Below are 950,149 nucleotides of genomic sequence, written 5' to 3' on the forward strand. Positions count from 1 at the left end.
AAATGCTTAATGGTCAAGTGTGTGTCAGCCTGTCAGTTCAGATATTCTGGAGCCCCAAATAAGGGTGGTTCACACTCACTTGAAAGTACTTCTCTTTATGTGTCTCCCAGATACTTATTTAGTGGCATGCGTAACACTAGAAAAAGTTCACTAATTTGGGTTGTTGTTATTGGGTGGGTGGGAGACAAAAAAAAGGAAATCAATTCAAATGATTATTAGGCATATATTTTTGCTGTCATTAACATTATTATCTGTTGTAATATCTGTGAATCATATAATTCATAATTCTGATGTTTTCTCCTAATTTATATTATATCAACTTCAGGCAGCAGAATTAGAGGTACCTGCCCTACCAGAGGAAGAATGTTGATTATTTTTTAAAAATACTAAGTTTTTAGAGCAGTTTTAGTTTCACAGCAAAATTTAAGGGGAAGTTCAGAGATCTCCCATATTCTCCAGGCTCTCACACATGCATAACCTTGCCCATCATCAAAATCACTCACTAGAATCGTATCTTTTTTTTTTTCAGCAAGGATGGACATTGACACATTGATAATCACCCAAAGTCCGTAGTTTACATTATGATTCAGCCTCGGTGTTGTACATTCTGTGAGTCTGTGCAAGTGTGTAACGAGCTTTATCCATCATTACAGTATTATAGAGTATTTTCACCCTCTAAAAATAAAGTCATCTGCCTATTTGTCCCTTACTGCCCTTCCACAGCCATTCCTGCTCCCCACACCCTGGCAGTCACTGAACTTTTTTAAGTCTTTATAATATTGCCTTTTCCAGAATGTCATACAGTTGGAATCCTATAGTATGTACTCTTTACAGACTGGTTTCTTTCACTTAGTAATATACATTTAAATTTCCTGCATGTCTTTTCATTGCTTGATAGAGCATTTATTTTTATTGCTGAATAATATTCGATTGTCTGAACTATATCATAGAATGGACATCTTGGTTGCTTACAAGTTATGGCAATTATGAATAAAGCTACTGTAAATGTCTGGGTACAGGTTTTTGTGTGTATGATAATTTTTAACTCTTTGGGGTAAGTATCAATGAGAGTAATTGCTGGATCATATGGTAAGAGTATATTAAGCTTTGTGAGAAAATACCAAACTGCCTTCCGAAGTGGCAGTACCCTTTTGCGTTCCCATCAGCAATAAATGAGAGTTCCTGTTGCTCCACATCCTCATGAACATCTGGTGCTGTCAGTCTTCTGAATTTTGTCCATTAAAATAGGTGTACAGTGATAACTCGCTGTTTTAATTTGCAATTTCCTAATGATATATGATGTGGAGCATCTTTTTATATTTGTTTGCCATCTATATCTTCTCTGGGATGTACTGTCTTTTGTTTAAACTATTTTTATTCAAATCCAACTTGAAAGGAATTAGAAGTAGTATAAACATCTGTATGTATGTATGGGCTAGCTTCCCCAATTCCGTATTCTACAATGATAAGCTACAGCTTTCTCAGTTCACAAGGAAAAGCCAGACAGTGAATGAAATGATTGTTTACAACTTTAACTGCAACGTGCATGTGTGATTTGGCCTTATAACCAGTTAATTATATAATGAATTAATTATTGGAGTCCTTAGTATAGTTTCAAAGGAACTGTTAAATTATTTTTCAAACATGTTGCTTCTCCTCTACTGGTAGTGAAATCATATCATGTGGTATTTGGCAATAAGACCATCTTTTTAAAAAGACTAAAATAATTTTTTCCCATTGTGTTACACTTATGTGGTATAAAAAGGAGGTGTCCATATACACAATTGGATCACCCAAAGGAAAACACACACACACACAATATGGCCATACAGCGTTATACCAGCATATATTTTCTTGAGCTAAAACTCCTTAACACAGATTGTGGGTAGTATTATTTCTGCCATCTGTATACAGTATTTGGAGATGGCAAGATGTTATAAAACCAGACGACAGTAAGTTCTAGTTCTTCACACTCAGTGCATCTGGGAGACATGTTTGAATTAATCTTGAGTAGTTTGACTGGTATGAAATAAATCTTCAGAATAAAACTGAATGGACTGTGTCTCTGTTTTTGCAAAAGTCTTTTCAGAATGAAATTGGACATTTCCCCTTCTCCCAGGGGTAGCAGTTTACTGCTGGCTATCCTTACTGTCTAATGAAACTTACTGTTTTCAAAGAGAGAAACTAATTACTATGTAATTTCAAGAAGTTTTCATTTTCCCCCCCATTTCCCTGCCCCCTTCACTCCCACCACAAATATTCAGTATAGGAAAACAGAATTCAATTCATTTATATTGAATAGACACACATTCTGGAAATAAAGTATTTTGATATAAAGAAAAGATAAGCAATTGGGAAGAGGTATGTTTAATGATCAGTTTCTGAGAAACCCAGGCTTGGGTCAAGTACAGGGAAACGAATGACATGAGAGTTTGCCCCTCTGGGTTCCCATATGATGCTTTAACTAGTAGAAACCAAATATACCCTGGGTTTCTTTGAGCTGACAATTTAAATTCCAATTCTGACTACTCATCTTTGAAAAACAGGAGGCACCCAGCTCTGGCCCAGTATGTAATCAGCCCTAAGTCACAGTGTCTACCTGTAATTACGTCCCTGAAGTCAGATGGTTTGAACTGGGAGCCAGGCCATGCTTTCAGCTTCTTAGGTATATGCTTAAATAGTTGGAATAAAAAATGTTGTTTAATTTCTACTTTAAACATTTAAATATTAAATATTTTTGCTTTGATATTTAAAACTGAACTCTTGAATTACAATAATTAATAAATTGGAATCAGAGGTTAAAGCTGTGAAGCATAAACACAGAAAAATAAAAAGAAAGCAAACAAAAACAACACCTGTTATTAGAAGTTATTATTAGAGAAAGAAATGGGCACAGGACTTGGTTAATAGCTAGATATTACAGACTACGAAGCCATGCTGAAAAAGTTTATGTTTGGAACGGTAGGCTGGAATATTTCATGTAAACTGGTGGGTATTCTGGCTTAACAATTAATTTCATTAATATTGGATTGCACTAAGAAAAATGAACAGCCAGTTCTCCCACCATTAGACACTCCAAACTCCAGTTTTAATCCATTCTGATAGGTTAGGGAAGGATTCTGACAAAGCCCCAGAAAGAGATTTTCTCTATGTCACTTAGAAATTGCACAAATCAATATATCCTACAATAAAGTAAGGCAAAGTGTCAAGCTGGGTAAAACAAAGGGGGAAATAGGTAACTAGCAGAGGTAAAGAAACAAAAACCAGAAAGAGAGGGGAAAAGTGGCATATTGTCCTAGAATTCAAGCAGGGATTGGCACATTTTCTTAGTTTTTGTTGTGGCTATTGGCCTTAGTTTAATACCCAGGGAGTATTAATTAAAAAATAGTAGCCTTGTTTTCCTCTCCCTGAAGTTCAGGATTTTAACTTCTAGGAAGATGAATCTAGGTGAGTGGCTGACCATCAAAGAAATTCCCCAAAAGAGGAATAAAGTTTCTATCTTTATCTCTAGAATTATGTGTTATTAATGAAGGTTTCACTCTGAAGGGGTTTGTCAGGATTACATCAGATGTAAGGACAACAAAAATACTAAATACTACATTGGTATCATGGATTTTTGTACAGAATGTATTTTCATGCACTTTTTTTTTTGAATTTTGAAAATATCTTTATTCTACTTTCACACTTGACCAAGTTTGACTGGCTTTAGAATTATAGGTTAGGAAGATTTCTGCACAAAGTTTTGAAGACATTGTTCCACTGTAGTTTGGCTCCTATTGGTGCTCTTGGAAAGTCCAATGCAATTCAGATTCCTATTTCTTATTTTTAAAGAATATCTTTTTAAAATATTTTTGTTTTATTTTTTAATTTTTATACTTTTAATTTGATACTTTACACTTACTACAAAACATTGCCTATATTCTCCATGTTGTACAATGTATCACAGAGGCTATCTTACACCCAACAGTTTGTATCTCCTACTCCCCCACCCATGTACTGCCCCTCTCCCTCCCCGCTGGTAATCACTATTTTGTTCTCCATTTTTATGAGTCTGCTTCTTTTTTGTCACATTCACTGGTTTGTTGTATTTTTTAGATTCCACATATAAGTGATATTATTCAGTAGGGTATTGGAGCATACTATCTTCCAAGTCCATCCATGTTGCTGCAAATGTTAAAATATTTTTTTGGCTGAATAGTATTCCATTGTGTGTATATATGTGTATGTGTGTGTGTAGGTGTATGTATGTGTGTGTATGTGTATATATATATATATACACATACATATATATATATATGTATATATATCTCTCACATCTTCTTTATCCACTCATCTGTTGATGGATACTTAGGTTACTTCCGATATCTTGGTAATTATAAATAATGATGCTATGAAAAGTGGGATGCATGTAGCTTTTTGAATTAGTGTTTTTGGTTTTTTTTGCATATATACCCAGGAGTGGAATTGCTAGGTCATATGGTAGTTCCTTTTTTTAGGTTTTTGAGAAACCTCCATACTGTTTTCCACAGTGGTTGCACCAATTTATATTCCCCCCAACAGCATTCAAGTGTTTTGTTTTCTCTGTATCCTCACCAACATTGGATTCTTTTTAATGGTAGCCATTCTGAGAGGTACAAGGTGATATCTCATTATGGTTTTGATTTGCATTTCTCTGGTGATTAGCCAGTTGAGCATCTTTTCATGTGCCTTTTGGCCATCTGTATTTCCTCTTGGAAAACCGTCTATTCAGTTCTGCCCATTTTTCAGTTGGGTTGTTTGTTTCTGAGTTGTATGAGATGCTTATACATGTTGGATATTAATCCCTTATTGGTCATATTATTTTCAAATATTTTCTCCCATTCAGTAGGTTGTCTTTTCATTTTTGTCAATGGTTTCCTTTCCTGTGCAAAAGCTTTTAGGTTCCCTTTGTTTATTTTCGTTTTTATTTCCTTTACTTTAGGAAATGGATCAAAAAGATATTGCTGCAATTTACATCAAATGAGTGTTCTGTCTATGTTTTTCTCTAGTTTTATAACATCCAGTCTTACATTTAGGTCTCTAATCCACTTGAGTTTATTTTTGTATATGGTGTTAAGAGAATGCTGTAATTTAATTCTTTCACATGTAACTGTCCAGTCTTCTCAGCACTACTTATTGAAGAGACTGTCTTTTATCCATTGTATATTCTTACATCTTTTGTCATAGATTTATTGACCATAAATACATGGCTTTATTTCTGGGCTGCCTCTGCTGTTCCATTGATCTATGTGTCTGTTTTTGTGTCAGTCCCATACTGTTTTAATTACTGTAGCTTTGTAGTATCATCTAGAGTCAGGAAGTGTGGTTCTGCCAGCTGTGTTCTTCTTTCTCCAGATTGTTTTGGCTACTTGGGGTCTTTTGTCTTTCCATACAAATTTTAAAATTATTTGTTCTAGCTCTGTGAAAAATGCCATTGGTATTTTGATAGTGATTGCACTGTATCTGTAGATTGCTTTGGGTAGAATGCTCATTTTAACAACATTGATTCTTCTAATCCAAGAATATGGTATATCTTTCCATCTGTTTGTGTCATCTTCAATTTATTTCATCAGTGTTCCATAGTTTTTGAAGTACAGGCCTTTTGCTTCCTTAGGTAGGTTTATTCCTAGGTATTTTATTCTTTTTGATGCAATGGTAAATGGGATTACTTCCTTAATTTCTCTTTCTGATAGTTCATTGTTAGTATATGGAAATGTAACATATTTCTGTATATTAATTTTTTATCCTGCAACTTTACCAAATTCATTGATGAACTCTAGCAGTTTTCTGGTAGTGTCTTTAGGATTTTCTATGTATAGTACCATATCATCTGCAAACAGTGACAGTTTTATTCTTCCTTTCCAATTTGGATTCCTTTTATTTGTTCTTCTCTGACTGCTGTGGCTAGAACTTCCAAAACTATATTGAATAAAAGTGGCAAGAGTGGGCATCCTTATCTTGTTCCTGATCTTAGAGTTAATACTTTTAGCTTTTAAACACTGATATACCGAATTCAACCAAAAGCAGCAGAATACACATTCTTCTGAAGTGCACATGGAACATTTGCTAGGACAGACCAAATGCTAAGCCACCAAACATGTCTCAGTAAATTTAAGAAAATTTAAATCATATCAAGCATCTTTTCTGACCACAATCTTATGAGATGAGAAATCAACAAGTAAAAAACTGTGAAAAACACAAACATGTGGTTACTAAACAATATATTACTAAACAACAGATCACTGAAGAAATTAAAGATTAAACCAAAATGTACCTAGAGACAAATGAAAATAAAAACATGACTCAAAATCTATGAGATGCAGCAAAAGCAGTTCTAAGGGGGAAATTTATAGCTGTATAAGCTTATCTCAGGAAACAAAAAAAAAAAATCTCAAATAAAAAACATAATCTTACACCTAAAGCAACTAGAAATAGAAGAACAAACAAAATCCCAAATTAGTAGAAAAAAGAAATCATAAAGACTGGAGCAGAAATAAGTGAAACAGAGACTAAAATAGCAATAGAAAAAAAAATCAATGCAACTAAAAGCTGGTCCTTTAAAAAGATAAACAAAATTGACTGGCCCAAATCAATAAATTCAGAAATGAGAAAAGAGAAGTCACAACCAACACCACAGAAACACAAAGGATCACAAGGGACTACTACAAACAACTGTAAGCCAGTAAAACGGACAACCTAGAAGAAATGGACAAATTCTCAGAGAGGTATAATCTCCCACCACTGAATCAGGAAGAAATAGAAAATGAGAACAGACCAAATTGCCAGTAAGGAAATTGAATCAGTAATTCAAAAACTCCCAACAAATAAAAGTCTAAGATCAGAAGTCTTCACAGGTGAATTCTATTAAACATTTAGCGAAGAGTTAACACCTACCTTTCAGAAACTATTCCAAAAAATTGCAGAGGAATGAACACTTCTGAACCCATTCTATGAGGCCAGCATCACCCTAATACCAAAATCAGACAAAGATCTTACAATAAAAGAAAATTACAGGCCATTATTACTGATGAACACACATGAAAAAATCCTCAACAAAATACTAGCAAACCAGATGCAACAGTACATTAAAGCAATCATACACTCTCTCATTTGAGTCTAATGGATGAGGCCACTGTTTAATAAAGTGACAGTAGAAAGAATACATATACCTTAGTGTTAATGCAAATAATATCCAGAGAAAATGATACGATTCCTTAAGTTTAGTTAAATAGAAACCAAGAATCTAATCTCTTCCAAATACCTGGGACTGAGAGTACCTCAGCTCTAGCCCACATTAGACCACAGCATATGTCAACACATAGCACATCAGTGTATTAACCTGAGGGGAAATACCATGGACTTAAAATCTTGCTTATTCTTAGTCTTCTAGACCAGTGGTCTTCTTAGTCTTATTTTTATCTTCTTAAAAATCTTATCCGAGGCTGTTCTGATTGCTGAAACTATTGAATCTCCACTGTATATTATTCTTGTCAAATAAGAAATATACGAGAAATCGTTATGTTCTTTATTAAGCTACACATATCAATAACTTAGCCTATTTTAACTTACTGCCCATTTATACATTTAGCAATCTAATTCACATAAAGACTTTCTATTTGAAAGATAAAACTTATGGCACTCTTTATAGCTGCAGATGTTTACAGGAGTGACTTTACAGGAGTAAAGAGAATGTCTTTATTTTTTGGCAAAATGAACTTTAGTTAAGATTTGCACTTGATATGTTTATAATGAAATTTAGAGCTGCACAGAAGGATTAAAGTTTCCTAGAAGGGAGAAAGTATCAGTCACCCAATCAGTGATATTTTAAACTGATAAGAAACCCATAAAAGCAAAAGAGATTAAAATAAGGTTTATGAGCCAGACTTTTTCTTGAAATTGGACCATCTGTTAAAGCTACAACCATTTGCCAACCATAACATGACATAAATGTTAGCAGTGTGGCAACTGCATGTGCATCTTACTTCAAAATACTTCAGTATTTAATCTAGCCTGTATTACCCACTAAAACACTGACCCAGAGTAATTCATTTACTTCCTTACCCATCAACGTATTCAGCATTGAAGGGTTTTAATGAAAAATACATGCCACTTCCATAGAGATACAAGTAGGTGAAATAGTATATGGAAAGTTTTTTAAATTTAATAAATGGAAGAAACAGTGTGAAATTGTGATATAAATTTCAACAACATAGTTTATCATTTCCTTTTGGAGAGACTAGAAAAATAAATCCAATATAGGTGAAATGAGTTGTTCTGAAGTCTGCTAACAAATGAGCAGAGATTAAGGCTTTGGTCTCTGCACTACCAGCCTGTGGCCAAATCATAAACCATTCCTACTTTGTACCTCCGTTGACATCACTGCTATCTCATAAAAAAGCATATTATTCTTCCACAGAGTCCTTGGATGTAGGTCTAGCATAAATCAAATTTTCCCTGACTTCTGCTCCTCTTTTCAGGTGAAATTCTTAGGGGAAGCAGAATACAGCAACATCTACGGACTAGGCATTTGAGGCTGGGCCAAAGAGAAAGAAAAGATTAGGAGAGAACTGAGGAGCTAAACTTGACATCATCTGGTCTATACCATCCAGGGGGCATGGTGTTGGAGGAGGGCAGGCACTGTGGCAACTAAAGCCTCAGATACCATGTATGTTCGCTCTTCTTTTACAGAATTTGCCGTTTGAGCAATTCTGGGTCAGGATATCTGCTAATCTCCTATTTATCACTAGTTAGAAGGTTATTTTGGCCAATGACAGGCCCAACAGGCTTTAGAGAAAAGAGAAAGTCCAAACTCTGAAAATGTCTTACAGTCATTCTGCAAGTACTTCCACTACTTCACGTAGAGGTGTGCTCTACAAAGCAACACATAGTATTTTTATATCTGCACTCACAGGCAGGATTTCTTTAAATGTACCTGAGATTATTGTGGACCACCCTATATATGTTACCTAAAATCAGCGTTCCTCCTGTCTAAACAGGTCATTCAGGGTTGAAGAAGTTTTCTCAGGACCTCTTCACACACGTTGGTGGTGGAGACGGTGCGTGTAACCAGCTCTCGCTTCAACGAAGAACCTCCAGCCCCAACTGCTGGGAGTGCCAACAGGAGACAGCTTTGCACTGTCAGCTCCTTAAGGGACTGTCTCAGCAGCAGAGAAATTCCTGACTCAAGCTCACATCCCTTTCTGGGGTGACCTGTGTGCAGTGACTAAACAACATGGGTATATAAAAGCAGTCAACTCAGGATAGCTCCAAAGGACCATTCCCAGTCCAGGACTCCTTCAGCTGACACTGGACAGTGGCTTCACTTTGTCCACTGCCCAATCCTGCCTTCCTTCCCTCCCTTCCATGGGTGTTACTGGATCCTCAGCTGCATGCTCAGCTCTCTCCAAATCTACTTCCTGGAGAGACCTGCCTGTGACTGTATCTCACCATCTTCTTATTTACCTCAAGGTCCTCGGGCTAGGATGTGCTTTCAAAAGCAATTAGATACAGCTTCTGGATAGGATATCAACCTGAGCATACTCGTCTAAGCATCTCTGCCCATCACATTAAGAAGATTCAAAACACATCCAGTACAATATAAAAATAAGAGAAACTATGCACCATAGATTCCAGAGATTTTTGACAAGTACAAATTGTTATCTTAGTATAAAATAATGATAAAACAGGTCATCATAATCCAGAAATGCAAGGAAGATTCAGTGTAAGACAATGTAACACTACTAATATATGAAGTTACATATTAATTTTACTATTAATAGACACACCATATAATTATATTATAGCTGCAGAAAAATCATTAAACGTATTTCTATATTCATTTTTAATTTAAATAATCATAAATGAGACAGAATTAAAGTTGTTTAACTTGATAAAATATACTTGTTAAGAACATAAAGAAAACAGTTTATAACAGTAGAGCTTTAGACATATCTGCTATAAAATAAAGACAAGTCAATTAATTAGTTTTCCACTGCTACATAACAGATTGTCATAACCTGAGTGGCTTAAAACAATACTCCATTAGCTCATAGTTCTGTAGCTCACCATGTATAATGAATTGAAGATCCACATTTTAAAAATGAACATCATTCTATCCACCAGCAATAATCAATTAAAAATATAGTAGGTTAAGGTATGATCCACAATAGTACATGTATATATTAACTGGGAAATAAAAGATGGAGAAATGTACAAAATGCTACTTATTTATGAACATGAAAAATCTGTAGTTTGAGAAATATGTCATTTTTGTAGATAAGACTTAGTCTCAAATTATTTACATTTTTATGAAACTAGGATTTCCATGAAACTAGTTTTTCATGGACATGAAAAAATTATTTTCAAATACATTTAGAGAATTCAAGTATCATTAAAGACTGGACTTCAACAGAGTTCTACCTCCTCTTTGGAAGAACATACTATAAATAGGCCTTTTAATGAGAAACTGGTAAATATTTCAATAGAAAAATGAGCAGGTAATTAAAAGAAGAAATAAGACTGGTCAATAAAGGTATGAGTAATAAAAGATTATGCAGAGAAATACAAATTAAATCATTAATGAGATACTACTTTACACCCTTGAATTATAAAAGCTAATTATACTAAGTATCGTCAAGGAGGTGAAGAATTAGATAAACGCATATATAAAAATATCACATATATAGTTGCATACAGATACTGAAGTCTGTTCTGGAGAGCAGTTCGACATTAGCTAATGCTTAAATGTGATGAACAATTACCCAGAAATTCCTTTTCTTGGAATAGACTGAAAATCTCCAATGCAACAGCTACTGGCTACATGTAACTATTTAAATTATTTACATTTATTTAAAATCCTTAAAATTTAAAATTTAGCTCCTCAGTCTCACTGGATATATTTCAGGTACCAGTGGCTACCTCATGTGACAGTACAGATTTTAGAATTATTCCATTATCACAGAAATTTCTTATCAGATAGTCCTGACTTAGACCATAAAGAAATGCTAATACATGCATATTGAGAGAGACAGATATATAATGCTTCATATTGTGTCTCTGATTTTAATTACACAAAAAATGAGAGAGAAAATCATTAAATATAGACAAAGAAAAAAGAAGGAAGGAAAGAATAGGAAAGAAAAGGAAAGAAGGAAGAAAGGAAAAGAAAGGGATAAAGGAAGGAAAGAGGAATCATGAAATGGAAAAGTGGAAGAGGCTTAAAGAAAAGCAAATCTTGTGGGGGGGAGGCAAGGAGTAGATGGCTATCAGGATTTCTGGGCCATGTTCAAGTTTGATATACGCATTAACCATCCCAGCACTTATGCTGAGTAGGAATTACACAAGGCTGGAACTCAGGAGACATGTAATTCAAAGCCACAATCAAACAGTTCAACTTGTCCAACTGACCTTTGACAATAAGGAAGTTATCCTGAATGGCTGTTATATCCCCATATAGTTCTTTCAGTAAAACAAAATAAAGGGTAAGGTATTTTATGGCTTTTTCTTCTATCACTAATACTATCAAGAATTAAGGGTATGTGTGTCTGTATGCATTGGAGGGAGTGGAAACAAGTTTTAAATGAGGATATAAATTATGTTTTATAAGTTGAAATATTGCAAATATCCACCATATTTTTCACATAACTAGAACACAGTTCTACAATTTGTATGGAATCCCAAATAACCCAAGCAATATTGAAAAAGAAGCACAAAGCTGGGGGTATCATTTGTTATAGATTTCAAACTATACTACAAAGCTACAGTAGTCAAAACAGTATGCAACTGGCACAAAAATAGACACATAGGTCAATGGATGAGAATGAAAAGCCCAGAAATAAACCCATGTTTATATGGTCAATCACGCTCTAACAAAATAGGCAATAATACACTCTGCGGAAATGACAGTCTCATCAATCAATCATGTTGGGAAAACTGGACAGATACATGCAAAAGAATAAAACTAGACCACTTTCTTATACTATATATAAACTCAAAATGGATTGAAGACTCAAATGTAAGACCTGAACCATAAAACTTCTAGAAGAAAACACAGGCAGTAAGCTCTTTGACATTGGTCTTATCATTATTTTTTTGAATCTTCCTCCTCAGGCAAGGGCAACAAAAGGAAAAATAAACAAATATGACTATGTCAAACTAAAAATCTTTTGCATAGAGAAGGAAACTATCAACAAAATAAGAGGACTGTTGAATAGAAGATATTTACAAATGAGATGTTTGATGAGGGGTTGATATCCAAAATAAACAAAGAATATAACTCAGTAACAACAAACAATCTGATTAAAAATGAATAGAAGACATAAATATTTTTCCAAAGAAGACATACAGATAGCGAACAGGCTAATGAACAGATAGATCCTCTCATCACTAATCATCAGGGAAACGCAAATCAAAATCACAATGAGATACCACCTCACACCTGTCAGCATGGCTTATAAAGACAACAAATAGGGGGTGGGTATAGCTCAGTAGTAGAAGGCACGCTTAGCATGCATGAGGTCCTGGGTTAAATTCCCAGTACCTCCATTAAAATAAATAAATAAATAAACCTAATTACGCTCCCCCCACTGAAAAAATAAATCAATAAAAGAGAAAGACAACAAATGCTGAAGAGGGTGTGGAAAACCAGGAACCCTCCTACACTGTTGGTGAGAATGTAAACTGGTGCAGCCAATATGGAAAACAATATGGAGGTACCTCAAGAAATTAAAAATACAACCACCTATGATCTAACAATTCAATTTCTGGGTTTTTATCTATAGGAAACAAAAACACTCATTTGAAAAGATATGTGTATTCCCATGTTCACTGAAGCATTATTTACAATGGCCAAGGTATGGAAGCATCCAAACTGTCCATTGATAGATGAATGGATAAAGATGTGGGGTGGGTAGGTGGGTGGGTGGGTGTGCGTGTGCGTGCATGTGTGCACAATGGAATATCACTCAGCCATTAAAAAGAATGAAGTCTTGCCATTTGCAACAAGGGTGGACCTAGAGGGCATTATGCTAGTAATGTAAGTCAGGCAGAGAACGAGAAATACTGTATGTTTTCATTTATATGTGAAATCTAAAAAACAGAATGAACCAACAGTATAAAACAGGAAGATTCACAGATACAGAAAACAAACTAGTGATTATCAGAGAGGAGGTGGGTGGGAGATAGGGTCAAGAGGCAAAAGTGATTAAGAGGTACAAATTTGCAGTTATAAATGTCAGAGATGTAATGTACAACATAGAGAATATAGTCAATAATACTGTATTGACTTTGTAAGGGAATAGATGGTAACTAGACTTATCCTGGTGATTATTTCATAATGTATAAAAATATCCTATCACTATAATATTGTGAGTCAATTCTACTTCAAGAAAAAGAAATAAAATAAAATACTTAATTTTATTTATTCTTAACACCTTAATTGAAAGTTGATATACTGCAAAGCACATACTCTCATTTTAAGAATTTCTTTACATATAGCAAACTTGCTCAATGGCTATATCCACAAAATTACTCAATTGCCATATCCACAAAATGAAAGAGTCCATTGTACAATCTTCCCAAACATTAAATGACCAGAAACATTTGTTCTTTTCCTTATGAACATAAGCAAGGTGGAAGTGATGGTATTATTCTCATATTCATTTATTTTCAAGCATAGAGGTAAAGACTCAGTAGTCCATTTCCATAAGGTATATATTATCAGAATATAACTGAAATCACTTTTAACCATGTTTCAAAGACAGCCTAGAATTTTACATCTGCTTTGTAAGGCAATCTTAAAAAGGCACGCTGGCAGTGTGTCTAAATAACATTATGAGAAATGCTGATAAAAGGCTTAAAAATGACTTTTGACTATGAACAATGTTTTACATTGAATAATAGTTGAAAAAATATAAACCTCTATGTTTTACAATGTAACTAGAATTTGTTAGTTCTCTTCTGATGGATTCTTTGTAAACAGCTTCCAGAAATGGGTTCCCTGAAGCTAGATACTACGGCTTCTCCCGCTCTTCCTAATGAAAAATAAATACAAAAATAAATAAAACAGTGGGGGCAGCAGAAATCTGTGTCCTTTATTCTTATCTAGCTTCAGCCTGATGGGACTTTTGAAAATTTTCATTAGAGCCATGATTTTTTCTTTTTGTCACTGTAGTCAAATATCTATTAGCTTCAAAAGTGCTTATGCCCATGTTTATAAATTTAGGTCTACACACGCTGTGGCATGTGCCTAGTAAAAGACTCTCCTGGATTTCTTCAGATGCTTGCATCTGGTTCTGAACTGTTCAATGCTAAATACCATAAATAAGCTGTAACTACTTGCTATGCACAATTCATTATACATCTTCACTTTGAAACATTAAGCCACAAAACAATGTGCCTTCGCAAAGGAACTTGCCATCTGCATTTTGCACTCCAATTTGGGAACCGTGAATGCAAAACGTAATATAATGATAATGAAAATGAGAGTTGTTACAGACCTAATAAATCACTGAAATTATCCTCTGGCATTACTGCATTGCTGCTTGTACATTCCATCTTTAGAACTTGTGAGACCCGAAAAGAGATGGGTGCATTCATCCAGGGGAACAGAGGCAGCCACAAAATATGACCTCACTCCTATTTTCTGGTTTTTGCACATTTTTCTTTTCCCTTTCCCCTTGAGTTCTTCTCTCTTTGTGATTTGCTTCCACTTATTCCTCATTCCTCAAATACAAAACTGCATGTGTTATTAGGATATGGCAGCGGACAGAGGGGCAATATTTATTGCTCCATTTTCTACCCTAACTTGAAGTCCTGGGTCATTGTAGGTAGTGATTTTGCAGCTATATATTTGTTCTAAAAGTATTTATCATCTTGCTACAGCCAAACACCCACATTTGGAAACAACATCCAGAAATAAACTTCAATGTGAGGAAACGTCATCTTTGCATTGTAACTACTTCTTGTCAGCCCTCCTTGTTAACAAACCACAAAGCATGCATCTCTTCTCTTAGCCTCCCCTTTGGAAGGTTGGGATAGAGTACTTTGGGATGTACTCTTAACATAAACTACAGAAATAATTGAGAAATGATTTCCAGTTTTCTCCCAGACTTGGAGTCCTTCTGTACACGAATTCATCAGCTGTGACATTTTCTTTTATTTTAATTGGTTAATAATTTGATTAATAAATTTAAGACACATTAGTCTATCAGCATAAAAGTCTAAACAGAGCTGCATTTTTAAGCCTTGCTTCTGTGTTATTAGAAAAGAACTTTCCAGAATTTATCATCTTCCATAGTGTGCAACACAGGTAACTCAGATTCCTACATGTTCCTGGAACATGATGTTATAAACAGCTTGCCACAGATAGAAGTGGTAGGAGCAAGCAGTGCTGAGGTCATTTCTCAAATTTCAAAATGTCATTTTTTCACTCTTACTCTTTGGCTCACAGATGTCCCTCATTCTGCCAACTAGTCTACTTTATTGCTTTGGGGGAAGGAAAGCCAGATTTTGTATCATGAAACATCCTTATTTTGTCACCTAAGCATTACCTAGCAGCCCACATCTTTTAATACTTTAAGCTAAGCTCTTTGAACTCAAAAAATTCCCTTTTTTTCTCCTCAAAAACATACATGATTGAAAAATCAAAAGAGATTTTAAACAGTATCTTGCTACGAGTTATAAGAAATAAACTTAGAGTCTCAGATAACTTTCTTATTTTTACTCACTTATTTTATATCTCCCCATCCCTGGAGCTAATATGTGCTTCCCGAAGTAATAAAGACTCTTCATTCAGTAGGTGGTGGTTTGTGAGGCAATGGCAAAAATTCATGAAGGAAGAGTTTATGAACTCAGTCGTATCCTCTGCCCCATAAACACTGTCATAACCCAAAGAGCTAATGGAATCATCCTCCATGAAGGTATTTTTGCTATTCATCCATAAGGACCAAGAATTCTGTAAGTAGGTAGAGTGATTGCTAAGAAACTTCGTGGCAAATAGTTGCTTTACTTTCAACTTAATTCTTCTTTATATTATACCTATCAACTGTTTTTCAAACAAGATTATATTATTATAAATAATCCATTAGGAAAAATTTAAAAATTACAGGCTTTCTATGAATATAATCTTTAAAAATATCTACTATGAATATTCTAATACTTCTGAGGTTGGGGCATTATTTCCAGATGAGACATCACAAATTTCACACTTTTACACAAGTAAGAATCTACTGTTACAAGTCCATGGAGTGAGCAATCGAGCATTTTCTAAGTTCTCATGCTTTTTAATTTTGAAATCTTAAGTTCAGATGAACAGAAATCTTGGTTGTAAAGGTTTCCAAAGATCAAATACAGTTGGCCTCCTACTTATATTCATCTCTTCATTGTATGCTAATGAAGAATATATATTAAACCCCATTTATAAACCTGATTAACCTTTTTTTCAGAATATTGCTGCCAAGTAGCAAAGGTAATTAATTTGAGCTCCATTTTACCACCTTTTCCCTGTGGTGGACATAATACTGATTAATTAAATGATTAAGACACTGGCGGCAGGGGATGACTACAGGTAAGTAATAATACATAAACTGAACTGATAAGGAATTTAATCACTGAAAGTGAAAGCCAAGAGATCCAATGTATAAGTTGTCTTTTTAGCTCTCTTTTATCATAATATCTCTATCTGTCACCTAATGAAAAAACACATGGTACATCAGGATTTTATTCTTTCCCAAAGACACAGGTGTTTTGCGGAGACAGAACAGCCTGGGAGATCTTTGGAATCATGTTTACTTCTCTGATAAATTCCATTTCTTTTCCAAAGGACCATCCCATGATAGATCTTCTGACTTCTGACTCCATTCATTTTACCTCTGTAGGTTCAAACCTGCCTCCTCTCTGTATTTCCAACACTACAGAGCTCACTCCTCTCTCTCTCATCACTGAATTATTGCAGTAGCTTCTTAAGGAGACATCCATCCTTGGTATTCTTAACACTCTGTCTTCCTTCAACACTATCAACATAATTATTCTAAAATAGATGTCAGATGACTTCCCTACTTAGAAAAGAAAAAAGTTTTTTTTCATTCTCCATTAGCTGTTGACTAAAGTCCAAACATCTCAGTAAAGGCATTTAAGAGCTCCTTGCAATATCTACTTCATATGCAAGCTTTTCCATAAAGATCTCTGCAGTCCCCATTTGTTATTATAGATTAGTCATTTTAACCCTTATTTAGCATTTTTATTCAGTTTGTGCTTTACTTCCATCAAATATCATAGAACACTTTGTATTATTACACACCATTCCCACTAGATATAACCTATTTAGGGACAGACTGTTCTGAATTTGCCAAGTTACATAGTGAAAGTACTAAAATATGATTGAATTTGTGTGTGTGCGTATGTCTCAACTGATGAGATGAAAATTTTTTTTCCAACTTTCACTTTTCTATATTACTTCCCAGAATGAGATTCATCTATCAATCATAAATATTTGTTTTGTTTATATAATTGCCTAAAAAAACTCCTTTTTTGTCATTTAGGATGAGGTTGTTCCTCAGTGTTGTTACAATCCATTTGTACAAATAAGAATTACCTACAAAAACTATAGGATTTAATTTTTCTATGTTCTAAGGCCCTGCACACCCTTTATTTATAAATGTCTAATAGTCCATTTCAAGTATTGAGCACCTAAAGGTACCAGGGTTCATAGTAGATTACATATATAATATTTTGTTTTATATATTCTACTTTGATTACCTCAAAACTTCCCCAAAAGATATTATTCCCATTTTGAGATAATGGAAGTAAAGCTTAGAAAAGATAAATAACTGTCCCAAGTCACAGAAGTGGAATTTGAAATGCCATTTTTCTGGCTTCAAAACTTAAGCTCTCTACATTACAAATATGTTTTTAAAAAATTATTTTCTGCTGCTTCTTCCACCCTTCTTCTGCTGATACACATCATGCTCATCTTCAACTCTCTACCTTTTCCCATTCTGTTGTCAGTACTTTGAATTTCATTTCTAGTGGCTAAGTCCTTGATTAAAATCCATCTTGAGAAATTTTCTCTGATTTTCTTAGCACACAAAATTGAAAAATGACTACTCTACCTTCACATTACTCGTTGAGCACTTACTGTGTGCTAAGAACTTTATATCCATTATATAATTCTTTGAGTTTTGAGAATGACACAAATATTATCTCAGTTCATAGGTCAGAAAACTGAGGCTTAGGGTGATTATGTTAAGTGCTCAGGTCATGAACAGACACTATTTCCTGACTGACTTCAAAATCTAAAACTAACTACTGTTTATTTTTTATCTCTCCTCTGAACTTGACTGTTATCTGTTTTGTGTAATTTTAACTTGATTTTCCAAAATGAACTGCAAATTCTTTTCAAGTTTAACTGCCCTACACAAATAAAGTAGGTATGGCACAATTTTTTTTTAATGGTATAAATTCTTACTTATAGACACTTTGGACTCAAAATTATCTTAATGTAAATAATTAGAAGTTGTAATTGTTAATAGTTTAGATTGAAAAAATAATAATATATACTTCTGGGTTTAATAACAAAAGTTTGACAGATTTGATTAACATCTGATTTGATTATTTGACAGAAGACTAAAGCCAATGAAAAGCATTACACCCTGAGTGATACTTTTTCTTTAAGACTGTCACTGATGTTTCCACCTTGTCAGAGGTAGCATTCCTTCTATGTCATAAAAAATAAAGAAAGACATCTTAACTCATTCAGTCAGATCTTCAGTAGAGGAAGTAGGGGCGTATTTGTAAGCAGTCTCAATATGTCAACAGGGAACAATCTAGTTTCCCTGGTGGCCAATTAAGGGTGATTTATTAGTACAAAACACATTATCAGCATTTCCATAAATAAGGGACTATCAAAAACCTGTTTTAACAGCTATAACCAGGGTGGGATATGATTCAGCAGCAATTAAACCCTAAAATGTCAGTGGCTTAATAAATACAGGTTTATTTCTTGGCCCTGTTATATTTAGTGTGGAGCCAGCAGCTCTCAAAAACGGTTCTACTACACATGGTGCTTTATGAAGCCAAGGGACTCCCATCTGTAGCTACACTACCTGGAACACAGCGCCATGTAAGTCACAGCAATGGAGAAAGAGAGAGGTAGAAGGTACCACTGGATGCTTTAGATGGCCAGATTTGGAAGTGGCTTACATTACTTCCTCCCACATACCTTTGGTTTTGACACAGTAGTGTGTCCCCAACAAGTCTTATTTGGTATGTTCTATGGCATCTGTATTAGTTTCTTATTACCTATGTAAATAAATCATCATCAGCTTAGTGATTTAAACAGAAATTTATTATCTTACAGTTCTAGACACAAAACTCTGAAATGAGTTTCAGTGAGCTAAAATAAAGGGTTCAGTTGAGCTAATACCTTCTTGACCCTCTGGAGAATTTATATCCTTCCCTTTCCCAACTTACAGAGTCTACCCACATTTCTTGGCTCATGGCCCCTTTCTTTCAACATTGGGCCAGTCCACATGCTACCATCTCTCCCTTCTGCCTCCCTCTCCCAGTTTTAAGGCCTCTGAGATTATATTGAAACTACCAGATAATCCACATTATTCTTATTTTAAGGTCAGCTGATTAGTAATCTCAATTCCTTAGGCAACCGTAATCTTCTCTGCCACGTGACCTAATATAGCCACAGGGCCTGTGGATTAGGATGTGGACATCTACAGGGGGCCATTATTTTGTCTACCACACATATTATCATTTTACTTTAAATTTATATGGTCTAAATATTCCAAATTAAATGGTAGAGATTGTTATACTGGATTTATTAAAAAGAAAAAAAAAGCAAGACCAAAAATCTGCACTCTATAAGAAGTATACCTTAGAAAGGTTTCAAAAGGTTCTAAAGGTTTAGAAAGTTTAAAAGTAAAATAATATAAAATGATATATCACATATATACTAAGTAAGAGATCTAGAGGACTATATTAACATCAAAGGAAACTTCAAAATAAAGTATTATAAGGGATAAAAAGAAACTGGATAGTAATAAAAGGTCTACTTGAATAATACATAAAAATACCAAATAAATTTTTGGTGGTGAGAACACTATAGTGTTATACAGAAGTAGAACTATAATGGTCTACACATTAAACTTATAACACTATAAACCAATTTGCCACAATAAAAGTAAATTTTAAAATATCAAATATGTATTAATCTAACAACAGAGCTTCAAAGTATATTAAAAATCTGATTTAACTAAAAGTAGAAATTGATACATCTATAGTTACACATGAAAAATTCAACACTCCATTTGCAGTAACTGATAGGACAGGAAAGGAAAACACAAAACTTCTAAGAGTACAGAAGACCTAAACAACAGTATCAAACTGTTCAAACTGAGACTTACAGAAAGAAATCTATTTTCAAAAGCACAATACACTCTTTCCAGGTACATATGGAACATTCAAAAAGATATTCTGTGCCATAAAACAAGCCTCTAAAATGTTAAAAACTGTAATCATACAAAGTTCATTCTATTAATACCATAGAATTCAACTATAAATGAAAAACAGAAAGACATCTGGAAAATCTTCAAATGTTTGTCAAGGTCACAATGTAAGTCTCAGGGAAACTATTCACCCTAAAAAATGAAAAACGTATGTCCTCACAAAGATGTATACTTCCCTGATAGAAGCTATGTTCATCGCTGACAAATATATAAGCAGTACAATGGAAGTATTACTTAGCACTAAGAAGAAATGGAGTCCTAACATACACAACAACATGGATGAATGTCAGAATCACTGCGTTGAACCGAAGTAGCCAGATACAAGACAGTACATATGTATGATTCCACCTATATCAAATTCTAGAAAAAATAATTTAATACATTATTTCAGAGAACAGATCAGATGTTCTCTGGGACTGCAGCTGAGCAGGGATTATGAAAATGAAGGATAAGAGAACTTTTTGTGGTCACAGAAATGTTCTGTATCTCAACTGTGGTGGCGGCTACGTGGGTATATAAATTTGCCAAAATTTCCCGAACCTTGTATTTAAAATGGAGGCATTTAATTACATGTAAACTGTACCTCAAAAAATTGATTCAAAGATTTAAAGAATGAAGTTATGGCATCTCTAAAATTACAATATGGGTAAACCAGAAATTAAATTTGGCTTTATAAAAATATTTTCATACAGAATTTTAGAATATATTGATTTGGAACTAAGTCTTTACAACAGAAATAATCCTGAAGTTGCATCAAATCGGCAAAAAAATTAAGAAAGAATAGTCACTTAGGATGTCTCTTAGGACAGATTCCCTGTATCTCACAGAGGGCTCACAGAACCAGTATGCAGTCAGAGAGCATATTCTGATACTTACGTTAGTAACAAATACAACGGGGAAGGTAATTATGCTTTTAAACATCACTTGGTGAATTCCAAAGCAGTAACATTAAAGAGAGAGAAAAGGAGACGGGGCAGGGGTGGGGAGGAAGGTGTGGGGGAAAGTCAGTATGTGTTTGTGGGTGGGAAGAGGTTGGAAACTATCTACTTGCTATTGTCATTATTTCATCATAGATTTTACCATTAACTAGATGTTATACTATTCTCCCCATTTCTTGATACAGAAGGTATTTTTTCAAATGTTTTGGTTCCTTTTCTACTTCTCCCAAAGGACCAAGAACAAGACATCATTTCCCTCGAAAATTTCTCTCAACTGGCACTTTACAATTTAATAGAATTTAAAAAATATTTTGTTTATGGGTAGATTTTCATTTGTTTGGTTTTCAGTCGGCTCTTTGGTCTACAGACATCAGCTTAATGGACTTGACATTCTAGCAACTCCTAGCTCAACTCACCCATGGCAAACAGAAAGCTGTTCTCCTTGGTCCTCCTCTAATGATTGCTTACATTCTTAAGTGCCCTTATGATTTTGCTAAGAAAAGAAAATGATTGTTTCCTTCAGATGGAGACTTGATTGTGAAAACCACAGGCACTTCAGAGGTTTCTTTAAATTCCATGGTGCCACTGGGGAAACAGTATTTCGGTGTTGATGACTCAAATTTCCTAGCAGTAAGGCAGGAGCTGAGTTTCCATTTTTCACCTTTGTTTTTGGTTGCCATGTGTTCACTTAGGCTATTTTTAAGCTAGTTTACATTTTTGTTTGAAAAGGTTATAATTTCCTTCTTACTTCAATGAGGCTGCAGTACCACTTAGAAGTAAATAGTAGATTTAGCTCATGGTTTCCTTTCCATGGGCACCTGAGAAGTCTTTTTATCCTCTCATTAGTCTTTCACACATAGCCCCATGAAATTCCATAGGAAAACTGCCATTCCAGTATTAAAAGTGCAGGAATTTCAGTCATTTACAATTTAAAACACATACACATAAACACATCACCAACACCATCACAACAACCAAAAACCTCAGGTTTTGAAAGCTGAAAGGAATTTGCTCATTCAATATTTGCTGTTTGTTTTGATGAAGATATTTTAAGCAAAGTTTTTTTTTTCCCATGATCAGAATTTTTGGAATAAATAACACATTCTAATACTCTTTTCAAACATTCACAAATTGTTGCCAATTTATGAAATAAACAAACTGGAAAAGTGACATTTCTTCCTCTGTTGAACTTTCTTTAATTTTGTAGGGATTTCTGAAAACAAGTATTTAACAAAAAAAGACACCCTCTTGCCTGGCCAAGTGTAACAATGTCAACACTCAGTCTGTTCAGCACCATATCTCTTCTATACAAAGGTTCATTAAGCCATAAACTGGGTCTAACTCCCTCCCTGCCCCCCACCCATGTCTCTCTCTCTCTCTCCCTCTCTCTCTCCCTCTCTCCCTCTCCCTCTCTCTCTCTCACACACACACACACACACACACAATTTTCCTCTTCTGACGCCTGAGATCCCTTACCTAGGGCTCCTTTATGACATCCCGATTGTTGAGAAATAAGATGTCAAGCAACAGTGTATATAAGAATGGTAATATATAAAGGCTAGCAGTCATTCTGAGACAATGGAGTTCAAGCGGAGAAGACCTAAAAATTCCAAGAGTAGATGGGAGAGTGTAAACTGTAGTGGGAAATAGCACTAGAGTCCTGATGAACCTGAAAACTATTACCAAATTTGGTCAAGATACAGACTTCCCCAGGCATGAATTAAGTTAATGGGGGCTTCTTATTGTCTCTCAAAGGAGTTGGATTAAATGCTTAAATATTGCATTGCAGCAAATAGTCTAGAGTAGAACCGTATTTGTTTTCTTCTCTCTTCTTCTCCCTCCTCCTAATCTTTTTCTTATTTTTATTCCAGGCAAAAGGATGTTATCTAGACATGTATTTTTTGAGACACAGTAACAGATCTGTGTTTCAAATTGTAAGATGTAATGGTTACTTTTTAAAGAATTATACACCTGTGAGAATATTTAAAATATTAATAGTAATTCATTATCACTTATTGAATATCTACCATTCTACATTCTTTATACTGATAAATCAAATAGTTCAACAACCCTGCCAGTTCAGTATTAGTGCATCCATTTTAAGAGTAAAGGAACAGTCGTAGAGGGATTTTGTGACTCACTGAAGCTACACAGCTACTGCAGGAACAAAATTCAGTATCGTTGTGTTTAAAACTGCATTTTTTACACTTTAGAATTTTAACTATTTTTTTTCTCAGTAAGTGGAAGACAAGGTCATTCAATGTCTACTGAAAGTACATATTTTACCAAGGAGGTGGGTGTTATTTTCATCCTGTCGACATGTTCGGCTTTGTATTGACAAGTGACCTTTCTCCAGGAAATCTCTCCCCATTCACAAGAATCTTTGTGCTTTAATATCCATCATCAAATTTTAGTGTTTTCCTTTATTATGCATGTCAGTGGATGATAATAACCCAGACAGAGGGGAATGAGGATACCCCAAAGCATTACTTATGAAGAACTGAGTTTTTGAAGAAATAAGAAAATGTTTCACTTGAGAGACTATACTTTCCTGCTTGTAATACTTGGTGTATGAAACTTAGTAAAGTGATGAATAATGACTCCTTTTCCCATCTGTCTATATTGAAATAACCAACTTAACTGAGATTAATATTATCAATTTTGTCTGACCAGCTTCATACTTTAAAGGAGAAAGAATTATACTCTTGATAAAATATATTACCATGAAGTTTCTAGTTACCCTAGGTTATAAAAATGCTTTACATAAAGAAAAGGGGGAGGAGAAGGAAAAGAGAGAGAAACAATGATAAAAATGGAAAAACAGCAGCTGTAATTATCTTACTTAATAGTACTGTATTTTTTTTCATTTTTTAGGTTTAAGGATAATAAAAAGATGCCTCCTCTGGGGTCATATCTGAGTTTGGTTTATTTGTAAGAATGGATACTATGACTTATAGGGGGAAGACATCTGTGCTGGGAATAAGTAAAAGCCAAGTTGTGAGTCATCTGAAGTCCTAACTCCAGGCACTCCCCTGACCTGCCAAGGCTAATCTCCTTGCTCCACCAGGCATGGCAAAAACAGGAAAAGTGAATGGAAGGCTTGATGCTACTTTTCTACAAGTTGACCCAAGTATCAAAAAAAATATTAGAGATACATCGCTGATTATTGTTTCTATTTCATCTAAGTATCAACAGAAAACTATGCTTTGAACAGTGAATATAATATAATCATGCTGTACACCAGAAATTGATACATTGTGACTATTCTTCAATTAAAAAACAAACAATATGAGCTCAACTTTCAAGGTTAGCCCAAAAAGTTTAGCTTAGACTCTGTCTAAAACTCCTATTTTTTTTTTACAACACTTAGATTCTGTCTTAGACTCCTGTTTTTACAAAAATAGTTCATAAAACTTAAAATCATTGAATTTTCTTGAACTCATCAGAGAACTGACGCAGTAGGGAAGGCTGTCACCTCAAAATTTGGGAAGACAGGCAAGTTTAGAGTCATGGGAGAGAAGTGTTCACCTGAAGTAGGAATCCCTGGAGTCATAAACTGGTAGGACTACTTAAATGTTAATTTTGAGAATTTCTGGAGCCTGAAGTGGACTACCCTGAGTGAGAAACTCCCAAGGTTCCAGTCTTTGAGGGTGTTACCTCTAGTAAGCAAAGATTCCCTCCAGGCTCTGACAGTGGAGGAAGAAGAGAAATCATTATAAAATATGAGCAAAGTATTCCCTGTTTTACTTCCTGATTTTTTTTCACTGTTGTCCTCAGGCTCTGTTTTTGAGAAAATCCTGATGGTGGCCTCAGACAGCACGTATCCTTCAGGATGGGACTTTAGAGTTGGATTCTCTGCCTGTTTGAAGGCAGTAGTGATCACATAGCTCATGGTAAGTGGAGGAGGGTAATAACTCTTGATATTTAGAGATATCATAATTACTAATGTTTTGACCTGTGGTTAATTGGAATTGAGTCCGAGTGGAAGGCAAAGGCATTGGAAGATCATCTGCACTGATCATTATGGGGACAGTATTAACTCAGCTTTTGGTAACACTGGAAAACTTGAGGAAAATAAAAGGATAGGCTTATAGCAGCTATTTTCCAGGAAAACCAAAGGACCTTAATGAAAGTTTGCAAAAGTCTCTCACATTTTGTTTCTCTGGTAGTTTATGCCAAAATCTAGACTCAGATCTGAGTTATGGATGGCAAATCTGGAAAGGAGACTAAACACGTTATCTTAAGTCTCATATGATAAACTAGGATCTTCATAGGGAAAGAGTAGGACCCTAAGACCTGAGATGGTTATATCTGGATGAATCAGCCTGAAAAAGTCAACTTGCTGAATTTTCCTTAAATTTCTTGTCCAATAGAGGACACACTAAAGAACTTATCAAAAAAGTAAAATCTGCTTTTTCCTAGAGACAGTTTACTAGCTTGACCTAAAGCAGGAGTCTCAAAAGATAATTTGCTCTCCACAAAATCTGCCCTTAATATGCCCCATTAGCTCCAGGCTAATTAAGTCTCATTACCGTCCAAGAAAGGAAGAATAGGCTCTGCTCTGGGGTAAAAATTCCTAACTCTCGAAGAAATTCAAGGTATGGTTAATACATGCCAGCAGGAACCAAGGAAGTAATACGGGAGTGAACCTAATTAACCTTTATGAACCAGGAATGTAATCCTGGGTACGTTTGTCATTACAACAGTGGAGACAGAGTGGAGGATGTCGGTGTTCTAGGAGATTCACTGGTGCATCTTTTGATGCTTCTATGCCCACTGATAATTGTGAATGAAAAACTTCAGCAGCCATGACCCAACAAAGGCAAGTTAAGATCTCAAACCCATTCAGAATGAATGCTGAGTCATCTCCTGAAATAAGCAACCCTGACCTGTTGAAATGCTGGGAGAGGGTAAAGAAAAGCCAGAAAGTTTGCATGAAGGATAATGAGAAATATCAATTCTGTAGCACTTGAAATAGTTTGAATGTGGTTTTCGCTAAACCTCTTTAAGTCTTTTTAGGAGATTATACTGATCATCACCTAAAGGATGAGCTCCATACCCCTCTTCCCAGGGAAGGTATGAACGCAGTGTTCTCCTGTGAGATCTGAAGATCATTACAGGCTGTGAGTGAACATGAGTTTTGCCTTCTGAATCTACTTGACCTCACATGACCCTCAGGTCTCAGCTGTTTACTCTGTTTCCTGGCCAGAAAGGCCTTAAGGATGTCTCATGCCCTGTGACCTCAATCATAAAGCCTAGCTCATTGCCTTAGCCATCACTGCCATCACAACCATCACCAACCAAGTTCCCTCCTCCCCCAACACACACTTGTGCAAAACCTTGGAGGAGAGTGCTGCACAAAGCACTGACTGGGCTGGACCTCTGGAAGCCCCCATTTCCTCCTAAGTTGCCCAGAGAGTCCAGGTAATACAATTTAGAAGTAGATGAGAGTTAACTCCAAGCTAGGCTTTGACAAGGAGGAAACAATTGGGGAAAATAAAAAAAAACAATCAGTAGGTGATTTGCTAGCCTTTCCTCTCTATTTCAATGACAATAGATTGATCCACCCAAGCACAGAGTTCTTCACAGCTTCTTAAACAACTCACAGAAGAGAGCTATCATCAACTATGTATCTCTTGAGGCTGTGGCCCATATGGTAACAAACCATCTTGTGTCTGTCTCCTTCCCCATGATCTCCCTTTAGTCACTTTACCTTTGTTTTCAGGGAATGCCCCCTTACCTACCCCATCAAAATATCATGGTATGAGTTTTGCCTTCAGTTCTGTTTTCTAAGGAACTAAGCCAACACTTTTCTCTTCCAGCCTTGGCCTGGCCATTATCAAATCAATGTCAGGCTTTCAATGGAAATAGGTGATATGATTAGAACAATGCCAAGTCACTCATAATACTATTTTTTTATTTATTAATAGTCAGTAGTTCTTGATTATATACAGTTTAGTTCATTTTAAATTTTATAGTATTAGTATATTTTCCTTCTGTTTTCTGATCTGCTGTATATCCTGATTTAGCTATCTCCACAGATAAAGATATACAGAGCTATACCTTATATATGTTTATTGCTATATATTTATATATATCCAGGCATCTCTTAATTTTTTCCTTTCAAAATATTTCTACGATTTTCCTGCCACTAGCACATACGTATAACAACTTTTATTCCTGCTTGCATAATTTAAAAATGACTTTTTTAGGCACATGAAAAGATGCTCAACATTGCTACTTATCAAGGAAATGCAAATCAAAACCACAATGAGATATCACCTCACACCTGCCAGAATGGCTATCATCAAAAAAAACCACAAACAACAAATGTTGGTGAGGATATGGAGGAAAGGGAACCCTCACACACTATTAGTGGGAATGTAAATTGGTGAGGCCAATGTGGAAAACGGTATGGAGGTTTCTCAAAAACCTAAAAATAGTACTACCATATGACCCAGCAATTCTACCCCTGGGTATATATCCAGAAAAACAAAAACGCAAATATTAATTCAAAGAGATACATGGACCCCAATGTTCACAGCAGCATTGTTTACTATTGCCAAGATGTGGAAGCAAACTAAGTTTCCCTCAACAGATGAATGAGTAAAGGGGTAGGGTGTGTGTGTGTGTGTGTGTGTGTGTGTGTGTGTGTGTGTGTGTGTGTGTGTGTGTGTGTGTGTGTGTGTGTGTGTGTGTGTGTGTGTGTGTGTGTATAGCAGAACACTACTCAGCCATATAAAAGAATAAAAATTTGCCATTTGCAGCAACATGGGTGGACTTGGAGAGCATTATCCTAAGTGAAGTAAGTCAAACAGAGGAAGACAAATGCTGTATGATATCACTCATATGTGAAATCTAAAACAAGACAAACCAGTGAACATAACCAAAAAGCAACAGACTCACAAACAGAGAAGACAAACTAGTGATAACTAGTGGGGCGAATGAAGGAGGAAGGGGCATCACAGGGTTGGGCGAGTGAGAGTCACAAACTATTGTGTGTAAGACAGGCTCAAGGATGTGTTGTACAACCTGGGGAATATAGTCAATATTTTGTATTAACTATAAATGAAATGTAACCTTTCAAATTGTGTAAAAAGTACATTAAAAATAGGTGTTTTAATATTAAGGAAAAATGGACTGGATGATTATTAATAAAATTTTGAAAACTACAGAATTTGCAAAATGCAAGAGATTCTTGTTTCTTGTGCATACACAGGTTATAAAAGTATAATAAAAGACTCATGATATTTTATAGCTGAAAAGGACTTCAGATGACATTTTAATCTAGATTATTTTATTTTACAGGAAAGGATAATGAGGCCCAGAGTATGACTAAGAGTCAGGACTAGAGCCCAGCAAGCTAGTTCACTTTTTCCACTTCTTGCCTTGGTCCAGTTTGCACCCATAAGTTTTTACTGCCATTCTTCATTTAAAAATAAGATAGGAAAAAGCAAGAGGCTTATTTCATAGATGTCTGAAACTGAGAAACTGCTCTGATCTGTTTTGGGCAGAACAGCCACCATTCGGATAAAAATGAAATGAATAGCTTTTCTTGTGCAGTAGCATTTATTCAGAATACTGAAATAAAAGGCAAATTCACAGGGGCAAGTTACTGGCGAATTCTTGGAAACACGTGGAGGAGCAAACAATGCTGCCCTGCCGGCTAACACAAAACTAGTCCTTGTGTCTCTTATGTACTAAGGAATGTTTGATAATTAACAGTTTTCAGCCATTAGGCCTGTCAATATGTGGCTGTTCATCAGACAAGAGCATTGCTCAGTGCTAAAACCAAGAATCTTTAGATTTTTCAAAATGTGTAGACTATTTGGGCAGTTATTGACAATGTGTTTTAGGCTGTTTTTCAAGTACCCACTCTTGTTCCCCCCCCCCCCGAGTTTGTTTCCTGAAGTAGATTAGAGAGTACATGATAATATAAGAGCACGGGGAAAGCTTTGCAGTGTTTCACATTAGATTCTATCTTTTCCTGAGTACTGCTCATGTACTTCCCTTCAGTTGAGCGAATTCTGGATACTCCACCTAACTTTTTAAAGCTGCTTATTCAAACTATGCCATCTCTGTCTGGGACGGGCAGGTTCACTCTCCCCTGGCTGTCAAGCTGACGGAGATCTAACATTTTATCCTGGTTTACAATCCACGCAGCATACACTGTGACTTTGGCCCAACTTGGCAGCTTTCAAAGTGCAGAGGGCATGGTGACACAAACCCTGAGAAAGGTAGGCCAAGAAATAATTTTGACAATTGGCTTTCCACCCATTCCTTGGCATCCAGATTGTGTGCATGAGCAGTGCTATCCAAACAGCAATTTGTTATGAAATCTATCCATCCTTCAAAATGGACAGACTGAGATGATTACCTGAATATGTTTAGAAAATACCTTTAAAACAGCTGCTTTGTGCTAGCAGCGGGGACAAAGCCAAATAATGCTGCCGTGGCTCTTCCTCTTTCTTCGCTGGCGCTGTTCACAATTTCTTCCTCAGCAAGAAAATTCTACTCCTATAGCACCAATCCTCGAAATGACAGTTATTTCTCCACTTTTGGGTAATAACTCTTTATGACAAAAGACTCTGTCTAGTCCTGAGCCATTGGTAGCTCTGCAAAGACATTTCTGTTGATGAAAAGAAATGATGTTCAATAAATGTCTAAATGCCAGTAGGTTTTCAAATGCCAGGATACGGACTCTACGTTCACATAGTAGGACATCAGGCACTGATACTGAAGTCTTTTGGCAAAACTAATTCCACTTCTTTCACTGGCTTAAATGGTCGGGAGCAGGGCTGTCTGCTGCACTGTTTGTTTTCACATGGGCTGCCATTCCTGCTGAGCATTCAATGAATGGCTATGGAGGATGGCGGCTACAATTTTAAATCCAGACTTAACAGGTGAGCCCCAAATCTAAAACAAAACATGCGTTTCCTCAGAATGGCAGTCAACTTGGTGGGAAAATATTTACTTCATGATACAAGTTTAGAAGCTAAAAATTATTTCCTGGCATTTTAATAAAGAACAAGAAATGGAAGTTGGTTCAAGTTCCTGCACTCTCTGATAGAGAGTAAGCGTTGACCAAATTTAAACCCCAAAAACATTTGTCAGTCTAGTAACTATCAGTTCCTGGGCACAAACTGCTTGGGAGGTTGACTGATCAAAAACAGAACCCACGATACTTACTAGAGACAGCATGAGCTAGAGATATGAAATGATAAGATTCTACCAGGCTCTGAGAAAACTGGTGAAAAATTTGCAGGTCTGAAACCTTCCAGACATTGCATATTTTAGCACCACTATCCTTGAAATTCCCCAGAGGGAAACTCTCCCCTGAACTTGAGGTTTTTGAAATAATTATTTAACTGAGACCAGTTAAACCTCTGGTAGGATCTTTAATGTCCAGAATAGCTTCTGGAATGTCTGGGCAACGGGAGGGAATCAGGGCACCAGATAGCTTATATTTGCTTATGGGAAAGAAAGTAAGTAACACTTAACTTTCACCTTACAGGAAATAATTTGAAACAATATATTAAGGTCTCAGTCATTTCATACACAGATATCAGCAGTATCTTATTTATTGTGACATCCTTTTTTTAGGCCTTATAGTTTGATATTCCTGATGGTTCACATTTTAGTTAGAAATAACAAGAGCTAATAATATATTAATATGATATCTTGATCTTGAATATCTCCATTACTCCTGAACTGTGGCTACAATACAGTACCATCTAACAATGTATATACTTTTGTAAAGTTTTAGAAAGATATGCAGAGGTATCTAAATTTGATTATAAATAGACTTCTGAAAAGAGAAGTTCATGTTTACTTTTAATAATAATATCAAAAGCAAAATAGTAATGCTAACTATTACTTCTGGTGCCAATAAATTTATCATTTGTTTCACATATACTATAAGATAGAAATTACTATTTCCACTTTACAGATGAGTCTTTGCCCAAAGCTACACTAACAGTTAAGTGAAAGAGGAAGAACTTGAACCCATACATATAATGATGTCAATAAACTAAATCCTGCATTACAACGTAAGGTCACTGTTTGTACCTTATTAACTGAATGCAGTACAAATTTGCCATGTCTGTGGGATGCTCAAATATGCATTCCCCCAAGCCCACCACCAATAACTCCCTAGTGCTGTGTTGTGCCAAAGAATTGCTATTTGCAGCTTGAGCCCTTTCGGTCCATTAATGAAGTTCGTATCTTTCCACAAGCCTTACTTGTGCTACGTAACGTGTGATGTGCATTAACTGTGAAAAGCCTGCTATCATACCATTTTACCCAATGTCCCTTTATTTATAGTCCCTCAGTTTCCCCACGGTGTTGGAATATTTTACATACTCGTTAACTGCTTTATTGTGTTATTAAATTTTAATGTTTTGCATCTCTGATTGTGACCTCTTCTCTGTACGTATCTTGGAATTCTTAGATCCCTAGTGGTTCTATCTTTAGATTGGTTTCTAGTTGGCTCCAGCTCTGGATGGTCAACATATCCAAAAATATATGTCCTGGTATGTTCTGGACTGTTATGGGTCCTTCAATGTTAGCTTCTAAGCTTTTCCCTCACTAGTATTTTCTCAAGATTTACAGTGTTTACTAAACTTACCTACCACTTGTATTTAAAGTCAATATCTTGAGTTTATTCCCATACTACGTTCAGGTGTGGGAAGCGTGCCGATTTATTTCTATCAGCTTTCATATCTCCAGATGCTTTGGAGAGATGGGGAGCAATAAAAAAGATGGTGGTAAGTTCAACACACACTCAAAACCTATGGACCTTATCAAAAGGTATGAAGTGCCCAAGATATACTATAATATGGAAACTCACAAAAAGGTTTCTTGTTAAGTCTTTTGTTTTTATTGCTGTTGTGAGGATGAAGTATTCTAAGCATCTTTTGCTCCTTGTGCTTCTCTCCCAGCTCTTGGGCTGTGCTGTGAAACCAACTAGAAAACCAGTTAATAGCATAACAATTTTAAAAAGAAAATTAACATCACAATTGTGTCACTTATGGGAAACATCTTTGTTCTTTAGAGATGCTGCTGATTTAATTTAATATTTATAATAATTTATGTGATATGTTTTATTGGCCCTAATTTTACAGATAAGGGAATTCAAGGAATTCAAGTGCTGAGCATTCAATTAATCTTCCCATGGTAACCTGGGTAGCCAATGGCAGAATAAAATTGGAATCCAGTATTGAGTGAGTTGAAATTCCATGTTCTTTCACTAAATCACATCGTTTTGCATAGATGAGTAAAACTTGGTCAATATCCATTTTATTCATATTTCGATATACTCTTCTCAGTGTACACTGCTTGTCAAGGTAGTCCTTTCTCGAACTTTTCCTGCTAAGCATACCTAATTGCAGGAGATATCAAAATGAAACCCATACCAAAAAGAGGCTGGGAAATTTACTCTAAATTGCCCACAAGCTTAAACTGTATTTAGGGCCCTCCTGTTGTAACTTCAAAATTCATGCAACATTTGCATCCTACCATGTAATATGTCTTTATTTTAATATAAAAACTATTTAAATTCTATTAACTCATAAAAAAGACACAAAAACCAACCTTTCTAAATTATTGCATTGATTAATGGGCAATCTATATTATTAGATTTATTCTAAGGATTTTGTAAAATGGGCTGATTAAAGACTCAAATAACACTTCTCCATGACAGGTGTGTGTGTGTGTGTTTCTCCCAGTCCTTAACACACTCTAAAAGACTTACACATGCTTGCCCCTGGCTATCCCTCAGACCTCATCCTCTAAATTTCTCTTGTTCCACAGCAGTCTGCATTTATGGTTTCCTTGCCTGATATTCACATGGTTCACTTCCTCTCTTCAGCTAGACTTTACTTAGATTTAAACGCCTTCTTCTCTGGGAGTTCTGCCCTCACGAAGCTTCTAAAGTAGTATTTCCTCATCCTCTACCCATGTTCTTTTCAAGAAAATAGTTCTGTACTATATTTTATGCTGATCAGCATATTAATTTATCTTGTCCCCTCCTAGAATGCTAGCCCCTCCTAGAATGAGGTCAGGAATCTTTTTCATTTTGTACATGAATTGTGGTTGTTAACTGAAAAAAGGAGCAAGTCCATCATTATCATAAAACGTAATAAATTTATTAAAAGCTAGTAGGTTGGTTGTGGACTCTTCAGAGAGCAAGATTATCCAGGCTTGGAGTCTAAGCCACTAGGAACACTGTCAAAGCCTCACTGTGGGGAGGTTCCAACAAACTCCACCACTACTGCCACCAGACTCAGAAACCACAGTTTACATGCTGATGGTTTGCTCCTCTGGAAGTTCAAGTCCTCGTCTATGGGCTCTGACCTAGCAGGTAAAGCATTTAGAAAAGTACCCCCTTTAGTATTTGCTTCCTATAGTTCTTTCAGAACCAGATTCATGAGTAAGTGCTTCTGATTAGCAAATTCTAGGTCACATGGCTAACTCTAGACCAAGGGCAGTGGCAGGAAAAGTGAATTTCAGGTTCTTAACTTGAGAAGTGTGTTTCTTAACATAGATAAACAGCACATACAATGCAACATCAAAAAACAAAACAAAACAATTAAAAAGTGGGCAGAAGAACTACGTAGACATTTTTTCAAAGAGGAAATGCAGATGGCCAACAGGCACATGAAAAGATGCTCAACACTGCTAGTCATCAGGGAAACTCAAATCAAAACCATTATGAGAGATCACCTCACACCTGTCAGAATGGCTGTCATCAAAAACAACTCAGATAACAAATGTTGGTGAGAATGTGGAGAAAAGGGAAACCATGTACACCGTTGGTAGGAATGAAAATTGATGCAGCCACTGTGGAAAACAGTATGGAGATACCTCAAAAACCTAAAAATAGCACTACCGTATGACCCAGCAATTCCATTCCTGAGTATATTAAAAAAAACAAAAACAAAAACAAAAAAACATTAATTCAAAAAGATACATGCACCCTGATGTTCATAGCATCATTATTTACAATTGCCAAGACATGAAAGCAACCAAAGTGTCCATCAACAGATGAATGGATAAAGAAGATGTGGTATGTGTATACATATATGTGTGTGTGTATATATATATACACACACACGGGTGCACACACACACCATGGAATACTACTCAGTCATAAAAAGAACAAAATTCTGCCATTTGCAACAACATGGGTGGACTGGGAAGGCATTACACTAAATGAAATAAGTCAGACAGAGGAAGACAAATATCATATGATATATCACTTATATATGGAATCTAAAAAAGTACAACAAACTAGTGAATATAACAGAAAACAAGCAGACTCACAGATATAGAGAACAAAATAGAGATCACCAGTGGGGAGAGGGAGGGGCAACACACTGGTTGGTGAGTGGGAGATACAAACTACTGGGTCTAAGATAGGCTCAGGGATGTATTGTACAACATGGGGAATAGAGCCAATATTTTCTAATAGCTGTAAGTGGAAAGCAACCTTTAAAAATCATATAAAAATAAAAAATTTTAATGTTAAATATATACTACAAAAGTGTTGGAAAAAGAGAAAGTCCCCTAGATATAAGAAAGCTGTTCAAAACATGCAGCACGGTTAGAAGAGCAAAGCAAATGTGCATGTCCAACGTATTCCCAGCAACCAGAACACAGTCAGGAACACTTGGAGCATTCCATAATCGTAGCTAAGTGAGTGAGTGACATATCATGCTCTCGTTCCTGGTAAATTCTTTCTCACCTTAGTGTCACAATATTTTGAAAGCTAAATTTCCAAAAATTTGTGGAAACATGTGACAACAGCTCCCTGTCAGTGTTTTTGGGGTCCAAAGTGCTGTCAAAGATGCTGGTAAGTGATGTTTTCAGGGCTCCTGTGGGTAAACATAATCTTAGGTGTCATCTTCTTGCTAAGTTTCAATGAGTAGCATCATATGATGGCTAAAGTTGTCCCACATACACCAGGCAGGCTCTTTTACAGGTCAAAGGTCTTTTTGGCATAGAAAGATGGCTAGTGATTCTTGTAATTTATTTTCCATTAATAATCTGAGCAGGTTAACAATTTTTCTAAATCATTGGGGTAGATGTTTTGATATTCATAATTTTCGGGTATTGAAATAGAGTGTATACATCTGATACTATGTAACATTCTCAGCTCCCTATAATCAAAACTATTACTATTCCTGCACTGAAACATCTACTAACATACACTCAGTAAGATAAAGTGACATACAGACTATAGCCTCACACCAGTTCACATCCAGTTTTGTTCCCAAACAAGTTATATGTAACTGTTTTGGTTTTCAAAATATTCTGGAGCTTGGAATTAAGGATAAGAGATTATAGAGCTGTAAATTTATCAAGTATCAGTAAATGATGACAGCATGCTTATTGTTCCTGTGATCAACATCCTTTTTTAAATTATTTTTTTAATGGAGGTACTGAGGATTGAATCCAGGACATCATGCATGCTAAGCATACACACTACCACTGAGCTATACCCACCCCTGGTGATTAACATTCTTCATTCAACTGTTTCATGTGTTTTTAGTGTTCTGATCTTGACATAGAAATTAAGAATATTCAGCCTAGGAAAAACATAAATTTATATTCATTTCCTATACTTACCTCCTCCTCCATAAAAATAAAACTCGTGTTTCACTAAAGTTTCAAACTACATTCTGCCGTTTCAGATTGACTAGTTAGTTCTGTCTACTCACTGATAGTGACTGCCTAACAACTTGCTTTTTTTTCAGATCTATGTACTTAGAATCTCACATCACCTTACTCTGTTAGTTTAAGATTTTATTTGAATGTATTATTTTTCAATATTTACTAAAGTTCTCAACTGACACATAATTTAAAGAGATTGTTAAAAAATAGCATTCTCAAAATAAAATAAAGATTCCAGTGCAGGGATGGGCAATAAACCATTCTTATACCTGACTGTTGCCCATCCAATCAGAATCAACTCAAACACTGTTTAATGTTTGGAAAGTCTCCTTACTAAGTGATTATTTGGCAAGACTTGTGTACCACACCATAATTAATGCCAATTTTCTTCCCTGGACACATGAACATACATTATTAACTGACAATGATTAGAAATATCCCTGGATCTTCAGTACCAAAGGTACATGCATTTTACTTACAGCAATTTTTGTCAGAATGTATTGAACGATGTTCCCTGCTATTATCTGATCTCTACAAAGTATAGAGTTGTTTGAATAGAAGAAATCAATTTAATTGCAACAACAGGCTTGACACCTAATATTTTTAAACTAAGAATAGTGCAACAGATATTACAATCTATTCTACAATCATGTATAATTTCTACTTTCACACTGAGCAAAGCTAATTTGGATGAGGCTTCCACAATAATATTGACTGCATTCTCCTTTTGGTTTTATTTACATTTTACTAATACTCATCTTCTCTGATTAAAAATTAGTAAATAGTTTTATTAATAGGTTCCAGAAATTTTATAAATTATATTTTTAGAAGAGAAATGAATTCAAAACTTATATATTTCATTTTCTTGCCAAAAGTCTTGAAGAATTCTCCCTCAAAGAGTAATGAGTTTTTTGACAACAGTCATTGGAAAGGAAAGGGAAAGTAGTTAAGGGAAAATTATCATCAATTCCATGACCACGATCTATAATATACTTGAATTCAGAATATCTCAACACAGTCCAATATATCCTATTTCTAATACCACTCATTGTCCTGAACATTAATATGTAAAAGGCATGGGGAGATGCAAAGCCCACTGAAGGTTTCTGATGTCCTGATTAATAAAAGCCTCTCAACATTATAATTGGAATTCTCACTATGTTCTCTAGAAGTTTTTGCACTCCACTACAATGCAGCATAGAAAGGTTCTGAAGGGCTGGGAAAAAGTGTTTTTTTTTTTTTTTTAGACTAAGAGAAGAGACATTCTGAAAGGAAAATGGGGAACAGAGAGCCAACAAGAGACCTAGACTGCAGTTCAATTTTTTTTAAGAAATAAAAACAGAAAATTGAAATTTGAATATTAATTATCTTAATATTTATTCCTATATTGCCCCCTTGTAAAGTTTTTGTGTAATCCATAGTATGCATGTCCTAACTTAAAGACCAAGCTCTAGGATGGCCTTTATCCGACATCTTTTTTTTTTTTTAATTGAAGTACGGTCAATTTATAACGTGTTAGTTTCTGGTGTACAGCATAGTGATTCAGTTATACATATATATATATTTTTTTCTTCATATTCTTTTTCATTATAGGTTATTACAAGATATTAACTATAGCTCCCTGTGCTATATAGTAAGACCTTAGTGTTTATCTCTTTTATATATAGTAGTATCTGCACTCTCCCAGAAATCCAACTCTGACGTGCCCTGATTTGAGAATCTTTGATTTAGATTTTTGACATTAGTGAATTTCATTTCCAGACTACCTAGCAGGGCATGTCACGAGTACATAACCTGGATGTCACTTGCCTGCAAAACCTCAAGTCCTCCCCGCACATAGAGTCACACTTTTTAAAATTTAAAATGAAATGAAATGGATAAGGACTCCAAATTGTAGGTTTGTCTAACCCTGGTTCCTCCTTGGTGTGATGGCCTCCTTCACACTCTATGTAATCATTATTTCTCTTTCAGGACAAATCAAATCTTGTCTACCTCCTTCCCCAGACTACTCTGGCATTCTATTGTGTTGCTGAGTTTCTTCTCTCTATGATTTTCTGAGGTTTATCTGGAAAGTAAATTGTCAATTTTAATCATACTAATTTCATTATTTCTTTATCCCTATTCTAGTTATGGAGAGTGGTACATGTCACATTTCACACTAAAAAGATCGCCCACTAATTTCCCTAGTCATTTTCCTAAGAGGAATTCTTACGTAAGCATGTGCTATTTCATGCTGATGCTCAGTATTAGTCTGGCTATTTTTTTTCTTTCTTTTCCCTCTCATAACTCTTCATCTTTTTGTTTCATTTTATAGCTGAAATGCTGCAGACCCTACTATCCAAAGATTCTTCCCATATTGCTATATTTGGAATAACATAAACTTTATGTCGATTATTTTAATACATTTTCTAAGAGTTTGGACATTTTAAAATTATTAAATACATGAAAAAGTTTTTCCCCACTTAATGGATATTGTGATATTTGAAACATTTAGTTTTACTTGCCATTGTACACTAGTGACTGTGGTTATATGACCTTTGATCTCAAAATACTCTCTCCACTTTTAAATAACTGAAAACTTAAATGATATTTTATTACTTTGTATACATTTAAAGGGTTATGGGGTGTTAATATTAAAAAAACAACATTTGATCTTTTAGCCATGGAATGTGGAGGGTCTAAATCAAAGAAAATATAAAAATTAAAGTATGGGCATTCAATATACTAATTATCACATTATTTATCTTTATGATCATTTATCTTTAATTTTCTTATTTCTTAATTTAATTATTTTTATGGTCGCTTCTTTGGGATGTGATTAATTGCTGTTGGATAGGGTCCAGTTAACTCCTGTTGGACTGGGTCCAGTTAATTCCTGTTGGATAGGGTCCAGTTGTTGCTTTTTGTTTTCTTTTTAATAAAATAAGGGTTTCTAATGAGTAGGAGAGCTGAAAACAACTGTCTTGAAGTGAGTACATGTTACCATTTTGTTTCCCATCATGGCAACTTCTAATTTTAGAAATTTTATTATTCACAATAACAGTGTATAATGAACTTAGACTAGCAAAATGTATGCAAGAACTTTATGTATAAAATTATAAAATGTTTTTGAAGGCAATTAAATAAGACCTAAACAGAGGAAGAGATAAATAATATCTGTAGACAGGAAGGCTCAATAAAATAAAGATTTCAGTTTCTTCTAAGGTGGTATGCTGATTACATACCCACCCCTCAAACAGGAGTTTTCAAAATAGTTTTGAAAGCTAACTCTCAAATGTACCTGGAACGTCAAAGACTCAAGTCCAAGATATTCTCAGTGAAGACTGGGTGAAGGGATCAAGATGCAAAACACCAGTTTGTTGTACAGTACAGTTTGCATCAGAATGGCAATAGGCATTTAGACTATCAATTTGATACAAGTTAACAATTTTTTAACACATTATATTCTGATTTTATTTTAAAGTTTGGTGACACAGCAATGATAGAGCAAAGAAAACAAAAACTCTGTCTTTGTGGAGCTTAGATTTAGCTGAGGAGGAAGCAATAAATGAGATGAATAAGTAAAATATAGTACATTAGATGGTGATAGGTGCTGTGGAGAAATATTAAGAAAGGAAAGCAGTATGAAATAGCACAGGGAACTATATTTAATATTATGTAATAAGCCATAATGGAAAATATGAAAAATATGTAAACACATACATAAATATGTATTACTGAATCACTTTGCTGTACATACACCAGAAACTAACACAACATTGTAAACCAACTATACTTAAACAAAAAATTTTAAAAAAAGTAAATATGTATTTGTGTAATGTATATGTATTTGTAACATGTATTTGTGAAGGGGCAGGTGACATACAGTTTTAGACAGGGAGACCAGAGAAGTCCTCACTAGGAAGGTTACAATGGGGTCACAAACCAACAGAAATGATGAAGGACAGAAAGAACTCTGATTTATTACAATGGACATCGGTGGAGAAATGATTATTTAATAAATGCTTCTGAGACAATTACTTAACAATGTATGTGAAAAGTAAAATATGTCTTCTATATCACAGTATTTTTGAAAATCCAATTAAATTAGAGATGTGATATATGCATACGTAGACAAGTATATATGTGTGTGTGTGTGTGTGTGTGTGTGTGTGTGTGTGTGTATGTGTCTGTGTATATATATATATATATGATGGAATGTTACCATGAAATTTTGCCATTTGCAACAACATGGATGGACCTGGTGGATACTATCCTTAGTGAACAAGTCAGACAGATAATGACAAATACTGTGTTTTCACTTAAATGTAGAATCTAAAAAGTAAAACAAACACATATAACAAAACAGAAACAGAGTCACAGATACAGGGAACAAACTAGTGGAAACCAGAGGGGAAAAGAGCAGGGGAAGGAGCAAAATAGGTGAAGAGGATTAAAAGGTACAAACTACGAAGTATAAAATAAATAAGTTACTGGGATTACTGCACAGAACAGGGAACACAGTCATTATTTTCTAATAACTTTGTATGGAGTACAATCTATAAAGCCATTGAATCACTATGTTGTATACCTGGAGCTAATATAATAATGTAAGTCACCTGTACTTCTAAAACAAGACAAATGTGAGTGGCAAAACCTCAAAAGTATAAGAAAGCAACATTAAAATATGTATTTAGACATTGGTATAGGGAGGCTTTTAAAAATAGGACCCCAAGAAGATCAAATCATAAAGGAAAAGATTTACATATCTGACTATATTAAAAAGATTCAAAGATACTATAAGCCACAAACTTGGAGAAGATATTTTTTCATATTTTAAAACACTTTTAATTAAAAACTTAGTATTCAAAATGTTTAAGTGTCACAAATAAGAAACCAGCATTAAGTAGAAACAATTTAATTAGAAAATGACCACTCAATAAAGACAAAGGGAAGGAAAAGGAAAAACAAAAACATGAAGAGGTAGTTCACAAGAGAAGTATAAATGATTATAAAAGATGCACTAACTCGTTAGTAATAAGGGAAATAAACTTGATTCATAATGAGATACCTTCTTATACCTACTAAACTAGAAAACAAAACTATCTATACAAAGTTGTGGTCAGGATACAGAATACTGAGAACTCAGCACACTACTGGTAGAAGTGAATATTGGTATAACCACTTTAGAGATTTATATAATACATATATTCTTTTAGATACATTGTTTTTCATAATAAAATAAACCATAATCATTCACCGTGCTTATACAATGAGCCATATGTGTTCATACATTACCTTATTTATTCTTTGCAACAACTCAGTGCCATCAGCTGCCTCCATTCTAAATATAAGGGAAGCCATCAGCTGGAAAACCAAGTAGGTTCTAGAGTTTGGTAGATAAGATGTCTAGGCAAGGTCTTTCCAAGCAGGTGGCATTTGAGTAAAGACATGAAAGAAGTTTGGGGGAAGACCAAGCAAGGAGCCAACGCAAAGGCACTGTGGCACTGGTGAGTCTGTTCTCTCCAGGAAGAGTAGAAGGAAGCGGAGGAAGTAGAAGATAAGACGTGATAGGGCGCTGTCGGGGCAGATTAGATAGGGCTTCTAAGAAATCAGGGAGACTCTGGCTTTACCCGCCCAAAGATATGAACAGAGGAGTGGCAGCATCTGACACGTGCTCTACAAGCACGGGCTGGCTGGTTGCTCTTTTGAGCATGGACTCTAGGAAAGCCACAGCTGAAGTAGCACCATTAGCTGGGAGATGCCTGACACTAACATTGTAGCCATGGAAATAGTAAGAAATGAGCCAGTTCTGAAAAATCAGATCTGCTATAAGGGAAAGAAGAGTTAGGAGTGACTTCAAGGTTTTTAGCTTGGACAGCTAGAAGATGATAAAGTGGAAACTGGCTACATAATGCCAATTACACATTTTTCTTCAGTGTTTTCTTACATATTGTCTCCTAGGCTGGTGAGAACCTATCTCCCTATGTTTATTCAGTAATACTGAGATCCGTACATCATTTTGATGTTCACTTTAATAACACTGACAATTTAATTTTAAAAGTTCTCTAGATATATAAGAATATGTGGGATTGTAGATAGACACTGCTAAATTTGCTGATAAACCTTTTCTAACATTGAGGATATACCAAACTGAGTTAAGGAAGAAGAAGAAAAAATATCCTGTTAGGCTTTGCTTTGAGATCTCCCTTTAAAAGAGAGTTTTCTGATTGAAAGAGGGAACTGATGTTTGGCAATTGCTGGGTTCAGGTGCTACAGGCAGCAGTGACTTCCTTCACTCATTTCGAGAAGATCCTGCAGAGACTGCAGGCAAAACCCAGAATGGCAACTAATATAATTAGAAGAGAAACTGCATGTACTCTAGAAAATTCTGCATACCATTGGGTATTGTGCTATCATGTTTATACCAAAACCCCAAGACCGGTATAGGGTATGAATCCATAGTGAAGAGGGCAATTTGTGTTTAGGACAGTGTATTTTGTCTCTAATGGATGTGCGCTCCAAGGGAAAAAAAAAGGATTAGAACCAAGGAGAAATGAGATACAATGTATAGGAATTGTTGGAGGTTAAATATTTTACAATTTTAACTGTAAACATATTGTTTTCCCCTCATCCATGTACACACAAACTGCATCAGAGTGGAGTGCTGTAATATTTTCTCTTTTAAAAATAAAGCCTTTTGAATACATGTGAAATCAGTATTTAGGCCTGGAACCACACTGAGAGTACAGCCGGTCGGTATGTTGGTATGTTGCCAGCAAATTTTTACCAAGTCATCACAGCTGATTAGTGCTGTTATGTGGCTTCTTAAAAGAATTTTAGCTTTTCGGGCCTTCTGTACTTGGTGAAGCCTAATTTCTACAAATCGCTGATGATTCCACTTCCCTGAAATTCCTTGATTTCTGCCTGAACTTCCATACTTCGTCCCCATCCCATCCATTTCCTACTGTAGATTAAGAATCTGTTTGTCACTGTATCCATATATTGTGCACGTGAGTGTGTGTGTATGTGAGAGACAGAAAGAATACCATCCCATTATATATGCTTTACGTGTAACCAGTCATACAAACTTTCTCTCCATTTAAAAACAAATCCGTCTTGGCTTCAAGTCTCTCATTTATTTTTTAGACAAGTAACCACTTTTCTCACAATACTAGATTTGCCTCTCCATCTCTTATGAGTAAAATAATATAAATCCTATTTCTATGTGGTTCAAACAAAGGAAAAGTGAATCTGTCAGCAAGTTTCTCGGGAGGAGAGGGGGAACTGGAAAGGAGAATGGGATTCTTTCTGAAATGATGGAGATACTCTGTATCTTGTTTTGGGTGGTGGCCAAATGGGTGTGTATGGTTATGAAGCTAATTGAGCTCAACAGTTAAAATCTGCTTGCTTTAATGTAGGTAAGTTATAGTTCAATAAAATAAATTTTAAATATTTTCCCTATTTATTCATCTGCCTATCAATCCCTGTCTATTTCACTAACACAATCATTTCTTCATTTGTCTCTGTTGTTTTAAACACACTTCTGGTCTCTGCTTCCTCCAGAGACATACTTAAAATGTGGCAAATGTAAGAAATAGTAACTTAAAGGTAACTGTCAGGGACCAATTGTCTAAAACAAAAGACAAAATCTTCAAAATACATTTTATAATACTGCATGAATATCATTGCATATGGAAGTAAAAACTACAGAGGGAAAAATCTCATTATAGCAATTGCATGGGAAAGTTTGAAGAATCACTTGTTATCTACAGAGACCTAAATAAACATGGCCAACCCTCGTCTAGAAATACTCAGTTTCCTTGATTGTGGGAGGGAAAGGAAGCCCTCAAAATGTTCCTTTTAAATCTTTTCCCACTTATCTGTATCTGTATCTATAGAAAACTTTTATAAATAAGGATTGAGACTTTAGAGTTTAGAAAAATTACTAGGAATTAAACGTCTCAGGTATAAACATGGGAATGAGTGGCTGAGATGGATTGAAAGTCAAGATCATTGGAGAAAAGGAGGTCAAGAACTGAGAGGCCAGATTTTGAGAAATAGCGTCTAAATGAACATGGAAAAGATTTGGACAAGAGCTTACAAGTATCTTTGATAACAGGGTTTCAGACTCTAAAGCAGAGGGCATTGTTTGGACCTCATGTCATTTAAATATTTGCTGGATGAATATATAAGAATTTTCATAGCAATGTGTGTCTGCGGGCAACAGATAAACTTGATCAATCAAGTTACAGTGAACCAAGAACAAAATCGACCAGGGATAAATCATCAAAGATGTGGAGAAGCTGGAACAAGTTTTAGAGTCAGTGTCAGAGTGAAGGAGTGATAGAGAAACAATGGGGATGAAGGGCAAAGAGGGACAAGGCAGGCATCAACCTTCAGCCTCCTTGAGACAAGAGATGTGAAAAATAAAATAATTTCCACGTGGAAGAACACTGATGAGGTGTCATTCTCAGAAAGAAACCAGGTTGCAGTTAAAACCTTTCCCATTGAGCCATGCCTCCTGAAACCACAAATCCTAGATTTACCATCAAATCTTCAGCTAGAAGCATCCCACAGATAGAGCTCTCAGCAAACAAAAGCAGTCTTTATGACAGTAGGTCCAGTTAACACCATATTGAAAAGATAACTATTCTGGGTCATCATGAAATTGATCATAAGCAGCTGCTTTAATGCCTTCGTCTATGACAATAATTATTTTCTTGGCACTTTTTCATTGCAACTTTCAAACTTGGTTATTATGTTCCCCATGAAGAGAAGTCATAAACAAGTATCTGAAAGGCTGTCTAATTATCTCAGCTTCCTAAGTGAGATCAACATGAAAGCCTCATTTGGCAGCTTCTGATCTGGAGAAACAATGAATACACCATCCCTTACAGTTGAGTTATCACAAACGATGTGCACTGAAATCTTTGGCGGAAATACGATGAATTTCGCATCCATTAATAGTTTCATTTTAAGCTTTTGAGGGTTTATTTAGAACAGTTTTTAAAAGCAAATGCTTGCTGATTTGTTTTATAGAAGTACGCATAAAATCTGGGGGAATGACAATGTTATATTTTGTGGAGCACTCAGAACTGAGGAAAGAATGTTTCATCTACTAAGTCAAGATGGAGAATATTTTCAGTATTTTACAAATTTGTTGAAGGTAGTTGAAATATTGGAAACACTTCTCTAATTTTTACCATGCTTTTATATTCTGGTTGAGCTCATGGTTAGCTGCTTGCCAGATTCTCTGGCTGGATGTGTATATATGTGTGGTTCATGCATGCAGGTATGATAAATTATAGCAAGTCCTATTAAAACTTGCATTTATCTTATCTTAGCCATTTTATTATCACAGGAATAGCTCAGTAACACAAGGGTGGCCACTTATTTCAATGATGTATATACCACAGCAAGATAAATACAAATTTTTAGAGTTTTACTTAAGAGCATTAAAATACATGTCTTTACCCTCAGACACTAATTTTCTGCTCCTAAGAACACACACACCAAGTTTTTTTTTTCCCTAAAAACAATAAACTTTTAGATATCCCATGGCCAAAGTTGTTCTTTTTTTCTTTCCAATTTTTTAAAAAATTGAAGTATAGTTGATTTACAGTGTTGCATTAGTTTCTGGTGTACAGCATAGTGATTCAGTTATACATATTCTTTTCCACATTCTTTTCCATTACAGGTTATGACAAACCATTGAATATAGCTCCCTATGCTATAAGGTAGGACCTTATTGTTTATCTATTCTGTACATAGTAGTGTGTATCTGCCAATCCCAAACTCCCAACTTTGTACCCAAACTTTTACTTTAAAAATCACATTATATATGTGTGGGTTGGGAGGGCTGTGTGTGAACTCTGTATTTTCTGCTCAATTCTGTTGTCAACCTGAAACTGCTCTAAAAGAATAAAGTCTATTAAAAAAAAAATCACACTGTCTACTTTAAAATTCCCCACATCTAAAGAATATCCAGGTAACAATGAGATAGGACATCAAAAATTGTAGAGCATCAAAGAATGCTTAAAAGAGGCAGGGGAATGCTGGCCAAACTACAAATAGGGAAGATGAATCTCCATTTTGGTTTTGCTACTGGACAGCTGTGCTTTGTGTTGGTCAAGTGCCTTTATCCCTTTTAGCCTCAGGTTTTTTGTTGTTGTTCTGTTCTGTATTTTAATCTATAATTTGAAAGACTTGCACACATTGGCTGGGATTCCCTTAGGCACTAATATTTGTACTTTGACACGCTGGGAAATTCTGTAGCTGGCACAGAGGAACAAGAAGGTTCATCTTAGGAATACGCTGGCTACGTAGCCCATGTCCTGGGAGACCTGTTGACAAGTGTCTGAAATGGCCTTTCAACATTTCATTTGTTGGTATTCTTTGGGTTAAGTATTTGAGTACTTTTAAAATATAAATACCCCTGAGACCATCATTAATGTATATGAATATCTCAGCTTTCTTCAGAAAGATTTTGGTGGGAAGAGGGGAAAGGGCTAGATCCTCGAGTTTCTGGACACCTGAGGATCATATGGGAAATAAGTGGTAATGAATGCTAACCAGGAAGGCAGGAAAAACTTTCTCCTCACTGTGTATGTGTCAGTCTTCATGGAGATTTCAGAAGGTGCCAATCCTTAGCCAGACTTGCTTATTATCTCTGGCTGTAGGGGCTGCTGCTCTTAACCCACAAAGACTCACAACTTGAGTTGTGAATTTCTCTACTGAGGAAGCAGAGGACTTGGTGAACAAGTCCTCCATTGGAATCGTAAGAGTGGGAGCCACCAACCTTTTCAAAAAAAAATGATAGTGTCTTATGACTGACTGTAATTTACCAATCCATACTAGGCTATCTGTACATAGCAATTTCATCTTTAAAACAGACATCTCAGATCTGTTGAGTTTTAGAACTCCTGCCATCCCATGGTGTGATTCCTTTTGTTCAAGCAAAGTCTCATATATCATCTGCTCCAAGGTCACATAATTATTGATTCTCTCATTACACTCTAAAATGAAGAGTCCAGTCACAAGCTGGTGCATTAGTGACCTGGTACCCTGTACCTTGAAGAACTTCCTCAATGCAAGAGATTTCTGTTGTCTTCTGCAGAGTGAATTACATCAGCAGAAATGTAATTTGCCCAGCCCTACTAAGGGCAGAATGCTAATGGGAGAAAAAGGTTAAATTTCTCATTCTCTTTGAATTCTGGCTAAAGAGCTGATGTATACTGCAGAGAACTAATCAAGTGAAAACAGAACAATAAAAGCTCTATAAATTTTGGAAGTATCCTATTGAGTTTTTAAAATTTACTTAGAATTCACAAAAACATACTTTAGAAGAAGAAAGCGTATATTTAAAATTGCTTTTCTGGAAACTTTAGGGAACTCACTTTCAGCCTGCTAAACTGTGTGGGTAAGTATCTCTCTGTAAGATGAGAGACCACAGAGAGGCCAGAAATGTGCTATTTTAGTTTAATGACGCTGCACAGAATCTTGTTTCCACAGTATCTTTGATATCACTTTGTTTGACCTCTCAATTTATGACTACCTGTTGAAATATTTCATGTGACAAGGAACTCACCACCTTGCCAGGCAACCCCTTTTACGCATAATTTAACAATTAGAACTGTAAATAAAACCTGTTTTTTTACATCAAAGACGAGTTGTGTTCTGATTGTTTTTTTATTACTGTTCCTAGTTCTGCCCATTGCAGGTAAGTTTTATTGTAATACTAGATTCCACTGAGATTTTTTTTTCCTCTTCCTGGATAAATATCTTCATTTCCTTCATCATTGGTACACAGGCTTCCCAGAACCTCACATTTTCTATCTGGCTGTCTCTGTACACACACATGCTGGCCAACTACCCTTTAAAAATACAGCCTCTAACAAAATAACTTATTTACAAAACAGAAACAGACTCACAGACATAGAAAACAAACTTGTGGTTACTGGGGTGGAAGGGGAGGGGGTGAAGGGATAAATTGTGAGTCTTGAGATTTATAGACACTAACTATATATAAAATAGATAAACAACAAAGCCCTACTGTATAGCACAGGGAACTATATTCAATACCTTGTAATAGCCTATAATGAAAAATAATGTGAAAGGAATAGATATATATATATATATATGAATTACTATGGTGAATACCAGAAATTAACACAACACTGTAAATTGACTATACTTCAAAAAAAAATTACAAAAAGAAAAATACAGCCTCTAGGATGTGGAGAAAAGGAAACCCTCCCACATCGTTCGTGGGAATGTAACTTAGTGTAGCCACTATGGAGAACAGTGTGGAGATTCCTTAAAAAACTAGTAACAGTTACTATATGATCCAGCAATCCCACTCCTGGGCATACATCTGAAAGAAACTCTAATTTGAAAAGACACCTGCACCCCAATGTTCATAGGAGCACTATATACAATAGCCAAGACATGGAAACAACCTAAATGTCCACTGACAGATGACTGGATAAAGAAGATGCAGTACATTTATACAATGGACTACTACTCAGCCATAAAAAAGAATAAAATAATGCCACTTACAGCAACATAGATGGACCTGGAGATTGTCAAACTAAGTGAAGTAAGCCAGAAAGAAAGAAAAATACCCTGTGATATCACTTATACGTGGAATCTAAAACAGACTCACAGACATAGATAACAAATTTATGGTTACCAAAGGGGAAAGTGAGGGGGATAAATTAGGAGTTTGGGATTAGAAGATACAAACTACTGTATATAAAATAGATAAACAATGATGTCTTACTGTAGAGCACAGGGAACTGTATTCAGTATCTTGTAATAATGTATAATGAAAACGAATGAAAAAATATATATACACATACATATAATTGAATCACTATGCTGTACACCAGAAACTAACACATTGTAAGTCAACTATACTTCTATAAAAAAAATTAAAAATAAAAAAACTGTACTGTAAAATATATATATTTCAAGATTAGGTTGTTTTATCTTTGCTAATCTGAGAGATTATCTCACTAAAGGTTTTTATTTTTATTGAGGGTCATTTTGTATATAATCAAAGTGTTCAGCTCAATGAGGTTTTATATATGTATATACCTGTGCAATTACTACTCAAATCAAGACATATAACATAAACAGTACCCCAGAATCTTTTGTTCATTTTCAAGTACTCAACCTCTCAAGAGAGAAACAAACTTTTTATCACAATAGAAGAGTTTTGCTTATTCTTGAATATAAATTAAATCATATATGAATATTTTCATTTCTGATTTTTTAATGCAACACAGTATGCCTACAAATATTGGTAATTCATTTTTTCATGTTGTGTGTAGCATTCTATTGGTTGAATGTATCAATCTGTCTTTAATTTTGTTTTTGAAGTTTCAGAACAAATTTCTATTTAAATGAGGTTGAATTTTTTTTTAAAAAAGACCATTTGATTTTTAAATGAACTTTCCACAGTACTCTGGTAGTCTTTGTTCCTTTTTCTTTTAGAAATGTATATATCACATATATACATGATTAGATGTTATTTGTATTACAACTATTTTTTGTTTGTTAATTACCTTTTAATTTTCTGTGTTACCTAAATATCTCACCTTTCTTATATGACTTTCATTAATATTTAACATTCTTAGATCTTTTATATTCCAAGATTATTAAAAATGATTCTTTCTTCAATGATTTTATGGTTTAATTTTCTGCGTTTAAATATCTGATCAATGATATAAACTGTATCATAATGAAAGCTGTAAGTATGAGTTTAACTCCATCACCCTGGCAATTCCCCTCTTGGATCCTGCCTTTTAGATCTTGCCTTTGAAGAAAATTGTGGGGATGGTTTTCTCCATGTTGCCTTCTCATCACATGAGAACAAAATTGAACCTCAATGTGAGATTCAGGCAGGAAAAAGGTTCCACTTTTCCCAAACTGTATTTCAGCACTGAGCAACGCTGTGTAATTATACCACAAACTGGCACAAGATCATCCTTTTGAATATTTTTTTCACAAACCTGACCAAAACTAAACTAGAAATAAGTGAGCTTTCAGGAAGATATCATTCTCCCTGCAAAATAATCTGCCCAGGCTCCCAAATCACCTCCCTTACTTAAAACAAGGATTTAAAGGGGCAAAGTCCCCCAGTAACAAATGCAGAGTGGTAACTTTATTATGTACTGTAAACTAGGCTCATCAATTTTCATTCCAACAAAATGTTCTCAGTTATTTCAAAGTAAAACCAAACAAAAAAAATTAAAAAGTAAAAGCTTCTCAGTGGTAAGGGAAAGTCTTCTATAATCAATAAATTCCCCACAGAAATCATGGAAGAGGAATAAAGGAAAAGAGATATAAACCTAAAATCGCACCAGTATGACTGTGATGTGGTTTATCTGATATAAAATGGAATAAAAATGACACACTATTTTAACATTTAACTGCAGTATTACTCACTTTCTCCAAGCTGTTCTATGTCATATTTAAGTAAGATGTATTTTTGAGAAGGTATCATATCATCTAAAATCATTCTGTGGGCATATTGGCCATGAGCCTGTTGCCAGTGTTTTAGAGAATGCACAGTATTTAGAGGAAGAAGAGCCCTGAAATTTGAGTGCAAATAGGTTGAGCAGTGGAAAAAGTACCTGACCAGGTCTGTAACGCATTACTCAAGGTTCTCATTCTATGTTAACGTTTGCTTATCATATAATCTCTCTGTGGTTTAAATTAGATGAAAGAGCCTTCTATGTATGAGATATTAATATTTGCCTTTCTTTGAGACATATATATATATATATATATATATATATATATATATATATATATATATATATATAACAACACTAAATTGCTCAGATACTTTAAGAAATGATTACTTTTAAATAAGGCTAATTTCAGAGTTCATCTTAAAAACTAGTTCATCTTCAAGTCAAATTCTACTATTTTTGGGGAAAGTGTATTATAGAATTTAGGAAGCAAGAGGCAGCCATTAGAAAAATTTGCCAACTTAGAGTGAGTTTCCAGAGCATGAGCAACTGTAACATTTGAAGTCATACCATAAAAATATTTGAAGAGAAAAATTCCTCTCCTGTGTCAAGTAAATGCCAGCTTTTAATTTATAGTATCTAATTATGATTTTTGAGAAAGCCAATGAAAAAAGACATCTATAAAGCTTTGCATTTCTCAGTGTAATGAACAGATGACTTGTGAAACAGATAATGAATGAATGCTAGTTAGAATTTTCATGTAAAGGGCAGGCATGTATTGGGCCTAGTTTCTGTGCCCAGCAGTTGTACTGTGGTATATTCTGTAATTCAGTAAAGTAAATAAACGGCTTTGTGTTTTGTAAGAGTGTGTACTCTTTGGAAAAGAATAGTAATAAAGGATTGTTTGATTTTGAAAGAGATAAATTTGATTAAGTATCAGGATCTATGCTTATTAAAGTTTAACTGTCTGAAACTGTAAAATTCAATTCAGTTCAACAGACACTTATACTGAAATTAATACCTTCCAAGCACTATATACACATTTTAACCTAATAAAAAAGTTTTCATTATAAAAGTAGTATAACAGTTTTGTATGTTCAGATAATGAACTCATGTTCCTATCTCCCTCACCTACATGGAAGCTGAAAAATGACAGAAAATAGATGAAAATTAAGCTCAGTGATACAAATACAAACGCCTGAAGAGTAAGAGGGATTTGCAGTAGACAGAAGCTGTAGGGCACGCCTACATGGTAAGCCTGGTGCTTGCCACATGCAAGGCCATCCCCAAAGATGGCAGAACTTCGCCTGTGAACACTTAGGGGTCCAGCATTCTAGGTCACCCCAATGTAGCCAAAGAGGAAACAGATGTAGCTGACACAAGACAGGCTGGTAAGGATTTACAGAAATTGAGGGGGGAAAAACTCAAGAAGGCCAATATTTCAGATAGAGGCGCAACAATATAAGAACAACAGTAACAATTAAATTAGAGGTATTAAAAAATCAGAAGAGTTCAAAATGAGTCTTTAGGAATGAACAAACAGAATCATTACCAAAATTAAAACAAGATGCTATAAAACAAAAACAGGTGACAATAAAAGAAAACAAATTAGAGATCTAACAAATAAAGCATTTAATTGTTGTTGTGAAACAAAACATATGGATAAAGAGCAGATTAAACATAGTTGAAAAACACATTAGTGAACCAAAAGTTCAAACTAAGAAATTCTTTCAGTATCAAGCAAAATAAATAAATAAATAAACAAACAAACAAACAGGTTAAAAATAATAAAATAACAAAAGAGTAGAAAATTATAGGGAAAAATAAAGATTGTTACTTGCAAAGAATGATAGCTAAAAAAATTGCAACTTAATCAATGATGAAGAGAAAGGACACGAAGTAATTACAATAAAAAAAACAGTAATTAAGTATCAGTAGAAAAAAGAACTAAAAATTATAATAGAGCAATGTTGGTAAATTTATACCAGCAAAATTGAAAACCTAGATAAAATGGAAAAAAAAAAAAAAGGACTAACTTCTAGGGACTAAGTGCCAAAAATTATTAAAAATAAATTTAAAATATATGTAAAACACAAACATATAAAATTACCAAAAGCTCATTTATCTTTATAAACTCTTCAAAGAAAAATATTTATCATTTTATACAAACTGTTTTAGAGTGAAGAGCCGGGTGAGTTAATGTCTCACTGATTTTATAAGACATTATTTAAGAATAAAAGAAAATACATAGGGTTTTTTCTATAAACAAAGTGAATCAACAAATTTACAATGCACAGAAGTGATAAAATTCAACAGGTTTGCTGTATATAAGATCAACATAAAAATTCAATATTTCTCTACCAAAGCAACAATCAGTTAAAACTTATAATAGAAAAATGATGCATCGCAGCAACAAAACCAATATAACATTTATGAAATGTAAATGAAAAAATTTGTAATTCTTTAAAAGTAGAGTATGAATTTTATGGAGACAATTCAAGGGGGTTTATAGAAAAACAAAAAGAACCTTAAATTCCAGAGTCATGCTATTATGGGGATGGAAGTGTCAGTTCTATGCAGATACTGATTTCTTGTATTTTACCACCCAGAGTCTATTTTTATTTCCTGGAAATTTTGGGGGGTGGGGGGAGGATTAGGTAATTAGGCTTATTTATTTATATATTTCAATAGACGTACTGGGGATTGAACCCAGGACCTCCTGCTTGCTAGGCACGCACTCTTACCACTGACCTATACCCTCCCAACTGAAGTCCTTTCAAATTACTCTATAAATCCAAATTAATACCTTTCAAAACCTGTTCGGTTTCATGAAACCTCATAGCCTAGTTATAAAATTAATTAAAAGGGTAAGTATGTAGAAAAAAATCAAAACTTTTTTTAAAAACACAAGATTGGCTTCACATAAAATCATTTTAAAAAATCAATATATGAAGCTATAGTAATTAAAACAGCAGGTTAGAGCAAGAGTAGAATAATGAAACTGTTGAAACTGCTATTACTATCAATATGGAGTGTACATTGTATGCATATTAATGATAATCATGTGTGGGCATATTTGCTATCTATATATACACCTGTATCTATCATATACTCTGACTATTTACCTTATTTCACTCCTTTAAAAAATACTTCAGCACTCTCATCTGTACCCATAGTTCTATTTCATTCCTTTTGATGACAGTATTATATTCCATTTTATGGATGTAACTTTACATTACATAATTTCACTTGTTATTTATAATTTTGTTATCTTTAGTGAGCAATTTTCATAACCTTTTCACCTGATACTAGGATACAAATGGGGAAAATTTCTCTGGGTGGAACTTCAGGAACAAAAAGATATACCAATTTTAAGTTATGTAGGAGAGTGTTATATTTTCTTTGCCGAACATTTTATCTGTTGTCCTGACAGCTGTGTCTAAAACAGTATCTATTTAACATGGCCTTTTTGTTTTCAGTCTTTACCATCTAGATATTCAAAAAGGCATCAAGAAAATCAATGAATTCTCAAGTCAAGGAACTGAAAATGTATAGGCTTACAAATTGGTGGACCGCATGTCAACTAACTATATTTCCTTATTTAAAAGCAACTCTCATGTCAAACAAAAGATTGGAGGCAAGTTATATATAAGGATTACAAACTCAGAATGCATGAAATGTTAAAAAAAAACCATGTAATTTGGTGATTATTACTAGTATCATTCTTGGAATAACACTTCAGGGGACAAAGGTGACATTATTGTATATAAAAAGGTGGTATTTTTATGGTCACAAATACGTGTTAAATTTTCTCAACTTGTTTCTTTTTTTAGTGGTCAAATTTAAGGTCTCACCAGTCTATTGAAAGGTTCAACTAAAATCATTTTGAAAGTGCTTTAAAATGCATTAACAACGGGGCTAATGAAAACTGAATCATCTACTATATTTAGAACAGACTATATAGTTTGCTCTCATTTATAAGAACAAATACAGCCCATCAATTCTGTGGACAGTGACCCACAGATACAGCAATGACAGGCAACCAACAAAGTTCAGTGTCCACTCTCCAAGGGGAAACCAACACCTTTGACTGTTCACCTCCACTAAGCTGAAATAGAAAAGTAAATCTACTTTAGAAAATATACTGTTCTTCAAGTCAAATCTACATGACATAGGACGATCCCTTCCACTCTGGATGATCTCTGCTATCACTATTCCATTAGCAAGGGGAAGGGAGAGTAGCCTGAAATTACGTATTACCCATAGACTGTTTTAAAACATTTACCAAAAGCTTTCACTAAGTTATCTTTAGAAATTGGCAGGCATGTTAATTTACACTGAAATGTGAAGGTGCACTGAATAATTAAGAATCTCTCCATTGCTGACAGGAACACTGATTTTGCTCCTACACAAATAAATAAGAAAGTACACCAGTTATGGGAAATAGAGAGCTGAACGAGTTTGTGTTCACACCCTTGCTGGTCTAGTTCATATTTATGGAAACGGAAATGTTAATTTTGGGGTGGGGGGGACATACTCCAATAGAAATGTTAACCTAATCAAGAATATAACATGTATTGATTCTTTTAGTCATTTCCTTTGTCTCCTCTCAGATAGGATTTATAACAGGTTGATCATTTCAACATGTTGAAGTTAGTATCCAAATAGGAAATGGAGATCTGGTATTCACTGGAATGCATTAAATCACCATGTAAAAATATGATCAGGGTACTATAAAATATTCTGGTCATAAAGACTCTAGTTAAGGAGATGTCAAAAGCAACAGAATCTTAGGCAATTAAGTGTAAAAATACATGAAAATCTATTAATAAAAATTAAATTGTCAGCACTGTAGTAAATTAAAAGATTGACCTTAACCAAAATTTGCTCTAATTTAGTTTCAAAAACTGAACCAAAACCAAGAACTTGTGCTGCGAAGTTCCTTCGTTACTACCTGCTGTGCCACTAGTTAGAGGAGTTGTTTGTTATACCATTCAAAATCCTTGCATGTAATTTATTACTTGCTCAGCTGTCACCTGAAGAGGGATGTAAGGATGATCATCAGGGACTTCAAATGTCTTCTCCAAGAACTGGGAGCATCCCAAGAAGAAAACTCAATCCACCCAAACAAAGGTTTCTCAGAGTCTGGTGGACTTGGTTCTGCTCTAGGCCTTGGGACCAGATCAGATTTTCAGCTCAAACTTTTCCTCACTTCCATTTGTTAACACTAGGCAATCACTGTACTGCAACTGACATTTTACTCATTTTTCTTCACTTATAGAATCAGGATATTCCTGGTAATCATTACATTGCTTTTAGTTATAAAATAAGAACATTTGAGTTGGTCAGAGTCTACCTCACCAAGTAATAGTTCATGAGGGTTTTGACTGCTTTATTCCTCTCCTGATAGCATCAAAACACAGAAGCAAAGCATCAGGGCCTATTTCCAAAATTTGATTATGACTGCTCAGCATGAAAAATACTGCTGGCCAGGGAACCAGCTGTATTTATCCCTGGGATTCAAGAATGGTTCAGCATATGCAAATCAATAAACATGATATATCACATTAACAGAATCATGGATAAAAACTATATTATGTTCTCAGTAGATGCAAAAAAATTTTTTTGACAAAAGTCAACACCCTTTTACAATAAAATCGCTTAACAAATTGGGTATACCAGTAACATACTTCAACATAATAAAAAAGGCCATATACAACAAATCAACAGTTAACATCATTTTCAATGGTGAAAATCTGAAAGATTTTCCTCTAAAAAGGAGCAAGACAAGGGTGCCCACTCTCATCACTCCTACCCAACAGTCCTGGGAATTCTAGGTAGAGTCATTAGGCAAGAAAAAGAAATAAAAGCTATCCAAATCAGAAACAAAAGTAAAATTGTCTTTGTTGGCAGGTTACATGATCTAAGTATATAGAAAACACAAAAGACTCCACCAAAAACTGTTAGAACTAATAAATGAATTCAGTGAAGTCGTTCGATACAAAATCAACATACAAAAAAAGGTTGCATTTCTATATAATAACAGGCAAGTATTTGAAAGAGAAATAAAGAAAACAACCTCATTTATAATTGCATCAGAACAGTAAAATGTAGAAATAAATTTAACCAAGGAGGTGAAAAATCTGTGCACTGAAAACTGTAAGATATTAATGAAGGAAACTGAAGAATAAGCAAATAAATGTAAAGATATCTTGTGTGTATGGATTGGAAAAATTAGTATTAAAATGTACTACACAGAGCTACCTGTAATGCCTATCAAAATTCCAGTGGCACTTTTCACAGAAGTAAAAATATTAAAATCTTTACAGAATCACAAAAGACCTTTCATAGCAAAACAATCCTGAGAAAGAATAAAGCTGCAGGCATTCTACTTACTGCTTTCAAAGTGTATTACAAAGCTATCATAATCAAAACAGTATTGCACTGGAAAAAAAAAACAGATACATATACCAATCAAACAGAACAGAGGGCCCAGGGCCTAGAATAAACCCCAGTGTACATGTTCAGTTGATATTTGGCAAGAGAGCCAAGAAAACAACTGTGATAAGACAGTCTTTTCAATAAATGGTGTTAGAAAAACTGGACGGTCACATGCAAAAGAATGAAACTGGACACATATTTTACATCACTCACAAAACTTAAAATCGATTAAAAACTTAAATGTAACACATGAAGAAAACATAGGGGAAAAGTCTTGGCATTCATTGGCTTTGGCAATTAGTTTTTGGATATGACATCCAAGCACCAGCCAAAAAAAAAAAAAAAAAAAAATCAAGTGGGATTGTATCAAACTAAAAAGATTTGCACAGAAAATGTAACAATCAACAGAAAGAAAAGTCAACCTACAGAATGGGAGAAAATATTTGCAAACCATATATCAGATACAGAGTTAATATTCAAAATATATAAGGAACTCACATATCTCAATATCAGAAAAACTCAATCTGACTAAAAAATAGGCAGAAGACTTAAGTAGACACTTTTCAGAGAAGACATACAAAAGGTCAACTGGCATCTGAAAAGATGCTCAGTATCACTAATCATCAGGGAAATGTAAATCAAAATCTCAGTGAGATATCACCACATACCTGTTACAATGGCTATAATTAAAAAACGAAAAATATAGCAAGTGTTGGTGAGGATGTGAAGAAAAGGAAACCCTTCCTTGTGCAGTGTTGGCAGGATTGTAAATTGGCACAGTCACTATGGAAAACAGTATGGTGGTTCCTCAAAAAATTAAAAATAGAATTACTATATGTTCCAGCAATTCCTCTTCTGGCTATTCACTCAAAGGAAGAGAAAACAGGATACTAAAGAGATACTCGCACTTCCATGTTCACTGTAGCATTATTCACAGTCTCCAAGACAAAGAAATAACCTGTTCATTAGTGGATGAAAAGATAAAGAAGATGGTACGGGTGTACACATACAGTTTAGGATTATTCTGCCATGAAAAAGAAGGAAATACTGCAATTTGCAAGAACATGGATGCTAAACTAAGTAAGTCAGACAGAGAAAGACAACTACTGTATAATCTCACTTAACTGTGACATGTAAAAAGAAAAAACTCAGCTCATAGAAACAGAGTAGAATGGGGTTTCCAGGGGCTGTAGTGTGGGAGAAATAAGGAGACGTTGGTCAAAGGGTACACACTTCCAGCTATAAAATGAATATATTCCGGAGATCTAATATTCAGCATGGTGACTACAGTGAGCAATAGTGTATTATATTTTTGAAAATTACTGAGAATAAATCTTAAATGTTCTCACCACAAAAAAGAAAATTAAATTGCAAACATGTGAGGTGATGGATATAACTAACCCTCTTGTGTTAATCATTTTGTAATATCCACATGTATCAAATCATCACATGTACATCTTAAACTTACACAACATTTTATATGAATTACATATTAATAAAGGCGAGGTAAAAACAAAACAAAAAGAAACCCATTGTCATTAGGGAATTGCAAATTAAAACCATATAGAAGTAAATTAAACGTATATATAAACATACAGCTAAAATTAGAACTGCTGAAGATGCTGTACCATACACTGTATGTGGGATTTTAAATTGATATAATCAGTCAGAAAAACTGTCAGTATCTACCAAAGATTAACACATGCATACCATGTAACTTGACTTTCTAATCCTAGGCACACAACCAATAGAAATATACATATCTGTATCAAAAGACAAGTATACAATGTTCAAAGCAGAGTTATTCTCAATATCTACAGACTAGAAAGAAACCAAGTAATCATCAAGCAAATGATATGTAAGCAACTGGCGGTATATTCATACAAGGGAATTCTTTCCAGCTCTGCAAAGCAGTAACTATTTCTGTATGGGAGGCCACTGTGAATTTCACAAACCCAATCTTGAGGGAAATATTTCAAACACAAAAGAGTACATATGATGTTATTGTATTTATACAAAGTTCAAGATCACGCAGAACCAATCTCTGGTAATTAACTTTTAATGGGAATTAGTGATCATGACATGGAGGTCCTGGATGGGGCTTTTGTGGTGCTGAAAATATTACATACCTTGATATCTTGACCTGGATGGTAATTACACGGGCATATTCACTTCGTAAAAATTTTTATTAATCTGTACCTGGATAATTTATGAACTTTATATATACTATACTTCATTAAATAATTTACTAAGAATTTGGAATGCTCAACTACATCAAATATTGCAACTAGTCAAGCAATACAGCAACAGTTAAATGGTGATTAATATTTCATATAAAGGATGGCCTTGGTGACACTTTCATGAGCCATTTGAAAGAAGTAGTGGGAATGGATGCACTTTGGGGATGAATGAGTACAGATCTTATTGAGGAATTAGGTGGAGTGATATAAGTGGGTACCAATAAAGGTAATAATAAGGATATGGTATTAGTATCCAGAGTGCAACAGAAGTCTGGATTAAAGGCACTTAACTAGACTTTAGTGAAGATATATAGAACGTATCTTTGAGAAGATGTTTAAACGTAGTCTGGAAGGTTAAGTAAGAGTTAGGAGAGGAAGTAAGAAGGTGGGGTAGGAAAGGTGAGCACACCAGGCAGCAGGAATAGAAGCAAGCAGCAGCTTGGTACTAATACATTAAGTGTAAAGTTGAGGGGTTTGGGAAACACAGTGGAAGCATTAGGCAAGGTGCGAGCACTGGAGGACCTTCTGTGTCAAGTTTAGATGATTGGCCTTTTCCTATTGATTCTGGGTAGCTAGCTATTAATAGGTTATAAGCAGAGAAGAGTCAGGATCAGATCTGTCTTTAATTAACCAATTAATTAAAAACAAATTTATCCTTTTTTAACTCATATTTTCCTTCCTGTTTTATTGAGATATAATTAACACAGCTCTGTATAAGTTTAAGGTACATAGCATAATGATTTGACTTACATACATCATGTCTTTTAAAAGACACCAAAGAATTGAAACTAGAGGTTTTAAAGTCATGTGATAAAAATAGAATATGGGAATAAATTAATTTGTTTTTCCTGAAAAAGTATAACAAACTAAAATAGAGAACTCATAAGACATCAAGAGGTAACACACAACTGGTTCTTGAATAACAAAAAATATGACTTTGCTTTGAATGACTTTGTTCCTAACATTTGCCTGTAGTTGTGATCTTTGCAGTGATTTATCCACACTTGACCCAGTTTCCTATTTGGCCAGTGACACATACTTGGTAAAAAGCTTTCAACCATCAGCACCTAACACGTTAGTTGCTCAATAACCATACTGCTGATTTGTTGTGGTTGCCACACATGGTTCAAAGTACAGCATGGAGCCACGTAATAGTTGTGGTTTTTTTCCCTCTGTGTGAAGTTAATTGGACTATGTAGAAATTCAATTCTCTACTTGGCCTGAAAAACATCCTTTTTATCATCTCAGCAGGAAACTCATTTTAGGCTTTTTAAACATACTCTCATGATTTTGATGAGATTATCATTATTATAATCATTATTATTATCCCTTATTAAGTTTCTGGAATACAAGGACATACCACCTCAAGACAGGAAGCTTTTTAAATAGCTGTCACTATTTTTAACAGCAATAATTATAGCAAATTCTGAATTTCAAGACTCTGTATATTGTCTGGGTTAAAATACCGGGGTCCTTTGGTTAATAGTTATCTTCATCTTTATAGAGACATGTTGATAACTTTACATAACCAACTAAGATTTTGTTAAACACACACACAACTAATAGCTGCTTTGGGAAATACGTATAATATATGATATTTAACAGATATCAAATATAGATTTCCTTTAGCTTAAAACCTGTTTCTAGTATAAACAGCTACTATACTGTACAAAGAAATATGTTAATAGTATTAGCCACATCATATAGGAAAAACTATCTAACATCATTATCCTTAATGAACTCTCTGTGCCAGGATCTCTCTTCTTTAACACAGACCGCATGTTGCACCAATGTAATTTACTTGAGGCACAGTTCTGGACACACACCCTCTTATAGCTAAAGAAATTCCACTAGACCCCTTTTGTCTACTCGAAGAAGTCTGCCATTCAAAACCCTTTATTAGCTGTTGGTTAGTCTCTACAAGTTACTCCAGGCCAGGCACTTTTTCACATGCTGTGGACATAGCAACGAAGAGGGGTGACTGGAAAGAGTGTATAAGTTGTGGCATAAACAGATGGCAAACATGAAGAAGTGTAAAATTACTCAATGCTATGAAGGCTATAAAGTAGGCTAATGTTATACAATGACAGGGAGGTGCTTTGGTTGGGTAGTCAAGGAAGGATCTCAGAGGAGAGGAAATCTGAGTTGTGTTGAAAGTTCGGAGGAGAAATTCATTAAATGATAAAGAAAAATGATATTCCAAATAGGAGAGACAACAAAGGCCCTGATATGGGATATCCCCATTATAGCTCAGGAACAGAAGGAAGACTGATTTACTCAAACCTATCCTTCTAGATGTTAGTTCTTCCTTCACCAAAAACCCAAAACTGAAACTGAAATATGCTTCCCCTCTTTCTTTAAATGTCTTTTTTTTTTACATTAAAAAAAAAATTTAGATTTTTAAGTGTCAAAGTGCAAACTTTAAAAAATTTTCTATTTCATAATTTTTTTTAATAGAGGTACTGGGGATTGAACTCAGAATCTCTGAATACTAAGCATGCACTCTATCATTGAGCTATATACCCTCTTCCCTGTCTTTAAATGTCTTGTATGTTTTTTCCCCTCAGAGGTTCATTTGTGAGCATCTTTCCATATGGTGGTACAATGATTCTTAGCTCTGCACTGGAAAGGCCTCCCTGTTTTCATAATCCAATATGTCCTGGCATCAGTAAGAATTATTCAAGGTGCCCACAGAGTGTATAAGTTGTATTAATAAAATAAATGCAAAACTCAAATTTTTTTTAAAGCAAACTCACAGATACAGAGAATGGGGATTGCCAGAGACAGGAGGGTGGGAGATGGATGAAATCGGTGAAGGGGATCAAAAGGTACAAACGTCCAATTATCAAATAAGCCAGTCATGGGGATGTAAGGTACAGCATGGTTAACAATATTGTATTGCATATTTTAAAGTTGCTAAGAGAATAGATCTTAAAAGTTCTCATCCAAAGGAAAAAAACTGCAACTATGTGTCATGACAAATGTTAACTAGACTTACTATGGTGATCATATTGCAACAAAATATGAATTATAAATTTTCCCAGGTGTGTTTGGTGGGTAGCAATGGAGGAGAGCCCACCCAAAGTGTCAGCTATAGTCCCATGATAAGAGCAGCCAAAGACCCCAAGAGGTGGAGTGTTTTCTTTTTCTCTTAAGACACTTCCCATGCCATTTTCTAGTATCATGATTCATTAATTAATTTATTTATTTATTCATTTGACAGACACTGAGGCCTCACTAGGTGCCAGAATGTACAGAATTTTCTGGAGATATGATGGTTAGCAAAACCAATGGTAGTCTACGGTCTTCACTTCTCTGAATGACAAACGCTTTAACATTAAGAATACAATTGTACCCCTCATTTTAATCCTCTGTATTACCTGTTCACACATTCATTTGGCAAGATTATAATAAATACTTTGAGAATGACTGAATTAAAAAAAAAAAAAAAAAACAAGAACGCATGTGTACTTGGACCCAAACGCTATAGGATAGAAATCCCAGGGAAACCTGTTGGCTTGGAATCTGCTGTGGGAGAGGTTGGGTTATTCTTTGACAAAATGATGGGATTTGGGGGCAGGGACAAGGAGAAGTCTCTGAACACCACTGCATAGGAAGGACACATGAGGAGGGAAAGTTAATCACATATCAAAAGCCTAGATTCTTAGATACTTTATCGAAACTCTTACTGGATGTGTATATTTTGATTCCCAGAGGGAATTTACTCCTTTAAGAATGTTTTTGCAATCAGGGAAAGAGGCATTTAGGCAATTTGTTTAATTTACAGAAAGAAGCCTTGTTTTTACTTGTAAGTTTCTAGTCCTAGGGACTTAAAGTAATTCCAGTATCATTTTAAGTAGAACCATCCCCCTCCAAAAATAATCAGCCCTTAAACTAAAAAGCTAAGACTCATTATGACTGAACAGTTTACACCATTACCCTTTGTCAACACAACTGAGATATTCCGCATGGCACATATATAGATACTATTTTCTACCATGTCAACTTGAAAATGCAGAGATATTGTTACAAAGAGTAATCCCTCACCTCTAAGTACAGGCATTTCTTCATCAGGAAGAAAAAAAAAATAGGTGTGATTAGGGGGCAGGTTGGACACAGTTATTGAAGGCAAGGAGTAAAAGGAAGTTGGAGGGGAGCTTCCTGAAAGCCTGATTGCAGCACAAGAGCAGAAGCATTTGCTCCAAGAATCACCCTGGATGGGAGAAGGATTCTCCTGGATACCAGCCAGTCTGAGGCTGCCACAGGGGCTGCTGCATCTTTTATACCAGGACATGTCCCTTCTTAGGGTCCTCAGGCACCCATGGTTATACGGGGCTCCTGCATGCTGATGCAGGTGTGATTCCTGGAGCTTCCCTCACTGCAAATCTTGTTTCTTGTTACATGTAAAGGTAAAACCTGAGCATTTATGTTATGGCCTCGTAAGCCACATCATCCTGTGGTATGTTATTATGGCTCTGCTGGTAGGATTTTTCTTTCAAGTCATTGGTACTCCTGGCTGGAATCAGGTCATTTGGATATTCGTCTCACTTGCTACCTCGTTTGCTAGGAGCACCTCCTACACCTGAATCTCAACATGGTCTCCAATGCAAACTGCAACTGGACGGATTAGCATTTACTTCAGAATTGACTATAAAGTATCTAATTCTTCCATGTCTTACACTGTGTTACCTACTTTGCTGCAGTATCTGATAGAAGATTCCAGCGCTTTACCACCAATACGTTTTATAGATAACAATAAGGTATATTTTATTCAGAAATGTCATGATCTACAGTTTTTTTTACTTGTACTCTTTCAGAGCATACATATGAAAACCGAGGAGGAAAGAATTTATTATTTTCTCCATATTGCAGATAAGAAGCTAAGGTTCAAGAATGGTAGATGTTCACAGAAATACAACTAGTAATTGAAAATTCAGGCTTACAGACTCTGAAGTTTCCCCACTGCCCCATGCTATACTTTCTTCCTAATATGGATAGAGCTCCAACAGATCCCCAGTTACAGTATAACAAGCAGTACACGTCTTCCCTTTGGCCCTATACCCATGAAACACCTTTGAGCACTATCTTGAGGGCTGCAGGAGTAAAATGAGTGCCACCCTCCCCGCCCCAATAAGGGCAAGAACCACAGCTAGCATCCCATCACCAGAGCAGCCTCAGGTAAATGCCGACACACTGGATTAGCAATTCTGCGTCAAGTTGCCTCCAAGAAGCAGTTTAAAGGTAGGTTTGGCAGACCCCCCCCCTTTTTTTTTTTCACTCAAATGTTGATTGGAGTACTCACTATATGTCCCAGGACTTGCTAGGAACTTCAGGAAATAAGAATATTGCCCTAGAAGAAACTACAGTTTAGGAAATGAGACCAACAAGTCAACTATGAAATCCATGCCTAGCATGGCAGGACAGAGACAGAGACAAAGATGGCAGGAGTCACAGAGTAAAGGTTTATGAGAGTAACTGGCAGTTCAAGTTCCATGCCATTGTGTCTACAGACCTGCTACTGTGGGTACTGCTGCTGTGGCCTAAGGCTGTTAAATTCCCAAAGACCGTGTATTCTCTCTTTCTTCCAGACTTGAAGAAATATGTTGAGAAATAAAACTTGAGGAATCCAATGTGACAAATTTCAGATTCCCAAGAGACATGATATAACCCAGATTTAATTTCAAAGCTGGGTTTCTTTAAATGATAAAATTAGATACCTGGAAAATAAATTAAGCATCGACTGAGTTCAAACAAGGAAGGTTCACAGCAACCTCAGGATGGATATGAAAGAAATGCCAATGGTTCAGGAGGTAGAAATAAACCTGAAGTTGGAAGTGCAACATTAGGCTTTATAGCAAGAGCCTCGGGAGACCAGACACAGTTGATTTTAAGTAAGTACTGAAGAGCGGTTCTCCAAATAGAATCTTCCCTGACTATCATGCTTCATGGGTCAGGAGCCAGAGACGAAGTGGCCTCAGGTGGTGCACTGCTCAAATCCCTCATCACCAGATCTTGATTTGGTCTCAAATCCCCATCCCCTCAACTCCTTGCTGGGCTTTGGGCCATGAAGGAACTTTAGTGTCAGGTAGTAAGCCGAGACATCATGCCCCCTCAAACACTGGGGAGAGACACTGCAAAGCAAGATTTGAACGAGGACAGTGCATTCCTCTGGAGCTCAGATACATCCCCAAGAGTATCTTTCACCTGGGAAGCTTGCTTTAAAAGTTACATCTATTGATTCTAAGACTTAAAGAGAGTTATAGCATTTCACCCCAAGAATGAGGTATTCAAAGCAAACTGAAGAATCATCTATTAGAACTGTCATGATTTGTATCTGTTTTTCTTCAACCTCATAAGCTAGCATGAAATTTGGAGTCAAAGGAAAAGCAGTCCAGAGTATCAAGACTATTTCCCTAGGACACTGAGGCCCCCAGTGGGGCCCTGTCATTGTTTTGGTTCCTAAGATATAATACTTTTCTTACCAGATTAAATTTTCACAGTAAAAACTCATTATCAATCATCTATCAATCTCAATATAAGGCTTTAACCCATTTCAATATGAAGAAGGGTACAGCAGAAACTTCTGGCTGAACATGACATCAAACCAGCTTTGTCAATAGATTCTTACATTTCTCTCTAAAATGTTATGTGTGTTGAAATCTACAGAATTAAACAGAAGAAGCCTGACTGAGAAATATGGAGATACAATGCCAATGAGATCTGTGAGATTAACTTAACTGTAATGGAAGAAAAATCTCGATTTGTGCTAGTTACTCTACACCACTGAGAATTGGGGCAGAGGAAGTTTGGTCTCTGTTAAGTACCCACTGATTTCACTCTAGACATCTTGTTGGGAAAACAACTGTTTGTGTATTTGTGTAAGCACCTTATAGAAACATCTTATAGAATGATTCTAAGGGTTAAATGAAACATGCTAAGTTAACAATGACTAGCACTTATTATTACTGCTGTTATATTCATCAGTCATAAAGAACCTGAACCTTTAGTAATAATTATAAATCACGAAGACTTGCATAGCATTCACTGCATCCAGTTACTATTCGAAGCATTTTACATATGCTGAACCGTTTATTTCTCATAACTCTGAGATTCTGCAATAACTTTTGACACCAACTACCCACAGTTATGTCAGACATCACAGGGTAAGAGCAGTCCTCCACAATGCTGCCCTCACGTCAGACACTAACCTCAAGTTCAGCGGCTCGCAGGCCACCCTCCCTTCTGATCAACTGACTACAAATTCAGATTCTTACTACCCCCTCAGGTTCAACAACTCACTAGAAAGACTCACAGAACTTAGGTGAACACTACTTATGAGTGTAGTTTTATTATAGCCAAAATAAATCAGAACCACCGAAAAGAAAAAGCATATAGAGCAAATCAGGGAGGGTTCCAAATGGGAAGCTTTCCTTGTCCTTTTGTGGAATCAGGACACAGATTATAACCAACCAGGCAACTTCCCTTAGCTTAATTGTCCACAGGTTATATTGGGGCTTCATTACATAGGCCGCTTGACTGAATTACTGACCATGTGACTCAATCACCAGTCTACTTCTTCTCCCTATAGGTTGGGCTGATTGCCTGTGGTTCAAAGCCCCAACCCTCTCATCACATGACTGGTCCTTCCAGCACAGCTAGCATCTATCCTGAGTCATTAGCTTAAACTTTCAAGGGGCAGACCCTGAGTCACCTCAGAATAAACTATCAGAGCCCACCATGAATAGCAAAGACACTCCTATTACTTAGAAAACTCCAAGAATTTAGAGGCTCCATCCCAGAAACCCAAGTCAAAGACCAGCCAAATTCTTTACTCTAAATGTTTAGAGCCTACCTCCCAGGCAAATTTCTTATTACACAGACATGTACTATCATTATTCACATTTTAAAATGAAAAAACAAGGCACAAGGTGGTTAAGGGACTTACCCCAGGTCACGCAGCTGGCAAGAGCCAAGTCTTAAAATTGGACAGTTTGGTTCTAAAGTCCATCAAGTTCTTATCACTAATACTTTTAAACCTAGTCATCAATTCACATCTGGATGGTATAGCAGTATCGTAAACAGCTAATTTTTTTAAACTGAATATCAGGTTACCTTGGTGAAATTATTTGCATTTCTGGGACACACTTTTAAAATGCAGTGTTTATGAAATGAAAGCATGGTACTTGATTCATTCGTTAATTAAAAAAGATTGTACTTAGCGTCTACAAGGTTGTAGCCACTATTCTGGGCCCACAACGAGCTCTTAAGTGTCTTAATTGTAAGCAGCTGTGATTCCCCACTGCACGAGAACAGCAGTTTTCCATTATGAGCAGCCCTGGAATGGCCAGTCGACATTTATTTTTGGTCTAATTTGCTCTTCTTAAATGAAATATAGGAAACGCAATGACAAGAAACAAGATCCTGGAGGAAACTATCTGATTCCTGGTCAGGCAATTACGTATTTGGATGGTGTGTAAAGTACAGGCATTCAAATCAAGGAATAAAAGCAGGAAGCACCATGACTACGGCATGGCGGTTTTTGTACTCCATTAAAGAAAAAGAGCTACAAGCTCTCACAAACATTCTCATTTTATGTAAATCCCCAAATGTGTAACTACAGAGTCATATATGTGCGTGTGTGTGTGTGTATTTTTAAGTAGGAACCACAGCTAGGAGAATTTTTTAAATTTATAAGGAAGGGAGTCACGTCACCAAGACAGCAACATACATTCTGACTTGGTTCCCCTTCCCAAGAACCATTCATGGGCACCACTGAGAGAATCCTAGAACACGGGGGCTGAGCACCCCCCACCCCTACCCCCACCCCGCCGCTCCACAGAGACCAAGACAGAAGGCGTTAGAAGGGAAAGAGAAGGCCCCGGACGCCGACCGGGCCAGCGCAGCACCACAGAGGTCTCCTCAGGCCTCCGTCTCCTCCAGTGGGGAAAGAGAGCGTGGGGTCACTGGTTGGAACTCCCCATTCTGGTCTCACCCCATGAGGACTGCAGAGGACTCTGTGGGACTTGCCCACTGGGAATCTTTTTGCCACAAAGAAGGGGGGGGGGGCAAGAACCAGCGGGCCGCAGTCCCTACCTGCAGCGCCCGAGCAGTCGTCGCAGCCAGAGCCGTTCGGTGCGCGGTGCAGAGCCACGGCCGAGCGGGAACCGCGCTGGCGTGCGGGGCGGCCTGACGCGGGCCGGCCGCAGGCAAGGCTACTGCGTCACGGCCTGCCTCACTGCTGGTACGGCTCCCAGGGTTCCTCACAACCGGAAGCCTGATCAGGAACACCTGGAAGCTGCCGGGCCCAGCAGCCCTTGAGCTGAGGATACAGCAGGCAGAGTTAATCATCTCCACAGCAAAGCCAGCGGCACCGTCTGGCCAAGGAACTTGCAACGCAGCTTGGCTTGAGTCGAGACCACGAACTAAAAGCCTCACCAAGCTTGGAGGTTCCGCTTGCTTCACTGGGGCACGAGAGCTAATTCATGGCCCCACCCACCGCTGAGTGCAGCGCCTGGCCCCGCCCAACTTGAAAGCCTCATTGGCAACACCTGGGAGCCTCTCGGCCCCGACCTTCCACGCCTGATTCCACTTTAAAAAAAACGGCTAGATTTAATCAACAAATTTAGATGCAAGATTCAAAATTAATACGCAAAAATCAGTAACGTTTCTTACACTAACAAGGAATTATCTGAAAAAGAAATAAAGAAAACAACCCCATTTACAGTAGCATAAAAATAATAAAATACTGACGATTAAATTTAACCAAAAAGGTGAAAGATCACTTTACAGAAAACTGCAAGACATTGATGAAGGAAATTGAAGAGATAAATGGAAGGGGGAATATTAATACTATTCCCATTAATATTATTCCCTTAATATTGTTAAAATGTCCATACTACTCAAAGCCATCTATAGAGTCAATGCAATTCCTACTGAGATTCCAAAGGCATTTTTTAATAGAAGTAAAAAAATTATATGGATTTACAAAAGACCTCGAATAGCCAAAGCAATCCTGAGAAAGAACAACAAACTGGGAGGCATCACATTTACTGATTTCAAGCTATACTATAAAACTATAGTAATCAGAAAGTACGGTACTGGAATAAAAACAGACACACAGGCCAATGGCACAAAGTCAAGGACCCAGAATTTGACAATGGAGCCAAGAATACTCAACGGGGACAAGACAGTCTCTTTAATAAAAGATGCTAGGAAAATTGGATATTCACATGTAGAAGAGTGAACCTAGACCCCTGTTTTACACCTCTCACAAAAATTAACTCAAAATAGATTAAAGATGTATGTGTAAGACCAGAAACCATAAAACTCCTGAAGAACAGGGAAAAAAAACCCTTGACATGGGTTTTGGCAATGATATTTTGGATATGACACTAAAGTACAGGAAACAAAATTAAAAAAAATAAGCAAGTGGGATTATATCAAACTATAAAGCTTCTGCGCAGCCAAAGAAATATTCAATAAAATGAAAAGACAAACTATGGAAAGGGAAAATAATTGGAAACCATATCCATAAGGGATCCACATCCAAAATATGTAAAGAACTTATAAAATTCAATAGCAAGAAGCCAAATAATCTGATTTTAAAAATGGGCAAAGGACGTGATTAGACAATTTTTTCAAAGAAGACAGATGAATGGCCTACAGGTGCATGAAAAAGTGCATATCACCACAAGTCACTAGAGGTACAAATCAAAACCACAATGAAAATCACCTCACACTTGCCAGAAAGACTATCATTCAAAAGAGATAATAAATACTGGTGAAAAGGAAACCCTTGTGCACTGTTGGTGGGAATGTAAATTGGTGTAGCCATTATGGTAAACAGTATAGAAGTTTCTCAAAAAATTGAAAATAGAACTATCACATGATCCAGTAATTCTCTTCCTAGGTATTTATCTGAAGAAGATAAAAACACTCATTTGAAAAGATATATGTACCCTCATGTTCATTGCAGCATTATTTATATTAGCCAGGATATGGAAGCAACTGAAGTGTCCATTGATAGATGAATGGATAAAGAAGATGTGGTGCCTACACACAATGGAATGTTACTCAGCCATAAAAATAATGAAATCTTGACATCTGCAACAACATGGATGGGCCTTGAGGGCATTATGCTAAGTGAAATAAGTCAGAGAAAGGCACTGTGTGATCCCACTATACAGAGAATCTAAAAGAAAAAAAAGGGAAAAAAATCAAACTCATAGAAAAAGATTCGATTTGTGGTTACCAGAGGCAGGGTGTGAAGGGGGGAATTGGATTAAGGTGGTCGAAATGTACAAACTTCCAGTTATAAGACAAGTAAGTACCAGGGATATATGTACAACATGGAGACTGTAGTTAACACCACCATATGCTATATACGGAAGTTGTTAAGAGTAATTCCTAAGTGTTCTCATCACAAGGAAAAACAGTTTTATTTTTGGAATGATATATAAATGTTCACTAAATTTTTTGTGGTACTTATTTCACAATATATGTAACTCAAATCATTGTGCCATATACCTTAAACATACATAGTGCTATATGCCAATTATATCTCAGTAAAAGTGGAAAAATCAAACAAAAATGAAACACACGTAAAAATTTGTAAGATAAAAAAAAGACCCATGAACTTTTTTTTCTTAAGTTACCACACAATTATGACATAATAATAATATAGATGGAATGATAATAGTAGTAATAATACTAATAAATGACAAAAAACAAGAGTTGAATGAATTATAGCACATTACTGTCAAGTTTTTAAATGTATTTCTGACCTTGAGAAAACTGACTGAAATGTAATTGGGTAGCATATTAAAAAAATTAATATGTGTGTGCTTTAATCCTCATTGCCAATAACTGAACTTCTATCAGGAATAACAAGAGAAAACTGACATCTCTGAAAATGTCTTTTATATTAGTAAAAAGTTGGGGGATAGTCTAAATAACAATAGAATAGGAATGAGTGTATAAATTGTAATATATTCACTCCATGCAATTTTCTGTGTAATTTAAAATGCTAATAAAGAAATAACATAGCATGAAACAAAGAGCTATAATAGTGAGTCAAAAAGGCAAAAAATGTAGGGCACAAAATCACAGGTACACACACCACTGCTCCAGAGGCTGACAGTCCTAGCATAGCAAAATCATGTTTGTATTGTTCTTATGGGTCTAGATGAGAGTACTGTCTTTTAACCTTCTACTCAACTCTAGTTGCTATGCTCTTTCCTGCTATATATTCGCACATCCTGACTGAGGAAATATGAACAACGTTGGCAACTTTTGGATTAGCTCACTCTTTCATAAAAATACTAAAAGCCCTTTTCTCTGAAATCATCATTAATGACAGTCCCCTCAAATTGGCACCTGAACTCATTGTCTCTAAATGGAACACTGTCCCTGGCACTGAGTCATCCAGTAAGACCCCAAAAGACAAAAGAATTGTGTGGTCCCAAACACTCAGCTTATGAGAATTTTTCTCCATGTCATAGCCAGTAATAGAATTCTAAGGCAAATACTACCCACACAACCTCAGCAGGCAGAATAAAATCCCCACTGGTCAGAGTTCAGGATGGATTTGCTTTCTTCAAATTTGACAGAATGGCTGTGAAAACTCAGCTCTGACAGGAATGGAATGTGAGGAAAATTGATGAGGGCAAAATCTCTAAGAAACAGGAGAGGAGCACCAGGAGGGGGAGGGTGATGCTTCAAGGACATGCCAGAAATCAGCCTGAAGCGCTGGAACATTTCTGTAAATAGTGACAGGACCAACCCCATGCTGCCACGAAGCGGGAACAGCTCAACTGGAAACAAGGAAGCCCAGACGGGTGCTGTAGTTCTGGGTCTGAGCTTCTGAGAAGAAACACTGGGTGTGGACCAAAGGACATCTTCGCCTGTGTAACAGTGTGTAACAGTGTTGCCAAGAAGTCTTGTTTAGCAGCCAGACTTTATTGATAAAAAATTTCTTTATCATTGGCAAAGACAATCAGAAATCAGGAAGAGGCCTTTCCCAGGCAGTTCAGGTTTTCATATGGGTGTGTTTGCAATTTTCATTCCACTACTGGGCCTAAGATAAAAAGGAATCTGCCTATTATTCACGTTGGTGAAAAAAATGAAATAATCAGGATCATAGACAACAGAAAAGCCTAGTAAAGGGCAGCTGCCTATAAAATATATAAGAAAATAGCTGCATAGCAAAGATGTAAGGAATAGTCACACCTTAATAAACTGAATAGCAATAAATCCTGGAGTGCCTATCCTTTTAATGAAATGAAATTTCTCTGGAGAGTTTGCCGAAAATGATAGGTTTGCCTCATACAAAACTGCTTCCATAAGACAAAGATCTCAAAAGACAACTTCACCTGTCATTTTCTAGAATCAGATTTTTTCATTTCTGGATGTGCATTAGTTGCTAATGACAGCATAGCATGTTCAGATCTATGTAAATATGTCATGAGTCCATATGTCATTATTATCTCTCCCGTGTGTATCCATCACATTTTAAATTATTCAATAGCAACAGATTTTCAACTAGTGTAATCATAATATTCCAATTTCAAAGTCAAGATATGCTTAACTTAGGTGACATTAGGGTGAATTTTATAAAGTCTCTGCAAACCATTCAAAAGAGATAAATTTTCCTCAACCCATAATCCCTCTTTGAAGGAACCAACCAAGCAAAGAAGCATCAGTAATTAACCAGACAGTAATTTCTGTCTTACATCATTTCATATAATAAAAGAAACATTGTGTGGGGAACAAAAGAGAGTTCCAGGTACAAATTCAGTTTCTTCCATTACTCACAGACTATTGTGAACTTCCTTGGTATTTACCATTATTTATCCTAGTGTGTATTTGGCTTATTTATTTAGTTTGTTTTTCCTCTTCCACTAAAAAGTAAGCTTCATAAGAGAAGAGCAGAGCTTTTGGAATATTTATGGACTGCTAGAGCTGTATCTGGCATGTAGTAGCTACTTACTATACATTTGTTGAATGATTGAGGAAACCACTCTCCAGAGAATTACTAGCTTACCTCACCACGTATACAGAGCAGTAGAAGCATGATGTATAGAGGAGTAGAATCTTGCACCCAAGTGATGTTGGGTATCCTTGCCTCCAACCAACAGGATCAAACAGTCCCTGAATCCCTAAAAAGAGGTTATATGATAAATACTTTTACAAAGCATTGTAAACTTTAAAGTATGTCTTAACACTTTATGTAGGTCTGTCAAGAAAATACATCATGATCTCTAGATAATTTAAAAATTAAAATATGCAACACTTTAAGTTAAATATTTCATTGATTAATCAAGGTTTTTTCATATTTACTCTTTGGTTGAAAATATAGGCTTTACAGCTCATATGACTTAATAAGAAAAAAACAAACAACCCAATCCAATCCAAAAATGGGCAAAAGACCTAAACAAGCAATTCTCCAAGGAAGAAATACAAATGATCAATAGGCACATGAAAAAATGCTCCATATCACTAATTATCAGAGAAATGCAAATCAAAACTATGATGAGGTATCACCTCACACCAGTCAGAATGGCCATCATTCAAAAGTCCACAAATGACAAATGCTGGAGAGGCTGTGGAGAAAAGAGAACCCCCCTACACTGCTGGTGGGAATGCAGTTTGGTGCAGCCACTGTGGAAAACAGGATGGAGATTCCTAAAAAGACTAAAATTAGACTTACCATATGACCCAGGAATCCCACTCCTGGGCATATATCCAGAAGGAACCCTACTTCAAAAAGACACCTGCACCCCAGTGTTCATAGCAGCACTATTTACAACAGCCAAGACATGGAAATAGCCTTAATGTCCATCAACAGATGACTGGATAAAGAAGAAGTGGTAGATTTATACAATAGAATACTATTCAGTCATAAAAAATGACAACATAATGCTATTTGCAGCAATATGGATGCTCCTGGAGAATGTCATTCTAAGTAAGCCAGAAAGAGAAAGAAAAATACCATGTGAGATCACTCATATGTAGAACCTAAAAAAAAAAAAAATACAAAACAAAACAGAAACAGATTCATAGACATAGAATACAAACTTGTGGTTGCCAAGGGGGAGGGAGGTGGGAAGGGACAGACTGGGAGCTCAAAATTTGTAGATACTGACAGGCGTCTGTAGAATAGATAAACAAGATTACACTGTATAGCACAGGGAAATATATACAAGATCTTGTGGTAGCTCACAGTGAAAAAGAATGCTACAATGAATATATGTATGTTCATGTATAACTGAAAAATTGTGCTCTACAATGGAAATTGACACAACATTGTAAACTGACTGTAACTCAATAAAAAATGTAAAAAAAAAAGAAAATATAGGCTTTAATATCTAAAGTATACTTTATTTAATAAATTGCATCAAATTTTGCACACTGGTACTCAGTGGTGAGTGCCTCAAATCAACCAACAAGCTGAGAATCTTCTTTAACACATGTATTCATTATATGACTCAACAAATGCTTATAGAGTCTTTACTATGTTCCCAGTACAATTTCAAGAAACTTAAAAATTGTATTGAACAACAGAGGAAAAAATCCTGCTCTGATAAAATTTTTCCTCTCAAAAAGCTTATTTCTAGGAAGATGGAACTTAAAAATATATAAACACAAATATAAAAGTAAATATGTAATAGAATAGCAGATTATTAAGTGTTGTAAGAAACAAATTCAAGGCTAGTGGTATGAATAGTAAAGGAGCTCTTCCCTGAGATGTGGGGCCCCGGGGGGTAGATTCTGTGAGTTGCACAGCACTCTCATGAATATCCCAGGCTGCTGAGTAGCTTTTATTTATTAATCGCTGAGCAAATTCAAAAAGTTCTGCTAATTTTATCTGTATGATTTAAAGCATTACCAAATGCCATTTGGGAGGTGACTCAATTCTACCAGATCTAACAAGAGCACATAACCTTAAGAGTGTGTGACCTCCATAGTGTCAAATATTTCCATGATGAACCAAAAGTTATACAGAAGGTGAACAAAGCTCTGACCTGGCAGAAACTGCACATATGAGGGAGGAGCAGACCTTGAGTACACAGACCATACATTACCATTTGCTTCCGTCTCCATACAAGTACTCATAGCATCTTTCATTTTCAAGCAAAATTGATTTTTCTGCCCAAAGGGAATCCAGGAATCTAGCCAGTGGGAAGTACACCTATGAGCTAAACAGTGCCTGGTCCATATAGTAGTCAATAAATGGTGACAATTTCACGAATTAAGACAGGAGAGTTTCTGTCATGGCTCTTGTCAACAATGTATGTGTGCACGTGTGTGTGTTGTGTGAAAGGTACTTCTTGATTACTTACAAGGATTTCTGAAAAACAGTCTAGCATAGAAATAGAGAATTTCGGCTAGAAGTCTAGGGAGACAGATGATTGGCCACTAAAACATTTCTCCACTGAAAGCATGAGCTTAACCACTGGGTTAGAGTGCATAGCAGAGTCCTGTTTCATTAATGCATACATAGTGACAGGGCATCTAATTAAAGTGCAGGAGCAAGGAACTTTGGGACATGGTTAAAGCTTGTTAGAGGGTAAAGGGAAGAGTATGGATAGATATGATTCAAGAACAAGAGAATACCTAGTGGTCACTTCTAGGAACACCTGGTCTGAGTTTCTGCACAGAATAAATCACACTAAGATTCAGCAGATGAGGGCTCTGTACTGTGAGGTGTAGAAGTTAAGTGGAATCTCAAGTCATATTTCCACACCACTGGTCATGCTTGATTAAAGAGACTCCCTAGTGAGTCGAGTCCTTTTGAGAATCATAGCTTATTTGGGTTATTATTTTTCAAAGTTTACATTAAAATTATTATAAGAGGTAGACTGCCCCCATGTCTAAATTATATCATCGGTTAGAGAATCTAGTCCAGAAAGTATATATAGAGCTTTGTTAGAGCATTACAAAATATTAGATCACAGCTTTTTAAGTAAACAGAAACAGATTTCACATAGTACATGTATAATAGAGTTGAACAAATAATACATCTATACAATTTAAGTCATATTTATTTTCACTTTGAGGAAACAGCTTTATTTTATAACACTAAAATTTTAAGAAATAGTCTAAGAAATCCCGGCCTTTAAATATATAATATAAATTTATACAATAATAAATAAAATGTTAAATGTATTTTAAAGTCAGCAGGGTAAAATACAGAATATTTCCATACCATTTTGCTTTTGATTTTGCACTTATATTTTGGTATGCTTTTTGTTAGACATACATGACCTTAACACTCTTATACCATTAAGCCTTTTATTGAAAAAAATATTATTGCATTGAACTACAGTCCAAGTAATTTACTGAATAACTAAAAAAGCTACTTTGCATGTACAATAAATAGTGCAATTTACTTAGCCACAGTATAATAAAAAAGTTTTGTACAGAGGATACAAAATAAAATTCTTGGGTTGTGTATGATATTGCCAAACTATCATCCAGTTAGGTTAATTACAAAGTAAATACTTCAAATAGAATTAAAGTGAGAATTTGTTTTAAACAGGTACTTAACCAGGTTACATTATCAACTATTTTAATCTCTCAGATAAGAGGAACTGATGATTCAGCAAGGTGGAAGTTGATTATTTCAATATGTGGATATGTTTTGAAAAACATTATTGTGAACAAGGATCAAGATCCATAATTAAAGACTAAAAAGTATTTTAATTAAGAACACACACTCATTTATACACACTCATGTATGCACACACACACATTTTGTATATTTCCAATTTACCTGACTTACGTTTCTGCCAAGATGGTCTTGCTCTCACAATCTATAAAAGGTGGAGCAGGTGGGCAGGGTGCAAAAAGAAGTGGTGACTTTGTGAAGGGATTTAAGAAAGTGGATTGGGAGGTCTCCCTCTGATAAAAAGCTGCATAAAGTGGAAAAAAAAAAAAAGAACACTTTTGCTTATCTCTCTAATATTGACTTATTCTAAACCTAACTGATCCAGACCCTACTTCCATTTTAATATAGTGTAATCCAAAGCAATACATCACCTTCAAATGTCTACCTAATAGAAGAGATGGATAATGTTTTTGCTGGAATGAAATGATAACCTTTGAAAATCTTCTAGATGCAGGTTTATTGGCAGGAAAACATATTTTAGTAGGAAACTTCCATCTTATTGAAGTAGTTTCAGTCTGAGACACAAAGGGCAGTCAGTTCTTTCCCTGATTACTGTATAGGAGTGCTCATAACCTTGTTTTGTAATGCTCATTCTATTTTCCAACGAGAGCATATTTCTCTTCAATGGTTCACTAATTTAAAGAATTAAAATTAAAATTCTTAAGGAGCCCTGACAGGCCAGAGATAAGCAGTAGGTCAGTTTTGCTCCTAAGTACATTAGCTCCACAAACTGATGTGTGAGATTTGGATTCTTTGGATCTGATAACTTACATATTTTCCTTCAGAAAGTTTAACCAGCTTCCTGAAAACCCATGGGGAAATGTTTAGGGAAGGTAGAAAAATGTGCTACTGGTTTGAGATGATCAGCAATGTTATTTCACAGATAAAAAGGCAGTGAACTCTGAACACAGCCTGGGGAGGGCAACTGGACATTTCATTCACATACAACACTGGGACACCAAGTGGCACTCTAAAGGGTAGCACCATCTCCAGCATCTCCAATTACTGCCCCAAATGCTTGAAATACATAAGTGTTTAGATAAGCTTGAAAGTATCATGGTAAAATTCAGGCTGTGCTGCTGCCATCATTGAGGACTTTGTAAGTAACCAAAAACTTCATGCATGAAGGAGATTGCCAGAGCTGGAAATAAGATCCTGAGTAATTTTACTGATTAAATATTCTATTTAATGGGAAAGCTTGATAGGATTAGTTTCTTTGAATATATTTCTATTCAGAGATAACAGGGAGATTCTATTAAGTACTGGCAGAAACTGAAAAAAAGGAGTCACTCTCAAATCCATTTTCTGTGAATGAAATAAAAATGTCAGGGAATGATTCTGTGAAATGTCTGCCTAAGGAAAAAACCCTGGGAACTAGGAACATTCCAAACTATTCCCTATATTCAAATTATTTTCTATATTTTATAACATTTAAAACAATATAAAGGTGAACTCAAAGGAAATATTGAAATACACTTTTTATAACTCAGTTTTTTCTTGCTGAATATGGAAGGGAATTAATAAGTAAATGAAATTTATAGCTCTTCATACAAAGTATTTTGTCTAACCATCCTCTGAATCCATCAAGGCTGGACTGGTTCTTAATCTCTAAAAAAAAATATATATATATATAAATAGGGTGTGTATGTGTGTGTTTGTGAGTGTAAAGATTTCAGTCTTAAAACATCTTCAGTTTTTAATGAAACACTATAGTTTAAGACACAGAAAAACTTGCCTCAATGAGCCAAATGTGAAAGTATAATCCCATAAAGAGAATTATCCCATAAATACCAAGCAATGGCATAAAACGAGTTTAACACTGAAAATCAACTGTCAAATAGTTGTATAAATAGAAGGGAACAAAGCTGAAAATATAACCCATCACAGTAGCAATTTTCTTAAAAAAAAAAAAAAAGATCTATTTTAGAATTCAATACATAATTAGAATTCTTTCTATTTCATTTTCTTCCAAAATACGCTTCACTTAGGTAAAATTTAAAAAAAATAAGATGTTTCAGCCCACACTAATTTGGGGAAAGTAAGAGGATGGCTCAGAATGTTCTCTATAGCAGGAATATTTTGAGTATTATCAGAAGAAAAATGCTGATACAAAACTAAGTCCTAAGAATCAACCATCTGAAATTTGGAAATTATCCTAGAAAATAACTGGATATGTCACTGATCATAAGTAAAATTCTAGAAAAGTATTCTGAAAACCCTTAAGCTTTTTGCCCATCCAAATATGCTAAAGTTCTTGAATACTTGAGGGATGAGATTTTACAGCTTTATACAAATAACTCAATTTGTCAAGTTCCTCTTCACATTGAGTCAACACCTACCTTTTTGTAGTATTTACACTTTCTTCCCTAAAAACAATAAATATGATCTTCCATGGTACACAGCTCTGTGCTGCTATTCAGATATTTAAAGTTAGAAAGTTGTTCCCAACTATTTTTTTCTTCCACAAGTGTTCTTTTCTTTGGAATGCACATACTGGTTTCTTTATTTTTCAAATGGCATTTCCCAGAGTCTGTTCTACAGAACATTAGTTCCATGAGATGGTCCATAGGCAAAAAAAAAAAAGTTATTGTCACTTTTGGAAATTCAATCTATTCAATCCTTCTCCTGGAAACGTCTAGTGGATATTGCTTGTCAAATGTTCTGAGATATGCAAAAGTAAAGAAATAAAACTACTTAACCCAACATTTCTGTAAAATATTTGAAAATTAAACTTTTATTCAATTAATAGTGTTTGTTAATTCACAGAACTCATGTTATTTGGAAGTGTAAAAACTTAAAACTAATCTGGTCTCTTAACTGCTCAGATCTGCCACTTATGGACTCACTTCAGTTTGCCAATAATTGTTTTAAATTGTAGCCCAGAACAACCCATAGTTTTCCACAAGTGGTCTTTTTGTTTTCCAAGTTCTAAAAAAAAAGTTTTTTTAAGAATACAATTGAAGTGCTATCTTACACCACGCAAAAAGATTAACTCAAAATGGATTAAAGACTTGAATGTAAGATCTAAAACCATAAAACTAGAAGAAAACATAGGCAGTAAGCTCCTTGACATAGGTCTTATTAGCAATAATTTTTTGCATTTGACACCAAAAGCTAAGGCAATAAAAAGCAAAAATAAACAAGCAGGACTACACCAAACTAAAAAGCTTCTGCACAGTGAAGGAAATCATCAAAATGAAAAGGCAACCTTCTGAATGGGAGAAAATACCTGCAATTCATATATCTGATAAGGTGTTAATATCCAAAATACATAAAGAACTCACACAACTCAATAGCAGAAACAAAAAATCTGATTAAAAAATGGGCAGAGGAACTGAATAGACATTTTTTCTAAAGAAGGCATACAGATAGCCAACATGTGAATGAAAAGACGTGCAACATCAGGCAAATAAAAATAAAAATCACAGTGAGATTTCACCTCACACTTGTTGGAATGGCTGTTATCAAAATAAAGGAGATAAATGTGGAGGAAAAGGAAACTTCATATACTGATGGTGAGAATGTAAATGGGTGAAGTCACTGTGGAAAATAGTATGGAGGATCTTCAAAAATTAAAAATAGAACTACCATGTGATCCAACAATTTCGCTTCTGGGTATTCACTTAAAGAAAGCAAAATCAGTATTTAAAAAATGTAAATATGCACCATGTCCATAGCAGCATTACTTATAATAGCCAAGACATCGAAACAACCTAAATGTCTATCGATGAATGACCGGATAAAGAAATGTAGTGTGTATACACACACACACACACACACACACACACATAAAGTGGAATATTATTCATCCATAAAAGTGAGTGAAATCGTGCCATTTGTGACAACATGGATGGATCTAGAGGGCATTTTGCTCAGTGAAATAAGTCAGAAAAAGTAAATACTGCATGATTTCACTTACATGTGGAACCTACAAATCAAACAGAAACAAAACAAACCAAAAAGCAAAAACCTGGTGCTGATGAATATAGAGAACAGATGTATTTATCATATCAGACTATATCAAAAGATACATTCATTTTTTTACACCATATTTTGCCATTCACTACATTTCCTGGTCCTCTTGGGTTTGTGTTGGCCTCCTATCTGACAGGTATGTCTTCCATGATTTTGTCCATGTTTTATGAAAGGTTGAATGTAACCGAGTACAACACAAAGCCTTATAGCTATCTCTACAACACTCCCTCCAATTCGAAATTAGCTGGGGCCTCAACACTCTTTGGGTATAGTTGTTTGAGTAACAATAAAAGCACATTCGTCACACAGTGCTGACTACTGTCCATAAAGATATTTAAGAGAATCATAAAATGTCTCCCTATAAAATTTCTCACACATTTTACTATCTTTTGCCCTCAACACCTTCACCACAATGTCTCCGGTCAAGATAACAAAGGAACATTTAATTTTTCACCCTCTTCTTGACTGAGCAACATGTGATGGGGTTGATCACTTCCACTTCTTTGATTCACTTTCTTTATTTGCCTTATTGTTCTGATTTTTTCCCTGTGTAAATTGAAAGTTCATCATGGTCTCATTTCTTGATTCCTTCAACTTCTGCTTTTAAAGTTAGAGTGATCTAGGGCTCAGTCTCTGAAAGTAGTCTTTTGTCTACACCACCTAATCCTGTTGATATTATCCAGGCTAATGGCTTCAAATCCTTTCTATATATTAATGATTCCTGAAAGTCCTTTTCACACCTCTGCCCAAACTTCAGATTCATATTTTCAACCACCAACTCTATTTATCTTCAATATTTAACAGGCACCTCAAACAGAATATTTAAATGGATCCTCCTCTCCTACAGTGCTTCTCCCACAGTGTTCCCCATTTCAGTTAACATCCTTCTAGTCCCTTGGGCAAAAACGACTATGTCATCTCTTTCTTTATCTTACCCCTTACAACTAGTATGAAGCACATTTTCTCAGCCCTACCCTCAAAATAAATCCAGAGTCTCACCATTTCCCAACATTTCCACTAGACTATCACCGAGCACATATCACTGCATTTTATTGCCTGAAATATTTCAATGTCTTAGTTGGTCCCCCTACTCTTATCTTCACTCCCTTAGAGATTATTCACAATGCAATAACTGGGTGACCCTCGTAAAATCTAAGAATTATGCTGCTTACCTGCTAAAATTACCCAGTAGTTTCTCATCTCATAATAAAGGCCAGTCATTGTCATGGTCAACATGATCTCACATGATTTTGCCCCACTATTACTTCTGTGACCTTATCTCCTGTAGTTCTCCCTCTGAAACCTTCTCTCTGAGCCATAGTGTTCTCATACTATTTCTTAAGCATCACAAGCACACCCAACAGGTTGTTGAAAGCTGGTCTTCCAGCCTGGAATGCTCACTTCCCTCAATTCCTTCACGTTACTTTCACAGCAAAGGTTCCTCTGACTACCCTATTTAAAATTATACTTTAGCCACTACTGCCATCCAAGCATCTTTACTTTTCCTATTTATTTTTCTCAATAGTATTTATCATCATCGGACATAGTATTATTTCACTTGTCTATTCTGGCTTTTGTCTGCATGACTCATTTAGAATTAAATTATATTATGGCATTAATTTTTGTTAGTTTTGCTTACTATTATATCCACAACAGTAGATTAATGCATAACACATGGCCCTTAATAAATATATGTTGAATGAGAAAGAAAATAAAGTGAATAAGTGAGAAATAAAACACTTTTATTCTGTATTATTTGTTTTTAGTATACCTGCTATAGTTAACAGTGATTGTCTCTTCATTTTCATTAAACATTCTGCTTAAAATTTTATCTGTAAATATGCTAACTTGTAAATCAGTAATACCTATATTAAATATTAAATATTTATTAATAGAGATGTTTGTTCTAACTTCTTTTCCATGCTGCATATTTTCTTAAGGCCAATTGGTGTCCTGAGGCCTCCTTCAGGCAATTTTAATATTCTATGGTAAAATTCTTCTAAATGTGAAGATTCAAATTTATCTGAAGTGGCCAGGAAGTAATTTTATCTGTATATTTCAAATTTCTTACCCATGTTGGTTCTAAAATTTCCACTTTGAAGAACTTTCTCCCTAACAGGGAAAGCAAAATGCAATCAGATTTAGGAAACATAACTTTTTAAAAATGATTATTATTAAATCGTCTTCCCTAGAAGTAAGAAGCAGCAAAAGCCTACTTCTTTTGATTTTCCCAGTAAATGTGATTATTAAAAAGGCAGTAAGCTAATCTCTGTTCATTTTTGATTCATGGCTATTGTGCTTCTGGTTATAAATATATGCACTTAAACAATCTCTGAATGTTTTCCTCATTTGGTTTATATTGGATTGTTTAAAGGAGTATATTTTTTCTGCCTCATTGGAATCTTTTGTAATTGTAGCTTTTTCATGTGATTCTACAACTTTTATAACTTCCTACCCTGGAGTACAAGTCATCTTTTATTTAAGTGGTGAAGTCTGCTTTCCCATAGTCCAAGGTAGTATATCTTGTGGTATCAGTGAACATTTTCATCACTAATAATACAAGATAGTCATTTCCATGCCATCAATTCATATCAATCTTTCCTTGTTAGTTAAAATTAAGTGCCCAGTAGAGGTTCTCTATTCTAACCTTCTGAGAAATTAAATTGTCACCAAGACAATTACAAAAATTAATTAGGTGCTATCTTTTTCATACAACTTCTAGTGAGTTCCCATAATTACTCTGTCTTGGGTCTGTGTCAGCTTTGTAATCCGTTTTAGAAAATAGTCATTCATGTTACTCTTCCTTTTATGTGCTGGGACATTTTTCATCTATTTTTATAAGAAATACTCCATTTATTTCACTTTTTTTATTTCACTCAATATTTATCAAAGTTCTTTTACAATCAGCTTTATGGAGTTCCACGTAAGTATAGAATTTCTTGTGATTTGATGCCTTTCTCTATTCTTCTATTCCTTTTAGACAAGTTAAGACTTTCTCACTGCCATACCCCAGTCAAATTTCCATCCCACAAGTTTATGGTGTTATCTAGGAAACTACGTCTTTTCTTTACGTTAAAAATTTAAATTCACTTTATTCTCTCTCTCTCTCTTTTTCTCCCTCCATCTCTCTCTCACCAGCATCCAAGGTGTCCTGTCCTACTGCTTGCAAGTGTCAAGAACTTTACCTTTCAACTTCATTTTCCCCATCTGTACAAAGGAATGATAATACTGACCTCAAAATTCAGTTGTGAAGATTCAATGAGGTAATGTCAGCCAAGTGTTCAGCCTGACTCTTGATGCATGGTAGGCCTTCAGTAAGTCTAGCTCTCTTCGCTTTGAATCCAAGGCTGAATAAGACATCCTTCTCTTCTCCTAGTGGTAGATGAGTTGGCATCATCATCCACACAGTGATGATGACTGATTGCCTCCATTTCTGTTTAGTTTGATCTTCTGTGAAACCTGTGCTTATGGGGAATGTGCAATCACACAAATTTTCCTTTCAAGATTATAAAATAATAAACCTAACTGGAGGGCCATTTAGAAATATAGATGCAAGAAATGCAAATTCTGTGGACCCAAAAGTATTTTGAACGAATGTTTAAAATCATTTGAAAAATTACATGAATGGCGATAATATCCATCATTATTCACTGTATTCTATAAATATCTAGTACAATTGAATAAACTACACCAAATACTTTTTAAGATCTTTTTTTCAATAAATGTCATGTAGAATTTAAGACACTTCCAAAACTTTACCTCTCCAGTTATACATATATTAGCTGAACACAGTAAGATTTCTGAGCAGAATAAAGAAAATTTAGTATTTTAGTATCTGAAATATTTAGAAGTTTGACCAATATATTCAAAACATTGAGTATATTTTATTTTTATTTTGCATGATCAAATACTAATGATACCTTCTCTATATTTTTTATACAAAAATTGAACATTCTTAATTTCAGGTACTGGGGATTATTACAATTACAAAATTCTCTTGACATAAAAGTGTGTGAAACGAAGATTAAACCAATTTTTCACAGAAACTCAACAATACAATCTGCATAAGATTGTTTTGCATTGAAGAGTAGTTTTCATTCTGAATTAGTCAGAAAATTTCTTGCCGTCTCATATTTCCTATGAAAATATAGTTTATGTTGATTGAAAACTAGTCAACAGCTAACCATAAGAACCAATTTTAATACATGATTAGTTTGTTTCACTGACCTTTTGTTATTATCTGATAAATAAAACCAAATGTGCATTCACTCATTCATTCATTCATTCATTCATTCACCAAACACCTAAAACATAGGGTATTATGTTCCATTTAATTTTCTTTGAGATATCAATGATCTGTCTAAATGTTTTCTATTTTTATATTATATGAGAACTCATCTAAAACAGACCTTTAACATGTTTCCCTCTACCTTTCCATAAAATTACTTTAAATTTGTCCTATTATTTTCACAAATTAAAATAAATTCTTAAAATGTTTCTATTTCAGTATTCGCAATTCAGTTCATATTTCTCTATTGGTCACATTTGGAATTGGCACCACTCTTTTAAATCTTCTAGTAATCAGACAGACAACTTGAGATATATCATTTTGTAGGCAGCGACAATTTGTGTTATTTATCCACAAGAGGGGCTTTACGACCTATTAGTTTAAGTGAGCTGACACATTTAAGGCCTCTTTCACTCCATTTAACTGTTGCATCTGACTGGAGCAGGAATGATGGCGAAGATCTTGACCTTGGAACACTGGTTGAATTAAAGGATTCAAGTGGATGATAGAAGCAGTAGCTGGGTTAAAGTGAGGGCTAAACAAGGTGGGGATAAACGCTGCAGGGGGCAAGGGCTGGAGAGTTATGTGAGATGGGTGGAAGGGGGCAGCAGTGACTAAATGCAGGGGATGACCCGCTAAGAAAGTGGGGTGTGCAGGGATGATAGTGGGCGTCAGAGGTGAAAATGGGAATGGATTAAAATGTGGCTGCGAAAGAGGATGTAGATGAGCTATAGGGAGGTGACTGCTATGGGAATTTAGGGAAGCAGAAACAAAACGCTGCAGGAACGTGTGGTGGATGGTGGTGATAGACGCATGCTGGTGAATTGGAACTGTCTGCACAGCTGAAGCCGGAGAAAAGGCAGTTGGCCCTGCAGCGGGCAAAACTCGAAGATGCTTTGATAGGAGCTGTTTCTGCACGTGCTGCTGGGCTTGTAGCTGGAGGAGCTTGTATTTATCCATTTCATCAGGAGAAAATGTTATGGGCTGTTGAATTAAAGGTGGGGAGAGAGATTTACGACACACTTCTAATTCATCAGCTACTTTGTCATGCTTCTGCATAGTTCTGTCATAGTAAGAGCTGATATTCCCCTCTACATGATTCATATGCATGCTTACATCGTGTAAGTCTAGATTTATTTGGTCCTCTTTGGTCTCTGTTGAATCAGTAACACCAATATGTCTATTCGATGGAAAAGCACCAGGGAAATCATTTGATACTGGGTCACAGCTTTGAATAAAAGGTTGGACCTCACTAATTAAACATTTTGATTGTTCTTTTGTCATTGGGTTCTTTTTCATGTTTGGTGACTGAGACTCAGCTACTATGTGAATGATACTTTTTGAAAGATAACGATCACAATCAGTGTCTGCTAAAACAGTGAAATTATTTGTCTGTGAACTTTCAACTCTGACTTTCTCAATAGTTCTTTGTGTTGCACTGCCTTCTTCATTTCTTCTTCTTCTTGGGTTCTGTATTTTTTCAGACAAAGGCAATGCTAGTCTGGTACAGCCCGGTGGTGTAAACTGAAGTGTGCATTCGATTTGTGAATGAGCCTCTGATTGATTTTTACAACAGTCTGAAGAGACCTCAAAATCAGTTGCTCGTTCCTGGCATTTCTTGGCTTGTACTCTTTCCAATAGGCTCTTGGCTGTCAGGGCGGTCCTCTCTCCTCCTACAGCATTCAGCTCTGTGGTTTCTAAAGAGCGGTTAGAGGAGTTCCTTAGAAGACGGCTGCGATTCCCGGAGTCACACTGCATGGGCTTTACTTTTCCCAGATCACAAACAAGAGGACTGTCCAAAGACTGTTGACTTCTTTCACCTTTATTTAAGTGAGACATTTTCTCTCTTGAGTAAGAGCCCAATCTGCTGTGCTGAGGTGCCTGGCAATGAGGTGGGTTTTCACTGTTTCCAGCACCGGAAACCTGTGCGCTGGAATCACAGTGGATGGTTCTCTTGGATTGTGGCCCTAGACCCTGCTGATTTTTGCCCAGTTTATATTTTTCTCTGCAGTGACCATATCCATGTTTTGATTTTTTTTCATTTTTAACTGATTCCCACAATTCGCAGCTCCTAGCTCCTTGGGTTTCAGACTGTGGGGACTCGCTCGTTGCCAGCTCATCAGACAAGCAGAGACAGCTGTGCTTTCGACGTTTCCTTTTGTGCCTTTCAACTGAGTTGTATTCTCTTTTACAAAAGCAGAGCAAATTCCCTCTGCCGTGACCACCGGACCTATGATTTGAACAAGTACTTCTCAAGCTGGATGTCCTGCCAGGGGATGTGTCTGAAGGGCTAGAACGTTTATTCAGAGACAACTTTGGGGAACTTCTCTTGTAATTTCCTCTTCCACAACCAGAAACACTGCTGGTCACGCCAATTCGGTCACTATTCAAAATTATGCCGAGGTCCTTCTCATGGTCACTGTGGCCCCTTAGAGGGTAAGGGCTAGAATTCCAGGTGGACGGATTCTCATCTTCAAAATCTAAATGAAGATCACTGGAAATCAGCGTATGCTTTTTAGTCCTAGAGACACAAGGAGAACAAGATAGGCCCTCATTTGCATCGTTTAGAGTTACCCTTTGGCAGCTTTGCAAATGGGTCCTGGAAGGTTCCTTAAGTTCCTTATCACTATCATTACTGTTTCTTACACAGTTCTTTAGAGAGAGATCTAGGTAAGCAGGCACTTTAGGATTTTTCATTTCCAAATCGCTTGCACTAAAATTATTTTCATTCATATCTGGCTCAGCACTGTTGTAGCCCAAATTATATTTTCTCTGGAAATTTTCCCAATCTGGATTGGCTAGTGTCATCTTTGGTTTCAGAGACTTATTATCTTCTTGGATCAATTTTTGTTGGTCTTCGATTAAACCTGAGACTTGGTTCTCTAGCATAGTCGGCATTTCCGAGGACTCTTTCAGCAATTCTGTTCTGAAGTCCTCCGGATCGTCGCCATCACTCCTGTTTCGAGAAAGCTTAAAATCAAAATATAATGGGTTGCAGCCATAAGAGATACAGGGCTCTGTTTTTGTAAAGAGAAGCAGTTCCGTAGGCCATTGGAGAATGGTGTGGCCATCTTTGCTTTGGACGTGGAGAAAAGGCAGTGGTTTGGACTTCACATCATGCGGACACGCTTCTCTTACAAGCCTTTGTACACTTCTGCTAACTCTTTCTGTTTTATCTAATACTTTTTCTCTCTTCTCTTTTCGATTCAGATGCAATGCACTGCTTTGTTCACTTGGCTCTCGTGATGGAAACTCATCCACACATTCAAATATCCTGGCATTACTGTGCTTGTAAATGTTCAGTAAGCTGGAGGAAACATTTCCTTGGCATGAGTGATTAATGCAGTGTTCTGAAGTGTTCTTCGATGTATCTCTGATTTCTTTTGTTCTGCTGGAAGGAGTAAAATCCACATCCGAAAGACGAATGTTAGCTTTATTGAATGAAGCATGAATGTCAATCGAATCTTCTAGTGTTTCATCAACAGAGTCATTTTTGTGCCGCAAAATCTGAGAGCTTATGGTGAAGGTATTGTGTACAACACTTTCCAGATGGCTTGGTGAGATGTTTCTATCTTTTTCCTTAGAGAGGCGTGTCTCTTCATTTGCAAACCTGCAGCACGTGCACTTCTCTGCAGTTTGTTTTGTTTTATAGATGGGCGACTTGTTACAGTCGTGGCTTTCTTCTGTGTTCTCACTGAAAACTGATGCTGAAGATTCTAATTTCAGATGCACTTTTTTGGAGAAAGAAAATGATACTCCGGTCCTGTGATTTGCACCGCTGAGATCTGAGGATGTTTGTGGTACCCGATTTCCAAACAAATAACGTCTGTCCGTTTGTAGCTGGTGTCGATTTGGAGTGGTGGACCATTGTTTATCGGAAATGCTTCTGGAGAGATTCTTTCCTTTAAGGAGAAGTGCGCTCTTCATGCATGATATCTTTCTGCCATTCTTCACGGGGAAAATTCCTTGCTGGAGTTGCTTTTCTATGGCTATCCTGGGGGCTTTGTATGCTGGTCCACTTCCAGAAATACTGTAAATACAATAAACATTTAAATGATTAAGATGTCAGATTTGGAATCTTATCTATATGTGAACATTTCATAGTTTTTCTATGATGGGTTCTGTTACTATTTATGAACCATGTCTACTGTGATGTAACCATTTCACTGTGCTTATGTAACTCAGTATACTTATGTTTTACAGTGGCTATTCTAAAATGCATCTTTAAGTGGATTCTTTTGAGATTAACAAAAACCAATAGCAGGTGAATATCTTATGCAAGTGCTGCAAAAGAAAATAAAGTATTGTATTTACATTACAATACATCCTTCAGAACCTATTAAGTCTTTAGAATATAGATTTAACATTCTTTTGTAAAGGGTTTTCCAATCAGTGTCTTCATTTAAATAGGAAATTAAATGGAATTAAAAGTCACTTCCAAAGTATAAACATAATCTTTTACTTGCTTTTTTGTTTAAAGTTCTAGCATTTTATAAGTTTTGTTTCCTCAGTTTTAAAACTCCTTCCTGTTTGTGTCTCTTTGAAGTGGTGGTTAGTTCTTTATTTATGACATGTCACTAATAAGACTAATTATAATAGAGTAATACACACAAGCCGTCTCAATCTTCAGAATCCGATTAGTCTGAAATCTTCTTTTAGCTTCTTACTCACCAAAATATTTTCCTTCTGCCTTTTTCGCATATATGTTTTATCTTTTAACAGATTTTAAAGATTATTCATTCTGCTGAGCTTAATTAGTAATTCAATCAGAAAACTGGAAACAGCAGTACATGTAAGGGAGGACACTCTTTAGATTAAAATTATCTCTAATCTTCTACCTATAAAATCCCTACTACAAAACAAACCTTATTGAAGGGAAGGTGATACAAATCACATCATTTATCTGATCATTTGCTCTGAGCTGACTTTCTTTTCTTTTCTTTCTTTTTTTTTGTCCATATTCTTTGATGTGTTTTTGTTTGCTTTTTTCTATTTTAGATTTTTATATCATTTGTTAAATAATACTAAACCAACTGATTTTTTTTCCACATGTAGCTTAAATTCTAATGGGGAGGCACATGAAAAAATGCTCAATACTGCTAATTATCAGAGAAATGCAAATTAAAACTACAATGAGGTATTACCTCACATCAGTCAGAATGCCATCATTAAAAAGTCCACAAATGATAAATTCTGGACAGGGTGTGGATAAAAGGGAACGCTCCTACATTGCTGGTGGGAATTTAGTTTGGTGCAGCCATTATGGAAAACACTACAGAGATTCCTCAAAAGACTAAAAATGCACTTACCATATAATCCAGCAATCTCAATCCTGGGCATATATCCAGAGGGAACCTTAATTCAAAAAGATGCATGCACCCCAATGCTCATTGCAGCACTATGTACAATAGCCAAGACATGGAAGCAACCTAGATGTCTGTTGACAGATGTCCACTGACAGAGGATTAGATAAAGAAGTTGTATATTTATACAATGGAATAGTATGCAGCCATAAAAAAGAATAAAATAATGCCATTTGCAGAAACATGGATGTCCCTGGAGAATGTCATTCTAAGTGATGTGAGCCAGAAAGAGAAAGAAAAATACCATATGATATCACTCATACATGGAATCTAAAAAAAAGACAAATGAATTTATTTACAAAACAGAAACAGACTCACAGATACAGAAAACAAACTTATGGTTACCAGGGAGGGAAGGGGGTGGAAAGGGATAAATTGGGAGTTCACGATTTGCAGATACTAACTACTATATATAAAACAGATACTGAAGTTTATACTGTATAGCACACAGAACTATATTCAATATCTTGTAGTAACTTGTGAAAAAGAATATGAAAACGAATACATGTATGTTAATGTATGACTGAAGCATTGTGCTGTACACCAGAAATTGACACAACATTGTAAATTGACTATACTTCAATAAAATATATATATTTATATATTATATATATATTATATGTAATCCTTTCTGAGCCCTTGGTCTGAGAAATTCTTTTTTAACTGCCTTCACTTCTAACTATTCAGCCAACTATCACAGAACTTTGATGCCATATTCCTTTTGTCCATCAAATTTCATGTGCTTTGCATCACTGTCTTTGTATGTTTAATATTACAGAGACATATTTAATTAGCCTCCTTGTATTCATATTGAAACAAATCTACTTGTGCATTTGTATGATTTTATAAATTTTCCTTTTTATTTATATGCTTTGTTATATTTATTACATCCAGTAAATTATGTGTATGTAAAAGATAATTTACTTATATAATACATAATTACATATATAACATTTTACCAGACCATTGTTACAGATTGATTTCTTCTGCTTAATTTTTTCTGGGCACTTTCAATTCAACTTCAGTTCAGAGACACTTTCTTCTCTGATTTCTCTGATTATTGCTTCTTTCCTGTTCTAGTTTCTTATCCTGAAATTTATATATTAAATTTATTTGCTCTCCTGAATATACATTTACAGTCTTATCATTTATCTTAGTACTATAGTATCTCCAGTCTTTTGTTCTAGCTCAGAAAAAAATTTCATTTTTAATTTCTATTTTACTGACTCAATTTTGACAAGGTCCATTCTGTTTACCACACCCTCATGGATTTTAATTTATAAACAGTAATTTTAGCCACCAGTCTTTAATAATTTTAGATTGTCCTCTCTCCATGAATAATGCCTGTAGCTTTAGAGTTGTCCTGTTTCCTTGAATCTTGTGGAAAATTAAACTTAGAAAAAATTTTGAAGTGTATTCTGTTTCTTACTGTTACTCTTTCCTAGTGAAAACTTTCCTATTACTCATCACAATAATCTCTGCTTTTGAATCATTTTGATATTCTTTAGAGAGAGCATTTAGGCATATTTAATGTAAGGAAAGGAGAGGAACACTCCAAGATGGTGTACAGATTACTAGATATTTCTTTCAAAAATAAAGGAAAATAGAAAGCCTAGAGGTTTACTACAGTTATCAGTCTTTTAAAAAAGTGCCTGCAGCCTGGGAATAAAAGTATAAGGTTCAGAAACCTCTGCAGCACTGAATTTTGCCTCAGTGCCAAAGCGATTCTTTTCCATATTTGTAGAGTAAGAAGGAGCAATGCATCTGTATTAAGTTACCTTCTCCAGGAACTTCAATCAATCTGATATCATCTGCATCAAATTTAGCAAAAACTATTTCAAAAGTCTGGTTGTATGTGTATTACCATTCTACTCTTCCTGGTTCCATTATGAGGCAGATATTTGATTATTTTTATGTTCTCTCTACTTTTTTCCTTAATAACATTGTCATTTATTATCCTGGCACTATTTTGTGCGTTTTCTTGCTTTGATTTATGTTAGTCTAAATATTCTTTTCTGTATTGCTGTTTTATTTTACCATTTATCTTCCTAATATGTATAAGCTTCTACCTTTCATATTCTTTCAAATATTTCCAAACCTCTTTGCTCTTATGGTTTCTATAATACATTTTGCTCTTCTTGTATTTAGTTTTTGCTCACATGTTTCAACTCAATCTACATTTATGATTTTTTTTTACAAGTTTAACATTTCATCCTCATTATTAATATTTTATACCTCATGCTTATGCTTTAAACTTTTTATCTCTTTGTTTTATAAATTTTAATTTTCCCGATCTTAAATCTAATTTCTTTTTATTATTTTTGAAAATTCTAGTTTTCTATCTTTGTGGTATTTTAAATTCTATTATGTTAACACAAGTTTATGCCTTATAACGTAACTAAAGGTTTACTTTCTACAGTCATATCCTCATTTATGATTTCATTCCCTCCTCTAGGACATTCTTTAGCTTCTTTCTGTATTTTTTACCTAATTATTTTTATTTATAATTAAAAAATGACATTCGTTAGCCTTTTAGTTCTTATTAATGGATTGTCCATTCCAATGGTTCTAAAAAAATTCTAATTCGTGGTAACTCAATTTAATTCTCTCTTGTGCAAGAAGTATACTTTCCAAATGGGAATCAAAGCATATCAAAAACATGATACAATTTTCTAACAGCCCACATTATCCAGCTCTTATATAAGGAAGTTCATATTCTCAGAATCAGTGGTCCCAAAATTTTTAAAATTTGAAAAAATGTCCATCTCAAGATGCACTACACTAAGACTTACACATAGTAGAAGTTTACAGAGTACATCTCTTCCCTCCCACAGTAAAATAATTGGTTTTGCTGAGGAACCAGGTTAAGCTGAATTACCCAAGAGCTGGCTAAAGTTGACTGCCCTTTATAAGATCCATTAATAATTTCCTGTCATCATTTTTTTTTATCAATCTGATTCAAATATTCTGACTACCAGTAAATTGACCTCTCTCCTCCAGGGGGTCATGGAAGAAGCTTCCTGTTATCTGTATCGTCTTACTCAGAAGCCCTTATTATGAGAATAAAGGACAAAGAAAGGTTATCCAGGGGATAAGTTAAACATGATTTTTTTTTCATTTGTCATTTCAGCTGCCAAAATGAAAATATTTAATGATGCTATTAAGTAACTTCCCTTAGGCCATGAGTTGCTTAAGCAGGGAGGACAATTGTCTGGAGGGCAGATGGTGGGTAATAGAAAAAGAATGAAATAATTTTCCTACTTTCAAGTTCTGAATCTGGAAAACTGAATACCTGCCTATCATTTCCCTGAAAATACGATTAGATCAGGACCTAGAGAGGTCTGTGTCTGATTAGTTAGTAAGAATTCCAGAGGGGCGGCTCAACCCCCAGAGAATATATCTTTTAATTTCTTTTAATTTGGAAAACACTTAATGGGTAGCTCTACAAACATAGAGCTTTTAAACAAAAGCATCATCCCCATCATTGGCATCCTCATCAAGGCTCCTCTGATCTTTTGTCTATTTCTTCCAAAGGAAACTATGGAATGGGTGAGGAGAAATGCAGAAGTGTGATAACTTTCATAGTAACAAAAGAACCAAAGTTATATGTATTAAGGCTACTCAGGTTTTCTGTTTTTGGCCATAGAGAATGTATCTAAAGGGTGTCTTTCTGTGTTAAGGCTTACCTTGTTTTTATAATCTGACTTTTTGCATCTCATAATTAACCAGCCAGGAATGAGCATCCTCCGTCCATTTTCTCCTGTGTGCTACCCTAATAACCATTAGACTTTTCCTCCTCAGTTCTGTTTTGACAAGAACTGTCTGATACCTTATTGACAATGTGTTTGAAAAATGTATTTTAAGATCCTTATTGTACTGGCAGGTACAAAGCTCAGTACCAAATATGTGGCCTGTTTCTATGATTGTATGCTACATAAGAGCATGCATTTCTGTATTAACCTCACCTCTGAGGGTGGGAGTATAGCTTATTGGTAAAGGTCATGCCTAGCATGCATGGGGTCTTGGGTTTAATCCCCAGTACTTTCATTAAAAAAAAAAAAACAAAAACAGAAAAAGAAATAAATGAAATAAACCTCACCTCTGGATACATGGTCTTCCAACCTTTTCTCTTTATATCAAATTTCCCATTTATTTTTAATATGATTATTTTTTGTCTTTTTATAAGCTAATTAAATTATTCTAAGATAATGGTACAAATATATGAATATTTGCAAGCTGAACACTAACTATGCTTTTACTCATAATTGATCCTAAAAAATAAATATTTTCTTAAGAGTAAATATGAGGTCTAACATTTTATGCTACTATCATTGAGTCATTCACTCCCAATCTTATTGTATACTGTTTTTCATTTAAACAATTGGGGCTTAAATTCTGGTATAGAGCAAAAAATTTCACAATTCACCAGGTTGCTGTCAACGACATTAATTAGCTACATTAGTGTTCTACATTATGATTCGTATGAACACAAATCACAGTCTGCAAACTTAATTGAGTTCCAGGTAACAATCTCCTCACTTTGAAACATTCAGCAGTTCCAAGTTTATATAAAACTGCCATTTTTCAGCGACAAGAATGTATTAGTGCAATGCTTGTTATAATTATCAATTTAATTGCACTGCGTGGTAAATTTAACTGCATTAATTACATCTTATTTGTCATCCAGATAGTGATAGTACCATTTATTCTAGATTCAGGTGTGTACAAAGGAATGTACAGAAGATTTATTTCCTCCTCAAAAAGAGGCATTGTTATTTGTGGTTTTTAAAATTATTATTACAAAACTTAAAATAAAGACCTATGTATCTCCATATGAATCAAATGGATAGAATAAATGCTAAAATATTAGAATCATTCTTGGATCACTTCACCAAAGAAAATAGTAAATTAACAATATTGGGGGGGGAAAACAGATGTCAAAGTAATTAATTTACCAATCTTTAATTATTAGGAACATTTGCCTTAAGATATATCTGTTAATTACAATTTGTTTACATTATTACAGTGAACCAAATAAATTTATTACTGAAATTTCCCCAGAAGTTGGAGGGAGTTTTGAACCACCTGAGGCACCTCTAATTCTTACCATTCAGACTGTTGCCTTAACTCAGCCAGTTGATGAAGTCGCTTAAGTGCTTTTTCTTGTTTCTTTTCATCTTTCCAAGACTTGGAAGATACATTTCGAGCAAATTCCCGTTGCTTTAATTCTTTCAGTCTCTGTGGACAAAGAAAAACAGAACGGTGACTATGAATAAGTCATATATATTTTTTCCATCCACAAACTTCCTTATTAAACTTTGTCCCCATTGTAGAGGTGACTTTCTGGATAGGGAGAGTCGAAGCATCTTCTCCATCAATCCTATTCTCTGCTACAAGATAAATTTAGTTGTCAACTGGGTTATTAATCAAAGCTTGTCACAACTGCTACAGAAATGTGCTGCAAAGTTGGACTCCAGTCCTTACCAGGACTGCCCTGGCTGCATAACTCCCATCATGTGTGTGTCTGTGAAACATAAAAAGGGGAAAATGTGTGACATATGAATGGGTATAAGGGGAGAGGAAGTTATAGGATGCACTTTCCTCTACCACTATCCCCAGCCCTCTCACTGTAAAACATACCTACTCTTTTTAAAATTTATTTTCAATTGAAGTATAGTAGTAACCTGTAATGGAAAAGAATGTGAAAAGGAATATATGTATGTATGTGTATGACTGAAAACATACTTACTCTAATTCATGAATATTGGTATGATTAAACACACTGGTTGAAATGAGCTTGTTTCAGTAAAGAACATCTGTTATTGTGAAAGCTTTAGTTCAAAGCTCCAAAAGTAATTTTCAACTCATTTTCATAGCGGAGATATTTAGTCAATGCAGAATTCTATATTGTATCTGGGGGTCTAAAAATGCAGCAGGGATTTAAACTCAGGATAAGGAGGCTTGGCCTGGCTCAGGTTAAACTAAGCTACCACTTCTTTTAATTAATCTTCTCTCTAGAACAATTGGCTTACATGAAGATGGGGTGCTCCTCATTATCTGTTTGGATTTTTCCTTCAGAACCTGTCACTAAGTACACCTAATGATATTGAACACATTGAGAAACAGCCACAATCAAATGAGCATCTTGAAGGTTGGGGCTTAATCCTGAATAAAGAGTATAGTTGAAGACTAGCCTCTCTTAACCCGTATAAAGTGATTTTTAAACTGCCTGAAATCTGTGTCCATTTAATTTGTTTTTATTTCCCACATGAAGTATAAAAAGCTATTTTCCAGGAATGGCAAAAACTACACAGCCACCAAATGAGGTCACAACATTGTAGTAGACTATTTTCTACCCAGAGAACAAGGGCCAAGACCTTTAATGATCATTAGCTTCCTTCTTGAAAGGAAACACGCTCACAGGAGATGGTAGCCAGATAACTGCTTCTAGGCTAAGTATTTAAAGAAGAAGGCAGCATATTTTTTCAGAGAGAGAATAGTCTGAGCACAAAGAACAAGAGTTTCACAGAACTAGGAACAGCCACAGGGAGAACAGTGGAGTCAACATGAATTCAGTTACAGACAGATGCTTCAGAGCCTTTTAAAAAACAGATTTCAAAAAAATTAAAATATGGCCCATATTTTATCAGAAAAAAACAAGCTTCAACAATTCTCAAGAGCGGATACAGCACAGGGTCTAAGCCTTCAAGGTTAGCCTTGCTCAGAAGACAGAGAGGCTTATACAATCCCCATTTCTACTTATCACCCTCCACATACTTCCTCAGCTCCCTGGTGCATAATAATCTAGCTCTTGGGGTGAAGACTTATCTTAAGAGCAAAGACCTTCTGGAAATTGTCCAACATAATTTAAGAGCCCACAAAGAATGCAGTTCAACTGTGTCAAACAGAGGATGGCTACTTTGATATGAGGAGAGGGATTTTTTTTTTAAACTCTCAGTTACTACCAAACATGAAATGCTCTATATTATATTTATTTAATATTTGATACTACAAGTATATAAGTGTGAATAGCCTAGAACAGGAAATTGATTCATTAACTCACAGCATTTGATACTTGACTCATTATTGGAATCTTGTTTGAGACTTCCTGGTATACCTGTTTCTTTCACTGGCCTCCCAGATTCCAGGAAAGCACTTCTATCTTGGAGTTACTGAAACGATTGAGAATTCCGTCCCATTCATCCAACAGCAAATGCTGTTAAGTCCTAGTATGTAATGGGGATATAGCAATGTACAAATCAACTATTTTTCCTTCAAGGGAGACAGACAAATGAACAGGTATTTTACAAGATAGTGTTGAGTTTCTTAACAGGAGTGGACACAAGATGTTTTGGAAGCATAGAGGAAAAGATGAGATAGATTGAACGGGTGGGGATGGAGAAATGCTGTGATGAGGAAGTCAGCAAGGCTAGAATACTTTTAAGGAACACATAGAACTGGAAGAACATATTGAGTCACAGTCTTGGCTTGGTCAATGCTTAGTGCTCAAGATTACACAAAGAAAAACCCTCAGAGATGTGCGGATAATCCCCTAAGGTTTTCAGCATACTGATCAACAGTGTGTGTGTGCATGTGTGTGTGCGCGCGTCCCCGCGCGCGTGCGTGTGTGTGCGCATGCGCGCGTGGAAATTATTCCAGGCCAAGGAAAAAAAACACCTGAAATAACTAAAGGAAACAATGCCTAGCATTCACATACAACCAAAAATAGTGCCTGTTCTTATAAAAAAAAAAGCTGGGAAAGCTTCTGGGGTACTGAGTAGAGAATTCAGAGGTATTTTGTTTCAGTAGAGGATAATCAGCCATAGATCGAACACTACTTTACATTTGCCTAACATGAGAAAAGCAAGAAATAAAAGTACATCTGGTTTCAAGTAACTTAACTGAATTTCCGAACCAAATTCAAGAATATTTATAAAAAAACCAAAAATATTCAATAAACAAGGAAAAATTAATGACACCTAACATCCAATCAAAGATTTTTAGGCATGCAAAGAAGTTAGAAAACACAGCCAAAAATGAGGAAGTCAACCAATCAAAACCAATGCAGAACTCACACAGATGCTAGAATTGGCAGAGAAGTGCATTAAGACAGTTATAACTGTATACCATATGTTCAAAAAGTAGAAAAAAAGACAGTGAAAAATTGTGTGATTGGAGTCCCTGAAGAAGGAGGAGAGAATATCTGCAAATATAATAGGGAAAAATATTCCATAGTTTCTGAAACTCTAAATTCACAGACCACCCCACCACTCCCACAAAACCTCAAGCACAAGAAACATGAAGACAACTACACCAAGGCTCAATATAATCAAATTTTTCAAAATCAGGGAAAAAAGTGGAAATTGTAAAAACACCCAGAGAGAAAAAACGTATTTCTGTACAGAAGAACAAACAACAGGATGGCAGAAGAATCCTCATTGGCAGCAAGCAATTCAGACTATAATGGAGCAAAAGCTTTGAATTTCTGAAAGAAAATTTCAAACTCTTCAAAATAAACTTCTATAGCCAGTAGAAACAGCTTTTAAAAATAAGGTGAAATGGAGATGATTTCATACATTAAAAGCTGAAGGAATTCAACAACAGCACATGCACATGATAAGAAATGTTAAAGAATATAATTGGGCAGAAGGAAAATATTAACAGACAGAAATATATGTCTACACAAAAGAATGAACACCAGAGATAGTAACTACCATGATCAATAAGACATATTTCTCATTATTTAGATGTATTGAGGCTGCTGTACAAAAAAGTATATGTTTTTTGTCTTTTATAACACATTTATAAATAAAATGTTTGACAATGATAGCTTAAAGCCCAGGAGAGGAGAAATGACATATAATGTTGAAAGGTCTTATTCTATATAGGAAATAGTATAATAACAATTAAGGTAGACTGTGGTAAGTTGAAGAAAAGTAGTATACAGCCTACAGCAACCATTTAATTAACAAAACAAAGTGTTTTAGCCAGTAGGACAACAAAGAAGATAAAAGGAAATCACTAAATTTACTCAGCCCAAAAAAATGGACAATGGAAATAAAAATGGATGGGACAATTATAAAACAAATAGCAAGATCACAACAAAATCTTAACATATCATTAATCAAATTAAGTGTAAATGGCCTAAACATTGAAATTAAAAGGCAGAAAACAGAATAAAAAGGCAAGGTCAACTATATATTGACTACAAAAGGAAACTTCAAAATAAAGACAAAATGGGTTAAAAGAAAAAGTTGTAAAAAAAAAAAATAACCATATCAACATCAGTCAGAAAAAAAAAGATGGAGGGGCTTTATTACTAAGAAATAAAATAGATTTTAGAGCAAAGATACATGACTAGGAATAAGAAGGTATTTCATAACAATAATGGAGTAAATTAGTCAAGATAACAAGTAAGCCTAAATGTTTATGCATTTAATAATAGAGCTTCAAAATACACAAAGCAAAAATGGATAAAACAACAAGGAGAAAAAGTTAAATCCACAATTATAATAGGAGTTTTCAATGTCCTGCTACAAACTTGCAAGAAAATGTTAATTGCAAATGAGACAAGAGGGAAGGTGGCAGGGCACAACCATTAAAAGAATGACACAGACATTGAGGATAGGACATAAACTGGTTAGAACCAAGATGGCAGAAGATTCTACTTCCAGTAGACACTGAGCCTCATTATAGGTTCATTGTAATACAGTAGCACGCTAAATGACACACCCATTGGCACCATGATAGTTCTGAAGCCAACCATAAAGGGCAAAAAAGTGGGCAAGGTACCCAATTCCTGGGGATCACCTCCCCTTCCCCCACATAGCTGTAATAATCTCCCTATTTGTTAGCATACAAAATTACCAAGCCCATAAAACTAGGCCCTCACACCCTAGGGCCACTCTCACTTTCTAAGATGATCCCATTGCCTGGGGCACTCTGTCTTCTGAGACAGATCGCATTTTGTCTACGGAATGTGCATCTAATAAATTCTTGCCTTAATTTCTGGACTTCCATGTCTTGTCTCTGAACTCTTTCTGCAATAAGACAAGAACCTATTCACCAGTAACACAAATACCATATTTCTGAAACAGGTTATATCAAGGTGATCATGCCTATTATAAAAGACCCTTCTAAGAGTTGATTTGTCTAAAGAAAAGAGGATTGTTTGATCCTGGAAAGAAAAGGAGGACTTCCAAGAATCCAGAGGTCAAACTTTGCCAGCCTCAATTCATAATTCAGCTTGGGTTTTCACAAGTTTCTCCTTTTCTTCTCCTTTTCTGATAAAAATTCATTTATTTAAGTAATGGCACATACAATAATTATCAATAATCTTACTCAGCTTAAAGGAAAAGCATTTGGGAAAAAACTAAATTTCTGTGAGGGTATATAGTTGGTCAGCTCTTACTGAGAACAGCCCTAGACAAATATATTTCAGAAAAAATTGCTAGTTCACATATTTACAAAGAAATATAGAAGCTCAATAATCAATTGCTTACCTGTAGGAACTCAAGGTGAATGGGCTACAGCAGGTAAGAGGCCGAAGCTCACTGCAAGGGGGAGTAGGGAAGACAGAGTAGTATCTAACAATACAGGGAGTAAAACAGTGTTTGGTTTCCAGAAGTGTTTGGATGGTAGACAGCACCATGTAGAGGCTAAGACAAAGATTCCGAAATCAGTCAGACCTGAGTTTGTGTCTTGTCTAAGTCGTTCACTAGCTCTGCGACTCTAAGAAAGTTACTCTTCCCTAGCTTCAGCTACACTTATAATCTGGTAGCCTATCAGGATTTGCCTCCGAGAGTTCTCGGGATTATTATTTGAGTTGAGAAAGGTAAAAACACGGAGCACGGCACCTGATGTACAGCAAATACCCAATGAGTAGGAGCTATGATCACTTTCACAGGTAAGAAATGGTCAGAATTTAAGGAGCTGAAAAAGGAATAGGATAAGTAAGGATCCCTTGATTTAACTGGCAAAGGGGAGACATCAAGAACCTTTGACTCACATTCTTATTGAAAACAGAATGTTTGGTTTTCATCTGGACAGTTTTACAAGCTCAGTGGGTAGAGCCTTTTCTAAAGGAGAGGACAGAAAAGGGAAGCATACTGGGTACATTCTCACCCTTGTCTTGATTAATTAATTAATGGAAATATTTGTAATTTCTCTAAATCCAACATTATATGTCACCATTTATGATAATTACAAATTTTAGATTAAAGCATGATTTGTTGTCAGACTTTTCTTTGACAAACTTTATTTGAATCTTGCCCTTGGGTATTAATATTATCCAAAATGGAATCCAAACAGGAAAGAAGGTAAAAGAGTAGACTTCTAGTATTTCCTAGAGGGAAATAGGGGCATCTAGTTCATGATTTTCAAAAATATTTATTTTGTTTTTTGAATCACACTTTTTTCTTTAAATAATGGAGGTACTGGGGATTGAACCCAGGACCTTGTGCATGCTAAGCAAGTGCTCTACCACTGAGCTATTATCCCCCCATCTAGTTCATGTCTTTGTATTCACAAGAGGAATTTAAAAGAAATGGCAGAGCAGATGGTCTCCAAGGTCCTGAAAAGAGGCTACCTGTCATGGTGTTTGCCCAGATCAAAAGCAATGCAATAAAGGACTGACACAGAGGTTAAGGTAAAGAAGGAAAAGTAGTCCTCGCATATCTTTTCCAACTTTCACAATGCATTTTATTCTCTCTCAGCAATAAGTTAAATAAGGCTTATGGAGACATACTTACTTAAATGCATTTATGAAGTATTTCAGATTTAATTTTCTTCTCAGGTTCATTTTAAAAGCACAAATTAAGCAATCTTTATTTCCCTACCTGTCAACAAGAATGCTTGGCACAAGCATTGTAAGTAGAACTCAGCTGTGAATAAGTAAATAAAGAGACAAATTGATCAAGTCAGTGAGTCCCTGTGTTTTGAACGGCAACGCTCCCAATATTATTGCTTTGTAGTCAGAACATGCCTGTGAACAGTTTCTGACTCCAGTACCCAGGCTCTGTTCACCTTCAATGAAGCAGAACGCATGTGTGCAATGAATTTACTCAAGCATATCTACTTTTTCCTCTCTTAAGTAGAATAACTTCTTCCATCTCTGTCCTTTCATCCATAGATCGCAGGGTATTTTCTTCAGGGTGGGGCAAAATCCCAATGTACCAGGTCAAAATGATTAACCTCATTTTAGAAATGAAGAAACAAAACACATAGAAAGTTAAGTGACTTGATTCATGTCAAAGAAGAAGCCAAGAAGAGAACTGTGCCTTAAAATGACAACCTACAGAATGGTAGAAAATATTTGCAAAAGATGAAACTGATAAAGGCTTGATTTCCAGAATAAACAGCTCATATGCCTCAATGAGAAAACAAACAAATAACCCAATCCAAAAAATGGGCAGAAGACCTGAACAAGCAATTCTCCAATGAAGACATATGAATGACCAATAGGCACATGAAAAACTGCTCAGTATCACTAATTATCAGAGAAACGCAAATCAAAACTACAATGAGGTATCACTTCACACCAGTCAGAATGGCCATCATTCAAAAGTCCACAAATGATTAACCCTGGAGAGGGTATGGAGAAAAGAGAACCCTCCTACACTGCTGGTGGGAATGCAGTTTGGTGCAGCCACTATGGAAAACAGTGTGGATATTCCTCAAAAGACTAAAAATAGACTTACCATATGACCCCAGTAATCCTGCTCCTGGGCATATATCCAGAAGGAACCCTACTTCAAAAAGACACCTGCACCCCAATGTTCATAGCAGCACTATTTACAACAGCCAAGACATGGAAACAGCCTAAGGGTCCATCGACAGATGACTGGATAAAGAATTTATGGTATATTTATACAATGGAATAATATAGAGCCATAAAAAATGACAACATAATGCCATTTGCAGCAACATGGATGTCCCTGGAGAATGTCATTCTAAGTGAACTAAGCCAGAAAGAGAAAGAAAAATACCATATGATATCACTCATACGTGGAATCTAAAAAAAAAAAAAAAAAAAAAAAAGACAAATGAACTTAAATATAAAACAGAAACAGACTCACACAGACATAGAATACAAACTTGTGGTTGCCGAGGGGAGGAGGGTCGGAAGGGACAGACTGGGAGTTCAAGATTTGTAGACACTGACAGGCATATATAGAATTGATAAACAAGTTTATACTGTACAGCATAGGGATATATATACAAGATCCTGTAGTAGCTCATAGTGAAAAAAATATAAAAATGAATATATGTATGTTCATCTATAACTGAAAAATTGTGCTCTACACTAGAAATTGACACAACATTGTAAACTGACTATAACCCAATTAAAAAAAAGAAACTATATTGACTCTAAAAAATATACAAGAAAAGAACTGTGTCTTGAAAACAGGGTGTCTAATCTTCATTAAAGGAAAAACCAGAAGAGCTTATGTAAAATTCTAGGCATTTATGAGAGTTCCATTTTGTGAAATGAAAAGTCCATCCAGTTCTGAAACACTGTTCAGTATTTTAAAATGTTTTAGACCAAAATGATTTGGAAGACATTTGTAGATCATTAAAAATAATCAAAAACAAGAGTGGATATAACTTGAAAAATATGATCAAGGCCTCAGAATTAAATTATATAAAAAGCATTATTTGTCAAAAGAATTCTCTATGTTGAAATGGGTACTTTCCTTATTTCCTGCTATTTTGCACGTCATTATCTATTCTGTGATCTGGTATCTACACAAACCCAGATAGGGAAATAAACTAAAATATTTTTTAAGGTTTCTCATTTTAGAAGCTGTAGTTTAGGCTACTAACCAGGAGGAGTTCCCTGGAAAGAATGCATCTGAATTTTTTCCCTAGGATGGGATTTCTGGTTCCAAGGACCAATCATGCCACAAGCAAGCTAAGCTAAGAATGAGTGAGAAGAAATGAACCTGGGACTGATACTCTGCCACCATCTTGTTCACAAGTGCTAAGTTAAATACTTTACAACAGAATCTAGAGGATTCTTCCTACATATGCTGGAACAGGAACTGCTGGCCTCCAAATATAATTGCTAACGGTCAGCCAACTGTGCTCTGACAGTTAGAACCTAGAGATGCCTTATTGGGCTCATTTCTGGACTCTAACTGGCTGAGCCTGATGTTCAGGAGAGATACAGCCACGCCTGAAGACACCACTATCTTCGTGCTAGTTTGGGGATGTTTCTAGATTCTAGGACAACCAGAAAATGTAGTTTTTGTGAAAAAAAATTCTTTGTAACTCAGAGTAGTATGGCACCCCTCCGTGGCTTAGGGAGGAGCATATTTTCAGGTGCTTATGGTATGTGCCCCAGCGAACCACCATGCCATCCCCTTCCAAGACCCAGGATCCCTTAAGAAAGTCCACAAGAGGCAAATGGACAGCTCTATTGTTCCCATTATTTCTGAGAAGTTGCCCATGTCCTTCCATCCTCTAGCTTTATGATCAGGATCCAAGTCAGCTGTGATACAAGGCATAGATCTTTATCTGGTTTTAATTGCAAGGTTTACTTATTTTCTGTACCATGGCATAACCAAAGCTACAGTTTGTAGTGCCTTTGTAAGCCATATTAAATCAGGCAAGAATATAGACAATCCTGTATCAACATCAGTATCTCTAGTGACTATTCTTGTGAAATGATTAAGACCATTACAAAGGAAGTGCTTTGGTGGTAAGTAATTGGGAGTTGCTTTTCAGAATCGTTTAGCTGTAGAAGTCAAAGGGCTTTTAATCTCCAGCTTTCTCTATGTATACAGTATGATAAGAACACACCTGCCATGTTAAAAGAATATTAATTCCCATGAAGTGTCTGCAGAGAGAACGTTCAGGTTTGGAGAAATCTACCATTTCTTGAATGAGCAAATGGAAATTCATTAATTAAAGATTATGTCTTGAATAAATATTCATTTTGACTAATACTTGTTTAATGCCTCAGAAAAAAAGAATTTTACATTCTATCACAGTCTAGACCATGGATAATAAGCTCAATGTGAGAAACAGAAGAAAGATGTCAAGACCAGGAAAATCCAGACACTTTATCTTATGCAATAAAGTTTAAAAAGTATGTCCTTAGAAAAAAATGGAAAATGCCAAAATATTTCATACATTCTTTATAGTCTAGTATGTAAATTACTTATAATTTCTCTAAAAACGTGTTATTCATGCCAAAAAAATGTTCAAATAAATTTTACAAATCTCTTTCTGTTAGAAATACTTCCAAGTATCAAAATACAGAGTTAGAATGGTTATCAAAACAGAACTGTTAAGATTTTTCTGTGTTAGGCTAATTTCTACTTCTAACACTCCCAATTACATGTGGACAAGAATAAAGCCTTAAGGGAATCTTTTATACATTTATTTTTAAAGATCAAGAGAATTAATCTCATTCCTTGTGGGAAAGTTTTAGGAAGCAAGTGTTTTTGCACTAGGTCCTGAGTTTGAAAAGGAAATCTTAAGAGAATCCCATGGCCACCCTCTGCCCTCCAGAAGACTGCTTGGTTGCCGTCACGATGCCATCTTTATCTGGCAGGTTATTATCTACTCTGCAGCTTTCTCTCCCAGCTGGGTGACGCCTCCTCCTCTTTCAGTTCATGAAGAAAACTTGACCTAACGCACTCTGACCCAGATCTCTAGCTGTTTGTTTAAGAGCAATTTCTTGTAGTTCAGCATCTTGTAAAACCTAACATTACATTGATTTTTAAAAGCTCTTTCAGTTTCCACTTCATCCTCCCCCTCTTTCAAACCCCAGTTTAGGGTCAGCAATGCCTGCTGAGAATATTGCAGGCAGAAGTATTTAATCTGAACATACCTGCAAACTAAGACTGTCAATGCGGGACAAGTGTTTTTGAGATCTCCTCAATTTCCTACCTAAATGTTGTTTCGAAATAGAATTGTCTTTGAGAAGAAACTATTAAAATAGAGGCAGGAACAAGTGAGAAATTAATGAAATTAGACTTGGGTATAAATTTGAATTTTGGATCATATGAATCATACACTAAATAGAAATGATACTTTAAAGCTAAAGATATCAGTTAGTAATGAGTTGAGCTATGTGTATTCGTAACTTGGCTACAGGGACTTCATCAAATGACGTTTATTTTACTCTTAACCAAGAATCTATATCCAAGCAGACCATGGTACTTATACCTTCTTAAGGAAGTCCACAGCCCATTCTTCTTTCAGCTTTTAGTTTATTCCGATTTTATCCTGTTGGTTGCAATATGCCTGAGAAATAATCAAGTATCAAAACTGCATTCCAAGTAGGACGAAGGAAAAGCTAAGGGCAAAAGCTGACTCTACTATTTTTATCTAAAAGGTAAGTTTTTTGTAAGCTGCACCACATAGGCTTCACTGGAACACCATTGGCTAGAGGGATGTCACATGCTGTTGACATGTAAGTATGGAGTGTGGGAAATTCAGGTTTTAAGCTGGGTGCATGGCCACCCCTCAAATAAATCTGGATTTTGTCAGTATGGTGAGAGGGTGGAGTGGACAGTGAGCAGGTAACCAGCAGTGTCTGCCCTACTGAAGTTGCTAAATGTTGCCAAAAGGGGTACAGTAAGTCTTCAAGCAAGGGCACTGTCTGTTTCAGATGTAAAATTTCTCTCTATAAGCCCCAAGCCATTGGGCTGCAAAGCAAGATAAAGGCAAATTTCCAGATCATTTTACTCCACATCCTTGTAAAGGCCTTAATTAAAAATTACCAATTCTCTCAACAGGATCTGGAATTGGCTGATGGATTTTACTTAGGTAAACAGTGTTCGAATTAGGAGTCAGTAAATGAAAGCCCATGGGTCAAATCTGGCCCTCAGCCTGTTTTTGTTAAAAAAGTATTACTGGAACACAGCCACCCCCATTTGTTTACATCTCATCTCTGGCTACTTTCAAGCTATAATGAGAGAGGTTAAGTCCTTGTAGCAGATCATGTGCCCTGCAAAGTCAAAAATTCTTATTATCTGGCCCTTTCCAGAAGCTTCAGCAACTCTGGTGAGAGAAACAGCCCTGTTCTTATTAGTTCAGGATGAAGGAGGTGTTAGTTCCATATTTACACATCAGAAGGGATATTTTCGCAGAGAGAAATAGCCAGGTCAGGTTAAAAAGTAAAGATCCAGATAGTGGTTGGAGAAAGACGTAATGGTATTTGGAGAAAAATCCAGCTTTATGTAACTGATAGTAATAAATTTGAAACTCCAGAAAGTAGAACTAGTAGTGCTTACGGGATAACTTTTAGTACAGGCACACCTCAGAGATGTTGCTGGTTTGGTTCCAGGCCACCACAATAAACAGAATATCTCAATAAAGAAAGTCTCATGATGTTTTTGCTTTCCCAGTGCATATACAAGTTATGTACACAACCTAGCCTTTCTAAGTGCTAAGTAAAGTTAGCTATTATGATTACTGTAGGTTAATAATAACTATAAGTTAGAGTTTATGTTTGTCACATTATCAAATCATTTAATCAATATTTGAGAATTCCTTAAAACACTGGTTTTATAAATATTAAAATTGCTTAACGGAAAAAAGTTATGTTTACACTACACTGTAGTCTGTTAAGCATGCAATAGCATTATGTCTAAAAATGCATGTATCTTAATTAAAAATACTTTATTGCTAAAAAAAAAAAAATGCTAAACATCATCTGACAATGCAGGGTTGCCACAAACCTTCAATTTGCAAAAAACACAGTCTCTGTGAAGCACAACAAAATGAGGTAGACCCGTATTCCCATTAAGATGTTGACTTAGCTTTAACATTCCCAACTGTCCTGCAGGAAGTCTGAATCAGGCCTGACTCTGATAACAAATCAAGCCCTGAATATTCTCACTGAATAGATCTCCCAGAGCTACTACACACACAGCTAATTTTCAGAACTTAACAGACTGAAGCATCTCATTTCAAGTGTTTCTCTGGCATTGTTCACAGAAAACAACATTGGGTGGATATGATGCTCATGATCTTTTCTATTCTTTGCTGATTGTTGCATGAAGGCACTGCTGAGCAAAGAAATAAGGAAAGCATAGATAGTTAAGTCAAGAGTGTTTGGACATTTCAAGAATAAGGAACATCATTTTCAAGTAACACTAAACAGGCTCACTGGTTTTGTCTGGGAGTGTGTGTGTGTGTATGTGTGTATTTTGCAAGTGAAAAGGGTAAGTAGTCTTCTAAAATACTTTTACTGTTTTTGTTTGTCAAAAGTATAACTCCATTCATTAAATGCATTGTGGGAAACAGCAGAGTTTAGCACAAGAGCTTGGGAAACGAAGGTTATAGCTGAGTAAATATTTGAGAAAAAGTGGATTTTAGGCAAGGCTCTGCAAGCATCTTTTCTTTTAATTTCACACTTGACTTTTTAATCTTCTGAATAAACTCAATTTTTATCTATTTTTAGAGAAATTTATTTTCAAATTTTTCAGTTCCTAGACTACAAAAACAAAGTTTTCTGTAAGTTCACCAGCTATTTTTGCACTAATTAGTGCTTCTTTGAGAAGCAAATAATTTTATTGGAAGTGTATTCTTTTTGAAATTGAAATTATTTGAACAAAATTTTATCAACACCCACAGCTATTACTACTCAAAAATAACTTCAAATGTTCTTTCTTTTAGTGATGGCAAAAGCTTCTTGGAAAAGTATTCCAAATGAATGTATTAGCACCAAGATCAAATTTATACTTTAATTCAAAGTGGCAAGATATTTCATAAATCTTAAACTTTTAAAACATTGAAAAAGTCACATTGTTTCAAAATTAGCCATCCTCAGGTTTTTCAGTAAAGTATGATATGTGAGTAGAATATAAACATAAGTAGGCTTTAGGCAAATGTATAACATTTGGCCAGGGTTTAAATGACTTAAAACTATGATGAATGCTAGTCACTATTTTAAAAATATTACAACAGAGGATTTGTCATGTCTATACTTTTTCTAAAATTGCATTATTCATTGTGTGTTTTATATCTCCAAATATGTTAATTACATAAAACTTTTACATTGAAATGCAGAGGCACTAAGAAAGCCTGCTTACATTCACTTTGACTTTTAAAAATAAAATAATCTCCCACCCGAGTACTAACCAGGCCCAACCCTGCTTAGCTTCCAAGATCAGACGAGATCGGGCGTGTTCTCATTCATAAAGAAATATAATGCAACCATCCAAGAGACTCCGTATTTTTTTTCACTTTTTGAACTAAGAAAGTCATTGTGTTTTTAACACCCAGTAGTATTGGGTACATGAGGAAACAGCACATCCATCCACTCTTGGCGTGAGTATAAAGTGGTGCAATCCCTTCAGAGAGGAATCTGGCAACAGCGATTGTATTTCTCTACGCACAATCCCCTGACTCAGCAACTCCTCGTCTAGAAAAGCATCCCTCAGACAAAGTTACACAACTGAACAAAGGCTGTCCTTGTAATATTGATGGAATTAAGTTTAGGAAAAAAATTTTTCCAATTCCTGAGTCCTGGTTCTTAAGCACTGTTCAAATTGTCTGTGAAATCTTCTTTCTGGGAGTGATATGCAAGTTAGAACCATGTCTGTAAGCTCTATTATTTTTTATTCCTTTGTATGTTATTTTCTTCACCCTCAGTTCTGAAATTAGCTGAATTAAAATTAAGAAAGAGAAAGTCTACCACATTACTTCTGTTGTTTTTGTTGCCTTAAGAAATAATTGAGTCTAGAGAATTCATCAAACTCAGTGTCTTAAAATATCCACAGCCTCAAAATTTTACCTTCTCAAGGGCACTGCCACATTCTATCATAGGTTATAATACTTCTATAAAATTAAATTAAATTAAATTAAATTAAATTAAATCAAAATGAAATAAAATAAAATAAAATAGAATATCAGTTGAGATGAGGATATCTTAAGTAACTAAAAATTAAAATTCACAGTTGTGAGTCAAAGTAAAATGGAAATAAGGATTACAGGAATTGGGTGGAACAAGAGCAGAGAGATATACAGGCAAGGTGGGGTTCTTGGCCTTGACAAAATATGTTTCTGTTTCCTTCCTCATGAGATATTTGGCCTGCATTCATATTCAAATCAAAAAATATCATGAAGCTACAACTATAATGAAATAAGATATTTAGTTAATATGACTATGCAATTAACCGAAATTTGTAATTCAAGTAAAAACCATTTTCTTTTACATCTAAATGGTTGTTGATTGGTGGTAAATTATGCCTGGAGATGAAATCTGTTTGTGTAACAGCTATCAACAGCTATTTAGTGGTAATCTTTACTTACCCCCTTATTTCACTTAGTCTATTTTTAATCGAATTTCCTAAACCTTATTAACTACGGTAATTCAAAATTTGGACAAAAAAATTATTAAATCTATTAGAAGTGGTAACTTCAGAAAGCCACACATTTCATTTTTCCTAAACAAAGTCATCTAACCATTAGTTGCTTTACAAATTATTAGAATAAACATGGAGCTCACAAAAAAGCACAAACCATTTTTCAGGTATAAATATGTATGAAACCATGAGTGAACACATTTTATATGAACTTCAAATAAATAATGTGCTGAAAAATATCTTTTAAAAAATTAATACCGGGGATGTACTAATGGAAAACTACTGGAGGAGGCTGTAGGGACATCCATCAATGTGAGTAGGCCAGGTAGGTTTAAGGATGGTCCTTTAGTAATATTAGGCTCCTACTGTCCCCTGTCCCCAACCCCGAATGGGAGACAGGGGCTCTATCTCTTTTGATGGTTACATTTCAAAGGTATGACTCCCAGATCTTAAGACATTTCTAGATTACAGAACATTAGCATCTCAAACTTGCAGAGAAATAATTTACAATTGCAAGTTTTCTAAAGTAAATCCTCTAAGCAAAGGGAGGTCAGGGGCCTATAGTCAGGAAGAAACCCACCTAAAGTTTAATAAAACTGAAGGGAGCATTAGAGCCATTTTGATCAGTACAGAGTTTTGGAAAATGCATTTGCACCAAGTAGAGAATTTAAAATATTTATTAACCTAATTTATTAGCAAAGATCCCTAATAACATTTTGGTGTTTGCCCTTCCAAGGTTCATGCATCATTTGCTTCTAAATATAAATTGTGTGATACATGCAGTTTTATAATCTTTTCCATCCAGCTTATAACAGAGCCATGAAATCAGGTGAAAATCTGTCTATAATGACTACAGCAAAACAAAAGCAACATCAATCCACATGAATTGTAAGATTTTCACATGGCAGGCATTATGTTAAGCCCTGTACTTAAATAATCTGATTTAATTTTCCCTGAAATGCTGTAACTACTATTTGTACCCACATCTTTTTTTTTTTCCACAATGAGGAAATTGAAGCTAAGAGATGCTGAGTAACTTGCTCAGAATCATACAACTAACAAACAGTTTTATAGAATTTATTTGAAGTCCACACTGCCTGCCTCCCAAACCCTGGCTGGTGACCTCCACACTCTATTTTCTCTGATAGATTCTTTATGTACTTTGCAACCCACCATTACTCTCCCTTAGAATCATGACATTGCCATCCTCACAGGACCAAGACTTTTAAATTACATTTCACAAGTTATATTTTCCATTCCACTTAAACTGTAGTTTCAAAAACATGTCTCTACTACATAGTACAAGGAACTATATTCAGTATCTTGTAATAATCTATAACAAAAAAGAATATGAATAAGAAAATTCCCTACTACGCTGTACACCAGAAAGTAACACAACACTGTAAATCAACTATACTTCAATAAATTTTTTTTAAAAATTAAAAAAAAAACATGCATCTATGAAAGCTTTAAAATGTTCACTTGGGATTTAGCATCTGAAACTTTGAATGTCTCTGGGCCAACAACATAAAAACATCTTCTTTCTCCTTAGCTAACAAGTGAAACCTCTGGGATATAATTCAACTTAAGAAAAATTATTATTTACTAAAATAGGATTCCAACCCAGGAAATTGCCTTGCTTTTTCCAAATGCATGTGAATTACTCTAAGAAAAGCCAACTATGCTCCTTGTTATATTTCAGTCCAATTTAGTAATTCCCAGCACAGGTTTGCCACAATCCAGGGTCTTAGAGAAAATCTCAATGACTTTTATAAAATGCTACCAAAGTCCTCAAAGAAAATTAATTTAAATGTACTTTTAAATAAGTCTGATTCAGTTCTGTGAGCAGTACGATATTGAAGTCAAGATTATCAAGAACTGGCAAAAACAACTGAGAGCTATCCAGGTTGTTAGTGCTGTTCAGTAAAGGCACTGAGCTAGGCACTGTGGGTGAGAGAAGATGAAAAATACGCTCAAGCACTCAAAGGGAAAGGTAATGTGCACGTTGTCTCCAACAAGGGGGGTTTCTTTGCTAGTAGCACAAATGTACAAAAACTAGGGATGATTTCATGGAAGGGCGAGGGTATCTCAACTCAGAGACCTGTCAGGAGGTATAGTTAGGCTGCCAAAGGACTGACACCAGGAACAAGAAAGCTATGAACAGAGATGGTTTTATCTGTCAAAAGAGAACAGAACAATCTCCATTTCTTCTTCTCTGGACACACAAATTCCATTCTTCTAACCTTCCCAGCATGCCTTTCTCTACTTTGGAATGTATTAGAACATGGCCATTGCAAGCTCTGGCTTGACTATGCCAAAAGGGATAGATTTTCGAACTCTGATTTCTAAGTCAATCAGGGAAAGAATATACCTGGCAAGGGTGTTTCTTGCCCAGGGTCCATTCAAGTCCCAATTGCCTGTGACTTAGGCAGTGAGAGGTGTGGTTTAACTCTCTCACTGAGCAGGAGTTGCAAGTACAAACAGTGTGAGAAAAAGACATAAATTCTCTAGGAATTGGGTGTAGTGTAGAGGAGAAAATGTTCAGTGCAGGAAATTACTGAGTGGCATATACGCAGTCTTAATGCACAACAGAATGTGATAAGAAGTATGCAAGAGGTGTAGACAAATTGTTATGAGAGTGAAAATGTAAGGGATTATTATTTTTGGTCATACATATGTGTATATATGTATAAAAAATTGTTATATGTAACATCACATTCAAGTTGACAGTTCAAACCAGTGTCATGGGGTTTTTTAATATGGTTATAAGCATTTAAAGTGTGCCTTAATAAAGATATTGAAACCAGTCACTTATTTAATGCTTAATTTATGCCAAACACTATTGCAAAATCTGTTAATTATTTTGCCATGCAATTTTTAAAGCAAAACTGTAGGGTAGATACTATTATTTTCTCCATCTTGGAGGAAGGGAAATTGGCCCCTAGGAGGAGGTAAGAACTTGTTGGAGATCACATATCTAATTAGTAACAGAAGAAGATTTTAACCCATGTTTCTTTACTAATTCTCTTACTCACTATGCATTGCCGTCATTTCAAGCCCTGATGACAGTAGAATTTCCATAGAGAGATTGGATTGTAGTATGTCTTGTGGAAAACTACAAGAGCAAAGGCAAGAGGATGGTAAAATTTAAGGAACACTGAACAGCTATTTTTAGCTGAAATGTGGGATACAGAGGAAAAGATATCAAGCTGGAAAGATAAATATGGTACTGAGTATTGTGGGTCATGAAAACTATGTTGAGCAGGAGAAAAAATTAATCAAAATGGTTCTTGAGAAAAGTAAGAGTGATGGTAGTGGATAGGGTTTACAGGCTGGGTTAGGAAGGGGAATAAGTTATCATAAGAATCCAGTGAAGAGACTACTGCATTGTCTGTCAAGATCATCTATTGCAGTCCACCCATTAGGTGATACAAATAATAAGCATCTTGTAGCCACACATGAATGAACCTGGGTAGACAAGAAATGAGCTAAATTCTAATAATAAGGTGGAAAGTTGTCAAAATAAGTCAGTGTTAAGCTTAAGGTACCTATTACTGTTTCTTGTCTATCAGCTGTTATCATTTCAGGAAAAAAAAAAAAAGAGAGAGAAAAAACTTGTAGAAAAATACCAGCCTCTGAAATTCTCTACCTAAATGCAAGACAATTTTCCTCAAATCCTTATCCATCAGTAAGTCTATCTGACTCTATCTCTAGATTATAGCTTATATTTATAGCGTTTTTTATTCAATGCTTCCATTCTAACCCAAGCCACCATCATATCCTTGCCGAATATCATAGTAACTTCCTAGCTGGTTTCTCATCTGTCAGTTTTACTTGCCCTCACATCTACGTACTGTTCATAAAGCAGAGAAATCATTTTAAAATATCTTTCAGATTAAGCCTCTTGCCTGATTAAAATTTATACATGGTTTAGAAATGATGGAAGACTAAAATCCAAATTCTTTGAAAAGTCTGTGACATTATACATGATTTAGACACTCCATATCTCTCCACCTTTATATTCTTTTCCCCTATTCTGATTGTCCCATTCTATTGCTCTTCAGCTTTGCTGACTTCTTTCCATTACTTTAATAGTCCATCATCTTTCCCAGCTCAAGAACCACGCCCTTGCTGGACCAACTTCATTACTCTTTACATGCCATGTATTCTCGTCTTCAGAATCTAGGATTCTGCAGTCAGAGGTCCTTACACTAACTACTAATCAAAAGTAGTTCCAAATACATGCCCAGGAGTGGGACCACTTGATCACATGGCAGCTCTATTTTTAGTTTCTTAAGGAACCTCCAAAGTGTTCTCCATAGTGGCTGCATTAATTTATGTTCCCATCAACAGTGTAAAAGGGTTTCTTTTCCTCCACACCCTCTCCAGCATTTATTATGTGTATCCTTTTTGATGATGGCCATTCTGACTGGTGTGAGGTGACACCTCATTGCAGTTTTGATTAGCATCTCTCTGATAATCAGTGACGTTGACCATCTTTTCCTATGCCTGTTGGCCCTCTGTATGTCTCTTTGGAGACATATCTTTTTACATCTTCTGCCAATTTTATGATTGGGTTTTTTTTTTTTGAATATTGAGTTGTATGAGCTATTTGTATATTTGGGAAATTAATCCCTTGTTGGTCACATCGTTTGCAAATATTTTCTCCCATTCCATAGGTTGTCTTTTCATTTGCTTATGGTTTCCTTTGCTGTGTAAAAAGTTTCAAGTTTAATTAGTTTCCATTTGTTTATTTTTGCTTTTGTTTCCATTACTCTAGGAGATAGATCCAAAAAATAATGTCGTGATTTATGTCAAAGAGTGAATATACATGCACCCCAATGTTCATAGCAGCACTATTTACAATAGTCAAGACATGGAAGCAACCAAATGTCCATCAACAGATAAATGGATAAAGAAGATGTGGTATGTATATACACATATATGTATATATACACAATCAAATACTACTCAGCCGTTACAAAAGAATGAAATGATGCCATTTGTAGCAACATGGATGGAACTAGAGATTATCATACTGAGTAAAGTCAGACAGAGAAAGACAAATATCATATGATATCATTTTTATGTGAAATAAAAAAAGATAGAAATGAACTTATTTACAAAACAGAAATTAACTCACAGACATAAAAAACAAACTTATGGTTATTAAAGGGGAAAGGCCAGGGGAGAGGGAAAGTAGGAGTTTGGAATTAACATATCTGCAGATACTAACCACTATATATAAAATAGATAACCAACAAGGACCTACAGTATAGCACAAGGACTATACTCAGTATCTTGTAATAACCTATAATGGAAAAGAACCTCAAAAATAATAGATTTATATGTGTATATATATGTATAACTGAATCACTATTCTGTACACTTGAAACTAACACAACATTGTAAATCAACTATATGTCAATTAAAAAAAAAAGTTTCAACCTCTTTTCCCTAGTCACCAGTACATCATGCAAGAAAAATATTAATTAACTGGTAAAGGGAAAAAACTGCTGTGGAGTTTTCCAGATCAAAGAAAGAGCATGCACAAACATTCATACACAGAAGTGTACCTATTAGGCTAGAATTTAGTTGCAAGCAGGGTAGGGATGAAAAGTAGGGAAAGGTAAGAGATGAGATAGGAGAAGAAAAATGTGATCTGCAAGAGCTTTTTAAGTCAACATAAACAGGTTAGCCATTATTTTGAGTTATACAGCGGTATTTGAGAAGGAAGTAAGTGAAATGTTTTAAGCAGAGGGATGTGATATGGCTATAAATAAATGCATTTTAGAAAGATGAAGTTTGGGGAGGGGGAGACTGGAGCCAAGGAAACTAACCAAGCAGGAGATGATGGGGTCCTGACCTAAAGTGAGGGGCAGTGTGAGAGCTAGCAGAGGGGAATACTTAGGTAACAGAATTAATTGCTGGAAGTTGCTCATCAGTTAGAGAGCTATTTGCACTCTTGACACTACTATTACCAAAACAAATCATTTGTTTCAGTAAGATATTTTCCTTTGGTTAAGGCCATTAGTGGCTTAACTAAACAAGTAGCTTTGCTCTTATTATAACGAGGAGATATTGTATACAGACTCATACATTTTATTTGTAAGAGCTAAACAGGAAGAAGCAGTCAACCCTCAGACCCTCAGGGAAAATTAAACTATGCCTTTTTTCAGGCACTGGGAATTTTAGGTCAGAGGTGTTTACTCCACAATGAAAACCAGATACTCCCAAAATGAGTAAATTGCTGAAGGCACTAGGGATAAATGAGCTGAATTTTGTTGTTACAGTTGTTGGAACTTTTGTTCTCATTTGTTTTTGAAGGACAATGAAAACCTGGTATCTCACATCTTCTAGTGTCATACACAAATAAAACTTAAGGCAGAATCAGAAATCAGAATTCCAGAAAGAAGAAAGAAACGAATATTCCCATTGTAAAGATCAATTCAGACTTCAGGAGTGACATCACCAAGATGCAGATATAGACTTCAGTCTCTGTCACCCTTACAAAGATCAACAATTAGACAGCTACCCATGAACAAAAACAGCTGAGAGATTTGGAGTTCACTTAAGAAACTTTAGCTACATGACAGAACAAAAAACCTGAGAATAACTACACAAAAAGGGAATGAAAATGGGTTCATTCTTCTTGCAATATCCTATCCCCAGGCTGGCATGCACAGCACAAAGAGGGAACTCTCCAACTAGAAAGAGTTTCCATTGCTGGTAAAGGGACAGTGGGGTGAGCAACCAGCTTCCCCATCACAGCACAGAGATTGCACTTCAATTTCATCCCACCCAGACCAGCAAAGCTGATATATATTACTATCTAGGAGCAAGGAAGAAAATCAGGAGTTACCAATAGCAGCCATGTAGTGGGAGCAATTGCAGTTCCCACTGGCCTGCTCTGTAGACAAACCCAGCAGCTTTCTCCACTGAAGAAAGCAATAGCCATGGCAGCCATTCTCTGACACCAACCCTCTGTGTTCCTCCCTGCTCCCTCTTCCTCAACCACAACAGAGACCAAGCACTGCACAGGCAGCCAGTCCAGCCTTCTGTGGCTGCGTGAGTGCACACACGCAATTGACCGACACTGACATGCACATTATTAAGGCTAGCCCCTCTAGTTGTGCACTTGCATGCTACTGGCCTGACACCTGTCACTTGTCCCCAGTGCCCTGGAGGAGGCTTATGGCCAAGGGAGAGCATGCCTACTGACAGCCAGGGACCACAGAACAGCTTATGGGCCAGCATGAGGGCTATCTTCTGTCACTGGCCTGTGCCACTCAACGCACCTGAAGCTAGTCTGTCCAGCTGTGTGTCTGTATCCCTCAGCCCGGGCCCCATCACTGATCTTCACTGCTCTGTGCCCATGGCAAGATGCCAGCCATGGTAGCTCATGCTGACAGCCAGAGCTTCCACAGTTGCCAATATGTCTACAGTTGGCCCTGGCCTCCAACACTACTTGGGTGTTTGTAACCATTCCAGCCACTACACAGACACCTACAGCTGCTACCAAGTGTGTGTATACCACTACACTGGCCTGAGCCAATGGACTACAACACCTCTTCCCACCATGGACCTGGTACCACCACATCCTCCCCCATTTGGTGCCCCGAATCACTAGACCTAGGGTCGCAGCATGCTCCTGCATGACCTTACCTGCAGGTGAAAATCTTCTCTTACCAAAGGCAGTCCATAAAGTGTAGAAGAGTGACTGCTTCTTCAAATGTACAGACACCTACGCAAGGCTACTGGGATTATGAAGAATTAGGGAAACATGACTCCACCAATCTATTACAGTAAACTTCCAGTAACAAACAGAAATTTTGGAGCTGAGGAATACAATGACTAAATGAATAATTAGAGAGTTTCAACAACAAACTATACCAAGCAGAAAAAAGAATTAGTGAGCTTAAAAACAGATATTTTGAAATTTAGTCAGAGGAACAAAAAGAAAAAAAGAATGAAAAGGAATGAAGGAAATCTATGGGTATTATGGGACACCATTAAGAGACAACAGTCGCATCATTGGAATCTCAGAAGGAGAAGACAGGGAGATAGGGATAGAAGGCTTATTTAAAAAATAATAGCTGAGAACTTCCTAAATCTGGGAGAGACTTGAACACCCAAATCATGAAGTTAATATGTCATCCTCAAATTTCAATCCAAAAAGATCTTCAAGGCATTGTAACAAAACTACCCAAAATCAAAGTCAAAGAGAGAATTTGAAAAGCAGCAGGAGGAAGAAAGTTTCTCTTATGCAAGGGAATCTCTATATGGCTAAAAGTAGTTCTATCAGCAGAAGCCTTGTAGATCAGGAGAGAACAGGATGATCTATTTTTTCAGCTGGAAAAATAAAGGCCAGCCAAGAATACTTTACCCAGTAAAGTTGTCCTTCAAAAATAAAAGCAATAAAAAGACTTTTCCAAACAAGCAAAAGCTGAGGGAGCTTATCACCACGAGACCTACCTTACAAAAATGCTGAATGGAGTTCTTCAAGCTGAAATAAAAGGATGCCAACTAGTAACATGAAAGCATAAAAATAAACAATACACTGGTAAAGGCAAGCATATAGTGAGATTCAGAATGCTCTAATACTGTAATAAGGTAATGTGTATAAAGTTTGAAGTAATGAGCTGTGAAATATAAAACTATTAAAAATAGCTATAGTTATAATTACTAGTTAAGGAACAGAAAATATTAAAGGTATAAAATCAGACATCAAAAATATAAAATGGTGATAAAGGAATAAAAGGGTAAAGATTTTGTACATAATCAAAGTTAAGTAGTTACTGGCTTAAAATAGACTGCTATCTATAAGATGCTTGAAGTAAAACTCATGGTAACTACAAAACAAAAAACTGTAGGAGATACAAACAAGATAGAGAAAGGAGTCAAAGTGTATCATTATGGGAAATCATCAGTTCACAACGGAAAACAGCAAGAGAGGAAGAAAAGAACAATGAAATTAAAGAACAGCCAGAAATTATACTAAGTGAAATAGTCAGAAAAGGACAAATACTTTATGATACCACTTATATGTGGAAGCTAAAAAGTACAGCAAACTAGTGAACATAATAAAAAAGAAGCAGACTCACAGACATAGAGAACAAACTAGTGGTCAACCAGTAAGGGTGGGGGGTAGGGTCAATGTATGGGTGGGAGAGGTGAGGTACCAATTATTGTAAGATAGGCTCAAGGATGTATTGTACAACATGAGGAATATAGCCAGCATTTTTAATAACTGTAAATAGTAACCTTTAAAAATTGTATAAAATTTTTGCAAATTAAAAAAAGCCAGAAAACAATTAGCAAGATGGAAAAAGTAAGCCTTTACCTATAAATAATTACTTTAAATATAAATTCATTAAATGCTTCAATCAAAAGTCATAGAGTGGATGAATATATTTAAAAAGAAAAAAGAAAAAGAATATGCTGCCTACAAGACATGTACTTCAAGACGTATTTAGGCTCAAAGTGAAGGAATGGAAGAAAGGAAAAAGATATTCCATAGAAATGGAAACCAAAAGAGAGCTGGGTAATATAATATCAGACAAAATAGAATTTAAGTCAAAAACTGTAACAAGAGACAGAAGGTCATTGTATAATGATGAAGGGGTCAATACGTTAAGATGGAATAAAAATTGTAACTATATATGCACACACTGAATTACCTAAACATATTAAACAAATACTAACAGACGTGAAGTGAGTAATACGAAACAATACAATAATAACAATGGGCCTCAGTACCTACTAGCAAACATAGGTAGATCATCCAGTTAGAAAATTAATAAACACTGGACTTTAACTATACTTTACACAAAATGGACCTAATAGACATTTACAGAAAATGCTATCTGACAGGAGCAGAACACGTCCATCTCAAGTACACACAGAACGTTCTCCAGAATAGATCACATATTAGGTCACAAAACAAACTTCAGTAAACTTTTAAAGATCAAAATTACACCATATCTCTCCTATCACAGTTGTATGAAACTAGAAATCAATGACAGGAGGAAAGATGGAAAAAATTTTAATATGTGGAAATTAAACAACACACTCTTGAACAACCAATGTGACCCACGAAGATAAAATCAAAAGGGAAATTAAAAATATCTTGAAATAAATAAAAACAGAAAAAAATTCCCAAACTTATGGGATGCAGCAAAAGCAGCACTGAGAGGAAAATTTACAGTGATAAAGGAAAACATGGAGAAAAAAGGAAGATCTCAAATAAACAATCTAAATATTTACCTCAAGGAAGTAGAAGAAAAATAACAAACTAAGCACAAAGTTAGCAAAAAGTAGGATAAACCTCAGATTAAAAATAAATGAGATAGAGAACTAAAAAACAGTAGAAAAGATCAACAGATTGAGGGTTTTTTTTTTTTAAGATGAACAAAACTGACAAATCTTTAGTTAGAATTACCTGGTAGGACTACAGAGTGAACCAATCATTTTGGAACCAGTTTTGCCTGATTTTTATAAAAATAAACCTGTATTTATCCTATGTCATAGCAATTCCATTCCTAAGTATTTGCTCAAAAGAAATAAAAATGTACGCAAACTAAATTAAATTCAAAACTTGTACAAAATATTCCAAAGCCATTTTATCATAATATCCAGAAAAAGCAAGTTTCTAATCAATTCAAACTGCCGAATGAATAAACACATTTTGATATATACAAATTATACTCATGTCAACTGAAAAAAAAAAGTACAACCTAGGAGGGGAGGGTATGGCTCAGTGGCAGAGCATGTGCTTAGTATCCTTAGTATGGAGGTCCTAGGTTCAATTCCTAGTAACTCCATTAAAAAAAAAAAAGTGTATATATATATACATATATAAAATATATGTGTGTGTGTATACACACATATATTTTATACATATACATATATAAAATATATGTGTGTGTGTATATATACATATATATAAAATAAATCTAATTACCTCCCCTCCCCCCCAAAATGTACAACCTAAAAATTGAGAATTATGTTTTATCCAATGGACTTTCTGAGGACTTCAAGCCTGTGAGGCAGCCTCTCAGCTCTCAGGGACTGCCCCAAAGAGGTAAGGGAGGAGCTAGGATACAGAGAAGTTTTGCAACAAAAATCAGGTAGTCAGAACATTAAAAGATTACTGTTAAAGAAAACCAGACATCTTAAGTTAATAAATTCAGTGCTTTTCTATGTTTGGGAAGATGCAGAAGTCTGGGCTCACTGAAAATCATTCCTTTGATATGCACCTTAGCTACCTAGGGCCAGTAATCCTGTTGTTTCCTGTGCTGAGTCCTCTCAGGGTGCACCATTGTGGGTGGCTGCAAGGGCTGAGGGCTTGAGGTCCTCAGAAAGCCCACTGAATTAAACATAATTCTCAACTTTAAGGCTGTGCATTTTTTTCAGTCGACACTCAGTAATACAAGTGAACAACTGCTACCTGCAAAAACATGAGCTCATTACAAGGTCATTATGCTGAGCTCAAGAAGCCAAAGACGAAATATCACATACTGTATATTTCCACCTATAAGGAGAACTAAGATGATGGAAATATCCTATATCTTGATAGTAGTGCTGATTACAGGCACTTGTCAAAGCTCACTAAATATGAGTTTCTATATAGTTCACGATATAGAAATATTACCCCTCCACTCAAAAAAAAAAAAAAAAACCCAACTATGAACAAATTGAGCATGGATTAACAGTATTTCAGATTAGATGAGATTGAAAAGATACAAACAAATGTAATATCTGATCCTGGATGGGATCCTCGTCTAGGAGACAATAGCTCTAAAGGACATTATTGATATAATTGGTGAAATTTGAATATGGGGGTTTGAAAATAGCACTCTCTCAGTCTTCAACTTCCTGACTTCATAAAACTCTTCTATGTTTACGTAAGGTGATGTTCTTACTCCTAGAAAATGCACACTAGAAATTAAAGGGACATGAGGTCTCCAGCTTACTCTTAAATGGTTGGAAAGAAAATACAATTGTATTACTATAGAGAGAAAAATAATAAAGATAAAAATTGGTGAATCTGGTATATATCAGAGCTCTTTGCACTATTCTTATAAATTTGGAATTGTATTAATTACTCCTCCACACACCAAAAAACAAAGTGATAAGCGCACAACTGACATTTCAAAGTCCTACAGCACATGTGAAATACGGCAGAGGAAATCTGGGCCTAACCCCTTTCGGAACCTATTCTACAATTTACTTATCACAGATCGAATGGAATCTCAGCCAGGCTTCCGTGAACTGTGCTAATCTTATGGTTGTGTTTCCAGAACTGGGATATGACTGAAGTGGACAATTTATTTTTGTAGTATAGTTTTCAAGAATGATGACTATAAATTAGTAGCTTGAGAGTAAGTGATTCTTCTCTACTTAGACAGCAAGACCAGTTGCCTCTGGCAGTGACTTATAGTCCCTAAAGAGAAAACATTTCATCAACACAAAGAAATGCACGTATTTCTAATTTTATTACTCCAGGATAGCATGTGTGCAATTAATTGAACATAGTATGAGGCAATTAAAAAGAAGTTATAGAGAAGGGAATTAAAACATAGCCCTACTACATGCTATTTGAAACAGTGACTGGGTCAGCCACAGCACTTTTACCTATACTAATTAAGATGGTATTAAAAGCTTTAGAGCTCATGAAAACACTAACAATGTAGGAACTATGTTAAGCCCCATTCTATGCACATAGTTATTGACTAATACAAAGCAATAAAAACTACAAGTAGTCATGTTTGACTCAAGTGATTTCTTAACAAAGTGAGTACAATAAAGAATCGATATTAAAATACTTTATTTGGAAATCCAGGCTCTCCTCATTTAAGGCAGGAAACAGGAGACTCGGGCCAGCAGCTCATTAGGGAGAAAGCTGTGTAGTTCTAAAAAGTTAAGAAGAATTTTGTACACCCAAACATTTCCTAACTAAAGGCATACCATAGTGAGTATATCTAAAAATACACCTTCTTTTTTAGCCCTTGACTATTACCGAGCATAAAGCTTCATAATACACAAAATGGATGAAAAGAAAAAGGTCAGGGAAAAATAAAAGTATCTCCAGATAAACTGAGATTGATATTAATAGGTCCAGAGATTTGCTTGTTGCTTTTATCCCGAGTTTTAAAACACTAATTGATTTACTTAAAAAAGGAAGTTGAGAGTGTTCTAAAAAAGACAATTTTTATTATAAATAAATAAATAATATATTTGAAGAAACTTTGAGACTGATTCAAATTTGCGTATTTAACACAATCTGAATTTCTCATCCTGCCAAAAACCCAATGAAATCAGAGAAAATAAAATCTTATAAAACATTAAATTATTGATGACAGTGAAAAACAATACAACAAAAAAGAGATTCTTTTGACCATTTCAGGCAGATGAGAAACTGAGAGAAATCCTTCAGTAGAAAATTGGAGCACAAAAGTATTTACAGAAAAACATAACCTTCAAGGTGAGAAAATTTCCAGGTAACATGCAAAGTCAGACTCAGTATAAGAGGTTTAAGGCAATCCAAAAAGTGAGTCACTGCAGAATTGCATTTTGAGTAACGATACTACCCAGCATCTCGTCCAGTAGGTAGCAGTGATATTTGCTCTTATATCAAGGATGGGGTACAGACATTGAGAGCAGAGAGATGTAAAAATGAGCCCAGAGAGTTACTTTCAAGAGAAGCAAGAAGCCCTCCCCTTAGAAATAAAAACTATCAGAATTCTCAGATCATGACGCATCCTGATCTCCGACATAATTCCCAGAGATGGAATAAGACCCATTGAACTGGCATGCAAGACCATGCAGGAATTTGCAAACACAAAAATTACACACTGTCAAGCATCCACATAATTGAGGAAAACTAGTGCCATGAACTCTTCACACAGAACCTGAAGAAACACAAATCTCATTAACAATACTGGTTACTGAGGTTACTAGCCTGTGATGGAGGACTGTCCTAAATGGTCTGAAGGAAACTGATTTTGAACCTCAAATTTTGTACTTTGTTAAATTAGCATTCATCTGTGAGGGCAAAATACAACTATTTGCAAAGGCATCTGGAATTAAAATCTAAAATAGACTTCTGGTTTCTGCTTAGACTGTAGAAATCTGGCAAGGTCACTACTCCCACCAGCCATGAGAAAAGGCCAGAAAAATCTCAGTGTAATGAATCCCTTTAATTTCGTGCTCTGATTGATTTTGTTAGTTGTATTTGTTATTGTATCAGTTTCCTATGGCTGCTTGCTCTAACAAACTATCACAAACTTGGTGGCTTAAAAACAACAGAAATGTATTATCTCAAAATTCTGGCAGCCAAAAGTCTGAAATCAGTTTCACTGGGCTAAAATCAAGGTGCTGAGAGAGGCCTGGACTTCCTCTATTGGGCCTAGGGCAGAATGTGTTCCTAGTTTCTTCCAGTTTCTGGTGGCTACCAGCCTTCCTTGGCTTGTGGCTGCATCTCCCCAGTCTCTGCCTCCGTGATGATGCAGGAGAGGAATCTCTTCTATGTGAGGTCAAATTCTGTCTCCCTCCCTTTATTAGGATATATGATTGCATTTAGGGCAAACTCTGATGATTCAGGATAAAGTCCCCATCTCAAGATACTTAATCACACCTGCAAGGACCCTTTATCCAAATAAGGTACAATTACAAGCAGCAGGGATTATGAACTGATATTCGGGGGGACCATTATTAAGCCCACTACACTTATCATTTGGAGATGGAGTCTTTAAAGAGGTAATGACATTATAATGAGGTCTTTAGGGTAAGCCCTAATCTAGTATGACTGGTGTCCTTATAAGAAGAGGAGATTAGGACACAGATAGTCACAGAGAGAAGAAGACCATGTGAAGTCACAGGGAGAAGTCACCATCTACAAGCCAAGGAGAGAGGCCTCAGAAGAAACCAGTCCTCCCAACACCTTGGTCTTAGACTTCTATGTTCCAAAATAATGAGAAAATACATTTCTGTTATTAAGCCATTTGGTGTGTTTGGTTTCTGTGACGGCAGACGTGGCGAACTAACACAGAGACCATAGCTCTAACCCTCATGATGAGAACAAGGCAGGCAAATTATAATTTTAAAACATCTGTCATAGAGCTCAAGATACAAAGAGGCCTAAAACAGTGAGTTCTAGCAAATGATGAGCTCTTCTTAGGAGAGTAAAGATTCACAGCTTTGTATCTTCCTGGGGAGTCCGTGGGGCTAAGAGGAATCTACTCTAGACAGAGTAAGGGAAAAACAGTCAAACCTCTATCAAACTTTTAATGACTATGTATAGGCAGCTATGACAAGTTAGAATCACTAGGAACATCACACACAGACTAGGTCCGTCCCACCAGCTTCCTCTCCCCACAGATCTTCACCGAGTACACAGGATAAAATGCCAAATCCTGTGGGAAGGGCAGAACTGCTAAGAGACATCTCCCTAGAAATGTACAAGGATCCTCTGAGTGCCAGGCAGCAGGCTGCAGGAGGCTGTAAGGGTATTACACTATTTGAGTGTACATTTCTATGTGCCTATGCAAGCAAATTCAGGGTACATACACAATCTAAAAAAAAACCCCCAAATATATACATTAAAATACAGACCTAATAATTTCAGGAAAAGGGAAAAACAACTTATAAACACTTCTATGATTTAGAGAATGTGATCTACATTGTTCAACAGATTGATGTGATAAAAAGACACCAAGGGGTATTACAACACCTCTAGATTCATACTAAGTACAAATACATGATGAAGCCTTAACATGGTAAGTTCTCCAGAAATTTAACACCAGTTAATTTCAAAATTAATTTACATGTAGTCAATTGTCTAGTGAAAGTGGTATTGTGATTACAGTCAAAAGTCTTTTCAAAGAGTCTCAAATTCTACTATAATTCGTGGATTAAATATTTACTATTTTATTTTGCTTGTCACAATAAATTTAAAATTTCCCTCTTACAACATGCACAAAATAACTTTTTACATATACTTCTAGTGTATTTCAGAATATTCAGTTCTATTGCACTCTCAGAAATAAGCTTTTTTTTTTTTTTTTGGTAAATTTAAAATTAAGTTAGTGTTCATGTTTTAGTTGATCTCCCCCATAAACACACAACAGAGCTTTTGGGAATTTGCATTCTAGACAAATATATCACTCAACTGATGTATACAAATATATATATCCAAAAATTCTTTTATGTAGACAGGTTACCTACATAACTACACATTGGATAACTTACACAAAACCAAATAGGCCACTTTTAGAATGTCTAGTAGGTGCAGGTAAACTTTCTAGATTCTAGGGAATCATTAGTAACAGGAATAAAGAATAATCTTTGTCCTGATGGAGCTTATATTCTTATAGGAGGAAAATGAAAAATAAATTCATAACAAAAATATACAGCATAATAGACGATAAAAACAAAAAATAAACAAAATAGGAAATGAGAGATGTGAAATAACAAAGGATAGGTTGCAAATTTAACAGGCAGTCAGAAAAGGCCTTTTGGGAAAGATGGAATTAGATTGAATTTCTGAAATACATGAGGGAACTGGCTGTGTAGATACTGGGGAAAGAATGTTCTAGGTAGAAAAAACTACAAGTGCCAGAGCACTGAGGACAGAGTAGCCAGTGCCTAGAGAGCAGTGCGTTAGAGGAAAGGTGTAAGGCAGGGTGAGTCCTTGTCAGCTTTGGCTTCTACTCGGAAAGAGATGCGAAGGAGTTGGAGGGTTTTGATCCAATGGTAAGGATGATATGACCACTCGTTTAAGAGTAGACCAGGGAATAGGCAGGAGCAGAAGCAGGTGGACGGTTCAAAGGCTATCGCAGCTATTCTGACAAGACCAGGGTAACAACCAACAAGGTGGCAATCCGGTGCTACATTTTTACAGTGACAACGTTTTCCTGATTTTATGTACAATGAGAGAGAAAAAGAGAAGTCAAAGTTTGACTTGAGAAACTGACAGGCTGGACTTTCCGCTTTTTGAGAAGGAAAAGCCTCAAGGAAAAGCAGGGTTTTGATGAGAAAGACCAAGAGTAAGTTTTTTTTTTAATCTCTTTTAATGACATTTTAATTTTAAGATGTCTATGAAAAATCCAAAAACTGATGTCAGCTGGTTAATTTGTATAAAAATCTGGAATCAGGAGAGAAGTTCATTCTAGAGATAAAAATTCTGCAGTTTTCTCTTTCCTATCTCAAGAAGACCGGAAGAAATCACCAAGGGACTAGACAAAGACAGAAGAGAGATCATGGCTTGAGCCATGAGGACATTCCAACATTTAGAGGTTGGGAGATAAGGAAAAATACATGTCAGACCAAAAGAGTGGTCAGTCAATGAAGGAAAATCGAGGTAGAGCAGTACTCTGGAAGGAAGATTTGAGCAAATAAGTAGATAAGAAGGAAAGAAATACAAATAGAGGAGTTGATAGAAGGCTTTGGATGGATGTATGGACTTTTCATAATAACTGGACTGAAGGCAGAAGAAATGATCAGAAACAGGCAGGTGGGTTGTGTGGTGGGGGGAGTTTGGGGAATTTCTCTCCTAAGTGAGTCTAGTTTCTCACGTAAATAGGAAAAATGTCATTACCTGAGAAAGGTGATTGGAGAGGTAGAGTTGGAGATTTGAGTACAGAGAAGAGGATGTGAAATAGTCATTCATCAGAGTGAGAGAGTAGAGAAAGATTGGACTTTTTGTATGACTGTTATGATTAAGACGCAGATTTGGAAGACTCCTTTTTGGGCTATGAGGTGCAGAATGTGGTGACTGACTTGAGAGAAAAGGGGAATCTTTGATTGAAATTAGTATATAATCTAACTGATAACAAAAAATGACTGCCCCAAATGTATAAAGTCATTTTTATCATCCTTCAGTGAGATGCCATATTTTGTTGTTTCTTATTCAACGTTTCCCTCTTGGAAATTCTGATTACCTAAGAAATGAGAATTAAATGGGAGTTCTGAAGACATTTGAAATCTACCACCTTAAAATGCCCACCATGTATCTGCAAATTGATAAAACATTAACTATTTGATCCTATAATATGTGCTAGGTATCAAGGTGAGATTTACAAGGGGAGCTTCATTAATATGAAAAATAGTCCAGAAATAGCATATTAAAGTCCATTTATCTTTTTCAGTTGTCAATTTCCTAATCACATTATGCTTTGCAAATGAAAATATCAGACTGATCAAATTGTTTGAGAGCTTCTGGCAGTAAGTACTTATAAATTGGCTAAAAGGGTATAAATTTCTAATACTGAATTAGAACCTGAATACTTTAAATAATTTTAAGTTGGAAATTAATTGTAATAAAATGAAACATTTAAACAATAACCCCACCTAGCCATCTGCACTTGCCTTTTATCTATAACCTAGGAGATGTTTTTTGAAATCCTGATGAAAGCATTCTTTGAAAGAGTGAAAAGAAACTTAGTGTCTTCCTTTCATTAGACTTGGCATGGTTTCCGTTTTGATGGCCCTATTGTCTAAAGCTGCCTCTTTGTAGTGAGTAGCATGAGGTTACTGTTTTAGTCTGTTCTTTGAAGTTGAATTTTTCTTTTAAACTCTCATTTTAGTAAAATATCTGCAAAACTACTTATAGGGCTGTGCATTCTTATAGGGATATGGTGCTTAGTGTTGTTACAAAAATTGAGAAACAGTCTTTTAATCAGTTAAAACACTTACTGGAATCACAAGAAAGAACTGTTTTATTTTTTAAACCTAAAGCTACAAAGCATCTGAAAATCAATTTAATAGTATTTGTTTTTCTCTGCTTCACAGATGCTGTCAAAAAACACGAAGGCAGTATAAATGCAATGTTTGTCCAAAAGCCAGGGAGTAGATAAACAGAATTGGAGTTGGCCTTTCCAATGTTCTGTCTGAGAGAGTTAATTAAATGCTTGTTTGGTTTTCTTGATCTGATGGTGGGTGGTGTATTGTTTCTTAAAAAAACAAAAAACTTTTCACCTATAAATCTGAAAGAGAGACAAAGATGAAAGAATTTTTCCCGTTTACAACCCTCAGACAGTTGCTGTGCTACAAATAAAGTTCAAATGACCATTTTAAGAAGTGACAGGGAAATAAAGGGATAGTCACAAAATTCAATAGTTATTTTGTGGAATGTACTAAAAAAATCATACTCTGAGAAGGTATGTTGTTTTGAACCCTTTCTTCCACATTGCTTATCTTTATTTAGAATTATTAATAATACCTCTCTAATAATTAAACCCTACATATGTACGTTGGTTTTTGTTTTTTTTGGTTATCTGGGTTTTTTTTTTTGGCTCCTGTTTTATTTGTGTTTATGGAACAAGTTAAGCACATCACCACATGATTAAAACAGGCATTTTAATTAATACATTTTAGTCAATTTTGAAAAAACCTTCAGTTTGCCTATGAGGTACTCAAGGCATAAATTGTTTTCCCAACTTAGAAAATATGAAATTCCCAACTTAGAAAATTGAAGATAAATTAAGTATTAGTTCATTTATTCATAGATTCAACACATATTTTTTGAGCATTTACTATGTGCCAAGTACTTTTTAGGTCCTACGACTGGAAGACTGAATATGAGCTCAGTGGGGAAGGGGTTCCTGGCAGAAGGAACAGTGTGAGTAACGATATGGAGGTGTTAAGGAGCACAACATATTGGAAGAATGGTGAATACTTTAAGGTGGCTGAAACATGGAGTGTGCAGCTGTAGGACTGTAATGAGAAAAGACAATAATTGAAAAACTTGATGCTAAGGAGTTTGAATCTTACCCTATAAGCAAAAGGGACACATTGACAGTTTTTTTTAAGATACTCAGTTTCCTAAAAGAAAAATTTGTTGGTAGAAAAATAAATCAGGTAAGATCATGCCTGCAGCCTGAAATGGGGGAAAATTGGAGACTGCTGACACAATAGGAAGCTATCAGAATAGTTTAGGAAGTTCTGATGATGAGACTGTTTCCACATTGATGGGAAGTAGAAAATAGACTAGAGATTTGCTGACATGTTGAATGTACAGATGAAGAAGAGAGATGCTAATATTGACTCTTATCTTCATAAATGGTTTAATTGAGAATTTGGTAAATTCATTTGACCAGATAGAAACAGAGGAAGAAGAGGAGATTTGAGAGTGATTACAAAAAGTCAGATATCTTATATATTGTGGTTTTTATTGGTACCTGTTCATAGGCAGTTGGAAAGACATGTTTGTACTTCAGGATACTATTCTGGGCAAAAAGATACCAAATCTGTGGGGCCTGTCATTCAGATATAATCAAAGCTACAAAAAGGAAATCAATCATGAAGTGGAATAAAAGACTAGAATTCTGGGGAACATTTATTGAATGAAAAGATAGAAGAGGAAAATAAAGAAATTCAAAAGCAGGTGCAAGTTAAAAAGGTATGGAATACAGAGATGTATTATAAAGACTGCTAAGAAGCAGTCTTGAACAATGCCAAAGATGATGTGATCCAAGTAGTACGGGAAAGAAAAGGAGTCATTAACTTTAGGAAGGATGATGTCCTTAATAAAGATACAAGGAAGAATTTCAGTAGACTTTTGGGTCAAAGGGTGGTCCATCACAGTAAGATGAGTAGCAAGAGCAAAGTGAAATGTGGGCAGCGTTTATATCATGAGAAAGAAAGAGTCATTTGCAGGAAAAGGAATAAGTAAATAGGGCATAATATAGGAGGATTAAAAATCAAACATATTTAGAAGACTTCTGTTGCTTACACATTCCTTCCTCTACTCTTCCAATAAGAAACATTCTTCTATTGGAAAACAACCCTTTTCCCACTTTTCATTCTGTTTGATTCTGAAAGTAGTTCTAACCTAAGGTACACCGGACAACCTGAAGTCCTTTCTTTCCTGCAGGTACTAGCTTGGGCAAATAAGCTGTCTATGTCCATACCAGGTCCCATGCAGAACTAGACCATATATGACGGAAGCAAGTTTAACAAAGCACAGAGAGAAGTACAGTGAAGAGATGGAAGAAAGATGTTATCATCTGAGTCCCTGGGTGCAGTCATGTGTAAGACTAGGTCTCTCTCTGGTCTTTTCAAATTTGTAAACCAGTACATTTCCATTGATTACTACGCTAGTTTGATTTGTCATTTGCAATCACCAAAATCCTGATAATACTGACTGATGTCAAATAGCTACCATAAAGAAAGTAGAATGTACAAAAGAGGGAAATTACAACAAATGGAGTAAGTTCATAGAGGAGGATGGGGGTCCAATCACCAGACGTGGGAAGTGTATCTTGGAAAAGAAGTAGGAGCATTCTGTAGTCTGAGGAGAGCAGTAAGAAGAAACAAAGTACCTATATCAACAACATCGAGGGAGAGAATACAAGGATCTAAAAGGGGGCTTAAATCAGGATCTGAAGAATGATAAAATAACCAGTTGGCCAAATCACTCCAAGCAATCGACCCCTAGAGTCTGAAAAAATTCCCATTAAAATGAGTAATTTGCCCGGTGAAAAACTATACACCTATTCCAATTGATTTACAAGATATTTATACAACTTAGTATCTATAACTTTAGTCTAGTAAAATTCTGTGCATTGCCCACATCCCCCAAAGACATACACACACATACAGACACAGACACACACACAATCCACGAATTCTACTAAATTTAGTAAAATGTATTACTAAATTTAGGAGCCATTTTCTCACCTTTTTTATTTCCTGCAAAGTTGAACTAGACATTTTTTAACAATACACTTGATGAAAACTCTACTTCACAACAGCAATAATTTTGGAATTAAATGAAGAAACATACTGAAAAGAAATATGTGGAGACAATGACCAATGAAGTACGAAGTCTGATTCCTCAGTGCAAAAAGAGAGCTCATCGTAAAGGTAAGTGAAAGAACAGCGTTAGGGCAACATCCACAGGAAGGCGATTCATGCAAGAGGAGCTCTGGAGTTATCTGGACTGTACTTGTCATTTCCGTTGCATATGTAGAACTGTGTTACAGAAAAGAATGTTCCAGGCTAAATCTATATTTTTGTAACTAAACAGGATCGATGATATATAGCCCTCCTATTGTTCTTGCTGAGGGATATTTATTTACAGTCATTGCTACTCAGGAATTTGGGAGTTTATATTATTTATAATATGCATTAACATCTGGCAGTGCATCACTCAAAATTCTGAAATGTAAATATGACCTTTATCATGAAGAACAGCTCTTTTTTCCTAGCTGTCTAAGGATGGGAAAAGAGAAAAAAGAAGTCAACCTCGGTGCTAGACTGGCAGTATCAGAAACAGCAACAGCAGCGGAGTCAGGTCAGTTACTCTGGTGGCTCATTAAAGACAAATGGACAAGTTCCATGGAGGAGGAACAGACATGGCCCTGTTTCCAAGGTCAATGAAAGCCCTGAATGACATCTTCAAGAATCTGTTTGTAAACCTCAAATCCCCTGGCAAATAGTGGGAGGACAAAAATGTCTACGTGCAGACAATATTAGAATACCTGTATCAATTACTTGTGTTCACGGCTGTAGAGAATCTATTAGCTAGGATGTCCGTCTTAAAGTCTCGCGACCAGAGGTCTCGCCCTAAAACGACTGCAATATGAGAATAGGACAAATTAGTGCGGCTGGTTTTTGTCTTTGCCTCGAACTATTGCCAGGGACAAGGAACAGACAGACTGTGGGTGATAGTGCAGACAGAAGATGCATTATTCCAGTCACTCCTATTTCTTAATTAAAGTGAAAAAAAATCTGCATTTTCACAAAATATTTCTATATTCTTAGAATAATTATTATTAACATTGTATCATTTTAAACTTTCAAATTAACTTATAAAGGAATGTTTAAAAAAATAAGCTCAAGTGGAATAAAACAAATTCTAGCCATACGAGAAAGGACAGGATTCTATCTTGTCATGTTATTTTAAATACCAGCTCTTTAACTGGCATGGATGGCCTTATCCAGTGAGAACCCAACCTAACTTTCTCCCATCACCTTCATGTGAGCAGGAGCTTTGGCTCAATGCAGATTAAATTCTGAGCTTCTCTTTCATGTCTCCTCCTTCCCCTCCAGTCCTTTCTGGCTTTGTTCTGCCTAAAACATCCCCTTTGGGCTCAACCATTTATTTGCTGTAATAATTTCTCACAAATCACATACATACAAATACACACTTGTCCTGTGACTTCTATAATCTATGATCCTGCAAAATCAACTCAGGGCCCGATGCTGCTGCTCTCCCAAGCCTTGCCATACTGTCTATCTGCCACCAGTCGAAGCTGTCTCTCTTCTGACTCTGGAAGTGACCTCACTCTCCTTCTCGACTCTTACTGTAGGCAGCCCCTATAAATCAATAGGACCTGGTGTTTAAGATAAAAATGATTTATCATTCTTGATTCAATTTTAACATAGCATACACCAGAATAAAATAATTGCTTAAATCAGGTACAAAGTTAGGACATGGGAAGACACACAAAGAGCTTCTGGATGCTGACAATATTATGTCTTTTAGACTGTTTGAATGGAGAGTGTGTTTGCTAAAACAGGTAATACAGGATAATGGTTTTAGAGTAGAGATGGAAGGATGTCAAAGATAAAGGTTAAAGTTGGAAATGTCCTTGGAACATCCTAAGAGATGCGTAGGCAGCAGGTGAAGGTTCAGGACTGAAGCCCCCAAACAAATTCTAAGCTAGGAGAATATACTGGGAATCTCCAGTGTAAAAATTTAAGAAAAACTGTGGGTATAGATAAGGTTACCCAGAAATCATGTAACTGGGAGAAAGGGACAAAAACAGGTACTTGGATAATACTTGTGATCTTTAGGGGGTTTCTAGGGGAAAGAAGCCTCTATGTGATCAAGAAAGGACAGTTAGCCAATCAGAAGAAACACAAGGAGAGGCTGGGTAAAGACTGAATCTCCATGCTTGGGGCAGTAGTCAGAGTCAAACACCAATGTGAGATCAATTGAAATAAGTATCGCAAGTGTATTTAGGCTTTGGGACTGTGAAGGGCATTGGCAGTATTGTCAGTGACATGTTGGGCTCCAGAGAGAGACTGCGTAGGTGATTTACATGATACAGAACAGACAGTGAGTGTAGGCCATTCTCTCTCAAAGACTGATTGTGAAACAAAGGCAGAACTGGGCAGAAATTGGAGGGTGATGTGTTAAAACTGAAGGAATTTTTTTCACTTGGAGGGGGCTTGGCCACATTAATAGGTAAAAAGAAAATCTCTGCTAGATCATAAAGTGGGACTGGGTCACTAATACAAAGCTAGCTTGCAACAGTAAGACGGACAAGGTTGGTAGGGATGGACATAGATAAAAATATATTTGTAAGTGATGAGGTGGAAACTGAGGAAGTGTCTGTGTAGTGGTCATTTTCTTTGTTAGGTAGGAGGCAATCTTTTCTGCTGATATTAATGTTAGAACTCCAGTCTTTGCCTCCATCTTTACATGGCCTTCTCTTCCCTCTCCTTGTGTGTCTCTTGTAAGGACATTTACTGGATTTAGGGCTCATCCAGATAACCCAGGATGATTTGATCTCATCATCCTTAACGACATCCATAAAAATCCTTTAAAAAAAAAACAGGTCACATTTTCAGGTCCCAGGGATGAGGAGAGGGACATATCATTCTGGGGCATCACCAATTCAACCCATTATATCCAATGAATTTTGTTTCAAGAAGGCAGACTTGAATACAGTATATAATTTTGTCCTCCTGCTTCAAATTCAGACATGATTTTCTCATACATAGAAATAAAGAAATATATAGCCTCACTCAAAAAACAAAAGGACTCACTCTAGATAAACCAGAAATTTTGGAGAATCCCTGAGAAATAGAAAACAAAACAAAACAAAACAAAACAAAGTAAGCCACAGAAAAAAATCACAGTGGTAAAATACAGAAGCAACGTCATGACAGTCGGTAAAAAGAGCCCATGAACAGGAGGGGGATGAGGAGGAACAAGCAGAGTTATTAGCTATGGTATCAAGGAGCAGCCAGCTCGGTCACCCCTGGCAATGCTGATGGCACGCTCTCCAAGCAGAAATGGTAAGTGAAGGAGTTTAGAAGAAGGGAGGCACACGGGAATCCCAAATGGCTAAGAGCATTTGTGTGTGAGTACCCAGTCTCAGAAAACCAACTGCCAAGCAGCATCCTCAGTCACTGAAAAAGAGAACAGCCCAGATCAGCTTGCATGCATCACCCTGAACAAAAAAGAAGAGACAGTCATACAGGACATCTCACCTACACAGATAAGTACACAAACAAGCGACAAATATTAAACAACCCTGAAAGAGAGAAAAATCTAATCAGTGGAAAACTGACATACGTCAAAAGAGTTAATAGCAATCCAAATAGAGTTTTTAAAATATGTACTTAACATATATTAATATTAATATCTACAGAGAGATAGAGAAGGATATTAGACCCACAGCAGTTCTTAATCATTATGCTGAACTGCCAGCACATGAAAATAATAAGCTTGGACAGGAGGCATAACTGAATAAATGATCATAGAGAAACTCCCATAACTGAAAAAAAGACAGAGCATGTCTCTGAGAGTAAAAATGATTAAAAAATAAAACAAACCAAAATGACAAATGCCCCATCTCTACTCAACTTTTTTCCTTTTGTAGAGTTTCAGGCTAAACAACAAACTCGACAATGGAAGAATGTATGTTTCTGTAATTCACAAGGTGTTTTCATTCTTTTAAACATTTTCTAAAGCTCCTTTCTTCTTTTAGATTAAGATTAATTAGGGAAAAAAGATTAATTACAGAAAGATCCTTAAATCCTAGAATTGTATTTTCCAAAACTATTTGTAGAAAATCAACATGAAAACATAAATCTAAGCTTTATAAAGGACCCAGAGAGAGTGACTCAGATGGAAGATTCAAAAGACTAAGCATCAGAATACCATACCTCATAAATATATTTATAAATTTTCTTACTATCTCCATGTGTATTTCATTCTCCAGTTACAAAGAGTGTTACCTTGCTTATGGAATAACTATTTCTTCAGCCTATCTGATTTTTCCTAAGTTATTTTGTTACAATGCAACCAAAAGTAATAATGCTACCATGACATTATTACCCATCGCCTCACTGACATGGCTATATGTTTGTTACTCATTAGCCCAGGAGAGCAGAGTCCTGAGCAACTAAGGAGAAAAAAAGATGTATTTCGATGAGTGATTGATTGTTGAAGGTTACGAATGGTCAAGGTTGGCAAATTTGGACGGGGTGACTTTATGAATTATCACAGTCTATATAATGTACCTGAAAAACAGGTAGAACTTCTCATTAAAGAAAAAAGTGTAAAGCCAAAGAGTAGTAACCCATTTCATACAGAAAGGACATTACTGTTAGCTTAATTTCATGTAACTCTTTACACAAGTTACAGATAGTAGATGATGAAATTAGGATTCAGAGATTACATTTATAAGAGACAAAACCAGCATGAAATGGAATTGTGATTCTCTTTCACTATTCTTTTCACTACACTGTGAAATACGGCATTTTATTTAGGATCAACCAAGCAGAACTTTATATATAAAATGTGCTGATTTTGAAGCAAATTTTTAAATAATTCATAGAAGGATATTGGATAATTTCCTTTAGGTATTAATTTCAGTATCTAATGTCACTGTGTAATTGAGGGAAATTTCTCCTGCTACAAGAGAGAATCCAGCCTCTTAATTTGGGTTATTATGTGAATTAGTAATTAAACTCAGCACAGTTGATGAGAAGAAAACATCCTAAAATTTATTCTTTAATGAGCCATTTTGTAGAGGACAAACACACTAGGAGCAGCAGCACCTTGTTTAGCTCAGTCACCTGGCTCACAATGGCATTTTAATTTTCATACACAGATGCCACTTAAAAATAATAATTCTGGTAGCTATCACAAATTAAAAGTAAACTAAAATTAAACATACTTAGCTTAGAGAATAATAATTTTCAAAGCACCTATGTAACCACTTCCAGACTTCAGAAAGAGAGCATCCTCACAGTGGACACTAAAAAGGCCTCTGTTGTCCTGAACTGCATCCCCGCGTGCCCCGGGGGTAACAGCTCTCCTGCTGAATATCAGTTATTCACTTGACTTTCATTATAATTTTCCTACCTAGGCATGTAAGCCTAGACAATATGGTGTTGCTTCATCTTGCAGATTTATATGAATGAAATTAAACTGTATGCTGTCTCCTATGAGTTGGCTTTGGTTATTATTATGTATTTGCGGTTCATCCATCTGGAGCTAGCAGTGACAGAATGTTTATTTTCCATGCTTTATAATATTTCACTGTATGACTCTTCCTGAGTACATTTTATCGGCCATTTAATTAATTAATTAGACCTACAGTTGATTTAAAATGTTTCAGATGTACACCTAAGTGACTAGGTTATACATACTTATATATTCTTTTTCAGATTCTTTTCCATTATAGGTTATTACAACATATTGAAGATAGTTCCCTGTGCTGTACAGTAGGTCCTTGTTTATCTGTTTGATATATAGTAGTGTATATCTGTTAATTCCAAATTCCTAATTTATCCTTCCATTCCCTTTCCCTGTTGGCAACCATAAATTTGATTTCTATGTCTGTGAATCTGTTTTTGTTTTGTAAATAAATTCATTTGTGCTATTTAGTTTTCACATTTAAATGATATATATTTGTCTTTCTCTGTCTGATTTACTTCAGGGAGTATGATAATCTCTAGGTCCATCCATATTGCTGCAAATGGCATTTTTTCATTCTCTTTTAATGGCTAAGTAATATACATATATTACTCATATATATATATATATATATATTACATCTTCTTTATTCATTCATCTATCAATGAACACTTAGGTTGCTTCCATGTCTTGGCTGTTGTAAATAGTGCTGCTATGAACATTGGGTTGCATGTATCTTTTCTATTTAGAGTTTTTATCTTTTTCAGATATATGTCCAGGAATGGGGTTGATGAATCATATGATAACATATTTTTAGGTTTTTAAGGAACCTCCAGACTCTTGTCCATAGTGGCTGCACTGATTTACATTTCTACCAACAGTGTAGGCAGGTTCCCTTTTCTTTACACCCTCTCCAGAATTTACTTGTAGACTTTGTGATGATGGCCATTCTACTGGTATGAAGTGAGACCTCTTTGTAGTCTTGATTTGCATTTCTTTAATAACTAGTGATTTTGAACATCTTCTCATGTGTCTGTTGGTCATCTGTATGTCCTCTTTGGAGAAATGTGTGTTTAGGTCTTCTGCCCATATTCTGATTGGGTTCTTTGGTTTTTTGATACTCATCTGTATAAGTTCTTTTTATATTTTGGTAATTAACCCCTTGTCAGTTGCATCCTTTGCAAATACTTTCTCCCATTCGATATGTTGTGTTTTCATTTCGTTTATGGTTTCCTTTGCTGTGAAAAAGCTTTTAATTTTAATTAGGGCCATTTGTTTATTTTTGCTTTTGCTTCCATTACTCTAGGAGACAGATACAAAAAAATATTGCTGCAATTTATGTCAAAGAGTTTGTCTATGTTTTCATCTAAAAGGCTTATAGTGTCCTGTTTTATGTTTAAGTCTTTAAGCCATTTTGAGTTTACTTTTGTGTATGGTATGAGGTAGTATTCTAACTTCATTGTCCAGTTTTCCCAACACCATTTGCTGAAGAGATTGTCTTTACTGCACTGTGTATTCTTGCTTCCTTTGACACAGATTGGCCATAAGTGTATGGGTTTATTTCTGGGTTTTCTATCCTGTTCCACTGATCTATGTGTCTGTTTTTTTGCCAATACATACTGTTTTGATTACTGTAGCTTTGTAGTATAGTCTGAAGTCAGGGAGCATGGTTCTTCTAGCTGTGTTCTTCTTTCTCAAGACTGTTTTGGCTATTTGGGGTCTCTTGTGTTTCTACACTAATTTAAAAATTTTTGGTCAAGTTCTGAGAAAAATGCCAGTGGTAATTTGATAGGGATTGCACTGAATTTGTAGACTGCCTTGGGTAGTATGGTAACTTTAACAATGTTGATTATTCCAATCCAAGAACATAGTATATCTTTTCATCTATTTGTGTTGGCTTCATTTCAAATTCTTTTTCATTACAGGTTACTACAAGATATTGAATATAGTTCTCTGTGCTATACAGAAGAAACTTGTTGTCTATCTATTTTATATATACTAGTTAATACCTGCAAATCTTGAGCTCCCAATTTATCCCTTCCCATCCCCTTTCCCCCATGGTAACCATAGGTTTCTTTTCTATGTTTGTGAGTCTGTTTTTGTTTTGTAAAAGACATTTGTCTTTTTTTTTAGATTCAAGTTTTTAAGTTGGGTATCTAGCTTATTAACTTTTAGGCTTATTTCTGCTTTAATTTAAGCTCTTAACCTAAAATTTCCCTTTAAGTATTACCTTAGCACACACCAGAAATGCATTTATTTCATATTTATTTAATTACAAATAATTATTTCCTTTATTGATTTTGATGTTTCCTTTGATTCACAAGAATTTAATGTAATTTTAAAAATTTCCAAATACGTGACATTTCCTAGTTGAAATTTGTAATTGATTTCTAACTTAATACCACTGTGATCAGAGACTGCCTAGAAAGCTTTAAAATATTTAGCCAACCATAGATGATATCCCTGAATGCCAGATTCTAAGCTACTAGATTGCTTTTTTAAATATGCATTTAGTGAGGGATAGTGTGGCTTTCTCAAAAACATGTAGAGCTCTGCGTAGACAGAAGTAAGTCTGGATCCCAGCTCTCCCTCTCTTCAATAGTTAGCACTGAAGAGATTATTGCTGACCCTTCCTGCTTCATCTAAACTTAAAATGCTGAAGTTCCTCAGGGCTATGTCATAGGTTCTCTTTTGACTCAACTGTATCTTCCAGGTGATCTTTTCCAGTCTTTTGGCTTAATTTGTATTTATAAGTTGGTAACTTCCAGGAATCTGACCTCTTTCTATAGAAGTCATCACACAAGTCCACAAAGATACTGAACTGATACTGATGGCTGCCTTTGGTCTGTGATACACGATCAGCACACCTGTGCATGCAAGTCTTCTTCTGAGACTGAGATCTGCCTGTCTAAGTGTGAATTTAGCAGGTCCACTTGGAATGACTCATAGGCACCTGATTAGTATTTAGATCTTTGGAATTACCTTAGGGTGAGAGTCATAACTTGGTTAGAGTTTACCAAATACAGCTCCCTATTCACACCTACCCCATGTTCCACCATTTACCTTTATGAATAATAGCCATCTTCTGCGTGTACTTGGTATTTAAGGAGGAACCTTCTGGTCACAATGTACTGTGATTGCTCAGAATGTAAGTTTCCTTTAGTAATCAGCTGAGGTTAGCTTTTCTCACTGGGACTTACTGGGTGGACCAAAAGTCCCTGTTATACAAATACATTGTAAGTATGTGTTGAAGGAAATATTTAGTAAATGAACAGGTTGGGGTTCTTGAACACACATATAAGTAGAAATGAAGACCTGAGAGACAGATTGACATAGCTGACTTCACCGGCATTTCAAATTTTCTTCTTTTTTCCAGTCCTAAACATGTGATTCTAGCCAACATCATAATCTGAAGAGACTTTGTCAGCAAGTGATATGGCTGCAAAGAACCCAAAAAGCTAAGGAAAAATAAGGAGCTGGCTCAGCCTGCCTTTTGGGTCTGAGATAGGACAGTATTTGGGCAAAAATCTCAGTGCTTTAAAGTAATACTGTTACCTGTATTTACTCACATCTTAAGCAGTTCACTAGTCCTGCAGAACATGACTGCAACAACCCTTCCTCACATACCACACTTATTTAATACACCCACAATTTTCCATCTGGGTGTTTTTGTTTCCACTCTTATGGAAGAATTAAAACATCAATACACAAACAAAATAATAAAATATTCTCTGCCAGTCAAGATTGTCATTCATTCTGTTCTAAATACAAAAGTCTGATAATGTGCTTCTGTAATTTCCTATATAATGAAATACAGAAGAACCATCTTTCAGTGATTTGGCCATCGCTAACAACTATGAAATTAACTGTCCCAAGAGTTTTTTCCAATTTAAAGGGGGTTAAATTGCTCATTTGCATGTTGATTAGCATTCACATAAAAACATGGAAAATGCAACTCCTCTGTAACCAACATTTAATGACAAACTTAGCTTATCTAGCCATTAACTTTAAAGGGATCACGGCCCTGTTTGTCAGGTATTTTTCAGATAGTAATGATTAAAATAAACTTATTATTCCAAACATATTGTTTCTGAATATTAAAACTGCTAATTTATTTGCTTTCTTTGCCATGAAAGAAAATGTTCCCAGTATGGCAGGTACAGTTATTTCTTAATAAAGCCCAACTGTCTTCACAAATGCATATATTTAAATTTTTTTTTTAATTGTGTAAGCTGACATTTAAAACTGGAATTTGTTGCCATAACACAAAAGCAATCACTGGCCCATGTTCAGTTGCATTTGATAATTTGTTTTTCTCTGGCAGCACTGCTATAATACATAGTTTTTTAATAAGCAAGTAAAGAACATTATTTAACCTTTTATCAAACTAATAAACTCTATCTTCCAACATTTAGAATATTTAAAAATTAAGTGATAAATTATTATAAACACAAAAAATGAAATCATTAAGTGCTATTTTGGAAACAGTATGCATTTTGACATCAAGTTTTCTCTGCTTTCAGTTAAGCAGAAATCAAATAAAATTCAAATATTGTATTATTTCAAGTTGTTTTGACTTTTTTTTATGGTGCAAGAGATGACTGAATGCCTTCTACGTATATAGAGTGAAAAATACTCAAAGATTAACCTCTAGCAAGTTTAATGTTGGTCACAAATTGGAAATGGAAGAATACATTAATTTCATAACATCATAAAAGTAGGGATGAAAATGAGACTGATGCAGGAAAACAGATATGGGGTGTGAGAAAGGCTGTGTCCCAGGCTTCGGCTGAGCCACTGGGATGTGCCCCGCCAAGTGTGGGTCCTTGGCTTGGCTTCACACAGGATCAAGAGCGAGCCACAGCTGAGTAAAGGTAGATTTCAGAGATAAATTGAAAGGCAGGAGAAAGGCCAAGAGGTGTGGGGGTTGGGAGCTCAAGATTAAAAGTAGGTACAAACTCCATAGACAGAGTGCGGGTCGTCTTTGAACCGGGGCCGGCGGCAAGGGGGGTGGAGGGGGGAGCGGTGCACCCTGTTGCCAGTTTTTATGGGCTTTGGTAGCTTCATATGCTAATAAGTGGAAGTACCAGTCTAAGTAGCCTGGGAAAGGGGCTGGGATTCCCAGGAAGTTGGCTACTTCCCACTTTGACCTTTTGTGGCTAGCCTTAGGACTGCCATGGGCCTGTGGGCATGTTATTCACCATGTTAATATATTACAATAAGTGTATAATGAAGCTCAAGGTTTACTAGAAGTTAATCTCCCATCATCCTGAGCCTCAAGGCCTACTGGGGGTTGAATCTTTCACCATTTTGATGTTAATTGCTGTAGCATTCCTTGAATGGCTGTGCCCCGCCCCGTTCCTGTCTCAAGAAGACCAGCAACCAACTGTGCTCATTTGAGGCAATGGGTGGCAAATATTCCATAACTAGATAGATTTCTTTCAAACCACTTCAAAATCTAACAGTAACTTATTCATTTCCATCAATATTTATGAATTTAATTAATCATTATCTAACAGTTTAGTGTCTGTACATGCTAAATCCTGTTCCAGGTGCTGGAGCTGCAATAGTGAATAATCTAGTCCAGCCAATTTAGGATCTTGCTAATGGTATAAACAGGAGGTTAGTAGTTCAGTAGATTATATGCCCCAATGGGAATAAATATTGCATGCTATGGCAAGTTACAACAAAGGTAACATAAAAAGCTTTGAAGGATCAGAACATGCTTTGTGGAAGACCTATAAAGTGAGTTTTACATGATGCATAGAAATTAGCCCATCGAACAGAAGTTGGTGGAAAGTGTGAAAGATCCTAATACACTGTTCTTCAGGAGAGGGTGGGGGGCACCACTGTGCTGCTCGGGGTGTGCTCTGCCTCTATAATAGCTGTTGCAGAACAAAAGCTGAAAGCTAGTTTTCTTTTCGCCTTTTTTCATAAAAGTGAAAATCCTCTTTGGAGTTCTTTCACTTCACGGAAAACAGGTACTAATTGTTGGTGTTTCAGACAAGCAAAGTGATGTAATACAAATTTTCGAAAAGCAGGGGATACCTGTACTGGGAGAGAGATGAAACCCACACCTGGGAATTCTGTCTAAAGAGAAAGGGACTTGGATACTTAATAGAGTCATTTGTTTGGGATTCCTGGGGGTGGGGTCATGTTAGTCAAGCCTCTTTTATATGTAAAGCAGAGTGGGCTTTTGTGGTTTCAGGGGAGAAATAAAAACAAACAACTCAGGCAGAGAGGTGTAGGTATTGATAGTTGGGAGAAATCCAGAGAATAGCTCTGAATGATGCAGACAGGGCACTGGTGGCATCTGCTACACATACTGTACAGTTTGGAATCATAATTAAGTAAAGACTCAAGCACAAGTAGGAATGGGCTAAAATAAGTTGAGTCTATCATGTCTCTAAAATAATATACCTGGCACATTTTGAAATACTGAAGGCTTATCTTCTTAGTAACCAGTGGATAAAGCAATTACAGATTACAATTTCTAAGAAAAAAATTAAGTGCTGAGTAAGAAATTATGTTCTGCCCCCAAGGTTTGAGTCTGTTTTAATATTAATACTTGGAATAGAGGGTTGAAGAATATGAATATGAAAGTAGAAAAAAAAAAAAGGTAAAGTTTTTTCTTTACGTTTTTAATAAAAAGATAAAGTTTTTTATCTTTAATAAAAGCAGATGAGATGTACCAAATATGAAATAAAGAATTTAAGCAGAAAATATAAGAACTATGTCAATTATAACTCAAGGAAGAGGTCATGGAGGAGAAAATTCATTTCTAAATTATAAATAGCAGAGGTTATTTAGGGAGAGATGAGATACATGGCCAGCTATATAATGATTTTTCATTTAAAGAAAAGTAACCATAAGACAATGCCAGTGGCACAAAATACCCATTTTCTATACAAAAAGAAGAGACAGGAAATGTCTTTCACCCCACTGTGGGCTTTGTATAAACAATCACAGGCAAAGCTCACATAACCATGAGGGAATTTATAGACATATCCCTTCTAAAAATACTTCAGAATTAACTTACAAAAACTGGAGGGAGGTAAAAATCATATTCACACTAGAAATAAAGGCTAGGTTCTGCCAGTACTAACTAGCAAAATGACTTCAGAAAATTATTAGACATCTATAGACCTCCTACTTACAAAATGATAGTTTGAATATGATGATATGGAAGGTAATATGTTTAAAAGGGATACCTTTTAAACATATTGGTCATTAGAAACCAGAACAGTTTATTAAACATTTTTATAATTAACAAATTGTTATTTCATCCCTATTTAATGAGTAATTTACAGTCATAAGGCACCAGGCACCAGGAAAGAGAACAGGTAGACATTAAAAGAATGTAAATTTGAGGCTCAATGGAAAAGATATTCCCAACAGATAAAGCTGTTTAAAAAGAGATTATCATCCAGCAATAGTCTAGAAACTAGGGGGAGATAATTAAGTTATTCATTTTTTTTAATGGAGGTACTAGGGATTGAACCCAGAACCTCAGGCATGCCAGGTATACACTCTACCCCTGAGTTATACCTTCGCCCCCCTAGTTTCTAAACTTTGACCAACACCACTAGCTCCTTTCTCTATTGGTGCTTCTGGCTTCCTGGGAACCACTGGACAAGGGTAGGGCATTGTACTGACCAGCCCAACACAAATCTAAATCAGCAAACTGCATCCCAGCTCTATTTGCCTCTTGGCATCATTCGTATTCAGTTCATAGAAATTCTCCAGTTCAGTGGCTTTGGGATTTTTTTATTATTATTATTACACTCCACAGAAAGAAATCTACTTTATGGCATGACCCAGGATACTCATATGTCTATGAGTATCAAAATTTCATGAGCAACAAAATTTCATGAAACAAAATTAACTCTTACAAAATGTAGTACACACTAACGTTTTCTGATTTATTCTATTTTATTTTTGAACCTACAAGTTGCAACCCACTGAAGTCATTTTATGACCCAAATATGAGTCATGACCCACTAATGGATCATAACCCTTTGGAAAAGTGCTAGTTCCGTGATTTAGACATGTAAGTTCAGTAAAAGGTTCCAAAAATCAAGATGCTAAGACAGAAGTTTTCTCATCTTCCTCTTGTCTATTTGAAAATATGCATTTCTATAAACAGTTTTCTACTAATGCCCTGGTTCTCAGAGTTATGACCCCTCCTCCTTTCTAAATCCGCTTTGCTCATGCTTTGATTTAATCCCACTTTGCCTACTGAAAACTTCTTGCTCTGTTATTCCCACTTCCCTCGCCTCAATCATCCTTGCATCTTGAATCTCTTCTTCCCCTAATTGATTTTCCCCATCTATTGACAGACGTGCTCAGGTCACATCTCTCTTTTTTTTTTTTGCGGGGGGGGGGCTTCTTTTGAGTCAAAGTTCTGTGAAAAGTACCTATTTTCTCAACCTATCATTTGTGAATTAACTGTTTACTCTTTGTGACACTTCAGAAGTGGTTTTAAAGCCCTTATTCTTATCATAAATTTTTTGTGTTTATTATTTTTCTGCCTGGATTTAAGTGCCTTGCGAGCAGCAATTGCCTAGCATAGCTCTTTAGTGCATAATTTCTCTGAATCACGTTGTGTAGTACTGGTGGCAGACAGCTTGCACTGAAGAGCTGGAATAGTTTGAAATCTTCCTGAGAGGTGGTTCCTATGGTCCAGCTCCTCTGGAACATCCCCAGCTCTGAACCTAAGATTTTGCACTTCTAACTTGGAAGCTACTAACTACCTCACCCATCCCAGCTTTTCTGGACTGTTCTCATCTCTGTATTTCCTGCCTTGAGCTAAGATACTATACAACCAGATTTGTTTAGAAAGTCAGGATGAGAAAAATAAAGTTCTGTTTGTTTGGGAACTTATGGAGTACTTGAACAGGCATCATCTTGACGAATCATCACATCAACACTCTCAGGTAGATGGGCCAAATCTTCAAGCCCCACTCCACATCTGAGGAAACGGAAAGGATTCACCAAGCTGAAAGACTGGGCTTGAAATAACAAGGCTAAAAAGTAACTAAGCCAGGGAGCCCACCTACATCTTCTGACTGTGAAAGCATTTTCTTTTCACTGTTGGGCTCTTCCACACTCATAAGAGCTGTGGGCATATTTTCTTCTAGCCAACTAAGCATGTAAGTATACATTTTGAAAATTACAAGTTCCACATACATATTGAGCTGTAAATGTTATTCATGTTTACATTGATACCTTATATTTTTAGAGCTCTCCTTAGTTTTTTCACAATTACTCTTTCCCTATGGGATAAGGGAGACAGGTATTATTACTGTGGCCTTCAGATGAAGAACTGAAACTAAGAGAAACAATGTAACTTTCCCAAATTCTCACTGCTCATTAGTGGTGGAATCACAGTTTTAGATACTGGTTTGACAGTCTGCCCACTTTCCACATGACCTTTATGTCTTTAACAACATGAAAATCCTTCCTAATTGAAGTCTGAAAAGAAAGATTTGAATTTAAGAATTAATTAATTAGAAAACAATATTCTAACCCTAAAAACAAGACTGCAGGATACTAAAATTACCTATCAGAATATTCCGATGGAACTGCAAAACAAAATATGAGATACTATTTACTAATATAAGCCCTGTTCATCTCCTTATATAACAGCACTGACTCTGAAATACAAGAAAATCACTTTATAAAACTAAAATTATACATGCCTATATATAAAAATATAATTCTCTGATAATTCATTATATATAATTAGTATATAAAATAAATATATTAAATCTCACTACAGTTTAGAATGCTGAAAGCCTTGTAGTTTGCCAAAAAATGAATATAATAAAATGTAAATTTCTAATAATGCTAAGTGACCAGTTGAATGTCACATATGCTTCAGATAAATTGGGAAGTTCCATTTTTAATCATCTTGAGAGAGAATCAATTTTTCTCTCTGTATAGATATGAATGGACTTTTGCTATACATTAGTGGATTGTATATTCATCTTGTTCCCCCTTCTTTCAATCACCGTGGGAAAGTTTGTAATTGTCATAATACTTGGTGTAGTATGCTAGAAGGATGTGGATATTTGTCTGACTTATTCTCCTCTTCTCACCTCACTGTTCTAGGCACCTGCACACTTTGCTCAAGATTTCTTTTCAGGATAGTTGGTCATCACACACATATAAATTTCCTGAAGATTGGAGACATCTCTTACTCCAATTTTCCTCTTGCATCACTTTGGGCAGATACTTGCAAATAGTAAGGGCTAAATAAACACTGGTTGGATTTAACTAATCTGAAGGCTGAACGATAATAAGAATTTACCCATTATGGTCATTGGCAAGTACAATTAGACTCATGACACATTATAATTTGATTTGTATTTAAGAAGGTACACAACCTTGGGAATCAGCTTGAAAAATAGATATGTGGTGCCCATTTAATTATTCAGAATAAAAGTTGTTTTGAAGGGTGGTTTTGATTCAAAATATTTTTAAAGTTTTATTTTTAATAACTATTCATTTAGTACCTATTACTAAACATTTATTCTAAGTAGAAAGACACTGTGGAAATTGTTGAGAAAAATATTTTTATAGTCAACATTATACATAGCCAACAAAGATAGTATTTTGTAACAATGTAAGAAAAAACTTTTAAAGAAAACCATTTTATTTCAGTTTGCCAATTGTTCAATTCTTTAAAATAATTATTTTGGTACAAATTAAGATGGTCATAAGGTTTTTCCTATATAAGAAAAAGACCTTTGTTATCCATAATTGTTTAAGGAAAAAAAAAAGAACTTCTAAAGAATAGGTTACCATGACTGTAAGTATTGTGGTCAATTAAGTTATTTTTTTCAGTTATGTCTGGATCCAGAATGCTCTTTGTAAAGGGCAGCTTTTACACTGTTCAAATTGTATGCACTTAGCTTATTCAAAATTGAATCTCAAATGTATTTCAGTTTCCTTAATAATGCATTGAACATATGGACTTCCATAGAGTCTGAAGTTCATTCAGAATTTATCTTTTTAATTTTCAGATTTGTCATTTGATATTTAATGAGCCAGAAAACTGACACTCCCAACAGAACATACAAAAGATTCTATTACACATAGATTTTTTTAAAAGAAGCTTTATTACTGTAGTAGCATTTATCAGGTCAAGCCCTTGATTGAGCAATTTTATGTTAGTATTTAATTTTTTCAAGAATCAGCTTTAGGTTTTATTGACTTTAATGCTTTCCTGTTTTCAATTTCAATTTCACTGATTTCTGCTCTAATTTTAAAATTTATTTTGTTTACTTTGGATTTAATTTGCTCTTTTTTCTGTAGTTTTCTAGAATGGAAGCTTACAATATTGATTTTAGATCTTCTAATATAACATTCAATGTTATAAACTTTTTCTAAGCTCTGTTTTGGTTGCAGCCCATAAATTTTGATAAATCATATTTTATTTTTAAATTAGGTCAACATATTTTAAAATTTTTCTTTTGAGATTTTTCTTTTTTTATTCATATTATTTAATATTCATATTATTTAGAAGTATCTTAATCTCCAGTTATTTTGGAGGTTTCTAACTATCTTTCCATTATTGACTTCTAGTTTAATTTCAGTTTGATGTGAGAGCATATTTTGTACGATTTCTTTTTTTTTTTAACTTGTTAAATTGTGTTTTATGACCAGAATATGATTTATCTGGTGAATGTTCCATGTGGGCTTGAAAAGAATATGTATTCTGACACTGTTGGATGAAGTATTCTAAAGATGTTAATTGATAGAGTTGATTGATGGTCCCTATTCAGTTCAACCATGTTCTTCTTGATTTTATTTCCATTCGATATATCAGTTTCTGATAGAGAAGTGTTAGTGTCTCCGAGTATAGTGGATTTATCTATTTCTCCTTGTAGTTCTATCAGGTTTTGTCTCATGTATTTTGATGATCTGTTATTAGGCATACACACATGCAGTACTGTTACGTTTCCTTGGTGTTTTGACCTCTTTATCATTATATAATGTGTATCTTTATCCCTAATAGTATTCCTTACTTTAGGGGCAGATTTTTCCAAAATTAATATAGCTACTCTGGCTTTGTTTTGATTAGTGTTAGCATAGCATACGGTTCTCCATCACTTTACTTTCAATCTGTGTCTTTATATTTAAAGTGGATTTCTTCCAAACAACACATAGTTGGGTCTCTTTAATAAACTCTGACAGTCTCTTTCAATTGATGAATTTAGACCATTAATATTTAAAGTGATTAATGATATAGTTGGGTTAATATCTACCATACCTGTTGCTGTTTTGTATCCATTGCTCTTATTCTTTTAATTTGTTTTTGTTTTTCCCTCTTTTTCTGCCTTCTCTAGTTTTAATTGGTCATTTTATATGATTCTACTCTTTTCTCTTAGCATATCAGTTATATATAATTTTTTAACTTATTGTAGCAATTTTCCTTGACTTTGCACACACCCACAAAACTTCTACAACTAATCCAAGTCTTTCAAATAGCACTGTAACTACTTCATGGGTAGTGTAAGTATATTATGACACAGTATTTCCAAATCCTCCCTTCTGTCCCTTATAATACTGCTGTCATTCATGGCCCTTCTCCCATAAGCTATAGTTACTGAATACATGGTTTATACTATCATTATTTTGAATAAATCTGTTATTTGCTAGGTCAATCAAGAATAAGGAAAAAATAAAAGGTTTATTTTACTCTCATAATTTCTTATTTAATGCTCTCCATTTCTTCATGCAGATTTGAGTTTCTGACATATATATTGTATATATATTTCTTCTTTCTGAAGAATTTAACATTTCTTGTAAGGTAAGTCTACTAGTGACAAATTCCCACAATTTTTGTCTGAGAAAGTGTTTATTTAGCTATCACTTTTGAAGGAAAATCTTCCTGGACACAGAATTCTAAATAGGTGACTTTTTCTTTCAACACTGTAATTTTTCACTCTACTCTTCTTGCTTGTATTGTTTCTAAAGAGAAGTCCAATGTAATTCTTATCCTTGCTGCTCTACAGATAAAGGTTTCCTACTTCACCCAGCTTCTTTCAAGATTTTCTCTCTGTCCTTGATTTTCTGCAGTTTGAATATGGCATTCCAAGGTGTAAATTTGGGAGGGGAGTTGTCTTTGAGCTTCTCGGATCTTAGTTTATTGTCTAAGTTTAACTTTGGGAAATTCTCAGTCACGATTACCTCAAATATCCTGTTTTTCTCCCCCTTTCTTATCCTTCTAATAATACAATTATGGCTTTGTAATTCTTCCACAGTTCTTGGATATTCTGTTCTGTCCCTTTCTTTTTTTTTTCTTTTTTCTCTTTGCCTTTCAGTTTTGGGAGTTTCTATTGACATTTTTTTCAAGCTCACTGATTATTTCCTTCACTGTGTCTAATCTATTGATGAGCCCCTCAAAGGCAATCTTCATTTCTGCTACAGTTTTCTCTTTATTTCTAACATTTCTGTTGAGTCTTTATTAGAATTTCCATCTCTCTGTTTTCATTACCCTTCTGTTTTTGTATGTCATCCACTTTTTCCATTAGCATAGTAATCGGTTATTTTAAATTCCCCATCTGATAACTCCAACAACTCTGCCATATTTGAGTTTTGTGCTAATTCTTGATATATTTCTTCAAACTGTGTTTTTTTGTCTTTTAGTATGTCTTTCAATGATTTTCTTGAAAGCCGGACATATTGTACTGGGTAAACGGAACTGAAGCAAACAGGCCTTTACAGTAAGGTTTTATGTTTATCTGGCAAGGGGTTTGGCTGAGTGTAGTGTTTACTGTAGTGTCAGAGGCTAAAGTTTATCTGGTATCCATGTTTTTCTCTCCTGTCAACTTCAGGTTTTCCTAGAGACTTTTAAAATAAGGTTGGTGATATATTCTTTCCATTGTATCCCTCTATTATTTTGCAGGAGACCTACTGATGTGGTGGCGAGGTGTGGGTGGGAGAAGGTGAGGAGTTCAGTAGCCCTATGATTAGGTCTCAGTCTTCAGCGATCCCCTGGGTTGTAACTTTAAGTGCTTCTCAGGGCTGGTTGCCCTCTTCCATACCACCATTAGTTGAGACAGGAAAGCTAGAGAGGGAGATGGGTATTTCTATTCTCCAAGGTTTGTTAGGCTCGGCAAAAAGTTTTTCTTGAGAGCAAGTCTTGTTAAGAACATCAGAATGCTCTGACACATTTTTAAATGGCTACTTTTCCTCTTCCTCTGTCAAAAGCATAAGGGGATTTCTTTTTTTTTTTTTTTTTTCTCCCATCTTCAGTATAAGAACAAGACAGAGCTACCACAGGTAAAATTCATAAAAGCATGGTGGTGGTCTACTTAAGACTACATTCCCCCCCCCCCCCCGGAGTTTTGACTCAAACGTGTCCACATTTCCCCAGTTACAGTCTGGGTTTTCCTATCCTGCTACTGATTCCTTCAGAATTCCTACACTTCAGTAAGTTGTGATTCCCTTTATCCACCTGTCTGTCTCTCCAAAATTAGGGGGAGCAATCTGCCCTGTAACCTTAATTCGCTGATGGATCTAAGAAGAGTTGCTGATACTCAGTTTGTTCAGTTTTTGCTTGTTTGTTTGTTTTTTCTGGTTATGTGGATGGGAGTGGCAGGTTCCAAGTTCCACATGGGATGGCTCAGAAACTGGAACTGGTTACTGATTTTTATATTTATAGAATACACAGTTCCTAGCACAAATGATTTTTGAACAAATGAATGAAAAAGAGTGAATTACTGAATGAATGACATATACGATTGGCAGAATTACATGGATATAGGAGAGAAACAATGAATTAAAACTGAGTTATATGTAAATTATTGTCCTCCTTTCTATCCTCTGGTCTTATCACTAACATGTGTGGGCAATAAGCTCAGGCCTGACTTACAGCACTGGAATATTTTGGATGTTTGATTATACTGGGTATTATTTTATTACTTTAATATTGTTATAGGGAAGAGCTCATCTAGTGGCAGATATTCAATTGATAATGATACCTAATAGGTAATGAGAATAATATTGTCATTTGGAAATCTTTAACAATGGGATAATATATGCTATCATTAAACAGTGCAGTATTAATTTCATGCACAATTCATTCAGTATGGAGCTGTCATAATATGCTGAACTACTGTGTCAAGAAGCAAGAATGTAAATAGTTGAAAGAACTAAAAAATAGGCTAGGAAAAGCAAACCTATAGATCTGCAAAGGCAAAAAGCATACACATGGTAAAGAACCAAGACTCTGCTGATTAGTTTTTCATGGTGTCTGACATGTGACATATATCAAAGTGAAGTTGCTAAATTATGTTCAGGAAAGAAAAGGCCAACTAGATGTTATAGCTGCAGGGACCTAAAACCAGTAGCAAATTATTTCTTTTTCTCATTGCCGAGGCCAGGCCTAAGATTAAATTAAATGAGAGAAAGTTGTTTTAAATTTATGTATAAATTGTATTTATACAATCACAATTTCAGAGATAAAAACATATTAGAGGATTTTTGGTTTAGTCTCCCACTTGAAAGAATTCCTCACACAGTATTCTTGAGAAACAGCTCTCTAGCCTCCCTTGGAAAGTATACCTTATGAAATATGCCTCCATCAACTCTACTGAGTACTTATGCTAGACACTGTTTTAGAAGTTGTCATGCATTTTTTACATTTAATTGTCAAAATGATTCTCTGAGCAAGGTAGCATTGGTCATATTTTACTACGAAATAAAGGAGTTAGTGGTGTACAGGGAAGAAGGAAAGAAAGAAAAGAAAGAAAAAGAAAGGAAGAAAGGAAGAAAAAGAAAGAGAGGGAGAGAGAGGGGAAGGGAGGGAGGGGAAAATATGCAACAGAATAGATCAAGCAGACTAGACTGCTTGAGGTGAGGATAAGCTAATGTTAATGCAGCAAACATTACTACAGAAGCAGAACTGGAAAAGTGGAGCCTGTGACTAGGAACAGGAGAACTGACTATGGTATACAAAAGAGCAAATGGGCCAAGAGGTCTCCTAGTCTACTGTGGCAGAAGACTGAGGCTTGCTCTCTAGGGAAAGTGAATCAGGTAGGATCTAATCTTAGGAATATCTGATTCCCTAGGGCTAAGCTGTAGAACCATTTAAAATGAGCAGATTAAATGAAAATTTGCATACTGATAAGACTCCAAGTTTTCTTTCCGTTTATGTCTTCCAAAAGATCCACAGACACTTAGAGGTCACACAATGAGAAAAATTAATTACGGCCCTATCATACCAACCCATACACGCAAACCTCCGAATCAAAAATTTTTATTTCCTCAGTAATAAACAAGATGTCAGATAAACAGCCAAGTACTACAAGGTATTTGAAGAATGCCTCTAGCATGTCAACCATAGATAAAATGAAATGTGCACTGGCTTGCTGTCTCACCCTGTCTCTCTCCCCACACACATACACAAACACATAATGTAAAAAAAGGTTCAGTAGGAAAACTAGAAGGTAATATTGTGAAACTCTCCCAAAATATTGACAGAAAGACTAAGACATAGAAAATAGTAAAAAATAAGAAGTTTGGAAGATTTATGTTGGTATTCTGATACCTAAATAAGAGGATTTTAAAAGAGAAGAAAGAGTAGAGGCAGAAATTATCAAATAAATAATTTTTAAGACCTCCCAAAACAAATGCCATGACTTTCCAAAATGAAATATTCCATGGGATGCCCTGCACACTCATTGAAAAGCGACTCGTATCAAAGCAAATTATTGTAGGATGTTAACCTATTAGGAATCTTTGGAACACTGTACATGGGCCCTATTTCCCAAACTTTGCACTTAGCATTCCCTCTGCCTAGAATACACTCCCTCAGATAGGTGGCTATAATTGATTGTTTCCCTACATCTTTTAGGCCTTTGTTTATTTTTATCTTTTTATTAAGGTCTTGACAGAAACCCTTAATTAAAATTCGACCTGCCCCACAGCATTCCATATACACTGCAGTCTTATTTCCCTCCATAGCAGGTAAAACCATCCAATGTCCTATATATTTTATTATTTTATATCTTTATTTTCTGTTTTCCCACACTCACTATGATAGCTCCACAAGGATGGAAATGATTTGCTGATTTCTAACTGTATTTGGAACAGTGTCTGGTACCTAGCAGGCACTAAAGAAATGCTTGTTATAAGAAGAAATGATGAAAATGAAAGTCAAAAAATTTTCTGAAAGAAAGAATTAGGACCCAAAATGACATATAAGTTTTCAAAAGGAACACTAAAGCTAAAACCCAATTGAGAAATAAATTAAATGCGAGTGTAGAATAAACACATTTGCATTTACTGACAGACAAGGGCCTCCCAATTTTACCTTGTGTATATTCTTTCTTAAGAAGCTTCTGGGGAATAGGTTCCAGCAAAAGGGGGAAATTAAGTAAGATACAGGAAGTCAGGAGATCAAGGAAACAAGGAATACAATCTTGGAGAGAAGCAAAATCACTCACAGGATGATGATGAAGAGAAGTCCCAGGGCAATAGCTGTGCAGCAGGCATGGAGTGCAAACTGGCCAAACTGGAGCAGACAGAGGACTTCACCAGAAAGGGGAGGAAGGTAGACCAGTACTGACCTATTATTTCATTTATCTGATGTTTTGTAATGAGACTTTTTCTTATTTATGGTAGATCAGAGATGAATTAGAAATTAACAGCAATAAAAAAATAAGTGAATATAAGAATTAGGCAGTTTCTAACACTTCAGGAAAAAATTGGTGTAAAAGAAAGAAAATATAATTATAGAGTAATCATAGTACTTTATCAGGCTCACATAAAAAAAATTTACAAGTCACGATGACATAAATTCTGAGCATTGACTTAACCCAATAAAATATAAATCTCCTTATCAATTGATAAGATATGTGACAGCATATGAAGGCAGAACAATGTGTATAACATAATCATATTTTATGTTTAGGTTTTATACAAAAGTTTATGATTTGATAATAAGTATTTAGAAACTTATCTAAAAAGATATGGACTAAACCATTATTAAATAGTTTTCCAACTCATTGTTCCATACTTATATATTCATTAATTTTTAATATAAACAAGTATCCAAACATTTTAAGAATTAATTTTATATAAAATAATTTTAATTTTTACATAGTATTTCAGTTTCTGTACATCATAATTTAGCCAGTCTCTTTTCATTGTATGTTTAGATTGCTTCCAGTATTTTTCTATTTTAAATATCCTTATGCATAAATCTTTGGAATTAATATGATTATTTTTCTAGAATACATGCCAGGTGGAATTGTTAACAGGAAAAATTCACATTTTATGGCTTTTGATAACTGAGCTGAGCATCAAAAGATTTGAACAATTTATATCCCTACAAGCAATGTTTAACAGTATCTCTTATCTCACATCTCATCAATAATGAGTATTATTCTTTTTTCATATTTAACATTCTTTTTTTTGAAAAATTCTCCCAGTTTGTATTTATTTCATTACAAGTGATGTAGATCATGTGTTCATATGTTATAAGCCATTGACAATATTCTGAATGTACCTCTCTCACTTCTTCTCCTTGTCACTGCTATAAATACGTCAGTCATCTCTCTGGGGCTCTTAGGCTCCCATGTGACTGCAGAGCCAAGCTCTCTTCCTTGTGTACCAACCCTTAAACTGCTTTTAGATTTTTTTTGCCTAAATCACAAATCTGATCATATCATTTGCTTGCTTAAAAGCCCTTGAAGACGCAATTTCCTACAGAGTAAAGTCTATAATTCTTAGAGTGAACACTACATCAGCATTAATATGGGCTCAAGTGTTTTCTTAAATTATAAAAATGTGTTTTCATGACAGCCTTTGCTCAACGATTATAAAGAACCTGGGATTAGGATTTCATTTTACTCTCTATAGTGTTCAATCTATCTACTTAAGAAGTAATTAAGGAGTGATGTCACCAAGATGGTGGTATAGGTCATCCTTGACTTTGTTCCCTCTCATAAGAAGAATAGCTAATAACTATTCAAGAACAAGGCACCACTGATAAAATCCTAGAACATGGTGGTGAGGCTGAAGCATCCCCTGGTATGAACTCAGTCTGCCAAGATTTAAGTGCTGGCTGTTACAAGACTGCCCAACTTCTCTGTTGCAATAAAAGTTATGGTAAAATTCCCATTGGGTGAGCCCTGCAGATTCCCTTGCAGTCTGGGGCAAGATCAGAGCAGGGGCTCCCACAAAATGACTCATAATGTTGGGAATAGGGGCTGGTCACATAAAACACACTGGTAGTGGTAATTATATAGTCACAGTTGGAACCTATAATTTGGTAAAGGTAGCGCATAATTCATTTATAATTCTACTTTAAAAGTTGAAAAAATAAACATAGTAAAATAATAATAACTAAAATAATTTGTTATTAGCTAAGCAAGATAAAAATATGTAAATTGTAACAGCAATAAACTAAAATGTGAGGAGGATGAGAAGTAAAAATGTAAACCTTAGAAATTCTATTGAAGTTAAGTTGTTATCAGCTTAAAAACTGGATGTTATAATTTTAAGATATTTTAGGTGAGCCTCATGGTAATCACAAGAGAAAAATCTGTACAAATTGTACAAAAGAACATGATAAAGAAGTTGAAGCTTATTGATGCAAAAGATGTTTAAACATGAAAAAGATGAGAATAAGGAACAAGGAACAATTAATCTATGAAAAAAGACAACAACAAAATGGCAATAATAATTCTTTACCTATAAATAATTACTTTAAACATAAATGGATAAATTCTCCAATCAAATGACACAGAATGGTTGAAAAGTAAAACAAATCAAAACCAAAACAAAACATAAAATCTAATGATATGCTGCCTATGAGAGACTTACTTTTGCCTTAAAGACATAAACAGACTGAGAGTGAAGGGATGGAAAAAGTCACTTGAAGCAAATGGTAACCAAAGGAAAGCAGGGATAGCTATGTTTATATCAGACAAAATAGACTTTAAACTAAAAATGATAAAAAGTGACAAAGGTCATTACATAATGATAAGGTGGTTAACCAATCAAGAAGGTGTAAAAATTATAAATATTATGCACCCAACATCAGAAGACCTAAATATGTAAAGCAAAAACTAACAGAGTTAAAAGGAGAACTAAACAGTAATAAAATAATAGTTGGAAGTTTAAAATCCCACACTCAACAATGGAGAGGTCATCTAGGCAGGGAATCAATAAGGAAACAGGGAATATGGACACTATGGACCACATGGATCCAGCAGACACACACAGAACATGCTCTCTGACAACAGCAGGAGACACGTTCTTCTCAAGTGCAGGTGGAACATTTTTTTTTTAATATAGACCTTATGTTAGGCCACAAAAACCAAGTCTTAGCAAATTCAAGAGCATTAAAGTTGTGTCAAGTATCTTCTCAGATCACAATGGCATGAAACTAGAAGTCAACAATGAGAAAACCGGAAATTTCATGGACACTTGGAAATTAAACAACACTGTTCTGAATAATCAATGGATCTAAGAAGAAATTAAGGGAGAAATAAAAAACTATCTTGAGACAAACAAAAATGGAACCCCAACATATCAGAAATTATGGGATGGAGCAAGCAGTTCTAAGAGGAAAGATTATATCAATAAACACTTAAGTTAATAAACAAGAAAAATCCCCAATAAATAGCTAAATCTAGGCCTTAAGAAATTAGAAAAAGAGGAACAAACTGACTCCAAAGTTAGCAGAAAAAAGGAAATAGTAAAGATTAGAGCATAAACAAATAAAAAAAAATAATTGAAAAGATTACCCAAAATAAGGGTTGGTTCTTTGAAAAGATAAACAAAACCGACAAGCCCTTAACTAGATTAACCAAGGGAAAAAGAGGACCCAAATCAACAAAAGTATAAATGAAAAAGAGGACATTACAATTGACACAAAGTCTCAGAAAAGGCTGCTATGAACAACTACTCACCAACAAACTGGACAACCTAGAAAACATGGAAAAATTACTAAGATTGAATCTAGAAGAAACAGAAAATCTGAATAGACCAATTACTAGTAGTGGATTCAATCAACCATCAAAAATCTCCAAATGAAGAAAAGCCCAGGACCCAGTGGCTTCACTGGTGGATTCTATCAAACATTTAAAGAAGAATTACATCAGACCTTCTCAAATTCTTCCAAAAAAGTGAAGAGGAGGGACCACTCCCAAACTCATTTTAGGAGGCCAATGTTATCCTGATACCAAAACCAGAAAGGACACTACCTTAAAAGAAAAATAGAGAACAATATTACTGATGAATATAGAAGCAAAAAATTCTCAGTAAAATACCAGCAAACCAAATTTAGCAGTACATGAAAAGGATCATTAACTGTGTTCAAGTGTGATTTATCTTTGGGGTGTAAGGATGGTTCAACATATGCAAATCAATCAATGTAATGTAATACAGTAATGGAATGAAAGAAAAGAATCAAATGACCATCTTAATAGATGCAGGATAAGCACTTGAAAAAAATCAACATCCATTCATGATAAAAACTCTTAACTAGGCATAGAAGAAACATATCTCAGTATAATAAAGGCCATATATGATAAGCCCACAGCTAAAATCATACTCAATGGTGAAATGTTTAAAGCATCTCCTCTAAGATCAGGAAAAGTCAAGATTCCCATTCTCATCACTCCTATTCAGTATAGAACTGGAAGCCCTAACAAGTGCAATCAGGCAAGAAAAAGAAATAAAAGTATCAGAATTACAAAGGAAGAAGTAAAATGATCTCTATTTGCAGATGACATAATTTTATATATAGAAAAATCCTAAAGACTCAACCAAAAATGATTAAATCTGATCAGTGAATATCAGTGAAGTTGTAGGATACAAAGTTAACATACAAAAATCAGTAGCATTCTATATACTAACAACAAAGTTCATGAAAAAGAAATAAACCAATCCCATCCACAACAGCATCAAAAACAAGATACCTAGAAAAAAAATTTAACAAATAAAGTGAAAGATCTCTACTCTAAAAACTACATGACAGTGATGAAAGAAATTGACAATAAATAAATGGAAAAGTATCCCTTGTTCACAGATTAGAAGAATTAATGTTGTTAAAATGTCAGTAATACCAAAAGACATTTATTATTATTATTAAGATTCAATGCAGTTCCTATTTGAATAGCATTTTTACAGAAGTAGAAGACACACTCATAAAATTTATTTGGAACCACAAGAGACTCTAAATAACCCAAGAAGTTCTGGGAAAGAATAACAAAGAGAAAGACATCACACTTACTGACTTCAAGCCATATTATAAAACTATAGCAATCGAAACAGTGTGACACTGACATAAAAACAAACATACAGACGAAGGGCACAGAATTGAGAGTCCAGAAATAAATCCAAGCATATATGGTCAACTAATATTTGACAAAGGAGCCAAGAATACTCAATGGAGAAAAAGCAGTTTTTTCAATGAATGGTGCTAGGATAGTTATTAATATTCACATGTAAAACAATGAAACTGGACCCCTGTTTTACAACACTCACAAAATTTAACTCGAAACAGATTAGACTTAAATATAAGACCTGAAACCATCAAACATCTAAGAAGTAATAAGCTCTTTGATGTGGGTTTTGGCAATGACTGTCTTGTATATGACACCTAATACACAAACAACAAAGTGAAAAATTAAAAAGTGGGACTACATCAAACTAAAAGCTTCTGTTCATTAAAAGAAACCATCAACAAAGTGAAAAATAGCCTATGAAATGGGAAAAAGATTTTCAAGTCATATATCTGATGAGGGCTTAATATCCAAAATATATAAAGAAATCATACAACTCAGCACAAAGACATATAAGTCAATTTAAAAATGGACAAAGGTACTAAATACATGTTTCTCTAAAGAAGAAATATGAAAGGCCAAGAGGTACATGAAAAATGCTCAACATTGCTAGTCACTAGAGAAATGCAAATTAAAACCACAATGAAATTCTCATGCCTGTTAGAACAGCCATCACCAAAAAGACAAGAGATAGCTAATGCTGGCAGGGATATGGAGAAAGGGAAACCTTGTGTACTGTTCGTGGGATTGTAACTTGGTACAACTACTATGGAAAACAGTATAGAGGGTCCTCAACAAATTAAAAAGAGAACTATCATATGATCCAGCAATTCCACTTCTAAGAATATAACCAAATGAAAAAAAAAAACAAACTTTAACTTGAAAAGATATCTGCACCCCCATGTTCAAAGCAGTATTATTTACAATAGCTAAGACATGGAAACAACCTAAATATCCACCAATGGATGAATGAATAAAGAAGTTGTGGTGTATATATACAATAGAATATTGTTCACTGATTAAAAAGTGAGGAACTCCTACAATTTGTAAGAGCATAGATGGAACTTGAAGGCATTATATTAAATAAAATAAATCAGACAGAGAAAGACAAATACTGTGTGATCTCAGTGGAATCTAAAAACAAACAAACAAGCAAACAAACAAAAACTCACAGCAAAAGAGATCAGACCAGACCTGTGGTTATCAGAAGTGAAGGGTCAAGGAGGGGAAATTGGAGGAGGGTACAAACTTCTAGTTATAAGCTAAAAAATTCTAGAGATGTACAACATTATGACTATAGTTAACAGTGCTGTATGATACATGGGAGAGTTGTTAAGAGAATGAATCCTAAGAGTTCTTATCACAAGGAGAAAACGTTCTTTTTCTTTTTTCTTTCTTTTCTTTTCATTGTATCTATAAGAGATGATGGATGTTAACTGAACCTAATGTGGAAATCCTTTGCAATATATGTAAGTCAAATCATCATGCTGTACACTTGAAACTTATACAGTGGTATGTGTTAATTATTTCTCAGTAAAACTAGGGAAAAAAGAAGTGATTCATCAATGACAAATGAATATATTGATGTAGGACAGAGGAGTATGGTAACTTCTAAAATGTCAGATTATTTAGTTCCTTGTTAATTTTTAAAGTATTTATTGAGTTATTACTATGTACTAGACACTGCTGTAAGTTCTAGGAATACGCGGACATATGGCCAATGGAGCCAACAATGCCCTGCTCTTCTCTTTGTGGGGTTAATCTCAGGGAAGGGGGCAAGGGGCAAAAAATTCAAAAAGTAAAAAAAAAAAAATTTTTTAACAGAGTATTAAGCAATGGCATGCTGGTATATCAACTCCATAGAAAAATCAAACAAAACATATTAAGTCCTATCTGTAGTGTTTGGGGATCTCCCACCATGGCTGATTTCAAGTTACCAATGTTTTAAGAATCAGCTCACGGAATTCTTGAATATTAAACAACTGGTTCTAGAGAGCCGAAACAAGTTAACTCCAACCATCACTGATAGTACCAACAGGGTGTTAGGATTTGGAGAAATGGCAACTGACTATTTGAGTTAGTGCAAAAGAAAGACCCTGCAGAAGAGGTGACACTGAGCTGCCACAAATGAAGAGAACAATCAGAAACTGAAAGTCACCTGAAAGAACATCTCAGGAAGAGAAAGATACTGCAAATGCACTAAGGCAGGAAAGCACTTGGCACATCTGAAAGACAGGAAGAGCCAAGACGTAGATTTTTAATTTATTTTTCGGTTGGGAGCTAATCTTGAGATCAACAGTTCTCTTAGTTAGGGTGAAAGCAGTATTTCAGAAGAGCTGAATTAATGATCAGGAAGCTAAAATCAATTCTGATTACTTTGTATTCCTTTGCTAATAGAGGTTCCAAATACTGCTGGGTAATTCCCAGGAGGGAGGGATATATAAACATAAAATCTGCTAGAAACCTGGGTTTATAGAATGCAAAATACAGCAAGAGATAAGTATTATTCTGTTTTACCAACCTTTATGCTTCTAAAGAGTGTTCATTTCAGACACTCTCATTTATGTTTCTTTTTCAATCTTGCCAACCTTACAAATCAACTGTACTTTAAAGTTTTATTGCCACATTAAAAGGACTAGTAGCTTAAACATACTATGCTGAAATGTATCATCAGGCAATATTTGGAAAAAAATACAAATCACATTGTAGGAACAAACCAAGAGGTAATTGGATTGAATTCATTTACCAGCTTTGGGAGTCTTTTCCCCCTGGCGTCAAAATGACACGTATAATTCCGTTTTGTTTATTTTATCCTGAGAAGACAGAGACGGGGAGAACCCAAAACAGTATTTTAAGAATGAATGAGCTGGAGTTCAAATCCAGGCTGGAGAAGTGAGCAGCTCCTCCTGAGTGAAAAGAAATACTATTGTGAAGCAAAGTAAGATTACAAGGATTAAGTGTCACATGTGGAGGATCTGGAAGTGGATTTGTTTTTTATTATTGAGGGTATTTTTATGGGTTAATTGTATGGGGATCTGGCTCATTTGTTTTTTTCTAAATTGAGATGAGCCAGAATGTCTCTGGGGCAGGAGAGACTTGTGATGCTTGTGAGGATATGTATTACTTATTTCAGTATTATGCATTTGCAGCTGATAGTCTTGAGAAAGAGATTATGACTTATAGGTAGTCTGAGAAGGAATTAATTGTTACTGACATGTTAGCTATATTAATAGTTACAGTGCTCTCCTTATCCAAGTGATTGTAATTTGTACACACATTCAAACTGTTTGAGTAGTAGTAATGCTCAGCATTTACAAAGAATTTTAAGAGGTTCAAAGCAATAGCTAAAACAATTGAGTTCTTTCCAAAAACATGAGTTACATATAGAATAGGGCTGTCAAAGCTTGAAATTCATTTATTTTTCCCTTTTGAAGAAATAGGAAAAAAAGTCAGCTTTGTTACTGGTAACCTCTTTTTTACAAGAAACATAGCTCACTTTTTATTAAATTATAGAAAATATTATTAAATGTCCAATGGAATTAAAGCTATGAATCTCAGATTATTTTATTTCTTAAAGTTCTGTGCTAGCTTGCTTTTCTAGAATGATAATAAATCTGTGAATAACATAATCTTTGCAATAAAATAAATTATACACATAGTACTGCTATTTAGATGTGAGGCAACACAGAAGATTTAGAAATCACTTATTAAACCAAAGATTCCTGAGTAATTATAAATGAGGGCAGAAAAGTAGAGAGGAGAACTCAGATTACGCTGTTTCTACTTCTGAGCCAATAATGAGTAACAGAATTAATTCCATGTGAATTTGGATTCACTTCTAAGTGTACCAAAAGACCATATGGTACAGTATCAACATAAGACAATATTGTTTGAAGTTCAACAGAAGAGGCCAGGTATTTTGTCTGAATCCACATGGAAAATAAAATTGTCAACTGTTCATATTACTCAGGCCAAGAAATACTTTCATCCAAATCCCCACTGACTATCATTATAATCAGCACGACAATCAAGAAGAGCCCTTACTGAAGCAAGAACCAAATAGACATATTTAGCTTTGGGATATGGAAAGAAAAAGACTTCTGCAAATTTTACTTTAGTGCATACTTCCTTTTTTCTACATAAAATTCAGTTTCCTTTAAAACAGAAATTGTAAACTCAGCTTCATTTAAAATTTAGGCAATTTTCAAAATATTTTAGGTCAAAATAAATTGTCTGAGAGAAGCAGTTCAACATTTATCCAAGAAAGTAGTCTTACTAGGTCTATGGCAAATTTAATTATTCTGATGTTTCCCAGGTGGGCAGCATGTACAAAATTCTGTACAATATTAACAAGTGTTAATCAAAAGGAGTTTGAATACTGTTAGATCAGCTTATGATGAGATCTCAACTTTTTTCATACCCAGATACAAGCTGTCAGTCTATGCATTAAATCTACTGAAGTATATGTTGAAATACAGCCACAAGATGGAATAGCATCCCAGACAGAGGGAAGATTATGATCCAATGTGAGCAGGTAGGAACACATAACACATCTTTTGAGAAACTGTAAGGAAATTATGGGGCTGCAGGAGATAAATCTGAAAATGGATGCAGGAGCCAAATTGTGGACATTTTGAATGACAGACTAAGTATCTCAGAATTTTTTAGAAGTCAGTCATCAGCCACTGAAGATTTTCAAGGAGGGAAGTGATAATTTAAATGTAGTAGTTTGGGAAGATTGATCTGGTTGTAAATGGATAGGTTGGTGTGAAGCAGGGAAAATACTGGATGCAGGTAGTCAACTCAGCAGACCCTGGCAAAGAATCAAGAGTGAGATTAAATTTGAATGGTGAAAAGAGAATGCAAAATGAAGAATGAGAACAAGATCTACTGCAAAAGAAGAAAGAGGAATGAGATATAGTTTCAAAGATTTTTAAGAGTTCCCCAAAAGAATGATGGTGACTTTAGTGATCACAGTGAATCTTTTGCAGCTTCTGTGTGTGTGGGTCATGCTTTCTTTCTTTCTTTTTTTGTTTTTTTTAACATTTTTTATTGATTTATAATCATTTTACAATGTTGTGTCAAATTCCAGTGTTCAGCACAATTTTTCAGTCATTCATGGACATATACACACTCATTGTCACATTTTTTTCTCTGTGAGTTATCATAACATTTTGTGTATATTTCCCTGTGCTATACAGTGTAATCTTGTTTATCTATTCTACAATTTTGAAATCCCAGTCTATCCCTTCCCACCCTCCACCCCCCTGGTAACCACAAGTCTGTATTCTCTGTCTGTGAGTCTATTTCTGTCCTTTATTTATGCTTTGTTTTTGTTTGTTTGTTTGTTTTTGTTTTTGTTTTTTAGATTCCACATATGAGCAATCTCATATGGTATTTTTCTTTCTCTTTCTGGCTTACTTCACTTAGAATGACATTCTCTAGGAGCATCCATGTTGCTGCAAATGGCATTATGTTGTCGGTTTTTATGGCTGAGTAGTATCCCATTGTATAAATATACCACCTCTTCTTTATCCAGTCACCTGTTGATGGACATTTAGGCTGTTTCCATGTTTTGGCTATTGTAAATAGTGCTGCTATGAACATTGGGGTGCAGGTGTCATCCTGAAGTAGATTTCCTTCTGGATACAAGCCCAGGAGTGGGATTCCTGGGTCATATGGTAAGTCTATTCCTAGTCTTTTGAGGAATCTCCACACTGTTTTCCATAGTGGCTGCACCAAACTGCATTCCCACCAGCAGTGTAGGAGGGTTCCCCTTTCTCCACAGCCTCTCCAGCATTTGTCATTTGTGGATTTTTGAATGATGGCCATTCTGACTGGTGTGAGGTGATACCTCATTGTAGTTTTGATTTGCATTTCTCTGATAATTAGTGATATGGAGCATTTTTTCACGTGCTTTTTGATCATTTGTATGTCTTCCTTGGAGAATTGCTTGTTTAGGTCTTCTGCCCATTTTTGGATTGGGTTGTTTATTTTTTTCTTATTGAGTCGTATGAGCTGCTTATATATTCTGGAGATCAAGCCTTTGTCGGTTTCACTTGCAAAAATTTTCTCCCATTCCGTAGGTTTTCTTCTTGTTTTATTTCTGGTTTCCTTTGCTGTGCAGAAGCTTGTAAGTTTCATTAGGTCCCATTTGTTTATTCTTGCTTTTATTTCTTCTAGGAGAAAATTTTTTAAATGTATGTCAGATAATGTTTTGCCTATGTTTTCCTCTAGGAGGTTTATTGTATCTTGTTTATGTTTAAGTCTTTAATCCATTTTGAGTTGATTTTTATATATGGTGTAAGGGAGTGTTCTAGCTTCATTGTTTTACATGCTGCTGTCCAGTTTTCCCAACACCATTTGCTGAAGAGACTGTCTTTATTCCAATGTATATTCTTGCCTCCTTTGTCAAAGATGAGTTGACCAAAAGTTTGTGGGTTCATTTCTGGGCTCTCTATTCTGTTCCATTGGTCTAAATGTCAGGGTCATGCTTTCTAATTGCCCTCCATGCCTTATTATAGGTTTTCTACCATAAAGGACCTACCATTCTTGGTATAGTAACATGGTTAACTTCTAATTCATTCTTCAAGAATGCTAGCTCACTTGTCATCTCTTCTTAAATAATTTTTTTTATGTTCTCTTAGTATCCTAGATATACAATTTTAAAAATCAACATATTTTAAAGATTGATTAATTTAGACTATAGGCACCCCAGGCAGATTACAGACTCCCCAAAGTTAGGGATCAAATTCCACAACTAGCACAGCAGCATGTAGTAGAAACTCAATCATTGTTTGAACAAGGAGCAGGTCTGGGAGTGTCAGAAGGCGAGTAAGCCTACAGAAAAACAGAAATGGGCAAATGTATGGAATGTAAGGATTAAGGAAAGGCTGTTTTATCAACATGTTGAAAAGCCAATGGAAATAAGATTGAAGAAGGTGATAAAAAGAGAAATCGATGAGGCAGAATTCCAGAGTGTAAGGCAGGCTATGGAATGCAGATAGAGAATTCATCCCCTGGCAGTCTAATATTTTCTACAGTGTTCAAAAGAGCCTCATATGTCTCCATTTCCTCACCTTAGTTTCTTGTGTTCCCACTCTCAAGAATGCCCTCCCATCTTGAGCCTCTATTTCAACATTTACTTATGCAAGTTGGAAGCACAGACCAAATATCGCTATCGCATGAGCCCTTGCCTGGTCACTTATTTCTCTGAATCCCCAGAGTGATTTTTTTCTTAATATGCAGTCTGAAGAACACCTACATAAAGTTCACTTTGGGTGATGCTTTGAGAAGTTTATCTTCATAGACATACTCTATCTAATAAATGATGAAAGAGTGATAACATCAGAGTCATTTCACAACTCCAAATGAAGTAATGGATTTAAGGAAATGATCATCTATGGCTACAAGAACATTAGTGGAAAAAGGTTGGTGGGGTACTTAATGATGGATGAAGCCAACTGTACCTAAACCCACTGATCAAACTTAAAGTCATAAAAAGAAAGACAATTAGACATCATATACCAGCTTATGGAAGGACACTCTCTAATATATTTTTGTAGAGAAAAAAAAATGAACCTGCATTTGACCAGATTTTATTTGTTACAACCAGTTTAAAGTATATGCAGAAGACAGAGAAAACATGAAAACAGAACACTAGGTTGTATTCAGCAAAATCCTGAATGTGTGAAACAATCCAGTTTTTCAACAAATAAATTGCAAGGAGTAAAATTTAAATAGCGGGTGGAAAACCTATAGTTTAAATATATGTTAAAAGAAACTTAAAGACTTGTCAACCAAAATTGAGATATGTTTGAGTCCTGATTTCAACAAACCCAAATTTATAAATCATTTATGAGACAAATGAGGAAATAAGGCCATCCACTGACACCAGGATATTACTCTCTATTTTTAGGTAGGTTAAGCATCATTATACATCTTGAAATACTTTCAGATGAAATGATACAATGTCTGGAATTTGCTTCAGAGTAATGCACAAGGTAGCCAGGGTTGGGGAGTGAGTGGTGGGGCTATAAATGAAACAAGACTGATTGTTGCTGGTGTTGGATGGTAGCCACATAGTTCATCTTAATATATATTTGAAAAGTTTATATACTTTCTATTTTGTATCATTTTAAAATGCAACTTCCTGGACTCCACCTCAGAACTACTGGATTAAAAGGAGAGTATGAGAATCCGTATTATTAACAGGTTCTAAAGAGATGACTGCCCACTAAGCTTTGGGAATCACAGTCCTAAACAATTTATCCCATTGCTCTTGCTCTTGTCAGAGACATCCAGTCAATTACACATGCTTGTCATACCTTTAAAGATAGAAATTGAGTTTGTAACTCCCAAGGTGCTCAAAAAATATTAGTGCTGTGAGTCAAAATTGCTACTCACTGTGAGTAAACATTTTAAGTCTAGATTATACAAGACTTATCCACATATCCAATATATCAGGAGTATGCACTTTCTCAGCTCTTAGCAATAATCTTCTGGCCATGTGGAATTTTTTTCTTAGTGGTACTTAGCACTCCTAATTCCTAAAGGGCCAATATTCTTATACCTCATGCAGCAAGGATAAAATCTAACAGGATGCGAACAACAATAACCTCCTCTTTCACAGACTGATGGAAATAGAGAATATTAGCATCAGCATGTAGAAACCTAAACCATACATATATATGGCATTTTAAGAAAAATACATGAAATGTGAAATGTTTATATCTGCCATATTCCTGAACTTTCCCTTTGTCCAAGTTTTTCTTGCAATGATTCATTTATTAAATAACCACTTTGACTCTCCTAAAAGGGTATTTTTGGGAAAATGTAACCTTTTATCGAGAATTATTTTTCCCAAAGTATTCCCCAAATCTTGGAATTCTTGAAAGAACTCTATAATAGATTCTGTCCTAGTACTGGTCCAGTGTTCTAGTTCTACTAATTAGCTCGGTGGTCTTAAATCTGGCACTAATTTTACTGGGTCCTGGTTTCCCCATGTATATAATTCTAAAATAAATGTCAATCTACTCCTGGATCATCTGTAAATTAATCCGGTTTTATGCTACTTCAAGAAAAAAGCATTTCACCTAAAATTTAAATAAAAACCACATCCTTCAAGAAAAAAAGATAAAAAATGGTTTTACCTCAGCATCTTAGATACAGATAAATAAGGCCAAATGCATTCATTCTGTTCTGAAGGTAAAAATCCAGGATTATGAAAGATTCTTCTCACTTTGACTTACCTGTTTATGAGCATGATCGTAAGAATTAATATGATTGTCAAACTCCTGATGTTTGTGATACTGCTTGTCACATAATTCACAGTAGAAGTTTGCCTTCACATCTTCCAGGGCCTTTGCTGTTGACTTCTCCTTTTCTGGAAAATCCTTCAAAAAAAAAAAAAAAGGCAAACATGTTGGTTGTACTTCTCTGTAGTAGCATAACCAGATCTCATATTAATCAAGTTGGTATTTAATTTTTCACTGATTGAAAGAACATGGTTAGGCTCAGTACCTTTTAGAAATTCATGGCACTAAGGAAGTAACTTTCAGCTCAGCCTTATCCCTAAGTTACTGATAGACACAGAGTGACTTATCCCAAAGGAGCCCTCAGCTGCAGGCTGGTCCTTAAGTCATCCTTCTCGCCACCAGATGTGGTTCTGCTGACTCACTCAACTGGAATACTCACCACCATTTTTTCAGCCTATCCAATGATCCATCTCAAACATCAGAACTCTTCTCTGCTATAATATTTTATTAAGATATTGATTGTACTGTTTTACGTCACTACCGACTGCTTCATGTATTTTAGCCTCCGTGAGATCATCAGTGTTGGGACTTACTACTCTCTCTTCACATAATGCATTTTCCCACCTTGTGAAACTGGTGAGCTGATACTCCTTTCCCAACATGCAGCTCTTTGGCTCACTCTGGGAAGCCTTTTCCATGACATTTCCAGGAGGAGAAAGCCTCCAATGTGCTGCTTATTACCAAACACCTCTATGACCATTCCTACTTTGTCTCCATCATAGATATTTCTTTCTTTGATATTACCCCTTACATTTTTGTACTGCACACAATTGCATCTTCAGCCAACTGATTTATCCCCTCCACACACAATCCCTGCGTGACCCCATTCACACTATATTTAGAGCCTTATTTATCCATAATTTCTAACTCCAGCCTAAGCTGCTTCTACAAGAATCCGCTCCTGCTAGACGCTGCCAGCGGGTTTATTTAAGCTTACGATTTTGACTATTCTCTATCTCCAACAGAGTTTTGGCCACATCATTCCCCTGCTTAAAATCCTCTTGAATTCTCTCATTGCCTATAGAGTAATAGTGACAAATGCTTATTTAACATAAACTATGTGCCAGGTATTCAGCTAAGTATCTGAATTATTTCACTTCCTCCTCACATAAGTTCTGTTTTAATCTACATTTCATAGCTGCATCAACCAGCACTCAGAGAGATCACACACTTGGGGTCACTGATTCAGCAAAGGGAGAAAGCGATTTAAATTCAAAGAACCAATGCCTAGCTCCCTTGTTAATAAACAGCTGTGCTTTACCACCTCTCTTTAAAGCCAATCCCCTTAATATACCACGCAAGCTCCTTCCTGCCTCATCAGGGTCAACTTACATCTATCCATGCTCCCACATTACCTCTTTAATTCTATTACTAGATAGGCCACATGGTATTAAATGATCTGTTTTCATGTCTATTTCTCCCATAAATCCTTTAGAGGCAGAAACCATTTTACTCTTTTTGTGTCCACAGTGCCAAATGTATTGTCTAGCCCAGAACAGGTGCTTATTATGCATTACATAAATTGATAATGGTGGTTTACATATTCATGCCTCCTACCATTGTGCAAGTTCTCCTCTTTTATCCCATTTATCCCAGTGCCCAAATAAAAGAATCACTGGCACGTGGAGGATACCAAACAAATATTCATGAAGAATGGATCAACAAAATAAAGAAGGGATATTAGCTTTGTTTCCCCAAAATGACTAACCTTCTATAAAAAGAAATTAAACCTTAAACCTGAATCATAGGGGCATCACAGCTCAGACAAAATAGCAAGTCCAGGGAATTTTGGCAGATTCTCACAAGACTGGGTGAAGGGAGGGGGCAATTAACTTAGACACAGGAACATAATGATCCAAGCCCAAATATGAGTCTAGCGTGCATGGCAAAAAGCAGGAAGGACGTGAGTAACATTAACAAAGAGCAAACTAGACCAAATATCTGGATTGCCTGTCTAAGAAAGATGAAGTAGAAATTTGGTTACATTCTAGGCTAATGGGGCATATAAAGCTACTCAACAGGATGCATCCAGTGACGAGAATATGGACACTGATTTCAAGACAAGAACCCAGTTGTTCAAAGAACTGAGATAACGCAATCACATGATAGAGCAGTCTTGCATTGAAGTAGACCAAATCTTTTGAGGTAGTATGCTTAGAATCAGGAGGAACCATTATTTTTCATCCAGTCTTTCTCACTAAGAATTTGTAATGCCTTTTCTTAGTATCATTAGAGGGACTGAAATGGAACAAAGGACTACTTTGGTTTATACATAGTTGCTCTTCCTTTATTATTTTTTGAACCTCCAGGCTCAAAAATGCCTGTTTCATTAGCTGGCATGGATGACAACTGAGAATTCAGGGTCAATCTATGGTTTCAAATGTATTTTCATATTATTTCAGATGATGTAGAGGATTTTAGGACAATAGCTCAATGGCCAGGAGTGGGGCTTCTCCAGTTACTCCTGGTATCTACATCAAAGCAGCTTTTATTTCTAAAACATTTTTAATTATGATACTGCATGACTCTCAATGAAAAATGTTGTAATTATAAAAGAGTTCTACCAACATTTGAGTCATATACAGTTTCTTATACATGTTCACATTTGACAGTCATCAGATTAAATTACAGATTAAATTACCCCACAATGATATGCACTAATAAGGGCATATCCTTGTCCCCTTAAGAGAGGAAGAATGCACAGGTGGAGTATAAATGCTATTAGCAAAACATACAGAGATTCCAATCCAGTGTGTCCCCCAAAGCCAGAAGTAAACATACAAACTCAATAGCAGGTGCCTATGGAGTACAAATGGGGAAGCTGAGACCTGAGGGTAGAAATCTCGGGCAGAGGAGACTGCAAGACAAGAGTTGGGTAGGGACAGAGGAATTATAAAGGAAAAGAAAAAAAGAATTCCTTAAGAATCTTTGGCAAAATCTGAAAACTGGGATTAGAGCTGGAGCTGACTTTTGGTAAAAGAACCATAACCTAGTGGTCCATGATATTACTCAGTATAAGGTAGACCTGCTCTCATGTGAAACTGGACTACCTATGCAGATGGAGCTGAGTTGGTCCAGCTGGATGTGCCAGAAGGCTGGAGGGTCTTAGACTAACAGGAGAGATATCATCTAGTCTAATATTACCATTTAGCAGAAGAGGCAACTGACGTTTAGTAATTTCGTGATTTGAATAAAATTACGTAATGGTACAGGAGGGGCACACTTTCCATTGTCTCATGCTACCCAACCATTCATCCATTCATCTATCCATAAGTCCATCCACTAACCATTAAGCATTTCTTCAGTCAAGATTATCTCTTATTAAGCAACTTGTAATCATCAATTTCTTATTAGGTCTTTATCTCAGAGTTTCCACAGTCTAGCATGGCAGGATTACACATAAAGAGGTAAACTCTGTCAGTTGTGACACAGTAATAATTATTCGTTGTTATAGAGTTTAGTGAGCTCATACTAGTTAAGAATAATTGAAGAAAGACAGGTTTGTTTGTTTTTTTCTCTCTCTTTCACATATAGCACCACATACACTGTAAGCTCTCAGAATTTTTTGCCCTTTTGTTGAATGGCAGGATACTTTTACTGGTCAAATAACCTTGAAGGCAAATTAAGATGACATTTATTCCCTGAAATAATTACACAATCTTTAAATATATTCACAGACACGGAGTAAACAAGAAAAGAGTAAAAACAGCCACTTATTCTCAGTATTAGTAAATTTTAAAAAGTAAAAAAAAAATGAATAAAATGCATAATAATGCATTAGACATATAAAAGTTGACATATAACTCTGTTATTCATTTGCTAGTTACACAAATTTCCCTTCTCACAGTATGCCTAGAAGAGGAGGCTTTGAAAGTGTACTTGACAGGAAAAAATAACATTCATGAAATCAAAGAAAACTGCTTGCTAATCATTCTCAATGGTTCATTAAAAGGTTGAAAATGAAGTATAAATTAAATTTGGCAGTTATCATAATGAGTCATTTCTAAAACATTAGGCATTGCCAATGGGCATTTTATGTTGCAGCTCAGTAAGAATTCTGTAGTAATTAATTACTTTTCATAATTAATATTTTGGGTGCAAGGAGAGAAAAAGTACTCTTTCACACCAATAATTTTGTATCCAGGCATATAACAGGTGTGTCTGTTAAGTGGCAAGTATTCTGACTAGAGTAATGCATTTAATTAGAAATATGGATGTTTGCTACCAAATTATTTTTATTGCTGTGAGGATGCTTACCCACTAACGCCCATTGTGCTCTCAGTGTAAAACAGAAATCTGCCAAGCATTTCACGCTTGTTAACTCCCTTGATCCTCACGACAATGTTATGAAGTAGCATCTCTTATTATCCCATATAAAGACATGGGAGGCAAGGCACAAACACATTTAGAAACTCACTCAACGCTGAAGAGCAGAGACTAGATTCAGACTCAGATGGGCCTGACTTCAGAGCTGTTAATCACCATTCTCATGGCTGCCCTAATTACTTAGCCTTTATTCAGATGCCATGTGATTCTGAGCTGTCTTGGCTAAATTTTTTGTAGATTTGGAATGATACAGAGCCTCTAGCTCCCAGAGAGAGTAAGAGGACTAATTATAATTTTAAAAATCTATAAAGCTCTCGAAGAGATAGGCAGTAGGAAAATACAAGGTGGTAGTCCTGTTTCTACTGGTTCTTAATACGTGCCCTGATGATTGAAGAAGAGAAGAAATCAATTGCTGTTCTTCGTATCTCCCTGACGGTAATACCAGCTCAGAGCTTTGAGGATTGAATTCATATTCTTCATTGGAAAGTTCACATTTGACCTTTCACTGTTATGTGTAAGAGACTGCTTTAAGAATTCTAATATTCTCTAACCTGTTCTGTGATAATGGCCCCCAAATAAAATCCTGCTTCAAAGAGAGTGCATTTTCCTCCTCCACTGATCAAGTGGTTGTCACTGATTCAAAAAAAGAAAAACCTGTTTTGGTCCCCACTGTCTCCTTGCATCTCTGTACTAGACTGGGTAATGGAAAATTTGCTTTAGACGGTTTTATTTCTGTATTTATTTTTGTGATAGGGAAAATTTAGTTTTTGAAGACTGACTAACTTGAATCTCAGCCCCTCTTGTACAGCAGTTTAAATTCTTTAAGTTGTCAGTTTTCTCAATATAAATTAAGGGGAATAATGAATAGGTTGCAGGATTGTTATGAGTATAAAATGAGATCATTTTTATGAAAGCGCTTAGTACAGTATATGCTAAAAGTAGGGATTTGATGTTTGGATATTTTGTGTGTGTATGTGTGTGTTGTGTGTGTGTGTATCCTTGTACACATGTGACACTAGAAAATTATTTTAAAACACCATTCTCCTATGTAGTCTACAAAGCAACTCTGATTTTCTGATGAGAATTTCGAGCAAGTGATGGGAGTCCTTATCATCTTCAACCCACAATCTCATATGAAACATAATCCCTGCTAGAAAATTCAAATTTGGTTTAAATATTAGGGTTTTCAGACATTTTATCTTTTGTTCATTTTATTTTTTTATTTGTAGTTGACATGTCAATTTTCAATTGATTAGTTTCTGGTATATATGATAGTGATTCAGTTATACATATATTTATATATCCCTTTTCCTATTCTTCTTCATTATAGGTTATTATAAGATACTGAATTCTATTCCCTGTGCTATACAGTAGGACCTTGTTGTTTATCTATTTTATATATAGTGTTAGTATCTGCAAATCCCAAACTCCCATTTTATCCCTCCCTACCCACTTTCCCTCCTAGTAACCATAAGTTTGTTTTCTGTGTGTGTGAGTCTGGTTCTGGTTTTTAAATTAGCTCATCTGTGTTATTTTGAAAATTCTACATGTAAGTGATATATATGGGAATTTTTCTCTTTCTAGCTTCTGGTACACCACATCAACAAAAGAGAGGACAAAAGTCACATGATCATCTCAATAGATGCAGAAAAAGCATCTGATAAAGTTCAATATCCATTCATGACAAAAACTCTTACCAAAGTGGGTGTTGAATTAAGTCACATTTATTTATCCTTTGGACTGTTTAGAAATTACACACACACAAGAGAGCATATTTATTTCCCTAAAGATGTGACTGGCTTCCTTTATAAAAAGGACGGTCTTTGCATTCTATAGCATCTAGCATGTTACTTGTTACTTAGGAGAAACACAATATTTAGGGTTTTTTTGAAATGAAAATAAAAATATATTCTCTAAAATATTTCCTGTAATGTCATTTATAACTGCAGAATATTGAAATCATAGGCCTAACAAAATGAGAACAGATGGCTAATTGTGTGCGAGCTATGTGATGGAGTATTATCCTATGATTGAAGGTAATCTTAAGGAACAATTTACAATAGCATAGGAAAATACTTATGATATGTTAAATGAAAGAAACAGGATACAAAAAAAAATTACATCAGGTATGATCTCAGATATGTAAATCAATAGGTGTTGAAGAAAAGGAAAAGGCCAAAATTGTAACAGTGGGAAAAAAATAACTGTAATGGTGGATATGTTTCTTTCCTACACTCCTCCATTTATAAGGTTTCTACAATGTCTTTGTATCCCTTTATAATCAAGAAAAATCCACTGAGAAGAAAAAAACAAAACAAAAACCTAGTCCCCCAAAATCCATTAACGACACAAGAATTTACTAGCAGATTCTTAGGCGCCTCCTCACTTCCCCACAACAGTTTCCTGAACCTGATTCCTTCCAAAATTCACCTCCCAACAAAATCTTCCCAAACCTTTGCCTCCCCATCCCTAACTTTATTGCCTCATAGTTGGTGTTCCCTTAAATTCATTCTCTTTCAACTTGTGTTTCCTAAACCTCACACTGAACTCAAAATTCCTTCAGCCTCACTTCCCCTCTCTGCTAATGAGAACAGCTCTGGTGGCAAGCCCAGGGAATGGCCCACATCTCAGTCGGGGCTTGGCCAGATCAGAGCAGGTAGGTCTGGGAGAGGAGATTCGGTTAGACTTCCCCTCCCAGCCTCTCATATGACACCCGTGATACCGACTGTGCCTAGAAGTGGCCTGACCAGAGGGGCCAGAAATATTGTTGCACAAATGCTCTTCAAATCTGTTTCTTATTTTAAACTGTTTTGACTTTTAAGCAATTTGACTTTCAAGCGTAGCCTCAGCATTGTTATTTAGTCCATTTCTTCCTCCTGAAATTCTCAAAACGGCTCATTTATCTAGCAGCACCTTTCCCCAGGGCCTGAACCAATTCTGGTTTTTCCATTTAAGTGGGTAACTCAATGTAAGAGACTTACTACACGCATTAGCAGTTCCCAAAGTCACTTCTTGTTCTTGGGCTTTGCACCACCCATCGAAACCCTTTCCCCCAGCTTCAGAGTGTGAGAGTGCGTCCGCGTGGGCGCGGTGCAGGTGGAGTTCTCCGCCCTAGCGCACAGACGCGGCTTCCCTGACCATCTTGAGCGCCCCCGCGGTGGGCGGGTGCCGGGTGGCTCCGAGCTGGCCCACGGATCCGGACACGGATCTGAACGGTCTATCCCCGCTCTAGTGCACCCTCCGCTGAGCTTAAGCTCACGGAGCCTTTGTCTGCCATCGCCTCAGCCATAGCTCGGACCCCGCAGCTCCAGGGCTTCCTAGTCCCACCGGGGCTGCCCCAGTCTAAGGACCGCCCCGGTCTAACAGTGCCCCTAAAGGTGCCCCGTCTAACGGTCGCCCACCCAACGGCCGTGCGTGCATCGTCTGTGTGGTGGTGGCGGATTCAGAGACAGCTTCCAGAAACAGGTAAGCCGATTTGGGGCGGCCCCGGGTCTTCGGGGAGCCTAGCATAGGGAGATAGGGCCTGGGGGCTACCTTGCTTCATCCCACCTAGGCTTGGGCTTTTTGGGCCACTGTGGCCTGTGCCATCGCCGTTCCTCCTCCGGTATTCCCCGCATCGCCTTGTGACTCAGCCCTGGGGTTCCCCTTGCCTGCTCCACGATACCCTCCCCGCACCACGTGACCCCCCCCATCCCATCATGATCCAGACTCAGGGGTCTCTCCCAGTGCCTCATAACAGCACCCCCAACCCCCATAGGAATCTCCGCTGTTGTCTGTTTCCCGTGAGCCTGGTGATTCGGGCGTCTCTCCCCTAGGATGTTCCACAGGGGGCGCTCCATTCTCCTTCGAGGCTCGAGGGCTGCCTTGTGCAACAGCCTCAGTGTGCTGCAGAGGCCGTCCGCAACCTCATACCTTTTGGCATAGTCCGTGGACCCAATGCCCAGCTTCTCAGCGCTGCTCCTGAGGGTGTGCCCTTGACCCAGTGCGAGCTCCATGCTGAGAAGGGCGCTGGAGTGAGCTCCCCACTTATCACCCAGGTGAGCCACGGAGTTGGGAGTGGTGCTGCTGAAACCAGCCCTCACCCAGCCCTTCCTCTCCAAACCCCGGGGAAGAGGCCTTGTCTAACCGTCTGAATTTCCACACTTCTGAGTCCTCGTGTCCCCTGCTCTGACCACTTCTCCCTACTCTGACTCACCGCCCTCCAGGTCCACTGGTGTGTCCACCCTTTCCGAGTATTGCTGGTACTCACCTACATCGAGGAATATAGGTAAGAAGAGGATCTTCCTACCCTCCCCAACTAGAGTCTTCTCAACTCCTCCCCAAGGGCCCTAGACCTTTCCCCCTTACCTCTAAACATTTCCAAACTTTTCATGTGCTTAGCCCCCTCTTCTTTGTTTCTCATCTTTTCTCCTTCCTTGTTTTTCAGTTCTCAAGTGCCATCTCCAATGTCTGCCCCTTTACTAGCTTCATGTCCTTGGGTAATTTGACTTCTCAGAGTCTCAGTGTCCTCCTTTGTAAAATGGGGATAAAAGTAGTGCCTACGTCCCAGGGTGGTTCTGAGGATTAAATGGGCTAAGGCTAACAGGGGTATATGCGGAGTAGTTAGCACAGAGCTCAGCAAAGGTCAGCTGAGTTGTGACCCCATCCTCACCCCTGTCTTCCAGATGCATGAGTCTGACGGTTCCGTCATAGTCTATTGGCATGCACTGGACTCTGGAGATGCCTCCTGTGGGGCTGAGTGGGGGCTGCCGATCGGGCCGGAGCTTCTGTCTTCTCACCACCCCACTGCCCGCGCCTGCGGTAGGCCCCCGGGGGGTGCGCAGCGGAATATGGAACCAGAACCTCCGCAAGCTAGCGCACCCAGCGGTGCGGCAGACGCGCAGTGTCCAGGCGCACCATCGTGTGCTTGCGGCCCATTCTGCATGGCGGTGCACCGAGCCGCGGGTCCGTGTGCTAGGGCTGCTGCGGCAGGAACCCGGCTAGGGGCTGAGCGCTGTGGTGCGGTCTGCAGAGGGGCCCGACACTGACACGCCCGGAGTGATGCGGGGCACCTCCTCATTCTTGGTCTCTGGCCGGTCTCCAGCCACATGAGGCTTGGGTGTGTAATAGTAGAGATCTGAGGGAGAACTGGGAGCTGAGGGGCTGTGCCCTCCCGACTGAGGCCCGGGGGCTGGCTCCCAGAGACAACTCCAGAGAAGGGTGAGGACTGGTGGCAAGCACCACCTCCACTGCCGGTTTGCTACTTGAGTTCAAGGATCCGATCGAGGATAGGTGGCCCCTTGCCTGGCTGTCTAGTTCCTCTAAAGGACCGCGAGGCCCTGTCTCCTGAAACTGCTTCGGGGTGAGTGGGGTTCCCAGGGTGACTCTCAGCTCCTGAGAATGCTCCCAAGATTCCATCCACTCCTATAAAAAAATGTTAAAAAAAAAAAAAAAAAAAAGATTCCGTCCGCTCCTCAGAGTCTGTATCCATCCAAGATCTTCCTAAAGGGATCTGGTCCATGCTCCCTTCGTCCTGGGGAAATACATTTGCCTTGGATCTCCTGCAGTCCCACCAAGGCAGGCACGTGCAGCACAGGCACAGCTCCCTGAGCCCAGGAGTCAATTGCACAAGGTGAGGGTTCCTCATCCTTGGCCCACATGGGGTCTTCTGCCAGGTGGGTTTCTCCCTCATCCTGGGGCATGAAGCCCATCTGGACCATCTGCAGCATGGTCTCCAGTTCCCATTCCACTGTATTTGGTATGCATTGCCATTCCAGGTAGGATTTGTATGCGGCATCCATGACTCGGTCCACTAGCTTGTCCATGATGTTGCTGACTACCTGCTCACCCTCCTCGCAAGCCCTCAGCTCTGCCGCCTCTGCCTCAGTGAGCTGTCCAGGCACAGTGTCCCCCTGCAGCACTGGAACTTTAGGTGATGTCGCCTTTTCTGCCTTGGATCAGGTCACTCTAGGGTCTTGGGCCTGCTTCTCCTGCCTCTACACTCTGAGGGGACCACTTGCAGTAGGCTGAAACATGCAGAGAGGCTGAGCCACCAGGCGGCAACACACACTACCATAAAGGGGCAGCCAGGCGGGGTGGGGTCATGAGTGAGGAATCCATCTTGCACTGCTGCCAGGGTGAGGGTGGTATGAGCCAAGAGGGGGTAACGAGGACCTCGCACAGTCGGTGCGGGGAGCAGGATGGGACCACTCTCTGAGCCCTCAGCATTCTCCAGTGATGCCCGAACACACCTCCCTGAGGAATGGTCCAGGGAGCTGCGGCAAGCCTCTTCGGGGCTCCAGCCAGGGCCCCCTCCTCTTCCACACAGGGCCCATACAGCTCCTACCGCAGTTCAAAGTCTGGCCCTGCCTCGGCAAAAAGCATGCTCTGAAAGGAGATGTCTGTGAGGGTCCTGTCCACCAGGATCATCTCCGTTTCCTGAATGTGCTCCCATAGCTGCAGCAGTAAGAACACAGCCCAGCGGTGCAGGTCGCCTTTGTTCTTCAAATACTCTGTGTCCTTCCACGTGAGTGGAATCCGGAGGTCAGAGATGCAGACCCAGCCGGGGCAGGGGGAGTGCTCAGCGGGTGGCCCACTGTCAGAAAGCTGCTGGCCTGTCTTCCCCAGCACCTGCGCCTCCTTGCGCTGCTGCAGCTTGCCCATGTATCTCAGGATGCAGCTGTTGCACACCAGCAGGCTCTTGGCGGCCTCCAGAGCCTGCTATCACTGGGAGCAGGCCACCAGCAGCTTGCAGGCCCCTTCCCTCATCCGGATCTCATGGTCTAGCTTCCTCTGCAACTCTGTGTCCTCGGGCGGGTCGCTGAAGAGGCTGAGTCAGAAGTGGCCACGTTTGAAATCTATCTCCAGGGTGGAGCCCCTAGCCATGGTGACCCAACTCTGGTGGTTTCGGGAGAACATGCCGGCGGCCCTGCGCCTGTGCCTGTGCCTGCCCTCTGCATTCTCCGCGCCTCCTGGATCTGCCTCGTCTGGCTGGCTTCTATCCCCTCAACGCCCGCCAGCTAGTCTGGCTGGGAATCTCCCGCTGCCCCAGTATTTGTTGAATAAGTGAAATTAATAAATAAAAAGCAGAGAATGCCTTTCCCACTATGTAACAGCGTAACCTACCATGGCAATGTTAAAGCATATCTTAGGGAATTAAAACTGTTGAAATGGCAGAATAAGTAGAGGGATATGATTGTAAACATAGAAATTTTGGTACAATCCTTTTTTTTAAAATGTAGATTCTGAGTTCTAAGAAGCTTATTGATGAATTTCGCCAAAGTAATGGAGGGTGGCAGCTGTACACAGATTCACAATCAGAACTACAGATTATTGATTTCCAATGCTATTCCCATCTTACCATAATCAATAGTTCTCCGTACAACGTACTGAGAATCAAGTATTGGTTTCCCAGGCTTGAATGGACAGAACCAAAGTTAGCTTTTACCTCAATGCCTGGTAGGTATGACGTCAGCCACTTCCTGGATTTCAAAAAGAGCTTTTTCCCCTCTCATGAGTGATACATTCACGTTGCCCAGATGGGCAGATGAATGCAACCACATAAATATGTGAACTTGTCTCTGGGTGGCAGGCTCAGCACCATTTCTAATTTGGAAAGAATGATGAATTTCTGACTTGCTGGCAAGATGCCAAGTGATGACTGCATTTCTGTGCATGAAGCAACAATTCAATATGCAAAGTCTGTCTGTATAACTGCTTATTTTGGAGAAGATTTCTAATTGGCTGCATTTGAACAGAGATTATTTTTGAAAAATACATGCATTTCTTTCAGAACCACTGTTCATCAGCATTCTACCCCTCCAACTTCATCTTCCTCCACATAAATTAATACACAGTTCCTCTACCCCAAAAGCACTTAAGTATATAACGCAGTCCCAGGTGCACCTTAAAATAGTCATAACACTAACTATTGCTTTATTACTTAACAATGCATGTCTGCCATAAAGGAAAAAAGGGGGCAGGTATAATTTCCATATTGCTTATCGATGGATACAGATGCTGCATTGCACAAGTTTATAAGGGTTATGGATAGGTTTTCAGAATATTTTTTAACAATTGATGAAACAGTAAAACACACATAAACCAGTAAGACTTGTGGGACACCACAAAGTCTGAGCCCCATCAAGATGCAAAGACTATCAGTCTCTAACAGAGAACATCCCAGCTCTCACCAGTAAAGCCGGGCAATATTTCTAGGTGGGAGAGAAAGAAAAGGGTATAGGAAAATAGATGTAAATTTACGTAGGGTCAGGGAAGAGACTGAATCCATTAAATAGCAGTCCTTGGCCTGGAGTTCACATTCAGCAAACATCCATTAATGAATTCATAAATGAATAAATGTAGTGAGTGAAGGTGTGAATACACTTAATTTCTTTTCTGACTTTCTGCTTGTTGATTTATCATGCTAAAGGGGAGAGAATTGGAAAGTCTGAGATAAATATGGCGGTGTCAAAACCCATATAACTGTATAACTCAAAGACTGAACCCTAATATAAACTATAGACTTTTAGCTAATAACATATCAATATCAGGTCATCAATTGTAACACATTCACCCACCTCACTAATATAAAATGTTAATAAGAAGGAAAACTATGTACAAAAGTAGGGGGAGTATATGAGATCTTTCTGTACTTCATGGTCAATTTTCCTCTGAACCTAAAACTGCTGTTTAAAAAGTCTAGCGTTTAGAAAATGAAAGCATACAATGAAATCACATTTTAATAGTCCTACCTTCACTGAACTCAAAGAAAAACAACGCATTGTATAAAAATAATCTAATCTATGTTATGTAATACACATGGTTGGGCTCCAGGTATAGCAGATGACAAAGAGAGCTCCTTTGCAGGGAGAGATCTTGAGATTCCCAGTTCTTCTCTGTCACTTTCCATGAGAGAAAGCAACCCACAGCAACCCTTGAGAAAAGGAGGACCACTGACAGACCGTGTTCACAATCTTTAGATCTGGAAATTCAAGAGTAAAATTTCTATATTCGAAAGAAAGATTTTGGAATGTGCCCACTGTGTAGGTGTGTAAAATATAATGAGAAAAAAAATTTTTTCCCCTCCAGACTGACAATAGTGTCCCATTTATAAAGGCAGTAATTACCAACCCATCAATTTCAGCCCACAGGTATGTATAACTGTAATGAATACAGACATACAGCATTCATGTAAATTGAATATATTTAAATGAATACATCTATTGTGAATTAGACAGGAAGTACTTTCATTTAGCCATTTACTCCTGCTGTAACTACTTATTGTAAAAATGCAATTAATAGTGTCTGACATTTCATCTTCTAATATAGAAGGAATCAATGAAAAATATCAGGTAACTAAGTTTTCTGGAAAGGTGCTAGTGACACCTGCTCAATTACAAACCATTTTTAAAAAATTCAACATTTGTAACAGTGATCTAGGAGAGAAGTGGTCATTAAAAGATGCTGACCTAGACACTGTTTCCCTTTTGCTTGGGAATTAACTGCAAATATGTTCCCTTCAAAAAGATTCAGGTGATTGTCAAGTAAGTTCCCATTCTTAGGCCTTCTCGGGTTTTTCTGGAATTAATCTGTACAGTTCTAAAAAGCCGTGTTTATGTTCTACATGCTCTAAAACAGGCCTGGAAACTCCTTAAGTGATATGCTAAAATAGTATAAAAAAGTATAGTTTAAAAAAAGGACATGCAAAGGACACGAAAACCAGATAAATGCCAAAACTTGAAGGATTTTCTGTTTTTCTGAACATTTGCTATCATGTCTGATAAAAAGTCTGTGACATTTGGTTTACTTGTTCTATAACCAGAGATGTTTCAAAAGTGGTTGTGCTCACAAAGGTACTTCATTATTTGAAACTGGCTGCTCCAGGCTTCTATCTATTGAAATTCTAATAGGTAATTTACTTTCAAACTTAGAGAAAACCAGCTATGTGAAAGAAATACGCTATACAGACGCTCTGTGCCTCACATCTTGAAATACTAACTTCAGGCTGGGAAAATGTGTCAAAGTAAGGAAAAATATATTAAAATGCAAGTTTTCTTTGAGAGGAAGGCATTCACATGGGCTAAAAGAAATGCTATAAACTAGATTATGTTCATTTCAAGATCATGAAATGGTATACAAAAGCTTGGCTCTGTTGTCATATTTTGGAAGAAATATGTGTCACACACCTTGTCTATTAATTATTATTCTCATAGAAATTTGTAAAACTTGTGTCATTGACTTGAAAAATTCCTCAAAAAGAGAGGGAGGGAACTAGCTCAGGGGTAGAGCACACGCTTAGCATGCGAGAGGTCCTGGGTTTAATCCCCAGTACCTCCATTAAAAAAAAATTCTCAAAAACAAAGTTTGTATACCAGTTTTATGGATACACTCTTATTTTTTTTTAAACAAATCAAAAATACTTGTCAACTAAAGTCAGAAAGCCTGATTAGCTGGAAACTGGGGCCAAAGTTAATATGTGTCATAATGGTAATATCGATAGTGCAGCCCACCCAGACTAAGGTGAAGAGCTGAAATACATTTTCACAGCTGCTTGAGCAGGTGGAGGAGCCACACTGATTGTTAACGCTAGCACCAACTCAGCAAACCATATAGCTGTGCCCCAATCTAGTGTGTGTGTGTGTGCACTGTACATAGAGGCTGTCTAAAAACAGATCCAGCAGCAATATAACAGAAGTTGTGGGCCCACTATAAAAAGGGGTAATAGAAAACTTAGAATCATCACATAGGCATGCAATTGGAAGGGACCTCAGAAATTTTTTTTCCAGATAAAGAAATTTAATTCCAAAGTTCGTTGGTTTGCCCAGATTCATATAGAATGAGTAGCAGATTTGGGTGAATTCAAGTCCTTGACTCCAATCTTTGAGACCAATAGACAGAGCCACAAATTCAATAAGGTCTATTTCCTTATTTGGAAGAGGAGATTGATCTAAAGGACTAGATTTTTGTGTCTCTGAAACTTGAAATGTATAAGTGAGTATCCACAGTCCATAAGCTGATATAGACATAGGTATACAGATAAAGATATTCTCTTTCCTTTTTTAAACCACACAATCAAAATCTATTTAACAACATATTTAGAAAGTATGTTCTGACCCTTGGAATGCCAGAAATAGAAAATTTTCAGTTTCAAACCATCTCCTACACAAAGAGACAGACAGAATCACTCTCAGTAAAGGACTTCCTCTTCCCTTTATTCCCCTAAGCTTAAAAAAAAATTAAGAGCTTTTTTAGTCCATAGTTGTTAGTTAGAGATAGTTACAGTGGATTGAGCACCAAACTTGGCCAGTATTAAAACTGGCTTTAGAAAGGAGGAAGCTACCTTCTTTTCTGACACTGGACAGATATTTTAGATAAAAGGGAAGAAAAAGCAGAAGATAAAAGAATTCATACCTAAAATAATTTTTTAAAACTTTTCTAAATTATCCTGGAAGAAATTTAGTGATGGGTAGGGATTTAGTTGTATTATAAAGGTTTGGATTAGTTGCTGTGTTATTTTACTGTACAAGATAGTAATAACATACAATTCCTGTTTTCAAGAGACCCCGGACCACCTGAAGGGACAGAATTAATTCACAATTTGCAAATGATAACAGAAAGGGATATATAATCAGATAATCGGGATTTAAAGTGCTATTTGTATTTAGAGATGGGAAATAATAATGATGTGCTTACATATCTAAGCAGAATAAGCCTATTAAAATAGAATTTTACCATGAGCCTAAATTAATGGTCTTGGATTTGACTCTTCCAGATTAAAAAAATGAATGGCAGCTGATGGGCTGTTTAATTCTGAAGTTTAAGAAGGTAACAAAGTTTTTACTGAGAATGAATGAACTTACATTTGGTAAAGAGAATAACACAGATTTTACTCTATGTAATAATAAGCAAGAAGCCATACAAACTTTAGAGAGGATGTGATTCCTATTCCCTGTCTCCTCTTCTAATACAGCTGGTGTTATTTCTGACCAGTAGTGAACAGACAAGTTATGATCCTGTTTAGGTTGTTTCTCTGATCCTCCTGGTGATTATTTTCCCAGGACATCTCTCTTGGACTTTCTGCTTCTTGTTTCAGTGAGCCTTTACATACAATCCAAGTTCACTTTGCACAGCCAAAGCACAATTGAGTGATTTTTAAAAAACTGATTCCTATAGAATGTTTTGCCTCCACCCATTATGCCATGGAAAATCTTGCCTGCTGCTGTCTGTTAAAATATTCTGTTACAGCTCTGGGCTGGAATCTGTATCCTCACTAGTGGCTGCATTCGTCAGCAAATCTCTCTATTCTGTACTAGCTGCAGTGATGGCAGGGGCGTGCATACCCTTCTTAGTAGGAAAAAAAATTGCAAGAGAATGAAAAGAAAGGAGAAACTTCATTGAACAGAAACAATGCCCTTAAACTTCTAAATAAATACCATTAGGCACTCCCTAGGAGTAGCAGCAAAAGCTCACACAGGAGCATCCCTCTTCATTCACTGCATGCCCAAATAGCACAGTGACGGCACTTTCCATGTCCATCTAGGGAGTAACAGAGATCAGGGTAAGGGTCTGAATCCCAGCTCAGCTGTTTGCAAACTCCAAGGTTTTCAATGCATCACTTAACTTCCATAAACAAGGGTAATAATGTCACCTTCACACAATGATAATCATGATTAAATAAGTTCAAACTTAAAAAACACCTAACACCATTCCAGGCACCACTCAGCAGTCACATGATTAATCGATCGATTGATCTGTCTGTCTGTCTATCTATCTATCTATCTACCTACCTATCTACCTATCTATCCATCCATCCATCAGTATAGACTACAAACTATAGTTGTAAATGCTGAACAAGTGGTCAAAATGGAAATATGCCAGGAGGAAGGGTATCTAGTAAGTTCTAAGTTTTGAAATTGGTTATTAAAAATAGATGAAGTGATATGTCCTTGTGGTTAGGAATGTAGTTCTGGATCAGATAGCCTGAGTTTAAATCAAAGCTCTATTCCTCATGGGTGTGGGGCACCAAGCAACTTCATCTTATCTGTGTCAAAATCTGTGAAACAGAAGAGCATGAAAACAGTGAATCATAGAACCATCATACTGATTGTGGAAACAAATCAAATGAAATACTTGGCATGGCACCAGCCTAATACTGTTATTTGTTTTGCTATTTTCTTTATATTTTCTAAGTTTTGTTTTGTTTTTACAGAGTTTAACAGCAAATACAAAAACATGGCATTCATTACATGTGAGTGCGATACACAGTGAGAGTTAAAAACAGATATCCAGCTGGTAAGAGCAGAAGCATCTGGGTTGGGAAAGGAGACTTGAGAGGGGGTCCATGAGGACTGCACTCAAAAATGCTGGCACTGCTAAGGAAGGGGGAGCTGAGCCTCCCATAACTAACACCCAAACAATGTAAGTAAACAAAGAATGGGCCTACAAAGTCCAGTAAAAAGCATTTCTTCCCACACAGAAGAGATTTAATTATCTGTACTCGACTGAGTGATGTAATATGTGGATGAAAAGTTTTTCTTCCTATGGGACCTTTGTGTTGCAAACTAAAGGGGGAAAAAATCCAACGCAAAAACAAGCGGAAAGCTTAGACATTTAATCATGTCCCTGTGAGGACATTAGTAGCCTTTATTGCTGATTCTTTTATTTCTAAACTCCCCATGGCACCATATTCCAGATAAGTTACTTGTTAGAAATAATGTTCTTTCAATTAAACATACATTTTTCTTTCTGTGAACAGGCTCTGCTTTCTACTATAGACAGTGAGTTGAGCTGGCTTCCTGACCTGGCCTTTTACTACTGTATCTTTTGGATTTCTGTCTTTGGCAGGAGTACAGAGGGATTAATATTTTTAAAGACTTTTTTTTTGTTATTAAAAAAAAAGTTCTCGATATTTTCTGCTGCATTTTTACTACCCTATAAAAATCATGATTTGAAAATTTATCAATTTATACAGGAATCTACCTTGAAGGTTAACAATAAATAATACATACTCATTCTACAAGGGTATGTATTAACTTTCATTACATTTTTGTGACAATATTCCTTAAGCATCATGAGAAATAATCTCAAGGTCTCGGGGTTTTTTTTATTTAGTACAGAACAAATACTAACATAATATTTTTCACTAATTGCATTATGATCTAATTGATTCTATAATTCTTTCATTAAAAGAAAAAAGTATTTTTTAAAATGCTATGATTATTTTATAGAAATAAGTACTCTCTCAGGGTGACCATAAAATGATTTAAACAGTAAGCACTTTATTATTTATTACAAAAATGGCAAGAATAAATTTTTACAGGCTCTAACTAACAAGGCTGTCCAGACACATGCCAATTATTTTGTCTGTTTAGCAAGTAAACATTTTAAAAATGACCTCTGTGTGTATATGTGTTTGCATGGCAGCATTTCCAAAAAAGTTCCCATTTAACTATGTGCCTTAAATCAGCTCATTAATTGATCAAGCTAGTATTATAATCAAACATAAGTTTATAAAGATTTAATTAGCTTCTGTTTGTCAATTCTTTTGTTGTCTATTAAGCTAATATTTTCATGAAAACTTGGATAGTCTGAGGTCAGGGTTCTGTTCATCAATCTTTAATGACCAGATCTGTATGTCAAAACACACCAATAAGATTTCATTACTTTAAAAGATGTTTTAGTCACATCTAAGCATTCATTCTGCTAATCAACTGAAGAACGATTTATTCAGATAAAAATGAGGTCATGTCTTTTCAATATTCAAAACTAAAATACAAGAAATTTTCCACTTTCTTGCATCTCCATTTAAGTAAATTAGATTTAACATCACCAACCTATGCATAAACTGTTATAGTAAGGGGAAAAAATCAAGAACCTAAGTGTGTTCTTATGAGCTAAATATGAATTCCAATGAATAACCAAGTGACAAATACATTAAATTAATAGCAAAGATTCCTGTTTCTTCATAAGTGAAATTTCAAAAACATTTCTCCCCTCTTTATATTAGTGTAGAAGTTACAAAAAGGAGGTAAGATGTGAACACTCATAACATATGTAAAATATGACTATCATCTGATAGCCAATGAAGAAAAAAGGGAAAAACTTGGAAGAGCTTTTTATGCAGGTATGTTCTTTGGTAGAAGACGAATTTGCAAAAAGAAGCCATCAACAAATGGAGAGCTGGTGTCTTGACTAAAACTTTTACCTATTTTGCATTTGCTTTTTATCTTCTTCCTATCAGACTTTACTGGGAACCTGTATTAGCTCTAAAGGAATTCCTAAACTTGCTACAGTCAGGCACTGAGGACTTTTTGTTTTGTTCTGTGCTGTTTTGTTTGGGCCCTAAGTACTGAAGGATATGAAGCTGAATTCTTAATTAAAAAACATACATCCCTTACCAAAAAGACAAATTAAATATTAATGTTTTATTTTTTGTCCACAGAACATAGAAGACAATGGTTTGCATTTCTTAAGATTTCATAAAGATGTATTCTTTTTTGTCTGACTTTTCTCTCAGTATAATTATTTTGAGTTTAATCCACATTGTATGTATTACTTGTTCATTTTTATTGTAGGATGACATTCTATGGTATGGATATATCACAACTGTTTATCTATCCCCCTCTTAATGGGCACTTGGGTTTTTCCCAGTGGTACTCTCGACGCGGGGAGGGGTGGAACAGGTAGAAGGAAGGAACTATAAAGGGATACTAGAAGACACTTGGTGACGACATATGTGTGAAACTATCTTGAGCGTAGTGATGACTTCATGGGCATGTATGTATGTTGTGACTCATTAAACTGTACACTTTAAAATGTATAATGTTAAAATATTAATGATTAGCCTTTCTAATTTATTTTCCATTCTCCTAATAAGAATTCTTTATTCTCTCACTGCTGGGAAAAGATCCAGGTAGAATAGCATCAATATTTTTGACCAGTATATAGTTATTTCTTCTTTATCTCATTCTAAAAAAAGGAAAGTTGATTTCATAATTTTACATAAATGTCAAGGATCATTTTGTTGCCAGATAAAATTTCATTCACCCGTTTACCTTTTCATGAGTAAGGTACAACTTGCTATGAAAAATATGCTTGGCAGATGCATTTTTAAAACATCCAGTTTGGATTTCCCCCCACAACTTGGCTACAGCATTTTTACCCTACTCCTTACATCATGTCCTCAGGCAAGTGTTTTTCTCTCTCTTCATGTATTCTGTTTGGCCTGGTGGTATATTTTACCTTTATCTTTGAAGGTGGTGGAAAATGCTTAAATACTACCGAATGTCATTTAAATATCTTTTAAAATAGATTTCATAACTCATTGCAGAGAGATTAAAATATTACTGAAATGATAACAAGTGGTTCAGATGATCAAATAGTTAATTCATACTCTGTAGGCACAGCCGTAGCAGCTGGTAAGCTATTCAGCATTTAGTTGAACGCAAATTCAATAATTAGGTGGGCTATTTTCTGAACTCTGTCAGTGTTTATGATGCACTGACAGCATTCAGGTGACACTTTAGTGTCATAAAAGGTAATTTCTTGTACTTTATGTCTACTTCAAGGTGGTTATTGAATATCATGGCTAATCAGCAATGAATTATGTATTGAAATTAACTGCTCACTTGCATATTTTGTAGATTCATAATAAATACTGAAAACTAAAACATTGATAAATATTTATATTAAAATTACCCAAACTTACTTTTGTGAAATACATGTGATTATTTGGTATTTAAAAGGAACATTTTACATATTGTATGTAAATTTTAATTTATGTTACTCTCGAAAACTTGATTATATGTAGTTTGATTTTTTAAAAATTCTGTGTTTAGCAAACATTTATCTTAACTAAATTGGGCATGCAATTTTAAAAAGTCATTAATTTGACGAGAAGGCAATAAATGATGTGAGTCCTATTTTGAGGTAGACCTAGACCTAGCTTTACTGTCGGTACAAAGTATGTAACTCCCTTCATGTACAGTTTCCCTATCTTTAATAGAGGGGTTTAGTTAAATGGTAAGATTCTTTTGAACTCTAAGCCTGTGCCATTAATGTTTGTATTTGTGGGGCAGTCTTCTTAAATACTGAAGTGTATGTTTGAGGAGAAAAGAATTAGTTAATAAGAATCTTGGTTGATGTTGTTGTATTAATTTCTGGTGTACAACATAGTGATTCAGTTACACACACACATGCATATATTCTTTTTCATATTTTTTTAAATTATAGGCTATTACAAGGTATTGAAAATAGTTCCCTGTGCTGTACAATAGGACCTTGCTGTGTATCTATTTTATATATAGTAGTTAGTATCTGCAAATTCTGAACTCCCAATTTATCCCTCCTCACCACCCTTCCCTCCTGGTAACCATAAGTTTGTTTTCTATGCTTGTGAATCTGTTTTGTAAATAAGGTCATTTGTGTCATTTTTAAAGATTCCACATATAAGTGATATCATATGTTATTTTTCTTTCTCTTTCTGGCCTACTTTTCACTTAATATGACCTTCTCCAGGTCCGTCCATGTTGCGGCAAATGGCATTATTTTCTTTTTTATGACTGAGTAGTATTCCATTGTATATACATACATTGCATTTCCTTTATCCAATCATCTGTTGATGGACATTTAGGTTGCTTCCATGCCTTGCCTATTGTAAATACTGATGTTATGAACATTGGGGTATATGTATCTTTTTGAATTAGAGTTTCCTCTGGATATATGCCCAGGAGTGGGATTGATGGATTATATGGTAAGTCTATTTTTAGTTTTTGAAGGAATTTCCATACTGAATCTTTCCAGCAATAAAATATAAAAGTGAGGAAAGAGTTTTGAGGAGAGGAAGATGAATTTTTCAGGCTCCCTGGTTTCCACAGGAAACCATCAGAATCCACAGAACAAATGAATACTCACTTGCTTCTCTAATCTTTTGCCACTCTAGACAAAGCCCAAGGCACACATTCCTAGGATGTAATAGCATATCAACATCTTTCAAATATCTTGACTTGAATAATCCGCACCAAAATGAAGGACATCTGATTATACAATTATAGTCTAAATGTGTGACACCCACTTACTTGGCCTGTTGTTTTTTTTTTTTTTTTCACTTTGTTTTTTTTTGTTTTCAGTTTGTTTGTTTGGAGTTCCCTTAGTTTCTAAGCAGTCAAGATAAAGGACTAAAAGAAATTAATGCAATGTTTTCACTGCTGTCATATTTGCAATTCACTAACAAGAAAGAATATAATGGATTAAAATTTGTAAGGGAGAAAATATTCTCTTTCAGTTAAATTAGTTTCTGTGTCAGAAAACAAAAGAAAAAGAATGAAAATTGAGTGGATCAATCCCAATCACTAAGAGCTAAGGTTAATTCCCTGCTGACGGTGGTGAATGCAGTGATTAGAGGAGACATGCCCTTGCATTCCCAATGTGGAGCCCCACAGAGCAACATGCCAAGTGTAGCCTTAAGGATTAAGCCAATCTCCAAAAAATCAAAGGACTCTGATATTTGTGCTTTTGCACATAAAATGTTGAGAGTAACTTTGGAATTACATTCTAAGACAGTCATCAAGGTTGACAGAATCTATCAGATCTTGACAGAAAGATTTAGATTAGCAAGGCAAAGCCTCGAGAAGTTGATTTGTCCATCAGGGTCCTCGGAATGATTGTTTCCTTGGAGATGATATTGCAAAGGGCTTATCATTTTCTAAGTGAGCAGAAGAAAAGTGATTTTCTCAGTTGCCAAAAGATGTATGTATAAATGCAACACTACTACTAAGCCATATTATTCATGGCTCATGTAGGTGAACAGATGTATTGTTTCCTTCTTCTAAACATCATTTTTAATAAAGAAAAGATTACTATGGTTGGGGGGGGGGTTACTTCAAAATCACATGGTTGGCATGGGGCTTACCAGGAACTATGAGCCTCAGGTATGGACAAAGTTGCTTCCCTTCTCTGTATTAAAGAAGAGTTGGGGTGGGGAACATAATCTTTAAAAGGAATACAAATAGGAGGAAAAATGAATTCTGAAGGTGTTTATATTTAGGTGTGTGGTTTTACGCATTTGGCTACATGACAGGAATAATTTTCTTTTTGTTTTCACTTTTCTTTCTGCTGTAATTTTGGAGTGATTCTTACCAAATAGCATCCTACAACTCTTACTATATCAAACAAGCAAAGACTTTTTCTATACAAAAATTGAAATGTTGTTATTTATAGTGAGATAACTTCTTATTCACTCAAAGACTAACATTTAGGTGACACAAAGTAAACTTGCTTTTAAAAAGCTCATCAAATTTTTTAAAATGGGAATTAGCATTATACTGTGTATAATAATATTTTTAAGATATTTCCATTTGTGGCAGTGGTAATTTGTTTTATAAATACTTCCACCTTCCTTATATATGTACAAATGGTATTTTAAACAATTTTTTATTTATTAAATTATATTATCACTATTCAAACTGCCAATATATGTATATATTTATTGATTGTGAAATTTTCACCTTTTCTCTTCAATGGTTAACTTTTCATTGTATGAGTACAAATTTCAAATAGTTTAATATATCACTAACACTAACATAATAGGTAGGCACAGTAAATTTTAATATACTGACAGAATTGTTTCACATGCCTTCCATATTCTTAATGCAGTAGGCTTTTAAAGTACTAACTCTAATCAAAATCAAAACTCAAAAATTTTCCTAGATTTTCTGGAATAGTCCTAATATCAAAGATCCTGTTTGGCTGACCCTAGGACAATGAATTTTAGGTTTGGAAAATATTGATAATTAAATAGGCATCTAGGTTAATACATAAGTTGTAGGTTGTCTCAAATATGGCTCTCTAGAATAACTTGAGTCCTTGCCTCTAAACATGGTACCAGTTGGGTAGAGTAGCTTATGTAGGGAAGGATATAACACAAAGTCATAGCAATAATAGAACTCGATAAAATCCATATCTGTAGCAAAGGAAAGGAGTTAGTATTTTTTAGGTACTAGGAAAAAAGAATCACCAAAGAAGCATTATTTATAAATAATGAAATCATGAAATATAATGAACACAGGACTGAAAAAGAATTTCACAAGAGAAAGAAATGACATTTAAAGTTAACCTACCCTATGTTAAATACCTTGTAATGACTCTACTATATGTTTGACCATTTATTCTTCTGTAACAGAAGGCTGGGGGAACACAAGATAAAACAAACCATTTATCCTTTTCCAAACTGTTTACAGCATCCCTGAAATCAATCCATAAACTGGATTCCATAAGCCACTATACATGGTCTGCAGTTGCCACTTATTTATCAGAGGACAATTCAGTACTATATTTACAACAGACCAAAAGGGTGCTGCTTTGATTGAAGTGTTGTGGGCACATTGTATGTCTGTGTGCCTGTGGGTCTGTGTGTGTAGGCTGGAGTCCTGCAACCCACAGGCTTGTCCAGAGTTCTCTATAGCATCTCTGCACAATGTGAATTCTCAGCGAGGCCACCTTTAAGGTCCTTCACCTCACAAACTCAGTGACTCTGTCACCCTATTCTGATCTTATTCAGAACCACCTTCCACACGTCTAATCTTTGACCAGAGCAGACTTTGTACGATGGAGAGCCAAGAAGCCGCATGCCTGTTAACTGGAATTTGCTGGATTCCATAGTGACAGCACTTCATAAAAAGGCTAACTGTACAAAAGATTGAGATGAAGGGCCCACAAAAAGATGTGTTGGAGCCTGTCATTCCTGCTGGCTCCCGAATGACTCAGGCTTCCCAACAAGATCTTGAATTTGGAAGCTGCGTATTTAAATGCCAGAAGGATTTAGACACAAATGTGCAGATGGTGGTATAAATAAATGACTGCCACTAGCTTCTTATTTTTCTTCATAAGATGGGCACTGTGACTCTGGTTAATCTTGTCACGGCCATTTTGACACTAAGGAAGGCATTATTTAAAAATGAAAAGCATTCCATTTTTCATTCACATCTGAGATTTGCTCTACCTGAGCTTGCATATGTATTTAGGAATGCAGGATTTAGAGATATAGGAATCAAAATATATATTAAGCAGGAAGTAAATGTGCTGTATCATCCCATCCTTAATGAAAAATAGAAATATTTTTTAAAAGGAAATAAGCTTTGTAGACTTTTTTTCTGCCAGTCTTTACCCAGACTCTTCTGCATAAATGAGTGGACCAAATTACAGTATCTCTGGGGCTCTCAGGGATTCTTTGCATGCTGCAATGTATCTTACATATGGTTGCCCAATAAATAAGGCTATTGGGTCACTTGCCTAATGAACAAGATACAAATGCTTAATTCTTTCATGATCTGACTCCAATACGGTATCAGTCTTTTTTTTTTTTTTTGTAATTGAAGTATAGTGATTTAGAATGGTGTGTGAGTTTCTGGTGCACAGCATAGTGAGTCAGTTATATGTATATACCTATATTCTTTTTCATATTCTTTCTCATGATAAGTTATTACAAGTTGTTGAATATATTTCCCTGTGCTAAACAGTAGGAACTTGTTGTTTATCTATTCTGTATATAGTAGTTTGTATCTGCTAATCCCAAACTCCCAGTGTGTCCCTCCCCCACTTTCCCCTTTGGTAACCATAAGAAGTTTGTTTTTTATGTCTGAATCTGTTTCTGTTGTGTAAATAAGTTCATTTGTGTGTGTGTGTGTTTTTTAGATTCCAAATATAAGTGATATCATATGGTATTTGACTTTCTCTGTTGACTTAACTTCACTTAGTATGATCATCTCTACGTCCATTCATATTGCTGCAAATGGCATTATTTCATTCTTTTTTATGGCTGGGTAGTATGAATTATAAACACCAAACATTATTTATCCAGTTATCTGTCAATGGATATTTAGATTGCTTCCATGTCTTGGCTATTGTAAATAGTGCTCTTATAAATTTTGTGGGGCATGTATCTTTTTGATTTAGGAATTTTCTCCAGATACGTGCTCAGAAGTGGGACTGTTGGATCATACTGTAACTCTGTTTCCAGGTTTTTAAGGACTCTCTATAGAACAATATGGAGAGTCCTTAAAATACAGTTCTAGTCTTATTTCTCATGGTGCATCTATATGTATGTTCTTGTCACAGTAAATGACTCTCCATTATTACCAATTCCCATTATTTTCATCCTCTGAAACCTTTCATCCTATGAACCTTTGCTCTAACTTATCTTCCTGGAATGCCATTCTCATACCTCCTCATGTTTATACTTCAGCCAACTCAACTCATTCGCTACATCTATTCCATGAAGCCTTCTTTGTCATGCTGGCCAAAGGTAATCTATTTCCATGAGCTCCCACTGCCCTCTATTCATTTTATATAACCTGTATCAGTTTCTTCCCTGCACATATACCTTGTCTTTTGTGTCTATTTCTTGAAAACACAGAATATTTGTATTTCCATAATCACTGCATATTCTCTCTACTAGCCACCATTATGGAATCAGAGGAAGAGAGGTAGTTAAGCTGTGTCTTTTAGTTCTCTGGGGGGGGGGGGGCGAGCTTATCTTTTACACAGTAATCAAGAAAAACTGAACTCAATATTCTCTCTTTTATGCTATTTCAAAATTGTGTTTCTAATAACTAATTATAAAGCGTATTTCCCTGGGAGTGTTGGTCAACAATAAGAAGAAATTATTCTTTGGATTTTTACCTAGTACATGTTTATTGTGGACATTCCCTACAACTACAATAGTCCTCTTTCACTATGTCTTGACATCTATTGCACTAAATTCTTCTACTGCCACATAAAATTCTCATGAACACCACAGTGTGTGGTATTTGCTGAATTTGGACTGCTGATAAGGTTAAACTTAAATGAGCTTGATCTTACTTTGGAGAATGTGCTTTAACAATACCTATAGGTGTCTTTTCACATGTTATTTAAATTTTTGATTCATGAATGCTACCCACAATACCATGCTTCTTAAAAAGAGAATGAATAAAAGCAAGTGATTTAGTATCTGTAATTAGGTAGCACACCACTGTAATAGCATCTTTAAGAAAGGGCAATTTCCTATTTGATCTTGTTGGAATTAAATGTCATCTGCTCAAAGTTAATTTCTTGCAGTTTCCATTTCAATTAATCCTGAATTCAGAAAGCTTATAGGTTCAAATATTAAGACTAGATTCTATTGATTTGTTTGCTAATAGAGAATAAACTGGCACATAAATGTCTCTTAGGAAGTTGCCCTTAGCAACTTCATTTTTTAAAGTGCAACTTTTATTAAAACGTAACTTATGTACAGCAAGGGAACAAATCATAAGCTGAATGAGTTTTTATAAAGGGAACACATTCTTTTCGCCAGCACCCAGACCAAGAAATAGAATGTCACTGGTGCTGCATAATATCATCAAATCTTCTCATAGTACAACCCCCTGCCCCCAGAGATAATCATTACCCTATCTTTTAACAATATTACAGTTAGTTTTGCCTATGTTAGATCATGTCTGAGTCCATTCGGAATGCTATGACAAAAATACCATAAAGTGCAAGGCTTAAACATTCATTTCTCACAGTTCTAAAGGCTGCAAAGTCCAATATCAAGGCACCAGCAGATTCAGTGTCTGATGGGAGCCTACTTCCTGGTTCATAAGGGGTAATCCCACTTTAGAAGATGTTTTAAAAAATACTCATAACAGTCTGATGAACAGTTCTTGCTTTATCCTCACATGGGGAGAGGAGAAAGGAAGCTCTCCGAGGTCTCTTTCATAAGGGCACTAATTTCATTTATGAGGGCTGCACTCTCATGACCTAAGTACCTCCCAAAGGCCCTCCTCCAAATAACATCACATTTGGGATGGGATGTTAAGATATAAACTTTGGGAGAACATAAACATGCAATCCATAACAGATGGGAAGGTAGGTAAGATAGATAGGTAGGTAGATGGATAATTAGACTCATCAACATATGTGCTTTTGTGTCTTGCTTCTTTTGCTCAAAATTACAGCCTTATTAGATCAATTTATATAATTACCTGTAATGATGTCTTGTTTGTTTTCTTTGCTATGTGGTATCCCATTATAGGACTATATTTTCATTTATTTATCCAATCCATTCTGGAAACACATTTGAGTTGAATTCAGTTTGGGACTCATTGAATAGAACTGTTATAAATATTTTAACATATCTTCTGAATTGGAATTGCTGATTCATAATGTACATAAGTGTTAGCTATACTAAACATTTTATGTATAAATTTAATGTAACCATTTTCATATTTACCTAATATTTGGTAATCCATAATATCTTATGTCAAATTACTCAAATATTAAAATTTGGATAAATATGAAGAACATAGTTACCTCTATAACAATAAATACAGGGAAAAGAGGAGATTACTGCTGGTCAGGTGAGGGTGGGATATAATGTAAAATTCTCTAACTCTGAATCACAGTTCACAAAGCGAGGCAGACACATGTATCATATAGTCAGGGATTAATTTTTTGAGTCAAAGAAGTAATACCATTAATTTCAGGTCCTTTGTTAAGTAATGTAGAACAGGAAGAGTTCAAGGGATTAATTGATGCCCCAGGAGGGCTCATGAAGCAGCTTCAAATTATAATCAGTGTCTTGAATTGTTGTTTTCAGAAGCCCTGGGTCTGTATAGCACCACTGGAATCACTCATTACCTTCTGTTTCAAGCATTCTCAGAAAATACTGTGACAGAATTAGCTCTACTTTTCAAAGTTTATACATTTCGATGGCAGATGAGGATGAAATATACCACTGGTGCATCAAAATATTTGCTTAAACTTTTATTCTAGTCAAAGGCCAATTCCAAAGCTAAGATCATGTTTTATTACTTCAAAATGGGGTGGAGTGCCCAGGGGGAAGATGCCTGCTTTAAAGTTTAAATTATGAGTGAGATACAATTCCCTGAGTTTTGCTTAACCACAATAAATTCTGGTTATTTATAAATACCTATATTTCAAATACCAAGTTTTACAAATGTAAATTAAGCACATTAAATTTGCTACATTGCTATAAAACATACCTGGTAGGAAATCTCAAGTTTATACTATTTAGGTAAAAAAAAAAAAAAAAAAAAAGTAGCTCTACAGTTATTAAAATAGCTGACAAGGCAAAAAAAAAAATACACTGGAGGGAAGTAAAGCAACAAGGAGTATGCTAAAAGACTTCCTATTTATAGACAACTGACTGATGTGGGCACAAGCACTCTGGACATGATTTTTGCTTAATTGAAGAGTTTGACTAGGATATCTAGCTAAACATTTTGAAGACAGACTATACTAACTGCTGTCACTTCTCACTTCCCATCGACCCTTATTGCAAATCGGTGCCCTCCTCCATCTTCTACTGAATCTACTCTCTCAAATGTCATCACAAAATTATATTTTCCAAATCAAATACATCTTCTAAATCTTCATTCAGATATTCTAGTTACCTTGTGTCTCGTCATTTGTTCTATGAGTGTCTTGGTTACGAGTCTCTAACCTATCACGCTTCCTTTCTTCAACTAGCTTTATTTCAAATATGGGGCCAAGAACTCAAAGTGCCCCTTCAGCACAGGGTTTGACAAGACTGTGAAGCCTTTTGACAACCATTCTATACTGTAGGTCAATTACACAAGTCCTATTCTGAAAGGATCAGTATTTATCTGTCAAAAAGATCTGATGATGATTTCAAAACTCTACTCTCTGGCATCTCAGAGTTCCTTCAAGTCTGATATGACTCAATTATTTATTAGAGAGAGTAGTCTATTTTAGAATTAAGATATCAGACTTTGAAATCAGGTGACCTAGGTTCAAATTCCATCTTTACCATAACTGGCAAATTAATTCTCATAGCCCTGATTTCCCCATCCATAACAATATGGTACTGTTAATGGTGCCTACCACATAGAGTTTTTATAAGGAATAAATAAGATAATGAATATAAACATCTTAAGTGCCTTGTACTCTCTAAACCCTCAATAATCCATTATTATTGTTATTTTGACTACTTTTTAAGATAGAAATGAACAGCATAAGCACATCTTATAAATCAACCAAAAATCAGAGTTCAATTTAGGCTAGAATCAGACTGACCTTACTGATCAATCACATAAATATATTTCCTGGTATATTTTGTTCCATAGTGTTAATCTTATTATGAATAAGCCCAGTATTTGATCCTGCCAGATTTTCCTAAGTAAATGAAGGCCTTTGGGCTGATTGCTAAAAGAAGAATTAAAAATTGCTGGGCTCTTGATAAAGAAAGGGTTTTTGAAGCAGAGGAAACCCATGTAGAGATGGAAAGACAAAACAGAGCTGACTTGGCTACTGGAGGTGGGACCCACAGGGGAGAAAGTTCTAAAGGCAGAAAAGAGAATCCTGATTTGCTTTAAACAATGCAATGGGGCTCATGTAATTTTTACTTTAGAAACCTACGCCCACAGTGAGGACCTCAGTAAATAACTCTAGCCTCATTAAGAGCTTGAGTTACAAAGCTTGATTCTATAAGGGATTCAAGAGTCTTTTTGCTAAAGGAGATAGGCCATTCACCACTTCCTTCCTCCAATTCCCCAACCTCTCCATCCCCAGCTCACCTAGGTATAAACTGCAAGAAACAGGCCTCCATTCTTTCTCAACTCATAGGCTTAATAAAAATAATCAACTCATGCTCAGAGAGGCCTAGAGGTGAAGTCATCTGTCGTTTTTGTTCACTACTGTAAAGAACAAGGACAAAGATACTGGTGCAGTTATAGTTTCTGCATCCACATGGCCATTGCTAAAAAATACCAATGGACACATTCATTAACTAGGCAAATCATTCTGGGCCATGACATCAAACTTAAGGTACACAACAGTCTCAAAAAGATAAAATATCCATGTTTCCCCATTTTGATATCAAGAGTAGATTCTGCGATTCTGGTCATACCTAATTCAACTGGATATGTGTCCTTCACACAAAACTTCCCAAAGAAAATCAGATGTTTCGTGATTTTATTTTAAAGTCTGTAAATGCAATGCCTTCCAAATAACTATTTCACAGATCTATTTGGTCTGGGTTCTAAGTGTACAGATAGACTTTTGAAGTAGATTTGAAGTGCAGTAAAAGTTGGCTTTTCATTTTACCCAGAGGCCTTTGAATTTTTTCAGTTAAAGGACTCTGAACTGATCTCTAAAGAACTAACTTGAAGGCTTACCAGCAGCTTCTTGTTCTCTCTAAACCACACTGTCTGAATTCTAGGACTTGGTGAAGGCTTGTCCTAGAATACTACACTTTGGAATTCAAGCATTTGACTTTCCAACACCCAAGCTGCATGCTTTCATGAATTATTTATATTTCTTTCCCAACCCATTTAGGGTACTTATTCTTGAAACTAAAATTTATATCCATAATTAAATATTTTATATACTGATAAAATAAATATAAGTTTGAAATGAAAGAGCTGTTTCTATGAAAAACAGGTTCAATGCTTTGGAAAGAATCAAGAATGCATGTAATTGAATTACCTGTGAGAAAAATAATATTAAGATATCGGGAGAAATAGCACAAAGCTAGAAAGATTTGTCATTCATATTGCTTCACAGGTATCAATGAAGTTCTCCTTCTGCTTTGACTAACCCAGAGAAATTGTGCATGATGAATTAGGGTATGTTTTATGCAAAAAGAGAAAATGCTGCAACTCCAATGAGCAGACTCATGATCAAAGGAAAGTACTTAGCTCTACTACAAAAGATGAAGGGATGCTCTAAATTAAAATTTGTCAACTCTGTGTGTATTATGTCTCATTAGCTCTGGCTTTAATGGATCACGTTTGATTAACCAACCACCAACCACAAGTCCCAACAGCATTAGCTAAGAAAGTTTCAACTGCCCATTAGAACTTCTGAAGTATAAAGCAAAGAATATCAAATTCCCTTTTAAATGAATTTAAAAATTAAGAGGTATTAGCATAACTACAACTCAATTTTTTATTAACTTGTTCTTGCCCTTAATTTAGCTCTGAGATATGCTGAAACGATGTGGTAGCACAGTTTGCCCACATATCTAAAAATAACCATTATAGGGATTTCATTTAGCTTCAGAAGGTCTGTGAACAAATACTTATTCTCATGCCATTGGTTTGTGTTTTCTTAACAGGATTTACTACTGAAAAAGCTTATGATAATCAGTATTTAAATACTATGAAAACTACAAGAGGGAGAACTAAAGAGAAAAAAATGCCTATCTTGAGAGCGAGTTATGTGAGTTATTTTCTCAGTGGATAAGGCTATCTCTGTTAATAAAATGGTTAATTTCCCTAACCATTTTATTGAATACCACTTTAAAAAATAGATTATTGGTACTCAAAGTTAAATACAATGAAGTGATTTTTTTTGAATATGTACAATGTGTTATTATTAAATCTTTGTATCTGTGCTTTAATAACTATTGTATCTTACTCTACTTGCTACAACAGGTCTTTTTTGGTGGTTTCTTTAGTTTGTATTTAAGACGTAATAAAAGATGAGGCTACACAGAATAATAAGAGAGTTTATGACAAGTTGTATAATTTAATGGACACCACTTGGGCCCCTCATTTTTCTGTTGCAGATTCAAGCCCAGTTTAATAATGAACGTCATAATTTGCCACTCTACCTGAGCCGGAATAGGCAGAGTTCAATGAACTCTAAAGCATTTTTATAGCAGGACTTTTCTTTTATTCTTATCATAAAAGTCATTCCTTCATTCTGGCAACTCTTACTCCAACTGTTCACAATGTTTTTAATAGCATTGTAGAAGCAAATATATTTGGAATATGTTCTAACTTCCTTTGTCGGGCATGAGTTGCTTTGTTTAAAATACACTGTGGTGATTAAGTCCCATGCTTTCTTGATGCACAGAAATCCATTTCATGTTGGAATCTCAATGTACAAAAATAAATATTCAATACAATAATGACATCCTAAGCAGTATAACCTGAAAGCATTGCGTTTGTGGGGACCGGATGGAAGAAGTACAGTCTAGAATCACTTTTTAAGAATTATGCAAACGTTGATGGCATTCTGAAATCATTTCTTTAACAAAAAATAGTCAATTGTAATATAAAAGTCATTTCATAAACAAATGCAATGTAATTTTCAAAGAATAAAGTCAACTGTTTCATAAAATTACCTAAAACACATTCTGATAACAAACACAAAGGATGATATGCAGCGGGTCCACGCTGACTTTCAATGATCCTATTGAGGGACTCTTATTTCTCCTCTAAAAGCATCTAACAACATCATTGTATATGGGGTTGTTTAACTTCATAGCTCCCCAGAGAAGGTGAACCAAGTTGACGTTTCTTTTAAAATCTGGGTTTCTAGAATCCAAGCTAGGCACAGTACTTCATAATTACATGCTCTAAACAGAATCTCCTGTTTGGAGGGCAAAATGTCTTTACAGACTGTATATGGAAAAAATTAATTATACTTACAGTCTTTGTATTAATTTCAGCTAGATACAGGCTAACACAGAAGACAGGCATCTAAACATGTCTCTACAGGTGATTCCAGATGTTTTTTTGGGATCTTTAGTTATTATCAGATTACCTTTTCTTTGGCTTCTTTAATAAATCTGAAAACAGTATCTTCCTGCAAGTTCCATGCTAAAATTCCTGTCTTGGTTATTCCTGAGCTGCAAGTCACAGAGGTTTCCGACTTTCAAAAAGATTATTAAAATCTCCATCATTGGACAAATGTGCCAAAAAAGCTCTCTCATATCATTTCATTATTTCCTTCATTCTGCTTTGCAATTTTTATGTTTTTGTCTTTGTGAAATACAATTTTATCATTATACTCAACTAAATTTAACCCACTCTGTATATCCTCCATACCTTGTATAGACCCAGATACTTCACTATCTGTAGAGTCCATGTCTCATTAGCTTAATATCTAAAACTCAGAGATAGCTCCATGGTGGATGGAGGGCCCCAGTTACACATATAATTCCATGCTGGAGGAAAGGCAGAAGACTATTAAAAAAAATCAAACTAATTCCTTCCTAGCTTTCTAGTTGTAGTATAAGGCAAAATAATCAGTTGAGAACACAAACTGTGAATCTGGTAGACCTGGATTTGAATCCTGACAATTCTACCCACTAGCCATATAATATTGGGTAAATTATTTGATCTTAATGAATCACTATTTCCTCATATTTAAAAATAAGGTAGATAGTAGCTCTACATACAATAGCCAAGACATGGAAACCATCTAAATATCCATCGACAGAGGACTGGATAAAGAAGCGGTGGTATATTTATACAGTGGAATACTACTCAGCCATTAAAAAGAATTAAAATAATGCCATTTGCAGCAACATAGATGGATCTGGAGATTGTCATTCTAAGTGAACCCAGAAAGAGAAAGAAAAATACCATGTGATATCACTTATAGTGGGAATCTAAAATTTAAAAAAAAAATAAAGAAGACACTAATGAACTTATCTACAAAACAGAAACAGATTCACAGACATAGTAAACAAACTTATGGTTACCAGGGGGAAAGGGATTGGGAAGAGATAAATTGGGCGTTCAAGATTTGCAAATATTAGCTACTATATATAAAATAGATTTTAAAAATTTCTTCTGGAAAGCACAGGGAACTATATTCAATATCTTATAGTAACCTATACTGAAAAAGAATATGAAAATGAATATATATGTATATGTATGACTGAAACATTATGCTGTACACCAGAAACTGACACATTGTAACTGACTACCTCAGTTTATACTTCAATAAAAAAATTAAAATGAAAGTAAAAAAGGTACAAACACATTATATATGGCTGCTGTGAGAATTAAATGACATATGTAAAATATGAGGTATAGAGCCAGTCAGATAGAAAACTCTTTTTAAATTATCACTATTAAATGATTCTTCTCCTTATTTAGCATAGAAACAAATGGTCCTGAATACCTAAAGGTGACAGACATTAGTATTAATGTCTAGTAGAGTAAAAAGAGGGTTTGATATGCATCTAAACCATCAAAATTGTATTATTACAGTCTTTAAGAAAAGAGAGAAGCCTGTTAGAAATTTTAGGAAGCTTGTCATCCAAATAGTAAAGATAAAGCTAAGTCTGGAATTGAATAAATACATAAAGAGAACACTTTTTCTGTATTGTTTAAAGGCATGATGGAGAGAGTTACAGGGAGCATCAATGTCAAGAACAAAAGCTATGTCATGGTCCTTCGCCACACACCACACAGAGAGCACCTCCTAAGCTCCTGAAGTCTTCTCTCCCTGGAAGCTTACCTCAGGAAGGAAGGAAGGGAGAAATAAGGAAGGAAAGATGAGAAGAAGGGAAGAAGGTAGACAAAGGAAATGAAAGAATAAAGGAAGAAATGGAAGAAGAATAGAATCCTAAGTGATTAAAAAGACAATGTCTGCATGTAGGATAATGACTTTTTTTTTTTAACTTGAAGGTCTATGTGGAAAAGATATATGAAAAACTTATAGATCCAAGCCACTGCTCTACTATTTAAACTCTAGATAATACATTGAATATTCATAAATGACTTGTACATACACCTTTTTTCTTACGACTAGATAACACTTTCAGTTGTAACTGCTTTTTATTGACTAGATTTACTACTCATAACCCAAGAGTGGCAGAACTAAAACAAATAGGCAAAGGAAGGAGGGTAACACTAAATGACATGGGAGCATTAGAGTTAACTCATTTTTCCTATCTTTCACAAAAAAGTACAACATGACTGCATTGGTTGACTCTTCAATATTTTCTCTGCCATAGAGACAACAAATTGTTACATTAAGGCACCGCTCCCCAAACTGCTCTAAGAAAAAAAGAAAAAAGAAAAAAAAGTTTCTTAAATTAAACAAAGCTTTTAAGCTAAGGAATACTGAGCTCCTATCTTTGTCTTTAAGTGTGAAAGTTCTTAAATCTGCCAGTGGGCTCTGCTGGCAGCTGTGATTTCACCATTGGAAAAAATAAAAGGTGTTTGTAAATGAAAAGAATTAAGAAGCATTTTTTTTTCCAAGCTGGAGGGAAAATTTATTTGATATCTACATTATATATAGTACATCGAATCAACAACTGCACTGTCTTTTCCTAGATTCTATTTTTGGCTCAAAAGCTATTTAGGGGGGTTGTCTTTGGTCTTACAGCTAAAATGCATTTGAAAAACAACAGGTTAGATGGTATCCTCACCATCACTTCCAATCCCACATTTAAAGTCCTGCTTATGTTCATACGATGAATTTATAGGGCTTCAGAACTAACTGAGGAATTAAATGTTTGAAAAAGGTAGAAGGAAGAGGACTTGTAAGATACAAATCTATATTTCTTGTTTCAAAATAGTGACCAATTTGAGCAAGTTTTATTCATAGTCAATAAAACTTCTCTTTTCCCCCAATAGGTATGTTGTCCACATGCCACAGAATAAAGGATAGAGACAGTAAGCTGACTCCAGAATAAATGATATTATTAGTGTCAAAAATAATTATTATGGATTGAATCCTAAATATATTCTTCTTAACCATCACATTATCTCGTCAATAGCTATGGACAACATCATGAACACATTACTTATGAGAAATTATATTATATACAATAAATGTGAGATAAAACTCACTATCCTGTATTGGTATAGAAATTAACCATTTATAGACCACTATTGTAATACATTTTCTAGGTCAGTAAAGTACTAACATGAGTGAATGCTTTCCTAATTTAATATCTCTTCAGACTGGAATTAATGATGTTCACTTTTACCCAAATTTGGAGATATTTTGTCAATTCTCCATAAAAAGGCAAGAAATTCTTTACCAAAACAAAACAGTTTCCTATTCAGAAAAGAATAGTTTTCAAAGCAAGTAATAAAACTTCTGTTTTTTCAGTAATTTCAATTCTATTTTCACCACTTTCAAGGTAAATACTAATAAAATCATGAATGCTTTATAATGCCTTAGCCATTGTTTCACGTATATCAGTTCATGCCAATAGGAGAATTGTTTTTAATATAAAATTGTAGAGTGTTGAGTTCATGTCACCTAGGGAATGTTCTGTGGGCTTCATTTTCAAAGCTTAGCACTGAATTTAGTATGTATACGTTCAAGAAGAGTGTGGACAGGACTTGCTCTAGATGATCCCTGCTGCGTTTTAGAAACTGCTTGATCTCAGAAGCCATGCTGTGCTACTAATCAGAGCACAATTGCCCAATATGCTTTCACAGGCGACAAAGGTCCCTGTGCACAGCTGTGGGAGCCAGTACTCAGCTCTCAGGCATTAGTCACCAGCCCTTTCCCTCCTGGTGGAATCCACGAGGTAGGCGCTCCAGGAAAGGTGACTGGAATGCCACATGGATGTGCTGTCCTGGCAGGATGTTCAGCTTTGTCTAAAGAGGACAAGTGAGTAGCAGAACCTGGAAATTACAGTATTTGCAAATAGCTTGAAATATTCACATTCTAGTCTTCCTTCCACTTGTTATTAGCTATGTGACTTTGGGGCCTGTTAATTCCATTCTCTCAGCCTCAGTTTCTTCAACTACCAAATGGGAATAATGCTATAGGATGGCAGCAAAGACTAAGAGCTGTAATGTGCTTAATGTGGACAGGGCATTCAGTTCAGAAGTCAATAGTTCTATAAATAATGACTATTACAGGAGACAGACTCATCCAAAAGCCAACCGAAAGAAAAAAAAATACAGATTAACTTATTTTAATCTGTGATATATGTCTTAATTTTTTCTGATCAGTGTCTTGTATCTCTGGCCTCCTCATTCATATAAAATATAGTATATCTTTTTTGCAGTACTAGGTGTGTTTCATTTTATCACCCTGTGTGACATAATGGATACTGATAAGCTTAATGTGAATTTCCCTCAATGATTTTGGTGCTGAAGTCCTAAATTGGTCTTTTCTGGAGAATTTTATTTTGTAAGGGTTCCTTCAACAACTTGGAAGTACACACAGGGTTTTGAAACCACTGCACAGCATAATTTGTAAGCATTCTCCAAGTTGTCACCACATATGGTTATTCATCACCACATCCCAGAGCATGTCAAATTTTATTAGTGTGACATGATGGAATGTGACAGGAGAGACACTCTTGAGCCTGATTTATTTCACACACACACACACACACACAAAGTGTAAACAAAGATATCACATGAAGTGCTGTCTTGAAGTGCAGTTGCCAAAATTATGAATTGCCTAAGCCAAATAAAACTAAAATAATTACTTATAAATTAAGAACTCCTTCAGAAATATGTTTAACAATGGGATATTCTAAAGGATAGTGTCTTTCCTGGAATTTCCATTGTTTATAGGCATCAAGATGAAGAGAAACTGATGAGTAGCTCTGAATGCTACAACATCACATGGCCACACAAATGTTCTTACATCTTGATTCTGCTAGGCAGATATTTTTATAACAGATATTAGCTTGATTTAGACTTTGCTTTGCTTGGAGTGCTCATAAAGTGTTCCCATGGCCCTGTAGAAAGGATGGCTGTCTGGGGGAGTGTATAGCTCAGTGGGAGAGTGCAAGCTTAGTATGCACGAGGTCCTGGGTTTAATTCGCAGTACCTCCATTAAATAAATAAATAAACCTAATGACCTCCCCCCTCAAAAATAAAATAAAGGATGACTGTCTGAGGAACTTTCCAAATAATTTATATTCTTTAAGTCAGCTCTTATTTTAAACCTTCTCTAAACTGATGCAGGATTGTAAGCCATGGATGGAGAGTTCTTATTTTACCCTGAATATTCTCCTTTTAAAGGATTATTGAGCAGGAGCTATGTAAGTACTTTATTTCAAGTCAGTGAGCATCATTCTCTGTTCATAGTTAAAGATTTCAGAGTTAAGTATTAAAAGTAAGAAGCACTCATTTACGAAATATTATCAGACATTGACTTAGGTAGTTAGTGAAGATTACCAAAGGTTTCTAATAGTAGGAGCCACCATTTAACATATGCTTATTCTGTTCTGTGCTTACCTTCAGTGTCTCCTTTAATTCTCCCAATACTCTAAGATAATGTATCTTATAATCATTTTACATGGGAAGAAACTGGGGCTCAGTCTGATTAGGTAACACTTCCAAGATCACAGAACTAGGAAATGGTAAAGCCAGGCTCTACCCATCTCCAAAGCCCTTGTAACAGAAGCTCTTTGACACTACAAAGTTCTGTGGGGGGATACCAAGGGATTTCCAGCTGTTCATCTACTCTGGGCTTCAGCAGGTACTGGCTCAAGTTATCTCCATATTTAGGTTGAAGACTAAGGTGGAGTGAACTTGTAAATGTGAGTGGAGGACTGAAGGATTAATGGATCATCTTTTATTTGCTCAAAACTCATTAATGTCCTTTTGTGTGCAAGGTACCACCCTAGACGTTGGGAATAAAGACCTGACTAAACAAATCCATTGCACTCAAGTACTGGGAGCTTCTGGGAACACATTCCCAGAAATAATTCAGAAATTCATAGAAGAGTTCTGGCATGTGTGGTTCTTTTGTTTACAAATTACTCAACTGATTCTGGTAATCAACAAGTTTAGGGATTAGCTATGTATTATGTGATGAGATAAATATTTTCTAAAAGTACTGATGAAGCTCATAGCAGGAAGTGATTAATCTCTGTGGAGGTTGTAGGCAAACGTGTAACAGAAAAGGGACACTTTATTCGAATAGAGTCTTGAAGAATGACTATTCATTTGCCAGGTGGACAAAGACATACGTTAAGGATGTGAAAGGGAATTTTTAGTAGAGGGAAATCTTTTTCAAAGACATAGAGGATAAAAAGTTGGACTGGAGAAGAGAGGAAAGACATGTATGAGAGTAACTTAGGAAAATATTTGGTGTCATATTAGAAGATAACATATGTTTCAATAAATATGAACTGTAATTCATTGAGGAATAAGTAGGTAATTTAAGCAAGGGGAGAGAAAGATTTATGTTATACACTACTATTCTGGTAGCAGTTAGAAGAAGAATTAGAGTAGGTGAGAGTAGGGCCAACACATCAGTTAGCAGGTCATAGCAATAATCAAAATGAAAAGAGAAGAGAGCAGGAACTGACACAATGGTCCTGAGCATAGAAGAGAGAAAATTATCCCAGAGGTGTTTTAGAGATGAAGCTGACTGAACTTGGCAACAGAACGAGGGTAAAGGGTTAAAGAGAGGTTCAGGAGTAAAAGGTGACTGAGATTTTTAGCTGAGATTTTATGGAGGGCAGTATCTTTAATTTATACAGAATAGTATACGAAATTTTGTTTTAGAGAGATGAGAAATCCAGTGATAAACATTTTGGGTTGAAGAACTCTGGAACATTTAGGAGACATGTGAACCAGACTCTGGAGCTTATAAAAGAGTCTGAGGCTAGAGCAAAGATGGTATTAACACAAGATTCATCCTGTGAGTTTGTTGAGATATATACCTTTATATAGCCCCAAGTTAGGGTTAGGGTTAAATTAGTCCTGTTGCTATAAGAAGACTATCCCTATGAAATTTTCTGAAATTAACACATATATTCTAAAATACTGGAAGAATAGGCTATTAATGTCCATCAACAGTATTTTGTGCTATTAATCATTAAGCTAAATCTACTTGGCAAGTTCATCAATTTACAGTATCAACTTTTAGTATATTTTCCTCTTTAGTTTCAATTACTTATTCTCAGCCTTTTTTTGAAAGGAATTTTTCAAGTTACACCTACTTTCCTGGTTCAGAATCAGTTCACACATGACCTGACACTTACATTCTGTATATAAGTATGCACAAAAAAAAAGAGAAGATGAAAAATACTTGAACCAGGCACTAGAGAAACGTTTGGACTCATATGCCTCCCACTGATATAGTTTATGAGTGTATTTTCAAAGTGAGGGGAGTTGAGTGGAGCACAGTATGGTTAAGTCTAGGAAATCTTGGTGTCCATCTATTCACAGTCTGTTGCGGAACACCCCTCACTTGTTCATGTTGAAGGGTCAATGTCATTTCAGCAGGAGACACAGGACTGAGCTCTGGAAACCCTTATATGATTATGGGCTGTGTTTATTTCACTACACACAGTCTTTCCAATAGAGCTTTTTGCATTTAAAAATCTTTCTTCACCAAACAACATGAATATTCCATTCCCCTTAATTGTATAGTAACATTCAACTTCGGATTGGCTTTTCATGACTCAGAGAGAGATGACTGCCAAAGATAATTACTCCACTATGATTAATGAATCCTCTTCAAAATTGTAGTCTCTGAATCCGAAGTCTGATAAATTTTATAGCATCAAAGAGTAATATTATAAAAGACCTTATTCCTTCTCAGTTCATTGGAAAAAAAATCTGATGTCCCATTACATTATAGTAGGTGACAATATGTTCATCAAAGAAGTGTTTTAGTACATGTTTTTCAGCTTATGAAAAGAAAAATACGACAGCTACAACAATCAAAAGCTTTCTCACTAATTGTGGATGAAAAGTGATAGTTGAGAAAGATAAATCACTAATGAGCTTAGGAGATCTTGACATTTCCTTTTCATTAAATAGGATGTGTTAATTTGTATCCCAGATAACACTACTTGGGTTTAAAATGATTTGAAAGAATGAGAGAAATTTTGCACTTATGTCCAGCCTAATTATAGCCCATATATACAAGGAGCTACCCCAGGTACTGGTTATCAGCAAGTCATGTCTTGTGTGTGTGTCTCTGCTTTAAATAGAAACAGCATCACTAGCCCAGGGCCTGTGCCATGTCAGTTTTGTTATGTCTTTCCTCTTATATGAGTGTGATTATAGAGTGGCAGGTGTGTGAGCGAAAAGGGACAAGGAAGAAGAGTAAGTCCCATAACTGCTTTTTCCTCCTCCCCCTTCACTCACTGGTAATCATGTTCTGAATCATTCTCACTGCAGAAATTAAATGCCCAATTATCGCCATCTGGAGAAGAAAGGTAAGGCATAATCACTTGGAAGCATTTTATCCTTGACAGGTGTAGAACTTCAGTCTTTATACTTGCAGATACCCCTACTTACAACTCTAATTTCTCCCCCCAAACTTAAAGATAATTTCAAGAGAAAATCTATTTTTTACATTGTCTGTCTAAGAGAAGTGGTGCAAAACAACCATTTAATTAAAGAAATTAATAATAATAATAATAATTATTATTATTATTATAATGATAATAATAAAAATCTCACCAGAAGAGGCAAGCTTCTACAAAGACACAGAGATCAGGAAATGATGCAGTATTTTTTTGAATACCCATTACAGGCTCCCTGCATTGTCTTGCACCTTATGCCATTTTACTCACACAGCAATGTTCAGAAGTCTCTGTTATTACTCCCATTTTATAGCTGTGAAATGGATTATCAGAGAAAATTGTAACACAACAAGTTGACACAATTAGAAATCATCTGCGAAGATTTCAAACTCTGGTTCCCTTGGAGATGCCATCTGACATCTTTTCCAAGAAATCCCATTTTCCACTTATTCTCTTTATGTTTATTTCCTCATTGTAAACTTAATTTTAAGAACCTCTAATATAAAGGCAAATAGGAATTTACAAAAATGAAAACCTGACTCCTATCTGCAAGGCGACTACCATCTATGAGAGGGATGAGGCACATGAACAAACAAATGTAACACCAATGTAAATGCTACAAAAGAAGTAACAGCAAGGGAACACATGCCAGAGAAATAAATTCCTCCTGTGAAAGAGGAGGTCAGGAAACTTCTTAGGAAAGGCAATGTTGAAAGAAAATATTGGGGGGAATAAAAAGAAAGGAAAAGAAAGTAAGTGTTAATAGTCAAAGAAGAGATTCTAGACTAAGATCCTAGAAGGAGATATGACAAAAAAAAAAAAAAAAAACCACAAGAGAGACTGTTAGGTTTAGAAAACTGCAAGGCATTCAGGGTGGTGGGAGCAGCAACACAAGGTAGAACACAGTGAGGGAAGAACTGGTGAGATGAAAAATCAGCCAGATCAGGAACACCTCCCATCTCACAACACAGAGGGATTTTGTAGAGAAGGAAGAAAAGCAGTGGTGGAGAAAGAAACACTCAGGTTTGCATTTTCAAATCCTTGCTGACAGCAGAATGGAAGATAGAGCTGCAGATGTGAGGCTGGCAGCTGGGAAGCCAGGTAGACAGAAGTCTGTTGTAATTATCCAGGTGAGAGACTGAGATGTTCGGCAAAGACATGGGTTTTTAGATGGGAGATGATATTTTAGGGATATGCAGTTGAAACATTTACAAAATTAGTGGTTCTTTGAGAGAGAGAGAGATGGATATAAAGCCAGACTCAAAGTAAAATGGAGGATATCTAATAATATTTAAATAGTTTACAATCTTCATTTAAAAAAAGATATGGCATTTTAGTTTTTGTTGTTAAAATCTATGCATACACCCATGGATAATATCCCAAGTGCTTAACAACTAAGAAACACGAGAAAGGCCAGTGGGAACAGATGGCCAATGATCTGGAACAGACTCCAGCCTTCACACCCTACGGGTGCTAGTCATCTGAACATTAGCTTGTATTGCTCAGGATACACACAAAGATGTCAATCAACAGCAACAGTAATATAGAGTACATTTTGGAATAAGAAAATATTGAGGTGAATTTAGTTGAGTCAATATTAACATCAAGAAAATAGGTAACTATATCTTGTATTTTTATAAAGAATAACAATTTTTTTCTTGAAATTGAAAGATTAAGGTATGTTTATAAAAAAATCAAGCAATGGGAAAGACTGAGAGAATAAAATTTTAAGTCAACTAAAACTGAGAAATAATGATCATTAAAAAATGTATGACCATAATTTTGGACACTTCTTTCTGCCTGTGTACAGAATGTTCAATGGATTGATAAATAGGATCACATTCATACGTAATTTTAAATAAAAATGTTTTAATTTAATTAGAATTTAGCAGAAGAAAAGGAAGTGCACTGAAGCTGAAGAAACTGTTGAATTATAGACAAATGTTTTCTTAGTAAGACCTATGAGTTCCTAAAATATCTCTCTAAAGTGAGGACAAATCTTTTGAAATGCAAATTGGTAGTTTAAAGGAAAATGTGCTATAGTTGGAAATCGTTAATAGTTGGCCCCTTGCTATGAAAGATAAAGGTATTAGCTCCTTTATCTAACTTAAAAATATATGGGAAAAAGCTAAACAAAATATCTAAATTCATTTAAACATAAATATTAAATCATTACAAATAGTGTAAATTATTTTTTAAATCAATATAAACGATAGTGCGTATTGTCTTAAATTGGGTTAATCCCAGGAACACCAGGGTGGTTTAACATTGATACTTCTACTAGCGTAATTCATACACTAACAGTTAAAAAAGAGAGAACAAAAAAAGGAGCATCAAAATGGATGCAAAATTTTTTTTCAACAATATCTAACAGCCATACCTGACAAACAGGCAAAGAAACCAACAAACAAAACCACACCTGTGTCCTGCGGTATGATCTTTACACAATGTTCCTGTCTGTGGGTAGATCTTCAACAGCAAAGGCAGCCCCTGAGTGTGGATCCTCCTGTACCTCCAACTCCCCGAATACTAGTGCTCTAAATTTATACCTCTAATCACAGGCTCTTGAGACAGGGCTCTTGGGACTTGCCACTTATTTTGAGGAAAACTGCTTTTTGCAGGAGGTCAAAATAGGTTTACTTCGACCCTCATTCTCTACCATATTTTGGTCTGTATTCCCGAATACTTAACAGCTTCACATTTTATAGTAAATTCATTTACCTTCTCGTAGCCAGAAACACATTATGAATGATGAAATTTAACGATAGTAATCATGAAAAACACCTGTGGTCTCTACTCAAGTTACTTTCTGTGAGCTCAATCCTACACTGGTGATTAAATTGTTTTTTGAGAAGAGAGACCACAAGTGCTTTTCATGTTTACAACTATATTTCTAGATTGTAGTATGTCTTACAATTACATAGGAATAAGTGGGTCATGGTGCCAATAAGAGATAAGTCAATTAATAAAAGAATAAATTGAATCAAGGTATTACTAATAAACTAAAAACAGTAAAATCCCCATTCAGTCTTTACTAGGAATAAAAAATTCAAGAGGCAAAAAATACCGTATTTTGTTTTCCCCAAATTCTCACCTAAACATCACATGCAGTATTTCAAACTTCAGATTTGATGATGTCTCAGAAGGGAGAGAGTCAATTCAGCGTTCTGCTTCTAATTTAATTACTTTGAAAAATGGATCCAAACATGATTTTTTTCACAATCTAATATTATGATTTCCAGATCTTTTTCCTCTTTATCTTTTCTCTCTAAAATGTCTACCCCAGTATACTCTATAGCAGTCAGACTAGTTCTGATATACTAATTTTAGTTTAATTTTTAATAACCCATCCTACTCTCTTTAGACTAACACACTTGACACACAGAGCTCAAAATTTCTCATGTGCTTAAAGTGTGCACTAGCTTTGTAAGTGGAAGCTCACAGAATGATATTTAATGGCCTCACAACATTCAGACACCATCCAAAGAGCCTACCGTGTACTCCAGGAAAGAACAGCACCCCCTGGAAAGCCTGAGAGAAGCTTTCTTTCCTCTATCCTTTTCCAGAACACTGATCACTCTTTGACTTTTCAAGCTTTTCCATTTTGTTTGTTGGGAGAAGCACTTGATTTTCCAGTTCCATCTCCTGATGGTTACTTAGCAATGACTCAATATAGAAATATAACTTAAAAATAAAAGGGCTCTTAGAAGGACTTATGACCTCTATCGCTCTTACATCTTTTAAACACTCTTAAAACCCTCAAACTTTCCAGATAAGGTGAGATACAGAGTCAAGCGACCTACCTAACAGTAGAGATTTAACTAGCGCAAAAAATAGGACTGGAGTTCAGGCCAACAGATTCCTAGCCCTGAGATTCTTCTCACCAGACAGTGTTTTCTTCTAAGTGTGTTTCCTAGATCATCTCAGCAAGAATGCATGTGCTTACACATCTGCAGTTTTCCTGAGACCCACCACACAAACACTGAATCAGGTTTTCCAGTGGGTCAGCAATCTACAGTATCCAAAACATTAATAATCATTACGGCACAGATGTGGACCATTCAGAATGGACTCAAATCTAGTCCAGAAAGATACCAGCTAAATGTTCTGTGGTGGTATTTACTGGATGAGTATTAGCACAGACTTCATATAATGTTGAAAACTGCTGTATAAACCCCTTGCTTTGCTGACTGTGCTTCAAAAAAGGGTCTACGATTTGCTTCCTTGGGCCAGGACTACATGAATTTTTGGAAGGATGAAATCTCCACGATTAAGCACTTAAGATGAAAATAGAATTCAGGATTTTTCTCACAACATGTTAAGTGATAAAACTTTTATCTCAAGTTTTAGATAATGACGATTTTGACATTCAGATCTGAAAAGTGCTCTGGCATTTTTACAATAGAATAGCACAGAGGACGTAAAATACTGCCTGTGTATATTCACTACATATTAATTATTTACAAAGAAATAATAACTCCATTGTTACCACTACTAGCTGACATAGGGGAACTATAATTACTTGTAATTTGCGACTTCTTTACATAATTTTTTTTTAAAATTGAAATTCTTGACCAAGTTTTTGTACCTTTATTTACAATGGATCCCACTTGCAAAGATTAGACAGGTAAGATCATGACTGGCAGTTCAAATTCTGTTCTTTTGGGCTTGTTTTCCTAGGAAGCTCTTGGGAAATTGATTTAAAATACTGAATGGGAATTTGGTGAATAGACACTAAAAAGTTACAATGGACAAATAAGATATGACCCATCCTAGGGAACTAAATGAAAGGTTTGCACACTAGGGTCAGTGGCTATGACTTCAATTTCAGCTCCATGGTACCCTTTTAATGCCTTCTGCTGTTGAGTGACAGGAGAAGACAGAAGCAGAAAATCAGTCTGTCTCCAGGGCAGAAACTCAGAGAGTTTCTGAAGAAGCCCCATGAGTGACTCAAAAAGAGCATTTTTTCCAACAATAGCTAACAATTGTTGGAAAAGTACTGTGTGATGTGCCCTGCTAAGCAGTTTACAAGAAGTAGCTTAATTAACTACTTTTAACAATTCTATGATACATATGTTATATCCAAATTGTGAAGCTTGGAAAACGAAAACTGACAGAGGTTAAGTGATTTGTCCAAGATCATGCATCAAAGGTAGCAGGCAGGGAGTGAGGATCAGTGTCAGCTGAACTCCTGAGCACATCCTCTCTGTGCTACATTTCCTCTCGCCTCATTATATGTGTGCAAATCATGGAATATTGGCTAGTCACCATATTCCAGAATTTTTTTAAAAAGTTATTTAATTCAACATGTCAGTGATTTTTAGATTTCCCCATTAATATTAGACCTCTTTTTATATTACCTGCTAGTCCTTGCTAGAAGGAAAATAAACACAGGTGCAACATGAGGAATGGGATCACTGTCATCCTCTCACTGACACTGAAACCAACAGGAGTCTGGTCTTTGCTCTCCAAGATCTGGGTTAGAGATCCAGATGATCAATGGTCAGCAGCTGGAAACATACACATGACATGCCTATAATATGACACATTTTTTTTTTTCAGTACTGCCTGTAGAACCACTTTGTGGTCATGTATTTTTTTTTTTAACTTTACATGTTCATGTATGAACACCTTAATTATATGATTTATCTTTAACACTTCTAATTTTTTAGGGGGGAGGTAATTAAGTTTATTTATTTACTTATTTTTAGATGAGGTACTGGGGTGGAGATTGAATCCAGGATCTTGTGCATGCTAAGCATACACTCTACCACTTGAGCTATACCCTCCCCCAAACACTTTTCATTTAATTTACACAGAGTTCATTTTATCTGAGCCACAGAAAACACATCTATCACCATTATAAGTTAGCCTGACTATTTTGATTTCTGTAGATTAAAAAATGTGTAGGAATTACTTCTGAAGTATTTCAAGGTGGACCATTTTGAGGATTACCTATTTATATGGAAGACTTCAGGAAGAAAAATGTATTGTCTGTTAAAGTGTCTGAATGGCTTTATTTTATTCCCATATGTCTACTGGACATATATGGGAAAACTACCTCCAGTTTGTCAATTACACTCATTGTTGGATTTTAAATTTAATGCAATTTTGATGACTCATAATTTCAATATAAGCACTGTTAGAAATTCTTGATTGGCAATTTCTATTGCCATGTTCATTATTCCCACATTTAGATTAATGTCACATCCTAATATGTTTACAACTAATTCTGTAGTTTCATGGGTACATTATCACATCCTACAAAATGGGCTAAAGCTATAAGGTATTTTTCTGTCTTATTACTGATAAATGTTTATTGATTTTCTTTATCATCTTTTGAGTAGGTTTAAATTTACAAAAAAGTGGATCCCATCGGTATCTCTGACCACGTACTGATGTTTACAGATGTTCCATGGTAATAATGTTTCTAGGGGATGATAATTTAATGCTTCCCTGTCGAAGGATAATGAGTTTAAACATCATTTGGAAGCTCAATGATCTCTTTATTCAGAGACTGATTTCCAGAGCATGCTGAAGATCCCAGTTCATTTTGGTATCATGCCAAAAACTTTTGAGAGTGCCTAATGTAGCACAGAAATCAGGATGTAAATGGAAAATATGTCTAATTTGAGGGACTTTACATTTAAAGGTTAAGGAACAGATTTTATTATGTTTTTAAATTCCCAAACCTAAGCTTTACAGAACTAACTGAAAATGAAAAAAAAAAATAGGACTTATACTCTAGATTAGTGCACTGATCCAGAATCAATTGTAATGAATGTCTCTGAGAAACACAGGCAAGGAAGCACATTGTATTCTCTGTTCACTAACATGGAGCACAGGGTCTGGCTCACAGTGGGAAACAAGTATATGTTTGTGGAATTGATTAATATATTAAAGTGATCATAATTTATGACTTTAAGATTACAGTTGTTTTGTACAGTATAAAGCACTCTTTAAATTGAAATCTGATGATTTTAAAGGCTAATACTATAGTACTGGTTGTGTCTGTTCCTACCTAACGCAGTACCAGACACACTATCTATAAATATTTAATGTATAAATACGCTGATCAAGTCATTAAAGGAGTCATAATGTCAATGTTCAAACTAGCACACTATTTGGTCACAATCATCATGCCTTTGTGACCAGATCTCTTATTGTTCAAATGATTGTCTTATCAAGAAACAACTGTAGTTTTATCTCCTGAATCCTGAGATATGTTTATTTATTATGTGTGAATAATAGCTCCCTTTCCATTTTTCACTTATCAGTTACACTGTTCAATGGTGATACTTTTTGAAATATTAAATATAGAATCTTGTACAATTTGATTTGATTTTCTGAAACTCTAATGTCAGTTTAGACTTAAGAGTCTTCTTGAAAAATAAAACTAAAGGCTATGATTTTTTTTAGAAGAACAGAATAGTAGCAAACCCTCTACTAGATATTATTGACTTTGACCTATTAATTACTTTAAAAAAAAAGAAAGCATATTGGTCCAGATCCTAAAGCTTACCAATATTTGTATAATATTTATTTTTTCCTCAAAATTGAATGATATGCATCTATTATAGGATCTATGAAAAATAAAGAAAAATATAAAGAGGGAATTAAGTTGCTATGACTTTTCTAAATCAAACAAAAGTTTCTGTGTTTTTATAAGTTAATTCAAATACATTTTCCCTGTTATTGGAGGACTGTGAGGGTCTCATAAACCCTACTGAAAGTTCAGACAGATAAAAATCTACATTTTAAAAAATTCACAAGGGGTAATTATGAGTAGATACTCTTCAGAGACGGGGATGAGTTGAGTAGAATGTATCTATCTAGTGTTATTGAAGAGGTTCTATCTACATGGTGTGACTTTTAAACGGGAATTAATTTAAGGCAACTGTCACCAACTTATGTTAGAAAAACAAGAAGAAAATGTTACCTTAAATTAATTATATATATAAATATTTGTAAGGAAAAAGTGTTCTTGCAAATCTCCCATGAAGTATTTTGGATACATAAAATCCTTGATTTCAAAAGGAAGGGAAATCTTCATACACTTTGGGTTAGCTATTACTGAAAAAGAAAGAACAAGAGAGGGAGGGAGGCAGGAAGAAAAGGAAAGAAGTAAAGAAAGAAGAACGGAAGGAAGGAAGAGAAAATAACTGTTAGTGAGAATGTGGAGAAATCAGGATCTTGAAGAGGATATTAGCATTGCCATGTTCATGGCAGCATTATTCCTAATAGCCAAGATGTGGAAACAACCTATATGTCCATCAACAGATGAATGGATAAATAAAATATTTTATATATACATACACACACATACATATATACACACACATACACACACACGCGCACACACACGCGCGTGCGCACACACACACACACACACACACACGAGTACTCCTGAGTCTTAAAAAAGAAGGAAATTCTGCAATATACAGCAACATGAATGAACCTTAAGGACATTATGCTAAATAAAATAAGCCAGTTAAAGACAAATACTTTTATTTAAATGTTTGATTCTCCTTATATGAAGCATCTAAAATAGTCAAATTCATAGAATCAGAGTAGAATGGTAACCTCCAGGGGCTGAGGGCAGGTGGAAATGGTGAGTTAATAATCAATGGGCATAAAGTTTCAATTACGCAGAATAAGTATTTCTAGAGATCTGCTATACAACATTGTGCCTATAATCAACAATACTGTACTGTTGACTTACAAATTCTTAAGAAGTTAGATCTCATGTTAACTGTTCACAATAAAGTAAACCAAGAATAGGTTAGGAATGTATAATATGGGAACAGAAAAGATTAAAAATTGATACAAAAAATTTTAAATATTAAAATGGTAAATTTTATGTTGTATTTTATTCACAATAAAAAAAGGGACAAAACAAACAGAAAAAAAAAGAACTATCTGATAAAATGAATGTAGTATTACTTTTAGCAAAATATTAATCAGGCCACGCAAAACACAGAAGAGCAAAGAACCTTTATCTAAAGGAAATACCAAAATGTCTGGGCTAGTGTCCTCTTCAGTGGGGAAAAAAAAAAAGAAAAGTATTTAGAATCCTTGTGGTTATATTAAAAAATCATATAAATTCTAACACTCTACGTAAAATCCGCTGCTTATATTGTTATTATTTCAGAACATGATGCCAGCATGCCATAAATAAGCTCATAAATTTTGAACTATGTTTCAAGGTTAAAAAATAATTCTCAAACAAAAGTACAGTTGGTATTTTTCCGTTTTCTCTTTACTGTGATAGAATCTATCAATAAAGAAGAAGTCAAATGAGCATTTCATATTCTGTTAATTTATGCTAGTTTCAAATATGGTGAGAACATACAAATCACTGATCTTGTCTTTCCTCTTGGAGTAAATGTATCTAAGCTGGTGAGGGACCCATCCATGTTTCCTGTCAGACAAGAATACATGAAGAGATGTCCAAAGTGGATAGGGACATGGAACACCTCTTTTCATAACTAAAATATATTAAAATCAAGTCTGTTAGTGGAAGTAAAATGACAATGCGCTAAGAATAAACCTTCATCTGAATCTCATCTCTGTGCATCAGAGAGGGTACACGTTTTATAAAAAGTACAAGAAAGATACAAGAATATACACATATCAAATGGTTTGTACAGTTAAAGAATTTACAACTAACAAAGACTTTTCTGATGAGTCCTGATGGGAAATAGCTACATGAGATAAAGCGCATGTTATTCAGTCATAACATTTCAAAGTAACATGTGACAAATTAAATTAAACCCTGATCAGACAGAAGAAAATCTGACTAGCAGGAGATGCTGAGAAGAAGAAGGAATAGAATCTATTTTTATGTATAGTGTGAGGGAGTATTCTAACTTCACTGATTTACATGCAGCTGTCCAGTTTTCCCAACACCATTTGCTGAAGCAACTGTCTTTACTCCATTGTATATTCTTGCCTCCTTCATCAAAGATTAATTGACCAAAGTCTGTAGGTTTATTTCTGGGCTTTCTACAAACTCAAAATAGCTTAAAGACTTAAATATAAGACAAGACACTACAAACCTCTTAGAAGAAAACATAGGAAAAACATTATCTGACATAAATCTTAGCAATGTTCTCCTAGGGCAGTCTACCTAGGCAATCGAAATAAAACCAAAAATAAACAAATGGGACTTAATTAAACTTACATGCTTTTGCACAACAAAGGAAACCATAAGCAAAACAAAAAGACAACCTACAGAATGGGAGAAAATATTTGCAAAAGATGAGACTGACAAGGGCTTTATTTCCAGAATATATAAACAGTTCATACAACTTAAGGAAAAAACAAACAACCCAAAAATGGTCAGAAGACCTAAACAAGCAATTCTCCAATGAAGACATACAAATGGCCAATAGGCACATGAAAAAATGCTCAATACCGCTAATTATCAGAGAAACGCAAATCAAAACTACAATGAGGTATCACTTCACACCAGTCAGAATGGCCATTATTCAAAAGTCCATGAACAATAAATGCTGGAGAGGGTGTGGAGAAAAGGGAACCCTCCTACACTTCTGGTGGGAATGTGGTTTGGTTATGGAAAACAGTATAGAGATTCCTCAAAAGACTGAAAATAGACTTACCTATATAATCCAGCAATTCCACTCCTGGGCATATATCCAGAGGGAAGCTTACTTCAAAAAGATACATGTGCCCCAGTGTTCATGGCAGCACTATGTACAATAGCCAAGAAATGGAAAAAACCTAAACATCTATTGACAGAAGACTGGATAAAGAATTTGTGGTATATTTATACAATGGAATACTACTCAGCCATAAAAAAGAATAAAGTAATGCCATTTGCAGCAACATGGATGGACCTAGAAATTGTCATTCTAAGTGAAGTAAGCCAGAAAGAGAAAGAAAAATACCATATGATATCACTTATATGTGGAATAAAAAAAAAGACAAATGAACTTATTTACAAAACAGAAACAGACTCACAGAGACAGAAGACAAACTTATGGTTACCGGGGGGAGAGGAGGGGAGGGATAAATTGGGAGTTTGAGATTTGCAGATACTAATATATATAAAATAGATAAACAAGTTTATACTGTATAGCACAAGGAACTATATTCAATATCTCACAGTAATCTATGGTGAAAAAGAATATGAAAACAAATGTATGTATGTTCATGTATGACTGAAGTATTATGTTGTATACCAGAAACTGACACAACGTTGTAAACTGACTATACTTCTATATATATATACACACACACACACATATACAAAAAAAAAAAGAAAGAACAGACTCGTAAGGTGTTTGCTTAGAGAAAAGACAGTTGCACAGGGATCCCTTTATGCAATATTTGGGAAATATAAAAGAACACTGAATACTTCAGCTACTTTCTTAGATTATATATGGCTCCATCCCTTACATAAATATGCACCAGAGAATGCCCAACTTTCCTAGGTTTTTCAAATCAGGAAAAGCACCTTGAAGATTAAAATTTGTTCACTTCTATTGGAGGTCAGGCATGAAAAAGAATGGTAATGAATGCTTAAATTCAGTCCTTATTTATTTTATAACAGTCCATTAATTACCAAATATGATTAGTGTTTTCTAGTCACTTTGTAGCTGGAAACAAGGATTCATGTTGAATGATTTCACAGGCCATTAATGTAGGGTTTACAGTCCAAATAGCCTTTTTCCATCACGGAAATATATATATTTGTTTATAATATATACATTTATATTATTTATACAATTTTAATAATTATAAACAATTTATTATTTATATTTATAAAAATATAAATATGTATTTAATGTCAGTGGTGAAAACAGGATATCCGGATTGTAAACCGTACATTTTATATATATATATATTTATATTTATATATATATATATACACACACATATTTTTACATATATATATATTTTTACACATATATATATACATATATACATGTATATATGTGTGTGTGTCTACATATAGAAAAAAGGTTAAGGTAATAAAAGAGTTTAAAAAACAGCAAATTTTGATTACTGGCCAGAGATCTGCATCCATAAAGAAGGCCATAGTCAGTACTTTAAAAGTAGGTTCCCTGTGAAAGTGGGTTAACAAGAGAACAGGACATTTAGCACTACACACAATTAAGAGCAATGGAAATGTGGCCTATCATCTCTTGAAGTAAAGATCAGACATACTGAGCTAAGGTGCTCTACACCCAACTTACCCCCAAAAATCACCAAAGGTAAGCAATAGAATCTTCCAGAACTACGCTCTGCCTTGAGTGATTTCTAAGCCTATATACCTGAGGAGAGTTGGGGGAGATGGGGAGGGTGGTGGGAAAGGTGTGCAGAGAAGCCATAGGGCAGACTCTGGCTGGGCAGTGAGTGGCAGATGCCCCATTGAGCATCCTATCTACACGTTAGTGGACTTCACCGCAGTTTCCTTAGAAACCTCCAGGAAGCAATTTATCATTCCATATTGTCATTTCTGGGTGCAGAGATCATGCTCTGGTGAGGATGTCAATTTTTTAGTGAGCAGACTTGGTGTAATTGAGACAGCGGAGGCCAGAAAAGGGCAGCTCCATTTCCACTATGTCACACGTTTGCCTAGAAGCCTCAGATGTCCTACATTTTCTCTTAAAAATTTCATCTTTCTCACCAGTAACTTTCAAATAATGATGTGGTGAGTTACTCTAATGGATAAAGTCAGTAGAATATGTTCTGTCCTTAGCTGCATTTGTTAAGTTCAAACAAGTCCACAAAGTGTTGCCAAAATACATATTGAAACAGGTTAACAGATTTGTTTTCATTTATCTGTTTTTCTTTTTTCTTTCTTTCTTTTTTTTTTTTTGGCAGGGAACTGTAGTTGTGTTTTTTGCCCCTTAAACTGAGTGACTAATTTCATGAGACAATCAGCCAATTCACCGAAATGATCTTTTCCCTGAAAATAAATAATTTTATGTGCTAACAAGTCACATAAATTCCTTGTGACTTAGGTCCTGGTACAAAAATTGGAGAAAATGATGCTTTCTACGTATTTCTCAGAGATACTGAAAATAGTAATGAGATAGTGTCTTTAGAGCACTTGGATTTCCCCAAGGAGAGGTATAATATAAACTCAAATTACCACCCCATTATGACTTATCTTTGCTTTATATTAACTGTTTACTGTTAGCAGCATTTTCCTTGTAGAAACCTTTTCTATTGCCAAAGTACATTAGCCACAACATCTACTGCTACTCCTTGCTCGTAAAGAGTCTGAGGCTACAAAACAGAGAACTCTTAACTGCCTTTGGAGCAAATATTGTCTTCCAGAACTACTCTTTCTTTCCTTAAGTGACTTCTATAGAGCAAGCGGCTCAGAGAATGTGAACCAGAACCCTGCAAAGGGCAGTGGAATACGATACAGGCCAATAGGAAAGCTAATTTCTAGAACTCTCATGAAGGCAGTGGAAGAGGAGCCCAGCAAGCATTGATAAAAATACAGAGATCACTGGCAGACTCCTTTAGGTCTGGGCTTAAATGAAAGGAGCCAAGGTCCCTTTTGCACCTGTCTCCAGGTCAGCCCTCCAGAAGCTACCATTCTCCCAGTCACGTGGATACCATCACAAGAGTCAGGCTTACTATCTCTCATTTTCAGGACCCAGAATAATATCTTATTTATTTATTTTTTTTAATTCTGCTGAACAAATCTCGTGCACTGGTTCTGCCTTCTTAGGCTCATGGCTGCCATCTTAGTTCATTTACGTCCCCCAACCAAGAGTAGTCCCACTGCCACCCATGGCCACCTGCTGCTTTTCCTGAATCTGGACTCTTTTGTACTTTGAGCCCATGCAGTACACTTGCATCTGACCCCTGCCTAAATTCCAGGGCCCCTTGAGGTTTAAGTTAAAGCGAGGTAATGCAGCAGTTTAAAACACTAGAGTGAAGCCCAAAAGACCTGACTTCAAACTTTTGACTGTTCCTTCCCAGCTGCAGAATGTGAGAAAATGGCATCTCTAAATCTCAGCTCCTTCATTTGTAAAGTGAGAGAAATGAGATTTTCCTCTCCAGGGGGTAGTTGTTGGGGACAGAAGAAAATGCAGGCAAGGTGTTGAGCAGTGTCCTTTGCTATCTGTAACAAGGGGTAGATGCTGTTCTTACATCATTTGGCTTCATTCCTGCTCTGAAAATCATGTTTTCTTAGTGCCAACAACAATCATAGTAATAACAACTAAGATTTGTTAAATGTCTTCTTGGTACTGGGTCCTAGTATAAGTGCTTTCTATATGTTAACCCATTAATTCTCAAAATATTCCCTTAAATAGATGCTCTTTTACTGACAAGGGACATACGGCACAGAATAATCACATAATGCCTAAGGTTACACCAGCAAGTGGAAGAACTGGGTCTCAAATCCAGGTAAGCTCTGCCCCAGAGCCTGTGTTCCCAGTTGCTATGCTACACCAGTTCCCTAGTCCAATCTCTTTGCCTTCCCTCCCTTGAACCTTTGGGAGGCTATTTTTCTTGAAATGCCCCCCTTTCAAGTTCTGAATTTCCACATCTAACACATTTTCAAGCATTACTTCAAGTTGTTCTTTGCCCAGAAGATCCTTCCAGTTTCATTGCATTTATTTTTCTCTGAACTCTCATAATCTTGTGTTACATAATATAGTACTTAATTACACGTTGTATATTTTTAAAAAAATTTTCTCATGCATGTTATTTTTTTCCTCCCTAAGAGCCTTCTAGTACCTTGAAAGCTAGGACCCCTTTATCCTTCCCATGCACAGCACAGTTCATTTTAAAAAGTTCTCAATAAATATGTGGAGATGGTTACCAATAATAATCTCATACAGAGTATCACCTACCTGTATAGTACTCTACCAAGCATTTTATATAGGCTACCTCATTTGAAATTGTGTGTAATTATTTACATACAAAATTACCCAATTAGGTTTTGTCTGAGCTGAACTTTTGTGTTATCTCACTGTTGGTCTGGGAACCTCTGTGCAAATCCTGAGTCTTCCTCACAAGAATGAAGAGCAATGATAGGTAAAAACATTTTCTCTACAGTCTGAAAATACCAAGCATGATTTGTATGATGCTTAGTTATGTTCATTTTTATTTAAGACATTTTGAGAACTTACAATTTCCTAGGAAGACAATTTCCTGAAGAGTCATACATAAGTAGAGTGCTTACCACCAAGCAATTTCCTCTGACATTCTCTTTAAAATTTCCCATCTTTTCCCCTTCATCAGATGACTCCTTGCAGCTTGCGGTGTTGGGCTAAGCATTTTCTCCCCACCTCCTCCGTAATTACAGCCTTCGAACATGGCTAGGCAGTCATGAAGTCTACCCTTTAATCAATATTTGTCCATTTTAGGCATAATCGGTCCTTTCATCTTGTCTAGTTCTTAGCAGGGATGATGAGCTGCCTTTGCAGAGCTGGCAATATTTCATTACTTCTCCCTAATATTCACCCTTGAAAATTGAAATAATTTAATGTTTTTATCATTTTGGCAGACTTTCTGTTTCTCAAATAAATTGTGCTAGATATAAATCCATGTTTACTGAGAGGCCTCCCACAGCATGAAGATATTTTGATCATCTTTTAAATTAGAACAAAGCAGACATAGATATTAGGCTTTTTTTTTTTTTTTGGCATTTAATACCCTATAAAAACTGCTGCATAAATTTCAGTTCTGCATAAAATTTCAGTTCTACATTCCCTGAAATCAAAGCTCTTCACAGATAAGTGAACTTGCCTTTAACCCCAGTAAGGAAGGCAGACACAATTCCAAAGCCATACCACTTCTGGCTTCTGCACCAGGATTATCATAATCCAAAGGAAGAGAAACTTACGTGATGTGCTCCCATGATTCTACATAGAAAATAGAAATGAGTCAGACTAAAGTAGCTGAGGTAATAGTTCTTCAAAATTATAGGCTAAATCAGAGTTTTACACTTGGCCTCATAAAAGGATTTCATAAAACTTAGTCCCTTAGTTCCTAAAATGCAGGAAACTTGACATAATTTATTGCATGTTTGCTTCTTTAGTAAGAAAACATCCAGCTCCTAAGGGAAAAGACAGACATTTATGAATGCTACTCTGTGCCAAGCAGTGGACTACATAATTTTTTACCGGCATTACTTTATTTTATCTTAGATATTTTTGGAGGACTTCCAAGGTGGCTCTGAGGAATAGTGAAATAGGTGACTATCTCTCCCAGTGACATCATTGGAAGTGCCAATTTTTAACATAATTTTAAGGGCCTTCTAAAGATATATACATTTTAACTGTGATAAATAAGTGTCACTGCATTGTTACAGTTGTTGAACTAGGTCTGCAGAACACAGAAAGGGACCTGTGCCCTCGCTGTCCCATTCCACCTGCTCTGTAGATGAAGACCTTCTCCACCCTGAGATGAAAATCACCCCATGCTTCTTCGTTTCTCCTGTCACTCTGGAGAAATAAATAAATAGCTCTTGTTTTTGAGTTAAAAAAAAGAACTCCAGTTCTTTGTTATTAAAAATATTTGACATGTTCTTTAAAGTTTTTTCTCTCTTTCTAGCTTGGGCCAGTCCCCGTCTGGTAGACCTATGCTGGAGATGCTTCTTCTCTGTTACTCATTTCACCTCCTTCCTTCCTTAGGATGCTATTTTTGACCCTACAAATCAGAACCAGGGAAGAGAAGAGTCACAAAAACAGCAGAGCTGTGCATGGCTGGTACAGATGGAAGGTGCCTCAGAGCCTTCTCCATAGTAGATGCCTTGTCTCCATTTCCTTGTCAGGTGTATTTGTGGTTTTCTCAGAGATGCTTCTTCTAGGACATCATCTGTACTGGAATTCCCTTGATGTGGTCAATATCTTCTCCAGAAAACTGAGAATTTGTTCCTGGCCCGGGCTGCTTGCTACTCTCCTGGGTCACATCTGTTTTGGTCCCCCTCCTGGGACATGTCCCTTCACAATAGCAGTCGGCCACCTACAGCTTCCCAGGATGAATTCCTCATGGTGGCCCAAGATAAAGGGCCCCTCATCTACTTCTCATTGGGGGGACAATTCCTCTCTCTTTACTCTGTCTTTAGGTAAACCATTCTAATTGGTCTTTTGTTTTTCAGTGTCTCTTGGTAAGACTTAGACACTCATCTCTGTACTTTATTAAGGTTTCCAAGAGGTTCTCTTGAAACTTCTTTCTAGTTTGAGGTGAGAGGAAAAACTACCTACACTCTTTCCATGAGGGTCTGAAGGGAAGAAAGATTTTTCTCCAAATAAATTCTCACTGTTGGTCTGGGAACCTCTGTACCTACTCAAATATATATTTTTATCTTTGTGGACAAATGTCACTGGAACTGATTTCATTATCTCTCAGGATAGAAGGTAGCTAACAGGGTTTGGTAATTACAAGCACATTTCTGGAGCCATGTGATCTGGGTTCAAACCCTGGCTCTGCCACCAACCTGTTAAATAACCATGAGGAATTTACTTACACTCTCCAAGCCTGATATCCTAATCTGAGAATGGAGATACTGATAGATACGACTGCTTTATTTCATCAAATAATTTGAGGAATCAATAAAGGTCTTAGCACAGTTTCTGGGATGTAGTAAGCACTCCAAAAGTGTTAGTTATTATTTACTTAAGAATCTGGCACCTACTATATTATTCTCAGCCTTGGAGGTCTCAAGTCCAGCTAGAAAGAGAAGATCCCATTCTAAAATTCTGTTAGCTTACTTGAGTACTTCACATTTATTATTCCTTCCCTGTTCCCAAGTGCTTTGCAGTAGTTTATAATAAATTATAGACATGCCATAGCAACATTAAAATAGGATTAAAGGCTCTAATGTCGTGCAACCAACTAAGATAGATAATTATATCAGAAATGTAAGTCAATGGAATTTCCTAAAACTGAGCACTAATTATAACTTTGGCTAATGAAAGCCTTAGTGAGCAAAGGAAAATAAGAAGCTGTGTCATTCTCATCTAACAAAATAACATCACTTACTGAGTTACTTGAACTTCTTGAAGTATTGACTATGTAAGAAGACCTTTTCCATAATGCTTCACGTACAGAAAAGGGGGCACAATAGGTTAAAAAAAAGTAGCCTTCAAATACTTTTTAATACTAATGTCTTGAATATACGCAGGGATTACTAGTCAAGCATTAATGAAATTGGGGAACTTCAAAACTGATCTTGTACAAGAAACTCCTGTAGACTAAATGCGGGTTTCCAGGTCTGCTCTGGAACTAACATGGCTGCAGAGGGGCCAGGATCTGTGAGTGAGCCCTGCAGTGAATTCTGCTGCAAGGAGGGCTCAAACCACAGGAAGAAACCCTCAGACAAGTACATGCACAACCGCTCTCACGTGGACCAAGAGGTCAGAGCCACAGTAAGACACAGCTAAGAAGATCCCATTTCAGTGAGTCAGGCTCTGCTGGGAAGGCCCAGATCTCACTCCCGTAGGCTCTCCCATTGTTTTTAGAGTAAAACACGTATATACTTTGTAATGATGTATCAAATGCAACAACAATGATTTAGTTATTTAGAAGAGTAAAGCAATACAGATAGATGAGAAACTGTCTTTAAAACAAAGTATTAATATCTATTAAGAAAATATTCTATCTGCAACAACATGGATGGACCTAGAGATTACCATACAAAGTGAAGTAAGTTGGAGAAAGACAAATGTCATACGATATCACTTATATGTGGTATCTAAAAAAATGATATAAATGAACTTATTTACAAAATAGAAACAGACTCACAGACATAGAAAACAAAGTTATAGTTACCAAAAGGGAAAGGGAAGGAGGGATAAATTAGGAGTTTGGGGTTAGCAGATACAACTATACAAAAAAATAGATAAACAACAAGATCCTAATGTATAGAATAGGAACTATATTCAATATCTTGTAATAACCTATAATGAAAAAGAATATACATATTATATATATCTGTATAACTGAATCACTATGCTGCACACTAGAAACTAACACAACATTGTAAATCATTGTAAATACTTCAATCTAAAAAAAAAAGAAAATATAAGCGAAGTATATGTAAAAGGGGAAAAGAGAAATTAGAATATCCCACACAAGAGAAAAGGAATGGCCAGTATACATATGAAAAAATGTTTGACCTCATTATTAATAAAATAAACGCAGACTGAAATCACAAGACCACTTTTTAATCCATCAAATTGGGTAAGGAAAAAATATGTTTGTTAACACCTTCATAATGATAAGAAGATGGGGAAAGGAACATTCTCATACAGTTTTGTTGGACAGAAAATTTCTGCATTTTTTTAAAGATGATCTAGCAATATATTTACAATTTTATGAGTTCTGAATTTTGACTAAGCCTAACAGTTATACTTCTAGGGCTGGAATCTTAAGAAATAATTGTCTAATGTGCAAAAATCTTAGTTTAAAAATGTCTGTTACATTAGTTTTTATACTAGGAAAAAATTAAACAACTTAAATGCCCAAAATTGGTTAAAAATTATAACATTTATTCCAATGGAATACCCTCAAAGTACTAAATACTGATGTGTAATCATGTCTACAAAAATATTTACATGCCAAAAATTTGTAAAAGTTTGTATGACCCCAAGTTTATATAGTATGACCCCATTTTTTCCAAAAAAACAAAATCAGATCATATATGATAGAAAAATATCTGCAAGGTTTAACATCAAAATGGTAATTACAAATATTTTTAGATAAAATAAAAATGGATTTTAGATGATTTTTGTTTCATCTTTACCTTTTTTATTACTTGGATTGACCAACAGAAAGTACAATTATATCCTGTTTTTCTGAAATAAAAAAGTTATTCATTATATTTAAAACAGATTTATAAGTGACTTGTGTTAGCCTCAAAATACATTATTCAGTAGCACAGCGCTGTGGCTCCTATGGGGCCAAAAAGAACTACATGTTAGCTACGTTTACATTTCCTTCTCCTAACTATTTCCTTGGAGATCCAACTGTGGTAGAAAATATCTGGGAGTTATATAAAAAATCAAAATTGAGAGCAAAGACACATTCTGACCTGTATTTTTTAAATTACTATATAACTTTCCTAAGAAGAAAACATTCTGTTCATTGAGGCTCTTTCAGTATATTTTTTCACTGCCTCAGAGATTTTCACTTAAAAATAACTCTACCTTGAACAACACAGTAACTTAAAAAAAAAAAACAAAACTGTTTTGGTATGTGTGCCCTTCCAATGTTATAAGAAAAAAATATAGTACAAAAAAAATCAAAACAGAAAAGTTACCAGTCTTGTTTTTACTTTCAGTTTCTTGAAGAACTGATTTCTGAATTTTTATAAATCTTCTGAAAATCAATATCAATATTTACTTACCTCTTCTACTATTTTCCCAAAATGAATTATGTTTTGAAGTAAATATTTGCCTTGACACAATTTGTATTTGAGCCAAGACAATATTTTGTCTTTGGTTAACTTCTAAGCTGTTCTATCTCCCAGAAATCATCAGGTACAGTTGAGAATTACATCATTATCATTATTGAATTTCCTTGTTTTGGGAGGCGGCTTTGCAATTTGCAAAACACTTTCACACAGTGTATTATCTTCATTTTTATTTTCTGACAAACCTGTCAGGTAGGTAGAGCAGGTTTCATTTTCCTAGGAGAAATTTGCATTATAAAAGGTAAAGCTATTTGTGTAAGGTTTATTTATCATGTTACTACTTCAGTGTACTAATGGTGCTTTAACAGTTCATATGGAATCATGTAGTGTATTATCTGTAGAAGAAACGGATCTTAGTCTCAAAAGATTTCAGTAAATAAAGAATCCCTGAACTCTGCATCTGTAGAAGATAAACACTGGGATATTTGTATGTTTCAAAAAAAAAAAAAAAATAGGGTCACCGAAAGAAAACTAAACTTATTTTAAAATTTGCAGAAAATAGAATTAAGAAAGTCTTTAAATTCTAGCAACATTATATAAAATTCTGATACTTCATTTTTTAACAACTAATGTATTCTCCTAACTTGTACTGTGGTTTTCTGAATAGGTTCCAAAAAGTTTGATTTGGTAGGAAAAGTAGAGATGATGAATAAAACAGAAACTTAGCAGTCTGTGCAGGGATTACTTTGTGTTTGGACTAAAGATTGGTATTAATCCAAAACTGGCTTTAGCTCCATTTCCCAGAAGCCTCAAGACTGTCTAATCCAATATTTCCCAAAGCATAGTCCACGGAATCATCAACAAGCTCCTCTTTAAAAAAGATCTGGAGTTGAATATTTTTGGAAAACCCAGTATACCCTTTTAGACATTTATAAGGAAAATCAGCATACTACAGACTAACATAAAAGAAGCTTATGCAATATGTATTGTCAGAATTTTTCAGTTGCCTCCCATAAAATCCATTTTCTTAAATAAAACCTATTAATATTTCATGGAACCAGACTATCAACACATTACTTGAGTTTATTTTTGCCTAGAAACTCAAACTACTTTTGAGATAATTGAAGAAAAATATCTGGTGTAAAATACATTCTATTCTATCATAAACATTATGTGATACTCATTTTAAATTATCTTAGATTACTGGAGTTTTAATATAGTGCTCTAAAATTAGCATTTACAGGCACTTGAGAGCAAAGGACATACACACAAACTACCGATGGTTATAATTTACGCTCTGTTCTATAACAAAATACCAAGACCTAGAGGTAGCCACTGAAGGAAAAAGAGGCACACCTATTACAATGGAAATAGCAAAATCTTAGTGTTTAAGCATTTAAAAAAAGTGTGCTCAATTTTTAATTTTTTTTAATTAAACAATTTTAAACTAAAATCCATAGCCAGGTTTCTTCTCTTCTCAATAGAATACTTATGAATGTTTGATAGTAACCTACACTGGTTAACTAAGGTTGTTAGGATATTCCAGCTGAATGAAACTGAAACAGCAGAAATCTATCTTGGTAGAAATTAGTTTCTTTGAACTAAATTTAGGAGTAAGGAGAGTAACAAAAGCAAGAAGTTCAGAAGTCATGTCAAGTGTAACTTATTTTGATAATTTCTATTCCTGACAAGTTAATTAACTATATATATATATGTATATATACATATACACACACACACACACATATATATATATAAAAATATATATTCACCCATGAGTCATATATATACACATATACATATATATATATAAAATGTGTGGTTATTAGCTTGTGTGTATATATATATACATATCTCATACCTATATTTTCATATCACTGTCTGTATCCATATAATAGAGTATTCATAAGACCACTTCAGGAAATGGACTACTTCTGTTTCTGATCATTTTACTATTGTACCACTGAGTTCTAAAAATCTATTTAGCTCTTCTTCTTGGTGCTATTTTCAAATGTGACAGCCAGCTAGCTCATCCCCAGAATCAGGCCTGCTGTTCGACAACCCCTTAAGCTTAAAAGATTAAGAAGAAAGCCAAGAAGTTTTCCTGACATCTGTCATACTGACATGCCAACATTAAGTAAGGCTGGAAAAAAACAGGACACATTGTCTCTAGAGTTTTCCTCTTGAGAAGAGTAAAGGTCAACCGTGATGACAAACATTGGTTGTGGGAAGAACAAAGAGAGTAATGCTACCCGGTCAGTCCTAGAATGTCCTACAGATGTGGACCAAGGGAGGAAGGAAGCTCAAGTGAGAGCACGTTTTCTCTGGGCTGAGACTGCTCCGAACACTTTCTTCAAGGACCTTGACGTTGACAAGGGTGAGAAAACCTATGTTAGAATTACCAACCAGATGCCTTAGTGCATTTGGTCCTAAATAAACCACAACCTCTATCGGCCTTCACCTACAGACCACATTGTAAAATTATAATCACTGACTTTTGACACAGGCTGACTGAGCTTTACTATTTTCTCTTCATCTGAGCTTTGACAAATTGCTTATTCTCACTAAGTCTCAGCTTTCTTATCTATAAAAGGGATCACTATCATTTCACAGGGTTGTTATATGGTTAAAAGATGTATATATGAAGCACTTCACACAATTACTGGCTTACAGTAAGCACTCGTAGTAACTAATGCTATTCTCTTATTGACATTCAAGTCTACCCCTTGCCCAGGCCAAGGACCAGGAAAACATCTTTCACTCCTACTATTTTGCTATGTACTCTAACCCATGAAACATCAGTATGCTTGCCCTAAACTTTTCTCTCCCCAGCTCCTTCCCTTGCATCCTCATTACTATGTCTAGCCTTTCTGTATGGGATAGTTAATTCAGCACTCAACTGGGAAAGTGTATCCTTAGTTCTGAGGACACCTGGATGCCTGGCTTTGACTTTCAAGATAAGAACAGTGGGGTTTAGGATGTGCTGTGTAAGTCCAGAACTCCCCCCAGCTACCTCCAGAATCAATTCGTTTTCTGATGCTTTTCACTCCATGTAACCTGTTAGATAGGGTTTGACTAGTGACTAGAAAGGCATAACATATCCCACCAGGAAATTCTACCTTTAGCTCTCCAAAAGCCAAGATTTACTGCAAAGCTCTCGGCGGTCCAATCTGGGGGCAAAGCCCTCTGTGAATAAGGACCTGAGGGGAGTTTGCACCTAGTTGTGTCATAGACCCCCACTAATCACCTGTACTCTCTCCCACATCTTTTGTTTTAAAATGAACAACAAAAATAATCATGCTCTCTAGAGTCTTATAAAGCCTTCCAAATATCCAAAATGGTCCGACTATACCTAGCTACAATCCCAGCTCCCCCAGTTACTCTCAGTGACCTTTGGTAATTTACTCATCTTCTCTTTGTCTTAGTTTTCTCACCTGTAAAATGGCAATAATGTTACTACCTTCCCCATAGGCTGTTATAGTAATTGAATGATGAATTACATGAGAAGCCCTTAGTGCTGCAGAGTGGTGAGTGCTACATGAACGTCAGCTATCATTATCATTATAATTATCTTCAGATTTTTGTGTCTTGTTCCTAATAAATAAATTTACCTCTCAAGGGCAGATAGAATATCTTAGTCATTTTAGTATCCTCAGTAGCTAGCTGAGTGCTTAACACAAAGCAAGCACTTTATTATAGGTTTTACACGGAAATGAATAGAGCCATGAAGAGTTGGAGAATACTGATTTATAATAGATCATAAATACACCTGTAATAACCCAAGCATTAGGGAGAATCTTGATACATGCAGAGTCATTTGACTGCCTAGTAGTACCTCTTCTTCAGCATTCTATCATCTTGACCAGGTAGCTGACATGTATGTACTTCATGTTAATTGCTGGTCCTCTTGCCCTCAACTCCAACTCACAACTAAGTTATTCAAAATAATGGTCAAACTCCATCCCTTTTTTCCTTCTTCCTTTCCTTTCATTCTTCCATAAAGGTTTACTTGGTGAACCCTACAAATAAGCACTGAACTGAGTCTTGGAGGCTCAGAATTAAATAAGATATTTCAAATATATTCTAGGAGTTCATATTTTCTTGAGCACAAGAGACAAGCAAACTTATCTAGTAACATGCAAACAGTATGCACCAGATGCTACAGGAGCACAGAAGTGGACTAAGGACGATGCCTGTAGACCTCGGGGTGGCTGCTATGACCAGAGAAGATTCTGTGGAATACAGATTACAGTAGAACAAAGGATGAATGGGAGACAAACAGGACCATGGGATACAATTTCAGGAAACGAGAATGTGAAAAGAAATGTAATGGTTCAAAGCAGACTAGAGATGTAAGACAAAACCACGGTACAAGAATGTGAATCTTTACAAGGATAGGACAGGCTTGCTTAGATTCAGGATGAATTGCCAGTAAGTTGAGAAAAGATGGAGAATGGTTGGAGGAGTGTGTTCCATGAGGGGCTAGACAACCTGACTACTACTGCTTGGTAGACAATCCAAACCACACTAATCATGCCCTGCATAAAGCCTGATTAAGGGGGTGAGGAGAGTTTATCTCCCACCACAAATCTGCAAGAGTTTAGATGAGAACCATAGAAGCATTCATGGATGCCTGGAGCAGTGGCAATCCTAAAACAGGCCAGTGAGAATGACGGCCCCCAGAGAAGACAATGAGGGGGTGCACTGTTCTTAAGGGAATTTTTATGTAATAATGATACCTTCTAAAAGTCAATCTGATATTTATCATTCCCTTGCACTGGCAATTCTAAACAATGTTAGTAATAAAATCATTTTTATCATAAGAGTTTTGACTGATCTAGGATTCAAATCAATGTTATCCAATAAAATGCTATGCTATCCTTTACTGTAGTCACTAGCCACATGTGGCTATTCGGTATGTGAAATGTGGCTGATAGAACTGAAAAATTGAAATCTTAGTTTTCTTAATTTTAATAAATTTAAATTGAATGTTAAGTAGCCACAGGTGGCCAATGGCTACCATACTTGACAGGTGAGTTCTAAAGAACTACTGTTCTGCTTTAATTATACAAATAAATATTTAATATATATTATGTTATATAATTTAATATATGATAAAGTAATTTATACATATGTATACAGATATATACATTTCTAATTAGCACATTTGGTTACTTATCTTTTATTAAACACTGTATTATACCTGAATGTTAATTCAGATAATTCCTAGTTATGCAGTGATCCCCCTACATACATAGACCCAATTATGTACAATTAGTTTTAAGTTTGAAACAGTTTGGAATCATTCAAGTTTCTGTGAAGTTCATGTCTTTGCAGCACTGCCTAGATCTCCATTAATAATATTAATAACGTAATAATAAAAAATGGAGAAAGAGAAGTTGATTAGTTTTTTTAATTCTATCCTTCTATATGACTCTTTGAAGTCTATGTATTAAAAACTAAAAAATTTACAGAAGGCTAGCAACAGAACTTTTAATGTTATAATCCATTACTATTATAGACCAGTAGATATCTTTTGTTTTTTAAAAATTAATATACTTAATTTAAAAGTATATATATATATAACTTTTTATACTATAATATTTATTTAGTTTTTTCTGAATTAAATATGTTTATGTAATAGTTTAATAAATTTTTTTAGCTGAACTAATTTTCTGGTTATTTTCATCATTTATTTTATTCCCTGGTTATTACCATAAATACTGTACTACAGAGCAAAATGTTAAAAAATGAGCTGCCAAGTACACTAGATATATCATCATACTAGATATCTTAACAACTTACATAGAGACTTCATAGAATACATCTTTCCAGGTAAAATTATTGGTGGGTCTCATTAGTCTTATACATCAATCCCATGCCTAGAGGAAACCAAAGGGGCGTTCATGACTTTTAAAGCAAATAGCAAATAGTTACTCTAGCCACAATGCAATTAGCTCTCTACTGATTTGCCATGAAGTCTTGGGGACCAGAGGACTTGGTGGTATGAGATATAACATGGGCTGTGGATTCACATCTTGGCTTTGCCACCTCTTAGGCAAATTCCTGAACCCCTTGGTTCTCAGCTACTATCCTCACAAGATGGGGAAATAAAAGCATACTTTGTGATGACTAAGTCACACAATATACACAAAATGTATTGGACATCAATGGTGGCTCTATTTGTATTGGAAAAAGCAATGTAGTTTCCCAAAATACTTCACTCAACATGTTAGTCATTAAAAGAGGCAAACATCTTCCTCTGTTGAGAAGCCTACTTTTAAATAATAATCATTACTACTATTATTATTGTTTTACCTTGCAAAATATTTTAAGAGTTCACCAAAAAATGTTATCTTTTGCCACATCAACAAAATGGAAGTAAACAAACAAACAAAAAACACCAGTTTAAACTGAAATCCAACTCATTGAACTCTAGGCATTGATGATTAAAGGTAATTTGGGTGTTTGTTTTACAGGCTTTTTTTTTAATCTTGGGGAAGAGTAGTGGGCTCTTTTTTTTTTTTTTTTTTTTTTAATCTTTGCTTTTTAAAAGGATAAAGCTGTACCTAAACAGTATGATTTTAAGAAAGAATTTTCTGTTTGTGATATCTTTTCTGTGCCTCATGAGGGCCATTAGTTAAGTCTTACTAGTAACTCTACCTTGTTCCATCTTTTTTTCAGTCCATTAGGTGAAAAAAGATGCTAAGCAGGTCAAAGGAACCCAGCCTACTTGGAAATAAACTACACTATTGATATTGAACATGTTGGGTAAACAAACACAAGGGTAGAGAGAAAAATCAGTAAAAACTCATGTATTTTTAAATTATGTAATTTTAATTGATTTTTATACCTTAGTGGCTTCCCATGTTAGGATTATCAAATCAGGCTGGTCCTACTAGAGTAATTAGTTTGCTCTATTGAAGTAACTGGGCACAGCCAGATGTTCCCTACTCTAATTTTTAATTCTCTTCACTGGAATTCCCCCGACCTGGCCCATGTTTTTGACTTATAGAAGGAAACAGTAAATTGAGCACAAAAAAGATAAACCAAAGTGTATCAGAGTTAGAGGTAAGAGTCCTTTGGTTAACTTATTTTATGATTATTGACTTATTTTGATTCTGAGGAATAATGAGGAATAGCAAATTGAATTAATATTTCAGTACCTCATACTTTAGAGAGGTATTTTTTGCCTGAATGGTTGTTCAATGGTTGCTCAGTTTAATTTTATAAACTGACCAAATAGAGGTAAGACGGAATAATATTTTTACCTTAAAGCTGATGATCTTTCCAGTCCCCTACTTTCATATTTTAATCCCCCTGGGAGACTTTGAAAAAAATACTGATACTTGTTCTCAGACCCCTTGAAAGATTCTGATGTGATTTTTCTGGAACAGTGTCTAGGTCAGGCATCAGTAATTTTCAATGCCCCTAGATAACACAGATATGTAGTCATGATGGGAAATCACTGTTAGTGATACTAAAGACTACAGGGGCCACATGAGGTCATGAATGATGCATTAATTGATGCAATTCGCTTATAAAATTTCAAGAGTGTATATATTGAAGAGAAATCTAATGTTGATCTGGACAGGGCTGGGAATGGATCATAGAATTTTCTATGGTTGAACTTTCTTTCATATCAGATTTGGCATCATTGTCATCATGACCATTATGACTCTCCTCATCTAATCTCTAAATACTCCTCCCCCAGGGAAATCTAGAGCAATGAACAAGGGATGGTGGACAAAGGTATGATGAGGACAGATTTTGCAGTTCTTAATGAAGATTTGGAGATTTATAACTTTCTGCAAAAATAAGTTGAGGCCTTTTACCTTTTAGTTAACAACCAAAATAATCAAAAAGTAATAAATAGCTTGTTAATGCACTTTGGGATGGAACTTAATTTTATGACACTCAAAGTACGAGGTCCAGGGACACTTTGTGTTATGGCTTTATTTTTTCTTTCTTCTGAAACTCATTAGACTGCACTGCAAAACTCAGGAGGTAATATTTTGTTTTAATTTAATCAACCATAAGCCCTATTTTGTTATTTGCTGAATGACATTTTTTTCTGTAATTTCTGTGAGAAGATGGATTTTGCAAAGTATGAAAATAGTCAAAATTTTATTCCCTATATGCAAATAAAGTTAAATGGTCTAGGAACTATAGGACTATTATAATAATTAACGAAGTGATTCTATTAGTAAGGTAATGCAAAGTGGAGATAGGAAAGAGCTAGCAGGACCTGGTTCCCGGCCTGATTCAGGACTCCAGGGGGAAGCTATTTAACTGCTCTGAGCCTTAGCTATTTTAGTTGTAAAACCGGAATATTAATAAATATCTTATAAAATAATTGTAAGATTGAGTGTAGCTTGTAGTGGTATTCAAAAAAGTGTGGCAATCTTCCAAAATTTTTTTTCAGTCTACATGTGAAAGAAGGTGTATCCATTTTCTTTCTGGTCTAGGTTAAAATTAGTTGTTCCTTGATTGTAGTTTTCTGTTCTCAAATGCAGAAACCTTATTCTAGGTACAAAAGCATTTTTCCTATTGTGCATCAAGCCTATAACACAATCAAACATCTGCTGACAAATAGTACATTTTCCATCATTTTTTAAAGGTAGTTTGGGAGGTGCTTAAGCGTGCACGGGGTCCTGGGTTCAATCCACAGCACCTCCATTAAAAAATAAAATAATTATAAAATAAAAGTAGTTGAAATGAAGATAAAATATTCACAATCAACCACGAGAAAATGTCACAAAACTCAAACTCTAAAAACTGTACTGGAATATTTTAAAAATTTCGAAGTATGATTTTATATTTATATGCAAACTCTAAAAGAAAGGATCATGATTACAAGCTTTTAAAGCTTGTTTTTCAACAGTCACATGGTTTATGAATATAGGAATTTGAATAAGAAATTTTCTCACCACCAAAAATACCATAAGTTTAATATACCTATAATTCAGTCAAGACAGCATCAACATTATGGCTGAAAAGCATCACAATCTGAACCTTTTCAGACATCACCGATTGAGCAAATTATTTGAACTTTTCCAACTGTGTATCCTACTGGGTAATGGCTCTTTTGATTCACAATTGGAGAAAGTCTTCATGAAGTACAATCTTAATTATTTTAAAAAGTAACCAGAGAGTTAATCAATTACAGTGAACAAGACATAACACAGAATGTAGTTTCTTAAAAACGATAAACTTGGAAAATTCCCTTATCTGGGTAATATTCAATTTGAAAGAAACATATGAGAATCACATTGGCCTAATATAATCTGGCTGTTGTCATGACATAGTATTCTCTGTAGATAATGCATGGTGCCTGATCACTTCTATGGCTGCTGTAACATAATACTACTAACTTGGTAGCTTAAAATAACAGACATTTATTCTGTCAGACTTTGGGAAGCCAGAAGTCTGAAATCAGTATCACTGGGCCAAAATCGAGTCATCAACTGGGATACACTCCCACTGGAGTCTCTAGTGGAGATTCTGTCCTTTGCCTCTTCTAGCTCCTGAAGACTGCTAGTATTCTTTGGTTGTGATATATTACCCCAATCTTCAAGGCCAGCATCTTCAAATCTCTTTTGGCTCCATCTTCAAATCTCTTTTTCCTCTCTGTGTCATCCAATCTCCCTCTGCCTCCCTCTTAGAAAGCCACGTGTGATTGCCTTTAGGGCCCACTGTGGTCATCCAGGATATCATTTCCACCCCAATATTCTTAATCATACCTGAAAAGTCTTTGCCATATGTTGCAGCACTTACAGGTTCTAGGCATCAGGATCTAGTATTCTGGGAACTGTTATTCAGTCTATTACAGTACTCTAATGGAATCCAGTCTATTTAAGAGTCTACTCTTGCAAAAAAATTCCAATTATTACCTCCAAATTTTGTTGTTAGAAAATGGAGATATAAGGAACTAGGCCGGTAAATAAATTAGAAGTAAAGACTAAAGGTACAGGTCACTAACTTTCATGAAAATGAAGTCTCTGCACTACTAAGCAGCATAACTGGTGAGAAGGCTTTATTATCTCTAGAACTGAAGCTTAATCTTTGAACCCTTAAAATAAACTTTAGGCATAATTTGTTTCATATTCCTTTAAAGCTGTATACTAAATAGTTGTTTGTAATTTTATTTTAGTCACAGAGATTGTGAAGACTCAAAATACCCCATCTGGGGATTTAAGGGCTAAATATAGTAATGGAGACTCAATCTTTTGAGGACTTTTCATGTGGAGCAGGAGATGTAGAATCCTCAGTTATAATGAAGCAACTTTGTATTTTCTCGGTCTTTTAATTAAGATGGTAACATAAGGTTTTTACCAACCATGCCTGTCATAAATCATATACATATTGAACCACAGACAGTACAAATATTTTATTCAAGAGCCATGGTCTTTCCTTCCTGTCCTCAATTAAAAAAAAAAAAAATCCCTTCCATTGATTTTTTTAATAATTGACTAAATAATGTTCACTAATAATGATGACTGTAATTAGCCAAAAGCTTGATCATTTGTTAAGAAATTAAACATGTTCACAATCAGTAAAATCTGGCAAAGAACTTTTATTTCTTACTTAAGGCCACGGTACAATTTTCTTAGAGGTTTATCATAATTTAAATATGAATATTTAATGTAATCAAATGCATGTCTAATTGGAGATCTATGAAAAAGCTAAGGGAGAGAGAACACAACTCTTCTAGTATCTATTGATACTGTCAAGTCCACCAGAGTTGAGACAATTAGAACACTAGCAGCTTAGAAAAATTAACATGTTTTAGAAATTCTTTACCTATTGTTTCCTAGGATAAAGAGCATATTAAAACCATTGAAAAACTATCAAGAGAGAAAGAAAATGTTTCCGCGATGAGAATGATCACTGCTGGTAGCTGAAAGAGTCTCAATGAAGGGAAAACTGGCGATATACTAGAAAATGGGGATTTATTCTTTAAATCCATTGTAACCACACAGTTGTAGTTTTGCATAGCATGAGCAGAGGTCGAATGGAAACAGTATGTTTCAGGTTCAAGAGAAATACTTCACAATTGTTTTTCTTGAGAATTTGAATAATGAATCTGTATTAATAGTACGGATTTCTATAGGCTTAAAATCTGTGTACACATCTGTATGCATGTTACACTTCAATAAATAAGCTTATTGAAAAAGCCTCTGTCAAAAAAAATTATAAGCTTATAATGCCTTTCAGATCATTGAACTTCTTTTTGTCATTATATCCATTGAATACTTAACAAATTTCTAATAGTAGTTTAAAGCAATTTTACATCTGAATGTAATTTATTTTCTCAAATAACATATTTTATGGCTGTCTGACCTTATGTGAGGCATAATGATGCTACTTTGAAAGCCAAATTATTGAAAAATAAAAAATCACTTCTGTTCTGCCCATAAAATACATGTAAAGACATGTAATATTGTTTGAGATAATATGTTCACTAATTGACAGGACTGTTCATCCATTCAATGTGAGGCATTAACATTTTAGGAACAGAACAGATAAGCCCTAGAACAAAACGATTAATGCCTGTTTTTGGTCTCAAATTAGTTTTCTTATTAATAATTTATTAATAAATGAGATTATTAAGGATTTAGATTAGAGCTGAGACCAAACTACCTCTCATTTCTGGACCTAAACCTGGGGTGAAGATACTTGATTTAAGTCGCAGGAGATTGGACCCTATTTCTCATTGGAATATTTAGCTGGAGAGTGCCCCACACTCCCATGATGCAGCCATTAAGTACTCAAGACAGTATATCTGGGTGAGGCAGAGAGAAGGCTTAAGACAATGTTTCCACTTGCTCTTAGTCTCTGCCAAATAATCCAGTAACTTACTAGAGGCCCTGAGATATAGACACAGAATTAAGAGGACCCAAAACTTGGAAAGGGGCCAGAGGCTGAGAGAAGGAGGCCTCAGACATAGGATCTGCCAGAAAGAGACAATGATCCCAACTTTAGCAGGTTGAAACCTACCTAAAAGATGGAACTGCTCATCAAGCAGCCTTCAGAATACCCTCAAAGGGGAAGATGGGCATCTTAAGGGAAGGAAGGCAGCACGAGACAGCCATCAGATACGTATCCCCACTTCGGCCTCCCAACAGCACCCACGGAAGGAGGGATGTGAAAGCAAACTCTTTGCAAGAGGAAAATCATTCTTGATGGATAAATTAAATATTCAAATTGAATCAAAGTGATCACCTCAAATTTTAAACTGGTGACCTTTAAATAGAGCATTTGAGCTCCATGCTACCCACACTCACATGAATAGTAATAGAAGAATTCAGAGCATGATGAAAACATTACTGAAAATGTTTTTTTTTCTTTTTTGCATGCTTTGAGGGTAAATTTTGACTCCCCTCATTTATCTTTTTTTAAGTTATCTATATAACAGTGGTCTTCAAAGTGAAATATACATGTGTGTACAAGTTCATAAAGACTTGCCAAGAGATACAGGGTTATATTTTTACAGGAATCAATTTTCAGACCCTCAACTTCTAAAATGTATCTCCTTGAAAATGCCTCTGTGGTCAAGATATCTTGCTCTCTTACTGTCTGGCTCGTCTCTTACAATATCCTGTCTACCACTGTACAATTACAAGCATAATCTCACCTATGAGTTATTTTATATGATACATCTCCCTGGGGTGGGAAAATCTCCAGGATACAAGACAATGGGCCAGCTCATAATAAAACCTAAGATGTTTCTCTGTCCAGCTCTTCCAGGCATTTTTATGTCTATATAGCCAAATCTCTGCATTAAATTCTCCATGACTGGATCCCGACTAACAGAGAGCAAAGCAAAGAGAGCATCAATAAGAAACGCTGAAACCGATCGTACCAGATTTCATTCAAGGAACAAACCCATGTCCAAACTCCATGTCTTTTCATCTACCTGAGAACTGGACTTTTCAAGATTTATAGAAAGTATTCTCAGAAATACAAATTTGTGACAATGTCTGACATCACTGCACTGCCATTACTCGTAGGAATTACAAAAAGCCCGGTGAGTGGCCTTGTTAAATCATGTCTAAATCTCATCTGCCTGTTTTACATGATATCAGAGAGAAGGAGTTGAAAAGTTCCACTTTCCCTCCAACAAATCATTGCTAAATTTTAAAGTAAAACACTGGAGGTAAGTTAGATTAATATTTTCTTAAACATTTATGCACAGAGGAGAAATTTTGTATTAACTTTTTGATAAATGATTTTTGAATACTAAGAATTTATATTCATTTTCTACTAGGGCCCAAATATTAAGCTTGCTGTCATTCAACCACTTCTCTATTCATCTATTAATTTCTTGAAAGAAAGTCTTTTTGTCCAGGTTAATTCCTACATTTGTGACTGGAATCATATTCTTTTTCATCACTTTGGGAAAATATCCCTGTATCTCACCTTCCAACCTTCTACTAGTTCTTTGCCCTAAGTATAGAAACATGCTCCAGTTTATCCCAGCTAAGTAATGATGATGGTGGTGATGGCGATGACAATGATGCTAATGGCGATGACAATGATGCTAATGGTAACAACAGTAATGATGATGTTAAAACTCTCCCTAGCATCCCCATTGTCTCTCTTTAATTATATTGCTCCCTCTTTCAAGGTAAGCAGTTTTTTGAGTTGTCTACATTTGTAGCTCTTTTAATTCATGTCTGTGAAATACGGTTTTCCCTTGCACTTTTACTTTTTATGCTATTTTATTACATTTGGCCCTGACAAATTTCTTTCTTTAAATCCTTTTCTCTTGTGGCTTCAGAAACAATTTTTACACTGTTTGTTTTATTTCATTTCACTTCTGGCATTTTCACTGTGGTTCCTTCCTGAGAAAACTTTTCTTATATCCACGCTTAGATTTTTATATTTTCTAACATCTTCTCATATCGTATGTTCTCCCTAGGCAACAACATCATGTATACCCAGGGATTCAATTATATGGATGCTGAAGACTTCCAAATTTTTATATCCTGTTTAGTCCTCTGTAGTCCAGATTCCTTTATTCGGTAGTGTGTTGGCTGTATCTATCAGATTTTCCTGTGGAAATTCAAGTTCTAAATATTCAGTATCTGATTTATCACTAACACTTCAAAATCTTAGTGATGGGTCAGTGACAAGACCCATCTCTTTGCCCTAATCCGAGATCTAGAAATAATCCCTAATTCTTGCGTCTTTACTCTCCACTTAGAATAAGCACTGAACAACTTATAATAGTAATGTTAAAAACAGTTAACAAAAGCATTAACATTGTTAAGATGTCAGTTTTTTCAAACTTTATCTATAGATTGAACACAATCTCAATCAAAATTCCAGTATTTACTTTGTGTATACAGATAAACTGATTCTGAAGATTGTATGAAAATGGAAAACACCCAGAATACTGAAGAAAAAGGAAAAAAGGAGGATTAACACTAACCAACTTCAAGATTTATATAAGGATATAGTGATCAAGACAACTTGGTCTTGGTGAAAGAATAGACAAATATATCAATGGAACAGCATATAGAGCCTAGAAATAGACCTACACGAATATAGCCAACTGATATTTGACAAAGGGGCAAAGGCAATTCAATGGAGAAAGGATAGTCTTTTCAACGAATGATGCTAGAACAACTGGACCCAAAAAACCCCCCAAAATAAATCTATACATTGACCTTACACCTTTCACAAACATTAACTCAAAGTAGACCTTAACATAAAATGCAAAACTATAAAATTTCTAGAAGATAATACAGGAAAAATTACTGGTGATCTTGGGCACAGCAATGAGTGTGTACGTGTGTGTGTGTATCTGTATGAGAAATTGTACATAACAAAATTTACCATGCTAACCATTTTAAGTGTACAGTTTAGTGGCATTAAGTATATTCACAATGTTGTGCTGCAATGAATGTTTAGATACAATACTAAAAGGATAATCCTTGAAAGAAAAACTTGAAAATTTGGACTGCATTAAAATTAAGAACCTCTGCTCTAAAAAAGACAGTTTCTTTAAAACGAAAATATAAGCTACAGACTGGGAGAAAATATTTGCAAAACTCATATCTGCTGGAAAGAATCTATTTAATAAATAACTATTAAAACTCAACAATATGAAAACAAACAATCTAACTTAAAAATGAGCCAAAGATCTGAACAGACATCTTATTAAAGAAGATATATAGATGGTAAATAAGCAAATGAAGAGATGCTCAACATCATATATCATTAGGGAATTGCCAATTAAAACAATGATACACCACTACACATTTATTAGAATGGCTAAAATCTAGGACATGGACAACACCAAATGTTAGCAAGGTTATGGAGCAACAGGAACCCTCATTTATTGCTGTTGCATAGAGCCACGCAAAATTGTAGAGCGACCTCAGAAGACAGTTGATAGTTTCTTACAAGCTAAGCATACATTTACCAAACAATATAGCAATCACACTTCTTGGTATTTATCAAACTGAATTAAAGACCTGCCCACACAAAAATCTGTACATTTATGTTTATAGCAGCATTCATAATTTCCAAAATTTGGAAGCAAACAAGATGTCCTTCAGTAGGTAAATAGATAGAAAATAAGGTACATTCATAGAATGAATATTATTTATCAAATAAAAAGTTTTCTATATATACATATATAATGAAATATTACCCAGCCATAAATAAGAATGAAATATGCCATTTACAGCAACATGGATGGACCTAGAGATTATCAATTAAGTGAAGTAAGTCAGATAGAGAAAGACAAATATATCACTTATATGTGGAATTTTTAAAAAAAAGGATACAAATAAACTTATTTACAAACCATAAATAACATAGAAAACAAACTATGGTTACCAAAGGGGAAAGAGGTTGGGGGGAGGGACAAATTGGAAGTTTGTATTAACATGTATACACTACTATATATAAATAAGATAAACAACAAGGACCTACTGTATAGCACAAGGAACTATATTCAGTATCTTGTAATAACCTATAATGGAAAAGAATCTGAAAAAGAATATATATGTATGTATGTATAACTTTGCTGTACACCTGAAACTAACACAGCACTGTAAATCAGCTATACTTTAATAAATAAATAAAGCTGAAAAAAAATCAGCTCTCATCACAAAAAGGCACAGAAACCTTAAAAGTATATTTTAAGTTAAAAAAGGCAATCTAAAAAGACTCTATATACCATACGATTCCAACTATATTTCAAAAGGAAAAATATGGATATAGTAATAAGATTAGTGGTTTCCTTGGATTCAATGAGGTGGGGAATGAACCTAAAGCACAGGGTATATTTAAGGCAGAGAAACTATTCCATTTGATATTGTAATGGTGGACATTACATTGTGCATTCCTATTGATCCACATCCCATAAAAATGTACAACATGAAGAGTGAACCATAATATAAATTATGGACTATAGTTAATAATGCATAAGAGCATCATTACTCATCAGTGGTAAAGAATGTGCCACACTAGTACAAGATGTTTATAATAGGGGAAACCAGGGAGGCACTGGAGCAGGTATACGGAAATCTCTTTCTGTTCAATTTTTCTGCAAAAGTACTCTAAAATAAAAAGTCTATTAATTTAAAAAAAAGCACTGAACTATCACTTAAAATTGTTCCTTAATTCCATCCATGCTGACACTCCCTTCATCCAGACCCACGTTATAGCTCATCCATCTTGCTGTAATAGCCTTCTATCTAGTCAACTTGCCTTTGGTTTATTCAACTCAAATCCATCCTCCACACTGCTTCCGAAGTGTTTGCTTCCACATTGAAAAATGTATTATGGTACTTCACTGTTTGAAACTTTTAGGTCCTCCATCAGCTCACTACTTAACCCATATGGTTTTTCATCATCTGGCAGTAGTGAACTAAATGCAATTTTGTGAATGCACTAAACTGTATGACATTTTTGTTGTGTTATTTTATGTTCGGGACATTCTCAGCTCAACTACCCACCGGTGCTGGGCACACTGCCCACCAGCTTATTTTTCTGAAGTATTAACTTGTCTTCTCATCTCTGCACTCTTCTTTGGAATTCTATGTTGGACGAAATGGTTTTGTCATCTGCTTGCCACACAGACTGGTGTGCTCCTCAAGGGAAAATCCCATGCAGATTTGTCTATTTCTCAGATGCAGAGCCATCTTTATATGACTAGGGACCAGAACAATGTTTGGTCCAAATGAGCATATAATACATTTAATTTCCATATATAAATTAATTAAACTTGTATCACATGGGACTAATGACCTATGCAATGGTAGCACATATAAATTCTCTTTAGGGGGAAGTTGGCAAAACATTATTTTTCATCTGCTAGAAGAGAAAAAAAATCAACTCATGGATAACAAAGGAGAGGCTCAGAGGTACTAATAATTTCTGTAAAAGAGTAAAAGGATTAAATATATGCTTAAAGAAGACAGACTAGGTATTGGTGTAAAAGACAGACTACAAGAAAGACATGTGACAGACTTGATCTCAGCAATAATGCAAAGATGTGGCAATAAGAGTCTGCGGAAGGGAACTGACCATGAAAATAAAACCAGAATGTAAAGGATTGACAAAAATTCAGTGGTTCCTCGTGACTCGGTTCAAGGGACTCTGTTAGGGCTCAATCTGTCAGGCATCTCAGGAACCAGCACTGGGACAGCTGACAGTTTGCAAAAGCACCTGTAGAGACCGCTATTCCCATTAGAGAGAGAGATTTAATTTAACATAAATTAGGATGGTGATAGAAAATTTAATGTAAAGTTAGGATATTCTGGCTCTTCTCACAACTCTTTAGGAGAGCAGACAGTCCTTTACTATCTTACAGTAGTCTTATTTTTACTTCAATGTGTTGGTATACCAAGTAGACAAAATATATCATAAGCATCATGTTTTCATTTAAAATACGTACATAAATTAAACAAAATCACGTTGTCAAATTATTTGCAATGATCCAAGTATTCTCCTAGTAATTATATCTAATGCATGATTTATTCCAGGCCTATTAGTGATTAAAATATTTTTCCCTTTATTGATGCTCTCTTACTAATTACACCCAAACATGATTTACTTCATGCTTATGAACAGATGATTAACTATTAGTTGGACATTTTTTTCTCCTACACAAATGACACAACACTGCAGGAAAGCATTTATTTATTAAATATATCTACACTTTAAATGTAACAGCAAATCCTGAGCTATTTTTCTCCTCTCCCTCTAGTATTTTCAAGCAATATCTCTCCACTGGATTCTTGGTTTCTAGTCTACATTTTACATAGGTTATTATTTCTACCTCTTGCCCTTTCATTAACCAAATTTTTGTGGGCTCATATCTTGATTTTCAGCCATTTCTTTCCTCCCTTCCTCATGTATTTCTTACCTTACCCCTTGCAATTTGTCTCCTGCCAGCCCTTCTACAGAAAAGGTTCTCTAAAAGGCCACCATTGACCTAGATCTTGCCACATGTGATAGACTCATCCTCCTTGACCTTCTGTGACCTGTCTGCTGCATTGTTACTACATTCCCAAATTAGTAGGATTATCCTTCTAGAGGTGTCCTGTAAGATGGCTTCGAAAGAATGAACTCATTCTAGAATAGGGAAAGGTTTCTAAAATGAAGCCCTTTTAAGCCAAGATCTGGAAACTATTCTATGATATTAAAAGTATTTATGATACTTCTTTGTTGAAATGTTCTACTTCCTTACTGTCAATGGAGATGGCTTGCCATCTTTCTCTTACCTCATGGCTCCTCTTTCTTTAGAAACCACTGACCCCCTCCCTCATAGTTTCTGTTCCTCCTCTCCCTAACTGAGAATCCCCTGAGGGATTAACAGTCAAGCCTGTGCTCTTCTTTCTATGTATTTTCTGTCTGAGATACAAGCCACCCATCCCAGCGCTCTGTAGGTGGAAAGAAAAGAAAACAAAGAACCAATTAATTTCATCATACCATAGCTAATGCCCACCAACTGGTGAAAGGGAGGAAATGGTCAAGCTCCTTTAATATCAAATTATTTATGCCTATATTTTCTGGGGTTTTTTTGTACAGCAAAATTATATTCTATTATTAATTATTTATATTAGTTCAGATGTTTCACAATGACCTTTTCTTCCCTCTGATGACTCTTTGATTTCCTGGCTGTGACAGTCCTTGGAGACTGGGACGTTTCCTTCTCTGGCTCCAGACATAACAACCCACACCACAGTGTTTTGATGCTTAGCTCTTCACCCTCATCAGGAGATTCTTGGGAAGGACCCACCCTTTTCTCTCATCTCAATTCACCACCACACAAAGAGCCCATGGGAAATTTACAGATCACCTCTTATGCCACTTAATAATTGTCGAGAGCTTTTGGAAGTTGTCACTGGCCCTCTCCACTTGTCCCTCTTGTGTAGATCAAGTCTAAGCTGTAGGACACAACTCTGCCATTCTGTCACATGTTCAAGGGAATTTGAATGTGTTCCAACTACCCATATTCATGGGGTAAGGAAAAGAGCACATGACCACACGGCAACTTTCTTCTTCCCCAAATTATCCACCATCATCCTGTACTTCTCTCCAGCCTAGAGGGTCAAATATCTTGTCTTACAATGAGAAAAATGTTGGGTTTATCTATTCACATGAATCCCTTAATCAATTTATAACTCCTGCCTTTTAAACTGACTTGTAAAATGTAAAACTTTGTTCTTAGAGAGGATGTTTCCTAAGACACTAGGAGTCCTTCCACAAAACTGCTAACAAGGGCTAACAAGGGTCCGTGGTTAAAACAGGAAGTCTGGAAAAAGCTCATCAACTTTTATTTCACACACCACTCCATCACAGCTACATCATAATATGCAAAGTATTTCAAACATGTTTAGTGTCCATGATTATTATATACATTCATGTAAAAGAATCAATGAATTTATAGTCCATCTGTATACTCTCAAGTCAACACACATTAAGAGAATAAAGCTCATCATGCACAATGTTAAAAAGTTATTCTCAATATTAAAACAATTGGAAATCACTGCACTAGTGAAAGTCACAAATGTATGACATTAATTATAAATAAAAGCAGTTTATTTATTAACTAGTATTTAAAACTATTAGGTTAATTTTCATTTGGACTGCATTCTTTAAAAACTCACCCATTTTCTTCATTTTACTTCTCTTTTAATAACTATGCTCTTAACATCTACAACTCCACCTCCACGTATGTTCTTTATCTGAGTTCCAGTACTCTATTTACAATTCCTCTTGAACATTTCTAGTAGGAGTTACAGTCATCAAATCCCTTCAACGCCAAGCCAAAGTAATTAACTTATTCCCTCCAAAATCCTGGCATCCTCAGTACATTCAACGGTATCACTTGTTTCCTGTAATGACGTCATCATCTCCTGCTTGAAAACCTGACAAATCATTTGTTCCCCCTAGTCTAGAGCTTCCTCCATATTCAACTGGTCCTGTTTTCATAAAAAACATAACACTGAATTTCCTCTTCACTTAGATTTCTCCTATCACCATCTCAGCCCAGCTTTTTGTAACCCTCACGCCTGTATTGCTGTAGTAACCTTGTCCTAACTTTTAGCCCACCTTTGTAGAAGTATTGGACTTTGGTGAAGTATGTCTTTTTTTCTAATTTTTATTTCCCTTCACTGGGATTTAAAATAACTTTTAACTGTATTACCAATTATTCATTCAGAAGTCTGATGGTCAAGTTTCTCAACAGTGAGGACCCACTTTTCTCATGTAACTCTCTGGTCTCTGTCAACACGAAGCCTCTGCCTCAGGCTACCCACCGAAGTCATCCATGATCATTTGCCCATCTCCTCGTCCTTTTTAGTTGATGTTATATATCTTGCCTTAAAAACATTTTCTTTCCTCATTCTATTCTTATGTATTTTTAAAGACTGAGTATCACACCTCTAACTTCTGGACACTAAATTGAGCGGTATAGAGCTGGTAGACCACGAGTATCTCACTGTATCATCTGATGTAAAACACTGAGGAAAGAGCATCATTAGAACTGCTGTAGTATAAATCTTGGTTCCCAATACTTAAAAAAAATCATATAAAGTTTCACAGAATACCTCAGGATAAATGTGTATGCTTTTAACACCTGTTCATTGAGAAAACAAAAACATAAAACTTAAATTATATTTCATAAATCTATTAAATTTGCTTTGAATTCATGGGTTCAGCAAGTTTGTCATTGAGTGCCTATATATGCTGGGCTCCATGTGAGGCACTAGATCTAAAAAAGGAAATAAGACCGACACCACCTCTCCCCTCTTAGAAGTTACATTTCACTTAGAAATTCTTTTCAAAAAATTTGTAATATTACAAACAAATCAACTATGAAAAGTAATATACTTTTCACATTGCTTTTACATTAGTTACTTAAAATGAATTACTTCCAATTTTATGTACAAAATAAGTAAACTTCTGCCCACCTTTTCCTTGTGTGGAAATGGAACTTTTTACTCCTTTTGTAAAGGTGAGTTAAACTTCTTTACAGTCTTAAGGGTGAAAAATATTAAGACATTTGATTATTGTAAATAGATCTGATTTTATTTTTTTAAATGGAGTGCCTTTTAAAATGGAGTGTCTGTTTGTGTTCACCTTCACAACTACACTAAGTTTACCAAATGGAGAATATCATGATGAAAGTTTTAGAAGTATAGCAATTTGTCATGAATGAAATATACCTGATAATAATGCAAAATATTCACTTCTGACCTGTCTGTGTGAATGCCAACCCTGCCAAATTGGTGATCTGCACACCACACAAGTAGCTCAGAGCTAAGCAGGCCCTGCTGGAGGAGCCGGTGTGTATAATGAATACAGATTATTGAGTCGTGCCACAGTGACTGCGAGGAAATGAGATGCTTTCGAATCAGTTTGTGTGCACTAAAACTGCTACATTAAAGGATTTCATTCTGAAATTGCATTGCTTTTTGTATTTCATTAACGAATTCTGGTTTGAAGAAAAATTATTAAAATAGAAAGAATGTGTTCATTTATTTCTAAAGGTAGCTTGATATGAATCACATTCTAGGTTTTCTGATGAAAAAGAGGTAAAATCTATATAACAACAATATAAACTTGATATGTGTGTCTATACATATATATACACACACCATATATGTGGTATATAACCTTGAAACTAGATTATCTTGATAACATAGTTTCTTGTCATTTTCCTGAAGGAAAATCTATTAGTAAAATACATGGGTTTGAAACACTGGCATAATCTGAGGTTATTTAAATGCATATTGTTAGACTCCATTTGGATTCCAGGCTTTAAAATTTACCTCTTCTTTCAAATGAGCTGTATGACCCCACATCCAAAGGTTGAAGCCTGTTGCAAATGAATAAGGGTAGAGATTATTTTGTGAAACCGTCCAGGCATCTGCAGGAGGTCATTCTCACAGTTAGCTCAGTTCCGACATCACTGCCACCCAGTTATTGTACCGAAGCTGCTTCTGCTTTGCATCTCTGAGTCTGACTCTTGTCTTTATAACTTGTCTAACACTTCTAAAGCTAGGGGTTTGCCTCATTCTTGGCAATTCCCCTGGGTGAGATGATGCCTTACCTCAAAATCCCAGCCCCAATCCTACTGAGCACTTTCCCCCATGCAGAGGTCTCTCTATGAACCAGAAAATTGCAGACGTGACTTGGGCCTGAATGTATGATCACCACACCATCTACCAACTGCAGCACTTCCATTATAAAGGCTTGATACCCATGATGCCCATCATCTGCCTAAGCCTCCAGCCCCTCTGGTTTGTCACATCTGAATACCATTTTCTTCTCACTGAACTGGAACTTCTCCCAGCCCCTAGAACTTGGTCTATTTCCTAGAGGCCGCTGCTTCCTAGTGAGCAGGTAGATCTCAAAACATGACTCCACACACGTGGGACATGTGTGACGTTTAACATTTTTGGGAAAATACTTTTCTTTGCATTCTCTTCCCCCTTTTCCAATTTTTTTACACAGCAAACTTTAGATCAAATCATTTCAAAAAAAGGATTCTAAGTGTCAAATTATGATATAGCAAAAGAACAGGCACTTCACAGGTCTTAGCTCTACGATCTCACCTTCTAGGAGTGTCCCAAAAGGATTCCCAATACAAATGTCTCACCATAGAATCTAGCCACAGTCTACGGTTTTGTTTTTAGTACATTTCTGAACAACATACTCAGTTTAGAAAAAAAATTAATAAAATACAGGCTGTTTATTAACAACTATATCAGCCACTCTATTCCCTCATGTGTTCCTTGAACGTGCTGATAGAATTAAGGCATCTCACTTAAGAGAGTATGTCAGCTACATTCATGTTTTATTATAAGGAAAAGTTGATCAACCTATTTATGATTAAAGCCTTTGAAAGGGATTGATCAATGTTCATTATGACCAGAGATACAAACACAAAGTTCTATGAAGTTTGTACAGGTATCTGAGCCAGTTAAATAGATACTTATTTAAATTATTTATCCAGGCAGTTTATAGTCTAGAGTCACTGGTTTTACTTCTTTATCCCATTTTGTACACAGTGGTGGAAAAGTAAGCGTTCTGGATAGTATGAAGCATATTTCACAAAGGAAGAGCATGGAGTTCAAAGTTAGACAACATGAATTTGAGTGCAAAGACATTTCATAGCTACATTAACATTATGGTGTTATTTTATAACTCTGTATGTCAGTTTCTTCATTAGTTTAAGTTACTACAGTGCTTTTTGCTTGACACAGAATTTGTAAAGGTAACATGGTCATTACAAACATGGATTCTGAACACCTAGGGCTTGAAACAAGACTCCTTTTCTTATTGTGTGTGACTTCAGACAAGATATTTAACTTCTCAGTCCCCCGTGACCTCCACCTTAGCTTTAAAATTGAAATATAAATTGTTTCTTGTTCTCATCTCAAAGGATTTTTATAAAGGATTAAATCTGATTAGTATATGTGAAATGCAAAGTATTTGGGTCAGTGTCCAAGATTGTGCACTATTAGCATTAAATATAAATATCACATTATTATGTAACTTCTGAGTGTGTTTTTCAAATACTAAGTATATGACAGCTCAATGATATGATGAAGGAAGCCCAGTCTTACCGAAGCGGGTAATTTCTCTGGGGTGTTTATAAAACTTATAAACAATCTATGCAAAAAGTGGGTGGCACATTTGTAGCGAAACAAAATGAATTTCCTGCAAGAAGCTTCATCGTAAAATAAATCAGAGTTTGCATCTTTGTGGGACTTTCAACTCTATAAAATCTTTTACAAATTCAAGTAAATGAGAATATTTCTCTAGCGATATAATCAAGGTTCTGTGCTGTAATTTTTTCACTGTTGTGATAGGCATTCTATCACTTTCAAAATATAAACCATTATTGTGTTTCTGTTAATTTCTTGTTAGGTTTTATTTGAGTTGAAAGCTTTTGTGATTTTGTATAATAACTTTCAAACCATATACTGATTGGACTGCAGATTCATTATTCTATTTAACAGAGACTCTCCAGCTTGGTTTTTTGCTTCTAAATTGTTTAATATTTGTCTTCATTTAAGTTGATTGGGTGCCTGTTGGCACCCTTACTCAAACCCTCTTCTCCTTGAATCAGGTTTCATTGCCCTTCATTATTTTCTCTGCTTCCAATTCCAGCTTCATTTGCAGACTCAGAAATTTTGTTTCATTGCCTTCATCCAACTCATTTATGTATATTACAAACATCCATGCTGCAGAAATTGATCTGCGGCCCAAGTACAAGAAAATTCAGGCTTCAAGTGAAATGAGCCAGCGAGAAAGTCACTGCAACAGAGTGTGCGCTTTGTTCTGAAGCAGTCACAGCAGTCCTCCAAGTGCTAAAAAGGCAAGTGGGGAGGACTGAAGGGAAGGAGGGAAGATGAGGCCCACCCGGAGATGCAGCTGCACGTTTCCCATTAGTTGCAGTTGGGGACTCAGCATGAACCTGAATACAGGATTTAGCCGGAAGCAATCTGTAAGGCTTTGAGAAAGCTGGTCTTTGCAACTGGAATGACTTTCACAATAAGCAAAGATTAAGGATCAACAATGCTATGGATGAAATCTAAGGTGGGGATAATTCAACACTGCACATGCAAGGATGATCTGAGGATCTGAGGAGAGCGTCTGCTGGGAATGGCCATACCTGACCGCAATATCCAGTTTCACTGCATAATTTCATCTTGATTTCCTTTTATAGAGATGTAGTGCCCTATATAAAGGATCTGATTCTCAGCCATCTAGATTAAAACTAACTAATTAATGAATGAATCAACTTAGAAAAAGTATACATATAATAAAAATTCTTGAAGAGAAATGCAAATGGAAGCCTGCATTCAAAAATACAAATGGAACAGAGACTCATTTTTTAAGGGATACAGAAAAGAATAAGACATCTTTCTGAAATTCCACAAATTTCAAACAAGACTATATCAAAATTAGGGACTAGAAAAAAAAAAAAAAAAAGACCCACCTAAGGAACAATTGGGTAGTAGTAATAGCAAACATATGACCTCTCATACTACAATGCATAAGTCACTTTGGGTCAAAAAGGACCACAAAAGACAACCAAGAAGGCTCTAAGCAAGACAAATAAAAAGGAACATTTGAAAAGAAACATTGGTCAACATCTGCCTCAGAATCAATTCTCTCACCAGGTGTCCCTCCAACCCTTGGACAACTGTTACCTTCAGGAATCCTTTCTGCCTATCAAACTCTCTCATCCTTGCCTGTATCACCAGACCTGTCAGACTTCTTCCCAATGTTCAATTTTGATACTTATTTGTCTGGTCAAGCCTTAGATTAATCCATTTCTCATTTGCTGGGATATTGATTTTTCAAGCCGGGTTCTGCAGAGATGGATTTTTAATGAGTCTTATAGAGAAGCTCTAGGAGAGCTGCAAAGTTTTAACCAGAAATATTTTTGTATACATTTTGCATGAGTTTAAACCCCTTGAAAGGAAACAAATGGAAATGTTTTGTGTTTCAAATTTTAACATGCTGAAATTCTCATTTGCTGACTTTTGCAATTACTCGATAGTTCAATTTTGTGCAAAACTTGGAAGAGTTTTCCAGCTTTCCAATAGCATATACTTAAACTTCTAATAAATTTATAATGGATTAGAATGACTGATGATCTACAGTGATCTTTGTTTTATTTTGTACTTGTGCATGTCTGGATTAGCATTGGTCTAACACCAGCTAAAGCTCAGATATATCTTTCAACATATGCCCTAATTTTGGCACAACTGTTTCATGTACAATTATGTGCAATAGAATATATTATCTTGTGACAATAGCACATTATAAAAATTTTCATGTTTATATTTTTTGGAATGCTTACTTTTTAGCTTTTATATTGATGAAAAATGCAGCCCATGATACATATTGCTAGAGACTTAACTTAGAAATAAATATTCTTTGCTGCTGCTCTCCTTTAAAGCTTCTCAATCAGACTAAATATAATTATATCTGGGGACTACAAGGCAAACTATCTTCTTTGGTCTATTGCCATATACATTGATATTTTAGTATGAATGTTAACATTATCAACCCTGGTATAAACAAAATAAAGAATTCAACTCATACTGAAATTGATATAAAAGTGCAATCATCATTTATGTTTCAGGAAAAAAACAGACTCAAAATGTATAATCAAGGCTTTGCTATGAATGAGAACTACATTGTAAGAATGGAGGAAAGTGTCCTCAGTCAGAGTGTGAAAATGACTGCACCCCAGTAACAAATGCATCCAAGTTCTGGCTTTTTTTCTTGCTTTAAAAAAATACCTGAGCATACCCATGATATCCTCCAAGAATTGCTTTATGGACAGGAGAACAGGGGTGGTCTTTTAGGATACTAACATAAAAGATCCCCCTCAATGCTTACGAGAATGCTGGACCTATCATTTAGAAAACTTGAAAAAGGCAATTGGAAAGAGGTACTGATATGATATATTTTAAATAAGGTCAGATATATATTTGTTTTTTCCTCACCTTTCTGGGATTTAATTGACACACAACCTTGTATAACTTGAAGGTGTACAACATGAATTTATGCTTATATACATTTTGGTTAACGCATTCATCACGTTACATAAGTGCAGTGTGTGTGTGTGTGTGTGTGTGTGTGTGTGTGTGTGTGTGTACACTAAAGATCTACTCTTTTAGCAACTTTCAAGTATATAATAGAATACTGTCAACTACTGTCACCATGCTGAGTGTTAGATCACCAGAACTTATTCATCTTATTCATCTGGAAGTTAGTACCCTTTGATAAGTATTTCCCCATTTTCCTCACCCTTCAGCCCCTGGCAGCCCCATTCTTCTACTTTCTGTTTCTGTGAGTTTTAAATTTTTTTCGATTCTACATTTAAGTGAGATCATACAGTGTTTGTTTTTCTCTAACTTATTTCACTTGCCATAATGCTCTCAAGGTCCATCCATGTTGTTGCAAATGGCAGGATTCCCGTCCTTTTTTATAGTTGACTAATATTTCATTAGGTATATGTGTGTGTCTGCATTTATATATAAATATGTTGATACCACATTTTTATACCACATCTTTACCCACTCAACTACTGATAGATGCTAGTTATTTCCATGTCTTGGTTATTATAAATAATGTTGCAATGAACATGGGAGTGCAGCCATCCAGATAATGATTTCATTTCCTCTGGACACACACCCAGAAGTGGGATTCCTGGGTTGTATGGTAGCTCTATTTGTAATTTTTGGGGAGAGCTTCCATACTATTTTCCATAGCATTGGCGGCACCAATTTACATTCCCACCAGCTGCACAAAAGTGTTCAGGGAATCCCAGTCTTCCTGGAATGGAGCCGATGTGAAGGTTGCTGGGCATGTAATGGAGTCTGCAGTTGGCTTGCTACCAGGGGCTCAGGTGGACATGGATCCTACTGGCTCCCTAGATTGGTGGGATTGCCTCCAATATTGTGTTGAGTATGATGGCACTGAGATAAGGGTCCACTTCAAGCTGCACAGTTGAGGCCTCAGACAGAGGGCCTATTATCAGATGTGCAGAGTGTGATTCCTTCCAGGTCCATGGGGGTGCTGCTGTCTGTTCACTGGATAGGTCCCTGGTTGGGCAGGACTGGCCCTGGACAGTGGCTGAGATAGTCTGGAGCTGAATATGGAGCTCTTTCAGGACGTCTGGGGGATGCATATGGTAGTGTCTTCCGTGGGACCCTGGACCCTTAGGCCTGCTACCTGGCTGAGAGACTGAGGCTGTAAGAAGCTGACCCTGTGTATAGGGGCCTTTTTAGGATCTCCAAGAGCGCTGACAGCAGTGTCTCCTGCTGGGTCCCTATGCCAACAGGATACACAGCCAGGCCAAGGCCTCTATGCCTATTAGCTACATACATCTCCTGAGTTCCTTGACCTCTGATGCTGGTGACAGACCCAAACCTAGATGGGGCTATAGCCAAATTCTCAGGGGTAATGAACTATTTCTATTTCTTTATCCACTATGGTTGGTGAGCCAGCCTAGTAAAGCGGCCTTCTCAGCATGGCTCTCTTCCAGCTTGAACTGCATCATGGTTCCACAATCTCCTATCTGGTCCTCAAAGCTCCCACAGAGGCATTTTTGCCTGTGATGGATGCCAAACTATTGTTGTTGGGGGAGGGGGGACTTGTGAGGGACATTTATTTGGCCATTTTGCCAACTTCACCATATACATATTTGAAAACAGGTAAAATGAACATTTGAAAACAAAAGGAGACACAGTATTGCTTCAGAAGAAAAGAAGGGCTGACCATTTGTATAGGCATTGTGATGTCGTTTCAACACAGTAAAACCTTTGTTGAGTTTTTCAGAACTTATAGATATGTGATCTGAAGGGCTAGAATGGTACCTGCATTTCAATAACTGTCAATAAATGTAGCCCTGTTTTCTTTTCTTTCTTCTGCTCTTTCAAATATGTCTGACAATATCACAGAGTGCTTGTCATGTCCTTGACTAAAATATGGCAATACATTTATGGAATCAATAAGTCACCCTGGTGGACTTCTGAGCCCTGAGAACTGGAGTTAGTTGCAAACCAGTAATGAAAGGAACTAACTCTCAAAAATTTAAGTGGTTTCTCCAAGACTCAAATCAGTTCCAGACAAACTCAGGTCCTTTTGGTTGAGAGCCTAGGCCCTGAGCCAAAAGATGATTCAATACCTGATTTTCTAAAAGACCAACGTTGGACAGTGTGGACCTTTCTTTACCCACTGATGAACACCCTCCCTGGGAAACCAGCAAACAACTCAGTGGCTCCTTCAGATACACACTACTACTGTCCATACAATGTATAGGTTCAATTCTCTCTCTATCTCCCAAGAAAGAGTGTGTTCTTGGCCAATGATAGAGTCAAATGAACAAATCCCAATCCCTCAGACAGCCTTACAAACAGGGCAATGTGAATCCACACACGGAATTTTTAGGGCAGTGCAACTATTCTGTCTGACACAGTAGTGGTCAATACATAAAGCTATAAACTTAATACTCACGGATTTGCAAAGCACAAAAAGTGAACTTTAGTGTATAAAACTTAAAAAAAAAATCACTTAGAAGTTTGAGAAATTCCTAGAATGGAATGCAGGATGTGACCAAAGAATCTCATTACATTACAAATTATGAAACAATCTCACTTAAAGAATAGGGGGAAAGTATGCTGGCCTTTCGCTAACTTTGGAAATTAGAGAAATCTAATTTCTTAGAAATCTAAGACTAAAGACAAAATAAGCGGTAAATTTGAAATTGGGATTAAGAGATACACACTACCATACATAAAACAGAAAAACAACAAAGACCCACTGAATAGCACAGGGAACTATATTCAGTATCTTATAATAACCTATGATGGAAAAGAATCTAAAAAAGAATACATATAAATATATATGTAATGTAACTGAGTCACTTTGCTGTACACCTGAATCATTGTAAATCCAGTATACTTCAATAAAAAATAAAACTTTTGAAAAAGACTAAAGGCAAGGACTATGCAGAGAACTGTACTCTAGATGATGAAGTTGCTTCCCAGAGGGAAAGATAACAGTTCTGAAATCGTTGTTCATGCACACCAGAAGTGGAAAATTAATAAATGGGTGAAAGCCAGTTTTCTCACAGCTGGGAGGTCATAGACTAGTGAAAGGAGAAGGCTAGAATGATCCTTGCGGTAATGGGCTGAAGGTGGAGAAAACTCAGTGAACACATTTTCAGTCTAATATGTAACCTACAGGTACATATAGAAAGATTCATAGATACACGTGTATGCGCGGGTTAGTATACACATGTATATATTCCCCTGCTGTTTCAACTGAAAGGGCCTAGAAACTATGACACTTCAGTAGCACTAAGTATACCTAATACTTTTATCTTGGTTTCTAGCATCATTCTCCAATAAAAGGGACTGGGAACCCTTGGGAATATTCCAGATGAGCTGATACATCTTGCAGTGCAAGTAAGGAAGTCCTAAAAATGTAGAATAAGGACAATGATGGAACTACATAAAGGGGCAAAAACACCAACTCAAAGAGCTTCCAATGGTCAAAGCTGGAACAATCTGAGCAACAAAATAAAGTAAATATGGGAATATAAACCAAAGTATAAGATAAATATCCTAAATCCATATACATACACATAAATAGGGAAACCAGAATATTTTTCTGTGCCTAAGAGTTCCATATCATCTATGTAGACACTTCCCACTCGAGGAGGTGGACCCTAAGACTCTGAACAGGCATGTGCTAATGAGGAAAAGGAAAGAAGAAAACGTCTGGAACTCATACTTTCACTCATTTAATGAAACCCTGGGTGGGCGGCCCTGAGCAGACAGTGTGCCCCAGGGTCCTGGAAGATGGTTTCAGTGAAAAGGAGAACGGACCACAGAGGGGAAGTAAAAAGATAAAAGCAAGCCCGTTACTGCTATGCAATGTTGCTCTTAGCAAAATAAACTCAAAATTCCCAGGAACAAAATGCTTACTCATTTTTTTTTTTTATTATGACCAAGCCTGTACCTTGCTTTCATTTTCTTTTATACCTACTTTTAGTTTGACTGAGGTTAGTCATGTGTGCTCTCTTTTTACTGAGAAAACTTGTTTAAACTCCAGTATTCACTTAAAGTTCTGAGAAAACTCAACTGAAGAAATGGAGGCCAATATGGTAGAAGGAGGTTGTAAAAGAACAAACCATTCGCCTGTGCAGTAAAGGTGACACCTGTTAGACACACTTGTTTCTGCTGCTGTTTTAGCTAAGTCTTACTGTGTTTGAAGGAAATGTCTGTCTTTAAGATGATGTGCGATTTACATCTAACTTACATCTAAGTTAGTTAATTTGAAAGACTAATTACATTTTTTCCCTAACTGACATTACCTAAGGTGATTGGTATCCCTAAAACTATGGAATTTTAGCTTTACTACAAATTGCTGAAGCCAATCTTTTATATAATCTAATGACAAAACTATCATCAAATTGTTCTGATAAAAATGAAATAGAATTCATAAGAAGGTAAAATCTAAAAGATAATGAAAATTAGACAAAGAAACATGAATTCTGCTCTTCTCTGCTCAGTACCTGTCCGAACTTTCTTCAAAATGTGTTCCTTGCTGCCCTTTATTTTGAATTACTTATTGTGAATTACTCAGCATTTCTGCATTTGACTTACTCTGTATCAATCTACGCTTATTAATTGCTTCTAAAATGTTCTTGGTGCCTTTATACCCTGTGTATGTAAGTGTGCGGTTGTGTATGTATGTGTTTGTATTTCATCTACCAAAATAAACCACAAAATTCTTTTTTTTACATTTTTTATTGAGTAATAGTTATTTTACAATGTTGTGTCAAATTCTAGTGTAGAGCACAATTTTTCAGTTATACATGAACATGTATATATTCATCATCACATTTTTTTTTCCGCTGTGAGTTACCACAAGATCTTGTATATTTTTCCCTGTGCTATACAGTATAATCTTGTTTATATGTTCTGCATTTTAAAATCCCAGTCTGTCCCTTCCTACCCCCCACCCTCTTGGCAACCACAAGTTTGTATTCTATGTCTATGAGTCTGTTTCTTGTATTTATGTTTTGTTCTTTTTTTTTAGATTCCTCACATAAGCGATCTCATATGGTATTTTTCTTTCTCTTTCTGGCTTACTTCCCTTTGATTGACATTCTCCAGGAACATCCATGTTGCTGCAAGTGGAGTTATGTTGTCGTTTTTTGTGGCTGAATAGTATTCCATCATACAAATATACCACATCTTCTTTATTCAGTCATCTGTTGATGGACATCTAGGCTGCTTCCATGTCTTGGCTATTGTAAATAGTGCTGCTATGAACATTAGGGTGCAGGCGTCATTTTGAAGTAGGGTTCCCTCTGGATATATGCCCAGGAGTGGGATTCCTGGGTCATAGGGTAAGTCTATTCCTAGTCTTTTGAGGAATCTCCATACTGTTTTCCACAGTAGCTTTCCTTGCTTCCCTCTCCCACTCTTAATGATTTAGATGTCTTCTTTTACAATTTTGTGTTTATTCTTTTTGTAATTCATGGCAGTCATCTACTTTCCAGTTATAAGTTTCTCATTTTTGTAGCATCCTGCTTCTTTTCTATTTAGAGTAGACCTGTGAATATTTCTTTTAGCATGGATTTAGTGTTGCTAAATTCTTCTAGTTTTTGCTTGTCTGTGAAGTTCTTTATCTCTCCTTCTATTCTAAAGGATAGCCTTGCTGGATAGAGTATCCTAGGCTGCATCTTCTTTTCAATCAGGACTTTGAATATATCTTGCCACTCCCTCTGGCCTATAGTGTTTGTGTAGAGAAATCCGCTGAGAGCCTTATGGGGGTTCCCTTTTAACTCACTCTTTGTTTTTCTCTTGCTGCCTTTAGGATCATTTCTTATCCTTGACTCTGGCCATCTTGCTTATGATATGCCTTGATGTGGGTTTGTTTGGGACCCTCTGAGCCTCCTGTACTTGGATATCTGATGCTTTCTTTAGGTTTGGGAAGTTTTCAGTCATGATTTCTTCAAATACCTTTTCAATCCACTTTGTTCTTTCTTCCTCTTCTGGAACCCCTATTATGCATAGATTGGCACGCTTTATATTATCCCATAGGTCCCTTATATTGTTTTCATTCTTCTTTATTTGTTTTTCTCTCAGCTGTTCTGATTGGGAGCTTTCTGTTGTCCTGTCTTCTAGGTCACTTATTCATTCCTCTGCATTATCTAGCCGGCTTTGTACAGCCTTTAGGTCAGCTCTCATCTCAGCAAATGAGTTTACTAATTCTACTTGGTTCTTCCTTATAGCTTCTATTTCATTTTTGACATATTTTATATCTCTAAACACTATCTCTTTTAGTTCCTTCAGTACTTTGATCACTCCTTTTTTGAAATCTTGATCTAGTAGGCCATCAATGTCTATTTCCTTGATCATGCTTTCAGGGGATTTCTCTTGATCTTTTAATTGGGAGTGGCTCCTCTGCTTCTTCATATTGCTCATATCTCTCTGGCACTGTGGCTTAAGGAGTATCAGTTATCTAGTTCTCCTGGAGATGCTGTGCTCTTAATGATTTTATTGAGAGGTCTTTGTGTCTTCACCCTGTTTCGTGAACTCAGCTGGCTGTTTCCAGATGCCCTCAATTGGAGCCCTCGACTGTGCTGCTCCCAGTGGCTGTCAGCTAGCAGATTGCACCCCCTCCCAACACTGGGTCAGGAGCTGAGCCCTTACCCGGTAGGCGGGGGAGTCACTCCCCCTTCCAATGCCGCAGTCAGATGCTGCGCTCAGTGGGGGAGGCAGGTGGGCAGTTCGCGCCCCCTCCCAGCACCACGGTTAGGTGCCACGTTCCTGCCAGGAAGTGGGGTGGCCACCCGCCCTCTCCCAGCGCCGGTTGTTCTGCTGCTCTGTGCAGCTGCCCGCTCTGCCTTCAGCTGACACCCCGAAGGCAGGCAGGCTCAGGAAGACCGCAGAATGGCCCCGCCCTTGCTCCTTGCCAAATCTCAGCTCCTTGTTTGTCTTGGCGGTGCAAGTTCTCTGAGTTGCCAGGGCAGAAAGATCCTATCTGCCTCGGGCTGTAAACAAGTCTCAGTCCTGCCTCGGAGGTTGCGGAGCCCCAGGGTGCGGATTCAGGTCTCGGCCCCGCCCCCGCCCGGGCGCTGCGTACAGGAGGAGATGGTGGCTGTGGCTGCGCCCTGCCTCTCCTCCCGAGAAGTGCCAGTAATGGTGCCGCGGATCTGAGGAGACAAAGGCTACTGTGCCCCTCCCTCCAGGGCACACCAGCCGTTTTGCTTTGCTTTTTTCGCAATTTATGGGGGACTGAGGTTGTTCTGCTCTGTATCCCCTCCCAGCCATGGCGCACAGCACCCTGCAGTCCCCGGGGGCTGCCTCAGTGCAGCCGCCCCAGTCCTCTGCCTGGCTCAGACGGCCTGTCCTGGCCCCCAGCTGCCAGCTCGTGTCTTGGGCTGGGTGTCACGGGGACCCTTTGTGTCCATTTAACTCAGTTCTGTTGGTCAAGGGGTGCTTGGGGCAGAAAATCTTGAGCCTTGGAGGCTCCCCCTCCATCTCGCTGGCCTCTCTGTTGGAGGGGGGAGACCCAGCAAACGAGTGCCAGTCCTCCTTTGCCGCTCCCTCCCCGTGGGATTGGTCCCACACTGTTTTGCTTTTTCTTCTTTCTTTTTTCCTTTTCTCCTACCAGATTTTTGGCATCTTTGTCTTTCGAAGAGGGTGATGTTCTGTTGGAGTTTGGCAGGTGCTTTGGTTGGCTGAGGAGGTCCGTAGATGTGAGTTTTGGTGTATTTGTGGGAGAGGGTGAGCTACAAGCATCCTTCTACTCCGCCATCTTGCTTCTCTCCATAAAATTCTTAAAGATCAAAGTAGTGTCTTTGAATTTTTTGAAGGGTAAAGAAGTTATAAAAAACTCTTTGTATTTTGAGGGTTGTTGTATTTTGGAGGGCCTTTGTATTAAAGGGAGCTAGGCAGCCAAAAGTACCCAAGTTACCAGACAGTTAATTCTCTTCATGATAAAGTAGACAATAATGCTGAATTTTGTATTTTTCCCACCTTTATAGTCTAATAATCATCATGAGGCAACTATCCAGAATAGTCAAGAAACTAAATCATCGTATCAATTTACAATGATTTGGTTTAAATTTACTTTATCAACTTTTTTTTTTTGATAATGCTGCTTTCCTATGTGCTAAGCATTTATATTATTCATTTAGGAGAGAAAGAGAAACACAGTAATCACATCCTGAGAACACATCCTGAGTATCATTCTCCCCTGACACCTTTCATCCCTTCTAATATTTTATCTAAAATTTTTAATTTTAATATTTATTCAGGCCACAAATATTTATTGAACATCTACTATATGCCAGGAAGCCTTCTGTGGGCTAGAGATGCAGCAATGAACAAAACAGACAACAATTCTGTTCACATGGACCCTTTATTCTCTTCCTACTTAAATACTGAAATTTTGATGAGAAGGGTTTAGTAAACGAGGCATGAATGTAATCACTCATCCAGTGCTAATTAGGATAAGAAGAAGAGAAAGAAAGCCCAATTGTCCACTAGATGCTTAAATCTCAGAGTATCCTTTGTGTTTAATTTCTTTTTGTGTTTCACAGTTGTAATGACCATATATATTTATTTTACTTCCTCTAAATTTAACAACGACTTTTAAAATCTGAGAAAGAACTCAAGCTTGGTAATTTTTTTAAACAATCCAAATATACAGATCTCTGGAATTTTCTCCAACGTGTATTTCAGATAACATAGCCTAGAATCTGTTCTAAGTAAACACTGTCTAGTTGAGGAGCATTCAGTATAATTTTCCATGAGAATCAGTACATAAAATGTCTTTAGAAAGTAAAGTTAGCAGAAAATACATTTGCATTTTGAATATGCACTTGCCACCTGCACATTTGCAAGTACACAGCGTCAAATTGAAATTACAGTGACCTGAGAATGAATTGGATTTCATTTGAATTATATTTGAGTATTTATATTCCAACATAGTTAGATGTTTTGTTTGAAGGTGTTTTTACCTTTGTGATAGGTAAGTTTGCTGGGGGGGGGGGGATTGTGTGTGAGTATACATGTGTGTTGTCTGTTTCTGAATATACAGTAAATTAAAAGACTTTCCCCTCCATCTTTTATAAAGCATTTTAAAATAAAAATATTTGACTTGGAACACCACTCACTTTAACTTTACAAAGAGAAGGGTATTAGGAAATTTTCTAGACATTATTTTCTGTCCTAGCAGAATGCAGATGAAAACACTATATGCTTAGGTGTGTGATTCTATATATACCTATCCAGAGAAATGGCAAAATGTTTCCCAAGACACAGTGATCTGAATCTAAGCACAGCATACTTTCAGGTAACTGATACAACACAATAAAACATTACACCTTGTTATATCTAGGGGAGAGTAAATTTAACACTGCAGAAATCCTTGTTTAAGAATTAGCACTGATTGAGAGTCACAGATACTAAGTACTATATATAAACTAGACAAACAACAAGGTCCTGCTGTATAGCACAGGGAAACAAATTCAATACCCTGTAGTAACCTATAATGAAAAAGATTATGAAAAGGAATATATGTATATGTATAACTGAAACATTACACTGTACACCAAAAATTGACACAACATTGTCAACTGACTATACTTCTATTAAAAAAAAAAAGAATTAGCAATGAGCTGAGAAATACAGTTTACTGTATAAAGTATCAATCAAAATCAGGTAAGGAAAATTCTTGAAGGCCACTGCATGTAATCTTCATTGGAATCAAAGTGCACTTAGCTATTACACTATGCTTTAGTGTTCTTTAGATTCCCTAGAAGAGAGACTATGAGGCAAAAAGCTCATGTGGTAACACTTGATCCAGGAGCACAGGGAAGTAGGAGTGAGAATAAGGTGGAAGGACGCAGTGGGTGATGGACAGTGAATATGAAGAAGGCAAGCATGGCTGAGCTGGCCACAACGCTACAACAGGCTGACGGTTCAGTCTCACCAGACACCTTCAGAGAGGCACCATGTAGCCATTGTATCTTTGAAAAGTCTAGGTTGGGGAAGAAGGGAGAAGATAGCTGCTAGTTCCCATCTTTCATTGTTCAAATTCACTTCCACAAAGTGCTAACTCCCAGTATGTTCAGGTTGATGGCACTGGTCCAAGACAAGGGAAGCCCAGAAGTTGGAGGCATGGACCACTGTAGGGTTTTGCGTCCACACAACAAAAGCAACATTAGAGGCAGCAGCCAACCTGTCTCTGGGATGCAGGAGTGGTACAAGTATTACCAAGAGCATTCTGGCCAGAAAGCAAGGCAAGTGCAAGGACCCGTGGTGAAGTATAAAATGAATCCAGGCCATAATACATAAGGCCATTACCCATGGGTCTAACTCACAATATATCTCTTTGCTCATTTTGAGAATCAACTACAAATCACTTTTAAAAGTGAGCAAGAACATGTCACAGATAAGCAATAGCTTGTAATGGATTTTAAGGGACCACCATACATTCTAGACTGTTTTAATGGTTCAAGACCCATTACTATCTCTTATTGTTACTTTGTCTTTATTTTTAAGGTTTTCATGGGTGGGACTTTGTCATTTCCCTTTCACTATTTACCTGACTGATCTAGTTTTCAGCTGGTTTCCCCTTTCTGTTTCACCTTATTTCTCATGCTTTAACATTAATAATCATCAAATCATAAACCATATGAACCACGGAACACTGATACGATTGCAAATTCTCAAGTCATCCTGAGTTGGCATGCTGGCTCTACCTCTTAGAAAGTGTATGATCCCAGGAAAAACTATTTTCCCTTACCTGTAATATCAAACGTGTCTACCTTGAAGAGTTGTGATGGAAATTAAATAAGTTGATATATAAAAACACTTAGAAAAGAGCCTGGCACAATGTAAGTACTATATAAATCACTGCTATATGTTTGTTGCAAGATTGTTATTGCAAAAGATTTTCTTACTGAACATTGCCATCTCCTCTACAACTTTTTTTGAGTTTGGCCAAGAAGAGAGGATTCTGCCAGGCATACTATATATATTTCTTGTAGTGGGTAGGAAGAAGAAAGCAATAAAAGATTTGATAACAAGGGGAAAAAAAGGAAAGTGGAACTAATCACATGTGTATGTGTGTTACAGAGAAGACAAATATAAATGGAACACCTGAGAGTAAACATCCACTGCCAAAGGTTCCACATTTTAATAAAACTTTAGTTAAGCCTAGTTTAATATTTAAAGATCAGCAGACACTAAAAGATAGGGTCAAATATATGATTTGTGGTGAAATCTATGAATTAAAAAAACCATTTAAACATAAATCAGTACTAAGTGAGCAACTGTGCTTGCATATTGACTTAATTTTAATATTTATTCATTTTATATTGATGTTATGGGTTTTTTAAAATTAATGTTGATATTCATTTTTTTCCTCTCTACCTAATTAGTTGAACAAGTTGAGGTAATTTAAAAGGTTAATAGCCATATTTACTGTTTAAAATTTAGACCCACTTTTATAATCAGAAAACATAAAATAATTGAGGTGAGTATCATGTCATTTTGGCACAACTACAATTTAAATAAGGGCAAATCAAAAATAGAATATGATCATTGTCTGTCTCATCCATTTTCACACTTATGCTTTAAACTTCTTGGTTACATTACCAAATATGAAATCCATTTAAACCTCTGAGTATACATCAATTTTGTCTTGTCACTTCACTGATGCATTCTAAAAATCAATAAACACACGGAGTTCTTTGAAAATTGTACTTCCTTTCATTTTTGAGAATCTATGCTGTGAACACTGAAAAGAATAATTTGGCATGGATTCCATTTTATACAAAGACAGATTTCCATTATAACTATACTGACAAATTACTTGCATACAAGCTTCCAGGACGAATTAACTTGTAATAAAAGCCATGCACTAGATCTCACTTTAGCAAACTTTGAAATAGCACCCATCAGATGTTGCATCCTATAATTCTACCATCTGTTGCATGGTTCAACATCCCATAACTTTTACCAGATATGACTGTTAAATGACTCAACTGTACTCACAACTAAGATAGGACAACTGTATCCTAATTTATTAAATATATAAAGATCCAGAAACTCCATCTTATCTACTACCAAAAATTTTTGCATTTTCTTGTCTTTGATATTCTTACATCAATTAATTGTTTCTATCAACTAGACACCTAGGTTGGCATAATTTAGTAATTACAGTATACCTTATAAAAGAGATATTTGGTAAATGCACTAGCTACAGAGGAATGAGATATGATTTCAAGCTATATATCTGGATGTAAATTGTCATTTTCATATACAGGGGATCATATGCAAGATCGGAAAATGCTCTTTTGCAGAATAAATAACGATTGAATGTTATATGTTTGCATCATGTGATGCATAATACGCCATTTTTACAAATTCACTTTTGTGCTATCCCTAGACCCTAAAAAAGGAAATCATCTCTTAGGAAAGTGCACAGTGAAAGCCTATTGGTTGTAAATTATAACAACAACAAAAAAAATCAAATCACAGCAGACAAAGGTAAAACAGGAAATGATAACGGACTCTTTCCTTGCTGCCTCACCAACTAACTCATATTTAGTCAGTAGATTAAGTCATGGAAGATTAAAAAGCTTGCTCAGGGCCTGTAGAAAATGCAAAACACTCAATGTGCAAAAATGTAAAGTGTCAAAGAGGAAAAATGGGTTGGAAAAGCAATCAAGTTTTAAAAGTCCCTGGAGAATCTAAATATCCCTCTATTATATTTTTGAGGATTGCCATCGTTTGAAGATAACCCATTGAATCTATCAACATAACCAACAGGAGGGCAATTTGAATGATAAAGCCATTCTAATGAAATGCAGACAAAGCTTAGTAAGAATTAAAAGTTATGAGGAAAAACCCATTAGAGAATAGTCTTTAACTACTGTAATCTGAAGTTTACTTACCCTGTCAATTAGCAGCCATGCACCTCCTATGCCTACAGACAAAAGACCCTACGAAGTGTCACAGAGTCACATGAAAGGCAAACAGAATGTCGTCACTTGGGCGGTACACAAAGTCTCTAAGCTTCTAAGCGAAACATCCAAATACCATTGAATCTGTAAGCCCACAGATAACTATGCTTCAGTGGTTAACACCCACTCTTGAAGAATGAACATAGCAGATTTGGGAAGCAATTAAAAGCCAGAAAATAATTACGCTTTGATTCATCGACCCCAAGAATGTTTTTCAACAACTAGAAAAACTCGATTTAGGTGGAGAGAAAATAAAGTTCCTGCTCAAAACTCTTCAGAAACTGTAAGGATCCAAGAGAAACAAGAGATGACACCCTATTTGGTATTCTATAAATATGAAAAATCCAATCACTTCCTCTGGCAAACTATTTTAGACCTTAAAGCGTGCAGAAGAAAGGAAAAGAAAGTGAAACTTCACAAACATAGAAACATCTCAATTTATAAATGGTCACCAACAAAGGCAGCATTGATTTTTCAAGAGAGCTTTGATTTGAACAAGAATATTCAAAATTTACAGAATGAATGCTGAACAAGGTTACTTGATTTGGGAAGCTTAACCTAAGGAGAGTTCAAGGAAAATGAAATTGTATTCAGAATCAATACATCCCCTTGAAATGAAAAAAGCTACAGTAAATGTTTTTCAAAGCCGTTATTTGTCTTTTTACAATAAAATGATCGTTTAAATGATTATTTTACAGAACTTACCGCACTCTGGGTTGCACCATGATAATTTATTACAAAACATTCATAAAAATATTTTATTGAAGAAGTTCTAAAAATCTGGCTCAAAAAAGAAACATAAATATAAAACATATAAATATGTAAAATGGAAATCAGATAATTAGTAGTTATTTTAGGGAATTCATTTAATTGAGGGAAAAGACTTTATTAAATAAAACTACTTGCTATTATCTAAACATTTCAAGGCACTGATGGAGATATTGCAAAATCCGTCTCAGTAATGCATTCTGTTTATCTGATCTTTTTGATACAAAAGTCTATTTCAGTTCCTAAAGTAAATGATTAGGGTCCCAATACTGATGTGTCTGGTGTCACTGAGACCGACTTCTCATGCCTAGTGATGCTAAGCCCTTGCCATAGTGGGCAATAGTATTAGCAGCCATTGCTCAGGAGGGCTGGCATAGCCTGGTACCATCTCCTGGGCCTGAGATGAGGGCTCTACAGAATTCTGCTTATCAGCATAGCACAGATTATTCTGTACCATGCAACCTTTCTTTCAGTATTTCACTCTGACCATAGTCGGTCCTCCTAAGCTTTGAGCTTTCTCTTAAAATCCAATCAGCTGGCTAAGATTCTATTATTCTGTCTCCCACTCCCCAACCATCTTCTACCTGTTCACTCTTACTCTCTGAGACTGGCAATAGGTAGTCAGTGGCTGTGAAAATCTCCTAGAATAATATCCTCATATAACTTATGGGATGGCTACAGTTGAGTTTCTCCATCTCCTATGCTCTACTGTAGATCAAGTTTCTTTGTATGCCATTTTGATCACAATGACTTGAGTACCTGGACCACTCCCCGAGACCAGTGAGGTCTACAAGGTGTTTAGTTATCACTGTCCTGTTTCATCTATGAACAGCTTCTTCCATTTCCCCAGCTGTTTTCACAGGCTTTATCACCAAACCACTGAAGATACACAATATGCCTGAATCATGGTCCTATCCTGACGCTGGGCCTCTGTGCCCTATCCACATCTGAAGTACCTTGGGAGACATTTAACCACCCTATCGTCTCATCCTCTGGGCTTCAAAATAAAGACAAATAAGAGAAATAAGTTTCTCACCAGGTATGAATGCACTCCATAGGATGCAGCTTTTAATTTCTAAAAACAAAAATATCTTCAAAGGTATAATGTCTCAATATGTGTCATTTTTTCCCTTATGCTTAGGTTAAGTTAGAATAAACTAAGTATTTATATTGATTGCAATTCTTTTCAAAGTATATGGGTTTTTCTAAGCTGAGAATGTAAGAATGGCTCTTATTCACCCATATTAAGTAAGATACACAATCTCAAATACATGGGTTTCTGAATATGCACCGTAATAACCAATTTGGGAAGAAGTGGATAATAAGAGTATCTGGAGTGTACAATAACTATCAGTGTCCTTCCTTCTTGGCTTGGTCTTTTATGTACTTATTTTTTAATAACTCTGATTTGCCCCCAAATGATTAAAAATTCAGAACTTTAGGAGACTTCATCTGGGAAAGAGTCAGTCAATGAACTGAAATAATTAACACATTTGATTATAAAGATCTACTGTTTCTTACAGAGCTCACAACATTTCAGAAAGTCTAAATAATTGCACATATTCATTCAGGAAAACTTTGTAATAGTAAAATTTTATTAGTGTATGTGTGTGCATGCATGTATACAAATAGGCTCCATACTATACTACTATATTTACTCTTGCTAGGCCAATTAGCATAATTTCAAATTATGTGACCCACTAAAAAAAAAATCTGTTTAAAATTCTTTTCTGTGAAGTGAATCTTTATATCAAAAGTTTACAAAAATAAAATCCCCTTGAAAACCCTTAAATCTGAATAGCACTGAACCAAAGAGCATCAAAGAAAACACAGTTTGCTATTAAAATACTTCTTCTGTTAATAGTGGATAGCAGCCCTCAAGTTGCCAATAAACGTGATTATCTAAAAACTGAATATCAAGTGAATTGTCAACTGCTACTAATTTAGTTGAAGAACTGAAATTATCTTCAGCAAATGAATTTCCTTTACATTCCAGAAGATTTTTACACTTATTTAGATCACCATGAGTATTTTCCATTGAGTAGTGTGAGATGCCTGGACATCATGGTTTGCCAAATAAGTGGTTCATATGAAGTTGGTGATTTATTTTATTTTTAACTTCTGACTAGCCCTACAGGTTAGCTTAGTTAGAAGGAAAGTAAGGATATGATTTCAGATCTCAGAACCTCAATCCCACTCCCATTCCAATTCCCTGTCTTCAATTTGATAATCAATGGCCTTTGACTTGAAGAGAGATTTTTTTTTATTTTTTTTGTTTCCCTTCATGTGGGTCATACAATAAACTGTATAATATAGTCTTCTATCCCTTTGTGGGAAAAAGATTGAAAGCATTTTATTTTGTTTTGAATTTTGGATTTGAATGGAAAGATATAAAGAGTCTAGGTGCTTGTGAGAAAGAGAAATGGTAAGGGATGCTTAAGATCAATTTTGCCCAATATACAATTTGACTTCAAGAAAGCCTAACCAAGAAACATATGTGGATAAAACAGACACTCCGGATTTTATTTTTGATTATTTAAATGATCTATTTTGCATTTGTACATACATTTATATTCAAGTCAAAATAACTTAGGATGACTCATCAGTTGTCTCTTTGCATTTATTCCATTTCACTAGCTCAATCTTATTATTATTAGTGGCATTTATTAATAATCTGCAGGGGATATTTACCAATATCCCTTCATGTGAAGTTGAAGTAATATTTTGATTGCTCATGGAGAGATAAGTGCTGTATACATATTGAACAACTGATACAATATATGTCTCCAAACTTACAAGCAGAAATATAGATGAAAGGTTCACTCCTCACTTCATCAAGAAATAATTCTTAGAATTGGATAATGCAGAGCTTCCTGGAGACTTAGAGATCATTTTTTGAATTTATGGAGTTTGAAGGAAGCAAAGATGGCTCTTTAGATTTGAAGAAAGGAATAAATAGTTTAGATGTAAGGGATGTTTCAAAGAAGAAACTGAAGTATAGAAAATTGAGTATAGAGCCATTTGAGTATAGTCCACAGGTCACTGACAGAATAATCCGTAAGACTAAATACAGCAACATGAACAATTTGCTCAATAGAGATGGGAAGGTGAAAAGAATGAATAAAGTTAGATTTTTTAAAGTGAAGAAGTGTAAGAAAAATCCATTTTCCAAAGATGTTCATCTTAGAGATCATGTAAATCTGCATCTATACTTCAGAATGGTCTTCATTTAATTTAAAATTAATAATGCTTAAATCCTAATCCTTTGATGACCTATTTTCTTTTATTCCTCCTTCATTTCCTTCAACAACTGATTGAGTTCATGTATTTACCATATGCTGAGCTTACATATAATGCTTATAATGGTGAACAAAACCAGTCTTGGAGGAATTTGCAAGTTTATAGCAGATTGGAAGTGAGCAATACTGATCAAATGACTAAATAAATGTAAATATTGTTACTATAATAAGGAAATGTTCAACAAGTTATGAGAACATCCAATGGAAGGAAGTATATCAAGTTGGAGAGGTTAGGAAGGTTTCTAAAGAACATGTGATCCTGCTCAGTTCATTCTCTGCCTACTTGCTAACTGGACTCAATCCTACATTCAACTTTTTTTTTTTTCTTCCTATTTTCCTAACACTAAGTTTCAAACTTCTGGCCCTGAAAATGACCAGCGTTCCTGGTTTTTCCCCTCAAACATGAAGATCAACCTCAGCTCTATTAGGTACACAACAGCAAAACCCAGCTCATCTTTGTTGTTCAAACGTCTCTTGGCTGTCCCCCAACTCTGAAAGTCCAGCTTTTTTATAGCTTTTGTAGATCCCTTCATCAAATTTGATATATCAAACAAAAACACTCAGGAAACAAACTTTTCACATGACAGTGGAAAGAAAAACATCAGTTCATTAATTTTTTGAATAGATTTCTAATTGTGGATGGATCTGAATATGTATTTAAGATTTAGACTTCTTCCCCAATAAGTTTAAAGTGGTTATGTGGGGATTTTTTATTATAAAAAATGAAAGTAAAAACAAAATAAAACACAACATTAAGCTTTAGACTTGCTACAAAACACGCTTAAAATGTATATAAAGACAGCTCTTTATAAGAGATCTCCTCTGGCATTTCTGAGCATTTCTGGATTGAGCATGCTGATGCAGAACTGAATTGGCCCAATAGTCAAAGAGAATCTTTCTCAGGACACACAACCAACTGGACTCTGGTTGGATAACATGGCTTCCGTAGATGAAGAGCCCAACTATGGAGAGTTGCTTGTATCTCTACAGATCATCATCTTTATTAATCAAAATCCTAACAAATGCAAATGAAAGGAATGTTCTTTGGACATAAAGAGCTTATTACAAGGTTTCCTACACTCAAAAAGGAAATATTACTTCCTAAAATGATATAATAATCCTGCATGTTCGGTCTTTGGAATAGTTTGATTTTAGCTAGTGCAAATAACAAAAACTGGCATTTATTTCTTAAAACATGTATTTCACAGCCATCCCACAGGCAAAAGAGCAAATGATATGTTCATTTTTTTCAAGTGAATAGACTGGAACTGCATGGTTCTTCTCATTCTTAATTTAATTTCAACAGGATTTGATGAAGTACATTCAAATGTATCTAAGCTTTGACTATTTCTCACTAATTCCACTACTGCTGCCCTCATCCTAGCCACCATATATTTCTCCTCAATTACTGTAACATCTCCTCATGGCCTTCCCTGTGTCTGTACTTGCCTTTCTACAGTCTTTTCTCAAGACAGCAGCCAGAGTGGTTCTGTGAAAATATAAGTTAAATCATGTCATGCTGATGGTGAAAGCCTTCACTGGTTTCCGACAAAGTGCTCCATGGTCTAGCCCCCAGGTGCCTCTGTTTTCATCCTCTCATCTCCCACTACCAGCCTCAAGCTTGTTCACCATGCACCAGCCATACTGGCCTCCTGCTGCTCCTTGAACACGCCAGTATGGATCTCATCTTAAAGCTATTGACAAAGTCTTTCCTCTTTTTGGAACACTTTCCCCCAGATAACTATTTGGTTAGTTTACTCAGAAGTCACTTCTGAGAGGAGCCTTCTCTGGGCAACACTGTCTAAAATATTAGTCCTCGTATATCTTTGTGTCCCCATTCTATGTATGCTTTTTTCCCCTCTTCCACTTAATATCTAAATTCTACATATTTTATTTTTTCAACTTTCTAAATTGCCTGTCTCTCCAACTAGAATGTAAATCTCAAAAGGACAGAGTATTTATCAGTTTTATTCACTACAGTATCCATAAGAGTCTTTGGTGGAGAGGAAGGGCTTAATCAGTATTTGTTGAATAATAAGTGAAGCTCCTAGATGCTGAATAATTTACTGAAGGCCATATGGCTACCAGTGAAGGATCCAGTAGTCAAGTTAGGTCTGTCTTATTTCATGGTATTTTTATTTAACTAATTTGTGACATCTGCCTAACTTTCTTAAGCTATGTTTGCTACCTTTTAAACATAGAACTGCAATAGAGAATGTCCAGATAGAAGACATGTACCCTACAACCTGACTCGTTGGAGAAATGACCAGGTAACCTTTAATTTTCCAGCTCCAGTTACAACATGAAATATCTCTATTCCAAGAACCACTAGCCAGGACTGTAGTTCCATCCCCTTATCTTCCATTCCAAAATGGCATCTCTGTATCTCTTGGCCTTTATGGAAATGTGTTCTCTGATAAAAGAGTACGTGTATTTTGGAAAATCAAGAGAGATTTGATACACCTGAATGTGGAAATGGCAGTTTCACTTTAAGTCTTTCAAAGCTGAGTTATGGACAAAAAAGAAATTTATTTATTTTTTTTTAAAAGGAAATTTAAAATTTAAAAAAATAAAAATAAAAACAGGGGGAAAAGAGCAATAAGAGCCACAACTCCTACTTTAGAATTGCCATGATAAACAGCTGGCCACATACTCCATCTCCTTCTCTCTCCTGAAAGAATAAAGTTGGCCTCACTCTTACAAAATCATGGTTTACATCCAATGGAAATTTTTGAAGACTCAAAATATTTTTTTCACAGGAGTATAATGATGAAAAGCAAAGGAAGGAAGTTAAGAAAGAATTTTAAAAATTCTATTTATCAGACTCCCTAATACTTTATTCCTCAATTGCCATTTTAATCCCTTATAAGAGGAGTAGGTAAAAACTGGAGATACTTTTGGAAACAAATGGAAAAGTTTTAGTTAGAGAGGGAATATCTAAGATAAATAACAAACTCTTAAAACACAGTTTTAGACAAATTACAATACTTTTGTTGAAATTGCCCTAACACCTTACTTAATTCATCAGATTGCAAAATTTTCAGATAATATTTTAGGAGGAAGAAAACCCTTACTGTGACAGACTTTCATCTCATAGTATAGTAAATATCTCTCGTTGATGGCAAAAAAATGGTAAGAAAACAAATACAAAGCATTTTCTAGCTAAGATAAGAAGAGATTCTATTTTCTAAACAACGTATTAATTCCAAAGACTGTTGCATACTGGCCTCTAGAGAATAGAACGAGTTAGAAACAATTTCTAAAATAAGGCCAACAATTTCTAAAATTCTTAATTGAATATCTCCAATGAGTTCATGCTGCAGTAAAGGGAGATAAAATTTGGGACTTATTTTTCCTAGCACAGAAGGTACTGATTAAACTTTATTCCCCTCAGTGCTCAAGTCATTGAAGCAATAATACACTTTGAGATACTGTGGAAATCTGAAAAAGTTAGTTTGTCTTCACGGTACAGTCCACCTGACTAAGGTGGAACTCTTTAGACACTTGATATATTCTAACTCACTCTCTCATGACTAGCTTTGTAAACATTTCATGTTAACTGATAAAATCATGTCCTCTTGACTCTCAATAACCACAGAAAGCTTCTATTAAAGAGTAATGCCTTCTGAATATGGCTCTTACTAGCCTTACTTATTACAGAAACTATTTTAATACAAAAATGGTTCTAATATAATGCACAATTAATTAAGTGGAATAAATGTAAGAACAATACTTCAACTAGATGTCATATAATATAGGTTCCCTGGTGGCCTTTGTGGAAATATTTTTAAGATGGATAGCTTTTATTTGTAATTAATAGTGTTAAATTTTTTGTTGTTGTTGTTAATTCACCTAATTTTTGTTGAGTTCTGTTGATTAGCTTAAGAAAGGGAGAACCTTGGGGAATCTGATAAGATATTTGTCATTAAAAGAAAAAATAAATGACTAGGAAGAAGCAGTGTTTCTAATATAAAGATATTTTTAAGTACCATAAAAACATATTTTCAAATTCATGACTTTTAAAATGTTATCTTTTGAACTTGAACAGAACATAAGTTGCTGTAGCACCAAGGACCTGAGATTTTTCTCTCTTTCTTTTTCTTTCTGTTATTTCAAAATCTTACTGAAGAATAATCCATTTCATTAAATTATCTCTTTCAAAAAACACCCAATTAAAACAATTCTAATTCATAAATGTGTAATTTTTGTAAATGATTTTTATACCTTACAGAAGTTAGAAACTACTACATTTAAAAATTGTCAGGAACTGCAAATCAAAACCACCATAAGCTATCGCTTCATACCTGTTAGGAAGTCAGAATGGCTATTATGAAAAAAGACAAGTATTAGCAAATGCTAGCAAGGATTTGGAGAAAAGGGACACTTCCTTGTGCACTGTTAGTAAGAATGTAAACTGATATAACCATTATGGAGTTTCCTCCAGAAGTTAAAAAAAGAACTATCATATGATTTAGAAATCCCATTTTTGCATATATACCCAAAGAAAATGAAATCATCATCTCAAAGAGTTATCTGTACTCCTGTGATCACTGCAGCATTATTCATAATATCAAAGGTGTGGAAACAACCTAAGTTTCTGTTGACAGATGACTGGACCAAGAAAATGTGGCATGTATATGATGAAATATTATTCAGCCTTAAAAAAGAATGAAATCCTATCATTTGTAACTACATGGATGAAGCTGGAGGACATTATGTTAAGTGACATAAGGCAGACAAAGACAAATATTGTATTCCATTACTTATATGTAGAGAAAAACAAAGCCAAACTCATAGAAACAGAGGGTAGAATGGCTTGGGGTAGTGGAAATGGTGAAATGGTACAAACTTTCAGTTATAAGATAAATAAGTTCTGAGAATCTACTGTATAATGTAGTGACTACAGTTGACAACACAGTATTGCATCCTTGAAATTTGCTAAGATCTTAAGCATTCTCAATTTTTAAAAAAGTTAAATATGTAAGGTGATGGATGTGTTAACTCAGTTGTGGGTACCCTTTTACAATGTATGTGTATATCAAATCACATTGTACACTTTAAACATATTATAGTTTTATTTGCCAATTATACCTCAACAAAGCTGCAAAAATACAGACAAACTTCTTTCTTCACTTCTCACATCCCTTTACTTTACAATTCTTAGTAAAGATTCTGTCGTCCATTATTTGAATCAATAACACTCCTGCAAAAAATCTATAATCTCTTACTCTCTTTTACTCTTACCTCCCTCCCCATCTAAATTTCTCTAGCTCTGAAGGATCCCAGGAAACTGCTTTCCCCGTACCTTCCCTAGAGCAGCTAAGTATGTTGAATAAAGTGACACAATAGACTGATTATGGAGCCTAAATTTACAGAGAAGGCAACATCAAAGAAGCATTCCATATGTGTAGACAGCTCTTCATTGTCATTGTATCAAATATCCTCCATAGTCCACCTAACTATAGTCCCCGTGCACAGCCTCTGACTGTAGAGTATCTCATCTAATACTTTGTAAGAAATTGAAGCCATTGGACAGGGCCATTCTCACTGACCTCATACACTGCACACAGGCCCAGGTGGGCCACCTTTAGGCTCTTTTTCTTGCTGCTTCAGGCTCAACCTACCACCAGAGCTTTAACCCCCAACCCCTCCTCTTCTCAGAAAACCATCTTAGCATCACCTCTTTTTCTCGTGCATTCACCCACTTGCAATTCTATCCATCCTGTCAGTTGCAAACATGCTAAGCCCCTATCATTTTTAATGACTCTGAGTAACACCACCCTACTAGTTTCTACATTTTTATACAAAAATTGCTTGTAAGAATCTTTCAATAGCAATTTCATTCAATATCACGGTCATATCATCAAAAGTCATTTGATCTTAACAAGTTGCACTGCTCAGCAATGTTTTTCTTATGTGTGTGAGGAGGTACTTTATAACTGATTTTTTCATTTACTTGAAGTATGTATTTTTTTCTCCTCCTGGAAAGGGAGTGCAGATTATTTTAATCAAACTCTTTTGACTGTATAAGATATCCAGCTCCAACTGGCATAAAATAATTGGAATATACAGGCTTACATAAATGAACACTCTAACAGACAGCTTTGGTTTCAAGCACGTCTGTATCCAGATATTTAAATAGTATAGTCAGTATTCTACCTTTCTCCATTTCTCATCTTTACTTCTGCTGGTATTTTGTTTTCTGTTGTATTGTTTCCTAAAGACTGATTCTTTCCTTGTGCTGTTCCCTGGGAGTCCTGCAAGCTGAATTATTAATTGTTAATAGCAGCAAGACTTGGCCTGATGTTAAATTCTTGACTGGGATTATGTGATCATCTCAGAATCAATCTCCATAATTTGACAGAGGGAATTTAAGATTTCTACAATCTTGAATATCATGCGAAATAGTCAACAAAGTTAAACCTGAGAAGAAAATGATGACTTTCTACTAATAATTAAGTGACCAGTGGTTAAACATTATCAATAGATGAAAAGTGTTTAAAGATCTACAGGCAAATTTTTATTTTACAGCTGACTTACATATATAACTTCTAAAAAAGTCATTTTGATATTATTCAAATATTAAATTTTATTATGAAGCTAGTAAAGCCAATGTAACAAAACTGAAGAAAATGGTCTGAAACAAAACAATTGACTAATTTCACTAATGAATACAGCAAAAGTTCTACAAAACATTAAGACTCTATCAGCATATTAAATGCAGAAATTTAAGAACAGTCTGGCAGGAAATGCAGCAAATTAAAGGGATTGATCATATAATTATGCCAGTATATTCAGAATATCTATTAACTGAAAACAAGAAGACTTTTATAATAAATACTTTAAATAGAATAGCAATAGAATAAATTATTTTTTCTACTAAAATTCTATCTTAGTAAGTATCTTTCTGTTCACTCAGCACATTTGAACACCCTTCCCCTATGTAGGGAAAGCCTCATCTTAGGAATTCATGCCTCCTCAAGGAGGAGGAATTGAAAACATACTCTTTTATCTGTACTTTCAAAGGGCTTTGTCGCAGACTATACACATAACTTCTACAAAGGAATAAGGGACTCAATAAAAAGGGTTCCCAAGTTACTTTTGTTCATGTTGATTCCCAGTGGTCACTATTTTAGTGAATAACAACTCATCTTTTTGAAATTCACTGGACATATTTTGACAGAAGTCATTATAAAAGTTTCTGGGATTTATTATTTTATCAATTTTTATAATGGGTCATCATTTCAAACTTTGGTTTTCCATAATCTCTGATTGAAGACTTTCAACTCCTCCCTCATTTCTTGAACAAGCTCTTTGGATACCCTGGCCTGAATGCATTTCAAGAATCTAATAGTTTATTACCCAAGTGCACTTCTAAGGCTTCAGTTTCCCCTTCATGTTATATAGTAAGAGAAGATAAAAATAAAAAAGCTCACACTCCCAATTCCCAAGCAGGAGCATTATTCCCTCTTTGTGTATTTTCATTCTCCGAATACAGCTGAAAGAAAAAACTCAACAAAAAGAATCTCTAGAGTTCTTCTTAAACAACAGGTTATTCCGTGTTGTCTTTCTGATTACATTTATATACACCCATGGCACTCTTTTAAATTCATCCTTATTGGGTGCTCCTTATTCATTTTGTGTATGTTCTTTATTCATACTGATATTTGAAGCCACTTATCCAGATACCTGAAGGGAGAGTATGTGATCTGGTCCCCTCTGTGGCAGTGCCTCAAATTTCAAGTCATAACTTTGAAGAGAAGCTCAGTTTAGATGAATTAGTGCAAGCTCAGACTCTATTGTATACCCACATGTTTAAAAATTATTTGAAAGAATATTCCAAGTGTAGACCAGAGCTCATTCTTTTCTTGAAAAGGCATTGGTTGAGTAGCTATACAATCTGCTGGGCAGTAGGACTAAAAAGGGAAAAGAAGGCACGGTAATTTCTACAAGTCTGGACTCCTAAAGTTTCAAGAGGAGCTACCCAAGTCATTCTAACCATGGGAAAGGAGCTGTCACCAAGGCCTCAGAGAAAACTGGAGTCAAGAACATGAAAGACAACAGCATTATCCTTCTATCATTTCTGCGGGCTTCTCTCCTTTGCTGTTTGATCTCATTTCCTCCTATTTCACACTAAATCATTTTCAAGGCTGGGGCATGGAAACACTCCTCTAAAAACTCTTATTTATACCTACAGAGGAGCTAAGACTCAAAATTTCTCTTTCCAACTTTAAACACTGGAGAAAAGGTCTCTGACGTGCCTTGCTCAGATCAACTTCTCTTCCCCATTCTAGTCACTTGCCAGCTGGGGATTACGGTCTTTGATTGACCCAGCTTGGGACAATCAAAGTTCCTAACTCTGATAAACTGGACAGAGAGCAAGTAGACTGTGTAAGAAAACTGCAGGAGTAACAAGACAGACTTCATGATTAGAGTGGGAGAGAGGAAAATTTCTTAGAAGAATGTTCTTGGAAGATAAATAAACGTGTGTATGTGTTGCATGTGTGTGTATAGACACACACACATCTCTTTTCCACATCTGAAAATATCTTTTTAAAGAAACAATTGCAAATATTTATGTTCATAGAGAAGCATATATCTTTTGCTTAAATGTGGTAGTGTGAAACATTTTGAATTGGAAATATAGCAAAATGGATCTGAATTTGAGAATAAGAAAATTGTCATCTAATGAGACAGAAAACAAGCTACAAGCTAGTGCCTGAATTGGCCATTTACTGGTGACTGCTGTGAGTAATGTTCTATAGGAAGTACTGCTTTCTAATACTACAGTTTCATTTATATATTTCTTAGATAATCATGCCTTAGCCTGAGTTCCCGGATCCCTCCATCCCATGAAATGACCCTCCAGAAACATTCTTAACTTAAAAAAAAAAAAAAACAAAAAAAAACCCCATTTAAGTCAGAAACATAAATTTAAAATTTAACATTTTTATCAAAAAATTATTTATGGACTGAAGTTTCTTGATTGATCCAGTCTTTACAGTATTTTGAAATCTTGCTAACTGGGAATTGGGATAATGTGATAATATGATAGTAAGCAGTTTTCCTCTTTCTCTACAAGTGGGGACTTGAACACTCGTTTCAGAGCCGCATATCCTTTAGTTTGAGGGGGAAAAAGTGTCAACAAGTTATTTGACTTTACAAAAGTTGCATCTATAATGAGAAGCAGAGGTTAAATCTCACTAAAATCTTACCATATGCCAGGCACAGCGGTAAGAATTGTTACATGCAATATCTCGCTTAGTTCTCACAACAAATTAAGGGGTAGCTTCTGTCATGATCATCAGTCTGCAGACGAAGAAACCATGGTTTCAGAGAGGCTAGTTAATTTGCTCCCAGCTCACACAGCTAAGAAGGAACTGAGATGAGAGCAGTAGCCTAATGCTAATATTTAACTTGTCTCCAGGTTTAAATCCTCCAATGATGTCACACTGCACTCTGTACCAAATCAGAAGCTCCTTATCATGACCTGGGGGAGCACCTCAAGGTCTGGCTGGGCCCTCCTGTCCAACACCTGCTCCTTTTGGGGTCTCAGCCACCCACTCACTTTTCTGCTTCTCAAACTTGCTAAGCTCTTTCCATCAGGGCTTTTTGAATATTGCTGTTCCCTCAAAACAAATTTTTTTTTGTCTTACTTTTTAAGACCACAGTACCTAAAATAAGTTCTACCTGCCCCCAACCCATTACGACAAGTAAGGCTAATCTCTAGTACACCTTACAGTTTCACCTCCTTTAAAGCACAGAAACAGTCTAAACAATCTCATTGACTGATTTGTCTACTTATTGACTGACTGTGTTAGGAAATGTACTTAGGCAGGAGGTATCAAGCAATAAAATATTCATAACCTTTAGGAACAATAATTTTACTTCTTTCCCTAGGGGAAAAAACTCAATAATAATTCACAGTTATCAAAGACTAAGAGTGTGGTGGCACCTTGCTTACTGTTTTATGTCTACTGTCTCATTTAACTCTCTAACTCTGCCATCACCAGGTACTATTATTATCTTAATCTTCAGATGATGCTCTTAAAACTTGGTGAAGAGAAATAATTTCTAAGGCCATTCAAATAATAGGTGACTAAAACTGAGTTTATTTAATTCTAGCATCTGTGCTTTTGAGCACAACGCTAAATCATGAAAAAAGTGATGTAAAAAAGACATAGTGATTATTTTCAATAGTGTAAAGCTAGGCAATAACATACAGATCTAAACATAACACAATCACAAAATGGAATATTGTGCAGTCATTAAAATAATTTTATCTTTTTTATCAAGATTACAGAAAAACGGTCAAAATGCTTTTCAAATATCAGTGTTTAAAAAGTACAAATCTTGTAAGTGATGCAATTACTTAAATGAAAAAATCGTGCATTAAAAGTATCAAAGGGACTGAACCAAATAGTGATTGTGTTTGGATGACTGGACTATGGGTGATATTTCTTTTTTCTACTGTTAAAAATGTCCTACTTGCCTTTAATGAGCTTATAATAAACTTCCGTAATGGCACGGAGTTTTAATTTCACATACACAGTCTCTGTGGAGACACTCAGACTCTAACGATACATGAATCCTCCTGAAGGGAGGGACCTGCCCTTCAAGCCCCTGGTACCCCTTCACACTCCGTCTATGTAATGGAATCTTCCCGGATAAAGAGGCTTAAAGGATTTCTCTTGTTACCTTGCCCAATGTCCTTAGGGCAGGTAGGCTTCGTGCATATGTGTTTCCTTCTTTCACAAACACAGACACATGATAAATAAAGAGGCCAACCCTGGAAACTCACCCTCTCTCATCTTCTGCCCACAGGGCACTAGTAAGTCTCGGCAGGTTTTGTTGATGTAGGAAAGTGCCTGCCCATCCCCTCAGTTGTCCAATCACAAGTCATGCTCAATGAATCCCAGTCACAGCCATGAGCACTGGTCAGCTAGCTCAGAGGGCTTTTCTCTTGGGCACAAACTCTGCTCAGCTCCAGAACTGTCTGTAGCCTTCTAAGTGTCTCTGAGTGTCTCATTCTTCACAGTAGAAATTTTCTAGACTACTCAAGCACAATACGGGCTCTTTTCTCAATTATGCATTCTTGGATGACTTTGGAATTAACGTGTTCATATAGAGTCTAATGGTGAGATTCTTAGTCATGATGCAGATTTTTAAATGGCAAATCACAAATTCTCAAAGATCCCAGATAGACCTCTTCTACCCTAGGACTATAACATATCTAGTTCATGGAACTATTTCTCTTCTAGTACTTTGCTCTCTATTCCCAGTTCAGGACAACTACACCTTGCAAAGGACAGCACTTACAAAAATGTAAGGATAACTTCCTTTTAAATCAAGTGCTTCTTTTTAGTAATAAACTAACACTTCTGATCACGTTCACTCTCCTTGTAGAGACATCAGCAAATAGAAGTTATTCATAAATTGGTAACAACTGCAGGCAAACACCTGGGTTTTAGTGACCACAGTTTCTACTTCATCAAATATTCATGTAACACAATAGGGTACTTAATTAGGTAGACTATAATAAAAATAGTATCAGGCTGCAGTAATATATACAATGTCATTCTAAATGTCATACTTATATAATATATAAAAGGCCACAAAATGGTACACGTTGCCACAACTTGAAAAAGATAAAGCTCATAGTATTTTCCCATTCACCCAGCCCTGTTGTTATAACTTTTCCAGTAGTAATTATAAAGATTAAATGAAAAGGTGTAAATAAAAGAATTAAGTATGTTATCTGGTAGAAAATAGTTGATATATAAAATTCTCTGAATTACCAACGTCTAAGTACTTCATCATCCACACTGTATTAAGCATTTTGCATGGATTACCTGATCCAAATTTTTTAAAAATTTTAAACATTAACTCTCTAAGAAGTTATCAGGGTTTGGTCACTTGTCTAAAGTCACAAAGATGAAATGTGATGAAGACTGGACTTAAACCTGGATTGGATGACTCCAGAACTCTTATGGTTAATTACTGGTGTTAACTTGCTCCAATTTGTAAGAATTTACCGACTGCGATACACATGAAGCTAATAAGGTAATAAGCATAAATTGTAAGAGGATGGCAGTCTTCCAACCCTCATTATTCCATGAAGGGAAAATTTTAGCCAACAACACTAAGAGTGTTGTCATGGAATTTTGAGGTGTCAGCTTGGTTAGGTTTAGCTATGGGATATGAAGGGAGGGTACCAGTCATCTGGTACCATAAAACACACCTATTCCAATTCTTCAATTAAACACTAATCTCAGTGCTGCTGTGAAGGGATTTCTGTAGATACAGCTGACCCTTGAACAATGCAGGGGTTAGGGGCACCAGCTCTCCACAAAGCTGAAAATCCAGGCCTAACTTATAGTTGGCTCTCAGTATCCACGGTTCCTCTGTACCCATAGTTCCTCATCCATGGATTCAACTACCTGTGGGTTGTGTAGTACTGTAGTACGTAGTGGAAAAAAAAAAAACCACATACAAGTGGACCCATACAGTTCAAAGCATGTTGTTCTAGGGTGGACTGTATAATCAAAGACCTGAGTAGCTGCCTTCAAAGAAAGGAGATTATCTTGGATGGGCCAGGCCTAAACTGGTGAGCTTTCAAAAGGACCCAAACTCCTCCTGGTGACAGAGACCCCTAACAGCAGTTTGATCTATAATTGCTGTCCTTTCCCTGGATTATTCCTTTCCCATCAACTGCTCTGTAGATTTCAGACTTGCTTAACCAGTCTTCACACATAATTACATAAACCAGTTTCTTGTACTATGCATCTCCCTACAGATAGGTATGTGGATAGGGAGACAGACAGATAGATGGATAGACAGACAGATAGTAGATAATCTACCTCTCTGGTTAGACCCAGACTCATACAAGTGTTATCATTGAGATTCTGATTTTGTGGGGCCTGAAGCTTACACAATTTGGGGTGTGTGGATCCTCTTTAAGATAAAAAAATAAGACATCTAGGTATGAAAGTAAGTATTTAGAGTGAGAAAAAAATCATAAATTTTTTTTAATCTGATAAATATCACAAACATCACATAACCCAGAAACATGGTCAAATATTTTTATCATGAACTGTCTGGCACAGCTTTAAAATACCTTTTTCTCTATAATTTTAACTGTTACTCTTTGTCTCTCCATATAATAAAAATTGGTGATATGATTTTCTATAAATAGAATTAAAAATATAGTCTGTTCTCTAGCACAGTTGATTGGAGTTTGCTTTTTATTAATAACAATTTTGATCATATGTCAACAAAAGCCAATTCTTCAATTATAATTTTAACATGTTTGATGGTTGCAATACTTTTCCATAGACTGGCTTCAGGTTACATGTATTCTGAGCCCAGATTCTCCCTCACTACCTGTATACTCAGAGTGTGGTGCATTCATATTGCAATATGACCTTTGGCACAGAACCTTCAAGGCACAGTGTTTGGTGAGTTGGCACAAAAGGCAGTGGAACTATTCCTGCAAGTCACTTCCACACCTGAAAGCCAGCTACACCTTATAAATACATTCTATTAAAGCCAAACTAAATGTATCCTCAACAGAAATTCCTGTTAGAATCCCAAATGCCTGCAAGTACTCCAACACTACCAGACTTGAGTTAAAAGGAGTTAAAAGAGATGGCCATCTTAACTGACTGTGTATGAAATATCTAACTTCTACAAATTGTACACAAACATATGATGATATTGTGGTAAGTTGAGTAACAGCTGCCCAACATGGCTACCTCCTAATCCCCAGACCTGTACAGTCAAATTATATGACAAAAAAGAATTTGTGGATGTGATTAAATTAAGCATTTTGAGATGGGCAGATTATCCTGGATTACCAGGAGGTGGACAAAATGAAGTCATAAGTGGCTTAATAAAAGAGAGGCAGAAGATCAGAGGAACAGAATGCAGACTAAGGATGAAAGTGAAAGGTTAGAATGATGAGAGGAAGGGGCCAAGAGCCAAGGAACACAGGCAACCCCCAGAAGTTAGAAAAAGCGAAGACACAGATTCCCTACCCAGAAGTCCCCAGAAGGAACACAGCTCTCCCAACAGTCTGGTTTTAGACTTCTGACCTCCAGAACTGTAAAGGATAAATTAGTATTCAAACTCACTATGTGGTCATTAGTTACAGCAGCAACAGGAACCTAACACATACAGGCATGTTTTGCTGGACCCATTCCAGGGCTTTAAAGGGAGCCCCTGCTGGTTCTGAAGCATAAGCTTCATTGTAGCATCTGTATACCGAAAAACAAACAAACAAACAAACAAACAAACAACAAAGGAAAAGAAAAAAAAAAAAAAAAACAAGGGAAAAAAAAAAGCATATATGCTTCCATAAAGAAGCCCTAAGCCCCAGGAGATAGTCGAAGCAGAGAAGTACCCTGGCCAGCTGGGAACATGGTGCCCCTTCAAACCATACATTTTGTTCAATATATATTTAAGATGAAAACTTAGTGCTGGTCCAAAGAAGAAAGACCTTCAAAGCCAAGAAGAAAGACCACCAGTGGCAATACCACTCTGAACAATTTAGTTCTAACTCTATGTGCTGACCTCATTCATCTAAACACACGCCCTGCAGTTAATTTACCGAGGTGCGTCTTAGATGGCAGCTGCTCCAGCAAGTTCTGCCTACAGGGTCCTTCCTCTTGTCAGGCAGCATAACTATTAAATAACTTAAATAATCAACAAATACCTATTAGGTATCACGCCATTTGGCACTCACAGGAGGAAGTTTCACACTATTTGGATAATTATTATGGAGAAAGATTGGTACTGAGTAATGTGGACAATCAGGAAAGTAAATGTAGACCACCCTATACTCCATGATTTATAGAGTGAGAAGAATGGCGAATAGCTTCCTGTGGAGAGAGAGGAGGACGTGAAAAAGTTTAAAATATTACCGTTGTTTTCAAAAGATTGAACTAAAGTTGTTTGCATCTGTGGAGGAAGAGCTTAATATTTCACTCAATCATCCATTCATTCGTGTATTTGTTCACTAAATACGTTCTAAATATCAAGGCACATAGAAGGCAGTAAATCAAAATTTGTGGAACAAATGTGTGAGTAGCTAAACACTATTCTAGGTGCTGATTATAGCTTATGAATAAAACAGTCTTTGCCCTCAGGAAGATTCTATTTTAGGGTTACTAACATTGTGAATTACTCTCAATAAACTATCTGCTAATAATATATTCACTGGAGAGTTGAGCATCAGTGGTGTATCACTGACACAGATTGAGTCCTCCTGGAAGCAGACTCTGAGAGAGAGCTCAGTGTTCAGGATGTTTATTAGGGAAGGAGGGGAAACAGGATTTGGAAGGAGAGAGACAGCTGCACTGCAGGCCTGAACAAAAGACAATTCTGACCCCATGGGGAGCTGTGGACCTTAAATGACCATTCACAGTTGTCCCAAGTTGGGTCCAAAGGGCTGAACTTCAACCTGTCACCACATTTTGTCTGCTCAAGAAGAGCTTGACTTTGGGTGAGGCAGTTTTCTACAATGGAAACAATCCTTCATGGGCTGACAGCTGACTATTCCCTGACAATGCTCCTTGCATCTGGGGCAACAAGTCCATCCTTCCAGTCCAACCCCATGTCTACCACAACTCGTTAGGAAACTTGCAGATTCAATAACTTGAGAACAGGAAGAAGTTATTTAACTATATTTATGCAAGTCCACTATGGTTAAACAATCCCCCTTCATTGCTAATAGTAACAAAGAGCTTATTTTAATGTCCAAAACAGTACCAAGTACTGTGAATGGATTATCTTCTCCCAAAAACCATGTGAAATAAAGTTTTACTATTATATTACAAGTGAAGATATATCTAGAAAGTTACAGTATATAGCCTAAGATCAAATCATAACAGCAAAAGAAAGATGCAAAGTAAGTCTGTCCTCAGTCCATCTTTAACTTCTAATTACAGCAAGTTTCTGAACGTTCTGTTTCATAAGTGAATCCTCAGAATATCAGAAAGTAGAAAAAGACCTTAAAATTTTGAAAATATATGTATGTACTTGGATTATTATTAATTCTACTCACCTCAGTTAATCTGAGAAATTAAGAGTTGGTTTGATTATGCTCACTGTACAGGAAATAATAGATGAAGACATCTTTTTTTCACCATCTTAATCATCTCTAACAATCTTCTCTGACTTATCTCAGATGATTTTATTCACTAATTCACCAGGCATTGTTTGAGTGCCTAATATATTCCAGGCTCTAGTCCAGGTACCAGAAAGCAACATTTGTAAGGTATAACCTTGTCCTCATGGAGCTCATAGTCATGTGGAGACAAAAATCAACATATAAACAAGAAATCATAAGACATTATGAAAAATACCAGATTTGAGGGACTGATTTCTAAGGAGCACAGAGAGGAACACCAAACTTTTGGGGGTAGGAGGTGGGTTGAGCTCAGGGAATCCTTTACAGATAAGACTCCTTCACAGATAAGTACTTAAAATTATCTGAGGGATAAATTGGAAATAGGTGGATGAGGAGTATCTAGAAAGTACATTCTAGCAGGGGGTCAACACAGACAAAAGCCCAGAAGCCTGATATCACTTGATATAACACAATTTAATTAATAATGAGTGTTCGTTTCAAAATTGCTTAAGGCCAGGGTGTTTGGGAGGGATAAAAGTGAGGATGTGTCAGGATCCTACAGGAGGTGGGGGGCAAAAGGCAAGAGGCTGCTGGAAAAATAACCATGAGTACCTTGTACCTGACATCAAGAAGTTCAGATGCTCTTCTCCAAAGAATGGAGACCAGAAGGACTGCCACGTAGGTGATGGATTATATTTTTCTATTCAGTACTCCAGAAAGATCCCTCCAGCAACAATGCTGAGGATGTACTAGAAGAGTCCTCAGATTGGAAGCAGAGTTCATCAGGAGGGTACTATGGTGGTCCAGCCTGGACATGGTACAAGTCCTGCCAGGCACTCACCTGGGGTGAAGAGTATGGTGTTCATGATAGGTAGAGGAGGCACAGCTACAGGATCAAGGAACTAGCTAGACAAAGTGGACGGTTGGAGGAAACCGAGGTTCATGACTTGGGTGATAGTCAACACTCGGTATGGACAGGAGGAGGAGACTCGGGGAGAGGAGACAGAAGATGACACGTAGTAGTTAAGTGTTTGTGAGACACCCCCAGAGAGGGTACTACAGGGAGAAGCAATAACACTCATGATAAATAGAATCATTTACGTGACACTATTCTCAGCATTTCATATATGTTAACCCTTCTGATCATTATGCAACCTAATGAGAAGGAACAGAATCATAGAAGTAAGAAACTCACACATGCTTACACAGCTGCTCTAAGGCATGACTAAAACCATCTTGTTCCAAAGCTCAAGAGCTTCTGGAGATGACTGAACCCTTTTATGTAGGAGGTGTTATGTTCAGATTGCTCTGAAGCAAGGCTATTCTGTCTGCTGTGCAGGGAAAAAAAAAAAAAAAAAAGGTTACCTGGGCAATACTGAAAGGAGATGACTTCCTTTATCGAAAAAGTTAACACAACTGTGAACTGGTGGGGCTTATCTGCCATAGGTGTGGTACCATTTGGTACGATGGTGGGTGGGGGACAAGTAGAATTTGAGATGGAGCCAAACACAGACCCTGACACAAAGTCTACATGTAATAGATCTTAGTTTCTCCCCACTCATGTCTGATTTCCTTCCTTGCCCTTGCCTTATTAAAAAAAAAAAATAAGAAGAAGAGACAAAGTCCCCTCTCTTATCCATAATAGCACTGCCTCTCAGAAATAATTGCAGGTCTCAGGTGAGAGCGTGAACTGTTTTGGAAATGTACATTTCAGAATTATCAAATATACATCCCTGAACACAGAAAAGCTGAAATTCACACTCTCTGATGTGTCCTTTCCCGTGATACCAACACACACACATGCAAACGGAGGTTCATGAGTACTGTTTCAACATACTTGAGTAGGACAAATGAATTTGGCTGAAAGAAGATTATTCTGAAAATTTGAAAATGGGTCTGAAAAGAACCATTCACGGTGAGAATTCTGAGGGATAATTTTATCTTCTCCTGGTGGAATACAACTTTCCTCTTTCTTTGATCTTGTCAGACCCTCCCTGTTCCTCATGCTAAGCTGGGTAAATGTTAAAACTTTAAAATGTTTGCTTTCAATAAAAGCAGAATGTTTATTTAGCAGGAATGTTGTAGCAAGCTACAGAGTGCACCATATATTGTAAAAATACTAATCAGATGTGTGGAAAGTAAAATCCATTAAGACACTTTTTTTTGGTGAATCATTTTATAGTGATAGTATCAATAGAAAATTATGTTATACCATAAAGGATCTTTCTCAAGCTTGTGCTAAATTTTCTGGTTTATGATCTTTAAACAATTAAAAAGCTATAAAGGTAGAAATCCAGTGACAGTAATTATTAAGATATAACTGAAATCATTAACCTCTACCATACCTCAGCAGTTTCAAAATGTCCTCATATTTCAACACATTTTATTTGCAGATCTTTAATAAAAAGGTTGCTTTCTAATAGATATAAGGAAACCATCCTACTACCAACTATAAGGGCAAGTAAGCATCCTGAAAAACATAATCAAGTCAGTGAAATAGGATGCTATATTAATGCTGTTTTAATGTTACTAAGCCTGAAAATTGACCTCCCCCCAGAAACTCTGCAACAGTTCTTTCCTGGGACAGAGTAATGATAAATGCCTCAGTTTCTCCCCTCACTTCCACACTTAGTTTAGGTCATCATCGAGATTAGTTTTCATAACAATGAACTTTTCTACCCACCTCAGTATTTCTTTACATTTGAATTTAGGATGCCTCGGCCTAGTCCTGCAAGCAGAGCTTTCTCTCAGATCAGGCACTAAACTCCTCAGTCTGAGGAGGGAATCAAGACTCTTCAGTCTGATATTTTATTTTATTTTATTTTATTTTATTTTATTTTATTTTATTTTATTTTATTTTATTTTATTTTATTGAAGTATAGTCAGTTTACAATGTGTCAATTATTTCTGGTGTACAGAATAATGTTTCAGTCATATATGTACATACATATATTCATTTTCATTATTTTTCTCATTGTAGGATACTACAAGATATTGAATATAGTTCCCTGTGCTATATAATAGGACCTTATTGTTTATCTATTTTATATATACTAGTTAATATTCACAAATCTCAAACTCCCAATTTATCCCTTCCTACTCCGTTTCCTCCTGGTAACCGTAAGATTGTTTATTATCTTTGTGAGTCTGTTTCTGTTTTGTAGATAAGCTCATTAGTGCCTTTTTTCTTTTTTTAGATTCTACCTGTAAGTGATATCATATGGTATTTTTCTTTCTCTTTCTGGCTTCCTTCAACTGGAATGACATTCTCCAGGTCCATCTATGTTGCTGCAAATAGCCCAATTCTTTTTTATGGCTGAGTAATATTCCATTGTGTACATATACCACAGCTTTTCTAACCAGACACTTTTGTTGATGGACATTTAGGTTGTTTCCATGTCTTGGCTACTGTAAATAGTGCTGCTGTGAACACTGTATGTATCTTTTTGAATTAGAGTTCCCTCCAGATATATGCCCAGAAGTATTGCTAGATCATTTGGTAAGTTTATTTTTAGTTTTCTGAGGAACTTCCATACTTTTTTCCATAATGGCCACACCATTCCTACCGACAGTGCAGGAAGATTCCCTTTTCTCCACACTAGTCTGATAATTTAATAGCACAGGATCAAACCACCAAATCGGTATTTCATACATTCATTTGAAAAAAAAAATCCCCACTTGCCCCCACCCCAAGCCCACTCCACAGACACACTCCCTTCAGTGGCCATTCATCATCTGACTCCTCTCTCCTGTAATCAGGCCCATCTAGCTCCACCCCCAACCCCCTCTCAATGCCCTACTATTAACCCAGATGTTCATGAAGGCAGGGATATTGTAAACTCTATTTATTCTTCTCTGTGCCCAGAAGTATGTATTTTGGATTAATCCATAGTTTCTAAAAATAAAATAAATTTTCTCCCCATGTCCCTGAAGGAGCTGGGGCCCTCGCTCTGAACCCTGGTCACTGTCTAGGACTGTCCAACCTGTTTCTGGCCTCCCTTTCTCTTTAATCTTTCCCCTACTGCCCTTTGCTTAGAAGTCAGGAAATCAGGCCTGTCTGGTCAGATCCAACCTCGTTTTTACAGATAATTAACGTTTCTTCTCATTCCAATTACAGAAAAGTATTTCATTGATTGTTTCTCTGCTATTTGGATGGTGTTAGGCTTTTCCTGCACTGGTTCAGTCCTGTCTATCTGAGTATTATGACAACAAAGATGCTCCACACAAAAGGCATCTGGGACCGGAGGTGGAACGGTTTCCTGGGCTACTGGTTTTTAATCGGAGGTAGTCTCCCCCGACCTATGTCTACTTTCCCTGCTACAAAGAAGACACATACTGTGTATTTTCCTCAAACCCTTCTTGACAACAGTAAGCAGCAAAACACTTCAACACAGAATCTGTTCCCTGTGCTCCTCCTTCTCTAACAGTGCTATCATCAGAACAAGACCAGTAACCAGCATTACGTGGGAACCTCAATTTTTACTTTGATTCTCATATTATTCTCATATTTCTATCTTCAATACAAGAGGTTCCCTTTAGAGGTCTTTGGATTTTTTTCATAATCAATAAGAACATTCAACCTGCTTCATTCAGCAAAAAAAAAGAAAGAAAAAGTGAGAACGTGAGAGAGAAGAGAAGAAATGTGAGGAAGGAAGAAGGAAATTAAAAGAATGATTGTTGTAACAGAAAAAACAATCATTACAGCAAAAAACAAAAAAACAGAAACTTCAAGGTGTAAGCCTCTGTCAAAAATAATAACACTGATCCAAAATTCTTCTTTGATCCCTGTTGGAATGTTCCAACACAAATTAGTTTACTCTTAATATTAATATTATGCTTAATATTACTTCTGTAGATGCTCAAAATTAGTCGCTCAAGAGAGAATCCACCCACATCAACTTTGTTATTCAGCTTGAGTTGCCAATATATATTATTTCTAGATGCTGGAGTTAAACAGAAATGAGCACACCTGAGGTAAAGGAAAATTGACAAGAAACATTGCTGAGTTCAGCAACAAGACTCCAAGTGTCTGTCAGAATAGAATGTATGACTTTTTGCTATAAAGACAAAGATAAGGTAAATGCAGTAAGGGCGTGATTTTGACAAAAGGGATATCACTTATTCATTCATTTGATTGAATATCCTTCTGACAGCTAGCATTATAGAAATTGCGATCAAAATGTCTCTTACAGAATTCTCCCACAAGAAACAGATTCTATTCAATTTTATAAAACATTCTAAAGCTGTTATAGTTATATCTAAATTTAATGATCTGTATCAACAGAACTTTTGGTAATGTTTAAAATGGTTTAATGCTATGGAAAGAATGAATGATTGTGTTAAAGACAGTTGATTTTAACTAAACAATATATTCGAAGAGACACTTGGCAATATCAATTAAAATCAAAATTCAGATAGCAATAACTTTCTGGGATTTTTTTTACTGCAATAAAAGCATACACACACACACACACACACACACACACACACACACACACACAGAGGCTTGCACACATGGAAAGTCTGTGAGTAGGTGACTGAAAAAGACTGACACCTTTATGTCATGGAACATTATGTAGCCAGGAAGAAGTATGAGTATAATCTGTATCTACTAACCAGAAGTGGTACCCATAATATACTTTAAAGTAAAAATCTAAAGTTGGAGGGCAAATTTTATGCTGTTCTTTCATCTTAGTAAAACCTTAAAATAATGAATATATGCACTTGTGTATGTATTTTCATGAATTTTGAGAAGTGATGTGAAATGAAATACACAATGCCCAAAATTTTTAGCACAGGAAGATAAGAATTAAGAGGAACTGGGGTTATTACTAGCTTTTCTCTATTGTCTCCCGAATTTCACTTGTTATAACAAGCAAGCTTTGTTAAATGAAAAATAAACTGTTTTGAAAAAACAAGAAAATTTACTAATTATTTTATTCAAAGATCTTTTAATAAGTAATGCTGGAGTAGATGAAGATGTTTCATACACCTTTAGAACATCAGCATTTTTTTCTCTATTAAACTTTAAACCATCTCAAAGAAGAATAAAGTATATCCTAAATGAGTCCTAATGAACACATGAATTAATAAAGTGACTCTCAGATCATCCAGGACAAGAATCCAAGGCTCATGCGCTTATGATATAAGGGACTAGTTGTAAAATCATTAACCATAGAGCAAGCATTGGAATTTTGCCAATTTTCCATTTGAATTTTATTATAGATTGAAAGTGGTGTGACTTTGTTTTACAGGAGCAATTATTTTAGACCACATGAATATTGATTTAAGACTCTGATTTCATGATTTCTTATTTGGCAATAAACTATAATCCCCTTTCATCTGGGGATGGAAAGGAAGTCTTATAGAAAGTTCATGATGCTGCATTAAGGGATAAAATTTCATACGTTAGTCACTAGGAATAATCTTTTTTTTTGTAACCTCCATTAAAACTTTTCTAAAACTTTAACCTATCTTCTAAAATATGCTTTCATATTGGAAGCATCAGCGTTTTGAACCTAGAACAGCTAAATTGTGGTAGCCTGCTCATTATTGGAAAATAATATTTATTTCTCCCTATACTTATTTCTGGATTTAGGGGGAAATTTACAACTGCTCAAAGGGAGTTATATCCAGAGAGGTATATATTCTGGAGTGTATTTTTAAATCTCTTTTACTTGAAACTTGACAGTAAATAATAAATATATCCATCTGGGTCCTTGTTGCTTTTTAGTAATAGCTAAATTAAACAGAAGCCAGATTTTCTCAATCAGTTCCTAATGTCTGCATCCCTACCTCACAGTGATTAAATCTGGGGTTAAGGGACATTCACCTTGACTGAGTATTGAAGCTGCAGAAGTGAACCAGATGTGCTAATAAATGTTGAACAACAAGATCTTAGGGGATAGAAGAGCAGAAGTATTTTTTAATTTATGTGCTACAATACTAGGGCAAATTTCAAGCTACCAAATATTTAAAAATCAGGTGGCAAATTTCCTAAAATTTTAAGTGAGCTCTTGCAAACCAATACAGGGCAGCTCGAACACATCATTGAAGGGAACCATGAGGTCATCCCCACCTTCCAACAGTGATGACCATGCTAATAAGAGACAAAAAAGCAGTCCCCATTTGATGGATCATTGGCTTTGGTGAGAAAACTTGATCCTTCTTACTGCCTCCCACATAGCCTGCTCATTGACTGTACTAACCAAAGTAATCTCCCATTCCTATTGTATATAGGGTACCTCAAGGAATCCCAGAATGCAGCTAGGTAATTAGTAAATGTTTACAACACATGGTTATTAATGATAGGAGGATGATGGACATTAGTTTTCACAATCGAAAGAGGAGGCACTTGGGAAATCTGATGATAAATATGTTTGGCTATTTACTGATAAACTAAAAATATGTTTCTATATTGTCAGCAAGTGTTTTACACAGAAGCATGACCCTGAAACTGAAGCAAAGGGCAAGACAATTTGTCATACAGATTCCTTATTTAAGACCATACTCTGTTTTCTCTAAAAGGAATTCTACCTTGAATAATTCCTTATTCTACCTTGAATCTGGTTTTGATTTATCTCATAAAACCTACAAGAAGAGGTCAAATAAAACTACCAGCTAATGCAAAGAAAAGAAATTATTAAGAACAGTACTTGGGGAAGGGTGAGACAGGTACTATAACCATTTAAGTAAAGGAAATTTTTGTGATAAAAAACTTAGAATTTTCTATTGCTATCATCTTTGCATTACACAATTTCTCATCTTATTTCATAACCATCTTTCAACCTAGTAGCAAGATTATACTCTAATTAAGTCACCTTCTTACCATGATTGAATTAAGGACTTATTTTTAAATTATAATATATTATCACTTACTGAAAAGTCATCATCATAATAATATGTAACAAGTGCCAGTCATTATTCTCAGTCTTTTAATATACGTTCTCTCTCATATTTACAGTAAACCTGCCAGACAATTGTTATTTTCCCTATGAGTAAGTGGAGGAAATCTGAGTTTGGAGATATTAAGTAACATTTAAAATCACACAACCAGTAAATATCACTGCCAGGATCTGAATTCAGATCTATTGTGATAGCCTATGCTATACTTTCCACATTTTTTAAATAAGACAACTTTGTTTCTTCATGACTGAGATTTGCCTTTGCTTAATGGTACTTGATTGTCTAAATCTCCCAATAGTCAACATCACTTCCAATACATCATAAGCTCCAAGACATGAAATCTTACAATGACAGTGTTAACTGGTGTTATGGAATTATCTGAGGATACTGATGCCTTCTCCACAAAGGAGTGGAGTAATGTGAGGTCCAATTCAAAACTTGGAGTTAACCACAAGAATTTAACATAAGTTTAAGTCCTGAAACAAAGGATAAGTTCAATCATCTGGAAAAATTACCTGCCCTAAGAGTAGTCAGAAAACAGATAACTTCAGGCAAATGAAAAAAGGTAAGTTCATTAAGTTATTCAAGGTACAGCCTCAAGAATATATGGCTATGTCTAAATATATGAAGCTATTAAAGAAAATGAAGAATTATAAGAAATAATTTTCATTTGAAGGTTATAAGAAATAAATTTCATTTGACTAGATCAGTGATCTAATGAATTACATATTCTATCTTATGGGTATATTAGCATTAGAATCACTCTCTATGGGGACTGAAAAACAGCAAGTAGGAGACTGTATCTAACACTGGGGAACCAGGAACGATGCAAGCTATCTCAAATTAACTCAAACTTCCCAGATCCTTTTTTCAAAATTGTTCAAAATAGAAAATTCAAACAGAAATTTCCAAGATCTGAAACATACTATCTAGATCTTTCGCAATAACAATAATTTCATGATTCTAACAAGCCTGAATGCTTTAGGGCAACGCATTTAGCTGGCTACCCATCCATACCATCCACCTGTCTAGACACTGTTTCAAACAATCATAAGGGAGGAGCCTTTATTAAACCCATCAAAACCCTGTTTTTCAACTTTCACCATTTGAGTATGATGTCAGCTGTGGGCTATATGTTGACATCCCCATCAGACTTTGATCTTAATCATTCTCAGTCACTTAAAATGAAAGGAAATGGGATTAAACAAAAGGACATGCAAACGTTGTGGAAAAATTGTTTAATAGTCACTGCCCTCAATATGGGCTAATACAATATAGGTTATGCTCTATATGTGCACCAGTTTCAGAATGTATTAAAGACCTAGTAAAATTTAAGAACCACTCATCTCATCCCACCATCAGTCCCTAGACTTAGCAAAATCTAGTTCCCTGTTTAGATTCCAGTAGTAAATTAGCATTAAGTCAGAATTACAATCTAGACCTGTCAATTGCCAGTTAGTTTCTCAATCAATAAATAAGTATTAAATGGGTCGAAATTTGAGTTAACCTATGAGATACAAAGTTGAATAAGATACTTATTTTTTTTGAGTACCGGAGAATCAGAAAGGTTGATTAATAAGTCATAATTTAGTGGGATAATTAACACAAAACTGTTGTGTAAAGGGAGCTACAAAATACACAAGGAAGATATCAACTCACTCTTTTTTAAAAGAGCTATGCATGAGAAGTGTAATTTGAAGTAATTTAAATAATCGACATAGTACCATGCAGCCAAAGAGGGGAGGTCATTTGGGATGTACAAAGAACTGGAAGCAACAAATAGTGAGAATATGACAAGAAGGTCAGAAAGGGTCTGAGTGAGACTGGAAGCAGGACTAGACTATACATTTGAGAAAGCTTTTTAAGACTCTTAAGCACGATGCCAAGGAACTTGGATATAATTCTGTGAAATGGGAAAACAATCAAATGATCAAGGAGACATATTTGAGGCTGTGGTTCTAGAGTTCTCTCTGGACACAGTGCAAAGGATGGACTGAAGACAGTCACAGAGAGGAAGGTAGGAAAAGAGAAGAAATAATGGCAGCAAAACATAAGAGAAATTTAAGATCCGGATTTGTCTGAATACAGGAGAAGCTACGAGAGAGGGGACTTCAAGGTGACTCTGAGGTTTCTAACTGAACAACTGGACATGAGATGACCACTTACTGACAAAGTGTAAGAAAAAGAAGAAATAACCAGCAGAGGAATGCTGAGAGGGTGAGATCATGAGTTTTTCCTAAGTCTGAGGTGACTGAGAGAACATCTTGGTAGATACAGGTAGATACAGTTCTGCCACACTCTTCTCATGTTTTCTTTTCTGTTAACTTATTTTAGCTCCTGATATCCCTTAATACGTATTCAGTGAAGCTGGTCTTATTACAAGGATGTCGCTGACCCCTTTTGGAGGGTGGCTTATGCTCTGAATTTAAACAACAATCCTTACTGTTCTTCGATGTGGTAGTTTTCGTGTTCCGAGAGCCCCTTGCCCTTACCAGATCAGCAGATAGAGTGAGTCCTAATTGCTTCTAACTATAAAACACATACTGCTTTTAAATGTAAACCACAGTACACTTGTTACAGTGTGTTCCCATAAAGATTTATGGCTTCAAACCTTGTATTTGCAAAAGTTAGTAGATAAGTCCTTTGAATGGCTTTAGTGAATTTCTCATCAACCATGACACTTTATGACTGATGCTATATTAACTTTCTCAATGACATCATTTCAGGCACGTCCATAACTAAATGTACTCTGTAACTCACTCAGAAAATATTCTATTTAATTAAACATAAAAATAATTAGATGTTTATAATTAAAAGTAGGTGTTAGTTTTAGTTTACCATATTTGAAACAATGAAGGTTGATGATGTACAATGATATAAACACTACTGTGTTTAATAACTATAAAATTCACATTGAAGCAATTTCTGCCTCGGGTGACAAATATTTGTGATGACATGATAAAGGGGGGGCATGCACAGCTTTAAAACAACCCTCATCTAAGATGACAAGAAATTAAATTTTTCCTTCTTTATCTTATTAGTATGCCTGGGAGAACCCTGGCATTAATCAGGGGGAATGTCACACAACCATGAGCTGATCTAGAAATCATTTTATCTTTTTTTAAAGGAACATCTCAAGTTTCTTCTTTCAGCATTTTGACTTTGATTTATTTCACAGCTATCCTTGATTTCCCTGTTAGTTTTACACAAACAATTCCTGTGCAAAAAAGTCAATACAAAGGCATATTTTATGTAATGGAGCATAGAAATGAATATGCTATCATATTGTATTAGAAAAAAATTGAATCACTAATTAAATGCCTTGTATACAGTATTTTGTTACCTCTCCGCCAGATTTTAAAAATCTGCTCCCATCTCATATCTCTACAATACAAATGTCATATATTCTGGTCTATGAGAAAAAGTGTTTTGAGCTATTTTTGCCTATGAAGTAGGAAAAGATAAGACTCCTTCAGAAACTCTAGATTTCAATGTCATCACTGATTCCCTTGGGAGTCTTAGAGGACATGAAGAACCCAAGAAGTAGAACACATTTCTATCCTATCCTTCAGAGTAGGATCAGCTCTCATTTCGTCTCAAATTATGATAGCTGAAATTAGAGCTCATTTCACATTGGAACCTTTTTTCCCCTATGACTTATAGAGACTGCAATCTTATTACATAGGAAAACAAAGTTTAGAAATCATTAGGAATCCAAATTTGGTTCAGTGTCAGTAATGAGAAACTTCATTTGGTAAACATTTTAAGGCCAATCATTCTATCTGAATCAATACCAAGTAGGTATGTCCTACATTTTATCCAAAGCGAGACAACTCTGACCAATATTCTCTATGAAAAATCCTCATGAAACTTCTCAGTTAGAGAAATTCAAATAGAACTTTCAGAAATACCCTGGCGTTTCTGTATATAGCAAGTACACAGCAAGTAGTTATTAAAACTGAGATTCAAGTCCAGCTCCTTCTCTAAATCCAGGGCCAGAATCTGTGCTCTCTACCAATACGTGCTTCTGTCTCTAGTTGAGCTGAACTAGCAAAAGTATAACTTGTTTCTCAGACTTCTTTGATCTTTTATCAAATTTTGACTCCAATGGCAGGAAAAGCTTACTTAAAAAATAACTCTGAATCTTAAAAGTCTGAAATAACACTGCTATATTCTAGACACACACACCATAATTTAAATATTCATATTTAAATAATTTGATGCATCTGTTAAATTGATTTGGTTCATTTACGAAAAAAAAATGGCACAATCAACAGTTTTTCTAGGGTGACGGTACTTACTACACGCTGGTAAAAATACAACTCACAGCAGTAATCTGGCATCCTAGAACAATGTCAGCACTGAAAATATACTACTTCGAGGTTTTTCTCAACCATGTAGGCAGTCTGTACTAATAATCTCAAATGGTCAGTTTATTGGACTTCCTACTGGTACTTTTAGGAGTCAATTCATTCTGCTAGCCAATGCAAAAGGAATTCAACTGAAATGTCCATAGGGCTCACACAAATACTTTTTTCTTTTCTGTTTTTTTGGGGTTTAGAATGATTTATTGGTAACATCTGTCCTTAAATTTTCTTTAGGTTAAAAGTTTCTCATCCATGTAATGTGGCAAGTAATTATGTAGATTTAAAGCTCATTTTGCAGGAAAATATGCCTTATATCTATAGGCATTCCAGAAACTCAATGATGTAAGAAAGGAGATTAAATCTCAGAGCAAGAAAACAATTTTGGTTTCCACATCTTCACAACAGCAGGCCAAGTCTGACTCTAATGTCTGATAACTTAAGCAAGTAGACCCCACACTAGGCAACAATCAGAATAGTGCCTCTTTTTTTCCCTTGTTAAAATAGCTTTATGAAGATTTATCATATGTACCATACAGTTCACCCATTATAAGTGTACAATTCAGTGATATTCAGTATATTTACAGAAGTGCACAACCATAACCACAATCTAATTTCACAATATTTCCATCCCCCCATCCTTTATGCAATGACTAATCTACTTTTTGTCTCAATAAATGTGCATTTCCTGAAACATTCACATAAATGGAATTAGGCAATAGCAGTTATTGTGGGCTCAATGTCTTTCCCCTAGCCAGATGTTTTGACGTTCTTCCATGTTGTAGCATGCCCCGTCCCTCAGTGGATGCATGGGTAAACAAAATATGGTCTATCCATGCAATGGAATATTATTTAGCCATTAAAAGGAGTAGGAATGGTGCCTCTTAACAGTATTTAATTTGGATGACTCCAATCAAACACAGGCACCTTCAGACTCCTAGTCATTGGAAGAGGCATAATATGCTCAGCACCCCACGTTCTCAAAGGTTTACTCCTGTATTAGATCACTGGGAAATCAGGTATTCACATCAGTCTGTTTCAGCACTTTGCCATAAGAAAGACTTTTCTGCATCATGCATTCATGTTAAGGTCTTGGTTACTGTGAAGGGTTCATAAAAGAAACATACTTTTATAGAATATATTCATGTGCCTTTTTTGAATGTCACACTTAAATAAGGAGTGCATTATATTAACTGATTTCCCTTTACTTTATCCTGGCCGCATAGGCTTTTTGAATTTAGTTATTGGGAGAGGGGAGGGAGAAATTCCCCATATGAATGATCATACTCTCATTTATCAGACAATATACTAATATTATTATTATCCATTTCTAAAATTTATTGAACTTATGCTGAGCATTTGGTGTGTGTACAGCACTCTTTTAAGTATCTTATTTGTAGCAATTGATGGTATTTTTACAACAGCCCCATGATGTAGTACTATTATTATCGCTTTTTATGCTTAAGGGTTAGAGAGGAATAGAGAAAGTCAATAATTCACCTACAGCTATTGCGTGGATGAGTCAATACGTCAGCCCAGGAAGTCGAAGAACTATATCCCAATTCTAGGAAACTGAGAATTAACACTGAGTGCTCAACTGCTATTGTAGGTATCTTGCATCTTTTGTTCTGTTGCTTTTAACTAGAATCCTGTGTTTAGTTTTACAATCCACAGCAAACAAATGTAGAGAAAAGAGTTTCCAATCATAAATAACAAATGAATCATATATATTTGAATGACTGCAAAGTTTCCAGTGAACTGTTTTTCCCATTGGTTATAGGTTCAATGTAGTAAAAAAAACAATACATATTTGAATGTGTCCAGTATGCCTGAATTGGTATCTTCATAGATTTTGAATATGCCAAACCTTTTGTTTATTTCGTTTTTAAAATAAGGCCATGCCAGCTAAGTAATGTCTGGAATCCTAATTAATTGTTAATTGATTAAGAATTGCCTGAGTATAAGAAACACTCATCAAATCTTGTCACTTAGAGCTTTGCCCAGAACATGTACTTTGCTCCCAGGCTTTCAAAGATTTATGTCTCATTCAACTCACCTTTCCACATCACGTGAAACATACACACAAAAATGCTTCACTATCATCAAAATAAAAAGCCAATGTAGGTGATTAAGAAAATACATCACCTTGTTATTCTAATAACACAATTGGCTTCCAAGGCAAGAAATCAGAATTACACCCTCGGGAAACTTTTGAACTATAATGAAATGAAATTAAACCCTATTCATTGCTAGTGATAGAACCTACCAAGAGTTGTTTTTTTTTTTTTTTGAATTGCCTGTGATATTCCTGTTCACATAACATCCCCTCTGAATAGATAATTGTAACAGTAATCATGTTTGCTTTCTTTTTGAGCAGATGGGTCTTTTCCAAATAGACTGTGTAGTAAAAAAATAAGTGATACCTGGTTTAAACCACTTTTAAAAAATGCTATCTTTTAAAATACTGCTTTCACCATCATATTTCTCCAGAATGCTTATGCACATATAATCTCATCCCCCAAATGTAACTGTCTATTGTGATATGTGTGTATGTACAATGTACAAATGTAGAGATTCAGTTCCAACAGCTTCTTCAATAGAAAATTTAGACAGTGATAAACTGAGCTCAGAATACCATATGTAATGAGAATTCCATATGTAGACGGTTAAATAATCAATAAATTATGCAGGAACTTTTAAATCTCATTTTTCTAATTAATTATATTGAAATTAGAAGAAAAGCTGTATTCAAGGATGCCACATTGGGTTTAGTGGATGTGATCTGATATGGGTTGTTTTTTTTTTTTTTTTTCTAAAAACCTTTCCCATTTGATTATAGGGCAGAGAATGTGTTTTATTAATCTGTTATTTCCCATCTCCACAAGATCTAATGCATGTAGTACTCAATAAATGCTTATTGAGTGGATTTAACATAAAATAATTTTGAAATTATTTAGCTAGGATTCAATGTCAAATAATACCACAGATATGAATATGTAGGAAGGCATCAATTCTACTTCAAAAATTATTTACTTTAACATATTTTAAAACGTTTTGTACCTGTTTAAAAAAGAATAATGAAACATATACTTTTAAATGCTGATGTTATACTAATAATAAAATTAAAACTGATGTAGTCATTGATGTTCATAATTAATTCCTTCACTAGCTACTGGTTAATCTTATACATGTTATGATTACAAAATGTAAAGGTTCAAAACCAAGGACCTCTTACTCATTTATTAATATACTTCTCATTCTTTCCTAGTTATATTTTAACACTTTTATTATAATATGATCCCTGTACAGTAAACTACACATATTTCAGATGTACAATTTGATGAATTTTGATAGATGTATATACATCAATGAAACCTCTGCCACAATCATGACAGCTAACATTTCCATCACTCCCCAAGAGGTGCAAGTTTTGAATTCCTAATTTATTCCTTCCCACTCCCTTTATCCCCTGGTAACCGTAAGTTTGTTCTCTATCCTAGTTATATTCTTAAGCCAAACCCTAACCAGTTTTTGGATTGATATTTCTTTTCCAGTCTCTTTAATTACGTCATCTTTTCCAGTCTCTTTAATTACGTCATTTATCGAAGATGGTAACTTTTCCTTTACTAAAAAAAACACTCAAAGAGAAGTTTTATAGATTCATGGTTTAAATTTCACCTTAAATGTAAAAGGAAACATTTTTATTTTCTACTAAGTAACGGGTTTCGCATTCCCAGGTGGGTCTTGCTGAGGAATTCTAACAATTTCGTATCTACTTTCCACTCACTGATGTTCCTCCTGTTTTCAAACTGACTTTCATCCTAAAGGCTGCCCAACATCCTAAAGGCTGTAAACTCACAAGTCTTCTCCCTGAGCGTGGATGTATCTGCACTGCTTTTAACACCCAGCTTTATGTCTATTGTCATGTTTCTGAATATGACACCTCCTTAATATAAACAGCCTTATTAAAGGGTGATCTCATAATTTTAAAAATATTTTGAAAGCTAATAAATTTATATTATCTGACGCATATAAAATGAAAAATTCGTATTTCCCAAGTATTCGTTTTTAACATTTAACATTCACTCTAGAACCTAGTCAAAAATTTCCCAGAAATCTTAGTATTTAAATATTTATTGAGTCTCAACTTTTCTGCTTAATACATTCTTTCTATTCTCTCTATGCCTTTTCTCCCACACCCCCCTCCTCCGCCTCTCTCTCTCTCTCCATCTCTCTCTCTCACACACATACACACTCTTCAGGTCCCTGGACTGTCTTATAAAAAAAAATTCAGGGCATACATTTTCCACAAATGAAGCCACAAAAATTGAAAATCATGACCTTTGAAATATTCATCTCACTAAGATATAAAAATTGAAGGAAAAAACAGCCTCCTGAAAATGTGGCAAAAGATTAGCTACTCCTATTACATTTAATACCTTGAGGTTTATTTCAACTCAAAATAAAATGGCTTAGCCTAAAACTTAGCTAATATATTATCCATACTCCAAAAAGGAAAGCTTGCAAACAAAGGAGACCACACAGTATTTGCTTCCAAGTCACTGAATAGGTTGTATCAGGAAAATATATATGTGTGTGTGTGTGTGTGTGTGTGTGTGTGTAGAAATATTAAAGCATTGGCCAATATGAAATGAAATCTAGCTATGCCAGACAAACCCATTCCCTTTATGTACCTCAGCCTTCAAACTAGACTGATTTTTAAAAGGCTGCCTTTTACCTAAAGATATAAATTCACCTTCAACAGTCCTTCCTAAGAAGTAACTGAGTAGTCTCTGGAATCTGAAATTTGCATGATATGATATAAACTGTTTGAAAAATAAGGCCATGCTGATATTTTAAGGGATATTAAAAAATAGTTTATTCAGTTTACTCCAGTGATCTCCATATAGACTTAAAATACACTATATTTTTGCTGAAAAGGGACTTGGTTATTATCTATTCAATTCTTTATGTAAATATGGGGAAAACCAAAGCCCATAGAGCATATCCCCCTTCTCTACATCCTATAAATTTTAATGGCAGAGCAAAGAAAAGACATAGGAAGCACTCTCTGTGTTTTGATTTCTACTACACTGGTAATACAGTTCTCCAATATCTGTATAACATAAAATGTGAATTAAGTTAAACAAAATGTTGTTTATCTTCTACCCTGTGTCAAGTCCTTTAGAAATTAAAGAAAAGAGGCTGAAGGTGCTGTGCCCTTCAGTAGCTCAGGGTCTAGTGGTGAAGGAAGTTATACAAACCCATGATGGGAAGAGAGAGTGAGACGACCGTAGCAGAATATTGTACATGGTGACACAGGGGTAAGCAGCCGAGTCCAGGTGAGACACCACAGTCAGGGAGAGTTTAACAGTGGAAGAATAACTGAGTGGGGTTTTAAAGGAGGAACCAACATTTGACAAGTGATGACTGGTAAAGGAAGTCATGCTAGGGAAGGCTCACAGTCTATACAAAAGAACGTTAGCAAGAATCTATACAAAAGGAACATACATGTAACAACTGCAACAATAACTGTAGCATAATGTCAGAGAAAGAAACCCAAGTCAGTAAGACTGGAGTGAGGGTCAAGGTCAGAACCCTTATTAAGGGCTTTAAATATTCAGTGAACCTGGGCAACCAAGGGAGCAAATGAATAGGAGTGACAGAACTGACTTTTGATAGAATGCTCTTTTTTATATATTGTGGCAAATAATTTAAAAAACAAACCAAAGGAAATGAAAACCACTTCTTAAAAAATTCAATTGAGAAATGAGGCTGGACCAAATGAGGTAGGATATTTAAGATTAGAATCATAGGACACAAGGCTGGTAAGTAAGGAAGAAGCAGAAAAATGAGAACAATGCAATAAATCATGAGGCTGAAAGAAGTGTTCGTGGGTCTACTTATTTTCCATTTTGCTTTCTTTGCCATAAACAACCACAGTGTCTATTAATAAATAAATATGTGGTATGATCAAACAATATGATTCAGGATTGAGAAAATGACTTCTTACACCCAACCCTCATTCTCTTCCACCAGTGTTATGAATCCAAGAACTGGTTCACTTTTCTCTGGTCCTTGAAAATATGCTAAAAAAAAATTAAAAGGAAAATTCAAACTGCTTATGTAGTAATGAGGTCTTATATAGTACTCAACTATTTTTCTCTGAGCTTCCTATTGGACTACGGCTTTTTAGAGAGGATGATCTTGATCGAAACAGAACTCAGAAGTTTTCATTTTTTCAACCACCATCTTACTTCCTGATAAGATCACATTGACTCATCTCATCAGAAGACTGTGTTTGACTTCCTTCTATACCTCCTTTCCCCAAAGAACTGAATTTACTCTTTTGTAACACAGTCATGACTAATGCCTGCAGATGGTAACTTAAGCACAACCCCGATATTTTTAGTAGTTTTTTCCCCCAAAATAAGTCTCTTTGTACATCAAATTTTTGTATCAAAATTGAGCCACGTCTTTCTGTACAGAACTGCTGCCCCTGTTACTTAGCCAAACATCAGAGTACGACTAACACTGTCACCACCTGAAATTCCTAAGCAGCACTCATCACTCCAACTTCTACCATTCAAAATAATTACATTACTGGATGGAGAATCTAATTAAAATGAAGATCAAAGTTTCTTTGTAGGAAGCAGAAAAATCACTGCTACTAAGGTGCTTTGCTTTAATATTTTAAGTTGAATAACTGAAAGGTAAAAAGTGACATAAGGATGACAGCAGTGACCTCTGTGATGAAGCCTGAAGCTAGTGATGAGAGTAGTAAACCAACATTTACCTGTTCAGTGAAAATACGTATACTCATCACAAATCCATGAGTTGAGTGTCACTATTTTGATTTTGCAAATGAACAATTTGAAAATCAGGAAAATTTAGCAACATGCTCAAGATCAACCAGCTGGAAACTCAGTGTGATTTCAAAGTCTGTATGTTTCTTTTCTTTTACTGTGTATTACATCTTAGACTAGCATTCCTCTGTTAATATCAGCTTTTCCCAAAAAAAAAGAAGTATTTATTATCTTATCCATTGCCATTCATTTGTTCAGCAAACACTTAACAAGTGTAACAGCTCTATTGCAAGCCCATACTCAGCTTTTGAACATACAAAGACAACTTTGATAAGTACTATGCAGTCCAGTATGAGATTAATTCATGTAAATAAATGATGGAAATACAATGACAAATACTAATACATATGACTAAATTTAACTGAGCATTTAAATTGTGCCAGGCACTCCTTCAGCTTCTTTATACATACGAACTCATTTAACCCACAAAACGATTCTATGAAATAGACCTTGTTATTATTCCATGTTTGACAGGCAAGGAAACTGAAGGACACAGAACTTAAGAAAATCACCATAGAAGAGTCAGCACAAAGGAAGCATAACGTTACTTTTTCTAACAAGGATATATCACATGCTTATGGTGTTACCTTCCTTGCTTGATAATCAGGAAAGATCTTGAAGAGAATGAAGCGTATGAATTAACTCTTAAATGATCAAGCTTCTCTTAATAAACAGATGAAGGAGAAAAGGGCATTTAAAGCCACAGAGACAGCACCATAAACGCACCAACAACATTGCACATTTGACAACTGCCTGCCGTCAATCAGGTCATTCTATCTCCATGGTTTCTAACCACAAATGGCATTTAAAGTTGCCCAGCAATCCTATTTTTCTTGCGAGAGCTTTCTCCCCAGTGTCACTTCACGCTTTCCCATCCTACTGAAACCTTCAAATATCCCACTGCATGCTCACTATTTGTACATGATTTTGCTTTCTATTTCACAGGAGCTAATCAAGTTACTGTTTGTAACCATCTCAAATTCCTGGAAGTATTTGTTCAGATTACTGCAGAAAACACTCACCCCCCTTTGTGTTATTTATGTTATCTATTGATATTTTTCAAATATGTAACATATAACGAACCATTATGTAACTATGTGCCACCTAAATATTCCAAAGTTCCCATGCTGGATAAACATGATGAGTCTGGGAATCATTGGTTCAGTAAATGTGTAAAGAAAGAGCTTTGTTCAACAAATGAGGATACACAAATTCCAGAGGTAAAAAAATCAAAAGATTAACCAATTGACCAGTCTGATAACCCTTCCAAGTTTTCAGGCAAGCCAAAAGAGGAGCTGACCAACTGCTGAATCTTTCCTACTACAAGAAGCAGAACACTGAGAGCGTAAACTCTTGTGCCAAATAAGAGAACTAGGGCTATTAGGCTGGAGAGTCATCTGACTCTCTCAGAGATGACATTAACATTAGCATCTGCCCTAAACTGATCCCTAGAGGAATGATTTTAGGGTCTTGCCATGCAAAAGGGTGACATTTTCAGAGAATAGCTTCCTCTGCAACATTTTCTATTTCTGCATTGAAAGTTCACACATACCAATGCAGACTCATCTAGAAAAGGTCCTCTCTTCCTGTTTCTAACCAAAAAAAAAAATAAAAAAAAAAAAATAAAAATAAGAAGGAAAAAAGGAAAAATGAGATCAATTTACATAATATTCCTTATTTTGACCATTGTACCCTCATAAGTCATAAGTGAGTTTTGTAGTTTTACTGAATGTTTGTAAAAATTACAGAATTTAGCCCCCTGCAGGAAGAAGTGCTAAGAAATCTAAGATTGGTTTCTCTCTTCCAGTCATAGGCTCTAAACTTACCACCCTAACTGTATCTTTGCTTATTTTTTACATTATTACAACAGAACAAACCCCTTTCCTATGTTAAGGTCAGTGTCTCCATCTTTGTGCAGAATGTTGTCTCATCTAACATTCTCAGAGACCTAGCTCTAGAGATTCTTCTTTCTATTCTCTGTATCTTCAAATATTTCTTCTGTTCTGGCTCCTCTCCTTTAGCATTTAAACATGTTACGCTGTGTCACTTATAAGCAAACAATGACTTGTTTTTTATGCAAGCCAGTGGACACTTCTCAGTCAATGCTTTGCTTTATTTGGCCTATCACACTTTGAAACCCTGTATCTTATGGATATTCTTAATTTCTCATTATCCTCTTCCTGTCTTTCCAGTGATTCCTTTTTTATTTCATTTCTGAACTCTTTATTTCTGATTGATACTTCAAATATTGATATTTCAGATGACATGGTATTAAATGTAAAAAATCCTAAAGACTCTCACACACACACAACTATTAGAGCTAATGCATGAATATAGTAAAGTTTCAGGATACAAAATCAACATACAAAATTCAGTTTCATTTCTACACACTAATGAAATACTTGGAAAAAAATTAAGAACACAATCCCATTTATAATATTAAAATACTTTGGAATAAACTTAATCAAGGAGATGAAAGACTAGTACACTGGAAACTATAAATTGTTGATGAAAAAATTAAAGAAATCACAAACAAGTGGGAAGATATTCCATGTTCATGGATTAGAATACTTAATATTGTTAAAATGAGCATACTACCTGAAGTGATCTACAGGTTCAATGCAATCTGTATAAAACTCCCAATGGCATTTTTTACAAAAACAGATTGAACAATCCTAAAATTCATATGGACTCAAAACAGACCCTGAATAGCAACAGCAATCTTAAAATGAACAAAGCTGAAGGTATCATGTCCCAGATTTTGAAAGCTACTCTAAAGCTATAGTAATTAAAATAGTACAGTATTGGCATAAAAGCAGACATATAGATGAATGGAACAGCATAGAAAGTTCAGAAACAAACCCACACATATATAATAAATGGATCTTCAACAAGGTGCTAAAAATACACAATGGGGAAAGGACAGTTTCTTTAATAAATGGGATTGGGAAAACTAGATATCCACAGAAAAAAATAAAGTTTGACCATTATACTGTACACAAAAATAAACTCAAATGTATTAAAGATTTAATTGTAAGACCCAGAATTATAAAACTCCTAGAAGAAAACATAGGTGAAAATCTTCATAAAATTGGGGTGGGCAAAGATTTCTTGGATATGACACCAAAACCACAAGCAACAAAAGCAAAATTAGACAAGTGGGGATACATCAAACTAAAAAGCTTCACAGCAAAGGAAACAATCAACAGAGTAAAAAGGCAACTTTAAAATGAGAGAAGTATTTGTAAACCATATATCTGATAGGGAATTAATATACAAAATATACAAGAAATTCCTACAACTCAAAACAAAACAACCTGATTCCAAAATGGATAAAGGACTTGAATAAATATTTCTCCAAAAGAAGATATACAAATCACCAACAGACACATGAAAAGATGCTCAACATCACTAAACATCAGAGAAAGGCAAATCAAAACCACCATGAGATACCATTTTGAACATGTTGGGATGGCCATTATAAGAAACAAACAAACAAAAAAACCCACAGGAAATAAAAACTGTCAGCCAGGATATGGAGAAACTGGAACTTGTGCACTGTTGGCAGGATTATAAAATGGTACAGCCTCTATGGAAAACAATATGAAGGATCCTCAAAAAATTAAAAACAGAACTACCATATGACACAGTAATCCTACTTCTGGATATATATCCAAAAGAGTTGAATTCAAGATCTCAAAGAGATCTGCACTCCCGCGTTCACTGCAGCATTATTTACAATAGCCAAGATACAGAAACAATCTAAATGTCCACCAACAAGTGAATGGATAAAGAAAATGTGAATGGTGAGTAATTACTTTTGAAAGGTAAAAAAAGGAAGCTTCATTTTGACAAATTATGAGGAAATAGAGCAATCAGTATGATCCCCACCTTATAGCAGTAGTTTAAAACTGCTCCAAGAAAGAATACAATTTGTCTTATTCAGCATGTCAATAACCTCAAAGCAGCTTGATTATATATATAATGCATTAAAGAAAATTATATTTAACTTTGGAATGGTCTCCCTTACATGGTATCTTAAACATTCAAATAATAGCACATGCACTTGTAGTATATGCTTTAATTAATAGATTGTCTTAATCACTTTGTAGCCTGTTACTTTCCAAAGTAGATAAGAGTTTCATAACAAATGACAAGCTAAGGATTCAAATTGTAAAGTGCTTAATTTTCTATTTAGATTTTAACTAATTGCAAATAACAAGGCCAATGTCACTCATACAACATCCACCCACTGAAATTTCATTCAAAAGCAGAAAGTCTATCTCTGTTGCCATGTTTGAGTTGACTCTGCAGGTTTAAAACATCTCTGAATTCTATTAGCTCAAACTCAGTTTGAGTACCTGAAAATCAAGAAAATGTTTAAGACTAATCATTAGATCACTACTGTAAATTGTATAGTAAGCACTGAGAAAAAACTGAAGAGTTGAAAAGTACTGTTAAGTGGGCAAAATCACATACTATTATAGTGGGTCACTAGCTCTATAGGAATGGGTATAACCAGCTCCTTGAAAGATTTCATCTCTTCCCATTCCCTACGGGCCTGAAAAGGGCACCATATTTCAGTTAAGATGCACTCCTTAATCGGTAGGGTTTATATAGGTATATACCTTAGGGCCCATTAGCATTAATCACCAGTGTGTTTTGGCGCTGGATAGCAATGCTGGAGATTTGAAAGAAATTTGTATTTTCCCAAGAGACAACCCCACAACTCAGAATATGTCCTAGCTCCTCCCACCATTAAGCTTTTAGGGTTCCTTTGAAAGATAACTCTAAACGGGTCCTTCAGTGCAGAGGTCAAAGAAAACTGAGGATAGTAGACATTTGGAGATTCAAGCTAAAGCAAATGTAGGTTTTCTTTTTCTTTTTTTTTTTTTTTTTTTTTTTTCAGAAACCTACCCAAGGCCAGGCTTCTCATTTTAGTACTTGGGAAGAAGTCCCAATTCTCTCAAACATTTCTTTGCATTTGTCATTTTTAATTTACATTACAGGAAACAGTAACAGTTTCATTATGTTTCTGTCTCTGATCTCAGGGATGATAACAGCTGGAACGCATAAAATGCTGCGCTAACAACTGACTTGGGGAGGTACCAACTTTGCATATTCTGAAACAGAAATGGGGAGAACTTGGAAGCAGCACAAGTCAAGTTTTCTGGGAATAAACGTTGTGTAGTTTACCAATTCCAGTTGGCCATGTTTTTATCCTCCACATTAGTGGCAAAGGGACATACCATGTTCCTTACTTGTGCTCTCACAACATCAAAACTCTCTCTGAATTCCTTCTATGAACTTGATAGGAATACTGGTTTAAAAAGGAAAAGAAGGAAGAATGTAGAACTGTAGAACAGGGTGAGTCCTTTTCCTCTTCTACTTTTTGTTTGGAAGTTTCGTTTGTTTGATTTCTTCTATTCAGGGGTACTTATGATTGAGGCGGAAGACTAGCCCCAGAGACTAGTCCCCTTAATCTTGACATGTGGGAATCTTCAATATTATGATATTTGACTGAAATAAAGAGGGTTAATGACTGTGTAGATTATGCAAGTACATAAAAAGTGATATCCATCAGGAGCTCCAGACCACCTAAAGGACTGGACACTGTCCTAGTTACACATAAGAAGAAAAAGAGTGAGACTCTTCTCTGAGAGGAGTCTGGAAACTGTAAATACAATAATAACTTCTGCAGCTAGTTTCAGAAAAGAGATAGTTACAGAGCCTCCTAAAGACTGTGCCATTGGTTATAAATTAACAGCTAAGTGTGTGTGAAGGCAGTGATGGTCCAGCCTTTGGAGTAGGCAGAGCTCTAGTGACAGTAACACTTTGACACCGACGTATCAAACAAGCATTATCATCTGTAGTAAGATACGTAACAGGAAGGAAAACTTTAAGTTAGTGGGCTAAATTGTTAACTTAAGAGAGGGTGAGGCTAAAACTCCATAATAATACATTGGCAAGAGCTAAGCAATAACACACACTCCTCCCCACCTTCAAGACTGTCACCCCAAATAAATGACTATCTAATATTGTAAAGGGAAGTATGAGGTAGATTCTACCAGGAGAAGAAATCATGCCTGCTTTTTATCAACCACAAATTGAATGGTTATCCATAGTCTAGTTTCATGAGGGCTAAGTTACCTCTCATCTACTCAATGGGATATTATTAGACATGAGGGCTGTGCCAAATCACAGTTGCTTGGCAAAGAAGTCCTCACTAGTTTAATGTAAAATGTGAAACATCTAATGATACTGTCATGGGGTGTAAGTAGACACACAGTGAGGGTCAAAGTGCAGCAGCCACTTCTAGACCCTAATGGCAGGGTCTTGTCCATAACTGGCAAAGTTAAGAATCCTACATCAGCTTAGTTTCAATATAATCTTATTCCCCACTTAAAACTTTCTATTCCATGGGGAAAAGTGAGATGAACAATGAGATAAGAATGATGCTCTGCTACAACAAGGGAAAGTCCTAGTACAAAAGTTGAGCCCTCAAAGGAAGGAACAGCTAAAGGTGGGAATCAAGAATGGTCAGACAAAAGAATTAATGAAAAAGCAATGAACAAGACACTACCTCTCCATGGATTTCCTGTGTATTTCTCACGCAAATCTATGTGAATCTTGAATGTTGTTGATGCGAACAAACGTATCTTTCTTTATCTTACGATTTGGGGAGACGGAAACTTGCACAAGACTCTATGCCTAACAGGAAATTTATCCATTTGTTGACGTCTTCAAATACATTCAAATGGTGAGTAGAGATGAATTAATCAATGTACACAGCAAAATGTCATCTTTTATAAGTATTTGTTTAGCTGAATGTCATGTATGATCTTATTTTATTTCTGCATCATCAATAGAGCAAAGTTCTTGAGGTATTTTTCCTTGAAGCAAAGGAGTGATAATCTGTTCTTGTCAACACATATGGACCACTGTGTTCAGCTAGGAAAGACATCTATCATCTTAACACATTTTCCCACTAGGGACTTAAACACAGGTCTTTAGTTTCCTCAGTTGGGTGTTTGAACAATTTGAGCCAATCAAGTTCACTAGTGAGGAAGAGAGAACCACAGGGGAAGTTCATACTATACTGTTCACTGTTGGAAATCACATTTGAAAAAATACCTTAGGTGGCTACCACCCACCTATCCAAATATTAAAGACAGTAGTAGAGTTGGCAAAAGAATATTGTAAATGAAGGAGAAGATATTCCTATCAAGTTCTTACATGACTCTTTTTGTGATATACATTTGATATTTACAGATTTGGCAGTCTAATGTGTGGCTAGGGCTAACTTCTCTCATCATCCTTAATGATAAAATTCTGTGGAAGTCAAACTTTGGGTGTGTATGTTTATTTACCTGCCCAGTTAATCTTTTTCTTAGAGTATGTGAGATTTTTTTAATAGATTAATGTGGATTAAAATAAGTTATTATTCAAAATACTAGATTCCCCTTCCAGTTTCTTTATCTAGCTAGACACTGTTTTCTTGTACTTAACTTTGCCTTGCTTTACTGACATTTGGTATCCCCTGTTCTATTCCAAAAAACAAAAGTTAAGAACAGTGAGGTAGTTCTTTGATATCATGCCCTTATCTAAGAATTAGGTAAGCAACCCACAAGCTTCCTTCCAAAGGAGGCACTCCTGATTAAGAAATCTTCTCTTTAGAAAGTTATAGAAAACACCATGCCACAGGCCTGTGCCCCCATCAATAATATTCAGAGCAAAATCAAGCAGAGATACTTAAATTAGATTTTCATAAACAACCTGGAATTTTAGGAAAAAATAAAGTAACTTAAAACAAAATAACAAGGGAAACCTAACGAGACAGGATGGAAGAGGTCAGGGCACAACCATTCAAGGAATACTACAGCAATTAACATCAAAATGGTAAAAGATTCAACCCCCAGTAGGCCTTGAGGCTCAGGATGATGAGAGATTTAACTTCTAGCAGATCTTGAGCTTCATTATACGCCCATTGTAATGTATTAACATGGTAAATAACACGCCCACAGGCACCATGGAAGTCCAAAGGCTAGCCACAAAAGGTTAAAGAGTGGGAAATGGCCAACTTCCTGGGAATCCCAATCCCTTCCCCAGGCTACTTAGACTGGTCCTTCCACTTATTAGCATATGAAGCCACTACACCCAAAAAAACTAGCAACACGGTGCCTCACAGCCGCCTCTCTACCAGTTGGAGACGGCCCGCACTCTGTCTATGGAGTGTGTACCTACTTTTAATCTGAGCACCCAACCCCCACACCTCGTGGCCTTTCTCTTGCCTTTCGATGTGTCTCCCTGAATAAATCTACCTTTACTCAATTGTGGCTCGCTCTTGAATTCTTTCCTGCGCTAAGCCAAGGACCCACACTTGGTGGGCACGTCCCAGGGGCTCAACCGAAGCCTGGGACACAGCCCTCCTCACGTCCCACATCTGTTTTCCTGCATCACTAAGATACAGTCTGACAATTAAGATTCTCAGATTAAAGTGCAGAAAGGAAGGTACATTTTAGACAAAGGGGGCCCTCCCAGTGCATAGATGCTAGCTGTCCACCATCATGATAAAACAAGGGATCATGCTGGTAGATTCGATGCTTCTTTTTTTTTTTTAAGTATGGTCAGTTAATGCTTAATTTTTAAGTCAACTATTCACCAGCTAGAGATTTTTTAATACGGAGTACTAGCTTTCTAATACCCACCTTTCTTCTCTCTTAATTGCTCTCAGGAGCATGACTAATTTAAAATTACCTGTCTCTGATAAAATCTTATACTCTTGGGACAAAATACTGAAATAACTATATTTCTACTTTATCAAAACCTTTTTCCCAGTAATAAATTATCTCTGTACAACAGAACATCCTAGAGTCTTCCTGTGAAAAAGCAAAGCAATCAAAATCTAACATTTTATAGGAGAAACATGTTCCAAAGTGGGATTAAGAAAGCTGTAAACTGTATATGACCTTTCAACAGCCTTCGACTCTGGTTTGAAACACACGATAACGTTAGCTCCCTGATGGTGGATGAGAAATGTAGCCCTTAAAAGAGAGTGTTTTATAAGATGCAACTCTTTACAGCAAAGATATTTGCTCTCACTATTTTGGGTGGGAAAAGGAAGTGAATAACACCAACAAAAATCTTGCTTTTCCAGAGAGGAGTGAAAAAATCCTATTAAATGCTTTGGAGAAGACTTTATTTTCAGTAAGCAAATGTTGCCCAGTTAATGCAGAAGCTTCTCAAGTTTCCAAATGTTTCTTACTCTAGGAACCCTCCCTCCTTTCCTTCTCCAGGAATTCTGCTACCTGAATATTAAAAGAAAAAGAGAGAGAGAATCTCTATACTAAGAAAAAATTAGTAACTCCTAGCTTTGGATTAACAATTAAAAATGAATTTACATTTTTCCTAGCTTATATCATTCTAGATGAGTAAGTGGCAATGTGAAGGAAAAGCCGGGGTGGTCTAACAAGATAACTCACAAGTAGGAATGTGAAGGAGAGGCTGGGCTGGTCTAACAAGATAACTCACAAATCTAAGTATTGGAATACTGATCTGAGTTCTGCTAGACTAACTTGTAAATCTAGGTTAATTAGTGTTGGTTTGCTGTTCATGTTTTTTTCTAGCCAGCTGGGTTTTCAAAGATACATATCTGGCTTTGGAATGTTGGTTTGCTGCCTCCCTGCCTCCACTTTTGTGATGATAATGCTGCTAAAGCTGTTCCATGCCTATTGGCCGAATACCCCAAGCTTGTACTTTACCATATAAAACCTCATGTGCACTTCTTGAAGGTGCTCAGAGCTTTGGAGCAGAAGCCCCTCTGAGCCAGCCGGTGTAATACATCTGAGTACTCCAACCCTCCGAGTGGTGCTTGTTTCTTGACTGACCTGTCGTTTCCGTAACAGTAGATGAATATTGTAATGAAAAAACACTGAATGCGAATTCAGGCAATACAATTTCCTGTTCTGTCTCTCTCCTTTACAGGCTTTGAAACCTTGAGCAATATCCCTTGACCTCTCTGAGCTTCAGCCATTAAATTAAGAAATCTTAATGTGCTTTGAAAATTATAAAGTTCTGCACTATATTATTAATAGTTTTTATTATTTGTTAATTACTCAAACTGTTCAAGAAAAAGAGGTATAATCCTTTTGCTCAGGTGGTTTATAATCTATTTTGGAAGCAAAATATGTGTACACACAAAAACAATAAATATAATACCAATCTAATGACTTGGTGATAGATCCGCAGAGGACGACAAATTTGGGAAATAACATTCAGTAACACTGGTAAGATTCAATAACTGCGAATTGGGAATTTAATGAAAATCTTTTTTTCCCATGTGATTTGGGAAAATGTTTTAACATTGTTTGAAACTAGTTTGGTCTAAAAGGAACTCCATTTGTGAAGAGATAACAGCGTTTTCAGTTTGAGACCTACTGAATTTGCTGTGAGAAATATTTATCTTGTGAGCAACTGTAATTATGTGACTGAATTGGAGAGGATCATCCTGGAGGTATTTTTGGTTCAATAGTTAAAACAATTAAATTATAAGTATGGATCATATTTGGAGAATGATCAGGAATCAAGGGTAGAGCCTTTACAATAAACGCTGTAATAACGAGACAGAGAGTGGCAAGGAGAAAGCAGATACCAAGAAAAGGCTGAATCACAGATGGAAGAAAAAAAAACTGAGAATGAAAATGCCAATACTATAGGACTTGCGAAAGAATTCTGATACTAAAGGATAATGTTTGAGAACGATTTTTAGTAACACGGCGAGGCAAAGGTGAACCTCAAACCCCCAAAGTTCAATAATAAAGTAGGCAGTTACCTTGTAGAAGCAGCAAGGATGGTGACTGGTCATCCAGGAGTTCGGCAGGTAAATGAAGGAGAACTATCTTGACGGTGAGGAGGTAGCCGAGCTAGGAAAAAATGTGTAGTGTGAGAGAGACTTCAGCACGTTCAAAGGAAGGAAGGAAATAGTCATTAGAAGAGGAAAACTGAAAATACTGAGAGGCTAAATCTGGGATAGACTCAAGGAGGTGCAGATGAAAAGAGAAGGGTTTACTTGAAAGAGAAAGAAAAGCTTGTCCTCCTGAGCTACGTGGATTTGAGAGTGTTGTCAGTGGAAGGTAGAAACACAGGTGGGAAAGGATGCCAGGTGGTCTCAATATTTCTTCTTAAGTAGAAGGTAAGGTCATTCGGTACAGGTGAGAATGTGGAGAGTGAGAGAGGTGGAAAGCTAATGAGAAGCTCTCAATAGGGATAGGTATCTTTAATTTTCCATTAACTAGACTACTGTAGAAATTGAAGTTAATTTGTACAGAACTTCTTGTCATGCAAATAATTATTGCCCAGAGCCATGCAAGTAAATTTCACTTAATATACAACTGATTCCCCTTCTCTAGAAAACATTTTATTGTGCTATGGGTTATTAACTAGTTTTATATTTATTAGCAAATGTATTTCAACATCCCCACTTGCCTATATCTCTTTAAGTTTCTCTTTTTAGCTGGTTTTAATATCCAAGTCTCTCCTTTATTTACTTGCTTCTATACAGCTGCTTTGTCTAAATATTTTAATGCTTTCAAATATTTATATCCTTGAAGTTTTTAAAAGCATTAAAATATTTTAATTTTATTTTTAAAATACATTTTATTATGCTGTAATACCAGAAATTGACACATTGCAGACTGACTATATTTCAATAAAAAAAATGAAAAAACATATATACGTTTTATTTGTATCATAGATAACTTTATATAACACATTCAAAGACTGCTTACTTCTTAAAGAGTTCCCTAAACCTGGAAAATCCACCCCAATACCCACCCCAACCTTGTGACCTTGACTAAAGATAAACATAAATTTGGTTAACAATAAGAGGACATTTTGCAAAATGTAAGTAAGATGGAAGCTCATTTAGCATCCACAGCAGGTGAAGGGATGCCTCTAGTTCCCATATAAAATCTTACTTTAAAAAAACTGTGCTTCATCCACTGTAAGCTACCTTTTCCTCCAAAGACTGCCAAGCTCCCCTCCCCCTCCTATGAAGACTGAGAAGGAATTAAAAGGACGTGGGGGTTGGAATGAAGTCAGAAGGAGGGATAGATGAGACAGCTGCTGCAGCTAGTGCTGAAAATCAGGTTTGGCCCAGAGGCACTCAAGCCAGAAGGCAACTGAGACAGACACATGCTTCCACTGCTGGCCAAGCCTCTTGCCCCCATGCAGGGCTGCCCCGGTCATTAAGAAGGGCACCGTTTTGTATGTAAGTGTTTAATGGCCTGTGGTGACATTGTTAGCACATAAGGAAAACTTTTTTTTAAGTCAAAAGATCTACATTTCCAGGGGAGCTCAGGTGAATCAAATATCTGAGAAGCTTCTCCTGAAAAACTTGCCTCTCTGTGGAATCTGTTAGCAGAGCTTGCAGGTTTATTAGAACTTTTTGTTGCCTTTCATCTTACTCTTGGCTTATACAAGATGAGTATAGACTATTGGATGTAACTGTTTAGAAATTGATATGGCCATGACATCCAGCCACATGTAATTTTTGTTATATAATTATTAATATAAACAAAATAATTACTAATTATTTTAACTAATTTTGTTATCATTTTCAAAGTATTATTCCATAAAAGATGGAACACCAAACAAGTAAAATAATGGTCCTTCACAACATCCAAATGAATAGGTTTCAAATCTGATTTATAAAAAGTTATTGTGCATTCTTTGGATACTTTTATTATATGACCAGATAAAATATAAAGTGTCTCAAGAATGAAATGTATGCATCTCCTATCCATGATAAAAGGCACTTCAAATATAGGAAGTTAAGCAGAGAAGAAATATTGGTTTAATAGATGAAAAAAGGGAAAAAAAGACTGAGACCTCTCTGGATTGTAATCTGGGAGATTAGGAAAAGATCGTGTAAAAAAAATCATTATTTTACCTAGAACCAAGTGCTCTTGCCCTGAGCCCCTTTTATATCCAAAGGATTTGTTGCCAAATTCCAGCAGTCTGTTCTACTATAGCATGATATATATGTTCTTACAAACATGTCTTTCAAAAATCCAGTTACAAAAACAGTTACTTTTAGGGGGAGGGTATAGCTCGAGTGATAGAGCATGTGCTTAGCATGCACAAGGTCCACTAAAAATAAACAAACCTAATTACCACCCCACCCCCGGCCACCAGAATAAAATAATTAAATAAATAATACACTAATAAACAAATACTTTTTTAAAAAGTTACTTTTGTGACTGAAAACAATTTGTTTTTTCTTGTTGTTCATTCTGCCAAAGAGAATATCTAGTCCAATTTTCTCTCTTGTTCCCTAAATTATGCCTTGTGAGGAACTGCTGGGTATGTTTACATAATAAAAAATGTGGAACAGAAAAGGAAAAAAGTAAGTAAGACTCAAAACTGGTGGAGGAGTGAATGTTGCAGGTCTGAAGGGAAGAGGTTGTGGGAAGAAAGGAGAATTTTATTAGTGTTATGTCTGGAAACATTTCACACGTTTTAAGACATGCATCAAGACTTTGAAATATTTGATGTAACTTTTGATTATTAAACTCTATTCCTTTGATCAAAATACTGCTTTCAGATTGAACCTGTGGCTCTAGAATTTATGAGCAGTTTTCCTATACGGAGTAGAGTAGTTTACATCTGCCATAACTAAGTAAATTTTCCTCAGTAGAAAATCTCACTTGAAGAGTTTTATTTGTTATCTTGAGTATTTTGTTAATATTAGCCTGAGAAAAATAATTCGACTCATCAAAATTAACAGCAATAGTTTATTTACACTTTAATTCACACACTCAGAAGTATTTCAACAGTACTATTACCTTTGATCTTGACCTTGTAATTTTGCTCAGAAAAGAGTTCATAACTATCAAAAGAACAACAATGAAAAAAATCTACAAGACACACTACCAAGCCTCCAAGGATCCTGTCACTCAGTGCTTTGTGAAGCCATCATGCTCCAGAAAAAAATTATTTTCTATTCACAGCAATCTCTGGCACTAGGAGAAATGCCGAGTTACAGAAACCTTTTTGTGATGATAGGAAAGATGCTACCTGGGCATGGAATCAGGCCAAAAGAGTTCGTAAGAAGAGATGGAGTCACCAAGAATGTTAAAAATGATGTGAAGTCCAGTCATAAGGCCATTTCAGTGATCCAGGTGTGAGTGGTGAAAGCCTGGTGTTTGTGTGAATGGGCCAGAAGGGAAAGATTTTAGCAATCTCATAATAAAGAATAGGAGGTAAACTAATGACCATATGAGAGCAAGGCTAGAAAGAAATTTTAAGAAATGTAAATATTATAGCCTGGGAAATGAAGAAACAAGTCGCACCACTGATAGACAATTTGTTTAAATTAGAGTTTTGCCCCAAGCTTCCTTTTTAGTATTCCATACTCAAATATCTAGAAGGAGGAAACACTACATAAAATTATGCAAGACTTTTTGTTTTCAATGGAAATGACTTATAATTTAAGTTCCAAATTTTAAAAGAGTGAATAATAGAGTCACTAAAAATATTCACTGCTGCATAAAGCAAAAATTGATGGGAACAATAGTAGTTGTCATGGTTACCTGCATGCCATCACCACACTCTGTGATTATACAATTCATTCCGATGAATAACGCAATTACAGCCTAACATAATACAAAATAATCTTGCAACAACGATACAAAAAAATACCCAAAACCAGAAACCATTTAAATCAACAAGGCTCACAGCTTCATAATATAAACTTGCATTCCTTGTGTAATTCAACTGTTTTATATGTGTTTCCTTAATTTTATGATCACACTTCATATAAAAAAGGACTAAATTATCCATGGGAGCCCAAACTTTAAAAAATATTCTTCTCAAAATATATAACCAACTCCAGAAGAGAAACAAACAAAACTCATCCTTTCCTAAATAGGTCAGTTTTATATCAACTCTTTTTTATTTTTTTAAAAAAAAATAAATTTTTTTAATTTATGATGTGCTGTTTATAGCTCACTTAATTTTCACTAAATTGCTTTTCCTAATATATTTAAAACTCTCTAAGCAGATATTACCATTGACAAATCCACCAATCCTTGTCTACCATGAAAATATTTTTGAATTGTTTTGATATACTTTTTAAAAATTTATTCAGTATTTAATTTTCACCTTATTTTATATAATATTGCATAACCCCTCTTACCTGGTTAACTACTTGGTAAACTGAACATTCAAATTTATGCATTAAACTCCCTTTACAGAATAGCCACACAAAATCTCTCTTTCTAAGACAATGGTATTCATAGTCAATCTCAGTGGACTCTACCATGTGTTTAAACATAAAAGATTGGAATTGAATTCGCACCATTAATGAATGGGATTTCATCCATATGACTGATATTCTAGCTATGAAAACAGAACACTATTTCTAGATTGAATAACTGCATTAAACTTGCAGGGCAGAGGTAGATTAATACAAGAGGCAGCATGAGGTGAGTGAGGTGCTTAATACAGTACCTGGCTTTGAATCTGAAAATTCAGATTCCATTCTGCTTCTGACACTGATTTGACTTCAGGCAAGTCATTGAACTTCTTCGAGCCTTAGTTTCTTCACCAATAAATTGAAGGACTTGATGCTAAATGACTCAGTCTGGTCCTAAAACATTATGATTGGAAGTCATTCTGTCTGCTGGTCATATAACCCTGCAGTTTCTAGGAATTGTATGTAAAAGATTTGCCAATATCTTCTCTCTGCCAATTTGTCACAGCTCTTACATGTACTGGGTAACTTCCAGATCAAAAATTATCCCACAGAATTTTGAACCTGGCAAAGTGAAGCATACTCTTCCAAAATATCTGCACAATGTCCAGCGAAACAACAAAAGGTATTATAAGCTTTTCAAAATCACATGTCTGGGCTACCTCTGCTGTGACTTATTCCCATATTCAACCCTGGCTCTTTCTCCTTTGGGGAACTTTGTTACATGTCTGCATCTTAAAGAAGCTAGTGAACCTCAGATTAAATCATATACACCTTTTCTGTGCTTTTATAGTCTAGGAACACTTCCCCAGATAGCAAATAGTGAGCTATTACTCTAAGAATGAAACTGAAATGCATCTGGTGGTATATCCACTGACCTTAACCCTGGCCTCTGACAATTGATAAGGATTTGGAAAAAAGTACAGGACAGCAGTGTGAAAGCAACTGTAATTTGTGATCTTGTGCAATCACTATGCCTCAAATCACTGCTGAAAACACTTTGAGAATTAGACAGAATTCACATTTGAGAACTGAGTTAACTTCTGTATCAGCATGGACTCCAGTTGTGTCTATATAGAGAGTAGTGTGATCAGTTGATTTTTTAACAGTTGTTGGCTTCATTCACCTCTACCTTTTTTATGACTGTATTGTTCCTGACAGCACATTTGGCTCACTTTCCTTTTTTCTCAGCCAATTGTTTATTGTTCAGAGCTAGACTGAAGATATCCTCCAATATGAGATGAGAAGGTGGTGGCAGATTAGGTTCCCTGAATACCATCTAAGGGCTTTCAAGTCTATGAAAGGCAGTGTCAATATAATGTGAAGAACGTGGCACTTGGAGGTAAATAACCATGGATTCCAGTCTCTTTTTAGAGTATTTATAACAACAGACTTCATCTTTTGTGTTACTTTTATCATCAATAAAGTGTTTTCACAATACTCCCATCAATTGTTTTATGTTATAACTAAATGAGATAATGCAGTATGCATGCAAAGTGATTAACACAGACCTGAACACAGTAATTGCTCAATAATTAGGAAAGCAAGAGAAATGCAAACACATTGTGCAAGGAAAATAGTCAAGTTGTAAAATACTAGATTTTGCATGTGAATTTCCAAAATAATATCTGTAAACAGTCATTCATCATGAAGCTCATTATATCTTTCTATGTTTACTTTCTAGCTTAACTAAATTAAGCACTAAACTCAAACATTATGGCCCCATCTATACATTACACTCAAAAATCATTTATACGATAGTTGCTTAGAGGAGATTTACATGTAATCAAATTTGTATGTTTTAAAATCCTAGTTTGGATTCAAAGAAATTGGCTATTGTGGCTGGTGACACAGTAAATCTGTTATCTATAGAACAACAGTTTGTAAAAGTTATTCATTAAAAAACATTTCTCTTTGTCTATAAATTAAATGGTTTCCTTTTAAACTACTACTTCTCTGAGTCAGTGTAAAAATCATCTCCTAATGTTTCATGGTACATCTGCTCACCTTTCCTGGAATTAGCTGGCAAAAGGAACTCACAAGAGTAGAAATGTGCTTTCTGGGACACCACATGTTTTGCTCCATTGTTGGAAGACACTGTGAGAACCTGCAGATCCTTGAGAAGAGAAGGGATTTGCCACTGCAGGCTGTATTGGAATTGAGATCCTCTGGGTTCTGGACCAGTTCTCGTCTCATCACATCAGCCTCTTGCTGCTTCCCTCATATTTACAAATGAAAGTGGGAAATGGTTCATCTTTGTAGAATGTGAAGTAGTAACGATGCTCTCTTCCCATTTCATTGAAATGGACGTAGGTAGAGAAGTAGGCAATTATCGCCTTTCTTGTCTACCTTAGGTGTCGCTCGAGTGTGTGAGCTTCTGTTAGAAGGTCATTTCTCTTCTATTTGCATTCCCTTCCCAGGAATGTTATATAAACACTGGATTTAAAAGACTGGATTCACAGACAGGATCTTCAAAGGAACAATGGACCAATGGACAACAGAATTGGCCATAGGGTCCCATAAAGTGCTCTAGGAATGAGTAACTATGGAGTCTTGCTTTCTCCTCACTCAGCTATGTTAGCTATGTTAGCAATAGAAGATTGCTCCTTGTGTAGAACTTAACAACTAAAACCTAGAAAAGATCTTTTAAAAGATGAATTGTCTATTGTTCTTTCATTTATATCATGCATATTACAGCTGCTTCAGGTTCTCAGTAAATGTTTGTTGAATGAATGAACAAATGCTTCTGCACTGTTAGCATCACAGAGCTAATAGCCTGCACTGAACAGAAGTATATAGTCTCCCTTATGACAAAAACTACATTTCTAGTGAAATGTTCTTTATTGAGCCTTTACCATTTGTTATGATCTAAGGGACTAAGAGAATACCAAATGCTATACTCAGTTTATGTTACAACAAATAGGAAAAACGAGTAACTGGGACTACACACGAGACAAAAATTTTAATCAAAAAAGGAAACATCAAGTTTAATTTAAAGAATAAAAACCCAGAAATTGTCTGAAAAAGCAATGGAGCAAATCAACTCCTGAAAAAGAGTTCTGCATCTCGATGATCACAGTTATTGGAAGACTTGGAGAAAAATTAAAATGCAATTTAGATTAAGAATTTCTAAGTTATCAGCAAATCAACTTATTTCAGGAGTGGAGGAATTCTTGGTCATTTCTTAATATCAAAATGTATGTAGGTTTCTCTTTTGAATATCTTCTCCATTTAAAGCGGCAGTTATACAAAGTCTTCTATTTTCCACGCAGGATAAATTCTTTGTTTCAGCCAACTTGCAATGGCAGGGCAACTAACACAACACCGCCTCCCTCGACAAAGAGCATCGAGATACTCTGTTTTGTTGATTTATACACTCTTCATATGTTTTTTCATCAATGTCTATAGTTGTCAGTTTCTTCCACATATCCCAGTATGATATTTAGATGTTGATCATAAGCATGTAACCTGCCTCAGAGCTCTCTGTCATTTCCCATTTTCACACAGACTCGTTCATCCAGGCTGAGCCTGATGAGATCCAAGGGGCTCTCCAATGGTGTTGGTAGTTTGTTGCTGGTCCACATCATCTGCCATGTTTCAAACCCTCAACATGAGAAAATTTGGTGTGGCCATTATTGACATAAAAAGAATCTGCAGAATCAAATAACCTTCCCTACAATTACCTAAGGTGAATATTCTTTAAAGAAATCATTCACTTACTTAACATTCAGTGCTAATTTTATGGAAGAGAATGTGCTAACAGTCTAAGAATCTCCTTCCTTGAAGAGGTCACAGACTTGCAGACAGACTGATGGGGAAGCAAGCTTTTGTCTAGTGAAGAAGGGGACACAGGAGACCTATAAATACCATGTCCTGGAAGCACAAAGGACTGAATAGCTCCTGTGGGCTATCACAGGAGGCCCTGGAGAAAGAATTAGCAGAGACAAGAAGGAGTTTCTGGAAGAGAATAAAAGAGAAAAACATTGTGGGAAAGAAAATGGAATGAATAAAGGCACAGCAGTATGTAAGTAGAAGATATACTCATGAATAAAATGGCATTTAAAAGAGAACAAATGTAAGGCATTTAGGAAAAGAATTGGAGAAGATCATGCCTCATTAGCAGTTTTGAATATTATCCAGTAAGAAATGTGGAAACATACATGAAGATTAATCAAGGGGGCATAGTGGGATAGAAAGACAGAATTGGGTCCAATCTGTCCGTTCCTTGTCCTCTTATACCACTACTGCAAATGCTCATTGACTTTTATTTTACCCCAACTCTTAGTCAATTTCATAACTTGAGACATTCTGGAATGGGAATTAACTGAAATTGATGACAGATCTAATGTGGTGGTAGGGAGGAGAGACCCTGAAAGATCATGGGAATTCTGGACATTGTGGATAGGGATTATTGAGGAGTGTGCCTGTGCTAAGCATGGAGTGAAATATAACAAATTTATCTGGGTCATCTGGTACTTGAAAAACCTGAGGAACATCCAGGAACTGGAGGGAAATGGAACGACAAGAATGCAGGGAAGACTTCAGAGCCTGGTGGTAAAGTTTTAGGAGTCACTGGCATGCAGACCATGGCCACATGTGTGATTGTATAAGAAGAGAATTATAAAATACGTGGAATCTAAAAAAAAAAAAAAAAAGAAGAAGAAGAAGAAAAAAAGGACACTACGAAATCATCTACAAAACAGAAACTGACTTGCAGACATAGTAAACAATTTTACGATTACCTGGGGAAAGGGGGTGGAGGGGATAAATTTGGAAATTTGAGATTGGCAAATGTTAGCCACTATATATAAAAATAGTTTAAATAAAATGTTTCTTCTGTTTAGTACAGGGAGCTATACTCAATATCTTGTAATAACCTTTAATGAAAAAGAAGATGAACACGAATATGTGTATGTATATGCATGACTGGGACATTGTGCTGTACACCAGAAACCGACACATTGTAACTGACTGCACTTCAATTAAAAAATAATAATATAAAATAAAATGAGGAGAGAGGAGAACCTTGACTAGAACCCTAGAGAGTACTGAGCAGATGATATAGGATCAACGGACATAATAGTACTATGTATGCAGAAGAAGAGAATGTTTCAAGTAGAAGGCCTGAGTCAGCAGCAGTAATGCTACAGAGGACAAGGAGGATGAGATCACAGAGGATCTATTAGATTTTGCAAATTAGTAGCTAAATTTTGTTACCACCAAGACCTGCTTTAGCACACTGGTAGGGTGAAGTGTGAATAAGACTTGAACAAGAGAAGGCAGGGAAGTATTAACTTCTTTTGCAAAAAGTCTGTCTATAAGGTGAAAGGGAAACCAGCAAGGTCAGTGGATCTCTTTTGATGCTGGTTTTTTTTTTTTCAACATTTAATTGTTTATTTAGAATTTCATCAGGAAATTGGGGATCTATCCATGGGTCACCTTAGAGACATGTGATCAGAACACTGACCTACTGAATTAACCAAACTATCTTCCTGTTATTCTTTCACAATCCACTGCTTAATGATGTACTGTTGTTGTAGATTAAATGTGAATCAATCATAATTACAATTACCTTGCCAAAAGGTAAAACAAATTTAACAAATGCATCTTTCCTGAAGTCAGACACCTATATTCACTGTATATAAAACTATATTTCTTAAAACTATATTTAAGACAAGTGTATTTGGAACTCAAATAACCTTCACCATCATCCAGAAAAATTACCTACCATTTTTGTTTATGTCATGGATATGAAAATATCTTGAATTAGGAAAGAATCAGTAAAAAGATATTTAATAACAATCACTTCAGACCCTGTTGCCTTTTTGGGTCCTCTTGGGACAACTGGATTGTGTTAAAAGACAATGCCATTCCAAGAGTCTTCTAGAACTATGGATTCTTTCTTAGCAAATAACATATTTCTCACTCTTACTCAAGGAAATGATGAAAGTATTGAATAATCAAGGGATTTCTCATTTATGGATTGAGTTAAAAAGGATATTTTACTATTACTTATCACTGAGAGATGAAACAAAGAATCTAGTTATTAACAAATTTTCAAAGGGATTGGACTAAATAGAATATTAATTATGTTCCTAAGGAAAATATCTAGAAATAAATGTTTTTTTAGTAAGTGACTTTCAGAATATACACAGTCAAACTTCCCTTTTATGTATCCCTTTGTAATTTTTTTTGAATTGAATGTTAAAAATTAAATCAGTTTCTTATGAAAAGGAAAACATTTTGATATACTGATTCATTCATTCCCTGTTCTGAATAAAATGCTATTTTTAATTTCAAACAGATATTCATTCTTTACTTAAGAAAAATATCAACTAGATGAGGCATAAGGCAATAAAAATACTTTGATAACAGTTAATTTTTGTGTGCACTGAATGAGAAATAGAATTCTTTATTGGAGAAATAATAATCAAAGCAGTAGAAACTACAAAACAGGTTATGAAAAGTTCTTTATATATAAATTGCCCTTGTCCACACTTTTCTCTTTCAATAGTCCAGATTATAAATCCAACTGAAAAAAAATCAATAAAAAATTATGAAAAATTAATTATATCACTTTCTTCCAGTTCTAACATCCTCATGAAACATGCTACTCTTTAGGTTAAAATAGAGAGAGCAACTTTCCATACCACTGGTATGAAACATTTCAATACTAATATTATGAAATATGTGTTATTTTTATAAAAAACTTTTAGTTAAGCTGTTTAAATTTTATCAGATAGGGAACAGTCTAGGATGAGTCTCTAAAAATAAATGGGTAGTTTCTAAAGTATAAACTATTGGCTTTGTTCTAAAACTGATTGAAATGATTTCTCCATATGATGTCACTCAAATAATCTTTTCAAGTCCCCATCCCATAGGTTGAGAAGCTCAGAGCAGAAGAGAGAATAAAGTAAACCTATGGCTAAATACTAATGGTGAATGATGGCTTCAGAAGAAGAAAATATCTCATAGTTTCCAACATGTTTTCTTTAATGGTTAAACATATTTAACAAAAATCTTTGTAGTCTTATTGTAAAAGCCTTTTTACTCTTATTTTACTGAGAAACATTTGAAGCCAGCAGAGTTAATGCAGGCTCATTTAGGAAGCCACAGCACTCTGCATTAAGACTTTGCTCTGTGCCCCAGCTTTTAGCCCAATTATCCCATATTATGGGATGAGGGCAAACATTGTTCCCTCTCTCTGGTCTTGACATTTTATATTTCTGTGACATAACTGTCAATTTATCCAGGGCTTCTCAAAATTAACCAATCTTAGGGATCACTCTGGAACTTCTTAAAATCAGATTTCTAGACTCCTTCCTCAGCAGACTATGATTGGCTTGGCTTAGGGTAGGTCTCCCAAATCTATGTTTTTACACGTCTGTCAGGTATTTCTTACTAGCAGGTAAGTTCAAAAATAATATCCACCCCTCTGCTCTTCTTATCTCATGAGGAAGAACTCACTCACCCCATGGTGATTCCAGTCAATGGAATAGTCTTTTCTGTGCCCATTTTCACCCAGTCTTCCTTCCATCTTTCTTCCTGTTCATGCATACTTGGAGCTGGCACCCATATGCTTTTGATTTAAAGGACAAATCCCACTTCCCCACTTTCGTCTAAAATCTGTGGGATTAGTGTCTTCCCCCAAGGCTCTAAGGTTTGTGGCTAGGAAATGAGTAGAGGATTAGCTAGGATTAGACGTACAGGGAGCATCCTAGAAATAATAGATGCTCAAAGCAAGAGGACTGGAGAAGAAAGACTAAGGACAGAGCAGGGACATGAGTAGGAAGAACACATGTTTACAAAACTGGGTGGAAACATAAGGTTGTGGTCAGTCACCTTACATGGAGGGCCTAGTGACCTGTGTCAGGTGAGGCTAGGGATGATAAATGGGCAGATCGTTGTCTCCAGGAGAGACAGGCTAAAGGTGGTACTAAGACACATACAGAAACAACTGTCAGTCAAGGTAAAAGATAAGAAAACCTGGAAAAGATAATATTAAAAATGACTAGCATTCTGAAGAAGGAGAGATCATAAATATCTGAGAGGATTAGGTCAACTTAATGGCAAATGGCATTTAATCTAAATCCTGGAAGATGGGCCAAATTTTGAGAGATGCAATAGGAGAGGAAGGTGTTTTGGCAGAGGGAATTGAACTAGCAATGGCTAATTGAATAAATCTATGAACAATGAATTAAAGCAAAAATGAGTAACACTGATACAGCCTAAAACTTCTTCTAGATAGGTGATTCTTTCAAGTGCTAGCTAGCTTCTCCTACTAACAGAAATGACACTCCTGAAGGCCATACAGATGCTGATGTCATTATATATTTTACCCAAATTTCTAGGGATATATATCACATGTAAGCATTTGGAATTATCATTATGACTAGATATAGAGTTTAGTTAATACCTAAAAACAAGGAAGAATTTCCAGCAACCTCTTTAATAAGGATTCTGTTGCTCTATTTTTTTTTAATTAGGTAGTAGTTTAAATAAAACTCTATGTTTTAAAAGAAATGTTCTAATTTTCTTTGAAGTACTAAATGAGGCTGAGACACAGCCTGGGAAAGAAGCCTTATAAAAGTAATATTTTGTGAAATGAAATCACACCCCTTATTAACAGGATATAGCGATAACCACAAACTAGGTGACAATTTTAAATAAATAAGTAATGATAGACAGTAAAAAAAAAAAAAAAAGAAAGAAAGAAAGAAAAGAAAGAAAGAAAAGAGGGAGAAGAAGGAGAAGAAGAAGAATGATGTTAATTTAATGAGTGATCAGATAATCCTTAAGGTATCTCCTAAATCTAGTTTGGTATAGTGGACCCCAGTTCACATTTTAAGCATTCCAAGTACATATCAGCAAAATAATACTGCTTTTAAAAAGTTATACAGAACATTTCTAGTAAAGGATTGCTTTCAGTATGCTACAGCAGGTCTAGTTTACACAAACACACACATACACACACCATGTACACCCAACTTTTACCATGCCCATCTGTTGAGTAAGATGGAAGGAAAATACAGATGTCTTCCAACCTACATGTCATGGTAGTGAGGGCCTCAGTCCTGGCTCAGAATCAATCAGTTACAGTCTACATCTCATTATGTCAAGATTTTCAAATTTCCCTTGAGGCCATTCATATATGTTTGCTACTTAATAGAGTGCTGATTCATTTTTTGAATTGTCATTCTATGTTGTAAATGTTTTAAATCATTTTACAAGAAAAAAAAAGCCATCTTAGAGTTTTAAAGTAAATAGCATGTGATGACCGCACTCTCTCTCTATATATACACCAATGAGTTTAAATGCTGCTAAATTGAAATTGTTATGTTTAAACTGCATTCTTTCAGAACCTCCCATTCAGCTATCATCCAAAAGCACAACATTTGTTCAGGCATGGTAAAGGTAATATTAATAGGTGATTAAAAAATCACTTGAGGGACACAGATAATGGTGTCTGTTCACTAAAATGTGTCAGAAGGATACTTGAAGAGCATTAAATATGAGGGAGAATTACAGTCAAGAGCCAGTAAACAAAAACAACATAAGAGGACACTCTGGGTGTGAATATTAGCAATGGAATGGGTCAGCAGAAATTAACGCAATGTTTTTCCCGAAGGACGAAAGGTTTATTAACCTTATGTGATACAGGTCCCTTTAGGCAAAAACTTGTAAAAATAAATGAACCAATATTGATACATATGATCTACTACAGTTCACAGCTTATTAATATTTTCTTAGTTTTTAACTGAATGCCCTCTTCTGTTCCTGGTTCTCATCCAGATACTGTACTACATTTAGTCATCATATTTCCTTAGATTCTCTATGCTGTAACAGTGTCTCAGACTTCCCTTGTATAAGATGACTCTGACATTTTTGAGTATTAGTCAGGTAATTTTGCAGAATGTCTCTCAGCTTAGAATTGTCAGATGTTTTCCTCATGATCAGGCTAGTGTTATAGGGCTTGGGAGGAAGACCACAAAGGAAAATATCCATCCTTATTACATCATTTCAAACACATAAATTGTCAACATAATTGATCACTTCTAAGGTTAAATTTTCTCACCTGGCTGAAGGGGTATCTGTCAGGTTTCTCTGTAGTAAATTTACTATTTTTTCCCTCCTTTCTATATTATACCCTTTGTATATTATACTCTTTGGAAGAAAGTCACTATGCACAGTCTGGATTTAAGGAGTGGGCAGTTAAGTTCTCCTTCCTTGAAGGCAGAATATCTGCATAAATTATTTGGGATTTTACTGCACAAGAGATTTGTCTATTCTCTCAATTATTAATTTATTTTTTAAATTGGAAGCTATTTATTTATTTATTTATAATTGAGGAACTGGGGATTGGACCCAGGACTTCATGTATGCTAAGCATGCACTCTACCACTGAGCTATAACTACCTCCCTCTCATTTATTTCTTTATTCATCATCTATTTATATCATTATAAACCCATGAATATTTATTTTATACTTTGGGTTATAATCCAATACTACTTTATATATTTTCTTGCTCAAATTATTCCAGTTTTGGACATTGGGAGCTATTTCATTTGACTTCTGTATCTCTTTGACATACAACCATCAATGTGGTATTTTTGAGCACTTCCTTGCTTTCTAGCACAAGATGCTCCAGGATAATCTTGTATATACCCTGCCCAGCCCTAGAATCAGGCAATCAGGCATTTATCTAATGATTCTTGGTTTCCTTTGTTGGAGAATGCTATTAGAAATCAAGATATGGGTGCTAAGTATGCTCATTACTACTGGGGTGTCACTGCCCTTCTAGGCTCTCTGAGCTGAGAAAACAATATATGTATGTATACTAACCTATGTATGTGTATGTGTGTATGTATGTATGTGTATGTATATATGTATGTACATATATACACTTTTCCCCTAAACATACTTCTCTCCCTACTTATCTATAATCTCTCACTCCAACAGTAAGAAATCTGGCTTTATCATTTTCCGTCCATGGTTTACTTAATTGTTCAATTTCCTATTGATTCATTTTTAAATTTAGAGGCAAATACTGTTGTTTCTGGAATTTTATTGTGAATGAGTAGCATCTAGCATAAATTTAAGAAGTTAAATAGAGATACACCTTCCTTCATTCTCTCATGCCTATATCACCAACAACATAAACAACCAAGCAAGTCTTCCTCTGAGGTTTGCTCTTGTCCTCATTTGGTGGTAAAGCCAGTGGGATCAAAATTCAGATAGGTTATGTTCCAAATGTTTGCTTTCCAATTAGTCATTTGGAACTTGTGGCTTTTGTTTTAACTGAAACACTTTATAAAAATAATCAGAAGGTTTCTAGGCTAGCTCACAAAGGCCTATTTAATGCAGAAAACAATTGTATATTTGCAATTAAAAATAATAGAAAATAACATTAGTAAGTACAAAGGGAAATATTAAAACAAGTAAGAAGTAGTGTTGCATTAACCTCAGATACAGTTGCTTAGGCAAAGAAGGGAAGGGATGAGAGTGAGAAGTCCATCAAGCGCAGAGAAGACATCTGTGAAGGGACAAACCAGCATGGTGACTTCTGAGATTGCTGGAACACACAGGGTGAGATGTAGAGTGGATTTTAATGAGCCTGGACCAGCAAGCAGTGACTTAATGACAGTAGGCTTTATATGTCGTGCCAAGAAGACTGGATTTAAGTTTAGAGAAATGGAAAGCTAATAAAGAATTGTATGCAAAGGCATGGCATAATCTGATTTGTATCTTAAAAAGGTTACTGTGATGTCAATCTTAAGGATGGATAAGAAAGGTGTGGCAATAGAGGCAAATCAATGAGGAAAAATTTGAAATGGTGAACCCAAGAGATGAAGGTCTTAATTAAGTCAATAATCAAATAGTCTTGAGGAAGAGGAAGAGTGGTCATATATGAAAGATGATAAAGAGATAAACATTTGTTCTCAATTACTAGTTGCTGTCACTAAGGTGAGAGAGGAAAAAACCTCTATGATTTCCCTTTTCCTGGGTGGAGAGATGAGGAAGTTAAAATGGGCATTGGTTGGTGCCATAATCAAGACAGAAGATGTGGCTAGAAGAAAAGTCTGGAGCAAAAGGTAGTAAGTACTTTAGTAACATGTTTTCTACCAAAAGTAGTCTTGTCTTTCAGTCATAATTTAGGTATTTTTATAGTAATTTATAGTGGGAGTGATTTCCTAAGATACCTGCCAGAAAATGGAAAACAGAGAAGGTACAGAGGCATTACAAAAAATCTATGTGTACTTGTAAGAAAAGATTATCAAAGATGTACCTTCATAACTATATGAAGTGCCAGACAGAAGAAATCACGTAAAGACAGCATACACTGGGTCTCCCTGAGAGGGAAGAAAGAAAGTAGGACAAATACCCAAGGAGTCACAAAACCAGACTCCAGTCAGGTGTTGGCACCATCAGTCCAACTGGAGGTGGGCATGTTTGGGATTTAGGGAGAGAATTGCTGATTGGAAGAAATGTGTAATGGGTTTCTTTGTACAAAGTCAATCATGAATCAGATACATGTTTTTATGATAATGGAGTAACACCCTATATTATTTTAGTTATGATTTCTACTCATAAAGATTTCCTATGGGTCTCCTTGGGAAATGATTTGATAAAAGTAAAATCTTTTTTGCCAGTTAGATAGTATGTCTACTATATGCTCTATAACTATAGCGTATTTGATGAGTGATTTAAATTTCGTAACTACTCGTAATAATTTTTTGTAACACAAGTTCAATTTTCTAACCACTTAATCTTATATTTGACCATCTATTTTCCTATGTGCAAATCAAAGACCTTCTTTCTATGACATGTCTTCCTTCCTTCTCATTATTTCTCATGCCATTTACACACCTGTGGGTTCAGGAAGAATAAAGCCATAGCAATAGAAATGCAGGTGGTGTGCCAAGATCTCTGGAAATCTGAAGCTCTTGAAGGACTAGTCATCACTTAGTATTCATTTTTCCTCCAGAAAACAAAACCCACGATATTATCAATAATAAAATCAAACAGTCTAGTCCAGATCATGAGCTATTTCCTCATGCAGATTAATTAATTCTAATCCAGAAGCTGTTATATAGCCTGGAGTTAATTTTATGCTTTGTTTCTTCTCTATAAAAAATGGATGCACAGGAAACTGATGAACAGGACAAGGTTTTATACACTTCTCCTGTGTTGACTTTATTATACTAATGAATGTGAAAAAAACAAATAAACGTGATTAAAACAAAGAAAAAACAATTTAATGAGTGTTTTTAAGAAACGGTAGCAGAATATGTGATGAGCCAATAAAGTGTGGAAGATCTCTAAATATAATCATTGTTCTTGAAGGATGATGTTAAAGATAAGAATGTTTCTGTGGAAGATTCCCGAAGTGTAGACTTGAGTCAAATACAATCTGAATGAATACAATAATATCTTAGTTGAAGGTTTTAGCTAATGAAAAAAAGTAGCCAAAGACTACACTAAGAAAATTAGAAGTATCCAAGGGGAAAGCTCGACATTTAGATTAGCATTTGGAAGCTTCCATGTCAACAAATACTGTTGGCTTTTTAAATCAAACATATTTTTCAGGTATTTTTGAGGCCATGTATATACATTCAAACAAACATAATAAAGGTTATGAAAAAATCATTAATTTATTAATTTTTAAAACTTTAGTGAGTTCTAATCTGTTATGAGAACAAAGATGTTCACCAGACAAGCAAGAATACGTGAGCAATCTAACCAAGAGGCAGACATGAACACTGCTTGAGCACAATACGGTGTTCTTCAGTGTAATTAGTGTTAAGAAAGGATTCCTATCTCACCATCTTGGGGAAACTCAAAATGCTGTCCTGAACATAAAACTCAAAGGACAGACAGGAGTCTGGAGAACTAAAGATGGGTAATGGATTCTAGATGGAATGGAGATATCAGGGATGATGGTCCGGAGGCGAGAGAGAGCTGGCCATGAGTGGGAATCATGAAAAAAGTAAGGAATCTCATGCACAGGACTTGGCAGAGACAAAAACGAAAAAACCAAAAACAACAACAACAAAAAACCAGCCAGTGAGATTGGGCTGGGGATGGACTGTATAAGATCTTGAACAATAATTTAAAGAGTTCGGTTTTTGTCTCAGAGGATCCAAGCTCTAAGCATTTGAGAAATGATTTTATATGTAATTATTTCACAAGGTCTTTTTTTTTTTGGTAGGTAACTATGTGAGTAGTACAAGAAATGCACTCAATACTAAATATGGAAAAAGTGTGGAAAAGAGAAGATTTAGAAAACTTGAAAACCATGCGTATAGAGCCAATGAGTGACCTATTCCCCTGGGGCTGAAACAGCTGGGAGGTCTGAGGAGATCAGCCTTTCTCTATAGTGTTAGAAACTAGCAGGGCCCCACTCTGTCCTGTCAGCTTAAAACATTACTTCACTATTGAAGCTTCTATTAGACAAGGGAGATTAAATGTAGAGCAAAATATTACCCATTTTGAAAAACTGAAATGCTCTTGACAAACTGTGGTATATGAAGGCTTAGAAGTATGGTGGGGGCACCTCAGTGGCTGCCGAAGAAACAAAGGGTAAACTCAAAGATGTGCACTTCTGCTGTCCTTGCTTCAGTCAGTGAAGCTCTTTAGCTGTGGATTTTTATTTCATTTTACAGACAGGGCTTTTGTTTATGATTCTGATTGAAACAATATTTTCATTTAAAAAAAAATTGAAAACCAACGTTGTTTAAGGCTCGTATTTTCCAAAGCAGATTTTTTAAAAATGTCCCTTTATATATAATTCCTGAAGGATTCTTGATCCTAAGAGATTCATTATTACCTAAATTAGCTTTATGAAACAATTCTGAATTGTCTTTAATTTTCTTTTTTTGCCATGAAGATTTTTCCATGAACCATAACAGGTCAGTGGACCACTTTTGGAAATGCTAAGCTTTAAGATAAGCAAAACATACAGACATCACTCCCCAATGTGGTTTTTACAACATGTCTCAACAGTCTGGAGTATGTTGCCCTCAATATTAAGATGCTTTCAGGAATGTTTTCTGGAACTAGACTTCCTGGGTCAAAGCATGGTTTTGCCTTTATTCTGGCAAAATCTGGGTAAATTAATTAATCTCTGTGTTACTACACTTGTCCTATCTATAAAATGTGGGTAATCGTAGTATCTTCTATCTAGGGTGACTGTATGGATTAAAAATGAGTTTATATGTTTAAAATATATGGAGCAGTGTCTTCCCAGGGTAGAAGCTATACTACTGTCATACTGTCAGCTATTACCATTGGCATTTTGTACACGTTGGGTCTTATTAAGAAATTGAGCCAACTTTTGGACTTTCTTTAACAGCGTTTGCTCAGACTAGTATACCACCTAGCAAGCTGTCTGCTTATTGATCACCTCTCCCTACTGTAATGCATGCTCCTTGAGAGTAAACAGTTTCATCTATTTTGTTTGTTGCAGTATCTCCAGCATTTAAAAGAGTGCCTGAAAAATAATAGGAACTCAATAAGTACATGTTGAGTGAACGAATGAATAAATTCCTATTCCACTGAACTAAAACTAATTCAAGCGTCCCTTCAATGCCTCATGTGGTGATACTTTGATATTTACAGAGCAGTAAGGCAACTCCAAAAATACCCAATGTAAGCAAGGGAGGTATAAAACCTATTTATTTTCTCAGAGCTCAGGGCAAGTTCAGTTTTCAACTCTCATAGTAATTTGGGGACCCAGTGAAGGTTTTGTCATTTAATCCCACAAGACCATCCTTCTACCACAAACAAAGCTGACTTAAGGATCAAGAAAAGGAACGACGCTTGGTGTCTTTCCGAGGGTATTTGGACCCCAGGATATATTTGAATCTGTGCTCTACTTTCTATGGCTACTAACCTTATCTGCCACAAACTTAGGCCTGTCTGTGTGTATGTTTCAGAGATGGTAGTATTCCAACTATACTATCTAAGTGCTACAGAGAGAATTGTGTTGTGTGTGTGTGTGTGCACGCATCTGTGTGTGCAGAGGAACAGACAGGGTAGGAAGGAACCTCATTTCACTGCCCCTAAGAGCACATGTGCCCAATCAGATCATCTGCCTATTTGGAGAAAGAAAGAGAAAGCCTTTCTTCTTTGTCCAATCAGGCTTTTGTTGAGCTGATTAGAATTAAACTCAGAGAATGAAGTAGGACAGAAAAGCGGGAGATTGATTCCTACGAGAAGGGACATGATGATAACCCTGGAAATAGAAAACAAACTAGAAAGTCTGGGAAAGCAGAGAGACATATTTTTAAAGGAAAGAGATTTGAGCAGTGGCAGGAAAATTGGGGGCCAAAATTTGGAGAGTTTTTGAAAAATGTCTCTGTGTGCAATGTGGTAAAATTCTCCTTTTCCCATCTCTTCAAGACAATTTGGGTAAAAAAAAATTATTTTTAAAGATTTTGGAACTCCTGCTGGCAGTCTTTGGAGACACACCCTTGCAGAGCAAGCCATCGTGTGACAACAGTATGACTGTTATTTTTGTTGTTGTTTTTCCTGTTGCTCATTGGTTTACATTGAAATTGTATTTCAAATTCTGTATCATCATTAAAATAAATATTTAGGAACAGTAAATCTGGATGGGGAAACAGAAGGTCAATCAGCTTTTAGGCTTTTTTAAATTTTCTAGGTTTTTGATGACTTTAGCAAAGTCAATATCCTAAATTTTCTTTAAGAATTGGTCAATTTTTGGAATTAGGCAACTAGAATAAAACCGATTGTAAAAGTCATGAAAGAGCTTAAAAAAACCTTCACTTGCATGTTGCAATGTGTCAGAAGTACATAAAATAATGCATAGCCAACACCTTTGCATATTTAATGAGTATGAAGGAGCTGGTGCAGACATATGGAAAAAAATACTTTCTTATAATATAATACTGCCTGTGAACTTCACATAAACACTCTGTGCCATATCATATTTCAAAATTTTCTACAACTGAGTGCATTAGGCAGAAGTCAGTTGAATAAAATAATGCAAAAGAGTTAGCATATGGTGAAAGAATTACATCACTCAGATTTAAGGATATTAACTCAAGAGCAGTGAAAATTAAGTGTAAGATACTATTTATGATGAAATTTATATAAGACGAAAAATCAATGAGACAAAGCTGATTTTATGAAGAAATTGTAATAGCATAAAAATACTTGTTATAATATTAAGTGAATAAGCCACTATACATATAATGTATGACCAAAACTATGAAAAATCTGCTTGGAAAGAAAGCCTGAAACAAACATACCTAATATTATATTGACAGGGAGAGCTTTTGGGAGAGAGCCTTGATGATCACTTGTTTCCTTTCAAACTTTCTATTTTTCTCCATTGCTCAGAACAAACACTAATTTGTTTTAAAATAAGAATAAAATTAAGTAAACATTTCTTTTTAAATAAATGAAATGAAGCTTTGCTCCAATAATGTCATTGCTTTCCTCACAACCCTCTAGTGAGACCCTACAGTTCTATTTATGTATTACATAGATGTTCTAGCACATACATGAATTTTTACACATTTGAAGTGAGCAGATGCTTATTTCTGGTGGTGGTGTTGGCACTTCTTGGGAGGAGTTAGATGATAAACTTTGTAGGAATATTTGGGAGAGGAGAGCATTTCTGGTATATCTTTAGTGCAGGTGGTAACAACTCTTTGAATCATTGACATTTCTTGTTTGTTAAATTATGCTGGCCAAGTAGCTAATAAAAAGGTAATATTTCATTGTACTGATTCTGAATGTAATCAACTTTTTCTTTCACTTAACTTCTTTTGTTGTCAAATGTCAACTTAGTCTTATCTTCACTTTTCAAAACACCAATCTGATCATCAAGGATTTGGTAAGGCTAACATAATTTGCCTCATCTTTTCTGAATTTAAACATTCTTAGGGGAAGGTGACTCAAATGATTTGTAGAATAATGAATAAACATTTATACAGAGAAAGTAGTGTTACATCTTTCATACCTTCTAGCTAAATAGTAATAAAAACATTTAGTAAAAATAAAGGCAATATGTTTCCTATATTTTGAAAGTACTGGAATTAAACACCAGATTTCATAATGGAAAAAGCACATATGTAAAGAATACCAAAAAGCTAAATATTTCTAAACTAGCATTTTACCGGCATGCCTTGTTTTACTGTGCTTCACTTGAATGTGCTTTGCAGATATTATGACTTTTACAAGTTGAAGTTTTGTGGCAACGCTGCACCAAGCAAGTCCATTTGCACCATTTCTTTCCTGACAGCATTTGATATTGAAACAGGCTAGGACCTAGTACTTGGGACACTTGCTACAGCGCTTGCATAGGCTGGGACCTGAGACCCTTACTGCAAAGCTTGCAACAGAACAAATATCTCCTCAAGCAACAGAAGCAGGGTATTGCCCATGATCCCTGCACACAGCACCACCAAGGGGATGAGGATGGGTAGAAGACCTAGCCACCCCTCCAGCTCAACCCCTGGACCAGCCCATACCCTCACCCCATTTAAGCTCGCACCCACTTAGGAAGGGAGCAGGGGAATCTGTTGCTTATTTTCACTCCCTCATGCTGCATCTGCAGTCCCAATAAAGCACTGCCTGAATTTCTTGTCTGGCCTCTTATCAATTTCTATTTGATTAAGGAGATAAAGAACCCTGGTCGGTAACAATATTTTATTTTTATTCCGCATCTCATTTGTTTGTCATTTGATTTAATACCCATGATAATAGAGTTTTTCTCTCTCTCTCTCTCTTTTTAAATGGATGGTAAGAAGGTTTTTAGTGTGTTTACTCTTTAGGGTACAAACAAGTTTGATACACAAATAAGAAATGTGTTCTTATAATAAAATTCAAGTATGAAAAGGGAGACTAATGGCTCTTTAAAAAGCCAGACTGTTGATATTTATTACATTCCTACCAGGGGCATCCAGAAATGTGTTAGGTTTTTAAGCAACACAAAGATATATGGACACAGTTGATTTCTTTCTTGTGCTTGGAGTCCTATTTTGGAGATAAACCTTATACTTGAAAATTCTCTTTATAACGATGTAACAATACACATTCTATGTAAATCAGGCCCCAGCATGTGTACTTTGAAACAGGTGAGGCCACGTGACTGCAGTGGTAAGTGTATGCTTAATTGCTTTAAGAAAGCTCTGAGCTGAAGAATGTACTGAAGGAATTATAAATGCTTATTGGAAGGAAGAAAACAGGATACAAGTATAATAGTCAAGCAGTTGAGGGTCATGTAAGTAACCAATATGATTGGAGAAGCATTAGGAAAAAAAACAAGGTATATTACATTGAGCTATTTGATACAGGATTTTGAATAACAGACTCTAAAGAATGGAATGACTCAAATTGTTTCAAGTTAAGGAATAATCACCATTATTTCAAAAACTGATTTACTTGGAAATGACATACTGTTAAGAAAAAAATTTAACTCTTTATTTAGTAAGCAGTTCAGCTTTCTTCAGCTTTGTTTCGCTTTGAGCCCATTTACCTTTTGTAGGATAAGGTATGCCTGACATATGGTCTCAAGGTTTGGGGGCAGAAGAAAAGGTGGATATCAAAGATCCAGAAATACGTGGTGATGAGGGCAAATGTAGATGGGTATCTAAGGTGAGTCAGAGGTGAATGCTGGAGAAATATCAAGTAAAAGGGAAATACAGGGTAGAGAGCAAAAAGAGAAAAATACTGTAAGATGTAAGATGTCAGCAACAGAGAATAAAGTAAGCTACAGAGCAGGGCAAGATGAAAGGGCTGGAATTTGTTTATGTGTGTTAGGTGTATTAGGCAGAGAGAAATGCTCGTCATTTGTGTTAGCAGTAAGCATTAAGCACTCTGGAAAGGCATTCAGTTTTACTTCTTTGGATAAGAAGCTAAACACAACAAAAGCAAGAAACATTTTGGTATTATTTGTTAAAAATAGATTTTTTTTTGTGCTGTGGGGGAGGAAGGAAATTCCACAATTACTAAAAATAAGGTGAGTCACAAATCATTAGTAGTCACTAGTTCCATCATCCTCTAAAGAGGTTGGAGGTATGAGAAGAAATAAGAGAAGATGTTGGAAAAAAATTACTTTGGAATAGGGACTAGAAAAAGGGAGACGTAATTTAAACAATTAGACTGTCTTGGCTCTATTACTTTAATATTACATTAATGTATTTTATTACTGTCAGTCTTTGTTTGCCAGAACTTGCATATGCCCTGCTAGCATTTCATAAATGGAGGACCCATCCAAAAAGAATAAATTATTGGGAATTATATTTCCAGTTATTTGGGCATATTTGAGACACAGGATGCATTGTTTTGAAGGAATACTTAGGCTTATTGGTTCCTGTTAAAAGAAAATGTACCCCCATCATGGTTTTGTATACATCAGAATTCACTTCTGCATTCCATCCATTAATTTTGAGACATATGTAAACTGTGTATCAACAAAGAGGAATTGATAAATCACCTATGGTGGGCATGGAACATTTTTATCTTGCCAGAGGGTCTGTGGTTCATATAGTCTGCTATAGTCTTCTAGTATTTCTGATCCTTGCCCTATATATAAGGCATGTGAGTCACATCTTCCTACTTAAAAAATGGAATAACCATTTTACAGCTTGAATTTTTGTTCTTCTTATATTTCTGTAATGGCAGTTCTATTAACCCAAAGATGCAAGGGTAACTAGCTCATACACATGAACCGATCATGAAGGAGCTTCTGCTGTGTGTTGTATATGGAAGGACCTGCAAACAAGTCGGGGGCGGGGGGCGGTCACCAGACTTCCCTCACCACCCTTCATACATTTACACTGTGGCCCTGCATCTCACAGCAGCAGTTCTCTCCTAGTCCACAAACTACTGCCAAGTAGAGTCCATGAAAGAGACAGCATGAGGAGAGTAGTGTCTTAAATTTTTAAATACAAATAAATATACATTTTCAAAAACTGGTTTTTATTTTAGGTTATATCCTTTAAAAATATCTTTCTTCATAAAATGAGCAAGATAATGGATGGTATTCTTTTTTTTTAAACAAACACAAATGTTTACATTTTTGGACATGTATTAGTCCATTCATCCATACACCTACCAACCACTACTATAGACTATAGGACTTTTAAAATAGAGATACTCAGACATCCCTCAAAATGGAAAGTTTAATATTATAAAACTTTTACTATAGGTACATATCTTGACCGTCAAGTGTAAATTATGAATGAAGATAAAGAGTTTCTCTGATAGATTTGAAAACCATTCCAACATTGGATTAAATTCAAGGCAGACTATTCATTGCATGCATACATGTTTTACATATATAGCATATTATATATACAATTCCTGAACTCAAGAAGATTGTCTTCTAATCAGAAAGATGGATATGCAATGGACAATTGCAATGAAGTTTTTTAAGTGATATAATTAGAAGTATTAAAAAAAATTATACGAGTTTAGAAGAAGACACTCCTTGCTTGTTACAGAAAGCATCACATAGAGGTACATAAAACAGCTTGAATCACTGAGCTCCAGAGAACTGACTTAGAATATAACTGTCAAGGATTACTTATGTTTGGAGAAGTCATAATGTCAGAGGGAAAAAGGGCCACTCAGAAGTCTACTACAAACATAGAAGAGCCAAAGTTAGGACCCACTTACATAGCATGAATGTGCTTCTATTAAACAGTAACTATAAAGATAACAATGATACAACATAGCTAATGGCGCCTAAGAGCTAAGAATTGGCTGATCAGCAAAAAGCAATTACAGTGTTACAATACATTTAAGAGTACTGACGATCTGCAACATGAAGAGTTAGACTGCCCCATTAACACAAAACGATTTCTGTGCTTAAAAAATAAGATGCCACCAGATTTTGTTTACTCTTATGCAAAACTCCTACAAACTTCAACTTATACAAAGTTAAGCATAGTTCCCGGATAACTCCTAAGAACAAATGATCACATATCACCGTGCTGGAGTGGCGGCTGCATGGTAAAGTGGAAAAGTGTGGACTTGGAAGTCAGACGAACTTATCCTTGGACTTCATTTGCTAATTAGAGGAAGTTATTTCTTAGGTTGCTTGTTTGAAAAATGCAGATAATATTATCCTCTTCATCGAAATTTTATGAGGATTACACAAGCTATTATATGTGTAACCCAGAATGTTAAAAGTTGCCATTTTCCTTGAAATGCCAAGATCTTTTAGATATGGAAGATGCACCACCAAGTGATACATTTGCAATAGAGAAGACCAAGAATCAGTTTCAGAAACCCCTCAAAAACCTCATAGCTAGATGGAGATCAACATAAAGAGTGCTGGTCAACAGAAATATAAGGTGAGTCATTTATGTAGTTTTAAAGTCTCTGGTAGTCACATTAAAAACAATAAAGATGAAAAAGTTGAAATGATTTTAATATTTAACTCATGATAGTTAAAGAGTAGCATTTCAACATGTAAGCAACGTAAAAATTGTAAATATATGTCACATTTTCTTTCACACTAAGTCTTTGAAATCTGGTGTGTAATCTATTCTTGCAGCACATCTCAGTGGAGAACATTCAAGTGCTTGATGACACTATGTGATTATGGATGCAGTATCAGACAGTGTAGGTATAAACATAGTGCCTTCTCAAAGTGTGATTGATTCCAGGACTAGCAACATCAGCATTGGCATCTTGGCTAGAAGTGCAAATTCCCAGACCCTGTCCCAGATCGACTGATTAAGAAACGCTGGAGATAGGGCCTTGCAGTTTGTGTTTTAGCAAGCTCTCCAGATAATTAGGATGCCCACTAAAGTCTGAGCAGCACTAATGCTAAAAGAACACACTTCTCAAAATCAATGGGGATACACATCACTTAAGGATCTTGTGAAGTGTGGAATTTGATTTAGTAGGTCTCAGGTGGGACTTGAGCTGCTTCATTTCTAACAAACTTCCAGCAATGCAGATGTTGTTGGTCCGGATGACGCGGGAATGGTAAGGGACTCAACCCCAATGCAACCCTCAGGGTGGAGAACTACAGGTCTAGAATCTGAAAGAGGGTAGGGAGAGATTTATGAGAGAGATTATTGAAGAGCTGCAAGTCCCATCCCTCCCTCAAGGCAGGCTGGAGTGTCACTTTCTTCATCTAAAGCTTAGCAAGAGAGATTTTAAAGGGACCACTTGAAGAGTTTGAGATCTTTGGAGGACTTGGTGATGTCATCAGATTCCTGCCCAGGATACCTGGGTAGTACGAGTGATGGTAGTGAGTTTTGCTGGTCAGAAAGCCAAAGTGGGCTGTGCTTTGTCTGGGAGTAAATTCCCTTGTAAGTCAGGTAAATAGATGCCTGTGGGTTTCCTGTAGTCTAAATGTGAACCCTGCAGGAAATAAACCCAATCTCAAAACTTTTCAAGTCCTGACTGAGAGGCTGTCCTTCAGTCAGGTTATTGTACTTCTCAACAGCTGTGAGGATTTCACAGCCAGAGCCTGGGTTTAATGGAGCAGAGAAAGCTGTGGGCTAGTGGAGGATGGCTAGTCAATGAAGAGACCCATTGCAGGTCTGGGAGTTGCAACTGGAGGGGCCCTGCAGGGGAGACAAGTCCATGATAGCAAACAAGAGAGAAAGAAAATTAGCTTCAATATTTTAAATATTATAAAATATTTTATATCTTACTTATCTATGATACATATTTTTATATGTACGAAACATGCATTACTATGTATTTGTGCTTAGTATTTGTTAATATTTTTACACAGGCAGAAAGAGGTCAACTAAGAAACAGCCCTGAACCCACTGCGTTCCAAACTGGGAAGGGTCTATAATGTCTGTGAGCAGATGAGGAGGAGATGAAGGGGAGAGAAGGACCACATGCCCGCTCACATGACAGGAAGCCCTGTATGAGGAGGGGAGACTAGGTGACATGAATCATTTGCCTTTGGTTTACTATCAGAAATTAAATATTCAGCCTTCAGAACTGTACTATGATTGTGACTGAAAGTAAATTCAGGGCTTATAATTTCTAAGAAAGTCCAAGAAAGTCATGAATTTGAACTGTTTGTTGTTGTTGTTGTTTTATTTAATTTTGTTTTTGTTTTTCAACAGGAACAGAAGAAGGGGCTGTGGGGATAAAAGGATAGTTGTGTCAATGTCACAACAGCACCTTGAATTCTGTTTGTTCAATACAAAGACTAAGCATTGTAGAAAGTCCTATATATGCTATCTGCACACGTCTTCTCCTCATATAAGGAAAGGTTTAGATGAAAAGAAAAACCACTGATCATTAAGTCAATTACAAATAAAAGTTGGATCCTAGAAGTAATACTGAATGTTACTGTGGCATCGTGAATAGTAAATAAAATATACATTTCCTCCCAAGATCAAGAGAGTAGATCACTATAGTATGAAAGTTAGTTTAAAATTACTTACTTTGAAGTCTCCTGCTAACAGCATATCTGCATTTTATAGCTTTGAGTCAATAACTTTTTTTTTAAACAAAAAAGTCTATTTCAAAGTGCTCTAGAAGAAAACACTGACTGCTAGGAAATTAAAAATCACAATTAAAGAGGTTTGTAGGTTTTACTGATGCATGTTGGTTTTTGATCCACACATAGCATCCTGCAGGTTTAATAATAATAAAAAAAAGATACACAAGTAAATACACTAGGAACGACCTGTTTTCACTGAACGTATTTCTCGTGGCTTTTGATTCTTATTAGTTCAAATCAAAACGTTTCCTATTATTTCAGGGCATATAAGCTCTGAAGTGAGCCAAGCCAGTATTATCCATCATGTGCTAAACTTTATTCACAAAGACACAAGTTTCCCCCCTAAAGATTACTAACATTGCTTAAAGGACATGGTGGATTACAATAGGTACAGAAAACACCTCCAACCTATTTCAATGAAGACTTGAAAGTGACATAGGTGAGAAGCAATAGATCTGGGAGTAAAGAGTGGCAGAATTTTCCTCAGGAGAAAAGCATTAAAATACCAGTAATTAGTTCAATATTCAATCAATGCTTTCATGAATCTCTGGGGGATACCTATACGTCAGGCATCGGCTTTGGAGGATACAAAAATTCACCTCAAAAATTACAAAATAAGCATCCTAACATAGTTTCATACCCCATAATAAGGCCTCATTAGCCTAGAAGCTGGTAGAAATTCAATCTGCAAGTCTAATCATCACTCATAACACAATATTGACTAAAATATGTCACTTTCCCCCAGTACATCTTCTTCCAATTTTAAGTCAGGTATATTACTAGTAAGGAGAATTATAGAAGACCTGGAGTTCTGATTTTTTTTTTTTATCAGACTCAGTAGTCTTCAAATATTGTTGATATTATCAATCCTAACCAAATACTTGTTTAAGTGACAGTAAGTTCCAAGATGATTATATTTTGATCTAAAAGTATCCTCTTAGATCAGAATCCTCTTCTAATTTTCAAAAGAATGTTATATTTTCTTATTCAATGTACATTAAAAAAAAAACTGGTAATGAACAGGGGATTTTTTTTTACCAATCATATTCTACCACTGGTATTTATGATAAGGACTGATGCTATGCCAAGTAGGAACTATGCTGGAATGTGGGCGGGGGTGGGGAGGGAGAATGAGTTAAAAACAACTTCCTGACCTCTGAAAGCAGATAATTAGGAAGAGTCTGACCAGTAAATACATAATTCACAGACACACACAAAATGTTAGGTATCGCTACCAAGAGATGGGCTATTTTAACACAGATTTTGGAACAGTTAAAACTGCCTGGAGAAACTGGAAACAATCTCAAAAGAGAAGACATTTTAAGCTGGAGAGAAGTGAGGTACAGGTAGACTGGGGCACACGTGTGGCCAGGAATGATTGAAAGATGGAGGAACAACCCAATTCAAATTCCATTTTTACTGAAGCTTTAGGCTTGGTGTCATCACTTAGTGCCTTACAGGACATATAATAGCTTCTCAATAAATACTTGATCATTGAATGTTTCCAGAAGAGGTAGGATCAGGAAATACTCATGCCTCATCTTGTACTTACATATGTTCAACAAATATGACCTCCTTTAGAAAAACCTGCAGCTCTGAATCCATAGCTCTGGTAAACTAAGAAAGAGGTAAATGATAAGCCAGATGAGAGAGTGAAAGGAGTTCTAATTCATCTCTTCCACTTCAGGCCCCCAGAGTATCTTTCTATTGTAATTAATGCCAAGTGTGTTCTTACAGAATCAAAGTAAATGCTGCTAGAAGAAAATTCTAGTAACACAGTTTCTATTTAAAGCAGAATAAAATGGTAACGTTAAAAAAAAATAAGGGCACTTATCGTGAGTTTAATTCTAAAAATACGCAGGAAAGGAATATAGGTGAAGGAGGGAAATACAAAAGATGGGAATAATTATTCCAGTAAAACCAATAATACAATTCTTAACTTATAGCTATGTGGCCCATTAGGTATGAAAATTCTCTGCATATCTCAAACATTTTGCAGACAGTGATTTCAGAAGTTAAAGGCACTGTTTCACTCTTGATAGAATTACTACTTTAGAGAACTAGAAGGGTGAAGGGGACGAATATGACTTCTATAGCCCTCATAAACTATGGAAGAGTGACAGAATCATCACATTTCTACTAGAGTTTGGCACAATATATTAAAATTTATAACTGTATATTTTCTTATCACCAAGGGCTATCTTACCGTGTTTTGTCTTTTCATCACCTGGCAAAATACATAGCACATAGGAAACATTTAAGAATGGTTGAATAAAGGAATAAATGTCTAAATGGTGAATAAAGGAATAAATGTCTAAATGGTGAATTATCTTATATATTATGAGGCAGCAGCTTCCAACCAATGATATATGATGTTTCAGTCTTTGACTACAAGGTCAAGTTATCAAACTACACATATGCTCTAGTGCAGCAGTTGGCAAACTTTTGCTATAAAGGGCAAGATAATAAACATTTTTGGCTCATAGGGCCAGACAGTAGCTGTTGCAACTACTCAACTCTGCCACTATAATGTGAAAACAGCCATGAGCAATAGGTAAAGAAATAGAAACGACTATGTTCCAATAAAACTTTATTGACAAGAACAGACAGTGGAAGGATTCTCAGGCCCAACTCACTTTGTACAGTTTTGTTAAAGTTTGGGTAAGAAATAAAACTTTAAAATATTTAATTGGATATCATTTTTAACGTTTTGATTTTGGGAAAAAATGAATTAATCTTAGATCTATAAAATTACAAAAAGAAATTTCCAAACAATTGGTTTGCTTATTGTAAGATGTTTAGAATATGAAGTTTTTATGCCCCTGCTTCTTTGATCTAGAGAAGTATATTAGAAAAATAGGCACTATACCATTGAATTACGTTGCTTAAATATCGACTATCATTGAAAACAGCATAGGCTTTGCACTATTACTGCTTTGTGGGGGAAAAGTGGAAAGAGGACAGAAACGAAGGAAGGAGGGCAGAGGAGGAAGGAGAAAACTAAAGAAGGAAGAGGCCAGTTGAATGTTTCAGCTTCAGGTTTTATATCTGCACTCAAATGTATTTGCCTGTCAAGATTCACATTTTCCAAAATAACTCTTTTTCATGTTCTAATACTAAAGCTAAAAAAATGTTTTACAACCCTGAAATTTATGCAATTTACACAGAAAGTTTCTATCTTATTTCCAAAATTGGAAGAAAGTGACTAATGCTATGATACAAAACACAGCTATAGAAAAAAAAAAATCTCCCTTCTCTCTAAGCAATCATGTATATAGCATATAATTTTAACTAATAAACATAAAGTGTTTCAGGTGCAAAGTACTGGCTGTGAAAATTTATTGGTTGTTTCAGCTACATAAACATAATGAGTATGACTGAAAGGCACCACAATTTAATGTTAGAAGTAAACAGTTTGTCCTCTTTTCTTCCTATCTCTTGTTTTTTCCTAAATTGGACTAGGGATTAAAGAAAAAAAATGTCACTCTAATGACAGTAATTGTCACTTAATGGCAAGCATGCTGTCAAATTAGCCTAAGTGTCCATTTAAAAGCAAACTTTTATGTGGTTTGCTAAACTATTAAGGCTATTAGTTGAGACGTGGAATTGATTTATTTTACCCATTGCATTAGCCTCATCTTGCATACTCTTCAGTTTCTTATATAGGGCAAAGTAAATGCACCTTGATGTTTTATAAAACTGAATTTAACATCAAGCCATTCACTGTTTAAAATATACTTTTACTGAAGTATAGTCAGTTTTCAATATCGTGCCAACTTCTGGTGTACAGCACAACACTTCAGTTCACTTTTAAATGCTACACATTGCTATAATAATCAGAGGGTGACTAAGACAGCCAGAATCTTCATTACTGGTAACTAAATGAAGCTTCAGTAATAGAGTCCAAATGGAAAATGAATTTCATGTCACTGTGTACCAAATATAATTAGTAGCAAATACGCTTTATTTTGATGAGGTTATAGGTCCCTTGATCATAAACCAAGAGGTAGGCACTTCTTCACCTAACTAAAGGAAGTTAGAGAAAGAACAGCTCCTTTAACAAAAACCTAATTTTTACTTGACAGTGAAAAAGGAAATACTTGACCTGATAAAGGGTTAATATAAACACAATGTAAGACAATATAATTATAAAATTCTAAAATGTATATTTAATAATAAATAGACATGTGGAAAAGATACATATTCAAGAAAATTGTGTCTATTCAGGAATAAAATTTAGCACATGTAATATGGATAGAGCGTGTACACAGGATATAGTCAACTACCCAAGGTGGCATATTTCTTTTGGTCACCACTTTTAATTAGGAAAGAGTTTAATTTTATTTTTATTGAACTGTAGTTGATTTACAATGTTGTGTTAGTTTCTCGTGTATAGCATAGTGATTCAGTTATATTATATATATGTATATATATGTCTATATATATATATATATAATTCTTTTTCATAATAGGCCATTACAAGATATTGAATATAGTTCCCTATGCTATTCTATAGGACCTTGTTTTTAAATCTATTTTATATATAGTAGTTTGTATCTGCTAATCCCAAAGATTATAAGTTATCCCCTTTCCTGCCTTCCTCTTTGGTAACAATTAAGTTTGGAAACAGTTTAATGTTCATCAGAAAACAGTTGAGAACACTGGAGAACATTCACATCTTACAGAAAAGAAGAGGGGGTACAAATTAGTCACAGGAACAAAGAAGATACAATTAGAGAAGAAAATAAGTCAGGATTTTTTGCATCATGGAAGTTACAACTTGTGCATTGATTTCTGACCATTGAGAGCCTCACTGCTGCTTTAACAAAACATTGCTTCAAAAAGCATAATGATATTAGTTAATTTCAACATATGGTAAGGTCCCTAGTAACTTAATTCTTCCCTTATTAAATATTATCATGATAAGTATCTAACATCATTTTTTGATAATTATTAACCAGTAAAACCTTAAGGTTGACAATTTTTATTATTAAATTTCTAGTATATCTAGAAAGGACTCAACCGATGAACTTATTTTAGAAATGTAAGAATAATAAATTTATACTGTACTTTTTAAATGCTTTTATTAACTCTAATGAAGTTGGTATTAGAGAAGAGCTACAATACTGTGCCACACTATTCTCCAGCTTCATATACACTGGGATGAGGGAAGCTATAGAATATTTAAAATTTTCCGTTGCTAACTTCTCTGTCCATAAGCCCCTTAACACATGGTTTTCTTGGTTTATCAATTCCTGTCATCATTTATGACTCCCCACCCTGAAAGGTAAGAATATGGTCACTTGTATCATTCATCAACTGCTTTCTCCTGCCTCTTCACAGTTTCTTATTACTCTTTTATTCATAATACTATTGGTTACCTTTGCAATTTAAATCATATTCTTAAATCTCTGCTTTTTATATCATCACCTGTACACATTTACATGAAGATGCTTTTCCTTTACCCACCATCTCCTCAATTCTCGCCCTCAGATCTATTTGCTATACCTTTCCATTTACACTACTGAGGCTGAAAAATTTACATGTTATTCTGTAAATTGTATGTAAGTCAAATGAAAGAGGTTCCAAGTTGAACTTTTAGAAGCTTGGTAAGTGTCCCTACCTTGACTTTGGAGGACACCATGGACTAAGGTTGACTCACACCTGAAAAATCTAGAATGCTGGATTCTGTGAGTGGCAGCCTTCTCTGATATGCAGCAAATAGCAGTTTAAATCACTCAAGCTGTGCTGGGGTAAGGGGAGGCTTTAACTTTGTCTGAAGCTCATTTAGAGATATTTACAATACTACACTTGTCTGCACATATTAATAACTCAACTGAGGATATTCTCTGTGTGTGTGTGTGTGTGTGTGTGTGTGTGTGTAACTGGATGACTTTTATTATTTGAAAATGACTCTAAAAGTCATGGAGATCAACTACCCAAAATTCACACACAGCTATGAAAAGATAGCCCCTCAGCATGAGTTTGGAAGAACAGAAAGGGAAATAAATACACCCATCTGTCTCATTTATCCTATTGTGGATTACAATAATAATACATATGTTAGGGAATAATTATCTAATACAGGAATGCTGTAGTATTATTCACGTATATAATAAATATTAACTGGAGAAAGCAAATGAGAATTTCCAGGAAGAGTTTTTTTATAACTACAGAGGATGCTTAGCTTTACTCCAAACCCACCAAAACAGTTTCAAAAAGTCAGGTCTGGGCATGTTGGTCTTTCAGAGAGTTACCCTTGTGGTTCTGATGTACAGTTTCGATTGTTTATAATAGTTATAGATGAATGTTAGCATCATTTTAGTTAATTATTATGCCTGTTCTCTCCCCCACAACAAAAAAAATTGGAAGTTTTATTGAACATATGTTAACATTATGAAAAATGTATATCCGATAAAATTACACATAATACTATATTATATATAAGTATATGTATATAAAATATGTACATACACACATACAATACTAGCTATTGTTATATATGATATTAACAAGAGATCTCTAAAGAACGTGGCGGAGAGACTTGGGTTGATAGTTGTTATCAGGGCTTAATCTATGCAAAATAACTTATGAAAGACTGTTTCTTCTCTGGAAAAGTTTATATTATATATAAGGGGTGTGTGTGTGTGTATGTGTGTATAACACAGAGATTAAAATAATTTAATTTAAGATGATTTAAACTCAGGACCTTTTTGCCTCCTAAGTTTGTGATATTAACCACCCAGTTCTACTACTTCATAATTGTGCCTCATTTGGGATTATGCACTTACAATGAACATCTGAGAAAAGTCACATGATGCTGGATTTCCCATAGCCATCCCTGTTGGCTCTGTATTACTTAAAGATAAATGATATGTGATCAGGTACCAAAATTATCCTAGAAAGCAGCAAATACTCTCAGTTCAGTGGAATAAGGAAAAGATAGGGCAGCAATTCACAAATGGCTTGTTAAGACAAAATTTTTGGAATGGTAGAGTGCTCTTAGATTTCAATTTACATGACTGACATTTCTTTCAAATGCTCTACAGTTCATCCAGACAGAAACAGACGGGCCATCTGTTTTCAAGTTTCTCATCTCTTTATAGCTCAGACATATCTCTGATAGCCAAACTTTATAAAGGGGAAATGGCAATCCTCATACATGGTTTGCTATCTCTTATTGTCTCCCCTTCAAGGATATAAATTTTTGTATAGGAATATCCAACCTTCTAAGAGCAGAAAATAGCTTCTATTCATACATCTACTCTATGTGTGGACTTATACAGATTCATGCAAAACTATTTTTGCTTAACAATGTTAGGAAACTCCATTTATTACAGCTTCCAAAGCAGATAGAGAAGCAATTGGGAATCTCCTTGATCTATAATGTTTCCAAGTCCTCTGAGCACATAATCTCACCCCCATCATATACAAACAAGAAGTTATTCCTAACAGGAAACAAGGTGCTAGGTCAAGGTGAAATTTGTGATGACACCACAATGAAATAAAGGTAGAATGAAGATATGATCTTATCTAGGAAAACACCTCTACCCATTGCATTGCTTTTCTCCTTTTAAAGTTCAAGTATTCACTTTCCTTCCTCGGTTATTAAAACAAGATTCTACTCAATCATTGATACACTGCATGTTACAAATCTTCATACCCTATAAAATCAACGTCTCAAACAGAAAATTCTCACCCGAGAGTTCTCTGTGAACTGCAGTGAATACTTAGGCAAATCATGGTAGTAAATCTGTTAAGAAGCTTTATATACTTGTCTCTTCTATTTCCTTTTATCTATGGAGTTCTGCTCTCTTCAAATTTCACATGAGCTTTCTGAGGGCCTTCACTTGCTCCTCACAGTAGTACACAAACAGCCTTAGCTCAGAAATGAGGCGTCACAATGCTGGCTGTGTTAAGACAAGAATTGTGGTCTTACATGTGCCTTCTTGTTTTGGGGGATTTTGGGGGTGGTTTTTTGTGGTACAATATACATAAAATTTACCATTTAGCCATGTAAGTGTCCAATTTAGTGGTATTAAGTACATTCACATTTTTGTGCAATCATCACTGCTATCCATATCTAGAGCTTTTCCATCATCCCAGACTGAAAACATGTACCCAGTCAACATTTACACTCCATTCCTCCTTTCCCCACTCAGCACTTGCTAACCATGATCCTATTTTCTGGCTACTGAATTTGACTGTTCTAGGTACCTCATTTAAGTGAAATCATGTAATATTTCTCCTTTTGTGTGTGGTTTATATCATTTAGCATAATGTTTTCAAGGTTCATCCATGTTGCAATACATATCAGAGTTTCATTTAAGAATAGTCCACTGTGTGTATGTGTGTGCGCGTGTGTGTGTGTATGACATTTTGTTTATCCTTATCTGTTGCTGGGCATTTGGGTTATTTCCACCTTTTGACTATTGTGAATAATGTGGCTGTGAACATCTGTTTATGAATATTTGTTCATATATCTTCATATGTTTCGAATCATAGATTTTTTGAATCATTATTCCCTTGTCAGATAGATGATTTGCGAATGTTTTCTCTCACTCCTTAGTTTGCATTCTCATGCTCTTGATAAGTGTCCTTTGATGTAAAGAAAAAGAAGTTTTTGTTTTGATGAAGTCCAATTTTTAAATTATTTTTTTGCAGTGCTTTCAGTGTCACAACTAAGAAATCATTTGGAAATGCAATGTCATGAAGATTTCTGCTATGTTTATTCTATGGTTTTTATTGTTCTCATTTTTGTATTTAGGTTTTTCATTCATTTTGAGTTAATTTGTGTATATGGTGTAAGGTAGGGGTTCAATTCCATTCTTTTGTATGTGAACATTCATTTTTCCCAGTACCATTTGTGGAAAATACTCTCCTCTCACTGAATGGTCTGACACTCTTATCAAAAATCATTTGAAGAAAATGTGAAAAAATCATTTGACCATATATATGAGGGTTTATTTCTGGTCTCCCCATTCTATTTCATTTGGCTATATGCATGTCTTTATGTTAGTACCCCACTGTTTAAATCACTGTAGCCTTGTAATGAGTTTTAAAAACAGGAAATGTGAGTCCTCCAACTTTTTTTTTTTTTAATTGCTTTAGCTATTAAGGGTCCATTGACATTCTATAGGAATTTTAGGATGGGTTTTTGTATTTCTGAAAAAAAAAATCACTGGAATTTTGATAGGAATTGCACTGAATCGATAGATCTTTTTGGGTAGTATTGAAACCTTAACAATATTAGGTCTTCCAACCCATAAACATGGATTTTTTTCCCTCCACCTCTTTTTTTGAGACAACCCTGGCTGAATTGCATTCACGTAACTTCTGGCTGAACTGCATTCTTGTAACTTCCAAAACTCAACATAATCTTCTAGTATTTTTTTTTTGTCGTTTTTTTTCCTCTGTGACATTAAAAATGACAATATAAGTAGATGTACCTGTTAGGTGCATATTTTTATATTAACACCCTACAGATTTCTCTGTTACAGAGAAACTTGCTAAGCTAATGTCAGATGAAATGCCTCCTCTCTATTTAAGACATTGGGACCTTGTCTTACACACAACACTGTTGAGAGATCTCATGAGACCTCTCCATGTATGCAATACCCACATATAGGCACATATATGTGTATGTATGTATGTATAAAATTATATATATACATATATTTGTTATACATATGTGTGTCTGTGTATATATATATATATATATATATATATATATATATATACACACACACACATAGGCACTCAACAGTCAGATCTGAAAAAGCATGTAATATCACAGCCACTTTTGTTAACTGCACATCTGGAAATGAAAGGATTTTTTAAAATATTATGTATTTTCATTATTAGCTCAAAACCCTTAGACACAATTTGTAAAACAGAACATTCATGAATGCTTTCTCTTAAGTATCAATTCCTGGCTACTCTCCTAGGCACTATTCCTTCTGCGTGTTTAGAAAAAGGACACGAGAAAGAGCAATATTGAGCTTAGTAAGGAGAAAGTTCAAATCAGACTACAGCCCACATTACCCTTCCTTAACAGGTATTTGAATCATGATGTCCGATAGTTATTTTGATACAGCTACAGATCCTCAGTTGGCCATCTGCTTGCTACGTGAACTGAAGCATTAGATGTATACTGAGTGGATAGAAGAGCCCTACAGGTGCAATGTAACGGAGAGAGACCACAATTTACCAGTACAAAAACTGTTCTATACAAATTCTACAAAAGCCAACTTCCTGGTCCTTAAGGAAATAAGTACAGAGACAATGCATTTCGGGTCTATAAAAATCTCACGACAATGAAAAGTAACTAGAGGTTTCTTAAATGCAATTAAAGATATAGCAGTCAGATACCATTTGGACAATCAAACTAGACAGCTTTTACAAGGAAAAGCTTTTCCAGGCAGCAGAGTGTGTTTTAATCAAATTCCACACTAAAAGCTTATGGACTATAGAGAAAATTCTAAAGTAAAATGTAAAAGCCTCCTTCTTTTGAAAAATTTACTGTTTGGTATTCCCTAAGTGACTGTGAAGTCCCCTTTTCATGGGAGATACAACTCGAAAAAGATTGATGAAATGTGGCAGGGCAGCATCAAGGCTTCAGGACCATTAATTTAAAATGCCTTCCGCTTTCATCCTCTGGTGTAAATTGCTGAGCAATCATCATTTTTCTTTACCTTTTTCTTTTGGTGATATAGTTTGTGTCATGCCAGGATCATAGTTCCCTGACATTAATTATGAACCACTGAGATGTCTCTCTCTCTCTCACTCTCTCTTTTCTATTTCTTACCTCATGCCCATGAGGGCAAATTCTGTGAGAAGATATGGGAGACACTGAACACTTGAGCTCTTGAAGAATTTCACTTCAGTTCAGTACTTTACAAACCAGTGCTTGATTTTTCTTTTTCCCTTTTTCTTTTTTCATTTAAAGAGCTATAGAGAGGTCACTGCTGCATTCAGGTGCTACATATTGTTGAAAACTTCAAAACAGAATAGTCACGTAGGGAAAAAAAAAAAAAAAGACATCCCCAAAGATGCTGTCCCTTGTCAAAGTCAACTTCAGGACAAAAATCAACCTTCATCTAGTATGTAAACATTCACAAATCACACAACCTATGAGACACAACTGGAGAAGACCAGCAAACAGCCATGTTAAAAATCAGTGAAGGATTGTCCCACACAACCAAAGAAAATATACATTGTCTATTTAAAATCAAAAGACACAAAGCATTCTAACAGAGTTTTTAACATATGCATAAATATTTAAACATAATTACTCCTCATTTAGAAAACTTTCCTTTGAACTGCAATAGACAAGTTAAATTTCATGCCAAAGCTCTTTGGAATAAAATTGGGCCTTTTGTCACTTTTTCTCACTATTTATGCCTTAAAACACATGTAATGGAACTGATGGCGGGGGAGGGGGTTGAGTCATACTCAATTCTTTAATGTCTAAAATATATTTTACATACTAAAGCTCTCTAAAATTATGATCTATTTGGAGGTATCATATTAAATAAATCTCAACCCTCTAAGTTTATTCATAAATGACAAAATCATTGGTGAATTCAGAAGGGAAGAAGTATCAAACTTTTGGTTTGCTTTCATCAAAATACAAAACTGACAGCCAATTGAATGCTGTTGTTCTTTTTAACAGTCGTTTATTGTTAAAAATCAACGATACCCTGTTTGAAGGAGATGAAATTCTGCTCAGGTGTGCACAAATTATATTGTATAGGTAGCTTTTCAACTGAATACATTTTCACAAAGCTCACAGGATTCAGTGCTACAGCTCAGGAAAGAAAAGGATATCTTAGATATGACTTTGTCAGAGTAATAGAAGAAGTTTTAAAAAAATCAAAAAGGCAGTATTTTGAATAAAAAGATCTGTAAGAAAGCTAACAATAGGTTGTGTATTTTAGGGGCTAGTTCTCAACTCAGGGTCACCTAAGAGAGTGTCTCCTGTCATTCCCCCTCACTCCTCATTTCTACATTTCTTCCTTGTACTATTCTCTTATTCTCCTCCCTGCTCATGCCCCCATATGTCAGATTATCTTCCTCTTGAGAAGTTGCCTGTGACTCCTCTGCTTACTTTTCCAGGTGAGATAACACCACCAGTGTTCCCACATTATCCTCTGGCATAGTTCAAGCCACACTACATCATCCTGGTCTGTTTACTGCTCCCTCCACTGCAGTGAGCATTTTGACAGCAGGGTTGAGCCTTATTGCTGGTGCTACCTCTCACAATCTAGCACAGATTTTCACCCATAATCTCCACTTAGTGACAACTAACAAATAAATTCCTTTAAGAATTGATGAATAAATATGTGATCTACTATAAGAATGAATTTGTAACAACATCAAGAACAAAAAACGAGAGTGAAAGGGGATTTACAAAGAACATGTTTTATAAAAGAGAGAACAGATGGTCCTCTGTTGAAGAAAATGCTTTAATGATATTTTTGTTTTGTTTTCAACAGGTAAGTTAGAAGTCAAGATTTCCATTGTAGAAGAGGAAGTGAGCTAATTTTTGCAGACAAGAAGTTTTCAAGAATCTTGGTGTCAGAACTTGGAATTGGAGGAGAAAGAAAAGATGTCAATAAACAGGGGCGAGGGGAGCATGACCTGTGAGAGGTTCACCCTGCTTTGGAATGGATGAATTTTTGAGTGATAGCTAATGTTAAATTTTAAGTCGCTGTCCATACTGTAGAGTGCTATAAACCACTCCCAATACCCCAAATATTGAGTAGAACATTGACTACATACAATTATCATGAATTTGTGTCACTAGCAGTGGACGGAGATGTCTATGAGCAAACAATGAGGATGAAGTTAACAAGGAGCAGATGAAGAAGAGACTCGGTGTGATGACTGAGAAACTGGAAGAAACAATATCAGAACAAGAGTTGAAGAAGAGAAATGACAGCTCTCAGAGAACCCTCCTGGATATTCTTGAGAATATACTGAAGTTTGAAGCTCCTAGCTATTTTCTTTGAATATTAAAGACAAAAGCTCCCAGAAGGCTATAAGATTTGAGGACAGCAAGACTGTCTTACAAATACATAAAAGCTTTCAGTCTGAGAAAATTCTGAATGTCTTCACAAGTACTTTATCCTTAACAAAGCATTCCTGCAAACAGTCTGAACCCAAATATTTGTGAAAGTAATAGCTAAATTGATATATAAAATGTATTACTAACGTAATGTCACAAAGTTGAGTTGTCCTCTTCCCAAATCACACTCGAAAGGGAAAAACTTGCCATGAACTGCATGAAGCTTTGTGTATTTGGTGACAAGAGAAATCTATTACTCTTAAACGGATTGGAGGAAAACACTTCAGAGAGAACAATCCTGGTATGTAAATGAGAAGCCAGGAACCAGGCAAACTCAAGAGTGATGGAGTGTCTGAAACAGTGAACAAAGCTCAACACATCAGGAAGGTGAGCAATTCTAACACAAAAGAGACTAAATTCTATTTTTGTAGTCATTGATGAAGTAATAAGCCCCGAGAGGATATTGCATCTCTAGCTAGGAACCATGATTCTACTTTCAGGGATTAGGTTTAAAACACAATTCCTCTGTGGGAAGACAATACGAAAGAGAGAACATGACTGCCTCTCCATTTTTTAGGTTAATGCAGAGTGGAATGGGTACAGCAGACTTCCTCTCAACGCCATCATTAATCTCCAATTGTCATGAACAAGGGAAAGATCACGAATAATGTAGGCATTCGATATCATGAGAATCTGCATCTGAAATGCAAAAGGTTACTGTTGGATGTGACAGTAAATCTGAGTTTCCAGAGGTGAGCTGAAGGTCATACTATGTGTCTCTAACCTCAACTCAAAGTCAAAAATATTATGATTAGACATATGATATGCCACAAAGTGGCCATATTAAGAATGTTACACATACTTAACAATGACCAGAGTGAACAGTATAGAGCAAATGCTATGAAGCCAGCAATATTTCATGGTGACATCTGTGGATGGATCTTATATTTCATATCTGGCTATTTTCTCTTGCAAGAGGCCAAGAAGTAGTCATATAAATAAAATAAGATATAGGAAAAGGTTTTGGTCTTTGAGTACAAGATATAACATGTGCATTGGAATTACCATTTAAATGTATATCTTGTCATATATATGGGAATATTTTTGTGAATAACTTTCAAGGTGATAAACCTTTCAGTTATGTTACACTTGTACGTGTTTGGATCCACTGAATTTACAAAAAAAAAATATTCAAATGTGAGAAATAAAGATATTTAAAGACAACTTACCAACTTTCATCATCAATTGAATTTCTCAGGTAAAGTCTAGATCCAGTGGGCTTCAATTGTTTAGCTGGTATTGTCCATGAAAAATGTTCATAGTTCCTGCCTTTGAATTAATGACTTACTTTTGTGGCTAAGAAATCTAGAAGGTGATGATCTGATGTCATTGTTCACTATTGTGGGGTATAATCTGCCTTTAAGAAAATATTGTCAACTGTTTCTCCATTCCAAACTGAAGAGATCTATAACTACAGAATGTAAGTAGTTCCCTCTCTCACTCTCCCTCTCTTTGTCCACCCTCCTCGCTAATGTGTGTGTATAATACATTTATATATGTATATATATGCACACACACTTATATGTATCTATATGAATGCCAAGACTAGCTCAATATTTTGTAAGTAAATTACCAATTATAATTTTCTTTTAGGCATATTTCTAGGCTTAGAGAAATTCTTTTTAAAGAGTTAAGACCAAGAAGAAAATTTAGAGACCTAGAGAAGGAAAAACAATTAAATAATTCAATGAAATTATGTTAGAAAAAATTTTAGTTAAAAATATTAGTTTTTTCCTCAAAATCCCATCTGACTAAAAGCCAAGTTTTATCAAAATAGTGAGAATGATGTAAAAATCCTGGAAAATGTAGCCACAATTCCCTTTTATATATTATATAAGAATATCAGAATTGTTTATCTAGTTATTACAGATCTTGCATACTTATCTACTTAACTCATATGTTTAAAACTTTTTATTTTTTTTTAATTGAAGCATAGTTGATTTACAAAGCTGTGATAGTTTCTGGTGTACAGCAAAGTGATTCAGTTACATACGTGTGTGTGTGTGTATATATATATATTTTTTCTTTTTCATATTCTTTTCCATTATGGTTTATTACAGGATATTGAATATAGTTCCTCATGCTGTAAGTAGGTCCTTGTTGTTTGTCTATTTTATATACAGTAGTTTTTAATCCACTAATCTCAAACTCCTAATTTATCCCTCTCCCCCTTTTTATGTTTGATAACTTATACATTAAAGAAACACACACAAACACATGTTACCCTTCAGGTAATATTTATACAATAATGTTAATCAGAGTATAATTGTGCTTGACTATATTTACATAAATCTACTTTAGCCTCTTTATTCCAGCCGTAAATAAGGAGACACTAAAGCAAAAGGCATTGTTCTCCTATAAAATTATAAGGTAGAGGTTGTTATCAAAGATGTCTTAATTATTAAATTGGAAAAAAGCAAGGTTTAGGATAGTTCAATGAAAACAAGCTTTGAGTATGTTCTCTTATTATACCACAAAAATTGGTCTCCCAGATCAACACTAACCTAACTGAAGAGAAAGGAAACATAAAGCACCAAAGGAGCCAGAGCTTCCAACTTCAAAATGACTTGTTTCTGGAAATACACGTAAGTGCTGAGTCACAGCTGAGAAAAGGCAAAGTGACAGGTTCAAAGTCCAACTACGGAGGTTTCATTCACTTGAAATTCAAGTTGTTTTAAAGGAATTTTCTCATCAATATGAGATTGAATGCAGAACTCTCATTTTTAGGCTCTGTTCATCCACCAAGGAAGAGAAGAAGTTGCTCTAGTTAATGCAGTGTGAATAAGACAGTGTAGATAGTTTGCTGTATCTAAACTGAACATTCATCCCCTGAGAAAAGCAGGTGCAACAGAGGGAACACAGTGCCATTAGCATTTATAGATCATATTAGAGAAACACTGAATGGCATGGTATCTCACCAGTATAATTTCCATAGTATGGGATAATGTGTAGACTGGCATTAATTTTATATGAACATGTTCATAACGAACTACAGACAGAAGTGAAATCAACTAATTTAATATTTTCCCTTCTCTTCCTCTATCCATCACATTAAAACACTACATCCAAGTTACAGGTAGCCCACTTGAGTCATTTTCTCTGCTTTCAGATTAATTTAAGTAAGAAAATTAAACATTTAGATGGCAGGAATTTCTCTGAAACTCAAGATATCATCTCTTTGCTTTTAAATATAAGGCTACTTTTTTAGAGTATGTAAATAGAGTGTCATGAAATAGTTATTGTTACATCATTAATTGAAGCTTTATAGGCAAGATGATAACAGCAAGGTCAGTGACATACTTTGATTTGAAAGAAATCTAGAATGTAGACTTGTGTACATTATTATTATGTTTCCATTTAACATCAGATCAAATAATATAGACTATGCACATCCTAGAATGAAAAGATTTATAGACTCAGTATGCTCTCCACCATTTTTCAGACAGAACTATATCCAACAGAGCTGTGCCACAGAAATATAAGTCCAAACTAACAAAGATATTGACTCAGTTAATCACTCTGAGACTTTAATACAGGGCCCCAGAGGAGAAAGAGACAGGTTGACAATAAGAAAAAATGATTGATACAGTCAACTAATTAAGAAAGGCTATGCCAGAGGGTTTGTAATATCAAATTGATGAAATGGCTCTATCCAAAATAAAAAAAAAATCATTAGGTATAACTTCTCACTGGATGATACTGAAGAGACGGATATAGGAGGCAAAACCACATTTGATTCTTTGGGGATTTTTTAATTTAATTAATTGACTTCATTTTTAAAGCAGTTTTAGATTTACAGAGAAACAAAGCAGGTAGCACTGAATGTTTTCACATACCACTTTACCTCTGCACACAGTGTCCCTTATTATGAACATATTGCTTTTGTGTTGAAGTTAACAAGCCAGTACCCATCACCTACTATAACTGAAGCCTTTAGTTTACATTAAGGCTTATTCTTTGTGTCATACAGTTCTATGGGTTTTCATAAATACATAGTGTCATGTATCAATCATTACAGTATCATGCAAAATAGTTTCCCCAAACCAAAAACACCCTGTGACCTACCTATTCATCCCTCCTTCTTGCCCTCTAAGTCCCTGGCAATGACTGATCTTCCTACAGTGTCTATAGTTATGTCTTTTCCAGCATGTCATATGGTTGATATTATACAGTACGTAGCCATTTCAAGCTTCTTTCACTTTGCAATATGCACTTATGGTTCCTTCACATCTTTGGTGGCTTGATATCTCATTTCTTTTTATCACTGAGTATTATTTCATTGGATGCATGCAACACAAATTGTTTATCCATTCACCTTAAAGAATATCTTAATTGTGTCCATCTTTTGACAATTATGAATAAAACTGCCATTAACATTCCTGTACAGGATTCTGTGTGGACAGAAATTTTCAGCTCAGTTGGGTAACAGGTAGGAATGTGATTGCTAGACTGTATGGTAAGGGTAAGACCACAAAGGCCAAATACTACGCCTTCCGTCCTTTTTAACCGAGACATTTCTAGAGTACAATATCATTGGTGCTTTTTGCAAGGCAGCAACTGCATTATATTTCTTTGCTCATGCCAAGAAGTGGGGGAAAACAAACAAACAAACATACAAAAACTCACACCTGCTTTAGAAATGGTTCTTATAGCAAGGAATTTTCATCCTTTTGAGAGAAAATATAAAGTTTAATTTTTAAGGAAAGAGAGTCATATCTCTCTAAGTAAGATTAAAGGATTCTATTCATTAAAACTATGAGCAATAAGGATACTATTTCTTTCTGGTATATTTTGAGCCCACTTTTTGCTGAACTTCATTTATTTTAAGAGTAACATAGTCAACAAGAGCAAGAAGAGTCACAACTTGAAATACTTGACATTTCTATTTGGGCTGCACTGGCTACAGAATGAGACAAATTACTTTTCTCTGGCTCTTCTTCTGGAAAAAAAACAATCTTTATTCACTTTAGTAATGCAGTTAAATTGAAATTAAAACTAGAAAGTTAAACAAGTGGCTCCAAGAATTCTAAACTTTTCTGAAAAGAAGTGCTCTTTCTAATGTGTCTAAATCACATATATGTTGAGAGTCAGACTTTGAAATAAAAATATGAAAAATATTCAAACAGGGGGATATATTTTAATATAGGCATTTAATTTCAAAGACTGTAGCCTAAGGAAATAATCAGAATTGGACACGAGAGATATATACAAAGATATCTATGGGGGTGACATTCACAATACAGAAAAGATGGAAGGAAAAAATGCAAATGATCAAAAATAAGGGACTCGTGATTTAAAATACATTATATCTATACAATAAAATATAATAGTTATTAAAAATCATGCTATAGTATAATATATATTTATGTTAGGAAGGAATAAAAATTATTCCCCATTTTCTCTGGAGAAGGTGGACAGCACTTTTGGTTTTGAGGATTAGGCTCTCAGTGTCCCAAGTGAGTGTAAAAAGATTCTTGAGATTCCATGATCTGGAACTTATCTAATAATCATACTCATCCTATTAGATAATCAAGCTCTAATAACCAACATTCATTCAGAATTTAATTATCAAGCACTTTTTCTGCACTAGATTTATCTAAACAAGGGAAGCACAGAGGTAACTGTAACAGATCAAGTCCCTATTTACATGGAGTTTAAGTTTTTGTGTGAGAATGAGCGGGTTAGTGGGAAAGAAACAAGATAGACAATAAATTCATAAAAATCACAAAGCAATTTTAAACAATGTGTGCATTAAAAATAGTGGGGTCCATAAGTTTGTTTTCTGTCTGTGAGTCTACTTCTGTTTTATACATAAGTTAATTTGTATCATTTTTTTAGATTCCACATATAAGTGATATCATGTGGTATTTGTCTTTGACTTAGTTCACTCAATATGATAATCTCTATGTCCATCCGTACTGCTGCAAATGGCATTATTTCATTTTTCATGGCTGAGTAGTATTCCACTGTGTGTATATACCACATCCTCTTTATCCATTCATCTGTCAGTGGACATTCTGGTTGCTTCCATGTCTTGGCTATTGTAAACAGGGCTGCTATGAACATTGGAGTACATGTATCTTTTTAAATTAGAGTTTTCATCTTTTCCAGATATATACCTAGGAGTGGGATTGCTGGATCATATGGTAACTCTATTTTTAGAGGGGAAAGGGGGAGGGAGGGATTAATTAGGAGTTTGGGATTAATGGATACACACTACTATATATAAAATAGATAAACAACAAGGACCTACTGTATAGCACAGGGGAAAAAAATATATGTATATATAATTGAATCACATTACTGTACACCTGAAAATAATAAAATGTCATAAATAAACTATACTTCAATTTAAAAATTAAAAAATAATGGGATCAAGGAAAGGGAAGGTGTTGACTAAACAGTTACTTAAAGGGATAGTCAAGAAAGACCTGCCTGAGAAGTGACATCTGAGCTGAGAACTGGTAAAGATCAAGGAAATGAGCATTCCAGATATGTTACCATAGTCCAGAGCCCTGAATCAGGAATGAGTTTGACATGCTCAAGGCATAAAACAGAAAGAAGGAATATACAACTGGCTCTCATTGAGCAAACGGAAGAATGACAGGAGATGAATTTGGAGTCGAAGCCTGGAGCCAAATCATGTAGGGTCTTGTAGGTCATCTAAGGTCCATTGTAAGAATGTAGGGAAGAAGTTCTAAGCCTGGGAGGTTGTACACATGACTCAATCCTGATACCAGTGTAGAGTCACAAATGGCCATGGGCTGGCTTGGAATAGGGGACCAGGACATTAGAAGACACATGTTGCAGGGGCATGAGAAGCATGCAGAAGCAAGAGGACACATCCAAGACCCGAGGTCCAGGGATTAAGTATCAACACAGCTTATTTCATAGTTTAGCAGGATGCCTTTTTGCCTATGCTCAGAGATATCACCTGCAAGTCAACCATGAATGGTATATTCTTAATATATCTGCCACTCTTTTATCTACTCACTGTGTGAGAACTCAGTCCAACACAAACGTAGTGATACATTTCAGGTCCTCATACTTAGAGACCCAACATTGTTGTCACAATGTTCCCTAAGCTGGGAAAGACAAACAGATGCAAAATATCAAAAATATCTTTGGGAATGAGTGGTTCTAGGTAGTTTTGTTTGGAGTTGCTCACTCCTGTGTTTTCCCAGATTCCTGGTATGACAGTATTTTACCTTTGGTAATCAAGAATAAAAGTTGTATAAAAATCAATCAGCAGAGAAAGCCTTATTCCTTCTTTAACCTGGTTTATTATTAGATTTAGAAAAGCCTGGACGTGCCATTATAATCAGCCATACTCAAATAATGAAGCATAAGAAGAGATTGTACAAATGCGATAAAGAATATCACAAACCAAAATTGCACATATGAAAACCAAAGTCATTCTATTTTACACCACATCATTTTAATATGTCCTTTCTATTTCTCCAACTTGGTCCCAAGCATGGGTAATAATAAACTGCTTTTGTTTTAAAAATAAAATGGACATGGTCATCAGTTTGAACCCTCATCAACAGTCTGCTTCCTTAAAAACTCCAAACAGATCCAGAGAACAAGGAGAATGCATGCATATTAATGATGCTAATGACAGTCATTCCATCAGTGGGGCTGTGGCATAAGTCCAGTCACATCATGCTGCTGTACACAGCATGGTCCATAGAGCCATCGGGACTCCACAAGACCTAGCGTTACAGACTCTGCAAAAGCACAGCCACATTTCTCTGCCCTGCACTCAAGGACTTCTCCAAATGACATTTCAGAGCCCAAGACGCCATCGCTCCTCCCTAAATGAATATTCCCCTAAGCATTTGCTTTTCAAGATAGGAATTTCCAGGAATGAGATACCACCCACTGCCAGCTGGGTACAGATATAAAGAGAAATTTACCCTTGGATAAAGAATCTATTTTTTATAGCATTTATATATCTGAAAGTTCGAGTTTCATCATTATTTTAAACTTGTCCTTTTAGATGTTATTCAGAAATATGTTAAAGAGTAAAGGACTTGCCTATATTTGCATGAGTTTGTATTTTTAAAAATGCTTGAGTTCAGTGCAGTTGGTGAGTGCCTGATGGTCATTTAGCCTATCTGCAAATGCCAATCTCCTGTGTCCAGGTATATATAGTTCTATATTTTCTAAGAAACCTTTTTGTAACAAGTAAAATGGTGTCCTGAATTGTTTGAATGTAAAAATGAATTTCAGTCACAGAAAGTAAGTGCATCTTAAAATTTTCAAATATTTTTGAAAGAAATTATTAATAAAAGGCATTGTTTTTTATCATGACAGAATTGATGACAAAGATAATAATAGATGTCATACACAGGTCAGTAGAGATTGTGTGTGTATGTGTGTTTACAAAATCTGTTGCCCTTTCAAGAAGCAATGTAGTGGGCAGGATTCAAATTCATTTTCTAGTTTAGATTAAAATTAGTATGATTATTAACCAAAGGTTCTATCTTAATATGAGATGTTAAAACGTAAGACCACAAGTGTATACCTGTAAGTTTTTTTCTTTAGTTTTCTACTCAAAAATGTTTGAGAGAAGACAGAGGAAGGATTAAAGCTGGCATAGCAAAGACTGAGCACTAACCCAGGAAAGAAGCATCATCCTTCCTGTATGTGGGACTATACACTTCCAACCCATTGAAGCCTTTTTCCCATATTAGAGTTCTTAAACTATTTCTTATTCAACAGAATTTGTACACATTCCTGCAAAGTATAAACATTCCTTAAACATATGTGCATTGACTGGATGGCATTTAAAAGATGACACCCAGTCTCATAAAAGCAATGCTATCCTAATTGCATGGTGATTTTTTCAAAAAAAATTTTTTTATGTAATAGTAACTAGAATAAAATCATAGCAGCAAAAACAGAGCTCACTTTCTTTTCTTCTTAAAGCTTTGAAGGTTTTGTGGAAATTTCCTGCATCCTTAAAAGCACTGTCAATTCAAAACATATTTATGGAGTATACACTGCATGCATAAACCATATTACTAACATTTGTCTCTCATCTTATAGCTCAAAATATTATTTCATATACAAAATCTAATTTGACCATTATAACAAACATAAGGCTTCAAACGTGGCTAACAATTTCTTGAAATCTGCAAAGACATTAAGAGAATAAGTGTGTTTTTTTCAAACACATATGATTCTCTTACTACTTTGATTTAACTTCTGTTGGCATACAAAGACTAGAAATAGTACAGAGATTTACAAATGGAAGGAGAGGGCATTGAGTCTTATATGTTCTATAGAGCTATAGTCTACATGTCAGCCAATGGGGTGAGATAAAGAATTCTGCCTATTTTTCCAAAGATATGTGACTGTTACTTACACTCTCAACACAAAATGAGATAATAAATAGTTGGACAGAAAACATTTTAAACCTCATTATTTAAAAGAGACTTTCGTTAGTTAGCTTGTTGGATGGCTTGTTTTTCAAAATTTCTTTTTGAAAAATTACTTGATGGAGGAGACAATTTATAGATAAAGATTAAACAGAAAGTATGGAAATATTTATATTACCACAGATACAAGGGAAAAAAGTCTCCACTAATAATATTCAGATGTATTTTCTTCTATTTATAGAACTATGTATTAGTAATTATTTTTCAAACTCTGCATGAGGAGTTCTGCTTCTGCTTACGATTGAGAAAGCTGTAAGAGAAAGCTGGGTAATCTGTAACATCATAACTTTTCTTAAGCTCATAAAAAAGTTGAGATTGCTAAACAAACATAAAATAATTACAATCACACAGGACATGTTTTCTCATATTAGAAAAAATTACATTAGCAATTAATAACACACATTTATAGACCCATGGGTCAAAATGTAAATCAAAAGGAAAATTAGAACATATTTAATTGAATGAAAATTGAAACATGACATCAAAACTTGTGAGATGCACTACAAAGCAGTTCTTAGAGGAAAGTTTACAGCATTAAGTGTTTATCTCAGAAAAATTAGTGAGTATCAAATTAATAAGAAAAGATTACACCTTAAGAAACTGGATAAAGAAGAACAAATTAAATCCAAAGCAAACAGAAGAAAGGAAATAATAAAGGTAAGGGTAGAAGTCAATGATGAAATTGTAATAGAATCAATGAAACAAAAAACTGGGTCTTGAAAAAAAATCAGTAAAATTGACAAACTTCTAGATATACTGAGCAAAAAATTACCAATACCAAGAATAAAAGATAGTCATTACTAACAGAATATTACAATACAGAAAATTACAATAAAGGAATATTTTTACTAATTTGTGCCAAAAATTTTGACACCTATATAAAGTGGACAAATTGTTTGAGAGACAAAATGACAAAAGCTCGCTCAGGAATAAATAAACAGAAAATCTCCATTGATAGTTTTTTAAAAGTTGAAAATCTTTTCATAAGGAAGTTCCAATCCAGAGGGCTTTACTGGAAGAAAAATTTGAGGAAGAAATAGTACAAATTCTACACAAATTTTTACAGAAATTTGACAACATTGACTCAATCTATGATGCCATTATTACTCAAATACCAATATCAGAAAAAATATATTACTACAAAAGAAAACTACAAGCCAAAATCCCTAATGAACCCAGACTCAAAATATCCTCAAAATACAGCAAATAAAATCTGGCTATATATATATATATATATAAAGGGATAATACACCATGACCCAATGAGTCTTACAAAGAAAGTAGCATCAATTTAACATTTCAAATTAATGAAAGTTATTTACCCTACAAAGAATAAGACAGCAAATCCATAGTCTCAGTAGATGCAGAACTGAAAAGATGCAGAAAAACCATTTGGCAAAACACAACACTCATCCCAGATTTAAAATTCTCAGCAAGCTAGGAATTCAAGAAAACTTCTTCAAGTTGCTAACAAGCATCTACAACAACCACGTCAAAAATCTTACAGCTAAACATCACATAATGATCAGAAATATTATTTACTCCTAAGATCAGAAACAAAACAAGAAGGTGTACAATAAACACTTCCAATCAATCTTTTATCAAAATCACAACTAGGGATGTTGCTACCAGCATCCAGTGTGTAGAGGTAGAGGCTAGAAATTCTGCTAAACATCCCACAATGCCCAGGACAGCCTGCTACAATGGAGAATTACCTTGTGCAAAACGTCAATATTCCATGATTAAGATACTTTGGACTAAAATAGTCAAATGATTTTTAAATAGAAGAACAATATTACCTAATATCTGTGTGACACTGTTACGAAAGTGGATATACATATCAGTAGAACAGAATATAAAATAAAAACAAATCCATATATGTATGACTAACTAATTTTCTAAAGAAAAAGGTACCAAGGCCTTCCTGACTAGTACTTCGTATGGTATAAAAAATAAAAATTTAAAAAATAAATTCAAGTAGATCATAGATCAAAATGTAAAATCTTAATCTATAAAATTCTAGAGAAAAAAGCAGGAGAAACATCTCTGATCTTCAGATAGGCAGAGCTTTGTTAAACTGGATTCAGGAAGCACAAACCTAAGATAAAAACTGGTAGATAATAAGATGTCATCAAAATTAAAAACACAACAAAAAATAGCTTTTACTCTTTGGAAGACACTTTTAAAAAATTAAAAGATAGCTAATAGATAGGAACAAAGTGTGTGTAAATACCTATATGATACTTATATCCAGAATAGATAAAAACATATGAAAAGATACTCAATGTCATTATTCACTAGGAAATGCAAACAAAAATGACATTGTGATACATCTATACACCTACTAGAATGTCTAACTTTTTTCTTTTTTTTTAATGACAATCCCACGTTCTGGCAAAGCAAGGATGTGGAGCAACGTAAACTCTCGTATGTTGCTGGTGGGATTGCAAAATAATAACAGCCCACTTCAGAAAACACTGGGGGCATTTTGTATACAGTTAAACATTTACTCACCAAAATCTGGCAATATCTCTCCTAGGTTTTTACTCAGGAAAAGGAAACATATTTTCCATACACACTTATTTGTAAATATTTACAGCAGCTTTATGCATAGCGGCCCTAAACTGGAAACAACTTAAATGTCCAACAAATGAAGAATGGCTAAATACCGATACAACACGTATTAGAATACTACTCAGTTGTAAAAAGGAACAAGTCATTGATACTTACAGTGATACAGATAAATCTGAAAAGTATTGTGCTAAGTGAAAGAAGTCAGACACAGAAGGGTGCATAATGTATGACATTTTAGAAAATTCAAAAGTATAGGGGCAGAAGTTAGATCTGTTTCCCAAGGACTGGGAGTAGGGAGGAGACTGACAACACAGGGACCCAAGGGAACACTTTGGAGTCATGGGAATTTTCTATATCTTGATTGCAGTAGCGGTATTCTAGATGATGGTTAGATTAAATGCCCTTTAAGGTTCTCTTCTAATGCCAAGATTCTTTTAAGTTTTCTTAAAAAAAAAAATCTGAGATCGTACGCTATGGCTTATAAATAAAGAATCATCAGAAATACAAATTCTTAATAGCCAGGAAATGCAGCATTCATAGTGGCGGGGACAACATGTCCTGTATCTTTTTTGTTCCTTATGATACAGTGAAACAGAACAACTATTGACTGATTTGGGTGTGAATAAAATTCCCAACAACAGGGAAACAAACCAAACAATGCAAAGTTGTACTGAAAGATTGTGTGGTGTAGCTTCTGCTATTCTCACTATCTTTCCTGAAGTATGTTTGCTGTTATATAAACTGTCTGTGCATTTTCCTAGCCCACTTTTGACTATGAAAACATGGAAATTAATCCTCTTGACTCAGTATTAAGAGACATAATCTCAGAGAGAAAATTTCTCATTCATTCAATACTGCTGGTAATTACACTACTGTAGTTTACACCCCTCTACTTCTGGGGCCCAGACAGGGGTGGCGGGAACTGTTGTTGCCCTCTAATAGAGATTGCTTCCAACTTCAATTACATAAAATAGAGAACTATCTTTCCTGAAACAATAAAAATCTATTCAATCCTGATAAATCATTTTTGATATTCTGTATTTAATAAAGCTGAGTTAAAGCAGACAGGAAGAAGCTTCTTCCTCCTTATAATTTGCTCTATTCAAATTATCAGGGGTTTTCTATAATTACTGTTTACAGCTAGCTAGAAAGCATAATGGTGGAATGCATCAGCATGCATGACAGGTCACACCCACACACTCATGTACACAACTGTCACTTTGGTCTTTGGAAAAGAAGGCCATTAATAAGCTTTATTGTATCTAAGTGTTGTTACACGACTGCAAATCAATGCAGATTTAATACTGTCCCTAAAAATGAGGTCTGCTATAGTCCATGCCATTAGATATTCAGTGATGAATATTGAAAAGATGGTGGACATTGGATATAGTTCCTTGTGCTATACAGAAGAAATTTGTTTTTTATCTAATTTACATACAGTAGTTAGTATTTCCACATTGACATTCAATGTTGTAATAACCAATAATGAAAAAGAATATGAAAATAAATATATATATGTATATGTATGACTGAAACATTATGCTATACACCAGAAATTGATACACTGTAACTGACTGTACTTCAATTTTAAAAAAGTGGAAAAAATACTTGAAGAATGGAAATGTTTAAGAAAAAAAAAGTCAAGAAGAACCAATATGCATAATAGATAAAAACTCTAGAAAAGCCCTCTTTATGTTTTCACTTAGCCTAGTCTAAATACAATCGGTCTTTTGTCTTCTGTAGTCCTTTCTTTATCCACACATTTATTCAAAATTTTTAGTTAAGCATCTTGATTATGCTAGGCTTTGTTCCCAGATGAAAAGGGACATCAGTGAATAAGACAGACAAAGCCCCTACAGTAACAATAAATAAATAAATAAATAAATAAATAAATAAATAAATAAATAAATAAATAAATAAATAAATAAATAAAATGCAAACACCTACTCCAAAACACAATCTCTCTTCACTCTACTCTACTTCAATCTCTACTTACATTTTCATTCACACACATCCCACGGTGAAGTTAAATTACTAATTTTAAAGGAAACTCCTACATGGTCTGATATGTGTCAGGAAAAGGATCAGAGCACTACTGGCTAATTTGTACCATGTTCCACTAATCACCAACAGTGCACCCGACAAAATGTTAGCCGGTGAAGAATTAGATTAATAGAGTCTAATGCTGAGGCCTAAACACATACATTATTTCAAAATGTTGGTAAGACAACAGAGAAATATGCCCAGAACACCAAGGAAGTCCAGAGTGAAAGATATAAAAATAATATCTTCTTAAATATAAGGACTGTATTCATGGTTGTTGATGTGAACTATTTACCTAGAAATAAAATCATGCAAAATTTGTTAATTTCTATGTGAATACTACTTTATTACTATTGCACAATAAATTTGAAGGCATTTGTATACATGAGTAAACACATTTTAACTGTTTAATTATGGAAATGTTCAAACATATGCCAAACTCCGAAATCTACACAACACAGATTTAACAAATGTTAACATTTTGCACAAGAGTTTTTAAAGAAATTAAATTTTGTGGATATAGCCAAAACCCATCTTTTTATAGCTCTTCAAACTATCTCCACTCCATTTCTTCCCATCCTCCAAAGGCAAAAGTCATCACTATTCAGATGTTTTTATGCCTTTACTATTTATATTACATATATAAATATATTTTTCTGTAAACTAGTTTATATATATACACACACATACACACACACATGTCACCTTTGGGGGGATATGAAATGTACATAGAAACAGAGTATACCATACAAGTATTTTGCAAATTAATTTTTTCACTTAACTTTTAAAAAATTGGTATATGTAAATATAGTCAATTGTATTTAACTGCTCTACAGAATTTCATTGCATGACATTTCCAACTCATTATTATCAACTATCCACTTGCTGCTAATTGTTTATCTGGCAGGGGAACTTGAGTCAAGGAAATGTTGAAGGTAATAGTCTAACAGAAAATGGAAAGTGAAAAGAAAAGATCAAGTAGAAAATGAAAAGTTGGTAATGAAAGAAAAAGAAGGGACTGCTGAAGAAATTACTTGGAGTAGGAAGATTTGGAAGGGATCTAATGCAGAGTTGGGGGGACTTTTTTAGACAGGAACACAAATAGTCTAGAATATGGGATTAGAGTATGCACGTAAAAATAATTATAGATGGATGAATATTTTGTGGGAGTTTGTAGAGGTTCTCTTCAGACTACTTTAAAGTTCTCAGAAAGTAGAAAAGAAGGCTTATACTTCCAGAGCATCCTTCAGTTAATTACAAGAAAAAATTTAAGACACTCTACATAAAATAAACATAAGGAGACTCTGAAAGGCAGAGATAAGAAACAAACTTACAAGTGACTTCAGAATCTAAGGAAGGACATGGGGATGAGTTACCTGGGTTTTCTTTTTGCCTCAGACAATCCAGACTTGGAAATGAAGAAGCTGGTAACTCAGAAACGCCAATGGGTGCAAACAAAAAGCCACAACAAAAGCCCATACTTTTAAACCAAAGAACCAAAACAGAGGCAGAGGCAGGTTACCAAGACAGAAATCTTATACAATAACTATTCTACTTCAGCCAAAACTGAGGAAAAAAGTTTGGCCACACCTACACTCATACCAGCAAAGGCAGAGTGAAGAGCCTAAACTTCCACCCTCTACAGGCTGTAATAAGTCACCCCAACCCCTCCGCTAAGGTAGTGTCAGACAAAGGCCAAGTAGAGAATTAGGGTATTCATCCCTGCTCCACCATCCTTACCTCCCCAGTATTGGTAGAGAGGGAAGCCTGAACTTCCACCCCCTGTAAAGCATTAAAGAAGGAAAGTGGTACCCATTCCTTCTGCTTTCTGCTGGAGTAATATCAAAGGAGGCCAAGTGAGGAGACAGAATTGTCATCCCTGCCCAGTAGTGATGAGCCTCCAACCCAGGAGTCAATGGAGGTCAACTTAGGAACCTGTTCTACTGCCAGCTGGGAATAGAAGTCAAATAGCAACACCTTCTTCCCTGCCAGAATGGTGGCAGAGAAAACTAGTCAAAACATAAAGTTTAAATAAAATCCAGAATCTCATAATGTAATACTCAAAATGTCCAGGTTTCATTTGAAAAATCAATTGTTTTACCAAAACCAGCAAGATCTCAAACTGAATGAAAATGGACAATCAAAAGATGGCATCATTAAAATGGCAAAGATGTAAGAATTATATTTCAGAATCTTAAAGCAGCCATTGTAAAACAAACGAACATACTTCAAAAAGCAATTGTGAGTATGCTAAAAACAAATGAGAAAACAGAAATTTCCAGCAAGGGAAATGAAGATTAAAACAAAGAATCAAATAGAAATGTTAGAACTGAAAAATATAATAATCAAAAATTTAAAACTCAATGTATGAGCTCAACAGCAGAATCGAGGGAAGCGAGGAAAGAACCAGTGTACTGAAAGGGAGAACAATAGAAGTCACCAAATTTGAACAACAGAGAGGAAAAAATCGCTTAAAAAAAGAGAGAGAGAGAGAAAAGAAAGGGAAAAGACCTCAGGAATCTGAGGGATTATAACAAAAAAAATCTAAATTCAAGTTATCAGAATCCTGGAAGAAGATGAGAAAGGGGGTAGGGATGAAAAAGTGTTCAAAATAGTGAATAAAAACTTCTCAGTTTTGACAAAGACATGAAGCCATAGACTCAACTAGCTTAGTGAACACAAAGAAGCCAAATACCAAAATGCATCATATTCAAACTTTGAAAACTAAAAGCAAAGGAAAAAATCTTAGAAGCAGCAAGAGAAAAAATGACTCATTACATAGAAGAGAACAACAATTCAAATGACAATAGATTTCTCAGCAGAAACTATAGCAGTAGCATTAGAGTCTTCAAATACTGAAAGAAAAACACTGTCACCCGGAATTCTCTATCCCACAAAAATATTCTTCAAGATGAAGGGGAAATACATTCTCAGATAAAGGGAAACTAGGAGAACTTGTTTCCAGCATATTTGTAGCCAGTCATAGAGGAAGCAGGCTGAAAAAAAAATTAGATGGTCAGAAAGTGAGTTATGTGAAGTCAAAATTGTGGAGAAGTTAAGTTACTGATAATGGCAAACATTAGGATGCGACCATAGAAACGAGTGGATGAAGCAGGAGAGAAGACAAGATCAGCTGAGGAAGAGGTTGGATCTGAGCAGTCAGGATATTGGAAGCATCATCTACATGTCCATGTACATAAGAATTCAGAAAAGAGTATCTTTGGAGAGAATGACAGGAGGCCAGGAGTAATGATCTTTGAGAAATAAAGGAAATTCACTAGTTAGTCACTGACATCATCTATCAGGACAATGAAAATTGAGAGATAAAAAACTCTGGTTTTAACGTTTTGTTTTAAATATAGTTGTATGGATATCCACACACATTGTTGGATTTAGCGAGCTCATATTTATTTTAGATTTTTGTGCTATTATCACAAGTGGTATTTTTTTTCTTTCCCAAACTGTCATTTTTATTTTTCTCAAACTGCCATGAACCTGCTTCTGACATCAAGATTAAAGTTAGCCATAAATAGAATTAGGGATTATCCTTTCTTTTTCTTCTTATTAAATTTTTTTGTGATTAAAAGTATTTTATACATATGTAATGATTTATTCTCCTTAATGTTTATAGAACTGGAAGGTTTTCATTTCTTCATGATTTCAAGTTTCATCAGTAATTTCATCTAATTTTTGCCTTATCCCAAATGAGTTTCCCATAGTTTTTTTTTTTTTCAGTATTTTTTATCATAGTCAGATTACAATTTTGTGTCAATTTTCTGGTGTATAGCACAATAATTCAGTCATACAGGAACATACATACATATATTCATTTTCACATTCTTGTTCACCATAAATTATTATACTATAAGATATTGAATACAGTTCCGTCCCTATGCTATACAGTACAAACTTGTAGTTCATCTATTTTGTATATATTAATATCTTCAAATCTTGAACTCCCAATTTATCCTTTCCTACCCCCTTACACCCCTGGTAACCATAAGTTTGTTTTCTATGTCTGTAAGTCTGTTTTTGCTTTGTAAATAAGTTCATTTGTCTTTTTTTTTAGATTCCACATATAAGTGACATCGTATGGTATTTTTCTTTCTTTTTCTGGTTTACTTCACTTAGAATGATAATCTTCAGGTCCATCTAGTTGCTGCAAATGGCATTATTTTATTTTTTATGGCTGAGGAGTATTCCACTGTATAAATATATCACAGTTTACTTATTCAGTCATCTGTCGATGGACATTTAGTTTGTTTCCATGTCCTGGCTATTGGAAACAGTGCTGCTATGAACATTGGGGTGCATGTGTCTTTCGAATTAAGGTTCGCTCTGGATATATGCCCAGGAGTGGGATTGCTGGATCGTATGGTAAGTCTATTTTTAGTTTTTTGAGGAATCTCCATACTGTCCCATAGCTTTTAAAACCACTATTGAATCTATAGTGATGCTGTCTAGCTTATACCTAAATTTGTCTTTTTTGAAGTCTTACCCCATAACTTTCTATTTTATTGGTTTGTTGATATGCTCTACCTTTTAATAGATTTCAATTTCTAGAGCAGCTTTAGGTTCACAGCAGAACTGGGCCCCCACACATTCACAACCTCCCCTGTATTAACATCCCATACCAAAGGGTTACATTTGTTACAAGGGATGGATCTACATTGACAAGTCATTATTATCCAAAGTCCATAATTTAATAAAGGGTTCACTCTTGGTGTTCTATATTCTATGAGTTTTAACAAATGTAAAATGACATGTATCCACAATTATAGTACTGCACAGAATAATTTCACTGCTCTAAAAATTTTCTCTGCTCTACTCGTTCATTCCTCTCCTCAACTTATCCTTAGCAACCACTGACCTTTTCTACCTGTCTCTATTCTTTTGCCTTTTCCAGAATGTCACTACAGCATGTATAGCATTCTGAGATTGGTTTCCTTTAATTAAAATATGCATCAAAGTTTCCTCCATGTTTTTCATGGCTTGATAGTTCATCATTTTTAACTTTAAATAATATTCCATTGTCTGGATGTATCATTTATTTATCCATTCATCCACCGAAGGACATCTTTAAGATGCTTTGAAGTCTGGGCAAAAACCTTGTGTGCTGATTTTTACATGGACTTAAGTTTTCAACTCATTTTGATAAACATGAAGGAGAGTGATTACTGGATTATATGTTAAGAATGTTAGGTTTTGTAAGAAACGGTCAAATTGTTTTCCAAAGTGGTTACAACATTTTGCATTTCCACCAGCAATAAATGAAACTTGCTGTTGCTTCCTGGTCTCACCAGCATTTGGTGTTGTCGGTGTTCTGAATTTTGGCCATTCTAATAGGTGTGTAATGATATCTCATTGTTGTTTTAATTTGCATTCCCCTAGTGATATATGATGTTGAGATTTTTTCATATGCTTACTTGTCATCTCTATCTTCTTTGGTGAAGAATCCAGGGGCTTTTGCCCATTTTTCACCTGAGTTGTTTGTTTATGTGCTGAATATTAACTCCGACTCTGTTATTTTCTCTCAGCACTTTGTATTTTTTTTCCCTACTGTTTTGCATCTGAGACTTCTCCTTCTGCTCCAATCATTATTCCTTTTTAGATAACCAGGTGTGGCATGTTGTGTCCCCCCCCCCCTTTCACTTTATCTTAAAGATTTAAATCTTTACCTTTGTTTTAGTATTCTGTAGTTAAGTTTAGGTGGGGCTTTGAGTTATCCTGTTTGAGACTCACTGTGATTCTTCAACATGAAGATGTGTATTGACTTTTAATTTCTGAAAACCTATTGACCACCATCTCTTTGACCATTGGTTTTTTACTGATTCCTTTAATTTTTTTTCTGACATTTTATAGCTATATGAGATTATTTATACATAGAAGGGAGGGAAAAACGAAGGAAGAAAGTTGGTTAAAATCTTCAGGAGGATTAAAGTATTGACACCATAATTAGTTGAATCAACTTCCAAATAGAATGAAAAGAACACATTTCAAATAATTTTCATAAAAATATGTAACAGAAACATAAGAAACTGGAGAGTGAATGTGCATATATTTTTTCTTCCCTTTTCTTCTGGGAAGCATCAGTAGTTCTGGAACTAAAATAAAAATTACCAAAGTGTAATCTTCTCTCAACATGTTTCAATTGATCAAGTATGGTAAAGTGTTTTGAAGTTGTTTAAATATTGGATTACTCTTCCTTTTAGTCACTCACTAATTCATTTAACAAATATTTGCTCAGCATTTACTAGATTCCAAGCAACATACAAAGTTTAGGGATGATGATGAGCAAAACTCAACTCAACTGTTGATTCTGTGAAGCTTATAATCAGATATAGAATATATACAATCATGTAAATACTTATAAAAATGACTGGGACATTATACTGTACAACAGAAATTGATACATTGTAACTGACTATACTTCAATTTAAAAAAATGCTTGTAAAATTACTACTACAAACAGAGCTATTACAGAGCTTATGCCAGGTTACATGAGAGAGACCTCTATTTTTTCCCTTACCATTTTTTTTCAAGAGGAAGATATACATTGGCATTTAACATAGTATTAAAGATTCATACAATTTCTATGATGATGCGATGGTGTTCCTTTATGCACTGTTTGTATCATCACCTAAATAATAAAATAAGCAGCCTTTGCACATCAGTGAAACTGTAGACGCTAGTGAATTCAAGAAGCAGTAGCAGCAATCCCACTTTTAGAGATGCATAAATCCTTTGTGCTGAAACACTGAACTTGTCTCAAATATAAATACCAATTATTTACTTCTCTGAATTTCCATGCATGAATTAAATATGGATTTGATTTTATGGCCTTCATTCTTAAGTTTCAATCTTCTAGGCTAAAATTAGAATCATTTTATGAGTAATTTTAAGTTTTATGTCAAGAAGCACCTTTCTCAGGAAAGTTTATCCTGTATACGCAACTCTTACAACAAAAGCATCAATAAAACTGACTCACTGAGGCAAAACACATACATCAAATTCCCCTGAGCCAGTGACAAAGAAGACAGGTAGGTAGAAACCACTGAATTATAAATGTTATGGTTCAATTCCTAAGCTATTGACCAAAAAGAGAAAGGCAATATAATGGCTAGTGATGGCTGGACTGTATTATCTACTGATGACAGGAAGTACATTTTCTTACAGGGAAAAACCCTTTGACAGCTTTCTATATTATTTCAGCACTTGCAGTACAATCTCATAAGTATAGTTACTAAATAAAGGAACACCTTTATAATTCTGAGTGGTAGTAAGAAGAAGAATCCATAATTCTTAATTTATTTGATGAATCACTAATGCCAGGAGCATCAAAAGTTTTCCCTTTCCTAGTGAATGCTCTCTTGAACAGTCCATAAACAGTCAGAATGTTAAGCCATTAACACTCCCTTCTCTCCCTTATCAGCCACCACAAAACGCAGTGTCTTAATTTACCCATGCATGCACATCCAGTAATTTTCCTTAATGGTAATACAAGTTTAGTACATGAATCATAAAGGTAATTCAAGTGACATGAATTGAAGCATTTTTCAAATATAAGCTGGGATTTGTTTTGGAACATAAGTCTAAGCTTGTATTCAGATACTTGTTCAACTAGAAAATACGTTTTTTTTAAAGATGTATTTTTCTTGCTAGCTATCTCTCTTAGAGATGATCAAACAGGTTGCCTTTTAAATTGTCAAAAGGTTAGTTGGCTATTTGTGATGGAATCTGACACAGAAACACTTTCCATCTCTCTTCAAAGATGTTCTAGATCACTTCCCAAACGTCAATATTGCTGACATTCTGAACTGTTGCAACTATGTTTCAAAAGAAAATCAAGTCAACTTTTCCTCCCACTGTTATTTTTAAATGTGATTTTAAAATGAAACATTTGGACAAAATATCAAAATAAAAACTGAAAAAATGTAAGTAATATTAAATGTTGCAACAACTACAACTTATCTTGCAGTGAATTCTGAAACTTAATCTTTTGGTTTTATGAAACTTTCAAGTTTTGTAGAGAATAACAAATATGAGAAATTTAAGATTACTGTAAAGTTTTACAAGGATATTCTACAACTACACTGAATATAAACCAAACACTTTCCTGAATCTTCTTTCTTTAGAGAAAATCTAAATGAAATGCATTTTTTGAATACATTGGAGAAAAAATGTGGATCATTAAAAGATTGAAATGGTTTTGGAGACAGAAGTATATTAAGAACAGACTTACGATAATTGTGAATAAGTTGATTATTTTTGTGAATTTAAATTCATTAAGAAAGGACAAATCACAAAACCATAGTATCTTGGAAATATTTAAAAGTCATCATTACACGTATGATAGAATTGCAATACAATCCCTCAAGTAGATTGTTTCCAAGAGACATATGTTTTGTCAAATACTACATTTTCTTGACAAATAGAATCAGGAAATATTTACAGAAACCCAGTACAATCACAGAGAGAGAAAGAATTTCATGGACACTAAGAGTAAGTAGCAGTTTTTTTAGAACATTCTGAACATCAAGTGTCCTTACACAAACTGTAAATGATGTGACATGGAGCAGACAAGAAAGCAATGGTTTAATAATCCATGGCACTATTTAAAGTCAGAGGTGGTAACTGTATAAAGATCTGTTGGGGATCGATACTCACCTTTTCGCTAAAAATCTCTGTTAATTAACAAATCTTTATGGTAAGTGCATAAGTTTGAGACACTTCTTAACCCATAAGTTATTTTTTTTCTTTTTTCAGGACCCTAAAGATATAGTAAAAAGTAGGACTCACTAAGAAATTTTAACTGATTTCCATACTTCTATTCTGGAACACACTCACCGCCTTCCTTCACTCCCTCCTCCATTTCCATACCTATTAAGAGGTTTGGAGGATTAATTTTTACTTATGGCCACAGAAAATTTTCAGCCTGAGCTTTGAATATGGGAGGAAAAAAAATAAAACATTATCTAGGGATGCAGTGCTGTATTCAACTTGAGAACAGAAGTGAGGAAATATTCTGAGAATTGGTAGTATTAGGGCTACAACAAAAAAAAGTATTACAAAATTTTATTTTTCCTTGGATTTCATTCTTTATTCACTGAAGTACTTGTGACAAGACTTCAACTGAATAGACTATACAAAATATATATGCCAGATGTGAGTCACCCAAAATGAATTTGCCAGAAGGTTTATAATGATTAGTCAATAAAAAATAACTAAGGAAACCATAATAGCAGTGAGAACACTAGAGTTGTAACAAAAAACTAAAATATTTTAATGTTAAAATCTGTGTTTTATCATTCATAGTTGGATATTATACATGATTCTTCATCCAAAGTTTTCCGATTACCTATGATTTAAGGCTAAAGTCAGGAATCATGGCAATTTTAATTTGATGGGCAGAGGGAAAAGAGAAAGAAAATCAGAGATTACCTTATTCGCTGAAGGCATTTGTCATTTTTGCTTCTTTTTTTAGGGAAACATCCCTGGATCTCTTTAGAAATCAAAATACAGACTAAAAATAGGACATCCTAAAAATGTTTGCCAGATGTATCCTATCTAGGGCTTTTCTCACCCCGGGGTATTTGCCAACTCCTACTTGACACATCCCAAATATTTTTAGCACTTCAAAGTCTCTTACTTAGTGCTTGCACAGCTGGTAGCTAAAAATACTTACACTGTATAATGCTACTTTATAAGTCAGAAATTGTTTTTCCAAGTATCATTTATTCCAAATATGCTTTTTACAATCAGAGCTCAGGTAGAAGCAAGATGGCTCAGAGTGGAGAAGCTCAGTGCAAGTACCTGAGAAATTCTCTGAACATAGGAGTAAAGTCAAGGGTCAGGGATTATAGGACAGACAACTGACTGTGTAAATCTAAAGGAAGCTACTGACATTTAAGACCATTCTGTAAGAATGAAGAGGCAGAAGGGACTCATTAGCTAAATTTCCACAAGAAGTCTAGCGATTAGGTTATCTATTGCAACCAGGGTGGACCTCATCGCTTGGAGATGTAAAAATGGGCAATAATAAACTGATGAGTTTTGCAGGCAATACTATGGATACAGTCATGGATTAACTGGGGTTCCAGAAGAGAAAATACAGGCTTGTGGTAGGCTGGTCCACAAGGTAACTCAGTTATGAGAAGAATTAAGCATGTAGAATACACATTTAAATGCATGTTAATTCAAGGACAAGGTTCAGATGAGATAAATTTTCTGTTACGGTAAATGAGGAGGTAATGGCAAAAGTTACCAGGAAATATGCATGTTTGAAAGTGAAGTGGTGATCACTTGGGAAAAGGAAAATGCGATGTCTGGATCAGAGAGAGATATAGGCAGAGGCGAAATAGGAGAGGGAACAGCAGAGAAGACAGAAATTCTGCAGAATCAATGAACTTGTGTCATACAACAAAACTTGTCTCAAGGACTGGGATAAGATAAGGCCAATTTTCAGACTACCTATAAAATGAAAAATACATAGGGTCATGGATACAAGTGGTTCTCCCTGCATGTTTAAATTGTCTCCAAGTGAGCATGATGACTTTGACCTTCCACAAAGTGAAGCTCCTCAAGGGTTGAAAGGGTTGAAATAAAAATACCTCCATTTAAGCCACAAAATGGTTTGCTAGTACAATCACTAGCCATTGGTTCCTTTACTAAGATGAGTCTGCTTTTCTCAGAAATGCATCTGATTTGCTGAAACTCCCTCTTTAAAAAATATAGTTATTTCTATATCTAATTTGATCAAAGTAATTAACAGTGTTTGATGCTACAGAATGAGTATTCATTCACGGCTGTTCCAATGATTGTTTTCAATAGGGCGGTTTTGAAAGTTGGCTCTGACTTACTATATGGGCATTATAAATTCTAAAGATTCTGAAAACACAAATCTGTCCATTTTGGCACTGCTTTTACAATCAGGGCACACCTGGGAGTACAGGAACATTTTCAACTGGATCTTGAAGAATCAAGTCCCCAGAATATATGAGCCGCCACTCATATTTTCGTTCTGTTGAGGAGTCCTGTACTTGTGTAACGAACTGCAGGGTAGCTCCTGATTTTTTCTCCTGCTAGCCATCTAGCTCTGATCTATAATTTAGCAGAACCTAAGACATCAGAATAAAGCAGCATGTTTTAAAAAACAAGATCAGAGACACAAAACATTTAACAAAAATGTTAAGTTCTATATAAATACAAGTTGATGTTAACTCAGTTTGGTGTTATAGGTAATTCTGAAGCAGGAATTAAGAAAAATCACCCAGCAGGTGATATCATGTATATTTCAGTGCTGGAGATGGGGAAAGGTGGATTATGAAATGCTCACTAACAGGGGACTGTGATATTACTCCCCTCCTACCTCCATTTGGGGCTTTGTGAAGAAATCATAGGATATGGACAATTCTTTTGATTTTAAATAAAAGGAGAAAGCAGAGTTAAATATGGCTGCCTCAGGTACCCCAGATCTTCCTCACTGAAACTACAGATGTTTTCCACTTTTTTCTCAAACCCTGTCTGCATGCAAAGGTTTACCAGGTGCCTCAGCTTGTTGTCTGGAATGTGTACTAATGAATTATAAATTGTCACATATTACTACAGTCACAATATTTCCTATTTGCTGCCTGCTGTGATAACTTGGTCTACAGAATGGGTTTCTGTTTTCAGTTTTTGGCCCAGAAAACCTACTTCTTTCTGGGACCCAACTCCAGTCTACAAGACAGGGCCCTTAGCATCCTGCCCAGATTTGCCATCTCTTGCCTCCAATTTTACTGTGCCTCATAGGGAGCATACCACAATTGTAAAAATCACCTAGAATCACAACTTTGCCATTTCCTCTGATTTTAGTCTTTCCTACATCTAGGGCTTTACACTTCTCTCGTGCTTTGCCTTGCCTGCTGGATCAGAATCCGAGCCATTGACACCTGACTGCTCTTAGATAACATGTCCCATCCTTTCTATTCTGTGCATACAACATCACAGCTGCTCCTGCAGGGACCAGCTGTTGTAGCCAGATAGGGTTCTTCCAGAAGGGCATCCAGAAATGACTTTTCTTCTTTTTTCTATTATCTTTGTTTGTTTGTTTTTTTAAGTATCAGTTGGAAAATTGTCTATTGAAACATGATTGTAGTATCAAAGCCAAACACAACTACAGACAATGTAAAAGTGTATCCCTAGGAGAATGGTTACATAGATCATAGTGTGTTCAACTTAGGGAATACTATACAACTGTGTAAAACAATTTTAAAACAATTTCTATTGACCTGGAGAAACACCTATGCTCTCTAAAACAAATTACTTAAAGACATCTTCATTTTATCTTATCTTTCATCTCTACTTATTTCTATGTGTTTGTATGGTGACACAGTAAGGTGTGAAAAGATATATACCATTCTGATAATATTCATTACTTTAGAAGGAAAATGAGGAAAGTGAAAGAATTAATTACTATCATTTTTTTAAGGTAACAGAAAAGCATATATTAAAGTGACATTTTCTCTAAATCATAAAAAGATCTGAGAAGGGAAAATTTTCAGTCGTATTTTTGTCTCCACAGCACTATATAACTAGGTTGAACATTTCAGTGAATTGACCGTTTTGAAGAAGTTGAATTAGTTTCTTTGCCTTTGATAAGTGCAGTTTTAATCAGATCAATAAAAAAGAGAAAGGGATGGACATTACAGACTTTTCTATTTATTCTAACAGCAGAAAGATTGGAAGATAATTGTCCAGAGGTGGCCACTGTGAATCTAATTTTTAAAATAGAACTCACCAACTAGCAGATTTTTACATGGAAAGGGACTTAGTGGTATCTTGATCCACTAATGGGAAATTATTTGCAGGTAGTCCTATGGCATAGTCCCCAAAACAGTATTACAGAATCCTGTATGGGCTCTTGTGTACAGATGAACTTAGTAATGAACTCTGTATAATCCTAGTCAACTCCTATCATCCATGATACCATAACAGAAAGTCTGAATTGATCTTATCTTTGTTTTCAGGTGCTAGTAATGAGATTCTAATATACTGAGCCTTGTAATTAAGTAAAGAACATAAAATGATGACAGACAGGAAAGATACTATAAAACTACTTCTCTGTGAGTTATTTTGTCCTCAGTAAGTACTTAATCTGTTAGTAGAATTGGATGTAATTTAAAATCCTGTAGCTTTATATGTCCTGTATTGATACTCAAATTTTTTTTTTATTTCCAATTTCAGAAACGTGAGGTGAATTGCAACTATCCAATTTCTTAGGAGGCCATAAATTGAATTTATTTTTTTCCTCCAAAGCAATATATAATTGAAAACCAAAGATCAAATGCAGCATTTAATTTTGACCTTGGAAACTAATCCATTACTATTACAAAAATCAAAATTATATAATAGGTTGATTACTGTTACATTGGTGGTTGTAAAGATCACACTATACATACTTTATGAACTGTACCATATATTTATCTATGAGACAAATTAGAAAAAGATTAATATGTCTGTAATTAGCTTTTAGTTAAAATTAAAAATAAGTGCTAATTTTTTGTAAGATTTGAGAAGAATTACCTTTGGTACATGTTATTGTATAAATATACGCATGTACATAAGAACTATGCAGCTATCATAATGCTCTGGACAGCTCATCATAATAGTTTTAGAGTAGAGCTACAACAGTCTAATAAACATTAGTCTGACAGTAATTCACAAAAACTAAAATCTCAAATGCTAAACTTACTCTAAAATTGTGAGTTTAGACGACCACAGCATAAAGTTAAACGGACAGGGCAGGTCTCTTAGCCAAAAATCTCATTAAAAGAAACATTTTCAAATCATTATATCTAATTGAGAAACAGGACAGTCCTCCAGTAACAGCTGTTGATAAGCTATTCGAGTCATCAAGAACAACAGTGATAAAATTTGTTCTAAATATGTATCTCATGCTTTACTATGGATATTAATCTTAACATGCAAACAATAATAAGATAGGAAAATGTATAGGATGGGGAAATCCTGAAATGTGTTGAGCCTAAAGGTCTACCATAATTTCCTGCCATATCTTGCTCAATACAGACTGGTTCCAGAAGGTATCATCTAAGTATGTATTCTGAATGTAGGTCAGAAGTGTCAACTTTAAATACAATGCATTTTCTTTTAGAATGTTTTGTATTTTTCAAACTTTAATGTAAATAAACTCTTCTTTACTCAGCGAAGACCAGTACATTACGTATCAGTGGAAACCAATCCCAAACAAACTTTAAAATGTTTTGCTATTAAAATAGAGCCTTATCTCTAAATTGTATTTTCTCTGTCATCTTGCTACATCATGTTTATTCTAAATTTATCTCTTGTTCCCTGGAAACGAAGGATTTTAGCAGCTAGCCTGTGATCTACTTCTCTACCCATTATTGGGGACACTATGAGAATGAAAAAAGGCAGGTTGACCTGATCAAATTTTCTAGTAAACATGCTAGTAACCAACTTCCCATGAAACAAATGACACTTGGCAGAAAGATAGTCCCGATCTATGAAACTCTTTTAGAAGCTAGTCTGTGGTTTGGGATTTCTGGATTTCTTCTAGGAAATGAATCTAGAATCTAAGGATTTATGGCATATGGCTCCCTATAATTGTGACATAAGTTACACAATTATTTGTGTATAAAATAGAGATGTTGCATCATCTAAAATACTCCCTACTGAGTGAGGTAACTTACATATCTGGAGTAGACACTTCCTCTATTATTCTGGGCTGGAAAGTGCGTCTCACGTGAGCTACACGTGGAGTCCCAGAGGCCTCCTGGAATCACCCACATCTCTAAATTGCTTATGTCTTAGGATGTATTAGTAATACTTAATACTTATCTTGATCATCCAGTTCTTCATGTTAATTCATTTTTCTTCTTCCACCAGCTCTGTTCCTATCTCTGTATCCTTTCTTGATCCATCTACCAACCCTTAAGTGAGGCTTATACATCCTTCAACCTCATATCACCCTTTTCTGAAATAACAGAACCTTAACACTGTAGAGCCAAAAAGGATCTTGGAGGTCACCTAATTCAGTTTCCCCATCTTATGAAAGAGGTACGTATTTCCAGAAAAATTCTGTGAGCTATGATAATAACTTCTAATTCAGGGCTTTTCAAACGATATCATACCTCTTGCTAATTACACCACTGACTTTGACAATTTATTCTGTTGACTTGGACTGTCATGCAAATACTTACATATCTCACATCTTTAGATTATAAAGTCTTAGCCACAGGGGTTATATCTATCTTTATTTTAATTATTCTCAGACAATTATATATCTACATTGAAATACTCAATAATATGCACATAGATGAATGAATTAATAATTTTCTGTATCTATAATATGAGTTTTGCACCAGATTGTTGCCTATATATTTAAATCATCATCAGAACATTTGGTGATTCCTATTAGGGTTCAGTTTTCCAGTTTTTTCCCCCCACCTTCCTCCTCTTGGATGCAACACCCACACACACTGCTCCCAAGTAGATTCAGATCCAACAGACTGTGGAAGAGCCTGAATTTTTCTTATTTTAAAATACTCCATGGTATTCTGATGATGAATCGGGTTTAAGAGCAAATGAATTAGATGATTCAATAAAGTTACTTTTAAGTCTAAATGTGAGATTTATATAATATACATATGGAAGAAATCACTTACTAACATGAAGTTTTATTCCACTCTACATGTAATTATAAAATATATTTTACTCATGAAGATTTTCAGGTAAATTGGAATAAGCAAATTTGATTAGTAATAAAACCTTGAATATGCATGTCCTATAGGAAATAGGTTATAAACACCATCTTTATATAGTTTGCTAAGATTTGTAGAAAGAAACACAATATAAATCTTTATTATGGTACACTGAGGGAAAAGATTAAAGTTTTTCCTAAAAAATGAGGGGTTACTTCATTACTTTTACTTTATCTGCTGTATGTAGCATGGGGAGTGATTTGATCTTTGCATATCTGAACATAGTACTGTATTTCCTATAATAATATTACTAAAAACTTATGAAAATTATAGTTTCCTTTTTATTAGGCCCATAAGAGAAATATCTCATGTTTCAGTATTTCTAGACAACTGGTTTGTTTTTATCTAGTGGTAGAGGAAAACAACCGATCCTGTTTCTTATTTCCACTGTTCCCTAGAGAGCCAAGGGTCAGATTTAAGGCTCACCTCCAGCAAGAGCTCTTTTCCAACATGCATTTGGTTTGCCATCTTCACTTCTTGTTTTATTTTAATTGTTGTAACCACATTCCTGTCTCCCCTAGACTTCTTCATGTACTCACTTTCTCTCATTAGGCATCTCTCATTCTGCAAACTGACTTGAACAATTTTTAGCACAGTGTAAGGATAAATAAAGTCATAGTTATGTAAATGGATTTATTCAATACTGTATTTGAAAATAAACATTTGGTTCAGTTGTCACAATAACTTGCAATCTAGTTCATCTGTCACTCAGCCCCACAGAACACTGCCCTTCCCCACCAGACCAAAAACTAGTAGTAACAAGATGATGGTACACCTATCATGAAAGTTACCAGATGAGTGTTGGTAGTAATGCAATATTAGTAGTAAAAATCTCTAACATAATTCTGTTGTGTAAAATTAAGAAAGTAAAACCAGGAGTTAATTTCCTTCTGAACAATACTACACTTTTATAAACAACACTTTCTAAATTACAGTGCAATATAAGGAGGGTCCTGATGTATGTTTACTTTAAAGAATAGTTCTACATTTTAAAGAGTTTCTTTTTTCTTTTTTTAACCTTCTGTACTAACTTCAGTACTGATGCTGGTTGTATTCTGGTGATAAGAAGTAATGTCATCCTTTACTATGCTCCTTGAATTGTATTTATATACAGTTCTTTCTATATCTGTCAAGCCTACTTCATAATATGCAGGCTCAGAGCTCTTGGATGTTTTCTCTTTGAAGGATAGACCTTCACCTCTGATGGGTTCTGTGCCTAACATGTCTGAGTACAAAGTCCAACTACTTTTCTTCTCTACTGAACTGTGTAATGATTAGGATATAGGAGGTCAGGACTGACATTCAGAATCAGGCTTGTCTTAGGCTGTTAATCAGAATTATTACACTAAGGAAATCTATTACTTCTGCAGTTTAAGTAGTGCTATGATAAAGTATATCTGGATCACAGATCTGAGTCAATCTAGGACCAGATCTATGTGACCAAAGGAAACAGACTATACTGTAACTACTTTCATTCCATTTGTAAATTTTGGAATCACAGATATAAAAATATAGCTACCTGTGAGCCAATATAACAAGTCTTTAAAAAAGCATAATTCCTTTTCCTGCCATGTATAGGCTTAGCATAATCTTAAATGTTGTATTAAGGGAGAGTGCCTCCTTTGAAAGACACCCAATGGATATTAAAATATTTTGCTTTAAGAATACTATCCTTCTCAATAGATAGGCTATCAGTACTCCTTTGTTCCAGAGTACAACATCCTTTTCTCATTAACAACTGAAGCTGATTTCTATTCTCTCATGCATCATTAAAATTCATTTTATTCTCTATTCCAATAAATGAATCTGTTTCATATTACCAGTAACTAAATCTCAATTATTTTAAGATTTTTTATTTTCACTACACTTCTTGGTGACTAACTTTGGCTTAAAAACGTCAACAATTTATAAGAACACACTCTAGTCAAGACTCTCCAAGCACAGAAAGAAAGATCTAGAAATACAGCTTATGACAATACCTCCACAGTTATATTTAAACTTGAAGCTCTGAAGTGAAATATAACCTATGCAGAAATAACAAATAATACGATTCAGGATTGAAAGCTGAGCAGTGTAAGTTCCCTCTCCAAAATAAAGCATTACTTTAACTAACTTGATTTTCTTAGCCCAAGTCAACTAAAAATTGTCATGCTTTTTGTTTGCCTTTTGCTGAGTGCCATATATTCCTTTGATGTGTTTCAATTCCTTTCCACTGTATGTAAGAAATATAGTCAGAGAATTCACTATATAAATAGATGTGAATACATTCAAGCTCACACTGGGAAACACTTAATTTTACTACAGAATCAAGAAGAATCTATACTTTCTCACTAGGCCTTAGACATTGAAGCCATGGAGCATTTTACTGAAATAAACTTCATCTTGATTTACAAATATATACAACCAGTCTAGTTCCATTTGGGGAACTACTACATGATGTTTGAGAATGGTACAATTAATCACATTACTTTTTTTTTTTAATTGAAGTATAGTCAGCTACAATGTGTCCATTTCTGGTGTGCAGCACAATGTCCCAGTAATGCATATATATACATACATTCATTTTCATATTCTTGTCCATTAAAAGTTATTACAAGATATTGAATATAGTTCCCTGTGCTATACAGAAGAAATTTGTTGTTTTTTTTAATCTACTTTTGTGTATACCGGCTAACATTACTTTTTAATATGAAAAAGCATGAATAACATTGTTCAATTCATTTTCGACTGTGAAATGTTACTGTACATTGAAATGAAATCTTACTGTACAATTTTACTGTAATGTAAACATTTTCTCTGAATGTTTACAATTAAAATAAGATTCTAGTGAAATAAGACATTTACTTCTCAACTCTGCTCAGAAGATAGAACAATAACTCATGCAAAGAACCATTATGAAATTTAATGCAACAGATGTCCCTTGAATGAATCAGCCAGTGATGCTCCTGAATTTTGACTTGATGTAAGAAATCTAAAATCCCCGATCACAACTGAACCCAAAAAAACTGCAAATTCAATAGCTTACAGTAAGTTCAAATACTGCCAATAATTTGAATATTTTATACTTCTTTAAAAGCACATAGCAATATTCTCATGTCTCTTTAAAAAGACTTACTGATCTATGAAATTAAAACTAATATTCCCTAAATGCTTAGCCTGTTTTTCCTGCACAACATTAGCATCACTGTTAATGGTTTATCTTGCTGAGTTTCAAAATGCTCTAAGTGAAGAGAAATTCTATTATCTTCTTATAAGCGATCACTCTCTTTTAATACTCATTTCATTAAAGGTATTTTTGGCTGATAAGAATGCTCGCATATTATTTACTTTATTTTTATTATTTCTAAACAAATCTCAAATTAGTCATTCCTTTCTTTAAATGGTACTTTTCTCTCTTTCAGATGTTGACTAATGTTGAAATCTACTCATTTTCTGATTTATCTATGTATTCTGAACAACTCAAATTGTCACAGCTTCTCTGGATTTCCATTCAGTTGCTCACAATCTTCTTCTAATTGAAAAATAAAATAGAATGGAGGAAGCAGTATCACGTTTTCAGAGCAATCACCCAGAATCATGTGGAAAAGAACTACCCCCTGCCACACACACACACACACACACACCTTTTTTTTGTATTATATCATCAAGTTAGGACTTAGCCATCACATTTAGCCCAGCAATCTTGATGCAATTTGCAAGATTCTCAGAAAATCTCTTATAATCACTTTACTAAAGAAAGAGCTGAGTGTATATAAGGGTTGTATAATGGGTGTCACCCTATTCTGAGAACAGAATCTTGGTCTCCTGACTCCGAAGATACACTTCAAAAGAACAAGCTATTGAATCTCTCCTATTACCACTTGACTCACATAATATACTAGACAAAAATGTTGTACACAAGTGGAGAAGATCCGTAATAGAAATATTCCACTATACTTCGTGTAGAACCTTTATATTCTTCATTAGCTTCCACATGTACAACCACAGCCTTTGTACAGATATCAGCCTTTTAAGAGATTCCAACAGCAACAATGCCACTACTGCATTCAGTGTGTTCAGGTAATTTAAATATTAATTTTTAAAGCACATTATATTTCAGCTAGTTTTGTCAGCCAGATAATCTAGCCCTGCATATTTGAAGAAACTTCTATTAGAAAAACTAAAAACAGTATTATTAAAACTCATAAATATACACATAGCCTTAGTATAAGTGATATTATTGTTCCTTCCAAAATGATACTGCATAATTTTCTTAAATTTTGAGGTGTTAATGATTCATAATATAGTATCTGTCTAAAAAATATACAGCATTCTGTTTTATAATTTAAGACTAAAGTGTTGCTAGATAAAGGACTCTAATTATAACATTTCAATGCTATTATGACAGAAATAAAAGCCACAGAGAAATATGATATAATCTAACTCATATGTATTACATACGCATTCCTATAGATTTGTAAATAGTGGGAAAAAATAATCAGCAGCACACAATGTTTACATCTTGTTTTACTGAGATAGAGACATAACTACCACCAATCTTTTAATTTTTTTTGGTCAAAGTAAGGCTTTCAAGATGCATGAAATCTCCCAAGTAGTTCAGGAGCAATATAATATAGTGAAACAACTGTGGTCAATTGGAACCACAGGCATTGCTTTCATTACCAATATAATTATGACAGATTACAATGTACAAGGCTATCTTAGAAAATACCTTATAAACATTATTTTACTTAAGAAATCCTTGAGTGCTTATGAGTTAATGATTATTATTCTTTCACACTTACTAGGTGAGTTTGAACTGCTCAAACTTGAGCTGTCTAAATCTTGACCCAACATTTGACACAACCTACACATAAAGACACTGGGATCCAGTTCTGTAAATTAATTTTGAAATAAATAAGAAAACAAATAAACTCAATAGCCTCCCATATTCTTCCTCCCAAAGTCAGGAGGGTATTAGAACTCAATATAGCTCAAGAACTTCTCCTATTTTCCATTTCAATTTAAATAACCAATAAGATTTTTAAGTTCAGAGAAACCTTTTGCTTTCTTTACAAAATAAGTATAAGATAATTTATATTCTAAACAATATATGCATTCCAAATATTTATCATTGGAGCCATATGAAGTATTGTTGACATCACTGATTAAACCTTTTGTACTACAGGGCACAAATTCCTTCATAACATTTTTTAAACATATAGTTTTAAATATATTACACCATAGGCATCATTGTAGTACTCATATTTCTGATGAATCTACAATTTCAGCAAGCTAAATTCTTCAGCTGAGAGGTTACTGAATGTCCACTAAAGCTCTAGCCCTTCTTAAAAAAAAAAAATAAATGGGGGGAATGAATCTTGACTACTACTAAATAACTGTGTTCACATTCTTCCAGTTCTTCTCTATTTCCAATATTACAATATATTTAAATATTTTCTAGATTTTTTTTGGATAATATTGCTAAGTTCTAGCTATTGAAACTATTTCAGTGTCCATTAACCTATACTTTAGGGTTCAACTTCTGCAAGGTCCTAAAACATAAAAGGTAAATATGAAACAAAAAAATCTGTTTCAGAAAATGAAATAATTCATAAATAGACACCTAATATAGTTTTCTTTCACTAGTCTTCCTTCCATTTTTAAAAGCATAGGCCATCTCAGCCATCAAATTCAGTTATGTAACTTGTTCAGTTATGTAATGTGGACTCGTTTTTAATTTTCTGGTTAAGGTGGAACAGAATCTCTTTTGGGAACATTTGTCCAAGAGCATTTCATGCGTAACCAGATAGTTTTAATATGTCATTGATTTTCCCTGTGACAATATGCACTCTGGGAATTTAGGATTCATGAACCAACACTGCTAATCAAACAGGTAAAATTATTGGCAGTGTCTACGATTAAGGACATGCATCTGGAAAATGTTGGTATTGTTAGGAAGCTGTACAATTAAAATAAAAATCAGTGGTAGTAGAAATTCTGATTATTTTCTCTTAATACTTAAATATTATCAAAATGGTGCCCACCCAAAAGTATGCATAGAATGTATCTAATCCAACTCTTGTTAGTAGATCAATAAATAATAACTGCTTACTAAAAGATGGTGAAAAGAGATAATATGTTTTAGGCCATTCCAATTGTTAAAAACTGAACTGTGTGAAATCTATATACAACTCAGAAATAAGGGTCCTAACTGGAAGCATTTGAAATTCTAACTTAGAGTAAAGCACTTTCATCGTAAGAATGTAATACTGTGCATGCTAATAAATCCATAGGTTTGTATTTTCTTCTTGAACTTAAATTGCTTAATAACCAAACCAAAGAGATAAACCAAAATAAAAATCACTTTTCAGTTAAAATACAATCCATTTGTCAACGTCTTTAGAAAAAAATAAGTCCATCATTCAATTTGCAAAGTGTATTGTTACCATTTTTTACTTATGTATTAATGATTCTCAGAAGCTTCAATATAATTTAAATGTGAAACATAACCATTAAAACATATATTCGTGAGCTGTGCAGATAAAAACAAAATTTAACATTTTCTGGTGTGAAAATGAACAAAGGAAATCTCATTTAAAATGGAGTCAGGAAGCTCTGAAGGGGGAGTTCTCAGGTATACATCACCCACCACAGCTTACAGACCCCAGGAGGAGGAAAGATCTCCTTCTGACCCAGAAACAACAATCTGCCCATCACCTGCAGTCAATAAAGAACTCCGCTATACCTCTCCAATTTCCTCCTTTCCTCTATAAAAGCAAGCCCTTCTCCTCTATGCTCCAGACTTGCCTATGGTTTTTCACCGTTTACTTGTCTCAAATCACAATTCTCTGCTATTCCTGAATAAATTCATTTTGCTGGTAAAATAACTGTCTTTTTTTAAGGTCAATATTGGCTATTACTTGTGTGTAAGATTCTACTAATCACTGTGTTGGTGGTTCAGCAGGCAGTCTCTAATGTATCTGAAGAGACCGATCAGGCCCTGACTAGGGTCAAAGATTGGTGTTCTGTGTCTGGTGTTGGTCATTTGTCCCCAGGGAAGAAAACCTTCTGAGGCCACTTTTATCTCATTTGTAACTAGGGGAGGACTGTTAGCAGGGGTATTAGTAAAAAGGAGGGGTAAAATCTAAGGAAAATTGGGAGGATATGCCAAACATCAACCTCTCTAGTAACTAAGAAGTCCTATCAAGTCCTCAATCTAACTTATTTTAGATTTTCCTTGATTGGAATAAAATTGAAGAAAAAGTCTGCATAAGAGGAGCTTCATTTTCGTTTGTAAACTGTGGTTTACTTCATCATTCTTACTTTCCGTAAGTCTTGAATTTAAAGAGGAACTAGCGGAAGGTAAGTTGTGGAGAAACAGACAAAACATCTGCCCACAAACCAATCTAGCATTCAGCAGCCCTTTAGGCATATTCAGTGGGTATCAGTAAGACTTCTTCCCAGAATCCAGATCTTAACTATAGTCAGTGCTCTTGGTTTAGTTTCCTTTCTTGGCAAAATCAGCAAATTTCCCATGGCAACCTTGCTCAGTCAGCTCTATTTAGCGGTCATAGCCCCTTAGCAATCCTCAGGCACTGACAAAGTAAAGTTGGGCTTCTTGGAAAGCAGGTTATCTTTTACTATTTTTTGCTAGAAATTATTACCATTTTGACAGTTAACTAAATGATTTCTTCAGCAAATCCATTTGTGTCATGCAGACGAGAGGGCAATATACTGCTTAAGAGTGCAGATGATGCTGCAAATGCATCAGATTCTAAGCTCCTCAAGAAAAGAAATGGTATTTCTCTTTGTGCCATTTCCAGAAATTGGCAGCAGTAATGAACTTAAATAATAAATTTTCCTAAATATGTTATATTTGTGTTTTTCATAAAAAGAGGTATAATATTTTTTAAATATTTCAATGATTTCACTAACTCTTTACGTTCAGTCTCCTCTCTTAATGAATCACACAGCACAATGAAAATTAGATAAATACTGATCTTTCCTCTTTTTGTAGCTTTCTCCTTTTGTTCCATCTGCAATTCTTATTAAAAGTTGTGATTCATTTTAATAAATGAATCCAGGTAGGTAAAAGCTAGGTAAGTAAAACTAAGCACTTTAAGCCTAATAATAATAGTAATAATACTGCACATAGCATTTAGAATCATAATTTCAAGCATAATTTTTATTTTTACAAAAGCAAAAAAGTCCTATGTAAATCTAAACCATGAAGATAAAAAGAAATATGAAAAAAACCCTCAGTACTCAACAGACTTACAACTAAGAAGATAAGGCTTTCATGTGAAAAGAAGTTGACTAATAACAAAGGATGAAGAGCTTATTAACAAATTTGTTTTTTAGAAAACCACAAAGCATAATGAAGATAAATGAACTTTGATTTTTATCCCATTCCATACACACACACATGAAATCTGAGATGGATGTGTAACAAAATGTGAAATTGAAAACCATAAAGCTTCCAGAAGAATACAGAATATATTTTTGGCCTTTGTCTCAGTAAAAGTCCCTTGAAGAGTACATATGAAGCAGTAATCATAAAAGGAAAAACAATGATACACTGTACTTTATAAGAATTTTAAATGCTCACCAACAAAACATTAAGAAACTTAAGAACTTAAGAAAATGAAGAGGCATATCACAGATTGGGAAAAATACATTCAGTATATATATATCTGACATAGGATTATTTCCAGAAGGTAGGAAGAGCTCTTAAAAATCAACAATGAAAAAACAAGGAACCCAATTAAAAACAGACAAAAGACTTGAACACACACTTCTAGACCAACAACTAGAAAGCACATGTGACAGTATTCAACACAATTAGTCATCAGGGAAATGCAAGTTGCAACTACAATAAAACAATGCTCTTTCATAACCATTAACATGGCTAAAATCAAAAAGACTAGCAACAATAAATGCTGACAAGGATGTGAAGCAACCGGAACTCTCACACATTTCTGGTGGGAGTACAAAATAGTACAACCCCTTTGGAGAACTGTTTTTGTGGTTTCTTATAAAGTTAGCATACACCATTCATTTTATAATTAGAAATAACACAAATGTGTAATACAAAAATGGATAAGTAAGTTTTTGTATATTCATGTAATAGAATATTAGTAACACAAAAGAACAAACTATGAAAAACAGCAAAGATGTTTTTGTTTTCTTTCATATGTAAAATATACTCAATTAAAAATAACAACAGAACTAAGACTGCCTCAAAACAGTAAGAGATTTATTGTTAAGTAAGTAGACCAGAAGAGATAGATACTGTGGGATGGTATAGCCTTATAATTTACGAAGTGAAAAAAACCCATCATGTGTGTGTGCGGGGGCGGGGGGGGTGTTAGAGAGAAAGAAAGAAATACATTTGTATTGTTCCTTAAAGAAATAGAATTTGAATGGTAAAATATAGGCAAAAGGCCTTCTTCAAATGGATAAATGAAGTAAGAAATATTCAGAAAACAAATTTATGGATATGGGGGAGGGGCTGGGAAAGGATAAATTGGGAGCTCAAGATTTGCAGATACTAACTACTATGTATAAAACAGATAAACAACAAGTTTATACTGTATAGTACAGGGAACTATATTCAATATCTTATAGTAATCCATAATGAAAAAGACTATTAAAAGGAATATATGTATGCATACATATGACTGAAACATTGTTATACACCAGTACACCAGAAATTGACACGTTGTAAACTGACTATACTTTAATAAATGAATAGACAAATGAAATATTCAGATACTAAAAAGCTCATCCTGCTAAGGCATTTTAGAGGAGCAAAACCTGCTACCCCAAAATATATTTGACATGTAGATTATTTCAAGCTGAAACAATCAAAGCCCAAAACAGTAAAAACGAAGCTTTAAACTTTCCCTTGTCTAAAAGAATTTAGATAAAGGACCTGTTCCAGGCAGGGTGCTAACATCACAGTTAACTACAGTATAATATCTGGGTGTGGCAGACAGAGAAGAATCTAGCAAAGTCTTTGTCTTAAAATTCCTTCCCGTGTCTCATTGTGTGTTTCTATGGCCCAGCAAACGTGTGTTTATTAAGCATTTGCTCTTTTTCATCTTCCTGTGAATTGCCTTCCTTCCCTTTGAAATCTCAAGCCAATCTTCTCCCTAGTCCAGGATGACATATATACTTCAGTTTACCTAACTGTCTTTGAAATCTCTCACGTTCCAATTCCCCCTAGGTGCATAATTAAATCTGGTTTATCTTCTGTTAAGCTGTCTCATGTTAATTTAATTCTTAGAGTAGCCATAAGAACAGAGAAAGGGTAAAGGGTAATTTTTCTTTCCCCTATAGTGTCTTCTGATTGTGTATTAAGGTCAAATTATACATAGGCTATGATATTGAACCTTTCTGCAGGCATCCTTTCATATCCATATAATTTCCTCTATTTTAGGCTCTCATGCCCATTGTAACTTCTCTGCCTCCAGGTAAATGGTCATCCAGATATTATTTTGCTGTTTTGTCCTTTTATACTAAAGTATCCATGAATTTTTTCAAGCCAGGATTAAGACCACAAGGTACATTCTCTAAATTTTCCATGATTATCTGAGCTTCATGCAATCACCCTCTTTATAGAAATGCCAGTTTAACCACAGCTTTAATGCCAAAGTTATTTCAGTGATACACTATTTCTTATGCTTATAGATTTAAAACTTTTTAACTCTTATGACACCTGGAAGACTCAGACATGCAGAAAGAACTGCTGAGAGAATACTGTGAGTTTTCACAGCTGATGGGATTATCAGCTGTAAAGAGACACTGATCTTACTCTGCAGAACATCTTTCCTTTTGATTCTTTAATCACACTTGCATTGGACCTAGTCTCCACCAATACTGAGCTGGCAGGAGGATTACAGAACAGTCTTTTCAAGGTAGAGAGCAGATAAAACATACTTTCACCTAAACAAAGAGAAGCAAAGTAAAAAGATTCACAGTTTGAATCTTTTAGATTATAAAATAGATCCAGGAGCAGTTTCTCTACCTTGAACGGGCATCTCTCATTTACCAGTCACTGAATAGGCCCCTTTGGAGAACTAATCTTCCATGTTTTTAAGATATTATACAGTTATTAGAGTGTTCAAATCTTTATTAAGTGAGTATGACAGCTCATGAAATTAAGCAAGGCATTGCTTTAATAGAACACACAATCAAATTTCTCAGAGATCTACTAGAGATATGATATCCCCAAGAAGCTTCTACTTTACCTGGATGCATTTTAAATTGAGGAATCTTTGCTTCAGACTCTCTGAAATACTAAACAATTTATTCATTTTATCAATGCTGTCTGAAATTACTTTCAGAAACAGAGAACATTTTTAGAGACCTAGTTTATTTGTTAAAAATTCACAACGGTGAGAGATAGACCTGATGTGCAAGGCAAGCCTGCTGTGTCCTAAGATAGCCTAAGGCTGTCTCCACAGTCTATCCGTAACTACTACCAACTCAGTCTTTCCCTTGGCTATGTTTTTTAACCTAGTGGAGATTTTTTTTTTTGAGATTTAAAAAAAAAATAATATGTATAATGTATCTCATGATAATGTCATACATATTTTTTTACATTCCAAGTGAGAAATAAGCAATTATAAATTCAAGCTTTTGCCTACATTGACAGTAAATGTACAAAACTATCTTAAAGAGGCATTTGTTTACATGAAGTCATTTACTCACAGACATGTAAAATATGTGGCTAAAACCAAATTTGCATGTGGACACAAATATAATTAGCACACTTAAACAATCTTGCAATATAACAGGTCGGGAAGTAAGTAACAATCAAGTCAAATTGATTGCCAGACAGTAGGAGAAAAACTCTGTAAATGAAATTCAACTGAAGGGAACTTACTACGCTGCATAACAAATATCAATGAAAATAAGTTGATTGCTAGGGAGTAAGTGCATTAACAAGGCAATCGAGCAAACTCCAGGCCTGTGCAACATAAAATCTCCTGAATTAGTAAAGCTGAACAAGAGAATGGGTGAATGACTTAATAACAGAAAGTGAGCTAACTGTGGTACTGAAAAATTTCCTAGGAAATAAAACGAAGCCTGCTCTATAATTTTAGAAGAAGGCGGAAGAAGAGGAAGACAAGAAAATCACTTTCTTAATGGCCTGCCCTGCCATCTTCTGCCTTTCCATTGAAGCAAATGAAATACACTCCAGGAACCCAGCTCTGACATCACTATCCTCTCCATCAGGTTTGGAAAATAATTCTCCAGAGTCAAAGAAACAGTATTCTTCATTCTCGTTAATCTCCTCCTACTGTAGAGGCGAAAAGATACTTTTTTATCAAATGAGCTTTTAAATCATGATCATCTTCCTAACTAAGAGCAAAACTACACGCTTCTTAAAAACAAATATTGATTATTTTTTCTCATCTACTTTCACTGAATGGTAATCTTTTTGAGGTCAGGATACTTGCCCTATAAATCTTTGAATTTCCCCTATCAGCAGTGGAATATATCTCAACAAATACTTGAAACAGTAATAAAATTTTACACTTTATCCTGCCCTATCCCATCATTTTAAAAATAAATAAATTGAAATATTCAGAGTGTGAACGAAAAATACTGCAAACCGTATCAGTAAACAAAGAATGCTGAAGCCATCAAGTCATCAGCTGCTGCCTCCCTCCTCCCCCTCGGTAAGGACAAGCCTGCAGTCCGGCCTCAGCAGCAACTCACAGTGGTGCATTCTGAGAGGACTCAGAGTAAGAAAGGACAGGATACTTGCCCTAGATAGCTAGGGGCTTGTCAAAGAAATGAATTCAATGAGCCCAAATGTTGGCTTCCTCCCATACATAGAAAAGCGCTTCTTTAACTTGAGATGCCTGGTTTTCTTTAGTTAACAAGTAATCTTTTAATGTTCCAATTACCTGGTCTTTTGTTGGAAAGCTCCTATATATCCTAACTCCTCCTCTACCTCTTCAGAGCAGTCCCTCAGAGCAATCTGAGAGGCTGTCATCCCAGCTTGAGTCCTCCTGCCAAATAAAACATAACCCTCAACTTTCAGGCTATGCATTTATTTCAGTCGACAAGAGAGAAGCAGAATTGGTGCTTATCAAACTATAAAAGAGTGGCAGATGGAGGATGGGACAGTCCCCATTTCTGAGCAGGTATTATTCTCATCATGTCATGCTGCCTTGAATTGAGAAGGAAGAGTTTGGGGTGGGCCAAGACTGGGCTGGGCTAACTCATGAATTTTAAGTTAACTCATGAATTTTAAGTTTCACCTTGCTAGACCGGTTTCAGATTCAAGCCACCCTTTGCTTCCGCTTTTCTGATACTGCCTAGCTTACTCACCCTATTGGTTGATGGACCCCGAGCTTGTAAGCAGCCCTATAAAACCTCACTCACACTTCCCAAAGGTGCTCAGAGCTCCGGAGCAGTAGCCCCTCTGAGCCCGCCGGCGCAATAAACCTGAGTACTCCAATCCTCCAAGGGGTGTTTCTTTCTTGGCTGGCCTGCCAGCTCTGTAACAGAATGAATAGTGAACATATTTTTATAAATAACCACATTATATTTATAGTGGGTGAAAATGGTCCCTTTTCTCTCAAAAGTCTTCTATAAAGTTAGTTGGGAGGATTAGCAAAGTATAAGTCAGGATGAAAAGAAAAAAATTGTTCAACATGTTAAAAAAAAAAAGCGTTGAAGATTCTCTTGCATTCTAACAGATATTCTTTGAAAATGATAGATGAATATATGAACAGAGGTAGAAGTGTTTTTAATCTATCTCAAACACATTTTCAACAACACTGACTCAGGTAATAAAAGATGTGCTTGCCAAAGTTTAATATTATTGTTTTTAGCCATCTGTGAAAGAAAAGCTGTGGTCTTTTTTCAAATTATAACATGCTGGCATTATTTTTCTTGAAGTAAGAGAATTCATAAGAAAAACAGGATAACAAGGCTAGAAAGCCAAGTAGAGTCTAACACATATATTCATAATACTTATACTACAGAAAAAAAATCTTTAAAAATACGTCTGTGAACTATATCATAATGATCTCAGAGTAATATCACCAGTCAAGCATCAATTTCAAAGGTTTGGGGTTCAAGACTGTAAGTTTCCCACTAGATTGCAATTAGTTTTGTACCCAGGACCAAATGTCTTAAATAGCTTTTTACCTTCCCTTAGAGGGCATTCAGTAATTTCTATTAACTGACTTACTAAGGAATCTCACCAAGTTTGCTTGTTCCTAAGCTTCTAATTCACAGTAAGGCTATTTTTGCATGTAGTCCCAATTTAGACATACGATCAATGCAGTTAAAAAAAGTTAAATTTAATTCAGATATTTGATTGAATAGACTGATTTTTCTGACCAAATAAAGTCTGTCAACATGGATTTATTTAATAGATAATTACAATTTACCTTCTTAGCTAAATACATGTTTTAGAAGAGGAGAACTGAAGGCTATAATTTGGGCACATGGGATTTGGTATCATGTTCTATAAAAATGTGGTATAGGTATTAGTTTAGAGCTTGGACTCTGGAACCAAGGATGCCTGGTTTTAAATGCTGATTCTACCACTTCAGGGTTAAAAGTCTTATGACTTTAATTAGTCTGTGCCTCAGTTTCATCATCTGTAAAATGGACATCAATAGTAGTACCTTACTCATAGAGTTATTTTAAGGATTAAATTAAGTCTTGGTACTAGTAGTGCTATAGTAGTGTTAGCTTTTGTTGTTATTATTCTTATTATAGTAATAGCAGTAGTTTATTATTATACAAAAAAAATGACTTTTCAAATCACAAACTGGTACTCCACATTTGGTAAAAGATGAAAGATTTATACGATCTGAAGAGAAACCAGAGTATTGGTATTCCACATTTGGAACAGATAATTCACATTGTTTTATTTGTGTTTAAAGATAGCAAATGTCATCTTAGATTTACTGCTTTTGTTTTTGCTTTGACTGAAACTCAGAAATAAATACATATCCACATTTTAAAAGAATGTACCACACTCTTGTGCATTAAAATATATTTTCATTTATAAGACAGAGTATTTGAATAAATTTACTTTCAGAATTAATGTTGTTTAAAGTAGGAAAGAGGTAGGAAATTATTTTTTCTCTAATACATTTTTAAATTTAAGCTCCTGAAAAAAAATTAATCACCTGGCCCTTAATGGACTGACCACATTAACTTCTACTCAGCATCAAAAAGCCTCTAATGCAATTTACTGAAGGAAGACAGACTGTATTTTTATTGACTAATGCTCACTCATTTCTACTCCAACCATGTGAGCTATTTTCATCCAAAATCAGTAGCCTCTGTTTCCCAAAATTATTATTAATACCACTTATTCTTTTATTATATTTATATAATAAAATTAAATGTAAAGATATATACTAGAAAGAGAAAAGGAGTTATAGGGTTATGGTATTAATTTGAATTCTTTGGGACAACTCTACAAAGGTGTGTTGCTAAAAACTTCGTCTAAATAGATTTGGGTAAGACAATTATGATATCTTTTTGAAAATAAAAACTTCGAGTTATAGCTTAAGATTGCTTCTCAAAAACCTTATCCTACTCTAGTTTAAAGTAAAAATACCTGAAAATTTTATATAATATATGCGCATGTGGCTTAGTTATGAAATTCTATGTGGACCTCCCAAACTCAAGAGAAAGATCTTAGCTTTAAAATTAAAAAATAATGAATATAGAAACATTCATCCAGTTATGATTAATTTTAAAATATCTAAGTTATGCATATATCTTTTTTTTAATGATCCCCTGCTTTGGGTGGCTTTGGCCCTTTAACTAAACGGTTTTATGTTCTTATCATATTTTATGAGACTTCTCTAGAACAACAACGAGAAGGTAGGCTAAGAAGTAAGTTATTTTAGTCTTTAGTATCATGTTAAACTATATTATTTGGAATAGATAGGTAAGCTTACTAGAATAAAACATATCTCATAAGTAGTCATTATGCTTACTCCATCAATACCAGAAAAAAATATGTGAATTCAAAACCTGAATCTTTGCAACCTAACTCAATTCAACAAATACGTATTGAGTGGCCAATTTATTTAAGGTCATGAGCTTGCAGCTTTATCCCTTGAAAATTTATATTTGAACAAAATTTAACCCAGAAAAGCATCCCCCAATAAGGCGACATAACCACTTTAACACCAATAAATATCTAGATGGAGGATAGTACAGAAAAATAATTATCAAGAGAATTGCAAAGATTTTCTCCAAGCCATGACTGAAGAGAACAGAATGGAATGGAATGAAGTTGTTTTTGCTATTTCTCATTTGCAGGCTTGATTTATGCTGGAAATGTTACACATTTTATGGAATGAAGAATAAACATTAATTCCAAGATTTGGTGAATTCTATAGAAACCAATTATTAAAAACGTCTAAAAATGTACCAGTGGTTAAATGAGATGAGAAAGAAATTATTAATATACTAAATGGAGAAAATTTTTTTAAAGCTTTGGGTTTATACAACTTCATTTCAGACGAATAAATGGGATTTACATACTTGATACTACATGATTACTTCTTTTATTTTAGATTGAAATGCTAACTGTGACAAAATATTGAAAAGGGATAAAAATGTTGAGCTCTGATTTTAATATAGCTCACTGATAAATTTTCAGTTTTATTTCTGCTGAAGAAAAAAATTCATTAATTCAATATGATTATACATTTTGAGTACCAAGATATTAGTCTGGACAATGGCTAAAAAAAACAGTAACAACTTGAAAAACACAAATGAAAGCAGAGTATAAAAATGATATTTTGAAAATAGGAGGTCACAAACCTCTAGAAGTATTCATCATTAAAATTACTTTTTTGAGCCATCTCATAGAAGAGCTATTTAAAACATATATTTCACCTTTGTTTGCCTTGAACATAAACAAAAAGTAGGACATATTTATATATGAAGTTTTCCTCCATGGGTCAATCTGACAATAGAGCTAATCTCTTTTGCACTTAAAATTATTACCATTAACTTAATAATGAGACAAAAAATTTGATGACCATCTAAAGTACAAAAGACAATACACAAATACTTTTTATATAGCTGTATGATGGGAATTGTTACTCTGTATTATAATTATAAGCTCATATGTTGTCTAAACTTGGAAAGGGGGGTATCTTACTCATACCTCAATAAGAAGGGGGTTTTTCTCTTTTTACCCAGCATTTAGAACAATACCTGGTCCACAACAGGTGCTTAACGAATGCTTTTGGAATCACTGCATTTAACTGGAATACATTATCAAGAGTTAATAGATGAAAATGAAAAAATATTCTCCACTTGTAATAGTCTTTAATTTCAAACCACTTCTTAATCTTCAAACGTATTTTGCTCTATATTCTTTTTTAAAGTCAGTACAATCTAATAGAAATGCAATAACCATATCTTCATTCATTTCCATTTAAAAATATATTTAAAGAAATCTGAATGATTCATCATGTATAATGATTTTTAATCCAAGACTCAAATAAAATGATCGAAATAAAAATGTACATGAAATTAAAGGTAAGGAAAGTTGTCAGGATGCCTGAATATTTATTATTGTGTAAGTTTCAAAGATATCATGGATTATTTTGCACATGCTTTTCAGTAATTACTGAACACACTGGTGTCAATGTCAGTAAAAGGACTTTACAGTCAACCTTTAAAAAAGATAAAAAAGATTTGGTATATATATACACACAATAGAATATTACTCAGCCATAAAAACGAATGGAATAATGCCATTTGCAGCAAAATGGATGGACCTAGAGATTATCATATTAAGTGAAGTAAGTAAGACAAAGACAGAAATCATAGGTTATCACTTATATGTGGAATCTAATAAAAAATGATACAAATTCTATTTACAACCCCAAAACAGACTCATGGACATGGAAAACAAATTATGGTTACCAAAGGGGAAAGGGTGGGAGGGATAAATTAGGGGTCGGAGATTAACAGACGCACATTACTACATATAAAATAAACAACAAGGACCTACTGTATAGCACAGGGAACTACATTCAATTTCTTGTAATAACATATGAAAAAGAATCTGAAAAGAAAAAATATGTATGTATGTATCTGTAAAATTGAATCACTTTGCTGTACACCTAAAACTAACATTGTAAATCAACTACACTTCAAAAAAGAATTGAAAAAAAAAGTACTGTCCTATGTGTTGAAAGTTGATACATTCATGGTAATTGGGTAGATATAAATGTTTACAGCATAATGATGATCACTATGTCTTCAGAGGAAACGTGAAAAATATAAAAATGTAGAATGTCATGCTCATTCTTTCACTTATTCCATTTATTAAAACTATTTATGGAATTCCTGCTGTATGCCAGGCCTGTTCTAGATGACAGGCATATAGCATTGGACAAAATAGCCAGTTTACTTACAGCTTACACTCCTGTGTGTGCACGTGCAAAGTATAAATATATTATTGCAAATGTGGAAAGAAAGAATGTGAAAATTGAATTTTTTATATCCTTAGTGTAGAGAATTCTGTTCAGAATGAATGTAAATCAACTCATTTTTCAAAAAGAAATAGTAGTTCTGAAGATTCTGAGTAAGTCAATACACATTCCTGTATCATGGAATTTATATTCTGGTGAAGACAGAGAGTAAGGAATATAGCATGTCAGGTGTTAAATGCTACAGACAACAAATGAAGCTACAAAGTTTTCTATTTACATTGCTTGTTCAGGGATGGCCACACGGAGTCAAGTCAGAAAGGAGATGAGAACATCAGCCGTGAAGATATATGAGGGAAGTGATTTCAGACAAAAGACATACAGCAAAGAGGCAGGAACAGGTCTGGAGTGTTCCAGAAACTCCAGGAAGGCCACAGTGCCAGAAACAGAATGAAGAAAGGCGACAGAAAATTAGGTCAGAGGCAAGGGCCAGTCTGAATCAATTCTGGCGACATTATAGGAATGTGCACTTTTACTCTAAGTGAAATGGGAAGCCACTGAGGAGAAGCAATATGATTTAAACTTCATTTGTAAAGAATCATCTGCTTCCATGTGAATAGCCTATAAAGTGGGATAAACAAGCAGAGAAAAGAGCTCACACACTGAAATTGTTAGCACTTTGCTAATTTTTTTAATATTCTCATCACACTTAATTAGCTATCACATGAAAGTTTTCATATATCAAATCTCTACAAGATGCAATATAATAATTTTAATACCTCCTATCTTAGAATTTAGATTACATACACTTTACATGTATGAAATATATGTTTCATTATTGGAGTTAACATTTTTATAGATTAAGCATACTCATTTAAATTTGTCTCAGTGACACAACATCAACAACTCCCACCAAGTCTCCCTGTTCTGCATCATTTTTTTCTTTAAGTGGTACCTTCTCCCATTCAAGCTCTCCCTTCTCATTTTCTTGCTTCACCTTTGACCTTGGCTTTCACAAAGGAATTTGATTTATGTATTTACTCTGAGGATTGAGATGCCTTAATGGAGCACCTTCTAGAAGGACATTATTTTTTTCATTTTATTTAATTCAGGGACAAAATTCATTTGTGCCATAAGAAAAAACATAGTTTCAGCAGGCAGATTAGCATAGATGTTTTTTGGAGTAGAAGAAATGAAAGAAATATGAGGACATAACTCTGTGAAGGAGTACACCTTTTTTCTATATTGTTCTTTATCCTTCTGCCAATCCCAGATATCACTGTCTTGTCCACATACATTTCCTCACTGTGACACAGTATCAAGTTGAACAGAAGTATCATGGTTCTATATGGCCTTATAGTCAAGAGCACAGTTCCTGCAGTTCCAAGGCTGATGTTTTGCATTTTTCAAGACCTTAAAAAATTATATTATTGCCAGGTTGTCTGAAAGCAAACTTTAATTCAAGCATCATAGCAGCAGTATATTTTTACAGCTCAGAAGGATAAGAGTTAAAATGGTAATCAGTAATAACTGAGAGAGTAATTACTGTCTACTCTTATTTAGTTTTAAATTTTAATGAAGTTCTAGCCAATTTGCTCAAAGATGTTATATTGGGGTAAAATAAATAGTCAAGGTTGACACATGATTGAGACATGCTATGTAACCCATGTTATCTAAGAAACGTTCAGCCAGAACACTCTGTCACTCAAACACCCTTGAATGAGTTCCATTATCAGACTATAAAAATGGTAATTTATGAGTCCATACCAACATTCCAAGAAAACTTTAGTAAAATTCCCCCAAGAAAAGGGGGGCTCACATTTATGAGGGTATGATATGCCAAGTGATTTATATCTGTATGGAATCTGTGCATCAAAGGTACAGACTGATTATTTTTAACCTCTCTTTATATGAGACCACTGTATTTCAGAATTAACTTACACAACCCAGTTCCAGGTCTATCACGAACGCCCACTTTACTCTGTACTCCAACAGCAGTCAATTTGCACAAGAGCTTCTAGAATCCCATATACAAAGCCAACAGACTTTGCTCAGATACTTTGAATTGCTTTGAAATTCTAAGTCAAATGCCTTTTGTTTTCTGCCTTCTATGTCTCAGATTTCACCCTCTTATCTTTTTGTTTTAGTCTATTCTGGTCCTTACTTCCTACAGAGCTCTCTCTTTTTCTTTCTTATCCAAAAGTTCTCTTTTCCCTTTTTCTTTCTACATAAAAGAAAAGACCTTGAGTGAGACAGTCCAGATTTCAGTAAGCAGTGCTTCCAAATGCCTTTTAATGTGTGAGCTGGCTCAACTAACCGGTAAGACCTCTTCTGGTTTCTTTTCTTTCCATTTCTTCTGCCTGTTAATTACCTCTGCCTTCACAATCTTTTCACAGACACTGTGTTGCCTTCCAGGTGTCTCTCCTTTCATCTCTACTTTAAAAAACATTTTTTAGTTCTTTATTGGTCAGATAAAAATACCCCTTACTCTTCAGGTAGATGTGCATATTAGTTATATGAATTCCTAAACAAGGGTAAAAGAATCATTACTAACCAACACTTACCAATGGGGAGAAAAATTATAAAGTTTCTTAATCAAGAAGAATTTTTACCTGTTGATCTAAGTGAGCTCAGTTATTGGATAATAAGTTATAAATGAGACTATGTCTGTTACATAAATTCAAGTAATAATGATTGAAATGAGTAAAATCAACCAACTTGAACAGAAATGAATGGTTTCATAATAAAATTAATTTTGAGAATGATTAATATATGTGTTAATTTTTAAACTGAATATATTTGTCTGAACTAGTCTGAGCCTAGTCTGAGCTGAAACACAAAAACATAATTTGCATGGCAAACGGGTCCAAAATCATTTGATTCCTTCCAATTTATTTATTATTAAATGAACATATTCTAAAAAGGAGGAAGCAACTGGCTTCCAATTGGTTTCTTAAAAAATTTAAGAGTGAGGTGCAGTATTTCCATTATAATGTACTGTGTGTTTTTTCTAACTATAGTCCATGACCTACTAGAAGGTCCCAAAATCAGTTCAGTGGCTCACAACAAATGTTTTTAATTATTTAAATTGGCATGTCTTCTAGAGTGTAGTTAAATGATAAAATAAGTTTATATTAACTTTGGCTTTATTTTGTGGTATACAGGTTAAATATTATTTGCAGTCATATAAAATATACAGTATATATTATGTATTTAGGTAGGAATATATATAATTGAAATATAAAATGTATTCTTACTAGAAGCATCAAAAAATTGAAGTTTTATACATTATGCTCTAAATATGTAGTAAACTTCATATAATTTATTATAGAATTATGTGCAATGATTCTTCGGAGTTTGTAAAAAAAAAAATCACCAAATTATGAATAGTACTAAATTTTGAGGATTAAACCAATTTATGGGAGAGAATGATAATAGGACTAAAAAAAAAAGGACTGAAATATGTTGTTATTCTAATAAGTGTAAGAATGTGCCCAGTAAAATGTTCTCTGTGATCATCCGTGTTAGTTACTTATATATTTATTTTTCTGTTTTGTTGGCAGAAAGATATGGAACTGAGCCCAAAAAATTAGACATGTTTCAGAGGTGTTTGTCTGCAAGAAAGGGGGAAATTAAAGTTTGGGAAGAACTTCTAGAATGGACAGTAATTAGGATTCTGCAGAGAAGGTCTGCACTGAGCCTTGAGTTTCTGCACTACTCGGTTTGTCATTTTTCCTGCGATGTGGTGGTGACCACAGAGGACAAACCAGGTGCTCACAGATCCACATCGACAGCTCTGTCCTTGTCCAGACACCTGTGTCAAGAAACCCCTGGGCTGAGAGACAGCAAGGCTCATTCTCTAGGTGTTTTCCATCTGCTGGTTTGTGTTGCTACTGACTATGGCCACAATCTGTCACTCTCCCTGCTTCCTGCTGTGACTAGCAAGTATCCAGTCTGCCCAGAGGGTGTGAAAAAGGGAGTGAAACTTCTTTTTTTTTTTTTTTCTATGCCTGATAAGCTTCTCTGTGTCCATCCTACAGTACCAAGAGCACCAATTTTCTCTACTTGTTTATCTCCAGCAATATTAGTCCATACCAGCATTTACCAATTCAATAAATACTTATATACTTCTATAAAGTCAAATATGTCCAAATTGTATAAAAGGCACAAGTGACATAAAGATGAATTCATAATGCCAACATGATGCTTTAAGATGCTCACTAGTGAGCTAACAACTGCACCTGGAAAATTCAAACAAGGCTTCCCTGGGGTACAGGGTATGGGGGGTGGGAGGCAGGGCCAAAGTGATCTGATAAAGTGAGACGCAGAGGTACAAAAGATGCACAAATGGACTGATAAAATAAAAATCTACAAGGTCCACACTGTAGGTTCTATTTTCCAGGTATACTATTTGAACTGACCTAATACCATATTGTTTTCCATAGCTGTCCTGGCTTTTCCAGCTATATTCTTCAAATAATACCAAAATATCAAAATTACATATTGTTCACATTTTCATTTGCATTTCTATTAGGCATTCTAGTGTTTTATGACTTGAGTGCAGGTTTGATGATCCAGCATGTGACTTACCCAGCCAGCTTCTTTTTTTTTTTTTTTCTTTTCCAGCAGGGGGTTGGGATAATTAGGTTTATTTATTGATTTACTCGGTTGTAGATAATTAGGTTTATTTATTTACTTATTTTTAGAGGAGGTACTGGGGATTGAACCCAGGACCTTGTGCATGCTAAGTATACTTGAGCTATACTCCCTCCCCACCCAGCCAGCTTCTGAGCTCCTGGCTTTCCTTCTTACTGTTGATAGTCATTCAGCCATTTTCCTGCTGATGAATACTACCATCTGAAGATGAGCAAGGCATCTAGATGCATAAATTATAAATTGGAAGTTATATACTTTTCCACTTAATCATCGCTCACTTAAAAATTCTGGTGGGGCAGGAACTGCTAGAATCTTGTAGTTATAGTGAAGTTGTGGCTTATGTGAAATTTTCACTTTAAGAATAACAATTTCTGATCTGATTCCTGTGGGCAATGAAAATAGTAATACCTATATTTTGCCATTTATTGCCCCAACTAAGCCTCCTCAACATGGAATAACACACTACTTTTTATGTTTATTACACATATATTAATCTTAGTATGAATGCCTTTATCAACTTTCTCATTCAAGTCACTAGTATTTACATAGATCATATTTTACAGGAAAAGAAAGTTTTCTCCCTGAGATATTTCAAGTTTATAAAGAGACACACATGTTTCATGAGAGAACAAAGCTCAATCATTTAGCACCACCTTTTAGTTGAGAATATATATTTTCTTTATTATAACTTATTTTTAATGAGTTAATTTGGATTAATTTCCTTCTCACTGAAGACTATCACAGTCAGTTCTTTAAAACCCATATACTGTTACTTGGTTGAATAAATAATTCCACAGGGAAAGTACTCTGGGTTATTTCCTACAAGACTTTCTATAGTACAGTAAATCTATTCAGGATGCATCTTTGTTCACTCACTATCTTGCTGCTCTATCACATAAGTCAAAAAGAAACCCAAATCTTTACACGCAAAGCAAGTGGGCCAGCTAATCTTGTTGCCTTAAAATTGATTTTTAAAAGCTGTATCTTGTTGCAATCTCAAAAGAAATTGGAACTCTCAATCTACAGTGTTAAACAGAAACTTAGAAAACAAGCTCTTTGCTTCATTGTACTATTCATGAAATTGAAATTTTGAGAAACACCAGATTGGTCATATTTTATGTCACATAAGACTCAATGTTGCAACCCGAATGCATTTTAATTTACAAATGAAAGCCATATTTTAATTAAATCACATAAAATATATAAGCTAGCAAGGTAGAAAGTAAGGACCTATAGATTTTTCTCCTATTTACAAGTAGATGTTTATTAAAACACACAAACTTTGGACCAATAGATTTTATGTATACAGAAGTAGATTTGGGTGGGTAAGGATAGTAGTGCTGGGAGTTTGGACTGTTAGGTAGTAGACCATTTCTAGTGACTTTACATTGAAATCTGTTGAATTACACTGTAATGGATCCCATAAATAATGAAAAAAATTTTAAGATTTTGAAGCTAAAGAGCAAATAAGCCATTCTTCTTGTTTTTAAAAGAAATGTTAAAGTAGTGGACAGATTGAAAAGGGGAGAGTCTGGAGGTGAGAGGATTAGTTAGGAGCCAAGGCAATGTCCCAGGTGAAGGGTGATGTAGGCTTAAATGAAGACTAGGACACTGAATGTGACCAGGAGAAGTTGGCTTTGAGAAGAGAGAGATCAGAGCTATGTAATCTGGTGACAAGGGAAAGGTCTGAACATGCCATTGTGAACCAAGAGAACCACAACCAGGGTATCTGTGGCCTGTGCTGGGACATGAACCAACAGCGACATCACTGCAGAGTAAACAAATATCCAGACCTCTCTTCAGCAACATCAAGGGCAGTGAGAAGCCATATCCAGCACTTGGAAGAAAGAGTGACTTTCTTTCAGTTGTATCAGTTTCTGGAATTCTTTAACAATCTCTAAGGGAAGGTAAGTCCGGAAGAGGGAGATATTGGAAATACTGATAATAACACCAGGAGAGACTTCTAGATTGTAGGGGAGAGGAAGTGGAAGGCAGTTGACCATATAAGTGACATAGGATGCCCATATTTGGATTCCAAGTGAAGTCTTTTACATGTGAATAATTAGACTTCCAGGATGTGTATATGACAAAAGGGGAAGGTGCAGATGACAAGGTTTCTAGCTGGAGGTTAGAAGAAGAAAGAAGAGACGGTGCAGGACATATGAGGTGGATGATGAAGCTGTAAAGGTGTAAATAAAGTGTTGGAGGTGGAGCAGGTTAGAGAGTTTGGATAATAAATTAAATTTGTGACATTTAGGTAGATATGAGTATATGTTACTAAATATTTAGATTATTTCCTGTGCTTGTCGTGACAAAACTGTAGGTTAAGTATTGTCATTCTACTTTTTTTTTTTTTTGATGAAGAATCCTAGGCAAAATGGAGTTACAATTCATTCTGAAGATGTTAAATAACTCTGCCTTGGAAGTGATAATGTAGGATTCCAATCGAGGTAGCTCAGCTCCAGGGACACTGCACTGTGGTGGTGGTGGAAGGGCTGAAATAGGGCAGACTTCAGAGGAAGAGGAACCTAGGTTAAAATCTCAGCTTTGCCAAGAGATGCTGAACACATTCTTTAATTTTGCTAAGACTCCAAATCTTCATCTGAAATTAAGGAATCTGAGTCCCAATGTAGAGAGGTCTGCTGGGTTTTCATGATACAGTAGTGTATTAGTTTCCTGTTGCCACTATAACAAATTATCAGAAACTAGGTGGTATAAAACAGCATAAATATAGTCCTTTAAATTTGTGGATGTCAGAAGCCCAAAATCAGTGTGAACAAGGCTGTGCTCCTTCTGGAAGCTTAAGGAAATAATCTGTTATCTTGTCTTTTCCAGTTTGTAGATGCTGCCCTATGCCTGCATTCATGGACTCTTCCTCAATCTTCAAAGAACATCACTTCAGCATTTAAGTCTATCATCACATCTCCTTTTTCTGACTCTGACTCATCTGGCATCCCTCCTATGAGGACCCAGGTAATTACACTAAAGTGCACCTATATAATCCAGAATGATCTCCCCATTTTAAGATCTTTCACTTGATCGCATCTGCTAAGTCCTTTATTCCATACAAGGCAGTATATTCACAGGTTTTGAGGGTGAGTGCACGGAAATCTTTCATTATCCAGCTTACCACAATGTATGCAAAGTAGCTGGCAGAAAATGAGTCATAGTAAAATTAATTCTAACAATAGCAATGAAAGTTTATTGAACACCTCTCTTGATTATCAATTCTCTATGCACAGCCTTCAGCAGGAATTGGAAAGCAGTCAACTTGTGATTGAGCTCATAATAGGCATAAATAAACTGTAGCTATTATTACCACTTTGAGCATTATTATTCACTTTTATAAAGAGAATTACTATGCATAATTCTCTGAGCATACCCTTTCAAATGCCCTGCCAAATAAATTTCTCACATCAGAAAGATGACCTTTTAACTTTCCTTTTATAAAAGTACTGGGCACAACATGTAACTGCAGTTTCATCCTCCATCTTCAAATCCAAATCAATTATAGCTATAGCATTCTGATTAAATTCATTAGCCAATTGAGTAAAAAACCCAAAAAACCTCTCTGAGTAACCTACCCCTTAAAATTTATTTTATCTCTGTACCATTTACCTTCAGGTAATTGTTATTTTTTTAAGCTGTAAAATATATATACAAAAGAGTTTGTGCAGTATACATGAATATTAAAAATAATAAAATACAAATATGACCTACTTAATAAAATATTACCAATATTCATGAAGTCCCTCTTGCTCCTCATTCCTCTCCCTTTTCTCTGCCAGAGATAAACACGATCTTGAATTTTGGTTTCACCATTCCATTGATTTTCTGTGCAGTTTTAATAAGATTTTTTCCCTAATTTTGGGGGCTTTTTTGGGGGGGTAATTAGGTTTATTTACTTATTTATTTTTAACAGAGGTACTGGGGATTGAACCCAGAATGGCAGATATACAGAAATAGCAGAGATAGCAGATAGTACAGAATTACCATATATCCCACACACAATTTTCCATATTACTAGCATCTTGATACTACCATCATCTCTTTGACACAACCAATGAATCAATCTTATAATTATTATAAACTAAATCCATACTTTATTTGAATTTCCTTTGCTGTCTTTCTCATGGTTAGACTAGGATAGTGGGTTTTGGAGAGGAAGACACAGGGATAAAGATCAGCTCAGCACATCAGATAAAGGGAACATTCTATCCCAGGATGTAGCACTAGTGATGTTAAGCTTAATCATCTGGTATGGTAGTGTTTGTCGGGTTTCTCCACCGTACTTACTCTGCTGTCTGCCCTAAACATTCTACTCTTTGGAATGAAATAGCTAAGTGTATCCCACAAGTAAGGAGTGAGAGTTATGATCTATATTTATTTTTTTTAACTGAAGTACCATTAGTTACAATGTGTCAATTCCTGATGTACAGCACAATGTCCCAATCATTCATATACATACATATACATACATATAATGTACCTTTTTGATGGCACAGTGTCTACATAAATTGTTTGGAATTCTTCTGCACAGAAAATGTGTCTGTCTCCCTCATTTATTTAATTATTCAATCATTTATTTATATCAGAACAAAATATTCCTTATTTTCTAGCACTGTAAGATGCCCTAGGCTCATCTTGATTATTCCCTACCCAGCCCTAGAAGGAGGCATTTCTTCAAGGAGCTCCAGTTTCTTTTATTGGAGAATGATATCAGAAAGTACGATCTTGGTGCTGGATGTGCTCTTTAGCTTCTAGATCCTCTCAGAGGTCAGAGCTAGAAAATTAGTATGTATATGAACCCAAGTATACATTAACACATATCTAAAAATATTTCTATATGTATGCATCTATATCTGTATTAAGCTAAATATAAAGTCATACTGATATCTCCAGCTCTAATCCATTATCACAAGGTCAAGTCTAGCCTTCCCCCTTTTTTATCTGTAACTTCCCACCTAAACAGTGAGAACCCAGCTCCCACCACCTGCCCTCAATTTACTTATTTATTCAGCCTCCATATATAAGTATAATGGTTTCAAAGTTGTTAACCTATAATCTCCTTTGAAAACAACTTTATCAACTAGAGTATAGTACTTATGTACAGTTTCTTTTACATTTATGTATAGTATCCTTTTAGTCTTAAATCTTCAATAAGAAATCCTAAAGTACATCAATCAAAAGTGAGTAAAACAAAGCAAAACAACCTCAATCCCCTCCTTCAATGAGGTTGCTTTATACATTTTAATACAGTTAAGATTGTTTTGTCATTCCGCATTCCATTATGAATATTGTAATCTCCTAACTGATTTTTACATGTGCATACATTAAGGTTCACTCTATGTGTTACAAAGTTCTAGAAGTTTTAAAAAATGCATTAGTGGCACATATTCACCAGTTTAGTATTATGCAGAATAGTTTCTCAGCCCTAAAAACATTCCCTGGGCTTCATTTGTTAACTCTCCCCTCTCCTCAAGCCCCTGACAACCACTGATCTGTTTTCTATCTCTACAATTTTGCCTCTTGCAGAATGTCAAGTGGTTGGAATCATAAATATGTAGCCTCATCAGACTGGTTACTTACACTTGGCAATATGTATTTAAGGTTCCTCCATGTCTCTTTGTGGCTTGATAGCTCTTTTATTTTTATCACTGAATAATATTCTATTATATGGATTACCACAGTTTGTTTATCCATTCACCTATTGAAAGACATATTGATTGCTTCCAGTTTGGGGCAGTTATGAATAAAGCTGCTATAAACATTTGCCTGTAGGTTTTTGTGTGAACGTAAGTTTTCACATTCATTAGGTAACTATCTAGAAGCATGGTAGCCGGATCATATGGTCAGACAACGTTTAGTCTTGTAAGAAGGTGTCAAACCATCTCTCAAATTGGCTGTACCATTTGGTACTCCCACCAGTCATGAATGAGAGTTCATGTTGCTCTGCATTCTCATCAGCAATTGATACTGTTAAATTTTTGGATTCTATACTCCCCACTGATGATAGACATATCCATTTTGCTTTAAGTATGCTGAGGTTGCTTTATTAGGGCATGCACATTTGTGATTCATCTCTCTTTCTAGTAAATTAAAGTTTTAATCAGTATGTATTTATTCCTAACAAAGATTTTAAAGTCCTTTTTGCCTGATACTAATAATAGCTACCCACATTTTATTTGACTATTGAATCATTTCCACATGTTTATTCAAACTTTATGTCCTTATGCATTATTTGTGTCTATCATAACATTCACATGTCTTTCTAATCCAATCTAATAATCTGACTTTTACCTGAATAAATGTATTATTTTACATTTACTGAAATTACTGATTCAGATGAGTACAACTGCTTTAGCTTTTTTAATTTTATATTCTCACTTACATAAGTTTTTTTAACTTTCAGCCTTCTTTTGGTTTAGTTGAAGTCCTTCTCTCCCTTCTTTCAATTCCATTTTCTTCCCCTCTAATCATTTATAGACATTTAATAATTTTCTGCTTTTAGTATTTACCCTAGGCATTTTAATATGCAAATTTAACATACTAAAGTCTACAGTCAATCGTATCTTTAACATCTTTCTTAACAATAAAAAGTCCTCATAATGTGTTATACCCAATCACTCTACAAATAACTCAAATCCTTTCATTTTGTTATTGTTTGATATAGCTAGTGTTTGTTTAGATTTACATATTTTTTAAAAGTTTCCTTGATCTCTATTTTTTTCTAGCATCTCAAGCCTTCCTTCTCAGTTAATTTTCTTGATTCTTGAAGTTCAGACATTATGTGGTACTTTAATAAGTGTTAGATCTTTAGATTTATTTATAAACAGCTTGTGTCTGTATAAAGATCTTAATATTACTTTCATTGTGAAAAACCAGTTTTGTTGGGTTGATAGCAATTTTTTCTCATTCTACTGTCTTCGGAATCGTATTATTTTTGTTGGAAAGTTATTGTCATTTTAAGCGTCAGTCCTCTACATGAAACTCTCTGGTATTCCCTGTGGTTCCTTTATAAGTTCGACAACTTCACTGCCATTTATTTTATTGTAGATTAAAAAAAAGTTTTTTCTTCTTGGAATTCACTGATCTTCCTGTGAAGTAACAACACTCATTAATTCTGGGAAGACTGAGCCATTATTTCTTTCAATATTCATTTTTTTCTTTAGTCTTCCTCTGAAATGTTCTCTCTTTCCCCTATAAGTCTCTTAAACTTTCATGTCTTTGAAATCTCTGTGACTTTGTTCCTGGCAACACACATTGATGGGAACACTAATTGAGGATCAATTAAATATAATAGTTTTTTGAACTATATAGGTATTGTTACTTCTAGCCCCAAACTTGTTTATATGTAAGATGGTGGTCACAAATTCTTAGGAGAAATGTTTTGTTTTGTTTTTTTTAACTTCTCTTACTGTTTTCCTTGTCAGAGTAATTTTTAAAGTAGTTCATTTCCAGGGGTGTTGCCTTTTGTGGGGTGCATATGGGGTTTTAATGGTGGTTTCAGATTTGACCTGTTTGCTTAGGTTCCAGGTTTTGCTTCTATCGCTCAAGAACTTTGGTCATTACATTCCAGAATCTACATTAGCAGCTCTCAAAAGATACCTCCAAGTACATGCCAGTTCCAGCACTTGCTTACCATATGAATAACTATTTTCTTATAGTTTCTGACCTCTGAGGAATATAGTTGTTTTCTCACCACCGAAACCAAGAGTTAAAAAGGCTGTTTCAAAAATATCATCTACCATTTTGGAATATGCTTATCTGAAGTAGATTAATCTAAACAATTGTCATCCATATTACCTGATTATTTACTTCTTAAATTTTGAAATGATGAACTCATTTTTATAAAAACCTCTTTAATATTAATTTTTAAATAATGCAACCTATGTATTTGCGAAATATATACCCTGTCTACTTCCAGTTTTCAAATAAAGTATATAAATTCTATGGTAATTAAAATATCTCTAAAATATCAAAAGCCACATAGTAGAAAGTAAATTAACATACTAGGAACTGACTCAAAGAATACCAATTAAAATAGAATGTTCAACTTGATAGAACCCAACTTAACAGTGTGGTCACCAAAGGGTAATAAGTGTAAAGAAACAGGACAAGAGAAAATACTCAGACACACTCCTGGCCTTTAGCCTGAAAAACCATGTGTCACATGGGTCTTAATGTGATTAGACACTTTGATGAACATAACAAACATTAGCTTCTGATAGCCTCACCGTAAGTTATTATGTGGCTATTTCTAATTTTTAGTCTCAGTGTCCATTATAAAGTTTGAAATCAACATTCATTGCAGACATTCTTATAAGGAGGTTAACTCAATGTGGTTAAGGGATGGAACATTCTGACAATTTGCTTTAAAAAAGTGAAACAGCATGGAGAATTAGATAAATTTATCAACAGCATGTCCCTGGAATAAGCAGTATCTACATCTATATACCTACCTACCTACCTATCTATTCTACAAATGGACCTTTTACAGTTGCTGAAAAACAGTTAATTTCAGATTGAATATTACAGTGAATTTGAATTTCTCAATTGTGGATTTAAATCAGTTAAATGGAAAACCTTTTAGCAATCAGATGTTATTAATATCATTACTTTAATTAGGAAACATTAGGGGAAAAACACCAAGGAATGCTTCTCATGTAGGCTCTTTGTTTCCCTCTCTAAATTATGGGCTTCCATAAATAGGTAAATAAAGTGTAATTTATGTATGAGAGGTTTTCAAGTCCACACTAAGAAATCTGTTCTCCATATTTACAGGGAATCCAGTGGAGGTTCATAAACAAATAGGTAAAACAGGGTCACTTATAACATCTGTCCTTTCATGGGTCAGAGAATCGAGTGGGAACTCCTAGTAGCAAAATGAGGGGGTCAGGAGGTGGAAGACTGAGAAGCAGAAGGTAGAGAAGGAGTTACCCACATAAGGAAAAGGGAAGGGAACTCACATTTCCTGAGCAATGATTACATGCCAGGGACTGCACTTAGCTCTGTGTGAAGATGTGTTCACTTAAGTGGCACTACAAACCCATGGGAGCAAACATAATACCCATTTTATAGATTTGTTTACGTTTCAGGAAAGTCGAACAGAGAGCCCTACCCAAGTAGTTTACTTACTGCCAGTTGACACACCTAATCTAAGTGACTTCTCCCACTAAGGGACAGGCAATATTTCTGTCCAAAGCAGCAGACTGACTTTTGTTGAGGCAAACTATCTTTCGCTGAGTTCAAAAGTTATGGTTTGCAGGATAAAGTCTGGGAAAAAATAAAGACAGCTAAACATCTCTGATTAGAAACAGAGAGAACTGGTAGGTAGCAAGATAAGAAGAAAAGGGAGAATGTGACTTCATGTGGGGAAAGGAAGTGATGCTAAAAAAAAGTCAACGGAAAGACAATGGTGGCCTCAAACTCTGAAAACAAGACTATTTAATATCCTACAAAAGCATGTCTTGTGTGTTTAGGGGCAGTTCAAATGAAGGGGTCATATTCTTTTTCTGAATTTACATGGAGGACATACAAGAATCATAGAAAAAGCAAAGTAACTGAGTTAAATACAAGGAGAAAGTCCAAGTCAGAGGAGACTGGGAGGAACTAAAGATTCTCAAGTGCTCCTAGATATTCGAAGTGGGGTTAGGGGCGGTTCCCACTGAATGTAGTTCAAACCAAAATGCATTCATTCAACTATCAAAGGAGAGGGCAGTTCCCATTAACATTTGGGTTTTCATGGCAAGTACCCAGGTTAATTTATCAAATACCCCAGACAACCACGTATTTGTTAGCAAGCGGGGCCTCTTAACACAACTACACCTACTCACACATAAATCCCCTTCCCCTCAAAACAGAGAAACTCCATAGGAAGGCATCATTACTGATCCTTCTACTTTAACCACAAAACCTCCCAAATTTTAACTATAACTTTGAAATAAATGCATGTTATAACTGCCCTATTTGTGTTAACAAGCATATAATACATATTCTATTGTTTTGGACTAATTTATCCTTTAAATTCTTTTAATACTTTATGATCAAATTTAAGATATGTATATATTTGTGGTTAATGGAAAATAAACAAAGTGCCTCAAGTTCCTAGACAAAAAGGACAGCTACATGACTATTAAATTTGGACTCCTATCTAAATATTGTCTCCAGTAATAAATTTCAGAGCAAAATGTTAACTTGAAAATTCAGTAAAGAACATTTTACTTTCTTAGTGACCTGAGTGCTGATAATAGTTAATGCATTATTTTATTGAGCACAGCAGATGGGGATTAATTTTCAATTTCATTACAATGTTTCACCAGGTGTAAATAGGCTTTTATATGTTATAGATTTAACTATGAAAAAAAATTTAGATATTCTGGTAATCTTAAGAAAGCTTATGAAAATTAAAAATTTAATTTTTGAAAGAATCAGACAAGAGATATAATTCCTAATAGAACTTATTCTTTTCAACAGATTGCCCATATCCAGTATGCTACAAAACTCCATAGTTGCTTTTTATACTTCTGCATTTTTAATATAGTCTGACTTGTGAATAGATAGATTCTTCAAGGGAGAAATACAAATTCTCTAATAAGAAATGGTATAAAGTTGTACTGAACTACCTGATGTGGTCCTCTTTTTAACCAGATTTTAGCAATATTGTACTGTTTGACCAAAATCAGATCAGTATCTCACTGAAACATCAGCAGTCACAGAGGAAAACTTGTATTGTTTTAGGAGAAAAGATGAATTAGCATAGCAAATGCAAGCTAATGATCTCATTTAGAGATCTGGACTTGAAACCATGAACAGTCCAATACTTTGTTGGAAAAAAACAAAAGACAATTTTTATCCAAAATAGAAAATTCCTGCCCTGAGAAAGATGGCAGGTAATGGAACGTGATCTCCACAAGTTCACTTTGACAATAGGATCCTAACTGTACAAACATAAACTCTGGCTTCCACTCAATAATAAGAATCACCAAATACGGAGTGATTAGAAATCAAACACTGCATTTGAAGTAGGGGTGCAATTATATACACATTGAAATGCTTTCTCTTTTGCACTGGTTGATGGGAGGATTTAGTCGGGTAATGTATTCAGGAGCACTTTGAGCTCAAAGTGGAAAAGCATTAAGAGAAAATTATTATTAATATCCTTATAGGAAGGAAATGTGTGCACCCTGATTCAATGGATAAGCCTAACAGACGTAATTGTAGACTGCAGTAAGGCAACTTTCACTCAATGGCAATAGCATTCTGATGAAAATCCATTTCAGCAAAATAAGAAGTATCTGTAGAAAGCTGTTAATTATAAAAGATTTTCTTACAAGCTTTAATATTTTGTAGACAAAAGAATCGGAAAGAATGTTAAATTGCAATGCAATTTACTAGGTGAATGATATTGGGCAAGTAGGTTATTACATCTAAACCTTGTTTCTTCATCTTTCATATGGTATGAAACATAAATGGGTATTTCAAATATTAAATTTCTATAAAACTCCAAGCTGTTTGCCTGAATATATAATAATTTCTCAAAATGCAGATAGAAAACCACTAGGGGAAATCAAGACCATATAGAAGTGCAAAGTATCATAATCTTTTTTAAACTTTAAAGAGAAAACTGAAAGTTACCTTTTAAAAGATGCAAAAGTAACTCAGCCAGGCATGTAAATGAATAAGGTACATGCACATCTGAAAGCCTCAAATATTTAGGAAACTGAATAATATGCTTTATGTTTAAAATATATGGTATATGGTATAAATAAAGCATATTTATGTAAAACTCAGGAATTATTTTTTTGTAATGCTCTGCATTATTAACAATTATCAGGATGCAATATTTTGCTCTATTTATTTTTTAAAGGAGGTAAAGAATAGGGAGAGGATTCAGGAAGAAAAATCAAAGAAATCATTACAGAGATATAAAATAGTACCTTAAGGAATGGTTGAAATAGTTGGTATTATTTATTTTGAGATAAAGTGGTTAAGAAAGGGGAAAATTAGACATTTGTGTTCATTAGGATCTGACTTGAAATAGATAATTTCTTGAGATCCAGTTTCCTTTTTCTATAATCTATAATGCTACTTTCTTCTACGGTAAACATATATAGATACAGATATAGATATAGTTTAATTGGTGATATATAATTGATAACAGACATTAAGAACACTGAATATTACTTACACACACACACACACATTTAGTACTTCTTAAAGCATGGTCCCAGAATCACACACATCAAAATCACCTGGTGATTCTTTAAAATGAGGATTTCTGAGTACCTCTCCATGATCTACTGAATCAAAATCTTTGACAGTGGGATTTGAGAATCTGTAGGTATAATGAGCACAAAAGACAATGGGTAAGTGCACTGAAGTTGGAGAACTACTGGCTTAGAAGATGTTTGGTCATGACATTTTTTAGTTGACTTTCAAGGTTACCATGGTGGTCACCTCCATGTAAGCTAGACCGGAATGGGAAAAGAGCTTGGGCAAATGTGTTGAAAATTTACAAGCAAGGACTGATAACTGCCTTCCACTCATGTTCTACTGGCTACAATTCAGTTAAATGTTCACACCTTATGTAAGTATGGAAATCTAGTCCAGTTGTACGCAAATTAAGAGGAAATAGCAAGGCTGTATCCAATTCTAATGATACAGAAAACAGGGAAGGAAGATTCTTTTTCAATGAATTTTTCTCAAAGTGGGTTAGATGCAATCCCTGGAGTTTCCTAGATCACAACCTTAGAATCTCTGGCACTGGGGCCTGGAAAGTATCATTTTAAACCACTTCCTCACAATCTTCTTAGACATCTTGAAATTTGAGAATGGTCCCTAGTCAAAGATTTTTTTCCTCTCTCTTTCTACCATTTTCTCCTTCAAAAGCAATTTAAAAAATTTTTTCCATCTCTTTTTCTAGAATAATTAGCCATTTAAAAAAATTATTTTGAGGACATGTTTTAAAGAAGAGTTGTACCAGTATTAATGCTTGAAATAAAACCCTTCTGGCCTATAGACCATCTTAAATGTCAAGTGAAGAAAACATTGCTCAGCCTCTGCTCAGGAAGGTTTTATTGTGTTCCCTCCGACAGAGGCTTGCTCTGTGTGAAAGGGAAAATAGATTCAGAGTTATGGCCCTGTTTCTGTTCTATTGAGACAATTTAGTTTTTGTTTCTGGGTTTTGTTTTGTTTTGTTTTGCTGCATTAGCTATTTTTCCTACTAAAGAGATCTTTTAAAACAAATGTTAATGTTCTTCACTGACGGATGATTTTTTTTTTAAGCTGAGATGAGGCACTTTACAGTTAGTTATTTACCTGTCTATTCAACATACATTTGGTAATTAGCTACTAGTCACTCAGTCCCTACAACCTAAGACGTACACAGTAATGTAGTCATTTTAATTCCCTTGGTCAAGACCAGTATCTTCAAAAATGACCAGAATAAACACATAATGGAAAACTGTAAATCCTTTATGATAGTTTTGGAAAAAGAAATATCTAAATTTACTAATTTCTTCTTATTACTTTTTTTCCCCTTTTTGCCCTACTGTGAAGTGCCCTACAATTGCATTCCCCAAGCAATAGGATGAATTAATAAGGAAAGCATTTTTAACCTAAACCATTTTAATATGTTCTCTCAGTAGTCAATGAATATTCTGAAACATGTCCAGATGCCTTGCACTCAAGAACTTTCTTTGTGAAAGCAGTAAGAAAGGCTACATCTAAATTCTAACAAATATTGATGGAGAATCTACTATATGCAAGGCCACAGTTCCCATTAGCCTAAATAGGCAATATATTTTCATGGTGCATTCATAAAAATTACAGACCAAAATTCCTATCCAGATATAGGTTTACATTGTTCAAAAAATATTATTTGTATGATAAAAGGCAATTTTATGAAAAATCTCTTATTCTAAATTCTCTTTATAACCCATTCATTCCTTTTTACAAACAGCCTATATTCCATTAAGAATCATTTCATGCCTATTGTCATAATTTAAAATACCTTTATAGTACTTTAGTAATTATAAAGTTATTCTTTGTTTTATCTTTAAATGACTATTTGAAAAGTGAAGAAATGAATATACTCATTTTATGATGAGAGAAAAGTTATGAGATATCCTCTGTTCAATGGTTAGATAATGGTGATAAAAGTCTTTAACCAAAGTGTGTTAATTTGCTTCTATGAATCTATCTAACTGTCTTAATGTTCATGGAAATTTTAATTAAAACAATGATTACTAACCATTAAAATTAATGTAATAAATATTAGAACATGAGAAGTATTAATACATGTAAGGATCACAAAAGAAGTAATGTTTCTAATTACCATATTAAAAACGGAAAATTACCAATTTTTAATCAAGGTTCTCCATCACGTTTAACAAAAATATAATTACAATGTCCTTTCTTGATTTGCCCCATATATACAAGCCGCTTGTACCTAGCATCTGTTCTTGGGTTTCCCTACCACATTTGGTAAGCTGGGGTGCATAATATATTAACTTTGAAAAGGCAAAAAACAAACTAACTTTAAATTTAAAAGAAATACAATGAAAAGAACAAGACAAGTTGTTAAAAAGAGTTTAAAATACATGTAAGACCAAGCGACATCTTTACTTAAAGAATGCTTTTACTTATCAGTCAGAAAATGATAGTCCAACAGAAGATGGACAAAGGAGTTAAGTGAAACATGGCATTCCATGAAAAAAAAATTCCAAACTAGACAATCTATATGTAATGAAACGCTTAACCTCACTCAAAATTAATTTCAAACAAAACAAAATAGTTATCTAATATATTTGCAAACACTAAAATACCTCTAATAGGTAGGTTTGTCTAACATATGAAAATGTGATGCAGTCTCATAAACTACTGGTGGCAGTTAAATTTTGTTCAATTATCTTGATAGACAATTAACATCTGTCAAAAGTTTAAATCTATCTTCAAAGATATAATTCCATTCTAGGAGATACTTTTGCACTTAAAGAACCTCACTAGTTCTTATCTTTCTTTTCCTTGGCTTGTTTGCTTGTTTTTCATTTCTTTCTCTTTTTCCTTATTCTGCTGGAGTACATTTTCAAGCAGCTTTCTCAAAATGGGTATGTGGGAGAAAGTTTTTAGTTCCTACCATGCTTGGAACATCTTTGTTTTGTTCTTCTAAGGGAAACATTCTATCACTAAGATACACTCAAGGGTGTGATTATGTTCTTAAATAGATGGAGCTTATTAACCCAATGGAATTTGGGCAACTTTTTAAGTGATTTTACTTCCTTAAGGAGTTTGGTGATTCTTCTGATATATGAAAATATCTAAGGACAAGGTTTTTCTTTTTTTCTTTTTCTTTTTTTTTTTTTTTCAGAAAAGACAAGAGATTTACTTAATCACGTAACCCATAACTAAGACTTGGTTGTTATTTTAATGAAACTTCATAGGCAATTACTATCTGCTGAAGGATAACTATGTGGTCATGGCAGAGAACATGGCTGCAGAATCCATACTCTCATATCTACTTTCTTTTTATCCCCTACTACTTAGACATGTAACCCCTCTGTTCCCTAGGATCCCTCCTCTTCCAAAGTCCTGCCTCTTCCTGTGTTCTATCTGTAAGGTACTACAAGGTATATTGGTCAGTCATTCGCCCAGATTCATTCAGTTCCTCTGCTAGATAGGAGCTAAGATCCAGAAGGTGTAAGAGAGGAAGGACAGTGACTTCCTGATGGTACTACCTCAAGCTAGGCAAAAACCAATCTTCTATTAGGAAATTTCTTATAATTCATTTTGCTACAAAGAGTATCTCAATTCACAAGAGTTGCCTTTATTCAACAGTGTAGGAGGGTTCCCCAAATGATCTTAATATGAGGCGAGGGTTGGAAATCACTGAATTTGATGAACTTACCTCTCACATGCCTTCAATCCCTGCTTGTATACTGACTTGTAGATAGATAGACAGACAGACAGACAGACAATCTGAAAGGAATCATTTTATAGGGTACTATATAGGGTGTATATCTCTGAGACCTATTCTCAGAGCTCCATGTCTCCTCAACACATGTATACTATTTTTCTGTTAATGTATTATATGCATTTCTGTGCTTTGTGCATAAAAAGAGTTAAGTTTTTTTCACCACCCAAGAAACAATTTTCAACCCTTTGGGGATGATATCACCTTTGTTGAGACTACATGGATGAGATATATCATGAGTACCTTAAATTGTACATGTCGAGAACAAATGCCACTGCTTTTCCTCAAGCATGATCCCTCCAAGGATTTTTATATCAGTAAATGGCACTAATCCAATCAGCTATAAAAGCCAGACTCTTGGAAGGCATCGTTGCCATCCCCTGCTCCCTGAATCCCTGTGTCAAACCTCTTAATCCTTTCTATTCTACTCCCTGAATATCTCAGGAAAACTGCCAACATTTCTCCATCTATCTTTCCATCATCCTAACATACCATTGTTAGAACACAGCCAACAGAGCTGCCTTTGGCCTTGATAACTTGAAGCATGAGTATGACTGGAGCTGGTAGAGATGAAGGGTAAGGTAGTTTGGCACAATTGTATATGTTAGAATACAGAAATAGGAATTTAAGTAGTATATTTAGGAGGTAGTGCAGAAAAAAGGTTAATTGGGAAAGAGTGATTTAAGGCACTAAATTTGGATGCATTTAAGTACTTTCTACTTCTTCTCAGTCAATATTCACACAGAATTTCATTAGCCATTTTGTTTAATGGTCACATTCCCAATAATTTCCCCAAAAGTCCTCTAAAGAATTCACTATACCACCTCAGATGATATTTTCAAGGTGAAACTGATATTTTCTGTCCAAATTTTTAAATTCATACTGCCAACATTCCACTGTAATCAACATTTATTCCTAATCCCATTTTAACTACTTTTTAAAATGGTATATCTTTTACTATTATTTGTAGATTATTTATATACTGTTTTCAGGATTTCATTAGAGCTGAAGTATCACATGGCTATCTCCTGGAAACTGACTGATGTGCTAGGATTATATAAGATCCAAGAAAAAGAAGAAATCATTTAATATATTTTTAAGGTGCTTATAGCCTCTTGCAGGAGAGATGATTAAAAACATGAAATTAAAAGCAAACAATATGATAGAATTCTGCAAAGTACAAATAGAGAGTGGAGCAGTGAGGGGGTCAAAGTGGGTTATAACAGAACTGGTGGTCAAAGAACTCGGTGACAGAGAAGGTAAGGTTTGGCCTGGGCTCACCAGAAATGCCTAGGATTTGGTCACTGGATAAATGACAGAGAGACAGATTACTGGGTTAATTGGTTAAGGAGATAATTGTTAACAAAGGCATGGATGTTGGAATAACCATCACTAGTTCATCTGAATTTGAGAAGCTCAGATTCATTAGATGGGTGGGAGTGCACCGAGAAGGAGTAACAAAATAAATTCAGCTAAATTAGATGCAACCATGTTGTAGAAGGTTTGGAAAGAGAAGTTTAGATCTAATGTGACAGGAAAGAGTCACTCAAGGGACCTGTTTAAGAGAAGGCAGGGATCTGGCAGGCCCAAGAAGACTAGATAGAGTGAGAAAGACTTGCGTCAAAGAGGTTGTTAGATAAGCTAAGCCTTGTCTGTCATGGTAAACTGGAAGAGAAGAAAAAGAAATGGACTTGAGGAAAATGAGAAGGGGAGATGACTGTCATCAGTCAATACGCAAATCAACTTCTCCCTGTAAGAATCAGCAGGTAGCATGGCAGAAAGATTACAGATCTTACAGCACCATTCAATTTTGTCTAGATCCACTATTTATTATCTGGATAATACAGTATTTGACTCCATCTGTTCAAACTTTCTGAATCTTAATTCAATGTGTTTACCTATTTTTTAGTGTATCAATCAAAAGGGTGGTATCCAAATTCCTAGCTGAGTTCCCATAAGACACTTAAGAAATGCTACTTTTGTTTCATAAATAAATAAATAAACAAATAAATAAATATCAACTTTGAAGATTTTTCATCATGGAAATGCCTTATGTACATTTTGTAAACCACAAAATTTTCTACATACTATATTTTACTTCAGTTTTCACTTTAATCATAGCTCTCAATTAGGCAAGAAATTCCCATAAGATAATTTTGAAATTTGTAACAGAAAATTCTACAAGTAGCAACATATTGTATAATTAAGTTTAAATATATATTTTACTTATTTATATATTTTTTATTGTACTTGCATTTTTCTTAGGTTCACTATAGCATAGTATAATTTTTCTATTATATATCATCCATACATTTTATATTATCTTTTAATTGCTATTGATGAATTACGTTGGCAAACCTAGAGCCTGGTAATTCAGCCCGTTCAATTATTTTATATTTGTGTATTTCCCTATTTTAAAACTACTTTTTCCTTAAAATTGGTAGGCTGGTTTCAGTTATCTGTATGTGGCTAAATTCTGCTCGATGTATTCCTCAAATCCAGAGGAAAAATAGGTAATAAGAAAAGCCTTGTGACCCTGTGACTTGCCTATTCTTCTAAGGGGGGGATTGCCTTCCCCACAAGACCCCTCCAGTCTCCATGTCAATAATACTTTCAGATCTATCCTTGGATTAAACATGCAATTTCAGGAGCACTTAATCTCCAAAACACTTCCCCACACCTTTTATAATACCAAAAAATATGCTTAAGAGAGGCTAAAACCTTACCATTGCCACAGTTAGAACTTAGAAATGGAATTTAAAGTACAAACTTTGAGTAAGTACATATTTGGTTTAAAGGCTATTTGTTTTGGCTTACGATTAGGCAATGGAAAAATAAATAATCCTCAGTATCTGTTTTCCTTGCCTTATGAGGCGTTAAAAAAGAGGAAGTTTTCTAACACCTGGAAGAGGAAGTGACAAGAGATGTGGGATACTGAAAAGTGTTATAAAGACCAAAAAAGGGCTGACTAATAACTTTAGTTTTGTTCACAGTAAACAATGCTCACTTTAAAAGTGAGGGGTTATTGCTATGAGCTGAAAGACTAAGGGATGGGTCCCAGAATAGGTTTACCTGGCGGGGATAAAAAAGAGACTGGAAGAAAGGTGAAAGTGCACCAAAAATAAATGTCATATTTTAGAGTTGTGGCTCATGCCAGGCCTATTCTCCAAGGAATTATGGTGAAAAGCTTTTTAAAAATATTGATAAGTCAATATGATCACCTTAACATGCTCTTGTCTCATAATTCTGATTAAGAATTATTTTATTACCAAGATATCCTCTCAGATGAAAAGCATTTGATTTTTACAAATAGTTTAATATGTGATAGAATTGCATTTAAAGAAGAAAAACAGGCTAAATGTGTATATATAACAAAGCATCTTCAACAGGTGATTCTCCTCACTCTACTAAAAAAATTAAATAAATATGTTGCACTTGTGATATATCATTAAAATTAGATTTCTTTCTTTTTTTCTCTCACAAGGAACTAACATCTAAGAAAGCTTTTTTTCAAACCAGCATTTCAAAGCTCCTTTGCTGGTTCAAATCTAGATCGGGCTTAGCAGATTCAACCACTGAGTTCAAAGATAGTTCTAAATTTGATCCAATATGTTTTCCTGTCTTTAGATATGCTGTAAAGAATCTGAGATTAATGGGAAACATGAATAAAAGGTCTTGGGTCCCGGAAACATCAATAAAAGCAGTCAGCCAATTGAAGCTGGCAGTGGTTGGCCACAGTGCAAGTCAAATAAATTGCAGTGGCATTAAGCCGACAGATAGAATAGTGCTTGGTATGTGTACATAAGTGTCTATGTTTGTATGGTTAAGGTCAATTTCTCCAACCCTCCAACCCTACATGTCTTCTAACCTAGTTTTTTTCAGACTCTACCTCTCACTGTGTGGCTTGGCACAAGTTACTTAACTTCTCTATATTTCAGTTTCATTGATTGTAAAATGGGTTTAGTAACTATCTTATATGACTGTTCTGAGTATTAAATGAGATGCTATTTGCTAGGCATACATAAAGAGAATAAAATATGTTTCCTTTGGTTATTGTCATTACTACATTATATTGGACAAATTGTTAGGGAGTCACATGATTTCAAGTTAGTAAGTTTATTCTTAATTATGTTAATACTTTTCCTGTACTTACACACCTCCTTACCAGTTGCTCTTTTCTCATGTCTTCTGTACTCATTTTTCAAATAATGAGGGTCTACTGTGTATCTCTCACCATTGGGCAAGGTGCACAGTTTTGTTGTGCCCATCTCATGGTGGATTCTATAAGGCTCTACTCACAGAAACACTCAGTGGACTCTTGTAAACTGAATGACTGTGCTGGACTGTAATCAAAGCTAGGGCCACTATCAGAAAGCAAACTTTCTGGTACTAAGTTGTAAAGTTAAGATAGAATTTTTAAAGGAAATGCAAAGTTAAATCTGGTAATTCAGTAATCCACTGCTGTGCCACAAACCTTCTAAACTTTTATGGATTAAAACAATGATTTTTTTTTATTTCTGTCAGTTCAATGAGTTCAGCTGAATGATTGTTCTGTTCTGGGTGCCAGTGGCTGGGATTACATACTTGGGTGCTTTTCACTTGGCTGCAGGGCTGGGCTAAAAAGTGTAGAAGCGCTTCACTCATGCATCTGGTGCCTCAGTATTCTGTCCTGTGGCCTCTTTTCCTCCACGTAACTAGTTTGGTCTTCCTGACAGCAAGGTGGTATCAGAGTAGATATACCACTTACATGGCAGCCAAATGCTCCCAAGGTGAAAATGAAAGCTTTTAATCTTCTTACAGTCACTTCTTTCACATTTTGTTGACCAAAAGAATTCATAAACCCAGCCTAAATTTAAGGGGAAGGGAAATAAGACACTGCCTCCTGATGAGAAAGCAACATACACAAAAGGAAAATAACTGATCAGGCCCATTTTTAAAGATTCTATCATAGATAATCACTACTTTAATAGATTTTCAAAGTATTATTTTTAATTATAACAAAACTGAGTCTACTGTATCAGTAATCAGGTGGAATTACTAACATTCCCTGGCTTTTTTTCCTCCAGGTTAAAAGTGGATAAGATAAAAAGATCTATGTTGTTCACTAAGATCTTTGAACCATTTAGTCTAACTAGTGTAGCTTTGTTTAACCATTTATTTACTGTTCATTATAGACTAGACATTGAACTAAACAATTAATGGATAAATATGAATTTAAAAAGTGGGAGAATTCAATCTTACAATATTTTAGGGGGGTGTATAAAATATACTGTATTAGACCAATGTGGTAAATATTATGACTTGGGTAAGGGCAGGATGCCCCGATTACTAATAGGAGCAGCACAATGCTCAGACTGAGCTGGGGAAAGGGCCCACAAATGTCTTCTAGCATCGATGCCATTGAGGCTGAGTCACCAAGACAGAGAGAGAAGCAGAAGAGGCCATTCAAGGTAGAAGTGATGGCAGGATCAAAGAGACCAAAGCCATGCAAGAGCACTGCCTGGTTCTTCCCACTACCTCCCAAATGAAGCACAGGCATAGGATCTGGCTGCCTCAGAGGCTACTCAGAGGCCAAGTGATCCAGAGGTGAAAACAACATTAGTACACTGCCTAATGGGAAACAGGAGGAAGGAGGACACCAACAGATAAATTCCCTCCCTACTCCCTCTGATGAATACTCTCCCAGGGTAGATTTTCTGGACAGCCCACCCTGCGATCTCTCATATGGCCAAGCATCTAGTTGGTCTCCCGGGAGTCAACTGTGTGACATCATCTCATATTTGACTTACATTCTGCCTGCCTCACTACCCACTTCCTGGGCCCTGAGATTGCAAATATCAAAAACCACATCACCACTTAAGACTCATCTCTGGTTCTGTTTTCCAGGAAACCTCAACCAAGACCAAAAATAGAGCCCACAGCAGAGATAAGGCATGTATACATTGTCTCACTCATTGCAGACAAACAAAAAAAGTACTGAATGCTTATGAAATAGCTTATTATGCCAAGCATTATATTATATAGCTAGCCATTTGAAATATATAAATGAATCAGAATCCGTACCCTCAAGACTAACAGAAGGGAGAGAGGTATAAAAACATGAATATAAGAAAGTATTCTTCTTGTTAAGAAACAACTATGAATGCAGTAGCACAGAATTACAAAGGGAGAATGGCCATTTCTACTCAGGGTGAGTGTAGGCGTGTGTCTCTGTAGAGGGGATGGCCAGGAAGCAGGAGAGGAGATCCAAATTTCCCCAAAGGAGACAACTGCTGATCCAAGTTTTCAAATCTGATTCAGTACAAGAAGCCTCAGAAATCATGGAGACAGAGCCCAACCTCTCAGACACTGGCAGTCTAGTGAAGGAGACCAGCACAAATGGTCAATTTGAATTAAACCTACCACACTAGTCTTTCTTTTCTTCCAATTGCCAAGTCTGTTTCTGACTTCAGACATTTGCACTGGCCTTGCCCTTTGCTTGGAAATTCTGGAGCCTAAACCTAATATTATTCATTCCCTAATATACCTAGTGTCACTTTGTACCAAATCACCTTGTTTTACACCTTGTTTTACTACACCTTGGAGTAACTATGACTATGTGAAACTGCATTAAATCTTAGCTCAATGAAAAAAGACAGCTTGTTTGTCTTTCTCTTTAATATAATTCCAGTGTTTGGCACAGAGTAAGTGTTCAGTAAATCCCTGCTGAATGAACAAATGAAATTATTTTAAAATAACAAAATAATTACAAATTGAGATTCAAGTTATGAATAGGCACAGCAAAGGCAAGACAGGAACCCCAGTCTTTTCTGGAAGACAAGGAAAGGGTTTCCTGATTGGAAGGGTTTTTTGAGCTGATCATAGGATATATAAGCATTAAGGGAGCGAAGAGGTCGGGAGCAGAGGGGCAGGAGCATCAGAGTATTCCAGGGAGCGTAACTAGCATGTGAAAAGCCTGAATACAGGGAGCAGCAAAATGCATTCCTGGATCTGAAAATAGATGAGTTTGGCTGGGGAAAAATGAGCAAGGGAAAGATAGTATGAGACGAAGCTGGAAGGAGAGCAGGGCCTTGTAGCATTTTAGAGGGTTTTTTTCCCATTAGACCAATGATGGGTGTCATGAAGGGGAGTGATATGATCAGATTTATCAATAAGAAAGATTACTTTGACTGCAGTGAGATACAGGGTGATAGGTGATGAGACCACTGCATTTGTCCAGGTTTGAGATGGTGGATTCTCACAGTGAGACAAGAGTGAGAGTAACATGAAAAACACCGTGGAGTAGTGAATGGTATAATTGTCAAGGAGGAAAGGGTGAAAAAAATCACAACACAAACATCCAAGGATCAAGAGCAACACAATCTAGTTTTATAATTGGTACCTGCAGATTACATGGGACAAGTCAGTTCACAAAAATAAACTGATAAAAATAAAATAATAAAAACTTTTCTGATTGGGAAATTACTCTATTGTCCCAGTTAAAGCCCAATAAACATTACAAGGAGATTATGTTTTTCATAGGGATCATATAAGCTTTGTAACCTTTCATAAACTGAATTTTTCATTTTCAAATTAATAATAATCATATAAATAATATAACAACTAATCTATGAAGGCATGATTTTAAGACCCTTGGAGCAAACTATTGCCCAGAACATCCTATGACTTTCAATTTCTGCTTATCTATAGCGATGGTTACAATTCATAACGCTGTTTTCTATGTTCCTTGGGTTTAATTTTCCCTTCTTTCCTCTTGTGTTTTCTATCACTGTTCTTAGGTTTGTTGTTCACCTTGTCATGAATAATTAGATGCTCACTAATCAATGGAAAGACTACATCATTGCTTCAATGGTGAGCTCCTTAAGGGCCTTTCATCTTTGCTTTCTGCACATTCCCAGTGCCAGACATGGTGCTTTGAATCTATGAAGATTTTTTTTAAACTTATGAAGATCCAGAAGGACTGAGTAATCCTAAAGTAGATTTTGAATGATCAAAGAATGTTTAAAATATGGGCTGTATAATTTTATATTATGTCTTTTTATCCATTTATTTAAAAGCATATAATTCAATCTAAATGTTTTATTAAACAGAATATTTGATTTTGTAAAACATTCCATTCCCCAATGATGCTGGATAGCAGTTTGTTATAGAAGCAATATTGTAAGTGTTTGAATGAGGCTGGCTGATGGGAGAAGTGGAAGTGATTCTAAGTTGCGCTTACTATCATCCCTCCTTCCCTAATGCACCATTGACTCTGGTCCAAAACACTTCACTGAGTCTCCTTTTTGTTTCCAGGATTCTAGCTATTTTCTGTGATAAATATCAAAGCAGTATTATGTTGGCCAGTGGGACAATGCTTCTGTTCTCCTTCTTCCAAAATGGATATAAAGTGTACTCTACCTACCTAAGTTCTGATGAGAATAAAATGAGACCTTTTATTTGAAAGCATACTGAAAATGTAAAAAATGAGTACAGATGTAATACATAAGAAAGATTGTTATCACAGTGAAAATATACTACAGACTTTGAGTATCAAAGACTTTAGGGGCCACAGTAGAAAACTTAACATTTAGACCTAAGGGATCAGTAACACCCAGGCAAAGAAAAATACATAGTGGATTCCCACTTCTAGTAAGGATAAAGTCTCAAATCCTGAGTATCATATACTAAATGCCTTGTAATTAGATATTAACTAATATCTGTACTGTTCCAGTTGCAGCCTCCATGCCCTTCCATAAACAGATTTATATGTCTTTCCTCAGCAGAAAAAGATCTCACTTCAGAGCTCTGTCCTCTCCTTTCTGAAGTCTCTTGGCCCCAATTTTTTCTTTAATCCCACAGCACTCTGCATCCACCCACACTCTGACAATATTAAGGGAGCTAATGAGATCATTTTGTAGTAGTTTGGTGCATAGCTAGTGTTTTAAATGGTAACTATTCATGTTTAAAATGCCTTGTTTTTCATGTACAGGATTTCTCTTTTAGAAGACTGAGATCTCCATGGGGACAGATCATATCTCATTCAACTCTGTATCCCCTGGCACTTAAAACAATGTCTGCAGCACTATTATAGATTAATATATATTTGTTGAAAAGAAAAGAAAAGAAACCATAAATAAGGAAATAAGCTTAAGACTCATACTTTCAACCAAGGCAACTCAGCACCCTGGACAGCAATTTAGTATGACTGACTAGTGTGATTCTGTGATAGATTTTGGCCAATTTTTATTTCTGCCAAGAATAACTTACTTTGAATATGAAATTAAAAGTATTAAAATGTGTTACCCAAACAGTTTAATATAATCAATGTTCTGGTGCTATTTTTTAAAATTGGCATTTGAAGATGCCAGATAAAGACCACAAAAAGTCATGAAGGTCCATTGTTTTAAACAAATTAAATATTCTGATTCTTTACATCTCACATTAATTAATGTAGTAACTAACTCATTTCTTTCATTTTTGTCTTCCTATTTATATGAATCATGTTTCTTCTTTTATCACTCTCTTTTCATTTTTCTTTTGATAATGTAATTCTTTGCAAAAGCAACTCAATTATTTCAGACACAGGCCTATAAATAATGAACCTTAGATTCTCACAACTCAATAATCCTACTGAGAAAGAGTTCACATGAACTTTGAGTAACTTGCTTTGATCCAATTAAGAAGACTATTTCTGAACGTGAGAAATAAAAAAAATTACTGAAGAGATTTCCAAACATGGTTTTGCCACCCACCAGGTATGCATAAAAATATTCAAATAAAGCCCATTTTAATTCATGTTTGATAGCAACAATAAATTTATCACCTGTAGTACTTTATAGAAAGTAGAAAGTATACTTCAACACTAAGCAAACAAAAATTAAAATATTAAATCTGTTAAAATATACATGTATAAATTACAAGCTTAATTCTATATATATATATGTGTGTGTGTGTGTGTGTATTTGTTCAAAGAAAATGTCATCAAATGTATCACTATCCTCTAGAATATCTTATATTGCAATAATCTAAAGCCAGATCTCACTGAGCAAGAGTTTTTCTGTCAGATCAAACCTGATCAATTTTGATTTTCCAAATAGTAACAAAGTAGAGTTAATAATTGTAAAGAAGTCACTGTAACCAGATTTTAAAAGCAATGTGGACATAAGATGACACTGTAATTTAAGAGAGTTTGTAATATAAAACATCAAATATTAATCTTAGGTTTTTCTATAATTTTCAATATTTACAAATTACTGCTTTTCTCAATGGGGAAATTTACACAGTTCTAGAATAACTTTATTCTTTTTGAGGTGGACTAGGAAATTTGTATTTGTTATTTCAAATAACAAATAAAACTATAATTACATGTCCACGTATGGATACATAGCAAACATTTCCTTGGGATCTTGGATGCATAGTTGCTTCTGGAAAACATTTTTGTCTTAGTGGTCTGGCAATTTACAAACTATTTTATAAATTATCAGATCTAAATTACCAGGTCTGAACCAAAATGTATTGTTTATACGTCTAAATTATGATGCCAAAATGTTGTTCAAACTAGTAAGAGAGATTAAAGAGTACAGTTATTTTTATTTCCCAAATAAAATTTTGCTAAATCATGTCTGCTCACAAAAATAGATCAAATTAAATCTAATTATAAAATACCTGACACTATAACCAGTTAGAGGAAAGTTTATGCTCTTTTATTAAAATGCCTTATATTAATTTCTGCAAAATAAATGGAAAAAAAATGCCTTGATCCAATGTTTGTGCTTAATTCATAGATTTTGGTAAGTCATTAAACTGAGTTGTTTCGAATATATTTACAGTTAAAACACTCCCCACTAAATGTGACCTATACAGAAACATACAGGCCTCTACTCACACACAGCTCTTGATATAACATGCCCACATTTTTCTTCATCTTATTAATGAAGAATACTTCCTAAAAATAAATCCAATAAAGACTATCTGCTCATTGGACAAAGAGGCTCAATGTTTAAGCATAAACTTAAATGACAATTGTAATGCTTTCGTAAAACTGTTCATTTACATATCTATCCCTACACATTCAGGAAATGCTTGTAAGCCTCCTCATTAATAATGTCTATCCCATGCTGTTTTATTTCTTGACAAAACTGTTGAAAATAAGTCCACCTTGGGGCTGCGGATGCACAGCTCAATGGCAGAGCATTTGCTTAACATGCATGACACTATGGGTTGAATCCACAGTAACTATACTAAGCCAATAACAACAACAAAAGCTGGCTTGAATTTCAGACTCACACCAATCTAAGAGGGGAAAAACTTGAGTTGGTATTAAGTTGATGCTTAAAACTTTTCAGAAATAAAGCCACAAAAATCAAGAATCCATACCCTAGCCCCCCGAAAAAAGTCCACCTTACAGCAGCAGAACCAAAGGAAAAAAAAAAGAGCTGGAAAATATTGTTATCATCAAGTCCACAGTTACTACTGTTGTGTCTTCCTAAATGTATAATGCTAGCAGTTAGTTTTCAACGTCATTATTCTTTGGAGTATCACTGTATTTTTTCAATGCTCTAACATTTCTAAAAGTCTTCCAAATAACACATTATTAATCTTTTAATACAAATGTAATTCATTATGGTCTTACAGTCAATGATTTTTTTTAATCAGATCTCTGCTTGCCTCAAAGTCCTTCATTGTATTCATTTGCCCTAGGGTTTCAGGGACCATACAATTTGGCAGCAATTGTTAAATATTTTCATCTACTATAAAATATTCATAAATTCAGTTGCATGTCTTATTTTCTGTCCCATCTTGACTGTTATCAACTGATAAAAAGTGGTCAGCTTTAATCCACAGAAGGAATTATAACCTGATCTCTATTCCTTGACTCCAAGTTATCTGAGTTCTTAATTTTCACTTTTTATCCTATTTTATATATGTATTTATTTGCTAAAATTACTCTGTCTTTCACAAGGAAGGACATAAAATTCATCAAATTTAACTCTTACTGCCACAAGAGGTTTTATACTCAAGAGAAAACCATGAAGAAGGGAACTTCAGTGGTAAGACCCATCTGGAAAATGCCAGAGATCATTCTAATGTGAGAGGGAGGAAGTATATAGGTCTCCTTTGCTATTTATGAATTAGAGAAATTATGTATCAGGAAGACTAGATAATTATTGGTAAAGAAATGTACTACTTAAGAGCACAGGCTCTCGCATCAAATTTTCTTATTTTAAGTGTAGTTCCCAGTAATTTCTATGTATGTGAAACTGGATAAATGAAAAGGTCACTTAAGCATTTGTTTGGCATATATAAAATGGAGGCAAAATTCAGCAAGAGTTACTTGAGGTTTAAATAAGGTAATTCCTATTAAAAGTGTAGCACACTGCCTGGCTGAAAGTAAAAAAATAAATAAATGTTAGTTATTATTATTATAAAGTTGGAGCACCCATGAATTATGGAAGCCATAAATTTGTTGCACAATTTTAGGATTTTTCTCTTGCATCTTTAGCTGTCCATATAGCAGATCAAATAAGAGTGGTAGGTGGTATGGACTCTGGGGTTGAGGATTTGCAAGGCTTATCTAAATATTCAAAAGTTAAATGCTACATTCAGTTTAAAAATAAAAGCAGTTGAATAAAATCTCCAAATTACTATTATTAACTATGTATCCTAAATATTTTCTACATGGGATTCCATGTTTTAAAAAAAAATGTGCTAGGTCTAATTCCAACAGCCTTCAAAACATTTTAATCTCTTTGTTATTATCATCACTAAACACACATTTATTAAGTCCCCATGTCTGTTTAAAGCTCTGAAAGTTAGGATTCAATTAAAACAATCTATTTTCAAGGAGGTCATACCATTTAAATACCTATGATTTTTTGCCTATTCATCTTTATGAGGGTTAGTATACACTAGTCAAATTACCAGCCAAAAATTAAATTTAAAATGTGAAGAAAGAGGATATATTGCTAGTTCAGTGAAAACATATATATACATTTATGAAATATGGAGAGGAATAAATTTATCTTTTGGGTTATTATATTCTAATATAATACCACTTATCCTATATATTAAACTAAGCATTTTAGTAATAGATAGGGACTCCACTGAGCTCAGTAAATGTTTGGATAGACATGAAAAAATGCTAGCATAACCCAGCTATCTCTTAGTCACCAATTCTTTGAAATTGGTACCTCTCTGCATTCCCCAAAATAAATCCACTTTACCATGAACTCTTGAAAAGCAATGCAGATTTTACTCACAATTTTGTAAAGACCTGACATTCCACAACCTTCCTCACATAACTAAATAAATCTTCTACGTGTGTCAGCTGCCAACTCTGTTGGCTCTGCTTTCAATTGTGTTCCTCCTTATTCACCTTCTCTTGTCTTAGGAAATCTAAAATCATCGTAGGACCACTATTTTAGCTTGTTCCACCAAATGTTTGTCTCTTTGATGAAAGAGTAATTTTATCATTTCAGCTGAAACTAAAGCAGGTTCTCTTTTCTCCAGATCATTGAGTCTTTCAGCAGAGACATCAATTCACAGAATATGGCTAAAAATACATATGGGCACACAAACATCCACGACCACACACATTTTAGTGCTGTCTTATATTCCTCCTGAGATTCAGTTAAAGAGGAGTGCAGGTTATGATCACTCCTATAGCACAGAAAGAGGTCGGAGGGGAAAAACCATTGTTCAATGACAGCCGTAAGTCCTAAGAAGCTACATCCCTTCTAGTCCAGCAAAAAAAGAGAACAGTTTTATCAGTGTAAATAAGAGGCATTATAGCACATACAGTACTGGGATAAAGAGCATAACTAACCTTGGTCACTGGCTGGTTTGAATCCAAGCTCCATCATCTGCTAGCTGTGTGAATGTACACAGTCACTTAAGTGTTTCAAGTCACTTCATCTGGACAACAAGGGTAGTAGTGGCCTCAGAGATAATTTTGTGTGTAAGTGGGAATCAGCGATTTATTATGAGTAAACTGCTTAGAATCATGATGGAACAGAGTACACACCAAATGTTAGCCATTGTTATCAGAAGTTTCCTCTGGATCCCAATAAAAACATAGCATAAGTTAGGTGTGTATCTTGAAGAGTTGGCCAATGGGCCCTTTTTCTCATAGGGTCTCCCAGGTTTAATTTGAGTCCTACTAGAAGTAAAGAGGTAACAAGAGTTGAACAACAGAATTGCTGCATTGGGTACTTACAGGTCAGGCAGGTTGCCTGAGCAATAAAAGGAGTCAGCTATTCAAGGACTTCATCAATCTAGGCAAAAATGTCCCCAAGTCATCTTGAAACAACTAGCTAATGAGTGGACTAACTGAAAAAATACATAAGAAACTATTGACTGGTAGCTTCTAGGAAGGGAAACTAAAAGTTCAGGGAAAAGAGGTGAGACAGAATATTTTTATTGTACATCTTTGGAAACTCTAAATTTTAGACCTTGAGAATTTGCTATTTACCTGGAAAATAAATTAGCCAAGAATTTTAAAGCATAGCTAAGTTAATTGCATACTTATTTTCTAATATAGCTTAATTGCCTAAATTCAAATTGCTTGGCTGCAATCAACTTGCATTCAGCTGATCTTTATAGCCAAGGTCAAAGACTTTTAACTCCCCTCAGAGCAGTGACTTCCAAACTATTTTGACCATGACTCACAGTAAGAAATACATTTTGCATTGCAATAAGGATATATGTGCTAATCGGAAAGTCAGAGATCAAAGAGTGCTTTACTGGGTGCTGGATTGGTGGAGTCTTGGGGGAGAGGTGACTTCAAAACTCATCATGTTGGTTGGTGATCCCTAGACTCTACATCATGATGCATGTTCATATGGTGCCAAGACTCAGTTTTGCCCTGTCTGCAAGGAGAACCAGATGCTGAACTGTCCTTTTGACTTTTTTGCATTCCTTTAGAGTTTTTGAAACTTCTCTTTTCACCTTGAGATTCATGTCTTCCATGATGTCTACCATGATAAATTTTCTGCTCTTCTACAATCACCACATGCTGATTTAGACTTGAAGAAGTGATCAGTGGAAAACAAGAGCTGTTCCTTTATTCAGAGCAGCATTTGAATATCTGAGGTCTTTTATAATGGATGGTGCTCATTCCAAGGAATTGTAGGATCATTTGGGGACACTACTTCCTGGCTGTACTACCTTTCTTCCATGTTTTTGTATAACCTAATTGCCAGCATACCTCTGAAAGAACTATATACTGACAAATTAAAAGGACAAAAACTAGTTTACTCCTTTCCCCAAAACTTGAGGGTGAGAAGGAAAATACCTCAAATATATTTTTTTCTTTTTTAATTGGCCTCTGCTTCCTTCCCTTCACATCTCATTGAGTCAAATATGCTCAAGAAATGAAAAAAAAAGTATCTTTTTTCAAGACTTTTAGTGCCTGCTTTTTCCAGTGCTAACCAGCTTAAAACAGATGTCACATAAATGTATGCAGAAATTATCTAGTGGCCTTTATACCATAATCTAGTACATTTGTCTGCATGCCTCTTTCAGGAACTAGGAAAGGGTTGTAAAATGCAATGTGACAAGGGAACCAGGCCAGTTCGAGATTCAGACAAAGTCAACCTACAGGAATTTGGTGCCTGCCTACAGTTCCCACAATGGAGTTTGACACTAATTAATATGAGCAAAGCACATTAATTATTATCCTTTTACTTTATTATTCATCCGGTTACTTTTAGTCTATGTGTGTCTTTACTTTTAAAGTGGGTTTTTTCTATAGGCAGCATAAAGTTGAGTCTTTCTTATGCAACCTGATAATGCCTAACTTACATTTTTTTAACTGTATATTTAATGCATTATTTATATGAGTGGGTTTCAAAATATCACCTTCCTATATTGTTTCTGTTTATCCCAACTCTTCTTTGTTCCCTTTTTCCTCTTTTTGTAACTTCTGGATTAAGAATTTTTTATAATTCTATTTTATCTCCTCAGCAACAGTGCTTTGCTGTGCTACTTTTACTAGTTGTTTGAGGTTTATAGTATACATTTTTAATTTAACACTGTCTACTATCAAGAGGCTTTACACTACTTCACATACCAAATAAGAACTGTACAACAGTATGCATCCATTTCTCCCTTTCAAAGCTTTGTACTGTCGTTTTTACACATTTCACTTCTGCATATGTTATAAACTTAATGATGCATTAAATATTAGTGTTGCTTTAAACGGTTATTTATAAAAGGATTTAAATAATGAGAAAAAGTATCTTTATATTTACTCACATAGTTACCATTTTAGTGAGCCTAATTCTTTTGTGTAGGTCCAGATTTCTAACTGGTAATATTTTTCCATTCTTGTGGTTTGGGTCTGCTAGTAGTGAATTCTTTTAGCTTTTATAAGTCGAAAAAAGTATTTAGTTCACCTTTGCTTTTAAAAGATATTTTTTTACCAGGTAAAGAATTCTAGGTTGTGGTTTTGTTATTTCACTATTTGAAAAATGTGGCTCTACTGTCTATTTGCTTTAATTAAAGACTATTGTCATTTAACTTGCACTGTTTCCAAAGAAATCTGCTAACATTATCATCTTTGTTTCTCTGTTTGATACTGTATTTTTTTTTATGTTGGCAACTTTTAAGATTTTCTTTTCATCATTAATTATAAGCAATTTGATTTTAATGTGCTTTGGTGTAGTTTTCTTTGTGCTTCTTGTGTTTGTTGAGGTTCTTGTACATGGGTTTATATTTTCATCAAATTTAGAAAATATTCAGGTATTATCTCTTAAGAGATTGTTATGCCCCTGCCCTATCCTTAGGCACTTCAATTATGCATATATTTGGACACTTGAAGTTGTCCCACATTAATGCTCTGCTTAGCTTTTTTAGTCTTTTTCTTTCTGTGTTTATCACTGGATATTTTCTATGCCTGTTTTCAAGTTAATTAATTTCTTCTGAAATGTTTAATCTGCTGTTAATTCCAGCCTCTCTATATATGTATGTGTGTATGTGTGTGTATTTCAATATCTGACACACACACATACACACACACACACACACACATATATATATTCCAGCCTCTGTACATAAAGGCTAGAATTATCAATATTTGAGGTATATATTTTTCTTCTCTAAATACATTTAGAGAAGTTCTTTCTTCTCTAAAAGTCCAACTTGTAACTTTTAGGACCCTATTTAGCATGTTCAACTTTTGCTCTAGCTTCTTGAAGATATGGAATATAGTTATAATAAATTCTTAATGACATTTTACTAATTCTATCATCTGTGCTATTTTTGGGTTAGCTTTGATGGAGTGATTTTTTCCTATATTTCCTGCTTTTTTGTATGCCTCGTAATTCTTGTTTGGATGCCATTCATTGTGGATCTTAATTTACTGGACATTGAATATTTTTTATTTCTGTAAATATTTTTGATCCTTGTTTGTGGCATGGTTAAGTTCTTTAAAAATGTTTGCCTTTTTTGGGTTTTGCTTTTAAGCTTCTTAGGAATTTTGTTGTGGTAAATTTTATACAAAAACAAGAAGATTCCGAGTACTCTTTCCTGTGATTTACAAGTTTTTCCATTCTGGTTGGTGGAAATAGGCACTATTCTCAGGTGTTCTTCCAAATCATTTTAGGTGGTTGTTTTCCAAGTCTTCGGTAGTTTTCACATATATATGAACTGATATGAACTTCACTGAATAATCACAAGGGACCCTATGCAGGTCTCAAGGGTTTTCTGTGTATCTCTGTCCTGTATACTTTAGCTACCTTGGCCTCCCTGACTTCACAGCTCCATCTCTTTAACTCAGAAAAACTGCCAAGCTCTACTTGGGTTTCTGTGCTATGCCTGGAAAAATTTTCCAGGCAGTAAACTAGGACACTTATATGGTGCATGCCTCTTTCTTTTTTACCCCCTACCTCAAAGGGATCTCTGTCTTCTTTGTCTGATGTAAAATGTTTTAAGAGTCATTGTTTTAAATATTTTGACCCTTAAAAAAAATTGTTTCAGATGAGTAAATCTAGTATATTGTTTAAAGTGGGAATAGTCTTTTTTATCATTTAATCTGTCTTGAGCTTGGGAAAAAAAATCTCTGCATTGATTTACACTCAAGTGTTTTGCTGCTGCATTTTTATTATATTTATAATGAAAGACAGGAGGATGTTAGATTCTTTTCACTAGGCAAGAATATGAGAAGAACCTAACTCTACAAGTTTAAAATAACCTCTCCTTAATAGCAATTATTACTTTTAAAATGCTTTATTTTAATTGAAATGGCTTTGAATAAAGACTAATGGAAAGCTTATATTTTTAAGAAATAACCTCTAACATAGGACATTTCCTTGTTCTCAAATTTGTTAATCAGTTATTCACATCTTATTACATGTTCAGTATTTATGGTAGAAATAGAAAATGTTAGATTGATCCTACTCTTCTTTTTTCATCTTTACTTCCTTAAAAAATAAAACAATATATCATATGTTTCCTTTTGGATAGATAGCATCCTTTCCTTCTGATAAGTTCTGATCTGATGAGACCATGCTGTTTAATCTGAATCATTGTAAATGAAGTGAGATATGGAGAAACACAAATGGAGAGAGTACAGAGGAAGAGCAGAATAAATCATTGAAGTGTAGGGGAATGTGCCTGATGAGGAAAGGCTGAAAGACTAAGTGTACATACCCAAGAAAATTGAAAGGAAACTTAACAGCACATTTCATGCCTAGGAAGGAATATTTTATGGGTGGCTGTGAGCAGATATTTTGTTTGTAAATTGAGGGCAGAACTTCAATTGCTGATCACCCTATCACATGCCTCATTTTCTTCATGTTATGATCTATCTAACACAGGGCTGGAGGAACAATATTACTCAAAGGACATTTTCATTCATCTCTCTCCTATTCAGGAACTTACAAGAACTCTTTCTAACTCGCTGCCTCAAACCTTAACTTTCGACAACTAGCATCCAAAGCCTTCCATCAAATCATGTTATATTTTTTCTATTTCAAAACTCCATACTTCCCAACAGGCTCCTTCATTTAAGCCAGACTTTTCTATGACATAATTCTCGACCTCTCTTGTCTCCAAGATTCCCCATTTTTTACCCAGCTACATGCCCTTCCCAGTCCTTTCTGCTAATTATGCTATAGTCTCTAAAATTAGATACAAACACTTTCTAAAGAAACTTTTCGTATGAAACATCATCTAAACTTAAATTTACTGTACCATCATTTCAGCGTTCACAGGTTCGTCTTATTTTATGTCTCTGTATAGGTTTCCTTACTACAACAGGTTGTGGAGGTTGTGCCATGCACAACTCCAGGGGAAACTCTGTGCAGTGTAACCCATGTGAATGCACTCTTTAGATCTGTTGTGTGCACACCTGAGCAGTTGTATGTTTGAGCCTGCATCTTTCCTTATTTTTCCCTTTACTTCTTCATCACTGATAATACTCATACCATTCATTTCCTCCTGATGTTAACATTCATAGCCCCCCCAGTACCTCCTACCTGTAACATGGACACTATCTGCCTTATTTCCTTTTATTTCTCCCTCTCTTATCACCTCATCTTTCATACTTTAGCCAAGACCCTCTCAAGCTTGGCAACACTAACATTTTGAGCGAGGTATTTGTTGTGGGGCATGTCCTGTCTATCCCGTAAGATGTTTAGTAGCACTGCTGTCCTTTCCCCACTAGATGCTACATCACACTTCAACCCATTAGAGGCAAAAATGTCTCCAGCCATTGCCAAATATTTGAGTGGGGGCAAAACATCACTCCCAATGAAGACCAACTGCTCCAGCCATACCAAATTAGTAAAAATTCCCCAAACATTGTATACTAATTCATGTGTCTGTGCCTCTATCAGCATGATTCTTCTCCTTTATGTTTTTCCTACAAGTGAAAATTTAAAGAACTTATATTCATACTTAGAAAAAAACTAACAAAGAAATAAAGCAACTACCAAAAAACTACCACAACTACCACCACAATACTTTAGGTGTCACTACCTTGATGAAGCAGAACTAGGTCCCCAGGCAATATTTATCTTCATCTTCTCACTGTTATGATATGTGTAGATCACAAGCATTTTCCTACTGCTGCACTCATCACACTTCCTCTTTATTTTCTTAAAATCCATCTTGCCTAATGGAATGTGAAAATAATGTGAATCCAAACCATCCCTGTAGCCCCATGCCAGGAATGTATGTACTAGAAGTTATTGAAGAAAACATTTAATATTATCTTTTTTGCTGATTCTCTTGATCAAGCAGCCTGTACACACATTATTCCAAGTTTATTAAAAGCCCTTACTATTTACTGTATAATTTTCATAACACTGGTGGTCTAAAAATTAAGCTTTAAAAATCAGTATCTAAAAAAAGGAACATGCCTTAGAAATTAAGCTTTAAATCTTAAACTTTTTTATTAAAAAAAAAGAAAAATTCTACTGAAGGAAAGAAATTTTTATTACTCAATGCAGCATTGGAAATAATTTTTCTTCAAACAAGTATTTTTTATTGAATACTAACATAACTGAAAAAAATATTAACTCACAAGTATGAGTCTGAATAATATTACAGTGAAGAAAATTTTGCTGAAGAGTTTTCTGTGCTTTTATTTTTTCACTTCACTGACATATTTTTAAAATATTTTGTTTTCTAAAATATAGGTCATTTTACTAAAGTTAATAAACTCTACTTTAGCCCCAAAGCACCTTCAAGTTTTCCAAATTTATTTTCAGATTTAAAATATTACTTTTGTTATCATCTTCACCAAAAATTGAAGGATTGTTTCCAGTTTCTTTGCTGTCATTTTCTGTTTTCTTCTAAATTTCTGCAGCAATATTTGTTAGTGGCATAACCTGAAATAACTGTGTGTGTGTGTGTGTGTGTGTGTGCGCGTGTGTGTGTGTGTGTGTGTGTGTGTGTGTAAACACACACCATTTGTTCTTTCTCATCATTCCACTGAACAGAATGTGAAAGTACAGAGGAAATGAAGCTCCATCTTTCCTTTTCCTCATTGTACCTTTGGAAAGGAGTGTTGTAAATAGCTGAGCTCCAATCCCAGGTCATCCTGCTCCCAGACTAGTATCTGACAGTGCCAAACTCCAAGGGATCCAAAGTAGGTGTGTGGATAAATGTCTGCTAACAGATTCTAACGAGCACATCCCTGAAGACATCAAGGAAATTCCAGATAACATTTGTCTTTTGGAGCCTCTGATTCCTTACTCTTGGTTCCTCTCCTTCCTGGGGGCTCTATAAACTGGAGACTTTCTGGTCTCTTCTTGGGATCCTTCTTTCATTATCATCCTTTTTTTGGCAGACAGTTATTTCTGCTCAGCTCAATAAGCATATCTAATACCTACTAGTGAATCTGGGGGTGGTTTTATGAATACAAAATGCATTCGACTCAGCCCCAGTTTATCACACTCCAAAGAATGCTCATTTCAGAATTTAAAACAATAAGGGATTTATTGGACATCAAGAGTTATGGACATTAAGTTAATGTCATAAATGGTTAAATTAAAATGTTCAGCTCAATGCACAATGTTATGCCAGTGTCAGCGGATCTCTGACCACTGAAGCATTTCTGCACTGAGAGCTGGTGCAGATCAGATCTCAGACCACTATAAATTGATTACTTCTCTCCTTTTCCCCCTCTTTTGTCCTCTTTACCTCTTTTCCAATGTTACAAAGGCTTATAATTTTTTCTCATTCATTCATTAAACACATATTTAACTGTTTACAAGATTCTAGGAACTAATTACCAGACTTGAAAAGGAAGTGGTACCTAACTCTGAGGGAGGCTTCTAGTTTTAGAAAGAAAACAGTTACGCCAAAAGATCAATTGCAAACTGGCAAATTCTATAATGAGAAACTAGAAGAGAGGCTTGGGGAAGACTTTAGAGATGGGATAACTTGTATATCACTTTTTTTTCCTCATTTTTTATTGAACTGTAGTCAATTTGCAGATGTATAGCAAATCAACTCAGTTATATATGAATAACTATATTTACATATATATATATAAAATTATATATATATATAAAATTACATATATATATATAAAATTACATATATATATATATAAAAAATTATTTTCCATTACAGTGCATTACAAGAAATTGAATAAAGTTCCCTGTGCTATACAGGAGGCCTTTGTTGTTTATCTATTTTATACATAGTATTGTGTATTTTTTAATCCTATACCCTAATCTAATCCCTTCTCTCCTTTCCCCTCTGATAATCACAGTTGGTTATACTGCTTTTGAAGGGTAATTCAGAATTGTCTTGGCAGAAAAAGAAAGAAGAATAATGCCAAGAGAAAAAAAAAAAAAAAAAGCCTAAGCAAAAGCCAGCAACTTGAAATAGACAGTCCCATTTGAAAAATGACAAAACTATTTTATGGCTCATGTCTGTCAGTTACACTAGCAAGCTTTACACAGCTGCCTACTGCCCCTTGTTTGGAGAGAGCTGCAGTGATCAGAATTGCCAGCTGCTTCTTTGGGGGCGATGACGTCTGAGTGGTTCTCAGGCCCCTATACCACGTACTAACATCCACATGGACAAAAGGTGGCACACTTTGTGTAATATATGCAGTTATGTGTGTGCTTTAATCTGTCTCATTTATACCATCAAACTTTTAATAAGAATTTTAAATGGAATTAGAAGCCCAACAAAAAGCAGATGATGATAGAGGTGATCTGATCTGCCTGAAGAAAGAATCACTTGCTAGATGATTTCCCAGTAAACTGCCACTTGTCTCACAAAAGCATCAGTATCTCCCGTTGTAAGTTTTCCAGAAGCAAACTCTGCTCTGCTTGCCTTGTGGAATTATAGAAAAGGAGCAAACTAGGTCCCTTCAAAAATAAACCTACAGAAAAGGATTTGATGGCTTTGCTTTACTGAGGGAATTTCTAGCTTGCAACCCACAAACATTATGAACAGTTTCATATTTTTCAAAGTCTATTCAAATCAGAATATGGCTAAAAACAATCAAGGATTAACTCCCCATGTCTCCTATTATAAATATCATAATTACATGTCAAGAAATAGAAAATGTGAAATAAAATGAATATGAGTGTGACTTGAAGCAATTACCATGAAACTCAAAATTTAAAACACAGCCTCCGACTGTGTATTACACAGCAAGATTCAGGTGGGGAAGAGAAAAGTACAATCTACCATGGAGGATTCAAGATGCTACCTGCTGAATCCACAGATCACTCTTAGCAAAATGAATCCTGGGAAAATTCAGACTTTGTGTACCTCCAGAGAGAATGTAACAGGTCTACAGCACCACTTACAAGGGATCTTCCCAAGATCCTATTATCTGACTATAACCAAACTGTAAAATCTGACTTCTTGTTTATCAGTAAGTAATAAAAGGAGTAGAGAGACAAGTTAGATGACATGATGAGGCAGAGGAAATAATTAGACAAGCAGGTGCAACCCATTCTTCAATAAGTCCGTATCAAAAAAAAAAAAAAAAAAAAAAAAGATGGGCAGAGAGTAGAGAAGGATGGCTACTGGGACTAAAGAGATCAAAGAAACATACCAGCTGAAAATAATGCCTTACCTTAATTGGATCTTTAATTTAAACAAACTAACTTTAAGAATATTTTTGGTTAATTGGTGAAATTTTAAAGTGTAATGAATATTAAAGTATTCTAAGGAACTTTGTTAATTTTGTTACATTTGATATTTTAACAGTAGAAAATGTCTCATTTAGAGTTGATACAATATAATTTAATAACAAATAAACAGTCCAATCCAAAAATGGGCAGAAGCAATTCTCAAATGAAGACATACAAATAGCCATTAGGCACATGAAAAAATGCTCAATATCACTAACTATCAGAAAAATGCCAATCAGAATGGCCATTATTATAAAATCAACAAATGATAAATGCTGGAGAGGGTGTGGAGAAAAGGGAACGCTCCCACATTGTTGGTACTGAAGTTTCCTTATTATTGTCCAAAAGAGTCTTCTGCTTCAGAACATTTCCCCATCTTTTGTTTAAATAGTTTGCCTACAGAAGAATCACAGCAAACTTTATGTCATATGCCAGATTAGTTATTTCTTAAAAAGTAAAATCCTACATTCTCCTTATAAGTTAAAGATTATAGAAGTTATGAGTATGGACACATTTCAAGTTTTTTTCTTCTGTATTGCAGAATCATTCAAATCATCTTTGTTAGTGAGCATGTAAAATAAAAATTATAAAATACTGAAGAGGATTCAGAACTAATTTGCAAAAACTGTATTACATTTGAAATAGTACTAGATGAATTTCCTCAATAAGCGTGAGTTAGAGATTGGATATTTGGTTCAATTATTTCTTACACATGTTCATTGGAAACAACAAGGCCCATGGAATCTTTGGATTATACTTTCTAAGTAAAATGGCATGCTGCTAAAAAGTCTGAGTCCAGAAACATTTGATTTTAAAGACAGACTACTTAATTTTATATAGATTATATGCAGTGAGATCAGGTGGCAACCTTCCTTAATTTTTTTTATTGACGTATAGTCAGTTACAGTGTGTCAATTTCTGGTGTACAGCGTAATGTTTCAGTCATTCATATAGTGCTACCATCTATGCAGCCATAATCAAAGGCTTCGTGTTTCAACTTCTACTCTTCGTTTTCTGACCTGTTCATAAGTGCCCATTGCAGGCTGAAGCCCACAGTGCAAGGTTTTATTAGTAATGGGTTTGAGATAGAACTGTGATAGAATTTAAGTTCCCCTAACAGAGTTGGCAGTGTTCCACTTCATGGGCGAACCAGTTTCTGTAATCTCATTTCCCAACAGCTGACAATAGCTGAAGCAGAAATGAGTACGAACTAATCAAATGGAACCAACTTACTTGGCTGGTTCAATTCATTTGTACAATTGATGAGGACACAACAAAATAATTAGTCTTGCTAGTCTCAGGTCATTAAGACAATCTTAGAGAAAATCAAACTGGGAAAACAGTTCCAAACTTGAGTTTGATTTGCCCCTGGTAAAAAGTATAAAAACTGAGATGGATTTGGAATAAGATGTGACTGTTCTACCAAATATTTGTATTGTATCACTTAATGAAAAAGGGCATTGCTTATATATTGTATAGTCTTGTCAGGATGCAGAGCATGGCTGAAACTAGGACATATCTCTATCAATGAAATATCTGGAGTAATCAAGTAATCATATACATCAGCCAGATATGTATACTTGGTAAGCAATAAATATCCTATTACTTGAGTGTTTATCTCTTCCTAAGAAATAGAACATGCCCAAAATAATAGGAAAACTGCACAAAATATAATTCAGTCAGAAAATTCAGAAGGCAGTTCAGGATTTAACAATGCTTATAACATTTATTAAGAATGCCTAGAAATAGTCAAACTATGACATGTGAGAGCATAGTCTCCAGTGCTGCCCCAACTTCTGATACCAACTGCAAGCTCACAGGGATTCCTAAAACCACCCTCAGATTCAATAATTTTCTAGAAGGACTCATAGAACTCCCCAAAAAGTTATATTTATGGCTACTGTTTATCATAAGGAAAAATTAAAATTAGTCAAAGGAAGAGACACATAGACAAGAGTCTCAAGGATTCCAAACATGATGTCCACTTCTGGAAGTGACAGGTAATAATGTGCACAGGGTATCACCAAACAAGGACACTCAACCAAGCTTCTGTGCCCGTAGTTTTCCGTGAGGCTTTAATAAGCAGGCATCATTGACTGATTGCTCACATGGCTCGAACCCAGACTCTAGGTCAACTGACCCAAAGCCTCCACGCTAGGTCATCCTGTTGGGCTTTATGGTGGAGCCAGCCCCAACCCTATAGCTATTGGGTGTGAATGACTCCACCCCAAGATCCAGTGTAGCCAGCCCCCTCCCTAAGCAAAGATGCACCTATCAGGTATTAAATAGATGAGCACTCAAAGCCTAGGGCAAAGGCCACACCTTTCTCTGGGCAAGGTCAAATTCTTTATTACACAAAGACTGTTAATGATCACTTCATACCTAAGTATGGAGTTAAAGAAAATATGCAATAGACAATGTATTATGAATTTCTAGTTTTACTTCTGTGAACTTTCTTAACTAGGACAGGATAATCATCCACTCTTAAATATTCTATTCCCTAGCAGTCAATGACTATTCAGTATATGTAGTTCGATGCATAATCCTCCACTATTGGGATTTATGAAAGCATTTTAATCTCAAGCCATTTTATTTCAGTCAGTCAAGTTGTTTTTTTATAAATCCATGTCTAACCTGAGCTGTTTTCTGACTCACTAAGAAAGATTTCAACATACTTTACATCATATTTTAGGAATTCTATTTACAGAGTGATCAATTCTAACACATGATTACTAATATTCCCATTTTTAAGGAGAATTATTCATAAAGATTAACTATGCATGGCACATACAGAGTGCTTAAAATTTCTTGGCTACCATTATCACTAACAAGTATCTATATAGTTTTGAGAGGACAAGTAGGTTTCTGAAAATTTAAAAAAAAATTTATTTTAAAGATTAACATTTTAAAAACTAAGATTATTTGGTTCCATTCTGAAAATAAATACAACACAAGGCATTTTCATTTTATAAATACTTGTATAAACAAAACTGAGTATTATTATCCTTCCATGAAAAGTTCCATTTAGAATATATTTATCCAGAAGGGGAATATTTATTAGCAGAGAACCCGACAATCGGAAAGAAAAAGTGGCCAATCAAGCAAATTACCTTAATGACAATGATCTTTAGGAAGGAAACACTTTAGATGAGCAGTTGATTGCAGGGTGGGGCCACAGAATAGCTTTGCCATGAATGGGGCTGAAATACACCCCTGTGGTACATGGAAGGCTGCAGGGATGCTGCTTCTGTGCCAGAACTTAGCACTAGCCTGTAGAAAACTATTTTTCTCTAAGTGTATCTCCTATGGGGATACCAATTCACATTATATGTCTACATAGGATTATCTAAGATGATTTGGTATTCATCATGAAGGGGCCAATACAGGCCCAGCACTTACAGAAATCTTGAGGACAAATGTCTTCTTAATTTAAGAACTCTCTTCTAATGGAAAATGAACACTTGTAGCCCAAGTAAAAATAATCCCAATATAAGCAGCAAGATGACATATGCTGAATGTTTATTATATGTCATGTGCTATGTATAGATTATTTAATTCAATCCTCCTCTAGCCTATAAGGTAGAGATTATTATGTCTATTTTTACTTTCAGATGAAGAAATCAAGTACACAAGGGTTGAAGAACCTGCCTTCAGGTTAAGCTGCTAAAGTGGCCAGTGGGAAAGTTCAATCCCCTTTGGGAGTACCTTATAGTACTCCAAAGACTGTGTTTCTTCCCATACTTTTATCTCAACTGTTACAGAATCACACCAAGATGGTTCAGCTGCTCTGGATCTAGTGTTGTGAATAGCCTTATTGATGGATCTAATTATTTCAATGTTTTTCCTTGAGGCTAAGAAGGGCCGAAATGCCAATAGCTTTCAGGGAATGAGATGGTCAGCCTGGTTTCAAATATGATCTGCCACTTACTAGTGTGTGACCTTGAGCATATTAATGAACTCTCAGACCAAGTTTTCCTCCTAAGTGAATTAGGATGACATAACCAACTTCTTAGCTTTTCTGTACAGATTAAATAAAAAAATGTAAATAAAGCACTTAGTACAGTACCTGATGTTAAGGTGTGAGACAGCTCAGCAGCTTCTCAGGGCACCATATACATGGGACCTCAGTCCTAAAACTGATCAGAAATTTGATGCTTAGGAATGCAAGTTTTTCTATAAAGCATCTTAAATAACAGGCAAACATAAACTGGGCCCAGTCTGCCAAAAAAAAAAAAAAAAAAAAAAGGAAGATAAGCCATGCCTAAATTAATCTACTCACTTTTTTTTTTTTTTAAGGCTAACACAAAAGTTGAGAGTTGCAAACCCAGCAACTAACACTACCCAACCATCAGGCATCGAAGATGAAAGATACAGTTAACTGAACATTTGATCTGAAATGGTGCAAGGTCTAGTTACGTTTAACTGAAATACTGAACTCAAGGAGTGCAAGGTATGGTTCTAGTTACAGGACTTCTAGCTCTACTTGAGTAAGTTAGATTAGTGATTGCCTAACACTCTTTGGTTATTATAACAAAAACAGTTGATATGTATTGAAGGCTTACCATGCTACCAGCAGCATTCTAAGATGTTTACGTGTGTTAATTCAAGGAAATCTCACAAATTTCTTACAAGCTAGCTTTTATTATTATCTCAGTTCCATAGATTAGGAAAAAGGCACATAGAATTTAAATGGCTTATCCAAGGACCCACAATGTCAGAAGCAAAGAAATTTAAGCCCCAGCTCTTACTACTTATATAAGTACTGAGCCTCTAAGTCAGGATTGGCTGAAAATCATGAAATAAAAGATATTATTAAGTATATTAACACCTATGTATTTATTAGTTAGGTAACAAATCCCTACTTCAAGGTCTTAAAAATAAGCATACACTTTTTGTTTATAGAGAACTATTTTTTAATGCCCTCCCAAATAAATATAAAAGTAGTATTAACAACACTTTGACAAAGAGGTCCTGTGTATCTCAGTCTGGCCTTGAACACAATATAAACAAGTAAAATTCAAAAGCTACATTTGCTTTTGTTTTCACTCCTAACTTTCACATAGAGTTCTTTCTCCCATCCTCAAACTTTCTTGTGAAAAATTTCATATATACAGAAAAGTATATTGAAATGATAGCACAATAAGCATTTAGACACTCTCCATCCAGATTCATCAACGGTACTTTGGCCTTACATGCTTTATTTCCCTTCACACACACACACACACACACACACACACACACACACACAGTGGGTTGGTGGTTTGGTTTGGTTTGATTTGCTCTACCATTCAAAACCTAGTAGACATCATGGTATTTCACTTCTTAGTACTTCCTCATGAATCTCTTAAGCATAAGGCATTCATTTGGCATTTTATCAGGAATATTCTTAATTTGATTTTCTGTTTCACTTAGTTTTATAAGTGAGTCTAAATCAAGAGATATGCAAGTCTTATAAATCTCAACTGATTCAGAAAGTTAGAAAATGAAGAGAATGATGCTTGCCTGGAAGTGCTAGAGAAAGTATCTGTGAGTCCTCAGTAAATTCTCCTGTCAGAGTCAAGTACTATCATCACCCTCAAATAACAAGGATGTCCAAATCACAGGGTTGCTTGATGCTGAATTCAAGTATAGCTACAGGCTCTTCTGTGATTTGCCATCATTTTTACAATTATGTCTGGTGTTCAGATGGTGCTCATCCTCAGCACTTCAGCTTTTGTAATGTGGTGAGGAGTACTCACTAGTCCCTCTACTTTGTTTAATAGTTAGCATATTGGTCTTAAAACTCCAATACAAGATTAACATTATTTAGACATTACACAATCAATGTTCCTCAATGTTTACTCCCTACTCACACAAAAATAAAAGTTGCGAATTTGAAAAATTAAATTATCTCCACATTTTAAAATTGATGATAAGCTTAACAAAACACTATAAATACGAGATTTAAAATGTTTCTAAGAAAAAGATCTTTTCAATGTTGAAACCACAGTAAGATTTAGACAAAACATAGCACAGAAATAGAGAACAATGTTTCAGAGGACAGACTATGGAGTCACATAGCCTGTCTAACTTTTTCAATTTAATAGCTGTATCATGCTAAGGAAATTGTGCCTCATATTCCACATCTATAAAAAGGAAGCTATAATAATATTCATCTTATTGTCTTATTGTGAGAATTACATGAGTATATTGGCAGAACTATGATAACACCAGACACATTTTCATTATTTGAAAATGTTAGTTATATCTAAAATACCACAGTGATTAGAGAAGCAGTTTTCAAACTTCCTGGTCTCAGAATCCCTTTATTGAGAATCTCAAGAGTGTTGTCTAAGTTAGTTATATTTGTCAGTATTTGCCATGTAAGAAATAAAAGTTGAAAAAACTAAAAACATTAATTCATTTTAAAATAATAAACACATCATATGTTAAAGTAAATAATATATTTTAGTAGGAAATAACTATATTTTCTCCCTAGAAATAATGAGAGGAGTGACACTAATTTACAGTACAGTTCTGCACATCTCTTTAATGTCTGGCCACAATAGAAGTCAGGTAGATTTTCATATTTGCTTATGAATTAATGTGTTGCAATATGTTCTTTTGGTTGAAGTATTTAAAGAAAACCCAGACTCACTCAGATATGTAGCTGGAAATACGAGAAGCATTTTAACAGATTTCAGAAAACTTTGGCTATTCCTCTTGATATGTACACCAAAATTTGACAATTGGTCATCTATTAAAACTTCACTGCAATGTGCAGTCTGAAACCAAGTCAGTGAATGCTGCTACACTCCACTACACTGAATGGTCTATTTTGCACTTTGACTACTCTTTTACTCTTGAATGATTTTCTACATTGATCTTGTTAAAATTACTGGTTCACTGAGTTATGGAGTTCTTTCAAATATTAAGATATTTGATTAAATAAAATAAATTTGTTAATATCACCACCATCTTTATTAGAAAAGTTTGTAAGATTTGGGGCACTCTCAAGCTCACAGTGGCTAGCACAAGTTTCCCCAAATCCTAATTTTCTTTTGAAAGCTTGAATTTTACCATTGTCAACAAATACTATCAGTTGATTTCCTTTGAAGTGACAAGATCTCTTCTTTGATTTTCAAGTAAACGTGTGCCAAATACTCACATATTTAAAAAAACAAGACAAAACCAGTTTGTCTGTCAGTTAATGTTTCAAGTGGAAATTACGTTCCATGAAAAGCAGGAGGTTGTTCTGCTCATAACTCAAATGGACAAGTGCTTTTTCTTAAGACAATCATCATAGTTCAGGATGCAGCAAAACATCTTTTGTGTGCTTCTCATTTCATCACACAAAATAATAGACATGTGCTCTCTTGCGTCTAGACAAGGTAGACTAACAGGGGAAGAATTTACCCTCTTCCTTGCAACAACCAAAGAAACAAACAAACAAACAAACAAAACTCAGACAAAATATATGAATCAAAAGTTTGGATGTCAGCCAAAAAAGCGCTGATCCCTGGAACTCAGCAACCAAATGAAGCTGGCCTGACAAGTGCCCTGATTCCTCCTTCTGGAGGGCTTACGGGTCATGACACAAAGAGAAGGAATGAGACAGCCTGACAGAGTCTCTGAGTTGGGGAGACTGAGAATCCAAGTGACAAAGTGTTCACAGGAAAGAAGAGTGAATGACATGAAGAAACAATCCTGGAAATCATTAGAGTCCCTCAAGAGTTTGTTAGGGTGCTGTCCGTAATATATTTACTTTTTAAAGGTTTTCTTTTTGTTTTTGCAATGTCATTCCATACAAAAGGGATAAAAACCTAACAGTCTCAACAAGAAGTTTACAAGTGAATATTTGGACAGAAAATCTGTACACATTTATCATATACAGCAATTTTATATGGCAAATTAACTGACTGTAAAAAAAAACAGTTCTTTCTAAACTCCTCTGCTGTCTTAACTCTTGGAATATTATGGGTAGAAGGCCTAGTGCTATTTATAAGTACCAAATTAAGACTATACAACTTACATAAAACCCATTAACTTATCAGCTCAATTTAATATCTTTGAAAACCCAGTGCTTTGTATGAGGAAAAAACCCACCTTGACATATTGACAAACAGCCATGTTTCCATAAAAATATTAAAAGGACCTAATTAGGAGAATACTTAGTCAGACACCACTATAGAAAACCAAATCTACATTGGTCCCATGAATGTACATTATGTTCAAGGCAATTTATTTATTTTTGTTTGTTTGTTTATATATTTATTCATTCATTTGTGTTTTTACTATATTATTTTAATGATCATTCCTACTCATATTTCTTGGTGTTTAGTATTCTAACTAGATACTTGAGGGTTAGTATTTTAACTAGATATTTATTTTGTAAAATTCCTAGATTAACAATAAATTTACCCACTTTAAAACAGAAAGAATTCCACCTCAGATTAAATGTCACTGCTGGTTCTGGCTTAAGGACCAAGTGATTCTTAACATAACTCAGATGGTATGATTTGTTGCATCATGGAACAAGTCCAAACCTTTCCCATCATTTCCAGAAAAGATTATTATTTACTTTTTAAATGGTCAGTACCTCCCAAGTCATCATCCTTGTATAGTTACCTACACATGCCTTTTATTGTGATTATAAACTTTTGCTGGCTTTATCTGTACTTAAAAGCCATTAGAATGCTCATCCAGCAATTTTATCTGCTAGAAAATGAGGGTTTGAATCTGACTCAGTAATTCTTCCCTTTAGAACACCTGGCTAAACAATCATTCTGAAACAGGATGTGAATTAGTTCATGTGTATGATCATCAGAGCTGATCAACCAATGGACAATATTTCTACCTAGTTATCATGTGCAGGAATTATTTAGTAAATAGGCATCTGCTACAGGGCGCTATGCTGTAGAGTTCTTGGCAGAATTCCTACTGTTACTGAGAATATTTGGATCACTCAAAATTAGTCCTCTTCTTTCTTACAGATTCTGATTACACACAGACACATATACCCACAGACACACACATAATCTGTATATACAGGAAAAAGTAAACTCAGTATATTTATATTCCCTTCTTTTAGGCATATGTTGCCATCTTGCTTATCAATAATAACTATACATATATATTTACTTTATGTATACTTATTCTTAAATGTTGAAAGAAACTGTATGAATATGTAGAATACATGTACTCATGCATTCTATTCTACTTATTAAAATCAAGAGAAAACCATCTACTCTCAAAGTTACCCTTTTTTGGCATTACAACTACTCCATTGCACATTTTATTCTCACATTTTCTTTGAGTTTCATTTTGAACTCGTGGCCTTCAGTAGACTTGAATTATTTTAATTATTCACAGTATCAAGCTCACATTTTCTTCTCTTAGCTGATGACAATGTCCTTCAGTTGAATTCTTTATTTTACAATAGTCCTGATACATTTTTTTAAACTTTCTGACTTTAGGGCAAAAATAGGAAGTTTTATATCCATTTAGAATACTGTCTCAGAATAGAATAAAATCTCTAAGAAACTCTAGTTTCCTTTTTTATGTGATTAGGATTAAAAATAAAAATCTTGGCAGGAGGAGGTGCATCTGAGATGATGGAGCTGCCTCTGTTAGCACCTCCAATTTTCAAGTAATACAAAAATCAACTGACTAAGACAAATGAGTACTGTAGTTCTGTTTAGAAGTGACAGTACACAATGTCCAGGGATGTTTTCCTACATGTGCATGACATTTTTTTTTTAAGAAGTATTTTCTGTCAACCATTTACATTTTCTGTTTAAAAGCCTGTGGAAAAACAGCTTCAGAACACCAGGGATTTTGGCTACCCATTCAGCGGCCTGAGCAGTGGGAGCTGCAGACCAGTCCTCAGGGATGGGCTGAGCACTCCTGTCTTCAGCTGAACAGGCACCAGGATACCCGTGCCTTCAGAAGCCTCTGCAACTTCAGGTTAAATAGCAGTTAATTCAGGAGCTGGAGCAGTCCATTCACCCTGAAAACTTCCTCCTTGCTCACAGCCGTTTCAGACGTGGCCAGTGCCTCCTTTTCAGTCTCTTCACGATCTCTGAAGAACTAAAAATGATCTCCCATGATGTTTACAGGATAGGGCCACGCACGCGCAGAACTTCCTGAGACAGCATCCACCACACCAAACTATGTGAGCTCCCTTGTTGCTGGGTAGGATGGCAATGTCCACATAGAGCAGAGGACAGTCCGTTGCACAGAGTAGTATTGGGCAGGTTAACATAAGATGCCTGAGTGAGATCAGCCCTGGGATCAGCAACCACTTTAAGTAGCAGCTCCCAGAAGGCTGCCTGGATCTGGTCTGTGAAGGTTTTAGGAGTAAAGCAGCCAGCAATAGGAGTGGCTCCAGTGGCAGCAGCAAACAATAGCACAGCTCTCTGGTCAGTATCCCTGAAGGATATGACACTGGCATCTGCCAGGTTTTCAATGGCAACAATGGCTCAGGCTGCCAACAGAAGCTTCTCCCAGGTTCTCTTCAGATTTATGGTGTAAGATACCATCATTTTTCCTTTCACAGATGTACTGTTCCATCTGGAAGTCAAGGTGGGTGCCAGCTCAGTGGGTTCCTGCTGCAAGGAATTTGAGGACATTCTTCTCCTTCATTTGCAGACCACCAAGGGCTATGAACATTGTGGAAGTTTCCCGTAAGTTACAGCAGGAACCCAGAACAGAGCCATATGGACCCCTATCTGGTAGTGTTGTATACAGAATACTGCCATGGTGCCTTCCATGGATATCAAAATTTCATCATATATTGTTCTAGGACATATTACAAGTAAGTGTTTCATCATACATTTTTATTAAGAATTTTGTATTTGTATTTATTCCCAAGAGATACATTTCTAGTAATCAAAGTATGAGGATCTAGGAGACTGAACAAGGGAAAATAAATTGTCTGGTAAACAGAGCATCTGACATCCACATAACATAAAATTTCAACTTTTCTTTTGTTAAGTCTACTTCACTGAGGCACAATTTAAAATTTTTAATTCAACTTATTGAAACTGAAGAAACAAAAACAGTTCACTCATTTCTCCCATTGCTCACCCCATGGCTCTGACAACCACCAATCTGTTCTCTATATCTATAAGCTTGTTTTTGTCCTTTTTCGTTAGATTCTACATATAACAAAGATTATATGATATTTACCTTTCTCTGTCTGGCTTATTTCACGTAATATAATGCTCTCAAGAGGTCCATCTATGTTGTTGCAAATGGCAAGATTTCATTTTTTTGGCCGAAAAATATTCTATATATATATATATATATATAAAATATTCCATTAATGAGGAACATTATATATAATTTTATATATATATACACACACACACACACACACACATACACATCTCCAGTTTCCTTATCCATTCATCCCACTGATGATAGACACTTTGTTTTCATATTTTGGTTATTGTAAATAATTCTGTAATGAACATTGTGGTGCATATATCTTTCCAAATTAGTGTTTTCATATTATTCAAATACCCAGAGAAGGAATTGCTGGATCATATGATAGTTCTATTTTTAATTTGCTGAGAAACTTCCAGACTTTTTTCCATAGTAACTACATCAATTTCCAATCCCACCGATACATGAGGGTTCCCTTTTCTTCATATTCTTTCAAACATTTGTTATTTTTAGTCTGTTTGGTAATAATCATTTTAACAGGTGTGAGGTGATATCTCACTGTGGTTTTAATTTGCATTTCCTTGATGATTAATGATGTAGAGTATCTTTTTATGTATGTGTTGGCCATCTGTATGTCTTCTTTGGGAAAAATTATATTCAGGTCTTCTGCCCATTTTTTTAATTGAATTGTTTGGGGTTTTTTTCTTTCAGTTGTATGAGTCCTTTACATATTTTGGATAATAGCCTCTTATCAGATATGTGATTTTCAAGTATTTTCTCTCATCCAGTAGGTTGCTTTTTAATTTTGTTGATGATTTCCTTTGCTGTGCAGAAGCATTTTAGTTTGATGTAATCCCATTTGTATATTTTTGCTTTTGTTGCCTTTGCTTTTGGTGTCAAATTCAAAAAAAAAAAAAAAAAAAACCTAGACAGATGTCAGGGAGCTTACAGTCTGTTTTTTTTTCTAGTTTTATGGTTTCAGGTCTCAACTTCAAGTTTTCAATGCACTTTGAGTTAATTTTTGTGTACGGTGTAAGATACTGGTCCAGTTTCATTCTTTTGCATGTTGCTGTCCAGTCTTCCCAACAACATTTATTGAAAAGACTATCATTTCCCCATTGCATACTCCTGGCTACTTTGTTGTAATTACCCATATATGCGTGGGTTTATTTCTGAGCTCTCTATTTTTGTTCCATTGATCTATGAGTCTGTTTTTATGCCAATATATTGTTTTTGTTACTATAGCTTTGTAATATAGCTTGAAATTAGGGAATGTGATGTCTCCAGCTTTATTCTTCTTTCCCAGTCTTGCTTTGATTATTCGAAATCATTCAAGTTTCCATATAAATTTTGGGATTGTTTGTTCTTTTCTGTGAAAAATGCCATTAGAACTTTGATAGGGATGAATCTGTATAATGTTTTGGTAGTATAAACCTTTAAAATAAACCATGCTATTGGCTATATTCCTATGTTGTTTTTATGTTATTATAATTGTATTTGATTAAAAATATTTATAAACAGAAATTTTGTGCATAATTTTTCTTATCAAGATTTTTTTTTGACACAGAACTGCCACTTACTCTAAAAGTAAGTAGAGTTCAAATTATTTCTGATTATAGCCTCCCAGACTAGAGTTCACTGGTATGTACTAAAAAGTAAATGAATCCTGAAAAATAGTCCCATAACTGGAGAAGAGCTCTTTCTCTGTAATTATTTAAACCATGTATTATTAACCTGAAAAAGTCTTAACTCATTTTTTAATAATGTTTCTGATTTAAAAAAATCAGCAATTTTGGCATAAGTGTGGAAATGTGTTATAGTACTTAAAACAGCTAGGAACCCGGACCTAGCCCTGTTCTTATCACTAAACCCTGAGTAAGTCACCTCACATCTCTGGTTCTCAGTTTCCTCCCCATCCAAGTGAAATAAACTCACAAATACATCATCAATTATCTAAAACTTCTTTTTTTCTTTTTGGTTTTTATTTTACAAATAGCACAGACTATTTCAGAAGCTTAGCCTTCTTACATAATATCAACCGAATTAAAGCTCTCCTTAAATTAATGAGGAAGCAAGCATTCAGAACAGATTTTTTTCATTATATCATTAACAGAAATAATGAAATCGAAGTACATTGGCCTTCTAGAAGCAGTCTTTTTCAAACCCTCAGACTCTGTATTTCCATACCCTTTAGTTGTCCTAAAATGTCTTAAGGGCTGACTTACTGAGTTTCTACTTTCTTCAATTTAATCTCTTAATCCCCTAGCAATAGATCAGGCACATGTAATCACCTAATTTTTCTTATAATTTAACTGAAGTACCTCAGTTAATCCTTACTGTCACCTAAAAAGATAAGCTGTTTTCAATCTATTTTATTGATTAGGAAAATAGGCTCAGAAAGGTTAAGTAATTTCCTTGAAATCCCAGGGATCGTAAACTAGAAAAGTAAGATTGCATTGTCATATCTTCTAAAGTTAAAAAAGGTGGATAACTCTCATTACAGAGGTAAATAATCTTTCCTTGAGATCTCTGAAGATGATTCATTTCACATCACCAATAAAATATTTTCTTAAAAAGAGGAAGATAGGTGAGCAGAAGAAAGCAGAAAGGAACACTGAAAAAGGTCAGGAATTTTTAATTTGCCAATTTCTATGACCTGAATCTAAATGTACATCGGGCTAAAGATAATAATAATTTAAAAAAAGCATCAAATAAAAATTGAGTTTAACACAAAATACTCACTGTACTAATAATACTAAGATTATTTTAAAACTGACAGTCTAGCTGGGGAGTTGCACTAGGTTCAGCCTTACAGAAAAATTTCAAACAGCAATGGCTAAAGTCAGTAACACTTAAGATGGCTGATTTAGAAAATGACAATCACCACTGTTTTTAGTACTAATCCCTCTTTTGATTTTTTTTTTTTTTGTGGGGGTGGGTACCAAGACTATTTGTGGTCTAATTACAGGCTGGGAGCAAAAAATAAAAAATAAAAATAAAAATTAATGTGAGATGCTAAATCAGTAAATGTTTAGTGATGTACTGATTTAAATATCTCTAAACAATAGCAAATGCATAAGATAAATTCTAGTATTTATGGGATGGGAGGACAGTGAACTATTTTCTCTGATGTATTTTCTGAGTAAGAATAGTGCATATTCAGGCTCAAATGCATCACCACTGCCTTCTACAAAACACATACAGCAGAATTAGTTAATTAATTGGAGAAACAATTCCATCTAATATTTCTTGTAAGTCAGTAAGTTCCACATAAATTATTCGGTAAAAGGAAAGAAATAAAAGAATTAGAAAGAAACATTTCTTCAGGTGTATAAAGACTGATAAAGATGGTTATAAATATTTTAAGATCTATACAACATAAAAAGCAAAAACAAAATTAAAAGAGAGGCAATCAGTGGAGAGAAAAATCGGCAAATACACAACAGAAAATCTGTTAATATATTTTTAACATGTAAAGAACACTTAAAATCAGTAAGAAACAATCATTTCAATTTTAAAGATGCAAAGAGCAAGAATAGGCAATCTATCATAAGAAAAATCCAAATATCCAGTAAATGTGAGGAAGAAAAGTTTAGAATCCTGGTTAATCAAACACTTTAGAGGCACTTTTCCAGTAAGATACTATTTTTTTCATCTCTAATTCTAGTTTTCAGTAAAAGTTCAAGAATTAACATCCACTACTGAAGAGAGTTTAAACTGGAAATATCTTTCAAAATTTGGGGGCAAAATGTGACAAAAGCATTAAAAAATGTGCCTACATTTTAACCAGAGAATTTGATTGCTTAAACTTTATCTTTAGAACATGAACAGAAATCCACTAGGGTGTTAACTTAATGTATCATTTCTAATATGAATATTTAGATATGACCTAAATATTTAATGACTATTAAATTGCTGACTGCTTAAGTAAACACTGAAGCATTACTACCATGGAATACAATGCAGCCATTTAAAAATATCATATTGTATAAGATTAATTGAAGAATTAAGGGAAAATGTGAAGAATAAGGAAGTCTAATGACAGAAAGTACATTAGTGGTTAGCTAAGGCTGGGAGATTTGGGGAGGAAACTGAAAGTGACTGCAAATGGCTATGTTTTTTTCAGGGGAAGGAGGCATGATAAAAATATCCTAGAATTAATTGTAGTAATGGTTACACAACTCCATGAATATAGTTAAAAACAAAACAAAACAAAACGAAACAAAACACTGAATTATGTACTCTAGATGGGTGAATTTATGGTATTTCAATAAAGCTGTTATAAAAGATCAGAGAAGTCAAAACATAAATGAAAAATTGGGTAAAATACTTGTTTTATATATATATATATATATATATAATATATATATATATATATATATCCTAAATAAAGAGCTAACATCCCTGTTATTTAAATACTCTAAAAATTTGAGGATAATTATCTGAAAAATTAGAAAAATGGGCAAAAGACATGAACAGACAGTTCACATAAAAAGATTGAAAAATAATGTTTAAACTTATGAAAAGATTTTTACTTCATTCACCATAAAAGAAATGCAAATAGAAGCTACACTAAAGATTTCACATACACATACATACAAAGTGAGTGCATATAAAAACTGGCAAAATCTGAATGAGGTCATTAGTAAACAGTATTGTACAAATATGTCAGTTCCTGCCTTTGATCATTGTACACCGGTTACATAAAATATTGTCACTGGGGGAAGCTGGGTATAGGGTACACAGAAAATTTTACATTTTGCTATTTTTACAACTTTCATGTAAATCTAAAATCATTCCAAAATAATTTTTTTTTAAGATGCAAGGAAATGTTAACATACTGAGTTTGGAGGAAAGTCATAAAAAGGCATGCATATAGGATCCCAGTATATTGAAAACATATAGTCTTCAAACTGAACAAAAGGATAGAATAAAAAAACTATTATCTTTAAGAGACTGAATTTTAAGTGATTTGTATTTGTGTGTACATGGGTGAGTATTTCTATACTTTTCAAAATTTCTTTTTTTTGGGGGGGAGTGGAGGTAATTAGGTTTATTTATTTACTTATTTATTCTTGGACGAGGTACTGGGGATTGAACCCAGGACCTCGTTCATGCTAAGCATGCGCTCTACCGCTTGAGCTATACCCTCCCCCCTCAAAATTTCTAACTTGAACATTTTTGTCATAGAGAGAAATTTTTATTAAAATAGTAGAAAAGTGCAGTACGTTCTATGTCTATAACTTTACCTGCCTGAGAGCAGTTAGCAAGCTGGACAGAGCCTTTGCATTGTTTTTTTAACTTATTTTCCTACAATTCTACAATAAACCAACTGATACACATTATTTTTTAGACAAATCAAAGCTCGCAACTGCTGCTAGAATTTCTAGAAGGAAATTAAAGTTACATATAAGATAACACATCAATGACTTTGATGTTCTATATCCAAAGCACTACTTCAGAGAAAACCTGTTAGGCACCATTCAATTTGACAAGCCTTTTAAAAACATAACTTTTCATCCCTATTACGGATCACTTTGTGCTCTGGTTAATTTGATCAGCATAAACATTTTAATTACATAATTTGAGTTCCCTAATGCCCTTTGGCAACACCAAGCCTCAGCCTAATTCCTTTTTAATATCAAGTCTGAGTTGGTTTGTAAGAAATTCTCCAGAAGTAGCTGCAATATTTTTTCTTTCCGTCTTAGCCCCATTAGAACACGCTCATTAAACAAATTCTGCTAGTGCAGCACTGTGCCAAAACATCAGTGGGCACATAAGAGATTAGAGAATCAAAAATCAGTGATGGGACATTAGCTTAACTTTCTCCAAACAACTTAAATACATGGTTTACAAATGCATTTTACTATGTTAAAAAAAAGAAGAAGAAAGAAACCTAAAAGATGTAAAGGTAATCAAGATGGTTATAATTAACAACGTAATTGATGGAACTATTACAATCATTACTGCAATAACATATATTTAGGGGAAATTACAGCACACATTATGAGTAAATAAATAACACAACTTTTTATATTCCTCTCAAAGAGGATTTTATACCAAACAATAAATGTCTTAACTCTTTACCATTTTAACAAACAAATAACCATTCCCAGGCTACAAAAGTTTTGAGGAACTTACAAATAAAAATCACATAAGCCATTAAAATAAAATACTACCAATTTCTTTTCCTTATTTTTTCAGTTAAAACAACCTGGGGGATCTCTGCCCATTTTGTTATATAAAACTTCCGTAGTTTTCTCAGAAAGGGGAACTATTTCAATTACCAATTGTAAAGTTTAATCTCAAATTCTGGCTAAAATGAGTTTTTTACTTTCCCTTTAATAGGGCCATGCTGGTTCACTAGTTGCTCCTTTAACTGTTTTCTTTGAGCTTCATTTATTACCACCAGAAGGGATGTCTCGCCAAGGTGGCACTACTGAAATAATGACTGATACTTTATCAGAGAACAGGCTCAGATCCATGTGGCTTTAGCAGACTGGATTCAGCACTATGATCTGGTCAACAGATCCCTCAGTGACCGCATAGATCATTAAAAGAGAAAAGAGACATCTAATCTCAACACTAGATGTGATGATAGATAAAGGATAATGGATGATCTCAGTAAAACAATTCTCTCCTCTTTCTCTATCCTAGTAGGTGAGTAAAGATAGACTTATTTGGTGGAGCAGTAATGAGAACACAGTTAGGACACTCCTACAATTACAGAATATTTTATGTCAGATGATCTAATTTTTTTCTTTTTTTCTTCTTTTTGCCTTTGAGGACATCTTAGAAAACTCACTGACCAAGAATAAACTAAACAAAAACTTGAGTTCTTCTCATTTTAGGAAACTGTTCAAATGAATACTAGTTCCTCTTTAAAACTGTTTCACTTTGTCCTGGTATTTTTTGAAAACCAGCCAGAATTGTTATCTATTTTTGGGGGGAATTTATTACAGAAAAATCCTATTCTTCAAATTAATTTATTATTGGGAAAGGGAGAGTATGATTGCATTTGTGTTTCAAATGTTTATTGAGATGACAATAAGAAAAAGAATTCAGAAGAGTAGATTGGAGAGATAATGAGGAGACTATTACAGTTCTGTACAGGAAGCGGTCAGTAATTTAACTTAAACTTGTTGGCAGCAGAGACAGAAAGAATGGGGTGGACCAAGAGGTTCTTAGAAGGTAAAATTAACAGACTTCATAATTATTTTGCAGTAATTAGTGGGAAAAAATGGTCCCCAGATTTCTGACATACATGAAAAAGTGCTTTGTATTTACTGAGACAATGCATGATGAAGAGGGTGCAGTCCTATGTCTTGGAGATTTTAAGAGTGGAGAGAGGAGAAGAAGATGGACAATGGATGAGGAATCGAGTTTGGGTCACATTCGGTTTTGGCTGATGAGATAGTAAAGTGAGATAGTGGAGTTCAGATACTAAATAAGAAGTTAAAAAGCGTCCATTGACAGATGATTGGATAAAGAAGAAGTGGGGTGTGTGTGTGTGTGTGTGTGTGTGTGTGTGTGTGTGTGTGTGGCAAATATCATGCTATCACTTATATGTGGAATCTAAAAAAAATGATACAAATGAACTTATTTACAAAACAGAAACAGACTCACAGACATAGAAAACAAACTTATGGTTACCAAATGGGAAAGGTGGGGGTGGGATAAATTAGGAGTTTGGGATTTACAGATACTAACTACTATGTCTAAAATAAACAACAAGATCCTACTGCATGGCACAGGGAACTATATTCAGTATCTTATACTAAGCTATAATGAAAAGAATATGAAAAAGAATATACGTATGTATAACTGAATCACTATGCTGTATACCAGAAACTAATACAATGTAGTAAATTAACTATACTTCAATTAAAAAAAAGTGGACCTAGAACTCAGATAAGAGGGAAAACTGAAAATGCAACTATGAGAGAGAGATCAGAACATCAAAGGCAAAAGGCATCATCATGAAAGTTCTTCTAAATATTTGCCTAAGTGAGTTAGTTAAAAAACAGACACATTTGCACAAGCAACTCAAACCACAAATATTTTTAAGATGAGTGTTTTATAGCACCAACCAGAATTTAAAATTGTATACTGACATCCTTTTTTTATAATTATTAAATTATATTTTAATCTGTATCAAAATTCTTAAAGCTTCGCTGATTCAAACGTTTATTTAAAAGAACTGTGTGCTGTATCCTTCTCTTGGAGACTAACAGTATATATCACACACTGGAATACTAAGGCTCCTAAAAATTCTATAGTTAAAACATGACTTAATTTTGTTTAAACCAGTGTTCCCTCAGTTTATTTGAACACAATGCCCATTTTTGAGTAATGGGTTTTTGCAGACCTAATGTTCACAGCATACAATTTTTATTAAAATGTTAATCCACACAATTTTCAGAATTGCTTTTGGTTTTGCTGCTTATTTCTCTACATGACATCTGGCAGCAATAACAGGTACAACTGTTTTACCTCTGAAACAGATTTATTTTCTATGAATCCTTTTTAAGTTATTTATTCCTCAAACATTTTTTTCTGTGAAAAATTATCCAAATAAAATCTTCCAATTAATGAATCAGGTTCATATATTCCTTATTGCTAGCATTGCTCTGGTAACAGAAAATGTGCATGAATTTTGCCAGATCCCTTCTAGGTCTAAAATTATGTAATCCTCTGCAAAATATATTCATGATTCTCCCTTTTAAAAAAAACTGCCTATTGCCAAAGTCTTTCTGCACTATGAACTTACAACAATAAGTTAGTAGGACTCTACTGTAAAACAAAAATACTGGAGCCATGAAACAAAGATGCTTTGGAATTCATCTGAGATTAGCAATACTTCTTAAAGTCACCATCCAACTAAGTCTCCTGAGAAAGACCTGAGCATAAATTGAATTTATATCTAAAAGCCCTAATTAGACCCCTGTTGAAGCCATTATCATTAGATTTTTCTATTGTGCCTGGCTGCTAAAATAGTTGTTCTCAATGTGTACAATAAATGAGAAGCAACATCAAATCATAACATATTCAAACTGGAAGGCACCTTAGAGATTAGCTATTCCAACCTCTTCAATTTACAAATGAGGAAAAGGAGATCCACCGAGGTTAAGTGACTTGCCTACAAGCAGTTTTCAAAACCAAAATTTGTTACCAGTATTTAGAGGATATTGTGTGAATTAAAAGGTTTTGAAATGTTATGAAATATTTCCTCTAATCAACTACATAAAATCAGTTGTAGAAAAGAAAAAGTACTGAACTCATTAGATTTACATGTGGGCGCTGAGATTAGTGTTTTCTGACATCACTATATTATTCATTTTCAAGTATTTTGTCACATATTCCATTTATGATGAATTTCAATGCATACATCATGAAACGCTGCAGGAATTTTGAATCATCTGCTATGAGAAATTTTCCTGTCTTATTAAAAAGCAAGCTGCCTTCTTCAGAACAAAATATTTGTTGACTTTGTACTTGAAGCTGAATTCTCACAAAGGGCATACACATATAAAATAAGTGTGTTTCATCCTATATTGTTCTGTCATAGATGAGGCAGGAATGGACCAGGTCAGTATTGATTCAAAGAGGAAACTAAGTCAAAAGAACTTGGTGGACATTGGTTGAGACACAGGAAGTACTTAAGTCAGAGTCATCCTCCTCTAGGTACAGAATGGCATTCAGCAAGATTTTCTCAAAAAAGAAAGAGCCACAATGTTGGGAAGAAATGTGAGAATTCACTTAAGAGTTAAATTCTTCTAAAAATATGAGGAAACTGAGGGCCAAAGGGAAAAAAAAAAGCGACTTACTTAGATTTTATATGAGTCAGTAGATAAGTCAGGGTTAGAGGCCAGGTCTCCTGGGATATAGAACACTCCACACTGTGGAGACCAGAGGACACGGGGATCTGCAGGCCATCATGTGTGTGAAGAAGTCAAGTGACAGACAAGGGAGTATCTGGGCTATCATCTGAGAGTGTCTTTAGCGTCCCAGAGATCCAGCCAGTACATCTGATCCTCTACACACCGTATGTTCAGAGTCTAGTACCCTGTGGCCTTTGGATTCCATTAAATTAAAGTTATTTCTTTCTCTTGCAATCTTCTCTTCCTCTATTGATTGTGGGACATGATTGAGAGAGATTTCACTGTGCATAAACTGTGATCTTATCACTGTCACTAATGCCAGGGTCTGCAGCTTTACCCGTAAAGTACCTGATATCCTGAGAAAGTGTGATTCTGCAAAGTGAGATCGATTATCTTCACTTTCGCTCAGAATCATCTCTCACAGGACTCCACTCACCTCATCCAACTCTCCCTAATCCAGCCATCCATCTGCCTTTTTAAAATGGTGACCCTTTGAATGTAGAACTAGATGAAGAACAAAAGTTCCCAGAAAAACTCGAATCTGCCATTGTCTTTTAGGCCTAGGAGTTTCTAAGGATTTGCCAAAACCACAATTATTGGATTTTCCTTCAGTGATGTGGATGTAGTTGATTAACCCTGCTATCTTCACTAAGAACTATTATAATCCATCGGCCATTTGTCCTAAGCTTTCTCCAGAGACCTACTGAATCTTTACTGCTGATTGCCAACTTCTGGTTCCTATTATTTTGGCAAATCCATTTACTAAAAGGATAGGATACATTTAGCTTGAATTCTGAGATAGGGTTCCAGGCTTCGGGATGTGTCAGGTGCAATCTAAAAATGAAGAACAGGAGCCAGAAAACCATTGGTACTACAAAAGGAGCTGTGTTCAGCAGGAGGCTTACAGGAGATTGCAAAGAAGCAGTGAAAGATAAAGCAAGGGGCACGGACGGATCAAGAAGTGATATTTAAATAATCTGAATTTGAAAATGCTTGATAAAATTAGGTTTCTCCTAGTAGTTTTCTACTGAATTAGTAGTTTTCATTTATCAGATACTCAGGCTTCCTTCCTTGGTCTTTGCAGACACTCTCAGAATAATGGGGTTTGTGGAGGAGGTTGCCAAGCATAAACCAAACCACAGGGTCAGAATCAGCACAGTGGTCTCTCTGCTGCAGCTGCCTCACTGTCCTTTCCCTTAAATGCACTGAGGCTGCAGCCCTTTCTTTCTGGGGTCACCACCGTGGGAACCCTTGGCTTCTATTGCCCCTGGGAACTTAATGCCTCTATCAGTATTTTTCTTTTTTGTTTTGTTTTGTTTTGTTTTGGTGGGGGCAGTTTACAAGTAGATTACTAGGTTTACTTATTTATTTTTACTGGAGGTACTGGGGATTGAATTTGACCTCATGCATGCTAAACAGGAGCTCTACCCCTGAGCTATGCCCTCTCTCTTCAGTATTTTTCTTGTTTCCAGATCTTTTCATCTCATCTTTCTCTCATCCAGTAAGAAAGCCTCCTATTCTTGTAGTGTCCAGCCATTAATCAGTTGTATTGGCCACAAGAGCAAAAGCTCTCCTTGTCCCTCTACAAGTTTGCTGTAAGTTCATGGTACCTGGGGACTGAGGAGTGATGTGTCAAGTGTATTCAGCTAACTGCCCTGGAAACCAATGCCATTCCTCACCAGAATCTCCTCTTCACCCCCTTCACGCCCATCTTACAGGTCTATATCCTAAGTCTGGTTCCCCCTGCTGACTTCTCACGGTGACATTTTCCTTTTAAAAACTTTTGTCCCCTCTTGAATTGTGGCTTTGGTCAGGGGATAAAGAATTTGCCAAATATCTCAGTATATAGATGAACCTTCCATATGGATAGACTTCATATTCTTACATCCCCAGGAAGGACCACTGTCCAGCGCAGACTGTAAACAGTCATCATGGAGATGGTTTTGAGGGTTTCATTTTGAGTGTTTGCACCCTGATGCCACCTCTAATGTGTGTATGCCCTGTGTTTACACGGCAGTTTTATAAGTAGACTCACAAGAGTAATTCTAACAATGTACCTTGTCATCTCTTACAGAATTTTTTACCAAGTGAATGCTTGATTAGAGGACTCTTGATTACTCAAGATAAGGGACAGAGCCAACAATATGGCTAAACCAAAATGGAAAATCACTTATGTTTCTTTACTTTATTTGTATTTTTAAAAGTGGTCAAGAATAGAGCTATTCTTGGAATTTATGTCACTTCAAAATTGTGGCACTACTGTCAAGCCTCAATGAATCATATTATTTTCCACCCCACTTCTCTGTGGGATTACCTCTTTTTCTCTCTACAGTATTGATTAAGAGGATCAATTTTACAATTGAGGAAAGCATCAGACTAAATAGAACTTTGTTCAATTGTTCTTACACTGACGCTCACTTTTTTTGCTCTTTTTACTCTTTTTACTCTCCCAGGCTGAAAGAAGGTAATTAAACATTGTAGGATAAAAGGTCTTCCCCTCAGCACCTGCTGGCCTGTGGGCTGTATTTAGCGATAAATATAAACAAGGGTGGCAATAATGTTAATGAACTTGAAGCAGAGAAAATAACCAGAAAAACAAATCAGGATTACTTGTAGATAGACTATCATGAGGCTCTCTCATCAATGTTTAGTGTCCTTTTTTGTTGTTATTCCCCTAAAATTACAGCTTACTTTTGATGTTTCACTTTTGTAAAAACTTTTTTCATGAAATGGAGGCTGTTTCAAAAGCCTCAATGAATACCAATAAAAAACTTTCTATGCAGTTCTATTGCCTTGAGAAGTCTGATTAGAACATCACTATGGTAAAAGAAAATGAATAAATGTAGTATCATTAGTTGGCCTTATATTCACATAATCTCTCTAGTGTGGCAGTTGGATTCAGATATGAATCAATGGCAGTTCATACTATCACCCAACCACAGAGAAAATTTTGGATTTCCACCTATAGCAAACTATTCATTACAGTAATAGAATAGAATGCTTCCAAAAGCCAATGATGCTCCAATATTCCTTCTCCTCAAATAAAGCACAAATAGCATAAATTGTGGCAGACTAAAATCCAAAGTAAAACTGTGATTTAAGTGCTATGTGTATGGAGGGGGAGGGTAAAGCTCAGTGGTGTAGCAAATGCTTAGTATGCACAAGGTCCTGGGTTCAATCCCCAGTACCTCCATCAATAAACAAACAAACAAACAAATACACACTATGTGGTATATAACAGGATGGATTATGTTACATGAGTTGTCATCATAATTCACTTTCCTCAAATGGTGAAAAATAGATGTTTTCTTTAAGAAGTGTGGGGTTTTTTTCTTTGATTTTTATAAAAATAATATTATCAGTTAGAAATAAAATTTTGAAAGAAAAGAAACCAACATTTTCCAGGGCAAAAAGTCTGACTTTAGTATATCTCTTTCGGAATTACCTGTGAGGGTGGGTTATGAGTTTGTAATTCTACATGGCTGCAAGTACACAATGACCTTGCATGAAATTAAAGGATATATGTTTAGAGATAAGGGTCACTACTGGGTGAATAACTGTCATTGGGTTTGAAACTGTAACACCAGCTAGTGTGGGACTGGCAATATGGTATTTTCCTCATTCCCACAGTGACGCATATACGAGACACAATTCAAAATTTAAAGTAACTCTGTGTCGGAAATGCTGGATATTTATGAGCACCATTTGTGGTTGCTGAAAAACAGTTGAGAATACTAGGTAAAGTTACATATAGATTCTTTTTATCTGGTCATTTTTTAAAATAATTCTTTCCTTTGATGTAGGATGCCAACCAATACAAATTGCATTCTTGGGGTGACTATAAGCACTTAGCAATGCCCACTACACCTGGACTGTTGACTTGGCTAGGAGTTATCATGACCAGGGAATTAAGGTTTACTGTAGTTTCTTTGTAAACTCACATTACAAAGGCGGTTCTTGACATTTACACAACAGACACTTTTGTGTATTATAAACCCATGCCCTAAACCACCTTTCATAGGCCAAGTTCAGAATTTCCCACTAGAATTGATTGCGAGTGATTTAGAGAAATCCATGGAGATTTGGGAAAGAGAAGGAAAGTCAGCCTTTATGATGTGGCTGTAGCATTTATAGACTAATCTGTAGGAGCACCAGCCCAGCCAAAAACTCCAAATGCTTTCTAACCACATTCACCACAGCATATCCACAGTCTTCTCCACCCTCTCTGTTCTTGAGGGGCCCTAGGTAGCTTCCTAGGACGAAAGGACACCTCAAGTTATCAGTTTAAGCATTTTCATCATTCACAGCTAGTAACCCCTTACCCCACAGAATCTCCCCTTTCTTTCCAAATCCCTTCTTCCTCTTCAGTCTAATTCAGCTCCAGGATAGGAGAATAAGAGGAGGGGGCTCCTATGGAGGGCAGTTGGGGTGTCTCCCCATCCCCGTGGCCATAGGCTTAAGTGTGCAATATTTGCCCCGCTCCCTTCTGTCTTAGCTGTGCTCCAGAATGCTAGGGGCACCTAGTCTGAAAGCTACCCATAACTCAGATCAAGGCCCTGTGGAAGAGATAAGGCAGAGGCAGTAGTCCTGTGAGAGGGGGGTTCGCAGTTTGCAATCTTCGGTTACTAGGAGAGAGCTGGCAGAATTCCATTCTATGGTTGCTTTCCCTAGTGCAAGAAAGGTTCACACCCACCCCTGGAATGCCTTCAGGGATGGGAGTTAACAATACAACGCTAATTTCTAGGTTTCCAAAAATGGAACACCACACCCACTCCATTAACGAAAAAAAAAAAGTATTTTGTTTGCTTTTCAGACCTTTGATTTCTCAAACAGATTTTTCAAGAATGTTTTCAATAACAACGTATGGACTGCCTCTATTCTGCAAAAGCTGTCACCAATTAGGAATCTATATACTCATTTTAGAGTTACTAAATTAGTCTGTAACTAAAACAAAAGCTTCTTTCACTTCAGGTCTTGCCTGTCCTGCTAAAGAGAGAAGTGGCCAAAAAAAAAAAAAAAAAAATCCTTTGTTACCACCTGTCCTTCCATACACCATTTGTGATAGAGTTTCATTACAATTTAAAATGACACCAAGTTCAAAAACCTGATGAAAAATATCTAGAGGGCCTTCAAAAGTTACCTTTTTAAAAGACAAACTATACTTCCAGAGCAAAACTTGGATCAGTTTCTTGACCTTGCCAAAATATAGAGGTCGACCATATTCAGGACCTTCCATAAATGCTAGGCTGTCAATTAACAGGAGAACTATAATTTCTTTTAGTCTTCAAAATAATTTTGCTAAACTTATTGAAGAACAGGCCTTCTTTAATTTATAGATTTTTTTATAGACTTACTACCTAGAAATTCATGTTCTTTATATAACTGTTTAGGGGGAAATTATTAATAGATTTTTTTCCAATCTCTAGATTTTTTAAACTTATGACAAAGTGCATAGCCTAAATACTACTGTGTCTCTGGGACCCATCAGTAAGGAGAAAGTATTCTAGACGAGTGTTTTTCATTTAATCCAGCAGGTAGACGTTGATGAAATCTATAACTGGGTGATGGTCCTAAAATGACTCAGGCATTCACTCTTCACTGGAACCAAGAACAAATCAAGGAGATGGAGAAAGCGGGGATGCACTTTTACAGGGTGTTACAATGGGCAGTGGAGAGAATATCTCTCCACTCTAATATCTCTTGCTGTTGTTTACTTACAAAATCTGTACTTTGTAAAAACTGACACGAAAAACTATGTGAAGAGCATAAAATGTTCTGATGATGTCAACCTCACTGTTTCTGACATATACCTAAAACAACACTGTGGTACCAACAACAAGAATCATGATCAGTAATTTCATTTAATGTTTTGATAGACCTGACCATTCACTACGTGATTGTGCAAGCATTACTTCAATGTAGATACCCAGGTACAATGAGTACCCCTATTTTACAGAAGACGAAAGCAAAAGTCAGGTCCCAAGCAGCATTCAGCCAATACTTCAGCCTACAAGTCTAATGTCTTCTCACTATATCCTACTTTCACTATATCCTTAATAATGAATTAAAATCACCACATCTCATGCTGGAATTTGCCAGTGAGTGTATCAACTCATTATTCCCCATGATACAAAGTATTTGTTAAACTAGAAAGAAGGAAACAGAAGTAACATTTGCTGATCACTTACTATATGCTAGGTCAGAAATTTTAATTATTGTCATAGGTTTTCTAACAAACTTATTAAAATTCATTCCTGTGCCACATTAAAATAATTTCAGCTGGGAAAAACTTAGGCGCAATTACTATGCTCACTGTGCTTTTGAAATTATTGGCTATAAGTTATTCATTTAATTAGGACAAGCTCTGATTTGTCAGCAGTCATTTTGCATAAAATCTAACCTACAGATTGTTTCCAAATATGACATTTTTATGAATACTCAATTTAACAACTCATCAAGCTGACAGTAATACTAACTTCATAGAAATTTATCAAAACATGTATTCATTTAGATTTTGCCATTTAAAAAGATAATTTCATAGGAATTTTTTTCTTGGTCGCAAACTTTTTTTTTTTTTTTTTGCAGGCCACTGAAAAACCTACAGCCCCCTAAATGCTGTGCTTCTGGTGCCTGGTAAATAAAGTGGCCTCAGCACACTGTGCTAGGCACTTTATAGACCTTACCTCATAAGATTATCTGTCCAGTAAAAGAAAAAAAATGTGCTGGGCTACAGATAATAGGTTGCTGCAGCAAAACCCCAGAAAATCTATAAATAAGGAGGATGATTTCCTAGAGAATTCCCACCACATCTGTAATCTCAATTTTCCTTTATCTGAATAACAATTGAATCCAGTGGGAGAAACTGCAGTGAAATAAAGGGTAAATTGAAGACACATGGATAAAATCCTTTTTTCTCCTTTAAAAATGTTACTAGAAATGTTAATCAAGTATAGACTTTATTTGATAAAAATCTAACAACATCAGTTTACTAGTTGTGATAAATATTTCATACTAATATAAGATCTTAACAACAGGTAAACTGGTCGTGGGGTAAGCCAGAACTCTGTAGTATCTCTGCAATTTTTCCGTAAACATAAAACCAAACTATTCTAAAATAAAGGTTTATTATTATGAAGGTAATTAAAAATAAAAAGGGTTTTCAACAGGAAAAAATGACCTAATAATGTTCTATTTACTCCCTCCTTTTTCTTTCTTTCCCTTCATGGACAATTTGGTCATAAAGCCACTGGGCAGGGGTGAGGGGAAGAGGGGGATGGCACTAACCACCTGTGCAGAGGGCAGCTTGTTATGGAAGGATGGAGTTCAAGCATAGTGAGTAAGTAATCATACGGGGAGAAGCCATCAAGTGCCTTGCAGTTAAAGAAAGGAGTTACAAATATGGAAAGAGAGAAAACCAGAACACTATCCTGTGGTGACGCATCGGAACTGGAGGTATTAGCATGAACTGATCGTTTTCAACGTACATACATAAGTATCAAGGTAAGTGTGTCCGTGTGTATAAACTATCTACTGAGAAAGACGTGGTATCAGTTTCACTCTAATAGCAACTGGTAGACTTAGTGCCCAGATATTAATTTCCAAATATCATTCTCAACTAAAAGAAACTAGAGCTCTTTGGAGAAATGGCTGATAACAGTGCTGAGGCAAGGAAAGTACAAAATGAAACAACTATCCACTATCCACTGTGCCAGAAACCAAGAAGGTATTTAAAGAATGAGGAGGAGAAGTCAAAAGGATATGAGAGCCAGCTTGAAAGGGCTCCTATGGCCAAATGTGGGCTAGTAACAAAAAAGCAGTCATGAATAAAAAGGGAAGCCATGAGTCCACGCTAATATAAATTAATAAATAAACTGAAACTTGATGAAGAATAAGATATTTAGATAGTTTAAATTACCTCCTGGGTTAAGCAGGACACGTCTCCAAAAGACCATGTCCTGGTGACTTGTCATGTTTGTGCAAGTGTAACATATGGCAAAGGATCTTTACAGATGTAATTAAGTTTACTACTCAAATGACTTTTAAATAGGGAGATTATCCTAAATCGTCTGAGTGAGGAAGTCAGAGAGATTCTAAGTGTGAAAAGGATTTGACTCATGGTTGCTGATTCTGAAATGTAGGGGCTCGTGTGCCCACAGATTCGCCACAGGTGTCTAGTTTTAAGCATCATATCATTTATATATATATATATACGTGTGTGTATATATATATATATATATGTATACACACACACACACACACACACACATACACATATATACCCACATATATATCATATACATACGCTAATAATAACACATCCTGACAATATTTTTAACTTATAATCTAAAAAGAAAAGTTTGGCTTGAAAAATTATACTGGGTTTCTTGGATTTAGCACAGTAAGCTTATTTTCTATGCTTAGCTTTTTTCCAAGTTGTATTATGTTATGCTGAATTTCTACTGAATAATGTGGATAGCACAGATTGCTAAAGGAAAAAAGTTTATATCAAAAACATGAAGAATTGACCTCTGTAAAAATGACTACATTAAGGGATTTTATTTAGTTTAGATAAGAGAATATAATAATAAAATAACATTACAAATTAATATATCAAATATATAGATTTAAGAAACTTGCATGAAAAGTTTAATTCCCAACTAGAAAAACAGAAGCCATTCCATTAAAATCTGAGCATAAAAAACAGATAATTGTTCAAACTTTTTCTCATCTTTCTTCATTTAAGAACCTGGCAGTCTTTTGTAACGTGAAGGAAAGCAAGGGGAAACAAAAGTGAAAACCACAACTCTCCCCAAAGGGAATAAAGGAGAAGAAACGTAGCTTTTGTTGGATGTCAGACATAACACTAGGCACTTAATATTATCATGCTTTGCTCTACACAACAATTCTAGAGAGGTATTGCCATGTACTCCTATTTTAAAAATAGAGAATTGTATAAGATTATATAATTCAAGGCTTAAGGAACCAATTGTAATAAAAAACAGAAGTAACATTTAATTCAAACTTGTCTTCACAGGGAATCCATGGTCTTTTCAATCAACTAAGTTGCCTTAATTGGACCTCACGATAATTTCATTGGGTAGAAAATGTAAGTGCTATCATCACTAACCTGTGTGTGTGTATAAGTAGACAAAGATAGAGACTGATTTATATGTATAATAAATATATATGTGTATGTGTGTACCAAGAAGGTTATATAAACATAAATATACATATAAAAATATAAACATATAGTATATAGTATCTATGTATATATAAAATACACACACACACATACATAAACATAAAAGTTATGTAACCAGGAAGGTTACACATCAATACTTCAAAATAATAAATTTGTTCTGTAACATCGTCAAATAAAATTAAAATATATTGCTATCTGAAATCTATATTCTTTCATGCATTATTCAATCTGGTTAGATAACAGCCAAATATGCACCTTATTTAAACTGTTTGATCTCAAGAATTACGTGTAAGAATATATACACTATTTTTTTTAAGAAAAATGAAATGCCCAACTCACGTGACAAAAAGTTTTCCAGATGCAACATTTCATGATGTGATACTAACCAGTATCCAAGAGTAAGGTGTGCAAGATATTAGAACCCAAAAGATATGTATCAATTCTGCACACCTTTCCCACAAATCAGAATCTTCACACAATCAGAAGTGTCTTCTTTTTGTTTTTTCTTTTGTTTCCTTCTGAGTGATATAGACCATGATGGTGCATTAGCTATGCATGGCCAAGAGTATGGTACAAAACTCTGTGCCAGTTCACCATTTCTATTTAGCCTTTAAAAACCCAAGTAATGATAACCATAAGACTCTTGCTCAAAATCTTAGAGAAGACATACTTATAACAATTGTATAACTCATTTAGCTTTTTTAAAAGACAGAGTTCTATGTAGTATATCTAAATTCAGAATTTAATTACAAAGCAACTCCTGGGCACTAATTGGCTCATATTTCTGGAGAGGAACCTGACAAAATGATCCTAAATCCTCACATAATACATAATCATTTCTCCATATATTTCACATCTGGAATTATCTTAATAAAATTCTAAAATGAACAAACAAAAATGAACAAAGATGTTCACATAGTGTTGCTTACTTTAACAAAAAAAGTAGGCAAAATAAATGCTCAAGAGTACAGGACTGGTTAATAAAGGCATCTGTACATTGGAATCTGCAGCCATTAAACAAAATTTTATTGCTTTATATACTTCTACACAGGTTTTTAAAATACATTTTATGTACTTTTAGTGCTTATTATGTTTTATTAACACTAAAAGGCATTCATAATATGTTACTAAATGGTAAAAACAAACTAAAAACCATAATAATAGCATAAGGTAAAAAAGTGTATGTGTGTGAGTGTGTGTGTAACATCATCAGTGATATACAGTAGGTGAAATGAAACATATCTACGCACAACTGCAATTACAAAAGAGAATCACAGAATATGCATAATTGTTCATTTCCTGATTTATGATGTTCAGGTCAATATCATCTTCTTGTAACTTTTCTTCATTTTCTAAGTTTTTATAAGAAATGTATGGCCATTAGGTCATATAAAATTCATATATAATAATAAAGGGGTGGAAACCTGGCCAGAATGCATGTGAGCCATTTCTCAGGTTGGTTCATACTGCTTAGCCCTAGTTTCTGAGAGGTGGGGCTGATCATCATTATTGAAAATGGCAACCTTCCACCAACAGAGCTGAGAGGTTGAGAACACCTTGGCAGGAGACAATCACTCTGAACTATCCACAAGTGTTAACTGCTATCTCCTCACATTCTGATTAGGGAGAAGACAAATCAATGTTGTCAATAAAGAGTGTTTCTTCACTTGAGAGAAGCTTCTATGCAAAGAAAAGACCATGCCTAGGTTTCCTCCGGTTTTAAAGCTTAATATTAAATTTATTAAAGTTGCAAATTCAAAAGCCTAACTTACCCTTAAGTTTTCAGATAATTTACAAAATAGTAGTCTAGAATATTTTAATAGTACCTTATAAGGAGATTTCAATTGATCACTGGTACAATTTTTAAATAATCCTTCTTTTAATTAATTCCTTTAAAAATTGCCTGTTCGACAAACTGAATTGATTAGATAAATAGATGGGTGGATAGATAGCTAGATAGTTAGATATCTAGATAGATAGTTAGATAGTCATTAAATCAAAATCTTAAATGATACAATACTATATGTAACTTGGTAAAATTTCAGCTTAAAGTGAAATAATCCAAAAATTCAAACCAATTACTCTATTACACATTTTAAGACAGAAAACAAAAGGCTAACCTGTCACATGGTAGGGAAAATTCTCTTACACATTAGAAATCCTTAAATACCAAGTATGCACAGATCTCTTCTTAACACAAAAATATTGCTGCTAAACATTTAATTATTTTAAATATTTCTACTATAAAGTATAAATCTTCCAAAGTTAAAAGATCTTCATCCATGAAGGAACAGATATCACTACAAACAGTTTAGAGGTTACCCTCTCAGCCAATTGAAGTTATATGTTGATTAGGGATTGTAACCAAATTGCTGACTGAATTTTTGTCAGCATCATTAAGGGTCACCTTGAGCCCTTCTCATAATCTGTAACAAGGACTTTATAATTTAAGGAGGGTTGAGTTCAAAACTCTTGAAAGCCATATAGACCACATTCCAGATTTACTAATACCCTTACCCAATTTTTATGTTATATTAACCTTCATCCCACTAAATACACCATTTAATTAAATTCAACAGTGTTCAGTCACTGTTTCACTCAGTTCTGAATTCTTTTTAGACTCTTTATTTCCATTAGAACCACAATTCCTACACACACACACACACACATATGTATATATTCCACAATATTTGATTAGACTTTGGATGTCTCTCACAGCTAGCAGTCAACAATATCTAAAGTCTTTCTCCTGATAAATACGTATGTATGCACATGTATTTTGGAGAGAAAGCAAGAGTGAGAAGATGGTTAAATCACTGGTAAACAGTTCAGTTTAGAGGTAAAGAAACCTCACTGTCTTCTTGCTACCCTACCTTCTATGCTAGGCAAGTTGATAACTAACACTTAACTGACAATGTTTAGGAAATAAGTTCTACTTTTAAAAAAATGTATTACTTTTTATTCATTTATTTTTAAAGAATCAGACCACTTTTCCAGTCCACTTTTTGGAAGAGGGAAAGAGAGTGAATTTAAATGTGAGCTCAACTGCTCAGCCTGCAGTGTGGTGTTAATATGGGCATTTGAAAGGAGCCGCCCTGGAGCCGCCATGCTGCCCCTCACGCTAGCGCTCCCACTGACAGCAGGTCCCCAAACTCAGAGAGTTTAGCATCTCAGTGGAATCTTTTTCACTTCAATTATGGGAACTCCATTGACCAGTGAAGGAGAAAATATGCCGCCTTATATTTAGAATACGTTGCTTTTACCTCCTGAGGGCAGACAGGTAAAATAGATTTAATTGTGCTCAAGGAGTTATTTTTTTAAAAAGCAATTACTTACTAATTCTCAATGCCAAAATAATGCTGAAAAATCTAAAAAGGAGCCCATAATCTTACAGAAGAGTTACAGCTGGAGATCCTTCATATTGTATAGTTCTTACCAAAGAGATCTCCAGTTTTATCTGTACTACAAAAAGACATTGGCTTCCAGCAGCAGGATTATCATCTGCCTACTTGGAAAAATGATTAATTTAAGATAAACAGATGCTGCCTTCAGACATACTGATTGTATTTCCCAGATACTCTGCAGCAATGCTCTCCACTCAGACATTATAAAATATTCAGAGGGATGGTTCCTTTCTACTCACGTAACACAAAGCATTCAAGATTTAATCTAGCTCCCTGTATGGCACGGTTGAATTTTATTTCATTTCACCCTCACCCTACCAATATAAGTCTCTCCCTCTTTAATTTAACTTTTCTTAACATAAACTTCTTTTTGTTCCTTTCATTGCTCACCTTTACATTTCATTGTATAAAGAAGACTTAAAATAGGACAGTAAAATTATGCCACTTAAAGCAAATTAATAAGTCAAATAGAAAATAACAATCAAAACCTGATAATAATGTGTTTAAATTCTGCAGTGCAAGACTATATTTTAGTTTTCCCTGAAGAGATTTTATTTTTTCTAAAGATTCACTTTTTAAAAGTCTAGGTTTTAAGTGTGAGGTTGTCTTCAGTCAAAAAAAGCTATTTTTTAAATCACAAAGAAAATTGTTAAAGGCAAAGAGAATATGTACTAGGCTAGTACTGTTTTACAATACCATAAAAACATGACCAAGAAAAATTTCCTTCCTTTTCTGAGGCACAGGTCTGGAGAATGACCTTATTTAAAACAAACAAACAAAAAAAAGCAAGACCAGCCCAGTCCTTAAATATCACCGGAGGCAAATTTCTAATAACTAAGGATGAGCTACTACCCAAGTCACACCATTCACCACCACATCTGGAAACTCATTAAATATCATTTCCTACAACCCTGTGAGCCAAATCCAAAATAGGCCTTTAGTCAAGAGTCAGAGCTTAAAATTATGATACCTTTTTACTGTAGTGCTGTCTCATTTTTGAAAAGTTATACACACAAATGAGACAGACATTGACTATGGGTCCATGGTAGTTAGGTATATTTCGTGGAGTAAACAGAGATTTAACCTGTCAAGCAATGACTAGGCCAGGCTATTTCTCTACCTTGTAAAAATGCCCACAAAACTGCCAGACTGGAAGTAATCTTACAATTTCAGCCCTGTTTATGACAAAATCAAAGTCAGCCAACCATCAAACCATAAGCAAACAGTATGGCTTCTCTCAAAGTCAAATTTAATAAAAATTATATTCATAAATAGATATAATCACAGCAAGTATAACCAATACTCAAGTTGTCTGGCCAGGAGAGTTGAAAATTCCAACCAGTGGGGGATCCAAAGGATCTTCACATTTGACCCTAAAACTTATTAGATGATTCTGAGAATTTTGCCTTAAAGTTATGCTTTCATGCATCTTGTATTAATGGATATTTCTGAGTATATTATAATTGAATAAAAGAGGCTTAGCCAATTGAGAAGCGAAAAGTTTTACAAGAATGCAAAATATTCACATAGAAATCATAATTATTCCTACCAACTAGATCACTGGGTTAAGAGTTTAGACCTTCTAGTTAGTTCAGCCAGTATCTTACAAAATGTAATGCTTAGAACCTCTCAAAGCTAAAAGAGGCACAAAATGATTATTTATCAATATTTCAGCACACAAAAGTACACTTAGTCCAGAATAACTTTGCCTAGGATCTCCCTGGGGATAAGTACCCATATTGAAATGGTTTTTCTATGAGGTCAACAGTGGCATATATATGTGGTTGAGAGGTTCCTGTTACAGAGACAAGGAACTAGGGTGACAGATGAGGCATGGGCCAGAAAGGCATTCATGCATCTCCAGCAGATGCCAGCACCGAAAAAATGATGACGAAGGACCAGATGCCTACACTACCCCACTGTCATGTGACTCAAGACCCTGGTAACTGGTCCTCCCAAGTAAAGTAGCCACCCTAGTATACTTTCATTATGTGTAACACACTTCAAAAATAAAGTGATTGTCCCTTATAATTACATATATTAAACCAATGATACTTAGTTTCACATGAGGATCTGAAATGTCCACAGTTGTAAAAGTTAGTGGGTATAGTTCCTGAAGAAATATGGAGTTTTCCTGAATCAAAATGGGCAAAAGGACTTTAAATTCAGCACAGGCTGGAAAGGTTGTAGGATAATAAAGTCTTTGCTGGCTAAATCAAAGAACATCTATTTAGATGACTAAGACATAGCCAATCTTTACAAATATTTCATTATGTTGTTTTTACTATATTGCTGCTCTGGTTATATGAAATGAAAAAATGATACAGTTACTCAGACTCAGATTAATAATGCTCTTACTTTATAAAAAGAAACACTTTTTAATGTTTCATTCTAGCCTAAATCCTCATTACATAAATGGGATACAATGTTTCAGCAGGTATTTCTGACCCTCAAATGGTGCCTTTCCAAACATCTTGAATACAGTTATTAACACCATTAAACGTGGCACTCATCATATTGCTTCCCTGCATTCAAACATTTAACTGTTCTCTATTGAGCATCACAAAATTCAGATTCCTTTAACTATTTTTTGAATAGCTCTAGCACCACCTGACTTACTGAAACATTTCCTGACAAATGCTCTAATAAATGTCATCTCCCTGTTTCACTATTTCATGTTTATGTGTTTTTGTCAACTGGAGGGCCTTATTATTAATTAGTCTCTTTGTGCCATGTTTTCTGTAACTGTAAAAGGAATTTGTTATGTCAGTGGTGCTAAGCTCCTTTCCAACTCTAAGCTTCTATTCGATTTTCTCCATTCCCCACAGGACACTGATCAAAAAGAAAGCACCAAAATAGATACTGGCTTATTGATGATGTGTTCTAATATAATATGTTGTATGAACCAGAGTCTATTCTTACACAGAAATTATGAAGATATTACTCTAATCAAAATTATCTTTGTGCATGGAAAGAAACTTTGCCATTACTCCAAGATTTTTGAGAAAAATTAAGATTTGTTGTGTTGATATCACATGATATTAAGTGCACCAGGTGTATTAGTAAGTCATACATCTTTAAAGCTCTTTTGTCTGCCAAGATGCAGAAAATAAATCTGATAAAAGTGGAGAAATAAACATAATTCACAGTTGAGTGTTATTAGCAGTCTCCAACATCTCTGTATAGAAGTGATGATCTTAAACTATCTTCAAGGCATGCAATACATGCATTCCTTTCTCAGACTCCACCTTCCTGACTGGACACAATGGCAATTTAGAAAAACACAGCACACTAGTTTTTGAGAGAGGAAAACCTAGGATCACTGTGGCATAATTACCCCCTTCTCTGTAATTTACTATCAGCGTATTCTCATACGCTGATAGTAAATTCTCATTTACTATTTTATTCTCATTCTTCTTACTGCCAAATGTTTTGAGGAGTGGTCTACTTTTTGACCACTTATTCTATGTTGAACCACTGAACAACTGCAAGCTGGCTTCTCTCAACCGTTTTACTGAATCTTTTTTTTTTAAGTCTCCAGGAAACTTCTAATTTCCAATATTAGAAAGTCATCTTGGTCCTCAAGCTTTTGTGGCCTCTCTTTAAAATTTTACCACTATCATCCACTTTTAAACCTCCCTCCTACACTGACCTTCATAGCCCTGTTTTCTTGCTTCTCTACCTCTGATTTTTTTTGCCTCTTTCACTGGCTATTTGCCTACTTCTCAAAATTAGGTGTTCCACCTGGTACTGTTCTCCACCTACACGGTCTCCTTTCCTTTTGTTGTCACAACCACATTGGTTCCCATGGTTTCAACTCTTCCCTCAATGCAGATGACTATCAAATTTGCATCACAATCCAGACTTCTCCAGTTCTCTAGACTCTAATTGCATTTACACCTGCATGTTTCTATGGCAACTCCACTTCAACATAATACATACAAACTATTTATCTTCCAAAATCTGGACTTTCTCCTCTATCCTCCTTCTGTATTTAAAAAAAAAGTAGTCCTCCCAGTTACTGACATTCAAGCTCACAGATTCATCTTAAAGATGCATCTCTCACCTCCCACATCCATCTGATTAAATCATGCCTACCTTCATGATGACTTGCATAGCTTCCTCAATCTCAGCAACTGCTTTAGTTCAGATTCTAACTGTCCAGGGCTGAAGTCTTTAAAGACTCACCCTTCTCTCAGTAGTATGCCTTAGGCTAGCTATACAAAGATATCACTTCATGTGAGGTTTTTCTGGACGGAGGCTCCTGGACTGTGTCTTGATAAATGCTCCATCTTTCATCTCCATGTCTTCCTATCTTGACTCTCAGTCATTAGGTCCAGACACCCCTGAATATTGACCCTCCTTGTGGGGCCCAATTCAGGCAGGATCTGCCATTTTACCAGTTCTACCCATCAGCAGGCTCTCAAGTTAGACTATCCCAGATTCACAAACAGAACAACACATTCATTACCTTTCCTCAAACCATCACCATAGCCTTATTGGTTTTTTTTTTTTAGTGTCCATTTCCTTTTTCTGAACAGAACAATAATGTAGACAGGCTTAGAATATTTGGAAAATACAATACAAATATCACCAAAGTCCACCAATTATAACACTTGGCTAGATTTCTCTCTACTCTAGTTTCCATATTTTTTAAATAAAATTAGGATCACATCCCACATATAATTTTGTGTATTATATTATTTACTTTAGAGAGTAACTGTCTTTCCATGCATGTATAATATTCTTCAAAAATGGTTTCAAGGCACCATAGTATTCCATAATCAATGTATCTATTCAATGTTTCAAAGTTCTCTTTTAATTCCTATAATAACCATTTTCACATTAAATTATTGGTCAATAATTCTATTCCTTTATGATATGTACCTGAAAGACACATTACTTAGTGAAAGAGTATGAGATTTTTAAGCTCATGATCCACATCATCAAATTGCTTTCCAAAAAGGCTGAACCAACTTACTTTTCAACTGGCAGAAGATAAGAGTACTCAGTCACCAACTGCAGAATTCTTAATAGCGCTCTGGCTGCCGCCAGTGTTCCCCATCTCTAGGTTCCTCTGCTCTTCACAGACAACTCTCTAAAACACAGTTATGATTACAAGCGTTCAAAAAACCCAGTGATTCCCTCCTACCCACAGAGTAAAATTCCAACCTCTGAGCATGGCATCCAGCTCCTCCATACACTAGATACAACTTCCTTTCATCTCCTTTCCTCTCCTCCTGTCTGCTTACCCTCTCGTTCACGCAAGCATCTCACCCTCGGGCTACTCTTAGAATCACCTGGAGAGGCTTTCACAAATAAACGTTAGTGTTCATGCCTTATTAATTAAATAAGAATCAGGAGCTGGTTTAAAAAAAAAAATTCCCCACCAAATGATTCTAATATACACTACAAGCTAGCTCATTCTTCCTTAAAGTGAAATATGAGGAAAACACCTGTCAAAAAGGCAAGCTCTTAGACCTCACTTTAAGCGTACTAACGCATACCTTTTAGGGTAGGAGACCAGGCATTGACAATTTAACAAACCTGCAAGATTTTGAAACAGAAACAGACTCAAGTAGAAAACAAACTTGTGGTTGCCGAAAAGTTAAGTGAAGGGAAAAATTACGAGTTTGGGATTTGCAGATACTAAATATTATACATAAAATAGATAAACAACAAAGTCCTACCATATAGCAAAGGAACTACATTTAATATCTGGTGATAACCTATAATGAAAAAGAATATATATGTATAACTGAATTACTATGCTGTACACCAGAAACTAACACAACATTGTAAATCAGCTATATTTCAATTTAAAAAAAAGATTCTGTGGTTTGAGAACTACACTCTAGCCAAACCAGACTATTGCATTTTCTTAATGAAGTGCCACACTTCCCAACTCTGTAATGTATGTCCTCTGCCCTTTATGCCTCAAGCTTACAGTCTGTTCTGTATCTTCTTTGATCCCTGTCTCTGCTCCATATCCTCCCCACCCCCCGGGCCACACATAACCAGACATACAATTCACATTTCATATCTTTTTTATGCTCAGCTTAAGTGCTTGTCCCCCCAGCCACGTTTAATTGTTCCAGCATTTGTGTTTTCAGTGTTCAATGTTTATGTCTTTAGTACAGTATTTCTTCTCTCTAGCCCTGTATTAAACATACTTGTGGAAACTTTAAGCTCCACTGAGAGGACTGAATTTTTCACGTATAGATACAATATCTGGCTCACAAGAATATCTCCACAATATCTGACATATTTTCTACAAATTACAGACTTATTTTAAATGTTTGTATATTGAATAACAAAGTATTTCTAGCGTGTACTCTCCTTAGTAAATAATTATTAAACACTATTCCATACTGTCATGGCAAAGAGAGGCAATGCTGGAGAAGGTAGTTGTTTTTTTTTAATACATCAAACTATCTAGTGATTTGGTGACTATGCTCACTCTGCTTTGCACTGCTAAATCAAGTATACTTTGCCTACTTAATAGTTTATGTATATACTTAGTGACAGACTCTATCCAAGTTGTTAGCCATTTATTTAGACCATTAATTCTTTTACACTAATTATTTAGATATGTCAAAACACAGAGAAGGTTAGCACAAGTGATTTAGAGTTTTCTGTTTTTCTAGCACAGGACCACAAATGAAAGGTTAAAGTGGGATTTCATATTCCAGGTGGAAATCAAGTTCAGTTAATGCACATCCTCACATTCTATAGGAATGAGTTCAAGAAACATTCACAAAGCCACTCTCCAACTCTGCTTCCCTGAAGACCATGGTCAAAGCTTCTATTAAGCTTTCTAAGAAACCCAGCCACTCTTTCTAATCTTGGCATTTCTAAAGCATCAAACAATATTTGCATGGTATTTATTGGGTTTTTCATGGACATCTCAACATCCCTTCTGGACTAAACTCATAAAATCAGGGACCAGGTGCTTCCCACATTTGTGTGTCTTACAGTGCCTATGATACTACCTGGCACATCAAAGGTGTAGATAAATCTGAGACAAATGAGACATTAAAGACAGTACATCAATCTTGTTGATTCCCAGGTACAATGCAGGAGTATTCCTTTCAATTTACTTTATCCAAACCATATACTATCCTCTATTTCCAGAGGAACTGCCGTATCATAGAGAAGCAAAGAGTGACCCTGTGATCATGGATAGAGATAGGGAATAATTTATCTTCACTTTACCCTAGGTAGACAGAATAGAGAGGTTGCTGAGAGCATGTCTGAATTGTGTGCAAGGTACTTACATACCCTATGTTTAGTTTCCTCTCCTACAAATTGTCAGCAAAATTTCTGTCTACCTCAAGGGTTGTTGTGAAGATTAAATTAATAAGTGTAAGAGCATCTAGTAAATGATGCACAGTAAGTAATCAATTAATAGTATTTAATCTTTCTAATCCTTTCTATCTGCCTTACAAAGACAAAAGGACACTGGGGGATTGTTTTTTTCAGAAACATTTGGTTCCAGAGAATAAAGCCAGAGCCTAAAGTGTATAGTGAATATTAAGGTGCACTGCTTAACATGAATTACAAATATATTTTGTGTCTTTATGTGCAGTAAGTTGGATAACAAGGGTAGACAGAATAATTGGAAGAGGACTCCTTAGTATAATAAATTTCAATTCTGGTCCAGCCACTTGTCAGTTGTTTGAACTTAGATACCTAAACAGACCTCTCTAGAAGAAAAAACACTGAAGTTTCTTTTTATCCCATGGGATAGACAGACAAGTTCTGCCTGAGTCACCACATGAGGGTAAATAACTGACCCTTAACAGATGGCACACAAGGACTGAGGTATCTGGAAACACAAATGCTGAGTGTCCACTGAAAGGAGAGTGTATGATTATAATTACATATACCAGTCAATTAAAAACGGACCAAACTGCATGTTGTTTTTAGTCCTATCTGCTCAGAACTTTTCTCTTGACACAACAGCATGGTTGACGAAAGCCAAGAAAACAAGGTCAGTTGCCTTTAAACGTTTCAGATATCCATGTGACAATGAAACTAAAATTTGGAAGAAGCTACCCAATAACTAAAAATGTATTAAGAAATGGAAAAATACACTAGGAAAACATAAATCAAACTATTACCTATGGTGGTAAAAACTACTGTTTCTAAATGTGTTACAGTGAACCACAAAAGGCTGTCACTATCAGTCTGACTTACAGAAATGACAATGTCATATGTGTTAAGCCAACACCAAATAAGAGATTATTACTCTTCTGAAGAAAGAATGTCTTAGTAATATTTTACATGGTTTATATGTGAAACTAGAATGATAAAAGATTATCATTTTTATTAGGTTTATATTGGAAGAACCAAGATATATCAAAGAAACAAAAAACACACATAGGGAGAAAAATCACAACTGGGCTCTTTTTACAGGGACAAAAAAAATAAAGAAATTGTGTTTTAGTTAAGAATGATGTCATGAAGAGGAAGAATCTTAACTTATGTATAAAAGGTTCATTTAAGTTTGTGTGTTCAAAAGGGGCTTCTAGAGAGCAATTCCCTATAAATTCTCCCACTGACATTGATCAATGTTCATGTTAGGTCATAAACCCTGAAGTTGCATGTCCCCATTTTCTCTGTTATAATCCATCATTGTGGATTAGAAGTGAGTGCCAGAAATCTCTCTGGTCCTGATAAAGGCAGAAGCTCCCTCTCCTAACATTCTATAGAAGGGAAGTAAACAGGAAAGACTTTATAAAACTAGTATCTTCTGAACTTTATGAAGCAGACATATCATCAGGTCTTACAGTTTCATGCTCTTAGCTGAATAGGTGAGGCAGGAAAATCTAGAAAAACACTGAGTACAAGACTCATTATAATCCAAATATAACTGAAATCTAGAAAAATGCTGAGGATAAAAGACTAATCATAAACTAAATATAATCTATTCTTATTATGAAGGAGGTAGTGGAAATCAAGATACATTTCAAAGTGAATAAAAAGTCTTAGTATAGAATAAAGTTGGGGGGGGTGGAACAAATAATCCTAAAATGTATATGGAATCACAAAAAAACAGAATTTGCCAAAGCAATGCTGAAGAAAAATAACAAACCCAGAGGAATAACCCTCCCAAACTTCAGATAATACTACAGAACTACAGTAATCAAAACAGCATGGAATTGGCACAAAAACAGACTTATGGATCAATGGAACAGAATCGAGAGCCCAGAAATAAACTCATACACCTATGGCCAATTACTCTTTGACAAAGGAGGCAAGATATACAATGAAGAAAAGACAGTCTCTTCAGCAAAAGGTATTGGGAAAGCTGGACAGCCACATGTAAATAAATGAAGTTAGAACACTCCCTCATACCATACACAAAAATAAACTCAAAATGGCTTAAAGACTTAAACATAAGACAGACAGTATAAACCTCCTAGAAGAAAACCTAGGCAAAACATTCTGTGACATAAATTTTAGCCATGTTCTCCTAGGGCACTCTACCCAGGCAACAGAACTAAAACCAAAAGTAAACAAATGGGACCTGATTAAACTTATAAGCTTTTGAACAGCAAAGGAAACCATAAACAAAGCAAAAAAGACAACCTACAGAATGGGAAAAATATTTGCAAACAATGAGACTGACAAGGGCTTTATTTCCAGAATATACAAATAGCTCATTCAACTTAATAATAAAAACAAAAATTCCAATCCAAAAATGAACAGAAGACATAAACAAGCATTTCTCCAATGAAGACATACAAATGGCCAATAGGCACATGAAAAAATGCTCAATATCACCATTAGAGAAATGCAAATCAAAACTACAATGAGTTAGCACCTCACACCAGTCAGAATGGCCATCATTAAAGAGTCCACAAATGATAAATGTTGGAGAGGGTGTAGAGAAAAGGGAACCTTTTTACACTGTTAATGGGGATGTGATTTGATGCAGCCGTTATGGAAAACAGGATGGAGATTCTTTTAAAAACAGACTTACTATATGATCCAGCAATCCCACTCTTGGGCACATATCTGGAGAAAGCTCTAATTCTAAAAGATATATGCACCCCAATGTTCATAGCAACACTATTTACAATAGCCAAGACATGGAAATAACATAAATGTCCATCAACAGATGACTGGATAAAGAAGCTGTGGTATATTTATATAATGTAATACTACTCAGCTATAAAAAGAATAAAATAATGCCATTTGCAGCAACATGGATGGCCCTGGAGATTGTCATACTAAGTCAAGTAAGCCAGAAAGAGAAAGAAAAATACCGTATGATATCCCTTTTACGTGGAATCTAAAAAAATGGCACAAATGAACTTATTAACAAAACAGAAACAGACTCACAAACATAGAAAACAAACTTATGGTTACTGGGGGAAAAAGGGGTGGGCAGGGATAAACTAGGAGATCGAGATGTGCAGATACTACTATATATACTACTATATATAAAATATATAAACAACAACTTCATATTGTATAGCACAGGGAACTATATTCAGTATCTTAGAGTAACCAATGATGAAAGGAATATACGCATATATATGTACGACTGAAACATTATGCTGTACACCAGAAATTGATATAACATTGTAAACTGATTATGATACAATAAAAAAGGGAAAAAAAGAATAAAGTTGGGGGTAACTTTAAGGAAACATGAATAGATAAGACCAAGGATGTTGGCCTAGGAGACAAGAGAAAAAATGTTGAGTCACAGATTGGGGTATTTGTAAAGGAAAATATAAAGAAAATAACTGTTTAAATGTTGGCATTTTAAAATTTAAAGGCCAGAGGGACATCCAAGGAAAGGAGTGTAAATAAGATTACAAGTTGGGAGTCTTCTGTATAGAAAAAATACTGGGATGGGAACTCAGTTTTTTTTCTTCTTTGTCAACCTCAGCAAACTAGTTGTATCTGCCCTGAGCGTCAGACTGAGAAGGAGTCCAAATCCACAGTTGAGCTCAGGAGGAAAGACTCCACAGTCAATCAGCAATGGTAATCATTCTGTTTGGAGACTAGAGTGGCATAAGGACCACCCACCTGATCTCACAAAATAGAAACATGGATGGTGCTAAGCTAATTGGGCAAGGAGGCAAAGTGAGAGAGTAACTGCATGATGAGTGCAGAGCCTCGGCACTGCCCAGAGTTGCGTGTGAGAAGGAACTGGGCTTGGACACAAATAGAGATTTGGGGAGACATTTAGAAAAGTACAGCATCATAAAAACCAAGAAGTATAGAAAGCTATCAAGGAGGTTGTGAACATAATTACATTCTGCAAAGCAACAGGAATGCAGGCGAGAACAATACACTGGGCAATGACAAGTTTCTATGCACCTTGGGAAAGACTTTTGTTTCAGCAAGTGATGAAGTGAACCGCAGTGAGGAATTATGGCCATTTTTTGTGTACCACACAATTAAGGAATTATTAAGTCACCTCTAACCCTCCAATTTCTGGGATAATGAATCACTACATATTATTAAAACCAGATCATTAGTTTGGATAACACAAATCTAAAAAGTGGAAAACATACTTTAAAGTTTAATTTTTTTGAGTAGGGTGTTTTCTAACCTTGTTTTAAAATTATAGTGTAGAGCTTATGTGAATGCAGTTGTAAGACATGTTAATAATTTTTATCACAAAAAGTAATTTAAATTTACATTAAGAAAACTGAATCCTATAGAAGAACTTTCTTATAACAAGAATCACCATTACACAGAATCTGGTATGTGCTCTTACAGTATTTAATTAGTGCATAAATACCTCTTTACCCTGGGTAGACAGGATAGGGAGACTGTCGAGAGCATGTTTGAATTGTATACAAGGTGCATAACTAATTCGTTCTTTGACTTTCTCTCCTATAGATGGGGGACAAGAAGAAAAAAGAAAAGAATATGTCTAGGAAGATACATCCATCATCTGTCTGACTTACAAAGGCAGCTGGCTAAAAATAAGCCATTCAGGAAAAGAGGCCTTCACTTCCTCTACCATGATGTCGAGGTGTCTACTGAGATATCCACATTAAATTACGAAATCAGAGCTGCCAGTGCACGGTATCCCTTTAACACCACTGACATTGTGATTGGCCAGGGTACTATGGAAACCAGCATAGAACACAGGACAGCTGAGAGCACCTAAGACACTAGCAGTTGTAACAGTGATGGAGGACAAGCAGGGCTTGGAGGACAGGTAAAAGGAAGAAGCATCTGAAGAAAGAAAATAATGTTAAGTTGATCTGCAGGGAAGAGAAGGAGACTGGTAAGAAGACTGCCTTAAAAATAACAGAATTTTTAATTGACCCTTACAACAACAAAAACCAAAAAAAAAAAAAAAAGCCATTTTTGAGGCTTATTGATAGGAGTCAAAAAAAAAAAAAAAAAAAAAACAAAAGCAGCTACTTCAAAAGTATACTGCTATTATCCAAGCAATACTATTAGCTTTTAGTGTACTGAGTAAAAGTTAAATAAGCCAATGAGTAGTTAAGAGATTCCCAGATTTTAAAAGATTTATTGACTAGTTAAATTTATAAAAGAAATTGGGGAATTATCTTAAAAATATCCTTTTTAAAAAATCTGACAAATAAAGGACAATCTGTATTCACCATTACATAAATGAAAAGACACTTTAATGTGATGTCAAGGCTGCTGTCACTGACTGTCAGCAGATATATTCCTCTGCGTGTGCATGTGTGCACACATGTGTGCATGTATGATTCACGAACAGGGGCTGAGAAAAAATATACTATAAATTGAAAAAGAAAATAATAGTCTAAATAACAACAGATTGAGCTTATTAGAGAGTAAGTCCTATCTTCTTCCCACTCCCCAGTTTATTGGGGAGTTTTTTCCTAAGATGTGTTAGTTACTTTGTTGTCAACTTAAAAAAAAAAAAACCTCCATGATTTGATTCTTGCTTTAACATTTTCTTTAATTTCAAAGACACTGTTCATTGATAACACTGGGAAGGGATTTTGCTATTCAGTATCATTTGACCAACTGGGTAAACTTTTTTTTGTCAGAAGAAACAAAAATAAGAGTCCATCACTGAAGAGGTGTCCTCATAATGAAAATACTGTAGGAAGCTTACAACTGGAATCATCTACCGAAATAAACAGGACTCATCATGTCCTTCTCAGTTCATACCCGAAAGAGCACCAAAAAGAATTTTCCATTGGAATCTCTTCTAATACCACAAGTTCCACGTAGTAATTACTTACATTTTCAGGAAGAAAAGCTAAGACTACAGCTAAAGAAATTCCCTCTTAATAGGATGTTCCTAGTGGCCAAGATATCAGCAAACATAGAAAAAAAAGATATTGCTGAATACTATGAAGAACTGTTTCAGTCAATTTTGAGACATCACCTAGGAGAAGCAGTGACGGGATTATTGTTCATATATCCTACTTCCATTCTGCATATCCTTGAGTCCTCCAGTAGTACCCTCTACCAAATTCTTTTAGACTATCTTAACCATGAAAAGGATGAAATGGAATTTTTTATCCAAGGAATGAAAATTATAGTCACGTCCCACAATATCCCAACGAGGCTCTTTATGCAATGGCATGTTTCAGTAATAAAAGTGCCAGTCATGTATCTCGATGATGTGACACAGTCGCAGTCCCTAGAAGAGGTCATCATAGAATTTCTCATCCAAACTCATAAATTAGCACTCTACCTTTTTAAGACTGTCAAAGTGGGCACTAAAGGACCAGGCGATAATTTGCACCAAGTTGCACCTGAATTACTCCTCCCAGAACAAATAATAAAGTACTTATGCAATTCAGCAGAATTCATGGACCCCAAAACTTTTATAAACATGTATAATAAACCCATACATGTTACCTTGGATTCTGAGGTAGTGTGGCCCGCTACTTCCCGTTTCTAGGATGAAGAGAGATGATGTTCAAATCTCTTAAGGAATTTATGCTACTTAAATAAAAGGAAAATATTTCTAAAGTTACTTTTCTCTGTAAAAAGAAAGAAATAGAACATGGCAATCTACACAAAGGTAATAGACAAAGCTTAAAGGGTATGTTGAGTTAAACTTGAAAATTTATCTGGTCTGATATTAAGTTCAATACTTTATTTTCAAAGGTGAATGGGTTTAATAAGGTCATAATAAGTTCTCAAAGGCTAACATTTTTATGTAATGATTTATTTTTTTCATGAAAAGTGGAGATGAAAAAAACAGACACTTGATTCAGATTCTCATTCATTCTCTCAACCATCAATCAGCAGCTGTCATCACAGAGTACTGTGTTCCAGGAGAACAAAATTTAGGAAGGAAATACGACCCTTGAGTTGCTTGCAACCTAAATTTGGAGGCAAGTATATGTAAAAGTAAATATGATGTATGATATATGATAAATATCATTTTTATAGTAGCAGTCTGTAGGAAAGACTTTAAGAGCACAAACAAGGGAGTAATCTCTACATGTATGATACCTGAACGCAGAAAACTAAACCTAAACTTTGAAAATAGTTTCAAAGCTCACATATTCTGGATAATATAATTAAGAGTACTGAGGCTATTATAAAGCTAAAGAACACACCAGCTTTTTGAAATGACTAGAAAATACATTGTCAGAAAGCATTATATTCTTTCATGCAAAATCGTTTATTGAGCACCACGTGATAGGGATATGTCAGGGTACAGAGGAGACATGACCCTTGCTCACTGGGAAAATCTATTTCTAAGTAAGTCTATGTAAGATAAACAAATTGGTTAATTTTTTCAATTTACTTCCTAGAAAATAATTATAAGCAATTTCTATATGACCTATTTCAAGTTGGTCCCTCCCTTCCTTTACCCAGGGTTAATGCTCTTTTGCATTACTTAAAATTTTCTAGTTTGTTTAAGCAATTAAACAACATTAATGTTTTTACTACTTCAGTGATATTTACCCAACATTATTTCAATATCCTATGAAATAGAGTTTGGATTTAATAGAGGAAATATTGTTATATCATTTTGATTTCCTGTTTTATTGCTTATTTGATTTTCAAACTCTTTGGGGGAAAAAAGCCATCTCAGTATGCACCTCAAATTTATCTTATGCAGATAATGTCATCATTTGTTCCACATCAGAATCAGACTTCAGGAAAGACCATTTCTATTTCTCTATTTATAGTTAGATACAGATTGACATTTTTCACTTTTAGCTGAACTTAAAGTTCCATTTATTTAATTTAGTAAGAGAAAGAGTGTATTTTACAGGACATTAGAAGTAATTCTTCCAGTTAAGAGAGTGTATAATTTAAAACATATTATCAACTTAGTAAATATTAAACCCCCTAATATTCAGCATTGTGCTTATTTACTCTTTGAACTGTGAAAAGGCACTCATCAATAACAAATGTTTAGTGACAAAATGAGTAGACTTAAGAGTAAATGCTTTCCAGGCCTCCTCCCCCCCACCCCCAAAAAAAGAAAAGGAAGGAAGGGAAGAAGAAAGGAAGGAAGGGAGAAAGCTTCAGTCTTAGGCCTTGAATGTACGTGAGGAAGGTCTGGGAACTCAGATAAACATATTTAAGAGAACAGAGATGAGCAAAAACAGGAAGGAGAAAATGAAATGTAAATATTCATTGTATCAGATGAAATCCACTTAGCAGGGTAATTTTGTTTGAGAACAATATTTCCTCAAGTTAAAGTGGATAGAAGTAGTTCAGAAATAAAACTACATATTTGAGTCTATGAAAGTATGGTACATTATATTTTCCAAAAATGGTCACTGCAATATATTCCATCCCCACAGGCTTTTCATATGACCCTACTAACACACCTCCCATCACATGGTGGCTTCTAAATAGCCTCCTTTTGAAATCAGGCAGAACTTTGTCACTGCTTCAACCAACAGTACAACAGAAGTGATTCAATGTGACCTCCAAGATCATAAAAATGCCATGTATTTTGTCTTGATCACTTGAATGGAAACTAAACAATATGCTATGAGCAATCCAAGCAGGTTTCCAGATGACATCCACAGCTGAGGCCCCAGCCAACACCCAGCGTCACCACTAGACAAGTGAGTGAGTGAACTTTTCAGGTGATCTCAGAACCTATAGTCTTCCAGTCAACCCTGGATTTCAAGTCAGATCAGCTGACACTTGGTGGAGGAGTCAAGCAGAAATGAACTGTTCCCACTGAGCCCATCTAAACTGCAGATCTGTGAACAACACAAATGATTTAAGCTACTAAGTTTTGGGTGGTTGTTTATGCAGCAGTCTGGAACAATAATATATAACAGGAATAATTGTACATATATCATTTCACATCATTTATTTACTAATTCATCTATGCAACTAATAATTTCTAAATATCTACTAGTAAATATTTACTAAGGGGCCAAGCACTGTGCTAGTCCCTGTGTATACAAGCAGAAGTAAGATGTACATCCTCCACACCACCTAGCACATATCTTTTATTAGTATGCAATACTTTCTTTTCTGGTGTGAGAAACACTGATAGAAAATTAATTAACTTAGCCAAAGAAAATCATTAAAAAAAAATCTGAGTCATTTTTAGAAGAAAGTAGAGAAAATATCTAAATAATAATATTAATTTACTTAGTATATTGTTATTTTACATTTAAAGTATTCAGGAAGCATCAACTGTGCAAATAACTAAAAAATAAGCCTAAACTGAGTCTAAGTAAATTAAACTAGTTATATGGTTATTTGTTTATTTATTGGAGTGAAGACTTTAAAATTAGTTTATTCAAATATAAATTCCCTTTTCTAGTCGTCACCTTATGAGGGTTTGTGCTTATTTCAGTGACATCACCGCTGACAAAATTCTGTGACTTTTTTATGGAAGATAAATTAAGGAGGTTTACAAATCAAAGGGAGTTAAAATATTTTATTTACATCTAGGTTTTTGAACCCCAGATAATATATATTCCAACTTTATTGGTGATCTTATTATACAATCTTCATTCATAGAAATTTTGTTTTTTTTAAATACTGCACTCACTCTCAAAGGAAGACCTGCTATCACTGAACATATTAAAATATGTGGCACTGCCTCTAAGGGGAAACATAAATATGTTTTCAGTAACAACTGCATTATTGAGAGTCCAATACAGCTCACTAATACTGTATCTTTAAAGGGGACAATACTCATTTAGCTGTGTATGTTTGGGTATATTGATAAAATGCAGAAATACTCATATTTATACCTTACAAGGGTAATTTAATTTGATCAAGTCCAAAAGGTGACTCATTAAATCACAGGAAGCACCATGAGTGTTACAGTCTCCTTATAATAAAACTTTACATAAAACCAGAGTACAGAAGTTAAACCAAACAGAAAACGAGGTATTTTAATACTGAATATGCAACACTCCACATTCATATAACCACACACGTAAAACATATACTCATATATATTCAAAGAACATGTGACATTTAAATGGTGTGGCCAGCACCATTCTGATCTTTTTGTTTTGATACGGATATCTTTACAATAGAATAATGCTAATGATCTTATTCTTGTTTCAGCGTCACCAAGGACTTTCAGGAAGGTTAAAATTCTCTTGACCAATAACTGAAATAGTTATTTGGAAGGAAAAACCCTCTCAGGGTGTATTTTAAAATTCTACTGTCTTCTTTTCAATTAAAGAAACAGCTGGATTCATTCATGGAGAATTAGTGCTTAATATAAATAGATTCTTACATTCAGTAACTTTATCATAACTTTAGCAACACAAAACTGCATTTCAATTCAGTTAAACTTATCTCTAGCAAAGAATTCCCCCAACTTTCATGACGAAGTGAAATGGGACAGCTTATCACCAAATTCATACAGCAAGTACTTTTAGATTATTTCATAGTGTAGTAAGTGATTTAATGCAGAATTAGAGTTCTCCCCCTTGTGGTCAATTATGTAAATTTCCAGATTACCAGCTGATAGGATTTATGTAATAAATACAGCGTATAGTTTTTAAGAAAATATAAAGAGAAACCCCAAAGGTACCTGTCAAATGTCAGTTTGACTCTCTTTATTTTGCAGAAAAAAGATTCTGAAACTCAAAGACATTAAGTGCTTTGCCAACAATAAAAGCAAGAGTTGATAACAATAGTCCTCTATTTCTACTTCATCACTTCAAATAATTGACTGTGGTCATGGCTAGGGGTCTGGATTTAATTCTAAGTGTTCTCTTTACTACTACGCCATACCCTTTGGTCCTCCAGTCCTCACATTATGTCTTTTGGAGACATCCATCTGGGTTTCCACAGGCAACTCCATCTGCACGTGCTTTCCATAGAATGCATCATTCCTTGCCACTGCTATTCCTTCAATCTGCTCCCCTACTTGCACTCCCTGTTGCTATAAAACGGACCACTCTCTGTGCAGTTGTCAAGTCAGAACTTGAATGTTGCCCTGATTTTCTTGCTTCCTTTTGATCTCACTCACAGCCAATCAATCTAAGCCCCACCCATTTTCCACAGTAAGCATTTCTAGTGTCTGACCTTGTTTCTGTTGCCATTCTTAGGATCTCCCTCACTTCAATCTTCTCTTCCTCCTCTATATTTCTAGTCTATGTAATATTTCTATCAAAGTTAAAGGCAGTATAGTACAAAGTTTAAGAGAGCCACCTATGGTATTAAATTGCTGTATTGAAACCTGGTTCTGAAACTTAGTAGAGCTGTAATTTGTTTCTTTACCTTTCTGCACCTCGGTTTCCTCATCTACAAAATGAGTGTGATTAACACTACCGACATTATAAGATAGGTGTGGGTATTGCATGAAATAATGGTGTAAAGATCCTGGCAAATAGTAAGCAGTCAAAAAATGTTACTCCTCTGATCAAAATTCTTCAATGGCTTCCATTTTATTTTTAGGATAAAAGGCAAAGTTCTAGCATGATCTGCAAGGGCTTGATTCTCTGATCCTTGATTACCATACTACCCACCATCCTCTGTGCTCACCATTCCCTTTCTCCCACTTTGCTTATCAATGGTTTCTCCATATTTCCATGCTCTTTGCCTCTTTCTTCCTCACTTCTGTTAGCAATTCTGCTTATCAAATTTTATTTCCTCCGCGAAGCCCAGCAAACTCAAGATACCCTTTTCTGTCCTTATTGTACGTGGTACTCAACCACATCCTAGTGTTTCTTCTGTCTCATTGCTGCTGTTTATTTTCACATTCATTCCCCCTTCAGCAATTTGGAAGTGATTAGCATAGAGGTTTTTGGTATTTGTATATTTAGTACCTCATTTTTAAAAAGGTGTTGTTTAAAAATATCTAAGAATTTCTCTGTAAGGTTAATTTTGCTTTTATCAAAATGGTTGTGAAATTTCAATGTATTAAAACATTCCTATATGACTGATCAGATTTTGGCTATTGTCCATGAAGCTCTCTAAAATAGCAAGTCAAAATATAACGGTTGCACCTTTCTGAAATCTTCAGTTTACCCATATAACATTTTTTTCCACCCTAGTTTGGAAGAATACCAAGAATATATCCTGAGAGTGATTCAGTTGAACTTTTTTATTTATATAATACTACTCAGTGAACCAAATACAGGAACTCATTCTCAATTCACTGGATTAAAAATACTCTTTCTGAATAAACTACTATAAGGTATATGACCTTTATTTCATTTTTAAAGATGCTTTCTTTATGTTCTTTAAATCTTGCTTCACTAGCTGCACTTATCTGTTCTTTGAGATATATGCTTGATGAGACTAATATTTATTATTCATATTTGCTTAGGGTATTATAAATGTATAAATTTGACTCCATTTTAATTATGTAGTTCACTTTCTAATCTGTTTTTATAGTACTAAGCTATTTTTAAAGACACTATTCTAAAAACCATGCATTAAATATGAAGTGTTGATTTATGCAGGAAGAAACAAATGTCTATGTATTGAACATATTTACATTTTACCAAAATGCACACTAGTGTAATGACCTCCTCAGGGATCTCTCTGACTCAAGTCTCACCTTCCTCCTTCTCTTCCTGGTTTATACCATACTTTGCTTTTTTGAAAGCAAAAATAATAGATAACTCAAGAAGAAGGTGTATTTTACCATAGATAAAAACTACACACCTTGTAACCTTTTAATTTTCGATTCTTCACTCTCTATCCTGTAGAGTGACAATTCTTGAGCACGTACCCTATTCCAACCAAAATCAAAATGAAAATAGTGAAAAGAACATCAAATTGAGATGGTTGACCTTTGTTATGTGCTCTCATTATGTGCCCTAGAACAAGCGTTTATTCTTTGTGGGAGTCTCTGCTCATCCATACCGTAGGATCTATGAGCATCATACAGGAAGCCCATGAAGCCCAGAATTGTTATCCAAAAATGTGGCTAAGAGGAAAGAATATGCTGTCTTACAACCAGGTGGTCAGAAGACAAGATTAAGGTATTTTTATTAAAATTCTGAAGCCTAATGTCTGAACAGAGAACAAATCCACCAAATCAGAGAGTATCTGTGGAAAATACCAACCTTTTCATTTAAAAAAAAAATCCATCCTGGTTGTATCCATTTCAGTGAAAAGATAGGAAACTGAAAAGCCAGGAATTGATATATGAGAATATGACATATAAATGGCAAGTTTCGTAGCACTGTGGAGTCAGAAGAAACAGTGAGGAGTGGAGACTTTTTATTTAAGGCTGATGAGAAGCCACTGAAGATGTGAAGCAGGGTGTAATCAGATGAATTTGGCTGCTGAGTGGAGAATGGACTGGCAGAGCCGTGTTAGTGCAGGTAGGTTCCTTAGTAAGTTACAAAGCTTCTGGTAGCAGATGATCATAGCGTGAAACAGATTAATGACCACAGAAATGGATCTAGGGGATCTAAGTTGACAGACAATCAGGAAATAAATAAATACAGGTTCTCAGGGAAAGAAAAGAATCAAATATGTTAAGTTTCAAGTTGTTTCAACATTCCTGAGGCAGAAAGTATACTAAGAGTATAGAGTCTGTATGAAAATATTTTTCCTCTTTATGACTGACATATTATAGCTACATCAGGTTAGAACTATATTTATTTGATATTTACATTATCGATATGTTTGGATGAGGTACAGAGAATATTCATTATATTAAATCTCATACTTTGTTGAAATGGAGAAATACTAATGTGTATTTTCTGATATAAGTAACTTACAGTAAAGAAGAGTGAATGAAAATAGTTTGATACATTAAAATGAATTAAGCTGAAGGAGAAATTATCCCAAAGATTATCATGAGTCTTATATTCACCACCACAGCTCTTCTCAAACTTCTGTCTGCATTCAGTGGAGCAAAATTAAAATCAACAGCACTTATTGGGCTTAATTTCTCCCCTTAGTCAAATAAAAGTCACTAAAGACATTTAGTTTGATAATTATTGATTGTCTTCCACAGGTACAGTCACATGTCAGGGGCCATGTAAACCACAAACACATAAAAGGCTCTGTACAGTCCCCTCTAAATCATTAGTATATTATTTATTCCACTTGCAATAAAAAATTTAGGTTCAAAGGTGTCCTTTGACATTATATTGAAATGGTTTGCCTCCTGCTTCTCCCATACATTGAATTTTATTCTCTCTCTGCATTTAGTCTTTCAACAAAGATGACCTGAAAACTTATGTCAGGCACTTTGTCAGGCAGAGGGGCTCAGCGATGCAATGCAGTTATGAGCAAATAAGCATCACTTCTACCTTAGAGAGCACACAGTCTTTGTCTCCCTCTACCTCAGACACATAGAAGAAAATTAAACCATTATGGTCATTGTTATCATTGTGTATATCCAAGTTGCAATGGCTTCCTAAGTTTCCCTAGTTTAGAGGATTAGGGGGTGCCTCTGAAGGAAGAATGATACAAGGATTTCTGAAAGTTAAACAGAAGTGAGCCAAATAAAAGGCAATGAGTAGGAGGGGAGTGTTCCTAGCAGAGAATGTGTATACACACACACACACATACACACACACACTCTAGCAGAGGCAAGAAGAACCATTCTGTGCCTGAGGAACCGATTAATAAGGTGAGACCTAAAGTACAAAGGGAAGTCATCAGAGGTGAGACTGGATAGCTAGGCATGGGACCAGACTATGCAGATACTTAAAGCTATGTAAGTAGCCTGACTTCAACTCAAGTGAAACAGACAGAGATATGTTTTAATCAGATAACTTCCATGATTAGATATGCATTATAGAAGGGCCACTTTGAATTGAGAGAGAGAAGAGATTGGAAGAGAACTAGGTAACTAGACTGGATAGATGCACCACTGAGGAAGCTACTCCCGTAATCAGATAGGAAGTCTGTACCAAGATAATGGCAACAAGAATAGAAAGAAGTGGTCATGATCAAGATATATTTCAGATATCTTGGTATTTGATTGAAAGTAGAAAGTGTGAAGAAGAGGAAAGGGCCCAGGACTAGACAGTTGGAGGGTGCTGGTGCCGTCCCGAGACAGACAGTACTGGAAGAGCAGTGGGCTGTAGTTGTGTAGGAAGTGGGATGAAGTTTTCCCTTTTTAAAAAAATAAAATAAAATAATTTTATTTAACTCAATATATCAAAAATACTGCCTCAATATGTAATCAATATAAAAATTAGTAATATCAAGTCCTCGAAATCCAGTGTGTTTTTTATACTCATAGCCCATCTCAACTTGTTTTTCTTTTCTAATTCTTACTGAAGTTTTCCCTTTTGAACAATCCTGAATTCTGAGGTGTCTGAGAAACATCAACATAAAACTATTCCAAAAAGAAGTAGATCTACTGCCACGTGGCTTAGGAGATGGGTCTGGCATGGAGCTGGAGATTGGAAAATCACCATTAATGATGACTGAGGACTCAGGGGTGGTCCTATCACCTAGCATGAGTATACAGTATGGACAGAGAAGAGAGCCTACCTCAAAATCCTGAAGAATGCAACTGGTAGAAGAACAGGGACCCACAAAAAAAATCTAAGTCATTATTATTTAAATTGCCCAGAAACAGAGAACAAAGAGCAGATGAGTGTCATAGAAACCAAAGGAAAAGAACATATCCTTAAGAAGAGAGTACTTATCAGCATCAATTTCAGTCTCAAAGTCAAGTAAGAAAAGGACTAAAAAGTGGATGTTATGACAAGAAGGTCTTTGGTGACTTGGAAAGAGCAACTTATATTTAGCATAGTGAAGGCAGAAGCAGGATGCACTAGGTTGAGGAGTAAGGCTTGGGTGAGAAAATAGACCTAGTATAATTGTTAGTGGATTTGCAGGGTTAATTGGAATGTAAAGTCCCTTTTAAGATTCTAAAATTTTTACTAAAAGGAAGACCACCAATTTAACTTGGTTTCAGGAAAAAATCTGTCCTTTTATATGAGATTAAATACTGAATCATGGCCCCAGGGGAAGAGAGCTCTATCCAGTTTCAAATGGTAAAGATATGGTCTTGTACCTTCAAGGTCCTCAAAGACTATCTATACAGTTCTGGAAGAGAAAGTTTGCTCACTGAACATCCGGGTTGGATAAACAATTGCACTAATCTCTAGAAGAAACCTAGACACACAGAAAGTGACTTTAGAATATGTGTGACCTCTGACATTCCAGCTCAAACGTGGGGTTATTCCACTGGTATTTCTGAAACCAAGCCCCTCTAAAACCAAGTTCCCCTGTCAAGTTTATGATTAACCTCTATTCCCTTTCTTGTCCCACACCTGTTCCCCTGAAGAATGAGGAGTATCAGAGACAAGGTGGCCCTCCCAGGTACATATGCCTATCTGTGTCCCTCGTTTCTTGTTCGTAGAAGAAAGGCTTTAGTCTCCTAGACCTTCCCTGAGTTTCAAAGAGCAGATTCAATCACTTATTAGGAAAGTGAAGGAATGCAGAAACAAAGGGAAAGCAAGCCCAACACAATCTTTTCCGTGATTGTTAGTTTAACCCAATACCTTGATTTATGACCCCAGACTGTTGAGATAATATTCCATAGCTTCAACCAGCTGGCCCCAAGTGGACTTAAAAATTGGTGACACCAGGAGGGTCAATTGAGAACTGAAACTTTGAACCATCACATAGGCCCTAAACAAATAATAAAATGGCTCAATGATTGTTTCTGCACTTTCCCAGAGGAAAGTTTAAGGGATCATCAGACCAGACTAGAACATACAGAATAATCACGACCACTGGGGACAAAGGAAGTCACAAGTTGGTGCCAACAAACTGTATGTGAAATCTGGGATCACAAAGACCTCTCCCCTTTACCTTTTTTGTCTTTAAAAATCTTGCACCCTGGCCAACCAGAAAGGTGGAAGGGAGATGAGTCTAGATCTCCCATCTTCCAGGTTGGTGTCTCCTCAACTAATAAACCTTTCTCTGCTCCAAACTCTAATGTTTGGGCTTGTTTGGCGTCACAGTGTGTTGGGTTCACCAACAATTTCCATGGTCAAACTTTTATAGCTGATTGCAGATTATGTGTTTTTATTAACTTTACGGATCAAGCACTTTGCATCTGTAAATTTTGCTCTGAAATCTGGCCCTTATCCAGATTGCTTCTCTTTTTTGCCCAGTCAGTGCATGCTAGGAAATTGTAAATTACAATCAAATCCCAATTTTCCAAACTAATGATTTTAAAGAGCAATAATGCATAATCCAAAATGATGGTGAATTCATGAACCATTTATCTCTGTAATGTATATTCATTAAACTTGACTATAAGTACATCTCATATGGCATTCATGACAAAATGATAAAGCATTTCACCTGAAATGACTCAAGGGTACTTGTGAGGTTTTTCAATTTCTTTATTTCTGCTTCCTACTACATCCTATTCCTTATATCACATTTCAGGTTTGGGTGACTCATTAAAATAAACTAACATACCATGTTTTTTCAGATAAAGGCGATGTTTCATCTGCTGCTTGCAGCATTTCCTCATTATTGCCACCATTTTCTATAGTGATGGTTCTCTGTCCCCATCTCTCTGAAATTTCCTTCACAAAGGTATATAGTAAAATGAACCCATGTATTTATCACCCACCTTCAACAATGATTAGCATGTCTTTCTAAAGTTTATTGTTTGTTAAGAAACATGATCATTCTGTCTCTAAGATAATATAGGTTAAGAAAACACATGAATGCTAGAATTAGAAGATTTAGATATGGTCCATTCTAGCCTAGTCCTCCAGTGAGGAAAATGAAGCAAGCTGGGAATTAACAAAGCACAGTGCCAACGGATATTAAAGCAAGAACTAGACATTGCTCACACCTACCTTATTCCTTCTGGTGAAATCAAGACTATAGCTCTACAGCCTTATTTGTGGTACAGAATATTTCTGATAACCTTCATACTACTAAATATTACTTCCTACAGTCTTTCAAAGCACAAACATGCAAAAACTTTAAGTTTTTAAAGCTTAGCATATCAGCTACATGATTACTGGGTTGAATTTTTACTGGTAAACAGCTCAGTGATGGGTTGTAAGAGACAAAGAAAGTCCTTACCTTGAATGTTTTTTAACTAGGACATTATCCAAGAATGTACTCAATATGTATCTTTTTCAGAAAGATTATTTTTATAAAGGGATGATTTCAGCAGTTCCTGTATTCCTTTCAGCACATAGGAGGGAAGGTAATTATGGGCTTGACATTTTTCACTTTCGGCCTTCTTGTACAAGTAGCGGAAGTTTCTAGAAACTGAGAGTTTAGGATTTTCAGATTAATATTAAGTTGAAATGAATGTCGTTTTTCCTCAAGAGTCCACTTGTCCATAAAAACTGCTCTGTGGGATAATTTTTAGGAGGACCACTCACCCGCATCTGTTGCTAAAGATGTTTACTCAGAGTACTTTATCATGCTAGAGGAGCTGGAAACTCACAGCTTAAGGTAGGCACATTCTACTAACAGAAGTGCCATTTCTTATCTCGGGCACTACCTGCTTCTTCTTGTTAATATTAACCCAACAATAGTTGTATAAGCACAAGTAACTGGTTTACAAATGACAATAAGATGATGTTCTCCCCCTTGTATTTTGAAAAGACACCGAAATATCTCTCTGATGAAGATGACTCTCAGTTGATTAACAGGAATAAAATGTTTGCATAAATAGAATTATATGTGCATATTTGGAATATAATTATAAACACAGATGGGTGGATAGACAGATTGATAGCTAGATGACAGATATATATCTATATATCTATATATAATATCTATATATATCTTAACCCAAACTAGAAAAACCAATTAAGATTCATAAAGCTGCTCCCAATCAAGTGGGAGAACCACGGATTTAACTATCACAGTTTAACAATGTAGTACAAGGAAGAGTTTGTATAAATAATTCAAATCATTTTGCCACCAATTATGTCCTCTTCACCTCCACTCTGACTCCCATCTGAGAAGCTCAGTGTCCCTTCCCATAGCTCTGCATGTGGGCCACAGACTGAGCGACCCCTGTCACCCTCACCCTCTCCTAACCTCTCTGTCCTCTGCTCTATTACGTACACACACAGAACATGCAGGCTAGACTAGTCATTTTCTTCTAGGGGGGGCAGAGAAAGCCCATTCGTAAGGTAGCAAATGATGAAGCTGAAGTCAAAAGGCAGAGATGAGATACCTAGAAATAGCAAAGAGATGCAGTCACTCTGCTCCTGACTTCATTCCTCAGCCCTAGGGGAGGCTGGTGGCACTTCCTACACTTGAATCATTCCCATGATCATTTCTTCTATTTGCCTTAAGTCAGTTAAAGTTTGGGGCTTTTACCTTTTACCCTTCTTGAAGCAAACAATTCCTTAGCAGCCTGACAAATATTTTTCAAAGCAACCTACTCACACATAGTGCAGAGAGTCCTAGGTTTCACATTGGAAGATTCATGTTCAACTCTCAGATCTTCTGCTGACTGACTGTGATGTTGAGAAAGTTACCGAACCTCTCTGGACCTCAGTTTTGCCACCTGTACATTGAATGAGCACCCCGATATTAAGTGATATAAATCACATATGAAAATAACCAACAATTCAATAAATGTTTGTTGAATTCATCAGAGTTGAGAGGGTGCTCTGCAAGTTGGCTGTTTTCATAACGCAGTTACATCAGCTTTGTGAAAAGGACATTGAGATGGTTTGAATTCTGACCAACAGCCTAGGGAGACCTCAGGAATGTCGGGCAAATCAGTCAAACTGCAGAAACAGGATGCTTCTGCTGCAAGCATCCAGTCATCTAGAGATATTCTAGAAAATCTCCTAGCAGGATAAAGCAGAGGGTAAGTCCTGGAGCAGACTTTTGCTTCCATTCTTAATATTCTTGGGAAGTATCTGAGCTACCCTTTGATAAAAGCTCAAATACCAACTCAGACAACTGGACCCTGATCAGTTAAATAACTTTTATTAATATGTGTTGTGAATACCCAATTTATATTCTTCAATAATCATGTGAACATTAAAAAATCACCCACCATTGTAATTAAAAGGCTTAATATACTTAAGAAGGAATTTTTAAATTATTACTTCAAAGAACAAAAGTTCTAATAAGATGAAAACGGACTTACGTTGGTTTTGTTCCATTATATGTTTCTAACAAGAAATTGGTTGCTTAATCATATCGATCTGAAGGAATAAGGTAATAACCCCACTGTGCCTTGTCACCTGACAGACATAAACTAATGTTTGATATTCATACCTGCAAGCAGAATTAGTATATTACAAAATAAGAAGTATATAGTAATAGTGGAAGCAAAATACACATTTTTATTTCCTTTTTTGAAGAGACGTAATTTGGGATTTTCATCCTGGAAAATTATAATGTTATTTGCAACTTATGTGAGATAAAATTTCTAAAAAGTGATTCCCTTTTGAATTATTATGCATTCTTAGTGTCTTTGAGTTCTTGGAAAGTGTCTTTCTAGCTTTGTGTAATTGCCAAAAACAAGAGTTTGTACCATCAGTTTCTTTCTAAAGTCTGAACATCAGTTAATTATATCTACACACTGACTGCCACACATATGAATATTCTGCCAAAATTTTATCTTTTAATTTTGCCATGTGTGTAGATACTGAAATCTTAACATTTACTTTAACTTAATATTTTCATTTGGACTCACTCTAATTGACTAAGATTGAATGAATGCATAAAAGAATGACCAAGGGGACAGATAGTTTAACTGAGTACCTACTAAGCTCCAGACCCTGCAGTACCCAGCCACCATCATTTACGTGGATGAAGACACAGGTCCTCCTGCCAGAGAGACAAACAAACATGTGTGCCTACAATTAAAATGCCATCATATTGTACTAAAGGATTGTGAAAACTGTCATGGTGGCATAGAGAGAGAATAATCCTTGCTCAGTCAAGTAGTTTCACACCTGAGCTTTGGATTTTGAAGGCCCTGGGTCCAACAAGAGCTCTCTGCCCCCGAGCAGTTGTGAAATGTGGAGCCTCCTCTTATCTGCAGATAGAAGAGTGCCTACATATTATGATTGTTTTAAGAATTAAATAAGATAATGTGTAAAAGGCTTATTTTGGCACAGTATATCTGACATAGAGTGAGTGCTCCCTACTGTTACTATGATTGTGAACTGGGCATGAGGAAGATGTGTAGAACTCTGGGCAGGTATCACAGAGGATCCCCACAGGAGTTACCAGCAGAAAAAGGAGAGGACAGAGAGTGAGCAAATCATAAAATCTTCCTCAGCCTTTGGCTTCTGAAGTCATAAATCAAAGGAGTTTTAGTTAGTTGACACTGGTTCAATAATTATACAGTGTTAATGTGTACAAAAACTTATGAGCTGCTTGTTTAAAACGCACATCCAGGCACTACCCCAGGCATTCTGATTCTTTAAGTCCAGTATGGAGGCCTCAAATTAGCAGTTTAACCCCATTTAGACAACTGATGAAGATGAGCTTTAAAGGCCATTCTAGCTTGGTTTTACTACAAGTAACCAAGTGGCCATATTTAACATGTAATTTAGCAGTTTTATTTTCCATCTTTATCTTCCAGAATCAGGGGAAAGTGACAGACATACACCAAAAGCACTTACTATTGATTGCATTTAAATCAGCTAACTTGATAGCCTTTCTCTAGATTAATCACAAAACACTAATGCCAATTTTTGAAAATGAATCAATCAGAAAGATGAGAAATGTCCTCTTTCAGGACATATACCATACAGGCTTATTTGTTTAATGTGTGTTTTCCATTCTAGACTGTAAATTCCACTGCAGCAGACAACATAGGAACCCTATTCAATCAGTAGCTCTTAGCACTCATAGGTTGTGGTAGTGGTGGCAGCAGTGCCAGACAACTGCTGGCCTCTGCAAGAGCAGCACAGTGGTGCCAGCTGCCAGCAGCTGCAGGCACCAGCCACTCGAGGAGCAAGTCCACCAGCACCGGCAGCTGTGAGCCCACAGAGCAGCGGCCAGGTGGCGTCAGAAGCAGCATCAGCAGCGCCACCAGAGTAAGGCTTGCAGGGTTCAAGTATCACTTTCCCCTTTGCTCCTTCCACTGTAGGGGCTGCAGTGATTTCCTGCAGTTACCAATCTCTGGGTAATAACATCTCCACTTGTTCTCTCCCTCAGTCTTTTCAACACATTTGTAAATAATTCCTTGCCTTGTATTCTCTCTGTTTGAAAAACTAAGAATGGTTTCTGGTTTCTGGTATCTTGACCAGATACTCTCACAAATGCTTTTTTGCATCATAAAATGAAACAAATTGACTGGATATTTTCTTTATGTGTTAAGAGCAGAATGTATGTGCATAAAAACTTATACCTACATATGGACCTTAATATTTGCTCATAATGTGAACACAGATATAACATATACAACCCTTAGTTACATAATATTTCCACACTTCAAATACTATACCATTAAAATAGGTTTTCACTAGGGAGAGAAAGGGATGGAGGGAAAAACACCTGATTGGTCATTAGAATTTTCAAAGGCAATGAAAGATATTTAAACACAGTAAGAGGGTAAGTGTTTACCAGTACAGAGACAGTAGTTTTAGATTAAATATCTATCTCTGTAGAAAAGAGAAGAAAAATTCCAAAATATGGTGGCGAGATCATAAAAATGACTCATCTACTTAATTTACTTGGACAAAAACAAGAAAAATGGAAAAGCCACTTCAAATGTATCCTTGTCTTGAATTAAGCTGTATCCAGAAAGTAGGGCATATTGAGCATTTTCATTACGAAAGTTATGAAAACACGGGGCTACTGTTTGCAACAGTTAAACAGAAGGCTAACCCACCCCCGTGACTGCCCTTGTCTTCCCAGGAAAACACAGCTACAGTAAAGAGCCATCTTACAGGGCCGTCCAAAACAGCAAGCTTCAATAATTTGATATAAAAGGGTTAAGTTCTCAATCAGTGTTTAGAACATTTTAAAGGGTCAAGGAAACCTGTTTATAACAGAACAAGCTAACTGCTATAGGAGTAACCATTGGATGCATTTCATTGCACACTTAATACATGCCAGACACTGTGCTAAGCATTTAGCATTCATTAGCTCACTGACATCTTACAGTGACCCCAAAAGGCAGGTAGCATCATCAGAAAATAAGCTGAGGCTTATAGTGCTGAAGCAGTCATACAGTGAGTTAGAGCTGGAGTCAGAGATCAAACCAGTTCAGTTCAACTCTCAAATCAGCATGCGTAACCACTTCTCTATACTTAATACATGAAGGGGAAAGATCAATGCTTCCACCTGAAAACTGTTGGGGTGGGAGGAGTAAATGCATAAAACAAGGAAAAATACTCACATAAACAACATCACAAAACCCTACCCACACCACACTTTCAATTTTAAATTTCTAAATAAATATAAAAGCATGCAACCTTCTGCAGCGTCCCCAAGCAACACTGGAAGTGATTCACCTTTTAGTGGCCACATATGCATTTCAGAGATCTGGAGATGTACTTCACCTAAAGAAGTAAGTGACTATTACCTTGGGTCTTCAATGTTACTATAATAATGATATCTAATACTTTCTGATCAAATTTACCTAACAAAGAGAAAATTAGTTTCTATCATTGATTCAAAACATTCTAAACTCCTCCATTTTCCTTTGCTTTCTGGAAGTATATACTCTTAAAGGAAGAAAATCCTCATTTGGCCAAACCAACCCAGATTACCCTAAAACATCAAAGAGGAGTATTTTGGGTGAACCTTAAATCATTCTTGTATATAGATCTATAAAGTTAAATCTCAATTTTTCTCTCCTTATAAGGCCTATTTTTAATGGACTTACCACACAAGTAAGATTAATTATGATTTAACTCTGGTACTCATTTTCTTGTTTATAAATCCTTTCTGTTTTATATTTGTAACAATAACAAAAAAAGCCATGGTTATCTATCTCATTTGGTACAACCCATAGTAATTAGAAGAACTCATGTCAGGACCACAGATTATTTAGTTCTGTGGTAAGATTAAAAGCCATATTTCTACCAGCAATGAATTCCTATTCCCATCACATGGTCTACAGGAGTCTACATGGTTGGCTCTTACCTGCCAGTCCTGCCTGTTCTTGCACCCTCTCAACCCCTTAGCCCGCATGCATATCCCAGGCCTAGGAGTCTTTCCTTGGGTCCTGCCTTACGGCTGTATCCCAGGATGACTTCTGTTCATTCTTCATGTCTCAAATTAGCCATCTGTGACTCTGGGAAGTTTCTCACAATCCTAGGACTAGGAGGGTCAGCCCTCTTTAGCATCAGTTACTTTTTCTTTACAATAACTTGTATATTTATAAACAAGGGTATTGTGACATAAAAATCTGTGTATCACCAATTTTTATGCCCTGTCTATAGTCTCCACTGGGACAGGTACCATGTCTACTGCATTTACGTCACTATCATCAGCACCAGGGACTTTGCCCAGCATGTAGTAAGGGTCCCAAATGGTCCCAGTCTTAGGATCTGAACTTCACCAGCTTCAAGGTGAAGCTTCAACCTAATGGCCATGAGAATTTTCCATTGGGAACCAGGGGTGACAGATGAGTATATCTTCCAAGCTGGGTAGCACAGAGCTCTTCCAGCCAGGACCCTTTAAGTCCTGCTCTTTCTCCTGGGGCTCTCCTTTTGGTGGTCTCCACTCTCTAGAGGACGCTACAGCCCTTCCAAAGCAGAACTCAGAATTATAACTCATCTTCACTGCTCCCATCCAGTGCTTTCATTTCCTCAGTGGTCTTTCCCCTTTTCTTTCAGGGGCCTAACACCTGAGGTATTAAGTTAAGAGAAGAATCATTTCCAGATCCTTTACTCACATCAAAGAGTAAATAATTAGCAGGTTGAGGAACATCTAAATTGAAATGTCTGGCACAAGCCACTAAGAACATAATAAGATTCTTCACAAAACAGAGACAGGATCTTCTCTATGATGGTGGCCAACCATGCCTCCCCCACATGCAGATCCTTCAAGGGAAAGAGGGGCATGCAGGCCCTCACACCACACAAAGCCCAATCTAATGCTCTGATGCTTTCTCTCTACTAGGCACTATGTCTACCATATCCCTTCATCCCTCAGACAAAGATGCCTTTAGTGCTGGCCTCATACGCTGTATCCCACAATGACATCAGCGAGGTTACAGGAACCCTCCTCTGAATTGCTGTCATTCCCTTGGTCTCTCATAAGCCTCTGAAGTTTCAAAAAGAAAAAAAAAAGAAAACTTTTTAAGAAATCAAAAAGAAAACAAAACCAAAAGGACAAATGGTAAAATCTCCAGACAAAAGTTTAGAATTGTCTAGGTCTAAATTACTTTTAAACTCTGACCTAACTGCTCAGTGCCATGGACCAACTGAACCACATCCTCTGTTCATCCATTTCAGATGTCCCCCTCGCCTTATTTCTTCTGCTTTAGACAAAAGAATTTGGTCACTTACCAAAGGCTGTAGGTAGAATTACTTTCCATGAGTATTTGGTGCATGGGAAATACATCGTCTCTTTCCATAGTGTGATTTGTCTTTCAATTTTGCTATATGGCCAGTAAGTGTTGGGACATAGCAGACCTGTACAGTATCTGTTAAATATGACTGAATAAATGAATGAATGACTTTGTCTTCCCAGTTGAAATGTTTTTCCGTTTTCAATTCTAGAAACTTAGGCTTCTCCAGACCAGACTCCTATGTCCAGGTTTCTGCCCCCTACACTGGCTAGTTCCCATTGACTCTACTTAAAGTCTCCTTAAGCACTCAGTTCAGGGAAAAACTTGAGCTTCTTTGAGCTTATTCATGATGTTCTTGAAATCCCAAAGTCATCTTAATGTTTCTAATAAAAATTGCAAACTTAGAGTGAAAGTAATATATAATTAGTGCCTACTGATGGAATTAACTGGCAATGTTGTCAAATAGCCAAATGAGTTACTCTGGGTAGGATATATGCATTTTAATTATGTTTCAGGAATGGCAGATATTTACCTTTCATGATCCATCCTTAGATACTCATATCATAGGTACTCACATCATAAAGCTCCAGGGGTTATGCCGAAATGTGTATTCCCTGCTCAGCTCCCCTGCCCAAACACAGAGGAAAAGGAGAAGCCTTTCACCATCCAAGACCTTCCCCCACCCTTAGCCAAAGCAATCTGGTTCCATCTATTTTGCCTGGCCCCTAGGGTTTCCTTTGAACAAAGCATACACACCATACCTGCAAAAAGTAAAACAACAAAAACCTGAAAACCACTGATCAAACATTAGTCAGCTGTTTCCAAACAAGAGGTAAGAAATTTTGAGGTTGCATGTTCTTCCCCTATTTCATCAAACGCAGCGCTCATCAAGATCAGAAACTAAATCTTAGGGCAAGCCTTATATTCATGACTTAATGAAGAATTTAAAACTTTGCTTTTGTCACATAATCCAAATTTCTGTCACACAAGCAGATCACAAGTTATATTCCAGTTACTGTCTAGGGTCTAATTCTAGGATCTTCAGATTAAGTTATGCTTATATACTATATAAATCCTCCTAAGACCACTGCCTATAAGTATGTTTATGCCAATTATAATTTTTCTCCAGCTACGCTTTCTTACCTGTTCGATTCCCTGCAGAAAATAGATTTTCTCTGTCACTTTCAGGGATGAAGTGTATCCCGATTATCACAGAGAATGGAACTAAGTATTTTTTTTTAAGTTTTACAGTGAAGTAACTTACTATTGGAAGGAACACATAAGGAAAACTTATTACAGTTTTTTACTTTTCCTTTATGATGAAATCTCACAAATCTTCATCTATAATGATAAGAAAACCAATCATCAGTGACTGTCACTAAAGATTCTTCCAGTGACATCATATAGAACTCCTGACTGAACTCATACCATGTAGCAAAAGGACATTGGAAGAGGAGCATTACACTTGATTGAAAATACATGATAAGTTATTTAAATATATTTTAACGCATTTAAATTAAGATTGATTAATATAAGCACTGTTTGGGTTTTATCTATAATCTTCTTGACAATAATCTTGTTTCCATAGGAACACAAATTTGTATTTTAACCTCATGCAAGCACGTGAAATGATAACAACTTTTATAATAAAGTTTATACATCATTTGCACATAAATTTCATTTTTGTAAGTCCAAGCTATAAGTTTCTTTCATTTAATCATTTATTATTATCTTGCCACTAAATACATAATTCACATCTCCCCTCAAATAATGAAAACCCAACAGAGCTATTCCTAATCACTTGCAAGAGATTTTGAAATCTACATGATGATGGTCAGATCTTTGAGTTTCAGGACATAATATTAAGGGAAAGATAATGAAATACTTCACAAATATCACCCTGGATACAATCCCTGTGTTTTATTAGAATAAATCCATTCATTCTTACCGAATCAGTATTCTTTTGTTCATTTGTTTCAAATAGTTAGCAAGTTAGCTGTGGTCAGTTAAGGTGAAATAGATTAGTGCTTAAAAGATTAATAAAATGTTGTCTCGGTACCTATCCCAACCCAAAAAGAGAAACTTGCTATCAGCTGAGCTACAAAGATATGTATTTTTTTAACTAAAAAATCATTTTAATATCAATTTTTTAAAAAGGCAGTTTATAACCTGTGTTTAGGACAATAGTTGCCTTTGGGTTGGGGGTGTAGTTGGTAAGCGGCACACCTGGGGCTTCCAGGTAGTTACAGTGTTCTATATCTACACCTGGGGCATTAAAAAGCTATACACTTACGATTTGTGACAATTTATATATCATGTTATTCTTCAATACAAAAGTTTTAAAAAAAAAAACCTTCCATTTAGATATCTCTATGCCTAGAATAGGAAATGTTGAAGATTTCATGAAATTATAATTACTATTTCAATTGCTCCCATCACTTTTTATTTAAAACTAATGTTTTTTCTCCCTAGGAAGTTTTCAGGTGTTTAAACCAAAGACTAAACAAAAAAAGATAGCCTTAAGATGTGCCTTTAAAGTGATCTGGGTTTGTGTTCTTAAGTTCATCTTCTGTCTAGACGATTTATACAGTATAAAAGGGAAGTATCTGCAAAAATGAGACACTATTTGAAAGTATGGATGATATTTTTCTAAATACACGCTGTTTTGCTGAGTTTACCACCTTTCAAGAATGTAAAAACAATCACTATATTGTATTTCAAAACTTCTACTATATAAAATAAAGCATTTCGAGTTGCAGAAAGTTCGATTCAAATACAAGAAAATAATGCAAGTAATGTACATGGAAGTTTAGTTAGTTCTCACAAACTTTTCAGTCCTTTAATAAAAAATCAACTGTCTGAATAGTTGAAAGGATGTATCAATGAAGAGGGAGTAGATCAACCCTCTTACTTCCAATGGGCACACCGAGGACCAGTGAATAAACGGAAGGAGGCAGAGACACTTGGCTAGGGACAGAACTAGACACAGCACTAATTACATTAGCTTCACAAGAGGATTAGTCACTTCAGTGAGCAGACAGGCCCCCTACCATTCGAAATGTTCTTAATCCATGCTAGGAGTGGTTGTAAAAACAGAAACAAACTCACAGACACAGAAAACAAATTTACAATTCCCAGGGGGATGGGGAAGGGAAGGGATAAATTGGGGGTTTGAGATTTGCAGATAGTAACTACTATATATAAAATAGATAAACAAGTTTATACAGTATAGCGTGGGAAATTATCTTCAATATCTTGTATTATCCTATAATGAAAAATAATTTGAAAACAAATATATGTATGTATATGTATGATGGAAACATTATGCTATATACCAGAAACTGACACAACATTGTAAACTGACTATAATAAAATAAATAAGTAAATGAAAGGATAAGAGATTATGGGGAAAAAAAAAAAGAGTGGTTGTTATTAGTTTCCAATGACTACTCTAACAATTTACCACAAACTTTACAGACTTTAAAGAACTTTTTACCTTACAGTCTTTTAAGTCAGAGGTCTTACTAGACTATATTCAGGTATTAGCAGGGCTGTGATTTTCCTGAAGGCTCTATGGGACAATCTATATAACTTGCCTTTTCCAGCTTCAAGAGGTCACATGCAACCCTTGGCTTGTGACCCCTTCCTTCATCCTCAAAGCCATTAGCATAGCATCTTCAAAGCTCTCTCTCTGACTCGAACATTTCTGCCTCCTTCTTATAAAGACCCCTGTGATTACACCAGGCCCACCTGCATAATGCAGGATAAAATCTTCTCAAGATTCTTAATTTAGTCACATCTGCAAAGTCCCTTCTGCTATGTAAGTTAATAGATTTAATAAGGATTTTAAGGATGACAATGTGGACATCTTTGGAGAGCTATTATTCTGCTGTCATAATGATAGATTTGAAAATATATAGCAGGAGGCTAAACCAAATTGCTAAGATCCCTTCCAATGTAGGTATCCTCTAAATAAGACAAAGAAGTCAAATATTTGTTAACAACTATAAGGAAAGAAACTGGCCATACAATAGATCTGATTCTCTCCACTCCGGAGAGTATGATTCTCTCTGTATGTCCACCCTAGATGGCTGGATATTTTAGCTAAAATTCATTGTTTAGAAGAAGTTCAGGTTTCTTTTGTGGACAAGGGCCACATCCCAACTAATGTGAGAAAAAAAGTACAAATACCAACAAAATCTTGTTGGATAGTGTGTGACTGGTAAGTTCAGGCAACTGGAGGAGAGTGCTGGCAATTATGCAAAAACTACCCTGTAGCTGCTTCAGGATGGTGCTTTCTCAAGGACTGTTATGGCCACTGATCAAGGAATTATTGTCTCTTTTTTAAAAGAAAGAAAAATGAGAGAGAGACGGAAAGACATGGTGTAAGCACCACTCTTTTTCCTCATGACTACATACTCCTAAATAGGAAGGGAATGATCAAGTCCCTAACTTGTAATTCACCTAACAGAAGCTATTAAATATGTGCCAGTGAAAAATATAGCTCAACTAACTCAGGTACAAATTTCACCCATTTATATAAAGGCAATCTTCAGTCTCTTGAGGCCTTTTACAAAAGATGTTCTAAAATGGTTACATGGAATACAGACAGCACTCTGCAATTTGGACTAATAGAAGTATTAAATTATACTTGAGGTGATTGACCAAAGGATCTTGGTAGATACAAAAGTAAGAAGCATTACCACAATAACAGTGACCACTTCATCCCGTAGAACAGTTTGCATTCTAAAAGATGCTGACTAAGTAACTTGGGGGAAAAAAATCTCTAAGGAAAAGTTTTCTTCTTGGAGTCACCAGCAGGGCTAAAGGGAATATATTTAAACCAGTTAACCAATTAAATTTCTATAGAAGTATTTTTGTTTTCTATTGAAATCAATAATAAACCAGAAACCATGCTCAGCTCTGGGAAAATTAAGGATAAATGGCAAACATGGCCCCAAGGATCTCTCATCTCATGGTGAAATGGAGAACAATAAACAAGTACAATTTAGTGACAATCAAGGCAAGAAATAGATTTGACCACAGCCTTAAAGACAAGCACTTGATCCACGAGATAAGAGAACTTCATGTAGTCACGTGAAGACCTTTTTTTATTCTTTAGTTAAGTCTGAAAGAATACATAAGATATGTCCCAATAAAGGATGGTAAAAAGAAGACAAAAAGAGGATTTGTGGCAGAGAGAACAGCATATGCGAGGGCATAAAGGTCTAGCAACACCCATCACATAGTTAAGAACTCTGAGTAGTTCAGTATGGCTAGACCATGGGTTCAGGTGGAAGAAGAGAGTTAAAGCTAAAGACGTAGGTAGGGGCTCAATCACAAAGACTCTTGGATACCACCCAAGCACTTTGAACATTTGCAGATAATGTGAATTTAACTAACATGGCCACCTCTATGTCTCTTGACTTCACATTCAGAGGAAGCAAATGAATGGGGAGAGTCAGATTCAAGTGCAGCCTCCGCCGTCCCCTCCATCATTCAAAAAAGTGGTCCAATGGTTATTTTCTCTTTAGAATTTGGTATTTATATCATTCACACACAGGAAATACATATCTCCTTTGCTTGCCAAGAAACATGGTAGGGAATATAATTATTCAGAGCAAAATAGAGATCTAAAAAGAACATATGTGGAGGGGTTGACTATTTTTCTGTCACTGAAAAGGTAACATGCGACAAATGAAGGGCTGAGTAATAGCTGTGGGAAAGACAGCAGGGGAAGAACACTGGTAGGTGGGTTCTGAATGGAGATAAGGGGAAGCTCCAAATTCTGAGCTAGAGATGAAAGGCATTTGCAGATGGTGAACAGAGAAGGAACTTGCATGTTTGGGTATATGAGACAGAACAAGGTGGTTCTCTCCATTTGCAAGGCTTGTGCCTCTGGAGTTAGAAGTATATGCCAACATTTATGCATGAACCAAATAAAGATGTTCAAAAAATTGGTAACCATGCTAGTGAAAAGAATAAGGATCAATGGCAAGAAGAATAGCAGGGAAGGAAAAGATTGTTTAGAAAAAAACAAACTGCAATATGCACTTCAAAATAAACTATATTCATACACCCACACAAAAGTGAAATCAAACTTGCCAAAAGGAATTTGCCAATTGTCAAAGCAAAAAACTGGCAGCCCTAATTATACTTGCTACAAATGAGCAAAATGAGTACTCTCCACGAATCATGCTCAACGCTGTCCAGTCTAAAATTCTGATGGGCATCCCTGTATTTGGATAGCCTGTCTTTTATCACTGAATATTTGTAGCCTGACTTGTATTCACAACAGATCTAAGTCATCTGAAAGAAACTTTATACATTAAAACAAGAAATGCAGATTTAAAAGGATGAGAGCCATGGAAAATAAAATAAGAGCTAAACTGGGACTAGGAGATGAGTAGGGGAGAGGACATCATGTTGCTCTGAAGGCCAACATCGATCCCCCTCACAGATTTGTCTCTGGTTTCCTACCAGCCAAAGAAGAAAGGAAAAATAGTTAAGTATATAGTTTTCTTTCTGTGAAGAAAAATTATATCAGTTTTTTTGAAGTTAATGTTTAGATTTTTGGTATCAGATTTGAATGAAATAAAAGTTTAGTTCAATGCATGTCATTGTAAGTCCATCTCAGGACAAGTAAGACAGTCAATGAATATTTTTTAAAGCCCTTTCCATTTTAAATATTACATAATATTATTTTGCACTTTTAGTCTTCAATAAGCTAACAATGTCTTAGTTACAATTGAGAATGCTGTCTAAGGTATGATGTAATTGTCTTTCCAGTCTTTCTTTTCAAGCCCCAAAAGAACTTCCACCGCAACAGACTATGGAACTCAGTGACTGATATATTCCTATCACCATCACAACTATATTTTTTCATGAAAACATAACAAATATTTAATTTCTCTCTCTAGACCTTTATCCACTAAGTAAACCTGTTTTACAAAATCTATCTACAAAAGGCTGCCACCTCTCATTTTATAAGAACTACCTGAAAGCTGGATTTGTTAAAACCAAGACATTTTCAAGCAAAGTAGCATTTTTTATTTCAATTTTGATTCAAATTATTTTCTACCAAATATGGACATATATAGTAGAGAATTATTCTGAAAATGTGTATTTTGAACAAACTAAATTCAGACTAAAATGCACTTCATAAACATATTGAAATGTATATTATCTTTCCTGCTCTTTGCTCCCAGTACAGCCTTAAACCTACTGACATTTCAAGCTGTTAATACTTAACACATGAAAAATACGTATCTTAGCGCATATGCATTATACAATAAAGATTTCACAGTTACAACTAACATTGTTTAAAAAAAAACTACAAATGATTAAGTTCTATGTAAATCACCATCCCCATTTAGCCTACGCATGATGCCAATATGTTTTATTATTATTTTGTTCCCAAATTACGGGACAAAAACCTAAAACAGACTCATTCTTACTTGCACATCTAAAAGAAACAAATCAAAGGATTTGACCCATAAGAGTTTAATTGTGAAATCAATGTAGTATCATCTAAAAAAGTCACAAATTGTAGCACTCAAATGCTCATTTGATTCTTCTCATCATGGAAGCTTTCTGAAGTTACAGAAGCATAAATTAAGTCCTAGAAAGTTGAGACTTATTTTGGAAAGCATAAATGGCAACTATACATTTCTGAAATCAATTAGTTGTGGGAGAGAGAAAGAGTTGAAAAGGCAAGAAGAGAAGAAAGGCATCTGCTTAATACAACATTTGACATAAGAAAGAAAACATGCATTTTGATAATTGTAACTGAGTCCACTTTACTGCAAATATCTAAAAGTTTCAATATGAAAGGCAGTATTACGTATTCATGAATTCAAAAAGAGGAGGCAAGTGACTTCTCTATGGGAGAGCATATCTTCATAATTATATTTGGCACATGAAAAGTGCAGCCGTTTGAGAGCATTTGGGGTATGTTTAACATGTACTTATTAAGCATAATGGAAATACATACAACTGAAGATTATAGGCATTAGGAAAAAAACAAGGTTGTAACTGCACTCATTTCCTGAATAGGTTCTCTGAATAGATGAATCCTCAAGGTAATTAATCTTTTGTAGAACTTCTTTCATTTATACATTATGCATCGATCATTTTTAAAAGGGAAACTTACAGAATTTTTTAGTTCATTTTGAATGTATGTTTGTATGGATGCCACCTCCTCTACAAAGTACTTTAGTCAGATATATAACTTAGGATAAGGTCACTAAATAAAATAAAATAACAACTATAGCAACAAAATCCAAGGACCTTGATCTGTTGCTCAGGTGAACAATCTCAAGAATTTCTAATGTTTCAGGGGAACACGGTAGACATTCCCAGAAGCAGATATTCCTGGATGTCTAGCTATAGTGCTTTCAGGAAGAAGTACTTCTTAAGAAGTATCACACGACCTAAACTTCAAAAGAATGGTAATAAGTTAACCATGTACCACAGATAAAATATAAAACTATGATTATTGTTAACATTTAATCACTAGATATTCTAAATGATAATCTTACTATTAATCACACACAGATTTAAGTAAACTATAAAAAACCATGCTTGACTCTAACTTTGAGATGATATTCTACATTACATAAAATAACTAAGGATCTATTCAAATATATTTTTTGAGTCTACATAAAGGATATTACTTGTTTAACTGAATTCAAATGTGGTGGTAGAAGAACTTAGGAGTTCCTAAATTACAACAAAGTTTTGCCATTAACATATTCAACACTGTAAAGAGTAAAATGTAATATACAGGTAACTTCCTATGCTTGAGCACTGGTAACAATGAATGTATCTGTATCTATACATATATATATATATATGCATGTGTGTTTGTTTGTGTTTGAGTGTGAGAGACAGACTTTTAACGTCATCATTCAGTTACGTTATTTTAGAATTGGAATAGGTTGGGGATAAATATCCTAAAATGTGGGAGTGTGTAAATTTCTAAAATTAGAGACATTTACCAGTAAACACTATGCAATAATCTCTGTCATGCTTCTTTTGTTTACCTTAATCTATCCCTGGATTTAAAGTAACAACTATCTCAATGTTATTCACATTCTAATTAGGATGAAAGCAATGCACTATTTTTTCACACCAAGTCACCAAAAAGAAAAGAGATGCAACAGATATTTGCCTGTCTTCCCTTTGAAGACAGGAACGAAATTTCACTCTAGGATTTTCAGTTTACTGATCTGTGAAAACTGTTTAGGGGTAAAATGCTTTATTTATTTCTCAAGTATCCCGCTAAGTATTTATTACAAGAAGTCCATATAATGCTTCAATGCTTTCTAAATGAAATCCTTTGAAACAAAAACGTATATAAATATGATCATCCCTCTTTGTACTGTCAGTTTAACATCACGTGCTCAGATCCTATAGACAAGTGATTTGAATATGACAAACTGTACAACCACCTTAAATATATAACTGAAGAATTACAGCTCTAATGCACTGAAGTGTTAAATTCATATTACTCAAGTATATTTCCATCAGAACTACCAAAGAAGAAACTCTTGTTACATCAAAAAAGGAGTGGGGCTTTTTTCCCTTCTCTAACAAAGTTACAAAATAGTTTAATTCAATAATTGTGCTGCTTTTAAACAGCTCTACTAAAACAGAAAAATATGGATTACAATCAAAAGGAAGGAGGCTCAGATTAAAAGACTAAGAACCAAAGTTGAAGTTATTGTAGAACTTGATGAGAGGGAGTTAAATCAATAAATGGTATCCTAACTCATGTGTCCAGATAAATTGAGTCTCAGTGAGTGGAAATAACTAAGTCATGAAAATAGAGGTCAATTTAAGACCATTCTGGGCACTAAATTTGAAAAAAAAAAAAGTATTGTCAGAGAAGCTATATGTTTTAAGAGAAATAAATAAATGACCTCATATTATGGATCTGTGAGTTTAATATTTATGCTAATGAAAAAAATCAATAAATTTATGTTAACCTTAAACTAACTGGCGGGGTACATACTGCTGAATATAAAAAAGAAATCATGCATAACCAGTTTTCAGTTTCATGCTTCACAACTCATTAATAAAGAAGGCAAATATAAACTCATCTAGACCAGGAAATTATTACTTAAATTCTCAAAGGTCTAGGGTCCGGAAGATAGTGACCTATTTTAATTTAGGGAAAAGACTAAGTGTTATGTAATGTGAAGGAAATTCTGACTTGTCTCAACCTCACAGTGACCGAGAATGAATGAACATTAGTTTTCACATACTGTCCAGCTCTTGTGAGAAATTGTTTCAAACCTTGAAAAAGTCATTCAAATGCCACAGTAAAATGCAAAAGGTGACAGAATAAATCAGGTTTAGAAAGTACAGAGGCAGACTAATTTAGATATTTTTAAATGATGCAAATGTAATTTAAGTACACTCGAATGGGTAAACATTGGAAAGAACAACTCAGTGAGTCAAAGTGTAATGCCTGGATAGCTGCAAATGAATTAGTACTTTAGTAAAAATCAGCCTAACAGTGAATAAGAATATTGTCCCATGGGTGTGAGTGCCTGGCCAGCCAGTAGAGCCACACGGGTTCTGTCTTCTCATCCACATTCACCTGCCTAGTCCCTGTGGGATCATTCAGGCTCCTGAGAGATGAATGAGCATAGTGGGGGAAGAAGGACATTTTTTGGCCATGTGACAGAAATTTCCTCTGCAAATCCATTAGATTTTGGAAGATGAACATCAGGTCCCAACCAATTCAAACAGAACTAAACAGTATAGGAACTATAAAGTCATTCTCCAGTTATTCTGTGAATTATTAAGGCACACTTACTACAACTCACTATCCAGTTCAGATTTCCACAATCAAAGAGAGAGTTTTGGAAGATAGCCACAGAGCTTATCAAAAGGGTGGGAAAATCACACCTATGAGAAAGATGGAACATTCTAGGTTTTCCAGATGAAATGAGCTTAAAGAAAAATTTGAAGGATTTAAGTTTGCTCTAAGGGAGATTCTGAGACTGTGTTAAACATTAAGGTGGTTCACTGAGACTGCAGAAACTCCAATCCTGAGAATCTTTAAAAATAGGAAGGATTTAGGCCAGCTGCTCAGAAAGACTGAATGTAGGCTTTACTGAACTACAACTCTCTGAGATCCTTCTAACCCTATGAATTTAATTGTAAGTGCCAATATAAACAGAATATTCCATCTTACACTTCTAATTCTGTACTATATAGTTGGAAGTAGGGTGGATTGCAACAACCTACTTTTTCCAGTGTATGGAAGCATGTGAGGCAATAATTTGTCACAACTAGGAGTCAGTGATATCTCTGAGTACCAGCACTTCCTGATTTTAGATTTTTTCATGCAGATCACACATAGCACTTAATCAAAGGTTTTTATAATATATTGAAGTTCTGAGTAACTCATGCTAATGAAGCACTGAACCATGACAGAAAGTACCAAAAAAATAAATATAAATCAGGTAACTTGAGATTTTCCTCTTTATATCTTACAGACTTAAAATACTGTGTTTTACATTAAACCAGAAAAATTGTTCTTAAGTTGACAGTCACTTACTAATAATTCAAAACTTTTAAAAATATACCATGACCTATATTATTTTTCTTCAAACACACTTGAATCCTTTAAACACTAGTCTACAATATGTACCAAGGAATGAATTAATAATATATCGAAGTCATAGATTTCTGGTCAAAATCACTGAACAAAAAATACTTGAATAAGTCAAATGGTAAACTACTGGATAGTTTACTAAGTTTAATAGCAATCACTCAAATTGTATGTAAATATATTTGCATATAGCACACCAAACTATCCAATTCATATTTCCACAAAGAACTCTCTGGCTTTCCTTAAAGAATCAACATAGTGAAGCATTTGATTTCATCAAGCATGGACATCCAACACCTTGCCTTTTGCCAGAATCTGGATGCAAAATTCTTCAAGAGTTTATTTTCTTAGAAAGTAAACACAGCATCATTAAACTAATCCCAACTGTTGACTTCACAAAGCATGGTTATAAAGTGCCACTCAAACTTTCTATATTGCCCAAATCAACAGATTCATAACTTGACCATAACAGACAGGAGCTACCTTCACAATCCTGCAGTTAACTGCATTCAGTAAATATTTGCATCCATAGCACTACAGATGCTAATGACTGTGTTGAAAATACACATGTAAACACACACCCCTCACTAAGTAGCTGTCTGCCAATAAACTGTATAAACAGACACCAAACACCAATGGGTAGATATCTATCACCCACTCACTGTACCAAGACAATATCTCTTTGTATATATTGATTTTGAACGTGTGTGTGTGTGTGTGTGTGCGCGCGCGCGCGCGCGTCTGTGTGCAGGTTACCGGAGAGGGAGATCCGTTCTTGCAGAGGGGCCCTCTGAAGACTCCTTTAATGCCCCGGTAGTGCCCATTGCTGAGATGTCTTGAACTGATGACCAGGTAACAAGCCATGTGGGTCCGGGCGGGGGGTGCAGTCTCAACTCCTCACCAGGCGACCAGCCGTGGAAATGAGAGCTGGTTTCTCAGAAGCAATAGTGACTGCCACCTCCCGAGAAAAAGCGGCTAGCAGTAAGCAGGGGACACAGCAGCCGCGGGTCCCCGCTTCTCGCCCCACGCCTGCCCGCAGCAGCTGCTCTGACGACGGCGGCGGCGGCAGCCACAAGAGCACTCAGGGGACCCAGCGAGCTAGTCCACATGCTGCTCTGGTCAGGTGGCTGCTCAACCGCGGGCCAGCGATATATTTTTTTAAGGACAACTTCCTGGGTCCGTTAGGGAATCTGCAACTCCTCCTCCCTTTCCCTCCCGCCCCCACCTTCGCGTCAAGTGCGCGCCCCGGGGATGCTCAGGCGCAGGTCCCCATCGTCTGGCCCGGGCGTCCGCAGCCCGGCTGTGTCTGCGGCGCCGCGATTCATCAGCAGCAGCCTGTGCGGGGAGAGTGGCTGGGAGTCCTCCCGAGCGCCAAATCGCTGCCCCCGCTGCAATGGCAGGGAGGGGACGGAGGAGGCGACGGGCGGGCTAGGGTGAGAACCGGGAGTTGGAGACGCGGAGACCTGTGAGTGGGAGCTGTTAGAGCCGCTGCACTGAGCTGTCGGTTAGGGGCCACCCAGGAGACTAGGGGCGCGCCGGGCGGCCCGGCGAGTAGGTGACAGCTGCGGCGGCGGCAGGAGGCTCTCGGGGCTGCGGGATGAGCAGCTCCAGCATCCTGCCATCAGCTGACCTGGCCCCCTGGTCCCTCCGCCCTGTCTCTGGGCCAACTTTGCACTGTTAGGGTACGGGGGCCCGGGAAGACAGGAGGGCGCGGTGGACGAGACGAGCGGGAGAAGAGCGTTTTCTTTACTCTTTCGCTGCCTGCTCGCCTTCAGCATTTCTTCAGCGCTCGGGCTGAAGGCGGCGCTGGCAGAAGCAACAGCTCCCCACCCTGCTTTAGGGATGTGCCGTGCAGCCCCGAATAGGTCAGACAGATTAGATGCGCTATAGTAGGTAATGGATGGAGGAAGACGTAAGTTTTGGCTAGAAAACTTACATAAGGTATAGAAACGAAACATGCGTGTTCTTTCGATCGATCGATCGATCGATCTAACTTTAACTATCTATCTATCTATCTATCTATCTATCTATCTATCTATCTATCTATCATCTACTTCCGGAGTTATATACATTCACTTACAAATCTTTCTGTATCCTTAAAGAGACAGATTTTTTTGTTCTATATAGGATGTTTGTGTCTTCACAACTTCCAACAATCACCCTTCAGAAATGTTTTTAAATGGACGTTATATTACTTACTGCAAATACAGCTACCAGGGAATGAGTTGCACTAAGAATTAAAGACTTGTACAGAAATGTGTTCTGAAAAGAGAAGGAAGATCTTCCAGAGTCAGGATGCAGTATGCCCCTCCTCCACCCCATAACTGACCTTAAGGGTTGGGTGATCTCTCTCAACCATCTTGCCTGGTCTGTGGTGGGGAGAATATGAAAGGTCACCCACCTCCTTTCCCTCTTTTGCCTTAACACTGGAATTAATTGCAAAATTAAGGTAAATGCTGTCAGTCCTCTCCAGTTTTCTCCTCTTCTGTCTCCCACAATGCCCCATCTGCAATCTGGTTGACACTGAGGAGCTTGCAAAAATGACATAAATTGGTAAAAGAAAGAAGGCAACTGATTTTTCCTATTCAGGCAACTCATAAAACTCTTTTAAGCAAAAAATACTCTAATGAATACAACTTTTGTAACTACCCGATAAAGGCTTGACTTTTTGTTTACATCATTACAATACCTTATAACCTTAATAATTTCATTAAGAAACACAAAGATGTATTTCTCATTTTAAAGGTTTTAGATAGTCTTTTTAAAGTGTTTCCATAACAGAAAGTGTCTTATTATATAAGGTGAAAATGCCAATTTCTTGCAAACTTCAATTTAAAGATTACTGAAACTGAGATAGTGCAATGTAAATGTTGTGGGAATGATTTATTTTGTAACTAGCTCATTGGTAAGAACTTTTGAAACAAAAAATAGAGAGCAGAAACAATAGATATAATATATTCACCTTTTCCTTTCTACTATGATGCTGGATGTGTTTAATAATGTTGTGCTGATTCAACTTAGAGCTGTAAAATGTTTCATGAAGCTGAGAGTAATATCACTTATATATAAACATTTAGATATACTCTAGGCAAAGAAAACAACATATTTGCAAAGAGTAAAATTTCAAAATCATGTGAAATCTTTGCCAAAACAAAAAAGTGGATTTCTTTTTCACTTTTTAAATTGTTATTGCCTATATATTCTTTTTTAAAAATTAAAAAACTTTTTGAATTGAAGTGTAGTTGATTTGCAATGTTAGTTTCAGGTGTACAGCAAAGCAATTCAGTTATACATACACATACATATATATATTTTCTCTTCAGATTCTTTTCCACTATGTTATTACAAGAAATTAAATATAGTTCCCTGTGCTATACAGTAGGTCCTTGTTGTTTATCCATTATATATATATAGTAGTGTGTATCTGTCAATCCCCTCAAAAAGTGGAATTTTAAAAGGAGACAGTATGGCTCAGTCTATAATTACCATTTCATTCTTCATAAATGTAAGTAGCAAATAGCATTGAGGACTTAAGTGTAAACATTCTTGAATGGACTAGAAAAATGAATGATGTCGTATGTTGTGAATAACAGTTCCAAGGACACTTTGCCTTCTTTAGTAAGCAAACATAATTCCTAATAATGCTTAATTAAAGAATCAGGTATGCTTTTTTGAAATGACATGATTGACTTAAGTAATCAAAAAGTATACAATTCACATATGCCACCCTATTATTATTTTTTTATTCAAACTATCTGCTAGTTATCTGACATTCTTGTTTATTTGACTATTATTCTATGTGAATCTGAGTTATCCCATAGGAAACAAAGTAATCCCTTTTTATAGCAATGTTTCAAGGACTAATTTTTCTAAATTCTTAAAATTTTTCTAATTTCTTAAAAATTAATTTTTGAGGTTCTTCTTCATTAGAGATGAATGATACAAATTCTCTTAATTTGCCATATTTTAAAATCATGTTCTTTTCTTTGCTTTTTAACTTTTTACCATCCACCTTAAAATACTGAAGCAAAAATTAGCAACTTTGTTACTCTCAGCCAACTTTATGAATAGTTTTTAAAACAAACGAAAAAAGAACAACTTCTTTGTTCTTCCTTGCCAGATTACGACTGATGTCTAGCAGTGTGATGTCATCATATGCAACAACTGCAACAATTCTCCACCATTGCTGGTCTATATTTTAGCTGTGATTTGCCCAATCTAAATAACAGATACATGTTTTTGTTTGCAGAGTTGCTGTAGATACAAAGTCGACCAGTTGTAGTAAGGTCTTTATTAATGGAGATACTTTCATTTCCATGTCAGTAACTAAAAATTTTCAGAAAAAAATGAAAGGAAAACACTTTAAGCCTATATTAAATGAGTTTTAGATACCAGTCACATCCTATTACAATAAACATGAAAAGCAAACATTGTCTGCGTTTTTACAAGGCCTACTTATTTAAAGCAATATCTGATCCGATGACATCATTCCATGGAAGGGGATGTGAATGGTAAAGGGCATGGATTTAAGCCTATAACCAATTTGACATTTCCACATAATTCCAGAGCCAGGGCTGTGCCACAGATGATTGACATAGTGAGAAATCCTCTCTTCCATTACCTTTATCAACACACCCCCAGTTGACCCCCTTATCTCCATATCCACTGCCCCACCTTAGCCCAAACCATCATCACCTCTTGCCTGAGCCATTTCAACAGTCTCTTAGCTAATCTCCCAGCTTCCAACATTGCCTCAGTATACAATTTATTCTCGACATAAAACACCAGAGTGATCTTTTCAAAATACAGATCATATCTTAATATTTCCCTATTAAACCATCTAATGGTTTCATATCACACACAGAATCAAATCCAATCTAGGCGCTGTTAAAAAAAAAAAAAGTCGTGCTTATTCCAGCCCCTGACCATCTTCCTCTACTGCCTTCCCCTCATCCTTGGCCCTCATGATGTTTCTCAAACATACTCAGCTTAACTCCACTGGAGAGCCTCTGTTCTAGCTGTTCTAACGGAACTGTTCTTATCTGAGCCTCACAAACGAAACACCTTCTTGGTCACATTTAAAGGTTGTCTGTCCACAGAGACCTTTCCCGTCCACCCAAGCTAATGGAGCTATCTGGGATCTCTCTACCAAAGAAAGTTTTTTTTTTTAAAGTAAATGAATAGATCATATTTTTTAGAGAAGCTGTAGATTTAGTGAAAAAATTGAGCAGAAAATGTAGAGTTCCCATATATTCCTTCCCTCCTCTCCCTCCCACACAAAGTTTTCCCTATTATTGAGGAGTTGCTTTTGTGTCGTACATTCATTAAAATTGATGAGTCAATATTGATGCAATATTATTAACTAAAGTCCATACTTTATATTAGGGTTAACTATGTTGTATATTCTATGGGTTTTGACAAATGTATGACATGTATCCACCATTACAGTACCATACAGAATTGTGTCACTGACCTAAAAATCACCTGTGCTCCACCTATTCATCCCTCCTTCTGTCCCTCCAAATCCCTGGCAACCAATGATCTTTTTACTGTTTTTTTTTTTTTTTTGACCTTCTAAGAATGTCATATAGTTGGAATTACACAGTATACAGCTTTTCAGATTGGTTCTTTTCATTTAGCAATCTGCATTTTAAATTTCCTCCATGTCTCCCAGTGGCTTGATATATCATTCATTTTACTGCTGGAATAATGGAATATTTTAACAGTATTTCATTATGTTATGGGTTGAATTGTGCCCCTACACCCCCCAAAATATTAAGTCCTAATTCCTTGTGAATGGGACCTTATTTGGAAATAGGGCCTTTGCCGATGATCAAGTTAAGATGAGGTCAACTCTAATCCAGTATGACTGTGTTCTTACAAAAGGGGATATTTAGACACAGAAACAGAGGAACAGGGAAAATGCCATGTAAAGACTGAAATCATGCTACTAAAAGCCAACAAAGAATTGCAGTGCATAGCTAGGAGAGAGACATGGAATAGATTGTCTCTCACAGCCCTCAGAAGAAACCAATTCTGCCAACACACTGATATCAGACTTCTCCAGAACTGTGCTAACAACTTCTGTTGCTGAAGCAGCCCAATCTGTGCTACTTTGTTGCAGCAGATGTAGGAAACTAATACACATGTGTGGATGTACCACAGTGTGCCGATCCATTCACTTGTTAAAGGACATCACGGTTGCTTCCAAGAATTGGCCATTATGAAAAGCTGCTGTAAATATCCATGAGCAGGTTTTTGTGTAGACATCAGTCTTCAACTCATTTGGATAAGTATCTGGATCTGTGTTTAGTTTTATAAGAAACTACCACACTGTCTTTCAGAGTGGCTGTACCATCTAGCACTCCCACCAACAAGGAATGATAGTTTCTATTGTTTCACATCCTCACCAGCATATGGTGGTGTCAGTGTTTTGAACTGTAGCCATTCTGATAGATGTATTGCAGTATTTCATTGTTGTTTTAATTTGCAATTCCCTGATGAAAAATGCTGTTAAAAATCTTTCCATATGTTTATCTGTCATCTGTATTTCTTCTTTGGTGAGGTGTCTGTTCACATCAATTGTCCATTTTTTTAACTGGGTTACTTATTTTCTTCTTAAGTTTTAAGAATTCTTTGTATATTTTGGATATGATTCCTTCATCAAATATGTGTTTTGCAAATATTTTCTCCCAATATGCGGCCTGTCTTTTCATTTCTTAACAATGTCTTTTACAGAGCAGAATTTTTAAAATTTTAATATACTCCAATTTATTATTTTTTCTTTCATGACTTGTGCTTCCAGTTCTGTACCTAAAAAGTCACCATCAATTTAAGGTTGCCTAGATTTTCTTTTATGGTAACTTCTAGGAATTTTATGGTTTTACACTTTACATTTAGGTCCATGATCCATCTTGAGTTAATTTTCATGAAAGGTGTAAGGTCTGTTTCTAGATTCATTTTGTTGAGGGTTGATGTCCATTTGTTCCAGGATCATCTGTTGAAAAGGCTATTCTTTTTCCACTGAATTAGTCTTGCTCCTTGTCAAAGATCAGTTGACTGAACTTGTAGGGGTCTATTTCTGGGCTTTCTATTCTGTTCTATTAACCCAGGTTCTCTTTACTCACCTCGGTCACAGGTGGAAAGCAGATTCACAAGAGCCTTAAGAATAGAGTATGGTTATCATTTCCCCAGAAAAGGGGCTGGGCCTGATATGAAGATGGGTTTATATGATGAACTCAGATACCTTGTGCTTTTCCAGAAAATGTTCATCATTCTCACTCTCCACTTGAAAGCTCGATGAAGTAGGTAAAGGCCTCCACCTTCAGTCTGAGCCCTCCTGGCTGTGGGCTCCACTCAACACAGGTAACACAGACCACCCCCCAGTGGCAAGACAGAGATAGCAGCCTAGAAATCTGGGACCCTACTGTACCAACAATGCTGACCTGGACCTCTACAGAGCCAGAGAGGGAAGTGGGCATGAGTTTGTTAATTTATCAGATAGGTTATGATTCTTTCATTGAAATGAATTTTTATGACAGTATGACTAAGTACAAACTTCCAGAGGTGAAGTCCCATTTATGGTTAAGGCATTCCAAGAAACAAAGACAGCCAGAAAGAAAAAAAAAAAAAATACAGGGAAAGAAGAGAGGAAGGAAGGTGAGGAAGGAGGGAGGGTGAGAAAGCATTCTTTTTCTGCAGCATCTTTAAAGCCCGTAAGAGAGTGATATTATTCCTCCTGCCTGAAATGAACCAAACAGAGTTTAAAAGTGGGTTGAGAGTGACTAAAGGGCCCTGTCTCCCTTAAAGTAGCAAGTATAATATTTTGAATACTACCTCCTAGAAGATCAGATAACAAAGACACGGATGATGAATTAGTCAAAGTCAAGAAAACAATTTAGGATGAGGTTCCTTCAGACTTAGATCCAGTAACTAATTTTGCAAAAAGACATCAGTAAGGCAGACAGCTAAATTTACACTATGAAATATGAGGCTAAAGGGCAAATAACATGAAATCAAACTGACTTCATGGATTTAGTTAAGAAGTATTTTCCAAGATATGTCTTCAAGTTAAAAAAAAAATTTCAATGCAGTGATTTGGATTAATTAAAACTACATCATAGGGAAACGATTCATACTGACTGATGCTGCCCTGAGAAAGACACAGCCTCCCCACAATAATTCAGAGATACACAACCAATCAAATACAACCTATCCACACACATCTCCAACTGTAGAGCCCCCAATCCCATTCCACACACCTCCCTCTCTTCAAGGAGGAGTCCCTGCAGCCCAGGAGGTAGTGGAAAACTTCCGATGACAGAATCATAAAGAAAGGGAAACAAGAGTCCCTGCTGCTTACCTCACATTTTCATGTTCTCATTCCACGGTTTCCAAAGCTATGGTGCCAGTTTGGCCACACTGTGGAGAAAGAAGAGAGCCTTGCTACCAACAAATGCCAAGAGATACGGCCACTATTATGTCTACCGGCACTCTGAATCCATAGTGTCTGGAAGGATGGATGGATGGCAGTGCAAGTCATTGTAGCTGAGACCCTCTTCTGCTTTTCCTGGAACACTGCCCTGTCACATGAAGGGCAGGAACTATTCAATTAAACACAAAGAGCCTTTTCCAAATTTTGGTGTTCCTGATTTCCCAGTGCCACACTTCAAAAATACAACCTTCTTGTACACATTCTTCAAATTCAAAATGAGTATTAGTATACTCAAAATGTTATAAAATCTGTTCTCATCAATTTAGAGATGGTACAAGTCATAGAGGTTCTTAAGACCAGCAGACAGAAAATTTCCTTTTTAACTTTCTCAATCCCTCTCTGCATATTGGTGGGAGGTGGAAAGAAACAATACCAAAATCTCATTATCAGCATAAACTGAAGGAAGGATGGAAAGAGGGAATATTTATAGTGTGTCATTCACAAGCCAGGCACATTATATTCATTATGCTATTTCACCTCTGCAACAATTGCTTTAATGTAGGTAATACAACTGAAGCTCAGAGAATTTAAAGACTGTATCTAAGGTCACAGAGCTAAGTGGCAGAGCTAGAATTCATGCGCATTTGACTCAAAGCCTAGACTCTTTACACCACGTTGCCTCTTATCCTGTATCATTTAGCCTCCTTGGAAAACACTACTAAGAATATTTGGGGATAATGTGAGAAATGTAAGTTGGAATAATATTAGATAATATTATTGTATCAAGTTAAAATATCTTGGGTGGCACCAAAGTTATGCAGGAGAATTTTTTTAGGAGATATATGCTAATTATTGAGGTGTGAAATGTCAAAAAGTCTGTAACTTATTTTCAAATGATATAGAAGAAAAATGTACGTATGTGTGTATGTGAATATATATAGAGAGAGACAAAGCAAAGTGTAAAAGGTTAATAATCACTGAATCTAGGTGAAGTGTATAAGGAAACTTACTGGCTTTTTTTCCTGTTGGTGGGGAAAATATGTGGTTGTATAATATAGCTTGCAGTTTGCAACAGCATTCACATATTTCCTACAAGGTAGAAAATTGCAAGTGTTGTAATCCAAAATCAAAAGTCACATGACCAGCAGGAAAACCATGCTGGTCTCACCCTTGCTAATTTCTTTTTTTGAACTTTCAGGGCACAAGATTATGGAAGAAAGAATAACTCATGCATTTTTGCAGAGGACTGAAAGTTTTGGGATTAAAGGTAACTGGTAATTTAATACAAAGGAGTCTTGATACAGTATTTGGTTACAGGCAGGAGAGGTACCTAATTTGCAGGGCCCAGGGCAAAATGAAAAGCAGGGACCTTTTGTTCAAACATTATTAAGAATTTCAGAAAAGCAATACCAAAGCATTAAAACAGTGTGGGTCCCTTCACACTGTGGCCCCTGTGTGACCACACAGGTCACATTCCCATGAAGCCTGCTTCTATTACAAGTAAAAATGCTGAATGTGTCACAGTTTCCCTCCCAAAATTATAAAAAATCCAGTTACTCAGCCAGAATAAAGATTGTATTGAACCACTACATCTTTCTCAAGAATCATGGTTGAAATAAATGAGCTCTACAATGCATTTATTCCATATAAAGCTTCCTTAATTTTATTAATATTATTTTACATTAAAAGTATCTATTAGATTGTAGTTCAAATAAAAATGTATGTATTAGTCATTCACATCACATGACCCAGGGATCTTATAACTGATATTATACGGAAGGAATATAAAAATACTTACACCATTAGCCCCATGAAAGGTCCCATATGAGTTGTAAAATGGATCTGATCTTCTCCAAGGTGTCCCTGCTTTCAAAGGAAAGGAAACTGAGAATGTAATCTAGCAATAGAACAATAACATACCAGAAAATTTGAGTTTTTATTATGTTTATTTTCACATTTTCAAGTATTTATAGATGAATTGGTTTGTAATGTTTCCATTTGTGCTGTCCAATTGTGCTGAACTGGTTATTTACCTTGTGACCTGTGCAGTTTCTAGAAAGAAGTGGAACTTTGAGCCTTTGTCCTAGAAAACTCATGCCTGGGGTAGACAAATCAAACTAACTAACAAACAGTGGCTAGTAAGTTTCTCTCATTAACATTTCACATAGTTGTTTTATGTCACAAAATTTCAATGAATCAGGGTTTTTATTGTTGCTGTTGAAATCCTTATCCTATAAAATGTTCTTTTATTAGGATAATTTTTCATCTCCTTCTACCTGTAAGACTATTTCTTTAGTTATGATTAATCACACTTCATGCAAATCAACTGCACAGGCAAACTGCCAACACAAAAGTCTTAATGAAAATTTAAATCTTTATTTTTTTCATAAAATGTTTTCATTGTGAATTAGACCATATTGGGTATAAGGCATAATATCTAATTAACTTCCAGATATAAATATAGTTCCATTATCCCTGCAAAAAAACTTGATTTCCTGACTTCTTACAATATTGAACAATTCATTTTCCCTTGAATCCTTGAACTTTTTAAGACATTGTATTTAATCTCCTTGTAGGTTTCTAGAGTTCCAAACTGAAGGAAATGCAGAATGTGAAAACTATGCAGTTATCAGGAACAATGGGCATGCATCTGGTGATATATCAAGTAACGCAAAATCCCTGCATCATACGTGTACATTTGAATTTTATTTTTAAATGTTTTTGGCTTTTTTGTCTATTTCCTTGTATTTTGGAGGGAGGTAATTAGGTTTATTTATTTATTGTTAACGGAGGTACTGGGGATTGAACCCAAGACCTCATGCTTGCCAAACTACCACTGAGCTATACCCCCTGAATTTTAATATGAAAGAAAGCCTTTCACATACTACTATTTATTTTGATCTTATTTTAAGCAAAAAATAATACATTTTTCTTAGTTCTCATTAAAAAGATGCCTATTTTTCAAAAAACAAAAATGAGCTAATGGATATAGAGAATAGACTGGTGGTTGCCTGAGGTCTGGATGAGGGATGGGCAGAATGGGTGAAGGAAGTCAAAAGGTACAAATGACCAGTTATAGATTAATAAATCATAGGGATGTAATGTACAGCATAGTGACTATAGTTTATGATATTGTATTGCATATTTGAAAGTATCTAGGAGAGTGAATCATGAAAGTTCTCCTCCCAAGAAAAAACATTTTTAACTGTGTATGGTGATAGATGTTAACTAGACTTATGGTTGTGATTGTTTTACAATATATACCAATATTGCATCATTATTTGTACACCTGAAACTAATATAATGTTATGTCAATTATACCTCAATAAACCTGTTTTTAGACAAAACACTCCTTGAACATTGTATAATTCCTCTATAATGGAAACAGTGACCCATTAATTATCAGTTTTTAAAAGATACCTTTACATAAGTTGCTCTGTGGAGTTGGTATGATGCCCATTGAAATAGTTCCCAATTGTTTTCACGCTATTTAACAGAACTTTTTAAAAATGCAAAAAATCATTAAGAGAGATTCTCAAAATACTTCTAGGAGAGGCAGGGCTGCCAACTTAATCAGATATCAAGTCACATTTTGAAACACCAATAATCAGAACAGTATGCTACTAGGACCAAAATAAGTATGAAGAGAATAGAACGCAGTAAACACGTGGGAGAGAATCTTTATAACAAAAAAAAATTTGACATAGGCAACATATGGAAGTAAGAGAGAAAGGAATGTTAATTAGTAAATAGGTGACAATAGCTAACTAGCAATTTGTAGATAAATTAATTCGATTCACAGGTCATACACCCTACATCAATCTAAATTCCTGATGATTGTTGAATTAAGTAAAAACAAATCACAGAAAATTTAATTAAATACAGATCAGTAGAAGGAGGATCCAGCTATAATATACAGTTTATTCAAATCAAGACTCTAAAAAGTAAGTGGACAAAGAGAATAAATAATTTACATTAAAAGAATTTAAATCCATTTAAAAACCCATATAAACTTTAATTTTGATACATAACAAATGCAATTAAATTAACTTGAGGTAATACTTTTCTTCTTTATATTGAAAAAAATTACTACTAGTATTAAAATGCAATGATAATGACTTTGGGGACGAAACTGGCTTAGTCTGATGAGACTGTCTTTACATATCCCTTATCAAAGACAACTACAACCCATATGAAAAGTTGTAGATTTATTCCTACCATTTTCTGAATCCCCACATTTCTGAGAAATGTATACAAGGAAATAATTTACCTTTGGAAATCTATATGTAGAAAATAGTTCATCACAGCAACATAACAAAAAATAGAAACATATGAAAGGTTTAATGATGAAAGAATGCTAGAATTAATAATTCTGCATCAGCTGCATCCTTAACAATCTCCCTTGAGACTTTTAAGGAAGATTGGCAACACAACTATAATGATCACATTCAAGAATAAATGCAGGAGAATCTCTAGAAAGTGTTGGCAGGCCTTTTCTAGGGAATATTAAAATTGACTGTAAACATCTGAGTATAATCTTGGTTGAAAAGCAGCAGGGATTGTCTCACTGATAAGACTTTGAGAAATGCAATTTAACAGTACATATCAAAATTTCTGAAAACAAGTATATTACTTAGCATAGAAAAGCACTTTTTAAAAGATCCTAAAATATGTAATGGCTCAAAAACAATAGAAATTTATTTTTCAATCAACTAACTCCCCAGACAGTTACCCTCGTCCAGTGGAAGGGTAGTTCTCTCCACATGGTGGCCAAGGGGCATAGGTTTCTTTTGTCCTTCAGACCTCTTCCTCTGCTGCTTTGGGGCAGCCTACGGGAAAGAGGACCTGGAAGAAGTAGACCTGCTTGCTAATAACCTTAGCCCACAGGTGGCACGAAAGACTCACACTCTTCTATTCCACTGGCTAGAACTCAGTCACGTGGCCACACCCAACTGCAAGTGAGGCCAGAAAATGAAAGAACAGAAACTCTGATAGACAACTAGCAGTCTCTGCCATACATACATGTTCTATGATCCAGCAAATTCATTTATAAGAATTAATCCAAAAGAAATAATTATATACATGTAAAAAGATAAAATAAATATGTTTAATAAAGTATGTTCATTGTGTTCATTTAAATAGTGAATCTCATGTGGTAATAAATATAGTGCATCAAAACAGTGATGTACCATATATACATAAATGTTAAATATAGAATAATGATACTATAATAAACCAACTTAAAATAAAAGTAACTTAGCATTAACTGGAGAAATGAAAAAAATCAACTAGGGAACAATACAGTATGATTCATGTTTTGTTATAATCAAAAGTATAAATAAAAGTAGATGTAGTTATAGGTATAGATTCATATACTTGTTAAAGGCATAGATTCATATTTTCTCATTCATAACTACATGAGAAAAATAAGCAAGTATGTGTCCCACCCAAAACTGGTTATTTTTTGTGTGTGTGCTAGAATTTCAGAAGATTAATTTCTTTTTGTTTATGTGTATTTCCTATAATGATTAAACATTTCCTAAATAAAATGAAAAATAAAAAATAGTAAATTAAACAATGTTAAACTATTGAAAAGATTTATTACATAAGATTAAGCACAGTATATAGCTGTAAGTACATCATGATCACAAATACATATTTTTACAAATACATGTATACACACAGACACAAATTACATAGGCATTTGTATGAATATATACAAATTTCTATTTAAGGTTTTGAACTGTAATTAATTTTCCCATATTTTAAAATGGCATGTTATTTTTAAAGGGTTTTATTTTTATTTTAATTTTTGTTTTACTTTTTGAGCTGAGATCTTTTAATAAGAAAACAAAGATCACTTAAACTCTAACAGTAATTCACTCTAAAAGTCCTAGAAGGACTATAGAATTATTCTGAGGGACAGAACTACTTTTCCTTTAAATTATATAGGAAAATTTTGTCCCTTTTGTTGTGAAAGTTGAAAAAAAGTCTGCTTAGATAAACTGCATAATGGGTTGAATGACGGCCCCCACAAAAGATATGCCCATGCCCTAATTCCCAGAACCCCTGAAGGCTACCTGACGTGGAAAAACTGGCCTTGCAGATGTAATTAAGTTAAGGATCTTGAGATGAGACCATTCTGGATTACCCCAGTGGGCCCTAAATCCAGTGACAAGTATCCTTATAAGAGACAGAAAAGAGGTCATGTGAAGGAGGAGGCAGAGACTAGTGATGTAGCCAAAAAAAAAAGGAACACCAAGGAATGCCTGGAACCACCAGAAGCTTGGAAGAGGCAAGGAAAGGAATCCCTTCTAGAGCCCTGGAGGGAGCTTGGCCTTGCTGACACCTTGATTTCAGACTTCTTGGCCTCAAGAACTGTGAGAGAATCAATTTCTGCTGTTTTAAACCACAGTTTGTGGTAAATTGGTACAGCAGCCATGGGAAAGGAATTCAGAGTGGTTACACAAAATGAAATAGATCACTCTGCATAATAAGGTAGCAAGAATATAGACCAATTTGACCACAGAACATGGTTGGGGGTCTCTGAATGGGGAGAAGTGGGGAACGTGGGAAACAGTATCTTGGGAGAAAATAATCTGGCACAATTAGCAAGCAGGACTGAGGCAGGATGACCAACAAGCTGTTAAAACTAAGTAACCTAGCTTTACTTTCTTTAAAAATTGAAGTACAGTCAGTTTACAACATTGTGTCAATTTCTGGTGCACAGCATAATGTTTCAGTCATACATGTATTTACATATATTTGTTCTCATATTTTCATTATAGTTATTACAAGACATTGAATATAGTTCCCTGCGCTATACAGAATAAACTTGTTGTTTATGTACTTCATACATATTAGTTAGTATTTGCAAATTTCAAACTCCTAATTTATCCCTTCCTTCCCTTTTGTTATTATTCTGAGCTTAATCGCTCTCCTTTATCTCCCATTCTTCAGTAAAAGGTTTCTTTCTTAAAAGAATGGTGCTTTAGTGAGCGTGGTGATGTGCCTTTCATGTTTATGGAGAGGCAAGATGGGGAATAGCAAACAATACAGGAAAGGATAGAAACAGAGAAGGAATCCCGAGTTCAACAGCAGCATGGAAACCTAAATGAGCAGTGAGCAGCAAAACAAAAACCTGAAAATTTTCAGGGATTGGAGGAGGCAGGGGACCTTTGATATAGCACATGGGATGTGGCTCTAGTGAGCGCATTTGGATAGTAAAGGAAAAATGACTACAAAAACTGCTGGAGACCGAAGGATTACAGGATGGCCACACATAGACAATGGAGGTTATTACAGAGGAGAGGTCAATTTCAGCCACAGTTAAATCCCAAGTTTCTTTTCAAATCAGCTAACGAAGGCTACATCTCTGACCTTTTGCTTTGTTATGATACAGATTTTTTTTCCCTACAATATACGGTAGGAACAGTCAAATTAAACAGAATCAACACCAATGTCTGACTACTCCACCTTAGGGTTGTGACTAAGAACAAACTATCAAAACATGGAGATGGTGAGGACTCAAACTGAGGAAAAAGAACAAAGTGGCAGTCTTTAAAACATCAAATGGGGGAGAAAGATGGAAAAGGAAAGAGGTACAAGTAGAAGGGAACAGTAAAGTAAGAGAAGCTTGTAGAAATTGGCAGAGAGATGAAAAGGTAAGACAATATAGGAGTGAAATAGTAACAGAAGTGTGGTAAAAATCAAACAGTGAGGTCAGGAAAAGTTGTAAGAGACGGGAGAAGAGTTCAGCAGGAAAAAGACACAGAAAAAGAGAAGCAAGCAAGCAAGCTTTGAATACAGAACACCGTATCACCATAATAAGGCAGTTCATATTAAACCTGAGTATTTTTGGAGACTATCTAAAATCATTCCAACTTTCTGGCTTTTAATGAGAGGTGTAGGCAATTTAAGTTTTAATTTAAGTAACGTTTTCCGAAAACCATAAAATTTTGGACTTACTACACTCTAGAAGTTAGGCACTTTGGAAATCCATTAATTCCCTTTTGACATTTAGATTTTGCCACAGAACCAGCTGTTTGCTAAATGACTCCATGACCTGAAAGAGCTCCTTTATTTCTAAAAGTGAATATTCACTCTTAGGGAACAACTTTCATATTAGGATATTCCAGGGCAGCATTGTGGAGAAAGGCTGGATGATGAAACAGCAGTTGACTGCTTCTATTTTGAACAAACTATTAGTCTTTTCTGGTTCCAACATCCATTCTGTTATTTACGTAAATGAATACAAACTCTGAAAAACAAACTATTCCATGTTATGAAATTTGAAAAATGTGACTCTGGAAACCTTAGAGTCATCCATTTTAGTTTTACAGGAAAGAAGTTCTTTCTAAAAGATGAGATGTGATGGCGATGAATATGTAATAATGTTTTCATACAGTTGCCAATTTAATGTGTTTGCATAAATATTTAATACATCAATCTTTTCAAGAAGAACATGTTCTGCATCTCAATATGTCTTCTCTTTTTCATTAGACTGGCCTATTAATAAAGTCCCCAGAGAAGATTTTATTCTTTCATGGACATTTCCAAAACAGTGAGATCAAATCTCCTTATTTTGTGAGTGCATAAGAAAATGCAATTTTTCTGTAGACTCTATGCAAAATCATCATTGTATATATGATTTTTGAGAGTAAAATTTGCTTTAGTTGATTTGTAGTATAAAAAGTATGAAAAGCCTAATTTGAATCAAATATTCCGAATGTATCAAACTGTTGAAATTATTTTAAAGTTTAGTTCAAAGTAGGGGAGTTTTTGTTAAATGCCAACACCATAGTCTTGTCCAAGTTTGAGGCTTGTGTATAAAACATATGAACTTTTTTCATGAAATTTAGTCTAGCACCACTCAAATTATCCTTTTAGAGGCCGTTCAGCTAAACACAATTCCTCATTAAACTGATCTATTTAAATCTTATTCAAATTCAATGATTTTTCCAATATGCCTTTTCAGGTTATATGTATAGTTGATTACTCCACAGATAGTTCCTCTCAATAACACCCTGCAGCTGTTAGTTTATTTCTTTACATATACTGTATGAGGTTGTATTTTACACATATGTGCTTGCTGCTTTATAAAACCATCTATTTTATCACTGGATGTTGCTATTCTTGTCTCATTTTTTTGCATATGTCTTCTACTGGGTTATGTAATTTTGAAATGTGAAAATTTAATAAGCAAAGACCTCAATTAAATAGAGTTGGGAGACAGAAGGGGGAGCTCTCACACCCTGCCAGGGTAACAGCCCAACAGGAAGAAGAAAGTTCTTTCCTGGCAAGGGCTCAGCCAATGAAAAGCCATGGTTCTTTTGTTTAGTATAGCTCTCCCAACTTTCTTTTCCTCTCTACAAAAGTTTTCTCCTACCCTTGCCTTGTGGGGATTTGCACATAGCTCATCATACCTGTGGACCCCAAAGAGCAATTCTCTGTGGATCCTGGGTAAACCCATCTTTGCTGGAGAAATATCTGGCAGTCTGTTTGTTTCAAGTCAACAAAAACAACACTCAAAATGTTTGCAAAGCAAAACTATAAATCAGGTATCAACTACTGAGAATTTTTCCAGTCTTCTTAAGGTTAAGAGGCATCCCTCTCTCAGTGTTTAACTTTCCTGAAAGTCCTGAAGGGCAGCAGGACAGAGCTGACCCCTCCCAGGACTCTGCACAAGCAGGTGGGCACTGCATTCTCTGCAGGGACATCACAGGTTTGCAAGGGTGGAGCCCCTCTGAGAGGGGCAGACTAGTCCTGCTGTATCCTTCAACTGAGAAAGGAGGAGGAAAGTTGAAAAGCATTCAGGCTGCCATGTTCCTCAGAATCCCCGAGCAAAAGGTTTAGTTTAGTAGTAATAAAATTTGAAGACATAAGTAGGGGAGGCGGTGGGGATGGGAGAGAGAAGACAAACAAGAATACTGACATTCAAGTTGTAGGACATAAGCTCCTCTGAGGACAAAAATTTTGTCTAGTTTAATATTCCTCTGTGGTTAGAAAAGCACTCCATGCATGCTAAGTGCTCAGTAGTTAATGGTAAAATAAATAAATCAGAGGAAGGCAATGATTTTAAAAGGAAAAAAAGATCAGTTTTGTCATGTGCCATTTATAAGACTGAATAATGAAACGAATCTATAATGGGTAAAGTTGATCAGGACTGCACAGGCCTAACTCTAGGGCAGGTTTATTAAAACTCAAGGGATTTGGTCTTCTTTAAGGATATGCTACTAAATAACAATATTCTCTTTTTCTTTGTATTCTGGGAGGTTTGGTTTCCTAATACTCTATTCAACAAATACTTCAATGTGAAATCAGAAGAAAACACACAATTCAATTGATTCAAGTTCATAGAACACTTCCTACTGGCAAACATTCTGTTAAGAAAGATATGTAAGATACTTTTGAACTCTTGAGGGCAGGGAGAGGGGTGGTCATAAAAAATAAAGAACTTTTAAGGGAGCACAATTTAAACTATATGTTAAAATATGACCTTGTGTAAATTACTTAGACTTCTTTCAGAGGATTCTGTGATTTAAATTAAATCATGTAGTTTTGAATAAACACAACAGTTCCATCTCTAGAACTTAATGAGCACTACACTATAGGGACAGGTAAGACATATTCACCAAAACTGTGTAAGCAACCTGGTCACCATGAAATCTACATATAGTCATGGAAAGGGGCAGAAGTAAAATACGTTTAATTTTACCATTATATGTTATATTACTTCTAAAGAGTCTAGAGACATGGAAACCCCAAGCACTCAAACACAACTCTAGAAACAAGGACAACTTACTGAATGGAAAAGTCTCAATTAGTTAGTTGAATGGCTGGCAACTTTCCAGTCAATTGCTCATAAATCACACAAAAATGCTAAAATATGTAAACTAGGAATTGATACGAAATTTATTAAATATGAAAGAAATTGCTAGAGATGGAAACAGCCATTAATATTTAATTCAACAACTGAGTAAAGTGATTCAAACCCAATAGGAAATAACTGTTCTTGAATATTACTTACATCAGAGGTCCATAAACTTTTTCTGTAAATGGTCAGATGGTTATTAATTTAGGCTTTTCAGGTCTTTCAGTTGCTGTTGCAAATACTCAACTCTGTCGTTGTAGGGCTAAAGCAACCTACACATACATCAAAGAATGAGTATGTCTGTGCTTCAATAAAACTTTACTTACAAAGGCAAGCAACAGCCAGATTTGGCCCATGGGTCATTGTTTACCAAATCTCGTATTATGACATGGAAGACTCTTCAAAATACAGCAAAAACTTATACTAAGATTCCACATTTGAAACACATGGGGACAGTCCCAGATTTACTGCTTGTTCACGTTCTCCCTCCCTCCCCTCTCCCCTCCCCACTCTCTGATTTGCCCTTCCTCTCATCTTCTGCAGTAGCCAATCAAGGGCGGGGGTCGAGGTGTGCAAGGGCAGTGACCTACCCCAGAGGAACGAGTACTCTTTGAGTTATACTGTTTAAACTGCTAGCTTATGGTAATAACAAAAGGCAGACCACTTTCAGTTGGTTTTATTACTGTGCTGAATTGTCTATCATTATTATTCCCCATATTGCCTGCACTCAAAGACAGACTGCTACCACCATGCCCACCCTCCAGTTTACCACTGCACTTCTGTATCTTAAATGGAAAATCGAATAGCTTTATGTTGGACTTTTTTCTTAATTAATAAATATTCCTTAACTCTTGTCTAGAGATTATAGGATGCATCATAACTTACTTAATAAATCCTATATTGATAAATATTAAAGCTATTTCCAGTGTTCCATGGCATGATGCTTCACTGAATTTACTTGAACACTCATTTTGCACACTTGTGGGAGAGTTTTGTGTGGATAAATTCCTAGAAATTGAGTTAATAACACTTTAAAATTTTAACATGTGTTTCCACAATGCTCTTCAAAAATGCTGTGTCAATTTTAACTCCAACAAAGAAGAAATATGATAATATCTCTTCTCCATACTGTCTCTAAAAGAGAATAAGATCCATACTTTTAATTTTTGCTGATTTGTTAATTCAAATATATCTCATTTTATTTCAAACTGTATTTCTTTTCATAAATTACCAGCCATTTTTCATTATTTTCCTCTGAAAATTCTCTTCGGTGTGGAATGATGTATACTTCGGGTTCAGGTGGAGGGAATGTTTACAAAGTAAGTCTTACAAACACTTAAATAAAGATTAATATATTCAAGTAGCATCTGTTAAAACTGTACAGCTTGTTCAGTTGGATCTGTCTTGCTAAGATTGATTATTTAGCCTCTTTAGTTGAATGTGTTTGGATATTTCTGACTTGTTATACTTAAAAACTCTCGCAGGCTTATCAATAAATTATTTGTGCTTTTGTCAGTAAGAACTAGTTATAAATATTTCTGATTGGTGTTTAGTGCCAAAAATTTCACACTACTTTGAGTATGACATTTTCCAAACACATACCATATTTCTCCTCTTTTACTTCAGAATGAAAGTGGGGTGGACTTATCCATGATCGCCCATAATATTTAATAATAAAATTAAGTATTTCTACTCTAACTTCATAGGTACATTGTTTGGTCTCTGGTATAAGAGGACAACCTTATACAAGTGCATGACAACACTGAAGACATTTTGGACATTTGACTTTTATGAGGGAAGCCTTGAGGTTTTGTGTGTTTGTGAGTGTGCATGTTTTTACATTTCAAAGTACTATTAAACAAGATATGTGTGTTCAGCCTTTCTACTTAGCAGTGATACAGCCCTTACCCTTTCCTCTTTCCCTGTGACCCACCCTCTCAGCTTCTAGCCACTCAAAACAGAAGCTTTACTTCCCTATTGATTTCCCTCCAATTCCTATTAAAGAAATAGGGGTCTATTACTGTCCTAATTACTAGTCCTAAAAAGATAATACTCTACACTAGGGGAAAAAAAAATGTTCTCTGTCCCTGTTATACCAACTCAGGCAATATTCTTCTGCCAAACACTAGACTCTTCCTTCTCCTCTGTTAGAATGAGTGAACTGTTAAGGCTCTTATCTAAACTCAGGTGTTCCACTTACTTACAGGATGCCACCCCCTATGGTCTGCTCAAAGAAATAACCCCCCTGTGGTAGTTCCCTTTCTTCTTCTCTTGTATCATTATACACAATGCTGGCATGCCCTAGGGCTCTGTCCTTGTCCTTTTCTCATCTTGATCTACTTTCACTCCCTAAATGATCTCATACAAACTCCTAGGACTTCAGACACAAGTCAGATACTCTCAGTCTACTGGCATATGCTCACTTGCATCTCAAAGCCAAACCTGATTCCCGAACTCTAAGATATTTAAATTGCTTACTTAACCTCTCCACTATGTAAATAACTAAGAGGAACTTTAACATATTTAAAAGCAAGCTCTTGATCTCCCCCATAGATTTCCTCTCATGGCTCCACATGTCAGTAAATGATAATTCCATTTTTTCCCATTGTTCAGTTCAAAACAGTGGGGGCACAACTGAGTTCTCTTTTTCTTATAACTATACACAACCGACAACAAATACTTCAATTCTTTCTTCCAAATATATCCACAATCAAATAAATTTGAGTAATCTAACTCTAATTACCTCCATGGCTACCACCTGGTCCAAGCCACCATTATCATCCACTTCAACTACATGCACTCTGTCCTTCCACCTTTGTCTCCATGCAGTCTGTTCTTCACACAGCCATGGCCATCCTTTTAAAACAAAAGTCATATCATATTCTGCCTCCACTTAAAAGCCTTCCATGACTTTCAAGCTTCATCAGAATTAAAGCCAAAGTCTGTGCTGTGGTTTACAAGGCCCTCACGATCTAGCTCAAAAAGATCTCTTTCTCTCTGACCTCATCTCTACCACCTGTCCTTGTTCACCTTTAGTCACACTGGCATAGTTTCTGTTTTCTAGAACACATCTGACCCTCACTCATCCCTGGAGCCTGCGTTCCCTTTGCCATGAATCTCCTTCCCACATAGATCAACACTTCAGGCTTCTTCACTTCAATTTTCTGTTAACTTGTCACAGAGGCCTGACATAAAATAGAATATTAATAAATACTTGGACATGCCTAATAGTAAAAACTTGATAAATCTATCATTAAGTAATACATAGAATTAGATATTCTATGTAATTAGAGAAATATAGTTTCAATGTACAATTGAAATCTTGTAAGTTTTAAAACAGGGTAAATATCTTCCATGCAACTATGAAAGATAAATACTAAGAGCTAACGCTTACTGAATACTGCTTTCCTGGACCCAGTGTTCCTTGTGCAAATTAAGTTCATCAAAATTGCCCTAGAGAGTAGGTAATATTATTCCCACTTTACAGATGAGATAATGAGGCAAAGAGAAGTTACATAACTTGCCCCCAATCAGACAGAATAGGAACTATGATTTCAATCTAAGTGATGGCTTCAGAGCTATGCCCTTGAGCACCTCACTCTTAACCATTAACCAAACTACTTCTGTAATTTCAGGTTTGTTCACAAAGTAAAATTCCTCAGGTTCACTTACAGTTAAAAAAAAAAAACTGCAGCATTCTGATGAGTGATGTTGACAATGGGGGAGACTATGAATGTGTCCGTGCACGGTTTTTTGTTTTTTTTTTTTCTTAAATCTCTGTACCTTCCTGTCGATTTCATTGTAAGCCTAAAACTACTCTTAAAAAATAGTCTTTAAAAATTTTGGAAAACAAATTAAGAGGTCTAAATAAACTGTAAAATAAGATTACAAAAGTAAAGACAAATAGGTAGCATAATTCCAAGATGGTTCCAAGAGTTCTGCCCCTTCCTGTACACTACTGTAAAATCCCTTCTGTGAAGGGTAGGCAGGCTGTGTGAATATGATGGGATAGTCACTCACTCCTGTGATTAGGTTATGTTACTTTCCACAGTTGACCTTAAGAAAGGGAGATTATCCTCAGTAGGCCTGAGCATACATAGGTGAGGATAGGTTAGGTGAGCGTCTTTCTGCAAAAGAGATTCAAACTCTGGAACACAAACCCGATGTGCAGGAAGCTCTCCATTGCTGGCTTTAAAGATAGAGTGGGTCATGTGTCATGGACTTGAGAACATGAGAGTGACTCCAAGGAACTGAACTCTGCCCATAACTTGAATCAGTTTGGAAGAGGAACCTGAGCTTCAGATGAAATCACAGCCAGTTGAGAACATAGTCTCTCCATGCCTGGATTTATGACCTACAGAACTGTGAAATCATAAGTTGGTATTATCTGAAGTAATCATGTTTGTAGCTATTCTGTACTCAGCAATATAAAATGAATACAACAGGTATCTCAGTTATATCAATAAATACAATCATTTAAATTAACTCAGCAAAAGAAACTGATTGGTCTGATTTGGTTTAAAGAAATATACCATGCCTAGAAGAAATAGATCTAAAACAAAATGCTGCAGAAATGTTCAAAATATAAAAAAAAAATAAAAGTTTGCCCAAGTAAAAAAATGAAAAAAGCAGAAATGTCAACATTAACAGAGCAGATTGAAAAAAAAATTGCAGAGGCAACACAAATTGTTTATATTGACCAAAGGGTTATAATCTACCATATAGCTCTAAAAGCCACACACGTCTATGTGTCTGTTACATAAAATGCATAAAGTGAAACATGAGATGTACAAGAAGGATTTGACAAAAAGATGTTTGTGAGAGTTCAAAATGCATCTTTGCCAAGCTCAGATGGGGCTCACAGAGTTTCTGAGTTTAAAGGAGAATGGGGGCTGGTGGCAGCAAGAACAGATGAGAAACAGCATGGCTGGGGATAATGGCTGATAATTTTTGCCTGATTTCACTTCTGCCCTTAGTTCAAGGGCAACCTTGGTGTGAGAGCATGAAGGGACACACAAATTTCTTGCTCTTTTCCCCTTATTTGATAAAATATATTGAAAACTCGAGTGTTAACTATAAAAAGAATGTTACATTTCTTTAGCTTAAATTTATACTGTATCCTGGCTTACATACAGTTATGTCAGTGTTTGGATGAACATAAATGATAAAATATTGAATGAAAAATACATGCAGTGTGATTGCAATTAATCTGAAACTATCTTGCGATGTTTGGGTTATTGTGGACTTGAAGTACTTTTATTAAAATTTTTATTGAAATTAAATATCTTACCTGTTCACTGTTTTTTTAACAGTAATTTTATTAATTTTTTTAAATTTGTATTTTATTTCTTTTGGTAGGGGGAGGAAATTAGGTTTACTTATTAATCTATTGTTAGAGGAGGTACTGGGGATTGAACTCAGGACCTCATGCATGCTAAGCATGCAGTCTACCACTTGAGCTATACCCTCCCCCTGTTTACTGTTTTTTAAACTAGACCATAACATCTAGAGCATAGCATGAAGCTGTGGTCTTCCTACTGGGTTGGGTATAAATACACCAGAGGATACATAAAGACTCCAAAATATTAAAGGTTCCAAAGACATGGATGCCTTTCTTGTCCTTAGTTTCTACCTGGGCTCCTTCAATACTGATCTGAGGAAGAACAGGTTTTGCTGATTCTTCATTCCCAACTCCCCTTTCATAACTCTTCCTCCTCCTTTTACACAAGAAATGATTCTCTCTCACCATCGAGAATCTTGCTATGAACAATGTCCCTAGCCAAGAAAACTATCCCATGCAACAAATGAAGGATTGGTTTGATTGAAATATTGGCATTGACATTAACCAAGTTAATGACTCAAATGACTGTTTAACAACGTGTTTTGCAAGTCAGTTGGATTTAAATTCTTTGCTTTCACCAAAATTGAAGGAATGCCCAGTCAAATCAGTAACTTATATTGTTAAAAATATTTTTGTGACTTTTGGCATATGTCTATAAAAATTTCAAAAAACTGAATAGTATTGATACTTCCACTCCCATCCATTTAATTATGTGAAGAAGATTCTCAGTAATTACATTCATAAAAGCAAAAACTAAAACCAACAGACCTCACTGAATTGTATGTTATGCTAATAATTCTTAATGTTTATCCATAGATAGAAGAATTGAAAAAGTTTCACCTTTCTCATTTAGAAATATATAACCAGTAAATTTTATTTTTCATATTTAATAATTATCAGCATTTTAATATATTTATAGTTCTGATCACACAAGAACTAATAAAAATTATATTGATTAACTATAAAGATATGTTTTAGTACTTAAAGCTTTACGATTATAGGAAATTTTAAAAAGTAATTATGACTTATATACACATTTTTGTTATAGAGAAGTATAATAAGATGATCATATAAGATGTCAAGCATACAAAACTGTTACCTCAAACAAAATTTTGTGAAGGTTGTAGACTAAAAGTCAGAGATCTAGAATAAAAAGGTATTATGTAAAACTCCAAAACATAAAAATAATGCTTGTGAACTCTCAAAAAATAAATGATTGTGAGCATCAAAGCACTGCGGCATTTAGGTTTAATTTGACACACTTTTAAGAGAGTGATCTGGAGATTAATTTTTATGTTACAAATTCGTAATACATCAAATTGTATTTTTGACTATTAAAAATTCCAATGAAAAATTTTAGCTATCAACTTAAACCTACATAAGGTGCACATTTTTCACAATTCACTCCAAGGGTAAATGAGCAAAGAAGTTCGAAGGCACTTCCATAGTATAAGGGCCTTTGAATTTTGGCATTCCTGGGATCTAATCATTTTTGTCCTACTTACTAACCAAGAGCCTATTTCATCAGCTATAAAGTGGGACTAACACCCCTATCAATGATGCTGGGAATAAATAAAATAACAAGTAAAATAACACTTGTAACTGATTACAGTTACTTGGTACCAGAACCTTCCTCATATTTTCTAGTACAGATAGCATGGTGCCTAACCAATGTACTGTTCAGTAAATGTGTTGATCTGATTTCAAATAATAAGCCTTAACCATAACAATATTCACGAAAAAGCTTCTTGGTGATGACAAAGAGAACTCTGGTCTCTGGCCAACATTTGAAGACATGAATATCATTAAAATAGACCACTTTTCTTTTTTAATTAGTTTATGTCCCACTTAGATGAATTCAATTATTATAAAGAGAATCTCTGAACTTTACATATAGGATCCATATATTATAAAACATGCTTGTCATCAAAAATAATAAAAAGTCATATTTTACAAGAAAACACCAGGCCTACCCTATAAAATGGTCCATGAAAACACTTATTTCCTGTAATTAGCTTATTCTATAATGGCTAGTGGAGCCTTGAACCCAGAATAGTTTTTTGGAGCCTACTGAGAAAGTCAAAATTACCATATCTTTGTATATGGCAAAGTAAGTTTGGCATTTGCCTGACAAATACAGTGTGTCAGCGATCTTTATACAGATACAAGTGAAGCAAGAGGCTGTAAATTTATCAGAAGCACGGAGAACATTTTAGATTAAGGGTCTTCATAGTTTCCTCAAAATTGTGAATGGTAGTGAGAGGCAGATTATGCTTCCCTGAACCTTATCCCTCAAGTTAGGAGGCAAATACAGAAATCAGTGATTATCAGAAATGAATTAATAGGAGTAAAGTCTGTAGCAAAAAGTACTAAGGCTATATAAATAAACAATGGCAGACCTATTCAATAGGTGTTTTAGTCATAACAATCAAGTACAATTTATTAGCTTCTATAAATTAGAGCCATTTGCAAATTAATCAATTTAAAACATAACCTCTAGAAAATGGTTCATAAATAAGATTTCTGATTCATCACGATAGCTGAATGCCCTGGGTCTATTTTTGATTTTCATAGAGACAATTCTTAAATCTTTCTGGTTGAATGGACTCTTGGCAAATAAGAAGGACAGATTCACTAAGTAGAAGTGTGGCTTAAACACACAAAAGATAAAACCACTCCTATATAAACTCCTATTACTTCTTATACAAGCATAACTTAAAAAATTTTTTTTCACCATCCTTTTAAATGATTTTTTTTAATGCAGACAAATTGAATGGGGCTAGAATTGTGGGTTAACTATTTACAAACAGGTATATATTGATTTGATAAGCATATCTAATTTTGATTCAATCTTAGTAAGGAGATTTGAAAGCTAATTATGTCTAATTTTATTTAATCATCTTTATTCACATCTCTTTATTACACCTTGTCTTTAGGATTTTTACAGAAAATAACTGCTTATGCAAAGGTGTAAACTTTTTTGAAAGCAGTCATTTGAAATTAAGTACAGGCAATGAGTCAAGTAAACCATTCAGTACTAGCAAAAGGTTTATGCACAAGGATTTTACAGAATTCTTTTCTTTGAAAAGAAATTAAAAATATATGTTATATATTCAGCCTTGATTTTATGCACATTGTGTAGTCTAATTATTACAATCTAATTTATAAACAACACATGTTGTGGTTCTGACAGTGAAATTGTGATGAAACACAGAGTACAAATTTTAATTACATACAGTTCTAATACACTGAACACTGCAGCATTTCTGTCATCTTTGAAATGGTAACAGAATGAAAAAAAGTTTTTGAAATATGAGCATGAAGGTAATGAGATCAATAAATGTCAGCTAGAAAAAGTAATCACAACTCCTGAGACTCACTGACCTTTCTACAAATTCCAGAAATAATAGAGTAGCTTGGGATGAGGAATTCTTTAACAATGAGAAACCAATACAATTATAAGAAGAAAGGGAAGCAAAGATTGCCCTCTGACATCAAAAACATTGCCTATAAAGGTAATTTTGACATAATAATTTATCCCCTTGATTTTTTTCTAAGGTCACCACCAACATAGATCACAAATCTTTGGTCTTTACAGAGACAAAATTCCCACTGAAGCCTTCTGAATACTGAAATACCTGTTTCATAAACTTTTAGTAGTTGCTTCATGATATTTAGCATACTAATAGAGTTTAATCATACAGTTGGTTAATTTAAATGCCCAAAGTGAAGAATATTCTATTTTGGTAGGTGGAAAAAAATCACTCTATCAGCATCTGAATGTAATTTGGAAAAATTCAGTTTTGGAAAGTGTTTGAAGGAGTCTTTGGAAAGATTTAATCATCATGAAATATTCAGCATTTGAATATAAAATGAAGTGATATTATAAAACTCTAAATTTTTATATTAAAATATTTTTAAAGTCCACAAAATTTTAGAAAACACTGCAAAATCAGGCTTCCATAATGGCTAAGTTTCTACAGGAACAGAAGAGACTAGAATGGAGTAAATTTTCAGTTGTTATAGCTTTTATCTTGAGGCCCAACTGAAGGTAGCACCACAAAAGTGGCTAAAATTTCAATAGAAAACCTACAGCTTTCTATACTAGAAGATGAGAGAATAATTCAAGGAAATCATGGATATTCAAAAGTAAAGGTGAAGTCAAAGAAATAAGAAAGCCAAAGATGTGAGTCCAAAATTCTGGTTGCATGGCCTGCTCATGTATTTGGCTGATCCATGATCTACACATGTACTGGGAAAACTCAATAAGTATAGCTAAAGATAAAATAACTGAACTGATATTTAATCTGCCAGCCAAGAGGAAGAGTTTGTAATTTCATTCCAACCAAATGAGTGACCTACTAAAACAAATCATCAACACACTTTTGAGAAATATAACAAAAGCCAGAGACTCCACAACACAAAATCCATGATGCACAGGACACAAAAATTACATGACTCATGAAGAATCAGAATGTGCAACCAAGATTCTAGAAAAAAAAAATCAACTGAGGCTCATCTTAAGAATAATCAGGTACTGAAATTATGAGAAGATTTATAACTGTTACAACTATGCTCAGTAAAAATATGATCACAATGAGAAAAGAAAATCAAATCTTAGAGAAGAAATAAAAAGCTATAAAAGAGAACCAAATGGGAGAGGATTCTACAAAACAGTAAAGTAGGAAGCACCAGGAATCTGTCTCCCCAACTAGACAACAACTGCACTTGCAGAATACAAGTATAGAATAATTCTAATGGAATTATTTTGGAACTCTGGAGTCTATTGAAGGCTTATAACTTTCAAGGGAAAGCTTTAATAGTAAGTTGCAGTTAATTTAAGCTCTTAGTACAGTAGCAGCTACTCCAACCCACCCAAAGCCCAATGGCAGGTAGCAGTGTATGTGTTCCTTAAAAAGCGAGCACACAGCTTCTGGGAGCCACAGTAAGCACACACAAGGTATCCTAAACTAGACTGTCAACAGATTTCTCATCAGGAACTTTGGACCCCAGAAAGCAATGGCTGACATATTCAAAGTGCTAAAAGAAAAAAGAAAAAAAATTCAACTAAGAATACTATATCCTGTAAAACTATCCTTCAAGAGTGAGGGTAAAATTAAGACATTTCCAGATAAAAAAAAGATGAAGGAATCCATTACCACCAGACCTGCCCTTCAAGAAATGTCTGAGGAAGCCCTGCAGGGGGAAATAAAGGATATTAGACAGTAACTGAAGGCATATGAAAAACTAAAGATCTCAACAAAGGTAAAAAAAAATTGGCAATTATAAAAGTTACTATTACTGTAACTGATTTGTAACTTTACTTTTTGTTTTACACATGATTTAAGAGATTAATTTATATATGTGTATATATATATGTGTATTTTTTAAAAATTTTAATGGAGGCACTGGGGATTGAACCCAGGATCTTGTACATGCTAAGCATGTACTCTACCACTGAGCTATTTCCCTACCTCCTATATTTTTTAAATTAGTACAAAACTAGTACTATTGTAACTTCAGTTTGTAACTCCACTTGTTGTTTCCTATATAATTTAAGAGACAAATGCATTTAAAAGAATTATTAGCTTACATTTTGGGTACACAATACATAGAGATACAATTTTGTGACATCAACAACTGAAAAGGGAGGGAATGGAACTGCAAAGGAGCAGAGTTTTTGTGCTTTACTGAAGTTAAGCTAGTATAAATTCAATTTAGGTTGTTACAACTTTAGGATGGTAATCTTCATTGTAGTCACTGAGAAAGTAGGTATAGAAAATATACAAAACAAAATAAGAAGTTAAATATTTCACTACCAAAATAATCAACTAAACACAAAAAAAGACAGTAATACAGAAATGACATTTGAAATAACCCAACACTTAACCTTTAGGACATTTCAAGGAGGAGGAAGGGGAGAAAGTAGGTGAGTAGGGGAGGAGGTGGAGAGAAAAAGGAGGAAGAGAAAGAACAACAACAATAACAACAACAACATAAAAACTAGGACATTCACACTTCCTGATTCCAAAGCTTAATACAAGGCTACAGTGATCAAAATAGTGTGGTACTGGCATAAAGACAGATGCATAGAGCAATGGGTTAGAATAGAGAGACTAGAAATAAACTCTCATATATAAGTTCAAATGATTTTTTACAAGCATGCCAAGACCATTCAATGGGGAAAGGACAGTCTTTTCAATAAATGGTTCTGGGAAAAACTAGATATTCACATGCAAAAAATGAAATTTGACCCTTATCTAATAGCGCATATAAAACTTAAAATGAACCAAACTTAAACGTTAGCCCTAAAACTATAAAACTCTTAGAAGAAAACATAGGACAACAGCTTCATGACATTGGATTTGGAAATGATTTCTTGGATATGACACGAAAGGTAGAAGAAACAAAAGAAAAAAGCAAAAAACGAGATTTCATGAAAAGTTAACCATTATTTGCATCAATAGATACTATCAACAGAGTAAAAAGGTAATCCACAGAATGAGAGAAAATATTTGCACATTATGTATCACATAAGGGGTTACTATTCAGAATACATAGAGAATTCCTAAAACTCAACAATAAAAAAAACAACAGCCCAATTCAAAAACAGGCAAATGATTTGAATGCACATATCTCCAAAGGAGACATAGAAATGGCCAATAAACTCACAAAAAGGCACATAACATTGCCAATAATAAGAGAAATGCAAATCCAAATTATAATGAGACACAAATGTACACCCATTAGGATGGCTACTATCAAAAAAAAAAATATTAGCAAAGATATAGGGAAATTTTATCCCCTGTGCTCTGCTGGTGGAGTGTAAAATGGTACAGTTGCTATCAAAAACAGAATGGAACTTCTAAAAAAATTAAAAATAGAATAACTATATGACCCAGCAATTCCACTTCCAGGTGTATACTCAAAAGAACTGAAAGCACGGTCTTAAAGAGATATTTGTATACTCATGTCTATAAAAGCATTAGTCACAATATCTAAAACAGGGAAGCAATCCAAGTGTCCATCAACAGATGAATGGACAAGTAAAGTGTGGTATATACATGCAATGGAATATTATTCAGCCTTAAAAAGGAAGGTAATTCTGACATATACTACAACATGGATGAACCCTGAGAATATAATGCTAAGTGAAATAAACCAGTCACACAAAAAAAAATCAAGTATCACATAAGTCCATTTATATGAGGTACTTAAAGTAGTCAAAATCACACAGAAAATAAAATTCTGACTGCAAGGGAATGAGAAGTTATAGTTTAATGGGTATAGAGTCTCAATTTTACCAGATGAAGAATTCTGTAGATGAATGGTGGTGATGTAGAATATTATGAAAACATTTAACATCACTGAAGAGTAAACTTTAAAATGGTTAAGATGGTAAAGTTTCTATTATATGTATTTTACCACAATAAAATTATTTTTCTTTGAAGAACCAAATGAAAATTCTAGAACTGAAAAGAACAGTATCTGAGATTTTTTAAAAACTGGATTTAGTGAAAAGCAGAATGGAGATGACAGTAAAATCACTGAACTTAGAATTATCAATATGATCTAATCATCTGATGTAAAGAATGGAAACAAAAAAGATTGGAAAATAAATGAATTGTAACTCAGAGAACTGTTGAACATAGGCAAAGGTCTAACATACATGTAACTGCAGTGCCAGAAGAAGAGATGATTTTTAAATTGGAAAAAAAAAAAAAAAAAAAAAAAAAAAAACTAAAACTTTTCCAAATTTGTTGAAAGATAAATTTACAGATACAAGAAGCTCAGTGAATCCCAAACAACATACATAGGAACAGAATCAAGCTCAAGCACATCACAGCCAAAGTTCTGAAAGAGAAAAATCTTGAAAGCATCCAGAGAAAAATGACAGAGAAACAATTTGAATGATGAATAACTTCATCAGAAATTACTGAAGCCAAAAATAGTGGAATGGTATCATTTAAGTACTGAAAGAAAAAAATCTCAACTCAGAATTCTATATCCAGTGAAAGTATTCTTCAAGAATAAAAGCAAAACAAAAAAATATTCTAAGGTAGAGTAAAACCAAGACAACTCACTGCCAGCAGAAATAAACTACTACAAGAAATATTAAAAGGATTCCTTCAGGTTCGAAGGGAAACCATACCATATGAAAACTCAGATCTTTGGGAAAAAATTAAAAACCTACAAAAAATTTAAGTGGAGGAGGCAAATATAAAAGGCTATATTTCCTTTTCACTTCATCAAAATCCATAGGATTGTTTAAAACAAGTATACACATATACAATATAAATGTAACATATAGCCACAGCATAGATGATAAGGGATGGAGGAAGAGATCTATATAGTTACAAGTTTACTACATTTAACTTAATTGATACCATATTATTTCTAAGTAAATGCAGATGGTAATCTCTAGAGAAACGAAAAAATATAATGCAAGAGGTATAGCAAAAAGTCAAGTTAAAACAATATGTAAAAATTATTTAAATAATCCACAAGAAGGCAAAGAAAGAACAGTGGAGCAAAAAAAAAAAAAAAAGGAGGGGGCAAACAAATGAGCTTAGCATGTCAATTAAAAGGCAGATGTTACCAGAATGGATTTTTTTAAAGCATAAGACTCAAGAATATGCTTTTATAAAAGATACCCTTTAATATAAATGCAAAGAAAGCCTGAAGGTAAACAGAAGGAAGAAACGTATCATATAAACAATAAGCCTAAGAAAGTTGGTGTGGCTATACTTACGGCTATACTTAATGTTAGGAACAATTCATCAGGAAGACATAACAATCATAAATATGTATGGGCCTAAGAACGGAGGTTCAAAATATATCAAACTAAAAGCCATAAAGGAAGTCTTAAATTTTGCAGAATGGTGTATCACTGAACTGGGAGCCAAAACACCTGAATTCAGCCATTTAACAGCTGACTGACAGTAGGTAGGTCATATTATCTCTTTGAGAAGTTGTTTATTCATCTCAGAGATAATAGTGCTATCACCAAACTTTGTTTTGAGGATTGGCAATAATGAAGGTAAATGACCTAAGACAGCTTCTAGTTACCCAAGTGGAACCTAAGAAATGCTTATTACATTTCTTGAATCAGAATTCTTTTCTATTCTCATCAATGCCTGAATCAAGGTAAGAAATGCCCAATTAATAAACAGTAAATAGCACGTTAAACAGTAACACTGCTGAAACACTTTTGCTAGGGCAGAGGGGTCAATGGTCTTTATTAGTATTATTACAGAGGCAGCATGGCCTTTTGCATCTATTTCTCAGTTGACATCTCAACACAAAAGAAACTTTTTCCCAAGAAAAGAATCTTTTTGGTCAGATCTGTCTATCAGAAGTTAATAAAAGAGCACACATTTAAGATAAGTGAAAGCTATAGAGCTTGACAGATAGAAGTCAGTCCTGCAAACCAGGGAGCCAGCATTTTGTACAACATATTAGCAGGAAGGAAAATCACTGGAGAATTTACCTAAGCTATGACGTTTAAAGTCAATTTTGAATACACCTAATGCAAAAAGATGAGAATGTTTTAGGAACTAATCACAAACAATGACTATCCCAGTATCAAAATACAGTACAAGAATGACACAGGACATATACAGGTGGGATGAGGAGGACAGATTAATACAATGAGAAGTATAAAAATAGAGTTTATGGTCTTGGCAATACCACATTTGAAAGCTAGGAGGAAGACTGGTTACTGATGTCAGAAAGCACTCTATAATATTTATACTTTATTGCATATGTTTTCAAACATATTAATAAATACTAAAGATTGCACAGTTTTATTCCTAAATACATGTTCATTCTCAAATACTATTTTTGTTCTGTTAAGAAGTTCCCAAGAAAGGGAATTGAACCCATTATTGATACATCTGGATATCTAGTTTGGTGACTGAGAACAGTTGGTACAAGTCTGATATTTAGGGTGCTCAAGAATAGAACAGAGTATCTTTATAATGTTTCTTTCTGCGGGTGCTGCATACAGCAACTGCATTTTCTAAAAAGGATGTTGCTAACAAACGTAGTAGGTATATTTTTATTCCAGAGTCATGCTGATATTTCCTACTTGAGCAAAATGAGGAAAATTCAGCATTAATGACAAGACACTAAGGCTTAACATTATAAAGCAATCTCTACTTTTCTATGGAAAAGATAATTACCTGACACACATGCAACCTCTGAAGACCTTAGAAAAGAAACACATACATCAGCCTGTCATACTTTGATTTTTTGATAGGTCAAATATTACTTCCAATGTTTGGCAAAGTTCTAAGCATACTACTACCTGCTATGAAAATGTAAAATAGTATTAGTTTCAGTAATAACTCAGGCTTTACCTATGACTATGTAGAAAATCAAGCATATGACAAATTTTCATGATTCTGAGTTACTTATTCAATGGAAAAATTATAATTCTACCATATGTAATTTTACTATGTATTATTATTAATGATTTATGTCCTTGTGGTTAAAAAAATATATTCTTAAGTGAACAGTTATAAGCAAAAAAAGAATGCATTTCTGTTGCCATACTTATATTGTTTCTCCCATATGCCAGCAACCAAAATTGTCTTTGAAAATTGTCAATAGATTTCCATCTAAAATATACATAGGCCATTATGATTGTTTACATCAGATTTAGGTCCAAAACTACAAAAAAAAAAAAAAAATCCCTTAGAGATACTAATGTAAGGAAAAGGGGCCGTAATGTGATGACACTCACTTGCCAAGTGATGGATTAAAGAGAATTATGTTAAATATGGTCATTGAAGAAATTTTATATTTCTGCTTGAGCTTAAAAGCCTACGAAAGAATCACTTGATCCCATTAAGATGGGATCTAGAAATTTCATAGAAGTGGCACTAACAGACTACAGTGGCAAGCTGTAACTATCAATTGGATGGCTCTGTTTGATTATACATATCAGGCCACCTAACAGATAGAATTAGTACCATATTAATAAGGACTCCATAGGTTATGAGTGACATTCACTGAGCAAAGGGCTAGTTTATAGGTCACTCACTGAGCACTTTGGATAGACCTGCAGGAAGTATCATCAATAGGGGCACTTCTATATGTAGTAGCATGGGTTACTCATAGATAAAATGCTACATAGTTTTATAAATGGCATTTAAAACATGGAGGAATGAGAGGAAGAAGGGTTAAATGACTTGTTCAATTTCAACCAGAAAGGCAGTTATGAAGCTGAAACCATAACCCACAAGAGAGAAAATTTATAGCTTTTGAATATCTGAAACATACCTGATCTGATATATAGTAGCTGTTTCATGCTGAGTTGCCATTTTGTTCTTATTGTGGAACCGAAAAAAAATAAAAAGACCACCAAATGCATTACAGACTTGGAATTTTCTTAAGAAAATGTGTATTTCAGCATAAACATGGCACTTTTCTCCCATGTTCCCACTGCTTTTGTTTTGAAAAAGCCATACATTTTTTTACCACAGATGAGCCCTTTAACTGAAAGAAAATACACACATTTTCCTTTGATACTTTATTTCAGTGGCATTAGGTATATAATTACTCAAAAGTATGTTGTTACTGCACATTCTCCTGTAAATGTTCTTGTAATATTTGCCTGAGAAAAATCTGTATATTTTCTATTTGAAAAATGAAAGCTCTTTTCAAAGAAAGGTATCTTTGAGAAGGTAACTAAATTGATGAACATTTAGCCAAACTCATCAGGCAAAAAAGGAAAGGGGCCCAAATTAATAAAATCAGAAATGAGAAAGGAGAAGTTACAACTGACACCACAGAATTGCAAAGGATCATAAGAGATTATCATGAATAACTATATGCCAATAAAATGAATAGCATACAAGGAATGGACAAATTCATAGAGAGGTACAATTTTCCAAGACAGAATCAGTAAGAAATAGAAATATGAGCAGACCAATTACCAGTAATGAAATTAATTAATTAAAAAAAAAAACTTCCAATGAAAAAAGTCCAGAACTAGATAGCTTCACAGGTATAGTCTACTAAACATTTAAAGAAGAGTTAACACCTATCCTTTCAAATTATTCCAAAAAATTGCAGAGAAAGGAATGCTTCTGAACTCATTCTATGAGGTTCAGTATCATGCTGATACCAAAGCCAAAGATACCACACAAAAAAGAAAATTTCAGGCCAGTATCACCAATGAAGATGTATTCAGAAATCTTCAACAAATAATTAATGGACTGAATTCAACAACACATTAAAAGAATCATACACCATGATCTAGTAGAATTTATCCTAAGGATGTAAGACTTGTTCTATAGCCACAAAGCAATGTGATATACCACATTAACAAACTGAAGAAAAAAAGTCATGTGATCAGCCTAAAAGATGCAGAAAAAGCTTTTGACAAAAAAATCAACATCCTTTCATGATAAAAACTCTCAACAAAGTGGGTATAAGAAGGAACATACCTGAACATAATAAAGACCATATATGCAAGCCCACAGCTAACAGCATACTCAATGGTGAGAAGCATTTCCTCTAAGATCCAGAGTAAGACAAGGATGCCCACTCTTACCACTGTTATTCAACATACTATTGTAAGTCCTAGTCACAGCAATCAGACAAAAAAAAAATAAATAAATAATCCAAATTAGAAAGAAAGAAGTAAACCTGTCACTATTTGCAGATGACATGATTCTACACATAGAAAATTCTAAAGATGCCACCAAAAATCAGTAAGAATTCACCAATAAATTTGGTAAAGATGCAAGATACAAAATTAACTGCACAAAAATCTGTCACAGTTCTACACACTAACACTAAACTACCAGAGAGAGAAATTAAGAAAACAATCCCACCTACTATTGCATCAAAAAGAATAAAATACCTAGGAATAAATCTAACTGAGGTAAAAGACCTGTACACAGAAAACTATGATACTGATGAAAGAAACTAAAGACAAAACTAACAGATTGAAAGATATACTGTGCTCATGGATTGGAACAATTAACATTATTAAAATGACCATACTACCCAATGCAATCTACAGATTCAGTGCAGTCCCTGTCAAAATATAACGGCATTTTTCACAAAACTAAAATTAACAATTAAAAAAATTGCATAGAAACAAGGAAGACCCAGAATTTACAAAGCAATTTTGATAAAGGAAAACAAAGCTGGAGGTATCATGAGCCCTGATTTCAAGCTACATGACAAAGCTACAGTAAACAAAACAGTACACAAAATAAGCACAATAACAGATACATAGACCAATGGAACAAATAGAGAGCCCAGAAATGAATCCACACTTGTATGGGCAATTAAATTATGACAAGGCAAGAATATACAATGGGGAAAGAGCCTCTTCAATAAATGATGTTGGAGAAAAGGGACAGCTTTATGCAAAAGAATCAAACTGGACTACTATCTCATATCATATACAGAAATAAATTCAAATTGAATTAAAGACTTACATAAATGTAAGACTTGAAGTCATAAAACTTCTAGTAGAGAATATAAGCAGTACACTCTTTGAGATCAGTCTTAGCAATAATTTGGTGGGTATATCTCCTCAGGCAAGGGAAACAACAGCAAAAATAAACCAATAGGACTACATCAAACTAAAAAGCATTTACACAGTGAAAGAAGCTATCAACAAAACAAAAAGGACCCCTATTGAATTGGAGAAGATATTTGCAAATAATATAGCTAATAAGGGATTAATATCCAAGATATATATAGAACTCACACAATTCAACATCAATACACAGACAATCCAATTAAAAAATTGGCAGAGGACCTGAATAGACATTTTTTTTTCCAAAGAAGGCATACAGATGGCCAACAGGCACATGAAAAGATGCTCAATATCACTAATTATCAGGGAATTATGAATCAAAACCACAATGAGATATTTTCTCACACCTGTTAAAATGGAATAAAAATGAGCCTTTATTCCCTTTACTTTACATCCACCAACCATGTATATGGTACTATTCTTTGATCCACTAGTCACTAGAGCATCCCATTATAATACTTTCTCCTTAAATTAGGTCCTCAATGAAAATTGTCTGCAATTTTTTATTCCACTTGATACAGCAAATTACAATATTTTTATAAATGCAAAACGGAAATCCACTATTTTCAAAGAAAAAATCATTTTTGATAAAGTTTCACAACAGAAGCATGCATGATTTTTGTTTTTGCGACTACCCACGTAAAAATACACTTTAATTTACCAGTAACGATTTCTTATATATACATATTTATAATTAAAATTTCCAGGTTGATTACATAACCTAGGTTCTTGAAAAATTTGTCTTTGGTGGGATCTCCAAAAATCATGCTTCACTCTTGAGAAATGATGAGCACTTACTGATACATGTATTATTTTACACATAGAAATGATGGAAATATGCTCAGCAATTTGCAAACCATTAGTAATGAAGTTTGACATATTAAGAAATCAAAATATGACAAATTGATGCATGTCATCATTTCTTGAGTCATGTAGCCAGTATTTATTTTATTGAAATTGGAAAGTCCTATTCATGACTGATCTATATAGTATACTATGTCTACTTTTCCTTTTTTGTACAAAATATTTTTATTGACCTAAGGTTCTATATATTTATCACTATTCATCCCTAAACAATGCCTCAGTTATGTAAATTTTCACTCACTATATCTAAACGCATCAGAAATCCTAACAATTCCATCTTCACAGAAATGTCTTTCCCAGACACCTATGACTTGCTCAATCTGATCAAGTTCCTCCAAAGTTATCTTCCTTATAATCTCCTCTGCCATCATCCTAGGGATTCCCTTCATGTCTCCCTTGTACTTGATCTCCCACTTCCTGGATCCCATATATTCCCTTTTTCTTGGTTTACTCCCTGTTTTGGGAAAAGTACATCCTTCAATGATTTCCTAGAAAAGAATGTATGAGAGGTGTTGGTTTTTTTTTTAATATCTGTATGCTTGAAATGTCCTATTTTTACTCTTACACTTGATTGATAGTATAGGATTTTAGATTAGAAATAATCTTCACTGCAAATTTTCAAGACAGACTTCTAGCCTATAGCACTGCTAAAAATCTAGTATTATTCTGATTCTTAATCTATTGAGAGAAGCATATATTCTTTTTCTCTGGAAACTTGTACAATCTCCTCATGGCTCAGGTGTTCTTACTTGGACAGATGAAACAAGAATCATATGTGATATCAAGGGTATCACTAGCCCATGACTTTGCCTCTGTTGGCCCTCTCAAACTGTACATATACTTAAAGAGAGAAACCAAAGGAGTTAATTCATGTCTTAAATATTTCATAAACAAACAAACAAAAACAACTTATAAGCCAAAGATAGCAGTGATCTCAGAAGAAACACAACCTGGCAACGACTCTAATTAGTATTTGCCCCAATTCTCCTCACCATCAAAACCAGGGACTGTTCAACTGGTTGAACTTCCACTGTGTTGTTACTTTCAGAGTAGGAATTTAATTTCATTGGTTTATTTAACCCCAAAACTCAATCAGACGAATAGACGTTTATTTGTTTGGGGCTGAACAAATTGTGCTAAAGACATAAAGCTTAATAATACTGGAAGCAATATTTTATTTAAATAGTCAGATCACCATGACCAATAAAAAAGTACCTCAAAATCATTATCACAGTATGCTGACAATGACTTTCAGTGTCCCTTTCCCCAAAGAGAAATATTCAAAAAGACCTAAAAAAATACACAGAGGAATTACAAAGAACGTCATCTAGATAAAGGTCCAGGATATTTGTTTACACTATCCTTTTCTCAATTCTATTTCCAAAATTATGGATTTTATCCAAGTCTTCAGAAGCTACGTGAATCAGTCAATGCTCAGGGTAATGAACTAGAAGATAAACTAGACATGTCTTTGAGATTTAATATATTTTATATTTTATTTGCTTTATTGACAATATTCTTTTTAAAAAATTCAAAGTTTGAAGTATAGTTCAGAAAGCATAACCAATGTTATATTGACCACTTAGCAAAATTTAAATATATTAAACCATATTATCTTCTGTCTATATTATGATCATCATGATGATTTTGGGGGCAAAATAATGAACGCTGCTCTCTTTGTTGATTTCTGTACAATTTTCTATCAACTTGATTTTTTCTTATGATTCACAGACATCTTTATGTTCATGGAGTAACATTAAAGGAACTGATTTGGGGAATTTTTCTAGTTATCCAAAGAAGAGCTTTTTATATTTAGTTGAACAAATACTTTATTGTTGACACTAGAGAAGTAATCTTCATTGATCCACCTCGTAAAATTTAATTATCACTTGACTATTTCACAGTAAATATACTTATCAACATTTGGACAAATAATGAAAAACTGAAGCTCAGAAAGGCTAACTTGACCCACTTTCCAAAGTTATAAGTGGCAACATCAGAATTTCATACAAGTTTTCTTTTAACTCAAATTCTTATGCTTACCCAATTTTGATGAGTAGATTTAAATAGAATGTGATGATATCTGCTTGGATGCCACTAACAGAATATTCAAATGTTTAAGACATTTTTCCTTTAAGGGGGAAAAGAGCATAAGTTTCATAAAGATTGATTTTTAAAACTTTTACAACTATTACGAAAATATAGAAAAGTCATTAGTAATTATTAAATGGCCAGATACATCAATTTCATGAGAGAAAGCACTTCTGTTTCAACCTTTGCTTCTGAAACTGGTGAACCAAGTAGTTCAGCTAAGAACCTGACTAAAGTTCCAGGCTGACAACAAGCATTTATCTCCTGAGATCCTGATGAATTAGAAGTACTGAAGTAATCATCAGGAATATGGGTGTGGAATGTCACCAGTAGGTCAAGAAGTTTAACAAATCTCTGGAAGATGGAAAGCATATTGGAGCTTTTCTCTTGATAAAAACAGGAGAGAAAAAATGTACTATACAGGAACCACAGGGCCAGAATTGCCCAATCTATCCACTGAAATCCCAAAGGCAGCAGATGCAATGGAGGATACTGTGAGATATGTTGTCTACAAGCAGTGAAATTAACCAGAGATCTATGTACAGAACATCTGGGGCAGATACTCCCTCATTTTTCTCTCCATCCCAACTCAGGACACAAGCATCTGGCATTTATCCTAGCCTTACTCCAATCCTAAATTACCCCTCTCTACAGAAATTACCAAGAAAGGTAGTATAAATATCAGCCCCCCAGAATAATCTTCTCCCCATTCTGATTCCCAATTCCCCACCTGTTCATTCTGTCTGTTTGGAGTCAGCAGAGGAAGAGAAAGCATTGTGGGTTTTGTTGTTTTGTTTTTTTTAAGCACTGAAGGATTAGATTAAATAAAAGGCTTTAGGCGATTATAAAATCAATGGAAGTGATGAAGTATCAAGATCTACTGTTAGATTTTGGACATGACTCTCAAAACACTGCAGAACTGATCACAAAAACAGAACTCTGGAAACTGTGGAGTTCATGAACACACAGGTCAGAAAACAGGGAATAGGACAGAGCTGCTGCCTACACCCTGACAGGCTTCAGAAAGCTGAAGATAAGAAAATGAAACATTCCTAAAGAGGTACATTCTAATACCTTTATTGCCAGCAGAAAACGTCCAAAGAACAGCAGCAAGATGGTCTTTTTTTCTAACGTGCAGGACCTACTTCACTCTGAGAATCTTGGCTGCTGGGGTGTCTAGGGACTACATAGTCTCCAGCTTTCCAGTCCACTCAAAAATAAGGCTCACTAGAGGAGGTGGATCCCACGGTTGAAAGAAACTGGACCACATCCACCAAACTCACCCCCAAAGAAAAGTCTGGCACATGCATTGGGGCTCTATGCCTTATCTCATGGAGAGCTCTCAGTCAGAATACCAATCAGGACAGAGATCTGAAAGGAAAATACACCAATTTACACAACAGCAAAGAAACCCTAAACCCCCTACTCATCCCTCCATCTAATCACCATTAAAGACAACCAAAGATTATTTGGCATAAGAGGAGAACCAACATTGTGAAGTGAGTAATGACGAAAATAAGAAAATTAACATCACTCAGGAAGTAGAAGAGAAACCTCTGACATGATCAGAGAGGTTAAATAAAGCGAGGGTTCTGAATACAGTGTCACCTAGAGAATGTGAAAGCACTCAGAGATTTAGCTTAAAACTGCTCATTATTAAATGGCCTAAAATATCTTTAAGTGTAGAGAAGGAAATATGGACAGAAAATATGAATGAAAAGAAGCTAATGAAACACCCATCCAAGAGATACAGCCTCCAAATAGCAGGGCTTCCAGAATAAGAGAACATACTCAAGTACAGCCAACCTGGAGAGCATCCAGTGCCAACTGGAGCAGGAGGACAGAGAGCCGCCAAGAGGTGAGAATTCTGGGAAAAGGAGAACTCTACACACTAGGTAGTGAAATGTAAAACTCAAGAAGCTAAAAATATTTCTCCTAAGAGCGAACCAGGTATGGTAACTGTTCCTATAGAAAATAACTTGGATCCAAGCTCACTCTTTGATCATGGACATAACAATATCAATGCTATTCACTGATTCTTCACTTTTAAAGTGAACCTGAAGTCATCTAGTTTCAAATGTTGGTTCAAATGTACAAAATGTTTCATAGGCCAAATAAAACACATGTACAGGATGAGGGCAAGCAACAGGCTCCAGCTGGCAACCACGTAGAAGTCATCAACTGACACCCTCCAAGATGGTGATCTTAAGCCAAAGGTTGTCAAAAGTTGTATTGATATGAGCAGTTTGTAGCTTTTATCACCTTTGATAATAGCTGACAGTCAGGCAGGGGAGGAAAAGCATTCGATAACATGGTTGTCATTTCAGAAACAGAACAGAAATGTCAATACATGGAAAAACATAGAAGCAAAGCTACAGTTGATTGATGAATAGGGACCAAAAGGTAGGGAAAGGTGAAGGAAAGGGTAGGGAGATTGAAGTCCTCATCTCATGACTGGGAGCCAAGAGATGTGTTAGCAGCTGAGAGCATATACAAAAAAATAGAAATGTAAACACAGTATTAGAATTGCAGAGAGGATCAATGGAAGAACTTAAAATAATTAAACTAAATATTTGAGAGGAAGGGGAAAAAGTGAGCCAAATCTCCATCTTTCAGCATAGGAGTCAATAAATGTTTGTTAAATACCTTCTCTTTTCCAGGCACCATGCCAGGTGCTGAGGATACAGTAATGCACGTTGGAGGGGGAGGGGGAAACTAATCTTCTGGCAGATGTTTATCCTTCCAACACAAATGCATGCTTAAAAGTGGGGCATTGGCCCATTTCTGAAGAAATAGAGATAAAATTATGTAATCTAGAGCTTGGGAGTAACCAGTAGAAAATACTCAAACAGAAATCATGGAACAAATGGACTGTGGGTAGTGGCATGGCAGGGTTGGGGGAGAAGTGGGAGGCAGAGCGGTGTCTGTGGGAGGAGGAATGGAGGAGACTGCTCCTTTTCCTGAAATGCTTCATACTATCTACAAAGAGAGAGTACTAGCTGCTGGGAGTGGTGTTGACAGACTGCCTTCCACTGTTAACCCCTTCTGCAGCTGTCTCAGCTGCAGAAAACCATTTCTTCCAAAGTAATGCAGCTTCCCAGGGAGCCCAAATTTAATAATGGACTGATTCTTGGGTTTGGCCATCTCAACCCAACTTGGGACAGATAATGCTTAAGGACCATTCTAGCTCCTGAGGGTCAGCTGATATTGTCAATGAGCCTCCATCACAGCTTTACTTCCCCTCTGCTTTCTTCCATTCCCTTCCACAAGGCTTAATCCCAAGAGTGCTCAGTAATAAGCCATCTATACACTAAATTCTGTCCCAGAATCTGCTTGCCTGGAAATCCATCCTGTGACAACCATTGCATGCAGGTATTATAGATAAGTATAAGTTTAAATGTTAGAAAAATACCAGTGATGTTTTATTCAATGTATGCACAACAAATGAATAGTTAGTCAGTAAAAGAGAACATATGTGACAACAGAATTTACCTTCACTTTCATTAATATAGGTTTTTCTTCAATTTATTCCACTTTGATTTCCTCTTATTTTTGTATTTCTGTCAAAGAACTGCTTTCTACCAAATATCTACCCCCAAACGTGAAACTGAGTGTTTTGTATATACAGATAATATTACTAGTTGTTTATTGCTGTGTGTTTCCTTTATATTACACTTTAATCTTATCAATACTTTCACCCTAACAAGTTATTATTACTTTATTTTTTATTTTTATTTATTATTATTATTACTTTTGGTAAAAAATCACATTTCAGTTATGAAATCTATTAACACATATATGTGTATGTAACCTTATCACCAAGTGATAGTAAGTTATTTTACCTATCATTAAAAAAATAATGTCTTTATTTAGAATGCTGATAGTATGTCAACAGAGATAACTGCTTGTTTTTATTATCTAGGTATCAATTTACTAGCTTTTATTTTCAGAAATGCTGTGATAATTTCTGTGTCCCTCTTCTTCAGAGCTCTTGCTTCATTTAAAGTGTATCTCTGCAAGGCAGGGTTCTAACTCCATTACTTCTATTATCTGATTCCTAAATATTTTCATATAAGGCAGGTGGTCAATGATATTTAATGAATGAATGAATGAATAGACTTGCGTCATTCAATATTTCATCCAGAAATCTTTATCCAATTATCAGCATATACCAACTTCTTGCGATTTTCCCCATCATATTCTAAGTTCCACGTATGTCAATCTCCTTGCTGTTCCTGGACACTTCAAGTCTCTGCTCCACAATCATTAAATTCATTAATACTTATTAAATACTTACTGCCAAGTGCTGAGGATACAATAATACATATGGGATGGCAGGACCAAAACTTGAAATCTCATTGTTGTTTACCCTCTCTCTTCTGTCTGGAATGCTTTATCATCTTGGTTTTCTGTTTAACCTCTACTCTTCCAACACAAAGCCATGGTTAAAAGCACAGAGTCAGACCACCAGTATTCAAATCCTGGCTCCATAATTACTAATTATGACTTTGAGCAAGTTCCTTAATTTGTCTTCAGTTTTCTCAAATTAAAATAGGAAGATAATGGTATCTATTTCATACAGTTGGTGGTGGTATAATATATGAAAAGGTCTCAGGTGAGTTCCTGGTTCATAACTCTTATCTATTATCGCCAATATTACTATGCCCTGCTGCTAGAATAACAGTTGAATCTTGACAACAAATTCTAAAACATAACAGTTGCCATCAAAGTAGACTGACTTTAGAACATTAACAAAGACCTTTTACTCACTATATTCAATAAGAAAACAATTTCAAATCTGCAAAAACATCTGCAGAAAATAAAACATTGTCTACACGTGCAACATAATCAAGCATTAATAATCAAGCTAGTTCACCATATTATCCAGCACTCACTATAAACTTGTGAAAGGAGTGTAAAGGATAGCAAATCTGGAAGGGAATGAAGGAAGAAAACCCACATTGTTCTATGTTTCAGGAAGCAAGTGCTTCAAAGCGAATTCATGTTGTTTCATTTGGTTCTTCCATTACTCCTATGAGTCAAGAAAAGCTTCCATAATTGTCCTTATTAGAACTCTGAAGACTCAGACTTGGAAAAATTAAATTGGTCTCCTGGTTTCCTTTCATTATGGAATAGAATCAGCACTGGAAATCAGATTCTATAGCCTCTTGTCAAATGTTTTTTCTACTACGAAAAGTTCTCACATATGCATAGGCAATTTTAGATCAAAGCCTTAAAATGTTCATTCCCGGGTCAAGCTTCAACAATCAAGAGGGTCACTGTGGCATCACTGATGCGAGCGCATGGCTGTGCAGTCTCTCCATCAGGACAGCACAGAGTTACACAGGAGGGGTGATGTGGGAAGATGTGTTGCCAAGAAGCCTGTGGATTGCCACTCCTGCCAGCCTCCTATCTTAACCCAATCAGGCATTCAGTCAGCAGCATGCATTAAGCATCAATCACGTACTTGGTCTGTAGGTAATGTAAGATATTGAACCTCATCTTAATTAACCTGCAATTTAATTGAATGCCAATGCTCTGTCCATGAAACAATGAAAATTGTTTGAATAAATGATGATTCTTCTGCTTGGGAGTCTTGGACTCAAGTTCCTTATCTGTAGTAATATCTAACTTCCAGAGTTGTTGTGAGGACTAGGTGAGATACTGTATGAAAATCACTAGTGTATTGCCTAACACATAACAGGGGCTCAATAAATAGTAGCTAGTAATGTGGGTAATGACAGCAGCATCTGTAGTAGTGGACAAGATAATAAATTTTGGATAGCTTAAACCTTATGGGTTTAAATGGGAATGACATGTTCATGGAAGCATTACTTAATATTAGTTTGACATAATCTTCAGGGGTAGAGCTAGTTTAAAGTTCTTTATTTTGTCCTAAATGAATTAGCCTTTTGTATTCATTTTCTAGGGCTCCCATACAAAATTTCACAGATTGAGTGACATTTTATCTGGCTAGTGCTCAAAGATGCAGGTGTCAGCAGGTTTAATTTCTTCTGAGGACTCTCCTTGGCTTGCAGAGGGCTGCCTTCTTGTGTGTTTGCCTGGTTGTCTCTGTGTGTGCATGTGATTGGTGTCTGTGTGCCCAAATTCCCTCTTCTTATAAGGTTCCAGTCATACTGGATTATGGCCCACCCTAAAGACCTCATTTTAACTTAATCACATCTTTAAAGACCCTCTATTCAAACACGGTAATATTCTGAAATATTAGGGGTTAGGACTTCAACATATGAATTTGCAGAGAACAAAATTTCTCCCATAACACCTTTCTTTGCATGAAGACACAGAGATGTATTATACATAACTAGCTTTATTACTGCCTAGTCCAAGGACCCTGGTGGAGAAGAAAGGAAAGGATCCTTAGCTAAAGTGATGGAGATAAAAAACAGTCTCTGATCATCACAGAAGAATCTGATGCACACCAAAAAAAAGTACAGAAGGGTGGATTTAAACGCTATGGACACGTGTGCAGGAGATTTAGCCCAATTATGCAGAGGAAGAAGGAATGGAATTTCTCTCAGTATGTCTCAGAAAGTGTAACTACAGGACACAGAAAGAGGGCATGCCCTACTACCTCAGTGTCTGGAGAGATGGTCATTGGAACAAGCCAGTCTCCTTACAGGATTCTTATAGCATCGCTTTCTTTTCAGAGTCATTAGTTAACAGAGAAGAGGACTCTTAGAGATACCTGTGGTATCCATGCACTCAGGGTCTAGAAATGCCCAGGCAAAATAAGTATGTTGAAACTTTAAAAATACAACTTACATTTCTGAGAATGAATGATAATGAAAATGTCATAGCGGATGTCACTCTCAAAGTATATTTTCTGGAGCAACCTTAGGCACCAGTAAAAGGGTGTTGCTCTACAGAAGCGGTAAAATGTAACGATTAAAACTCCAGGCTCTGGCTCCAAAGTTGCTGGCTCAGAGTCAGAACTGATAATTACTAGCTGAGTGACTTCGGGCAAGTTTACTGACCACTGCTTCTTAACACCTTCCTATCTAAACTGGGAATAATTCTGGTTCTTGTATTGTTGGGTAGTTCTGAGGATCACTTGAGTGAAGATGTTTTCAGTGCCAAGAACACTGTGTTATCACCAAGAAATCCAAAGTGAAGCACTCAATCTCACTAGAGGGAAAGAGGGTTTCCAAAATTTTCTTTGCCAGATAGAGCAAATAAAAATACAGGATGTTCAAAGTTGATTATCACATAAGTAATGAATAGTTTTAGAGTAAGTATGTCTCAAATATTGTCTGCATACTCTTACACTAAAAATCTATTTGTTGTTTATCTGAAATTCAAACCAACAGAGCATCCTGTATTTTGTCTAGGAATCCTGAAGGAAACAAATGGAGTGATATTGGGAAAGAACAGCAGAGAGCACAATTCTTTGAATGCCATAGTTGTTTAAAAAACACATGTATTTTAACTGAATGATTTGATAAACTCAGGGGGCTACAATGTAAGAGCTTTGGCAGAAATGGAAGCATTTGGACTGACTTGATGCATTAGGAAAACTGGGTAATTACTGAAGATTTGAGCAGAAAAATGAATTACTAAGCACCATGAAAATAGTAAATGAATTATAATCTTGGTTGTCTTATACAATTTATGGCATGTAGAAGGCATTCAATAACATTTTTATATTTGAAAATTAGTGTATGATTAAACAACAAATAAAGAATAAATATTAGAATGGATAAAATATTGGAGAGGGTAAGTTAGAAAGTATGGGTCAAATGAAAGGGATCATGAACTCAGGGAAATAAATTAGGAATGATTTGTAATCCAACTGGAGGGACTGAGGAACAATCTAGAACACATGGAGTTGAAAGGAGATAAGAGAAAAGATTCTAAAAAATATTTCAAGAGAAAAGTCACTGAACAGGGGAACTATGAACAAAATTTATTACCATCATCCAGCCATGATACTCTCCTCAGAAATAAATGGTTTGGTTCAGTTTACTTGGATTTTGTACAAAATATATTCAAGGGGGGAAAAAACACTTCATGTGAATTCATCACAGATTTCCATCACAAGGAATCTGGGTAGAGTATAATAACAATAACAAAAAAAAAGTGGTTGCTGTTGTTCGCTTTTTTTTAACTAGGAAAACAAAGTTTAATCATAACCCAAATTAGATATGCTTTAGATAATGAAGAGACACACTGTCTCTAAGAGGACTTGTAAAAGTAAAACATTGGATATGTATATGCAAGCATTTGAGAGTCCCAAGATAAATAAGCTTCATCTAAGATTTTTGTTCTAATCTCTGCACATACCAGAACACTTTCAAACACTTCTTCCTCTAAAATACAAGAGAACAATATACTTCAACCCACTCAAAATGGCAAATCACAAAAGATTTTCTCTTCTAATAGGTACACATATACTGCTTATCGCATGTATCATCACAACTGCTAATGCATGAATCAACAAAGGAAAAAAAACTGAAAAGAAAGCTGTTATAAGGCTTATTTACATAAATGAAGTTTGTCTCTCAAAACCACAAAAAGGTGTTGAATTTTTCAAATTGGTCAGAAAATATATGGAATTTTTTTTTCAAAATTTCACAAATATGGAAACTCAGGAGTAGGAAAAATTTTTATTGTTTTTGTAAAAAATAAGTATTATTAATAGGTTGAATATTTTAGAACTCATGGAGAAAGTGCAGTGATTTATTTTTTCAAATATTTGATGGTTTTGGCATATCACAAAACAATTTTTAAAAGCATTCTTCTATAATTTTCAAACTCATGCATTTCAAAAGAAATGGAATCATGTGTTACTGATGCAATTAACCCTGACTCAAATTTTTGAACTTTACTTGATCTCATTAGCAGAGATTTTTTCCCCCTCACTCAGAGGGGGACAAAAGCTTTTCCCAAAAATCTTTCAAATAGTTATAGGGTTGAACTTTGAAATTTTCTCTATGGAAATCCTAATAGGAAAATAGGTTGTCTAACACTACACATTTAGTTGGATGGTATAAAAGTAATCATGTTACAATCCTCAAAATGACTAGTCCTTTTATTCACACAATCCTACTTTCATCACCTCACATTTTTGCCAAAAGAATGCCATTCTCTGTCACATATTTAGAAACCCAGTTTCATATATTTTGAATAGTGTACAACTAGCACTTTAGGAGTATAATTTTGATAAAGGGAGAACAGAATTAGAGCAAAGAGTCAAATGCAGACACCAGCAAAGTCATAACCACTAGTTCTCCCTCAAAAATTAGGCTAAATTCAAAGTCTTTAGCAGAGATGTAAAAGTGAAAAGTTCAAATTCAGCATATAGTCTATGATAAAATTATATATTTGCTGCTATTACTGGTTAACTAGTCTTAGTAATATTCAAAATGAGTGGCTAAGAATCAAAATAATACAAAAAAAGCATTTTTCAAATCTCTCTTCTTTTTATAATCTTACACTTAATTAGTTGGATCCTGAAAAATAATTAGTTCCCTCAAAAATTAAGGATAATATTGTTACCAGCAATTCAAAAGGTAATATTTGCCAGAAACCAAATTTTGTTTTTATTAACTTAATATTTATTAAACCAAAGTCAGTGTGCTAGGAATTACAGGGACTTATTTCTATGAAGTTTAGCTCTTAAACTGCCTGTGATAAAGAATTAGTTAGCTAAATTAACACATCTTCCCAAATTAAACAATTTAACTTTCAACAGAAATATTAAGTTCCTATGATACTATGGAGGACAAACATAATAGGTCACAGAAGAAAATACATACATACATACATACATATACACAACTTCAGCTTGGGGAAAAAAAGTTAATATTCAGTATTACCTTAAATCAGAATAATAAACCTTGCTTCAAATGAGTTTACTGTCTATCAGGGGAAATGACTGATATCCAAAAAGCTATAATACAAGATAAAACATGAGTAAACATCATAAAAGAGGGCTAGAATATAAGACAGTAGTTCAAAGAAGGAAGAGAAGATAGCCAGTTCAGAAATCTGCTGCAGTTCAATGGGGAGAAAAGTATTTGTGTTGAGCCAAGAAGGACATTCTCCACAGAGGGAATATCATAAACAAAGCTTCAGAAGTGAGAAATTCTGAGACATATACCAGACCCAGAGAATAGTTTCATTGGCAAAACATGCTATATATGGAGGACAAACTTGAGTGATCATTGTAGGGGACAGTGAAAGCACGTGGGGAAATAAAATTTCTCTGGATTTCTCAGTGCTCCTGTGGGGGAAAAAAAAAAAAAAACCTGTTCTCCTGAGACCTGGAAATATTTTAAAAGTTTGTTTTTACTTTCCCTAGAAACATTTTCACTTTTCACATTCTGTAAGGATTAGATCTGTGCTTATTTCTACAGTTAATTGCTTAGATCCAAAAGTATGATAAAACTTACCTTATCTTCCCTAGAGAGCAAAGAGTTACAGTCTGGATTAGGCCCCTAAATTAAGCAATCAAGGTACCACCAAGAAGAGTGTCTTCCTAGGAATTTATAATTCAAAACGGGTGAAGCCCAGGATTCAGATACATCTTTAGGTCCATAAAAGCTGTAAACCCCAGGGCCAACTTTTTCCTTGGAAAGATACATTTACATTCTAAAAGCTCAGAGTAAGTGAGAACCAGGGATCCTTTCCATCCCATTTCAAAAGATCAAAGGGTTTTTTTCTCTCCTTTCAGAAGAGGAGAGGGGCACTGTCCACCTGAATAAACCCAATGTTTACCATTTCTCCTCTACAGAGTGAAACTCACCACTTGCCTTGAAAGCTTTCATAGGAGCTCATTTTATTGCCTGTGATCTAGCTCTGGGAAACCAATGCTGTCGTGTCATGGATGATCTGGTTGCAAACATCAATACATAACTCTTTTCTCTGACCCAGATGCCTTGTCTTTCTGTAGTATTCATATATACACACACACACACACACACACACACACACACACACACACATATATATTATGTATACACACATAATATTCATGCATACACATACTATACACACACATGATAATACCTCCAAACTGACATAGTTTCTCAAAAAATAGAGTCAGTTCATGAAGAATTTTCCCTGGTAAGAGAAAAGCTTTAATTTAAAAACGTTTCATCTTGAACTGTATGTTTCAAAAGCTGCAGGGAAGTGGAACCTTATCCCTGCAAACATTACAACTGTGTCCAACAGAACATCAACTCAGTAAAAGAACAACTCTATAAGAGGTTGCTGCGGCCCGCAAGAGAGAAAGCAAAAACAAGTAAATAGCAAAAGGTGAAACCTGAGACAATTTCATTCAACAAAATGTAATTCTATTCCATTAACTCTCCTCTTGGGAATGTGGGGATACTAAAGAAAGAGACTATCAACATGGCTGTCTTCAAAGAACTGACATTTTTTTTTTTTCTAGTTAGACAAGACAAACACAGACGCAAACTAGACTAGTGCTAAGATTTTTTGAATTAGAGAATAGCCACTAAAGATGGTTAGGAAGGCAGAACTCAGTGTGGGTAGCAGACCATATTTCTGAAAGAAGGGTGTTCACAGAGACTCTCTTCCTTCCCTACTTTGTAATTAATAGCTTCATTATTGTAATTTCCAAAATGGAAATGATAATTCTATAACTATGCCTACCACCCTCAACACTGTCCCAAAGCACCAAATGTCAAAGAACATAGGACAGGAAAGGCTGGATTGACCAGGTTCAGAAATCATTTAGAAGAGTGTCTAGAATTCTCTTGCTTTTTCTCATTGAAAATTCCTGTACTTCTTGGCTTTCAAGTGAGACAAGTATGAGTTAGTTTTGAGATAGCTTTCTTAACCTCTCTGAGACAACGCGATCCCTTCTGCAAAATAATGAGGCTATGCAGATGAAATGAGATACCACGTATAAAATGCCCATTGCATCATCTGACTCACAGATACTCAATAAATACTGGTTCCTGCCCTCCTGAAGCCACTCCTCCCTGATTCTGGAATGTCTTTGAGGTGAAATGTGGGACAACAGAGACGTCATTGTGTTGAGCAAAGGTGGATAGTCAGCAGTATGGAAGTACATAAAATTTCTTGTGATTTTCAGCTTCAATCATAAATATGGAAAGTAACAGACACAGGAAAAATATAGAGAGTTCCCTGTGGTATTGTAAGCTGCCAAATCAGGGAAAAGAGGAAAAGGAAATGTTTGATTGAACTGTTTCTCCTCAGTGAAGTAGTAATAAAACCGACAGACATAAAACTGGGGAAAGACAAAGATCTAACTGAGTTTTTTAAAATATCTAAACAAATGGGAATGTGTTCAGTTATAGGAAAAGTATCACCATCGCATAGGGTAATCAAACATGTTGCTTATGTTAAAGGGCAAAAGAAAAGAATAAATTCATGTCTCTTAGATCTATTTTTGAATATTTTTGTAACTTAATTGGCTCTGATTTTCAATAAATTGCAAGATCTTCCAAGGAACAAGTACAGAATAAAAATTAATCAGATATCAAAAATGAAAATTACATTTAGTTGGATAACAGCACTGAACTTGAAAATATGGTGAAACTCAGGGAAGTCTGATTTGCTATCAAATTTCTTGAATGACTAAAACTGGGTTAATGAATTTTTCTGACAATATTCGTTATGTCTTTTACTTTTTAGGTTTGAGATCTCTGTCATCATTTCATGGATAGAAAGTTTTTTAATTGTAATATACAAGTATATTTTCACGGTGCTGCATGGTTGTAAATCTTATGTGATATCAGGTGCCGGTTTTCTTTACAAAACTTAAAGTTTGGTGGAGGTAAAATTCTAATTTAGTCTGAATATTTTATTTTTGTTTTTCAAGAGAGATGATTGCTGTTTAAGAATTTTTGTTTCTTTTACATAGGTCGCTTACAAAAGTTACTGAATTGATGCCAAGATTTTGTTTTCTGAGTAGGGACTTCTTAAGCATCTCCATTATCTGACTATAGTTTTACCTGTTGATGACAGAAATTTTGTGCCACACAATTTTTCCCTCCAGACTGTATCTCCATTTCAGTTAAGATTCTCCTTCAATTTCCCTTCTAAGGCTACAAATTCCCTTAATACTCAGAAAGCATTCACTGTTCCCCTCTATCTTGGGAAGACGGAAATAACAAATTCATCATGTTAAATATTCTCTCAAGTATATCTAACAATTTGATTGATTACATTTCTCAGAAAAAAATACATTATTTTAATAAGGTCACAAAGTTCCAGTTAGAAACAATTTACCAAAAACAGTGCTAGGCTGCCTTTAAATGGTATTATTACAGAGCAGAGGGGGACCTGTTACTGAATCCACTTCAAATGAAGTAATGGAATTATAATTGGATAGTATCAATGCCAAGGGAGGCTATGAGAAAACTTAGAACACCTATTCCCACCTCTGCCTTTTTTTCTTTTTACTTTTTTTTTTTGAAGTATAACATTTATATAGAGAACTATACAAGTCAATGAATTGCTTCAAGTTTAAACTGCCTGTACAAAAGAAAGGGCAAATCACCAGCACCTCAGTGGCCACTTGTGAACTACTACTCTGGTCACTACTCCCCAAAGAATAGCCACTGTATAAACTTTTAAAGCATAGGTTCATTGAAGTTTATTTAAAGAGAATCAGAATATATGCACTTGTGTACAAATTATTTTGCTCAGTATTAGGCTTGTGAGATTTATCTATATTGTTAAATACGGTCAACCCACCTCTTAGGTATGAGAGTACTTGTGGACAAATCTGTATTTTCTGCCTTTCAAATGGGTGGACATTTTATTCTACCACATCTATGTAGGATGCTTAAACCAGTAAAGCCTTAAACTACATTCCGTTGTCAACTTATTATGCAAATTAGTAAGCACACACAAAAGAAGGGAGACTAATATCATGAATCCGCATGCAGCCATCATTTTGTGTCAACTATTTTATCAATTTAGGAACTCCTGTTTCATCTGCAATTTCACTTGCCTCCCATCTTTATTCCACAAGTGGTGGGATTATCACTTCATCTTTTATAAATATTTCAGTGTTTAACTCAATAAATAAGGTCTCATCTTTACATATAATTTCAGTACTGAAAATAATTTCTTATTTGTTTAGCCTTTGCACAAATGTCCCACTTTTCTCATTGTTCTTGGTTTTATTTTTTGTTTGGTTGATTGCTTCCTTAAAGCAGATTTCAGATGAAGTCCTTAAGTTTTAATATGTCCCACTGAATGATCTAGCCATCTCTTGCCTTGTTTTTTCCCTTGAAGCTCTTTGTTTGTAGAATTAGAGTTATCTTTCCAGAAGATTTTATCATAGTATGAATATTAATGCTTGCCTTCCTTGATTCCATTTTTTTTAAACTAGATTAGCTGGTGGTTTATCTGCTTTGTATATTTTTCTCCCAAAGAAACCAGCTTTTACACTTCCTCAGTAGTTACCATTGTTTCTTATGTCTTTCAACTCATTAACTTCTGTTTTATCTTTATTAATTCTTTCTTTTAGTTTACTCTTTTTTTAGCTTACTTAGCTGAGTGTTTAATTCATTTTTTTGTCTGTTTTACTTATATAGGTATTTATATTTTTCTTTGGGGTTGTTCTACTGCTAGCCCACAGATTTTTTATATATCATATTCCATCATTAGTCTGAAAAAATTTTTAATTTTATTCTTCAATTTTCACCTGAAAGTTTCTTAACATTTTTTCTTTCACTTCCAAGTGGAACAGCCTATTTGATTTTTGTTTTTGGCGGTCAGGCCATTATTCTTTTGTTTCATAGGTTGTGTTCCTCTGCATTATCCTTTGAATCTCTTGCATTTTATACTTTATGAGAATTATTGCTGTGTTAGTATTATTACTAACTCTGTTCAAGATATAATTTACATACAGTAAAATTCACCCTTTTTAGGCATACAGTTCTATGAATTTGGACAACTGTAGTCCTGTTGCCACCACCACAATCAAGATCTAGAATAATTCTGTCACCACAAAAAGTTCCTGGTTTTGGTCAATTATTAATGCACCTCTGTCCCTTGTCAGTTACTGATCTGATTTTACCCCAAAGTTCTTTTTTGCTGATTCTTTTGTGTTGCTTCCTTCTGTAACTTAGCATAACACTTTTGAAAGTTATCCGTACTGGTTTTTTTCTTCTTTTTTTCCTTTTTTTTTTTTTTTTGCATGGAAATACTGAGGATTGAACCCAGGACCTTGCACATGCTAACCACATGCTCTACCACTGAGCTATGCCCCACCCCACTATATTTTTGTATGGATCTTTGGTTCATTCATCATCACTGTTTTGTCGTGTCTGTTATACGGACGTACCACATGTGTTTATATATTCACCAGTTAAAATATTTGTGTTATTTTCATAATTGGGTAATTATGAATAAAGCTGCTACAAATATTTACATAAAAGTTTGTGTGTGAATAAATATCTTTATCTTCTTCTAGGAATTACCTAGGAGTAGGATAGCTGGGTCATATGGTAAATGTATTTGGTTTTACAGGAAATTGTCAGACAGTTTTCTAGATTGTCTATACTATTTTGAATTTTCATCAGCGATGAATCAGAGCTTCAGTTGCTGTCATTGTTATTTTTTTTTCCTTCTTCTCTTTTTCCCTTCCCTTCTCACCCTTTCTCTATTTCCCTCTCCCTCCCTCCTTCTTTCCTTCCCTCCCTTTCTTTCAACAATACCAATAGGGGTACAGTGTAATTAAACTGTGATTTTAATAAGCATTTTCCTATTTATCAATGATGCTGATAATCTTTTCATGTGATTATTGACCATCCATAGCTTTTCTTTGATAAAACATGTGTTTAAATTTGAGGCCTTAGGTCATTTACTTTATATTGAGTTGTAAGAGTTCTTTATATTTTTGAGACACTAAACCTTAGATGTATATGTATTTCACAAATATTTTCTTCCAGCCTGTGGCTGGTCTTAATTTCTTAACAGTGGATTTAAAACAGCAGATGCTTTTAATTTCAGTAATGTCCAATTTATCAATTTATTTTCATTCAAGGTATGTGGGATTTTTGGTGCTCTATCCAAAAATCTTTGCTGAGTCACAAAGATTTTCTCATATTCTAGAAATCTTACAGCTTAAATTTTACATACAGTTCCAATTCATTCTGAGTTACTTTTTATATATGGGTAAGATGTATGGGTCAAGATTTATTATTTTCATATATGAGTATCAGACTGCTCTAGCACAATTTATTAAAAGACCATTCTTACTTCATTGAATTGCCTTGGAAATTTGTCAAAGTTAATCGACCATATTAGTGTGGGTCTATTTCTGGATGTTCCATTCTCTTCCATTGTGTTGTCTCTTCACTAATACAACATTCTCTTGATTATTGCTGCTTCCTAATGTATGCGTTAAATTCAAGTAGTTTGTGTCCCTCCTCCAAATTTGTTCTTCTTTGGGATTGGGACTGAACTGAATCTACAGGTCAATTTTGGGAGAAATTATATATGAATAATAATGAGTTTCCAATCCATGAACACAATATATTTATTTATCCATGTCTTTTTTCATGTCTAGCATCAAAGTCATACTTTTTGGTATAAATATTTCAAATATTTTGATAGCTTTATTCCCATTTTATGATTTTGGTGCTATTACAAATGGTACTTTTTATTTCATTTTAAAATTTTTCATGGCTGGTACATAGATTTGATTTTTGCATATTATGCTTATACCCTGTGACCCTGCTCAAGTCACTAATTATCTGCAGTAGCTTTTTTGAGTATCATTTGGAATTTTCTAACTCAACAATCACATTGTCTGCAATATGTCTGCAAAGATAGTTTTATTTCTTCTCTTCCAATCTTTATATCATTTATTTCTCTTTCTTGCCTAATGACACTAGCTAGGATCATCTATTGGAAGTCGAATAGGAATGCTGAAAGAAGACATTCTTGCATTATTCCCAATCTTGGGAAGAAAAGATTCACAACTGAAAATGATGTTAGCTGTAGGTTTTTTGTAGATGTTCTTTTTCAGGTTGAAGAAATTCCCTTTTTTCCTAGTTTAATTCCATTGTGGTTATAACTCACGTTTTATAGGACTATAATACTCTTTAATACTTATTTTTAATAGCTCAGAATATGGTTTATCTTGATGAATATTCCATTGTATATTTGAAAAGAATGTATATATTCTTGATATTTGTTATTCTATAAATATCAATTAGGTTAAGTTGGTTGATAGCATTTTTCTACATCCTGAGTGATTAGCTGCCTATTTGTTCTACTGATTACAGAAAGAGAAATATTACATACTCCAAGTATGGGGCTGTGTATTTGGATATTTTCCCTGTCAGTACTATCAGTTTTTGCTTGGTATGGTTTGAATATTTATTCTTAGATGCAAACACATGTAGTATCATTATGTTGTCTTAGTGAATTAGTCCATTCATCATCATTTCCCCTTTATCTCTAGTAATACCATGTTCTGAAGTCTACTTTGCCTTATATAAATATAGATACTCCAGCTTTATTTTTATTAGAGTTTTCATAGTACATCTTTTCCCACATCTGTTAAAAATTCTTATTTGAAATAATTTCAGGCTTACAGAAAAAATTGTAAAAACAAAAAAAAGAGTGCAGATGGTTCCCTTTCCCATCCTCTCATAATGTTAACATCATATAAAATCACAGTTTATGAAAAATTTGGGAAATTAACTTTAGACAATACTATGAACTAATTTTTAAGTTTATTCTTTTTTTTTCCTCCCTACTAATGTCCTTTTACTGGTACAGGATTCAGTTCAGGATTCCACACTTCATTTAACTGTCATCTCATCATTCTTAGATCTGTGGCCTTCCCTAGCCTTTCTGTTTTGTGTGAGACATTGATACTATTGAAAAGTACTGGTCACTTATTTTTTAAATGTCCTTCAATTTAACTGTGTGATAGTTTCCACTGATTAGACTCAGATTACTTATTCTTGCAAAGAAAAACACAGAAATAATGCTGTGTCCTTCTCTAATGATATCAAGGAATAAATGATGATATGATTTATTACCAATGGCATTATCACTGATCACTTATTTGAGATGGTGGCTCTCAAGTTTTTCCACTGTAAAGTTACTCTTTTTACCTTTATATGTTTTAGGAATCAGGTGGGATGATATTTTGTTTATGCAAATATTATGTATCTTATATTCTGACCATTAATTTCAGCATAAATATGATACTTGTCTAACTATTATTACTATGGTGGGTGATTTCCTATTTCCATCATTCCATCATTTATTAATTGTATTGTATTATAAGAATAAGCTGTACCATTTATTTATTTATTCAATCATTTATCAGTATGGACTTATATATAGGTATTTTCTTCTGTAGTTATAATCTATAACTATCACTTTTTAATTTTGTTGCTCAACTTGTCCCAGATTTCGCCATTGGAAGTCAGAACTTTTGTCCAATATATGTTTCCTCTTTATTTTTTAGCCCTTTTTTATTTTCTGAAAAGACAAAATGTTCCAGACTCATCTTGCAATTTCTTCCATGCAGCATAAGAATCTTCAAGGAGCCTTGGCTCCTTTTATTGGGAAATAATATTTAGAAACCACATCCTGGATGTAAGGTTTGCTTACTATTATTTTAATTATGTCAAGTATGGTAACCGGTATTTCCTTAGGAAATTGTCCATTTCATCTACATCTTCAATTCTTTTTTCATAGATGACTTAAAGGTAATATCAATATTCTTTACAAAATTGTCTAATACAATCCTGACTTACCCCTTTATCATTTTTTAGTTTCTATTTTCATGCTTCCTTCCTTTCCTCTTGATCAAGTTAATAGTTTGTCTTTGTTCACTTTTTAAAAAATAAATAAGATTTTTGAGTTATTAACCAGGTGCACTGTTTTTATTTTCTTGACTTTCTTGAGCTTTGCTTTCACTTTCTCATTATTATTTCCTTCCTTAAGCTTTGTGGTAGGCAGAATAATGTCTCTCTCAAAGACGTCTATATCCTAATCTCCAGAACCTGTTACACTACATAGCAAAAGGGAATTAAGATTGTAGATGAAATTAAGAGTGCTCATCAACTGATCTTAAAACAAGGAAATTATTCTTGGTTTATCTGAGATCCAATTTTCAGCAAGGTTGGTTCCTTTTGAAGACTTCTCTTGTGTTGCTGGCAATGTTAGCATTCTCAGTCTCTGCCTTTATATTTATGGCACTCATCCAGTGTGCTTGTCTTTGTCCATATTTCCCCTCTTTATAAGAACACTGGTCATATTGGATTAGGGATCTGCCTTTCTCCACTACGTCCTCATCCTTATTTAACAAATTACATCTGCAAAGACCTTATTTCCAAATAAGGTCATATTCAGAATTACTGGAGGTTAGGACTTAAACATAATGAATTTGGAGGGGAGATGCAACTCAGCACATAACAAAGGCTAACTTTAGTTCCAAATTAGTCCAATTTTGAAGTTTTACCAAATAGATTACTTGCAGGATAATCACTAACTGTCAGATGTAAATTTAAGGAGTTGATTTAGCTCTTTATAATTAACCAATCTGATTTTGAGATGCATTCTGTTATTTCTTTGGTTCAAAAGTATCTTTCAGGATGACACCTGCACCCCAATGTTCATAGCAGCACTATTTACAATAGCCAAAACATGGAAACAGCCTAAATGTCCATCAACAGGTGACTGGATAAAGAAGAGGTGGTATATTTATACAATAGAATACTACTCAGCCATAAAAACCGACAACATAATGCCATTTGCAGCAACATGGATGCTCCTGGAGAATGTCATTCTAAGTGAAGTAAGCCAGAAAGAGAAAGAAAAATACTATATGAGATCACTCATATGTGGAATCTAAACAAACAAAAACAAAAACAAACAAACAAACAAAAACAAAGCATAAATACAGGACAGAAATAGACTCATAGACAGAGAATACAGACTTGTGGTTGCCAGGGGGGTGGAGGGTGGGAAGGGATAGACTGGGATTTCAAAATTGTAGAATAGATAAACAAGATTATACTGTATAGCACAGGGAAATATACACAAAATGTTATGGTAGCTCACAGAGAAAAAAATGTGACAATGAGTGTATATGTCCATGTATGACTGAAAAATTGTGCTGAACGCTGGAATTTGACACAACATTGTAAAATGATTATAAATCAATAAAAAATGTTAAAAAAAGTATCTAAGTTATAAAACTGAAGGATCAAGTTGATTCATAAACTTCAAAATGCTATGTTGATTTGTACCCATAATCTTAGAGACAATGAGATGATGCTTAAGGAAGCTTTGCCTAAAATACTTTCTAAGTCAAGACACACATAATACCTAATCAGGCATCCAGAGTTAAAAATAAACATTAAATAGATTATATTAAGTATATTTAAATAATTTGATATTAATATAAATATTAATTTTACAGAAATATTAATTATATATAAAATATAAATTGAATTAATTTTAAATTTTAGTAAAATATTTAAACACTATTAAGTATTACATATTATAAATTATTATTAAGAAATCTTTGTGTAATTCACATTGCCTATAAATATCTGGAAAGAAGGTCTGAGAGTCAATTAAAATTAGCTAACATTTCCCCAAGGTATTGGTGAAAAATGTGGGGTAGGAGTGCCCAAACTGCATTCTGTGTCAAAGAAGAGTAAATCTGTGTCATGAAACATGTATTCTGTCCTGGTTTTCTGTAATATGTATACTCCAGGCCACTGTTTCCTTTGTAAGTGAAGGGTCAAGGTGTAAATTAATCACCTAGTGGTTACTCTATACCTCACTTACTCTAAAATGTCCTCCTTCAGTCTCAAAAACTACATACATGTGCAAGGGTTGGCTATCCTTACCATCTTGAAGTGGCTGGCTTCAGGGAGGTAACACAAGTAAGCAAGGATATGATGGAGTCCTTTAGTCACTGTTCATTTGTATTTGAATATCACTGCTTCCATCTGTGTTTCAAACAGTTTCTGGGACAAATAGAATGTGCAGCCTCTCAGGATTATAAGCAACCTCACTTGCTGAATGTAAAAGTAGTATGATTGCTTTATACTCCATGAGTCTTGCTGAACTTCCACACATTGTTTATCCATTGGAAATCTGTGTTCATGGGGCATAGTGAAAACTATATGTGAATGGAGAAGAAAAGGAACATTAGACATGCTATATCATATGTATCTTCTCTGCTCAAATGCATGCTTTCATTATTCTCTTATAAATCATAAATTCAAATATAAAGTTATTAAGAATGCTAGGGAAACAGTAAAGCATTAAGCTAAGCATGGGATCCTTCAGTGTGCAGTCCTGTGGGGCTGCTTAGATCATTGCCTAGGAAGCCATCTCTTTTCACAAGTTAGCTGTCCTTTCATCCTCATATTGTATTATACCACGTGGGATGACATCACCCTTACTCCTAGTGAAGTGCTCCTGTCACACAAGAACTAATGAGTCTTGTCATGTGCATACAAAACTGCTTCCCACTTGCCAGTTAGACCCACTAAAGTGCCTTTTTCTATCCCCATGCCTGTACTAGCATTTGAATCTCAATTTTTAGCTTCACCCCAAATATCTACTGAAAGTTTTGGACTATCACTGCTGAACTTGGGGCTATAGCAGGTGATCTCTCTAGATCCTTGAGTTTTCCTTCTTGTCCCCCCAAAGCGTATTCCACCTGGCCGACTAAGTACACGCTGATTTACAAACAAGCCCACCCACCCTCCACCTGTGAGGGATTTTAAGTTGCAAATTGCCCATTTGTTCCATTGGAATACCACTGCTTTGCCTTGGTGGTTTCCTTAGGTTGGCAAAATTCAGCAAAAGACACAGATAACCTTCTCTAAAAACAGGTTAAGAAGAGAAAGAGCAGTGGTGTTCTTATAAATGTTCAACAACCATCTCTGGGGAAATAAAGGCCTGATTTGTTGTGTTTTCCAATGCCTGTGATATAAATACTCCCACCACGGCTGACTTCAAGATACCAAGATGATGTCAGCCAGCTTGCAAAATTCCTCAAACTGTAATAGTGACAATGTTTAAAAATTGTATTTGAGAAAACATTTCATTATGTTGACAAATACTTATTATCTATTATCACCAAAATCATACCATTACCTGGGCAAGTAATTTCACCTTTTCTATCTTTTTTTTTTTTTATTATACAGAGCATTCCTGGAGAAACAACAAACTGATTTGACTCACTAGTAGCTATTCTAACTTCTAATGCACACCACCTCTGCTACTTAACATAATTTTACTTTTCTCTAAGAGATCATCTGTTGTTCACTCTATCAACTGTTCAAAACCCTTTCTAATCAAGTCAAGCCTTCAAGTCCATATTCAACACCAATAGTTTTGGATGGTAAACATCACTTCCTAAATAAATAAAATAAATAAAATAAAATAAAATGAAAAAGGAGACCTCATATGTGTTCTCTTTGTTGCCATCAATTCCATTTCACGTTATACCTGACTCACTCTCATTCTTTCCTTAAATATCAGAAACATGGGTGTGTCTTTTACTTAATGTCTACCTGACTACTTGTGCTGTCTATTAATTTCTATTACCAATTATTTATTTCTTCAATTGTATTAATCTCTTTTATTACTTTAATCCCTTCTTCTCCATTGGAACTTTTCTCTCTAACCAAATGTACGTATCAGCCATATTTACAAAATCACTTCATACCTAGTGCCCAGGTCTTGGTTTCTAATACCACTTGCCATTTCAAGAAATCAGAGCTCCTTGGTTGAATGCTAGATTCAAAAGTAAAAGTACAACATGAGCCTGAAGTATCTTGAAGTATCACAAAGTAAAAAAGTACTCAAAAAATAATCCCATAGGGCCATGTCAAAGAGACAGAGGAGTAAATCTTACAAGAGCTCTTAATGGCCGAAGGTGGGGAAAAAATAATGTAGAATTGGATTAAAACCTAGACAATAAAATAAATATACATGAGTCTGTACATATTAAATAAATATATGATTAATTGAATAAATAAACAGGAGGAAAAGAGACAAAGCTGTCTAAAAGATGGAGTTTAATTCTGCCACCCCCACTCTAATTGAGTATTGGCTGGACTTCAAGTCTCACTTCCAAAGAATAGAATCTGGAAAGGGAAAAATAGTAACTTTACAGTGTAAAAGCCTAGCAAACATTACCTTAACTAAGTGATCAAAATTAACATGACCAATGATGTCATGTGGATATCACGTATCCCTGATACAAATTGAGGCACATCACCTCTATAGTATTCTTTCTCATAACCCCAGTCTAATCATAAGAAATATATCAGATGAACCCAAATTGAAGTAAACTCTACAAAATACTGATCAGCACTCTTCAAAACTGTCACAGCCATCAAATACAACCAAAGCCTGAGAAACTATCAAAGCTGAAAAGATTAGGGAGCTAAAATGACTCAATGGCATATAAGAGACTAGATCAGATCCTGGAAGAGGGAAAAAAGGCACTAATTGGAAAACTGGTAAAATTCAAATAAAAGGAAGTATTTAGTTAATAGTAATGTACCAATACTAGTTTCTCAGTTCTGACAAATGTGTATGGTAATATTAGCTGATAACATTAAGAAAAACTGAAACTGGATGAAGGATTTGTAACAACTATAAAACAAAGAATGTTGCCCACCATCCAGTTTTACAAGAATCAAGTCATTGCCACAGCAGTCGCTGACCTATAGTACACCCTGAAAGGAATTCAGGGCAAAGATCAGGATGAGGTACTCTGTGCTCTAGGAAAACAGACAAAACAAGACCTTAGATAATAAAAAATATTTCAGGATAAATATTTTATGAATCTGTATTCTTGCATCTTCCCATATTTAGAAAAGCACTAAAATCATTCACTGAGCTCTCTCTTCTTCATGACCTGCAATAACCTTCTGCTGAGATGCATGCCTGATTGCAGGTACCCCTTCACCAAAATCACATATATACTCACCTTCCCCAACTCTTCGGAGCAGTTTCTCAGAGCTATCTGAGAGGCTGTCTCCCAGGCTATCGTCCTCAGTAAGCCCCAAATAAAACTGAAACTCTCACCTCTCATGTTGTGCATTTTCATTTTAGTCAACACAAGTCTCTGCTCTCTACGTAATTTTTCTGTACATCTTAAATTACCCCTAAGACAAAAAGATTATTTTTAAATATTATTTACTTTATTCCACTGTCACCTCTAGCTATTATTCCTATTCTCCACCTGACAAATAAATCATGGTAACGATGATATTATATTTTAAAATGAACTTTTCTCAGAAGAATTTAATTGGCATCTAAGATACTAAATGGAAATATAAATTTTAAAAAATAATATTAATAAATTATACAGAGAAAATAATATACCACTGAAGGAAAACTGCCCAAAACTTTAGTTTTCAAGACTCTTCCAAATAAAGTCTATCAAATATCTTAGTTATAGACAATATATTTATGGAAGAAGCAGTATGTTCTGTATAGGTAATAATTTCAGATCTGCAGCAAATTTGATAATTCACCTCACTCATTCTATAGCATTCTCTATCTTTGAAGTGGCAGATTTCATGTTAACATCAAAATGTACCAACAGTTCTTTAGACCATTTTCATCTATTTTTCAACAAAAGCTATTGAGATAAAACACAAAGAAGTACTGTACAAGGTTAGGAAGAAAAAATGTGGGACAAGGATAAAACCTTTGTGTCACCAAGTTATATAGCTGATAGCAGCTAGAAAAATACTGTACAGACCTTCTCAAACTGGCATCTCAGAAATCCTTTGTGTATGACTAACTGCCTTGATAAACTGTAATCACATTCACAGCAAAAGGTCCTGGAGAGGAAAGATATTGACACAATGAAAATGAAAAAATCCCAAGGCACTCTTTGAAGGCTATTTGTGCCCGTACTTAAATAATTACAGCGTGAGTCCAGCTCCTTTAACTATAAAGCTCTTGAATTCATGTATTGAACCACGAGAGTGTAATGCAGGTTAATACATTCTTAGTAAGATATAGCAAACAATTCAGAAAAAGTAAAATCAGAGTGCTAATAAACACAATGTACAAGTGCAAATTTTAAGGTCAATCTACTCGGTTAGATAATGGTAAATAGTTATCCTTCCTTTGTGATAATGGGGCTTATAGGTGATCATTTAAACTTTAACTCAAATTTCACTATTACCAAAATTACACACATAGTTTCAAGAGTCAAACAGATATAAAGGCTTGTAGTAAGAACAGTAGGTCACTGCTTGACTCTCTCTGTTACTCATTCTTGAAATAACCAGATTCAAGTGTTTTAGATAATTCTTTAGTATATAATTCTTATAAGTTTTTATACCTATATGTATTTATTCTATCATAATAGTAAACATTAGATATAGAGGCAGATTCATTATTTACTTATTTATCTTGCCTCAGTTCTCCACATACCATTTTCATCCATGGGGCAATGAGATGATGGAAGATATCCATTTGCATGTTGGGGAAGGAAGAGTCTGTATTTCTGATTCCAGAAATTATGAAATTGGGAGATTATATAGGAGCTGTCACCCACTCCTCTTCCCCTCCACCAAGAGACACAGAGAAAGAGAGACAGTGACAGAGACGAAGAATCTTTCTTGGGGAATTAGGGGAAGGTGTGTACCCTCAAATGTAATTTCCTGGCTCTGAGGGGAGATAAGAAAAGCTTTATTACCTTAATTGAACTTTGTATAATAGCAGATGGTTCCATGATGAAGGGCAAGTGGGTATACCCTTAAGGGAGTGAAGAGCAGTATAGATATCATAAATGTACTTTCATATAATTTATAAAAATTGGTTCTTAATGCTTTAGGTCACATGCTAAGTTCAAACTAGTGACAAGAAGCTCAACAGAAATAAACATTGTGGTCAAAAGGTGAATGCTTAGGTAGTGGCTGCCAATATTCAATCCTGTAATACATAAACCTGCTTCTGAACATTACACAGAATTTGATACAAAAGATGTTTAACATCCATGATGATACTTCTTAAATCAAGGTGATACACACTTACTAATAATTCACAGTATACTAACCTATGTGACTGAAAAATTGAGTAACTGAAAAATTGAGGATAGAAAGAAAAGAAGAAATGTATCCTCCTTCCTTCAAGGGACTTCTAGTCTAGTTGGAAATATAAAACTAACATGAAAATTAAAAGAATTTTATAATATAATCATTTTTTTTAAAGGTCTGAAATGCATGCAGTACAGCATTACTTCAGGAAACAGTGGTGGGTAGCCTGAGGTGGCTGGTGTGTGCAGGAATACAGTCTGAAAGATCATTCAGCTTTCAGATTGACCAAAGGAGTTCTAATTTTGCTCATCAGTTGGAGGTAAAAGACGGAAATGATTTTATACAAATAGTTACAGCACAGGGAAGGGAAACAGCAAAGAAAACTCTACCTAGAGGAGAGTATCAGCAATACAGTTGGAGAACAGAGACAAGGTGATAAAGAGAAATGTCTTGTTCAGGGAGCCATTCCATAAATATTTGCCAGAACTGAAAATACCTAGAAAGTCAGGCTGGGGACCTAGACAGCATCCCTTGACTAAAGGGAAGATTTCTTTCTAAGTGGAATAGTCCAATGAATCCTGAGGCATAAAAGAAATAATGAGAAAGTGACATGTAGGAAGGAATGAGGAAGAAGGGTAGGGGACCCTTGTGGCTAATATCAGAAGAAAATCACAGAAATCTAGACTTGCAGTTATAAACGCCCAGAGACTTGAGAATGAAGAAATGGGCATTTTTCCATAAAAAGTAATTGGTAGGTTTTGTGGTTAGTGAAAACAAACAAAAGTTAAAAACAGCTCTCAAGTTTTCAAACAGAGTCATTAGAAATATTTATGAAGCTCCCAACACTAAGGATATATAACATCTTAGTCATTCCCACTGGACAGGCTCCATGCCCTTCTAAAAGGAATTAGTATTTTGATTTGGACCCAGCTCATAGTTCTGGGACCACTGCCAGAGGATCTAGAGACCAGTTTCATAATTACATGTTGCTTAGGATATGTGATTTAGGAAAAACAACTTGAAAAATTAAACTCAAGACTGCCTAGAAGGAAAGAAATCTTATTAAACACATAAATGCACTTGATTTATTAATTTGAATCTATTTTGAAAAGAAAGAGTAAACATTATAGTGAATTATACAGAAAATCAAATAATTATTTATTCATTTAATTAATCACCCTTTTAAGCAAACAGCATATTCATTCAACCAATATTACATGGAATACCTACTACATGCCAGGCATTGTACTAGTTATTGGAGACAGAAATAATAGTAGGACAATATCCCTCCCCAAGAGGCTCACAGATTGGTCAAAAAGATAAACTAGGATGCTGGGGAATCAGAAAGGAATGGCACTTTCACATGCTGCCTCAGGAAGAGGTAGGCATAATGAGGGCAGGACTCTTATGTGGAAGAGCAAGTATTGTATCATTTAAGTGAAATTAACTTTTCTCTTTTTCTCTTACTCAAGTCATTTTTTATTTTCCTTTTTCTTAATACCCAACTTCCAATGTATTATCAAATCTTATTAGGTCTACCTTCACAATCTATCCCAAATTTGGTTGTTTCTCACGCACTCCACTGCTGTGTATGAACCTAGTTCGAGTTCCAATTATCTCACGTATGGATTACTGCAGTAGTCTTCTCACTGGTCTTCTTGTATCCATCCTCGCTCTCCTAGCATCTCTTGTCTACCCAACATTCAGAATTAGCCTTTTGAAGTTAAATCAGATCTTTTCACTTCACCAGTCAAAATCTACACTCATTTAGAGTATAATGCAAGGTTGTAACAATGCCCTCTAAAGCCCTACATAGCCTGCCTTTGTCTCCAAACTCCTCCCCATTCCCCATCCCAACTTCATATTGCTTCCTTGATGTTTCCCAGCAAACGAAGCACATTCTCATCCCAGGGTTTCATGCTTACCTTTCCCCCTGCATGAAGTACTCTGCCCTAAATAACTTCTCCTCTTACTTCTTTTTCTATCCGCATAAATATTACTTAATGTGGATGTCTTTCTCTAACTATCCTACAAAAATAGCATTTCCCATAAATCTCTAGTCCTATTATTGTTTCCTTGTTCTTTGTTTATCATGTATTTATTTGTTTATTGTTTGTCTCTCCCTACTGGAATGAAAATGACACAAGTTCAGAAATTTGATATATTTTTACTTGCTGCAATATCCCTAGAAGAATGCCTGGCACATAGGATTCCCATAGTCAGTATTTGTTGAATTATAAGTCAAACATAACTGAAATAGCCTTAGGCCTTCTTCCTTATTTTTACCCTATTTAAGTGGGCAAGTAAACAAAAGATAAGTATTGAATAGATAACATTCTTTAACAGTTTGTGAGTCTAACCTATAACCCTTCTACGTTTAAGGAGCCCATGTGTTACTATTTTTTATTTTAACATTTAAATAGGATTTTACAGAGATTTTGGACTAAAAGGTTGTGCAAGTCATTTTAGAAAAATTTTAAAACAGCAGAGTATGATTTTAAAAAATTACTTAGAAACTTACTACCCTGTGTTATCCATGGCTGACCTCTCCATGTGAGTACCATGTTTTACAAAAAATTTTACACTCGATTTCAATATCTAATATTTAGGTTTTTCTTTGTATCACATAAAGTTATTTGAAACTATGATATGTGTGTACATTTGTGTTTACATACATATATATATACTTGATGAACACACATGGTATCTGTCTCACCTGGCCCATGCTGACAGTTGGTAGGTAAGGTAGCAGGAGTGGTTGGAAACTTAAAAGCTTAAATCAGACTGTTCAAGTTCCAGTCCCAGCTTCACCACTTACTAGCTTTGTGAATTGGGTAAACTTACATGTCTCATGCCTTGGTATTCCCACTCATGGGCATATATCCAGAGGAAACTCTAATTTTAAAAGATACATGCACCCCAATGCTCATATCAGCTCTATTTACAATAGTCAAGACATGGAAGTAATCTAAATGTCCATCGACAGATGACTAGATAAAGAACATGTGGTATATTTATACAATGGAATACTACTCAGCTATTAAAAAAAATAAAATAATGTCATTTGCACCAACATAGATGGATCTGGAGATCATCATACTAAGTGAAGCAGGCAGAAAGAGAAAGAAAAATCCTATATGATATTGTACATATGAGAAGTCTAAAAAAAAAGGACACAAATAAACTTACTTCTAAAACAGAAACAGACAAAAAAACCAAACTTATGGTTATGGAATGGGAAAGGGGGGGATAAATTAGGAGTTTGGGATTAGCAGATACAAACTACTATATACAAAATAGATAAACAATGAGGTTCTACTGCACAGCACAGGGAACTACGTTCAATACCTTGTAATAGCCTATAATGAAAAAGAATATGAAAAGGAATATATGTATATGTATAACTGAATTACTATGCTGTATACCAGGAATTAACACAACACTGTAAACAAGTATTCCTCAATTAAAAAAAAGACCATATTATAGAAATAACCTAATGTAGTCAGGTCATACAAATTATCAGAGAATGTATTCAGAAAATAAATAAAATGTGAGAACTTAAAAAAGAGATAACAATGGTACCATGCTCATAGGTTTAGCATGAGAATTAAATTAGATGAATACACACAAAGTGCTTAGAATAGTGCCTAGCAAATATTTAGCATATAAAAATGTTAGCTGTGAATGTAAAGTAAGCAAAATTCAATATTACATATGTACATTTAAAATGTTTGTTACTGTGAGGGGAAAGTGATAATATCTCACTTATTTCTTTGTTTATAAGTGATATTGAGTAATTTTCTATTTCTTGATCATTTCCATTCATTTTATAATTAACATATTTAAGTCCCTTGCTCATTACTTATTCATTTGTAAGGGTTATTTGTATATTGAGGCTAACTCTTCACATATCCATTGAAAATATTTCTCTAATTGGTCATTCGTCCATTACTATTAAGTATTGTATTTGTAACGTACAGAAATTTTAAGAATTTATGTTGTCAAATCTATCAGTGTATGCTTTAAAATTTTACCCATTACGTTTTCTCCAGTATCTTATGATTTTCTCCAATATTTTATGATCTAAAATTTTGCATTATCTCTTTAAGTTATCTAGAAATTAGTGTTTGACATGATGTGAGAATCTACCTTGAGTTTCTCTGGAGCAAACTTTCTCAATATCATTTATTTAAAAAATTCCTCCACAGCCATTCTTTTACAATACTTCTTTTATATTAAGTTTGTATGTGTACGTCTGTGTGTGTATATATATATAAAATTTATATGTACTATATACATCTATATCTTAAAGAGGTTTTAAGTTTTATTCAATGTTTGTGGAATAAATAAATGAATTTGAATTGCATGAACAGTAAGGATAAAAACTGGACTGGCATGATTTTCTTTCGTCTGTCCAACTGAGGCTAAATATTTCCTTTATAGGGAACTTTGAATACAAAATTCCAATTAAAGGTAGAAAGCAGTGTATGAGAACCTCCTGCTGCATTTGCTACATGCAAATGATCTGTGTGACGCTAATAGCTTCGTACACTCAATGTGATCGTACATGAGCCTGTTACTAATAAGCCCACTCAAATAAGCTGGCTAATATACAGCACAATAAATAGAACAGTTAGAAATGTCACAGGGTCAACCAAAGCATTTGTGAGATTCAAATCTGTGTTTCTAACCATTTGGCCTTATTTTCCTGCTGTTGTTTCTACAGCCCACACTCTTATTAGCACTGAAAAGAACAGAGGTTTTCAAAGGAGTTGAGGAGAAGGCCTGCTGCTCATCACTTGCCCTCATATTTTTAGAGCCTGAATATTGGAAACTAAATGAATTTTAAGTGCAGTGTCTTGAACTCATTTAAAATGAGTGTGTAAATTTATTTCTAGTTCTTCAGTTATTAGAGAAAGAGAGAGAGAGAATTAGAGAGATAGTTAGATAAGCAGATAAATGATTAGATCAATCAATCAACAAAGGGCTGTCCATTGCCTACCTTGTACTGCCAGACTGCAAGTTAACTGCTCAAGGCTCCTCCACTAGAAAAAAACCATAGGCCCTTTCTGGGTAGCCAGGAGGAGAGATGTCAGAGCTAAAGCCAGAATGTTTTTAGAACATGATGGAGATCTCAATGAGATAAGCAGTAAAGTTAAGGGCTCTTGCATCCACATTATATTATCCTTTTTGATTCGTTCTGGCCAGTATTTCCTAGTCAAAATTGGTATAGTAAGAAGAGCCTGCCTCTTACATTTTTTTTTATGAGATGTAAAAACTAACTCTAATGCTCATTTTCATTTTGTGGTGAAATGGCTTTGATGTTTTCAGCAGATTTTTGTAAGCTGGTAGGCATTTTTTTTCTGGTTTCACTTGGTTTTTGTTTGTTTGTTTGTTTGCAAAGATTTGTGATAGATTTGTCCAAAGAAATGTTGTAGCAATAAAAGATCTACTTTGTTAAAATCTTCTTGGGCAATATTCCTTGTCTTAACTCAACAAAACATCTCTGATAACTTGAACAGACTCCAATTAGGGGAAAACATGGAGAAGGTTAAGTTTTAGGAGATAAATACACACTGTATAAGCTGATACTAATATCCAGCTTGCTTCGAAGGAATATAGAGTCTCAAAAGTTAACTTAGAGAGACATATGTCATTCAAAACTCCTTACAAAATAACTATCATGGCATTGTACCACATTTAATCATCAGATGATGAAGTTTTTTGCACAGTAGAGTGATACCCAGGTGCTACATTATATTCAAAGGATCCAAGCTATAACAGAAAACTGGGGCATTTGCAGATGTGTCTGTCCATCAGTGGCTAGGAGAAAAAGATCAGTCATTCAAGGTCTGATTGTGGAGGCTCCTAATCTTGTGCTTTTTCCAAGTACAGTCATATCATAACTATAGGGTGAGAGTACAGTGAAGGTTCTGAATGTACTTCAAATAAGGTTCTACCATGTGAATCATGTCCACGGACTATAAGCAATCAAGTATTCTGTTTTCCAAAGAGAAATGTATTTAAATTATTAATCATGCCTAATCTACGAAGAACTGGTCATCAAGGCTGCTTCTGTAGATGCCACATTATCTCTCATCAAGGAAGATACCAAATTAAACTACCTCACAGTGGAATATCTGTTCTATTTTGGTATTCTCTGATGTGCTATGAAGGCTTTCTAGGACTCTGAATTTGGTTGTTCTTTCAGTGAGGTGCTAATGATCTCGGTTACAAAAATAAAAGTAGTCGAGAATCATTCACAGAAACCTTCACTTTACTACATCAAGAATCCAAGTGAAAAGAGAGAAATAGGAAGTCAGACCTTTCAAGGGAATCTTAATTAACCTCAGCAGTTCTTCTGTGGTTCAGAAAATGTACAGGATACACAGTGACACACAGCATGAACAATGTACAGGGTTAACTGATAAGATTCACTAACAACAGCTCAAGAACACAATATAAGGATCCCCAGATGCCTCACTGCTATTCCATAGAGATAGGTACTTGGGCTGCAGGGCTGAACCTGCTGGTAGAGGGTATACAACTCCATACCACTTTTCACATTTATGGGCCAGCTAAGGAGGGGGTAGGGAATATCCAATTTTCGCAGTTACAAGAGGTCTCAAGTTCTCTGACCCAGGAAATAGTCTCAAGGTTACTCAGGATCTCATAATGGCCACACTGTTGACAACTGCCAGAGCCTTGTTTTCCTTCTTAAGCACCAATGTCAAGCCACCAAAATAAAATGACGGGAAGAGAGACCCCTGGTCAATGAGATGAAATATGAATCTCTTCTCAGAAAAATGAAAACCCGTAACTTTCTTACCTAAAATGAAAACACAAAGAAACAAACTATGCCTAGGCTACTCAGTTTCAAACTGTTGAGCTGTTTTATTGACCCTAGAAAAAGTTATTCCTTGATGTTAGTCTCTCCTACAGAAAGATATTTTTCAGAAAGACAAGAGGTTATGAACTTTTGAGCCTATGCATACTGCAGTAAATAATGACCGCTGTTTTCTGCCCCTGATGTTTCATCTTACAGCCTTCACAAAACATTTTACTCCATGGTACACAGAGAAAAGGATAATACCTCCACTACACACGGGCCAAATCAGGATGAACTGTAGGACAGGTAGAGGGAGCTTGGTGCAAACATTATGTGTTCTTTATATTATATAATTACAACAAAACTAAATTATAAATAACAAAGACAAGTTAAGCTTTGAATTTATATTAAAACTTCCAAAGAAAATCTAAAAATTCAAATTTAAGGAGAAACTTAGGATTGTTTTCATGTTTACAATTTTTTAATGCTTGGAATGTCTAAACACAATTCCTGACAGACATATTTTAATAATATTTTCAAATTCTTTGTAGGCAACATTGATGAGAAACTTTTTTTGCACACATGATAGCAAACTGCAGAAGTATGTTTATTGTTTTACTGCTGTGTTGATGAAAACTTCTTTTTCTCCATTAACATGATTTTGGATAATTTTATCTCTTATCATTGTACTTTATAGAGTGTGATCATTCTTCAAGTTTAACAGTTCTTCCTTGTCTTTTACTAATGTATGAAATGTTAGAAAATCTTAGGATAATTCAAAATGAATTTAAATTCCAATAGAACTTTTTCATATTAAGTATTTAAAACAATGATGATGAGACTTCCAGGATCAGCTCTGACAGGCAAAGAGACTGGAGGTCATCATTCCCATTGCAAACAAGAAGAGAAAGCTAGGCAAACTGAAAATAAATGACTTGTTTTGGACCCATTAGAGAACTGACAACAAAAGACAAACTAAAACCCTGAAGTCTGAAGAGATTTGTGTACCCAGAGACACAGGCTAGATCTGCTAACCAAGAGCAGAAGCTTCCTGAGCCATTTTTTTTGGAATTTTAATAGATGGCTGAAGGCTAAATGGTCCTAGCTTGTCCATTAAGACAACAAAAAGAAATAAAAATTATACATTTTGAAAATGAAGAAATAAAACCACTTTTATTTAAAGATGTCATGACTATTTATGTACCAAAAACTCCTGGAACTAATAAGCAAGAAAACAAAATCTCACGATACAAAGTGAACAAACAAAAGTTAATTGCTTTACTGTATTCTGTCCCTGAACAATTGAAATTTGAAATTTAAAAAACAATGCCATTCACCACAGCATTAAAAAATTGAAATTAAAGTACTCTGGTATCAATCTAATAGAATATGTACAGGATCTGTGTAGAAAACTTAAAAAAAAACACTGAAGAAAGAAGTCAAGGGAGATGTATACAGATGGAAAAACAGTCTGTATTTATGGACTGGAAGACTTAGGAGGTTGAAGGAAGTCAAAAAATAGACTACACACAGTGACAAAATAATCTAACTGTATCACAAGTGTATAAAACAATCTGACTAAAATGGATTGCGAAAAGGAATGGTCACCTAAGTAATTCTGGAAATGAGTGGAGGCAGTAAGACTAAAGTCAAAAGGGATAGTACATAAGCACTAAATCATAAATGATAAAATTTTTCCCTTCACAGGGGTACAGATGAACAATCCTGAAACCACTGTAGATGTATACTTCACTTTAATAACTAAGGAAATGAATGGCAGATGGTAGAAGCCAGGTTTTTCAGTGTTGGAATGAAAAGTTAGAAATAAAAAGGATGAAGACTAGAATGATCCGTTTAACATTAGGTTAGAATTGGAGACCTCAGTATAAACTCATGTTTAATCTTATATATATATATATTTATATATTTATAAAAACATATATATAATATATATTAACCTAATACACACACACACAAAGAGGTACATATAGAAATAGTTATAGATATACACAAATATATGAGTTAGGAAGGAAAATACAATGATTAGGGCCTGCCGATCATAACATGTGAATCAAGTGAAAGGGCTCTTTGTAACCAAAGATGGAACAAATTTTGCTATAAATAAAGTACTACTGGTAGTATTGGATTATTCCAAAGTATAAAGTAAGTATCTATGAGCACATACTAATAAAAATAAATAATTGAGTAAAGAAATAAATGGGGAAGAATAGTTTATGTAGGTAAGTCCAGATAACTTACACAGATATTGTGCACTCAAGGAGGTGGAACATAATTCCCTACTCCTTAAGTGTAGACTGTACAGTGACCTTCTGCTGAAGAGTACAGTAAGGAAAGAATGGGAAAAAGTAAATTCTACTGTGAGGAAATTTGACAAGCACTACCTCAACCAAGAGATCAAAGTTAATATCAGCAGAAAAGTCAGGTTGGTAGTATGTACCCTTGATATGAGGTGATGAAAACAGCACCTTACCTCTACTATGGTCTTCTTCTTAAAAAACCACAGTCCCAATCTAATCACAAGAAAAACATCAGGCAAAACTTACTAAGAAGAATTCTACAGAATACCTAACTAGTAGTCCTCTAAACTCTTAAGGTCATCAAAAATAAGTAAGGCCTGAGAAATTTTGACAGCCAAGAGGGCCTAAGGGAAAAAGATGACTAAATGCAATGTGGTATCCCAGAAGGGATCCTGCAGCAGAAAAAGTATGTGAGGTAAAAAGTGAGGAAATCAGAACAAAGAATGGATTACAGTTAATAACGGTGTACAATACTGGTTCATCAATTGTGGCAAATATAATATACTAATGTAAGATGTTATTAATAGAAGAAATGGGGGGTGAGGTATAAAAGAATTTTCTATACTGTTCCTAAGTTTCCTATAAATCTAGAATTATTCTAAACTTTTAAGTATTAATATATATTGATATTAACCTCTTACTTGATATATGGTTTGCAAATATTTCTCCCTTCCTGTACATTGCCTTTCATTTTGTTGACTGTCTTGCTGTGCAGAAGCTTTTTAGTTTGACATAGTCCCACTTGTTGATTTTTGTCTTTGATGCTTATGCTTTTGTTCTGATATCCAAAAAAATCATAGCCAAAACCTATGTTAAGAAGCTTCTTCCTATTTTTTCTTATAGTTTTAAGGTATAAGGTCTTATATTTAAGTTATATAAAGAGCTAATACAACTCAAAAAAATCTGATTATAAAATTGGCAGAGGATATGAATAGACAATCTTCCAAAGAAGACACCCAAATGGCCAACAGATACATGAACAGATGCTCAACATCACTAATCATCAGGGAAATACAAATCAAAAGCATAATGAAATATCACCCCACACCTTTAGAATGGCTATCATCAAGAAGAGAAGAGATAAGCATTGGCGAGGATGCATAGAAGAGAGAACCCTTGTATACTGTTGGTAGTAGTGTGAACTGGTGCAGCCATTATGGAAAACAGTATGCAGGTTACTCAAAAAGTTAAAAATAGAGTTACCATATGACTCAGCAATCCTAATTCTGGGTCCAAAGGTGATAAAAACAAGATTATTGAAAAGATATCTGCACACCTATGTTCACGGCACCATTATTCACAATAATCAACATATGGAAATAATCTAATTATCTGTCAACAACTGACTGGATAAAAATATGGAATATATGTGTGTGTGTGTGTGTGTGTTTATATATATATGAATGAATTATTATTCAGCCATGAGAAAGAAATTAAATCCTACCATTTGCAACAGCATGGATGGGCCTTAACGACATTATGCTCAGTGAGATAAGTCAGAAAGAGAAAGACAAATACTGTATGATATTACTGACATGTGGAACCTAAAAACAGCTGAACTCCTAGCAACCAAGAATAGAACGGTAGTTACCAGGGGCTGAGGAATGGGGAAATTGAGGAGATTCTGGTCAAAGAGTACAAACTTGCAGCTAGAAGACAGATAATTTCTGGGGAGACAAAAAAGCACAGCGTAATGATTATAGTCAACAATAATGCATTATATACTTTCAGGTTGCTAAGAGATTAGATCTTAAATATTCTCACCACAAAAAATAAATGATAATTATGTGACATGATAGAGTTGTTAGCTAATGCTATGTAGTAATCATACTGCAAATACATAAATGTATCAAATCAACATGCACACATTAAATTTGTTATATGCCAATTATATCGCAATAAAAAGGTATTAATAAAATGCATACAATATTGAAGCTTTCCCTGTAGTTTATATAGACCTTTCTCTATAAATTTTAACAATCTGTCTTTAGGATTCAAATTCTAAAACCAATTAAATTTTATTAGGATGCATTTTTAACTTCATGTTTCCAAAGCTGATTTTTAACTGGGAATCTAGAAAACTTCTCAGTATACGTGCGTGTGCGTGCGTGTGTGTGTGTGTGTGTGTGTGTGTGTGTGTGTGTGTGTGTATCTCCCTGTTCTTTTCTGTTAATTTTATTTAGATACTCCAAAATTTCCATTAGGTAAGTCATTTTTGAAAGCCAGTAACTCTCCTTCCATAATATCGCCTAAGTAAGAATCACACAGATGCACTCACCGCACTTACCACACACACACACACACTCACACACACACCAGTTCTTTCAATTCACACTCTTGGTGAATTTCTTTCTTTTAATAATCTGCATATTTTAGTATGAAGCATTAGAGTATGGTGTCCTGATCCTATTCCTTTAAATAAAGCTGAAAATAGAATTGGAATGTTGAGGCTTGAATCTTAATAGATTTATCATTTTGACAAGATTATTTAATGTGGATTTCAGACCTCCAGGCAAATCTTTACATATACAAGATTCTCTGTGAATAGAAAAATGTATTACTTCAATTTCAGAGTTCTCAAATTGGACTTAATATGTAAATCTTTTACACCCTTCACATTGCTGTTGCACCATCAATATACAAACCCTTAAGTGTTTCAATACAATGTTATTTATTTATTTTTTACAAAGGGTTCATCTACCATGTATGTTCATTCTGTTGTTTCTTTCAAATCACATAATGTTTCTCAGCATTTCCCTTCCGAGATTCTAAATGAGAGGTAAGAAGAGTTAACTTTTCCAAGGCTGATCCCTCACAGGATAGTCTTCCTAAGAGGGTGTTGGCTAACTATAGAGCAGGACTAAATGAAAGCTCAAACTGCTCCACACAAATGAAGTACAGACAAGCAGTATGGAATTCAACTCTGTGAGAATACCAAGGCAGTGGTGGATCAAGGTTGGAAGCCAGTGGTTTGTTCTGTCATATACTGTTATACATTTACAACTGCAAGGCATGGACCCCAGTCCCCAATCATTGGAGAGGGTCTTGTGCTCTCCTAACCAAAAATACTACTGTGGCAGACAAGTTCTGAAGGACAAAGTGCTATCACATCACAGAGCTGTGAGTACCATACTCAACCCTTGGTCCAGGCCATGTGATGGTGCTTCTTCAGCTAGGGCACCAGCTCTCATTGTGGTAGCTACATACCTTATACTCCTATGTGATTCTCTGTTGTCTTTTCAGGGAGAAGTACAAATCTACTAATTCTCCTATATTAGAAGTTTCTCATTATAAACATTATTCCATGTCTGATGTGTGTGTTATTGGGTCCTTTCTCCTCATTTGTTTGACAATTTGGTGCAGAAAGTCAAACCCATCTTAGCCACAAAAAAGGAACCAAGGGACTAAAGATCAAAAATATATCCAAGGGAGGTTAAGAAAGTAGTCTTCTGGGGGTGGTAAAGTTTATCAATAATAAGGATTCAAATTGCAGGTTACCAATTGGTCACTTATCTCCTGTGTTGACTGTATCATGAACCAGAGACCAAGGATCAATTCTTTTGTTATTATTGATGGGCTTGAAGGGAGTTTCCCAGAAGCAAGCAGGCTCCATGAAGAGGAGTTGGCAATAAGAGTTACAATTTGCTAAGCCATATGGGAGGAATGATGCTCTTTGATTTCATCTTTCATCTTCCTCTGAAATTAAGGACGTTAGTCCAAGACAGGATAGTGTTGTAAGGGTGCTAAGTGCTCTCTATAAAAGGAAATGAAAATAGAAAAAGCCTAAAAATAATGGCCTGGGTGACTACCCCTACCCCTAGAAAAACAGGTAACACCCAAGGGGACCAAGTAATCTGATAGAGCCATGAGATAGTTTCTTCTAAGGAATCTCCCTCTTACAAGGCTATATAATGACTTGTAGACAAAGAAGCCAAATATGATGAGATTGATGGTATTCCTAACCTTAATTTATGTGAAATAAATTAAATTAAATTAAATTAAATTAAAAATAAATTAAATTAAATTAATAAAATAAAGTACCAGGGGGTAGGAATGTGGGCTTCTTTCATAAAGAGTGAGTGTAACTGAACTGACTGCTTAATACCCAAGATATAAAGTACATAAGGAAAGGGCTCAGAACTTCTTAAAATGGGGACAAAAGACTTGCAAAACTACGCCTCTCTCCACAAGATAAAGCTCATTAAGTGACTGGTCTGAAAGGGTAGCCAGGGGCCTCGGATTTGCAGAAGCACTGCCGATCCAACTGTGGATACACCCCAATACAGTTCAAGCACTGGAGATACTGTTGTTTGTCAGTGGAATATCCAGATATCATCCAAATAAACAACAAAACACTATTCATTGACTAGGAAACACAATAGTCTAGTTCTGGTATAGAATCAATTATTGTGCTCCTTATTGACCACAGAATGTAGCACACAGGAGAAACTTACTCCAAACTCTAGGAGTCTGCATTATGTTCTCTTTGGGATGAAGCAGAGATGCTATGAAGCATCTTTTTTTATCCTTTAAGTGCAGTTAGGTGTACTGGGTCAAAGCAGGTTGCCCTGAAACCTCAAAATATTGCAGACCTTCCTCTTGTTCTGGGCCCCTTTCAAAATCTGCAGTTTACTCACTAAAGGGATTGAAAGAGCATCTTCAAATATAAAATATGTTGACTTTAATATTCAAAGAAGCCCACCAATTGTTGTGATTCTTCCTTCGTGTGGAGCAGTACAAGACAGAACAACCTCTTTCTTACATTAAGGACCTATTCTGACATTTCTGAGACTATTCAATTTCTAGAAACTTTATCAATTGCGACTGCTCTCTGAAAGTTTATTTCCTATCCTCTGGTTTAGATATTTCTTACTGAGACATCTAGGTACTTGTTAATTTCTGGTCACCTTATCCAATTAGCATACTGTCATGCATATAATGGATGATAGTAAGGTTCTATAGGATGGTCAACGACTCTGTATACTTTTATTTTGTTAAATTTAATTAATATTTGATTTTAAAATTATATCAAAGTAGGACTAATATTTTTAAGGCAAATAACAATGAAAATGGAAAGGGATGGGAAAAATTAAAGTCTACAAAAATTCTCACATTCTTGGGGAGAAGAACAGTGATACTGCAGACAAATGTAGACTGTAAGAGAAAATATTATTTTACACCTGAGTGTTAGAAGCTTTTAAGAACGCTTACAAAAAGATACAGTCTGTAGCATCTAAACAAGCAGAGGACATTAAAAGCTTTAACACGGAAAAGATTACCAATCTAACTGAAGGTAGGAAAGATGCTGAAAGCAAGTTAAGGAAGAGCATGGTAAAGAAGGAAAAAAAACATGGTGTAAATAATTCCACATATATAAATAATGAAGATAAATGTACATGGACTAATGTTAGCTATGAAAGGACAAAGACCATTAGCGTGGAAAGTTCTTTGGTCATTCAATTAATAAAATCTATTATTTTTCTGACATCTTTACTGGGGGTTTCTTAAAATAAAGAGATGACATTTCACTTAAATTATGTAAAGTAGGAGGGAGGGCTATGTGCTCTGCATGTCAGGGCCACTATGGCTCAATATAAATAACATAAATGTAACTTGCAATGTTTTGGGTTAGGTTTGTCTGGAGAAACATTTTTGCCAAAAAAAAAAAAAAGAACAACTGTTAATCAAAGGCACATTATCTCCTTCCCAATTTGTGGCAGCCAATTTAATTCATAATTAAATTATTAAATTGAAATGCTATTTAGTGGCAGCTTCTATATTTGAGTGTTATACTAATGTTCTTATAAATAATACCAAATAATAATTTTTCTGGATTTAGTTACAGTGTTATTTTTAAACCATCTACCTATTCTTCATCTTTCATAACTCCCCAGTTGCTGAGCCCTGTGGTTGATTGCCCGTGTTTTAATATTTATACACATTGTACACATTAGCTTCTTCTGCCCATTAAATGTTTTGTTTCTTGGGGTCTTAAAACATACATATGTTTTTCTTTCTAGTGTAAAGCTTTGTTCATAATGGATGCCTTTTTGCTGTTCCTAGAGGGGAATAATAACAGCAACACCAACATTGGTGGTGGGGTGTCCACTAGAAAGCCTCACGCTCTGTAAGAAAGTCTTTACTTTATACGAGCAAGTACCACCATCACAATGATTTACTACTTTGCCTCTACATGGAATTATACCCCATGGGAATGAACATACATTAAAAATCCTACATAATGGCAGTGAATATGTCTAGAAACTATGCATGTGGGTTGTATAATGTTTTGATATGCGTCAAATTCATCAAAATAGGTTTGGATACCTTTCAAAATAATTTACTTAGAAAAATACATTCAAATGTTCACGTCCTTGGATAATGTAATTCATGTCAAGAGAAGAATTACTAATTCCCTTAATGATTCATTCTGTACTCAACTCCAGAGAATTCAGGAGTCTAGAAGAAGATATCATTTTGCAATAAATGTCAAAAACATGTTTTATCTAAATAGCTCAACATACAGTACTGACAAACTTTAGTTAGACATAATTTATACCCCTCAGTGGCCAAAGTAATCTATGGGTTTCCTCAAGTTGCTTTTGTCTATAAAACAAATTCAATTTGCTTTACCACATGAAGCACAAATTTAAAGCAATATTTCATAAATCTCTGTCACTGAAGATTAAAGTAATGTTTAATTTACAAATACTGCTACCAATCCATAAGCTTTATGTTTGCTAGAGTTTGAAAACTGAGTTAGACAACATAAAGCTGATTTTCAAACTCACCTGCTAATAAAGGCAAGATTTCTAATAAAATAAGAAGAGATAAACCACTATTAAATGTCCCTAAAGATCTCAAATGTGCATTAATATGGTTCTAAATTCTTATTTATCTGAATAGGATTGTTTTAATAGAGCACTAGGGATGAGGCATTTAAGATGTGTCCACAGTTACCTGTCATAGTAATTCTACTTGGTAAATTTGACGCAATGTTTGCATCTGCTGCATAAGGTCAGGTAGCTGCATAAAATCCTTTGGCCCTTGTTAGAAAACACTATCACCAACAGGTTCTCTAATTTAAGATGACTGTCTCAACACTATGTACCATTCACAAGCCCAACGTGAAATGTAATGAAATTAAACTCTATGCTGATGAGTATATTAAATTTCTAATGGTCTAGTGTCTACTTATGTCAAAACTTTCATTTCTGAAAACAAATGCAAATGTGACATCTATGAAACTCTGACATCTCTTTAAATAATTGGCAACATACTTGAGTACCCAGTAAGCACAGGCATTGTGTGAAGCTATTTACATGTCTCATCACATTTAATTTTCACGACAACCCTCTAAAGTAGTTCTGTTTACAGAAGAGAAAACCAAGGCACAGGGAAGACCACCCAAGGACATACAAGTACTAAATGTTAGAGTGCATTTTTCTTAATTAATAGAGCAGTTTAAGGTTTACAGAAAACTGAGCAGAAAGTACAGAGAATTCCCATATACCTTCTTTTCCCTTCCCCATCCCCCCACACAGTTTCCCCTGTTAGTAACACTTTGCTATCATGGTACATTTGCTACATGACAATACATTATTATTAATAAAATCATAGCTTCCATTAAGATTCATTCTTTGTGTTATACAGATTCATAGGTTTTGAACAATACATAATGTCATGTATTCACCATTATAGTATCAGACAGAATAGCTTCACCACCCTAAAAATCATCCGTGCTCCACCTGTTCATCCTTCTCTTTCTCTTGCCAAATCCCTAGCAATCACTGATCTTTTACTGTCCTACAGTTGTGCCTTGTCCAGTATGTCACAGACTTGGAATCATACAGAATGCCTCCTTTTCAGATTGAATTCTTTCATTTAGCAATATGTATTTAAAGTTCCTCCATGTCTTTTTACGCCTTGACAGCTCTTTTTTTAAATCACTGAATCATATCCCCTTGTTTATATGCATCAAAGTTTATTTACTCATTCACCTACTGAAGGAATCTTGGTTGCTTCCAAATTTTGGTAATTGTGAATAAAGCTGCTATAAACATTCATATACAGGTTATTGTGTGGACATAAGTTTTCAATTCATTTGAGTAAATACCTAGCAGCTCAGTATTAGTTTCTTAGGGCTGCTGAAACAAGTACCACAAACTGGGTACCTAAAAAAAACCCAGAAATTTGTTGTCTCACACATAGTTCTGGAGGCTAGAAGTCTGCAATTAAGATGTTAGCATGACAGGTTCTTCTGAGATCTATATGGAAGAATCTGTTTCATGCTTCATTCCTAGCTTCTGGTGATAAACTAGCAATCTTCAGTGTCCCTTAGCTTGTAGATGCATTACTCCCAACTCTGCCTTCTCCATGTGGTGTTTTCCTCTGTGTCATCACTTCGTCTTTACACTGTGATGTCTGTCTCTGTTCAAATTTCCCCACTTTATAAGGAAATCAGTCATACTAGATTAGGGTCCAACTTAACAACCTCATTTTAACTTGATAACCTCTCAAAAGACTCTACTTCCAAACAAGATCACATTCTGAAGTACTGAGAGTTAGGATTTCAACATATCTTTGCCAGCTATGCAAATCAACCCACAATAGGTGGATTTGCTGGATCATTTGTTAAGACTATGCTTAGCTTTTGGAAAAAGACTTCCAAACTGTCTTTCAAAGTGTTTGTACCATTTTGCTTTCCCACCAGCAATGAATAAGAGTTCCTGCTGCTCCACATGCTCATCAGCATTTGGTGTTGTCAGTGTTTTGGCTTTTAGTCATTCTAATAGGTGTGTAGTGGTATCTTCTTGTTTCAATTTGCAATTTCCTGATGAAATATGATGTTAAACATTTTTATATGATTATTTGCCATCTATATATCTTCTTCGCTGAGTCATCTGTTCACATCATCTGCCCATTTTTAAATTGAGTTGTTCTCTTACTATTGAGTTTTTAAGTGTTCCATGTATATTTTGGAGATGATACTTTCCTTAGATATGTGTCTTGCAAAGATTTTCTCCAAATCTATGACATATTTTAATATTCTTAACAGTAACTTTCACAGAGCAGAAGCTTTTAACTCTAATGAAGTCCAATTAATAATTTTTTTCTTTCTTGGATCATGATTTTGGTTCCCATATAAAAAAGCATCTCTAAACCCAAGGTCACCTAGATTTTCTCCTCTGTTATCTTCTTGAAGTTTAATAGTTTTACATTTAACATTTAGGTCTGTGATCCATTTTTAGTTAAATTTTATCAAAGGTATAGGATTATTTATTTATTTATTTACTGTTGCATATGGATGTCCAGTAGTTCCAGCGTTTGCTGAACAGATTATCCTTTCTCCACTGAGTTTCTGTCGTGACTGAGTATTACATTTTTTTTCATTGCCTTAGTTTCTTTGTCAATGATAAGGTGACTAATTTTTGTGAGTCTATTTCTGGGCTCTCTATTCTGTTCCATTGATCTATTTGTCTATTTTTCACCTTTACCATACAATCTTGTTTACTGTAGCTTATAGTAGGTATGCAGTCAGACAGTGTCAGTCTTTCAACTTTATTATTCAATATTATTTTGGCTATTTTGGGTCTTTTGCACTTCCATATGAATTTTTGAATCAGTTTATCAGTATCCACAAAATAATGTGCTGGAATTTTAATTGGGATTGCATGAATCTATAAAGCTAGGAAGGACTAACATCTTAACAATGTTGAATCTTCATATCCTGAACATGGAATATCATTTATTTAGATCTTTGATATCCTTCATCAGAGTTTTCTAGTTTTTCTGATATGGTTCTAGTAAGGATCTATCCATATAGGATGAATCCATATTAACAGTATTGTCTTTTTAATTTCAAATACAGTTGTTCACTGCTGATACAGAGAAAAACAATTGACTTTTGTATATCCTTTGCTATAACTGCTTATTAGTTTCACGAGTTGTTGATTCTTTGGGATTATTCTACATGAAAAATGATGTCATCTATAAATAAGGATATTATTATTGCTTCCTTCCCACTCAGTATAATTTTTAGTTCCTTTTCTTGTCTTACTGCATTAGCTAGGATTTCCATTAAAATGTTGAATAGAAGTAGTGAGTGGGGATATCTTTGTCTTGTTCCTGATCTTAGGAAGAAGGTTTCTAGTTTCTCATCATTTAAATATGATGTTAGGTGTAGGGTTTTTGTGGATATTGTTTATCAGTTTGAAAAAGTTTCCCTATCTTCTAAATTTGCTGGGAGTTTTTTGAAGAAGTTTCCCTATCTTTCTAGTTTGCTGAGAGTTTTTTTTGTCATGAATGGATGTCAGACTCTTAAAAATATTTGTTATATATCTATTGATGTGATTATATGTTTTGTTTCTGTTTGTCTATTGATGTGATGAATTATATTAATTATTTTGGAGTTTTGAACCCGCTTTGTATATGTAGGATAAATCCACTTGGTTGTGATGTATTCATTCTTTTTATACACTGTTGGGTTTGATTTGCTAATATTTTGTTGAGGATGTTTGCATGTAAGTTCATAAGAGACACTGATCTGTAGTTTTCCTCTCTTATAATGTCTTTGTCTGGTTTTGGTACTGGAATTGGAATGCATTTTAAAACCATAATGTGATTCTAAAACTCATGCTCTTTACTACTATGTTCTACTATCCAAGTGGGTTGAGTTTCTACTACAAGCAAGGCATTGTTAGATGTTTTCATTCATATTGTTGCATTTTTCTGAATCATATAGGAGGAGAAAAGATAATTCTCGCAGAAATAAGCAAATCTGTCTCATTTTTAAACTTAGTATAACAATAGTGCCCCCCACAAGGTTTTGTGAGGAATAAACTAGGCAGTGAATGATAAATACTTAACACAGTACTTCATGTTTAATAAATATATAATGTGTTTATGAGGTGACAGTCACATGACAACTGAATTATTTTTTGTTCTAAACCAGTAACCATACTACTATTAGAGATTTCTGTTTATATGACCCCTTGGTTCTTCAAAATCATTCTAAAATTAAATCTGTATTTTCATTCTTAAAACCTATTCTCTTCTGTTTCCTTTCTCTGTTAACAGTCTCGAAGCTGACCTAGACAGCAAGCTCTAAAACATGAAGCTGTTTTTTCAAATTCTTCCTTACCTCAAATCAGTTGATCAAATTCTGCTCAAGTTTATTTCCAAATACTCTAGAATCCTACTAAAACCTCTACTGTGGTACTACTTGTTTTAATTTTATGTTCTCCATACTGTTCCCCTTAACTATGTAAAGAGCCTCCTAGGGCATCTCCCTACCTTTATTCTTTCAACCCTATTTCTGATTAGAGTTAAGACTATGCTTAAATTCACCTCACTGTCTTTATTATTATGTCATTTAATCACTTTAGCAAGCTACACAGATTAATCATATATCTAGCCAAGTATCTTATCATCCTATATTCACAACTTTACTCAAGCTAAACTATTCTACCTTCCTCTCTCTGAGTACTTATTCCAACTGTGTGTGTGTGTGTGTGTGTGTGTGTATAATGCATGTATGTATTCACACTATTTGTTTTATACAGCATGCCTTGGCTCTCACTTCCAAAATATTCATCATAAATTCATAAAAGCCCAAAAGAGATGCCTCTTCTCTTCTAAAGATTTTATAGACATTACTCTAATATAGCTCTTTACTCCAGACTTCCACATCTTTTTCTGGGACAACTTACATAGCATTTCATATACTGCTTTACAGAATTATGTGCCTGCCTTCCTGCTACATGTGAATTCCTTGAGATCAGGGATTATATAATTGATTTTTGTATCTACAGTGCTTAGCGTAGTGCTTGGCACATAGATGATATTCAACAAATTTTGGTGGATTGCATGCATGAATATTTTGAATAATACTCCTAAATTTTACTTTCCTATTTTTTGAATCAAGTGAAGATTTAAAATCTAAAGTTAGTATTACAAATGGTGATGACTAAAAGAGAAATATAAAATATTTTATAATGTTATAATAAAAAAGTAGGCAATCACACTTTCATGATGCAAAATATATACATGAATTTCAATCATCACTATAAATATCAAATAAGTTTTTTTAAAGCAAACTAAATATCCTGTAAGAGACCCTACTTTACCACATTAAACATTTAGAGGATTTTTTTAGACTAATTACAATGAGATTGTAACAGAGCATAGAAACCTTTTATATCTAGATAGATACATAGATACATAGATAGGTGATAGATAGATAGATAGATAGATAGATAGATAGATAACCAGTGATTTATTGATATAAAATTGCCATGAATGAAAAGACTGATGCTTCCAGAGCAATCATACTATAATATCGTAACACATTTTCTCAAATTTCACAATCCCGGGTCACTGAAGTAAAAGATACGGCCCTGTTTACCAACGAACAGTAGAGAAACTTAACAGACTAAATCACATTCCTCGGCGAAAGCAAAAGTTCTTACTGAAGTTTCAACGTGAGGCATAAGTAAATATCTCAGCACCAAGCAAAACTTTTTCCTCATGAACCTATTTCTAACCTCCTATCCCACTCTTTATCAGAAGACAAGAAGTAGATACTCTAGAGTCAGGTAAAACAACTATGTTCAGCCTGTGGCCTGTTATTGTACAGTCCACAAGCTAAGAATGATTTTTGTATTTTTAAAAGGTTGTTAAAAGAAAGAAAATATGAGACATAGACCATGTAAGGCCACTATGCCTAGAATATTGAGTATATGGCCCTATGGAAAAAGTATGTCAACCCTTCCTTTAGAGCAGCTCTGTCCAATAGAAACTTCTGATGGTAGAAATGTCCTGTATCTCTGCTGTCCCAATAGGATAGTTACAAAACTCATGCAGCGACTGAGTATTTGAAATGTGGATAGCACAACTGAGGAAATGGATTTTAACTGCATTTAGTTTTAATCAATTTAAATTTAAATAGGCAAATCTGTCTGGTAGCTACCACGCTGGACAGCTACGCATAATTTCTCCTGTTCCAATAGTCTGAACCTTTAAATGCCATGAACAATGGATGGAATAGAAGCCAAACCTATATTACCTGATCAGAACTTAGTTTTTCAGGTAATCCAACTCCAAAAACATCTCCCTCCCCTTCCATTTTTCATCCTGTGTTATTCTCTCTCATTCTTTTTTTTTTCTTTAATTGAAATACAGTTGATTTACAATGTTGTGTTAGTTGCTGGTGTACAGCATGGTGATTCAGTTATACATATATGTTCTATTCATATTCTTTTTCATTATAGATTATAATAAGTTACTGAATATAGTTCTCCATGCTATATAGGAGGACACTGTTGTTTATCTATTCTGTATATAGTAGTTTGTATCTGCTAATCCAAAACTCTGAATTTATCCCACCACTCCCTACCCTTTGGTAACTGTAAGTTTGTTTTCCATGTCTGTAAATCTCTTTCTGTTTTGTAAATAAGTTCATTTGTGTCATTGTTTTAGATTCCACATATAAGTGATATTATGTGATATTTGTCTTTCTCTGTCTGGCTTAGTTCACTCACTCAGTATGATAATCTCTGGGTCCATCCATGTTGCCGCAAATGGCATCATTTCATTCTTTTTTATGGCTAAGTAGTATTCTCACCCATTTCCTTTCAGTGCATCTTCAGCCACCTTGCTATCCCATTCTCTTGTGTTTCAAGTGGAAAAGCAGAACACAAAGACAATTCAGGACCCTACTACAGGAGACAGATGTATTCCTGTAAGGCTAAGTTGAAACTCTAAATCATTGCCCTTAAGGGAGAGTGGTAGATGAAAGTGAGATATTTTGATACTTAGCCAAATGATACAGATCTCTCTGACATATTACGAAATGGCATAAAAATCCACCCACCATGTATAATGTAATTTCTGTGGAAAATTTTATTATGAGTTCTAAGCATCTAACTTTGAAACTTGCCACAACTTTCGGACAAACAGGAAAAAACAGTGTATAGTTTAACAATAAAAATCACAAGTTACGCAGTACTGTGATTCACGGAAAATATTTACTTAAGTGCTACGGAAATTTTTCTGTAAGTTCATAGATAACCAAATACTTTGCATTTAGAACGAGATAGTGCTTTAGTACTTGTTTGCCCTTGTCAACCATCTCTATTTTAAGATAGTTTATTCTATCAGTGACACTTCCAAAATCAAACACATTCTCCTGCACCTAACAGGTAAAAAATGTTTATTGCAAAAATAATTAGAATACAATACCACCTTTAAAACATTTTCCAAAACTGCATTTTTTTTAGTATTTCATTTCATTAAACACAAGGTCCAGGACAAGATTCTCTGTGTAATGAATGTCCGTTATTTCCTGCAACTTAGAATTACAGTTCCAGTTTGCTGATTTCCAAATCAATTAATTCAGGAAGTGAAAATTAGTTTTTGTGCCAAAGCAACTGCTTCTGTTAGAGTTTCTTTTGAACTGTAAATTAGCCTATCTTTAATGGATTTCTGTTAGGCAAAAATATTAAGTGGGCAATAGATAAATGTTGAGAATAGCACTGAATCTTTTTTTTAAGTAGCTGTCAAATGCTCTTTTCAGAAAGTTTCTTAAGAGGACATGGCTATGTCTAAAGTAAATGATACAAAGCATAATCACAATATGTCAAATGATTTTTGTCTGTCACAAAATGGTGAGTAAAGAAAAAGCACCATTTCTGAGAGAGAGCCAGAGAGCCAGAGAAGACCTGTTTCTTTATAATCTTTTGGCTGAGAGTTTTTCATGCAGTACGAATGTATGGGCAAATAAAGTGTGTGCTTACATGAATGCCTGGAAACTCCAGGATCCTTTTCATTAGAAGGACAATATAATCAGACAATTGACTAAATTTTTAACTTTTTCAGGATATTTTACTATCATTAATATTCAGCCAAATTGTTCAAAAAATGCTTGACAAAATAATGTATTAAAAACTCAATATAAAACCTTCTGACAGATTGAAAAAATACTAATCACCAACCAATTATTTGGAAACGTATTTATAAAACAAGAACAGACTCACAGACAGAGAAAACAAACTTATGGTTACCAAAGGGGAAGGGGCAGCAGGGAGGGATAAATTAGGAGTTTGGAATTAGCAGATACAAACTACTATATATAAAATAGATAAACAACAAGGTCTTACTGTACAGCACAGGGAACTATATTCAATATCTTATAATAACATATAATGAAAGAGAATATGAATATATACATATATACAGAACCAAATCACTATGTGTACACTGAAAAGTAACACAATGTTGAAAATCAACCACACTTAAAAAAAAAAAAAAAGAAGAAAGAAAACTTCGTATATAGAAACAGCAATGATACTTTCAGGTTTAAATTTTTTCTGAAGAAACTAAAGACCTTCAAAGTTCCTATGGTTTTATATTCCTTACCAATTATGAGACCTGATTAAATTGTATATTAATTCAGGCAAATAGAAGAATTTTGATTTTCATTTTGCATATGTTTAGGACAAAGAAATTTAAGGCATAATACTTCATTTAACATTCTCTCACAGATTTAGAAAAAGGAACCCTCATACACTGTTGCTGGGAATGTAAACTGGTGCAGCTACTGTGGAGAACAGCACAGAGGTTCTTTAAAACAACTAAAAATAGAGTTAACACATGATCCTAGATTCCCACTCCTTGGCGTATATTCAGAAAAGACAAAAACCGACATTCAAAAAGGTACATGCACTCCAATGCTCATAGAAGCACTATTTACAACAGCCAAGACATGGAAGCAACCTAAATATCCATCCACAGATAAATGGATAAAGAAGATATAAGATATATGTGGAATATTATTCAGCCATTAAAAAGAATAAAATAATGCCATTTTCAGCAACATGATGGACCTAGAGATTATCGTATTAAGTAAAGTAAGTCAGACAAAGACAAATATCATGTGATTTCACTTATATATGAAATCTAAAAAAATGATATAAATGAACTTATTTACAAAACAGAAATAGACTTACAGTCATAGAAAACAAACTTACGGTTACCAAAGGGGAAAGGGGGGAATCAATAGGGAATTTGGAATTAACAGACATATACTACTATACATAAAATAGATAGATAACTAGGACATGCTGTGTAATACAGGGAGTGATATTCAGTATCTTATAATAACCTATAATGGAAAATAATCTAAAAAAGAATATATGTGTGTGTGTGTATATATATATATATATATGTATGCATAACTGAATCACTTTACTATACACGTGAAACATTGTAAATCAACTATACTTTAATAAAAAAATTCTCTCACAGATTTAGTCCCACAAAAATGAGAAATTCAAGTAAATTACAACTAGCATTCAAAGAATAATAACTAAATGGGAAAGCAGTTATAGCTCCAGCTGGAGAGACGGCAAATCTAAATACTTTGAGATTAAGAAGATAATTTAAAAGGGCCTTAGAGATCAAACAATTTGTTTTTTTTAAACCAGTACACTGATTCCTTCCATTACATGTTCTATACAGTTTCAATTTCCATTATTCAGTTAACAGGGAATTCTCTACCTCTTAAGCCAGTTAATCCTACTTTTAGAACAGTCTAAATGTTATAAAGTCTTTTGAAAAAAAATATAAATCTACCCACAATTTCTTCCTTATGTTTTCACTTTAAATTCTGATTTGAATTAACCCATATCCACCATGAAAATGACGGACTCTGAGAATTTGGGGATACAAATATGGTTCATTTCACAGCAGATGAACACAATAAACATTAAGAGGTAAAATCCTCTTTTGTGTCTATGATTTTAGTCTTGACTTTGATTTTGATGTGTAAAGTTTTCTGAGGAAGTTATTTTCTTTCCTCATACAATGTTGTTGTACGGATTTAACAAGAAGATTAAAATATTTTGAAATATAGGTTCTATAACACTACAGACATCATTGTTATTTAGTAAGTTATAGTGGTAGTAGTAGTGACAGACTTGCTGCTTCATGAGGATTTCCATAAGAATAAAAATTGATTTATCAAGATGTGGTTGGGAGTATAAAAAGCCAGGGCTAATATATCTTAAACCATAATGTACATAGAATCCTTTGGGACCTTCTTTAAATGTAGATTCTTTATATCCATCCCCACTGATTCTCATTCACTAATTTGTATTCTGCATTTTATTCCCAGAAGAAACATAATGGAACACACCTCGAGAATCACAGGTTTGGCCACCAAATAAGATAAACTAACTGTAACATAAAATACAAAAATGTTAATTATGAAATAATATTTTGTAAACATTAGAAATCAAGGAATGATTTGAGAAACATAAAACTAAAGTTTTGTTGATAACAATAAATGTATATGTATGAATGTATAAGAAATATAAGGCTGTCTATCCATGTACAGGTAATAAGTACAAATAAAGAGACCAAATATCCTTTTGGTTGTCTTAATATTTGATGGGGATTTGAAAAAGCAAATATACAAGCAATTAGGAGGAACATCCAAAAGAGAGGAATGACAACATTATTCAACCTAATGCTGGCTCACTTGCTTGGACAATACCTCTTTAATAATATGACAGATTTGCTCAAAGGTCCCCCAAACAAAGACAATCTATATGGCTCAAAAATCTCACCTTGGCTGAGTTGCAAGTACAGACTTAGAGTAATAGTTTAGGGGAATAATTTATATCAAAGACTGGAATAACAGTAGAAACTAGCTCTACTATTTGCTATCTATGTGAACTTGAACAACTTGTTTAGTTTCTGAGAACCTGAATTTTCTGTCTTATAGAAAGGGGATCATAATATCTGTTCCCCTCTGCTTCAAGGTATTGTTGTGTGGATCTAGTGAAAAATGAACGAGAAAGTGTTTTTGAAGCTATGAACACTCTCACATGAATGGTACCTGGCTATAATCAGAATCTTACAATATAATCTGCTTCTTCAAATGCCAAAATCAGTTAAAACGTCTAGAAAAGTCATGGCTTCAGAGGAAATAATAACAGGTTCTGGAGACACATTTCAATCTTACACATATCTGTGAAAGAGGTGAGAATCAATGAGGAATATGATTTACACAAAGAGACACAAAATAATCTATCATCTTCTGAATGGGTTTCATAGTGATTTTAAAAGTGCATTCATTGAGTACATCATCATAATCATAATTGACTCTGGGAAGAATAAACACTGGGACATATTGGCTACTAAATTTTGAAATCCATCCCAACCATGTGCCATTATTATGAGGCTTTTATCATTCACTTCAGTTCTTACAACTGACTCCCAGTAATACTTGTGATCAAGATTGCCTTAAAGTTCTTGTCAGCTTGATTAAACTTTAGACAGCTTATTCCTGACTGTAAGCCTTTGATATTCCTTTTCTTGGAGCATTTACTTCAAAAAACTTGTAACTGCAAATTCTTTCTCTGTCCCTTTGACATGCAAATTTCTTTAAAAGCTTGTCAGTTTTACAACCTAGGACTGTCTTTCTCCAGATCTGGGAGCCATCTCTTTGATATGCAAATATCAAAGAAGACAGTAGTCCAATCTCCCTATCTCTGTGGGAGGATAGGAGCCTAACTTCAATGGATGCCTTACTCCAAGTTGTGAAACAACTTTCTATCACAAAGACAGGAGAAAAGTTTACTTTTCTGATTAAGCCAATTAGCAAACACAGATTGCCTGTGTTCTCCTTCTCACCTTCAGTGCTTAAAAGTCTTCCCACTCTTTATTTCAGTGGAATTGAGTTCAGACTTTAGCCTGATCTTCTCTATTGAAAAAAACACAATCTTGAGTAAAATCTTCCCTATCTGTTTAACTTTATCCACTGCAATTTCCACTTTGACACTTATGAATCTTAGAACAGAAAAAAAAAATACTTCTAATTTGCAATCATGAAAAGGTAGATTAGAAGGAGCAGCATTTGATAAAGATCTGTTATAAACAAAGACTATCCTTTTGTGAAAAGGCTGCTGTTAGTCATATACATTAGCATGAACTTGGGGTTATCAATTTAAACAAGGCCTAAATACAGCTGGACTTGAGCCAGGAAAAGTTTTGTGCAAAATTGTAACACTGTCCAGTAGAATCAGTACTATCTTTTCCAAGTTGCCAAAACTTAACACATGGCTGATAGCTGGAGCTTTGGCAAATGTGAAAGAATGCTAAAGAAGATTTTGCCATCTGGTGAAAGAGAAAAAGGTGGTGGGCTGCAGAGTTTTCCTATTTTTTATGAGACTTCACATATTCTTATAGACTAAAATAAGCATATTCAGATAGAAAAAAAATCTACATTGTTATTTTAAGAGAAAATAATCTACATTTTTATTGTAATAAATTTAAATATGAAGGAACGCATTAGGTTAATCTACTCTACTCTTACCACTCTTCCATCATTATTTTTAACAAATTATATTTCCATGTAATTTGTTAAGGAAAACATGATTTAGCATATGTACTAGTCTAAGCAAGCACAGAGTACAGCTTTAACTCTTCATATATCATATTGTCTTTCATTACTCTAACTGTATGTGGTCTTTCAATGAATATTACATGCCTGATGAGTTTTAACTAAGCCTAAATATAAATTCTGAGTTATTTTAAGATTATGTTGGAAAAACATACATTTTTTTTTTAATGTAGTGACATACTGTACAATCTTATCACTAAATCATGGCCATTTTTCCACTTAAAATGATTTAACTTTTCCTCCTTTTTTCATGTTTCACTGGTGAGACAGTAATATTTTACAGTTAAAGACTGTGTGTGATTAACATCCATAATTATAAGATGTGACTGAATTAAAATCAATAGCCCTTTTATTTGCAGTAGTTATCTTTTAAGCCTTAATTGATGATTTGGTAGCTGATTAAGAAAATCTTTGTTAATGTTCTGATGTAGCTCTGAGGAATGTTGAATGAAAGAGATTCTTTTTCAGCAGAAATATTTTTCCCAACTGTATGTGGCTGATCCAGGAGAAAGATTAGTGGAGTGGGCAGTGGAATTCAGTGGTTTAATTTCTCTCAGCCACACAGTCAGCCATGACATATGCACAGACAATTATGTACTAGGAATTATTCATCTCAATGAGAAGTCTGATCAATGGCACTGTAAACACAAAGAACAAATTCAGAAAGAATAATATTCCCTAGAACTTATTTTTTCAGGAGCATATGGAGCATATTTTGTTATAAAACACCTATCCATTCATCCTTTCTAAATACATCTGTCTTTTGCTGGACTACTTCTTACTTCTGTAACACTCTGTAGTTACTTTGTTGCTGAGATAATTGCTCCTGGAAAGGAGACTGTTAATGGTTCTGGCAGCATAAATTCTCCAGAATTAAACATTCGATCACATCTGCATTAGCCCTTTCGTTAATTTAAAAATCATTGCCCTTCACAGACTTTACAGAAGAATTTCTCATTTTAAACATGTGTTATTTAGGAAAGAAATATGGTCAATCTTATGAGACAATCTCTCTTTCTAGAGGAAAGGGGAGAAAAACATTCATTGAAACCCAAACGGTGTCGAGTATTATGCTAGGTAGTTCAGATTCAATATTTACTCAAATTCTGACAGCCACCATGAGAAATACTTCGTATTATTATATCCAGGTTAATGATTTAAAAACACAAAGGTACTAAAGCTCACAGAGGTTAGGTAACTTGCAAAAATTTTTAGTTAATAATGTTTCAAATCCATGTTTGTTTGTTTTTTCCCAGCAACTGGATGCATCTATAAGATAATCTGTATTTGGAATAAAAACATCAGGGTTGAAAAGCATGTTTTGAGTTAATTATGCATGGATGCAAACTGCAATGTGTTTGGGTCAACACTCTTGGTATGTGTCAAATAACATATACCCATGTTTCCCATACTATGTGACTATGCCCTGGGACGTCACAGCAAATTCACCAGGCACTATGGAATATTTTAAACTTTAAGGATAACGCAGTGAAACTTGACATCTGTCAGATGACTGCAAACTACTAGCTTGAGGTAGTTCAGTTTCAGGAGTAGACTGTGCTAAATTCTATTCAATGGCAAATCTTTGCATAGCTGGATTTTCAACGACTGCTATGATGAAAAGCAAGTATGAAGCAAAAACCAATATGAACAGATAAAATGAGGGTCCTGATGGTGTCTAGTTTGGTTCTAATATCTGAGAAGTCGTGCAGTCCTTAATATATGTATATGTTCCATTAGTAAGTAATCAGGCTTATCTAAAAATTAAATATGTTTTGTAATCTATATGCATTATTATCCTCAAACATTTCATAAGTTGTTAGTATATAAATGTTTATTGATTTTTTTTGCACTTCACTGCTTACTAAGTGGAACTCTTAAGTCTTTCTTTTGGTCTTAGGAGACAGTGATAATATGACTGAGACACTAAGGACCCCATAAAACCAGAGAGCTTGGTAGTCTCAGGAAATATTTAGCACTTTCTTCTTCTCATTCAAGAAGTTTGGGGATTTTTACACATAAGTTAATCATGTTAGTTACCCCAAAATTAATAAAGTTACTTATGCTTCAATCTGTTGTTCTTTCAATCTAAAGTTAATCTCAGAGAAAACTATTTTAAAGGAATATTTATTTCAAAACATTTCTCACGGTGAGTATATGGCCAAGCCTTTTGAGGCTGTGTGACTGGCAAATTTACCTTCTAAGCTAAGCACTGCCATCAGTGCTATACGGTGTAAGGTGAAAAAAGTACTTGACTCCAAAGTCCATTTCTACCATTTGCTGATAAAACTAGTCAAAAATTAGTTATTCTGTCCTCACCTGCAGAATGGATAGAACTAAGTGAGAAACCCTACTTTATATGGTTCTACTGTGAGGATTAAAAACAATACAAACCAAAGTTGGCTTCAGTACAAAGTAGAAACTTATAAACATTACTGTCTCCCTTCTCAATCCACCCTCCAACAATAATCAATACGTAAATCTCATAGCCAAAGAACTGTCAAAATTTCCTTCTATGGTATTCTACTCTGAATATGCACTATACACAGGAAAACTACAGTCTCACTCTCTCCAAGTCTTTATTCATTATTCAGTCAAGGTTCACAGTGATTTTCTCTGGGTCATTTTTACCACTCCCCAACTGATACTTTATTCTCAGTCTATTTAATTATATGCCCTGCCCACAAAGACAAGACCAATATTCCCCAAACACAAATCCAAATGTATCATCTACCTCTACTCAAAAGTCTTCAGTGGTTCCCCATTGCCAACGGAATAAAGTCCAAATTACTGAGTACAATCATCAAGGCCCTCGATCACAGAATCAACTTTCCTATTTTAAAGTAATACAGGAGTTAAGAGCAGAACCCAGAGTCAGATTTCCTAAAATCAGAGCTTTGTGAATTTAAGCAAGTTACTTATCCTCTTCATGCCTCTATTTCCTCTTCCGAAAATGGGAAAAATAATAGAACCTACCTGAAATAGTGGATGTGGAGAGTAAATGAATTAAGATCAGTACCTAGAACAAAGCTTGAAACAGAGTATATGCTGTTTAAGTGTTAGATCATTCCTATTATACTCATACAATCTTAACTTCAACAAACAGAACTGTAATAATACTCTCTGGAGAAATCCCACATTTTTTGGATGTCTATAATTTTTCCTATGTTTTTCCATGTATTTAAATCCTCTTTCTAGAAGCAATTTAAATGTTCATCAACAGATGACTGGATAAAGAAGTTGTGGTATATTTATACAATGGAATACTACTCAGCCATAGGAAAGAATAAAATAAAGCCACCTGCAGCAACATGGATGGACCTGGAGATTGTCATTCTAAGTGAAATAAGCCAGAAAGAGAAAGTAAAAGACCATACAATATCACTCATACGTGGAATTTAAAAGAAGAAAAAAGAAGACAGTAAAACAGAAATAGAAATAGACTCACAGACATAGTAAACAATCTTGTGGTTACCAGGGGAAAGGGAATAAGAAGGGATAAATTTGAGAGTTTGAGATTTGCAAATTTAACTATTATATAAAAAACAGATAAAAACCAAACTTCTTCTCTATAACGCAGGGAACTATACTCAGTATCTTATAATAACCTTTAATGGAAAAGAATATGAAAGCAAATATATGTATATATGTATGACTGGGACATTATGCTGTATACCAGAAACTGATACATTGTAACTGACTATATTTCAATAAAGAAAAGATAAATTCCTTTTCTAAGCTTATCTCAAGTTTATTACTTTTTACAAATTCTATCAGCCCATCAAAAGCCTCTCTATGAAGCTTTCCCAGATTTATTTTGTTTCTTATAGAAATTAAATTCTACCATTAATTTTACTGATAATTTTCCACCTTGTGTAGCTATCTACTTATTTTCTTCAAAACCCTAATGACTATTTATAAGCAAATATTATTTTTTGGTTAACCTGTTTAGCATCTGTTATTAAAATTCCAGAGATTCATGTGTGTGTTTTGTTCACCTTGCACACACAGATTAGAGTGTTTTGTATATTACTGATGCATAATTAGATGATAGGTCAATGAATGAATGAATGAGTACCTGCTACTCAAAAACAGATTTTCTTTTCTTCTTAAACATATGACATACATTTCCTTCCACTGGTGAATTCTCCCTGGGATAGTCCAAATATCCTTTTTTTTCAATGTCCATTGTGTTTATAAAATATATCGAGAATATTATTCTCTTACTATATCAAGACATGTGACAACAATTTGTTAAATTATTATATGAAAAATATATAATGGTGAAATAAGATGCAATGACTATTTGTTTCATTCATTTTATTATGATTAATATAAATACTGGATTGAAATCACTAAACCTAAGTACACTGATAGTTTATGTTTAAATATCTATATATATAACACAGCAGATATCTTTAAGAAAATGCACATTGCTACAGAAGTTCAGCTCAAAAATATGGCTTTTGTTTTGACTATAGCCCTTATACGTTTTATATGACATACAAATGCAAGTATATTGCTGAACATTTTTTCAAGTTTGCAGAGGAAACACAATGGAGGAGCCAGTAAATATGAACAGTAACTTGAGTGTAATATTACATCTAATAAAATTAAAAGAAAACCAAATAATTTATTGTTTAGGAATACATAAATACGTGATGAACCATAGAATTCATGCGAAGACAAACACAAAATTCAGTAAGTGCTTTCTCAGGGGGAGTGGCAGAGTAATGGGAGGGGAGGAGCACACAGAAGATGGAAGTTACTAGTGACTTTGCAAGGCTTAAACTGTGTGTGGGTTCAGGAAGTCCTTTTTATTTCCTCTTTTTAATAAACATATATATTATTGACATTTAAATATATTTTAAAAGAAAATTAAAACCACTGTGTTACATTAAAAAAGGAAAGAAAAAGAAAAACATGAGAAGGGAAAACAGAGAAGAATTGAATGAATTAAAGCTACATAAACAAAAATAAGGAATTGTCTAGACTCACTCTGCTTCACAGAGTAAAACTGGCATCTAGATAAGCCAGAGGCCTAATATTACCTACATTTAATTTATGTGTATAGCTACTTTTTATTTATGGGATGATGGATTTTCCATTTATGATTATAATATACAATTTTCTTTTTGTGTATAATATGTGTATAAAAGTGTAAAATCCTGTGAATTTTTCCAAACAGTATTTGGGGCCTAATTGTGCTTTCAGCAAATTTAGATGCTATTTTAAAAAATTTTAAGTAAGGAAACATTGTATCAACAGATATTTTGCAGGAGCCAGAGGCTTAATAGTAAGATTGTTTTTAACACTGGGGAAAATCAGGTAGTTTCAAAGAAGCAGCTAGCAGAATGCTGTGGTAGAAATGGCTATTTTCCTCTCAATATCTGCTTGGCCTTTGATACCTATTTCCTCTCAATATTTTGTTGGACACAGTGTCCTAGAATAGAGGCTACATTTCTCACATATCTTCCAGCAATACAGAAGGAGTTCTGTGAGTTCTGGCTAATGAAATGTAAACAGAAGCAAGTGTAAAACTTTTAGAACATGCTCTTTCTACTGGCTGGAATGAGAATAAATGTTACAACTGAAGCACTCATCTCATTCTAAGAGGTTATCTTGGGAATGGAGGTCTTTGCAGAGCAGAAAGAGAAATCATGTGGTTTTCAGACTCTGAAGTGTCACAGCATCTTTCAACTGACTAGTTCTAGACTCTTAAGAAAGAAATAAACTTATTTTTATTAAAAACTGCTGTTGTGTGAGATTTTCTCTTACTTGTAACTAAACCTAATTCAATTAATACACAATCATAAATAACCTGGTTGTTTTATTCATTTCTCTTTTATAGACCTTTGTAAATCTAAGAGCAAGAGAGATACAGTCTCCTAAATTCTTACTTATGATGCAGTTATACAACCTCCAAAAATATAATGCTTGGAGTTTTCTTTGTTTCAATTTGGAATATCATTATCAACTGCTTAAATTAAAATGAGACAATTACTTTATATTTTATGTAGTATGCATTGGAAGCATTTTGCCTACTTCAGTTTTATCTAGGAATTTTATTCAGAGGAAATGTTGACTTCTGGTGATCTAAGCTGGATCAACCATATTCCTTTCCCCAGGAACTAAAAGGTTGAGAAAAAACACACAGAGTTGGAAAGTGAGATAGTTGAGTCATGCCAGAGCAGCACTGCAGCAAAAGGTCCGAAGGTCCGAAGCTCCTGTTGGTGGCAGAAATTTTGGTTACCTTTCTAGCATTCACTTTCCCTTCCCCAGTCCTAATGGTACCCTACTGCCCCATTCATGTAGTTCAGATAGTATTATCTGATCCCTAGTTCAAGACTTGTCCTAATTTGCTGAAGGCAACAGCATCACCATGTCACTGTTTTTTAATTAGGGGGAGGGCATGTAAACTTGACCTCAGACTGTGCTGGAGCTGGCTCTTATCAGCTCCTGAGAGCCAACTGCTAAATTTCTTGAAAGTCTGAATGTCACTTACTACACACAGCCACTATTAAACTTAAACTATATAAACTCATTTAAGTTATATAAAAAGATAATACTCAAAATATATCAATTTCTAATTATTTTGTATGATTTTACTACACTTTATTAGAATCCATTGTTCTTGAGATTATTCACATTTACTGTGTTAAGATGGAAATTCTACGTAATGGAATGCAATTGCATACTTTTTACTTTTTCCCCAATTCTGTACTCAGTGACATCACATTGATAGTCAAATAATACATATTACATATTCTTCCAGTATTTGAAAAGTGTTGTCCAAATGAGCAAATAATTCACTCACATCATCAATGAGTGAATCAATGAGGTTTCCCAACAGCTAGAACATTTTCAAACATGATTAGATTGCAATCATAGATTAGTTACGGATACAAGAGTATGAAAAAAGTTGGCAAAAGTATTTTGTGAGAACTCATTGGCCATATGGAATTTACACAGAAATTATATACTTCACTATTATAAATTTGTGCTAAACATCCTTTACACGAGTAAAATTTATAATAATCTTACATACACATATACAAGCTTATATTTCTTTTAGAGAGCTGTTTTTCATCATTTACCAGGAAACCAATACCTAAACCAACTAGTTAGTATATGGCTTTCCATGAAGGAACGTAGGCTAAATTAGTCCAGTCACAGTGAAGCGTGAGACTTTCAATGATAGGAACAGACATCTCTCTCTCTCTCTCTCCTCTCTGTCTTTCTCTTTAGATCTCTCTAAATCTCTCCCTCTCTCTCTCTCTCCCTCACACACACATAAACACACAGTCTCTAACTCTTGATACAAACAAGGAAGAATGCAGCTTTAGAAGCCTATGGCTGCAGTCTCTGACACAAGAGTCAACTTCAGGATGATACGAAAGGCAGGAGGGAGAAAAGAAAGAAGCTAATTTCTCGGTGAAAGTTCTGAGGTGCTGTGTCAAACCAACACTATGCAGCCATATTAGTCACTGAATTTCCTCATGGTTTAAGGCAATTTGAGTTGGATTTTCTGTCCTTCCTGAGATCTAATTATCTAGCTATTTAACTTTGCAAACTATACCACTTTCCTCCTAAGGAACATTCTTTTTTTTTTTTTTCTCATATTAATGAAAATTTGTTTACTAGTCTTCTAAAAGATTAGGTTGGAGGTTTGGAAAAAGAAAGAATTCTTATATATTTTTATTATAGAAGGTGCAATTTATTGTGAAAAATATAGAAGGTACATTCTCAAGAGAACATACTAGGAGGCACAAAGGAAGCAGCTTTGGGGTGAGTGCTGCTTCTTAAGACTCTCCAGGTTATCAGGGACAATATACTTAGGTTCATGGAAATGTTATTCTCTTACTCAGGCCCTAGATCCTAATAGGTCATAGGAAGCCGTAAGACGGTTTTCAGGCTTACAGGCCTCTTATACCTTCAATTTTACAGGTTTGAAATTATAGCATAATGATCTTTTATGATTGTGAAATCATTTAGCAAGACAGGTCACCTAGATCTAATACCCAAGCTTCATGTAGAATTTTGTGTTATGCCTCCAGTGCCATTGTCTGTAGATTATAAAGTAATGAAAATGTGTATTTCATGTTTTACATTATGTACAACATAACCAGGTAAGTGCAGCAGGTTTGTGGGAATGTCACATTAAAAGGCTTAGCCAGACCCTATTACAATTGTGCCTACCACTTGCAACTATCAACACCTCAACAAATACACACTTGGAAACGTGGAGTAGGGCAAGGGCCACAGGTCCTTAGAGAAATGTATCTTCTTGAAATTTGTTATTAGGTCGATGTACAGCAAAAAACATTGGGATACTTTCCCATTTTCCAGGATAGGAAAGTGCCAGCCCATGGTACAGAGTGATGAATTAGTCTTTCAACTTACTAACTCTGGTTACTGAAAAACAACAAAGGATGAAAAATTCCAGGGCTATGATAGTATCTTTGCTACATATAATGGCACAGAATAATTTAAAGTGGGAGAACCCTAAAAGCAAATCTTGAAAATCCTGCCTCAAGGCTTGGATTGATAATCATCAAATAGAGAAATTAATTCCATGGAGTGCTGAACTAAAAATATTGGTTAAATTCACATCACTAATTGTTTTTATAAAAGATATAATATTGATAGGATATTGCAGAATCCTGATCACTGAAATAAAGGTATCCAGGAGCATTCACAGGATTTGGAGAACCCCAATCCATCAAACTGCTCTAAAACGTTCCCATTGTGTCTTTCTTGCTATGCAGATCTAATAATTTACCCAGTTTGAACATGTATAGCCTCTCAACTTCCCCAGTCAGTAAAATCACAGTAGGGAATATGAGAATTATGCTCATAAGTTTCATAGATTTAAAAATGTAGATCATAAAAAACAGGAATTTGTAGATGAGTATTTTGAGAGTTCTCAGCCATGGAGAGCAGAATATTATTTTGGATCAGGCTTAATTTTTTGCTATAGGTGAATGCATAGTGATTAGGAATTAATTCACCAGCTTGCAGGCAGCTGACTATGATCCCAACAATTTGTTGGTTTAGTCAAAGAATAACTTGATATGAAAGTAACCCATGCTAAGTAATATTAAAAAGTCAGAAAGTCCTCAGTTGGATGTCAAAAAAGAATTCAAAGACTACAGGAGAAAGTAATGTTAGACTGGATCCACTCTGTACTTGTCACCCACACATCCCCTCCCTATGTTCACTGCCAGGGTTCAGACAACTGTTCACTCTACTTTTCAATTAGGAACAGATTGGTGATGGAAGTCCTAGTTTCTTTGAAAAACATTTTACCAGGCTGACAATTCTAGTGAACAAGAGAGTAATAAAAATGTGATCAGTGACCTCACTAGGGATGGAAAAAGCCAAGCCTGGTGGAGCCAGGACTGTATTATTACCCTGCAGAAACAAAATGTTATGCTTCCATAGATTACACAGTTATTATGACCTCCATTTTCCAAATGTCTCAGCTCAAATTCAAGTTCCAGTGACAGTAAACTTGATTATTCAAATGTGGCTCTGATATCTGCCCTAGAATTTATCAGTCATGGCCAGAAACAGGGCTTGGTAACAGTCACTGGGGCATCACTGCACATATGAAGGGTCACTCTAATTTATGATGTTCTTTTTCACTTGATTCTCAGAACATGTGTATACACACACACAAACACACACACACACCCCTTTGTTTCCTTAATCCAAAAATGTCACCACCAGATAAGATCTAAACTCTCCCATGCACGTGTACTTCTTCACCACCAGCACATAACTTATAATTCATATCCTGCAACTCAACCATAATTTTATCCCTTACAAAAATACCCAAAACTTCCACTTTGCCTTTCCAACATAAAAACTCATATTAAAAACTAAAGGCAACTGGTATTGGGATTTGTTATTGGCTTTGTGCTGGTAAAGTATTAACAACAGCATTCTAGAGGGAAAATGTCTTGATTTATCATGCTTGCTAATTTTCATAATAACTTCCATCAGGGTCAACTTTGAGCTATCAACATAAAGTCAATGAACTGCAGAGTTGGAGAGAGGTGTACACAATCAGCTCTGTAAGCAAACACAAGCTGGCTCCAGCACACCTACATAATTATACAATCAGGAATCGGGGAAATTCTGGATTTTATGCCTCACTGATTCTCTCCTTAGGCATATTTAGCTCATTTTCATTTATCCCCTTACCTTCAAATCTCCGTTTACCAGTAGAATTTAGTAATGTTCTGCAATACCCAGGATTAGTGCAAGTATTGAGTCAGGATCTAATAGTCTCTTCAAAGTTCTTTCCATATCTCTTTTCCTATGCGTTTACTAAATTAACCCATCCCATATGAAGAATGAGCGAAACAACTTTCACTGTACATATATTTGGTTTTATAATAGCATCATTTTCTTAAGCTTCCTCTTTTTCAAAAGGAGGAGATGCTCAGCTCAGAATATTGGGTAATAAAATGAGTATCTGGTTGAGTAACACTTGAATTTTTAAGTTCTTCTGCAAATCAGGTAGGGCTCAGTTAATTAAATCAAGTAGTAACAGTCAACTTTATTTCCTTAGAACACAGGATTAATTGACCATAGTCGACATCTCTTTTGCCAGACTATGCACTTACTCTGGGAGTAGAGCACCCATTATATAACCATATACCTATTTTGCGTCAACTTATGGTTAATATAAGCTCCATAAAGGCAGAGGTGTTGAATGTTTTGTCCCAAGAATAGTTTCAGACATCAAAGGGAGGAGGGAAATAAGGAAAGGAGGGGAAAGGGAAGGAGAAATGTTGAAAGATTGATCAAATATGATGAAATCATAGAATCTGAAAGTTTGAAGACACCTGATGTTATCTAGCTCAGAAGCCTCATCTACAGATTAGGAAATGGAATACTGGAAGAGGTCAAAGTACCCGTCCATGGACAATCCATCAATAATTGCCAAGTAATAACATAGGTATCCTGATTCTATAAAAGACAGACTATTTTTTGGAAAGACTATAAAATTGGGATAAAGGATAGAAGACTGTTGTGAAGGTATACCAACATATACAGAAAAGGATGGAGTAAAAGAGAATCTTTTTTTAAAAAAATATACCACAGTTGTGTAAAAAGCATGTCATCCTTTGGAAATGGAGTAGATATAAATGCACCAAAACTATTAAATTTTTACTTTCAGCCTTCTGATTCCTGGCCTTCCAAGTGAACTCAAAGCGGACAATGGAACTTTTTATCAAAACACAGATGGTATCTCTTTACTTGGCCTCCACTACATTCTGTGGAGAGGTCATTCAAAACTCTGTTATTCTGGTATTTCACTGTTTGGTCACGAACCATTTATAGAAGGAGGCAGATTCAACATGTTTTTCTGAAAGGCAAGATGTTTTATTATCTTCTCTTTTATTTATACTGAATAGTCTAAATTTTTATACCCCATAAATGGAAAGATAAAAGAATCATCTGATTCTAACAGCAAGGTCATTCTTTGAAGCACTAGCAGCCTACGAAAGTTTCACTAATAATACATTGTAATAAGTTAAATTTTGTTCCTATATTTTGATATATGACTCAAAATATATATCTAAATGTATAAATTAATCTCTGAATGTATAAATCTTGCTTCATCAAAATGCTTAAATTAAAAAAAAATAAGTCACTTTGATTGTAATAAAAGACTCAACACTCTCATCTTATCTCATCATGAAATGAAACATATTTTCATTGCAAGATAGAACATCCAATTAAGCTTCGAATTTTAGGAAGCTTCAGTTCTGGGCCATAGTTCTGTAATGATACTCAGCAGATGAAGCTTTCACTTTTCCTAATTGAAATCTGCTTTTTCCTTAGAGAAGAAAATTGTGCCAATCAAGTTTGAATTTTTCTAGAACAAGTAGGTGATTTAGAAAAAGACCAGTGCATATCATTTATAACACTTTTTAAAAAATTATGCCATTTCAGTAATCCTTCCAACATAACTTTAGCTGCAAAGGTACATAAAGGTTCTAAAAAAGAAAAACTGTATATAAAGAGGTGGTTGAACAAGCCTATGGAAGGATGGGTGAGTTCTGGCTAACACTGTATACAGTTAGATAATTTGGACAGTAATTTACGCAGTCTTTCTGTGATCTATGTAATCCAGTTTATCATTTATGGAATGGTAAAGGGAAAGAAATGGGAAGAATTACCAACCAAGCACATAGTCTGCAAGGGACTGGGTAAGTTACAAATCTCTCTGACATTAATACAATCTTACTGAGAGGATATGTCAGAAAGATGAGATGCTTACAAGGAAGGAGCTTTGTAGGATGAGGTAGTTAATCAAATCTTAAGAGAAGATGTGAATCCCTGAAAGTTCAGTAGGATTTTCAAACCAGTGAAGCAAGGAGGAAGGGTGATAATATTACAGGTTGCAGTAAATTATAAGACATAATATATATCACACTTACATGGATTTGTAATCAGGTACAACTAACTTTGCCCTAATACTTACAAGATACAGAAACCTAGTTACTTAACCTCCATGTAAAATAATAACAACAATAACAATAAATACTAAGTGCTTTATTACCTGCTGGTGATCATTTTAAATGTTTTTACTTGCATGCATTTATATAATCTTCACAAAACCTATGAAGTCATTAGTACGATTATCCCCTATTTATAGATACCAGAATTGAGATATACTGATATTAAGAAATTTGGCCAAGTTCATACAGTTAACAAGTGATGCAGAAGGGATTTCAACACTGGTACTTGATAAATGGAACCTATTTTTTACTTAAAATATTTTATAATTATAAACTAAAAAGCTCCATAAAATACTGGGTAAAACAACTTTTCAAACTAAAAAACTCTGCACACTCATCACATTTTTACTGTGGAGTGTCCGCATTTCCTCCACTGAGATTACGGTATTATATATCTCTTCTATAATGACTATTGAAAGGTAGAGCAGGTTACAAAGAAATGGAAAGCAGCATAAAATATTTGTTAGCCAGGAGTCATTGTTCTATTCGAAATTACTGAATATAGTAAATTAACCTAGGGCAGTATTATACTGCTGTATTGAAATGATAAAAAATATGAGTAATTTCATAAGGCATTTATCAAATGCAGCAGAATAAATCACTAGAGTTCAAACCAACTATAGGCAACACATGTTAGGAAAAAATTAACAAATGCTTAGAAAGAAAACATTCAAAATGATACATATATTTGTAGGGTGTGTGTGTATATATGTGTGTGTAAATTCATAGCAATCTGTATGCATATTTTGGATTGTCTATAAATTTTGATATTTTAAATTTATTATAACACATAGTATTTTGTGTTTTTGTTTCTGAAGTGCTATTTTGTTATTTTCAACCAAATAACAAGAAACAAAATGGATCAAGAAAAAGCAACTCAATGACACACCTCAATCTGATAAAAGTATGTGGAAAATACTCATGAATACCCTGTTATCTTGATCAGTTCTGAAAAAAGTTTCCCAAAGTAGCAGTCTGCTCTGTCTTTTAACGTTCAAGTTTTATTCCTAACAAAGATAAAAACTGCCTCTTCATTTAGGATACTTTATCATATTTAAGTCAAAGCATACAGGAATGTTTCCTACACATGTCAATTTTTTTGTTTTTTGTTTTTGTTGTTTTTACATATTGATTTATTATTTTGTAATCGAGGTACTGAGGATTGAATATAGGATCTCATGCATGCTGACCACATAACTCTACCACTGAGCTATACCCTCCCACATGTCAATTACTTTAGAATAGAATATAGGTTATTTCTTTAATTGGAGAGATCTAAAAAGGATTTCAGTATCTCCTATAGCTTTCAGGATAAAATTTAGAATCTGTATTAATAAACAAAACCCTTTCAGAATCTCTCAGTACCTTCCTCAGTTTAAGCTCCTGACACTCTCACATAGTCACTTATGTAACTGCTTGTGTAATATTTGTTCCTGCTTGTGTAATATTTGTAGCTTTAAGTGTACATGAGCCCTGGCACATGCTCTCATGGCATTCTGGAAAAATCCATCATTCTCCCTGTTGTTGATCTAATTAAATCATGCTCATTCCCTTATCAGTGTCACCTTCTACCAGAAGCCTTTTTTTCCCTTACCAATCCAGTATGAATCTATGGTTCTAATGAGATACAGATGACAGATGACTGATAGATAGATAGACAGACAGATAGATAATACTTGTATTGTATGGCACGATGGTAGTTGATTCTGTTTTCTCCTTTGCAGAACTAAGCTATTTAAAGACAAATATCATGTCTTATTTGTCTTTACCCTTTAGAACACCTGGCTATTACAGAATGACTTATTGACCAGTTTTAATAATTCATTGTTTGGTTTAATTTTCACAGTCAATCTACAGGGATCGAGTTATTTAAGCATGTTTTTAAATGGAGACTTAGATGTCCATTTATTGGGTATGTGCATAAAAAGAGGAAGAGGGAAATGGTACTGCATTAATTTCTCAGTTTTTGTTCCCCTGCCATAATCCTCTTGATAACGAGTCTCAGCGTACTCTCTGAGAGAAAGTTGTGACTTAAGAGTGAAGGTGATGTCAATGGCTCATCCTTGGTGCAAAGATTCATTTTCGAATCCTTAAGCAAGAGTAAAGTTTGTTTGTGAGAAATCACCAGGAAGGACTAAATGTAATGCCAAAGGCAGCTGACTTTTACAACAACCCATCAAAATTCTACCTAAAAGTACAATTAGCTTCTCAACCAGCCTCTCAATCCAATATTGCTACCTTAGAAGCAACAGATGAAGTGCATATTACTCTTGATCTATTTCTTTCTAAGACCCACTGGTTCAAAAATCTTTTCAGTAACTTCAAGAGACAGGTTTAATAAATGAAAATACTCTTTGGCTGGGATCTTTTGAACCAGCATAAAGTTATCTTTAATCCATTTTGAGTTTATTTTTGTGTATGGTGTAAGGGAGTGTTCTAGCTTCACTGATTTACATGCTGCTGTCCAGTTTTTCCAAAACCATTTCCTGAAGAGACTGTCTTTATTCCATTGTATATTCTTGCCTCTTTTGTCGAAGATAAGCTGACCAAACGTTTGTGGGTTCATTTCTGGGCTCTCTGTTCTGTTCCATTGGTCCATATGTCTGTTTCTGTACCAATACCATGCTGTCTTGATGACTGTAGCTCTACAGTATTGCTTGAAGTCTGGGAGAGTTATTCCTCCAGCCTCTTTCTTTTTCTTCAGTAATATTTTGGCAATGCTAGGTCTTTTGTGGTTCCATATAAATTTTATTATGATTTGTTCTACTTCTGCGAAATATGTCCTGGGTAATTTGATAGGGATTGCATTAAATCTGTAGATTGCCTTGGGCAGTATGACCATTTTAACAATATTGATTCTTCAATCCAGGAGCATGGGATATCTTTCCATTTTTTCAAGTCTTCTTTAATTTCCTTCATCAATGGTTTACAGTTTTCTGTGTATAAGTCTTTCACCTCCTTGGTTAGATTTATTCCTAGGTATTTTATTACTTTGGGTGCTATTTTAAACAAGATTGCTTCTTTACTTTCTTTTTCTGTTAATTCATCGTTAGTGTAAAGAAATGCAACAGATTTTTGAACATTAATCTTGTAACCTGCTACCTTTCTGAATTCTTTGACTAGTTCTAGTAGTTTTTGTGTGGAGCTTTTAGGGTTTTCTATATATAGCATCATGTCATTGGCATATAGTGACACTTCTACCTCTTCTTTTCCAATTTCGATCCCTTTTATTTCTCTCTCTTTCCTGACTGCTGTGGCTAGGACTTCCAAGACTATGTTGAATAGGAGTGGTGATAGTGGGCAGACTTGTCTTGTCCCAGACTTTAGCTTTTGAGTTTTTCACCACTGAGTACTATGCTGGCTGTAGGTTTGTCATATATAGCTTTTATTATGTTGAGATATGTTCCCTCTACACATAAGACAATATACAATAAACCTAGAAGAAAATATAGGCAAAACATTATCTCACATACATCTCAAAAGTGTTCTCCTAGGGCAGTCCACCCAAGCAATAGAAATAAAAACAAGAATAAACAAATGCAACCTAATTAAACTTACAAGCTTCTGCACAGCAAAGAGAACCGTAAGTAAAACAAAAAGACAACCCATGGAATGGGAAAAAATTTTCGCAAATGAAACTGACAAAGGTTTGATCCCCAAAATATATAAGCAGCTCATACGACTCAGTAAGAAAAAAATAAACAGCCCAATCCAAAAAATGGGCAGAAGACCTAAACAAGCAATTCTCCAAGGAAGACATACAAATGATCAATAGACACATGAAAAAATGCTCAATATCACTAATTATCAGAGAAATGCAAATCAAAACTACAATGAGATATCACTTCACACCAGTCAGAATGGCCGTCATTCAAAAATCCACAAATGGCAAACGCTGGAGAGGCTGTGGAGAAAAGGGAACCCTCCTTCATTGCTAGTGGGAATGCAGTTTGGTGCAGCCACTGTGGAAAACAGTATGGAGATTCCTCAAAAGACTAGGAATACACTTATCATATGACCCAATCATCCCGCTCCTGGGCATATATCCAGAAGGAACCCCACTTCAAAAAGACACCTACACCCCAGTGTTCATAGCAGCACTATTTACCATAGCCAAGAGATAGAAACAGCCTAAATATCCAACAACAGATGACTGGATAAAGAAGATGTGGTATATTTATATAATGGAATACTATTCAGCCATAAAAAAGAGAACATAACACCTTTTGCAGCAACATGGATGTCCCTGGAGAATGTCATTCTAAGTGAAGTAAGCCAGAAAGAGAAATAAAAATACCATATGAGATCTCTCATATGTGGAATCTCAAAAAAAATGAACATAAATACAAAACAGAAACAGACTCATAGACATAGAATACAAACTTGTGGTTGCCAAGGGGGCAGGGTTAGGAAGGGACAGACTGGGAGTGCAAAATTTGTAGATACTGACAAGCATATGCAGAATAGATAAACAAGATTATACTGTATAGCACAGGGAAATATATACAAGATCTTGTGGTAGCTCCCAGCGAAAAAAAATGCGACAATGAATATATGTATGTTCATGTATAACTGAAAAACTGCTTTACACTGAAATTCTACACAACATTGTAAAATGACTATAACTCAATAAAAATGTTAAAAAAGTTATCTTTAGATTCTGAACATATTTTGAGTCAAAATATGCTTAATATTTAAATACTCATTTGGTTCTTCAATCTTTTTCAGGGGAGAGAAAACTTGAGAAAAAGATTCCCCTATACAAGCTGATCATTGTCAACTTTTTCTCTCTGATCCTCAATGTAAGATAACCAAAAACAGATTTTAAAGTAATGTTTTCCCTGCATATATTAGACACTGTTACTTCCCTAGATAATTTTTTCAGCTGTGGGATAGAATCACAGTACCTTCTGAAAAATATTATCAATTCATCATCCATGTGGTTCTTGGTTCAATGCTTATCCTAGGCCATAAGAAAACAATTCTGTAACAATTATTTAAACAAGCCTTTCTGTAAACTCATCATAGCTTCTTGTCAGTAATGTTGATAGGGTTAGTATTAAACAATGTTACCCCAAGTAGAGCAAATATATTTGCTTAAAAATTATGCTATATAAGATGCACTCAATAAATATTTCTTGAATAAACCTACCAGATTACAAAGGAATTGCTCTATAATTCCAAACCCAATATCCCTCATTTTATTAGTTTTTAAATTTTTTGTGATTAAATTCAACCATGCTTTTTAAAAGAAAGTAAGTTAAGAATTTTTAAAATGTTTTTTAATGAATGCTTCTGTGAAGCAAATAACTACTCTCTAGTTTGTTTCATTTCCATACTTTCTATTCTCTAGTTTTACATTTACGATTACCCATTTTCTCTGTTCAATATTAGGGGATAAGTAAACCTACAGGCAAATAATTACTGTTTGTCTTATATAATTAGGTCACAGATGGAAAGGTCAAAAAGTTTTGGAAGATGGCAAAGAAAATTTATATTAACATGTGCATTGCTCTTCTTTGGTGCCTGAGGACATGAAAAGGGAATTAATGATATTTGGGTTGTGGATAAGGATATCTTTTCTTCTGAATAGGTCAACACGTATCTTTGAAAGAGTTATAAAATCCTGGGATTTGAATATCTCCCAAATATCACAATATTTTCATCTGTTTCAAGCTCTATAGACTACAATACTTTTTCTTTTACTTGATTTCTACAAGATAAAATTTCATTATATTGCTGTCAATCATTTTAAATTCCAAGGAGTATTATTCAGTTTCAGATTCTCACATGAAATTTAGACTAATGTTAATTCTTGCCTGTCTAAAACTTTGTTATTCAGAAATGCCAAAGAACATATATAATACATTAAGCAAGTTATTTTCAAAATAAGAGAGAAAGCACCTTACTAATTAAAAAATAACAAATCACATTGCTCATAATCACAATACTAATAGTGACTACATTAGAGACATAAAAGAATAGATAAGTGACCTTTCTTTTTGCCTACTTTCTGATTTTTCTAATTTTATTTAATGAAAATTATCTCATTATTCTTCTTTAATGAAATTATTTCATTTCATTCTTTAATGAAAATTTGAAAATGTGTGTTTTAAACAGTAATTCTTGCACTTAGTGTAAAGCAAATACAGACTCAGCGTATAACTTTTATAAGCAATATGAAATATTTGGAGCCTGTAATAGGAATACTGGCACGGGTCTTTATAATGAGTCTATTGATGATATATACACTGAAACACTTAAAACCCTGTGGTAGATACTTGTGCTAAGAAAAAAACCTTCTTTCATAAAGATTTATAGACTTATTATTTAGAATTTTAATAATACAGATTTGTAGTAAAGTTAATTTAACCTGCTGAGCTCTGGAAAACTGTTCATATGTTTTCCATTTTCAAGCAAAATTTTACTGAGAAAAAAGTTAGAAGAGAGTAATATTACTGATATCCTGATTCTCCCAGGATCTAGATAACCCAATATTGTATGTGAAGAAGAAGTTAATTTGAGTCTTGAGCTAGAAATTCTGATTATTTAAATGTTATTTTAGAAAAGAAGATAGATGGTAAAATAGCAATTGTATTTAAACATGGAAAAAGAAGAAACCATCTAATAATAGGAAACAGCAAGAAAGGATATTCAAGTGAGAAGTGAAGTGTACTTTGCAAATGCATAAAGTGACAATTATGTGGCTAAAATACTAGATCTCAGCAGTTTAGAGATATGATAGGTTCTTTTTTACTGCCACTCCATTCATTTTTATTCAAATGGATTATAAGCAGTTAATGCATCAATTACAACAAGTCATTTTAAAATAATTCAAACTACCAATTCCTCACTCTTGGATTTTAGTGGTTTTATATAAATGCATATAGCTAAAGATTTAAAGATATTACTAAGAATTAAAAGTACCATTTTTAAGAAAAATCCATGGGTCTTGATTTTGAACAAAAAAAAAATCAACAGAAAACAGAGTTCTGAGGAAATGGTAAAGAAAAAAAATATTAAAAAAGATCAACTCTTGGAAGAACACAAGGAAAACATATGATGACTATGTTTTCAAAAGAGAAGAGCAAGTTGAAAAAACAATCCCCCAAATTTAAACATTTCTCTGGAAAATACAAAGGATAAGGTATCAAAAATTACTCACATAATAATAGAATACAATGATGGAATTAATTGTGTTCAACATTTTAAAATGGAGTAGAAGATCACAGCATTAATTAGTTTTGTAGTATTACAGATTTTCAAGAGGGCTGATTTGTAGTTCTATTTCACAAAAATGTCTGTCTAGTAAACTTATACTGTCAGAGCTATTTTGTCACCTTTCACTCTTTCAAAATTAAACTACTCTAGCAGAACTAAACTCAATCGACACACAGAAAATGACTGAGTGGCAGAATCAAGACAGCAGAGTAAGGAGATTGGGAGATCACCTCCTCCCACAGGTGTACTTAAATTACAAATACTTACAGAGCAACTATCAATGAGAAGGAACTTAAAAGTAGCAGAAAGAACTTTCCACAACTAGATATAAAGAAGCCACAAGAAGATGGACAGGAGGGTTAAGATGCAGTCTAGTCAGGACCCACACCCCTGGGTGGGTGACCTACAAAAAGGAATGCCTACCAGTCATGTCTACCAGCATGCCAACAGTAGTCAGCCTCACCACACCAGAAGGGCACATGCAGCCTGCATAGCTGACATACTTAAAGCCTCTAACACTGGTGACCAGAGGAGAGGATGCTGCTGGACCCCAAAGGATGTCCACTCCAAAGAGCTACTTCTCTAAGACTGGGAGCTGTAATCAACCTAACTAACAGATAGAAATTAATACAAAAATTAGGTAAAATGAGAAGATGGGGAATATACTCAAAACAAAGGAACAAGACAAAACTTTAGAAGAACTTAACAAAAGGGAGATAAGCAATCTACCTGATAAAGAGTTTGAGGTAACGACTGTAAATACAGTCACTGAACTCAGGAGAAGAATAATAAACACAGTGAGAATTTCAACAAAAAGTTAGAAGATATTTAAAAAGCCAAAAAATACAATAACTGAAATGAAAAATGCCCTATAAGGAAGGAATCAACAGTAAATTAGATGATAGAGAAGAACAAATCAATGGTCTGGAAGACAAAGTAGTGGAAGTCACCCAAGCTGAACAGAAAAAAAGATTAACAATCTTTAAAATTTAAGACAGTTTACGGGACCTCTGAGACAATACCAAGCATACTACCATAAGCATTATAGGAGTACCAGAAGGAGAAGAGAGAAAGGGGCAGAGAACTTATTTGAAGAAATAATGACTGAAAATTTCCTAACCTGGGGAAGGAAACAGACATCTAGGCCCAGGAAGCACAGAGAGTCCAAAACAAGATAAAACCAAAGAAACCACACCAAGACATACTATAATAAAAAAGCTTAAAAAAATTGAAGATGAAGAGAGAAACCTAAATTCAACAAGGTAATAGCAACTAGTTACAAACAAGAGGAAGCCCATAAGACTGTCAGTTGACTTTTCAGCAGAAACATTGCAGGCCAGATATACTGAAAATGATGAAAGGAAAACTCCTACAACCAAGAATACTTTACCTGGCAAGGCTATCATTAAGATTTGAAAAAGAGATAAAAAGCTTTACAGACAAGGAAAAGCTAAAAGAGTTCAGCCTCACTAAACCAACTTTACAATAAATGTTAAAGAGATGTCTCTAAGTGGAAAAAAAGGCCACAACTAGAAATATGAAAATTAGGAAAGGAAAAATCTCACTGGTGAAGGCAAATATACAGTAAAGGTGGTAGAAGAGGCTAGGAGGAAGGTCAAAGGACAAAAGTAGTAAAATCATCTGTATCTACAATAAGTAGTTAAGGGATACACAAAATAAAGATTTAAAATATGACATAAAAAACAGGAAATGTTGGGGGGAATTAAAAATGTAGGGCTGTTAGAATGCATTAGCGCTTAAGAGATCATCAATTTAAAAGAGACAGCGATATACAGGATATCTTATGTGAAATTCATGGTAATCACAAACCAAAAACCTACATTAAAACATAAAGAGAAAGGAATCCAAACATAACACTAAAGATAGATAAACTCACAAAGGAAGAGAGCAAGAGAAGAAAAAAAGAAATGAACTACAAAAACAACCAGAAAACAATAACAAAATGGCAATAAGTATGCACCTATCCATAATTACTTTAAATGTAAATGGACTAAATGCTCTAATCAGAAGACAGAGGGCCTGAATGGATAAAAACCAAGACCCATACGTATGCTGCCTACAACAGACTCATTTCAGATCTAAAAATAGAAATAAACTGAAAATAAAAGAATGGAAAAAGGCATTTCATGCAAATGGAAATGAAAAGTAAACCTGGTAACACTACTTACGTCAGACAAAATAGACTTTAAAACAAAGACTGTAATAAGAAACAAAGAAGGCTCATACATAATGATAAAGAGATCAATCCAAGAAGAAGATATAACAATTATAAAAACATATGTGCATAACACAGGAGCACCTAAATACACAAAGTACATATTAACATAAAGGGAAAAACTGACATTAGTACAATTGCAGGGACTTTTATACCCTACTTACATGAATGGACAGATCACCTAGAAAGAAAATCAACAAGGAAATATGGCCTTAAATGACACATTAGAATGGATGTACTTAGAAGATATTGACAGAACATTCCATCCCAAAACAGCAGAATACACCTTATTTTCAAGTGTACATGGATCACTCTCCAGAATAGATCACATGCTAGGCTACAAAATGAGTCTCAATAAATTTTAGAAGACTGGTAGCATACCAAGCATCTTTTCTGGACACAATGCTATGAGACTAGAAATAAACTACAAGCACTAAAAAAAACAAAAACAAAAACAAAAAAAACACAAACATGTGGGTACTGAACAATATGCTACTAAACAAACTGTGGGTCACTGAAGAAATCAAAGAAGAAGTAAAAAATACCTGGAGACAAATAAAAACAGAAACAAAGCATTCTAAAATCTATGAGATACATCAAAGGCAGTTCTAAGAAGGAAGTTTATAGCAATACAAGCCTGCCACAGGAAACCAGAAAAATCTCAGATAAATAACTTTACCTTATACCTAAAGATAGTATTCAAATCACAAGGGAAAAGGGAAAAAAAAAAAAAAAGAAAAGACAACCAGAAGAAATTAACAAAGTGGCAACAGTACATACCTTGTCATAATTACTTTAAATGTAAATGGACTAAAATCAAAGGACACAGTATACTAGAAGCTTTTTTCCAGGAAATAAAAACATAAGAACAAACAAAACCCAAAGATAGCAGAAAGATGGAAATAATAAAGATCAGAGAGGGAATAAATAAAATAGAGACTAAAAAGGCAGTAGAAAAGATCGATGAAACTAAAAGCTGGTTCTCTGAAAAGATAAACAAAATTGTTAAAACTTTTAGCCAGACTACTTAAGAAAAAAAGGGAACCTAAATTAACAAATCAAAAATGAAAGAGGAGAACTTACAACTAACACCACAGAAACACAAAAGATCCAAAAAGATTGTTGTCAATAATTATATACCACCAAATTGTACAACCTAGAAGAAACAGACAAATTCCTAGAAACAAGTAATCTTCTAAGACTGAATCACAAAGAAATAGAAAATATGAACATAACTATTCCAGGTAATGAAACTGAATCAGTAATTAAAAAAAAAAAAACAACTCTCAAACAAAAGAACAAGACAAGGCAGGTAAATTCTACCCTACCTTAAAAAAGAGCTAGCACCTATATTTCTCTAACTTTTCCAGAAGGTTTCTGAACTCACTCTAAGAGGCCAGCACAATCCTGATACCAGAACCAGACAAAGACACTACACACACACACACACACAGAAAATCACTGGCCAATATCACTGATGTACAAAAAAACCCTCAACAAAATATTAGCAATATGAATGCAACAATATATTATAAAGATCATACAACATGATCAAGTAGGATTTATCTCAGGTATCCAGGATAGTTCATATTTGTAAGTCAATCAGTATGATACACCATAGTAACAAAATGAAGACTAAAAATCATATGATCATCTCAATAGATGGAGAAAACGCCTTTGACAAAATTCAACATCCATTTATGATTTAAAAAAAAAACCTCTCAACAAAGTGAGTATGAAGGGAACACACTCCAACATAACGTCATATATGGCATACCCCCATCCAACATCATACTCAGTGGTAAAAAGCTGAAAAGCTGAAAGCATTTCCTCTAAGATCAACAAAATCAACACAAGACAAGGATGCTTACTCTCACTAACTTGAGGAAAAAAACAAAGTTGGATGTATAATACTTCCTTGTTTCAAACTATACTACAAAACCACCATAATCAAAGCAGTATAATACTGGCACAAAAACAAAACACACAGATCAGTGGAGACACAGAACAGAGTAAAGAGCCCAAAATAAACCCAAACTTAAATGGTCAATTAATCTATGAAAAAGAAGGCAAGAAAATACAATGGAGAAAAGATAACCTTTTCAATGAATGGTGTTGGGAAAACGGGACAGCTACATGCAAAAGAATGAGTCTGGACTACTGTCTCAAATTATGTACAAAAATAAAGTCAAATGGATTAAAGACTTGAATGTTAAGACCAGAAACCACAAAACTCCTAGAAGAAAACATAGGCAATATGCTCTTTCACATCAGTCCTCGCAATATTTTTCGATAGATCTCCTCAGGTAAGGGAAACAAAAATAAAAATAAACAAATAGGAGTACATCAAACTAAAAAGATTTTGCCCAGCAAAGCTTTCACACAGAAAAATTAAGAGGCAGCCTACTTAATGGGAGCATATATTTATAAACAATACATTTGATAAGGCCAATATTCAAAGGTTAATATCTAAAATATATAAAGAACACATATAACTCAATATCAAAAAACCCAAATAATCTGATTTTAAAATGGGCATAGACCTGAAAAGACATTTTTCCAAAGAAGACAAACAGACGTCCAAGAGACATGTGAAAAAATACTCAACATCTCTAATTATCAGGGAATTGCAAATCAAAATCACAATGAGATATCACCTCATATCTGTCAGAATGGCTATCATAAAATAGAGAACAAATAATAAATGTTGGTGGAGATGTGGAGAAAAGGGAACCCTCAGACACTGTTGGTCAGAATGTAAACTGGTACAGCCACTATGGGAAACAGAATGGAAATTCCTCAAAAAATTAAAAATAGAACTACCATACAATCCAGCAATTCAACTTCTAGATATTTTTCTGAAAAAAATAAAAACATTAATTTGAAAAGATATGTGTATTCCTTTATTTGTTACAGCATTATTTATTATAGCCAAGATATGGAAGCAACCTAGGTGTCCACTGATAACACTTCTCCTATATCCATTCATCTCTCAGTGGACACCTAGGTTGTTTCAACAATGTCATTTTTCTATATCCATTCATCTATCAATGGAATATATATAATGTAATATTACTCAGGCATAAAAAAATGGAATCTTGTCATTCGTGACAACATGGATGGATAAAAAGGGTATCATGTTAAGTGAAATAAGTCAGAGAGACAAAGACAAATATCCTATGATTTCACTTATATATGGAATCTAAAAAACAAAACAGAACAAAAACATACTCATAGGTTCAGAGAATTCCCTAGGGGGCTGGTGAATTAGTCAAAATAGGTAAAGGACATTAAGAGATATAAACTTTCAGTTATAAAATAAGTAAGTCACAGAGATGTAATGTACACCATAAGAAATATGGTCAGTAAAATTATAATAAGTTTGTATGGGGATAGATGGTTACTAGACTTATCGTGGTGATCATTATGTAATGTATTTAAATGTTGCATCACTATGTTGTACACCTGAAACTAACGTAATATTTACATCAGTTATATCCAATAAAAGAGAAAATTATTGATTTTTGAAATCATAGAGCAGTGAAAACAGTGAGGAACAACATATAGTGTGTTGCCTGATAGGTAGAATAAAGCTAATTATCACCTCCCACTAAAAATAAGTGGCATCTGGAAACACCATATGATACCTCATTAAATACTATGTGTGATAACCATAATACAAGATTTTACTTCTTCAGACTCCACTTAGCATTATGTAAGCTTGATTTAACAAAACTCAGTGGGATCCTTGAATGTTTAATTCACGCTGTCAGAAATTTATTAGAAAATAAATGAAGTGTGATAATAGTTTTTAAAGTGAATTTGACAAGTATCAAAGAGAAAAGGTAATATCATTTCATTAATGAATTGAACATTTAAAAATTATAGAATCACTAATTTTAGAGTTCAAGGGCACTTTAGAAATCATTTGGAGCCAGCCTCTGCATTTTGCCATTAATCTAACTAAAGACCAGAGAGGTGAATTTACTTTCACAATAAATGTCACACAGTAGCATTTTACACTTTCTGTACGCTAAGAGGTAGCAATAGTCTAGAAGAAACTAGTCATGAAGAAAAGAGTCCCTTCAGATATATGACATTTGTTAAGGCTTGCTGTACCAAGTACTTTACATGTGTTGGCTCACTTAATCTTTAGAGAAGCTCTACAAGTTATGCATTGCTATTTCCCTTTAATAGATAAGAAAATTGGTTCAGGTTGTAAATAACTTGCTCTACCATAAGTGATTGGTGTAGCCAAGATTTGACCCCACGTGTCTGGCTACGAATCTCAAACACTTTGCACTAAGCCTTCATGACTGCTGTAAGTTTACAGCCTATTTTTAAAGTTGAAGTCACATTTATGAACATTTACTTGATACTGGTAACTCCATATCACACAGATAATGATAGAAAATTTAGAGCGTCCTAAGAGTAAACATTAGATGAAAGACCTTCTAATAGGAAAACCAGTGTGACCCAAGAATAAGATGATTCTAATCTGAAGGCACACTTCCTCATGCTAGTTGGCTCTCCCTTTTATTGAGAAAACTGAAGCTTTCACAAGAGGTGTTATGCCATTTAAAAACGTTAATTCCCAACAACAAGTATTTGTGAATGCACAGTAGAAGAGAAGCCTTGACTTAGCCAAACTGAGATGGCTTTTGTGGGGTCCACAACCTCTCAGGAATCTGGACACTGATGATTTGCTTAAGACGAATGGGATTGGTGAGGCGAAGATTTATGGGAGGGTTCTGTGACCAGGAAAACGAAGACTTCCCAGACTTTACCCACAGTTCAGTCCCATGGCTGGGACTGAAGCCTCAGGAGGAAAAAGTGTTTCTAACCTGATTCTGATGTAGTGAGACTACAAGAAAACACAGCTTTCATGTTTGCATCTCAAAGGTCCACAGCTTGGAAGTTCCAGGAGACAGTATCTGGATAAGGTGACTGGGCAACAGAGCAATGGCAAAGCTCTGGTAGATGTGATGGAGCTGAGTGTACCTGACAAAGGCTCGGTGAGGAGCTCTGGCCACCAAACAGACTGATATTTATTCATGAGCCCATGCAAGACACCCTCTGGCATCTCCAGAAATACATGGGTGAACTTTTCAAAGGGCTGAGGTCTGTTGTGAAAAGGGAGAGGTAATGTGTTCTATGAAATCTGGGTAGAAATGCTAAAACCGCCTTATCTGGTGAGGCTGGTTGAGGGAATCAAATCTAAAAATGTAATACTAATAAAATACAGGTTTATAGTCAATTAAAACTGAAATAGCGTTTACATGTTATGTAGTCCAACTCCATTTGATTTCAGATGAAGACAATGAGGTTGAGACATTATTTCCTTCTCCAGGTCACACCACTAGACAGTGACAGAGCCAGAGCTTGTGACCGCTGCTTTTCATTGGGTCATGCCAAAACTTTTCTCGCTGCTGGTTCATTTCATTTATTTAAAAGAGTTTGCATTAAGCATTCTTGGGGTTCTTTAAGTTTTTGAGAAGTGGGAATTCTTTTTAATAGAATGTGGGCTTTGCAGTTTCAGAAATACTAGTTTTTGTAAATACCAAATGCTTCCCTGAACTAGCTCTTTGAAAACGCTTTGATATAAAAAGTTCTTTTGAAAATAACTCCTTTGTAATGCCAGAAAGGGCACCCGAGGACAATTTATCTTTTCTATGCCATTCATCTAATATCCTTCCATTTAAAGCACTAGTACAGACTTGTGATTACAAGGCAAAAATACTGAAATCAAATGCATCATTGACTTGAAAATGTGTCCAGTTAAATCTTGCTGCTGCCTCTAATCTTTTTTTATACTTTCAGAATGAAATGGTTTAAAGTTAGAAAGAAGAATTGCTACACGCTGACTGTGAAGTCAATGATAATATTAAATTAAGTGTCTTATGCTAATACATACTTAAATGTTGAACTGAGAAGGATGCAGCCCATGTCCATCATATATATATATATAAGCTCAGACTTCCTCTATATTATATAATTAGCAAAGACCATCTTCCTTATCAGCATTAAAATGAGGAAGAATTTTGAGTTCCAATTTTAGCTCATTTTCTAATTACTTTGTGGTCCTGTGTGGTTTAATTTCCACCTACAGCCCTTGATTTCTAGAAGAATACGTATATATGTAAGTGGCCTTCCTAATCTAATAAAATACAGTACCACAAATCTTGGTATTTATTTAGAATGGCAATGAATTCATCATTGATGTCCAATATAACATGGACTGATAACTGTCTCAAAAAGATTATGAGCTGTTCTAGGTAACCAGGGAATAGTGACTGCACATTTCCTACCATTTATTTATTTCACAGTTCAGGTGTCATAATGAAGATCAAATAAAACAACATATGTAGGAGCTTACTTTAAATTTTAGATTTCCATTGAGATATAAGGAATTATTATTATTATTAGTTACTAAGAAAGTGTTCCCATATAGCTTTTGAGGATACTCTGCTAGCCATCCCTCTATCAATATGATGAGGGCCTGCAGTTGGATGGCTGTGCTTGAGGGTGAATTAGAAGGAGATATTATTCCAATTACATACTCATATACTCTGTGGGTTCCTGATAATTTGGCCATGATTCATCTTCACTGAGAGACAATATTTTATTCTTCTCATCAGATCTACTCTGTGGTCAATTCTTTCTCCATGAATACAAATCATGTTGGGTTTGAATTTCCAAAGTCCTATTTAGGATAAATAGAATAACTAACTAATATACTTATCCCAAGACTACTTTATGAACCAAAAACAAAAGCAAAGTCAGTCCTCTGTAGAAGGGGAACCAAACTCTAATGACTAAGAGAATAACCACTTCCCTTGACAGAAAATCAAGGAGTATTGATTCAAAGGATTAACATCCCATCCTAATCCACAACTCACAAACACAATACGGCAATTCCAAACAAGCATCAATCCATGGTGCTTAGACAGGGACCAGAGAAGTTAAGAACCCTCCTCAGAGAATTTCAAATGGCTGAGGTCTGTGTCTCTGTTCCATTGTGGAGATGCTCTTCCCACAACTGGTCATTAACTGACACATAAAGTAACAATCAGGCGAGACCATCAATGTCATTCTGAGCCAGACAGTGTGCCTTGCACATTTGCCTGTAGGTAGAGCTCATCCTTTTTCTCAGTTATCTAAGTCTTCCCCTGTACTGACTGATGATATTTTTTTATTGTAGTATGGTTGATTTCCAATGTTGTGAAATGATGACTTTTATTATGCACTGCAAGCAATTTTCTGTGTGGCACTATATCAGCACTTCATGTTCAACATTTTTAGCCAACACCTTATTCTATCATCATTTGGGAAGTTTAGAAGATAGCACATACATAACACTTCCCATTCTATAGGGTATGTTATACTCAAGTTTTCCACAAGGATTAACTTGTTATCTTTAGTACAACTCCAATGAGCCAGCCTGATTATCCTGAATTAACAATCCTTCACCTATTCTTAATAAAACCTAGCTGATCATAATCTTCAAAAACGCAAAGGAGACAGATGAGAAATTGCCACCATGTAGGAAGTAGGAAAGCATAAATTCTCTATTTATGGGGTAATATAATATGAATACAGCAAAGGAATAGCTTGAATTCACTCTCTGAACTCTCATGACTGTCACTTTTCTGTCGTCCAGCTTTTTCTTTAAGGCTCAGTCTCTGATGTGCTTCCTTTGTCTGGTTTACCAGCCTCATGGGCAGAGGGACACTCCTATCATCTGTGTAAGCCCACAGAGCACCTGTGGGACCAGTGCACAGTGCAACTGTTTGATCATTATAAATTTAATCTCTTGCACTTACAGTGAGTTCACAGAAAAACAATTTCTGACGTTGGATTTATAACAAGGTTAAATATAAAATTATCTAGTAAACTCTATTAAATAGAATAAAATAAAGTAACTCAATTTAACCATCATAATTCCATTTGAAAGTGACCATTTTATACATTGCCATCTGTGAAGTTTGGTGAACAATACCTCAGCATCGAGAAGTAGTTCATCTGCATTCAACAAGTGAGCAATTTCACCCCCTTTCCATCCAGACAATCAGTGGCAATATAATATCCAAGGGGGGAAAAGCATAAAATATGTTTGGATATTGTATTGAATTCAATTACAATCAGACTAAATTAAGCCTATTTTCATTCTGATATTATAAAACAGCAGCAGGAGGTTTGACTAGATAATTTGCTTTTACTTTATTAAATTCCTTATGTTACAGTCAGCTAGATTGAGTGCTCCCTAGGAGTAAATTAAGAACATTTGGGCCTTGTCTTTACATTCAAAATGGTGTGGCTCCAAGTTGGGCTTTTACGATTCACTTTAATTGGGCTGCCAGAGGGAGATTAAGGAGAGCTCCCAGGTTCCTCAACTGTTTATTGCCTTCTTTATGCAGAAGGGTTTTCCTCCCACCTTCAGGCCATGAAATATCCCACAGTGACATCAGGAAACAGAAGTCTGCCTTGTCCCAACAGGACCGTCTTAGTTGTCCAGGACAAATGTCATACAACTATGAGAACTGTCCACGTCCCTGGCCACTTTAGAGGGATCTAAAACCCTATAGCCCGACATCCTTTCTGTCAACACACATTTATATTTATGGCTCTTTTGCACCACCTCGACCATGCTAATTAATTAAATGTTTGCTTAGTGGCCTAAAAGAGTTAGTACACCTCCCAAAGCTTCAGGCAGACACTAAGAGGATTTAAAGTTTGGCTATAAAGGGAAAAAGGCACTTCTGAAATGTTAGAATACTTATTTACAATAGAAAGCTAGCATAAGAAGGAAAAAAAGGGCCCCTAAATAAAACTTGAGTCAATCTGAACACTTCTTAAACAGGACTAACTAACTAACTTCAAGTATATTCCTGTCCATAGCCAAATCAAATGAAAGCTTGAATGTGGAGATTTCTAATGGCCCTGACACTTTCTCTTAGCAGCTTCCTGTTTCTCCTCATATCTCGGTGTTCAAAATTTATTTTTGTAGCTGGTTTATTACATTTCACTTCATAAGAGTTGGCACATTTTGCCTGACAGCAGCCATGTTATGAACTCGTCCAACATTATCCTCCCATCAATTGCCAGGTTGTGAATCTTCTTGTCTATTGTCAAGGATTTGATTTCCTCTAGTAAAACATGCTTTCCTGTGGCAGCTGCAATGAATGTACAAGAGAGCTGAGGACAAGGTCACCCACCGGCCCAAGCCTAAAGAGAACGCTGATGGGTCCAATGGGTTGAGGGGGTCAGTCTTCCTTCCTGAAACAGGCAGAGAAGTTTTACTCAAGGTATTCCCTCTCAGTGCATACTTTCTGGATTTTTTGCAGGGCTAAATTCTGGACTGAAGGAGAGAAAGTGGTACTCTCCTGCTCAAGAAAAAAGAAATTTTGAAAATCACTGGTCGAATGGACTGTAGAGAAAAGGCTCCCAGTACCTGGTAATAGAGTCCATTAACTTTTATTGAAATAAACCCAGGAAAAAGCAACCTCTACTTTTTTATAGTATGTTTTATATGTTTGCAGGTGCAAAGAGTTCTACTAGGAAAAGGGGATGTCATTGATATTGACAGACATCAAAAAGCGATTATGCATTGATGGGATATTTTGGATATATTATAAATTGCTTTGGATATATTCATATAAGAATTTCAGTTGACATGAAAAATGTTTACATTATACAATAAAGAGAATGTTCACTGTAACTGTTCATCACTCCATCTCATATCCCCTCCACTCTCATGTCCTCTCTCTGTCATACCCATTTTACACCACATAAGCCCTGGTTAAATCCACTTGTGCGTAATCCACGCCTGCACCTCAGCATCAGAGAATTGTTAAAGGAAAGCACTCAAACCTGCTGACTGAATTCACGTAATATTTTTAAGCACAGATCTCAAGTAGATGCCCAGCATGTCTCTCTTCAGAGCCAGCTGGTTCTTCCACGTACGGAGGTATTATTTCAGACCTTCTCTTATTCAAACTGCAGACATATCCCCCTCACTCCTCACTCCCTCTCAGTGAGACAATCTTATCACCTAATCTGCCTGCTGGCCTCCCTACATGTGTGTGTAAATACTCTCCTTTCTCTCCTATGCTAATAAAGTGTACTGTCCCTAATCTTGTGTAAATCCAAACCTTCTCATCCCGTGGATCCTGTCCCAGACTTCCTTGTTCTTTAAGGACACTGTTCCTGCATTTAACCTCTAACCCACCTGCACTGTTCTCCCTCTCCTCCTTTCATTGCCCCTTTTCTCCTCTCCCCTTTCCTCTCCTCCCTCCATCTCTCCCTCTCCCTCTCTACACACACACACACACACAAAATATATGCAGAATCACCCAGTCTCATGGTTTAAATGTATCTATTTAATGACCATACAACATACAAATTATATGTCCAGTTCTGATTTCTCTCCTGAACTGTATAGATTTGTATAAACAAGATTCGAATTAACTGGGCATCTTTTATATATAATGGGAAATTCACATATATTATAACCAAAAGTGAATGATGTATTCTCCCCTTTCCTGCAGACATCCTCCCCACCACTATTCCCCTTCTCAGGAAATGGTACTGTCATTGTTCCTGCAGCTCACACCAAAAAACCTGGAGTCATTTTTAGCACTCTCTTTTCCCCATAGCCTAGGTCCAGTTTGCTAACAAGAATTGTATTGGTATGCAAAAACATAGTCTAACAGTAGCCATTCCTTTCCAACCACTTAAGTTCAATGTAGCACCATTTTTCATCTAGAATAGCTTTCTAGCTGGTCGTGCACTTCTGCTTTTGTCCTCAAAGGTCACTCTGCACAGTATCCAAAGTGATCTTTCTGTAAAACGTAATTCAGGTTATATCACTCACATGACCAAAACCACTTCATGACTTCATACATATTGTAATATTACCCATTTATATTTTTCTTTTTAAATATATTCATGGCCACATGATATGTATTTCCTGCAATGTTTTAAAACTGATTAATTCATCCATGCAGCAAATATTGATCACATACCATGTTCCTTGTACTAGACTAGTCCCTGGAGATACAAAGTGAGAGAAGGAAAGAATCTTGTAAGAAGTTACACTATCTCCTTGGATGTCTCACCGCACATTTGTCCTGTTGACAAAAATAATAACATGTTCACACATAAAATATGGAAGATACAGAAAACCATACAGAAGAAACACAATGTACTCCATGGTTCTATCAACATTATTTTCATTTGTCATCTCATGCTTTTCTGTATTTCACTTACTATATTATCCCGTGGGAATAGGCTATGTTCATTTCATTCCTTAGTATCCAAGTCAGGACACTCCATCCCACTTGGATTTTGGAATTTACTTCAACCTTGAGCTGGTTTCTCAATGGCTGACATCACTCCTCATGAGGGTCACACACTCTTAAGGGGCCAAACTCGTGCTTCTGCCTGTCTTTCTAGTGAACCCTCCCTTGATGCACATATCACATCAAGTATCCAATGGCTACCTAGGATATATCTCTAACCCTCAATCAAAAAAGCAAGTGAATCTCCACACTTCAGGCATGTGTCTCACAGTTCTTTTGATTTAACCTCCAGAGTAAGCAAAGAGAAGAAGAGGTCGGTGGTTATTGTTCTTTCAGAAAAACAGCCAGATCAGAGATCCTGATTTCTTGGCTGATTCTAAAACTGTCATCAAGTTTGTGGTGCCATTCATAAATATTAAGAAACAGAAAACTCCAGCATAAGCACAAAAACATCAAATAAAATCAAAAGCCCTGTGAGAATGGAGTTTTACCAGAGAACTACTGCATAGCCTGGAGTCGTAAAGAGAAGCACCAGGGAACGGATTAACTAGGACTGTAGTGAAGGTAAGCTAGAAAACACATTTTCTCTTCAAAGGCAAAGGATCTGATGGCCCTGCAGGATACAGCGCAAGGCCATATGCCTCACAGACACTAATTTAAATCCAAGCAGGGTCAGTCGTCCGAGCAGAAGTCATTTGTGTCCAATAGCATTTTATTAGCCCATAGGAAATGTTTCAAATTTTTGCACCTTGTTCTTTGTAGATGTAATTACATCATCAAGAATACTACTCAGTTCACTCTTACTTGCCACTTCCAACAATAAATCATGCCCACATAACACAAGAGAAGACACCAGCAAATAATGAGTAGCAGTGTAGTTCAATTTTATAATTATAACAACAGCAACAGCAAGATGTTTTTACCTTGTATTCATGTCCCACTTTACATTTTACAAACAATTTTTATGTTTATTATTTCCTTATTTCTTTTAGCAACTCTATGAAATTAATTTACCAAAGAGTATTGCTTTTATTTCAGAGGTGGAAAACTGCAGTTCAGATTTGCTAAGTAACTATCTTGACTTGTCACCTAAACCGAAATCCTAACCATAAACAGAACTGAACTAGAAAGCTAGCCTAGGCCTTCTGATTTCAAATCTACTGTTCCTTCTTGAACAGCATGTTGTCTCTTTTTAAGGGTCTTTGTAACAACACAGTTCTTTAGAAAAAAGTAATTTTATCAACTGGACAATTTACAGAATAAACCATTGTCCAGATATTTTTTCCAAGTATAGAAATATTATGTTCTTTCACAAGAGAGCAATTATGTGGTACTTTCGGAATAATCAGTTAAGCATGCTATGATTATTCACAGTAGAAAATTTATATTTGTTCTTTCCTCAAGTTAATAATAATAAAACCAATAATTAAATAACCACAAATGTTTATCGATGGCTTGACATGTGACAGTCTTTATTTTTAAACCTTATAACAACTTAGAAAAAAGAACAATATACACTATTTTTCAGATGGAAACTCAGGCATAAAAATATTCAGTAACTTGAACAGGCCCAGAGAAAAAGTGGCAGAGCTGGGATACAATTCCTATCAATCTAGTCTCAAAGCTTGCACCCAATCATTTCACTTTCACCAGAAGGATAAGCAGCACATAGCAAAATCACTAAGGAATCTTCTCTGAGGGTGGCACAAGGAAAACCAGACTATGAAAACCTGAATTACTGTTTTAGGGTTCATTTGACCAAAAGAAAATAAGCAATATTATTTTCTCAAGTACTATGCTATTTTCCCAGGAAAATTATCAAACAGTACATATTTTACAAATACAATTAATGTGATATACTAACACACCAAACTAATTCAAGTGTGACATCAATTTGACAGCAAACATTCACTGAGTTAGTATTAACTGCAAAATATCCTGAACCCTATGGTCTTAGCAATATGAGCAATTCAGGTTAAAAAAATAAATAAATAGACATACTTGGAGTCTTGGAAAACCTTGGAGGAATTGTGGCAAACTATGAGAAAATGCAAATGAAGTACAAGTTGTGAAAGCCCTCGTTCTCAAGCATTAGTGGGCACTAGAACCACCTAGAGGACTTGTCAACAAATAGTCCGCTGGGTCCAACCCCCTGAGTGTCTGACTCAGAAAGTCTGGGAGGAAGCTAAGAATTTGCATTCTAACAAGTTTCCAGATGATACTCATGTTGCATGGTCCAGGGACCATACTCAGAACCAACTGTGATAGAGGTTCAACGGAATTCTAAGAGAACAGAGAGGAAGGTGTGATAAGCCTTTCAAAGCCAAAGTAAACTTCACAGAGGACTTGGCCTCTGAACAGTACTTTGACAAAGGAGCAGGATTTCAGATGTTGAGAGATAATTGCTTCAGTCTCAAGAGGAAGCATAAGCATTCAGGCTCTTCCTTCTCTCATCTTAGCGATTTGGTAGCCTCACTGTATTCTGTAAAAATAGAATGAAAATTATGAAACTGTATCTCCTTGTCCAGCAACTCAGTATACATTGATGTGTTCTTGGCTTCAAGGTACCAACATTTGAGAAAGGAATCAAAGAGCAGTTTTAGCATATTTTAAGCCTCATTAAATTCCTTTTTTCATTCCATTTCAAATAATGTCAATTTCCTCTGAAACTGTGTGTTTTGTTTTACTTGGTCCTAACCTGAATCTCACTGTCTAGGGATGATCAAGAATATGAAATGAGGGGTTGGTCAAATTTTCCTTGGCAGATGAGTTTCATTGACTGTAATGACTGCAACAGTCACAACTTCCAAAATAAGAATTCTTCCTACTCTTAACCCAAGAGGCACACACACACACACATACACACACACAAAAGCAATGGAAATCGTTCTAAAAGCATTTAAACTCTGTGCTGGAGCTAGAGCATAATCAAAGGGATAAAACATGGACTCAGGAGAATAGTTTTATTCCCAATTCCTCTATCATTTTACCACATGATCCTAAAGAAGTAATTTAAGTTCTCACTGTTCCAATTTTTATATTTGGAAAATGGGGACAATATTTGCCATGAGCCTTATAGTGAATACCTGAAAATGATTTTGAGATAACTGGGAAAAGAGAACAACAAAATACTCTTCCTCTCCATTGAATTTTGGAAATCAAACTGTAAAACAAGAGGAATCTACACTCTTTCAGCAACAAAGCTGTTAAAAAGGCATTTTCCTACTACTAAGCTGCTCATTGTCATGACAAGTGTATACTGGACTCCAATCTTGTCAAGTACATACTATTGTTTCTTCCAGTGGTTTTTATTCTATTTTACTCGCAGATGGAACAACCAAAGGGAAGATAATTAAAATGCTATCTGTCAGTCTAAAAGAAAGAAATTTTTTCCCATCAAGGGCCAAGGGTAAATATTTTAGATTTTGCAAGGCATATATGTACAAATGATCACGATCTTAAGTCATATTGAAAAGTGGGACAAATAATCACCACTAATCATTACAGTTTTTAATTTTCCCATAAAAAGCATCAGCATCCCTTCCCTCTTTTATTTTATTACTTATTCAGATATAGTTTGTAATAAAAATTTAGGTAGAATTTGCTACATTAAGTCTTTGCTTTTTTCTTAAAAAGTGGATCTTTTTCAAAAATAATAGTGTTTTCAAGTTCTCTTCGGCTTCCCAAAAATAATTTATTAAATCAAGCTAGTTGATTTCAGTATCCCCAACGCAAGCCATTCTGTTTCATTCACATTTTCTATTTTGTTTTGCTTGCTGCTTCATTACTTGTGTTTCCTCATGAGCCTTTAGAGAAAATAATTTTATTCCTTCAGTTGTGCAAATTGAAAACCTATTTTTAAAGAGCTGTGCCCTAGCCATTTTGATTATCCTACATTCTATTTCCCTCTTTATTTATTTAAAAAAGAAAAAGACTATATATATGTCCCCGTCTCTCCCCTGAGTATAGTTGTATTCTTATTAACACTTTTACACACATTTCATTTTGTTTCCTTATTGTAGTGATAGCTTTCCTTCTTGTTTACTTTTCTGCTTACATTTCATATAAGATGTTTTGTCCAAAGTGTTTTATACAAAGATTCATAATCAGGTTTCCTTTTAAAACAATATAAAGTAGAAATAGAGAGTTTTACAATTTAAGTTACAAGAGTTTATAAAATGGTAAGTAGTTTAAAGACTTTTGCTCCCTTGTGGTTATAATTAAGATTTTCAAGACTAAGAGCTTCTCCTCTGAGATGGCCTTCTACACAAAGTTCCTCATAAATCTACATTAGTCAATCAAGCATTTATTTTAGGTTAATATAGAAGTAATTATCTTTAGCATTATGTTATAGAAAATGGAAAAGAAACTTACTTTTAATATCTGACTCTGATTTCACAACTTAATATAGTTAAAGGTCTTTTTTGTCTGTTTTTTCTATCCCTGCAGTGCGCGTTTCAGAAATAAGACTAACAGTCCTGGACACAGGGAAGTCACATTGTCACATTTTCCTCTGATTCAGGCCATAATTGTAAAACAATCAATCATAGAAATGTCTTTATAGCACTGTGATTTAGCATTATGTCCTCAGCTTTTTTTGAGGGCTGATACAATAAAGGGCTCTAAAACAAAATCTCTTTCGCTAAAACTGCTACTGAAGACACCTCCCACCATACTGTTCAATGTCCCGATAAAAATTCTCACATTTTATGTTTTTCTCTAGGTTCCATGCAAGACAGATATCTTCCCTTTTGATGATTTATTTGCTCTCTTATAATTTGAAAAAGTTACAAACTAATCAACAAATTCAGTAAATTCCAGGATACAAAATCAATATACAAAAATCAGTTGTGTTTCTGTATATGAACAATCCGAAAAGGAAATTAAGAAAATATTCCCATTTACAATAGCATGAAAAACAATATAATGCTCAGTAAAAGACATAAATAAATTCCATGTTTATGGATTGGAAGACTTAATACAGTTTAAATGTCCGTACTACCCAAAGAAATCCACAAATTTAATGCAATGTTTATCAAAATCCCCAATGCAATGTTTTGCAAAATAATCCTAAAATTCATATGAAACCACAAAGAACCCTGAATAGCAAAAATAATATCAAGCAAGGAGAACAAAGCTAGATGACTCACACTTCCTGACTACAAAATGTATTACAAATATTCAATAATCAAAACAGTATGGTACTGACATAAGACAGACATACAGACCAACGGAATAAACATAAAAGAGAGAGCCCGGAAGTAAACACACACATGTACAATCAAATGATCTTAAACAAGGCTGCCAGACTACGCAATGGAGAAAGACTAATGGATAAAATATTAGAGTAGATAGTCCTCGATCCAAGACACAAGATTTGAATGGACAGTACACTAAAGAAAATATACGAAATAAGCACGTAAGTATATATGCAATATCATTAGCCATTAAGAACATGGGATGCAGCCACATACTTACTAGAATTTTTCTTTTTTAAATACTTCTGTATTTTTATTACTCATTTATTGATGTCTCTTCATTGCAACAACAGCAGGGGGAAAAAAAGTAAAATTTCTCCATGCAAAAAGGATGTCCAAATGATCCAAGATGACCCAGGAAGGCTGTCTTTCTGTTAATGAAAATTTCTAAATGTGCTCCTGCTAGTTGAGATTGGCATGGCAGGGTGCCTGCAGTGAAACTAGGAAGTGAATTCCTGTGCCTGAACTGGGACAGCACGGGCCAGGAGGCCTGTTGGGAAGTTACCTACCCCCACCTATGTGGTCATCCCTGGCCCACGGATGCTGGGGCAAAAATATGCTGGTCCCTGACTGCCACTGAAAAGTGAGCACCAGGTGGATTAGGAGGAAGCCCTGCACCTGGGGGTCCAGCAAGGAGTCTCAAACCCCACCCTGGGATCCCGGTACGTTCTGCTCACTAGAGTGCAGTTGTCCTAGAATTTCTTAAATAACAAAAATTCACTCTACAAAGTGAGGATAAAGCTATGAAGTAACTAGAGTTCTCATATACTGCTATCAGAATATAAAATGTCAAAAGCACTTTTGAAAACTGTTGGGTAGTTTCTTACATACTTAAATATACACATACCACATGACCTAGCTATTTCAGTTCTTATATTTACCTAAGACAAATGAAAGAACATGTCCATACAAAGACCCATTCAGAAGACCTTTATTAACATGAGCCAAAACTCAAAATATTTCAAATATCCATCAACAGGTAAACAAATAAGCAAACTGAGGTATATTCATAGAATGGAATACTACTCATTAATACAAAGGAATAGGCTACTGGATGAACCTTTGTTACCAGTTCAAGTTCCTACTGCTCCCTGCAGGACAGGCCAATAAATCAAGAGACAAATTGTTGGGGCAACGAACAGCGACTTTATTTGGAAAGCCAGCAGACAGAGGATGATGGACCATTGCCCCAAAGAACCATCTTACTCGAGTTACAATTCAGGCTTTTTTTTTTTTTGGACACCTTTATTGTGGTATGGTTCCTGTACAGTAAACTACACATATTTCAGATGTAGAATTCAGGCTTCTTTTATACTAAAAGGGGAGTGTGGGGACTGGTTGTTGTAAACCTCTTGGTCCAGGAATTCTTTGTTCTTATAGCTGTCCATGTAGGTCTGTTCACAGTGTTCCTATAAACCTCCAGCAAGACAATTGTTATTTTCTGTTCTGAAAAAAAGTGTAATACCCTTAAAGGTCAGAGCCTTGAGAATGGGCTACCCTGTATATTTTAGGCTATAGGCAACATTCCTTTACAAAAGGTACAGAACCAGCAAGATTAAGCACAGGCAACAAAGCACAAGGGTTAGAGCTAAAGGAATAGATCCAAGTCAGGATCTATAGGCAGGACTGTTCTTCTCTATTACAACCTGATGTAATTATGTAAGTGAAAGAAGCCAGGAAAAAAAAAAAAAGAATACATACTGTATGATTCCATTTATATAAAACTCTATGAAATGTAAACTAATCTAAGGAGGGGATCATAAGGGGGCACCACAAAACTGTTGGAGGTAGTGTTTATGTTCATTATCTACATCTTGGTGAAGGATTTGCTGGTGCATACAGATGTCAAAACTCATCAAATTGCACACTTTAAATATGCTTAGTGTGTTTTGTATCCATTAACCTCAATAGAGCTGTTAAAAATCTTCCTCCTACAGCTCTGAAATGCTCTAAGTTGTGCTTTAAAAAGAGTTAATGAGGCAACACTCTTTAAGGTAAAGGAAAGATGTGAGGAGAAGACTTCAACAGGAAGCAATTTACACCAGTCCTTTGAGAGTTCATAAGAGACTGGGTTGGGATAGTTTCTGTGGGAATGGAGAATCAACTGTCTTGTTTGGTACTACTGGCTCACTTAGGAGAATATTCCTCTAACCCAAAAACAAAAGCTGAAAACATATTTGGCCCTTAAAAGTCCACTCTAGTTTTATGAAGCATAACCATTTTTTTCCGTCAAGTTTAGTCCCAAGTTTAAGATAATTCTTGGAGTCCCAGAAGGCACTGAAATGTTCCATAAACTTCATTGTATTAATTAAATTAATAACCATGTATTCAACCAACAAGTATCTTTTGATCACCTACTTACTTCATGCAAATCTCTAGACTAGTCACTAAGATACAGAGAGTTCCATGAATACAGATAGGCAGATAGGGACTGCCGTAGACTTATTTTTAGCAAGATAAACAAAAGAATTAAAGAATTGCCTTTTAGGTCCAGTAGTGAATTATCAGTCTTATGCTGATGCCCCAGGTTTCCAGATTTGGCTTAAATTGGTGTCCTACGTAATTACAACATACATTTTTAGGGTATTATGCATGTACCAATTACTGTGTTGACAAGTATAGTCCAAAAGTCCAACATTTATTTTGAGCAAAAGCTTTGTGCCCTACATCAGCCTTTCCTTCTCTGTAGTCAGGCTTACCCCGGCACAAATCAAATTACATATAAATGCAATCCTGGGTTTTATTTTCCCCCATAGGTTCTAAATAATTTGGCTGTAACTCTCTGGGGAATGACGTTCATGAAAAACCCTATAATCTCCGTTACTGTATTTCTCAGCTGCAGGTATTTCCAAAGCTGTGATTTATCTAAATTGTATTTTTGTCGGAGAGTTATAAAGGCGATAATGCGAAAAGTCTATTGGGATATAGTTAGTAAATTTATAAAATTACCTTCTGTATCCAGTTAGAGTGAGTTATTTTTTCACTCATTGCTTTTAGGTCATGCTTATGTATCATTGAAGACTTCAAAGGACTATAAGTTAAGCATCCAAACAAAATTCTTTGTCTAAACTCATGTCTGTTAGGACAAAGTCATCATTTATGGAGCTCAAGGAGAGCCTTTAGATGAGTGAACAATCTAATCCTAAAGCTACAGGACTGCACACAGGTATTTCCAGAATTCTTCATCTTATCCACTTTATGCTGTTCCCAGTAGTGAATTATTGGTCACAGTGCCACATACACACCACTGGAGCACATTCTCACTACTGCTTGATCCAATGATGGTCAGAATCAACACATTGGGGTTGACTCCAAAGAGAGGTTTGTCTTACGGATGCACCTTAGCACTGCTGTCCCCTTCTGTGCCCAGCAAGGAGCTAATGGTACCAAATACTAAAGTAAGGTCTGATATCCTCTGGTATTATGGACATGAATTCTATTGCATTTACAGTTCTAGAGCTCCAAGGAATTTTGGGTTCTCACCACACCCGTTGGTGTTACGTTGAGCAGTCTGTGAATATGAAACATTGTAGCTTTTTCATTTGTAACCTTCAATATATGTCTGCAACCTTCTCATTCTAGCCATTCAATAAATTTCTATGGGCCCAAAATAAAGGAAAAGATCTATTAGCCAGAAGTAGCTAGCATAATGTCCAAAGGTAAAGCTAACTGAAAGTAGAGGCAAGATAACTGTGCACAGTACAGAGCAGCAAATTTTTATCAGCAGTTAGAAAAAACAAAACTGGGCAAATAGCAAAATGAGAGAGCAGAAGAATTATAAAAATCAGAATAATTCACTGTCTATTTTCTAAGCTATCAGTTTAGATCAGAGTTGCTGGGTTACAAAATTGAGTAAGAAAAACAAGGAAAGACTGATAAATTGTCATAGATCAGCAAAGGCTAAGGAGATATGACAAATAATGCAGTGTGGTATCCTGAATTGGATTCTGGAACAAAAGGAAATTAATGAAAAAACTGGTGAAATCCAAATAAAGTTTGAAGTTTAGTTAATAGAAATGTGTCAATGTTGGTGTCTTAGATTTGACAAATATGCCACAGTAATATAAGATGACAGCACTAGAGACACTAAAATCAGGCAGGGGGCTCTCACAGGAATTCTCTGTACTATCTTTGCAACTTTCCTATAACTCTAACATTATTTCAAAATAGAATGCCTATTTTAAGATGAATAAGGTGAGACTCTTATCCTGGAGTAGTTACAGCATACTTGGGAAGATCAGTAATAAAAAGACCAACTCAATTCTAGCACTAAATAGTTTTAATGAGAAAATTCACAAGGTGCAATGGTATATAGGATAGATGGAGCTCTTAGTCCAAGTTAGATTTTAATGAGAATACCTGAGGTCAGTCCTGAAAGATTTGTAGGATTGGTTAGGAAGAGGAAAGGTGCATCAGAATTACAAGTAGAAGGAATGGCATGAAAGCATGTGGAGAGCTTAAATGATTTGGAAGGGCAAAGTATGAGACAAGAGATGGGAACAGATCAGGTTTGTGTACCTGAATAAGGAGCTGGAACTCTACCTGGGGATGATGGTGAATAAATTCATCAATTCAGCAATAGCACAGGGATATATATTTGGAAGCAGAGTTGATTTTAAGAACTTAAAAGATAATGTACACATAAACTGAAGAAAAAATGAATACAAATAAGACATTTTATATCATTAATGATATAAAAACAAAGAAGCACAGAATATCAACAAAACCAAAGAAGGTTTCTAGAGAAAATTTTGAAAAGTAACAAATCTTGACAAGTAATGTTCAAGAAAAAAAGGCATTAATAAAGAATATTAAAAAAGAAAATGGGTACATGGTATAGAAATTAGAAGTAACATGATAATGATTGGTCAAGAATTAAAAACATGAAATGAACAACTTTTGGAAAATATACAAATCATAAAAAATGATTCAAGAATAATTAAATAATAGAAAGACTTCAAAAATCTACTGAAAAATCATTTCTCCCTCTAAAACACATTGAATCAAGATAATACTAGACCAATTTATACTAAACATTTTGACTCTTCTGGTATAATCCTGATGATAAAATCTGATAATGTATGATTTTTAAAGTCTTAGTCAATGTAATAAAGAAAAAAATAAAATCAAGTAATAAAAATTAGGAAGAAACAAAAATTGTCATTTTTCACAGGAGATATAATTGTTTGCATAGAAAACCCAAGAGTATCTAACAGGAAAACCATAACATAAACTGTGATACACTCAGAAAATGGAATATCATTCAGCACTAAAAATAAATGAGCAATCCTGCCATGAAAAGACACGGTGGAATTGTAAATGCAAATTATTAAGCCAAAAAAAGTCAATCTGAAAAGTCGACATACTGTATGATTCCAAGTAAATGACATTCTGGAAATGGTAAAAATATAGAGACAGTAAAAAGATCAGTGGTTGCCAGTACTTGAGTTAGAAGGTACAGATGAATAAGTGGAGCACAGAAGATTTTTAGGTTAGTGAAAGCAACCTGTATGGTACTATAATGATGAATACATGTCATTAAACATTTATCTGAACACATAGGTTGCACAGTACCAAGAGTGAACCTTAAGGTAAACTATGGACATTGGCTGATTATGATGTATCAATGCAGGTTTATCAATTTTAACAAATTTACCACACTGGTGGGGGATGTTACCACAATCAAGGGGCAGGGATTACATGGAAAATCTCTGTATCTTCTGCTCAATTTTGCCATGAACTTAAAACTGTTCCTTAAAAAAAAGGACTTAAAAAAAGACATACGAATGGCCAATAGATATGAAAAGGTACTGTAGATTACTAATAATAAGGGAAATGTAAATCTAAACTATAATAAGATATCACCTCAAACCAGTTAGGATGACTATTACGTTAAAAATAAATGTCATTGAGGATTTGGAGAAATTGTGCCAAACTATTATAGAAAAATAATTAAACATAATTGAAGCATATAAATGATTTAAATAAATGTAGCATGTCTACAGATGGAAAGATTTGATGACATGAATATTAATATCCAAAAAATTTACCAAATCAATACAATAGCAATGAAATCCAAACAAGGTTGTACATGTAATTTGACTGACTGATCCTGAAATTTAAATGAAAGATAAAGGGGGAGGGTATAGCTCAATTGGTAGAGTATGTACTTAGCATGCATAAGGTCCAGGGTTCAATTCCCAGTACCTCCATTAAAAAAAATTAAATGGATAAACCTAATTTCCATCTCCCACCAAAAAAAAAGCCTAAATAAATAAATAAAAGATAAAGGTGTCAGGATAGTCAAGATAATTTTGAAGAAAAAATAAGACAAGATGTGGCTACTTTCCTACTAGATATCAAGACTCACTGTAATGCTAAAGTAACTAGACAACATGCTGTTGACCCAAGAATGGGATAAAAGTAGAAAAAGAATAGTGACTGCAGATATACAGTATATGATAGTATTAACATTATATATCAGTAGGGAATATCCAGAGAAATTATTTATCCACATGGAAAAAAATTTGGATCTCCACCTCATGCTAGTCCAAAAATAAAAATAAATCAATGATATAAAGAAAAAGTGGACCAAAAACAATCAAGAAGAAAATACAGGAAAATTAGTGAATTTTTTGATACTGAGATAGGCAATGATTTATTTAAGAGAGAAAATGCAAGGCACAGAGTAAAAGATTAATATATTTGAATACTACATTAACATAAAAAATTATTTGCAAAAGATATCACAAAGTTCAGAAAAACAACTCAAGAAGATATTTTCAATAAATATAAATGATAAAGAACTCAAATCCAGAGTTTATATTGATGTTCTATGACTGAAAGGGCATTCAGAGAATAGAACACAAATTACCAATAAATTCATGCTACTTTACTCAGGAAAATGCAAATTAACAGTAACATTTCACACTTCTCTGATGGTAAAATCAAGGCTGCCAAATAATGAGAATATTTATATAATGCTGGTGGGATTGCAAATCAGAACAGGCATTTTTAAAAGCAATTTGATAATATGTGGATAAATTGAAGATGTACATATGCTACTACCCATTATATTTCACATTAGATAAATTCTTGCACACGAGCACCAAGAAGCACATATAAAGATTGTTCATTGCAGTATAACACACACACACAAAAAAAGGAAATCACCAATAAATCTATCAATAGGGGAATTAATTACGATAAAGTCAACATTTATATAGCAATTAGCAGCATAGATATATCCACAAAAAAATAGAAAAAAGGCAGAAAGATAACTACAACATGATACTATATTTGCACACCTTTAATACTTTCCAACACAATTATATATATTCTATATAGATGAATACTTACTATGAAAAATATAAAAGCATGTGAGAGAATGATAAGCACCGAATTGAATTCAAGATGATGATTATATGATTGTATCTGTGGGATGCAGGGAGTGAATGGGGTTGGTGATGGATACATCAAAGGAATCAATGTTATTTATTTTTTAAATACAGCATATAACAAGTCATTAAATTTGGATAGTGTATGCAAGTGCCTTTAAGAAGATCATCTATTGCTTCTTGTAGATGCAATTATTTTATAATTTTTAAAACACAAAACCCACAAAATTTTGAATTTTATCAATAGTTCATGAAGATGATTAAAAAGTTTTAACATTCTAGTATGTAAATTCTAGTAAGAATTTAAATCTGCCCTGTGTGCAGCATGATCTCCTGTTCCCAGATCCATCACGATTCTCTCCAACCAATCACACCACAGGGACCGGACTTTTAAAAAGCAGTTGATGCTGTAACACCAGAGTTCTGGTTTGGAAACCGAAGTCAGCTTATTTCAATCCTTACTCTATGTTCAATACTTCCACTCCCTACACATCTCTCCATCTCTTGTACAAATTGGTTCAAAGGAGTAATCACTTATGGGCTTGTATGATTCTATGAGTTTAAGGGCAAGAACTGAATACTGACCATCTTTGCAATTCCTTAATCTATAGAATGTTCAATTCACAACCTTACAAGGTAGTAAAGGCTGTCACAATTCGCTCCCCATTCTGACTTTACAGCCACTCGCTGCTATATTCTCTGAACTCTTCACTCTAATTATACTGGATTAACACTGCTACAGAGTCTGGATCAATCCTGCTACTGTACACATCCTTGTGATATGAATGTATAATATTCAGTACTGGGAGAAATGAAAAAGCAGTCCATGGTGTCTTCTCATACACATTCCACTACCATATAGAAGATGCCAATAACTGCAAGCTCAACAAATAAACACCTGAATGGTAATGGTAGATGCTGTTCACATCTTTTGAGCATCAACTCTGTACAAGAGATCACGCTACGTACATTTTATACACTAAAATAGTGTGTTCCTCACAACATAAAACTCGTAATATGCTATACAGCTATGTTATGCAGTATTTTTCACAAAGGCAATTGATTATTGGTACAATCTCTATTTTTTAACTAGGAGATAAGCTTTATGAATATAGGAACCTACTTTTCTTGGTCCTTTCCGCATTCCCAGGGCCTATCCAAACCGCGACGGCGCAAAGCCGCACACCCACCTGCTCCGGGGCGCAAAGAAGGTGAAGAAGGAGCTCTGGCGGGAGCTGGAGAAGCCGCAGGCCCCATGGCGGCTCCACGGCCGCCCCGCGCCCACAAGACAAGCTACCACAGGCAAAATTTAGCACACAGCTTCGGGCCACGCGCCTCCCTCAGAACGAAAATATGGCAGCTGCTTCTGTTCTGCGTGTGGAGAACGCCAAGCCGAAGCCAGACCGCAAAGGGAATTCTGGGAAACCGAGTCCCCGCTCCTCTAAGTTCATTCCACCCGAAGGCAGCACCCCGGGCTAAGACATTCTCAACAGGATAGAAACTCATTGTATTCAGGATGTTGTATTGTATTCAGGATGTTAGTTGAAGCCGCAAGACTGGAAGAGGCAGAGTTGAAATAAAAAGTAGAGAACATTGGGAAGATTGCTGTACCAGCCCAATACCATTACCAAGTAAAGCCACAGGGCAAAGTAAAAAATAAAATACTTATTTTCTGGGGCGGGGAGAAACATCTGACATATAGTAGGCATTCAAGAAATATCTGTTAACTGAGTGAATAAATAAATAGTCCTATGAGCTAGGCATTATTATTTCAGTTTTATTGATGATAAAACTACCATTAAAATGACTTGCCCAAAGTAACATAGCTAGAAAGGGGCAGAACCAGATCTAAGCGCACAGTTTTTCAACACTCGTTTTAACACTTGCTTCTCATTGGTGCCTAGTAATGAGGAAGTGTAGCCCAGAGCACTTCCATAAATCCCCTGTGAACTTCGAAACTTCAGCAAGTAAGCTTCATCATAGTTCTTTCATCTTTTTTTTTTAATTGTAGTATAGTCGGTTTACAATGTTGTGTCAAATTTTGGTGTACAGAATGATGTTTCATTCATGCATATACATGCATATATTCATTTTCATATTCTTTTTCAGTATAGGTTACTACAAGATATTGAATATAGCTCCCTGTGCTATATAGAAGAAACTTACTTATTTTATATATAGTAGTTAGTATCTACAATTCCTGAACTCCCAATTTATTCCTTCCCACCCCTCTTTCACCCCTGGTAACCATAAGTTTGTTTTCTATGTCTGTGAGTCTGTTTCTGTTTTGTAAACAGGTTCATTTCTGTCTCTTTTTTTTTTTTTTAGATCCTACATATTAGTGATATGGTATTTTTCTTTCTTTTTCTGGCTTCCTTTACTTAAAATGACAATCTCCAGGTCCTTTCATGTTGCTGCAAATGGCATAATTTTATTCTTTTTTATGGCTGAGTAGTATTCCATTGTATAAATATACCATAGCATCTCTACCCAGTCCTCTGTTGATAGACATTTAGGTTATTTCCATGTCTTGGCTATTATAACTAGTGCTGCTATGAACAATGGGGTGCATATATTGTTTCGAATTAGAGTTCCATTGGGATGTATGCCCAGAAGTGAAATTGCTGGATCATATCGTAAGACTATTTTTAGTCTTTTGAGGAATCTCCATACTGTTTTCCTTAGTGCCTGTATCAAAACTACATTCCCACCAACTGTACAGGAGGGTACCCTTTTCTCCACACTCTCTCCAGCATCTGTCATCTGTAGACTTTTGAATGATGATCATTCTGACTAGTGTGAGGTGATAACTCATTGTAGTTTTGATTTTCATTTCTCTGATAATTAGTGATATTGAGAATTTTTTTCATGTGCCTATTGGCCATTTGTATGTCTTCACTGGAGAATTGCTTGTTTAGGTCTAATGCTCATTTTTGGACTAGGTTGTTTGTTTTTTTGTCATTAAGTTGTATGAGCTATTTATATATTCTGGAAATTAAGCCCCTGTCAGTCTCATCATTTGCAAATATTTTCTCCAATTGTATAGGTTGTCTTTTTGTTTTGCTTATGGTTTCCTTTGCTGTGCAAAAGCTTACAAGTTTTATTAGGTCCAATTTGTTTATTTTTACTTTTATTTATATTGTCTGAGTAGACTGCCCTAGGAGAACATTGCTAAGATTTATGTCAGAAAATGTTTTGCCTATGTTCTCTTCTAAGAGGTTTATAGTCTCTTGTTTTATGTTTAAGTAAGCCATTTTGAGTTTATTTATGTGTATAGTGTGAGGGGGTGTTCTAACGTAATTGATTTACATGCTGCTGTCCAGTTATCCCAAAACCACTTGCTGAAGAGTATCTTTTCTGCATTATATATTCCTGCCTCCTTTGTCAAAGATTAATTGACCATAAGTCTGTAGGTTTATTTCTGGGCTTTCTATCCTGTTGTATTAAACCATGTGTCTGCTTTTTGTGCCAATACCATGCTGTTTTGATTACTGCAGCTCTGTAGTACTGTCTGAAGCCTGGGAGGGTTATTCCTCCCACTTTGTTCTTTTTCTTCAGTATTGCTTTGGCAATTCTGGGTCTTTTGTGATTCCATATAAATTCTAGAATTATTTGTTCTCATTCTGTGAAAAATGATCTGTGTAGTTTGACAGGGATCACATTAAATCTGTAGATATCATGAAAAGGTGATACTAAATGCATGACTAAGGTTATCCTTGGCTTTGTGAAAGAATAAGAGGTGCAGCATATTTGTCTTCTAGGAAGCAGTGTAGAAGATTCAGAGACCAATTTTGGGAAACTGGGCAATTATTGAGCATCATTTTAATTATATGTTGGTAAGTCTTGAATTATTTCCATTTGCACTTTAGTTCTTTATACCTGTTGCAACTTGCTCATGTTGTTGACATACCTATTGTTATCACTAAAGTCTCAGTTATAACACTTGAAGACAAGTAGATAATTGTTGATAAATATCTAATAAACAATAATGGCATGAGAATGAAGCCTTTGGGAGAACATGAAGCACAATATATGTGTTTGATGTTTGTTTTCTACCTGTGACTTAGCACCGATGCTTCGGAATGAACAAAATGACTGCATTTAACTTTTCTAATTGGAAAGTTTTTCACCAGATTTGTGACACATTTAGGTAATACAATATCTTTCTGTGGTTAAGCTCTCAAACAAACTTCATCATATGACGATGCTTTTAATATTGTTGACACTTTGATAACTGCCTACGTGGGAATATAACTTTCTATTCATAATTAGCAGTGAAGGTAAAGTGATGTGTAATATGCATGTCTAATACAGACACACAAACACACACACACATACACACTCATATAAAGACAAATTATAGGCTCTGAATTTTTTTTCAAAGAACTGAGATGACTGATGTAAAACTATATGTATATGCTAGGAAGAGTTGACCAGTTGAAGCACAAAGGATTTTTTAGGGCAGTGAAGCCATTCTTTATGATACTTTAATGGTTAATATAAGATATTAAACAAAACGCATAGAACATTACAGAACAAAAAGTAAACCTTAGTGTACATAAATTTTTTAAAAATCACTTTAGAGTTTGGCAGGTGTTAGAATGAAATGCAGAATATGACACAAGAATCTAAATGTATTACAAATGTACGAAACCTCACTGAAGGGAGTGGGAGAATAAGGTGCTGCCCTAAGTAACTTTGGAAATGAGTGGATTCTATAAGACTGAAAGCAAAAGAAACTATTCATAAGCCCCATACTCCAGGGGATAAAGTTGCTTCTCACTGGGGCATGTGTTAACAATTACTGAAACCTCTATACATATATACTGGAATTGAACAGTTTAGTATATATGAATGGCAAAATGGTGGGAGTCCTACTTCTCATGGTTTCACTGGGAGATTACAGATAAGCAAAAGGAGGCTAGACTAATCACCATGGACTGGATTAGAGTTGGAGACACCAGTATGAACTCATGCTTAGCTTAATATAGATAAAGATGGTTAGGTATGGAGAAATGTATATATTACGGTAAGAAAGTGCTCAAAAAAATCCCAATGATACCAACGTGATTGCAAAATCACAATGACAGAGGTATGTCAAAGGGATATGGGAACCAACTGGAAGAGCTCCCAATGGCCAAAGTTAGAATAAATTGAGCAAATAAATAAATAAAATAGTAGGACAGTATGGAGATTTCTTTAAAAACTAAAATGAGTCTTACCATATGATTCTGCAATCCCACTTCTGGGCATATATCTGGAGGAAAATACAATTCAAAAAGACCCATGCACTCCAATGTTCATAGCAGCACTATATACAATAGCCAAGACATGGAAACAACTCAAATGCTCAACAACAGATGACTGGATAAAGAAGACGTGGTGTATGTGTGTGTGTATATACATATACACACACACAAACACACATACAATAGACTACTACTCAGCCATAAAAAAGAATAAAATAATGCCATTTGCAGTGACATGGATGAACCTGGAGATTGTCGTTCTAAGTGAAATCCCTTCCTTGCCCTCCTTTCCACCAGGGAGAGGCTGACCCCTACACTCTGCATCCTTTGATCTCCCATGCAGCTGGCTTCTGCTTAGGTTGGGAGATAACAGCAGGAAACTGGCTTTTGGGAGGAGAGAGTCCTATGGAGCGACTACAGCCCTTACCAGATGGTTTTCCCATTCACAACTTCAGGTGCCACTCTGAAAACACCATTTCCCCCCTTGTTCCTTCAGCCTCAGTTAATCATAGCTGAGAAAGACTAACTCGCCCAAGTTTATATGGCAGTACTTGGCATCCTGTTGAGGCTGAGTTCTTAACCACTTAAAACAACATCTGCTTCTGTTGGAGAACAGAACAACTTTATGCAATGGAAGAAGTGGCCTACCAACTTAGAAAACCTAGGACTGAACTACTTTTGTTCCAGAAGCCAGTATATGAAAGAATGCACTATCTTAAATTTGTGAAGATGAAATAAGAATGTACTTTATAAAATGTAAAGCACTATAAAAATGCTCATAAAATGATATTTTATGTGTTTATATGCTTTTGTCTAAAATATATGTTGTCTAGGTTGCTCACAAAAAAAAAAAAAACCACAGTATTGGATTACAGCCCAAAGTAATGACTATCCATCATAATATCCATCCAAAATTAAATAATTTAATAAATAAATAAATGGAGGAGAATAGACAAGTCTTTCATGGAGAAGAATTCCAAATAATTTATGTAGATGCTCTGCCCTCAAGGAGGGAGGAGCATAACTCCACATTACATTAATGTGGGTTATGCACAGTGACATTCTTCCAAATAATACTATATGGAAAACAGTAAATGAAAGAGTAGCTTACAGTGGAGAAATCTGACACACATGACCTCAACCAGATGATAAAGAGCAATGTCAACAGTGCTAGTCACACTAATGGAATGTAGCCTGGTTGGAATATGATGAGAATGGCATTTTGCCTCTGAGGCCTTACCCCCACCCCAGGAAACCATAACTCCACTCTGGTCATGAGATAAACATCAGACAAACCCAAATGGAGAAATATTTTAAAAATACCTATCCAGACTCCTCAAAACTGTCAAGGTCATCAAAAACAAAAAAACATCTGAGAAATCGTCACAGTCTAGAGGACCCTAAAGAGACACAACAACTAAATGTAATATGAATTGTATCCTAGTGGGTCAAAGAAAAGGACATTAGGGGAAAATTAAGAAAATCTGAATAAAGGATGGATTTTAGTTAATAATAATAATGTACCAATATTTGTTCATCAATTATAACAAATATACCACACAAATGTATGATGTTAACAGTAAAGGAAAGTGGGTCTGAGGTCTATAGGGGCTCCCTGTACTATCTTCACAATAATTCTGCAAATTTAAAGCTGTTCTAAAATAAAAAGCTTATACTAGAAATAAGGGGAATACTAGTCATCATTGCAACTGAAATTCTGCACGCGGGAGGTTATCCAAAATACATCCCTTTCCCCCCCTTTTATTCCTTATTTTCCCAATAATGAGCCCCTTTTGATTACTCTCTTTCTGTAAACACCATTCTCCCAGGCTTGAAACCTTAAACTAATCTCTTAATCTATCTTCTCATTCAATTCAATTAGCCATCATCAAAAAAAGAAAACATACAAAAATGTGTCCTTTAAATCTCTCTCACATCTGTCCAGTTTTTTTCTGTTGCCATCTCTAGCTCGAGGGTTTTAAAAACTCATTCCTAGCTAGCTGTTGTTACATTCTGATTTTCTTATTTCCCATGTCTCCTCATAGTAAACTTTCCCCTCTTACAACAATATGTAAACATTTTATTGAATCAGCTGGAATCAATGGGGTACAAACAGAGAAAAGCTTTATTCTTTCTCCCATTCTAGCTTCAAATAGGCTTTTGAACTAATTCTTCCCCTGCATCTGCCATAAGTCGCAGGCAGATCCCCCCAAATTCCTAAGTCCTTTTAGTGACAAATGGTCTGATTTCAATCTGGTTCAATACAATTAAAAAACCTTTCTCCTGCCCCTGAGAGAATCTGCATCAGACTTAAGCCTGCGATAGAGGATGGAGATTTTTTTTTTTTTGCTTCTTCTTTATTCCTCTTTCACCTTCTCTATTGCTGGCTGTTCCGACATCTCAAGAACCAGGATCAGGAAAAATGATAGAGATAAGCAGTGCAGTATCATATGGTTATTAGAGTAGTTTCTCTTTTTGGATGTGATGTATGTACAAGTACTGTTTCATTTCAATCAATTTCTCATTTGGGAAGCACTTTTATTTGTTTTTTTAAAGTTCCTCTATTAGAACTGCTGACTGCAGTTCCCAGGACACAGTCCCTCGCTCTCCCTCATGGTAAGGGATAGGTGGACATATAATGAACAAGCATCCCTGTCCAGAGAAACTCTCTTCCTCTAGTCTCTTCACCCCTGACATGTTTAAAAGATGGAAGTGGGTCCTTACGACACTGGCAGCAATAGATATCCAATCTGTTAGCATGCTGGCATTAGGTAGTCCTGCAGGATCCAAAGTAGATATTTGACCCCTGTTGAATTTTTCTCAATTTCCACTGATACTATAGTAAACTCCACTTTTTCCGGCTTGTTAAAAGTATTTTGTAACTCACACTTTTATGAAAAATCATCACATGCTCATAAAGCCCACAGGCTATTTTCTTAGTCTAAGATTCTTAATCCAAAACCCTTTCTAATCTTCTCTAATGGGTCATTCTAATCTATCATCTATGACTGAACTAATCCGAACATCCTTTGCTGCTCCAAATTTAATCATTGTTTTCTAAATTCTGCCCTTATTGCATCTCCATCATCCACCCCAATCCTCACCCTCAGTCAAGATCCTTGGAAGGAAATGAAGAAAGGGAGATAGCCCAGATCCTTTGATAAGAATGATCTGTTCAGAAGGCCCTCAATGTCATCAGACATTCATTACACCACTGTGCTCTCAAGTCCTCTGCAGCTACAGCAAATAATCTCTTCCCCTGTTATTCCCTTAGCTTTCATCCCACAAGATTTAAATCCCCAGGTAGGAACACACAGCCATGGCTAAATCATATGCCCACCACACAAAAAACATGGGGCAGGGCAAATGTCTTAGCATCAGAAACTAGTCAAATTTATCATTTTGGGCACATAATATGATTGCTTATATGAAAATCCCAAGAGTATATATTAAAAATAATTCCAATTCATGGGAGATATCCACACAGTGACTGGGCACAAGGTATGTATGCAAAACAATCAACATCTTCCTTAAACAAAAACAATTAAAGAGAAACTGTGATGAAAAAGATGTCAATCACCAGACAACAAAAACAAAATATAGACCCTTATAAAGAAAATCACAGACACTATTTCAGATGCTTAACAGAAGAATTGAATAAAGATATCTATTATTTTTGAACGGAAAGACTGTTCAGTCTTCCATTCATTATTAATTCAATTAAACCTATTCATTTTACTAAGGGAAAGAAGTGGTGTTTATTTGTGTGTGTGTATACCTGTGTGTGTACTCAGGAAATGATTTGAAACTGACCTATAGGCATAGAAATAAACAGAATTACAGATTATAGACTAACATACTTGATATTAAACATGAAATAATTAAATAGAAAAAAATCTAAGCTCATGGTAGAGTCATGACATCCATATTTCTACCCAAAGAGGTGTTCATATTTTAAATCTGAAATCCCACTAAGGGAATCATGTTAACCTTTAGCCTATTTTCCAATCTGTCAATATGAAATATAGTTACTTATTCCTAAGCAGATTTTGTTGTATTTTCCATATCTTTCATACATTAGAAAGCTAGATATCCTTAGTTGTTTTGTGCCACTTTGTTCTGCTATTAGAGGTTTGGGTAGATGACAAGAGAGAATTCTAAGGTTGTTGAATCCCAACTCAAGAATCTCACATGTTAATTGTCAGATTCCCCAGAAACAATGTCGTTACTGATGAAGGTTAATGAGGGTGGAGAATTAAAGCAAAAGTAAATAAAGTTACAACAATTAAGGAACTATGGTTAAATTGTTGGCAAATATGGAGTATACAGTGGATGTCCAGCACAAGACATGCTTACTACTCCCCTGCAATTAACAGCTTTCCTTCAGCAACCACTGTGATCGAAGAATATCAGACTATGAAAAGCCCTGTGTGACCATATGAAACCCTGAGGTCCTGTCCAATATCACTCTAACTGTCCTCAAGAGCTCTTGCTACATCTCCAGATCCTCACACATTGTCTGCTTGATCTAGAGTCATTCAGGGGGAGGCTAAATAACCCTGTGCTGCTCCCCATGCTGCCCCAGTCCCTGCATTCTCTCAAGAACGCATCAACGTATTCTCAACATTCATGTTATCTTGGTGAAGTGATGGGTGACTTGTTTACGAAAACAAGAACCTAAACAAAACAAAGAAACAGACAAAATAAAACTGGATTGCAACTAACCTAAATGGTTCCTCCCTCAGATACAGATAGAGTCAAGTGGATCCACTGGTTATTTAAGCACTTGTTGATAATCCCTCTTCACTGAAAAGATATTTCTTAAGTTAACTAAAAGTGTTTAAACTCCTATTGTTTGGAGAGAGTATATAATATAAAAAGCTATCACAGCCAAATCCCCTTGCCACGTTCCCCAGTAGTCTAGTATCTCTGATGTGGAAGGGGTGTCCCTCTCACCCACCTATTCAGAAGGACAAGGTATTCATTCACTCATTTGACAAATATTTACTATATCAAATGAGTACAATATGCCAAACACTCAGGATTTGGTGACAAATAAAAAAGATGAAAATCCATGTCCTCATGGACTTTTACACCAGTGTGGAGAAACAGACAAAAACAAAATAAATAGATAAGCCCCTCTCTGGCTCTCCATCAGCTATTTCAACCACATCATTCCTTGAGGCCACAAAGATTATAGTGTCCATTGACTTCTGGCTAGTGGAGATCTTGTTTCTAGTAATTTTCTCTGCTGCTTTTCTTTCCTGCTGGGTATCTCTGCTCCAGGGTTTTTCTTTGCTACTACATCCAATTCCAGAAATGTCAGTGATGTAATGAGTTTCTGCTAACAACAAGACTACCCCCAGCAAGGCCTATTAAACATACCAAGATGCCATGACTGGAAAAAAGCCATTGTTTATTATATTGCAAGAAGAAATAAGCGGGGAATGTGCATTATTTATGAATTGTTTATGATGTCATCCAATACTATCATAAACAAGGACTAACAAAACTGTAACAAACACAGCAACTGTTTCCTTCACCATCTCACTGCTCCACTGGTTTAACTGCTAATTCCAGTTTTAATATTTTCATTCTTTAACCTTTTATGATACCAATTGACCTAGCAATCCACTAATCAATCTTCATGCAAAATCATTACATGTATTACTATATATAATAAACCACATATTCAAGATATAAAAAAAATCCTGCTTTTTTGAAACAACTTTATTAGAAATGAAAGGGATGAAAATTTATCAGGCACTGTGAATTTGGTGGGTGTGAATGCTCTGGGCTCTGAACTCAAAAGCTAAATTTCTAATTTGGCTCTTTTGGAAGTGATAGAGTTTCCGTCTGTTTAACACTTCTGGTGGGAAGATGAGTCTGCAGAATTAGATAATTTAGCATTGCTTTGGAAGTATTTGCACTTTACCTTTTTGATAAGTATCTACAAAATGGGAAGATAAGAGGAAATAACATTGCAAAATGTTGATAACTGCAGCTGGATGATGTGTACATGGTTATTTATTATGCTTTCTATTTTCTACTTCTGTTTGAAAATTACCATAATTTTTTTAACCCCCCAAAAAAACTCTGACTTGTATTTTTTTATTTTATATTTCATTTTGCTAGTAACTTATTTTCATTGTATTTTATGAAAGTATCTCTCTGAAACAGTCTGAAACTTTTTGTAAAGAAAACAACTTCACTTAGAAGTAGAGAACAACAAAAAAAAACTAACAAAAAATTTAGATGTGGGGAAATGGAGGTTTGGTTTGGTTTTCTTTTAGTTGTAAAGGAGAAGTTCTGACAAAAATTCTGCCACAGAGATTAAGACAACTTCTTGCATGACTTTTTTTTTTTTACCTTTTTATTTCCTCCATCCACCCCAGTTTTGCTTTCAAGTGCAGGAAACTTGCTCCAGCACTGTTGTGATTGGGTCTAATATATTGCTTCTGTGGGTTTTAATGAAACAGATTTTATAATTTGCTTTTTTACTTTATTTCATTTGTTAATCATCTCAACAACTTGCCTTTAATTTTTTTACACATGCACATATTTTTTAATAGTGGCTTTAGGCCTTCACTAGAGCCAATTTCATATCCTTGGAATAATGCTGGTAATTGGTGGCTTATCTCTCTTTTTCACTCCTGCCATAGATTTATCCAAACCCAATGAGTATCAATTGCAAAATGCGGTCTTTGTCAAGTTTTTTTACATAGGCTTTCCATGGCTTAGAATTGGAACTAATGGAAAAATCTGTGCAATCAAGAGGCTAATACTTCCACCACTATCACATCAATTTAGTGACAGAGGTGAACAGCTGTACATGTTGAGTTCCCTACTTTTCTCCACCCTGTGTACTGCCACGGCTGTCTGTAGATGATAAGTATACTAAGGGAGCAAAGAAAAACAGTAAGTAAGGATAGCTGTCCATTTTCAACCCCATGAAATAATCAAGTTCTTTACCTCAGGAGCAAATTCCTACTGTAACCAGGACAAATAGAAGTTAAATTTCTAAGGAACAACTTGGAAAAACATCCTGAAATAGAAGATCCTAATATACAACAACTCAGTTAAAAATCTGCCTACAACCTTTTTCCCCATTTTGTTTAGAAGATGCTATAGATTAGCTTTACTTTTAAGCAGAGAAAACTATTGTCTTTGAGGCATAATTAAAGGGGCTCCTGGCAACAAAGACTAAAGTGCCAATACTCAAAACAACATGGATGAATTTCAAACACCAAACAGTAAATATAAGGTGAACTCATTTATATGGAGTTCTATCAACAAAACAAATCCATAGTGAAAAACATCACAATGGTTACTTCCTAAGTACGATGGGCAGAAGTAGGTATTAACTTAGAAAGGAATTTTCTGGAGTCATGGTAATATTCAGTATCTTGATAGGAGTTTGGATTACACATGTGTATGCATTTGTTAAATCTCATCAAGTGCTACACTTAAGCTGCATGCATTTCCTTGTAGGTAAAATTTACCTTAAAAATGGGAACATAAGTATAGAATCAGTGAACTATATGCATGCTGAAGTGTCCAAGGTAAAGTGTACAGATGTCTGCAATCCATTTTGAAATTCATTCAGAAACCAAGATGAATTGATGGATAGATAGAGATAAGGACAGATGGGTAAGTATGTGATTAAGCAAATATAGCAAAATTCTAAATGTAGAACCGTTCAACTTTCCTGCATGTTTAAAATTTTTTTTCATAATAGAAGGTTTAGTAGGAAAAAGGAAGTTTTTCCTCCCTAAGCCCAAAAGTATCTCATCCAAACCTGCCCTCTGAAATGCCCTTTATTAAATACTGTAAGACTTGTTAGATTATTTTCTAGTATCTTTCTTTTGAAATGCAAACTCAGACAGGATGTAAAATATATAGAGTTGCTAGAGGAAGAAAAGCTACAATTAAGCAACTAGTTATATATGTGGTAGTAGCATTATCTAATTTAACTTTTGAGAGAATTTTTAAAAATTGGTATTGTTTTAGGTGTCAAGGTCACATTTTTAGTAACAATTATCTCTTAAGTTCTACAATAGCTCAAAACAGAAATTAGTATTTCATATAACACTATAGATTTTATTCATGTCTTAATGTGTTTGAGACAGTGGGAGCAAAAAATAAAAAATTTTAAAACCTCCTGAGTAAACATTCTTAAGAACCATTTAGGAAAGGGAAAAAACCTTCCTCATTTTTCCATCATAATCCAATTCTGTATCTTAGATAGGGAATTCCTTAGAAGATCTTCTGTTTTCTGGTGAATTTCAGCAATCTACAATATTTAACTCAATATCTTGGTATTTATGATCATAACCAATCCAAATATTAATCTTTAAAAATGCAAGAATTACAATCAATGTCTTCCTCTACATCAAAAATCCTGTGTAACTACAACTGGCTCCAAACAAAGAAGCAAAAGGAAGAAAAGGAGTGTTGTTCTGTGAGAAAACAATTTGTTCGTGGAGATAAAATGTCATATTCTTGGCTTAAGTTTCCAAAATTGGGGTAGATATTGATTCTCAAGTTCCTAGCTCTCTAAGTGGGGCATCTAGCAGAGTTCACCCCCAATCTAACTGAACATACTGTTTAATCCCATAAATAGATATCATCCAGAAATTTCTAGAGAAATCAACAGTCTGGAGAGCTTATGGACTTTCCAGAGCCTCACAGCTAAAGAGTAGGGAAACAAAATTCAAACATAGAACTGTTCAGGTTTTTAAAATGTGTTTTCCTATGCATTAAGCTATGATTTATACATAGGGTAAATTGGTTTATTGGATCAGTTTCCAGATATGTAGCTGAAAACAGCATGGAGGGCAATGGCAGCTCTCTCCTGAAGAGAACAACACTGGCAGGCGAAACACTACCTAGACATGGCAGGGTGGATGGAATGTCAAGGGAGCCTGGAGCACAGAGAAAGAGAAAGCATCAGGATGGGTGAAAAGTACATACAAAGGCAAAGAGGAAGACATCAAAAATAAACTTTCCCAATTTGTCAATCCTATGCATTATTCCAGCTGGTTATATCCATAAGAGAGATAGGATTATCATACACTGTGGTGTGCCCAGGACCATCCTGGTTTATGCTTGTTCTCTCTGTGGGTTATAAATTTTATGGTCACCTTATTTAGAAAGGAAAAAAATGTATATTAACAAATGATTCATTAGGGGAAAAAATGGATCTTATGAGAAGAAGCCTTTTTAAATTGAATGTAATTGTAATTAAATGACAGCTAAAAGTATTTTGCGCAGTTACCATTTTAGTAACCCCGTGGTTCACTCATTGGCTGACCACTTCTTAGGGAATCAGTCCAAAAAGAATGACTGTTTTACAGAGAAGCTTTGAGCTCAGAGAAATTTTGTTATCCTCCTTTCAGAAAGTAGTCTCTGATCTAGGCATATTGCCCAGATTCCCAGGTAATTTTCCCCTTCTATCCCGTATACATTATTATATAAATGTCTGTTTAATGTTTAGTATGAATTTTCATTTTATGCTTTCAAATTTGAAATGAAATCTGTCTAGAGAATGGGAAATCATCATCTCCAGTTCACAAAATTTTAATCCTGATTTACTCTGTATTTCTGTCTTACTTTACAGATGTGGTGAAATAAATAGTTATAAAATAGTTTTAAAGATGAAATGGACTGAAGAAAATCTCATTTAACTCCCTGCAAAAGCTAGATAACCTTTCTAAGTTTGTTGAGATAGTACACAGTGACAGTTCATTAGAAGCCATTTATACTTTGTCAAACTGCTACAAAGTTACATGTTATCTGCATCATGCAAAAAGATTTCTTTGGCAGAATTCAAACTAAATTCTGATTGCGCACACCAAGGCAATGGAAAAGACTGATTGAGGGAAGAGGGAAATGTAGGTGAATATCTTCTAAAGGGATCTCAGTAAGAACTGGAATCTCTCCTGTTGACATCACATCATTGATGAACTATGTAACCTTGGGCACATCATCTTACTTCTCTAGACCTCAGTTTCCTCATTTGTAGAATTAACATGGTGGGCGTAAGCCCTTTTCAGCTGTGAAACTTCATAAAACAATGTAATATTTTGATCACAATTTGAAAACAAAATTCATTCTACTATCTTAAGCCTTTTGAATCGTGAACAAGAGAAAAAAGCATGACTTCAGGACATACTGAGTGCTTAATGTGAGTCAAACATGGTCCCAAGTACTTTCCTTATGTTTGATAGTTAAAATAAACCTGTAAAGAAGCGAAGGACAAATGGTTTACCTGAGGATAAGATACTAAAGAAGAAAAACACCAGAGAGAAGTAGAAAATCTCCCAAAATAGTATAGTTAGTACGTGGCAGCACCGAGGCTCCAGGCCAGGCCTCCTCATTTGAAATCCGACTGTTACTAATCAGTATGATATTCTGCCTCTCCTTCCCCCACACCCCAACTACCGCCCACCCTCCCCCCCGGGCAAGCCCCACGTGGGCATGTCGGGGTAGGACTCTGAACAACAGCTATCTGTTGCTTTAACACAAAATAACTTTATAAACTTTGACAAGTCTTTTCCACTGGGGACCCATTTTCCTAATTTTTAAGTCACAGACACAAGATGGCTTCCAAAATCTAACCATTTCTTATTCTGTAGCAATCATTAGAAAGTCTGTCATGTCTAATCTCAAGTCCTTTCTATGCCCATATAATCATGACAAGAAATTACATAATTCACTCTCTTTATTGCAATGATCCAAGCAAATAAGTGATGGTAGCTCAAAATTGGTTATTTATGGTGAAGACGGGGAAGAGTGAAGCTTTTTAAAGATATTTAAGAAATAAAGCCACAGAATTCAGTTACAGATTGGATATAAAGCATGAGAGAAATGAGAGGAGGGCCCTTAAGTTTCTGGCTTTTATAAAAGGGTGGTGGTGGTGTGATTCACAGTTGGCCAAGAGTATTTGGTAAAAGAACAAGGGCATTTAGTACAGACATCACTTTCAATTTCCTCGTTAAAAATTTTTGTCTAATATAGGATTTGTTGCTGGTATTTCACAGTGAGAGAACATCAAGTCTCAAAAGAAAATACACTTGTGCCACAATCTGCTGGAGTACAGGGTGAGGGGAACCCATGAAACAAGAAAGAAAAGATGTCTTAGTCCTTTTTTTTTTTTAATCCGTAAACATGGTTACATAGATGGTCAAAACTATTCAAAGATCCAGGACCAAAACCCTACACACATGGATCCCTGGCTCTCAGTCTAGACTCTTTCCATGACTCAGTCATCCTCAGGTGCAGATAAGTTCTGTGAGTTTATAAAAGCCTCATTCCCAGGCTGTAGTGAAAGAAATAAGATTAAAATTTTACTAACCATTGGCACTTACTGATGCTTTCCTTTTTTTCTGCACAGCTCAACCTAAATGCTTCAGAGTTCAATTCATAATATTAAATCTGTTTTCATGTGATAATGTTCATCTGAGGAATATGCAAGAGGAATAAGATGGTTGAAACCCTATGACACTCAAAAACAGGAAAAATCTCATAATAATGGCAATACTGGCAAAAGCCCTGAGTATCTACTTCAGAATTTCTCTACAAAATTTCCCATGAGCATTTGTCTTCAATTTCATTCTGTTATTGCATCCTTTATTGGGGCCAGACATAATATGATAATTAATATTCAAACTTTGCAGCTGCCTGGGAAGGAAGGAGGATTTCACTCTGTGTAATTCTACATCTGTTGTAATTGCTGCTACAGCAGTTCTCTATTCCTGAGTTTCAGTAAAATAAAGATTTAATACATACATTTTTGTCTCTTAGTTTTCAAATGTCATTTTTGATGGTACCTAGAGAATATTTTTGAATTATGCTTTTTAGAAGTTGCTAACAGTCAGAGCCTAGTGACTTACAATTCTCTTTTCTATAACAGCCAAGGGAGCATTAATCCCAGTAGTAGAAAATGGCACATAATGTTAACACACAAAATGTCATTTATTTAAATACATCATTTCCCAAATGTATGTACTTTATACTACCATCTTGAATTTTTGCATTACCTCTATTATTATTCACTGAATTTTTCTTTGACTCAATATATTTAATTCAATATATTTATTTATCTATCACTAGAGTTTAAGTGGAAAAAAAATGAGTCTTTTCCAAATATGTACTAAGATAAACTTATAACTACTGTGGCAGACTAGCTTTTAAAGATAGCCCTAGTGATTGCCATTTCCTTATGCCCATCTCCTTGAATATATACTTGAACTTGTGACTTCTTCTAATGAGCAAAAATGATGAGATGTAACTTCCATGACAGACAGGCTGCTTCCTAATTGGTATAATTAAATCTGAACCTTTGGGGATGAGATCCAGGCATCAGTAATTTTTAAAGGTCTCCAGGTAATTCCCAAGTGCAGCTAAAGTTGAGAAACACTACCCAATTTTTAGGACTGTCCCAAGGAAGGGCCCTTGGACCTTCTCTTCTCTTTGTCAACTGTTATTCCTCTAGTGATTTTTACCAGAGACTACCACTGCTTTAAATACCATCTAGGTGCCTAAAACTGCTATCCTATATATCTATAACTCCAGCATGGATTTCTCCTATACCCAACTACCAATTCAATTGGATGCTATTTCAAATTAGTATTTTAAAACTGAACTATTGACCTCACTCCAAAATTTGTTCCTCATTATTTTCTCACAGTAACTGGCAACCACCCTTCAAATATTCAGGGTAAAAAAATGTATATGTCACATGTAATCTACTAGCAAATTCTGCTAGTTCAAGTTTTTAAATATATTCAGAATTCAATCTTCCTGTCACCTCCACTACTTTCACCCAGATTCAAGCCACCATCCCATCTTATCTCACGTGAAATATAGCAAAAGCCTCTTAACTGCCCCAAAGGCTTCCTCTCTTGCTCCTTAGAGTCTATGATTCACACAGCAACCAGAGTAGTCCTATTAAAGTATGATTTCACTAATGAGATCAATGGTTCCCACTTTCATTATGAGTGAAAGTAATTGGGGGAACCCCTGAGACCCTGTAAGATCTACTTTTCCCAAATATGACCTCCTTCATTTCATCTATTACATTCCTGCCACTCTAGCATACTGGATAGTCACCAAACATCCCAGGTTTACTGCAACCTCAGGGCCTTTGCACTAAATGGTCATACTGCCTGAAATGCTCATCCTTCAGAAATCCCTGCATGCATTTTCCCCTTTTATTCTAATCTTTGCTCAAATGTCACCTTCTCAGTGAAGTTTTTTCGAGCCATGTTCTAAACTGCAACCCCTCCCACTTCATCTCCTCCTTCTATGTTTTTCTTAATAGTCCTCATCACTACTTAAGCATAAACACATGCAAACATATGCAGATTTGCACATATACATGTGTGTATATACACCCACATACATACACATTAATATTATTGTCTGCCTCTGACCACGAACGTAAAGCTGACCAAGAATGTAACCTCCTCAGGGGAAGAGATTCCTGTCTGCTTTGTTCATTGCCAATTTTGTTCACAAGAACAGTGCTTGTCATACAGTAAGCACTATACTAAGTATTGCTGATTTCTATATGAATATTTAGTGGTAAATCTTATCATTTTCAGAAAACAATTGTGATATATATATTCTTACCATTTCCCTAAAGAACAGCAATTACATAAATCTTGGGGATGGGGGAAAAGAATGTTTTACAATTTGGAGACAAAGCATCTCATATTTTACTTCGGAGCATTCATGAATTTTTACTGAGCCTTTCATCTGAGACTGTGGTCTTAGATCCTAGGGACAACTTCTCATTGTCACGGATGTACTACATTGTATTTCTCTGCTGTAGATTACATCACTAGGGCCATTCATGGAGCTGGGTACAAAAATAAATCTATATAAATGTTCAATTACGGCCAGCTTCCCACTCCTGTTCTGTGAAATACACGTTTTTGTGCAGTGGAGAAAAACAGTAACAGTCACATACTTTTATTATTAATCACCATTTTTTGAACCTTTTGAGTTCTCTACGTGTCACCAGGAACATAGTTTCTCAACCTGATGTAGTTGTACTCCAAGTAACTAAACCATCGCCTAAAAACCCACTGTTACTTGTACTTTAAAATCTTCAAAAGTTAACTATTTAAATGTCTACCAAGCTCTCAGCTAAGGGTCAAGAGGATCGGTTTCTTATTCATTGAAATGTGTTTTCTTATTCTGTAGTAAATTAATGTTTAATGAGGACGTTAAGTTTCTTTTTGGTCTGAAAAGACAATTTCGTGATAGAATGTTGTTGCTGCAAATCCATTTTAACACAGTTAAGTTGTAGTTTGCACTGATATGTTAGAGAAAATTATTCTAAGATAAATGATTCTGAATAAGAGATTGACAGAATGATTGTATCTTTGCTTTGAGTCTCAGGCAAAGAGGAATCATCTCTAATATGATAATGGCTACAATTTAGGTAATGCTTCATATATGCTGGTAATTTCACTCATATTTACTCATATATACCACACAATATTCTGGGAGATGGGTCTTATTATCCCACCTTATAATAACAGAAACAAAAAGCTTGCCAAGCTCACACAACTTACGCAATACCAAGACTCCAACAAGTTTTTTTTTCCTAAAACTAATTCCCCTTAGGCATTCCACTGTGTTGATTCCATTGTCAAAATACAACAAATAATTCAAAAAGAGTTAGGAACAGACCTTGCTTATTCAAAGGAAAATGTATGACTGTGCTCTTATTAGAAAGATTTGGACCAAAAGTTCCCCATTAAGGAATATTTTCTGGGTCTCTGCATAATCAAGGTTGCTATGTTCGAAGCAAAATCATCCTTGAACTTGGTTATCATTTTAAATCAGCTACTTAGATATTTTGTAAAAGGCAAAGGCTCTCCATTTGTAGTGACAGAGTCCTCACCATGATGCTTTTGGATCTTGGATGTGATTTTTACCAGACAGAACTCTACCCAGATTTTCCACTGATTCTACTTCCTAGTTGTATCTTCCTTTGTACTTCCCTCACCTATTTCTTTCTAATTTTAACATTTATGAAACCAGAGTCAGCTGCAGAAACAACAGGAATTGGAATTTTTAGAACACATTTTAAGTAGGACTCATTTTTTTGCCCCATCTTGTGGTTATCAATTAAGAGTAATAGAATAAGGCAGGTGGGCATTTGGTTTGGCACCAGAAGATTCGTCTGCAAGTAGGCCCATAAATTAAAGGCACAGTTCTTATTCACCATGCAGGTTTGTGAGAACAAGATTTGTGAGAATAAGATTAATACTAGGAAAAAAAAGGCTCCCTCTAAAGGAATTCTCCCAACCACAGAGACTGGCATATGATTATCACTGAAATCTAGGAGGTAAAACCATGAAGATGAAACCATGAAGACTGTTCAAAGGAAAGAGTCAGGTTCAAAGCAGAAGGAACTATGGCCTAGTTAAGGGGCTGTGACCACCCCCAGCAGTGGTCAGGAATCTTAGGGTTCTGTGAGTGTTCAAAGAAGCATCATTTCTCCAGCCATGGTTTGCAACCATGAGTGCAAACTAAAGCACTCCAAGCAGTTTTAGCTGGTCTTCCCTCACGGTTTCCATAGACCCAGGTTCTTCCTTCATCATAGAAATAAGTACAGTCTAATAACAACAGCAACATTGAATACTTATTATGTGCTAGATACTTTGCTATATGAATGATCTCATTAGAGCGTCAAAAGTGTTGAAATAAATTTCCAGGCCCAAGATGGAGTCTCTCCTGACCAGGATGCCACATCAGCAAATGGAAACTTAGATAACTCTCCCGTCCCTGTAAATGCTCCCCCTGATCAGAAGCACAGTATATCCAGTCAGCCAATCCCCAAACACTAAGCCAACTCTCTGAACTTTAGACTTATTTCTTTGTTCCTTATTCATTTCTTATTTTTCTCTGCCCTATTCTTTATTTTTTATCCAATAAAAGTACCTGCCTTCTGCACCATTTTGCAGTTCTTTGGATCCTTAAGAATGGAGACCGCCCATTCCATGAAGTGGTTTTCTTTTTTTATTTAATTTTTTTGAGGGGGGAGATCATTAGATTTATTCATTTATTTATTTTTAGAGGAGGTACTAGGGATTGAACCCAGAACTTTGTGATTGCTAAGCATGTGCTCTACCACTTGTGCTATACCCTCCTCCAAGAAGTGTTGAATAAAGTTTGTATCACCTAAATTGTTTAATTAATCATTTTTAACACAAGACAGTTTTGAGATAAGTATACATCCCATTATAAGTTTGTGTGTGTGTGTATATATATACACACACACACACACACACACACACACACATATATATATATACACATCCCAGTTTTACAGATAAATACATCAAAAGAGCTTGTCTAATTTTACATAGCAAGAAAGTAATAGAGACAAAATTTGAACAGAGGCTGTCTGAGTCCAGAGCCAAGTAATGTACTATATGACAGTAAACTATATATATTCATCCTACCCAGTCCTATATTCACAGAATCTGGCAAAGACCCTAGTAAGAATTCAATAAAGATCACCTGAACATATTAATGATAGATATTATACACTAATGCAATATCTGAACCATAAGATAGCCTATTAATAGTGTTAGTCTATCAAAAAATTTAAATAGGCAGTGTCAAAACTTTGTTCCTTAAGTGTGGGGAAAAAAATAAATAAAGGATGTGCCAAAAAAAAGAAAAACTTTGTTCTTTTAAATAATTTAAGTCCACTAAAGAGCAAGAAGAAAAAAGGCTAAACAAATGGTAACATAATATATCCAGAGACCACCCCTAAACCAGGGGTCAGCAAAATTTTTTGTAAAAGGCCAAACAGTTCACTATTTTAGGCTTTTCAGGCAATACAGATCTCTGTAGCAACCTCTCAATCCTGACATCTTAAAGTAGAAGCCAGCCATAGATGAAACCTAAGTTAATGAGTGTGATATGTCACAATAAAACTTTATTAATGGACACTCAAATTTGAATTTCATGTAATTTTCACAGGTCATGAAAAATTATCTTACTTTGGGTTGTTTTTTTTTCAACCATTTAATGCAAAATTCATCCTCAGTTCATGGGCCACATATACAGAATCCAGGCAGCAGTCTGGAACTAGCCCACAAGCCAGAGTTTGCTGGTCCCTATTCTAAACCAAGTTTTCAGTCTCCCTACAAACAGTGAGATTTTTGAAAGAGAACAGGAATGTAATCCCAAACTGAATGAGATTCATCCAAATATGCTGGAGGGGTTTTTTGGTATCAAGTCACATACAGGATGGAGAGCCATTTAAACATGAGTTGTGACAGATGAACAAGGCAAAGAGCAGTGAAGGAGTAAAAATAAGAAGAAGAATTCTGTTATCCAGTTAACTAGCAGGAATATGTCATTTTTAAGATAATGAGAGAGCCAAGAGGACACTTATTTTAAGCACTGGTTGCGTTCAGAAACAGGTCAGAAATAACATGTCACCTAATGTCTAAGTACGTCTCCTTCAGTTAAGATGCCAATTAAAGGATTCTTTTTAAATGAGCTGATTTGAACGCTTCATGCTCCATCATTAACATGTACCTTAAGACATACATAAGAAAGGAAGATACAGATCTGGGTGTTCTATTTTCCATCTGTACCAGAAGACTGAGGACAGCTGAACAGGACTGGAGAAAACTGCACAAACTGCAGGTGGGACCCAAGCAAAACCTTTCATCCTTCTTCGGCCAGACCTTCCCCCTGTCCTCACAAAAGCCACACAAAGAGTCCTTCACCCTTCTCAAGTGCTCACTCAGGCCCCTCCTTCTCTCCAGCTCTCCTCTGCTGATGACCTTGTTTGTTTCACAGGGAAACTGAAGCGGTCAGGCAGAATAGCCTTCAACTTCCTGCCTCCAAGTGACAGAAATCAGGAGCTCGTTTTGCTCCTTTCAATCCTGAGAAGCTGAGATGCCCTTTTGTCTGGTTTCAGGCCAGTTCCTGCAATTGTGACCTCCATCCCATCTGCCCTCCTGTCTCCTCTGGAACAAGGACTCTGTACCCTCTTCTCGTCTGTGTTTTCAAATACCCCTCTTTCCCTGTTCCTTCTGCACAGCCTGTAAATACACTTGGCTCTTTCCTGGGTTAAAAACAAATCCAATCCCCAGTCCTCTCCATCTGGTGTGGTCCTCCAGCCACCACCTTCAATCTCACTGAGCCTTCATACCCAGTCCCTCAGACAATCAACTCTCTTTCTCCACCTCCTGGCCTCCTATTCACTCCTTGTGGCACCCCCCACCCCTCATGGCTAACCATGGCCCTGAAACACCTCAGGCAATTGTCCCCAATAACCTTTCCTCCCTTGCATTAACTGTGTAATTTTATTTCTATATTAATGGAAAATTATAAACATAATCCCCCTATATTTTTAACTGAACCTTATTGAAGGTTTAGTTATACCACTTTTTAATCTTTAAATGCATCTTTTTTATTGTAGTATAGTTTATTTACAATGTTGTGATAATTTCTGGTACAGCATAGTAATTCATTTATGCATACACACACACACATTGTATATATTCCTTTTCATATTATCTTTCATTATAGGCCATTACAGGTATTGAATATAGTTTCCTATGCTGTACAGTAGGGCCTTGCTGTTAATCTATTTTATATACAGTAGTTAGTATCTACAAACCCCCAACTCCCAATGTATCCTCCCAAACCCCCTTTCCCCCTGGCAACCATAAATTTTTTTCTATGTCTATGAGTTAAATTATTTTAAAATTATAATTAAAGAATTTCAAACTAAAATTTAAGTTTTGATGGGGCCCTCATAAAACCTCTGAAAAGTGTCATGCAATGAGAATTTGGTATGTCAGTTTCTACTTATTTGAGATAATTTAGGGTCTAAAATGATCCAAATCTAGACCACACTAATTTTACTATAAGAGATAGTGAATCACTCATAACTCCAGTGCTTTTAACACAAATGAACAAAGCAAACAAATATAAAACACATTAATTTTCTTTTTTAAATTCGTTTGTCTGTTTCTAAATAATTATAATTCATTAGAAATGTAGGAAGTAACATATTTTCATACTTAATCACCCCAAAGCAGATATTTTTATAATTGCCACTAATCCTCCCAGACCTTCATCCATATACAACATACGTATATGTATGTGTGTGTAACCTAATTAAAAATTCTAATTAATTCTTTTCGGGTCTCATTTTACCTGACGCCTTCTTAACATTTGACACAATTAATTCCTTCTTTCCTCTTGAAATTCTCACTTCTCTTATTCAATAGCATTGATCTTAAACACTTATACTCCTTCTTTCCTTTAGAATCATATTTCAAACAAGAATCAAAATCTGCCAATGCTGCCACTTGACTATTTCTCTTAAGCATCATACTCCAAAAAATTAGTTTAGGCGGTCATTTTATCTCAGCTGGACAGCTACATTAAACTTCTAATTAGTATCCCATCTCTCTTTTTGTCCCTCTCTAATATATAGTTCAGATTGCCAGTAACATAACATATATTTCAGATTGCCACTAATATTTTTCCAATGAAATATGATCACTTTTCCAACTGAAGTCCTTCAATGACTTCCTTGTGCCTACAGAGTGAAGTTCATACTTCTCAATACAAATTGTAAAACCCTACATGATGTGACCTCTGTTTAACTTGTCATCCTTATCTTTCAACAAGCCATCTTTCATACTTCATGAACCAGCAAAACAAAACTGTAGTTCCCTGAATTTGCTCCTTCAACCTGGATTGCCACCATCACATCACCATCTCTAGAGCCTGTTTAACAAACATCTTATCTATCTTATCTTTCAACACAGTTTAAGCATTATCATTTTGATGAAGACTTCCTTTCGCCCCAAATCCTCAGGGAAAACTCATCATTCCTGTTGTGCAGTTTCTTGTATTTTTTAAATTTTTAAGATTACCTGCACCTAATAAATTATAAGCTACTTCAACAACAACAACAACAACAACAACAAACCTGAGACAAAGTTGTTGCTATACTCTTAGCAAAAATTTTAGGAATACTTTGTCTTCTCATCTTTCTCATAATGGAGACCATTTGTTGAGCCTATAGTATGATTTAGAAACTATAACATTTTATAAGCATTATTTCATCTGATATTCACAATAATTTCATCTCTGTCTTATAGAATTAAAAACTAAGGGAGCTGTATAGTCTAAGCAAAGTCATCCAAAGTTACACAGCTAGTAAATGTGGAGCCAGAATTCAAGTGTGGCAGCTTTAACAATTGCTTCTTCTCCCACAAGGAAGCTTTGATTTAGCATTTGATACTGCTCTTTTTATTCTGTCCTATGTAATTTATGTCTAATTTATGCCCCATCCTCAATAAGAGACAAAGGCTCTCACTCTCTTTTTTTTCAGCTTGAGAGACTACTCAATACACAATCTTTATTTTTACCAGATTTGCCTACATGGAAACAAACAGAGACTTGCACCTCCTTTACAAATCCAATACTGTAGGTCGCCATGCTTTAGCTACATAATGCTAATGTTCTACATATGTCCTAGCTTGTTCTTAATTTGTTCACTATTATTTTCTCAGAAGAGTAGCTAACTTCCTGGTAAATGGAATATTTGTATTCAGTTCATGTCATAATTTTGAACACTTTGAGGTTTGGATATAGAGTAACTGAAGCCAAAGAAAGCTATCTTTACAACCATCTTGGTGGTTGGCAGATGTTTACTAAGTAAAATTTTTCTAAAGTTACATATTAGCTCATCATTCTTTCTATTCAATTTAAATGATTCATAACATTGTCCACAACTGTACACGTCTGTCTTGCTTCTTAATACTCCAGCATGGACCTTGAATACCTTTACATTTATGGTGCCAAGGGAAAGATAAAGAAAGCATCTGTATTTGCAAATGGCAATTGCTTAGAGAATTGTCTATTTCCAAAAATGGCTAATATCAATGTGCCAAGAGAACACCTATTATGAATCAAGTATGAAATATATTCTATGAGTTGAATTCTATTAAAACAATCTATTTTATTCATAAGTAATTAGTGAAGTAATATTCTTTAAAATATAAAATTTAACAGATATTGGCAACAGTTTCTTTACTCTTAGAGAAATTAATCCTGTTGTGTACCAATAAAAAGTTTAAGGCATAATGCAAATTCTGCAGTATACAGAGGAAAACTGTGGCCACGGAACATAGTGGATCTGGTCGAGGCTTATAAAAGAATAGTTGTGTGTATGTAATTTCACCTCTTTGCTTCAAGAATAGCCATTTCATTCTAGAGAAGCAATATCCTTTGCCAGAATAATCTGTTTTCCATTACCAACCTAAAAGAATCATCAAAAATGCCATATCCTTTTTCAAAAAGTGCTTCAACATTCACTGAAAAATATCTATGTACATTTGACTTGTTACTTAATACATTACACACACAATATGACTATTTATTGAATGCCTTCTATGCGTCAGTAGAAGTCAACATAGTCAACATGCTCTTGTGGTTAAAACACCGGGGTCAAAATATCCTGCTCTGATCAACCACTGTGCAAGGGCTAAATTCACTATATATTATGAATCTTACTATCCCAGAGCTTTCAGCGTTGTTGAGAATGGAGTGGTAAGGGATTATAGGAGTTGATTATTGCACAAACCTGTCTATGTGATTGGGGAACTCATGATTTACGTAGTCCTGAAGCCTTGAATCAGAGGAATTTTCATACTGTATCACCCCCTCCCAGAATGTACATGTGTTTCCCAACCCAGAAGTTCTCCTAACCTTATACTTTGGGGGGGTTTATGGAGTCCTCATCACATAGACCTGATTGATTATTAACTCCACTTTCAGCCTCTTTCCCATCTCTGAAGTATGGAGAGTGAGGCTGAAAATTCTAAGCTTCTAACTGAGGCTTGGTTTTTCTGGTGAACAACCCTCATCGAGAAATCCACTAAGAGTCACCTCATTAAAACAAAGAAGACTCTGCTACCACCCAGGGAATTCCAAGGGATTTAGAAGCTCTGTGTCAGGAAGCAGAATTAAAGACCAAGTATTACATCAAAAGATGCTCAGGTGCCTTGATTGCATAGTAAATGACAAGAGTTTTAAGAGCACTGGGCCAGGATTTGAGGGCAGAGATCATTATATATTTTTCTTATATGCCTAAACATATTATTTTTAAGCTATAGCTCCATCAGCTACCATATCTACAATTCATATTACTCTTGATCACAGCTTCAAAAACAACAGGTAAATAATACTTAATTCTGTTCTGGGCACTATGGTTTTACCTCTGATAGGGCACTAAATCTTTACCTCTAACTGCATCTGTTAAACCCTATAAGAACCATATGAAATTGATGTTATTACAACTCCAATTTTTCAGTTAAGGAAACTGAACCAAAAGGCCCAGAGATGGTTTAAATTTAAAATTGTAACCCAAGAAATCTGGTTTCACAATCCATGGTGATAATCAATCTGTTATTCTCTCTAACAGCACTCCTACAGCCAAGTAAGGAATATACAGAATAAAGAAGTTGCATGATAGATAGATAGATGGATAGATAGATAGATAGATGGATAGATAGATAGATAGATAGATAGATGCCTTATAAGCCTTTAAGTGTATTTAGAAATTTCTGCCATACATGAGTTCTACTGAGTTGCCAGGACTTGCTGTCAAATACCAGCTCCATATTTTATGATGAGTAATATACTTGAGCGAATATTCAGTATCTGCTTTCTTCTCGCCATATATTTTTTGTTTTGTGTATTTCTGAGCCAAAATTAATATTGCAAATGGAAATGTTAGTAACTATGTTTAATCTATTACCATATATTATTTCATAAATACAAAATTCTACATACCCAATATTCAATCCAGAAGAGCTCCTTTTTCAAATCTAGGACTAAACTTTGTTGATCAAACTTTTTTGAAAGAGAAATGACAGGACCTAGTCCTTTCATATTAACTGTTAGACAATTATAATAACCAATTTTAGAAGCTATCTTAGAATTACCAAACATTAGCAATAAATATGAGTTTTAATTGGATCTTACCATCCCCAAAACTTATTAAGGATCCAATACATGGGGAATTTTTTTTTCTTATCAGTCCTATTTCTCAGAGCCCTGTTTCAAAAACCTGTTGCCTCTGCTGAAATTAACAATAGCCCTTCTAAACTTTTAGCCATCATCTAAACAGCAGTTCCCAAAGTGTGGTCTTGGGACCCCAGTAATGCTATATAGAGGTCTGAGAGGTCCAAACTATTTTCAAAATAATACTAAGATATTATTTATATTTTTCATTTTCATTTTCTTCCAAATGTACGATGGAGCATCCCAGAGCTTGAAATGTGTGATATCACAACAAACTAGGGCAGAAGGTAATGTGCAAAGTTAGCTATTTTTATTAGCTGGATATTTTAAAGAAAACTGCTAAAATCTAAAACAATGTCTGTTCTAACTGCGGTTTTTTTGTTTGTTTCGTTATAGGCACATGAAAAGATGTTCAACGTCACTAATCATTGGGGAAATGCAAAACAAAACCACAAGGAGATACCACCTCGCACCACTTACAATGGCTATTATCAAAAAGGCAAGAAATGACAAACGTTGGATACAATGTGCAGAAAAGGGAACACTCATGCACTGTTAGTGGGAATGTAAACTGGGGCAGTCATTATGGAAAACAGTAAGTGGCTACCACAAAATTAAAAATAGAACTACCATATAATCCACTAAAATTCTACTTTTGGGTATTTATCCAAAGAATACAAAACACTAATTAGAAAAGACATATGCGCCCCTATGTCATCAAAGCATTATTTACAGTAGCCAAGATGTGGAAACAACCTAAGCACCCGTGTGGCCATTGACAGATGAACGGAAAAAAAAGTTCCATGTATGTGGAATGGAACACTCAGTTATTAAAAAATAGATGTAACTTCACCATTTGCAATAACATGAATGGGCCTTGAGGGTATGGTACTAAGTGAAATTAGTCAAAGAAAGAAAGACAAATACTGTATGATTTTACTCATATGTTTTTAAAACTATAGCTCTTTTTAATAAATAAAATTGTTATTTATGTTAATAAGCAATGAGTCTATTATTTTAAAATTAATAAACACATACATATATATTAAATTTTCTCAACATAGGTGGATATTATGCACACAAATAAAAGCTCTTTGGACTCCTCAATAATTTTTAAGAGTGTAAAGGGGTCTTAAGATGAAAAACTTTGAGAACCACTGATCTAAAGCATCCATAACCTATTCTTACTTATTCTTACTCTTTATATTCTTTGTGTTTAGCTTATTGGTCATTATCATCCTTGACATATCGTTCCACTTTGGGTTGTTGGGTTACCTTACAAAATATAAGATAATACAAAGTCTTTTGATTCTTACTTTTGAACAGACAAATTAGTTTCTGTCAGTAATTCCATCCGAGGGAAAGATACATCAGATGGTGCTAACCCATAGACAGACTTCATGGATTCTGTCCTGAACAACACACACTGTGCCATCATGGACATTTAGGAGCTTTATTGTCAAAAAAAGAACTTCTTGATACCTGAGAGTTTTCATGTTGCTACTGTGCAGAATGATAAATTATCTTAAAATTATCATACCCCATACTGGGTCTTCCTCAGGACCCATCTGGACCAAGGACCAGCCCAGAACATCTATGTGTCCTACTTGGAGCCCAGCCTGGTTGGCTCAGAACAGAGCAACAGCCCAGAACACTACTTGCCAGCCTCTCCTTTTTAAAACATTCCCACCTTCTATGATTACTCCACCACACCCTTCTGGTCCTACTCCCATCTCCTGTGACAACTGTCCATGCCTTCAACAAAGGTCTTTCTCAATGACTGATCCTCAGCCCCTCTCTCCTCTTCCCACAGGCTGAGAACTTCCACACCCAAGTGTGCAAGTAACAGCCATATACAAAGACTCCCAAATCACAAGTCTAACCTTGACTTTGCTAATGATTGCAAGACCTCAGTTTCTAATAGACTATTAAATAACTCCAGGTTTAATTACTGTTCTACTAACTATTAAATAGCTCCTCTTAGAACATGCAAAACCAAACTCATTACTTTCCCCAACAAACAACAAAACTTAAACTTGCTTCTTTCTATCCATTTCACTGGTTCTCAACTCTAGGAAATTTTACCCCTCAGGGTACATTTGCCAATGTCTGGAGACATTTTTGGCTGTCACAATTGGGGAAGGAGGTTCTACTGGCATCTAGTATGTAGGGCTACTGATGCTACTAAGTATCCTACAATGTACAGGACAGTGACCACAAAAAAGGATTATCTGGCCCAAAATCTTACTAGAGCTGAGATACACTGCTCTAATTCCATAACTTGTCCAACTCCCCTCCAGCCAAATAAGTGACCCATGACTCAGGCATAGATGTGGATAGCAGAAGCTTTCAGAGCAGGATTTGAAACTGAAGCAGCTGGAGGTCATGGAGCAACAGGAGCCTGAATACAGTAGGATGGCCTCCAAGGTGACGGTGGGCTCAAAAATCAAATGGATAGTGATTGAAAGTAATGCTAAGTTGGAAATTTCAACTGAAATATCAACATATAATCAATGATGCATTTAAAGAGGGGTACTACATTATATGAAATTTTTCAAAAGATCAAGTTAATCATTGATTCCATGGTTCTCTCAAATTCTCAGCCACTTTGAGAGTTTGAAAAAGGCATAACAGCAGAAATAAAGAGCATTCTGGTGTGGAAGATATCTCAGCAGAATGCTGCAATTGTACCAGAGTCCCACCTAGGGAGGGGCAGATGGAAGGGCCCCAGATTTCTGCTCATCATCTCAAACTGGTGGGAGGGGGTTCCTACTGATCACCCAGACTTTGATGTGATCTCTGTATTTGTGGAGATGCAGTAGCCTACTGCTTGTCTCTTACTTAGACAATCTAGAGGTTGAGATGGAGTGGATAACAGGTTTAGAAGCAGCATGCTGCACAGTTAGGATAAATTTGTCCTAGAGCCTGACTGGGCCAAAAACACGTTTGTGCTTCCCATCGATCAGATGAAGGTCAGCCAGCATGTGAGTTAGATTAGAGCATCTCCTGTAAGGATGGCCTGTGATATGCCCTCTGCAAACAAATGCTCAAGTCAGACCACGGAATTGCTGAGAGCTGTGATGAAAGTGACTGGCTGAAATAGGGAAACTTTGATCTGCATCAAGGTAACTATAGATGAGACACTCTGGGTATGCAAGAGTCTCCAAAGACCCCACCAAAGTGCTAACAAAAGAGAATAAGCTTGAATCATCCGTCAGGCTCAGATAGCAGAGTCATGCTATAATGGTAGCAAAGAATTAACAACGTTTGCATTTCTCTTATTCCTCCTCCCTTCCTATTGTTTGACAAATTAAAGAAAGAGAAGAAATGCTAGGAGTGATGCTGCCAGCAGCCATTGCAAAGCAGGCCCCAGCTTAGCAAGAAGTGGCAGGAGAAGGTTTTAACTTTAAATCACTTTCTGAGTTTTGTTATCATTTGTCAGCACATTCTCCTTATTGAACTGACACAAAAGCAGCTACATTTCTTCTTCTTACCTGAGAACGAAGAGAAAAGGTAAGGAGCCCACCCAAGTTTGGATGCAGGGATGGGAAGGTACTATCTCTACTTAACAACAGAAAAAGATCAGTGTGACACTGTTCTTTTGATAGAGTTACTCTTATGCTTACAGTTCCTGTATTATGTCAATTCCAAAGGTATGGGCAGTGAGTCAAAACCTAGATTCAAATGGATAAACCTGGCACCAGTCAGTCCAACAATATGAATGAATTTAAAAGGGGAAAACTAAAGAAGAGATCACGGAAATTCCCTGTATTTCTGGAACTCATTGAACAAGTCCTAGAAGAGAGGGATGTAACTTTAAAAAGCTAAGAAGATTTGGACATCATCCAAGTTAGACACCCAGTCTCCTCTCCAACTCTTGCTTCTCCCTCATTCTCCATATGCAATCAGTCGCCAAGTTAAATCAAGTCTACTTCCCTAGAACTCCAGAGACCCCTCCTCCATTCCCTTTGCTCTGGTTTTGCTTCTCAAGTTCTCATTCCTGGATATCCTAACTGGTCTTTCTTCCATAGGATCTCACCACCATCATTCTTGACTCAGATTCAAGAGACTAGAACCAGGGTTACCGGGGCAGCGAGATGGGGGAAATGGGGAGATGTTGGTCAAAGGCACAAAGTTGTAGTTATGTAGGATGAGTAAGTCTAGAGATCTAATGACAACATGATAACTATAGTGAATAATATTGTATTGAATACTGGAAATTTGCTAATAGAGTAGATTTCAGATGCTCTCATTACATACACGTGCACGCGCGCACACACACACACACACACACACACCCAAAATGCCCTATTTCATTCTGCTCTGCTTGTCATTGCCAAAATAGGTCATATGCTTTTTCTTGTCACTATGCTTTTTCCTCATGTTTTGACTTCAATCTCAAATGCTCTCACCCCAGCCCCACTGCCCACTACTGCCCACTCTCCTCCTCCTCTCCTGCTTTTGAAACCCTATTCATTGTTCCGAGCCCAGCTTATATCAGAGCTCTGTGAAGCATGATCCGGCCTTCTAGTCAGAACACCACTCCTTCCTGTGTGCCCCCACTTTTTTCTCACTACATTTATTTGTACCACTTATTTCTACCCTAAATTACACTACAGATTATTTTTGTTTGTCTCCCTCATGAGTTGGTAAATCTCTTGATGGCTTACTGCTAATAGATGTTTATTGAACTGAATTAAATGCCAAGGCTCAAAACAGTTTCCTCCACACTCTTAATTTTTTGAAAATACACCATTCTCAGGTTTTATTACCTACTAGTCCTTCCTGTTTCAGCTGACATGACTTAGAAAAAAACAAGAGGTTTCTTCTGTCATGAATTCAGGACTAATTTTTTAAAATATGTGGCGGTTAAACACTTTAAAATGCACCTTTTTTTAAATCAAGTATTTCTAAAGATAGATGAATTTCTAAATGCACCTTTTTTTAAATCAAGTACTTCTAAAGGTATAAATGAATTTCTAAGAACAGTAACTTGCTTCTCTATGTGAAGCAGATGTCTGTTTTTAGGGAAAAGCAGCTTAAACATAAATTATTTAAACTTGGGGCGACGGAGAAGATGGCGGAGTAGAAGGACGCTCGCAGATCATCCTCTCCCACAAATACACCAAGACCCACATCTACAGACCCACTCAGCCAACCAGAGCACCTGTGGAACTCCGACAGAACATTGCCCTCTTCAAAAGATAAAGACGCCAAAAATCTGGTAGGAGAAAAGGAAAAAAGAAAGAACAAAAGGCAAAGCAGCGCGGGACGGGTCCTGCGGGGAGGGAGCGGCAAAGGAGGACTGGCGCTCGCTCGCTGGGTCTCCCCTCTCCAACTGAGAGGCCAGCGGGACGGAGGGGGAGCCTCCGAGGCTCGGATCTGTACAGAGCAGCCCTTGACTAACAGAACTAAGTTAAACGGGCACAGAGCGTCCCCACGACACGCAGCCTGAGACGCGGGCCGGCAGCCGCGGGCAGGGCCAGGCTGCACAAGCCGGGCGGAGGACGGAAGTGGCTGCACGGAGGCAGCCCCGGGGGAACGCAAGGGACTGCGCGCCGTGGCTGTGGGTGCACAGAGCAGAACAACCTGGGCCCTCCATAAAACAGCAAGGTTGATGTGCTCTCAGGGGAAGGGTGCACACCCCCATCTCTGAAAACCCGCGGAAAGTTTTCAGGGGAAGAGAGGCGAGGCTCAGGCACAGCCGCCATATCCTTCGCGCTGAGCACTCAGGCGGGGGCGGGGGCGAAACCTGCATCCGCACGGAAGGGCTTAGCAGCCTCAAAGGCCAGACTGAGACTGGCCTGCAGCCCGGGGCAGATAGGATCCTTCCATCCTGGTCCCTCAGAGAACTTGCTCCACAAAGACAAACAAGGAGCTGGGTTTTGGCTCGGAGCAGGTACAGGGCTGTCCCTCGGTCTTCCCCGGGCCCACCTGCGGAGCACCGACCAGGGCGGAGCACGCAGCCGCACAGAGAACGGAACTACCCGCGGCGCAGGTAGAGCGAGAGCGCCCCCCCCCCCTTTCGGGCAGGAACACAGACCCTGACCGAGGTGCTGGGAGGGGGCACGACCCGCCCTCCTACCCGGCCAGTCTGCAACATCTGACTGCGGCATCCGGAGGGGCAGCGACCCGCCCGCCCACAGCAGAGGAGAGCTGCACCTGACCCAGTGTTAGGAGGAGGCGCGATCTGCTTGCCGACAGGTGCTGGGAGCAGCACAGAAGAGGGTGCCAACGGAGGGCCTCTGAAAGCAGCAAGCTGAGCTTCCAAAACAGGACGAAGACAGAAAGACTTCACATTAAAATCACACAGACTCCAGGAGAACACCGACAACCCCCCCCCCTTTTTTTTTTAATCTGTTTTTACCTGTTCTATTTTCTATTACTCTCTTAATCTTTACTTCTTAATTCATTTCTATTTCTCTTGGGTTTTGATGTCCTGCTATTGATTAGACACAGGTTTCAAATACATCTATTCATCTCCCCCCCCCCCCTTTTTTTGTAAAGGTTTCAAAAGGACATCTCAACCCGAATAATACTCTGCTTCAACTCACTCTTCTATTATTCATTATACACTGTTTTCAAACCCTCTTTCTCCCTTCTTTTAAAATTCTTTCTCTCTCTCTCTCTCTCTTTTTTTCTTTTTTTCCTAAGTTCTATTCCTAAATAGGCATCAGATAGATAAAATCCTTAAGGACCAAAATAAACAACTGATACTCCATAAACCACAGTGCCAAAGAGGTATGAGCAAGATGAAGAAGCAGAGAAACCTTTCCCAATTAAAGAACAAGAGAAATCCCCTGAAAGAAAGATCAACGAAATAGACATCGATAGCCTACTAGATCAAGATTTCAAAAAAGGAGTCATTGAATTGCTGAAGGAATTAAAAGAGATAGTGTTTAGAGATATAAAATATGTCAAAAATGAAATTGAAGCTATAAAGAAGAGCCAAGTAGAATGGGTAAACTCATTGACAGAGATGAGGAATGATCTAATAGCTCTGCAAAGCCGACTAGATAATGCAGAGGAACGAATTAGTGATCTAGAAGACAGGGCAATAGAAAGCACCCATTCAGAAGAACTACAAGAGAAGCAAGTAAAAAATAATGAAAATAGCATAAGGGACCTATGGGATAATATAAAGCGTCCCAATCTTCGCATAATAGGGGTCCCAGAAGGAGAAGAAAGATCAAAGGGGATTGAAAAGGTTTTTGAAGAAATCATGACTGAAAACTTCCCAAACTTAAACAAGGAATCAGATATCCAAGTACAGGAAGCTCAGAGGGTCCCAAACAGGAAGAACCCAAATAGACCCACACCAAGACATATCATAATCAAGATGGCCAGAGTCAAGGATAAAGAAACGATTCTAAAGGCAGCAAGAGAAAAGCAAAGAGTAAGTTACAAGGGAACCCCCATAAGGCTCTCAGCTGATTTCTCTACACAAACACTACAGGCCAGAAGGGAGTGGCAAGATATATTCAAAGCCCTGAATGAAAAAAAGATGCAGCCTAGGATCCTTTATCCAGCAAGGCTATCCTTGAGGATAGAAGGAGAAATAAAGAGTTTCACAGACAAAAAAAAAGCTGCAGGAGTTTAGCAACACTAAACCCATGCTAAAAGAAATATTGAAAGGGCTATTCTAAATAGAAAAGCAGCAGGATGCTACAGAAATGAGAAACACACAACTGGAAAGGTGATAACTCATGAATTACAAATAAAGTAAACATGAAATTATAAAAGAAGACATACAAATCACTGAGAGTGGGAGAGGGAGGCAGGGAAATATAGAATTTTTTTTCTTTCTTTTTTAAATTTTTTTAACAGTAGGATGGGTTTGAGATCATGTTACTATCAGTTTAACAAAAACAGTTATAGTAATGGGTTAATAGATTTACAAAAAAGGGTAACCACAAGCCAAAAATTTACAAAGGTGTCACAAACATTAAATAAAATCCATGATAATACAAAGGAAAATTACCAAACCACAAAAGGAAGAAGAAAGGAACAAAGAGGATATACCAATTCAACTGCAAAGATAAGTTCAAAATGGCAATAAACACACATCTATCATTAATTACTGTAAATGTTAATGGACTAAATGCTCCAGTCAAAAGACACAGAGTGGCAGACTGGATAATAAAGCAAGAACCTTCAATATGCTGCATATGAGAGACCCACTTTAGGGAGAAGGACACATATAGATTGAGAGTGAAAGGATGGAAAAGGATATTCCATGCAAATGGAAAAGCCAAAAAAGCAGGTGTTGCAGTACTGATTTCAGACAAAATAGACTTTAAAACAAAGGCCATAAAGAAAGATAAAGAAGGACATTTTATAATGATTAAAGGAGTGATACAAGATGAGGATATTACACTCGTTAATATATATGCACCCAATATAGGAGCACCTAAGTACATACAAGAATTACTAACAGAGATAAAGGGGGACATTGATGGGAATACAATCATAGTTGGAGATTTTAACACTGCATTAACATCACTAGACAGATCTTCCAGACAGAAAATAAACAAGGCAACAGAGAAATTAAATACTACAATAGAAAAACTAGATTTGGTGGATATTTTCAGAGCATTACACCCCCCAAAAATAGGATATACATTCTTTTCAAGTGCACATGGAACATTTTCCAGGATCGATCATGTACTTGGGCACAAAAGAAACCTCAACAATTTTAAGAAGATAGAAATTATCTCAAGCATCTTTACTGACCACAATGCCATGAAACTGGAAATCAACAACAGAGAAACAAAGGAGAAAAAAAGGAAAGCATGGAAATTAAACAATATGGTATTGAAAAAACGATGGATCAATGAGGAAATCAAAGCTGAAATTAAAAAATACCTTGAGACAAATGAAAATGAAAGCACAACCACTCAAAACCTATGGGACACAGCAAAGGCAGTGCTAAGAGGGAAGTTTATAGCGATACAGGCCTTCCTCAAATAAGAAGAACAATCTCAAATAAACAATTTAACCCACCACCTGAATGAATAGAAAAAGAAGAACAAAAAGCCCCAAAAAGCAGCAGAAGGAAGGAAATAATAAAGATCAGAGAGGAATTAAATACAATAGAGATTAACAAGACCATAGAAAAAATCAACCAAACCAAAAGCTGGTTTTTTGAAAAAGTAAATAAAATCAACAAAATCTGGCCAAACTCACAAAGAAGAAAACAGAGAGAGCACAAATTAGCAAAATAAGAAAGGAAAATGGAGAAATTACAACAAACAAAATAGAAATACAGAATATCACACGAGAATATTATGAAAAACTACATGGAACCAAACTGGATAACCTAGAGGAGATGGACAGGTTTCTGGAAACATACTGTCCACCAAAACTGAATCAAGAAGAATCTGAACACTTGAACAATCCGATCACTAGAAAGGAAATAGAAATAGCAATTAAAAACCTCCCTACAAATAAAAGTCCAGGACTGGACAGCTTCACCGGGGAAATCTACCAAACATACAAAGAACTCATACCAGTCCTTCTCAAACTCTTCCAAACAATTGAAAAGGAGGGAATATTCCCAAACTCATTCTATGAAGCCACCATCACCCTGATACCAAAACCAGGCAAAGACACTACAAAAAAAGAGAATTATAGGCCAATATCACTGATGAACATGGACGCCAAAATCCTCACCAAAATTTTAGCAAATAGAATCCAACAACACATAAAAAAGATTATACATCATGACCAAGTGGGGTTCATCCCAGGGACACAAGGCTGGTTCAACATACGCAAATCAATCAGTGTAATACATCACATCAACAAGAGAAAGGACAAAAACCACATGATCATCTCAATAGATGCAGAAAAAGCGTTTGATAAAATTCAACACCCATTTATGATCAAAACTCTCGCCAAAGTGGGTATAGAGGGAACATATCTCAACATAATAAAAGCTATATATGACAAACCTACAGCCAGCATAGTACTCAACGGTGAAAAACTCAAAAGCTTCCCACTAAAATCTGGGACAAGACAAGGATGCCCACTATCACCACTCCTATTCAACATAGTCCTGGAAGTCCTAGCCACAGCAGTCAGGCAAGAGAAAGAAATAAAAGGGATCCAAATTGGAAAAGAAGAGGTAAAAGTGTCATTATATGCTGATGACATGTTACTATATATAGAAAACCCTAAAAGGTCCACACAAAAGCTACTAGAGCTGATTGAAGAATTCAGCAAGGTAGCAGGTTACAAAATTAACGTTCAAAAATCAGTTGCATTTCTTTACACTAACGATAAATCAACAAAAGAAGAAAGTAAAGAAACAATCCCCTTTAAAATAGCACCCAAAGTAATAAAATATCTGGGAATAAATCTAACCAAGGAGGTGAAAGAATTATACACAGAAAACTATAAACCACTGATGAAGGAAATTAAAGAAGACTTTAAAAAATGGAAAGATATTCCATGCTCTTGGATTGGAAGAATCAATATTGTTAAAATGGTCAAGCTGCCCAAGGCAATCTACAGATTTAATGCAATCCCTATCAAATTACCCAGGACATATTTCACAGAACTACAACAAATCATAATAAAATTCATATGGAACCATCAAAGACCTAGAATTGCCAAAGCATTACTGAAGAGAAAGAAAGAGGCTGGAGGAATAACTCTCCCAGACTTCAGACAATACTATAGAGCTACAGTCATCAAGACAGCATGGTTTTGGTACCAAAACAGACATATAGACCAATGGAACAGAATAGAGAGCCCAAAAATGAACCCACAAACTTTTGGTCAACTCATCTTTGACAAAGGAGGCAAGAATATACATTGGAATAAAGACAGTCTCTTCAGCAAATGGTGTTGGGAAAACTGGACAGCAGCATGTAAAACAATGAAGCTAGAAAACTCCCTTACACCATATATAAAAATCAACTCAAAATGGATTAAAGACTTAAACATAAGACAAGATACAATAAACCTCCTAGAGGAAAACATAGGCAAAACACTATCTGACATACATTTAAAAAATTTTCTCCTAGAAGAAATAAAAGCAAGAATAAACAAATGGGACCTAATGAAACTTACAAGCTTCTGCACAGCAAAGGAAACCAGAAATAAAACAAGAAGAAAACCTACGGAATGGGAGAAAATTTTTGCAAGTGAAACCGACAAAGGCTTGATCTCGAGAATATATAAGCAGCTCATACGACTCAATAAGAAAAAAATAAACAACCCAATCCAAAAATGGGCAGAAGACCTAAACAAGCAATTCTCCAAGGAAGACATACAAATGATCAAAAAGCACATGAAAAAATGCTCCATATCACTAGTTATCAGAGAAATGCAAATCAAAACTACAATGAGGTATCACCTCACACCAGTCAGAATGGCCGTCATTCAAAAATCCACAAATGACAAATGCTGGAGAGGCTGTGGAGAAAGGGGAACCCTCCTACACTGCTGGTGGGAATGCAGTTTGGTGCAGCCACTATGGAAAACAGTGTGGAGATTCCTCAAAAGACTAGGAATAGACTTACCGTATGACCCAGGAATCCCACTCCTGGGCTTGTATCCAGAAGGAAATCTACTTCAGGATGACACCTGCACCCCAATGTTCATAGCAGCACTATTTACAATAGCCAAAACATGGAAACAGCCTAAATGTCCATCAACAGGTGACTGGATAAAGAAGATGTGGTATATTTATACAATGGACTACTACTCAGCCATAAAAAACCAACAACATAATGCCATTTGCAGCAACATGGATGCTCCTGGAGAATGTCATTCTAAGTGAAGTAAGCCAGAAAGAGAAAGAAAAATACCATATGAGATCGCTCATATGTGGAATCTAAAAACCAAAACCAAAAACAAACAAACAAACAAAAACAAAGCGTAAATAAAGGACAGAAATAGACTCACAGACAGAGAATACAGACTTGTGGTTACCAGGGGGGTGGAGGGTGGGAAGGGGTAGACTGGGATTTCAAAATTGTAGAATAGACTACACTGTATAGCACAGGGAAATATACACAAAATGTTATGATAACTCACAGAGAAAAAAATGTGACAATGAGTGTGTATATGTCCATGAATAACTGAAAAATTGTGCTGAACACTGGAATTTGACGCAACATTGTAAAATGATTATAAATCAATAAAAAATGTTAAAAAAAGTAAATTATTTAAACTTGGTTTTAGAGATCCCCAATAATTCTGACCATGTAGCAAAACAAAATTTTTTTCATTTGACAGAATCAGCACCTGGTCTACTTTTGTTTCATTTTTTTAAATAGCTGACTTACATGTTATCCTTTTAAGTGGATTGAGGCAAAGATTATGTGATAGAAAAACTCAATGATTTTAGAACTCTATAAGCCTCATGATCTAGAACCCATTTCATATGTGTTACTTTCAATCTACCCCAGCAAAATAATCATCCTCTTCACTGCAAGCATAGAACTAATCTCATTGTATTAGAGTTCTGTATTCTTTTTCTCTACTGAATTTTGGATGACTGAGGACAAAGAATGTCTATTCACATTTGAATCCCTAGCACAGTGATTAGCATTTTATAAGCACTCAATAAATATGTTCTAATTAAATAAAAGATCAAAGGATGACAATGAAGTTTAACAGCAATCTGGCACAATAGAAAGAGGGGCTTTAGAGTCAAAAGACTTGAGTATAAATATTACTTCATATTTTACAAAGCATGTTTATTTACAAAGCCCAAAGAATGCTATGAAGTGATATGGTAGGCATTAGTACTACTGGCAAAATATCTGCCTCTCTATGTTTATAATGGACTGGTATTTTCTGGCCCCCTGCCTGGGGGCTAACAGGACCAAGTGACCAGCGAATGAGTTAAATATTCAAGTGAAATTTGTCATCACCAGACTAGAGCCCCTAGTCGACAATGTAAGATTCTCAAGCCCTCTCTTTTTCTTCTGGCATCAAGACAGGCATCATTCAATATGCTCTGTTAGCTTGGGTTGGTGACTACAACCAGAACAACCCCACCCTCTCCTGCTAATCTTTGATAGACATTTTGCTTAGGTGGGTAAATTTTTTTTTAATTTATTAAAGCCACTGAGATTTGCAGGTCATTTGCACAACATAACCTATCCTACATGACGGATATAAGCGAGCAAAACAATCATTCAGACACCATATTTAATAGATAACAAAACTGAGGTGCTGAGACACTAAGGGACATTTTCAAGACTGTATTAGTCAACAGCTAGAAGGGTAGTCAGTAGCAGAGATGGACTGCATCACCAGATTTTCTGACTGTAAAGGAAGAGCATTTGTACATTAATTTTAAAGGAAATAATATTTAATGTATTTATTCAATTGAACACAATTTTATATGTATGTATGTGTGTGATATATAGAGACATGTATGTATAAATTTTGAGCAAATATAGGATAAAATGGAAGTAATTGAAATAACAAATTCAAGTATAATCATATTAAAATATTATTTAATTTTGGTCTTCTTTAGTAAAAACTTTTAAATTTATAAACTGAAAATTGTTCATCATTTTAATTAACAAAAAACTCTGAAACTTTAGAATTGTTCATATGTACCATCTTGAGTTTTCTAATTATCTCTTTGTTTAGAAAAAAATACAGACTTTTTTGTTTATTTGGAAAATGAATTTGATTTCCAATTAACCTGTCTTCAGATACTTTCCAGTAATTAGACACCTTATCATTATATAGTCTTGTCAAAGTTACATTCATTTTTAGAATTATTACCAGAATAATCAGAAGTATTTTATATATTTACAATTATTAAACTGAGTGTTATGTGGATTATGAACTAAAATAGACTTTTCTGGTTTTGCTATATAACCTGAGAATTGCATTTTTGTTGCTGACATCCAAAATGCCTTTCTTTACTCTCATTAATTGTGACAAATAATACATAAAGAAACTAGTCTTTCTCTTGAAGGATAAAAAGTATTTTCAAAACCATTAATTAAATATCATTTATGTCATGTTGTGGAGATTACCATGACTGTCCTTCCCTTTTCCACCAGCAGTTTCTATTTTCAGGAAACTGAAAACATTCCCTCTAGTTTTAATCTTATTCTTTAAGGACAATATAAAAAGGAACTGGGCCACTTAAAACAAACAAACAAAAATTACCCATACATGAAACTTAAAACCCTGGATGGTTTTCATGATTATTGTATTCCTCTGAAAATTTAACCACTTAATGATCCAGGATCAATTGATAAAATATCTATTCAGATGCTTCAGAGAAAAAAATTTCCCCACTCAAATAATTATCAAATAAGTAACTTAAATTCCCTTCAACCATCATCATTCCCAGAAGTACCAGTGTCAGAACACTGGAAAAGTATGACACTAGAAAATGACAGGGCTGACTCAGCTAAGGATCTACTCATTAACTCAAGAAAATTGAAGTCATCAGAAGGATACTGAGTATCTCAGATAATCCCAAGGAAAAGTTAAGGTCTTGGGAAAAACAGAGACAGTAGTTTAGGGCCTCTTCTGGCCCATAACAAAAGGAATCTCTCAAGCCACAAACACCACATTGACTCTAAGTGTTTTCTCTCCTTGTGACAAGGCCACAATTTCCACAAGAAGGAGTCTGATTCTTTTAGCCCCAATCACATGTATAAACCCTGGCCGGGGAAGGGAGAGGATGTGGTTCTTCCACTCACTGTCCACCAAGACCAAGCAGGATGAGAGAGGGGTCCTTTTCCAGGGAACATCTGGCATACTGTTGGCAAAACAAGGAGGAATAGATGCTGAGCATTCAAAAATCAGGTGTCCAGATGTTTTAGGATCTAAATCTGTAAGATGAGCTCTTGGGGGCTTTGTTCAGCTCCCGTCTTAGTCCTTCTGTGATTCCAACAAAGTTTTGAAAAATTAAGACAAGGTAAGAGATAGGGTTCAGATACAGAGAAGGCTTAATTTCATGCACCCCTGCCTCCTAAAATTCCATCTTCAGGAGTCTGTGAAAGTAAATAAAAGGAGACATGATGAGTATTGAGGTTTCCTTTTCACGGAATCTGTTTGCCTAGAAAACGCTGGGATCCTTGCTGAGGAAGCACCTTAGTTAACTGGTAATGATCCTATTTTCAAATTAGGTCACATTCTGAGAAACTGGGAGTTAGACTTCAACGTATGAATTTGGGGGGGGGGGGGAGGTCACACTTAAACTCCTAACATAGAGATGCTGGCCTCATGGTGTACCAAGGGTTATTTTGGTTTTTGTTACCCAACTTGTAGCAGCTAACCTGTTCTCACCACAGATGATCTGTGGTTTCCTGTCCCCTGTATTTGCAATTGGGCATAAGCCATGTATTAACATTTTACTCTTTCTAGCATTCCCACTTTACATGTTAGCTACCCTCATACAACACTTCCCTGGTGTACAAGTACTGGTGCCCCTTAACTGCATCAGGGAAAAGCAAAGAGAAGTGCTAGGACTAGACTGTGGGGAAATTATTCAAATGGTTAAGTGAGGCCATGAGGGATCTGACCTCTTGCATTTGAAAGATGTCTAGTTTCCGACAGACACACTGCTACACAGGCTTCCGCTGCTCACTCCTGTATTCATGTAGGAAAGCTGCAAGCCATTTCTGCACGTGAGAAACGCCCAGTTTTCCTTGTCATAGCTGACTCTGTAACAGACTTCTTAATCTCCCAGGGATGTTCAGAACCATAAAAGTTACTAGGTGTTCATGCCAGGCCTATCAAGTATTACAGAGGCTATTCTGGAAAAGAGCAGGTTAATACTCAAGAACGTCACAAGCATGGACATAAACACATTGCCATTTTATTGATACTGGGTTCATTGTAGAGAAGAATTTTCAAAATTCCATACTTTGCTGTTTGATTCCTTTACATGGATCTTCAGATATAATCTGACTTTTTAATATGTGAGTCTTTACACTTGTATTAGGGTGGTATATCTAATTATGTTGTTTAATTTACTCTTGATGTATACAGTTTCAGTGACCAATCATATTGGGAGAAAAAAGTTTTTATTTCTGTTTTAAAGCTTTGAATACCTTCTAGGAGAATTACTTTTTTCAATTTTTTAAACTTTCTCTTATAAGAACATTTTTAAACTCCTTTGTGTGTAATTAATACTGTGTTCAAAACTTGTGCAGCCTCTTCCAGGATTAGAAGAAAAAAGGAGAAACACAATACAGGAAATATTCTACTTATAATTAGATCCCTGTCAAACACTTTCTCTAAAACCCCAACTACTTACAAGGATCCTTCCTTTGCCTTTATATTTGAATTTGAAATCAGGAAGTCTGCTTCTGATTGGTTTTAAAATTGAACTTCAGAATTAACTGCCATGTTCACTGGAGTATTCATGTGGAAAACGTTCCACCGTATTATTTTGAAATGCAAAAGTATGTGAATAGCGTTTATTCTATAGGTGCCATTCATGGAACAGTAACTGCAATGTGAAATGTAATCATGAGAGATATTGAGGTGAAATCCAACTGGGAGCAATTCTGTCCAGAAGCAGCAAGAATCAAAACACATAAATACATATATATAACTTGGTTATTCAAATTCATCATTTTTGTGAGGTCACAAAGAGATAAAATGTATAATTAAACCTAATACCAACTTCATTTTATATTTTTCAAAATATCTTGACTGATTTTCTTTAGTTATTCCTTACCATCAATTACATGTAGTTTAAATCACTTCAGCTTTGCCTTTTCTTAAAATAAATAATGTTGACAACATAACCACAGAGTCAATTAGGACTAACATTCATTTTCCTCTCCAGATCCATCTCTATTATTTTTCACTTTGTTCTGTGCATGTAGGAGTGCACACAAGGAGTCACTCACCTAAATCAGTTGCATTGACATTTTCTCATGGACTTGAATAAACATGAGCACCACCAAGAGATGGCAAGAGGAAATGGAGTTGGTTACAGTACTATTCCCCTAGGTCCCTCCTGCAAGGTTGCCATGAGCTGGCTGTGCCTATTCAATATAAACCCAGTTCCAACCCTTTCCATAAAGTCTGTCTTTATCTCTAGGTACTCATAATCACGCACTCTCTTCATACCATGAGGCTTAGGATTAGTAGTCATCTTGTTACTAACTCCAGCATGCTGTCCTATCCCTTGTGATATATTTATGTCCTTCTCATATCTGTGACCATTGCCCTTTTATTAAACTCTACTAAAAAAATTCTAATTTGAGTCCCATCTAATGCCTGCTGGAAACCAGGACTGATAATGTAGTCAATCTATATATATCCATATCTAGATAGATAGATAGACAGATAGACAGACATAAAATCTGGTGGAGAAATGGCTACTGATTTAGCAAATTAGAGAAAACTGAATTCTAAACTGACAGTAAAGCAAACTAGGAAGAAATGACTTACATAGCAAAACCTGAAATGGGTCTGACAGTTGAGATAATGATAACCAAAAATAGAAAGAAAGGTTGGAAATTCTGGTAAAGAACCATTTAGACTTTCAGATCTCATCCTCCTACTCCATTCAACCAGGTGGTAGCCCTGCCCTAGTCCTGGTGGTAGACCAGGGGGTTCCATAAATCATAGAATCTCACTTAAAAGCTTGTGGCACTTTACAGTAAACAAGGAAATTAAGGAAAGATTAATACCCTGGATAAGTAGGCTCCTGATTTTCTTCCCCAATTTGGCTCCCAGAACACTTTAGGCAAGAATTTAGAAAGTCACTTGGAGAATCCAACAAGAACAGAGAAAAGAACCAAAGACACTGATAGCAGGAATCTCTTAAGCAAGGAGTAAGTCTAGAATCATCCTATAGGGAACTCCACAACTGCCCAGCCCCATCCACGAGAACAGAGCAACCAGTATGTTTTTAAATGCGCCATTATTTTATATGAACATATAGTCAAGCATCACCAGATACTGATATAAAAATCTCTACTATGAAAGACAAGGATTAAAACAACCTGCAGAAATAAGCAACATGAAGATAACAAAGGCTGTGCATAGAGATAGACTTCAAAGAAAACCTATCAGTAACATATTTTCCAATGGGTAAGAAAAGATCTTGCATCCATGAACAAGAACAGAATGCTATAAAAAGAAACATTCTGGAAAAAAATATGAACACTTGGACATTCAAAATATGATAGCAGAAAGTGAAAACTCAATTGGAGAATGTTGGAAGATGAAGTTGATAAATTCTCTCTGAAAGTACAGCAAAACACAAAGTAATTACAAGCAGGAGAGGGAAAAATGAAAAAAAAAAAAAAAAAAAAAAAGAGGGCCAATGCAGGAAGTCTAATATCTGAAATAGTAACAGTTACAGAAAACATGAAAAATGTAGAAGCAGAGATAATCAAAGGAATAATTTAAGAAAAGTCTCTATAACTGAAAGAAATAAGTTTTCAAACTAAAAGGAACATAACTGAGTAACTAGATCATTGACTCAAAAAGAGACCAAAGAACACTGACAACACTGGAGATAAAGGAGAGACGTTACATGCCTAAAGGAAGGAGGAAAAGGAGCCACAAAGTCTCAAAAATTATGTCCTAACACTTTTCAAGAGCAATCCTAGATCCTTCAATATGAAAGATTTCAACATGTGAAGGAAAATGTCCAATCTATGCTTATATATCTAGCCAAATAATCAGTCAAGTGTGAGGATAAAGTGATGCCATTTTTAGACGTGAAAAGCATCAGAAATTCAACTGTGTCTATAGAGAGCAACCAGTATAGGCTAGAGCAGACCAGAATGCTCTGAGAAAAACAGATATTACTAACATAATACCTGAGGGAATGAACACTTTGAAAAGAGATTTAGATATCTGGCAGAAAATTTGAGATTGAATTATTGATAAATACCTTCTTCAAAAATCAAGCAAAAGCAATAAAATTATTAATACCACAGAATAAGTGAGGTTGTATTAGTAATAGATATATTTTTAAATTAAGGAAAAACAATATAATGAAGTGTAATTAAGCAAGAAATAAAGAGTAATCATAGTTGACTACACAGTTCTGTTCTAAATAATTTGCATATTTTAGGAAGATAAATATTAATATTAATATTACCCAAATGATGATAAAAATATATTGGGACACTGGAGGAATGTGAGGTACATATGTGAATAGTGGCAAAATGGGAGAATTTGATAAAATAGAGCTAAATCCTTAAAAACTAAAGCCTAACATTTAAAAAAAATTACAATAGCAATATTACCATGTTATTCAGATATATAGAAGTAAATAACAAAAGAATCAACTAACAAGTTATTAAAATTTTAATAGCTGATTCATTAATCCCAGCTTGAAATCTTGAACTAATTACTGTTTCAGCCTCCCTGAAATCAATCTACTCAACTACCTTTCCTCCCTTCAGAACAAGTAATGGTCTAGTCAATCCCTGTTTTCCAACCCAACTTTCACGGGTATGGATTCTAGATGAAAGTTATTCAACAAAAATGGAATTTATGCATTGATTAATATATGTGAATTATGAAAATATATTTCCTCATCCTAAATTACTCTCAACACTATGCAAATATGAAGAATCCAGCCACTATTTCTGACCTTTCCTAAGCTCTCAGCCATCTGACTTTTCAGAGTTAGTAAAACATTTGGGAATTGGCCTTGACAACACATTTTTCAAAATTTCCTAAATCATGAGAAAAATTTACACCAGTCTTTCTTTAAATGCACAAAGTTTGTAACAATGTTTTGATGTTTGGCACTGAAAGTTCTATTACCCTTAGTTTCAATACCATAACAAGAGAGGGTTGTTCCTCATTCCCATACTAAATGGTATATGGCATCATCCATGAAGGGCTTCCACCAACAGTCAAAAGATAGAGAGGTTCCTTCAGAGGACAAATGTTTCAGCCACACCCAAGTTACTCAGCTCCTGTCAGCAAGCAGGGGTATTTCAGTGCCAGACTTCAGGAGCACAAGATGAACAGCAGGAGTAAGCAAGGCACAAGAACTTTCCCATATGTACAGCCTACCCCACATTCCATCTGTCCCCAATTCTACATATCTTTCCATCACTCTAAGACCTGGATGTAAAATGCAAGAGTCAGGGATATTGCAGGGATTGATGACCTTTTCTGCAGCACTAGGAGTCTCATACCCTGAGCAAGTAGGATAATCATTCATATCTGGAGGGTTTCTTTTTTGCTTCTGTGACAGACATAACATTGATTTCTTATTTCAGGAAGTCACTTAAACATGACTCAAGTCAAAGATATGTTAGAAACCCATTTAACTATTTGTTAGTCCAAACACAAAAGGTAAACAGGATGAAATGGGGGACATGGGATGGTTTTTGTAGCAGGAGACAAAGCCTTTAATGAAGATACCACATTGTTCTTTCCCTGGGGACAATTAGCAATAAATAGATTAGCAAGGGGTTATGCACTTTAACCCCTGGGTAACCCAGAGGCTGCTGGAGTGAGGCAGGCTAAAGGGAAGTGGAATTGGTTACTTTAGCATTTGCTAGCTTCAACTTCAAACCAAATCCAAACACTCCATATTTCATGATACCTCCCTAAAAATCCCTGGGCCTATATTTACACACTTGCATATTCACAATGCAACACTCCTGCTGGAAAAAACAATACTGCATCATTTAGTCCTTTATGGTCCATTCCAAATCCTCAACTGACATATCGATACCAGGCTCTGATCTGGGCATTCGACCTACAGTATCTCACCATGATCCTTGAGGCAAGTATGGTGATGCTCACTTTACATATGAGAAGACAGTTTTATAGAGGTTGAGTGCCTTGCTTACAAGTGTCATTGTCATTATTAGAAATCACTTTGTTATATTGCCTACTCCTCAGGCATCGGTGACATAACATGGCGGTTTCATCCTGAAAGAAGTCATGTCTGCTCAGATTACCGGCTTAGGAGCCCTTCTTTAAAAGATCTTCCCTCATCCCCAAACACCATTCCTTTCTCATCTCACCACCACCAAGAACATGGAATATGAGAAAGGAAGGAGAAAATAAGGTAGATAGATACCAAGGACAGAGGGGAAGGAAATTGGAGGTAGGGTTTTAGATTTTACTTAAAAATATATAGGAAGGGGAAGGTATAGCTCAGTGGTATAGCATATGCTTAGCATGCGCAAGATTCTGGGTTTGATCCCCAGTACCTCCATTAAAAAATAAAAATTAAGTTTAAAAAATGTAAATATGAGGAGGTAGGGTTTTAGATTTTGTTTTAAAATATGTAAATAAAATTAAAATATGAAGCATATATGGAAAATATCAACAAATGCTAATTCTAAGCAGCTGGTATATTAGTTTCTGTTATATAATCTTTGTATTTGCCTGCATGGTTGAAATGTTTTCTATTAAATTTTTTAAAAACATTTATTTAAAATAAAAAATAGGTCTGGGCCAAATTGAGACATAAACGTTACCAACACTGATGTTTTAGACTGAAATCGAAAGGTAGTAGCTAGTGAAATTTTCTAAGAAGGAAATGACCGTCTTGGGACTGTGATAATTCTCACAGCTGAGTGAAGAATGCATGAAAAGGGAAAAGATAAGGGTCAGGGAAATAAGTGAAAAGGCCACCCCCATAACTATGGTAAAATGTGGCAAGATCTGAGGCATGGTGAGGGCTGAGGACAATGAGAGAACAGGATGGAAGTGAGGAATTTCCAGTAGTATGTTCCATGTGACTTTGTGACTAATGGACTATCAAGGAAGCGGTGGACAGAAAAACCATATACAATCCCGCACTTCCCAGGATAGTTGGTTACACTGACAGAAAGCCAAGGAGAAAGTGGCAAACGTCTGAAAGGAAAAGCTATCAATTCAGTTTGGCATTCCTATTTAGAAGTGCTGACAGAGTATCAAAAGTGAGGCATCCACAGGCAATTAGAAAGCGGGGCCAAGAGCTGTAGAGAAAGATCATGGCTGAAGGTAGATAATGGCAGGTCTTCCAGGCAGGTGTGATCATCAAGGACAGGAAGCTAAATAAGACTGTCCAAAAAGAACAACAACAACCAAAAAAAGCAGAGAATGGAGTAAAAAGTTTGGGAGTCTAACAACACAATACAGTTAAGAAATATCTGCCTCATGTAAACACACCCTCAGCAAGTAAGTTCTCAGGACCTTAAATACACCCTGAAGGAGTCGGGACAGGAGAGAATTGCCAGTAAGTACATCTATTATGTTCCAGGAACAGTTGTAAGTGTATAATATAACCTTCCTTTTTCTTCACAACAGCTCTGCAGGGTAATATTATTTTTTTCCATTTTTTAAATAGAGGTATAATCAGTTTATAATGTTGTGTCAATTTCTAGTGCACAACATGTTTCAGTCATACATATATATACATATATTCCTCTTCATATTCTTTTCCATTATGGAGATCGGCATGCAAGGTGATACTATGATGCCAGTTTTATCAAAGAGGAACCCATAGCTCAGAGGCAGGAGGGAATTTACCCAAGTTCACACAGCGACCAAGTGGCAGACAGAGCTGGGATTCAAAGCCACATTTGAATGATTCTAGGGTAGATATTCTTTCCTATGAGTTCTGAAACAATCCATCCGGGGAGCAATCTGCATGTCTCTCTTTGGGTCATATCTTTTAGGAAGACATGGAAGCATTCCAAGGATGCTACACTTCATATACCATGGTTGAGAGCACTTTATTATTACTTAAAATAACCATTTGTTTGGATTTAAACTGAGTCTCTCTATGCCTTAGTAATTTTTCTATGCTAGATTTTTGGGGTTTTGGTTTTTGGTTTTAGCAGACAGGGGTGGTTACAAAGAATTTATGCATTTGGCCTAGATATTTGTTTCTTTAACAAGGAAATCAGGGCAAACATTTGTTTCAAATCAGTTTTTCTTCTATGCTGAAGTAGAGAAATAAGCAGCAAACTTCTGAGGCTCTGCCTCAGTGCTGGCTCTGTGTTTGCTGACTGCAAGTAACTAATGAGTGAGTATGTGAAAAAGAAAAAGTCTCTGAATCAGGAGTAATGGATGAACTGTGGTGTCACCTGCCCTTAGTAGGTACCCAATAAGATTGTCATCCACTTTAACACCCCCTAAACACTCTCTGCAATCCTTAGCACAGAGAGTAGGTGAGACATATGCTTTAGAAATAGCAGTGAGGTTGATTAAGTCCTGTCTCTTGACAAATAGAACCCACGAGTGTCTGGGTTTAAGCCTACAATTCCCATGTACAATTTCAGTCTCAGCCCATTTCAAATGGTTCACTGGCAGCTCAGTCAGTACAGTAAGTCTCTATAACATAAGAGGTAAAGCAAAAAACAAAATCAAAATCAATACTTTGTTACCATTCTGTCAATAGGAAAAGTATACCAGGGACTAAGACTTCTAAAAGAGCAAAAGACATGAGGAAATGAGTTAAGTTCCAAATCTGTTCTTTGTTTCTGCCACTGCCCAAGAGGAGGGATAATATTGACCAAGTCCAAGCTCTCCATATTAGCACACAATCAGTAACAATTTTTTTAAACCTCAAATTTTAAAAAGTTCACTAAAAATGTCCTTTTGAAAATCTGCTACACTCCTCTTAAATGGCTCCTTGATATTGTATTACCCTAAATGGCCTAAAATATTATGTCACCTGTATTGCTCAAGTAACCTATGGCCCTGCACTAACTTATGCAAAATAAATTTTGCATACAGAAACAGAAAATATCCTGTACCTTGGTCATTGACCTTGAAGGATGGAAATTATCAGGAAATTAAAGCACTAGATATTTGTTTAACTGCCATTCTGGGTGAGCCTCATTATATAGTAGCCCACAAAATACTGAAAGGACATGGAATGGATCTGGCAGAAGACTGTAAGATTGAATTGTTGCCAACACAACATTATTAAAGTACACAAATCTTCCCAGACAGACTGAAGAACTATGTAAACGCCAAAGACTTTTCTCTCACCCCATGTGGAAGAGATAAACAGACGGAAAATCAACCTCGCGTTGATTCCTCACATTAATGCACTGACTTGTTAACCTAATAGCTTAGTTTTATGGGCCAGCTATTTCAAAAGAAGAGCTTCCCTCCACGAACCAGTATTTAACAATATACCAACTGTGCACCAGATATAAATGAGTAGGGTAAGCACATGAATCAATGAGACACATGAATAAACATGCCCATGAAGCGGCAGAGTACTGTTAAAAGAAAAAGAAACAAGAGTTGAAGAAAAAAACTCAGTTGAGGGGAATTATATATTCACTCCTCCTCTTTTTAATGGCTTTGAAATCTGAAAGCAGAAAGACACGATACATTACTAAAACTGTAAATATCCTGTGTGGTATGTTTGCATAAAGTGTATATATTCATTTCGGTTTCTTTAAATCTCTCATTCTTAGACACATGGACTCAAATCAAAAGAAATACCGATATATCTGAGGTGCTGCACAGAGCTTATTTTAATGGTTTAGTTTTGCATTAATTAAGTAGTTTTTGTAAACTAAATGTTCTGTTTCAAGCCAGTTCAGTAAACTGTCATGCATACGCATCCATGAGCACATGTTTTGAATGTTTAAAAAAAACTAAAAAAAAAAGTTCCCTAAGACACTTGCTAGTTAGTGCCTTAGAAAAACATCAGAATTTGAATCAGCAAGTCAACACTGGTTTAGTTTCAGGACACAGTTGATGTCCATGATCAAGGAACATTTATGTGGAGTGTGCAGTTCATACTAATTTTCCAGATTTGGCCCATCTGAAGGAGAAGCCTATCGGTACTGCCAAGAAGATCTGGGAAATCATCAGTACAGCTCAGAAATATGGATGGTCTTGCCTGCTGCCCCTCCGGTTTAATCTCAAACTATCCCAACTTACGGGTGAAGGGAAAAATCAGACTCATCAATTTATTACCATAGTTCATAAACTGTAAGACATTTTTGCATATTTAACCTCCTAAAATTGATATGTCTTTAATCTATTGCATCTTAAAATTAATTAGAAGCATTTTTCTTTCTTAATGGCATATAAAATAAATGTGTATCTTACTATTGCTGGCATTTTGGATTAGATGAAATATGATATATTTAAAGCTCACTATTTCTTAGTAAAATAAATATTTCAAATTTGTAAAAGCAAAAGATCTGAACTGTAGAGTATGCTTTTAAAATACAGTTTTATTAATTTTAACTAGTAAATGGCAATTTGCAACTTAAAGAACTTAGAGGAATTTTAAAGTATGAATTAGCTATAGAGGTTATGTTTAAGTAATAACAGTAAATATAGTAAGTGCTTAATATTTACCAAAGTCTATTTTATAAACTTCCTATATGCATTTTTCTTATTTAGCCCTCTTAGCAACCCTATTTTTCAGAGATGTGAAGGGGAACAAAATCTTTTTCATGCCTAAGTTATGAATCAATTGAAAAACAAACTAATGGTAAGACAGATGGGAGATTCAAAAACTACCTTTATTTCTGAAAGTGTGTGAGAATATGGCCTGTCTGCAGAAAACAAGGCTGATACAGAAAGAAACAGCAGGGCTGAAAAATAATTGCTCCTTCCTAACACATATGATGTAGGAATAATATTATTCCCATTATAAAGAAGAAAACTGAGGTATAGAGAGGTCCAACCGTCAGATGCTGGAATGGAACAAGAGTGACTTTTCTAAAATCCTATCAGCTGTCCCTCCAGTCGTTTGTTTGTTCAAACTTCTTCCCAGATACAAGGTGGATGAATTTAATGGCCGCCTTCCTAATCACTGGGAACACTGTGCAAGTAGCTTTACCTCTGTGCCTCAATTTTCTCATCTATGAAATGGAGAAGAGTAATAGTACCCATCTTAAAAGGATGTTACTAAGAAGCTGACTCATACAGGTGAAATGTTTAGAAAAGAATCTGGCAGTGTTAAGGAATCAATAAATATTGGCTACTAATTGGTTGAACCATAGAAACCTGCCATTTTTAAGTCAAAAATGGCCAAACATGAGCAATATTTTATGGTTCAACCCACTATTATCTGAAAGAATCGTATTTGGCTATCATTTCAGGGTTAAACATGGATTCACTGTGGTATCTTTAACCAAAAAATGTTACATTCATGAAAATGCTTTAGTTCCCTGAACAGAAAACTGGCAAAGCCAAGATTCGAGCAAAACAAAAGAGAAGTTTCTCTGATATAATACAATCCCGTCCAAACACCTCACCAGATGATGGTGCTGTTCTGATTATTAGGTTTTCTACAGTTAACACTGTCAGGCACAAAGATTAAACAAAGATACTAAATTAAATTATCCTTTTGAAATTTTAACAATTCTGAATAACTTCTTTGGTTCCTATTCTTTTCAGCTGAGTGTACTTGTCAGCAAGATTACTGAATCTGCAAGGAAGCTACTTCCCATACTGTACTGTAAACCCTAATAAAGTAATTAAAACACTAACCAGTAAGCATAACCTTTCCACTAGAAAGTCTTCAGTGCTCCAAGTTTAGGAAAGAAACAAATATAAATTACTGTTTAATTTATTTGCCTTCTCTTTCTCAAATTTGTAGAAATAAAATGGAAGGAATAAAAACATTTTTAAAATGCTAGGAATGTACTTAAAGACCACCTTACCTCAACTGCCTTTTCTAAAACTAATACTTGAGATTATTTTTAAATTTACTAATGTCCAGTTCCATCTTCCAGGTATTTGAATTTCTTATTTCTTTAGAACCTCAGAAGCTGGAAACAACTATCTATGTAGCTTTGGTGATCATTTGTGTCTTTGAAAACAAGAAAAGGTTATGCTCGTTCCATTTTTCTGGGTACAATATTTCTTTACCTCATTTTGTTATTTTCATTAATTCCTTCCCCCATTTCCTTCATTTGTTGATATGGGATGAAGTTAATTATAAATTTAAGTTTTGAACTATAAAAGAAAACTTTTTAAGTATACCCCACTCCTTTGTGAATAGTAAATTCAATATTTACATAATGGAAAAGGACTGTCTATTGTATGCCTTGTAATGCTGACTGCCATTAAGCATATTTAGGCCTTTGATAGTAAGTGCCAAAGAAAATACTACACTAACATTCCTTCTTTTCATCCTTCAAGCTAAATACACATTGCTTCTTTCCTAATATTTATCGTAACTCATTACGGCAATGTTTAAAAAGCAGAGACCTTTGAATATTTATATTCCCCATAAAAATGAGTATAGTAGTAGTATATTTTATGTGTTCAGTGTATAGTTGGTGAATGAATTAAGTCACCAAAGATTCCACACAGCTGAATCTGTTAAGGAATTTCATTCGATCTGAGCTCTGACCCTACAAGGTGACTTGGAGGTTGATTTCCTGGAAGAAATTATCTTTCAGTGGTATTTTGAACATATGAGGAGAAAACTGAAAGCCAACTATGTGGAAGAAGTAGGAGGAAATCATTTACATAAGTAACAAGAGAGACAACATACCCATGGAAAAGTCAAATATTGTATCAGAATGAGGCAGCTGGCCGAAAGGGTTAAAAATGGGGCCATTATTTAAAAGAACAAATAAGGGGCCATGAAAGATGTGACATGATCAGTCAAACTTACCAGACACCCAGAGTACTTAATACTTAGCACACACCATACTGTGTCAGCAGCAGCATAGATACACCGAAAGGATGCTGGGCTAATTGGCGCAAACACCCATCCATTTCACTTGAGTAACATGGCATTGATGACACTGCATGATTTATGGGTGCTGCCTTCTGGACTTTACCCTGGTTCTTTTACTGTCTATTCTGTTAAAAGGTGTGTTTCTCTGCTGAACTCTCTCACAAATTTACTGGTTTGGGATTTGTTTACAGGGATTGAAATTTCTGGAGAGGACTGTTGATCTATATATTTAAGTGACAACTTAGTTCTGTGCATGGGGCTTTTTTAGATGCAAAAATGCAAACCAGATTCTTTGGGAAAATTCCAGATCTCAAGGCACTTGTTAAAAGATCAGTGTTCTTCAAACTCCAACATGAAACCCAGCTTATCCTATAGTTGTTTAACTTACTATAATCAACTATTTAGAATATCTAGTATTTCTTTACAATATGAAAAAAACACATTTAATAAATATTTATAAATCATATAGTCTTATAGATTTGAAACGTTTGACATAAAAAGGTTCTCTACACTAGGAAGAATGGCATTTGGAGTATGCCGGTAAAAAGGTTATCTACTGAGAGCATGTTTTTCTTTTGCTGGTTGTATAACTAAAAATAACACAATGCAAAGTAGTGACAGTATCGCTTACATAATGAATTGTACCAAAGATCTTTAGAAGCCAGCTGAAATTTGACCCTCCCCTCATGTTAATGCTTTCGGCTTTGAGGATGACTTGTATTTATATACCAAGAGTACTTCCTAAATTTCATTAGGAAATCCATGTCTCCAAATGCATACATTAACTAAACATGACAGCAGGGTCACTTCATTATTTTTTAATAATTTAAATGTAGCAATCCAACATGGTATGAGAATAAATAAGACACAGTAGAATTTTGAACATAACTGAGATGATAACTTCATAGGTCAAAATATTTATGCATCAATTTTTTTTCAACACAATAGCAGGGGTAAGGTTACTTGTGGCCTAAAGAGATGTTCAAGGTGGCAAAGGAAACGAGTTTGTAGAAATGGCATCACTGTTCAACATCTATTTCCATCTTTGTTCTTAGTTTGTTGTACAAACTTAGCCACGTTATTCAAGTTTCTTTTACTATGACTCTTTCTCCACCAAACAGAAAATTGGTGACTACCCAGTGAGCTAGTTCCATGTGGTCAGCAAAAGAATTTGGGTTAATAAGTAGAATTTTAATCCTAGATAATCCAGTGACCCTGTGTCTATGGAGATTTTGCATTAGAATAGGGAAGAGCAATTAACTTTCAAAGGACAGATGGCATTAGATTACAAACAACATCAGACTCCTCTAAATAATGCATGGAGGTTAAATCCAAGGACAGCACTATTTTAACTCCAGTATCTTAAAAAGTCTCTGGAAATCGAGTGACCAGAAAAAAAAAATACCAGACACTTGTTTAAGACGTATAGATTTTAGGAAACTTCTAAATAAAATAGAGATTAGAGTCACTCTGTGTGGCACTGTTTATTCAGAGAGACTATGCAGTTTGTCTTTCTGATTGACCCTGACTCTACTGCCTCCATGTGCCAAGCCTCAGCATAGCTGAATTCAGGGATTGGATGCACCACCAGGCTTGCCGTGCATGCCATCCATACAGGCACAATCTCATGGCTCCCAACCCAAAGACACATTAAGAAGGCCCCATTTGCCAGGCCCTAGGGATGCCACAGTAAATAAGAAGCTCACATTTCAATAGCTTCCTATACATCATTTAAGACACACTACTTGTCCCCACAGAAGTGGAAAGAAGAGACTAATCCAACAGCCAAGAGCAGAAGAACATGAAATCCTCTGAAACTATTAAATGAAAATAGGCTCACATTACCATAAATAAAACAGATAAACAACAAGGACCTATAGGGAACTATATTCAATTTTTTGCAATAACATATAATGGAAAAGAATCTGAAAAGAAAAACTATATATGCATGTATATGTATAACTGAATCATTTTGTTGTACACCTGAAACTAACATTGTAAATCAACCGCATTTCAAAAAAAAAATTAAATAAGCTCATAAATCACTGCCATTGAGAAAAGGGTCTCTCTGTATGACCTAGGACCTTCTATGGGGTCATGCAACAATTGGGGACTCTCTATGGCTATATCAGAATGAAGATTCCTCTTACATTATAGGATCCTTACCCATCATTTTAATAAGTTTCTGCTGAGCCACACAAAATGATGCTGACACTAGATGTCCCACCTATATATTTTATAAATATCCATGGAGAGACAATGTGCGAAGCATAGTGCATATGCTGGGTCTGAGAATAGGGAATGCAATAATGAGTAAGAATGGGTCCCTGAATCACATGGAATTACAATTAAGGGAGGGGAGACAGATAAACAATTATGTATCACAATCTATTCATTATATGATTATGAAGGAGAAAGTAATTGTATTTATTTGTGGGGCAGATTTATGAAAGCAGTGACATTGAACTGAACATGGGGAAAAGGGCAGAATTCCATTAATTAAATAAAGAGGAAGGACATTCCAGACAGACAGAATGTCATACTTATATTCATGGAGGTGGGACAGCACCAGATGTTTCCAGAGAATAACAAATACTATATTTCATTCTGGCTGGTTAGTAGCAAAATAAAAAAAAGAGTGAGATAATTTAGGGAATGCAGTTTGCAACAAAGCAGGAAAATCTTTGAATGGCATGATTAGAGATATGTAATGCAGTGTAATGCAGGGAATCAAAGTTATAGAATCAATCTTTTTGCTGGGAGCATTCAGTCCTAGCCCTCATGGTAGAGGTGAAAAAAAGCTAGGTAGGGAGGTTTCATGATTTGGCTGACATCACACAAATGATTCACAGTGGAAGTACTGGATGTTTTTCAATAGGGGACCATAACCTAGTTTTGCTTCTGGAATGGTAGTTTTGAAATATGTTATGGAATGAAGTAGAGTAAGAGAAGATTGAGGATGGGAGAAACCAGTTAGAGAGATCTATCAGGGACTAAACAAGACCTAATGAGAAACTGAAATAGGATGGATATGAAAACAGAAAGAAGATTAGAGATGATTATGATGATAATGACAACAGCAAATTTAAGTTACATAGTGATTATTGTACTGAGACTATTTGATATACATTACATGTGTAACACATTTAGTCATTATTACAGCCCTATTATTATTATCCCATTTTATAGAAGGAGAAATATAATCACAAGAAATAATTGCCAAAATGACAAAATTTTATTGGAAGACCTAGGATTCAAACCTGGCATTCTGGTTCTAAAGTCTAAATTCTTAACTAATGGATGTGAGAACCCTTATGGAATAGAGTCTACAGGCAGAACTAGGACTTGGAATCATGGCTGAAAGAGGAAGATTCAAACCCATGATAAAATGTTTAAATTTGGATGACTGGAAAAATGGTGTGTTTTTTAAAAAATGGAAATAAGGATGTCTTTAAAAGAGTATTTGAAATATGTTTTGTTTTAGATGCTGGTGTTATATAATAAGGGAGAAAAGGAGGCATTAGGCAATATAAGGATACGGTTTAATTGAGAGGTTGTAAGCTTTGAAGAGTAGATGACTTTGGAAGTCAATCTTAAGAGAGATGAGAGTTCAAGTCCCAGGCATGAGTGAAATTGTCAAGAAAAAAGACCAGAAAAGAATTTATGACTAAAGAGTGAAGGAAATAGAGGAGTTCATGAAAGATTCTTCTGAGAGCCTTTCAGAGAACAAGAGAAACCAAGAAAGTGCCATGTCATGGAATCCAGGAGAAAGGTCTTGTGTTGAGCAAAGACCAATCAAAGAAGAGGAGAATGAGAAAAGATGATGTGATTGGTAGCTAGAAATAACTGAGGATTTCTGATGCAGTTGGTATGCAACAAAGTGGGGGCAGAAATCAGACTAGAAACCATGTAGAAGGGATGTGGAGACCATGATGTTGGATAATCTGGTGATACAAGGAAGGAGAGGAGTAGGCTGATAACTTCAGAGTAGTAGAGAATCATGTGGCTTCCGAAACTGCTCAGAGCCAATCATATCTGTAGACAAAAGATGTCTATACTGGCCATGTGATTTTTTTATATCAGCATTTATATCATTTCTAAAAAGAGTAGCTAAGTAACTGGATGAGTTCAGAGACGGTCTAACATCAAGGAAATAAAAATAACTATTCAACAAAACAACAATTGAGAATAATGGTGATGTTAATGTATTGCTTAAATGCAAAGTGCCTAAAATAATTTTAATTCTGGGTCAATCAGTATTGTTTCTGCACATAAATATGATATCAACAATAGGGCAAAATATATTTTTAAAAATATAACAACATAAAAATATTTAAGGAAAAAAAACTAAAATGTGAATCATTCTACTGCCATCAACAGCAACAACATGACCCCATCCCCCTGGGAAATTGTGTCAGTCTTTCATCTCTGTCTTCAACATTCTTGTATAACTGTATTCACCATCAGTTCTACTATGATTCTTGTTTCAAGCAAAAGTATCTTCTTTATTCCCATTTAGATACTTAAAGAATATTTACTGAATTGAATGGTGCCAATTACAATCGACTTGAAAAGACCAGCCTGGTGCTTGAGACAGAAAATGTGAGAACCACAATTTCACTGTTCTGATGGCTTTTATTTCATTGACAGTGAATATAGTGCACAGCATCTAGGAGCATCTGCTATGGTATCAAAAAGACCTGGGCTCAAATCCCACCTTTCTTTTGCCTATATATGTGACTTTGGCCAAATTATTCAATTTCAATAAACCTCTAGTTTCCTTATTTACAAAATAAGCCTGATGGGGGTTCATGACAACACTTTTTGATAGGATTTTTGAGTTAATGCATGTAAAGTTTTTAGCACAAATCCTGACAGATATTCAATGCTCTCACTGTTAAATGATATTTTTTTCTCTTTTGTCCAGAGAATTATACTGCAACATCTCCTCTACATTGCTTCTATAAATTATGCCATCAAGTTTTCTTCTTCTGTCCTCTTTGCTGCCTTCTTCTCCTTCTCCTTCTCGCTCTCCCTCTCCTTCTCTCTCTCTCTCTCCCTCTCCCCCTCTCCCTCCCTCTTCTCTCCTCTCCTGTCCTTCCCTCTCTCCCTCTCTCCCTCTTTCTCTCTTTCCTGGAATTAGTACCATCAGGCTTGCTTAAAGGAATAAGAGGACTGAATGGCTTGAACAACAGAAATTAATTTTCTTATACTTCTGGAGGCTAGAAGTCCAAGATCAAAGTATTGCAGCTTTGGTTCCTTCTGGCCTCTCTCCTTGGTTCACAGTTGGCCACCTTCTCACTGTGGTCTCACAGCAATGTGGTCTTTCCCCTCTCCGTGCATCCCACATCTCTTCTATTTCTTATAAGGACACCAATCAAATTAGAGCCCACTCATATGACTTCACTTAACCTTAATTACCTCTTTTAAGACCCCCATCTCTAAATACACTCAAATCCGGAGGTACTGGGAGTTAGGACTTCAACATATGAATTGCAGGGTGGGGACACACAATTCAGTCCATAACGGAGGAAAAAAACCACTGTCCATTCTTTGTACCTGTATATTACTTGAACTAACTTAGGTGGGAAGAATGCTGCTTCATAAAAATAACTTTGAATATTTTAAGTAGATCATTCACTTCCCTTCGGTCAATGTCATTATTTCTCATCTAAGAAAACATGAAAAGAAAGTGAATAGAATTTCTCTATAATAAAGGAGTATCCATTTTATATAATAGGCTTTAATTTAATCTAGTATTTACTAGGGAAAAAGTGTCACGGCATTAGCACATTTAGAACCCTATACAAGATATTGGAATGAATTCCTAAGTACATAGTAGAGTTAGTTGCATTTCAATTATACTTTGTTGATGAGTGAAAAGAAAATGCAATTATAAATGCATTGCTTCAATATAAAACATTAAAAGGGGATTTTTTTTAAATGTACAACAATTGGCAAAGTGTAAACACAGAATGTTGATGTTTTTCATTTTTCTTTTAAAATGCTGAATTGAGTTCAGTGCCAAAGGCAGAACACTGGGCTATCGTCTCTGAAAGGCTCAGCTGAAGTAAAGCCTGCCTTCCAAAATAGGAAGGGCAAGAAGCCCAGAAAAATACCTCTTCCCTGACACACAGGAACACTTTAAGCACTTGACTTTTCCTTAATAGACATCAGCTTTGCAGCACACCTAGAGGAATTATTTGAATATGCTTCTGTGAATATTATACATGGGCTTTGTATTTCTTAAACACCAGACACTGTGAGTCTGAAGTATCCTTTTAACCTGTACTGGGGAAACAAATCCTCAATCCAACCTTTAGATGCTTCTATTATTTAATAAAAATTACGATTTCAATGCATAGTTTTCTATAAATTATACCTTGACTCTACTGAGTACAATACACTGAAGAGCATCCAAAAACAAATACAGAGATACCCTGAAGGATGAGGAGAGACCACAGCATGCGTACCTCTTGATAGCTGTTTATTAAAGTTGGAAAAGAATTTGGCATAAAGTAAATGTAAGAAAGCAAATCTAAGAAAGTTTCTTCTATGTAAATAAAATCACTCTACATTTAATTTGAAAAAATTTAAGAATAACATCTGATGACATGAAAGAAACTCAACTGGGAATTAGCTGTTTTCTGCAATAAAATCTGCTCCCATTAATTTAACTGTACTAAGTTAGAAAATTCAAGTAGGTCACCCATCCCCAAATAATAATTGAATACTGAGAACTCAATTGGCAAAACAGATTAATTATCTAGTAGATGAGTCATCCCCTCATAATCACATTATCTCATTTCTCCACTTTCTTTCACTAAAGCAATGAAGCTTTTCAAAGTAATTGGACTCTCCAAAAGACTAGCAGGAGAAGCCACCTTTCCTGATAGGTAGTACCAGCCAAAATGGGATTTCCAGGGTAAAAAGGGTATCTGACTCCATCACATCCTTGATGTAGGCAGCATGATCTAGGCAGCATGATCCAGGCAGCATGTCTCACTGGTTCTGCTATTGAACCAATTGAAAAATGGAGGAGAGTGGGAGGAGAGGAGAAGAAGAAGAGAGTAGGAGGGGGGATGAAGAAGAAAAAAGAGAGCAAAAGCAAGCCCAGTGAACTCGAAATACCCCTGATCGAATCCAAATGAAGCGTTGAAAGAGACTGAGTCATCCACAGACCTTGCCTTACACCTTATCCAACCTCACTGATGGTTCATATTTATAGACATGGCATAAGATGCCCATGTGTGCCAAAAGGCAAAACTAAGCCTCCCCAGAAGCAATCTTCAATCAGCAATTATCTTCAGGAATGGGAAGAGGATGGCATGTTAAAGCAACCTAGCTAATAATATGCGCTCACTCAATGATTTATAATAGACTCGTAACAAACACCAGTTTAATTTATTTAACTGTCTATGGACCTCCAATGGGGAAGAAAAGAGTTATAAATTCTCGTAGGCTGATAAATGATTTGTGCTTCCTTGGTAGCTGTGTTAAGTCATGCATGATTACTTCCCCAGCTTTTCCAGTAGGAACACCCTGAGCAAGTGGAATGCCTAGAGTGTTCCTCCCATCTTCCACACAGAAATTCAGGCTGGCCTCAAATTTGGCCAGGATGGTAGAGTAGATAGACACATTGTAACTGCTGTAGCAATATATACCCTGAAATACTAAGTTTAGAATAGCTATTGGTTCCAAATAAATTTCCCGAATATCTACTCTTACACACACACACATTTATATTAGGCATTTAAATAAACATACACTTTATTCATTCAATAGCATCTATTAAACATCTCCTAAGTGTCAGGGACTGTAGCTGCTAGGAGTAAATGAATAAAACAAGATCCTTGTCTTCAGAGAAGGTGAAAGAGAAAGGGAAATATAATTTATTGAGCATCTGTCATACATCTAATACATGTTATCATGACACTGCTGTGAAGTTTGTACTATTTCCCACACATTACTGATCAAGAAACTAAGTGATTGTTTATTCTCAGTTACCCAGTTAAGTAGCAAAGTCAATAATTTGACCAAAATATGTCAAACTCCAAATTCCAACTTCTCTCTGATAAACTGCCAATAGTTTAAGCAGGGAAGGTGGGCAAGTAAAATATTTAAAGTGGTAGAATGGAAACATGCACATTGTAAAGTGGTGGCAAAAAGAAAAACAGTAAATTCTGCTTGGGGTGAAAGAAAGGGAAAAGGTCCAATGAGTCTTTTCTAAAGAGAGAGTATTTGAGTACTGACTTTAACAACACAGCAGCAGTTCCCTAGTCACTACTGGTGCGCACAGTGCTATGCCCCTATTAAACCCTTTGCAATCACTAAAATACACCATACTCTTCACCCTCTTCTCTCTCTGCCCATGTTGTATGATTTGCCTGAAATATCTCATCCTCTTTTTCCACCTAGTGAATTCCTAGCATGAAATTTAATGGACTTAGGGAAATGAAAATTTATAGAAATTTGCCCAATGATTTATTCATTCAGCAAATATTCGAGGCTCTATTTATATACCAGATACTGAATATTTAGAAATAAGGAGTGATAAATCTTGACTTGCTGAACATCTACGTGGGGATATAGAAAGTTAAAATTATGACTGTAATAAAATATGTGCTATGTTCACAAAAAGCACAAGAGATATGAGAGAACAGTTGAGGGCACCAAAGGAAGCTTCCCAGAGAAGGATGCCCTGTAGTCTGTGTCTTAAAGACTAAGTAGTTGTTGATACATACAGGAAAAAAAGAATTAAAACAAAAAAATCTAACTTCCTGGTGTGTTTTGTATTGTTGAAAAATAACATTAAAATCTTGGCAGCACTGCAGTGAGTTGTTAATTGTGTAATGAACAAAAGAGCTGATTAAATGCACAAGACCAGCAAAGTGACACACAAATAACAGTCCCATGGTATAATTCATGTCTTCCCCATACGCACCAGGTGGGAGAAATTTGACAATGATGCATCCATTGGAGGAAAGTTAATTCTGAATCTAAGACTCTATCAAACTCAATTTACTAAAAATATTGATTTCCTGATATAATCTGCAAATGAAAGGAAATGTAGTTGATGGACATCAAAGAGGAGAAATAATCATGACTACATTGACAAGTAGAATGTTCTGACCTGAAAGACATGTCTATGTGAAGAACTTTTCTAGATCAGCTCAGCCCAACAAGAGAATATTTACTCCAGGTTCTATGATGCTATCTCTTTCTACCTCTGCCTCTCCTTTCTCCCTTCCTTCCTTCCTCCTCACCCCTTCTCCCAGTAGACAGATAGATGGACAGACAGACAGACAGACAGAGATTCCCTTTTTAACCCCTTAAAAGGATATCTATCTATCTATCTATCTATCTATCTATCTATCTATCTATCTATCTATCTATCTATATTTTACAGGGAATTCATTCTTTTTAAGGGGTTAAAAAGGTGATCTTAAGAATAAATATGAAAAAGGGAACCCTCCTACACTGTTGGTGGGAATGTAGTTTGGTGCAGCCAGTATGGAAAACAGTATGGAGATTCCTCAAACACCTGAAAATAGACTTACCATATGATCCAGCAATCCCACTCCTGGGCAGGCAGAAGCTTTATCCAGAGAAAACTTTAATTCAAAAATATACCTGCACCCCAATGTTCATAGCAACACTACTTACAATAGCCAAGACATGGAAACAACTTAAGTGTCCACTGACAGATGACTAGATAAAGAAGTTGTAGTATATTTATACAATGGACTACTACTCAGCCATAAAAAAGAATAAAATAATGCCATTTGCAGCAACATGAATGGACCTGAAATTCATCATTCTAAATAAAGTAAGCCAGAAAGAGAAAGAAAAATATCATATAATAGCACTTATATGTGGAATCTAAAAAAAAAGACAAACGAACTTTTTTACAAAACAGGAACAGACTCACAGACATAGGAAACAAACTTATGGTCACCAGGGTGGAAACAGGGTGGGAAGGGATAAATTGGGAGTTAGAGATGTGCAGATACTAACTTGTATAAATGAAATAAACAAGTTTCTTGTGAATAGCACAGGGAACTATATTCAATATCTTATAGTAACCTATGAAGAAAAAGAATATGAAAATATATATATATATATATATGACTGAACTATTATCCTGTACACTAGAAACTGACACAATATTGTAGAACTACTATATTTCAATAAAAAAGGAAAAAAAAGAGAAGTAAATATGGGTAAAAAAAAGACAAACAGTATTCTAGAAAGAAAGATAATTCATATCCCAATGACAATAATTTCCTTTGACTTTCTCTTATCACAATCTAATTCTAAGCATTTTCATTTTCGACACTGCTCAGTCTCAAGTATCTTTTGGCTCTTACATCTGAATTATAAGAACAAGCCTATAATTCACCTACCTCTGCAGCAAAACATAGTTTAGCCTTAAAGCTTTTCACTTTTAAATTTAGGTTTTCAATTATTATGATCTTAATTCTATTTTTTTAGTTTTTCACTAGCAATGGGTAGATAATATACTATTTTTCTGATGAAGCACTATTCTAAATAAGTGTGCAAATTCATTTGCAGAAACACCAGTGTGTTATAAGGACTATGGTAACATTTCAATTATATTATAAATATCTTCATTTAGAGCTGAAATTGCCTCTGCATTCATGTCTATACTAACAAAATAAGGTATAAATATAAATTAGTCAGTAAAATTCAAAAACGGCAAGGGAATAAGTAGCATGTAAGTGCTAGAAGGGTCTTAAAGTAATACTTATATAAAAAATGCACATTTTGCTTAAAATATATGGATAATTCCCTCAAATCTTTTAGTTGCTAGTGTAGACCTGCCTCATTTCTCTAAGAGCATTTCACATGATTTTTCACAAAATATCAGTGATAAAATTCTCATTATTTATGCTTATTTTTCAGATGTTTAAGACATAAAAGTAGACATGAAAAACCTCAATTTTAGGATTTGGAAGGTAAAATCAGCTAAGTCCTCTAATTAAACAACAGGTTTACTCTACATTGGTATATTTTAATAACAAGTCACCAGTTTTTCTACAGAAAAATGTTTAATTATCAGCTAGACATTAAACCACCAATAGAGAATTTTAAATCTGGGAGAATTTCCATAAGAAACTGAAACTAAATAAAGTGCTGGTATATTTTTCCTTAAAATTTTAGCCCTGAAGTATATTATATGCTCCCCAATATCCTCTACATGAGTGCTGAGGGCTACAATATTTCTACGGATGTTCTCCAGAAATGCAAACTAAGACATGATTTGGCAGCTTCCTGGAAAGATGAAAGAGGCTTTGGAAGCCAAGCTGTGCACCTGGCTAGATTTCAGATGAGTGGTTTCTTCCTGAGATGGGGCTGAATCAGCCAGGAATAGCCTAAGGGCAGTAAAAGTGAATGGCAAGTAAGTAAAAGGCAGAAGATTAAGGAAAGATAAAGTATTTGATCTCTAATTTTGTACCAAAGACTTGTTCATTATGAAAATCTGATCCTTTGATTGTGTTTATTGCATTTATGTTCAGAAGTGGTCCACGGGAATTAGAGATGTGTGCTACACAGCAAAATTCAATGAGCAATACAGTTTCTTCAACATCCTTTTCTCTCAGAATAAAATGATGTACATCCTGAGAAGCAAACATAAAGCTAGTTTATAGGAGTAGACCCATGGTGCCAGCAGAGTCTGTCTTCATTTTCCAAAATAGCTGTTAAAAAATCATCAGCCTGTGTATTAGTTCTCCAGAGAAACAGGAAAAAAAACACACACACACATATATATATATGTAAAGAGATTTATTATAAGAAATTGGGTGATGCAATTATGGAGGCCGACAAGTTGCAAGATCTGCAGTCAGCAAGCTGAGACCCAGGAGAGAAGACAGTGTAGTTCCTGTCCATAGACCTGAAGATTCGAGACCCAGGAAGAACCAATGTTTCAGTCAGAGTCCAAAGGTAGGGGAAAATATCTGATGTTCCAGCCCAGCTCAGTAATACAGCTGGAAATTCCTACTTATTGACAGGAGTCAGTCTTTTTGATCTACTCAGGCCTTTCAGTGATTGAATGAAGCCCACTCATATTAGGGAGGGCAATCTGCTTTACTCAGTCTATAGAGTCAAATGTTAATCTCATCCAAAAATACCCTCATAGACATATCAAGGATAATGTCTGTCCACATGTCTGGGCACCCCATGGCCCTGTCAAGTTGACACATAACATTAACCATTACAGCATGGTAAGACATAGGAAGAAAAACTATTCAAACCTTTTTTTTTAATTTCTGAAAGACAAGCCATCAGCATATCAAAGGACTTGTCCAAGGCCATAAAGATCATTAGTACTGAGGCTGAAATTAGATCACAGATGTCTTGACTCATAATTGTGGAAATTACTAGTTTTCAGGAAAAGTATAACTGAAACTTGAAAATATGATCTTTTTTCTTTTTCTTGTCTCTGATTTTTTATTTGTGCTCCTTAAAAGCAGGAATACTTTCTCTAGCAATTTCAAACAATTATAATCTGCTCTCCAACTCACACTCACCACCTTTTAAAACTCAAGAAACAAAACCTGTTGACAAGCAACCTCATTAGACTGTGCCCCCAAATCTCTTCTCACTGAAAAAGATAAAGTTCATTCTAACACTGAAAATAACAAATGCTTGAGTTTGGGATTAGGTGGTACATTTTTCCAAAGAGTGAAAGTACTTTAAGGGAGGCAGAAAACCAATGTCAATATTTATGTTTCACAGGCAAAGAACAAATGATACAAACCCACCTGAACAAATGACTGCATCCAAGCCTCGGCCCTTTTTCTTTCCTGGATGATAACAGTAAGCTATCATACAAAATGCAGTGTCAGTCTTGGGCATATTGACTTGATGGAAAGGCCCACAACTCATGGGCCTTCATGTTCTGTTACCCTCATGTTTTCAGTTTTCTTTCTCTAGTCTACAGAGACCATGATCAAATTCTAAATCTGTCACAAAAATAACCAGCAGACCTATAAGACCCTGGTGCAATCTGGACCTGGAATTTGTTACCTCTTTCTATACACCACAAATAGTGATGGTGACAGCAGATATGGAAAGAAAAGAGTAACACATCTCTAATATAATAACTCCCATCCCATAAATCCCCTTCTGTTCACCTGGACTGGCCATCCCCGGGTCCCTATGTCAGCATTCATTCTGCACTTACTGCACAGAAGCATGAAAGGTATCAGATCTTAGGCTGAAATAAAATGCAACAGAATGCCCAAAAGAGTAAAGATTTTTTTTTTTGCTGCTGTTTGTGTTTTTTGAGGAATCAGAAGAAGCCACAGCCCTGTTCCTTACCTGGACATAATTGTTTTCAGTAGAACCCCTTTCACATGGTCTAGGAGGCTCTTCATCATCTGGTCAGCATTGCCTGCAGCCCCATCTCCCAGGACACCCACTGGCCCCTCCTTCATTCTTACCACACTGGCTTTGCTCCTTCTTACCTCAGGGACTCTCTACACACTGTTCCTTCTGCCTGAAAAATCTGTCCCTCTACCCTATAGCATGATGGTATATTTTAAAATATTCCCTGATGGTATTTTTCCCTGTCTATAATTTGAATTTTTCTCTGCAGTTCTTCTGCTATTAAGACAGATATGACTTTAGTACTTTTTTCTATAGATAAGTGGAGGGCACATTATCATCTTGGGAAGCAGAAGGAAGTGATTTAAGACCATGCCTGCCTGACAGAAAGATAAAATGAAAAGAAAAACGTGAGGGGAAAGAGGGAAAACTTTTTCACACAACCCTCCAAGGCAGGCCTAGAGTCAAATGGGGGGATTAGGGAAGGGGGGAGAAGTCGTGACTGTAAAAATATGCAAACATTTCAGTAGGATCCAAATAAGTGAGTTATTGCTTGTATACCCAGACACAGTGTCCAAAGACTGTATGCCTTTCTTTAGAGGAGCTGAGGTTGTCATGGTGCCACGCTGAACATAGTTCCTGGGTGGTAAGAACACAAATGAACAAGGGGAGGGCCCAGATAGACAGACCTGAAATAGCTCCATTTCCACTCAGTCTATGTACAGCATTTAGGAGATCCAGAAACTTCTTTATGACTTCCTGGTAGATTCAGAAGATAGCTGAAGTTGCAAGGTCAGATCCTCTAGCAGAAGGATACAGGGTCAACATAATATCCCAAACAAGGAATCGAACGGGAGATCTCTGGGAATTTGTAACATTAGTGAGAGGCTAGGGGCAGAGGCTAGACAAAATAGAGAGCTGGTGGCCAGTCTACACGGGATCAGTTACCATGGACTGCCTATGTTGAGAAAAGAGACTACAGGTTACACCAGCCACTGGTAGGTCAGCAGCAAAGGTAGCAAGGAGACAAATCAACATCCAAAGAGCTGGCAAGAAGAGCTACACCTCAACAAGAGATCAGCAGGAGCCAGTGAACCTCACTCTCTGCCACTAAGACGTTCTATAAGCTTCCTCCTGGTCCTGAATGCTGGTGGGAGGCAAGACTAATGGTGATAGTACTGGGAGCAAGGAGACCAAGCCAGGAAGTGGAAGGAGGGCTGTAAAAAGGATAGAGGGAGAAATGCTAAGAAACTGAGCACTGACTCCAAAGAGATTGAATTCATCAAAGAGGGACTAAGTTATAAATTTTAAAAGATTCAGATGTTCAATGGCAAATCAAGGATTTTTCTCCTTTTTTGGTAACAGTGGCCAAAACACAAGTCAAAATCAGCTAGAGAAAAGAAAGCAGACCTATTTGGCAAATGATTCATCATGTGTAAATTTCACACCAACTCTTACTGGTATCCCAGTCCTCATTTCTTAAAAATCTCTGCGGAATATTAACTTGCACATAGGTTGTTTATAAAACTTGGACTTGGAACTAAGCTATCTTCAGAACAGTGACATGGCCCAGTTTAGGAAATAAGCAGAGATAGGTTCAATCTATGTAAAGAGGAGAGGAGGTAAGGGAGGGAAGGAGGGAGGAGGAAGAAAGGAAAGAAGGAAAAGAGGGAGAGATGGAAGGAGGAAAGGATGAAGGGAGAAGACAGTGAAGGAAGGAAGGAAGGAAAAAGAAGGAAGATGGGAAGATGGAAGGAAAAGAAAATGCAGGCAGAAGGAGGATAAGAAGGAGGGGAAAGAGGAGGAAGAAGGGGAGGGGAAAGAAGGGAAAGGGAAGGAGAGAAAGAAGAGAGAAGGAGGCATCATTTGGACCTCTTGCTTCTGTAAGAACTGGATCTCTTTTCAGAGACAGTTCAGCTTTCAGCTCACAGTTAAATTATCACTTCCTTGATCTCTTCCACTGGGTAAGTGCCTCGAGTGTATGTTCTCATGGCACCGTTTAACTTTCCTCACAGCAATTATTTGTGTGGTTATCTGAGCAACTGCTTGCTCCCTTTCTTACTGTTAGGGACCGAGGTGGCTTGGGCTCACCATTTTAACAGCAGTCTAAATGAGTATCTAAAATATAGTTGGTGCTTAATAAATACACATTCTTAAAATGCATGATGGAATTAGTATGCTTTCTCCTATTCAATGATTCTTTTCCTATTTTTCATTCATTGAAAAGGTTTTATTTACAGTGGATCTATCTCGGTGGGTTTATGAAGTAGAATCTGAGTGATCACTTTGTATTTTTCTGACTGTTTGTTCAAAACTTGCCAGGAATTCATGTTCAGTTTACAAATGTGAAATTGTTAAGAATTTAAGACAATACAATAATACAATTACAAATAAAGAAAAATATATAAATTTGGATTTGAGAAGGAAAGCCATCCAATGCCCAAAGAAGTAATGTGCAAAGGCTGCTAATAGTTCCCATAATATCCATCCTCTGCTTCACTCTCAGTATTATGTTTAGCTCAACATTTGACTGTACAGAATAAAGACTAAACTACCCATTATAATTTGTAGCAAAAATAGACATTTGACTAAGGTTTGCCATTGAGATATAAAAGAAAGTAAATTGTGCAACTTCTAGATTATATCCTTAAAGGGAGAGGCATGTCCTTTTCATTTGCTTTTTTCCACCCTGCTGCTTAAAGTATAATTATGGGAGTGAGCTGTATTGGACAATGTAAATGATGGCAGCATCCTAGAAGAGCACTAAAATGGAAAGAGTAAATGAAAATAGGACATTGAAAATATATTTGGACTTCCATGTTTATTGAGGCATTATTCACAATAGCCAAGATAAAGAAACAACCTAAGTATCTGTCAACAAATGAATGGATAAAGAAGATGTGAGAGATATAGACATAGATGATACAGATAAAGATACAGATATAATGGAATATTATTCAACTAAGAAAGAAGGAAATCATGACACTTGTGACAACAGGGATGAACCTCAAGGGCATTATGTTAAGTGAGATAAGTCAGAAAGAGAAAGACAAACACTATATATCACTGATACGCGGAATCTAAAAACAGTCAAACTGTAGAAACAGAAAGTAGAATGGTGGACAGTGGCTGAGGAGTTGGGGTATTAGGGAGATGGTGATCAAAAGGTACAAACTTACAGACAGAAGATGAACCAGTTCTGGATATCCAATGCCCAGCATTGTGATTATAGTCAACAACAGTGTATAATATACTTCAAAGTTGCTGAGAGACCAGATCATAACTGCTCTCACCAGAGAAAATAAATGATAATTATGTGATGAGATGGTGGTCTTAGCTAATGCTATGGTGGTAATCATACTGCAATATATAAATATATCAAATCAGCACACTGTATGTCTTGAACTTAAAGTTATTTGTCAATCACATCTCAAAAAAAAAAAGATGAAAGGAGTGTAGGTCTCTGGAACATAACATCATATCAGCTGTCAAATATATACATTAAAACTATTACACAGCTCAGAAAATGATATTCGCTCAATTTAGCCAATGTTTTTTGAGTTTCTGTTACCTACAGTTGAACTTACATCTTGGTTGTTCAACACAATTGTGTTGACCTTTAATTTACTTTAATAACCAATCAAGGGTTTAATTAATGTCCACAGGCATTTATGGGAGTATTGTGTGTGTGTATTTCATCAGTCCTGGATGTTGCAATGGAAAAAAAGGTGGAGGGACTTAAATACGCTGTCTAAGCCTGGACTCATGGAAAGCATCTGGGTATTATTCTATCAGTTTCTTACACTAGTGAAACTGATCACTTGGGGGAGGGGATGGTTATATTCTTTCTAGATATGTAATTCTTTTTAGACGGTTAACAAAATAATTTAACAGTTCACTAACTCTTTCTTTCTTACAGTTGGTCAATTCTTGTTACTTTTATTATTAATATTATTACCATTGATTAATATATAAAGTTTTTATTAAATTTAAAATGCTTAAAAGGTTAAAACTGTACTTTCAATTATATTATCATCATCATTTAACAGATTTTTTTCACTGAGACTCAAAGAGGCTAAATAATATGTAAGCTTGTCCTGAAGAAAGTTTCAAATGCCTTCAAAGCACAAGGCTCTTGGATGGTGGTTCCTGGATTCTGGGTTTTGCTTATCCTAAAGAATGTCTTAAAAAATTTTATGTATGTATATATTTCAGGCAATTTGTATGAACCTCAATTCAGTATGATCTTTTTTTTTCCATATTATTAGTTATTGATGTATATGTCTTTAACATTTATTGGATATAATATTTTTTACTTTATGTTTATCAGAATGATCACCACACATATATATCCTATATAGTTAAGTGATTTAAATTATTCCTATCCTTGACCTTCTCTGAAACCTAGAACTTTCAAAGCATAAAAGTAATGGGGGACTTCACAGTGGATATGTTGAAAGTATAAGATTTGTTTCATTCACAAATCATATATAAAAGGCCAGCAAAAATGATTAAAATATCCTTATTTTAATATTTACATTATAATATTTGTATTAAAATAACAGGAAACATGGCAATATCCATAATAAATAAATAGCTCAGAAAATCAATTTTAAACAAAAACCCCAAAGGATAAGTGGGCAAAAGAATGAACAGATGCTTTATAAAACAGGACATCAGTTTGTGAAAAAAATATTTACTCAACATAGTAGGAACTTATGGTTCCTGCACATATGGCAACTTAACATGGGGCTTCTGGCTCCCTCTGTAAAATTAACCCTAGAATAAACTATAGAAGTGAGTGGAGAATGTATTTCAGAAACTAACCTTTCCACAGCAATACTAAAGCTGATTTAAAAGATGTGTTGAGGGGAGGTAGTTGCCTGAAACTTGGGACAAAGGACCACTGGAGGAGCAGTGAGAGGATATGTTAGAATAAAACTTTGTAAATACTGCACTGGCCTCTCTTCTCTGTGTTTGGGACCATGTCTGCACCATAAAAATCAATGGCAACCTTTCAGATGCCAACGCAGATGTTTCAAGGAGATAAAGCCCCACTGGGGGCATGTGGTCTCTACAAACAGGTGCCCACTGAGCAGCTGCCCCCAGACATTCGCTTTGACCTCCCTCCCTGTCCAATCCCCCAGGGCTGGTGAGTTACAACCTAGGAAGGCAGCCTCCCAGTGCTGTTTCTCCTTAGGGCTTTGGAGGAAGCAGAACAGAGATGATATACAGAAGGAAAATGGAAGTAATCAAGACTGGGTTTGTTGTGTCCAAGGCTCTTTGCACTGGGGTTCATCCTCTCCACTCCACTTAAGTTCACCAGACAGGAAAACACTGGAAGCTTGTCTTCAACCCTTTCTCAACTCACATTACCAAACAGAGTAGCTCATCCCCCAAATGACAACGGGTTCACAGGTCAAAATAAAACTATAAGTATCTCAATGAAATTTTTAAAAACCAGATAATATGTCAACTGAACGTATTCAAAAAATTAAGTCAAAAATGTAAAATAAGCTTTAAAATATATTAAGTAGCTAAACAAAGAGTCACAAAAATTTAAATTAAAGGCTTTAGACTGAAAAGGCTCAGAGAGTGAGAGACAAGGAAAAGTCCTACAAAGACATATAGTGAATTTAAGACTAATGAAAGCAATGATACAATGTGAAATGCTTCCAGATTGAAACAGCAGATGAATTAAGCTTGCCATCAGACTTCTCTGGATGCAAAAACACAACTAAGAAATATCTTTTTAAATATTAAACGAACTTTAAATCTACACTTTTCTATCTAGCACATTATCATTTCAAAGAAAAAAATAACATGAGTAAAATAAAAATAAGTGCAGGTATACACCCTCAAAAGATGTACCACCAAAAGCCAACACTGAAAATATTTTCATAGTAAGTATTCAAATAAAAGAGAAACAAATCCAGGAGAGGTTGCAAGAGAGGTGGAAATTAGGGCTTATCAATACCTTAGTAATGTGATCGCAATTTTTAAAGCTAAGATCAAAGAACAGGAAAAGAGAATATATAAATAATAACTTCAACATTGATTATGATAGGACTGGAGAATAATAGGGAAAATAATGAATATCTTCCAAAACACCCAATAGATATGTTTAGACAATTTAACATGCACACATTCATATATAAATTTAGCAAACATATTACAAGACGTCAAAAATCACTGATATTCAAAGAAATGCAACTTAAATCAATGAAACAATACATATTTTATCCTGCAAAATGAGAGCACCAAGTGTTGATGAGGATGTGGGTATACAGAAACTTTACTGTACTGCTTATAGAAATCAAATCTATGATATTATTTAGTCACATTAACTATTGCATATGTAACACTCAGAAATTCTAGGAAAATTTTCACAAAGGTCCTTATGGGAATATTTATGATGGTGGAAAACTGAAGGAACCCTGGTAGTCCATTATAGGAAATAAGCAATGGGCAAAATGTGGCATACCATGGAGAATTTTGCAGTGGTTAAAGCAAAGGATTTGCTAAGCAAATAACAAAGCTAGATCTTAGAACTTTAAAGTTTAATGGGAAAAAGTAGGAAATAGAATGAGATCCATAAAATAATATGATTAATATAAATTAAAATCACATACACAGAATACACATTTTGCAAGAAAATTTGAGAGTCAGAAGTTATACATGAAATATAATAAACAGTTACATACAACATCAGGAGAATGAGAATGCAGTATGGAAATACACAGGAATCGATACATAAATAGATTTAGACAGATGACAGGTGGATGGATAGATAAAGGTAAGTAAAAAAAAATAGATGGATGGGCTGGATGGATGGCTAGATAGCAGTCTTGCACTCATGCATAGTAAGAATGTGCCATGATCCAAGGAATACAATTAACTCAAAAACTGGCACCTGAATTCCAGAATTAAAACTTCATCCCCACTAATAATTAAAGATAAAGGAAAAAAGATTTTTAAGGACATTTCCTTCTACTGCTTTTTGTTAAGGATAATAGCAAATTGAACAGAGTAGAGAATAACTTGACTTATAAATACTGCTGTTAGGAATATAACTTAGTATAACTTTTTGAGGGACAATTTGGCAATATGTAACAATAGCATTAAAATAATGATGTTCTATGGTGGAGGAATTCTTAAAATTTATTCTTACAGAATAATCAGAAATTAAGAAATCTTTCTGCAAAATATATTAATTCTGGAAATGTTTATAAAATTAAACATTTTAAAATATATATCTTAAAAATTTTTAAAGTTTGGTATGATTTTACCCTAAGTGGTACCAGGGCAATAAGAAGAAACTACTGCTCCCACTTCTGAGACAGGAAATGTACAAGAGCTGGGAATATTTTCCTTTGTGTCAGGAAGCAAGGAAGGCATCCAATATAAACAGGGCCATGTCAAAGGGACATAGGAACTAACCTAAAGGGATTCTCACTGACAAAAGATGGGCAATTAGATTATCAGAAAGAATAAAAACTGTAGTATGAACATGTATGCATTCATAATGAAATAAAAAAGCAAAAGACCTCTTTGGTCACCATTGGAGATTGTTCAGGAACCAGCTCTTTATCAGGAAAAGTGAGAAATAAAGAGAAAGAATCAGACTTCATCTGCACAAACAATTTTTTGAAGTAACCAAATTACGAATGAAGGAAAGTCCTTTGTGGATCATAAATACAAAAGGGAAGAGAGAATTAGAAAATTAACATTTTGCAAAGCCCTAATGAAGTTACAGATCTAGTAAATCCTCATCAATGGATGTTAAAATGATTTAAAGACTGAGGGGAGCTCTACTGGGCTGACAACACCTGATCTAACTTAACATTGTTAAATATGGGCAACCAGATGGTAAGACCCTTTGACATGATGCAATAAGGAGTAAACAACACAAACTATGATATATTCTCGACAAAAAGGAATTGAGCCTGCCTCCAATCAAGTCTCTAAATGTATGAGTTTACAGGAAATATAGAGGTGAGAGGAAGAACTAAAACAAATCATGAAGAATCAGTCAGCCAAACATGCACCCCAATGTTCACAGCAGCACTATATACAATAGCCAAGACATGGAAACAACTTAAGTGTCCATCAACAGATGACTGGATAAAGAAGTCGTGGTATATTTATACGATGGAATACTACTCAGCCATAAAAAAGAATAAAATAATGCCATTTGCAGCAACATGGATGGACCTAGAGATCGTCATTCTAAGTGAAGTAAGCCAGAAAGGGAAAGAAAAATACCCTAAAGTATCATTCATATGTGGAATCCAAAAAAAAAAGAAAGAAAAAAAAGAGGACACTAATGAACTCATCTACAAAACAGAAACAGATTCGCAGACATAATAAAAAATCTTATGGTTACCAGGGGAAAGGGGGTATGAATAGATAAATCTGGGATTTGAGATTTGCAAATGTTAGCCACTATATATAAAAATAGATTTTTAAAAACTTCTTTTTAGTACAGGGAACTATATTCAATATCTTATAATAACCTTTAATGAAAAAGAAAATGAAAATGAATATATGTATATATATGCATGACTGGGACATTGTGCTGTACACCAGAAATTGGCACATTGCAACTGACTGTACTTCAATTAGAAAAAAAAGAATCAGTCAGCCAAATCAAGAATGTGAAATACACTATGCGACAAATAACCTGGTCTCTTTCCAAATAAATGATACAAGAAGTAGAAAACTGGAGGCTTATTAGAAATTAAATGAGATTTAACAAACATGACAACCAAATGCAGTGTTTCGCTTCTATTGAAACAAGCCAACTATATAAAAGATATTTATTGAGTCAACTGGAAATATTTGAATACAAATATTGGGTTAATTAGGAAATTACTGCTATCTTTTGTAGATGTGATAATGGTATTCAAATATATTTTTAAAATATTTATCAGATATACATTTGGAAATATTTACAAGTGAAATTATATCTGGTATTAAAAATATTCCAGCTTAGAAAGGAAAATATTCCACTTTTTAAAAATGCCTTTGGAATCAATTAAGCAAGATCATCTAAATGTGGTTAAATGCCAAAACCTAGAAATCTGTTATGCTATTTTCTCTATTTCTATGCATTAGAAAATGACCATTAAAAGTTAAAAAAAATTAAAGTAATATATTAATTTGATTGCTTCATACGCTACTCAAAAAAAGGCATTTTATCAACTTTCTAATAATATGGTCAAATGTATTTTCTACAATAATATGCCTTTAAAGAGGCAGAAAATAAAATTTTAGTATGTTTTCATGTATATAATATAAAAATTCATATTTTAAGGAGTCCTAGAAATTGGTTCAGCCACCATGGAAAACAGTATGGAGGTTCCTTAGAAAACTAAAAACAGAGTTACCATATGATCCAGCAATCCCACTCCTGGTATATACCCAGAAAAAATAAAAACTCTTATTTGAAAAGATATACGCACCCCAATGTTCATAGCAGCACTATTTATAATAGCCAAAATATGGAAGCAACCTGAAGTGTCCATCAACAAATGAATGGATTAAGAAGATGTGAGATATATATATATAATGGAATATTAGTCAGCTATAAAAAGAATGAAATATTCCCATTTGCAGCAACATGGATGGACCTAGAGATTATCATACAAAGTGAAGTCAGAGAAAGACAAATATTATATGGTATGACATATATGTGGAATCTAAACAAAAGATACAAATGAACTTACTTATGAGACAGAAACAGATCCACACACACAGAAAACAAACTTGTGGTTACCAAAGGAGAAGGGGGAAAGGGATAAATTAGGAGTTTTGGATTAGCATATACAAAGTACTAAACATAAAATAAACAACAAGGATTTACTGTCTAGCACAGGGAACTATATTCAGCATCTTGTAATAACCTATAATGAGAAAGAATCTGAAAAAGAATATACTTTTTAAAAAATATTTCATATATTATATATATATATATGAATCACTTTGCTATAAACTCAAAACTAATACAGTACTATAAATCAACTATACTTTAATAAAAAACAAGTCCTAGAAAGAAAGCTAGAAAGTTCGATCTTCCATTGGTAAGATAATGAGTAATATCTTTTACTTTACTATATACTTCTCTGTAATTTCCAAATTTCAAAGTTGCTAACTTTTATTATCAGAAAACACTTAAACATATATCCTCTCCTTTTTTTCTTCTCATTTGAATGGATGAAGACTGTCCAATCAGGATTTTATTTTTAGAATTTCCTATCCCTCAACAGTCATACACTTTTTAAAAATACTCATCATGGCAATATACCTATATCTCTCTGATATTTTTAGAGCAGGATTTTCTAAAGTCTTAGCTTTAAGTCAAAGTATCTAAAAACACTTTACTCGTTGCATTGAGCTTCAAAATTGTAGGCTCATTTTCTTCTATTACTTCATAGAGTGAACCAGTTTTCCATAGAAATTGAGCTATAGAATCATAATGTGCACTAATATGTAAAACACCAAAACTACAATAATTTGTTTCTAGTCATCTTTTGAGTCCCAGCTATATGATTAATATACAATAATGACTAAAATATTTATGTCAAGATAATAAACATGATTCTGATTTAATCTATTCTTAACCAACTCTCCTCCATCAAGAAATTATGTAAATTAAAACTTGAAACATATCACAGGAGTGAGTGTATTCATTTAGCTGTCCAAAGACCCTTCAGCAATGATGGGACAGCTATATAACCTGTCCCAATTTAAGTTTTTTCTCAACATGTCTTTCCTCAACTCTCTGAAGAATAGCAATGAAATCCAACTGTTCTTTCTTCCTGAACTAAAAATCACACGTGGTATTTCAAGTTTGGTGCCATAAGATAATCTCTTAAATGGGAGAAATCAGAAAATATTATCAGAAAGACTGTCCATTAGACTTCACCATCCACTGTTGTTAAGACCACCACCATCTCTTATCCACACAATTGAAATGGTCCCCTAACCAATCATCTACTATTGGCTCTTGCCCAATCCATTCTCCAGGATAAAAATATGATAAAGATAAATATGATCATGCCACTCTCCTTAGAACTGTTAGCACTCCATTGTATTTAGGATAAAGTCTAACATTCCAAATACACAAGCCTGCTAGACCTGGCCCCTAATTGCCTTTTCCCAAGCTTGACTTCCTACCACTCTTGCTTTTGCACTGTAAGCTGCCTAACAGTTCTTAGTTCTCTCCTAATGCCAAGCTCCATTCCCTGTTTTTGGAATCCACAGTCCCATCCCTCATCACTAGCCATTCCTCACCTAGCTAACCTACCTACAACTCACACCTAAGATTAAATACCACTTCTTTAGTGATCTCAGGAAAGACTTTGCCAACACTTCTTGTTTCTCATTATATAGTCTCATACCTCCATATTTTTCTTTCATAAGTGGTTCTTAAAACTATGCTTAAATAATTGTATAAGTGCTTATTTAAGGTCTGTCCCTTTCCCCACTCTATAAATATAAATTCCTGGACTTGATCAACTCTGTATCCTCAGTGTCTTCATGATGGTCAATAAACAGTGAAAATGTCTCTTCTATCCCTGCTTATTTTCTGCAAAGTGAATTGCTTTGCAAATGAAATATGCAATCTTTATTGTGAGAATAACTGTGAAGGCAATGAATTTTAACAGAGAAAGGCTTGGAAATGATGTTAAGAGGGTAAACACCGTCTGGGAAGGACACTTAAGACTTCATCCCCTGCACTTAGATACTGCTGAGTTAAATTTCACAAAGACTCATGCTTTTTCAGTTTCCCTACAGACTGATGCCTGTGTATATATATGTCCCCTTCTGCCCAACCTACTCCTCAGAGGAAAGTCTCAGTTTGCCAGTGAATTCTTCTCACTGACAAATCTTTTAATGATTCCATATCCAGTTCAGATGTGTTTTAGCAACATTGTTGGAGGGTAGATTGTAGTAGTGTGTGAAAATTTATAGTAGGAAATTATTTATATTAGTTAAAACAGACATATTTTATCTGTAGTATAAATTCTCCTTTCTAAACTGCCCAAGATTAAGGAAAAAGGCATTATCTAAAATATTAAGTGTAAGTTGGTGACTCTGACAAAGATTCTGTTTAACAATAGTATGTTAAGGGAAAAAAAACTTATGAAAAAGTGAGAGAGAGAAGTGCCTAGGATAATGAGAAAAATAATAAGACGGCCCTTAACTCAGAGAGGAAAAGAACAAAAACAAGATTCTTACTCTGAATTTGGTTTGAAGAACTGAGTCTCAAAATCTAGGCTCCTGGCTTTCATTTCATATGTCAAATGATGGCTTTTTGGGGATCCACTAAGGTGTTCTGAGACCCAGTTTCCAATGGGGTGTGCTCCCCACACCAACAAGCAATGCTCCAGACACGATCTGGGTGTCCTATCATTCAACTCAATTCTGACACCACCTACCTGGAGGCAGCATCAGATCCCATAGGTTACAAGTTCAGTATTACAAGATTGCCACCCTTCCCACTTCAGATGCCAGTCGTTGAGTCTAGGTTGTCACCTGTGCTTCTGACCAACTGGCTAAAAATCAAAGGTTCCCATGACTCCCTCCTCAGGTTGGATTAATTTGCTAGAGCAGCTCACAGAACACAGAGAAAAATTCTACTGTCTAGAACACCGGTTTATTATAAAAGGATGTAACTCAGGAACAGCCAGATGGAAGAAATGCATAGTGCAAGGTATGGGGAAAAGATGTGGAGCTTCCAAGCCTTCTCCAGACTCACCACTCTCCCCAAACCTCCACATGTTCACCAACCCAGAAGCGCTCTGAACCCTGTCCTTTCGGGTTTTTATGGAACCTGGTTGACTAAATAATCAGCCATTAGCAATTGAACTCAACCTGCTGTCCCTCTGGCCTCCCCAGAAGCTGGGAAGTGGGACTGAAAGTTCCAGCCCTCCAATCATGTGGTTGGTTCTCCCAGTAACCAGCCTCTATTCTTAGGTGCTCTCTAAAAGTTACCTCATTCACATAATAAAAGACCTTTATCACTCTCTTCACTTAGGAAATTCCAAGGGTTTTAGGAGCTCTGAGCCAGAAAGGGGATAAAGATCAAATACATATTTCTAAAATACAATATCCAGGGGTATAAAAAACCTTATGTAAACCAACTCAGTGAGATCAATCTGCGAGCCACTTTTACCTTGAAAATTGCCTCCTCACCTCTTAGAAGAGTTCTGTAATTTTTGTAGCTTCTGCTTCCTTCCATCCAAAAATTAACACACACACACACACATACACACACACACAAAACACCCTGCCCTCTCCCTACCTATTTTTATTATCTTTCTCTACAAAAAGAGGAATGAGAGTGGAGGATATTACAGGGCTTAAAAATGTTTCAAAGAAGGTTTAATCTTCATTGCTAAGTAGTATAGGATCAAATTGTCATTTATTAAGGAATTGTATGCCCTACTTGGGATTATGGATTTCGGATTCAAATCCAGTTCAGGAAGACGTAGAATACATTTAAATCAAAAAAGACAAGGGAATCCAAGAAATTCATAAAACTTTTCTTATAAATATGTAGCTTGATATAGTTTGGGATATTTTATTTTGTTTTTTGTCTGTGTTTCAGTTTGATTTGGTGTGACATTGTGCAATGTGGTTTAGTTTGATTATATTTAAGAAGAAAGGTATCTTTATCCTAGGAATGGTTACTTAAGGAGTTCACACACTTATAGAAATTTAGAGTAAACACACACCTACTGTTCTGAATTAAGTTGCAGTTGAGGGATGCTACTATTTGTAACCCTTATACTCAGAGATTATCAATAAAGCCAAGTAAAGTCAATTTGTGGAAACCAAGCAACTTTTAGAATTAAAAAGTGTTTAAAGCCTAATTCCTACTCTCTGAAATTTGAAACCAGAGAATATTTTTCAGGATGTATTAGGTAACCCTGATCACAATCTGGTGTCAGGGTATGGTTATGGGTCCCCTAAAATAATATGACCATCTAGACTCTTCATATGAAACCATCTTACACTGGTTTCATGTGAAGAGTACAAGAAGAGAGTTGATTTCTGAACAGTGCATTTATAATTCTGGAAGATCTTTAGGGTCCAGCCAGCCTGGTGGGGAGATTGGAGTAATAAGGAAAAATGGCTGAGCATGGTGGATAAACTAAAGAGCTGGGGTCCTGGGAGGCCTAGTGTACAGATCCTTAGCACTTGGTGGTTGGGGGTCAGGGTAGAGGGGTGGAGTTCAAGCTTCTTCCTTAGAAGAACCACAGCTGCCTGCAGAGTTGGGCCTAGGCTACAGTGGACAAGTGTCCATAAGATGTACAAACTCAGCATCAACAGTGACACCATGATTAAGTGAGTTCCCAGTTTCCTTGGATAATCTGGCAAAGGAGAGTGTGGTCCCTGCAAGCATGAAGGGTGGAGTTCAACCAAGTATTTGTGATAATAAGGGGGGGACTATATTTGTACTCTAAGTTTAAGAAGCAGGTCATATTGGTTATCAACATTACTTAAGCTATTCAGCAATCTTCAGTATGATTCTTTGGGCACTACTGAGACTCTCCTTGACTAGAATTATTGGCTTTGACAACTACTGGGACATGAATCCTATACATGATAGCATAATTTATAGGATAACATACAAGCTGATTCAAATGAATCAATATTGGTAAAGACCTGAAATGCACCAGACACATAATGAGTCCTATAGAAGTGTTTGCTAATATTTGCTACATTTGTTTTTTGTGCCTTATGGGTTGGAAGAAAACTGCCTCCAATGCTTAAGTCTTTGATGTATTTTAAGATAGAAAGTCACAGAAGTTCATCAATTGTGCTCTGCTTCACATGTACCGGTGAATATTTTTACCACTGATGTAAGTGGAACTGAGTGTGATCTATATTATGATATATCAGTATCACTTAATAAAATATCATTCTATGAATTATTTGATAACTGGCATTGAAATAAGTACAAAAGATTCTTAAATCATTACTTAGGCTACTTATGCTTTTAATATGTGCTAAAAATGTGTAAGAGGCATGAGAGTCTAGTTTTTTACAAATTTTAAATAACTTATACCAGAAAAACAAAATCTCTTCTGGACTATTGTACATATGAACCACTTGTGACTGCCCTAAATGGATGTAATATCTCTGGTACTAGACAGAAGGTTTCATATTTTACTGAAGTCCTAAAATTTCATACACAAACTTAGTTTTTAAATATATTTCCACTGAAGGAAGACAATTACTTCTCAATAATTTCTGAATGTTTGTTAATGTAAAATTTTACGTAAGGCCTCGTCTAGTTATTTTAAAATGCTATTTCAGTCTAAGAAAATAAAATAGTCCTGGGATATTAAAGATCCCCACAGTCAGACACACAAGAAATGTTCATTAACCAATTTAATTTTAAAATATTCTAATTTTTATTAACTCAAATTATTTTTGTTATTATCATACTTTGTCTTCTCTATGAATTTGTAAAGTTGACCTTAAAACTTAAGTCTACACACAGGTTAAAGGATGATGCCTAAGTAATTATTGGCAAGATATATTTAAGAATGAAGCAGCATCCCCACTAATATAATATTAATCTTCCTTCCCAGCAAATATGAATTTCCACCAAGGAGAACAATGCCACAAAAACCAGTGAACAATTCTTAACTTTCTGTAAAGGGAGGTGTTGCGGGTGATCCTCTCCTGCATAAACTTCTGTAGAGTTCCTTTGGGGGCTCCCTGCCTTTATTTGTGCCCTTTCACAAACCTCCTGAACACACAAGAGAAACTTCTAAAGTGATAAACTGATCACGTCTTTCCTGTTCTAGTACTTCAGTGGATTCCAGTCCCTTACAGACCAAATTCCAAAATCCTCAGCCTCACAAGCCCATCTTGATATAGATGGATGGACTAACTTTCTAAACTGATCTTCTGCTACTTCTTTCTCATACTTGATGCTCCAGCAATCTGGAACAGTTTACAGCATCTCAAGCACACCATGTCGTTTCCATACCCAAGTTATCCCGTTATTTATAAAGGCTGCCTACCTTTTCTCATGCCCTGCCCCAAACAAACCACACACATATTCCAGTGTTCTGTTTTGGATAATTCCTCTTTCAACTTCAAAATCCAGTTCAAAACCTGCTTGCAAAAGGCTTTACTGTCACCTGCCTCTGGTAACTCAGAGGAGAAATAACCATCCTCTGCTCTATGCAATCTCTATGTCGTCTACATGCATTCATTATTGCAGTTTCTCACATGCAATAAAGTATACTCTGTCTCCTGCATTAGATTATAAGCTTCTTGCAGGTAGAGCCTGGCGTCTGGTTTGCATTTATCCCAGGACCTAACAGGACCACACAGAAGGCCCTGCATCCTATGTCTGCCTGATTGGTTAGATCCAAGGGAACCTTTAAAGACTATTTTCTTGCTTTTGTTCCCTTCAAAGTCACAATAGAACTCTGAGATCTCAGCAGGTCCTGTTGTTCTGTATGAAAAAGCCTTTATCCATACTGAGCCATTTAACAAAAAAAAAAAAAAAAAACTCTTTCTGAAAATATTAGAACCACGTTCATTTATTTAAATTTTCAGAAACCTGAAGTAACCAGCTTCACAGCAGCCTTCGAGCAAATTACACAACCTGTTTCCATTTCTGAACTTTCATAATTTCTAAGGGCAGATGTAAGGAGAGAAATAAAAGGGCTTCTTCAGGTAAAGATTGTGAGCCCGCTTTAAATCACTTAGAGGCTCTGCTCTATGGGGCAAAAAGTCATATTAAAACAAAATACTTTTACCAAAAATGGAATTTCTAAGATACTGCAGCCTTCAAAGTGACAACATAATGGCAAATTATGACCTACCAAACTCAGAGGAGTAACATTATGTCTGAAGAAATACAGATGAAATCTGCTAAGCATTGAGCCTTTTTCATGGAAAATTAACAAGGTAATCACTCAGGCTTCTGGGTGCTGAATCACTTGCTACCTGATGGAGAACCATCCCTACCTGAAGAGCCCTGGGAAGCATCTTAGAGTGCCCTAGGCCAATCATGAGTTGATGTATCAAGATTAAGAAAGTCATGACAGGGGCCATCAATAACCAATAAATAGGTGTTTATACATAACCTAAGGGTTGCAGGAGGCCTTATGAATAATACTCAGATGATATAAAACCTATTCTCTCCTTCTGTGAGTTTACAGCTGGAAAGGGACATACATCTTAAACAGAGAAAATGCAAATCACATGCAGGTAACGTGATTTTCGAACACAATACAAGTTAATAAAAGATTAAGTTTCTAGGGGGAGGGTATAGCTCAGTGGTAGAGTGCATGCCTAGCATGCACAAGGTCCTAGGTTCAATCCCCAGTATCTCCAAGAAAAAAAATAGGTAACTAAACCTAATTACCCACCCCCCCAAAAAAAGATTAAGTTTCTGATTGATTCATTTCATTAACATTGATTGAGTTTTGACTGAATACCTAATACTTTGCCTCAGAGTGATACAGTCAACAGGAATTATAAGATATCCAAGAAAGATTTCTATATACTAAACCATTGCTGGAAAACTCCCACTGGAATAAGGTGAGATCTGAACTGGGTACTCAGAAGTAGATGGATGATATTTAGATTTGCAGAGAAAAAGAGAAGTGACCTAGACATAGGAAAACAGGTATGAATCAAAACACATTACCAGGTTTTATTTTTAATATTTTATCCAAATTCTAAAATGACTTGTGGTTTGATGCTAGACTTGTGCATGTACGTAAACACAATGGAACTCTCCTTTCCCTTATGCTTAACCATGACTTCTTGACACTACTGAGCTCTAGGATTCCACCCACTTTCCTGTCTCTTTAACAATAGAAAAGGGCTAGAAGAAAACTTTCCTGAATCAAGAGAAGAGGCAGTCTGTAAAAGGACTGTGTGCTTGAGTATGTGAAGAGAGAGGGATGCACAAGCTAATCTCGTCTGAATATTTACTTGCAGAAATTTTTAAATATCCCTTGTGGCTAATAGGCTCACCTAATAAACATATTCAACACTTCAATAAATAACATATACTTCTACTTACTCCTTGGTGATTGCTTTCATCCAACTTGCTCAAAGCTCTTCAAAGACACTAAGCTGGATTTTCCACAGTTCTAAGTCACTCCCCAGTGGGGTAATTTGGGTAGCTAAGGAGGTGCGTTAATTATTTCAGGCCACAAGAGGCCCCTTGACTAAATATATAGTGAAAAGCCAAAAGAGAAACAAAATTCCCCTGAGCCCCAAAGATGGGGAATATCTTCCCTACCAGGGAATATCAAATTCTCTGCAGCATGTTAATTAGCACAGAGGAAGCAGAAGTTTGCATTTTGGTTTTACCAAATTTAAGCAGAATGTTCACCAATGATTGACATTCTTATTCTGAAATGAATTATTTCTTCACAATTTAAACATTGTGCAAAAAAACCCCAAAACTTCCAGATATAACTATAATTCTAGCAGCCAATCAAAAACATTAACAACAAAGACAAAAAAACACCAATGATAAATTGTACCCAAAGTCTAGACACATCAAATGTTTTGTTAATTGTATTGTTCTACACTTAGATTTTATTTCTTCTCACTTAGATATAAGGTAGTTTGCAAAGATGATGACCTACCCCAGAAGTCTCCTACAGACGTATCAGAAGTTTGAGACTTAATTATAATCGTGAAAGCACCTTGGAGTATCAATAGCTTAGCCTTCAGAGAACAGATTCAGGCAAACATCCACTGAGAGAATAAAAAATTAAAATCTTCTTCACTAGCTGGATTTGTGTGTAATTCCAGCTAAAGATTTGCATTATAAAGAGAAGGTCATGTCCTTCAACCAGTTTTGGGGACAGAAGAATCATTCAGATTTACGATTCCTTTTAATCCTCCTATTTCTATTATGTTACATCTATTTTACAATCTCAAACAATTATTAAATGACTATTAAGAACGTTCTCACTTAATTGGCTCAAATATTTATAAGTGTTAGTGAAACTGCATGTAACTAAGGAAAATGAAGCAAGAATGTGGAGAAAAGAATGGATTTTCACCTTTTTGTGGTTTGTGTTGGCACAGGATTTGGTAATCAAAAATCACTCTGAGCTTAGAATTAAGCTGTCTCATTTTGGAAAATATAATTTTATCAAGTAACCAGCGCCAAGACTCATAACCTATTTTCTCCAAAGGTGTTAAAAAGGAATCTACAAATTAAGCTTATGGAGTATAACATTCTGGGTAAAATGAAGAAAACATAATTCCATCTAGGTATCTCAGAGGAAATTTAGTATAGGTAACTACTTACAGAGATGTGGAAGAGAAGAAAACAAGGAAAGTTGAGGCAACCAAAAAATAACAATAGCGGTAATTTGCTAGCATTTAAAGGCAAGTAAGAAAATAGAGTAGATGGTGTTATCAGAAGCAAGTAGAAGTGTGTAGAGAAAAGGGAACCCTTCTACACTGTTGGTAGCAATGTAGTTTAGTGCAGCCACTATGGGAAACAGTATGGAGATTCCTTAAAAAACTAAAAATAGACTTACTATATGATCCAATAATCTCTATTCCTGGGCATATATCCAGTGAAAACTCTAATTTGAAAAGATTCATGCAACCCAATGTTCATAGCAGCACTATTTTCAATAGCTAAGACATGGAAGCAACCTAAGTGTTCACTGACAGATGACTGGATAAAGAAGTTGTGGTGTGTGTGTATATATATACATGTATACATAATATTATACATGTATATACATATATACATAATATTCCATAATATATAATGGAATATTACTCAGCCATAAAAAAGAATGAAATAATGCCATTTGCAGCAACATAGATGGACCCAGAGATTATCATACTAAGTGAAATAAGTCAGAAAGAGAAAGAAAAATACTATCTAAAAAATCTTTTTAAAATGACAGAAATGAATTTATTTACAAAACAGAAACAGGGGTAGGGTATAGCTCAGTGGTAGAGTGCATGTTTAGCATGCATGAGGCCCTGGGTTCAATCCCTAGTATCTCCATTAAAATAAAGAAAGAAATAAAATCTAACCAAAACAGAAACAGATTCACTGACATAGAAAACAAACTTATGGTTACCTAAGGGGAAGGGGTAGGGGAGGGATAAATTAAGAGTTTGGAATTTGCAGATACAAACCACTATACATAAAATAGATAAAAAACAAGGTACTACTATATAGCACAAGGAACTGTATTCAATATCTTGTAATAACCTATAATGGAAAACAATTATGAAAAAGCATAAATATATATGTATAACTGAACCAACACGCAATACAAAAAGTAACACAGAATTGTAAATCAGCTACACTTTAATTTTTTTAAAAAAGGCAAGTAGAGAAGGCCTCCATGTGGGGGCTGGAATCAGGCAGAAGTGACCAGGAGGGAGTGGTTTTCTGACTGGATCTAAGACCACAGAGATGTAGCCACTGTCTTAAAAACATCACCCGAAATACTACCAGCTTCTTAACTCCTGCTTGCCAATGTGCTGGAAGCCCTCCCCTTAGCCAAGCCTAATCAGCAGCCAGTGGAAAAGGGAGCCTAGGCAGTGTGGTTTACAGCCATCAGGCCCTCTGTGAAACAGAGCAGTGTAGAGACAGAAATGGTACTAGATCTGAGAGTGACCCACAGATACCTACAGAGTTCATCCTGTTTGCTCTTTGACATCAATCTTTACCCTCTACCCGCATTAAGGTTTCATACAACAGGACTACTTGTATCTGTCTATCATCAATGATCGTTCATACAAACTAAGATACTCTCACCTTCTTCAAAAAGGGAGAGAATGTCCCATCAGCCTGAATGTCTCATCTGACTCAGTCAAAATCCTGCCAGAGTATTCTGGAACCTAAAAACTAATGGTGAAATTAAGGAGAACACTTCTCACGTAAAATAGTAGAAGAAGAGAAATGGGGAAAGAGAAATGAGTGGTTAATATTGTCAAGGTCCTGCAGCCAGAGACCATCAGTTGAACAAACTGAACAAGTTGGGTTTATTACTCACACTGAGGGAGAACACAGGCCATGGGAACCAATATGTGTCTCAGTAAGATGGTGTTAAAAAGAATCTATTATAGGATAGGAGTTGGGCTTTAGTGGGATGATTGGAGGAGGCTCTGAGGAAGTGGGGGTTCACCTTAGATGGAGTGCTGTCAGAAAGCAAGGGCAATTCTATGATCAGGTCACTCAATAAATCTCATCTACAATGGGGCAAACTAGAATAAGGGTAAATATGTAACCGAAAAAGAGGCAGCAGTCACTCTTATTATCTGAGAGAGAGGAGGAGGTTTGGTTATTTGTGGCTGGCTCAGTGGTCTTGCTTTTGTCTCATTTTATTCCGGTCTCAAAGTGACCTTGTCTGATATTGATGTTCTGTGAGACTGTTTATATCCAACAAGAGAACAATTTGGTCTACCTATGAGCAGCAGGCCGGTTACCAGATGCTGGAAACAGTTATTCTTCTTTCTCAAAATACAGAGAACTTACATCCATTATATATATATATAAATATATATTTATATATGCAAATTTTGCATATCTTTTCCGGTCTTCCTTTAGTAACTGGCCATGAGTGATTGTTAATATTTGAACACATCCTTCTTCTACCACCCGTTCCGTGCTCCCTTTGTCCTTAGCCAATACCTTGGCAGTAGAGATTCTCTGCCAGGTGGAGTGACCTACACATTATTCTCTGAAGAAGCTCAGCCTTTGGGTGGTCCATCCTTTACTGGATTGTTCTAGTCTCACATTAACTTTTTTCATTCTATGTGAAAGCATTAAGCACCCAGTGAATCCTGTGTCCCAGATGTCTCCGTTCTAAGAGCAATCCAACTTTCCCTTGTTAATTGGAATCAATCTTCTCAACCAGGTTAGTAAAGTCTTTCTCCACTATTGGCTCAGTGACATGAGGAGCCCAATATGGTCACATGGTAATCTCAATTCCAATTCAACTCAAGAAAATCATCTTTATGCCAACCTGCGTACCCGCACTGAAGCTTTCTTTCCTAGTAACAAAAACCTCTGAAACATGGAAAATCAAGGTTGTGGGAATGAAAGTCATTAGACACCAGAGTTGTGGGGAAGGGAGGAACTATTAGATATAATAGAGAGAGGAATCATTCCTACTCTTACCCTTTGGATTTGACTATGGGAGAAAAAGCGTTATATATTAGCTACCAATTCAAAACACGTATGGCATCCTACAGGACAGCATCACCAATTCGCAGGGTATCATACCCCAGGTGGAGCCATATTGAGTTTTCAGTAGGCCATTTCATAGTTCTATGAAGCTAGCTTTTTCTGAGTGACAGGGTAAATTATCTCTAGAGGATTCTGTGGCCCACTGACTCACTTCTGCTGTGAAATAATTTCCTTGATCAGACATACTCTTGTATGGGATGACTTCATACTAATTGTCATCCATGAGTCCACCAATGGTATACAGTCAGAAGCATTATTCACAGAAAAGCTAGGTGAAGTGTATGAGGAACTCTGTACTATTTTTGCAATTTTTGTAAGTCTAAAATTAATTCAGAATTAAAAGTTTAAAAAACAGAGAAGGCTAAGTAGGAGAGGAGGAGTTGGTCTTGCTGACAAGGAGACAGAATGAAATTGATGATTCAATGTTTAGCAGAGACAGGAAGAAACATGTTATTTTCATCAAAATCACATACCTTCCTTAAGTTTAGAATAAGTAATTATTAAATGCACTGATGTGACATAGTATTTTTAACTTATTTGAAGATGTCTTGAATTATAGAGGGGTTTTCTTTTCTAATCAGGCCTGTTCAAAATATATTTTAAATGTTTTTTAAATTATCAGAGCAATAAAGTACTTCCATCTTTTTTATAGACTTTGTTCTATGTAGGTTTTTCTTAAAATTCTGAGGAATTTTTAGAAGAGGGAGCATATATTTTCCAAAAAGAATATTAAATGTAAATACCAAAACAAACCCAATCATTCTTAATGATTAGTAATGTTTGAATTCTTTTGGAATTTCAATTAACCACACATACCAGATAGGTTGGTAGCCTGCCTTATCTCTTTAACTTGCAGCTTGAATCTGCTGTACCTTTTGGGAAAGCGCTAGGTGGATAAACCAATGTGAAGTACCTGTGATGTGCTGTGTTTTCATTTTCAATCAATGGCACCATGTCCTTTGGCAGAATAGGGGTCATTTTTAATTTTTGTCCAATTATTAAAGGAGTTGTACATAGCGACATGATTTCTTATTTGTTCTAGTCACTTTTTAGCATCTTCAATCGATTGGTACCTAGAACAGCCAACCAACTGAACTACCCCTTAATCTGGCATTAGCAGAGGGCAGAATATAATGGTGAGACTGAAACAGTCTAGTCCCTGACACCATTTTCTCGGTTAAAAAAAATTAATAATACAGTGTGCAACTTGTGTTCACCTCAAGTTTCTTGGCAATTTAATTCTCAAGTCACAGAAGGACAACAGGTGAGAAATGAGAAAGGCAGAAGAGGAAAGCCAAGATGATCAAATGATGAAGGATCTAGCAAGCAATGCTAAATGCACTGAGGAATTAAGACTTGAACTTGATGCACTGAGGGGCCAGGAAAGGGCAGCATGTATAGGGATGGTTAGAATAGACTGGCGTCTTTAAAATCTCTTTGGAATTACGAGATCGCTCATATGTGCAATCTAAAAAAAACAAAACAAAACAAAAAACAAATACAAAACAGAAACAGACTCATAGACACAGAATACAAACTTGTGGTTGCCAAGGGAGAGGGAAGTGGGAAGGGATAGACTGGGATTTCAAAATTTGTAGATACTGACAGGCAGATGTAGAACAGATAAACAAGATTATATATAGCACAGGGCAATATATACAAGATCTTATGGTAGCTCACAGTGAAGAAGAATGTGACAATGAATATATGTATGTTCATGTATAACTGAAAAATTGGGCTCTACACTGGAATTTGACACAACATTGTAAAATGACTAACTCAATTAAAAAAATGTTTAAAAAAAACTCTTTGGAGTTTTACAAAATGATTACAAGCTTCATTTTCAATATGCAGAAATAATTGAGAGATTACATTTTTGTCATTCAAACTTGCTGCAAGTTATTTTGATCAGCCCAACAATCTGAAGAGGACTGGGTTTTGAGGAGGTGGAGGTGGATAGTGCCCAAAATAGATTTTGTCTAGAGCCTGCTATCTACAGTATGTCACTCCTGAAAATTGTCCCATCTCCTTAGCAAATGTTGTAAATTGTGTATGTCTATGAGTTAAGGCTAGTATGCACAATTTTATCCCAGGATAGTCCTAAAACAATGATCTAGTCCCCCTTTTGAAAAATTATATCAATTATTTGTGGGATTAGACTAACTGGAATATGATTAAAAAATTATTATGTATGGGGTCCTAACCACACAACCTGGCTCAGAACAATACCTGATCTAACCTGCTTACACCACCTCTTCAAAAAAGCAAATTTTTCCCAGATCAAAAGCTACTAAATTCAATACAAGTGTACTTTAAAAAGCACGATTTCAAAGAACAAAGCCAGGACTTGTCTGTAACTTGAATCATCTTTTCAGTCAGTTACTTTGCTAAACGTTAAGAACATGTAACTTGTATTTTTTAAATGTGTATTTTTCTTATTTACTCCTATACATCATTTCCTGAAAAAAGCCAAATGTCTTTTTGATATCTTTATTAGCAGCTCTAGTTTTGAACTGGTAATTTGTGAATCCAGATTATGCTCAACAAAGCATGAATCATATAGATCCCATTATGTGATTATGCAAATACACACTAAATATACAATTACAAGCATATATGGGCAGTGAAATTTAATTAATTATTATGACTTTGCTCACTTGCCGAATGTAGTTTTATTAATTAACTGGCCACAGATGTGTTCCCTCTCCTGATTCATTTACATTTTAATGCCATGTAGAAATGATAAATTATTATAACAGCAGATGATGAAAACAGATGGAATAAACATAATCGAACCCAAGATAATTTACATAGGTTTGAATTGAACAGTTTGTATACTTAAGCTAGTTTTAAATGCTTTATTCTTGCATTGTGGCTATTCAGGAAGAACTTCACAAACACACACACAGTCATTCAAACCAGCCAAGGGCATTTAAAAATGCATATTTAAAGGCTATTAAATAGCTTTTTAAATTGATGAGCAATCGCTAATTATATTTGAAGGCATAAATATCAAAACAAAAAAAGTGATCAAAAACATCAGACATCGTAACCTAGAGATTATAAAAACTATCAATAAACATTCATGCTAAGTGAAGTGAACATTTGATAAATGGCTAGGTATAATTGAAAATCTCAGCCACTTATAGATTACATTCTCCCCTGGAGGGCTGCATTCCAAACTTAAATAATTGATGATCTTTCTAAGGAAGAATCTAAAACTGTCAGTGTTACTTCATTCCATTCCAAAATAGTATTTGTGTCTGTCTATGTCTGTTCACATCACCAAGTCTTTTAATGGGCATATATTTGAACTGACGTACATGACTATTACTCCCATTTGTTTGAAATTCAATCAAATAAAACTGCAGTTACATTAAAAAATCAATATTTGGGGCATCAAATTTATCTGATGGCCAAAAGGTGAAGAAAACTTGTTCTTGTTTGTCAAGAAAGATTACAGGAATAGGATAGGAATGAACTGGTTACCAGAAAATAAGTGCTCAGTGGTCCATGGAAAGTCTTCTTTTCCCCTGGTTAATATCATATTGTATTCACGGCAGAATCCTTCTTTGATGGGAAGTAGAGGATTAGAACTGTGTGGACTTCAAATCACCTTTGCTTTCCTTCAATAGTAATTTTAACCATAATTCATTTCTCAGATGGTATCCTCACCCTTAATACTTTACTTCTACTTGTATGTTCACTGGTGCTAAAAAAGCCTAAAATTGTGTGAATAGGAAAAGAGTATTTTCTGAAATTGATACTTTATAGTCAACTAAGCACTTAAAAAAAGTTAGAACAGTTATTTCTATTTAGGGTTTCACTTTGTCATACTGCAGAAAAAGGACTTTTCATCCCTCACTTGCTTTTGGGACTCAAAGATATGTGAGAACTGGGCTTACCCTTCAGGTTGAAAAGGTCAAGTGTATCTGAGGGGAGCTCGGCAAGGCTGATGAATATGGCAATGCCAGGAGAAATGGGCTTCTCAAGCTACACCATCTAGGGAAGAAGGGACTGGCTGGTGACTAGTCAGCTGTAAAGAATTAAGATATAATTTAATTAGAAGAAGCAGAACTAAAGTGAGTGAGAATCAACTGCTTGGTTGTCAACAGATGGGGATTTTTTGGCTTTCTTTTGAAACTTACAAGAAATTATAAAGCCAAGCAGGTACAGTGAAATACTCTTGCTAGAAAGAGAATGATAATTAATATTTATACAATAAAATTACACATTATCCTTTGGCCACAGTCATCATTTGTGCTTGAAGTGAGTATAGCGGCTTTTTTTATTTCTAATTATATCTCTAAAACAATGAGATATGATGCGGTATTTCAACAACAACAAAAAAGATATAATGGAATTTGGAAAATAGATCTCCTCTCCCCATACCAACATTACCAAGTCCACATTCACTGCCTTTGAAACCCCTTCCTACACCAATTTTATGTTTTTTTCATGTCATTAAGAAATGTCTGCAATGGTTAAAAGTGAGGGGAGGGTATAGCTCAGTGGTAGAGCACATGCTTAGCATGCATGAGGATGCTTAGCATGCACGAGGTCCTAGGTTCAATCCTCAGTAACCCTATTTAAAAAAAAAGTTAAACAGAAAGGTCTGATGAATCAGATATACAATCAGTTAACGGACCTCATGAACAACTTAAAACTTGGTAATTTTTAAGTTTCACATTTAAAGTTCTTGGCAAACATGCATTTGTTGGCTGATCATTCCTCAAATAATCATAAAAAGGTCTTAAAAGCTTGATAAAATTTTTCAAGATTTATAATATACTGTACTATATGCTATTAAGCCATCATTATTGATAACAATAAAAATTTTGCATCCTCATAAATAAAAAATAGTTTTACAACAGCAAGTCCATACTCTCTATAATAAAGTGTGATTTCTAATAACTTTGATACTCATTACAGTGGATGGTGACATCACATCAACTTTGTGCCAGTGCCCCAAAACGGGGCAGAAACCTCAAACCAGTAGCTTACATGATTGGATGGAGCGATTTGAATAGGCTCCTTGGAGTCATATTCGGTCCCCATAGTCAACTGTACCTGAATCTGCAGTAATAATTGTCATTCCCCACTTGACCACCATAAACAAATGGGTTCAAAATGGTTTCAATGTCCACCATGGAAAATACTACCCTGCAAATTCGCTGTTCACGGGTGTATTTCCAAACATTAATAACAAAATAAGTGAATTCTCTTATCATAGAATCTCGGTTTTTCCTTCATTCACAGAAATTGAAAACATTGTTGTTGTGGGGTCTCTACGAATTCTGATTCAAAACTTCGGTTCTGTGCTAGGCTCCAGCAGCCAAGCAATCAGACTACAGATTATGTGGCATACACAGCTTCTCTGGGGCTCCAGAGATTTAACACGTTTGTTAATTTGCTTTGATTTGTTTGTGGTCATTTTGCTTTCTTGTTCTTTAGAACTTCTGTTGATTTCTGTTCTGAGCAAATTGTGTCTGATATCCTAGCTCTTCATCTTCTGTGATCTGACATGCTAATTTCTTGGTCATCTGAACCCATTAATTTACCAGAACTTTGAGATTTTTTAAAAAATCCCTGCAGAAGACCAAAAGAAATCCAACTCACCCCTAGTCAGAGGTTTCTCGACAACCACATCCCCCTGCTGCATTCCCTATGCGACATTTCATTCCGAACTGCTTGGTGTGTGATACCTTGAAGGAAACTAGGGACATAAGTCTATAAACCCATTTTCTATTTCAATTGGATGCATGTCCATTCATGAAGGCTGATCCCTCACCTTCAGCTCAGTCATAAACTAACAGTCCTGACTCTTCCAAGTCAATGATGCAACTTGTGGTTATTGTACACTAATAGTAGATAACTTCCTGGGTCTGTGCTGAGTGTTTAACATACCTTATGTCATGATATGACCATTGACCATCTCCAGAATTCACCTCTCAGTGCCCTCCTGCTATATTATACTGCAAGCCTGTCTGGCCACCTTCCCTTCCTTTAACAAAGGAAGCTCATTCTTGCCTTAGAGAATGAGCTTCCTTTGCTGTTGCTGTTCCTAGAAATTTCAGTTCCAAAACCTTCCCAACTTGCACCTTCCCACCACGTAAGCCTCGAACGAGACTTCAGTGGTGCTTTACCTTCTCTCTCACTCATAATTAGTGTCTTCACTCCCACACACCCATCACACACAAATAAGGATATTTCCAGAGATGGTAGGGGGTTCCCAATAGCAGGTAAGAATGACTAGCAGCTTAAGCTGGTAAATGTGTCAATAAGTTGTAAAGTCAAAGTTCTGAATGTCAGTAAACGATTTCAGTTTCAGAAGTTGATATAAGGGTCAATTCTTAGATTTTCATAATACAGTCTTGAAGTGCCCTCCATAACAGGATAAAAGTTCATATTATTTTCATGATAAGGGCATTTGATTTTATTTTAAATCTTCTCAAAACAACATTTTGTGTGATAACGTTCATGAGATGAAGAATAAATCTAAAACAATGTGTGAAGGCACCTAGCACTGTGCCTAGAACATAGCAGATGCTTGATAATGCTTGTTGACTGACTACTCATGTATCATTTTAAAAAATGATAATTACATTCTCTGACAGGCCCAGGGTTATGCAAGTCAGCTCTGTACTATGAATTCAGGGGTGCTGAAATGAGTTATGGCCACAAAATCTCTCTGCTATGCTGATTCTACCAACAGCATGTCATTTTGAAGTCATTCCTTTCCTTTCCATTAGAGACCTCTTTTGGAAATGCAAGACTTCTGGGAATTGTAGCAGACCCCTGTCGGGCTGTATACTCACCCTCTCTCTGGTAGGAAGTCCCCCTTGACCTCAACAAATAGGTGGGGGAGACTCCTGGAAGCCAAGTGTCTATTACAGTATGTGATTTTGCCGAAAACGAGGCCAGTCAGGCTTTTTCTTCCAGGAATTTAAAATTCTAATCTAAAAGACACAAAACCTAGGAATTTTGAATCTTCTTCAGATAAACAGCAGAGCTCTAGATCTGTCCAATATAGTAGCCACTAGTCACAGATGGCTATTTAAAATCAAATTTCAATTTCAATTAATTGATGGGGAGGGTATAACTCAGTGGTAGTGTTTGCTTGGCATGCACAAGGTCCTAGGTTTAATCCCCAGTACCTCCATCAAAAAATATACATATAAATAAATAAATCTAATTATACCTCCCCCCAAATTTCAATTAATTAGAATTAAAAATTCAACTCCTCAGTTGCATTATTTCCAGTGTTTGATATTACAGAACATTTCCATCATCACAGAAAATTCTATTACAAAGAGGTGCTTCAGTGCAGGGCTTAACAAACTCCAGCTCACAGCAAAAATTTTTTTGGAAGATTCATGAGATAAGAATGTTTTGGTTTTTTTTTAAATAGTTGGAAAAAATAAAAGAAGATTCTGTGATGTGAAAGTTACATGACATTCAAATTTCAGAATCCACAAATATAGTTTTATTGGAACACAGCCACATTCATTTATTTACATATTATAGGTGGCAGCCTTCATGCTACAATAATGGAGTTGAATATTTACAACAGAGATTATATGGCCAAGCAAAATCTAAAATATTGACTATCTGGCCTTTTGTAGAAAAAGTTTGCTGACCCCCTGCTCTAGAGGAAGGTGCTAACGTCTCCAAAGCTTTCTCAGACTCTGAGAGTTTATGAGGAGACCAGATAATACTTAGAGGTGCTAATGACTTGTCAGGTATGTGAAATGGCTTTTCATTTCTCTGTTGGAGAATGGAAAGAAGGACCACTGTTAAGAGTGTATGTTGACATTGGGGGGATTAAAGGGGAAGAGCTTCTTCTTCCCAAATATCAAAGGACAGGTGTGAAAGCATATCTTACTGTGTTTACCGCAGTCCAGGCCCACTACTGCCAAAAGCAGAGAGGTAAAAAAATAAAAGCCCCAGCATTTCTCTAGCCTAAACAAAAGGCTCCTAGATGTCCTCTGTGAGAATCCTGCTTAATTCCCTTTAAGTGAGCCCAGCACCAACTCTCGTTGCAGCTGCACAGCCAGACTCACAGGCCAGAGCTGATGGCCTAATTAGGCCTTAAACCAGGTGTAAGTGCAATGTGAGTAGAAAATAGGTGACAGCATCCTGGGTGGACTGCGAACTCCTCCCTATAGTGAAAGGAGGCACACTTATTAGGTGTGTTTCTTGAAAAGATTTCATTACATAAGGGTAATTGATACACGTCAGGAAATGGCTAGGGTCACCCACACTACAGGGGTTATACTTTCCTGGGACTTGCCATTAATTGACAGAAAGAGGGGATCCCAGGCAGAAGGATACAAGAGATCAAGATACAATTCCTGAAATGGGAACAGAGATGAAATTGTCTAGAGGCTCCGAAGAGAGGCTGTACATCAGGGAAATTCCGGGTCACAAGCTGTGACAAGTAATTCTCAGCTCAGTAGTCTCCTATAGAAAACTACAGAGATTCTTCTCTCTAGTAATAAGCCTGACAAACCACGTTCCATTTTCTCAAGGAGATCGTGGTAATCACTTTGCCTCTGGCTCTAATATAATTACTAAGGGAAAGTGGGTGAGAGCACCAGTACGACATCAGATGGCTTGAGGTGGAAACCCCACCACCCATCAGCTGCCTCATTTTTCTCAACTACAAAATGAGATACCTATTTATAAATTTGTTTTGATTAATACTTAAAGTATTTCAAATAAAAATGCTTACCACTGAGACAGGCAAGAATAGTAAAATGGCTGCTGATTGAGAAGATGTGGCTAATGGCCCAGCCAATACCCATCCCTGCCCCGACCTTATTTACAAACAGATTTCTGAGAATGTACAGTCAATGTCTCATTCCCAGCAGAGAGTAAGAATCTGTTTAAACCAAATTTGAAAACCCTGTCCCCACTTTGCCAGCCTCTTCTGCAGCTGAGGCTTTTGGAGTGCCCCATTTCTAACCAATAAGACCTTAGTAGAAGATTCCTAGATATGAGGTAGGGTCGGGGGTAGGGGTGGTTCTGGGAAAGCTTTGGTTTTCTCAGATGGAAGGGCACAGGCAATAAAGTAACAGAGATGAAGAAAGGGCCACAAGAATTACAGAGTGACAACCATAACACCCGTCAACCACTGAACCAAAACTCAATACTTTAGACTTCCTGTGTTGTGAGAGAAATAAATCTCTACCTGTTAGGCATTATCGTACTGCCACCCATTCCTAAAAATGGATTAGATAGAATAAAAGTACCCAAATTTGTACTGATAAAAAAAATTTAATTTCCCTAGAAATTTGCTAGTCAGCAGCATGAAAATGGGAAAAGTTTCTCTCCCTCACAATTACCTCGGGGAGGGAGGAGGTATCTTCAAGCCCTTCTTCTCTCCTGCCTGGCTAAGAATCTACAATGCTATGGGGAGGTAGTCATGGCTGTCACAAGCAGCCACATTTCCTCTGATTGGGAACCACCCAGTGTTCCAGGTAGAGAGACACAAGGACAATGAAAAGTAACTAACACTTTTTGAGTGCTTACTGTATGCCAGGGACTGTTTTAAGAGTGTTACATATATTGACCCATTTAATATAATTATCTACTGATACCGGTGTTATTATTAACCCCATTCTACAAATGGAGAAACTGAAGCACAGAAGAGTTAAGTAACCTGCCTAAGTTCGCACAGCTAGAAAGTGAAGGAACATGGGTCCAAATTCAAGCAAAATGAGTGTGAACTTAAGCACTATATGCTAGTACTTCTCCCTCTGAAGTGGCAATGAGCCTGAAATTCAGCAAGATAAGGAGTTGAAGTTGATCTGATAAATTGATCTGGTGGACCTTTTGAAAAACTACCATCTCATATTTTACCAAGTCTTCTATTCACCAAGTTCTTTGAGGTGTCCAGCTAATGAGGAAATAGGTCAGTCAATCTAGAAAGTTAGACAATCTAAATGTCTACCAATTACTGGAAAAGAGTAGAAGGTGTTAAGCTTTGAAAACAATGATGAAGGAACCCATCTAAGGGGAGAGAAACTACCCAGAAGAGAGATATGAAGGTAGCAGTCCAGAATTTAGAAGATCAGGTAACATTTCTCCCTACCTGTACCAACTCTCTTGGATGTCAGGATGCAGCTACTACTCTCCTACTTCCCCACCTCAAGGTATTGAGCTGAAATCTGCCTACCACCAGCATTCTCGGCATCTAACCTGGGGAACTGCCAGGTTAGATGCATCCTTAAGCAACAGTCTAGCAGAGCAAGCTAAGGCTCATCTGATTTGACACAAGCCTGTTGCTGGGGAGCAGAGACACCTCCGTGGTTTGGGCTAAGTTGTCCTGTTTGGAATCAATGACTCAGCTGAACAAGGCAATTGCAACATTCTCCTTTCATAGTGTACCTGAAGTACATCATGTACAATTTCACTTTAAGAGGAAGGATGGTTTAACTGACCAGTAAAAGCACTTTCTGTTTCTATAGGCTCTCGGGAACCATATTAGCTTTTCTAATGGAGCCTCAATTCACGTTTGCTTGCATGCTCATTTGTTCAAGATACAAACTATTGCATTCTGGCAATGTGACAGGCACAGTGCAAAGTCATATTAACAAAGCAAGAGATGTTCCCCATATCCCTTCAGTTTCCTTCTAGAGGTTTTAGGAGTGAAAACGATATTTTATGCTGGTACATTAATGCATCTCATATTCACTCGTACTCATGAAACAGAACCTTGAATTCTCTGGTAAGTATGATGAGGGCAGAGTACACACAGGCAGCTCTTCTGGAGAGGGCCTGTAATTTGCATCAGCATTGAGAAATGATTGATGGCTGAGGACAATAAGGTGTTTAAAGCAAGGGTTCCAAAAAGGGAAGGCTGACTTTTAAAGTACTCCATAAATGCCTGAAGGATTTCACCCCACCAACCCACTCTTTCTTATTCTACAACATCAATTTCTTCCTTTATTCCATGCCATCCCCCAGGCTGTCTACTGTTCTCACAGATGCATACACATATACCCTCAACAAGGACAATCACATTCACCTTAACCCCTTCCCAAAAGACACAGATTTAGGGAATTAAAAATGTTTTCTCACCACAAACACACACACAAAACAAGGCTGCTAGATTAATGTTTCAATGGGTGATCATTGTTCTGAAGGAATCTGTCTCAAGTATTTTATGTACCACCTTTAAGAAACAAGCAACCTACTGAATTTCAACTCCTTTTTAAGAAGCAGAATCAGGTCCTACTATCCTATAGCATAAGGGCCACACTAAGGCTGTTTTTAAGGAAAAAGAAAAACTGGCTACTTAAAAAAAGAGAGAGAAAGAGATTATCCAAATTTATATCACTAAACTAAATAAAAGCAGACAAAATAAATTCAGATGCCCCCTTTTTGGACAGCAAGAAAAGGAAAGAAGTATAAGGCCATGAAGAGCACAATTAGCACTCCATTCTCGAAGGATGACATTGAATGAGATGTGGAGAGACCACGTGGCAAGTCAGAACACAAGTTTATCTTTCATTTGTGATGTACCTGTAGTTTCCTTCATTGTGGCTCTGTGACCATTACTTGGTCAAAAAGCCTTATGATCAGGTATCCTTTCCTGACAACACAATATGAAATACTTTTCACACTAATTCAGTAGAAGTCTCCAACTCTCATGGAAACGAAGTGGGTAATTCAGGAAGAAAACTATAGGTGGTTACATGGTTCACCTCTCCTTTGGATTTGCAATAATTGCTCTATACAGGTTTCCAATGCCTTTGGCAGCACCGCTAGCCAGAGACCTTTAATAGAGCCAAAGAAAAGCAAAACTGTCAGCTGCAACCACAGCCCACAACAGATGATTATATTTCCAAATTAATCTAGTAAGAACATTTGGCCGTGTCTGCTAGATTTATTTTATTGTATGATTTGCAGGCTAATAATGAAGACTGAGCTTTTAATTACAAGATTTGCATTCCTCCACACCATCATAAAAGCTCATACAAAAGCTGCTTTCTTCCTTCACTGAAATAAGAGTTTGAATGCATGATGGGGAAAGGATGGGTTGGCAAACCAAATGCCTTCCTGACTAGTATTTCTTAAAGACTAAATGTCCTTCTTGAGTTACCAAAAGCTATGAGATATAAAATTCAGTTCCCAGTCTCATAATTTTGGATGCTCCATTTCTTGCACTACAGGCAGGAAAGAAAGGGTAGTATACTTGTTCCTATGTGAAAAATCCACGTTAACTCACCAGTGTTTGAGATATGATTTGAGTCATTTTACAATGTGGATTTTAGTTTTGAGTGAAAACACCAAGTGTAAGTGATTGGTCAAGTGGGATGTGACAGATTGAGAACAGGGATATTGGCCTAAACTCCTGATAAAATGGATGTAACAGGTTCATAGCTAAAGAGAACTGAGTACTAACCTCAAAAGTCCTTTGATGCAACATGATGAACAATTGCATTACATCTCCACTTACCAGTACTGACTCGCTGGAGGACAAGCTACAGCTTTATCAAATGCATGAGGTAGACCAGTCGTTGCAGACCAACACATAGGGTTGTCTGCTGCTGGTACTTTAGAGCAATACAAAAGAAGAGAAGACATAGCTTGTCCCTGGGAAGGGGATTTCTATGGGACAGAGAGCTGAAGAGAGGCTACCAGACAAGAAGGTTCTTGAGGGTAGAAGTAAGTGGAGTTTGTGAAGGAACTTGATTTCAAACTTTAGCTACCAGTCAAAGATAAAAGTTGAGTTGAAAGCAGAATTCATATTTATTAAAGTGACTGAAAAAGAAGAAGATTGAGATATCCATTTCAGTGTCTTTTGAACATTAGCCACATCAGAATCCTCCAGCCTGCTTGTTAAAATATAGATGCTAGGCCCACTCAGAAGAGGAGGCTCAAGCCGATGCTCCAGAGTATACTGTCAGACAAGTTCCCAGATGGTGCTGATGCTTCTGGTCTGGGGACTGCACTCTAAGAATCACTGACCCACATCCGGGTCTCACTCTCAGTATGACTGACATTTGGAGTCAGATAATTCTTGTTGTGAGGGACTGTCTTGTGCATGAGAGGATGTTTATCAGCATTCCTGGCCTCTACCCACTAGACTCAGTAGCAACCCATACACACCTGATGACCAAAAATGCGTCAAAACATTGTCAAATGTCCCACAGAGGGAAAAACTGTCCAATGAGAACCACTGATCTAGAATCTCTTTTTTATCTCAGAATGCAAATTGTCTAATTTTTTTTTAAATGAGGAGTTTTACACCAGTCTTATTTTTGTTTTCCTGAAAATCTATTTGGTAACTCTAAATATCTCTCATTTGTTTAAAGTTCAGGTAGAGATATGGGGCAGATATTTTGGACTAAGAAAATAAGATTCATGTCTCAGTTCTGACTTATTAATATGAGGCTAGAGAGGACATAAAGCAACCTTTTGCTACCCATTCTGTGACACAGAGTCTTCCCCTACATCTCAGATATTTGGGTATGATGGAGATGTACTCCTGAAAGTGCTTTCAAATTCCAATATTTTATCCAACTCTTTAGAGTAATCACTACAGAATAGATTCTGGAGTCACCTTAAATCAGGAAAATAATGCTGAACAGGAACGTGACTGGAAAGAATTAACATATCTGTTAAAAAAAATATCCCAGAGTGAAAGCATAATTATCAGGGGGAATGCCTAAGAGGGAGGTGAGGCATCCAGACTCTCACAGCAAATAATATGGAACAGTTCAGAAGCAAATTTTCTATTTAAAAAGTAAATCAAGTGTGAACTGAAGTTTTTTGGATGGAAACATAAGAAATTCCAACTGCCTTCAAGAAATGCAATGTGTAAATATTTCTTCTTTAGAAGTTCTTCTTTAAAGTTCCTATAAGTGTTGTTAATTTAACATCAAATTTAACTTTAAAGATTAAAAGAATTACTGGTTAAAAAAAGCAGGGTGGTGGGCACAGAAAGTCATTCTAGCAGCTTAAAGGCCGATGGCAAGCAAGATGTTCTGTGGACCCCCTATAGTTTCCAACACAAATTTCTGGGGGGTTTTGGTAGAAGGAACTACTAAGGTTTTTCATTATGCTAGAGCCTTAGTATACAGATTAGGCTAAAGGTAACAGTTAAAGTAGCAATTCCATTTCCAGTTCAGGCTTCTTTTTTGTATATTTTGGAGCACTCCTATTTTGTAGTTTGTTGTACATGCTATGATTTGTTCAGCCAGTTTAGTGTAAACAAGCCTATGTGAGCCATGCACAGGAAGCCCTAGAAGATTAAGCAGGAAGCATACCAGGCCAAGTTTTCAATGGATGTCCTCCAGTCCTGAGTATGCCTCTAAACTACAATTTGGTGATCTTTTAAAGAAGAGAACTTGGGAGAGAGATTTTAATTTGTTTCCTACCTACACCGATCAGTCCCAGGACCCAGAAAAGAATGGTAGAGGAGAAGAATGAGCTCTGCACAGAAGGAATTTGTCAGAACCTTGAGGAAAACCCAGCGGACAGTGGATCCACAAAGCTAATAGGGACTTGGACTTTGAAGCTCCCACTCAAGCGCACAATCCAGTGACTTGGGATTGAAAGTCAAAAGTTTTCTGCTCAGAACAGTTATCAGTGTAGCAAATGGAAACAAGGAGAGAAGGGAGGAGGAACAGTCCTTTGCAGTAGCATATGCCTCTTCAAACTGCAAAAGACATTTTGCATATGCTGTGCGATTGAATTATTTTTAAATATCTCATTTTTTTAAGTCAAGGATCTTAAACAGGTCTTTTATCAGATGTACCTGGGCATAAGTGGATTCTAGGAGCCGAAAGGTCACTATATATTCTTCCCCAGGAAGAAAGACTATTAGTATCTTTTTGTAACACTATTTACTAGAGAAGGAGTGGATGTGGCAGTCATAGAGTTTACCTCCTAGTTACACGTGCACCACATCCAACGAGGCCAATGTACAGAACATTGCTGTCATACTTTTTGGTCTTTGAGTGTGTTCCACAGAATGATAGTTCCAAGGAGTGTTAGCAGATAACACTGCTAGCAGATTAAAAAAAAAAAAAAAACCAAAGAGTTCTATTTATTTCTTCTGTATAGCATAGGGAACCATATTCAGTATCTTGTAGTAACCTATAATGAAAAAGAATATGAAAACAAATATATGTATATAAATGCATGACTGGGACATTATACCGTACACCAGAAATTGACACATTGTAACTGCCTACATACTTCAAATAAATAAATAAATAAATAAATACAAATGGAGCTAACAAACTTAAAGATATTTCTTTACTGCACAAGTTTTCAGACCTTTAAGATCTTAATGCTCTTTGTGACCCTTCAAGACTAGTATCTATTACATAAAAATTCCCCAAATCATTTTATCACGAACCTCCATTTGGAAACAACAAAGCATCTCGGGAGAGTACACGTCCGCCAACCACTGTTTAGAAAACACTAAGGGGCATCTCTGGTTGCATATTATATTTCAATGCCATTTTCACTTTGGTGACTAAGATAATGATAGTACATGTAGCATTCAGTAAATATCAGCTCATATTCCTTTTCTTTTGTCTACAAAGGGTTTCATCTCTGGGATTATCCTGATACTCACAGGAGTATAAGGTTAGTGCTTTAAAAAGTGAGAATTTTGTCTGTATAAGGTTTTCTGGATTGAGCTAGAAGTTTTAAATGCTTTAGTCAATTACTTGTTCCTTAAAGCCTGAGGTATCACACCAAAATTGTTTGAGTTCAAAAAGGTTATTTACAGTATTTTTCCACATAACTGACTTTTTCAGCCAGATGATTTGCATAAAGTACAACATTGGTAATTTATACTAGTGACTGAGGGGACACTAGAGATTACAAATTCAAGAATTAGCGAGTACGGTAAGTGAAAGCATGGAATGAAAAGCAATTAGAACTGTCTCATCACAAAAGGGACTAGATTAGTTCATGCTTTTTATTTATGGTAGTGATTTATAATATGCCATCATTTATTTTGTAATGAAAACTTCATGATGTGGCATTTTACTATCATCTTACAAGAAAGATGGACAAAGCATCCAGTGAGTCGATATAGCTTGTCAGCTTTCCTGATGGACCCACTCATTGACTAAGCATTTACTGTTCTATGCCCCTGCCCTGTGCAAAGTACCTTTAAGCACAATTTTAATGGCCTTTTTCTACAACTGTTAAGTCTCATAGATTTTAACCCAGAAAGCACTGAAAAATCAAAGAAGAAAATAGAAAAATAACACCAGTAATCCCATCACCTAGAGAAGACCACTGCTAACATTGGTCACGTTTACTTCTAATATTTTCCTATGCATGTATATATGAAGAAAATGAGAAGTATGTAAGTATGATTCATAATTAAGATCGTATTTTATTTTAAATTTTGTGTTCCGGTTTTTCACTTAGCTAATGATGAAGACATACCAAATTATACACATAACTTAATTACTGATGCATATTTAAAGTGTATCTTAACGTCATCACTTAGGTCAGCCTTGTTAATACTCAGAAATCAGCAGTTGCTAAGTTGCAATTATTTGAAAATAAGTCAAAATTGTTCCAATAGTCCAAACTGGTTTTGCATCATTAGAAGTATGACATTAGTATATTTTTCTGAATAGCTGAAAATAACTCAGTATGAAAGTCCAGATAAATTCAATTCAAAGCTGGTATTACTCACGCTGGCTACCCAAGTGTTCCCTTCCTGGTATAAGCAGTAACAACTTCAAGGAAACAGGAACAAGCACTGGCTCAATCTGTATAATGAAATTGAGCTTCCACAGTCATTAAATTGCATTATAACTTCCATAGTCAATTTCAGCCCACTTCAGTTTTGGAGAACTTTGATTAGACATTCCAGAAAAATAATTCTTATTTTCACGATTTCTATTTCACAGGTGAATTAACTGTAGCATTAAATGGGTAGGTGATTTTTATAGGACTACTTAGGAACTGAATTGCTTACCATTCCTAAAGGTTTGGTTTTGTTTTTTTAACCCGCACTCTACACACTCTCTCAAATGAATACTAAAGTTGTGCCTGAGGAAACAGATGTGGTGCAGTCATTCTCAACTTGAAGCTATGGCCACCACAAGAGAATAACTGGTTTTAATTAATGTGTTTAACAGCTTAAGCTGACTGTGCATTTGGACAACTCCCCTAAAAGCTTCCTAATAGCATCCTCTGAAGTGTGCCTAACAATCTCTGAGAAAGTCCTTTAGAAGCTCTTCAGTAGTCTTGATAGAAATATTCTGCCCAGTGCTATTAAAGCACATTAATGTTTAGGAGTTCTGGAATTCTTAAGTCCCACCTCTTCTACGTTCAGTTCTACAAGACACACCTAATACTCACAGTAGGTTCTCAATAAATATTCACAATCACATATTCTTAGTAGAAATTTAAATGGCTACTAAGCTCCTTCATCTGCAGAATTGATGATTTGCAGTCTTTTCATTGATATTCTCTGGAAAGCTGCTACAGTCTTGTAATTTCTATTGTAAATCCGAGGCATTCAGAGTTAATAAAAAGAAGCAAGAAGTCCTTTGTTCTGTTTCTTCCAGTTCATAAACTAATCTCTTTGGTGTATGTTCATATATTGAGGCAAGGTAAATTCCTTCGTGATGCCCAGGAAATAATATAACAGGAGTTAATGCAGAGAGTTCTTTTCCAGGAAAAGAAAATTCACCCTTAGCGGTCCTGTTCTGTGCCTGTACTGAGCTGGCAACATTATATCCACTATCTCATTTGAACCATGCAAAGACTTCATAGTGAAAAAAAAGGGAGGCTTAGAGTGTTAACAGGATCCAACCTGATCCTACATCCATCTGTCTGACTTCAAGCTTGTGTTGTGTCCACCTCAACATGAACTCTTTAACAATCACTGCATAACCACATATTCCCAATGTCTCCGTATATGCCAAAAGGCCCATGAGGTCCAAGGCCAGTGCCACAAAGGAGACCCAGCTGCTTCCCCTGCTCTCCAGTAAGTATGTTCTATAACTCACGTCATTTTATGAGAATGCAAGGTCTAGATAAAGTCTGGAGCTTTCCCCTTCATCTGTTAATACACTAGACAGTGTGCTAAGCATGTGAGATACTTTTGTAAAATCTTAGGAAAGAATAATTTTGGAATCCTCCAAATGAAATCTATACTGGGCCAGGACTCCTCAAAAGTGCTGCACAGAATATCTTGAGATGCGAGGAGAGAAATTCAAAATTGAGTTTAGACAATTCTGCTTCAAAGAGTTTTGCTATTAAAAAAAAAAAAGGCAATAGGAACTAGAGGATGTGAAGTTGTTTTCTTGTTCTTTTTGATTTGTTTTTGTTTTTTGTTTTTAGTAGGATAAAGATAGCCAAATGTTTGAATGCTAATGGTAATAACCCAGTAGACTAGTTAAAAAAAAAAGAGATAGAGAGAGAGAGAGAAACTCTAATGACATCAGAGAGGGAGGGTAGAATTTCTGGAGGAGTGTTGAGTAGGTGAGAGAAGATGGGACTTGGTGACTGAGATAGATGGGGTAGCTAACTAAGTATAGTATGTCACAGTAATTTACTGGTATTGTAATAATGTGTCTAATTCTTGAAAACCAAAACTCTTTTCCTGAAGCAATGAGCTTCCCCTGGCAAAAGGATCCACCTATCTTTCCTATACCTGTCAATTCCTGAACATGTTGCCCTAGAAATAATAGCATTATATCTTCATAATAAAGTACATTGAAAGTGGATTCTATTTGAATGAAGCAGAAAATCTGACATAAAATAGAAACATCGTTGTTTGAATGCCTCTTATTGGGACATCAAGGTAAGAGAAAAATTAAAAGGATTTTAGACTGCAATTTTGTTCATTTTATAAAACTAGAATTTCCTTAGGAAAAGTAGTATATAAAATCATGATTTTACTATTGTCCCTGTCTATGCCAAGAGAATATGCTTTCTTTTATGACAGAAGTTACTTTAGAGCAAATTATCCCACAATTCTCTGCAAGAGGGAGGGGACTGAGCAAGGAGGTGTTTCTTCCTTTCTTTCTCTTTTTAGTGGTGGTACTGGGTATTGAACCCAGGACCTTGGGCATGCTAAGCACGTGCCCTACCACTGAGCTATACCCTCCCCCAAGTGGATATTTATAGAATATTGTTACTTAACTGTCCCTACATATAGACAATTATCCTACAGCCAGACACAGTGCCTACCTCTCCTGAAATATCACGTGGACTGACTGTGTCAGCAAACTCACATTTGTAGTGCTCACATCAACCAAACAGACTGTTTTACTCAATCAGCCTGGGAAGAGAAAACCCTACTTTAAGCCCAGTCACATCAAGAAAATGATCAAACTTTGAGAAAAGCTCCAGTGGTGAATAAAAGCTCTTGGTTCAAATAGCCATCTCCTCATTCTTATCGAGGAGATAAGGTGCTTCTCTCCAAAGGAGTTGTGCTCCAAGCACAGAAGTGTCTTTACAGCACACCCTTGAATTAAATCAGCACATCAGTGTAGGTGGCCCAGGGAGCCATGAGGTACCGCTTTGCTGTCCTCATCACATTCTCCCCCAAATCTATCCCTAGTGAGGCTTGAGAGCCCCACACAACAGCTCCTGCAGTATCCCTGTCATTAGAGGGAAGGATGTTCTCATTCCTCACCAGTTCTGTATTCGAGGCCCCGTTTTAGGTGGGATGTCTATTGTCTTGAGGGAAAATGACGTTACCTTAGGAATACCATACGTGGTTTTCTGGGTCTGCTGGCAAATCTCAGTTTACACTAGGTCTGGCCACAAAATTGGCTCGCATGCTCTAGGCAAAGCATCCCTGAGGCTTCTGTGTTCCTTTATAATCTTTGTGTTTCTTTCCTTGTAGCAACACAAGTGTATGGTTTATTCTTAGAATCTGCAGCCAAATGTGCCATTGAGTCCAGCAGGGAGAGAGGTCTGGGAAGGAAACAAAACCCCAGTCTCTCCTTATTACACTCCCTCCTGAACTGGAGGTTTCCCGTGGTGCCTTGTTGATTGGTGTGTGATACTGTTTATTTTCTAAGAAGGCAGAGTATGTTGTTTTTTACCTAGCGAAAAGATGGTATAATCTTAGATCACTGTCAAGAGACTTAAACAATTTAAAAGGCTCTTCTTCATAGCCAAACAGTAGTTCACATAAAAGATGGAAACATTCTACCAAAGTCTATAAAAGGCAAAAAACAATGGTATTTCCAAAGGCCTAGATGACTCCTGGTATGACTACCTACAGGGCTGGGGATGAGGAAGAAGAAAATGCTGAGATTACAGTAGGGTATAGAAAGAAGAAAAAGAACAATGAAGAAGGTCAACTGTTAGATGAAATCAAGGTCCTCAATCCCTGGATGCAAAGAAAAGAAAGGAAGAAAAACCCTTAATATCATGGAGAAATGACCGTCCCAGCCAAGAAGGATGTGACACTCATGGACTTGGAATAAAATCAAATTGTCTTCTGGGAAGACTGGATTATGGCAAAGAAATATTCAGAAGGGAATAAGCAGCTGGAATTGGCTAGTAATTCTCTAGAACAAAAGAAAAACTTGCCTGACTTCTCAAAAGAAAAAAGCAATAAACACACAGTGGATGTGCAGCTAGAGAATGGGTATCTACAAAATGTCAGAACTGCATTTTCACCAATTATTTCACCGGTATTTTGTGGCTTTCTTGTAACATACTGCTCTGAGGGCAGCAAACACAGGGCAAGGCATTTTACAGACAGATGATAATGGCTTTCAGTGTTTCTCAAATTGGCTCAAAGCCCATACTGTGTAAATTGCTAAAAGCCCATATGTAATTCTGAACCTCTTGCAGGCCCTGAGACTCTGTGTCCTGGTAATAATTACATAGACCAAATAATTAACTTCTGACATAAAAAGGGATGAAGGTGAGGGAAGAAAATGCAGATCTTATCAACTTTTACTTAAAGCAAGGGCCCAAACTGACAAAAACCCTGGGGCATTCATATGGGCAAAAAGCACTGTAGTCTTTCTCTCCATTTTCTTGTAAGAAAGGGAAGAAATTTCACCACATTCATACTACTACACTTTTCCAATATTTCCCAGTGTTACAGTCTTATTTAAATTTCTGTTTAGACAGTCTCATCTTATCAAGCCTAAGACTCCTTAGAGAAGACATAGGCCTGTAAGATCTCTGCAGGAAGCCCCTTTGGCCTTGTCACTTTAGCAAAGCTACACTGTAACTAACTTTTAAATCACGTGCCTCCATGTTCATTCATCTCTGGCCCGAGCACACTTTTCAAATCTTTTGATCACACAAATACCTTGCCTAACCTCTTGATTTTCTCTGGAGATCAAAGAAGTAGGAGTGAAGAGTAAGTAATTAACAGATGACCAGATCTCCTCCCAAGCTTCCCCTTCAGTAATCTCACCAACAAACTTTGTGAACAAGACAGCATCTAAAGAAAATATCAGGAGACGTGGACAAGCCTGCAAGTAGTAGGGGACAGCGGCAACTACGACCCCCTATCTCAATGATTAACTTCAGACAAGAGGGAAGAGGGCAGGGCACAACCATTAAAAGACTGACACTTGAAGACTGGCAATTGAAGATTCCATTTGACTCCCAGTACACCTTGAGCTTCATTATATGCTCACTGTAATACATTTGTTGCTAAATGACACACCCACAGATGCCACAACAGTTTCAAGGCTGACCATTAAAGGTTAGAAAGTGGGCTGTGGCCCAATTCCTAGGAATCCTGGCCACTTCCCCAAAGTAATTGGAATAATTCTCTCAATTGTTAGCATATGAAATTACCGAGCCCATAAAAACTAAGACCCTGGCACCTTTGGCCTTCAGGGATGGCCTGTACTCTGGCAATGGACTGTGCATCTCTCTGAATAAATCTACCTTCACTCTACTATGGCTCACTCTTGAATTCTTTTCTGTGCGAAGCCAAGGACCCTCACTTAGCTAGGCACATCCCAGGAAGTTTCCTGAAACCTGGGACACGACCATCCTCTCACGCCCCATTTTCCTGTATCAAATTGAGATTACTACCCCTTGTCCCTTTAAATCTTTCATGGCTGAGCAGAATCTTCAGAGATGGTCTTTGGGGGACATTGAGTCCACCATCTCTCCATATTGCCAGCATTCTGATTAAAAGTAGTTTTCCTTTCTATCAACATTTGTCTCTCCCGAGTACTGATTTTTGGGTGGCAAGCAGCCCAACCTGAGAATAGGTCCTTGGTACATGAAAGCATGTTAACACTCCTACAGGAACAGGGGACTGGCCTCCACCTGCAGTAAGCAGAGAGACTGAAATAGAGCCCTCTGCAAAATACAGTGTTGAAGAGCTGTGAAGAGCATTTCCATGAAAAAATAATTCGAAAAGCTTGGGGAAAGAGGAAGAAAGTTTGCCATCTTTCCAGGGCTCTAAGTGGGGATCAAAGTACACTCATGAGAGATCAGACCCCAGGCAAGCAGGGTCTCCATCTACACTAACTATAAGGTAAGGCATCCTGAAGACAAGAAATTAAGATACAGACCTCTCCACAACCACTGAAAATGCTAAGGCTCTGGAAGAAGAATCCATAAAGCTACTCAGGGAATATTTTCACAACCAGGATCTCAAGGGACTCCTGTGGGGGAAGAGTAGCTCAGCTGAAGAGAAACTCAGAGTAAAAATTTTAAATATCCTAAGGAAAGGAAGTGCTAAGAGGGACAAAACATATTCCCGACACAGGTAAAGTTGGACCCGGAGAGCTGAAAATGACTATAAAATAAACTTTTTAGAATTATTAAGAAGCTAAAACAATAAATAGAAACTATAATGAAAGACCAGAACAGTATGAAAAAGCTCCAGCTGAGTTTTAATAACTAAATAGAACTTCAGTGAACATAAAAATTGAGCTATTGTAATATAAAATTCAATAGATGACAATAATTGTCACAGCAGAATAGGAAATATATATATTTTCATATGTGAAAATAACAACCGGGTAGAAGACATATCCATTCCCATATGGAATACCATTGAAAAAGATAAAATACCAATGAATCAATGTAAGAAATGCACAAGACTATTAAGAAGAAAACCTTAAAATGCTACAAAAAGACACAAAGGAAGACATGAACAAACGAAAGGATATAACATGTTCTTGAGAAGGAAGACTCAATATCATAATTTTAATTCTCCTTAAAGCAATGTATAAATTTAATAGAATCCCTAAAAACTAATTTTTTTTAACTAGGTGAGTTGATCTTTAAGTTCATATAGAAAAATAATCAAATAGAATAGTCAGAGAAAAAAAACCCTCAAGTTTAAAGATCAAATGAGGGATTACTATTATCAGATATTAAAACATATTGTTAAATTTCAAAAATTAAATCAGTGTTACAGTAGAACATAAATAGAACAGTGGTGTAAAAAAGGAAATCCAGAATAGACCCAAGTGTCTATGATAACTCACTATACACTAAAGAAGGAGTCTCACACCAGGGGAGAAAACAGACTAATCAAGAAATGAAATCATGTTGGGACAATTCAGTTGTCATCTGGGAAAATAAAATTAAATCTGTAATTTCTACCTCACACTAGGGTAAGTTGCAAATGGAACAAAGATATAAATATTTTTTAAATGAAATAAAAATAACAAGTGAAGACATGGATGAATTACCTTATAAGGTCATTTTATTTATGGCTCAAAACCCAGAACATGAGATAAGGTACTTTTTCATTTAGATTCTGGATTTTGAGTCATAGATGACAAATTTATTACAAAAATTCAAAAAATATTTTTGGCAATAAAAATTATAAACAAAGTCAAAAGATAACTGAAAAACCAGAAAAATAATTTTCAACTCATATTAGAGACAATGAATAACCTCCCTACTACATAACAGATGCTTAGAAACTGATAAAGAAAAGAACAACTCATTATAATAATGGACAAAAGATATGAACAAAGAGTTCACATGAATACAATGGCTCTTAAACATTAAAAGATGCTCAGTTCACTTAAAGTAACAAAATTGAGATAGAAATACACTTAGAAAACTTTTTCACTTATCAGATTGGCAAAATTTCAAAAGTTTGATCACATCTGTTAGTAAGACTGTGAAGAAATAGGAACTCCATGCATCTTTTGAGTAAAGTAAATTGGTACAACACCCAAGAAGGACATTATGACAGTATCTATCAAAATTACAAATGAAGACACACTTTGACTGGGCAAATTCACTGCCACACATTTGAAATGTCAAATGTCATGTCAAAGCCACGTGTAATAGCAAGAGGAAGGAAACAATCCAAGTATCTACCAATAGGAACAGGTTAAGTGAAGTATGGTACATGTGTGTAAGTGGAATAGTAAAATAAATAAGGGACCTTTCTGTGTACCATTACAGAAACATCTCCATGCTATACTGCTATGTACCTTGAACAAAAAAATCAAGGTACATAACAGTGAATAAATATGCTAACTTTGGTTTGTTGAGGGGAAAAAAGGATGAAAACCTAGAGAAATATCCATATTATATTCAAATATGTATACAGAAACTCTGGGAGCAGACAAATTTACCCAAAACAGTGGTTACTTTTGAGGAGACTGGATATTAAAGATGGAAGAGAGACTTTTCACTCCATAACATTTAATAAATACTTCCTGGGTTTGAACAATATTACTATATTCCAAAAAACTAAATTTAAAAATGTATCCAAAATGCATAAGCTCATTGATAATCATAAAATTAAAATTCAAACAATAATATACTACCCACACCTATAAAATTAGGAATTAATAATAGTTAATGCAAATTCCCAGTTTGGCAATGGCCCAACATAAAAGAGCAAGGTTTTATATTTAGCAGCAATCATACAAACTGATACTCTCCTTTGGAGGAATTTTGGCAAGATTTTAAATCCTTATACTTCTGGCTCATCAATTAGATTTCTGGAAATGTATCCTAAGGAAAAACTGTATGTGTATGAATTAAGATTTACTTACAACAACCCCGAGGGTGGGAATGGAAAGTGGAGAGGTTAGGATCCAAATGATGCTTCAATTTAACTACAAAATTTTATTAACAGTAAAAGAAATGTGAATTAAATACAGTAACATGGCAACACTTGTTAAATCTAAGTGGTAGGTAGCTGGGTATTTGTTACGTAATTCTCCCTAATTTTCTGTACAATTTTGGGTTTTTTTTTCTAAATCTATTACACAAAATTTCTTATGTAAGTGAACAACATGGCTTTTTTAGTATAATAAGAAATTTTGCTCCAAGATGACAAGAACTATGACATATGCATATTTATACATTATTTAATATTGTGTGGGTTTCTTTGAAATCTTAACTACAATGTTTAACACACCGAAATGTTGACTTCAAGCAAAGAGAAACTAAATAACTTAAAATTTATGAAGAGATTAGAGGTGACCTAATGCTACAGATCTCAAACACTGGTGAACATCATCACTAAGACTGTTTCTATAAATTTCCAGGTCCATCTGGTTCTCCAGGAAGATGGCTAAGCAATAGATTTAAAATTAACAAACTCAATTCCAAAGTCTGAGGCTCACTAGTGAAGGTATAGAATAATGCTTCCTGAGGACGGAACAGCAACCTGCCTCTAGTGCTTAAGAACATTATAGATTTCTTGATCCTACCCAAGATTCTTCTAATCTATCCCTCTGCTGCTGATGCCCTGGAAATCAGCATTTTATCAAGCACTTTGGGTTATTCTGATACAAAGTTTTAGAAACACTGGTATAGATCATTAAATTTTTTTCCTTTGTAATTTAGAAAGAACTGTACTCAAGATACAGCTTGAGGAAAGAAAGCTAAGTATAAGGCAAGAACTGATTAAATGCCCAAAGGTGTTTCCAAAGGAGGTTATAAAATCTACTGTTCTGGAAATGCTGAAAAATGCAGTCTTGCTTGGTAACAGAAGGCTAAACTAATGACCTCTGGAAAGCTTTCATAGCCCTATAAGGCTTTAGATAAATTAAATGCCCAAAGGTAAAGGAGAATAAGAAATTGAATAGGTTTTTGGATGATAAGTTAATAATACAATAACGGGCTAGGCAGGGACAATTTTGGTGCTCCTTTGAAGCTTCACATGAGTTTTCAAAAACTTCAGAACTGAAGAAGTGTGTGAGATCAAATGTGGTATCTTAAGCTTCTTTAGTGACCTCAAGGAACAGTATATGAGCAGAAAGAACACATGCTCCACTTTACTTCAGCTGCACAACTTGCCCTGGTCTGAGCTGATTTTGCCATTGTTAGCTTGCCTTCCCCTAAACATTACCTCTGCAAACAGCATACACACAACTGGATGTAATATATGCTCACACACACACAGACACTCAGAGCTTTCCCATGAACACAATTTCTATCCAAATAAAGTTAAATGGCCTGAAATTGAGAGAAGGAAGATGTTAATTTTCATTAAGTTCGGAGTCAAATTATTTGGAGCCCTGCCGTGAATGTATCAAGAGGTTATCAATTTGAAGCAACTCCTTGACCTCTTTAAACCTCACAGCCTCTCATGTGTGCAAGCGTAAACAAGTGCACACACAAACACACACAGGTTCATACACCAAGAAGAATGTTTTTCGAAAAGAAAAACAATTGCACTACAACAAAATAACCAACTACACATCCCTTCCAACCCAACTACTTTTAGTTGAAGAGTCTGAAAGCAAGAGGAAACTGTGTCATAAAGAGAGAAGACTGGACTGAGAACTGTAGCCGTGAGTTTAAATTCGGATTCTAACCTTTACTAGATTTATCATTTATACCTTGTTGTGTGTGTTTGTAGCAGCTTTAAAATGCATTCAACACAAGATAATTTTCAAGAATAAGGGAAGGGGAGCAAAGATAAAATAAAAATAGGAAATGAAATAAAAATCACTGTAAGATCAGCACACAAATAACATGTTATTATTACATTAATATTTGGTTCTTGTAAGCCGCAAATTGGGTTCTAAACCCTTCTAGAAGGCAAGACAAGTGAAAAAGCATGCTCAGTTACATGATTTACAGTGCCTTTAAGACTTAAAGTCTTTCATGAGAAGTGCAACTATTATTAGCACTGAGTCCAGGGAGAAATTGTTTCCATTGGGTTTCTATAATGAGGACCAACGCAGTGAACAATGTCCTTCAAATAGCCTTCGAATAAATGCAAGAATGAGCATCTTATCATGGATCTCATGTACCTCGATGTAAGTCAGAAGTACAGTGTTCTAAAAGCACAGTGCTATAAAACTAGTTTTACAAAAGAAACTAAATGATGTGTTAGGTACAGTCCCCTAATGTGGGCTTCAGGTTTCCAGAGAAGGGATCACAGATGGGCAGGAAATAGGCTATATCTAGCCCACAAATGTATTTTCATTGGTCTGGGGAGGGGGTGTATTATTATTATCATTATTATTTATTATTATTGTTTTTATTATTTCCCATATTTAAATTGGGAGTTTCAAAAAAGATCCAATTCCAGTGTGGGTTTGATTTTATTTAGTAAATCTAGCCCCACTGGGCTGGCATTCCAACCTGAGGAGCTCATTGGAAACTGAAGAGCAGCTGTCCCATTAGCCATTCACCCCTCTCTGCTCACCTCAGTCATCAACTCTGCCTGCTTGGTCCCTGTAACTCACAGGAGTTTGAAACCCCTCACCTGGAGGAATGGGTAGAGTCTATTTGCCTCAGGCAATGCAGCATCAATATTTCTCTCACCAAGCTTCGACTAAGTGTTGAGCAGCAGCAGAATTCACTGTGTGACCTTGAGCAGGTGATTTAATCATCTCGGAGCCGCCGTTTCTTCCTCTTAAGAGAGGAACTTAATACCCACCTCTCAGAGTTGTAAGGATTGAGTGAGATGTTTTCAAAAACAATCAACTGCTAATTACTGTTCAAATGAATTACATTATTATCAGAAATTATCCACAATGCTGATTTACCTCATCTTAATCATAATGGATTTTTAGGAATATTTTCTTCACCCAGTGACTGCTGGCTTTTCTGTAAATCTACAGTATTTCTTTTTTCTTTTTTTTTTTTAACTTTTTTTTGATAGTCGTTTTACAATGTTGTGTCAATTTCCAGTGTAGAGCACAATTTTTCAGTTATACATGAACATACATATATTCATTGTCACATTCTTTTTCACTGTGAGCTACCACAAGATCTTGTATATATTTCCCTGTGGTACACAGTATAATCTTGTTTATCTATTCTGCATATGCCTGCCAGTATCTAAATTCTGTTACCTATTAGAACAGACAACACCTGTGCACCATTTCAGAGCCTCTTGGTCCACCTCTCTCCAGCCTCTCCTGCAATAACAAGTTCAACGAAGGTCTGACCAGCTTAGTACAAGTATGACCTGTCAGTCGTTCACCTGGTGTCTGTAGGATGCACCTATTGCTTCCTACCTAGCCCTTCCAGGGCTCCTCCAATGCACATGAGGTTCCATAGAAACCATTTGGTACTCATCATGCACATCCCTGAAGTTAATGCCCTTGGGACTACCCTTGACAAATGGGTAAATAAAAACTGATAGCTAAATCCTCTCCTCTTTTGTCTCACAAATGAACTGTTCTGAAATATATTTTATAAAGCTCCTCAGAAAATCCCACCAAGGATCAAGTACCAGTCACTCATACCAGTGGCTGCCTCAATTACACAGCAATCTTTTGTCTTTTCCTCTCTCCCTGGTTCCATCTCTGTATCCCTCACTCCTGCTCCCTGAGATCACTTTCAAATAAACCCCCTGTATATAAGCTTTGCATCCAGTTTTGCTTTCAGGGAAGCCCAGGCTCAAGTATCCTCCAAAATATGCTCATAAATAGAAATTATCCTTCAAAGGACTTCATCAAGAACATGAAACAATAACCCAAAAATGAGACTTTTTTTTCTAAATTGTATGTCTGATAAAGGATTTGTACAAAGAATTCTTACAGCTCAATAACAGAAAGAGAAATAACCCTAAACATTTCTCCAAAGAAGATGTTCAAGTGACCAATAAGCACATGAAGGGATCCCTGACATCATTAGTCATTAGGGAAATGTGAATCAAAATCACAATGAGATACTACACACCCACTAGCATGGCTACAATCAGAAAGTCAAATAAAATGTTGAGGAGGATGAGAAGAAAATAGAACCTTCAAACACTGCTGATGGAAATGTAAAATGGTACAGCCACTTGGGCAAACAGTCTGTAAGTTCTTCATAGTTTAAAGATAGAGTTTACTGCATGATTCAGCAATACCATGCCTACGTATATGCCCAAGAGAAACCCAAAGCAGATATCCATACAAAAACTTGTACATGAATGTTCATAGCAGCATTATTCATAATAGCTAAAAGGCAATCTGAATAGCCAGAAGAAAACAACTGAAATACCTATCAACTGAATGATGAATGAATGATGAATGAATAAGTAAAGTGTGGTACATCCTTACAATGGAATAGTATTCAGCAATAAAAAGGAATAAAATATTGATACAGACTAAAACATGGATGACTGCTGAAACATGGTAAGTGAAAGCAGCCAGTCACAAAGGACCACATATTGTTTGTTTCTATTTCTGTTAAACAGCCAGAATAAGCAACTCTATCTAGAAAGAAAGTAGATTCAGGTTACCTAGTGCCAATGGGGATGGAGAGATTGAGGGGGATAGTTAAGGGGTATGGGGCTTCTTTGGGGGGTAATAAAAATAGTCTTAAATTGATTTGTGGTGACGGATGCAAACTCTGTGAATACACTAAGAGCTACTGAATCGTACACCTCAAATGGGCAAGTTATATGGAATAACATTATACCTCAATAAAGTTATTAAAAAATAGAAGTCATCATAATTTTTAACCAAAAACAGTCTATAAACTGTGGCTGCTGCTCATTCTTACAGAAAACCACTGGATTCTCCATTTGCCTATATTTTCACTTGCTGAGCTTTTTTCAACTACTTCAAAGAAGAGTGTCCAGAACAGAGAACATCATTCATCTCTACCTTTCTGGCTTTCTCAAAATCCTATGGTATTTCTGTCACCTATTACTGAGAACTTATGAAATTTGACGACAAACTCTCCACAATTCTAGCTGTCCTTTATAATAGCTAATCTAAAAGACAACTGCATCTTCTCGCCCAGTGCCCTGCCATACCCACATACCACCTCTCAGACCATCCTTTCTCCCACACTCTTGTGATTAAATTAATACTTGTATCTTCATAGCCACACCCCACATTGTGATTAAATCATGTTTAGAATACTTTGAGACTATTTTTCCGAAAGACTGAACCTACAGAGGTGAGTGATAAAGTAGCCACACACATAAACTCCAAAACATGAAGTAAGAAGCAAGATACACATCTCCATTTAGTGAATATCAGAATTACATAGGCAGGAGGGAAAGGCTGATGAAAAACTCATGTGTATTGGTTTCACTCTGCATCACTCTTAATATCTTATGCCTTGGATTCTACTTTAAATCTCATTCTTGGGGGAAAAGAAACAGTAAGTGTTCAGCCTCTCTGGGAAATGATATTTCACTGTGTTCCAGCATAACAACAGACATTTCTGGTATTTACCCTAGTCAGATCCAAATCTTCGGAAATTTCACTGATGAGTATTCTTAGCCTTAGACTGAAAGAAATTTGTAATAAGAAATTATTATCATGATAGCAAATATAAAGGATGTATTGCATACAACCTTAGAGCTTGATTAAAAGAGCAGGTATATTTTTCCCAAAAGATTAAGAATGGCACTGGATTTAAATTTTTCAATTTTAATATCAAAAAATATTTCCCTACAAACAGTGATCCCACATATCCAATGTTGAAATGAGCTGACATCACCGCCCAGTGTCAGCATGAGAACCCGATCCAGGAAAGACAGTTCAAGAATCATGATAAATTTCATTAGGTGACATTGGTTATTACTACCATGATCCCTAGTGCTGCATCTCCTTTAATTCTGGGACTCAGGCCAGACCTGCTAAGAAACTAGGAGAGAGGAGAAACAAAACGTGTTTATCATAATCTTTTTTTCAAGCTAGGCATGGAGGCATCACAATTTTGCTTCAGAAGTAGCCTGACTTAACTGCAGGAAGGAGGCCCACCACTCACTTCATCTTTTCTAATCTCACTCACAGAGAGCTTGGAAATAGTTTTTTAGCTTTCCACTTGTCCAAATTTTAAAAAATGAACTTTTAAAAAATTCACTCCATCAGGAAATAGAATCCCTCATCCTATATATAAACATTTATCTATAAAATTATATATAGTTATTACTTTACTCATATTATATACTCTAGAAACAGATATAAAATTGGAAATTATAAATGCAAAAAATTAACATGAATAAACAATGTTTCTGAGAGGTTTACTGTGTCTATTTACAGAACTATTTTCCTCACACTAAAAATAATAAAGATGTTTTAGTGTGGTAAAATAGGGGTGGTGTAATCACCTTTAACATAGTCAAAAAGAGAAGTCAAATCGTAGAACAGGAATAGTGTCTGTTATGCCATTTTCTTGCTTATTTGTGTTAGGATTATCTTTAATCTCCAGTTTCTTTCCTGAACTATAAGTCACATAGCCATCTTGTGAAGGTTAGTTTACTTAAAACTAGAGAATATAATCTGTACCTCTTCTTAACCAGCAAAGGTAACATACTGAATATTGCAATATGCTAAAAAGAAACCAAGAATTCAAGATGTGATCACCAATCCTTCCAAGTTGTAGAATTTCCCTTAGGATACACAACTGTCCAACATATGGACAGAGTCAAGATAATGCAGTCATGTTTATTTTCTGTCTGGAAGATCTGTCTAGTGATGTTAATGCACTGTTAAAATCTCCAACTATGATTGTATTCCCATCAATATCCCCCTTTATCTCTGTTAGTAATTCTTGTATGTACTTAGGTGCTCCTATATTGGGTGCATATATATTAACGAGTGTAATATCCTCATCTTGTATCACTCCTTTAATCATTATAAAATGTCCTTCTTTATCTTTCTTTATGGGCTTTGTTTTAAAGTCTATTTTGTCTGAAGTCAGTACTGCAACACCTGTTTTTTGGCTTTTCCATTTGCATGGAATATCCTTTTCCATCCTTTCACTCGCAATCTATATGTGTCCTTCTCCCTAAGGTGGGTCTCTTGTATGCAGCATATTGAAGGTTCTTGCTTTATTATCCAGTCTGCCACTCTATGTCTTTTGACTGGAGCATTTAGTCCATTAACATTTACAGTAATTAATGATAGATGTGTGTTTATTGCCATTTTGAACTTATCTTTGCAGTTGAATTGGTGTATCCTCTTTGTTCCTTTCTTCTTCCTTTTGTGGTTTGGTAATTTTCCTTTGTATTATCATGGATTTTATTTAATTTTTGTGACTCCCTTGTAAGTTTTTGGCTTGTGGTAGAAGATGTGGTATATTTATACAATGGAATACTACTCAGCCATAAAAACCAACAACATAACGCCATTTGCAGCAACATGGATGCTCCTGGAGAATGTCATTCTAAGCGAAGTAAGCCAGAAAGAGAAAGAAAAATACCATATGAGATCGCTCATATGTGGAATCTAAAAAACAAACAAACAAACAAACAAAAACAAAGCGTAAATACAGGACAGAAATAGACTCACACACAGAGAATACAGACTTGTGGTTGCCAGGGGGGTGGAGGGTGGGAAGGGATAGACTGGGATTTCAAAATTGTAGAATAGATAAACAAGATTATACTGTATAGCACAGGGAAATTTACACAAAATGTTATGGTAACTAACAGAGAAGAAAATGTGTATATGTCCATGTATGACTGAAAAATTGTGCTGAACACTGGAATTTGACACAACATTGTAAAATGATTATAAATCAATAAAAAATGTTAAAAAAAGAAAATGCAGTCAATTCACTGATTAAATGTAAGTAAGTCTTAACTTCTTCCCTATTACATTATTGTTAAATTTTTTAAAAGAAATGTTCTAATATTGTCCTCCTATACTCCAATGCATCTTGCACATTCTGTGGTATATTCTTACTCATTTTGTAAACCACGGCTTTTAGAGGTTAGTCTAGAAACACAGTCACAACTCTTCGATTGCATATTAAATCCTTGGAATAAAATACACATATATCAATAGAAATGAGTTTTGTTGCTTGTTCCAGAATGCATAAACTAGAGTGGCTTCAACAAGACAGTTTATATCTCTTTCACGTAAATGAAGTTTGGAGACAAGCACCCAAGAGCTAATGTGATGCTCCACAATGTCAGTCTTCTGTCTTGCTCCTCTGCCATTCCCACACAAGCCTGCCCTCCATCACCCAACGTGGATGCCTGGGCACCAGACATCATATCTATATTCCAATCAGCAATACAGAGAAACAGACAAAGAAAGACACTTTTCAGATGTTTCACACAACACTTTGATAACTTCGCATTGGAGAGAAATTATTCAAACGTCTACACCTAGCTGCAAGGAAGAATCAGGGAATCTATTATGAAAAAGGACAGCCAAGATTCTCAGCCATAATGTATAAAGATGTATCAATAAATAAACCAAAAAAACAGAGGAATTCTATCTTTTTAGTATCATCTTCTTACTCTACCTCTGTGGTCCATTTGCAGCAAAAAGTCTTGGCTTACAAAGACTATCTAGCCAACATGGTCTACGGACTGGCATGTCTCCCAAAAATACAATATAGTTGAAATAATCAAATTCTTAAAAATACATTTATAGTTCTCCTGACTACAGTCTAGTTTGAGAACAACGGAATTATATTGTAACAGAAAACTGTTTTTTCCAAAAACAACTTTATCTGACCTCTAAGGAGAGTACTGAGCTTTGCTTTCATAACCCCTTTCTGAGCCTTCCATGTGGGAGCCAGGTGAGAACTGAACTGCTTTTTTTAACAGAGGGCAAAAGGTGTGACCTGAAGGAGGGCAGAGGTTAGAATCCAGCAGGAAAGGAGAGGAGGCGTCAAAGCAGAGCACTGACTGGGAAATGGTCAAAAAGAGACTCACCATGGAGAACCACTGAGAAAGGACTTTGTTTAAAATAGATACTAAGTTGTTTTCCATGGAGTGCAAGATACAAATCCCCTCCTTCCTCTTGTCACCTTCAGTAAAATCTGCTAGGCTTATTCATATTTTCTTATGACTAAGAGAAACTTGATGAAGTTCTGAATTCTGTATTCAGTTGACTTCAGGCTCTAATAGAGACAGAAATTAGAGGATAGGGAAGGATCAACGTGAGAATGACAGTAATAATGTGAAAATAATAGAGACCACTACATCTCATTAAAGTCAAACTTATATATCATTAGGCAAACTGATAAAGGACTTCTTACCCTCCTTATTTTCTCTAATAAAACAAGAGATTAAATACAGTTCTACTTACATGCCTTAAAATATTTTTAAATGCATTTAAAACTTATATTGAATATTTTGCTTAATGTTGGAAAGCAGCACTGCACTGTAAAATCTTCACAGAGTTCATTTAAATGAACGCATGCTACTTTAAAGCACTGAATAAGAAACTTCCCATAAATAGGGTCTGACTGGATAAAGCAGAGACGGGAGAAAACAGAAAGAAAACGAGGCTGATTCAGTGCAGAAGGGAGCAGCAGTACACCTACAGTAGGGAGAGAGCCAGACAGCTCTGCACAATCGAAATAGAAATCTGAAAAGCCCTCTGGCCTGTGTAGAATCAAACTGGATGTTGGTCAGGACCAAAAGATCTCTTCCAAGAGAACTGAAATTAAAGGTCAGGACAGACAGTCCAAGGGCCAGAACAGATGTCCCATGACTCAGGCACAGCATCTGTACTGACTTTGCTGGTTGACTAACCCAGCTTCCATCCACAGCACACCGGTCCCATCCACGGACTGGGCAAGTGGGGATCATGCGACCTATGGCAAGTTAACAATATACAAACAGAAGTTCCTGGGTGGGGCTTTCAAGAAAGCTTTCTCAAAGGAAAAGAAGCAAGTGGTATATATTTGCCTTTCTCTTTCTCCCTAGAAGGTAAGGCACAGCAGCCATCTCACAACCACAAGAGTGAAAAGCAAACATTAAGGATGGCAAATCCAGAAGACAGAAGGAGCCTGGATCACTGAGGATGTCCTTGAACAGCTGTATTAGCCCTGGACTGTGGACATCCAGACACAATAAATGAAAGCAAAACACACACACACACACACACGCACATGCACACACACATAAACCTTACCTATTTAAACCACTACTCATTTTGTTTTCTGTAAGTGGTTACTAACAGCTTAACAAATTAATAATTGATTTAGATAGAATTTGGTGCCCAAATTCTTGCAGGATATTACAAGCAATGGAACACAATATACAGAGTTGCCCGGGAGGAGAACAACCTAATATTAAAGACCCAGACATTCCAGGCTCCAATGGAGAGGGCTTTGCCATGTGGGGACAGAACACTTGTGACCCATTCTGGAAAACAAAGCAGGAGTTCAACACTGGATATAGTTTTAAAATGGTAGAGACTTTTCAGAATGTGGGAATATGATGGTTAGTTCTTGCTATTTTCAGCTGAATCCTACTACAAGAACAAAAAGGATACACTCAGACTAGAGCAAGCTATTCTGCTTGCACAAATGGGAAGTAATACATTATTGAGAACACTCTGCCTTCAGCAAGCAATCTAGATTGACAGAGTTCCCAGTTAGGATACTTGGAGGGTAAAAAAGCCAATTACTTCTGTACCCCATATTGAAACTCCTAAAAGTTGTGAAGTCGCAGTCTTGATAGAAAATGAGGTTGGTGACACTTGGCTGTCTTAAGCACATTCCATTAAAAGTTCTCTGGCAGGAAAAAAGGAGGGGAGGGCACTAACTCCACAGTAAGGGTGGTCATCCCACCCCCAAGAGGATATTTCAGTTGCTGCAAAGCAGTAGCCATTAAGCTAAGGAGGGTGTTCAAAACACAGAAGCCAAAAGCCAAAACTTCTCAAGCTTCAAACTGAAATGTGCTTTATTTCCTCACCCGTAAATCTACCAGAAGCTACTAGACTAGAAGCCTACTACCTTTCTGGGGAACCAAATTGCCAAAGAAAACTCAAGCCTCACTGGCAATAGCCAGTAACTGTACTACTCCTAGATAATCAGTTGCCAAGACTATAAATGAGGATAGGATGCACTACACATAGAAAAACTCAGGGAATTACAAAAGAGAGAGAAGTTTAAATTTAAAATGTAATAACATATTTTTAAAAAACTCATTTAAAGAATTGGAAGATAAATTTGAAGAATATCAACCAGAAGAGATTTTTTTAAAAATAGAGATGGAAAACGAGACACAGAAGAAACAAACAAGAAAATGAAAGGTTCACAGAGTCCAATGATTGAATAATAGGAGAACTAAAATGAAGGAAATGGAGAAGAAAAAAAAATATTAAAGAAACTGTTCTGAGTGCTCAGAACTAAAGAACGTGTGTCCAAATTAAAAGAACCCATCAAATTCTCAGCACTACATGAAAATAGATTCTCATCAAGGCATATCATTGCAAAATTTCAAAACACTGGAAACAAAAAGGAGATCCCCAAGGGCCCAGAGAGAAGAAGCAAATCAGTCAAATGATCAGGAGAGAGAATAGCTTCAGATTAGAAAATGGAAGCAATGCTTCAGAAATCTTGGGGAAAAGTTATTTACAAACTAGAATTCTTTATCCAGCCAAAAATCCAGTCAAGTGTGTAGATAGAAATAAAGGTATTATCAGACTTCAAAATCTAAAATTTTAGCCCCATGTACCCTGAAAGGTACAAAGAATACATTCCATCAGAAAAGAGGGAGTAAACACAAAAAGAGGAATGTCTGAGGTACATACATAACACAGGAAATGCAACACCAAAGAAAAAGGAAAGAAATCATATAGACGAGAATAAAGGGAGATCCTGGGACACTATCTGTGTTCCAGGTATAGAAGACCACCAGTGCATCCCGGAGGAGGTTATAATTCTCTGGCAAAGAAAGGAAGATGAACTTGATAGAAAATCTAATTTATGTAAGATTAGGAACTTGGAAGATAATCTGAAGTTGAGCTGTTCATAAATACTTAGAATACATAAAAACATAAAGAAAAAAGATAAGTTTTAAAAAAAAGACTTCCAACCCAGGAGAAACCAAAAATGTTTCCACAAAGGAAATTAATCAGTTTAACATGGCTTATCTCTAAAAATGTATATACATAATCTTGCAAACAATGAATACTGCGTTAACCAAAACGATGGTGTAAATATAGTATGCGAATGGAGAGGTGAGCATGGGCGTGCTGAAAAGTACTGAAAGTACAAAGTATTGAAAGGGGTTGCCTCTGGGGAAGAGGAGATAGCAGGAGAAACGGGACTACTATCTTCTTTAACAACCTATGCATTTAGCAACACCTTAAACTATGTGCATATGTAACTCTGATTAAAAATAAAAATATTAAAAGGGGGTGGGAAGGGATGAATTGGGAGTTCGAGATTTGCAGATACTAACTACTAAACATAAAATAGATGAACAAGTTTATATTGTATAGCACAGATAACTATATTCAATATCATGTAGTAACCTATAATGAAAAAGAATACGAAAATGAATATATGTAGGTATATGTATGACTGAACTTTTATGCTTAATACCAGAAATTGACACAATGTTGTAAACTCACTATACTTCAATTTAAAATAAAAACTTCAAAAATAAGAAGCCAAACTCTCTAGTCAAAATTAGACAACGGGCACTGAAACATTTCACAAAATAAAAAAAAAAAAAACATATAAATAACAATTAACATTTTTCAATAGCCTCAGTCTCATAAGCAATTAAAAATGCTTTGAAATACTTTTCAGACCTATACTGAGAAAGATCAACATTAACAGTGAGAATCTTTTTGGGTAGGACATACAGAAACACTTTTACACTACCAATATAAAGAGAAACTGCTACAGCACCTGGTAGGGTTCTTCAGAAATATTTACAAAAGTCTTAAAATGTTCATATTCTTTCACTCAGTAATTCCAGGCATTGGAATTTATCCTAGAGAAATAATAAGAAATGTGGCAAAGATTTATATACAAGGATGACTATCACCATTTTGTTCATAATAGCATAAAACTGGAAACAATTTAATACGCCAACAATAACAGAATATATAAATATAATAGCAAGTGCAAAATTTTACTTCTATTAAAAGTGATGATGGAAAACCCTAAAAGGTCCACACAAAAACTACCAGAACTAATTGAAGAATTCAGAAAGGTAGCAAGTTACAAGATTAACGTTCAAAAATTAGTTGCATTTCTTTACACTAATGATGAATCAACAGAAAAAGAAAGTAAAGAAACAATCCCCTTTAAAATAGCACCCACAGTAATAAAATACCTAGGAATACATCTAACCAAGGAGGCGAAAGACTTATAATCGGAAAACTATAAAACACTGATTAAGGAAATTAAAGAAGACTTCAAAAAATGAAAGATATCCCATGCTCTTGAATTGGAAGAATCAATATTGTTAAAATGGTCACACTGCCCAAGGCAATCTACAGATTTAATGCAATCCCTATCAAATTACTCAGGACATATTTCACAGAAGTAGAACAAATCATAATAAAATTTATATGGAACCACAAAAGACCTAGAATTGCCAAAGCATTACTGAAGAAAAAGAAAGAGGCTGGAGGAATAACTCTCCCAGACTTCAGACAATACTATAGAGCTACAGTCAACAAGACAGCATGGTACTGGTACTAAAACAGATATATGGACCAATGGAACAGAACAGAGAGCCCAGAAATGAACCCACAAACTTTTGGTCAACTCACCTTTGACAAAGGAGGCAAGAATATACAATGGAATAAAGACTTCAGCAAATGGTGTTGGGAAAACTGGACAGCAGCATGTAAAACAATGAAGCTAGAACACTCCCTTACACCATACACAAAAATCAACTCAAAATGTATCAAAGACTTAAACATAAGACAAGATACAATAAACCTTCTAGGAGAAAATACAGGCAACACATTATCTCACATACATCTCAAAAATGCTCTCCTAGGGCAGTCTACCCAAGCAATAGAAATAAAACCAAGAATAAACAAATGGGACATAATTAAACTTACAAGCTTCTGCACAGAAAAGGAAACCATAAGTAAAACAAAACAATAACCTACGGAATGGGAGAAAATTTTTGCAAGTGAAACCGACAAAGGCCTGATCTCCAGAATATATAAACAGCTCGTATGACTTAATATGACTTAATAAGAAAAAAACAAAAAACCCGATTCAAAAATGGGCAAAAGGCCTAAACAAGCAATTCTCCAAGGAAGAAATGCAAATGATCAACAGGCACATGAAAAAATGCTCAATATCATTAATTATCAGAGAAATGCAAATCAAAACTACAAGGAGGTATCACCTCACACCAGTCAGAATGGCCATCATTCAAAAGTCCACAAATAACAAATGCTGGAGAGGCTGTGGAGAAAAGAGAACCCTCCTACACTGCTGGTAGGAAGGCAGTTTGGTGCAGCCTCTGTGGAAAACAGAATGGAGATTCCTCAAAAGATTATAAATAGACTTACCATATGACCCAGTCATCCCACTCCTGGGCATATACCCAGAAGGAACCCTACTTCAAAAAGACACCTGCACCCCAATGTTCATAGCAGCACTATTTACAATAGCCAAGACATGGAAACAGCCTAAATGTCCATCAACAGATGACTGGATAAAGAAGAGGTAGTATATTTATTTATTTATACAATGGAATACTATTCATCCATAAAAACCGACAACATAACACCTTTTGCAGCAACATGGATGTTCCTGGAGAATGTCATTCTAAGTGAAGTAAGCCAGAAAGAGAAAGAAAAATACCATATGAGATTGCCCATACGTGGAATCTTAAAAAAAAAAAAAAAAAGAAGAAGAAGAACATAAATACAAAACAGAAACAGACTCATAGACATAGAATACAAACTTGTGGTTGCCAAGGGGGCAGAGGGTGGGAAGGGACAGACTGAGATTTCAAAATTTGTAGATACTGACAGGCAGATGCAGAATAAACAAGATTATACTGTACAGCACAGGGATACATATACAAGATCTTGTGGTAGATCACAGCGAAAGAATAATGTGACAATGAATATATGTATGTTCATGTATAACTGAAAAATTGTGCTCTAAACTGGAATTTGACACAACATTGTAAAATGACTATAACTCAATAAAAAATATTTTTAAAAAGTTGATGATGTAGATGATATTGGCCTAGAGAAGTGTTCATACATATCTTAGGTTAAAAAGTAGATTACAAAATAATAACATAATAGGACGTCTTTTTTGTTAAAAATAACCTTTTGTGAAAAATAACAATATTGTATAAGAAAAATCAAAAGATGTACAACAAAATTCTTTGTGTCTCTGTACACAATATTTCAAGGATTGTTTTTTAGTTAATACATGTACAACACCTAAAGTAATACCCCATGTATAATATACACTAACCATAAATGTTGGCAAGGACTAGCTATCATTATATTTTACTTAGTACTTAATACTACTTTTTACTTAGGCATTTAAAACTATAAATGGAAAATTTTAGAAATAGCAAGGATCCCACTAAGGGCATCATTTACATTCCCATGCCAAAAATTTTATGATATCCAGACAGAACAGAGAGTCCTACGTTCATAAAAACCATGCCAGTCCACTGAATAAATGATGCCTTTGACTTTGAGAATCATGAGTCTCTCGAGCATGAAGTCAAGGACTACCCTGATGATTGCACTAGAGAAAAAGAAAGACATAGAAGATAATGAGAAAACAGGTGCCTCTACTAGTCAGATCCCTTCAGATAACAGATGGCACCCTCAATACAGTCATCAAGTGCAGTTCATTAAAGCAGTCATTTACAAGAGTGTGAGCAAAGCTTAGGGGGACCACCCAAGCAAGGTGCAATGTCCCAGTCAGAAACACAGGGTACTACTATTACACTTCAGCCAGAGAGATGACAAGAGGGAGCAGTTCCCAGCATTCCCAGCACCCTGACAAAATGGTTGTCTGGAAAGGGTCACTGTCAGGAGCTGTGAGTCTGGGTAGAAAGTTACAACCAACCCACAGCAACATGGCGAGGACAAAGCCAGCAGACCAAAGACAGCTGCTTCATTCCCCTCTCATCTTTGATCATCTGATGGGGCCTCCCACTGCCCAAACGTATTCAAGGCAACCCACAGAGGACATATTCCCTCTGAAGAGAGTAGCACAGAGAAGAGTATGGAGAACTGGAAGAGCAGATTAAAGTACACAGCAAACTATCCCATACTGGGGCACCGGTTGTGCTAGAGAGGAATGTACTTGTCCATCCCTCAGCAGTAGGTTTAGTTGCCACCCTAATCCTAGAGGATGTAGCAAATACCATAAGAAAAGTATTCTGCCACATGCCTATTGTTTCTTAAATCCCTGACTTTACCAGCATCCTGATAGTCACCCCATTTGTTTCCCCATCTTTGCAGTAAAGACCATTGCTACTATTTCAGTATCTTTGGCTTGATGTAAGATCCAGGTGCTCCTGGACTTCACCTTAAGTTCTTTCCTAGCTACACTTTCATCTCTCTTTTTCTCATGGATAATATTGCTCCTAGGTCAGCTAGAACTGTTTACAGGTAAATGCCAAAATGACCATTCCTAGCCTTATGCATGGCACTGGAACGCTCCCTCCCTCCCCTATTTAATCAGCCAGGATAAGCTAATTCAAACTAGGCCAACAAAAATCACCAAAATCTAGTGGCTTTAGAACAACAAAGTTTGGGGATTCGGAGATATAGCTCAGTGGTAGAGCCCCCAGTGCCTCCATTAAGGGGAAAAAAGACAACAAAGTTTATGTATTGTCCACTCTATCATAAATAAGACAGGGATGTCTAATCAATGTTATATCTCAGAAAGCCAGCTCACAGAAGACTCTTTCTCAATCCATCATTTCTATGGTATCAGAGGCAGGGGGAAAACATGGTGAATTATACAACAGATCTTAAGACTTCTTTGTGAAACTTACACAGTCACTTCAGCTCACATTTTTTGGTCCAAATGAAGTTACATGGCCAAGGCTAAGTTCAAACTGGCAGAGGAAAATCATCCTACTATACACCCAGAGTGAGAAATTTCATTTTTGAGCAGACCCTAATGACTAACATGTATGCCCTATTTGTTCTACCTTCTTCTTAGGGGACTACAACATTGAAAAAAATAAAATAAAACCACACTATGAGGTCAAAAAAAATGTCCTTAAAGTAGCAAAGGTTATAATAATTTATTATAGGTGGCAGCAAACATTTGAAGCCAGTGTACTGAGCTGGGAGATTTGTTAGAAGCTAGACAGGGTCAAAGACCTTCACAAACTAGTTCTTCCCTCCAGATTTTTCCTGAATGCAATAAATATTTACACTGTCAGTCATCCTAGGAAGTAGCAAATCATAGGCAGAAAATGTGACCTTACAGGGTAGGCCTTAGAATAGAAACAGAGAGGTCATCTTACTCTCTCTGACTTAATCGGGAGTGGGACATGTGAACTCTCCCTCTAGCAGCAATGGGACTTTCTTACTCACTCTCTCCAGGTCTGCTGAAATATCATTTGGTCAGACACCTAACCTGCACACTTTCCACTCAATAGCATCCTTCTCCACCACCCCCTCAATCTTTTATTTCTACTTAATAGGCTTTATCATCATATAAACACTTACCATCAACTTGTTATGTCTTTTATTTCTCTCTTTCTTCCACCCACTAAAATATAAACTTTAAGGGCAGGAATTTTTACATTTCCCCAGTGCATAGAAGAGTGCTTAGCACATAGGAGGCACTTATTAAATATTTGTTGAATAAATAAATGACTGCATGAGAGTCCTTGGGGCCAACTGGTATCCTTCAAAGTCCATTGACCCCCATTTCTGGGCTCTCAGATGTCTGCCTGTGATCCCTCAACAGATAAAGTACATTCTTTACTGGGCGTGTCCTCCTTAACAAACTAGGTAATGCCTAATCTCACAATAGCTCAGGCTGGCTTGTTTCAGCCCAATGATAACCACATCTTCACTAGAGCCTTGCTACACGTTTTAACGTGGTCTCAACTATTTGCATCATTCATTCAATGGAGAATAATGAGATTATAGTATATGCTTCTACTACTCCACAGGAAACCGCTCTGGTCTGGAGCTGGGTCTGCAGCCAAAGGCTCCCTTAACATTGTGGCCATTCATTACAACCTCCCTGAAACCTGCACACCCTTCAAGACAGGTGAGTCACTGACTCAAGCAGTATATCCTGACCCCCGAATTAGGGGGAGTGTCATGACTAATGCCCTTCTAGCACATTTGCAAACTTTCTCCTTTGCACATTTCATACTCAGAGCTTTAATAAGTCAGGAACCAGCCTGTTTGGCCACCTTTGTACACATACTGCCTTACACAGTGTCTAGTATGCAGTGTGTGCTCTGTCAATACAGGTTAAATAAAAAGTTGACATAATGAGTGAATGAATGAATGAATGAAGTTGTAATGTGGCAACCTAAAAGGATCCAGGCACACATCAGATATTGTCTACATACTGAATATATAGTTCCTTTCCATGTATGTACTACTACCATTCAAATGTATGGAGATGCTGTTGACATTCATACAATACAAATGTATTTAAAAGTGTTACTGAATTAAAAGTAACTTTTTGAAACTGTGTGTCTTCTCAATCAGTGAATGCTAAAAATACTACTATAATATGGGAATTTCAGTAAAGTTTTGATTTAAAAAAAAACATTTCTTATACTTGAAGAAACCGGAAATTTAGTAAGCTAGAATAAGGTGATGAAATTATATTCACACACAGAAAAGTGTGATATAGGCTGCAAATATACTGGCTCTATGAAGCAAGCATATGAAGTTCATAGAAAATTCAGACATGATTTTGATTGACTTAATACAAATGGAGAAGCAGACTCATGTTAATTCCTCTCACAGACTATAGATTTCCATTTCCTTTTGATGGGAATCTCTCAGATACAATACATTTTCTCCCAAAGAATGTGACCATCTCCTTTTCCCCTCCAACACAGACATATGAACACACAGCAGCAGACTCTCAGGTGATCTCACATATGTCATAACCAAACAAAAACTCTGAAAGCTTTTACTCTATAAAATGAGAGGATCAAGCCAGATAATCTTTAAGGTCTCCTTTTTAGGTTTAAATTTTACAACTTCCCAAGAAACTCAGCTGAGAAGTTAACTTTATTGTTACCCCAGGGAGTATATTAAATCAACTATAATATGGTCAATCTAAAGTCATTATAGAGCCTGCAAAAACAACCTCATAGATTATTCATGTCCGTTATTGCCTTCAGAATAACAGACCCCAGTCATTTCTTCAAAGAGGCGAGGATATTTCTGAATCAGCAAGCTACAAACAAACTTTAAACTATATGGTCCGTTGGAGTAAAGTAGTTATGCCCCAAGTTTGGAACCACGCAGAACAAGATGGAAACGTACTTCTCTGTCACTTATAAGCTATTGGTTATGAGACAAATCACTTAAGACCTCTAGGATTATTTCATTCTCTATCAAATGAAAGTCACAACACTTACTTCACAGGGTTTAGCATAGTTCCTGTCACTTGGAAAAAATGAACAAGATGGCATATCCCTACATAACCACCAGATATATTTTGACTTCATCTACAGAGGGTATAATTGGAACATCTTCCCTGGTCAGCTTCTCCATTTCTGAGCTATAGAATATGTTACTTTTGGATCTTGAATTGAGTAATGGTCATTTTCAAGTTCCTCTTCAATTATAAGTAAAAGCTTGGTTCAAATCTTGTTAATTATAGGAACACTCAGATGAAAGTGCACTTTGTGTTTTACATCATCATCGCCTGGACTGGACATTCAGAAGATTCTAAAAGGAAGAGGTTCCTTTCCTGGTAGTCTGATAACTTGTGATTTAGGAAAGGAGAAAAAAATCCTATGGAAGTTTTTACACAGAGGCCTAATACATCAATGCATGACCTTAGCAAGAAGACAATCACTATGGTCATATTTTGCCAACTTTAAGAAGTCACAATATCTGAAGTCACATACAGTAAGGTAGAACACAGACTGTGTTTGCACTTTGTCTCTAATGAGTAAATATATGGAGTTTATAGCAAATTTATTAGTTATGATTTTGATCACTGACTCAATATAAATGAAGACACAGACACATGTGGAATTAAATGCTGAATACTTACATTTTCATATCTGATCAACAAACTAAGGTATTATTTATTGATCTCTTGCTCTTTCTTTCTGTCTCTCTGTCTTTCTGTCCACCTGTCTCCCTCCCTCTCTCTCACACACACACACACAATCTCCAAGAATTTTCTGTAATGGCCCATAAATCCATATGTTCAGGTGCGTTGAAAACTGCAATACCCTAAGAGAAAACTGTACATCCTAGAGATGTTTCTGCAACTGCTCTATTGTTGTCTTAAATTTTGAAGCCACCACTAGAAACCCAAAGTTACATAAAAGAGTCGGGCAAGCAAAATCCTTTTTGCAGAAGGCTCTAGCCAGACTATGCTCATGGGAGAATCAATCTGAATTTTAACCCAAGGCTAGAAATGGAAAATAATAGAGTAATTTTTCCCTGAAGGAGAAAGCTTTTGATCCTAGAACCTATAAAATGCTATTGTCTCTGTTCTTTGCAGATTCTGATTTATCCAGGCTCAGAAAGGTCTGACTCTTAAAAGTACATGAGATAGCCAGGTTTATCAAATACCTGATGCTCCTCTTTTCTTGCTACCTACAATTCAATGGGCTTCCTATAATGAGTGAAAGTGCTTAAATGAATTAAGAATAGGTCTCAAGTTCATTTTGAGACCAATGCTTCTTAGTTTGCTCCCTTTCTAACACATATATCATTCCACCACTGCATTCTATTGAGCTTTCTAACATTCATACACATTTAAACAATGTCTAGTTATTCCTACACTAGGATCTTAAGCAAGAAAATGTGTGTGTGCACACACACTGTAGTAAGTAAATACATCCTAAAGAAATATTCTAGGGTTTCAAGTGCATACATCTCATACTGAAAGGATCCTCATACTTGGAGAAATTCCATACAAAGAATAAATTGCTGAAGGCACTTAATAAATAGCAAATAAAAATGAGGAAGGAAAATCAGAGAATTTAAAGATAGGGAAATGAGCAAGTCTAAATTGTTATATTCTACCTTAAAGAGAAGCTGGTCATTTTACCAGAACAAGAATGTGTCAACATCAGTGGAGTAAAGGGAATTCGTAATAGAACATGTTGAGAAGAGTAACACCACCATTAGACAAAAGGAGTATTTCAGAAGGAAGTAAGATATTTTGAAACCACTGATCAGTTATCTATGTTTGCTTAATAGTTGTGTGCTTGGCCATCAGATCTATTTCACTTATTATACAGTTGGATTTTTAAGAAATATTAAAATTTCAAATACCAAATATCCTTAAACATATTAGCTAGATAAAAAATGAAAAAAAACCTTACCTTTTTAGTACTGATTTCAGTAAGAGATAGCATAATAGAAAGGCTGTTTCATTTTAAACATTAATGAAACTGTACCATGTTTTACAAGGCTCCTACCTCATTATTGCCTGGTCTCAATGCAATATTTGTGTCCTATGTGTTGTACTAGTTGGCTGTATCATCAATTCATTGGTACATAATGTACCATATAATTACACATATGACATATTCAATTACAGTGAGTTATTTCTTAAACATTAACTGCAATTTGTGTTACCTAATTATTCAATTTAAAAACACAGCTGTATTTCCTATAAATGTGTGGTTCTCATCACACAATTTCAAAATAAGGCATTAGGTACCAACAGTGCACAACACTAGTGGAAATATACCCAATGTCTATTTCTATATTAAAAGAAATAATGTATACATATTCAAATGAGTATATAAAATCTGTGGATCCGAAACTCCATAATGGCAGGTCAACTAAAATTGGACAAAGAACTGATTAGGCATGAAAGAAATGGACTATATCTGCCTATTCGGTCTGTTTCGACAGAGAACCAGAGCTTCCTACTAGGGTCACTGACCAGAGACTGATACTTGGAAGCTCCATCAGAACACAGATTCACAGAATAGACAGACTATAACTCACCCATTTCTACATAATACTGTGTGTTCAATAATGATCCTATTATTAAATGCATGGATATAGTTAAATGTATCAAGAGAACTGCAATACTACTGCTTTCCTCACATTTGGTTGTCAGTATAACTAACATCACTTAAATGTAGGTTTGTACTTACTGACAAGTTTTAGTGATAAATCATAAAGTAAATATTCATATTTTATGCACTTCATGGCAATGGACAGCAGGATACTCTGATCACTCTAAAAATTCCAACCTTTGCCTTCCTTGAAAATAAACTCTTCTATAAGTGGGGTGTGCATACGGTGAGAGAACAGATGCGCACACAGGGATTGTTTATTCTCTCTGGCAAGTCGTCCATTCAAAAAAGAAAAAAAATTCTCTCATGGTAGCATACCTCTATGACAGAAGTTTAGGAATTAAAATGTAATGTCAGCCTATTACCTGCTTTCTTCTCTTACTAGTCTGGTCTTACATCTAGTCTCTTCTCCACACTACTCTAACCTCTGCCACTGCCCACCCTCCTATATGTCTGGACTGTTTCCTAGGGTGTGAGTTACCTTGGGTCCACTACTGTTTCATTTATCATTATTCAGAAGAAGATGCATTTGTTCATTTGTAGTTCTCACTACCCACACATTCAACGTATATGTATTTCATGACCGTGATGTATCAGATATTTTTCTTGTCACTGAGGATCTATGTAAACAAGAAATTTCTGACTTGTTTTAATGGGACTTACAAATGCCACCATCCTACCAGGTATTATGGCCATGGGGCTGGGGAAGGATGGGAAGGAGACAGAGGAAGTGAGGAGTGGAGTCAGAACCCCAGTCTCTGATCTAAGTTGCTGGCGAAAAATCAGACAGTGGTGGGACATGTGGAGCAGCCCTCATAGCTGTTGGCTGGCTCTACCCATTGTATCCACTGAGTTGCCAGGCCAGATCTCTAGTGCCATTGAAAACGGCCTTTAGCAATATCCTTACTCACCCTGGATTTCCAATGCCAGCCATAATGCTAAATATCTGATGTCAAGCATCTCTTATCCTTAATTTCATCTTTAAACCACAGCCCAAGGAGAAACTGAATCTTCAACTTCTTTTATAACTTTCCAAGCTACTCCATTCAGTTCCCCGGGCACAACGGGACACAGTCCACTTAACTAATTACATTTTTTATTGGGCTTAGTTGAGAAAAGGCTCGAATTCCCCCAGTTTTACATTTATTTCAAGATGCTGGAGTTCTACTCAAAACAGAAATGTCTATTCAGTGCCTGGGTTTTGATAGTTTTTATGATGGGTCACATTTTATACCTTATGGTTACTTGAATTGAGCAGTTTTATATGTAACAGGAGATACATCATATACCTAATCTGTGGACCTCCTTTGTTTTGGAACGGGTTGTACTCATTTAACCTGCTATTAAGAACACACTGGTACCCAGAGAGATGAGTAGCTTGAGAGCCACTATTTTTTCCTTTATTACAACAACCAACACTAAAAATTGAGACATACGAAAAAACATTTGGAAATGTGTATATCCCCATGTCTCTTGCAGGCAAAATGACTAGAAGTGCCTTAAAAATGTCACGAATGGGCCACTATTTTTTTATATTCCCCAAGTCATGGATGCTTTCACGTGTATGACAAGCTGTATTTCGAGAATTTTTTAAAATGTGCTATATTCAAAATTTATCAATAATTCAAAGTCAGAATTTACACGTACAAAGGTTTCTAATTTGGAAGCATTATTAAACCTATTGTTACTGCTTTCTATCTAACATTTTATGTTATCACACTAATAACTTACAATATATAGGGAAAGAGTACTTCATAAAAAAATATTTGAGCTTTCACACAGTATAACTTAGCCAGAACATCCGTATCAAAAGTGGCATAAAAGATCTTTTTGTTTTCTTTCTTAGATTAACTTCATCAAGTTATAATTTATCTTCAACAAAATGTATCTGTTTTATGTGTACAAGTCCCATACGTTTTGACAACTGTGTACAACCATGTGATCAACTAATCAACACCACAACCCAGACATGGAACATTTGCATCCCACCAAAAGTACCCTCATACTTCTTTGCATCAGTCCCCCAACCCCAAGCCCCAAGCTACCACTAATCCACTACTGCTATAGATTTTTTCCCGTTTCAGAGTTTCATACACAGCAGTTCCCCCATATCCACAGTTCTGCTTTCCACAGTTTCAGTTATCCAGGGGTCATGAAAATAATAAATGGAAAATTCCAGAAATAAACATTTTATAAGTTTCTTATATGAAATATATGAAGTGTGCACCATCCTGAGGAGTGGTGAAATCTCGCATCATTCTGTTCTTTTCTACCCAGAACATGAATCAACCCTTTATCTAGCATATCCAAGCTGTATATGCTACCTGCCTATTAATAAAGGAAAAAATGTAATTTATATGGGGTTTGGTACTGTCCATGGTTTCAGGCATCCACTTGGAGTCTTGGAGCATATGCCCTATGGATAAGGAGGGATCTTATCCATATACAGATCTGTATATGGATTCATACAGCATGTACTGCTCATGTCTGGTGATTTTTACTCAACATAGTATTGTTGCGATTCATCCATGTTGTTGCATGCATTCATAGTTTATTCCTTTTCATTGCCTGGTGGTATTCCATTATATGCTATGCTACAATTTCTTTATCCATTCATCTGCTGAAAGACATTTTGGTTGTTAAAAGATATTTTTACTGGCATTTTGTCATTGCTCTCACCACAGCTGTGTGCACATGTATGTATGTTGTAGTGTAGTACTGTGTGCATATGTGTGTGTGTATGTGTGTGTGTACTGGGGGGTGTTTTTTTGTGTTGCGTGTGACATGCAGGATCTTTGGTCATGTAGAAACTAGAGGGAGAGTGAAGGAGAAGAAGGAATATTTCTAGTGACTCAAACTTTGGAATTTCTCTCCCAAAATGAAGCTTCTTGGGAAATCCCTCTACCTCTGATTTGCTTAAACAAACCAAGAAGCTTTTTTCATTTCAAAGTTGTAGTAATGGTGGTTGAGGAGAGCAGCAATGGATGACTGTGGGCCAGTAGCCAAGCTTGATGTGCACCAAGTTCTAACATGGTGATCGCTACATGACCACCCCTGAGTCCCTTCTGAGATGGTCTGGAAAGCATGACTTACTGCCAAGACCACCACACATCTTGCCCACCTCTGACTGGTCATTCATGAAGGCTATTTGAGGAGAGGGAAAGGATGAGTTCTCCATGAAGGAATCTTGCCAAGGACAGAGTATGCAAACAAGATCGTCAGCTGGCCCAGGTTGAGTTTTTCTTCTCTGAGTGTGTGATGGCCAGTTCACTGGGCCTCTATATTAGCTCCTAAGGCTAACATGACAGATTACCCCAAACCAAGTAGCTTAAAATAACGGGTATTTACACAGTTCTGGAGACCAGAAATGTAAAATCAGTGTGTCAGCAGGACTGTGGTCCCTCTCCAGGCTCTAGGACAGAATCCATTCCTTGTCTCTTCTCACTTCTAGCAGCTGTGTCATCCCTTGCTGTGGCCACAACTCTCTCTCCCCCAGCCTCATGTTACTTTCCCCTTGGTGTATCTGTGTCACCTCTATTTGCCTCTCTCTTATAAGGACACAAGTGATGGCATCTAGGGCCCATCCAGATACACCAGAGCTATAGCCTCATCTCAAAATCCTCAACATGATGACATCTGCAAAGAGATCTTTTCTTCAAATAAGGTAAAATTTAAAGTTCCAGGAATGAGGACTTTATATCTTCAGGTGAACATTATTCAACCTACAGTAGCCTTGGCCATTTTCTTGGATCTCATAAAAAAATAGCTTGCCCTACCTGAGACTCAGTTTCTCCTATGCAAAATATAGTCAAAATCCTATAGTTCTTTATTTACCAACAAGTTAAGTTCCAGGTTTACCTGTTCATAGTTACAAGTGACAGAAAAGGGTTTGACTTTGCAGGCCCAATGCATTTCTACAACATAAGAGCATGACTTTGTTCCTTCAAAGCTGTATGTATTTATCTTCAGATATACTATTTTCCTCCTTGCTGCCACATATGTATTCATTGGTTAGTTCATTCCACAAATACTTATTTGCCTACTCTTTGCCCAGAACTCTTTTGAGACCCCAAAGTCCCTGCCCTCATGGAGCTTATATTCTAAAGAAGACAATCTCTAGGTAAATGTTCTATCGTGCAGTTAAGTCAGATAGGGAAGGAAGAAAAGAATGTACTATGGAAGTTGTTGTTGGAGTACTGGGGGCTTGCTTCTGACAGGACCTTTGGGAATGCATCCCAGAATTGTCCACTAGAATGACAGGGGCATGGAACATGTATCCACAGGATTCTACCCACCATCAAGTGAAGGTTGCCTCCATGACATTAATTTCCTTCATTTTGGGATGTATTTGGGTGTAGTCTAAGCATGTCTAAGCTCCTGTTAGCCCACAGGAGATCCTGAGACAGAATAAGCTGCACTCTGGAGGGAGACACTGGTATGTGAGGAGAGTCTACACAGGCACAAAACTGTCCGCTATGGCTGCAGAGGAAGTCAAAAGTGGACCAACAGAAAAGAAGATGTGGTATATATATGCATATATACATATGTATATACAATGGAATATTACTCAGCCATAAAAAAGAATGAAATTTCGCCATCTGCAACAACATGGATGGACCTAGAGGGTATTATGCTTAATGAAATAAGTCAGACAGAGAAAGACAAATACTGTATGTTATCAACTTATATGTGGAATCTAAAAATAAAACAAATGAGTATAACAAAACAAAAACAGACTCAGATACAGAGAACAAATTTGTGGTCACCAGTAGGGGGAAGGAAGTAGGGAGGGGTAAGATAGGAATAAGGGATTAGGACGTACAAACTGCTAGGTATAAAATAAATAAGCTAGAAGGATATATTGTACTGCACAGGGAATATAGCCAATATTTTATAACTTTAAGTGGAGTATAACCTTGAAAAATTTTGCATCACCATGTTGTACACCTGAAACTAACACACTATTGTAAATCAACACTACCTCAATTTTAAAAAAAAATTAACTGGAGCAAGGGAACATGACAGGACCACCAGAAGCATCTGCTACACTTACCTTACAGACATTGGCCATGTTATCTCTGCCTTTGCACTTACTCCGCATAATGTGGTTAATAATACTTGTGAAATACACAAAACTAAGCATAAAGCCCACATGTTCAAGACCATAAGCAACTGCACAGCCCCAAAGGAGCTACAAGATAGTGCATGATTGCCATTGCCATCTGTTGGTGGAAAACAGAACTGATATGATTTTACTCTGCAGAGAAGAGATTTGAAGTTCATAACTGGAAGATTGTAAGCAGAGGAACTTCTGTGATTCTTATCTCACAGAGTTTCTGTGAGGCATAAATAAGCTAATTCATGGGAAAGCACTTTGTCTGTTACAAAACATTATATAAATGTTAGCTTTTACAAATTTACAGGAGAGCTTCAAGCCTCATCCCTGTTGCAAGCTCAGATTCAAAGGCCCACTGAAGCTAGCTATTCAGCAGGCATCTAGAGTTTATAGACTGCTGTTCTTATTTTCTCTCTCTGCCTGAAACATCCATTCTGTGATTTCCACCAGAGTCAAAGTCCTATGCAGCTGTCACCCAAGAAAACAGATGGTTTCCTTCCGTACGTGTCCTACACGTCGTCACTAATACAGTAGTTACCACATTACACTGTGGTTCATTATAAACATTTCTCTGGCCTCACTCAATCATGCATCTCTTGAAAGCAAGCACTCTATCTGATTCCTCTTTGTATGCCTAGCATGTAGTCTTATATTTGGCGTATAGTATGCATTCGATAAATGTTTGTTGAAATTGTTGAATTAATTTGCCATCAAATAACAACAGCCTCCTTCCTGCTTTGCTGTGTCTCACAGCAAGCAGCCAAGCCCAGCAGGGTGGAAGAGATGAAGGGAATTCATCTAAAATCAATTTATTTGGGAAGAAAATGTACTGCATTCAATGAAATTATTCAGTTTCATCTTTTTTGTACATAGCTTCAGAACTGTACATGGTCATAATTTTATGTCAAATATCAAGTCCCTTAAGTCACGCAGAGATATATTACTCTTGGGGACATAGTGTATCACTATAAAAATAATACTATCAGTCCCGCAGGGACTAAATCCTGGAGTCACAAAAAGTGAAAATACTATCAATTCACCCGGTAATGGCTGGGTCTTAAACAAATTAAAACAAAAACAAAAACAAAAACTCCTACAAACTAATAGATACTTAGATAATGCACATGCTCAGAAGATGATCAATTTTAAGCAAAAGAAAGACATCTCTTCCAAAAAAAGAGAAAAACATATGGCTCATTTTGAAATCAGTAGGCTCCATTCCAATTAAAAAGAACACAGACCAGAAGACCACTCAGGATTGTTGTGATGACTTCATGAGAGCCTTTCCTATCTTTTCTGAAACTAAAGAGAAATACTCAGGATATATCAGGCCATAGGTCAGAAAAACATGCAAACGCTTGACTGTGTGATAACAACTCTGAACTGGAGAAAAGCCTTCTTGAAATGAAGCATCTTAATTGGCTGGAATGCTGCCCAAGGGTAGCTAGTTTAATGGAGCCATGCTAGAGATGACGCTTTCTTTCCAGGAGAGAAAAACAACTGCCAAGTAGAATGGAGAAAACTTAAAAAAAAAAAAAAACAAAACTCATCTTGAAGTTCAGTGATGGTCTGCACTGCACAAATATCCCGGATTTGGACAGCTCATTTGCATTATCATTTTAATATAGGCAATGTCAATGGCTGCAGAGTAAAAAGTTACTCAACCTGAGACAAAGTTGTGACCCAACCTTCATCTGCCACTTAGAATCTGAAGTCCTCTTCTAAGGTGGGGGCAGTGGGAAGCTACGGCTCCCAGCTCATGTCACTCCATCTCCCAATGCTGCCTACAAAATGTGCTGAACTTGCTCATACTTCAGTCCCTTCCAACACACAGCTTCTGGGCATGCTATTCTCAAGCTGGCATTTCCTAATTGGCTACTGCCTCAAAGGGAACATTTATCTTTAATAGAGGTTTATCTGGACACCATCATGAGAGTCATTCTAATGGTAAAAACTGATAGATCCACATCTAACCCATGAGGAAGATCGTTTCTGACGGTCCTTTCAGCACCTCCTGGGTCACACCATAGACAGTTTGTCACTCTGCCTTCTCCCAGAGGAAAACTTCTTGGTCAGCCGACAGAAGGATGAAGTTTCTCAGGTTTTAATGACCTTCCAGGAGCATTCCAGGGGCTCCTACAACAGTTTTCCCCATCTCCTTGCCCCAAGAATCTCTTCATTACTTTCATCTCATGGTCCCTGTAAACCATTCATGAGGAAATAGTGAAACAGTTCCTCAAAATGTTTTAATAAGTTTACTGCCAAGAGTCAGGCAGTAATATTCACAAGTGACAGTTTGTTGTTGTTGTTGTTATTTTCAGAAAGTAGCATCAGGAATGATTTGGGGACAAGGGATACAAACTCCTCCATTTTCCCAGAGGGGAAATAAAAGAGTTTATTTCCTTGTAAATATAACTATTTGGAAAACTTCCAAAAAACAAAAAGATATTCAGGAGGAAGGAATATCCCTTTATTTTCTCCCTGAATCCCTGCAAAAGCTGTAGTTCACTCACAGCTCTGGTTCTGTTCTCTGAAGCTATCTATTTAAAATCTATCTTCTTTTTTCTTTCTCTCCAACTGCTTCTGCTTTCTCCATGTCATCTTTTAGAACTTCCAGAAAAGGGTGGATGGAAAATGGAGTTCTGGGAGCAGAAGGATCAACCTTGCCCCTTACAGAATGTTTGCTCAGGCCCAAGGCCCCAGCACATGTGCTCCTTCCACAAAACATGCTGGCCTTGCTTTGCCTCTGGTTAAAAGAATTCTAAAAAGAATGCCTGTAAACGTGTAACTGAAGAGACTAGAAATACCCCAAACTCAGACACAGGGAAATAGTTACCCCCTCAGGGAGAAAGAACTCTGTGATCGTATTTTACTGAACTAAAGATAACCAATTACAGTCTACCCTTTCAGGAAAAATACTGAATAGAAGTCAGATAGTCAAAACAAACATGGAAGGAAAAAATGAAACTTTGAGACCTCCAAGCTGATACTGTCTCCCAGTACTTTCCAGGTGAGGAATACTCTGAATGTGACCAGGAGCACATCCAGTGAGCTGGGTAGTGGAAACTGATTTATCAAGCCTCACAGTGGCCTGCAATAAATACTTCCGTTTTTCTCTGAATCTATGATCTCAAGGACTCATTTGCTAGTAAAGTTGGTTTTTCTAGGTCCCTTAATACCAGGAAAATAGATGCTCTGGATAAGAGAAGCAGGTATTCGATCATTGGGAAAAGTACCACTCCCTGAGTAACTAGTAAGTCAACCACAGTGTTTATACCTCTTCCCATGCAAGCTGGGTGGATCTACATCTATTACCATACCATACTCTGACTGTGTTCACCTAGTTCCAAGCGGAGCACCATATGCCTGTCATTTCCCCAACAAACAAAAACAGCCATCATTTAACTCATTCTTATCATATGGCAGATATGCTCTAAGCAATGTATATACATTAATATATTTTACCCTCACAACAGCCCTATACAGTAGGAACTATTATTACCTCCATTTACAGATGAGGAAAATGAGGAACTTGCTTGTGATGACACAGCAGGTGAGTGGCAGTCTGGGTCCCAATCCTGTGTCCTTAAGCCCTATATTATGCTACTTTTTAAAGTGGCATGTGCCCTGGTAGCCCTTGTCTGGGCCTCCATCCAGTCTGTCCAAGTACTGCCTCCTTAAGTCAGGCAGTAGAATTTTTACATAAAATACAGTTTATTAAATTTTGAATGAACATTGTAACTGACATGGAGCAAATAAAACTTTTTCATGTATTTCACTTCTTAAAGTTTGATCCTTATAACAGAATATCTGTAGCACTGTAAATTGTAAGCATAATCATGAAGTGACTATCTGTGAATTCCCACCCCTACTTAACAACATAACCTTCACCACTGCCTCCACCTGTGTGCTATATCTAGAGCCTATCCCCAAATCCACAGCAAAGAAGTCACTATGCTAAAATTTGTGCTTACAATTCCTCTTTCTTATTATGATTTTATCATATATGTATTTATATGTAAATACACAATTCAAAGCTTTATGAAAATAGCATTGCACTGCATGTACTTATTTTTTCCATTCAAACTTACTTCCAAGTTTCATCCATGTCAATACATGTATTTGTAATACATTCAGTTCACTAATTTCCCATAACTATGCCCCACTCTGAAGAGTGATGTATAGGAGATTTAAAAACAAGTGAACTCCTTTATAGAGATTCTGCAATGGAGGGAAAACTTGAGATGATTCTTAAAAGATAGTTGGTTTGCTTGAATGGGAAGGAGGAAGGTGAACATTTGAGGGGGGAAAAAAGAGCATGAGGAAAGTACAAAAGCTGGAACATTCAAAACATGTTCAGGTGAAACACTTGTTTTGCTTACAATGATATGTTGAGACCAGTCGACAACAGATATCCAAGGGGACTGAGAAGTACAGAGAGATGGGAGGAAAACAGGGGATATGGGAAGTTTTAAGAGTGAAGAGAGATGTGATTCGAGAAATAAAGGAGATGATCAACTGGGTTGAAAACTGCCAGTCCTCCCCTTGGATTTTTCAACACTGTCACCAAGCCATCCATTTAACATTCAATTCATCTAATGCCTCTTGTTCTAATTTCATGGTCACCCAATCACTGTCTGATTAAGAACTGATTTTCCATGTAACTCTGCTTGTAGAGGGAGAATTCATCAAGAACAGGACTTCAAGCATTTCTAATCCTGCTAAGATAGCATCTGATAAATTAATAAAGACATTTTTGTATATAAGTTTGCTTCCCAGACATGACTATAGGAGTGTATTAGTCTGGTTGGGTTGCTATAACAGAATATCAGTCCTTGAGGGGCTTAAACAACAAACATTTATTTCTCACAGTTCTGGAGGCTGGGAAGCCCAAGATAAGGTGCCAGCCAATACAAATCCTGACAGGAACTCTCTTCCTGGCTTGCAGCCTTTTCTCTGTCTCCTCACGTGATGGAGAGAAAGTGATCTCTCTCTTCCTCTTCTCATGAAGCCACTAATCTCATCATGAGGATCTCACCCTTTGTGACTTCATCTAATCTTAATTACCTCCCTAAAGTCCCTTCTCCAAATACCATCAAACTGGGGGTTAGGGATTCCACATATGAATTCTAGGAGTATACAATTCAGTCCACTGCAGGGAGACATGTGAGTGTTCCCATGTAACCAAAATAGTCCTTAGCACAAACTATTACAGAGGTGTTTGTGTTCTAATCAGCCTTAAACACAGAATGAGTCCATCTCAAGGCCTGATTATTCTTGTCCTGCAAAAAGCTTATCTCTGGCTTCACAGTGCTAGCAAAATCCTGGGATTTGGTACCCAAACAAAGTTAATTTCAAGTAAGAGACAACCTGTCTCCCACTGGGTAACAATCATAGCTTGCAGAGTGAAATCCATCAACTAAACTCTGCAGTGACCTTTAACCTCCTTGTATAACAAGAACTAAACACACCTCCTTATGTATAAATGCAATTAGGACATATAAGGTATAAGAGCAATGCCCAACTTCCATTTACTAAGAAATTGATGCAGCCCCTCAAGTCAGTGATCAGAAAATATTGTGTCCTCTGTCTTGGTCTATAGTCCTCTACTTTCAGGTCCAGTTATCTTTTTTGAGTGCCTAGAGCAAGTCCAATTCTAAGTTTTCTAGCAAACTGCACAAAATGTTTTATTGTTGCTCATGTACTGCTTACAGTAAAATCATTAAGCACTAGGTATTGTCCATTGATTCACACTTTGCTTTCCTCAATGTGTTCTGTGTTCTGAAAAAAACTGTCTTCCTCCTTCACTTGCTAAAAGAAAAGGCTGAATCAGTGACTTGCTTTTCTCCAACTAATCTTGCTAAGTTGTGCCTTTGTTCTATCTGCGAGAATTAGCATTACTATTCTTCATATTTTGATAGGGCCAAAGTATTTTTACCCTTTTTGCAGGAAATGTTACTTCCTATATGAGTCAAAACTAAAAATGCTTTCTTCCCCATGGTGAAGTCCCCAAGTTTTTACAAATAACACTGTTAATCAACCCTCTGCCCACAATACCCATGCCCATCCCACACCTACCAACTGGGGCCATATGTTTTAATAAGTTTCACTGATATACATATGTGTTAATACAATACATTTTATCTCAAATCAAAGACTGTGTTAAAATTTTGATTTAATAATTTTATTCATAGCATATTGAAGGTTGCTTCTATACGTGTTCTCACAACTTGTACTTAGTTGAGCAACTTGTGTTTTTGTTTTTTACACATTTTAACACACTCTTAGCTTTTCGAGACAGAGCTTTGCATTTCTATATTTCACTTTTTGGTAGCTAACTCTCCTAAGTTTCTTCCCCCACTGGAGTGCCATGTTTTGCTACTTCTTCAAGATTCAGCTACAGTAGAGATGTGACCTCTCCATTTTTCATGTCTTCCATTCTGAAGCAATTGCTATTTCTTAAACTCATCAATTGTATTAATATTCCATTTCTCAAATATTTATCTGCAATATACTTATATGTCAAGTCTAGTTTGTCAATGCCAAGATTTGGTCATTTTTCAACTGATTTAGACCTAAATGATATCATTCATTTTGCAGAAGCATGGGGCTATGACAGTTTCTTGTAACAAAAATAACACTGTTGGTAAGAAAATCACAGATTATGAAATTGCAGTTTCCTTTTCTTGACTCTAATAATGCTTTCTGTTAAAATTGAAAATCAACTATAAGATCTAACTATTTTCTTAATGAAATGTATTCTTTTTGGTTTCAATAATTGGTGAGCAAACTTTGCTTCAAAGTAAATAGTCTAGTTTTCAGAATATATGCTCTCATAATTACACATCACCATGGTCATTCTAATGCTTGACTTTGTTAAGATGATAAAATATAACCCATGTCTTGGTTTCCAAATATCTTTTCACACACACACACACAAAATGGATTCCTGAAGAAACGGCTGGTTCCCCCGGCTAGAATCAAAAATACATCTGAAACATCTTCTTATGCCAGAAATAAGAGAAAGTACTCAAAAAAATCATGCTATTTACCAGAAGATATAGCAGCCAGCTTCATGGAACTCTCACTGTTCAAATCTAGGATAATTTTATCATCAAGTTAAATACAACAAAAACCTGCACACAGATGTTTACAGCAGCTTTATTCATAATTGCTAAAGCTTGGAAGCAACCAAGATGTTCTTTAGTAAATGAAGAGAAAAATAAAAATCTAGACTGTATAGTATTATTCAGCACTAAAAAGAAATAAGCATGTTGAGAAAATGTCTGTAGTGCCCAAAAGCTATCTAAAGATTAAATATAATCCCTATCAAAATTTCAATGACACTGACCACCGAAATAAAACAACTATAAAATTTGTATGGAAGGACAAAAGACTCCAAATAGCTAAAGTAATCTTGAGAGAGAAGAACAAAGCTGGAGGCATCATGGTCCCTGATTTCAAAGCTATAGTAATCAGAACAGTATGGTATTGGCATAAAAAGACATATAGATCAATGGAAGAGAACGGAGAGCCCAGAAATTAACCGCACATATACAGTCAATTAAATTACGACAAAGAAGCCAAGAATATACAATGGGGAAAGGACAGCCTCTTCAATAAATGGTACTGGGAAATTGTACAGCCACGTGCAAAAGAAGGAAACTGTACCACTATCTTACACCATACACAAAAATCAACTTAAAATGGTTTAAAAATTTAAACGTACACCTAAAATCATAAAACTCCTAGAAGAAAACATAAGAGGTAAGCTCCCAGACATTGGTCTTGGTAATGATTTTTTGCATTTAACACCAAAAGCAAAAGCAACAAAAGAAAAATAAATAAGTGGGACACATCAAACTAAACAGCTTCTGTACAGCAAAGGAAACCATCAACAAAATAAAAAGGCAACCTACCAAACGAGAAAATATTTATAAACCATCTATCTTATAAGGGATTCATATCCAAAATATACAAAGGACTCATACAAATCAATAATGAAAACCAAATAATCCAATTTTTAAATGGCCAGATTATTTGAATATGTATTGTTCCAAAGAAGACATACACATGGCTAACAGGCACATGAAAAGATGCTCAACATCACTAATCATCAGGGAAATGCAAATCAAAATTACAATCTGTATCACCTGTCAGAATGGCTGTTATCAAAAAGACAAGGAATAACAAGTGTTGGCAAGAATATGGAGAAAAGGAAATCCTCATGCACTGTTGGTGGGGATGTAAATTAGTGCTGCCACTATGGAAAACAATTAGAGAGGTTCCTCAAAAAATTAAAAATAGAACAATCATATGATCCAGGAATCCCACTCCTGGGTATATATTTAAAAGAAATGGAATCAATATCTTGAAAAGTTATCTGTACCCCTACGTTCATTGCAGCATTATTCACAATAGTCAGGACATGGATGCAACGTAGGTGTCCAATCAATACATATACAATGGAATTATTATTCAGTCATAAAAAAGAAGGAAATCCTGCCTTTTGTGACAACATAGAAGCATGAGGGCACTATGCTAAGTGAAATAAATCAGAGAAGGACAAATGCTATATGGTCTCCCTTACATGAGGAATCTAAAAAAGCCAAACTCATAGAACTAGAGAGTAGAATAGTAGTTGGCAGAGCCTGCCTAGTGGGGGAAATGGGAGATGTTGGCTAAACTGTATAAACACCTAGCTATAAGATTAATAAGTTCTAAGGATCTGATTACAACATAGTGACTAACAATATTGTATTATAGACTTGAAAGTTGTTAAAAGAGTTCATCTTAAATGTGATTACCACAAAAAATAAAAAAATGGTAATGATGTGAGGGGATGGAGATGCCAACAAACCCTATTGTAATCATTTCACAATAGGAACATGTGTAAAATCTTCAGGCTGTACACCTTAAATTTATATATGTTACATATCAATACTGTCTCAATAAACCTGAGAAAATTCTATAATTTTTAAAAAGTTAAGGTCCAGCCCTTTGTGATATGGGACCAGGCTAATGGGAGCCACCAGGTAGGTCCGGGTGGAGGTTGGTTACCTTGATGAGGCCATAAGGCATTAGTCACATTAGCCAGAACAATTTTTGGCACCCACCATCCCCCTGCTGGATGATCCTTGCCATCAGCTTTGAACATTTCAAAGCCCAGTTACCATGTTTTCCCAACAACTGACCAGGAAACGAACTGTCTGAATCAAAGTATAGCCCATACTCCACCCTTTCCTCACATAAAATCCAAACTCCTTAGAGTGACATTCCATTCTGTTCATAATGACCAGCCTCACCGCTTGCTTCCTGCCCACAATACGCCAGTATTTACAGTATGCTCTGTTCATAAAAAATTTACCCTCTCTTTCCTGTTCCTCAGTATAGGAATAGGACACGCCTTCTTTCCTCCTTAATTCTTATTTTCCCTTTTAAGATTCAAGGATTCTGCTTTGAATTAGCACATTTTTTCTGAAGTCTTCCTAGGTATTCAGTCCTGGTAAGTGATGCTTTTTTCTGCCCATCAAACAACTGGGATACAGTAACTTCCTTAGCATAGCACTTAACACACTACCATATGTTTGTTAACCTACCCATATCTCCAATAAGATGGTAAATTCTTTGAGCGCAAGGATTACATCGTTTACCTCGCTATCCTCAGGACCTTAGCAAAGTGCCTTGTACATTAGCAATCACTCCGTAAGCATTTAGAAAGTGCATAACTTACAAATGAAGAAGAAGAACAACAGTACAAGGAACTGACATTTACAGTGGAAAGACTGGGACTCATTAGGGATATGGTAAAGTGAGCAATCTGGATTAAGGTACAGTATAAGCTAGAAAGCAGTAACAGCTGTGATCTTTAGGGTGGGGGCACGCTGGAAAGTGCCTTAAACAAAGAAGTGTCAGAGTAGAAGATTGTTAGAGTTGCAAGGTGGCTTAGAGCCCATGTGGACAGTGCAATTTGCCATCTTGCAGATAAAGAAATTCTCAGGTCTAGAGAGAGAAGAGAAATATGCTAAAGGTACATCTGAGGTGGCAGAGAGAGAATTTACCCATGGGCTCCTGATTTCAAGAACAGGTTCCCCTTCCTTATAGCTCACTGATTGTGACAGTAAGTAGCCTAGAAAGAGGAACAGGGGATGGGGACAGATGAGTCCTAACCCAATTCAGGACACTGTTGCTAATGTCCAGTTGTGAAGCAATGTTGGCCTGGGTTAGGATGAAGGCAAAGAAAAAGGGACAGCAATGAACAAATTTGGGAGGCATCCTGAAGCATGATTTAATAAAGAGAGATGAGATAGGAGGAAGGAAGGGAGAAGTTGAAGATAGCTCCTGGGTGTTAGGTAAGATTAAGGAAAAATACTGGAGAAAGAGGAGAGGGTGAAAAGTAATTTGAGAGGAAGGAGATGAGTTTCGCTTACACATGTTAAGTGTGAGGTGAGACAGATTTAATAGTTTCCAGAACAGAACTCATCACTGAAGCCATAGAGTCATAAATGGTCGTGAAGGAGAAAGCGGGGAAAAGAGAAACAGCAAGTCAATAATTATGCCAGCTAGTTTGGATGGAAGAGGGAAGAAAAGCTAGTTAGAATGTCAGAGAAAAATTCACCCAAGGTGAGACTTGTTCTGAGAAGAACAAATAATAATTCAGTGACTCAGAAACCAATAAATAGATTCAGACAGTGGGAAAAGAATTTAAGGAGGATGGTACCTAACAGAATAAAACAGCTACTGAAGGATATGAAGTAAAAAAAAAAAAAAAAGTTAAAAAAACAAACAAAATTGTTTTCAAAAAAACACTTCCAAATAGTTCAGAAAAAATATCAAGATATACAGAGAAAGGAAACAATAAAGCAAATGTGGCAAAATGTTAAAAATTTTTGAATCTAGATAAAGAGTATAATTGAGTTCTTTCAACTTCTCTGTAAGTTCTAAATTATTTCCAAACAAAAATCACAGAGAGAGCTCCCAATCCCAGAACTGTAGAATCAGTAACTGTAGAAGTTCTTATTTGATTTGGAGTGAAACCTGAATTTCAGATTTTTTAAAGCTCTCTGGTGGATTCAATAGTACAACCAGACTTGAGAACAATGAAACTAAAGGGACTTATTCTCACTCATAAAATGTTCTCACAATATGGCATACTGAGTTTAAGCCCTAAATCTTACCCCCAGTTTTTTAATGAGATCAAATTTTATCATCATTACAACCAATAATAAATATTGATATATTATACTAATAAGGCAAATATCACAAAAGGCATTTCTGGGGTTCATTTTATATATGAAATCCAGGGTCTATGTCCACCTGGCATCTGTGCATCTTCCTCTCATGCCCTCTATGGGGTCACATATACAAGCTAAACACTGAATTCAAATGCTCTGTGTAGACTGAATTTTATTCCCTGGGGAAGAAAACTGTCCTTTCTTGAAGCTGAGTGAGTGACAAGAGCCCTTGTTCCTAAGCATGATAGAGAATCCTGAAACAACTAGCTGCAGACAACCTACTGAGTAATGAACTTGAGCAGAGCACTAGACGACCACATGATTTACATTCATTAAAACTAATTAAAACCACAAGCAGAAACTAAAAGCTAGTGACTTTTATATTCAACAATTATTGGACCACACCGCAAACTACTTCTAACAACTCTTTTAAAAATTTTCCTCTCTAAACAGTTAACTCTCTCTACTCCAAACTCTAGACCAGAGTTTAGCAATGGATTTTGCATTCTGCCAGGAAGGTTATTTTATTATTCTGGAAAGAGGACTTGAAGGATCATGGAGTTCATTTCCAGTGTAAAATGTAAACAGCCTACGCAGATATTTGACTTCATCCGATCCAGTGGAGATGTGGTATCCTCATACAGCCCTTCCTTCTTTCCACAAATATCTGTTGAATACCTACTCTCTGAAAAGTACAACATAGGTATTTTTGTGACCTGAGAGCCACAGTATTTAAAAAGTATACAGATTAAAAGTTTCACCTCCAAGCTGAAGTCATTTGTAAGTACATTTAGATCCCCTGTTTACTCAGTGCTTCAAAGTAGTTCTGATAAATCTCTAACTCAACTGTATAATGAATCCTCAAGTGAAGTTCTTTGACTAAACAGCCCCTCCAACTCCAAGATCTTTAATGAATGTTGTAATATTTATAAAGTCAAATAGTGCATTTATAAAGTCAAATACTGACACCATAGATCAATTTTTTATTCAGTGATTATAATTCTGTATCTTTTAAATAGTTATTCAGGGACTGGTACAAGCAGTACACTGCAGAGAGATAGAAAGTAGAAAGATAGTTAAAGAAGACCCCAAGAAGTGGTAAATAAGCTATGCTATAATTTACTACAAATTGGACGATGCACCGTTACCTAATTGCAGCGTGAACTGTCATAACTCTATGCCTTGACACATCATCTTTCTCAACTGGGAATCCTCTTTCCTTTCTTCTCCTAGAAAAACCAGTTGGCTGCCAGGCCCCACTTCATATGGTTGCTGTGGATGTGCTCATGGGTAGGGTAGCACTCCAGCATGGCTGGTTGTAATGCATAGTGATGGACAAATTCTGTGGGGCCCACTGGGGCTCACTGGTTGGTGGGGCCAGGTCCCAAAGCAGGAAGCTGTGGGACTTGGGGATCCCAGGGCTGGTACCACCTCTCTGGTGGGTGGGGTCACATCCTAGGGTGGCTGGCTGCATAACCTGAGGGTGGTCTTGGGACTGGTACCAACCAGGTGATGGGATGGAAAAGAGCTCAGCATTAATACACTAGAAGGAGGACTCCAAAATGGTGCCTCCCAGCACCATTGTCTTCAAGGTAGAACAAGCTCCTCAAAATGGCTGCCACCACCATCTAGGTCCCCAAGGAGAGTCCCAGTTGCCTCCCGCCTCTCCAGAGGCCCTCCAAGATCAGCAAAAAGATCTGCTCCATTCAAATTATTGCCTTTGCGCTTGGTCTCAGACCATGTGAGATTTCCTGTGAGCCCTTTAACGGTGGAGTCTGTTATCCAGAGCCCTCCAGTTCTCCTATACATAAGCCCTACTAACCTTCAAAGCTAGACATTCTGAGGGCTCATCTTCCTAGTGCAGGACCCGTAGGCTGGGAGCCTGATGTGAGGTGCTCCTTGAGGAGAACCTCTGCTGTTGTAATTATCCTCCCATTTGTGGGTCATCCTCCAGGGGGTGTGGATCTTGACTATACTGCATCTCCTCCCCTCCCCTCCTACCCATTTCCCTATGGTTCCTTCTTTACATGATTTTACTTGTGGAAAATCTTTTCTGCTAGTCTTCAGGTCATTCTCCTTAATAGTTGCTCTGTAAATGGTTGTGATTTTGGTGTGCCCATGAGAGGAGGTGAGCTCAGGGTCTTCCTACTCCACCATCTCAGACACCACAACCCACTTTTAGAGACTCCTTAAGGAATGACACAACTCCTTTTCCCGAGGAGATGTAGCATATGGTTATTTAAAATAACAGTCGCATTGTGATCTGAGGAAAGACATAGCATTATAAACACATATACTCTCCAGCTTAAGACTACAAATAAAATCAGTTTCATGTTTCTTTAGAGAATTCAAACCAAGACAACATTATCAACATTTGGTCCTGGAATGTTTACCAATGTGCCACTTCCCTTTAGTCAACAATCAGTATTTAGCTAGTCCTATAAAAATGACAGAGTCCATCATAGTTCTGTCAATGGTCAAAACAGTCAAGAATAAAGCCATCCAAAGCTTCTTTAGCTTTTTTTTTTAGCCCTTTATGATTGTAGCTTGCATTCTCCATAACTAAAATCACTGTATCCTTAGCCAAAATTAAAGTTTCTAAGACAATCCCATTTCTATAAACATTATTTAACCTTTCTAAAAAAATAACTCTTTAGGAACATTCTAAAAGAACATTTTTTAACTTTTAAAAAAAAGATTACATCCATTCACTAGTCTTTATGCTGTTCTATTTCAAGGCCATCTCCACAGCCAACTGAATAGTCTGCATGATTTGAAACCAAGAATTTTATAGGAAAGCATTTCCTATACCTTTTTGAAGGCCTGCTCTTTCAACTCTAGGTGAGGATGCTGTGTTCACTTAAAAAGCAAAAATCCAGTTTCTATAGTTTTACCTGGTTAGAATATTCATATTTAGAATATCAAATGAAAATAATTCACTTTCAAAGACCTCATATCATTGAATAATACTAAAAAAAGTTATCAATAAATGTATGTAATGTCATAATAATTTGATACAAAACACAAACTTTTTTAGCAATTAAAAAAATTTTTAACTTAAAAGACATGAGTATGATCAGCACATGGCTTAAATGCCAATCTTTCAGATGAAATAAAACATTATAAGAAGAAAGCTCTATTCTTTATCAATCTCATGCTAAACAATGTATGTCACAAATGAGAATTCATTACTGCACTGCAACTTAAATTTCCTTCTTCTGCTCATTTTAATTATCTAAATTGATTATAATTCTTTTTTCTATCCATTTCATTTCTGCAAATCAATATCAGTGCATGTGAAAGAAAGGCCGAGCCAGAGTGAGAGATTGAAATTTATATCCTCAAATGTATTTTTTGTGCTCTTCCAGTTACTCTGTCTTCAACTAGAAATTCAGACCACACAACAAAATTTAGTAATGAGAAAATCACATTTTATCCTGTTGACCTTACATAAATAGACTGCCAGTTACTTTTTCAGCAAAAATAGTTTACTCAGGACCAGCAAAGAATAGCAATTTGGGGTCTGCAAGCATGGCAAGCCATGTGCAAATCCCCATACCCCAGGAAAGAACTCTTTTAAAGAGGGGAAAAGGAAGCAGGGAGGGCTACAGTAAACAAAGAGTCCATTGGAGGGACTGACAGTTTCAAGTACAGTGGGGTTTTTTTGTTGTTTTTTTTTTTTGCCTGAGTTGTGACAGTCTCTCATTGGCTGAGCCCTTAGGAGGCAAGCAGAAGAGGAAGTCTTTCTTCTTCCTGTTGGCCTCTGCTATCATGGTAGAGCATGAGAGCTCCCCCTCTGGCCTCCCATCTCTATTTTAATAGAGGATTCTGTTTATTAATTTTCACAATTCATGTAATTTCTATATACATTTTTACTTCAAAAGTAATTGGAAAATGACTACTGCAGGATTCACTTCAATTAGAAATTGGATGAAGGGAGAGGGCAGAAAAAAGTTAACTAGAAATTTATGTGATTCTAAGGGTCACTGTCAATCAGAAGTTAAATCCTGGGAGAAAATACTCCAGTCCCAGAGGAGCCATCTTAGCTCATAATTTGTTTGAAATAGATGGCTAGATGGTATTTAATCCAGTATGAAAACAGTAATAACTAACCACTCTCCATGCCTCACAACAACTCAAAAAGGCAGGTACTACCATTACTCTTGCTTTACTGGTAAGGCAACTGAAGTTCAGAGAGGCTAAATAATTTGCAGAAGGTTCTTTGGGGGAGCTGGGATCCAAGATCAGGGCATCTGACTCCAAGGTATCCACTCTCTACAGCCTTCTAAATCATGTCCACATCCAGCCCTGCATCTCAACACCAAGGTCTCAGAAAGTAGGAAAGTGGATACTAGGCAAAGTGCCCTCAGTAGGAAAAAAAAAAAAGAAGAAAATCATCTATTTCTTTTGGCTGTGACATTCTACCCTTGGATAATGTGAACAAAGAACAATAAATTCACTTAATTTGTTTTCCGTGCAACTGTAATACTTGGTTTCTCTGTCCTTCTGAAATCCAGTATTTTATAGTATTTTTACCTCATTTTATTGCACTTTGCTTTTGTGTGTGTGTGTGTGTGTGTGCTTCACATATACTGTGTTTTTTCCAAACTGATGGTTTGTGGCAATGCTGTGTTGAGTAAGTCTGCTGGCACATTTGCTCACTTCATGTCTCTTTGTCACATTTTGGTAATTCTTGTAATGTTTCAAACCTTTTTATTGTTGTTATATTTGTTATGGTGATCTGTGATCAAGGATCTTTGACGTTACTACTATGACTCCGTGAAGGCTCAGAAGATGGTTAGCATTTTTTAGCAATAAAGTATTTTTAATTAAGGTATGTACATCTTCTAGAAATAATGCTATTGCACAATCAATAGGCTTCAATAAAGTATAAACGTAACTTTCATATTCACTAGGAAATGAAAAAATTCGAGTGATTCACTGTATTGTAGTATTTGCTTTACTGCGATGGTCTGGAACCAAACCCACAGTAACTCTGAGGTACGCTTGTACATAGTTTTATGGTTTGTGGAAAAGGATCCCCTTTATTTATAAGAAATACTGTATTCCCAAAAGCTTTGATTTATTGATCCAAATCTGCACGTGGGCAAAATGACAAGAATTCACCATTCCTGGGGGAATTCAAATGATCAAACTATTGCCAAACAGAAGAAATTTCTTTCAAGTGATAAATGAGAAGAGTAGGAAGAACAAGGGGATTTCTGGAGTTTTCTGGGCAGGGGTGAGGAACAGGGAACAGATTTATGCTGATTGGGGTTACGGATGAAGAGACCTGCAGGAGTGTGCTGGAATCTAGACGCGCTCTTATTGTTATGCTGCTGAAATAATGGTATGAGACGTGTGAAAAAGTGCAGCAGGACAGAGGAAATAAATAGACCTGATGCCTATAAAGCCATGTCAAGCATTTAATTCAATCCACTGCTGAAATTGACTAGATCTCTTTGAATAGACAAAAAGGTAGAATAGATGGTATTTTTAAAACAGGGAAGAGAAAAACTGTCAGATAATTTCCTGCCTCAGGTACTGTTGGTTGTTGCTAAATTAACAGCACATTTCGTACGTGAGCAAATTATCAAATCTTTAAATACAATTACGGTACATTTTAAAATATCAGTTCTAATTATATTTTCTTTTGACAAAGTAATGATACTTCAAGAAACAGTGATCAGGATTTTTTGGCTGCCAAATCTGAGAACAGAAGGTGGAAAAGGTGCATTTAGATTATCTTACCAAAAGCTGACTAAACTTTATGTAACCTTCTTTCCTCGCCTTATAAAAAAGAAAGGCTTAAAAAAATAGACTAACAACACAAATTTTAATCTTCTTTCAAGTCACTCACTGATTTGTAATTTAATGTTCTTTAGTACAATGGTGGTCACAAGCTGTAACCTGCTTTTTCCTGCACAGTTATGTTTTGTTCATATTTAAAATCACAGGGTAGAGCCGGAAGCTTTTTTTGTTATTAGTCCAAAACAAATGAATTGAACCCTGAGGTCTCTTTTTCCCAAGAGGAAGCAATACAATGCCCTCAGCTGGTACTTCAGACTTCAAAATTTCCAACATTATCTCTTTCCAGGAGTCTATAACTATTTCTTTCCTTCAGAGGTCAGGAGCCCCTGACATGTCCTCTTCCCTTCAACTTAGTCTTAATGAATAAATGTTTTTCTATTCACCTGAATGGGATTCATTTTGCCTCTCTCTGCCTTGAAATTGCTCCCTCAGGATCCTATCGGGCTTGTCGGCAAAATCCTTAGCAAAAAGGTATAGGGGCAGCCTACAGCTCCAAGTCTAATATTCCTCAGCTTTATCCGTTTGTTGATAGTTTTTCTTCCCCTATGAGGTAAAGGAGTCCATAAAATGCAAATGCACAATGAATAAACCAAAAAGTGCAGATGTACTGGTGAATTGTTTGGCACAAATTTTTCTCTCTCTAGTTTGTGTAATTTTGAATTAAATTCACCAAGAATCTAGCAGTAAGTATTAAGAATGATCTCTATCATCTGAATTAAGGAGAAGGTTACAGAGAAGGGTAGGAGAAACAAAGGTCACATTGATGGGTCCAGGGAGGAAGGTAAGGAAAAAGAAATACAAGACACAGTCTCTGCCCCCAGGAGCCTGGCAATCTGGAAAGGCACATTTATATGCGTGAAACACTTTAAGAAGGACAGAAAAGAGCATATAAAGTGACAACTTATGCTGTACTTTGGTTTTTTTAGGTGGGACTGGACATTTTTAATAAGCTTCCTGAAACTTTAGATGCTTCAAGGTTTCAGATGTTCTGTGCTACAGATAGGAAGAATTGAAGCTGACACAAACCTGAAAGTGGAAAAAGAGAAGTGATGCCCAGATTTCAGTTCCAGGAACGTTCATTCTCAGCTGAGAGCAAATCACTGGTCAGCACACCAATGATTTACAAGTAATCCAGAGATCTTGAATTAAATCATTTCCATTCCTATTCTGTTGGAGACCATAAAGGGAAAGGTATTTGTGTGTACAGGAATAAACATCCTAGAGCTGGAATGATATGGAAAATGTACAGCAAATGATAAACTTTGTCATCTTATCTGACTGCTCCTAATCAACTTAGTAAATGAGTCTATTTCATTTTTTAAAACCTCTACGTATCCTTATCTTTTTCTGCTCTGTGTATTTAGAGGTGTTTTATACAACAGAAAAAAACAGTGTGCCCATTTTATGGAACTGTCAATTAAGCAGTTTGGTCTGTCCTACCCTGACAAGTCATATACTTTAAAAGATGACACTAAAATTTGAATGACATACTTGTTTTCCTCCTGTTCTGACATTTATGTATAATTTGTATTCATGACAAACTATAAAGAAGTCCTATGATTCATTTTCTGAAAGTCTAGGGGAGGAGAATCTTGCTTAATCTTATTTGTATTCACTCTTTAATGCAAAGTACAGCCCTAAAAATCTTGATTTATTACATTATTTTATTATGTTTTGTGAGTTGATACCTTACCTGATAGTTAAATGACAAGGCTACATAATTTCTCTCCCAGATAGTTGGGATTAGAAAAAACAATCTCCGTTGGGTGGGAATCACAAATACTGTGTCTGTAGGAAAAATTTCAGTTGATTTCCTGGCTGAATTTCAGAAATCTTTTCTACACACTCTGAAAAATCTAGCACAAGTCCTGAAAAATACAATTAACATTTTTTTGTCTTCAGGTTTACCTACCAAAAAAAGTTACTGACAGTGCTAAGCAGATCAACCATGTAACAAAGAAGAATTCAAGGAGGCAAGTTCTCGAGATACTTAAACTCTCCTAAAGTCATAAATCAGTCATCCAGGAAGCATCACGGAATTAAAGTATCCAGGGAGCTGTACAGCAAATGGAAACATTAGTGTACTAACTTAAGGGCATTCTAGCCTTCTAACAAGCCTAAACACACCATCTTTTCTAAACTGGTTCCTAACATGTGCTTCACACTGAGCAGAGGACCTGGTACAGCTTCCCTGCTTAAAACTCTTTCTTCCCTGGAAATCTTGCCCAAGAAGTCTTCCCAGGCCTGGTCACCTATGCTTGTGGTGACATTTCTCTTACTGTGAGTTCCTACCACACCTAGGAACTCACCCTGCTCTTTTTTATCAGGTGCTTGCCTGAAACCTTTCTCAAATAACTCAATGATTTCTGTCTCATGCTAGACTGTCTCTGTCAAGGACAGAGAGAAATTTTGACATCTTTTGCATTCCTCACAGATCCTAGCAGAATCTCAGCCCAGCAGCCATCATTCAATAAATGCTTCTAAAATAATGAAGGAGTAAACAGAACAAAAGGACCCATTCATAACCCTGAAGCCTCAGTATTCTAGTAACCAAAAGGGGAAATAATTGCTTCTGTTCATGCTCAATGTACAATTGAAAAAGTCTGCTCTATAATACATTTTGATTTGTTTGACTTTCTGTGTATTTCATACTATCAACTTGGGTGGTGACAGACAATGACTTCCTTCTGATTTTATCACTTTGCTTTGCTGCTCCCCATTAGCATTTATATACTTAGGAGATTTCCTACTGAAAAAAGATGTACAGTTGGCCTTGGTGTTGATTTAAACAATGATCAACTATCAGTAATCCCATGTGGCTCAATGTAAGAACTCCTCTTTAAAGATTTTATCAGTGTCAGTCCTATCACATCAACTGTGATATGTGTGTGTGTGTGTGTGTCCATGTGTGTCCCTCCCTGGGGGACAGGAGATTGGTGAGGAAATCTGAAAATTAGCAGAGAAAGAAATTCTGAGAGAGAAATGAAATAATCTACTCAAATACTACTTCGCCTGCTTATAAAATTAAAAAACAAAAACAAAAACAGATGAACTTCTGGTCTGAGTTTTGTGAGCTTTGTTGTTGTTTGTTGCTGCTTGCTTGTTTGTGTATGTTGTTTTGCTTCCCTGAAGGATTTCCATATTCCATCTTTTCCCTTAGAATACAAATCAAAACCTATTGGAGGAGAATTCATGAAAGATAAGGTCTAGAGGTTCCAGAGCTCCAATGGGGAAGACTTGGGAGCTGTGGGAAGGAAAGGCACTGACTCACATCAAGCCAACCCAGAGCAGACATGCTCTAATGTTGGGCTATCTCTACTGATCTGACAATTTAACGTTGCTTGGTGCTTATATGAGTGCTTTGGCTGTGAAATTGCCATTAATGGGTTGGGAAACCTGTTTAAGTAGCTATCAGTAGTAATAGGTTTTTTTAATTCACAGTATCTGTAATGTAAGCTCCTAAAGAAGAAACCTATTCAATGACGATTTGATAAAGATAATTTTTGCTTTGAGGATTTTTTTAAGTAAATAAAAATGTGTTCAATTTAGCTTTGTTTCCTAACAGACTCATTATGCTCTTTTTCTTCAAGTTATATTGTCATAAAATTACTGTTAATATATTTATGGATAACCAAAAATGCTATTTGCTCTCATGGGGTTTTTTAATCATTTAAGCCAACTGTATTATGATTACTTTAATGATCTTTAAATTCATTCTATGTCCTATTCCAAGAAGAGTATTTATTAGAATTGTGAAACTTCATTCTTTTATTGTGTCTGATTACTGTCTATGTAAAACTCATAACAGTAGACCAGGAAAACAGAGAAAAATAGAAACTTCTATTTAATAAAAGGGAAAATAATTTAGCAATTATCCTGTTAAAATGAAACAGAGAAAAGATGAATAAATTGATGATTTTTAAAGGAAAGAACATCTTCACCTGCAAATAAATACACAAATGTAAATCAAAATAATTTTAAGGTGCCATTACACAGTTACTAAACTAGCAAAGAGGAAGTAAAATTTTAAAACCAATATTGGAAAGGTTAAAGGAAATGAGAAAGGCTGGGGGCTCTGCAAATTGTTCACTCTTTCTGAAGAGCAATCAGGCATATGTGATAAGATCTATAAAATTAAGGGCAGAAACTGTATCTTTTTTATCTTTTAATAATCATCATCATGTGCCCAGAAAATAGCATGACTTCTGATATATCTCAGAAAATGAATAAATATTTGATGAAAGAATGAGTGAATGAAATGGTTCCTGCCCATTAACTTGTTAATTCCACTTTGGGGTATGTGGACAAAAGAATTAACCTAAAAGAAAAATTAAGACTTTTTTACAAACATTCATAGGAGTGAAAAATTGGAGAGATTATATATGCCCAACAAAAGGGGAGTATACAAGCTTGATTAAATGTTACCTGCAGCATGATTACAGAACATGATTAAGCAACAACAAACATTAACTCTGAATATGAGTTAATATTAGGTATCCTTGTGGGGACTGAGGGAGTGAAGTGGACAGAACAAAGAAGGGAGTCCAGGTGGGTTCTGTTTAGGTGTGAGATAAGAAATGTCAATTATCCAATGAAAAAAATAATGAAACTGACCAAAATCATTCTAGGAAGTCCAGGACTGACAGTACAGAAATGCTGACATTTGAAACAGAAAACTCCTGATCTTTCAGAACAGGATGGAAGGAAGAAGTGGAGCATCTCCAGGCCTCACATTACCTGCCTATTATAAAGAGTTCTTTATCTTTGATTACCTACCCCTATAGACAAAGCAATTTTAAAGATATGGAAAGAAGATTTCCAACTGAAAACTAAAATCTTACTGCTTGGAAGCTATGACCCATAATCAACTCATGACTGAATATCTCTTTTAAAACAACTTGACTTTGAGTCTGTATTAAGCCAGGTCTTACGTGCTGCAAAGACGGCATTTACAGAGAAAACACAGTAAGGTTGCAAAGGCTCATCGCTAAATGTTAACAGTGACATATTTAAAGGGATACTGACTTTTTTTTCAATCAGTTGATATGTTGAGGTATAACAATGGAGTTGGAGGCCAATTTTCAATTGATTTAATGTTGTTATAGTTCCCAATATTTAAATAAATTTAGATAGAATTTTTTGACATAAATATAATACAAATGTTTCAGTCTAACAATAATAGGACACTAAATGTCATCAAAATAATTAGGCCTCTCATGGATACCCTGTATATTTTAGTTCAGTCATTCGAATAGCAAAAGAAAAGGAACAGATAGATTAAAATCATTTTGTATATGACATATTAGAATTAATAATAGCATAAACATTTCTTCACAATGTTTGACAAGTACTAGCCTGTCAATATTCCACAATAATGCACTAAATAATAATTTTTAAATCACTTCTAATGCCCAGACAACAATTCCTGAGTCCATTTAAAGAAGATACAATATTTTACTCTATTTCTTCAGTAAGTTCATGCAGGTAATGACGAATGTTACGTCTTTTGTTTATCTTTACTAATCTACAGCAAGTTATGAAATTAGTTTAGCCCAGCTTTAAGTACACAAATCAGAGGTTTAAGATAAAACATTAAGAAAAGCAAAAACATTCATGAAATTAGACTTCAGAGCCTTCAATATCCTGGATTTTCATTCATGTTAGGTTTGTTTCCTAGGGAGGGCAGTTTACTTGTTCCAATCTTTAGTAGATCCAGAAAGAAAGGGAAATTTCTGTTATTTTAGTATATGACTCCCATTTGATTAAAAAAAACAACGATTTACTCCAAAATTATCCCAAATTGCATGGTTTATAAAGACTGAGAATACATTCAAGAAGTCAAGGGTAGGAAGAGTCATCTTAGTTAGGCCTCAACTGCAGAGAACAGAAACCATTCCAGCACCTTTACTTCTAGGAATCGATTAAGTGCCGGGAATTAGGACCTTACATCATTGCTGGAAGGGGCTAAGGAGGAGTGACTCCCAAAACACTGCCACAGAATTGCCCTGCCAAAGAATCTTTACCACTGCTGCAACCAGGAAGCTATGCCCAGGATCACACTATAATTAGCCATAATCTGGGGAACAGAAGCCTGTTACTGCTTGGAAGCTATGACCCATAGTCAACTCATGACTGAATATCTCTTTTAAAACAACTGGACTTTGAGTCTGTATGAAGCCAGGAGTATTGCTCCGAGAGCCTACACCTCCTAATTGATCTGCACTAGCAAATGGGTATTACATTTCCAAATACCAGTCTCCTGCAGGTGCTCATAATTGCCAGAACTTAAACTACATGGGGACTTCTGGCTGCAAGGGTGTCTGGGAAGTGAAGTGTTTAGCCTCCCAGCCTTTGTAGGACACGAAAAGCATGCTGCAGGGAGATGGAAACATGTTAAGAGAGACGATCACCATATCTGCCACTGATACTAGTACTACTACTACAGATAATACTACGGTTCTTCTACCCTGCTAAAGCCCTATAACATTTGATGATTCTTGCTTCAGCGTTTAACTATTTCTAGGAAAATGAAGATCATACCAGGACATGTTGCGAGAATATTCATCTCAAATTCAGTTGGACTTATTTTTAGAGATATGTATTTTTCAAATAAATTACAAAAAATAAGACTACAGCTAAGGATCTTGGGGTTTTGTTTTTTAATATGGTTAAGTGAAAAAGAACAGAATACAAAAGAGAATTACAGAGTGGTTACAGAAATGTTATGATGTTTGTATATGCAACAAAAAATAGCACAAGTGAATGTAAGTGAAAAACACAGTATTTCTGAGCAGGAAAAGATCACCAAATCCAGTTCCTTACCTTATAGTTGAAAGTACAAAAAAGTGGTTGCACTGGAAACTCAGCCCCATCACGTATTAGCTTTGTGACCTTGATAAAATTATTTCGTATCTTTTAGCCTTAGACTCACCTCCTAATCAAATTTTTAAAGGAGAGAATATGGTAATTCCATATGATAGGTTTGTTATGATGGTTAAATAAGACAATGATATATCGTATGCTTGCTATTTCTTCAATTATAGGATGCACATTTTATGATTTCTGAAATCTGGAATTTTTTACATTTTATTATTAAAAAACTTGAATGCAACCATGCAGAAGAATAATTGTCACTGCCAGGCACCTACCGTATCTGTTTACCCAACTGTCACTTCAACTGAGGTTGTTGGTTTTTGGGAGGAGGAGGCTGTATGATTGAATGTTTCACAGCATTGCATCTTTTATTGTTCCTTAAAATGCTTTCCAAAAATTACACTAGTATAAGGCTTTGGGGAAAAAGGTAATTGTATAAAAGTTAATTTAAAGCTAGGAGTTGTTGGTATGTCTGTCTAGTTTATAGAGGGTGAAAGGCTGTCACAAAGCATTGATCATTTATTTAGCAAAAGCATCCAGTTGACTTTCAAGTGATGTTTAATGTCCAAGAAGACAGTTTCATTTTAAAAAGTGAAACCATAAGTTAACTAAATACTCACACCAAGAAATCAGGTACTTTTTGATATGACTTAAATGTAATCCTAGAAGGGCTTTAAAAAGATCATAATCCCAAATACTGATGTCAGAGAGTCAGAGCTTACTGGAGTGCTGGGCATGAGTGCGACCAGACAAAATGATTTTTTTTAATTTAGTTTTTAGATTGTTGATTGTTTACATGGTCTAGATTCAAACTGTGGTTGTAATACATTAAAAGAAAAAAAAATGAGGTCTATCATTTTAGAGTTTGTTTCCTTTTTTCTTCCTTTTTTTTATTCCAAAAGTTGTTCTTAAATCAATAGCAAACTGAGGCTACTTGAAGGTCATAGTATGGGAGGTGAGCAGCTGCTAGTGTTAAATCCACTTCAGTGTTCCTATATTCCCAAGACTTTAGATTCTTTTCTCTGTATTTTGCCAAGGGATTTTGAACATCAGCTTCACTGAGTATAGGCCACAAGGGTTTCAATCAATAACCAGCAAACAGGTTGAGCACTTCAAGCTGCTCAATATAGTACACTTTCTTCACAGAAATAAATTCAGCTCAATTTGTGTTTCTTCTTTTTCTCTCCAATATAGCCCTCAGAATTCACATCTATATATATTCTCAGGTCTCATATGCGTTTGCAAAGTATTTTAAGCAACTTTCTCTGTTGTCTTATAATCAAGTTGATCATCCAGGTAATAATTAGAAACCAAGACCCAAAGAAGCAGAACCACTTGACTCAGATCACACAATTAATGACAAACCCCAGTAAGGCAGATCTCACACAGGCTCTTATCGTCCAGGCCCAGTGACAGAGGTGGTCCTCTCAGCCACCCCTGAAAGAGAACGGGGCTCTGTCCCCTGACCTCCAGTCTCCATCAGATAACTGCTTCTTGTATTTCTCCAACTTTTATTTTTATCACTAAAATTTTCCTCTATCAAATCACTGCCAAAGCTACTTGTAGTGTCAATTTACATCTGATATATTTCCTAAAAAATACCTGAGCCCTCTTTAAGTGTTAGAAACAGTGCTGGGCATAGGTGACAGAATGACCAATAGGAGAGATAAATCTCTACCCACAAAGAAGATACACATTACAATTTTTTTCTAGACTTCAAAACTCTTACAATTTTTTTCTAGACTTCAAAATCCTCTACATTCATTTTGTTGTTCATTAGCGGTGGTTTTAATTTTTTTAAGGAAAGAAACAAAAATTATGGTTTAGGCTTATGTATAATTTTCATTTTTCTACCCCTCTGTATTTATTTATTAGTCACTTATGGGTCAGAAAGAATCATAGTTTTGGCTTCCATTAAAAAGGACAATCAGTGAACAAGCACTTTGAAAACTCAAAAAAGGCAAATACAATTGGTTCTCTTTATTCATGGTAACTCTGTTCTACAAAGTCACTGCAAACACTGAAATACTGGATGCTTCTAGGAGAAATACAGGTTTAGACTCCTGCAAGACCCTGATCACAGTATTTTCATCAACCAGTCAATGCGTAACCTTGTTTTATGTGTGTTTCAGTTTTAAATATACATTGTTGACTCATTACTGTATAAATCACGACCAAAATACCAGAGTGAAGTTTACCCCACATATTTTCTCCATAAGGCACTTTCCAGCCTTCTTGTGCATAGAAACACTAGATAGCACTTTAGCGCTAAGCTTAGAGACCATTTTAAATTGCCAACAAAAAGTAGAAGAATGCAGTAAACATGGTACTAAAAAGACCAAGTAAAGAACGTGTGTTTACTGTATGAGAACTGAATCAAGAGGGCAGAGTGTTGGCCTTGTTTGACCTCAGCTGGGAATGTGTAGATGGATCAACTCAGATTTTTCTCACATATGTCCATGAATGACCTCAAAACTGCCACAAGTACTGATTTTACGGTTACAAAAAACTTCTAGTGAATAGGAGAATTTATATAAATGAAACCCATGAAAAATGTAGATTAGCTGTATCTGTCCTGGATAAAAGGTAAGTGGAACTTCACCCTAATTCTGCAGTTTCTCATGAAATCTATATATAGATAATACATTTAGGGTAATCAAGAATACTGAGATACTGAGTGATGGTGCATTAAAAGGACAAGAAAAAGATACACAATTGCTGAGATAATTTAAGCCCCATTCTCTTTTCTAATGGCCTAGCACACAGCAGCAGTCATAAATATTTGTTGAATGAATTAATGGAGTTGAGAACACAGTTTCCTTTGCCTACAGTACATGAAGCTAGTTACAAGGCTGGTGGACTTGGAATGTACAACGAAATCTCATTATCTGGGCCTCCCCCAAATTTGCAATTCACAACATCAGGAAAAAACACCTGGGTGAATTTTAAACTTAGACGTTTCTTTAGAAAGGAATTCACAAAATATCTTTAGCTGTAAAGGAAAAACCTTCAAAAAAGACCTCAGAACTCAGATGATAAGCTTGCAGAAAATATGTTAGATATACCTGTTTAAGTATAAAATGCTTATTCAATTAACTCTGATTTTGTTTTCAAAGGGACAACTTTTTAAAATCTTCATTAGTCTAGTTCCCTTTTCTGTGTGAACCTTGGAAAAAATAAGATGCCATTAAAAAAATTATGATGAAAACATTCTGCTAACTTAGATTCATTTACTAACTCCTGACCTAGAAAATGAATCATATTCTATATGATCTCTATACGCTGACATTTGATGAGTCAGTGAGAGCATATTCACCCTGACCGTGCATATCTACCTAAGTCTTCATCCTCTACACAGAGACTGCCTCCTCTTTGTCTTTAGCCTGTGTGTGGAGATACATATAGAAGTATTTTCTCCTCCTCCTTTTCTTTCTCTTGTTACTCTTCCTCCTTTCCAGATTTGAGATTAGTTCTAAAAATGTATATCCATTTCCAAAATCCTAGCCACATTTCTAGTTTAAAAAGAAGAATTACAAGTCTCAAATTTGGTACCATCTGTAGTCTATGGGATTAATTCATATTAAGAAAAAACATTTTCTTTTATTGGACACATATACGTCATCAAAACAATCCAGAAAAGTAAGTGGTGATCATATTCCCACTCTATAGGTTACAAAAATGCAACTGGCTTAGAAAAGCTAAGAAACTTGCTTGAGGCCTCACAGTTAGGAAGGAGAAGAACTGACAAAGGTGGCAAAGCCATTAATTTAACTGTTATGCTCTTCTGCCTCCGGACAGACATACAACATGGGCATTAAAGGGATGCCTGATCCCAGTGCTTCATTAACATTCCTCCACCTACAGGGAATGTCGTGATTTTATCGCCTCTTAACGTATTCCTTACAAGGTTGTTTAAGTCCTTTAAAATATTAAATATTTAATTAGTCCTATTATAGCTTCTCCCTGAGGCAAATAGTTAGCCTCTATAATTGTTCTGTTGGTTAAAAAGAAGAGCAAAAGGAAGTTTGAGCATAAATTAACAATAATAAAACAGATCACTACATTTCATGCCTGGAGATTAACGTGGATAACTTGCTTCGAGTAAAACTGTAAGGTGACTATTAAGATCAGTCTTTACAGATGACCTTAGTCATTACACATTAACTGGGTCTCCACATACCCAAAATGACCAGTGATTCCGTTAAACATAAGGTTAGCATTCTCATCCATTATTTCTCAAAGTGTCCACCAAAGACTCTTGCATCAGAATCCCCTGGAGGTTTTCCGTAAAATGGAGATTTGGGTACTCACATTAATTATCTTTCTGCACTTTTAGAAAGCATTTACAAGTGTAAAACATCAACCAGTTTCTTAGGGCTGTGTCTTTATTCATAAAACAAATGTATAAAACATTATTTCTCCTTAAATAATAGTTAACAGGGTTTTATTCCCTTACCAGTCTGGGAAACACCTTGAGACTTGAGACCATGCTTTATTTAATAGTTATTCCACTGCTTAGCAAAGAAACCGGAACAAAACTAGGCCTCAAAATGGTTTAATGTTGAACAACCTTAAACATGGTTGACTCGATTTTTCATTTAAAAAAAAATCTGCTTTCAGCTAAATATATATATATATATATATATATATGTGTGTGTGTGTGTATATATGTATATATATATACACACACACACACATACATATACACACACATACATGTAGCCATCGTCTTTAATAATCACCCATAACAATTCTGGAAAAGATACTTGAGATTTGCTTCTTTTGTTACAGGGTTTCCAACTAATCTATCTGCTTGCAAAAAAAAAAAAAAAGGTCTCCTCCATTATCTAATCAGAAGAGGTTTACAACAGTGAGAGTTCCCACAAAGAAGAGAAAAATGCCTTTCACAATGGGATGTCAACATTCCTGTCAACATGCCTGGTATTCTAATCTTCTAAGCCTCCTCGAACCAACAGCAGAACATTTTATTACTTTACACACTCATCTGAAAATCCAGACTTGATTGCCAAAAAGCCCACTTCAGAAATACCTAATGCAAGAGGGAGGCTCGGTCCAAAGGACATATTAAATCACACAATTACATAAGGCTCTTAAGCTCTTGATACTGTACTCGGTTGTTTAACAATCGATAAACAATATACTACCATCATACTATTTTGATTCCCTCCCCAGCATCACTTCACAAAATCTGAATTTCATTTTTTGAAGACTGACATGAGAAAAGTATGTTTTTTAAATGCTTTTCATTTTCTTTTGCAAAAATTTGACATTATATATTATGCTATCTTATGAACTTTTATAAAAAGAGACACCTAATATATTCCTCTTAGTATTCAGTAGCAGGAAGATATGTTTCTCTCCAAAGGAACATGAATGAATCTATTTATCCTACTCTGAGAATTCAGCAGCCTCTTATACTTCCCTGTTTGACTTCACCACCCAAAAGAGGAGAATTACATTCAGTTTTCAACTGTAGCAACTAATGCATTTTATACACATGATATAAGTATGTTTCAGCTTCTTAAACTAGTTTCTATAATTTTTCCTTTTAGCTTGCCTATTTTAAATAGGTCTTATCACTGCAAGTTACTTTTAATGTTTTGAATCAGTAGACAAGGAAAAAGGCAAATTTTTTTCAAGAAATAAACAAGCAAAGGTAAGTCTGGCGAGGAATGTGACAAGAAGATTACCCAGATACATGGAAAGATCAAACAGCAAGGACAGAATCAATTTTTCTTATTTTATAGCCAGAAGGCCATTTTAACTAACAATAATACCACCAAGACAGATCACTAAGAAATGTCACAGAAGCCAGCATGACACATGACCCTTGTTAGACTAGCTCAAAGCCAGATGCAGAAACAAAACAGCTGAGGAATAATGACAAATGATCTAATCTGTAATTAGGTAAAAATCATAAAGTCCCAAAGATGAAAAGCATCTTAAACAGATTTTTTTCCAGTTTAAGTTATACTTAACTACCTGAAAGTATTTTTTAAGAATAGTACACTCCCTTTCCAAGTTTTAATCTGGATACAAGTCATCTGATTATCTTGAAATGCAGATACAGATCCCATGGTACTGTCAGAGCTGGCACATAGCTGGATATGAGCAGAGAGAGGAAGGCACGAGCCAAATGGCAGGAAACCAAACACCTTGTGAATCAGGGGTGGGGGTCCTTGGATAGACAGAGAAAAGTAGCAACCACCAAACTGATGAGAAATCACACATTTTGGAGTGTCAAGTATCCTGCAGGCAGGAAAAGAAAGGTAGGAAAAGGCAGGAATCTCCGGCATCCAAATGTAATCTTTTGCTTATTATAATAAAATTAGCCTTGTGTATTAGGACGGCCCATCATGCACCGGCACTTCCGATCCAGACTAAATAAGGACAAAAATCCCTCCTCCCCTCAGGAAGATGGAGCTAGGGTGGAAATCAGGGCATATGACCTCAAATCCCTCCCTCTCCAATGAATATTCCACCCATTCATTTTTACACCCTACGTAACCAATTTGCCAAAGAAACTCAGCACAGCTGTTCACCTGAGTCTGCCTGCTTGCCCCTTGAGAGTGTCCCATCCATTAATAAATCCTCATTTTACTTTGTTGACTTCCATGTCTTGTCTCTGAATTCTTTCTGGGACAAGATAAGAACTTAATCACTGGCAACAGTACTAGAGCCCAGGATTCTGCAATTTAATACAGTCCCAGGAGACACTGAGGCAGCTGGTCTAAGGACCACACTGAGAAGTGCTGCCTTGAAAGCTGGACATGACTGAATCCATCCCAGCTTTACCACTTCAAAGCTGTGATATTGGTGAAGTCCTTTAACATCTCAGACCTTCAGTTACCTTATCAGCTGTGTAGGGATAACAATATCCACCGTGAATAGCCCTCAGGAGGATTTAAAAACATATCTGCATGGTCAAATTAGGCCCTTTATATATATTCTTTCAGTGAGAAGACCGTCTTCATTATGACAGGACATCACCTTAGAATTTGGGATGTTATACTTTGTAATTAAGTATAAATATATGCAAGATGAAAACCCAGATTCTATAAAATAAATTTTACACGTTAAAGGTAGATGTGTGTGTATGTGTATAGAAGTGAAGTTACATTTGAAAAAGTTTAAAGTTTCACTCCCCCATACTGATTATTACATAACCAAAACCTAGGATACTATGCAAATTTTTATCTAGTAACCAAGAATCTCTAAGTAAAGTAAAATGATCACGGCCTGGAAGTAACTGAGAAAGAAGAGATTCCTATCTGAGAGAAAAGACAGACGGCAAAAGCAAGAAATTCAACGGTATTCTCAAACCCACGGTTAATTTACATGACTCTTAAAGCCAAGTTCTAATCTTTTCGTTCTTTAAAAAAAATAAAGTAGTGATTAAACCAGCACAAAATGGGTTTTGTCAACTTCACTCTTTGTGGAGCCAAGCAAGACGTAAATCACCAAATAAACAGATTTTCTAAGATTACACAGAACAATATTAACAACCTAGGCAATTAATTAAGAAACGTGTTAGTATTGACAAGAAAATTGTTACCGAGAAAGCTTTCTAACAGCCCTCATGACAAAATTTTTGCTGGCTTTTCAGCTGATTTTTGACATCAGGTTATATTAAAGGTCCAGGAATAACATTTTTTCTGCTTTGAAAAATCAAACCATGGCCTGAAATAGACAGAAACCTTGGAGAATTTCATTCTACTGAGCAGAAATGGTGATATTTTTCTACACTTAAACCATGATGAAATCTCTAAAACTGCACAGCCAGGAGCACAAGCCTCAGGAGACTAATAATACTTTAACATTTCCTGTTCACATGTGAATGTTAATCCCACTCTCTGAAGAGAACCACCAAAATGGGATTCATGAAGATTAAAGCCATATTACTATAGAAATGGGAAACGTATAAGGATGCTTCCTATAAAATGAAAATATTGCCCAAGAATGGGTCTCCAATGAGTTCTCTTTACATCTATTCTTTTGCAAAGTTAAATCACACTGGTGAAGCACTTTTATAAAGGCCATATAAAATTCTTAAGTAGCTGGGACCAGCTGCTCTGCTGCCAAGGTAATCCCTCAGGTCGCTGTCAGTGTGTGTACCCCCGATGAATGCCCACTCGTGGAATAAGAATACAGCCCTGGTAAATGGAGGCGGACCAGAGACATTTCAGAATTTCAGCGTCTGGGAAAGGAGAAGAGGCTCCTGCAAAACACAGCTTCTGATTGGGGTTGTCTTGTCCTTGGATCAAAAGTCTTACCTGGTTAAGTCCCTTGAAGACTGTGATTTTCAATGGCTTTTTTCATGACTACAAAAATAAAAAAAAAAAGAGTTACATAAAAATCAGAAAGTGATACAGCTGCATTTTTTGGCTGTTTTTTAATAGGCAATATTTTTTAAAGGTTGCTGATAAACTACAATATTCAGATTAATGACTAATGACTGGGACTGCTTGGTCTAAGGAAATGAAAAGGAGAGATGTGAGGATGGAGTAAAGTATGAGGGGAAAAAAATGAGGAATAATAGTAGGAGCCAAAAGTTACATGGTCCTTGTGTATCTTATCTCATATGATCCTCCTATGAGTGAGTAAATTCTACATGACCCCAATTTTACAAAGGAGGATACTGGGGTATAGGTGGTTAAAGAGCTTCCATGAAGCTCCACGATGCAATCTGATTCCAGGCTGCTTGGCTCTTAAACACTACACTTTACTGCTTCTTGTTTGCTGGAGTATTGCTGGGTGCTGGTCACATACCAGTGCTCAATAAATATATGTGAAATGAATGAGAGATTTCACCATCCCTGAAGCCATCATGTCCTTGACATAACATCTTGAAGGGTAATAACTGTTTTATTCATCTTGTCCTAATCCCCAACACCTAGCACAATGCCAGTTACATACAGTAGATGTGCACAAGTTGTGTGATGAATGAATGAATACAGATTCAAATAGCTATAGGTAATAGGAACCATAAATAGACAGACTCCCATGGTAAAATGGAGAAGAGTGGGTATAGCTCTGTATCTTCTCATAGTTCCATGATGCAATCTAGAGCAATGAACACAATGATCGATTTTATTATACACTTTCCCCTACCAAACTGCTAGTAGGACACATAATACAAATTCTGAGTTCACCTTTGCAAAAGAAAACCCCATTTTCATGATGAATATAATGATGGATTCCTAAAGAAGCTCCACTTTTAAAAACAGGATATGATCATTTCCATCAAGCAAAGACAACTAAGGAAATATCCAAATCAAAGCTGAGTAACAAATTAGGGACACAAGCAGTGTCTCTGACCCCTGTCCTGTGAAGTAGTCTTGGTAGCAGTGGAAAGTACGTATATTCCTCTGGGACACAGCTAGAATTAATCTGCTTCAGCACAAAATTTCATTGAGGTCTCCTATTTTATCTTAAAAATTCATTTTTTAATATTCTGAGGTATGTTCATTTTTTTTAACCACAAAAATAATGTTTTCATCACTTATCACTATGTAAAATGCAAAGGCCACCATCTTTATCTTTAGCATCCAATACCCTGTGGAATATGTCAGCCCATTTGAGAAACCAGGGACATTTGGTAAAGACTCTCCTTTAGAAGCCCAAACATTTAGAAGCAAATTACTAATACATTAAGTGAAATATAAATACAGACCCCCAAATGAGCATAATGACATGGAGACAATTTTGTGTAAGATATGGCATTTGTGCACCTGTCAAACATCTTCTTAATAAACATCCTGAACAGCCACAAACATATAAAGGTGAACAAATACTAAAGCTAGTTTTGATAGATAGCGTTCATGCTCAGGAGAATTTCTGCTTCTCTTAGACAACATGGGAGAATTAAAATTCCCCAAGTCCCTAAATCTGGCATGGCCAAGTAATTTGCTGGGTCAATAAAATATTACTGGAATCTACCTGTGTCCATTCCAGGTAAAAGCACTTAAGAGTTAATATACAATTTCCCATGTGCTCTCTTCCCTGCCACTTGCCTAATAAGGCTATACATTCCACAGAGTGCAGCTTCAAGCTGGTGGCACCGTCTTCAGCCTGGAATGCTGAGTTGTCAGAGACAAACGTCTGGCAAAGTCACTCAGAAACATGGTGGACTCCAAAGAAAAAGTAAGCCTTTTGGGGTTAAGTCACTGAGATGTTATTATTGCAGCACAACATAGCCTGTCCTAGCTGTTAGGGTACCAGATGTTAAAGTTAAACTCAAGTTCAAACAGACCAAGCTCCATAAACACTACAGAGCCCTACCTTACTTCTGTTTTATTAGTCCAGAGCTATAAAAACAACAATTTGTAAGCAAATGGTTATTTGTATGCTCTGTCCAACAGCTTTAGCTAAATTGGCTCATAAACTGCTTTTTTAAGAACAATTCTGTCAAACTGGGCATTTAGAAGTGTGTGAACAAGCAGTCAGCTGACACTTTTCTTTTAAAAACCACTTCAATTGGATGTAAAGGGGAAAACCTGTAGCACACTACAAAGTTGTCAACTGGCACAGATGATATAAGTGAATATACTATATTCAATACTCATTCCTACTTAACTACTGGCAAATTCATATCACAAAGCAAATACAAACCACCAAAAAAAAAACACAGTAAATTTAATTTAACAGCTTTTCAGAATTTAACAATTTTGAAAGTTACATGAACTTATTACTCTTTTTCCAAGGCTCCGTCCATCTATAGGAGGGTTTCTTAACCTTGGCACTATTAACACTTCAGACTGGACGGTTTTCGTTAAGGAAAGGGGCTACCCCATGCATGGATGTTTAGCAGTATCCTTGGCCTCTACACTAGATACCAGTTGCACCTTCCCAGATGTGACAATCAAAAAAAAACTGTCTTCAAATGTTTCCAAATGTCTCCTAACAGACAAAATCATCCCCAGTTGAGAACCACTAACCTACTACAATGTTCCACAAAAGATAATAATGTGAATTCCATCCTACAGCTCCTTTGCTGCCTTACTGAAGTGACCTACAATAGCACAGAAAGGTGATATAGCAGAATTGTACTTTATTATGACATAAAGAAAACACCTATTAATCGTCAAAAATTAGGAAATAAAAATTTGCAAAACTAACACAGTAATGATTTGTAATCCCATCTTGGCATGTTTATTGACAGGTCTCCCTGGATTCACTAACCCAACAGTAACCTAGTGACTGCCTTGTGCTGGGCACTGTCTTAGATGTCAGACATAGAGTGTTGAGACAGACAGATTCCAGTCCTTCTGGAGCTTACGGCTTCATGGGAGAAACAGACTAAGTGCCTTAAATACCAACAGCAAAGATGAAAGGAATCACGAGGAAAAGCACAGGCTCCTGTGACAATTTAGCCTTGGCTTAAGGTGTTGTCTCAGGGAAGCATCTTTGAAGAACAGCAAATGTGTTGAGAACAGAAGTGCAGTACCAATGGCTAGCACTCAAACAGTGCTTGCTACCTGCCAGGCCCTTTTCTAAGATCCCATGTAGAATAATTCATTTAATCCTCTGTACAACCCTATGAGATAAATGCAGTTATCATCCGTTTTTAAGATAGAACACAGGTTCAGAGATTAAGCGCCTTCCCCCAGACCACAAAGTTGTATGTGGAAGACACAGAACTTGAACCTGGTTTGTGTCCTTTATGACTAGGACAAGGACAATTAGTCCTCTGCCACCTCCAAAGCGAGCCCTGCAGAGCAGGGAAAGAGGGGTTCTGGGAGAAGAGGCTGTGGTGCGCTGTTTTCCCAGGCAAGGAAGAGTGACCAAAGAGAGAACACGGAACTCCACCTCATTATATATTTATGGTAGTTTCCTAGCTCAGTGCAGCCTCCTTAAATCCTTTCTTGGGAAAAGATGGGGTATAAATTATTTATAAATTAATTAATTGAGGGGAGGGTACAGCTCAGTGGTAGAGTGCGTGCTTAGCATGCACAAGGTTCTGGGTTCAATCCCCATTACCTCCATTAAAATAAACAAATTAATAAACAGATAAATAAACCTAATTACCTCCCCCCCAAAAAACAAAAAAAAATTAATTATTAATTAATTAATTAGGATGAGAATTAAGCAAAAAAACTGAACTGAAAAACTGAAACTGTAAAGAGAGGCAGGGGAAAGGTATAGCTCAGTGCTAGAATGTATGCTTAGCATGCACGAGGTCTTGGGTTCAATCCCGAGTACCTCCACTAGAAAAAATAAATAAGTAAGTAAGCCTAATTACCTCCCCCATCACCAATTAAAAAATAAAATGGAGAAAGGCATTAAAAAAAAAAGGAAAGAGAGGTAGAATTCCAAAAGGCTGAATTCACAACAACTCAAATACATTGTGCTGATTAGTCAGGAGGTCTGACAGAATTTCTAGGCTAATAAACTACGATGTTCTGAGCTGAAGTGGATGCTCACTCTGTTCCTGTAAGTTGTGTGTTTGCAATCAGCTGAAGTGAAACCTCACTAAATGATTTCCAATAACTTAAAAGCTCTACATCACACACTAATGATGGTGATGACACAGTTAACCTCATAAATTTAAGAACATTCATTATAATAATGATTTCAATACTACCGAATATGTTCTTTTTAATTGCTGTTCTTATTTGAGATTCTAAACATTAATGAAGAGAATTTTAAAAGTAACTATCTTGCTTTTTAACTCACTTCCTATAAGGATGATACTTCTGTTCAGAATTTAGAATAGATAATAATTATCTGTTGGTTAGAATACTAGGCTAATCAAACTATGTTTATGTATTTGATCTACATGTCATTTTGCTCTGTCAACATAGTTGCTTTGAGCATCTCACATAATCTACTATCAGATTTGGAAAATAACTCAAATGCATTGGGGACCACAAATTTCATTTTCACATTTGAAGCACCTTATAGACACCAAAATCTCAAGGAATGAGTTGCTGTGACTAATTGCATTTTCTGGATAATTGAGACTTATCTAGAAAGGACTTGGTTTCTCATCCCTAAAGTTGAAAACATTTAAGAAATATACTGGGAGATGTTCTTGCCTTGGTAAATAAAATTTTAATCTTTGTGTGTGGATGGATGATACATAGTGCGATCATGTGGAAATTGAAAATAATTTTATAGTATTGCAAATGGAAGTGACAGAAGGAACACAAGATTGTATTGAATGTGTCCTCATCTAAGAACAGAGCCCAACAATTGCTTTTGAAAAAAACACTAATGTTGTTTCATTCTATTATCAACTGTCCCATTATGAAAAAGTAAATTGCTAAAGAAAATGGGCTTGATTTTTGTTACTGTTATTACATGAGGAATAACTGAGAGGGAGAAAAAGAAAATGTTGGCTATTTTAGTTCCCATGATATTTGTATTTCCTCCTAACAAGGAAAAATAATCTTCCTTTTCTATTACTATTACTAAATGTAATTCTGTTACTTTGAAAATCACACAGCAGTGTCTACTATAATTTTGACACTGCTTAAGTGTTTTGTTGCTTATTTATCAGTCAATTAAGAAGCAGCAACATATTGGATTTAAAAATGGTGTGAGTACGTGTGCAGTTGTTTTTTAAACTATCTCATGTGTGTTGCCTCAATTCAAGACTTGCTGGGAACTTTGGATACAATTCTCTCTTGCTTTTAGCCTTCTGAGTATTTTTTTTCTTTTTAGGAAGAAGTATTAAATAATTTTGTTGAGATGAACAAAACATGTTAGATCTCTTTTCAAACTGTGTGTTGTTTCCATTTCCTACCTGCATCTTACAGAAGTGACTATAACTCAAAGAGCAATGGCATATTTACAATTACACCCTTAATTTATGAAGTAGACTGCAGGCACTTTTATACTTTTTAGTCCAGCGAGTCTCAAAGTCTAGCCCCAGAGAAGCAGCATCAGCACCACCTGAGAATTTGTTAGAGATACACACTCTCAGGCCCCACTCCAAACCTACTAATTCAGAAAATCTGGAGATGGGACCCAGCAATAGTCGATCAAGCCCTCCAGGAGATTCTGATGCACATTAAGTTTGAGAACCACTGCTTGACGATGAAGAATATTTTGAAAGGTAAGGGGACTGAACTCAAAGTTTTTCTTAGGTTATGAGCTAATTCAAGACAGGTTCTCCCCATTTTCACCATCCCATTTCTACAGACTAACTCTCTAATGTACACTCCGAAATACCAGTACTGATCCGCCATCAATGAATGGTCAGTGATTCCATCCACTTTTTTTCTAAATTCATAAGGAGGGGACACCAGCGTATGGTCCGGAGTACACTCTCTTATGAGTATCCCCCAAATAGCTCTGAGAGAATGTGGTCATTCTCTTTGCAGGTACATTGCCCCCAACTAGCTCACTGTGGATGCCTGTGCTAGGACCAGAAGAGGATTAGTGTTGCTGCCACTGTTGCCAATTAGTGAAACTTGTCCCGAGTTTCCTAGTTTAACTAGATTTTTTAAACATTGCAAAACCATATGTGGCTTGTTCTTAGAAAGAAATATTAATATTTTACACTGATTCATGCAAATAAATTTGTCATTACTAGTAGAATAAAATCTTATTAATAAATCTCAATGTACTTTGATAAATAGAACCAGATTTCCTAACAAATTGAGAAGGGACATAATGCTCTTTATATAAACTGATTTGGAAGTTGAATCAGAAAAGATTTCTGACAGGTTGCCATTTCAATAAATGACAAATACTCAGTGTTATGAAGCCAACCATCTAATTGTTTCCTTTCTTTTTTTTAATCGAAGCGTAGTCGATTTACAACGTTGTGCTACTTTTAGTTTCCTTCCTTAACTGCTCTCCTCTTGCTGGTTGGAGAGAAGGATGGGTTGGAGAGGGAGGCAAAGAGGCAGAATTCCAGGCACTAAGCATGAACTCAGCAAGATTCAGAAACTAGAAAGAGATCTATTAATGGTGTCGGGAAAATGAGGAGGAGAGATCAACCAACACACGAGGCCAGAAGCAGGCAAGTACTTAGCATAAAGGACAAAGTGAGGACTTGTTGCTAAAGTAACAAATATATAAGATTTTAAGGAAGAGAGTGTCGTGATCAATCTAGCATTAGTATACAATCACTTTGCCAACATGTGGTAAGATTCTAGGGAGGAAATACAGAAGAGCAACTGTCATCCAGAGAAAGGGGATAAGAACCAAAACTGAAGGCAGTATCAGTGGAAACAGAGAAGAACATGTATTCAGGGGATTCACAGAAGGTAGAATAAACAGACCTTTGACTAAAGAACTCAGGAAATAACAACCATGTGCCTATATCCTTCTCTCAACAGTCCTTGCACTAAAAAAAAGCGGCTTATGACTTAAAAAAAATTACAGCACTTCTGAATTACACTCACATACAAATGTATGGTTGAGAAAAAAGGGGACACCAACTCTTTGTCAAACAGTTTGAAGCCCAGTGCATACTCAACTAGAGAAACACTCCCTAAACACACACACACACACACGCTATACTATTAGAATATGGTCTTACAACTGAATTGGGAAAGGTGTCTGTCCAAACCATCTTACCCACGCCACAGTCTGGGCATTTTCTCTCCTCCCCGGCCTCCCCCACCTCCCTCCCTAGCCAGTTCTTGAGGTGTTCTACTGGAATTGCTCTCTAAATTTCCCGCACCCACCACACCAAGCATAGATTTTCTGATTACTTCCAGTTAAACTTTTTAAAAATGCCAGATACTTCAAAGAAAAGAGCCTTCCATGGGCACCATTTTTAAATCCCTTTTCCTTTCAGTTGTCTCCACTCGAGGTTATGCCCTCTGTTCTTCCATCTTTTCCATCCTTTTAGTACCAGCTAGTTGTTTCAAGGTTCCGCAGGTAAGAATGAGGGCGGTTTTTCTACATTATTGCAATTTTGCTCTCTGATTTTTGAGTACTATTTGGGCAGCACTCAGGTTTGGTTGCCAAAGCATGGTTACCATGGTAACATCAATAGACAGCATTATTTTAAAAAGAAAACAGCAAATTAAAAGCCTGCTTGAAATGAAATACTGAGCAAAATAGGTAGAACTCAGTCAAGAGTCAGATTACTACTGAATAATTGCCCTCTCCTGGGCACATGATATGTCTTAAAAAGCAGCCACTCTCCAGGGGAACATTAACGATAAATAGTCTGCTTGTTTGTTTTTGACTTACAAAGTATTTTTTAGCAGGGAAAGTTTCTGATTTTTCAGGAGTCAGCCTTCAGTGAGGAAGCAATTGTGGCCGTTTCCCCAAAATATTGTGGCCTTCCTCTCTGAGCATCCCATTGAGGTCAGGGTGGAATTTTGCAGCCCTCAGACCTCTTGGAGAAATTTGTCCAGCTTTTCACTATTTTACCTACTCTCCCAAGAACTCGTGTACAGAAATCCCACTACAGTGAAACCTCAATGAGAGAGAGAGTAAAAATAATGAGCACGTCAGTCCCCGGCAGCTGATACTAATAGCTGAGCTTATGCAAAACTAATTTCTTAAGTTGAAACTGGTTTATTGTGTGAGTTATGGCATTATATAATGTAATATTTAGCTGTCCCATTGAATAAGAATTGTTCCTATTCTTGGCAAGTAAAGAAGTTCTATATTAAATTATGCAGTTTCCATGCCTTTCAATTTCTCGCATGCCAATGTTCTAGAAAGTCTGATTTGAAACATAAATAAGAGTGTTACATTTTTGTACAAGTAGATATTCGGTGGTGGTCTAAACTCATTTTTCCCCCTTTAAAGTATGCCTTTTAAATGCACACGTGAGAGCTCCTGCATTTTCATAACATCTGAATTCTGAAGTTTTGAGCAGCAATCAAAGCTGCAGGAGCTGACCTACTGCAATTTTACTGCCGTGGCAAAATCAGCCCCTTTATTCTAAGCTACACATTTTCAAAGACAGTCTCAGCAGTGTGCTTTTTTTATGACTACGGTTTATGCAACTTTTCCTTAGGACCTTAGCTCATCCATACATCTGAGATGCCTAAATGCAGTGAGCTATCAAGGAATAGCATTATTTTTCTTTTCTATCAGTAAAGTAGGAGTATAGAACAGAGTACGAGGAATAAATTGGTGTCACAGACCTGCTGGGTATGTATCCTCTATGAAATCCATTCAGATTTTATGAAAATGTAGGAGCTGTCACTTGCAAATTTAAAGGTATGTACATTCAAAAGGAGGGGACAGAGTTCAAATCGTTGCAGAACTAGGGTTCTCTGTGAATGAAGGTCAAGTGTCCTAATGGATGCTGCAGGCCAGAAACCTACACGGGGCCACAGGTGAAATTAATCTTGAGCAACTTCTAAGCAAGACCTCCCAAGGGCATGATTCAAACAAGGAATACCAAACTACAGGCATTCTTTTACTCCCTGTGGGAAAATTGGAGTCTTATAAATTCACTGAAACATCCAATGAGAATGCAACTGGGATTTTCCTACTTGCAGAAAAATCAAAGATGGCTATGGAGAGGGGATGAGGAGGGGGCTTCTTAATCAAAGGTTACAGGACTGGATAAGACTATCCAGGTCAGAGACAAAGGTTTCTTTTTGTTTTTTAAAAAAAAAGTCATCCTTTGAGTAATTATGTATTATCTATGTTCCTATGGTGCCTGGAGCTATAAAACCAATGCATACCAACATAATTTCTTTGTATTCTAGGAGACTTCAGTATTTCTATTTTTGTCCTTAACTGAGCTTTCAGTTGGAAGTATCAGTGTGAGTAGAACCCCAGAAATATGAGCATAATCCCACTCTCTGCGGGTCCAAAGAACAGAGAAGTGTAAGGATAAACTTGCTTTAGCCCCTAACACCAAAAGCTCCTCACCTCCCACATGCATACCATGAAGTCAAAGATCCATTTGACTCAGTAGCGTGTGAGCTGAGTTTCCACTAAAGCAAGTAACTCAACGTGTCACAATTTTCAAGGCAGCTTATAAAATCCAATTTCATCTCTCAGCAATGTGTAGTTGATAATGCTTGTCACCTAGATGGCCTGCAGATGTGTTTTAAGGATTAAAAAAAAAAGACACTGAATTTAATTTACAACTTTCTCTAAAAACAAGAAAGCACCTTCTGAAGTTAATAGAAAATAAAACGTTGAAAACTAGTACACTTTTTCAGATACAGATAAACGTTCATCACATTAGCAAACCAAAGGAATTATTTCTCTATTTCAGTTGAAAAATCTGCCTTGGCCTCATATATGTAGTACATATATAACCAGGTAGAATTTTTCAGAGAATAATTCAAATAACTCCTCCAGTTATCTATCTTTTATTGTTCACTTGCCCTAAAGGCTGAGAAGAACTTTAAAAATAATATAGTTCCCTCTTAACTATTCATGGAAAAAATGTTAACAATGTGAGAATCTGTTTTACTTTGAGACTTTTCATTGTCATGATTAGAGAAATTAATAGAGTAATTTGCCAATTACTCTCCTGCTCTATTTGTATTTATGTTCTTTTGCTTATTATTTTAAACCAAAATATTTTATCACCCATCCTACTTGATAAAAGGGGTAAAAGACAGAGTTTACCTTAACATGGTGATTTGTATTTCTTTAAGAAATGACAGTGTCAAATTCTCACATGGATTGGGAAACCAAAAAACTAGTTGAGTTAGTTTTCAGTTACATGACTGGATTGTTGTGTAGAAAGTTTTGAATTCCCACACATTTTAATAAAACTACTGATAATTAGACTTCTAGGACAAGATGCTAGGACAAAAGCTTGTGGGTTATCTATATAAAAGCTACTTGCCCTGAAGGAAGGTAATTCAGAATTAACTGTAAATAACTATGTATTAATTGAGCATATATTCTGCAAGATTTTATAACACACCAAATGCTAAAGTTTACTTCTAATTCAAAAACCATTCTGGAGGAGAGAAACCTCTGCACATATATAAAACTGAATAGGTTATGCTGATATCAGTTCCATGACCTTTCTTCAACTAGAAGACTTGCACATTTCATAAAACTCTCTCACTTTAAATACTGTGACGCTCTTGATAAATCATGCTGTTATGTGAAATGAAAAGATTGTACACAAAAATGTTGTTTTTTAACATTACAAAATTAAGATTTTTATTCCATATTTGCAGTAGCAGGTATGTACGTGTTTGCATCCAAGAACAAAAACTGAGCAGAAGAAATAAATTTTCAGAATTGACAAATTAAGCAATACATCTGTCCAGACATGAAAACAAATTGTTGAAAACAGTGTTATTTATTTACTACAAAACTGCATGACTCATTTTGTAATGCCTATGCTCAGGGAGGAAAGGGAAGAAGGGATGTACTAATTATACGTGAGAAACGACTTGATACTTCCTAGGTGTTAGGATGAAGACGAAGTTTTGAAAGGTTTTCCTGAGGGGTTGCTTTATGGTTCAGATGAATATATGTTTCTTCATATTTTTAAATTTTAAAGACTTCTAATAAAGATGGAAGAAATATATTATAAATTTTGGAATACACAAACACACACACACACATACATACATATATATTACTCATATTCAGTCATTCTCAACATCCAAAGAGCCAACCTCTGGGTTTCTGTAAGAAAAATGGATGGCCCCCATTTATTCATGTGCCTATGGTAACCTGATGATTCTATTCCTCCCTTATGTTCTAGATGGTAGCCTGCACCTTGTTAGCGTTAATATTTCCCTCAAAACAACCTGAATAACACAAGGCAGTAATATTGCTGTGTAAAATTATGATTACCTCTGAAAAAAGCGATGGCAAAAAAAAACCCCTCACATTTGAGAATTACATTATACCAAAAGTAGGCTTGTACCAATTGTACAATATTGACCATTGTACCAATATTGACCTTTATCTTAAGACTGTGCCATTAAAAAAACAATAAACCTATTTATATACCTGTTACTTCCAAGGCTATTTGAGCTATCCCAGAGTTTGTTCCATAATCTCACATTCTAGGTATTCATAGGAGAACTGTGGAAACCTAACATCTCCAAATCCTAACCAATTCCCTTTTTCCTCCTTCTAGCTGAATAAAAAAAATGATAATTTTATCTCTTTCCTTATGGTCTTATCTCAGATTTCAGGAAGCTTATTATAAATACAGTGTCAGGTGTTTCCAACAAAGAACAAGGGCAATTGGCAAAGAAAAAAATGGTCATTCTGAGTCATGATGAATACTACAGATTGCCCCCTACATCCCTGAAAGTAATTCCCTAAAAAAGTAGATTATAACATACAGGGTCCAATGCTCCACATTTTTTGCTGAAATGGTTGTTTTGTGATATGTAAAGGCTAAGATAATCCCAACATAATGTACAAGATTGAGTTCTCTTCCTTTTTCTGCCCTCACACCAGCCCACTACCTGAACAACTGACTCATCACCAACCCCCACAGCGCACAAAGAAAAGGACCCCAGGGAAAGAGTAAGCTAATCACAGACCAGGTGTGCAGGCAGCGTGATGCCTTCTTTGTCTTTCTCTGCTCCTCTTCCCCATGAACACCTGAGAGCAGAGACCACACCCTCCTCTGTTATGTAACTGTGCAGTATGGAGCACAGGACCTGGCCTGTAATAGGCATAAAATAACTGCAACTGGAATGAGCAAATTTAAGCCACAATTTAGAGTAGAATCTGCTGAGGTCTATGGAGTATCTTTCTCTAATTTTCAAAGCCTAAATACACAAGGATTGTTTCCATCATGTGCAACTTGCCAAACCTCATTGGCCTAGGCAAGAATTGGAACTTCTACTTCGCCCCAAGGGCTCCCTGCGTCAGGTCCACGGAGCCACTGACCATAGCTTTCCCACGGGAGGTGGGGAGAGAGAAGCCAGGGTATAGGCCGTTTTAGCGGTGCAGTGTGGAAAGGAGCAGGACAGACCTGCAGCCCCACACAGCCGCCCACTGACGTAGAATCAGTGAGGCCTGCAGAAAAGGCTCCTGTCAGGGACAGGCTCCCCCACCCTGAGACGTGCCAGAAAACTGCCACTTGGAGGCTGAGCATAGAAGAAAGCCCAGATTTCCCTGTTTCTTCACTCTCCTGGGCATGGAGAATAGGCTGTGAGTTTAATATGGGCAGTTAGATCTGCTGCTGTTTCTGCGTTAATAATCAAGTGTCTGTTTCTCCACTTATTTCCAGGTAAATGTTTCTGTGAGTACCTGGAAACGTAAGAAAGTACCAGAACTCTACTGAGCAGCTCTGTCAGGGTGGTGTGCTTAAGTGTGTTCCTAAACTTCCTGTCAGATTCGTGGCCTCCCTCCTTCCCACAAGACATTCATTCTGTCAGCCAGAAATAGAGAATTAGGCACATTCTTTCACTTAAAGAGCAAGGAATAAAAAGCTGATAGGTTGCCTGATAACTGCTTCAGAGTCTAGCGATTCCCATGATGCAGATTGTTCAACTTGAATAAACCAATCTAACATGTATTAGTACCTCATCAAGCTCCAATTCTGCCATTTACGGGGTACTTACCGTGTGTCAAGCCCTGTGCCAAGCACTCTACCTCAATTTGCATTTACAACGCTAATTTACAACGCTTTACAACGACCTAATGAGGTAGGCGCCCTTGTTATCTCCAGACCACAAACCAAAGCTCAGAGAGTGTACATACCTTACCCAAGGGCACACAGCAAGTGAGGGAGCGAGGATTCAAACCCACACCATCCGGAGTTCTGAGTCTGGACCATCACCGCTGTTCCCAGGCTGCTCTCTGAGGGCCTCACACCCCCACCAAAAAGAAAGAAAAAGTCTTTGCTTCTAAAACACTGAAAGGCCAATCTCCTCAAAACACTTCCTTTTCAAAAAGCGGTAGCACATCACGCTCTTACATTTAAGCAATTATTTGAAGAGAGGGCTTCGGCGTTTATGCTGAGACCATAATTAGTAACTTGGTAAACTCGTCCGGCACTCCCGACCGCTCGGTGCGCGCGCAAATCACCGGGACTTGGTGAGCGTTCCCTCCGCCCGGCGGTGCACAGTCCAGCCCGTGTCCGCGGTGTTCCTCCGCCATCTAGAGGCTCCACTCTGAAGTGATGCCATGTCCCCGGAAGGTGAGACTGATGAGTTCCGAAATGCATCCTTGTGCCCCTGTTCAAATGACTCCTTGGTGACGTTCAGTCTCCTTTTCTCCTCCTTTAAAAACATAGTTGCTTTCTTCGTCAGTTTTCAAACTTACTGCTAATGAAGGCCAATTGTATTGAATAAAATATGGTGATTTTTTATGATAATAAATTTGAGAACAGAAATCATGAGAAAAATCGCTCATTAAAGAGCTCTATTGTTGGCATTTTAGGAATATATACACTACATTCTATACACAGTGGTCAGTTACCAGATTCTGTGAGCAGTGATTTGTCCCTCTTTGAATTTATCCAATATTTGAATGTTCATCATTTAAGTTGCTAGATGTTTTCAAATATTAATAAGAAATAAATAGTTCTCAAATACCAATAAGAAATAAAGAAAAACAGCAAGACCTAACTTCCTAATCTTCCCCCTACATGAAAAATTCAGGGGAAAAATTACTAGCATAAATTTTATCTAATCATTTATAATAATGATGATAATAATAAAACAACTGATATTTATTGAGTCCTACTGTGTTTAGATAGTTTTGTATGTTTATATATTATTCTAGCCTTATAATGATTTGAAAGTTATTAGTATCATTTCAGAAGAAACTGGAAGTTCAGATAAATGATAAAACTGGTAAATTACAACTAATAACTGATGAAACTGGCATTTAAAACAAGACTCCAGAAATCCAATATTTTTCCACTAAATCATATTAACTTGAAAATAATAGAGATACTAATTATTTATCTAGCATGGCAAGTGATAAGTTAATATCATTAACCTAAATATTTTGCATTCAAGAGAACCAATGAAATTATTTAACTTGTTTTAAATTGGAATGAAAATCACTGAAATAGGATAAATGTTAAAACTGAGTGTCCAACTTAACCTATTGCTGTGGCAGATGAAATTGTTTAACCTGAAGAATCCCCCAGGGTGAATGTAATAGAGACCAGAGAGGCATATGAAGAGAGCAGAAGTGAGGGGGACTTGATAAAATGATACTGTGGGATCTTTTTAAGCATCTTTCCAAAATAAATGTACTGTTTCCAGGTTCATAGGCAGGTAGCCTCGTTCTAAATGAAGAGTTAGATTACAATATCTTCTGTTCCAGCGGGACCGGATCCTTCGATAGTGAGGGGTGAGATGGCTCTAAAGACCACAGGCCAACATCACGGTGTCTATTTCTAATACCCATGCTCTGAGCACTCTGGCTTCTCCGAAAGCTGTCTATTGCTAAAGATTTTTGCTGAGATTTATATTTTGTGACATTTTATTCACTTAGAAATAATTCAACAAAAAATATGTCATAAATGTTGAATATGAAATGCCCTGGGAGATTTTTCAGTACAAATGTTTACATACAATGACAAGTTCTAATGTATTCCTGGGGAAAATATACATCCTGCTACCTCCAGACAGAAAAGGAATAACTATGAATACTCGGAGGGGTATCCACAAATGGGAGGGGGCACAATTATTTTTCTTAGTATATAAATGTGCATTCTTGGGTATTTTTTAAAGTGTAGAAGTAGCATATGGACATTATGATCTTAGAATGTTAAAACTAGAAGGGATGTAAATATCATCTATTCTAGTCAACATTACATTTTTTCATAGATCAGAAAGCTGAGGCCCAGAGAGATGAAAGAACTTGCCCAATACTCACAGTAAGATAAGGGCAAACCCAAGAATAGAACTTGGTGGCTGCCTGCCAGTCTTAATCTTTTGTGCTGTCCATGCATAGTCTTTTCTACTCATACACAATGTAGGTAAGCTTGATGACTACCCAAATGTCTGTCTTTGCTGGGCTATAATACATGATAGGTGCCTATAACCGTGCCTGCCACATAGCATACACTCAAGGAATCTTGGCTGAATGTTGAATGCCTACATGAATGCATTCACCTGCTGGCATCTGCAATTGTATACAAGAGAATGCAATGGAAAGATGATAACATAACCAGAGGACAATCTTTGACAAGTAAAGCTTGCATTTTTTTTCATATGATGAAAATGGAGGGAGAATTTCAGATTTGCCGTGATGAAAAAGCAGTAGCCTTTAAGTCGTAATTCCAGAGCATTTACACAAGAAAGAGAAAGTGTTTATCATCACAAATTAAGACAAGTGATTTAATTTAACTGGTAGTCTTAGAACATACAAATTGTCAGAAGAAAATACAAATTAGTAGTTATGAAATTCAGTAATTTGATAGACAAATATTGGATTTACTCTAAGAGAAATAGAAGAGAACAATTAAGCACATTCTCTGAGCTGTGTCAACTCTGACATCCAGACACAGTCAGTGGAAGCTTGAGGGGCCTACCTTCTAAACAGCCCCCACTTGACCTCATACTGCAGAAAATTCTGAGAGTTCAAGGGGTACAATATAACAGGGACTCAAAAGGCCCAGTCAAGATTGAGCCATAGATCTCAGCCTCATTCATAAAGAGAAATGTGAATTAAAACTATTCCATCTTTGTCTATCACATTGTTAGAATTTAAAATTGTGTTAATACTCTGTTGGCCAGGCTGTGGGGAAATAGGCATGCTCACATGTTGCTGTTAGGATTATCCCTATAGAAGACAACTTTCCAATTTCTATCAAAATTAGAATTGTATATACCCCCTGGACTTGGAAATTTTCACTTTGTGAATTTATAGTACTTGCACTTGTGCCAAACATAAGGGTTAATGCTGATATGACAGTGAAGCAAGGAACCAACACAAGTGTCCATCCATAAGGGAATGGATAAATAAATTATTGCACATTCATACAGTGAGTAATATTTACAGGTATAAGAAAGAATAAGCAAGCTCCTTGTGTACTACTATGGAAAGATCTGCAAGAAAAAGTGCTAAGTGGAAAAATCCATGTGTTGCACATCAGGTATATCTTCTCTTTTATGTAAGAAAGAGAAAAAAAGAAGATACTAGTATGGGCTTGTATATATATATATTTTTTTTTTTTTCAATCTGGAAGGATACATAAGGAACTGACAACAGTGGTTAACTGAGGCTGGAGAATGAAAGGAAATGGGGCAGATGGGGGACAACAGTGAAATGCAAGATTTTCATGGTTTCCTTTAAGGATTGAAAAATTTGAATTGTCTTTTGCTTTGAGAAAGGGAGGTAGTGGTGAAGGTGATGGGAGAAAATAAACTGCATGACCTAACATGCTTAACAGAGAACTTGTGAGAGTGCTTGCGCTTGCTGTGGGGCCACTCTGCTGGGAGTCCTGGGCAGGTGAGCAGCTGGAGGAGTAAATGGGCGCCCTGAAGGGCCAGAGCAGTCAGTCCTAGGGGAAGCCAGAGCACCACATGTACTGCTGACCCAAGATCCACAGGAGCAAGGAAGATAACTGGGCTTTTGTAATTCGGGGATATTCTGACTTCGAAAACACATTTTGATGCAGAATCTGGTTCTGGCAGAGTTTAAACTCAAAGATCTTGAAACTGCCTTTTCACATGGACAACACACCTGCTGTAGATGGACAGCATGGTAAGGGAAGAGGCTTATAAACGGGTATAAAAACTCAAGCAAAGTGGGTGTCCTCCCAAGAACCCATGCTCTCACTCTCTCATACATACATGCATAAAAGTCTAATGGTAAGGCCAACTGTCATAAATCCCAAAGCCAAGTGTATTGTGAATCCATTTTTATTTAACTCTAGAGAAAAATAAATCAGCTTAACAAAAACATGAAAGGAAAAACCAAAGTGAAGAGTTGTTGACAGGAGAATATTAACAATACTGATACTCTCAATCTTATACTTGGATAACATAAATAAGGAAATCACGTGGACAGAAGGGTGAAAATATGATTCTCCATGGCCACATCACTGAGAAAGGCCTAATTTTATCCCCATGGTCTCTGGCATAGTTAGGTATACCTAGAGATTTCCCAAAGCTGCTGACAACTTGTTTCTCTCTAAATATAAATGTTATTTTCTTTTGTGAAATGAAGTCAATATGAGAATTACATAATTTACACTTCAGTTATTTTAACCGTAATTTTAAAAACATGCCATTGGATTCTGGGGCTTGAAAAACAGAAAGGCCTTGTAATCCCTACTCCTCTAACTGTCTCTCTAAATCATAGCACTAGAAAATTCACAAGAAGACATTTTTTCTGGCCACTGTCCACCAGATATATGATATAGTATCTTTTTTTTTCCAATCTTCCTAGCAAAGATTATTGATCTTTCAAATATTTTCCATAGGTATGTTTTGCTTTTAAATTGTAATACTGAACATACCACGAAACCCAGGAAAGTCTTTAGTGCATGGGTTTTCCACTAGGGGTAATTTGCCCCTTCCCCTCACCCCGGGACACTGGCTGTGTCTGGAGACATTTCTGGTCACAGCTGGGGAAGGAGGGAGGTTGGTGATGCTACCAACACCTGCTGGGTAGAGTCCATGGATGCTACTAAGCATCCTACAATGCACAGGACAGCCCCGACAACAAAAATTATCCAGCCACAAATGTCAGCTGTGCTAAGGTTGAGATACACTGATCCTGTGTTATAAGAGGGATAATGGTATTTACATTTCTCAGATTAAATCAGGAACTTTAGCTAGAGCATATGCACGAAGGATGCTTGTTATCTTATTCATCCCTAAGGTTAACTGCTGTTTAAGTATATCTTGACTCCAATACTTTAGAAAGTGAAAATGCAATTGCATTTTTTTAATGGGCTTGAGTTGAATGGGTTTTGCATTTTATACTGGGAATCACTTTCATTTGTTCACAATTCTGAGTCAAAGCACAGTGATACCCTTGGGGACAAAAGGAGAAAATAAATATGTTCAAGTTTCTACTATTTTCTTCTCTGCTACAAATCACAACCAGAATTGTCTTTTACTGTGATTACGTAGATCTGTTTCATTTTACAATCTGATGTATTATAACAGATTATGCCCCAAACATTAACCAAGTCTATACTACCAAAGCGTAATTAAATGTCAGTCCTTTACATTGACTGTGATTCTCAGCATGATGATCAGAAACAAAGCCCTAAGAGACATGTTTTCATATTGCCATTGAAGCCAAGCAGTAGAACTGTTGTTAAACAAACTAACCATTTTGGACTTACTCAAGCTCTCTGTCTCATTATAGACAGAATTTTCCAATTCATTTGAACCATCCTCTAACCATTACAGCACCTTTTCAAATAATTTCTCCTGCAAAAAAAGCTTGACTTTTTAATCTAGGTATGTGGAGATAAAAAGTAAACAAACCAGTGACATGAGAATCCACTGACCTCTACTGAACTTGCTACACTGGGGAATCTGGAATTTATTAAATGAAGCCAGAAGGACATAATAAACATGAGAAAACCCAGAACTTTAGACTTAACTGTTCCGGAGCAATACCTTTGGTCAAAGAGTACATGTTAATAGTAACATTGCATTATTTTCCAGAAAGAAGAGTAAGTAAAAGTTTGCTCAAAACCTGCAGTTTTTTAGCAAAGTAATTAAGAGATGAGTGTAAAAGTGGACTTTCACAATAATGTGGAGACACTGTATTTCAACTTAAATTTAAATATGCTGTTGAATTTGCATTAAGGTTCATGAATATAAATCATTTACAAAGTGATTTAAAATATATCTGTGCACATGTGTGTGCTCAAAACAACTTCTTTCCGTTTGGATTTGGCATGTCATGTAAAACACTTCACATGCCCATGGGGAAAGAAGCTTACTTATAGAGTTGCCTTTTTTTTTTTTCTAAATTGGTAGTGATACCACAGACTGGTTCTTTTCCATGACTTCCTCACCTTTTAAAAATAGGTCCTGAAAGTCAAAGCAGGTAAAGTTCAAAACCTAAGCTGACATCTACGCTGTGAGTCACCTTGACAATTTAAGAGTCTGACCCAGACTCCCAGAGCATCCAAGCTCTTTTAATGTCCCTCTCCCTCCAGAACAGGAATTCCCATCCCTGTCACTGATTGGTCTTATTTTTATTATCCATAAAGGATAACATTTCTTTCACTGCCTCACTCTACATCACAATCCTCATAGAGTAAGCTGCAGCTCAGAATATATGAGCTGAATTTTTTTATGCTATCAAAGAGTGAACCAGAGGAGTCCAAATGTCAATTAAAGAAACTTGAAAACAACATGATGCCTGTAGGATCCTGTATGAAGTCTTCCCTCCTCTTTTCAGGATGAATTAGACCATGTCCATCTCTTACTGATGGAAAAACAGTTTTGAAAAACAATGATATTGACTCACTTCTTTTCCAGCAAATTATGATTTACAGATCTTTTATTCAGCCCTCGAAACAACCATGTAAGTTATGTGCTGTCATTACTACTATTATTTGTGTTATTTCTGTTGCTCAGAGGGAACTCTAGTGACTTGGCAAAAACAAGGATTTACGTTCAGAAGACCTGAGACTGCATTTTCTGTATGTCTTTTCCACATAAATTCAAGCAAACTACTCTCATCTCTCTGTCTCCATATCAATACAGTTGTCCTAAAACATATTATGTCGTAGACTTGCAGAGTGAATTAAACAACAAAACCTAAATGAAAATAAATAAGCACTATTTATTTCATTCTGTTTTTAAAACAAAGTTTGTTTATTTGGTTTGGATGGGTCCTTTTTTTTTTTCTTTTTAATGAGGACATGATGAGTCAATGAAATTAGGGGATTTTCCCAAGGCCTCGCGAGCCAGTATGGTAGAGCAGAAATGAAATTAACCTCTTTTGAGTAGATTCTATGGTGGACCAACCAGGCCATCCCTCTCCCCACCCCACACATTCTGAGCAGAGAAGTCATCCTCCAGCTGGTGGTAGGAATGGTGGCTAGGAGCTCCCATCTATATCCCTGTCGGGACATTGCCTTAGACCTAAGGGAGCTATCCCACCAGGGGGAGCTCCCTCCAGTGCTGGTCACTGGCAGGTACAGAGGCCAGTTCCCCTGGCCTTACTTCCAGATAAAGCTGAAGGCCGATCCTAGCTCCAGGGATCTCTGTTGAATCTGAAGTCTCAGTTGCCTTTGCATCACAGATCACCTTATCCCTCTGCCCAGTCTTGCTTCCCTCACCCCTCACAGCTGCCGATCTCCAGAACACTCTCCAATAAACCTCTAGCACACCAATCTCCATCTCAGAGTTTCCCAGGAACCAGGCTTAATATAGTCTCCTGACTCCAAATTCCATGTTCTTGGCACAGCAGTACATGTGAGAGTGGGCAAAAATCTCTTCACAATAAAACTTTATCTGCTTGCCAAGTTATCAGCAAATCTTTTGAGAATGTAAAACAGAACCTGTAATTTTAGATAGTTGTGGGGCAGCTTCAAAATCAGAAAGAACAGGTCCTGAAGCAAAATTAAACACCAAAAATATCCCCTGCCATTTATTTTCTTCAAGGAGGTACAAAGTGGGATAAAACTGGCCCTTGCTATCAGGACTTTGCAATCAGATTGCCCAGGATATCATCTTTCCATAGAGAACGAGAGCAGAGACAGGGCTACTACTCAGAAGCCCCTGCTTCAAGGGTCTGTCTCCATCAAAGTGCATCAATAAAGCATCGGTCTGCTTGCCACAGAGCAGTCACAAACCACCAGAAAGTTGTCTGTACAGCCCTTGTCTTCAGGAACCATGCACCTCACCCACATGGGTCTTCTCGGAGCTGTTGTGTTTCTGCTGTCATTACCCCACTGACTACAATTCATTGATTTGGAGAGGACATCTGAATCAAGTTGGACCAATCAAATTCTCTCTCCCAATAATTTGGACTTTTAAACAAAGGAGCCCAGAAACTGTTCATTTCAATAATGTGAAACTGCAAAAGAAGGACCACAAATGGCTTCTGCGAAGACCCCTAGAGCAGCCCTGCTTCCCAAGGCCTGGATGGACCTCTTCCTTGGATACACCCTCAATTTTCCAATACACCCTCAATTTTCCAATTAAGTTTGTTAAAGTAACCTGTGTTGGATTCTCTCACTTGAAATCCAAAGGAACTTCATTACTCCAAGTCCTCTGTAAAGTTTTTACATAAAGCCCCAGACATTTTAATTATGCCTTTGGCAGAGAGAGAACATCTGTCTAAACTGCCTCCACGTGGCGATGCTGATAAAAGCAAAAGGAAATTTGAAAAAAATGTCCTCCAGTCTCAATGCCATAGGACAAGACCATAAAAGCAGAATTAGAAAAAAAAATCCACAAAAGCAGCAGACAGTTCATAGGTGATATCACTTCTTTCTCAAAATCCTCTGCTAGCTTCCTATCACACTTCAAATAAAACCCAGCCTGTATACTGTCTGGACCCTACATTACCTACCTTACCTGACCGTTGGCTATCTCTGACCTCACCTGCTTCTACCCTTCCCTTCATTTACTCCATCCATACACACTGGTCACTTTGTTCTCCTTAACACAATCCTACCTCAGGACCTTTGCACTTACAGTTTCCCTATCAGGACATCTCTATGTCCTACAGATAGCTATATGACTTAAATTGTCTCTATTCCTTCAGGTCTCTGCTGAAATGCCATCTCTTCAGATAGGGCTTCCTTGACATCCTCTCCAGAAAAGTAGCGTCTCCCCCTCTCTCTTTATCCTCGTATTCCACTTAATTTTTCTTCATAGCATTTGTCACTCCCTAACATCACACTATAAAACTGCTGCATATCTGTTAATTATCTGTCACCCCTACTAGTCTGTAATCTCCATTATGGTCATAAATTTATTCTTGTTCAATGCGGAGTCCACATCCATTTAGAAGTGTCTGACATACAAAAAGTTCTCAAATTATGTTTATTAGATGGATGAATAAATAATTAATAACTAAGCACTGAGTTATTTCCATTTGGAGGCATAGTGTCAAGAGTGTATGTTCAGGATTATAGACAATCTTGCTTCAGTCCCTCATGTCTCCCGGGTTGTACAGTGACGGCAGACATATTCCCCTGGGGATATACGGAGGAGAGTGCAGGCTGAGACCCACTAAAGGAGCAACCCTCCCTTTTGATGCCATTTCAGCACAGACTTGCCGTGGGACCAAGTGATGAGTGCCTTAAGGCTTTAGGGAGGTGGAGGTTCTCTGTGAGTTAGAGACCCGGGTGGTTTTACCGGCTACAACCAGAGCAAGGCGGCCCTGAGTACCGACAAGAGCAATAGCAGGCTGGGAGGTAGGAGGGAGAGACGAGACTCGGGAGGAGGCAAAAAGGCTCTGCGACTAGCTAACTCTGCTAAAACATCTGCTCTGAAAATTGCCAAGTTTCTCCTACAGGTCTTTTCCTTCTTGCTAAATAGCTTTTCTAATAATTCTGCATACATTAACTAGGCTCATTCTCTTCTATTTTTGAAATCTAGCTGAAATTGTGTATGTCCAAATGAACTTATTTACAAAACAGAAACAGACTCACTGACATAGAGAACAAACTTATGGTTACCAGGGGGAAAAGCGGTGGAAGGGATAAACTGGGAATTCAAGATTTCCAGATATTAACTACTATATATAAAATAGATAAACAACAGGTTTATAATGTATAGCACAGGAAACTATATTCAATATTTTGTAGTGTCCTATAATGAAAAAGAATATGAAAACAAATAAATGTATATATATGTATAACTGAAACATTATACTATATACAACATTGTAAACCGACTATAATTCAACAAAAAAAAAAGTAAAAAAAAGTAAAAAAAAAAAAAAAAGGAATTGCAAGGATTCCAATTCACAGTGGCTATTGAGCTGATGGTACCTGGCGACTGAATTTAATGCCATTGCCACATTAATAATAATAATAAAATAAATTTTGACAAATTAAAAAAAAACCCAAAATTGGGTATTTTCCCCTTTGTCTTGTTCCCTGGTCTCACTCTCCTGCAAAATAGTTTCCCTTAGGTTGGATCCAAAGGAAAAATCAAGATTTTATATATTAAATTTTATGTCTCACCAAATAAATGTTCTTGGAGAATTGTATAACTGTCCTCAAAGCCCATCCATTTGCAATACAATGGACCGAAGCAGCAGAACAAGGGTGATTCTGATTTGAACAGTGATAATGAACCGGATTACAGTATGTCTCTGAACACATACGGCTGGGGGACAGCACACTCTGAGGCGTTCATGTCACATGATGGCAGTATTTTTCATGCCATTCTCACCAAACCCACTAGGCATACACGGAGGACCAGGTTACAAGGGGCTTGGATGAGAAAATGTCCTAAAGAGATGGCTTCACACCACTGCTCAAAGTCAGTTTTCTTTTATAAAGTACAATATGTAAGGATAAATATATGACATATGTGTCCTTATGTTGCCTTCATAGATAGATAAAAAGATAGGTAGATAGATAGATAGATAGATAGATAGATAGATAGATAGATTGATTCTTATTTTACTTAGTGCTTGGTATCATTCTAGTTGACAACTGAATATCAAATTCATGCTGCCAAAAGCCCCAAAATATAAAATGTACCCTTAGAGAGTGAAAACAGATATGATCTCTTCGAGAGAAAAATATATCGAATGCCTCAAAAATAGACAAAAGTTTGATCTCCAATATCTGGGAATTTAGACTAAGACAATAATCACAGATATGTAGAAAAGTTCAGTTACAAAGATGTTGGCATTGTGTGTGGTCATAATCATGAAATTTGGAAATAACATAAATGTCTAATGACAGGGGCTGAGTAAAATGAGCCATGAATATCCATGCAAGGAGATATAATGAAGTTATCAACAGGATGCTAAAATACTTAGAGGTTTTGAAAAGTAACAACATAGTTTAAAGTTTTAAGGTGTATTCCAGTTTTTGATATACTATAATGCCAATTTAGTTTTTAAAACGTACATTTTTACTCAAAAAAATTCTGAAAGGAAATACACCAAATGTTATTGGTGGTTGTCCCTAATATTTTAATTATACATAATCTTTATTCATATCCTCTACACCCTTACTCCAAAAGACAGCTATAATGAATGTATATCACCTTTTAATAAAAAGTGCTGTATAATTTTTACCTGTACGATAAAGGAAATGCACATTGTGTGCAGCAGAAGATTGGAAAGAAAAGCAGCTGTTCACTGGAATGACAGAGAATAATTTGTGCATTACCTCTTAGAGATACAGTCTTATCTTGCCACCTTGAAATGATAATAAATAACAACCACTCTTACAATGAAGCAGTGTCACAGTGCCACAACGGGAAGCCAAAGTAATATTAATAGTCCCAAAGTTGTACATTAAGCAAGTGCAAAACTTCTTTAGAGAAAGACGCTGGTAAAATAAATCATCAAGAATAGAAGTCTGTGCTTTATGTAAATAGTACTCTTGGTGAGTTGGCATAAACAGAGTAACTTTTAACAGCATTTAAAATATTAATCACTATTCTAATTTTTGATGTTCAGTGATAAGTATTTAAAGAGTTATGTTGCTAGATTCATATAATCACCACATAAAAAGTTTGTGAAACAAAAAAATTGGAAAATTTTGGTCTACATAATCACATTAAAAATGTATGTGTACTAACGGTTACTATATAAACAATTTCTTTTAATGAGCTGTAATGGAAAAGAATCTGAAAAAAATATATATATGTATGTATATGTATAACTGAATTGCTTTGCTGTACACCTGAAACTAACATTGTAAATTGACCACATTTCAATAAAAAATAAGAATTTAAAAAATTTATGTGTAATAAAGGGGTTATAAAATCATTATATCTACAAGTTTATGAATATCTATGCCTCAAATGTAACTCCTTTCTTTAATTTCTCCCTGTCCTGTTCAAGGTTGCTTGCATTCTCCCCAACACACACACACACACACACACACACACACACACACACACACACACACACACACACATCAATCCGACTGCCATGATATCAAAACCAGTTAGTATTTCTCTGCAGTTTTATATGGTATGTTTTCTGCTCTCTCTCTGGTTATCCAGTTACAATAGAGCCGAAGTTTTCTGGGTTTCCTCCTAGGGAAAATCCAAAGGAAATTGAGTTTCTTTGATTCATAAAGTCACTGCTAAGCCTGTGAACTTCTTTTTCACCCAATCACATTGCCAGTAAACTGATTAAAGAAGAAAGGAGTCAGAGTCGAGTTTCCTAGAAATAGTCACCTTTTCCTCGTTGACTGCAAAGAGAATGGGATGAAATCTGCTCTTCCACTCAAGCCCAGGAGGACAAATTTTTCTATCCTAATAGTTTATGAAGGGATTCTTACTGTCATGCTGGGGAAGAACAAAGAGCATAGGGTAAGTCTGATTTGGAGGAATCAGGAGTTATGTCAGCTGAGGAGAGAATCTTCCAGCTGTGACCCTGGCAGGCTGAGAGCACTGTGGAATTGTTCAAATGGGCGCCATCTGGTCTTGCTCTATTTCTCATTCAGTGACACTTAACGTCTCACAGTCCCGACAGAGAATTCCTAAGGAAAAAAACTTCCGTGTGTATGAAAATGAATGCATGTTTTAGTTTGGGTTCCCCAAGAAGTAGATCCTGAGGCAAGGATTTGAGGGAATATTTATTTAGGAGGTTCAGGAAACCTCAGTAGTGGAGTAGGAGAGAGATACAGGGAAAGGAAGTCAGCCAACCAAGAGTAGTTGTTAAACAAGTGTGTTGGCTAGTTTGTGCTGCATAACAAAACATTTATGCACTTCAAAAATGAACATGTATAATTTTTCACACTTCTGTGAGTCATCAAAATGGTTCTTTGCCAGCTCAACTGATCTCTATCTTTAGCTGGCAGCTTTTCTAGGGCTGGATGGTCTTCAATAAACAGACATACCTATCTAATGATTAGCCTAGGGGACTTTCACTGGAACAGCTCATGTCTAAGTCACCTCTCATCCTCCAACAGGCATGCCTGGGCTTCTTCAGGTGTATGCCTCAGATTCTAAAAGCCACAAGAAAACAAGCCCCAATAAGCAAGCACTCTTCAAGCTTCTGGTTGGGTCATGTTTGCTAATCTCCCAACAGCCAAAGCAAGGTCACATGACCACCTAGATTCCAGGTTGGGGAAACAGACTCCACTTTCTGATGGGGAATCTGTGCTGTCACATGACAGGGAGGAGCATAACTTCTGGTTATTTTACAATGACCACCATCAGCTGCCATACTGCATGATTAGAATTTAATCTGGCAGAGTCTCTGAATTGATCTATGCTTCAGAATGAATTCATCCCATTCTAGGTATGAGGAAACTGGGGTCTTTATACACCAACCTTCATCAATCATTGGAAGCCCACTCCAGGATTGCTCATACCCTAGCAACCCCAGCTGGCAGCATCAGAATAGATACGTGGTTTAGAAACAGACTCCAGGCACAAGGATCCAGATCCTAGCAGCTGGGACTCTTCCGGCACACCCAGAAATAGTAAGTCCTCAGGATAATAATGAGACCTTGTCTGTGAATGACATACCATATATTCACCCTTCAAAGTGGTTCCAACCATCTAGAGTGGATAGCTTCAATCAGTTCATTTCTAATTCTAATGCTACTCATTTTTTTTAAATTCATGAGACAATAAAATGCCTGAAAAGTAGCATTCAATAGCCCTCACCTAATTCATGGGTGAAACAAAGGCATAGTTGCACTTGAGCCCCATTAAGCAGCCACATACCAATTGGAAACTTCTAATAGGATTTGAATAGATAACTGGTTCAACAATCACTACTCAGTGTTCATAGATGCCATTTCTTTTCATGCATAAAGGAATGAACTCTCAACTAGCCTAATTTTAGACAGCAGCACGCTGTATCTGTGCACTGCACTGAGTAAGCAGCAAACCTTTGGCAAATATCTTCTGAAATGGAGTCATCAGAGAAGAGTGGTGATAACATTATTTCAATCAATTTCAACCACAGGTGTCACCAAAAACTCAAATTCACAACATGATGTTCGAAACATAACATTTTTTATTTTGTTTACAAAATACTTCTGTTTAATCTAATGAAAGGTGGTATAGTGTAGCGGACAAGATCATGGACTCTGACATTAGATGAGTAGGTTAGAATTCTGGCTTGCCACAAATCAACTTATACAGCTTGGACAATTCACTGAGCTCTCAGTGTCTCCCTTCTTTTATCTGTAAAATGAGGATGATAATGTTTCCTATTCCAAAGAAGTGTAGTAAGGATCGATACAGACAATACTCTTAGAATAACCCTGGACAATATGATGAATATTAACTATTTTTAGTACTGAATTACCATTTCTACATATTGACTAGTGCTCTATTAGCATCAGTTCACAAGAAATATTTGAAAACAGACATAAGCTGGAAAAAGTTTACAGATATGATTTAATTGCACCCAGATGTTACTTAATACCTTGAGGAAATTAAAGTCTGTAAAAATTGAAGCAAGCAGTTCTGACTTCAGTAGAGTCAAACTTTTTTTTATCATTGACTTCTTGGTAAGAAACAAATTTTCTGTAGTATACAGACATCCATTTACAATACCCACATCCACACCCACACATATATGCACATAAACAAAAAGATTTGCAATATACACCTTAAAAATGTTTCATGAAGCATCATTCATTGTGATATTCTGCACTGTCTTTTATTTCAGCTTATTAAAACGTTGGTAAAAATGTACTACTGATTTTGCCATCATTAATGGGTCATGACCTAATGTTTGAAAAAAACTGTATATCCAATCCTTTCAATGAAATGGGGGAAATAGGAGCTTTTCCCCTTTCTGGCCACTCTTCAGCCCATGCCTGCCCTGCAGTAAAAGGGTTAAGTTCTTCCTTAGTACAGAGGGAAATGGAGGCTTTTTTCCACCCTTTCTAAAAAAATCCCCAATTAGATCAGACTACCCTGATCTTTAATCTTGACATCAGCTACTCATTCTTCTTAGCGCTTCTAGGAACACGCGGGACGTGGGGAAACAATATTCCTGCCTGGGAAAATAAAGACATCTCTCTGACCCAAAGTCCTCAGCGTGCTGTGAATGTGGGAAACATGAGATGGTAGCAAAAAGGGTCATTAAACCTCTGGAGAGCTGTGAAGAGCCTCTTTCCAGCCCCAGAATAGAAATGATGACCCCTGCCCTTACATCCAATTTGTAGCCAATTCACACACAGCACAGTATCTAATTTAGTCCTTGACAATTAAATACATAACAAGGTTTGAGGGATGGAAATTTTGCAGGGAAAAGGCCAAATTGAGTATATTTTTAGATAAAAGGTGCGTATCTCCCACCATCAAATTCCTTGAACCATGGTCTATTTACTCTCTCATCTTTATCTACTACTATCAACTGTATATCACTAAATTCTAGCTTTAGTCATGATTCATATTTCTTATAAAGTAGCTCTACCTCTTGACTTTCACACTTGGTAGGTTGAATTCGAGATATGACAATTTCACTGCATGAAACTAAATGAGAGTTCTGGAGAAAGATAGTGATGATTGTGATTGCACAACAATGTGACAATACTTAATGCTGCCAATCTGTGCACTTAAACATGGTTAGGTTGATTAAATTTCTGTTATGTGTATTTTGCCACAAATAAGACATAATTTGTCAAAGTATTAAGTAGAAGTTCTTTTTTTCCTTTTTTTTTTTTTTTTAGTATGTATGTATGTATGTATTTATTTATGATCAGATTTGTGGCTACCAGAGGCAGGGGGTGGGGGAAAGGGAAATAGATGAAGGTAGTCAAAAGGTACAACTTCCTGTTATAAGGTAAATTAAGTAAGAGGGATATAATGTACAATGTGATAAAGATAATACTGCTGTACATTACAAATGAAAGTCATTTAGAGAATAAATCCTAAGATTTCTTATCACAAGGAAAAAAATGTTTTCTATTTTTTAACTTTTGTATCTGTATGAGATGTTGAGTGTTCACTGAACCTATTCTGGCTATCATTTCACGATGCATGTACTTCCAATCATTATGTTGTACACTTTAAACTTTTACAGTGCTATATATCAATTACACCCAAATAAAACTGGAAAACTTAAAATTTAAAAAATTCTGGGAGGGAAAAAAAGCACCAGTGTTCCTGAAGAGGAAAATGTGATTTAGAGACGAATACAGTTAAGTGAGCACAATGTCTTTTATTCTCTCTGTAAAATCACAAAAGAGGATGACGCCAGCATTGACATCACAGTTCATAGCAAAGCACAGGCTGAGTGCATAGCCAGCACTTAACAAGTGTTCGTTGAATAAATTAATGAATCTGCTGCTCAAATATGTATGTGTGAATATATGCATAGGTATTTTTGATGCTGATAGTTTTTTAAAATTGATTGAGAAAAGAGAGAGCATTCCATAGCCCTTAGCCCTAAAGAGAACCAAAAATAACAATAAGCATACTTGCCTTGAACATCAAAGACGAATGTAATTACATGTCACATCTAAGTTAATGTCCTAGCCACGCCTATATACTCAGAAACCATACCATCATCAAAATAATTTGTCATTATAAAAGACAAAAGGGAATCATGTAAACAAAGAGCATTTTCATTTTCATAAAGGAAATTCCATGACAAATTTTCACATGCCCTTTCTCTAATATCACTGTTTCCCTGTGAAATGACTGTGTGCCTTCAGCACTAACATTCCAAGGGTAGCATGCTTCCCATTTCCAGTGACAAATCAAATAAGGTACATGAGTAAGGCAGAGGAAAGTTTTCAAATCAAAACTGAGAGCTACTGCTGATTGACGACTATAACCTACTGCACCCTCCGGGAGAAAACCTAATCAAACTTGCTCAACCTTATACCAAAAAAAAAAAAAAAAAAAAAAAGGCAGTTACACAAAATGTAAATAAAATGCAATTAAAGGGAACAAGGGCTAAGATCATTTTCAGAAGTTGCTTATTGCTATGTGTTTATGCCCTTGAAAGGAAATATGCTAAATAACCCAGTTTTCTGAATAAGCAAATGATTTAGTGGCCTCAGATTTTGGTTGTCTTTGTTTCTAAGCACTCATGCAAGGGTTCTTAAAATTTTCTGCGCCATAGATGTCTTTGGTAATGTGGTGAATAACTCCTTCCCAGAATAAAATTTACAAAAGCATACAATAAAATAGGTTTACAAAGCAACTGAAATTGAACTACAATTGAAAAGCAATTGAAATACAGTTATCAAAATATTAAAAGAAAAAATATTAAAAGAAAGTGTTGTGATGTGGTAATATGAAACTTCTTTATTAATATATTAAATAACAGCCTTGTTGGTGGAGCCAATAACGACTATAATCCCAATCTGGTAATTAGCAAGAACATTTCAAAAATACCATAATGTGTAAGGAAATGCAAAAATATTAATAATTTCTATTGTGACAGAACCACAGGTACCTATTAATACAATGTAGCATTTCTAGGCTCTGTGATTTGGAGCCTAAATTCATAATTGAAAGGAGTTTTATGTTTCAGTTTGAGTTTAATATAAATAAGGAAGGTTTACAGTGAATCTAAATTTACAGAATCCAAGTTAAGAACCTCTGGTTGCCCAAAGGGGAAAGGGGCTGGGGGAGGAATAAATTAGGAGTTTGGGATTAGCAGATACAAACTACTACATATAAAGTAGGTAAACAAGGTCTTACTGTCTAGCACAGGGAACTATACTCAATATTCTGTAATAAACCATAATGGAAAATAATACGAAAAAGAATACGTGTATATATAACTGAACCACTTTGCTATACACCAGAAACTAAGACAACATTGTAAACCAACTATACTTCAATTAAAGAAAAAGAACCCCTGGTTGTCCCTTTTGTAAACAGTACAAACACAATTGGTGTTTACTAGCTAAGAGTATTAACTAAATTAACATAAGTTTTTACCTCTCAGAACTACTAAGGCTTCACTGAGTGATCAGAGAGCACAGATGCAGAACTGTGACTGACGCTGGCATAGGAAAGATTCAAGTACATACATGGATGTGGACAATCCCTGATAGACTCTGAGAAGCAAGGTCCAAGAAATCCACTTTACCACCAACCTGGCTCCCAGAAGGACCTTGAAGAAGGATCCTGAAAAGCCATGATATGCAAATGACAATTGTCACCATCTAAGTTCATGTTGCTAAGTGTGTTTCACTCTGCGGTATTTTGATTAAAATTCTACCAGGAAAAAAAACTTGTTTCACCAAAATTCTAAGCTAGGAATTTTCATTAAAATATTAATAATAATACAATTGTTGGAATTTTATAAGAAGAGCATACATAAAACACACGTGAAATACTTAAAAAGCAAAACCACAGAAGTACAGATGTCTCTGTGTTTAGTTGGTTGGTTGACTGTTGTTAGTACTGGGTTATCTACATTGTAAATGTTGGGAGAGATAGCCTTTAATCCAGGTACTGTAGCCGTAGCAGGCATCTGACGATATATGAGACAGGAAAGGACCATAAAGAAAGCAAGAAGCAGTAATAGGCTAGGATCTTCATAGAACTACTCAAGCCTGAGTTTACTGTTTGCCCACCTAAAACCAAGTGTATTAACTTTCTAGAGATGCCATGACAAATTACAACAAAACCGGTGGCTTAAAACAACAGAAATATATCTTTACACTTCCAGAGCCAGAAGAAAAAAACAATCAGTATCAGCAAGGTAGGTTCCCTCTGGAGGCGTGGACAATCTGTTCCATGCATCTCTCACTGCAGGTGTCTGCCAGCACCCTTCAGCACTCCTTGGTTTTACCACATAACGAACGTATACATCTGTCTTCACCTGGTCTCCACCTCTCTGTGTCCCTGTGTCTCAAATATCTCTCTCCTTTCTCCTACAAGGACACCAGTTATTGGATTTAAAGCTCACTCTCAATCCAAGATGATCTTATCTCAAGATCCTTAACTAACTTCATCCACCAAGACCCTATTTCGAAAAAAGTTCAGATTCATAGGTACCAGGGGTAAGGACTGGGCTATACCTCTAGGGGGGACACAATTCAACCTACTACTCAAGGAATCCTAAAATTCCACATGCTCTAGGTACAGAGGCTTTTGAAAAAAGACGATCAGAGGCAATACAAAACAGAAAGCATTTTTTCCTTACAAAAGCATTAGTAGATACTTCTACATTTTACAAAAACTGCACATGATAAATTCCTAGCATTGCAGATCTGTGCAGTAAACACAGGGAGGATATGTATCTACAGAACTGAAATAGAATTGGTGCAGACTGTGTAGTTTAGACAGAAAGTTAAGATATTTTAGGGACTTAACTTGGAGAAATTATAGACACAAACCAGGAACTTGCGGCAATCATCTCTGAAACGAGTTGTGCCCAGGCCAGCCCCAGAGAGTGTGGGCCAGTGTAGGATGTAAAAACAGAATAAAGAGACGTGTTCCCATAGTCACTGCTGCCTAAGGAGACTCCCAGTTCTTCAGTCACGCTGGAGCTGTGACTGGATTGTTTAAGATATGTTCTCCCTGTTTGTCCTTAAATTACCTCTTGGTGAGTTACAGAAAAAAAAAAAAAAGTTCATCTACTGGTACATAGCCAACTTTTCTAAACTAATGCTTTTATGTTTACATAAAGTCCTAAAATAGTGGGGAAAAGAATCAATATAGTACAAAGAAAAGTGGTATCTGAACTAGGCAGACCAACTGTTACTTGCAGTTAGAGTGTTCAGAGAGGGGAGACTGCCTAACATCCAAATGTGAGAATTCTGCTCAGGTCCAACACCCTTTACACATCCTAAGATCTTGCTACTGTGCCAAGGTGTAGGGTTGTGGCCTTTATCCATAAATCTAACTTCATAAATATTTGCCTGTCTTCAAAACAGAAGCATATTGCTATGTGAAAATTGTAAGTCTGCAGGCAAAGGTGTAAATATTTTAACAATTTGTTCATTTTTTTAAACTTTTTTGATTGAAGTATAGTCAGTTTATAATGTGTTAATTTCTGGTGCATAGCATTCAGTGATGTATATATACACACACATACATATATTCCTTTTCATATTCTTTTTCATTATAGGCTGTTACAAGGTATTGAATATAGTTTCCTGTGCTCTACCGTAGACCATGCTGTTTATCTCTTTTAAATACAATAGTTAGTATCTGCAAATCCTGAACTTGTGGTTACCAGGGGGTAAAGGAGAGAGCGAGGGATAAATTGGGAGTTTGGAATTTGTTCATTTTATTTAATGATATTATACAGTTCTTTGTAGATGTTTAGTCCTTCTTAGATTTACTAAATAGATTAATCCTGTCTTTCTAGAAAGAACCCTGTTTTATTATTCTTTGGTATCTCCCATAATACTAGGCTTTTCCTGGTGTATAGTGAACCAATAATCAGTGGTAGCTACAAGATTTCCTAATACTTTATACTAGATGGTTGTTCCTTCTTACAGAAATGACCACCTACAAATGTGATGTTATGAAGGGATTCATATTAGACACCCTGCTCAATATTCTTCGCACTGTGCCCACTTCGGCAGTGCATATACTAAAATTGGAATGATACAGAGAAGATTAGCATGGCCCCTGTGCAAGGATGACACACAAGTTCATGACACATTCCATATTTTGAATACATATATATATTCATATGTATATATGAATCACTATGATGTACAGCAGAAACTGACACATTATAAATCAACTATACATCAATAAAAAATAAAATAAAATAATAAAATAGAAATATTCTTCCCACTGAAGCAACAGTGAAATCTGAGTGTGGGCAGCACCCAACTGTGTCAGTATGCTCTGTGCCTCAGATTCTTCATTTGTAAAATGGGGATAATAGTTGTACCTCTTTCAGAGGGCTGTTACGAGATTTAAATGAGTTAATATTTGGAACATGTCCAGAAGACTGTCTGGCACATAGAAAGTCCTAGCTAAGCATTTTTATTAGTAGTCGTGTTAATATTGTTATTATTCATGAGCCTTCCAGAAATAGGTTTCTTATTATTCACTAGCTTTCCAGAAATAGGTTTGTTTGAAGGAATAAATACAATAATGCATCTTTTACTGAGAATTGCTGGGGAACAATGTCTTCCAAATTAGTGAAATCACTACCTTTGAGTAATCAATCAGTCAACCCATCAGTCAGTATTTATTGAGCAGTGTCAGACACTGTTCTTCAGCAATACAGCAAGACAGTAATGATGATGGGACAGTCCCTGCCCTCAATAAGTTTATACTCCAGTGGGAAAAGAAATAGATAAACACATCAATTAAAAAATAAGGTAATATTTACCATGAAGAAAATAAAATCGTGCAATGTGACATTACAGCACCTGTCTGAAAGACAGTGGAGAGGTCATTAAAGTCCAAGAAGAGAAACTAAGTTGAGACCAGAATAGTGAGGCCATCATTTATGGATCTAAGAAAAGACCATTCCAAACAGAAGCAACAGCAACTACAATGAGCAGACATCCTGAGAGAGGAAGAAATGCTCAGGGTTGGTGTGTTAAGTCATGTGTCAGATAGGATCCAGTAGAAAGAGATACACTGTTAACTGGGGAAAATAAAAGGATAATTAGAGGAGTAAAGTCTTTATAGAGGCAGCATAGGGTAGGATCCAGAATATGTCTGGAGGGAACGGCCTTAGACAGGGGCAAAGAGACTTAGCAGAGTCAATAAGTATGAATGTTATGGACTCTTAGAATTACTGGTTTAAAAAAAAAATAGATGGTGGTGCTATCACAACATGTGAGTGGGTGGGGAAGGGACGTAGAGGTTCGAGGAGTCATTTCAGAGAGTTAGAAATTGAATATGCTTGGCAGGTACAGTAGGGCAGCACTTACAATAGCATGCCTTTGGCAAGTGCAGTCATGGGTTTGAAATGACTCTAGCCAGCACAATTGTTGGATTTTCTCTAGTAACATTTAGCTGCTTGAGTGGAGAGCCATAGTGAGCAGTTGGTTGGGTGAAACCAAGGTTGAGATTTGCCAGGCAAATCTCCAAGGAAGGAAGGAAGACAAACAGATGGCCAAGGCAATCAAGACACATTTGCCAGAAGATGATCATAGTAGTTCATGACATCCCAGCTGGGGAAGAAGGTTAAGTGAAAAGATGAGGTAGCTCAGTGGTAGAGTGTGTGCTTAGCATGCACGAGGTCCTGGGTTCAATCCCCAGTACCTTCAATAAAAAATAAAATATATAAATAAATAAACCTAATTACTCCCCCCCAAAAAAGAAAAGAAAATATAAGGGAAGCAAGAGCAAGTGATGAATGTAAAAAATAAATGACAAGGGCAGAAGACTGGCAGTACTGATGAACTTACACACTTGCAAGAGTGGGATCAACAGGGTAAACGACCTGGATGGACAGGAGGGAATGATCAGAAAATGACTGGTTTGAAATGAAAGTATGGCATTTTTGGTAATGAAAAGGTGGGCATGGTGACCATAGGAGTGGTATCTAAAGTGGGAGGAAGGACCAATATCAAAAACTGATCTTAAATTTTTCATTACCGTCATTTTAGATAGGAATAGGATTAAATAGTTTTTATATCATTCCTTGTATTATTGCTGTACACCAAACATATTTTTTCTGGTTATAATAGGTTATCAACATAAACATTAGTTATATTATGATATATGTGGTAATTTCCTCAGTATTTCCTGATTGTTTTGCCCATGCAATAAATTATTCCTGACACTTGTATTTGCAGTCCTTGAGTCTACTTTCTAGAGGTTTTTTGTTGTTGTTGTTGTTTTTTTAAGAATTTTCCTGTCTCTTCCTTTGTTCCTTTCAGGCATAGGAGCCTGAAAACTGGACTTCTTAGAATAAACTAAAACATCCTTGAGTGAGGGTCTTAAAGGCATACCTTCCCAGTTGTACTTAAGTCCATGAACTTGACTGAATCAGTTTGGTTTTCTCAGGTTTCCTTCACTTGATTTCCCTTTCTCCAGTCAAATAAGGCTTTATTCTTTAAAGAGGAGGAGTGGGTACCATTATCGACAGATGTCAATCCCCACCAAAATAATAATAATAATAATAATAATAATAATAATAATAATAATAATAATAATAATAATAATAATAATAATAATAATAATAATGTTTTATTTCCAGCAAGTAGATTTTGATGAGATTTGACAAATTCTTCTACTTAAATTTCTAGTGTTCAGTTAAAATCTTTCTCTTGGGAAAGAGCTATTAAGTTATGAAAGGCCCTGGATTTAAGTTCAATGTTAAAATAATTCTGATCCAGGGTTTATGTCATTCATGTATGACATAAAAAATTATAACCTACCTCCCTACTGCCTCTAAAGATTCTTTCTCTAGTGGCCTTTTTCATGTATAACATCTATCATGTAACCACTGCTTTACAAAATGCATGATAACACAATTTAAGAATATTCCCAAACAGCCACTAGCCCAACCAAATTAGATACCTAAAGGGGAACAGGGGAGTATGCCATTTATTTTGGTTTTCTCCACTTCATTAATTTAATGACAAAAAAAATTTTTTCACTGTGACAATTGAGAGCACATGTCCACCTCTTTTTTCCCTGCAATTATTAAATAAAAACATAGATGACATTTCTGAAGAATCAAGACTCTGGGGCTGCTGTACGTTTTCATAATGTGAAGAGGGAAGTCTCCACTTCCTGTCATATAACGAATACTGGCCATCCATCCCCAGCCTGTTTATGACTGCTAACTCCTGGGACTCAGTAAGCAATATCACTATAGAGACACTTTCAGAAAAAGGCCTAAGAACTCTATTATATTTTCACAAAATGCTTTTGCAGGCATAAGAGATACAGAGTTGGGAAAGAAGTAATTAAATGAAAAGATTATTGATGAAAACAGAGTCAAAAAAAAAAAAAAAAAAAAAAAGCAGAACCCTGGGAACAGCAAGAGATAAAGTAGCCAGAGGCATTTGGCCTTTTCCAAACAATTTCACCACAAAAATATTTGACCATCAGCAGAGGCAGATCCTGGAATATTCCACTTTAGCTGGTAAAGCACAGGTTTAATCTCACCAGTACGTTTTTGATGTGAATGATTTCAAAGATCTTACATTTCTACTTACATCTGTTACAGGTTTCTGTCAGTCTGTCTATCTACCTGCCCTTCAAGTGGTTCACTCATTCATTCATCAATATTTGTTGAAATAGTTCAAACAATATTTGAAAAAAACAGTTGTTTTGTTTTTTAAAGAAAATTTATGACTGCCAACAATAATCCTTTGAAGTTTTCTTACTAGAACGAAATATGAGTTTTAGGAGAGCTGTTGATTTAGATGAGGGCGGTAGGGTAGAAGAAGCAATATAGTCACAGTATTTTCAAAAACTCTAACAATTCAGTGAAGATCATACATCGACTGATGGTGCCCTGAGTTTAGTCAGTTTTCAAATGATTTTTTTCATTGCAAAGGAATAGGTTTATACACAAGAAAGAGAATCTAGGCCAATCCATCATGCCTTTATTGAGACCTTGTTTTGTGCCAGTCACCTTCTAGGTGTTAGGTATACAATACAGCACAAATTACACAAGAACTCTTTGTCCTCATGGCTCTTGCATTCCAGGGGAAAGACAACAATAAGCATAATGAATAATTCAATTAGAGTGTGCTATAAAATAATGAGTGCTATGGAAACAAAGCAGAGAAAAGGAGAGCAAGGAAGGGAGCAGGTGTGTATGTCTGTAATTTTGTACATTTTTTAAAATTTGGGATTAGTCTTCTGTTTTTCTCTTTGTTTTTCTTTTTATTATTATCTTTCTGATTCACACATACTAAAAGTCCCTTTCTTGGTGTAAAGGTCTATGTGCAGAGTCATGTGACCACCAGCACAGTCAGGATACAGAACAAATGTCCCATCCTCTCAAATAGTTCCTGTCTGTTGTCCCTTCGTAGTGAAATCTTTTCTGCCCCAACCTCTGGCAACAACTAATCTATTCCTATAGTTTTTTCTTTCACAGAATACCATATAAATGCAAGTAAACAGTGTGTGGTCTTTTGAGGCAAGCATTTTTTTCACGTGTGTAATTTTAAATGGGACGGCCTTGACTGCTCTGCTATGAACAATATCTGAGTTACAGTAAGTGAAAAAAGCAAGATGTAGAAGAACCTGACTAGGAGGCTGTCACGTGTATTTTTTAGTATGTAGGGTTTCATATGCATAGCCTGCCTGTGAAAGGAGCCCAATAAGTCATCAACATAGTTGCCTCCAGGCAGGAAAACTCATTGTCTGGGGAATAATACTTCTTCATGTACCCCTTTCATATCTTGAATTTTGGACCTGTGCAACATTTTTTCAAATATCTCAATTAATCCTTTAAGATGAAGTTTTATATAACCTAAAACAATTTATAATAGTTAAATCAGTTGTTTGGCAAATAATCTGTGAATATAAAATAAGTCACCTAGATTGGGTATTTCCCTACCAACATGATAAAGAAAGTTTTAGAGTTATCTTTAAGGCAATCCCAAAGAGGAAAAGTAACTCTTAGAAGTGATTGATCCTTACAAACAGTCAAAAATACAGAAAAATAAAAATATGATTAATGTTTTCATTTTTCTTGTCCTCTTCTTTTCCTCCTACGATCGGCTTTATACTTAGCTCACTGTTAATTCTGTTTGAAGGTGAACAGGATGATGGATGAAGCTATATGCAGTCTAATTTTTTTTTCTTCTCTTTAGCAAGGCAAAACTCCAACTAACCTTCCTTTACTGGCACCAGGCACAGATTGGCTGGACTGGAATGGTCTTTACCAATAATACCTGCGGCATTAACAGTAACCACTGCCCACTGTTGAATCATAGCTCTTGCAACAGACTGGTAAGTCTACCAGGAGGCTGGCATGAAGCTGAGAGAGCTTATCTTCAGTTTGTGAATTATCAAAAGAACCTCTCTGTTAATAACAGCTGCATTTATCAAAACATTAACTCATTTTAATGTTTCTCCATCTCTTCAAACTATTTTGAACGTCTTGTTCTTTGATAGGATCATAGCTCAGTGACCTCCTCTGAGGTCAGCAGGTGTGGCTTGGGCCACATCCAGATTACTAGAGGGAATGATCAATCCATAGCCCTGCCAGTGACCTGGGAGTCTCCAAAATTACAACAGAATTCGTGATCCTGGGAATCAGAGACACAGATGAAGAGGACTGGGATTTCTTGCCCATTTACAATTCCCAGAAGTAGCTGCCCCTCCCCTTTAGTCAGTGACTTAAAAATATTACTATTCACTCATCTTGCGCACTCAACTCTTCTACCTTTACCTCCTCTTGAATTTCTAGTGAGAGTCAGTTTCTTGAGGGTGTTTTATTTTTAAATTCTTTATTGTCATTCCTGACATCATCACCTAGCCCAGGCTCTAATATTGTCAGTGTCTGGCATATTTTCCCATCAACACTTTTTTTTTTGGATACAAGTGGGTGGCAAAATGTTTGGTTTTTCTCCCTGCTCTGTTTTGGCAGGAATCCTAGAAACAAGTTAAAACCAGGTCTATGGTCTGGGTTCCTTTACTGTACTCTTTGCAGTTTCACAGTTTAGGAGCATGGGGTGGGTGGTTCTGTTAGCCCACTTCCCAGGAAAGTAGGAAAGAAGTAGAAAAAGAAGTTGGCTGGGACAAGAAATTCCATTTCCAAGTCTATCAGGAAGTAGCTGAGAAATTTCAGCCACAGAGATTGATTGCCCAAGTCCCAGATCTGCTACAAGAAAACTCAGAAGTTTTTTTCTGAACAACAAATGCCACCCCTTTCTGATTGCATGTTGTGACGAAGGCACCTTAAAGTAGGCAGGATGACTGGAGAAGCAAGGTTGAACAGGTGCCCTTCTCACCCTGCCCACCCTCATTCTATTAGGCAGGATTATACAATACCCAAATGTTGACTCATGTAACTGGAAAGCCTAGGGTACAGAGCTCTCTATGGGTATGGAGTTCCAACGATTTCAGAAATCTGTCTCTTCCCATCTCTTTGCTCTCCTTTCGCATAAAGTGGCTTCTTTCTCAGACTCACTCTCTCAAGGACACCCATGTTTCCATTCCAGAAATTCAACAACTGTCTGTAAAGAAATGTGCTTCTTTCTGAGTTGTTGGAGAAAAGATTCCTATTGGCCCAGCTTAGGTCATGTGTCATCACTGAGCCAATCACTGCAGATAGGGCTGTGTGCTTTGACTGGCCAGGCCTAACTCATGGGTCTCTTCCTCAAAACACAAGAGTGCTGCCACCTTCACTGGACCACAAGGATTGCACAAGGGTGTTTCTCAAAGATAAAGGGAGCTATATTTAGCAGAAAGGAAATGGATTCTGAAAGGCTAGGACAAGAGCCGGTTGTTGAAACTCCAAGGGGATAAAATTTAAAGAGATCCTCATTTTCTGATTCATGGAAGTTTGGTTTTGAGGTAAGCCTCTCCTCAACTTTTGTGTCCTAGGCTCCTCACTCACCTTATCCTTGTCTTGGTCCTGGCTGCTGGGCAAAATAAAAAATATATATTCATTATACCCGTTTTCAAAATTATCTCCCAGAGTGCCTGAAATCTCTACCATTAAGAGACTCATTTCTTTGAGTTAAGCAGAGACATCTCTAGGGATTCTTCAATTTCCCCCCCCCAAAAGTAGCCAATGGTAAATCTTTAAATCAGTAAGTTTCCCAAATACATGCTACTTATAGACTATCAAGTCAATAACCTCCAGGGCCAGCACATGTTGAAAGCCCCACCTCTCAATAAAAAAGTGTGGTTCACTATAAGGAGAGACCTTAGGGAAAGGAGAGGAGCAGGCAAGACCTGAGACTATACAGAAAAGGATCCCTGATGAGGAGGAAAATGACAGAGAAAAAGGAGATACAAGATGCTAAAGGCACACTTGTATATTCAATCATTTAATAACCCTTAACGAACACTGGCTCTAGGTCTACTTCATCAGTTTTGCTAAGTTCTGCCATGTGGAGAAATGGAGGCTGGCAAGAGAGGAAGTAACAGGAAAGACTCAGGGCACAGTCCATGTGGAAATCTCTCAACTGGAACTCTTTGATCTTGTGCAACATCTGGGAAGGCTTATCTGGAGTTCCGATGAGAAGGCTACAGGGAGAGGATGAATCCTGTCAGTGGCAAATCTTGAGTATTTGGGTGTCTGGCATCTTTGAAGGCTTAATTTTCCCCCACAGCAAAGGTTTAAGGAAAGACTGGGAGAGTTATGAATTGTGTGTACCTCCTACGACCAAGGGAAAAATCAATCCTTAAAACACAAGATAAGTAAGTCAAGCACCTCTTAAGTTTGGTACTAATAAAGACAATTTTCTTTATCTTCCATATTCTAGTCATTTTAAGCTACCCTTTCTGGGACTCTAGTCACCTCTGGCAAAGAAAAGTGCTTACATAACTGAAATATAACTGCCTCTCATAAAAACCTGGTTTAAAAAATTTTGTCCATCTAATAATAAATATAGAAAGCAATGATTCTGTTATTAGTTGAAGGCTGCCTTTGGGAGTATGATTGTTCATTATGTCAACTCATAATGGATACAAACACTACCCAGAAAGCAGAGGGACGTGGTCCACAGAACCCAGGTGTCTGCTTCTGGTGGCAAATCTGTCACCATGGTGTGAATGGTGGGTGGCTACATGCCAGAAAACTTGGATCTTATAACTCACTCCCCTGTTTATGGAGCAGCCTTCTCTGGAAAATGGTTTCCACACGATGTGCCTACTGAGAGAGCACGTGATGACCAGAGTGTCTTGGGCCCTCAGCAACTATATTTCACCGTAACTACTTGCTTTATTTTCCATTGACAAACAAATAAGCATTCTAGTTTTAAGTACCAGGTTTCAGTGGGCTAAGAATAAAGTTTCTGTATCCACAAGGCTTAAAGCCAGATGCTAGACCACGGGCAAGTCACCAGAACTGTGTTGATCAACCTTGAGGCTCCTTCGAGACACACCAGGAGGCCTTCTTTCCTACTTACACCCCCATCTATCCCTCTCTCAGCCTTCAAACTGGGAGAATTAGATTCTATAAAAGCAATGAAGAATTTTTAAGTTCTTTTTTTGCCCAAAGAATACTACCCGATAAACTTTTTGCAAAACAATATAATAATTGGCAGATTTATTAATGAGTGCAATAAATATTGAGTGCCTATTATATTCAAAGTACTATGCTAAGTGTGGTGGAGAATTCCAAGTTGAAAAGGATAGAGTGTCAACCCTTGGAGCTTGCAGTCCAGAAGAGATATACAATAACTTTTAAGAGGCAAGTTATCTTACCTTCTGTATTAGAAGAATAAACTACACCATTTGGAGAAAGAAAGAGTAATTGCAACTAGTGGCTCAGAGAAGACTCCTTGGGAGACACGGGGTCTGAGCTGACTCCACGAGATGTTCTGGGGAGAGCAGCAATCCAGGCAAAAGGGTGGTTGGCTCAAAAATGCTGGGAACAGACCTTCCGTGTGGCTGAAAATCTGGGCCTTGGCAAGAATGTCAGAGAACTTAAGACCAGTCATCTGGCATCAGAGACACACTGGGAAGACTCTTGGCTCTAGACCACAGGGAGTGCAGGAGTGCTTTGCCCTCGTAGATTGTCCTTGTTAGTTAAATCTTAAACCACCAGGCCTGTGGCTTTTGAGCTTGTCCTAAGTGGAAAGACGTATCAATCCAATACATAGTATTGCACATTATTATGCAACATTGTATAGGTATAGATAACATATCTACAATAAGGTATCCTCTTCATCATCCCTCTCTTTCGTTTGGTTTTTCTTTTGAACCTTCTAGTCTACCTAAATTAAGACCTCCAAATTCAAGATCGTCCAAGCTATGAGCCCCATAAGAACCCAGGGTTTTCAGGAACATGGGAAAAGATGTCACCTCTGAAGTAAGACACCAGGGCACAGGGATAAATGCCTAGAAGCCTAGACCAGATGGGGTTTTCTCAGCCCTTCAGAGCAGCCACTCTGACTCCTTTAGGAAAGGGGTCCTCTTCGGCCACTCCAAGCCTCAGTCTGCCTGGGATGCTCAGATCCCAAGGAGTCTGGGGGAAAGCCTTAAAAACCAGGCTGATCGGAGATCTGCTGTAACATCTGCAGCGACAGCGGCAAGAGCAGTAAAGGAATTTCTGGTTCTTCCAGCTGCCCGGGATTCCCAGCTTGAACTTTCTTCCAGGAAACGCTTTCTTCACTTCTCTTGCGCAATCTAGCCGGCCCTCCCTCGGCCCTCGGGCTTCTTATACGGGCGAGAGAGGCGAGCGGCAGCCCAGAGCTGGAGCGCCGCGCAGCGTCGCCCTCCCGCGCGGCCCCCTCCCTCGGCGCGCACGGCAGCAGCCGCGCTGGACCACCGCCGCCTCCGAGCCGCCTCTCCCGCAGGTGGGTCACGTTGCTGCCGGCTGTCGCCTTGCCCCTCTCGCCACGCGGCTCCCCTCCCTTAGCTTCAGCTCACTCGAGCCCCTGCTCACGGGACCCCGCTCCACAAACCTGCTCGCCCTGGGAAGAAGGGTGCCAGGCCACCCAAGGGTGTGGCGCGTTAGTTTAGCAATTCAGCAAACGTCTTGCTTACTGTAGTTTTATCGCTCCTCGCTTCCCCAGGGTACAGAGGAGCCCGAAGGAGGAAGTCTTAGGGGTTTGGATGCCTCTCTTTATCTTAACTTTTGGATAAAGATAATCTCAGATATGAATCCGCTACTTGACCAAGAGCTGAAAATTTGTCCTGAGCTATGCAACCGCTTCCATCCTTGATCTGGATTGTCCTTCAGCAGTTTAGCGATTGATCGCTTTTCCTGAGAAATCTTGTTTGGGATGTAATTCATTGTGAAGATTAAATAAAGCCTTGGTTCCCTGTTTGTCCAGAGGCAGGTAGAAGGTAGTTTTTCCTCCAGATAGTAATTTAGGAACTTTCTTTAAAAGATGACTGATGTAAAGGAAAAATGAATTGGATGGAGAATAGGTGAGGGGGTGGATTGGTTCTAAGTAGAAGCTCAACACCTCAGCCTCAGTTCCCATACATGTAAAATTGAAGGCTTTTGGACCAGAGCAGCCACAAAGTCCAACTCTTAACATGGTGCAAAATCCACGACTAAAAATGCTTGCAGGTATGAAATACATTAAAAGTCTCATCAGTGCTGTTAAGTGTAACCAAGTAACGATGTTCTTCATCAGGCAGGGTTCACTTTTATAGGGAAACTAGCCAGTTGTGGAGAGGCTTCTCCCACTCGAGTATCTTGACTTCCACCACATTTATCATTCAGAGAATACTCTCAGCTTTCAAAACCAATTCTTCAGCCTTGCCATGTGAGAATGTCCTATTCTCTATAAATGGCAGTCATATAAATGTCACTCACATGAAAGAATGCTTTTTTCTGATACAGCAGGTGTAATTTAAAAAATGGCACATTTATTTGAAGCAGTAACTTTTTTGAGATATGGCCTTTTGCAAGACCTCGAGTTTTTCAGAATGCTGTGATTTCGCACGGTATGAAATTCCACCTGCCTGTATTCCACGTGCATGGCAAACACTGTCCACCCAGAAAACAAGATGAAGCACTCCCTCTTTATCAGGCTTTGAAGGTTGTAAAGCAAATGGACTGTGTGTGTAGAGAAATTGGGTCATAGCACTTTCTCCATTCGGCAACAGTTCTGGTTCTTTCTGCCCAAGTTCACAAACCAACTTGAGGTTTGGAAACCAGCGTGTTCAAGGCCTAACCCCTAACGTGAGAATGAGTTCCAGATCTCTGCCTTGCTTAGGCTTACTGATTGTTGTTAGAAGTAACCAAATAAATTTTATAAGCCGTTTCATAAACTGAAAACCCTGGGCCTTGAGCCTTGTTCTGAACAGTTTTAAGAAATATATAGTCATTTGTCTTAGAATTTCAAAATTGAAGAAACCCTAAGCAGTCATTCTACATTTCCTTGTCTCCTGAAGGACCACCCCACATCACTCTGTCGCTGTTAACGGCATTATTAAAAGGATATAGATTCTCTTTTCGAAGTCCCCTGAGTAGTTTATTCTGAAGTCACCCTCAAAACACATCCCAGTGTTTCATGATCCTCACCATCCAGTTCTCTCTATAAGTCATTTGGATTGTTTATCAACTGCTATTTAAAAATGATTTCCTTTGAAAATCTTAAGAAGGTTAATAAGCCACTAGCAAAAACATAAAAAATACAATCACCTTTCAAACTTGAAAACTTGCTAGGGCACCATTTAGTTGGTCTCCTCTGGGTTGCCCTCTGAAGAGGAGGTCATTTGTTAAGCGCCTGCAACTACATCTATACTTCCTACTGTAAGAATCTAGGACAGGCTGCGAATAGTGGTGTTTTCTATGTGGGATGTTTTTGTTGGGGAGTTACAGTTAGGCCAGAAGTAACAGAAGTAAGGTTTACACAGACAAGGCCTCTGAAGTTACCTGTTTGATTCTGCTCTTCATGCATCCGAAGAGAATAGGTCATTAGTTAACTATAAAGACTTCCTGAGCAGTTCCATATGATGTGTTAAACCTAGTTACAATATTTTGAGTGACTTTTAGGACATTTCCAAAATAATTTGAATTAACAATTGTTCTTTTGCTGAGAAGAAGTCAGATGTGCAAAGAATAAAGCTAAGTAAATAACTAAAGCATAATCAATGCTTAAAACAATGCATGGTAAGAAAACATACTTGGCCTACATACACAAACAATTTGTTCTTCCAAAATCATTATGGAGAAAAGAACAAAGAATGCTCACACTTTCTGAAGATCATCTTTCAGAAATACATCACTGCAAAAAGAAGGCAATGTTCTACTAAAAGAGGTATTTCCACTCTAATGAACCAGGCAGGACGTTGACATCCTAGTCTAAATGCTTCTCCACAATGTTCTAGAAGAGTTTAGTCTGCCATGTATAGAGAAGTCTTACCATATCGAATTTTGATGGTTGCATATTTCTGAAAAGTTATTTTGACAGAAATCCGTTTCTTTTAAATGGAGATTACATGATCAATCTTAATGTTAGGATGAAGTAAATTTCACTATTCATTTTACAAGGAAGGGAAATGTGTACAAAGGGTAATTTCGTAAAGTCAGGAACTAAAAATTCTGAATAAAAAGAAAGCTAAGAGGTAACGTAGTATAACTATATAGCACACCTCTAAGAAGGGGGTTTAGACACAAACTAGATCATCTCTTTTGCATCGTCTCCAAATACTGAAGGGAAAAAATGGCATCAAGCACAGAGCCAAGTGTCCCAATCAGGTTTCAGTGGTGATGGCTTGAACACTAAGAAGCATGGGGAGAGGAGAGTTGGCTAAAGGTTGACAAAGATCAGGCATCTTTCACCTACGCTTCTCATTTTACAGGGTGTGGAGACACCTCTGAGCCCAAGGTAAACAGTAGCTGAAGCAATTTATGCACAGACTTTGGTAAACTTTCTTGCTCTGCTTCCCAGACAGATCACTGTCCCTTCTCTATACATTCCCCTACTCAAGGCCATGGCAACTGATGATGTGTCTACATCCTCCTCAAGACTGAAGCCCCGTTAGGACCGAGACAGTCTAGTTTATCACTTTATGCCTCTGGTATAGCACAGTGCCTGGCACAGAGAGGCTGTGCAATAAATCTGCCAAAAACATGAAATCCTACCGAGACATTGTTAATACCACTAATTTTATGTTTGAAAGATGCTGACCATTATGGGTGTGGTAGGTTGTAAACATGGATGCCCCTCGCGCTGTATTAGATATACCAGGGTCAGAGAGAGTCCAGATTTCAACTACCTGCCATTTGGGAAGAAGCATGAGATTGCTTAGTACTGATCAGTACAGATAAAGTAAGTAGTGGAAATTATTCTATTTTTTAAAAGAAAAAAGAAATTGGTATTTCTTCTCATTAACCTTAATTTCAGTAACCTTATTATGTTGCTATACTGGGTAAGGTTCACAATAAATTTATAACTATATATATAATATTTTAACTAAATTTGTAATACTTTGGATTTTAATTCATTTTAAAGAGTGACATAATGCAATTAAGGCATTTAACTGAAGTCATGAAAGTTGGCATATTGAATTTTTAAAGATTTTAATTAGTTTAACTAAAGTAAAATGCTTTAGTCCTTCTTTAATACCTGAAGGCATGGCATAAGATATGAAACCTACCAAACAGTTCAAAAGAACTAAGTTATATCAAAGTCATTTTTTTATGGAGGTACTGAGGAATGAACCCAGAACCTTGTGCATGCTAAGCATGCGCTCCACCACTGAGCTGTACCCTCCCCCCAAAATCATTCTTCTATTAGAAATTATCATACTTCTAGTTATTTCTTCTCCAGTGCCAAAGTATTAAAATGATTTCTTCATCCTATTCAATTGCCCTTACATTGGTGGCATGAGAAATGGGAAGAGGTTGAAGAGAAAGCAATTAGCAAGTTGGCCAATGGTTCATCGCAGTTAAGCATGAAAGTGTAACACTGGTTATCCTAGACTGAGATCCTGAACTGTGCTTTTTTCTTCTGATGCATGTCTGGAAAATTGGAAGATACGTGTTCAGGGATGATGGTACACAAAGAGGTCTCTGTATCTTATCTCCCTGAGGGAAGTAAGGGTCTAGTGGTATCAGATTTACAGCCAAAATCATGTTAACTCCACGTGAGGGGAGGAGAGGGTCTGGGACCTCTGTTGGGGTAGAGGGAGCCACATGGATTCTGTTTTGACTAAGAACCTAGGAGTCTTCTGAGAAGTGGGGGGCATGGGGTGTCCTAGGGAAAGAGATTTTTAGGTCTAAAATACAGTCAGGATTGGAAAAGGGTATTATCCTGTCAGTCCAATTATTTTCCCATTTCCGTGGTCACAGAGTCTTGGAGGAAGGGCATGACAGACAGGGAAAGAGCCAGTGCTGTGCTGATAAATGGCTCTCTATGGAAAAAAAAAAAAAAAAAAAGTCCTGATTTGTAGCATTTGCTGATTTCCATGGTGTGAAAATCCACAGTGGCTGATTTCAAGCTTTCAGCCGGCAAGCTGGTTCCAGCCACACCATGAAAAAGAGCTGAGATTAAAAAGCTAGGAATTAAAAAGGAGGAGCTGTTTCACTAAAATATATTTATCAACCAGCACTGCTGTCAGGCTTGTATATCAGAGTACAACACAAGAAGGGTGAAGGAGTTTCAAGAGCACTTTCTCTCCCGGGGTGAGAACTGGAGCAGCTACGAGGCCAGATCACGCCCGCAGTGTGAGCTGATTGGGTCCTGGCAAACAGTAGAGGTACTCTGGCCATTGGGAGTTCTTGCCTACAGAGCCAAATTAGAAATGGAAGACACTGGTACCCAAGAGAAGATGAAGGAGACTATATGAAGGACATCTGAAACACCCCTAGGAGATTCCTGAAAATGGTACTTTGGTAAAGGAGATACTTGAAGCAAACTGGAGTTACACCATCAGCCAGGATTTGGAGGGGAACAGGATCAGATCCACAGCAAAACCTCACTACCTTTCAATTGATTTGGCAGTTATCAATATTGAGATAATTCCCAGTGGCCTCAAGGTGAAGATAAATTACAATTCATAGGCAATGCATTTAAACAAAGTTAAAACTGAAATGATCAAAACCCTTCAGAAATATCCCTGACTACAGTATTCCTAGAAAAGTGAAACCCACTAATTGAAACTAAATATTAAGTAGATTTTTGCGATCACCAAATTCCCCAATAAGCAAACGCTCACGTAGGGTGTACGAACCAAATGCCACCCAGTCAGTGAGACGAAGTTGTTTTTCTCAATCCAGGTCCTGATCCTGATGCTAAATCTTTGGTGGATGACAGATTGGTAAGAAGTAGTTTAAGATTGAGAATGTAAACAGAGGTTAAGGTAAATTAACTCAGACATGACTGAATCCCTGATCTTGCTGTCATAAGCCCCGGGCTTTAATCAAATGAACTAACCAGCCTAGACAGGGGATTATTAACCTACACGATGAAATTCTTCGCCAGGGAATCATAAAATAATCTTCATTTATCTTGACAGATGCAGCTGAGATCTAAATGTGAAAACATCTATTTAAAAGATTTTTAATTGAATCAAAATTTCACCAAAGAACTGATATTAAAAATTAATACATTTTATCCTGAAGTATAATTAAAATAAATAATACAGATCTGCATTACCACGATCTCCTGGTAATTCATTGGGTGGTAGTGAAATGTTACTGACAGATTCATTTTAATTGCATCATGTCATAGCTAGTTTTAGTTATTTGCAATTCATGTGGAAATATATATCCCCATAGAACATTAATGGAAAGGTTATATTCAGTTATGCTCTTGTGACTTGATCAAACTGTACACGCTAAGATTAGTTTCCTTTTATGTTATTCTATTGGCTAGCATGAAAACTAATCATCAGTAAATTAGGTTGCTATGAAATATGTAACATTTTCTCCCCAAACAATTCAAATAATTAACCAGTTTTTCAGCAACCAACCTGCCGTGGTTTCTTTACTTAGATTGGGAGCTTTAAATGACAGATTCATGTTAGTCTATGGCTGTTACTAACAGAGCTACTTCTAACTACAAGGCTAAAATAAGTAGTGTACTATTGTGTTTTCAAACAACATATATAGACTGAAGATTAAACTGTCAAAAAATTATAATAATCCATTGATTATGGGCACATTAAATTTTTTTATAAACTGCCAGTTGTCTTTTTAAACCAAGGACTTCTGATTTTGCTACAGTAATATATACCTGTCAATAAAATTGCTTAAATGTGAGTATGCTTGCTTTCCCTAAAGAGCCTTGACTTCGCTAAATACAGAAATAGCTCGGTGAATAAATTGGATGGGTTCACGTATCACTGTAAGGGTTTAAAATTTTCTTTACCATTTTTTGCTTTCCAGTTGTCCCTGAGATATATTAAAACAAATGTTCTGAATCACAGGAAGGCTGGCCTAGTTGCAGAACTCCCTCCTGCCCCTGTGCCTTGTGATGAAAGGAAATACTAGATTGATGGGCTTCAGCTCATTACAAATATGTTGTCAAGTCATCTAGGGTTTTCAGGTTTAAATTCAGAAGGAATAATAAAACAGAAGGATGGACTAAAAAAAATACGCTGTTTACAGGCATCAAGTTAAAATGAAAAATCCTGTCACATCTTACAGAGTTTAAAAGTGTTATTTGTATTCTAACTCCCTTGGAGGTGGCAAGCCAGATCACTAGATCTGTGGGCTACAACACTGATGGAGGGGAGAGGGGTGTCCAGAGGGTATACTGTGGGAGGAATTCAAGATCCTCTGTGAAACATGGCTTCAGAATTCAAAGCTGAATTCTCAAATAAGGAAAGGGGCAGAATGTCTTTAATAATGGTTTCATCAGACTGGTACACGACATATTGTTCGGCCCTGTGTAAGAGTTGCTATTGAGGAGTTACTGGAGTAGATTTGTGGATAGATTTGATCAAACTATAACTTGTGGCTCATGGAAGACAGCTCCTCAAAGTTTCCTTGAGTTACAGAGCAAAGGCTACCAAGTCTTGAGTCTGGCATCCCTTGTGGGGTCTGCACACTTTTTTGCCTCCAGTTTTCATAAAAATAGGAATTCTAGGCTCTCAGACCCAGCCAGTGATTACTTACGGGAAGAAATTATAACATAAGTGAAATGTTTCTGCAATCCCTTTACAAGTTCATGAACACCCTCTTCTCCGTCTGCCTTTCCCCATCCACACCTTCCCTCTCCAAAAAAGATAACCTTATCTTTTCCCATTTCCAGTAGTTCTCAGCCCTGGATGCTCTTTAGAACTGATTGGTTTGGTTTGATTTTTTAAAAATATAGGTGTCTGGGCTCTACCTCAGAACAACTGATTCAGAATCTTAGGAGTTGGTGCCCTAACATGTAATAGCTTTGATTTTTTAAGTATAAGAATTTAAACATGCAATTTTTGTAATGCTTTTCCTACATTTCCAAGCAAGACATCCAGAAAGGAAATGAAGAAGTCCATACCATGGACTCAACACTAAAAAGGGACAAACTATTGATACATGCAGCAACTTGGGTGGATCTCAAGGGCATTAGGCTAAGTGAAAAAAAAGCCAATATGAGAAGGTTACACTTTGTGTGATTTCATTTATGTAACTTTCTCAAGATGATGACATTATAGAGTTAGAGAACAGAGTAACGATTTCCAGGAGGGAAGCAGAGCGGGGTGAGTATGACTGTAAAGGGGTAATGCTGGAACAGTTCTGCATCCAGACAGCAGGAGGAGACACGTGAACCTATACAGGGAGTAAAAGGACACAGAACTATACACACCCAACGTACTAACGTCAGTTTCCTGGTTTTGATACTGTACATAGCGATGTAAAATGTAGACATTGGAGGAAATGGTAAAGGATACACAGAGACCGCCTATATTACCTTTAAACTTCCTGTAATGCTATAATTGTTTCAAATAAAAAGCTCTTTGCTAATAACATTGATTTGTTAACCATAAGCATTTAAGATAGAAGGTTTTTTACCCTATTTTGACATTTCCATGTTTTTACTATGCTAGAATCCTCTAAATCTAGAAACGGTCTGAGCCTCTCTGACCTCTGACCTCTGGGAGGTGAGAGGGTAAAAGCACAGGCCAGACTGGCCCTAACACCCTCACGGGCTGCCTAGTTGGGAACATCCAGAGGAATGTTGTCTCAGGTTCCCAAAGCACGGGGTGGGAACTGCAGATAGAGGGTGGTGATGGGCAAGACCCACATGACCCACACCATTCTCCCCTCACCACACACACACACACACACACACACACACTCTTCAGTGGTGGCTGCTACTGTGGCCCTTGTAGTTGTCTCTGCCACCTTTGCATCTGCGTCATTGGTTACCAATCTCTAATCTATATAAACACTACCATGGGATCACTTTACCTGTCCTTGGCCACCCTCTCCAGAAGCCTCCCTGAGAGATGCTTCCATAGGAGGCAAAACCAGTCCTGGAGATTTTCCAAACCAGGAGATATTCTTGTTTTGTTTCCTGTTACACAAAGAGGTTTGTAAAGCTCTGAAGGAAGGAGAGGAGGCCCCTATGCTGTATTTTAACTATCTTAACTCATCTTTCCCTTAATAACTCCACTTCCTATTTACCACCTTTATTTTCTTTATTCCTTCCATCCTACATCCTTGAATAAAATAGGGCTAGGAAAGGTGGTGGGGTTTTTTAGTCTTTGAACAAGAGATCTTACTACCTCTATAAATCTGTGTTTACACATGGGAGCTATTTTGAGTTACAAATAGTCTGTAATGGGTGTAACTTCCTTCTTTACCTAGTACTTTCTGTAAAATACACCCCCAACTAGATCTCCCTTGTGGTTTAGAATATGCATGCCTCTTATTTTTATGAACTCCTATTATTAGGATATTCTTTCCAAGAGTTCAGAATCAAATTCTTCCAAAGAATTACCAACTTTTTATTTTCTACATGTAATTTAATCATTCCAGTTATGATAAACTAGATCTGATCATTTTTCTTTTACCATAAAAACAAATTAATAATCAAAATATTGCATTATCCTGGGTTGATTATGCCAATTGAGCTTGTGCCAAAGGTATGTGTGCAGACAGTTTATTATGGAAGTGATTCCAAGGAGGAGAATGAGGGACAAAGGCCTTAAACCAGGGAATGTAAGAAAGGCAAACCAAGAATCAGTTAAGTTGGCCACTGTTACAGATGAGTGGTGCCCTATTCCTCTGGGACTTTCAGAGGAGCCTTTTGAAATGTGTCAGAACTCTGTTCCAGAAGACGAAAGTGGAAGCATTTATCTATGGAGTCCTGTCCCCGCTGGTCTAGGATGAGGCCATGGGTTGTATATGTCTGAGTGCCAAACAGGCTCAGGTATCAGAGAAGCCCAGGACAAGAATCAAGAGATAAAAGACATAGAGTGCCAGAGCGAGCCTCTGTTAGGCAGTGGAAGTCGAGTGGAGCTCAGTTATTGCCCAAGGACTGGAAGTAGAACCAAGGGGATTTGAAGTGGAACTCAAGACGTGGGCAACACAATTATCAAATCTTAGAACTCCTATAACTTGATACGGAGAAACTAACCACTCAATGGAATAACTCTGTTTCTTTCTAGTAAGTCCACCAGTGGTATTTTAATATCTCCTTACTGTTTTCGTATCTTCAGTTTGCCCAGGGATGTCTCTGAAGATTTAAGAATGACAATACATTTTAATGGTTGGGGCAACAGCCCAAGGGTATTATATTGGATTGCCAAGCTGCATTTTAAGAAGGAAATATTAAAATAAAATGTTAAAGAATTACAAGCGAGAGAAATTCACACTTGAGCTGTTTTTACATCTGTGTTTTGATAAATTCATATGCTCTGAAGCCATTTCATATGAGGTTTTATTTATAAGAATTGGGGAAAGCAGACACTTCTTAGGAATAATTGAATGCTATTTCAGACAAATTTTATATATTTCCAATAACCACAGTTATAGAAGCATAATTAGTCCTTAACTTATATAATTTATATAAAGACCACATTAATTAGATTATTACTAGATTGATTACTTAGATAAGTATAGCATATTAAATACTCTATTAATAATAGCCAGTTTACTGAGTACTATGTCTCAAGAACTGTTTTAAGATACATTAATTCATCTGATCCTCACAATGTCTCTAGAGTAGGTATTATCAATTTCTCATTTTAAAGATGATGAAACTTAGACACAGGGTTTGAGTAACTTATCCAAGGTCACACAGGTAGTAAGAAATGGAGGAAAAAATATTAGTGTAGTGTAGACAATATCTTCATTTTGAAAAAACAAAGTTATAAACAACAAGGTCCTACTGTACAGCACAGGGAACTATATTCAATAGCTTGTAATAACCTCTAATGAAAATTAATATGAAAAAGAATATATATGTATAACTGGATCACTGTGTTGTACAGCACAAACTAACACAACATTGTAAATCAACTATAAAAAAATAATAAATAAATAAATAAATATTTTTAGAAATCAAGAAAAAAAAGCTTATGGCAGGTTAGAATAAATGAATGCAGGGGCCACATGGTCAAAGCAGAGTCTGGCCTCACCTTCTGTTTGCAGTGATTAAGATGATCCAAGCAAGAATATGTCAGTAAAGACATCACCCATCTCACTGCAGGACACTGGCCACTTTTTCAAATCTGTGTTTTGTGCAAATGTTCATCCCAATATAAGAGAGAGAAAATAACATATGGGGATACGGAACGGAGAGATGTGAGGGAACAGCCAGGCACACTGGCATCCTTTCAACACACAAACCAGTTTCACAAAATAGAATCATTAAGGCACCATTCAGCAGTTTGAGGGTTCGAGTGATAACAACTAGTTGTTAACTGGTTAACAACCAACCAATATACTATAAATTGCTACTCTAGATGACATTTGTAGATGCTAAGAATTTTCCAAAGGCATAGCTGTGTTTCCATGTGATAGACTCTGATCATCTCCAGGTGCTTTCCTGTATACGGTCATGTCCTTCTCAGATAAACTTCAGGATAACAGTCACCAGCTAGTTTATAAAATGATTCAGTTGTTGTGCTTAATTCAATTATTCAAAGAGTTTCTGTGGAAGTACAGAAAAGTCTTGTATTTCTTGTCCCTTTTCTCCATGACATCTGATTTAGCTACAAAGCTCTGAATGGTCTGCTGTGATATAGGTACACACCTTTGGATAAGTCCAGGTAAGAATACAGGTGTTTTCCTTAGGCTAAAATGGAAAGGGCAAATTTCTGAAATTCTATTAAAAAGGTACGAGCTTCATATGCTCTACAATCTGCATGAAATTCACCATGCAGGAACTGAATAGTGATTAGGTCTGGTTGGAAAGTCCACATCAATTTCACTGAGTTTTACTTTAAGCCCATTTGGGTGAAAGAAGTAATGTCCGTAAAACATTTCCCCCCCACCTCCCTCCTTCTCCTCACTCCTCCCTGACCCCCAGTGCTCACTCTTTAACCACTCAGCTTCCTCCTCATTCTGCTCCTCGCACTGTGCACAGAGCGGAGGAAACCGCGACTTCTGATTCCGACACCCCTCCCTTCGCGTATCATCCAATGAATATTTATCAGAAGTGCCTAGTTCTTCATAATCAGTGCTCTTCTTAGCACCGGGGATGCATCACTGAACACAAGAGACCACCCTCCTCCAAAAAACAAAATATTAACTGAAAGCTTAAACTAAATGCTAAATGTTGGGAAGAGAAAAATTTTTGAGAAAAGTCAACATTGCATGAAGAAACAATATTCTTTAAAAGTAGAGAGAGTATCCCAGATTACTTTACTAGATCATAAAAACATTGAGAATTTTTACTTGGTTTGTTTTTAATTTAAATTTCAAAACCTTAAAAAGCAACATGGTCACATGGTTTCTAACCATATCTCAGTTTAGTTTTACCTGCATTTCTTTTACTTTGGGTAAGATCAAGAAATCTCTTACTACCTTGAAAAGTCATATTTTGTTAGGATGAACAGTCAACTCAAATCCTTTCCCCCAGTTTTCTAGTGGGAATTTTTGTATTGATTTGTATGAGTTAAAAATATTTTTCCAACTTGATTATCTTCCGACTTCACTTACTGTTGTTTCTGTTTTTGCAGGTATTATTTATTTTTATGTAATCACATTTATCCCTTTATTCTTTAATAGTTTCAAGGATCTGTGATATAGAAAAAGATTATAAAACCCCTCTAAGGTTATAAAAGAATTCTCCATGGCTTTTTCTAGTTTTATTATAGTCCCATTTAAATTTATATATATTTAAATCTTTAATATATTTTAAGTTTACCTTGGGGAGGAGTGTGAAGTATAGATATGTTTATTTAGTTATGATAAATATTAGCTACTAAATAAGCCATCTTCTTATTGACTGGAGATGCCATCTTTATCATAAGTAAATGTTACGATTTAGGTTCATTTCTGTATTTTTTTACTCTATTCCATTGAACACTTGCTATTTCTGTGACTCTACCAGATTATTTATTTTAGCTTTATTGTATCTTAATATTTAATAGAACAAGCCCCTTATTTATTACCATACTTTTCAGAATTTATAGATTAAATTAGAGAAAACTGACACCTTTGTGAAGCTGAGCCTTCTCATCCAGGAGCATGCTGTACACTTCCATTTATACAAAAATTCTCTGAGTCTTAAGGGAACTTAAAATTTTTCTTCCTATAGATCTTGTACATAACTTATTGTCTTAAGTGTATTCCTAAATATTATCTCTATTTTGCTGCAGCCATAAACAGGACTCTTTCTTCTATCAAAGCTTCAAACTGGTTTGTTTTTTTATATATGAAGACTATTGATAATATTGGTTTCCAGACCAGATGTTGAATTGTTCTTATACGTATGGTAGTTTTTCAGTAGACTGAGTTTTCCAAGACTAGAATTTGATCATCTGCAACCCCTTCTGAATTTCATTTCTCTCTCCAGTCTGGTTGTGTTAGCTAGAATTTCCAAACCATAATAATTGAAGTGGTCATAGCAGATATATATGTGTCTGGTTTATGACTTTATTAGTAATATTTCTAGTAATTTTCTTTTAAGCATGATACTAGATTTTTAGACTGAGAAAGATACTTTGTATGTTAAGGAAATATTGACTTGTTTCTTTTAAAATATGAATCAAGAATAAATGTCAATTAAGAAAATTAAAGATGACTTTAAGAAATGGAAAGGTATCCCATGTTCTTGAATTGGAAGAATTAATATCATTAAAATGGCAATTCTACAGATTTAATGTGATCCCTATCAAACTACCCAGGACATTTTTCACAGAACTAGGACAAGTAACCCTAAAATTTATATGGAATCACAAAAGATCCAGAATTTCCAAAGCAATACTGAAGGAAAAGAATGAAGCTAGAGGAATAACCCTCGCAGACTTCAGGCAATACTACAGAGCTACAGTAATCAAAACAGCATGGAATTGGTACAAAAACAAACATATGGATCAGTGGAACAGAAAATAGAGAGCCCAGAAGTAAACCCACAAACTTTTGGTCAATTAATCTTTGACAATGGAGGTAGGAATATACAATGGAGAAAAGACAGTCTCTTCAGCAAGTAGTGTTGGGATAACTGGACAGCTGCATAGAAATCAATGAAGTTAAAATACTCCCTCACACCATACACAAAAATAAACTCAAAATGGCTTAAAGACTTAAACATAAGGCAAGAGACTATAAACCTCTTAGAATAAAATGTAGGCAAAACATTATCTGACATAAATCTTAGCAATGTTCTCCTAAGGTAGTCTACTTAGGCAATAGAAATAAAAGCAAAAATAAACAAATGGGACCTAATTAAACTTGTAAGCTTTTGCACAGCAAAGGAAATCATAGGCAAAACAAAAAAGACAACCTACAGAATGGTAGAAGATATTTGCAAAAGATGAGACTGACAAGGGCTTAATTTCCAGAATATACAAACAGCTCATATAACTTAATAAAAAAAACAAACAACCCAATCCAAAAGTGGGCAGAAGACCTAAACAAGCAATTCTCCAATGAAGACATACAAATGGCCAATAGACACATAAAAAAATGCTCAGTATCACTAATTATCAGAGAAATGCAAATCAAAACTACAGTGAAGTATCACCACACACCAGTCAGAATGGCCATCATTCAAAAGTCCACAAATGATAAATGCTGGAGAGGGTGTGGAGAAAAGGGAACCCTCCTACAGTGTTGGTGGGAATGTAGTTTGGTGTAGCCATTAGGGAAAACAGTATGTAGATTCCTCAAAAGACTAAAAATAGACTTATCATATGATCCAGCAATCTCACTCCTGGGCATAAATCCAGAGGGAACCTTAATTCAAAAAGATACATGCACCCCAATGTTCACAGCAGCACTATTTACAACAGCCAAGACATGGAAACAGCCTAAATGTCCATTAACAGATGACTGGATAAAGAAGTGGTGGTGTATTTATACAATGGAATACTACTCAGTCATAAAAAATAATAAAATGCCATTTGCAGCAACATGGATGGACCTGGAGATCATCATTCTAAGTGAAGTAAGCCAGAAAGAGAAAGAAAAATACCATATGATATCACTTATATGTGGAATCTGAGAAAAAGGCAAATGAACTTATTTTCAAAACAGAAACAGACTCACAGACATAGAAAACAAACTTATGATTACCAGGTAGGGGAAAGAGGTGGGAAGGAATAAATTGGGAGTTTGAGATTTGCAGATACCAACTACTACATATAAAATAAATAAACAATAAGTTCTTACTGTATAGCACAGGGAACTATATTCAATACTTTGTAGTAACCTATGGTGAAAAAGAATATGAAAATGATTATATGTATGTTCATGTATGACTGAAGTATTGTGCCGTATACCTAGAAATTGATGCAACATTGTAAACTGACTAATCTTCAATTATATCTATATATATGTGTGTGTGTGTCAAATTTTAACATATGTCCATTTAGCATACATAAATATGGACACTTTTCTCCTTAAATTTCTAATATGGTGAGTTCTATTAATAGATTTTCTAATGTTGAATTTACAGAACTAAACTCTACATTCCTGGAATAATCTCATTTGATCAATGTGTACTCTCTCTTAAGCTGTTGGATTCTGTTTGCTACTATTTTATTTGGGATTTTTGTATCACTAAATATAAACAAATTGGTTCATAATTTCCTTATTAGTATATTCTTTGGCAGATTTTGTTCTTGAGAACTTTGGGAAATCTAAGTGTTCAATAAGTGCAATACTGTTGCAATACATGTCTGCAGTTTAAGACAATGACCAGTAAATGTCTTGGGTTTTTACTGAATTTCTTTACCCAATAGAAGATTTTGTTAAATAAGACACATATGAGAATATATGAGAGAACTTTTACTCCTATCAAATTTTGTAGGGAATATTCTTGAGATAATTCATTAGAAGATTCGAACAATATCAGTCAATCACAATTTCCTGGATTTAAATTTCATTAATTTTTCCCAGAACATTCGTAATTTGGGGGTATTTGTGTTATTATCTTTCAGTTATGGAGAAAACTTCTACAGATGCACTTCCTCTCACTATGAATTCTTCAGAAAAGCAAGAGACTGTGTGTATTTTTGGAACTGGAGATTTTGGAAGATCGCTGGGACTTAGAATGCTTCAGTGTGGTTATTCTATTGTTTTTGGAAGTCGAAATCCCCGGAGGTCCAGTCTGCTGCCCAGTGGTGCAGAGGTCCTGAGCTATTCAGAAGCAGCCCAGAAATCTGACATTATCATCGCAACAATCCACAGGGAGCATTATGATTTCCTCACAGAACTAACTGAGGTTCTCAAAGGGAAAATATTGGTGGACGTCAGCAACAACCTCAAAATCAATCAGTATCCGGAATCGAATGCAGAGCACCTTGCTCAGTTGGTGCCCGGAGCCCACGTAGTAAAGGCATTTAACACCATCTCAGCCTGGGCTCTCCAGTCAGGGGCACTGGATGCCAGTCGGCAGGTAGGATTAAACGATAAACTGATGCTCCATCTTTTAAAAATCAATGTTTCAATATACACTTACCTCAAAGATTCCAAAGTAAAACAATTCATCTCTGCTAATATGTGCCATGAATCTCTTTCTTGGATTTGACCAAGTAAGGGAATCAACTGCAGTGATTTACTTCCCACTGTCTGCACCTTCAGCTTGTAGTTTAATGGAACCCAGTGGTGTGAGTCTCTGGAGGCCTCTTGTCAGTACTAGACGATCACACAGCTAAGCTGTTGATGGATATCCTCTCCAATCCCATTACCTCATAGGAAATGGGTTCCATTTATTCACTGAGATTAAAAGAAATCCTTAAGCGGTGCAGCAGCCACGAGTACGGAAAAGCGATGTGGAGAACCAAGTCTTAGCATATCAGTGTGTGATATGCCTAAAGCCACCCTCAACTTAAAACCCTGATAATTAACTGTCCAGCACACATGTGCAAGTCTGAAACATCATCTTGTTAAAGATGTCCATTCTACATCCTTGTTTGGAAAGCAGTTAACTACTATATGGCACTGTCCTACATGGTGCTTATGGAGACTTTCAAAATAATCATTAAAGAAAGAATAAATCCAAAATTATTTTTTTAGGGTCATTCACTTTCATTTTTGGGAAGAGTTAGAAATACTACTTTAAAAAAATTTAATATAGAACTAGTAAAACTCAGGTTGGGCCTAATGTGGTTTTAGTGAACCAGAATCTGGGAATACAATGTAAAATAAGTATCAGTCCAACTGTAGCCAGTTGCACTTTTTCATATGAAAATATTTGCATCTGGATTTGATTTTAAATTCCCTGCTGCCCTAATTGGTTGCTGTAAAATATTTCAGTAATACATCTAGAAATACACAAACACACAGTTACATGTTTAAGCGACTGCTGGAGAATACTAAAGTATAAGACAATCAATTTCTTAAAAAGTAAGTATTTGAATCATATCGACCCATGTTTATATTGTACTTGCTTACTAGTTAATCTATGCTGGGTTTACAAGAATCTTCTCTTACTGGTTAAAATTTCTGTCTCCTACATAACAAAATTAACTCTTTTAACCCAGGTGTTTGTCTGCGGAAATGACAGTAAAGCCAAGCAAAGAGTGATGGACATTGCTCGTGCTCTTGGACTTACTCCACTGGATAAAGGATCTCTCATGGCAGCCAATGAAATTGAAAACTACCCACTGCAATTATTTCCAATGTGGAAGGCCCCCTTCTATTTGTCTGCTGTTCTGTGTGTCTTCTTCTTTTTCTACTGTGTAATAAGAGAAGTAATCTACCCGTATGTTAACGGAAAACAAGATAGCACATTTCGCATGGCTATTTCCATTCCGAATCGTGTCTTTCCCATAACAGCACTGACACTGCTTGCCCTGGTTTACCTCCCTGGTGTTATTGCTGCCATTCTGCAGCTCTACCGAGGTACTAAATACCGCCGATTCCCAGACTGGCTTGACCACTGGATGCTCTGCAGAAAGCAGCTTGGCTTGATTGCTCTGGGATTTGCCTTCCTCCATGTCCTCTACACACTTGTGATTCCTATTCGTTATTATGTACGGTGGACGTCGACAAACAGAACCATTAACCAGGTAAACCTCTACTCATTTGTCTTCTCCTATTTTTTAAATCAACTAGGAATCTTGAAACATCATAGTTCATTTTATAGTGAAAGGAAATCACTCTTCTAAGCATCTACATTTTTTAAAGTAACTACAGTGAGACACCTCATGTTTGTTTGGTGGGAGGGGTTGTTGTTTTGTTTTGCTTTGTTTTAATGAATCCAGTTGAGACCTCACACAACTATTGAGAATGAAAGTGAAATTCCCAGGTTCACTGAGGTCCACACCTGTATTCCCAGGACCCTCTAGGATACTGACAAACTGGCAGATTTGGGGGCTCAGGAAAACCTAATGACACCTACTTGAATTAACTTCAATAAATGGAAACCAATGTGTTTTCAAGCTTCTATTTTTATGTAAGCTAATTCCTTTTGGAAGTCAAAACCAACCATCTTACAAGTGAGGGGGTTGTGCAAACATGTGTCATGGGAATGTAAACAAATTCACAAAAGGGTGCTTATAACTCCATTAACGGTTGACTTGTGAGAACTTGTCCTCAATAACTAGAAAACTAAACAATTCTGAGCAAATGTCAAATGCTATTTTCTGCATAGTCAAAGAGTTCAGATAATGTAAAATGATTATAAATCAATAAAAAATGTTAAAAAAAAAAGAATTCAGAGAAAATCAGCTCAGAGAGTCTTAAAGCAGTCCCAGAGGATGGTCTACACATCAGTTCTAGTTTGAAATAATTGGTTTTGATCAGTCTTACTGCAGTCTCAAAGTTTATTAGTCAATAACTCATTGATGATGTGCCTGTGGATTTCTCTACGCTAATTCCCTCACACATACATGGGAGGTTCTTGGGTGAGAGTCACATTACAGGGACCAGATTTCTCTCAATCTGTGATGTGCCAGACTTAATGCTATATTGCAACATAAAAAAAAAATGAAAGAACCCAAACTTCATGTGTGTGAATAATCAGTATGCAAAGCAGGAAAACAGAATCCCAATGTCACTGATTGAGAACATCAATTTTTGCTTGGGGAACAAGAAGCCATATGGTAATGAAGGTTTAAGTAAATGTTTACTCTGTTTTAGGATTTATAGGGTCAATTAAAACTCCCTACACAACTCCTGAAGTCAACAATCATAACGTCCCAACAAAATCAATTACTTTTTCTACCAACAAATGTAATATCTAAGTGTATTTTTCTCTACAATTATTTTCACTGATTATTAAGAAATGTTGTACAATTTGCCTTGAGCAAAGAAACCATGCAGAGGTATTTTTTGTTCGTCCTCTTAAAAACTTTGAGTAGTTTGTAAGAAATGGAATTTTTAAAAGTTGCTTATAATTTTTCTTAGATAACAGCCAAGAAAGAAAATCCATTTAGTACCACTACTGCCTGGCTTAATGATTCATTTATAGCTTTGGGAATCCTTGGATTTTTCCTGTTTGTGCTCTTGGGAATCACTTCCTTGCCATCAGTTAGCAACATGGTCAACTGGAGAGAATTCCGATTTGTCCAGGTAAGGACTTCACAATTTAATCTAATTTATGTTGCAAAATGATTCTGGCTTTACAAATATTCACACTTTTTTCTCTCACACTCTGCATAAATTTTCATTTTGCTCCATCACTTCCCTAGCAATCTCATAAAAATCACAACTGAAACAAGTTCAAATAAGAAAATGCTAAACTGTGCACCAAAAGGCAGATTCCATCATGGTCTGATTTCCTAGCAGGGCATCTCTTGCCAAGATTCCTGGCCACTCCCAGAGCCACAGCTAAGAGTATAGAGTGAAAAGCACCAACAACTCTTAAACTCTGTGTGTGGAGAGGTACTAGGTGCAAGGTGAAGAGAAACCCAAAGAGAAAATTTCTACTTCTGAAAATCAACCTTAGAATAGGGACATACTGATACAGGGAGGCATATAACGAAATAACCTTTAAAACTTTCAAAGTAAGATATGCTGGACTGTAATCACACCAAACTCAGTGCTAGTCTGTAAGAGAAACATTTTTACCACACATCAATCATCAGATGCTTCATTAAAGGCAGTTAGTAACTAACCTTATAGACCAGTGGTCTTCAAAGTGTGCTCCCTGGGCCAGCAGTGTCAGCATCACCTGGGATCTTGTTAGATACACAGATTCCCCAGGTCTTGCCCAGACCTGAAAGAATCAGAAGCTCTCAAGATGTACAGATAGGAACTACTACACATAAAACAGGTAAACAAAGTTTCTACTGTATAGCACTATATTCAGTATCTTATAGTAACCGATAATGAAAAGGAATATGAAAATAAATATACGTATGTATATGTATGACTGAAACATCATACTGTGCACCAGAAATTGACACAACACTGTCAACTGACTATATGTTAATTAGTTAATTAAAAATAACAGCAAAAAGAGACACAAGAATAAAACTCTGGAGGTGTGGCCCAGCAGTTTGTTCTAACAAGCCCTTTGGGTGATCCTGGTGCATGCTCCTTGTAAACCAGTGTAAGAGAACAGACCATGAGTAACTGAAATTAGATTTGAACTTAATAGAACGATTTAAATTTCAAAAGTCTTGCAGTTTTTCCCAGGGACCAAATGCAGTCAACACTGTCTCACGTTTACACCTTTATTCAAGGCATTAAGACAGAAATAAACATTAGCTTTATTATTGAGGCCCAAACAAATAAACAAAAGTAAAGTTTGCTAATTGCTCTTTATTGAGATAGAAATCAGCTAGCATCTGCTTTATGTCAGCAACACATACTAACATGGGGCTTCTTGAGGACATACTGTGTCTTATTCATGTCTGGCCTCCAGAAAAGGTGATTCAGGGAAGAGTTTTACCATGGAAGAAGGAGGTACATTATATATTCTAACTCAAAAGAATTTACTCCTGGGAAACTTTCCCACGCAGTCAGGTTAAGATGAAACCACGATGTCATTTGTAAGCAGTCTTTTTTTTTTTTAAACACTGAACATCCTGAAGGAGAGTTAATGTTTTCCAGTACTTAGCCGAGTGTGCAGCATATTACAGGTTCCAAAGGCTGGTGGTTGTCCTTCATTGGTTTAAAGTGTTTCACGTTAAAATGTAAATAGTGTTAATAGATGTATTTGTGTTTTTCGCTTATAGTCCAAGCTGGGTTATTTGACCCTGATCTTGTGCACAGCACACACCCTCGTGTACGGCGGGAAGCGATTCCTCAGCGCTTCTGTCCTCAGGTGGTATCTTCCTTCGGCCTATGTGATAGCGCTGATCATCCCCTGCACACTGCTGGTGATCAAGTTCATCCTCATCCTGCCATGTATAGACAAGACCCTCACACGGATCCGCCAGGGCTGGGAAAGGAACCCGAAATTCTCGGACTCAGCATTGAATGGAAAGACAGATATTTAAAGCAAAGTTCACTTCACCTGGACTTCTGGACTACGGCGCTGTATGTTTAGAGAATAATGATGGGTGCAGTGAAGAAAGCATTTTTTTCCCACCATGAAGTTTGTGAACAAAGAAAGAACTCATGCCTGATTTTGAGAAATGGACACCATTTTATCCTGTAACAAATCAGTGCTGGTCCCTGCCTCTCCGTTTCCCAGAGGCAGCAGGGCTGAGGTCATGATTAGCTTTGTGCTTTCACACGCTAAGAAGCTTCTTTGTTGTAGGCAACATGCATGACCTAATGTCTTGCAAAATCTAGCGGAAGTATATGCAACTTCCTTGTGGAGTGAAAGAGAAAACAGTAAGATGGTGGCCACTGATACCAACTTCATCAGGCATGTGTGAAGAAGAGGACCAATGAAGGAAGTAACAGGAATAAGATTTTTTTGTTTGTTTTTTGGATGTGCAGGTGACCATAAATATTGCCATGGTGATTCTGTAATTAAGTTAAACCTCTGGTTTTGCTTTTACTGATATGGATGTGTACTATAGGGAACTATTTCATAACACTGCAAAAATACCACAATTGATTGGAAGTAACCATGAGTTGTATATTTGCCAATTGACACAGTTGTCATAAGACAATTCCTCTACAAAGAAACAGGTATAGGAAAGATTGAGTTAAAAACGAGGCATATCCACTTGGATTTTCTCAATGTAAAGTAAGCAAAGGATAGATAAAAGCCCTTGTGTGAAAAGTTCAAATAACCCATACTTTTAGACAGCAAGCTAAATACATTTTGTAAAGTTGCACTATATTGGGTTTGGTATTACTGCGGTATTGTGGTATGCTCTGTAAATAATGCATTCCAAGTTTTGTTCCATATTAATCATCTGTGAAATGAACTTCTAGCATAAAAAAGTAGTTTCTGTAATTTGTTATAGTTTGCTATGAATTTAAGCAGTGAAATTAAATGAATAATGAAAGTATAAGTTGGATCAATGCATAGATGACAGAGAATTAGGGAATCTTGGAGCAGAAAGGTGTGAGCAGTACTTATAATATGAGACTTGGTTCTTTCTCAAATCCTTGCTGGAATGCAGGATGGTTCTCTGTTTTTTCTGTACCGATGGTGCCTTTTCCAAGATGACCTTCAGTACCTGTAGCCTTCCTGGCTCATCCACAGACCTGAAAGGAGCCTTACGCAGAATCTTCCCAGGCACCAGAATAACCTAAAGGCTTTGGGTTTGACATTTTTCTGCCTGCTCCACAAGGGCCATTTCTTTTTTTTTTTTTTTCCACTTTCATTATCATATATTCTATATGACATTACACAAAATGATTAAAATATATTAAAAAATCACCCACAATCCAGGATATTTTTCTATAAAACTTTTTGAAAATAGTTCTTTGTATACTGTATACTGAATATTATATCTTTCCTTTTTCACTTATATTTATGGCTTTGTTCTCTTAGTTACATGGTATATGTATTTGATCAGTGGCTGCACAATATTACATCAAATAGGCATTTATTTAACCACTTCCCTAATTAAATATGTAGGTTATATCCATTTTTTTTACTAAAACAAATGACATTTCAGAGGATATCTTAGCACTTGTAACTTTTTCCTATATTTTAACTAACTTCCTCAGGATACTTACCAAGAATTGGGATTAAAAATGAAAGAACTTTTAATAGCATTTGATATATATTGCCAAATTATTTCTAAAGTCAATATCATTGGCATTGAATGAGGGTGTTGGTTTCATTATACCCTTACAGATTTGTCTTTTATTTCAATTTTTGGTCATGAGAAGATGCACAGAATACATACTCCATTAATTTATCCTTGATCTTTCCAAGCAAAGACACAAAAAGCTTGGAAGACTTGGGCAGAGCTGTCGTGTGTGGTGCCAACCCTAGAGAATCAGTGGGAAAGAGAGGGAAATGTCACTAATCATCCTATTTTATGCCAAACAGTCAAGTGTTCTAGGGTTAGAGACTGCCGTTTGGCTAAAGAATTGGTTGATGGAAGATTAAGTACCATCCAGGCCTTTGGGGCTAACGATCCTCCTTTTTTTGGGGAAAAGGATAATATGTTTTTACTGGGTCACATTTCATCACTAAAAATAGAAAATGCCACATCCAGGTAAAAAAGCTTACTTGTAGTAACAAGGACTCTACTTTTATAACTTAGTAGAAGAGCTCTATTTGGGTGCTTCATAAAGACCATCCATGAAGCAGACATTCAAGAACCCCTCCAGTGGTTCTGGCAGAACAGTGCACTGCTGGGCAGGACTCTCAGCCTCATCCCCAAGGGCTCCAAGCTCTACCAGCTGAGCAGAGAAGCCAATTTCCCCCTACACCCCTCTTAGTATTCCTCTCTCCCCAAACCATCAAGCCAGTTTGACCTTCCTAACACGGCTGACTCCTCTAGTTTACGCAAGATGGGAAGAATGAGTTTGGAACAGATGGAAATAGGCACGTTGAGTGAACCATGTTCTTCTCAACAGGTCCAAACTGTTCTTCTAACATTAAAAAGGCAGACTAAACCTTCTCATTGCTGGTGTGTTCCCTGTATTCTAGGAAAACTTTTATGAAGCTTGTAGACCTTTTCTTTTTGTACATTTTCCCATGTTAAGAGATGACTGCTTTTGTAAATGGGTACTCATTAAATGTTGTTATAAAAATATTTTCGAGTTTTGTTTCATTCTGGTTTTGACTCATCAGCATTCTAAAGAAAGTGACTGAAAGGTTCTGAATCACAGTAGTTCCAACACCTGGAACTAAAAATAGTTCCTTTCAGGGATAAGGAAAAGGAGAGGCAGTACGGGGACTGAAAAGCACATGAAGGGGTCTGCGACTTCACATAATACATGCCTGAGCTCAGCTGGGCGGTGCTTTCTAACATCTTGCATGTTTCAGTTTTATCCTCACAGAGAGGAGAGCGTCGGCTGGCCGAACAGGGGTAGGACTACACCACACTGGACTTTTGTGAGAAGTTAAATAAAATAAAATAAAATAAAATAAAATAAAATAAAAGGCTTTCCTTCCTTCCTCTAGGTGGATGCCACCTGAACAGGGCAAATGCCTTAATGGGTAAACTGACTTCAAGATGGATTTCAGTCTTTGGGACCAGACATGAAATGCCCTGCGTAACTGGACAGCTGCAGCCTACTGGATGTTACCAGGATGGGATGTTCTTTCAAAAGAAAAATACAAACTGAAAATAAAGAGAGGCCCAGAAGCCTGGAGTAAGCTAGAAGCAAAGAGAACAAAGCCCCCTATTCAAATCTACTTCAAATAGAAATTGAGTACTTCATGCGTTTATTGTTCAGGGATCACAGAAAAGCCATGATCATGATGAATGTACATAATGATCTTGAACTCCGGGAGCTAAAAAGGTTCTGGACCTTCTCCTAAAATCAAGGTGAGATGGCAGTTGAGGCGCTGCACACAGAGCTCACAATTTTCATTCTCCATCATCCCAGCCATCGTCCACACCACCACCTGTGTAAAGCACACAGCCCCCAAATATCCTTACATGATCCTTCTCCAATTTTCTGCAATGAGTTAGGGTTACAGTGTGAAAAAGCCCTCCAGTCTTCTAAAGAGGTGCTCAGTAGAATTCAGAAGAGAATAAATCACCCTTCTGTGAATTACAAGGATCTCAGAGAAGAGGAAGCAGGAAGAACCCAACAGAGGGAGAACAAGGACCGAGGGGGAAGGGGGAAGTGGGTTGGGAAAAGGGGAGCTTGGACGAGCAGGACCGTCACCCCGTTAACCAGCCAATTTCCTCCTCTCATCCCTCCCAATACCCTTCCCTCCCCAAGCCAGCAAACCAGTCTGACCATCCTGACGCGGATGGCTCGTCCCGTCTACTTAAGTCTCTGCCCGTCTCCTGCTACGAGGGAATCGGGGGGGGGGGGGGCTTTTCATGATGTTGCTTGTGTGATACTATAAGCAAATAATAATGACTTGACATCCGTTATCTTATTTAATTCTCAAAATGGTTCTCTAAAGTACTCTTATTATCCCCATTTTTCAGAAGAAACTGAGCTTTCAAATCATGCAGTGCCATGTCTAGTAAGAGGCAGAGATGGGATCTGAACGGAGGCCATCTGGGTCCAGGGCCATGCCCTTCCAACACCACAGTATAAAGGAGGCCCCTCATGCTGTCCTCCAAAATATCTCCTTGAATCCATGTATCAGGCTAGGTGGACTGAGCCACTGGTAACTGTTTTTTGAAATTTTTTTTTAAAGGAAGTTTTAAATATTCCTGATGGTCCCATCCTTCAGACCCCATGTTTGCCTACTGTTGATTTTAGGGCACTCTTCAAGGCTGGAGAGACTTCAGCCATTTTAATCTTCCCACCCCAGTCCGGCCACACGCTTTCTGAAGCCTCAGAGAAACCTCTGCTCAGGTGGAGGTATGCAACAACCTCTGACCTGAGGGCTCAAAGGACTAGCCAAGGAGAGCAGCTTTTCTCCAGAAGCTGAAAGGTGAATGTTTCTTTCTCTCTGGTTTCACCTTAGTGCTGGGGGTACTGAGAGAATTTATTTGTTCTTGAGATACAGTGACGCACCCAAGAAATCTTACAACACTTTTCACTTAGTATTTTAATACTGGTTGAAAAACTTTAATGTTAAAAAAAAAAAAATTCAGTCCCACGACCTGGAGTTGCCAGTTTCTCAGTTTTGTACACGTGAAGGGCTGCAGGGATGGAACTCACAATATACCAAAACCAATCAGAACAGGATGAACTGTAATTAAACTTCCCTCTACGATTATAGACAGCCAGTGAGCTTTTAAGGAATACAACCAGTGTTATCAGTTTCATTTTCACTAATCCGCTCTTTCATAGAAAAGAGAAGACAAAGAAGGACAGAATTACTGCTCAAGTTTCATTAAGGCAGAGGAGTAGGCACTGTTAAAATGAACCATCTGGCCCCAAACCCAGGGACTCTGCGGTCTCAACAGCCCAGCCACCAAGCGGGCTTAACTTTTCTGTAGAGTGCTGCCTGCCACCAGCAGGAGGTCCTTCCATTTTAGGTCCTCTGGGCAGGAACACTCCCTCTTTCCTCACCAAATTGTCCATTGTTCTCCCATCCATTGTTCTTAGTGCCGTTTAAAGGTGTGCCTTCTCCAACTATGGAGATTTTTTTGGTTTTGTTTTTTCCAGTTCATCACAAGGCGGGATGTGTGTGTGTGTGTGTGTGTGTGAGTGTGTGTGTGAGTGTGTGTGTGTGTGTGTGTGTGTGTGAGAGAGACTCAAAATCACCTCACTTAAATATCGCAGCAACATCAAATTGCTATAAAAGTTTAACTTTTAAGCTCAGTTTCTGAATTTATCAGACTGGTGACAAACAGGTCACACACCAGCGCCACCTGCTGCCCACACTTTGAGCAGCACTGGCTTGACTTGGGTTCCTCCAGAAGCCGACCTGAGTCAACGATTCTAATGCAAATGTGGTTTATTCCAGAAATGAAATCATTAAGTACTGGGAATGGAGAAGGAAAGTAGACAGAGAAGGGGAGGAACAGTGTGGGTTTTTCTCCACTGGGGAACTCTGGGAAATAGGGTCAAATATACCTGTTATCCCCATCAGGGAAAAGGGAATGGGGGGTTTTATACACCAAATTCCTGTTTGTTACTGGATGAGAGAAGATTCTAGGGGCACTAACTTCCTGGTTCTTCTGAGTTTTTCTGTTTGCTCACCTCATATGCCACCGTAGCCAGGAAAAAAGCCTGCAGATGCTCACACAAGCAGCTTTCGGCTTGTAGGGGTGAACGCCAAGAGGATGCCTGTTCGGCACTAGCAACTGCTACACAATCCAACAGAAAATTATGCAGACGGCATGAGCAGTGCACAGGGGGAAAAAAGTCTCTTCAAAATACGAAAAGAGACTCTGTTTCATTCATAAGTAACTGCATGAAAACTCAACCTGCATTTAAATACCATTTCTCAACTAACAGATGGGCAAAAATCCAAGAGTCTGAGCACGCGCTCTGTGGGTGAGGCTGTGGAAACACGCATTCTCATATGTATTCTCTTGGAATACATAGAGTCTCTCGGATATGCGGACTGGGAGCACCCCAAGGAGAGCTATTAGGCCGTAGCTCTCAAAATTAAAAATGCATGGTTAAGTTTTGCCCCACTCCTGAGATTTTACCCTAGAGATATGCCTGCAAGCATTCGAGATGAAAAACAGACATTGCCATTCATTTTTCTTGTTTTTAGAGAAAGACAACTTTGTAAAAACAAAAAGTAGGCAAGAACTCAGGCATTCATCTTCGGGACTGATTAAACTATGATGCTTTCACGGAAAGGAATTCTATGTGTCTTCTTAAAACAATGAGTCACCTTCTTTATACATATACAGAGAGATCTCCAAAATATATTATTAAGTAAAAAAAATGCAAAATAACATGTATAGTTCAATTCCTTTTGTATATGTGCATTTGCTTGTAATTGCCTAAAGAAACAATGAAAGGATTCAAAAGAAACTAATTAAAAAATCATATCTAAACAGGATGGGGAAACAGAGGAGTAAAAATAAGAGTAGAAGTACTGTGTATTTTTATATCATTCTAATTTTTTAATTGTATGAATAGTTGACTTAATTTTGTTTGGTTGGCTTTATTTGTGGGGGGAGGTAAGTAGGTTTATTTATTTTATATTTATTTTTAATGGAGGTACTGGGGATTGAGCTCAGGACCTCATGCATGCTAAGCACAAGCTCTACCACTGAGCTATGCCTTCCCCCACAACAGTTCAACTAATTTTTAAAATAAATGTAACTTTAAAAGTACTTGGTTGTAGATGCCTGCTAAGTCTTCTCTTGGTCACACTCAGCCTCTCCAGCTCATTCGGTCTCTGCTTTTACATAATTTCCATGTCTTTCATCACCCTGCTCCCTCTTCTTTGGGTCTACTGCAAACATTTCAACATTCCTTTTAAAACAGTTCCCTGAACTAAAAATAGAACTTCAGATAAGGTGTAGCCAGGTTAGAACACACTATGACTGGTGTTCCCTTATTCTGGATCATGAGGCTACAATGTCGTTAAGTATTCATTAGGGATTTTTTAATAGTCACATAATATCAGGATCATATTACAGAATATGCCTAAATTCTTTTCACATAAAATGTTAAGTCCAGTCTCTCCACCATCTGCCTGACTAGTCCCATCCCTGCCCCCTTTCACCATAATACCACCCACCCAGCATTGATTGCCACCAATATTTTGAAACTTAAGTGTAAAGCAAAAATAAATAAGCATTTGGTACTATCTTCACAATAATTCTGTAAACCTGAAACTGGTCTAAAATAAAAGGCTCATTTTTAAAAAAAACAAACAAACAACCCACTCTATCCTTATTAAAGTTTATCTTGTGGAAAGTAACCTATCATTCCAGCCTGGAAGATTGTTTTAAATATTAACTGTATTTTCCAATATATGTGCTGTCCATGCATTTCCTAAATTCAGCTTCCATGTCTTTATTTTAGTTTTTGATAATAAATACAGAAACGTTTTATCCATAACGTCCAACTTCAACTATAGAATTTCATAGACTAGATGAAGCCTGGAGATTATCTAATCTAATAAACTCATTTCACAGATGCTGAAACTGAAGCCCACAGGGTAAAGTAATTTTGCGAGGTCACATAGCTACACTGTAACGAAACAGAATTAGACCACAGATGATTTGATTCCCAGGCTAGGAGTTTTGCCAGTCCTTTTGGAAGCAAGTGGTTCAGATGAAAGCAAATTGGTTGTAGATCAAAATCACAACAGTCAAAAGGACAGACTGATCAGAAACAGGTACATCCAGTTGGCAACTGTGGACTTTTCAGTCAGTGATAGGTAAACTACTTATCACTGTGATAGTAAACTACTTTACCTTTGAAAAAAATGACAAGACTAAAGGAGCAGCACTATCTAATGATATACTTAGACAGCCTATGATGATTAGAATACTAAACAATGAAAAATGTTATTTTTACTTCCTTTCACATTCTCTAATTGAAATAACATTTAAATTCTTAGCTGACATTTAAGAACATCCAACAACAAAAAGCTGTCCATTATTTAATCCCTGTTGGGATGTTTTCCCCCAAATGAAGAAGACTTTGTCAAGCTGCTTTAATATAAAAGAAGTTTACAGTAAGAATATTTTTTGAAACTGGCTAAATATATCAGGTAGGTATCTGTGGCAGCCACGGAGATGACCTAGTCACATGTCCCTTCAAGAGAACCTGCTGCAAAGGAACATAGCTGATTGACATCCTCTGGCTGCCACACCTTGAAATACACTACCTCATTCATTATGTTGTTCCTGTTCCCAGCCCATGACTGTGCATGACAGAGGTACCGAAACCAAGCCATTACTTCCTCGTGCAAGTTTCCTCTGACGAGCAGCATCTGCTTGGGTAGTTCCTGTCAGCCCAGGCAAGAGTGTTGCACAACCGCACTGTGATCTGAGTCGCTTCCTACCCAATCTTTCCCTTACTTCCATCTTTCACAGGTGTTAACACCTGTGCAGTATGAAAGCTTCCTCCTCCTTTATCCTTTAAGGCATCACCTGGCAAAATAGATTATTTTTATTATAATGTATCTTAATAATCATACCATTTATTGTGTTTTTCACTCAAATATATTCCCTGCAACCATACAGTAGGATAAAGTAGGCATAAATAAGTGAAAAAGCACATCACAGAGTGTGTTAGGAAACTGCAAACTGGGGTTGGCACCTGATTTCCCAGGCTTCAGCTCCCTCCCATAAAAGACAAGATAGCATGGTTCCAAAGGCCTAAAGACACAAAATATCCTTACAGACATGTACACAAAAGAAAAAAAATGTGGTTTTATTTTACTGAAAATTAAGAAGCTGATGGTCTCAGGGAAGGACTAAATTGGTAACAAAGTAGCAAAGGGAAGAGGCTTGGGCAACAAAAGTTAAAAATGGCCTTTCTCTGAGAGGAAGGTATGGATTTAACCCCCCACTTCACTGAGACTTAGGCAAACAGAGGAATGAAGCATTCCAAAGGCTACGAGATGCCATACTGAATTTCAGTAAAACACAAAGGTTTTAGTAAGAATCTTTAGTTACCATAGTGAAATTCTCTAAGAAACGTCTCTAAGATCACCCGAAGCAAAGTGCGTAAATTGAGCCAACCCTTAACAGCAGTATCATGTCGCCAGAGGAGCCAAAATGAAGACTTCAACCACCACAGGCACAGGACCAGACCCCTCACCATCTTCCATCCCCAAACAATCCCTGGATTCTGCTTTGATACGAGAGAGAGAGAGAGTAAGCCACCCCATGAATCTGCTAGTTCTTTTCGATAGAAAACATCCAGTTAATAAAAAAGAAAAGAAATAGAAAATTAGAAAACTGCAATTTTGCCTAATGAAATGATCCAGGCAGCTTTCGTCAGTAGATGAGACTGCTAGGTGAAAAGCTGACGTGTAGCTGTATTATGTGCTTTCTGTATTAAATGCTTTCTAAGCATTTCCATAAATGCTTGCTGATAGAGCTGAACCTGAATCTCTTCAATCCTTGAATGTGAACTTCAGTTACAGGAAATACAGGGGAGAGGGTAACAAGTTAAATGTTACCAACAGGAAGCACATAGACAAATCCAGACTTATGGAATATTTTACGGGATAAGTAGCCCAATTATTTTTTTTCAATAAATCAGCAGCAAGGAGGATATGGAACTACTCTAGATTAAGAGGTTTAAGCAGATGCAGAATGTGGACCTTGAAAGTTCCTTAGTTGAACAAATCAAATATAAAAAGATATGTTTGAAACATCTGGAGAAATATAAATATTGAATGTATTACCAAGAAATTGTTAATTTTTAGAGGTGGTGACGGTTTCATGATTTTTTTGTGTTTTTTAGTAGCGCATAGTAATATAGGTCAAGGTCAAATAACACAATGTTTAAGATTTGTTTCAGAATATGTTAGCCAAAAAGAAAAAAAGAATGGATGAAACAAGAGAGGTAAAATGATGATGATGATTGAATGTGGCACATGGGGATTCACTATAACATCCTTTCTACTTTTACTATACATATAACTTTTCAAGATATATTTTAAAAAGTAGAATTGGCCCAAAGACCTCTGTCAACTTTTTTACGTATTTCACGTTACTTTTGCAGAACTACAATGGAAGATTCCAGATTACTGGTTATTATTGTTCTCTAATCATTTAAGAATTAACTCTAAACCTCACTGTGATAGAAAGTGCTCTAGAATACAAGTCCAGGAGGAAATATGTGGCCAGCTCCTCACACGATCTTTTAAATTTGGATAAGTCATTTAGTCTTTTCAGATCTCATAATCTGTCAAGTTAGGAAATTAACCAGATGACTTTTTGTCTCATATTTACCTCCAATCGCTAGAATGTAATATGACTGCATCTTTTCAGGTGAGCAGAGGACATAGAATTGAGTCACAACAACAAAAAGCATGAAAACTCAGCTTGACCAGAATAACTTCCTTGAGTTTCTATCTGTGAAATAAGTGGGTTAGATTACATTGTCTCTAAGACGTCGCCTTCTATGAAATGTTGCCATAGTCCAGACAAATAAATGAGTGCTTTACATCAAACTCTAATGGCCGATGTTGGTGCTCAGTTTCAGTAAAGCAGCTGCTTCTGTACTCTGGGTAGACAGTACACCTACTAATCAATAGGATAAAAAACATAGATAGATCAGCTGTTCTTCAACTTTTTTATCCCTGGTTGATAATCCATGGCCCATATTAAAGAAAGGGCCTATGAATGATGCAGAGGGAGTAAGAGAACTTTTTTGTTAGTGTTGCATTGTCTCCCAAGACATGCAGTACTGTGCCCTCAGATGAATATCCTTTTTTTAATTGTCTGTCTTTTTCTTTAATTTTATTTTTTATTGAAGTATAGTTGATTTACAGTGTTAGTTTCAGATGTATAGCAAAGCAATTCAGCTATGCATATACATATATATTTTTTTTTTCTTTTCACATTCTTTCTCATTATATATTATTATAAGAAACTGAATATAGTTCCCTGTGCTATACAGTAGGTTCTTGTTGTTTATCAATTTCATATATAATAGTGTATCTGTTAATCTCAAACTCCTAATTTATCCCTCCCCTGTGCTTTCCCCTTTGGTAACCAAAGTTTGTTTTCTATGGCCATGAGTCTGTTTTTGGTAGGTAAATAGAATTTGTATCATTTTTTTGATTCCACATATAAGTGATATCATATGATATTTGTCTTTCTCTGTCTGACTTTCTTCACTTAATATGATCATCTCTAGGTCCATCCATGTTGCTGCAAAAGGCATTATTTCATTCTTTTTTATGACTAATATTCCATTGTATTTATATATATGTGTGTATATGCACCAGATGAATATCCTTTAACATAGGTTCTCAGGGGAAAAAAAGTCACGGTTAAGACAACAGTCGATTCAGAGCTAGACAGTGCAGACTCTAAAGGAAAGATCAGAGTTTAAAACCATCCTGGCAAATGATAAACATCTTTAAATACTACACCTGAGGAGTCATCAAGGCAGCGGAAGGGGCAAGGAGCTGTTGGCCATAACCAGGACCAGCGAGTGACGTGAAAGGTATCGAGAGGCACTTTTTACTGAACCGTGAGGATGAGCGTGTTCTTCTCAAGGGCTAGTGCCGTCTGAAGACGGGACAGACTGTCTCCGGGGAGAGTGAGCTCACAGTCACCGGCGGTGGTTTCACCAGAGGTGAGTGTGGATTTTATAAAGGGAGTCCAATCATCAGACATGACGTAATTTACAAAATTTGTAAATCATAAACAGTGGAGGTGGGGCTCAAAAAGCTACTCCGACCATTTTTTTCAAGTATTTTTAAGCAGCAGAAATACAGTGAAGGGAAGCATGCACATTACTAGTAGTGACTGTTCTTTATTCATCTGAGAAAATTCGAACTCCCAATTAATGAAATTTACCATGGGAAATTCCAGTGTATCTATTCCATGTATGAAATAAAGAAAATAACTGTAAATATTTTGTTAAATGAGTGAATACTTAAGAACTCATAATGTGAGATTTCAGAGGGAAAATACAATTCACTCACTCATTAATTCAACACATAGTTTTTTGAAAGTCAACTATGTGCCAGCAATTGGTAAATTCCATGTTCGTGTAGCTTTTAGTCTAGCAGAAGACAGTTAATAAATAATTTTTTAAAAAATCAAATGATCACTTTGCTGTACCTCTGAAATTAGTATAGAGTTATATGTCAATCACACCTCAATTAAACTAATAAATCAGGTGGTTAAATTCTATAAAGAAAAGTAAACCAGATTAAGTGAACAGGGTGGGGTAGCTGCTATTTTAGGTAGTGTTTCCAGGAAAGCATGTCTCATAAGGCAACACGAGCAGGGACCTGAGAAAAAACAAGGGAGTGAACCACGTGGACAGCTGAGGGGAAGCCCTGCAAGATGGAAGAGCAGGTAGGCAGGACAGTGTTTGGTGCTCACGGGAGAAGGAGGAGGCAAGTGGGGCAGGAGTAGAATGAGCCTGAAGGAGAAGCGATGGAGACAGGTCCCAGGTGCCGGGGCCGTTCTGTGAGCCCCACGGGCCGGAGCCAGGACTCGTGGTCTCTCTGAGAGGGAAGTCACTGGAAGGTTTTAAATGAAGGAGTGCTGTGTTTCCAAAGGATCGCTCACTTTGCTGGGTATGGAATAGACTGTGAAGGGCGAAGGGAAGAGAGGAGGAGGCGGAAATGAGAGGACAATAATCCAGGAAAGTTATCACGATGGTTTGACTGGAGTGTAGCCGTCAATCCCGTGAGGCATGGTCAAGTTTGGGAGAACTAGTTTGGAGGGAGGAAATTTCATTTTGGACACGCCTCCAAGAGAGACAGGTAAAAACGTCAGTGAGCAGGTGGGTATCCAAGTCTGAGAACCAAACTGGAGACGTAAAGTTCGGAGCCCGCGGCACACAGCTCTCTCTTGAGAGGCAGGGAACTGAACGCATCACCCGAGACAGGCGTGCAGGTGGAGGAGAAGCCAGGTCTAAAGACTGAGACGGGGCAGCCTAGCCCAAGAGGGTGGGCAGATGAGGGAAGGCATCTCCAGCAAAGGAGCCTGACGTGGGACCAGCGGCCACGTGAAGAAACCGCACGCAGCCTGAGGGCGGCTGAGAAGCCCACTATGACAGGCTGAAAACTGCCCCTGGGATTGGGCAACATGGAAATCATAATCCCAGTAATTCTGTACCTCTAACAATACCCCACACGCAGTGCGTGCTTAATAAGTACTTGCTGAATAAACGCAGATACAGACCGCAGTTCTGAAGCGTCTGGAGAATTCAGTAGTTGAGCTACCTAAAACACAGAGAAGTTAATTCTCTGATTGAGCAAAAGTACAAAGGAAACAAAATCTGTACTAACAGGTTGCCTAAATGCTAGATTTTTCAAACACAATTGAAAACAATTTTTAATGCTGTTACGTTTATTTAGATAAATAAATTTTTTGTTAAAAATAAAAAGCAAAACTCACTCGCTAGCCCACAGGAGCTAGTAATAGATAGAACTAACATAATAACATCAATTTCTAAACAGAGGGAAGCTTCCTGCCTCCAGGCTGTCAAACCAACCAGAGATCTCAGGGTGGATTTTCCAAATACCCACTTAGAAAGTGGTTTATTTTTTCAGATCTGTTCCTGTGGTTTTAATTAAGCAACCGATCATATCATTGTTTATACTTAATATTAGCGATCATATTTCCAACTGCTCTCTAGATTTCTAAATAACATGCACATCGTGGGTAGAAGACTCTAAAATCTTGTGGGTTACTTTCTGTCATTTCATTCAGTAAAAAAGTTTAACATAAAAAATTAGAGATAATGAGAAAACAGGAGAAGTGGAGAATGAGCATAAATAGTAGGTCTGAAAACCCGTGATGATTTTTCTAAAATATCTTCCCACTTGACTAAACATATTAAGTACTTCGAAATAGGAATTTATATTGACGAATATTTATCCATTTACAAGCATTTGAAAGCACATCACATAGGGGACATAAAGTACAAGAAATGGTCAACTCGTAGCCGCCTGATTTAAAGCTAAATAATTTGAATTTCACTAACATTTTCTGAGCACCTTACACAGGCCAGAAATGAAAAACAAGAACACGTAACACCTTCCCTCATGTGAATTTTATGTCTGGAGACTATTTCCTCCCTTACTCCAAGGTGAGACCAGGTTGGTTGAGATTGCTGATTAAACTGAAGGAAAGTTAAGCAATTACGCAGCAAGTCAACTTTGGGAGTTAAGAAAGGCTTTTGTGACTTCCCTGGGAAGAGGACATGAGAGTAGCGTAGGTTTTGTGACCTGAAGTGGTAAGAACATGAAGGAGGAAAGCAATGCATTAAGGCTTAAGTGGGTTAATGTGAATACGGACTGGGTATTACAATTATTCATAATTATAGGGAAATTAATGTTAATTTTGTTACCTGTGACAATGGTACTGTGGTTATATTAGAAAATGTTCTTATTGTGTTATTTATTTAAAACACTTAAAAGAGAGAGAGAGAAGTGAATTCCAGAGTATCAGCCACTGTTGCCTACTGCAAATGTTTGTCTGCTCTGATCCATAAAATTAAAGGTATCTTTATCTCTGTCTCCCCAGGCGATGGGAACCCAACTTCTGAGAACCACAAGGGCAGACTGGAATTACAGTTCAGCTAGGAATTAAATGCTTTTAGGTTCCTATCCTTACTGAGTAGAATATGTCATAACCTGATTTTTACACTGGGCTTCTTTCTTGTTCTTACTTGCCTTTTACTCCCTCCTCTACTCCTTTTTTCTTTTTTTAATTCTAATTTTTCTGGAGCTCTGTATTTGAGGATTATATACTATAAGAGCATAATACAGATTTTTAAATTAATCTATTTTAATTAAAGAGTTCAGTCCATTTAAATTGATTGTGCCTGTGATTATCGATACATTTGGATTTATTTCAAGTGTCTTATTTTATTCTTTTTGTTTATGTTGTGTTATAATAATCCTTTTCCCCCTTTCTTGTTCTCTCTTGGATTGAAGGACTATTTCCCCTCATTCTATTTTTCCCTTCTCCTACTTTGAAAATTATTGTCCATTTGTGCCCTTATAATGAGTACCCTAAAAATTGCGACATGTATAAACTTTAAAAATATAAACAATGTCTTTAACTCTCCTACTGAATAATACAAAGACCAATAATGTTTTAACTCCATCCACCATCCCCTTCTACGTTTACGTGGTCCTGTTGCTTGATTTATTCATGTTGCTTATTTATTTACTGTCTCTCGCCTCCAAGTCCACTCTGCTCTGTGCTGAGACCCCACAAATAGTATTTCCCGGACTTTTGCCCACTGACTCCCTACTGGGCTGTCACTAAGGACACAAAAGGGAGATAAAAGATCAGAGGAGAAGAGAAAAGAATTCCTTCCAGTTTTCCAGTTTTAGTCAGCAACTTTGATCCAGCCCTCACCCTTTTTCAGAACTCCCAACATCAGCCTTAGCAGTCTCCCTCAGAGCAAACAGCAGCCTCAAAAGGGGTATCCTTTTGAGAAGTCCAAGTTACTGCTGACTACAGTAACAGTGAAAAATGCTAGGCTGACTCCAAAAATGTAATGCTACGGCGCCACCTCGTGGATACTGGCAGTATAGCGCTGACCCAAGCTTTAGTTTGACTACACAGTAAGTGAAAATGCTAGGCTGACTCCAAAAATGTAATGCTACGGCGCCACCTCGTGGATACTGGCAGTATAGCGCTGACCCAAGCTTTAGTCTGACTACACAGTAAGTGAAAATGCTAGGCTGACTCCAAAAATGTAGTGCTTCGGCGCCACCTCGTGGATACTGGCAGTATAGCGCTGACCCAAGCTTTGGTCTGACTACACAGTAAGGGAAAATGCTGACACCAAAATAAATATGATGCTGCATCGCCACCTAGTGGATACAGGCAGCATAGCGCTGACTCAATCATCTGTAAAATACATTAGATATACAAACACCAAAGATATCAGATATTTTATCACTAGACAGATCTTCCAGACAGACAATAAATAAGGCAACAGAGAAATTAAATAATACAATAGAAAAATTAGATTTGGTGGATATTCTCAGAGCATTACATCCCCCAAAAATAGGATAAACATTCTTTTCAAGTGCACATGGAACATTTTCCAGGATCGATCATGTACTTGGGCACAAAAGAAACCTCAACAATTTTAAGAAGATAGAAATTATCTCAAGCATCTTTACTGACCACAATGCCATGAAACTAGAAATCAACAACAGAGAAACAAAGGAAAGTATGGAGATTAAACAATATGCTATTTAAAAAAAAAACAATGGGTCAACGAAGAAATCAAAGCTGAAATTAAAAAATACCTTGAGACAAATGAAAATGAAAGCACAACCACACAAAATTTATGGGACACGGCCTTTGGGCAGTGCCAAGAGGGAAGTTTATAGCGATACAGGCCTTCCTCAAATAAGAAGAACAATCTCAAATAAACAATTTAACCCACCAGCTGAGAGAACAAGAAAAAGAAGAACAAAAAACCCCAAAAGGCAGCAGAAGGAAGGAAATTATAAAGATAAGGGAGGAAATAAATAAAATAGAGATTAAAAAAAACATAGAAAAAAATCAGTCAAACCAAAAGCTGGTTTTTTGAAAAAGTAAATCAAATCGACAAACCTCTGGCCAAACTCACAAAGAAGAAAAAAGAGAGAGCACAAATTAGCAAAATAAGAAAGCAAAATGGAGAAATTATAACAAATGAAATAAAAATACAGAATATCATACAAGAATATTATGAAAAACTGTATGGAACCAAACTGGATAACCTAGAGGAAATGGACAAGTTTCTGGAAACATACTGTCCACCGAGACTGAATCAAGAAGAAACTGACCACTTGAACAAACCGATCACTAGAAATGAAATCGAAATAGCAATAAAAAACCTCCCTACAAATAAAAGTCCAGGGCTGGACAGCTTCACCGGGGAATTCTACCAAACATACAAAGAAGAACTCATACCAGTCCTTCTCAAGCTCTTCCAGAAGACTGAAAAGGAGGGAATACTCCCAAACCCATTCTATGAAGCCACCATCACCCTGATACCAAAACCAGGCAAAGACACTACAAAAAAAGAGAATTATAGGCCAATATCACTGATGAACATAGACGCCAAAATCCTCACCAAAATATTAGCAAACAGAATCCAACAACACATAAAAAGGATTATACATCATGACCAAGTGGGGTTCATCCCAGGGACACAAGGCTGGTTCAACATACGCAAATCAATCAGTGTAATACATCACATCAACAAGAGAAAGGACAAAAACCACATGATCATCTCAATAGATGCAGAAAAAGCATTTGATAAAATTCAACACCCATTTATGATCAAAACTCTCACCAAAGTGGGTATAGAGGGAACATAACTCAACATAATAAATGCTATATATGACAAACCTACAGCCAGCATAGTACTAAACAGTGAAAAACTCAAAAGCTTCCCACTAAAATCTGGGACAAGACAAGGCTGCCCACTATCACCACTCCTATTCAACATAGTCTTGGAAGTCCTAGCCATAGTAATCAGGCAAGAGAGAGAAATGAAAGGCATCCAAATTGGAAAAGAAGAGGTGGAAGTGTCACTATATGCCGACGACATGTCACTATATATGGAAAACCCTAAAAGGTCCACACAAAAACTACTAGAGCTGATCGAAGACTTCAGCAAGGTAGCAGGTTACAAGATTAACGTTCAAAAATTAGTTGCATTTCTTTACACTAACGGTGAATCAACAGAGAAAGAAAGTAAAGAAACAATCCCATTTAAAGTAGCACCCAAAGTAATAAAATACCTAGGAATAAATCTAACTAAGGAGGTGAAAGACTTATAATCGGAAAACTATAAAACACCGATGAAGGAAATTAAAGAAGACTTTAAAAAATGGAAAGATATTCCATGCTCTTGGATTGGAAGAATCAATATTGTTAAAATGGTCAAGCTGCCCAAGGCAATCTACAGATTTAATGCAATCCCTATCAAATTACCCAGGACATATTTCACAGAACTAGAACAAATCATAATAAAATTTATATGGAACCATCAAAGACCTAGAATTGCCAAAGCATTACTGAAGAGAAAGAAAGAGGCTGGAGGAATAACTCTCCCAGACTTCAGACAATACTATAGAGCTACAGTCATCAAGACAGCATGGTATTGGTACAAAAACAGACATATAGACCAATGGAACAGAATAGAGAGCCCATAAATGAACCCACAAACTTCTGGTCAACTAATCTTCGACAACGGAGGCAAGAATATACAATGGAATAGACAGTCTCTTCAGCAAATGGTGTTGGGAAAACTGGACAGCAGCATGTAAATCAATGAAGCTAGAACACTCCCTTACACCACACACAAAAATCAACTCAAAATGTATCAAAGACTTAAACATAAGACAAGATACAATAAACCTCCTAGGAGAAAATACAGGCAAAACATTATCTCACATACATCTCAAAAATGCTCTCCTAGGGCAGTCTACCCAAGCAATAGAAATAAAACCAAGAATAAACAAATGGGACCTAATGAAACTTACAAGCTTCTGCACAGAAAAGGAAACCATAAGTAAAACAAAAAGACAGCCTACGGAATGGGAGAAAATTTTACCAAATGAAACCAACAAAGGCTTGATCTCCAGAATATATAAGCAACTCATACAACTTAATAAGAAACAACCAAACAACCCGATCCAAAAATGGGCAAAAGACCTAAACAAGCAATTCTCCAAGGTAAGACATACAAATGATCAATAGGCACATGAAAAAATGCTCAATATCACTAATTATCAGAGAAATGCAAATCAAAACTACAATGAGGTATCACCTCACACCAGTCAGAATGGCCGTCATTCAAAAATCCACAAATGACAAATGCTGGAGAGGCTGTGGAGAAAAGGGAACCCTCCTACACTGCTGGTGGGAATGCAGTTTGGTGCAGCCACTGTGGAAAACAGTATGGAGATTCCTCAAAAGACTAGGAATAGACTTACCATATGACCCAGGAATCCCGCTCCTGGGCATATATCCAGAAGGAACTCTACTTCAGGATGACACCTGCACCCCAATGTTCATAGCAGCACTATGTACAATAGCCAAGACATGGAGACAGCCTAAATGTCCATCAACAGATGACTGGATAAAGAAGAGGTGGTATATTTATACAATGGAATAGTATTCAGCCATAAAAACCGACAACATAATGCCATTTGCAGCAACATGGATGCTCCTGGAGAATGTCATTCTAAGTGAAGTAAGCCAGAAAGAGAAAGAAAAATACCATATGAGATCGCCTATATGTGGAATCTAAAACAAAAACAAAAACAAAAACATAAGTACAAAACAGAAACAGACTCATAGACATAGAATACGAACTTGTGGTTGCCAAGGGGGCGGGGGGTGGGAAGGGACAGACTGGGGTTTCAAAATGTAGAATAGATAAACAAGATTGTACTGTACAGCACAGGGAAATATATACAAGATCTTATGGTAGCTCACAGCAGAAAAAAAATGTGACAATGAATATATATATGTTCATGTATAATTGAAAAATTGCACTCTACACTGGAATTTGACACAACATTGTAAAATGACTGTAACTCAATAAAAAAATGTTAAAAATAAAAAACTAGTCACTTGAAAGCAAAAAAAAAAAGATATTAGGTATTTTGGAACTTAAAAAAAAAAGGAGGATGTCTTAGGTAAACTAGAAAATCAAATAATCATAGGACAATAAAAAGTATAAATTGGTGAAATCAATTATATATTCCTCAGGCTAAACAGCACTCCTTAAGAACACTAGTCTTCTCCAGTTCAGTTTACTGTCATTTTAAATTTCCTAAATTTAAAGACCTCATTTTTTTCCCTTCAAATAAACTTATCAGAACTAAGTTTTTCACCTTTTTCTCAGAATTAAAATTTTTCCTATTCGTTATACATTTTTTCTTGTTGTGTGTTGTGGATTTCTACTTTTTCATTAAAAATTTCAACTTGTCAAAAAGAAAAACTGAACTTTTAGCAACTTATCCTAGTTTACTGTTTTTGTGTTAGATGATGAAGTTAGTTCTAATATAATCATAGTTCACCCATAAGTTTTTCTGACTTCTCTAAATGTTCCCTTTTTAAAATGACATTCTGATTTTAATAACCTAGCACTATTTAGATGTGTGTCCAGGTTATCATTTTAACAGAACTCAATCACTGTCATGTTTTAAAATTAAATTAACATGGAAAGAAGCTTAGTAGGCTATATAACACGTTAGGAAGCAAGAGACTTGGTTTGAGAAGACCTAACTTCAATTCTACCTGGCCTTTCCATTTATTAGAGACCAGGGGCAGTTACATCAATTTAATTAGCATCAATATAGCCATCTGTAAAATGGGGATGAAATGACTCATAAATTTAAAAATATTAAATAGGAAAATGCACATTAAATATATATCATGAAGTATTATACAGATACAAGGGGTTGAAAAACATGCGTGCATTATGTTTAGTAGCTTTATTCCACAAGGGTCTACTTATTTTAGAATTTTGCCTGAAAGAAATTCAAGAGTCCTTTGCATGCATCTGGCAAACAATCATCGTGTGATTAACGAGGGCTTATTTTTTGCCACATACTCTGAGAAGATGAGTAAGTCTGTGATCACCTTTCAAGTTTTGTAATTTTTTAAAGGACTTATGTGCACTTAATAAGCTAAGTTACAAAGATTTAACTAATCCTTGGGTCCCATCACAAAAGAAAAGCGGGGATAGGGGTACATAGATGAAGAGGGACATTTAATGATGGAAAAATAGTGTGGACAAAGTACTGCCCGTCTCAGCACTGCGATAGTATCTACTGTTAATATACTGTATTATTAACTTTTGGTTCCTAACTATATGATCCTCAAACATACAGTTTTGGTTCCTATTACTTCTGGCTCCCATTTAATTTAAGGCGTCTGCACATATGTTCAGCTAGTCTTGGTCAACGATTTTTTGTTTGTTTGTTCTACTCTTGCATCATTAGCGATGTCACAGTACCTTTCTTTAAATGAGCTGGATAGCACCTCATCTCTTTCCATGTTCTGCAATAGTCTGTATAAGATGTGAGTAATTTGTTGTTTGGAGATTTAGTAGAACGTGTCATTTGGACGTGGCAGAATTTTGCAACATCATTCATTTTTCTTTTCTGGTAATTTCTCTATTCAGATTTTCTACTTCTTCTTGGATCTACATTTGTCCAAATATAGTTCTTAAAAAATGACCTGGAGTTTCTAGTTTTCCAAGTTTACTAGTAACCTAGCATCGCTGCAGTAACGCTGTGCACTAGACCACCCCGCACTGAGTGGTGTAAAATGACATTTACTCCAGCTCACACACCTGCAAGACAGTGGGGCACTGGCTGATCTCTGCGCTTGGCCGGGCTTTTGATTTTGTTAATAAATTCAAATTAATTTTTTTTGCTTTCTTTTATCTCTGTGGTCTAATGCATGGTCAATTTTCAAAGCTATTCCATGTTGAAAAGAACGTGCATCCCATTTGCTGGGGGCACAGTGATATGTATACTAGATTCTGCTTGTTAATTATGGCATCCTAGTCTTCTCTGTCTGTATTTTCTGCCTAATTGATCTCTTAGTGTCTGAGAGAGAGGTGTGAACCCCCAGGGGGCTGGGGTCCGCCCTTCCTTGTAGTTGCATCAGTTTTGCTTCATAAACTCTGAGACTGGGCTGTTCCCGCATGAAAGTGAATGACTCCCAGGCCTCCCTGGTAAAGCGCTTCCTTTCTTCAATGTGAAATAACGTTCCTGAGACCTTTTATGTTGGGAGAAAAGTGAGGACAGAAGCTGGGTTTTACTCAGAGGCACAAACTGGTGCTCTTGGGTATCCGCATTGAGAGCTGTGCAGGGAAAGGGGGCTGAGAGATGCCAAACAGCGCTTAGAAAACGAAGTAGAAGAAACCTTTTGAACCACATAGTGAAGAAAAAAAAAAAGGAGGGAGAGAGGGAGATTCATGAGGGAAAGTCTGAGAGATTTAGAGCATAAATCAGAGAGATTTAACATGCAAACAGACGTCCCAGAAATAAAAGAAGGAACAGGTTATAGTTAAAGAAATAATAGAAGAATTTTTCCCTGGGCCAAAGAAAGATCTCAGTAAGTTCCGGGAAGGAATAATTTAAATACACACACACACACACACACACACACACACACACACACACAACCCTCCTACCTTCTAGAGATTCCTAAACTCCAAGGACAACGGGAAAAACTTATAAGCAATCAGAAAGAAGAAACAAGTTGCCTATTAATGAGACTGGCAATGACGGCATCACCTGCAACGTTAGAAGACAGAACAGCATCCAAAGAGCAACAAGAGAAAAGACCTGAGCCCAGCTGTGCCAAAAACAGATGAGCGGACATGCGAGGATTCAGAAAATACATCTGATTTAAGGGAAGATTCAAGGGAAGATCCCCAACATGTAGCAATCGCAGTCACTATTTCTTTTCTTTTTTTTTTTTTTCTTCAAGTTTTTGGGGGTTTTTTGTGTGTTAGTGTGTTTGTTTTGTTTTGTTTTAATGGAGGTACTGGGGATTGAACTCAGGACCTCGTGCATGCTAAGCACGTGCTCCATCACTGAGCTATACCCTTCTCTGTCAACTATTTCTTCTTAAATCACTTTCTTAAGAGCAAGGAAACAATTCCCAGATGCCCTCCACATGACTTCCCTTCCAATCTTACTGGCCAGAATTATGTCAGATGCTCATTCTTTTTTAAATTGTGGTTAAAGAAATGACATCAGTTTACCCTCTAAACAATTTTTAAGTGTAAATACAATATTGGTAACTATGTGCATGCTGTTGTAAAACAGGTCTTGAGAACTTTTCATCTTGCGTGACTGAAACTCTGGACCACTGAACCTCATCTCCCCCTCCCCCCACTCCTGGCAACCACCTTCTGTTCCTATGAGTTTGATTACTGCAGATACCTCATATATGTGGAACCACACTGTGTATCTTTTTGTGGGTGGCTTATTTCACTTAGCATAATGTCCTCAAGGTTCATCCATATTGTGGCATGTGACAGGTTTTCCTTCTTTTTTAAGACTAAAAAATATTTCATTGTATGTATATGTCACTTTTTAAAAATATCCATTCATCTGTAGATGGACATTCAGGTTGCTTCCATATCTTGGTCACTGACAGTGCACAAGGGTTCTTCTAATTTCTCCACATCATGGCTTACACTTTGTTGTTGTTGTTGTTGTTTTTTTATAGTAGCCTTCCTAATGAGTGTGAGGTGAGGTGGCATCTCACTGTGGCTTCAATTTGCATTTCTTTGGTGTATTAACAATGTTGAGCATCTTTTCAGGTGCTTACTTGCCATTTGCATATCTTTGGAGAAATGTCTAGTTAAGTCATCAGCCCAATTTTTTAATTGAATCATTCATTTTTTTGTTATTGAGTTACAAGTGTTCTTTATATATTCTGGATCTTAAACCAACCATCACTGGGGTATAATGGTTGTTGAGGAATCTATCACCACAGGACCCATCTGCCTTACTTTCAAATTCCTCAATTTCAAATTGAGAGAAGAGCTTATTAAAGACATTATTGAAGGTTTTGTTCAAATAGATGGATGTAGACAGTCACAGTATAAACGAGAGGATGGTGGGCAAAGCCTCAGGTGACTGGGGTTCTTTTAAGGACTCTGAGAAATTGCTAGCAACATAACCTTGTTAAATCACTTAACCTTTCAAAACTATCTGTAAACCTAAGGGTGGTTTCATAATTCTGAATTAAATCATTAATTTTTAAGGTAGTCAATAAGCCTTTCAAAAGTGTGACATCAGATTGCTGGGTAGGAAGGTGTGGTCAGGGATGTATGTGTGTGGATACAGGTTTGTAAGTGAGAGTAGGTGTGTATGCACAAGGATGTGGATGTGGATGCAGGACTATAGGGAAGCGTGAGTGTGGGTTGGTAAGGGAAGTGTCTGGGGGTGGGGGGCAGGTAGGATTCTAAGTGAGGGGGTGGCAGACCAAAGTACAGAGTAGATAAAGGACAGGATGAATCTCCATCAAAAACCCATCTCCATTTTACTGACTTATATTTAAATGTGTAGGATATAAATCCATTATTAAAGATGCTGCAAATCTTTTTTCTAGCTTGTCGTTTGCTTTTGTTTTGTTAATGGTAGGGTTTTGTTAATGGTACAAACTTTTTGTTTTAACAGGACTCATTTTTCCTTTTAATGTTCACTTAAAAAGACTACAGTTTATACATAAGGAAAATTAAAGAAAAATGCCCATAAACTCAACATGCAGGGATAACCACCTTCATAACTCAGTCTACAATCCAGTCCACAGAGGGAGAGACATGCAATGGCGTCCCTGGACATCACTGCACACCTCTCTGTAATGACTAAACGCTCTCACAACCTACTGACGCTAGTATAAATTGGTTGCAAATTTCCTCTGAGGCAATTTGCAATAACTATCAATAATTCCAAAACCCTGGTCCTACCAAGTCTAGTTTTAATTATGTCTAAGAAAACAATGTAGAATGTGAGCAATATTTTAACTGTGATGTTGTTTCTCAGCACTATAGGTAATAATAAAAATTAATAAGCAATTAAACAATGTGGCAAAGGTTAACTAAAGTGTAGACTGAGCACAGAATTGGACACTCTGTAGCCACCAAAAATGGTGCTGACCTAGAACATTCAGTGAACTGAAAAGTTGCTCACTCAAAACACTGGTGAAAAAAGCAAGTTACAAAACAGTATATAGATGATGATACTGTTTTCAGGCATAAAAAGCAGCCCGCACAAGTAAACACCAGAACAGTAACAATGATTTTATCTGGGTGGTAGGTGATTTTTCTTTTCTTCTTTTCATTTTTCTTTCATAAATTTTAATAAACATGTATTATTTAATTTTAAAAACCTCCTACATATTCTATTATTAAAGATCAATTTCAGATTAAAAAATGTTCCACTGCAAAATGCTAACTATTTGGCAGTATTTATGTTTAATCAACTTACTACTAATAATCATAAGAAGTCTTCCACATCCAATGAGGGGTTTAAATGGGGCAAAATGGTGATCTTAAAACACAAAGACTCCAAAGAGGGCTGACCTAGGAAGTAGGGACTTTGAACAGTGACAGAGACACAAGAGGGACACCTAAGGGCCTGTGATACCTGCTTCCAGAACCGGGAAGACAGGAGAGAACAGAAGTCTACAAGGAGTCTGAAGATGAATTTCTGAAATTCTGCCTAGATGTGCTTAAAAACCCTGTGACGTGCACCTTTGGTTTGCCAGTCATATATCAAGACCACAGCCTGAAAACCAGATACAGTCCTCTAACTCCTTGAGTTCAAACACCACCTTCCTCCCCTTTAGAATGCAGCCACTGGTGAGCTGGTAACTGTTTAACAACCGGCTCTCAAAAAAATAAAAAATTCTATGTGCATATATATGCACACAAGATTATTATAAAATTTACTGATACAAGGGATGATAGCACACAATTTATAAATTATATAAGTACATTATGAATAATAATAAAATATACAGCATTTTATTGTCAATTTCATGTAGTCACTTAATTCTAACAAAATGCTTTTCTTGACTTTCACCAATCTTTTTTTATCCAAAGCCAACCTATGGTTGAAATTTGACCATGATTTGATAAACAGAGTTACATCCTAATCTACTAACCCTTTCCCAGTAATTTATTGTCAAATCTAATCATGTGATTTATTGTTAAACTATTGCTCGTCCTCAAAAAAGTATTTTCCATGAATTGAAACTCATTTCAGCTTCAGGACTACTGACTGCAATAGTTTTCTATTTAGCTTTTTGCATGGTGGCAGGGATCGGAGCACTGTTTGATTCTACATTATTATCTCCGAAATTCTAAAAAGGATTCAAATCAACTTCATGTTTTAAAATTAAACCTAAATGGTAAAATTTTTTTCACAGCAAGTTATGGTAACATTAGTTCTTCATAAAGCCCAGTAAATGGTTCTAATAAATCAAAATAATTTGAAATGCTGGAAGAATTGTTTCCTCAACTGTTCGAGCAATTTGCAATGTAATAGCTATGGACACGACACGACACACTTTTAACTTTAATCTACATTATTAATATTTGCTTCAATTTGTACTCCAAGTCTAGAGTCGGCAAGCAACAAACCAGGAAGTTAATCTTTCATTTATAAGTACAAGTTGATTTGCATGGAGTAAATTTGCCCACCGTGGCCAATTTCAAGCTACTAACATGATATGACCGAGCCTAGAGTTGGGGATTAATGTGAAACAGTACCCACATTACCTAATTGAAGTGTAGAAAAATAATTACAAAGTGATGCATTTGGAGTATGTAATACTTTTGTTTTCAGTAAGTCAAAAATTTTAATTTATAATATAGACAGTGCTTATCAGTAGGCTGGCAACATTCCTGAAAATTGGCTCTTGCTGGCCAACTCCCACACACTGCTGGAGCAGGGCGCAGCTCTGTGCGTCCTCAGCAGTCTCTGACAGAGGCCACTGTTCCAACGCACCGCCAACGGCTGGGCTGTGGTGTGACACTGCTGCTCTCGGCCAAGGCGGTGCTAACAGCGAAGCGCGGACATCGCACACACGGCCTCTCGGGGCCCTGCGGGGAAGCTGTGTACATTGTTGAGTCTGTTTACAGTTGGTTACTGATTGCCAAGGACCAAGAGGGCAAAGTGATGAATCTGCTGTTCCAGTTGGTACTTCTGGGTTCTTCTCTTTGGCCACCCTGCGAGGACCCGCTCTTCTAAGAATCACGACGAGGTCCCACCTCCACGACCTCACCTCAAGATGCAGGTAAGTAAAGATGTGTGTGTAATGTCAGACAGCTCCATGGAAACTCGGGTGTTCTAAGGCTACTGATAAAAAGCGGGAAAGTTCTGAATCTGTGCAATTCTATTAACTCATTGTTTGCCAGGCTGAAAATACCTGTCAAGTTAATTTTTATAAAACATTATCTAAATGGCCTTTGGGGGCTAAAATTTAAGAATGAAGTATAGAAATTAACAAATATGGTAAAGGAAATGAAAAATGGAGAAATGTGTTCTCAATCTGGAGTTTTTTTTTTAAGGTATACAAAAATGATCATTGGATTTCTCTAGTGAGAATATTAGTACAGACTAATAGAATATTAAGCTCTATGTAGCTTGGCCTAGAGGGTTCAGTTCCCTCAAATTTCCCTCATTTACTGAGGGAAATCCTTTCCTTTGGTTTTGGTTTTGCTCTGAGAAAACTGGGTCTAATTTACAGTTATCCCTCCCATTTTAATAAAATGGAAACCATACAAGTTACTTCACAAACACCAATTCATCAAAGCATGTCACGAACTGAAGCTAAAGTATCTATAGCTTTTCTGATAATATGTTTTAGACTGAGACAGATTGATTCCTCCATACCCAGTCTTAGATACTTGACAAACCATTGCTTTCCAGTGTATAATAAACTAGGTTTGCAAACAGCATTAGAATACTGGTCCTTGGCTTCCCGTAACAGTGATATCACAATGTGTGTTTTCTCAGACAAAACACAGAAATGAGAATCAGTTAACTCAGACTCCTTTCTCAGCTCTGCCACTGAACTCCTAATATAGAAACAGGCAAGTAACTTTCTGGGGAAAAAAAGTACATAAAGTAAGAGATATCTTACTCTCAATTAGGAAAGTCTCAATTTACCCATAACTGACTTGCAGAGGCTTCATACAAGCTTGGCTTTCTGGAATTAGCAACTCCACCCAGGTGCCTGGGAGTCAGAATGGTCATTCTTCCTTTCCCAGAGCTCGAGTCTGAAATTCGTCTTCTGTTTTTCCTCCTTCCCAATGCCTCTCTCCCCCAGGCTCACAGAGCTGATGGAGACTGTATCGCCTTCCCTCCCCAGTTCTGGGTGGACGTGGGGACACCAGGACTGGCAGGATAAAGGGACTGAGACCCGCTGGGCAGAAAACAAGCCTCAGTGAGTCCCCCCACTCACTCTGCCCTGGCCCTAGGGTTGGTTCTCTCCAGAAGAACACTGAGGGCTTTGAAGAACCTTTGAGGGCTTGCCTGGGAACAAGTCACAAAATGACTTTTATAGGAGAATATACCCCACGTTGCAAACAACCAGCTTCCAGAATACAATGTCTTTAAGAGTTGAGGACACCCAGTAATATATGAGTCCAGTATTCCTGGGGACATTCATCCTCAAGGAACTCAGAGGTTGCACACAGGTGATTTTCTACCTGGCAATACAACTCCAGTATTCAACTATTTTCCTCTCTCCCTGGTCCCAAACATGATGATGGCCACAAGTACAAGCTGGGGAGGCTTGAAAATCAGTGTAAGCCTCTCAGAAAGGACTGATTGTAGCCGGTTCCTAATCATAACACTCGTTTCTTGATCTCCCTTTAGCCATGCATTTACACCCTGGTGATCCAAAAAGTAATTGTCTAACCTATAATCAATCTCTGTAATTGATGAAAATAGAACTAAATAGGTGCCTGTTTATTTTAGACAATTGCTTTAAATTTAGTATTCTGATTTCTGAAACAGTTTATTCAGGAATAGAAAAAAAAATCCCTGTGATCTGAAAGAACTGCAGAATCATAGAAGGAAGAGTCTTGAAAGAACACGTCAGAAGATGAGCATTTTGTATGGTGGTCCTGCTACTAGTCTTGTGACCTAGAGCAAGTTACAGAGCCTCAGTTTCTTTATTCTGCAAAAATGGGAATAATCTTAGTTGTATGACTCTGGGGCAAAGTCAAGAGAAGACCATTAGAAAGCACTTTGTAGTCTATAGAGCATTATCTCATCTAATCCTTTACCCGAAGGGTAAACCTGCCCTTTAGCATAGCTGACAGCCTCTGCTTGATCACCTCCAGAGATGGGGAGCTCACCTCTGAATGGCAATTTTTGACAGCTCTAATTGCTACAAATTTACATATATACTACTTAGATGTACAGATTACATATATAGGCATATAAACATACACGCATACACATATACACATGTGTGTGTGTGTGTGTGTGTGTGTGTGTGTGTGTGTGTGTGTGTAGATATACATATCCTCCAAAATCTGCTTCCTGGTTAATTTTAATCATCTATCCTAGCTAAGAGCTGACTAAGGAAAGGAACAAGTCAGTAGGAACCTGTTCAGTAGCCACATGGTTATTTAAATTTCAATTAAATTAAATTAAATTAAAATTTTAGTTCCTCATTTCACGTGCTCAATAGCCACTTTCGATTACTGACCTCTGTATTGGATGGCACAGATATAGAGGATTTTCAGCATGGTAGAAAGCTCTATTGAACAGCTACAGTTCCAATTCATTGTTACCTACATTGTGTCAGGAACCAGTTAAATACTTTACACACACGTACTAAAACATTAAGGGTGGAAGTTTTACTATCCCTTGGAAAGACTATAGGTACATGATCAATTACACTTTTACTCTGGGCAGTTACAGGAAAAGGGTGTCTTTTATTCCCAAGTGAAGATTCTTGTCTTCAAATTCTTCCCATCAATCTTAAGAAAATGAAAATAATATGTATTGGTTACCTGTGTTTTTTATACACAATCATTTCCACATATTTGGAGATCTGAGTTCTAAGGCAGAGGTTTTTAAACCATGAAGTGACACCCAAATTAGAGTTAAATAACGTTGAGAATTTAATACAGCAAGTACCACTGCTCATTTCTTCCTGATCTGTTAGACCAGTGATTAATTCAACTGCAGGAAATAGTGAAACAATGGCAGTTACTTGGCTAGACTATTTCTTTCACCTCTTATCTGAGTGAACAAGTGCTGGATATTAACTTTTCTCCAGAGACAGAGAGCGCAGACACTGTTTTGTCTTGCACAGAGATGAACTGTGGAAGGCAGAGCACACAAGAACCAGACCCTCTCTAAGAGGCATAGTCCCATAACACCAAAACTTTAATGGGAAGAGTGAAACATTCACAGCAGGCTTGGCCAGCACTTCAAGAGCTTGAGCCTTCCAGGCTCGGTTTCTTCATCTGTAAAACCACATGGTTGAGGATGATGATGGCAAAGATTTCTATGATTCCAGTGACTTCCCAAAATGACTATGATCAGATTCTATCTAGAAACTTCCTCTAGCCCGCTTCCTGACCCACGCTGCTGCCAAGACCCTCAATCACTGTGGTACGGCTGCATAACTCCCAATTTACTAGGACTTAGTAAATTGTGAGGACAAGTAACAAAGTATCCCAGCTCCCCAGACTGTCCATAGCAGCTAGGAATTCCTCTTCCAACTCTACAGCTTGGGTGCTCTGTTGCTAAGTTTCTTTAAATAGTATGAAGATTTCAGTATCCATATCTAGGATTTTGTGATTTGAAGGTACAGGGATAAGAATGAGTTCTTATTCCACTGGGGTTTTTATTTGGTTCAAAATTAAAACAGACACAAGGAGTGGACTTTCTTCCTCTAGGTTATATTTAGGAATAAAGGAAATAAGTATTACTCTTTGATGATTTGGGTTGTCTTGCCCAAGTCTGACACGTATGGGAGGGTTTTTCTACCTCTAAGATTCTTTTTCAGCAGCCCATCCTCTGCCCGTATTCCTCAGGATGCAGTACAAGGGGGAAAATATAAGCTTGGTTTAGTATCTTTGTAGATTGTTTGCATTTGAAAACAGCCATCCTTTAGAGTTACGTAAATCGGTAAATCGGGCTCAAGATCTGGTATGTAACCTTGGGAAAGTTCCCTATGCCTCAATTTCCTCATCTATAAAACATGGGTAATTGCACCTCCTTTGGAAAGTCTGTTCTTTCAGGGCAATACCATAAGGAAGTACCTAGTACAACACTTGGCACAACCCAGGAACTCAGTAAAGTTGCTTATTTCTCTCACTCTCACTCTCCACCTTCATGCCTTCCACTGGAATGAATATCAGAACCATAAAAGTAAACTGCCTGCATTCACCTCTACCCTTGTGGAGTTCTTGTTGAATATTCTTTCCTGATTTTTTTAGGTTTGACTATACGTAGCCCATAAATAAAGGAATCCACGTTATACGGATAAACATTTAAAAGCCAGCTTTGTGTCTGGCTTTGTCATGGTGCATGCCCTCTGGCTAATACTACAGAGGGCAAGACTGAAACCAGTGAGTCAGTTTCAGTTTTCCTTTCCACCATCCTTCTAGGCAATGGGGAAGAGTCTGAGGAAACCATTCTAAACATAGGATCCTATCCAAAGAGGTCAGCACTCCTCAGAGTGACTCAGCCACCACTGCGCGTAAGGTTTTTCTTGAAACCAATAATCATTTGCTAAATTGCTATTCTCCCCAAGTCATAGCCAGAATCCTGGAGGAATTTGCAATAGTGGTTGGCAAACAACCACACAAGGGACACACACAAAATGTGGAATGTACCTTGTTGATTGCTGTGGTATTTGAAAACAGTAATTACTTCCTGAATCAAACCCAAATCAGGAAATATACAGTTTATTTGATATGTGATAACAGGGACTCTTAGAATTTTTCTCACAATTCAGGACTTTAATTTTTAGAGTTTGGGTATCCAAAAAGAAGGAATTTACATGTAAGAGGAAAACCGTGACCCTAATGATAACACAACCCAGGAACTCGGAATGGAGAAACCCAGTCCACCATGGTGAACAAGCATCCTACCATGCTCAGCAGGTGCTCCAATATTAAATGCTGATGACTCATTCAATTTTTCTGGGCAACCTCCAAAGCAAATACTACAAATCTTGCTCATTATTGCATTTCTTAAAACGTTAAAATTCAGAAAAACATTCTGCGTGGTTGAAGTTACAGGAAGCAAAACCAAACAAAAACCTCACGTCTGAAGCGCTTCAAACTGTTTAACCGGGTGAAAAAGAAAAATGTGTGAAGTAAAGAAAACCATTTTCTCAATCATCTAAATTCCAAGTTCCTAATT

The 950,149-nt window shown here is 35.8% G+C and overlaps 3 protein-coding genes, 1 long non-coding RNA gene, 1 other non-coding gene and 3 pseudogenes across 5 annotated transcripts; 3 read left to right on the top strand and 5 right to left on the bottom strand.

The window, feature by feature from the left end:
• Positions 1 to 84,896: 84,896 nt before the first annotated feature.
• ZNF804B (zinc finger protein 804B) lies at positions 84,897 to 536,363 on the bottom strand. The gene is made up of 4 exons (XM_010978012.3): positions 535,897 to 536,363; positions 169,628 to 169,771; positions 95,687 to 95,817; positions 84,897 to 89,246 (listed from the first exon to the last, which is right to left on the bottom strand). The coding sequence occupies exons 1-4, from the start codon at positions 536,002 to 536,004 to the stop codon at positions 85,592 to 85,594; spliced, it is 4,038 nt and encodes a 1,345-aa protein (XP_010976314.2). The 5' UTR covers positions 536,005 to 536,363; the 3' UTR covers positions 84,897 to 85,591.
• LOC105087365 (rhotekin-like) lies at positions 179,810 to 180,949 on the bottom strand (annotated as a pseudogene).
• Positions 329,825 to 331,606, bottom strand: LOC116153974 (U6 snRNA-associated Sm-like protein LSm3; annotated as a pseudogene).
• Positions 466,798 to 468,343, bottom strand: LOC116153973 (small ribosomal subunit protein uS2B-like; annotated as a pseudogene).
• Positions 503,731 to 504,593, top strand: TEX47 (testis expressed 47). Its single transcript, XM_031454853.2, has one exon. The coding sequence runs from the start codon at positions 503,832 to 503,834 to the stop codon at positions 504,591 to 504,593; it is 762 nt and encodes a 253-aa protein (XP_031310713.1). The 5' UTR covers positions 503,731 to 503,831.
• A 5,487-nt stretch (positions 536,364 to 541,850) lies between the features above and the next one.
• Positions 541,851 to 866,614, bottom strand: LOC135321705 (uncharacterized). The gene is made up of 4 exons (XR_010381711.1): positions 866,326 to 866,614; positions 853,020 to 853,067; positions 545,373 to 545,440; positions 541,851 to 543,561 (listed from the first exon to the last, which is right to left on the bottom strand). It is a non-coding gene; the product is annotated as an uncharacterized LOC135321705 (long non-coding RNA).
• Positions 866,615 to 887,171: 20,557 nt separating this feature from the next.
• Positions 887,172 to 887,276, top strand: LOC116154154 (U6 spliceosomal RNA). The gene has a single exon (XR_004138039.2). It is a non-coding gene; the product is annotated as a U6 spliceosomal RNA (small nuclear RNA).
• A 9,615-nt stretch (positions 887,277 to 896,891) lies between these two features.
• LOC105087364 (metalloreductase STEAP4) lies at positions 896,892 to 920,792 on the top strand. The gene is made up of 5 exons (XM_031454851.2): positions 896,892 to 897,013; positions 912,666 to 913,123; positions 914,211 to 914,738; positions 916,078 to 916,242; positions 917,853 to 920,792. The coding sequence occupies exons 2-5, from the start codon at positions 912,668 to 912,670 to the stop codon at positions 918,114 to 918,116; spliced, it is 1,413 nt and encodes a 470-aa protein (XP_031310711.1). The 5' UTR covers positions 896,892 to 897,013; positions 912,666 to 912,667; the 3' UTR covers positions 918,117 to 920,792.
• The last annotated feature ends 29,357 nt before the right edge of the window (positions 920,793 to 950,149 follow it).

The sequence above is a fragment of the Camelus dromedarius genome, chromosome 7, assembly GCF_036321535.1.
Source record: "Camelus dromedarius isolate mCamDro1 chromosome 7, mCamDro1.pat, whole genome shotgun sequence".
NCBI lineage: Eukaryota > Metazoa > Chordata > Mammalia > Artiodactyla > Camelidae > Camelus > Camelus dromedarius.

Coding starts and splice junctions, on each gene's coding strand:
- LOC105087364 (XM_031454851.2), top strand. CDS start 912,668: ATGGAGAAAACTTCTACAGATGCACTTCCTCTCACTATGAATTCTTCA. Junction 913,124..914,210: donor CACTGGATGCCAGTCGGCAG/GTAGGATTAAAC, acceptor CTTTTAACCCAG/GTGTTTGTCTGCGGAAATGA. Junction 914,739..916,077: donor CAAACAGAACCATTAACCAG/GTAAACCTCTAC, acceptor AATTTTTCTTAG/ATAACAGCCAAGAAAGAAAA.
- ZNF804B (XM_010978012.3), bottom strand. CDS start 536,004: ATGGCTTGTTACCTGGTCATCAGTTCAAGACATCTCAGCAATGGGCAC. Junction 169,772..535,896: donor AGAACGGATCTCCCTCTCCG/GTAACCTGCACA, acceptor TTTTTTTTGAAG/GATTTTCCAGAAAAGGAGAA. Junction 95,818..169,627: donor ACGATCATGCTCATAAACAG/GTAAGTCAAAGT, acceptor CTTTGTCCACAG/AGACTGAAAGAATTAAAGCA.
- TEX47 (XM_031454853.2), top strand. CDS start 503,832: ATGTCCTTCTCAGTTCATACCCGAAAGAGCACCAAAAAGAATTTTCCA.